The 1153433-nt window shown below is 42.7% G+C and overlaps 1 protein-coding gene across 2 annotated transcripts; it reads left to right on the top strand.

Moving 5' to 3' along the window:
* Positions 1-137516: 137516 nt before the first annotated feature.
* On the top strand, positions 137517-819518 carry EPHA10 (EPH receptor A10). Of its 2 annotated transcripts, XM_044284653.1 has the most exons (16): positions 137517-138135; positions 415241-415396; positions 430804-431139; positions 608673-608797; positions 637757-637922; positions 654603-654711; positions 655375-655430; positions 672859-672984; positions 714673-714858; positions 715246-715307; positions 743442-743660; positions 747057-747206; positions 747397-747566; positions 797189-797212; positions 818898-819062; positions 819404-819518. In XM_044284653.1, the coding sequence occupies exons 1-16, from the start codon at positions 137532-137534 to the stop codon at positions 819516-819518; spliced, it is 2769 nt and encodes a 922-aa protein (XP_044140588.1). In that variant the 5' UTR covers positions 137517-137531. The 2 variants fall into 2 exon arrangements, with proteins under 2 accessions (XP_044140588.1, XP_044140589.1); XM_044284654.1 differs by lacking the exon at positions 797189-797212 and having other exon boundaries at positions 743442-743632; positions 747038-747206; positions 747397-747590.
* Positions 819519-1153433: the final 333915 nt, after the last annotated feature.

The raw sequence follows: 1153433 nt of genomic DNA on the forward strand, positions 1-1153433 counted from the left end.
CCAGCATTATAACAGTAGGGGACAATATAAATACCCGGGGGCACTGTAGGTGCATTATAACGGTAGGGGGCGATATAAATACTGGGGCACTGTAGGGGCATTATAACAGTTGGGAGCAATATAATTACTGGGGCACTTCTGGGTGAGCATTATAACAGTAGGGGGCATTATAAACACAGGGGGCACACGGGGGTAATTTTAAATCCAGATGACATTAGGCGTTCTTATTACTACTGGGGGCTCTATAAGAGGCACTCATAGATCTGCATTATTTCAGGAATATTGCACCCCTCAATCAGTATTTTGTGGAAGCAGGTATATAGAACCCCTTAATCAATATTTGGTGGAAGCAGGTATATAGCACCCATCAATCTGTATTTTGTGGAAGCAGGTATATAGAACCCCTTAATTAATATTTGATGGAAGCAGGTATATCGCACTCATCAATCAGTAGTTTGTGGAAGCAGGTATATTAAACCCCTTAATCAGTATTTTGCGGAAGCAGGCATATCGCAGTACTCAATTAATATTTGGTGGAAGCAAGTATATTGCAACCCTCAATCTGTATTTTGTGGAAGCAGGTATATCAAACTCCTTATTCAGTATTTTGTGGAAGCAGGTATATCAAACCCCTTAATCAGTATTTTGTGGAAGCAGGTATATAGCACCCCTCAATCAGTATTTTGTGAAAGCAAGTATATAGAATCCCTCAATCAATATTTGGTGGAAGCAGGTATATCACACCCCTAAACCAGTATTTTGCGGAAGCAGGTATATCAAACCCTTTAATCAGTATTTTGTGGTAGCAGGTATATTGCACCCCTTAATCAGTTATTTTGGGGATCAACAGATGTATCACACCCGTTGCAAATAGTTGTTCCAATAGCGTTTGTCCCACCTATATACCTGCGGTGTCCCTGGCACACAACTGCTGCACAATACAAATACACTATATACTTTCTATGTTAAAAAGTCCTTAAAAAGACTTTGTGGCCATATTAGCTAGTGTATATTGTAATTAGGTGATCGACAAGATTTACTCACATTAGATGTTGGCTGAACCCACTGGTGGGACTGGGAGTTGTTGACCAACTAAAGGTTCTCTGAACGTTGGCTCCTCTTCTGTAGCTGGTCTCAAGTTGATTAGTAATCTAAAATTACTAATTTAAACATCTGTGGATCTGCTTGACCATATTCTCAGCTCAATCTAAATGATTTCTTTCTTATTTTGTTGTGGTGTAAATTTAAAAAAACATTTTAAACTACTTTTACTCAATGTGAGTAAAAAGAACTTGTTGAGTTTCTTGAAGACTTCCAAATTTCGGTATGTCAGTCTACCATTTAATTTGTTACATAGGTCAGGGAAATGAGTTTAACATTGATAAAGGGTCACTAAGTTTTATAGAGACATATAAAAAGTTTTGATTGTTGGGGGTCTGATTGCTGACACCCACAACAATCGCTAAATTGAAGAGAAAGAACTGTTTGCATATCACGTTCTCTTGTCGTTGCAGAGGCCTGAATTAAGATGAGCCCATAGACTTCAACTGAGCCCATCTACTGCACCGAGGAGAGACATGATATATGAAAGCTTTTCTATCCTCTTTCTAGTGATTGGTGGGGATCTCAGCATTCAGACCCAATCAGTCCAAACTTTTGACATATTTCTATGACATGTGAAAAGTTTTGGGAAAACTTAGTAACCTTTCAAAAAAGTTGTCTGGGATTAGAAAAAACATGGCTGTTTTTTTTCAAAGAACAGTGCCACACATTTCCAAAGGTTATTACAACTTATCCCAATTCACTTCAACAGAGCTGAGCTGCAATTTCTGACACAACCCATGCACAGTGCTGGTACAGTTTTTGGCCATTAGCCAAAGTAGCCATTTTTTTTATTCTGGACCATTCATTAATCATACGTAGACATTTGCCAATAAGTGATTCAAGGAAATTGAATACAAGGCGGTAACTATTAATCAATATCCAAATATACAGTATCTTGGATATATCATGTCTCCAAGACAAAAGATTATTTACCAGTATGAAACATAATCGACATGAAGAGGCCATCGTTATATAAAAGCGAACAAAAGCATTCTAAGCAAATAGACTAATAACCTCCGTTTACTATGTGATTTGTTTTATATGGTGTTAAAATGCGGTTTTATAGATATTCACATTTCACTTACTGTATGCGCTACAATTTACTGCATCTTGGAACAATACAGCAAAGATCATGAAAGAATTTTAGAGATAAATAGGAAACAATCCAGCCCTAGACACCAGCGGGAAAGATCAGACAGTGCATACTAACGTGAGGTAATGGGTGGACCTTGCTGACGGGGTCATACTGTATTTTGATATGTATTTATGGTCTCTGGGACAATACACTGGGGAATTGGCTGGCTTTGTTTGCCTTGAATGTAAATCAAGCCATTACATTCTCTATCTCGCTTTATTTCTTTATAAACTCCGCAGCACATTACATTGTGCTGTCTGTTCTCATCTCCACCATGACAGTCATTGTAAGAGGTTCAGCACATAACTTCAGAGAGAAAAATGAGACACTGGCTATTTACAAACCTCTACAGTAATATTTCACCCAGCTTCTATTTTATTGTAAGATGGAGAGATAAATCGCAGATCTTCTCTTCTACCACATTTACAACCTTAAACTGGCCTGTCTTGTTTAAAGAACTGAAATATGCCTTTAGGTCTTTCTTTATAAAATCAACTAGGAACCAAAAAACAAAGAGGAGATACAGAAGTATATATGCTGCAGATCACCAATAATTGCAAAAAATATACTAAAGGAGTGAGCCAAAATCAATTAGATACATATAAAACGTAACTTTTAATCCCATTACCTTCTAAAATAGATAGCCCTCAAGATAAATCATGATGGTACAAAAAACATACAATAGCAAAAAGCTTCTTGGCAGTAGGAAGATTGGTGTACGGTGGCACACTAAAATAAAAACTGTTTGTCCTACCACTCTGCTGGTGGGTTCTGGAATGCATCAATTGTCCGGGGAAAACAAGATGAGGCTCTCCCTGGCAAAGATGAGGATGCTGAAAATAAGACGGGGAATGGGAATCGGAATCAATGTCCCTAATATTGCCCTACAACAGGGGTGTCAAGCTGGCCCTGATAACCTCACCACAGAGCACCCGCCCTGACTATTTTAGTGTGCCATCATGCACCAATGTTCCTACTGCCAAGAAGCTTTTTGCTACTGTATGTTTTTTGTACCATTATTATTTATCTTGAGGGCTATCTATTTTAGAAAGTAATGAGATTAAAAGTTATGTTTTATATGTATTTAATTGATTTTGGGTCACTCAACTAGGAACCAGTCAAAAGAAAGGCCTTTAAGGAATTACATGATCCAGGATACAAGCGTCTTGATTAATTATTATTATGTGGGAGTTTTTTTTATAGGATGTCTAACGGAAGGTGAAAATAGGGGTAACCGTTGGTAACATTTACGAGGAACATTCAGTGAAACCTCTTTTGTTTTCATTCATCATCTTCTGATCTTCTATAAGCAGCCATCATTGAAAGAGGTGGAAATAAACAAGCTGAAGCCTCTAATGCCATTGGATTTTATTCAGAATAGACAAAGTGTATGTTGAGGATGCAGGAGGTATTGACCTATTCACCCTTGAAGGGGTTGTCTGGGTTCAGAGCTGAACCTGAACATATCCCTATTTTCACCATGCCCCTCATGCCCCTCATGCCACATGAACATTGGAGAATTTCATGCTCCGATGCTCTCCATTTCCAAGGCTTTCTTTGGAGATACAGTAAAATCCCGGGCTCTCTATGGTTAAAGCTAGGTGGAGACTTCCGCCTAGCAGTGAGCCTGGTGACATCACCGGTACTAAAAGGGGGGCTTTAGTGCTCCCCTAACCTGTAAAACGGCTAGGGCAGCGCTAAATCCAACCATCAGTGCCTGTAACGGCACTGGATCCGAAAAAAAGCAATGGAGGCAGCATGTCCGGTAAAAAAACCCTTTAATGGGTACAGCCAAGTGAACTTAACGTGCAAAAAAGTTGTGACGTTTCGGCCGCTTCACAGCCTTTATCAAACACCCTGTGCCATTTAAAAGTACCTGCTTAAATATATTAAAACACACCCACTATCAATGGAGTGGCCAATAACAAAGACAAGAGATACTGTTGTCATACAAAGTGCGCCCACAGGTGCTCTTACAAGGTATCTCAATCATATGTGTTAGGTCCCCTATCCAACATACCTGCAGAGCGCACGTGTATCACGGCGTACCCAGGCTTCTGGCGCGCATGTCGGGAGAGAGGGAATAGCGTCACCGGCCGCCTCCCTCCGAGTCAGCTGAACGCAGGCAGTTCCGCCCCTTCATCGCGCGTCATCAAAAATCTCCCGGCATGCGCGCCGTTGCCAGGGACGCCTAGGAGTCACTTCCTCCCCGTCGCTTACAAGCGATCGCTCCACCACATCGCGTCCACGGCGCCAGCTGCCAAACCCCAGATCCGGTGGCACAAACGAAGTGACTCACCTAACATTTGCGCCCTCTCACGCGAAGGGGGACATCCGCACATGGGCAGGCAGCAACACCACGCCTCCAGCCAAGCACCCGGCCTTGGTGACACCGCGGCTCCGCCCTCCCCATGTCCGTGGGGAGGGCGGAGCCGCGGCGTCACCAAGGCCGGGTGCTTGGCTGGAGGCGTGGTGTTGCTGCCTGCCCATGTGCGGATGTCCCCCTTCGCGTGAGAGGGCGCAAATGTTAGGTGAGTCACTTCGTTTGTGCCACCGGATCTGGGGTTTGGCAGCTGGCGCCGTGGACGCGATGTGGTGGAGCGATCGCTTGTAAGCGACGGGGAGGAAGTGACTCCTAGGCGTCCCTGGCAACGGCGCGCATGCCGGGAGATTTTTGATGACGCGCGATGAAGGGGCGGAACTGCCTGCGTTCAGCTGACTCGGAGGGAGGCGGCCGGTGACGCTATTCCCTCTCTCCCGACATGCGCGCCAGAAGCCTGGGTACGCCGTGATACACGTGCGCTCTGCAGGTATGTTGGATAGGGGACCTAACACATATGATTGAGATACCTTGTAAGAGCACCTGTGGGCGCACTTTGTATGACAACAGTATCTCTTGTCTTTGTTATTGGCCACTCCATTGATAGTGGGTGTGTTTTAATATATTTAAGCAGGTACTTTTAAATGGCACAGGGTGTTTGATAAAGGCTGTGAAGCGGCCGAAACGTCACAACTTTTTTGCACGTTAAGTTCACTTGGCTGTACCCATTAAAGGTTTTTTTTACCGGACATGCTGCCTCCATTGCTTTTTTTCGGATTCACTATGAGGGAGCCCTAAGGAATCTTGGACTCCAGGTGGGCTGTTGCATTTCGGTTGACCGCAAGATCTGGTGAGTGCGATTCCAATACTTTATTTTTTACTACTGTAACGGCACTGGAAACATTGCTAGACAGAAGCCTCTGCCTAGTAGTTTAAAAATATAAGCAAACAGCCCTTGCCTGCGCAATACAGTGCAGGGAAAGGGAGAGCATCAAAGCATTAAATGCTCATATTAGGGGGCTACTTGGGTGAAAATTGGGATGTCTGGGTTCAGCTCTGAAACAAGGCAACCTCTTTAAGCTAACATCAGTAAAAAGGGAGATGCATGTGATGGTGACTGTGCCATGATGTGAGTAGATCAAAGCAGAGCAAAAAAGTACGAAAAGCAGCCCGAAACCTGCCAGAGTATCAATTTCATGTAAGATTCTTGTAAAATTGGTGCAGACATGTTAAAATGTCATATTGGACAATAAGAAAATTACACGCTGCAGTACATGCTAAATATAGTATCACATGGGAAAGTATTTTATTATTCCACTTAGAGATGAGCAAATTTCGCCATTTTTTTTTTAAATTTTTGGTTCGATACGAGTTTATTTGTGGCGAATCGCATTAAAAATTGCTATTTCCTCGCTGCAGAGAGCCTTTATGGTGGTGTAGAACACTGTGTCTTACAGTAACAGACATAGGGAGTCTGCTCTGGAGGTCAAATAATACTGTGAGTCAGTATGACATGCAGATGACAGGCATCGCTCTTAGAATCACTGCACACTTCACTTATTTGGGCAGTCACTTGGCCAAAACTGATCAAACAACTATGATCTCAGCCTTACAGGTCGATGTTAGTGTCAAGAAAAAGCGCACTCCTTTTACACCGTCATCGGCTGATTCCACATAGATGTCTACAGAACCTGTTCTATTAAACGCTTGCCCTTCCTCTGATCTGTCAGAACAATAACCCCAAAAAAACGGATCCTGTCTTTTGAACATTCACCTTTACTTGGTCAGCATTTGGGGTCAGCATTTGGTCAGTAATCCATCAGTATTACAGAGATGACCGAGTCAACTTTTCAAGAATCGATGGGTTGCTAGTCAAGACACGACACGACTCCTGCTGCCATGCCCCCTTACTTTGCTGCTAACTTTGCCTGTGCCAGAAACATTTAGGCCTCTGCCACTCCCCTCTGCAGGGCCTGGCACTTCTCTGTCTGAAATACTGTTAGATCAGATAAATAAATAAAAAGGAAATTAAAACACCCCCAAAAAAGTCTATAATTTTCTCACTACACCACACAACGGCTAATAGGAACTATTTTTTCCACTAATACATGCAAAAAAGGTCTTTAGAACATATAGCTGCACTGCTGAACATCAAATATATTTTTCTTTTGCCACTATTACACAACAAAATTGGCGTTAGAACATATAACTGCACCACTGAACGGCAAATAGGCCCTTAGTGTTTTTTTACACTTGTACACTCCACAAAAGGCTTTAGAACATATAAATGCACCGCTGAACGGCGAATATATATTTATTTTGGCACTAATATATGACAAAAGGGCTTTAGAACATATAACTGCACCGCTGAACGGCAAATATATTTTTCTTTTTCCACTTATACACTGCACAAATGGCTTTAGAACATATAACTTCACTGCTGAACGGTAAATATATTTTTATTTTGCCACTAATACACAATAAAAAAAGGCTTTAGAACATATAACTGCAACTCTGAACGGCAAATACAAATTGGCTGAGGCTATTTATAGGGCTGTGACATCAAAGGGCTGACTGGCTGCTGATTGGCTGGATGCATGGCTATACAGTACAGACCAAAAGTTTGGACACACCTTCTCATTCAAAGAGTTTTCTTTATTTTCATAATTATGAAAATTGTAGATTCACACTGAAGGCATCAAAACTATGAATTAACATATGTGGAATTATATACATAACAAAAAAGTGTGAAACAACTGAAAATATGTCATACTCTAGGTTCTTCAAAGTAGCCACCTTTTGCTTTGATTACTGCTTTGCACACTCTCGGCTTTCTTTTGATGAGCTTCAAGAGGTAGTCACCTGAAATGGTTTTCACTTCACAGGTGTGCCCTGTCAGGTTTAATAAATGAGATTTCTTGCCTTATAAATAGGGTTGGGACCATCAGTTGCGTTGTGGAGAAGCCAGGTGGATACACAGCTGATGGTCCTACTGAATAGACTGTTAGAATTTGTATTATGGCAAGAAAAAAGCAGCTAAGTAAAGAAAAACAAGTGGCCATCATTACTTTAAGAAATGAAGGTCAGTCAGTCCAAAACATTGGGAAAACTTTGAAAGTGTCCCCAAGTGCAGTCACAAAAACCATCAAGCGATACAAAGAAACTGGCTCACATGCGGACTGCCCCAGGAAAGGAAGACCAAGAGTCACCTCTGCTGCGGAGAATAAGTTCATCCGAGTCACCAGCCTCAGAAATCGCAGGTTAACAGCAGCTCAGATTAGAGACCAGGTCAATGCCACACAGAGTTCTAGCAGCAGACACATCTCTAGAATAACTGTTAAGAGGAGACTATGTGAATCAGGCCTTCATGGTAGAATATTTGCTAGGAAACCACTGCTAAGGACAGGCAACAAGCAGAAGAGACTTGTTTGGGCTAAAGAACACAAGGAATGGACATTAGACCAGTGGAAATTTGTGCTTTGGTCTGATGAGTCTAAATTTGAGATCTTTGGTTCCAACTACCGTGTCTTTGTGCGATGCAGAAAACGTGAACGGATGGACTCTACATGCCTGGTTCCCACCGTGAAGAATGGAGGAGGAGGTGTGATGGTATGGGGGTGCTTTGCTGGTGACACTGTTGGGGATTTATTCAAAATTGAAGGCATACTGAACCAGCATGGCTACCATAGCATCTTTCAGCGGTATGCTATTCCATCTGGTTTGCGTTTAGTTGGACCACCATTTATTTTTCAACAGGACAATGACCCTAAACACACCTTTAGGCTGTGTAAGGGCTATTTGACCATGAAGGAGAGTGATGGGGTGCTGCGCCAGATGACCTGGCCTCCACAGTCACCGGACCTGAACAAAATCGACATGGTTTGGGGTGAGCTGGACCGCAGAGTGAAGGCAAAAGGGCCAACAAGTGCTCAGCATCTCTGGGAACTCCTTCAAGACTGTTGGAAAACCATTTCAGGTGACTACCTCTTGAAGCTCATCAAGAGAATGCCAAGAGTGTGCAAAGCAGTAATCAAAGCAAAAGGTGGCTACTTTGAAGAACCTAGAATATGACATATTTTCAGTTGTTTCACACTTTTTTGTTATGTATATAATTCCACATGTGTTAATTCATAGTTTTGATGCCTTCAGTGTGAATCTACAATTTTCATAGTCATGAAAATAATGAAAACTCTTTGAATGAGAAGGTGTGTCCAAACTTTTGGTCTGTACTGTATATATATATATATATATATATATATATATATATATATATATATATATATATTCATGTTTAATTGCTACCAACATAGATTACTCAGCAATTTTAGTTCTACCATCACAAAGTTAATCTGTTTGTTAATTTCTGTATCTATACATCACATTATATTAATATCCTTGTGTGACTCTAGTTTTGAGGGCGTTTGTAATTCTTGAGGAAATGAAGTTGCTATTTGCTGTAGGAAATGCCTCATTCTATTATTTAATGAGTGTACAATCCCAAGCTGGCATGGTATGAAAATAACAATTAGAGCAGGTGGCAGTGCCATCCAGGGGCATGTACTGTGTTCGAGATGCCAATCTGCTCTAACAGAGGCCTGCTCTCAACGTTCCTTGCAACAGGCGATTTTGCCTGAATGCTTGTTGGAATACGTTCATCTTTAGTTAGGGTAGATAGATTCTGCTTTTACTAAAGAATATTCAAGCACAATCTTTCATTTATCATTTTGCTAAAAAGAAAAAAATTAAACATGTTCTATATTTCCTTTGTTTTCCTTATTTAAAAAGAGAATTTCATTTCTTGTGTTGTATGTAGTTTTGCTTGATTTATCTCATTTAGAGCAAATTGAAACCTTTAAAGATCTGGATATACAGTTCACAATAACAATCTGACTAAGCAGAAGACAATACCAATCAAAATACTGGAAGGAAAAAAAAGTCTGAAATGGAAACAACCGCCATTGGTGAAATATCTGTATATTTATGTTCACAGGAATATGAGTTTACAGGAATATTAATATCTGCCACAGCATTCGTTTTCAGTCTTTAGAACAATTCAAACATTTTAGCCGCTTTTCAATAAAAGCACTTATTTTGCAACAATAAACAACTTGTGCAGGAAGTCATATTTTGTTTTACATGAATGAGATGGGAACCCTATTCTGAGCACAATAGAAACATCACAGTGTACTACAAGATATCGATTTTGAACTATAGGTTAAGGCTGGTGTAAGAAACTCTGGTCTTAAAACTTAAAACTTATGCAATTAAAGCTTAAGGCTGGGGTTACATTATGATCTTGGATGTTACACCTGTTGTGTGACAAAAGGTTACTATAAAGCAAAATACTAAAACCCCCACAAAGAGTACTAAACAGATACTTGGTAACAATAACAATATTAATTACTAATTAATTTAACATCTAAATAATAAACATCTAAAATCAATAACAACAACTGCAAGAACATATAGAAAGGGAGGTAGCAATGGTCATGTAGTAACGGATTCTATATATCAAGAGGGCTTTCTAAGTCTTATTAAGGCATTCAGATCTATCATCAAACTGCATAGCTGCGAATAGTTAAATATAAAGTGCTATAGTGCAAACAGAATTTAATACGTGTAAATTACAATAAATAAATAATAGATAATGAAAGCAACAATATATGATAAATCAAAGATAGTGACATGTATTAGAAAGACCAGGCATATCCCTACACGATTGTCAGATACAGACCAGTGTGCCTCCACCCCGACGTACGTTTCACTTTTCAGCTTCCTCAGAGGTTGGTTACTATGTAATAATGTAGTCATTGAACTGGATTGAATGTTACCATGACAGTGAACCAAGAATAAAAAATAAAAAAAATCTAGCAGTGCTTGATTTTTTGCAAAACTGCCTTTTAACCGCTTCAGTATCGGTCACTTTTCGCCTTTATATCCAAGGCCGATTTTTAAAAATCTGACATGTCACTTTATATGGTGATAACTTTGGAACGCTTTTAATTACCCAAGCCATTCTGAGATTGTTTTCTAATGACACATTGTACTTTATGACAGTAGTAAATGTGAGTAGATATATTGAAAAAAAATCTAAAATTTACCAAAAAATTACCAAAAATTCACAATTTTCTAAATTTGAAGGTTCTCTACTTTTAACCCCTTAGTGACCACCCATACCTCTTTTTACGGCGGTCACTAAGGGGCCGTAGGCTGGGCCGCCGCGTTTTCACGGCGGCCCAGTCTAAGCGCTGCACGGCTCCCCCGTGCAGCGGGGAGCGTGGACCCAGCTCTCACATGAGAGCCGGGGCCCTGCTCTAACAGCCTGGACCGGCAGAAGTGCTGATCCGGGCTGTTTAACCCTTTACGCCCGCTGCATGTAAAGTGGTGACAGAGGGAGCGGACTCCTTCTGTATCCCATCAGCACCCCGGAAATGCGATCGCGGGGTTGCTGATCTGTTGGGAAGCTTACCTTGCTTCCGATCAGGGCCCCGAGGCTGTCTGTAGTTATCTCCAGCAGGCTGTGCCTCTCTGGCGCAGCCTGCTGGTCAATGTTTGAATAGCATTGCTATAGAAATATAATGCATTATAGAGATAATGCATTACATTTTAAATGCAATAAAAATACTGTATTTTATAGTCCCCTTGTGGGACTTTTAAGTAGTAAAAATTTAGAAAAAAAATTCTATAAAATAAAAAAATATGCTTTTTTATTGAAAATACGCTTTTCGATAAAAAAATTGCAAAAAGAAAATATCCCCCATATGTTTGGTATTGCCGCGTCCGTAATGACCTGGACTCGATAAATATAACATAAATTATCCCCTATGGTGAACGCCGTAAAAGAAAAAAAAATGACAGAATTTCTAATTTATTCTTAGTTTCCACCTAAAAAAACGTGATAACAAGCGATCAAAAAGCGGCATTTACTCCAAAATGATACCAATGAAAAATACAATTTGTCCCTCAAAAATCTAGCCCTCACACAACTCCATAGAAAAATAAAATAAAACAGTTATGGGTCTTGTGAAGTGGCAATGCCAAATCATTTTTTTGGGTTAATAAAAGGGGTTTTATTGGAAAAAAGTAGTAAAAGTTAATTATAAGTATTTAGTATCACTGTAATTGTACTGACCCAGAGAATAAAGATATTATGTTATTTGTACCAAAAAATTGAACACAGTAAAAGTTATAATGTAAAAACGCAGTGGCAGTATTACTATTTTTCCCCATCTCCTTCCCAGAAAGAGTTAATAAAAGTTAATCAGAAAGTTATGTGTACCCCAAAATGGTGCCATTAAAAACTACAACTTGTCCTGTAAAAAACAAGACTTTATAAAGCTATATAGACGGAAAAAAAAAAAAGTTATAGCTCTTGGAACAAGACCATGAAAAAAGGAAGAAAAACGCTTGGTCATAAAGGCCCAAACAGGCTTGGTCAGGCTTAAGACAGATAGTAATAACTCATAAAATGGTTATCAGTCAACATTCCCCATATGTCTGCTTTATATTGGCATAATTTTGTAAATTACATTTTATTTTTTTAGGACGTTAGAAGGCTTAGAAGTTTAGAAGCTATTTTTAAAATTTTAAACAAAAATTCCCCAATTTTTTTTAAACCCTTTCTATCCCGGGCCAGTTTTCACCTTCCTGCCCAGACCATTTTTTGCTAATCCGACATGTGACACTTTATGTGGTAATAACTTTGGAACACTTTTATTTATCGAGACCATTCTGAAATTGTTTTCTTGTGACATATTGTACTTTATGATAGTCATAAATTTCAGTCAATATATTTCACCTTTATTTATGAAAAAATCCAAAATTTACCCCAAATTTTGAAAAATTCGCAATTTTCTAAATTTCTATTTCTCTGCTTTTAAAACACAAAGTGATACCTCATAAAATATTTATTACTTAACATTCCCCATATATCTACTTTATGTTGGCATCATTTTGTAAATGTAATTTTAATTTTTTAGGACGTTAGAAGGCTTAACATTTTTGAAGCAATTCCTAAAATAAAAAAAATAAAAATAAACCCCTAAAGCTACTCAAAACTGATTTTACAAACTTTGTTAACCCTTGAGGTGTTCCACAAGAATGAAAGAAAAATGGAGGTGAAATTTCAAAATGTCGCTTTTTAAGTAGATATTTTATTATGTTAATCATTTTTTTTCTTGCAACATAGCAAGGTTTAGCAGCAAAATAAACCTCAATATATATTACTCTGATCCTTCAGTTTACAGAAATACCCCATTTGTGGTGGTAAATTGCTCTATGGGCATGTGCAGTGCACCATATGGATTTTGGAGATTTCACTAGAATGGTTTTTAGGCACCATTTTGTATTTGAAGATACCTTAATATACCCCTACAGTGGAAACCCTCAAAAGTGACCCCATTTTGGAAACTACACCCCTTAAAGAATATATTAATGGTAGTACTGAGAACTTTGACCCCCTAAGCGTTTTACGGAATTTGGAAACACTTGGCTGTAAAAACTAAAAGTTTTGTTTCTTCCAATAAAATGTTGCTTTAGCCCCAATTTTTTTCATTTTTACAAGGAGAAAAAGCACTGCGTAATTTGTTAGCCATTTTCTTCTAAATACAACAACACCTCATATATGGTGGTAAAATGCTGTGGGGGCACATGGCAGGACTCAGAACAGAAAGAGCGCCATATGGCTTTTGCAGCACAGATTTTGATGGACAGGTTTATGGGTGCCATTGTTTTTTTTTTTTAAGCGATTGTCTTATGTGGGGGCTCATTTTTTGCAGGATGAGGTGACGATTTGATTGATACAATTTTGGTGTACATAAGTCTTTTTGATCACTTGGTTTTAAACTTTTTTGTGAGGCAAGCTGAAAAAAAATTGCTTTTTTGGCATAGATTTTTTTACCAACTTACCTGTTTGGGCACCAGCACGGCAGTCTGGGGCTCAAGAATGGATGCGCCATCTGAGACATCAGCGACAGCGTACACATACTGGAGGAGATCCTGGGTAATAATTTGTGTTTATTAGAAATAGGTGTGTGTTCTGGATGCAGGCTGAGTGACAGCTCAGCCTGCCTATCTGTAGGATACTGGTGTTCTAGTTCAATGGGTGCCGAGTTCCTGGTACTCTATTTAAATCCACTACTTGCAATGCACCCTTGCTAGTTATAGGATTAGTCCCTTGCTGTGCTCCTGGTTCTGTCTGGGTGTATTGGATTGTTTGTTATCTTGACCACGGCTTAGCTCTGACCTCCCTCTGTCTAGTGATTCTATACTATGTTACCCATCTGGTTCTGACTTTGACTTTGACATGGCTATTTTGACTACCCTCCATCCTCTATTTTGTACCGCATTGTCCTCCCAGTTCTGACCTATTTCTGTACAACCCGTCTGTGTTGTTGAGTCTCTGTGTCTGTCTGTCTAGCACTTAGCAGAACAAGGAACGTCGACCAGTTGCAGTCATGCTGCTTAGAGCTTGCACTGCAAGTTGGCGTGGAAAGCAGGTTGGGTTCAGTTAGGGCTCACTATGTGTGTGTTTCCCAGACTACTGTGCTGACAGGTGCATATGAAGCCTCAAACATATGGTGCATTGTGCTAATCTGCAGCAGTATAGATTTTGTGTTGTTTGTTTATTATGCTCTTAATATGCCTGTTGTTTTTTAACAACTAGGCATTCAATTGGTGAGGAGTCTACAACATAAGAAAAATAATGTAAAGCTGCTAGGGAGGAGTGGAGAATTTCAAAGGGGCTCCAATTAACTTATCTGCTTTGCAAAGTCATCACCTTGACATCCATATAACAGACTGTAATATAATAAACATCTCCATTTGTGACCCTTATTATTATTTATGGAGGACAAGCTATAGAAATGAATGCTAATAATTCTACAATTTCACTAAATAAGTAGGATAAAGAATATTCATGCTTCCATACAACAGTACTGTTTGCAAATACTGGCAGGATTTTTACCAACTCTCTGTAAATTTTATATACAATACATATAATAATTGTTTATTCGGCTTAGGGATATAAACAAAATCTGAATCTACATATTGAAAATGGAAAGTTACAAAAACCTTTATTCTATCAATTGTGTGATGAGACATGATAAAGCAGACAGATATGTCCAGCCTTAGGCAATGTCCAAACTAGTGGTGGAGTGAATTTGGTTCAGAAACCAATTCAACACAATATCTGGATCTGTTAACTAAATCCAGGACAGGCTTCAATACACATCACAAACACTAGATGGTGAGCTCTCTACAATTATCTCTTTCTTTCATAAGTAGCTTCTTATTCCTCCATGCTGCTTTCTCTGCTGTTCAGAGGACAGAGAAGCTGGCCATATATATGAGATATTAAACTTACAGACCAATGGCAGTTTGAGTTACATTTGGTGAGATCTGTTGAGAATCTGATGTGTGTAAGGGTCATACACATACAATTAAAGGAGCACTAAACCTAGAATCCAAACAAATAAAAATAAATAAATGAATAATTATATGAAACCTCAAATCATCTCCTTATTTTATTGATCTTCTTTTTATCACAATTAGAGCATTAAATATAATATTGCTTTTCCAGACTGCTGAATTCCAAATTTGTCTAGTCATGTAGTGATAAATATCCATATAGACAATCTCCTGGTCTGATTTCTCGTGAAGTTTGATGATGACACTGAGGAGCACCAATTGTGACCACAACCTGTCAAAGTTGTTACCCAGTTTTCCTAGACTATGGAATAGGCCCCTGTGAAGCTGCAGTGGATCTTGCTTGAGGTGGCGTGATGACCTAATCTCACGCCGCGCGGGATTTCGACTGAGATCTTCAAGCAAGATGGCAGCAGCCGGCCCGTTGCAAGCGAATGGAGGCAGTAAGTTTGATGTAATTGTTTTTTTTGTTAATTTTACTGCCGCAATCGTGTATAAACGCAGCATCTGAGGGGCACTATGACAGAGGAAGTGCTATTTAATCTCCCTGTTATTGCACCCACTACTTAAAAAAAAAAGCACATTTCCTCGCACTTCGTGGTAAAGAATTGCATGTTTGCTAAATTGGCGGCTACACATATGATGACTGAGGACATAGAGCAAGGAACTTTGGGAAGTCGGGATCACCCAGATTGACATTCCTGCCAATCAGCAGCCAGCCAGCCTTGCAATGTCATAGCCCTATAAATATGTCGGCCATCTTACAGTCAGACATTTTCCAGCATTCAGAGTGCAGGGAAAGACGTGTGAAGGTACTAGGGACAGCTATTGGAAAAACTATTGTGGAAAAAAATACAGAAAAAATGATTTATAGATGCAGGGAAAGGATAGGGAGGAATCATTTCACAGCATCTTAGTGCAGGGAGAGATGCCAGAAGGAGCTAGTGACATTGATAGTGATTTACAAGTGTAGGGAACGATTATTTGGGGATCCAATTACTCATTAGACAGCTCTATCATTCAAGCATTTTGTTATTGGGCTGCAAGTCTTATGTTGAAAAGCCTTTAGAAGCGTATTATATCTTAGTATCTTTAGTATATTATATCAGTACTGCAAGAAAATTATATACACATTTCACTTCTGAAGTTATTTCTGGTGAAAGTGTATTTAAGTAACAAAGAAAAATATATATGCAATGCACTTTTGCAGTTATTTCTGGTGAAAGCGTATAAGGGCTTATTTCAGTAAAAAAAAAAGACAAATATATACGGACTGCACTGTTGCAGTTATTTCTGGTGAAAGCGTATAGGGGCGTATTTCAGTACTACCAGAAAAATACATACGCATTTCACTATTTAATTGTTTTCTGCTTAAAGCGTATAGTGGCCTATTTTATTCCAACAAGAAATGTATATTCTCAGGTCACGTCTGTGGTTATTTATGGTGAAAGCTAATAGGGGCATATTTCATTAAAAAAAGAAAAATATATACGCACTGTACTGTTGCAGTTATTTCTGTTAAAAGCGTATAGGGGAGTATTACAGTAAAAATAGAAAAATATATACACACTGCACTATTTAATTGTTTTCTGATAGAGTTGAGCGAACACCTGGATGTTCGGGTTCGAGAAGTTCGGCCGAACATCCCGGAAATGTTCGGGTTCGGGATCCGAACCCGATCCGAACTTCGTCCCGAACCCGAACCCCATTGAAGTCAATGGGGACCCGAACTTTTCGGCACTAAAACGGCTGTAAAACAGCCCAGGAAAGGGCTAGAGGGCTGCAAAAGGCAGCAACATGTAGGTAAATCCCCTGCAAACAAATGTGGATAGGGAAATTAATTAAAATAAAAATTAAATAAATAAAAATTAACCAAAATCAATTGGAGAGAGGTTCCATAGCAGAGAATCTGGCTTCCCGTCACCCACCACTGGAACAGTCCATTCTCAGATATTTAGGCCCCGGCACCCAGGCAGAGGAGAGAGGTCCCGTAACAGAGAATCTGTCTTCATGTCAGCAGAGAATTAGTCTGCATGTCATAGCAGAGAATGAGGCTTCACGTCAGCCACCACTGCAACAGTCCATTGGCATATATTTAGGCCTAGCACACAGGCAGAGGAGAGAGGTCCCGTAACAGAGAATCTGGCTTCATGTCAGCAGAGAATCAGTCTGCATGTCATAGCAGAGAATGAGGCTTCACGTCAGCCACCACTGCAACAGTCCATTGGCATATATTTAGGCCCAGCACACACACAGGCAGAGGAGAGAGGTCCCGTAACAGAGAATCTGTCTTCATGTCAGCAGAGAATTAGTCTGCATGTCATAGCAGAGAATGAGGCTTCACGTCACCCACCACTGCAACAGTCCATTGGCATATATTTAGGCCTAGCACACAGGCAGAGCAGAGAGGTCCCGTAACAGACAATCTGGCTTCATGACAGCAGAGAATCAGTCTGCATGTCATAGCAGAGAATGAGGCTTCACGTCACCCACCACTGCAACAGTCCATTGGCATATATTTAGGCCTAGCACACAGGCAGAGGAGAGAGGTCCCGTAACAGAGAATCTGTCTTCATGTCAGCAGAGAATCAGTCTGCATGTCATAGCAGAGAATGAGGCTTCACGTCAGCCACCACTGCAACAGTCCATTGGCATATATTTAGGCCCAGCACCCAGGCAGAGGAGGGAGGTCCCGTAACAGAGAATCTGTCTTCATGTCAGCAGAGAATTAGTCTGCATGTCATAGCAGAGAATGAGGCTTCACGTCAGCCACCACTGCAACAGTCCATTGGCATATATTTAGGCCCAGCACACACACAGGCAGAGGAGAGAGGTCCCGTAACAGAGAATCTGGCTTCATGTCAGCAGAGAATCAGTCTGCATGTCATAGCAGAGAATGAGGCTTCACGTCAGCCACCACTGCAACAGTCCATTGGCATATATTTAGGCCCAGCACACACACAGGCAGAGGAGAGAGGTCCCGTAACAGAGAATCTGGCTTCATGTCAGCAGAGAATCAGTCTGCATGTCATAGCAGAGAATGAGGCTTCACGTCAGCCACCACTGCAACAGTCCATTGGCATATATTTAGGCCCAGCACCCAGGCAGAGGAGGGAGGTCCCGTAACAGAGAATCTGTCTTCATGTCAGCAGAGAATTAGTCTGCATGTCATAGCAGAGAATGAGGCTTCACGTCACCCACCACTGCAACAGTCCATTGGCATATATTTAGGCCTAGCACACAGGCAGAGCAGAGAGGTCCCGTAACAGACAATCTGGCTTCATGACAGCAGAGAATCAGTCTGCATGTCATAGCAGAGAATGAGGCTTCACGTCACCCACCACTGCAACAGTCCATTGGCATATATTTAGGCCTAGCACACAGGCAGAGCAGAGAGGTCCCGTAACAGACAATCTGGCTTCATGTCAGCAGAGAATCAGTCTGCATGTCATAGCAGAGAATGAGGCTTCACGTCACCCACCACTGCAACAGTCCATTGGCATATATTTAGGCCTAGCACACAGGCAGAGCAGAGAGGTCCCGTAACAGACAATCTGGCTTCATGACAGCAGAGAATCAGTCTGCATGTCATAGCAGAGAATGAGGCTTCACGTCACCCACCACTGCAACAGTCCATTGGCATATATTTAGGCCTAGCACACAGGCAGAGCAGAGAGGTCCCGTAACAGACAATCTGGCTTCATGTCAGCAGAGAATCAGTCTGCATGTCATAGCAGAGAATGAGGCTTCACGTCACCCACCACTGCAACAGTCCATTGGCATATATTTAGGCCTAGCACACAGGCAGAGCAGAGAGGTCCCGTAACAGACAATCTGGCTTCATGACAGCAGAGAATCAGTCTGCATGTCATAGCAGAGAATGAGGCTTCACGTCACCCACCACTGCAACAGTCCATTGGCATATATTTAGGCCTAGCACACAGGCAGAGCAGAGAGGTCCCGTAACAGACAATCTGGCTTCATGTCAGCAGAGAATCAGTCTGCATGTCATAGCAGAGAATGAGGCTTCACGTCACCCACCACTGCAACAGTCCATTGGCATATATTTAGGCCTAGCACACAGGCAGAGCAGAGAGGTCCCGTAACAGACGATCTGGCTTCATGTCAGCAGAGAATCAGTCTGCATGTCATAGCAGAGAATCAGGCTTCACGTCAGCCACCACTGCAACAGTCCATTGTCATAAATTTAGGCCCAGCACCCAGGCAGAGGAGAGAGGTCCCGTAACAGACAATCTGGCTTCATGTCAGCAGAGAATTAGTCTGCATGTCATAGCAGAGAATCAGGCTTCATGTCAGCCACCACTGCAACAGTCCATTGGCATATATTTAGGCCTAGCACACAGGCAGAGGAGAGGTTCATTCAACTTTGGGTAGCATCGCAATATAATGGTAAAATGAAAATAAAAATAGGATTGAATGAGGAAGTGCCCTGGAGTCCAATAATATATGGTTATGGGGAGGTAGTTAATGTCTAATCTGGACAAGGGACGGACAGGTCCTGTGGGATCCATGCCTGGTTCATTTTTATGAACGTCAGCTTGTCCACATTGGCTGTAGACAGGCGGCTGCGTTTGTCTGTAATGACGCCCCCTGCCGTGCTGAATACACGTTCAGACAAAACGCTGGCTGCCGGGCAGGCCAGCACCTCCAAGGCATAAAAGGCTAGCTCTGGCCACGTGGACAATTTAGAGACCCAGAAGTTGAATGGGGCCGAACCATCAGTCAGTACGTGGAGGGGTGTGCACACGTACTGTTCCACCATGTTAGTGAAATGTTGCCTCCTGCTAACACGTTGCGTATCAGGTGGTGGTGCAGTTAGCTGTGGCGTGTTGACAAAAGTTTTCCACATCTCTGCCATGCTAACCCTGCCCTCAGAGGAGCTGGCCGTGACACAGCTGCCTTGGCGACCTCTTGCTCCTCCTCTGCCTTGGCCTTGGGCTTCCACTTGTTCCCCTGTGACATTTGGGAATGCTCTCAGTAGCGCGTCTACCAACGTGCGCTTGTACTCGCGCATCTTCCTATCACGCTCCAGTGCAGGAAGTAAGGTGGGCACATTGTCTTTGTAGCGTGGATCCAGCAGGGTGGCAACCCAGTAGTCCGCACAGGTTAAAATGTGGGCAACTCTGCTGTCGTTGCGCAGGCACTGCAGCATGTAGTCGCTCATGTGTGCCAGGCTGCCCAGGGGTAAGGACAAGCTGTCCTCTGTGGGAGGCGTATCGTCATCGTCCTGCCTTTCCCCCCAGCCACGCACCAGTGATGGACCCGAGCTGCGTTGGGTGCCACCCCGCTGTGACCATGCTTCATCCTCATCCTCCTCCACCTCCTCCTCATCCTCGTCCTCCTCGTCCTCCAGTAGTGGGCCCTGGCTGGCCACATTTGTACCTGGCCTCTGCTGTTGCAAAAAACCTCCCTCTGAGTCACTTCGAAGAGACTGGCCTGAAAGTGCTAAAAATGACCCCTCTTCCTCATCCTCCTCCTCCTCCTCCTGGGCCACCTCCTGTTCCATCATCGCCCTAAGTGTTTTCTCAAGGAGACATAGAAGTGGTATTGTAACGCTGATAACGGTGTCATCGCCACTGGCCATGTTGGTGGAGTACTCGAAACAGCGCAACAGGGCACACAGGTCTCGCATGGAGGCCCAGTCATTGGTGGTGAAGTGGTGCTGTTCTGTAGTGCGACTGACCCGTGCGTGCTGCAGCTGAAACTCCACTATGGCCTGCTGCTGCTCGCACAGTCTGTCCAGCATGTGCAAGGTGGAGTTCCACCTGGTGGGCACGTCGCATATGAGGCGGTGAGCGGGAAGGCCGAAGTTACGCTGTAGCGCAGACAGGCGAGCAGCGGCAGGATGTGAACGCCGGAAGCGCGAACAGACGGCCCGCACTTTATGCAGCAGCTCTGACATGTCGGGGTAGTTGTGAATGAACTTCTGCACCACCAAATTCAGCACATGCGCCAAGCAAGGGATGTGCGTCAAATTGGCTAGTCCCAGAGCTGCAACGAGATTTCGCCCATTATCACACACCACCAGGCCGGGCTTGAGGCTCACCGGCAGCAACCACTCGTCGGTCTGTTGTTCAATACCCCGCCACAACTCCTGTGCGGTGTGGGGCCTGTCCCCCAAACATATGAGTTTCAGAATGGCCTGCTGACGTTTACCCCGGGCTGTGCTGAAGTTGGTGGTGAAGGTGTGTGGCTGACTGGATGAGCAGGTGGAAGAAGAGGAGGAGGAAGCCGAGAAGGAGGAGGTGGCAACAGGAGGCAAAGAATGTTGCCCTGCGATCCTTGGCGGCGGCAGGACGTGCGCCAAACAGCTCTCCGCCTGGGGCCCAGCTGCCACTACATTTACCCAGTGTGCAGTTAGGGAGATATAGCGTCCCTGGCCGTGCTTACTGGTCCACGTATCTGTGGTTAGGTGGACCTTGCTACAGATGGCGTTGCGCAGTGCACACTTGATTTTATCGGATACTTGGTTGTGCAGGGAAGGCACGGCTCTCTTGGAGAAGTAGTGCCGGCTGGGAACAACATACTGTGGGACAGCAAGCGACATGAGCTGTTTGAAGCTGTCTGTGTCCACCAGCCTAAATGACAGCATTTCATAGGCCAGTAGTTTAGAAATGCTGGCATTCAGGGCCAGGGATCGAGGGTGGCTAGGTGGGAATTTACGCTTTCTATCAAATGTTTGTGAGATGGAGAGCTGAACGCTGGCGTGTGACATGGTTGAGACGCTTGGTGACGGAGGTGGTGGTGGTGGTGTTGGTGGTACATCCCCTGTTTGCTGGGCGGCAGGTGCCAACGTTCCTCCAGAGGCGGAGGAAGAGGCCGAGGCGGCAGCAGCAGAATAGGCCGAGGCGGCAGCAGCAGAAGAGGTAGCAGGGGGAGCCTGAGTGACTTCCTTGGTTTTAAGGTGTTTACTCCACTGCAGTTCATGCTTTGCATGCAGGTGCCTGGTCATGCAGGTTGTGCTCAGGTTCAGAACGTTAATGCCTCGCTTCAGGCTCTGATGGCACAGCGTGCAAACCACTCGGGTCTTGTCGTCAGCACATTGTTTGAAGAAGTGCCATGCCAGGGAACTCCTTGAAGCTGCCTTTGGGGTGCTCGGTCCCAGATGGCGGCGGTCAGTAGCAGGCGGAGTCTCTTGGCGGCGGGTGTTCTGCTTTTGCCCACTGCTCCCTCTTTTGCTACGCTGTTGGCTCGGTCTCACCACTGCCTCTTCCTCCGAACTGTGAAAGTCAGTGGCACGACCTTCATTCCATGTGGGGTCTAGGACCTCATCGTCCCCTGCATCGTCTTCCACCCAGTCTTGATCCCTGACCTCCTGTTCAGTCTGCACACTGCAGAAAGACGCAGCAGTTGGCACCTGTGTTTCGTCATCATCAGAGACATGCTGAGGTGGTATTCCCATGTCCTCATCATCAGGAAACATAAGTGGTTGTGCGTCAGTGCATTCTATGTCTTTCACCGCTGGGGAAGGGCTAGGTGGATGCCCTTGGGAAACCCTGCCAGCGGAGTCTTCAAACAGCATAAGAGACTGCTGCATAACTTGAGGCTGAGACAGTTTCCCTGGTATGCATGGGGGTGATGTGACAGACTGATGGGGTTGGTTTTCAGGCGCCATCTGTGCGCTTTCTGCAGAAGACTGGGTGGGAGATAATGTGAACGTGCTGGATCCACTGTCGGCCACCCAATTGACTAATGCCTGTACCTGCTCAGGCCTTACCATCCTTAGAACGGCATTGGGCCCCACCATATATCGCTGTAAATTCTGGCGGCTACTGGGACCTGAGGTAGTTGGTACACTAGGACGTGTGGATGTGGCAGAACGGCCACGTCCTCTCCCAGCACCAGAGGGTCCACTAACACCACCACGACCATGTCCACGTCCGCGTCCCTTACTAGATGTTTTTCTCATTGTTATGGTTCACCACAACAACAAATATATTATTTGGCCCAATGTATTGTATTCAAATTCAGCGGGATATAAATTTGAGGCCTAGTATTTAGGCGCTGGGTGACCGGTATGGATTTAGTGACAGAATTAGACTTGGAAATGCACAGAAGCGTGTGTGTGAAGTTATTCTGAATGACCCTATGTGCACCTTCAATATTATATACCCTTTTAGGGATAGATTTCAAATAGCTCTGATATAGCAGAAACCACTAAATTATGAAATTGCTAAATTGGGAATTGTACTTCAACCCAGAACAAAAAATGTGCTTTGACGGACACTAAATATCTTGCCCAGCAACAACAGTACAGCGGTGGGTAACGAGAGATTTAGAGGGATTTAAATTTGAGGCCTAGTATTTAGGCGCTGGGTGACAGGTATGGGTTTAGTGACAGAATTAGACTTGGAAATACACAGTAGCGGGTGTGTGTGAAGTTATTCTGAATGACCCAATGTGCACCTTCAATATTATATACCCTTTTTGGGATAGATTTCAAATAGCTCTGATATAGCAGGAACCACTAAATTATGAAATTGCTAAATTGGGAATTGTACTTCAACCCAGAACAAAAAATGTGCTTTGACGGACACTAAATATCTTGCCCAGCAACAACAGTACAGTGGTGGGTAACGAGAGATTTAGAGGGATTTAAATTTGAGGCCTAGTATTTAGGCGCTGGGTCACCGGTATGGATTTAGTGACAGAATTAGACTTGGAAATGCACAGAAGCGTGTGTGTGAAGTTATTCTGAATGACCCTATGTGCACCTTCAATATTATATACCCTTTTAGGGATAGATTTCAAATAGCTCTGATATAGCAGAAACCACTAAATTATGAAATTGCTAAATTGGGAATTGTACTTCAACCCAGAACAAAAAATGTGCTTTGACGGACACTAAATATCTTGCCCAGCAACAACAGTACAGCGGTGGGTAACGAGAGATTTAGAGGGATTTAAATTTGAGGCCTAGTATTTAGGCGCTGGGTCACCGGTATGGATTTAGTGACAGAATTAGACTTGGAAATGCACAAAAGCGTGTGTGTGAAGTTATTCTGAATGACCCTATGTGCACCTTCAATATTATATACCCTTTTAGGGATAGATTTCAAATAGCTCTGATATAGCAGAAACCACTAAATTATGAAATTGCTAAATTGGGAATTGTACTTCAACCCAGAACAAAAAATGTGCTTTGACGGACACTAAATATCTTGCCCAGCAACAACAGTACAGCGGTGGGTAACGAGAGATTTAGAGGGATTTAAATTTGAGGCCTAGTATTTAGGCGCTGGGTGACAGGTATGGGTTTAGTGACAGAATTAGACTTGGAAATACACAGTAGCGGGTGTGTGTGAAGTTATTCTGAATGACCCAATGTGCACCTTCAATATTATATACCCTTTTTGGGATAGATTTCAAATAGCTCTGATATAGCAGGAACCACTAAATTATGAAATTGCTAAATTGGGAATTGTACTTCAACCCAGAACAAAAAATGTGCTTTGACGGACACTAAATATCTTGCCCAGCAACAACAGTACAGCGGTGGGTAACGAGAGATTTAGAGGGATTTAAATTTGAGGCCTAGTATTTAGGCGCTGGGTCACCGGTATGGATTTAGTGACAGAATTAGACTTGGAAATGCACAGAAGCGTGTGTGTGAAGTTATTCTGAATGACCCTATGTGCACCTTCAATATTATATACCCTTTTAGGGATAGATTTCAAATAGCTCTGATATAGCAGAAACCACTAAATTATGAAATTGCTAAATTGGGAATTGTACTTCAACCCAGAACAAAAAATGTGCTTTGACGGACACTAAATATCTTGCCCAGCAACAACAGTACAGCGGTGGGTAACGAGAGATTTAGAGGGATTTAAATTTGAGGCCTAGTATTTAGGCGCTGGGTCACCGGTATGGATTTAGTGACAGAATTAGACTTGGAAATGCACAGAAGCGTGTGTGTGAAGTTATTCTGAATGACCCTATGTGCACCTTCAATATTATATACCCTTTTAGGGATAGATTTCAAATAGCTCTGATATAGCAGAAACCACTAAATTATGAAATTGCTAAATTGGGAATTGTACTTCAACCCAGAACAAAAAATGTGCTTTGACGGACACTAAATATCTTGCCCAGCAACAACAGTACAGTGGTGGGTAACGAGAGATTTAGAGGGATTTAAATTTGAGGCCTAGTATTTAGGCGCTGGGTCACCGGTATGGATTTAGTGACAGAATTAGACTTGGAAATGCACAGAAGCGTGTGTGTGAAGTTATTCTGAATGACCCTATGTGCACCTTCAATATTATATACCCTTTTAGGGATAGATTTCAAATAGCTCTGATATAGCAGAAACCACTAAATTATGAAATTGCTAAATTGGGAATTGTACTTCAACCCAGAACAAAAAATGTGCTTTGACGGACACTAAATATCTTGCCCAGCAACAACAGTACAGCGGTGGGTAACGAGAGATTTAGAGGGATTTAAATTTGAGGCCTAGTATTTAGGCGCTGGGTGACAGGTATGGGTTTAGTGACAGAATTAGACTTGGAAATACACAGTAGCGGGTGTGTGTGAAGTTATTCTGAATGACCCAATGTGCACCTTCAATATTATATACCCTTTTTGGGATAGATTTCAAATAGCTCTGATATAGCAGGAACCACTAAATTATGAAATTGCTAAATTGGGAATTGTATTTCAACCCAGAACAAGAAATGTGCTTGAACGGACACTAAATAACTCGCCCAGCTACAGCACTAGGGACAGATTTAGCTGGATATAAATTTGAGGCCTAGTATTTAGGCGCTGGGTGACCGGTATGGATTTAGTGACAGAATTAGACTGGGATATGGCCAAAAAATGAACAGACTATTGCTGGTTAAATGCACTTGGTGTGACAGCTTCACCCTGATGTAGGCTTTAGCCAAAAAACAACCACACCATTGAGGGTTAAATGCACTTGGTGACAGGCGCAGCTTGCCCCTGATTTTGTATATGGCCAAAAAATGAACAGACTATTGCTGGTTAAATGCACTTGGTGTGACAGCTTCACCCTGATGTAGGCTTTAGCCAAAAAACAACCACACCATTGAGGGTTAAATGCACTTGGTGACAGGCGCAGCTTGCCCCTGATTTTGTATATGGCCAAAAAATGAACAGACTATTGCTGGTTAAATGCACTTGGTGTGACAGCTTCACCCTGATGTAGGCTTTAGCCAAAAAACAACCACACCATTGAGGGTTAAATGCACTTGGTCGCAGCTTGTGCTGGCGCACCACAAGACACAAAATGGCCGCCGATCACCCCAGAAAAATGAGACTGACAAACGGTCTGTGCAGCCTAAAAACAGTGAGCAATTGAGGATCAGCAGCTCAATGATCCACAGCTGCAGATCGATCAGTTAATCAAGTCCTTTGGAGGAGTTAATCTGCCTAATCTCGCCCTACTGTCGCAGCCGCAACCTCTCCCTACGCTAATCAGAGCAGAGTGACGGGCGGCGCTATGTGACTCCAGCTTAAATAGAGGCTGGGTCACATGGTGCTCTGGCCAATCACAGCCATGCCAATAGTAGGCATGGCTGTGATGGCCTCTTGGGGCAAGTAGTATGACGCTTGTTGATTGGCTGCTTTGCAGCCTTTCAAAAAGCGCCAAGAAAGCGTCACAAAAGCGCGAAGAAAGCGACGAACACCGAACCCGAACCCGGACTTTTACGAAAATGTCCGGGTTCGGGTCCGTGTCACGGACACCCCAAAATTCGGTACGAACCCGAACTATACAGTTCGAGTTCGCTCATCCCTATTTTCTGATTAAAGCGTATAGTGGCCTATTTCATTCCAATAAGAAATATATATTCTCAGTCCATTTCTGCAGTTAATTCTGGTGAAAGCATATAGGGTGTATTTCAGTAAAATAAGAAAAATATATACGCACTGCACTGTTGCAGTTATTTCTGGTTAAAAATGAATAGGGGCATATTACAGTAAAAAAATCTAAATATATTCTCACTGCATTTCTGCAGTTAATTCTGGTGAAAGCGTATAGTGGCCGATTTCAGTCCAACAAGAAAAATATATTCTTAGTTCACTTCTGCAGTTATTTCTGTTGAAAGCCTATAGGACGTATTTCAGTAAAATTAGGAACATATATACACACTGCACTGTTGCAGTTATTTCTGGTTAAAATGAATAGGGGCATATTACAGTAAAAAAATCTAAATATATTCTCAGTGCATTTCTGCAGTTAATTGTGGTGAAAGCGTATAGTGGCCTATTTCAGTCCAACAAGAAAAATATATGCTCAGTTCACTTCTGCAGTTATTTCTGTTGAAAGCGTATAGGGGCGTATTACTCTGGTGCAATTATCTGTGGCAAAAGCGTTCAGTGGCCTATTTCAGTACAGAAAAAAATATATATACGCACTTCACTGGTGCATTTATTTCTGTACAAAAATAAAAATATATTCTCAGTTCACTTTGGCGGTTATATGTTTTGAATGCATGTCTACTCTGAGATTCAGCAGGGTGGCAGCAGTTGGAGGTCAGGAGCCAAACGTGCCCGGGGTAGAGCAACTGCTTCGCAGCAGCCTAACTACCCGGGAAGTAGTGGTGCAGGGGTTTACGGAAGTAGCAGCGGTAATCAGTCAGTGTGGCGGTTATATGTGGTAAAATCTTTATTGAAGTATTTTGGTCGAAAAACAAAATGTATTCAGCAGTCAGCTCTGCGGTTATATGCGGTTAAATCTCCATGATTCACCATGATAAATCTGCAGTGTGGGGGCCCCGTGTGGCTTCTACACACTTTCAAAATAATCCTTAAGAGGAGTTAATAGATGCCGGATGACCTGGAAGCTCCATGACCTTTCCAGGCAGCTGCTGTCGGGAGCAGTGGTTCATTTCTGAGACTTCTGTATAGTGCGGGGGGGGGGAATCCGAAGACCCTTTCCATCTCTGTGCTCTGTTATATATGGCAAAATCTTTATTGAAGTATTTTGGTGGAAAAAATTTTTTTATTCAGTGTTCAGCGCTGCGGTTATATGCTGTAAAATCTTTTGTTAATTATTTCGGTGGAAAAACTAATTTCATTCAACGTTCAGCGCTGCAGTTATATGTGGTAAAATCTTTTGTGACATTTCAGTGGAAAAAAAATGTATTCAGCGTTAAGCGCTGCACTTATATGCAGTAAAATCTTTTGTGACGTATTTTGTTGGAAAAAAAATTGTATTCAGCGTTTAGCGCTGCAGTTATATGTGGTAAAATCTTTTGTGAATTATTTTGGGGGAAAAACATATTTCATGCAGCGTTCAGCACTGCAGTTATATGTGGTAAAATCTTTTGTGATTTATTTTGGTGGAAAAAAATATATTTAGCATTAAGTGCTGCACTTATATGCGGTAAAATCTTTTGTGAATTATTTCAGTGTAAAAACAAATTTCCACCTCCTCCATTAACTTCCTCCTCTCTTCATTCTCATCCTTAACACACACACTGACTTGACCCCCCCCAGCTATATATATATATATATATATATATATATATATATATATTTATATATATATATGTGGTGCCAGAACCACCTAGGGGCAAATAAAGGTAAATGACACTGCCACCCTGTTAAAGGGAATTACAGCATGATACCACAATACATTTGAAATGACATTTAGCAACAGTTTGAAGTGCCCACATATAGCACATAGTGAGACACTGCATCAACATGAATCAGGTGTAGATCAGCCAGGATTTCCACACACCAATGCCTGATGCATCAGACTAGATCGTTCATGGTGCCGCACTAACAATTTGACAAAAGAGACCAGTTTCTTCTGGCTACCTGCCTCAGCTACTATTCTGATGCTGTTATGCCACTGATGCCACACATCTGATGCCAAGTGCTCCTTCTTTCACCCACAATCTTCAGCGGGTACTGGTATTGCCACCACGCTCCACAGTATGTCAACTTGCCACTCTGTGGTTTCCTGATGCTGCTGCCACCTCAAGACTCTGTCATTGTGCCGCTCTGTGGTCTCCTCATGCTGCTGCCACCTCTAGACTCTGTCATTGTGCCGCTCTGTGGCCTCTTCCTGATGCTGCTGCCGCCACCTCCAGTCTCTGTCATTGTGCCACTCTGTGGCCTACTCATGCTGCCGTCACCTCTAGACTCTGTCATTGTGCCGTTCTGTGGTCTCTTTATGCTGCTGCCATCTCCACACTATGTCAGCTTGCCACTCTGTGGCCTCCTCATGCTGATGCCATCTCCAGACTATGTCACCTTGCCACTCTGTGGTATCCTGCTGCTGCCATCTCCACATTATGTCACCTTGCCACTCTGTGGTCTCCTCATGCTGCTGCTATATCCACACTATGTCACCTTGCCACTCTGTGGTATCCTGCTGCTGCCATATCCACACTATGTCACCTTGCCACTCTTTGGCCTCCTGATGCTGCCGCCACCCCCAAGCTATGTCACCTTGCACCTCAGTGTTCTCCGGATGCGGCCGCCACCTCCTATGTCACCTTGCCACTCTGTGGTATCCTGCTGCTGCTGCCATATTAACATTATATCACCTTGCCAGTCTATGGTCTCCTCATCCTGCTGCCATATCTACACTATGTCACTTTGCCATTCTGTGGCTTCCTGATGCTGCTGCCACCTCCAAACTATGTCACCTTGCCACTCTGCAGTCTCCTCATGCTGCTGCCATCTCCACACTATGTGACCTTGCCAATCTGTGGTATCCTGATGCTGTCATATCCACACTAGTGATGAGCGGCAGGGGTCATATTCGAATTCGTGATATTTCACAAATATTTTGTAGAATATTAGTCGAATATTCGTTGTATTATACATTCTTTTTTTTACTCGAAAATCGGCAAGGTAATGATTGCATAATATGTGAATATTACGCGATCAATTCAGGCGTGGGTTAAAAACTAAAATATAGCATTATAGAATATAGTGCTATATATTTGTTTTTTAGACTATTTGTCATATTTTTCCATCTGAAGTTATGATTTCTCCCTGCTTAAGTTGCTTGTCAAGCAACTAAAGCAGGGAGGAATCATGACTTCAGATGGAAAAAAATGACGTATATTCTAAAAAACTAATATATAGCACTATATTCACGCGGACACGGATGACATACCAGTTGTGCATCCGTTTTTTGTTTTTTTTCTCGGACCCATTGACTTGAATGGGTCCGTCCTCTGTTTTCCACTGACAAGAATAGGACAGGTTATATTTTTTTGACGGACTGAAATCACGGATCATGGACGCGGAGAAACAATACAGGCCTGGGTCAAAAAGGAATATATAGCACTATAGAAAATATTTGTTTTTTAGAATATTTGTCATGTTTTTCCATTTAAAGTCAGATTCCTCCCTGCTTAAGTTGCTTGTCAATCAACTTAAGCAGGGAGAAATCATGACTTCAGATGGAAAAAAAATGACGAATATTCTAAAAAACTAATATATAGCACTATATTAAATATAGTGCTATATATCAATTTTTTAGAATATTCATAATTTTTTTCCATCTGACGTCATGATTTCTTCCTGCTTAAGTTGCTTGTGGGCCAATGACTCATTGGCCCACAAACAAGAAGCAGGGAGGAATCATGTGTTCAGATGGAAAAAATGACGAATATTCGAAAAAAGAATATATAGCACTATATTCAAAATATTAGCAAATTCTCGAAGTGACAATATTCGCAATTAGAATTCGTAATTCGAATATTCGCACTCAACACTAATGCACACTATGTTACCATGCCGCTCTATGGTCTGCTGATGCAGCCGCCACCTCCAAACTATGTCACCTTGCCACTCGGTGGCCTTATTATACTGCTGCCATCTACAGACTCTGTCATTGTGCCACTCAGGGGCCTTCTCATGATGCTGCTGCTGCATCCACCACCTCCAAACTCTGTCATTGTGCCACTCTTTCAAAGTGTTTTTTTTTTCCGGTAATATTGATTGGTGACTGAAAAACTCCTTTTGCTGTATGGACCAAATGACGCTGTGTAAGGTCGTGTGACATCTGAAAGTGTGAGAAAAATATATATTATGAAACAACAAATATACAAAAAGTACATGAAAACAATGACAACCTACTGATGCTGCCGCCACCTCCAGACTCGGTCATTGTGCCACTTGGTAGCCTCCTCATACTGCTGCCACCTCCAGACTCTGTCATTGTGCCACTCTGTGGCTTTGTCCTGATGCCGCCACCTCCAGACTCTGTCATTGTGCCACTCGGTGGCCTCCTCATACTGCTGCCAACTCCAGACTCTGTCATTGCGCCATAGTATTAAATCCAATTTTTTCCAAAAAAATTGCCGAACCAGCAAATCAAATTTTGGCCAAAAAATTTGCTAATCTCTAGTGATGAAGTAATTCGTCATGAAGCAATTTAAAAAAAATATTTGGCGAAGCAAGTGAATCAAATTTTGAAGAAATTCTTTTCATCTCTAGAAATAATAAGAAAATCACTACTTAGTAGTTTACCAAATATTTCTAATCTAAAGCGGGTTATGTAGAGTGACCAGCTGAAAATAGTGTTAATCAAGTAGCGGCTTCAAATAAATCTACAGAGGCAGATTCTGGTTATAGAAATATGATGAATCCTATACCCCACACTGGGCACTGATCTGAAAATCTTCTTTTACTAATGCACAATATAGTGTACTTTATATTGTTCTCCAAAATGATCTACTTTTCCTTCTTTAGGTGACTTTTACTCACAAAGATCCAATGTATGCATTAAAAAGAAACCCTTGCCACTAGCTCTGGGAAATAAAGTGACCTTAAAATGATTGAACAAAGTACTGGATATTCCCTCAAATATTCCACTGTACTGCAGTCTGAGCAAATACATAAAATTAAATGCTAGTAAAATAAGCTCTGCAGATGGAAGGTGAAAGTGTAAGGTGCATAGTGTAGTATAAAAAACATTACTTTTAGAGATATTACTTATCAGTTACTGTATGTTATGCTTTACAAAAATATAATAAAAAAGTCAAAATGCAAAAAAAAAAATCTAAAAGGTTTACCTTAAAATAAAAATATTTCACAATAAAAACACTGGAATAATGTGGCTTAGTACACCAAAAAATACAGTCTATTCATTTTGCCAAATTTATTGTGTTTTTGAAACTTGTATATATAACAGAAAGGTATCTTAATTAGCGTTGACCGAGCATGCTCGGCAGAACTGCTGTTCGGCTCGAGCATCGCTATGCTCAGCACATCACAGTGCTCAGCCGAATACCGCGTGTGCTCGAGTACAATTTAATACAAAGTCTTGTCTGATAGGACTCTGGCACACATGGCTGACTTTATGTTATGCTGCCCTTCCCGTGACCCTCGCATTATAAGCATTTTGTCCAACACCGATTACTGGTTGTTCCCCCTTCTCGACCCCCGCTACAAACGTCTCATCTGTCATTCCTGTGGTGAAGAGCACTAGCAAAATGGTGCAATACCAGAAGGTCCTTGTGGACAAATTGCTCCACAAATTTCCAGCTGACAATGCTGGCGGCAGAGTACGTAGTTCCTTGGGCAACCAAGGAGGGGGGACGATGGGAACACACAGCAGTTCCAACAGAGGCAGGGCAACACTCTCCAAGGCCTGGGACAGTTTCATGACATCCCACCAGCACCCTAACCCTGATGCGTGGCCTAGTGTCACAAGGAGGAAAAGTTTTGGAAGATGTGAAGGAGTACGTAGCAGACCTTGACAGCGTCCTCAGTGATCCCTCTGTGCCTTACAGCTATTGGGTATCCAAGCTGGACACATGGCACGAACTGGCGCTCTACACCTTGAGATGCTGGCCTGCCCTGCCGCCAGTGTTTTGTCAGAGCGGGTATTTAGTGCTGCTGGGGGCATAATAACTGATAAGCGCATCCACTTTTCAAATGAAAAGACTGACAGGTTGACTCTTTTTAAAATGAACAAGGCCTGGATTGCCCCTGACTTCTCTACTCCACCAGAGGAAAGCTGCTGAACATAAAGACACTATAAATGTGTATTTTATGGTGTACTGAATACACTGTAATCACCATGCACCACTTCCACCACAAAAAAAGGTATATGGTTCAATCTTCCTTTTCTCGTACTCCTCCATCATATCAACATGCTTATTAGGCTGCACTCGCCCATAATGTTTTAGATGGTCAGATCAGCAGCAGGCCCTCAACATAATGTTTTAGATGGTCAGATCAGCAGCAGGAACTCACCACTAATCTTTTAGAGGGTCAGCTCAGCAGCAGACCCGCACCCCTAATATTATAGATGGTCAGATTAGCAGCAGGCCATCGTCCCTAATGTTTTAGAGGGTTAGCTAAACAGCAGACCCTCACCTCTAATGTTTTAGAGGGTTAGCTAAACAGCAGACCCTCACCCCTAATGTTTTAGATGGTCAGATCAGCAGCAGGCCCTCGCCCCTAATGTTTTAGATGGTCAGTAAAAATACCAGTAAAATAATGTTTCCTAACAATTTTTCCTCTAAAATCTATTTTATCTTCGGTTTTGTGCGTATTATTGTCAGTCTGTAAAAGTGTTGTACTATTTGGACAACATCGTTCCCAGCAGCGACCTGGGAGTCCAAGATGCATCCAGACATCCTCCCCATGCTGTTTCTGAACCATTTCATTGGTGTTTCAATCAATCTCTGACCTTTTCCTGTGAACCAGACACCCTCCCCTCTTCAGAGCAGGGGGTGCCTGGTTTAATGTCCCGTTTCTCCCATTGACTTCCATTGTGCTCTGGTGCTCTGTAGAGCACTCGAGCATCCCGAAGTGTTCTACTTGAGCACCCGAAAACCAGAGCACTTTTGTGCTCAATCAACACCAGTGTTGAGTGAAACCGAACTGTAAAGTTCGGGTCCGTACCAAACTTTGCGAGTTCGGTTACCTGAACTCGAACCCGAACTTTTCCAAAAAATTTCGAGTTCGGTTTTCGGGCATTTAATAAAGCTTTTGAAAAGCTGCAGGGAAGCCAATCAACAAGCTTTAAAGGGTTTCTACCACCTCATTTGGACCTAATTAGCTGTCAGACACTAGCGATCTGCTAGTGTCTGCTCTACCTAACCATGCTATTCTAAGACCTTTGTGTGCAGCCGTTACACTAAAAAAACTTTTATTGCTATGCAAATGAGCCTCTAGGTGCTTTGGGGGCGTCTTTTCAGCACCTAGAGGCTCCGTCTACTCGCCCTGTATTCCTCCCCGCTCGTCCGTCAAGCCCGCCCATCTCCTCTAGATTGCCAGCCTCTATCTCATCCATCGGCCGAATTCACAAGCCTGCGCCGTGTGCGTCTGTATTTGACGTGTGCGTCTGTATTTTGTACCCCTGACACAAATTATAATAGTTAATCCGTCTGTTAGTTCGATGGGTGACATATACCCATTTTTGGTGTGAGATACACGTGTATTTTATACGTGACAGGTAAATTAATATAGTTAATCTGACTGTTAGTTTGGCTGGTGACATATACCCATTTTTGGTGTGAGGTACAACTGCACTGCATATGTGAAAGTGAAATTAATATAGTTAATCCATATGTTAGTTCAGCCATAGTGATGAGCGGCATAGGCAATATTTGTTTTCGCGATATTTCACAAATTGACATATACCCGGTGACATATTCCCAATACATATTCCCAGGTACAATTGCACTTTATGAGTGACTGGGAAATTAATATAGTTTATCTGACTGTTAGTTCGATGGGTTACAAATATTTTTAATACCAGTGTACGAATAGTGAGGACTGAAAAGTAGAGGCGATAGTAGATTGGATGTCTGACAGTGCCTCCAGTTCATTCACATTGTCTCCCACCCTAGTGCTGAAACTGCAGAGTTGGCACCTGCATCCAATGGGCAACTGTCTTTCACCTCACCCCCCTTGCAAATCAGGCAAGCGGTCTAAGCCCCATGTCATGCAGCAGTCTCTTATGCTTTTTGATAACTCTGCTGGAGGGGTTTCCGTGGGCCATCCTCCTAGCCCTGCCCCAGTAGTGGAAGAGATTGAGTGCACTGATGCCCAACCACTTATGTTTCAGGATGTGGACATGGGAGGACCACCGCAGCGCATCTCTGATAATGATGAAACACAGGTGCCAACTGCTGCGGCTTTCTGGCGTGTGCAGACCGGCAAGGAGGGAAGGGGTGAAGAATGGGTGAAAGGTGATGATGTGGAGGATGATGAGGTCCTATACCCCACATGGAATCAAGGTCATGTGAGTGATGTGTGCAATTCGGAGGAAGAGGGGGTGGTCATACAGCGCCGGCCACACAGCAAAAAGAGGGAGCAGGGTGCAAAAGCAGAGAGGTCGTCCTCTAGCCAGTATGACTGCTGCTGCCAACTGCACCCAGGGACTGGACACACCAAAGCCAGCTCCAAGGAGTTCCCGGGCGTGGCAGTTCTTACAGACAATGTGCTGATGACAAGATGCGAGTGGTTTGCACGCTGTGCAATCAGAGCCTGCAGCGAGGCATAAATGTTCTAAACCTGAGCACCACCTGCATGACCAGGCATCTAAATGCAAAGCTCAAGCTGCAGTGGAGTACACACCTGAAAAACCACAAAAGATCTCAGGCTCCTCTTGCTCCCTCTTCTGCTGCGGTCTTGACCTCTTCCTCCTCCTCTGGAGTGACAATGGCACCTGCCACCCCGCAAACAGGGGATGTGCCAGCAACACCACCACTTCCACCCAGCATGTCCACACTGTCCCTTGAAAGCGTTCAGCTGTCCATCCCTCAAACACTGGAGAGAAAGAGAAAGTACCCCCTACCCAACCACCCACGATTCCTGGCCCTGAATTCCAGCATTTCAAAATTCCTGGCCTTTGAAATGCTGTCATTCAGTCTGGTGGAGACAGAGACTTTAAAAACCTTATGGCGGTGGCTGTCCCACAGTATGTGGTTCCCAGCTGCTACTACTTTTCAGGCGAGCCATCCCTTCCCCTGCACAACCGAGTGGCAGACAAAATCAGGTGTGCACTGCTCAATGCCATCTATGGCAAGGTCCACATAACTACAGATACGTGGACCAGTAAGCATGGGCAGGGACGTTATATCTCCCTAACTGCGCACTTGATAAATGCAGTGGTGGCTGGGCCTGAGGCGGATAACAGTTTGGCGCATGTCCTAACAGCACCGAGGATTGTAGGACATTTCTTGTTGCCTCCTGTGGCCTCCTCCTCCTACTGCCTCCTCCTCCTACTGCCTCCTCATCCAGTCAGCGTAACACCTTCACCAACAACTTCAGCACAGCCAGGGGGAAACTACAGCAGGCTGTTTTGAAACTCATCTGTTTGGGGGAAAACACCACACCACACAAGAGCTGTGGACGGGCATGGAACAACAGACCAATGAGTGGTTGGTGCCGCTGTGCCTCAGCCCGGCCTGGTGGTGTGCGATAATAGGAAAAATATTGTAGCAGCTCTGGAGCTAGCCGGTTTGACGCACATCTCTTGCCTGGCGCATGTGCTGAATTTGGTGGTGCAGAGGTTCCTAAAAAATTACCCTGATATGTCAGAGCCGCTTCAGAAAGTGCGGGCCGTCTGTGCGTGCTTTCGGCGTTCTCACCCTACCGCTGCTCGCCTGTCTGTGCTGCAGCATAACTTTGGCCTTCCCGCTCACCACCTCATATGCGACGTACCCATAAGGTGGAACTCCACCTTGCACATGCTGGAGAGACTGTGCGAGCAGCAGCAGGCGATAGTGGAGTTTCAGCTGCAGCATGCACGGGTGAGTCGCTCTGCAGAACAGCACCACTTAATCACCAACAAGTGGGCGCCTTTATGCGGGACATGTGTGCTATGTTGCACTGTTTTTAGTACTGCACCAACATGGCCAGTGCCGATGAGGGAGTCCTTTGCGTTACTCTCCCACTTCTTTGTCTCCTTGCAAAAAATACTTCGAACAATGATGAATGAGGATGTGGCACAGGAGGAAGAGGAGGAGGAAGAGGCATAATTTCCATGGTTATCAGACCAGTCATTCACAAGTGGCTCGGAGGATGGGTTCCTGCACCAACAAAGGCCAGGTACACAACTGTCCAGCCAGGGCACAATTCTGCAGGATAAGGAGGATGATAATGAGGAGGAGGAACCGTGTTCACAGCAGGGTGGCACCCAAAGCAGCCTATGGGTATCAATGGAGCGTGGCTGGGGGATACAGAGGGCACAGACGATACACCTTCCACAGAGAACAGCTTGTCGTTGCCTCTGGGCAGCCTGGCACCCAAGACTGACCACATGCTGCAGTGACTTGCAAAACAACCGCCGAGTTGCCCACATTCTAACCATTGCTGATTACTGGGTGGCCACCCTGATGGATCCCCACTACAAGGACAACGTGCTATCCTTAATTCCATCACTGGAACGTGATCGCAAGATGTGCGAGTACAAGCACACGCTGGTAGAAGTGCTGCTGATGGCATTCACACCTGACAGAGGGGGCTTAGTGGAAGCACAAGGCTAAGGCAGAGGAGCAGAGGAGGAGGAGGAAAAAGTCACCAACACAGCTGGGGCACTGCCAGCACCTTAGAAGGGAGGGTTAGCATGGACAAATTGTGGAAAATCTTTGTCAGAATGCCACATCAACCAGCACAACCAGCTGATATGGAACGTCTTAGCAAGAGGCAGCATTTTAGCAACATGGTGGAACAGTACGTGTGCACATGCCGACACATATTGACTGATGGGTCTGCCCCATTCAACTTCTCAGTCTCCAAATTGGGCACATGGCCTGAGCTTACCCTTTACGCCTTGGAGGTGCTGCCCTGCCCTGCAGCCAGTGTATTGTTCAAACGTTTGTTTAGCACGGCAGGGGGGTAATCACAGACAAGCGCAGTTGGCTGTCCACAGCCAACATGGACAAGCTCATGTTCATTAAAATGAACCAGGCATGGATCCCACAGGACTTGTCTGTACCTTGTGTTGAGTAGACAAGTATACCGGCCGCACTTAGTCATTGTTATACTTCCGTGCACTTTGTCTTTGCAGTTCTCTTTTCTATTTGCCAGTTTCATAAAAAAAAAAAAAAAAAAAAAACGGTGTTGTCTACCTCCTCTTCCACAGCCGCTTCCACCTACACCACCACGTCCACCGCCTCCTCAACCTCCTACTCCACTTTGACCTCCGCCTCCTAGTTCAAGATTATTATTTTACATTTTTTTCTATTCTATGTTATTTTAAGTCATTTCCCTATCCACATTTGTTTGCAGGGCAACTGTCCTGCTCTTAGCCCCATTTTGCTTCATTTTGCAGCCCTCTAGCCCTTACTACGACTATTTTATATCCATTTTAGTGCACCTAAAGTTCAGGTCAAGTTCGGGTTCTGAACCCGAACTTTGACCCAAAGTTCGGCAGAACCCGTCAAACCCTAATATCCATGGGTCCGCTCACCCCTGGTTAAGTTGCTTCAGTCTTCCTAGATAAGTATTGCTGTGTCTTGATGGTTTGTGTGTTAGAGTACGGAGTGTAGTGTGACTTGCTTTATAGCATACATACCACTTATTATGAACATGCAATAGTAATGATCAATGGTATAAAACACAACAACCCAGAAATAATAAAAAAAATAAAGAGATCTTTCTGTCTTTGACAACCAATCTGGAGATGAACAACTCTCCATGCAAATGCTGTTCTAGAGTGCCATAAAACCCCTTTAATAACATAAGGAGGTTAATGAAGAATCGCTTGGTCTGACAGTAGACAATCCACTTTACTCTTCTCTGCTGTCAGCATGTGTCAGCTCAGTATTTGGCCAGGTGCCATCTGACAAGCTCTGTCTCAGATCACTCAGTTCCTTTGTAAAAAAGGTAGGGAGCTCTATCAGAACTTATGCTATGCATCTCCCTGTTACCCACATATTAAAGGGGTTTTCCAGAAGGCCAATATTAATGACCTATCTACAGGATGGAATAAAATGTATTTAAGTCAAAACATTGCTTTGTTTGATACCTATGTTTGAATAAACTGCTGTTTGCATTTACTGAATGAGTTCCCCAGTTTTTCTTTATTGGTATTTTTGGGGTTCTGAGACAGGACCTGACACTGCATGCACTTAGCATTCCAATAATGTATATATCCACATTGGTGGACTCGTGCTGCAGATTTTTACGTTTTGCTATCCTCGGAATAGGTAATCAATATATGATCTAAGTGGTCTGACTACCAGCAATCCCAAATTTAGCTGGAATACATTTTAAAGGCAGTGTCCACTATTATACAGCATTTTAGAGTATATATATATATATATATATATATATATATATATATATACACACACACACTGTGGATATAAAAAGTCTACACACCCCTGTTAAAATTTATGTGCTGTTAAAAATGAGAAATTATTTCAGAACTTTTTGCACCTTTTAATATGACCTATAAACTGTCCCACTCAATTGAAAAACAAACAAACAAATATTTTAGGTGGAGGGAAGAAAACAAAAAAACAAAAATAATGTGGTTGCATAAGTGTGCACACCCACTTATAACTGTGGATGTAGCTGTGTTCAGAATTAAGCAATCACATTCAAAATCATGTTAAATAGGAGTCAGCTTACACCTGCCATGATTTAAAGTGCCTCCGATTAACCCCAAAAAAAGTTCAGCTGCTCTAGTCAGTATTTCCTTAAATTTTCTTAGTCGCATCCCACCGCAAAAGCCATGGTCCACAGAGAGCTTCCAAAGCATAAGAGGGATCTCATTGCTAAAAGGTATCAGTCAGGAGAAGGGTAAAAAAGAATTTCCAAGGCATTAGATATACCATGGAACACAGTGAGGACAGTCATCATCAAGTGACATTACCAAGAACTGGACGTCCCTCCAAAATTGATGAAAAGACGAGAAAAAAAATGGTCTGGAAGGCTACCAAGAGGCCTACAGCAACATTAAAGGAGCTGCAGGAATATCTGGCAAGTACTGGTTGTGTGGTACATGTGACAACAATCTCCCATATTCTTCATATGTCTGGGCTATGGGGTAGAGTGGCAAGATGAAAGCCTTTTCTTACAAAGAAAACATCCAAGCCAGGCTATGTACATTTTGCAAAAACACATCTGAAGTCTCCAAAAAGCATGTGGGAAAAGGTGTTATGGTCTGATGAAACCAAGGATGAACTTTTTGGCCATAATGTTTGTCCCAAAAACAACACTGCACATCACCAAAAGAACACCATACCCACAGTGAAGCATGGTGATGGCAGCATCATGTTTTGGGCTGTTTTTCTTCAGCTGGAAAATGGGGCCTTAGTTAAACTAGAGGGAATTATGAACAGTTCCAAATACCAGTCAATATTGACACAAAACCTTCAGGCTTCTGCTAGAAAGCTGAACATGAAGAGGAATTTCATCTTTCAGCATGACAACGACCCAATGCATACATCCAAATCAACAAAGGAATGGCTTCACCAAAAGAAGATGAAAGTTTTGGAATGGCCCAGCCAGAGCCCAGACCTGAATCCGATTGAAAATCTGTGGGGTGGTTACGTTCCCCCACACATAAAACTTGGCTCCACATTGAAAATTCTAATTTTATCTCTTCCACTAGATCCCTCTTACTCTCAGACAAGCCACTTTCTCCTCGTCCCCATATGACCAACCCTTTAATAAGGTCCACTATTAAGGTATGGAAGTGGTTCTCTTCTAACTACGTTGACCAATTACCTTTATCTCCCCTTCTTCAAATTAAGGATATATATTCACTCGCCCCTGGGGAAATAAAATCCTCTATCCCTTCCCAGCTTAGGCTCTCAGCTACTCCCATATCTGAGCTACTGGATGGCGATGGCTGCATTCCCCCTGAATCTACTCTAGCCTCCACATGCGGTGTACTGCCCGCCAATTTTCTGGCCCTTAATTACCTTAAAGGAGAATTACTTAGATACTCCAAATCTGCCCCCTCGAACCATACGTCTGGATGGTTTGAGAAATTGATTTCCTCTACAACTTACCCCCCAAAACTAATTTCCTTGCTTTACAAAAAGCTCATTCAGCCTCGCATGAGAGTTAAGCCCTCATACATAGGGTTATGGGAAAAGGACCTGGGTAAGCAATTTTCAGATATGGAAGTCAATTCCCTGCTGATCGCCCCTCACAGGTCCTCAAGGTGCGTCCGGGTGCAGGAGAATGGCTACAAGATTTTGTCCAGATGGTACAGAACCCCTGACAAAGTGGCTCTCATGTACCCCGACGTACCAGACACGTGCTGGAGATGTGGTTCAGACAAGGGCACTTTCATCCACATTTGGTGGAACTGTCCTCCCTTATTAGGTTGGTGGAACCAGGTATTCCGCATCAGTAACTCTATATGTGGTTCCTCTGCCCCATGCACGCCTGAAATTGCTCTTATATCTTTAGATATACTCATTACTTTTACACCTTTTATCGGCGGCCCGTCTCTTAATTCCCATTAAATGGCGTTCTGACGAGATCCCCTCAATTGAACAATGGACGAACAAGGTCGATCAAATCTATCGCCTTGAGGAGTTGTCTAATTGGGAGCTAGGTACCAGAAAGAAATTCCTCTCAACTTGGTCGGCTTGGAGGAGACACAGAAACTTCTCTTAATATGTCCCTCTCTATAATGACATAGTTCATTTTCTGTTGGTCAAATGGGTCCTACACCAGCTTGACTTCTGTCATTCTGCCGAATTGCAGTTATACTACCATTGTCTCACCCTGATTGTCAGTACACTTTCTTTGTAAAACAATGACACTATTTGTACAAGCATCTTCCCTGCTGCGTCAGGATATGATAATTGCTCCTTGTATTGTGAAGTATTATTTTTCTTCATGTCTCTTTGACTTGATGACAAAAAATCAATAAAAAATGTTAAATATAAAAAAAAGAAAATCTGTGGGGTGATATGAAGAGGGCTGTGCAGAGGAGATGCTCTCGCAATCTGACAGATTTGGAGTGTTTTTGCAAAGAAGAGTGGGCAAATTTTGCCAAGTCAAAATTTGCCATGCTGATAGACTCATTCCCAAACACACTGAGTGCTGTAATAAAATCAAAGGTGCTTCAACAAAGTATTAGTTTAAGGGTGTGCACACTTATGCAACCATATTATTATATTTTAATATTTTTTCTTCCCTCTACCTAAAAGATTTCAGTTTGCTTTTCAATTGAGTTGTACAGTTTATAGGTCTCAATAAAGGTGGAAAAAGTTCTGAAATGATTTATCTTTTTCTAATTTTTTTTACATTACAGACACCTGACATTTAAACAGGGGTGTGTAGACTACAAGTACGGGCTGCTAACCCGTACGCAAATCACGTGTCCACCTGAGGTCAGAATAGAAGATCTGGAAGGAAGGTCTATATCTGGCAACAAGGGAAGCAGAAAGGGAGAATATATAGTAGCTGGGAGTGGCTGACAGAGAACAGCTGAAAGGAAAAGCTAGAGATTCCTAAATGGGACATAAAGGATCACAAACCTAAGCAGGAAAACCTGGACGGGAATCCATTCCCACCATTTGGTCATGGAGCGATCTCTTGAGAAACCGAGCGCATAGCCACCCGTTGCGACCTTCTGAACCCAGGCACAGCAATAGGTTGTGACACCCTCATGACACTATCTATCTATCTATCTATCTATCTAATCTACCTAGATATTTCTGCTATTTTTGGATGATCCACTTGTTGTGGCTCCATCTGCCTTTCATTTACATGATATAAAAATTGAATAAAGTCCATTAAAAAAAGTTTAATCTTTTCTAATTAAAGTGTACTAACAAATTGTTTTAATTTCAGGTAGTGCCAAATTCTTCAAAGAGCTAAACCAAAATGTCCATGGCACCTTAATTATCTGGTAGTGATCATAAGTAGAGATGAGTGAAGTTTTGACAATTTTGATTCAGATTCGGCTGATTCGCCAAAGTTCGCCAAGGAATTTGATTTGTTTCAAATAAATTTGTCAAAAATCACTATGAATCAAGTATACCCAGGCCACTCTGCTTAATCATATTCTTACCACTTGGTGGCCCAATCTCAGTGTGAAGGCTTTAAAGTTAACCCTTTCCAGAACGCCAACAGTAAATTTACATTGGTAGTTGGGCATTTAAAAATTGTGCCCTCGTTGTGGCACGTGCAGCAGGCATCATGGCTGCTGGGTGTCTGCTGTTTTAAAGAGCAGACACCCAGCACTAATGTCCACAACCACTGGTAATGCCGGTTGCGCAATTTTAACCCTTAGGATACCGTGGTCATCCGGGTGTGCTCTGGCTCCCTGTGGTGAGAATCGGGAAGCTGAAGCATTTAGGCAGCAGCCCCTGATCTCCTGTATGATGGTACCAAAGATGATACACAGCATTGAGGTGAGAAAACCTTCCACAAAGCAATAAAATTGATGCTATGTGGATCCATCCATAAGGTCTGGGATCCCTCCCTACTATGAACTGAGTTGAATTTTGCTATTAAAATTATTATTGTTAAGACCAGATGGCCAAATATGGTGGATGGATCAAATATGGCCACTGGATTATTGCAGCAACACTGCCCCTAGTGCATTAGTGCTTGCCACGTCCCTCCCTATGCTTAGCTCGCAAGACAATGGCGGAGACCACTCAGGATAAGAGTTTTATATATGGCTGTGACATCACAGGGGATGGCTACCAGTGGATTGGCTGACTGGCTGAACTATATTATTGGTCATATCGAGTTACCAGGGTTTTTGCTTTCACTTTGTAACATGTGCAGCCACGATTTTAGGAAAAACTGATCCGTTATCACAAAGCAGGAGGAAATTCGGATTCATGTTGAATCAAATATTTACTAACCTTTGCACCAAATTCCGCTCTGAATGCTTCAATTTGTTTAACACTAATCGTAAGTTACAACCTGCATTCACAGCACTGATGGTTTTCATTGAGAACTGTCAGGCTTACCCCTAACAGCTTAGCTCATCTCCGTTAGTGGAAATGTTATTTTTACTTACATCAGATATACAATGTGGTATGTAAAGATGCATACAATTCTCAGTATCCAAATAACCAGGGAAAGCACTGTGTAGATCAGCAAGGAATGCACAAGTCTTTCAGAATTGTGAATACAGCCCTGAACTGTAATAAAGGTGGTAACTTTGGGCACAAAAATCTGAGTAATAAATTGTATAGGTATAACGATTTTATTATGTAACAGGAGATGTTAGATTATAGAAGAGCTCAATGCCATCTAAGATCCATTGTAAGTTACTTGAAGGTATACTTAGGTTTAGTTACTCTGTCTGGTATTAGACTTTGACTTCTAAAGGAAAACTGCTTAATCAGAGAGAGACAGACTAAACACGTTTTTTGACATCCATTGGGTAGCTCAGCACACATTACTGCTCTACATCATCTGCAGTCTGTCTGTAGTCCTTTATAATGCAATTATGGGAAAGGAAGTCTGTTTCTATCTAGAAGTATATCTCCCTTTGCAGACATAACATTGGATGATGTCATCTAAGGTACAAAACTTTAGACACAAACCAGAAAGTCTTCAAAGACTCTAATAACGGGCAGGAGATACTCTAATAACAGACAGGTGATATAATTAGCTAAGCTTCTAAATTTAAAGCATATGCATATACAGTATATTTGATTAGAAAATTTTGCAGCAAGTCAACTTGTATTTATTGTGCTGACAAATTCTGTAGAGCCATACAGAAATTGTCATCACTCATATCAGTTTGCCCCTAATGGAGTTCATAATGCAAAAGTCCCTTTCTCAAAAACATACACTTTTGCCAATTTAATAAAAAGTTATTTATTGAAATTGATCCACTGAAAGTTATTACTTCAATCTCCCTCATACACATGTACGCTTGGCTCAGGTATGTTGTGCTGAACGGGGGAGAAGGGTGCTGAATGCTTATGGCTGCTGGCAGATTTCCTGAGAACAAAAAATGAACATGTTAAAACCCAAAAGCCCCACCCATTTTTCCCCTTGTGACCTGCCATCACATTAAATAGCTGGCTGATATCACGAAGATTAGTAAGCTCAGTCAACATTACTTGAATGTGCATGTCCATCTTTGGACAATGGGAGAAAAGTTTACAAAAACTCGGAGAGAAAATAAAAAAAAGACTGTGTAGATGCTTCTCTAGGTCAACTCAGAGTAATGAGGAATTGAAATACCTACAGCTATGTCAGATTCCTTATAAATAGAGTTGAGCGAACACCGGGATGTTCGGGTTCGAGAAGTTCGGCCGAACATCCCGGAAATGTTCGGGTTCGGGATCCGAACCCGATCCGAACTTCGTCCCGAACCCGAACCCCATTGAAGTCAATGGGGACCCGAACTTTTCGGCACTAAAACGGCTGTAAAACAGCCCAGGAAAGGGCTAGAGGGCTGCAAAAGGCAGCAACATGTAGGTAAATCCCCTGCAAACAAATGTGGATAGGGAAATTAATTAAAATAAAAATTAAATAAATAAAAATTAACCAAAATCAATTGGAGAGAGGTTCCATAGCAGAGAATCTGGCTTCCCGTCACCCACCACTGGAACAGTCCATTCTCAGATATTTAGGCCCCGGCACCCAGGCAGAGGAGAGAGGTCCCGTAACAGAGAATCTGTCTTCATGTCAGCAGAGAATTAGTCTGCATGTCATAGCAGAGAATGAGGCTTCACGTCAGCCACCACTGCAACAGTCCATTGGCATATATTTAGGCCTAGCACACAGGCAGAGGAGAGAGGTCCCGTAACAGAGAATCTGGCTTCATGTCAGCAGAGAATCAGTCTGCATGTCATAGCAGAGAATGAGGCTTCACGTCAGCCACCACTGCAACAGTCCATTGGCATATATTTAGGCCCAGCACACACACAGGCAGAGGAGAGAGGTCCCGTAACAGAGAATCTGTCTTCATGTCAGCAGAGAATTAGTCTGCATGTCATAGCAGAGAATGAGGCTTCACGTCACCCACCACTGCAACAGTCCATTGGCATATATTTAGGCCTAGCACACAGGCAGAGCAGAGAGGTCCCGTAACAGACAATCTGGCTTCATGACAGCAGAGAATCAGTCTGCATGTCATAGCAGAGAATGAGGCTTCACGTCACCCACCACTGCAACAGTCCATTGGCATATATTTAGGCCTAGCACACAGGCAGAGCAGAGAGGTCCCGTAACAGACAATCTGGCTTCATGTCAGCAGAGAATCAGTCTGCATGTCATAGCAGAGAATGAGGCTTCACGTCACCCACCACTGCAACAGTCCATTGGCATATATTTAGGCCTAGCACACAGGCAGAGCAGAGAGGTCCCGTAACAGACAATCTGGCTTCATGACAGCAGAGAATCAGTCTGCATGTCATAGCAGAGAATGAGGCTTCACGTCACCCACCACTGCAACAGTCCATTGCCATATATTTAGGCCTAGCACACAGGCAGAGCAGAGAGGTCCCGTAACAGACAATCTGGCTTCATGTCAGCAGAGAATCAGTCTGCATGTCATAGCAGAGAATGAGGCTTCACGTCACCCACCACTGCAACAGTCCATTGGCATATATTTAGGCCTAGCACACAGGCAGAGCAGAGAGGTCCCGTAACAGACGATCTGGCTTCATGTCAGCAGAGAATCAGTCTGCATGTCATAGCAGAGAATCAGGCTTCACGTCAGCCACCACTGCAACAGTCCATTGTCATAAATTTAGGCCCAGCACCCAGGCAGAGGAGAGAGGTCCCGTAACAGACAATCTGGCTTCATGTCAGCAGAGAATTAGTCTGCATGTCATAGCAGAGAATCAGGCTTCATGTCAGCCACCACTGCAACAGTCCATTGGCATATATTTAGGCCTAGCACACAGGCAGAGGAGAGGTTCATTCAACTTTGGGTAGCATCGCAATATAATGGTAAAATGAAAATAAAAATAGGATTGAATGAGGAAGTGCCCTGGAGTCCAATAATATATGGTTATGGGGAGGTAGTTAATGTCTAATCTGGACAAGGGACGGACAGGTCCTGTGGGATCCATGCCTGGTTCATTTTTATGAACGTCAGCTTGTCCACATTGGCTGTAGACAGGCGGCTGCGTTTGTCTGTAATGACGCCCCCTGCCGTGCTGAATACACGTTCAGACAAAACGCTGGCTGCCGGGCAGGCCAGCACCTCCAAGGCATAAAAGGCTAGCTCTGGCCACGTGGACAATTTAGAGACCCAGAAGTTGAATGGGGCCGAACCATCAGTCAGTACGTGGAGGGGTGTGCACACGTACTGTTCCACCATGTTAGTGAAATGTTGCCTCCTGCTAACACGTTGCGTATCAGGTGGTGGTGCAGTTAGCTGTGGCGTGTTGACAAAAGTTTTCCACATCTCTGCCATGCTAACCCTGCCCTCAGAGGAGCTGGCCGTGACACAGCTGCCTTGGCGACCTCTTGCTCCTCCTCTGCCTTGGCCTTGGGCTTCCACTTGTTCCCCTGTGACATTTGGGAATGCTCTCAGTAGCGCGTCTACCAACGTGCGCTTGTACTCGCGCATCTTCCTATCACGCTCCAGTGCAGGAAGTAAGGTGGGCACATTGTCTTTGTAGCGTGGATCCAGCAGGGTGGCAACCCAGTAGTCCGCACAGGTTAAAATGTGGGCAACTCTGCTGTCGTTGCGCAGGCACTGCAGCATGTAGTCGCTCATGTGTGCCAGGCTGCCCAGGGGTAAGGACAAGCTGTCCTCTGTGGGAGGCGTATCGTCATCGTCCTGCCTTTCCCCCCAGCCACGCACCAGTGATGGACCCGAGCTGCGTTGGGTGCCACCCCGCTGTGACCATGCTTCATCCTCATCCTCCTCCACCTCCTCCTCATCCTCGTCCTCCTCGTCCTCCAGTAGTGGGCCCTGGCTGGCCACATTTGTACCTGGCCTCTGCTGTTGCAAAAAACCTCCCTCTGAGTCACTTCGAAGAGACTGGCCTGAAAGTGCTAAAAATGACCCCTCTTCCTCATCCTCCTCCTCCTCCTCCTGGGCCACCTCCTGTTCCATCATCGCCCTAAGTGTTTTCTCAAGGAGACATAGAAGTGGTATTGTAACGCTGATAACGGTGTCATCGCCACTGGCCATGTTGGTGGAGTACTCGAAACAGCGCAACAGGGCACACAGGTCTCGCATGGAGGCCCAGTCATTGGTGGTGAAGTGGTGCTGTTCTGTAGTGCGACTGACCCGTGCGTGCTGCAGCTGAAACTCCACTATGGCCTGCTGCTGCTCGCACAGTCTGTCCAGCATGTGCAAGGTGGAGTTCCACCTGGTGGGCACGTCGCATATGAGGCGGTGAGCGGGAAGGCCGAAGTTACGCTGTAGCGCAGACAGGCGAGCAGCGGCAGGATGTGAACGCCGGAAGCGCGAACAGACGGCCCGCACTTTATGCAGCAGCTCTGACATGTCGGGGTAGTTGTGAATGAACTTCTGCACCACCAAATTCAGCACATGCGCCAAGCAAGGGATGTGCGTCAAATTGGCTAGTCCCAGAGCTGCAACGAGATTTCGCCCATTATCACACACCACCAGGCCGGGCTTGAGGCTCACCGGCAGCAACCACTCGTCGGTCTGTTGTTCAATACCCCGCCACAACTCCTGTGCGGTGTGGGGCCTGTCCCCCAAACATATGAGTTTCAGAATGGCCTGCTGACGTTTACCCCGGGCTGTGCTGAAGTTGGTGGTGAAGGTGTGTGGCTGACTGGATGAGCAGGTGGAAGAAGAGGAGGAGGAAGCCGAGAAGGAGGAGGTGGCAACAGGAGGCAAAGAATGTTGCCCTGCGATCCTTGGCGGCGGCAGGACGTGCGCCAAACAGCTCTCCGCCTGGGGCCCAGCTGCCACTACATTTACCCAGTGTGCAGTTAGGGAGATATAGCGTCCCTGGCCGTGCTTACTGGTCCACGTATCTGTGGTTAGGTGGACCTTGCTACAGATGGCGTTGCGCAGTGCACACTTGATTTTATCGGATACTTGGTTGTGCAGGGAAGGCACGGCTCTCTTGGAGAAGTAGTGCCGGCTGGGAACAACATACTGTGGGACAGCAAGCGACATGAGCTGTTTGAAGCTGTCTGTGTCCACCAGCCTAAATGACAGCATTTCATAGGCCAGTAGTTTAGAAATGCTGGCATTCAGGGCCAGGGATCGAGGGTGGCTAGGTGGGAATTTACGCTTTCTATCAAATGTTTGTGAGATGGAGAGCTGAACGCTGGCGTGTGACATGGTTGAGACGCTTGGTGACGGAGGTGGTGGTGGTGGTGTTGGTGGTACATCCCCTGTTTGCTGGGCGGCAGGTGCCAACGTTCCTCCAGAGGCGGAGGAAGAGGCCGAGGCGGCAGCAGCAGAATAGGCCGAGGCGGCAGCAGCAGAAGAGGTAGCAGGGGGAGCCTGAGTGACTTCCTTGGTTTTAAGGTGTTTACTCCACTGCAGTTCATGCTTTGCATGCAGGTGCCTGGTCATGCAGGTTGTGCTCAGGTTCAGAACGTTAATGCCTCGCTTCAGGCTCTGATGGCACAGCGTGCAAACCACTCGGGTCTTGTCGTCAGCACATTGTTTGAAGAAGTGCCATGCCAGGGAACTCCTTGAAGCTGCCTTTGGGGTGCTCGGTCCCAGATGGCGGCGGTCAGTAGCAGGCGGAGTCTCTTGGCGGCGGGTGTTCTGCTTTTGCCCACTGCTCCCTCTTTTGCTACGCTGTTGGCTCGGTCTCACCACTGCCTCTTCCTCCGAACTGTGAAAGTCAGTGGCACGACCTTCATTCCATGTGGGGTCTAGGACCTCATCGTCCCCTGCATCGTCTTCCACCCAGTCTTGATCCCTGACCTCCTGTTCAGTCTGCACACTGCAGAAAGACGCAGCAGTTGGCACCTGTGTTTCGTCATCATCAGAGACATGCTGAGGTGGTATTCCCATGTCCTCATCATCAGGAAACATAAGTGGTTGTGCGTCAGTGCATTCTATGTCTTTCACCGCTGGGGAAGGGCTAGGTGGATGCCCTTGGGAAACCCTGCCAGCGGAGTCTTCAAACAGCATAAGAGACTGCTGCATAACTTGAGGCTGAGACAGTTTCCCTGGTATGCATGGGGGTGATGTGACAGACTGATGGGGTTGGTTTTCAGGCGCCATCTGTGCGCTTTCTGCAGAAGACTGGGTGGGAGATAATGTGAACGTGCTGGATCCACTGTCGGCCACCCAATTGACTAATGCCTGTACCTGCTCAGGCCTTACCATCCTTAGAACGGCATTGGGCCCCACCATATATCGCTGTAAATTCTGGCGGCTACTGGGACCTGAGGTAGTTGGTACACTAGGACGTGTGGATGTGGCAGAACGGCCACGTCCTCTCCCAGCACCAGAGGGTCCACTAACACCACCACGACCATGTCCACGTCCGCGTCCCTTACTAGATGTTTTTCTCATTGTTATGGTTCACCACAACAACAAATATATTATTTGGCCCAATGTATTGTATTCAAATTCAGCGGGATATAAATTTGAGGCCTAGTATTTAGGCGCTGGGTGACCGGTATGGATTTAGTGACAGAATTAGACTTGGAAATGCACAGAAGCGTGTGTGTGAAGTTATTCTGAATGACCCAATGTGCACCTTGAATATTATATACCCTTTTTGGGATAGATTTCAAATAGCTCTGATATAGCAGGAACCACTAAATTATGAAATTGCTAAATTGGGAATTGTACTTCAACCCAGAACAAAAAATGTGCTTTGACGGGCACTAAATAACTTTCCCAGCTACAACAGTACAGCGGTAACGAGAGATTTAGAGGGATTTAAATTTGAGGCCTAGTATTTAGGCGCTGGGTGACAGGTATGGGTTTAGTGACAGAATTAGACTTGGAAATACACAGTAGCGGGTGTGTGTGAAGTTATTCTGAATGACCCAATGTGCACCTTCAATATTATATACCCTTTTTGGGATAGATTTCAAATAGCTCTGATATAGCAGGAACCACTAAATTATGAAATTGCTAAATTGGGAATTGTACTTCAACCCAGAACAAAAAATGTGCTTTGACGGACACTAAATATCTTGCCCAGCAACAACAGTACAGCGGTGGGTAACGAGAGATTTAGAGGGATTTAAATTTGAGGCCTAGTATTTAGGCGCTGGGTCACCGGTATGGATTTAGTGACAGAATTAGACTTGGAAATGCACAGAAGCGTGTGTGTGAAGTTATTCTGAATGACCCTATGTGCACCTTCAATATTATATACCCTTTTTGGGATAGATTTCAAATAGCTCTGATATAGCAGGAACCACTAAATTATGAAATTGCTAAATTGGGAATTGTACTTCAACCCAGAACAAAAAATGTGCTTTGACGGACACTAAATATCTTGCCCAGCAACAACAGTACAGCGGTGGGTAACGAGAGATTTAGAGGGATTTAAATTTGAGGCCTAGTATTTAGGCGCTGGGTCACCGGTATGGATTTAGTGACAGAATTAGACTTGGAAATGCACAGAAGCGTGTGTGTGAAGTTATTCTGAATGACCCTATGTGCACCTTCAATATTATATACCCTTTTTGGGATAGATTTCAAATAGCTCTGATATAGCAGGAACCACTAAATTATGAAATTGCTAAATTGGGAATTGTACTTCAACCCAGAACAAAAAATGTGCTTTGACGGACACTAAATATCTTGCCCAGCAACAACAGTACAGCGGTGGGTAACGAGAGATTTAGAGGGATTTAAATTTGAGGCCTAGTATTTAGGCGCTGGGTCACCGGTATGGATTTAGTGACAGAATTAGACTTGGAAATGCACAGAAGCGTGTGTGTGAAGTTATTCTGAATGACCCTATGTGCACCTTCAATATTATATACCCTTTTAGGGATAGATTTCAAATAGCTCTGATATAGCAGAAACCACTAAATTATGAAATTGCTAAATTGGGAATTGTACTTCAACCCAGAACAAAAAATGTGCTTTGACGGACACTAAATATCTTGCCCAGCAACAACAGTACAGCGGTGGGTAACGAGAGATTTAGAGGGATTTAAATTTGAGGCCTAGTATTTAGGCGCTGGGTCACCGGTATGGATTTAGTGACAGAATTAGACTTGGAAATGCACAGAAGCGTGTGTGTGAAGTTATTCTGAATGACCCTATGTGCACCTTCAATATTATATACCCTTTTAGGGATAGATTTCAAATAGCTCTGATATAGCAGAAACCACTAAATTATGAAATTGCTAAATTGGGAATTGTACTTCAACCCAGAACAAAAAATGTGCTTTGACGGACACTAAATATCTTGCCCAGCAACAACAGTACAGTGGTGGGTAACGAGAGATTTAGAGGGATTTAAATTTGAGGCCTAGTATTTAGGCGCTGGGTCACCGGTATGGATTTAGTGACAGAATTAGACTTGGAAATGCACAGAAGCGTGTGTGTGAAGTTATTCTGAATGACCCTATGTGCACCTTCAATATTATATACCCTTTTAGGGATAGATTTCAAATAGCTCTGATATAGCAGAAACCACTAAATTATGAAATTGCTAAATTGGGAATTGTACTTCAACCCAGAACAAAAAATGTGCTTTGACGGACACTAAATATCTTGCCCAGCAACAACAGTACAGCGGTGGGTAACGAGAGATTTAGAGGGATTTAAATTTGAGGCCTAGTATTTAGGCGCTGGGTGACAGGTATGGGTTTAGTGACAGAATTAGACTTGGAAATACACAGTAGCGGGTGTGTGTGAAGTTATTCTGAATGACCCAATGTGCACCTTCAATATTATATACCCTTTTTGGGATAGATTTCAAATAGCTCTGATATAGCAGGAACCACTAAATTATGAAATTGCTAAATTGGGAATTGTATTTCAACCCAGAACAAGAAATGTGCTTGAACGGACACTAAATAACTCGCCCAGCTACAGCACTAGGGACAGATTTAGCTGGATATAAATTTGAGGCCTAGTATTTAGGCGCTGGGTGACCGGTATGGATTTAGTGACAGAATTAGACTGGGATATGGCCAAAAAATGAACAGACTATTGCTGGTTAAATGCACTTGGTGTGACAGCTTCACCCTGATGTAGGCTTTAGCCAAAAAACAACCACACCATTGAGGGTTAAATGCACTTGGTCGCAGCTTGTGCTGGCGCACCACAAGACACAAAATGGCCGCCGATCACCCCAGAAAAATGAGACTGACAAACGGTCTGTGCAGCCTAAAAACAGTGAGCAATTGAGGATCAGCAGCTCAATGATCCACAGCTGCAGATCGATCAGTTAATCAAGTCCTTTGGAGGAGTTAATCTGCCTAATCTCGCCCTACTGTCGCAGCCGCAACCTCTCCCTACGCTAATCAGAGCAGAGTGACGGGCGGCGCTATGTGACTCCAGCTTAAATAGAGGCTGGGTCACATGGTGCTCTGGCCAATCACAGCCATGCCAATAGTAGGCATGGCTGTGATGGCCTCTTGGGGCAAGTAGTATGACGCTTGTTGATTGGCTGCTTTGCAGCCTTTCAAAAAGCGCCAAGAAAGCGTCACAAAAGCGCGAAGAAAGCGACGAACACCGAACCCGAACCCGGACTTTTACGAAAATGTCCGGGTTCGGGTCCGTGTCACGGACACCCCAAAATTCGGTACGAACCCGAACTATACAGTTCGAGTTCGCTCATCCCTACTTATAAAGTATCAATTCTAATAGCTAGTAAATATTAAAGGGGTGGCCTTAGTGATTCAATGTCTTACATGGTTGGCCATTCATTTAAATGGCTGCTTTGTACAATTACTTTTCAAGATTGGTAGACATGGTCATGGTCAGAATACATCACTGTGGACATCACATCATTCTACAATGATGAACCACTGACCATCTGAGAGCACAAGGGTTTAATGAGATTTTAGATCCTGAAAACTATTTTTAAAGGGGTCATGCTACTAAAACAATGTGCTTGCCATGTCTTTTTCTTTTAAATTATCTTTAGATTTTTTTATAAACTATACAGAAAAAGGCACCATGTTCAATCTACAGCTTATTATAATGGTAATAAGGTAACTACAGCGAGGTATAGACATTTATAAATTAAGCATGTCACCTTTAAAACAGATGTGTTCAGTAGGTTGTGGATTATAGAACCTCAAAATTAAAAGGCATTTCCATTCATAGGGAGGTAAGGAGGGGTGTAGGAAAGTAGAAGAGGAGTAGGACTAAAGTGGGTGGAATGGTGGAGAAGGGGAAGGACCAACTTCATAGGTCAGGTTTTTTAGAAGAGACAAATTCCAGGAGATGAGTAGTAAACTATCTAATTAGACCAGAGTTTAAGAAAGTGAGTATGGGAACTAGTTTACCAGGCTGAGAGACATTTCATCTGATGAGTTTTTTTGCAGTTTTATACAGTGAGAGATAATGTGTGACTATCTGTATATTTGAGCCGTACCAGTGAAGTCAGTAGTCATTTCTTGTAGTAGATTGTAAACCTGCAAAAGTAGATGTTTAAGAGAAGATTTGAGAGTTATTAATTTTTTCAAACTGAGTAACAGCCCTGTCCATTTTAGCCACTGATAAATAGGGAGATAAGAGACAGAAGGTGAGCATTTGGTAAAAAATGCAGAAAATGGAGGAAGGGTGTCTCCTGCATTCATCTAATCATAAAGGGAAGGAATTAGTAGAGAATTTAAATGTGAAATTGTAGGACAGATATCAGTATCTTTTGGGAGGTATACAGTAGCTCAGGAATGTCACCAACTGACATCAGGGGCATAGTTACAGGCTAAGTGAATCCTTTATGCCAGTGAAGGCAAACCTTTTAGAGACCAAGTGCCTAAATGGTGACCCAAAACCAACTTACTTATCACAAAGTGCCAACACGGCAATTTACCCTGAATACTACAGTCCAATATAGTATATCTTCCATATAAGTTATCATTTAGCTATAATAGCCTGCCTACATTCAGAGCGTTGCCTGTGCTCTTCATAGCATGCCCTGTGCTGATCAATGGCATATTGATACACCATAGACTTTTTCCAGGATGTACAGTACAGACCAAAAGTTTGGACGCACCTTCTCATTCAAAGAGTTTTCTTTATTTTCATGACTATGAAAATTGTAGATTCACACTGAAGGCATCAAAACTATGAATTAACACATGTGGAATTATATACATAACAAAAAAGTGTGAAACAACTGAAAGTATGTCATATTCTAGGTTCTTCAAAGTAGCCATCTTTTGCTTTGATTACTGCTTTGCACACTCTTGGCATTCTCTTGATGAGCTTTAAGAGGTAGTCACCTGAAATGGTCTTACAACAGTGTGTGGCATTGACCTGGTCTCTAATCTGAGCTGCTGTTAACCTGCGATTTCTGAGGCTGGTGACTCGGATGAACTTATCCTCTGCAGCAGAGGTGACTCTTGGTCTTCCTTTCCTGGGGCGGTCTGCATGTGAGCCAGTTTCTTTGTAGCGCTTGATGGTTTTTGTGACTGCACTTGGGGACACTTTTTTAAAGTTTTCCCAATTTTTCGGACTGACTGACCTTCATTTCTTAAAGTAATGATGGCCACTCGTTTTTCTTTTCTTAGCTGCTTTTTTCTTGCCATAATACAAATTCTAACAGTCTATTCAGTAAGACCATCAGCTGTGTATCCACCTGACTTCTCCACAACACAACTGATGGTCCCAACCCCATTTATAAGGCAAGAAATCCCACTTATTAAACCTGACAGGGCACACCTGTGAAGTGAAAACCATTTCAGGTGACTACCTCTTGAAGCTCATCAAGAGAATGCCAAGAGTGTGCAAAGCAGTAATCAAAGCAAAAGGTGGCTACTTTGAAGAACCTAGAATATGACATATTTTCAGTTGTCTCACACTTTTTTGTTATGTATATAATTCCACATGTGTTAATTCATAGTTTTGATGCCTTCAGTGTGAATCTACAATTTTCATAGTCATGAAAATAAAGAAAACTCTTTGAATGAGAAGGTGTGTCCAAACTTTTGGTCTGTACTGTAGATGCCCTCAGAAAGGGCTCCGAGTGCCGCCTCTGGCAGCCATGGCATAGCTTTGCCACCACTGCTCTACGCGATTCCAAATTTTGAAGGTAGTGTTAGTAAACTAGTTTAGGACACAGAGAGAGAGATTGATGCAGCTTTGCATAATGTTGCTGGTTATGAGTGTTCTTCTAGAGAGATTCAAAGCTTAGTGTTATCTGCTCTAGCTCATTGTATTAGTCTGACTAAATGGACCAAATCATAATATAATTGCCAGTCAGGCAAGGGCATACCACCACTACATTTATGCTGTGTAAGAAGTGCATAGCTAAAGTGAGGGTGTTTATATCGTTCTATAAGTATTTATATATAAGTATCCTAAGTCTTTGGAAATAGGTAGTTGAAATTCAAATAGGAAGGGTTTCAAAAAGGGACAGGATTTTAGGTCTAATGATTGCCTTGATAAGATCCTATCGACCTATCCAGAAATGAATGGGAAGGGACCAAGAATCTTATATAGACTGAATTTATTTTAGAGATGAGAAAAATATAATTCAAGGTGTAAAGATACTTCCAGTAGGAGTTGAGCTTGAGACCTAGATATAAGATGTGTAAGAATGGCCATTGATAAGGGAATTTCAATTGTAGGTGTTTCTGTTCTACATGTGGAAAGTTAATGCCTAAAGCTTTAGATTTGGTGCGGTTAACTTGAGAGTTGGACGAGCCCCATACATTTTAAATAATAATTGCAATTTAGGGAATACTTTTATGGGATTGGTAAGTATAAGTAGTATGTCATCTGCTTATGCTGCTGTGTAATGAGAGGTATTTTGGGCTTCAAAGCAATCAATGTCATGTTCTTGTCTTATAGATTGTAGGAGTGGCTCTAGAGGCAAGCCAAAAAGAACATCTGATAGGGGGCAGCCCAGTCTGGTGTCATTACTTATTATGAAGAGGGCAGATAGGGACTTGTTAATTCTAAGCTTGGCAGTGGGAAGAGAATATATAACAAAAATAGCTTCAATGAAATTAGGAAGGGAGTTGAATTTTTGCAGTACCATCCTCATGAATGTCCAGTCCACTCTGTTGAAGGCCTTTTCGGCATCTGTGCCCAGTAGTACCATTTTTTTATTTAGCATTTTTTGCAATTTAGAGGAGGTGCAGTATACACAATAGTATTGCCCTTTCATTTGTGTACTGCCACAAAACCAAACTGTTCAGGGGATAGCAAAGAAAGTAAATTTCATTTGCTAGGAGGCTCCCACTTTTTTTCATGTAAACATTTTTAGGTCAGTATTAAGTAATCATACTGGTCTGTAGCTTCCGCATCTGTGTGGCCTTTCCTTTCTGTGTTATATACGTTTCTAGACATAGTTTTGGGATAGGTTTGCCCAACAGATATGCATTAAATGTGTTTAGAAGATAGGGTAAGGATGTGAGAAGGCTTTAAAGTACTGTATGATCTAAGGAGACAGTCTGGGCCTGGAGCTTTTCTTTTTGGACACTTCGATAGAGTGCAGCAGACCTCTTCTAGCAAGAATGTATTAGGAAGTGAGACACATGTTAAGGAAGGTAATTTGGGGAGTGTGATGCGAAAAATAAAATTCAGCAAAATAATCTGCGTGACACAGTCCTGCAGGGGTAAACAAAGTTCTAAGTTATGAAGTTGATTGAAGGAGGAATAAAAGTTTTAAAAAGCATGCTCTATAATTTTTTGTGCACATAATTGGGCCATCCATAGTCTGTATTTCAGAGATATATGTGGACAAACACCTTTTCTTAATTAATAAAATCATTTGTTTTGAGGCTTTTTCACCATGTGCGTAAATGAGTGCTGAGTGGACATGTAAGCTTTAGCCAATTTAACATTTAATATGTCATGTAGACTCAGTCGGGCGGTGAGTAGGTATAGTTGTTACTGTGCTAAAGAGCGGTTGTGGACCAGTTCCAGTCTAGCAATTTCAGTTTGAAGGTCACGGATCTGAGACTCCCTAAGCGCTTTTTTTTTTTTTTTTTTAATAAGAGCCTATAGAGGTAAACTCAGCCGTGATTCTGGACTTATGGACTTCCCACACCACAGGCATGGGTATTTCATCAGAAATATTTTGTTTAAAATAAAAGCCCAGGGACATTTGTCTAGAAGGAGGTTGTGAAGAAATAGAAATAGTACGTTTAAGTGGTCAGTAGTCTGAGTGAATACCAGAAGTAATAGAAATTTATTCAAAGAGGGCCTAACAAGGGTTCCATGCTGACAATATAATCGCCTCCAACTATTAGAACACCTTTTCAGGCATTAATTAGAACACCTGTCAGGCATTAATTCTGGCCCATGGAAGTCTACAGATGTATGATATGCCTCAGCATCTATGACAGGTTGATGATACTTTGAAATATTATTTCTTATTTTTCTGTTATGTTTAGCTCAAATTTACATCCCAAACCAATTCTATTTCAAGTTGAGATAATAATGATGATACCAAGATGCTTTCTTATTGTTAACTATTTGCAAACCAAGTTCTATTGAACAAATAAATAGTGAATAAAAACCAGAAAATTTACATTATTATTATTTATTAAAATTATTACCACTATTATAAAAACAATCATTTCAGATATCACTTAAATGCGGCAAAAGAAATGCGCTAGTATTTCCCAGACAAGCATGCTGGAATATTTCTGTGTCCATCTTTTAATATCTGTACCTTCATGTCTGTTTTTTTTCTTTTGCATGCAGCAGATTTCATTTGGTGCAGCAGCACAGATAGAACCTTCTTTATGACATGGTAGATTGATATTGTCATTTAATGTAGCTCTATATTGCTGTGAGCAACTCAGAATCCTTCCCTGGTATCACTGTGTGGTCCTGAACACAGCCTCATCTATTTACATGCTGCTTTCAATAAAGCCTACCAAGTACAATGTGTGCCTGATAAATATCCTCTCTCTGTAGCGGCATGATTCTTTTCCCTTTGTTTCTCTTACCTCATTTATATGTCTATCCTTGCCTATAGCATGACACTTACCTGTTGTTATAGCAAAACAGAACTGGGCGACCCGGGGCTATGAGTCTGGTATCTATTGATATCTATGTTGATTTGAGCATATAAAACATATGAGGATCTGATAAGTATATGACATAGTCTAGCAGCTAAATGGTACATCAGTTTGCAATATAGCATATTAGCATAGTATTTCTAGACATCAGTTGGGTCCAGGTATGCTAAACGGTGCCTGAAAGGGCTGGCTGTCATACCTGTTTCGTAATTGCTTATTGCCAGTAGAAGGGCAGCTCTATTTTTCAGCATAATTTAAACTGACAATTACATAATGTGTAAAAGACTGGGTGTATTTAAATTCACGCCAAGATATGACATTAAATATTTATGTTACACAATATATGCTTTTTATGCCATTATAGATCAATAGAGAAAACAGCCACAGAACAAAGTATCCAGAATATTTAAAAAATACTAAAATGCACTGATAACACAAAATGTCAACCATCATGCCAATGCATGAGACATTTGTTAGTTCAATTGCGTAAGTTAATATTACTACTTAATAGGGGTATATGCAACATAGAACAGAGGGACATACATTTAGCAAGCATTTATTTAGATACTATTGGTTAATTGATGGTAGCGGTTAGTAGACATCATGTTCTGTAAGCCCATTGTGTGCCTTCGTATGGGTCCACTTTTTTACAGATGGTGCTAAAATTGTGCTACGTTCCATGGGGTGCAGTATTAGAGATATTCTATGAAACTGCATTGCTACATTGCATAGTACGGCAGTGCTAATGGTGTGGTAGTACAGAACCGTAGGCACTTCCATCATGGGCAGGGGATTTGTTGAATGTCTGGTGAAAATTTTACAGAAGGAGATGCTATTGGGATTTCATGTAAGATGTGCATCTCTAGGTTTTCCATACTTTTTAGTTTACCAAAATGGGAGGCATTTGACTCTTGACAGTGAAAATCTCAAAAATAAGCCAGGCTTGAGAACAGTTGAAATAAAATAGATAAAACCAGTTAACTAGCCAGCGGGCAGTTTTGTATTGGACTGTTGTCTCAATACATTGACTACAGAGTTCCTGCTCATTCCAGTGCCAGGGAATATGGGACTAAGGATTAGTGGTTAACTGCAGTTTACCTCCATGCCCATTCTCAGAACTTGGAAGTGATGATGGACTTGCAGTTACATGCCACAAAGATTGAATTACAGTTACACTTAGGCAACAATCTAAGCTGGCTGCTTCCTTGGAATTCAATTTGAATTTCCCTGTCTCAGGGGACACAAAAACATCTGCAGCAGGGTCCTTTAAAGGGTTTCTGTCACCCCAAATTTCGCTAATAAACAGGCTGACATTATAGATGTGAAAATGTCACCTGAATTTAACTCTGCATTTCTTTTATTTAAGTATGCCCTCGTTTTTGTGTAACTTTAACTTTTATTATATGCAAGTGAGCCTCTAGGAGCAGGCGAGGGGGCATTGCACCTGCTTCTAGAGGCTCCATTCGCCCACCTCATTTCCACACCCTTCTGTCTTGATTGACAGGGCAAGGCCAGCGTTGGTTCTCCTGCTGGCCTCGTCTGTCTTGTTAATCTCGAGCCTTCGGCGTCCCATTCAGGCGTGAGATTTACACGGCAGACGGGGCCAGCAGAAGAACCAACGCTGGCCTGGCCCTGTCAATCAAGACAGAAGGGCGTAGAAATGAGGTGGGTGAACAGAGCCTCTAGAAGCAGGTGACACCCCCTGCTCCTAGAGGCTCATTTACATATAATAAAAGTTAAAATTACACGAAAACGGGGGCATACTTAAATAAAAGAAATGCAGAGTTAAATTCAGATGACATTTTCACATCTATAATGTCAGCCTGTTTAATAGCGAAAATTGGGGTGACAGAAACCCTTTAAGTTAGGCTCATCTGTGCTGTTTATAATGGCATTTTGGTGGGTCTTTGGCATTTACTAACAAATAAAAGTTTTTCTTAATGGCCATAAAAATTCAAATTATAAACATGCTATAAGCTTCACCTAGTAGTTTATCACTTCTGACTACTGTGCTGTATATAGCTTAAAGAGCTATGTACTATATTACTCAGTAAAGCTATACAAATTTGGAATTCACTTTTACATGAAGCAGCTCTGGTTCCAATTTCCAAATTGAAAAGAAAAATAATTTTGTACTTTCCATTTTCCCTACAAATCTTTAAGGGTCAAGACTGAGTTATTAACCTATATTGTTGAAATATTAAAAACTTTTGTGGATAGTAAATGGCTAGTGTCAAACTGGAAATTGCAAGCAATCTCTCAAAGTTTAATAAACTCAAGAGCAATGACTTTCATGTCATGCAGGACATGTAACCTAGAAATGAGCAAATTCATTCAAAAAGATTCAATTTAGTTCTGTATCATCCAGTAAGAATTGCTTAAAATGGTGTCCACAATTTTACATATGGGAATATAAAGGAGGATCACATGACCCCCATCATGGCAGTCTTTCCCATAATGCCTTGCCGTGAGCTCGGTCAATCATGAAGGACTGTAGCTGTGATGTCAGTGGATATATCATAAGCACTATATAGATCCCAGCCAGCATCTGCATTTCTGGACTGGATTTGTATCATATATTTCAAAGCTGCAACATACATTTTACACAATTAATGCGGTTGCTAATAGTTTTCCACCTGACCTATTGGTGTGTGCCACAGTTACCAACATACCTTTTACACAATTAATGCGGGTGATAATAGTTTACTGCTTGACCTATTGGTGTGTGCCACAGTTACCAACACTATATTTTAGTATACTCTTTCCAACTGACCTTTAAAAAACAAAAACTAAAAACTAAAAGAGTTTGTTAAAAGAAAATCACAGACTAGTGTGCCTGACCTATTGTGGTGTGTCACAGTTACTGACTATACCTATATAATTTTTGGACTATTTGTTAATTTTAAAAAAAAACATGAAAAACTAAGTGCAGTGTGTCATTTTTCCATTGTCGCCTTCTAAGCACTATAACTTTCTATTTTTCCAACTATGTAGCCTTATGGAGTCTTGTTTTTTGCTGGGAAAATTGTAGTTTTAACAGTGCTATTTTAGGGTACACATAACTTACTGATTAACTTTAATTACCTCTTTCTGGGAGATGTGGAAAAAATACTGCCACTGAGTTTTTATGTCATACATTTTGAGATATTAATTTTTCGGCATAAATAACATGATAACTTTATTCTCTTGGTCAGTACATTTACAGCAGTACCAAATATCATATTTTTTGCCCTATAAGACCCACCTGCCCATAAGACGGTCTTAGAGGAGGAAAATAAGAAGAAAAAAAAAGTTTAATATATGTTTATTATACTTCAGATCAGACTCCCAGTCAGACTCCCAATGTTAATTAATCCTCAGATCAGACACCAAATATTACGCAGACCTCAGCTCACACTGGCAATGTTAATTAGACCTCAGCTAAGACCCCAATCTTAGGGTCCATTCACATGTCTGTATGAATAGTCCGGATCTGTACCGCAATTATGCGGAACGGGTGCGAAACCCAAACTTCCCGTCTGCGGCTCCGCAAAAAAAATAGAGCATGTCCTATTCTTGTCCGCAGCTGTGGACAAGAATAGGAATCCTCTATATAGTGCCAGCCATGTGCGGTGTCAGTGTTTTGTGGTCCGCAATTTGCGCACCGCGAAACACAATGGACTTCTGAATGGACCCTTAATCAGACTCCCAAAAAGACCTCAGATCAGACCCTCAATAAGACCTCAGATCAGACCTTTAATGTTAATTAGATCCCCAAACCTTAGATCAGACCCCAATACTGATACCGCATACTAATACCGCATCTCAAACCCCTAGTCAAACCCCCAATGCTGATTAGACTGCAGCTCAGACCACCAATCAGACCCCAGATCAGACAAAAAAAATATCAACTCACCTCCTCTGTTCCAGCCACAGCTCCTGAGATCCAGCACACTTCCTGCTGTGCCATGACCTGACATCTCACAACATGAGGTCACAGAGCACACCTACAACCTCACACTGTACGCAGATCACAGCACAGCGTGTAGAGTTTCCAGAAGAAGGCCATGAAGCAGTGAGTACAGCCAGCTATATTCACCGCTTTCTGGTCCTGCTGTACTAATCAGTGCTTCCATAATGACTCTTTCATACCCAATATGTGGAGATTTTATTTTTGCTATTTTTTTCAATGTAAAAAGCATTTTATATTGGAATTTTATTTATTTTTTAAATCTTTTAAACCATTTAATAGCCCCACAAGGGGACTATAATAAATCTATTCCATTAGTGCAATACATTTTAATATCAGGGCTATACTAACATTGACCAGCAGCCTGCACCAGAGGAGGAAACTCTGGAGACAGCCCTGAGGCCTGCACTAGGTCCTGGCCTGCTTAACAGGCACTGGCATCTGCAATCTCTTTTGCGGGATGCCGATAGGATATCGAAGGAATCCGTTCCCTCTGTAACCACTTACATGCAGCAGGCCCCATTGCCAGTGGCATGTAAGGTGTTACATAAATCCATCAAGTTCAACCAAGGGATAAGTCGGGACATGAATCCCAGGTGTTAAAAAGCCCAGATCATCGATCCTGTTAGAGCAGGAATGTGTCTCCCAGGTGAGAGCTAAACACTCACTCTCCAATGAATGGGAGACCCAAGCAACTCTTAAGCCCAGCCTAAAGCCCTTTTGTGGCGGCCATAAAAAGGTGTATGGGTGGTAACAAAGGGGTTAAACAGGCTGTTTGTTACCACTGGCTACCATCTATTTACCCATAGCCATACATATGTCACTGTCACTTTGACATTACAAATGTTGTCTTTCATTACCTTGAAAGCAGTTGATTACAGTTCTAGGTACCCCAGAATGTCATTAATGACGTTAGGACAATTATAGCACTGATAGCTGAATCAATAGAATCTGAACCAAAATAAATTTCAGGAAATTTGCTCATTTCTAATGTAAACCAACCTCATTTGTTATGATCATCTTTTTTTTATTGAGCAAACCTACTTTCTGTTTAGGAATTTCAGATATGTTATGAGAACAAAATTGCTGGGAAGTCTTTGGTACAGTGCATATATAGCAGATGCTAGCAAATAGCTTGCAATGCCCTTTGCTGTAAGAAAAACATGTGCAACTTCTCCAAACCCAATTATTTTCTATTCTCATGGCTTTTTATCCAGATGGTTCAACCACTATGGCTTGTGTTTATTTTAGCAAACAAAGCAAAAAAAGACACCTTTTAGAAAATCAAACTTTTACCTTAAGTTCTTTTATCTCTTTTGACATCTTATTAGTAAGCATGAACAGAGATCTATTCTTCAACTCTTAAAAAATGTAGAAATGTAATATAACACTTCAGCCAGAACAAGATTGTACAATAAGGATAATTTAACCCTCATTTATTGGAAAAATCCCACTACTGCTTTAGATGCAGTTTTTCATGCTGAAGCAAAAAGTGGATCCAGTAGGAAGGAAAATATAAGTCTTTCCTTTATATTTTCCATCCCAGTAAATCCACTTCTGGTCTTGGTAAAAAAATAAATAAAAATAAAACATAAAAAAAACTTTAATGACCCCTTTTCCCCCAAAAAATTGTATCTGAAAACCCTTAGGGTACTTTCACACTTGCGGCAGAGGATTCCAGGTGGCAGCTCCGTCGCTGGAGCTGCGATCCGGCAATCCGGACACAAACTGATGGCATTTCTCAGACGGATCAGATGACAATCCGTCTTACAAATGCATTGAAATACCAGATCCGTCTCTCTGGTGTCATCCGGAAAAACGGATCCGGTATAATTTTTTTTTTGCATTTTTAAAGGTCTGCGCATGCGCACACCGGAAAGCCGGATCTGTTTTGCCGTAACACTAAATGCCGGATCCGGCACTAATACACTTTAATGTAAATTAATGCCGGATCCGGCATACTGGCAAGTGTTCAGTATTTTTAGCCAGAGAGAAAACGGCAGCATGCTGCGGTATTTTCTCCATCCCAAAAACTTAAGAGGGACTGAACTGATGCCTCCTGAACAGAATGCTCTCCATTCGGAATGCATTAGGATAAAACTGATCTTTTTTTTTTTGTAGGTATTGAGCTCCTGTAACGAAACTCAATACCGGAAAACAAAATGCTTAGTGTGAAAGTACCCTTAGGCCTCATGCACACAACAGTGTTTTTTCACTGTCAGTGATTTGGCTTCAGTGGTCCGTGTCCGATTTTGCTTCAGTTGTGTTTCCTTGTGTCTTCCTTTTTTTTTTTTTTTGTCTAACAGGGGAAAAAAAGGAAGGTTAATGAAAAGTGCGATTTTATTGCACGAAGGTCTTGTAGAAAGAAACGGACACGGACACGGATGACATACCAGTCGTGCATCTGTTTTTTTTTGACGGACCCATTGACTTGAATGGGTCTGACCTCCGTTTTCCACTGACAAGAATAGGACAGGTTATATTTTTTTGACAGACTGGAATCACGGATCATGGACGCGGAGAAACAATACAGGCCTGGGTCAAAAAGGAATATATAGCACTATAGAAAATATTAGTTTTTTAGAATATTCGTCATTTTTTTCCATCTGAAGTCATGATTCCTCCCTGCTTAAGTTGCTTGTCAAGCAATTTCAGCAGGGAGGAATCATGACTTCAGATGGAAAAAAATTACGAATATTCTAAAAACACTAATATACTGTATAGCACTATATTCTATAGACCCATATAGTTTTAGACCCATGCCTGTATTAATCGCGGAATTTTCGCATATTACGCAATCATTACATTGCCGATTTTTGGAGTAAAAAATTATGTAGAATATAACGAATATTCGAATTCGCTAATATTTGCTGAATATTCAACAAAATATTTGCGAAATATCGCGAATTTGAATATGACCCCTGCCGCTCATCACTAGTACCAACATACTTAAAGGGATTGTTTGACAAAGATAACCTCTTTTAATAACAGATCTGGCTCAGTGATCTGCTGATCACAATGAGTATGATCTTGGTAAGTTGCAGCCAGCAATACAAATGTACTATTACATGTAGTGTTGAGCAAATCTCAGGAAAACTTTGATTCACAATTAATATGAATTTCCTCTCGCTTCAGTGTAGCAAATCGATTTTTTACTAATATGGCAGCTACACATGTTACAAAGTGAAAGAAACACTGAGCAAAAATATAAACACAGCACTTTTGGTTTTGCTCCAATTCAGGGTATGCTTATCTTGTTCTTTCACCAAGCCTCATTGTTGTCACATTTGCCTCCATTGTATTATGTTTGGGGCTTTCTTGCCATGAGGCGATTTGGTGTCTTTTTTCAGCTTTTTTTCAGCTTTTTTCAGCTTTTACACTTTTTCCCTGTTTTTTGGTGTGTTGATCTCCCGGCCTCTCGTTGGGTCCTATTCCTTATCTGTGTGTCCCGCCTTCGTGCTGCCTTTTATCATCATGTATGTATGTACTGTATATCACTAATAAAGCTTTTTTGATTTTCATAAATTGTGAAAGTCACGTTCATTTTTTGGCAACATTTTATTTAGATTATTTCTGTCTGGTAAATTATTGGTTAAATGAACTGAACTCAAAGATCTGAAACATTTTCTATATACACAAAAGACCCATTACTCTCAAATATTGTTCACAAATTTGTCTAAATCTGTGTTAGTAAGCACTTCTCCTTTGCCGAGATAATCCATCCCACCTCACAGGTGTGGCATATCAAGGTGCTGATTAGACAGCATGAATATTGCACAGGTGTGCCTTAGACTGCCCACAATAAAAATAAAAAAAAACACTCTGAAATGTGCACAGTTTTGCCTTACTTAGCTGTGCAAAGTTGCAAAATTTGTCAGGAACTGGAACACGCTGTTGTATACGGCGATCCAGAGCATTCAAAACATGCTCAATGGGTGACATGTCCGGTGAGTATGCTGGCAATGCAAGAACTGAGATGTTTTCAGCTTCCAGGAATTGTGTACAGATCCGTGCAATATGGGGGCATGCATTATCATGCTGCAACATGAGGTGATGTTCGTGGATGAATGGCACAACAATGGGCCTCAGGATCTTATCACAGTATCTTTGTGCATTCAAAATGTAAAATGCACCTGTGTTCATTGTCCATAGCATACGCCTGCCCATAATCCCCCCTCACCATGGGCCACTCGATCCACAACGTTGACATCAGCAAACCGCTCAACCACACAACGCCACACACGCTGTCTGCCATCTGCCCTGAACAGTGAAAAACAGGACTCATCCATGAACCAAACTCCTCTCCAACGTGCCAGACACCATCAAATGTGAGCATTTGCCCACTCAAGTTGGTTACGACGATGAACTGCAGTCAGGTCCAGACCCCAATGAGGATGACGATCATGCAGAGGAGCTTCCCTGAGACGGTTTCTGCCAATTTGTGCAGAAATTCTTTGGTTATGAAAACCGATTGTTGCTGTAGCAGTCCGGGTGGCTGGTCTCAGACGATCATGGAGGTGAACATGCTGGATGTGGAGGTCCTGGGCTGGTGTGGTTACACATGGTCTGCGGTTGTGAGGCCGGTTGAGATGGCTTATGGTAGAAAAATTAACATTAATTGCACTGGCAACAGCTCTGGTAGACATTCCTGCAGTCAGCATTCCAATTGTACGCTCCCTCAAACGTTGCAACATCTGTGGTATTGTGCTGTGTGATCAAACTGCACATTTCAGAATGGACCTTTATTGTGGGCAGTCTAAGGCACACCTGTGCAATATTCATGCTGTCTAATCAGCACCTTAATTTGCCAAACTTGTGAGGTTGGATGGATTATCTTGGCAAAGGAGAAGTGCTCACTAACACAGATTTGTGAACACTATTTGAGAGTAATGGGTCTTTTGTATATGTAGAAAATGGTTCAGATCTTTGCGTTCAGCTTATGCAAAATGGGAGCAAAACCAAAAGTGTTGTGTTCATATTTTTGCTCAGTGTAAGAAGCCTGGGAAGGAGATATGACCCATAATTCCATGCAGCCAGCCAATCGTCAGAAAGCCATCCCCTGTGATGTCACAGCCCTAAACTTTTGCTACATTTTCCAAGCTGCTAGAAGTTTCCTGAGACTGGAGAAAATGGTTGTCACGGCAGAACATTAAAAATGGCTTTATGTGCAGATAGAGTGCTCCAATATATTTGTGATTACGCTAATCAGCAATTAATTATGCGCATATTTTGGCGCAATACGTGAAACTTCACATTTTAGCAGGTCTGACAACATATTACTGATTGGTGCACTATGTATTGTTGTGACATCACAGCACTATGTCTGTAACATGTATGTATGGACAGCAGAACCTATCACACTACCTAAGACACTGCACTGCAACAGCTACACTATATCAGGATATAACCTACACTGACTATCTCCCACTAACTATCTGTATTATATATATAAGATATCTAACTATCTATCTAATGTAATGAGTAGAATGCACAGAGCACAGCAATAACACTGCTGTCTCTCTCAGAACTTTAAATAACTGTAGAATATGGCTGCTGGGGAGGTTGTTATACAGTAAGGGGTAGGCAACTTTCCTATTGGTTGCTAGGGATGTTGCTAAGCTCAGACAAAGACATTGCAACCTTCTCATTGGCCCACAAGCAAGAAGCAGGGAGGGCTCATGGGTTCAGATGAAGAAAAATCTAGAATATTCGAAAATACAAATATATCTCACTATATTCTAAATATTCGCAAATTCTCAAAGTGCCGATATTTGTGATAAATATTCGCTATTCGAATATTCACACCCAACACTAGTAATGATCTGACAATAGTGTGTTGCCACACCAGAATATTGATTCCTTACTTCTGCCCATACCCTGCTGTCACTATTCTGATGCTGTCACCTGCCTGATGCCACATGCCTGCTGCCATCTGCCCCTACTGTGTTCTGCCACCATCATGAGCTGTTACTGCCACTGCTGTTGCACCCCCTCCCACTCTGTTTTTGGGCCACTATTAGGACTCTTCATGCTTTTGCCAGCCTGACCACTCTGTGACGAGGTCATTATTGTGACTCTTCATGCAGTTGCCACCCTCACCCTCACTAGTGTCCATGTTTAGCCATGTTGACATCACCGTTTACTTTTCCGTTCTTCTGATCCATCAGAAGAACAGAAAAATAAAAATAAAAACTAAAAAAGGGTTTTGTTGTCCAGAAGGCCTCGATAACACTGTCAATATTTTGCATGCAGGAATTCTTTTCCATCTGAAAAAAGCCAATTTCAGAGAGTTACGGCTAAAACTCGCGCAAATTGAGCACAGTCAGTGTTTTGCATCATAATTTGGAAGTGGGTCCAAAACACAGAAGACATGCAAATATTTGCATCACATGTTATCTCTGGACCCACTCTTGTTTTTGCCTTACCAATACTGATGCAAAAAACTGACCAAATACTGACCATTAGTGTTCAGCGAGCATGCTCGGCCAAACTGCTGTTCGTCTTGAGCATCGCTATGCTCAGCACATTGCAATGCTCGGCCGAATACTGCAGGTGCTCGAATACAATTTAATACAATGAAAGTCAATGGGAGACCCGAGCATCAAACCAGGCACCCCCTGCTCTGAAGAAGTCTGGTTCGCAAAAAAAGTTAGAAATTTATGGAAACAGCATTAAGAGGATGGCTGGATGCATCTTGGACTTCTATTATCTATGACATACAATAGACAACCACACCAAGGCTATATGCCAAAAGCGAAGTATGTGGAAGCCAACAATCTATCCATGAGACAGATAACAGTCAGCATACCTTACAATGGCAGCCTTGTGCACTATGAGACATTCCAAACCAGCTCTCATCTGACTGAGAGCCAGTAAGCCTCAAAGTTGGTTAACATCTGTTGGATGGCTTGGGTGGACTTGCACACCTAGATCAATATCATTAGGGTGACAAAAAGTTTCTTATTGTCCTAACATAATATTTAATAACTTTTCTATACAGTTTTGTCATGTAAAAGCTCATTGAACAGCGCCATCTATTGGTTTCATAGTCTTATGAGAATACTATTAGACTATGAATCTTATGACAAGACTATTAGTCTTGTCATAAGACTATGAAACCAATAGGTGGTGCTGTTCATCTTGTTGGGGCGCTAGTAAGTGGGGCACCCTGCTCAACAAAGTCTACACACCGTGTAGCACTCAGCCTTTTTCATGGAAAATTCTCAACAAAAATCAGCGATTAGAATATTTGCGATCTACACTACTCATGAACAGCGCCATCTATTGGATTCATAGTCTTGTCATAAGACTATGAAACCAATAGATGGCGCTGTTCATGAGTCATTATAAGCAGGGCAATAGTCCTCAGATACACCCTAGCAAGGTTAGTGCAAGAAATTATAGGCTAAGTGCTACACGGTGTGTGGACTCTTTTGAGCAGGGTGCCCCACTTACTAGTGCCCCAACAAGATGAACAGCGTCATCTATTAGTTTCATAGTCTTATGACAAGACTAATAGTCTTGTCATAAGATTCATAGTCTAATAATCTTGTCATAAGACTATGAAACCAATAGATGGCGCTGTTCAATGAGTTTTTACATGACAAAACTGCATAGAAAGGTTTTCAGCTGAAAAACAAGGCAGATTCTGGTCATTTGCATGTCTTTCCCATATGCCCATGTTTATGCAAATTAGTTTTCACATGAGAAAACTGTATAGAAAGGTTATTGAATATTATGTTAGGACAATCAGAAAACTTTTTGTCACCCTAATGATATTGATCTAGGTGCGCAGGTCCACCCAAGACACTAACTTTTATCTGTCTCATGGATAGATTGTTGGCTTCCACATACCTGGCTTTTGGCATATAGCCTTTGTGTGGTTGTCTATTGTATGTCATAGATAATAGGAGTCCAAGATACATCCAGCCATCCTCTTAATGCTGTTTCCAAACCATTTTGATGGGGTTTCCATCATTTTCAAACTTTTTTTTTGTGAACCAGACTACCTCTTCTCTTCCAAGAAGGGGGTGCCTGGGGTTCTCCCATTGACTTCCATTATACTCAGGTGCTTGGTAGAGCACTCAAGCATACCAATGTGTTTGGCCAGAGCACACGAGCACTTTGGTGCTCGATCAACACCACTGACCATGTGATAGTGGACATTAACCCCTTCCCGACCTATGACGTGTATACTCGTCATAAAACACTGCTAGTTAGTGCTCCATGACGAGTATATTCGTCATGGCATTAAACTGTCACCATGTCTGCAGACATGGTGACAGCGCTGAGTGCCGGCTGTTACACACAGCCAGGCACCCAGTGTCAATGCCGAGGGGGGTCCTGTGACCCCCCCCCTATCGGCGATTGCTTCAAACCGCAGGTCAATTCAGACCTGCGGTTTTTAGCGCTCTATGCCGTTTCTGATCCCTGCGGTCCCTGACCGCAGGGATCAGAAACTTTAAAATTACCAAAATCACGTTTTTTTACCCCCCCCTGCACCCCTGAATAGTATTATGTGGGCGGGTGGTGCAGGGGGGCGGTTTGTGGGCGGTGCGGGCTGTGCGGGAGGCGGGCGGTGCGGCAGGCGGGATCGCGATCCCCCGCCCGCCTCCCCTTCAATAATCGTTGGTGTACAGTGGGTATACCAGGGTGCCAGCACATTGCTGGCACCCTGGTATAAACGGCTGACATCGTTGATGCGATGTCAGCCGTTTAACCCTTTCCATACAGCGGTCCGTACGGACCGCTGTATGGAAAAGGTTAACAGTAAGAGAGAGCTCCCTCCCTCTCCGATCGGGGGGCTGCTGTGCCTTTGCAGCCCCCGATGGGAGAGGGAGAGAGCCCCCAGAGAGCCCCCCGCCAGCCCCGTCCTCACCCTTCCCCGTCTGCGCAGTTGTGACAGACGGGGAAGGTTCCCATGGCAACAGGATGCCTTCTCAGGCATCCTGCTGTCCATGGTACTGAACAGATCTATGCTGAAAGCATAGGTCTGTTCAGGCAAACTGTAAGTAAAATACAGTGCAGTACTGTATAGTATATTGTACTGTACTGTATTATACAGACATCAGACCCACTGGATCTTCAAGAACCAAGTGGGTCTGGGTCAAAAAAAATGTTAAAAAAAGTGAAAAAAGTAAAAGATAAAAAAAAACATTTATCACTGAATAAAAATAAAATAAATAAAAAACGCTACACATATTAGGTATCGCCGCGTCCGTAACGACCTGATCTATAAAACAATCATGTTAATTTCCCCGCACGGTGAACGCCATAAAAATAAAAAAATAAAAACTATGAGGAAATAGAAATTTTGCCCACCTTACTTCCCAAAAAAGATAATAAAAGTGATCAAAAAAGTCACATGTACGCCAAAATAGTGCCAATCCAACCGTCACCTCATCCCGCAAAAAATGAGCCCCTACATGAGACAATCGCCTAAAAACTGAAAAAACTATGGCTCTCAGACTATGGAGACACTAAAACATGATTTTTTTTTGTTTCAAAAATGATATTATTGTGTAAAACCTAGATAAATTAAAAAAAGGTAGACATATTAGGTATTGCCACGTCCGTAAGAACCTGCTCTATAAAAATACAACATGACCTAACCCCTCAGGTGAACACTGTAAAAAAAATTAAATAAAAACGGTGTCAAAAAAGCCATTTTTTTGTTACCTTACATCACAAAAAGTGTAATAGCAAGCGATCAAAAAGTCATATGCACCCCAAAATAGTACCAATCTAACCGTCATCTCATCCCGCAAAAATGATACCCAACCTGAGACAATCGACTAAAAACTGAAAAAACTATGGCTCTCAGACTATGGAGACACTAAAACATGATTTTTTTTTGTTTCAAAAATGATATTATTGTGTAAAACCTAGATAAATTAAAAAAAGGTAGACATATTAGGTATTGCCACGTCCGTAAGAACCTGCTCTATAAAAATACCACATGACCTAACCCCTCAGGTGAACACTGTAAAAAAAATTAAATAAAAACTGTGTCAAAAAAGCCATTTTTTTGTTACCTTACATCACAAAAAGTGTAATAGCAAGCGATCAAAAAGTCATATGCACCCCAAAATAGTACCAATCTAACCGTCATCTCATCCCGCAAAAATGATACCCAACCTGAGACAATCGACTAAAAACTGAAAAAACTATGGCTCTCAGACTATAGAGACACTAAAACATGATTTTTTTTGTTTCAAAAATGATTTTATTGTGTAAAACCTAGATAAATTAAAAAAGGTAGACATATTAGGTATTGCCACGTCCGTAGGAACTTGCTCTATAACAATAGCACATAATCGTACCTGTCAGATGAACGTTGCAAATAATAAAAAATAAAAACAGTGCCAAAACACCTATTTTTTGGGAAATTTTCCATTTTAATTTTTTCCCGTAACAAAGCATGGGTTAACAGCCAAATAAAACTCAATATTTATTGGCCTGATTCTGTAGTTTATATAAATGCCCCATATGTGGTCGTAAACTGCTGTATGGCCACACGGCAGGGCACAGAAGGAAAGGAATGCCATATGGTTTTTGGAAGGCAGTTTTTGCTGGACTGGTATTTTTGACACCATGTCCCATTTGAAGCCCCCTGATGCACCCCTAGAGTAGAAACTCCAAAAAGTGACCCCATTTTGGAAACTACACCCCTCAAGATATTCAAAACTGATTTTACAAACTGTGTTAACCCTTTAAGTGTTCCACAAGAGTTAGTGGCAAATGGAGATGAAATTTCAGAATTTCTATTTTTTGATTACTTTGCCTCACAAAAAGTGTAATATAGAGCAACCAAAAATCATATATACCCTAAAATAGTACCAACAAAACTGCCACCTTATCCCATAGTTTCCAAAATGGGGTCACTCTTTTGGAGTTTCTAACCTAGGGGTGCATCAGGGGGGCTTCAAATGGGACATAGTGCCCAAAAAAACTGTCTAGCAAAATCTGCCTTCCAAAAACCATATGGCATCCCTTTCCTTCTGCGCCCTGCCGTGTGCCCATACAGCGGTTTGCGACCACATATGGGGTGTTTCTGTAAACTACAGAATCAGGGCCATAAATAATGAGTTTTGTTTGGCTGTTAAACTTTGCTTTGTAACTGGAAAAAAAAAAGTAAAATGGAAAATTTGCCCAAAAATTGAAATTCTGAAATTTCATCTCTATTTGCCAATAACTCTTGTGGAACACCTAAAGGGTTAACAACGTTTGTAAAATCAGTTTTGAATACCTTGAGGGGTGTAGTTTCTTAGATAGGGTCACTTTTATGTAGTTTCTACTCTAGGGGTGCATCAGGGGGCTTCAAATGGGACATGGTGTCAAAAAAACTGTCCAGCAAAATCTGGCTTCCAAAAACCATACGGCGCACCTTTCACTCTACGCCCCGCTGTGTGGCCGTACAGTAGTTTACGGCCACATATGGGGTGTTTCTGTAAACGGCAGAGTCAGGGCAATAAAGATGCAGTCTTGTTTGGCTGTTAACCCTTGCTTTGTTAGTGGAAAAAATGGATTAAAATGGAAAATTAGGCAAAAAAATGAAATTCTCAAATTTTATCTCTATTTGCCAATAACTCTTGTGCAACACCTAAAGGGTTAACGAAGTTTGTAAAATCAGTTTTGAATACCTTGAGGGGTGTAGTTTCTTAGATGGGGTCACTTTTATAGAGTTTCTACTCTAGGGGTGCATCAGGGGGCTTCAAATGGGACATGGTGTAAAAAAAACTGTCCAGCAAAATCTGGCTTCCAAAAACCATACGGCGCACCTTTCACTCTACGCCCTGCCGTGTGGCCGTACAGTAGTTTACGGCCACATATGGGGTGTTTCTGTAAACGGCAGAGTCAGGGCAATAAAGATGCAGTCTTGTTTGGCTGTTAACCCTTGCTTTGTTAGTGGAAAAAAATGGGTTAAAATGGAAAATTAGGCAAAAAAATGAAATTCTCAAATTTTATCTCTATTTGCCAATAACTCTTGTGCAACACCTAAAGGGTTAACAAAGTTTGTAAAATCAGTTTTGAATACCTTGAGGGGTGTAGTTTCTTAGATGGGGTCACTTTTATAGAGTTTCTACTCTAGGGGTGCATCAGGGGGCTTCAAATGGGACATGGTGTCAAAAAAACTGTCCAGCAAAATCTGGCTTCCAAAAACCATACGGCGCACCTTTCACTCTACGCCCCGCTGTGTGGCCGTACAGTAGTTTACGGCCACATATGGGGTGTTTCTGTAAACGGCAGAGTCAGGGCAATAAAGATACAGTCTTGTTTGGCTGTTAACCCTTGCTTTGTTAGTGGAAAAAATGGGTTAAAATGGAAAATTAGGCAAAAAATGAAATTCTCAAATTTTATCTCTATTTGCCAATAACTCTTGTGCAACACCTAAAGGGTTAACGAAGTTTGTAAAAATCAGTTTTGAATACCTTGAGGGGTGTAGTTTCTTAGATGGGGTCACTTTTATAGAGTTTCTACTCTAGGGGTGCATCAGGGGGCTTCAAATGGGACATGGTGTCAAAAAAACTGTCCAGCAAAATCTGGCTTCCAAAAACCATACGGCGCACCTTTCACTCTACGCCCCGCTGTGTGGCCGTACAGTAGTTTACGGCCACATATGGGGTGTTTCTGTAAACGGCAGAGTCAGGGCAATAAAGATACAGTCTTGTTTGGCTGTTAACCCTTGCTTTGTTAGTAGGAAAAAATGGGTTAAAATGGAAAATTAGGCAAAAAAATGAAATTCTCAAATTTTATCTCTATTTGCCAATAACTCTTGTGCAACACCTAAAGGGTTAACCAAGTTTGTAAAATCAGTTTTGAATACCTTGAGGGGTGTAGTTTATAGAATGGGGTCATTTTTGGGTGGTTTCAATTATGTAAGCCTCACAAAGTGACTTCAGAGCTGTAGTGGTCCCTAAAAATTGGGTTTTGGAAATTTTCCGAAAAATGCTTCTAAACTTCTAAGCCTTGTAACGTCCCCAAAAAATAAAATGTAATTCCCAAAATGATCCAAACATGAAGTAGACATATGGGGAATGTAAAGTCATCACAATTTTTAGGGGTATTACTATGTATTACAGAAGTAGAGAAACTGAAACTTTGAAATTTGCTAATTTTTCCAAATTTTGGGTAAATTTGGTATTTTTTTGTGCAAAAAATAAAAAAAATTTGACTTAATTTTACCAGTGTCATGAAGTACAATATGGGACGAAAAAACAATCTCAGAACGGCCTGGATAAGTAAAAGTGTTTTAAAGTTATTCACACATAAACTGACACTGGTCAGATTTGCAAAAAATAGCCTGGTCCTTAAGGTAAAAAATGGCTTGGTCCTGAAAGGGTTAAAGTCCGGCATGCACATGGTCAGTAATTTGCACCACGATTTTATCATGATTTAGAAGTCAAAAGCAGGAGTAAGTACAAAACACAGAAGATATGCAAATATTCTCATCACATGTCATCTCTGTTTTGAACCCACTCCTGTTTTTGCCTTACCAATACTGATTAAATGGTGAACACACACTGATTGTGTTAGGGTGGATGCTCGAAATACATGATCCGCTTTTTTTTGACTGTTCTTCTGACAGATCAAAAGAATGGAAAAATAAACAGTTATGTGAACACAGCCTTACTACTGACACCCTCCCCACTGTCATGGGACCACTTCTTAAATTTTGGGCCTGGGCCTTAAGTCCACACCAATAAATTAGACTTGTTGCTAACATTGGCCTATAAGTCGGAGTTTATACTTCTTTGGTTTGGTAAGTTATTTCTATCACTTATTGTGAGGCAAATTCAGGAGCCAAGCCTACTCGAATAGATCTGTACCTGCTCTGTGGTTTTGACCTGCTTTGGGCTGACGAATACAGATCAAATAAGTGAAGTGTGAACTAAGCCTAATAGTGACGCACAATCATTCTACATCTAACAGAAGGGATTAAAATGCATGTGTTTGCACTGCCATAACATGGATTTTTTTTCTCCACTGCTTTTTTGGCGCTGCCTCCATGTCCTTATTTTGTTCCACAAAAGAGCCATTGGGACACCTGCAGGGGCGCACAGTGTTTTTTTAATTTTTATTTACTGAAGGATGTTGTATGCTTTTTCTTGGTTAGCTAGGGATTAACTAGGAATATTGGTGGCCTGCACAATGATGTGCACAGCCATATATGTGACCTGCCTGTCATTCAGATGCAAAGTAACAATTTCTCTACCAGAAAGGACTAGCCATGCATGTTGCTGCACTGCACAGTAATGCACACAAAGTTTAACTGCTGGCTGGAATAGCCTGATTTAATGTGCTTTGTGACAAATTAATTCGGATCAAAAGGAATTTTTTGAAAACTTTGCTCATCTCTAATTACATGTTTATGTAATTCATGGACTGGCTATGTCCATCAGAGAGAGACCTACAACTCTGGTGTATAAAGGGAAGTCTCTTCTTCTCTTCTCTCACTCATATAGAGTGGGCCATGAGAGAAACAGAGCACGTGGACACCACACACAAATCCTTTAACACTCGCATTGGTTCTATCTGATAGAAATTGAGGCACCTTTAAAGGTTTGGATTATAATAGCGTTTTATTTAGCTTCATAGATGGCTGATGATTGCAATTATGTTGCAGAACTTAAAGGGTATGTGTTAGCAGATTTTCACCTATAGAAAATTGGCTGACCTGTTACATGTGCGCTTGGCAGCTGGCGTCTGTGTTGGTCCTATGTTCATATGTGCCTGCATTGCTGAGAAAAAAATATGTTTAAATATATTAATTGAGGCTCTAGGAGTAATAGGAACGTTGCTGTTACACCTATAGGCTTTGCTCTTTCTGTGACTGCAGCCAACTCTCCACTTCGATTAACAGGGCAAGGCAGTGAAAATGTCATCACACCTGGCCCTGCCAATCAAAGTGGAGAGAGTGTAGCAGTTGCAGAGAGAGCTGAGCCTCAACGTGTAACGGCAATGCCTCCTCTTTTTTCTAAGAGAATACATGCAGTATAACCAGTCTCTGCATTTTGACTTTAAGATGGCCACATACATTAGGCAAATATTTGCTGAACCTGAGAGGGGGGCCAGCCTACTATCTATTGTATATAAAGGCTCTTGAACTCTGACATTGTTGGAAATAAGGATTGAGTAGTTGTATGTCAATATTCCCTATGTTTTTGTTTTCAGGGGGTTTGCATGTGCTTGGAGGGATCGGGAAAGGGAGCTGTGAGCTGATTAAGCTATATTATGTGTATGGCAAAGCCTTTGGGTAATGGTAAATGCTATAGTACATTTCATTTTTCCCCCCTTATAAAAAGAGAGTAATTTTGACAGTGCAGGTATTTCTTTAAATTCACAGCCTAAAACTTGTGATGAATAATATTTTTGTCACTAACTACCGTATTTTTCACTTTATAAGATGCACTTTCCCCCCCCCCCCCCAAAGTGGGGGGAAAATGGCCGTGCATCTTATAAAGCGAACACTTCGCTGGCCGCTATGCTGTGCAGCGAGGCCAGCGAAGTATCAGTGTGGAGGGAGGAGGCGGGGACACTCATGGCGGGGCCCGGTGCAGTGACTCTTCTCTAATACACCGGGCCCCGCAACTGTTAAATACATTCTATCTGATCTTTATTTAATTGTATATGCTCTGACGGTACTTACTGTAGTACCGTAGGTATAGCATTAAGACGGCGCAGACCGGCATCTCCTTCGGTCATGATCCGCCTGCTGCAGCTCCCTCCTCATGCTTATCTCACTTTATGAATGAACAGGCAGGCGACGCATGAGCATATACAATTAAATAAAGATCAGATTTAATGTATTTAACAGTTGCAGGGCCCGGAGTGTATTAGAGTAGAGTCACTGCACCGGGCCCCGCCCTGAGTGTCCCCGCCTCCTCCCTCCACACTGATGCATCTGATGGGGGATCAGTAGATGACACTTATGGGGATCTGTGGATGACATAAGTGTCACTTACAGATCCCCATCAGTGTCATCCACAGATCCCCCCATAACAGTGCGTCATCCACAGATCCCCATAACAGTGCGCCATCCACAGAACCCCATAACAGTGCGTCATCCACAGACCCCCATAACAGTGCGTCAGCCACAGATTCCCCATAACAGTGTGTCATCCACGGATCCCACATAAGTGTGTCATCCACAGATCCCCATAACAGTGCGTCATCCACAGAACCCCATAACAGTGCATCATCCACAGATCCCCCATAACAGTGCATCATCCACAGATCCCCCATAACAGTGCGTCATCCACAGATCCCCCCATAACAGTGCGTCATCCACAGATCCCCATAACAGTGCATCATCCACAGACCACCATTAGTTCAAAACCTACCAAAAGCACACCTTTTGGTTCAAAATATTTTTTTCTTATTTTCCTCCTCAAAAACCTAGGTGCGTCTTATCATCAGGTGCGTCTTATAAAGCGAAAAATACGGTACATTCTTCCTTAGGCAGAAACTGTATAATTATCAGCATGAAAATCTCTATTGCCTGCTACCAAAATGAAATGAATGAAAGGACATCCATGTTTTAATCAGCAAACTATTGCAGTTTAATTTTTTCCCTAAACTTGCCTTCATTTTCTATATATAGTGCTCCCTAGACACTGAACACATCTCTCTTGTACTTAAATAGCTGCTCTCAAGGCTCAAAACACCTCTACTTTTAATTAATATTTGGCTTCTTGTCATATTTGAAACAGTATTATGCAGAATGTTTGCCAGAGATCAATCTGTGCCTCCTCATGGATGCACATATTAAGCATCAGTGCTAACATTATTGCTACCTATCCTCTGCAGATTATTTTTTCTATTACTTTTTTTCTGTATGCATGCCAATATATAGTATCTGCACCAAAGTCACAAATTCATTCACATTAATGCAAATTTTTTTGTGAATATGGCACATCTAATAACTAAAATGTTTAATGCAAACTAGCATGGAGTCTACAGTGTTTTAGTAGCAGATGCAAAGGTACCTTAAAATTCAACAAATTACTTGTAAAGTAGTTGGTAAATGCAATAAAGAAGATGTTTGAGGTAATGGATAGTACAAGTCAGTAGGTTATTACTTGAATCATTTGAAGATTAATTGCATCATTGGTCAGTTCAGCCTATGAGCCCATCAAATGACCCTTTATTCACAGTCTGTGATCACCACACTTCAGATAAGGCTTTACCCGGTGTGTGTCCGCTCAGTCACTTTGCAGAAGGCAGATTTAAAGCTCGACATCATGAGGAATATTTACAATATACTGCAGTGATTTCTGACTCAACTAATGTCTTTACTGTGCCTTTTATCTATATATGTAGCGTGCTACTAGTGTTATAATAAATAACGGGGGAAAAAAGCATATCTTTCTGGATCACCAAGATCATATTAGGCTTGTGACCAGGGCTACTAATGTGCTGGTTTATAATACCACATGAATTAAGTGTTCATGGGTAACATCTTTCTCTTCTTACAGGAAATCTTTTAAAGTTCAGTAGACAAAATTATTTTATGCACAGAAATCTGAATTTATGAAAATGAAAATATCAAGTTTTCTGGTAATAGGGTATATTCCTATAGTGGAATCCTTCAAAAGAAACCTGAAAACCCACCTCTTCAGACAAGCCTACAACCAGTGACCCTGCTGCCTCTATACCGCCATGACTAACTTCACCCTCACCTACTGTGTCCTTCTCCCATACCATGTAGATTGTAAGCCCTCACGGGCAGAGCCCTCTCTCCTTCTGTACCCGTTTGTAACTCTTTATGATTAGTGCAATTGTTTGTATTATGTATGTATACCTCTTCTCATATTTACAGCACTATGGAATGAATGGCGCTTTAATAATAAATAATAATAATAATTCCTAGGAGAAAGAATAATGACAGTGATTAATGCCAGGTAAGAGCCCTGAGTTGGGCAGTAGTACTAGTGATAAGCAAGCCATTTTTAGAAAATGGATTTGAGGTCTCTAATAGAGTTGAGCGAACACCTGGATGTTCGGGTTCGAGAAGTTCGGCCGAACATCCCGGAAATGTTCGGGTTCGGGATCCGAACCCGATCCGAACTTCGTCCCGAACCCGAACCCCATTGAAGTCAATGGGGACCCGAACTTTTCGGCACTAAAAAGGCTGTAAAACAGCCCAGGAAAGAGCTAGAGGGCTGCAAAAGGCAGCAACATGTAGGTAAATCCCCTGCAAACAAATGTGGATAGGGAAATGAATTAAAATAAAAATTAAATAAATAAAAATTAACCAAAATCAATTGGAGAGAGGTTCCATAGCAGAGAATCTGGCTTCCCGTCACCCACCACTGGAACAGTCCATTCTCAGATATTTAGGCCCCGGCACCCAGGCAGAGGAGAGAGGTCCCGTAACAGAGAATCTGTCTTCATGTCAGCAGAGAATTAGTCTGCATGTCATAGCAGAGAATGAGGCTTCACGTCAGCCACCACTGCAACAGTCCATTGGCATATATTTAGGCCCAGCACCCAGGCAGAGGAGGGAGGTCCCGTAACAGAGAATCTGTCTTCATGTCAGCAGAGAATTAGTCTGCATGTCATAGCAGAGAATGAGGCTTCACGTCAGCCACCACTGCAACAGTCCATTGGCATATATTTAGGCCCAGCACACACACAGGCAGAGGAGAGAGGTCCCGTAACAGACAATCTGGCTTCATGTCAGCAGAGAATTAGTCTGCATGTCATAGCAGAGAATGAGGCTTCACGTCAGCCACCACTGCAACAGTCCATTGGCATATATTTAGGCCCAGCACACACACAGGCAGAGGAGAGAGGTCCCGTAACAGAGAATCTGTCTTCATGTCAGCAGAGAATTAGTCTGCATGTCATAGCAGAGAATGAGGCTTCACGTCAGCCACCACTGCAACAGTCCATTGGCATATATTTAGGCCCAGCACACACACAGGCAGAGGAGAGAGGTCCCGTAACAGACAATCTGGCTTCATGTCAGCAGAGAATTAGTCTGCATGTCATAGCAGAGAATGAGGCTTCACGTCAGCCACCACTGCAACAGTCCATTGGCATATATTTAGGCCCAGCACACACACAGGCAGAGGAGAGAGGTCCCGTAACAGAGAATCTGTCTTCATGTCAGCAGAGAATTAGTCTGCATGTCATAGCAGAGAATCAGGCTTCACGTCACCCACCACTGCAACAGTCCATTGGCATATATTTAGGCCCAGCACCCAGGCAGAGGAGGGAGGTCCCGTAACAGAGAATCTGTCTTCATGTCAGCAGAGAATTAGTCTGCATGTCATAGCAGAGAATGAGGCTTCACGTCACCCACCACTGCAACAGTCCATTGGCATATATTTAGGCCTAGCACACAGGCAGAGGAGAGGTTCATTCAACTTTGGGTAGCCTCGCAATATAATGGTAAAATGAAAATAAAAATAGGATTGAATGAGGAAGTGCCCTGGAGTCCAATAATATATGGTTATGGGGAGGTAGTTAATGTCTAATCTGGACAAGGGACGGACAGGTCCTGTGGGATCCATGCCTGGTTCATTTTTATGAACGTCAGCTTGTCCACATTGGCTGTAGACAGGCGGCTGCGTTTGTCTGTAATGACGCCCCCTGCCGTGCTGAATACACGTTCAGACAAAACGCTGGCTGCCGGGCAGGCCAGCACCTCCAAGGCATAAAAGGCTAGCTCTGGCCACGTGGACAATTTAGAGACCCAGAAGTTGAATGGGGCCGAACCATCAGTCAGTACGTGGAGGGGTGTGCACACGTACTGTTCCACCATGTTAGTGAAATGTTGCCTCCTGCTAACACGTTGCGTATCAGGTGGTGGTGCAGTTAGCTGTGGCGTGTTGACAAAAGTTTTCCACATCTCTGCCATGCTAACCCTGCCCTCAGAGGAGCTGGCCGTGACACAGCTGCCTTGGCGACCTCTTGCTCCTCCTCTGCCTTGGCCTTGGGCTTCCACTTGTTCCCCTGTGACATTTGGGAATGCTCTCAGTAGCGCGTCTACCAACGTGCGCTTGTACTCGCGCATCTTCCTATCACGCTCCAGTGCAGGAAGTAAGGTGGGCACATTGTCTTTGTAGCGTGGATCCAGCAGGGTGGCAACCCAGTAGTCCGCACAGGTTAAAATGTGGGCAACTCTGCTGTCGTTGCGCAGGCACTGCAGCATGTAGTCGCTCATGTGTGCCAGGCTGCCCAGGGGTAAGGACAAGCTGTCCTCTGTGGGAGGCGTATCGTCATCGTCCTGCCTTTCCCCCCAGCCACGCACCAGTGATGGACCCGAGCTGCGTTGGGTGCCACCCCGCTGTGACCATGCTTCATCCTCATCCTCCTCCACCTCCTCCTCATCCTCGTCCTCCTCGTCCTCCAGTAGTGGGCCCTGGCTGGCCACATTTGTACCTGGCCTCTGCTGTTGCCAAAAACCTCCCTCTGAGTCACTTCGAAGAGACTGGCCTGAAAGTGCTAAAAATGACCCCTCTTCCTCCTCCTCCTCCTCCTCCTGGGCCACCTCCTCTTCCATCATCGCCCTAAGTGTTTTCTCAAGGAGACATAGAAGTGGTATTGTAACGCTGATAACGGTGTCATCGCCACTGGCCATGTTGGTGGAGTACTCGAAACAGCGCAACAGGGCACACAGGTCTCGCATGGAGGCCCAGTCATTGGTGGTGAAGTGGTGCTGTTCTGTAGTGCGACTGACCCGTGCGTGCTGCAGCTGAAACTCCACTATGGCCTGCTGCTGCTCGCACAGTCTGTCCAGCATGTGCAAGGTGGAGTTCCACCTGGTGGGCACGTCGCATATGAGGCGGTGAGCGGGAAGGCCGAAGTTACGCTGTAGCGCAGACAGGCGAGCAGCAGCAGGATGTGAACGCCGGAAGCGCGAACAGACGGCCCGCACTTTATGCAGCAGCTCTGACATGTCGGGGTAGTTGTGAATGAACTTCTGCACCACCAAATTCAGCACATGCGCCAAGCAAGGGATGTGCGTCAAATTGGCTAGTCCCAGAGCTGCAACGAGATTTCGCCCATTATCACACACCACCAGGCCGGGCTTGAGGCTCACCGGCAGCAACCACTCGTCGGTCTGTTGTTCTATACCCCGCCACAACTCCTGTGCGGTGTGGGGCCTGTCCCCCAAACATATGAGTTTCAGAATGGCCTGCTGACGTTTACCCCGGGCTGTGCTGAAGTTGGTGGTGAAGGTGTGTGGCTGACTGGATGAGCAGGTGGAAGAAGAGGAGGAGGAAGCCGAGAAGGAGGAGGTGGCAACAGGAGGCAAAGAATGTTGCCCTGCGATCCTTGGCGGCGGAAGGACGTGCGCCAAACAGCTCTCCGCCTGGGGCCCAGCTGCCACTACATTTACCCAGTGTGCAGTTAGGGAGATATAGCGTCCCTGGCCGTGCTTACTGGTCCACGTATCTGTGGTTAGGTGGACCTTGCCACAGATGGCGTTGCGCAGTGCACACTTGATTTTATCGGATACTTGGTTGTGCAGGGAAGGCACGGCTCTCTTGGAGAAGTAGTGCCGGCTGGGAACAACATACTGTGGGACAGCAAGCGACATGAGCTGTTTGAAGCTGTCTGTGTCCACCAGCCTAAATGACAGCATTTCATAGGCCAGTAGTTTAGAAATGCTGGCATTCAGGGCCAGGGATCGAGGGTGGCTAGGTGGGAATTTACGCTTTCTATCAAATGTTTGTGAGATGGAGAGCTGAACGCTGGCGTGTGACATGGTTGAGACGCTTGGTGACGGAGGTGGTGGTGGTGGTGTTGGTGGTACATCCCCTGTTTGCTGGGCGGCAGGTGCCAACGTTCCTCCAGAGGCGGAGGAAGAGGCCGAGGCGGCAGCAGCAGAATAGGCCGAGGCGGCAGCAGCAGAAGAGGTAGCAGGGGGAGCCTGAGTGACTTCCTTGGTTTTAAGGTGTTTACTCCACTGCAGTTCATGCTTTGCATGCAGGTGCCTGGTCATGCAGGTTGTGCTCAGGTTCAGAACGTTAATGCCTCGCTTCAGGCTCTGATGGCACAGCGTGCAAACCACTCGGGTCTTGTCGTCAGCACATTGTTTGAAGAAGTGCCATGCCAGGGAACTCCTTGAAGCTGCCTTTGGGGTGCTCGGTCCCAGATGGCGGCGGTCAGTAGCAGGCGGAGTCTCTTGGCGGCGGGTGTTCTGCTTTTGCCCACTGCTCCCTCTTTTGCTACGCTGTTGGCTCGGTCTCACCACTGCCTCTTCCTCCGAACTGTGAAAGTCAGTGGCACGACCTTCATTCCATGTGGGGTCTAGGACCTCATCGTCCCCTGCATCGTCTTCCACCCAGTCTTGATCCCTGACCTCCTGTTCAGTCTGCACACTGCAGAAAGACGCAGCAGTTGGCACCTGTGTTTCGTCATCATCAGAGACATGCTGAGGTGGTATTCCCATGTCCTCATCATCAGGAAACATAAGTGGTTGTGCGTCAGTGCATTCTATGTCTTTCACCGCTGGGGAAGGGCTAGGTGGATGCCCTTGGGAAACCCTGCCAGCGGAGTCTTCAAACAGCATAAGAGACTGCTGCATAACTTGAGGCTGAGACAGTTTCCCTGGTATGCATGGGGGTGATGTGACAGACTGATGGGGTTGGTTTTCAGGCGCCATCTGTGCGCTTTCTGCAGAAGACTGGGTGGGAGATAATGTGAACGTGCTGGATCCACTGTCGGCCACCCAATTGACTAATGCCTGTACCTGCTCAGGCCTTACCATCCTTAGAACGGCATTGGGCCCCACCATATATCGCTGTAAATTCTGGCGGCTACTGGGACCTGAGGTAGTTGGTACACTAGGACGTGTGGATGTGGCAGAACGGCCACGTCCTCTCCCAGCACCAGAGGGTCCACTAACACCACCACGACCATGTCCACGTCCGCGTCCCTTACTAGATGTTTTTCTCATTGTTATGGTTCACCACAACAACAAATATATTATTTGGCCCAATGTATTGTATTCAAATTCAGCGGGATATAAATTTGAGGCCTAGTATTTAGGCGCTGGGTGACCGGTATGGATTTAGTGACAGAATTAGACTTGGAAATGCACAGAAGCGTGTGTGTGAAGTTATTCTGAATGACCCTATGTGCACCTTCAATATGATCTACCCTTTTAGGGATAGATTTCAAATAGCTCTGATATAGCAGAAACGACTAAATTATGAAATTGCTAAATTGGGAATTGTATTTCAACCCAGAACAAAAAATGTGCTTTGACGGACACTAAATAACTTTCCCAGCCACAACAGGACAGCGGTAACGAGAGATTTAGCGGGATATAAATTTGAGGCCTAGTATTTAGGCGCTGGGTGACAGGTATGGGTTTAGTGACAGAATTAGATTTGGAAATGCACAGTAGCGGGTGTGTGAAGTTATTCTGAATGACCCTATGTGCACCTTGAATATTATATACCCTTTTAGGGATAGATTTCAAATAGCTCTGATATAGCAGAAACCACTAAATTATGAAATTGCTAAATTGGGAATTGTATTTCAACCCAGAACAAGAAATGTGCTTGAACGGACACTAAATAACTCGCCCAGCTACAGCACTAAGGACAGATTTAGCGGGATATAAATTTGAGGCCTAGTATTTAGGCGCTGGGTGACAGGTATGGGTTTAGTGCCAGAATTAGACTTGGAAATACACAGTAGCGGGTGTGTGTGAAGTTATTCTGAATGACCCAATGTGCACCTTGAATATTATATACCCTTTTAGGGATAGATTTCAAATAGCTCTGATATAGCAGAAACCACTAAATTATGAAATTGCTAAATTGGGAATTGTATTTCAACCCAGAACAAGAAATGTGCTTGAACGGACACTAAATAACTCGCCCAGCTACAGCACTAAGGACAGATTTAGCGGGATATAAATTTGAGGCCTAGTATTTAGGCGCTGGGTGACAGGTATGGGTTTAGTGCCAGAATTAGACTTGGAAATACACAGTAGCGGGTGTGTGTGAAGTTATTCTGAATGACCCAATGTGCACCTTGAATATTATATACCCTTTTAGGGATAGATTTCAAATAGCTCTGATATAGCAGAAACCACTAAATTATGAAATTGCTAAATTGGGAATTGTATTTCAACCCAGAACAAGAAATGTGCTTGAACGGACACTAAATAACTCGCCCAGCTACAGCACTAAGGACAGATTTAGCGGGATATAAATTTGAGGCCTAGTATTTAGGCGCTGGGTGACAGGTATGGGTTTAGTGCCAGAATTAGACTTGGAAATACACAGTAGCGGGTGTGTGTGAAGTTATTCTGAATGACCCAATGTGCACCTTGAATATTATATACCCTTTTAGGGATAGATTTCAAATAGCTCTGATATAGCAGAAACCACTAAATTATGAAATTGCTAAATTGGGAATTGTATTTCAACCCAGAACAAGAAATGTGCTTGAACGGACACTAAATAACTCGCCCAGCTACAGCACTAAGGACAGATTTAGCGGGATATAAATTTGAGGCCTAGTATTTAGGCGCTGGGTGACAGGTATGGGTTTAGTGCCAGAATTAGACTTGGAAATACACAGTAGCGGGTGTGTGTGAAGTTATTCTGAATGACCCAATGTGCACCTTGAATATTATATACCCTTTTAGGGATAGATTTCAAATAGCTCTGATATAGCAGAAACCACTAAATTATGAAATTGCTAAATTGGGAATTGTATTTCAACCCAGAACAAGAAATGTGCTTGAACGGACACTAAATAACTCGCCCAGCTACAGCACTAAGGACAGATTTAGCGGGATATAAATTTGAGGCCTAGTATTTAGGCGCTGGGTGACAGGTATGGGTTTAGTGCCAGAATTAGACTTGGAAATACACAGTAGCGGGTGTGTGTGAAGTTATTCTGAATGACCCAATGTGCACCTTGAATATTATATACCCTTTTAGGGATAGATTTCAAATAGCTCTGATATAGCAGAAACCACTAAATTATGAAATTGCTAAATTGGGAATTGTATTTCAACCCAGAACAAGAAATGTGCTTGAACGGACACTAAATAACTCGCCCAGCTACAGCACTAGGGACAGATTTAGCGGGATATAAATTTGAGGCCTAGTATTTAGGCGCTGGGTGACAGGTATGGGTTTAGTGCCAGAATTAGACTTGGAAATACACAGTAGCGGGTGTGTGTGAAGTTATTCTGAATGACCCAATGTGCACCTTGAATATTATATACCCTTTTAGGGATAGATTTCAAATAGCTCTGATATAGCAGAAACCACTAAATTATGAAATTGCTAAATTGGGAATTGTATTTCAACCCAGAACAAGAAATGTGCTTGAACGGACACTAAATAACTCGCCCAGCTACAGCACTAAGGACAGATTTAGCGGGATATAAATTTGAGGCCTAGTATTTAGGCGCTGGGTGACCGGTATGGATTTAGTGACAGAATTAGACTGGGATATGGCCAAAAAATAAACAGACTATTGCTGGTTAAATGCACTTGGTGTGACAGCTTCACCCTGATGTAGGCTTTAGCCAAAAAACAACCACACCATTGAGGGTTAAATGCACTTGGTGACAGGCGCAGCTTGCCCCTGATTTAGTATATGGCCAAAAAATGAACAGACTATTGCTGGTTAAATGCACTTGGTGTGACAGCTTCACCCTGATGTAGGCTTTAGCCAAAAAACAACCACACCATTGAGGGTTAAATGCACTTGGTGACAGGCGCAGCTTGCCCCTGATTTTGTATATGGCCAAAAAATGAACAGACTATTGCTGGTTAAATGCACTTGGTGTGACAGCTTCACCCTGATGTAGGCTTTAGCCAAAAAACAACCACACCATTGAGGGTTAAATGCACTTGGTCGCAGCTTGTGCTGGCGCACCACAAGACACAAAATGGCCGCCGATCACCCCAGAAAAATGTGACTGACAAACGGTCTGGGCAGCCTAAAAACAGTGAGCAATTGAGGATCAGCAGCTCAATGATCCACAGCTGCAGATCGATCAGTTAATCAAGTCCTTTGGAGGAGTTAATCTGCCTAATCTCGCCCTACTGTCGCAGCCGCAACCTCTCCCTACGCTAATCAGAGCAGAGTGACGGGCGGCGCTATGTGACTCCAGCTTAAATAGAGGCTGGGTCACATGGTGCTCTGGCCAATCACAGCCATGCCAATAGTAGGCATGGCTGTGATGGCCTCTTGGGGCAAGTAGTATGACGCTTGTTGATTGGCTGCTTTGCAGCCTTTCAAAAAGCGCCAAGAAAGCGTCACAAAAGCGCGAAGAAAGCGACGAACACCGAACCCGAACCCGGACTTTTACGAAAATGTCCGGGTTCGGGTCCGTGTCACGGACACCCCAAAATTCGGTACGAACCCGAACTATACAGTTCGAGTTCGCTCATCCCTAGTCTCTAATGAATTTTCAGTTTAATGACATGCAGAATTTTAGCAGTAAATAGTAGCAGGGGTAGACCAAGCTTTGTTAGTGCAAATGTTGATTGTTTTGTGGTTTTGGGTGTGCCCACCAACCTTTATCTCTGTACATCAGCAAGATTATCAGCAAGAGCAAGTCATTGGATAGATGATTATTCATTTAATTGTGCAATTTTCCTCATTGAACCCTTATGTTATTCTTTATGCAGGGAACACTGATTGATAATAAAAAACGAATGCAGAACATTGCTTTGCAAGAAACTTTTTTTCCCACTTTGTGTACATCATGTACCATGTAAATAGGGTTAATATGTAGAATACGTGTAAAGAAACATATCTGAAGTTCAGACATGGGCTACAGGGCAACGAAAATGGAACATCATCAGGCTCTACCCTTGCCTTGGTGACTGGACATGGTCATTGTGGTCATCACTAAAACACCAGAACACAGGTGCCTGAGCATCAAAGTCCTTGTGTCCTGCTAAGGTTGCTTATATATCTACTTGTGTCCTTGTGTACCTGACCCATTCTTGTATTTCTGGATTCGGGTACCTGTTTGATCCCTGCCTGCTTGACTTGACTCTCCTGTGTTGCTGTGAGAGCATGCGGTGGCAATGTCTCGGCCTTCTGGGTGATTGCCGTGACATGGTTGCCACGCATGCTATTGCCAGTGGTAATGTGTGGTTTGTTATGCTTGTGTGTGCACTTCCCCTTTAAGTGGCTTCCTTCCTCTGTCTGGTGTTAGAAGGGTTGACTCCCTTCCTAGTCTTTTGTGAACACTGGGTTTATGTGTGTGTTGGTGTGGCTGCTTGGGCTATTTAGCCTCTGCTGGATGCCTGAAGCTCAGTGTTCCTCCAGCCTTGGTGTATGCTGGTGGTTCACTGTTCCTGGCTTTTACCATCTGTCTAGTGAGGGCCACCCTTGTGGTCATTGATGTTATTATGGTGTCTCTTTCCCTTCTTATATTTTGGTTTGCATGGGTTATGTTCAGGGTGTTGTATGTCTTGTGTTGTGTTACCTGGCTGGTGATGTTTGTTGTCCAGCATGTTTGCTAGACATTCCTGTCTCACATTTATTGCAGCTATGGGTATCCTGGGTTCCTGTGTGGTTGTGGTTTGTAGTGATGAGCGGCAGGTGCCATATTCGATTTTGACGAAATTCGCGAATATTCGATAGAATATTCGTTTTATATTCGTCGAAATCGAATATTCGTCATTATTCTAGTTATCGCGATTAATATGCGATTTAAATAATCGCGTATTGCGATTTTAACTTAAGGCTACTCTGCTATTGTAATAGCAATGCGATTAATTCAAGTTATAATAATCGACTTTCGATTTCAACTTAGCACTGCTATATTCCATATTAGTTAATTCCAGCCTAATATGGAATATAGCAGGTCCAAGTTGAAATCGCAATTCGATTATTATAACTTGAATTAATCGAATTGCGATTTCAACTTAGCACTGCTATATTCCATATTAGGCTAGAATTAACGAATATGGAATATAGCATTACTAAGTTGAAATCGCCATGCGATTCCTTTGAGTTATATTAATCGCATGGCGATTTCAACTTGGACCTGGTTTACTATATGGTTGGCCTCAATGGCTTGGTAGAATTAGCGAATATGACGAATATATTCGTTATATTCCACAAAACGAAGATAACGAATGTATTCGTCATATTCCACAAAACGAAGATAACAAAGTATTCTGCATCTTCGTTTTAGCTACCTATTGGTCAACTTTGCTAATTCTAGCAACCATATAGGAAAGTTTACTATAGAGACAGCTAAGTTTAATTCGCTATGCGATTATATGACTGCTTTATTTTTTATAAATAGAATAATTATAATAATTATCAGGTATTATAATTATTCTATTTATTTTTTAAAAAAAAGCAGTCATATAATCGCATAGCGAATTAAACTTAGCTGTCTCTATAGTAAACTTTCCTATATGGTTGCTAGAATTAGCAAAGTTGACCAATAGGTAGCTAAAACGAAGATGCAGAATACTTTGTTATCTTCATTTTGTGGAATATGACGAATACATTCGCCATATTCGTTTTGTGGAATATAACAAATATATTTGTCATATTCGCTAATTCTACCAAGCCAACCATAGTAAACCAGGTCCAAGTTGAAATCGCAATGCGATTAATATAACTCGAAGTAATCGCATAGTGATTTCAACTTTGTAATGCTATATTCCATATTAGGCTAGAATTAACGAATATGGAATATAGCAGTGCTAAGTTGAAATCGCAATTCGATCATTATAACTTGAAATAATCGAATTGCAATTTCAACGTAATTCTCAAATCCGACAGTACATTCTAGTATATGGAGTCGTTCCCATGGTGATGGGGACGCTCCATGAGCATGGAATATAGCATTACTAAGTTGAAATCGCCATGCGATTACTTCGAGTTATATTAATCGCATGGCGATTTCAACTTGGACCTTGTTTACTATATGATTGGCTTCAATGGCTTGGTAGAATTAGCGAATATGACGAATATATTCGTTATATTCCTCAAAACGAAGATAACGAAGTATTCTGCATCTTCGTTTTAGCTACCTATTCGTCAACTTCGCTAATTCTAGCAATGATATAGGAAAGTTGACTATAGAGACAGCTAAGTTTAATTCGCTATGCGATTATATTACTTTGCTTTTTTTTATAAATAGAATAATTATAATAATTATCAGGTATTATAATTATTCTATTTATTTAAAAAAAAAGCAAAGTAATATAATCGCATAGCGAATTAAACTTAGCTGTCTCTATAGTCAACTTTCCTATATCATTGCTAGAATTAGCGAAGTTGATGAATAGGTAGCTAAAACGAAGATGCAGAATACTTCGTTATCTTCGTTTTGTGGAATATGACGAATACATTTGTTATATTCGTTTTGTGGAATGTAACGAATATATTCGTCATATTCGCTAATTCTACCAAGCCATTGAAGCCAACCATATAGTAAACCAGGTCCAAGTTGAAATCGCCATGTGATTAATATAACTCGAAGTAATCGCATGGCGATTTCAACTTAGTAATGCTATATTCCATGCTCATGGAGCGTCCCCATCACCATGGGAACGACTCCATATACTAGAATGTACTGTCGGATTTGAGAATTACGTTGAAATCGCAATTCGATTATTTCAAGTTATAATAATCGAATTGCGATTTCAACTTAGCACTGCTATATTCCATATTAGGATAGAATTAACGAATATGGAATATAGCAGTGTTAAGTTGAAATCGCAATTCGATTATTATAACTTGAAATAATCAAATTGCGATTTCAACGTAATTCTCAAAGTACATTCTAGTACATGGAGACGTTCCCATGGTGATGGGGATGCTCCATGAGCACGGAAGTCGGCAGAAGCGGCAACGGGCACTGACTGGAGCAGCCAGGAAGCCAGGAATCCAAAGGACAGGTAAGAACAACTTTAGGGAAGTGGTAAAGGAAAAAATATAACAATAAAAAAAAAAAAAAAAGAATATTTGAAATATCGAATTTATAGCACTATATTCGAAATATTCTCGAATTAGCGAAGTGCCGATATTCGCTAAAAAAATTCGATATTCGAATATTCGCGCTCAACACTAGTAGTTTGTGCTGTGTCCTTTAATGTTGGTGTGGACAGCAGCACTTGTGCACGGGTTCCAGTCAGTGTGGCTGTGGCAGATAAGTGTGTTATGGGTTTTGCTTACCTGCCAACTCCATATGCTATATGTGTTCCCCTCTCCTTGCAGCCTGGCCTCATGACTGGGATGAACAGGTTGTCTCTTTCTGGCTCCTTGGTGAGGGATTACCAGGGTGACTCAGGGTCTCTAGGAATTCAGAGTATGAGCCGTCCTACCATCGGGGTCCGCTCATACGGTGAGGAGTCAGGGAGAGGATTAGGGACGCTGTAGGAGGTGACCTGCTCCCTTATTACTCCTTTTGGTAAGACCCTTTTACACTTTGACACCACACGGTGGGGGGTTTCCCCCACCGTGACACCCAGATTGCCTGACCTGTACCTATGCCACCTGCCCTGACCTATTGTTTGTTTGACTTCGCCTCTGCCTCATCCTTCAGTCCTACACTGTTGCTCCTGGTTATGACTTGAGCTGCTAACTATGATTGTATCTCTGGTACCTTGCTCAGGTACCTCCTGGTCTGTCTGGCCCAGCTGCCTCATGTGCCAATCCTCCTCAAGAAGTAGCGACTTGATGTTCTCCTAGGGAAAGTCTATCCTGACCTTTTGGGGTACTGTCAAAAATGTGGGGTTCACTTAGCCAATGCCCTTAGATGAGGTAGGACACGGGACACAGTGGGTTCACACCCTTTGGTTCATGACATATATTTTTGTCACATATAAATAGAGATGAGCAAATTGCTAAAAATGTGATTTAATTTGAGTTCAATTCTGTCAGACTGGTTCACAGATAAGATTCTGGTCCAAATCAATTCTAGCTAAATAGAAGGTGCTCTAATTGGCCACAAAAGTTGTGCATGACACTGAACTCCCCAGTGACACTTATTTTTCCTTTTCTCACATAATTTCAACAATTTATTTTTGTTAACTTAATTTGATGATCTTCAAAATTTGCCCAAATGAAATCACCTAAAATTTGTATTCAAATCCACCTTGAATTTGTGCAAAATTCAGGAGAAATTAGATTTGTTTAAAATAATTTTGCTCATCTCTACACATGCAAAAAAATATAGTTCAGGAGTGAACAATTACTCTTACATTTCTAAATGAATCTGCCTGCTGTCTTCGCTATATATAACAAGGTGTACAGTGTTTGGCAGTGGAGTGAGGCTTCCAGAAGTGAAAAATGAACCTACAGCTAGAAACCACAGGAATTCAGACTGAATTATACATATACTGGTATTACTTTTGTCAGATTAGCAATCGATGCATTTTATAGGGATTTAGAGGCACTGTCACTACTGTTCATTATGAATAACCATACAGCTAATAGGCGTAGAAAGAACTGGGAAGCATGCAGAGATTTTCTGCTTCATATCTATCACATGGAGAGCAAACAATCTCTAGGACATAATAGAGTCAGATCAATTATCTCTCTTTCACAGGATGAAATGCTCATATTTGAATTTAAGCATTAAAGAAGGGCATGTTCTGCTGATCAAACATGAACGTTTAAAATTTGATGGTAGTGAGCTGCCCTTTTCCTACTCATGGCATTGGATCATGACTATAAAAGTGATATATAATGTCTCTTACTTCATTGCTTCCTGAATCCACCTTATAGGGTAACTCCCCTGAAGGACAAAGAAATAAAGGTGGCATAGTTGCAGCTGGTAGATTTTTTATGTAAATATATTAGAGATGAGCGAAGTTTTGAAAAATTTGATTTGGCAAGAATATTGACAAAAAATTTGATTTATCGCAAATTACTTTGTCACAAATAGTTTTCCATTGTATGGCGCGGGCGCAATGACGGGGAACGGCTATCACGCTGTCCTCCATCATTTAACCCCTCAGATGCCACGTTCAATGTTAATTGTCCACTCCCATCTTGATTGAAGAAAACCTGCCAAAGGACCTGCGGTGAGAGTGATGTCCCCACATGATCAAGCTGGGAGCGTGCAGTGATGTAATCACTGACGATGACAGCAGGCACCTAACATGATCATGTGGTGACATCATCATGCTCGCCGCAGGTCCTTTGGCGGGTTTTCTTTAGTCAAGATGGGAGCGAACGGCCTCTCCGCGATCAATTTTTTTTTAAACTTTCAGTCATCATTTTAGGAAGAATTTATTTGTTCCAATGAAGTGAGAGGAAATTCGGCTTCGTGGGACATCAATTTTTTCCTGAAATTCAGCAAGAAAGCAAGAAAATACACAAAGCAAGAACAAACTGCAGCACAGTCACTATATGCAAACTACAAGCATGGTGTCCACTAGATAATTAATAAATTAAAAATTTGAAGAACAAGGTAGCACTCCAAGGTCTGGTGAACAGGGTTTAGACCCACTTTAAGCTTGGGGAATAAAGGGGTCCAACTCTCTGTTCACCTGACCTTGGCTTGCTGCCACATTCTTCTAATTTATATATATATATATATATATATATATATATATATGTAGAAAAATTGATGAGCAGCACACATTCAAAAGGTGGTGCAATTCCTTGAGAGGGATCACGGATTTGATCCAACTTGATATATATAAGAATAATCCAAGGCAGCACACAGATATCCATGAAAAAAGGTATTTTATTCACCCATGTATAGACAGCAACGTTTTAGCTCACTCCATGCAGCCTTTGTCAAGCTTGACAAAGGCTCCATGGAGTGAGCTTAAACGTTGCTGTCTACACATGGGTGAATAAAATACCCTTTTTTCACGGATATCTGTGTGCTGCCTTGGATTTTTCATATATATATATATATATATATATATATATATATATATATACGTATATATATATATATATATTACTCTTCATGAACTGAATACGTTTTTCTAAAAGAGAAAAACTTAAAAGAACTGATATGCAATTTGTTCAAACACTTCAGTTTAATGCTCTCTGGAAATCTGTCTCCAGACATCATTAAAATGTATTGCTTCCATGGAGGCAAAATTTGTTTCAACCGAAGTTGCGCAAGATTTCAGTGAATGAATTCAGGATTAATTTCTACATCTTTAAAAACATTTAAGTGATAGTTAATCAGGATAAAAAAAAGGATATAGTTAGCATTCGCTTATCAGATGATACAATTACTGGAAATCAGGAGATAATAAAGAGAGCTTTTGTAGAATATTTCTCGGAAATATATCAAACTAGTGATGATATCCCAGATGAAAAAATCAATGTCTATTTAGGTGCGATTACTTTTCCGGTTTTGACTGATATGCAGAGAGACTTCTTTGAAGCAGATTTTTCATGTCAGGAAAGAGAGGCGGCATTAAAATCATGTTCAGGAACTCTTCCCCTGGACTGGATGGCTTCCCATACGAGATTTACCACAAGTATGGGGGGTATGCTTCCGCAATTGTTGAGGGTGGTTGTTGAGTCTGTGGAAAGTGAAACCCTTCCTGAATCAATGTCAGAAGAACTAATAATATTAATATTGAAAAAGGGGAAAGATTCTTTAGATATGGTGTCATATAGACCAATATCGCTCCTGAACACAGACTTAAAGCTCTTAGCAAAGATGTATGTTACAAGACTCGCTACAGTAATCTCCTCGATTATTCACCCGGATCAGAATGGGTTAATCCCCAATAAAGGTACTTATTATAATCTCCATTGATTATTTATGATTATACAGTCCCCTGGGGGGAGTTCCTGCTCCATCCTGTCCTTGGATGCCTCTAAGGCGTTTGACAGGGTGGAGTGGAAATTCTTTTGAAAGGTATTGGAAAGGATGGATTTTGGTACAAGGCTTATTAGCATGGTGAGACTTTTGCATTTAGGATTAGGGAAGATACAAAGACTGAAGGGTTTGGAGTAATGGTAGTAGATACCAAGAGCTCTTTGTATGCGGATGATGTGTTATTTTTGTTAATCATACCAATGCATCTCTCCCAATAATTTTCTCTGTAGTTAATGCTTTTGTAAAGTCTCTGGCTTAGATATCAACTGGGACTACTCTTATGCCTTTGGCTAATTTTGGGCACCAGTGTGAGGGGTTCCTGATGATGTTAAACATTGTTGACTCATTTGAATATCTGGGCATGATGATTTCCCCTAGGATTGAGGACTGTACTCAGGTCAATCTGATGCCTTTGATAGCCAAAACAAGATAAAAAATGTATATCTGGCTTTGCTTACCTTTATCCAGAGCTGATAGAATATTGTTAGTCAAAATGGTGATCTTACCTTAATTTCTCTACATCTTACAGAATTCTCCAAATTGGATGTGGATAGGTTTTTCAAGCTTATTGAAAGGATGATTATTGATTTACTCTGGGAAGAAAGCGAGTGAGGTTAAAACTGGACTATTTCTACAAGCATTTGTAGAGGGAGGGCTTAACCTTTTCTACTTCAAGGGCTATTTTATTGCTGCACAGTTTGGATATATTGTGACTGGGAGAAAAGTGCCCTTTGTACTCCCAAAAAGTGATTACATTTTGTAAACTACACCTCCAAATTAATTTTTAAGGGGTGTAGCGACAGGCATTTCATAGAATTTTGTAACCCTTGGCTATGAAAATAAAGAAAATACATTTTCTTTTTACAAGAAAATGGTGCTTTAGGCCCAAACTTTCTTTTTCACAAAAAATAACAAGATAGTATACACCTACAATTTGCTACACATTTTCTCCTGAATACAGTAACACTCATATTGGGGATACGCCAGGGCTCAGAAGGGAGGGAGCAGCTTCTGGATTTTCTAACATGGAATTTTCTGTCATGGTTTTTAAAAGCAATAAGTTTAACATTTTTGGTTGACTGAACTGATTGAAGGCTTATTTTTTGCTGGAAAAGCTGTAGTTTTTATTGGCAGAATTTTGGGGTACATTTGGCTTTCTGGTAGCTTTTTATCTCATTGTTTTGGGAGGTGTTTGGTGTCATTTTTCTATATTTTTATTACTGTTCACTTTATAGGGTATATCATGTAATATTTTTGCAGAGCCAGTTGTTACAGATGTTGCAACACCAAATATGTCTATTTTTTTTATTTATTTTTTAACATTTAAAAGCATTTTTAGAAAACAAAATTATGTTTTTGTGTTGCAACTTTCTTAGAGTCATAATTTTTTTATTTTTATGGCTATGGTCTTGTATGGGTGCTAATTTTTTTGCGGAATGAGGTGACGTTTTTATTGCTATCATTTTGGGGTACATACGACTTTTTGATCAATTAATATTATGCTTTTTGGGAGGTCAGGTAAATAAAAAAGCTGTTTTGGCTAATGTTTATTTATTATTTTCTTTACAGTGTTCACCTGATGTGGTAGATCATGTTATATTTTTATAATGTCGGCCGTCACGGAAGCGGCAATACCAAATATGTCTATATTTTTATTTTTGCATTTTTATTTTTGCATTTTTATTTTATGGTTTGTGTCCCCCATAATTTCTCCTGTAACTGGGGCTGACATAGTAGCCCCAGTTGCAGGGAAAATACACATTGTATACACAGTGCTCATTTAGCACTGTGTATACAGCGATCTAGAAGGCAGGGACACTGACAGTGGGCCCCCTACACAGCAGATGCACGATTAGCGTGCAGCTGCGATCTCTGAAAGGACGTTCTAAAACGTCCGATCAGAGATAAACCCGACCGCCCAGGATGTTTATAGTCAATGGGCGGTCAGGAGGTGGTTAAAATAGATTTTCTGGGATTCCCTTCATGGGATCTGATTCCGTTTTTGGTCCTTAACAAAGACTAAAACCTCATGCAAATCTGTCCTTTCGAGATCCATCATTCGGAGCTCAAAGTCTGCTTCTGTATCTCGGGGTGACCTGTTTTATATAGAGACATTTAGGATTTTTTCGTCTTTGATTCATATAAATTTGTAGAATTTTAAAACACTGTAATTTTTAAGGTAAATCCAGAATGAAATAGAGTGCATCTACTAAACAAAGTGGAAATTAAATCCACAACACTTTCAGCTTGATGTATATAACAAACAATTATTGATTTCAAGGGAAACTATTAGTTAAATGTAATATGTATAATGTAAATGTAATTACTGAACATCTGTATATCTATCAAGTTTCTGGCATGTAAACTTTAAATATTCAAGAGATTGATCAGAAGGGTTTGCACAACCTTCTTTCCTGAGATGTTTTCCTTGAGGGTGTCATAAAAAGACATGAAAAACGTCTGACCCCTTAATGACCACCAACACTCTTTTGTGTTTTGGCATTACTGTAAAAACATTTGCACCTGCAATCTAGCAGGAAGAGTTTGGTTCACCAGCTGTTTATAACTACTTCTAACTTTTATTGCAGGCTACATTGTGCTCACTGACTACTCAGTGTGTGGCAATGCTCCTTCCTCTATTGGATCCTGTGATCCAGTGTCAACTCTAGGAACAATATAAAGCAGGGGCACAAAGATCCCACAGTCAAAAATGGGGGGGGGGGGGGGGAATAATAATTTTCACCACTTAATCATACTACTGAAAAAAACAAAATAAGTATATATAAATAAGATTACAAAATACGAGAGTATTGCGGTATGCAGGGATACATTTCAATTAAAAAATTTACTTACTAAAGAAGCTATTAAGTCGTCTGCTGTACCGTCCTCTGCTTGCTTCCGCGGATTCTTTCCCCTCCTTTATGTCTCTCCTCAGTGCACAGTTGCAGTGTTATGGGGGATCTGTGGATGACACAGTCTTATGGGGGATCTGTGGATGACACAGTCTTATGGGGGATCTTTGGATGACACAGTGGTATGGGGGATCTGCGGATGACACTGTTATTATGCCTCTCATTAGCCCCCATTATGCCTCTCATCACCCCCATATCAGCCCCCATGCCTCTCATTAGCCCCCATATCAGTCTTTATGCCTGTTGTTAGCCCCATTATGCCTCTCATTAGCCTCCATTATCAGCCCTTATGCCTCATTAGCTCCCATATGCCTCAATAGCTTCCATATGCCTCATTAGCTCTCATATGCTTTATTAGCCCCATTATGCCTCTCATTAGCCCCCATTATGCCTCTCATTAGCCCCCATATCAGCCCTTATGCCTCATTAACCCCCATTATCAGCCCTTATGCCTCATTAGCCCCCATATGCATCATTGGCTCTCATATGCCTCATTAGCCCCCATTATCCCTCTCATTAGCCCCATATCGCCCTAATGCCTCATTAGCCTGCATAATGCCTCTCATTAGCCCCATATCAGCCCTTATGCCTCATTAGCAACCATATGCCTCATTAGCCTCATATGCCTCATTAGCCCCCATTATGCCTCTCATTAGCCCCCATTTATGCCTCTCATTAGCCCCCATTATGCCTCTCATTGGCCCCCATATGCCTCATTAGCCCCCATTATTCCTATCATTAGCCCCCAGCAGCCTAATTTTTCATAAAATAAAAAAACACTTACCTCTCCTGCTCCTGGACGCCGCTGCTCCTCGCCGCCCGCAATTTTCTTCCTCCTCAGTTGGCTATGCTTTGAACTGGCACACACAGAGTGAGGTCACAGAGCGCCCTTACACTGTGTGCAGCCCTGCACAGCTGACAGCCAAGGACAAGGAAGGGGTAAGTACAGAGCGTTCACCGCTTCCTGGTCATTTGGTACTAATGAGCGCTTCCATAATTGAAACGTTTATTAGTATTCGCCGGCCATTGGGGCTCAAGAGGCAGCGCAATTACCTCCCCTTGCTCCCCCTGTAGCGACGACACTGCTGTTATCATTGAGTATTATTCAGGCACAGAAGAACTGCTGGGTCTTAGTAGACACAGATAAGCATTGGCAGTCAAATTGTCACCCAGGGGCTATCTTCCCCTGTAACAGAGGCTCCTATCTTCCCCAGTTACAGAGGTTAAATTAAGAAAAAAAAAATACATAGTGTAAATGTTCCCCATATTATTTATCAAAAACATAGACAAATACGTATAAATAAAATACAAATAAAGGTAAAAATAATTAAAATGTCCAAACCAACCTAATAAATAATTGTAGTTTGATTTTTTTTTACCTCAAATAAAATATTTCACTACAAAACATATGAATAAATAGCCTTATGTGTAATGTGTTGGAGTCGATAAACTCTCATATGCACTAAATCACAAAAAAAATGGTCTGGTTATTAAGGCCTTTTCAGGAAATTAAGGGGTTAATGGCACTATTGCATATCTAGTCTTTTAAGTATTTATGGATTATAAAGTGGTTGTCTGTGATCATTGAAAAATTAGACAACAGCAGGTATGGAGCTGCTGCAGTGTATACAGTATGTACCTGTCTACTCACTGCTGAAATGGTGTATACTTACCTATAAAAAATACATAAACATACAATGACAAATAATTCCGTTAAAAGTATGGAAAGCAATCAGTTAGATCTACAGTAGATGTTATTTTTCTAATGCTGGGCAAAAACTAAGGTCAGTATCTGATTGATCCCCCTTATGTAACATACTAAAGGATGGTTAATTAGTTAACACTGATTATTAGCCCTCATGCACACGGCTGTTGTGCGGACGTTCCGTTCATTGGGGATAGCAATTTGCGGTCCCCAATGCATGGGCAACATCAGCATGGCGGCCGAGTTGGATCGAGACCCATTCAACTTGAATGGGTCCGTGATCCGTCCACAACACAAAAAAATAGAACAAGTGAATGGGTCCGCATCCGTGATGCGGGGAGCACGCGGCCGGTGCCCGCATATAGCGGAACCGATGTTTGCGTGCCGCAATATGGCTATGGCCGGGTAACAACCATGTGCATGAGGCCTTAAAGAGGTTTTACAGTCTCCTCGTGTTGATGACCTACAGTATTTTGAGGATAGTTCATTATTATTTGATCAGTGAGGCACCCTGCAATGCCACAGATCAGCTGTTCCCTGCAGCCTCTGGGGCTGGATCTAGCACTATGAAGGGAACAGAAAGGACAGCTCCATTCAAAGTCTTGTAGTTGTGCCAGGTTACTGCAGATCAGCAATCACTGAAGTGAATCGGAGCTGAGCTGCGGTAACTCAGCGCGGCCACTGCTCTTTAAATGGAGGAAACAGCTGGTCTCGGGGTGCAGGGTGTTGGCCCCTCACCAGTTGGATATTCATGACTATTCTGAGAATAGGTCATCATTATCAAGAGCCCGGAAAGCCACTTTACCTGGTCCTGCTAGAACTCTTGTATGGGTTACGACTATAATTTTGCAATAGACATAACTTTATATAGCGTATAAACGTCTTCTTATTAGATTGGTAGATTTTGTTCTTCAGCAAGTAAGGAAACTTAAAAATATTCTTCCTATAACTTCATGAAGAGATCAGTACAGCCCTTATGTTATTTATTAGAAGATGCTCTCATTGGAAATAGCTTCAGATTCTGCTGTTTCTGCTTTGTCTTTCCTGTACAGAAGTTTGCAAGTAATTCATCTCCTACGGGAAAGTTGTTAAATAGCTGGTATCAATCATGTTGCATGGGTATAAATCATTTAAAGGCAAGGCAGGGCCAGTGATGCAGAGATAACCTTGTGTAATAGCAGATAGAAAAGCATAATGCAATCTCCAGCTACCATTTCCAGACCAGATGTGTGAGTGTACGAGCAGAGAAACTGCGAGTCGGATGAGAAAGTTTATTATGATATGAGAATTGGCCATGAAACATATTGTGTGTTTTGATTCCAAGCACATTTGAGGCTCAGCTTTCTTCTCCTCAAATAGTGTTCTGGATGATTACAACTTCAATTTACCTTCACTTTCCCTAGTCTCCAGCTAAAACAACTATTAAGCTTATGTAAGACATATGGAGGAGCTGTTGGCTGGTGGTTGTTCATTGCTGGTCTCCTGATTGTAGAAATCCCTTTATTGATCATATAGTGCACTGGCTTGTTGTTGTAATAGCAGCATATGAAATCAGTCTCGGGCTAGAAATACCATTTTACAATTGCCTTGCCAATTAGATGAGCATTAGCATGAGGCAGTATTCACACCTCTATAATATGGTTCTCCTTCGGAATAACATATGCCAAAAATTTAATTGGGTCTTAATTGTGAAAAAGATGGCAACATTTATCTCACCAAAAAAAAAAAAAAAACTTAGAAAATATTTTCCTGCATACCTGATTGGACCTGATCCGGTTTTAACATTGAGCTGAGCAATACCAGAGGTAGCAATGGACAAAAGTGACGTTTTAAATTAGAGGGGCAAAGGTTTAAAAGTAATATCAGGAAGTATTACTTTACTGAGAGAGTAGTGGATGCATGGAATAGCCTTCCTGCAGAAGTGGCAGCTGCAAATACAGTGGAGGAGTTTAAGCATGCATGGGATAGGCATAAGGCCATCCTTCATATAAGATAGGGCCAGGGGCTATCCATAGTATTCAGTATATTGGGCAGACTAGATGGGCCAAATGGTTCTTCTCTGCCGACACATTCTATGTTTCTATGCATCTATAAAAATAATCAGATCTGTTTTTCAAATCTCAGAAATCTCTTCTTAAGCCTAATACATGTTAACTAGTACTCATGAGACCCACTGTAACAAATGGTAGTAGGACTACATTTGTCCATCCCTAATGCCAGGAAAAGGCTTGTTATTGTTAATTACATGAAATGTATTTCATTGTATATCTGTTTGGCAACATTTACAATTTCTTTGTCCTAACACAATTTGTTCCTTTTAGTAGTCATTCAGCAGACTATATATCTTCTTATCTTATTGCATAAAATTATCCCAACCTACACCTCTGGGACCCCCTTGTCAGTGCATTAACCTGGTGTACTAAATAATAATGTTGAATAGTAAGAAAATTAGGAGCTGATTTATTATTCCAATGGGTTTTAGATACAGTGGTTCAGATTTATTAATTATTAAATCTGTAGATAGCGTAACTTTATACAGACTATCTAGACATGCTCGAGATTTAACATAGTGGCTCAGGCAGGTGGTGTAGGGATAGATACTTTTTATACCAACTATTGGTTTACTTTGAGACAGAATTTTACACCAGAGTGGTGCAATTTTGGCACAAAACTGCGCATCCTTAGGCCATGCCCCATTTAATGTGAAGTCCCTATTCCTTTTCAAGCAAGTTTGTCCAGTGTAAGTATATATAAGTTATAATGGTTAGAATTCTAGTAGATTTCTAATTGTCAAAGTGAACTGCTGGCAAAGTTGTGTAGTTGGACTCTTTTCAGATAACAAGCTGCAAACTAGTATACCACAGGTGGGTACTCTACTGTTGCCAATTAGTTAAATGGCTATTTAGGTTTTAGTTAACTAAAGCTTAGTCTTTGTGCAGTGAAACCATACTGGGCACCAGGCTGAGAAATGTAACCACATCGAATCAGAATTTTCTGCTGATATATTTAAATTACAAAGTATTGCCTAGGCTTGACACAGTTATAGCAGACATTCATCCGTGAGAAGTATCAAGATCAGGGTCAGACTGGCCCAGTAGAGTTTCAGAAAACCCTCCTGTGAGAAGAATGCTGTCACACTAAAGGGCCACTTGTACAAGAAGATTCAACAGGAACATCAGACTCCAACTTAAAAAAATATTTTAACCTTTATCTACATAAAATGTAAGTTGATTCCTTTCAGGTTTATGGTATTTTGAGGAAAGCTATGTGTAATATTGGAAAATTCACCTTTAGGGAACCTGTCACCAGTTTTATGGTGTTCTAACAAAGGGCAACATAAATAAGTGACTGATTCTCTTAGCAAAATGCTGGGTCACTTTTTTTAATTGACCTAGTCAATCTGCCAACATCTTGTATTGAAAAGTTCCAGATCATAATGATGACGCCTGAATATTCATGAGCTCCTGACTCTTCCCACCCACCTGCTGCTGATTGACAGTTATTTTCCATATGAATCAGCAGCAGGTGGGCGGGGGAGTGGCTATAGCTCTGATAAAAAAAAAACGCTGGACTCTCTGACATCACACTGGACTCAAATCAGCTCATTAGCATGCTGCATATGGCATCTTTGTGTGTATATTATGAGGTAACCATCTGTCACACCAGTAAGTGAATACATCTAAGGCACTTTTTAGTAGTTAATGAATGCATATAATTAGTTAGATTATAATCAAATATCAACATGACAGGTTCCCTTTAATTCCTTTCATTAAGGGGAACCTGTCAAGAGATTCATTCCACCCGAACCAAGGGCAGCAAGAATTCCTGAAAGGTTCTGGACTCTATGGAGTTTCTGAGAAAATATAATTTAAAATGAGCTGGAAACAATGAGAACAGTCATCTAGGTCGCTCCCTGTCAATGTCTTCCCATCTGACTTGGCTCCCTATACACAAATAGGGATAGACCAGTCATCCTACATATACTTATTGCGAGATTCTACCTCTCTATGGAGATTGCTAGGATTATAGTGAGGACTATGTGAAAACTCTTGTTAAACACTAGTGTTTCCAAATATTTTGAATATAGTGCTATATATTCATAATGACGAATATTTTTTATTTATTTTTTAGCACAGTACACATCAGGTGATCATCCCTCCTTTCTTTTAGCCTGTGGGCCAATGAGAAGGCTTTGTCACAGCTTAGCAACATCCCCAGCAACCAATAGAAACGTTGCCTGCCCCTTACTATACAAGTTGCACGTATTGTGAAAAAATATGTGCATCATTAATTGCCAAAAATTTCCAAGCGCAAATATATTGGAGCACTCTATCTGCATATAAAGCTATTTTAATGTTGTGCCGTGCAAACCATTTCCTCCAGTCTCAGGAAACTTATACCAGCTTGAAAAATGCAGCATAAGTGACCTACGCCGGTATTTTGCGCGCATTACTCGAATAATACATTGGCGATATTCTCAATCAAGAATATAATCTCGAATTCTCAAATTTGCGAATATATGACGAATAGTCTACAAAATAGTTGTGAAATATCGCAAATTCTAATATTGCTACTGCCGCTCTTCAAATAACACTTCCTCATTTCACATCCTGGAAATTTCTTTGAAAATATTCTATAATCTGGATGGGTTATACTTAAAGATGAGCAAAGTTCTTAAAAATTTGATTCTGCTGTTTTGTCAGACTTTTTAGAGCTATCTATGCACTTTTGAATTGGGTTAAATTTATTTGAATCTGCCAACCGATTCGTTAAAATCAGACCCAAAACAAATTTCAAGAAATTCACTTCTCCCTAATTGTTACTAAAATAGAACTACTATACTGGTAGAAGTAATGTCCATCACAACATAGAAGAATATCCAAAGGGGACAAGTCTATGTGCTAGGGTTAAAAATTTAGCAAATTTTAGTTAAAGCACAGGCTGGGGGTTAGCAAAAGACAGCTACATCACAGCCACAAAAAGTGCTGGAAAAAAAAATGTTCAGCAACAAAGAATTTCGCTTTAAACCAGTGTAAATGATTACATGCAGTTGGTATTGACAATTTAATGAAATTCTAAACTGTGTTGTTCTTGTTTGCTTTTAAAGTAGAAAGAATTAAGTGGTAAGAGTGATGATGTTCAGTGCTGGGTGAGTGTGTTTCTTTGTGACTTCCAGCAGTGCCTGGACTCTCAGCAATGAGAGGTGTCATTAGCAGGAGCACTATGGTTATTTAAGCAATATGAAATTCCACTGAGACACATTCTGCAGGGAACATGATTATTGGATTATATACTAGATAGATTGTGAATAGAGATGAACAAATTTCTCAAAAATCTAGGTGACCACAGAGTGGCAAGGTGACATAGTGTGAAGGTGGCAACATCATCAGGAGACCTCAGAGTGGCAAGGTGACATAGTGTGGAGGTGGCAGCAGCATCGGGATACCACAAAGTGACCCAGTAACAGAGTGGGGAGGTGGATGGCAATACCAGTACCAGCTGAAAATAGTGGGTGAAAGAAGGAGCACTTGGCATCAGGAGGGTGGCAGCATCAGAATAGTAGCTGAGGCAGATAGCCAGAAGAAACTGGTCTTTTTTGTCAAAGTGTTGTTGTGACACCATGGATGATCTAGTCTAATGTATCAGGTGGAGAGCCAGAAGTCATCCCTCTGCCGAATGGTGACAATTCAGCTGTCAATACGCAAGGAAGTGAATATGCATCAGGCCATTTGTGCAAGTGACTCAGAGGGAATTTCTGTCTCCATCTCCACTGCATACTGCCATGGTGTGTCTAGGTCCTCTGTCTCGTCTTCCTCATCGCCCTGTAGCTCCTCTGGATGCTCCTCCTCTCCTGTCACCTGTGTAGAAAAACCACCCATTTTGCTACACATTGCTTGTGCTCCAATGTCCTCCTCCTTCTCCTGTCCAGCCCCCGCAGGGATCATGTGGCCATGAGATTTAGGCACCACGTCTTCAGTCCCCTGACCAGCCAGATTTACCAGAGTCTGTTCCAGGACAGGAAGCAGTGGATTGATGTTGTTCATCCTGTAGTCCTGGTGACTGACAAATAACGTGGCCTCTTTAAAGGGCCTGAGCAAACGGCAGGTGTCACGCATGAGCTGCCACTAGCTGACATTGAGGTTACACAGGGGAGTACTCCTGTCCGCTTGGATCATCAAGAAATCACTTATGGCCTTTTTCTATTCGTATAGTCGGTCCAACATATGGAGGGTGGAATGCCAACGGGTGGAAATGTTGTATATCAGCCTATGTTGGGGGATGCCGTTCTATCACTGCAGCTCAAGGAGGGTGTGCTTTGCGGTGTACGAGTGGCTGAAGTGCATGCAAAGTTTCCTGGTCATTTTGAGGATGTCTTGCAGATGAGTGGAAGACTTCGGGAACCGCTTGACAACCAGATTGAACACGTGTACCATGCAGGGTGCATGGCTCATCCCTCCTTGATGCAGCGCCGACACCATGTTCTTCCCGTTGTCGGTCATCATGGTTCAGATTTTCAGTTGTTGAGGAGAAAGCCAGGATTCGATTTCCTGATGAAGGACACGGAGCAGTTCCTCCCCTGTGTGACTTCGTTCGCCCAGGCAAACGAGGTGCAGATCAGCATGACACCGCCATGCCCTGCACATGTAGTATGCTGGAGGGGCACTGTGAATTGTCCCTGCAGGGGAGGCTGAGCACACCATGGAGAATGAGGAGGCAAAGGCGTGAGTACGTGGATGCGGAAGTGGCTTCACCTGGCCAAGTTGCGGGTGTGGCTGTGCAGGAACCACATTCACCCAGTGGGCCATAAAGGCGCTGCTGTGCACTTTGGCAGACACCGACAGACTCAAGGACTAGTACTGCCTTTTTGGCAAAGAAATGACGGCATGGGACTCTCCACCTTGGCTCGGCACAAGTTATCAATTCTCTGAAAGTCCACTACTTGAAAAGGGAGGGACTGCAGCACCAGCAACTTGGCCATGAGCACGTTCAGCTTCTGCACCGTTGGATGAGTGCACACATACTGTTGTCTCTTGGCAATCGCTTCAGTGATCAAATGCTGATGGAATGACTGACGAGGAGTAGGAGGAGGAGCAGGAGCATCAGGAATAGAAGATCATGGGAAGGATAGACAGCTCCCTTCGGCTGAGGTGGTAGAGCCTTGACTGCCTGAAATCAGGTGCGTGCCACTCGTCGATGCTGCGGCAGGATGGGCCACCACATCAGAGACGTTGTTGTCCCAGGCCATTTTATGGTGATGCTGCACCCTGGCCACAGTTCACCTTCTGCCCACAGATACGGGAAATGGCCATGTTCACCTCCTCTGGCGGTTTAACAAAAAACTGCTACACCGCCAAGTAGGTGATTTTACCCCCAACACTAGGCACTGATACACGCCAAAAAGAGCTTTAGAAAATATAACTGCGCTGCTGAACGGCAAATAGACCCTTATTTTGTTCCACTTATACACGCCACAAAAGGCTTTAAAACATATCGCTGCACCGCTAAACGGCATATACATATTTTGTGCCACTAATACACGCCAAAAAGGGCAGTCATTTTCTCACTTTACCACACAATGTCAAATACTTTTTTTTGTGCCACTAATACACGCAAAAAAATTGCTTTAGAACATATAACTGCACCGCTGAAAGGCAAATAGACCTTACTTTTTTCTACTTATACACTTCACAAAAGGCTTTAAAACATATAACTACACCGCTGAACGGCAAATAATATAAATTTTTTGCCACTAATACACGACAAAAAGGGCTTTAGAACATATAACTGCACCGCTGAACACCAAATAGTATATATTTTTAGCCACTAATACACCCCAAAAAGGGCTTTATAGCTGCACCGCTGAATGGCAAATAGACCCTTATTTTTTTCGACTTATATACGCCCAAAAGGCTTTAGAACATATAACTACACCGCTGAAAGGCAAATAATATATATTTTTTGCCACTAATGCACATCAATACACATTTTCCCACTTCCCCACACAACGGTAAATACTTTTTTGTGTGTAACTAATACACTCCACAAAAGGCTTTAGAACATATAACTGCACCACTGAACGCCATTTTTCGCCCCATAAGACACACCCTCCCCCCCAAAAGTGGGGGGAAAATGCCCCTGCGTCTTATGGGACGAATGCTGCCATTTTACATCACAGTCTGTGATGTATCAGCTGGAGGGGGAGGGAGAAGGGGCCGGTGTCATGCAAATGCAGCGGGGCAGGTGTGGTCACTGTACTCCAGGCCCGCCACTCACTCACTTCCTTAATGCCTAAACCTTTTATAATAATAACTTTAATTGAAGTTCCGATCCCCAGCCCCATCTGTACTACTTACTAAATGTCCTGTAGCAGGCATAGCTGGGTGGGCGGCCGGCCGCCCTGCTCTGCCTGATACAGGACATTTAGTAAGTAGTACAGATGGGGCTGGGTATCGGAACTTCAATTAAAGTTATTATAAAAGGTTTAGGCATTAAGGAAGTGAAGTGAGTTGCGGGGCCGAAGTACAGTGACCTCACCGGCCCCATCGCATTTGCATGCCACCGGCCCCTCCTCCCTTCCCCCTCCCACAGGTTTAGCTCCGGCATATTAGGGCATCTGTGGATGCCACTATTATGGGGTGGGGGATATGTGGGTGGCACTGTTATGGGGTGGGGGATCTGTAGGGGACTCATATATAGCAGTGCCATCCACAGATCCACCCTCCATAACAGTGACATCCACAGATCACCCCCCATAACAGTGCCATCCACAGATCCTCCCCATAACAGTGCCACCCAGAGATCCCCCATAACAGTGCCATCCACAGATCCCTCATAGAAGTGTCATGCACAGACCACCATTAGTTCAAAACCCACCGAAAGCACACCTTTTGGTAAAACATTTTTTTCTTATTTTCCTCCTCAAAAACCTAGGTGCGTCTTATGGGGAGGTGCATCTTATAGGGTGAAAAATACAGTAATACATGCCAAAAAGGCCTTTAGAACATATACCTACACCGCTAAAAGGCAAATAATATATATTTTTTGCAACTAATACATGCCAAAAAGGGCTTTAGAACATATAACTGCACAGCTGAACAGAAAATAGACCCTTATCTTTTTCCACTTATACACGCCACAAAAGGCTTTAGAACATATATCTGCACCGCTGAACGGCAAATAATATATATTTGTTGCCACTAATACACGACAACAGAGGCTTTGGAACATATAACTGCACCGCTGAACTGCAAATAATATTTTTTTGCCACTAATACACCCCAAAAAGGGGTTTAGAACATATAACTGCACCGCTGAATGACAAATATATATATATATATATGCAACTAATACACCCCAAAAGGGTTGTCATTTTCTCACTTCACCACACAAAGTCTAATAAGCCCTTTTTTCCCGCTAATACAAGCCAAAACGCTTTAGAACATATAACTGCCCAGCACAAGGGCAAATAAGACATAGAAATATTTCCTTGCAATAAACCCTGTTAATGGCTGTATCAAACAGCACTTGCACCCCAATAACAAGAACAGTTTGCTGGAATTACAGAGCTGTATAATTGCAATTTGGATCCGCAGTCAGTGCAGCAAGGTAAAATCGGATTGTTCCTATTACCCATACTGTAACCTCCCCTACTGAACCCTGTCTCCCTATCCCTATCCTCCCTGAACTTCTAAATAGCAAAATAAAAGTTTCAAAGTCATTTCTACCACTGTCCCTAGCACATGTTGACGTCTCTCCCTGCACTAAGTACACTGGAAAATGGCTGAATCCAAGATGGCTGAGGCTATTTACAGGGCTGTGACATCACAGGGCTGGATGGCTGCTGATTGGCTACATGCATGTCATTGTGGGTGATCCCTTATTCCCAGAGTTGCTTGCTCCATGTCCTAACATGTGCAGCAGCCATTTTGGGAAAAAATTTGATTTGTTACCACGAAGCGTGAAGAAATTCGGATTTGATGCAAATCAAATATTTCCTGAAATTTGGATCAAATTCCACTTTGTCAACTTCGATTACTCAACTGTAACTCAAATGTTACTTTCATTTCTATAGGTCTTTATTAAATGTGCTTCATAACTTAGGCACAGCATCTGGCAGTCCCTGCACTTACACTGGTATAAAAGATAATAAATATGCCAGGGCTGCTGGCACTGCCCACTACTTGCCCTTGCCATGCTACCTTTTTTGGGAAGTGGCAAGACCAGTGGAGAAACGCCACTTGCCCAATACATTTTTGCATATGTGGCATTTAAAAAGTGCAGTTGAAAACATACAGTTTGTGACTTTTTCACACCACAAACGTGACAAATTTAAATGATACATTTAGCCCAAAGCTTTTTTTTTTCATGTATTCTTGAAAAAAAGATAATCCTACCATTGTTTTAGTAGCTTTGTATTTATGGTATTCATTGGACGGTAAAAAGGAACATATTACCTTTATTCTGCAGGTCAGCTAAATGATAACAATGTCAAAATTACATTTTGTTATGGTTTAATGCTTTCAAAAATAAAATATGCATTTTTGACTACTGAGGAATGACTGAGGAATGTAGGAATACATTTTTTGAGGGGTGCTATATAGTTTTAATTGATTACAGAAAGAAAACAGAAAGAAGGAGCGTTCATCAGTAGGACCATAGTACAGGTGGTTAAGCTGCTGGTAGAGGGAGTCACCTGACGGTGTTGCGCTAGAAGCACAACACGCAAAGCAGTGGTGGAGTTAAACTGAAGTAGCTGGTACCAACAGGCTCCCTCTGTCAAGACACGCTGTGCCAGGTCAGAAACTGTTGTGGGGAATATATAGGATCAGCAGCAGCCAGGTAAGTCCAAACTTCGTTAATCAAGTGTAATCCTTATGGGAATAATTTCTTCAATAGGTAATGCGTTTCGATGCTGGACATAGCCCTTCTTCAGACCTGATACTGTTTCTTGGTCTGAGAAAGAGGCAAGTTCATCCCCGACACGTGTTACCTATTGAATAAATTATTTAAATAAAGATCACACTTAACATAGTAACATAGTACATAAGGCTGAAAAAAGACATTTGTCCATCCAGTTCGGCCTGTCATCCTGCAAGTTGATCCAGAGGAAGGCAAAAAAATAAAATAAAAAATGTGAGGTAGAAGCCAATTTTCCCCACTTAAGGGGAAAAATGTTTTATACCGACTCCAATCAGGCAATCAGAATAACTCCCTGGATCAACAACCCCTCTCTAGTAGCTATATCCTGTAATATTATTTACACTCCAGAAATACATCCAGGCCCCTCTTTAACTCTTTAAGTGAACTCACCATCACCACCTCCTCAGGCAGAGAGTTCCATAGTCTCACTGCTCTTACCGTAAAGAATCCTTTTCTATGTCTGTGTGCAAATCTTCTTTCCTCCAGACGCAGAGGATGCCCCCTCGTCACAGTCACAGTCCTAGGAGAAATAGATGATGGGATAGATCTCTGTACTGACCCCTGATATATTTATACATAGTTATTAGATCTCCCCTCAGTTGTCTTTTTTCTAAAGTGAATAATCCTAATGTTGATAATCTTTCAGGGTACTGTAGTTGCCCCATTCCAGTTATTACTTTAGTTGCCCTTCTCTGGACCCTCTCCAGCTCTGCTATGTCTGCCTTATTTACAGGAGCCCAGAACTGTACACAGTACTCCATGTGTGGTCTGACTAGTGATTTGTAAAGTGGTAGGACTATGTTCTCATCACGGGCATTTATGTCCCTTTCGATACAACCCATTATCTTATTGGCCTTGGCAGCAGCTGCCTGACACTGCTTTTTACAGCTTAGTTTGCTGTTCACTAAAATTCCTAGGTCCTTTTCCATGTCAGTGTTACCCCGTGTTTTACCATTTAGTATGTACGGGTGACTTGCATTATTCCTTCCCATGTGCATAACTTTACATTTATCAGTGTTAAACCTCATCTGCCACTTATCTGCCCAAGCCTCCAATCTATCCAGATCCCTCGGTGGTAGTATACTGTTCTCTTCAGTGTAAAATAACTTTACACAGTTTATTGTCATCTGCAAACATTGATATTTTACCTTCTACAAGATCATTAATAAATATATTGAAGAGAATAGGGCAAAATACTGACCCCACTAGTGACAGTGACCCAATCTGAGTGTGTACCGTTAATAACCACCCTCTGTTTTCTATCACTGAGCCAGTTACTTACCCACATACAGACGTTTTCTCCCAGTCTGAGCATTCTCATTTTATATACTAACCTTTTATGTGGTACAGTGTCAAATGCTTTGGAGAAGTCCAGATACACGACATCCATTGATTTGCAGCTGTCAAAGAAACTGATTAAATTTGTTTGGCATGACTGATCCCTCATAAAGCCATGCTGATAAAGCATTATTTGCTTATTTTCATTGAGGTGCTCCAAGATAGCATCTCTTAGAAAACCTTCAAACAGTTTACCCACGACAGATGTTAAACTTAATGGCGTATAGTTTCAAAAATTCCGGGCTGTTTTTGAACCCTTTTTGAATATTGGCACTACATTTGCTATGTGCCAATCCTGTGGAACACTCCCAGTCAGTATAGAGTCCTTTATTATTAGAAATAAGGGTCTGGCTATGACATAACTTAAAGGGTTTGTCCGGGTTCAGAACTAAACCCGGACATACCCTTATTTTTACCCCGGCAGCCCCCCTGATGTTGGCAATGGAGCATCTCATGCTCCGATGTGTAGCCATGCCCTGTGCTAAATCGCGCAGGACACGGGCACTCTTGTTTTAAATAACACATTGCCGGGCGGAAACTTCCGCACGGCACTGTCTTCGGTGACGTCACTGGCTTTGATGGGCGGGTTTTAGCGCTGCCCTAGCCATTTTACTGGCTAGTGCAGCGCTAAAATCCACCAATCAGTGCCGGTGACATCACCAGGGTTCCTGTCAGCCCCATGAAGAGCCCGGTACGTCACCGGATCTCCAAAAAATGCCTTTACTCTGCTCAATTCAGCGCAGGGCAAAGGAGAGCATCGGAGCATGAACTGCTCCAATGCTCATGTCAGGGTGGCTGTGGGGTGAAAATGGAGGTATGTCCGGGTTCAGCTCTGAACCCGGACAACCCCTTTAATTCTCTTAGGATATGGGGGTGTATGACATCTTGTTCTAGAGATTTGTCTATTTTAATCTTTTTAAGACGCCGCTGTACTTCTTCCTAGGTCAGACAGGGCACTTTTAATGGGGAATTAACATTCTGCATTTCATTTAACAGTTTATTTTCTTCAGTGAACACAGTTGAGAAAAAATATTTAATAGCTTTGCTTTTTTCCTTATCGCTCTCTGCAACTCCCCCTTCATTACTCTGTAAAGGGACAACACTTTTTACCTTTTATATAATTGAAAAACATTTTAGGGTTAGTTTTGCTCTCTTTGGCAATTAATCTCTCTGTCTTTTGTTTGGCTGCTTTTATTAGTTTTTTACATATTCTATTTTTTTCTTATAGTTTTTCAGTGCTTCCTCGCTACCCTCCTGTTTTAGTGATTTGAATGCTTTCTTTTTGTCATTTATTGCTTTCTTTACATTTCTTTTTATCCACATTGTCTTTTTCTTGTTCATTAACCTTTTATTCCCATATGGTATGTACCTCTAACAATTAGATTTTAGGATGCTTTCAAAAATATCCCATTTTGTGGATGTATTTTTATTTTTGAGGACTTTGTCCCAGTTAGTTAGGCCTATGGCCTCTCTTAGTTGGCTAAATTTAGCTTTTTTGAAGTTTGGTATTTTTGTTCCTCCCTGAAGAAACACTCTTTTGAATGATAATTGGAAGGTTATTACTTTATGGTCACTATTTCCAAGGTGTCCCCCGATCTGCACATCTCTTGTTCTGTCAGGTCTATTGGTTAATACTAAGTCCAGTGTGGTCGTCCCTCTAGTCAGGTCCTGAACCAGTTGGGAAAGGTAATTGTCTTTGGTTATTGCCAAGAACCTGTTTCCTTTATGAGATATACAAGTTTCAGTTTCCCAGTCTATATCTGGGTAGTTGAAGTCCCCCATAATAAACACCTCATTATGATTTGCCGCCTCATCTATCTAGTTAAGTAGCAGATTTTCTGTGGACTCTGGTATATTAGGTGGTTTATAATAAACTCCTATTAGTAATTTATTATTGTTTTTGCCTCCATGTATTTCTACCCACCGTCAGTGATGGTCAGGTTGCAGTGTTCGCCAGCGAACACATGCGGGCTGCCATCTTTAGTAAGGTAGGATCACCCATCCAGCGATGCACAGGTAAGCCCTTACCTGTGCCGGGAACCGGTCTGAAATCAAATGCAGTCACCTGGAGCAGGCAGTTCCGAGAACCTGTGTATCGCCGGATGGGTGAGTCTACCTTACTAAAGATGAACATCACTGCCCACAGTGACTCCACATGTTCATGTCCCTCACTTATATCTTCTTGGACTGCAGGCTTTAGACAGTACTTTACATAAAGACAGAGCCCTCCCCTCTCCGCTTTCTAAATAGCCTGTAACTCTGTACAATAGCCGCCCAGTCACAGATATAATCCGGCCATGTCTCAGTTATTCCCACTATCTCCTAGTCCTCCTCACATATCACTAATTCCAGTTACCCAGTTTTATTAGTCAGGCTTCTGGCATTAGTATACATGCATTTAAGAGGGTTATGTATATTTTGTACCATACACTTTTTTTTCTGAGCTGTTCTAGTCTCTCCTTCAATTTCTCCCCCAGTCCCATTACCTTGCCCCTGGTCTCTATCTGCACTATCTTCCCATCCTATAACGTAATTACCCTTCCCACAGTCCCTTCTAGCCATCTTCTCGCCCAACACAGATGCCCCTTCCCCATTGAGGTGCAGCCAATCCCTACGATAGAGCCTGTAGCCAACAGAGAAGTCTGTCCAGTTCTCCAGGAATCCAAACCCCCCCCCTTCCTACACCAGTTCTTGAGCCATTTATTAACCTCCCTAATCTCCCACTGCCTTACTTGTGTGGCTCGTGGTACCAGTAGCATTTTGGAAAATACTACCTTTGAGGTCCTTTCCCTAAGCTTTTGACCTAAATCCCTAAAATAATTTTTAAGGATGCTACATCTACCTCTAACTTTGTCATTGTTTCCGATATGGACCATGACTAGTGGATCCTCTCCAGCCCCTCTCAGTAATCTGTCAACCCGATCTGCGATGTGTCAAATTCAAACGCCAGGAAGACAACACACCGTTCAACGATCCCGGTCTTTGCAACAGATTGCCCTATCTGTACGCCTAATAATTGAGTCTCCCACTACCAGCACCTGTCTGGCCTGACCCGCTCTCATGGTACCCTGCTTACTGGAGCTGACATTCCCCTGACTGGCAGAGGAAGTATGCGGCTGCAGTGCTATCCCTGAACTGACATCCCCCTCATCTGCCAACCGTGCAAACTTGTTGGGTTGTGTCAGATCAGGGCTAGCCTCCCTGGCACTCTTCCCTCTACCCCGCTTTCTAACTGTTACCCAGCTAGCTACTTCACTTTCCTGAGCCTCCTCACTACCATCCTTCTCCACATCTACCCAATAGAGTGCTTGCTCAGTGAGCAGCAAACTCTTTTCCAAACATTTTTCAGTGTTGACATTTGCCCATTTAGATACTCGATGTGCAATTCCAAACTGGCAATTTTCTCACATTTTGAACATGCACCCTCAAACGGCTGTTCCGGGACTGCATACATTAGACAAGATGTGCACTGGACTGCGCTGTCAATAATGGAACACATACTAAGTGTGTATTTCAGAAGAAAAGATAAAAAAATATATAGTGCAGTGATAAGAATCTAACATACTGTAGTCCCCTCCAAATGTCCTTGAATCTTAAGTCACGTAATCTAAAGCCACACACTTAATACAAACACACACTTGAACACAAACATCCGAGTGCTCACAAACTTGCGTTATTTGCCTGCTTGTATAAATGCTGCTTTCAAACCAGCCTTCTTTTTTCCTCTGAATTCAAAGGACTGAGCTGCCCTCAAGGTTGGCTATTTAACTTCTCCTAATTAGACAGCATCACCCTAATTACTCACCTGGTCAACACCCTGGAGAAGGAAGAGATTATTTTTTTATTTTATCACAGTATACTCTCAGCTGCTATGCAATAAACCTGGCAGCAAAAGCAAGTCACAGTGTACAATAAAGTGAGGCACAGCCACTCAGCAATGCACACAAATAATTTAGCTCTCACAGATACTCCCTCACGTAATCTAAAGTTACACACTTAATACAAACACACACTTGAACTCAAACACGCAAACGCTCACAAACTTGCATTATTTGCATGCTTGTATAAATGCAGCTCTCAAACCAGCCAGATTTTTTTTCCTCTGGATTCAAAGGACTAACTAAGTTTGGACTTACCTACTTGCACCCTCTTACTTACTTGCCGATCTCGTGTTTTCCCCACAATAGTTTTTATTGATGCTATTTTGGGTTGTGTATGATTTTGTGAATAATTTATATGAAATTTTTGGGAAAGCAAAGGAAACCAAAAATAACAATTCAGCGATTTGGATTGTTGGGTAGTTTTGGTTTACCATTGAAGTCTATGATAAAATTTTTGTTTTCCTATTAAGCCCTGCCACAGGCAAAGGCTTAATGCAAACTTTGATATGGCAAGCCTGAAAGCCTTCAGAGGGCATCTGGCTGCCACTGCAACAAAAATGCTCCCACGATCTCACTGTGGGGACCATTCGGTCATGACTTGAGGCACAGCCTGCTCCCATTAAATGAATCCTCTTATGCCATAATCTAAGTTGACTGGAGCATCTGTAAGGTTTAATGTCAATGATTAGAGTTATCTCCGACCATGGACACTGACAGCAGATGTCTACTTTATAATACAGCAGTCACTGGAGCCCACTTAGCTCCTGAGCAGATGCCATGTTTGAAAAACCTCTGCCATATATGCACTGTGGATTTCACCAAAAGGTTAAGTGCCTCATGGCATCACTGTGACTTTGTCAAGGCCAAGACAGTTGCTTCCTAGTGGAGCAGGGGACCTCCACATTGTATCCATTTCTGCAAACTTTGAGGGCAAATAGTCTGGCCAAAATCTTAATGATTATATACTCCCATCAAATCAACTTTACCTTCTGTTGATTAAATGTCCTGACATCAGTTAACTTGCTAGCCACCCTTTATTCATTTTGTAGCCCTTCCAAGCTAGAGGATAGATTATATTAATCTTCAGATTGAACTGAAAGAAGTAGAATGGGTTCTTCATTAATCTGTCAGTGTTTTTCTGTTACGTTTAATATTTATTATTAATATATTTAACTAGCTCTATTTATGGCCCTGTCTAAGATTTAACACAACATCTTGACAGCAATATCCGTTAGCAGTAACAAATATCCTCAAAACATTAAAAAGAAGAAAAAAAAACTCACCAGGGATTTTTTACATTATTATTTAGAACATCTGTAGTGGAAGTTAGCAGAATTAAGAAAGATTTTGTGTTTTATATGAAAGTTTGTAAATTCTATATATACAGTACAGACCAAAAGCTTGGACACACCTTCTCATTCAAAGAGGTTTCTTTATTTTCATGACTATGAAAATTGTAGATTCACACTGAAGGCATCAAAACTATGAATAAACACATGTGGAATTATATACATAACAAGAAAGTGTGAAACAACTGAAAATATGTCATATTCTAGGTTCTTCAAAGTAGCCACCTTTTGCTTTGATTACTGCTTTGAACACTCTTGGCATTCTCTTGATGAGCTTCAAGAGGTAGTCACCTGAAATGGTCTTCCAACAATCTTGAAGGAGTTCCCAGAGATGCTTAGCACTTGTTGGCCCTTTTGCCTTCACTCTGCAGTCCAGCTCACCCCAAACCATCTCGATTGGGTTCAGGTTCTGTCACTGTGGAGGCCAGGTCATCTGGCGCAGCACCCCATCACTCTCCTTCATGGTCAAATAGCCCTTACACAGCCTGGAGGTGTGTTTGGGGTCATTGTCCTGTTGAAAAATAAATGATGGTCCAACTAAATGCAAACCGGAAGGAATAGCATGCCGCTGCAAGATGCTGCGGTAGCCATGCTGGTTCAGTATGCCTTCAATTTGGAACAAATCCCCAACAGTGTCACCAGCAAAGCACCCCCACACCATCACACCTCCTCCTCCATGCTTCACAGTGGGAACCAGGCATGTAGAGTCTATCCGTTCACCTTTTCTACGTCGCACAAAGACACAGTGGTTGGAACCAAAGATTTCAAATTTGGACTTATCAGACCAAAGCACAGATTTCCACTGGTCTAATGTCCATTCCTTGTGTTATTTAGCCCAAACAAGTCTCTTCTGCTTGTTGCCTGTCCTTAGCAGTGGTTTCCTAGCAAATATTCTACCATGAAGGCCTGATTCACACAGTCTCCTCTTAACAGTTGTTCTAGAGATGTGTCTGCTGCTAGAACTCTGTGTGGCATTGACCTGGTCTCTAATCTGAGCTGCTGTTAACCTGCGATTTCTGAGGCTGGTGACTCAGATGAACTTATCCTCCGCAGCAGAGATGACTCCTGGTCTTCCTTTCCTGGGGCGGTCCGCATGTGAGCCAGTTTTTTTTGTAGCGTTTGATGGTTTTTGTGACTGCACTTGGGGACACTTTCAAAGTTTTCCTAATTTTTCGGACTGACTGACCTTCATTTCTTAAAGTAATGATGGCCACTCGTTTTTATTTACTTAGCTGCTTTTTTCAGTCTATTCAGTAGGACTATCAGCTGTGTATCCACCTGACTTCTCCACAACGCAACTGATGGTCCCAAACCCATTTATAAGGCAAGAAACACCACTTTTTAAACCTGACAGGGCACACCTGTGAAGTGAAAACCATTTCAGGTGACTACCTCTTGAAGCTCATCAAGAGAATGCCAAGAGTGTGCAAAGTAGTAATCAAAGCAAAAGGTGGCTACTTTGAAGAACCTAGAATATGACATATTTTCAGTTGTTTCACACTTTTGTGTTATGTATATAATTCCATATGTGTTAATTCATAGTTTTGATGCCGTCAGTGTGAATCTACAATTTTCATAGTCATGAAAATAAAGAAAACTTTTTGAATGAGAAGGTGTGTCCATACTTTTGGTCTGTACTGTATATATATATATATATATATATATATATATGCAGCAAAGAAAAACAGCAGCACTATGTTGTGAATCCAGGTGCAATTTCCTCAGACCATGGACAAAGCAGTCATCAGTAGTTATAGTTCTCCAAAAAAGAGGCAGAGCTCAAGTATATTGAAGGTGAAAGACCTGCATTATTGTCCCTTTACAATGTTTCAACTGCTCATTGCAGTCTTTATCAAGCTTGATAAAGACTGCAATGAGCAGTTGAAACATTGCAAAGGGACAATAAAGTGGGTCTTTCACCTTCAATATACTGGAGTGTTGCCTCTTTTTTGGAGATCTCTCTCCCTCTCTCTCTCTCTCTCTCTCTCTCTCTCTCTATATATATATATATATATATATATATATATATATATAGAGAGAGAGAGAGAGAGAGAGATTTCATAAGCATTAGCTAATGATTTTATGATTTTGAAGAAAAAAAATCTTTTTTGGTTGTAGGTAGAGATGAGCGAAGTTTGATTCGACTGCTTTCTACAAATTTCACAAAGAAATTTGATTTGTTACAAACTATTATCATCAGGAATCACATACCATTGTATGTAGCGGACACAGTGATGGGGAACGGCGATCACACTGTCCCCCATCATTAAACCCTTCAGATGCCACAGTCAATGATCGCAGCACCTGACAGTCTCATTGATTTTTTTTTTCCCAATCCTGTCTGCACCATTTATTTCAGGATATCTTAAACAAAGAAGAAAAGATTGAAAATAACACAGCTGCATCATATCTAAATAAGTGACATGTGAAATGACCTGCTTTAAAATAAAATATGATTTAATGATACTGTGTTGGGAGGTTTTTATGTAATATGGGGGTCAATTATTAAGACCGTCACTTTAGATGCCGGTCTTCAGAATCCCTATAGCTGGCGGTGGATCCGAAGTGATGAAGAGGTGCTGGGCTCTACATAACTTCATCGCATCCAGCGCCAGTCTAAATGTAAACCAGCTTCCTTGCTGGTTTACGTTTAGACCACTTTCTATACCTACAACAGGCGTAGAAAATGATGAATGAGACAGGCCTGCCAGTCATTCCCCTTCTCCAACCTCACCAAGCCCAAGTTTTAGACTTAGTGTCACCGGGGAAAAGTCGCAGATATAATATAGGTGTATTTCTGGATAGTAAATTACCCCCTATGTGTCTATATTTGACCACTGACTTGTGATGTGTGCCCTTCAAGGGTTCTTCTAGCATGTCACAATAATTATTTGAATTTGTATTGTGGCAAACTGGTGTCCATAATAAAATTGGGCAGTATCTTTTTGGGAGGTGTACTGCTACTTTAATGTTTGCACAGCAACCTAAGCACTATAGAACATACTGTATTTTTTTTTTTTGTTCTATAAGATGCACAGTTTAGCAAGAAAAAAAATCTTGCTAAAAAGTGCCAGCGTCAGTTTGCAATCAGTGCCACACCACCCTGACTGCTTCCTTAATGATCTGGCAGAGCGCTCAAACATTGCTATGTTGGACCAGAGAAAGTGTGATCAGTGTGATCAGAGCAGGCAGGAGAGGAGCGTGAGAGATCATGAAGGACTCCAAGCTGCTGTTAAAGGAGATCAAATCTCTTTACACTAGACACCAAAGTTAGTGACCCTGACCCCTCCACCTTATTAAACCACCAAGGAAGGTTGAATAAATAGAAAATATATTTTTCCATTTTTTGGGGGGGTGTTTAATAGTCTAAAAAATATGGTAATATTTTTCTAATGGAAAATCCCTTTAACCCCTCTTACAGAAGAATATTTTACCTAGCTAGATATTCAGCCCTATGACCACATAAAACATGTCCATAGGCCTTTAGTGATTGCATTCATTATTAGCATTTCAAAGATCCTCAGTACAGGAAGGCCATATTGCAAATGTGGTGGAGAAGTAGATACACAATATTGTCTTGACCAACTGATTTTAAGTTATCTGGATGGTCATGGACGGATCCATTCAGATAATACAACCGTCTTCATCGGTTCAGAAGGTTGTATTATCTTTAACATAGCCAAGATGGATCCGTCTTGAACACCACTGTAAGTCAATGGAGGACGGATCTGTTTTCTATTATGCCAGATTGTGTCACTGATAATGGATCCGTCCCCATTGACTTACATTGTGTGTCAGGACAGATCCGTTCAGATAATACAACCGTCTGCATCCGTTCAGAATGGATCCAGTTGTATTATCTTTAACATAGCCAAGACGCATCCGTCTTGAACACAATTGTAAGTCAATGGAGGACGGATCTGTTTTCTATTGTACCAGATTGTGTCATAGGAAACGGATCCGTCCCCATTGAATTACATTGTGTGTCAGGATGGATCCGTTCAGATAATACAACCGTCTGCATCCGTTCAGAATGGATCCGGTTGTATTATCTTTAACATAGCCAAGACGTTTTGGTGTCCGTCTCCAAAGCAGAATGAAGACGGAACTGATGCAAACTGATGCATTCTGAGCGGATCCTTTTCCATTCAGAATGCATTAGAATACAAAATGATCCGTTTTGAAATCTCTTCTGACAGCCCTGAACAGATCTCATAAACGGAAACCAAAATGCCAGTGTGAAAGTAGCCTAAAAGCTATATTAAATGTATGATTTCTGTGTATGTATATAGATAGCTATGATATCACAATAGACTTCATATATGTACATATATAGATTCTCAATGTGTATGTCAGCCTCTGTAGATTAAGTGCATTAAAAGCTTGGGGCTGTCTACCCAACTTGGGCCCCCTCGCTCCATTTTCCTCTGACATCCTCCCTTCCTTGTGTCACCCAATAGTTATTTATTTTTCTATATGATGAGGACTAGGACCTAGGAGCAGCTCTGTCCTGTCCAAGTGATTGGGACTGAGCTGCAGTATCAAGCACATCTGCTACTAAATGGACAGCACTATGATCAGTATGCTAACGATAGGTCATCAATATGTAAATCCCGGAGAACCCCATTACCTAATGATATCTGTAGTGTTACATAGGACTGCAGGTACCATCTACTACACTTTCTGTACTCAGAAAGCTATCATTGTGTTATATGTGGTGTTACATTGGACTGCAAGTGACATCTACTACATTATTTGAACTCAGAGTCTCTTTGTACAAATAATTTTGCAGATGTCATCTGCAGTCCTATGTAACACCACAGATAACAGTGACAACTCTCTGAGTGGGGGTAATAGATTAGATGTTCCCTGCAGTCCTATGTAACACTTCACATAGCACAGTGATAACTCTCTGAGTACAGATAATGTGAGTAGATGATACCTACAGTCGGCTCTGCTCAAAGCTGGCTCGTCTCTCCTTCTTGTGGCAAGAGGGAAATGTGTTACATAGGACTGCAGAGAGTGGGCCTGCAGAGTGGCCCTGAGCTGGTTACAGAAGATGAGGAATAGAAGCTGTGGAGCTGCACAGCCTAGGGGGATATTAAAGCTCTCAGGCCTGATGAATGTATTCTGTAATGTGGGCATTTGGGTCAGCCCCGATCCTACTCACTCTATTATAATCCACCATTGATACTTAGTAAAAGGATTCATGTTCTGCATTGAGTGTGTTAGAAGTGTACATCCAGTTGGTATATTGTTGGTATCTGGATATATATATATATATATGACGGGAGTTCAGGGCAGCACACCTTGTAGCAAGTAGTGGGTGCCAGCGATGTCGACACTCGACCAAAGTGTCAGATAACTAGAAGAATAAACACACCGCAGCACATCCAATGGTGGACGTTTCGGTCCGCTTGCTGGGACCATTTTCAAAATGGCTGAAAATGGTCCCAGCAAGCGGACCGAAACGTCGCTGCTTGGGTGAATAAAGGATCCCACCAATTTTTCCACCATTGGATGTGCTGCGGTGTGTTTATTCTTATATATATATATATATATATATATATATATATTATTAATAGGTGCACATTACTGGTCACATTTGCTTAATACCCAGGGAGGGCAAGACAATGAGGCAGTCGTGTGTAGTTGTGTCCTCTATGTATTGTTTTGTCACCTCTATGTTTTAAAGGGGTTGGCCACTTTCTGGCTACTTGTGACCAATGTGTATATATGACGACTATATGGCACTTACTAATATAGACTTTGTTGAAATTCTGTCCCATTTTCTATATTTCATAAGACATGCCCCTTTGTTGGCCAATTCTTCTGTGATGTCAACACAGAGTTCCTGTTCATAGAATGGCTGCTGATGGAGGGTCATGCAACCAGGCAGATCACCTCCATGTGATGCCTCCTCCATTCTCACACACTGCACCTGCACTAAACCCCCAACAATGTCAATGCAGATGGCAGGTGCAGTGTATTTGAATGTCACAAGTTAATGTTAGAATATAGTATATCATATGGAAGTTTTGGGATGTTAATAACATTGCTTTCTTTATATATTTTTTCTTTCTACGTCACAGGACGTACTATGTGCTGAACAATTTTGTATGAAACGAAAGCAACCCTTTTCTCTGGATATCTATTTTAAAAAATCAACATTCAGATTTTGAAATTGTGTTTTAAAGTTAAGCTTTGAATGAAAAAAAAAGTATCTGGTGTTAAGAAAGAAAACATGATCTTTTTTAAAATCTCTTAATTTGATGTGTTTCTTACCATCTGCTTTCCAATGACAGTTTCACACCTCAACCTGCATAACAACAGAAAACAGGCTGTATTAAAAACATCAAGTTATTTATAACAGGCAGCGTATGTTGGGGTTGAAAGCATTACAAAAAATATCATTCATTTTTTAATTAGGATACAATTTGTACTTTCTAGAACTCAACTTTTGGAAAGCATTGATCCATCCTATAAACAATAAAGGGACCCCAAAAATAGAGTATTGTTTTCTGAAATGAAAGTACTACTGATGAAGGGAGGTTTGCTTATCTGAAATTGGAGATTTATGTCTAACTCCGTATTTAGTCTGTTCTATTCTATTCCTAGACTGTTGTCTTTGTTTCCTATATAACCCGCTTGTTCCGTGTCCCTCCAGTCCTTCATATACCCCAGGAGTAACATACAACCCTCGCAGATACTTTTATATAATAATAGTTTACTGATAACATAGAGATGACAAAGCAATGGACATTATACATAAAGATACAGACACTACAAATAACATAGAGGACACCGCCACACACAGCTGCCTCCGTTCCTGCCCTCCCTGGATGCTAAGCAAATGTGGCTAATAATGTGTAAGTATATACAGTATATCCAGAGTCCACCAATATACCGTCTACTGGATCTACAATTCTACCCAACTCACATCCAGTACATGTACATCCAGTACATGTACATATAGAGACTCATGCATAAATAGCATATATATAATCTACACGTAATGCAATCGCAGACTACAAATATCTATATGTACACATATAAAGTCTTCTGGGATATTATACTTATAAACATACACACATAAGTAGACATATAACTTAGCTTGCTCCTGAAGTACTGTTGGTCCAAGGGGCTGGCAGAAAGAGAGAGAGCCTCCCAATTTCCACATAGCCTATATGTTCCTGTGTCTCAGCCCCCACCATGGACTCCACCCTGTGACCACCCAAATATCTTCCCAATCTATTGGCCAAGATAATGTCCAACTGCTTTTACAATGTGCTCTTCCTGCCTTTCATATGCTAACAAGGGACACAATGACCAAATGGCTACTGGCCATATTGATATCACTGAATGGGTAAATACCACTGGATATCAATATACACTATATCCAATTATTAGGCATATTTGTGTGGTCATCAGGCTGAGGTTCTGGCTAAGAGCCATATTTTCCTGGAACAACTACTCTAGTCTATGGTCGACATTAGTTAATTCATCTAATCTACATTCAGATAAATGGAGCTGAAATGCCAAGCACTGCCGAAAGACAAGAGTTGCACCATTTCATAAACTCATTTCTTCTTATCTTAGATGCAAGGAGGACATTGGATCAATTGCCCTGTTCCATAAGTAGATCCAGTCTCTTTTTCTTACATAATTAAATCAAAGGAACAAGGTAATTTGGGACAAGATAAAATGTATAGTTTTATTTTTAGTTTTTTCCCACTGGGAATGATTCTCAGTGCATTATCTTATTAGATTGATATGAGTTAATTGGTAAATCTAATATTTCTGTAATGCAGACTGTTCAATGAATAAAACTATTTTTCAACTGTAAACTCATCTGGGAACTATCGCCTTCTCCCCATTTTCTACATAGACGCACAGCTCTTGTTTCATCTTCCATCTCTACCATCTTCTCCTGTAGAACTATAGTACTGAGACATATGTGGAAGATAAGTGCAAGTGAGCCTCACCAACTGTAATTAGTTCTGGGTAATGGAGAATCTTCCGACCCTATCCTATGCTACCAGTCATCAGATATAGATAGAAAAAATGCCACTGAAGTCAAGGTCATGTTCGTGATCAGTCACTGCCTGCCACTGTAGGAAGGATACTTATTCATGTAAATTAGAGGAGTCTTATTCTTGCCTCCCCAGTTATAAACTCCCTACACAGAATGAACAAATTTAATTTTCTAGTTTTTACAGATTAAATTTAAGCATTTCAATTTGAATCCTGAATATTAATGCGGAGGACTGTGAGCAAGTGGTATAAAAGTATGCACAATTACATTTATGGTTTAGTTCTATATATTCATTGAATTCAGAATTTTAGTAGGTGTGTAGAATTTATACGCCTTAATAAGTTAACCTCTTCCCGCTGAATGCTACAATTCATCCTAATAGGATGAAGCAACTGGTAATCTTTCAACACTGCGCTGTGACCAGTCGGATAAGAGAAATAAGATGCTGAAACTGCTCCTGTGTGGCTGCTCTCCATGGTGCTGAACTCTAGTATGGCTTCTCTCTCTGAGTTATCACAGGGACATTACCTTGTGAATAATATTTTATGATCATAACTTCTGAGTCTGAAAATGATGAACCATGGCATGCATAAAATTAATCATTATTCATAAAATGATCTTATGTGATTGTTATACATGTACCTGAGCTGAATTTCTCATTGCAGTCTCTGTAAATATGTTTGTGCATCATGATGCTCTGCTAAGTAAAGGTATTGTCTGGATTTGGAGCTGACAAACCCTAGGGTTCTCCCCTATCCCCCTTAACATTAAAAACCCACCCACCTGCCTGCAGTCCCACCACTGCTCTGTTCTTGGTCTACAGGGCAATTGTACACTTGCTCCATGCTTCCTCCACGGATTACAGATGATGATCCCAACTATAGGACACCCAATGATCAGGTTGACCATAGTAGGAGCCTATTACCAACACTTCCTTGTAAAACTACAGATAACATATATTTTTGTAATGAATTGAGCTGGGATTAATTGACTTCTGCTAAATCATCATTTTGTTTTATCACTTTAGAATTTTTTGATGAAATGAGTGGTGGTGACGCTTTTTATAAAAAATTTTGCCTCTCAGCAAGCTTAGTCTCACCTTTGTTTACTGTTTTTTATTTTCCCATTTGTCAACTTCAGCATTCGTCATAGCGTCTCTGCACTGCAGCCAATGTCTGGCCTCAGTGGTGACATGCGTCCAACCAGCATGTCACTGCTGGGTTACATGCTGCTTGGTTACATGTAGCCATTGGCTGCAGGGGTGCATGTAATTCTGTCAATGTATTGGCTGGGAGCAGGTTGAATATGGATTTTTCCACATGTACAATTGGTTAAAGAGAAAATAATAAAAAAGCTTTAAAGGGGTTGTGTAGTTTTGTAGTTGAAGGTGAAGTTGACAAATGTACTTGCTTCCCTACGCTGGCTGCCGGCTGCTCTCCTTTCTGGCTTTTGCTGCTCCATTATGGTTTGACAACACTGCCACAGCCGTGACCCGTTCTCCTTGCATTGTCTGACAATTTTTCATAACGCAAGTGGAGTAGATCATCACTGCAGCTAGAGATCAAAATGGCCAGAGAGTGCAGGAGCCAGCGTTGAGAAAAAGGTCTGCCCAGGAAGGTTTTGGCAACCCCCTCCAAACGTGCGCAACCACTTGGTTTCATGGGCTATGCAACTTTTTATTGTAATTTTATTATTATTTGCTATGGATGAAGGAACACTTGTTGGTCAAATTAGGTAAAGAAAAAAAAATAAACTTTAAAATTGCGTATTTACGCCACATGTGTTATATAGATAATAGATTCACCGTTTTTTCTGCCAATAAGATGCATTATGTTATTGAATCACCAGGTCTGAGGTTCGCTTATGGAAAAATTATGAGAATAATAGGTGCATTGATTTTCCAATTGAATTCTATGGTCAAGATAGCTTAGCAAAAGGAGCACATCTATGAAAAAGACAAAAAAAGACAACTTGATTTTCCTATATTGATGATTATCAGTTCTTAATTTTTAGCAGTATGGCTCAACACTACTGTATATTGGAAGGTTATACATAAGAATTGTAAATATATATATATAATTACTAATATATATATATATATATATATATATATATATATATAAACTATATATATATATATATATATATACAAACCGGAATCCAAAAAAGTTGGGACACTAAACAAATTGTGAATAAAAACTGAATGCAATGATGTGGAGATGGCAAATGTAAATATTTTATTTGTAATAGAACGTAGATGACAGATCAAACGTTTAATCAGGGTAAATGTATCATTTTAAAGGAAAAATACATTGATTCAAATATTCACGGTGTCAACAAATCCCAAAAAAGTTGGGACAAGTAGCAATAAGAGGCTGGAAAAAGTAAATTTGAGCATAAAGAATAGCTGGAAGACCAATTAACACTAATTAGGTCAATTGGCAACATGATTGGGTATAAAAAGAGCTTCTCAGAGTGGCAGTGTCTCTCAGAAGCCAAGATGAGTAGAGGATCACCAATTCTCACAATGTTGCGCAGAAAGATAGTGAAGCAATATCAGAAAGGTGTTACCCAGCGAAAAATTGCAAAGGCTTTGCATCTATCATCATCAACTGTGCATAACATCATCCGAAGATTCAGAGAATCTGGAACAATCTCTGTGCGTAAGGGTCAAGGCCGTAAAACCATACTGGATGCCTGTGATCTCCGGGCCCTTAAACGACACTGCACCACAAACAGGAATGCTACTGTAAAGGAAATCACAGAATGGGCTCAGGAATACTTTCAGAAACCATTGTCAGTGAACACAATCCACCGTGCCATCCGCTGTTGCCAGCTGAAACTCTACAGTGCAAAGAAGAGGCCATTTCTAAGCAAGATCCACAAGCTCAGGCGTTTTCACTGGGCCAGGGATCATTTAAAATGGAGTGTGGCAAAATGGAAGACTGTTCTGTGGTCAGACGAGTCACGATTCGAGGTTCTTTTTATGAAATCTGGGACGCCATGTCATCCGGACCAAAGAGGACTCGGACAACCCAAGTTGTTATCAACGCTCAGTTCAAAAGCCTGCATCTCTGATGGTATGGGGTTGCATGAGTGCATGTGGCATGGGCAGCTTGCATGTCTGGAAAGGCACCATCAATGCAGAAAAATATATTCAGGTTCTAGAACAACATATGCTCCCACTCTGTAAGTGCTGCGCATGCTCGGTGAGCAGATGTGGACGCGCCGAGAGATGGCGCCCTGCATCATGGAGTTTTCCGCGCCCGAGTATGTGGACCACAGGTGCCTCATATAGGAGGTAATTTCTCCCTACCCACCCACTCCCATTTCAGCTTATATATACCCTGCTTGCACATAATCTAGTACCTCCTGACGAAGCCGTGAGGTGAAACGCGCGTCGAGGTCACGCGCTCAGGGTCCGACAGTCCATCTACCACCATGTCCTCAGGTACGTTCTGGCATTAGCATCGCTTCACACTGCCCATTGGGATTTCCGCTTATATCCATAGTGAGTCCCTTATATATCCGTTGTGCATACTGCTACCATCTTTTTCCTGACTGAGATATTGACTCTTATATTGAGTACCTGTTATCAATACGGTCGGTTTAGACATCTATGCACTGTGTCATGTGTGAGAAAGCTCATGGTTCACCGGTTATGGTCACTTGCACAACCCGTGCATAGTTTTACTGCGGTGACCTTGCTGCTTGGCCATCCTGGTTATCCCTGAGCTTTCATTATTATTATTCTTATGGATTGTACCTTTCTGTGTGTTATACCTCACAGACACATTGGTGTTTTTTGGCGTCAGTGACCCTGTGCTTCTCCGTATCTTTGTATGTCATCCTGTAGTTTCTCCATCCTTTATATTTTATAATAAACTTATATTTTTATACATCATCTCCACTTGTTCGTTTTGGTTTACCTTGGATGTTTTACGAGTGGTAATTGTAGCTGTCTAGTTGACAGGTGGCCTTTTGTAGGTTAATAGTATAACATATGCTCCCATCCAGACGTCATCTCTTTCAGGGAAGACCCTGCATTTTCCAACAAGATAATGCCAGACCACATTCTGCATCAATCACAACATCATGGCTGCGTAGGAGAAGGATCCGGGTACTGAAATGGCCAGTCTGCAGTCCAGATCTTTCACCTATAGAGAATATTTGGCACATCATAAAGAGGAAGGTGCAACAAAGAAGGCCCAAGACGATTGAACAGTTAGAGGCCTTTATTAGACAAGAATGGGAGAGCATTCCTATTTCTAAACTGACGTCTGTTGAGTGTTGTAAGAAGAAGGGGAGATGCCACACAGTGGTGAAAATGGCCTTGTCCCAACTTTTTGGGGATTTGTTGACACGATGAAATTCTTTTTCCCTTAAAATGGTACATTTTCTCAGTTTAAACTTTTGTTCCGTGATTTATGTTCTATTCTGAATAAAATATTAGAAGTTGGCACCTCCACATCATTGCATTCAGTTTTTATTCACGATTTGTATAGTGTCCCAACTTTTTTGGAATCCGGTTTGTATACAATTTTTTTTTTGTCTAGCTATTTCTAGTCAGCATACAAAAAATTGGTATAAAATGTTTAACTTTTGGAGAAATGTTTACCTGTTTGCAGAATCAGATAGGTCCTGGCCTCGACTATTATGGATTTTATGTAATATATTACACTACTTATTAGTCTTTTGCAGCAGACATGGAGCCTATCTTAATAATGGATGAAATTCTGTACCCTTTGAAAGGCTTTTTCTTCTACAGATGCATTGACTGAAACCATCCTGTGCACACAGGGAGCATCCCTCCTGCTTTATTGCTTACTTAGAACTTACATGGTTCTTCTGTCAAGATGAGGCATAGCTAGACAGGAGCTAAGCAAACAATCCATATCTCATTAGTGCAATAAAAGAAGATGTTGTATTTCCTTTTTTTGTGTATAATCTCTGAGATAGAGAGAATATGAATTCAGAACAGTAAAAGAGGTATGCTCGCTGAGGTGTCATTTGCAAGCAGTGAGGTGCAAAATAGCCTGCAATCTTGGAGGCAGTGTTTAGAATATTTTATGGCTAATAATTTCTTTGTTAGATAACACACATTCTATACGGAGCACTGCACTCACGATAATAGAACTTCTACAAGGCATTTTACTTTTAGATTTGAAGGCAGATTTTCATTTTAGCGTCTGTTACAAAAAAGGTATGAGGTCTGATTTCATATTTTATGTAGCAGCAGGTCTAAAGCCATATGTTGTTTACTTGGTCTGCATGTTCATTTTAGAATATTCAAAGTGGAAGTTCACATTACTTAAATCTTAATTCTGTAGGAAACAAGAGAGAAAAAATTGAAACCAAGATGACCTCAGATTGTCTTACACACGTTTTCAGACCAATTGGAGCACTTTCGATTTGGGTACAATCAATTAGGATCCTAATTCGATCCTTTTGAACACAATCAAATTTTGAGTGATTTGCTTATCTCTAACTGTTCCCCTAGGGTCACATCTGTGGTGTGGTTCTTATAAGAGCCTATGGACATGTTTGATTATACTCCCTGGAGCCCATGGCCTTTAGATTCCACATTACTTGTCAGTACTCATTGAATTATTGTTTGCGAACACAGTACTATGTCTTCCTAAGGAGATATAGTACCTCCTGAATCCCGAGCTAGGCCTCTCACCCAGTTAAGCCAGTACACTCTGCCCTGCATTGATGAGGGGCAATCACTCTAAAACAGATGTCTGCAGATGAGATGCTGGCTTATTTATTATCAGAGTCATGTCTCAAGGCCTGTTTAAAAGGGCAAACCTTGATTTATGGGATATCTACCTTATATCTGGTGGCATCAGAGGCAGAACATGTTAATAACACTTGAATGCACTCTTTCTGTGAAGATAGCTTTTCTGAGCACAATTTATAGTAAAAAGAAAACTTGTTGGCCCTTATCTTCACTGCATTGTTGAAACACTTGCACAAAGAGCACATAACAATCTGCTACTTTAGAACTTGTGGTAAAAGAAGTGTTACATAATGTCATATCTTCCTATTTGTTTTATTTCAGTTATTCTGTTGGATTCCAAAGAATCACAGGCCGAACTGGGCTGGACCTCCCACCCATCCAATGGAGTAAGTGTCTATTTAATAATATACAATGCAGATGGATGCTCTATAAAATGCATTAAAGGGGATCTTTCACCTCTCCTGATATGTTTGTTTTACAAAATATGTGTGTTCTCTATAAAACAACATTTTTGTATCATGCTTTGTATAACTTTCTTGTGTTGTTCCTCTGTTGTTATTGCTAGAAATGTATGAATACATTGAGAACTGAGTGTTAGCATTCCCTTTTCAATGAGATTTGTCCATTAACATAGCAATTTTGTTTGAATAATACCACACCCCTAGCTGGTAACACCCAATTCTCAATCTATGTATACATTTTTAAGATTAATAACAGAGGGAATCCAAAATGTTATGAGAAAAGATGATCTACATTGTTATATTATTGGGAATAAAATTAATTACCAAACAGACATGTCAGAAGAGTGGAGAGAAACGGTTTAATAATTATTAATTTCACATGATTTTCACATGATTTTAAGTGTGGGAAATATGTTGAACACTGTTTTTGTGACATGAACTCACAGCATTATAATGATTTATAATGCTGTGTGTTCTTGCCTGACTGTGACTGTACTGAATTGTAATAATATAAACATGTCAGTACAATTCAGTACAGTCAAGATTAGGTAGGAACTAGTGATGAGCGGCGGCAGGGGCTATGTTCAAATTTGCGATATTTCACAAATATTTTGTAGAATATTCATCATATATTAGCGAATTTTGAGAATTCGAGATTAATTAATTTAATGCAAAAAAATCAGCAATGTAAAAATTGCGTAATGCGAATTTGTAACGCGAAATACAGGCATGGGTCATTTTGGCTAAATTTTTCAAGCTGGTATAAGTTTCCTGAGACTGGAGAAAATGGTTGGCATGGCAGAACATAGCATTTATATGCAGATAGATCAAGTGCTCCAATATATTTGCGATTGCGCTAATCGGCAGTGATTAGAATACGTGCAACTACGTGCAATTTCACATTTTAGCAGGTCTGACTACAGATTACTGATTGGTGCACTAAGTATTGTTGTGAACTTGACATTGCTTCCTTCTCATTGGCCCACAAGCAAGAAGCAGGGAGGAATCATGTGTTCAGGTAGAAAAAAATGCTGAATATTCGATATAACGAATACATAGCACTATATTCTAAATATTTGCAAATTCTCAAAGTGGCGATATTTGCAATAAAAAATTGCTATTAGAATATTCGTGCTCAACACTAGTAGGAACACACAACATTATAAATCATTATAATGCTGTGAGTACATGTCACAGGAGCCATGTTCAGTCTAGGAAATAGAGCTGCCACATGGAGTTTATTCCCAACACTGAATGAGTTTGAGTAAAATTGCCCTTAAGTGTACCATCAAAACTAGAGCTGACAGTATACCTTTTCACAAAGATATTAGCGAGGTTTGGTAATTTGGTAAATTAACCATTATTTCACTTAAATGTATTAAGAGGACTATATAAGAGATTTACATTGCCTCTGAAACAGTGCCATCCATGGGATGATTATAGTATTGCAGCTCAGCCCCATTTACTTGGAATGGTACCGTTTCTATCTAGATCTATTTGAAATTTTAGCTTTTTTTCCTGAGAGCTATCATGCCATATCTGTAGTCAGTGTAGTAAAGCTAAAGTCAAAGTAAACCCATGATGCTTGTCTGATTAAAAATTGACTAAGTTATGTGATACGAGTAACAAGACTGGAAAAACATGTAAGATTTCTTATAGAGACTGTGTCACATTTTTCCACGGGACATCTGGTACTTGATACTATTTTTGTGGGCACTAGATCAATAGGTTCTTTTTGGACCATGATTTGCTGGACTAAAGTCATTCCACAGTATTCAGCACTGCGTACAGTTTTTATAACAGATTTATAATTTTATTACATTCTACTTTTATGTTTTTTTCCAGATATTTTGTGTTTAGCTTTATATACAAGGGTATCATGTTTTATAGGATACCTAAATGTAGTGTGTTTAAAGGTGCTAATATCATAAAATGCCCATGTCTATATCAAAATGTGTAGAATTAAATTTTCTGGTTGCACCAAGCTCAAACAAAGCTTGTAGCTCTGCTTGTACATGTCACCATTAACCTGGGTGAACCAGAGCTGCTCTTGAATCTCTTCCTCTCAGGATAAGCTTCTTTTTATAGTCTAAGCAGACAGAAGGTTATGACAAATACTTTGAGATGCCCTCAGGGTATACATAAAGTTCAGTAGAAGACATTCTCTAGAGAGAACATTTTTATAGGAAACTGGATATGGACAAGATCAGTATCAATGAAAGATAGTATTTTATCATGGAAAATATGTTTGCTTATAGTCGTGGCTATTTAGGAATTGTAGGTGTGCGAGCTTTAAATAATATAAGATTTCTACAAAGATTATACAATATTTTTACCAGTCAATAATACCTTAATTTATTGAATAATTGTGTAATGTAGAAGACCACTGCACATATGCCAAATTAGGACCCCTGCTAGGAACTCCATCTATGACACAGGACGGAGAGCAGCCTATACATCTAAATGTCCACCAGGGCCACCTGAGCCCATCTCGATGCCTCTGGCTAGGTACATATTACAGAGGGAACTAAAGGGGTCATTATTAGAGGAGGTCCAGGCATCATGTAAAAGTAGGGATGGCTTGGTGCTGTGGCCCAAATCTCTCCTATTAAGTCCCCAATGTGGCAGTTATTGATGGTCACAACAGAGGGACAAGCTTCTGGGGAGGTATTCTGTGGCATTTAATTCTGTGGGATGGTATTGATGACTCTGACAACTTATATTGCCATCTACTTTTTTTTTTTTTTTTACTTCTGTCAATTTGGACCCACCTAGAACATTAGGACCATTTTAAGTTTTTTACAGGGCCACTTTAAGTACCTGGCCTGCCCCTGATGTCCACCATATATTACTATTATGCTGCTGGGAAAATATCTGGCTCACTGCAGAATTCCTTAGCAAAATATACTGCTAAGGTTATCAGAAGCTTTAATAAACAGCAACCATATAAAAGAGGTTGCATGTCATGAGACAACACCATTAAGGCTAAATTCACCTCATTGTAGTGTACCGATAGCAAGTGTGCTGGGAGAGCAGTGTTGCATTAGCCATATTGGCCAGATGAAGGAAACCTCTCTGGCCGCTGTCTGATCTGTATACCTCAGTATACCACAAAAGATAAGGATGCAATAGTGTAGTAGACCAGGCTATCCTATTCAATGGTATACAGTTAAAATATGGAAAATGTATCTTTTTTTAATTTTTACAATGGGACAAATGGGGGATGGATGCTACTGTATGCCAGCCATCAAAAGCATCTGTTCAGTATAAAAGTCCCATCATTTATACTTAATAGAGATCATAAACGTGACATGGAAAGGGCATTAAGCATGTAATAAATATGAGATTCCTCAGGGGGAATGTTGCAATCTCCCAAGCCAAACAAATGTTTTGCAGCCCAGGGGTCCTCATGGTGGCCACAACCCATAGACAGGGTAGTACTTACCTCCTGTGCAGTCAGTTCAGCTGGGGAAGAGAGAGCCTTATAAGCTGTAGAGCATTAGCAGAAGTGTCCAGATTTTACGTGTCCCTAAGTAGGGCTTAGTTGGCCAGTGGGGGCAGAGCTTAGCAGTGCAACATGGTCAGAGATTTGAGGTTCAACAGGGCAAAACTGCTATGCACCTGAGGTTGAAGATGATAACTTTGCTAGTGGTCCCAGAAATTACAAAGTTGCCCCTGGATAGCTTATGGCTCTCTCTCTAAATTGCAACATACCCTTGGGCAAACATATATTTGCTGTGAATTTGAGAGGGTAGAAAACTGCTGCTAGACTCCTCTGACACGTGGCTTAATTCCACAGAAATAAAAAGATCAGGCATGTTGAAATCCAAAATGGCTCACCTTTTTCTCCCATAGGGAGAGTCTGAGGAGCCTTATGCCCCTATGAATAGTAAAAGGTTGGCTGATACCACCAAAAATCTTTTCAAATTGAAAACTAAAAATGTCTTTATTTTAAAAAGAACTATAGTAATCACAGGGCACATTGATATTTACTATGACAGTTATGGTAAATAGTTTAATACAGAGGAGCAGATCTTCAGACATCAAGAAATCCTGCTTGGTCACTGAACTATTTTATTTATTTTGTGAGTTTGAGTCTTTTCCATTAAACGAGTAAAATGTTAGGGTATTTGTCATGCAATCTTTGCTTTACTGGTGATTTAAGCAGAAATGAAGGCTTGGCCTTACACAGTTCTAAATGAAATGCTAATCCTTGAAACACTAGCTCATAATTTATGCTTCCGATAATGACCTTATGAGTCATACTGTTAACGGATGATGTACTGTAAATGATTTCACTAAGATGTAGTGCAGTTAGATGATAATTCTAACAACACTCAGAATCTATTGTAAACCTATTCTAATGTATCATTTATATAAAAGGTTATTCTGTACAAAAATGGAAATGGATAAAAATGCAATTAACACATTATCTTACTCTATTATTTTTACCCTAGTGGGAAGAAATTAGTGGTGTCGATGAGAATTACAAACCAATTCGTACTTATCAAGTATGTAACGTAATGGAGCCCAGTCAGAACAACTGGCTGCAGACCGGCTGGATCTTAAGACGTAATGGACAAAGGATCTTTATTGAGCTGAAGTTCACTTTGAGGGACTGTAACAGCATCCCTGGAGTAGTGGGGACATGCAAGGAGACATTTAATCTTTACTACATTGAATCTGATTATGATCTGGGCAAAAACATTAAGGAGAGCAAGTACAATAAAATTGATACCATAGCAGCTGATGAGAGCTTCACCCAAGGAGATCTTGGAGAACGCAAAATGAAGTTGAACACAGAAGTCAGAGAGATTGGACATCTTAACAAAAGAGGCTTCCATTTGGGATTTCAGGATGTAGGGGCCTGTGTTGCCCTAGTCTCTGTGCGTGTCTATTATAAAAAGTGCCTGTCCACAGTGCAGAACCTTGCGATCTTTCCGGACACGGTGGCAGAGGCTGCCTTCTCGACTCTAGTGGAAGTTAGGGGGACTTGCGTGAATAACTCTGAAGTAGACTTGGATAACCCACCCAGGATGCATTGCAGTGCAGAGGGGGAATGGCTGGTCCCTATTGGAAAATGTACATGTAGTGCTGGCTTTGAAGAAAAGGAAGGTAGCTGTGCAGGTAAAACTCAGTTTACAGTCTCTATAGATTTGCTTGATTAATACTTAATCGTGTTAAATGTGATTCTATTACAAGAGACAAATTGCAAGTGAATGTTAAACTTCGGTAGTTGATTTATAGTCTATAAAGTTAAATTAGCTTGTAAAACTGATTATTTACTACAGAATACATCTGTACTGAATAGCTAGGGCGATTAATAATCCTTTGTATAATTATATCTACATTAACTTCACTTAGAGGCAGCTATGATATGGCATGCAAACAGGGGCATTTTGTTCTGTAGCATATTCTCGTCTCAATGCACACATGCCAAGATATATCTATTGTGCTTTGTAGCTAAATCTAGTATTACCATAGTAACATTATTACTAATAAACTGACAATGACTGCCTTATTATGTTGGACAATGAAAATGTATTCTGCAAAGCTGGATGGAAAATGTTGTCAGCTATAGCACCCATAGTTACCTACCTCTCCTCTAATTGGTAGCGATGCCTTTCTATTCTACATTATACTGTTGCTTTTCAGTAGTATTGTGTCTTTGTGTAGTGCTATATGCTGTACTCTTGTGTATCGGAGACAAATTAGCGTTAACATGAAGATAGAAAAATGTGCCCTTTCTCTTTCTGTTCAGCCAAGTAGTTATCATGTCAGGTACCGTAGGTGAAGTGCCAGGATTGCCCAGTCGGCAGTAGAATGTTTCTCACTTACTTACTAGCCAATAATACCTCATTTCATACATTTTTGGAATCTGTTAGGATTTAATGTTTAAAGAACTAAAGTTGTGAAGATAATAGAATACCAGGTAGCTAGTAGGTCGTTGTATGATATGCTTAATGTCAGTCTCCATCTCAGAGCCCCTTAGAAAATATTGGGAAATTGCCTAAATAGCAATTCAGTGGCATCATGTTGTAAACAAAGTCACTTTATATGACTGATAATTGCTGGCTAAAATCAGTTAACCCAATGCAGACCTGTCAGCCCCGAGTATATTACCTATAGGGTATGTATATCTGATTGGAGACTTTGTTAAAGTCCTACCTCACAGATTTCATTAAAAAGTAAATATGATGGAAACTTGATGAGCCCCATTGTATTCTTTGGAATCCATCAGGTGCCATTGGTGTCTGTCAAGTGACAGATCCATCACTGCCATCATTTTATTTTACTTATCTTATGATGGAACAGAAAAATGGAAATGTTGATGCAGTAGTGAACAGAAACTTAGTTTTGCTGATTAAGCTGCAGGATAACCATAGGAAATTTTCAGTTCTCCTTGGCCTTTAAAGGGGTTTTCAGGATTTTTTTTTAAAGGGAGTCTGTCACCAGAAGATTCATTGTTAAACCAGGCACAATGTAATGTAGGGCTAGCTCAGCTGAATGCAATTATATGTTTCACTTAGTTAACTGGTGCTCCATTGTGGACATGGCCAAGCGAGATGACTATGCAGTAACCTGGTCCTGGTCAGTCAAGAAGGAAATTGAGGTGTCCGGCAAAGGAATCAAGAATTGCAAGGGTGCACAGAGTTGTTTGGACCATCCTTGTTGCACTTAAAAGGATTACTCCATAACTAATGTAAAAAATTATAATCAAACATCTTATAGTACAGGACTATCTCTTTCTAACAAAGCTAGAACCAGCCCTGTACCTCACATGAATTCAGAGATCTCCCCATTCATTGTTCTGCTAGATTTATATCAAGCTGGCAGTTCAGGAGGCGTGTCTTTTCTACTGGAACTCTCTCCCTATCACAGTTCAGGAGGCGTGTCTTTTTTACTGGAGCTCTCTCCCTATCACAGCTCAGGAGGTGTGTCTTTTCTACTAGAGTGCTCTACCTATCACAGCTCAGGAAGCAGCTGAAGGATGAAACTAAGCATGCGCAGCCTTCTCAGTAAGCCAGACAGAGAAATAGGAAATAAACAAACAGCAGGTGGTGCTATATACCATAGATACATTTTATTGAATAACTTAATTATATGCAATTGCAAAACTATTCAGATCCAGGGGCTGGTTTGAAAACTGTAGAATATTTTTGGGGAGATAAACCCTTTTGCTTTTGTATGTTGATTAAAATTACTATTTCTCCAAAATGAAACAGTGAATCACTAAGTGAAAGGAATAATTGTATTCAGATGATATAGTCCTACAAGGCATTGTGCCTGATCTCATAGTGAATCTCCTTGTGACAGACTCTTTTTAAAAAAAAAAGAGCCAGAAAGGTTAAAAACAATATTCAATTATTACTGACCTCACTGACTTCTGCCAAGGCTATTCTGACACTGCTCTGGTCGCCTCACAAACTGGTCCCAACTCAAAACATAGGAAATGGCTTGGGATGCCTGCTCACAAAAATCACAATTTTAACCCTTTTTGGATGTAATAAACAAAAAATCTCCCCTCTTAACCCCTTTAAAGTGAATGTCCATCTTTTAAGCTATTGGATCTTTAGAAATCTCATTGATAATCCTGGGTGCCTCCAGGCTGATCATCAGTGGGATCTGAGGAGCTTACTGCATGCTTTTATTAGTTCAATGTATAAACAGCCTATACTGAGCTACTCAGCTCCCTCTAGTGGTGACTGAAAACAGTCTCAATTTTAACTTTATGTAGGGAATTGGGAGCTTTGTATCAGAAGAATAAAACTCAACCCACTGGCCCTATTTTATAAAATAAATAGCTCAAGGTCCGAAATGTATTTTTAAAGTTATTACTGGAATGTTCCCCAGGTAACATATTAGATTTGTAATTTAATATCATGTCTTGGCAGATTCCAAATAATTTCTTTATTTGTGATTCCAGTGAAACTATACATGACTATTGATTATGAAAATGCATTTGTTGTTTCAATAATAATGCAATAGTAGCTAGCGAGAGCATAAGTAACTTGACCTTACTATGAGTAGCAATGTACATAGACTTTAGAAATTGGAATGTATATAATGTGATTTTTCTAGTGTTGCATTTAATCCATATAAGCATTATTGATAACATCTAGTAAATTCTTTACATATGTAAGAACTGCTTTCCTGTAGTCTACTGAAAGTCTCATTTCGGTTTATGTTTCTGACCATGGATTAGTACACAGTCCTGTTGTTAATTGACTCTACCTCAGTTGCAATCAGATTTTAAGACAACCTCTGACAGGAATGTTTGTCCAATATTTGTTGACTTGCCTTTGATAACACAAGTAACTCATTCTGTTATGACCCTACCTGGGAACGCTTAAGAGTCTGACCAGGAGACTCAGGGTTATTATGGGCTATTTTGAATCCTCACCTATAAAATGCTCAAAAATGTATTTTATTTTTTTTTAATTCAAAAAAAAATCAAGTGTAGACATTTGCTATGGATTTACACTAAGCCTGTAGCTTTTGGCCCTGATCCTTGGGGTCATGTGGGCAAGAGTGCTATGCTCCCTTTATCTTTTCACTTTTTTTGTGGAGGGGTGGTAACACTGTTTATATATCATTCTGAACAGTAAATTGGTTTTATAACTTGCATTTCCTAGACTGTATAAGATTATATGTTGGTTCTGTAACTGTCAATCTGACTTAACAAGTAGATTAATTTAGAACAGGCATGCTCAACCTGCAGCCCTCCCGTTGTTGTAAAACTACAACTCCCACAATGCCCTGCTGTAGGCTGATAGCTGTAGGCTGTTCGGGCATGCTGGGAGTTGTAGTTTTGCAACAGCTGGAGGGCCGCAAGGTTGAGCATGCCTGCTTTAGAGTAATAATTTTAAAGGCATAATTCTGTGTAATAAACAGTTGTTTTCTCCTTTATCACAGTTGTAGCAGAGCTGACTTTATCAACACAGTGTAGATAAAGCACATGTTATGCTGAATAACAAGCGTGATATTTTAAAGGAGTTGTCTAGAATTACAAAAATGTGCCTTTTTTTTATTTCCGGAAGCAGTGCCATACCTGTCCATGGGTTGTATGTGGTACTGTACAGTAGGTCCGCCACATTAAGGTTAATGGGACTAAGCTACAAAACGAAATAAATAACCCGTGGAGAGGTATGACACTTTTTTTGGAAGAAAAAAAAACCAGCATTTTTTTCTAATCCCGTACAAACCCTTTTAAGTCAAAGCGATAAACTGAGCTCTGCTGCTTCAACAGTATTTACATGGTAGCATCTCAGGGTCAACTTCTTTAGAGACTTCCCAGCTCTGGTCATAACCCTGCATCATAAAACCAGCCGATGTTGCAATTGTTATTTTGCATACACAATAAGTTTTAGCAGAATGGAGAAACATTTTCCTGTAAAATTGTCTTTTTTACATTTGAAAATAAATGGTGTTCTTACATGATGCAAACATAAAGAATAGTCTGTGTCCATTTTATTAATAATTAAATAAAAAAGGCATAAGAAAAATGAGAAGAAACTTTCCTATTTATCTTGGCTTTCCTGACTCAAGAATGCTCATAGGAAAATACAATGCTTCTCTGAACAATACATAGCATTATAGTAAGACAATGCTACTGCAGGGTTCTGTGACCTAAAGGAAAGATCCCTTGGTAGTTGTTTGCTGTGAATATAAACATGGTCTGGGTTCAAGAACTGGAATTGCTATGCAATGATTTGCCATGAAATGTGCCATGAAATGTTTTTTTCGTTATTCTCCTATTTCTTGTGTCAAATCTGAGATAAGAAAAAGCGTGGATTCAATCCTACCAATCTATTCTGAATATTCTCTGTCCTTAGCTGAATAAGGACTTGCTTTGAAGAACTAAAGTTCCGTGCACATCTGCGGCGGAGGTTCACAGATGTTGTCAAACATAAAAGAGCAAAAAACTGCTGCCAGTATTTCATCCGGCAAAATAACAGCAAAATACCAGTACTCACGTCGTAACCTAACAGACTCCATTATAGAGATTGGGATATGGCCAATGCTGGCGGTGTCCGACACATGTCAGTTCCATCAATTCCAGTATTCCGCTCCTGTGCTGGTACAGAATACTGAAATCTAGGAAAAAAGGTGCATCTGCCTAACTAATGTGGTATAGACTAGTTACTTGCAATTGAAAGCCCTGATATGAAGGCTGTAGTATTAAAGAGCATCTGTCAGATTTGTACCTATGAAACTGGCTGATCCATTACATGTGCGCTTGGCAACTGAAAGCATTTGTGTTGGTCCCATATTCATATGTTCCCGCATTGCTGAGAAAAACAAAGTTTTAATAAATGAAAATGAGCCTCTAGGAGCAACTGGAGAATTTTTGTTACTCCTATAGACTCTTCTCCCTGTACAACTGCCCCACCCTCTCCATTTTGGCTGACAGGGCCAGGCAGTGAAAACGTCATCACACCTAGCTCTGTCAATCAGAGTGCAGAGGGAGTGGCAGTTGCAGAGAAAGCAGTGTGCAGGAGTAATAGCAACACGTTGCTCCTAGAGGCTCATTTGCATCTATTAAAACGTAATTTTTATCAGCAATACGGGCACATATGACCATGAGACCAATACAGATGCCTACAGCTGCCAAGTGCACGTGTAATGGATCAGCCAGTGTCATAGGTGCAAATCTGCTGACAGATGCTCTTCAAGGCAATGTATCACTAACGATTAGACAGTCTCAAAGCTGGGTAAGAACTGTGCAGGCAATGAAGAGGGGAAAAAGCAGATTGTCAGTAATAAGATCATGTATCAACTAACTTAGCTTGTATTCGTTTTTGCTGAAATATTTACTCCATATACAATAGTACAAATCACAGACAAAACAAATTCAAACCATTTAAGTGCAAAATTTAGAAGTTACACAACAGCAAAAAAAAATAATTCCAATACAATCAAAATATAATTTCCAATGACATTCTGCATATTGATGTGGGTTAAATTCCAAACATATACCCTTTTCCCCAAAATGTGACCTATTTTGATTCATGACTTACTTCCCTATTGATTTATCAGTTCCATTGAGTAGTTATAGTTGCATTACTATGATATATGTATAGGCAGACTATGATTTATGACTACAGTTTAGCTACAGTACCTATAGGAAGGGTGAAATAGTCTGAGGAACATTTTCCGTCTCATCATTGGTTCAGGCTGCTGCTTTCTTCCTCCTTCCTTCAGCCTCATCAGAATGACTGCTATGTACAAACATGAATACATCAGGACATGTGAGGAGAGCTGCAATAATGTCAGAGTGATAGTAAAAGGCAAACTAGTAAGTCACCAGTGAGAAAAATGATTATCAGCTCCTATGTAAACGGAAACAGGAGTTGTCATTACTTAAACAGGCTGGTTGCCTCCACTTACAAAGCTGCCTAGGGGGTGATGGCGTTGTCTCTCAATAAACCCGTACTTGTCAAAACCGGTTGTGATTTGTGCCTCAAGTCCACCAGCTCGCCAGACCACAAAGGTCGTGACGGGCACTGTCAGTATTTCTAGGGGGTGATGTGGCAGGGCCTCACTACACATTGCACTGCTCTACAATAGATGTTATTGATGTTATCCTGCCTATGATATGCCATCATGGCTTAGCAACCTGAAATGAACGCTTACCCAATGCAATTATACAGAAGTTCCATAGCATAGGGTGTAGTGAGGTCCCCCTCACCCCCACAGGTAGCTCTGAAGTGGAAGACAACCAGTTCTGTTCACATTCTAGGACAGGTTTCTGGCAGCCGTTTCAAATCATTCCTAGAGAACCCCTTTAATGACAAACGATAAAGAGAAGTTGTAAATTGTATACATTCAGATGGATTAAACTTAGCAACGATGTGGCAATTGACTCTGTAGTTTTTCCCCCAAAAATAGGGGCATGATGGTCTCAAGTAGGCTTAGTAGTATCATTCAATGCCAAGTATCGGCAGCAAAACTAAACACAATTTTAGGGGGCATAAAAAGAGAATCAAACTGTATAAATGATAGAGATGGACTGGAAAACATTAAAACAGGATTGTCCACTTTCTCATTGCTATTGACGTATGTATTTTTGTAAGATGACTATATGGCACTTACTAATATACCCTTTTTTTTATTCTGCACCTTTTTGTATATTTTATAACTTATTCCCCATCTTTTGTGCTGTCCACACAGAGGTCCAGTTCATAAAATGGCTGCTGATGCAAACCATTCAGCCTCCCCCATTAAAACACACTGCAACTGCACTAAACCCTAAACAGTGCAAGTGTGGTGTATCTGAATGGAGGAGAGGTCATATGGAGGTATACTGTGGACAGCACAACAGACTTGGCAAACAAAGGGACATAACTTATGAAATATTCAAAAATATACAACATTAAAAAAGTTACCATATTAGTAAGTACCATATAATTATCCTACAAACACATTGGTCAACAGTAACCAGAAGGTGGCCAACTCCTTTAATAATTTTTAAGGGAGGAGAGGTTTCTTATACAAAAAAACATTGAGGAATGACTTATACTTGACAATAAAGGAACCATTTAGTGGAGATCCTGTGACTATCTATCTATAAACATCTAAAGAAGTGACACTAGAACTTTTCAATCCAAGAACAGTACATTCTGTGTGATCGTCTAGCAGAAAACTCATATTCTGCATTTAATGAGTAGAACTCCTATGTGCACACCCAGTGAGTATCATAGTAATATCATGTTTCAGAAGATATATTTAGTACTTATTCCTTCTCCCCTACCTTAGTATAGTCGCTCCTGTTTCCATGACTCTGAAAAATATCAATAAAATATAAATGCAATAGCATTTTTGCTCCATCAAGATATTTTTAATTAAAGGCTTAAAAAAGGTCTTTAAAAGCAGTGATACAATATATGATTTCCACTACATAAGACTTCAATTAGGAACTGACCAGGAAGATATTACTTGAGGAAAATGAGAACCAGAGAAATAGTGTGCCTTTGGTTATAATCCACTTATTTATAATCAACATATTTATAATCTTGACATAAATTGCCTTAATTTTGTATATTAATATTCTTTTGGCGTTAAAGGGGTTTATTGGAGAATTAAGAAAATGAAAATACCTAAATATTACTATTATAAATATATTCCCAAATATCTTTCATTAGTTATAATAGTCTTTTTTGTCTTGGGAGCACTTAGGAGAAAAAAACATGACTGCCGTCCTACTAATACACACAAGACCTATCCTAATCACACAACAGGACAAGTTACTTCAGAACACTGAGCCAAAGAGCTGCCCCAGCCTCTTCTCTGCTCTGCTTGTCAGAGATTATGGCCCTAAATACAGCTGATAAGATCTTCAGCTGAATCTCAATATAAATGGAGTTCATGAGGAGAAATTAAGAGGGGAGGGTGGGGTGGCTGATGAAAAGCAGCACTTGTATGCAGTCTCCATTACCACAGCCCCACATTACCACAGTCTGTCCTGTCCATCCTCTCTGTACTTCATGTCTCCTCATAAATTCCCTTTCCCACAGAGATTCAGCTAAAGTTACCAGCTATATTCAGGATCATAATTCATGACAAGTAGAGTAGAGAGAAGGACGAGGCAGCTTTTTAGCTCAGTGTTGTGAAGTATATTGTCCTCCTGTATGATTAGGACAGGTTTTGTATCTACTAATAGGATGGCGGACATATTATTTTTCCTAATGATTGCCCCCTAGACAAAACAAGTGATTATAACTAATGAAAGCTATTTGAAAATATATTTATAATAAAGTAATATTTAAGTGTTCATTTTCTTAATTCCCGGAGAACCTCTTTAACTGTAACTGTTTGCATTTGTTTTAGTGCTGTGATGGTGGGGTACAGTTTACATTGTGTCAAAAAAGGTAAGCAGTGGTAGTACAAACTGACATTGCATTACCTACTTTATGGCTAATGGGATAAATGGTTTCCCTTAAAAACCAAAATCTATGGTGTTAAGGGCATTGTTCAACAGAGAAGGTGTTAATCGGATGTTCTGAAGTAATGAAATGTAAAACATGCTATTGAAATATTTATATACAGTTTGCATAAGTTAATGTCAGTTTAATTAATGGAGTGTAGACGTATAATTAAAGTTATCAAAGATATTAAATTCTAGTAAGAAGGGATGATTAAAACTGAGACGCTGTATTGATCAGAGATAATTAATATGGATGATTTTTAATTTACATCTCGCTATTCCTGTGTTATTTGTGTTTTGAAGTTGAGATGCTGCATTCTCTTCTCGAAAAAAAGCAAACTTCAAATTAACCATTTACTCACTGTCTGGGACTAGCCTGTATTCCAAATTTTACAAAATGTTTGGTTTAGAAAGTTGAAATATAGTTTAATGTAAAATCATTAAATGTATATAATTATATAACAATGTGATCCTGCCTACGAGAGGCCATTATGTATGAGAATTCATTGGGGACCAAAGAAAAGATGACACAGGGAGAGAGTGGGCACTAAAATAGTCATGAACCTTCGGGGGCAACTTCATACTGATTTAGTTGCAAACTAATAAAAAACAAGTAGGGTGCCATGATACCAGAAACCTCACTCCAAGAATTGATTAATCTATTTCAAGTTATGCATAGAAAAAAAATCATTTACATTTTCAAAATCTGTTTCTTTTTAAAAAGCCGCTCGTCCTTTCTTCTACTAATATGAGCGGACTGAACAAACATTTATTAGTATTAGGCCAGTGGTAAAGGGAATTACTGTATAAGCATGACACTGAGAGAATTTCTGGAGACTGGTTTGTAACCCCCTGACCTTCAACAAGCTTCGTTGTTTCCCTTGACTAGGCAGGGAAATTGTCCCTGAAAATTTTCTGTAAAGCAAGAAAATTGTATTTGCTGAGAAATTCTACAGTATTGATTTTCTAAAATCAATAGTATAAAATGATTTGTATTTCTCTTTGTTCGGTAGTTTGAAGGCTATGTGACAGTACCATGTTCCCACAATAAAAATGCTCAAAACATCAAATATATATCCATATCAAATTATCTATGTAGTAATAGTGAAATGAAAACTAATATAAAACATTATAAAGTAAAAGCATAATTCAGGTCCTGCAAATAAGACACATACCACCAATCTATGATCTAAAAGTGCTCATACTAATTAAGTTTTTTTGGAAATTGACTATTTCGACCATGACAAACATTCATTAAGTGATCATTAGTGTTCAGCGAATCGAAGTTGACAAAGTGGACTTTGATCCGAATTTCAGGTAAATAAAATTTGCCACAAAGCTCAAATTCCTTGTGCTACGTGGTAATTTTCCATAAAATGGCAGTAAAAAAAAAAATCATACTCAACTCATGCATTTGCGCGCGAAGAGTCTGCTGCAGCCATCTTGATTGAAGATCCAGCGCAAAATCTCATGCACAGTGACATGTGACGTCACCAAGCCAGCCAGCACGATGACGTCATCATGCACCGCGCAAGATTTTGCAATGGATCTTGGATCAAGATGACCGCGACAGACATGTCATTTCTGATATTCAGTAAGCAGAAGTGTTACATGACATACATTTGATGGGTCAGCATGCAGGACACATCACATGTGGTGGAATCATGATTTTGTATTGTGGTTACTGAAGTAACTACATGACAGTGTGTATTTATATGGCAACCTGTCTGTAGGTGATTTTATTACTAAGCTGCCTGTCTTTAGAGTATGTTATCATGTTATTAATACAGCTAAGTGTAAAAAAAATACTGAGATCTGCTACTACATAGACACTGACAGGCATGTGATCAGATTTATCATAAAGATATACCTCTTTTGTGGCACATTTGTGACTTTTTCAACAGCACTTGTCCCTAATTTTTTTGGCAGTGACCCATCAACAGTTGTCATCTTCTACACCAGTTTTCTGGCAAAAAATAGAACTGAAATCTATAACACCATAAATCAGATGCAGTATGTGTTAGCATGCATGGTTATTATAGCCCAGTGAATCTGCCCAATGGTGTTGAGGTACTGCTGCAGGCAGTATATGTTCTGCTAATACACTATTATTCACGTTAGATACATGGGCAGTAAACTGAAAGCCAGGTCACATGACACTTGTGAGGGCCACATGACAGCTCTCCTATGGGTGCACTTAACAGGACTAAAATGGGCCGTACCATTTTTTTTTTAAGGATAGGATACAAAATGGATATAATATAAAAAAGCTCTGTATTGCATAATTTTAACTAGATACATATTAGAAGATGCTTCAACATCCCATTCTGTAAATAAATGGAATCACCTCCATGATGGATCCGCCAAAACCGCTAGTGTGAAAGTAGTATAACAAGTTTGAGGTGGTCACACATACTCCAGTTCATCCTTCAACTGTTACCAGCTATATCTACTGTTAAAAGCTATGATAGTTACCAAGAAAGAGCTGCATTAGAGAACATGTCTGCTGAGCTGTGGTAGGAAGAGAGCAGCAACAAAAAATGACCCCTCAGCTCAGGGAGAGAGTTCTAACAGAATGGATATGCCCCTTGATAAGAAAACACCCCTGAGCTACCATTGTGAAATAAATCTAGCAGATACATTAGAGGAATGAATGGGAAGAACTCTAGATATATGATTATAGCTTTGTTTGGAAGTGATTGCCAGCTCAGAAGATGTGTCCTATAACTGTTGCAGTTTCTAGCAGAAGATATTACTAGAAGTAGTTGAAGGATGGAACGGTGTATGTTCATCCACCACAAAGTGGACAGAGAGGTTAAGAAAAGAAACAGTAGGTGGTGCTATACAGAAAGATTTTGTTAAGTGCCTATACTCAATTTTTATATTACAAAAGTATACCAGTTGCCGGTTTTAACTTTATATATATATATATATATATATATATATATATATATATTTATATATATATATATATATATATATTTATATATATATATATATATATATATATATATTGCAAATAATTGCATCAGATATCTGAATTAATCTATAATGTACTCATCTGGATTAATACCATTTAGATTTCTAACAGGTTAATTGCCATAACGATATAGTTTTATAGAGTATTGACTGGCTACATCTTACAGCATAATTCCAGTAAAAAATTGTTTAGCTCTGACACTAGTGTTACTAATGTGATAAAAACTTGCATGCTGTTTAATTGAATATCACATGCCGATCAATAGCTGACACTGCCAGGCATAAGAAATTGTTCCTCAACTTAAATTGCTAGAAGATGGTGCCCTCTGCTACTAAATCAATTATTTTATAGCATGTTTTGCGGGCCAGTTCAATCCTCATCTGATTAGACCTTATTAATGGGTATCTATAGGTCTTATTACCTGTAATTCAATATATATCCAATCCTCAAAAAAAATTATAATAATAATAATAATCACCTGGACACTAAAATGAGTTAGTACATATATGATAATACATTTTTCACGCCTTAGTTACCATTACGGTGACTATTTATTGCCAGTAATAGTAATCCAGTAAATTTGTAATTTTTCTTTTTCTTTGTGTGGTTTGCAGACTGCTCAGCATAGAAAAACTCTCCTGGATTTTTTTTGCTCTTTCTATAAATCTTTTTTATATTGCTTTAGTACATGACCAAAAGTTATATTTGGGATAACAAAAAATGCTGCATACTACCCACAGCCCTAGTCTTAAAACATGAATATACACTACTCACAAAAAGTTAGGGAGATTTGGCTTGTGGATGCAATTTTAGGATGAATCTAAAATGCACTCTGACTTTAAAAGGTGCACTTAATGTGACCTTCTGTGAACTTTTAAATGCACATGTCCAATTGTTCAATGTTTTAGTACTTTTTGCACAACTTTCTCTCTGACAGGGAGCTTAACAGCAAAATTCACAGCCGGTGTTTGATCTATAAATCTCCCAAAACATTTCCTGGTTCAATTAGAAGTGGTATTTAAACAGCCCTCCTCATTATGCTGTTCACATTTTGACATCATGAGACCAAGACGATACCTAATAATTGATAAACAGTACCTCACCATTGCGAGGCTTCAAGCAGGATGCTCTCAGATGGAAAGGGCCACTGAGCTTAGCTTAGAGTGTCACAGAGTGTTATCAGCAGGTTGCAACAGAGATACATAGAGACTGGAAGAGTCACAGAAAGGCATAGAAGGAGAAATCCCTTGGCCACATCCCACTTTATTGTGAACAATGCCCTGCGGAACCGGATGATGAATATCACACAACTCCAGGCACATTTAAGGGAGGTTAGAGGCACCCAAGTGTCACGTCAGACCATTCGATAACATTTACATCAGCACAGTCTGCGTGCTAGACAACCTGACCACACCACCAAGCACAGGTGTCATCGTCTTGCATGGGCCAGGGAGCATCTACGATAGACGAGGGACCAGTGGGCCTCAGTGTTGTTCACTGATAAAAGTTGATTCACGCTGAGCAGAAATGATGGCTGCCAATGATGTTGGAGACGTCAAGGAGATCGCTATACATCAGCCACTGTTGTCACCAGACGTACCTTTGGTGGTCGTGTTACAGTGTGGGCAGGTGTGTCTAGTCAATGCAGAACTCCCCTACACTTTGTACATGGTACACTAACAAGCCCATACTACTTGAATAACACAATAACATAATCCAGCCATGGTGCCTCTGCATGAACAACATAATATTATAATAGTTTAACTCCTATACGTTGCCTGTATTGTTAGCACTGCAGGTCCAAATGTGAAGTTCACAAAAGTCAAACTCACCATGAACAACACAAGCCTAATTTCAACATCACGGACAACAATGTGCCATCAAGGTCGCATCAGTAGGGAATGGTTGCTGGAGACTGGGGTACCTCAAATGGAGTGGTTTGCACTTTCTCCAGACCTGATTCCCATTGAAAACCTATGAGATCAGATAAGTTTCCGTGTAGAGGCTTGTAACTCTATACTCAAGAATCTCATTGACTTGAGGGGCGACCTTCAAGAAGAGTGGGATGCCATGTCTCTGCAGACAATAAGTCAACTTGTGAGCAGCATAAGACGTTGTCAAGCTATAATTGATTCTCAAGGCCTCATGACAAGATATTGAGACATTGTTATTTTTTGTGGTAGTACACCCACCACTGTTGTTGGCTTTTGTTTCAATAAATTGTTTGAGATGAGGAAATCACCATTGCATGCTTTTACTTAAATGTCCTACTTTCATGATATGATATCACTGTAGCGTGAACTTTTTACATTTTCCATAAATTTCACCTGAAAGGGAAATATCCCTAACTTTTTGTGGGTAGTGCAAGTAGTTGGCTGAAGTCATGTCATATGTTGATGTTTTAATAGGCTATCATGTAGGGGTTATCATGTACAGTAGCTGAATTTAAGAATAATCAAAACAATTTACAATTTGATGAAAATGAAAAACCTTAATAAAATTCAACGGCAACTACTAGCCTACTAGTTGAAAGTTTCCGCATACCAACATTGTATAGCGGTTGTGCTTTGTATCTCGCTCAGCCCCATTCACTTCAATAGAGCTGAGCTGTGCTTAGGCCACGTGAGCGATGGTCAAGTAAAAGCTGAGAGAAGGCCGTGGAATTACTGCAAGCATTGCTGACTTCTCGAACAGCTGATTGTCGGGGATCCAGGGTGTTGCACCCCACCAATCAGATACTGATGATCAACCCAGAGGATAGGTCATCAGTTGTAAAGTATTTTTTATACTCTGGATTGACTACAGATCTTACTTCTAAGGGCCCTTTCACATGGATTGAGGACAATGATCAGCGACAAATGTTCGTAACTACTAATTGTGATGCCTATCCTCTGACAATGAAAAAATACTCTTTAGTAAGGTGATTACATCTTTAATATAGCACCAAAATTCATGCTCTGGGAGAAGCATGTAGCCCCATGTGAGCAGGGATGTACTGTACACAGACAATGAATCTGTATGGGGATGAAGTTTTGATTCCTGCATGTAAATACAGTTCTACAGCTCCTCAACGAAAAGGTAATGATTGGGTTTGTCCATTTTTATTTCATTGTGTATTGACCGATGTAAGAGCACTCAAAATCCTAATGATTATTAGTTCTGCCAGCAAAATGGCTTCTTCTCTTCTGTGTAGGTGACAGGACTAGAAATCATACAGTTTAAATGCTCCTACTGACAAACCATCAACTAGTAGTGGGACAATATACATTCTGGTAGTGATCTATTTTGTTTTATGTATTCTGTGCTCCTTAATCTTCGTCATGAAACTCTAGATTGTGATAGCTTTTCTGAAAGGGGTTTTTCAATCTGTAGATATTGATCAGGATAGATAATCAGTATCAGATCATTGGAGTATTGGCACCCCCACCGTTCAGCTATTTTCGGCAGCTGATGGCACCAGACACAACAAATTGGATGGAGCTGGAAGCAGAAAGCTCTGTCCACTGTGTAATGACCGTGGCCACTTACTGAACCTTAGCTCCCATTGACTTGAAGGAGAATGTTGAGCTGCAGTAATATTTATTGTCCAGTCATGAATAGTTAAGTTTCCCAATTTCATGTAAGAGGGGAGCTTTAAATAAAGGGATATATCAGCCAAAAAAGTATTAACTATTCACTGATTATGTAATACATGTTAGGTCAGCAGGAGTCTAAATGCTAGATGACCAACTTTGTAAAACACCTTTTATTGTATTATGTTGTAGGAAATGTCAATTATTAATATTTGGGATTAATATAATTAATATTAATTAATAGGTGTATCCAGCTATTGCTGACTCCTCCTATTTTCTAACTGTGCCTTTCTGTTACTTTACTTTCCTGGAACTGTCTGTGTGTGTACTGAAGTATGGCGGTGACTGAAGCCTCTATATACAGTATTATAACAATAAAACATATCTATTAAAATAAATATTAAGTTTGCAGTCAGTTATTTACTACTATATATATATATATATATATATATATATATATATATATATACAGGTGAAACTCGAAAAATTTGAATATCGTGCAAAAGTCCATTTATTTCAGTAATGCAACTTAAAATGAATTGCATTAATGCAGCTTAAAATTAGAATATTGCAAAAAGGTTCAATATTCTAGGCTCAAAGTGTCACACTCTAGTCAGCTAATTAATCTATACCCCCTGAGCAAAGGGTACCTGAGATTGTGACTTTGTGGTTTTCATAAACTGTAAGCCATAATCATCCAAATTATAACAAATAAAGGCTTGAAATATCTCGCTTTGCATGAAATGAGTCTATCTCATATATTAGTTTCACCTTTTAAGTTGCATTACTGAAATAAATTAACTTTACACGATATTCAAATTTTTTGAGTTTCACCAGTATATATATATATATATATATATATATATCAATGACTGTATAACTATACAGACATATAGACGCACACTACAACACACAATAACAACACTATAATAACCCTAACTACATTACACAAAATACACAATCCCCATAATTATTCCACCCCAAAATATCTATCTAAATATATTCATACACATTATGATAACAACGCCCTCCCACCTAACGCTAAACTGTCCCTAAGGGATTACAAAGAATCAACTTAATGTAAATATGGCAGCGAGACGGTTATAGGTTCCTATTGCAGAGATAGTGGTTGGGAAAAGGGTTACTGGGATATTGCAGGGCTATGACCGGGAGAGTGGCAGGGAAAGAGCTAATACAGCAGTGGGATCAGGGGGAATATGGCAGGGAAAGGGTGGTCTAGGGAATATGGCAGGGCGACTATGATTATGCAATGTAGGGGTACAATGTAGGGTTATCAGGGGGTTCCATGGGTACTTAGCCAGTGAGGTTAATGGTAACTTGCTCGTGGGGCTGCTCAGCTGGTCTTCCATGTGTTAAGTCCCATGAGTGAAGATACTCTCTTTGTCCCTGGCTGGGGCTAACATAAGCCCAAGGGTGCTCCCACCCCCCAATCTAAGGCACAGGGATATGACATCATCTTGTGCGTGTGACAGAATGCATGCACTCAGACTGTAACAGATAACTGCCAATAGACCCCCTAGCTAGCTCAGGATCTGTACAGCCAAAGGTACAAATAATTCCTGTCCAATGTGTAAATGAGAGCATCCCTCCAGGTACACAATGGCACACGTTCTAAGCAGCCCCAATACAAACGTACAGAAGGGGGAGAGCATAACAACTAGGGTGGTATATATATATATATATATATATATATACATACAAAAACCAAAACAAAAATCAGAGCAGAATACCTTGTTTCTCAGTTCAAAAAAGGACTGCCAGAGGTACAAACTTGACTGCAGTGATAAGCATAAAAAAAGAAAAAATGCAGCACATCCAAATGGTGAAAAATGTGTGGTCCTTTATTCAGCCATGCAATGTTTCAGTCCGCTTGCTCTTGCTGGGACCGTTCTGAAGGCTTGAGAATAGTCCCAACAGGCAGACTGAAATGTTGCATAGGTGAATAGGTGAACAGGCAACAGACAATGGCTCCTGTTGTTTGGCAGTTAGATTACTAAGCGTACAAATTTCCACTCTAAACATAGTCTATGACATTCCCCGAGTTACAGGAGGCTGTGTACATTTGATTGTAAATGTGACGGTACAGATTCCTTTAGCGGTCATACATACATACACTCAGCTTTATAAATTAGATAATATATTATTGCCCAATATAGGCACTTCCCTCTACATATTACTCATTTTTTTAAATATATTTCACCAAAAAAAATGCCACCATATTGTGTGATTGAGGCTCAACGAGAATATTTTATACATATTGGGTGCTCACAGTACGGTGCAGTACAGTGATATTAAGATGGAGTGAAGTATCATACTTGGAAACTATCAGTGATTACAAGGTCGCTAACAGTCATAGGCAGAAAAGGGACTTGGCACTTAAAATACATTATATTAGCCAGTTGCCAAATATAGAATGCAATTTGCTAATTATCAGGTGCACTTAAAACATATGTTCTTCAAAGACCATTTGAGCAACTATTCAAATCCATTACTTATACTTATCATCAGGGCCGGTTTTAGACAAAGTGTGGCCCTGGGTAAAATTTCAAGCGGGGGCCCAACATAAATATTGCACAAACTACACATTCACACATAGCCTGCCTGCACCGATTGCAGATTACACATGTTTTTCCATGCAGATTATCGTGCAGACTGCCGTGTAATACAGTACAGTAAGGTGTATAAGATTATCTAGCAGAAATCTTAATGTGGCTGTGAATTGTGATGTAGACTAATGAGGACCAGTACAAGATTATAAAATATACAAACTTATATTTAGGGTACGTTCACAAAACAAATTTTGATAGTCCGCCTCCAAAAATCAGAACAGAATCCTTGTTTATTTAAAAAGCATGTTTTAAAATGCATTTTTTGCGCTTTTATATATTTTTTTGGGGGGTGTATACTTCAGTGCAAATTGCTGCATTTTCTGCTTACAGTTTCTTGTGTGCAAATATGCGAAAAACAATGCCAAAAAAAAAACAACAACTCTTCAATACCACCCAGCCATTAACAATTAAGAGAGACTATAAGGAGCGGTCTTCATTAGTTAAATGGAAGGCAGCTGCGCCTAATTGGCCGCATGGTTCTTGACCGCAGCATGGATGCAAACCGACCGTATTGCGGCTATTCCTTGTGGCCGTACCCTATGGAGATGAGTGATGACTACTGCTATCACTACACCTCGTACAGATTCATTGTTTTGGGCAACAAACCCCTGTTTACATTATGTCCAGAAATAATGACTGAAATGTCCTCATTAAAGATTGTTTCACCCAATGAACAAGAGTTTTGCTCATTCATCAGGTGATCTGTGGCACCTTGACACAGGCAGATTATCTGGAATGATCTGTCATGTGTACGAATGTTCGTTCCTAATAACTTGACAATAAGGCAGTGTAAATCCAGTTTAAATCCAGCTTATTGCTTTTTTGAAGCCATTAATTGTTCCTGCCGTGTTCCCTCATTGAGGTATTCTATTCCCCACATTCAGTTCTTATAGTGAATAAGCCTTTTCACCTCTGGAGACTACACTTTTTCTTCTCCCGACAGAGAAAATGTCACGGATGAAGTTGCAGATAGCTGGAATGTATAAATAAACGACCGACTGGCTTGATCCCAAACTAAGGAGCATATAGGCGAGCCCTTTAAAACCCTAAGAGCTCTCCCTGACTGCTATGCACATGCAAAGGTCTCAATGGTAGTCGATTGCATGCCTACGTACCTAAGGCTGTGTGACACCTGAAAATCCTATAGTAGTGAGGGGACACGACCACCGGCTCCCTGCACTTAATACGGACGGAGTCAGGGTCACCTAGAATCAAGCCAGCAAGGAAACACAATAAAGGAAAAGACTTATCTGAGCAAACAGCAGCAGCAGCCTCCAGCAGTGAACAGTATGGGAGGAAATATAAAGGAAGACGATTAGTCTAAATAAGTGACACCTGGCAGAAGGAAAGGAGATGTCAAAGTGAAACCAAAACAAAGAATGTCATACAAGAGGTAGAGAAGAACGTCTGCCAGACCTTCTCACAGAACTGGCGTTGACAGGAAATTCACCCTTGTTTTTTGAGATTTCACCATATTTCACCAAGTTCCAATCATGTCCCTCTTTATTTAATTATTTCCCTATAACAAAGACCCACCATGACCCTTAACATGTATAGCTTGTATACATAGTTGTTATAGTAGGAGTAGGCATGCTAGGTACTGTGTGTTCTGTAGATTCCAATATGTATCTAAGTTTCTAAGTAGGAAGCTGTTGATATGTACACAGTGTCCTTGAAGATAAACTATAGTACGGTAGTTAATGGCTTACAGTTTAACTTCTACTTGTATTAGTTAAATCTGTATATGTTGTGAGCCACATTGCAAACCACTCTGTGACATGATGAAGGACCACATGGTTTGAGCTGTTATACATGCCACATGGATTAACTGAAGCTTACTGAATAAATCTGTGCATTATGGACTTCTTTATATCTTATGGCCAGTTCATATGACCGATTAAAAAAAAAAAAAATTGTGTGTGTTTCTTTGTGTTTTCTGTAGTGTCTTTTTTAACCAATGGGTGTTCACTTTAATACAAAGCTGAGTTTTCAGCTTGATGTTTTTGAAGCAGATCTGCGGAAAATACACAAAAACGCATGGACTTACATAGAAGAGTTTTTTTTCTGCTTTCTATTCATTTCAACTGAATATTTGGTGCTGATTCTGCCCCTAGATAGGGTATGCTGCCTCTTTTCTCCACTTTTTAATCTTACACATGTAAAAAAAAGCAAGTACTGCCTCCCATTGAAATGAATGGGAGGCAGTTTTGAGGCAGACACACTCCAAAATCAGCGCCAACAATCTTGGCGTGAACTAGCCCTTTTAATACTGCTTAGTTCTACTATGTTTGCCTTAATTTGGGTATCCGCTTGCTGACTTTAATATAGTAAGTGGGGGAGCATGCACAGGATTGTGAGGAGGCATTGACTGCAAAGGTTTTAGTGCATGTTCTGTATCTTCCATATTTAGCTGCACATTTGAAACTAGAATGATTCAACCAAATATTGTATCCTGGAAATGACAAGGGTTGATACAACTAAAACAGTCATATTTTAATTATATCATAGAAATTTTGAGTACAATGACATAGTAATCTTATTTAATGTTACCTTGGTTCCAAAAAAAAAAAAAAAAACTTTTAAATTCTTACGTCCTTATATTCAGTTTCTTGTGTAGTCTCTCTTGTAATCTCAGCCATTTATGATCTAGAATTTTCCTGCTTATACTTTCTGGGACAGAAAGAATCTGCTGACAAAAACTTCCTGTCAGCCATGTTTGTTCTTCCATGACAAATTTCTCAGTTACCCTGTCACCTACAGTCCTAAACCTCCAACCTCCCTCAGGGGCTCTTTGACAATAAGTCCCGTTGCTCTCCTTGTATCCTGAACAGTAAAGGTTCAAATTTCCGAAAATACATTGTTAGGTTCTTCTTATATTTCTATATTAAATATGATAGATAAAGCATGTCTTCAGTGCATGAATAAAATATATTTTGTGTTCCTAGCAGCCGGCTCATACATCTGTAGACAATACCAGTGCACGTCATTAAAACTCCATTACAAGTACATTTCATCTTTTTGTATTTCCTGTTGATACTATGTCGCCCTTTACTGTTTGAAAGCTCTAATGGCCCTTGTGGAATCCTCAATTTTATCTAGCACAGCATCAAGTACTTTCATCAAACTGAAAGGAATTCGGGTGCACTTTAATACTGCTGTCTTTTACGGCATTAACATTTTTCCCTAGGAATCGAGGAAGAAAGGGAGAACTTTGAAAAGCACTCTAACTTCTATTTGTTCTCTTTAAATCACAGAGTAAAGAGACACAGTTAAAATCATATTGCAATCTTGCTATTGTTGCACGCTTCACTACCTCAGTGGCAGCTAGCCATTATCAGCCATCTGCTTGCTGCTGAGCATTTACATACTGAGTCCCTGAAGAGTTTTTCACTAATGTTTTTAGGTTTTCTTTAGGTTGAATGTGAATAATTTATGTTCTCCTAGGACACATAAGGAGAAATTATTAAATGTGTCTATTTAACCCATTCTCTTTTGCAGAGGTGGACTGACATAGTTATTATGTAGGGACAAATTGATATTGTTACTCTCCTTGCATCGCCAATAGCTATTGTCACATATGAATGTGACAAATGGTGGCGTCAATTTAACAGTTAAAATGGAGAGATGCTACGAAGGGTTCCTCAGGTTCCAATGGACACAATACAATAGATTACAGTAATATACTAGGAAAGCTACAATTTCTGGGGAAATTGTGTGAAGTGTTCTTGCCTCCACCAGTAGTCTACAACTGGAGTGGGGGCGGAGTAACTGTTTGGAGTGGCTTGAGTAACTGTTGTGTGGTTGAAGTGGCTGGAGTAACTGTGGAAAGGTTGGACTGGGCAGAGTAACTTTATGGAGTGGGCAGAGTTACTGTGTGGAGTGTTTGGAGTTAGTAAAGATAGTAAACATTACACTAACCAATTGATTGATCAAATGTAAAAAGTGCACATGGCAAGCTTGATAGAGTGAAAAATGCATTTTAACTTTTATTTATTTATATAGCACATTTAATTGCAATGTTGTTGCCCAAAGTGCTTCACAGTTACATTAAAACATACATTTATAAAAACATTAGTGGCCGATTTGTGTAGGTGGGCTGGAAAATGAGGGAGTGGTGGCAGTTTAGAAATCATGTCCTGATTTTTCAGCTCACACTCTAGCTTTTGTCACTCTGCTGGCTGCTCACACATCTGGGTTCTTATAGCAACTCACTCTACAGCAAGGGCAGAGAAGAGCGGTTAAAAACAAACTGCTCCAACTTGCTCACTTCACTAGCGGTAGCCATCTTCAAATGGTTGTAGTTTAAAAATTATAACTCCTACAGTGAAGAGCTTTATATTGTGAGAATCACAAGAACAAGACCGATGTATGTCTATGAAATATTAAATATGAAGGCACAGTCACAGTTTAGAAATTGCCCTTAAAATTTGAGGTGGCTAGAGTGGAGTTTCAATGAATGTCAATGGGCGCCGTGAGTTGCAAACAAATGGTCATATTGTGAAAACTATCAGGACTATGGCTTAGCTTAGACATCTTTAGTGGCAGCAGGGATAGCTGAACGTTTTGATATAAGATTTGTGTAGGTGGGCTTGAAAATGAGGGAGTGGTGTCAGTTTAGAAATCATGTCCTGATTTTTCAGCTCACACTCTAGCTTTTGTCAGCTCCCACTCTAGTTTTGAACATTCCACCATTCATTCTTATGGGACCAATTTCGCCACAAAAACCCTGATATTTCATGAACCATTCGGCGAAATGTTCCACAAAGTAATAGCACAACAATCAACATTATGCACGTTTCGGTATATTATTGTCTATGTAATGTAAAAACTGTGGGAGGAGTCAGGGTGGTAAATTTGGCTATAATAATAAGAATATATATGTGAGATAACAGTAAGTGGTCTTGCCATGAAAGAACACTTAAATAATGGCTACACAGAGCTGACAGAAATACCAGAAACCAATGCACAGAGCTAATTGCCAGGGAAACTTCAATCTATTAAGCAGTTGTCAACATAAGACGCTCTATTTAAGACACAATTATATTTCACAAAACATTTTATAGGACTTTAAATGTTTCACACTTCTATGAACTCAAAGTATGTACACCCAACCGCCAAGGAATATAATCTTTAAAGCATACCTACTGAACAGTGGCGATGTGAGATATAACACTTACTATTAGTTATAACAGTGTCTGTGTGTGACTGTCTCTCTGCTTCTCTCTCACTGTAGCTCACTCCTCCTCTCCCTTCTTCCCTTCATAAACCTCTATGGGAGCTTGTAATCTGACCATTCAGTGAACTGACAGCCTGTCTTGGTCTCACAAGATAGAATTAGGGATCGCTCACACATATTCTAGTCCCTGGCCAATTTCTTTGGCCAAATAGCTGAAAAATAGCCTGACATGATCAGTATTTTTATAGCACTTTGTTAAGGAGTTTATGAGAGGATTCTGCCCATATTGTGTGTTTTTTTACCTTGTGTTTTTAGATAATGTTTTTTTGCATGCCTGCATTTTGTAGAGGAAAATATGTGCCCCTGTAATGTCACCTTCTCTGTGGAGATGTATAGGGGAGGGGGATACCTTGGTAAAAAATGCAGTTAAAATCCCAATATATATTGCACATGTTAATTTTTAAGCAGAAAAATAAATTGCCAGACAATGAGGGAAAAAAAAAGCCAAAATCAGTACATAATGCAATTTGTTAAATACATCACTGACCCCAAAAAATGCACCCCAAGGTCGTAGAAATGCCACTACCCAAAAGGACCGGCTTGCCTTTCATTTAATCATTTAATATTTCTCATAGATCTCCATCTTCACAGATCTGATTGATAGACTATCTGCAAAGCCACAATAAAAGGGAGAACATTACATTACGTTCCTTAAAACCTTCTATAGTGCAATAAAATATTCTCTAGTAAATTAACCAATATTACCCAGAAACCCTAATTTGTACCTACCAAAAGCAGAACTACGACTACAATAAGGGTGATCCTACTGTATTCAAAGCTGAACCTAGAAGACCATATTAGTATGGGGTATTTGGATGCAGAAAGACAAAGAGATAACCCTCTGATGGAAATTAAGGAAGGTGAAGGGATCTGGAATGTATTGCCCTTATTTTCTCCATCCTAAAGCCAAACTTCAGCCATAACAAGGACAATCCCACTATCTTCATATCTATCCCTGTAATCAGCACACCTATGTAAAACATGGAATGTGGGTCCCAAGTGAAATACAGAGAATGAGGCTGGCTTGATATATTCTAAAATCATTATTGAAACACTAGTTCAAAAATGCACCTTTGAGAATAGTTCCTGTAAAACGATTCACCACAAATAGCTCACAATACATAATTCAGGAATAAGGTCAATAAGTTTACCAGACTCGTTCACAATATTAGTCATATGATATACTCCTCCATGTGATAATATTAGAAGATCAGTCATTGAGCATCACCCATCAAATTTCCACCCTAGGTTGCTGCACAATACTAAAAGGGTGAGTCAATCTGGCAGTGTGCCACCATGTCACATAACTGTATAGTCTTCAACAGCACTGTAGAAAAGTAACTGCACCCGCAATGTGTAATGGTCAGCGGGTGCAAACCCACTGTCCCATGTGACCAGTCTCCTCAGAAGGGGATGACTAAGTGTACCCCTCATCTACCACAATACCTCTGATGGTAAGGATAGAATTCCCCCAGGGTACACCAGGCCCTTCCTCTGAGGGAGGGTTGGAACACAAGGAAACGAGGACCTGGGTGTGGACCCACTGGACTGGCCTCCAGATGGCAGGGGACACTAGAGGCTTATCAGACGAAGGCAAGGCAAGATCTGGATACAGAGTCTGAGGTCAGGGCTGGTGTCAATATGGCAAAGTCCATAAACAAGGTCAGGGCAGGCAGCAAGAAGGCAATGGTCGTTAAGCAAGATGCAGGGTCTGCTACACAGAGATGGCAGAAATCACAGAAACACCTTTGCTCGCAGGAACTAGACAAGGCTAGGAACCAAAGTTGCTCAGGCTCCTTCATGTAGAAGGAGGCACCTTTAAATACCTCCTGCAGACCAGCCATAGGCGGGGGAAGATATGAGTCGTGCGCATGCTGCTTCAATTAAGGAGGAGAGACACGCCCGCACACACCCTAAATACACACAAGGGAACTCTAAGGCCCCTTTCACACGGGTGAGTATTTTGCACGGGTGCGATGCGTGAGTTGAACGCATTGCACCTGCACTGAATCCGGACCCATTCATTTCTATGGGGCTGTTCACATGAGCGGTGATTTTCACGCATCACTTTTGCGTTGCGTGAAAATCGCAGCATGTTCTATATTCTGCGTTTTTCACGTAACACAGACCCCATAGAAATTAATGGGGTTGCGTGAAAATCGCAAGCATCCGCAAGCAGGTGCGGATGCAGTGCGATTTTCACGCATGGGTTCTAGGTGACAGTCTATTCACTGTATTATTTTCCCTTATAACATGGTTATAAGGGAAAATAATAGCATTCTGAATACAGAATGCATAGTATAATAGTGCTGGAGGGGGTTAAAAAAAATAAAAAAGTTAACTCACCTTCTCCTCTTGATTGCGTAGTTCCCGGTCTCTTTACTTCTTTAATGATGAGCTGTGGGCTAAAGGACCTGTGGTGACGTCAGATCACATGGTCCATCCATGATGGACCATGTGATTGGAACATGTGATCTGACGTCACCACAGGTCATTTAGCCCACAGCTCATCATTAAAGAAGTAAAGAGACCGGGAACTATGCGATCAAGAGGAGAAGGTGAGTTAACGTTTTATTTTTTTTAACCCCTCTAGCACTATTATATTATGCATTCTGTATTCAGAATGCTATTATTTTCCCTTATAACCATGTCATAAGGGAAAATAATACAATCTTCAGAACATCAATCCCAAGCCCGAACGTCTGTGAAGAAGTTCGAGTTTGGGTACCAAACATGCACGATTTTTCTCACGCAAGTGCAAAACGCATTACAATGTTTTGCACTCGCGCGGAAAAATCGCGCGTGTTCCCGCAACGCACCCGCCTCTTATCCGGGCCAAAAATATGATGCCCGTGTGAAAGAGGCCTAAGTCAGAGTGCAAGATTTACTCAGAGCCAGGAAAAACGATGCGCCTGTCAGCGGGGCGTGCAGCAGCAGGGAGGAGTGAGGAAGCAAGGCGCCTGCACCTGCGTGTGGGAACAGAAACACGGAAGCCGGGCTAATACAATGCATCTCAAATATAACACAGTGTTGTAAAGCAGTGATCTCCTAGGACTCATATTTTTTCTCTCTTTTCTTTCTCAAGGCAATTTTGTTCTCTCTCTCCCCTTTCAAGCTCATTAATGCAGACAATTTTAATAATGTCAAAGTCATAATGACATATATGGAAAAACACATGAATGACCGAGAATTTGTAACAGGTTTTTAGAAAAAAGGACAACCTCTGCGGCCAAAAATATACCCTGCTGGTGATGCAGTAGAATACACTTATTTGTACTTATTAACTGTAAAAAAAATTGGAGACAAACTATGATATGTAAACCATCATTAGCCAGTAGTTTTTTATATTAATTGGGCTGCTAGCTGACTCCTGCACATAAAATGAGAGCACTGCCTCTTTCGAAATTGATGTGCTGTGCATCAGAGTCTGTATGTATGTGAACAGCTCAAACCCTGCAATACAGAGACTAAACTAACTGTCCCTAGTGTTAAAGTCTGTCTTTCTATCAAGTAATCCCATCTACCTAAGTAAATTTATCACCCCATTCCCTAAAACTGCCTTTGTAAGATCCTAAAATGTCTGTCTGTTGTGTCTAATTACCGTATCTGTGACACATCCAATCACATTAGCGGTTTAGCTTGGAATGGCATCTTTGTTTGGGACGTTAAATAGACAACACAGTGTCTAATAGACAGGTCAATATTGCTCCTCCTAATTGTCTGTGATGCTGGCTGCATGGCACTATAGGCAAGCGTACCAGCCAGTGCCCTTCTCAGGTTCATGCGGTCCCTTGCCTCTTTCTTAGCTGCTTTATTCCCTCACTAGTGTATTGTAATTGGTTTGTAGAATTGTATATAAAATGTTTTGGAAAATTTGTAACAAATTCTCTAAGCAGCAATTGTTGTAACAGGTCTATTTTAGTGATGAGCAAACCGGGTTCATCCTTCTTTGACAAATCCATGTACACAACTGATAATGATTCTGATCTCTACCTCCATATATGGCTTAAGAAGTATGGCCTCTGTAGTTTCCCACATGCGTCGTTAATGTAAGTAACAGTGCATGCATTAATGTTTTACATGCCACAAACCCAGGTTCAGATTCGTAATGTCAAATATTAATGCATGTGCCCCTACTTACAGTATCAGGCTACTGTAGTATTGCGTTACCCGCCATCATATTGAAAGAGCTTTTTAAGAGGCCATGTACAGAATTAGAGATCAGCATTGTTATCAGTTATGTATATGAACAAACCTAATTTGCTCATCACTAGTCTATTCCAATGATAGCATTTTCTCAAGTAAAAAAGGTTAGTCCCCATGGCAAACATTTGAATGTGCACCACATTTGTCTTACTGCCATCTAGATACTGGAATTGCTATTGTCCATAACATCTAAGTTGCATGATCAATCAGATGCCTCTAGAGTAGACACACAGGGGGTAATTTATTACTAGATATACGGCAATTTGTGGCACATCACTGTGGCATATTTGGTCGCCAAGGGGTTTTGCGCCTGAATCTGCGACTTTTCTTTGCTTATGGCAGTTCTAAAAAACCGGGCGTGATGTGGGCGGACAAGGGGATGAGCCCACTGGCCCGTATCATTTATCATTTTCTACGCCTGTTTTAGGCATAAAAAAAATCTAAATCTATGCCAGCAAGGGAGCTGACGTAGATTTAGGCTGGTGGTGGATGCGCCTCTACATAACTTAGGCGGATCATGCACCAATGCAGAGGTATTAAGACGGCGTCTAAAATGCTGGTTTAGTAAATAACCCCAGCCACTAAGGCAGCTATGGCGGTAGTTCTGCTACTGTTCTGATAGCAAAATCAGATAATCCTGACAAGCAGACCCTAGAGCCCCACATTTCCAACACAGGGGAACCTTTGGCACAGAGTATCTGAATAAGCCTCTGAGATAAAAATGAGAACCAAGACCCACAGTAAGAGAATATCACTCCCAAAACCCCAAAGAACTCCCAAACATTTTGATCTACATATAGAAACATACTTTTATATATAAAAAAAACATTTCTTGATGAATATATATAGTTGTTTTTTTAAAGGCAAAAAGATATATCTGAATTTAAATGTTGCCATCCACTAACACAAGAAGTCACCTTATGTGTTCTTAGAAATTAATGAGATGCATTCCTCTACCTGGTTTACAAACACATTCTGTGTAATCCACATCACTGTCACTCAAGCAAACCAAACCTTTGCTGCATCTCAAAGTCACATTATCAAACATCAATTACATTTACATTAACTGCCAAGGCAATCAATATCTCATATTTACAACTCCCACTGAAAAGAAGCAGGTTTCATTCATTCGGTTAGCTGTTTACGTCTGGATCTAAGGCGTATTATGTTTGTGTTTTGCAGACGCACGGAACAATAAACCAAAGCAAGCAAAATGGGCTGAGCAACAATAAAACAAAGCAAACTAAAATTAAATTGTGGTGATGCATGGAAGCCATGACAACTTTTTTAGATACACAGACTTCTGTCTTCGAAATCTGAAATATATCTTTGTCTCTCTGCACATTTCTTCCATACAGAAAAGGTCTTGCATTCCACCCCTCCCATTCTTCACTGGAATTAGACAGTATAATGAGTATTATTGCAGTGTCAAGGTCATGTGTGTGAGTTCTCACAGCAAACTGGGGAAGATCATTCAATGTATTCATGCCAGTTTTCTAATAAATACATCCTGAATTTATAAAGTTAAAAATGTTAAATACTAACTAGGTTTGCTTTGGGCTAAACCCTAAGGATGTTATCAGGGGTGCACCCAGCCTTTCTGCTGCCTGAGACAAAAAAAAAAACCTTACGCCTTCCCTCCTAACATTACGTATATCACTACAGAACATACAGGGTAAAGCCTCATGCAGACGTTTGTGGAACACGGTCCGTGAGATACCGGACTGGCATTTCAGGAGCGCACAGCATCATTGGCTGCTATGACGCCGTGTGCTTTGTGCCACCGCTGCAGTACAGTAATACACTCCTATGATCTATACGAGTGTACTTCTGTACAGCAGCAATGGCGCAAAGCGCACGGCGTCATAGCAGCCAATGATGCTGTGCGCTCCTGAAATGCCAGTCCGGTATCTCACGGACCCTGTTCCACAGACGTTTGTATGAGGCTTCATACAGCGCCACTTATCTCTTACATCCAGTGATGTCTCCTTTGATGTAGATGGTGTCTTGCTTCATCTTCTCCTTTCAGACCAGAACACAATTTTTCAGCCATTTCTCATCTCTTCAGTTTGACAAAAAAAAAAAATCTTAGGCTACTTTCACACTAGCGTTCGATCGGATCCGTTCTGAACGGATCCGATCATAATAATGCAGACGGAGGCTCCGTTCAGAACTGCATCAGGGCTGGACGGCTGCGTTCGGGTCCGCTCGTGAGCCCCTTCAAACGGAGCTCACGAGCGGACCGACGAACGCTAGTGTGAAAGTAGCCTTAGTTTACTACTTTTCCATCATCCTCCCACCTTCTGGACAAATAATTCTACCACCCCCAAAACTGTGCTGCTGTGCTCCCCAATATTATACTGCAGAAACAGATAAACCACCTGATAATAGTAGTACCATGCAGATAGTGCCCTTCAATAATCATTTGCACACAGTGTCCTAAAATAACTGCGCCCAGGAAATAGTGCCCTTGACAATAAAAGTGTAAACATAACAGCCCCCAAAAATAAATGTGGTAAGCTGATACTGTGCCGGGGTACCCCCACAGTAATAGTGCTCTCCAAAGTCCCACCAAGAGTAATAATTCTCTGCTAGAGCACACATGGTAGTAATACTGCCCCTACAGTGACCCCAACATGTCCTCACTGTGTCCCATAAGTAATAATGCTCCCATAGTGCCTATACTAGTAATCATGCTCCCTGTGCCCTGCCGCCACCCCCCACTTGTCACCAGGACCGTGCCACCTGAGGCAATTGCCTCACCTCGCCTAATTGGCAGTGCAGCCCTGAACATTATTCCAGAGCTGCACCGGTATTCACCCTTTACGCCCTGTACAGGAATCTGGATTTTGCTGCAATGGAGCAACTATATGGCTACCTTTTGGGTTAGTCCCAGTGTAGATGGCAGCTGACCCACTTTGGTCAGGGACACTGGTGCAAGCACCAGAAGCTCCAGGCACAGAAAATGCACTAAAAGTACAGTCTGAACAGTCACTTATACTGATTAAGGAGGCTTTTGGCAAAACTTGACTGTAGGAACCTTGATTGGCTTGCTGAGATGTAGAGAAGCAGAAGCAATGTGGGCAGTCATTAATACCAGAACTGTAGCTATTTGACAGCACTGAACAAGAGACAGTGGGAGAACCTGTGGGCGTATTAATGGTGCATGCAGGAACAAGGCAGGCAGGCAGGAACCAAAACTGTAGCGCAGACAGGGAGACAGACTAGGAGAACTTAAACATGAACTCGAACTAAAATACAACTATGTAGTCATGAGCACCCAAGCTGGGTGGGTACACAGAATGAACACAGATGGGAACACAGGCTGAATAATGAAGGTAAATCACAAGATGTAGCAGAAGCACTAACTCTTCCAACACCTTTGCTGGTCATAAGGAACCTTTTAGCTCAGGCACCCTCTGACTGGAGAGGGTACCTTAAATACCCAGGGACCTTTTGTTATTGGCTGGGGAAGTTTAGTGATTGTGTGCACTGGCCCTTTAAAAGACCAGAGAGGTGCATGCCAGAGCCTTAAGGGCAAACTAAGCAAAATGATGGAGGCTACAAAATGTAGAGAATACCAATGAGCAGGACGCTGGATGGCATAGTGAGTGGTGCAGTTTCGTGCCTACAAGAGACAGCTCCGGACTAACTATGGACTATAACTGCTTATCTAGAAAAATGCAATTACATTCTGATCCACTTCTCAAAAGTGGCATAAAATAATAAAAAAAATATGCAAAAACAATGCGGGTGCCAAAATTTGAACCTTTTTATGATAGAAGGTGCAACTATAGCCATGAATGTGCACTGAGGAGCTCAATTGCACAGAAATTTCTAAGCTCATTGGCTTCACATAAACTGCTGTGGCATATTTGCAAATTGGGAACATACCCAAAATTAGATTATCCATGGTGCAATGGGCAGGGGGGAGTAATTTACTATAGCTTCACGCTAGTTTTCTGTCATAGAAAAGTCATAAATTTTGTCTACAAGTGCCATTTTCCGACTTGTAGACAAATGTAATATTTGCGCATATTGTGCGCGCAATACAGTCGTGGGTCACTGTTGCTACATTTTTCAAGCTGCTAGAAGTTTCCTGAGACTGAAGAAAATGGTTGGCACGGCAGAACATTACAATAGCTTTATATGCAGATAGAGTGCTTTAATATATTTGCGATTGCGCAAATCGTCAATTAATGATACACATTGTTTTTGCGCAATACGTGCAATTTCCCATTTTAGCAGGTCTGACTACATATTACTATTACTGATTGGTGCACTAAGTATTGTTGTGACATGACAGTACTATGTCTGTAGCATGTATGTATGGACAGCAGAACCTATCACACTACCTAACACCCTGCAGTGGAACCTATCAGCTACACTATAGATCAATCTAAACTACACTGACTATTTCCCACTAACTATCTGTAATATATATATATATATATATATATATATATATATATATATGCTAACTAGCTAATGTAATGACTCAGCAAAGCACAGAGCATAGCAATGACACTTCTGTCTCTATCATAACTGCAATAAACTGTAGAAAATGTCTGCTGGGGAGGTTCTTATATATTAAGGGGTAGGCAGCTTTCCTATTGGTTGCTAGGGATGTTGCTAAGCTCAGACAAAGACATTGCAGCCTTCTCATTGGCCCACAAGCAAGAGCCAGGGAGGGATAGAGGGTTCAGATGAAAAAAAAAATCTAGAATATTTGTGAATATAAATATATAGCACTATATTCTGAATCTGCAAATTCTCGAAGTGGCGATATTTGCAATTAAAATTCGTGATTCGGATATTTCCACCCTAGACTACTCATAACGCATCTGTTCTGCTCTACAAGGAGACTTTAAACAAGAACCAAGGTTAATGTTTTCCGACCTGATTGATCACAAATGAGACGAGATACAATTTTGGAGGTCTGTGTTTTGAAATTACTATGGTCTTCTCTGAATAAAGGAATTATCACTACAGAGCTGTATTATATGTCAGTCATACAAGGTCAGGGTTTCCATCCTTTGAGTTTTGCCAGTATTATCTCCTTTATAGACAGGTTTGCAGACGTTTCATTTGCTGACAAGTTAAAAATATAATGAGATTGTATTATGTGGACTTGATACTGAAATTACACAAAAAAACATCTCTACCATTGAGATAACTGTGTTTAGATTAAGGAATAATCTAACAACTGATGGAAACATAACATGCATTTATAATTGCATTTTTTTTTTAGCAAAACAGCTCTGAATGTATCCATAGTAAAGGCGATAAAGCCAATTATCATTGCCAATTATCAGCATACATTTTCCCTTACATTTCATACATTTTAAAACAGATGCCTTAGATTCCATAGGTGGAAAGATATTGTTACCATAGGAACACAGATTATTACTTATCATCACTAATAAAGGAAGGGTGACAGCACCTCACCCTATAGTAGATTAGTTGGAATGTCCTTTGTATAAGTTCTTGCCTTTGTTACATTATTTGAGTTTTAGTCTAAAATGCTTAAATGGTCACTAACTTTTCACACAACTTTGTATAAAACAATAGTACAAGTGACCACAACAAACTGTGTAATATGTCTTATCAGTGAATAATGTCTAGTTCTCATATTATCAGCTGTTTAGCGCCACCTTTGTCTGAAGTGGATAGGAGCTAGTCTTGCCCATCAGATATGATGGAAATGGAAATTAGACATTCAGCTTGCAGAGGGGAATGTCTTGTTCACACTTCAGTGAATCAAGAATGTGTGCTGTCCATGTTCTCCACGGAACACACACTTAGGGCTTATCCACATGACCATTGCCCCTCTGTTGCCGTATTGTGGCCCGCATACGGCAGGTCCGCATTACACGGGACACCGGCCGTGTGCATTCCCCTGAATGGGTCCTCAAATTCGGAGATGCGGTGCGGAACGGAACGGATCCACAGAAACAGAACCCTATGGAAGCAAGTGCTTTTGTGGGTTCCTTTCCGTGCCTCCGTATCGCAAAAAGATAGTACTTGCACTATCTTTTTGCAGAACGGTGCCTGTGCATTTCGGACCACAATTTGCGGTCCACAGCATGGGCACGGAGAAGCAACTGTTGTGTGAACAAGCCCTTACCCATTGATTTCAATACTGTTTGTCCAGATATCAGGGGAAAAATCACAGGAGCAGGCAGTACTTAAGTCCGTGTTTTCAACAAAGCATATCCATTGAAGTCTATGGGTCCATGAAAAAACAACTGACACAACACAGATAGGATCCATGATCTGCCAGTAGTTTTTTATGGCCCATTGGTAGGAGATGCTCTGGAAATTAATGTTCAAAGGAGCAGTGTCCATGGAATATGGACGACACATAAAGGGAAAAAAATGGACCAAACACAGATTCTTCATGTACGTCTTCATGGACGGATTTACCACTGACATTATTCAGACACAGAAATGTGGACGGTGCCAAAAACGGATAAAAATTGCCAGATACAAGTCATACAATGACCAGCATACAGAATTGTGTACACACACTATATTATTGATAAATGCAAAGTTTGTTGAAAGGTTAGGTACGGTTTAAGAATCATAGATTTGTTTTGTTGCCTGTCAAACTTTGTTGCCAAATATTGGTATCTTAACCCTTTCTACCCTGGGCCAGTTTTCACCTTCCTGCCCCGGCCATTTTTTGCAATTCCGACGTGTCACTTTTATTTATTCAAGCTATTCTGAGAATGTTTTCTCGTGACACATTGTACTTTATAATAGTCATAAATTTGAGTCAATATATTTTGCCTTTATTTATGAAAAAATGAAAAATTTATGAAAAAATTAGCAATTTTCAAAATTTCACTTTCTCTGCCTTTAAAACAGAAAGTGATACCTCATAAAATATTTATTACTTAACATTCCCCATATGTCTACTTTATGTTGGCATCATTTTGTAAATGTCCTTTTATTTTTTTTAGGACGTTAGAAGGCTCAAAATTTTAGAAGCGATTGTTAAATTTTTTAAGAAAATTTCCCAAACCCACTTTTTAAAGACCAGTTCAGATCTCAAATCACTTTGTGGGGCTTACATAGTGGAAACACCCATAAATGACCCCATTGTAGAAACATTCCCCCCCATTAAGCTACTCAAAACTGAAAGTTTACAAACTTTGTTAACCCTTTATAGGTGTTCCACAATAATTAAAGGAAAATGTAGATTACATTTCTAAATTTAAATTTTTTGCCTGATTTTAAATTGTAATCCATTTTTTTCACACATCGAGGGTTAACAGCCAAACAAAACAATATTTATTACCATGATTCTGTGGTTTACAGAAACACCCCACATGTGGTCGTAAACTGATGTAAGGGCAAACGGCAGGGCGCAGAAGGAATGGAACGACATATGGTTTTTGGAAGGCAGATTTTGCTGGACTGGTTTTTAGATGCCATATCCCATTTGCAGCCCCCCTGATGCACCCTTACTGTAGAAATTACAAAATACATTTTGGAAACTAGGGGACAAGTGCCAGTTTTATTGGTACTATCTTGGGGTACATATGATTTTTAATTGCTCTATATTACATTTTTTGTGAAGCTGTTTTGGCACCGTTTTTATTCTTTACAACTTTCCTATAACAGGGTAAATCATGTGCTATTTTTAAAGAGCAGGTTGTTACAGATACAGTGATATCAAATATGGCTACTTTCTTTGTTTGTTTGTTTCAGTTTTACATAATAAAGCATTTTTGAAAAAAAGATAATGTTTTTGTGTCTCCATTTTCTGAACACCTTATTTTTTATTTTTATGCCGATCGTCTTGTCCAGGAGTTCATTTTTTGCATGAAGAGTTGACGTTTTTATTGGTACAATTTTTGGGTACATATGATTGTAATTGGGTACAAATGTGGTAATTTTGGCAAAGTTTTACTTTTCCAGTGTTCACCTTAGGGGTTAGATCATGTGATATTTTTATAGAGCAGATCGTTACAGATGTGGCAATGTCTAATATATGCTTTTTCTTATTTATTTAAGTTTTACACAATAATAGCATTTTTGAAACAAAAAAAAATATGTTTTTGTGTCTCCATAGTCTGAGAGCCATAAATTTTTTATTTTTTTGACCAATTGTCTTAGGCTGCTTTCACACTATTGTTTTTTGCGGATCCGTCATAGATTTGCAAAAACAAATCCGTTACAATAATACAACCGCATGCATCCGTCAAAAACTGATCCGTTTGTGTCTTATATAGCCATGAACTCTATTGAAAGTCAATGGGGGACGGATCCGTTTTCTATTGTGCCAGATTGTCAGAGAAAACGGATCCGTCCCCATTGACTTACATTGTGTGCCAGGACGGATACGTTTGGCTCAGTTTCGTCAGACGGACGCGGAAATAACGAATATTTCTATATTCTTATTATATATATATATATTCTATATATTTCTACTTTTTATTTATTTTACTTTAGCACAATAATAGCAGTTTTGAAGCAAAACAAAATAATTTTTTAGCGTCTCCATTGTCTGAGAATGATAGCTTTTTTATTTTTTGACTGATTGTTTTAGGTAGGGTCTCATTTTTTTGTAGGATTAGGTGATGGTTTGATTGGTTCTATTTTGGGGGCATACACCTTTTTGATCGCTTGTTGTTGCAATTTATGTGATGGTTACAAAAATTGCTTTTTTTATACAGTTTTTATTTTTTACGGTAATCACCTGAGGGGTTAGGTCATGTGATATTTTTGTAGAGCAGGTTTTACGGACGTGGCTATACCTAATATGTATACTTGTTATTTATTTATTTCACTTTAACACAATAATAGCATATTTGAAACAATAAAATTATATTTTAGGGCTCATGCACACAACCATATTCCCTCCGAGACATACGGTCTGTGAGCGGGCGTATAGGTTACTATTATGCTGTGCACATTGGGCCGCCCGCGGGACTATTGTCCTGCACTCATATGATCTTATGAGTGCGGGTCAATAGCCCCGTGGGCGGCTCGATGCGCACAGCATCAAAGTAACCTGTGATTCTGTGCACTCCCGTGCGCACAATGTATGATGCTCTGAGAAATATGGCCTGCTCACAGACCGTATTTCTTGGAGGCCATACGGTCGTGTGCATAAGCCCTTAGTCATGTTCTGAGAGCTATAGTTTATTTTCAGTTGTTTCACACTTGTTTGTTATGTATATAATTCCACATGTGTTAATTCATAGTTTTGATGCCTTCAGTGTGAATCTACAATTTTCATAGTCATGAAAATAAAGAAAACTCTTTGAATGAGAAGGTGTGTCCAAACTTTTGGTCTGTACTGTATATACTGTATGTCATGTCACTGTATATAATGTCACTGTATAATACTGTTGTCCTGACATTAAAATCTTTCAGTCCTCCTCCCGGGTAGCCACGTCTGAGTTCAGGGCGCATTGCAGCTGCTCTTCCTGCTTTCACTATAGCTGCACCCCTGAATCTATCCCTTATTCAAGCAAATGGGGCTGAACCCCAATATCAGACAAAGCCCATGGACAAATATGTAGCTATTTTTCTATCTTGGACAACACATTCTTCAATGTTTCTATAGGAAAATGTCCAACAGACAAGAATCAGTCCTGATTCCCTTATTGACATGCAATGTTTTCAATGCTGAGGAATTTATTTTGTTACAAAATACATCTGGTAAAGCTTGTGGAAAGTCTAAAGGGGTGCTTGTTCTCATTGAAAGTATCTAGGTGGTATATGGAGGTATGTTTACAAGCAATGCTATATGGAGAGTGTTGCCCTGCCTCTGTTGGAACTGCTGTGTGTTACCCTCGTCCCTACTACTTGGTTGGCCAAGGAACTACGTACTCTGCAGCCAGCGTTGCCAACTGGAAATTTCTGGAGCAATTTTTCCACAAGGACCTTCTGGTATTGCACCATTTTGCTCATCCTCTCCACCACAGGAATGAGAGATGAGAAGTTATCTTTGTAGAGGGGGTCGAGAAGGGTGAACAACCAGTAATCAGTGTTGGCTAAAATGCATACAATGCGAGGGTCACGGGAAAGACAGCCTAACATAAATTCAGCCATGTGTGCTATAGTCCCAACAACAAGACTTCACTGTTTTCATCAGGAGGATGACTCTTAATCTCCTCATCCTCTTCCTCCTCTTCAATACATTCACGCTGAACAGATGGAATAAAACATCCATAGGTATTACCATCTGTAGCAGAGGCAACAGTCTCCTGCTCCTCCTCCTCCTCATCATCATCCAATTCGCTCTGAGAAGACGAACTGAGGGTTGTCTGGCTATTACCCTGTGTACTTTCTTCCCCCATTTCCACCTCTTCCATCTGCAAACCGTCTGCCTTCATTGTGAGAAGCGAGCGTTTCAGTAGACACAGAAGTGGGATGGTTACGCTGATAATAGCGTTATCACCGCTCACCATCTGTGTTGATTCCTCAAAGTGGAGTAAAACCTCATAGAGGTCAGACATCCATACCCACTCCTCGCGTGTGAAGAGCGGAAGCTAACTGGAAAGGCGATTACCATGTGACAGCTGGTATTCCACTACTGCCCTCTGCTGCTCACAAAGCCTGCCCAACATGTGCAACATCGAGTTCCAGCGCATGCTCACGTCGCACAACAGTCGGTGAGCTGCAAAATTGCAAGCGCTGCTGCAGCATTGCCAGACTTGTGGGAGCTGTTGATGACTTGCAGAAAAATGGGCACACACATGGCACACCTTCACCAGTAGCTAAGGCAAATTGGGGTAGGTTTTGAGAAACCGCTGAACCACTAGAATGAACACGTGGGCTAGGCATGATATGTGCGTGAGCTTGCCGAGCTCCAAAGCCACCACCAATTTATGGCTGTTATCAGACGTAACCATGTCTGGTTGTAGGTTTAGTGGCGAGAGCCACAGCTCAGTCTGGTCCCTTATCCCCTGCCACATCTCTGCGGCAGTGTGCTGTTTGTCACCTAAGCAGATCAGTCTAAGCGCGGCCTGTTGCCGCTTCCCCACTGAAGTGCTACACTTCTTCCAGCTACTGACTGATGGCTAAGTGGTGCTGCAATATGATAATTCAGAGGTGGAAGTAGAGGAGGAAGCGGATGAGGAGAAGTGGGGGTTGCAGCCACAGTTTCACCGCACCTAGGGCCACGGCCTCTGCAAGCACCATCAACAGTACGGCCACTTCCCCGTCCCTTACTGCTCGCCTTGTGCAATTAATGGTATATATGCTTGCAAGTATGTCACACGTACAGTAGCGTAGGTTTTGTAAGTGTATGCGCAAATATAGTACACAGAATGTCAGATATTTTTAGGATGCGCACAGATTAAACAGGAGGTATAGCGCAAGTAATATCGCTGTCACCACCGCCTAATAAAAAAATTATACTGAATGAATGTCACTTTTATTTAGGATGGGCAAACGTTATACAGGAGATGTAGCACGGGTAATGTTGCTGCCACCAGCAGCAAAATAATTTGACTGAATGTCACTGATATTTAGGATACACAAACGTTATTCAGGAGATTTAGCACAGGTAATGTAACTGTCCGCAGCGGACACTGTCTACAGAAAAAGTACACTGGATATTCAAACACCTTAGAGGGGCACTTAAAACTTGTGGGTATCCAGATTGGGCCTTTGTCAAAACAGAAGGAAGGAGAAGAAATAGCACCAAGACTACCAGTGAGGGCGAGAAGCCTGACAGACACAAGAATATGTTTATCCCGGCTGTAGCTGGGGTGTCTGAGAAACTCAAAAGGATTTTTAATAAACATCACATCCCTGTCTGCCTTAAACCCAGCAACACACTGAGGCAACAACTGGTTCACCCAAAAGACCCAACCCCTAAACACAAGATGGACAACATTGTGTACGCAGTCCAGTGCAATTAGGAATGCTCAGAACTGTATATCGGCGAAACAAAACAACTACATCAGCGTATGGCTCAGCATAGAAGAGCCAAAACCTCTGGTCAAGATACAGCCGTGTACTTACATATAAAAGAAACAGGTCAAGTACGTGTTTTGGATAAGGAGGCCGATTGGTACATACGAGGTGTGAAGGAGGCCATCTACAGAAAAATGGAGAAGCCAAGCTTGAATAGAGGCATCTATTGTCTGCCACATACAATGCTGTCTTGACACCTTTTTCTGGGAGGTCATTATCACCTACTGACTCCAATTAGGATAATGGGATCGACACCTTTGACCCCACGCTGGGTATAATGACCTCTGACCCCATGCTGGGTATAATTACCAGATGTTGATTCAGTTACATATTTGTTCCCAGAGAATTCTTGTACAGTCACTCAGAATTGAGAAAGCTCGTTGGAAGAACGAGTGAAATATTTTCAAGAAATCTACAGTAAGTCCAGTTGCCTTGATTTATTCTTTACAGATATACTCTGGTAGATGCTCCTCTTCAAGTATATAGGAGATGAGCTGCAGTACCTGAAGATGACCACTACATAGTATACAGATCTGTTATGGTCCAGCTCAGCACATGTATAGTTCCTATTAGGGAGGATCAAATCGACTTCGGATTAAAAATCCGAAGTCGATTTCCATAAAGCTCCGTACAGTATTAGAATGTATTGGCTCCGATGAGCTGAAGTTATTACTTCACGAAGTCCAGCCAGAATTCGCTTAACAACTTCAAAACAAATTTCTTATATTAAAAAGCTTTTACCGAACTAGGGTTCGGTTTCAAGGTACCACGTGGAACCGAACCCAAGTTCGGTAAAAGGTTTTTTATAGTAGAAATTAATTCCTATACTGATAGCATTGATGAGGGTGTCACGAAAGGGCTGACATACATACATAAAACAGCTTTTTTATTGGTTTATGAGAGTAGCCAGACAAAGCTGTTGTCACGGTCCTGCCTGTGACAGGGACTAGAAGATCAAGGAGACAGACTGCACGTGATTGACAGCCTATTTGGTTTCACCTTTCTGTGTTGTTGCTGGGGATGACCACACCTCTTGTCTCAGGTGTAGCTTAAGTGGTCATTTCGTCTATTTAGTCCAGCCTCACCCATCATGCTATGCGGTTGATAGGTCCTTGTTTGTAGAAGTCCTGGTGTTGGTTCTCTCTGAGTTCCTGCTCATCCGCATACTTCTGGAAGTTAAGTTTATCTTTTTTGCTGTTTTCCCCGACCTGCTGATATTAGGCCTCAGGGGGTCTTCTATCCCCTTCATCTGGGAAGGAATAGGCCATCCGTGTCCTGACACTATCTGCAGGGCCCTGTTAGGGTTAGAAAGGGCTTAGGTTCCTACGTATGAACATTCCTACCATCAAGGTCTCTTCTACTGATAGCAGTCAGGGCTCGACGTAGGGACTCACTAGGTATGACCATTTCCCTTTCCCTAGGTTCCAGGCCTAATACCTTTTCCCTTCCCTATTGTTTTCAGCATGCAGTGTATTTACCACACTGCACCGTGACAGCTGTGGATCATTAGTACTAAAACTGTAAAAAAAAAAAAAAAGTTCTTCAATGCAATGGTTAGTCATTGGAAGCACCTGAAAGTACCTAATATTGCAATTTTACTGTACTATCATCATAGCCTGCACAAGCAGTCTGTGTAAACATACATACAGACTGGGAACTTACAGTAGCCCTGGAAAAAACTACAAAAGACCCTATATGGTAGGCAAGTTAACAGAAGAAAAGGCTAGTACAAGTAGGTAGGGCCAGCAATATCATATTGAGGAACAAAATGCTGCACCAGCAAAGACAAATACCTCAGTGAAACACAATAACCAGACCCAACAGCATAAAAAGCTAAACTGCAGCACAACATAATCCCCCAGGAGAACAAAATACCTCCTCAGAATCTACCCCTCTGTGGTGGCCATCTCCAGCTGCCACAGTCTATCTTTCCACTTTGATTGCCTCAGTTGAATTCTGGAATCAGGCGGGCACCTGTTGTCGCGGACCAGGTACATGGCCAATCCACCCCTATATATATATAACAGTAAAGTTGCCTGAACCCCCTGATTTCCATGGAACCAGCCAACTCTTTTATGTGTTTGGGGAAATGCAGATATTATTGGGGGTAGACAATTTTCTTCGACAGTCTAATGTGCAAGACGAGCTCCTGACTCTTCCTAGGTGAATGATCTGGCAAACTGAGAGAGGATCTGGCAAACTGAATATTTTCACTGCATCCTTCGGTTTTCCCAGGAGATGAACCACCACCAGAGGTTTCTAACAGCAACATTCTGCTTCTTCCTCATATAATCTACATATATGTTCAGCCTAAATAAACATTTAACATTAAACAAAAGTAAAAATTTGGATAATTTAAACAGGTAACTTTGAGGAGATATTTGGTACAGGATAAATTGTTCAAATTCTGAAAGTGTCAATATTAACTCTCTTTGACTTTATATGGAAGTCTAAAACTTTCATGTTATTCCCTCTATTAATAAGCTTTATTAAACTAAAAAATCCCTCATTAAACTGTTGTATCTATTTCATGCTGTTTCAATAAGGATATGGTCAAACCCAGCAGATTCATTGCAGAAATTTCAGCAGGCGGAAAATCTGTTCCAGGTATGTGTGCACGGTGCACACTATGATATTTGTGTAAATGAATTGCATTCTTGTTCTTAATGGGCATAACAGCAAGTTAGTGGCATCTCTGATAATTGAAATGAATTGTGATAAATGGAAAATTATCCAGCGAACTCAATGAGAAGCATGAATAATTTTATAAAATAAGGAGTCAATGAATCTTGTAGGAGAAGACCTTTGTTTCTCTCTCTCTTTTTTTTTATCTTTCCCTCCCTATTTAATATACGGTAATGTCATTCCATGATATGACACTCAAGGTTAATTGTACGGTACTGATATCAATATATATGCATGTGCTGAATAATTTGATAATGATGGTATATGATTTCACTTTACATTTGGAACAGAATTGAATTATTACAGGAGATCTTTAGAGAATGTAAAAATGTGTGAAATGTCAGGGTCTGAATAAGTTGAATTAGACCTGACATTTAATTTGGTCAGAAATCACATGATCTACTACCATAGCTAATAAGAACAACCATAAACTATTACCTATTCCTATTTTACATATGAAGAAGCAGTAGTTTTAAACCTTGCTCCCCCTCACTCCCCCAAACAACCAATTCTAGAGGTATCTAATGTTAATATCAAGCAAGTCTAGTGCAGGGATTTAAAGGAAGTTTATACACAGACTTTTGAGAAGCTTTGGCTGAGTATTGGACTCTGGTCCTAGAAAATCCTGGCATAATATTTGATGAGATTGTGTTTTACATTAAAAGGAGTTCATATAAATAAAAGCAGAACAGAGGAAACCAAGAGTACAGGGGCGTAGCTATAGGGGAAGCAGGGGAAGCGGCTGCTTTGGGGCCCTGACCTAAAAGGGGCCCATCCAGGAGGAGAAGGACTAAAATATTTTGTCAGGGCCCCCTCAACAGTATTACACAGTGATATGATGTACAGTGACAGTATAGACAGTGTAGGAAGCGGATAGAACAGCTGCCGGGCCTGGTCCATGAGAGCAATCTTTACTAGCCACAGGAATGGGGGCGGCATGAAAGGAAGGGGTTGTGAAAAAATTACTGGGGGAGGGGGGCCCCATTCAAAAATTTGCTGTGGGGCCCAGTCATTTCTAGCTACGCCACTGCAAGAGTATACACACACCTAAAGAATTATTAGGAAACACCATACAAATATGGTGTTGGACCCCTTTTTGCCTTCAGAACTGCCTTAATTCTACGTGGCATTGATTCAACAAGGTGCTGATAGCATTCTTAAGAAATGTTGGCCCATATTGATAGGATAGCATCTTGCAGCTGATGGAGATTTGAGGAATGCACATCCAGGGCACGAAGCTCCCGTTCCACCACATCCCAAATATGCTCTATTGGGTTAAGATCTGGTGACTGTGGGGGCCATTTTAGTACAGTGAACCCATTTTCATGTTCAAGAAACCAATTTGAAATGATTCGAGCTTTGTGACATGGTGCATTGTCCTGCTGGAAGTAGCCATCAGAGGATGGGTACATGGTGGTCATAAAGGGATGGACATGGTCAGAAACAATGCTCAGGTAGCCTGTGGCATTTAAATGATGGCCAATTGGCACTAAGGGGCCTAAAGTGTGCCCAGAAAAGATCCCCCACACCATTACACCACCACCAGCCTGCTGTCATGGCTGAAGATGGGGAAAACCCTCAGCTGTGCGGTATCAGCAGATGGGTGATCAGAGCATGGCCAGGACAGGAATATGGGAGAAGGTCACCTCCTACACATCCCTAATTCTGACCCTGTCTCCTATCCGTATGAGCCAACCCTGAAGGTAGGAGGGCTCATACTCCGGAACCTGATATTCCTGCTCGCCCTCATGGTGGCCCTGGACTAGGAGCAGGGTAGACGACCCGTTCCTCCTAGACACGGAAGAACAGGAGTCTCACTGGCCAAGCTACATAGAAAGGGGAACATAAACAGACATATGGCAATGACAGGTAAGTGAGACTAGTACCACACTTACCTGCCACAGACACACAACCTGGAACCCACGTGCAAGTGCTGCTATCCACAACCAACACAAAGGACACAGCACACAACAGACATCACACGGGAACCCAGTAAACCATATGCTGCAATAACAGATAAACCATAAAGACATAAACTAACACCAGACATAAAGTTTATGACCACCAGGGTGGCCCTCACTGGCAGATGGTAAATAACCAGGAGGATGTCTCCAGCAAGCATGGCTGAAGAACCCCCACTGGCTACTGCTATTCACTGAGGCTTTATAGGGCCAAGTAGCCACACCCACAGTGAGACACCCCCAGTGAACACACACACACTAGGAAGGAAGTTAACCCTTCCAACACCAGGGAAGGGAAGATATCAACTTATAGGGGAAGTGCACACAACACATGAAACACCCCGTGCACACCGATAAAAGGCACACCTATAAAGAGAGGTTGTCAGGTGCAACCGCATGCCTATTGCAGCAAGCTGCCTAGCACGGCTCAGGCTGCTCTGCTGCCACATACACAATGTTGCCAGCGGCAACCACAGGTGGGGCAACATACTATAGCCCTCACCTGTGATTGACAACAACACCAAGACCGCAGCCAACTGCATGCGGTTACAGGAGTCACGACCATGACTAAGGGTCGTGACACCTGCTCAGTGGTAACAAGGCATGAATGATACATGTCCTCTTTCTGTTTACGCCAAATTCGGACTCTACCATTTGAATGTCTCAACAGAAATCGAGACTCATCAGACCAGGCAACATTTTTCCAGTCTTCACCAGTCCAATTTTGGTGAGCTCGTGCAAATTTTAGCCTCTTTTTCCTATTTGTAGTGGAGATGAGTGGTACCCGGTGGGGTCTTCTGCTGTTGTAGCCTATCTGCCTCAAGGTTGTGCGTGTTGTGGCTTCACAAATGCTTTGCTGCATACCTCGGTTGTAATGAGTGGTTATTTCAGTCAACGTTGCTCTTCTATCAGCTTGAATCAGCCCATCGGCCCATTCTCCTCTGACCTCTAGCATCAACAAGGCATTTTTGCCCACAGGACCTGCGCATACTGGATGTTTTTCCCTTTTCACACCATTCTTTGTAAACCCTAGAAATGGTTGTGCGTGAAAATCCCAGTAACTGAGCAGATTGTGAAATACCGTCTGGCACCAACAACCATGCCACGCTGAAAATTGCTTAAATCACCTTTCTTTCCCATTCTGACATTCAGTTTGGAGTTCAGGAGATTGTCTTGACCAGGACCACAACCCTACATGCATTGAAGCAACTGCCGTGTGAATGGTTGACTAGATAATCGCATTAATGAGAAATAGAACAGGTGTTCCTAATAATTCTTTAGGTGAGTATATATATATATATATATATATATATATATATATATATTGTATGTCTAACATTAGGGGAAAAATCTACTATTGTTTTTTTATGATTATTGCCAACATTTACTTGTGATTTGTTTTAGTTTTATGATTCTTTTCATTTTAGAGATAATAAGGAAGCAATAAGATTCACAGGAATAGGTGCATGCAGATTTAAGAACTAGAGATCAAGCTTTGGCTAGATTGCTTATCTAGACAGCTGTGCATAGATTCTGTATCTGCTTGTGACACTTAGCATCAGATACAGATGACAAAAATGGACAAAATGTTTGTCCTGGCTTACTATACTGCAGGATTAGGTTGTCGGATAAATGTACTGATGGAACAAATAAAAGGCTTACTTTATAGGATTAAAAGTGGCCCTGTCACCTCTCCTAATATGTCTGAGTTAGTAGATACTTGCATTCCCCCTGGAAATACAGTTCTAGAGCTCCATTTTATATAACATATAACTATATGTTGTTCCATTCCTCAGTTATTGCTACTAGGAGTGTATTAATGAATCTGTAACTAAGTGTTAGCGGGAAGAGGGTGCTCCTGCCCAGTCTAACACTGGCAACACTGATTGGACAGTATCAGAATGTGCAGGAGTAAGCCAGGAGTGGTGACAGGTTCAATTTAAATAAGCATCTCCAGTTACTAGTGACATTAGGCTACTTTCACACACGCGATTTGTGCGGATCTGTCATGGACAGATCAGTTTAGATAATACAACCGTCTGCATCCATTCCGAACGGATCCGTTTGTATTATCTTTAACATAGCCAAGATGGATCTGTCTTGAACACCATTGAAAGTCAATGGAGGACGGATCAGTTTTCTATTGTGCCAGATTGTCCCCATTGATTTACATTGTGTGCCAGGACAGATCCGTTCATCAGTTTCATCAGACGGACACCAAAACGCTGAAAGCAGAGTTTTGGTGTCCGCCTCCAGAGCGGAATGGAGACTGAACGGAGGTCGAGGCAAACTGATGCATTCTGAGTGAATCCTTTTCCATTCAGAATGCATTAGGGAAAAACTGATCCGTTTTGTACCGCTTGTGAGAGCCCTGAATGGATCTCACAAACGAAAAGCCAAAACACAAGTGTGAAAGTAGACAGATACAGTAACCTACCATAATAGCCTAAGATAACCCATGAGGAGAAAAAATGAATAACGTTTTTGGAAAGGATTTCCTTATCTATAGGGATGGGATCTGATTTCAGCCTTGCTACTATCAATACATGGTGGTGCATGAGCTATAAAGCCCTTACAGCTGTCCATATGGCAAATGTTTTATTCTCATGAGGTATAATGTAGAAATATATTTCATTTACAAAACTTTTTTCAAAATGCACCTTTAGGACATGTTTACGCTCTGACGCAGAATATGGGAAACAGCACTATAGTTCAACCCAAGCACCTGTTATTAGAAAAGGTATCCTTTAGATGAGTTGTCTGGCCAGTATTTATTTATTTATTTTAGAAAAAAAGGCTCAGAATGCTTAAAAGCCCTAAATAATTTTTTTTAAAAGTCATATTAAGCTCACTAATCCTCCACCATTTCTATTCTGATGCAGCTTCGCACTCAACTCGGAAGTGTGACAGTCAATCAGTGATGACTTGCAAGCCAGTGATTGGCTGAATGTAGACATTTCCCTGTCAAGATAAACTGTAGAGGAGCTGAGGAAGCACAAGGATTGGTGCAAAGGGGCATCAGTAAGGTCTTACTTTTTTTTTTTTTCAAAACGTTCAGAGCCTTTTTGTTAGCAACATTTATTGGGGTTATGCTATGACTGATGTAAAAAATTAAAATCAGACATCATAGTACATAGTAGTAAATGACAATCTTTCTGACAAAGCTAGAACCAGTCCTGTACCTCATATGGAACCAGGGATCCCCATTCATTTCTCCAGTTGATCTTCAGCTCAGGGGCATGTTGTTTCTTCTAAAACGTTCTCCCTGTAAATCTTACAGATTCTAACTGTAGGCACTTGGTGGGAGTTGAAAAAAGCAACTAAGGTAGAAATATACTAAACTTGTGTAAATTTTAACCATCTTAGTTGCCCATAACAACCAATCAGATTTTACCTTTCATTTTTCACAGTTCCTTTGGAAAATGAAAGGTAAAATCTGATTAATTGCTATGCGCAACTAAGCTAGTTTGAATTTACACCAGTTTGATCAATCTCCCCCTGAGTGTGTACGACAACCTCAGCATGTGGACGTGCATGTTAATGTACTGATTAAACACTAAGGGGTGCCATTTAAATGAAGTAAAATAAAAATTAAAATTGGAGCATTTTTGTAACAAAAAGAAAAAAAATAACAAAAAGTAGAAAAAAAGCACATTAGACATTCCGACAATTTATAACTTCATGTATAATTTAATGACAGCAGTTCAGTATAAATTCATGGCAGAACATCTATCACAAAAATCTTATGGGCACTGCATCAGCAAATAAGTTTGGGGTTTTGTTATTATTAGTAAATTCCAATAGTGTTTGAATGTTTCTTTAAAGGTGACTAAAAAGAAGTAGATCTCAAATCCTTTGAACATTCGCAACTACATGCTCTGTTTTCCTAAAAACCACATTAGCATGTTTTGATTAAGGGTAATTAGAGGCATATTCTCGATACATTACAGAATTTGTTTTGTAACTCCCAGCAAAGGCATTACATTGAATTTAATTAGTTTACAGTGTGTTATTAATGATTTTAATTGGCTGTTAGATCTCACAGCATAAATTCTCTGATCGTGCTCCCTGACTCCTTCTAATCATCTTCAGAATGGATGGTAGCGTAACTGAAGACGAGAAACAGAGGTTTCTGATAGAAAGTTCTGTATACTGTAAATGCTGAGTTGTACCCGGTTGTTGCCTGGTAAATAGCTTACCCACACTGCACTGCTCTATGTGCCATCTTCAAACTAAAATATAAATGGTTATGTCAGTTTTATATATGTACCCATATGGCTGTAATGGAGAAATTATTATCCTGCAAAGTGGTTTGTGTCTATTGGGGCAGGAATTCTGGATACTTATTTGATACAGATGGAATGCAACAGACCGTGAAAGGTTGGTTGCTCAAAAGCAAAAAACTGATCTCTTACCTGAGGAAATACATTTGAGTATTAATGCACATGCTGGTTTTACATAGACAGATAGATCAAGCATGGTTAGTAGTGCTGATCGAGCACAAAAGTGCTCAGGTGTTCGGGTGCTCAGGTCAAACACCTCAGGATGCTCGGGTGCTCTGAGCACCCGAGCACAATAGAAGTCAATAGGAGAACCCGAGCATTAAACAAGGCACCCCCTGCTCTGAAGAGGGGAGGGTGTCTGGTTCATATTAAAAGGTCAGAAATTGATGGAAACATCACCAAAATGGTTTGGGAAGAGCATGGAGAGGATGTCTGGATGCATATTGGACTCCCAGGTGGGGATGATGTTGTCCGAGTAGTACACCACTTTTACAGACTGACAATAATACGCACAAAACCAAAGATAAAATCGATTTTAGAGGAAAAATTGTTAGGAAACATTATTTCCTATATATTTACTTGTATATAAAGTGCAAGTACTGCCAAAAATTACAAGGAAGAGGCACTCTGATAAAACCTGTATATCACATAATAAACGACCTTATTCACATTGTGGTGCAATTTTTCAGGTAGTGGGACTTCTACACACAAAAAGCCTATGCACTAAGTGAAAAGGCTTCCAAAAATTACAAGGAACCAGCACTCCAAAACACCCTTTATTACACATAAAGGGGGGCATCATACACCCTTGAAAAATTATGATTGCTGGCCCACTGGTGACCCTCAAAAACATTAGGAGCAAAGGCCTGCTGGTGACCCTCTAAAACATTACGGGCAAGGGCCTGCTGCTGAGCTGACCATCTAAAACATTAGGGGCGAGTGCCTGCTGCTGATCTGAGCATCAAAAAAATTATGGGCGAGTGCCTGCTGCTGAGCTGACCATTGAAAAAATTATGGGCAAGGACTGCTGGTGAGCTGATGCTGCAAAACATTATGGTTGAGGGCCTGCTGGTGAGCTGACCCTCAAAAATATTATATGCAAGGCCCTGCAGATGAGCTGACCCTCTAAAAGATTGTAGATGAGGGCCTGCTGGTGAGCTGTCTCTCTAAAACATTATATGTGAGGGCCTGCTGGTGAGCTGACCCTCAAAAACATTAGCTTGGACACCCAGTAGTTGTAAGGCACAGGGGTCATTGAGGACGCTGACACAGTCTGCTACGTACTCCTTCAACATCTTCCAAAAATGTTCCCTCCTTGTGACACTAGGCCGCTCATCTGCGTGAGGGTGCTGGCGGGGTGTGATGAAACTGTCCCAGGCTTTGGAGAGTGTTGCCTTGCTTCCGTTGGAACTGCTGTGTGTTCACCTCGTCTCCCCATCTCGGTTGCCCAAGGAACTACGTACTCTGCCGCCAGCACTGTCAGCTGGAAATTTTTGGAGCAATCTACATTGCACAATTTTGCTCATCCTCTCTACCACAGGAATGAGAGATGAGAAGTTCTCTTTGTAGCAGGGGTTGAGAAGGGTGTACAACCAGCAATCAGTGTTGTCCAAAATGCGTAAAACGCGTGGGTCACGGGAAAGTCAGCCTAACATAAAATTAGCCATGTGTCCAGAGTCCCAACAGGCAAGACTTCGGTGTTGTTAGCAGGAGGACGACTCTCAATCTCCTCATCCTCTTCAGCACATTCACACTGAACAGATGTAATTAAACGTCCATGGGTACTACCCTTTGTAGCGGAGGCAACCGTCTCCTGGTCCTCATCATCATCATCATCCAATTTGCACTGAGAGGATGAATTGAGGGTGGTCTCGCTATCACTCAGTGTAATGTCTTCCCCCATTTCCACCTCTTCCACATGCAAAGCGTCGGCCTTAATTATGAGCAGTGAGCCTTTGAGAAGACACAGAAGTGGGAAGGTTACGCTGACAATAGTGTTATCGCCGGTCACCATCTGTGTTGATTCCTCAAAGCTTAAAATCTCACAGAGGTCAGACATCCTTGCTCTCTTCTCGCTTGTGAAGAGCTGAAGCTAACTGGAAAGGCGACGACCATGTTGCAGCTAGTATTCCACTATTGCCCTCTGCTGCTCACAAAGCCTGGCCAACATGTGGAACATCGAGTTCCAGAGCGTGCTCACTTCGCACAACAGTTGGTAAGCTGGCAATTGTAATCACTGCTGCAGCGTTGACAGACAGGCGTAAGCTGTCAATGACTTGAGGAAATGGGCACACATGTGGAGCACCTTCACCAGTAGCTTAGGCAAATTGGAGTAGGTTTTTAGAAACCAGTGAACCACTTAGTTAAAGATGTGGGCTAGGCATGTTATGTGTCTGATCTTTAAAGCCGCCACCAAGTTACGGCCATTATCACACACAACCATGCCTGGTTCTAGGTTGAGTGGCGAGAACCAGAGCTCAGTCTGGTCTCTTATCCACATCCACAGCTCTGCGGCGGTGTGCTGTTTGTCACCTAAGCAGCTCAACTTAAGCATGGTCTGTTGACGCTTCCCCACTGCAGTACTACACTGCTTCCAGCTATCGACTGATGGCTGACTGGTGCTGCAAAAGAATAATTCTTAGGTGGAAGTGGAGGAGGAGGCAGAGGAGGTGGGGGTTGGAGCCACTTACTTAGATGGTGACGGAAACCCTGATAGAATTAGGGCCAGCAATCATTGGCGTCAGTAGAACCTGTGCCATCCCAGGGTATGACTCGCTCCCATTCTCCACAATGTTCACCCAGTGTGCCATCAGGGAAATGTAGCGTCCCTGGCCGAAAGCACTTGTATATGTGTCAGTGGTTAAGTAGACCTTCCCAGTAACTGTTTTGGTAAGGGCACTGGTGATGTTACGGGACACATGCTGGTATAAGCCTGGGACTGCACACTGTGAAAAATAGTGGTGGCTCGGGACTGCGAAATGAGGGACGGCCACCGACATCAGGCTGCAGAAGTCCTCAGTGTCCACAAACCTAAATGGCAACATTTCCAGGGCCAGTAATTTGTAAAGTTGTGAATTTACTGCTATAGCCTGTGGGTGGGTGGCTAAGTATTTGCGCTTGCATTCAAATAGATGGGGTAAGGACATTTGGATGCTGCGCTGGGACACAGAAGTGGATGTGGTCACTGATGGTGCTTGCGAAGGACCAGGTGTAGGGCGGGAGGCATCCGGGCCTGAGGACTTCGACAGTGGATTGGCTAGCATGTAACACAGGGGGAGAGGAGGCAGTGGTGTGACCTGCTGGACAAAGATTGTTGACCCAGGTGTTCAGCCCTCCTATTACGGTACTTTGATGCCATGTGGCGGATCATGCTGGTGGTAGTGAAGTTTCTAGTATTCACGCCCCTGCTCATTTTTGTATGGCACAGGTTGTAAATTACAATTCTTTGTCGTCCGCACTTTCCTCAAAAAAGCACCAGACTGCGGAATGCCTACCCCTTGGCAAGGGAGATTGCCACAAGGGGGGGGGGGCTCCGGGGAACAGTTGCGGGCCTGTTTTGTGTGGCCACCTTCTCCCTTTTGCGGCCACACTGCCTCTTCCAGCCTGTTGCGGTGCTGAGGATCCCTCCTCCTCTGTACTCGCTCGGCTTGCCACTTTCCCAGGTTGGGTCAGTGACTTTATTGTCCACCACCTCCTCTTCCACTTCCTCACTATGGTCATCCTCCTGACTTGTTGACCTAACAACAACCTCAGTTATTGACAACTGTATCTCATCCTCATCATCAACCTTCTGAGACACTAATTGCCGTTGATTTATTGGCAACTGTGTCTCATCATCATCATCCACCTCGTGAAATACTAATTGCCATTCCCAACCGTCATCTTCTTGTGACTGTGGATGCTCAAGAGTTTGGGATTCAGGGCAAAAGATCTCATGTCTCATGTCCCTCTTTAAGCGGGCTTGTCGAGAGGCCCAAATGAAGGAATGACACTAAAAAGAGCTCCTCGGAATATCTGAGTGTGGGATCACTTGTTTGCCAAGACTCTCCATGGTGGGAGGAAGAGGGATCAGGGTGAGGATTGTGTTGACCAGACTCTTGGCTACTGTGACTGGATTTGTTGGAAGACAGAGTGGTGCTTCACCGACTGGAAGCATTATCTGCTACAATCCAACCGACCACCTGGTCGCACTGGTCTGACTTCAAGACTGGTGTCCTGCGCAGCCCTGCAAACTGGGACATGAAGCTAGGTATCGTGGATGATTTTTTTTCTTGTGCTTTGGCAGAAGGCACATTTTCAATGCGCCCTGGGCCACCACCTCTGCGTGCACCATCAGCATCATGGCCACTTCCCTGTCCCTTACTGCTCACCTTCTTCATATTAAATGTTATATATGCTTGAAAGTATGTCACACATACAGTAGCGTAGGATTTGTAAGTGTATGCGCCAAAAAATGTAAAAAAGGTATTTGGGATGTGGAAACGTCACACATGAGATATACTGCAGATAATGTCGCTGATGTTAGCAGCGGCTAATATAAAATTACAGGGAATGTCACAGGTATTTGGGATGTGGAAGCGTTACACAGGATAAATACCGCAGATAATGTTGCTGATGTCACCAGCGGCTAATAAAAAAATTACAGGAAATGTCATAGGTATTTGGGATGTGGAAACGTTACAAAGAAGATGTGCCCCAGGTAATGTCACTGTCCGCAGCGGACACCATGTACGGTAAAGGTACACTGGATGTCACTGATATTTTTGGGATGTGCACACGTTACACAGGAGATGTAGCACAGATAATGTTACTGTCTGCAGTGGCCTAACTATTGCACGCTATTTAGCGCTAAAAATAGATATTGCTGCTACACACAATAGTCCTTAAAAGGATATTTGGGTCTCTGACAAGTTTTTCTACTGAAAAAATTAAATAAAAATTTCACTCCCTACACTATCTTTCCCTTCTTCGGCACAGCTCTCCCTGACTAACACTGAGCCGAACACGTGTCATCGGGTGCTATATAGCACCCGATGACGCGTCCTGACCAGCCAATCACTGTAATGCCAGTAACCAACATGACTACGGCATTACATTGAAGGTCAGTATCTACCAGCACATTTATTGGCTGCGCAGCAGTGTTTGTCTGAGCATGCTTGATCAACACTAATGGTTATTTACTAAGAGGGGTATTTTGTTTTATTCCTTATGTCATTTATTTATAGAATGAGGAATTATAACATTTCCTAGTATATCTGTATTTAAAATTCTGAGGGTCATTTATGACAGATATACTTCACTTACTTAATCTGAAACTTCTTCCCCGCTCACACCAGGTCTAAAAAAGTGGGTGTGGCATGGACGGGAACGGGGACGTGCTAATAGGCCCGTCTCATTCATAATTTTTTATGCCTGGTTTAGGTAGCAAGGAAGCTGTTTTACATTTAGAATCGGCACTAGATAAGCCAAAGTTATGTAGAGGTAGGTGCCTTCACATAACTTCGGTGGACTGCCGCCAGCTATAGGGCCTATTAAGAATGGCGTTTTGTGCCCCTCTGTGTTTACACCTTTTTCATATAAGTGTAGTAGATCCCTGTCTTTGCACAGTCAAATAACATAGACAAACTACTTAAAACTAACCATGATATCAGTCATGTAATGGTATCGGTCTCTTTCCCACCTCCCTGGTCTGATAGAGAGTGTTAAGAGAGGATCTCTGCCCTTCTAAAAGTCCAGGCAGGAAGGTAATGATTCTGGACAGAAACTAATATACATGGAGTGACATGTATATGTTATATGCATAAAAACCATCCATCAATTTTTTGGGATATACATATATATGTTGTTAATTTTTATTTTTGAAGTAATTTTTTATTGAAGTCTCTCTTTATTTTGAGAAAATATACTTTTAACTTGTTTGTTTTGATACTATGCTGACTAGGTATGTTTGAAGTGAGTTTGCCAAGGTGACCCCATCACTTGACCAGGGACTAGAGATGAGAGAATCAACTCTAAATTAATATAATTATACCCAAATGTTTGGCATCAGAATTTAAATTCTTGCTGATTCAAAAGAGAGAGAAAGAAAGAAATAGAAAGAGGTTTAGTGTGTCATACACAAATTTTCATGCCAATTGGAGCACTTTTTATTCAGGTAGAATTGATTCAGAACCTAATAGAATTGGTCTAACAATTTGGCTGAATCAAACTTGAATAAAATTTTGAAAGGTCCACTTATCTCTACTAGGGACCAGTCCAATGGGAAGTCTCAGTCCAGCAAGTATTTTTCTTTAGAATTTATTGTCTATAGCAAACTTCTTATACTTTGAATGTTTCAAGAAATTCCACATATGACATTTTTTTACACTTGCAATAAGTCTGCGATGGAAGGATTTCACTTCTTGGTCACTATCACAGGCACACAATACCCCAAAGAATCAACATTTACCCTAGGATCAGTCAAACATTTGGCAGCTTTCCGCAACTCATAAATAACCAAATATGATATGTAGATTGATCTATTGTGTGGTAAACAAATACATAATCCTTTGCAAGTAAACAGGATTAGACAGGTCCACAGGCATTGTACTCCTTTGTGTATTTAAGAGGATGTGTGCAGATAACTGCCAATTCTTTGTTCTTAAATAAAATAGATCTGTTCCCATTAATCAAGTTGAAGTTTTCTTTAGTAATAATTCATTCCACAATACAAAGAAAATGTATTAGTTTAAATAGATTATAATAACCAATCTTGTTATTCAGAATATCTTTAGTTATAAAAATGATTTTAAAATAGGTGGATTCTACTCCATGGACTCTGTCCATGATGACATCCATGACAAGACAGCCAGTGGTACATCAGTAAAGATATCTGTGAAGGATCCATGTGTCCATTTTTGCCCTCAGTGTGTCATCCATATTCCATAGACACTACTAGGCTGAAAATTAATTTCCAGAGCATCTTCTACCAATAGTTCATGAAAACCACGGACCAAACACGGATGATATCCATGTTGTGTCTGTGGTTTTCATGGAACATAGGCTACAATGCGCAAATGGGATCTGTAATTAAGGACAGAAATAGGCATACCTCCAAGGTGTCACCACAGACCGATGGTCCATAGAAAGCAACTGATGTGTAAATGCACACATCAAAGTCAATGGGTATATGTACTTTTTGTGGAAACCATGAACAGCACATGTATGTGATTTACTCACGTGTAAAATAGGACTAAGGCTAAAGCTCTGACCAAATAAATCCTTATTTAAATTTTGTTTTATTGCCATACATGCAATCAGATAAAAAAAAAAGAAAGTACTATCCGTGGGATCATTTTGTGTAAGTATTGTGTCAAAACAAGTCATTTTCACATTGAAATAATGACCGATGTACAAGATGGAAGACATGGTAAAGTCCCATTTATTTTCAATCTGTCCTCAAATTTACTATGTACTACTTCATTCCCACTGTGGTTGTGCTGTAGGACATTTGAACACCTAAAGCTCGAGTTCCCTGCCCAGAGTTGGTTGAGACCTTTGCATCCAGAATATACACTCACCTAGAGAATTATTAGGAACACCTCTTCTATTTCTCATTAATGTGATTATCTAGTCAACCAATCACATGTCAGTTGCTTCAATGCATGTAGGGTTGTGGTCCTGGTCAAGACAATCTCCTGAACTCCAAACTGAATGTCAGAATGGGAAAGAAAGGTGATTTAAGCAATTTTGAGCGTGGCATGGTTGTTGGTGCCAGACGGGCCGGTCTGAGTATTTCACAATCTGCTCAGTTACTGGGATTTTCACGCACAACCATTTTTAGGGTTTACAAAGAATGGTGTGAAAAGGGAAAAACATCCAGTATGCGGCAGTCCTGTGGGCGAAAATGCCTTGTTGATGCTAGAGGTCAGAGGAGAATGGGCCGACTGATTCAAGCTGATAGAAGAGCAACGTTGACTGAAATAACCACTCGTTACAACCGAGGTATGCAGCAAAGCATTTGTGAAGCCACAACATGCACAACCTTGAGGAGGATGGGCTACAACAGCAGAAGACCTCACCGGGTACCTCTCATCTCCACTACAAATAGGAAAAAGAGGCTACAATTTGCACGAGCTCACCAAAATTGGACTGTTGAAGACTGGAAAAATGTTGCCTGGTCTGATGAGTCTCGATTTCTGTTGAGACATTCAAATGGTAGAGTCCGAATTCGGCATAAACTGATTGAGAACATGTATCCATCATGCCTTGTTACCACTGTGCAGGCTGGTGGTGGTGGTGTAATGGTGTGGGGGATGTTTTCTGGGCACACTTTAGGCCCCTTAGTGCAAATTAGCCATCGATTAAATGCCACATGCTACCTGAGCATTGTTTCTGACCATGTCCATCCCTTCATGACCACCATGTACCCATCCTCTGATGGCTACTTCCAGCAGGATAATGCACCATGTCACAAAGCTCAAATCATTTCAAATTGGTTTCTAGAACATGACAATGAGTTCACTGTACTAAAATGGGTCCCACAGTCACCAGATCTCAACCCAATAGAGCATATTTGGGATGTGGTGGAACAGGAGCTTCGTGCCCTGGATGTGCATCCCTCAAATCTCCATCAACTGCAAGATTCTAGCCTATCAATATGGGCCAACATTTCTAAAGAATGCTATCAGCGCCTTGTTCAATCAATGCCACGTAGAATTAAGGCAGCTCTGAATGCAAAAGGGGGTCCAACACCGTATTAGTATGGTGTTCCTAATAATTCTTTAGGTGAGTGTATTTCAGATGATGTGATACACCTGTGATGCTAAAGTGTGTTACTGGTATAAAGGTGACCATGCACATTAGATTGAAGCTGGTTGATGGTTGATCAGAAGTTGAACAATCATCTGCTGATTGTTTTGCTGACCTGACCATACACATTTTAGTCCATATTAGTTGTTACAGTTGTTCAAACTGGCCATACACGTATAAAATCTGGAAATGGACAAAATATATTTTTGTTAAGATTCTTTCGAAGAGAGATCTAAAGATCTTTTGTCCGTCTGTAGGACAAAAATATTAAACAGAGTTGACTTCTTTTCAAATGATAATGATCTATTATTGGTCCATTAAACTATTGTTTGTTGTTACATTTCAACTGACAAATGCTTGTTTTGGTTGAAATTGTCTGTTTTCATAAATTTTACACTAATGTGTATGGCCACCGTAAGAGCTTTTTATTAAAGCGCATGCAGATTTTAATATACCAACAGGAGATCCAATTATAGGCCTGTGTTCCTCATCCAACCTGTTCTGTAATTAGGAGATACAACAAAGCATTTACCAACTGTCAATTCTCTGCTAAGAGATATCAACTGATATATTTTTTTACTTCAGTTGTAGGCCTATCCTGTGTTGTAGGAGAAAGCCACCAGAGGACTCCAAGCCGGAGGCAGACATATTTCCTCCTAGGTTGGAAATTCTGAAAGCTGTTCCAACAAATGTAGCAGCCAAGAGAGATGAATAAGAGTTGGTATCACTGACCAAGTAATACGTGCCAACTTTGTAATTTCTCGCCAGTGAACTGTTTATGAGATGTGCAAACAATGACATTATGAAGCTGTTGAGAATTGAGACTCTGGCATCTGCTTACACAAAGGGTGGTCTGAAAGCAGAGAGAGGCCTAACAATCAGACTGCCCATAGCTAGAACTTATTAGAACTCCATTTGCATACATTTGCCTCACTTTCATCAGCTTGGCTTTTCACAGAGAATGCTGGAAACAATTATAAACATATTAGAAAGCCTGAAATATAGCTGTGCTAACTGGGTGTCTAAGTGACTTGTTAGCTGCTAATTGGACTGCTAATTACGCAGTAAACAGTATGGGATGTAGAATAAAATGATGTCCTCTTACCACAGTGCCATGGGAAGGTAAAGCAACATGGCAGGTACTTAGAAGATGAACAAAATCTGGCATTTCTGAATATCATAAAACCAATGACGTATTAGCTTTCTTATATTGCTAGGGAGTCCCCGTCGTCGGTGCTTCATAGGTTTCATTTCAGAACTATTGAAAGCTTTCCTTACTCTGTGGCCCTCTGATATCTCATATAAGACTGGAAATCATAGTGACAAATTTTAACAAAGGTTATTACTCTCTTTTTGCATACTGTATTTATTATTTTCTTTGATAATTCGAGCCTTTCTATGATTCCTTTACATTCTGAGGAAGATAACTTAGATTTGACCATAAAGGTTTTGTCTAAATGTACAGTATGTTATATTACATTTCTAACCATACAGTATCCTATACTATATTAGGCCTCTTTCACACTACCGTTTTTTTTTTTTCTGTATGCATTCCGTTTCTGTGTTTCCGTATCTCCGTTTCGTGCAAAGATAGAACATGTCCTATATTTGGCCTCAAATCACATTCTGTGCCTCCATTAAAGTCAATGGGTCCGCAAAAAAAACGGAATGCATACGGAAATGCATCCGTATGCCTTCCGTATCCATTCCATTTTTTGCGGAACCATCTATTGAAAATGTTATGCCCAGCCCAATTTGTTCTATGTAATTACTGTATACTGTATATGCCATATGGAAAAACACAACGGAAACAAAAAACTGAACAACGGATCCGTGAAAAACGGACCACAAAACACTGAAATAGCCATACGGTAGTGTGAAAGAGGCCTTAATCACAAACATATAGTCCAATATAACGCAGAAATATGAAATAATTAAAGGGGTATTCCGGTTATTATTTCTTTATATAATACAAAATCATATTTTTTTTTTAATATACACACGTATTTAAAATGTTGCATACATATCTTTCCTATATCAGGCAGTCGACCCATAAATGCAGTAGAATAGGATAGCCCATGTATTAGTCTTATGTAATGCATTCATGGCCTAACTGATACATGGCATCAGTAGTGTGAGACGCTTTACACCCTGATATTCAGTAAGCAGCAGTGTTACCTGACATACATGTGCTGGGTCAGCGCACAGGACACATTCATGTGATAAGTAAATAGGACTAGTGGTGGAATCATGAATTTTATTGTGGTTATTGCAGTAAGTACATCTTCATACCTTCAACGGATCCACCGCCAGCTTAGGGCTTTATTATGACTGGTGTGTAAACCGCCGGTCTTAATAAATGTGCCCCATAATATGCATGTTGGAGTGTAAAATGTGCTCAAGTAATTGGAGGTTTAGTTATGTTGTTAAGACACCTTATAGCCCATTACGGTCTGTGACTGTTTAGTGCATAGTCAGAAATATCCATCCTATTCTGAATATGAATTATATTTAATTCACATTGTTTCTTTCTTTGTATTATGTTTATTTGGACTTTGGTGCTTTATCTCATCGCCCTCCTCTCTTCCTTTAAACCCGAGTAACAATCCTTTGCTGCTTGAATTGTTTTTTCTGCACTTGATTAGATAATTTCTTGCCTGCTTTCCATCATGTCCAAGGACAGACTTTCCGAATACTTATTAAAGTCTGTTCATTAAGTATTTTTCTCTCTATCGGTCAGGTGAAGGGAGTTTTTTTTTTTTTTTTCTGAGCCATCATATCTCCCACTAGATAAGAAGTTAACGTCTTATTATTTGATTTAATTGGAAAATTCTTCTTAGGGTCATCCTGCCCTTGTGTTGTACTAGGCCTGCTCACAATTACAAGCCTAATTAAAGTTTTGACTGCATATTTTCAGTCTTGGAAACATGTCTATGTCTATAATGCACATTGTGCTTTATACAAAAGTATACACACATGAAAAGGTAAATAACATTTATCCCCAAATGTAAATTGTATACACATTTTTTTAGTTATTTTGTGCGATGGATTATAAAGTAATATTGGACACAAAAAATATCACTTCAAGTTTACCTATCATTTCTATATATTTTTAATTATTATACAGTAGATTAGTGTAAGGGCAGGGGTGTTTAATATTTTTGTAATATGCTTTATTTGACAAATATGTTTTTTTGTACTAGAAGACAGGATGCAAAGTTTTAGCTGAGCAAAGTTAGCAAAGTTTTAGCTGAGCTTTTCTAAGGAGTGTGTGTCCTCAGCCTGTGTGTAGCATGCAGAGGCTTGCAGCCTGACTTTTGTCACTACCTCAGTCCCTATGTACATATGCTCTATCACTGCCTCTCTCCATGCCTATCTGACTTGTTACACAAAGGTGTCTTCAGCGGTCAGTAGAACTGAAGACCGAAGAAAGACTTGCCTTAGCTCAGTTGGAACTTTAAATGTTTACACCTTGTTTTCTAGCAGAGAAAACACATTTCCCTACTAAAGTACAATAAATTAGAAAAATGCCTAACTTTCCTGCCACTAAACAATAATAAAAATTAACTGAAACATCATTTATACTTTAATAGCATAGATTTAATGGTAACATCATTTGCCTCCCTGATTTCCAGAAGCAGATGTCTTGTATTGGAAATCGTTTTGGGGTCTGTACAGATCACTGTCCTTCATTATCATCACAAACAAGATTACAATGACAGATATCAGCAATATAGAGATAACACCCCATCATTTACTTTAGGTGATATTTCAACTTATCTACTGTACCCCCTCCTGACTGTGACAATGGCAGTTCATGGCCACTGCTGTCCTGTGCACATAGGTGCCAGATTGCTATGTGTTAATTAGGGCTTGTATTCATAGTATCTCTGTTTTCAGCACTGTTAGGGTTCATCTTCTCTTGCTCTGTGAGCTGCTACATGGCTGTGTCCAATTGCTAATTAGCAGCTCATATATATATATATATATATATATATATATATATATATATATATCCAGCAGTTTCCTTCCATCCTTGAAATCGGTCTCTACAGATCTTGCTAGGTGTTTATAGCTGCCTAGAGCCTGGAAAGAGGACACAATTTTCCATGTGTCTGTGTCCTGGCTCCTGACCTGTGTCTGTTCATTGTATCGTGCCTTTGCTACTTGCCCTGACCTTTGGATTGTTTCATGGATTTGCACAAACTCTGCCAGCTCTGACCTCTGCTTGTTTCTTGACTTTGTGTATTGCCTGTTCCCTCAGTGCCATGCCCTGGTGTCTCTGATTTGGTTGCCTGAATGCTCCCGTACCGTGATGTTCAGATTACTGTATGGGAGTACATGGTGAATACCAGGGAACCGCCAGGATCAGTGGTGTGCCTAGGGTGTTTGCAACCCGGGACGGGTCCTTTCTTTGGCACCCCCCAAATACTTTGTACCCCCTCACAGTAGTATTGCCCTAATTGCACAACAAGTAGTTTTCTACAGATGTGTGCCTCCTCACAGTAGTTATGCCCACATTGTGCCCTCCCCTAGTAGTTATGCCCTCTCTGTGCCCCTTTCACAGTTGTAATGCCCTCTTTGTGTTCCCTTCACAGTATAAATCCCCATTGTGACCCCTTCATAGTAATAATCCCCATTGTGTCCCCTTCATAGTAATAATGCCCTTTGTGCCCCTTCACAGTAATAATGCCCATTATGCCCCCTAATAGTAGTAATACCCACTGGGCTAGCAATGCCCTCTGTGCCCCCTCCATGGTATAAATCCCCATTGTGCCCCCTTCACAGTAATAATGCCCACTATGCCCTCTTCACAGTAATAATGCCCTCTGTGCCCCTTCACAATAGTAATGTCCTCTGTTCACCCTCCATAGTAATAAAGTCCTCTGTGCCCCCTCTATAGTAATAAAGTCCTCTATGCCCCCTTCATAGTAATAAAGTCCTTTGTGACCCCTCTGTATTAAAAAAACAAAAACAAAAAAACACCGTAACTACTTACCTTGTCTCGTACCTGAAGCTCACATACCTCTCTTCCCTGTAGGCACAGATTGCTCTGCAACACTGTGTGGGCAGAGCTTATGCAGATTTCCAGGCTGCAGGCTAGGCCCACACATTTCGGCAGCGTGGTCTGTGGCTGCATGCTGAATGGTGGAGCCAGGAGAAGTCTTCCAGCTTCACCATTCTGTGCCCACCGGCCTGAAGGAGGGGAGGAGTGCTCGGAGCTGAGCAGTGAGTGACAGGACTGCAGCTCCCAGCACTCCAGCAATGAGCGTTTCCATCTGTATTGATTGAAGCGCTCATTGCTTCTGGAACCCCCGGGAGCCGGGGACAACAGCCCCCTTCCCATGCACCCCCCTTAGTACGCCACTGGCCAGGATAACTTCCTTTCATCTAGCCCGGTTGGTTGGCACATTGGTTCCACAACTACTGCCCATAACACTGATCTCTGCACAGGTGACAGAGCATGCCTAGAAAAATATTCAAACAGATTAGAAAAAAGGATAGCTAAAATCTAAATAAAGACATAGCTAATAAAACTACATCAAATAATGTTGCTGAAGTTGGGTAGTTGTACTGAACCTATTCTTCTTTAGCCCTGTTCAACTAAATCCATCAGGCACTATGTGCAACAATACATATGTTTCTTATTAGAATGAGTTAGACATTTCAGTTGAAGTAGGTGGTTTAATTGATTTCTCCTTAAACGGTGACTTTGAATTTCCTTGCTCATGGAGTAAAGTTAGATCAATGCTCAGATCACATTGTTAATGGATTACAGCAAATGGTCTTGTCTCTATACACCAACTACAATCAATACATCACACACAGTATGTGCTAGTGATTTCTATGGTAAGCATAGCTCATGCAGTTGACATACATTCACAGATTATCTTTAAATTATTTCTACATTCAGAAAAATATTTTATTATATAAAATTGTGAAATAAAACTTTGTGACAACTTTTGATCTATAAAAATAATATATATATATATATATATATATATATATATATACAGTCAGATCCATAAATATTGGTACATCAACACAATTCTAACATTTTTGGCTCTATACACCACCACAATGGATTTAAAATGAAACAAACAAGATGCGCTTTAACTGCAGACTGACAGCTTTAATTTGAGGGCATTTACATCCAAATCAGGTGAACGGTGTAGGAATTACAACAGTTTGCATATGTGGCTCCCACTTGTTAATAATTTTCCACAGTCCCTTTAGAGATCCTCGGGATATAAATTCAAAATACTTACTTGGTCACTGAGACCAAAAAAATCCCTTTAGGGGTCCCTATTAGCAGTTAAAATATAACTTTTATTGTCAATAGTAAAGACTCACAACATAAATTGAAAAAAGAACAAGGAAATTTAAAACTCTCAGTTGTAAAGAGGTATAAGGTACAGTTGGATAGACCAGGTTGCCTACTTTTTGCAACCTTTTATTACTATGTCTGTTTTATGTAGATAGATAGAATGATGTCTATTTAATCATAGCATAGAGGCTGTTTATATGCAGCAAACAGACCTTGAGATGCACTTGGAGTTTATTTTATCACTTGTGCCGTGGGCTTGATTTTATTTATTGATTTTTTATTTTTCAGATGCCCTGCAGAGAGCCTTTATTTCAGGCCTCCCTGACATAATAGTTGTTGAACTGTAAATGTTCCAGTGTATCCCCTGTTTGCCTAGTCGGTAACAATACTTCTACTGAACGGATAAGCTACAATGTTGCCCCTATTTTTATCATAAGGGTCAATGTAGCCGTATTCCTGCATTCATTCAGTTCTTTGGCGTTCCTCTCCCTGCTATGCAGGATGTCTGCCACTAGAGGTTGTTTATCACACGTATCACTACCTCACTAGACCTCGCTATGTTTCCCTAACATCTCAATATCACTACACTAAATGTCCTCTCAATACAAACTGCCTAAAAACAGGATCGCATTCTCTACACCCCTCCCGACATGTTTCGCCGCTGTTGCGGCTTCGTCAGGGGATGCGGGGTATATGCACGCGCGCGCTCATTATGACCTCCCTTTATACATAGCTTTAATTTGAGGGCATTTACATCCAAATCAGGTGAACGGTGTAGGAATTACAACAGTTTGCATATGTGGCTCCCACTTGTTAAGAAACCAAAAGTAATAGGACATAATAATCATAAATAAAACTTTCACTTTTTAATACTTGGTTGCAAATCCTTTGCAGTCAATTACAGCCTGAAGTCTGGAATGCATAGACAGTTTCAACCCTGGTGATATTCTGCCAGGCCTCTACTGCAACTGTCTTCAGTTCCTGCTTGTTCTTGGGGAATTTTCCCTTCAGTATTGTCTTCAGCAAGTGAAATGCATGCTCAATCGGATTCAGGTCAGGTGATTGACTTGGCCATTGCATTACATTCCACTTCTTTCCCTTAAGAAACTCTTTGGTTGCTTTTGCAGAATGCTTTGGGTCATTGTCCATCTGCACTTTGAAGCGCTGTCCAATGAGTTCTGAAGCATTTGGCTGAATATGGGCAGATAATATTGCCCTAAACACTTCAGAATTCATCCTGCTGCTTTTGTCAGCAGTCACATCATTAATAAATACAAGAGAACCAGTTCCATTGGCAGCCATACATGCCCACTCCATGACACTACCACCACCATGCTTCACTGATGAGGTGGTATGCTTAGGATCATGACTCATGAGCAGTTCCTTTCCTTCTCCATACTCTTCTCTTCCCTTCACTCTGGTACAAGTTGATCTTGGTCTCATCTGTCCATAGGATGTTGTTCCAGAACTGTGAAGGCTTTTCTAGATGTTGTTTGGCAAACTCTAATCTGGCCTTCATGTTTTTGAGACTCACCAAAGGTTTACATCTTGTGGTGAACCCTCTGTATTCACTCTGGTGAAGTCTTCTCTTGATTGTTGACTTTGACACACATATACCTACCTCCTGGAGAGTGTTCTTTATCTGTCCAACAGTTGTGAAGGGTGTTTTCAGTCATCCACCACAGTTGTTTTCCGTGGTCTTCCAGGTCTTTTGGTGTTGCTGGGCTCACCAGTGCTTTCCTTCTTTTTAAGAATGTTTCCGTTGATTTGGCCAGGCCTAATGTTTTTGCTATCTCTCTGATGGGTTTGTTTTGTTTTTTTCAGCCTAATGATGGCTTGCTTCACTGATAGTGACAGCTCTTTGGATCTCATCTTGAGATTGACAGCAACAGATTTCAAATGCAAATAGCACACTCAAAATAAACTCTGGACCTTTTATCTGCTCATTGTAATTGGGATAATGAGGGAATAACACACACCTGGCCATGGAAAAGCTGAGAAGCCAATTTTCCCATTACTTTTGGTTCCTTAACAAGTGGGAGGCACATATGCAAACTGTTGTAATTCCTACACCGTTCACCTGATTTGGATGTAAATGCCCTCAAATTAAAGCTAACAGTCTGCAGTTAAAGCACGTCTTGTTCATTTCATTTCAAATCCATTGTGGTGGTGTATAGAGCCAAAAATGTTACAATTGTGTCGATGTCCCAATATTTGTGGACCTGACTGTATATAAAAAAAATTTGGACCAGATTTAGGTCAGTGTTCAAGCGCAATTATATATGAAATAACTTCTGCATACACATTTGATGTACTATATGTTAACTAAAGTTGCTTGTTTCAGTGGGACAATCCTACCATCTATTGCATATGGGGGCCTTCTGATGCTGTTATATTTAAACATACCTGATACTTTTGTTCTTAGGAGATAACTCACCCCTAGTGTATTTTATCAACAAACTCCACTCTCCTTATTATCAACATAACATGGAACATGGAGGGTCGGTACAGACAGCTATAGAGAAAAAGAGCATTCGGCTCTTTAATGTTTATGGCAATGTAAGGGTCATGGCCCGATTGTAGTTGATTCATGCCAGTTGTTCTATTCCGTATGGGTGTATATGTAATACAGTTAAACTGCAAATGACCATCCTTTGGTAAATGTTCAGGTATCTATGGTATGCTTGACCTGTCACTGTTATATATAGTTCGCCCAGGCTTCAGAGCTATATATCTCATAAAGGTATTATATAATATACTTAAAAACTACCTGTATGTAGATGGGTACTGAAAGCTCTATCACCCATGAGCAGTCTGGAGTAATCACCTCTTGCTACTTGCACAGGCCAAAAAGCATGGTAGACTCCTCAGATCTGAATTTCCACACTGCCACTGATGACATATTGTATAGTAGTGATGACATTGGTAATATCAGATGGCCTCTATCATAGTCATGCAGTGGAGTCAGAACACTTCTGCACCGTTGTTATATTTTCATGGTGTGATGCTGTTCTCAGCTCTGCTCAGTTATCATGTTGCCATTCATGACAGTATTTCTTATGCTGAGTCCCAAAATGTCTCATGACAATGATGCATTATCGTTGCCATAGCCAACTCACCTGTGATCTAGGAGTGTAGGGTCCCCAGAATGGAGCGGTCCTGGTAGATGAAGTGTTGAGGGAGAACAGAGCTCTAAGAGTCTCACCATAGTTAGTGGAAGAAGGTGAAGAAGGTAGGATAACATCAGTGAGCCAAAACTATGACAAATTTATTTGCCAATTGGTTATATATTGGGTTAAAAGAAGTGTGTCTATCAATTTCAGACTGCCATATGTGCAAGCTCTAGTTAATCCAGGGACAAGTGTTAACCTTGAACAATATAACCTTAAAGCATAGATTTTCTTATTATTTATGATGTTGTGTACAATATCAAGAACAAATGAATGTTAAAAGCAATGAACATTTATCAATAAGAGAAATGCATTGTTATTATTCCATTTCATGCCATTTGCAAAGCACATTTTTTCAGCTCTACATAATAGAAAGCCTTTTTTTTTTTTTTTTTTTTTTTAACTTGATGTTGAGTAGTTATTAATTTAGAAATGGTATGCATCTCACATTGAGATAATGATGAAAGGGAGGAAATAACTGATGCTTTGGTTTTTGGAGACTACCGGCTTTTGATGTGGTGCAAGCTGTCAGTGTTTGTCCTGGAGAGACAGTTTGTCACTAGCTGTGATGGCTTCTAACAGACAAACAAATTCGTTTTTCGGCAGTGTAAATTAGATTTTTAAACCTCACAAGTGTCTCCTTCATCTGTAATTGGGATGATACAAAAGCCTGGTTAACACAAGTACATCTATTAAACAAGCCTGGCGTGTCACAGTAAAGTATGATAACTGCTCCTATGATAAAGCTATAGATTTCATAAATCTCAGAGGTCACTTAATGCATTTTGAGACTTTGTGGTTTATTTGATTCTTTTCTCCAAAATCTGATTGAAATTTTATTGATTTGTTGGCGCAAGGCCATGCATATAGCACACCAAGCTCACCATGTCTTTTTAACAGCAAATTAATGTGGCTGGGAATTTAATACCTATATATCAATGAGCCACAATTTAGTTTTAAGTATAGTAATATCAGTGACAATTACAGCCATCACTTCTTGGGATAGAGTTTCATGTAACTTTTAAGTGGAAACGTTTTCACTTTATTTTTTATTTTACAGTTTTAAACTCATCAGATTAATTTCAACCTCAATGACACCAATAGTTTTAATTAGCCAACATTTGTCCAGGGAACTTTTTATACCAGGTTGTGTTTTATGTTACAATATACTTATTTAGTATTTATATATAATAAATAATTAGAAATTGTATGAAACAATGTCATAAAATGTTGATGTCCAACCCTTTCTATGCCTACACAGTCATGGCCCTCAGGACTTTTGATGCCTCTTCTCGTGTATGTGCATATTATTTGTCAATTTTACAGAACTTCTCCCCGACAATGAGATGATCATTGTAATATGGAAGATAGCACTGGTTTATCATCATCATTCAACCCCTTGGACACATTTTCAGCGTCCATTGAACTCAATGTAGCATACAGTCAAGCCAGGTTTTCAACTGAGATGCTTTTTTTCTATTTTATCATCTTGGCAAGACCTCCTGTCACTATGCGTACCAGTTGGCTCTAAGTTGAGAGTCCATACTGGATATTTACACCAAGATGGACACAAAGCTGCAAAAGTACAGCAGCAAAAAGTGTTGTCGGGGGGGGGCAAAGACAGAGGATTTATTTTCACATGTGTCTCCTACAATCATCTGCTGTTAAAGACTTTAGCATTTTTGTCACATTATGAAAGCAAATGTATTCTAATATAAATCTTCTCAGTGTTCTTAAATATTCTCATAGATTTCAGGGTTTATTTTAATTTACAATGGTTATTCTCATCTAAGATAGTGATAGAATATCAATATAACATCTGTAACCCCTGCAATTTTGAGAATGATTTAGCATGCTTGTCCCTTTTGGCCTGCACTTTAGCATACCTGACTACCTACTGTAGCTATGCAGAGAACGGCAGCTGGACCCATTCACTTTAATGGAGCTTTGCTGCAATTACCCTGCACAGTAGATAGTAAGGGCACTCTGTGCAAGGAAAGGATGAATTCTAAGGTTTAGTGAGGGTAGTGCCAGAGGATGGACTCAATCACCGATCATAAAAAGCTGTCATATCCTAGTGATATGCTATTACATTAAGAGGATAAAAAAGGAGGCACAGTCCCCCATGGAGATATAATGGGCAGATACCACACTGGGAAGAGTTTGTGGATGTAAGTCAGTTGCAGCTGACTTTCATTTAATGGTGTATATAGCCACCATGTAGTAAAATACAGTAAATAAAAAAGGAGTTTCACCATCGAACTGGCATCTCCCTCAGATTTGAGGAATACACCAGTTTAGTGTTGAAATAAATACCTTTACCAGAGGAAATGTTTGAACCTTCTACTTGATTGTTCTATATAAGCAGTATTGAATATTTTATTATTATTATTTATTATTAAAGCACAATTTATTCCATAGCGCTGTGCATATAAAAAGGGGTGCACATACATAATACAGACAATTGCACTAAGCATGAACAAGACGAGTTACAAACTGGTACAGAAAGAGATAAGACCCTGCCCATGAGGGGTTACAATCTACATGAATATTTCTCCTTTTCTCTCTACTGGATTCATAACGTTGTTACAAGCAACAAGGATTTCCCTGTTGATTCATCTTCACCTAGTCACTAACTTAGTTTGGCCAGTTGCCATGCATTGCATTGCAATCTAGGTTTGGTTATCACCTTACTCTATTCTAGCTGTCAGATATAGCTTTTGCTTTGTGCATTTCCTTTCAGATATTTTTGTAATTTTCTCAGTATATTGGGATCTGTAGTAACATAGCTGTATCTTGCTTTAGTCTAGTGTTTTTCTCTACATTTTGATTTTTTGATTGTGTACTGTTGTACTGCCCTGGCTATTTGTGGGTTGAACTCAGGTTTACTTTGGTATTGCTCCATTTGTGCTTAATGCCATTCATCTGTCTATCTATAGTGCATACATTTCTATCCACTCCGTTGCTAGGCTCTTATCTCCTCCATCCATGGCCCTCATAACTGTTGATGAGTTTAAGTACCTTGTATTCTTCCAGTGTTGATATGTGCATCATATACTGTATGTTTTTGTGATTATCTATCATGGAGTTTAGCAATACTGTAGGTTGTGTGGGTATCTGAGTACCAAGAGACACTGTTAGTATTTGGGAAAGGAGACTGCTATCGGTGAAGTCCAGTTCTGCGATCTTCTGCACTACCGTGGTCATTATATCTATGCAAGGAAAGACTGTAAATCTTCCAGAGCAGTAAGGGGACACTCCTACCAATTATAAAATGAAAACATATCCTAGCATTATACAATTACGATATAGTAGAGAAAATGTTAACAGATACAAAGTACTCAATACGACAATATCTATTTATCATCTATCTACATGTCCATCTATCTGTCTATCTATCTATCTTATATCTAATAATTATGTAAGTATACATGTATTTGTTTAATTTTAGTTGGATTCTGTCAACCTGAATTTTTGGCAACAGCATATTTCTAAAAGTTTGCAAGGGAATCCAATTTTATGCATGAAGTAGCCCCAATTAACAGTGACCCTTTGTCCAAATGAACTAATACAGTAATACAATCACTAATAAACATAGCTACTATATCTGGAGCAACGTATTGTTGATATAAAAGTACATGTTTAACATTAGAAAAAGAGCTAAATGTGACCATGACCTTACTTTCACCTTCAGTAGTAGACGCTCATTAGCTGCAGAACATCAGCTTGTTTGCTAAAGCTGTGCCGCTCAGTGCATCTCTATATCTGGAAGTCTGAAACCGCAGTTTGCTTATCTTCTGCTATCTGCTAAACGACCCGCATAGCAAAGCGCTCCATGCCCTTTAAAGTTTAATGTTGAATTGCTGTTTACTGATGTTAGTGCTGAAATCACTAAACATTGTCGTGCTTCAATTATTCAGGATTATGTGCACAAAGTTTTTCTTATGCTTTTTATAGATATACATCATTGGAAATCCCTAGCGTTCAAAGTCACATATTTAATCAGATACTAAAGATAACATTGAGATTAAAAACAATCGAGTTGGGAGCGAAACCTATCTATTATTTATTTGTTGCCTAGAATGCCATCAAAGCACCCTGGGATTTAGGAATTCAAACTATTATGCAAGCAGATGAGGAAATAAAATAAATGTCAATAATGACGATGCTGACAATAATTACAACAAAACAATTTCCCATAACATATTGTTATAGATATTCATAAATATATATATATATATATATATATATATATATATATATATATTTATATATATATAATCGCTCTCATGGCAATTCAGAGCTGAGGGAAAAATAAAGGTTTCAAAGAAAGAAATGATGATATCCTTAATAAAATCATATCCTCATCAAAAGCAAAAGGTAATAACAATGCCACATGTTTCAGTCCCCAAAGATATAGTATGATGCTTGGAGATGTTCAAATGAATCTCATTCTCAACCTTCATACATTGTTGAAAGCAAATTTAGGAAATACAAATAATCCTAGCGTTACTTTAGAAAACAAGAATGGAAATTTAAAAATTGTTATTTTAAACCCTGTTTGCATTTAAAGGGGTATTGAGGTTTTAGGAGTTAGATGACATTTTCTGTACTGAAAAATTGTGGTAAACAGATTCAAACTGTAAAAGGCTAGATGTAACGTTTATGTACACATATAAAAGTATATTTGGCTCTTAATAGTCTCTGCAACTCTGCAGTCACTCTGGATTGAGCTGAGAACAACTTTTCCCCAACAAATGGAAGCTGTCACTACTGAGGCTTCATGCAATCTTTGTGCATGAACACTGGTTAAAGATCAACTTAGACTGATCATAGGTGGTGCTCTATGTCATAAAGAAATAATCCACAATTTCAAGACCATTTAAAGATATTGCACTCATTGTACGGTTAAAAGAAAAAATATTTATTGCGCTTACAGGTATATAAGAGGTGTAAATCAAGGCAATGCCTTCTTTGTGTGGTGCTGCACTTCATCCGGCCAGAGACACATACTATAACTGTAATCAGTCTTGTACCTCTTTGTCCATTACACAAGGGCAGGAGTAAACAATACATGTTCTTGAAACCATGAGAAGTTAATACAGAAAGAATATTGAAACATTGTATAATTTTTCATTAAAAATGAATAATATATGATAAAACTGGGAGACTCCTTTTATTTTGAAAGTCCTCGCATGGACAACAATAACTTTTCTATAGCAAAATTACCCACAGAGTGAGACATTTTTGCATAACATCTGTAGGTTTTATCAACTAATCAGTCCAATGAACTAACAAAAATTGCTAATTGGGGAATATTGTACAAAACAGAATATATTTTGCTTATTATGTTGTAATCACAAAATATGCTACTATCTACAAATTTATTATCTCACTAAACTTGTGTCATTCTAGTTTGTGTCAATTATGTTTTACCATTGAAAATTAAACATCTAATTGAGTCAATCTTAGACCAACCAAGTATTAGATTTACTGCATAATCCACCAATTTTGGAGGGACCAGGCAAATATCTAATGTGTATGGGGCCCTCCCAAGTTAAACTGTCCGATGGTTTTGTTCTTAGGGAGATAAGCCTCTGCCAGATATGTCTACTGCATTTGTATATGGGGATAGGAAGAAACAGCTGTTCAGCCAAAAATGACTCTCATGTGTATGGCTGGCCATAGTGTATCCAGTGCAATGAGAAATGTATGGCTCGAATAATCTTTGGTCTATGGTCAATGTAATCTTTGGTTTATGTATGATAGAAACTTTATTCCACTTTTCACTGTGACCACATGTTCACGCCTTATGAGTTGGCCACATAGAGCTGACCTTGAACAACAAAATCAGGATATCTAATTTCTCACATCGATTGGGATTAAATCAAGGATTGGATGTTGGTAGCAGAGAAGGGAGGCATTCTCTGTGGAAGTGTTAGACAATGTACTTTCTCTTCCTTGTGTTGAGAACTAATCTTTATTTTAATAAAAAATAAAAATAAATAATGTAAAAGGGTCCTTGCATAGCTTTTGGTTGGCTTATGGCTATCTCTCCATACTTCCCTATAGTCATGCATACTGTGATGTGCAGTGTCCATATATAATTCTCTAAGAAGCTAACCAGTAACAATGGATGTCTGGCTGCTCCCAAACACATTAGATCATAGATTATAACCAATCCTATATACAAATTAGTATGTGTAGGAAGCGGGACAGCTACCAATCACTACCAGTCAGATTATCAACCACCTGCACTAACAAAATAGCTGAAATCCAAATGGTTTTTAGAGAGATCTCCTCTACTTTTGAATGCACCAGTTTTAATACATGGCTTTTAATATTTTTATATTGTGAGTTGATATCTCTTTGGGGAACTGTTGAATAAAAAGGAGTTAAGGCTTTTGAAACTTTGTGTAGACCACTGAGAAGAGAACAGTATGGATGTTATATTCACTGACGTGGTATTATGTTTTTTAATATAATTTTATTTCTTAAGCAAATTTGTAAGTTTATATGAGCATAGTTCTTAATTAAGCATTAAAGCAACGCTAAATAACTATTAGACATAGAATGGTGATTTAACCTGAAAACAGTTCTAGTCATAGTTTGAATAACTGTTGGAGACATTTCAATTATGACCTTTATTTCTCAACCCATAAAGTCTCGTCACTTGATATATCCTGAAGCAGCATGATGACCCAGATGTCTGCTACACTGTATGAGGGAATTGTAGTAAAAAAAAAAAAAAAAGATATCATTCTTTCTCAGCACGAGATTCCACAAAGGCATTGTTCTATATTCAGATATAGATCTATGTCTCCACAATACATTACTTACTCCCCTGATGGTTCAGAATTTAATAGAGAATTCAGACAGCTATGCACAATTGATACCTCTTTTAAATTAGATTTGACATGTGATTCAAAATATCTTCACAGTCCAGCATCAAGGTGGGCATCTTGTAACTTTGAGTGCAGAGTTGATTGGACTTATGTAGATTTACAAAATTACAATTTTAGATTTATATAGCTACCATATATTTATCTAGTCTTGTCTCATTAAGTTTATGTGTTGTAAATCTAGGTAATTGGAATGTATTCAAATATTTTATTTCAAAACTGGTCATTTGTAATGATGACCATGTTCAAAGTCTTACACTTAGTTTTGGCTATCTATCTATCTATCCGTACTTACAGTTGGAGATAAGTGAATCAATTCTAAAATTTGACCTGCACTGTAAAAAAAAAAAATCTGATTCTAAGAGGCCCAAATTTGGTGTGATTCGATTAGGGAGAATTGAGAGAGAGATTCAGTCATGTGGAAACTACAAAGCTCATTAATCCTAATATGGTATATCTTAATAGCAGAAGGAGACACGTTTAAGTAAAAATTTGATAACTAAATAAACGATAATTGAGAAACATAACTAAAATAACTTTAGTTTGTGACCCAAAAGGAAAATGGCAATCTGTCTACATAGCTGTAGAGGGACTTGCTAGACAAAAAACATTCTGTTCAAAGAATCATCAGGGCTGTTTCAAGCAGGCAGTCTCTCTCTGCTGTCTAAAGAAAAGATTGAGTGGGGGGAGTATAAATGTGAGCAAGCAGGCTTGTAGACATAGTGAGCGTGACCGGGCTGCTACGCCACTGTTTCTGACAATGATAACTACTTCCTGTTAGTGAATTAGGATGGCTGAAGCACAAAAACCATGACATTTAAAAGGCTTAACAAAGATGATGAAGACTTTAGAGCTTTGTAAAGATTTTAATTCTCGCTTGAGATACACTTTTATTAGGATCAGCCCTTTTACATTCGGAAATACGACAGATATAGAAAGGGAAGGAAGGAAAAACTTAGAAGCAATTTAGACTAAGGACCCTTTGACATGGGCTGAGATCAGACAATTATCAGGAAAGAACAGTTGTAGGAATTTCTGCTCATGATCATTACTCACTAATTAGCTACATTTAAATGCCTCAATGTTCATATATGTAAAGGACCAAAAAATTGTTTACATTGATCGTTTATCCCCATACAGTTACCTAAGTTGTTAGCTTGTCTCCCTTCTTATTAATTGAATTTAAAAGGCATTCATCATAGAGGAGATTTCTTTCCTCCATCAGCTTCTAATGCTAACCGTACACTAAGACATTGTAACAGATAGAACTCTGACAATAGTTGAGGCAACAAATGACCATGGTGAGCAGTAATGATAAAGATAACTGACATTGTATCCATCCAACAATTGTGCATAAATCACTATTATTTCCAGGTGCATATAATGTCATACATGTACACACAATGGCACACATACTGTATCTACAAACATGCACAAATTAGAGGTAGTGTTGAGCAAATCAAAGTCCATAAAGTGGAATTTCCTCATGATTTGTGGTAGCGAAATCAATTTCCCCTGAAATAGTGTAAAAAATAAAATAAATCATACTTACCTCATTTATTTGCTTGCAATGGGCCAGCCACCACCATCTTGAATGAAGATCTTGCAAAAAATCCCATACGTCGTGGCGTATGATGTCACCACACCAGCTGGGGGATGACATCATCACAGGCCGTGCCGTAAGATTTTGTGCCACATGTTCAATCAAGATGGCGGCTGGCCCTTAATGAGCAAATGCACGAGGTAAGTATGATAAATTATTTTTAATTTTTTTAATTTTACACCCGATTATTGCTATCAAATGCTGTGATAATGTGTGAACGTGTCATCTGAGGGTTAGAATGATGGGAAGAGGCTCTATCACCGCTCCCTGTCATTAAACCCACTACATGTGCTTTGCATAATTAGTCATGAAGCAAGTGTTTTTTGTAAAATTTGGCAAAGCAGCCAAATCTAATTTATTAATACTTTGCTCTTCTATTATTAGAGACATTTCTTAAGTAACATAACTGACCCACAAGTAAGTTTTTGAAGACAACTTGGAAGTAATTTAAGCTAAACCAATATTCAAAGTGGATATGTTTTCTGACCTGTCCATTTTAGTAAATACTATATAAATAAATAATGTACAATACATTACAATACATTGTCCATAAAGTTACAATTCTAAAGCACTCTTAGCATTCCATGCAAGGCTATTCCTCTGTTTTTACTTTTAGAAACTTATGAATACAAAATTGATAATTTGGACTAGGGGAATGGTACATCCCAATTATCCTTTTATTCATAAATTTCATAAAGGAAGAATAACAGATGTAAGGCACGACAGAGTTTAAGAAAAGAGAATCCTGTTCCTTGAAGTGGAGACAATAAGGGAAGTACCCATAGTGGTTTGGCCAAGAACTATATAGAAAAACCACGCAAGATGTTAAAGGGTATTGCTACAGTTTGCAATGGGGTTTTCAGACATGTAGCTTGTACAAATAAAGAATGTGGTCATTTTGTATGGGTCTCGGCCATGCCACAGAAGCACTACATATGGGCACCTTATGAAAAAAAAATGATATTCTGATATTTCCTTTAAAAGAAAACTTGGAGAGCATCCATTTTTGTACTATAACTATATATATATATTAAAGACATTCCCCAAGAGATCTACTTTAAAACCTCTTAAATTACTTTATTGTGTAAATTGAATTTTCTTACATAGCATCAAGCAATAAGGTCTCTATGCTGTTTAGCGCCTTTATTCACTTGCAGGCTGCATACTGCATATTCATTTCAATAGAGGGCAGAACAGGAGGAAACTTGAATCGCTGCAGCCCATTCAATTTCTCCTTGCTGAGAGATATAGCTGAAATAATTGGAATACTTTATGCAAACAAGGAAGTACAAGCTGCTTGTAAGGGGAATTTGCTACAGCAGCAGCACTGATGCAAGCAGCAGTCTTTCTCTCACTCTCTGCAGTGTACAAGAGATTGGAGGATAAGTGAAAAGTGAGCTGTACACACAGTGACCGTGACTTAACTGCAGCTTCCCTGTATTTGTAATGGATTGTAACATGGTGTTTAAAAAGGAAAGACTTCACATGGTACTGTCCATGATGATCTAAAGCCACTGCAAACTTTTTTATTTAGTTGTGTTCTTCATTTCTTTAGCCCAAAGCTGCAACACATGTTGCGTTGTTAAAGAGGTATTCCCATCTTGGACCTAGTGGTATGCCCCCAATGTCTAACAGGTTAACAGAATAAAACAATTAAACAATTAAAGGGTTATTCCCATCTTGGACATGGGGAGCATATCGCTAAGATAGTTGCAGATCCCACACCTATACTTAGAACGGAGGCCACAAAGTGCTAGAGGACGCACTACTCATGCGCGACCAGCCTCCATTCATTTCTATTGGAGCAAGAAAAGCTGGCTTGGCTATTTCTATAAGACCCATAAAAGTGAATAGAGCGGTGGGCACACTTGCTCAGTGCACTTCCCAATTATTTTAATTGGGCTTTCGAAAGAAGTCGAGCACGCCTCTCGCCTATTTTCAGTACTCCCAAAGAAACTAATGGATGGCGGTCATGCATTTGCGGTGTACCCTCTGGCACATTGCACCTTTCAGACGAAGGCATATCGGAGTGTCCAAGATGGGAATAATCATTCATTTGTTTAATTCATTTGTTTCATCACTTGGTTTAAGTATATCCTGTATGAGGCACTTCATGTTACAATATCCAACCAAACCCATGATGCACTTCTCCATTCTCCGGCACAGCTAAGGCACTGCCCCTAACAGCTAGTTTTTAGGTATCTACATAAATTAATAATGGATGCAAACAAGAAAAACCTTTACGTAAATTCTCTATATAATGTATTGCATACAGTGGTAATTGAAAGTTTGTGAACCATTCAGTATTTTTTATATTTCAGCATACATTTGACCTAAAACTATAGCTACGCTACGCTATGCCATCAATATCCACCAGTTGTAGAGGCAGAAGGAAAATGTCATGTTACATTTTAGAAGGTCACATGGTGAACCCACTATCTCAGTTAGTTGACTATGTAGCAGCTAAAAGAAGCTGAGTGCAGGCACTTTTCTAGCACCTGTGCCACTCCATTCTAACAAATGTGGAATGGCATACCTTGGCAATATGGAATCAATAATTTTTGTGAGACTTCCCATCTAATATAGTTTTTTCTAATCTATATTTAAAAAAAGGTTAATACAATGTAATAATTTAGGCATTTCAGTGAATTAATATAGATTTGTCACAATATACAGTCATGTGAAAAAATTAGGACACCCTTTGAAAGCATGTGGTGTTTTGTAACATTTTTAATAAAAGGTTATTTCATCTCCGTTTCAACAATACAGAGAGATTAAAGTAATCCAACTAAACAAAGAAAACTGAAGAAAAGTCTTTTCAAGATCTTCTGTAAATGTCATTCTACAAAAATGCCTATTCTAACTGAGGAAAAAGATAGGACACCCTCACATGTATTCCCTCTTAAATTGGCTCAGATCTCACACAGGTATATCACACCAGGTGCACATAATTAGTAGATCGTTACTCTGCATGTTGAATGAGGCTTGCCCTATTTAAACCTCAGACATTTAGTTTGGTGTGCTCCTGACTGTTGAAGTGAGAGTGAGCACCATGGTGAGAGCAAAAGAGCTGTCAGAGGACTTCAGAAAAAAGATTGTAGCAGCCTATGAGTCTGGGAAGGGATTTAAAAAGATCTCAAAAGATTTTGAAATCAGCCATTCCACTGTCCGGAAGATAGTCTACAAGTGGAGGGCTTTCAAAACAACTGCCAACATGCCCAGGACTGGTCGCCCCAGCAAGTTCACCCCAAGAGCAGACCGCAAGATGCTAAAAGAGGTCTCCAAAAACCCTAAAGTGTCATCTCGAGAACTACAGCAGGCTCTGGCTACTGTTGATGTAGAAGTACATGCCTCTACAATCAGAAAGAGACTGTACAAGTTTAACTTGCATGGGAGGTGTGCAAGGAGGAAACCTTTGCTTTCCAAGAGAAACATCGAGGCCAGACTGACATTTGCCAGAGATAAAGTTGACAAAGACCAGGACTTCTGGAATAATGTTCTTTGGACAGATGAGTCCAAAATTGAATTATTTGGACACAACAGCAGAGGACATGTTTGGCGTAAACCAAACACAGCATTCCAAGAAAAGAACCTCATACCAACTGTGAAGCATGGAGGTGGAAGTGTCATGGTTTGGGGCTGCTTTGCTGCAGCAGGACCTGGTCAGCTCACCATCATAGAATCCACGATGAATTCTACTGTGTATCAGAAGGTGCTTGAAGAACATGTGAGACCATCAGTTAGAAAATTAAAGCTGAAGCGGAACTGGACCATGCAACATGACAATGACCCAAAACATACTAGTAAATCAACCAAAGATTGGCTGAAAAAGAAGAAATGGAGAGTCCTGGAATGGCCAAGTCAAAGTCCAGATTTGAATCCCATTGAGATGCTGTGGGGTGACTTGAAAAGGGCTGTACGTGCAAGAAACCCCTCAAACATCTCACAGCTGAAAAAGTTCTGCATTGAGGAGTGGGGTAAAATTTCCTCAGACCGATGTCGAAGACTGGTAGATGGCTACAAGAACCGTCTCACTGCAGTTATTTCAGCCAAAGGAGGTAACACTCGCTATTAGGGGCAAGGGTGTCCTATCTTTTTCCTCAGTTAGAATAGGCATTTTTGTAGAATGACATTTACAGAAGATCTTGAAAAGACTTTTCTTCAGTTTTCTTTGTTTAGTCGGATTACTTTAATCTCTCTGTATTGTTGAAACGGAGATGAAATAACCTTTTATTAAAAATGTTACAAAAAACCACATGCTTTCAAAGGGTGTCCTAATTTTTTCACATGACTGTATAGGCCAACTTAACTACTGCATTACCTTTTGAATGCAATACAATAAAATATTTTTGCATAATGTTTAATACAGTTCAGGAAACATAACATAGTTGATTCTGATTTCTACTTTAATTGCTTATGAGATAGCTATAGAAGGGCTTAATTGCGATTTAAGGAACATTGGGATGTATTCACTTCAGCATATCTTGACTATGCTTGATTACTTATAATCCATACGTTATCATGTCATGGGGATTTTTTTCTATTTACTAAGCAATCAACAACTACAGTAAAACAAAATAAAGTATATGCTTGTGTAATATCATTGACTATATTCAGATACCAGAAGCTCATTAGGCAAAACATTATGGAGAATCAATTAAAGACTAGTGTTGGGCAAGCATGCTCGACCAAACACCATTTTCACTCGAGCATCGCGATGCTCGGCACATCGCGGTGTTCGGCCGACCACCGTGTGTGCTCGAGCTCCATACTCGAGACTCCTCCCCACATGGTTGTTGGCTGCTACACAGTCGCTGTAAGGCCAGAGCCATGTTTGTTACAGGCATTATAGTGATTGACAGGAATTCCGGTTACTGGCTTGAATGCGTCATTGGGTGCTATATAGCACCCGATGACGTGTGGTTCGGCTCAGTCTTCATCAGATAGAGCTGCAGCAGAACGGACAGATAGTGTAGGGACAGGATTATTATTATTTTTTTTAGGCAGGGTTTAGTGTTGAAAGGTGTTAGAGACCCAAAACTCCTTTTAAGTACTATTGTTTTATCTGTCAGCAATATATATTATTAGCGCAACCTGAGCTAAATTACGTGCAATTGTTTGGCCGCTGCTGACAGTGACACAACCTCTGCTACATCTGTTGTGTTACATTTGAGCATCCTAAATATCCAGTGCAATTGTTTGGCCGTTGCTAACAGCAACATTACCTGCGCTACATCTCCTCTATAACGTTTGCACATCCTAAATATCTGTGAGATTCAGTGTAATTTTATCTCCGCTGCAAACAGCGACATTACCTGCGCTACATCTCCTGCTTAACGTTTTTGCATCCTAAATATCTGTGACATTCAGTGTAATTTTTTCGTTGCTGGTCACAGCAACAGTACCTGGGCTGCATCTCCTGCATAACGTTTGCGCATCCTAAATATCTGTGACATTCAGTGCAATTTTTTCTTAGCCCCTGTTGACAGCGACAGTACCTCCACTACATCTCCTGTATAATGTTTGCGCATCCTAAATATCTGTGACAATCAGTGAAATTTATTTGCGCATATATTTACAAAACCTGCGCTACTGTACATAAGCCATAGTTGCAAGCATATATACCATTTAATATGCTCAAGGCGAGCAATAAGGGATAGCTAATTTGTTGTGCTGCTGATGGTGCATGCAGAGGCCATGGCCCTGGGTGGGGTTAAACTGTGCCTGCTGCCAGAGCACAAGAAACACACTTATTCATGATACCTAGCTTCATCTCCCAGTTTGCAGAGCAGCGCAGGACACTACTCTCGAAGTCACACCAGTGCTACCAGGTGGTCGGTTGGATTGCAGCAGATAATGCTTGCAGTCGGTTATGCACCACCCTATCTTCCACAAAGTGCAATGTCAATAGCCAAGAGTCAGGTCAACAGAATCCTCACCCTGATTCTCATTCTTCCCACCATGGAGAGTCTTGACAAACAAGTGATCCCACACTTTTCATTGCCACTCCTTGATTTGGGCCTCTCGCCAAGCCCACTTGAAGAGGGACATGAGGCGATCTTGTGCACTGATTCTCAAACTCTTGAGCATCCACTGTCACAAGAAGATAACGGTGGGGAACGGAAATTAGTGTTTCACAAGGTGAATGATGATGAGACACAGTTGCCAATAAGTCAGCGGCAATTAGTGTATTAAGAGGTTGATGATGAGGATGAGACACAGTTGTCAATAAGTGAGGTTCTTGTTAGGTCAACAAGTCAGGAGGATGACTAGAGTGAGGAAGTGGTGGACGATGAAATCACTGACCCAATCTGGGAAGGTGGCCAGCCGAGCAAGGACAGCAGTACAGAGGGAGAGGGATCTGCAGCACCCCAACAGTCTGTAAGAGGCAGTGGGGTGGCAAAAGGGAGAAGGCAGGCCTCACCAAACAGGCCCACAACTGTTCTCCAGAGCACCCCTTTGCGGCAATCTCCCTTGCCAAGGGGTAGGTGTTCTGCAGTCTGGCGCTTTTTTAAGGAAAGTGCCGACGAAAAAGAATCGTCATTTGCAACCTGTGCCGTACCAAAATGAGCAGGTGTGTGAACACTAGAAACCTCTCCACCACCAGCATGATCCACCACATGGCATCAAAGCACCCTAATAGGTGGGCCAAACGCCTGGGCCCACAATCAGTGTCTTATGGTCGCACCACTGCCTTCTCTTCTCCTGTGTTACGTGCTGGCAATCCCCGTCCAAAACGCAGGCCCGGATGCCTCCCGTCCTGCACCTGCACCTTCGAAAACACCATCAGATAGCACATCCACTTTTGTCTCCCAGCACAGCCTACAGATGTTCATACAAATATATTATACAAAAGTGGCCCTCCAGCTGTTGTAAAACTACAACTCCCAGCACACTTAGCCAGACTACAGCTGATAGTGCATACTACTGCATAATACTGCAGACTTACATTACATTTCCTTAAGCAGTTCAGGATCCAGCCATTAAGCTTCTGTCCTGACCAGCCTTTTTTTGGTGATACACAGGGGTTTGTTTTTTTTATGCCTGGGAAAATGTTAATAAAGGAAAGATAATCATTTATTTATTTTTTTTACATCTTTTAATTTCTTCAGTAGCTTCCAATGCAACTTGAAATGCTTTTGTAAATTAAGCCCCTCTTTTAATAACTGTCATTTTAATATATGGAATGTATGGGTTATGGTTACTGGGGAAAGGGCTTATAGTTGCCTTGTAGCATGTGCTGACTTTTTTTTTTCAAATTTTTATTTTGTGCCCCTTATAAGGTCACACGAGACCTTTGGGGGGCATTTCACATGCTAAAACCCAGCAGCTCATGCCGACACCTGGCCCCAACAATCACATGATTATTGAGACCAGACCAAGAAGCAGCTGCATTGTCGCTTCCTGAACTGTATATGCAGGGTTCTTCATGTGCTGCGTATGCAGTGATGGAGATGGCAGGGGCTGTAAAAAAAACAACAACACATCCCTGCCTGCTCTATTTGGAGCCCTGCTGTCCCTGACAGCAGGAGACCCACAGCTGCATGATTAGCATGTAGCTGCCATCACTGCAAGGACCTTCAGGTCTCTTCATAACTTCAGCAGATCCACTGCCCGGTGTAGGACTTATATTAAAATGCTGGTCTTAATAAATCTTAAAGTCTATGGGCAGTCTGGAAGAAGTTACACTTCTATAAGAAACATTTGCTATTATAAAGTTGGCATTTTCTTTTGAACAAGAACCATATAAAATACTTAGAAGAATATTTTACTCAAATTAGAAAGAAAATACTCCTGCTATATACTGGATTGGTAGGAATTAACACTGCTATCATCTAATGAGGCAAGACGTTGTTAAGACATTTGGCGATCTGGGTGGGATTTCAACCTCTGAAATTATACAGTATATTGAAAGTATTTTAGAGTTTTAGCCAGTAAATCCATTTATCAGAGATTATCAGCTATATTTTTGCCTCTAAACTTTTCTTTGATCTACTTTTAAAGCTTGAAGAGTAAATGACCTCTGTGGGCGCAGGATGATGACAGATTTGAGTGTTGTATAAGAGCAGCAATTTGGGGACCAAAGTAGTCTTGGCACTTGAGCAATCCATGGCTGTCAGCTGAAGGATTTGTTTTACAGCAAGCAGCTGGTGAAATAAGTGAGTCTGCAAGAATCTGATGTCTTCCAGCACATGCTGTTTCTACCTTCGCTGCTAGCCTGATTGCAAAAACTGTAATCAATAAGTGGCAGGCTGAGAGAGACTTTGCTCCAACGTCCCCACTGCGAGGACGAGCAGAAAAGCAGTGTACGCTCTGTTATGAGACACTGGACAAGAATCAGCTGCTGAGAATCAATAGTGACTCTGAACATGCATATTGGATGGATTGAGACTCTCAAAGTGTTTACAGATTTCTTGACTCTGCTGGATAAAAATGATGCTGATTCTCAAGAACTTACTTCATTGCTGCGCCTGAAAAATGTACAGTCCAATTCTGTTATCAGAACTTGTTAAACTGTTGCACCTTTAGAGTAAAACTTGGTGGGAGCTGGTTAAACTGAGTATATATACTTTTATTTATTTTTTGCATCTACACACATAGATATTGCAAGAAGGTACCTGGAATCATTGTGGCTGACCTCGGTGAAGTAAGAGCCGGCATTTTATGTGTCAGCAGCAGCTATTGCTAATTGACACCTAAAGATTTAGCATGCCTGTTATAACTGATCCGGGATGGCTCTTACTGGGAGTAGTCAAAGTGCTGGGTGGGTGACTACTCCCCATGTTCCAGGCCGGGTTTTGCCAGGCATAAAAACCAGCCAGCATTGCCAGGTGTGTGGATTTACCTCCCTCTGACAGTGGAGCTCAGGAGTCTGTGTGCTGTGAACTGAGGGCTGTGCTGGGATTTGAGGTTTGAGCCGGGCTGGAGGGCTCAGGCCCCTCTAAAGGCAAACAGGCCGCCTATGTACTTGATGAGGCTGAACGGTAAACAGGGTGTGTTTAACAGCCAGGAGAAAAGGTGACTTTTATTGTTTATGGACTTTCCTTGTGTGTGAACAAACACCAAGCCACCTGCGTTTTGTGATACACCTTATCTGCATTTTGTTATACACCAATGTGTGAATAAACACCGCTGTTTGATTCAAGAACTGTGTACTTTGCCTCTATACTGCATCCGCTAGTCCTAACTACCAGAGAGAATCCCCACTATATACACAGATAAACTATATTTAATTAAAAATGAGGTTGCTATGGGGCCCTTGGAGAGAGGGGGGCAGCCTTAGTTTTTTCCCTTCATCTGTGCAACCTGGGTCTCTTCTCTACAAAAGAGATTGGAGAAGTAAACTCATTGGAAGCAAATGGATGGGAAAGCAAACATGCCCTTTTCTCCTGGGAAGCAAAGCATGGCACTTTGATTGGAAGACTATTTTACCTTTGATATGGGGTCACCTCTGCACTCTGTACTCCAGTAGGCAACTTAAAATTTATATTAGGCTACCACATATACATTAAGGTTCCCCAAAAAATTCTGTTATATGAATTTACTTCTTGCTGACCAGGAGAAAACTATAAATTTTACACAACTTTCCTACAAGCCATAAGTAGATTCAGGCTTACAGAAAGCTGCCTGGCTCAAAAACCACTCAATGTGGCTTCCCGAATTTTTGGAAGCTCCAGAGTAGCTCAATATCACTAATTGTACTTGAGAGTAGCTTGAAACTGAAAAAGAAGTTTGAGACCTCTGTCCTGCACATCTAATATATAAAGCTGAGTATATGTATATGTGTGTGCATATATGTATGTCCTCTAAAAAAATCCAGACCGTCACATTTACAATCACGAAATTTGTCACACAGGTACATCAGGTGTCCGGGAAGGTTTTAGACCACTCAGCTCTCTAGCACTTACAGTTCCTGAGATATTCCTAAAAAATGCATTAGCAAATAGAAGCATGATCACAAGACCCTTATCAGCCAATAGAATCTTGCAGGCCCTTAGTCTCCACATACACATAGTTTTACACCAGGTTTCCATAGCAATCAAGTGATTTTTATTCACTGTTCTAGGTCAGCTTTTAAGAGGCAGGGAGCTGTGCATGACACTGTTAAGGGAACGGAGTGCTCTTCAGGGGCAGGTAGGGTGGCCATTCAGGCCACCCTCAAAAGACAGACTTAAAAACCCCTCCCCATGTCCTGCTAAACTACGGTTAGGCCACGCCCCCTCCCAATCAGCACCTGATGGGGATTGAAAAAATGAAGGTAAAAATCAAATTCTGTCATCAGCTGCAGGAGTGGGAGGGAGGGTGACTGTCTCCCTGCAGCTCACGCTCAGACAGCACAGTGCTGCTATCTGAGAGTGAGCTGTTCAAAAAAACATCCCTGTGTCTGTCCAGGCCCTATGCCGGACGGAGGACAGGGAGTCTGAAAGCCAGACTGTCCGGCCTAAAACTGGACCTCTGGCTACCATAGGGGCAGGCTACTGTGGAGCTCTCAGTTAAGGGGACGGTCCGCTATGGAAGTCAGTGTTAAGGGGCAGATTGCTGTAGAGGCCACTTTTAAGGGAACGGGGTGTTTTGGAAATCACTGTTAAGGAGATGGGGTGCTGTGAAGGTCACTAATAAAGGGGTGGCTGCTTTTGAGGTCATTGTTAAAGGGGCAGACTAATGTGGAGGTCACTGTAAAGGAGGCAGAATGCTGTGGAGGTCCCTGTTAAAGGGACAGGCGCTGTCGGGGTCTCTGTTAAGGGGGCAGGGAATGGTGGAGGTCACTTAAGGAGAAGTTCCGCTATGGAGGTCAGTGTTAAGGGGCAGGGTGCAGTAGAGGTCTCTATTAAGGGGGCAGTGTGTTGTGGAGATCACATTTTAAGGGAATGGAGCTCTGTGGAGGTCACTGTTAAGGGGAGGATTATTGTGGAAATCACTTTTGAGACGGGGTACTGTGGAGGTCACTAATAAAGTGGCGGCTGCTATAAAGGTCACTGTTAAAGGGGAGGGCACTGTGGATGCTACTGTAAAGGGGGCAGGCTACTGTGGAGGTCACTATTAAAGGGGCGGGGTACTGTAGATGTCACTGTTATACACAAACATTAAATTAAATAGATTAAATACACCCGTGCAAAGTAGAGTTTTTCTGCTAGTTATACATAAAGCCCAGTTACAACAGACAAGAGATTTTACAGGACTATAATATTGATTTACTTTTAGGATAAGTCATAAAAATCTGATTGATGTCAGCCAAATGAAGGGGCCACAGTACTAAAGTATTGTGGTTTCTTCTTTGTTTAATGAAGCAAAGCCCCCAGTACACATTAGGCTGTGAATGGGTAAGTACTCATTCATGAGTACTGTGCTTGGGTAAACAAAGAAGGGAAGGGGACATGTCACTTGCTGGTGCATCATGGTCCCTTCATCCAGCTGATTAGCAGTGATGCCAGGAGCTAGACTCCCTCAAATCAGATGTCCTACCTTAAAGTGACTTTTTGGGGGCTTTAACTTAATTCTATGTTTCAGCTATCAGATCCAAGCAACTATCAGAAGTATTTACCATTCATTTGATTCACTAATTTCAATATCTTGGCTGTGAACACTTGACCTCCTGACTGGTTGTTTCTTTCTCTTCAGATGCATAATATGCATGCAGTTAAACAGGAGGAATAAGGAGTACATCTGGACTAAACCTCAGCGAAAAAGCCGGTAGCTACTGGAGCTGTGCAGCCAAGATAGCAGAATCAGTGGAAGCTCTGCTGAAACTCTGTACCTTTAACATATTAGCTGAAAGATAGAATGCTGCTAAAGCTCCAGAGAACCCCTTTAACACCATAGTGACCAGCTTATTTTGAGCCTTAGTGACCAAGCGGTTTTTATTTTATTATTGGCACATTCCAAAAGCTGTAACTCCCCCCCCCCCCCGTTGATATAGCCATATGAGGGCTTGATTAATGGCCCCCTTTTGGGGTACAGATAACTTACTGATTAACTTTTATTAGTTCTTTCTGGGGGGAAGGGAGTTTTTACGTTATCAGACTTTTTCTATTATATGACATTCACAGTAAGCGATAAACTATATGATAGTTTTATATTATAAGTCATTGAGAATATGGTGATATAAAATATGTAGAGGGGAATTTTATTTCAGCAATTCTTTTCATTGCAAAACTTTTTCTTTTCCCAATGGAAAAAGTAGTATTTTTTTTTTTACTTTGATTTCTTTATTTAATAAAGTTTTATAAAAAATATTGCAATATAAGATGCACTTTCCCCCCCCTGAAAATGGGGGGAAAAAGTTGGTGCGTCTTATGGGGCGAATATAGGGGTGAATATAGGGGAAAAAAACATGTCTGGCATTTCAGTAGTGTACCTTCCTTGCTGCTACACTAGGTTGATCAAAGGGCCGGCCGCGCTGCTGGTGTATGGTGATTGCCGAAGGAGCCAGACACACTGCGGGTATTCAGTGGCAGGTACCGGGCGCCGCTGTGATGCAGGGGCTCGACGCCTCTGTAGGCTGTCTGTGGAAGGGACCGGCCGGCCTCAGCAAGTGCTGGGTGGTAAAGACCGGCCGGCCCGAAGAGCTGTTATGCAGAAGGGAGGGGGAGGAAAGTTGAGGAGCGCAGGAGCAATCAGATGAGGGGCGGAGCAGACTTCTCTGTCACACATTCCTGCTCCGCCTATCAGTCGTCGCACTGCCTGCTCCTGACTACGTGCTCCTGGCTAAGTGCAGAGCTGTGCCCTGACAGAATTATTCTCTAAGGTAACCCTAATAACCCCACTGCTAATATAGTGACCCCCCCAATAAAGTGACCCCCCTAATAAAGTCATCCCGCTAATAAAGGTACCCCCACAATAAAGTGACCCCACTAATAAATTCACACCCAATAAAGTAACCCCCACCTAATAAAGTGACCTACTTATTAATATTAAAATATTGTTCAAAATGTTTTTCCCCCCCCTATTTTCATCCTCTAAAACCTAGGTGAATTTTATGGGCAGGTGTGTCTTATAGAGCAAAAAATGTTGTATTTACTTTAATAGGCGATCTTTTGGTGGCTTCTATAATACATTGCAATTTGCTTATGCAATGCAATGTATTATTCTCTATTATTATGCTATACTGAAATCCACCAGCAGGCTTAGCCAGAATGGGGGGCAGGGTTGGGCCTTTATTGAGTTCCAGCCTGCCATGCACAGATATTGGCACCCCAGAAAGAGGAAGCCCTCTGTAACTGGACACTGTTGAGGAGTTACCGCGTGTTGTTTCTCTCTGGAAGGGATGGTAAGGCGTGGTGCACCCCAATGGGAATTAAGTCCAGAGAGTCAGGGTCTGCAGTGTGCTTCTTTACTGGAGGAACTCATGTGCAAAACAATACAGGCAAGGCACTGGGCTGGCTTCTCCAGTCTCCTCCCGGGCAGAAGAAGCTTTTGATGCTAAGAAAAAGCCTGAGCTAGCTATCCCCCTCTCTCAGAAGGCTGGTACCCTGGCCAAAGGCAGGAGAACCACAGTCTGTGACTCAGTAATCGAGCTGGTTACCTGGTCACAGGGCTAGTGACCCATGGTCTGTGGCTCAGCATCCCCATCTCAGCGTCTTCTTCTGGTCACTCAAGCAGTCTCTCATGAGTCTCTTTTTCTTAGCACTGATCCCTAACTGCAGAACACTAGGAGCTCTGTCCTTTCTCCTTATATGTAGTCTCTAACTGAACTAGAACCTTCTAGTGGGAGAGGTGGAGTGGAGAAACATGACCCAAACAAATACAAAGTTACAATTTAGATCTTTCATAGACTTACATTGGAGCTTCAATAATATTTAATGGCAATGACACAGCATATTTTCCAGATAAAAAAAAAAGTTTTCACACATTATGACATAGCTAAACCAGACATCCAAAATGTCAGTCTGTCTGGTTTTGGTGGAAAACAAGTCTGGCTTGTTCCCTCCAAAACATGCTATTCTTCTACTGTGGAAAATTACCAGCTTCTCATTATTAGCTAGAAAGTCCCAAAAGTCTTGCGATATTCAATAACCCTTTCCACAATGCTGTGCAAAAACTATGCAAATGAACAGGGTATATATCACAACATACAAATAAAATGCAGTTCTACAGTATTAAACAATGTAATGCCAATGCAAGTTAACACTTTAAAATGAAATAAGGTAAGGAGGAGTTGATGACTTTACATAATGGAAACAAGCAAATGTCCACAAATGTCCAGACTTCAAAGTACCCCTACTCCAGATGAGATGCAGCTGTCACTATTCACCATGGCATCTAAGGGGTTGAAAACATGCATAAGTACTTCTGCTGATCTAACCATTACAGCAGGACCCTGGCTCTCACGTGACAGCTGGGCCCCCGGTCTCCTCTGCACAGGAGACCCCTGTAACATAACATAACGCTATGAAAAAGGCTTTTTGGTGGTCACTGAGGGTTTAAGGAAAGGCTATCATCATTAGAATCATTTAAAAAAAAACTGTTATTTTATATCGGGAACAAGTAGCATCCTGGTCATTGCTGTAAAATTTCCAACACGGTTGATTGCAACTTTTGTGCATATGCAGTACTCATGTGGTGTCCACAAATTTGTTATGAAACTTTGAATGCGAGTTTATGTTGCTATGTAGCCCTGTTGTGAACAATGATGGCTTGATTTTTTTTTTCTTCATTATCAAAACAGTTCGACGTTTCTTAGTTGAGCAGAAGAAATAATTATTTTTGGCTTGAAAAAAACAATTTAACCTTGCAACATACCCCTTGACCATTTTGACTCGACTCATACTTTAATCAATGTGCTTTGCCAATGTGCAGCCATAGAGGGTTATGTAATATCTGTAATGCAGACATCGATATTAAGACAGATTACAATACAGGTGCTGTATGTCTGCACAGTGGTTTATCTTTGTAATTTGTTATTGACTGATATGGAAGCTGAAATCAATGATAATAGGTATTATCAGACAAATGATGCTTACAAGGCAACTTTTAGCTTCAGTGACAAATGGCCAAGTATACAGAGTATGCTGGTATTGCAAAAGATGCAAACTAGTGCATATCTCCATTTCATGTTTATCAAATATGTTTTTGACAAGCAAATTTGTCTAGCATTACAATTGCTTTAACAGTAGGGGCAGTTTTAGACAAATTTATAGATGAGCAAATCAATTTTAAGATTTGGAAATTGTATCAACATTTTTTAAAAGGTTCTGGTTCTACCAACCGCACATTTTTAATGATTTACTTTGGTAGAATCAAGGACAGGAGAAAGCAAGAGTACTCCAGGTAATCAGCGCACTAAATAAGTTGAACCCGGACATACCGTTATTTTCACCCAGGCAGCCCCCCTGAGGTTTGCATTGGAGCGTCACATGCTCCTATGCGCTCCCTTGCCCTGCGCTAAATCGCGTTGGGCACAGGCTCTTTTGTTTATCATAGCAGTGTGTTTGGTGATGTCACCGGATCTGATGGACGTGGCTTTAACGCTGCCCTAGCCGTTTTACTGGCTAGGGCAGCGCTATATCCTGACCATCAGTGCTGTTGATGTCACCGGGCTTCCTGGCAGCTCCATGGAGAGCCCGGTACGTCACCGGATCTCCAAAAAATGCCTTTGCCCTGCGTGATTTAGTGAGGAGAGCATCGGAGCATAAACTGGTCTGATGCTCAAGTCAGGGGGGACAACCCCTTTTAAAGGCATAATATTCCTTTATTTTTTTTAGGAACTGTATTGGTTGTGGAACCTTTTTGATTCCGCCAATTAGCCACCCTCTTGCCATCTTGTTTTGAAGTCCAGTCCAGAAAAAGCACTGCAGTGTGGGTACAATAGCTCATCTAGTTAGAGTTAAACTCCAAGCTCCTGAAGTATGGCAATAAGATAAAACCGTTGGATCAATTACTGACCTAAACTTTAGGACATTATTTATATTAACAACCCAACCATAGTAGAGACTTCCTTTGTATACTTTTTCATCTGGCATATTTCCACGCAGTTGTATTCTAGTTTGTCAGCTGTATTATTTTTTATTAAACTTAGATAGGAAAATAAATTCTTTATCTTACCTTACTGTACACTCAAAGGGAGAGATTTATCAAGAGAGGAGCTTTCTGCGCCTGTCTTGATATAACCTGTGCTGCCAGAGGATGCACCTAATTTATGACAAAGTGAACGCCTCTTTATAAATTAGGTACATCCTTCAGCAGTCCGTGCGCCTAAACAGAAATCAGCTAAAAGCTGCTGCAGATTTCTGGCTTTATTTGCACCAGAAAACTGGCATAATTGAAGATAGGTTTGTCTGAGCCGCTTGTCCTGCTTTCTTAACGTCCCCTTAAGGGGGCATAATATATATGTTATATCGAACATATACAGGTCCTTCTAAAAAAATTAGCATATTGTGATAAAGTTCATTATTTTCTGTAATGTACTGATAAAAATTAGACTTTCATATATTTTAGATTCATTACACACCAACTGAAGTAGTTCAAGCCTTTTATTGTTTTAATATTGATGATTTTGGCATACAGCTCATGAAAACCCAAAATTCCTATCTAAAAAAATTAGCATATCATGAAAAGGTTCTCTAAACGAGCTATTAACCTAATCATCTGAATCAACTAATTAACTCTAAACACCTGCAAAAGATTCCTGAGACTTTTAAAAACTCCCAGCCTGGTTCATTACTCAAAACCGCAATCATGGGTAAGACTGCCGACCTGACTGCTGTCCAGAAGGCCATCATTGACACCCTCAAGCAAGAGGGTAAGACACAGAAAGAAATTTCTGAACGAATAGGCTGTTCCCAGAGTGCTGTATCAAGGCGCCTCAGTGGGAAGTCTGTGGGAAGGAAAAAGTGTGGCAGAAAACGCTGCACAACGAGAAGAGGTGACCGGACCCTGAGGAAGATTGTGGAGAAGGACCGATTCCAGACCTTTGGGGACCTGCGGAAGCAGTGGACTGAGTCTGGAGTAGAAACATCCAGAGCCACCGTGTACAGGCGTGTGCAGGAAATGGGCTACAGGTGCCGCATTCCCCAGGTCAAGCCAATTTTGAACCAGAAACAGCGGCAGAAGCGCCTGACCTGGGCTACAGAGAAGCAGCACTGGACTGTTGCATGTCATTCGGAAATCAAGGTGCCAGAATCTGGAGGAAGACTGGGGAGAGGGATATGCCAAAATGCCTGAAGTCCAGTGTCAAGTACCCACAGTCAGTGATGGTCTGGGGTGCCATGTCAGCTGCTGGTGTTGGTCCACTGTGTTTTATCAAGGGCAGGGTCAATGCAGCTAGCTATCAGGAGATTTTGGAGCACTTCATGCATCCATCTGCTGAAAAGCTTTATGGAGATGAAGATGTCATTTTTCAGCACGACCTGGCACCTGCTCACAGCGCCAACACCACTGGTAAATGGTTTACTGACCATGGTATTACTGGGCTCAATTGGCCTGCCAACTCTCCTGACCTGAACCCCATAGAGAATCTGTGGGATATTGGGAAGAGAAAGTTGAGAGACGCAAGACCCAACACTCTGGATGAGCTTAAGGCCGCTATCGAAGCATCCTGGACCTCCATAACACCTCAGCAGTGCCACAGGCTGATTGCCTCCATGCCACGCCGCATTGAAGCAGTTATTTCTGCAAAAGGATTCCCGACCAAGTATTGAGTGCATAACTGAACATAATTATTTGAAGGTTGACTTTTTTTGTATTAAAAACACTTTTCTTTTATTGGTCGGATGAAATATGCTAATTTTTTGAGATAGGAAATTTGGGTTTTCATGAGCTGTATGCCAAAATCATCAATATTAAAACAATAAAAGGCTTGAACTACTTCAGTTGTGTGTAATGAATCTAAAATATATGAAAGTCTAATGTTTATCAGTACATTACAGAAAATAATGAACTTTATCACAATATGCTAATTTATTGAGAAGGACCTGTATAACATAAAGGTATGTTTCCTATGTAATGGGAAAATACTAAAAAAATATAGGTGAGCAGCCAGTAGACACAAACAGAAATGTTTGGTACCTGATGGTTTTAAGCCAATGGAGTCGATGACTGCATGTGGCCCCTGGTCCACAGATTTTGCACCACAGCATTAGATGAATGTTGGCCAAACCAGCTGAATGCCTATTCTGCATGGTGCTGTCTTGATTCTCCCTGGGCACCAGATGTCAAGGGAAGGAAGGATCACACATCATTAATTTTATCATGTCAGATTCTTTTATTCCCAATGGTGTCTAATAGCAGCTTACTTTCCTAGAAACATTGGAGTACAAACAACCCAGCTAATAGAAGAATGTCTGCAGGCAGTAACTATATATCATTTTTGGTGGTATCTACATACTATAGCTAATGCAAAGCACTCCTTGCATGTTTGTTCCATTTCTGGCATTCAACGTAACAGGCGGTATTTCTATATGAAAAACACAAAAGGCGCACCATAGGGTAGTACAGTCCAGTTAAGTGAATACACAAAAGATACTCCGAAATGCAGGCTCACCTTTATGTGTTGTGCAATCAATAGGCACAACACTACTGAAGGCTTGAAGGGGATAATAAAATGTCCCCAAGGTAGATGGTCATGCAGCCACGGGTGTACGTACTTCCGCGTAGGGATGCCTGGAATCCCCAAGAAGGCGAATAGATCCAAGTGAAGAAAAGAAGTTCCCACAGCGCAAAAAACAATCTTTGGTGAAATGAAATAAACTTGATTTAATAATTTAGCAGGTGGTACAATGCGTTTCGGGGCTGAAAACACCCTTTCATCAGGTACATACTGCTCATACAGTGAACATGAATACAACGCACACTTAAATACATAAAAAACATAAAAAAATGCCAAATAGCACAGAAGGGGGAGTGGAGGGGGAGGTCCTGACCCCTCCACATGTCGAAATGTTAAATAAACGATCTGGCTTGCAAATTAATCACTAGATGGGTTAGGGCTAATAGGTAAAAGCATACATTGGTGGTCAGTGTGGATTGAATATAATATAAAAAGATAACACTAGTATTATATCCATAGGAGCGGCGTCTGGCTGAGTAAATGAGCCAGAACAAATCTCCATGCTGTGTGCGCTCATGTGACTGCGGCTGCGATCACATGACCGCTCGGTAGCCTAGCAGCCAGACGCTCCCTCTCCTGCCTATTGTAAACTGTAAGGGCGGGCAGGAGGGGGAGCACAGTGGAGCGAGCGGAGGCTGTAGATCGATCCGTTCAAGTTCATGAGGGTGAAGGGATGACGGTGGGAGGGTTAGGGAAATATCCCTGTGGCATTCTGAATGGGGCTGCCAGGACAAGCTATATCAGAGATCCAGCCATACAATAGATGGCAATAGGTGAAAGATTATATACTGTATATATAAATGGACAAATAAGTATGTTAATAAAAGCACAATATAATGAAAAGAAGAAAAGGCTAACGATTGATAGTAATTGGGCAAATAGTCAAAAAGTTACATCAAATGATAAAGAAAATGGAAAATAAAATTAAGGAATGAATGTTGATCGACCTCAATGATTAGAATACAACTGGAGTCAACTGTGTATGAAAATTAATAAATTACCTGGAGTGGCAGCAGAACAAACAGGACTATAAAAACAGCATTCATATAAAATCAATATTAATATTAATGAATTAGTATTAGCTGAAAATACATAATTAATAATAAATAGTCAATAACCTCCAAACTGAGGGTTCAGTTTGCAGAAAGAGATTGTAAAAAGGCAACAAAATGGATCACTCGGATTGCCAGTGTGATAATAATTGGCATTGGCGTCCCTCATTTTGCCATTTCTGTCATAAAAGACTGCTACTACAGTTTCTATTATAAGATCAGTGTTGTCAAGAAACAGTAAGAATATTTACAAAGAAAAATGTGAAATTGTGCTTTAAAAAGTTTACTACCTCACTAATATTCTTTCCTTTACTAAAAGGTGATTTCTCCTTTGCTTGTGTACTTTTCTTGCCCGCAGTACTGAGTAATGGAGAGGCTCAGAGAAGCGACAACTGCTTTAAATACTTCTGCAACTGAGACCATTATTCTACTTTCATTTAGCTGGTGACATACCATAATACGCTTTTGAAGTTAAAGGAGCACAGGTCTCTAGGACTTACCGTTCCTGAGATATTCCCCAAAAATTACCTATATTAGCCAGTATAAGCCTGCAAGTCTTTCTCTTTATATCCCAACTGCCATACACATGGTCACATGTCCCTTATCAGCCAATAGAAGCTTGCAGGTCCATAGTTTCCACATACACACAGTTTTACTCCAGGTTTCCATAACAACTCAGCCATTTTTCTTCACTGCTGTAGGTCAGCTTTAGGCTAGGGCTACACGACATGTGGCACGTGACAATAAGTCGCACAACACATAGGGCACAACTACACTGCTACATGTGTTGTGCAACTTTTTTTATAATGATAGTCTATGGTGTTGCACTGCGACATGTGACATGCCGCGACTGCGACACGGCAGTCGCAGAAAATTCCATCTTGGTCGTGTCACAGTTGCAGCATGTCACATGTCGCAGTGTGACACCATAGCCTATCATTATAAAAATTGTTGAGAAAAAATGTTGTGCGACACATGTCGTCATGTAGCCCTAGAATTAAAGGGACAGGGCGCTGTAGAGGTCACTGTTAAAGGGGTGGGCACTGTGGAGGTCACTGTTAAAGAGGCGTTCACGATGGATGTTACTGTTAAGGGGGCAGGTCACTGTGGAGGTCACTGTTAAAGGGGCAGACACTGTGGATGTCACTGTTAAAGGGGCAGACACTGTGGAAGTCACTGTTAAGGAGGCAGGGTACTGTGGAGCTCACTGTTAAGGGGGCGGGCCCCTGAGGAGGTCACTGTCAAGGGAGTAGGGTGCTGTGAAACTCACTGTTAAATGATGGGCTGCTGTGAAGGTGAACGTTAAGGGGATGAGCTGTTGTAGAGGTCCCATTTTAAAGTGGCGGGGCACTGTGGGTGTCAGTGTTCAGACTACTAAAATGAATCAGATTCCACGTCAGACCACTAAAATTAAAAGACCCCAGATGCACTACAACAATTTTTTCAGACCCTAAACATATGTACACTACAGTTAATTCAGATCCTAGACCACACATAAAACTAAAACTATATATGTACTCCTTCCAGTTCTTTACCACTTCACCCAGTGTCTTGACTAGCATTAAAGCCTTGTGTCCTGGGCCCTGGTGGCACTTCCATTTCTGGTGGCAGACTTGATGTCATATACAGTCCTGATCAAAAGTTTAAGACCACTTGAAAAATGGCAAAAAATCATATTTAAGGCTCCTTTCACACCTGCGTTCAGGTGTCCGCTCGTGAGCTCCGTTTGAAGGGGCTCACAAGCGGCCCTGAACGCAGCCGTCTGGCCCTAATGCATTCTCAGTGGAGGCGGATCCACTGAGAATGCATCCGTCTGCCAGCGCTCAGCCTCCGCTCCGCTCAGTGAGCGGACACCTGAACGCTGCAAGCAGCGGAGGCGAGCGGATCCGTTCCGACTTATAATGGAAGTCAATGGGGACGGATCCACTTGAAGATGACACCATATGGCTCAATCTTCAAGCGGATCCGTCCCCCATTGACTTTCAATGTAAAGTCTGAACGGATCCGCTCAGGCTACTTTCACACTTAGAAATTTTTTCTAAGTTATAATGCAGACGGATCCGTTCTGAACGGAGCCACCGTCTGCATTAATATGAGCGGATCCGTTCAGACAGCCGCTGGCTATTTCCAGATGTTGCAGAGAGCATTCCTCATAACTGAGGGCCCTCGTCTGTGAGGTAACGACTGGGTTTTCCAACAGGACACAATGCCCGCAGGACATGGGACTTCTTCCAGGAGAATAACATCACTCTTCTGGCCCATCCTGTGTGTTCCCCTGATCTAAATCCAATTGAGAACCTTTGGGGATGGATGGCAAGGAAAGTTTACTAAATTGAACAACAGTTCCAGACAGTAGATGGCCTTCGTGCGGCCGTCTTCACCACTTGGAGAAATGTTCCCACTCACCTCATGGAAACATTTGCATCAAGCATTCCAAAACAAATTTTTTAAGTGATAAACAATAACGGTGGAGCTACTTATTACTGAGTTCATGTTTAGAAGTTGGATTTCTGTTTTGGGGGGGTTTATTCTTATTATTTTTTAGGTTTTGAATGCTCAAAAAATGTTTTGTCTCACTCCCATTTCTTCTTGTTGCATGTTGAAGCTCTACTTGGAACCTTGTTAAGATCCAACAAGTCCAGCATTGGAAATTAACCCCTAAAAGTAACAATTTTATTGATATACCTTAAAAGGATCCTACTAGGGTCCACTATACATAACAACAAATATATATATATATATAAAGACTTAGACGCAACTGATACTCACATCCAGTATCTGATAGTGAATAGCCTGGGGTAAGGGAATAATTATCCCTATAGATACCCCTATCCTATAGCCTCAGCCCAGGGAGGACTCTTGATGGGAGAGGCCCCCTGTCCAGACTGCTACCCCTTCCAATTCCCTATAGGGGTACAGAGAGGGGGTGGCACTAGATTACCCCAGGTTAAGGTAAGGATAATTAATACGTCAATGGATCTATAAATCAGCTGGATGGAGTGAGAAAAAGACAATACAAACACAGTACATAAAGTATAGACAGATACTAAACATATATTTGGTCCGGGTTGACTGGATAGTCAAACACCTTGGCTACCAGGTGGTAAGCAACCACCTTAACCACCTCGCTACCTAGTGGTGGACAGCCACTTTGGTTGCCTCACGATCACTTTGGTTACCTCGACGCGTTTCCCCCCTATACCGTGCTAGGGGTTCATCAGGAGGTGTAGTCGATTTATTGGTCTATACAGATGGGATGCAACTAGATGTATACTGACAAGTCAGGTCGCATACGAAAAGTGCTTTAAAGATAGGTGCCGGAATAAAACCAGCTCACATATACGCCTTGAGATAATCACTTTAATTTATAGATTCAGGGGGATGGAGTCAGGTAAAAGGATGTGCTTAATAGCACAAATTTAAGCCATTCATGCACATATTTAGTCACATGTGCCTGTGTTGGGCTTGTTAAGATCCAGACATGCTAAATATGATTTTTTGCCATTTTTCAAGTGTTCTTAAACTTTTGATCAGGACTGTATGTGCTATACGTATAGCGGCAGGTCTGCTGTGTCTGGACAGCTGGTTTCTCTGTTCTGGATCCAGACAGACGTCTGGAAGTTGAGTGTCCTTGCTATAGGTAAAACACATAGACCTGAAGAGATTTTCACTAGGCTTTCAAGTAGACATTTGCAAAGCTAAGGTTTAGGAGGTTTAAACAATACAAGTTGATTGGTGCTTAGATTTACACAGCGTGATGTAAAGGATTTGGCTGAATAACATTTTCATACCCTCTTTTTATTTAGAACATGCCACCAAATGTGAATTTATTTCTACACATGTGAAATAATTACTTTCAGATTAAATCTAAATAATGCTATCTTGTATCACACAAAGTACTTTCCGAAAGTCTGCATTACTAAAGAATAATTAAAGTATTAAAATGATTTTAGTAAAGCACTTGAGGCAGATAAAATATTCCATAATGACTTTGTCTATATGGCTGATTAATGCTTTACCCTAACTACCTTTAGCACCATAGATTATTCTGTAAAGCTTTAATGGATTCAAATGGTCAATGTTCCAGGAAAGTTACTCCCACAAACAAATACAATAAAAAACTTGGTGGTTTTGTCAATTTCTCTTCATAAAACAAAATGTGGTTTAATCAGGGAGACCGTGTTAAACTCCAATTTACAAAGAAAACTTCCATTTGTTTTAATGATTTCAGGCAAGAGCTTTAGCCGTTCATTGTACTTCACTTTTTCAAATGAGTCAGACTTCCAGAAGATAAAAATAGACTTTATGCTGATGGTGATTGTCTGCAACTCTTTATTAATTATGCAAATAAAATATTCTCTAATGTTAGTTTGTTAAGTGATATTATGTCTAATAACAGTAACTCTAAGCACAATGGTGCTCAGATAATAGGATTACAGCCTAAAAGCCTTCAGAACAATTGTGGATGTACATAAAAGAGGACATCTGGACAAGGACATTACATTGGCCTCTTGTTGCCCAACAACTAGTTCTTCAGGCCTTGCAGCATCAGCACGTTTGAAATTCCAGGGTTACACTGCTGTCATATTCCGTTTTTAAACTAACACCCGTTTGGACAAAAAAAGGTTATTTTGCAGCCTTTGCTGCATATGACTTTGTGAGATACAGCCTTTACATAGTGTGGTTCTCTTCAGGTATTTGAAATACCGCCATTTGTTGCACAAATCTTTAATTGAGGCCTGGTGTGGGTCAGGCTGTGTGAGATACACCCTGTTTATACAAGGCCTATATTCTTCTATTAATAAAACACCCTTTTTGGGGAAAAATACACACATTTTCAGGCCTTGCAGCATATTGACATTTGAAATTCTAGGGTTATATACTGCTGTCATATTCAGTTATTAAACTAACACCCATTTGTGCAAAATAAAAAGTGTATTTTGCAGCCTTTGCTGCATATGTCATTGTGAGATACACCCTTTATATATTTAGGTTATATTCAGATATTAGAAAAAACGCAATTTGGAGCACAAATCTTTATATGAGGCCTACTGTGGGTCAGGCTGTGTGAAATACACCCTGTAAATACAGGGCTTATATTCTTCTATTAATAAAACACACTCTTTGGGGCAAAATACACAATTTTTCAGGCCTTGCAGCATCAGGACGTTTGAAATTCCAGGGTTATATACTGCTGTCATATTCAGTTATTAAACTAACACCCGTTTCTGCAAAAAAAAGGTTACTGTGCAGCCTTTGCTGCATATGTCATTGTGAGATACAGCCTATACATAGTGTGGTTCTATTCAGGTATTTGCAATACCGCCATTTGGTGTGCAAATCTTTAATTAAGGCCTAGTGTGGGTCAGGCTGTGTGAGATACACCTTGTATATACAGGACTTATATTCTTCTATTAATAAAACACCCTTTTTGGGGCAAAATACACAAATTTTCAGGCCTTGCAGTATCTTGACGTTTGATATTCCAGGGTTATATACTGCTGTCATATTCAGTTATTAAACTAACACCCTTTTGTGCGAAAAAAAAGTTTACTTTGCAGCCTTTGCTGCATATGTCATTGTGAGATACAGCCTTTACCTAGTGTGGTTCTATTCAGGCATTTGAAATACCGCCATTTGGTGCGCAAATCTTTAATTGAGGCCTAGTCTGGTTTAGGCCGTGTGAGATACACCCTTTAAATACAAGGGTTTGATTCAGGTATTTGAAATACAGCCATTTTGGGCAAACAAATTTAATTAAGGCCTAGTCTGGTTCAGGGCGTGTACACCCTTTACATACTGTCGTTCTATTCTACTTTTAATTAAACACCCATTTAGGGCAAGATCCTAAATTTGAGAAATATGAGGAGAGCGTCAAATAAGGGACGTTGCCCAGGTCGTGGTGCTGCTGGTGGAGCTCCTGTTGCAGGGAGAGGACTCAGGTGCGAGTAGGCAAAAGAACCTGCAATGGTATTTGATCGGGCCTAATGCAGCTCTACGAATGTACAGGCTATAGTAAATTGGGTTGCTAACAGTGGATCCAGTTCCTTCACATCGTCTCCCACCCAGTCTTCTGCTGAAAGACCACAGTTGGCACCTGCAGCCGATGTCCATCAGGCTTTCACCTCACCCCCTTGCAAATCAGCCAAGCAGTCTGAGCCCCAAGTCATGCAGCAGTCTCTTCTGCTTTTTGATGACTCTGTTAGCAGGGTTTCCCATGGCCATCCACCTAGCCCTGCCCCAGAAGTGGAAGAGATTGAGTACACCGATGCTCAACCACTTATGTTTCAAGATGAGAACATGGGAGGACCATCGCAGCATGTCTCGGATGATGACGAAACACAGGTGCCAACTGCTGGGGCTTTTGAAAGTGTGCAGACCGACAAGGAAGGCAAGGGTGAAGACTGGGTGGAAGATGATGTGGAGGCCGATGAGGTCCTCGACCCCACATAGAATCAAGGTCATGCGAGTGACCTATGTAGTTCGGAGGAACAGGTGGTGGTCGCACAGACCCACGAGCACAGCAGAACTGGGAGTAGGATGCAAAAGCAGAGTAGCCGTCCTCTAGACAGTACACCTGCTACTGCCTACCGCAGCAAGGGACTGAGCACACCAAAGCCAGCTCCAAGGAGTTCCCTGGCATGGCAGTTCTTCACACAGTGTGCTGACAACAAGACACGAGTGATTTGCATGCTGTGCAATCAGAACCTGAAGCGAGGCATAAATGTTCTCAACCTTAGCACAACCTGCATGACCAGGCACTAAAGTGCAAAGCACGAGCTGCAGTGAAGTAGACACCTCAAAAACCAAGAAAAGTCTCTGGCTCCTCCTGCTTCCTCTTCTGCTGCAGTCTCGGCCTCTTCATCCACCTCTGGAGTGACAGTGTCACCTGCCACCCCGCAAACAGAGGATCTGCCAGCAACACCAACACCTGGGTCACCAAGCATCTCCACAATTTCCCACGGAAGCGTTTAGCAACAACAACCAGCACCACCAGCTGATATGGAACGTCTTAGCAGGAGGCAGCATTTCACCAACATGGTGGAGCAGTATGTGTGCACACGCCTACACGTACTGAATGATGGGTCTGCCCCCTTCAACTTCTGGGTCTCCAAATTGGGCACATGGCCTGAGATTGCCCTTTACGCCTTGGAGGTGCTGGCCTGCCCTGCAGCCAGTGTATTATCTGAATGTGTGTTTAGCAAGGCAGGGGGCGTCATCACAGACAAGCACAGCCACCTGTCCACAGCCAATGTGGACAAGCTCACGTTCATTAAAATGAACCAGGAATGGATCCCTCAGGACTTGTCCGTACCTTGTGCAGAATAGACATGTATACCGGCACTAACCAGCCATTGTTATACTGCAGCACAATTGCTCATTCTTGTATTTTGGATATTTCACACTCTTTTAGAGTGTACTCTATTTAAAAAATAAATAAAAATTAAAGCCAAAAACCTGTGTTGGCTACCTCACCCTCCTCCACCGCCGCTTCCACCTACACCGCTATGTCCACCGCCTCCTCAAACTCCTACTCCATATGGAACTCCACATCATAAATCAATTTTTCATTTTTTTTTGTACGTATTTTATTTTATGTCATTTCACTACTTTGTCATTTACATTTTAGGGTAAAATTCAGCAATTTAGGGGTGTATAGTACCACTGCTATACCTAGTAGACAGGTTAAAAAAAGAAAAAATGTATTTGTCAGTTACATTTTCTTGTGAAATTCACTGATTTTTGGGTGTGATGTACCACTGCTATACTTAGTAGACAGGTTAAACAAAATAATAATAATTGAAATTTTCGGGTTAAATTCACACTGAACTGTTTGATCCAAAGAACTTGTTGCCTCTATACTACGTCCGCTAATCCTGTCTACCAGAGCGAGTTCCCACAATATGTATTCACCCCCTTTGTTAGAAAGCCCATAAAAAGCTGTGGTGAAACCAATTAGCTTGAGAAGTCACATAATTACTGAAATGATGTCCATCTGTGTGCAATCTAAGTGTCACATGATCTGTCACTACAACACCTTTTTTGAAAGGCCCCAAAGGCTGCAGCACCTAAGCAAAAGGCATCACTAACCAAACACTGCCATGAAGACCAAGATACTCTCCAAACAAGTAAGGGACAATGTTTTTGAGAAGTACAAGTCAGGATTAGGTTATAAAAAAAATTATAATCCAAATCTTTGATGATCCCCAGGAGCACCATTAAATCTATCATAACCAAATGGAAATAACATGGCACAACAGCAAACCTGCCAAGAGACGGCTGCCCACCAAAACTCACGGACCGGGCAAGGAGGGCATTAATCCGAGAGGCAGCACAGAGACCTAAGGTAACCCTGGAGGAGCTGCAGAGTTCCACAGCAGAGACTGGAGTATCTGGACATAGAACAACAATAAGCTGTACGCTCCATAGGGTTGGGTTTTTGTGGCAGAGTGGCCAGAAGAAAGCCATTATTTTCAGCGAAAAACAAAAAGTCACATTGTGAGTTTGCAAAAAAGGCATGTGGGAGACTTCCAAAATGTATGGTGGAAGGTTCTCTGGTCTGATGAGACTAAAATTGAACTTTTTATCCATCAAAGAAAACGCTATGTCTGGCGCAAACCCAACATATCACATCACCCAAAGAACACCATCCCCACAGTAAAACATGGTGGTGGCAGCATCATGCTGTGGGGATGTTTTTCAGCAGCCGGGACTGGGAAACTTGTCAGAGTTGAGGGAAAGATGGATGGTGTTAAATACAGGGAAATTCTTGAGCAAAACCTGTGGCACTCTGTGCATGATTTGAGGCTAGGACGGAGGCTCACCTTCCAGCAGGAAAATGACCCCAAACACACTGCTAAATGTGTTGGAATGGCCTAGTCAAGGACCAGATCTCAATCCAATAGAAAATCTGTGTTCAGACTTAAAGATTGCTGTTCACAAGCACAGACCATCCGACTTGAAGAAGCTGGAGCAGTTTTGCAATGAGGAATGGGCAAAAATCCCAGTGGTAAGATGTGGGAAGTTCATAGAGACTTATCTAAAGTGACTTGGAGCTGTGATTGCCGCAAAAGGTGGCTCTACAAAGTATTGACTTTAGGGGGGTGAATAGTTATGAACATTGACTTTTTCTGTTATTTTGTCCTATTTGTTATTTGCTTTACAATAAAAAAATAAATTTAAAAAACATCTTCAAAGTTGTGGGCATGTTCTGTAAATTAAATGATGCAAATCCTCAAACAATCCATGTTAATTCCAGCTTGTGAGGCACCGAAACACGAAAAAAGTCAAGGGGGTGAATATTTTTGCAAGGCACTGTAGTAACATAAATGAGCATTGCAAACCTGTCTCACTGCCTAAGATTAACACCAGTGTAGCCTTATTTAAGGCAATAATAAGATAAGCTAATGTATTGTTTTATCCTTTTACTACTCATGTGCTTATTAGAGCCAGCGTGCTTGGTACTTCTATTAAAATACATTACTTGTGGAAATGTGAAATCTCCTGGCCCCCTTATATTCAATATATAGCCCTGGTGTAACTGTTATCTCATCAATGCCTATGGCAATACCCCTCAATTAATGTCTAAATACTCTGTATCCTCCTGTTATATTAAATGTATTTGTCAACTGATAATGAAGTCTTGCTCCAAAAAATAAAAATAAAATAAAATAAATAAACAATTTTCACTAAATTACAGTATAGAAGTTAGTTTTCAGAACAGGAATTCCTGATACAACAGAATATATGTATTTTACTACTGTTTCAATTTGCTGAAGTGTTCTTTCTTGTTCTGTAAACCGTTACCTCAAGATAACATGATAGAAAATGAAAGTTTATGACCAACGCTATAAAAGAGATTTTTTTTATAGTTACTGAAAGCACTGCATCAAGTCATTGCTTTTAAAGTTAAAATATGATGCAGTTCTTGTTTATTGATTAATGGCATTAGTGCAAGTAGATGAGAGTTTTACTATTGCTGTAGAATCTCCATCATCCTCAAGGGAGCAGGAAAGATAAGATGCTGTGAAGAGCCATTAATACTGCACACAGTAAGCTAACAGCTATATAACATAATTAGATACTAACGGGACGTCCTTTGTACATACAATTATAAAAATAATCAAATCTTGAATGGTAAGCACCACTTAATCTATTCTTATACTGGTGGGTATTGCTCCATGAGTAGTTATCCTTGACAGTGTAATGCTGTGTATTAAAACATGACTCAACACAAAGTAATTTTCACATAACAGTTATGGTAAAATATGCATTGTTCATTGTAAAAGACAAAAATTCAGGATCAGTGTTTATTGTGGTGATTGAGAAGGCCCCCAGACACATTAAACCCGTCTTCCATAAACATACACATCTAGATCAGTTAAGTATGGGGGCATACTGCATCATATACACATTACTCCCAATTTTGAAGGCAAAGAGAACCAAATTTGTGGCATGCTAGTGTATTGCATTTTTTTTTTTTTTTGTTAAGCCATGCCTCCGAACCAGCCCAACTTCTCTCCATACATGCTCAGTCCTGCTTAGTCTCCTTTGTGCTACATGCACTCAGTATAATATAGCCCCTTTGTTGCCCGCACACTATGACAATGTTCTCTTTGTTTGACTCATTTTAATAGTGTATGCCCACAGTGATTATGCCTCCTTTGTAGGCCTTTAGAGTAATGATCCCCCCTAGCGCCCCTTTATAGTTGTCATGTCGCCTTAGCGTCTCTTCACAGGAAAAATGCCTTCTTGTTGGTCCCTCTACAGTGCAGATCCCCCTTTATGCCTCAACACAGTACTTAGTCCATTCTCCTCCTCCAGTGGCAAAGACACACATGCAGTTAAAATCAAGACATGATAAAACCATCCAAGAACTGTAGCACATCCGCTAAAATCTAGGACTCTCCATCGGAACCAACACTGTTGGTAAGCATGCAGATATGTTCAACCTGTGCAGCACCTGGGACTTAGTGAGTAGGAGAGGCATTGGCAACTAAAAAAGATGTTTAAGATGTGTTAGCTTGGAGGATATTGGGCCCTTATAAAGTTAATGAACAGAGGTCTTTGATTGTCATTCAACATGTGGCTATGTATCAATAGTTAACCACACTGCTTGGCAAATCTAAATTTCCTAAGTAGGTGTATACCAACCATCAAACAGAGAGAAGTATAGTTATCAGGCTGCAGAATTTATATATATATATATATATATATATATATATATATATATATATATACACACACACAGTGGGATGCAAAAGTTTGGGCAACCTTGTTAATAGTCATGATTTTCCTGTATAAATCGTTGGTTGTTATGATAAAAAATGTCAGTTGAATATATCATATAGGAGACACACACAGTGATATTTGAGAAGTAAAAATAAGTTTATTGGATTTACAGAAAGTGTGCTATAATTGTTTAAACAAAATTAGGCAGGTGCTTAAATTTGGGCACCACAAAAATAAATGAAATCAATATTTAGTAGATCCTCCTTTTGCAGAAATTACAGCCTCTAAACGCTTCCTGTAGGTTCCAATGAGAGTCTGGATTCTGGTTGAAGGTATTTTGGACCATTCCTCTTTACAAAACATCTTTACTTCATTCAGGTTTGATGGTTTCCAAGCATGGACAGCATTCTTTAAGTCACACCACTGATTTTCAATTATATTCAGGTCTGGGGACTGAGATGGCCATTCCAGAACATTGTAGTTGTTCCTCTGCATAAATGCCTTAGTGGATTTTGAGCAGTGTTTAGGGTCGTTGTCTTGTTGAAAGATCCAGCCCTGGCGCAGCTTCAGCTTTGTCACTGATTCCTGGACACTGGTCTCCAGAGTCTGCTGATACTAAGTGGAATCCATGCGTTCCTCAACTTTGACACGATTCCCAGTCCCTGCACTGGCCACACAGCCCCACAGCATGATAGAACCACCACCATATTTTACTGTAGGTAGCAGGTGTTTTTCCTTCATGCATAACACCCCTTGTTATGGCCAAATAACTCAATTTTAGTTTCAGCAGTCCACAGCACCTTATTCCAAAATGAAGCTGGCTTGTCCAAATATGCTTTAGCCCACCTCAAGCGGCACTTTTTGTGCTGTGGGCTGAGAAAAGGCTTCCTCGGCATCACTCTCGCATACAGCATCTCATTGGGTAAAGTGTGTCGAATGGTTGAATGATGCACAGTGACTCCATCTGCAGCAAGATGATGTTGTAGGTCTTTGGTGCTGGTCTGTGGGTTGACTCTGACTGTTCTCACCATTCGTCGCTTCTGTCTATCAGAGATTTTTCTTGGTCTGCCACTTCGAGCCTTAACTTGAACTGCGCCTGTGGTCTTCCATTTCCTCAATATGTTCCTAACTGTGGAAACATACAGCTGAAATCTCTGAGACAGCTTTCTGTATCCTTCCCCTAAACCATGATGGTGAACAATCTTTGTCTTCAGGTCATTTGAGAGTTGTTTTGAGACCCCCATGTTGCTACTCTTCAGAGAACATTAAAAGAGGAGGGAAACTTACAATTGACCCCCTTAAATACACTTTCTCATAATTGGATTCACCTGTGTATGTAGGTCAGGGGTCACTGAGCTTACCAAGCCAATTTGAGTTCCAATAATTAGTTCTAAAGGTTTTGGAATCAATAAAATGACAACAGTGCCCAAATTTATGCACCTGCCTAATTTTGTTTAAACAATTATAGCACACTTTCTGTAAATCCAATAAACTTCATTTCACTTCTCAAATATCACTGTGTGTGTCTCCTATATGATATATTTAACTGACATTTTTTATTGTAACAACCAACGATTTATACAGGAAAATCATGACGATTAACAAGGTTGGCCAAACTTTCGCATCCCAGTGTGTATATATGTATATAATATATAATTATTTTATTGTAACCCAGTACCAGGTTGACTTCTTAGACATCTACATAATCAATTTCAATAGCCTTTCTAAACATGCTAGTTTAAAGCCAGAAGATATACCATTGCAACTTAAAGGGACACTGACAGGGCCAATAAGCATATTGAGGTATATATATGGCAGTACAGGTCTTATAATGGGTATTACAATCATCTAAGTATCCCCCCTGTCCATATTATACATACAGTAAACTTAAGTTTTATAACCTGCTCCAACGGTCTTCAATCTGCCCAAGGGGCGGCGTTTCACCTCTCTTGCGCCCAGCCAGCCTCCCCCAACTGCCGCTTTGAAGCGCCGCCCAGCTCATGAATATTCAGTTTGCTGGGCGGCTTCTGCGGTCCCCGCTCTGAAGCGCTGCACTGAACAGTGCCCTGCGCATGCGCCGGATCTTGTGAATTCGGGGACAGTAAGTGCCGCCCAGCGAAGTGAATATTGATGAGCTGGGCAGCGCTTACTGTACCGGACTTCACAAGATCCTGCGCATGCGCAGGGCACTGTTAAGCGCAGCGCTTCAGAGCGGGGACCGCAGAAGCCACCCAGCAAACTGAATATTCATGAGCTGGGCGGCGCTTCAAAGCGGCAGTTGGGGGAGGCTGGCTGGGCGCAAGAGAGGTGAAACGCCACCCCTTGGGCAGATTGAAGACCGTTGGAGCAGGTTATAAAACTTAAGTTTACTGTATGTATAATGTGGACAGGGGGGATACTTAGATGATTGTAATACCCATTATAAGACCTGTAGTGCCATATATATATATATATACCTCAATATGCTTATTGGCCCTGTCAGTGTCCCTTTAAAGATATGAAAATAAAATATGACTATAACACATGGATGTCAATTGATTTGCATAAGTAGCTGTTTGATCATTTTTAAATGTCTTACCAAAATATTTCTACTCAAAAGCACTTATAACTAATATTAAGTCAATTTCAATAGCATAATACAAATTAATTTCAATTCTACTTATCCAACTCTTTGCATAGACACATAGTTGTGGTTCATCTGATTGAATCGCTGTTTTTCTCTTGTTGATAGGAGGTTCTATTCCCAAGTTATGATACTTTTTTAAAAATAATATGCACATTAGGTTTTTGGTGTAATGAGGGCATCGCCATTGCTTTTATTGTACCCAAGCTCCACTCCTTTCTGTCGTCAGCCTCTTCCTGACTGCTTTGATTGACAGGGCCAGGCAGCGGTAAAACATTGAGGGAGGGGCTGACCACAGAAAGCAGAGCCTGTATGCACCAAAAACAATGATGATGCCTTTTTTGCAACAAAGACCTAGTTTTTATATTATTAAAGGTATCATAACTTGAGAATGGAGCCTTAGATCAACAAAAGAAAAGAAGCATTTTAATCAGGTGAACTACAGCCATGTTTATATGTAAATAGTTGGCTAGGGAGGTCACTGGTGACTGTCTTGTCAAATGCTCAAAGTTTGTCTTATTGTGTGCACATATGCATATAGAGCTTGGCTTATTTATATCTAGGGTTTATGTACATTCTCAAAACACACCTTTATACTTTACCATGTAAGAAGGTATCTCATCAAGGACTGTCATAGCATTCAACCACCCCCTTCAGCAAATTGTATCCTTGAATTGTAACTACCAGTGAAGAAACTGGTGACCACTATTACATTATGTTTTGTCAGGTTATGTTATATACACTGTGATATACCATGCTATAAAACATATACAAAGATTATATTTCTTATTACATATTGTCTAAGGTGACAGCAGTAGTCATGCTGTTTGCATGAGGTATTTAACTGCTCTGATTGTATACTATGTGAGTTCAGGTCATAAATGGCTGTGGTGTCTAGTGGTCAGTCAGTCAGTAAGTATATAACAGAATCCAAATAAGCCAATTAACTCCTAACCCACCACCAGTTAGGATCAGTAGTTAGTTGGATTTACAGTAGGTTTGTTGAGAGATGTAGGGATTCTGAGATTTGAGGGGGCAGTTATGGTTGACTGCCTATGCCATTGACCTGCTCTAGACTGATGTCAATGGGCAATGGGAGTGATAATCAAGTTGTTTTGACCTTCTCTGGTCTAAAGATCATAATATAGGCAGGCCTGAACCTGACATCCTGAAGTAAGCAGTGACCAGACACACTTTCTCAGGCACTTTCTCTGTAGGGATCAGACATACTGTCCCAGCGTGTTCGGAAGATTGTAAATTGTTGCTCTGTTATTGTGTTATTGTGTACTGTGAAATGGCCTTGGTAAGGAGAATCCCTTCATAAGTAACAGCCACCTGTTAAGTCTGCTTTGAGTACACTGTGAGTGTGGACAGAATCTATCCTGTTCCAAGGAGCAACTGACTGGTACAAGTGCGCTGTGTGTAGATGATACAGACCATCTAGCTACCAGTGGCCACCACCTGAGGAGTATAGAGATTGTACAATTGCCAGTTCCAACTGACTATGGAGACTGCCCTACCCTTCCTGTGGAGTATAAAGACTGTCCTGTAAAGAGTGGATTCTTCCTGAAAGGTATAAAGATGGCTTTGTTACTGTTGGCAACCTGAGTACTTCTGTGTCTCAATAATTTATGTAACCTTCAAGTTTGTCCCCTCTATGAGACCTTACCCATATGCTTGTTGCCTTAATCTGTATAAACTACTGTTTCGATTTGGCCATTATCTGAGTCTATTTGAGTCGCTGCACCATCCCAGAGTAGAGTACCATGTTTCTCCCCCTCTTACAAGGCATCTCTGTATCAGAAGTTGGTTTCTGTGTTGGATTCTCTGTGAATGTTATGCTCTACCAGCTACTGTATAAAAGTATTGTGATGTCCCCTAAATTTACTGAGGGCTTTAATAAACTCATTTGAGTTAGGGGGTGTTAACAGGTGAGAAGATCAACATTTTTCTCAGGAGGATCATATAGCATCTATGAAAATAGTAGTAAGCACATTTCTTATTACTTCTTTTTGGTTTAGTAGCAGGGAGAAGCAATAAGAACCTTTGTGACACGGGGTAAAAATGTCCTCTGAAGTCTCAACAATACAATAATGGTTATTTCAGCCTGAAGGACTAAATTGATGAAACTTGGTCACGGAGGTAGAAAACCTTCATAGCATCTTACACAAAATAATAAAAACAATAATACTTCTTTAACCTATTCTATTTGCACTGTGCCAGGGAAATACACAGCTCAGCCTAGACATTGCCACTTTCACAAGAAGATTCAGAGAGAATGTGTAATACTTGTTATTAACCCCAAATAATTACTTTTCAGTGTCCTATTCTGGATGATGAAATAATGGAGTTTAAAAAGCTTCTCTGATCAGACAGGTGTATTTTAAAAGGGACATCTTAAAGGTGTATTTTAAAAGGAACGAGCAAACATTACTACACAGCCCCAAAACTTGTGTTCAGGGGTGCTAAAAGCTGCTTTCTCTGTCCAGTTGTTTTAGACTGTGCAGCTAATTCCTCAAAGTTATACAGTTGGTCACATTTAAATACCCAATAATCTCTTGAGAGACTTTGGGACTCATCTAGCAAGTTGAAAATCAATTATTCTGGCAGCTATGAAAAGCTGTAAGAGGAATATAACTCTGGTATATAATTGTGACATGCCTTTTAGAAAGTATATCGTTTTCAACCGGAACTATTCACATTGTACATGTAATCCGATCTGTGGTACATATGATATAAAACAGGAGGAGCGAAGCTGATTTTTGGTTTCTACTGTATGACTAGGAGTCCAGAAGGCAGTTGGAACCCTTGATTGACAGCTGTCATTGTAGGAGCAGTCATATTGCAGAGGTTTTAATATATGCAACTTTGTAATAAGTAGCATAAAGTTAATATCAGTTTGTGACAGTTTAGCACCTCTTACCACTACAATTTCTCCATGTTAACAGGTGAGTCTCCAGCAGTTGTTTTGCACACATGCACTTGTCCTATAAGGACAATGGGTTAAAGAATAAATTGGCTTCTTTGATTTTTCCCATAGAGTCACAGGATTACTGCTGACCTTTAAATGCTTCAATGGTCCTGGGGTGATAGAAACATTTGTAGATAGTAATGGTGATATCTGTATTCAGTATAATTTTCTAGTGGTCACAGATATTCTTGCTTATCAAGATGCGTTTTGAACTTCTCTCAGCTTCTTCCTCAATAGCAAATATGAATTTCAACATGCCAGATCCTTTGTTCTGAAGAGAAGCTGCTGCATGGCACTTCTATTCCATTACACTTCTACACACCTCTTTCCATTTTCTTCTCAACATTGAGATCACGTGCATGTTCACCCGAACTAAGCATGCATGTATTTGGAATTTTCCAAGGTATATAAAAACTTCGGCAACCCCTGTAAATGTCTTAAAATAACAAATCAATGTATCCTCCCCTGTTTTCTTACCTATTTCTTCAAACGCTGTGCTCCGGTCCACCCTCTGTTGATGTCATCTTCTTGGCTGCAGCGGAGATGTTAAGTGCACAGCCAGTCTCTGACCTCAATTGTGCACTGGACATCTCTGCTGAGGACAGTGACTGCAGTGGTGACCTGGTGAGGACAGGAGCATATCCAGGAAGTAGCAGTGGAGAAAATAGGTGACTATACATTCATTTGATGTTTTAGGTATTTTATAAGCAGTGATGAGCAGCAGGCGCAATATTCGAATTTGCGATATTTGAATATTTGGGTGAATATTCATCATATTTTCGAGAATTTGTGATCTCCAGTCATTATTTTCTTGATTGCGAAAATCAACAATCGGAAATTTGAGATCAACACTACTTCTAAAGTCAAAGATATTGCAGCCTTCTCATTGGCCCACAAGCAAGAAGCAGTGAGGGATCATGGATGCTGATGAAAAAAAATCTAGAATATTCGGGATATATATTTTCAAATTTCAAAAATGTTAAATTTGGGATTTTTTTAAAATAAATAAAGGTAAAACATACAGGCAGAGGGGGACTAGTGTTGGGTGCGAATAGCGAATATTAATAGCGAATATTGACACTTTGAGAATTAGCAAATATTTAGAATATAGTGATATATATTCGTAATTTCAAATAATCTGAGATTTTTGTTTTTCAACAGTGATCTCCCTTCTTGCTTGTGGGCCAATGAGAAGGCTGCAATGTCTTTGCATGAGCTTAGCAACATCCCTAGCAACCAATAGGAAAGTTGTCTACCCCTTACTATATAAGAATCTCCCCAGCAGCCCTTGTATGCAGTATTTTGCAGATCTGAGAGAGACAGCAGAGTCATTGCTGTGCTCTGTGCTTTCCTGTGTCATTACATTAGATAGTTAGCTTATATATATACAATACAGACCAAAAGTTTGGACACACCTTCTCATTCAAAGAGTTTTCTTTATTTTCATGACTATGAAAATTGTAGATTCACACTGAAGGCATCAAAACTATAAATTAACACATGTGGAATTATATACATAACAAAAAAGTGTGAAACAACTGAAAATATGTCATATTCTAGGTTCTTCAAAGTAGCCACCTTTTGCTTTGATTACTGCTTTGCACACTCTTGGCATTCTCTTGATGAGCTTCAAGAGGTAGTCATCTGAAATGGTTTTCACTACACAGGTGTGACCTGTCAAATTTAATAAGTGGGATTGCTTGCCTTATAAATGGGGTTGGGACCATCAGTTGCGTTGTGGAGAAGTCAGGTGGATACACAGCTGAAAGTACTGAATAGACTGTTAGAATTTGTATTATGGCAAGAAAAAAGCAGCTAAGTAAAGAAAAATGAGTGGCCATCATTACTTTAAGAAATGAAGGTCTGTCAGTCCGAAAAATTGGGAAAACTTTGAAAGTGTCCCCAAGTGCAGTCACAAAAACCATCAAGTGCTAAAAAGAAACTGGCTCACATGCGGACCGCCCCAGGAAAGGAAGACCAAGAGTCACCTCTGCTGCGGAGGATAAGTTAATCCGAGTCACCAGCCTCAGAAATCGCAGGTTAACAGCAGCTCAGATTAGAGACCAGGTCAATGCCACACAGAGTTCTAGCAGCAGACACATCTCTAGAACAACTGTCAAGAGGAGACTGTGTGAATCAGGCCTTCATGGTAGAATATTTGCTAGGAAACCACTGCTAAGGACAGGCAACAATCAGAAGAGACTTGTTTGGGCTAAAGAACACAAGGAATGGACATTAGACCAGTGGAAATCTGTGCTTTGGTCTGATGAGTCCAAATTTGAGATCTTTGGTTTCAACCACCGTGTTTTTGTGCGACGCAGAAAAGGTGAACGGATGGACTCTACATGCCTGGTTCCCACCGTGAAGCATGGAGGAGGAGGTGTGATGGTGTGGGGGTGTACCACAGCATCTTGCAGCGGCATGCTATTCCATCCGGTTTGCGTTTAGTTGGACCATCATTTATTTTTCAACAGGACAATGACCCCAAACACACCTCCAGGCTGTGTAAGGGCTATTTGACCATGAAGGAGAGTGATGGGGTGCTGCGCCAGATGACCTGGCCTCCACAGTCACCGGACCTGAACCCAATCAAGATGGTTTGGGGTGAGCTGGACCGCAGAGTGAAGGCAAAAGGGCCAACAAGTGCTAAGCATCTCTGGGAACTCCTTCAAGACTGTTGGAAGACCATTTCAGGTGACTACCTCTTGAAGCTCATCAAGAGAATGCCAAGAGTGTGCAAAGCAGTAATCAAAGCAAAAGGTGGCTACTTTGAAGAACCTAGAATATGACATATTTTCAGTTGTTTCACACTTTTTTGTTATGTATATAATTCCACATGTGTTAATTCATAGTTTTGATGCCTTCAGTGTGAATCTACAATTTTCATAGTCATGAAAATAAAGAAAACTCTTTGAATGAGAAGGTGTGTCCAAACTTTTGGTCTGTACTATATGTATATATATATATATATATATATATATATATATATATAGTGTAGCTGATAGGTTCTGCTGTCCATACATACATGCATAGTGCTGTGATGTCACAAGTTCACAACAATACTTAGTGCACCAATCACTAATAAGTAGTCAGACCTGTTAAAATGTAAAGTTGCACGTATTGCGCCAAAATATTTGCATCATTAGTGCCGATTTCGCAATCGCAAATATATTAGAGCACTCTAACTGCATATAAAGCTATTGTAATGTTCTGCTGTGCCAACCATTTTCTTCAGTCTCAGGAAACTTCTAGCAGCTTAAAAAATGTAGCTATAGTGACCTATGCCTGTATTTCATGTGCATTATGCAAATATTACATTGATGATTCTTCGCGATCAAGAAAATAATTTCAAAATCACGAACATATATTGAATATTCTACCAAATATTCTCAAAATATCGCAAATTTTAATATTGCCCCTGCTACTCATCACTAAGGCGGACATGGATTTTCAGCGAATCAGTTATTACCACCTTCAGGATCTTTACTCAGGGTGGTGTCGGCAATGACAGATTTCAGCAGAGACAGCAGTATAAAAAGTCTCAGGTACACAACATAACAAAAGAACAGCATCCACGTTAGCACTTCACTTGGTGGGGTGAAGCTTCAGCACAACATAAACCACAAAATAAACTCCTGCCCATATGGGCATTGCATAGACAGGAAGTCTCTATCTCACCTATATAGTGCAGTACCCACACATGGGCAATCAGGCTACAACAGCTAGTAGCTTCTTTTATTCACCAGCACTTACCCTCAGCAGCCACACCTGGGATCACCTCCAGCTAGAGGAAATAGACATACTGGAATGGTATAGACGGGTAGGTCCCACTACCAAACCTACCCACCAGTCCAAATAAAATCCAGCCCAGAACAGAATCTAAACAAAGCTCTCTCAGCAAACTCCACTTTGCTGAAACCACTGCAACTTTCTGGATTTAATTTATCTCACTCAACTAAGGTTTCTGGGTGAAATATACATGCCTGCACTTTATCGTACACCTTATCACACCACATAAAGTGACACATGTCAGATTATCAAAAACAGACTCTATCAGGAAGGTGAAATACCATTGTATGAGGAAGGGGTTAAGCATAGCTTCGTTTGTAGACTGTTGCATTATCAAAGGAAGAGATGATTTCATATCTGCTACATATGAACATTTATGTGGTCTCCAGTGTAGTGCAAAGTAGGTTGCTGGTTTAATATTGTTGGAGGCAATAGATGATAGGCCTATCCAGAGAAAAGCATTGAGAACACTTCATATGGCAGGAATATAAAGAAGAAGACAAGGTCATCTTGGATTAGGCAGCAAACCCTATCAGCCATTAACTACATACGGTACATTGCTAAGAGAATTTATATGAACTAGAAGCTAAATTGTAAAAGCTTTCCTTTCTTCTACTCTGGAATTTATAGATCACAATGTACAGTACTTTTATTATTTCACGGAACAGTAATAATAACCAATACAAACCGTACCTAACAGAGAGTTCAGAGGCTTTGAGCTGGGAAAGTTATGTACTTTCATGAATCTTATGCTAATGGATTAAAATAGAGCCAGCTAAATTACTGGGTAGAACTCCTACAGGTCAATGTATCCTCTGCAATCCACAAGTCAGCAGGTAGCAGGAGAGAACACCATTTACTGTGCAAAAATTTCTTATTAACTCAAAGTATTTCTTGGTATTACTTTTATTTCACCCACTCTATAGAATAGTCTGTACAAGGTCAGGTATCTAGCTATTACATAGTACTTCTGAGCTGAGAGGTGGTGGGATTTTAATGATGCTTATTATGTGTTTTAACTATGCTGCGATCCTAGGTCAAAGCAGCAGCCTACTATGTAGAGTTAAGGAAGGAATGATGCGTGAAATACAAAGGATCCTAGTATTCTGTCAGCAGCAGATAGTGTTTCTGTATTGTGGGATTGATATTTCCTGATTTTCTGTTAACTCTTGCAAGAGCAAAAAATACATGATGGATATTATGGGGGGATTTATAAAGGCTTTTACGCCACTTTTGTGGAATAAAAGTTAACAATTGCAGGACACACCATATTTGTGACTTTTTGTGCTTTTGAAAAGGCAACGTGAACCTAACTAAAAATCCAGTAATGATATCTCCCCTTTCTTCTTTTTGAAAGCATACTTCTTGGATAAAAAAAAAAACCATGGCTGCTTTCTTCCAAAACAGCATCACCCCTGTCCATGGCTTGTGTCTGGTATTGAAGCTTGACACCATTGCAGTCAATGGAACAGGCATAGCTGCAATACAGTGGACTGGGGAGGTGCTGTTTATAGAAGGAAGAAGCCATCTTTTCTAATACTGGAAAAACCCTTTAATCATCTTTATCTTCTCCTTAGAGGGGTAGTCCGGTGGTATATATTTTTTTCCTTTACAAAAGGCATAGAATGGGTTATTTCTTCACTTACCTTACTTCACTGCCCCTTACCTATGACCTCACCTAGGACTGCTCAGCCGGTCACTTTGAGAATTTCTGTGTGTCAAGAGGGACCAGGAAGAAGAAACCACCAGATGACCCTAGATGATTTGGGGGAGGAGATGTGGTAAAAAAGTAAGTTAAATATGGCTTATTTTATTGTCTTATTTGATTTAACCCATTCTGTGCCTTTTGGAAAAACAAAAATGACCACTGATATGACATTTACATATAATGCTCATGTAGCAGAATGTGTGTTTGTGGTTGGGGGGTGTTTATGTAGATCCAGATGTGATTGCATACTCTGCACCCCTATACTGTAAAGGATAGTCAAGAGCTGAGCCTGAGACTTGAAAGTGGGTAAGCATGAAATAACTTAAAAACTTGAAAAAAAATAATTTAGATTTTAAGTAAAATGACTCTTCATACAATGCTGAATTATATTGCAGCTGAGTGCTAATGTTGTGAAATATTGTAGTCTTTTTGACATCTGTAGACAAAGTAAGGTTTCTACTAATTAAGGAAAGTACAATATTTTAAGCAAAGCTCATATTAATGATAAATGTTCTGTGTTTTCTCCGTAAGTCACAAGTCACAGTGGAAAAGAAATTCAGTCTCTTAGAACTGTATATATTAAAAAGTACTCAATCATACCTGATTAAAACGAGATGCCTCAGCAACCCCACATTACTCTAATAATGATAAATAATGAAAAGTCTGCACGTTTCTTGGTTATACATTTCTGTATCACGGAAGCATAGAAGATTTTTACAGCTGAGCTGCTATGACCTCCAGAGGATTGTTCCTCTGTAAGTCATACAAGCTATTACCTTATAGTACATTTACATGGTTACTGCATACAGAAAACCAGGCCTATCAACACTTGTACACGGAGACTATCCCTCCATGTCATCCTCTGGTCAGTTGCTGTCTCTAAGGTGCAGTACTGAAAAGTAAATCCTGTCAAATTCTGTTTTCTCTTTTATTTAAAGGATGTATCCCATTTACTTTCTGTCTTTGATATCTCTCCTTTGGGTGAGAATATAAAAACTGAAACAGCTTTTATGTTTTAGTCTGATTTTTAATGCTTTATTCTCACTTGGAGCCTGTATTTGTTGCTGTTCATGAAGTCAGAAAATATTTGTGAAAGATTGGTTTTAAAATAGTAGAGGTTTATTTCATCACTCGTACAGTACAGAAAGTCATATGAAGAATGCACTTGTTCATTATATAGCAATAAATTCTGTAGGAATGTGATGAGCCAAAATTCCTTGAATGGAGTAGACTTGTTACTTCACTTATTCCATGGTGACAATGATGCTTGATTCAAAGGGGTTGTCTGAGATAAAAAAAAAAAAAGAAAGCTATTTCTTGAAGTAGTCCTAGCATGGATGGCTGCTAATCCACAGGGGTCAAAGACCCAGAGGAATCAGGCAAAACTTGTAATAGTAACAGGTCAAGGTCAGGGTAGACAGAGTTTGCACAAATCCATGAAACAGTCCAAAGTTATGGCAGGCAAATGCCAAGTACAGTAGCAGCACATCAGGGAATTATAACAGATTTGCAGGATTTAGCAAGCTAGTGAAACATATTGCTCAGGCAAAGGGTGGGACAACCAGCACAATATATCTATCAGAGCTGATTAGCACATTAGTCAAGCAGATGCACACAGAGCAAAAGAGGAATTAATTCTTGCAGTTCTGCAGTGTGAGGTTCAATGAATAGTATCCCTAATGCACACACAAGAAAACCTGCACTCAGGACCGCTACTGGAAAGCTAGAACTGTGACAGACACAGGGTAAGTGGAGTGGTACCTGTGCCCACCCGGAAGCACAGTACAACGGTAGCCATTGTAACGGATGATAAGAACTAAAATAATGTACGTGTACATTATATGCAAATTTAAGGTCCTTAATGAGGTTGAACAGTTTCCTATATTGATGACCTCAGGATAGGTCATCAATATCAGATCAGCGGGGTGTTGAGGTTGTGTGAAGAGTACGCAGTGCTCACATAGACGCTTCCTTCTCTTCACTGTTTACCTGCTCGCCCTAGACATCACAGCGACGAGCAGGTGTAATTGCAGCTCCTAAGTCCACACTCAGTGCAGTGTAACTGCTCCTTCTCACTGAAGTTAAGAGGATGGAGGACATGCAATTACACCTGTTCGCCACTCGTACAGGCGCTGCTTTCTCTTCAAACAGCTGATCGGCAGGGGTGCCAGGAGCTGATCTAAAATTGATTACCTATCCTGAGGAGAAGTCATCAATATAGAAGACTGGCCAAACCCTTTAAATTATCAACATACTTTATAATGTTGGATGTATGGATAAGGGTATGGCCACACATTCAGGTCTCTAGATGCAGCTTTGGAAGCAAAAATCAGGAGTGGAATGGATCATAAAAGTAGAGAATTTTTTTTGTTTTTGTTTAATTGTTTAATTGACTCCTAGTTTTGGCTTCCAAAACTGCATCAAGAAACCTGAACATGTGGCTGTATCCTAAACCATCAACCAAATAAAGTCACTGCTGGTGGAAAGTAACATCCCAAAGAAGACCCAACTATACATCTTACATAGCTAAGAGAAGATCTCTTGTAAAACTGCCTCTATATGATTAGTGTTGAATGCAAATATTCGTAGTGCAAATTTTTATCGCGAATATTGGCACTTCGAGAATTCACGAATATAGAATATAGTGCTATATGTTCATAATTGCAAATATTTAAGATTTTCTTTCATCAGTACCCATGATCCCTCTTGCTTGTGGGCCAATGAGAAGGCTGCAATATCTTTGACTTTAGGAGTAGTGTTGATCGCAAATTTTCGTATCGCAAATTTTCATATCGATATGCAGATTTTTGCAAATCAAGAAAATAATGACTGGAGATCATGAATTATCGAATTCACGAATATTTGACAAATATTAACGCAAATATTCTCCAAATTTCGCAAATTTGAATATTGCTCTTGCCGCTCATCACTGTATATGATCAGTCTAAAGGCCCCAAACACTTAAAAGTCCCCAAACCTGCTGATTTTGGTGTTACCAGAAGACTATCTTATGTGAATGGGTGGATACCTCCTGAAAGAAGAGACAGACATGTTGAATTGCAATGCCTGATCATTTTGTTCTCAAGGTCAATAAGCCTTCATCAGCAGTGTCTGGCAGTGGCTTATTCCCCTCCCCTTTCTGACATCACATACACTCTTTGCCAAACTAAGCATGCATATGTATGGGGGAGATAGGAGAAATAGCAGTTGTCCAAATGAACATTTGCCCAACGACCATTGTAGGCTCATGGCACCTTAAGGCAGAGCAGACTATTACTTTGAACAGATCATATACATAGATATATAGATAGATATATTTTACTTAACTTTATTTATATTTTCTAAATGATATAACTTAAGAAAGGTGTAAAAACATTAAATCATTATTGAAAAACTACAAGCAAGAGTGCCTGAAAAAGTCAGTTCAAATTATATCTATCATCTGGACGAAGCATACTCCTCTAAATGGTGCTCTACGTTCCAGAGGAGAGAAAAAAAAAGAGAACCCAACCACCGTGTGGGCGCCAATCCACAGATTTAAATCGGTGAGCCTTGATTTCAATAAAGAGAATCTTCCAGAAGTACCGTTCGTGGTTGCTGCGGTTATTCCTGTGATTCTACAAGCGACCCTGGCAGGGAAGTTTAGCCTATGGGTGTCTTGAACTTTATCCGATAGACTATCTCCCCTCATGAAGTGAGTTATCCAATGCACATCTTATTTACCTATTTTTATGTTTTTAACCGTCTTTGAGTGTTCAGATATACACTGGTTTGCAGGGTTTCTTCTGTTCATTATACACTGACCCAGCTTCTTATTTATAATTATTTCACACTAAGATCTATTTTACACTTTATATTCTATACTTTAAAATTTTTATACTTTATATTTTACATTTGATATTAGCTATAAGTGTTAAATAATTATTTATTTTTGGGATTTATAGCACTATCTGAACCAATTTTAATCTGTGGATTGGCGCCCAGATGGTGGTTAGGTTCTCTATCTTTTTCTCTCCTCATGACTATATGCCTCTTCCTGATACATATCTAACCACTCGAGGCAGCCTTCCACCATTCTTTTAAAAACTGTCTCTCCCTTTTTCTCCTTCCTTTTCCCCCCTGCCGACACTCAGTAGTTTCTCTCAATAACTCCTTTGGATCATTCCTAGGGGAAGAGTGTGACTAACTCTCTTTTTTTGGAACGTGTGTCTCCCTCTTCTATTTTCCTTGCTATACCTTCCACCAACTTTGGTGAGTTAGAATGACTGTCCATTAAATAAGGTCTTATTAAGACAGACAGATTACATCCATGTTTAAAGGGTTTCTGTTATCATAAATTACATTATGTAGATGACTGACATTAGCGATGGGCTAATATCAGCAGTACATAACAGTGGGCTCTATAAGTCTCTGCCTGCGCCATTTTCTTGAAATAAACTTTAAAAATATGCTAATGAGCCTCCAGGTGCTATGAGGGCGTTGCTCACTCACCCTTTCACACGGCCAGGTCCCTTTGATTGACTTGCGATTTCTCCTCTTCGTTCAGTAAATCCTGTGCCTTTGCCTTACCGTTTACTATTCGGAGCAGGAGCAGTGAGTGAAGGATGCGCTACTGCTGCCGGCCTCCTTCACTCACTGCACAGGCGCCGGTCTGTTTAGGGACCTGGGCATGCCAAAGGGTGAGTGGACCGAGCCTCTAAGTGCTGAAGCAACGCCCTCATAGCACCTAGAGGCTCATTAGCATATTTTAAAAGTGTTTATTTTAAGAAAACAGTGGCAGGCAGGGAGTTATAAAACATACTGTTATGTACTGCTGACATTTAGCACATCGCTAATGTCAGTCAGCTACATAACTTAATTTATGATGACAGAAACCCTTTAACGGGCCAAATTTTGGTGGTAACAACATGATCCCTGAGGATTTAGTGACCTAAACACACAGTAGCATCCATCCATGTAGGGCTGTTAGCAGTTTGTTAGAATCATTAGGGGACCTGACATTACATTCAGAATAGGGACAGAGACCTTAGAGTGACTTTCCTTAGGCTCCTCCATATTAGTCTGCTTGCAAACATAGAGACTTTACAATATATTTACTTCTGTAGGTGCACCCATTTCTATGAGGCCATATGCACAGGACCGTTGTGTGCATCCGTGGCCGTTGTGCCGTTTTCCTTTTTTTTTTGCGGACCCATTGACTTTCAATGGGTCGGTGGAAAAATCGGAAAATGCACCGTTTTGCAGCCGAGGCCGTGATCCGTGTATCCTGTCCGTCAAAAAAATAGGACCTGTCCTATTTTTTTGACGGACAACGGTTCACGGACCCATTCAAGTCAATGGGTCCGTGAAAGAACACGGATGCACACAAGATTGGCATCCGTGTCCGTGATCCGTGGCCGTAGGTTGCTTTCATACAGACGGATCCGAAGATCCGTCTGCATAAAAGCTTTTTCAGATCTAAGTTTTCACTTCGTGAAAACTCATATCCGACAGTATATTCTAACACAGAGGCGTTCCCATGGTGATGGGGACGCTTCTAGTTAGAATAGACTACAAACTGTGTACAAGACTGCCCCCTGCTGCCTGGCAGCACCCGATCTCTTACAGAGGGCCGTGATCAGCACAATTAACCCCTTCAGGTGCGGCACCTGAAGGGGTTAATTGTACTATCATATCCCCTGTAAGAGATCAGGGCTGCCAGGCAGCAGGGGGCAGACCCCCCCCTCCCCAGTTTGAATATCATTGGTGGCCAGTGCGGCACCCCCCTCCCTCCCTCTATTTTAATAATAGCTTGGTGGCCAGTGTGAACCCCCCATCGGGCCCCCCCTTCCTCCCTCTATTGTAATAAATCGTTGGTGGCACAGTGTGCGCCCCCCATCGGGCCCCCCTTCCTCCCTCTATTGTAATAAATCGTCGGTGGCACAGTGTGCGCCCCCCATCGGTCCCCCCCCTCCCTCCCTCTATTGTAATAAATCGTTGGTGGCACAGTGTGCGCCCCCATCGGTCCCCCTTCCCTCTATAGCAGTAACAACATTGGTGGCCAGTGTGCGGCCTCCCATCTCCCCCCCCCCCATCATTGGTGGCAGCGGAGTTCCGATCGGAGTCCCAGTTTAATCGCTGGGGCTCCGATCGGTAACCATGGCAACCAGGACGCTACTGCAGTCCTGGTTGCCATGGTTACTTAGCAATAGTACAATAGTAGAAGATTCATAGTTACCTACTTGCTGCTGCGATGTTCGTGTCCGGCCGGGAGCTCCACCTACTGGTAAGTGATAGGTCTGTGCGGCGCATTGCTAAAGAACTGTCACTTACCAGTAGGAGGAGCTCCCGGCCGGTCACAGACATTGCAGCAGCAAGCAGGTAAGTATGAATCTTCTACTATTGTACTATTGCTAAGTAACCATGGCAACCAGGGCTGCAGTAGCTTCCTGGTTGCCATGGTTACCGATCGGCGCCCCAGCGATTAAACTGGGACTCCGATCGGAACAACGCTGCCACCAATGATCGGGGGGGGGGGGGAGATGGGAGGCCGCACACTAGCCACCAATGTTGTTACTGCTATAGAGGGAGGGGGTCGATGGGGGGCGCACACTGTGCCACCAACGATTTATTACAATAGAGGGAGGGAGGGGGGGCGATGGGGGGCGCACGCTGTGCCACCAACGATTTATTACAATATAGGGAGGGAGGGGGGCGATGGGGGGCGCACACTGTGCCACCAATGATTTATTACAATAGAGGGAGGGAGGGGGGGACCGATGGGGGGCGCACACTGTGCCACCAACGATTTATTACAATAGAGGGAGGAAGGGGGGGCCCGATGGGGGCGCACACTGTGCCACCAACGATTTATTACAATAGAGGGAGGAAGGGGGGGCCCGATGGGGGAGCACACTGGCCACCAAGCTATTATTACAATAGAGGGACGGAGGGGGGTGCCGCACTGGCCACCAATGATATTCAAACTGGGGAGGGGGGGGTCTGCCCCCTGCTGCCTGGCAGCCCTGATCTCTTACAGGGGGATATGATAGTACAATTAACCCCTTCAGGTGCGGCACCTGAGGAGTTAATTGTGCTGATCACGGCCCCCTGTAAGAGATCAGGGCTGCCAGGCAGCAGGGGGCAGTCATGTTCACAGTTTGTAGTATATTCTAACCTGAAGCGTCCCCATCACCATGGGAACGCCTCTGTGTTAGAATATACTGTCGGATCTGAGTTTCACGATGTTGCTCATATCCGACAGTATATTCTAACATAGAGGCGTTCCCATGGTGATGGAGACGCTTCAAGTTAAAATATACCATCGGATTGGAAAAAACTCCAATCCGATGGTATAAAAGAACTCCAGACTTTACATTGAAAGTCAATGGGGACGGATCCGTTTGAAATGGCACCATATTGTGTCAACGTCAAATGGATCCGTCCCCATTGACTTGCATTGTAATTCAGGACGGATCCGTTTGGCTCCGCACGGCCAGGCGGACACCAAAACGACTTTTTTTTCATGTCCGTGGATCCTCCAAAAATCAAGGAAGACCCACGGACGAAAAAACGGTCACGGATCACGGACCTACGGACCCCGTTTTTGCGGACCGTGAAAATAAACTGTCGTGTGCATGAGGCCTTAAAGTGTTATTCAAGCTGAATTACTTTAATTATTGTATTTTCTGTGCATGCCACTATTTCAACAGTTTATGAACAAATGCCAGAATAGTATTATACTCCCTGGGCATTGATCCAATATATTCCGCAAATTAAGCTTTCAGGATTTCTTTTCTCTTACAGAGCTGATGTCACAAGCTATACATATGGTTCAATATATGAATTGAGGCATAAACCTTATGCAATCAATCAGGGGCAGACACTAAGGCCCCTTTCACACGGGCAAGTTTTCCACGCAGGTACATTGTGTGACGTGAACGCATTGCACCCGCACTGAATCCTGACCCATCGCTGACGTCATCGCGCTCACCACATGGTCATGTCAGCGCAGGTCCTGCTGAATGAAGATAGAAGATCCTTGTATCTTCATTAAGCAGGACCTGTGCTGACGTCACCATGCTCGCCATGTGGTAAGCGCAATGATGTCAGCACAGGTCCTTTTGCAGGTCCTGCAAGAAGAAGAAAGAAGACAATAATGGCTGTGCAATCAAGTGGATGAGGTGAGTAATTTTTTATTAGTAATTTTACTTAGCATTTTGTATTAAAGAATGCTTTCATTTTCTATTATAACCATGTTATAATGGAAAATAATAAAATCTACAGAACACCGAACACAAACCCGAACTTTAGTGAAGAAGTGTGGGTTCTGGTCTGGGTACCACATTCAGTTTTTTATCAAGCGCTTGCAAAACGCATTAAAACACTTTGCACTCGCGCTGAAAAAACTGAACAACGCAACGTAATTGCAGACAAAACTGACTGTGCAATGGACCTAAGAGAAAACGAGCATGTGCAAGAATTGTGTGTGAATCACGTTGCACAAAAATACACATTGGGGGTTATTTACAAACAGATATCTGACACTTTTGAGGCACAGATTCGTCCGCATGCTGCATGCCACGGGTGAATAAAGGACCTCATTTTTATTTTCACTACATTGGAAGTGCTGCAGTTTTTCTTTTTTTATTTATTTTGACGATTGGTTGCCTCTTGCTGGCACTCCAGACTTTAAGTACGGTTAGTGCTGCTTTGGATTTTCATATATATATATATATATAAATATATATATATATATATATATATATATATATATATATATGTATATAACTTCTACTGTACTGTACTTCTACTGAGATCTATATAGTAGAAGTCTCATATTTTATTTTATTTTATTTTTTTCATGACCAGCTATATAGTGTAGTGGTTACAGATCTGGGCTATGATGCAGAAGCTATGAGTCACAAGCTTCTTCAGAGGTAGAGGTTAAATTAGATTTATATATTTTATATTTTTTTTTAGTAATTCTAAAAAATGTATGGCACAAAATAAATGTGTATTTCTATTTCTGAAAAAGTTTTGAACTCAAAGCTTCTGCATCATCTCCCAGAACTTTAACCACTACTCTATAAAGCCAGTCACAAAAAAAAAAAAAAATGAGACTTCTACTATATAGGTCTCAGTAGAAGTAAAATATAGTAGACGTGTCATATTTCTTTTTTTTTTGCCATAATATATTTACTCATATTATTATATATTTAGAATATATAATATATTCTAATATATGTAAATATATTATGGCTAAAACATCAGTAGTAGTTTCCCACATATTATGAAAATATAAAATATATAAATCTAATTTAACCTCTATTTCTGAAAAAGTTTGTGATGGGATTTGAACTCATAGCTTCTGTATCAAAGTCCAGAACTTTAACCACTGCACTGACAGTCACTTAAAATATATATATTAATATATATATATATATATATATATATATATATATATATATAGATAGATATATATAAATATATATATATATATATATATTTTTTTTTTGTGGGGATCTGCTCTGATAGGCAGTGGTAGCGAGTGCAGTATAGAGGCAACGCAGACCGGTCTTGGTGTAAAACACGATGCTTTGTTTATTCACACAGTGCATATTTGTGAAAGACGGTGCAGTTCATAGGAAGGGTGGTCACACACAACAGAAAAATAATAGTTCAAACACAGCAAGTCCCTGCTGAAGGTTACTTGAGGCCTGTTTCAGTCACATAAAGCAAAGTCTATTTAAAGCCAGGAGTAATGTCACCTTTTTCTCCTTGGTGAAGTAAGTCCATGGGTCCTGCTTCTAGCCACAGGACACGGATCCCTCCTAGCTTTAGCTGCAGGATCCTGCACAGTCCTTTACAGGCCTCAGCACACAGCCCAGCTCACCTCCACTTCTTACTCTCACAGCCAGAGAACACACACGCTCCACATTGCGCACCACACCCTTGTTGCTGGTCAGGTTTTAACCCTTCCCTGCAAAACCTGGCCTGGACTGTGGGGAGACAGGCACCCGCCCGCATATATGCCTGCTCCCAATAAGAGCCGGCCTGGATACGCTGTGTTAACAGCATAACTGCTGCAAAATGCACTTTTCTGGCTCTTACTCTACCGAGGCCAGGACCCCCGGTGGCACGTACCTCCTGTCTACCACCACCCCAGGTACTCTCCTACAATATATATATGAGACTTCTACTATATAGGTCTCAATACAAGTACAGTACAGTAGAAATCTCATTATATATATTTTTTTTAAGTAATTGGCTATGCATATACTATAGCTGAGTGGTTAAGTGCCTTGCCTCTAATGATGAAGGTTGTGAGTTCAAATTGCAGCAGAAACTTTCCTGAAATACAGGCTAAATTGGATTTTAATACACTGGGGTGTCCCCAAGCACTGACTCAATATATGGAGATAGCTATATATGGAGTCAGAGCAGCGACTCCTAAGCCGTGGACTCACACTGAGGGATTCCCTCACTGTACAGCGATCTTCTGCATAAAAATAGAGGTTAAATTAGATTTAAATACCCTGGCTCGAGCACACGTGGTGTTTGGCCGAACTCCACGATGTGTTGAACATAGCAATGCTTGAGCCGAACCGGTGTTCGGCTGAACATGATCGCTCAACACTATTCTACACGAATCATGTTACTTTCAAATTTACCCAATACTTTAGTGATTCCTTCCTAAAAACTACCACAATATAGCAGCTACCATTTTACAAATAAAATATGGAAGAAGGGATCTGCCTCCAAAAAGGGATCATTTTTGGACAGTTTTTTATTTTTTTATTCAACAGTTCAGTGTGTTTTTACATAGGCTGTTTGTTACCACTGATAAACATGTTCACCCTTAGCCATATACAGATGTAGCCAAGCTAAAAGTGACTCTGATAACACATGGCACATCATCTCTGGTTTTGCAGAGACAGGGGGGAAGACTCCACACTGCTCTGTGTGCTCAGAGGGCAGCCATGACAGATTAGTGGCACAGAGCTGCTGTCCCCTCACACTGCTGGGTCTCCATGTTCTTTTATGTGATGCAGCTTGAGTCTGTCTCCCCGTCATCATGCTCTCCCCTGTCAGCTCTTACACGCAGGAGGCATGAAGATCTATATTAAGCTAAAGTATATCCCACTGAACTAAACTGGAGAGTCAGCACACACAGATAATACAGACAGTGTGAGTCAGAAGGTCTATATAACTGCAGCTAATCACTGAATTCACTCACCTACTATATAGCTACACTCCTGGGGGAGGGAGATTTCTTTGCTGGTTCAGATATCCCTTGCAATGCTGAAGGATGTTGCAGGCCTAGTAATTAGGTGCATTCTCCGGCAGTCTGTGCACATAAACTAAAAGCTCAGAGCTCATGTAGATTGCTTGCCTCATTTGTCCCTGAAAACTGGCGTAAGAAGATACATTTTTCATGGCTGCTGGCAACACCCCATTCCTGCCATTGTCATGCCTTATTTCTAAAAAGTGGTGAGGGCAGAATAAAAACTGCCCTTTATAAGGTCACATATGAAAAGTCAAAAAGACATGTTTTTAACACCATTTTTTCTGGTGCAGGGAGATGATAAGTCTCCCCACTGGTCCTTTAGATAGGAGAGACATTATAACTTCAACAGAATGCAGAGATAAGTGGAGTGTGGGGCCTAAAAGCTGCCAGGAGGTACAGGTATTTCATTCGTGATGAGGTCATCCTATAGTCCACAGGAAGTCAGTCACAGGATACAGACCGACTTCCTGTTTACACTTTAGAGTAAGAAGTTAAACTTTAAATCATATGAGCAGGTTACCATCAGAAAAAAGTTCAAAATATATGACTGCAACTGAGTTAGGGTTAATACTTCAGTCATTTGGTCAGTTAGTTCCATCAGTTACTGTGAGCCAAAATCAGATGTGGGTCAAAAACACATATGTAAATCTTTCCATTATACCTTATCTCCAAGTAGGCCTCACTACCGGTTTTGGCTCACAATAACTGATGGAAATAACTGACCAAATAACTGAAGTTTGAACTTGGCCTTAAACTGCTAGAATACTGGTAATGAGTTAGTAATATATGTAGAATAAGTAAAGAGAGTGCTTTTTTAAGGCGCTTGAAAAGGGCTGGATACAGTCCTAGGAGACTTCTTACCGCAACGCTGTAGTAATTGTAGTCTACTATAACATAAATTGCTATATAACAGTCAAAATCTAATAATTAAATACATGTCCTTGCCGAATACATATTTTGAGCACATCCTAAACTACTAGGTTATTTGATTGATGAGCTTGACATCACTAGCCTAGGAAGAGGCTGCAGCGCTTTATACTGTGTGGTCTTCTCAAACAGCTGACCACTGGGGGCTGAGAGTGGGTGGGAGTTGGACCCCACTGATCACATATTGATGACCTATCCTGAGATCAATGAGTTCAATGGTATAAAATACTCAGGCCAACACTTTAATATTGCAGACAGATGTTCTCCTTTTTCCTTTGCTCATCTAAATTAAGTATTATAAGTGGAACAGCAATTCATAAAACTTAAGTGAAAGCATCCAGTAAAAGATATAAGCATTTATTTGACCACCTGCAGCTATGACAGGCGGTAGCTGGACATATCTTGAGTGGAGTTTTGCATAGTAATTTCATGGAAATGCCTCTCTTCAGAAGCACACAGTTTGGAGCATTCACACAAAGCAGAGTTATGAAGTTGTCAAGTCATGATTTTTTCTTGAGACACAAAAAGGCAGATGCAGAGAAAAACAGTATATACTTGTATATCTCATTATTCTAGAATGTGTCAGACTCAGTACTGTTTTCAAGGCTTCAAATGATATGCATTTGAGCTTCACAAATAAGCTCCATCCAAAATCAATATCATGAGTAGAAATAAGAGGGGGATCTGCAAAAGTTTATTTCAGCAATCCATTGAGAAATAGAAAAATAATACAAAAATTAAAAATGGAGAATGTTAAAAAGTAAAATGGGTGGTCTGACTCTTGGTACCCCTCCCCCCCCCCCCCCCATAAATCAGCTAAATGATAAGCAGCATACAATTTATAGCGGATGTGCCTAGAACGGCAACTATCCGCAGGTCAGCATAATTCAGGTGAACCTCGAAATGTAACGACCTGTGCCTGCACAGTCAGTGGACTGATGGGGGTGCTAGGAGTTGGAGCCTCATCAAACATATATTCATGGCATATCCTAAGTGTCAGTAAATCTTTTTCATCAAACTTTAGCTTTTACTTCTTATCGACCTCAACATTTGGGAAGGCCAAATAGAACATAGACTATGACAGCAAATTATCTCCTGCAAATTGTGTTTTGTTATACTGTTTGAAATGTTGTTTTGGTAAGATCAGTAGATCGTTTAATTTGGAAAAAAGACTACATCTGATATGGCAGTTGAGCTATGTGTTAAGGACCTTTAGACATGCCAATAATGTGCATTCCTGATCACTGCTCTGTTTTAAAGGCCTACTGATCAGGATATAAATCAGCAAATGCTTGTCAGCTGCTCACATCTTTCATGCAAGTCTTAAAAATGATCATTTCATAGCACAGGAACAGTCATAAAAGGTAAACAATCGTTCATCAGCGGGTTGTTTAGCCAATTGTCACTGTGTGTGAAGGTCCTTAGACAAGTGCCAATCTTCATGGCATATCCTCAGTCATTATTGTGTAAAATCTGCAGGGTCCCTGAATAATGTGACAGCATTGCAGATGTTAGTGCATACAATAATAATGCCAGGATTTATGCAACAAGTGTACTTTACTGAGACAGTCCAATAGATTGTCCACACAGGCACTGATCACAGTAAACATAGTCTTTACAGTTAGCATTTGCAACCTTCCAAAGCTGTATATGGGGGGCTAGTCACTTTCTCTTTTTAATTGTCTCTCTATATATATGTCCTTTTAATATGATGAAAAACATGCACCTTATTGCTCCCACCAGTATGCAGATAAGTTTATAGCCACAACATAGGTGTGTTACCTTTCTCTAAAAAACGCACATTAATCCTACTTGTATAGCCGCTGAACCTTTTGGTGCATTCAGTAACTCTTTCCTTCAAGGGCTCACCCATACACTGTAATTTTTTTAGCTTTTGTAATCCACAGGAGAAGGAAGCTGTCCTTTAAAAGTCTGGTCTTTGGTCCACACACATCCACAGCTCACATGACACTGACTTACTTCCTCCTATAAAGGAAGTGGTGATGCCAGCCCTGCCTAGTAACAGTAGCTAGGAACCTACCACTCTCTCCACATGGGACACACAGTGCACAGAATACAGTGACTCAACTGCACATCTATTCAGAGACATATTTCAATCATGAGGTCCATATGTAAACCAGTATTACACAGGATTCTTATGGCAGGTTGAGATTTATAGTATATTCAAATTCTGGCAGCACTCTCCTGAGAGTATGGTGTGGGTGCCAGCATCAATACACTTGATCCTGGGTGCATCAATAAAAGTAGAAATTCCACGGCACTCCTAAACATATGGTGAAAAAAAAACTAAACCTTGCTCAAGCCAAGAGAAAGCTTCCATGAGGGGACAGAAAAGCTGCTGCGACATGTGTGAATAAAGGACATTTTTTTCACCAGATCTTTAGGAGTGCAGTGGATATATACATATATATATATATATATATATATATATATATATATATAAGAATTTGACATTTGTACCCTTCTTAAGCCATGGCGTACCACCAGATTACTGCATGCTTTATTTATGCTATTGCTATACTATGATATTTTTCAACCAAAGCCTTCTTTCATGACCTTAACCACTGACCTCATGAAGAGCAAATTATCCTGAAGGACTCCTGCCTGCTATTAAATAATGTAATAATGGTCTGTTACTTCCCAATCATTTAGACATGGGTCATAAAACCACAACATAGTGCTTATAGAGGTAGGAAGACTATAAGGGATTTAATTATCATTTAACAGAATAGAAGTGAAGAAAAAGTCATTACGGGGGTCAATTAAAGATCATAATGTTTTAATGCTGACCAGAAAGTAGAGGGAATTACCTGAAAGGCAAAGGCACACATAGAATGCAATGTCCCCTCCAGTCCTTTTTGGTGCTACACTTTTATCCATTTGTCTTGCTTGCTTCGTTTCTTCAGCTTGTAGTATTTTTGGTTACCCAATCATGTGTCCAGTTGTCTATGCTAACATCTGGCTACCACTGGCAGCAGACATACTAGACATACCTTTTTCTTTTTCCTGAAGTCCCATTATTCCTGAAGCTGTCTAGTCATGTTTCCTGTTGCTAAAAGCCTTTTGCCATGTTCAACTCACAGACAGATGCAAACATAATTTCTGGTACTGCAACACACAAATTCAAAAACATCCATCCACATGTATTAAAGGACACAGGGTGAGCAAAGTAATCAATTTCCCTCATAATTACTCCACCTACACCACCCTGAACTCTTGAAACATGACTAAATGGGTTCATCAACTTGATATTGCTTGTCCCTACTATCAGCATTGTTCAACAGAAATGTAGATTCATCTGATCAGGAAATATTTTTCCACTGTTCAGTGGTTCCATTTTTGCACTTTTTTTGGCCCTTAAACTATAATGGAATGTAATGGAACTCCATAAATTCTAAGGAATGAGCTTTGTATTCGGACACTTTAGTTGGAGCATCATTATTGTTTTTGTCTACCATTTACTGGATTGTGCACTTCCTATTTGTAAAAATGATCATTTACATCTGGGTTTGATCTTTATACTGATGACTTTCTTACTTCTATCGAATTCCATTTTGACTAGATATTTTTCCCTCAGTAATATCATTACTGGTAGCACATCAGCCTTTCTCCAGTCCTGTAAGGGAATCTAAGAAGATGAGATACAATAGTCTATACATTACTGAGCTTAGTTCCCTCAGTACCTGTGGACATGGTTTGCAACTGTCCAGAAATGTTCTATAAAAAATATTAATGTGTCTGTGATTTAATTGAGGCTGGTAGTACCTGATTGTTTTGGTGGTAATTTACAACTCACAATAAATTCTGGTAATTTGTTCTTATCAGTATATTGAGCTATAGACATGTATTATAATTAGTGTTAAGCAAATAACCTGCAAGCCAGAACAGCAATAATATGCATATTGTCCCCCCACCTAACCAGCCAAACCCCATACCAGCAACAGTCCCTGTTTAACAGTGCTATGCGGCCATTAACAATGAAGGACTATTTTAGTGCACTCTTCATTATTAAATGAAAGGAAGCTGTGGGCTTATTTACCGTGTGATTATTCACGATAGCATGGCCACAACCCGCAGCACTGCCACGCCGTGTGACTGAACCCTAAGGCAGAGTGGCCTGGGTATACCTGATTTATTGTGATTTTTGACATATAAATTTATAACAAAATTAAATTTTTGGGGCGAACTTCGGCAACGTTTTTCAAAACTCTGTTCATCACTAATTATATTCTTTATCACTCATTAAGGTATTCCAATTTGTCCTTAAAAAATGTTGTCTGTCTGTGATTTTGGGATAAATTGTCCAGAAAAAAGAAGAATTCTGCTTGGCAACACTGCCTATGGATGAATGCCATCTGGATCAGGGACTTTATCAATATTTAATTTGCTAAGATGTTGCTGTACTTCTTGTGTTAAGACAAGATATTTGACAGAGAACCTTGTTTACGGCCCCCTAAATGATATCTGGCACTGGCTGATGAACACATGAAAAGTAAGAGTCTAATACCTCTGTTTCCCTTTTGTCCGCTACAATTATTTTCCATTGTTACCTATTAGGGGGCCACTGGTACTACTTTTTTTTTTCAAGTACGAAAAACAGCAACCAGACTAGTCACGCATAATAGCATCACATAGACCCATGCTTCCAAAGTATGGAGTCCAGAGGAAGAAGTAAATCCAATAGTTGCTTTTTTCTTTTAAAGTCTCAAATATGTGTTTCTGCACCACGGGGCACCTTCTTTAAGTAACAAAGACAACATATAAGTATGCACAAAACTTTTATTAAAGTGGTTTTATGCTGTGGACAATCCCTCTCCTGGAGGAGAGAAGAGCATACGGATGGTGTTTTTTTTAAGCCTTTTTTGCTGCATAACTGTCATTGATGTTTGCGCATCTCCATATGTTTGTTCCGTTACTTAAAGAAGGGGCCCCGGAGTCCAGAAACACATTGTATTTGAGACTTTAAAAAAAGTATCTATTGGATTTACTTCCTCCTCTAGACTACATCTTTGGAAGCATGTGCCTATGCAATGCCCTTCTGTACAAATGAATAGCCTGGTTGCTTTTTGTTGCTCCTCAACAAGTCTCCTGCCTTCTCCAGCAAGTAAGATCAGGGAGATTTTTGGCATTTCTATATTTATAAAATTGTGGGGGCTTTATTTTAATGCCATCTGCAATTTGTTTTTCTGAGGCTTATTTAGCCAACTTTATTTCCTTTTTACATTTTCTACTGAGCTCTCTGTAAGCTTACAATACATTTGCTGAACCTTCAACATTCAATATTTTAAATGTTCTTTGTATTTGTCTAATTATGTTCACAACATCCTTTTTTAGCCACATCAGTTTGTTACCCATGGGGATAAGCTTGCTACAGGAGTCTTGTAATAAATATCTATTTGAATGGTCCCCATTTAGCTTCAGTATTCCTAGTTACCAGAACCTGATCCCAGTCTATAAGACTGAGCTCTTCCCTTACTTGACTAGTTAGCTTTTGTAAAGTTTCTGGTTTTTGAAGTTCCCTTTTGTAGGACCTTATTAAATATGATATTAAAACTAACCAAATTATTGCCACTGTGCCCAAGTGCTCCAGTACCTGGGACAAGATACCATGGACAGATTTCTATATATCAGAATGTGCAAAGCCAGTCATAGTGGATTTAGCGAAAAAAGCTAATGAATGGAACTAATCTTTCCCTGCTTTATTGGACTCGGTAAATTCAAGCAGTAAAATGGTTCTCCTTTGTAATCAGCCTTCTAGGCATTCTAAGTAATAGAATCTGTAAGGTGAAGGTCTACTTTATATCTTTGTTTAATTTCCTCAAGGGCATTATGACATTGACCTACAAAAACTACTACGACATACGAATCTGAGTTTGAAAAGATACATTTTATATCATAGACAAAATGCAATGTCACTTTTGATTACATAAGTCAATAAGAGAAGTAACTGACTGCAACTATGGTTGCAAGTCAAAAAAAAAGAATGAGCACCTTCAATTTTACTCCTTACCTCTCCCTTCTGAGTGTCCTGAAGTCTGGCCAAAGAGAAAAGGTCAAACTGTGTGTGAGCAGGGGGAGTAGCTAAGTGAAGCTAAGTAATAAAAGTATTTCTCCCCTGTAAATTCATTAAAATATTACTATACACTGAGGGGAAGATTTATCAAAACTGGTGCAAAGGAAGATTAGTCAGGTCTTTAAAGATGGTGCTTGCTGGAGAGCAGATTGAGCACCATAGCTACCAGGTGCATGCTGTTTCACACAACAGATATCCGGGGCTATTGTCTCCAGTTGGCAGTAATGCTGACCGCGGAGATTTAACCCTTCAGCTGTCATGATTAAATGTGACTAGACAATAACACCTCCCTCTTGGCTGAAATCAGAGAAGGCTTCTATTGTAGTAATAAGCCAATTCAATTCCACCAGAGTTGAATTTTTTTCCAGCTTCCCACTACATAATATGCAATATTAAATAATGCCTTTAGAAAGGTCAACTTCTCCTACAAAAAACATAATGGTTCTGGGAAGGCAGGGAGTAAAAAATGCAAAAATGGAAATTCGCCATGTCAGGAAAGGGTTATACAACTTTACTTGAACTTGAACAAATCTGAAAATCACTTTGATTTAAAAAATGTATTCAACCCTAAAAATTTATATTTGACCACTAGGGTGGTAGCAATTTAACTGTCCACTCACTGTTACTAGGTAAATCCTTTCCTTAGCAGCACAGAGGAACTGGAATCTGTAACTATGATTTATGTACTTACAGAAATATTGGTATTCTGACAAAATGATAACTGACCACCAGTTATATAGTAGAACTGTATGGTTGTGACCAGTAGGCCGCAAGCCAGCCTAGTGCTCTACACATAACTATGCGACTGGCAATTTGTAATAGGCCTATTTGTGTGCAGCCCCACCCCTCCTGAATGGAACACATGTGAGTAGATGTTTAGTATTTTATACTGAACTATTGTTTTAATACTTTATACTAACACCGTGCATTGGAGCAGGTATTGTATCAGTGACTTTGGTCTTTCAGAGATGTAATCATTTTAAACCCACTTCTAGTGTTTGTTTCTAATTTAAACCAATATGGCTGAAGCTTCTGCAAAAATAGGTACCGCAAGAAAACTGTGAATTGGCAATATTTCTGCAAGGGAAAGAAATATAATTATCGACTTTGACAACTACCTCTAAGTGATGAAAGAGAACTTTTCATAGTAGGTTTATACCTTGTGGAATATATAAGCAAATCTCTCATTTAAAAATTCACTAATAAAAATAAGTAATAATAAATATGCTACTAAAAACAAATAATAAATTGTATTAATATGTGCAGAAATTCGAATATGGATTGCTCTTCAGTATTTCAAATGAATGGGTCCAATAATGAACCTGAATTCAAATATACTGCCATTTTATTGTTCAATTTCACATTAACTAAAAAGCAAAAATGATATCTGAAGTTGACATGTTTTTTTTTTCTGATGACATATTTGTGTAGTCCATTCATATGATGGCACACTTAATAGTAAACTTCCATAACACTACAAAGAAACATATAAAAAACAAACAAACAAAAAAACATTATAGCTTATTTCCTGGAGGCTTCCTATTTTATTGTGCCCTGTAAATTAACAGACATGCAAGCATAAACTGGGATATAGCCATTATCTTCTTCCATAAAATGTCTGGCCATCCTTGCTGACTGGTCCCAATCTTTACCAATATATGCTTGGATGAATTTAACAACCTCTTCAATGCACCAGTGACTAACTGATGTTTTCTGGTCATTGTTTATTAGGAGCTGGTTAATAAATGTACATGGGTTTCCTCAAGCATGTCTAGAACAAGGCTAAAAATATTATAACATCTTGTATGCGACCTCAAGTTCAATAACACAAAAATGAAATAAGGAAGAAATAAGTATAGCCAGCATAGGCTATAAGAACATACAACAATATATTCAACCAATGTTAAATTTGCCTTCTGTTTCAGATTTATTGGAGGTCTCATAAAATAGAGGAGATCTCTTGAACTTCTAACAAAGCAGTGCATTTGCTGTGGGCATTCAAAAGGTTAATAAATTCACAGCCTGATGAACGTTAAAAAATGAACAAAACAACTTTTTATTGTAGTCCGTTTAAAAGGGGGCAAAAGACTATATGTCACAACTGTGACCATCAGGCACCAGTTTCACAACGGTACAAAGGACGGTCATAAATAAATCCTCTGTACAGGTGAGAGACTGGGCTAAAACAATACTTGCTAGCTGGTAGTAGCTAATATGCAAGTCCAAATTTGGAGCACGGATTCACTGTAAATGGACGCTAGTGTACTAGTAGTACTAAGAGATGTGTTTAATTACAGGTGCGGTTGCGCCACTTGGGTCAACGGTCGCATACCATTACGCACACTTGATCGCACTGCCTCTACATAGAAGGGTCTCAAGGGACTTGTTCACATTACCATGTAGTGCAGTGATCCGATCAGTTTTTTGTGTGCCGCTGCGGCCAGTATATCCGTTACAACCCTGCACCTGAAGCCAGTGGATCTAGGCTACACACAATCACTCATAGCCAGTATATTTTGGCTCCATTCATGCGTCACATACACACTCTCAGGCTTCAGGATCTATTATTGCATCAGGTGCACCCTGCCTAGAGAGCTGTGCTCCAACAGATAGCAGCAGCTCTACGCGTTTCAACGCGACATGTAACTGTCACGTATCTTCAGGAGCTAGTATGCCTTTATCAGGACGAGATTGCCACACTGTAGCGTGTTATGGCTACGGCGTTGTAATGGCCGCGCGCGGCCAGACACACGCCGACGTCATATGGCCGAAGCCCCGCCTCTCGCGAGGGGTGTGCCGGTTCCTGAACCAATCAGAGCTAAGGGGCGGACTGATTAGTTCCGTCCTCTGACCGGAGGAAGCCGTTCTGATGCTTACCCCTCTCGGCAAGTATAGCGCACTCGCGCAATTTATTGGGGGAAATACAATTGCGGCCCATATATTGTCTGATGATTCAGAGACGTTTCCAGCAATCGAGACCCACAAAACATAGCGGTCTCTGAAGTAGCTGATGCCGATCACCGTCTGAGCTGTAGACCAACTGCGGGGAGGGGCAATACCACACAATACAGGCTATAGCCTTGTTAATAACCTCAGAATCAAAACTAAACAAATCAACCATATCCAAAAGATGTGTGTTATGATATACAAACATGCACATACATAAATGCACTGAAGAATGGAAAAACGGAAAAAGTAATAGATGAATAATGCCATGGAGCAATACAGTAACAGCAAACATGCAACTCAAAAACTGGGATACAGCACATCCTCCCAGATTATAGTGTGGCTGATACATCAAATAAAGCTGGCAAATGATATGGCCTCATTAAGCCCCTGTGGTTGAACCGTCTGCAACTTATAAGTCCACATTGCTTCTTTACGTAGGAGGGGTATATCAATATCACCTCCACGAATAGATGTTTTCACTTGATCAATTCCCTGTATTTTCAACACATCAGGGTTACCGTCATGCATCTCACATACATGACGTGCCACTGATGTGTCGCGCTTGTTCCGGATATCAGACATATGTTCTCCAAATCTGCGTCTCATTTCACGTTTAGTTTTACCAACGTATTGTGACCCACAACGGCAACTGATCAGATACACAATACCTATAGACGTACATCTAATGAATGAGAGTATTTTGTATCTTTTTCCCGTTGTATTGCTGGTAAAAAATCCGCCTTTCAAGATATACTTGCAAAAAATACATGAACCGCAAGGGAAATTACCTTTTAGAGTATTTTTCAACCAGGTCTCAGGCTGCGGTTGTGTATATAGGCTGTGTACCAGGCGGTCACGTAAATTAGAGCTGCGTCTATACGTAATTGAAGGATACTCCGGAACAAGCTCACCAATATCTGGGTCTGATTGCAATATGGACCAATGGTTCTGTAAAATGTCGCGGACGTTTTTATGGGCTTTATCAAAGGTTGCGACAATTCTGGGTGTAGGGTCATCACAATTTCTAGGTTTTGGAACTAAGAGCCGTGTACGATCTGTACTCATAGAGTGATGGAACGCATTCTTTAGAGTATATTGTGGGTACCCCCGATTCATAAATCGGACTCTTAGGTCAGAAGCGACGGCTCTAAAGTCCCCCAGCTCTGAACAGTTCCTCCTGGCCCTCAGGTACTGACCTTTCGGGATACCTCTTTTGAGGGCCAGTGGATGACCACTTTCCCAATGCAGGAGATTATTAGTCGATGTTTTCTTCCTGAATAGGTTCGTAGTGATCTTCCTGTCAGTGCCAATGGTAATCATTAGATCCAAGAATGCAATCTGTTGTTCTTGTACCTCGAACGTGAAAAACAGACCCATCTGGTTCACATTTAGTGTTGCCACAAATGCCATAAAATGCTCTCGTGTCCCTTTCCACAGTATCAGCACATCATCGATGTACCTGATCCACAGTTGCACGTTTGATGTGTATTGCTATATGGCATCACCAAACACAACCTCCTTCTCCCACCAGCCCAGGTACAAGTTAGCAAACGTCGGGGCACAAGGACTGCCCATAGCGACGCCCCTTAGCTGGTGGTAGATGTGTTGGTCAAAAAGAAAGACGTTGCGGGTGAGAACAAATTCCAGCAGTTGTATCAGGAATGCATTGTGTCGGCGACAGTGTTCACCTCTCTGCTGGATGAAGGCCTCGACAGCTCTACACCCAGATTCATGGGGTATAGAGCTGTACAAGGCCTCAACATCCAGACTAGTCAGAAGAACGCCCTCCTCACACTGAATGCCCTCCAAACGTTGTAGTACGTCCATCGTATCACGGGCATAGGACGGCAATGAGGCAACAAAGGGACGCAAGATTCTGTCCACATACGTGCTCACATTAGCAGTGAGACTGCCTATGCCCGAGACGATGGGTCTGCCTTTCAGCACCGGTCCAGTTTTGTGCAATTTGGGCAGACTGTAGAACGTTGCTACAACCGGAGATTTAGGAAGCAGATAATCCAATTCATTTTTGCTAATTAATCTGTCCTCAAGGGCTTGATTCAGTAGGGTCGCAAGCTCCTGCCTAAAAATAGCGGTGGGATTAGTTGAGAGACGTTTATAGGTTTTAGTGTCCTCAAGTAAACGGAGACACATGGAACGATAGTCCACCTGCTCCATCACGACAATATTGCCTCCTTTGTCGGAGGGCTTGATGACAATAGACGTGTCTCTCTCCAGTTCCTCCAAGGACTGTCTCTCACTAGAAGTCAGGTTGTCCTTACCCATGGGTATATCCTCTAATTTTTGGAGGTCCCGTATAACCACATGCAGGAAGGTATCAATAGGGGTGCTATCGCTCACCGGAGGGAAAATTTTAGATGAATTCCTTAGATCCGTAAATGGACCATCACCTATCCTTCTTTCTCCCTCTTCTGATAGACCTACCAAAAGCTGGACATCCTGAAGATCTTCTACCTCAATACCTAACTCCTGACATCTTCTCCTGTCATGAATTTTAAAAAACTTTTTCCATTTAAGTCTCCGTGCAAAAAGCTGCAGGTCTTTAACCCAATTAAATAGGTTGAACTTTTGTAAGGGCACAAAAGAGAGGCCTCTCTTGAGAAGCCCCATTTCAGTGGTGGAAAGTGCACGTTTGGACAAATTAATGACTTGTAATTCATCTACTTGTAATTCATCTACATTCAAAAGGTTCCCACCTAGTGGCAGCTGCCGCTATCCTCAATTTTTATCATTTAAATGTGTATTCCCAATATAATTACCTATCGATAGGATCAGAAATACATGTTTGATCGCTGGTGGCTTCACCGCTGGGACTCCAACCAACTGGAAAAGATACTAGAGCGTTGTACTCGGAAATCTTTTTCAGCGCCATACAGCCTGAATTTTTTAACCTCATACAACCTATTTGCATGGTCTACAGACCACTGAAGAAGAGTAGACTGTCTGGGTGGGTAAAAGAATTGTGCATATTGATTCTTGTAGCAATAGGTTTTGGAAGCTTATTTCTTGAATTTGCATGATAAAGCCCCTGTGCACAAACAGGATCCATAAATAAATGTCTTCAATAACATAGTGTATAGGGTAACTTGCTAAACATGTAAACAGCTATGATTACACCACAATTCTCTTCTTTGAGATGAACTAGGACTTGAATATGCTGTCTCACCTTGTGAAGAGTGGCATATCTGTTGTAGGCAGTGGTATAGGCCTTGCAATGCACCTTGGGAAAAAGAGAAATGCAGATTAGCTCTTTTCCAAAATAATTAGTGTATTGCTGTTGACTATCAGATGTGTATAAGGAGCTCCCAACTCTCCCCAAAGGTGTCAAGAGGGAGAAAGTTTAGACAAACTGAACTGAGCATACATGTGTATGTGGGAGTTGCGAGAAAGCCAACAAATGTTGGAGGTGTATGCCCAAACTTGTAGTTTTATGGATGGTAATCCCCTGATTTGTGTTCCAAAATCCAAAACATTGTATCTTCGAGTAGTATGTCTTAGAGAAGAAGGGACTGAGCAGATTAATATACTGTTTTGATAGATAAGATTCAGTATTTTAGATCCCTGCTTATTGTGGACTTATGAGTCTATCGGGAGTACATACAGAGATAGCTGTGACACTTTGAGTAGGACTAACCTCTATTAGACTCATAAATCCAGAGGAAGTAGACATCTAATACATGTTCTGCTGAACATTTTCCCATAAAACTATATATTAATGTGCTTACATTTTTCTGTTCTATAATATGCTTCCTGGCAGTCCCTCACTGTCACAACAGGAGCTGCGGCAGTGAGAAGACAAGAGAGCCAGCATCTTACCCCGCACCCAGCCTCACCAGCCACCAGCCGCCTGTAGCTGCTAGAATGCCAGTGGAACCAGCCAGCCACCGGACCAGAACAGGAAAGACAGACAGAGCATCAGCAGGTGGTCCAACTAGAACACAGATGTTGATTATGGCCAGGAGGCATTATGGGATGTTGGGGACACTATGATGTTTGCACTTTGTAAGCCATTGTGGGGGCACTAGCTACGCTTTAGGGGGCACTTTGGAACACTATAGCTGCACTTTAGGGGCCAATGTAGGGTGGGGATACTATAGCTACACTTTAAGGGCCACTGTGTGGGCACTATAGCTGTATTTCTGTGGCCACTGTGGAGGCGCTACAGGCTATAGTAGCCCCACAGTTGCCCTTAAAGTGTAGCTACTGTGCCCCTACCCCACAGTGGCCCCAAGAGTACAGTAATAGTGTCCCACAGTGGCCCATAAAGTGAAGCTATAGCCTATAGCTATACTTTAGGGGGCCACTATGGGGGCATTATAGATACACTTTAGGGGCCACTATGGACACACTTTATGGGGATTATGTGGCCCATAAAGTGGCCCATAATGTGCAGCCATAGTCATTACACAATTACCCATAAAGTGCAGCCATAATGTCCGCATACTACCCCAATAATGGCCTATAGAATTGAATTCAGTTATGGTGACTGTAATGTATTATAACTGCATTTTATGACGCTATGACACTATGACTCAAATTGCCCAAAAACTGAAGGTATAGTGCACGCATAATGGTCCATAAAGTGCAGTTATAGTGCCCACAAAATTGCCCTTAAAATAAAGCCATAGTGCCCCCACAATGTCCTATAAAGTGCAGCCATAACGCCCCACAATTACCCAAAAAGTGCAACCGTAGTGCCCCCACAATTACTTATAAAGCGCAGAAATAGTTCCCTCACAATGGCCCATAAAGTACAGCCATAGTGCCTCCATACTACCCCAACAATGGCCCATAAAATGCAGTTATATGCTTAGGTAGTGTATCATAACTGCACTCTATGTGACATTATGGGGGCACAAATTACATATAGTGCACACATAATCGCCTATAAAGTGCGGTTATAGTGCACACATAATGGCCCAAGAATTGCAGAGTAAGTGCCCCATTATGTTCCATGAATTTATGATTTATAATTCATGTGCATTATGGCTGTATTATGGCTGTATTCTAGGAGCAGTATTACTGCGCCTCCTAGGGCTTTACAATGGCATTATTATGATGGTACTTTAAGGGGCATTATGACTGCTCTTTATATGATGTTATTCCCCAAATAAAGAGTGCAGTCTTAATGTAGTTGTGATGTCATCATGATTCCCTATGTGGAGGCACTATGCTCTCTAAATTGCAGTCATAATGCTCAATCAATTGTAGTCACAATGTGTCAAGTGCACTCATTGCTGTCATAATGCTCCAAAAGGCTAGTTAAGTAGTTAGAAAAAGGCACAGGTCTATCAAGTCTAACCTATAACCCTACTGTATTGATCCAGGGGAAGTCCAATAACCCATAATAAGGGGGGGGGGGGAATTACCATCCAGACAAATCTGGCAATCTGAATAAATCCCTGGATCAATGTCTCTTCACTAGAAATTCAATACCCATAATTTGTAATATTACACTTCTCAAGAAAGATGTCCAGGGCCTTCTTGTACTTTACCGTCTATCCACCATCAGATCATCCTATGGTAGAGCGTTCCAGAGTTTCACTACCCTTAACGGAGCCTCTTCTGTGCTGGTGGTGAAATTATTACATGTTTCTACAGAAATATGCTAATAATATACCTCTTTAATGCAATAATACCTGTAATGAAAAAGGTTACTCATCAAGTCCCTTACCAGGCGAGGTCATTAAAGAGTTAAAGGGGTATAACACTGCAGGCTACCTGCCATGTGAAAGATTGAATACTGATTGTATGTATGGGCATTTATGGGCATTTGTCACTTACTTATTTTCTGCTAATGATTGTTTTATCTGTCATGATAAAAAAAATAAAAATAAATCATGTTTTAAACCTGTCTATCCTCAATATAAATAGATCAGGTTATTTGTGTGTTGTGCTCAATTATTATTATTAGTATTATAATTATTATAATTCATAATACTAATACTAATAATAATAATAATTATTATTATTATTATTATTATTATTATTATTATTTTACATAATTATACTTATGGGTAAATTAAAGGGGGTTTCCAGGTAAGTAGGTTTAGGATGGGCCACTACTCATGGGTCAATGCTGTGTGCTTGCCCCCCAGGCTATAGATTGCCAGCCAGCTCCTAGTATTGATAAGTTCTGCACAGCACTAATTCTGTATTTATACTAGGTGTTATCTAGAAATATCTGCTCTTTTTCTGTAAGGATGGACATTACACAGTGCCACTTCTCTTGTCCTATATACTGGGTGTAATTCTCAGTATCTGCTCTTATTCTGTATATATGGACTCTTTTAATTTGAAAAATAAATAAATAACAAAAGGCCATAACAATATCTATACACAGAAACAAAACACATTACTAAACCCACCCCGACCAGTCCACCACCCCACTAGAACCTACAATACTATTCACACTTAAAACACTTTCGTAACCCCATACTATACATATTTACATCTTACACGTATATATAAAATCCATAAAATATATACACAATATACATAAACTATACACAAACTATATACAAATTATATACAACTTATAGAACTAAATCTAACTAACCCACCACCAGTCCACAGCAAATATGCAAACTGATAACCCCTAAAGTTCCAAGGGTATAAACCCATAGCTTTGAGAAGTCCTAGTCTTTCCCCAGTCGGACTGGGGTCAGTCAGTTTGCAACAAACAAAAACACCCTTTATTTTTTATTTTTATAATTTTATATATATATATATATATATATATATATATATTTTATATGTATGTATATAATATATAATAGAAAAGAAAAATATATACACTCCCTCCTCCCTCCCAGCCCCCCTCCCAACCTAACTAAACCCCACTATAAACTTAACAATACTAATATAATACTAATATAATAATATATTATCACAATACTAACATAATACAAAACATACCTATATAATACACTATAAATACACTATAAATACAATATAAATACAATATAGACACTGTAATACTATTACACCTAAACCAGCTATGGTTCTGTACCCGTAAGCCTTTCCATACTTACATTACTACAAAACAAAACAAAAACCTATAAGTGTGCTATATCAGCCCACCACCAGGAAAAGAGTACTACTCAGCTAAGGAACCCCAAAACAGAAGCCCCTCCACAGACGAGAGGCCTTGGGGTCCCCGCACCTTTCGTACTCAAGAGAGCGTACCTTCACCAGGTCACCCATGATGTTCCTATATACCGTCTCCACCGGGAGGATTTTGTGACTCTTCGTTGACACTAGACACCGTGCACACCAGATGTGGTGCCTAACCACTGCACTAACTACGAATAAAGTGCGACGGTCCCTCCCACCAAGGTCTTTGAAAGCCCCATAGGCCCACTCCACATAGGACAGGGTGGCCAGCCTAGGCCAACCGATGGAAGCTCCCACCCTTTTGTATACCTCTATATTAAAGAGACAATGAAGTAAGAAGTGGTCCATGGTTTCCAGCAGGTTACCACACTCCTCCCGGGGACAACCCCTTTCCTCGGAGTTTCTACACTTCACATTGTCCCTTACATATAGCTTACCGTGGAAGCAGCGCCAAGTCACATCCCAAACTTTCTTAGGGATCCTTTCTGAATTCAACAAAGACAGCCCACCCTCCAGATCCTGACTTGGGCAGTCCCTCAAGGCCAGTGGGGCCTGAAAAAGGTAAGATAGAACCTTCCTGTCAAGTGAAAACCTCGACATGGTCTCCACCTCTCCCTTCCCCAGACCCCACCGTCTCAGGATTCTCAGAACCAGGGCAACATAAGCCGGGAGATATCCATGTGACGCACGTAGGTCTTTCACTCGCCCTCCTGTCTCCCATTCCTGGAAGAAAGGCCGAAACCACTCCCTACAGGAAATTACCCACAAAGGAGCCCTCTCTTTCCAGAGGTTTGCAGTATTAATTTTCAAAAAGGTATTTGTTAAGAATACCATCGGGTTGACCATATCCAACCCGCCTAGTCTCCTTGTGCGGTAAGTAACCTCTCTCCTGATTAGGTTCAGCCTGTTTCCCCACAACATCTGGAAAAAGAGGCTGTAGACCGTACCCCAGAGAGACCCTGGCAAAACACAAACACTGCTTAGATACAAAAGCACGGGAATCAGGTAGGCTTTGCACAGGTGAACCCTTTCCCTGAGGGATAAAGACCATCCCTTCCAACGGTCCACCTTTTGGGCGACATCTTTTAGTCTACTCTCCCAATTTTGCTGATGATAATCTCCATCCTGGCCAAAATTGATGCCTAAGATCTTTACTGACTTCTGGGGTTCTGGAAGAGTGCCCTGGAGATCGAAGACAGGATCCCCTTCCCCCAGCCAGAGAGTCTCACATTTGTCTCGGTTGATCTGAGACCCAGAAACCTCTGAATAGCAGTCCACCTCTGACATCACCCAGCTCACCTCCCCTTCCGAAGAGGCACGAATGGAGACATCATCGGCGTATGCCACCACCTTCAGAGATGGCCCCCGCACCGCCAGTTCCATCCCCACCCCCGCCAATGGTCCACGATCTACCCTTCTAATGAAGGGATCAATCGCAAACACATACAGCAAAGGGCTTAAAGGACATCCCTGGCGGACACCAGAAGCCACCTCAAAAGGTCAACCCGACCAACCGTTAATCAAAAGGAAACTCTCCGCCCCTTTGTACAAAGTTTTTAACCAGTCAACAAACCTCCCAGTTAGACCATACCACAAGAGAACGGACCACAGGTACTCATGGTTCACCCGGTCAAAAGCCTTCGCCTGGTCCAAAGATAACAGAAACCCTTTCCAAAGGCCCGCCCTGCCCCGCTCCACGGCTTCTCGGACACCGAGAACGGCGCTAAAAGCGCTCCGACCAGGAACAGAGCAGTGCTGAGCCTCAGAAAGAAGTCTCGGTGCAAACTTCACCAATCTGCAGAAAAGTATTTTTGCCAGAATTTTCCTGTCCACATTGAGAAGCGATATGGGTCTCCAGTTCTCAATGTGGGATGGATCTTTACCCTTTGACAGAATAATCAGGGCTGACTTACCCATTGACTTTGGCAGAGTGCCCGAGGAAAGACACTCGTTAAACACCTCGGTCAAGAGAGGAACTAATTGTTCCTTGAAAGCCTTGTAACACTCGGATGTTAAGCCATCCGGACCTGGCGATTTCTTGGGCCTAAGCCCATCAATGGCCAGTCCCACTTCCTCTTGCCTGATAGGTTCTGCCAAAACATCAAGAGAGGGGTCTATTCCTGCCTTGGGAATAGCTTCAGCCAAGAAAGCTGAAAAACTGTCCCGATTTAGTTCTTTCCTATCCAAGAGGTGAGAGTAGAAAGACCTGACGACCTCCAGGATCCCTGATTTGGACCTATTCAGGGAACCCGTACTGTCGACCAGGCCTACCACAAATTAACTTTTTACTGCCATCTTACAGTTTCCAAAGGGGTCAGGTGAGCGGTACTTCCCGAAATCCCTTTCAGCTACCAAAGAGGCGTATCTATCGTACTGACACCTCTTGAGCAAGGATTTCACACGAGAGATATCCTCACGGCTACCCCCCGTCGAAACCAGTCTTTCAAGTTTCTTCCTCAGTTCCTGGTACAGACAGTATCTGTCCCAGCTCCTGAGGTTAGAAAGCTCACGGAAAAACCTCGCCGTCCTTTTTTTGAATATCTCCCACCACTCCGACTTACTGTTGCAGAGGTCCACCAAGGGTTCCTGGCTCTGAAGGAAATCCTCAAAGGACTGTCTTATTGTCACTTCTTCCAGGAGAGATGAATTTAGCTTCCACATACCTATGCCCATACAGGGAGTCTCTGCAACATTCAAAGAGAAAATAATCAAACAGTGGTCAGAGAATTCCACTTCCACGGCTTCTAAAGCCGAGAAAACAGCCTCCTCCTTTAAATAAAACCTATCTATTCTAGACCTACGATTTCCCTGATGAAAGGTAAAATCCACGTGGTCTGGCTTATGCCGCAAATGGGCGTCCACCAGACGAGTATCCTCAACTATACTAGACAACACAACGCTATCAGCATCCAGCCCACCTTTGGAGCCTCCCCTATCACAGGCCCTTGTCACATTGTTGAAATCCCCTCCAAAGATCACTTGCCGGCTGGTAAAAAGAAAAGGCTTAATCCTCATGAGGAGACACTTGCGGTCCCACTTACTCTGTGGGCCGTAGATGTTTATTAGTCTCAATTCTTGTCTCCCCATGAGGGCATCTAAAATCAGACACCTCCCCATTTCTAACTCGATTATCCTCCTGCATTCCACTCTTTCGGCGGTCTTAAAAAGTACCGCCACCCCGCTACGTGGCTCAGCCGCAAGAGACCAGAAAAACTGACCTAGCCGCCATTCTTGCTTGGCTTTTGCCAGCAGAGTTGTACTTGTTAACCAGGTCTCTTGCAAAAACAAAATATCAGCTTCAATACGGCTGAAAAAATCAAAGGTCAGGAAACGAGCTGCGTCTGACTTAATACTGGCAACGTTAATGCTTGCCAGTGTCAACGGGGTGAGTTCCACCATCATTGATGATCGAGTTAGATAGCCTTCTTTTTCCCCACCCCACCACCATCAGCATTTTCATCTGAACCATCACACTCCTTCTGTCTTTTCAAACATACAGAGACATCCATACCATCCTTTTTTCCCAAGGTTCCAGGCTTGGCCCCCCTCCAGAAGGTAATTTACCCCCCAAAGGACAGGGCCCGGCAGCCTGCGAGGAGGCCCCCACGCCTTCTGGCACCACACCCTCCTCCCCCCCCAGCTGAAGCAGTTGGGTGATCCTCGTCAAGGGCCTGGTACCGATTAGAGACTTCCACCAGAGGGGACCCAGTTGATCCTTCTTTAGGCCTCTGGTCAAGGATGAGTGGGACAGATGGGTCCCACTCCAGAGAGGGCTTACGACCCTCTCCTTTCTTCTTCTTCTTACTCTGCTTGTTCCTCCTACCCTCCAACCACGCTCTGCCACCCTCGTCCAGGGGTTGGCGGATGGGTTAGCCTCCACAGGTTTGGCCTCTGGTTCCCCATCGTCGCTGTACCCCTGGTCACTACAACCGGGATCCTCAGCCAGACCAGCCGAAAGACCAGCTGAAGGGTCAGCTGCCACCTGTTCCCTATCCTTGCGGCGTTGTTCTAGCCGCCTGATCTTGGACGGCCTTTGCTTCTTCGGATCCTGCCTGCTTCTTCCAGCGCTAGTAGTTCCAGCGCTCGTCCTCTCACCAACTGATTCAGTCCCGGCAGCAGGGTCCTCCCCAACCACAGACCCAGCCTCGCGGCTAGTGCCTGCCTGATCTTGAGCCCGGCCCTGAACCCTGTTGGCGAAGGCAAGCGGACAGCGACTAAACGGGTGACCTAGGTCCCCACAGAGGTTGCACCGGATCCGCCTACAAGATGCGGCAAGATGACCAGTGTCCCCACACTTCGCACACATGCGAACATCGCATTGTGCGCTGAAGTGGGTGGGACTGTCGCACTTGTGACAGACCTTTGGCTGGCCCCTATAGAACACCATAATCCTATCCCTTCCTATGAAGGCAGAGGAGGGAATATGAGCAACAGAATTGCCTCGATCAAACAGCTCCACGCTGAAGGTCCAGGCACCTGACCAGATGCCATGCTCATCGAGCACCTTGGCGGGGAACTGCCCCACCCTACCATATGGACTAAGCCAAGTCATGATGTCTACACTAGACAGTGATTCATTACAGGTAGAGTTGAGCGAACACCTGGATGTTCGGGTTCGAGAAGTTCGGCCGAACATCCCGGAAATGTTCGGGTTCGGGATCCGAACCCGATCCGAACTTCGTCCCGAACCCGAACCCCATTGAAGTCAATGGGGACCCGAACTTTTCGGCACTAAAAAGGCTGTAAAACAGCCCAGGAAAGAGCTAGAGGGCTGCAAAAGGCAGCAACATGTAGGTAAATCCCCTGCAAACAAATGTGGATAGGGAAATGAATTAAAATAAAAATTAAATAAATAAAAATTAACCAAAATCAATTGGAGAGAGGTTCCATAGCAGAGAATCTGGCTTCCCGTCACCCACCACTGGAACAGTCCATTCTCAGATATTTAGGCCCCGGCACCCAGGCAGAGGAGAGAGGTCCCGTAACAGAGAATCTGTCTTCATGTCAGCAGAGAATTAGTCTGCATGTCATAGCAGAGAATGAGGCTTCACGTCAGCCACCACTGCAACAGTCCATTGGCATATATTTAGGCCCAGCACCCAGGCAGAGGAGGGAGGTCCCGTAACAGAGAATCTGTCTTCATGTCAGCAGAGAATTAGTCTGCATGTCATAGCAGAGAATGAGGCTTCACGTCAGCCACCACTGCAACAGTCCATTGGCATATATTTAGGCCCAGCACACACACAGGCAGAGGAGAGAGGTCCCGTAACAGAGAATCTGTCTTCATGTCAGCAGAGAATTAGTCTGCATGTCATAGCAGAGAATGAGGCTTCACGTCAGCCACCACTGCAACAGTCCATTGGCATATATTTAGGCCCAGCACACACACAGGCAGAGGAGAGAGGTCCCGTAACAGAGAATCTGGCTTCATGTCAGCAGAGAATCAGTCTGCATGTCATAGCAGAGAATGAGGCTTCACGTCAGCCACCACTGCAACAGTCCATTGGCATATATTTAGGCCCAGCACACACACAGGCAGAGGAGAGAGGTCCCGTAACAGAGGATCTGGCTTCATGTCAGCAGAGAATCAGTCTGCATGTCATAGCAGAGAATCAGGCTTCACGTCAGCCACCACTGCAACAGTCCATTGTCATAAATTTAGGCCCAGCACCCAGGCAGAGGAGAGAGGTCCCGTAACAGACAATCTGGCTTCATGTCAGCAGAGAATTAGTCTGCATGTCATAGCAGAGAATCAGGCTTCACGTCAGCCACCACTGCAACAGTCCATTGGCATATATTTAGGCCTAGCACACAGGCAGAGGAGAGAGGTCCCGTAACAGACAATCTGGCTTCATGTCAGCAGAGAATCAGTCTGCATGTCATAGCAGAGAATGAGGCTTCACGTCACCCACCACTGCAACAGTCCATTGGCATATATTTAGGCCTAGCACACAGGCAGAGCAGAGAGGTCCCGTAACAGACAATCTGGCTTCATGACAGCAGAGAATCAGTCTGCATGTCATAGCAGAGAATGAGGCTTCACGTCACCCACCACTGCAACAGTCCATTGGCATATATTTAGGCCTAGCACACAGGCAGAGCAGAGAGGTCCCGTAACAGACGATCTGGCTTCATGTCAGCAGAGAATCAGTCTGCATGTCATAGCAGAGAATGAGGCTTCACGTCAGCCACCACTGCAACAGTCCATTGGCATATATTTAGGCCCAGCACCCAGGCAGAGGAGGGAGGTCCCGTAACAGAGAATCTGTCTTCATGTCAGCAGAGAATTAGTCTGCATGTCATAGCAGAGAATGAGGCTTCACGTCAGCCACCACTGCAACAGTCCATTGGCATATATTTAGGCCCAGCACACACACAGGCAGAGGAGAGAGGTCCCGTAACAGAGAATCTGTCTTCATGTCAGCAGAGAATTAGTCTGCATGTCATAGCAGAGAATGAGGCTTCACGTCAGCCACCACTGCAACAGTCCATTGGCATATATTTAGGCCCAGCACACACACAGGCAGAGGAGAGAGGTCCCGTAACAGACAATCTGGCTTCATGTCAGCAGAGAATTAGTCTGCATGTCATAGCAGAGAATGAGGCTTCACGTCACCCACCACTGCAACAGTCCATTGGCATATATTTAGGCCCAGCACCCAGGCAGAGGAGGGAGGTCCCGTAACAGAGAATCTGTCTTCATGTCAGCAGAGAATTAGTCTGCATGTCATAGCAGAGAATGAGGCTTCACGTCAGCCACCACTGCAACAGTCCATTGGCATATATTTAGGCCCAGCACCCAGGCAGAGGAGAGAGGTCCCGTAACAGAGGATCTGGCTTCATGTCAGCAGAGAATCAGTCTGCATGTCATAGCAGAGAATCAGGCTTCACGTCAGCCACCACTGCAACAGTCCATTGTCATAAATTTAGGCCCAGCACCCAGGCAGAGGAGAGAGGTCCCGTAACAGAGTATCTGGCTTCATGTCAGCAGAGAATCAGTCTTCATATCATAGCAGAGAATCAGGCTTCACGTCACCCACCACTGTAAGAGTCAATTTTCATAAATTTAGGCCCAGAACCCAGGCAGAGGAGAAAGGTCCCGTAACAGACAATCTGGCTTCATGTCAGCAGAGAATCAGTCTTCATATCATAGCAGAGAATCAGGCTTCACGTCACCCACCACTGCAACAGTCCATTGGCATATATTTAGGCCTAGCACACAGGCAGAGCAGAGAGGTCCCGTAACAGACAATCTGGCTTCATGTCAGCAGAGAATCAGTCTGCATGTCATAGCAGAGAATGAGGCTTCACGTCACCCACCACTGCAACAGTCCATTGGCATATATTTAGGCCCAGAACCCAGGCAGAGGAGAAAGGTCCCGTAACAGACAATCTGGCTTCATGTCAGCAGAGAATCAGTCTTCATATCATAGCAGAGAATCAGGCTTCACGTCACCCACCACTGCAACAGTCCATTGGCATATATTTAGGCCTAGCACACAGGCAGAGCAGAGAGGTCCCGTAACAGACAATCTGGCTTCATGACAGCAGAGAATCAGTCTGCATGTCATAGCAGAGAATCAGGCTTCACGTCAGCCACCACTGCAACAGTCCATTGTCATAAATTTAGGCCCAGCACCCAGGCAGAGGAGAGAGGTCCCGTAACAGACAATCTGGCTTCATGTCAGCAGAGAATTAGTCTGCATGTCATAGCAGAGAATCAGGCTTCATGTCAGCCACCACTGCAACAGTCCATTGGCATATATTTAGGCCTAGCACACAGGCAGAGGAGAGGTTCATTCAACTTTGGGTAGCATCGCAATATAATGGTAAAATGAAAATAAAAATAGGATTGAATGAGGAAGTGCCCTGGAGTCCAATAATATATGGTTATGGGGAGGTAGTTAATGTCTAATCTGGACAAGGGACGGACAGGTCCTGTGGGATCCATGCCTGGTTCATTTTTATGAACGTCAGCTTGTCCACATTGGCTGTAGACAGGCGGCTGCGTTTGTCTGTAATGACGCCCCCTGCCGTGCTGAATACACGTTCAGACAAAACGCTGGCTGCCGGGCAGGCCAGCACCTCCAAGGCATAAAAGGCTAGCTCTGGCCACGTGGACAATTTAGAGACCCAGAAGTTGAATGGGGCCGAACCATCAGTCAGTACGTGGAGGGGTGTGCACACGTACTGTTCCACCATGTTAGTGAAATGTTGCCTCCTGCTAACACGTTGCGTATCAGGTGGTGGTGCAGTTAGCTGTGGCGTGTTGACAAAAGTTTTCCACATCTCTGCCATGCTAACCCTGCCCTCAGAGGAGCTGGCCGTGACACAGCTGCCTTGGCAACCTCTTGCTCCTCCTCTGCCTTGGCCTTGGGCTTCCACTTGTTCCCCTGTGACATTTGGGAATGCTCTCAGTAGCGCGTCTACCAACGTGCGCTTGTACTCGCGCATCTTCCTATCACGCTCCAGTGCAGGAAGTAAGGTGGGCACATTGTCTTTGTAGCGTGGATCCAGCAGGGTGGCAACCCAGTAGTCCGCACAGGTTAAAATGTGGGCAACTCTGCTGTCGTTGCGCAGGCACTGCAGCATGTAGTCGCTCATGTGTGCCAGGCTGCCCAGGGATAAGGACAAGCTGTCCTCTGTGGGAGGCGTATCGTCATCGTCCTGCCTTTCCCCCCAGCCACGCACCAGTGATGGACCCGAGCTGCGTTGGGTGCCACCCCGCTGTGACCATGCTTCATCCTCATCCTCCTCCACCTCCTCCTCATCCTCGTCCTCCTCGTCCTCCAGTAGTGGGCCCTGGCTGGCCACATTTGTACCTGGCCTCTGCTGTTGCCAAAAACCTCCCTCTGAGTCACTTCGAAGAGACTGGCCTGAAAGTGCTAAAAATGACCCCTCTTCCTCCTCCTCCTCCTCCTCCTCCTGGGCCACCTCCTCTTCCATCATCGCCCTAAGTGTTTTCTCAAGGAGACATAGAAGTGGTATTGTAACGCTGATAACGGTGTCATCGCCACTGGCCATGTTGGTGGAGTACTCGAAACAGCGCAACAGGGCACACAGGTCTCGCATGGAGGCCCAGTCATTGGTGGTGAAGTGGTGCTGTTCTGTAGTGCGACTGACCCGTGCGTGCTGCAGCTGAAACTCCACTATGGCCTGCTGCTGCTCGCACAGTCTGTCCAGCATGTGCAAGGTGGAGTTCCACCTGGTGGGCACGTCGCATATGAGGCGGTGAGCGGGAAGGCCGAAGTTACGCTGTAGCGCAGACAGGCGAGCAGCAGCAGGATGTGAACGCCGGAAGCGCGAACAGACGACCCGCACTTTATGCAGCAGCTCTGACATGTCGGGGTAGTTGTGAATGAACTTCTGCACCACCAAATTCAGCACATGCGCCAAGCAAGGGATGTGCGTCAAATTGGCTAGTCCCAGAGCTGCAACGAGATTTCGCCCATTATCACACACCACCAGGCCGGGCTTGAGGCTCACCGGCAGCAACCACTCGTCGGTCTGTTGTTCTATACCCCGCCACAACTCCTGTGCGGTGTGGGGCCTGTCCCCCAAACATATGAGTTTCAGAATGGCCTGCTGACGTTTACCCCGGGCTGTGCTGAAGTTGGTGGTGAAGGTGTGTGGCTGACTGGATGAGCAGGTGGAAGAAGAGGAGGAGGAAGCCGAGAAGGAGGAGGTGGCAACAGGAGGCAAAGAATGTTGCCCTGCGATCCTTGGCGGCGGAAGGACGTGCGCCAAACAGCTCTCCGCCTGGGGCCCAGCTGCCACTACATTTACCCAGTGTGCAGTTAGGGAGATATAGCGTCCCTGGCCGTGCTTACTGGTCCACGTATCTGTGGTTAGGTGGACCTTGCCACAGATGGCGTTGCGCAGTGCACACTTGATTTTATCGGATACTTGGTTGTGCAGGGAAGGCACGGCTCTCTTGGAGAAGTAGTGCCGGCTGGGAACAACATACTGTGGGACAGCAAGCGACATGAGCTGTTTGAAGCTGTCTGTGTCCACCAGCCTAAATGACAGCATTTCATAGGCCAGTAGTTTAGAAATGCTGGCATTCAGGGCCAGGGATCGAGGGTGGCTAGGTGGGAATTTACGCTTTCTATCAAATGTTTGTGAGATGGAGAGCTGAACGCTGGCGTGTGACATGGTTGAGACGCTTGGTGACGGAGGTGGTGGTGGTGGTGTTGGTGGTACATCCCCTGTTTGCTGGGCGGCAGGTGCCAACGTTCCTCCAGAGGCGGAGGAAGAGGCCGAGGCGGCAGCAGCAGAATAGGCCGAGGCGGCAGCAGCAGAAGAGGTAGCAGGGGGAGCCTGAGTGACTTCCTTGGTTTTAAGGTGTTTACTCCACTGCAGTTCATGCTTTGCATGCAGGTGCCTGGTCATGCAGGTTGTGCTCAGGTTCAGAACGTTAATGCCTCGCTTCAGGCTCTGATGGCACAGCGTGCAAACCACTCGGGTCTTGTCGTCAGCACATTGTTTGAAGAAGTGCCATGCCAGGGAACTCCTTGAAGCTGCCTTTGGGGTGCTCGGTCCCAGATGGCGGCGGTCAGTAGCAGGCGGAGTCTCTTGGCGGCGGGTGTTCTGCTTTTGCCCACTGCTCCCTCTTTTGCTACGCTGTTGGCTCGGTCTCACCACTGCCTCTTCCTCCGAACTGTGAAAGTCAGTGGCACGACCTTCATTCCATGTGGGGTCTAGGACCTCATCGTCCCCTGCATCGTCTTCCACCCAGTCTTGATCCCTGACCTCCTGTTCAGTCTGCACACTGCAGAAAGACGCAGCAGTTGGCACCTGTGTTTCGTCATCATCAGAGACATGCTGAGGTGGTATTCCCATGTCCTCATCATCAGGAAACATAAGTGGTTGTGCGTCAGTGCATTCTATGTCTTTCACCGCTGGGGAAGGGCTAGGTGGATGCCCTTGGGAAACCCTGCCAGCGGAGTCTTCAAACAGCATAAGAGACTGCTGCATAACTTGAGGCTGAGACAGTTTCCCTGGTATGCATGGGGGTGATGTGACAGACTGATGGGGTTGGTTTTCAGGCGCCATCTGTGCGCTTTCTGCAGAAGACTGGGTGGGAGATAATGTGAACGTGCTGGATCCACTGTCGGCCACCCAATTGACTAATGCCTGTACCTGCTCAGGCCTTACCATCCTTAGAACGGCATTGGGCCCCACCATATATCGCTGTAAATTCTGGCGGCTACTGGGACCTGAGGTAGTTGGTACACTAGGACGTGTGGATGTGGCAGAACGGCCACGTCCTCTCCCAGCACCAGAGGGTCCACTAACACCACCACGACCATGTCCACGTCCGCGTCCCTTACTAGATGTTTTTCTCATTGTTATGGTTCACCACAACAACAAATATATTATTTGGCCCAATGTATTGTATTCAAATTCAGCGGGATATAAATTTGAGGCCTAGTATTTAGGCGCTGGGTGACCGGTATGGATTTAGTGACAGAATTAGACTTGGAAATGCACAGAAGCGTGTGTGTGAAGTTATTCTGAATGACCCTATGTGCACCTTCAATATGATCTACCCTTTTAGGGATAGATTTCAAATAGCTCTGATATAGCAGAAACGACTAAATTATGAAATTGCTAAATTGGGAATTGTATTTCAACCCAGAACAAAAAATGTGCTTTGACGGACACTAAATAACTTTCCCAGCCACAACAGGACAGCGGTAACGAGAGATTTAGCGGGATATAAATTTGAGGCCTAGTATTTAGGCGCTGGGTGACAGGTATGGGTTTAGTGACAGAATTAGATTTGGAAATGCACAGTAGCGGGTGTGTGAAGTTATTCTGAATGACCCTATGTGCACCTTGAATATTATATACCCTTTTAGGGATAGATTTCAAATAGCTCTGATATAGCAGAAACCACTAAATTATGAAATTGCTAAATTGGGAATTGTATTTCAACCCAGAACAAGAAATGTGCTTGAACGGACACTAAATAACTCGCCCAGCTACAGCACTAGGGACAGATTTAGCGGGATATAAATTTGAGGCCTAGTATTTAGGCGCTGGGTGACAGGTATGGGTTTAGTGACAGAATTAGACTTGGAAATACACAGTAGCGGGTGTGTGTGAAGTTATTCTGAATGACCCAATGTGCACCTTGAATATTATATACCCTTTTAGGGATAGATTTCAAATAGCTCTGATATAGCAGAAACCACTAAATTATGAAATTGCTAAATTGGGAATTGTATTTCAACCCAGAACAAGAAATGTGCTTGAACGGACACTAAATAACTCGCCCAGCTACAGCACTAGGGACAGATTTAGCGGGATATAAATTTGAGGCCTAGTATTTAGGCGCTGGGTGACAGGTATGGGTTTAGTGACAGAATTAGACTTGGAAATACACAGTAGCGGGTGTGTGTGAAGTTATTCTGAATGACCCAATGTGCACCTTGAATATTATATACCCTTTTAGGGATAGATTTCAAATAGCTCTGATATAGCAGAAACCACTAAATTATGAAATTGCTAAATTGGGAATTGTATTTCAACCCAGAACAAGAAATGTGCTTGAACGGACACTAAATAACTCGCCCAGCTACAGCACTAGGGACAGATTTAGCGGGATATAAATTTGAGGCCTAGTATTTAGGCGCTGGGTGACAGGTATGGGTTTAGTGACAGAATTAGACTTGGAAATACACAGTAGCGGGTGTGTGTGAAGTTATTCTGAATGACCCAATGTGCACCTTGAATATTATATACCCTTTTAGGGATAGATTTCAAATAGCTCTGATATAGCAGAAACCACTAAATTATGAAATTGCTAAATTGGGAATTGTATTTCAACCCAGAACAAGAAATGTGCTTGAACGGACACTAAATAACTCGCCCAGCTACAGCACTAGGGACAGATTTAGCGGGATATAAATTTGAGGCCTAGTATTTAGGCGCTGGGTGACAGGTATGGGTTTAGTGACAGAATTAGACTTGGAAATACACAGTAGCGGGTGTGTGTGAAGTTATTCTGAATGACCCAATGTGCACCTTGAATATTATATACCCTTTTAGGGATAGATTTCAAATAGCTCTGATATAGCAGAAACCACTAAATTATGAAATTGCTAAATTGGGAATTGTATTTCAACCCAGAACAAGAAATGTGCTTGAACGGACACTAAATAACTCGCCCAGCTACAGCACTAGGGACAGATTTAGCGGGATATAAATTTGAGGCCTAGTATTTAGGCGCTGGGTGACAGGTATGGGTTTAGTGACAGAATTAGACTTGGAAATACACAGTAGCGGGTGTGTGTGAAGTTATTCTGAATGACCCAATGTGCACCTTGAATATTATATACCCTTTTAGGGATAGATTTCAAATAGCTCTGATATAGCAGAAACCACTAAATTATGAAATTGCTAAATTGGGAATTGTATTTCAACCCAGAACAAGAAATGTGCTTGAACGGACACTAAATAACTCGCCCAGCTACAGCACTAGGGACAGATTTAGCGGGATATAAATTTGAGGCCTAGTATTTAGGCGCTGGGTGACAGGTATGGGTTTAGTGACAGAATTAGACTTGGAAATACACAGTAGCGGGTGTGTGTGAAGTTATTCTGAATGACCCAATGTGCACCTTGAATATTATATACCCTTTTAGGGATAGATTTCAAATAGCTCTGATATAGCAGAAACCACTAAATTATGAAATTGCTAAATTGGGAATTGTATTTCAACCCAGAACAAGAAATGTGCTTGAACGGACACTAAATAACTCGCCCAGCTACAGCACTAAGGACAGATTTAGCGGGATATAAATTTGAGGCCTAGTATTTAGGCGCTGGGTGACAGGTATGGGTTTAGTGCCAGAATTAGACTTGGAAATACACAGTAGCGGGTGTGTGTGAAGTTATTCTGAATGACCCAATGTGCACCTTGAATATTATATACCCTTTTAGGGATAGATTTCAAATAGCTCTGATATAGCAGAAACCACTAAATTATGAAATTGCTAAATTGGGAATTGTATTTCAACCCAGAACAAGAAATGTGCTTGAACGGACACTAAATAACTCGCCCAGCTACAGCACTAAGGACAGATTTAGCGGGATATAAATTTGAGGCCTAGTATTTAGGCGCTGGGTGACAGGTATGGGTTTAGTGCCAGAATTAGACTTGGAAATACACAGTAGCGGGTGTGTGTGAAGTTATTCTGAATGACCCAATGTGCACCTTGAATATTATATACCCTTTTAGGGATAGATTTCAAATAGCTCTGATATAGCAGAAACCACTAAATTATGAAATTGCTAAATTGGGAATTGTATTTCAACCCAGAACAAGAAATGTGCTTGAACGGACACTAAATAACTCGCCCAGCTACAGCACTAAGGACAGATTTAGCGGGATATAAATTTGAGGCCTAGTATTTAGGCGCTGGGTGACAGGTATGGGTTTAGTGCCAGAATTAGACTTGGAAATACACAGTAGCGGGTGTGTGTGAAGTTATTCTGAATGACCCAATGTGCACCTTGAATATTATATACCCTTTTAGGGATAGATTTCAAATAGCTCTGATATAGCAGAAACCACTAAATTATGAAATTGCTAAATTGGGAATTGTATTTCAACCCAGAACAAGAAATGTGCTTGAACGGACACTAAATAACTCGCCCAGCTACAGCACTAAGGACAGATTTAGCGGGATATAAATTTGAGGCCTAGTATTTAGGCGCTGGGTGACAGGTATGGGTTTAGTGCCAGAATTAGACTTGGAAATACACAGTAGCGGGTGTGTGTGAAGTTATTCTGAATGACCCAATGTGCACCTTGAATATTATATACCCTTTTAGGGATAGATTTCAAATAGCTCTGATATAGCAGAAACCACTAAATTATGAAATTGCTAAATTGGGAATTGTATTTCAACCCAGAACAAGAAATGTGCTTGAACGGACACTAAATAACTCGCCCAGCTACAGCACTAAGGACAGATTTAGCGGGATATAAATTTGAGGCCTAGTATTTAGGCGCTGGGTGACAGGTATGGGTTTAGTGACAGAATTAGACTTGGAAATACACAGTAGCGGGTGTGTGTGAAGTTATTCTGAATGACCCAATGTGCACCTTGAATATTATATACCCTTTTAGGGATAGATTTCAAATAGCTCTGATATAGCAGAAACCACTAAATTATGAAATTGCTAAATTGGGAATTGTATTTCAACCCAGAACAAGAAATGTGCTTGAACGGACACTAAATAACTCGCCCAGCTACAGCACTAGGGACAGATTTAGCTGGATATAAATTTGAGGCCTAGTATTTAGGCGCTGGGTGACCGGTATGGATTTAGTGACAGAATTAGAATGGGATATGGCCAAAAAATAAACAGACTATTGCTGGTTAAATGCACTTGGTGTGACAGCTTCACCCTGATGTAGGCTTTAGCCAAAAAACAACCACACCATTGAGGGTTAAATGCACTTGGTGACAGGCGCAGCTTGCCCCTGATTTAGTATATGGCCAAAAAATGAACAGACTATTGCTGGTTAAATGCACTTGGTGTGACAGCTTCACCCTGATGTAGGCTTTAGCCAAAAAACAACCACACCATTGAGGGTTAAATGCACTTGGTGACAGGCGCAGCTTGCCCCTGATTTTGTATATGGCCAAAAAATGAACAGACTATTGCTGGTTAAATGCACTTGGTGTGACAGCTTCACCCTGATGTAGGCTTTAGCCAAAAAACAACCACACCATTGAGGGTTAAATGCACTTGGTCGCAGCTTGTGCTGGCGCACCACAAGACACAAAATGGCCGCCGATCACCCCAGAAAAATGTGACTGACAAACGGTCTGTGCAGCCTAAAAACAGTGAGCAATTGAGGATCAGCAGCTCAATGATCCACAGCTGCAGATCGATCAGTTAATCAAGTCCTTTGGAGGAGTTAATCTGCCTAATCTCGCCCTACTGTCGCAGCCGCAACCTCTCCCTACGCTAATCAGAGCAGAGTGACGGGCGGCGCTATGTGACTCCAGCTTAAATAGAGGCTGGGTCACATGGTGCTCTGGCCAATCACAGCCATGCCAATAGTAGGCATGGCTGTGATGGCCTCTTGGGGCAAGTAGTATGACGCTTGTTGATTGGCTGCTTTGCAGCCTTTCAAAAAGCGCCAAGAAAGCGTCACAAAAGCGCGAAGAAAGCGACGAACACCGAACCCGGACTTTTACGAAAATGTCCGGGTTCGGGTCCGTGTCACGGACACCCCAAAATTCGGTACGAACCCGAACTATACAGTTCGAGTTCGCTCATCCCTAATTACAGGTCAAAACGGTCACTGTCTTCACAGTCGATTGGTGGGTGATGGCCTCGACGGCAAAACCCCGCCACTCCGGGGTGTTCTTCATCAGCTCATATTTAGACCAGAAAAGCTCCAAACCCTCCGGCCTAACAAAGCTGACGTAGAACATAGCGGTGCCGTAGGGATGTATGAGCGCAAAGATGTCATTCGCGACAAACCCCGCCCCCAGAAGAAGTTCCACAACAGTCTTCCTAGAAGGAACTGCTGCTTCCTTACTCCTCCAATAGAGACGGGCCACATTCCTACGGTCCCTCCCCGGTGTGGGTTGAGTCCATACGATCTCACCCCTCCTTTGTTCTCGGAAGGCCCTAAAACCATGCCTTTCTGTCCAAAAAGCTAGGTCAACCGACCCTCCCTCTTCCTGTATGGAAGTCCCCGGTCCTTTTTTTAGGGCCTCCAGGAGGCGCTGTTGCAATTCACCCCCGCCTGAAACCTTGGGTAAAGAGTCACCTGAAACAACACCCGCATACGTCTTTGTTTTTGCCATCCTCTCTCTCACATCCTTCCTCATTGCTTCCTTCCGCATAACTTCCTCCTCTTCATCCACTTCCGTATCTGCATTATACTCCTCAATCAAAGCATCCTCATCCACCATCTCAATTTCTTCCTCATCCACAATCCCATTCACCAGTTCATTTGTATCCTCATTTATAACCTCATTTACGTTATCATTCACCCCCCACAGCCACCTGCACATCATTACCCACAATCCCATTATCAACCATATTTGCATCCATATTTGTTTTTGCATCACCTTTCACTTCCCCTGGACTGGTCGGGTTCCCTAAAGAGACCGGAGAATCACTGGGGGCAGGCCCTGAGGAGCCCCCCTGCAAAACCTGCAGGGGACTCCCCACCTCCCGCACCCCCCACGGCCCGAACAGTCCTGGGATAATCGACCATAGTGTTCTCCACAGGTTCCAAAGTCTTTACACCTTCCATTGATTTTAATGGTCTTTTCACAATATCAACAGTTTTATCAGTTTCTAATGCTTTCTTCTCCTCTTTCTCAGCACCACCACCTTGAACCTTGTCCACAATCATCACATCCTTGTCCGCCACACTGTTTGGGGTTTTACCCCCTGCGCTTCTTGTGACCACCCTACCACTACAGGAAGGGGGGGGCACCACCCGTCACCATCTTAGAATTAATCTCCCACACTGTTTGACTCGATTCCACTATAGGAAACGGGCTGGGCACAGCAGCAGATTCAAAAGGCACAAATCGAGCACTTCTTCCATTATAGTTTTATTTTTCTCCTTTCTGATATTCACCAGCTCATCCTCAGGGACCTCCTCATCCCCAAAATACAGTCTGCTCACCGGGGACTCCAGCTGCCTGACTTCCAGCATTAGCCTTCCCCCAGACCCGCTTTCATCCCCGGAGGCGGCCGCAATCAGGTCTGAGGGGTCCCCCTGGCCACAAGGCAGAGAGTCCGCCTCAGAATCCTGTGTTCCAGGTACCACCTTCCCCTGGCTCCCAGCCTGCTGCCCTGACAGACTGGGGCCAGGCGTACCAGACAGTCCAGACATGCCCTCAAATCTGCAGTCATTCCTGAATTTCTCCAAGAATGGGCCGCTATTTTCCTCAATGGCGGCCCTCTTCTCCTCCAAAACAGCGATTATCTCCTCCAACTTCATCAGTCTGGAGGAGAGGATTGCCTTCTTTGTCTTAGGAGCCATTTTCAGTTGCATTTTTACTCCACATTAAGTCTTTTTAATTCCCTCTTGACCTCCTCATGCATGTTGAGAAAATATGCTACTCGGGAGGAAAAGGTTTTTGAGGACTCCTTAGGGCCCAAAATACCCCAATTATGCAGTCTCTCAGCCGCTGGGCAGGAAGAACCCCCGACAACAGGCTTCTTCACAGGAACTTTTTTGCCGGGCTGAGGCACCGACACAGACACACCACATGCTGAATCACCTACCTCAGCCTCTGGCCTCGTCACCTTCTCCACGGCCTTCTCTGCATCCCGTCCAGCAGCTTGTCCAGCCACTGTATCTTTCATGTTTTCACCCGCTGCTTGTGCAGCAGCGGGCCTTTTCACAGCATCCTGCTTTCTCGGGTGCTGACTCAAATTGTCCAGAGAGGATCCCAAGCTGGCTGCTCTCCTGGGACCCCTCCGGACCCCACCTGGTACTCCGTTGGGCTCACTGCAGGGGTCACAGCCGCTCCTAGCAGCAGGGCACCTCCTGCCCGCGGCACTTGCGGGGCTGCCCTCCATCACCTGCGACCTTGCAGCCGCTTGCTGCGGTGTCTTTATATCCGCATCGTCATCCACCTCCAGTAGCGCCGACGTATCCAAGCCCAGGTCTCCAGTCCTGGAGGCCCTCCTCTCTGCCGCGGCTGCCGACACGTGGTGATGAACGTCGGCAGCCGGAGGCCCGGGGATCCATACCAGGAGAAACCGCCACCCCCTGGGGAAAGGGTAGCAATTCCCCCGGCAAATAAAGCGCTGGTAAGCCTCCCGGACTTCACACACCCACAAACAACAGGAAACAGGAACAGGAAGGAACAGCAGCTCCTCCCACCACTTCTCCTGTCCTGGATACTGGGTGTAATTCTCAGTATCTGCTCTTATTCTGTCTATAGACACTGCACAGTACCAATACTCTTATCCTGTATACTGGGTGTAATTCTCGTTATCTGTTCTTAGTCTGTATATATGAACACTGGGTGTAATTCTCAGTATCTGCTCTTATTCTTGCCCTGTATACTGGGTACAATTCTCAGTATTTTGTCTTATTCAATAGATCTGGACACTTCACAGTACCACGTCTTCTGTCCTGTATACTGGGTGTAATTCTCAGTATCTAATCTTATTCTGTATATTTGGAGACTGCAAAGTACCACTTCTCCTGCCCTGTATACTGATACTGAGTGTAATTCTCAGTATCTGCTCTTATTCTGTCTATAGACACTGCACAGTACCAATACTATTATCCTGTATACTGGGTGTAATTCTCAGTATCTGCTCTTATTCTGTGTATATATGGACACTGCACAGTACCACTTCTCTTGTCCTGTATACTGGGTGTAATTCTCTGTATCTGTTCTTAGTCTGTATATATGGACACTGTGCAGTACCACTTCTCTTGTACTGTATACTGGATATAATTGTCAGTATCTGCTATTATTCTGTATGTAACGACAGCGTACAGTACCACTTCTCTTATCCTGTATGGTAGGTGTAATTCTCAGTATTTGGTCTTATTCCATACTGTAGATATGGACACTGCACAGTACAAGATTTCTTGTCCTATTGCCCTCTATGTGGCACAACATTCCATAGTAAAATATAGGTGTTACAAAGGAGCCTGTTGGGATTCCATGCCGTGTGTGGTTCGGCTGGCATGAAGATCTTGACAGGTTCCGTTTGAATTACTGTGAAGACATCAGAACAAAATAAAAATGCTGGAGTGGGGGGGACGGGAATCTTAAAACTTGTGCTCCAGGACCACCAATGCATTAAAACAGCTCTGAATGTGGTTGCCTCTAATCTCCATGACATGTCCAGGTAACATATTTTACACTATGTGTTTTTTACGTGTTCTTGGTTATTATCATTTTCACTTCATTTGTTTGCTGTCTTACCAAAATATTACAAATTCTGGGTTAAAAGCAAAAGCTAGGAGACAGTTCCATCACTTTAGGAAAGGTGTTTTCTTTGCTTCTGGAGGGATCTTAAAGTACCCTTTAAAGATGGGAATGTGTGTCCTGATGAGAATGATCAATAGATGTCCTTATTATGAGAATTTAAAGCATCCCAAAGCCAATGTACTGTAAAACATTATTTAGATTACAGAGCAGCCACGCTGCATACATCACATATAATCATGTGAGATTTCCAGCAGCAAACTGACATTCGGAATTAGACATGCAGCTACAATTGTCAAATTCATATCTCCCCTGTTGTTTCCTACCTAAGAAAGACCTGGAGCACTTGCACACCTATTTTGTCATCATATATCAAGTAGTGGGGCACAGATCTTTTTTGAAACATGAAGGCAGACTTTTCTACTGAAGTGCAGGAAATTTTAAGCTTCGGATGTCAGCTCTTCCATCATGAGGTAAAACTTGATGGTCCGTGCCCCTAGTCCCAGCAGGCAGAAGTTAATGTGACATGACTGCACGCAGAGATTCCAGATTGGTCTGTATGTACTAAAAGGACAGAAAAATTCATGTCAGTTGGTAGCAAGTCACACATTTACTGTCACATTCTATGATTTCTTACATTTTATCTTACTCCTGCCGGGTTTACTATACCCCTGAGCAAATCCAAATATAAATAAGTATAACTCCTTCTTATGGTGATGGTTTTGAAGTAGCACTTGCCTAGGTGGGTAGGTGGGATATTCTAAGTGTCTCTGGCATTCTGGATACAGTATTTTTTTTCTTAATAAACTTTATTAGATAAGTAAAAGTTAAACATACATCTCTGTACATGTTTCTTTAAGACAATGTTTGGGTAAGTATACATAGTCACAGATGTCTACTCAGCAATCCATGAGACGCATACAATAATTAGCAAAACAATAATTATAAGGAAAAATAATAAGGAAAAACTTAGCCACACCAACACTGCCTTTCTCTAGATCAATGTTATTTCCACCTTTCACTTCCATTGTCTATGCTGCTTCCTATTCACCTCAAGGATGTTTGGCGCAGGGGTCCCAATATACCTTTCAGGTCCTCTGTGTAATAACAGGTAGTGTGTAGAAATGGAGCCATGACTGTGTTTATTTCCTCTGATGTTAGAGCTGAGATAATAAACAGTTTCCAGCGTTTAAAGAATATTTTTGTCAGGGTCTATTTTTTGCCTTCTGGCATATATTGTTTTAGCTGAGCGATAACCTCTATTGTGAAGGGAGCGCTAGGAGAGAGCTATATTAGCGCTCGCTTGGCCGCCATCAACGTTATATGGACCAGTGCTGGGATTTTGGCTCGTTCCCCAGAGGTAGATTCTGTTGGAGTTGAGAAATGTAATAAAATAGGCATCGGGGCAAACTGGAGTGGGCATGGCCAAAGTTTTGAAAGCAATGAAAGTATGTCTTTCCAAAAGGTGTAACTTTGGACATGACCATATGCAATGGTAGACATCTTCCCTGTGTATTTGACATTTTTGGCCGTGGGTCAGTCTGTCTGGCCTTGTATCAGTAGCAGGAACAGTGAATGCATAAATCGCCAAGTGAATAAGTCTAAATTGTGTCCCTCTCCAGGCCTCGCTAATAATATGTTTGTGCACTAGTTGCATCCTTTTCAGTATCCTGCTTGAAGTATCTGGGATCTGCAATGTTTTTTCCCAGCAGGCTAAAGTTAGCGGTTGTGAGATTTTTGTGTCTTTTACCATAAGCAATCTATATAGCCCTGATATGTTATTTTATACCCCCATTCCTCCTATCCACTTGTCAAATTGGTTGTCTATTATTTATTTCGAGTAATCTCTCAACCATTTCTGACAAAAGGCGAACAGTTGTGTGTATTGGAAGTCTTGAGGCCCAGTTAGCACATACTTTTGGCGAATCTCTGCCGTAGTAAGTAGTAAGGTTCTGTGCTATGAAGGATGTCTTTGAGAGTTAGAATTCCCTTTCTCTTCCATTTTTGGAAAAACTTGTTTATACATCACACCGAAAAGTCTACTGATTGCCAAAGGGGTAAGTATTTAGATATTTGGTAAAGATAACCCAAACTCTTTCTCAAGGCTTTCCACGCAGCAATAGTGTCTCTGAGGACAGCAGAGTGTTTCACCTACGGTGGAAGAGAGGAATATTGTGGGTGCAGTATTGCTGCTAAGTTATATGGAGAAGCCAACTCTGATTCTAGCGATGTGTTAGAATAATACCCTGTATTGTGAAGCCAGTCAGCTACATGTCTGTCTGTGCAGACTGAGAAGTTAGATTTGTGGTCTTTTACCCATCCAGATGAATCTCGTAAATGCTGCTGTTAGAATATTCACATCTTGATGTTTGAGGAGCATGGGGATCATCTGAAGGGGGTATTGAAGTTTAGAGAAGCTCATCATTTTGAGTAGGTGTACTCCTCTGCCATTAAGATTAATTGGTAGTGCTTCCCATCTCTTGAGTTCCTCTGTGATTTTTCTAATGAGGGGTGGGTAATTTAAAGAGTAGATAGTCTAGGGACATCTCTATATTTACTCTTAGGTATTTTATGAAGGTATTATATATTGTTAACCCTGTTTCTCCTAAGCAATGCGTTTCCACTGCAGCCAAGGTTGTAATCCTATCAGTTCACAATTTAATATGTTTAGTTTATATTAATTTTTTCTAATACCATTTGTCACTGTGTGTAGCAGAGGAAACGTAGCAAAACCACAAACAAATGCTGCACTACCCAAATGCACTATATAGAAAGTATATTATTGGTATATAACACCCTGATTCTATTAGTTTTTTTTGGGGGGGTGACTGGTATATCACACCAGTTATAATTATTTTTATATGTTAGAAAGTACAAGTGTATTACACCCCTCTGTACTACACACCTATCAAAAGTACACCTATACCAGTCGTTAAAAGGACTTTTGTGCACCTATTAACTAGCGAATTGTATCCCTAACAGTCTGTCGCTGCTCCACACAGCAACCTCCCCCTACACTGACAAAAGACTGAATGTAAAATGGCGGCCAGATGAGGTCTATTTATAAGGTAGGGGGTATGTCCATGTGCTGAAACTTTTCAATTGGCTCTCCTGTACCACCCGATGGATGTGTCATGGGTCTAGGTTCTTCACAATGTAAAAGAATATGGTGGGCGTGACTATCGCCATATGTGCGCATGTTCGGCGAATCGCGAATGAGCAAAGTTCGCCGCAAACCAACCGCCGGGGCGAACTGCAAGGCCATTACTATTAAAAAGTATTCTTGGAAAGAAATTGGGGTAGAAAACCTCTGTAATATAATCTGTTGGAGCATGGCATTTTTTTCTCGATCTGATTCTGCATGAATAAGCTAAAAAAAAAAAACATCATATGCCTCCATAAATAGAAGGTAGACTGGGTACCATAATGTAGAATCAAACAACTAGGAACTTGCTCAATAAGACCGCTATATGTATGAGCCCTGGACAATGTCTTTGGGTCGAGTTATGCTTGTGTAACACTGTATTGAGGACTGATTTCCTGATATTAGTGTTGACATAAATATTTATGAATTTATACTAGATTATTTTAGACAGACTCACAATATGTCATGTCTTATCTCGCCAGTGAAACTCATCAAGGTAACCTATCTTAACAATAGACAAAAAAAAAAAATCAGCTTTCTTAAAGTGCGAACCAACCAATAAAACATATTTTATTGGGGATGATTGGGGCCAGTCAAAGAGAAGAGAAGGTCCTAAAGCAAAAAAAAAAAAAAAAAGTCTTATATGGACCAATTTACTTGTGCAAAGATTCTTGAAAGAACATTTGAATTTTGATTTAATTCCAAATTATAAAAGATCAGCCTACGTTTAGCATCTGCTTCTTAAATTTCCTTCTCAAATGACATAAAATTATCCACAATCTTGAAGAAAAGTCTTAGGTATGATTTCCTCATGATGAAACTACTCTTTTTTTTTATAATTTTTTATAATGAAGCCAACTTAGTGATCAGCTTGTCAATACTGGTGGACCAGTCAGATTAATGGTCAGTTATGTAATAGGTGTATGAGTCAAGTCTGCCAGAGTGAGTGCCACTCCTGCCCAGGCTAATGACTCCCCCCATTAAGACATGTATATACCATTTAAAGCAACTACATCTGTAATAAGTAGAGTCATGTTTTCAAATGATAATCAAATAAACTTGCAAAATATTTGTAGCTTTTGCATCCAATTTTATAAAAGTAAAACAATAATAGCTATAATGTGTTTTGCTGTTGTAATAATAGAAGAGCTAATGACTTCCATACAGATATGCACCATCTCCTAGAGTGTGTTAGCGGAGATAATTAGATCTATACATTTAGTGAAACCAGGGTCATTACCTTCAAATGAGGTACAGTTGCTCATCTGAGTACCTACAATTAGACCTCTGTGATGTCTCCTACTCTATTAGACTACAATTATTCTGTTTGCACTAGATGCTGCAGATAAACCCTCCATTACCAAAATGGAAATGCGGTAAAATGCTTTATATTCTGGCAGTCAGAAAATATTCACTCAGAGACCATTTTTCTTAGGTACAACTATACATATTGTATGTTTGTTCGCACCAAACTTCATATTGAAGGACAAATGTGATCTATGAGCTGTGTTACAATGGTCTTATTAAATTAATAGAAAACATTCACTATGGCTCTCATATTGAATAATAGAGCTTTAGAGACACCGAATGACCTACACCAAGGACTCCTCCATTATCCATATGCAATAAATGAAGTAGAATTATGTAAATGAAAATAAAGGTAATATCACAGAACCATGTTGCACAGATCTGTTATTCAGTGCCTATACTGTAGTTTGCTGTGGGCCCATGCTATAGTCACTAGATGTATCCTAACTGATTGGACAAGAGTAACTTGTCCAGCTAAAGGAGCATCCACTGCTAGACTTGGCACTAGCTACCTAGTTCAAAAGCTGACAAACCTGCCTTGCACCCTTATCACTACAGGACCCTCCCTACAGCAGAGTAGCTGCCTGATAAGAGCAATCCAATTATCAGGAACCTAACTAGATAACCTTAGGTGGTCTCTGTGGGCTGAATGGAATCAATCTTGTATTTACTGGGGTAGCTGCTTGTGGGTGGTACAAACAGGTCAAGTAGTCATACTAGTTGGGGTCATAAACATAGTGGTCAAACATCAAAGCCTAAATAGAATCCAATTGCAATGTCAGAAACAAGCCACTTCAAATTCAAAAGAGATAAAAGCTACATAGATATAAAGGCAGGAGAATGATCACTAAGCAAGCCAAGGTCAAACACTGTAGCAGGTAAGCCAAGGCAAAGGCAAAGAGTGGTCGGGTAAACAAATCAGGTCAAAACCACAAAAATGTTCACTATATGCACAAACACACAGGAACCAGGTGGTGTGTGCAATAATGTAGAAAACAATGAATCCCAGGGCAGGATCTAAATAGAGCACACGTTTCATTGATTGGTTCTCAAGCCAAACCTCCTTCTACTTTTCTGCTCCAGAAAAGGTGAACTCCAGGCTACACCATTTTCTTCCTTTTTGCCTGATGTCTGGAGCAGAGACTGTTACAAACCGGATTCCCAAAAAGTGGGGACACTAAACAAATTGTGAATAAAAACTGAATGCAATGATGTGGAGATGGCAAATGTCAATATTTTATTTGTAATAGAACGTAGATGACAGATCAAATGTTTAATCCGAGTAAATGTATCATTTTAAAGGAAAAATAAGTTTGATTCAAAATTTCACTGTGTCAACAAATCCCAAAAACATTGGAACAAGTAGCAATAAAGGCTGGAAAAAGTAAATTTGAGCATAACGAAGAGCTGGAAGACCAATTAACACTAATTAGGTCAATTGGCAACATGATTGGGTATAAAAAGAGCTTCTCAGAGTGGCAGTGTCTCTCAGAAGCCAAGATGGGTAGAGGATCACCAATTCCCACAATGTTGCGCAGAAAGATAGTGGCGCAATATCAGAAAGGTGTTACCCAGCGAAAAATTGCAAAGACTTTGCATCTATCATCATCAACTGTGCATAACATCATCCGAAGATTCAGAGAATCTGGAACAATCTCTGTGCGTAAGGGTCAAGGCCGTAAAACCATGCTGGATGCCCGTGATCTCCGGGCCCTTAAACGACACTGCACCACAAACAGGAATGCTACTGTAAAGGAAATCACAGAATGGGCTCAGGAATACTTCCAGAAACCATTGTCAGTGAACACAATCCACCGTGCCATCCGCCGTTGCCAGCTGAAACTCTACAGTGCAAAGAAGAAGCCATTTCTAAGCAAGATCCACAAGCTCAGGTGTTTTCTTTGGGCCAGGGATCATTTAAAATAGAGTCTGGCAAAATGGAAGACTGTTCTGTGGTCAGACGAGTCACGATTCGAAGTTCTTTTTGGAAATCTGCGACGCCATGTCATCCGGACCAAAGAGGACAAGGACAACCCAAGTTGTTATCAACGCTCAGTTCAGAAGCCTGCATCTCTGATGGTATGGGGTTGCATGAGTGCGTGCGGCATGGGCAGCTTGCATGTCTGAAAAGGCACCATCAATGCAGAAAAATATATTCAGGTTGTAGAACAACATATGCTCCCATCCAGACGTCATCTCTTTCAGGGAAGACAGTGCATTTTTCAACAAGATAATGCCAGACCACATTCTGCATCAATCACAACATCATGGCTGCGTAGGAGAAGGATCTGGGTACTGAAATAGCCAGTCTGCAGTCCAGATCTTTCACCTATAGAGAACATTTGGCGCATCATAAAGAGGAAGGTGCAACAAAGAAGGCCCAAGACTATTGAACAGTTAGAGGCCTGTATTAGACAAGAATGGGAGAGCATTCCTATTTCTAAACTTGAGAAACTAGTCTCCTCGGTCCCCAGACGTCTGTTGAGTGTTGTAAGAAGAAGGGGAGATGCCACACAGTGGTCAAAATGGCCTTGTCCCAACTTTTGGGGGATTTGTTGACACCATGAAATTCTGATTCAACATATTTTTCCCTTAAAATGGTACATTTTCTCAGTTTAAACTTTTGTTCCGTAATTTATGTTCTATTCTGAATAAAATATTATAAGTTGGCACCTCCACATCATTGCATTCAGTTTTTATTCACGATTTGTATAGTGTCCCAACTTTTTTGGAATCCGGTTTGTACATTACACATGCAGTGTCAGTGAGTCAATGGTACAGACCCATGTAAACTCCATTTGTCATATAACAGGTAGAGATGTCCCGAACTATTCGCCGGCAAATAGTTCCCGGCGAACATAGCTTGTTTGCATTCGACGCTGCGGGCGAACATATGCGATGTTCGGTCCGCCTCCTATACGTCATCATTGAGCAAACTTTGACCTTGTACCTCACAGTCAGCAGACACATTCCAGCCAATCAGCAGACCCTCCCTCCCAGACCATCCCACCGCCTATCAAAAAGCAAGGACAGCATCCATCTTAGATTAATTCTGAAGCTGCAGTGTCACAAAGTTGTAATCGCAATGCGACTAATACAGGTTATATTAATCGCATTGCGATTACAACTTAGAGCTGGGTTCCTAATTGTTATATTGATAGAATATAACGAAGATTGAGTGCTATAATTCATAGTGCTATATGCTATATAAATAACATAGTGCTATATTCGTTGTCAATTCTAGCAATACAACCATTAGGAACTCAGATCTAAATTGTAATCGCAATGCGAATAATGCAGGTTATATTAATCGCATTGTGAGTTCCTAATGGTTGTATTGCTAGAATTGACAAATACAACGAATATGGCACTATATTCTCAATCTTCGTTATATTCTAGCAATACAACCATTAGGAACCCAGCAGCTCTAAGTTGAATTCGCAATGCGATTAATATAACCTGCATTAATCGCATTGCGATTACAACTTTCTCAAATTCGACAGTACATTCTAGCATGGAGCCGTTCCCATGGTGATGGGGACGCTCCATGAGCACGGAAGTCGGCAGAAACTCTAAGTTGAAATCGCAATGCGATTAATTCAAGTTCTATAAATCACATTGCGATTTCAACAGAACTTCTGCTGACTTCCATGCTCATGGAGCGTCCCCATCACCATGGGAACGACTCCATGCTAGAATGTACTGTCAGATTTGAGAAAGTTGAAATCGCAATGCGATTAATTCAAGTTCTATAAATCGCATTGCGATTTCAACTTACCACACTCTGCGTCAACTACGTAATTTTCCATGGGTGTTTTGCCATGGATCCCCCTCCGGCCTGCCACAGTCCAGGTGTTAGTCCCCTTGAAAAAACTTTTCCATCACTATTGTGGCCACAAAGAGTACCTGTGGGTTTTCAAATTCGCCTTCCTATTGATGTCTTTTGCGGTTCGCCCGGTTCGCACGTTCACGAACATTTGTGGAAATTTGCGTTCACCGCTTGCAAACGGAAAATTTTATGTTTGCGACATCACTAATAACAGGGTCCATGCACATAGCTTGGACTATGTATGGCACTCTTGTAAAGAAAGGGTCCTATCATGTAATAGCCATTGGACATGTATATGGAATGTTAGTATGCAAAGTGCCTATTAAAATGTATATAGCATTTATATTTTTATAGCTGTAATAAAATATGGGTGCAATGATAGCTTAGGCCATCATCGCTCAAAGATAAAATCGATGTAACCCTGTGTGACTGTGTCTTATGATATATGCTATTTTAATGAACTTTCAAGGACATTTTTCAGCAGGACTGCTACATCTATATCTTGTGTAGTAGATCACAGGGTTAACCTGAAGTCATCAATTTTCTTTTCACAACACAAAGCAAGGGCAGATTTACTCAATATGAAATGTATAAAGTAATCAATGTCACAGGTTGTGTCACTCCACTCCTAGACATAACTAGATCAAACACTGCATATAGACAAATAACTGGACCTTAATAATTTCTGATTCTTTACAGATGCATTACCATATATTAGCCAATGAGACATGCAATATGGTATACAAGTTGTAAAATAGGATATTATACAGTCACTATGTCCTTGTTTAAAGTTACTGAAAAAAAAGATAGCAGGAAGTACACTGGAAGTCTTATTGTATATAAGGTACTAAGGTTCAAGAGTATTTCTTCCAAAATGTATATGTACACAGGGCATTAGGGCATTAGAAAAGATAAAAAGGACCATATTTTCATTGTGCCTCTATCATATCCTCTCTCTTAACGTTGCTGGTTTGTGTGCGATTGCACACAGTAGGGTATTTGTTTGGCGCACAAAAGGACGACCTCAGACAGTGGACTTTGGTGAAATAGCTGTTTTTATTGTTCAGTCTACTGAACAATAAAAACAGCTATTTCACCAAAGTCCACTGTCTGAGGTCGTCCTTTTGTGCGCCAAACAAATACCCTACTGTGTGCAATCGCACACAAACCAGCAACTTCTTCCTTCACAGTCCCTAGGAGTCCCTGGCAACTCCACCTAAGGGACCGAACGGGTATTGGCAGCACCGACCTTTCCAAAATAACCAACGCCCCCCTATTTCTCCACGTGTACCTACCTTCACGGACGTTGAGCTCCAACCAGCACAACACCAAAAGGTGAGCACACTTCGACCATTACGCAGAACAACACAACCGCTACCCACCACCCTATGAGCGCCTCTCCCCTTTCTTTTCTCTCTTGCCAAACTGCTCTCTCTTAACGTCTGACTGATGTTCATAATATGCTTGCTATTTTATATTAGCCTCTTCTTTAAGCTCCTTCTCCCTCAAAGCAAAGTTACTCCTCATAAATTCTATCCTACTCATTAGGATTCCCCTAATAAAGGCTTTCATAGAGTCCCAGACATAATACATTTTTGTAGAACCATTATTAATATTCCAGACAGCGGAGATCTCTTCCTGAATGGATCGATGTTCTTCAATTAGACTCAACCAATGCGGATTAACCCTCCGACAGATTCCACACCCTCTAGCCCAGCCAAGATCGATCTCCAACAATAAAGGAGAGTGATCAGAGACAGATCTTGACTCATAAGTATAACACATTTTGACCACGCTACTCACATATCCGTGGTTAATTAGCGCCAAGTCAATACGAGACATGGAGCCCCCTGTTCTACCACAGCAGAAGAAGGCCTTGGTACTACCATTCTTATGCCTCCAAACATCAACAAAACCAGTTACTCTGCAAAAATTTCCCAGTGGGGAAGTCTATCTACAAGGAACACTTCCCCCCTGGTACTACTGAACCTGTCAAATTCTATATCCATTACATATAAAATCGCCAATAATGATAGTTGCACAGCCTTCCCTCTGATCCATAAATATTAATAGTTGACCCAGTATATACGGAGAATATGGCGGAGGAATGTATACAAATGCAATAATAATTTTGAACTATTTAATATACCATGGAGGAAAATATATCTCCCTTCTCCATCACTAGACATGGAAATGCACTTAAAGTCAACCTTTCTATGCATCAATACAGAAACCCCCCTAGAATAACTAGTGTAGACTGAGTGACAACAAAAACTCATCCAGTTATTTTTGGTTAAATGAATGGTGTCTTTAGTCAGGTGCATTTAGTAACATAGTAACATAGTACATAAGGCTGAAAAAAGACATTTGTCCACCCAGTTCGGCCTGTCATCCTGCAAGTTGATCCAGAGGAAGGCAAAAAAAAAACTGTGAGGTAGAAGCCAATTTTCCTCACTTTAGGGGAATAAAAAATTCCTTCCCGACTCCAATCAGGCAATCAGAATAACTCCCTGGATCAACGACCCCTCTCTAGAAGCTATAGCCTGTAATATTATTACGCTCCAGAAATACATCCAGGCCCCTCTTGAATTCCTTTATTGTACTCACCATCACCACCTCCTCCGGCAGAGAGTTCCATAGCTGCTTTTACCGTAAAGAATCCTCTTCTATGTTTGTGTACAAACATTTAATTTCCATTAAACGAACTATGCCTGGAAGATGTTTATGAATCAAACTGAAAATGACACCTCTTAACTTTGTCCCCCATATTTTCCATATCTTAACTGATATACTGGCTCAAAAAGAAAAGAAAAAAACACACTCGCTCCACCAGTTCCCCCAACCCCACCCCCCATCCTCACCATCCATCCCGCCACTTGTCCCCCAGCTAATATTAACCTGAGAACTCTATTCCAGAACTACTCCATACCACCCCAACCTCCACCGCACACCATGATAAACAAAGGGGCTGCAACCTTCACAAGTCCATAGGACTATTTAAGTCCCTTTATATCCATCCATTCTGAAGCCCTCAAAGACAACCCACAATCTAGAAGGAAAATTAAGAGAGTACTTAATGTTAGCCTGTGCCAGTCTTTTTTTGACAGCCACAAAACTGCTTCTTTTTTCCTGTGTGTGAATAATTCGGATAGATGGAGATCTTACAACCATTATAACACAAATCCGATTTCTCCCTTGCTCTCTTCAGGATCCTATCCCTGTCTTTGGAGCTTAAGATTTTAGCTAGCATTACGGACGGATAGGACCCATAAGGTTTTTTCCAACTTGCAAACGATGTGCACGTTCCACCCCAAATAAACAAGAAATATAGTCCTTCCCCAAGTTCTCCAGTAGCCATGTTCGCAAAAACACTTCAGTTTCCTTGCCTTTAGCTCCTTCTGGAAGCCCTATTATCCTAATATTTACAAAGTCTTGATCTATCTTCTAGATCTGTAAGTTTTGCTTTTTTTTTTTTTTTAACAAATATCTGTTTATTGGTTTTACAATAATCGAGTAAGTATCAATTGGCAGATTACAGGTATATCAGAAAGCATCCTTAACAATATCTGATGTTACAGAGAAAATATACCTATACATGAACAGGTACAAATACAAGTACAAACCCACAAATTATTTCCATTCGGGGATCATAAAACATAAATACAGGATCATATTACATTCATATGGCCCTATCTTGAGGCATAGCTAAGTTGACTAGGTATACAAAAACTGAGTGTTTACCCCAGGAAGTTCAAGTGGGGATCGTTAATTTACGAACAACATAACTAATGAGCGGAGGTATATAACTTCCTCCTAACTGCACTCAGAACGCAGGGCAGGAATTAGGTCGTTAGTTTCACCTTAGCGGGATCAAAATTGTAGGTATGCAAAAATTAGCTTCCTCTCTAGTTTTAGAAGACTCCATCGCCATGGCAGACCACTTCCGTGGACGTTCCAACTCCAGAAACTCCAATCGTCTGATTCTGACATAATGGTGGTAATCAGCATGTTCCTGATGTTAGTCAGTTTAGTAATAGGAGGTCTTTGACCTAAGTGTGTAATGGTGTGGTATCAGAGTGAGATTGTAATAGTATATACCTGCGTGGGCTCACTAATAAGTATGGAGTAGTATAACCTGGAAACATACGATATTAGTGGTTTCTATAGTTCTTCCAAGGCCTCCATAATTGTAGAAACTTGGAGTGAGATCTATTAGCCCAACTATTAAGTTCTTCCATGAGATAAAGTTGGTCGACCTTAGCCTTCCATTGGGAAATGGAGGGGGGGTCTGTACTGAGCCATCGCAGTGGTATAAGCGATCTTGCTGCTTGGACAAGCCATGTAGGGAGATCAAACGGTTTAGGAGTCCAGCCTTTAGTGGGTAGCCACAGCAGAACGGCGGTTGCTGAGAGCTTAAGGGATGAGCCACATATCAGGTTGATCTCCTTTTCTATTTGAGCCCAGAAATTTATAATTAGCGGGCAAGACCAAAATATATGACCAAGTGTGCCTGTATCCTGAGAACAGCGCCAGCATGCATTCGTGTTTGATAAATTCATTTTGTGAAGTTTGCTAGGGTCGTTATACCATCTGACCATCGTTTTGTATGAATGTTCTTGGATTTTTACACACCTAGAGAAACCATGAGACCGTAGGTGTATGTGGTCAATGTCCGCTTTGCTAAAGGACACTCCCAAATCATTTTCCCACTGTGCAATGTAGGCTGGTCTATCTATTTTCGATGAACCTAGTAGGGTTTTGTAAATAGCAGAAATTGCATGTTTAAGTGATGTACGTCTTACTATCAGTTGTTCAAACCAGGTAGGTTCATTAAAAGTGGCAAATTTATCCTGAAGTTTAGGGCATATATCTTTAAAGACTTTTGTATCCAAGAAGGTAGCATGTTCCAGGTGTCGGGAGAGGAATTCGTCCTGTTCTGGCACTGTTTTCGTGTGGGTGAGTAACTTTTTGATATTCAAGTCCTTAAATTTTTTCCAAAAATCTGAGGGATTGGTGACATTAGGGTATATTAGGAAGGGGCTAAGTGTTGAAGGCATGAGCTCAGAGGGGTTAGAGAGAAGCTGTGAGTGACTAGATAGGGTGTTGAATACTGAGTAGACCCCTTTAGTTAAACCCTCTATGGGGGGTTGAGGTTTACGGATTCCCCATAATCCCGCAAGTTGACAGTTGGTGAGCGTATATAATTCGGTATCTGATCCTAAGATCCTGAAATGAGGGATACATAACTGTAGCCACCTTTTCAGTTGGATCACTTTGTAGTATAGCAGAGCGTTCGGTAGACCCATTCCCCCGTGTGTACGGTTCCTGGTAAGTTTATTGTACGCTATACGGGGTTTCTTACCTTTCCACAAATAAGATGTAAATAAAGACCGAATATAAGCAAAGAAGGAATTAGGCAAGTGAATAGGGACCATTTGAAAGAGGTATAAGAGTTGGGGCATGATATAGGTTTGCAGAAGATTCTTTCTGCCAAGCCAAGAGGCAAATGGGAGAGAAAGAGAATTTAATTGGTCTTTGACTTTTTTCAGCAGGGGGACATAGTTAATAGAATACAGCTTCATTGGTAAGTTTGTGAGATAAATTCCTAGGTATTTTATTTTCTCCTTTTGCCATGTGAAGGGATAGGAAATACGTAGTTTATAAACTTGAGAAATAGGGACGGTGATATTGAGAGCTTCCGATTTAGAGTAATTAATTTTGAAATTTGAGAGTGTTCCAAATTGTTCAAATAGGGTCATTAAAGGGGGGAACGCTTGGACGGGGTTTGTGATCAGGAGCAGAAGGTCATCCGCAAAGGCGGCGCATTTATGTTCAGTTTGGTTAGTTTTCAGTCCCTTTATCAGTGGGTTGTCTCTAATTGCCCGTAACAAAGTCTCCATAGTGATAATGAACAAAGTGGGGGACAACGGACACCCTTGGCGCGTGCCATTGCTTATGTTAAAAGGGGTGGATAAAGTGCCGTTGACCCTCACTCTGGCACTAGGTTGATGGTAGAGAGACATGATCGCAGTGACAAAGGGATGGGGTATACCAAATCTATGTAGGGTCCTTTGCATATATAGCCAATTGACTCGGTCAAATGCCTTCTCGGCATCTGTACTCAGAAGAGTGAAAGGGAGTTTTTTGTCTTTAGCTAGCTCGATCGCATCGAGGATCCTGCACGAGTGGAAATTGCCTTCTCTGCCTGCCACAAAGCCCGCTTGGTCGGGATGAATTATTTTTGGGACTATTTTATTCAATCTATTAGCTAAGACCTTTGCCCATATTTTAACGTCTAAGTTGAGGAGTGAGATTGGTCTATAGCTACCGCATTCCATCTCATTTTTGCCCTCTTTTGCTATCACCGTAATAGTGGCTTCTAGAGTTTGTTTTGGGGGAAGGGTACCCGACATCAATGACTGGCACCATGTTGTGATCTGTGGTAGAAGTACTGGCAGGAATTTTTTATAATAACCAGCGGGAAGCCCATCTGGGCCTGGGGCTTTCCCATTGGGTAGGGTTTTAATTATATCCGAAATTTCATTGCTACAAATAGGGGCTAAAAGACCTGAGCTATCTTCATCGGATAGAGTAGGTAGTTTAAGTTTAGATAGGAACATATCAATTGCGTTCTTGTCTACTACTTTTGACGGATCTGGGGTAATATTATACAATTGACTGTAGAAATGGCTAAATTCAGTTGCTATATCTTTAGTTTCATTGGTTACCGTACCCGAGCAAGTTTTTATGGATTTGATGAATTGAGCGTCTTTCCTTTTCTTAATTAAGTGGGTCGTCAATTTACTACCTCTGTCCCCATGTGCATAATGTTTGAATTGTGCATATTGATATGCCTTGGCGCATCTGATATTGAGATGTTCTTTCAGCTTGTGACGAAGGGTCACCAGGTCCTCCTGCATGACTTTCGCCTTGGATTGTTTTTGGATAGATTCCAAAGCTGCAATTTGTGAAAGCAGGGAATTTAAGGTTTTTTGTCTATCTTTCTTTACCTTGGTACCCAACGCCACAAACTCGCCTCTGATGAAGGCCCTATGCGCCTCGCACACTATGGTCTAGGAGGTGTCCGCTGGACTGTTGTCTTCAAAGTATAAGGCCAATTTTCTCGTAAGATCTGTTAGCGATTGATCAGAGTCTAGCAACGTTTCATTTAGCCTCCAAGTCCATTCCCTCACTGGGAGAAAGGAAAAGCATATCGAAGCCGAAACTGGGGCAAGGTCCGAAACCGTTATAGAGCCTATACTGGCTTTTTTAAGGGCGTCTAAATGGTTGTTAGAAATAAAAATATAGTCAATTCTTTGGAAAGAGTGATGGACTTGCGAAAAATATGAGAAGTCTTTATTTGAGGCATTAAGGGCTCTCCAGGTATCTGTTAATTGATGTCTGAAAAGCAATTGTTGAATATTTCCTAGAGTCTTCTGCGACAGGGCCGAGAGACCTCTAGAGGTATCCAGGACAGGATTAAGGGATATATTCAGATCACCTCCCAATAATTTCAGACCTTCTGCAAAGTCTCTGAACTTATCTAGTGTATGTTTGAGCCACTGATATTGGTTGCTGTTAGGAGCGTAAACGCACGCCAGCGACACAAGGGTGTGACCAATCCTACCTTTCACGAATATGTATCTCCCCTCTTTGTCCGCTAATGTTAGAACAGGTTCAAAGGGTATATGTTTGGCTATAGCTATACTAACTCCTCTAGCCACCTTCTTGTATGTGGAGTGGAACCATTTATTGTAATGGTAGTGTGGTAAATTAGGAATTTTGTCAGTTTTTAGGTTTGTCTCTTGAAGAAAGCAAATATCGGATTTGCTCTTCTTCAAAAGAGAGATTACCTGAGATCTCTTTTGAGGTGAGTTGAAACCTCTGACGTTGAAGGAGGTTGTGGTTATGGCTGCCATGACAATGGATTTTGAGAGGGTGTGAGTCTTTCAGAGTTGAGAATCCTTGGATCAACCTGCGATAAAGTGCGAACAAAAGGAACAACGAAAAAATCAGTAAATTCTGACAAATTAACAAGGGTAGGTCCTATCTTGAATACTTTAGCTACTGTTTGCGACTGGGACCTTTCTTCTCTGTATAGCAGAGGACGACCGTCATGTTGGTCGTTAAGCATCATACAGAGGGGGTGTGCAGGGACAGAGGATCAAATCCAATGCCTGATCTGGCCCCGCTGACCCGTTCTTATGGGAGGAAGACATGTTGAACATATTCCCAACCACGTCTACTCCATAATGAATAAGTTTTGAGTAGCTAGATACAAATAATATCCTAATAGAGGGGAGGGAAAGGGAGGAAGGGGCTCAAGGAGGGGGGAAGGGTGATGAGGAAGGGCAATGGGGGTAAGGGAGAGGAAGGGGGGGGAATGGGGGAGAATAGGTAAACCCGCTGAAAAGTTATGAGAAATCTAGCAGTTGATACAGCTATTATAAACCGTAATTGAGGCAATGTTCAGCAATAAATCACATTAGTATTACAGTATGTTTTGTCATTACATGTCTAAATGTGGATACGTAAAGACACCTGAATAGCTGATTATGGTGACACCTTTGTATGCTACTGATCTTTTACTAGTGCTAGGTGTCACAGTATAACAGTACTGTAAAAGACATCATTCCCTTTTTAAAGAAAAAGGGGGAGGAAAGCTCTTATTAGTAGTATGAGAACCTGAGTTCAAGCACAGAGATGGTGATGAGAAGAGCAAAGGAATGATGAGATGAGGTTGAGGATTAATCAATCAGAGGAGAGAGAGGGACAAGGAGTAAAGTTATGCAAAGATAGAAAGGAGACACAAGAGCATTAGGAATGATAGGAGATCATTCTGGTAACGTGGTCCATGGCTGCACCAATGGAAACAAGAAATAACCTGAGTGTAGAGGTAAGGTTAAGTAGCTTCACATTTTGGCAGTAAGTTGAGGCTCCAGCTTTCATTTGAAACCGGTTAACCCTTCTGGAGCTAAAGCTGAAGTCCAGGCTCATCTTCTGTTTGATTTGGGGTGTTTATTCCGCGCCGGAGTGGACCATGGCTCAAGACGTGGAAGCGGAGGAAGCTGCTTGACCGAACTGTCTATGGGCATCCATGAGTCCATCGGGATGGGGTCCATGTTAAGCAGGTTCCAAGCCTCTGGTAAGTCCGATGGGGCTCTTATGGTGCAGCACCTCCCTTCCTTGCTGAACATGAGGCCAAACGGAAAGAGCCAGCGGTAAAGGATTTCTCTTAAATAATCCGTTAGTGGTTTCATGACTCTTCGTTTATGCAATGTGGACGGGGAAATGTCTTGGTACACAGAAATTTTCGTACCGTCGAATCGTAGCTCCTTTCTTTCTCTAGCCGCCTGCAACAGGGCCGCGGTGCTTCTGAAGCTAAGTAAGCCGCATATAACATCACGTGGCGGCTCGTCTTTTTTCGGAACCGGGCGCAGGGATCTGTGGATTCTTTCTATCGTGACATCTTGGGCTTTTTCTTCGCCAAGTAGGTCTGTAAACAGTTTTTCTGCAGCCGCTTGTAGTTCCAATGCGCCGACTGATTCAGGCAGACCTTTCAGTCTTATATTTTTTTGTCTGCTCCGATTCTTCTGGTCCTCTATTTGCAGTAAGGCATTGTTCAAAGAATTTGCTTGGATTTCCAGGAGATCGGACACCGCAGAGGCCCGGTCTGTTAGCAGGGTCTGGTTGCTTTCCAGGGACTCGACTCTGTGGCCTAGAGCTTTTACATCTCCCCTCATGTCTTTCACCTCCTGTAATAGGGGTGCCATTGCTTGGGCTAGGGAGTCTCTCAGGAAGGATCTTGTGAGAAGAGAGTCATCTACTTCTGTGTGCTGCGAGTTGACCTCATTTCTCCCACCCGCTGCTTCTGTGTAATCCTCCCCGTCTTCTTCTTCCGAGTCTTGTATAGAGGACTGCGTCGCCATTTTGTTCAGGCGCGCCGGTGAGAGCGCCAGCTTCTTTCTAATGAAACGGTCCATTTCTGTTTGTCCCTTCTTATGTTTAGGGGTAGCCTGGTGGTCTCTAGGCTTGTCTCTCCCGATCTTGACCATTTCTGACTGCTTCTTGGTGTCTGTTCAATGAGAAGCACGAGTCTATGCGGCAGGAGCTCTGTCTCAGACCTCCATCTCGCTCAGCGGTCAGGCTCCGCCCCCCTGTAAGTTTTGCTTTTAAAGGACCCCCTTTCCTCCTTTAAAAGCAGATATCATGTTTCGTAATGTTAACCTGAGATCTCACATCTGAAGTAAAAGCATCTAATTCTTGAAGTTAGGATCACACTTTATTTAGATCATGTCTAATAATATAATATATCAGTTTTTACTGACCCCATTTGTGTTGTTAGATTCTCTAAAGCCTCATTGGTTTTCTTGACATGTGAGAGAATTTCACCTAAGATTTGCAAATTAGTAGAGGTAAATGATAATACCCCCAACTGCCCTAATTTCACAGCTTCTCCTTCAACAAAGTAGTCCTGGTTATTTCCTTTAGTGCAATCCCTCTGGATGTTCCTGGAGACAAACCTTGTTTTGGCCACTGGGGATTTTAAATATTTGTCAATCTTGGAGGAACGACACTTTGGGGAGGACAGTTCACCAAATTTTCTACTATTGTTAGGGACCATACTCTGTCAGCCAGCTTATAAATATAGTTTGGAGAAGTTTTTAATATCAACAGCTTTCAGGCTATTAAATTTACAAAACTTCTGCATACACAGCTCTCGAAGTGCAAGACTGCATAAGTCAAAGGCACCTCACCCATATGAAGTTGAGAGCACAGTCCAAATGAGGTAGATTTTAAAAAGGATGGCACAAACCCCCTCTTTGCACCGGGCATTCTGAACCACCAACCACCACCTCCATTTCTAAATTCCTCCTCTCATCCTTTCCTAATATGGTGCTGCCTTCTTCTCTCCCGCACCTCCTCTTACCAGACCAGCTACACAAACAGCACAGATGGGAGCTGCTGGAATCACAGCTGAAGCCAACACAGAAGCTGGACAAAGATGGATAGACCCAGCAAAGGACGAGCAAGCAAAGGATCCTTATTCTTATGGTGCTGAACCATGAATCAGGCCTCAGCTATCCACCTTAGCGTGCCTCCGATCACATCCCATCACATAGCACTACGCTGCTAACCATCAGTGGAAGCCAGGACCAAGGAATGCCACCAGTCATCAGAAGGAGCCAAGAGCATGGAGTGAATGCACCGGCAAGAAGCAAAAGCAGGCCGCAATCCTGGACATTAAACTCAGCGTGCACCGTAGTGGGCGGGTGAAGTGGGCGGGGAGGTGCGGAGCTTGGCACGCACCAGTTACGTCATGCCGCCACATTCAACTCTCTCTGCAGATCTGATATTGATGACCTATCCTGAGGATACGTCATCAGCATAAAAATGCAGACAACCCCTTTAGGGGTTTTGTGAGATTTTTTAACTGATGATCTATCCTCTTCATAGGTCATCAGGATCTGATCTGTAAAAGTCCAACACACGGACACCACAACAATCTGCTGTTTGAGAAATTTCTCTCCGCTCACCAAGCACAGGATCGTACATTGCATAGTAGCTTTACTTGGTAACGCAGCTCAGCCACATTAATTTCAATTGGCCTGAGCTGCGACCTAGGCCATGTGTCCTATAAAAGTTATTTCACATAGCCTAGGGAAAGCTGCAAGAAGGCCACAGCACTACTGCGAGCACAGGTGCCTTTTCAACAGCTGATCGGCGATTGGTAGGGGTCCCAGGTGTCAGACCCCTTAGTTTATATAGGTCATCAGTTAAAAACACCTCGGAAAACCCCTTTAAGTATTTATGATTATGTCACTTTAGGTCCCAATTCTATATTGTGATAAAAAAGCAACATTGTAATTAAGTGTATAAGATTCACGATTACTTATAATGGATAGTACTTATAGCATATACACTCACCTAAAGAATTATTATTAACACCATACTAATACGGTGTTGGACTCCCTTTTGCCTTCAGAACTGCCTTAATTCTACGTGGCATTGATTCAACAAGGTGCTGATAGCATTCTTTAGAAATGTTGGCCCATATTGATAGGATAGCATCTTGCAGTTGATGGAGATTTGAGGGATGCACATCCAGGGCACAAAGCTCCCGTTCCACCACATCCCAAAGATGCTCTATTGGGTTGAGATCTGGTGACTGTGGGGGCCATTTTAGTACAGTGACCTCATTTTCATGTTCAAGAAACCAATTTGAAATGATTTGAGCTTTGTGACATGGTGCATTATCCTGCTGGAAGTAGCCATCAGAGGATGGGTACATACAGGTCCTTCTCAAAAAACTAGCATATTGTGATAAAGTTCATTATTTTCTGTAATGTACTGATAAACATTAGACTTTCATATATTTTAGATTCATTACACACCAACTGAATTAGTTCAAGCCTTTTATTGTTTTAATATTGATGATTTTGGCATACAGCTCATGAAAACCCAAATTTCCTATATAAAAAAAATTAGCATATTTCATCTGACCAATAAAAGAAAAGTGTTTTAATACAAAAAAAGTCAACCTTCAAATAATTATGTTCAGTTATGCACTCAATACTTGGTCGGGAATCCTTTTGCAGAAATGACTGCTTCAATGCGGCGTGGCATGGAGGCAATCAGCCTGTGGCACTGCTGAGGTGTTATGGAGGTCCAGGATGCTTCGATAGCGGCCTTAAGCTCATCCAGAGTTCTCTCCGCTCACCAAGCACAGGATCGTACATTGCATAGTAGCTTTACTTGGTAACGCAGCTCAGCCACATTAATTTCAATTGGCCTGAGCTGCGACCTAGGCCATGTGTCCTATAAAAGTTATTTCACATAGCCTAGGGAAAGCTGCAAGAAGGCCACAGCACTACTGCGAGCACAGGTGCCTTTTCAACAGCTGATCGGCGATTGGTAGGGGTCCCAGGTGTCAGACCCCTTAGTTTATATAGGTCATCAGTTAAAAACACCTCGGAAAACCCCTTTAAGTATTTATGATTATGTCACTTTAGGTCCCAATTCTATATTGTGATAAAAAAGCAACATTGTAATTAAGTGTATAAGATTCACGATTACTTATAATGGATAGTACTTATAGCATATACACTCACCTAAAGAATTATTATTAACACCATACTAATACGGTGTTGGACTCCCTTTTGCCTTCAGAACTGCCTTAATTCTACGTGGCATTGATTCAACAAGGTGCTGATAGCATTCTTTAGAAATGTTGGCCCATATTGATAGGATAGCATCTTGCAGTTGATGGAGATTTGAGGGATGCACATCCAGGGCACAAAGCTCCCGTTCCACCACATCCCAAAGATGCTCTATTGGGTTGAGATCTGGTGACTGTGGGGGCCATTTTAGTACAGTGACCTCATTTTCATGTTCAAGAAACCAATTTGAAATGATTTGAGCTTTGTGACATGGTGCATTATCCTGCTGGAAGTAGCCATCAGAGGATGGGTACATACAGGTCCTTCTCAAAAAACTAGCATATTGTGATAAAGTTCATTATTTTCTGTAATGTACTGATAAACATTAGACTTTCATATATTTTAGATTCATTACACACCAACTGAATTAGTTCAAGCCTTTTATTGTTTTAATATTGATGATTTTGGCATACAGCTCATGAAAACCCAAATTTCCTATATAAAAAAAATTAGCATATTTCATCTGACCAATAAAAGAAAAGTGTTTTAATACAAAAAAAGTCAACCTTCAAATAATTATGTTCAGTTATGCACTCAATACTTGGTCGGGAATCCTTTTGCAGAAATGACTGCTTCAATGCGGCGTGGCATGGAGGCAATCAGCCTGTGGCACTGCTGAGGTGTTATGGAGGTCCAGGATGCTTCGATAGCGGCCTTAAGCTCATCCAGAGTGTTGGGTCTTGCGTCTCTCAACTTTCTCTTCCCAATTTCCCACAGATTCTCTATGGGGTTCAGGTCAGGAGAGTTGGCAGGCCAATTGAGCACAGTAATACCATGGTCAGTAAACCATTTACCAGTGGTTTTGGCACTGTGAGCAGGTGCCAGGTCATGCTGAAAAATGAAATCTTCATCTCCATAAAGCTTTTCAGCAGATGGAAGCATGAAGTGCTCCAAAATCTCCTGATAGCTAGCTGCATTGACCCTGCCCTTGATAAAACACAGTGGATCAACACCAGTAGCTGACATGGCACCCCAGACCATCACTGACTGTGGGTACTTGACACTGGACTTCAGGCATTTTGGCATTTCCCTCTCCCCAGTCTTCCTCCAGACTCTGGCACCTTGATTTTCGAATGACATGCAAAATTTGCTTTCATCCGAAAAAAGTACTTTGGACCACTGAGCAACAGTTCTCTGTAGCCCAGGTCAGGCGCTTCTGCCGCTGTTTCTGGTTCAAAGGTGGCTTGACCTGGGGAATGCGGCACCTGTAGCCCATTTCCTGCACACGCCTGTACACGGTGGCTCTGGATGTTTCTACTCCAGACTCAGTCCACTGCTTCCGCAGGTCCCCCAAGGTCTGGAATCGGTCCTTCTCCACAGTCTTCCTCAGGGTCCGGTCACCTTTTCTCGTTGTGCAGCGCTTTCTGCCACACTTTTTCCTTCCCACAGACTTCCCACTGAGGTGCCTTGATACAGCACTCTGGGAACAGCCTATTCGTTCAGAAATTTCTTTCTGTGTCTTACCCTCTTGCCTGAGTGTGACAATGATGGCCTTCTGGACAGCAGTCAGGTCGGCAGTCTTACCCATGATTGCGGTTTTGAGTAATGAACCAGGCTGGGAGTTTTTAAAAGCCTCAGGAATCTTTTGCAGGTGTTTAGAGTTAATTAGTTGATTCAGATGATTAGGTTAATAGCTCGTTTAGAGAACCTTTTCATGATATGCTAATTTTTTGAGATAGGAATTTGGGGTTTTCATGAGCTGTATGCCAAAATCATCAATATTAAAACAATAAAAGGCTTGAACTACTTCAGTTGGTGTGTAATGAATCTAAAATATATGAAAGTCTAATGTTTATCAGTACATTACAGAAAATAATGAACTTTATCACAATATGCTATTTTTCTTAGAAGGACCTGTAGTGGTCATGAAGGGATGGACATGGTCAGAAACAATGCTCAGGTAGCCCGTGGCATTTAAATGATGGCCAATTGGCACTAAGGGGCCTAAATTGTGCCCAGAAAACATCCCCCACACCATTACACCACCACCACCAGCCTGCACAGTGATAACAAGGCATGATGGATACATGTTCTCATTCTGTTTACGCCAAATTCGGACTATACCATTTGAATGTCAACAGAAATCGAGACTCATCAGACCAGACAACATTTTTCCAGTCTTTAACCATCCAATTTTGGTGAGCTTGTGCAAATTGTAGCCTCTTTTTCCTATTTGTAGTGGAGATGAGTAGTACCCGGTGGCGTCTTCTTCTGTTGTAGCCCATCCGCCTCAAGGTTGTGCGTGTTGTGGCTTCACAAATGCTTTGCTGCATTCCTTGGTTGTAACGAGTGGTTGTTTCAGTCAACGTTGCTCTTCTATCAGCTTGAATCAGTTGGCCCATTCTCCTCTGACCTCTAGCATCAACAAGGCATTTTCGCCCACAGGACTGCCGCATACTGGATGTTTTTCCCTTTTCACACCATTCTTTGTAAACCCTAGAAATGGTTGTGTGTGAAAATCCCAGTAACTGAGCAGATTGTGAAATACTCAGACCGGCCCGTCTGGCACCAACAACCATGCCACGCTCAAAATTGCTTAAATCACCTTTCTTTCCCATTCTGACATTCAGTTTGGAGTTCAGGAGATTGTCTTGACCAGGACCACAACCCTTCATGCATTGAAGCAACTGCCATGTTATTGGTTGACTAGATAATCGCATTAATGAGAAATAGAACATGTGTTCCTAATAATTCTTTAGTTGAGTGTATTTAAAGGGCAATTATCAATGAATCTGACAATAGAAGCCGGGCCCGCCATATGTAATACATACTATAATAATTAGACATTAAGTACACTTACTTACAGTGCTTTTTTTATTTTATTTTAATTTAATTTTTTTGGAGGGGTAGTAAAACAACTCTAGTCTAGGGCAGAAATAGCAAGAATTTTGTGAAGCCAGTAGCTACATAATATCAGTGAAGGAGGCTTTGTTTCCATAAATATTTCCTGTACAGTCCAGTAATTTTTAGACATGTTACATCTGCTTGTGGTATTAAAGGGACTATACGAGTTATCCCCTACTTCATACTGTAGAGAGCATCTTGGTTACTTTTGAAGGACCAGAGTATAAATCCCCTGATTACAATTATGTGTAGTACTAGGAGTGGAATAGTAACAGTCTATAGAAGCTGGTTGGCCTGAACACTATTCTGTGACTATTACAGGTTACTACACTAGAACGCTTCATTCTGCCAGAATAGCTGTGCTGGTTCTTATTAGAAGCAGAGCTTGAACTCAGAAAGATTTCTTTAGCACTTTCTTCGTTGCAGGTCTGACAAGCCAATCAACTGAAAAAAGTACATGTTTTCATTCTTGTCTGATTCTGTTATCTCTGAAAAAAACTCAGCCTCATTCAGAGTTCAACATGCATCAAATAGCAAGAAATCCCTGACAAAAGTAAAGATATGATGGCAGGATCAAGTGTGGTGTCACGACTTAAGCTGCTACTATGGTTGAAATGGTGTTTCCTCTGACCTTGAAATGCACTCTGTAAAGAACTCTGTAAGTATTATAGGCAAGAAAAACAAAAAAGAAAGCAATAGTAAATCACAATATGGTGCAGCTAACGTTCCTGTTCTCTGAGCCGATGCTCACTGCTCATTTAAAGAATTATTAGGATTGTTTGTCTTCCATTCAGTTTGCGTATTGTTGGCAGAATGTTGTAGAATGTTCTGCCGACAGATTATGATTTTTGACATCACATGAAAGATTAAATCAATTTACGAGCATTTGCTCTGGTGATGGGACACACCTTTATGCAGGCCAGTTACAGGGAACAAGTGTTCATAACCAATGTGAGTTATGGAAACAGCTAAGAACACCCAAGTATCTTCTCTCAAGGTTGTGTAGAGTAGGTCTCTGCTATTGTCAGGATAGGTGGAAGTCTCCCATCGGATATGTTGCATGTTGGATATGTTGTAAATCCGTAACAAAAAACATACAGTATATTACATGCATGGATGGCTGTGGACTTCACCCTCTCCATTGCAAATAGTGAAATCTGTGATGGAGATTGGCAGCATAACTTTCAAATCTACAACACAGGTCAATTTACGTTGAGGATTTTTTATATAGCATGGTGATGAAATTTCTTAAAATCTCATCCACATTGCTGGTATTTTACAATGCTGTGGATTTGTCGCAAACCTGTAATGGTACATATACCCTTAGATAAAACTTGGCAGAACCTGGCTGGATAAGCTATCTAATGTTACCTTTTGGCTACTTTTGCATCTCCATTTTTGGATCCGTCATGGATCAGTAAAAACGCTTCCATTAGGATAATACAACCGGCTGCATCCGTTATGAATGGATACGGTTGTATTATCTCTAAAATAACCATGGAGCTTGTAAGTCATTGGGTGCCGGATCCGTTTTCTGAATTGTGTCCAAGAAAATGGATCTGGCACCATTGACTTACATTGTGTTTCCTGCCGGATCCGCTATCTTTCTGCATCTCATGATGCACTCAAAAACGCTGGTATTGAGATCCTATTACGGGGTCTCAATAGCGGAGAGGGAAAGCACAGGTGTGAAAGTAGCCTTGCTTATGTTTTTTTTTTTGTTTGTTTTGTTTTATTTCCTTTGTCTCCAAATTTAAGGTAACTGCACGCATTGCAAATTATGCACATTTTTCTTTGATGATTCACATGCAGAAAAAGCTCAGCATAATACAATACCAGCAAAGCGTATAAGATTTGAAAAATCTCATGTACACTGCTTTTTCGTTCCATGCAGAAATTGACCTGCTGTGGGGATTTTGAAATCTGCAGCATGTCAATTCTTTGTGAGATTCTTTTTTGTGGATTTCATGCTTTTCAATGAAAGGGTGAGATCGACTGCAACTAATCTGCACCAAAAATCGAAAGTAACACATGCGGTTTTTGGTGCAGATTTGATGCAGGAATACACAAAAACCTGATAAAAATATGGAAAGATTTTCGGTTTTCTTAGGGTACTTTTTAACACTAGCATTTTTCTTTTCTGGCATAGAGTTCCGTCACAGGGGCTCTCTACCGGAAAATAACTGATCAGGCATATCCCCATGTATTCTGAATGGAGAGTAATCTGTTCAGGATGCATCAGGATGTCTTCAGTTCAGTTGCTTTGACTGATAAAAAAAAAAGGAAGACTTGCCTGAATGCCAGATCCGGTATTTTCCCCATAGGAATGTATTAGTGCCGGATCTGGCATTCAAAATACCGGAATGTCGGATCCGTCCTTCCAGCCTGCGCATGCGCAGACTGGTAAAAATGTGGGAAAAAAATGAATGACAAGTGGAGAGACGGATCCGTTCTTGCAATGCATTCTGCCCGCCAGATCACACTGCCGCAAGTGTGAAAGTAAACTTACCTGCACCCTTGAGCGGTTGGCCAGATGATAACATTGTGCTGCATATGTGTATGGCAACGAAACTTTTCCTATAACCATGACTATACACAATACAATGCAATGCATCTTGTATCAAATTCATGCACCCTGCATACTGTTAAAATGGTGGTTCATGACTGCTGATATATTGTGCATGCATCCTGTCTGTGAATTAGGGTTTGTATTCATTGTACCTCAGTCCTCAGAAGTGCTATGTTTAATCTTTTCCTGGTTGTATCCAATTCTTATCAGCTATTCCTACATATAACTGGTTGTTTCCTTCAGTGCTGGGCTGAGCAATGATATGCTTGGTCACTATCTAGCTAGCTAGAGTTTGCAAAAGATGTATTGTCCGTTTGCCTGATTCCTGTTTGTTGGTTTCTGATCTGTGCCTGTTCACCGTACTGTTCTTGTGCACCATGTTCTGACCATTGGATTTTTTCACGTATTCATAGGAACTCTGATAGCCTTGACTGCTGCATGTTCCCTAGGTGTATTGTCTGATCCTGGAGTCAGCAGCCAATCACACCAGTCCAGCAGCCAATCACACCAGGACTATTTCAAGAGCCAGCGGTCTGGTAGCTCCTCTGCAGCGACATCCAGATCCTTGTGTAGGTGTTAAAGGCTGAATATAAGGGGACTTCTAGGGTAGTACCCTTAGGTCTAGCACACAGTCAAACTGGGGAATTGGCGCAATGATTTCACAACCACTGCCATAACATATACAGTGAAAGCATCTGCTCTAGTCATGGATCTATAAATATTGCTTCAGCTAAAAAGAAAGAACAAGTAGATATGTGAATCTGTTTCTGCAATAGGCAGGATACGTAAAAGTCCTGTTACATTTAGGAAGCATGTTGGCTAAAATAAAAACTAGGAACCCTTCTCTTTAGCCACTCCTTAGTTATATATCTTTCTGGGAAAGCTGAGTAACAACCAATAGACCTACAATTTCAGTTACCACAGAAGGTGCTACTTAGCTTTCTCAGACTCTTAAAGGGGTTGTCCAATGACAACAACGTAACCCCTATCCATAGGATAGAGGGTACATGTCTGATCTGAACACTGCTGTTTACTAGAGTGGGGGATCATGTTCCCCGTTTGAATTGAGCAGCAAACATGCATGTGTTCTTGCAGCTCCATTCTAGGAGACCGCCAGAGATAGCAGAGCACTTGCACTTGGCTATCTCTGGCTGCCCGATAGACTTGAATTGTGGCTGCAGCTCCATTTAAATGGCAGAACACATTCTAGTGATCAACAGAGGCCCTAGTGGTCGGATTCTCTCTGATCAGACACATAACCTATCCTGTTGTTAGGGGATAAGTTGTCATAGGACAACCCCTTTAACCAAAAGTCTATCTCTTTATATATTGTTGCTTAAAATTGGCAAATATTCTACTTTGGAGCTTAGGAAACTTGGGTGACATCTCTTGTGGGAAAAATAATGGCAGCAAGATTTCTAAAGTTTTAATGTACAATAAGAATTTATTTTGTGTAGATTAAGGGCAGCTGTCAATTAACATTTCTTAGGGTATCAATGGCCATACAGTTTAGATAGATGTCTGCAGAATGCTTGTTCCACTTACCGCTATTTCCCTTACACATGTATGCTCAGTTCAGCCATGCCAAGCAGGCATATGCTCTGGATGGGGAAAGATGCTGCCAGACTCTTCTGTACGTATCTTCCTGAGAACAAAAGTATCTGACATGTTGAAATCCGACAATCCTTCTCTTTCCCAGAAGTTTCCAAGGAGAAGAAAATGAGGCACTCATACAAATGAGATGGTTGGCTGGTCCCAAAAAAAGCATCAGGTTTGGCCAACATTAATGTTTATCGTGAGCTTCAGTGATATGATCCCATCTCTAGACCACAAATAAACCAGCATGCTGCTATATCACTTTCCAAGTATGAAAACTCCACTTGCAGCTCTGACTCGCAGCAGTATATTTGTAATGGAATCCCTTTTATTTCTTTTAACCAAACACATTTGTAAACAGGTGAAGGTCAGTATCGAGCACCTGCCGGCTGTGAGGAATCAATATGTCATTAAACAGTGACAAAAGGGTCTGTCGCACTAATCAGCCCTACTTCATAGCTCAGCAATTCGGATAAAATGATGTTCCTCTCAGCCTTTGGTAGCTGCCAGTGCTAACCACTGAGAAAATGTCTTGCCCGCTGAGATTACAACCCACACTACAAAGTTTGGATGACTTACTAAAAGTAGATGTAGAGGCTTTCATGCTGCCATATGTTAGTTTTTTTTTTTTTTTTTCACTTTGGTTGAATTATATGGAAACTATATCAAAACCAGTTGACCTTCAGTGGGACAGGGGTTAGTTTACTTTCTTATAGCAAGAAAACCAATTATCAGTATTAGTTAACTTTTTTTGGTGTCCAGTGGAATAGCCTGACATGTGGACCAGAATTGAATCCTGCATCTGCATCTAGAGGGACAACTTCTCACTGTTGTGAGGATTCTTGAGGTCATACATGCCTTATAAGTTATAACTGATTACATAAAGAGATTATGGTAACATATGTTACAGATGATTACATAAAGAGAAGAAGAATATTACAGATGATGAAGATTATCTTACAAGTGACAAATTTGTTGTAGAAATTACTGCAGATCTCCCATTTATCTATATGGGGATTGCAGAAATCTTTTCACACGCTGCAGAAAATATCCCATGTACATATATGGAACTGAAATTTACACACATTTCTGGCATATGTGAATATACCCAATATGTGAACGAGAAGAAAAATTATGTTTTAACTTGGTCTAAGGTTAACCGCTCACTCAAAAAAACACCAATTAGAGATGAGCAAAGCTCATAAAATTCATCTACATAATTTGACCATGGGAAACAGTTTTTTTAAAGGGCTTCTGTCACCCCACTAAAGTCATTTTTTTTTTTTGGGGGGGGGGGGGGGGGCTAGTTAAATTCCTTATACTGCGATATATGAAAATATAATGCTCTTACTTACTTTCCTTCAGCAGTTTCTTCTAAAAACGAACTTTTATAATATGTAAATAAGGTCTCTACCAGCAAGTAGGGCGTCTAGTTGCTGGTAGCCGCCGCAAAAAAACGCCCCCAACTCCTGTTGATTGACAGGGCCAGCCGCGATCTCCTCCTCTGGCCGGCTCTGTCAGCATTTCACAAATCACGCGCCTGTGTTCATTCGGCGCAGGCGCTCTGAGATGAGGAGGCTCGTCTTCTCAGAAATCCCTCAGTGCGCCTGCGCCGATGACATCACCGAAAGAGAAGGCGTCATTGACTTTAAAGGGCTGCTATTCCTATCATATACAGTGCAGACCAAAAGTTTGGACACACCTTTTCATTCAAAGAGTTTTCTTTATTTTCATCTCAAAGGAAGCAGCTGTTGCTGGGTGATTCAATCATAAGAAGTGTGGAGCTTAAAGAAAATGGTTTTGTGAGATGTCTCCCTGGGGCTACTGCTAGAAGAGATAGAAGACGTATTATTAATATTGTTAAGCAAGCAAAGCAGGAAGGGGACGTGGATGTTCTTGTCCTTCTAGGGACAAATGACCTGGCTTGCAATGAAGTGTCAGAGGTGAAAAAATCTTTTATCACACTTGGTAATGACGTACAGGATTTTGCATCCACCATTTCATTTTCTGAAGTTCTGCCTGTGCATAATGTTCAGAATGATAGGCAGAGGCGCATAAAGGAGTTCAACATATGGCTTGGTAAATGGTGTCAAGAGCAAGGATTTGGCTTTGTTTCTCATAATAGCTCTACTTGGAATAGAAAGGAACTGTACAAAAAAGATGGTTTGCATCTTTCTCTCAAAGGAACAAATGTACTTAGTGAACAACTCCAAGAATTTGCGAAAGAGTATTTAAACTAGGAAGGGGGGGCAAAAGAGTGAAAATAAAAGAGTCCAATTGCCCCCCGAAACAATGCCAGAACAGGTCAGAAGCACAGAGGTTAAGAAATGATAAGCTCAGAGTCCTGTCTACAAATGCTCGCAGTTTAGGTAAAAAAATCAATGAACTTGGGTCAATAATGGCATCTGAGAATGTAGATTTAGTGGCTGTTACGGAGACATGGTTTAATGAAAGAAATGACTGGGACATAACCATACCAGGGTACTCTTTATACAGAAGAGACAGAGAAGGCAAGAAAGGAGGAGGAGTGGCCCTGTATGTGAAAGATAGCATTAAATCTAACCTAATACAAGTTGGTGAGGCCAACATAGAGTCAGTTTGGGTTACGTTGCAGTTTGCTAATCATGCAGTAACTCATGTAGGTGTGATATATAGACCACCTGGTCAAGTTAAAGAACTAGATGATCTACTAGTTGAAGAAATAGCTAAAATGACAATGAAAGGAGAAGTTATCATCATGGGAGATTTCAATCTTCCAGATATAAACTGGAAAACCAAAATAGCAAGTTCTACCAGGAGTACAGATATTCTAAATTCCCTACTGGGGTTATCCCTACAACAAATGGTTGAGGAGCCAACCCGGAGGGAGGCCATTTTGGATTTGGTATTCACAAATGGGGATTCGGTATATGATGTCATTGTAGGTGAAACCTTGGGATCTAGTGATCACCAGTCAGTGTGGTTTAATATAAGAACTGTGAAAGAGTCCCACCACACAAAAACAAAAGTTTTAGATTTTAGAAAAACAGACTTTTCAAAAATGAAATTAGTCATAAATGAGTCCTTATAAGACTGGAACGGATTACATGGAGTCCAGGAGAAATGGGACTACTTAAAAGGTGCATTATTAAAGGCAACAGAAAATTGCATTAGACTTGTCAATAAAAGCAAAAAAAGGAAGAGACCACTGTGGTACTCAGCAGAAGTGGCCAAAATCATTAAAAATAAAAAGCTAGCATTTTGTAATTATAAAAAAACCCAGAGCAATGAAGATAAGGAAATCTACAAGATTAGGCAGAAAGAGGCCAAGCAAGTTATAAGAACGTCTAAAGCGCAGGCAGAAGAAAAACTAGCTCAGTCTATGAAAAAAGGGGATAAGACATTCTTCAGATATATAAATGAAAAAAGGAAATTAAAACAAGGAATAACTAAATTAAAAACAAAGGACGGAAGGTATGTAGAAGAGAATAAAGGGCTAGCCGACTGCCTTAATGAATACTTCTGTTCAGTTTTTACAAAAGAAAAAGAAGGAGAAGGACCTCTACTAGAAAGGATGACTAATAAATCGTTTGATGCATGTGTCTTTACAGAGGAAGATGTTCTAAGTTTGCTGTCTAAAGTGAAGACAAATAAGTCACAGGGGCCTGATGAGATACACCCAAAATTATTAAAAGAGCTTAGTGGTGAGCTGGCAAAACCGTTAACAGATTTATTTAACCAATCATTAGTAACAGGAGTCGTCCCGGAAGATTGGAAATTGGCAAATGTCGTGCCCATTCACAAGAAAGGTAGTAGGGAAGAATCGAGCAACTATAGACCAGTGAGTCTGACATCAATAGTAGGCAAATTAATGGAAAACCTATTAAAGGATAGGATTGTGGAACATCTAAAATCCCATGGATTGCAAGATGAAAAACAACATGGGTTTACTTCAGGGAGATCATGTCAAACAAATCTTATAGATTTTTTTGACTGGGTGACTAAAATAATGGACAGTGGAGGTGCAGTAGACATCGCATATCTAGATTTTAGTAAGGCTTTTGACACTGTCCCACACAGAAGACTTATCAATAAACTGCAGTCATTGAGCATGGACTCCCATATTGTTGAGTGGATTAGGCAGTGGCTGAGTGACAGACAACAGAGGGTTGTAGTCAAAGGAGAACATTCAAAACAAGGTCATGTTACCAGTGGGGTTCCACAGGGATCTGTACTGGGACCAATTTTGTTTAATATCTTCATAAGTGATATTGCAAAAGGCCTCGATGGTAAGGTTTGTCTTTTTGCTGATGACACAAAGATATGTAACAGGGTTGATGTTCCTGGAGAGAAACGCCAAATGGAAAAGGATTTAGGAAAACTAGAAGAATGGTCAGAACTCTGGCAACTGAAATTTAATGTGGATAAGTGCAAGATAATGCACCTGGGTCGTAAAAACCCAAGGGCAGAATATAGAATATTTGACACAGTCCTGACCTCAGTATCTGAGGAAAGGGATTTAGGAGTAATTATTTCAGAAGACTTAAAGGTGGGAAGACAATGTAATAGAGCAGCACGAAATGCCAGCAGAATGCTTGGATGTATAGGGAGAGGTATAAGCAGTAGAAAGAGTGAAGTGCTTATGCCGCTGTACAGAACACTGGTGAGACCTCACTTGGAGTATTGTGCGCAGTACTGGAGACCATATCTCCAGAAGGATATAGATACTCTAGAGAGAGTTCAGAGAAGAGCTACTAAACTAGTACATGGATTGCAGGATAAAACTTACCAGGAAAGGTTAAAGGACCTTAATATGTATAGCTTGGAAGAAAGAAGAGACAGAGGGGATATGATAGAAACTTTTAAATACATAAAGGGAATCAACTCGGTAAAGGAGGAGAGCATATTTAAAAGAAGAAAAACTACCACAAGAGGACACAGTTTTAAATTAGAGGGGCAAAGGTTTAAAAGTAATACAAGGAAGTATTACTTTACTGAGAGAGTAGTGGATGCATGGAATAGCCTTCCTGCAGAAGTGGTAGCTGCAAATACAGTGAAGGAGTTTAAGCATGCATGGGATAGGCATAAGGCTATCCTTCATATAGGATAGGGCCAGGGACTAATCATAGGATTCAGATATATTGGGCAGACTAGATGGGCCAAATGGTTCTTATCTGCCGACACATTCTATGTTTTTATGTTTCCATGTTTCTATGACTATGAAAATTGTAGATTCACACTGAAGGCATCAAAACTATGAATTAACATATGTGAAATTATATACATAACAAAAAAGTGTGAAACAACTGAAAATATGTCATATTCTAGATTCTTCAAAGTAGCCACCTTTTGCTTTGATCACTGCTTTGCACACTCTTGGCATTCTCTTGATGAGCTTCAAGAGGTAGTCACCTGAAATGGTTTTCACTTCTTAGGTGTGCCCTGTCAGGTTTAATAAGTGGGATTTTTTGCCTTATAAATGGGGTTGGGACCATCAGTTGCATTGTGGAGAAGTCAGGTGGATACACAGCTGATAGTCCTACTGAATAGACTGTTAGAATTTGTATTATGGCAAGAAAAAAGCAGCTAAGTAAAGAAAAATGAGTGGCCATCATTACTTTAAGAAATGAAGGTCAGTCAGTCCGAAAAATTGGGAAAACTTTGAAAGTGTCCCCAAGTGCAGTCACAAAAACCATCAAGCGCTACAAAGAAACTGGCTCACATGCGGACCGCCCCAGGAAAGGAAGACCAAGAGTCACCTCTGCTGCGGAGGATAAGTTCATCTGAGTCACCAGCCTCAGAAATCACAGGTCCCAGGTCAATGCCACACAGAGTTCTAGCAGCAGACACATCTCTAGAACAACTGTTAAGAGGAGACTGTGTGAATCAGGCCTTCATGGTAGAATATCTGCTAGGAAACCACTGCTAAGGACAGGCAATAAGCAGAAGAGACTTGTTTGGGCTAAAGAACACAAGAAATCGACATTAGACCAGTGGAAATCTGTGCTTTGGTCTGATGAGTCCAAATTTGAGATCTTTGGTTCCAACCACCATGTCTTTGTGCAACGCAGAAAAGGTGAACGGATGGACTCTACATGCCTGCTTCCCACCGTGAAGCATGGAGGAGGAGGTGTGATGGTGTGGGGGTGCTTTGCTGGTGACACTGTTGGGGATTTATTCAAAATTGAAGGCATACTGAACCAGCATGGCTACCACAGCATCTTGCAGCGGCATGCTATTCCATCCGGTTTGCGTTTAGTTGGACCATCATTTATTTTTCAACAGGACAATGACCCAAACACACCTCCATGCTGTGTAAGGGCTTTTTGACCATGAAGGAGAGTGATGGGGTGCTGCGCCAGATGACCTGGCCTCCACAGTCAACTGACGCAGCACCCCATCACTCTCCTTCATGGTCAAAAAGCCCTTACACAGCATGGAGGTGTGTTTGGGTCATTGTCCTGTTGAAAAATAAATGATGGTCCAACTAAACGCAAACCGGATGGAATAGCATGCCGCTGCAAGATGCTGTGGTAGCCATGCTGGTTCAGTCCCAATCGAGATTTGGGGTGAGCTGGACCGCAGAGTGAAGGCAAAAGGGCCAACAAGTGCTAAGCATCTCTGGGAACTCCTTCAAGACTGTTGGAAGACCATTTCAGGTGACTACCTCTTGAAGCTCATCAAGAGAATGCCAAGAGTGTGCAGAGCAGTGATCAAAGCAAAAGGTGGCTACTTTGAAGAACCTAGAATATGACATATTTTCAGTTGTTTCACACTTTTTTGTTATGTATATAATTCCACATGTGTTAATTCATAGTTTTGATGCCTTCAGTGTGAATCTACAATTTTCATAGTCATGAAAATAAAGAAAACTCTTTGAATGAGAAGGTGTGTCCAAACTTTTGGTCTGTACTGTTTATCGATTGCATATCCATAGGATATGCTATAAATTTCCAACAGGTGTGGGTTCCACCTTTGGGACTCACGTCTATCTCAAGAAAAAAGGTTTCTCGACCATTATCTAGCTGCTATAAATAAATGAAGAGGCGGCCACGCATGCATGGCTTTCTCTATTCACTTCTATTAAAACGGGTTGTCCGGGTTTCAGAGCTGAACCCAGACATACCTCCATTTTCACCCAGGCAGCCCCCCCTGACATGAGCATCGGAACAGTTCATGCTCCAATGCTCTACTTTGCCCTGCGCTAAATCGCGCAGGGCAAAGGCATTTTTGCAAGTTCGGGTTATGTACTAGGGCTCTCCATGGGGCTGCCAGGAAGCCTGATGACGTCACCAGCAGTGATGGGTGGGCTTTAGCACTGCCCTAGCCAGTAAAATGGCTAGGGCAGCGCTAAAGCCCGCCCATCAGAGCCGGTGACATCACTGAACACACTGCCGGGCGGAAGCTTCCGCCCGGCAGTGTGTTATGATAAACAAAAAGACTGCGCCCTGCATGATGTAGCACAGGGAAAGGGAGAGCATCGGAACATGAGATGCTTCGATGCTAGCCTCAGGGGGGCTGCCTGGGTGAAAATAAGGGTATGTCCGTGTTCAGTTCTTAACCCAGACAACCCCTTTAAAGTTTTGAAATGATAACTTAATGATCTTAATAAATTTACATGTTGGATAATATGCTTTTCAAAAATAATCTTTTACAAATAGCAAGAAGGTTACAGACATAACCTCATATACCAAAATACTTTATGACCTAGGCAGCTCTGGTGATTACATGGTGGCACCCAAGTATGATCTAAAATATTTAATATACTGTATGTATATATACTATATATTAGGCAGAAAATAAATACAAGCAACTTTGCAAATAATTCTTATTAGAAGGTTCCTACCATTTTTTGTCCACTTCTCCTTTACAGACATATTCTTCTATAGTCTACTCCTATAGTAAATGTATGAACAAATGAGTCAGTGTCTACTTTCTGGACCTTGTTCCAAAGCAAGGGATATAAATGGATTTTGGTTCTGAAGCTGAATTGTAAAAGCAGCTTTAGGATAGGGCAAAAAAGCTGTAACTAAGAAAGAATGTAAAATAAGTAAAATAAATAATGTGTACATTTGTTTTTATTAATAATGTGTAAAATGGCATCTGCTGTAACTTTAAAGAGTTTCTGCAGGGGTTTAATAATGGTGACCTATCATTGGGATAAGTCATAAATATCTGATTGGTGGGGGTCTGAGACCCAGAACCCCCGCTGATAAACTATTTCAAGAGGCAGCGCTCCATGCGAGCTCTACTTCCTCTTCATTACATTACATGTCTTCTCCCAAAGTGATGGCATAGTGTATTTACAAGTGAATGGAGTGAGTACTTGTGATTACACTGTACTTCTCAGATGATGGGCAGTGTAATAAATCTATCTGAGTATAGGTGTCAATATAAAACCCCTGCACAACATATTTAAGTTATTTTGCCATTATTGGTGCTTAACCCAAATTTAATGAAATAGATTTATTTATTTAAAAAAATAGATTTTTTTTTGCTTTTCGTTATTTTAGTTCTCAAAAATCTATTCTCCTCAAAGCCATGTCATCACATTAAGGACTCTTGCACACAACCATATTCATTTTGCAGACCACAAAATGTGGATCTGCAAAAACAGATGCGGTCCATGTGCATCCCTTAATCTTCGCAGGACCCCCTGTCAAAAAGCCTATTCTTGTCCGCAAAATCGACAAGACTAGGGTAAGTTGTATAATTTGCGGTCCAGCCACATGGATGCAGACAGCACACGGATGACATCCATGTGCTCTCCATTTTTTTTTGGCAGATGCATAGAAATTAATGGGTCCATGTGAGATCCACAAACTAACTGTTAGTCATAGTTAAGCTTGAGCGAATCAACCTTGGGATCAATAATCCAAAATCAATTTTTTCAAATATTTAGATTTGAATGCTGTTTCTGTACAGTTTCCGTGGAGCCAAACTTCATCCCGCCCGAAGTCTCACAAGTACTTAAAAGTAATTAAAAATAGGAATCTGAAGTGGGCTTTGGTACTGGCTGGTACCTCGGTACCAAAGTCCACTTCAGATTCAAATTTAAAATTGTTTTTAAATATTTAGATATGAATACAGTAGTAATTCACTGAAATCTTGCGCAAAGCACAGAATCAGCATTAGAATCAAAGTATTTGATCGAATCAACCAAAGGTCGTTCATCTAAAGCCTAGTCATAGGGGCTATAAGGAATATGTTATAAAGATATACTGGAGCTATGGGAATATATATGTATGAAAATAGAAGGATGCTGTGGATTATTTATACTTCTTTAGTGGTATCTTTAGTATTTAGTTATCCGACATGCACATTTGCATTATAATGATTCTCAAAGTCTACTCTCTCAGATATGTAACTGAAGCTATATGGCTAATAATAACAGATAGAAATTTCTGTGAGAATATCAGGCAATTCAAGGCCAGGGCTGACTTGATACCCTTGTTATTAAAAACTCTATTTCTGTAGCTGTGGGTACAAGCTTTATCACATAATTTTTCCACGTCAAGCTCACTTGACAAGACATATACAAAATGCATTTCCCTAATGTGATATACGGCAATGTTAGGATAGAAAAGTTAATGTATATTTGACAACTCATATCGTTACATGAAAAATAGGTTTCTTGCCTGCCAACTTTGCAGCAAGATTCCTGTAATAGAAATATCATTAAAAGGTGATGAACTACATGCAGTTTAAGAATGATGCCAACTTACCAAGCTAGCTCAAAAATGACACATATACCAGGGGAAGGAATAACAGCCCATTTAAACCTTCATTAAGCAAGCCTCCACTACTCATATTGTCAAATGGCTTCAAGGTATCTCATCCTTCCTTATATACTCATACAGTATGTGACATTAATTTAAAATGTCACGGGAGAGTTAGAAAGGAGAAAGTTCCACAAGGGTAATGGTGGGAAAATAGGAATTTTTCATGCAATGTGAAGTGTAATTAAAAGTTATGGCTCTTGGAATGTGGGGAGGAAAAAATGAAAAATCAAAAAAGAAAATGGTCTCAGTACTTAAGGGGATAAAACAATCGGTTAACTACAGGGATCTCACTTCAATACACAGTGTCATTTACATAATAACCACTTAATCTTCTGTTGTTCTTCACCTAGATCTAATGTGAAATTCCGTTATTATAGCTATAGGTTAGAACTAGACAATATTATAGCCTTAGTTCATCCAGTCTATTCATGTTATGATTACTTATAGGGATTAGCAGACCCGGGACCCAAACTTGAACCCGAACCCGAACCCCAAGTCAATGGGGACCTGAACGTTGGTGCACTAAAATGGCTGTAAAAAAAGTCATATAAAGGGCTAGGGGGCAGCAAAAGGAAGCAAATATGGGTAAGAGCAGGGCAATTACCCTGCAAAAAAATGTGGATAGGGAAATGACTTAACCCTTTTAACCCCGGGCCAGTTTTCACCTTCCTGCCCAGGCCATTTTTTGCAAATCTGATATATGTTACTTTATGTGTCAATAACTCTAAAAGGCTTTTACTTATACAGGCCATTCTGAGATTTTTTTTTTCTCTCGTCACATATTGTACTTCATGACAGTGGTAAAAAATAGTCCAAAATGTCATTTTTATTTATAAACAAATACCAAATTTACCAAAATTTTTAAAAGATTAGCAAATTTTCTAATTTCTATTTCTCTACTCTTATAATAGATAGTAATACCTCAAAAAATAGTAATTCCTTTACTTTCCCCATATGTCTATTCATGTTTGGATCATTTTGAAAGTGACATTTTATTTTTTTGGGACGTTAGAAGGCTTAGAAGTTTAGAAGCAAATCTTAAAATTTTTAAGAACATTTCCAAAACCCAATTTTTTCAGGACCAGTTCAGTTATGAAGTCACTTTCTGGGGCTTACATATTAGAAACCACACATAATTCACCCCATTTTAGAAACTACAACTCTCAAGCTATTCAAAAGTGATTTTACAAACTCTGTTTACCCTTTCGGTCAGGCATCCTCAAACTGCGGCCCTCCAGCTGTTGTAAAAGCACAAATCCCACAATGCCCTGCGGTTGTCATGGACGGTGTACAGGAAACAAGACAAAGCAACATGCATATATGATTGAGTGGATCCAAAGCTAAGGAACCAAAAGGGAGACCCCTGCACAAGACCTGAGACTTTCCCTGGCTTCTCAGCCTATGCAAAGATCCGAAAGGTGGAAGGTTGCATATCCACGTACCTCGACTATATAACCCCTGAACACCCTACAATAGTGAGGGGACACGACCACCGGCTCCCTACACCAGACACGGAGGGAGTCAGGGTCACCTGGGATCCAGCAAACAGAAAATAACAGATAAATGTTCAGCACTTAACTTTGTAGCAGACTGGAAAACAAGATCAGCATGCCCACACACTCCAGCTCCAGGAAGTAGTATAAGCCGCCCAGTAATGCATTATGGGGCGGAATTTAAAGGGATGCAATCAGTCCAACTCCATGACAGCTGAGAGAGGCTAACGAGATGTGGAACTGAACAGCACAACAAAGAGAACTCAAGGAGGAGTTTCTGAAAGGCCTCTGTCAGAGCTTCTCAGCTGTCTGGTTGTGACAGTACCCCTCCCTCTACGAGTGGACTCCGGACACTCAGAGCCCACCTTCTCAGGATGGGACCTATGGAAAGCCCTGATGAGACGAGAGGCCTTAATGTCCGTCACTGGGACCCACATCCTCTCCTCAGGACCATAACCCTCCAAATGAACAAGGTACTGAAGAGAACCGCGGACAAGACAAGAATCCACAATCCTTGAGACCTGAAATTCAAGATTCCCATCAACCATAATCGGAGGAGGAGGCAAAGACGAGGGTACAATGGGTTGAACATAAGGTTTCAATAAGGACTTATGAAAAACATTATGGATCTTCCAAGTCTGAGGAAGATCAAGACGGTAGGCAACAGGATTGATGACAGACAGGATTTTGTAAGGCCCAATAAACCTAGGACCCAACTTCCAGGAGGGAACCTTCAATTTAATATTCTTGGTAGACAACCACACCAGATCACCAACATTCAGGTCCGGACCAAGCACACGTCTCTTATCTGCCACACACTTATATCTCTCACTCACGCTCTTTAGATTATCCTGAATCTTTTGCCAAATAGATGACAAAGACGAGGAGAATCTGTCCTCATCAGGTAAACCAGAAGACCCCTCTCCCGAGAAAGTCCCAAACTGCGGATGAAACCCATATGCACCAAAAAATGGTGACTTATCAGAGGACTCCTGACAACGGTTATTTAAAGCAAACTCAGCAAGGGACAAAAAAAGAACACCAATCCTCTTGATTCTCCGCCACAAAACAGCGCAGATATGTCTCCAGATTCTGATTGACGCGCTCTGTCTGGCCATTCGACTGCGGGTGGAAAGCAGAAGAGAATGACAACCGAACCCCCAAGCGAGAACAGAAAGCCTTCCAGAATCTGGAAACAAATTGCGTGCCCCTATCAGAGACTATGTCTGAAGGAATACCGTGCAATTTGACAATGTGATCAATAAATGGCTGCGCCAGCGTCTTAGCATTGGTCAAACCAGGAAAAGGGATGAAATGCACCATTTTGCTAAAACGGTCCACCACCACCAGAATCACAGTCTTCCCCGAGGAACGAGGCAGGTCCGTTATAAAGTCCATGGACAGATGTGTCCAAGGACGGGAAGGAATGGGTAAGGGAAGGAGAGGACCTGATGGCCGTGAATGAGGGACTTTGGCACGAGCGCAAGTCTCGCAGGCTGCCACAAAACCCTCAACCGACTTACGAAGCGCAGGCCACCAGAATCTCCGATCAATGAGATCCAGTGTGGCTCTTGCCCCCGGGTGCCCAGCAAGGACCGTATCGTGGTGTTCCTTAAAAATCTTGTGTCTTAAAGCGAGAGGCACAAACAACCTCCCAGGAGGACAAAGATCAGGAGCCTCTGACTGGGATGCCTGCACCTCTGCCTCTAATTCAGAAAAGAGAGCAGAGACCACCACACCTTCAGCCAAAATGGGACCCGGGTCTTCAAAATTCCCGCCTCCCGGAAAACAACGTGACAGGGCATCTGCCTTCACATTCTTAACTCCAGGGCGGAACGTGACCACAAAATTAAACCTAGAAAAGAACAAAGACCATCTGGCCTGTCTCGGGTTCAGACGCTTGGCTGACTCCAAGTAGGCCAGATTTTTATGGTCAGTAAATACGGTAATAGGGTGTCTGGCTCCCTCTAGCCAATGGCGCCATTCCTCAAAAGCCAACTTGATGGCCAACAATTCCCGATCTCCCACATCGTAATTTCTCTCTGCAGAGGAGAGTTTTTTCGAGAAAAAGGCACACGGTCGCCATTTGGCAGGAGAGGACCCCTGAGACAAGACCGCCCCCACACCCACCTCAGAAGCATCAACCTCAACTATGAAGGTTAAAGAAATATCAGGTTGCACCAAGATGGGAGCGGAAGCAAAACTCTCCTTGATATTAGAAAAAGCCTTACGCGCCTCTACTGACCAAGAAGAAAAATCTACCCCCTTTCTGGTCATATCAGTGAGTGGTTTAACAATAGAGGAATAATTCAAAATAAACTTCCTGTAATAATTGGCAAAGCCCAAAAACCGCATCAGCGCCTTCTGATTCTCAGGAAGCTCCCACTCAAGCACAGCGCGGACCTTCTCGGGGTCCATGCGAAAACCAGAAGCGGAGAGAAGGAACCCCAGAAATTGAATTTCTGGAACCGCAAACACACATTTTTCCAGTTTCGCATATCATTTATTCTCCCGCAGGATGAGCAAGACTTGACGTAAATGTTCCTTATGAGTTTGGAAATCAGGAGAAAAAATCAAAATGTCATCCAAATACACTAATACGAATTTTCCCATCAAATGATAAAAAATGCTGTTCACGAAATGCTGAAAAAACGGCTGGGGCATTCATCAAACCAAAAGGCATAACCAAATTCTCAAAATGGCCCTCAGGGGTATTGAAGGCCGTCTTCCATTCGTCTCCTTCTCTGACCCTGACCAGGTTGTATGCCCCTCTTAGATCTAATTTGGAAAAGACTTTAGCCCCAACAACCTGGTTAAACAGGTCCGGGATCAGAGGAAGCGGATAAGGGTCACGAATAGTGATACTGTTCAGCTCCCTGAAATCCAGACAAGGTCTTAAAGAACCATCTTTTTTCTTAACAAAGAAAAAACCAGTGGCAACAGGTGACTTCGAGGGTCGTATGTGTCCTTTTCTCAGACTCTCAGAGATATAAGCACGCATAGCGATCCTCTCAGGTTGGGAAAGATTGTATAAACGAGATTTAGGCAGTTTGGCGCCTGGGATGAGATTAATAGGGCAATCGTACTCCCTGTGCGGGGGCAAATCCTGAACTCCACTCTCAGAGAAGACATCCGAAAATTCTGAGAGAAAAGATGGTACAGTCTTAGTAGCAACCTCAGAAACAGATGTCGTGAGGAAATTCTCTCTGCAAAAGTCACTCCAACCATTTATTTGCCTCGCTTGCCAATCAATGGTGGGGTTATGTTTAGTGAGCCAGGGTAGCCCCAACACTAGAGGAGTAGGCAAACCGCTAAGGACGAAACATGACACATCCTCAACATGAGCATCACTCACAATTAAACGGATATTGTGAACTATGCCCTTTAATGATTTCTGAGAAAGTGGAGCGGAATCAATAGCGAAAACAGGAATATCCTTTCCCAAAGTGTGCACCTGGAAACCATGAGTTATCGCAAATTGATTATCAATGAGATTGACCGCTGCTCCACTATCCACAAAAATCTCACAAAAAATGGCAGGACAAAACGGGAACTACAAGCAAACGGAAAACCTTCAATTTCTGCCTCAAACCTGCCAATAGTAACAGACAGAACATTTTTAAAAGATTTTTTCCTGTTTGTTTCTTTATTACTCACAGAAAACTGCCTGAATCTCCTAGAGGGACAAATATTTGCCAAATGATTTATGCCTCCACAACAAAAACAAACCCTCCCATGCGAGCTGAATCTTCTATTGTCAGAAGCGATCAACCCCAGCTGCATGGGCTCCTGCTCAGAAGGGGCTGACAGCGACTGAGATACCTGCGCACAGAATGGGACCGCTGCACTGTCCTGGGACTGAGTATGACAGGAAGGGGACATCTCTCCTCTCTCTCTCTAAGACGCCTGTCAATACGAACGGCCTGAGACATAGCAGAGTCCAAAGAAATAGGCCTCTCATGAAAGGCAAATGCATCTTTCAATCCCTCTGAAAGACCATGGCAAAATTGACTTCGGAGTGCAGCATCATTCCAACTAGTATCAACTGCCCATCTCCGAAATTCTGAGCAGTATATTTCTGCGGATTGTTTACCCTGGCATAATAGACGTAGTCTAGACTCAGCCAGGGCAATACGATCTGGATCATCATATATCTGACCCAGGGCTAAAAAGAATTCATCCACTGAACGGAGAGGCCGTGCCCCCTCCGGCAGCGAAAAGGCCCAGGACTGAGCGTTACCCCTGAGCAGCGATATAATGATCCCCACCCTCCGTTCCTCATCACCAGAGGAATGGGGAAGAAGGCGAAAATGGAGTTTGCAAGCCTCTCTAAAACGCACAAAATTCTCACTACCCCCGGAGAACGTCTCCGGGAGCGAGATCTTAGGCTCAGAACAAACTCCATGAACGCAAGCTGAACCGGTCACTTGAAGCTGAGAAAAAGTCTTACGGAGATCAGCTACCTCCAATGAAAGACCCTGAAGGCGTTCAGCAAAAAGTGAAACCGGATCCATGCTTGAGACGGTTTTGGCGGCTTATAATGTCATGGACGGTGTACAGGAAACAAGACAAAGCAACATGCATATATGACTGAGTGGATCCAAAGCTAAGGAACCAAAAGGTAGACCCCTGCACAAGACCTGAGACTTTCCCTGGCTGCTCAGCCTATGCAAAGATCCGAAAGGTGGAAGGTTGCATATCCACGTACCTCGACTATATAACCCCTGAACACCCTACAATAGTGAGGGGACATGACCACCGGCTCCCTACACCAGACACGGAGGGAGTCAGGGTCACCTGGGATCCAGCAAACAGAAAATAACAGATAAATGTTCAGCACTTAACTTTATAGCAGACTGGAAAACAAGATCAGCATGCCCACACACTCCAGGAAGTAGTATAAGCCGCCCAGTAATGCATTATGGGGCGTAATTTAAAGGGATGCAATCAGTCCAACTCCATGACAGCTGAGAGGGGCTAACGAGATGAGGAACTGAACAGCACAACAAAGAGAACTCAAGGAGGAGGTTCTGAAAGGCCTCTGTCAGAGCTTCTCAGCTGTCTGGTTATGACAGCGGTAGACTGATACTTGTAGGCTGTTCGGGCATGCTGGTAGTTGTAGTTTTGCAACAGCTGGAGGGCCGCAGTTTGAGGATGCCTGCTTTAGGTGCCCCGTGATAATTAAAGGAAAATGGAAATGAAATTTAAAAATGTCACTTATTTTAGCAGATTTTAAAACACATCAAAGCTTAACAGCCAAACTAAACTCAAAATCTATTACCCTAAATCTGGAGTTTACAGAAACACCCCATGTGTGCTCAAAAACTGATGTATAGGTGTGCAGCATGCTTCAGAGTGGAAGGACCACCATATGGCTTTTAGAGAGCGGATTTAGCTAGAATGGTTATTGGGAGCTATGACGTATATAAAGACACCCTGAGGTGGCCCTACAGCGGAAACCCCCAAAAAGTGACCCTATTTTGGAAACTACATCCCTCAAGGAATATTTCAAGGTGTGTGTGGACCCATCGGCCGTTTCACAGAATTAGGAAATGCTTCGCTATGAAAATTTAAAATTAAAAAAAATTCCAGAAAATGTTGCTTTACATCAACATTTTTCACTTTCACAAGGGATAAGAGGACAAAATGCATCCCACATTTCGTTCCTCATTTCCTCCCGAATACGCCAACACCCCATATGTGCTAACAAAATGATGTATTGGTGCATAACAGGGTTCAAAAGGGAAGTAGCACCATAGGGCTTTTGTAGGACAGATTTTGCAGGATTGGCTTTTGGGAGCTATGTCGCACATGAAGACAACCTGATGTACCCCTAGTGTGGAAACCCCCATAAAGTGACCCCATTCTGGAAACTACACCCCTTAGGGAATATTTCAAGATGTGTAGTGAGAACTTTGTCCTCAAAGGTGATTCATGGAATTGGCTATGAAAAAGAAAAATTACATTTTTTTCCAGAAAAAGTTGCTTAACACCCATATTTTTCACTTTCACGAGGGGTATCAGGACAAAATGCACCCCACATTTTGTTCTCCATTTCCCAATACGCCAACACCCCATATATGCTCAAAAAATGATGTATGGGCGCACGGCAGACTTCAGAGTGGAAGGAGCACAATATGGCGTTAGGAGAGCTGATTTAGCTGGAAGAGGAATTGAGAGCTATGTCGTATGTGAAGACACCCTGAGGTAGCCCTAAAGTGGAAACCCACCAAAAAATGACCCCATTCTGGAAACTATAGCCCTCAAGGAATATTTCAAGGTGTGTAGTGAGCACTTTGACCCATCAGGCATCTCACAGAATTAGGAAATGCTTGGCTATGAAAATTAAAAATTAAATTTTTTTCCAGAAAAAGTTGCTTTACACCCACATTTTTCACTTTCACAAGGGGTAACAAGACAAAATACACCCCACATTTTGTTTCCATTTATCCCCGAATACACCCACAGCCCATATGTGCTCAAAAAAGAACATATGGGCGCATGGCAGGGCTCTAGAGTCAAATAGCTAAATATGGATTTTGCTGACCTAAATTGGCAGACAAGGATTTTAGGTGCCATATCGTATTAAATAAATTCCTGAGATCCCCAGAAATGAAAAACCCCAACAAATGACCCCATTTAGGAAAAATCGACCCCGTATGAACATTTTAAGTGGTAGAGAGGGCAAACAGGTGTCTCGCAGAGCACATAAATACTTGAGAAAGCATTTCAAAGCAAAGATTTTCCCACAAGGGGTTAAAGGAGAAAATGCACCCCAGGTTGTATTCCCCATTTTCTCCCTATTCAGGAAACACCTCATATGTGCTTATAGCCTGCTATATGGGCACACAGCAGGCAAACTGCAAAATATGAATTTTGCTGACAGGCCTAAATTGGCAGACATGGATTGTAGGTGCCCATTTTCTCCCCTTTTTGCAAACACCCCAAATGTGCTTGTAGCCTGCTGTATGGGTGCACACAGGTCTCTAGAGGCAAAGTGCAAAAAACTGTTTTTTGTAGGCCTGAATAAATAGATATGGGTTTTAGCTGCCATGTCGCATTAAATACATTTCCTGAGGTTCCCAGAAATGAAAAACCCCAAGAAGTGACCCTATTTTGGAAAGAGCACCCCGTATGAACATTTGAGAAGTGGAAAGGGCTACTTTTCAGCAAACAGCTGTCTCACAGAAGGCATAAATAGAAGAGAAAGGATTTCAAAGTAGTGTTGATCACTAATATTCGAATTACAAATTTGGTGTGATGTGTGAAATGTGTAAAACTTTATTTAGTGTGAAGTGTGTATGTAGTGTTTTAACAGGTGAATGGGGCTTGTAATTGTAATTTAAATTTAGAAGAAAAGTTAAAAAAAAAAGTCTTCTAAAAAAAAAAGTATTTTCTGCACAAAAAAGTCTTCTGCACTTCTGCACAAAATAAGTATTTTCTGCAACAAAAACAAAACTAGGAGTGAAAACTGTGCAGACGCGATCAGTAACAGACTATTGATCGGTGTTCAGTGCTCTGCAAAATGCACGCACACAAATAGGGCGTTCGTGCAAAAACCTAAACTGCCACTAACTGAAATTTATATATATACATATATATATATATATATATATATATATATATATGTATATATATACATATATATATATATATATATATATATATACACATATATATATACAGTGGATATTCAATCGGGTACAGGTGGTTCTGCCTGGGCCATTCCAAAACTTTAATCTTCTTCTGGTAAAGCCATTAATTTGTTGATTTGGATATATGCTTTGGGTCATTGTCATGCTGAAAGATGAAATTCCTCTTCATGTTCAGCTTTCTAGCAGAAGCCTGAAGGTTTTGTGCCAATATTGACCATTTGGAACTGTTCATAATTCCCTCTAGCTTAACTAAGGCCCCAGTTCCAGCTGAAGTAAAACAGCCCCAAAGCATGAAGTTGCCACCACCATGCTTCACTGTGGGTATGGTGTTCTTTTGGTGATGTGCAGTGTTGTTTTTGCGCCAAACATATCTTTTGGAATTATGGCCACAAAGTTCAACCTTGGTTTCATCAGACCATAACACCTTTTCCACATGCTTTTGGGAGACTTCAGATGTGTTTTTGAAAAATTTAGCCTGACTTTGATGTTTTTCTTTGTAAGAAAAGTTTTCGTCTTGCCCATAGCCCAGACATATAAAGATTACGGGAGATTGTTGTCACATGTACCACACAGCTAGTACTTGCCAGATATTCCTTCAGCTCCTTTAATGTTGCTGTAGGCCTCTTGGTAGCCTCCCAGACCAGTTTTTTCTTCTTCTCTTTTCATCAATTTTGGAGGGATGTCCAGTTCTTTGTAATATCACTGTTGTGCCATATTTTTTTCCACTTGATTATGGCTACTTTCACACTTGCGTTTGGGGTTCCGCTTCTGAGTTCCGTTTGAAGGCTCTCACAAGCGGCCCCCGAACGGATCCGTACATCCCCAATGTATTCTGAGTGGATGCGGATCCGCTCAGAATGCATCAGTATGGCTCCATTCCACCTCCGTTCCGCTCAGGAGGCGGATACCCAAACACTGCTTGCAGCGTTATGGTGTCCGCCTGGCCGTGCGGAGCCAAACGGATCCGTCCAGACTTACAATGTAAGTCAATAGGGACGGATCCTTTTGACTTTGACACAATATGGTGCAATTGCAAACGGATCCGTCCCCCATTGACTTTCAATGTAAAATCTGGACGGATCCGTCTGACTACAAATTGGACTTAGACTTTTTTTTTAAATATAATGCAGACGGATCCGTTCTGAATGGATACCATTGTTTGCATTATAGGTGCGGATCCGTCTGTGCAGATACATCCGCTCCGAACGCAAGTGTGAAAGTAGCCTAAGACTGTCTTCACTGTGTTCCATGGTATATCTAATGCCTTGGAAATTATTTTGTACCCTTCTCCTGTCTGATACCTTTTAACAATGAGATCCCTCTGATGTTTTGCAAGGTCTCTGTGGACCATGGCTTTTGCTGTGGAATGCAACAAAAAAAAAAAAATAATGGGACGGGAAGGGACAGAGACAGGGTCGGAGGGTGGTTTAGGGATCTGTAACAGATGAAAATGAAAAAAGAAATCTGTGCAGCTATTTCAGATGTTCTTCTTTTCTTCTTTCTTCTTCTTTTCAGCAGGAAAAGGGTTAAAATGTTGTGGTGGTGCACCACAAGTCCCAGCAATCCACAAGCAGCACAGAAAGGCACAGAACCTCTCTGCATGCAGTCACCAGCTAGAATGGCTGCATGCAGGGAAGTTCTGCCTCTTCCTGTGCAGCTATAGTGCTGCCATTAGCTGGAGCGTTTTTCCAGCCAAAAGCAGTGCTGGCAGGGCACCCAAAACACTGGTGTCCCCTGCCTGACCTAGGAGGAGACAGGTGCTGACTTGTTCACCTCCAGATGACACCCCCCGCCTCCCCCCCCCCTGCAGCTCTGTATTGCAGCCGGAGCTGCGATGCGCATGCCTGTGGAATCCAGCCAATGTCAGCGATCGGGCCTGCGCGGGGGGGGGGGCAGAAATACCTCCCGCAGCCTTTAGCTGACATGGCTGCCTGCTCATCAAAACAAACACATGTTCAGACAATACATTGGCTGCAGAGCAGGCCATCACCTCCAAGGCATAAAGGATGTGATGGCTTCTAAGTGCCCATAGCTTAAAAGCTTGTTGATTGGCTGCCCTGCAGCCTTTCAAGCTTTATTAAATGCCCGAACACCGAACTCGAACCCAAACTTTTGCTGCAAAGTTTGGGTTCGGGTCCAGGTACCCGAACTCGCAAAGTTTGGTACAGACCCGAACTTTGCAGTTCGGGTTCGCTCAACACTAATCACTTACTGCGCCCTTTACATCCTGACCATGAAACCACTATCATATGTTGATCCTGATCTAGAGCTCTGTCCTCTCACTGTAGGAATTATGCACACTATATGCAATACACATCGACCAAACAGATATAATTACTCTATTCTGTAAGATCCCTTTATAAAGGATGATTATTGGGGTGATTATTGAGAAAGAACATTCGTTCAAACACTCATTCCTGATAATCAGCCCATATAAAGGTGCTAACTTTCACCTGATGGATAATCTAATGTTCGTTCATTGGTTGAACGCATGGTTGATGCTGACACATTGCTTCCGGGCAAACAGATTGTGCTGTGTAAACAGGAATCTGCAGCTAAGAAACCATAATTCTCAAAGGGGACAAGAGATTGCACTAGTCCCAATACAGAGGAGATGATTGCTGCCTGTAAATGCAGCCTTCATCTCCTCTGATAGGCAGGTAATTATCAGGAATGAGCAGTTCATTCCCAATACATGGACTTAGACTCAGTCTACTAGGTCACGAAGGACCTTATGTCCTAAAACTGTCTACTGTATGCTCCAGCACAGAATAATAGTATAAATGGCACTGATATTCTGGCTATATTGGGTCCAAAGGTTAATTAGGTCTTGCCCAGAGATGAGTGAGACTCCAAATAACAGAACTATGTTCTCTTCATATAGAACATTGGAATCCATTCTGCTATATACTGCTCCATCTTAGTAATTGTGCCCATTGGCAAAATGAGGGCAAAACTAATTTTCACCCAATATCTAACCTTGTCGTTTATACAAAAATTAACAACTGTTACGTTTTTGGTGTAAATGATGTGTAAAGCACTACAACAGCGAACGAGTGAAAGCATTATATCTTAGAGTAGCATAAGATATACAGTGCGGGTGGGTTATTCAAACCCTTTGCTCATGTAAAATTTAATATACCATGGATTAATTATTCAGATTTTATGGATTGTTTATGTATCATGTGCTGCCTGCTGGCACATAAAATGAGTTGTCAGGTACTACACAATTAATACACATTTCCAACATCTCATTTCCATACAGTGCTAGCAAAGGTTTACATAGTATCTCTTATAGACCGTATATACATACTGTATATGAGGAATCCAATAAGCTTTCATGCTGATAAATAGAAATTCTTATTCATTGCTTTTATACTGTAGATTGCAAGCTGAAATGTCCATGTTTTACATTGGGTTTATCACTTTCTCTGCATGAACACCAAGAGAGATGCAATAATCGCATAATTGCTTATGCAAATGAATGCTAAGTACCTGAGTACACAACTACTGTAAGTAAATGTATCTTCGGGATCATAACATTATATTGCAAGCAAATATCAACTCATTGAATATTCAGGTGGCTGTTTCTAACCACCAGATAGGCATAATCATTGCTAAATATTTATTGTATATTTAGTGACTTTTATTTTTTAAAAAAAGTTTTGATTCTTAGTTGCACTACTATTGTTTTTGTGGTTGCTTTATTTGCTGGGATGCTAACGCAGAAAAAACTCCATAAAGATCATTATAAGGCACTACATATAACATTTACCTAAATGGGTTCTTTGGCCTGTACCTAAAAAGCCTCTTTCAACTAACCTGAGGAAAGAAGACATTTACTTACGGTACCCTTCTGTTGCTCCATCGATTCTAGGAGCATGCGCCCACCGGATGAGCTGTGGGCTTCTCCTCTGATATTGCGGCTGGATGTGTTCCTCTTTCTTCGTGTTCAACTCTACATTATGCAGAATAACTTCAGGAAAGAGAAGCACATCTGGTCGTGATGTCAGAGGAAGAGCCCATATCCAGATGGGCAGTCACGTGAGCCCAGCTGGGATTGCTGAAGCCACGGAGTCATGGAAGGATAAGTACTGCTTAAAATGTCTTCTCTTTTAATATTCTTGAAAAGTAGTTCTATCCAAAATAATGGTTAAGGTGCAACCACAAATGGCAGGTCCACTGCTGGTTTACAGAACAAAAAATCTGCAATAGATCTTATGTGATAAGAAAATGATAGAATTGGGCTGGGATTTGTTGGAATTACAGTGGTTCTTCAATGTTACCTTTTGCATTGTACTAGAATCCTATGGTTACTAGGAAAATTTTTACTTTAACTTATAGTTACAAGGTCTTAACTAGGGATGAGCGAACCTGTAAAAGTTTGGGTTCACCGGGTTTGGCCGAACTTTAGGTCAAAGTTTGGGTTCGGGACCCAAACTTGACCCCGAATCCTGAATCTGGACCCCATTAAAGTCAATGGGGACCCGAACTTCACTTTATTATTTTACGTTCTAACATGGTTATAACGGAAAGTAATAGCATTCTTAAGACAGAATGATAAATAAAATGGCCATTTAGGGGTTAAAAATTTTAAAAACTCACCTCATCCACTTGATCGCATAGCCGGTATCCTCTTCTTTCTTCAGGACCTGCAAAAGGACCTGCGATGACATCACCGTGCTCACCACGTGGTGAGTGTGGTGACGTCATCACAGGTACTTTTGCAGGTCCTTAAGAAAGAAGAGGATACCGGCTGCGCGACAAGTGGATGAAGTGAGGTTTTTTTTTTTTAACCCCTCAATGGCCATTTTATTTAGTATTCTGTTTTCAGAATGCTATTATTTTTACGTTATAACCATGTTATAATGGAAAATAATAAAATCACCAAACCCGTACTTTAGTAAAAAAAAGTCTGGGTTCGGGTACCTGAACTCGCAAAGTTCGGTACGAACCCGAACTTTGCAGTCCGGGTTCGCTCAACCTTAGTCCTAAGGCTACCTGTGTCGGGGCACAGTCTATTCTCTGGGTCTTTATATACTGTATTTATACCTTTTCATGGTCTTCTATTTTCTAATGGTTTTGTGAAATATTTCTACAGTGAGCTGTCTGCTGCATTGTTAACGGTCCATGACCATGATGTTTCTTGTTGCTGGAAGTATGATGTGAGGGATAAAGAAATAATATGTATTTCCAGGCTCTTTACCCAGTCTCAGCAAGATTCAGTACGAAAGGCTTGAAGGGGAAAATAGCACATCACACTGCCACTGGCAGATATCCTAAGGATAGATTTTGGGACAGATTGTTTATATAGTAGGTGACATCTAAATTTTGTATCTGAGAGGTTTAATCATATTTATTAACATATACTGATAAATTTATTTTAATTACAAACAACAACAGTTATCCTTAGTGTGTGAGCCTAAGATAGGGAAATTAGATTGTGAGTACCATTGGGTACAAGGATGATGCAAGAGATGAGCAAAGGGTACCTGAGATTGTGACTTTGGGGTTTCATAAGCTATAAGCCATAATCAACCAAATTATAACAAATAAAGGCTTGAGATATCTCACTTTGCATGTGATTAGTCTGTCTCATATGTTAGTTTCACCTTTTAAGTTGCATTACTGAAATAAATCAACTTTGCACGATATTCTAATTTTTTAAATGTTACCTGTATATAAAGGACGTATGTATGTATGTATGTTCTGTGATCACTCAAAAACGCAACCATCGATTTCAACAGAACTTGGTATACACACCCCTTGATACCTGGAAAGAAATCTTGTGGGGGTCACAACTCTCTAGGATCTACTGTTCCTAAGATATTCCCCAAAAATTACCTGCATTACCCAATACAAGCCTGCAAGTCTTTCTCTTCATATCCCAACTGCCATACACACGGTCACATGTCCCTTATCAGCCAATAGAAGCTTGCAGGTCCATAGTCTCCACATACACACAGTTTTACTCCAGGTTTCCATAACAACTCAGCCATTTTTCTTCACTACTGTAGGTCAGCTTTAGGCTAGGGCTGCGCGACAATAAGTCGCATGACACATAGGGCACAATTACACTGCTACATGTGTCACGCGACATTGATGTTGCGCCAATGCCACGCAACAATTTTTATAATGATGGTTTATGGTGTTGCACTGCAACATGTGACATACTGCGACAGTGGCAGAAAAATGCATCTTGGATGGATTTTTTGCAACTGTCGCGTCGCAGTCGCAGCATGTCACATGTTGCAGTGCGACACCATAGCCTATCATTATAAAAATTGTTGAGACAAAATGTTGCGCGACACATGTCGTCATGTAGCCCTAGTATTAAAGGGGCAGGGTGCTGTGGAGGTCACTGTTAAAGGGCGGACACTGTGGAGGTCACTGTTAAGGGGGCAGGGGCCACTATTAAAGAGGCAACTGCTGTGGAGGTCACTGTTAAGGCAGCACGGTACTGTGAGGTCACTGTTAAGGCAGCGGGGTAATGTGTAGGTCATTGTTAAGGGGGCGGGCCCCTGAGGAGGTCAGTGTCAAGGGAATGGGTTGCTGTGAAACTCACTGTTAAAGAGGTGGGCTGCTGTGAAGGTCAACATTAAGGGGATGGGATGCATGTGAGGGTCATATTTTAAATGCATGTGAGGGTCACATTGTGGCGGGGCACTGTGGGGGGGGTCAGTGTTAAGAGGTGGGGGACTGTGGAGTTCACTGTTAAAGGGGCAGGGTACTGTAGCTGTCACTGTTACAGTGGATACTGTCGATATCTTTTAATGACACATACAAACATTAAATGAAATAGATGAAATATACTTGTGTGAAGCCGGGACCTTCTGCTAGTATGAAATAAATTATATAAATGTGCACTGTATCCTATTACATACAGATGTGCCCTTCCTTACCCTTTTTTTAGGGCTTGAGATACCCTGAGATGAGGGGTATGATATGACCAGCTTTTAAAATAAAAAAAAAGCTTCTCAAAATATATAAAATGGTTTTCCACAGTTGAAGGACTATTATTATTAAAGCGCCATTCATTCCATAGCGCTGTACATATAAATTCAAAATAATAGTTGTGTAATAGGCCTTATTCACACATCCATGTCCGTTTGAAGGCAGGGGAAAAAAGGCCAGTGTTTCATCCAAGAAAAAGGCCATGGAGGGTTCACTTTTGGTCCGTGTTAGTGATGAACCTACCGGGTTCGTCCTGCTTTGTCTGAACCTTGTTCGTTCATGTACAGTAGTCATATTTGTAATAAACCCCCCTGCTCTGTACTTGCTTATAATTTATTGCCTCCAATGAGGCTGCTTCAAGATGGCGCCGGGTAATGCGGTACATGAACTAACCAAGTGAGGACACCACAGGCCGTAACTGGATTGGTTCATCACAAATCTGTGTTTTAATTTTTTTTCCCTCCGTGTTCCACATGCAATGCTAAACTGAATAGGGATTTCCAGAGCATCTCTACTAATGCCATCTGTGTTCTGTCCGTGTTTTTCGCAAACCTTTAGACTTCAATGAGCATGTCTGGTTAGCAACATGGACCAAAGTAGTGTGTGCTTCCATTCTTTTTCCATAGACACAGTATCAATGGAAAAACAAGGATAAGTGAATTAACATAATAAAATAAATAAAAATACATAAAATGTAATTGATTGCATAGAGTTTGTATGTTCCCCTTGTTTGGGTTTCATCTGAATTTGCTGGTTCTTACACTGCAAAAACACATTGATGGGTAAATTGACTCTATCATGTGTGCCTGAGATACTAAAATGGAGTTCTGAGCCCCCCTATGGGGGACAATGACTGATATGAGTGATAACTATCTCTGAACGTTGTTGTAGAACAGGGATCAGTAACCTTTAGCACTCTAACTGCTGTGAAAATACAACTCCAAGCATGCACACACTTGGCCGCTCATGTAACTTCAATAGAAGTGAAAAAACGATTCTGGGAGTTGTAGTTACAGAACAGTTGGTGTACTTGAGGTTGCTGATCCCTGCTGTAGAGTATGTTGGCGCTATATACTGTAAGCAAACGGAAATAAAGAAGTCTTAAATCGGATATGGGTTGAAGCAGCGAAGGAGAAGTCATATTCCCTGCACCTGGTTTCCCGATACAAGCATCTTTTTTCATAAAAATATAATAAGTATTTGTATTTTTTTATAAATGTGTAAAATGTTTTATGCATTACAACTATGATAAATAACATGGGAAATCATCCTTGTGATAAGCATTTGCTTTGAAAATTTAGATCTCACCAAAATTGGTTTTTGAAAGTGAAAAACAAAGTGTGAACAGGTTGCTATTCTGAAAGTGACATCATGATATCCTTCTTGCTTCTTCCTGAAATTATTTTAATGCACTGATGTCTGCTTTACAAATAATGCATGCCTATAAAAGTCTCAAATCTTAATTGCCATCAGGCCCCACTATCTAGAAAACCCCATTTTGGCCACCTATACCCACAAATTTAGTCATTTTTCCTGCACTGAAAAAGTGCTAAATAAACAGTTTTTCCCTCCTATAGAGCGTATGGTTTTTATGGTGGCTATTTAGAGCCTTGTTTGCAAAACCAATGTATATATGCTATTTTTTGTTCAGATGATTTTTTTTTCCATATGGAGAAGGGGAAGAAAAATGTCTGGAAAAAATGGCAAAAGCTTGAACATGCTACATTTTATAAAAAGAATACAGTAGATAGACCCGAAATGGCACTAATCAGAAAAAAAACACCACAAAGCAAAGAATTATTTGCTGCAATTTTTTGTGCCAGTAGCTAGCATATTTGTTGAACTCTTCTGTACATGCGAGGATGTCAGATCATTTTTAACCCCTTAAAAGAGTTTTCCAGGAATAATGCTTTTTTTTACTGTTTATGACCATGGCACTGCTGAAGCCAATCACTGGGTGACCATGCCCATGATGTGGAGGATGTAAACACATTGCAAGGACCAAAACATTCACGAGGCATAGTGTTGGACCAGAAGTGTGGGGAGCAGGTAAGTATGAATCTATTAAAGGAGGAAGGCTGTCGGCACTTGTAAAATAATATCAGTATTCCCGAAGAACCTCTTTAAGAACCAGGTCTATTTTCATTTTTGCATTTCCGTTTTTAATTCTCCACATTCCAAGAGCCATAACTTTTTCAATTTTCCATTCACATAGCAATATGAGGACTTATTTTTTTGTTTAACAAGTTGTATTTTATAATGGCATTTCATTTTCCAGGTTTTGTATTGAAAAACGGGGGGGGGGGGGGGGGGGGGGGATTATTTGTGGGGTGAAATAAAATAAACCCACAATTCTGCCAAGGTTGTTTGGGTTTTGATATTACAGAGTTCACTGTCCACTTAAAATTACATGACATTCTTATTCTATAAGTCAATACGATTACGGCAATAGCAAATTTGTTTACTTAAAATATAAAAACCTTTGAAAAAGCAATTTTTTGCAATCATCATTTTCTGACAGTCATAAGTTTTTCATATTTCCACCTACAGAGCTGTATGAGGCCTTGTTTTCTGTGGGGCATGCTGTCATTTTTATTGGGGTATTTACAGCTTTTTGATCCCTTTTATATTATATCACATTTTATATCATATTTTTATTTATTTTTTTGTTACAGTGTTCACGGCACGGGAAAAATGTTTTATACGTTAAGCTCCCTCACATGTTATGGAATTTTCCCCAACACAATCCACAGGTGAAGAAGTTTTTTAGTTGCGGATTATGATGCAGATTTTGAAGGGTATTTCTTTGTGAATTATGTTGCAGATTTCTGTGTGGATTATAAAGACATTTAAGCACAGGAAATCCTCAACAAAACATTGTGTTGATAGACTGGAGAATTAATATTCTGCAGGTATTGACACTTTTCATTCCCATAGGCTAACAAAGGGAATATCTTTAGAATTGTGGATTTTGTTATGGAACATTCTTCAACTCAGGTGTGCACCCTAATAGTTCAGGCATTTTTGAATGTGAGATACCATGTTTATTTTTATTTTTTATTTTCATATGTAAAATTAGGAAAAGGGGGTCTTTTTATATATTTAACTTGCTTTTTACCTTCTCCACAGTGACTTCTAACCTCTTAGAGGATTGGAAACTGTGATCTTCTGATTGCTTTTTCCATACACGGCAATAGAATACTATTGTGGTCTATAGGATTCTGACACACAAACGGCTTTACAGGCAGTTAATGTTCTAATAGCCCCAAGCTAACATGGTAACTAATCAGAGCACTTCCATTTCACTGTGGGGGCTTTGATTGGAAGGCAAAGGAAGCCTGCTACTTCTACTGCACCCCATAGATGCTGTGATCGCTACTGACCAAGGCATCTGAGGTGTTAAATGTCCTAGATCGGCCTCATTGCCAATTACGGTCATTGTGGCTGGGTGCCTGGTGTATTTTATAGCAGGCACCTGCTCCTTACATCCTCTTAACCATAAAGATGTACTGATGAAGCAAAGCTAAACTTGACTCTGGTAACACATGGCACAGTGTTATCTTGATTATCTCATGACAAAATCCATTGAAATCCATTGAAAAGTTAGTTATCTTTTTCTTGCCATTCTTTACTTCTTTTTTTTATTTTTTTTATTCTATCATGTTTTATTTATAATGCAAAAATACATATCCGCATAACATTTATAATATTATAAAGTCTAAGATCATCCCCGACCCACCCCACCTACCCCCCCCCCCCCCCCCCAGCCTTGCAGGAAAAAAAAAAAAAAAAAAAGTATATATATATATATATATATATATATATATACACATACACATATATATACACATACACATACATATACATACATACACACACACATAATAAAAAGAAGAATTCCAAATTAATTAAACCATATCCCAGTCTTCCCACAGTTTACCCCATTTTAAATAGGATCCTCTTTGTTTATACAGAATCCTCTCATAGCTTTTCACTTTCTCGACCAAGGCCAGCCAATTACTGCAATCTGGAGCGGAGGAGCTAAACCATAGTCTGGAGACAAGAAGCCTGGCTAAGAACATAACCTTAATCAATAATTGACGTTTTATGGGCTGATAATTAACCTCCGATAAGTCTCCCAAGACCCATATCCTGGGAGACAGAGGAACGACAATGTTAAGTTTACGAGCCAAGGTGGTCTGGACCGATCTCCAGTAGCTACCCACCATTGGGCAGTCCCAAAACAGGTGTAAGTGGTCTGCCTCGGAGTCGCCACAACGTAATCATACTGTACAACAGTATGATTAAAATTATGTGAAACATATTTTAAACTTTCCCCTATGTTCTCCCAATCTGGGGGACCCACCTCTAAAAGTAACGAAGACCAGGACTTCTGTCCTGGTGAAAGAAGACCCAAAAAAAAATGTTTCATTAAGTGTCTATAGCAATGTGATATTTTAATTTTTGTGACAGATTTCTTAATAATTAAATTGTGTAAGAATTCAGGAGTATCTATAAGAAAAAGGTGACTATTCAGAGTGCTAGAAAGTGCAGACCTCAATTGGAAATATGCATACCAGGCCACCTCACCCAAATTTACCCTTTGCCCTAATTCCATCGAAGACAGAATTTGTCCACCACTAACCACCTGATGTAAGTACTCAACATACTTAGTCCTCCAATACTGGCAGCAATTCAAGTCCCTTAAATTTAAAAGCTTTGGATTATGCCACAATGGGGTGCAAATAAGTGATGCCTTAACTCCACACCAGCTCCTAATAACCCGCCAGGTCTTTATAGCCATTCTGCAGAAAAGTGTATACCCGGTCTGTATATTTGATTGGTAGTCGAACTCCAATACAGTAAAGAAATCCGTAAAACCTGAGTCTTTCACCACTTTACTGCAAAAACGGCTATTTTCCCAGTCCTTAAAAAGGCAGAGTTGAGAGGCCATAAAATAACCCCTAAAATAGGGGAGGTTAAGGCCTCCCTGGTTATAAGGCATGGAGAAATAAAGCGCCTTCAATCTAACACGCTTCCTCCCCCATAGTAGGTCGTTAAGCATCCGCTCTATCAGTCTAAAATACTTATCTGCAATCCATACAGGCGAGTTGCGCAGGACATAAAGAACCTGGGGCAGTACTACCATTTTTATCAAAGAAATTCTATCAGCTCTTGTATGCAGAATGGTGTATTTTATAGCAGGCACCTGCTCCTTACATCCTCTTAACCATAAAGATGTACTGATGAAGCAAAGCTAAACTTGACTCTGGTAACACATGGCACAGTGTTATCTTGATTATCTCATGACAAAATCCATTGAAATCCATTGAAAAGTTAGTTATCTTTTTCTTGCCATTCTTTACTTAACATGGGAACGATCAAGTTTAGCTTGGTTGCATCTGATCATGATTATGCATTAAGGGGTTAAAATTTTCAGCTACTTTGTCTTTCATAGATTATAATAAAAATAATATGGAAATCTCTTACAAATACAAATTTCTTTTTAAAGTTTGGATTACTCTACTGAAAATAGTCTTATTACAAAAAGTTTACAAGTGTAGCCTAAATGTTCTTTTATATGGACTGATAATCAGGCCAATTATCAGGGAAAACATTTTATGAAAATGCTCATTCCCGATAATTGGCCTGTGCAAAGGTGCCAGCAATCACCTGATAAATGACCTAATTTATTTTCTAGAAACACTCATCCCATATAATTGCCCTGATAATCGGTTCATGTAAAAGGACCTTTATTCAGTTTTCAGCATATAATTTTCAGTGATACTGCATAGTTTTATATAAGGTTTATTATTTTGGAAATTGGTTCTTCTTATATTTCTTTGGACCTCGAGTAATAAAGAAGTAAAAGCAAGAGAAAAAATAATTTGGATCTTATTCTGACATAAAAAAGTATTCAAAACAACTCACAGGAGGAGCGACGCTGAACAAACAGCAAGAGAAATATTTTCAATCAGCCCCCTACACAGCCAGTTATTATCTTAAGTTTGCACTTTACTGCAGCTGTTGCATCAAATATTCATAGACTCCTTACTTGACTTTAACAAATGCATTTACTAAAATTCCACATTTAGACCTTGCGCTCCAAATAGAGATATGGGGGGGGATAAGCATTAGTATGCCAAACCTTTTTTCACAAGTGTTTAATAATTTAGATTTGCTGTGTTATTAAGAAGTCGCAGGTGGAAAGATGATACTTTGTGAGTGTGGAATGGATGGGTGTGCTGAATTCAATTTTTTTTTTTTTCCTGGTTTGTAATTTATTTTCAACCCTGTAATATTTACACGCTAGTCTGGAGCTGCTTGAGAGCTGCCATATTGAAAAGATAATGAAAGACATCCCTGGAGTGATGCAGGGCAGTCTTGTCAAGGACGGTTATAGTTTCTTGTGAATATGAAGATTTTCGAACTGTTGTGGAATCGTCTGTACATTGGCCATTTTATTTTACAACATATTTAGCTGTGAATCTGTTACATTATTCTTAATGTTAATGCATAAATAAATTAATAAATACATAAAACACAGTTCAGTAACATTGGGAAAGAAGAGTTAGAAAAGTTGGAAACTGGACCTGTCACCTCTCCTGACATGTCTGTTTTAGCGACTACTTACATCCCCCTTGTAATAACTATTCTTATTACTCTACGTTGCGCTATTCCTTTATTATTGCTCTTGAAGTTTTGAATGAATTACTAGCATTGAAGGTCCAGATGGGTGTTATCAGTGTAGTGGGTGTGTCCTGCACAATATGACACTGGCAGAACGGATAGTGTCAGACTGTGTATGGACATTCCCCTAACTGTTAACACGCATTGGTACCTTCATTGGAATGAATTCATACCTTCTAGCAGGAATATTACAGGATTAGCACTTCATAGAGTCATAAGAATAAATGCACTAGAATTGTTTTTACATGGAGAATGCAAGCAATTTCTGAAAGAGAAATGTCAGGAGAAGTGACAGGTCCACTTTAAACTATAGTGTTAGTACTCACGCACACATTGTTTCCAATAATTGCATATATTCCATCTATTAGTGGTGCTTTTATTATTTTATAATATTTTGTATATTCATTTTTTTAGGGAGATTTTGACGTCTTTCCAAAAAGTCTATGGGAAAATCACCCAAAATATCTACTGTATCTGAACTGAAACTCTGAGGCTCTGATTTATCAAGGCCAACATGTTTTACTCCGACCTTGATAGGGCATGCGCTGCAGATGGGGGCACACACATTAATAATCAGGCCTCATTATAATTTACCTGCCTCCTCTGGGTCTCCATGTGCCAGAATTAAAATTACGGCAGCTTGGCTTAAATAATGTCGAATAAGTAGGGCTGATGGCCGCCCTCATAATCCCCTTACCTCACCCCTTTTCGTAGACATGGTGAGGTTGGAGTAAAATGCAGATGCTTACTAGAAGACTCACAAATGCATTGAAAAGTCACAAACCCAGTGTTTGTACTCTGCCCCTTGCCACTTTATAAAAAAGAGGTGCGTTGAGGGCGGTGCCAGTGGGCCTAGCACGTTTATCTTCTTTTACACCATTTTTCTGGCATAAAAGAAGACTGAAATCTACAGCACCTCGGAGCTGTCATAGATTTCAGTGTAGGCATATGGACTGCTGGAGGATGCACCCAATTGCTTCATCATAAATTTGGGCAGCACATGAGATATTCTAGGATATAAATTCCTCCTATACAGTTACAGCTACATATAGTGCTGTCTTTCTATAGCTAATAGTTAATCTCCAATTTAAAAGCTTACTGAGTTCAATGTATAAACGGCATATAATAAGCTCCTAAGCATTCACTGGTGGTAGCTGCAGGCATCCAAAACTGTATCTTTTCATTCTTGGTCTATGCAGTTAATTTGGAATTATGTATGTGGAAAAACTGAGTTTTTATACATTTATGTTAAGAAATTCAGAAACTGAGGTATCTACAAATTTTGATGCTTTATTCCCAATTTTTCAGTTCTTTGAGTCTCTTCATCATGCAGCTGTGAACCAGAAGTCAGTTTCTTTATGCATTCCTGTGAAACTCATATTGAGAGTCTCTTGAATTGCATAGAGATAATGATCTGTCAGTCTACACATAAGAGCCTGTATGACTTGGTGAGTCAGAGGGCAGGTTATGTGGCACAACAGAAGATCCAAACAGAGGCTGAAGATTTGAGAATAAAGTGGTTGGTATTATTTTTTATCAATTCAGCACTACTACTTACAAATATGAATTACAATTGGTAGGGAGAAAAATTCTGGGAGTGATTCATAAACAAATGCCCTTGTGAAGTCCCAAATCTACAATCTACAATCTACAAGACACATGACATGAAGAAAGTAATTCTGTGAAAATTGTATCTCCTCTAGACCTGTGTATATTCCTGACAAAAACTTCAATTACGGCAAATAGATTGCTATGTGTGTGTACTGTTCTTCCACATTCAGTGGATTAATAAATATATTTTATTATATATCTGTCACATTGAATGGTTTCTGGTCTAAACAAAATGTAACAGTAGATAAAAGAAATAAAGTTGTCATTACACATGTTAAAATGTTCTACTCTTTAATTTGAAAGTTATAGAGGACAAAGCATCATTATTTTGATAGAGCGCTCCAAATTGGTTGTATCCACTATACATATAAAACCAGACACTAATAAATATATATTTTTTTTATAATTTATAATATTCTGATTTGTATTTTTTATCTACAAATAAATTGATTCAAAAGATCTAAAGAATAAAGTCTCGAACCACAATCTCATTTGGAGCGCAGATAAAAAATACATAATTTCAAAGAAGAGACCGCACAGCTCCTGGCTAGGAGCTGCGCGGTCTCCTCTATGAAATTATGTATTTTTTATCTATTTACTGTCCACAATTATGGAGGCAACCAACTTAGCTGAGCTCTTTTTCACAGCATTTAGAAATATGTTTTATAGCATGGGCATTATAGACAGTTAATGTTAGCTAGTTACATAGTTAGCTAGTTACATAGTTATTCTGGTTGAAAAAAGACATAAGTCCTTTAAGACATAAGTCCTTTAAGACATAAGTCCTTTAAGTTCAACCAATGGATAGGTGGTGGATATATGAATTTTAGAAAAAGGAAAGCGAGTATCAGATTTCTACAGATTTTCATACGCTTTAGGCCTCTTTCACACTACCGTTTTTTTTTCCCGTTTTGCGGCGCCGTTTTTTGCGGTCCGTATACGGTCCGTATACGGAACCATTCATTTCAATGGTTCCGCAAAAAAACGGAATGTGTTCCGTATGCATTCCGTTTCCGTATTTCCGTTTTTCCGTTCCGTTGAAAAGATAGAACATGTCCTATATTTGGCCGCAAATCACGGTCCGTGGCTCTATTCAAGTCAATGGGTCCGCAAAAAAAACGGAACACATACGGAAATGCATCCGTATGTCTTCCGTATCCGTTCCGTTTTTTGCGGAACCATCAATTGAAAATGTTATGCCCAGCCCAATTTTTTCTATGTAATTAATCCAAAAACACTACATCCACAGCCACTCCTCTGTCTAGGCTTCTACTTACAAACAAATCAGGTTAGTCTGACAACTTGTATCCTTGGTAAACCCATGCTGGTAATCACTTATGATAATTATTGACTTCTATTGGATGGGTTTGCTATGTTACCTGTACTAAGATAATTGTTTAGGGAGAGGGAATATATATGATTTGACCATTCTCTATTGTAAATAATGGGTGCTATATTATCTATACGGAAGTGTTATCTATCATTGTAATCCTGCATGTGATTATAATTAGATAACTACTTAAAATTATCACTACACGGAACAAGAAGTGTAAGCCTGTTAAATTAAAAACACAACAACTAAATATAAAAACAATATACAAAGAAAAACATTTAAGTTGTGCTTACCAGAAAGAGTTTGGGATGTCTCAAGCACTCTGGAAAGAGCATATCGCTAAAATGGAGTGACTGCTGTTCCCAACCAGCAGGAGCCTAAAGAAAGGTGAAGACAGCAAGGGAATGAGGAGGCAGGTAAAGGAGGCTGACCACCTCTGAAACAAGTTGCCCCTTGCTATCTTCACTTGTTTTAATTTATTTTACTTGATTTCAATTTGTTTATTGTATTTTCTTAATAAAACTATTTTTAAGTGGCTAGTATCCCACAAACCAATTTAGTTCCTGGGCTGTCTTAAAATAAAAGATAATGGATAAAACAAGGAGGACACTTAATAAGTGTTCTCCAATGGAAAAAAATATAATAACTATGTTTATCTTAAATTTGAAAAATCACAATGACATTTAGAATATTAAGTGAGAGGTAACATGTAAAATAAGAATATTAAGAATCAATGCTATTTAAACACTAAAACATGGTACTGCTTGTACAATTGTATGACAATACTTTGTTGCCACAGCACATGGACAACCTGTTCTTATAGAAGAAACTATTTTGAACTTAACAGAAAATTCTTAAAGAAAAAAATTTGGTCACCTGTCCGTAAGCTGAAGTATAATTAAGTTACACAGCATGACAGTGGTGCAAAAAAAAACCCACATCAGAATGGCTGTAAAGAAACATAATTAAATCTTTTTGATAGACCTGGTCAAAGTCTGGTATCCAACAGACAACCAATGTACCTGGATTAAAGCAGTTCTGCAGTGGTGTGATAGATAAATATCAAACTTTGTTTCATAGCTGAATGAAGCACAAGTTAAAGGAATTTTCTGAAACTCCTTAGGCTAGTTTCACACTGGCGTTTGGGAGGTTTGGCAGGCTGTTCTGGCAGGGAAATCCCTGTCGGGTATCTCTGGATACGGCATTGCTGGAAACTACATGAATGCCACCCGGCCCCACTACCTATAATGGGGACCTGCAAAGTGGTAGTATTTGTCCAGCTGATTCTTGGCATATTTGCCGGGTTGTGACTGGATCTCTGTCGGTTCCAATTATAGTTAATGGGGCCGGACAGCATTCATGTACATAACTTCTATAAATGCTGGATCCAGCCTGCTGGATCTCCTGAATGCTAGCATGAAACTAGCCTTAAATGGTCACTATATTTTCATCAAACTTTACGGGAATTAATAGTGCAGGTAAATATACAAAACTTTGCAATATATTTTATAGAGGAATAATTCCTCTTTCTCCTCTTATCAGACTCCATTCCCCCTGTCTCCTCCCTCCTAAACTGTTTATTCACTCAGACCTCACTCTTACATCTGTCTTGGTCTCCACTGCTGCACATAGAAGTCTATGGAGAAGGTTGGGGTGATGACATTTCAACATTGTTGCTTTATTCATTTCAACATTGTTCATTAACTCACTATAATGTCCTATATAGAGGTGCTACTCCTGAGTAAGAGTTAGGGAGCATAATCTTCTACTTTTTCCATGGAAGATATTGTCACTGAAGTTCTTGCGACAGGTGGCAGGAGATCGGTGAGACTGGCAACATTTGGTTTGATCTGACAGATTTTCCTTGCAGATCAATAGGGGTCTGTGTTGTTTCTGGTAATGGCCACACCCCTTGCCTCCAGGTATTGCTAATGTGGTCATTTAACCTTATTTATTTATTGTTGCTTCTCCCACCGCTGTGCGGTTTATAGCTTTAGTTTCAATTGTGGAATGCTGGTGTGTGGATCTCGGCAGAAGTTAAGTCTTTCCTTTCCCTTTTGTATTTTGTTTGGGTTCTGTGTGTTGCATTTCCCTATTCTTTGTATTAGGCCTGAAGGAGACTCTTGTTCGTCCTTCCTTTTGGAGGAACAGGTAGTCTTATCCCTGCCATTAGTACCAGGGTAGAGTTGAGCGAACACCTGGATGTTCGGGTTCGAGAAGTTCGGCCGAACATCCCGGAAATGTTCGGGTTCGGGATCCGAACCCGATCCGAACTTCGTCCCGAACCCGAACCCCATTGAAGTCAATGGGGACCCGAACTTTTCGGCACTAAAAAGGCTGTAAAACAGCCCAGGAAAGAGCTAGAGGGCTGCAAAAGGCAGCAACATGTAGGTAAATCCCCTGCAAACAAATGTGGATAGGGAAATGAATTAAAATAAAAATTAAATAAATAAAAATTAACCAAAATCAATTGGAGAGAGGTTCCATAGCAGAGAATCTGGCTTCCCGTCACCCACCACTGGAACAGTCCATTCTCAGATATTTAGGCCCCGGCACCCAGGCAGAGGAGAGAGGTCCCGTAACAGAGAATCTGTCTTCATGTCAGCAGAGAATTAGTCTGCATGTCATAGCAGAGAATGAGGCTTCACGTCAGCCACCACTGTAACAGTCCATTGGCATATATTTAGGCCCAGCACCCAGGCAGAGGAGGGAGGTCCCGTAACAGAGAATCTGTCTTCATGTCAGCAGAGAATTAGTCTGCATGTCATAGCAGAGAATGAGGCTTCACGTCAGCCACCACTGCAACAGTCCATTGGCATATATTTAGGCCCAGCACACACACAGGCAGAGGAGAGAGGTCCCGTAACAGAGAATCTGGCTTCATGTCAGCAGAGAATCAGTCTGCATGTCATAGCAGAGAATGAGGCTTCACGTCAGCCACCACTGCAACAGTCCATTGGCATATATTTAGGCCCAGCACACACACAGGCAGAGGAGAGAGGTCCCGTAACAGAGGATCTGGCTTCATGTCAGCAGAGAATCAGTCTGCATGTCATAGCAGAGAATCAGGCTTCACGTCAGCCACCACTGCAACAGTCCATTGTCATAAATTTAGGCCCAGCACCCAGGCAGAGGAGAGAGGTCCCGTAACAGACAATCTGGCTTCATGTCAGCAGAGAATTAGTCTGCATGTCATAGCAGAGAATGAGGCTTCACGTCAGCCACCACTGCAACAGTCCATTGGCATATATTTAGGCCTAGCACACAGGCAGAGGAGAGAGGTCCCGTAACAGACAATCTGGCTTCATGTCAGCAGAGAATCAGTCTGCATGTCATAGCAGAGAATGAGGCTTCACGTCACCCACCACTGCAACAGTCCATTGGCATATATTTAGGCCTAGCACACAGGCAGAGCAGAGAGGTCCCGTAACAGACAATCTGGCTTCATGACAGCAGAGAATCAGTCTGCATGTCATAGCAGAGAATGAGGCTTCACGTCACCCACCACTGCAACAGTCCATTGGCATATATTTAGGCCTAGCACACAGGCAGAGCAGAGAGGTCCCGTAACAGACGATCTGGCTTCATGTCAGCAGAGAATCAGTCTGCATGTCATAGCAGAGAATGAGGCTTCACGTCAGCCACCACTGCAACAGTCCATTGGCATATATTTAGGCCTAGCACACAGGCAGAGGAGAGAGGTCCCGTAACAGACAATCTGGCTTCATGTCAGCAGAGAATCAGTCTGCATGTCATAGCAGAGAATGAGGCTTCACGTCACCCACCACTGCAACAGTCCATTGGCATATATTTAGGCCCAGCACCCAGGCAGAGGAGGGAGGTCCCGTAACAGAGAATCTGTCTTCATGTCAGCAGAGAATTAGTCTGCATGTCATAGCAGAGAATGAGGCTTCACGTCAGCCACCACTGCAACAGTCCATTGGCATATATTTAGGCCCAGCACCCAGGCAGAGGAGGGAGGTCCCGTAACAGAGAATCTGTCTTCATGTCAGCAGAGAATTAGTCTGCATGTCATAGCAGAGAATGAGGCTTCACGTCAGCCACCACTGCAACAGTCCATTGGCATATATTTAGGCCCAGCACACACACAGGCAGAGGAGAGAGGTCCCGTAACAGAGAATCTGGCTTCATGTCAGCAGAGAATCAGTCTGCATGTCATAGCAGAGAATGAGGCTTCACGTCAGCCACCACTGCAACAGTCCATTGGCATATATTTAGGCCCAGCACACACACAGGCAGAGGAGAGAGGTCCCGTAACAGAGAATCTGGCTTCATGTCAGCAGAGAATCAGTCTGCATGTCATAGCAGAGAATGAGGCTTCACGTCAGCCACCACTGCAACAGTCCATTGGCATATATTTAGGCCCAGCACACACACAGGCAGAGGAGAGAGGTCCCGTAACAGAGGATCTGGCTTCATGTCAGCAGAGAATCAGTCTGCATGTCATAGCAGAGAATCAGGCTTCACGTCAGCTACCACTGCAACAGTCCATTGTCATAAATTTAGGCCCAGCACCCAGGCAGAGGAGAGAGGTCCCGTAACAGACAATCTGGCTTCATGTCAGCAGAGAATTAGTCTGCATGTCATAGCAGAGAATGAGGCTTCACGTCAGCCACCACTGCAACAGTCCATTGGCATATATTTAGGCCTAGCACACAGGTAGAGGAGAGAGGTCCCGTAACAGAGAATCTGGCTTCATGTCAGCAGAGAATCAGTCTGCATGTCATAGCAGAGAATGAGGCTTCACGTCACCCACCACTGCAACAGTCCATTGGCATATATTTAGGCCTAGCACACAGGCAGAGGAGAGGTTCATTCAACTTTGGGTAGCCTCGCAATATAATGGTAAAATGAAAATAAAAATAGGATTGAATGAGGAAGTGCCCTGGAGTCCAATAATATATGGTTATGGGGAGGTAGTTAATGTCTAATCTGGACAAGGGACGGACAGGTCCTGTGGGATCCATGCCTGGTTCATTTTTATGAACGTCAGCTTGTCCACATTGGCTGTAGACAGGCGGCTGCGTTTGTCTGTAATGACGCCCCCTGCCGTGCTGAATACACGTTCAGACAAAACGCTGGCTGCCGGGCAGGCCAGCACCTCCAAGGCATAAAAGGCTAGCTCTGGCCACGTGGACAATTTAGAGACCCAGAAGTTGAATGGGGCCGAACCATCAGTCAGTACGTGGAGGGGTGTGCACACGTACTGTTCCACCATGTTAGTGAAATGTTGCCTCCTGCTAACACGTTGCGTATCAGGTGGTGGTGCAGTTAGCTGTGGCGTGTTGACAAAAGTTTTCCACATCTCTGCCATGCTAACCCTGCCCTCAGAGGAGCTGGCCGTGACACAGCTGCCTTGGCGACCTCTTGCTCCTCCTCTGCCTTGGCCTTGGGCTTCCACTTGTTCCCCTGTGACATTTGGGAATGCTCTCAGTAGCGCGTCTACCAACGTGCGCTTGTACTCGCGCATCTTCCTATCACGCTCCAGTGCAGGAAGTAAGGTGGGCACATTGTCTTTGTAGCGTGGATCCAGCAGGGTGGCAACCCAGTAGTCCGCACAGGTTAAAATGTGGGCAACTCTGCTGTCGTTGCGCAGGCACTGCAGCATGTAGTCGCTCATGTGTGCCAGGCTGCCCAGGGGTAAGGACAAGCTGTCCTCTGTGGGAGGCGTATCATCATCGTCCTGCCTTTCCCCCCAGCCACGCACCAGTGATGGACCCGAGCTGCGTTGGGTGCCACCCCGCTGTGACCATGCTTCATCCTCATCCTCCTCCACCTCCTCCTCATCCTCGTCCTCCTCGTCCTCCAGTAGTGGGCCCTGGCTGGCCACATTTGTACCTGGCCTCTGCTGTTGCCAAAAACCTCCCTCTGAGTCACTTCGAAGAGACTGGCCTGAAAGTGCTAAAAATGACCCCTCTTCCTCCTCCTCCTCCTCCTCCTGGGCCACCTCCTCTTCCATCATCGCCCTAAGTGTTTTCTCAAGGAGACATAGAAGTGGTATTGTAACGCTGATAACGGTGTCATCGCCACTGGCCATGTTGGTGGAGTACTCGAAACAGCGCAACAGGGCACACAGGTCTCGCATGGAGGCCCAGTCATTGGTGGTGAAGTGGTGCTGTTCTGTAGTGCGACTGACCCGTGCGTGCTGCAGCTGAAACTCCACTATGGCCTGCTGCTGCTCGCACAGTCTGTCCAGCATGTGCAAGGTGGAGTTCCACCTGGTGGGCACGTCGCATATGAGGCGGTGAGCGGGAAGGCCGAAGTTACGCTGTAGCGCAGACAGGCGAGCAGCAGCAGGATGTGAACGCCGGAAGCGCGAACAGACGGCCTGCACTTTATGCAGCAGCTCTGACATGTCGGGGTAGTTGTGAATGAACTTCTGCACCACCAAATTCAGCACATGCGCCAAGCAAGGGATGTGCGTCAAATTGGCTAGTCCCAGAGCTGCAACGAGATTTCGCCCATTATCACACACCACCAGGCCGGGCTTGAGGCTCACCGGCAGCAACCACTCGTCGGTCTGTTGTTCAATACCCCGCCACAACTCCTGTGCGGTGTGGGGCCTGTCCCCCAAACATATGAGTTTCAGAATGGCCTGCTGACGTTTACCCCGGGCTGTGCTGAAGTTGGTGGTGAAGGTGTGTGGCTGACTGGATGAGCAGGTGGAAGAAGAGGAGGAGGAAGCCGAGAAGGAGGAGGTGGCAACAGGAGGCAAAGAATGTTGCCCTGCGATCCTTGGCGGCGGAAGGACGTGCGCCAAACAGCTCTCCGCCTGGGGCCCAGCTGCCACTACATTTACCCAGTGTGCAGTTAGGGAGATATAGCGTCCCTGGCCGTGCTTACTGGTCCACGTATCTGTGGTTAGGTGGACCTTGCTACAGATGGCGTTGCGCAGTGCACACTTGATTTTATCGGATACTTGGTTGTGCAGGGAAGGCACGGCTCTCTTGGAGAAGTAGTGCCGGCTGGGAACAACATACTGTGGGACAGCAAGCGACATGAGCTGTTTGAAGCTGTCTGTGTCCACCAGCCTAAATGACAGCATTTCATAGGCCAGTAGTTTAGAAATGCTGGCATTCAGGGCCAGGGATCGAGGGTGGCTAGGTGGGAATTTACGCTTTCTATCAAATGTTTGTGAGATGGAGAGCTGAACGCTGGCGTGTGACATGGTTGAGACGCTTGGTGACGGAGGTGGTGGTGGTGGTGTTGGTGGTACATCCCCTGTTTGCTGGGCGGCAGGTGCCAACGTTCCTCCAGAGGCGGAGGAAGAGGCCGAGGCGGCAGCAGCAGAATAGGCCGAGGCGGCAGCAGCAGAAGAGGTAGCAGGGGGAGCCTGAGTGACTTCCTTGGTTTTAAGGTGTTTACTCCACTGCAGTTCATGCTTTGCATGCAGGTGCCTGGTCATGCAGGTTGTGCTCAGGTTCAGAACGTTAATGCCTCGCTTCAGGCTCTGATGGCACAGCGTGCAAACCACTCGGGTCTTGTCGTCAGCACATTGTTTGAAGAAGTGCCATGCCAGGGAACTCCTTGAAGCTGCCTTTGGGGTGCTCGGTCCCAGATGGCGGCGGTCAGTAGCAGGCGGAGTCTCTTGGCGGCGGGTGTTCTGCTTTTGCCCACTGCTCCCTCTTTTGCTACGCTGTTGGCTCGGTCTCACCACTGCCTCTTCCTCCGAACTGTGAAAGTCAGTGGCACGACCTTCATTCCATGTGGGGTCTAGGACCTCATCGTCCCCTGCATCGTCTTCCACCCAGTCTTGATCCCTGACCTCCTGTTCAGTCTGCACACTGCAGAAAGACGCAGCAGTTGGCACCTGTGTTTCGTCATCATCAGAGACATGCTGAGGTGGTATTCCCATGTCCTCATCATCAGGAAACATAAGTGGTTGTGCGTCAGTGCATTCTATGTCTTTCACCGCTGGGGAAGGGCTAGGTGGATGCCCTTGGGAAACCCTGCCAGCGGAGTCTTCAAACAGCATAAGAGACTGCTGCATAACTTGAGGCTGAGACAGTTTCCCTGGTATGCATGGGGGTGATGTGACAGACTGATGGGGTTGGTTTTCAGGCGCCATCTGTGCGCTTTCTGCAGAAGACTGGGTGGGAGATAATGTGAACGTGCTGGATCCACTGTCGGCCACCCAATTGACTAATGCCTGTACCTGCTCAGGCCTTACCATCCTTAGAACGGCATTGGGCCCCACCATATATCGCTGTAAATTCTGGCTGCTACTGGGACCTGAGGTAGTTGGTACACTAGGACGTGTGGATGTGGCAGAACGGCCACGTCCTCTCCCAGCACCAGAGGGTCCACTAACACCACCACGACCATGTCCACGTCCGCGTCCCTTACTAGATGTTTTTCTCATTGTTATGGTTCACCACAACAACAAATATATTATTTGGCCCAATGTATTGTATTCAAATTCAGCGGGATATAAATTTGAGGCCTAGTATTTAGGCGCTGGGTGACCGGTATGGATTTAGTGACAGAATTAGACTTGGAAATGCACAGAAGCGTGTGTGTGTGAAGTTATTCTGAATGACCCAATGTGCACCTTGAATATTATATACCCTTTTAGGGATAGATTTCAAATAGCTCTGATATAGCAGAAACCACTAAATTATGAAATTGCTAAATTGGGAATTGTATTTCAACCCAGAACAAGAAATGTGCTTGAACGGACACTAAATAACTCGCCCAGCTACAGCACTAACGAGAGATTTAGCAGGATATAAATTTGAGGCCTAGTATTTAGGCGCTGGGTGACAGGTATGGGTTTAGTGACAGAATTAGACTTGGAAATACACAGTAGCGGGTGTGTGTGAAGTTATTCTGAATGACCCAATGTGCACCTTGAATATTATATACCCTTTTAGGGATAGATTTCAAATAGCTCTGATATAGCAGAAACCACTAAATTATGAAATTGCTAAATTGGGAATTGTATTTCAACCCAGAACAAGAAATGTGCTTGAACGGACACTAAATAACTCGCCCAGCTACAGCACTAACGAGAGATTTAGCAGGATATAAATTTGAGGCCTAGTATTTAGGCGCTGGGTGACAGGTATGGGTTTAGTGACAGAATTAGACTTGGAAATACACAGTAGCGGGTGTGTGTGAAGTTATTCTGAATGACCCAATGTGCACCTTGAATATTATATACCCTTTTAGGGATAGATTTCAAATAGCTCTGATATAGCAGAAACCAGTAAATTATGAAATTGCTAAATTGGGAATTGTATTTCAACCCAGAACAAGAAATGTGCTTGAACGGACACTAAATAACTCGCCCAGCTACAGCACTAACGAGAGATTTAGCAGGATATAAATTTGAGGCCTAGTATTTAGGCGCTGGGTGACAGGTATGGGTTTAGTGACAGAATTAGACTTGGAAATACACAGTGGCGGGTGTGTGTGAAGTTATTCTGAATGACCCAATGTGCACCTTGAATATTATATACCCTTTTAGGGATAGATTTCAAATAGCTCTGATATAGCAGAAACCACTAAATTATGAAATTGCTAAATTGGGAATTGTATTTCAACCCAGAACAAGAAATGTGCTTGAACGGACACTAAATAACTCGCCCAGCTACAGCACTAACGAGAGATTTAGCAGGATATAAATTTGAGGCCTAGTATTTAGGCGCTGGGTGACAGGTATGGGTTTAGTGACAGAATTAGACTTGGAAATACACAGTGGCGGGTGTGTGTGAAGTTATTCTGAATGACCCAATGTGCACCTTGAATATTATATACCCTTTTAGGGATAGATTTCAAATAGCTCTGATATAGCAGAAACCACTAAATTATGAAATTGCTAAATTGGGAATTGTATTTCAACCCAGAACAAGAAATGTGCTTGAACGGACACTAAATAACTCGCCCAGCTACAGCACTAACGAGAGATTTAGCAGGATATAAATTTGAGGCCTAGTATTTAGGCGCTGGGTGACAGGTATGGGTTTAGTGACAGAATTAGACTTGGAAATACACAGTAGCGGGTGTGTGTGAAGTTATTCTGAATGACCCAATGTGCACCTTGAATATTATATACCCTTTTAGGGATAGATTTCAAATAGCTCTGATATAGCAGAAACCACTAAATTATGAAATTGCTAAATTGGGAATTGTATTTCAACCCAGAACAAGAAATGTGCTTGAACGGACACTAAATAACTCGCCCAGCTACAGCACTAACGAGAGATTTAGCAGGATATAAATTTGAGGCCTAGTATTTAGGCGCTGGGTGACAGGTATGGGTTTAGTGACAGAATTAGACTTGGAAATACACAGTAGCGGGTGTGTGTGAAGTTATTCTGAATGACCCAATGTGCACCTTGAATATTATATACCCTTTTAGGGATAGATTTCAAATAGCTCTGATATAGCAGAAACCACTAAATTATGAAATTGCTAAATTGGGAATTGTATTTCAACCCAGAACAAGAAATGTGCTTGAACGGACACTAAATAACTCGCCCAGATACAGCACTAACGAGAGATTTAGCAGGATATAAATTTGAGGCCTAGTATTTAGGCGCTGGGTGACAGGTATGGGTTTAGTGACAGAATTAGACTTGGAAATACACAGTGGCGGGTGTGTGTGAAGTTATTCTGAATGACCCAATGTGCACCTTGAATATTATATACCCTTTTAGGGATAGATTTCAAATAGCTCTGATATAGCAGAAACCACTAAATTATGAAATTGCTAAATTGGGAATTGTATTTCAACCCAGAACAAGAAATGTGCTTGAACGGACACTAAATAACTCGCCCAGCTACAGCACTAACGAGAGATTTAGCAGGATATAAATTTGAGGCCTAGTATTTAGGCGCTGGGTGACAGGTATGGGTTTAGTGACAGAATTAGACTTGGAAATACACAGTAGCGGGTGTGTGTGAAGTTATTCTGAATGACCCAATGTGCACCTTGAATATTATATACCCTTTTAGGGATAGATTTCAAATAGCTCTGATATAGCAGAAACCACTAAATTATGAAATTGCTAAATTGGGAATTGTATTTCAACCCAGAACAAGAAATGTGCTTGAACGGACACTAAATAACTCGCCCAGCTACAGCACTAACGAGAGATTTAGCAGGATATAAATTTGAGGCCTAGTATTTAGGCGCTGGGTGACAGGTATGGGTTTAGTGACAGAATTAGACTTGGAAATACACAGTGGCGGGTGTGTGTGAAGTTATTCTGAATGACCCAATGTGCACCTTGAATATTATATACCCTTTTAGGGATAGATTTCAAATAGCTCTGATATAGCAGAAACCACTAAATTATGAAATTGCTAAATTGGGAATTGTATTTCAACCCAGAACAAGAAATGTGCTTGAACGGACACTAAATAACTCGCCCAGCTACAGCACTAACGAGAGATTTAGCAGGATATAAATTTGAGGCCTAGTATTTAGGCGCTGGGTGACAGGTATGGGTTTAGTGACAGAATTAGACTTGGAAATACACAGTAGGCGGGTGTGTGTGAAGTTATTCTGAATGACCCAATGTGCACCTTGAATATTATATACCCTTTTAGGGATAGATTTCAAATAGCTCTGATATAGCAGAAACCACTAAATTATGAAATTGCTAAATTGGGAATTGTATTTCAACCCAGAACAAGAAATGTGCTTGAACGGACACTAAATAACTCGCCCAGCTACAGCACTAACGAGAGATTTAGCAGGATATAAATTTGAGGCCTAGTATTTAGGCGCTGGGTGACAGGTATGGGTTTAGTGACAGAATTAGACTTGGAAATACACAGTAGCGGGTGTGTGTGAAGTTATTCTGAATGACCCAATGTGCACCTTGAATATTATATACCCTTTTAGGGATAGATTTCAAATAGCTCTGATATAGCAGAAACCACTAAATTATGAAATTGCTAAATTGGGAATTGTATTTCAACCCAGAACAAGAAATGTGCTTGAACGGACACTAAATAACTCGCCCAGCTACAGCACTAACGAGAGATTTAGCAGGATATAAATTTGAGGCCTAGTATTTAGGCGCTGGGTGACAGGTATGGGTTTAGTGACAGAATTAGACTTGGAAATACACAGTAGCGGGTGTGTGTGAAGTTATTCTGAATGACCCAATGTGCACCTTGAATATTATATACCCTTTTAGGGATAGATTTCAAATAGCTCTGATATAGCAGAAACCACTAAATTATGAAATTGCTAAATTGGGAATTGTATTTCAACCCAGAACAAGAAATGTGCTTGAACGGACACTAAATAACTCGCCCAGCTACAGCACTAACGAGAGATTTAGCAGGATATAAATTTGAGGCCTAGTATTTAGGCGCTGGGTGACAGGTATGGGTTTAGTGACAGAATTAGACTTGGAAATACACAGTGGCGGGTGTGTGTGAAGTTATTCTGAATGACCCAATGTGCACCTTGAATATTATATACCCTTTTAGGGATAGATTTCAAATAGCTCTGATATAGCAGAAACCACTAAATTATGAAATTGCTAAATTGGGAATTGTATTTCAACCCAGAACAAGAAATGTGCTTGAACGGACACTAAATAACTCGCCCAGCTACAGCACTAACGAGAGATTTAGCAGGATATAAATTTGAGGCCTAGTATTTAGGCGCTGGGTGACAGGTATGGGTTTAGTGACAGAATTAGACTTGGAAATACACAGTAGCGGGTGTGTGTGAAGTTATTCTGAATGACCCAATGTGCACCTTGAATATTATATACCCTTTTAGGGATAGATTTCAAATAGCTCTGATATAGCAGAAACCACTAAATTATGAAATTGCTAAATTGGGAATTGTATTTCAACCCAGAACAAGAAATGTGCTTGAACGGACACTAAATAACTCGCCCAGCTACAGCACTAACGAGAGATTTAGCAGGATATAAATTTGAGGCCTAGTATTTAGGCGCTGGGTGACAGGTATGGGTTTAGTGACAGAATTAGACTTGGAAATACACAGTAGCGGGTGTGTGAAGTTATTCTGAATGACCCTATGTGCACCTTGAATATTATATACCCTTTTAGGGATAGATTTCAAATAGCTCTGATACAGCAGAAACCACTAAATTTTTAAATTGCTAAATTGGGAATTGTATTTCAACCCAGAACAAAAAATGTGCTTTGACGGACACTAAATAACTTTCCCAGCCACAACAGGACAGCGGTAACGAGAGATTTAGCGGGATATAAATTTGAGGCCTAGTATTTAGGCGCTGGGTGACCGGTATGGATTTAGTGACAGAATTAGACTGGGATATGGCCAAAAAATAACCACACTATTGCTGGTTAAATGCACTTGGTGATGGGCGCAGCTTGCCCCTGATGTAGTATATGGCCAAAAAATGAACAGACTATTGCTGGTTAAATGCACTTGGTGTCACAGCTTGACCAACCACACTACTGAGGGTTAAATGCACTTGGTGACGGGCGCAGCTTGCCCCTGATTTAGTATATGGCCAAAAAATGAACAGACTATTGCTGGTTAAATGCACTTGGTGTGATAGCTTGACCAACCACACTACTGAGGGTTAAATGCACTTGGTGTGACAGCTTCACCCTGATGTAGGCTTTAGCCAAAAAACAACCACACCATTGAGGGTTAAATGCACTTGGTCGCAGCTTGTGCTGGCGCACCACAAGACACAAAATGGCCGCCGATCACCCCAGAAAAATGTGACTGACAAACGGTCTGGGCAGCCTAAAAACAGTGAGCAATTGAGGATCAGCAGCTCAATGATCCACAGCTGCAGATCGATCAGTTAATCAAGTCCTTTGGAGGAGTTAATCTGCCTAATCTCGCCCTACTGTCGCAGCCGCAACCTCTCCCTACGCTAATCAGAGCAGAGTGACGGGCGGCGCTATGTGACTCCAGCTTAAATAGAGGCTGGGTCACATGGTGCTCTGGCCAATCACAGCCATGCCAATAGTAGGCATGGCTGTGATGGCCTCTTGGGGCAAGTAGTATGACGCTTGTTGATTGGCTGCTTTGCAGCCTTTCAAAAAGCGCCAAGAAAGCGTCACAAAAGCGCGAAGAAAGCGACGAACACCGAACCCGAACCCGGACTTTTACGAAAATGTCCGGGTTCGGGTCCGTGTCACGGACACCCCAAAATTCGGTACGAACCCGAACTATACAGTTCGAGTTCGCTCATCCCTATACCAGGGTCCTATAGGGCTAGATAGGACTCTAGGCATTCATGCGTATGAACACACCTACCTCTGGGGTCTGTTCATATTGGTAGTCAGTCAGGATTTGGGTTAGGGTTTTACTAGGAGGTGTCCATCTTCCTTCCCTAGTTCTTAGGCTCGATTCCCTGTTTGCCTATTACCTCTTATGCTCGGTGTGGTGTTTCCCTCCCACACCAAAGCGTGACAGATATCATATTAGCTAATCGCTACCACTAGCTCAGGGAAAAATGAGAATTAAAGATGTAACCTGCAGGAAAACCAGTGAAACGTGCAGAAAAAAGTCATATAATGGCCAGCAATAGCACTTCATGAGCGTTTATTTAGAAAAATCACCTAAAAGTGTAGGTAGGCATTAAATAAAATAAACTCTTCCTTAAAGACCTTTTTTCTAAACTAATACATTGTATGTAGTCTACCTCTAGCAGACACCATTGTCTTTTTTTTTTTCAGATAATCCCTTCCATTGCGCCACTATGTGTTGGCGCCAGATATGCTAACTAGTAGTATTGTTACAGGGAGGAGGAGACCTCAGCTCTCCTCAGTGGGCATCTCATTCTCCTTAGCTGTGACACTGTCCAATTGCAGTGGACCGCTTCATAGCCAGGAAGATTAGCTGTTCTCATGAGTTTTGGTAAATCTCATGAGAACATGCTATATAATCGAGTATAGTACTCATTGTACTTCCTTACGTGAAATAAAGTGGCCTAAATGAGAGGAAATGCTCAAAAAACCCAAACACTGTGGGGTGTTTATAACCGGGGGAGCAATTCCTCCGCATGTGATCCGTTGCTAACGGCAATCCCCAGCAAAAATGAATACAATGGAGGATGTCGGCAGCAGACCACATGTACCACAAAAGCAACTTAAACAAGATAGGATAATGTGTGGATGCGAAATTTAAAAATACATAAATCACTACGAAAGGTGCACTGGCTAATCCCTTAAGCTGATGTTAAGAACTGAGACTTTAGCTAATGTATTCTTGTCATGAACACATCGGAGCCCTTTTGCACCACCGTTACGGTGGTGAAAAAGGGCTCCGATGTGTTCCTGACAGGAATACATTGGCTAAAGTCTCAGTTCTTAACATCAGCTAGAGGGATTAGCCAGTGTTGTCAGTTGCATATCATTGTGGTGCACCTTTCACAGTGATTTATGTACTTCCTTACATAGCCTGTTCTCGTGAGATTTAATAAATGAGAACATCTAATTTTGTCCCTGGCTGTGAAGCGATCTGTTGAGATTTGACAGCGTCACAGCCAGGGAGAAGGACTGAGGAATTCTGAAGTCTACTCCTCCTCCCTTTACCGATGCTACTTATTACTATTTTTGGCTCCAGAACACATCGGAGTGGGTACAATCTAAAAATAAAATAACAATGCTGGAGGCGGATTACATACTAAGGCCACATGCCTGGCCATGACCATATTGCAGCCCACATATTCATTTGAATTGGTCTGCAATCTGGGAGATGAAGTGCGGAACAGAAGCACGGATTGGAACCCTACGGAAGCACTACAGAGTGCTTCCATCGTGTTTCTGTCTGTGCCTCCGCACTGCAAAAAAATTTAACATGTTCTATTTTTTTACAGAGCGGACGGATCAAGTAGAATGGGTCTTGATCTGTCCCGGCCAACCGCATGGATCTTGCCTGTGCATTGGGGACCAAATACATGGAACGGCCGCATAACAGCCATGTGCATGAGGCCTAAGGGTGGGTTCACATATGCGTTATGTATTCCGTTATAACAAGTTTATAACGGAATATGATGGAATTTAAAGGCGGAATGCAAAACAGAAGCCTTTAGAGGCATTCCGTTTTGATCCGTCCTATGGGCACAAATAACGGTTCCATCTTGTTTCGTTATGTAAGACGGAAGAAGAAGTCTTGTCGACAATACGTATATCACTGGTCCATTATTCATGTAACCACAGTAAAACAATGAATATATAAAGCACAATCTCACTGTACTCCTATCCGAGTAAACATTTGTACCATAAGTAATTCAATTAAATGCAATGCAACCGATTTTGTGGGCACTGTACTTTGCTTTATATACTCTTTGGTGTACTGTGGTTACATGAACAATAGATGAATAATATTTGAGTTATATTTTTGTGCATTTTTTTTTTCTTTTCGTAGGGGTGGGGGTAACGTTTAATGGCGTATAAAGAAAAGTTGTATTTTAAAATCAATAAGGGCACTTTGTTTCTGTTGTATATAATGCAACTATCTAGAATCTCTATGTTTAGACCAATGGTGGATTAAATGTCATTCCCCAAAATCCCCTTTAAGCTTTAAGTATTACTTTGTCTTCTTTTCTAATGGTATATTTTGTTCAAAAATCATATGTTTTTACTGTCGCAATTATCTAAAGGGGTGAATACTGCTGCATATGGCTGTATTTTACAGTGGTTGAAGCACTACATAGTTATAGCCTTTCATGTTTTGACATTTTGTGTCCATGTTTATCATGTTATTAAATTGCTGCACCTCTATAATTGAAGCATTTTGCATTATTTGGGATGAAGGGAAAAACAGAGATGAGGGTTCCCCAAGGTCAGTTTATCAGCCCCTTGATCTTGAATAGACAGGCATAGGGAACCCCTCTGAGGTCTCTCCATCAATGCGCCAATAATTGTGAGCAATGACATTTATTAGTTAAGTCTCTTTCATTACATATAATCTAATAGAATAGACCGTATAAAGCTGTTACTATGGTATTGCCACACATAACAGATTTTTGATGCACTTTGGTGACAATTTTCTACAGATTTCACCCTATGCATTCCAAAAGGTGAAATCTACTTTGCTTGTACTGTAAACCTGTGTTTATTTGCCACATATAAATCTGCAGTGTATCTGAGATGTGTAAACATACCCTTAAAGATGTTGCCCCGTGTCTGACCATTTTGATAAGAATAGGGTCCCATTCCTTCCTGTTTGAATGCCCTGGCTCGCTGTTGCTCCGTTTAGCTCTATGGAGCCAATGGAGATAGCAGAGAACTCGTACTCGGCTATCTCTAGCAGTCCCCTAAATTTGAATGGAGAGGTGGACATGCATGTGTGTCTGTAGCTCCAGTCATTCGGGGAGCACATGTTCTCATGATCAACAGGGGCTCCAGCGGTCACACCTCCACCACTCAGACACTTATCCCCTATCCTGTGGATAAGGGATAAGTTGCCTTCATGGGAAAACCCTGTCAAGATGATCCTGGCCCTCTTTAGTACCATGATTCATGATATAGGTTGCACATATGGTATATCCATCTTGTATGAATAATATCATAATGACTACCGTTTATTTAGTATTTTATAAACTTTCAGATTTTACAATTTAGCCATTTCTTTGGTAAACTGTTCAATGGCTCCATGCTAATTAGCTATCCGATATCCAAGATAACAGAAAGGCTAAATCCACTAACTGCTGATTTGGCTGACATTCCTAAAACTTGATTAATATAAATGAAGACATTTCCTTGAGATGCTTTATATGATATAAAGTTCATTTAGCAGGCAAATTCAATATATAACAGATGCCTAAGATGAGTTAATATTGGCTGAAAACTCAAATATGTCTGTTAACCCTTCACATAGCTCTCGGATTCCATAGACATTTCCAATGCACTAAAAATCCTGTGTACAATACATATTAATTTTAATAATGAATGGGCCACTAATGGCTGTAGACAAAGTTAAGTGTTTTGTCTTTCACCCTTCTACTGCATTTAATACTTTGGCCTATGAAACTTTAATAGAGCCCTTAAAGAGTTTTATGGCTTAAAAGTTACAATGCTGAATTGATTCAAGACCTTCTTGACAGCGACTCAGCAGAAATATATTCCTACACTAGGGCTCTTGAATAGACAGCATAAGGACTTCCTCGGAATTGTTGCAGTCCAGAAAATCCTTGACAGTCTGCAATGATTGCATTCTTTCTTTTTAAAAAGCAATTGACCTCCTCTTGTGATGTTGTTTTCAACTTCATATATATAGATATCACATGGTCTATGACTACCTTTAAAAACATTTTTGTATCTCATTGTACTTATTTTGGCGGAAAAAAACCATAAAACATTTTCTTAATAGATCTTTTTATTTTTTATTTTTTATGATACTCCGTGCTGAGTGAAATCCATCAAATGAGCCATCTGACATCTCAGTCTCCAGCCCCTCTCTTCTGAATGATCTAAGCTGATTTATGACCAAATCAAAGTTCATAAATTGGCTTAGAAGATCATTTAGGACATATTGCCATATATTTGAAAAAAATCTATTTATTAATAGGGGACTATTGGAAAAATGCTTCAAAATAGGTACAATGCAGTAAAAAATGCGTTCAAAAGCATCTATAGCCAATAATATTAGGGACACTATTTAGAAATCCATACGATTCAATATTTATAAATTCAGTAACCTCTCTTTTATGTTTGTTTAGCATAGTGATAGACTCTCAATTGTCAGCAGATGGGATATTTTATGTCGGCCTAAAATGATCATTGTCGGCAACACATCTTCCTATGGATTTGCTCATGACAACAATGAAATTGTGTGGGACCAAACAATTGTACCCATAAAATTTGCATCCACCTGCGTAAAAGATCTTAGTGCCAATCAACTTGTTATTTAAACGATTTGTCCTCATTCAAGGTAAAACTGGTATTTGTAAAAGGACCCTTACTATCTATAGATGGTCATGTGTTATGGTCTTAGTACATAACTATTTACACTTAAAGTATAGCTAGAGTTCTTTTTTTAATAGTAAAAGTTTTTTATTATCTTTTTTATGCAACAGGGCAAGTTAGAAGCCAAGGAAAAATAGGTACATAAGTATGACCAGTAAATATGCATATTAAAATGAGAATATAAAGATACTCCACTTCTCAACATGAAGAAGACAAAAAGAAGATGTCACGGCTGTTTAAGGGTAACAAGAGCATACACAGTAAAAAGAGCTACTGATCGGACCCAAACTAGGGAAGAGAAAGGGTGACCCCTGTCAGACCCTCAACACTCTCCCTATGCTGCTAAAGCACATGCCCGGATCCATGTGGTGGAACGAGGCATGCCCGCGTGCCTAAGACTGATGAGCCCTGTAACCCCTACAATAGTGGAAGGGGCACGGCCACCGATGCCCTGCTCAGAATATGGAGGGAACCGAGGCCACCTCAGATCCAGTCAGAAAATCACCAGGTACACAACAATGTCTGCACACTTAGCTGATGGAGCTGCAGCCGCAGAGAAGACGGATCCAAGGGCCGCTGGCAATATCCGGAGTGCTTGCAGCAACAGAACACAGGTCCAGAGAATTAATAGCTTAACAAGTGAAGATACTCAAGGCAGAGCTACAACTGAAAAGAGAAATATAATCCACGCCCTGCAATAGGAGGAGGGGTGATTTAAAGGCAGGGAAATCAAACGCAGGAGGAACAGCTGGGAGTAAAGACCTCATCACAGGGGCGGAGAGACAGAACAGTGAGAACACCTCCAAACTCTAAGTGACATCATCACAGGGGTGGAGACACAGAGCTGTGAGAACGTCTCCAAGCTCTGGTAGTGACAGTACCCCCCCCCCCTCTACGGGTGGACTCCGGACACCCAGGACCCACCTTCCCAGGATGAGCCCTATGAAATGCCCTGATAAGGCGAGTGGCTTTAATGTCCGACATCGGAACCCACATCCTCTCCTCAGGACCATAACCCTTCCAATGAACGAGGTACTGAAGAGAACCGCGGACAATGCGAGAGTTCCCAATTCTGGAAACCTCAAACTCCAGATTGCCATCAACCAAAATCGGAGGAGGAGGCAAAGAGGAGGGTACCGTGGGCTGGACATATGGTTTTAAGAGAGATCTGTGAAATACATTATGTATCTTCCAAACCCGTGGAAGATCAAGGCGGAAGGCAACAGGATTGATGACTGACAAAATTTTATAAGGCCCAATAAACTTGGGACCCAATTTCCAGGAGGGAATCTTCAGTTTAATATTTCTTGTAGACAACCACACCAGATCACCCACATTCAGGTCCGGACCAGGCACACATCTCTTATCAGCCACACGCTTATACTTCTCACTCATCTTTCTGAGATTACTCTGAATCTTTTGCCAAATGGTAGACAAAGACAAGGAAAATCTCTCCTCCTCAGGTAAACCCGAAAGAGCCCCTCCCGAGAATGTCCCAAACTGCGGATGGAACCCATATGCACCAAAAAATGGTGACTTATCAGAAGATTCCTGACGACGGTTGTTCAAAGCAAACTCAGCAAGAGGGAGAAATGAACACCAATCCTCCTGGTTCTCTGCCACAAAACAGCGCAAATATGTCTCCAGATTCTGATTGAGGCGCTCAGTCTGACCATTCGACTGCGGGTGAAAAGCAGAAGAGAAGGACAGCCGAACCCCCAGGCGAGAACAGAAAGCCTTCCAGAACCTGGACACAAACTGCGTGCCTCTATCGGAAACAATCTCAGAGGGAATGCCGTGCAATTTAACAATATGATCGACAAAAGCTTGCGCCAACGTTTTAGCATTGGGTAAACCAGGGAAAGGAACGAAATGAGCCATCTTGCTAAAACGGTCCACGACCACCAGGATCACCGACTTCCCCGAGGAACGAGGAAGATCCGTGATAAAGTCCATGGACAGGTGTGTCCAAGGACGGGAAGGTATGGGTAACGGGAGAAGGGAACCTGAAGGTCGTGAACGAGGGACCTTAGCGCGAGCGCACGTCTCACAAGCCGCCACAAAACCCTCCACAGACTTACGAATAGCCGGCCACCAAAATCTCCGAGCAATGAGATCTACCGTGGCTCTACTCCCGGGGTGACCAGCAAGAACCGTATCATGATGTTCCTTAAAGAGTTTGTGACGTAGCTCAGGAGGCACGAACAACTTCCCGGAGGGACAACGGGCAGGTGCCTCAGACTGGGCAGCCTGGACCTCGGCCTCCAAATCGGAATATAGAGCAGAAACAACTACCCCCTCCGCCAAAATGGAACCAGGGTCCTCGGAGTTTCCTCCTCCCGGAAAACAGCGAGAGAGAGCATCAGCCTTCACATTCTTGATCCCAGGGCGGAAAGTAACAACAAAATTGAATCTGGAGAAGAACAGAGACCATCTGGCCTGTCTCGGATTCATACGCCTGGCCGACTCCAAGTACGCCAGATTCTTATGGTCGGTAAAAACGGTGATAGGGTGCCTGGCCCCCTCCAACCAATGGCGCCATTCCTCGAAAGCCAACTTGATGGCCAACAACTCCCTATCTCCCACATCATAGTTTCTCTCTGCCGGGGAGAGTTTTCCAGAGAAAAAGGCACAAGGTCGCCATTTGGCAGGAGAGAGGCCCTGGGACAAAACTGCACCCACACCCACCTCGGAAGCATCCACCTCAACAATAAAAGGTAAGGAAACATCGGGATGCACCAAGATGGGAGCAGACGCAAAACTCTCTTTAATTTTAGAAAAGGCTGCAAGCGCCTCCTCCGACCAAGAGGAAAAATCCGTCCCCTTTTTTGTCATGTCAGTAAGGGGTTTGACAATAGAGGAATAATTCAAAATGAACTTTCTGTAGTAGTTAGCAAAACCCAGAAAGCGCATCAATGCCTTCTGATTTTCAGGAAGCTCCCACTCCAGCACAGCACGGACCTTCTCCGGATCCATGCGAAAACCAGAAGCAGAGAGGAGAAAACCCAGAAATTGAATCTCCGATACCATAAAAAGACATTTCTCCAGCTTGGCATACAGTTTATTTTCCCGCAGTATCTGCAGGACCTGAAAAAGATGATCCTGATGGGTCTGAACATCAGGGGAAAAAATCAAAATATCATCAAGATACATCAATACAAATTTCCCCATTAAATGATAGAAAATACTATTAACAAAATGCTGAAAGACGGCCGGAGCATTCATCAGGCCGAAAGGCATAACGAGATTCTCGAAATGCCCGTTAGGGGTATTAAAGGCGGTTTTCCATTCATCCCCCTCTCTGACCCTGACCAGGTTGTACGCGCCTCTCAGATCCAATTTGGAAAACACCTTGGCCCCAACAATTTGGTTGAAGAGGTCCGGGATCAGAGGAAGGGGATAGGGATCGCGAATTGTGATACGGTTCAGCTCCCTAAAATCTAAGCAAGGTCTCAGAGAGCCATCTTTTTTTTTAACAAAAAAAAAACCCGCGGCAACAGGCGACTTTGAGGGACGAATATGCCCCTTCTTGAGACTCTCGGAGATATAGGTTCGCATTGCGAGTCTTTCCGGTTGTGAGAGATTGCAGAGGCGTGCCTTTGGCAGCTTGGCGCCGGGAATGAGGTTAATGGGACAGTCAAACTCCCGGTGAGGAGGTAGCTCCCGAACACCGCTCTCGGAAAACACATCCGAGAAATCAGAGAGAAATGATGGCACAGTTTTAGTAGACACCTCTGCAAAAGTCGCTGTGAGACAATTCTCTCTACAAAAGTCACTCCACTAATTTTTTTGCCTTCCTTGCCAATCAATAGTGGGGTTATGTCTAGTGAGCCAGGGTAGCCCCAAAACTAGAGGAGAAGGCAATCCGTTAAGGACAAAACAAGATATCTCCTCCACATGAGTGTCACCTACAGCTAGCCGGATATTGTGAACAATGCCTTTCAGAGATCTCTGCGAGAGTGGGGCAGAGTCAATAGCAAAAACAGGTATATCCTTTTCTAATGTACAAACCTGAAAACCATGCAAGGCTACAAATTGAGTGTCAATAAGATTGACGGCCGCTCCACTATCGACAAAAATCTCACAAGGAATGACTTTGCTCTCTAGCGCCACCCTGGCAGACAGGAGAAAACGGGAACTGCAGGTCAGAGGAAAAGCATCAATTCCCACATCAACTTTGCCCAAAGTAGCAGATGAAGCAGAACTTGATGATCCACCTCTTGAGGTTTTTCTCTTATTATCGCTCTTAGTACAGTTCAGGAATCTCCTAGACGGACAAACATTTGCCAAATGACCTATGCCCCCACAACAAAAACACACCATATTCTGAGGACTAAATCCTCTTTTATCAGGGGCAAGTCGGCCTAGCTGCATGGGCTCCTCCTCAGAGGGGAGCGAGACAGGATGAGACCCCTGCATACTGAATGAGTCCGCACCATTGCCCCTAGACTGACAATGGCTGGACGGAGAGGTCTTGTTTCTTTCCCTTAGACGCCTGTCAAGGCGTACCGCTAATGACATGGCAGACTCTAAGGACGTTGGTCTCTCATGGAAAGCAAAGGCATCTTTCAAACCCTCTGAGAGACCATGACAGAACTGACTTCGGAGTGCAGCATCATTCCAGCCTGAATCAGCTGCCCATCTCCGAAATTCAGAACAATAAAGCTCCGCAGACAGTTTGTTCTGGCATAAAACACGTAAGTTCGATTCTGCCAGAGCAACACGATCCGGGTCATCATATATCTGCCCCAGGGCCACAAAAAAATCTTTCCACGGATCGAAGGGAAGGATCCCCTGATGGCAGCGAAAAAGCCCAAGTCTGAGCATTACCCCTGAGCAGGGAGATGACAATCCTCACCCTCTGTTCCTCATTACCAGAGGAGTGGGGACACAAACAAAAATGGAGTTTACATGCCTCTCTGAAGCGAACAAAATTCTCACTGCCCCCGGAGAACGTTTCCGGAAGTGAGACCTTTGGCTCGCAACAGACTCCATGAGCCGGAGCAGAGCCCAATGCTTGTAGCTGAGTCACAGATTGACGGAGATCCGCTACTTCCAAAGAAAGACCCTGCATGCGGTCAACCAGGTCAGAAAGCGGATCCATGTCAACAAGGACGGTTTTGGTGGATTATAATGTCACGGCTGTTTAAGGGTAACAAGAGCATACACAGTAAAAAGAGCTACTGACCGGACCCAAACTAGGGAAGAGAAAGGGTGACCCCTGTCAGACCCTCAACACTCTCCCTATGCTGCTAAAGCACATGCCCGGATCCATGTGGTGGAACGAGGCATGCCCGCGTGCCTAAGACTGATGAGCCCTGTAACCCCTACAATAGTGGAAGGGGCACGGCCACCGATGCCCTGCTCAGAATATGGAGGGAACCGTGGCCACCTCAGATCCAGTCAGAAAATCACCAGGTACACAACAATGTCTGCACACTTAGCTGATGGAGCTGCAGCCGCAGAGAAGACGGATCCAAGGGCCGCTGGCAATATCCGGAGTGCTTGCAGCAACAGAACACAGGTCCAGAGAATTAATAGCTTAACAAGTGAAGATACTCAAGGCAGAGCTACAACTGAAAAGAGAAATATAATCCACGCCCTGCAATAGGAGGAGGGGTGATTTAAAGGCAGGGAAATCAAACGCAGGAGGAACAGCTGGGAGTAAAGACCTCATCACAGGGGCGGAGAGACAGAACAGTGAGAACACCTCCAAACTCTAAGTGACATCATCACAGGGGTGGAGACACAGAGCTGTGAGAACGTCTCCAAGCTCTGGTAGTGACAGAAGAAGACAAAAACAAAACAAATAAAATAAAATTAAGATGGAAGGGTCAGCCATGTCATGGTGGGGAGTGGGAGCAATCTCTAAAGGAGAAATATATGGTAGATCTACCACCATTTGTCATTTCCTCCAGCATATGTTGGATCTTGTAAGATAGAATTTACCGGAAAGGCATAATATGGTCAGAGACAAGAGCTAAACCACACTTCGCCTTAATACCTTGTAATATTTTGGACATTTGAAAGGGAATCAGTCCCCGGTTTTATGGTGCAATATATATATGGACAATATAAGCTAGGTGCAGATCCCCTTAGCAAAATGCTGGTTCACTTTTGTTTAAGTCAACCAATCTTCTTTGTAAAATCTTCAACGCATACTGAACGAGTCTCCATATTCATGAACTCCAGGCTCTTCCCACCCTGCTATTGATTCACTTAAAAAAAAAACTGTCAATCAGATGCAGGTGGGCAGGGAGAGCCGTGAGAACATGAATATGGGGTCTCATTGGCATGTGCTGGGGGGTGTTAGAATAAAGCAGCATAAAACTGGTGACAGATTCCCTTTAAGCCTGTTTTTGTTGATAATTTGCATGTTTCTTTATCGAAGCTCTCGCTCGTAACTGAAAAATGCACTTATCACATGACAAGAACTAATTTTTACCAAGGTTTTAATTGAAAGGCAGCAAGTTGACATCTTGAAAACAGGTAGGAAATGAAACAGAAAGTACATATAATGGGAAAAATATTATGTATTGACAAAAACCAGAATACACCTTCACATTTCCAAAGCGCTTTGAAATTGTAGCCTGGCAAAGTTGTATATACTGCCAATATGGTAACTAGAGAGTAGCTGGGGGAGGCAATAGTTTTTTTGTTTTTATTTTGCATAGCCTGACCAGTTTCAATGCATTCAAAATGGCAGCTCTTATTGAATGTATTCCATGGGTATAGAAGGTGTGTGGATTTTGTATGATGAACACTAGCAATATTTTGGCCTAAGACATTTGAGGCTACTGTAGCACTACTATGTGGGTACTCTGATACCTCTGATAAGCACTATTGTTCATACCTTTAATTATTGTTATATACAACCTTTTGTTTGACAAGCTCTTGCTAATGTTTTAGGCTGAATATAGACCATATTGTCATCAGTGATAAACTGCAATGGTAATATTTCCTGTGGGGTCTGTCAGGTGGATTGTCCCAGTGCTGATATAGCTATCAAAGGCATTATCTATAACCTGGTATGCAAATTCATTGAACCTACCATCTGTACTTGTACTGTAGGGAGTTTAGTGCAGGTGCAGTGTGTCTGAATGGAGGAACCTGAGTGATGTGTCTCCATCAGCAGCCATCTTATGGACAGGACTTATATGAGAAAAGAACAGAAGCTTTGCCCAACAAGGGGACATGACATTAGCTTCATATAGTCATCTTACAAATCCCATACATTCGCCAACAGTAGTCAAAAGTGGTCAACTGCTTTAAGATGAATTTAAAGTATGCTCTGCAGGGAAGCTGGGAAGATTGATATATAGTTTTGTAGGTATAATATTCAATATAACCTGTATATTCATCATTTAACCTTCTACGTATTCTAGGAGGTCTTAATCAGTGATTGACTGTAATATCTACATACACTCATAATGGAAAGGATGTCAATCATTGATAGGACTGCCCACTGGACTCTTAAGCACAGAAAGACCAAGGATTTCAATAAATAACATACACATTAAAGTGAATCTTTAGTCCACCAAACTAAATATCAATGCTCAGCTCCTTCAACTGTACAATCTGCAGACTACAGATTGCACTGCGTTTCTAAAGTGATGGGTTCCCTTTAAGGATATGTTTGCTTTCAAAAACGCATTTTCACGAAAAGAGAAAAAAATTGTCTTCATCTATGATTTGGTCAATAAACAGTTAATGTTTATTATAGGAAGTGTTCAAAATTAGTTTTCCCAAAGTAACACCACCATACGGAGAGAAATGAAAGGTTTGTGTTTTCTTGGTCACATTGCATGTGCTTGGCCACTTCCTGGTGTCTTGTGAAAGCAGCATATGGTGCTCTGTTTATGTGTGAGGAGAATGGGGTCTGTGCTGTTTCTCTAGAAATAACTTGCATATATTATTACTTTAGTCATTCATTTGGCTAAAAACACCAAGGAAATGAGTTAGCCTTGCCATCTCATGCTTCTTTACAACTGTGTAACTGAATGACTCCCAACTGTTCTCTACAGAACATAGTCTGGATGAGAGACGCTGTACAGGAAAATTATCTAGGACTAATTCATTGTACTAATAGAACTACTCCTGTGCTAGTAAATCTATGTGCCAGTATGTACTAAGAAGCAATACATTCTCTCAATTCTTCTCTTTTTTATATTGATAGTCAGCCAATGTCATCATTTTTTTTCGGTTAATTGCTTTTTTTCTGTGATTATGTACAGTACAAAAAATAAACAGTTTAAATTTTAGATACTTGCTTTGATATATGCAATATCGTGTTATACTGGAGTAAACATATCATACATGCACCCAGTGTGGCGGCAGAGGGGGCCATTAGGTAACGGGGCCCAACATCAGCTTTAGGCCTCATGCACACGGCCGTTGTTTTGATCCGCATCCGCAAAACACACAACGGTCGTGTGCACGTAGCCTTAATTTGCTATTTGATTTTATATTATTTAAATGAAAACTGTCATCGGAAACAGGGGTGGATTGGCTATAGACCTAAGAGCGAAATTTCCAGGGGGCCGTCCAAGCCCTTTTCTCTGCCGCTAGCCTGGGAATTAAAGAGCTCTCAGTGGAAATTAATGGTGTTAGAATCACGTACTCATGTACTCGGCCAACGGCCACACATTCACCCCTGAATTCAGCTGCTATGGCTGCATCTCACTTCCTAAACCCCCTGCTCTATATATTAATCAGAAAAAAATGGAGGAGGAGGACATAAAAAAGCATCTATTGATGATCACCAATGGGCCAATATGTTGTGCTGCACTGTGGTATATGGTTCTGCTGGGATATTTTATGCTATGGTATGGCTGACCCCACTTGCATGTGTTGCCATGCCTTCTGGACCCCTCCACAACATTGGGCCACTTTTTTTTACAGGGCCTTTTTAAGCTCCCAGTCCTTCCCTGATTGGAAACAAAATTCAGCAGAATAGGTGATAAGTGTCTGATTGCAGAATTTCTGACTGCTCGGGAACCATGGATCACAGAAACAGAGGTGCTGTGTAGCGTTGAGCGAATCAAGCATTGGATCCTAGATCCAAAGTTTATTCACACAAAACTTTGTTGTAATGCTATATGAAGGCCTGCTCCGTAGAGCAATAAAATGTATGAGCTCCGGCAAGGAGATGTGAGTTATCACTGACTAACTATGGTCACTTATTTTTAAACTTTAAAATCAGCTTAAAACATGGATCCAAAGTCGGCTTCAGTACCGCCTGGTACCTTGGTACCAAAGCCAATGTCAGATCCATGTTTTAAAATGGTTTTAAAGCTGAAAAATTTGGTGATAACTAACTTTGCCTTGCTGGATCTCATACATTTGAATGCTGAACAAATCTCAGCACAGCACTTAAATAACGTTTTCAACTACTCGATTTTGAATCTAGGATCCAAAGCTACTACTGTGTCTCCTGTTTGAATGGGATGACAGTCAAGCAGAGGTGCTGTCCCTTCATAAAAAGTCTAAGGGATTGTCAAAAAGAAGGCTACTCTTGACTAATGAACAAATTTTGTGTAGTGGCAGTGCCCATGGTTTATTCCACTTAATTCAACACAGTGCATGGTACTTCTGCTGTAATGATCAGTGAGAGGTGAGAGTCCTAGGGGTAGGATCTTCAGTAATTATACACTTAACAGCTATCCTGTGGATTACGGCTAGGTTTTGATTCTGCAAAATCTTGTTTAATTGACTTGTTGCAAAATTATATGCTGAACTATATCATATAGGTAATTTTCTCACTGTCTGCTGCATTTTCTAGGGGAAGTCTGATTAATGCAGATTTAGGCTTGGGCTATATTGCATGGGTCTCGTCAGTCACACAAAACTGGAGAACATGGAGCTGTGTGGGCAACAGACAGCCCAGAGAACATATGCTGTGGAGTGTGGGGGACATTTGCTGTCTGCCATTGTATAGATCTCCTGCTGAGGGATGACTTACCAGGTTCTTCGCTGGGCTCTTTTTAATAACGTCACGAAGATCGCCTTGTGGCCATTCTATAGCTACGTTTTGGGGCTCTTTCATATCTGAACTTACCTTGGTTGCACCACTGTTGAATCCCATGCTATTTTATTCCCCATATCCTCAGCCCAGCACCAAGCTGCCTGAAGGGAAAAGCTGGGCAGCACAGGTATCCAGAGTGACACTAAGGCCTCTTTCACACGGGCGTCAGTTTTTGTGCCCGGGTAAGAGCCGGGTGCGTTGCGGGAAAATGCGCGATTTTTTCTGCGCAAGTGCAAAACATTGTCATGCGTTGCACTCGCGTGAGAAAAATCGCGCATGTTTGGTACCCAAACCCGAACTTCTTCATAGAAGTTCGGGCTTGTGATTGATGTTCTGAAGATTGTATTATTTTCCCTTATAACATGGTTATAAGGGAAAATAATAGCATTCTGAATACAGAATGCATATTAAACCAGCGCTAGAGGGGTTAAAAAAAATATAAAAAAATTTAACTCACCTTAGTCCACTTGCTCGCGAAGCTGGCATCTCCTTCTGTCTCCTCTGCGCTGAAGTTGAACAGGACCTGGGGTGAGCTGCTCCATTAAATATCGGTTAAGGACCTTCGATGACGTCACTACGGAGATCATCACATGGTACGTCACATGATCTTTTACCATGGTGATTCACCATGGTAAAAGACCATGTGATGACCGGAGTGACGTCATCGAAGGTCCTTAACCGATATTTAATGGAGCAGCTCACCCCAGGTCCTGTTCAACTTCAGCGCAGAGGATACAGAAGGAGATGCCAGCTTCGCGAGCAAGTGGACTAAGGTGAGTTAAATTATTTTTTATTTTTTTTAACCCCTCTAGCGCTGGTTTACTATGCATTCTGTATTCAGAATGCTATTATTTTCCCTTATAACCATGTTATAAGGGAAAATAATAATGATCGGGTCTCCATCCCGATCGTCTCCTAGCAACCGTGCGTGCAAATCGCACGGCATCCGTACTTGCTTGCGGATGCCATCCGATTTTCACACACCCCATTCACTTCTATGGGGCCTGCGTCACGTCAAAATCGGACAATATAGAGCATGCTGCGATTTCAACTGAACGCACAAGTGATGCGTTAAAAGCAACGCTCATGTGCACAGCCCCATAGAAATGAATGGGTCAGGATTTAGTGCGGGTGCCATACGTTCGCCGCACGAATCGCACCCGCACGGAAAACTCGCCCGTGTGAAAGGGGCCTAAAGGTTTGCAGCTGGTGTTGTGCCCCAGGCACAACTTCCCCAGTTCAGAAGCTGTATCACAAGGGCTTTTTTAGTTAACCCTTTCACCCCAGAGTTTTCTTTTTTTTTTTTTGAGTTTTCAATTTGCTCTCCTTGTCCTCCCAGAGCCATAATTTATTTTTTATTTTTTGGTTCACATAGCCATATGAGGGCTTGTTTTTTGTAGGACAAGTTGTACTTTCCAACGCCACTATTTAGTATTGCATATGATGTAGTGGGAATTAAGAAAAAAAATTCCAAATAGGTGGAAATTGCAAAAATTCCACCACAGTTTTACAGGTTTATTTATTTACGACGTTCGATGTGCAATAAGACTGACCAGTTACTTTTATTCTACAGGTCAGTATGAATCCGGTGATACCTTATATTATATTTTCTTGTGTTTTGATAATGATAAAAAAATTTAAAAGTGGGAAAAAAATCTTTTAGTTTTTTTGTTGCCATATTTTGACCCCTATAACTTTTTTGTAATTATGTGTGCGGAGCTGTATGAGGGCTCATTTTTGGTGGGGCAATCTGAAATTTACATTGATACCATTCTGGGGTGTGTATGACTTTTTGATCACTTTTTATTAAAAAAAACTGTAGAAAATGAAGCGACCAAAAATGGCAAATTGGCCGTTTTGATGCTTTTTTCCGTTTTTCTGTTTGTTGTATGGGGAATATATTTTTATACTATGGGCATTCTCACACATTGCAACATCCATGATGTGTATTTTTTAAATTTTTTAAATTATTTTATTTTTATTTTGGGAAAAGGGTGGTGCTTAGATTTTTTATATATATATATATATATATATATATATATATATTTTATAGTTCCCATTTTATAGTTCCTTCATCTGATTGCTATTATCATAGACTCCAATTCACTTGCACTGGAATCTATGATGATTTTACTACTTTCCTATAGAGTCCTAGCTCCATAGGAAATACTATGCAGCAGCCTCCTGTCATTCACAAACACATGGGCGGCTGCACACAAGCTCCGGATCCTCTGATCGCCAGCAGGAGCACCACCAAAAGTGCACACTTTCGGTTTTCAGGGTGGTCAGATGCCGTGGTCAGGATTAACCACAGCATCTGAGGGGTTAAATGTCCGCGTTCGGCATTACTGCTGGTTTCAGACATGAGCCCCGGGTGTCTTCTATAAAAGGCAGGTAGCCACCCGCGGCTATGGTGCCCACGGCGCTCAGGAGTGGGCACCATCTTTAAAGACCCGGCCAGCGCCGTACTATTACGAGGCTGGTCAGGAAGGGGTTAAAATGGTCCTTCCTATGAAGCGCAGCTCTTCCTCTCTTTTAGCATACAAGAAAGATACACATTTTACACAGGCACAAAAAGACTGAACGGAAATAGTTCTATCGTGCTTCTCTTTAATCTTTTATATGAAGGAGAGATTTTCCAATCCAAGATTTCTGAGGCTGCCATGACAGGTATTGTTGTAGAATTGTCACAATAAGTAGAATACCTTATTCATAGCTGTTGGCTTTATTGTGTGCTACAGAACAATCTTTTCTTCCACGTGACAAGACAAAACATTATGGTACCCTGTCCACAATGCATTTGATTCTTTAAAGGAAAGGGTCAACTGTGTATGAAATTGCTCTTTGAAAGCAAGTAGGCAATGTTTATCTTAGGCTTCTCACATTGAGTCTTCCAAGAGCACTCGTTAAACCACTTTACATTAATGTAAGCGAACAGATCGGTACTAAGTACAAAAGACAGATTTAATTAAATGTCAGATTACATTTCAAAGGTGGTAGAGCTCTGTGAATATCTGTGTTTTTGCATCACAGAATCCATCATCTAAAAAAGCAATTGCAGTAAGGCCTAAGACATAAAGAAACAATTCAGCTCTTTATTATGTTCAACCCAACTATGTTCTTCCCTTTCCCTCACAAGTTGTTGTGTAGGTGCAAAACTTTTATAGACTATAAAACTTTCCACATATGAAGAAAAGAAAGTAGGTGCTTCTCAGTCACTGATAATCAATTATATATACATGTGAAAGCAGCCATGGCATCTATTTTTGCAGTTATCACATATTTTAACCTCCTAATAGTCAAATTAAAAATGGAAAAAACATTCCTGAAAATATCACTTTTTTATTGTTGATTTTTGACACATGGCTGAAAAAAATATTGTTGGTGCACAACTCAGGGGACACAATTTCATTTTTAACTCCTTAGTGATGTAGATAATTTTAACTTTAAGGACCAGTAACAGTTTCCTTCACTTTGTTCCAGCAGTCATAACTTGTATTTTTTTCTTCTTCTGATTTTGTGGGATAAGTTGTAGTTTATTTAGGAACCATTTGGGGTACGTACAGTATACTGCATTTTATTTTAAAATGTTATTTAAAGGGAGAAAGATAAAAACTGAAATGTCAACGTTATTTTGTGGAATTTATTTATGGCTTTTACAGTTTGGTATAATTGACAAGATAACTTCATTCTTTGGGTCAGCACAAATATGATAATGCCAAATTGATATATTTTTTTCTTTCCTTCTGCAGGCTGTCTGTTCCCCAAATGCCCAACCCCTTCCTCCTCAAGACTGAAGGTTGGGCTGCTTTAACCCTCTCATATCTCAGGATTGGTAGCAGCTAGATATATGGTCTTGTTTGTATGGTCTTGTTTGAAAACTGTCATTCCATGCTTTAAAAAAAAAAAACTAGATCAGAAGATACAGCTGTTAGAAATTGGGTTAGCAGTATATGCAGCTGAAAATTAAATTTCTAAAAGATTTCTACCAGTAAAATCTCCTGATGTAGTACAGCTAAGGCTGTGATTCTGGTCTTGCAATGACAGTTTTCAAACCATATCTCTAACTGCTACAAATCCTGAGGTTTGAGCAGGTTAAGTAGCCGCCCCACCCACCACCCACAACTTTGGCTACCCTGCTTGAACAGAATTATTAGGTCCTTTTTCCAGTAGGAGTAGGAGCAGAGCAAAACTAATAAAAGGTAAAAGGGGTTGTCTTTTCACAGACAACCCCTTTAATCTGAAAATTGCTTTGGTTTCCCAGAAGTATGATGTGGTACAATATAGTATTTTATGAAGGTCATGCAGATGAATGACTATCTCTTTAATTCATGGTTGCCCTGAGTCTGCTAGACCTAAAAGTGATGTTTTTTTTTGTGGCTCCTAGAGGCCTATGATTAGAGATGAGCAAAGTTTAGAAAAATTTAATTTAGCAGCTTCGCTGAAGATCATCAAGTAAATTTGATTTATTACAAATTAATTTGACATGAATTGCTATAAATCAGGTATACCCAGGCCAATCTGCCTAAAAGCAGGTTTTTCAAAACATATTTCAGATGGAATTGAAGCAAATGGAATTCAATACAATGACATTTGTCCTCCATTAAAGTGCAGGTTAAATAAAACAGAAACTTTTGTTTTCATTTTAAAGAACAGGCAGGCGGATCTGTCTTACGGAAGGATAAAAACCAGCAAAACACTGGTTTGAACCCACCATAAGGCATATTCTTCCTACTTGGTGGCTGAATCTCAGTTTGAAGGCTTTGAAGTTACAGCTGCATTATGCAGTATTTTTAACAAACTTGGGTGCCCAATCTCAGTGTGCTGGACAATAAAACTCATAAAAAGTAGTATAAAGTAGTGGCCCTGTGACAGAACGGGGATGGTGACAGCAGCGGTGACAGTAACAGTGGAAATAGTGACACCATGACAGAGTGAGGTGGGTGGAAGCAGCAGCAGTGACAGTAAAAGTGACAATAGTGGCCCCATGGCAGAGTGGGGAGGGTGGCGGCAGAAGCAGCAGTGGCAGTAATGACCTGAGCAAACTGAATTTTTATGAGCATTTTGCTCAAGGAGGGCGTGTTCTGCATGGTAAGAGTGGCTAAAGCGCGTGCATAGTTTCCTGGCCATTTTCAAAAACGTCATATAGTTGGGTGGAAGGCACATGGGTTAGCCCTCCCTGATGCAGCACAGACAACATTTTGATCCCAATATCAGTAACCATGGTTCCTATCTCCAGTTCACGAGCAGACAGCCAGTATTCAATTTCATTACTGAGGACGCCGAGCAGTTCCTCCCTGGTCTGGCTCTGTTTGACAAGGCTGACCAGGTGCGGATCCGTGAGACAACACCTAGCTTTGCATAGGAGAGATAATGGAGGACCACTGTAAACTGTGCCTAGAGGGGAGGGTGGGGACAAGATGGAGGATGAGGAGGGAGAGGAGAATATTGGCGCTGAAATCACATGATTACAACACGAAGGTGGCATTGTCATCACCTGGCCAAATTGCTGGTATGCCTGACCCGGAACGACATTTACCCAGTGGGCTATGAATGACATATTGTCCTTAACCATAGTTACAACTCTATATTTCAGTGCTGGCGTGAACTCTACCAAACACCAAGAGGCCCAAGGACTGGCCCACCTTCTGCTCAACTTACGTGTGCAGGACTGGTACATCTTTTTGGGAAAAGTAATGTTGGCTTGTAACTCTCCACTAGGGATGAGCGAACTCGAACTGTATAGTTCGGGTTCGTACCGAATTTTGGGGTGTCCGTGACACGGACCCGAACCCGGACATTTTCGTAAAAGTCCGGGTTCGGGTTCGGTGTTCGTCGCTTTCTTCGCGCTTTTGTGACGCTTTCTTGGCGCTTTTTGAAAGGCTGCAAAGCAGCCAATCAACAAGCGTCATACTACTTGCCCCAAGAGGCCATCACAGCCATGCCTACTATTGGCATGGCTGTGATTGGCCAGAGCACCATGTGACCCAGCCTCTATTTAAGCTGGAGTCACATAGCGCCGCCCGTCACTCTGCTCTGATTAGCGTAGGGAGAGGTTGCGGCTGCGACAGTAGGGCGAGATTAGGCAGATTAACTCCTCCAAAGGACTTGATTAACTGATCGATCTGCAGCTGTGGATCATTGAGCTGCTGATCCTCAATTGCTCACTGTTTTTAGGCTGCACAGACCGTTTGTCAGTCTCATTTTTCTGGGGTGATCGGCGGCCATTTTGTGTCTTGTGGTGCGCCAGCACAAGCTGCGACCAAGTGCATTTAACCCTCAATGGTGTGGTTGTTTTTTGGCTAAAGCCTACATCAGGGTGAAGCTGTGACACCAAGTGCATTTAACCAGCAATAGTCTGTTCATTTTTTGGCCATATACAAAATCAGGGGCAAGCTGCGCCTGTCACCAAGTGCATTTAACCCTCAATGGTGTGGTTGTTTTTTGGCTAAAGCCTACATCAGGGTGAAGCTGTCACACCAAGTGCATTTAACCAGCAATAGTCTGTTCATTTTTTGGCCATATACAAAATCAGGGGCAAGCTGCGCCTGTCACCAAGTGCATTTAACCCTCAATGGTGTGGTTGTTTTTTGGCTAAAGCCTACATCAGGGTGAAGCTGTCACACCAAGTGCATTTAACCAGCAATAGTCTGTTCATTTTTTGGCCATATACAAAATCAGGGGCAAGCTGCGCCTGTCACCAAGTGCATTTAACCCTCAATGGTGTGGTTGTTTTTTGGCTAAAGCCTACATCAGGGTGAAGCTGTCACACCAAGTGCATTTAACCAGCAATAGTCTGTTCATTTTTTGGCCATATCCCAGTCTAATTCTGTCACTAAATCCATACCGGTCACCCAGCGCCTAAATACTAGGCCTCAAATTTATATCCAGCTAAATCTGTCCCTAGTGCTGTAGCTGGGCGAGTTATTTAGTGTCCGTTCAAGCACATTTCTTGTTCTGGGTTGAAATACAATTCCCAATTTAGCAATTTCATAATTTAGTGGTTCCTGCTATATCAGAGCTCTTTGAAATCTATCCCAAAAAGGGTATATAATATTGAAGGTGCACATAGGGTCATTCAGAGTAACTTCACACACACCCGCTACTGTGTATTTCCAAGTCTAATTCTGTCACTAAATCCATACCGGTGACCCAGCGCCTAAATACTAGGCCTCAAATTTAATTCCCTCTAAATCTCTCGTTACCCACCGCTGTACTGTTGTTGCTGGGCAAGATATTTAGTGTCCGTCAAAGCACATTTTTTGTTCTGGGTTGAAGTACAATTCCCAATTTAGCAATTTCATAATTTAGTGGTTTCTGCTATATCAGAGCTATTTGAAATCTATCCCAAAAAGGGTATATAATATTGAAGGTGCACATAGGGTCATTCAGAATAACTTCACACACACCCGCTACTGTGTATTTCCAAGTCTAATTCTGTCACTAAACCCATACCTGTCACCCAGCGCCTAAATACTAGGCCTCAAATTTAAATCCCTCTAAATCTCTCGTTACCGTTGTCCTGTTGTAGCTGGGAAAGTTATTTAGTGCCCGTCAAAGCACATTTTTTGTTCTGGGTTGAAGTACAATTCCCAATTTAGCAATTTCATAATTTAGTGGTTCCTGCTATATCAGAGCTATTTGAAATCTATCCCAAAAAGGGTATATAATATTGAAGGTGCACATAGGGTCATTCAGAATAACTTCACACACACCCGCTACTGTGTATTTCCAAGTCTAATTCTGTCACTAAATCCATACCGGTGACCCAGCGCCTAAATACTAGGCCTCAAATTTAATTCCCTCTAAATCTCTCGTTACCCACCGGTGTACTGTTGTTGCTGGGCAAGATATTTAGTGTCCGTCAAAGCACATTTTTTGTTCTGGGTTGAAGTACAATTCCCAATTTAGCAATTTCATAATTTAGTGGTTTCTGCTATATCAGAGCTATTTGAAATCTATCCCAAAAAGGGTATATAATATTGAAGGTGCACATAGGGTCATTCAGAATAACTTCACACACACCCGCTACTGTGTATTTCCAAGTCTAATTCTGTCACTAAACCCATACCTGTCACCCAGCGCCTAAATACTAGGCCTCAAATTTAAATCCCTCTAAATCTCTCGTTACCGTTGTCCTGTTGTAGCTGGGAAAGTTATTTAGTGCCCGTCAAAGCACATTTTTTGTTCTGGGTTGAAGTACAATTCCCAATTTAGCAATTTCATAATTTAGTGGTTCCTGCTATATCAGAGCTATTTGAAATCTATCCCAAAAAGGGTATATAATATTGAAGGTGCACATAGGGTCATTCAGAATAACTTCACACACACCCGCTACTGTGTATTTCCAAGTCTAATTCTGTCACTAAATCCATACCGGTGACCCAGCGCCTAAATACTAGGCCTCAAATTTAATTCCCTCTAAATCTCTCGTTACCCACCGCTGTACTGTTGTTGCTGGGCAAGATATTTAGTGTCCGTCAAAGCACATTTTTTGTTCTGGGTTGAAGTACAATTCCCAATTTAGCAATTTCATAATTTAGTGGTTTCTGCTATATCAGAGCTATTTGAAATCTATCCCTAAAAGGGTATATAATATTGAAGGTGCACATAGGGTCATTCAGAATAACTTCACACACACCCGCTACTGTGTATTTCCAAGTCTAATTCTGTCACTAAACCCATACCTGTCACCCAGCGCCTAAATACTAGGCCTCAAATTTATATCCAGCTAAATCTGTCCCTAGTGCTGTAGCTGGGCGAGTTATTTAGTGTCCGTTCAAGCACATTTCTTGTTCTGGGTTGAAATACAATTCCCAATTTAGCAATTTCATAATTTAGTGGTTCCTGCTATATCAGAGCTCTTTGAAATCTATCCCAAAAAGGGTATATAATATTGAAGGTGCACATAGGGTCATTCAGAGTAACTTCACACACACCCGCTACTGTGTATTTCCAAGTCTAATTCTGTCACTAAATCCATACCGGTGACCCAGCGCCTAAATACTAGGCCTCAAATTTAATTCCCTCTAAATCTCTCGTTACCCACCGCTGTACTGTTGTTGCTGGGCAAGATATTTAGTGTCCGTCAAAGCACATTTTTTGTTCTGGGTTGAAGTACAATTCCCAATTTAGCAATTTCATAATTTAGTGGTTTCTGCTATATCAGAGCTATTTGAAATCTATCCCAAAAAGGGTATATAATATTGAAGGTGCACATAGGGTCATTCAGAATAACTTCACACACACCCGCTACTGTGTATTTCCAAGTCTAATTCTGTCACTAAACCCATACCTGTCACCCAGCGCCTAAATACTAGGCCTCAAATTTAAATCCCTCTAAATCTCTCGTTACCGTTGTCCTGTTGTAGCTGGGAAAGTTATTTAGTGCCCGTCAAAGCACATTTTTTGTTCTGGGTTGAAGTACAATTCCCAATTTAGCAATTTCATAATTTAGTGGTTCCTGCTATATCAGAGCTATTTGAAATCTATCCCAAAAAGGGTATATAATATTGAAGGTGCACATAGGGTCATTCAGAATAACTTCACACACACCCGCTACTGTGTATTTCCAAGTCTAATTCTGTCACTAAATCCATACCGGTGACCCAGCGCCTAAATACTAGGCCTCAAATTTAATTCCCTCTAAATCTCTCGTTACCCACCGGTGTACTGTTGTTGCTGGGCAAGATATTTAGTGTCCGTCAAAGCACATTTTTTGTTCTGGGTTGAAGTACAATTCCCAATTTAGCAATTTCATAATTTAGTGGTTTCTGCTATATCAGAGCTATTTGAAATCTATCCCTAAAAGGGTATATAATATTCAAGGTGCACATTGGGTCATTCAGAATAACTTCACACACACACGCTTCTGTGCATTTCCAAGTCTAATTCTGTCACTAAATCCATACCGGTCACCCAGCGCCTAAATACTAGGCCTCAAATTTATATCCCGCTGAATTTGAATACAATACATTGGGCCAAATAATATATTTGTTGTTGTGGTGAACCATAACAATGAGAAAAACATCTAGTAAGGGACGCGGACGTGGACATGGTCGTGGTGGTGTTAGTGGACCCTCTGGTGCTGGGAGAGGACGTGGCCGTTCTGCCACATCCACACGTCCTAGTGTACCAACTACTTCAGGTCCCAGTAGCCGCCAGAATTTACAGCGATATATGGTGGGGCCCAATGCCGTTCTAAGGATGGTAAGGCCTGAGCAGGTACAGGCATTAGTCAATTGGGTGGCCGACAGTGGATCCAGCACGTTCACATTATCTCCCACCCAGTCTTCTGCAGAAAGCGCACAGATGGCGCCTGAAAACCAACCCCATCAGTCTGTCACATCACCCCCATGCATACCAGGGAAACTGTCTCAGCCTCAAGTTATGCAGCAGTCTCTTATGCTGTTTGAAGACTCCGCTGGCAGGGTTTCCCAAGGGCATCCACCTAGCCCTTCCCCAGCGGTGAAAGACATAGAATGCACTGACGCACAACCACTTATGTTTCCTGATGATGAGGACATGGGAATACCACCTCAGCATGTCTCTGATGATGACGAAACACAGGTGCCAACTGCTGCGTCTTTCTGCAGTGTGCAGACTGAACAGGAGGTCAGGGATCAAGACTGGGTGGAAGACGATGCAGGGGACGATGAGGTCCTAGACCCCACATGGAATGAAGGTCGTGCCACTGACTTTCACAGTTCGGAGGAAGAGGCAGTGGTGAGACCGAGCCAACAGCGTAGCAAAAGAGGGAGCAGTGGGCAAAAGCAGAACACCCGCCGCCAAGAGACTCCGCCTGCTACTGACCGCCGCCATCTGGGACCGAGCACCCCAAAGGCAGCTTCAAGGAGTTCCCTGGCATGGCACTTCTTCAAACAATGTGCTGACGACAAGACCCGAGTGGTTTGCACGCTGTGCCATCAGAGCCTGAAGCGAGGCATTAACGTTCTGAACCTGAGCACAACCTGCATGACCAGGCACCTGCATGCAAAGCATGAACTGCAGTGGAGTAAACACCTTAAAACCAAGGAAGTCACTCAGGCTCCCCCTGCTACCTCTTCTGCTGCTGCCGCCTCGGCCTATTCTGCTGCTGCCGCCTCGGCCTCTTCCTCCGCCTCTGGAGGAACGTTGGCACCTGCCGCCCAGCAAACAGGGGATGTACCACCAACACCACCACCACCACCTCCGTCACCAAGCGTCTCAACCATGTCACACGCCAGCGTTCAGCTCTCCATCTCACAAACATTTGATAGAAAGCGTAAATTCCCACCTAGCCACCCTCGATCCCTGGCCCTGAATGCCAGCATTTCTAAACTACTGGCCTATGAAATGCTGTCATTTAGGCTGGTGGACACAGACAGCTTCAAACAGCTCATGTCGCTTGCTGTCCCACAGTATGTTGTTCCCAGCCGGCACTACTTCTCCAAGAGAGCCGTGCCTTCCCTGCACAACCAAGTATCCGATAAAATCAAGTGTGCACTGCGCAACGCCATCTGTAGCAAGGTCCACCTAACCACAGATACGTGGACCAGTAAGCACGGCCAGGGACGCTATATCTCCCTAACTGCACACTGGGTAAATGTAGTGGCAGCTGGGCCCCAGGCGGAGAGCTGTTTGGCGCACGTCCTTCCGCCGCCAAGGATCGCAGGGCAACATTCTTTGCCTCCTGTTGCCACCTCCTCCTTCTCGGCTTCCTCCTCCTCTTCTTCCACCTGCTCATCCAGTCAGCCACACACCTTCACCACCAACTTCAGCACAGCCCGGGGTAAACGTCAGCAGGCCATTCTGAAACTCATATGTTTGGGGGACAGGCCCCACACCGCACAGGAGTTGTGGCGGGGTATAGAACAACAGACCGACGAGTGGTTGCTGCCGGTGAGCCTCAAGCCCGGCCTGGTGGTGTGTGATAATGGGCGAAATCTCGTTGCAGCTCTGGGACTAGCCAATTTGACGCACATCCCTTGCTTGGCGCATGTGCTGAATTTGGTGGTGCAGAAGTTCATTCACAACTACCCCGACATGTCAGAGCTGCTGCATAAAGTGCGGGCCGTCTGTTCGCGCTTCCGGCGTTCACATCCTGCTGCTGCTCGCCTGTCTGCGCTACAGCGTAACTTCGGCCTTCCCGCTCACCGCCTCATATGCGACGTGCCCACCAGGTGGAACTCCACCTTGCACATGCTGGACAGACTGTGCGAGCAGCAGCAGGCCATAGTGGAGTTTCAGCTGCAGCACGCACGGGTCAGTCGCACTACAGAACAGCACCACTTCACCACCAATGACTGGGCCTCCATGCGAGACCTGTGTGCCCTGTTGCGCTGTTTCGAGTACTCCACCAACATGGCCAGTGGCGATGACACCGTTATCAGCGTTACAATACCACTTCTATGTCTCCTTGAGAAAACACTTAGGGCGATGATGGAACAGGAGGTGGCCCAGGAGGAGGAGGAGGAGGATGAGGAAGAGGGGTCATTTTTAGCACTTTCAGGCCAGTCTCTTCGAAGTGACTCAGAGGGAGGTTTTTTGCAACAGCAGAGGCCAGGTACAAATGTGGCCAGCCAGGGCCCACTACTGGAGGACGAGGAGGACGAGGATGAGGAGGAGGTGGAGGAGGATGAGGATGAAGCATGGTCACAGCGGGGTGGCACCCAACGCAGCTCGGGTCCATCACTGGTGCGTGGCTGGGGGGAAAGGCAGGACGATGACGATACGCCTCCCACAGAGGACAGCTTGTCCTTACCCCTGGGCAGCCTGGCACACATGAGCGACTACATGCTGCAGTGCCTGCGCAACGACAGCAGAGTTGCCCACATTTTAACCTGTGCGGACTACTGGGTTGCCACCCTGCTGGATCCACGCTACAAAGACAATGTGCCCACCTTACTTCCTGCACTGGAGCGTGATAGGAAGATGCGCGAGTACAAGCGCACGTTGGTAGACGCGCTACTGAGAGCATTCCCAAATGTCACAGGGGAACAAGTGGAAGCCCAAGGCCAAGGCAGAGGAGGAGCAAGAGGTCGCCAAGGCAGCTGTGTCACGGCCAGCTCCTCTGAGGGCAGGGTTAGCATGGCAGAGATGTGGAAAACTTTTGTCAACACGCCACAGCTAACTGCACCACCACCTGATACGCAACGTGTTAGCAGGAGGCAACATTTTACTAACATGGTGGAACAGTACGTGTGCACACCCCTCCACGTACTGACTGATGGTTCGGCCCCATTCAACTTCTGGGTCTCTAAATTGTCCACGTGGCCAGAGCTAGCCTTTTATGCCTTGGAGGTGCTGGCCTGCCCGGCAGCCAGCGTTTTGTCTGAACGTGTATTCAGCACGGCAGGGGGCGTCATTACAGACAAACGCAGCCGCCTGTCTACAGCCAATGTGGACAAGCTGACGTTCATAAAAATGAACCAGGCATGGATCCCACAGGACCTGTCCGTCCCTTGTCCAGATTAGACATTAACTACCTCCCCATAACCATATATTATTGGACTCCAGGGCACTTCCTCATTCAATCCTATTTTTATTTTCATTTTACCATTATATTGCGATGCTACCCAAAGTTGAATGAACCTCTCCTCTGCCTGTGTGCTAGGCCTAAATATATGCCAATGGACTGTTGCAGTGGTGGCTGACATGAAGCCTGATTCTCTGCTATGACATGCAGACTAATTCTCTGCTGACATGAAGCCAGATTGTCTGTTACGGGACCTCTCTCCTCTGCCTGGGTGCTGGGCCTAAATTTATGACAATGGACTGTTGCAGTGGTGGCTGACGTGAAGCCTGATTCTCTGCTATGACATGCAGACTGATTCTCTGCTGTCATGAAGCCAGATTGTCTGTTACGGGACCTTTCTCCTCTACCTGGGTTCTGGGCCTAAATTTATGAAAATTGACTCTTACAGTGGTGGGTGACGTGAAGCCTGATTCTCTGCTATGATATGAAGACTGATTCTCTGCTGACATGAAGCCAGATTGTCTGTTACGGGACCTTTCTCCTCTGCCTGGGTTCTGGGCCTAAATTTATGAAAATTGACTCTTACAGTGGTGGGTGACGTGAAGCCTGATTCTCTGCTATGATATGAAGACTGATTCTCTGCTGACATGAAGCCAGATTGTCTGTTACGGGACCTTTCTCCTCTGCCTGGGTTCTGGGCCTAAATTTATGAAAATTGACTCTTACAGTGGTGGGTGACGTGAAGCCTGATTCTCTGCTATGATATGAAGACTGATTCTCTGCTGACATGAAGCCAGATTGTCTGTTACGGGACCTTTCTCCTCTGCCTGGGTTCTGGGCCTAAATTTATGAAAATTGACTCTTACAGTGGTGGGTGACGTGAAGCCTGATTCTCTGCTATGATATGAAGACTGATTCTCTGCTGACATGAAGCCAGATTGTCTGTTACGGGACCTTTCTCCTCTGCCTGGGTTCTGGGCCTAAATTTATGAAAATTGACTCTTACAGTGGTGGGTGACGTGAAGCCTGATTCTCTGCTATGATATGAAGACTGATTCTCTGCTGACATGAAGCCAGATTGTCTGTTACGGGACCTTTCTCCTCTGCCTGGGTTCTGGGCCTAAATTTATGAAAATTGACTCTTACAGTGGTGGGTGACGTGAAGCCTGATTCTCTGCTATGATATGAAGACTGATTCTCTGCTGACATGAAGCCAGATTGTCTGTTACGGGACCTCTCTCCTCTGCCTGGGTGCTGGGCCTAAATATATGCCAATGGACTGTTGCAGTGGTGGCTGACGTGAAGCCTCATTCTCTGCTATGACATGCAGACTAATTCTCTGCTGACATGAAGACAGATTCTCTGTTACGGGACCTCTCTCCTCTGCCTGGGTGCCGGGGCCTAAATATCTGAGAATGGACTGTTCCAGTGGTGGCTGACGTGAAGCCTCATTCTCTGCTATGACATGCAGACTAATTCTCTGCTGACATGAAGACAGATTCTCTGTTACGGGACCTCCCTCCTCTGCCTGGGTGCTGGGCCTAAATATATGCCAATGGACTGTTGCAGTGGTGGCTGACGTGAAGCCTCATTCTCTGCTATGACATGCAGACTAATTCTCTGCTGACATGAAGACAGATTCTCTGTTACGGGACCTCCCTCCTCTGCCTGGGTGCTGGGCCTAAATATATGCCAATGGACTGTTGCAGTGGTGGCTGACGTGAAGCCTCATTCTCTGCTATGACATGCAGACTGATTCTCTGCTGACATGAAGCCAGATTCTCTGTTACGGGACCTCTCTCCTCTGCCTGTGTGTGTGCTGGGCCTAAATATATGCCAATGGACTGTTGCAGTGGTGGCTGACGTGAAGCCTCATTCTCTGCTATGACATGCAGACTGATTCTCTGCTGACATGAAGCCAGATTCTCTGTTACGGGACCTCTCTCCTCTGCCTGTGTGTGTGCTGGGCCTAAATATATGCCAATGGACTGTTGCAGTGGTGGCTGACGTGAAGCCTCATTCTCTGCTATGACATGCAGACTAATTCTCTGCTGACATGAAGACAGATTCTCTGTTACGGGACCTCCCTCCTCTGCCTGGGTGCTGGGCCTAAATATATGCCAATGGACTGTTGCAGTGGTGGCTGACGTGAAGCCTCATTCTCTGCTATGACATGCAGACTAATTCTCTGCTGACATGAAGACAGATTCTCTGTTACGGGACCTCTCTCCTCTGCCTGGGTGCCGGGGCCTAAATATCTGAGAATGGACTGTTCCAGTGGTGGGTGACGGGAAGCCAGATTCTCTGCTATGGAACCTCTCTCCAATTGATTTTGGTTAATTTTTATTTATTTAATTTTTATTTTAATTCATTTCCCTATCCACATTTGTTTGCAGGGGATTTACCTACATGTTGCTGCCTTTTGCAGCCCTCTAGCTCTTTCCTGGGCTGTTTTACAGCCTTTTTAGTGCCGAAAAGTTCGGGTCCCCATTGACTTCAATGGGGTTCGGGTTCGGGACGAAGTTCGGATCGGGTTCGGATCCCGAACCCGAACATTTCCGGGATGTTCGGCCGAACTTCTCGAACCCGAACATCCAGGTGTTCGCTCAACTCTACTCTCCACCTTGGGTGGGCACAAGCCATCAGTTCTCTGAAATGAGTCAACTATATGGAAAGGGAGACACTGTAGTACCAGCAACTTGACCAGGAGCAAGTTGATCTTCTGTGTCACTGGATGCGGGCACACATACTGTTGTCTTTTTCCAATTGCCTCGGTGATCGATTGCTGTCGAAACAAGTGACAATGAGGTGGAGGACCAAGAGGAGACAATAAAGTTGATGGGAAGAAACAACCGCTTCCTTCTCCTGACTGCTAGGAAGGAGATGCGGGCTGGTGGGAGATAAAGCGGTTGCTGCATCAGGCTGTAACACTAATGAGTGGCAAGGTTTTCTCACACCACTTTAGGGTGACACTCCATGTGCTCACGCAGGGCTGTCATGCCAACATTAGCACCCAGGCCACACCTTAGCTTCTGCTCAGACATCCTGCATAGCGCCATGCTAACGTCTCCCATTGACTGTATGAAATATTTTCACACTGGCGAGTATGGCATTTTCCCTACAACATGGCGTGATGCCTGCTTGCTGCTGCTTTTATGAACCTATGCTCTGCCACTGTGTTCCTCAGCAGTGTACCCCTGCCACATTTGGCTTCAGATCTCCCACTGTTTCCACCATTCTGTTTCACGGGCAGCTGACACCCTCGCCCCCTGATGATGACGATGCACCCTCTTCACCTGGCTACCATGTGCGATTGGCTACACCATCTACATATGTTTGCGATATGTTTGTTCACTTATGTCACCCTCACTTGTCCCTGACCTCTCACAACGTGCTCCCACCCAATTGTTATCATCGGTAGTTGTACGCCTAAAGAAGTTCTCAGCAGACCTCTCCTCCAAATCTGTGCTGGCCTGTAACTGCTGACTGTCCTAACAAGGTCATCTTCAGAGTAAAGCAGAGCAGAGCCAGTGGCTACCATTACTTAGCTGAAGGACGTGGGCACCAAAGGCAGGTTCAGGGTACAGAGGCAGTTCCTGGGCCATGTCAACAAAGTGCAGTGTCACAGAAACCCACCGATTGCTCGTTGTGCATATCTGTTGTAACTTGAGATGATTCTGAAGAGTGAGCCAACCATTGTAGTACAGCTGAATTATTGGTCAAAACACGACAGCTGGTGCAACCACCATACCTTTCTTCTGCTGCTTCTTGTTCAAGCTAAGGCATCATTTTTGCCACTGCCGTTTCCTTTGGAGGGCCCAGGCAAATGTTATGAATCTTTGTGCACTGCACAGTTTTGTATACAGTGATAAAGCAACCTATAACACTTATGCACAGTAATTCTACAGCTAACGGAATGGATTAGCTATCAATATTTAGAATCAAGTTTTCCTAAACGTCGGACAGAATTCCACTTCGGATGCCTCACTTGGCTCAACACTAATTGGCATAGTCTGTGAAGTCCACATTTATTCCTGATCATCCTTGCGATATGATTTAATAGGTAAAATTACACCTAGACTCCAAGGGTATGTGAAGGAGTTCTCTAGCTTTAAAAAGAATCTGTCGCCATAATCTCAGGGTTTTCTGTGCTATAACACATGAGTATTATTGGAGATAAGAAGTCAAGATCACTATTTCCCCCCCCCCTTTTTCCCCTGGTGCCAGCCTTGAGAGCAGACAGTGGGGGAATGGGGGGGGGGGGGGTGTAGGAGAATAAAATAAAGTGATCTTGACTCTTTAGATATATCCTGGTGTCAGATTCCTTTTAAGTTTAAAATAGATTATAGAGGTCAATGTCTGGTAGTTCACTGTTTCTTCTGTAGAGCATAACCATTATTCTTGTTATCCTTGACTAAATGTTTTTATTTTAAGCTTAGAAGGAACACTATTCACACACCATCCTTATTTGAATGTGATAAGAGTTGCGAAGGATTGTCCAGTATAAGAAAATATGACTGTTCTCTTCCAGAAACAGCACCACACATCCTTGGGTTGTGTATGGCATTGCCTCTCAGCCCCAGTCAGTTCATTTGAGCTGACCTCAATGCCAGACACAACCCATGGACAGGTGTGATACTGTTTCTGGTAGAAATGAGCCTTATTTATCTAGTGCTTTTCACATTAGGGTATGGCCCCACCTTCAGATTTTTTGTTACAGTTTTGGAAGCCAAATTCAGTAGTGGATCAGAAAAGCAGAGAAAGTGTAAAGGAAACAAACTATAGCAATATGTAAAATTATCATAGAGCATGTCCTATGTATCAGTACCTGTTTAGCTGAAAATAACCCAAAAATTAAAAAGGAGAAAAAGGCACAATGTGACATTCAATACATTTAGACTGGGGAAAATCTTATACCAAATCTGGAGTCCTGCACTTTATCTTGCACATAACCTAAATAGGCTATGTCCCTAACAATATCTGTAACCAAAGGCTTTCAGTAATTAGCAGATTGTTGAAGAGTGAATAGTTGTTTAATCAGGACCAGAACTTCCCTGTCAATGCCACGCGCCCTTTTTTAGATATGGCGTGAGTGGGGAGACGTCACACATTGCACCACAATCTGCATCAGAAATACGCCTAGTTTAGGCGTATTTCTGTTTAATAAATGACTCCCAAAGTATATGTTACAAAGTTGTATATCTTTGCATTCTACATTGTACATAAAACTATATAAGGGAGAATATAAGTGAACTATTTCTGTGCATAAGCTTGGAATCTGGTACTATACACATATTTATATGTAAGATACAGATTCATTTCTTACAAGAAGCTTCATTGTATTTGTCTGTTTTTCTGTGTCTCAACAGGTTGTCCCCCTGGGTTTTATAAGATGTCTAGCCGCCTCCAGACTTGTGTTCCTTGTCCTGAGCATACCTACACTAATCAAGAGTCATCCACTGTCTGCGTCTGTGAGAAAAACTTCTACCGATCTCCTCTGGATTCCCCTTCTACGGCTTGTACAAGTAAGTATATTGCCCATGTAATGATAATTACTGTGACATTAATTACCAAGGTTCTAAACTAATAATGGCAGCCATTAAAATAAAAATACCCTATTATGTCTATATACCCGCTCTACAATGTTTTTTTTTATGTTTTTTTTTTTTTTTTAAAGCTGCACGTATGGGTATTGTTAAATAGGCCAAAACAGAGTCTACATTAAATATATCAGAAATTAAATGGATGTTGAATCAACATGTGGTTTATGAGTTCACAAGAAACAAAATGATTGTCATCAGAGCCACATTAAAGCAAACCTGACGACATGAAAATGCAATGTAATCTGCAGGCAGCATATTATAGAGCAGGAGGAGCTGAGCAGATTGATATATAGATTTGTGGGAAAAAATTCAGTATAACTTGTAATTTATACATTTGAATCTTTGCTCATTCTGAGTCTTGAAGCCAAGGAAGACTGTCAGTCACTGATATGACCTCCTCCTTGACTTCAAAGCACATAAAGAGCAGGAATTTAAATGCATGAAATGCAAGTTTTACAGAATTTTTACTCATAAAAACTATATATGAATCTGCTCAGCTCCTCCTGCTCTATTATATGCTGCCTGCAGCTCAGATACTATGTTCATCGTGACAGGTTCACTTCAGAAAGGACCTATCAGATGTCTTGATATGTCTGTTTTGGTAGCCACTTACATTCCCCATTCAGGACTCAGGAACATCTATTCTTATGATTTAATATTGTGTCATTACTAGGGATGAGCGAACTCGAACTGTATAGTTCGGGTTCGTACCGAATTTTGGGGTGTCCGTGACACGGACCCGAACCCGGACATTTTCGTAAAAGTCCGGGTTCGGGTTCGGTGTTCGTCGCTTTCTTCGCGCTTTTGTGACGCTTTCTTGGCGCTTTTTGAAAGGCTGCAAAGCAGCCAATCAACAAGCGTCATACTACTTGCCCCAAGAGGCCATCACAGCCATGCCTACTATTGGCATGGCTGTGATTGGCCAGAGCACCATGTGACCCAGCCTCTATTTAAGCTGGAGTCACATAGCGCCGCCCGTCACTCTGCTCTGATTAGCGTAGGGAGAGGTTGCGGCTGCGACAGTAGGGCGAGATTAGGCAGATTAACTCCTCCAAAGGACTTGATTAACTGATCGATCTGCAGCTGTGGATCATTGAGCTGCTGATCCTCAATTGCTCACTGTTTTTAGGCTGCCCAGACCGTTTGTCAGTCACATTTTTCTGGGGTGATCGGCGGCCATTTTGTGTCTTGTGGTGCGCCAGCACAAGCTGCGACCAAGTGCATTTAACCCTCAATGGTGTGGTTGTTTTTTGGCTAAAGCCTACATCAGGGTGAAGCTGTCACACCAAGTGCATTTAACCAGCAATAGTCTGTTTATTTTTTGGCCATATACTACATCAGGGGCAAGCTGCGCCTGTCAACAAGTGCATTTAACCCTCAATGGTGCGTTTGTTTTTTGGCTAAAGCCTACATCAGGGTGAAGCTGTCACACCAAGTGCATTTAACCAGCAATAGTCTGTTTATTTTTTGGCCATATACTACATCAGGGGCAAGCTGCGCCCGTCACCAAGTGCATTTAACCCTCAGTAGTGTGGTTGGTCAAGCTATCACACCAAGTGCATTTAACCAGCAATAGTCTGTTCATTTTTTGGCCATATACTAAATCAGGGGCAAGCTGCGCCCGTCACCAAGTGCATTTAACCAGCAATAGTCTGTTCATTTTTTGGCCATATACTACATCAGGGGCAAGCTGCGCCCGTCACCAAGTGCATTTAACCCTCAGTAGTGTGGTTGGTCAAGCTGAGACACCAAGTGCATTTAACCAGCAATAGTCTGTTCATTTTTTGGCCATATACTACATCAGGGGCAAGCTGCGCCCATCACCAAGTGCATTTAACCAGCAATAGTGTGGTTATTTTTTGGCCATATCCCAGTCTAATTCTGTCACTAAATCCATACCGGTCACCCAGCGCCTAAATACTAGGCCTCAAATTTATATCCCGCTAAATCTCTCGTTACCGCTGTCCTGTTGTGGCTGGGAAAGTTATTTAGTGTCCGTCAAAGCACATTTTTTGTTCTGGGTTGAAATACAATTCCCAATTTAGCAATTTAAAAATTTAGTGGTTTCTGCTGTATCAGAGCTATTTGAAATCTATCCCTAAAAGGGTATATAATATTCAAGGTGCACATAGGGTCATTCAGAATAACTTCACACACCCGCTACTGTGCATTTCCAAGTCTAATTCTGTCACTAAACCCATACCTGTCACCCAGCGCCTAAATACTAGGCCTCAAATTCATATCCAGCTAAATCTGTCGTTAGTGCTGTAGCTGGGCGAGTTATTTAGTGTCCGTTCAAGCACATTTCTTGTTCTGGGTTGAAATACAATTCCCAATTTAGCAATTTCATAATTTAGTGGTTTCTGCTATATCAGAGCTATTTGAAATCTATCCCTAAAAGGGTATATAATATTCAAGGTGCACATTGGGTCATTCAGAATAACTTCACACACACCCGCTACTGTGTATTTCCAAGTCTAATTCTGTCACTAAACCCATACCTGTCACCCAGCGCCTAAATACTAGGCCTCAAATTCATATCCAGCTAAATCTGACGTTAGTGCTGTAGCTGGGCGAGTTATTTAGTGTCCGTTCAAGCACATTTCTTGTTCTGGGTTGAAATACAATTCCCAATTTAGCAATTTCATAATTTAGTGGTTTCTGCTATATCAGAGCTATTTGAAATCTATCCCTAAAAGGGTAGATCATATTGAAGGTGCACATAGGGACATTCAGAATAACTTCACACACCCGCTACTGTGCATTTCCAAGTCTAATTCTGTCACTAAACCCATACCTGTCACCCAGCGCCTAAATACTAGGCCTCAAATTTATATCCAGCTAAATCTGTCCTTAGTGCTGTAGCTGGGCGAGTTATTTAGTGTCCGTTCAAGCACATTTCTTGTTCTGGGTTGAAATACAATTCCCAATTTAGCAATTTCATAATTTAGTGGTTTCTGCTATATCAGAGCTATTTGAAATCTATCCCTAAAAGGGTATATAATATTCAAGGTGCACATTGGGTCATTCAGAATAACTTCACACACACCCGCTACTGTGTATTTCCAAGTCTAATACCTGTCACCCAGCGCCTAAATACTAGGCCTCAAATTTATATCCTGCTAAATCTCTCGTTAACGCTGTCCTGTTGTGGCTGGGAAAGTTATTTAGTGTCCGTCAAAGCACATTTTTTGTTCTGGGTTGAAATACAATTCCCAATTTAGCAATTTCATAATTTAGTGGTTTCTGCTATATCAGAGCTATTTGAAATCTATCCCTAAAAGGGTATATAATATTCAAGGTGCACATTGGGTCATTCAGAATAACTTCACACACACCCGCTACTGTGTATTTCTAAGTCTAATTCTGTCACTAAACCCATACCTGTCACCCAGCGCCTAAATACTAGGCCTCAAATTTATATCCTGCTAAATCTCTCGTTAACGCTGTCCTGTTGTGGCTGGGAAAGTTATTTAGTGTCCGTCAAAGCACATTTTTTGTTCTGGGTTGAAATACAATTCCCAATTTAGCAATTTCATAAGTTAGTGGTTTCTGCTATATCAGAGCTATTTGAAATCTATCCCTAAAAGGGTATATAATATTCAAGGTGCACATTGGGTCATTCAGAATAACTTCACACACACACGCTTCTGTGCATTTCCAAGTCTAATTCTGTCACTAAATCCATACCGGTCACCCAGCGCCTAAATACTAGGCCTCAAATTTATATCCTGCTAAATCTCTCGTTAACGCTGTCCTGTTGTGGCTGGGAAAGTTATTTAGTGTCCGTCAAAGCACATTTTTTGTTCTGGGTTGAAATACAATTCCCAATTTAGCAATTTCATAATTTAGTGGTTTCTGCTATATCAGAGCTATTTGAAATCTATCCCTAAAAGGGTATATAATATTCAAGGTGCACATTGGGTCATTCAGAATAACTTCACACACACACGCTTCTGTGCATTTCCAAGTCTAATTCTGTCACTAAATCCATACCGGTCACCCAGCGCCTAAATACTAGGCCTCAAATTTATATCCCGCTGAATTTGAATACAATACATTGGGCCAAATAATATATTTGTTGTTGTGGTGAACCATAACAATGAGAATAACATCTAGTAAGGGACGCGGACGTGGACATGGTCGTGGTGGTGTTAGTGGACCCTCTGGTGCTGGGAGAGGACGTGGCCGTTCTGCCACATCCACACGTCCTAGTGTACCAACTACCTCAGGTCCCAGTAGCCGCCAGAATTTACAGCGATATATGGTGGGGCCCAATGCCGTTCTAAGGATGGTAAGGCCTGAGCAGGTACAGGCATTAGTCAATTGGGTGGCCGACAGTGGATCCAGCACGTTCACATTATCTCCCACCCAGTCTTCTGCAGAAAGCGCACAGATGGCGCCTGAAAACCAACCCCATCAGTCTGTCACATCACCCCCATGCATACCAGGGAAACTGTCTCAGCCTCAAGTTATGCAGCAGTCTCTTATGCTGTTTGAAGACTCCGCTGGCAGGGTTTCCCAAGGGCATCCACCTAGCCCTTCCCCAGCGGTGAAAGACATAGAATGCACTGACGCACAACCACTTATGTTTCCTGATGATGAGGACATGGGAATACCACCTCAGCATGTCTCTGATGATGACGAAACACAGGTGCCAACTGCTGCGTCTTTCTGCAGTGTGCAGACTGAACAGGAGGTCAGGGATCAAGACTGGGTGGAAGACGATGCAGGGGACGATGAGGTCCTAGACCCCACATGGAATGAAGGTCGTGCCACTGACTTTCACAGTTCGGAGGAAGAGGCAGTGGTGAGACCGAGCCAACAGCGTAGCAAAAGAGGGAGCAGTGGGCAAAAGCAGAACACCCGCCGCCAAGAGACTCCGCCTGCTACTGACCGCCGCCATCTGGGACCGAGCACCCCAAAGGCAGCTTCAAGGAGTTCCCTGGCATGGCACTTCTTCAAACAATGTGCTGACGACAAGACCCGAGTGGTTTGCACGCTGTGCCATCAGAGCCTGAAGCGAGGCATTAACGTTCTGAACCTGAGCACAACCTGCATGACCAGGCACCTGCATGCAAAGCATGAACTGCAGTGGAGTAAACACCTTAAAACCAAGGAAGTCACTCAGGCTCCCCCTGCTACCTCTTCTGCTGCTGCCGCCTCGGCCTATTCTGCTGCTGCCGCCTCGGCCTCTTCCTCCGCCTCTGGAGGAACGTTGGCACCTGCCGCCCAGCAAACAGGGGATGTACCACCAACACCACCACCACCACCTCCGTCACCAAGCGTCTCAACCATGTCACACGCCAGCGTTCAGCTCTCCATCTCACAAACATTTGATAGAAAGCGTAAATTCCCACCTAGCCACCCTCGATCCCTGGCCCTGAATGCCAGCATTTCTAAACTACTGGCCTATGAAATGCTGTCATTTAGGCTGGTGGACACAGACAGCTTCAAACAGCTCATGTCGCTTGCTGTCCCACAGTATGTTGTTCCCAGCCGGCACTACTTCTCCAAGAGAGCCGTGCCTTCCCTGCACAACCAAGTATCCGATAAAATCAAGTGTGCACTGCGCAACGCCATCTGTAGCAAGGTCCACCTAACCACAGATACGTGGACCAGTAAGCATGGCCAGGGACGCTATATCTCCCTAACTGCACACTGGGTAAATGTAGTGGCAGCTGGGCCCCAGGCGGAGAGCTGTTTGGCGCACGTCCTTCCGCCGCCAAGGATCGCAGGGCAACATTCTTTGCCTCCTGTTGCCACCTCCTCCTTCTCGGCTTCCTCCTCCTCTTCTTCCACCTGCTCATCCAGTCAGCCACACACCTTCACCACCAACTTCAGCACAGCCCGGGGTAAACGTCAGCAGGCCATTCTGAAACTCATATGTTTGGGGGACAGGCCCCACACCGCACAGGAGTTGTGGCGGGGTATTGAACAACAGACCGACGAGTGGTTGCTGCCGGTGAGCCTCAAGCCCGGCCTGGTGGTGTGTGATAATGGGCGAAATCTCGTTGCAGCTCTGGGACTAGCCAATTTGACGCACATCCCTTGCTTGGCGCATGTGCTGAATTTGGTGGTGCAGAAGTTCATTCACAACTACCCCGACATGTCAGAGCTGCTGCATAAAGTGCGGGCCGTCTGTTCGCGCTTCCGGCGTTCACATCCTGCTGCTGCTCGCCTGTCTGCGCTACAGCGTAACTTCGGCCTTCCCGCTCACCGCCTCATATGCGACGTGCCACCAGGTGGAACTCCACCTTGCACATGCTGGACAGACTGTGCGAGCAGCAGCAGGCCATAGTGGAGTTTCAGCTGCAGCACGCACGGGTCAGTCGCACTACAGAACAGCACCACTTCACCACCAATGACTGGGCCTCCATGCGAGACCTGTGTGCCCTGTTGCGCTGTTTCGAGTACTCCACCAACATGGCCAGTGGCGATGACACCGTTATCAGCGTTACAATACCACTTCTATGTCTCCTTGAGAAAACACTTAGGGCGATGATGGAAGAGGAGGTGGCCCAGGAGGAGGAGGAGGAGGAGGAGGAGGAAGAGGGGTCATTTTTAGCACTTTCAGGCCAGTCTCTTCGAAGTGACTCAGAGGGAGGTTTTTGGCAACAGCAGAGGCCAGGTACAAATGTGGCCAGCCAGGGCCCACTACTGGAGGACGAGGAGGACGAGGATGAGGAGGAGGTGGAGGAGGATGAGGATGAAGCATGGTCACAGCGGGGTGGCACCCAACGCAGCTCGGGTCCATCACTGGTGCGTGGCTGGGGGGAAAGGCAGGACGATGACGATACGCCTCCCACAGAGGACAGCTTGTCCTTACCCCTGGGCAGCCTGGCACACATGAGCGACTACATGCTGCAGTGCCTGCGCAACGACAGCAGAGTTGCCCACATTTTAACCTGTGCGGACTACTGGGTTGCCACCCTGCTGGATCCACGCTACAAAGACAATGTGCCCACCTTACTTCCTGCACTGGAGCGTGATAGGAAGATGCGCGAGTACAAGCGCACGTTGGTAGACGCGCTACTGAGAGCATTCCCAAATGTCACAGGGGAACAAGTGGAAGCCCAAGGCCAAGGCAGAGGAGGAGCAAGAGGTCGCCAAGGCAGCTGTGTCACGGCCAGCTCCTCTGAGGGCAGGGTTAGGATGGCAGAGATGTGGAAAACTTTTGTCAACACGCCACAGCTAACTGCACCACCACCTGATACGCAACGTGTTAGCAGGAGGCAACATTTCACTAACATGGTGGAACAGTACGTGTGCACACCAATCCACGTACTGACTGATGGTTCGGCCCCATTCAACTTCTGGGTCTCTAAATTGTCCACGTGGCCAGAGCTAGCCTTTTATGCCTTGGAGGTGCTGGCCTGCCCGGCAGCCAGCGTTTTGTCTGAACGTGTATTCAGCACGGCAGGGGGCGTCATTACAGACAAACGCAGCCGCCTGTCTACAGCCAATGTGGACAAGCTGACGTTCATAAAAATGAACCAGGCATGGATCCCACAGGACCTGTCCGTCCCTTGTCCAGATTAGACATTAACTACCTCCCCATAACCATATATTATTGGACTCCAGGGCACTTCCTCATTCAATCCTATTTTTATTTTCATTTTACCATTATATTGCGAGGCTACCCAAAGTTGAATGAACCTCTCCTCTGCCTGTGTGCTAGGCCTAAATATATGCCAATGGACTGTTGCAGTGGTGGCTGACATGAAGCCTGATTCTCTGCTATGACATGCAGACTAATTCTCTGCTGACATGAAGCCAGATTGTCTGTTACGGGACCTCTCTCCTCTGCCTGGGTGCTGGGCCTAAATTTATGACAATGGACTGTTGCAGTGGTGGCTGACGTGAAGCCTGATTCTCTGCTATGACATGCAGACTGATTCTCTGCTGACATGAAGCCAGATTGTCTGTTACGGGACCTCTCTGCTCTGCCTGTGTGCTAGGCCTAAATATATGCCAATGGACTGTTGCAGTGGTGGGTGACGTGAAGCCTCATTCTCTGCTATGACATGCAGACTGATTCTCTGCTGACATGAAGCCAGATCGTCTGTTACGGGACCTCTCTGCTCTGCCTGTGTGCTAGGCCTAAATATATGCCAATGGACTGTTGCAGTGGTGGGTGACGTGAAGCCTCATTCTCTGCTATGACATGCAGACTGATTCTCTGCTGTCATGAAGCCAGATTGTCTGTTACGGGACCTCTCTGCTCTGCCTGTGTGCTAGGCCTAAATATATGCCAATGGACTGTTGCAGTGGTGGGTGACGTGAAGCCTCATTCTCTGCTATGACATGCAGACTGATTCTCTGCTGACATGAAGCCAGATTGTCTGTTACGGGACCTCTCTCCTCTGCCTGTGTGCTAGGCCTAAATATATGCCAATGGACTGTTGCAGTGGTGGCTGACGTGAAGCCTGATTCTCTGCTATGACATGCAGACTAATTCTCTGCTGACATGAAGCCAGATTGTCTGTTACGGGACCTCTCTCCTCTGCCTGGGTGCTGGGCCTAAATTTATGACAATGGACTGTTGCAGTGGTGGCTGACGTGAAGCCTGATTCTCTGCTATGACATGCAGACTGATTCTCTGCTGACATGAAGCCAGATCCTCTGTTACGGGACCTCTCTCCTCTGCCTGTGTGTGTGCTGGGCCTAAATATATGCCAATGGACTGTTGCAGTGGTGGCTGACGTGAAGCCTCATTCTCTGCTATGACATGCAGACTGATTCTCTGCTGACATGAAGCCAGATTCTCTGTTACGGGACCTCTCTCCTCTGCCTGTGTGTGTGCTGGGCCTAAATATATGCCAATGGACTGTTGCAGTGGTGGCTGACGTGAAGCCTCATTCTCTGCTATGACATGCAGACTAATTCTCTGCTGACATGAAGACAGATTCTCTGTTACGGGACCTCCCTCCTCTGCCTGGGTGCTGGGCCTAAATATATGCCAATGGACTGTTGCAGTGGTGGCTGACGTGAAGCCTCATTCTCTGCTATGACATGCAGACTAATTCTCTGCTGACATGAAGACAGATTCTCTGTTACGGGACCTCCCTCCTCTGCCTGGGTGCTGGGCCTAAATATATGCCAATGGACTGTTGCAGTGGTGGCTGACGTGAAGCCTCATTCTCTGCTATGACATGCAGACTGATTCTCTGCTGACATGAAGCCAGATTCTCTGTTACGGGACCTCTCTCCTCTGCCTGTGTGTGTGCTGGGCCTAAATATATGCCAATGGACTGTTGCAGTGGTGGCTGACGTGAAGCCTCATTCTCTGCTATGACATGCAGACTAATTCTCTGCTGACATGAAGACAGATTCTCTGTTACGGGACCTCTCTCCTCTGCCTGTGTGTGTGCTGGGCCTAAATATATGCCAATGGACTGTTGCAGTGGTGGCTGACGTGAAGCCTCATTCTCTGCTATGACATGCAGACTGATTCTCTGCTGACATGAAGCCAGATTCTCTGTTACGGGACCTCTCTCCTCTGCCTGTGTGTGTGCTGGGCCTAAATATATGCCAATGGACTGTTGCAGTGGTGGCTGACGTGAAGCCTCATTCTCTGCTATGACATGCAGACTGATTCTCTGCTGACATGAAGCCAGATTCTCTGTTACGGGACCTCTCTCCTCTGCCTGTGTGTGTGCTGGGCCTAAATATATGCCAATGGACTGTTGCAGTGGTGGCTGACGTGAAGCCTCATTCTCTGCTATGACATGCAGACTAATTCTCTGCTGACATGAAGACAGATTCTCTGTTACGGGACCTCCCTCCTCTGCCTGGGTGCTGGGCCTAAATATATGCCAATGGACTGTTGCAGTGGTGGCTGACGTGAAGCCTCATTCTCTGCTATGACATGCAGACTAATTCTCTGCTGACATGAAGACAGATTCTCTGTTACGGGACCTCTCTCCTCTGCCTGGGTGCCGGGGCCTAAATATCTGAGAATGGACTGTTCCAGTGGTGGGTGACGGGAAGCCAGATTCTCTGCTATGGAACCTCTCTCCAATTGATTTTGGTTAATTTTTATTTATTTAATTTTTATTTTAATTCATTTCCCTATCCACATTTGTTTGCAGGGGATTTACCTACATGTTGCTGCCTTTTGCAGCCCTCTAGCTCTTTCCTGGGCTGTTTTACAGCCTTTTTAGTGCCGAAAAGTTCGGGTCCCCATTGACTTCAATGGGGTTCGGGTTCGGGACGAAGTTCGGATCGGGTTCGGATCCCGAACCCGAACATTTCCGGGATGTTCGGCCGAACTTCTCGAACCCGAACATCCAGGTGTTCGCTCAACTCTAGTCATTACTAGTAATAAGCGACAGGGGCAATATATGAATTTGTGATATTTCACAAATATTTGGGCAAATATTTGGGCAAATATTCGCGAATTTGAGAATTTGTTATCTCAGTCATTATTTTCTTTATTGCATAAATCGGCAATTGAAAAACTTGCAATGATAATTTGCAGTACGAAAATTTGCAATTAACACTACTCCTGAGGTCAAAGATATTGCAGCCTTTTCATTGGCCCACAAGCTAGAAGCAGGGAGGGATCATGCGTACTGTTTAAAGAAAAAATCTTGAATATTTTAAATTACGAATATATATCATTATATTCTAAATATTCACAAATTCTCGAAGTGCCGATATTCATGATAAAAATTTGCAATTTGAATATTTGTGATGAACACTAGTCATTACTTACTATTATTCCTACTAGAAGTTATGAATTAATTACTACCAGTTCTCAGTGAAGGCCCAGTTTGGGGTCACTGACAGCATTAAATAGATAGTGTCAGACTGTGCAGGGACATCCCTCTCCCCAACTGGTAACACTCATCTGGACCTTCACAGCAAACTGCTAGTAAGACATTCATAAATTTTAGCAGGCGCTCCAGAATAGTTATTACATGGGGGATGTAAGTAGCTGCTAAAAGAGACATGTCAGAGGAGGTGATAGGTGCTATTTAATAGTAGGGCAAATGGTACAGATAGAGGGCTAATAATATGTAGATATCCAATACTTTGGGAGCTTCTGAGTCAGTTAATAGGGACAACTAATGCAGGCCACACACCAGGCTTTCATTACATTCATTTAGGCAAGCGGTAAGGAGCTGTGAAAAATAATAATAATAATATATATAAATATATATATATATATATATATATATATATATATACATATGGTACATAAATACATATAAAGAATATATTGTGTGCATTATTTTTTAAGTTAATTTTGCTTTGTATGAGAAAAGTTTTTGGCTGCAGATTAGAAAATGTGATTCTCATCTATATTTACAAATGGAAATACTTTTTTTGTGGGAGGAGTTACATTTTAAGGCAAATTTATCAAGTGGAACATTTTGAAATGTCCCAAGAAAAGTCACAAGTCCACTCCAGCCCCTTGGTGTCTTAGAAAATAATAGCACCATAAAATATAACAGGCAACAATAGAGTTCTAAATTAAGAACAAACATGTGACACTTGTTAAATTTGGCAAACCATTACACCAAACAGCAGGCAAAAATGACTTTAAATATTATCTGCAAAATAATTATCCTCAAAGTACCAGTCATTTGCTACAAGTTTATAAAAATGTGGGACATTGTTGAAAAATTTGTCACATATTTAAATATCTCTAAAGAAGTTTCTTCAATCCTCATGCGACCTACTGGAGGGAGGCAAAAATATGATAAATTCCTGAATGTATCTAAATTCTGGTCAAGCAGCAACCAAGCACAATTTTCACTCCCCTTTTATAAGCTGATGTGCACTGGCTAAATGACTCAAATTTCTGACACAAATGGCAAATAAATGTGTCCCACAACAGATAAGACACAATTTTGGAATGCAATGTGACAAATTTACCGTATTTTTTTGCTTTCTAAGATGCACCTGATCATAAGACCCACCTAGGTTTTTGTGGAGGAAATTAAGAAAATAAAATATTTTGAACCAAATGGTGTGCTTTTGATGGGTTTTGAACTAATGGGAGGTCTGTGGATGGTGCAGTGTTATGGAGGTTCTGTGGATGACACTGTTATAGGAATCTGTGGATGACACTGTTATGGGGATCTGTGGAGGACACTTATAGGGGGATCTGTAGAGGACACTTATAGGGGGATCTATAGAGGACACTTATAGGGGATCTGTAGAAGACACTTATAGGGGGATCTGTGGAGGACACTGTCATGGGGATCTGTGGCGGACAGTGTTATTGGGGATCTGTGGCGGACAGTGTTATTGGGGATCTGTGGAGGACACTTATAGGGGGATCTGTGGAGGACACTGTTATGAGGATCTGTGGAGAATAGTGTTATTGGGGATATGTGGAGGACACCTATAGGGGGGTCTGGGGAGAACACTGTTATTGGGATCTGAGGAGAACAGTGTTATTGGGGATCTGTAGAGGACTCTGTTATGGGGGGATCTGACCCCATTACATTGGGCCCCAGTTATAGCAGCCCAGCCATCACATATCAAGTGTATGCAGCAGCCCCTAGCAGTGATGCTTTGCTAAACTAGCATAATCGCTTATCTGCAGTACTCACTATGCTCACAAGGGGCAGGCCGGCAGCGCACGTCACTCACTCATTTTCCAGCCCAAAGTGGGCTGGGCCAGAGCATGAATGAGTGAGTGACGTGCGCTGCCGGCTTTATATGTGATGGCTGCTCTGACCGGGGTCCGGCTTGATGGAGTTCAGTGACTGCGCCGGGCCCCGCTACTACCCTGATAGCGCCCCTTTTTACATGTCACTGGCACATCGCAGGCCACTATGCCTATGCAGCACAGCACGACCTGCAATGTGCCGGCCATGTAATACTGCTCTATTCACTTTATAAGGAAAAAAAGTGCATCTTACAAAGAGAAAAATATATTCATAATTTAAGTGCATTAATATATGATATTAATATATCAATTAATATATGATTTTACATACCACATTGTAAAACAAATGGATCCATGTTTACTATTGATGCTATCCTAGAGAAAGGATACTGAGACTGAAAATGTCCCAATTTACCAGTTAGTAGTGCTGAGCAAAGTGAAGCATTCAAAATGAAATTCGGTCCGAAGTTTAGGAAAACGTTGATTTGCAACAAATCTTTATTTCCTCATGCTTTGTAGCAAAGAATCAGGTTTTCCTAAAATGTCAGTTACACATGTTACAAAACAAAACTACTGTAAGTGTAGAGGAGACAAGGGAACGTAAAATCACCCATAATGCCGTGCAGCCAGCCAATCAGCAGAGAGCCATCCCCTTTGATGTCCCAGCCCTATACGGTCTCCCCCATTGTCCTGTGAGCTGAGCATAAGGAGAGTCATAGTAATTGCTCATGCGCTAGGGACAGTGTTGCTGAAAACAATTAATAGAAAAATATTGGAGAAGGAGAGAGCAGAGAGAGTGAATTATGCTGTGTCCCTTTTCTTTTTCTTAAATTTACTTCCTACATCTGTCATAAATGTAATTCAATACCAATAAGATGGAAGCATTTATTATTCCCACCTCTTAGGGGGGCCAAGTCTTAATTATGACTATCCTCATCTTGTGCTGGCTTTAATTCTTCCAAATAAGATTTCAAAATCTCCTTGTCCTACAAAAGTCAGCAAGATGCAGAGAGAGGAGCAGGATGTTCCTGATGACATATTCTCATCAATATTAGATTATGTGGAAAAGGAGGAAGGTAAATGGCAGAATAAGCCCTGTAGGGCAGGAGAGTGCTGGGGTTGAAGTGGGTATGCCAACATATTGTGTCCCCAGCTAACCAGCCAAAACCCATATCAGCAAGAGCCCCTGTTTAAAGGAGCATTAAAGCTACTGTGCAGCCAATAACAACATTAGCCGGGGCATACCCGATTTATAGTGATTCATGTCAAATTAATTTGTAACAAATCAAATTTCTTGGGGAACTTCAGTAAATCTGCCAATTCAAATTTTTCAAAACTTCACTCATCTTTACCAGTTAAGTTCTGCTTAATATGACAAAAATAACTAAGTATTGATAAGGTTATAGCCAAATATTTGTTTAAACAAGTCCTTGGAGAAAAACTAATAATGAAACTAAATTGAGGCACAATTCCACTACATGGTACTTGTTCAACCCTACTGTATTCTGCTGAGCTCTACATTGTTTTGGTACACGCTACTTTTATTTTCCACTGTGGATATGGTAACTAGTGATGAGCGGAAGGGGTCATATTCGAATTTGCGATATTTCGCGAATATTTTGTAGAATATTCCCCGAATATTCGTGAATTCGAATATTCGTTATATTCTACGATTTTTTTTACTCGAAAAATCGACAAGGTAATGATTGCGTAAAATGCAAATTTCCATAATGCAAATTTTCGTAATGCTAATTTTTAGTGCAAATTTTCCAATTGCCGAGCAAAAACATGATTCCTCCCTGCTTCTTGCTTGTGGGCCAATGAGTCATGGCACTATATCGAATATATTAGTTTTTTTTCAAATATTAGAAATATTCTAAAACAAGAATATATAGCAATATAGCGAATATTTGAAAAAAACGAATATAGACAAATTTAGCTAATATAGTGCTATAATCTTTTTTTTTCAATAAACTTCAATGAACTTCAGATGAGAAAAAAATTACAACTATTAGACAAAGAAGATCATAGCACTATATTAGCTATATTGCTATATATTCTTGTTTTAGAATTTTACGAATATTCGAAAAAATGAATATATTCAATATTGTGCTATATATTCGTTTTTTAGAATATTCATAATTTTTCCCATTTAAAGTTGATTCTTCCCTGCTTCTTGCTTGAATGACTCATTGGCCCACAAGCAAGAAGCAGGGAGGAATCATGTTTTTACTAGGCAATTGAAAAATTTGAGATAAAAATTCACATTACAAAAATGAAAAATCTCAAATATTCGGAACTACGAATATATATCACTATAATCTAAATATTTGCGAATTTTCAAAGTACCTATATTCACGATAAAAATTTGCAATTCGAATATTCGTGATCAACACTAATGGTAACCCCTCACTGTAGCTGGTAGCAGTGTAGTGATGATTCTCTTGGACCAAAGCAATAGTCAGCACTGGGATCATGTGACCTTCATGGTACCAGTTTGGCCTGCTTCAATCTTCCTTGGATGTGGTACCAAAAAAGTATCAGGTACTATAGGCAACTTCTGGTCTAATAGAAAACAGAGTAGAGTCAAGTACAGTTGAGCCACTTCCCAGTGGAAAAAGGGTATAGATAGATAGATAATTTCACTTATACCTGTATGTTCACTTAGGAACAGAGCTAATTTGCCTATTTCTTCTTCTAGGGCCACCGTCAGCACCAAGGGACCTGATTTATATCATGAAACAAACAACATTAGTTTTAGAATGGAATGCACCGCTGGATACAGGTGGCAGGGGTGATCTTACCTACAATATCTTCTGTGACCGTTGCTCCATCATCTTTCAGCAATGTGAACCTTGTGGGAGCAGCATTGGTTATGTTCCTCAACAGATTGGATTAGTTGATCGGACAGTTACATTGGTCAACCTGTTGCCTCATATGAATTACACCATCCGAGTGGAATCTGTAAATGGAGTTTCGGACTTTAGTATGTATACCAAGCAGTTTGCTGAAATTAACATCTCAACAAATAATGCAGGTACTGTACTAATGACTTCAACTTAAAATTTCTGCTTGTGAATATCTTCATATATTGATTTTGCATCTGTCATTGATTAAACAATTTTAAAATGTTGATAGGTTGTGGTTATATATAACATTATAGAACAATATCCACAGTACAAATTTCAGAATTACAACAACCACTTTGTAAAATGCTAAATGTAGAATTTAACAATGCCTGGTGCTGAAAGAAAAAACAATATTCAGTTAGATTATAACATTTAGTAAATGTAAATATGGAACATACTATGACATAATATACAGTACCATGTATTAGTGGAAACCAGGATACTAAAAAGTGGGTGGCATTCCTATCCTTGGACAGAAGAATAGCAGAAAGATAGCATGACCCCTGAGCTTGGTGAAAAATCATGCTCCCTTTATTCCGTTGATTAACCAATTCTAAGAAAACCAACAAGTCAACAGTAGGGATCGCCAGGAACTATGCCTGCCGGGTGCCTTCCTAGTATTCTACGATAAGTTGTATTTTGTGTATAATTTGTGTAGACATCTGAAATTTTACCTGTTCTAAGGCTAGGGTTACATGGCGTCTAAAGGATATGCAACAAAAGATTGCAATGTTGGGCTACTAAAATTGCAACAAATTAGAAATGTGGATTCATTGAACTCTAGCAGGTTTGGGTTTTTGCCAACCATTGTGTCATGGTAATGATACTTTGGGGTCTCAGTGTAACCACTTTTCCTATATTTAGTTGCATGTAGTCCTAAGTCTTATATAATTTATGGAATACAGTCTTATACATATTGAAACATAATTGCATACTACACGGTACATTATATGTTATAAACATACTATTTTCCATAGTAAGCTTATCCTTATGAGAGCATCAAATTCTTATCATCTTATAGCATATGTGCTGTGAATATCTAGAGAATGTTTGATAACATTGTCCAAGTGTTAGAAATCCCTTTCAAACCGCCCTGTGGTTCAATGCACTTTTTACTTTTTCTTTATTCGATTATGACATGGTAAAATATTGTTGTTTCTGTAATGGAACTACCGTATTACCAGCCCAAACTAAGTGTATACATGGTATATAGTTGCTACAATTCAGTTATTGAACTCATGTCCATGGAATCTAATAGAGCTGACATAGAGGGGAAAAATCTAATTTAGTCCTCCACTGATCTGAACCAGTCTACCTTTGGTCTAAAAGATATGTGCAGAAGAAGCTGATTATATAACCCTACATTTCTCCATCTTAAAAGACAAGTTCAACTAATTCCTCTTTGTGAGCCAATGATGTCAGATGTTAGCAAATGTTGGGTGCTTCTATAATAGTAATGCACAATTATTTAGTTGAGTCCTTTTACTGGAATATGATTTATGGTGCATTAAGTTACATTCATAATCTGTGACAACCATTTCCACTTGGGACTTATCCTATGGATCATGGTTTCCTACATGTATAATTATAATTAGCTGAATTCTCTTTGGAGATAAAGGGGATAATTTATGATGAGGTGTGAGGAATATGGATTCATATTTACTTTCAGCCATGTCCTCACACCCCCATTTGCTGGCAGATAGCAGAGGTAATCAACCAGTTTGGAGGCAAGCTAAATCCTGCAGGAGACCCCCCCAGCAGGAGGTATCAGCACTTGCCAGAATCAAGGATACCTTTCAGACATGTTGGCACCTACATTTCATAAGGAATTATGAATTGCCCGGCCATCGCAGGCGCAAACTGGATACATATTTGTGTTCCGGTGGCCAAGATGTAAGTGCCCATGGGCTTTATTTGATGGGAGCATGCCAGGGAAAGGAGATATCCATATCTCCCCACAGAAACCAAATAACAGTACCATGTTTGGACTCTAGTTGTAGCCGGAACCCAGGCGGATCAATTGGGCCTGGAACCATTTTCCTGCAACATGCTGCTCTGGGGCTATGAGCCCTAAGGGTTTTTATGGGTCATTTGCTCCCAGCACCAGAGAAGGAGGGGTGGACCCTACCCATTGGCGGGGAGGGGAGTGGCCGGCTACAGGTCATAAGCCCATGCAAGCCAGAGGGCGTTGTCTTTTCTGAAGTGCCAATGTGTTTGGAGAGACTAGGAACCAGCTGACCTCACTGCCCCCATGTCACTGCAGCCAAGGGCTATTCCGCCCTTATGACCCAAAGGAACTTTCATCTATCCGGTAACTGACTTTTACTCTGCTTAACCCTGTTGTACCCAAATAATCTGTATCTGTAACATCAGACCAATGTATATATTCTCTGTGTATATTGTGTTAAATCTAGTGTGCCCTTACGGCGATTAAATATATAATTTGTGCTAACTTGTATCTCGATCACGAATACCCACGTCCGTGTTTTGGCCTAGTTATAAGCTACCGCGGGTTGGTTTCTCACCCTATATAATCCCTTTAGTGGACTGGGCTTATATCAAATGAGAAGCTGGTGGCGGATTTTCTGGGCTGAGACAGTGCTGTTTTCACTGCGGCAGTGAAAAGGCTCTTTCAGCTTGTTGCCTCTCTGTGCCCGCGTGGAAAGGAGGTGTCTGTGTAAAATGTACCCAGCTGACCTTACCTGCTCCTCTGGAGGGCGTAACATCACGCTTTGGTAACAAGTGGCCATACTGTGTCTCATGAGCTCGACGTAGGTGACGTCAAGCGGGAATGAGGTGTGGTATTCGTCACATGAGGGATATTGTTGAAGTTAATTTTTTTGTACACGACTCCCAATTGGAGAAGGATTTCGACTTGTAGTTGATAAATCTGGAGGGAAAATAATTAACTTAGCTAACCAGGCTGACTTTTCTACCAACTATTCAAAACTGCTAGTGAGTGGTCTCAATGATAAATCTGGAGTAAAACTCATTAACATAGCTAACCACACCCACTTTTCCAGCCACTTTACAAAACTGGAGTGAGTGACGTAAAAATGCAAAAAAACTTGTACCATTCTTAAACCTAACACTTTTGTCTAGAGAAACTACTCTAGTTTTCCTACTCCACCCTCCTACTGGAGTGAGATTGTGACTTTTTTAAATTTAATAAAAAAGTCTGATAAACCTGGAGTGATGCTCATTAACATTGCTAACCACACCCACATTTCCACCCATATTTCAAAACTTGAGTAATCTTGGTGTAAAACTACACAAAATTTTTGCACAAATGCAAAAAGTCCTAAAAGCTGCTATTTTGCAACTTTTTGATGCCACAACTTGATAAACTCCCCATAAAGTCTAAAATGGTAAAAGTTTGAAAGCTTAATTTTACACATGAAAATTAAGGAACTAATTTAGATACTCAAATCTAATGCAGAGCTCTTGAAAGTTATAAACTTTTGTATTTTTGGCAATATTCTAAAACATTTACAGAATTGCTTTAGCCATCTCATCAAGATGACTTAGAGGAAACAGTAAAAGGATTTTATAGGGATTTAGAAATTCTTTATTATAAGCCTTACAGATATCTATATTATTTGTCAGTTAAAGATATTCAAAAGTTACCAACATGCATCTTCCATGTCAGTTTAGCAAGATCCCTGCAAACAGAGATATAGATCTCAGCTTCTGGAGAACCTGTAATGATTTTCTTGGGTGATTAGTGTAATGTGACATGATTGCTGGTATAGATAGTATAGTGTGAGATGCAAATAAAATAATCTTACAATTATACTGTATTTGTTTATTCCATTAAACATTTTTTTATTTTATAAAATGTGCTTTATCTAGAACCAGCTCCATATCTGTCCATGGCTTGTATCTGGTATTGAAGCTCAACGCACATTAATGAGCACTGTCAAATCATGGCTAGTCTGCAATATTGCTCTACTTTCAAAGCAAATGAGTAAACAGGGGAGGACTTAGAACTTAAAGTGACCCTGGAAACAAATAAAAAAAAAAAAGACTAAAAGTGGCCCCATTTTGTAGGCAGGTTCAAATTAAGGCTACTTTCACACTTGCGTTCAGAGCGGATCCGTCTGAGACGGATCCGCTCATATAATGCAGACGGTGGATCCGTTCAGAATGGATCCTTCTGCATTATATTGTAAAAAAATTCTAAGTGTGAAAGTAGCCTGAACGGATCCGTCCAGACTTTTACATTGAAAGTCAATGGGGGACGGATCCGTTTGAAGATTGAGCCATATTGTGTCATCTTCAAACGGATCCGTCCCCATTGACATACATTGTAAGTCTGGACGGATACGCTTGCCTCCGCACGGCCAGGCGGACACCCGAACGCTACAAGCAGGGTTCAGGTGTCCGCCTGATGAGCGGAGCAGAGGCTGAACGCTGCCAGACTGATGCATTCTGAGCGGATCCGCGTCCACTCAGAATGCATTAGTGCTGGACGGATGCGTTCGGGGCCGCTTGTGAGCCCCTTCAAACGGAGCTCACAAGCGGACACCCGAACGCTAGTGTGAAAGTAGCCTAACAGAAAGCTGGGCAACACAAATAGGTGTGGTCAACAATAACATGGTGCAAAATACCATCCCAGCAGTACCAAATAACACAGTGTAGCACAATATACTGCCCCAAATGCTGGCCCTCTGTGGTGGCCATCAATAACTACCATCTTCTGTCCTCCTCCTCTAGTTGTCTATGGAGCAGGGGGCTTAAGGAGGTAAGGTGCGGGCCATAACAGTTCAATCCAAGGGCATGTGCGGTCGCTAGCTGGGTACATGAGTACCTGATTCTCACAGTGTTAATTACTGTTGAAAGCTCATTATGTACCCGGCCAGTGGCAAAGGGGAGGACTTGAGTAGGCTGCTGGGGTATCGGCCCACTGGGAAATTTCCCTGTAGAGTCTGTGGCCAATCCGCCCCTGAAAGTAGAGAACATGCACACAAGACTGTACTTAAAAGATAAATGACAAATTAGCAGCTTAACTCCATTCGCTTCAAAACCGGCCATAGCCAATGGACAATCTCATCCTTGTTTCTGGAAAAATCTGAATAGTCAGTAATTATAGTGATGCATTATTGACAATATAAAATACATGTATGAAGTTGTACCCCCTAGTCACCTTCAAGCATCTTTTTAAACTGGCATTAATAAATAAGGATTTAATGTCTATTTGTTTTATCATCTTGTCATAATGAAGTATGAGGAGAATGTTTCATCTTTGGAAATACAGTAGAAGAGGGTGCTAAGTGCTCGTCTGAAAAAGAGTTTTGATTGAATGCCTTCTCTTGATTGATTTTGTAATGAATGTTTATAGCCACAATCGGTTTAGATAAGCCCATTAAAAGTAGTAAATTAATGCCTTTTTTATCATCTTGGTCAATAGTCACCATCTGCTTAATCTTTCTTGATTGCTATTATTATTGCCATAACATTTAATGTAATTAAATCCTTGGAATAGCGACCATCAGAGTGACATTCACGTCCCGCTATTGAGCTGCCGCTCTAAGCAGACTCGCTTTGAATTATGCATTGTTTAGGAGCTTTCTAATTGAATGGCTTGTATTATCAACTGGGAGAATTTATGATATACAGTAGAATTATATGCCTTAACCCGGCCATACACATTAGGAAAATGTTGGCCGAACTGGTCAACTTCAGTGAGGCCCCCTGACTCCCACCCTATGGCAGATGTCTGGTAGAGGAAGACTGGGTAGAATTTTAACGTGCAGCCAATTTGTTCTCAAGGAAGATAAGAGGCTGGCAGAGGAGTGTTAAAGTGGTTTATACTACTCTTCCTAATCAGACTTATAATCTTACAGTCCTGCATTTTGTGACCTTAGGATCCCAGTGTGCCTTCAAGGTACTGTATTCTCCCCTAGAAGTTTTGCTAAATGTATTTCTTTAAAATGGCATCTGATGGAATATGTCTTGAATTCTGGATTTATCCATGAGGAAAGCCTTAGTAATGCTGGCACCAAATGGTGATACAGAATGGAGGTGTATTGCAGCCCCCATATAACTTGCAACATCTATGAAGCTATAATGAGGTCATGCATTGTGGATATGTCCCTGTTAAGCCTCCTTAGTTACATATCCACTACATAGTTCTTTATAACTAACATCCATGGTACAGCGTCTTGAGTTGTTGCATTAAGGCTGTGTCTTTACAGCAAAATTATGTGCGCCCACTGTGTTGCATACATATGAATCAAAATTATGTGATATGCACAAGAAAATGCACATATTACATTTCACATACTTCTATGATTTTCTCACCTTTACTTTTATGTGTTATGAATGTTTTAGCATACTTTGTTCGCATAGTAATGCATGTTAATTTCTTGCATGTGTTAAATATAGTCCGGAATGGAAATATGCAAGGTTCATAAACTATGTAAATGAGTACTTCATGAAAAACTTTGTCTGCATGTTGCTTTTTTTTTTTTACTTTTAGAGTAGCTAAACAGTACACATTACACCCACAAACTTAAATGTATTTTTTGGGGATTTTGTGTGATAGAACAACACAAAGTAGCAAGTATGTGTGAAACAAAAACAAAATAATACATGGTTTTCAAAATTTTAAAGAAACAAAAATCTGAAAAGTGTGGCTTTAATTGGTATTCAGCCCTCCCCCACCCAAGTCAATACTTTGTAGGGCCACCTTTCACTGCAATTACAGCTGCAAGTCTTTTGGTGACATGTCTCTAACTGCATTGCACATCAAGAGGCTGACATTTTTGCCCATTCTTCTGTGCAAAATAGCTCAAGCTCAGTCAGATTGGATGGAGAGCATCAGTTAATAGCAATTTTCAATTCCCCCACAGATTCTCAATGGAATTTAGGTCTGGAGTCTGGACTTTGACTGGGCCATTCTACCACATGACTATGCTTTGATATAAACTATTCCATTGTAGCTTTTGCTGTATGTTTCAGGTCAATGTTTTGCAGGAAGGTGAACCTCTGCCCCAGTCAAGTGTTTTGCAACCTGTATCAGGTTTTCCTACAGCAGTGCCCTGTATTTAGCTTCATCCCTCTTCCCATCAACTCTGACCAGTTTTCCTATCCCTGCTGAAGAAAAGTATCCCCACTGCATGATGCTGCCACCACCATGTTTCATGGTGGGGATGGTGTATTCAGGGGGATATGCAGTGTTAGTGTTCCTCCACACATATCATTTTGCATTTAAGCCAAAAGTTCAACTTTGATCTCATTAGACCACAGCATCTTCTTCCACATGTTTGCTGTGTCCCCTACATGGCTTGTGGCAAACTGCAAAAAGGAAGTGTTATGTCTTGCTTTCAGAAATGGCTTTCTTGACACTCTTCCATAAAGGCCATATTTGTGGAGTACACAACTAATAGTTATCCTGTGGACAGATTCTCCCACCTGTGCTGTCAATCTCTGAAGCACCTCCTTAGTGACCACGGGCCTCTTGGCTGCTTTTCTCATTAGTGATCTCCTTGCCTGGGCTGTCAGTTTAGGTAGATGGCCATGTCTTGGTAGGTTAGCAGTTATTTGCATACTCCTTAAAATTTTATATGATGGATTGAGGAGAACTTTGTGAAATGTTCAGAGCTTGGAATATTTTTTTATAACCTAACCTTGCTTTACACTTCTCCACAACTTTATCCCTGACCTGGTCTGTCGAGTTCCTTACTTTTCATGATGCTATTTGATCACTAATGTTCTCTAACAAACCTCTGAGGTCTTCACAGAAAAGCTGTAGCTATACTGAGAGTACATTACACACTGGTGGACTCTATTTACTAATTAATTGAGTTTTGAAGCAATTGGTCACACTGGATTTTATTTAGGGGTATCAAAGTACAGGGGCTGAATACAAATGCACATCAAACCTTTCTGATTTTTATTTATTAGAAGTTTTGAAAACCATGTATATTTTTTTCCCACTTTACACATATTTGCTACTTTGTCTTTGTCTATCACATAAAATCCCAATAAAGTACATTTACGTTTGCGGGTGTATTGTGAAAAAATATGGAAGAGTTCAAGGGGTATGAATATTGTTACAAGGAACTGTATCTGATTGGTGGTGGTGGGGGGAGCAACTCACTGTACCCCTGCTGATCAGCTGTTTGAAGAGGAAGTGGTGCTCATATGAGCACTGTTTGTTCTTCAAGATTACACTGTATGTTATAGAATTGGTGCAGTTATTACAAATGCTCTTTCCAAGCACTTGTAATTACACTTCAAACAGTGGCCGAGTGCCAGGAGTTGAACCCCCACCAATCAGATATTTATGGCCTATCCTAAGGATAGGTCATCAATATGGACTGGATGACCAACCCCTTTAGGCATTGTAAACTTAGACTAGACAGTCTAAAGATGTGCCAGCTTTATCACAGTGGCTGATACTGGATGATATAGTTGGTGCATTCATCAAGACTTGAATTCTCATACGTCAGTCTTGATCCCTGTGCGCCAGAGTGAGATGCACATATTTTATTTAAAGGCAGATTCTTCTTAATAAATTAGTCATGTTTCTGGCAATCTGTGCACCAGAAACTAAAGCCTATGTCAGCTAGGGAATAGCATAGGCTTCAGCCAAAAGTTATGCCAGTTTCTATTTTGAATACAGCAGGCCGCATTAACCCCATCCACTCTCGCAAAGCCCTGACGCTTTGCTCACCACTTTAGAGAAGTGTTGAGAAGCTTAAAAAGTCGAAAATTATGGTGCAACTATGGCGTGCACCATAATTTGAAACTTTTTCATGCCACAATAGTGATGTAAAACGTTTAGTAAATGTTCCCCATTTTGTCTTTTATACCACCTATTAGTTGACTTACTTTGCCGCAGTATTTTGTGCCATACCCCTCTCACATAAAGTCACACCTCTTTGCTACTACCACCCCTACTAAAACACCAAACACATGGTGTAAAGTATGGGTGGCAGTTTTTCTTTGCAAATTAAACTACAAATCTGAAACATTTAGCTTTGGCTATTTTCCCATCTCAATCTGTCCTCTCCAGCATGCTGCTCCAGCATAGAATCTCGGGAATCGGCTGGACCAAAACCATTGTGTGCAGTGTTTTTTGTCTGGCGATTCCCTGCATATATGCCTGGTAGCAGCCGGATTTCTGCCAGACCTCGTTGTAGTCAATAAGATCTGGTGATCAGGCAGCAGTATCCCCAATGCTGGATCTGGTGAACTTTGGTAGGCTGTTATATGCCAGAACAGCCTGCTAGAGAGGACAGATGTGAAACTAACCTTAGTAAATCTGCCCCACTGAGTATTTACACATCTCATACCAAAATCTGTAACAGCTTCACACCTACCATGTGTAATTTACAATACTGGTTTTGTTTTAAGTAACAGAAGAGCCTTTGGGCCACACACAGGCTCCAGGCCACGGTTTTGACTGTTAACATTGCATCTCCTATAGCTACAATCCTGCTCTCACAAGTTTTATTCAAGCATGTTTTAGTAAGAATTATAGACCAGAAAGGCTCTCATGCACATTAGAGAATGGCAGGGTTTATGGGGAGCTTTCAACTCTCCACTGACAAATGATGCTGGAGGAGAAAAGGATGGGGCAAAGTAAATATTTTTGGCTGATCCTTTTGTTCTTCTAACTGCAGTTAGAAGTGTCTAGAAGAAGCCTACTCCTTTGTCCCCTAGAATACACATACGGTGAACTTAAAGTTCAGCCTACAGCTGTTGAATGATATGGCCTGCTTAACCACCTCCGGACTGCCTAACGCAGATTCGTGTTCCAGAGGTGGCAGCGCTGCGCAGAGTCACGCATGTACGCGTCATCTCGCGAGACGTAAGATGACGCGCTTTGCCGGCCCTCGCATGCGCATCGCGGGCCGGCAAAAGTTAGAGGGGGGTCACGTCAGCAACCTGCCAGCCAATGATCGTCGCTGGCAGGTTGCTGATTTTTAAAAAATCCAATGAGAAGCCAGATAACACATCATATTAGTAAATATGATCTGTTATATGGCTGCCCTGCTCCTCTGCTGGTCCTTTTGGTCGGTTGGATCCAGCAGAGGAGCAGGCTTCACAGTGAGTAGCACCAAACACTACACTTAGCCCCAGATCACCCCCTTGCACCCCAATTAACCCCTTGATCACCCCTTCTTGCCCCTGTCAATCACTAGTGAAAGTGAAAAAAGTGATCAGTGCAAACTGTCACTTTTTTTTCCACCTGTATTGACTGTTAGGTTTTAGGGATAGTTTAGGCCCCTTGGTTAGGTAGTTTAAGGATCAGTTAGCGCCCAGCCCACCGCGCCGCAGTCACTTATTCGCTGATTAGCGTATCGCTAATCATCTTTTGTACTTTTATAGTATCTGTAAGTGATCAGAACTGATCACAGTCAGATCTATAATAGTATTAGTGTCATCTTAGCTCACCCTCCACCCAAAACGCAGTGTTTGCCCGATCAGGCCTGATCGGTCGCCCACACGTGCGTTCGCCCACGCCCGCCCCGCCGCAGTGACAACATTTTTTTTTTTGATCACTGCACAATCACTTTACACGCGCTGCGGCGATAAAAAAATCAGTTTTGATATTTTTTATCAACCGCAGCGGCCTCCGGTACTTCGCTAGCCTCCCATTTGTAAGACAGGCTTGCTTTTTTTCTTGGGTAGTCTCAGGGAATACACCTAAATTTAGTTGCCCAAATGTCAAACAGGGGGTATTTTTCTGAAGAGGCCTACAGGCTTCTGACCCAGTCGGATGAGGAATGGGAACCCTCATCTGATGAATCTAGCGGGTCAGAATATGAACCTGTATAAAGCGGTGGCACTCTGACCCAAAGTTCGGACGAGGAGGTTGAGGTCCCTGATAGCACCAGGCGTACCCAGCCCCGTGTCGCTAGACCACAGGTTGTGCAGGATCTGCTTCAAGGGCAGCAGAGTGGGGCTGGCGCTGTTGGATTACGTGGTGAGGCATACACCAGCAGCGCAGCCCTCCCTGGACCTAGTACCAGCACTGCCGTAGAACATGGTGAAGTGGCGAACACCAGAAGGGCAGTTGAAGCTGGTACGGTGGCACGTGCATTAGTTACCCCATCGCAGCCACCGCACAGACGGGCCCGTAGAGCCCCTAGAATCCCAGAGGTGCTGGCAAACCCTGATTGGCAGTCCCCAACTTCAGCCGCACCTGTAGTTCCCCCTTTCACCGCCCAGTCTGGAGTTCGGGTTGAGACAGCTCAGATCGGTTCGGCCCTGGGATTTTTTGAGCTGTTCTTGACTGCGGAGCTCTTGGACATAGTCGTGGCAGAAACAAACCGGTATGCCACTCAATTTATATCCGCCAACCCGGGAAGCTATTATGCCCAGCCTTTCCGGTGGAAACCAGTCCAAGTTTCCAAAATTAAAATTTTTCTGGGCCTTCTCCTCAACATGGGTCTAACCAAAAAGCATGAATTGCGGTCATATTGGTCCACAAACCCAATTCATCACATGCCCATGTTCTCTGCTGCTATGTCCAGGGCACGATTTGAGACCATCCTGCGTTTCCTGCACTTTAGTGACAATAGTACCTCTCGTCCCAGAGGCCACCCAGCTTTTGACCGGCTCCACAAAATTCGGCCCCTCATAGACCACTTCAACCAGAAATTTGTATACCCCTGAGCAAAACATCTGCGTAGACGAGTCCCTTATACATTTTACCGGGCGCCTTGGCTTCAAACAATACATCCCAAGCAAGCGCGCCCGGTATGGGGTCAAATTGTATAAGCTCTGTGAAAGGGCCACAGGCTATACCCACAAATTTCGGATCTATGAGGGAAAAGATCAGACCCTGGAGCCGGTTGGTTGCCCTGACTACCTGGGGAGCAGTGGGAAGACAGTCTGGGACTTGGTGTCACCCTTATTCGGCAAGGGGTACCATCTTTATGTGGACAATTTCTACACAAGTGTGGCCCTCTTCAGGCATTTGTTTCTAGAACAGATTGGCTGCCAACGGCTCGTTACCACCCGTCTTGCAAGGGGGGAGAGGGCTGCATTGTGTAACGAAGAACTGCTCGCAATGAAATGGAGAGACAAGCGTGACGTTTACATGCTCTCCATTCACGCAGACACAATACAAATTGAGCGAGCAACCCGTGTCATTAAAAAGCCCCTCTGTGTCCACGACTATAATGCGCTCATGGGAGGGGTGGACTTCAATGACCAGATGTTGTCTCCGTATTTTATTTCCCGACGCACCAGACGCTGGCATAAGAAGGTGTCTGTATATTTGATTCAATTGGCTCTGTATAATAGTTTTGTTCTCTACAGTAAGGCTGGGAGAACAGGATCCTTCCTCAAATTTCAGGAAGAGATCATCAAGAACCTCCTGTATCCAGGAGGTTCCGTGGCCCCATCCACCAGTGTAGTTAGCCGTCTACACGAGCGACATTTCCCCAATGTCGTTCCTGGTACCTCAACCCAACCGTCACCCCGAAAAAGATGTCGTGTCTGTAGCAGGAGTGGAATAAGGCGTGACACCCGTTATTTCTGTCCTGACTGCCCTGACCTGAAGTACCACACACAGGTACACCTAGCATAGGGATCACATCTCACCAGGACAGGCACACAGGGCTATTAGGGCCCATTCACATACAGCTGCTGCAAACCTCTCCTTTCACCTGGGATAAAGTGCATAATGTACTTCGCCACATCTTTGGGCGATTTGCGCTTTGCACATTGTCCCATGGGGAAGGAGAGGTTTGTCCTATAAAGGTAAAAAAAAAAAAAAAAAAATCACCAGTAAGCAAAAAGGTTAATGTTCAGTTCAAAAAGTTAAAGTTTATATGTTCTGTTCAAACGTTTATAAAATTGTTGCGTTGCGGCCTGTTTTTTTTCATTTTTTTTTTTATCTTTTACCTTCCAGGTGGACCAACCAATCGACTAGTTGCAGCACTGATGTGCATTCTGACAGAAGCATTGCGCTGCTGTCAGATTACACACAAGTCGGTGTATGCGGTGCTGCAAGACGAGATTTCTCCTCTGCAGTAAAAGATACGTTTGCCGAGGCATATGAGCTGAGGAGGTGGCGGTGTTCCTATGCTTTGGCAAACACTTTGTATATAAAAAAATAATAATCCCGGCAATGATTTATTCATCCACATCGATTGATGTGAATGGAGAAATCTGGTTTGCCAGGGCATACGAGCTAAGTGGGTATGGATGTTGGGCGGAGCTCCTATGTCCTGGCAGACGCCTTTCCCCTCCTTTTTTTTTTTGGGCAGAGATTTTTTCATCCACATTGATCGATGCGAATGAAGAAATCTGTGCCGTTCATTTTTTTTCTTTCAGCCCAGAGGCTGAACTGAAAAAAAAATCTCATTACCTGTATGCTCAATATAAGGAGAATAGCAGAAACTCCTAATGCTGGCCATACATGTAATGATTGCGGAGACCCTCAAATGCCAGGGCAGTACAAACACCCCACAAATGACCCCATTTTGGAAAGAAGACACCCCAAGGTTTTCGCTGAGGGGCATATTGAGTCCATGAAAGATTGAAATTTTTGTCCCAAGTTAGCGGAAAGTGAGACTTTGTGAGAAAAAAAAATAAAAAAATCTATTTCCGCTAACTTATGCCCCAAAATTTTTGTTATATGAACTCGCCAGGCCCCTCATTAAATACCTTGGGGTGTCTTCTTTCCAAAGTGGGGTCACATGTGGGGTATTTATACTGCCCTGGCTTTTTAGGGGCCCTAAAGCGTGAGAAGAAGTCTGGGATCCAAATGTCTAAAAATGCCCTCCTAAAAGGAATTTGAGCCGCTTTGCGCATCTAGGCTGCAAAAAAGTATCACACATGTGGTATCGCCGTACTCAGGAGAAGTTGGGGAATATGTTTTGGGGTGTCACACATCTGGTATCGCCGTACTCAGGAGAAGTTGGGGAATGTGTTTTGGGGTGTCATTTTACATATACCCATGCTGGGTGAGATAAATATCTTGGTCAAATGCCAACTTTGTATAAAAAAATGGGAAAAGTTGTCTTTTGCCAAGATATTTCTCTCACCCAGCATGGGTATATGTAAAATGACATGCCAAAACACATTCCCCAACTTCTCCTGAGTACGGCGATACCAGATGTGTGACACTTTTTTGCAGCCTAGGTGGGCAAAGGGGCACACATTCCAAAGTGCACCTTTCGGATTTCACCGGTCATTTTTTACAGATTTTGATTGCAAACTACTTCTCACACATATGGGCCCCTAAAATGCCAGGGCAGTATAACTACGCCACAAGTGACCACATTTTGGAAAGAAGACACCCCAAGGTATTCCGTGGGGGGCATGGCGAGTTCCTAGAATTTTTTTTTTTTGTCGCAAGTTAGTGGAATATGAGACTTTGTAAGGAAAAAAAAACATTAAAAAATCATCATTTTCCGCTAACTTGTGACAAAAAATAAAAACTTCCATGAACTCACTATGCCCATCACAAAATACCTTGGGGTGTCTTCTTTCAAAAATGGGGTCACTTGTGGGGTAGTTATACTGCCCTGGCATTCTAGGGGCCCTAATGTGTGGTAAGTAGTTTGCAATCAAAATGTGTAAAAAATGGCCTGTGAAATCCGAAAGCTGCTCTCTGGAATGTGTGCCCCTTTGCCCACCTTGGCTGCAAAAAAGTGTCACACATCTGGTATCGGGGAATGTGTTTTGGGGTGCCATTTTACATATACCCATGCTGGGTGAGAGAAATATCTTGGCAAAAGACAACTTTTCCCATTTTTTTATACAAAGTTGGCATTTGACCAATATATTTATCTCACCCAGCATGGGTATATGTAAAATGACACCCCAAAACACATTCCAAAACTTCTCCTGAGTACGGCGATACCAGATGTGTGACACTTTTTTGCAGCCTAGGTGGGCAAAGGGGCACACATTCCAAAGTGCACCTTTCGGATTTCACCGGTCATTTTTTACAGATTTTGATTGCAAACTTCTTCTCACACCTCTGTGCCCCTAGAATGCCAGGGCAGTATAACTACCCCACAAGTGACCCCATTTTGGAAAGAAGACACCCCAAGGTATTTTGTGATGGGCATAGTGAGTTAATGAAAGTTTTTATTTTTTGTCACAAGTTAGTGGAATATGAGACTTTGTAAAAAAAAATAAAAGAAAAAAAAATAATCATTTTCCGCTAACTTGTGACAAAAAATAAAAAATTCTAGGAACTCGCCATGCCCCTCACGGAATACCTTGGGGTGTCTTCTTTCCAAAATGGGGTCACTTGTGGCATAGTTATACTGCCCTGGCATTCTAGGGGCCCTAATGTGTGGTAAGTAGTTTGCAATCAAAATGTGTAAAAAATGGCCTGTGAAATCCGAAAGGTGCTCTCTGGAATTTGTGCCCCTTTGCCCACCTTGGCTGCAAGAAAGTGTCACACATCTGGTATCGCCGTACTCAGGAGAAGTTGGGGAATGTGTTTTGGGGTGTCATTTTACATATACCCATGCTGGGTGACAGAAATATCTTGGCAAAAGACAACTTTTCCCATTTTTTTATACAAAGTTGGCATTTGACCAATATATTTATCTCACCCAGCATGGGTATATGTAAAATGACACCCCAAAACACATTCCCCAACTTCTCCTGAGTACAGCAATACCAGATGTGTGACACTTTTTTGCAGCCTAGGTGGGCAAAGGGGCACACATTCCAAAGTGCACCTTTCGGATTTCACCGGTCATTTTTTACAGATTTTGATTGCAAACTTCTTCTCACACATTAGGGCCCCTAGAATGCCAGGGCAGTATAACTACCCCAAAGGTGACCCCATTTTAGAAAGAAGACACCCCAAGGTATTTTGTAATGGGCATAGTGAGTTCATGGAAGTTTTTATTTTTTGTCACACGTTAGTGGAATATGAGACTTTGTAAGAAAAAAAAAAATCATCATTTTCCGCTAACTTGTGACAAAAAATTAAAAGTTCTATGAACTCACTATGCCCATCAGTGAATACCTTAGGGTGTCTACTTTCCGAAATGGGGTGATTTGTGGGGTGTTTGTACTGTCTGGGCATTGTAGAACCTCAGGAAACATGACAGGTGCTCAGAAAGTCAGAGCTGCTTTAAAAAGTGGAAATTCACATTTTTGTACCATAGTTTGTAAATGCTATAACTTTTACCCAAACCATTTTTTTTTTACCCAAACATTTTTTTTAATCAAAGACATGTAGAACAATAAATTTAGCAAAAAATTTATATATGGATGTCGTTTTTTTTGCAAAATTTTACAACTGAAAGTGAAGCCTGCAACACACGGAGAGTATCATGGCGCCTTATATACCCTCACATAACTTCAAAGACTGCAATCCCCTCAATCCCTATCTTTCCTGCTGTGAGTGATGTTTATTGATTGGCTGTCTGATAAACAGTCCAGTCACGCCCCCTCTACTCAGTAATCAACAGTACACTAACATTCCCTTTGTTTCACAAGACATTTCGCTGGAGAATTGATAGCAACACACTGAGCATGCTCGACCTAACAAAGGCTCAGAACTACAGGCCGATGCCATGGTAATTTATGAGGAAACACAGTGTGTGGCAGAGGACAAAAACTACTTTTATAACTACTGAAAAGGTAAATATGTGAAATTTACATTATATTAGGTAATTATTGACGATGATCTAGTCTAAAACATAAGTTATATTTATGGTAACCGGAAAAGGCCTTATACATACATTTATATCCATACTAAAGGTCCATGTTGTATTTATACGCAATATAGCACCAACAAAGTTCTGTAGGCATTTACATGCAGCAATCTCCTTCACAGTATGGGGAGGAGTGATCACTAATGCCCTTGCTCGAATGATTGTTTTCCAGCAGCAGAGTGCTGTTTAGATAGCACAATTTGCTGGCAAATGATTATATTGGCGTCTGCACAAACAAGAGTGTTGCTCATTCATCTGTTAATCAGTGGCACTTTTACACCGGAAGATCATCTCTAGTGAGCCTTCCTACAAACACTTTTTAGTGATGAAGTGTAAAGGGGCCATAAGTGTCATGACTTTTATGAAGCAGCAGATGAATGGACATTCTGCAATATGGTACCTGCCCATGTGCTATATTGTAATACCAAGCTTCAATGAGACCAGCTGATCCAGCTTCACAGTGACTGTTAAGGATCAGTGAATGTTTGGTTTTCGAGTTGCGTTTCTGCTGCTCCCAGATGAAATCTCTACCAGCAGCTAAACTAATTAGTCTTAATCTCTAGGTTTGTTGTAACGGGAAAGCCTAATCAGGAGGCTGAGTAAGCACAGAGGGAATGATAATGTCTTCCCCTGATGCCTTCAATGACTTCTTCAGAATTTCTAACTCTGTTTAATTATGTCTACACATTACACTAAAATGTACAATATACTATACTCTATATAACACAAAATCATCTGGCTATGAAATGTAGTCTACATAGTTTTTTTTAGAGGGCTGTGTAACAGAACAACCCTTTCTTTAATATTAATTTAATTTATAAATCTGGCAAAAAATTTGCCTGACTTGTTAAACCACATATTCCCTTTTTACACTTACTACTAGTGTTCAACTAATCAAAGCCAAACAAATTGATTTAGATCCGAATTTCGGAAACAAATTTGATTTGCCGCAAAGCCAAATTTCCTCATGCTTCGTAGTAACGAATCTATTCTTCCTGCATGTCACCACGCCCAGTTAATGTAATGATGTCATCACATCACCGTGCGAGATTTTGATTGGTGTTTTCAGTCAAGTTGGCCACAATGGATAAGGTATGCATTTTTTCTTTTAACCAGATTAACCCCTTAATTTTAATCTCATATGCCACTATCAATGAAGTACACAGCATCTGAGGGGTTCAATGACGTCATTGTACCTGCTACACACAAAAGAATGTGCTTCGTGACTAAGTAATTTGTCACAAATCAAATTTCTTTGTGAAATTCGGCAAAGCAGCTGAATTAAATTTTTCAGAACTTTGCTCATCTGTAAATACTACAAGTCATGCATGTGAACACATATGGGGAAAAATAGTTGCACTTACCTGTGTCCTGCTTGATGGAGGCATGGACCACAAACACGGATCAGGCAAGATTAAATAAAAAAAAAACATGATAAAAAAAAAAAAAGAAACAAAGATAAGATCGCACATCCACAAGCTTAGCTGTGATCTATAACTGCTTCTCAGCTAAATTTACATTGCTTCTCAGCACAATAATTAGTGTACAGCCCCCTATACTGCATGATATATAAGAGGCATTTGTGTACTTTTTGATCAAAAGGCATAAGCCCACTCACACGCACCAGCAGACGGCGGGATCCAGCCACCAAACAGCACCCCTGCTGCCTGGCGTTGCCCCCCTGGCACTGGGTCCCACCAACCCACCAACACAGCGCCACAGCAGCAGCAGCCGCCACCCAGCACAGCACCGTGTGAACAGTTGTCAAAGCTCACATTGTTACCTGCTCTCAGAAACTCAGACTGAGGGCTGGTAGGTAACTTCACACTTATATTCAGGCTACTGCTATTTAAAAGCACCTGTATCGAATGGGAGGAGTGCCGATCCTGGACAGAATAATCATACATGATTAAAAAAAGGAGGAGAAGCAATAGATCAAAGCTAAGCTTGTGGATGTGCGATCTAATACTCTTTTCTCTTTTTTTTTTATCGTGTATGATTTTTCTGAAGACGGGGGTGTATGCAATCCGGTCCTCGCGATTTGTCTATTAAAATCTTTTTAAGACACCACTGTACTTCTTCCTGGGTCAGACAGGGCACTTTTAATGGAGAATTAACTTTTACATTCTGTATATCATCTGACAGTTTATTTTCCTTAGTGAATTCAGTGGAGAAAAAAAATATTTAATAGCTTTGCTTTCTCCTCATCGCTCTCTGCAACTTCCCCCTCATTACTCTGTAAAGGTCTAACACCTTCAGATTTATACCTTTTTACCATTTATATAAATAAAGAACATTTTAGTGTTAGTTTTTCTCTCTTTGGCAATTAATCTCTCGATCTCTAGTTTGGTTGCTTTTATTAGTTTTTTGCATTTTTATTTTCTTATAGTTTTTTAGTGCTTCCTTGCTACCCTCCTGTTTTAGTGATTTAATTGCTTTATTTTTGTCATTTATTGCTTTCTTTACATTTCTATTTATCCACATAGTTTTTTTCTTGTTTCTTAATCTTTTATTCACATAAGGTATGTACCTTTCCCAATTAGATTTTAGGATGTTTTTAAAAATATTAAATTTTGTGGCTGTATTTTTTTTTTTGGAGGACTTCGTCCCAGGCAGTTAGGCCTATCACCTCTCTTAGTTGGCTAAATGTAGCTTTTTTAAAGTTTGGTATTTTTGTTCCTCCCTGAAGAAACACTCTTTTGAATGACAATTAGAAGGTTATTACTTTATGGTCACTATTTCCCAGATTTCCCCTGACCTGCACATCTGTTGTTCTGTCAGATTATTGGTTAATACTAATTCCAGTATGGTCATCCCTCTAGTCGGGTCCTGAACCAGTTGGGAAAGGTAATTGTCTTTGGTTATTGCCAACAACCTGTTTTCTTTATGAGATGTGCAGGTTTCAGTTTCCCAGTCTATATCTGGGTAGTTGAAGTCCCCTATAATAATGACCTCATTATGATCTGCCACCTCATTTATCTCATTTAGTAGTAGATTTTCTGTGGACTCTGGTATATTAGGTGGTTTATAATAAATTCCTATTAGTATTTTATTATTGTGTTTGCCTTCATGTATTTCTACCCACAGTGACTTCACATGTTCATTTTCCTCACTTATATCTTCTTGAGTGTGGGCTTTAGACAGGACTTTACATAAAGGCAGACCCCTCCCTCTCTCCGCTTTTTGCGATCCTTTCTAAACAGACTGCAACCCTGTATGTTAACTGCCAAGTCATGGCTATCATCCAGTCATGTCTCAGTTATTCCCGCTATGTCATAGTCCTCTTCACACATCACTAATTCCAGTTCCCCAGTTTTATTAGTCAGGCTTTTGGCATTAGTATACATGCAATTAAGAGGTTTATGTATATATTTACCCTACACCTTTCCTTCTGAACTGTTCTAGTCCCCCACTGTTCTAGATCTTCCCACCCTGTAACATAATTACCCTCCCCCAGTCCCTAGTTTAAAAACTCCTCCAGCCTTCTAACCATCTTTTCCCCCAACACAGCTGCCCCTTATCCATTGAGGTGCAGCCTATCGCTACAATAGGGCCTGTAGTCGATAGAAAAGTTGACCCAGTTCTCCAGGAACCCAAACCCCTCCTTCCTATACCAGTTCTTGAGCCACTTAAATTTCCTAATCTCCCACTGGCTTTCTTGTGTGGCTAGTGGTAGAGGTAGTATTTCGTAAATCACTACCTTGCCCTAAGCCTTTCCCTAAGCCTTTGACCAAAATCGATAAAATCATTTTTAAGGATGCTCCACCTACCTCTTACTTTGTCATTGGTTCCAATATGGAACATGACTGTTGGATCTTCTCCAACCCCTCCCAATAATCTGTCAACCCGATCCGCGATGTGTCGTACTCGAGCACCAGGAAGACAACACACTGTTCGACGATCCCGATCTTTGAGACAGATCGTCGAACATATTCAGTGACCTTGAATATTATTGTAAGAGGAAGCTCTGCTTCCACAATCGCTTTCATAATCACCTAACGCATGACACTACCAAAGAGTGAAGCGACCGCCAAACATGTCTGCACATTCACACATAACTCTGCCACCATCCATCAGTACGGCTGAGAGAACAACCTGGTTACAGACACAGAACACTCACAGTATACAACATGCAAACCTTCAGCACACTGGCATTCAATAGTAACAAGGCAAAGTGGTACTTAGAGGGTGTGGGTATGTTTAGAGCAGCCAGGATTAAATTTAAGCTTTAATATACAAAAAGTACAGTGCTAAAATAATACAAAAATATGACAAAAAGGACATACAGATAAGCTAGTACAGAAATAAAATTTATATAAAATAATATATTGCATAACAATTAAATCAGTGAGGGATCCACACTGGGAGAATAGATGAAAGTTGACCAGCCCTGCACAAAGTATATCTCTAGGATCTAACTAGTGATGGACGAACATCTGTGATCAAAAGTTCGTGAACCGCACGTTCGCTGTGGGCCCCATTCACTTTAATGGCAGGCGAACCTGAAAAACCTTCAGGTCATATTTTCCAGCCACCAAATACTTACTAGAAGTGACATACTAGAGGGAGATCAATGACAAAAATTCCCACAAATTTTTTATTTATTTTAAATTGGGGCCATTTTTATGCATCTTAAATGGAAACTCTATAAAATGTGGCCTGCTGGAGCCTAGAAAAAAATTATTTTAGGCCACGGGAGTGGCTGGAGGTATATTAAACGGTTAGTGGATAACAATTTTATTGTAGGACAGTGGAGTACAGGCCCTAAACATTAGGCATTCACCTGACAGAAAAGAACTAGTGATTATTTGGCTGGAGGTATTTTAGACGATAAGTGCATACCAATTTTACTGCAGGCCAGTGGAGTACAGGTCCCAAACATTAGGTATTCACCGGACAGAAAAGAACAAGTGATTATCTGGCTGGAGGTATACTTGACGGTCAGTGGATAACAATTTTACTGTAGGTCAGTAGAGTACAGGCACCAAAAATTCTAAAATGATGCATTCACCTGAAAGAAAAGAACAAGTGATTATGTGACTGGAGGTATATTAGGCGGTCAGTGAATAAGAGGGGCATTGCTAGGGTCTCAAAAGATGAACAACCGCCCCCTCCCCCCCCCTCCCCAAGCAAACACTAGCACTGAAGACATTTTACTGTACTTGCTATACAGCAGCACAAATCTCTCACATCCAGGGCCTCCCAGGTGAAGTCTCCTCTGATGTAGATCTTCTGTCATCATCTTCTCCATTCGGTCCAGACACTTTTCTCAGCCTGTAAAACTGTGGTATAATATATATATTTTTTTGCAATTTCACCCCATTTGGATTTTTTTTCTCTGATTCCCACTACATCATATGCAATATTAAATGGTGGGGTGGGTGGGATGGAAATGTACCATCTGTGGCATGCAATCATACCATTAGCATCTCTAAATTGGCTGGTAAAGAAGCCTGGTTTGGCTTTATGTCTGCAAACAACTTTAATTTTCCCTCCACATCCCGTGTGTAATAATTTCTCATAACAAAATGGTGTAGCTGAAGGTTAGCAGAAGTAGCAATCACACCTGGACCCTGGCGTCATAAATGCCACACAACAGTTTAGGGGTCCTGTTGCAGTTTGTACATTGAAGCCTTGGAGCTTCAACATTCTACAGTTCTAGAAACATTCTTAAGAGGAGTTTCTTAATAAGCTGCAGTCACCACAAAAGCTGCACATATGTACAGAATGTTTGCTAAATTTTTGTATGTATTTATGATGCTTTTCCAAGCTTGTGACTACTAGACAAAAAAATTGTGCAAAACCATTTCCATAGCAATGGTACAGACAAGTGACTTTTCTGCCTGCAAAAAAAAAAGCTAATTTCCTAAAATTCTATTTGGGTTCGATTCAACCATCATATTTTTTTGAGTCCAAATCGACAGTGCTTCGATTGCCTCGAATAGCATCTCAGTCTCACAATTCTCCTGAACTGAATAATTCAAAATTCAGGTTCCTTAGAATTAGAATTTTTAGAAAATTTGGGTCAAATTTTAGAATTTTAGAATCAATTTGCAAAAGGTGATATATAGAAATAGGAACGCTGACTTTGACATTTGGGAAACTCATCATATATGTCAGCCTACTTAAGGATATTACATTTTAGTTTATATATAGTATCAATGCAGCCCACATATCTAAGTGAGATATTTTGGAAATACCTTTTTATTACTTACAGTATCTTGTATTTACCTCAAATTGAAGTTTGTCCCACATTCCTGATCTGCATTACATATTATTAGTAAACCCATAAACACGTTTTTGACACACTCCTCAAAGTTTGATTCCAGTAATGCAATACTCTGTATAGACTGAGATATTTGCAGTGCTTTTAAGCAATGCATCTTAGACATGTATGACATATCAGTAGGATGCTCCATTAATGTCTGACAGATGCAAGTCCCACCCAGTGGTCACATGTGCACAGCTATCTCCATGTACTTCTGTAGGAATTACCAAATCCTCCAACTCCCATAGAAGTGAATGCAGATGCTCGTCCCTCTCTCCATTGACTCTTTGCCTGGATGTAGGGGCTGGTGGCTTCCTCATTAGGTGGTGTGGGAGTGGAGGGATTTTCTACTGACATGTGTGGCATATCTTGTGGAATTTTCCTTGAGCACAGATGCGTAAGAGCACTTGCCACTTTTGTAACACCTGTTCACTTCAATAGAGACTGGTTATATCGCTACATTTTCCTTTCTCCCTGCGATCATAACCAAAATTGTCTTTTTTAAGGGAGATGCTCAAGACCATCAGCAATGAGTCTATGACTTTAATGGGAAACTCATTTTAATGGCAATATTTTTGCCATAGTTTGCAGAAGTTTTCCTTATAGTCACCATATGCAAGCAGAGATGAATCCAAAGATTGTTCTGACATAAAGATGTAGTAGAGTGCTTTATGAGACGTGTTATCTAAACTAAATGTGTTAAGCAAACACCTTAAATTGCTTTCCAATGGCTTTTGTTTCAAGATAATGTGTTGAGTTAAGAAATTTGAGTTAAGAGTTTGTGTGTTAACCCTGCTACATCTGTACACTATTCTGTTATACATCAACTGCACTCAATAAAGACACAATCAAGTGTCACTTGTAACAGATTTGACAAGACGTATGTCAGCTGCTGATGTGAATTCTAGAAGCATTTGCAGAACATTTTTAACTTCCACACTTGCTTTGGAAACAGTGCCTGATAGAGCAAGATTCACAGGAAAGTAATCAGAGACGAGAATGCCTCGTTTGTTCCGTATTTGATCGCAACAGATGGAAGTCACTTGGAAAACAGAATAACATCTGATGATGCAGATGCACTCAATTTTTTTTAAAGCAACATTCTGAAAAGTTCAGACAACTAATGTGAAGAATAGACTGCTTTATTAGAGAAGTCAATGCTTGTACAAGGTCTTCTTTGCAGTTTTTCTCCTGCAAGGCTGCAAATAAAAGCTATTCCATTAGGAACATAAGAAAGACGAAAGTGAAAGAGGCCAACTTATTTACCTAAAGATGTTAATGTAAGCTTTTATACTTTACATACACGTTTACAAGTTTTAATCACAGTTCTTCAATATTTAGGAATTCTTTCAAGGTCATTTGAATACACATAATTCTTACCTTTACTGGCTCCCACTCATATAAATTGATTTATACAGGAGAATTTTTGTAAAGTTGTTCAAAAGGTTGTTCCATCATTTAAAGGCACTTAGTAGCATTTGCAAATGTCAAAGCAAAGTTTTTGCATACTAAACAATAAAAAATAGCTACAAATGGGGACATTTCTAAAAACTTGTCATACATTTTTCCCACTTGATGCCCTCTCCTGTCTTCCTTTTATAACACCAACATTTTCTTGGGGTCAGTGCTTCACAAACTCTTTGACATTCCTTCCTGATGAGGTTCCCCCATTTGCTGGTGAGGCACAGAAGAAAATATAGTTTTATGATCATATGTTGAATTCTCTTGCTATACAGAGAATAGAGAATCATTTTAGATTAAACCTATCCATGTCAGATCATTGGCGGTCCAATCACTGGGACCCACAATGATTCCAAGAATGAGGGGTTCTTGAGCACCCTCTTCTGAAATGTTAGTGCTCATGTCAGTCCACTGCTCCATTTATTTCTATGGGACTGACAGAGTGTTCCATCAGTATAGCAGAATTAAATCATTATGGGCAGGAGAAGGGTAACTGCTGCTTCAGTATTTTTCATAAATCAATAATATAAGTGAAACTAAGGTGCTTTGTAATATATCTTATTACAAAAAATGCCTCTTTCACTACTTATCAGACTCTTTACTTACGTCCCACTCATTTTACTAACTCCCAATTCACTGTTCAAATCTGTCTTCCGTGAAGTTAAAATAGCAGCTCACTTAAAGATCATCTTACATTAACAGGCTATAGATCTTCATGAAGAGAAAAGGGGAGGGGTTAGGAGAAGCTTCTGGACAGAGAAAGAAAGATACACAGAGATCTTGCTGGCTAGTAATTGGATTTGCTATCTCATCCCATTGTTAGATACACTTGTACAGTTCTTAGTTCTGCTATATAATGACATGCAGCTTCTTTCTACCTACAGATAGGGGAGCAGAATACCCTCTTATGTATGTGATGTACATGGTAGATATCATAGCAGCTAGTCTTAGCCCCTCAAGGTCCATTCATGCTGTGCTAAAGAGCATACAGTTATTGGGAAAGAAGTGTTCCTTCCGAACAAAGGCTTGCTTATCAGCGGAGGTCAAGAGCTGCATTTACATGCAGCAATCAACTCCATTGTATGAGGATGAGCGATGGCTACTGCTATTCCTCATGTGTACATGTGATAGCATACTCATCTGAAATGTCATCTGAAATAACAGGTACTCTTTACATTATGTGTTACATTTATATCTTTTCTTAAGGCTTTAAATAGGTCTTAAAATAATATTCCAGAACACCACTTTATAAATTCAGTAATTTATTTTATTTTTTTAAATATAAAGAAAACTACAGGTAATGGAAACTTCATACAGGGGTTGGTGGTCAAATTTAAGTCTAGTTTGACCACTGAGCTATCATACTTCCAAAATAAGTGAAGGTTCCATTGGTTTAATGGTTAAAGTTTTATGCAAAGGTCACTGATTAAATTATTAAAGAAATCTAGACTATAAGGGTATTACCATACTACAGTTTTGAAAACCAAAACCAGGCGTGAATTCCAAAAGGATGAGAGATAGTATCTGGCATTTATAATTTCTCTCCCTTTATGATCTAAACCTGATATTTCTTTCCAAAACTGCATCAGGAAACCTATAGCCAAACCCTTATAGTGGCTCATTGCTCTAAAAGTTACTACTAAGAAGACTTTTTCTATGACATGAAATGAAAGTGATACAGCATAGTTTCATAGATACAGTAATTTTTGCTTCCTACCTTAAATAGTGGGTTTGGTCTGCAGTTTGATGTGTATGGGGAGGAAAGAAAAGAATAGGGGGAACAGAATATTTCCGCCTGATCATTTTGTTCTCCTGGAAGATAAGCCGCCACCAAAAGTCTCTGGCAGTAGCTTTCTCCTCTCCACCCTTAAAGGGAACCTGTCATGTGGATATTTGATTATAATCTAACTAATTATATACAATCATGGGAGGCTTTACCTGGGAGCCCTAATTCTGAGGTCTGCGCTCTCGGGCTTACACTTACGGTTATCATGTCCTCAGGTACGTTCCATGTATAGTGCTATAGCACTACGGTGTATCCATACTTGGTTTCAGTTCACATCCACATTAGGCCCATGATACCATCCGTGGGATATTGTTATTACCTGACATCCAGTGACCGTATTCATCGTATTATACATGCTAGAGTCTTGGAAGTCTATATATGTACACATAACTTCTGTTGATGTGAGGTCCATGAATAATCAGTAATCTAATTGATCCTGTTGTATGGGATATATCCCCTTGGTGGGCCCTATACTTATCCACTTTTTATTTATCTTTTATACAGGATTGATTATTCATGCACCATAATTATTGTTACCTGTAGGCTATCCATGCTTATTTGTGTGGACATACATGGTCCCGCATTGTGTATACTGCCCTACGGCTCTCTGTATACTGTTTTCCATCCTGTCTTTTCCCGTATATATTATATCTGAGAATAAAGTGATATTTTGATATATCTTTCCCACTTGTTTTTTTGCTTATAGATTAGATGATATACAGGTGGTGTGTGTTGCTGTCTAGGTTAGACAGAGAGGTGTTTTGTAGGTTTAAACTTATTTATGTTGCCCTTAGTTAGGACACCATAAAACTGGTGACAGGTTCCCTTTAAGCACACATACACAGTTGGTCAAGCCAAATGTTTATATGTGTGGGAGAGCCAAGAGGGAGTTGGGAGAGATAGCTGATCAACCAACAGCTATTGAATGTATATGGCCACCCTAACACTTTGGTCATGTCTACAAACTCTGCAAAACCCTCTGCCCCAGGTTCTCATTCATAAAGAAAACATTTTTGCACCTGTTTTAGGAGTGATTTTTTTTGTATAGAGTCTGTTGGATCTTATATCAATCCTGCATTTCAGTCTACCTCTCATCTCTCTGCATGTGCTGTCTAAATGACAAACTATTTATTGCCCATAGCAACCAATCACAGCACAGATTTAATTTTTGCCAATAGCTACCAATGATAGCACATCATTCATTTTAATGCAGAGGTTTTTAATCTGTCTGTCCCATCATGTTGTCAAAAAATAAGGTCCTTTGTTATTCAAAGTAGAAATCTCCCTACATGTGCTGACTAAAAGACAAACTGTGTGTTGCCCATAGCAACCAATGTGACTGTAACTGTTGAGGCATTGCTTCCCAATCTGCCTCTCCTCTAGTGTTGAGCGCAAATATTCGAATCACAAGGTTTAATTGCGAATATCGCCATTTTGAGAATTTGTGAATATTTAGAATATAGTGCTATATATTAGTATTCGCAAATAGTGTTGAATATCCTAATCGTGAATTTATCGCAAATATATTACATTGCCGATTTTTCGCAATCAAGTAAACAATAACTGGCGATCACAAATTTTCAAATTTACGACAAATATTCGGCTAAAAATTTGTGAAATATTTTGAATTTGAATATTGCCTATGCTGCTCATCACTACTCTCCTCTCCTCTTCATGTGCTGGCTAAAATAAACTGCTACCCATAGCAAACAATTACAGCACAGCTTTTATTTTATTTATTTATTACAGCGCTTTTTACAATACTGTAGACCTATGTTTACCAACCTGTGGCTCTTCAGCTGCAGCAAAACTACAATTCTCATTATGCCCCAACAGTCTGTTGCCATTAGGACATGATGAGAGTTGCAGTTTTGCAACAACTGAAGAGCAACAGGTTGGGGAGCATATGTTTAAAGTATTGTAAGAAACACTGTGGCAAAATAAAAGCTGTGCTGTGATTGGTTGTTATGGGAAACAAACAGTTTGTCTTTTAGACAGGACATGTAGGGAGATGAGAGGCAGACTGAAATACAGAGATGAGAGACAGTGCGAAGCAATGCCTTCAGCGGTTGCAGTTACATTAATGTATACAAAAACACATTACTTCATTAGAACCATCCAACACTAAAACACCAGGGCCCGGGAGTGTCTGCTATCTCAGCACCCAGGTATCTACAAATCAATTGGACAGTATTAGAGTGTTTTAGAGAGCTGACAGGTCAATGTATAAAGACTGGGGTATTCTGAGTTACACAAGCTTCAAATTTTCATTTGGAAATGTTTTTTTTTTTTTCCTGTTAATAATAATAATAATAATAATAATAATAAAATCATCAAAAAAAAATACTTTTAGCCCAAAAAGACTAGAATGCAATAATAATAATAATAATAATAAAATACTGCCCCTAAAGGTGTCCATAGCTTTTAAAATCTGATTTTATACATCTTTTTTTCCATGGCTTATTATGTCAACAGATTTCACAGTATAAACTTAGAGTCCACTCATCTGCTGCTATTATTTCTAATTTTAGATAAGAATATTTATGTTTCTAATTTTATATGGGATAAATCCAAAATTTCCAATACTATATCAAAAGTAAACATTTGTTTCCATTACCCGTAAGATGTTGCTAGGCTATTTCCCCGGTGTCTAGTAAATCCCTTTAGCTTTATTTCATTAACGTTTACCCTTTTTAATACGCATTTAATCAGAAGTATAAAGAGGATTCAAGTGTATTTATCTTCTGCCAACACAGAGCACAGCAGTCAATACGGTCATTAAATGACATAAAAAGCTGAGTTTAAGCCACCTTGTAGGATTCCTTTAAATATACAGCTAATACTCTTCATGCTGAATGAAGTTCTAGCATGATTGATCTGTGCATGGTTTAGAAAAGAAAAAAAAAAGATAGTTGATGTTGCAGCTACAACACACAATGGATGTGTATTTAGGAAGACAAGAATGATTTTATTTTGCATTATTACACGCTATTTTTTTATTGATGTTTTTGTATTATTTTATGATTTCCTATAAAATCTAACCATGCATTAGCCATGACACTGTATATCTAATTCCTAATTTATTTTGTCAATTGTAAGCTTATTGAAATAAAAAATGAAAACGCTGTGACAGCAAATACATACCAGTTACAGTGACAGAATTATAGTTGCCAATATTTTACAGTATATTTTAGGCTATGATATATTTAACAACACTGGTCAAGAGGACAGCTGGTTTCAAATGGTAGCAAGGCATCAGGATTTAGCATTTATATTATAGCAACAAAAAAAAAAAGGCCCCCAATTATTGAATTATACCAAACATAGATCTCCATAGAACCCTCTGTTGGTCTAGATTTCATTTACCAGGACAAGAGGTCTTATCCTTGCAGCAATACGGCATACAGTATGTTAAAACACAGCTATAGTAACCAGATCTGAACCCTGATTGCATAAAATGGTTTTATGTGATATGACTAAATATGATGAAACTCTAAGGCTGAGTTCACACGGGCGAGATTTCGGCGCGGGTGCAATGCGGGAGGTGAACACATTGCACCCGCACTGAATCCGGAACCATTCATTTCTATGGGGCTGTGCACATGAGCAGTGATTTTCACGCATCACTTGTGCATGGAGACCCGATCATTATTATTTTCCCTTATAACATGGTTATAAGGGAAAATAATAGCATTCTGAATACAGAATGCATAGTACAATAGCGCTGGAGGGGTTAAAAAAAGGAAAAGGACCTGTGGTGACGTCACTCCAGTCATCACATGGTCTATTACATGATATTTTACCATGGTGATGGATCATGTGATGGATCATGCGATGACCGGAGTGTCGTCACCACAGGTCCTTTTCCTGTACACAGCAAAGAAGAAGACAGAAGAGATGCCGGCTGCGCAAGCAAGTGGATTAAGGTGAGTTAAATTATTATTATTTTTTTTAACCCCCTTCAGTGCTTTTGTACTGGTGATCTCACATAACCACATGAACGTGACATCACAAGCAAGATCAAATATGGTGACTATACTGTTTGCTTATATCTACTCTGTATTCTGTGCCACTCAGTTAGTGAAGAATTAGTAAAGTATAGCCTTAAGCTTCTTTTTTGTTATTTTCAGGCATTTGCTGTAAAACCCTTTTCTCTATTGATTTTCCGCAACAGTCAATACTTTCTTTCCACATCCATTGACAGCAAGATTTGAATTAACTATTGAGTCTTTATTATGTCTAATACTGATATACACTATGTTCCACTCTCATTATCCTCTGCCTTCACTGGGGCCCATACATTCATTCCCAGATTACCGTTATAGAATGTTATTTAACATTCATGAATCCAGAAACTGAGGCTCCAGGACTGACCTCAAAAAGAGAAATGTACAGTGAATTCTGACTTGTTGACAGAAAGGAAGAGAAATCCTAAAAATTAGGACAATCAATAGATAGTAGCAAGAGTTATCAACTATTCAAGGCTATTATACAGTTTATACTATACTGAATATCTCTAGAGAATATAGCAATATTCTTTGCTTCAAATATGAAAGAATAGTTGGAAACATGCTATTCTAATAGCAAGGAAATGCATTCTATTGGTCACTTCTTAGATTACTACTGGGAGTTCTTAGAAAATAATGTAATAGCGTTTGTCTTCCATTCTTTATATCTATTATAGATGTAACATAACTATATAGATAATGCTTTGTTATTGGGATAATACTGTGTATTGTATCCAGTACTAGTTTAAATACTCTATAATGGACCTTTTATGTCAGTACAGTTAATCTTATAGACAGTGCAGTTTGTGGGTGTGAATGAACCAGCTATTGGTCTATCGAATGATTGGTTTGGGAATAGCGAGCCATGATTCAGCTTAATAAAGCCAAAAGCCTTTTCTCCTAAATCAATTACTTCATTTCCGTTATTTTTTCTGTTCTACTGTTTAACTATGACGCCACAGTATTATATGACCACATTAAGTTAACAATACAACCTCTATTAAACCTCCTGCTGCTGTAGCAATTTTCACTCTTTTGATGTAAACCAATAAAACATTTAAGAATTCATAATGCACCATACTGATATATTTTCTGAAAATGGACTCCTTACACATTGCAAAAATGCCACAAAGCACTTTACAGAAATGGGTGCCTTCATGCAACTTTGCATCAAAGCATAATGTTGTATAAAAAAAATAATTAAAAAAATGCATAAAGTTAAAAAAAAAGTTTGTGGATAGAGATGAACGAAGTTGTGAAAAATTTGATTAGGCAGCTTTGCTGAAGTTTGCCAAGTAATTTGGCTCTTTATTAACTAATTTGTCATGAATCGCCATAAATCCGTTATACCCAGGCCACTCTGCCACACGGATTGGCCGTGCTGCGGCCAGGTTGCGGCCATGCTGCAATGAAGAACCGAACAGGCAATTAGCTGCCTTTCATTTAATAATGAAGACCGCACTATATAGTCAGTCTTCTGTTAATGGCCATGTGGCACCTTTAAACAGGGGCTGTTGCTGGTATGGGGTTTGGCTTGTTAGGTGGGGGCACGATATGCTGACATACACATTTTGCCATTCCCAGTGCTCTCCTACTCTACAGGTGGGGGCCGTTCTTCTGCCATCTTTTCCTCCTTTTCCACATCATTTAAAATCAATGAGAATATGTAATCAGGACTATCCAGCTCATCTCTCTGCATCTTGCTGACTTTTCTAGGACATGGAGACTTTGAAGGATGATTTAGAAGAAGTAAAGCCTGCAAAAGATGAGGATGGTCATTATTAAGACCTGACCTCCCTAAGAGGTGTAGACTGGATGGTATTGGTTGGCACGCGGACACCGGATTAATAAAGGCTTCCATATTATTGGTGTTGAATTACATTTTTGACTTATGTAGAAATAAGTAAATAAAACTGATGCAAACTAAATCTACTGTACCTGCACTATCCTTTTTATAATTGCCAGAACTGAAGAGATCAAACATCTTTAATTAAGATGCAATAAAAATATGAGTAAATTTATCAAGAACTTGTCAGATTAGTTGCGGTTAGCAGTTAAATGCGTGGCTTCTCACTTCCTTACTCCTCGTGTAGATGACTGTTGTTTTGGTCCGCGTCCGATCCGCACGCAAACCCATTAGATTCTTAATCAGTCCACAAAAATGCCAACATCACATGAATGTCATCCACGTATTATCCACATCCATGCATGGAACATGTCCTATACTTGTCCATTTTGTGAACAAGATTTCTATAGTATGGACAAATGAAACTGTGGGATACATATGGCTGGTATCTGCATTTTTACAGCTCCACAATTTGAAGACCACAACATACCTGCAGTCGTGTAAAAAAAAAAGAAATCCCCCTGAAGTGTGACAATAACAGGGCAAATAGATCACCCACATAAAAAGAGTGAAAAGTTCCCATATTGTCCCCTTTACAGGGCGAGAGATAACAGTGACAGACTGTGATCTTTGTCCCTGGTGTCACTTGTAGCTTCCCACCTCCAATCCCTCCCTTACACACACACAAAACCAGGAAGTAAAATATGTCATCAGGATCTCTAACTTTGAATGAGCACTGTCTCACGGTTATTACACCTAGAACATCTGTTATCATTTGAAAGCTAAAATTCAAAGATCTAAGCTCTAACCCGTTCACACCATTTGCAAAATCATTTAAAGTCATGATCTATATGATATAAATGTAGTAAAAGTGATAACTTGACAAATACACATCATATTTAAAGTGTTATGTGACAAGTTAACACTTGCTACATCTGTATTATATGTTGTATGAGTATCGATTGTGTGCATGGTTCAAGGGTTTAAGCTTAGATCTTGAAATTTTAGCTTTCAAATGATATCAGTTGTTCTAGGTGTCATAATTGGCAGACAGCATTTGAAGTTAGGGATATGGATGAAAATATTTACTTCCTGGTTCTCTGTGTATAAGAAAGGATCGGGAGGTGTCCAGCTACAAATGACAGCAGGGAAAAAGATTGCAGTCTGCCAGCGTTATCTCTTAGGCCAGTGTTCCTCAAATCCAGTCGTGAGCGCCCACCTGCTGGTCCTGTTTTTAGGATTTCCTTAGTATTGAGATGGTGATATCAGACTTACTACTAAGGGTGGGTTCACACTAGCGTTAGGGATTCTGTTATGGCTTTCCGTTATAACATGCCTATAATGGAAAATAGCGGAACTCCCAGACAGAATGCAAAATGGAAGCCTTTTAAAGGCATTCTGTTTGCTTTCGGTCCTAATAGAAGTCTATAAGAAAGCATAACGGATCCCTCTGGGTCCCGTTGCTTTCCGTCCTAATAGAAGTCTATAAGAAAGCATAACGGATCCCTCTGGGTCCCGTTATGCAAGACGGAAAACAAAGTCCTGACGACAGGACTTTGTTTTCCGTCTTGCATAACGGGAACCAGATGGATCCGTTTTGATTCCCATAGACTTCTATTAGGACAGAAAGCAAACGGGATGCCTTTTAAAGGCTTCCATTTTGCATTCCGTCATAATACAAGTCTATGGGCAGAAGAACGGATCCGTCCTTCCGTCTTATGGATTCCATTATTTTCCAATATAACCATGTTATAACGAAAAGCTATAACGGAATCCCCAAAGCTAGTGTGAACCCACTGTTACCTATATATTCTGTTGGATATTCTCAAATCATGACCGGCAGATGCGCCCTGATGACTGGAGTTAAAGAACACTATCTTAGGTCTCTTAGGTGAATCGCAAATATGTCCTCTGCGTGGTCTCCATGGATTGCTCACGTATCCATTGACTTTAATGTGTGCATTTAGACATCAGTGGTTCTCCACAGACTGTAGGTCCCTGGTGACACCATGGAAGCATGGCCTATTTTTATTTGTGATTACAGACATTATAGATTATCAGTCTATCAGTCTATGACACAACATGGATGCTAAAATATTTTTTTAGTGAAAACATTAGTCTTTTACCAAATAAATTAGTCTGCTATATTATAATCCCAGATCCCTATGACAAATTATGTTGAGCAGGTAACAGGCACCTGTTGGCAAAGGATAGACACACTGTAATCTCTTCAGTGCATAGTGTGTGCAGCCCCATATATGTAAGGGCCTCACAGAAGAGATAGTGCTAAGCACCACTTGGCCCTAAAAGGAGTAGGATATGGAATGCCTGGGGTCACATAAATCATTGCATTAGGGTTAAAACCATATGGGCTGAACTTGCTGGGTGGATCAAACTTGGCAGCTGGATTATTACCACATGGGAGGAGTGTCGTTGGTTATCAGAATGAACCACACAAATCACTCCACCCACTCGACCCAAATTCATTGTAGCTAATACATTCTTTTAGCAAAAAAACTCTGTCATGGAGCCAGTACTGCCACTGCTGCTGCTGTCAGTGTCCCCATGGGCCACTACTGTCATTGCTACTGCTGCCACCAACTCCACTATGTTATGGGGCCATTGCTTGAATCTCGGGACATGGCATGGTTAAGTCTATGGCGATAAATTAGACCTGATGCTTTTATTGACCTGTAATACTGATGCACAGTAATTCCACAGCTAACAGAAGGTATTAGCTATGAATCTTGATGCCTTGCACAGTGATGTAGAGCGCCATAAATTACAACTACCTGTAATACTGTCTACACAGTACCTACAGAACAGATTAACTATGAATGTGGGTGCACTAGAATGTAATGTACATGGCGATACACCCTCCCTGACCTCTTCCTGCAGTGTCTCTGGAGTTTAACTTCCAAGCCTTCACACTGAGATTGAGTCACCAAGTGGGATGAATATTATTAGGCAGAGTGGCCTTGGTATACCTAGCATGCTTCAATACAAATTAATTCAGAACAAATCGAGCTCCTTGAAGAACTTCAGCAAATTATCCAAATTGAATTTTCCTAAACTTCACTTATCTCTAGTACATACATATAAATGATTATTTAGGATGTGGATAATGGCATTTGTAGTGATTCAGATTTAAAGAACATCTAGATGATAACAATGAACCAGCCAAAACATAGAAAAAGAAGTGTTGCACAAAACAGCACATAACTTTGCAGTCTTGGTGTTAATTCGCACACAATGGAAAGATCATACAACACCAGTCACCTTGCTGGCAGTTCTGCCTCTAGTAATCCACAGCAAGCTTTAGGAGTCCTGGTACCCCAGGTTGCCAGACACAACCCCTCACTGTGTCACATACCCCCCCTTTATTCAAACCTGAGGGGGTGGACACATGCCAGACAATGCACCCGGGACAGGGCATCCATGTTTTCCTGCAACCGGCCTGCTCTGTGTTCTACCGAGAACCTAAAGTTCTGCAGAGACAAAAACGATCTGGTGACCCGGGCATTCCTGTCTTTGGCCTGGCTGATTCACTTGAGAGGGGAGTCATCAGTCACCAGGCGGAACTTTCTCCCCAACAAATAGTAGTGGAGAGACTCGAGTGCCCACTTGATAGCCAGGCACTCTCTCTCCACTATACTCTACCTGGTTTAGGCTGGGGTGAGCTTCAGGCTTTGGGAGATGCTCCTCCCTGAGACAGTACAGCACCGAGGCCTACTTCAGAGGCATCCGTTTGTACCACAAACTCCCTCTTGAAGTTGGGCATCACCAAAACCGGTGACCAACATAGGGCCAACTTCAAAGCGGCAAAATCCTCTTCCGCCCGATCGTCCCAGTGAACCATCATTGATTTTCGTCCCATCAAGAGCCCTGTCAAGGGCATGGCTAGAGTAGTAAAGTGGGGAACAAACCTCATGTAATAGCCCACCATTCCCAGGGATGACTTTATTTGCCTAGTAGTGACAGGTTGGGGCCAATTCTGTATCGCCTCTATTTTGTTCACTTGGGTTTGATGACTCCGTGCCCAATGAAATACCCCAGGTAGTTAATCTGTTCTATCCCTATTGCTCATTTTTTTGGGTTCGCAGTTAGACCAGCTTTCCGAAGGGAGTCCACTATAACCTGCACTTTGGGTAGGTGACATTCCCAGTTGGTACTGTGGATGACAATATTGTCCAGGTAAGCCAAAGTGTACAGACGATGTGGATAAAGCACAATGTCCATTAGTCGCTCAAAAAGGGCGGGGATGACATACAAACCAAAGGGTAAGACCTCATATTGATATAGCCCCGCAGGCGTGCGTGATGAAGGCAGCTTTCTCTTTGGCAGCTTCCATTAAGGGCACCTTCCAGTACCCTTTCGTGAGGTCCAAAACAGAAAAATATTGGGCTTGTTCTAACCTCTCGATGAGCTCATCCACCCGAGGCATGGGATACTCATCGAATTTGGAAACATCATTACGTTTTTGAAATTCGTTACAAAACCTCAACGTCCCGTCCGGCTTTGGTATCAATACTATAGTACTGGCCCACTCACTTTTTGGCTCCTCAATGATGTCTTGCTACAACATTAGCTGCACCTCCTCCGATATGGCTTTTCGCCGAGCCTCGGGTACCTGGTATGGTTTTAATTGGACTTTTGCCTGAGGCTCATTGACAATGTCATGCTGGATTATGGAAGTCCGTCCAGGGAGGTCTGGGAACACATCTGTGTTCCGACTAATGAACTCTTTGGCCTCTTGAGTCTGTTTAGAGGAGAGGCTGTCATCAATTTTTACTGTGGCAGCCACCTCTCTTGCATCAGACAGAGAGTCCGGTACCCCTTCTCCTAGAAAACCCGGCTTCTGTACAACTTTCCCTATCTTTCTATGGTTTGAGTAAATTCACATGGTAAACCTGCTCTGGCTTTCGCCGTCCTGGCTGGTGTACCTTGTAGTTTAAATCTCCAATTTTCTCGAGTACCTCATAGGACCCCTGCTACCTAGCCAGGAACTTACTGTCTACAGTTGGCACCAGAACCAAAACCCGATCACCCAGGTTAAAGATCCGGACCTGAGCCTGCCAATTATAGACCCAACTCTGGGCTCACTGAGCTGTCTCCATATGATCCCTAAAAAGAGGTAACACTGTCTCTATCCGATCTTGCATCTGGGTAACATACTTAATGACTCTTTTATGTGGAGCGGGTTGTTATCCCCATGCCTCTTTAGCCACGTCCAAGAGTACTGCAAGGATGTCTTCCATATAGCAATTCGAAGGGCAAGAACCCAGTAGAGGCCTGGGGTACCTCTCACACTGCGAACATGATTCCCATGCTTCCCATCTCTAGACACTACCTTTTTCAACATATTTTTTAATGTTTGGTTAAACCGTTCTACCAGATTGTCTGTTTGTGGATGGTAAACCGACATCCGTAGTTCCTTTATGTGTAACAACTTACAGAGCTCCCTCATGACCTTGGACCTAAAAAGGGCCCCTTGGTCGGTCAGAACCTCTTTAGGTAGTCCTACTCTGGAAATAATCTCCATTAACTCATTGTCACAGTGGCACAGCCTCCGGGTACCGAGTGGCGTAGTCTAGAATGACTAAGATGTGTTGATGCCCTCTGGCGGACTTCGGTATTGGGTTGTCATGGAACCATGAACCAGACGTACAACAAGAGATAAGTGGAAAATAAGAAGGTTTATTGAAGAGCAAGCCGTAAGCAAAGTCCGAACGGATGGCTAAACCGAAGCAGGGTCTTGCGGAGACAGAGGTCAGGAACCAGAAGGGTAGTCAGACGAAGCCAGGAACAGGAACCAACGGGGTAGTCAGACGAAGCCAGGAACAGGAACCAACGGGGTAGTCAGACGAAGCCGGAATCAGGAACCAACGGGGTAGTCAGACGAAGCCGGAATCAGGAACCAACGGGGTAGTCAGACGAGGCCAGGATCAGGAACCAGAAGCAGCAGCAGTCTTGGAAGCATGTGAACACAGGAGGACCAAGCAAGGAACTGAAGCCACAGACCTCCTATATATATGAGCTAGGCATCCAGCTCCTCCCAGTGGGAAGGAGGAGCCGCAGGGTGGGAGGCTACAAGAAAACCCAGAAACCAAGATGGCCGCCAGCACATGTCAAACGAAGGGAACAGCCAGGAGGTAAGACCATGACAGTACCTCCCCCTCAAGGGCCCCTCCTCCGCGGAGTAAGGAACGGTTTCTGAGGGAAGCGTGCGTGGAAGGCTCGGAGCAAGACAGGAGCATGGACATCTGCGGAGGGAACCCAGGAACGCTCCTCTGGACCATAACCACGCCAATGGACCAAAAACTGCACCCGGCCGCGGACCAGGCGTGAGTCCAGGATATTGCTCACCTCATACTCCTCACGATTGCCCACTTGGACCGGACGAGGCCGAGGAATCAAGGAAGTGAAACGATTACACACCAGTGGCTTCAACAGGGAGACATGAAACACGTTGGAGATCCGCATGCCAGGAGGAAGCGCAAGGGCATAGGCTACCGGGTTTACCCTGCGAAGCACTCGGAAGGGACCAACAAAGCGAGGCGCCAGCTTGGGAGTGGGCACTCGAAGGTTGAGGTTGCGGGTGGACAACCATACACGGTCTCCGACCTGGTAGGAAGGAGCGGGCGCTCGTCTGCGATCAGCCTGGAGTTTCTGGCGCTGCGCAGAGACCTCAAGGGACCTCTGGATCTGTACCCAAGAAGCACGTAGGACGGAAAGGTGATCCTCCACAGCCGGAATATCCTGGGGAGAGAATACCTCCGGTAACACGGCAGGTTGGAACCCATAATTGGCCATGAAGGGAGACGTCCCAGAGGAAGAGTTCACCGCCGTGTTCCTGGCAAACTCAGCCCAAGGCAGGAGGTCAACCCAATTGTCTTGGTGATCGGAGACATAGCAACGAAGGAATTGCTCCAAGGCCTGATTGGATCGTTCTGCGGCCCCATTGGACTGAGGGTGGTAGGCCGAGGAGAAAGAGAGATGAATCCCCAACTGGGAGCAAAAGGCGCGCCAGAACCTGGACACAAACTGACTCCCCCGATCCGACACAATCTCCTTGGGCAAACCGTGCAACCGGAAGACCTCCCTGGCAAAAATCGAGGCCAACTCTTGTGCAGAGGGTAACTTCTTGAGAGGAACACAGTGGCACATTTTGGAAAACCGATCCACAATCATGAGAATAACCGTATGGCCTCGGGATGCAGGGAGGTCCACAATGAAATCCATCCCCAGGTGTGACCATGGACGCTCCCCGGTGGCTATGGGTTGCAAAAGGCCCAACGGAAGGTGCCGAGGGGACTTACTCTGGGCACAAACGGAGCATGCCGCTACATATGCGGCGATGTCGGAACGTAGAGAAGGCCACCAGAACAGACGTGAAACCGCCCAGGACAGCTGATTCTTTCCAGGGTGCCCCGCGGCCTTGGAGTTATGGTAGGTTCGCAACAACCGAGTGCGCAACTCCTCAGGCACAAAACATCTGCCGTTGGGTCTCCCAGAGGGAGCACCAGATTGAGCCGCCAAAATCTGCTCGCCCAGAGGAGAAGTCAGGCTGGTGCGAATAGCGGCCAGGATCTGATTCGGGGGTATGACCGTAGTCGGAATCGACTCCTCCCCGGACAGCTCGGAGTACTGCCGTGATAAGGCATCCGCTCTGATGTTCTTGGAGCCGGGTAGGTAGTAGACCACGTAATTAAAACGTGACAAGAACAGAGCCCATCTGGCCTGACGTGGTGTCAATCTCTTGGCCTCAGAGAGGTAGGTCAGATTCTTGTGGTCCGTCAGGATGAGAACCGGAACCACCGAGCCCTCGAGCAAGTGCCTCCATTCTTTAAGGGCCTGCACGATGGCCAATAACTCCCTGTCACCAATCTGATAGTTGCACTCCGCGGAAGACAGTTTCCGGGAGTAAAACCCACAAGGAAGCAGAGGACCCTCTGGTGTTCTACGCTGAGACAGGAGGGCACCTACTCCCGTCTCAGACGCGTCCACCTCGAGGACAAAAGGCAACCCAGGGTTGGGATGCGACAGAATCGGAGCCGACACAAAGGCGGACTTTAGAGCCTCAAAAGCTCGGATGGCCTCGAGCGGCCAGACCTGAGGATTACTGCCCTTCCTGGTCAGATCCGTGAGAGGCTTGGCTAGCATGGAAAAGTCCCTGATGAACTTCCGATAATAATTGGCGAAGCCCAAAAAGCGCTGCAGGGCACGAAGCCCACTGGGCTGGGGCCACTGTAAGACAGCCGAAACCTTCTCAGGATCCATGGAGAACCCCTCAGCGGAAATGATGTAACCTAAGAAGGTTACCTGGGATCGGTGAAATTCGCATTTCTCAAGCTTACCGAACAGCTTGTTCTCTCGTAAGCGTTGCAACACTCGTCTGACATCCAGAATGTGGGCCTCCATGGATGCAGAATATACCAAGATGTCATCCAAATAGACCACCACACACTGCTGCAACAGGTCACGGAAAACATCGTTGATGAATTCCTGGAAGACTGCGGGCGCATTGCACAACCCAAAGGGCATAACCAAGGATTCATAATGACCGGTCCTGGTGTTAAACGCGGTCTTCCACTCATCGCCCGCCTTGATCCTTACCAGGTTATATGCCGCCCTCAGGTCGAGTTTGGTAAAGACCGTGGCCCCTTTGAGGCGATCGAACAGCTCGGAAATCAAGGGTATCGGGTAAGCGTTCTTGATCGTGATGCGATTGAGACCCCTGTAATCGATGCAAGGCCTCAACTCGCCGCCCTTCTTTTTCACAAAGAAAAATCCAGCCCCTGCCGGGGACGAGGATTTGCGAATGTGTCCGCGTGAAAGCGCCTCCCTCACGTACTCCTCCATGGCCTCATTCTCCGCTACCGACAGTGGATAGACTTTGCCACGAGGAGGAACGGCACCGGATTGTAACTCTATGGCACAATCGTATGGGCGGTGCGGAGGTAGGGCAACCGCGCGCACCTTATCGAATACATCCCGGTACTCTTCGTATTCAGGAGGCAACAGAGAGTCCGAGGAAGTACACAGCAACTTGACAGGCCCATGGATGCAACTAGCCCCACACTGCGGTGACCACGAGAGGATCTCGACCGATCTCCAATCGAAAGTCGGATTATGCTTCTGGAGCCAGGGGTACCCCAAGACCACCGAGTAGTGTGGAGACGAAATAACCTGGAGACAGACCGACTCTCTGTGAACAGCACCAATGGCTATCCCCACTGGAAGGGTCTCATGAGTCACGTGTGGCGGCAGAAGGGGTCTGCCGTCTATCGCCTCAAGAGCCAGTGGGGAACCTCGAGGCTGCAGAGGAATGGAATTGGCGGCAACGAACACTCTATCAATGAACAAACCACCAGCACCAGAGTCCACCAACGCCTGGGTCGTCACCGAGCCCCCGACCCAGGAGAGGACAACCGTGATCAGTGGTTTGTCAACACGGGAAACCGGGGACGAGGAGACTCCACCCAAGATCTGCCCCCGACAGGATCTCAGGTGCGAGCGTTCTCCCGGACGGTTCGGACATGCCAACCGAAAATGCCCACCGAGACCACAGTACATGCATCGGCCCTCGCGTCTCCGGAGTACCCTCTCCCCCTCAGACAGGCGAGCAAACCCCCGCTGCATGGGTTCACCCCCAGACAAGTCATCCCCAGGAGGCGTGGAAGGAGAGGGAGGCACAGGTGGGACAGCAAACGTAGGCGCCAATCTGTTAGGAGACCTCCGCAGGCTCTCCTTAAAGGAAGGTCTCTCCCTGAGTCTGGTGTCAATCAAAATCAGGAAAGAAATAAGAGACTCGAGCTCCACTGGTAGGTCCTTAGCTGCAACCTCATCCTTCAAGGCATCCGAGAGACCATGAGAGAAAGCAGCGACCAGAGCCTCATTATTCCAGCCCACCTCTGCTGCCAGGGTACGAAACTCAATGGCGTATTCAGCTACGGATCGTGAACCCTGTCTGATGGACATAAGGAGCTTCGCAGCAGAGGCAGCACGAGCCGGCACCTCGAATACCTTCCGAAGAGAAGCAACAAAACCGGAAAACTCGGCAACCACCGGATTGTTGTTCTCCCATAAAGGGCTGGCCCAGGCCAAGGCCTTGTCCGAGAGCAGCGAGATCAAGAAGCCCACCCTTGATCTCTCAGTAGGAAAGGCATGTGGCAGCAACTCGAAGTAAATGCCCACCTGGTTAAGGAAACCTCGGCACTGAGTTGGCTCTCCCCCAAAGCGCTGTGGAAGGGGGGCAGAACCGGTCATACCCTGAAACACCACAGGCGCAGCAACAGGTGTCAGGGTAGACTCTGGCGCAACAACCGGAGCGGCAGTAGGAGCGGGCCCAGGAGCGACAACCGACCCATCGGCAACGGAAGCTAAATGAGCCGTGCGTTCAAGCAGGGTTTGCAACGCCACAGCGAACCGACCCAACAGGTGATCCTGCCGATCAAGTCTGGCAACCAGCGTAGGTAGCGAGGGTGGCCCTGTACCGTCAGAATTCATGGCTTGGTCCTAATGTCATGGAACCATGAACCAGACGTACAACAAGAGATAAGTGGAAAATAAGAAGGTTTATTGAAGAGCAAGCCGTAAGCAAAGTCCGAACGGATGGCTAAACCGAAGCAGGGTCTTGCGGAGACAGAGGTCAGGAACCAGAAGGGTAGTCAGACGAAGCCAGGAACAGGAACCAACGGGGTAGTCAGACGAAGCCAGGAACAGGAACCAACGGGGTAGTCAGACGAAGCCGGAATCAGGAACCAACGGGGTAGTCAGACGAAGCCGGAATCAGGAACCAACGGGGTAGTCAGACGAGGCCAGGATCAGGAACCAGAAGCAGCAGCAGTCTTGGAAGCATGTGAACACAGGAGGACCAAGCAAGGAACTGAAGCCACAGACCTCCTATATATATGAGCTAGGCATCCAGCTCCTCCCAGTGGGAAGGAGGAGCCGCAGGGTGGGAGGCTACAAGAAAACCCAGAAACCAAGATGGCCGCCAGCACATGTCAAACGAAGGGAACAGCCAGGAGGTAAGACCATGACATGGGCCTATGAGGTCCATAGCTATTCAGTCAAATGGTACTTTGATAATCGGGAGAGGTACTAGGGGAATATGGAAAAGAGGCTGGGGGCTAGTTATCTGGCAGGTCGGGCAAGACTTACAAAACTCTTCCATTTCTTTGAATATGCTGGGCCAGTACAACTTCTGTAGAATATGATCCTGGGATTTCTGCAGCCCCAGGTGACCCCCGAGAACGTGTTGGTGGGCTAGATCTATCACAGCTTGCGATAAGCCTTGGGGACCACCAACTGTTCATCAGGCTCACCCAGAAGTTGGTTTAACCAATACAACATATATTGATAAATCTGTGAAGGTTCTCATTTATCCAGGTCATGGTATATCTGTAAAGAATAAATCAAGGCAACTGGACGTACTGTAGATTTCTTGAAAACGTTTCACTTGTTCTTTCAACAAGCTTTCTCAATTCTGAGTGACTGTACAAGAATTCTGGGAATAAATATGTAACTGAATCAACATCTGGTAATTATACACAGCATTGAGAAAGCTCAGAATTGATAAAGCTCGTTGGAAGAATGAGTGAAACGTTTTCAAGAAATCTACAGTACGTCCAGTTGCCTTGATTTACTCTTTACAGATATATCCTGATAAACCGCAAAACGACATACAGCCGTGCCTGAAAAATGCAGAAACCAAAAATGTAGTTCACGCCAGCCTCAATACCCGCATCTTCCACCAATTGTGGGGTTTAGCTCAGGTAAGATAGGGTAAGCGGGCACAGTACATAGGCAAAATATAAGTTATTAACTCAAAACGCCCGTGTTTATTCACACTTGAGGAAATTGCACAAAACAGCATGTAACTTTGCAGTCTTGGTGTTAATTCACACAAAATGGAAAGTTCATATAACACAAGTCACCTTGCTGGCAGTTCTGGCAACCAGTAGTCCACAGCAAGCTTTAGGGGGCCTGTTTACCCCGCATACAGCTCTCAGCCCTCCAGCACGGTACAAAGCCTCAGATCCCAAAAACTGAGACATCTCTGGTGAGCCCAGCTGCCTATTTAAGCACAGCTAGGTGCTGCCAAAAACTGGACCAGCACTTAAACTCCGGTCCAGTATTTGGCCTCACATGGCTGGAAACCAGCCCAGCCACACCTGTTGGGAGGAAAATACCTGCCTTGCCAGACACAACCCCTCACTGTGTCACATCATCAAAATGGTACATAAGTATAAAAGATTTTAAAGCTAATATAAGGTACTAAAAAAAGCAAGCACTTTATTTTAATGTCAGACAGATTCTCTTTCCTGTAATGTGGTTTATTTTCTCAATACCAGATAAGTGGGTTGCAGTTCTTGACGCAGGATAGTTCAGCAAATGAGAAACAAATGCATGAATTTTATACACATATCTTAGGTCTTGTATTATCACATGAAAACGACATAAGTGAGTGGAGTGATAGAAAAACAAATACTACACAGGTAGTTGTAGTATAGACAACATATTTTACCCCTTGGCCCAGCAGTGTCAGTGTAAAGACAGGTTGCACTTAATGAGATTGTACAAAGAAGGCCACAGGGCATTGTACGTACTCATCCATTTGTCACTTTTTACTCATGAGACAACTTGCCATACAATTCCCAGTTGACTAATGACAGGATTACAACCAGTGAAATAGATGGCCTAAGACTGATTCCATTGAGTAACTAATGATTCCTTTTGAAATCCCTGAAAACCTACAAGAGCTTTAGGCTATACAATTTAGTTTGGATACATGGTAACATCTTTGGTTTATTTTATTGTGTCAGTTGTATTCTACAAAGTAAATCCCATATCATGGAAAACTAACATTTTTTGCTCAAGGCCCAGTAAGATTAAGGCATTCTTTTTATAATGGGGGGTTAATCTATAGGTTTCTCCCAGCAGCAATACAATTTGTTATTGTAAAGTTACCAGGACTATCCATAGATACTTTTCTAGGTTATAAAACATTGGAAAATGCATGGATATTACATGCCAGTACTTATGTTTCAGAGGGGAAAAGTATGAATATGAAATTATCTTGCCTATGGAGAGTTGCCTTTCCTTGGAAGAAAGAACTATGGGCATCAAGGTTGTTTTTGCATTATAATGTATGCAAAACTGGCTCATATAAGCTTCATCTAGGGGTCATCTCCAAGACTATGAGCTAACCATTTTACCAGCAAAAAGTAATAATTTAGCTAATTATACATGATATATCCAGAGTTATTTACAATAGCAGCTATGTACATGTATTTATTACACTAATCAGCCATAAGATTAAAATCTGATATAATGTAAATTCCTATCATGGCATCAATCCAACTGTAACTTATCGAGGCCTGGACTTCATAGGACCTCCAAAGATGTCCTGTGATATCTGACACTGCAATGTTTATTTAAGGTCCTATAGGTTGCAAAGTGGGGCCTTCTTGTTTCTCTAGCACATCTAATGACTTCTCAATTGAATTGATATCTGGGAAATTTGAAGATCAAGTCAACCTGAACACTTTGTCATTTTCCTTAAACCATTCTTGGACAATTTTTGAAGTGTAGCAGAGCACATTATCCTGCTGAAAGAGGCAACTGCCCTTAGGGAATACTGTTACCATGAAAGGATGGACGTGACTTGGTTTAGGTGGTACATGTCAGTAACATCCAGAAACTGTAAATGCCAGCAACCAAGGTTTTCCACCAGAACAGTGCCCAGTGCATCACACTGCCTACACCAGCTTGCCTTCTTCCCATAGGGCATCATGATGCCATCTCTACCCTTTGTTCCACACATATATAATTAAATCTTGGGTGTTCATTGTGTGTCCTTCCTTGGACTACTCTTTGTAAGTAGTAAGTAGTTGTCAGATCATTAGGATGCAGCCACACATCACAGTCTTTTCCAGAAAAGGCAAAACACACAGCAGATTTAGATTATCTTAATGTATCTCTATTTTGTAATTAAAGGGGTTGTGTCACTAAAAATATTCTACATTTTTCAAACCAGCACCTGTATCTGAATCCTTTTGTAATTACATGTAATAAAAAATTTAGTATAGTGAGCTATTTAATGACATGAATCTATATAGCGCCACCTGCTGTTTGTTGTTTTGCATATTTCTTGTCCACCACATTGAGCTGGTCGAATGTGCTCAGTTTAAATCTTCAACTGCCACCAGCCATATGTTCTTTTAGAAGCTGTAGCAGTTACAAGGAGAGAGATACCGCAGAAATGACACACTCTGTGAGCTGCCAGGCTGAAGATAATCTAGCAGAACAATTGGAGCAGTGAATTGGTACAGGGCTGGTTCTAGCTTTGTTAGAAAGAGATTATCATGTACTATATGATGTCTGATTTTCATTTTTTACATAAATCATAGCATAACCTTATTAATGTTTTGCTATGTGTTTTCTCTTTGATGGAAGAAAATGTACCATAAATGCATAAACTACATGCTATTTTTGGGGCATTTTTTGCAACACCAAAAATGCAGCACAGCCACGACATGTGGCAACACCCTTACAATTGCCCATTTTTCCTGTTTTCAATTAAGTTTAAAAACTGTCTTTTCACTTGCTGGTTAAGGATTCGTGCACAATATCGTATGTATTTTGGTGTCTGCAAAACAAGGATCCGCAAAAATACGGATGATGTCCGTGTGCATTCTGTATTTTGCGGAACAGCTGGCCCCTAATAGAACAGTACTATCCTTCTCCGTTATCTGGACAATAATAGGACATGTTCTATTTTTTGTGGAATGGACATGCAGACATACGGAAACGGAATGCACACGGAGTAACTTCTATTTTGTTTGAGAACCTATTGAAATGAATGGTTCCACATATTACATATTGTACATTGTTAAGCTACGCATGCATATAAAAGGATATGTTTACATGGTTTAAATGTGAATTTCAGCACAAATTATGTAAAATTCTGCTCCCAAAAGTGCGCATTTGGAATCTATGTTGCTGTTCATATGACCATAGAACAGCAACATATACAGTGGATATAAAAAGTCTACACACCCCTGTTAAAATATCAGGTTTCTGTGATGTAAAAAAAGCGACAAAGATAAATCATTTCAGAACTTTTTCCACCTTTAATTTGACATATAAACTGTACAACTCAATTGAAAAGCAAACTGAAATCTTTTAGGTAGAGGGAAGAAAAATTATAAAAATAAAATAATATGGTTGCATGAGTGTGCTGTCACCGCGGGGAGTAGGGGAAACCCCCACCGTACAATATCAGTCGCTGCTACGTCGGATAGCAGGGAACAGGGAGCAGGTCACCTCCTAACGTGACCCTGAAGATCTCCCTAAACTCCTAATGCATGAGCCGCCTCAGAAGGTAAGGGGGCTCATGCTCACCAACCTAGAACCCAAGGTACCCCTGCTATGCCCAAAATCTGAAGACAGGGCAGAGACCACCCATTCATCCTACACAACAGATGCATGGTGTCTCCAGAAACCCAGCAGCTGTCCACCAACTAGACAGGGTTCACAGCCGAATGACAGGTAAGTAACAAAAGGCAACAGATTACCTAGGTTACCAGAACTTACCTGCCGCCGATGAGATGGACCGGAAATGCACTGTCTAGATGTTTGCTTAAACCCCTCCTTGAAAGCAACCCCCTTTCGGAGGAAACACACCACAACACAATAACCTTGAAACAAGGCCCACACCATAACAACATACACCAGGTGGGAGAGGGAAAACAGAAACACGCCGGAGGGGACACACAGACAGAGCAAGGGAAACAATATAACAAATAAGGGTGGATCACATAGACTAAAACATACAGCCAGGGAGCAGAGCTCCAACACAGACTGACAAGCAAAATCAAACTAACCTCAGGTTCCACCACCCCAACATATAAGGAGGCCTGAGGTCACACCCACCACACCTAGCAAACACACCTTAACCCCGTGCACACCAGCATGGAAAGGGACACACAACTTAAAGGGGAAGTGTCAAAACATGAAAAACAACATGTTGCCACCAGCAACAAGCATGCACAGCAAAAATATCATGGTCCACAATACCAGACCATGACACAGCCGCGACATGTGCACATCCTTAAACTAATACTTTGTTTAAGCACCTTTTGAATTTATTACAGCACTTTTTTTGGATATGTCTATCAGCAAGGCACATTTTGACTTGGCACGATTTGCCCACTATTCTTTGCAAAAACACTCCAAATCTGTCAGATTGCAAGGGCACTTCCTGTGCACAGTCCTCTTCAGATCACCCCACAGATTTTCAATCAAATTCAGGTCTGGGCTCTGGCTGGGCCATTCCAAAACTTTAATCTTCTTCTGGTGAAGTCATTCCTTTGTTGATTTGGATGTATGCTTTGGGTCGTTGTCATGTTGAAAAATTAAGTTCCTCTTCATGTTCAGATTTCTAGCAGAAGCCTGTGTCAATATTGACTGGCATTTGGAACAATTCATAATTCCCTCTAGCTTAACTAAGGCCCCAGTTCCAGCTGAATAAAAACAGCCCCAAAGCATGATGCTGACACCACCATGTTTCACTGTGGGTATGGTGTTCTTTTGGTGATGTGCAGTGTTGTTTTTGCGCCAAACATATCTTTTAAAATTATGGCCAAAAAGTTCAACATTGGTTTCATCAGACCATAACACCTTTTCCCACATGCTTTGGGAGACTTCAGATGTGTTTTTGCAAAATGCAGCCTGGCTTGGCTGTTTTTCTTCGTAAGAAAAGGCTTTCGTCTTGCCACTCTACCCCATAGCCCAGACATATAAAGAATATGGGAGATTGTTTTCACATGTACCACACAGCCAGTACTTGCCAGATATTCCTGCAGCTCCTTTAATGTTGCTATAGGCCTCTTGGTAGCCTCCCAGATCAGTTTTCTTCTCGTCTTTTCATCAATTTTGGAGGGACATCTAGTTCTTGGTAATGTCACTGTTGTGTCATATTTTTTCCACTTGATGATGACTTCACTGTGTTCTATGGTATATCTAATGCCTTGGAAATTATTTTGTACCCATGTCCTCACTGATACCTTTTAACAATGAGATCCCTCTGATGCTTTGGAAGCTCTCTGTGGACCATGACTTTTGCTGTGGGATGCGACTAAGAATATTTTAGGAAAGACCAACTAGAGCAGCTGAACTTTATTTGGGGTTAATCAGAGGCACTTTAAATGATGGCAGGTGTATGCTGACTCTGATTTAACATGATTTTGAATGTGATTGCTTAATTCTGAACACAGCTACATCCCGAGTTATAAGAGGGTTTGCACACTCATGTAACCACATTATTTTAGTTTTTCTTTCTTCCCTCCACCTAAAAATGTTCAGTTTGTTTTTTAATTGAGTGGTACAGTTTATAGGTCACATTAAATGTGGAAAAAAGTTATTTTACAGCACAGCAAAGTTTTTTTACTGCACAGAAACCTGACATTTTAACAGGGGTGTGTTGACTTTTTATATCCACCCAGCGATTTTGCAAGTTCTCCCACTTAGAAATAATGGAGGGGTCTGACATTGTAGGTGCATTCCCACTCTGTGAGACAGAATAAAAAAATAAAAAATCAGGAAATCACATTGTATGATTTTTTTAAGAATGTATTTGTCTTGCACTACTGAACATAAGTATTTGAACCCCTGAGAAAATTAGTGTTAATATTTGGTACAGAAGCATTTGTTTGTAATTACAGAGGTCAAACGTTTCCTGTAGTTCTTGACCAGGTTTGCACACAATGCAACCCCGATTTTGTCCCACTCCTCCACACAGGTCTCCTCTAGATCTGTCAGGTTTCGGGGCTGTCACTGAGCAACACGGAGTTTCAGCTCCCTCCAAAGATGTTCTATTGGATTTAGGTCTGGAGACTGGCTAGGCCACTCCAGAACCTTGATATGCTTCTTAGGGAGCCACTCCTAGGTTATCCTGGGTGTGTGCTTCGGGTCGTTGTCATGTTGGAAAACCCAGCCACGACCCATCTTCAATGCTCTGACTGAGGGAAGGAGGTTGTTGCTCAAAATATCACAATAAATGGCCCTATTCATCCTTTTATTAATGCAGTGCAGTCGTTTTGTCCCCTTCACAGAAAAGCACCCCCAAACCATGATGTTACCACCCCCATGCTTCACAGTAGGGATGGTGTTCTTGGGATGCAACTCATCCTTCTTTTTCCTCCAAACACGACAAGTGAAGTTTAGACCAAAAAGTTCTACTTTGGTCTCATCTGACCACATGACTTTCTCCCATGCCTCCTCTGGATCATCCAGATGGTCATTGGCAAACTTCAGACGGGCCTGGACATGTAATGACTTGAGCAGGGAAACCTTTCGTGCAATGCATGATTTGAAACCATGACGGCGTAGTGTTCTACCGACAGTGACCTTTGAAACTGTGGTCCCAGCCCTCATGTGATTGACCAGCTCCTCCCTTGTAGTTCTGGGCTGATTCCTCACCTTGCTTATGATCAATGATAGCCCACTAGATGAGATCTTGCATGGAGCCCCAGTCCGAGGGAGACTGACAGTCGTCTTTAGCCTCTTCCATTTTCTAACAATTGCTCCAACAGTTGATCTATTTTCAGCAAGCTGATTGGCAATTGCCCCGTAGCCCTTTTCAGCCTTGTGGAGGTCCACAACTTTGTCTCTGGTGTCTTTTGACATCTCTTTGGTCTTGCCCATGGTAGTAGTTGGCGTCTGACTGACTGTGGGGTGGACAGGTGTCTTTAAAGAGCTCAGAAAGGTGCTACTAAGTCAGATTAATGAGAGGAGTAGAGGTGGACTTTTTAAAGGCACAGTAACAGGTCTTTGATAGCCAGAATTATTGCTGTTTCTCAGGTGTTCAAATAATTATGTTCAGCTGTGCAAGACAAATACATTCTTTAAAAAATCATACAATGTGGTTTCCTGATTTATTTATTTTTTATTCTGTCTCTCAGAGTGGGAATGCACATACAATGTAATTTTCAGCCCCTCCATGATTTCTAAGTAGGAGAACTTGCAAAATCGCAGGGTGTTCAAATACTTCTGTTCCTCACTGTATATAATATATTTACCTAAAAATTATTCCTAATCCTTTTCATGGGTCTTATGACAAGAACCCAGCAGAGGTTGTTAGTGCAGTTGGTTACATTGGTTCAGATGAGGCACTGTTTAGAGTATTATGCCAAATACACCTTATACATATCTGTAGACACCTCCAGATATATTCTTGACACATATTTTTTTACAAATTGCAGCATGAAAGGCTGAGTAAATTATTAAAATATAACAGAGGCAATCAGGTCTTATGGGTGTAAAGTGACCCAACAAGATTATAGAGGAAATACAATACACAACAAAGAGTTATTCACCTCTGCTTGTTCTGTAGCTCTGTGATTAGTACTGCAACTCTGCACAACCAATGTATCAAAGCCATTGTTCTTCATGCACTGTAGAAGTGATTACGTGTCTATTGTCTCTCACAAGAAATAAGTTTAATGATTGCTTTACACCTATTTGGACCTTGCATTTCCCTTTAAAAGTCCCCTAGAACGTTTATCACCCAAGATCCTATTTTCCCATTTGACAAGAATCACAAATAGTATCTTCGAGTGGAATAAAAGGACTGTAGACTTTTGCCCTGTCTGGTCTATCAATTTATATTTGGTTTGGGCGATAAAAGCCTTTGTACTTCTTGTATTTTAGCCATGTATTTAGAACAAATTTGGTGAAGTCCCACTCATATTTCAGTCCTGTTACATTTTCCGTTAAGACATCTGTATGGAACTCTTTAAGGATATATCTACACAGGTGCAACAGGACCGGCCTTGAAGGGGTTGTCCCTTGAAAAATATTCTCGTTTTCAAACCAGCACCTATATACTATTATAATTGCATTTAATTAAAGCAAACTGCTTGTTTCTTTTCTAATTTCTTTGTCCTGCTCACTGAAATGGCCGCACATGCTTCGTTTCATTCTTGAGCTGCCTCCTGAGCTGTGATAGGGAGAGCATGGACACGTCTCCTTACCTGCAGCAGAAAAGACACTCCCCTTAGAGCTGCATGAATGGGACGATCTGTGGATCCATGTGAGGTACAGGGTTGGTTCTAGCTTTGTTATAAAGAGATTGTCATGTACTATATGATATCTGATTTTCATTTTTTACATTAGTCAATGGATAACCCCTTTAAGCCGGCCATACACATTCAATTCAGCAAACAGCTCTTTCTTGCCAACTCCCTCTTGTCTTTCTCAAACACTCAGCCAACTGAAATGTCTGTGTATTCAGTGGGGAGAAAGCTATTGTCAGACACTACTGGCGGCCAATTATCTCCTGGACAAACAAAAGGATCAGGGCGAAAATATTCCCTTGTCTGATCCTTCTCTCCCCTGACATAATCTGTCAATGGAGAGTTTGGAACACCTCATGCACATTAGACTACTGACTGAACCCACTATTCTTAACACATTCTGCTGGCAGTATTATAAGGTCTATAGAGGTGTATGACCTGTGCACAGGGCACAAAGCCATACATTTATAAAGATGAGGAAACCACACTGCAGGTGAAAACACTGATTGCTAGGTGAACAAAGCCCTAGCCCTGACACTAGCATTAACAGTGGGCAAGCATCTGCCGTTGATTGTTTGGGTGCAAGTTCAAGCACACACCTTATGCGCAAATGGCAGGAATACAGAATCCTCAACTTCATATCATCCTTTGGCCAGCCCTGAAGCATACAATGAATTACAAAAAATATAAAAATTGTTGTTAGCTTCTCTCCATCATTTGCCTGTTATTAGTACATATGTGAAATTCTGAGCTTAGAGGATTGTCACTGTTGTGTCTTTATACGCGTTCACACAGTGTGCATTCCGTATAAATCATTCCTGTCTTCCAAATAAGAGGACTGTTTTCTAGCTTGTTTATTGGTCAACAGGATTGTGAATTGGTAAAACTACAAAAATATAAATGGCTTGTGTAAGTAAAACATATAGAATAGCATGTGCAGTAATACATTGACGGAGAAAGCAGATGTCCAAAATGGCTGCCTAAACATAGGTTACATGGCTAGCTAGCAGAAACAACTCCCTGAGTGAGACTTATACCTGGCTAAACAGCTCTGCATAACATACTGTCCCTGAAACAAAGGTGGATGCCCCTCACCAGATATACTTGCACAAAGATGGTGGAGTTTAAGAAGGAGAACTGCATGGAACAGCTCTGCTGATGTCCTGTACTCTGTATGTAGACTGAAAACTGGGTTTCTCCTTCCCAGAATGCCTCGCACTACCCATAATGCCTAGCACCTCCCACAAAGCAATAATCTTTATTAAGAAGAAAACAAGGTGTAATACATTTTTACCACCGCTAGATGGTGCTGTTACGTAACTAATAACTACAGGAATACAGAAATTGCATCAGAATGATATAGAAATGAAATAGACATGAACTAAAATGAAATTCCCTCTGCTGGAGGCAGAACACTTACATTTGGTCTACACTTATGGAACAGTATTTCCTATTTTATTATTTATAGCTCAAACAGTCTAATAGCTGTATTACTGGCAGATGAGGCTGGTGATTGTTGGGAGGGAAGCATTCTTTCCCGAAAATTGCCTGCTTGCTAGCAGAGAAGTCTGCTGATATTACATACAGCGATCTCTTCCACAGGGGCAGTAGAGCATGATTAGGTGGCACGATCTGCTGCCGACACATAATTTTTGTGACCGCATAAAAGATGCGATTACCCAATGAGGGAGAGTTAGGTCATTCATTGGGTAATCAGTGGCACTTTTACTTTGGCAGATCATTGCTAACTAGCATCCCTACGAACTGTTCTAAGTGATGATCTGGTTGATGCTCAGCCAGTATAATACAGCCTTAAACTTCTTGCAACATCTACTCCTTTACCTGCCCTACCTATTGGTGTCAATTCATAGGTTACCTCTCTAAAGTTGTAAAATATATCCCCACTCCTCAAGGGACATTTCCATCAAACAGTTTTTAACTCAATTTTCCTAGAAAACTTTTTTTATGCTTGACTCTTTCTTTTTCATTTTGGCAATACTATATTATTAATAAATGAAATGCAAAGTATTGTCCTTCTGTACCTGCAATCACAAAGCATATGACTTTCTATATAGAAGTATAAGTGCTGCTTTATTTAAATAGGTGAGGGGAAGATGTTATCTGAATGGAAATCTTCATGCTAATAGTAGGAGTAGAATAGGGATCTTAGTATTACAGGTATATTATTCTCTTGATATGCTTAGATAAAAGTGCCAGCAGATGTGTAATGTGTATGTTAGTTTAATGTGTAATGGTATAATCAAGTCTCTACAGGAAGAAGGGTGGAATCTTTCTGGTCACAGTGATGGTCTGAGAAAGTTAAGCAAGGCACTTTGTCGTGCTCACAGTCCAAATAAAGAGAACATTTTAGAGCCAGGACAGGAAGCAGAATACATGGACTGACTAAAAAAACTATTTCTTATGGTTGCCTCCCAATAAATTATAACCAGTAATGTCTCTATTTATAAGACCAGTACTAAATAGGTACGACAATATTGTAACCAGTTAGCTAAGTTTGGTTGTCTGCAATCTACATCCTGTTAATCTCTAGGATTTTACCTTATTCAAGGTATGCCCTACCTGGTTGTAGATTTATAGACAGATCAACGTTTGGTCCGTGCCATGGTATCTGCAATAAAAAAAAGCAAGGACACTTTTTAAAAGCTGTGGGTGCTCCTACAGATCCACCCATACTTAGTAGATTTTTTTTTTGACAGATTGGTTCTTCCCTACCTTTCCACTTGTTAATTTTTCAATGCTGAGAATTTCAAGATTGTGCCATAGATGAGTTTGTTATATTTTACTATATACAGTATATTTGCCCAGACATAGTGATGTGAATTAAAGACAGTTGAGGGTTTTTTCTATCATATTGCTATAATATATTAAATGTATATCATGACAATTTGGAGTCTTTAAAATAAATTGTGAAAAGTCAAGTGTGGACATCTGTTGGTCCCACCTTCGGAAGTATCTGTTCTTCTGTTGGTTGTCATTCTATCCTATCATCTCCAATGAACTATGGCTCATGCTTGGTATGGTTCTACATTTCACGTGCAGTATTTCAGCAGTATTTCAATTACAGGGTTTTATGCTATGTCAGTTAGATTGGTCATTAAAGTATAATAGGTTGTAGTGAGACCTCCAGTCCATTATTCCTAGGAGCTGAAATAGACCACCAGTTGATGTAGAGACTCCCATTTAGAAAATGACTTTGATAAAGTTGGCTACTTGATCAATATACGTAAAGAATAAAAGAATTATAGCTTTAAGGACACTGGTATTTTTCATGTATTTATTGAGAGTTTGGCTTGAGTTTAGCTAGCACAGTAAAAAGAAAAGTAGGAATATCCACTAAAGAATTTATTTTGCATCACTCTAGTTTAAAAAAACCATAGACAGAATAATTAGTTATTTCAGCTAAGATAAATGTATTTTTAGGTGGCAGGTTAATTTCTTAAGAACTTGCAATCTCCCCTAGCAGTCAACCTATCTCCAGAGCACCTTGATTCAACAATAAGAAAAGACTATCCCAAATAATGATTGGACTGGTGTTTTAATTAATAAGTGTGTCGTATCTGCTCAAACTAATTGGATTTTGAATAGAAGCTGAAGAAAGATTCTTAAGACTTGCTGATACTTCTTCACACAGCCTCATTACTGAGTTTGAGACCCATGCTTGTGTGTGCCATCTTCATGAATTCTTATCTCTCTCGCTGTACTATTATGTTATTATTCATTTGCATAAAAGTCCATTCAAGTTGTTCAGGTTAATGGAGACAAACGATTTCCATGCACTTCTCAAAGGGAATTCACAAGCAATTTAATTTTGAGAGATTAAACTTTGATCCTGCTCAAAATCATTTTTTAGCTGTTTGATCAAATACTGCAGGTCACTTGGCTTTTTCTTCTGTTATAAAGCAATTAGTAAGAATACGATGCTATCTCCTCAATCTCTTTTCAGTTTCCTTGCTGCAGTGACATTTATCATTGAAGCCCTCCATTACCAAGCACCTAAATGCAATCTTTGAAGAAGATAAATACCCAATAGACACAGAAATGATGTCTTTCTGTAGGCCATTGTGGTATTAGACAGATGTATTAACTCTCTGGGCTGACAACAATTCATGCATTATAGCCCACTGTCATATAATGCAGCTTTCTTGGCAAAAAAAGGTTTAATATAGTAAACGATACTAGCCAGAGAGATGCACTTTTGCAGCTAGTGAAATAACCATTTTCCAGAATACTGCTCACTTTACCACAGGGATCAATGGGGTACCTCAGATAAAGCAGCCAACATTCAACAGTAGTCCAACATTCATGCGCATGTCATTAAGCAATGAAGGATCATGGCATGTATGTCAGTAAAAATCACCAAATCATTCTATGTGATACAGTGCTGCACCAGGACAAAGAAACATATAGCTCAGCATTTTGACTGATCCACTGGAAAACTGCTACCAAAATTTACATGAGTTTTACGAGTATTTCTTCTGGAAAGGTCATCACCATCTGATCGGTGAGTGTCTGACACCCAGGGCCTCCGCTAATCAGCTATTTGAGAAAGCACCAGCCCCCACAGTAGTGCTACAGCCTTCTCACTGCTTTTCTCTAGGTCATGTTTATTGGTCACATGTTCAAGGTGCAGCTCAGCCCCATTCAAATGAATGGGGCTGAGCTGCGATACCAAGCACAACCACAATGCAATGTATAATGCTGTTCTTGGTAAGCGGTGATAATGCCTTGGCACTTACAGGAGCGCCGGTGTCTTCTCATACAACTAATGTGCAGCGGTGCTGAGTGTTGAACCCCCATCGATCAGATACTGATGACCTATCCAGAGAATAGATCATCAGTTAATAAGTCTCGGAAAACCTCTTTATCATAATAAATGTACAGTATTTGCGATCACTTAGTCATGCAACAGCAATCTATCTATCTATCTATCTATCTATCTATCTATCTATCTATCTATCTATCTATCTATCTTATCTATCTTATCTATCATCACCCAGATAATAGATTGTCCAATTTAATGTTCTTAATCTCAATGCAAAAGTGTAGCTGCTATGTTTCTACCACCTATAGCTATGACCCTGCTATTTATCTATATATATATATATATATATATATATATATATATATATATATCTATTAATGATGAGCAAAGTTTTACAAATTTTGAGTTAAGTTAACCAAGACATTCAATGTTACAAATTAATTTGTCAAAAATCTCTATAAATCAGGTATACCCAGGCCACTCTGCCTTGGGGTATGGTCACACAGAGCTGAAGGCAGGTTGCACAGCTTCCATACATTCAATAATGAAGACCATACTGTACCATGCTTCTTCATTTATAATGGCCGTGCAGCACTTTTAATGCACCTTTAAACAGGGGCTGTTGCTTTCATGCAGTTTAGCTGGGGGTATAATATGCAAATTATCGCTGCTCTTGTGTGCAATCTTCTGCAGGTTATTTTACAGTAAACACAGAATATTAATCAGCTCTGGCATACCCACATCTTCAACCCCAGATCTATCCTGCCCTACAGGTGGGAACCCTTCTTCTGCCATCTGCTTTTCCATATCATCTGATATTGATGAGAATATGTCATCGGGAACATCCAGTTCCTCCTCTCTCTGCATCTTGCTGACCTTTTTAGGCGACTTTTCTTTTCCTTCAACATGGAGACGTTGAAGGATGATTTAGAAGAAGTAAAGCCAACAAAAGATGAGAATGGTCATCATTAAGACCTTGCGCCCCTAAGAGGTGCAGACTGAATGATATTGGTTGGCACGCTGATACTAGAATGATAAAGGCTTCCATCTTATTAGTATTAAATTACAATTACAGATGATGTAGGAATAAGTAAATGTAGGAATAAATAAATAAAACTGACACAAAATAAGTCTCCCTGCACTCTACCTTCTCCAATATTCTTATATTATTCATTTTCAGCAACACATGAGTGCTTGCCAAATCTCCCTATGCCCAGCTCACAGGAAAATGGTGGAGACCACGCGGGATGATGGATAACTAAGTCTGTGACATCACAGGAGATCGATATCTGCGGATTAGCTAGCTTGACGGTATTACAGGTGATCTCACATTCATTTGTTACTACAAAGTGTGAGGAAATTTGGTACTATGGTACCCTGGTGGACTAGTTTGATAATGTTTCCCAGGACTGAATTTTATCTCCTTTTAAGTTGATAACTTCCACCTTGGAACCAAGCTCAATATATTTTAAGAAAATAGCAACTTCTTAATTCAGCACTATCAAGGCAAGTCATTGACAAGAAACAGGAAATATCACCACGTAGCCTTGCACATTCTGTGTTTGGACATGAATAATTCTTTTACTCTGACATGGCCCACAGACAAATTGCACAGTAATACTGTACTAAGTCCTAAGAAATGCAAGTCTTTTTCTAATGGAGGTACAAGCATTCTTTTATTGGTTAGACATTAATTTCAATACATGAGAATACAATTTGACCTCTCTTATAATCGGTATATATTTTATTTAGCTTCTATATGATTTTTTTTTTATTCTTCGAAGTTCACAAAATCAAAATTTAGAATACACTAAAATAGCCATGCCTACTTACTCATTCATCTCTACAAAAATTGTCATAATCGTTACGGCTGCGTTTTAATCAACATTATTCATAATCATGTTGTAAGAGAATGTAGAAGTGAAGATGTGCTATTAATCAATCAATGTGGCATCTCAAAGTTCTCAACATATTTATTTCCCAGAAGAAAGAAAATATTTCCTGTTGAATATGACACACAAATGGTTATAATCAATCATAGCTTCCTTTCTTCTGGTTGCTTCTATTGAATCTTGTCTGGGGCAAAATCTTTACAATAGAAAACCACAAGCAGTTAAAACAGTGTTCAACTCTATCCTCGGGAAACCTTAGTCATGATTTAGAAAATCTTTTGTAGATACAACCATGTATGCACATATCGTATTATCATCTCTTACCTTAATTTCAGGTATACAAATTTGCATACTTTTTTTTCATGGAGCAATGCCTGAAAACAGGTTTCCATATGCCTCTGAGTCTTTTCAATGAGAGCCAAACCCTCCTTGAGCAGATTCCCGGTCAAATTTCCAGTTTACAGCTTGTTCCACATAGATACATAGCCTTTAAAACATTAAATGTCTTTATATTCTGCTACAAAAGGTATAAAAGATTCTCATAATCTGGAAAACCTGAATTTCTGATAGCGATCAAACATAGCCCTATGGTTAATTTAACGTACATTTCCTATGTAGGCTGCAATATTTTCATCAAATCAGTGCATTGATAAATTAGTTTAAGCTGATTTGTTGATTTATTAATTTCAGCAGAATGACAATTTATTTGTAATCTACATTAGTGATGAGTGGCATAGGCAATATTTAGCAAATTATTCACATAATATTCACAATAAATTCACAAATTCCAGAATTTGTGATCTCCTCATTATTTTTGCGATTGCGCAAATCGGCACTAATGATGCGTATAATTTTTGTGCAATACATGCAACTTCACATTTTGTCAGGTTTGAGTAGATAGTACTAATTGGTGCACTAAGTATTGTTGTGCCATCACAGCACTATGTCTGTAGTATATATATATATATATGAGCTAACTATCTAATGCAATTGGATTAGGAATAGGATCCAGATAAAAGCACAGAACACAGCAATGTGACTGCTATCTCTCTCAGAACTGAATAAAAAAAATAAAGAAGCAGAAAATGGCTGCTGGGGAGGTTCTTATATAGTAAGGGGTAGGAAAATTTCCTATTGGTTGCTAGGGATGTTGCTAAGGTTTGACAAAGATATTGCAACCTTCTCATTGGCCCACAAACAAGAAGGGAGGTTACTGATTTAAAAAAAATCTAGAATATTCGCGATTACGAATATATAGCACTATATTCCACATCTTTGCGAATGCTCGTAGTGCCGATATTTGAGATAAACATTTGTGATTATAATATTCACGATCAACCCTAGTCTACATTGAGGTAAGGGCTGATGTGGATTAATATAATACCATAGAATCTTTACTTATATACAATTTTTAATACATTTATAGATATATACATTTATAGATAGATTTATAGGTTATACATTTATAAACCTATCTGAATCTCTTGGAAAAATGTCCAAACTGGGCTACTGTGTTTCTAGCAATTTGGCTTATTGCTCTAAGTCTTTGCTTTGTCACCATATAGAGGAGTATGTTGCAATTTTTAGTTTGTATTCTACACCTAAAATCTCTGTAGAAAACACTGACAAATCTGCTTCCCATTTTAATGGGAATTGGTTTTCTGAAGTGGACTCCATGGAAGAGATTTTCAGCAGAAAAATATGCCCAGGACTGTGACAAGGGGACATCCTCTGTGCCTGGAGGAAATTAGGTTTGTACACAAACATAGAAGAGGATTCTTTACGGTAAGAGCAGTGAGACTATGGAACTCTCTCCCTGAGGAGGTGGTGATGGTGAGTACAATAAAGGAATTCAAGAGGGGCCTGGATGTATTTCTGGAGCTTAATAATATTACAGGCTATAGCTACTAGAGAGGGGTCGTTGATCGAGGGAGCTATTCTGATTGCCTGATTGGAGTTAGGAGGGATTTTTTTCCTCTTAAGTGGGGAAAATTGGCTTCTTCCTGACAGTTTTTTTTTTTTTTTGCCTTCTTCTGGATCAACTTTCTGGATAACAGGCCAAACTGGATGGACAAATATATGTTACTATGTTACGAGATCATTGCTAACAGACATTACTATAAACACTCAGAGATAGATAATTAATCTTTGCAATTCTCCACCCATATAAAGGGCCCTTTAATAATTCAAAGGAATCTGTCCTCAGATTTGTACCCCCCCAAACTGTTAACACTACCTTATAGGTGACACAGTAAGCAGATTTAACACACCTATGTTGCAGATCTAAGTGTAATTAAACCTGAGAAAGTGGGGTCTTGATATGTCACACTCTATCCTGGGCACTTGGCTGTAAACCCTTCCTGATCTTTTCCCTTTACTCTCGTATTGGCTTTGGTGGTTGGTCCAGTTTTTTTGTTTGTTTATAGGGCATATATTTTTTAATTATGCTCCTACCATGCATACACTTTAAAACCTTGATTCATACATTGTTGATATTTTCTCCCATTTCCTCCATATTCTTGTAGAAAGTTTGTGACTTCTTCACTCCAATGGTGATGATCAATTTATAGTAATGTTTAATGCATTGCTGTCTACAGATGTTTTGGCTATATAGAGAATGGTTGACGTATGGGAGTCATATCACCACTGCAGCCAACCATTGGTTTCAATGACACACGTGACCCCCATCAAACCGGTGACATGATTGAGGTCTGACAAAAAGGCCTTCCGAAGGTGGGCAATCCCTTTAATGTCAGGATTGATACTGTAAGCACAAAATTCAGTGCTTCTCACACAGTTTGCAGGTTCAATTCTCTTTGCACAGTTTATGCTCACACACAAGCACAAAGCTGGTCTTACTGCTCAGACCAACATCTTACTTTACATCAAAATCTCCGCGTCACACCAGGGAATGGAGTATGAGTGTGACCTTCCCACCCAGGCTCTTCAGTCACGCCTAAGTCCAGGAGTTAAACTTGAGCAAAGAATAAATCGTGAGAAAGCATCACTGGTCTTAAATTCCTATAGAGTGTGCATAATTTTTAATATAATTTGCTTATAGCAAATCTGTGTTAGTGCTAATTATATCCTTACACAGTATATTTCCTCTATTACACATTATCATCTCATACTTAATTTCTAAATACAACCATATGTTCTTTAACCAACAAACAGGTGTTTTTCAGCTTTCAATTTTCTTTGCATTCTGGACCGCTGGGATGAAATGAAAAGGAAGGAATCAGAATGTGCTGTAAATATATTAGGCGATTATCATATTTAATATCTACCTGTTGTCACGCTATTCGCTTCATGCATAAGCCAAGCCATTTGCAGTCTGCAGTTTAATAACAGTGAGTTCAAACCATAATGCACTTGGAGTGAGGCATACTTAATGAACTGTCACTTTCAATTATTTCCTGTGAGTGTAAATTCCTAGGAGCTAACATAGTGCTGTGACCCGGATTAAATGGTGTGCCTATGTCTGTACTAAAGAGCCTAGTGCAATGTAAATTAAATGTCACTGGTGTGAGTGTACAGCGTATGGGTATTTCTTGGTTGTAAAATCTCAACTGCTGGATTCTAGACTTCTCTTGTTCTCAATAATGATCCTTGTGTTTGCCATGCATAGGTGTCAAGGTGAATTTCCTGCCGCTTAATGTGAAAAATTGTGGCCTTTGTTTTACTGCTCTTTATTATGTACTTGTTATGTATGGATCACCATTAACCAATATCATGTTACTATCATTTTAAAATTTAATCAGTGATTTTTTTATTTTTGTATTGCACATTGATAAAGCAAAATGTAATATTCACTGGTAATAAACATTTAGAATATTTCTATGCCTTTACTATGGGGCAGATTATTGGTGCAATTAGGGGCTGCACATGTAGCAGCTATAACCAGGCCCGAGTATCCGAGGGAGGCCAAAAGGTCCATCTGTCACATAAATAGACAACAGTATGGCACATGGTTGATGCCAGCCTTGTTACTTGTTTACCTAAGAGATTTGGCTCCCAAATTTTCACTCATTTTCAGCAACTTTTCTAGTCTACTCTATCTTTATTTCTGCTTGTGTTGAATCTGTCACTCTGCGACCGACCACTATGATTATTAATAAATCCCCCTTTTATGCTTAAGGTAAATAAAAGTCAAATAATATAGAAATGAAAAAATATTCAATAAAAATTGTAATATTATTGCTTCGTATCATCTACCATATTTTTGTAAAAAAATAATAATAAAAATTTGTGACAAAAGGAAAAGCAAAAATGATATGTCCTATATGATGCAAGTTCTAAAAAAATATACAGGTCCTTCTAAAAAAATTAGCATATTGTGATAAAGTTCATTATTTTCTGTAATGTACTGATAAACATTAGACTTTTTATATATTTTAGATTCATTACAGAACAACTGAAGGAGTTCAAGCCTTTTATTGTTTTAATATTGATGATTTTAGCATACAGCTCATGAAAACCCCAAATTCCTATCTAAAAAAATTAGCATATCATGAAAAGGTTCTCTAAACGAGCTATTAACCTAATCATCTGAATCAACTAATTAACTCTAAACACCTGCAAAAGATTCCTGAGGCTTTTAAAAACTCCCAGCCTGGTTCATTTCTCAAAACCGCAATCATGGGTAAGACTGCCGACCTGACTGCTGTCCAGAAGGTCATCATTGACACAGAAAGAAATTTCTGAACTAATAGGCTGTTCCCAGAGTGCTGTATCAAGGCACCTCAGTGGGAAGTCTGTGGGAAGGAAAAAGTGTGGCAGAAAACGCTGCACAAATAGAAGAGGTGACCGGACCCTGAGGAAGATTGTGGAGAAGGACCGATTCCAGACCATGGGGGACCTGCGGAAGCAGTGGAGTAGAAACATCCAGAGCCACCGTGTACAGGCGTGTGCAGGAAATGGGCTACAGGTGCCGTATTCCCCAGGTCAAGCCACTTTTGAACCAGAAACAGCGGCAGAAGCGCCTGACCTGGGCTACAGAGAAGCAGCACTGGACTGTTGCTCAGTGGTCCAAAGTACTTTTTTCGGATGAAAGCTAATTTTGCATGACATTCGGAAATCAAGGTGCCAGAGTCTTGAGGAAGACTGGGGAGAGGGAAATGCCAAAATGCCTGAAGTCCAGTGTCAAGTACCCACAGTCAGTGATGGTCTGGGGTGCCATGTCAGCTGCTGGTGTTGGTCCACTGTGTTTTATCAAGGGCAGGGTCAATGCAGCTAGCTATCATGAGATTTTGGAGCACTTCATGCTTCCATCTGCTGAAAAGCTTTATGGAGATGAAGATTTCATTTTTCAGCATGACCTGGCACCTGCTCACAGTGCCAAAACCACTGGTAAATGGTTTACTGACCATGGTATTACTGTGCTCAATTGGCCTGCCAACTCTCCTGACCTGAACCCCATAAAGAATCTGTGGGATATTGGGAAGAGAAAGTTGAGAGACGCAAGACCCAACACTCTGGATGAGCTTAAGGCCGCTATCGAAGCATCCTGGGCCTCCATAACACCTCAGCAGTGCCACAGGATGATTGCCTCCATGCCATGCCGCATTGAAGCAGTAATTTCTGCAAAAGGATTCCCAACCAAGTATTGAGTGCATAACTGAACATAATTATTTGAAGGTTGACTTTATTTGTATTAAAAACACTTTTATTTTATTGGTTGGATGAAATATGCAAATTTTTTTAGATAGGAAATTTGGGTTTTCATGAGCTGTATGCCAAAATCATCAATATTAAAACAATAAAAGGCTTGAACTACTTCAGTTGGTGTGTAATGAATCTAAAATATATAAAAAGTCTAATTACAGAATCATCAGTACATTACAGAAAATAATGAACTTTATCACAATATGCTAATTTTTTTAGAAGGACCTGTATATGTAAATAGGGACTTTATTTAAATGTACAAAAATATTGTAAAGATCAAAAATTTTGGGCTATCTTTTCAAAACATAAACTTTTCTTATTATATAAGGTTAGGTTAGGAAAATAAATTGTGCAGATAGCTAGATATACTATCAGCTAAGGCTTAATGAATAATATATTTGGCTTTTGATTCAGATGCAGGAATCACTTAGATTCAATTTGATCTTCATTATACCTAACGCATTCCCTACTGAGAATTAACATGCATTCCCATTGGTATTCAGTATCTGTTCCGTGCAGAGACATTATCTTATTATTTTCACTAGAAGTGAGTCTTATGTTACTTTGATTTATTTTAAATCTGAAGCCTATTTAAGAAAATTGCCCAATTATGTAAGCAATACATGGACGTTCTAGATAAATTAAATCTAAATTAGACAAACTGGTTGAGATATACATGTGGATCGAGTTGTTCACAACTTGCTGCCCTTCATATTGTTCAAAGTTACCAGTTTCACAAATTATATTCAAGTATATCAAATCTCAAGTGTATATCATGCTTGTTTGGCTGTTTTCAGAGCTCCCATAGAATTGAGTGGAAAGAGCCATTCATGTGTGGCCACCTTTCTGTTTACAGTGGTCACAAGACAGGTTTTGGGGGGCACACATGACCAGAGATCATTACCAGCCAAACGTGCCCACTAGTGTTGAGAGGAGCGAAGCATTCAAAGTGGAATTCGGTCCGAGCTTCAGGAAAACTTTGATTTGTAGTAAATCTGAATTTCTTATGGCAATAAATCAGTTTTTCCTAAAATGGTGGCTGCACGTGTTACAAAGTGAAAGTAAGAAGCCCAGGAATACAAGATCACCCATAATGCCGTGCAGCCAGCCAATCCTCATCCTGCGTGGTCTCCACCATTGTCCTGTGAGCTGAGCATAGGGAGAGACATGACAAGTGCTTATATGGTAGGGACAGTGTTGCTGAAAACGATTAATAGAACAATATTGTAGAGGGAGAGAGCAGGGAGACTGCAGTTTTAGTTATTCCTACATTTACTTATTCCTACATCAGCCATAAACTAAGATATGCAATTCTATACCAATAAGGCTACTTTCACACTAGCGTTCGGGTTTCCGCTCGTGAGCTCCGTTTGAAGGAGCTCACGAGCGGACCTGAACGCAGCCGTCCAGCCCTGATGCAGTCTGAATGGAGGCGGATCCGCTCAGACTGCATCAGTCTGGCGGCGTTCAGCCTCCGCTCCGCTCGCCTCCGCACGGACAGGCGGACAGCTGAACGCTGCTTGCAGCGTTCGGGTGTCCGCCTGGCCGTGCGGAGGCGTGCGGATCCGTGCGGATCCGTCCAGACTTTCAATGTAAGTCAATGGGGACGGATCCGTTTGAAGATGCCACAATGTGGCTCAATCTTCAAGCGGATCCGTCCCCCATTGACTTTACATTGAAAGTCTGGACGGATCCGTACTAGGCTATTTTCACACTTAGCTGTTCTATGCTAAAAATAATGCAGACGGATCCGTACTGAACGGAGCCTCCGTCTGCATTATTATGAGCGGATCCGTTCAGAACGGATCCGCCCGAACGCTAGTGTGAAAGTAGCCTAAGATAGAAGCCTTTATTATGCCAGCGTGCCAACCAATATCATCCAGTTTGCACTCCTTAGGGGCCAGGTCCTAATGATGACATCCTCATCTTTTGCTAGCTTTACTTCTTCCAAATCATCCTTCAAAGTTTCCATGTTCTAGAAAAGTCAGCAAGATGCAGAGAGATGAGGAGCTGGATGTTACCGATGACATATTCTCATTTATAACACATGACATATTCTCACTTACAGTTGGACTTTTTTGTATTTTGTACAATCTTTAAAAAACTGAGTTTAAAAAATAGAAATTAGTTTAGTTTGGTGTTAACTATGCAGACATTTATTTTAAAGGGGTGTCCTCTATATACATTAGTGCAGTGTTAGCTGACCCCACTGAGAATGGGGGGTTCGACCAACAGCCTAAGGTGTATATGGAACTCCAGACTCTCCCGTGACAGATGACGTTGGGGAGAGAAAGATAGGCAAAGTGAATATTTTTGCTTGATCCTTTTGTTTTTCACAGAGATCTGAAGCTGTCAGAGGTGTATGGCAGCAGCTTTCTCCTCTCTCCCCATGAGGCCCAGACTGGCCCACAAGGGAACAGGTGAGTCCCCCAGTGGGCCCTTAGCACAATATACAGGTATGCAGCATACAGTATCTCAGGCATATGTCACCATATTACAACTGGGTAGATTAAACTTTCTAGTTTAGTCAGATGGCTGACATGACTTGTAGGTACAGAAGCAGGCTAGCCTGGACCTGTGAATGGAGGTAATGTAATATTTGCATGTAGATGTACAGACCCCAAAATGAATTTTACTGGTGTACCCAAAGCGCCCCAGCTTGACACTGTTCCCCAGTCAACACACATACATGTTTGGCCAAACTGAACATGCATGTATATGGGACAGTCAAGAGGGAGTCCGGAGAAATATCTGTCAGCTGATTGATTGTCCAGCCAACAGCTATGAATGTCACATGTCATACATGTCCGTTGCAGCTCCATTTAAAATCTTAATAACCAAAGAACAGAGTCGCTAGTGGCAACTACTATTTTTCAGTGGCAAAATACTAGACTAATGCAGTACTACCTGACATCTGATTTCATCTGCTCCTCATAAAGCCACTTATACATAAAATAATAATGGTTCTTCTGTTATGATTGGTGCAAGCCAATGCTATGTGCAACTTTTCTTCAGTCATTTTTCTATTAGAGGGATTATGTCATGATCGATGTAATAATTATTAGACATTATATAATACATAACACTCTCTTTCTAATAAAGTTAGAACCAGCCCTGTACCTCACATGGAACCAGAGACCTGTCTCTTCTCATACATTGCTCCAATTGTTCAGCTAGATACATTTCAGACTGGAAGCTCAGGTTGTATGTCCTTTCTGGTGCGGCTCAGGGGGGTGCTTCTTTCTCAAGGGGAATGTCTTTTCTGCTGTAGATTTTTCCCTGTAACTGCCACAGCTTCTAACAGAGGATATGGCTGGTGACAGTTGAAGACTTTAATTGAGAGCATGTGACCATCTCAGCGAGGTGGACAGAGAAATAAGGAAAATAACAAACAGTAGGTGGAGCTATACAGCTGCATTTTATTAAATAGCTTAGTGGCTATACTACACTTTTTAATGACATGCCATTAGAAAAGTATTCAGATCCAGGTGCTGGCTAAAAAGATATACAGTTTTTTTTCTAGGGCAATCTCTTTAAGGAATAGTCCAGTCAAAAGTTAAAGGTGGACTCTAGTCTCCTGTATTAGAGTTCTTTGATAGGGAACATAATTCAACATTTTAGAAGTTAAATTTACAGAATTACATAAAAAAAAAATATATATATATATATATATATATATATATATATGATTAGGGTTGATGAGCCAGTGCCTCATAAAGGAAACTGACCACCAATATTATCAGAATAGTCACTGGAGACTATAGCCTTCCTTTATGGTCCATGTCAGAAGCGGTCACAGTGGGGGCGGAGCTAGCGCCTGAACTGAATGAAGCATCCGGTTAGAGCTCCTGCTTTCAACCTGCTGAGGGAACGGCTATCTTCAACACTGAGAGTTCAAGATGGTCAAATATGGTGGCCAGAAGCAGTGTGACCAAGCTGCACAAGCTAAATCTTCGCCAGCGGTCTCAGACATGACGAAATATCTAAAGAAGCAGCCGGCAGCCGGCCCGGCCAAAGAATCCAAGATGGCCGCGGCTCCCGGCGGCACTCCACGAGGCCGCACTACAAGCTTCTCTGAAGGAGAGGAAGACGCGGAGGAAGAGGGTGAGTCCCGCAACCTCCCGGTGTCACGTAGCTTTATTAAGCAGGCTTTAGAGGAGGCAATGCACCCTGTAATCTCGAAACTACAGGAGGTGGCTCAGGACATTCAACAGATAGGCCACAGAGTGGATGCGCTAGAAACTGCGCACGCAGCGACGCTTGAACACAGCGCTGCAGTCACTAAATCGCTATCTGCCTGTCAGTTTCATTTTAACCAGTTATATTCCTCCCTGGAAGACCAGGAGAATAGAGGAAGGCGTAATAACCTCCGGTTTAGAGGGATCCCGGAGACGATCTCCACCACAGACATTCCGAACGCCATTACAAAAATAGTCACTTCCTTGCTGGGAGAATTTGATCCAGCCATGCTGATAATAGAACGGGCACACAGAGCCTTGCGCCCCCGTCCTAAGGACACTGATCCCCCCAGGGACGTGATATGCCGTTTCCTGAACTACCAGGATAAGGAAGCAATATTGAAGGCTGCCAGAATTGCACCATCGATTCTCCTGGAGGAGTCGCAGATACAGATATATCAGGACTTATCACCATCTACCCTGCAAAAAAGGCGATTTTTGAGGCCCCTTACATCATTGCTTAAAGAAAAGAAGATCCTCTACAGATGGTCCTTTCCGTTTGGGCTGTCCTTCCTAGCTGATGGAAAAAGGATCATGATATCATCCTTCTCGGACTTATCGGAAGCTTATATAGCTTTAGACTCTCCTCCTTTGAACATTCCTGACTGGGACAAAGTTCAGGATATTTCAGCTCTACCAGCTTTGCCTGCTCCCCAGCCTTGGGAGACCACTATAACGCCGAAGAAGATGAGGTCCAAGAAGTCCAGAGATGTCTCAACGCCAAAAAAGACCCACTTCTCACAGGATGGCTCCTGAATTCTTGGTGTCATTTGTCTTTGATTTTTCTTCCTCTGTTCTCCTACTGTCCTGTCAGTCCCTCTCTATTTGTGGTCCGCTATACTATTATTTTAACCCAGCTTTAATGTCACCTTTCTTTTATAGATCTGATCTATGCTTTTGTCTCTTATGATTTTATGATTTATATTTTAGGCCGGTTCCCTCCCTGATGCAGGTTACTTGTGAACTTGTTTCACTCTCCCCCTACCCCATTTGATAGTTGCTGTCCATGCGACTTCACATGATGTTGTTGTTCCACTTAGTGTGGTCTCAAGTTTTTGTTTCTATGTTAATATGGTGTAAGTCAGGGTCCATAGATTCTATTTTGCTCATTATGCATCGCTATGCTTCATATGTTATTATGGTCAAGAAATGTCTGAACTAGTAATTGTCTCTTACAATGTGAAAGGGTTAAGGTCCCCCTCTAAACGAAGTCAAATCTTCTCTCTCCTCTGGAAGGAAAAAAGTGCAGTAATTTTCCTACAAGAAACTCATTTTAAGCAGGATAACTTTCCAAATCTGGCATTCACTAAATACCCTACTTGGTATCATTGTGGCGCGGATGGGGCGGCATCTAGAGGGGTCAGCATTGGTTTCAGGCGTAACACCCCATTCACCTATCAGAGTCATGTTCAAGATCCAGAGGGCCGTTACATTATATTAAAAGGAAAAATCGGTCAAACCTTGTACACTTTTGTTAATGCCTACGCCCCTAATGCTGACCAAACTAGATGGATTGCCAGCCTCCTATCTTTAGTTGAGAAACATCGGGAAGGTATACTAATATTAGCAGGAGATTTGAATATGCCTCTTAATCCCCTTTTAGATACGTCTTCAAGAAAATCAGCTCTCCCCTCTAAGGCAATCAAAGCTACTCTGGCTAGAATGTTCAAACTTGGTTTGGTTGATGTGTGGAGATGTCTTAATCCTAATGATATTGATTACTCTTTTTTCTCTGCAGCCAACAACTCATATAGCAGAATTGATTATGTATTAATCTCCAAAGAACACTTGCAACTTTGCTCTTCGGCGAAAATAGGGTCCATGACGCTATCAGATCATTCACCAGTCTTCTGTTCCATCCGCCCTTCACAAGGTATGGGTAAGAAATCTGGTTGGAGGTTCAACGAGTCCATCTTGGAAAATGCCAAACATAAGAATAAAATACTTTCCCTCCTAAAGGAATACTTCCAAATTAATCATACTTCTGATACTTCCCCAAATACCCTATGGGATGCCCATAAAGCCTATATAAGGGGACAATTGATAAGCCTATGCTCCTATTTGAAGAAAGAGGCCGACAAAAAAATAGACTCCCTTCTTACCAGGATTAACAACTTGGAGAAGACTCATAAAATTTCTTTATTGCAACTTCACTTATCTGAACTTATTTTACTCAAAACAGAGCTTAAAAATTTACTAAATGAGCGCTCTGCGAAGTATTTTTTAAGCTCTCAGCAAAAATTCTTCGCTCATGGCGATAAAGCAACAAAGTTTCAGATGCAGCGGATTAAACGTAGAAAACTGAATGGCTTCATACATAAAATTACCTCTCCATCAGGTTCAATGTTGCTCAAAACTGAAGAAATAGCAGAACAGTTTAAGTTGTATTATGAGTCCCTGTATAACCTCCCCCCCCCCCCCCCCGTCTTCCTGATCCTGGACTGGACAAGGAACAAAATATTTCTTCCTTCCTTAGCTCACTTCATCTCCCTGTCCTTACAAATAGCCAGCATGATCAGCTGGCTGCTCCGTTTACGATAGCGGACATTCAAGAAGCACTTAATTCATCCCCGACCGGGAAATGTCCCGGACCGGATGGTTTACCTCTGTCCTATTATAAAGCTTACTCCGAAGTCCTGTTTCCCCACTTACTTCCAATATGCAATAATGCTCTGCTTAACTCCCCTGTGTCGTCCGATATGTCTAGAGCTACGATAACAATTATTCCCAAACCAGGTAAGGATCATTCCATCTGCTCAAATTACCGTCCTATATCCTTGCTTAACACTGATCTTAAACTATTGGCCAAAATGTTGGCTACTAGGCTGCAAAAACTACTCCCCTCCCTGATCCATCCAGACCAGGTCGGATTTGTCAAGGGAAGAGAGGGTAAGGACAATGTTATGAAAGTACTAAATGCATTGTACTTCTCCTCTTTTAAAAAAATACCCATAGTTCTCTTAGGTACCGATGCCGAGAAGGCGTTTGACAGAATAGACTGGCTATATATTAGTCTTACACTGGCCAAATTTAATATCCCTGTTCAATTCTCAAATGCAATCAGGGCTATGTATCACTCCTCCTCGGCATCGGTACTAGTTAATGATACCCTATCTCCCTGCTTCAGTATAAGGAATGGCACAAGACAGGGCTGTCCTCTGTCCCCGCTTATTTTCGTATTGGTTATGGAGACGCTTTTGCAATCCTTGAGACAGCAGACAGAGATTATAGGACTTAAAGTGGGAAGTCAGGAAATCAAATTGGCTGCATTTGCCGATGATCTCTTGATCTGCACAACCAATCCGAAAAAATCTCTTCCTGCTATCTTATCATTGTTGGATTTATTTGGGTCACTTTCTAATTTCAAGGTAAACCCTGCTAAATCTCAACTCATTCATAGTGGGTTCCCTCCCTCAACAATTAGAATTCTTAAGCTCCAGTCTCCCTTTAACTGGTCTACACAAAGGTTGACGTACCTAGGAGTAAACATATCCCCTAATACTAAGGACTTATACAAACTAAACTTTATCCCTCTTTTAAAGTCGGTTATTGACCAGATGGACTCGTTGGACCTCCCTTTTCTGTCTTGGTTTGGCAGAAAAAATATGGTATCGGCATTGATTCTACCCAAATTGACATATGTCATGCAGGTTCTGCCTATCAAGATACCGAAATCCTTCTTTAATAGATTTAACAAGGCAGTGCGTCATTTTATTTGGAAGGGGCGCAGACCGAGAATTGCATTAGACACTCTCACCAAACCAAAGGAGCTAGGTGGGATTAATCTCCCAGATCCTGAAATATATATGAAAGCCATACATCTAGCCAGAGTAGTAGATTGGATTAGGGCTCCCCCCCATAAATTTTGGGTTCAGATGGAAAATTGCTTTCTCCCCTCCACTCCCAGAGCTGTTCTGCTTGCTGGGAAAGCCTTTCCCCCATCTTCTCAAATCCAAAACCCTATGATAAGATGCTCACTGGCAGTTTGGGAATGGTTCTCCTCTAGTGGTAGAATGCTTTCCACTCCTTCCCCGCTTCTGACTTTGGGAGATGTCATTGATTTAGCACCCTTTGATTTGAAAGAGGCTTGTAGCCCTGTGGTTAGGCAGTCTAACTTACCCGTATCAGATATTCTAAAAGAGCACGATACCTTCCCCCCCCTTCCTCTCCTTTTTCCCAACTTGAAAGAATCTATGTCTCTTTCATTTGTACACAAATATATACTAACTGAAATGGCTTCTGCGGAGAGCCTTCCTAAGGTGACACCTTTGTTCCCATGGTTTGAAGGGCTAATTGGATCTAAACAAGCGCCTAATAGATTAATTTCATTCATATACAAAAGGATCAAATCACCGGTGACTGACATTACACCAGCTATAGTGAGAGTTTGGGAAAAAGATCTCAATCGATCCCTAACCCCCATTGAAATCAAGACTATGTTTTCTGTTCCACATAAAATTTCAAGGTGCGTGCGTGTTCAGGAAAATGGGTACAAGATTATGATGAGGTGGTATAAAACTCCAGAGAATATTGCAAAATACTTTTCTGGTGTTTCCGACTCCTGTTGGAGATGCAAAACCTCTAAGGGCACTTTCTATCACATATGGTGGGAATGCCCAATTATTCAATCATGGTGGCATTCCATAATAACTAAGTGTAATAAGATTTGTGGTACCTCTTTGGTGTGTTCTCCTGAACTGACTCTCCTAGGCCTGGGGCTGGAAAAGATACACAAGAGGGTCAGGTCCTTATTGCTTATATTATTAGCTGCATCTAGAATTTTAGTTGCTGCCGCCTGGCTTTCTACAGAGGCCCCAGATGAGGCTAAATGGACACAAAAGGTGGACCAACTGTATAGATTAGAGGAACTTTCTCATTGGGAAACCCGTACTAGAAGCGCCTTCCTAGACATGTGGGTTCCTTGGAAGACGTTTAGGGGCCTTCCTTGACTTTTCCTTAACTTTTACTAGCTTCTTTTTTTTATTTATATTTTTTCCTAGCTTTCTTTTCTCATTATTACCATTTTACCCTTTCTCTACTGTGTAGGGCATATAATTGACCTAGTGCCATACCTTGTTGCTGCACCTAATGAGCTATAGTGTATATTTATGTCTCATCTGATTTATACCATTTGTTTGGTTGATGTTTTCTCCACTTCCCCTTCCCTATTTATGTTAATTTATGGCATTGCTTACTGATTTGCTGTGCTAGGCTGTGCTGGTATGATGTAATACCATATATCTATACTTTTGCACTATTATACTGGCGCTATTTCTCCGCCAATGTCATGTATCTTTTGTTATTATTTGAAAAAAATAAAAATTGTTAATTCAAAAAAAAAAAAAGAAGCGGTCACAGTGTTTTAACTTGTTTTGCCAGTTCCACAGTTTTCATAAGGGAGTGTCACTTTCAGACTTTTTGCAAATTGGCTGTTTCATCAACTTTATTATAGAATAAGTTCGGAAATAAAGTTTATATACATAATGAATAAAACAATCACTGTACATCTGAGTTATGTTTAGCGAGTTTTAATATCCCTATAGGGGAACCCTTTCACCTGTTTATTTCACAAACTCTATATTTTAAACTGTATTTTATTATCAACACCATCTGGCAAAGCCCACCACATTCACAGAGCAGCTGCGCTTCCCTTTCTCTTGGATTTGTCATCACCATTTATACTTTACTTACAAAAGGATGCTATTTATGCCCTGTTGCTTTCAAGTCTTCTAAAAGCAAAGTGAGAATAGTGGATTGCTACAACATAAAAGTGTAGTTCTAGCTTATAGGAATTATTTGTGATTGATGCAAATAATTCCAGTAAGAGGAAATTATGTGACCCATGGACTTCCTTTATTCAATTTATTTATTATTTTAACAAGCTTAAGAATGATAAAACTTAGGATGATGTCATCTCAGAAGTGGAAAAACACACAGAGCCAACTTCTAAACGTATTAGTGTAGCCTATTGGCATTAAGTTCTTAGTATCATACTTAAATGCCGGTAGCAGTAGACATCGTGGAGAACACTTATATTATTTCACTGGTTTTATATACAGCGCCTATGCCATACTTCCAGGGTTGGGCTAGCGCACCAAAGTACCTGAAGATCCTCCAATGGGCTCAAGCTCTGACACAATAAGGGTCCCCATATAGAGCAAAACTCTTAAGGTCTAACAGAACATCATTTGAAGCTCATTTTGGAACCAATAAACGTTAGATATCCTATTAATGGAATTTGTTAGGACTCATATATTGACGACTTACCTTCAAAATAGTTCATTAACATCTGATAAGTGGGGGTCCAACACCTAGCAGCCAAGCGAAGTGCTGCATGCACAGTGGGTGGGCCTTCAGAATAAATTCTTCTGGTGGGCCCAAGAGATTTCATCCGACACTGCATACCACTAGACCTTGGGGAAAAAAGAATGTAGGCTCCTTGCTCTCCATCAGCATATTCGTTAAAAGATAAGTCTTGCACCTACCGTACATCTTCCTTTCAGAGCAGAACTTAGTACATTATGTATTGAAAGGGTGTTTTCCTTAGGATAGAACACCAATTGGTGGAGCTGAGATGCAGAGTATGCATGCTCTGCTGTGTCTGTTCTCATAAAATCTTTGTCCCATGTTTAGCATATGAGCATGGTGGATGTCATACAGTTCCTGTTCCATGGCGGATGTCATACAGTTCCAATGTAAAAACAAACAAAGCAAAAAAAACCACATCCATTTAATATACTTTTTTTATGGAATGCAGGATGGAAACGTGTAGTGTACTTTTGCATCCCTTTTATTTTCCGACATGTGACAAAATGTTATGTGAACTAAGACTTGTGATTAGCATAAGACTTATGATTAGTAGTGTTGATCACGAATATTCGAATTGTGAATTTTTATCGCGAATATAGGTACTTCGAAAATTTGCAAATATTTAGAATATAGTGATATATATTCGTAATTTCGAATATTCAAGATTTTTTTTATTGCAAATTTTCATTATGCAAATTTGTATCGCAAATTTTTGATTGCCGAGTAAAAACATGATTCCTCCCTGCTTTTTGCATGTGGGCCAATGACTCATTGGCCCACAAGCAAGAAGCAGGGAGGAATCATGACTTTAAATGGGATAAATGATGAATATTCTAAAAGACTAATATATAGCACTATATCGAATATATTTATTTATTTTGAATATTCGTAATATTCTAAAACAAGAATATATAGCAATATAGAGAATATTATAAAAAAAACTAATATAGAGCAAAATATCTTACATAATGCTATAATCTTCTTTGTCTAATAGTTTTTCTCATCTGAAGAAAAAAAATATTATAGCACTATATTAGCTAAATTGCTCTATATTTTTATTTTTTAATTTTTTAGCATTTTCACTATATTGCTATATTTTCTTGTTTTAGAATATTATGAATATTTGAAAAAACAAATATATTTGTATTTTGGGAATATTCGTAATATTCTAAAAGAAGAATATATAGCAATATAGCGAATATTCGAAAAAAACTGAAGTAGAGCAATTTAGCTAATATAGTACTATAATCTTTTTTTTCAATAGTTTAATTTTTTTTCCAATCTGAACTTCAGATAAGAAAAAAATTATAACTATTAGACAAACAAGATTATAGCACTATATTAGCTAAATTGCTCTACATTCTTTTTTTTCGAATATTCGCTGTATTGCTATATGTTCCTGTTTTATAATATTACAAATATTATAAAAAACTAATATATTCGATATAGTGCTATGACTCTTTGGCCCACAAGCAAGAAGCAGGGAGGAATTATGTTTTTGCTCGGCAATTGAAAAATTAGCAATAAAAATTTGCATATTAGGCGATTATTACCTTGTCGATTTTTCGAGTAAAAAATCATAGAATATAACGAATATTCGAATTTGCTAATATTCGGCGAATATTCTATTAAATATTTGCAAAATATAGCGAATTCGAATATGAACCCTTCCGCTCATCACTAATGATTAGCAATAATTGGGTTCCATGTAGGAATTCAAACTTATTCTTATCGGAGTATACACATTTTACCAAAATTAAAGGGGTTTCTGCGACTATAATAGTGATGACCTATCCTTAAAAGAGTTGGTGCCTTGGAGCTGACAGCCTATTTGTTTCAGACCTGTGCCCCTGATGCCACTGTATATAAAAAAGGAAGACTCATCTGTCTGCAGTTCTGCTACTCTGCTCCACTCATGACTGATTCTGGTCCCTGCAGAACAACAAACTGCTGTGGCCAATCGCAAACGGTCACAGTTTGAATGGTACATCACTGTTGTAGCGTTCAAGCCACTGTGAATGCTAAGACCTCTGTTTGGCCATGGTGTTCACGGGACTCAGCCACTTCCTGGTCCTGTGGGAACCAGAAGCATTTGGGAATGGACCATCGGCAGGAACGCAGACAAGTGAGTCTGCCTTTTGTTTTTTGTTTTTGTTTTTTTTATGTTCAGTGGCTTCAGGGGCACAGGTTCAGACCAAAGGGGTTGTCAGCTCTAAGACTGAACAACTGTTTTAAGATAGGTCATTAATATCAGATTGGTGAGGTTCTGACATCTAGCAACCCTCCTTCTCCAATCATTTGTTTAAATGGGTTGGAGCAACACACACCGTTCACAGACTAACTAGCATGAATGGTATTGCAGCTCTGCACTTATTGAGGGCTCATGCACATGACCAGTTTTGGTCTGTATCCTATCCGCATTTTTTGCAGATTGGAATCAGACCCATTCATTTCAAAGGTGCCACAAAAGATGCAGACAAGAATAGACAGTGTATGACGTTCCGTTCTGGAAAATGTGAAACTTACATGGCCAGCGGACCATATGATACGGCTACGGATGTATTGTATAAGGCCTTAAGTGCTAAACTGCAGTAGCAGTCTCCTCCCCTACCCAATGTACAGAGCTGTTGCATTCCCATTATTCAAACAGTTGATCATGGGGATGTCAGGTGTTGAACCTTCACTGATCTGATATTGAATGATGACCTATCCTAAGGATCGGTCATCATTATTAGGGTATGGCAATGCTGTCAGGTTTCTGTATGCAGTTTTGGAGGCCAAAACCAGGAGTGAATTAAAGAAAGAGTAGAAGTCATGTCTGTCCTCTATACTTTCTCTTCTTTTATGATGCACTCCTGATTTTGGCTTCCAAAACTGCATGCAAAAACCTGACCATGTGACTGAACCCTTACAGTCCAGAAAACCACTCACTCACCAGTAAAACACAGATTGTATTTTTATATACAGAAGTCGTCCACATAGACATTTTCCTAGTCACTAACAGTGCTGCACAAAAGAAAGAGCTCATTAAAAGTTAATTATAGTTAGTTTTTATTATTAGGGTACTTAGGTTTTGATAACCTGTAAACTGATATAATCTAATACCAATCTAGTCCTGCAGATATATGATTAAGATTTTACTGAATTACATTTGAATACTTTGTTCTAGTGAAATACCTAGAGGAATCATTGGCCTCGGCATCTAGAGTACATGCCAATTTCCGTATACAGACTATAAATAGTCTATCACAAAGCTTTCAGTATCTTAATCTGTGGGTGAATGCCTAGAATAATGCAAACTAAGGAGAATCTAAAGAAGCAAAGATGAGTGATGTTGAAAGTGTCTTATTCTATATCTATCACTATGGAGTCTGGTACAGAATTTAATATGGCGTATTCACACACAACAATAGAAAAATAAATCAATCTCTAAAGCTGGAAGCGATGATAATAGCATTACAAAAACTCAATAATCCTTGAGAAATCAGCACCTGAAAAACATTCAGTGATGTTAGCACAATCAAAGTTTTTCTATTTCCTCCTTATTTTTTTTTTTAGACAGGACATTTAATAAGTTTTTTTCAATGCAGTTCTATGCAGAAAACAACTCAGCAGGTGGTAAAAATTAATTCATGGAGTCACCTTTTCCACTAATCGGTAAGCAGCATGGGGTTAAACAGAAAAACTTGTGTAAGACAGATTGTACCTAGATCTGGTCCAGACAATCGTATTAAAAGAATAATAAGACTATTGTTTGTTCTGTTACGCTGCAGAATTCATTTACTATGTAAAATCAGAACCCAGTTACTTATTTTCTGGCAGATTTATTGCATTTACAGAAGTTTAATCTTCAGTTCCTGGCAGTCTTTAAATGCACATGGCCTGTGATATTTGAGTTCTCATGTCTGCGAAGCTTTACACAGTTCAGTGATGACCTCAGAACATTAACCGTGTTCTCCAAGATGTCAGTGGAGAAGAATTTTATTTTTAAAGAACAAATCACAGTATTTTTTCCTGACAGATTGCTGACATACAAAACTTATTGGGGGAGAGTTCTGAAAACTGGCATAGCAACCAATCAGATTCTTCCTTTCATTTTTCAAAGCTCCTTTGTAAAATGAAAGGTGGAATCTTATTGATTATGGGTAACTAAACCAGTTTTCCTTTACACCAGTATAATAAATTTCCCTCATAGACATTAAATTTAGAGATGAGCAAAGTTTAGAAAAATTTGATTTGGCTGCTTCGCTGAACTTTAACAAGAAATTTGATTTGTTACAAATTACTTTGTCACAAAATGCTTTCCATTGTATAGAGCAGGAGCAATGACGATTGAGCCACCCCCTTTCCCTTCCCCATCATTGAACCCCTTAGATGCTGCACTCATCACTGATCGCGGTGTCTGAGGCTACAATTTTGGCTTTTCAGGGGTAATCACTGTAAAAAAAAAATCACCTTATTCATTTGCTTGTGTAGAGGACATCACGGCCATCTTGATTGAAGGCACCGTGTGAAATCTTGCACCGTGACACAATGACATGATGACTGATGACATCACCGCATCAGGCCAGCGCGCCAGCATGGTGATGTCAGACGTCACCCCATGTATATGTCCCAGACGTCACCTGAACAAATAAATATTTCTAAAAAGACGACATTCGCTATTGTGGTTTTGCGCCAAAAGGTATCACAGTGTGTACAAGCTAGTACACAGCCCTTTTACAGTCACCCCATGTGAGATTTTCTGCGGTCTCTGCAATCAAGATGGTTGCAGTGGCCTCTTTGCGTGCAAATGGATGAAGTGATTATGGTTTTTTCTTTTAACAAATGAAGAAAAAATTTATATATATGGTGAGTGCCACCATAAAGTAATATTTGCAGCTTTATTCTGGTTAAAAAACTGGAAAGTGCACTTGGCGTGTATAAATAGAAAAAATATATATTTGTCATTCAGCAGTTATATGTTTCTAAAGCATTTTGTGGCATGTATTAGTGGCAAACGTAAAATATATTTGCCGTTCAGCTGTGCAGTTATATGTTCTAAAGCCTTTTGTGGCGTGTATTAGTGGCAAACGTAAAATATATTTGCCATTCAGTGCTGCAGTTATATGTTCTATAGCCCTTTTTTGTGTATATTAGTGGGTAAAACAGCTTATTAGCCATTGTGTGGTGAAGTGAGAACATTTTTTGGGGTGTTTTAATTTCCTTTTAATTTATGTATTTGATCTAACAGTATGTCAGACAGAGAGGTGCCAGGCCCTGCACAGGGGAGTGGCAGAGGCCTAAACCATTCTAGTGCAGGCAGATGTTGCAGCAGAGTAAGGGGCCATGGCAGCAGGGGTCAATTCGAGAGGCCTGAGCTCCCAGTGTTGGCTAGCGGTCATGTTTTGACCAGCGGTTCTTGAATGGTTGACTCAATCTTCGACTTCGTCACAAGTGACATCAGACACCTCCAGCCAAGAGTCAGTGGGTTTGTCAGACACAACCCTAAGTTTGTCATGGTCCTGGAGCAGGCCCTGTGCCCTCACCTGTCCTCAACCTGTCCTCTGACCTTTGCTGTTCTTAAAGCCAGAGAAGTAATGTATGCTGTGGGCTCAGATCCACTATACAGTGAGGACGAGCTACTAGAAGACAGTCAGCAGCTACTGGCAAGCCAAGATGTGGAGGAGAAATCTGATGCTTCCTCCACTAGGCGGGCAAGTAGTGATGAGAAGGGTGTATTGGGAGCTGGTGTTGCGAGCAGTTAGGCTCCTGATCCAGAGACGGTTGAGGAGGACATCAGTGATGTGCAGACAGTACTCCATGATGATGATGTAGCTGATGGCACTTAGGAGCTGGGTGACAAGGGCGCTTCATCATCATCGGGAAAAGAGGGTTGCAGCTTGCCAGTGAGGTAGGAGCGGAGCCTGCAAGTCACTAGCATGGCTGGGAGTGAGCAGAATGGCAGCAGTGGGAGGATGGGAGCAAAACGTGCCTGGGTTAGACCACGCACTTCACAGGAGCCTACCTGTCCGGGAAGTAGTGCTGCACAGGTTCACGGAGGAAGCGGCGGTAGCAGTTTTTTGTTAAGCTGCCGGAGGTGAACATGGCCATATGTAGAATCTGTAGGCAAAAGGTAAAGTGTGTCCAGGGTGTCAATGTTGGCACCATGGCCCTGCGTCAACATATGCAGCATAACCATAAAGTGGCCTGGGAGAACCGTGGCTCCGATGTGGCGGTCCAGCCTGCCGCAGCAACCGCTGCATTACCCAGTGGCACACAGCCGATTTCAGGCAGTCAAGGCTCCACCACCTCAGCCAAATGGAGCTGTCTGTCCTTCCCATCATCTGCTGGTCCTGATGCTTCTGCTCCTCGCCCTCCTACTCCTCGTAAGTCATTCCGTCAGCAATCTATCAACAAAGCGATTGCCAAGAGACAACAGTATGCGTGTAATCATCCAACAGCGCAGAAGCTGAATGTGCTCCTGTCCAAGTTGCTGGTGCTGCAGTCCCTCAAGTTCCAAGTGGTAGACTCTGCATCTTTCAGAGAACTGATGGCTTGTGCTAAACCGAGGTGGAGAGTCCCAAGCCATCATTTATTTGCCAAAAAGGCAGTACCAACCCTACACACACATGTAGAATAGAAGGTGGGCCAGTCCTTGAGCCTGTCGGTGTCTGTCAAAGTGCACAGCACTACTGACGTGTGGAGCTATGGTCAGGGACAATACATGTCCTTTATGGCCCACAAGGTGAATGTGGTTCCTGCACAGCCACACCAGCAACTTGGCCAGGTGATGTTGCTTCTGCTACCAAGTTGTCACATCGTTGCTACGCCTCTGCCTCCTCATCCTCCACTGTGTCCTCAGCCTCCACTGCAGGGACAATTCACAGTGCCCCTCCAGCATACCACATGTGCAGGACACGCTGTTCTGCACCTTATTTGCCTGGGCGAACGGAGTCACGCAGGGGAGGAACTGCTCCATGTCCTTTATCAAGAAATTATTTCCTGGCTTTCTCTGTGACAACTGAAAATCAGAACCATAGTGACCGACATTGGGAAGAACATGGTGTTGACGCTGCGTTAAGGCGGGCTGAGCCATGCGCCTTGCATGGCACACATGTTCAATCTGGTTGTACAAACCGGATTCCAAAAAAGTTGGGACACTAAACAAATTGTGAATAAAAACTGAATGCAATGATGTGGAGATGGCAAATGTCAATATTTTATTTGTAATAGAACGTAGATGACAGATCAAACGTTTAATCCGAGTAAATGTATCATTTTAAAGGAAAAATACGTTGATTCAAATTTTCACGGTGTCAACAAATCCCAAAAAAGTTGGGACAAGTAGCAATAAGAGGCTGGAAAAAGTAAATTTGAGCATAACGAAGAGCTGGAAGACCAATTAACACTAATTAGGTCAATTGGCAACATGATTGGGTATAAAAAGAGCTTCTCAGAGTAGCAGTGTCTCTCAGAAGCCAAGATGGGTAGAGGATCACCAATTCCCACAATGTTGCGCAGAAAGATAGTGGAGCAATATCAGAAAGGTGTTACCCAGCGAAAAATTGCAAAGACTTTGCATATATCATCATCAACTGTGCATAACATCATCCGAAGATTCAGAGAATCTGGAACAATCTCTGTGCGTAAGGGTCAAGGCCGTAAAACCATACTGGATGCCCGTGATCTCCGGGCCCTTAAACAACACTGCAGCACAAACAGGAATGCTACTGTAAAGGAAATCGCAGAATGGGCTCAGGAATACTTCCAGAAACCATTGTCAGTGAACACAATCCACCGTGCCATCCACCGTTGTCAGCTGAAACTCTACAGTGCAAAGAAGAAGCCATTTCTTAGCAAGATCCACAAGCTCAGACGTTTTCACTGGGCCAGGGATCATTTAAAATGGAGTGTGGCAAAATGGAAGACTGTTCTGTGGTCAGACGAGTCACGATTCGAAGTTCTTTTTGGAAATCTGGAACGCCATGTCATCCGGACCAAAGAGGACAAGGACAACCCAAGTTGTTATCAACGCTCAGTTCAGAAGCCTGCATCTCTGATGGTATGGGGTTGCATGAGTGCGTGTGGCATGGGCAGCTTGCATGTCTGGAAAGGCACCATCAATGCAGAAAAATATATTCAGGTTCTAGAACAACATCTGCTCCCATCCAGACGTCATCTCTTTCAGGGAAGACCCTGCATTTTTCTACAAGATAATGCCAGACCACATTCTGCATCAATCACAACATCATGGCTGCGTAGGAGAAGGATCCGGGTACTGAAATGGCCAGTCTGCAGTCCAGATCTTTCACCTATAGAGAACATTTGGCGCATCATAAAGAGGAAGGTGCAACAAAGAAGGCCCAAGTTGGCACCTCTACATCATTGCATTCAGCATTTATTCACAATTTGTATAGTGTCCCAACTTTTTTGGAATCCGGTTTGCAATTTTTGAAGTCTTCCACCCATCTGCAAGACATCATAAAAATGGCCAGGAAAATTTTCATACACTTCAGCCACGGGTACACCGCAAAGCACACCCTCTTTGAGCTGCAGCAACAGAACGGCATCCCCCAACGTATGCTGATATGCGACGTTTCCACCCATTGGAATTCCACCCTCCATATGTTGGACCGACTATACGAACAGAGAAAGGCCATAAACAATTTCTTTATGATCCAAGTGGACATGAGTACTCCCCTGTGTAACTTCGATGTTAGCCAGTAGCAGCTCATGCGTGACACCTGCCATTTGCTCAGGCCCTTTGAAGCTGGTAAATCTGGCTAGACAGGGGACTGGAGATGTGGCGCCTAGATCTCACGGCCACATGAGCCCGGTGGGGACTCAACTGGAGGAGGAGGACATTGGCGCACAAGCAATGTGTAACAAAGTGGTTTTTCTACACAGGTGATAGGAGAGGAGGAGCAGGCAAAGAAGCTACAGGGCGATGAAGAAGATGAGGCAGATGACCCAGACACACCGTGGCAGTATGCAGTGGAGATGGAGGCAGGGAGTCCTCCGAGTCATTTGCACAAATGGCCTGATGCATGCTCACTTGCTTGCGAAGTGACAGCCAAATTCTCACCATTCAGCAAAGAGATGATTTCTGACTCACTGGTTCAAAATGGGGCCATTTTTACACCCACTTAGAAGGAGGACAAACTGAACTACTATAGAGACATCCTATGTAGTCAGTTGGCCGCTGTCTATCTGAGCTATCATCCATCCTCTCGCAGGTCTGACCAGGGGTGCCCTCTGCTCTCATGTTCCACTGCCGTGGCTGCTGGGGAGGTGTGGGGTTGCAGGAGCAGTACCAGCTCCGACATCAGCAGCCTGAGTATAGAGTCGCTGATGAGCATCTTTCTTCACCTGCATAGTGAAGAAACTACTCACCAGCAGCTAGACATAGGGCAGAACCTGAACCAGCAGGTAGTGGCATACTTGGAGTGTACCCTGCCAGCCATCATTGAAGATCTGCTGGACTACTGGGCAGCCAAACTGGATTTGTGCCTGTATCTGGCCAAGTTTGCCCTGGAAAAGCTGTCCTGCCCGGCCAGTAGTGTGGCATCAGAGCAGGTGTTTAGTGCAGTGGGGGCCATAGTTACCCAAAAAATAACTCGCCTCTACACCCAAAATGTGGAGAGTATGACCTTTGTGAAGATGAATCAGGCGTGGATCAACCTGGATTTACACATACCAATGCCTGATGCATCAGACTAGATCATCCATGCTGTCACACCAACACTTTGACAAAAGAGACCGGTTTCTTCTGGCTACCTGCCTCAGCTACTATTCTGATGCTGCCACCCGCCTGATGCCACATATCTGATGCTAAGTGTTCATTCTTTCACCTTCCATCTTCAGCTGGTACTGGTATTGCCACACCTCTCCACACTATGTCACCTTGCCACTCTGTGGTCTACTGATGCTGCTGCCAGCTCCACACTATGTCACCTTGCCACTCTGTGGCCACCTGATCCTGCTGCCTCCTCCACACTATGTCACCTTGCAACTCTGTGGCCTCCTGAAGCTGCTGCCTCCTCCACACTATGTCACCTTGCCACTGGTTCTGTAGAAATCTATATGGAATCAGCTTATGAGAGTGTAAAAGGAGTGCGCTTTTTCTTGCGCTAACATTGACCTGTAAGGCTGAGTTCACATGCAACACGCCAGACCTGCAGGGTATAGCGTAGTGAGGTCACGGTTATGGGCAATCGAGGGTTACTCACTGTATTGGAGAACCCTGGGCAGGCGCGTGGCAGTGAAGGAGAGGTAGACACGGTTCCTCTGGGGAACACTCTGTATATAGGGACCAGGCCTGATGGTGGGTGAGGTGCCCTGGATGTTACAGGTGTTTTGAGTGCTTGGGGCAAGGTCCCTGTTGGATTCGTGACGCCAGTGCCTTTGACGGTGGCACACTGGTTGGTAGTTGGAATGATGGAGGTACACAGGTAGAATAGTGAACCAAACGTTACTTTACTGAACAGTCCAACTTTGTACAAGCAGGTGGTAACACAGTCTTTAAATCACAGTTTTACAAGTAGGCTTTCTCCACAAAATGGCAGGTATTGATTATGCAAGATACGCAGAGGGTAAATTCACAATGCACTCAGAAACAGGTTGTACCTTTCCTCAGAAATAGTGTACACTGTTCTTTCTAGAACTCCTGTCTGGCTTTCTATCCCATGGCCCGGATGCCTAAAGGGTGGCTTAAATCCTTGGTAATTATATCTTCCTCTGGTATTAATTAAATCCTTGCGTTACTTTCTATCTGCATCTGCCCATCAGGGTTACTTATCTTTCCCTGGAATTTCTTTACTTGGCTGGTGATTGACTGTGGATTTCTCCCAGGAGGTTCTGTCCTGCAACTGGGGTGTCTTCAGAGCTAACTAAGCCTCTCTTGGCTTCAGGCAGGCTGGATCTTCTCACTAGCCTCCTGGTCATAGCTAGCAGCCAGGGCTATCAAGCTGCATGTCAGGAGCAGGCTTTCTAACCTCAGTCTTCTCAGACTCCTGACTCTGCACTGCACGCTCCCTGTGTGGGCCTGGACATTTATACTAGGAGCTCCCTATCTCTCTCTAGTGTCTGGGATGTCTAACTACACCCAACTAGGCCTGCTATTGCATCATACAGGGGTACATTGCATATAAAAACACATTAGAACATACATTACATGCACAATTAAATATAACATTTCTGTTCCTTGTGAGTAGGAGTAACGCGCACACCAATTGACCCTTGTGTAGTGCCCACCCCTACCTAGTGGGACACTACACACTCTTGAGTTATTTGGTCAGTTTTGGCTCCGTAACTGCCCAAATAACTGGTGTGCAGTGATTCCAAGAGCAACGCCTATCATCTGCATGTCATACTGACTCCCAGTATTGTTTCACTACCACAGCAGACTCCCTGTGTTTGTTACTGCAAGGCACAGTGTTCTACACCACTATAAAGGCTCTCTGCAGCCAGGAAATAGCCATTTTCAAAGTGATTTGCCACAAATAAATTCGGATTGAACCAATTTTTTTATTTTATTCGGTGAACAGGCCAAATCAAATTTTTGAGAAATTCGCTCATTTCTAATAGTGGTCCATATGTCACTATAGGGACATATGTATAATAATGGTGCTCCATATCTTACTATATAGTCATAAATCTAGGTATGATGCTACTTGACTCATTATAAAACTACTGTACAAAAGTAATGACTGGGCTCCACATATCACTTTAGGGCTCTATATAAAATCATGACACCATACTTAACTATAGAGCATTATATGGGAGGAGAGCTGACCTATTGTCTTCAAGTGTTATTTAATTGTATGTTTGTATTGGCTTAATTTACTATTAATTTGGGTATGGCTGCCCCCACAAACTTGTATTGGAATTACCTGTTCATGATTTATACCCCACTATGAAATGAGGCCACTTTTAGATTATTTTTTTTTTTTTCTGAGTTACTTTAAGTTCCTAATTAACCCCTGCTTATCTACACTTACTTCTGTTGTAGAGGGAAAATTGGAAAGCTTTACATATTAGATGTCTGGCTGGGCCTGCAAAATCAGATGATTTACCAAATATAGATCTAGGGGGAGAGTTATCAAACTGATTCAAAGGGAAACTGGCTTAGTTGTCCATAGCAATCAATCAGATTCCAACTTTCATTTTTTGGAGCTCCTTTAGAAAATGAAGGTGGAATCTGATTGGCTGCTATAAGCAACTAAGCCAGTTTTCCTTTACACCAGTTTTTAAAAATCTCCCCCCGATTGTTACTTTTATACTCCACATAATCAACCATATCAATGCCCACACCCTTACTAGTTATGTGTGTGTATGTGAGAATATTAATATAGATGGCTATTGAGATCCATGAAAGTAACTGCTAAGTGAACAAGTAAAAAAAAAAATGCTAAAATAACAAAAGACAACACAATCTAAAAGTATCCTGGTTTAAATATACACAACCACACAGGTTTAGCTCAGAGATATGCTCTGCCTCTGAACCACAGAACCTTCCCTGTTGCTTAGCATCAAGACTACTCCATGCTAGAAGATAACCTTATTAGCCAAATTTATGTAATATCTTTATTTTAGGTTTAGACTTAAAGGTTTAGACTCAAGGAGTCTATTCCAACCATGAAATTAAGTCGATTTCTGGTGTAATTTGTGTCAGTTTTCTGGTTCACATGTTGTTAAATGAGTCTATGGAGACCCTGCCACAGCCCACCTCCTCCCACCCACGCCCCATTTACTTTTTGAAAACAGGCAAGAGATTTAAAAAAAAACTAAAAGACACACATTTTGTCACAAACAGGAACTTGTCCCAAAATCTGTAACTTTTTTTATACCAGAAAACTGGCATAGAAGTTTGACAACTCTCATTGCCTTTCAGTCTTTTTAGCTCCAATAACTCAATGATAACATAGGATTCATATCACATGGATTTAAATAAATGTTTTGCATTTACAGAATTTGACATCTACTAATTATGTATTTTGAGAATACCCAGTATCTCAGTACAATTACATGTCCTTGTCCTACGTGTCTGGTCGAACCAGTAATTACTGCTTGGTTGATGTGGATTACTGCTTATTTCCAGTGTATACTTTCCCTATAATTGTCTTAGGATATTGTATTAATTCTACATACAAATAAGAATTTGTATTTGTAAGAATTTTGCTTTTGTGAACTTTGGATGACTTGCAGTAACCATGTGTACTGGTCTCCAATTTTCACGCCTGCCATCCTCTATTTGTACATGTTGGCTATTAGATATTTAAGCGGAAAAGCGGATTTTCCTATTAAGGAGATAGAAAAGGTTGACATAATAAATAATAATATGATTTTACAAGAGCTTGAATATTAACATATCTGGCCAAATGCCATTGCCTCAAAAGTAGCTCAACTTTTTCATATGCTTTAGAGGTTTCTAAATTTGAGATAAAGTAAAATAAGAGAGAAAAATGAAAAAGGGAGGGGGGGGGGAGGGAACTACAGATAAAAATATAAACCCAAATCGAATAAGTAGACCTATTCTAATTTTGAGCATCTTTCTGACCTCTAGTTTCTTCTTTATAATGCAACTAAAATAAAATACAGAAAATAGTACAACAAATCATACATACTAAATGGTCATTATTATACTGCGGTAGTTGATGTCTAAATGTCTGTCAAATGCACAGTCCTACACAGTTTTCAAATACATTGTCTAGCTATTCCTTATCGCTTTCAAGATTTATACTTGTGTGTATTGAATTGGAATTTTCATTGTTCCCTTCCAGAGGGTGAAGATCGGTTCTTAACATGCTAAGCAGGTGCACAGCCCTTTACCTTAGAGATTTCTGGTACCAGTAAAGGTTAATCTGTCCTTCCCACAATCTGCTTGTGGTAGTAAACAATGAAAGTTTCAACTGAAAGATTGCAAGCCAAGCATAGATCTGTAAAGGTACAGACAGAAGATGTATAGACCACAGGGAAAAAATATTTTCAGAAACTGGAAAACATCTTTAAATGGGTTGTCCTGTGTGACTACATTTTTGGAAAGCATTTAGAGTGAGTAAAAAAAAAAATTTAGGAAAAGATTCATTGCCCATCTCTCCAATTCCCTGCTGCTCTTATTCCACCATTCACTGGATCCTCACTATTTTTCGCGGAAGCGGAAGCACGGATGCGGATGTGCGGATCCGCAAATGCGGATTCGGACAGCACATTCCGGCCCCATTCAAAATGAATGGGTCTGCACCCGTTCTGCAAAATTGTGTAACGGATGTGGACCCATTTTGCGGACGTGTGAATGGGGCCTAAGTCTATATATATTTTTAGGCATTTCCTGAAAGTCAAGACAGGATGTAGACACCAACAGGGACATATTAATAAAATAGATGTGGCAATGTATCAGTAAGGTATTATTATTATTATTATTTTATTTTATTTTTTTAAACAAACTCTTTTAAATTTTGCCCTGTGGAAAAACCACAAACAGACATATTTGCCTTGTCTACAATACTTTAAAGCTAAATGTATACTCTTTTAGTTGATCTATGTACAATCCTTACAGTGTTTATGTTAGTAGCCATAGCTATACTACAAAGGTGTCTGTACAAAGTGGTTTTGTTTCAGCTTAGCAATATGTACACTTAACTCGTCCATATGTGTTCTGAATGGGGAAAGGCAAATAAGTAGCAAAAGTGTTCTGATGCCAGCTTATCTGCCATGAGAACAAAAGGACTGAACATGCTGAAATCCGCACCATGATCCTTATGTTGACTTTTATCCACTATCAGGAGATGTCAGGAGACTCCCATACATACTAGGTGGTTGATCAGTTTCCAGGTTTGGACAATATTCTCCTAATGGCTTCTGTCACTCCACTAAATCGTTTTTTTTTTGTTTACTTATAATCCCTATAGTGCAATTTCTGCATACATAAGCTAAATAATCATTTCTGATCAGTAGAATTTGTTAAAAACGTAATTTTAAAATATGCAAATTACCTTGCTACCAGCAAGTAGGGCAGCTACTTGCTGGTAGCAGCCGCTTCCTCCGATCCTAAAGACGCCCCCTCCACATGTTGAATGACAGGGCCAGGGAATGGGATCGTCCTCTGCTGGCCCTGTCTGCTATCAAGATCTCGCGCCTGCGCCGTACCTGTCTTCAATCGGCGCAGGCGCACTGAGAGGCAGCAGCTCGCTCGGCCGCTCCATCCTCAATGCGCCTACGCTGGGTGTAGATGTGACGTCATCGGCGCAGGCGCATTGAGGATAGAGCGGCCGAGCGAGCAGCCGCCTCTCAGTGCGCCTGTGCCGATTGAAGATAGGTACGGCGCAGGCGCGATATTTTGAATTCAAACAGGGCCAGCAGAGAACGATCCCGTTCCCTGGCCCTGTCAATCAACATGCGGAGGGGGCGGCTGCTACCAGCAAGTAGCCACCCTACTTGCTGGTAGCAAGGTAATTTGCATATTTTAAAATTATGTTTTTAACAAATTCTACTCTCAGTACGCCTGTGCCGATTGAAGATAGGTACGGCGCAGGCGCGATATTTTGAATTCAAACAGGGCCAGCAGAGAACGATCCCGTTCCCTGGCCCTGTCAATCAACATGCGGAGGGGGCGGCTGCTACCAGCAAGTAGCCACCCTACTTGCTGGTAGCAAGGTAATTTGCATATTTTAAAATTATGTTTTTAACAAATTCTACTGAACAGAAATGATTATTTAGCTTATGTATGCAGAAATCGCACTATAGGGATTATAAGTGAACCAAAAAAAACTATTTAGTGGGGTGACAGAAGCCCTTTAAGAAGTTGCCAGACATTATATAGCACATGGCAATCTCTTTCAAACAAAGCTAAAACCAGCCCTGTACATGGATCCAGAGATTTTCTCATTCATTGCTCGAATTACTGTTAGATTTATTTGAAGCTGGAAGTTTGGATGGGAGGGGAGGCATGTCCTTTTATCCTGCAGCTGAGGGTCATGTCTAGAGATGAGCAATGTATTGGAAAATTCAATTCGCTGCTTCGCCAAATTTTACAAACACATTTGCTTTGTGACAAATTACTTCATCACAAAGCACACTTTTTTGTAAGTAGTGGGTGGAATGACAGGGAATTGTACCCCTCATATGCCATGTCGCGGCATCTGACATTAATATTATAGTGTAAAATAAAAAAACTACAATAAAATTATACTTATCTTCATCCGTTTGAGTGTGAAGAGCCAGCCCAAAATCTCGTGCAGCCCGTGATGACATCATCACATCAGCCGGCGTGGTGACATCATATGTCACCGAGCACGGGATTTCACGCGGGATATTCATTCAAGATGGCAGCGGCTGGCTCTTCATGTTCAAACAGATGTTTTTACTGGCATTCAGGGATAATTGATTCACCATGAAGCATGAGGAAATTCACCTTCGCGGCAAATCAAATTTTCCTTGAAATTCGTGGACTTCGATTCACTCAACACTAATTGTGTTCCTTCTGGGGGAGTGTGTCCTTTCTACTGCAGCTCTCTCTGTAACCCTGGGTTCACACCTAGGCGTTTCTCAAACGCGCGTTTTTATGCGCGTTTTTTTTAATAGTGAACGCGCGTTTGACGCGCGTTTGGGTGATTGACAGCAGTGTTGTCCAAAGAGTCTATGGCCCAAACGCGCGTCAAACGTGCCAAAAAAAGCTCCTGTACTTGTTTGAGCGTCGGGCGTTTTACAGCGCGATCGTACGCGCTGTAAAACGCCCAGGTGAGAACCATTCCCATAGGGAATCATTGGTTCTTGCCTGTTGTGCATTTTACAGCGCGTAGGAACGCGCTGTAAAACGCTCAGGTGTGAACCCAGCGTAACTGTCAAAACTTCGAGCAGTAGATATGGCTGTTAGGAGTTGAAGGATGGAACTGAGCAGGTGCATCCACCTCAACAATGTGGATAGAGAAATAAGGAAAGGAACAAACAGCAGGTGGAACTATTCAGATACATCCTATTGAATAACAGTAGATATACAATTTTTTTTATTATTACACACAGTTACAAAATCATTCAGATTTAGATGCTGGCTTGAAAAATATAGAATATTTTTGTGGGACAACCCCTTTAAGTCACACAAGGAAGTTTGTATAGCATTAAAGTCTACCCTCACTACAAAAACATATGTTTATTTATAGAGATGTCCCGAACTATTGGCCGGTAAATAGTTCCCGGCGAACATAGCTTGTTCGCGTTCACCGCTGCGGGCGAACATATGCGATGTTTGGTCCGCCTCCTATACAGGGAGTGCAGAATTATTAGGCAAGTTGTATTTTTGAGGATTCATTTTATTATTGAACAACAACCATGTTCTCAATGAACCCAAAAAACTCATTAATATGAAAGCTGAATATTTTTGGAAGTAGTTTTTAGTTTGTTTTTAGTTTTAGCTATTTTAGGGGGATATCTGTGTGTGCAGGTGACTATTACTGTGCATAATTATTAGGCAACTTAACAAAAAACAAATATATACCCATTTCAGTTATTTATTTTTACCAGTGAAACCAATATAACATCTCAACATTCACAAATATACATTTCTGACATTCAAAAACAAAACAAAAACAAATCAGTGACCAATATAGCCACCTTTCTTTGCAAGGACACTCAAAAGCCTGCCATCCATGGATTCTGTCAGTGTTTTGATCTGTTCACCATCAACATTGCGTGCAGCAGCAACCACAGCCTCCCAGACACTGTTCAGAGAGGTGTACTGTTTTCCCTCCTTGTAAATCTCACATTTGATGATGGACCACAGGTTCTCAATGGGGTTCAGATCAGGTGAACAAGGAGGCCATGTCATTAGATTTTCTTCTTTTATACCCTTTCTTTCCAGCCACGCTGTGGAGTACTTGGACGTGTGTGATGGAGCATTGTCCTGCATGAAAATCATGTTTTTCTTGAAGGATGCAGACTTCTTCCTGTACCACTGCTTGAAGAAGGTGTCTTCCAGAAACTGGCAGTAGGACTGGGAGTTGAGCTTGACTCCATCCTCAACCCAAAAAGGCCCCACAAGCTCATCTTTGATGATACCAGCCCAAACCAGTACTCCACCTCCACCTTGCTGGCGTCTGAGTCGGACTGGAGCTCTCTGCCCTTTACCAATCCAGCCACGGGCCCATCCATCTGGCCCATCAAGACTCACTCTCATTTCATCAGTCCAGAAAACCTTAGAAAAATCAGTCTTGAGATATTTCTTGGCCCAGTCTTGACGTTTCAGCTTCTGTGTCTTGTTCAGTGGTGGTCGTCTTTCAGCCTTTCTTACCTTGGCCATGTCTCTGAGTATTGCACACCTTGTGCTTTTGGGCACTCCAGTGATGTTGCAGCTCTGAAATATGGCCAAACTGGTGGCAAGTGGCATCTTGGCAGCTGCACGCTTGACTTTTCTCAGTTCATGGGCAGTTATTTTGAGCCTTGGTTTTTCCACACACTTCTTGCGACCCTGTTGACTATTTTGAATGAAACTCTTGATTGTTCGATGATCACGCTTCAGAAGCTTTGCAATTTTAAGAGTGCTGCATCCCTCTGCAAGATATCTCACTATTTTTGACTTTTCTGAGCCTGTCAAGTCCTTCTTTTGACCCATTTTGCCAAAGGAAAGGAAGTTGCCTAATAATTATGCACACCTGATATAGGGTGTTGATGTCATTAGACCACACCCCTTCTCATTACAGAGATCCACATCACCTAATATGCTTAATTGGTAGTAGGCTTTCAAGCCTATACAGCATGGAGTAAGACAACATGCATAAAGAGGATGATGTGGTCAAAATACTCATTTGCCTAATAATTCTGCACTCCCTGTACATCATCATTGAACAAACTTTGACCCTGTACCTCACAGTCAGCAGGCACATTCCAGCCAATCAGCAGACCCTCCCTCCCAGACCCTCCCACCCCCTATCAAAAAGCAAGGACAGCATCCATCTTAGATTAATTCTGAAGCTGCAGTGTCACAAAGTTGTAATCGCAATGCGAATAATGCAGGTTATATTAATCGCATTGCGCATTCAAGCTAGCGAATGTAAGCTAAGTTCTTAATGGTTGTATTGCTAGAATTGACGAATATAACGAATATAGCACTATATTCTCAATCTTCGTTATATACTAGCAATACAACCATTAGGAACCCAGCTCCAAGTTGAATTCGCAATGCGATTAATATTAGAGTTGAGCGAACACCTGGATGTTCGGGTTCGAGAAGTTCGGCCGAACATCCCGGAAATGTTCGGGTTCGGGATCCGAACCCGATCCGAACTTCGTCCCGAACCCGAACCCCATTGAAGTCAATGGGGACCCGAACTTTTCGGCACTAAAAAGGCTGTAAAACAGCCCAGGAAAGAGCTAGAGGGCTGCAAAAGGCAGCAACATGTAGGTAAATCCCCTGCAAACAAATGTGGATAGGGAAATGAATTAAAATAAAAATTAAATAAATAAAAATTAACCAAAATCAATTGGAGAGAGGTTCCATAGCAGAGAATCTGGCTTCCCGTCACCCACCACTGGAACAGTCCATTCTCAGATATTTAGGCCCCGGCACCCAGGCAGAGGAGAGAGGTCCCGTAACAGAGAATCTGTCTTCATGTCAGCAGAGAATTAGTCTGCATGTCATAGCAGAGAATGAGGCTTCACGTCAGCCACCACTGCAACAGTCCATTGGCATATATTTAGGCCCAGCACCCAGGCAGAGGAGGGAGGTCCCGTAACAGAGAATCTGTCTTCATGTCAGCAGAGAATTAGTCTGCATGTCATAGCAGAGAATGAGGCTTCACGTCAGCCACCACTGCAACAGTCCATTGGCATATATTTAGGCCCAGCACACACACAGGCAGAGGAGAGAGGTCCCGTAACAGAGAATCTGGCTTCATGTCAGCAGAGAATCAGTCTGCATGTCATAGCAGAGAATGAGGCTTCACGTCAGCCACCACTGCAACAGTCCATTGGCATATATTTAGGCCCAGCACACACACAGGCAGAGGAGAGAGGTCCCGTAACAGAGAATCTGGCTTCATGTCAGCAGAGAATCAGTCTGCATGTCATAGCAGAGAATGAGGCTTCACGTCAGCCACCACTGCAACAGTCCATTGGCATATATTTAGGCCCAGCACCCAGGCAGAGGAGGGAGGTCCCGTAACAGAGAATCTGTCTTCATGTCAGCAGAGAATTAGTCTGCATGTCATAGCAGAGAATGAGGCTTCACGTCAGCCACCACTGCAACAGTCCATTGGCATATATTTAGGCCCAGCACACACACAGGCAGAGGAGAGAGGTCCCGTAACAGAGAATCTGGCTTCATGTCAGCAGAGAATCAGTCTGCATGTCATAGCAGAGAATGAGGCTTCACGTCAGCCACCACTGCAACAGTCCATTGGCATATATTTAGGCCCAGCACACACACAGGCAGAGGAGAGAGGTCCCGTAACAGAGAATCTGGCTTCATGTCAGCAGAGAATCAGTCTGCATGTCATAGCAGAGAATGAGGCTTCACGTCAGCCACCACTGCAACAGTCCATTGGCATATATTTAGGCCCAGCACCCAGGCAGAGGAGGGAGGTCCCGTAACAGAGAATCTGTCTTCATGTCAGCAGAGAATTAGTCTGCATGTCATAGCAGAGAATGAGGCTTCACGTCAGCCACCACTGCAACAGTCCATTGGCATATATTTAGGCCCAGCACACACACAGGCAGAGGAGAGAGGTCCCGTAACAGAGAATCTGGCTTCATGTCAGCAGAGAATCAGTCTGCATGTCATAGCAGAGAATGAGGCTTCACGTCAGCCACCACTGCAACAGTCCATTGGCATATATTTAGGCCCAGCACACACACAGGCAGAGGAGAGAGGTCCCGTAACAGAGAATCTGGCTTCATGTCAGCAGAGAATCAGTCTGCATGTCATAGCAGAGAATGAGGCTTCACGTCAGCCACCACTGCAACAGTCCATTGGCATATATTTAGGCCCAGCACCCAGGCAGAGGAGGGAGGTCCCGTAACAGAGAATCTGTCTTCATGTCAGCAGAGAATTAGTCTGCATGTCATAGCAGAGAATGAGGCTTCACGTCAGCCACCACTGCAACAGTCCATTGGCATATATTTAGGCCCAGCACCCAGGCAGAGGAGGGAGGTCCCGTAACAGAGAATCTGTCTTCATGTCAGCAGAGAATTAGTCTGCATGTCATAGCAGAGAATGAGGCTTCACGTCAGCCACCACTGGAACAGTCCATTCTCAGATATTTAGGCCCCGGCACCCAGGCAGAGGAGAGAGGTCCCGTAACAGAGAATCTGTCTTCATGTCAGCAGAGAATTAGTCTGCATGTCATAGCAGAGAATGAGGCTTCACGTCAGCCACCACTGCAACAGTCCATTGGCATATATTTAGGCCCAGCACCCAGGCAGAGGAGAGAGGTCCCGTAACAGACAATCTGGCTTCATGTCAGCAGAGAATCAGTCTGCATGTCATAGCAGAGAATCAGGCTTCACGTCACCCACCACTGCAACAGTCCATTGTCATAAATTTAGGCCCAGCACTAGTGTTGAGCGGCATGTCCCATATTCGAATTCGCGAAATTTTGTGAATATTCGAAAGAATATTCGTAAAATATTCGCGATTATTCAAATTCGTTATTATTTCGCATATGCGATAATTCGAATTATCGCATAATACATATGCTATGCAAAATTCACATGTGCGCTAATGAAATCGCCTTACGAAGATTCGCAACTCAATTCAATCACTAATGTATGAATGCAATGCCCTTTGCCTCTGTTCTGGGACAAGTGTAGATATTCGCATGTGCGCTAATAAAATCGCCTTACGAAGATTCGCACCTCAATCACTTTCTAGGGAATGTGAGACTTTTGGGAATCAATCGAGATACAGTGGGGGGTGATGACAGTAGTTGACAGAGTACAGATCAATGTAATCTGTAAGGTGGAAAGTAAAATAAAAAATACGAATATTCGTAAATCGAATTTTACGAAGTTCTACGTATTCGCGAATATGGTGCTATACTATATGAATGCACAGGCCTTTGCCTCTCTGTTCTGGGGACAAGTGTAGATATTTGCATTTGCGTTAATAAAATCGCCTTACGAAGATTCGCAGCTCAATTCAATCACTAATGTATGAATGCAAAGCCCTTTGCCTCTGTTCTGGGACAAGTGTAGATATTCGCATGTGCGCTAATAAAATCGCCTTACGAAGATTCGCAACTCAATTCACTAATGTATGAATGCAAAGCCCTTTGCCTCTGTTCTGGGACGTGCCGATATTCGCATGTGCGCTAATAAAATCGCCTTACGAAGATTCGCGCCTCAATCACTTTCTAGGCAATGTGAGTAAGATCTGAGCTGTTGGACCTTTGGGAAACAATCAATTATATGTGTACTGTAATTTTGTGGGGGGGGGGGGGGAAACAAAAAACGAATATTCGTTTTTACGAATATATAGCACTATATTCGAAATATTCGCGAAATCGCGAAGTTGCGATATTCGCGAAAAAAATTTGCTTTTCGAATATTCGCGCTCAACACTACCCAGCACCCAGGCAGAGGAGAGAGGTCCCGTAACAGAGAATCTGGCTTCATGTCAGCAGAGAATCAGTCTTCATATCATAGCAGAGAATCAGGCTTCACGTCACCCACCACTGTAAGAGTCAATTTTCATAAATTTAGGCCCAGAACCCAGGCAGAGGAGAAAGGTCCCGTAACAGACAATCTGGCTTCATGTCAGCAGAGAATCAGTCTTCATATCATAGCAGAGAATCAGGCTTCACGTCACCCACCACTGCAACAGTCAATTGTCATAAATTTAGGCCCAGCACCCAGGCAGAGGAGAGAGCTCCCGTAACAGAGGATCTGGCTTCATGTCAGCAGAGAATCAGTCTGCATGTCATAGCAGAGAATGAGGCTTCACGTCACCCACCACTGCAACAGTCCATTGGCATATATTTAGGCCTAGCACACAGGCAGAGCAGAGAGGTCCCGTAACAGACAATCTGGCTTCATGTCAGCAGAGAATCAGTCTGCATGTCATAGCAGAGAATGAGGCTTCACGTCACCCACCACTGCAACAGTCCATTGGCATATATTTAGGCCTAGCACACAGGCAGAGCAGAGAGGTCCCGTAACAGACAATCTGGCTTCATGTCAGCAGAGAATCAGTCTGCATGTCATAGCAAAGAATGAGGCTTCACGTCACCCACCACTGCAACAGTCCATTGGCATATATTTAGGCCTAGCACACAGGCAGAGCAGAGAGGTCCCGTAACAGACAATCTGGCTTCATGACAGCAGAGAATTAGTCTGCATGTCATAGCAGAGAATGAGGCTTCACGTCAGCCACCACTGCAACAGTCCATTGGCATATATTTAGGCCCAGCACCCAGGCAGAGGAGAGAGGTCCCGTAACAGACAATCTGGCTTCATGTCAGCAGAGAATTAGTCTGCATGTCATAGCAGAGAATCAGGCTTCACGTCAGCCACCACTGCAACAGTCCATTGTCATAAATTTAGGCCCAGCACCCAGGCAGAGGAGAGAGGTCCCGTAACAGACAATCTGGCTTCATGTCAGCAGAGAATTAGTCTGCATGTCATAGCAGAGAATGAGGCTTCACGTCAGCCACCACTGCAACAGTCCATTGGCATATATTTAGGCCTAGCACACAGGCAGAGCAGAGAGGTCCCGTAACAGACAATCTGGCTTCATGACAGCAGAGAATCAGTCTGCATGTCATAGCAGAGAATCAGGCTTCACGTCAGCCACCACTGCAACAGTCCATTGTCATAAATTTAGGCCCAGCACCCAGGCAGAGGAGAGAGGTCCCGTAACAGAGAATCTGGCTTCATGTCAGCAGAGAATCAGTCTTCATATCATAGCAGAGAATCAGGCTTCACGTCACCCACCACTGTAAGAGTCAATTTTCATAAATTTAGGCCCAGAACCCAGGCAGAGGAGAAAGGTCCCGTAACAGACAATCTGGCTTCATGTCAGCAGAGAATCAGTCTTCATATCATAGCAGAGAATCAGGCTTCACGTCACCCACCACTGCAACAGTCAATTTTCATAAATTTAGGCCCAGAACCCAGGCAGAGGAGAAAGGTCCCGTAACAGACAATCTGGCTTCATGTCAGCAGAGAATCAGTCTTCATATCATAGCAGAGAATCAGGCTTCACGTCACCCACCACTGCAACAGTCAATTGTCATAAATTTAGGCCCAGCACCCAGGCAGAGGAGAGAGCTCCCGTAACAGAGGATCTGGCTTCATGTCAGCAGAGAATCAGTCTGCATGTCATAGCAGAGAATGAGGCTTCACGTCACCCACCACTGCAACAGTCCATTGGCATATATTTAGGCCTAGCACACAGGCAGAGGAGAGGTTCATTCAACTTTGGGTAGCCTCGCAATATAATGGTAAAATGAAAATAAAAATAGGATTGAATGAGGAAGTGCCCTGGAGTCCAATAATATATGGTTATGGGGAGGTAGTTAATGTCTAATCTGGACAAGGGACGGACAGGTCCTGTGGGATCCATGCCTGGTTCATTTTTATGAACGTCAGCTTGTCCACATTGGCTGTAGACAGGCGGCTGCGTTTGTCTGTAATGACGCCCCCTGCCGTGCTGAATACACGTTCAGACAAAACGCTGGCTGCCGGGCAGGCCAGCACCTCCAAGGCATAAAAGGCTAGCTCTGGCCACGTGGACAATTTAGAGACCCAGAAGTTGAATGGGGCCGAACCATCAGTCAGTACGTGGAGGGGTGTGCACACGTACTGTTCCACCATGTTAGTGAAATGTTGCCTCCTGCTAACACGTTGCGTATCAGGTGGTGGTGCAGTTAGCTGTGGCGTGTTGACAAAAGTTTTCCACATCTCTGCCATGCTAACCCTGCCCTCAGAGGAGCTGGCCGTGACACAGCTGCCTTGGCGACCTCTTGCTCCTCCTCTGCCTTGGCCTTGGGCTTCCACTTGTTCCCCTGTGACATTTGGGAATGCTCTCAGTAGCGTGTCTACCAACGTGCGCTTGTACTCGCGCATCTTCCTATCACGCTCCAGTGCAGGAAGTAAGGTGGGCACATTGTCTTTGTAGCGTGGATCCAGCAGGGTGGCAACCCAGTAGTCCGCACAGGTTAAAATGTGGGCAACTCTGCTGTCGTTGCGCAGGCACTGCAGCATGTAGTCGCTCATGTGTGCCAGGCTGCCCAGGGATAAGGACAAGCTGTCCTCTGTGGGAGGCGTATCGTCATCGTCCTGCCTTTCCCCCCAGCCACGCACCAGTGATGGACCCGAGCTGCGTTGGGTGCCACCCCGCTGTGACCATGCTTCATCCTCATCCTCCTCCACCTCCTCCTCATCCTCGTCCTCCTCGTCCTCCAGTAGTGGGCCCTGGCTGGCCACATTTGTACCTGGCCTCTGCTGTTGCCAAAAACCTCCCTCTGAGTCACTTCGAAGAGACTGGCCTGAAAGTGCTAAAAATGACCCCTCTTCCTCCTCCTCCTCCTCCTCCTCCTGGGCCACCTCCTCTTCCATCATCGCCCTAAGTGTTTTCTCAAGGAGACATAGAAGTGGTATTGTAACGCTGATAACGGTGTCATCGCCACTGGCCATGTTGGTGGAGTACTCGAAACAGCGCAACAGGGCACACAGGTCTCGCATGGAGGCCCAGTCATTGGTGGTGAAGTGGTGCTGTTCTGTAGTGCGACTGACCCGTGCGTGCTGCAGCTGAAACTCCACTATGGCCTGCTGCTGCTCGCACAGTCTGTCCAGCATGTGCAAGGTGGAGTTCCACCTGGTGGGCACGTCGCATATGAGGCGGTGAGCGGGAAGGCCGAAGTTACGCTGTAGCGCAGACAGGCGAGCAGCAGCAGGATGTGAACGCCGGAAGCGCGAACAGACGGCCCGCACTTTATGCAGCAGCTCTGACATGTCGGGGTAGTTGTGAATGAACTTCTGCACCACCAAATTCAGCACATGCGCCAAGCAAGGGATGTGCGTCAAATTGGCTAGTCCCAGAGCTGCAACGAGATTTCGCCCATTATCACACACCACCAGGCCGGGCTTGAGGCTCACCGGCAGCAACCACTCGTCGGTCTGTTGTTCTATACCCCGCCACAACTCCTGTGCGGTGTGGGGCCTGTCCCCCAAACATATGAGTTTCAGAATGGCCTGCTGACGTTTACCCCGGGCTGTGCTGAAGTTGGTGGTGAAGGTGTGTGGCTGACTGGATGAGCAGGTGGAAGAAGAGGAGGAGGAAGCCGAGAAGGAGGAGGTGGCAACAGGAGGCAAAGAATGTTGCCCTGCGATCCTTGGCGGCGGAAGGACGTGCGCCAAACAGCTCTCCGCCTGGGGCCCAGCTGCCACTACATTTACCCAGTGTGCAGTTAGGGAGATATAGCGTCCCTGGCCGTGCTTACTGGTCCACGTATCTGTGGTTAGGTGGACCTTGCTACAGATGGCGTTGCGCAGTGCACACTTGATTTTATCGGATACTTGGTTGTGCAGGGAAGGCACGGCTCTCTTGGAGAAGTAGTGCCGGCTGGGAACAACATACTGTGGGACAGCAAGCGACATGAGCTGTTTGAAGCTGTCTGTGTCCACCAGCCTAAATGACAGCATTTCATAGGCCAGTAGTTTAGAAATGCTGGCATTCAGGGCCAGGGATCGAGGGTGGCTAGGTGGGAATTTACGCTTTCTATCAAATGTTTGTGAGATGGAGAGCTGAACGCTGGCGTGTGACATGGTTGAGACGCTTGGTGACGGAGGTGGTGGTGGTGGTGTTGGTGGTACATCCCCTGTTTGCTGGGCGGCAGGTGCCAACGTTCCTCCAGAGGCGGAGGAAGAGGCCGAGGCGGCAGCAGCAGAATAGGCCGAGGCGGCAGCAGCAGAAGAGGTAGCAGGGGGAGCCTGAGTGACTTCCTTGGTTTTAAGGTGTTTACTCCACTGCAGTTCATGCTTTGCATGCAGGTGCCTGGTCATGCAGGTTGTGCTCAGGTTCAGAACGTTAATGCCTCGCTTCAGGCTCTGATGGCACAGCGTGCAAACCACTCGGGTCTTGTCGTCAGCACATTGTTTGAAGAAGTGCCATGCCAGGGAACTCCTTGAAGCTGCCTTTGGGGTGCTCGGTCCCAGATGGCGGCGGTCAGTAGCAGGCGGAGTCTCTTGGCGGCGGGTGTTCTGCTTTTGCCCACTGCTCCCTCTTTTGCTACGCTGTTGGCTCGGTCTCACCACTGCCTCTTCCTCCGAACTGTGAAAGTCAGTGGCACGACCTTCATTCCATGTGGGGTCTAGGACCTCATCGTCCCCTGCATCGTCTTCCACCCAGTCTTGATCCCTGACCTCCTGTTCAGTCTGCACACTGCAGAAAGACGCAGCAGTTGGCACCTGTGTTTCGTCATCATCAGAGACATGCTGAGGTGGTATTCCCATGTCCTCATCATCAGGAAACATAAGTGGTTGTGCGTCAGTGCATTCTATGTCTTTCACCGCTGGGGAAGGGCTAGGTGGATGCCCTTGGGAAACCCTGCCAGCGGAGTCTTCAAACAGCATAAGAGACTGCTGCATAACTTGAGGCTGAGACAGTTTCCCTGGTATGCATGGGGGTGATGTGACAGACTGATGGGGTTGGTTTTCAGGCGCCATCTGTGCGCTTTCTGCAGAAGACTGGGTGGGAGATAATGTGAACGTGCTGGATCCACTGTCGGCCACCCAATTGACTAATGCCTGTACCTGCTCAGGCCTTACCATCCTTAGAACGGCATTGGGCCCCACCATATATCGCTGTAAATTCTGGCGGCTACTGGGACCTGAGGTAGTTGGTACACTAGGACGTGTGGATGTGGCAGAACGGCCACGTCCTCTCCCAGCACCAGAGGGTCCACTAACACCACCACGACCATGTCCACGTCCGCGTCCCTTACTAGATGTTTTTCTCATTGTTATGGTTCACCACAACAACAAATATATTATTTGGCCCAATGTATTGTATTCAAATTCAGCGGGATATAAATTTGAGGCCTAGTATTTAGGCGCTGGGTGACCGGTATGGATTTAGTGACAGAATTAGACTTGGAAATGCACAGAAGCGTGTGTGTGTGAAGTTATTCTGAATGACCCTATGTGCACCTTCAATATTATATACCCTTTTAGGGATAGATTTCAAATAGCTCTGATATAGCAGAAACCACTAAATTATGAAATTGCTAAATTGGGAATTGTACTTCAACCCAGAACAAAAAATGTGCTTTGACGGACACTAAATATCTTGCCCAGCAACAACAGTACAGCGGTGGGTAACGAGAGATTTAGAGGGAATTAAATTTGAGGCCTAGTATTTAGGCGCTGGGTCACCGGTATGGATTTAGTGACAGAATTAGACTTGGAAATACACAGTAGCGGGTGTGTGTGAAGTTATTCTGAATGACCCTATGTGCACCTTCAATATTATATACCCTTTTTGGGATAGATTTCAAATAGCTCTGATATAGCAGGAACCACTAAATTATGAAATTGCTAAATTGGGAATTGTACTTCAACCCAGAACAAAAAATGTGCTTTGACGGGCACTAAATAACTTTCCCAGCTACAACAGGACAACGGTAACGAGAGATTTAGAGGGATTTAAATTTGAGGCCTAGTATTTAGGCGCTGGGTGACAGGTATGGGTTTAGTGACAGAATTAGACTTGGAAATACACAGTAGCGGGTGTGTGTGAAGTTATTCTGAATGACCCTATGTGCACCTTCAATATTATATACCCTTTTTGGGATAGATTTCAAATAGCTCTGATATAGCAGAAACCACTAAATTATGAAATTGCTAAATTGGGAATTGTACTTCAACCCAGAACAAAAAATGTGCTTTGACGGACACTAAATATCTTGCCCAGCAACAACAGTACAGCGGTGGGTAACGAGAGATTTAGAGGGAATTAAATTTGAGGCCTAGTATTTAGGCGCTGGGTCACCGGTATGGATTTAGTGACAGAATTAGACTTGGAAATACACAGTAGCGGGTGTGTGTGAAGTTACTCTGAATGACCCTATGTGCACCTTCAATATTATATACCCTTTTTGGGATAGATTTCAAAGAGCTCTGATATAGCAGGAACCACTAAATTATGAAATTGCTAAATTGGGAATTGTATTTCAACCCAGAACAAGAAATGTGCTTGAACGGACACTAAATAACTCGCCCAGCTACAGCACTAGGGACAGATTTAGCTGGATATAAATTTGAGGCCTAGTATTTAGGCGCTGGGTGACAGGTATGGGTTTAGTGACAGAATTAGACTTGGAAATACACAGTAGCGGGTGTGTGTGAAGTTATTCTGAATGACCCTATGTGCACCTTCAATATTATATACCCTTTTAGGGATAGATTTCAAATAGCTCTGATATAGCAGAAACCACTAAATTATGAAATTGCTAAATTGGGAATTGTACTTCAACCCAGAACAAAAAATGTGCTTTTACGGACACTAAATATCTTGCCCAGCAACAACAGTACAGCGGTGGGTAACGAGAGATTTAGAGGGAATTAAATTTGAGGCCTAGTATTTAGGCGCTGGGTCACCGGTATGGATTTAGTGACAGAATTAGACTTGGAAATACACAGTAGCGGGTGTGTGTGAAGTTATTCTGAATGACCCTATGTGCACCTTCAATATTATATACCCTTTTTGGGATAGATTTCAAATAGCTCTGATATAGCAGGAACCACTAAATTATGAAATTGCTAAATTGGGAATTGTACTTCAACCCAGAACAAAAAATGTGCTTTGACGGGCACTAAATAACTTTCCCAGCTACAACAGGACAACGGTAACGAGAGATTTAGAGGGATTTAAATTTGAGGCCTAGTATTTAGGCGCTGGGTGACAGGTATGGGTTTAGTGACAGAATTAGACTTGGAAATACACAGTAGCGGGTGTGTGTGAAGTTATTCTGAATGACCCTATGTGCACCTTCAATATTATATACCCTTTTTGGGATAGATTTCAAATAGCTCTGATATAGCAGAAACCACTAAATTATGAAATTGCTAAATTGGGAATTGTACTTCAACCCAGAACAAAAAATGTGCTTTGACGGACACTAAATATCTTGCCCAGCAACAACAGTACAGCGGTGGGTAACGAGAGATTTAGAGGGAATTAAATTTGAGGCCTAGTATTTAGGCGCTGGGTCACCGGTATGGATTTAGTGACAGAATTAGACTTGGAAATACACAGTAGCGGGTGTGTGTGAAGTTACTCTGAATGACCCTATGTGCACCTTCAATATTATATACCCTTTTTGGGATAGATTTCAAAGAGCTCTGATATAGCAGGAACCACTAAATTATGAAATTGCTAAATTGGGAATTGTATTTCAACCCAGAACAAGAAATGTGCTTGAACGGACACTAAATAACTCGCCCAGCTACAGCACTAGGGACAGATTTAGCTGGATATAAATTTGAGGCCTAGTATTTAGGCGCTGGGTGACCGGTATGGATTTAGTGACAGAATTAGACTGGGATATGGCCAAAAAATGAACAGACTATTGCTGGTTAAATGCACTTGGTGTGACAGCTTCACCCTGATGTAGGCTTTAGCCAAAAAACAACCACACCATTGAGGGTTAAATGCACTTGGTGACAGGCGCAGCTTGCCCCTGATTTTGTATATGGCCAAAAAATGAACAGACTATTGCTGGTTAAATGCACTTGGTGTGACAGCTTCACCCTGATGTAGGCTTTAGCCAAAAAACAACCACACCATTGAGGGTTAAATGCACTTGGTGACAGGCGCAGCTTGCCCCTGATTTTGTATATGGCCAAAAAATGAACAGACTATTGCTGGTTAAATGCACTTGGTGTGACAGCTTCACCCTGATGTAGGCTTTAGCCAAAAAACAACCACACCATTGAGGGTTAAATGCACTTGGTGACAGGCGCAGCTTGCCCCTGATTTTGTATATGGCCAAAAAATGAACAGACTATTGCTGGTTAAATGCACTTGGTGTGACAGCTTCACCCTGATGTAGGCTTTAGCCAAAAAACAACCACACCATTGAGGGTTAAATGCACTTGGTCGCAGCTTGTGCTGGCGCACCACAAGACACAAAATGGCCGCCGATCACCCCAGAAAAATGAGACTGACAAACGGTCTGTGCAGCCTAAAAACAGTGAGCAATTGAGGATCAGCAGCTCAATGATCCACAGCTGCAGATCGATCAGTTAATCAAGTCCTTTGGAGGAGTTAATCTGCCTAATCTCGCCCTACTGTCGCAGCCGCAACCTCTCCCTACGCTAATCAGAGCAGAGTGACGGGCGGCGCTATGTGACTCCAGCTTAAATAGAGGCTGGGTCACATGGTGCTCTGGCCAATCACAGCCATGCCAATAGTAGGCATGGCTGTGATGGCCTCTTGGGGCAAGTAGTATGACGCTTGTTGATTGGCTGCTTTGCAGCCTTTCAAAAAGCGCCAAGAAAGCGTCACAAAAGCGCGAAGAAAGCGACGAACACCGAACCCGAACCCGGACTTTTACGAAAATGTCCGGGTTCGGGTCCGTGTCACGGACACCCCAAAATTCGGTACGAACCCGAACTATACAGTTCGAGTTCGCTCATCCCTAATTAATATAACCTGCATTAATCGCATTGCGATTACAACTTTCTCAAATCCGACAGTACATTCTAGCATGGAGCCGTTCCCATGGTGATGGGGACGCTCCATGAGCACGGAAGTCGGCAGAAGCTCTAAGTTGAAATCGCAATGCGATTAATTCAAGTTCTATAAATCGCATTGCGATTTCAACAGAACTTCTGCTGACTTCCGTGCTCATGGAGCGTCCCCATCACCATGGGAACAACTCCATGCTATAATGTACTGTCGGATTTGAGAAAGTTGAAATCGCAATGCGATTAATTCAAGTTCTATAAATCGCATTGCGATTTCAACAGAACTTCTGCTGACTTCCGTGCTCATGGAGCGTCCCCATCACCATGGGAACAACTCCATGCTATAATGTACTGTCGGATTTGAGAAAGTTGAAATCGCAATGCGATTAATTCAAGTTCTATAAATCGCATTGCGATTTCAACAGAACTTCTGCTGAATTCCGTGCTCATGGAGCATCCCCATCACCATGGGAACGACTTCATGCTAGAATGTACTGTCGGATTTGGGAAAGTTGAAATCGCAATGCGATTAATTCAAGTTCTATAAATCGCATTGCGATTTCAACTTACCACACTCTGCGTCAACTACGTAATTTTCCATGGGAGTTTTGCCATGGATTCCCCTCTGGCATGCCACAGTCCAGGTGTTAGTCCCCTTAAAACAACTTTTCCATCACTATTGTGGCCACAAAGAGTACCTGTGGGTTTTCAAATTCGCCTTCCTATTGATGTCTATTGCGGTTCGCCCGGTTCGCCCGTTCGCGAATATTTGCGGAAATTCGCGTTCGCTGTTCGCGATCGGAAAATTTTATATTCGTGACATCACTATTTATTTACTGACAGTGTTGAGAAAATAGGTGCTGCACATATAAAAAATCTTTGTCGGTAGGTTTCAATATGTATTTAGAGCATGCCAATAAATAAGTAATGAATAAAAGATTTCTATTTATTAAGCACAAAGTGTTGCAGAGTCACTTAGTGCTTTAAGGCAAGAACAGAGGAGCCACAAATAAATAATTGTTTAAATGAATAATTATCATTTTGTAATTACAGTTGCTTTTGCTTTACAATCTGTTCTGTGTGCACAGTTATAAATGCCATTTAAAGCTATAAGCTTGTTACTCTTGTGTATGCCAGCATTATTTTACTTCTAATGACCTCAATTAATTGTCATTTGAAAGATCATAGGGAAGAATGAATAAGCTTTGTGTATTCTCCATTTAAATGTACAGATCAACGCTATGATTTGTTAGTAGACGTGGAGGTCAGATTGCAGCTTATGGTTCTAAAAGTTTAGTCTATTTCATTGCACTTTGTTAAGATAGTATATGTACTGTACAATGTCAAGTACTTGGGCCCTAATACAAAATGTATAACTTTGCTACCCACACTCACAATGTGCTAATAATGATGATGATGATGATGATAATGTCTGCTAATACACTGTAGACTATGTACACTTCTGTGGTTACAGCTGTTTTTTTTTTTTAAATCATCTTAGAGGAATAGCTCTACCAAATTCATTGTTGTTAATACCTACTTAAAAAAAAATACTTAAAAGGGCTTCCCCTTGATTCAGTGTTACATTTCTCTGTTAGTTCAAGCTGAACTTAATTTTCAAAATTAGAATCATTTTAACAAAAATATACTGGTGTGATGACTACCACACCTCACGTCGAGTTCACGAGAAACGGTATAGTATGCCACCAGTTTCTCGTTTCATATAAGCCCGGTCCGCTAACGGGATTATGTAGGGTGAGAAACCAACCCACGATAGCGTATAACTATGCCAGAAGGTCACAGGGAGATGGTTCTGGGACCCACGGGTTTGCCTGGGTTCTGGCTACAGGTCCACACATGGTACCGTTATTAGGTTTCTGTAGGGAGATCTCTGTATCTGCTCTCCCTGGCAACCTACCACCCAACTACGAGCAGGAGTCTGTCTATCTTGGCCACAGGATCGCAAATATATATCTGGTTTATGCCTGTGATTGACGGGTGATGACGGGTTTATGCCTGTGATTTTCCTGTAGGATCCGTGTTGTCTGAATGGAGGTGTGAAATTTAACCAAATGTGGCCGGCTAGGAGTTTTCTGCTATCTGGCTACACTTTGAAGCAGGCATCCCCTGTGGAGTTTGATTTCCTCTGCCACTCCTGGAGCAAATTGCAGGAATGAAATCATACTCCATATTCCTCCCAACTGGTGTCTATTGCTGCTACATATTTGTTGTGATGCCCCATGATATTCTTTTAATTCTCTTTTAAAATATCCACCTGTTGTGTCTACTGCTGGTGGTCACGCATGCTCAGTAACTTGTTCCCATTACCCAAATCAGCATGCATATGGGTGAAAAGAGATTCCTGCATGCCAGCCAATAAGAATTAGTGCACCACAAAAGAATAGTAATATGTAATGATGGGGCACCCTTTTTTATTACTTGCAATTTCAGAGTAGAAAACATGGCGTAGACTTCTTTCAGCAAAACTTTTACCAGGCCTTTTATGAATTGCCGGGGTTGTGATACTATATATATATATATATATATATATATATATATATATATACAGTGGATATAAAAAGTCCACACATCCCTGTTAAAATGTCAGGTTGCTGTGATGTAAAAAAAGAGACAAAGATAAATCATTTCAGAACTTTTTCCACCTTTAATGTGTCCTATAAACTGTACAACTCAATTGAAAAACAAACTGAAATCTTTTAGGTAGAGGGAAGAAAAAAATATAAAAAAACACCCTTAAACCAATACTTTGTAGAAACACCTTTTGATTTTATTACAGCACTCAGTCTTTTTGGGTATGGCACATTTTGACTTGGCAAGATTTGCCGACTCTTCTTTGCAAAAACACCCCACATTTGTCAGATTGCGAGGGCATCTCCTGTGCACAGCCCTCTTCAGATCACCCCACATATTTTCAATCGTATTCAGGTCTGGCCTCTGGCTGGGCCATTCCAAAACTTTCATCTTCTTCTGATGAAGACATTTCTTTGTTGATTTCTATGTATGCTTTGGGTCATTGTCATGCTGAAAGATAAAGTTCTTCATGTTCAAATTTCGAGCAGAAGCCTGAAGGTTTTGTGCAAATACTGACTGATATTTCAAACTGTTCATAATTTCCTCTAGCTTAACTAAGGCCCCAGTTCCAGCCGAAGAAAAACAGCCCCAAAGCATGATGCGTTCACCACTATGCTGCTTCACTGTGGGTATGGTGTTCTTTCGGTAATGTGCAGTGTTGTTTTTGCGCCAAGCATACAGTGTATCTTTTGGCCAAAAAGTTCAACCTTGGTTTCATCAGACCATAACACCTTTCCCCACATGCTTTTGGGAGACTTCAGATGTGTTTTTGCAAAATGTAGCCATGCTTGGATGTTTTTCTTCGTAAGAAAAGGCTTTTGTCTTGCCACTTTACCCCATAGCCCAGACATATAAAGAATATGGGAGATTGTTGTCACATGTACCACACAGCCAGTACTTGCCAGATATTCCTACAGCTCCTTTAATGTTGCTGTAGGCCTCTTGATATCCTCCCAGACCAGTTTTCTTCTTGTCTTTTCATCAATTTTGGAGGGACGTCCTGTTCTTGGTAATGTCACTGTTTTGCCATATTTTCTCCACTTGATGATGACTGTCTTCACTGTGTTCCATGATATATCTATTGCCTTGGAAATTCTTTTGTACCCTTCTCCTGACTGATACCTGATAACAATGAGATCCCTCTGATGCTTTGGAAGCTCTCTGTGGACCATGGCTTTTGCTGTGGGATGCGACTAAGAAAATTCCAGGAAAGATCAACTAGAGCAGCTGAATTTTATTTGGGGTTAATAAGAGGCACTTTAAATGATGGCAGATGTATGCTGCCTCCTATTTAACATGATTTTGAATGTGATTGCTTAATTCTGAACACAGCTACATACCCACACCACATTATTATTTTTGTTTTTGTTTTCTTCCCTCCACCTAAAAGATTTCAGTTTGTTTTTCAATTGAGTGGTACAGTTTATAGGTGACATTAAAGGTGGAAAAAGTTTTTATATCCACTGTATATATATATATATATATATATATATATATAGTGGCGATTTGCTTTGGTAGACAGGTTAGTGGACACAGTATAGAGGCAAGGAACCAGGTTGTAAATCAAACTTCAGTGTTTTATTCACACAGTCCAGGTGCTTGTTCACACACAGCAAAAACAAAACAATGTTCACCTGGAATCCTAGGTGTCGGTTCACACCTGGTTGAATGCTCAGCCACAGAATAGTTCACTGGCAGGCTTTCAGGCGGCCTGCACATCTGTTTGCAATCTTCAGCCTAGAGGACTCCACAGCTTCACTGTCAGATGGAGGAAAATCCACCCACCTGATAGTGCTGACTGCTTCTATAAGCCTGCCAAGACCCAGCCTGGAACGTGGGGAGTAGCCACCCACCCAGAACATTGGCTACTCCCAGTAAGAGCCATCCCGGATCAGCTTTACAGCAATACTAAACAGCTGAAGTGTCAGACTGCAATCTGCAATAATGACACTTCAGGAAAAAAAAACGTCTCTTACCTCACCAAGGCCAGGAACCTCGGTGACACGTACCGACCATCAATGATGACCTCTTGTTCCTTCCTACAATATACATATATATATATATATATATATATATATAGTCCAAGGATCACTCCAGGATAATGTGGAAAATAGTGGTTTATTCATCCATTGGTGACGCAACGTTTCGGCTCCTACATGAAGCCTTTCTCAAGCAATGGGAACAGGACATTCAAAACATTATATAGCCAAAGGAAATGTCATCACAGTGTCATGTGATCACACATCTCAAGGAAAACATTAACCCTTGCTGTGATAAATTGTAGAATCAATATACACAACCATACTAAAATCAGTATAAAGTGTTCAAAATATACATAATTATACGTGAGAACTGTGCAAAGATGCCTATAAAGCGTATGATGACCAACAATGATCATAATAAATATACACAATTGATATATGCATTAATATATAGTGCATGAAATTACTAATGATACAAAGTGCGTGTGTGCAGCTGATGGATGTGATGGATGGAAACACATAGTAGAGGGTGTGGGCACAGACACACTAACCAGCAAAAGAACGATCCCCATCTCATGCTCAATGCCGGACATAGCATACCCTCATCGTAACAGCGCATGCGCCTATTACCGTACATAGTATTGCCATCATATTAAATCGCATCACTGATAAGGAAAATGCAGATTGCCCAGCTCTCCCATGTATTCAGAATTGTAGAAGTGGTAATGCTGACAGCAGCCATAGCGCATGCACCATGACATACCGGTAGCAACCATTCCTCAATGCGGAATACAGCAAACAACATTATCAAGCATGTCAAAACGTTACTTATTGGATCTATGTGCGGTAACAGAGGGCACCATTTAGCACCCACAGTCCAGCCAAACATAGAGAAAACCTGATACGGGAAACCGCGTTAACAGCAACCCTGCCCCAAATTAACCCTACGGATCCTGTAACGTATTAACAAGAGATCTCCTCATCACATACTAAGACACCACATACTCAGGAGACTGGACATAACATAATTGCACATAATTGCACCACGGACCAATACAAATGATGTGTCTATAAAAAAACATTGTTGGGGTAACGTGTATATATATATATATATATATATATATATACATATATACTCACCTAAATAATTATTAGGAACACCTGTTCTATTTTTCATTAATGCGATTATCTAGTCAACCAATCACATGGCAGTTGCTTCAATGCATGTAGGGTTGTGGTCCTGGTCAAGACAATCTCCTGAATTCCAAACTGAATCTCAGAATGGGAAAGAAAGGTGATTTAAGCAATTTTGAGCGTGGCATGGTTGTTGGTGCCAGACGGGCCGGTCTGAATATTTCACAATCTGCTTAGTTACTGGGATTTTCACGCACAACCATTTCTAGGGTTTACAAAGAATGGTGTGAAAAGGGAAAAACATCCAGTATGTGGCAGTCCTGTGGGCTAAAATGCCTTGTTGATGCTAGAGGTCCGAGGAGAATGGGCCGACTGATTCAAGCTGATAGAAGAGCAACGTTGACTGAAATAACCACTCGTTACAAGCAAGGTATGCAGCAAAGCATTTGTGAAGCCACAACACGCACAACCTTGAGGCGGATGGGCTACAACAGCAGAAGACCCCACCGGGTACCACTCATCTCCACTACAAAAAATAAAAAGAGGCTACAATTTGCACAAGCTCACCAAAATTGGACTGTTGAAGACTGGAAAAATGTTGCCTGGTCTGATGAGTCTCGATTTCTGTTGAGACATTCAAATGGTAGAGTCCGAATTTGGCGTAAACAGAATGAGAACATGTATTCATCATGTCTTGTTACCACTGTGAAGGCTAGTAGTGGTGGTGTAATGGTGTGGGGGATGTTTTGTGGGCACACTTTAGGCCCCTTAGTGCCAATTGGCCATCGTTTAAATGCCACGGGCTACCTGAGCATTGTTTCTGATCATGTCCATCCCTTCATTACCTCCATGTACCCATCCTCTGATGGCTACTTCCAGCAGGATAATGCACCATGTCACAAAGCTCGAATCATTTCAAATTGGTTTCTTGAACATGACAATGAGTTCACTGTACTAAAATGGCCCCCACAGTCACCAGATCTCAACCCAATAGAGCATCTTTGGGATGTGGTGGAACGGGAGCTTCGTGCCCTGGATGTGCATCCCTCAAATCTCCATCAACTGCAAGATGTTATCCTATCAATATAGGCTAACATTTCTAAAGAATGCCATCAGCACTTTGTTGAATGCCACGTAGAATTAAGGCAGTTCTGAAGGCAAAAGGGGGTCCAACACCGTATTAGTATGGTGTTCCTAATAATTCTTTAGGTGAGTGTATATATATATATATATATATATACTTCTGCTCTGTACATCTTTGATCCTCTTCCCTCTTTAAAAAGAACATCACATGCTCAATAACATCACCAACCTTGCCTGCCCCCTAGGATCACCACTTACGCTATGCCTATTTATAGACAGGTTGTATGATTAAAGACCAGTACTGCAATCCTATTGAGTAAAGGAAAAGGATATCAGGGCTGAATATGACTATAGCTCTGACATCATACACAAGTGACTACTTTCATATCTGGTGATAGGTTTTATAAAAGAGCCCCCCTTTTTGTTTCCACTCCTCGACCCTCTCAACATATGATAGTGATATGAAAGTTATTAAATGGCCGCCATCAGAGTTTTCTTTACCGCATGGCAGTGAGTGTGGCTGTCAATTGCAGCATCTTCTACAGTGGAAAGGGTTAAATTGTTTAGCGCTCTGGAGTAGCCTTCCATGTTTTCTGACTGTAAAAAACCTCAAACACTTCAGTTAAAGTCTTCAGATTCAAGACTGCATATGGGACCTGTCATATTACTGACCATAGGTGTTTAAGAACTGTCAGCAATAATTGCCTTCTAACAATTAGCTTTATCACATATTGACATATTTACTTACCTTCCCAGAATTTTTCCCAGCAAGGATGAGATTGGTTGACAATGTACATTAGCATCATCCCAGCAATAAGAATGAGGTATTTATTGCTCCAGACAGTCTGTCGGCTCTTCATTCCTATGGCCATTCACTGTAAAATATATCTTTGCATTCAGTATTTACTCAGCTCTATGCAGAATGAATGGGAATGGTTATTTTCTGAACAGCTGCAGAAAACATATTTTCCAATATAAACTGTTGGCAATTGTGATTCTATTGTAAAATTCTATGAATGAGTATGAATATGACCTGACAGGTGCCAGACTATCGGCTATTTTAGACTATTGGACATTCAGGACGGAGAGAATATGAAGATATACAATCCATATATTATTATAACCATAATTGTCTCTCTACATAGTCTCCTATTAGAAACAGTGATGAGCGGCAGGGACAATATTCAAATTTGTAATATTTCGCAAATATTTTGGCGAATATTCAAGTATTTGTTATCTTCAGTCATTATTTTCTTGATTGCGCAGATCGGCAATTGAAAAATTTTAGTTAAAAATTTGCATTACGAAAATTCACAATCAACACTACTCCTAAAGTCAAAGATATTGCAGCCTTCTCGTTGGACCACAAGCTAGAAGCAGGGAGGGATCATGTGTACTGATAAAAAAAAAAATCTTGAATATTCGAAATTACGAATATATATCACTATATTCAAAATATTCGAGAATTTTCGAAGTGCCGATATTTGCGAGAAAAATTTGCAATTCGAATATTCGTGATCAACACTAATTAGAAAATGATTGTATTATCATAAATCAACAATGCTAGAGATTTTTTTCTAAAGTTGCATTGTTTATCAGTTATTCCTCCTGGAAACACTGGCATAAATTAATAACTGTGTGGCACTATTCCTCTTGTCAGTAGGGCTTGAAGGTACACTCATCAACACTGTCCAAATGGAAGACCACCTATTGAAATGGTGTAATGTTTCATTTGTCAATGTACATACATTTCCTAGAAGAATAACAGAGGTAGGGTATAGTATACCATTGGGAAGCCAAACAATTTTCGTACTGACCTATGGAGCTTCTGTGAAGTACTGTACCATGTTCTCCTCTAGAATAATGCTACAGGCCTACCACTGTAATACAGTATGAGATGGAGTGGAGGCACACTAGGGTACATTATGGGTCAATAGTAGTCTATGACAGCCCTGACAGCAGGGCTGCATGGCTGTTGCAACATGCTGTGACTGCAACAGTTACCAAAACCCATCCAAGTTGTAATGTCGCATTGCAACTCCATCGAAATACATTACATGAAATGTTGCAAGACTTTCTTGTCTCTCAACAAATGTAATTGTGTAGCTGTAAAAAATATAATAAAAATTACAAATAATGTAAGTGGAGGATTCAGTGCTGGACCAAAGCTCCAAATCTGATTTGTAGCATCTTGGGAAGCAAAAAGACAACCGCTTAGGAATTAAGATGGGCCTTTTTAAATGGCATCTCTTTAAAACAATGGGAGAGATTTATCAAACTGGTGTAAAACAGAACTGGCTTAGTTGCCATAGCAACTAATCAGATTCCACCTTTCACTTTCCAAAGGAGCTGTTGATAATGAAAGGCAGAATCTGATTGGTTGCTATGAGCAACTAAGCCAGTTCTATTTTACACCAGTTTTCTAAATCTCCCCAAATGCATTTTGAAGTGTAACATTGCTTCTTTGAGTTTTTCAAGGAGGAGCACGCTGTGTACGGTGTGCTGTGCAGAAGGGTGCGAGAATGCTGATGACAATGCCTTGAAAAAGGAGTGTTGCACTCCGAAACAAGTTGTTTTAAAGAGATACCATTACAGAAGGATTTGTCTATCTGCACAAACAGACAAACGGAGTAATACTCTCCCTAGCAAAGGCATAATTATTGCAAATTTTCACCTTATGAGCGCCTTTCTCATGTTGCCTCCATTACCACAGTTGTATGGGTCTTCTTTCTACAGCATTCCCCATAATTGACCTGTTACCTTTATTTTTTTTCAATATAGTTTTGGCAATAATACAAGCATCAACATTGTACGAGGATTGCATTTTGAAAGTAGGGTTGTAGATTTAATCCCCCTTCTTTTATGTCTGAACTTTCCAGGGTGTCATGTATGATGCTCGTGGGTCTCCTAGAACTTTATCCAAACCCGTTCAAGCTCTTTAACACCAAGACAGCATTAGAAATGTCAAAATGATAGCAACATATATGGCTATAGTAGTGGTGTTAACAAATAGCTTGTTTAAAAACACACTGCATTGTTGGTTTTTTTGTGTTTTTTTTAGTGTAAGATGCCTTCTTCTATGCCTTCTAATGTATAAAATGGCTACCATTTAAAGCAATTTGTGTAGGATGAATCACAAAAGATTCTGTTTCAAATCTTTTGGGAAATTTGGAACAAATTTGATTCATGTAAATTTGATTCACTCATCTCTGCTCATAGACCTTCAGGAAGCTGAGATAAGAACGGTTTGGCAGGGTCCTCACACTGGTAGTTTTATGACCCTAAACAAACATACACAGTAGATTACCAGTTATGAAGAATACAATAAATTCAACATGAGGCAAGGTCCATGCTAGGAAATAGTATGTCTTACACCCATCCAGACTGCTTTGTATTCATGTGAATTAGTACCTCACAGTGGCTGAAGCTCCACATTATTTAAATTAACCACCATATGAAAAAGAGAAGAAATGGAATAAAAAACAAGACATAGTAACAACTAAATGTTGCTGCAGGTTTCAAAATTCAATGCAAGAAAATTCCAAGCTTTTAAGCAGTAAAATCAACAACCTAAGTTACAATGTCATACATATTCTGCTCTTGGATACTACCCGTGGCTTTCCCAGCTGCTAAAATGTAGGCCACAGGGATTGTTAGTAAAAGAAAGTAGACATGAATAATTCATGATATTTTATGTTTTTCTTTTTTTTTTTTTCTTTTTCACTTGAGATTAATGAGCAGCGTAATAAACATGGATTTTCACAGACGTTTAAGTTGACTTCCTGGGGACTTGTCGTAACTTTGAAAAGTCGTGTTTTGTGTTTAGAAAGTTGGCATAGTGTATTTGCACAATCCTTGAAGAACTGGGGCACATAAAAAAGAGAAATCTTTGTGTCATGTGACTTTTTTTTAACATCCTATTCTTCTGCAGATATTTTAAATGCTACTGTAGAATATCCAACAGAGTTTTCTAAGCAAAGCAATTGGAAAATATATAAATGTAAGGACTGGAACATTCAACAACACAAAATAAGCATATGGATCAGTAACCAATAATTGATTCAAGCACCATGCACCGTGCAACAGTTCACCAAAACAATCAAGTGCCAATCAAATTATTATTATTATTATTATTATTATCATGTTAATGGGCAACATTGCATTCTCTTGTTTGTCTTATTGAGCTCCTGCACTAGAAATAATACAGATAATTAATTTTACCTGAAGAATTTGAAGCGGCTCTTCAGTTCTACTACTACCTGGGGAAAAACAGAAAACTTAACCATCTTTCCATATTTTTATCTCCCATTCCTCTTCTATGATCCAAGGTGGCCACACTGCTTCTCCAACTACCTGATGCACACTGTGCATTTGACAGTCCAAGAATCTTTCTGTTTCCCTTAAATTAGACAGCATTGCCAATGTGAGCAGTGCTGGCTAAGCCAAGAGCAGGAGTATGCAAGAAGGAAGTGCCTTGGACTGCCAAATGCATAGTGTCCATCAAGTAGTCTGAAAAGTAGTGTGGCCATCTTGGATACAGCCTGGGAATCATCAGATCTGTAGCTGAAAATATGTAAGTGTTCTGTTCTGTTCAGTTCAGTGTATGTGATTTTCCCCCCACTTTGTACCATGAGGATTCTGTTAAGGCTAACATTGCAGTAATACACAATGCATTTGTCTTCTATTACAATGGCCATCCTATAATTAACATATGATGTTAGTCTGCTAGATCAAGCAAAAATAACACATTTTCAATTGTAATCCATTAAAAATGCTCTTGTGTCTAGCTCTTGTTGAAACATACTTGTTACGATGCCCCTGGTGTTCTTTTAATTCCCTCTCAGAGACAAATAGGTTTTTGGTTCAGTGATTCTTGATTCTTCAAAATAACAGTTATGATTCCACTTTTCCTGTAGAGGAAGATCTGTCAGATAGGACTCGGCTACAAAGTCTGTGTGACCACCAGTACTGGACACATTAGGTGGATGTTTTGGGATGGAAACAAAAGGACACCAGAGGGCGCAAAATATAAATAAAAAAAAAACAGGCAAAGAGCAGTATTGCCATACAACAGCACTCTGCAAATAATGGATTTAGGGAAGGTAGTCTCCACATATATAGTGGACCCACTCTGTATGCTACCTCTCCTGGTGCATCAGGTCTCCAATTAATACAAGGAGAGAAAACTTCAGTTTTTTTATACATTAATGTTTTTCTTGAAGCTGACTTTTTGTTTTGTCATTTACTTAATGTGTGAATAAACACTGAACTGTTTAATTCAAAGACTTTGTTGTTGCCTCTATACTGCGTATGCTACCCTGCCTACCAGAACAAATCTCCACAATTGATGGAGGCTGACGTGAAGGCCAATTTGTTTTAGTTTTTCCGGGCACGATTGTATGTCTTACATCAAACCAAGGGAGCCCTCTACTGAAGAAAGCCCGCGGCCAGGCTTTGTAGGAGAAAATGTTCAGGCTCCTCGGTCTGAGCAAGAGAAGCAGTTGCCACAGTAAAAATTGCTGACAGCCTCTCCTCTAAAAAGGTTCAGGAAGCCAGGGAGTTCATTAGTCGGAACACGCATGTGTTCTCGGACCTCCCTGGACGCATTTCCATAATCCAGCATGACAGTGTCACTGAGCCCCAGGCAAAAGTCTGGTTAAAACCATACCGGGTACCCGAGGCTCGGCGACATGCCATCGGGGAGCAAGTGCAGCTAATACTGCAACTAGACGTCATTAAGGAGTCCAAAATGAATGGACCAGTCCGATAGTCTTAATATCCAAGCCGGACGGGATGTTACGGTTCTGTAATGGTTTTCGCAAACTAAACAAAATCTCCAAGTCTGATGCGAATCCCATGCCCCGGGTAGATGAGCTTATCGAGAGGTTAGGACAAGTCCGATATTTTTCTGTCTTAACGAAGGCTGCCAAAGAGAAAACTGCCTTTGTCACCTGTGAGGGGCTGTATCAGTATAAAGTATTACCCTTTGGTCTGCATGGTGCCCCCGCCACGTTTAAACGACTTCGTCCACATCGTTGGTACGCGTCAGCTTACCTGGACGATATCGTCATCCACAGTACCGACTGGGAAAGTCATCTACCTAAAGTGCAGGCTGCAGTAGATTACCTATGGAAGGCTGGATTGACCTCTAACCTAAAGAAATGCGCGATAGGGTTAGAGGAGTTTGTGGTACAGACTGATGACTCTGAAGTAGGCCTCAGAGCTGAACTCTCAGGAAATCGATGGGGTGGAACATCCCATTGTTTTCCTGAGACGCAAACTCACCCCAGCCGAGACTAGGTACAGTATAGGGGAGAGAGAGTGCTTGGCCATCAAATGGGCCCTTGAGTCTCTCCGCTATTATCTGTTGGGGAGAAAGTTCCATCTGGTGACTGACCACTCCCCTCTTTTTTCATTGGCCGAGAAGAAAAATTAAATAAATAAAAAATAAAAATCATCCTCTCTCCATCTCCTCCTCTCCCCAGCCCCAGCCAATACCTCCCCCACTCTCGGGGCCCTATACTTACCATTTCTGCCATATTCCAAAAAATCTAAGTTATTTATTTTTATTTACCAGGTGAGCATCCTCACAAACCAGTGAATTTCAGACCAGATTCTCCCATTCGCCAATTGTGGGTACAGCACTACCCTTCCAGTATCGGCTAATACAACTCCGAGCTTGAAAAAGTAGTTTGGAGGCTATTTCTTGATGTAAAGAGATTTCCATTTTCCCCATCACTCCCAGAATACATATCTCGAATTGGCTAGGGACCTTAATACTATGGTATTGCTCTATTCTATCACTGACTTTTCTCCAAAACTCCTGGATCTTCAGACATGTCCAGAGTATGTGAATATCATTCACCCCTATATCCCCACACTTTAGACATCTAAAGATTTTGGGTTTGTTGCACTTCATTAGGAACTTGGGGGAGTAATAAAGGCGATATAGTATGTTAAATTGGGCAATTCTATGAGAGAAGTTCTTTGAGATCCTATTTTTCCCGTGCATAGCCGACTCCCAAAATTCTTCTCGCTGGGGGTTTATAGCATCTTGCCATTTATACCTTAGGCTGTTTACTGCTAACTTCTTAGTCTTGTTTTAGCAGACCTTGGTATATTTTAGAGACTAATTTCCTCCTTGTTTTTAGACCAGAAATGTCGACTAATGGCTGCGGAAGGATAGATATCAAAATGCCCCGCCCCAGCAGCTTTCTCAATATTTGTTTATTTGTATATAAAAAAAAACAAAGTTCTGCATTACCCAAACCATACTCCTTTTTAAAATCTTCATATAATATTATATCGCCCTGTCTCCATATCTGGCCCAGTTTGTAGACTCCATGCCGCCACCACACCTCTTGTTCTATTTCTTTTAATTCTATTAAGTGGGTATTGTCCCACAGTATGGTATCAGCATGTAGTCCAGCCTGGGTCCAGAAAGCCCTTGCCTCCTTCCAAACCTTTTCCATCAGCTCAAACAGCGGTATCTTTCTACCTCCCTGTTGTGTCAACACTCCTGCTTCTATATGCTGGAATATAGTACAGTTCGCCAACCTTGCATTAATCCCTACTATCATGGACTTATATCTTTGTGTGTTGCTCCATGTTATCATATTTTTTATATGGCCGAAGATAAAATATAACTCCAGATCTGGGACTGATAGTCCCACTGCCTCTCATGAATACACAATATTTGTGCTTTTATCCTTGTTTTTTTCCCTCGCCATATCAAATCGATTAATAGGCTAGCAATTATTTTACATTTTTTTTAGGGATTATTGATTGTGCATTCCACAAAATATAATTCAGGGAGGGCAATAAGCACATTTTCACTAAAGAAATCTGACCTGCCATTGATACATATAGTCTTTTCCATACATCTATTTTCTTTCTAATTTCTTGTATTTTAGGGATCACATTCAGCTGGACATATTCCTTAGAACTTGGGGTAATTTGAATACCCAGATATTTAACGGGTGAATTGCTCTTCTTAATTTCCAATGCTCCTGGTATAAAATTGTTCAAAGGATCAATCGGGACACAAGCCGATTTAGACCAATTTATCTTAAGACCGGCATGTTTACCATACTGATCAAATACCTGAAAAATCTTCATGAGTGATCTATGTGAACCTACAAACAGCATAATATTATCCGCATACACGGCAATTTTTGCCTCATGCGCACCAAACTTGAAACCCGCGATTTCTTCATCTTGCCTAATCATATCCGCCAATGGCTCCAAGGCTATAGCGAAAATCAGGGGGGAAAAGGGACACCCCTCTCTAACTCCCCTCCCAATATCGATATTATCAGAATGCTCCCCATTTAATATAACTTTTGCTGAGATTTCTGTATAAAACAACCTTACCCATGATATAAAGCGATCTCCAAAACCCATTTTCTTCAGTATTATAAATAAAAAGGGCCATTCTACTGTGTCAAATGCCTTTGAGGCATCTATAGTGACGATTAGTCATTTGCCACAATTCGTGGGTTCAAGCTGGGTGTTCACGAAGTAGCGCATAATATTATCAGTTGTAGTCTTACCGGACATGAATCCCGTCTAATCCTCATGGACAAGTCCCGAAACCACACTCCTAAGTCTAGCTGCCAAGATCCTGGCCAAGATTTTATTGTCGGTATTAATTAGTGAGATGGGACGGTATGAGTCCTGAAGGGTTGAGTCCTTCCCCGGTTTTAAAATCAATGTAATTAGGGCTTCTCTCAGTGAGTCTGGCAGCTTCCCTATCTTCCTCGAATCCTCCCACATATCCAGTAATTTGGGGATTAATATTTTTTTATATTGAGCATACACTTCAAACGGGATACCATCTATTCCTGGGGCCTTTTCTTTGGTGATACTAGACAGTACTTATCCACTTCAAGTGCATTTAGGGGGGCCTCCAATTTTTCGCTTTGCTCTTTTGTTAACGTAGAGATAGTAATTCCTTCCAAGAAATATTGTATTTGTATCAAATTCATATTTATCTTGCTACTATACATATCTTGAAAGTATTCCTTTTAGCCGCTTGTTCAGTAGATTTATGACCTAATTTATCTGTTAAGCAGTGATCATTTTTCTAAATATATTTAATTAACAAATTCCCACCCCTTAGAAGAAAATAAACATATACTTACCTGACTGTTGTCTTCCGTCTCCCCTGGTTACGGCCACTGCTCTTCTCAGGAATCGCGGTGGCCGCGCGTGCGCAGACAACTTCTTCTCTTCTCCCGGCCAACCGCGCGCTGTACTGAACGCGCACGCCGAGGCTGCGCATGCGCTGTGGTGATTTCTTCCTGGCCAGTATAGTATACTTGCCAGGAAGAAGCCACCAGAGCGCATGCGCAGCCTCAGCATGCGCATTCAGTACAGCGAGCGGCCCGGCCGGGAGAAGACATCAATCAAGATGGAGCCCACTCCCTGCCGAGTGCCGAAACAGGAAGTGGACAGCGCGCTGGGAGCAGTTAAGTATCAAATAGCGTGTTGATAATCGTTAATTTCTAATGATAATTTGTTTTCCCTTAGTCCTAACAGCAGCACAGATGGGGTTAACTGCCCCTGTGGACTGGTAGGACCGGCGGAATTTTTAATGAGCCCAAGAACCAATAAACGATCTTCAGCTCCCTGAAAGGGAGGAGATCACTCCCCAGCCCACCGTGTTTTTAACAAGCAAAATGTATTTAGGGTGGGATATTTGTGTGCTGCTGTTAGGACTAAGGGAAAACAAATTATCGTTAGAAATTAACGATTCCCTTACGTCCTACCAGCAGCACAGATGGGGAGATAGCAAGAAGAATCCCCTAGGGAGGGTCCTCATGCCTGGCAGAACTAAGAACAGTTTGCCCAAAGGCCGAAAACTCTGCCATCCTAGCATATATCCTATAATGGGAGATGAAGGTTGACTCAGAGCTCCAGGAGGCCGCCTTACAGATCAACTCTAAGGGAAGAAGTCTTCTCTCTGCAACAGAGGTAGAGACAGCCCTAGTAGAATGGGCTCTCACAAACTCCGGAAGATCTAGGGATTGGGAGACGAAAGCCTCCCTAATGGCCTCCTTGATCCAGCGACTAATGGTGGCTTTAGACGCTTTATGGCCTTTAGACTTACCGGCAAACAGGATAAGGAGATTTTCATCTATCCTGAATTCTCTGGATCTATCCACATAGACCTGGAGGCACCTTGAAATATCCAGCGGGTCTCTTGCTGGAGTATCAGAGGAGGAGGCTGAAAACAAAACTGGTAAGGAAATTACCTGGTTGATATTTTGGAAGGTAGGCACCTTAGGCCTGAAGTAGGGTAAGAACTTCAGGAGTACCCTGTCCTGTAGGAAGATAATATAGGGGTGCATCGCAGAGAACGCCTGCAATTCAGAAATTCTTTTGGCTGAAGCTACAGCCAGAAGAAAGACCATCTTTAAAGTTAGAAATCTGAATGCAACCTCCTCCAAAGGCTCGAAGGGGGGAGATGCTAGCCCCCTGAGCACTACAGATCCCACTGGGAAATGGGTTTCAGTATAGTAGGCTTTAGTCTTTCAGCTTGAATGGGTCCCGAGAATGCGGCCTGTTGAGACAGGCCGAGATGGCACAAATCTGTACCTTCAAGGTAGCTGGTTGAAAGACCTTTATCTAATCCATATTGAAGAAATTGTATCGCAGGAAGGGGCGGATCTGCAGACGCCACCTGTTTGGAATCACACCATGACCTGAAGATTCTCATGATCCTGGAGTAGGCCTTCTTCGTAGACTCTGCTCGGGAATGCGACAACGTTCTCAGGACCGACTCGGAAAGCCCTTCTATGTTGGGAAGGGACTGATCAACCTCCAGGCTGTCAGGTTGAACCTGTGCAGATCTGGGCAGAGGTGAGTGTCCCATGACACCAGGGTCTGCTCCGGGGGGAGTCTCCAGTATTGTCCCCGACTCATCTGAATGAGCTGGGTAAACCAGGATCTCCTGGGCCAGAACGGTATGATGGCTATTACCGAGGCCTGATCCTGACGGATTTTCATCAATACCCTCGGTATCATGGAAAACGGAGGGAAGATGTAAGCCAGCCTGAACCTCCATGGTATCGACAGAGCATCCATCGCCAGGGGGTTGTCTTCCCTGTAAAGGGAACAGAACCTCGGCACCTTGGCGTTGAACCTGGTTGCCATGAGATCTACCTCTGGCATACCCCATCTGTGAACTAACTGCCTGAAGATCTCCAGATGCAGAGACCACTCCATGGTCGGTAATCCTCGACTTAAGCGGTCCGCTATCATATTGAGGGAGCCTCGAATATGAATGGCAGATAGATGGGAAAGGTTCGTCTCTGCCCACCGAAGAATTACCCCGATCTCTGACAGAAGGGGCAATGATCTTGTGCCTCCCTGCTTGTTTATATAGAGAACCGCAGTCATATTGTCTGACTGGACTTTCACTGCTTTGCCCCGGATCTGAGGGGCGAAGTGAAGGAGGGCTAGCCGGATAGCTCGCATCTCGCGAAGATTGGAAGAAAGACGCCGCTCCAGAGGGGACCAAGATCCCTGTACTGGGGATCCGTCCAAGTGAGCGCCCCAGCCTACAAGGGACGCGTCTGTAGTCAATATGACCCAAGCTGGTTGGGTCATAGACTTCCCTGCTGGTAGCTGAAACCACCATCTGAGGGAATTCCGGGTTTGACCGGACAGGGAGCACATTCCGATGGGCTCACATTCGACTTCTGCCAGTTGATAATCCAACCCAGGCGGAGGAGAAAGGAGATTGCGATCTGAAGATGGTGGGTGAGAATCGGAACTGAAGAGGCTACGAAAAGCCAATCGTCCAGATAAGGAATAATAGTCAATCCTTGAAGTCTCAAGGCTTCCACCACCGACACCACAACCTTGGTGAAGATAAGGGGGGCGGAAGAGATTCCGAAGGGAAGCGCGGTGAACTGAAAGTGCCTGCGAACCCCTAACATCTGGACCGCGATCCTGAGGAATTTCCGGGAAACGGAATGGATCGGGATGTGAAGATACGCATCCTTGAGGTCCAGAGTAGCCATGACGTCCCCAGGGTTGAGGACATGGCTGACTGACCTTATGGTTTCCATGCGAAACCTGGTTTTCCTTATGAATCGATTGAGGAATCTCAAATCGATGATCATCCGGAGATCTCCCGTCTTCTTGGGAACCAGGAACACTGGAGAATAAATCCCTAGGCCTCTCTCCCCTGCCGGCACCTCCTCTAGGGCTCCCTTGGAGATATAGTCCTGAATATAAGATTCTAGGATCTTTTGTTTGGTAGACCCGAAGTTTCGCGTGGCAATGAATCTTTCTGGGGGGAGGGAGATAAGATCTACCCGGTACCCGGCTGAAACTATGTCCTGAACCCACGGGTCTGTGATCAACTGGGCCCAAGGTTCTTTGAAATGGGAGAGACGGCCCCCCACAGGAATCAGGGGGAGGGGTACGGGAAAGTTTAGAGGAGATACTGCAGGGGCAGCAGGGCTTATCCAAGAGCCTCGAGGAGGCCCATAGTCAGGAGGGTTTTGCCTCCCTGGTGGGTTTGCGGGAGCGTCTCGAACATTTATGAGACGGCCCCCCCCCCAATCTCTGCGCCTAGCCTGCTGCCCTGGACGGCCTCTGCCTTTGTTCTCTTGACTAGGGCGTCCCCCAAAGGGCTGCTGGGGGAGACTCTTCACTTTCTTGTCAGAGAGTCCCTCCATAATCCTGTCTAATTCGGACCCGAACAGCCTATCCGGCTCGAAGAGGAGCCCACAAAGATTAAATTTGGACGCGTTGTCCGCGATCCATGGCTTCAGCCAAAGTGGTCTGCGGGCAGCTGAAACTAGGGCCATAGTTTTGGCGGCCAGCTTCAGCTGCATCTGAGAGGAATCGACCAGGAAGTCCATAGCCAGATTGGCTGATTTGAAGGCTGCCAAGATGTCGTCTCTCGAAACGCTCTGGTCCACGTCCGTCTGGATCTGGTTGAGCTTAGAGCGTAGAAAGGAGGCTACCTCAGTGGCCGCAACTGAAGTTGATGCGGAGGCAGCAGCCGCCGCGTAACCCCTTCTGAGGGTGCACTCTGCCCTCCGGTCTAGAGGGTCCTGCAGACTAGACCCATCGTCTGCAGGGACCAGAGTGCACCTGGACAACTTGGCTATAGCCATGTCCACCTTCGGAACGGAACCCCACGATTCCACCAAGGGTTTAGCCATCGGGTACATGAGCTTAAATTTCCTGGTGAGGACTGGGCCTTTTTCAGGCTTTCTCCACTCTGTACGCATTACAGAGAGGAGGGTCTCATCCGCTCTAAAGACACGCTGTGTCCGTCTGGCGGGATCGGAGGACTCCCCCATGTCAACATCCTGGTTCCCCGACCTGATGGACTTCAGCAACTTCTGCGTTTTCTCTGGAGGAAAAAAGCAAGAAGTTAATTCTTCTTCCTCAGAAGAAGACCCCACGGAACACGGGGTAGGTCTCTCGACCGATGCAACCACATCCATGGGAGTCTGAGAGGAACCTGGTAGTCTCTCATTAAGCAGATGCACCACTCCCTTAATGGAAACATCCACGTAGGTTTTAGTCCACTGGAACATTTCTTGCATCGTGGGTTCCGTGGATGCCGTGCGACAACTCTCACACCTGGAGTAAGGGCAGCTGTCGTCTAGAGGTGTGTTACATTCGTAACAGGCCAAAAGCTTCCTCTTGGCCCCAGACTTCCGCGGATCTGAATCCTTAGGACAGTGGTCAGCAACCTTCGGCACTCCAGCTGTTGTGAAACTACAATTCCCAGCATGCTCTATCCATTTCTGTGGGAGTTCTGAGAAAAGCAGAGCAAGTATGCATGCTGGGAGTTGTAGTTTCACAACAGCTGGAGTGCCGGAGGTTGCCTACCCCTGCCTTAGGGGAAGCCATAATTCTGTAAAGAAAGAATAAACAGGTCATACCACCTATAAACACTAGGAGGAGGTGAAACAAGACCATCTGGGCGCCCACCAGCACTGAAGAAAATGGAGCTGTGGAAGAAAAAGGACAACCCAAGCAATATATCACTAGAATAACACTAGAATATATCAATGCACAGGGAACTCTGGCGCTAGCTTGTGAAGCGATGCAACCAGAGCACTGAATGAGAGGCTCTGGGCGCTTAAAAGGAGGAAGCCCCGCCCCCTGGGCGGGCCCTCGATTGAGACCAGCCCAGAGAGGTAATAGAGCCCATACTGGCTCACTTAACCCTATGTGTCTCCCCCTGCAATCCAGGAAGTCGAGGATGTCCATAAGGAGACAAATAGAATAGAGCGGTGAGGTTTAGAATCTCACTGCCTTGATACGAAAAAAACGGAAGTGACGTAGCGCACCTAGTGCGCGTCACTTCCGGAAGATGGCGGCGCCCACCGGCGCTGCACACATGCGGGAAAAGCTGAGAACGGGACACTGCACCGGCAGCTGGCGAGGGACCTGACAGCAGAGAAGGGCGCGCAGCTGCCGCGCTGGGGGGACGCCGCGGCGCCGCACACATGCGGGGACAACCGGGCGGCCTACAGCGGAAGAAGGGGGGAGGAAAAACACCCCACCCCAACGGTACCCTAGTAGAAAAAAATAGCCGCAATAAGGCCTATAATAAAGGCAATGAGCGCAACAACAAAAAAGGGGCGATCCTGGATTTAAGGAATAAAAGAGCCCCTAAGCACTTTTCAGCTCCCTGAGGGGGCGCGACACACCAGTCCACCTGTCCAGAGGACAGAAAAAAACATGGTGGGCTGGGGGGTGATCTCCTCCCTTTCAGGGAGCTGAAGATCGTTTATTGGTTCTTGGGCTCATTAAAAATTCCGCCGGTCCTACCAGTCCACAGGGGCAGTTAACCCCATCTGTGCTGCTGGTAGGACGTAAGGGAATATCCCTTTAATGTCACTCTCCTAAGAATGATAGAAATGAATAGGACTTATGGTCAACATAAAAACACTTTCTCAAGAGTGGTGTTCCTATACGCTCGTCTTGATGCCCTTACACAGGAGTAAGATGTGCCTAATTTATTAACAGACAGTCTAAATGAGTCTCATCTTTAGAACACTATGCACCAGAAACTGAAGTCTACGCCAAGCAGGTGTAGAACTGAGCCCTAACTTAAGCCATTTAAATGATGCTGATTATTGTAAATCCTACTAAACCCCAACCCTCTTCTCGCCACTTAAAAAAGTGGCAAAAACCTATAAGTCACAGAAAATGGCACAAATATGGTGTGCACCACAACTTGCGACTTTTTAATGCCACTGTTGTGACATACATTTTTTTTTTATAAATATCCCCTTGTAAGTTTGAGTTCAGATTGCATGGTGCAGCAAAGGACCAGAATAGGGTTTATAATGCAGAAATAAAGGCACTTAAAAAAATCTTTAGTAATATATGTATATATAAATATATATATATATATATATATATATATATTATTTATACATTAATAATAATAACCCAGATTATATATTTTATATGGGTCTGCTTCTTTAAGGTAGGCACCTACATTTTTAATGACTGTAAATATGAAGTTTGTAGGTAGAACCCTGCATTCCTCTGTCATTTATCTGCACAATACATGCCTGGGGGTACAGTTTTCACCTGGATACATTTTTGATGTGACATAATTTTGCTTATCTGGTTAAATCCAGTAAATTATGTTCCTGAATAACATTATACAGGCATTGAATAGCTTTGTTATATTTCATGCACAATTTACAAAGTGAATACAGCTATTATAAAGGAAGGTTATGCTGCCTCAAAATGGCTTAATTATGTCTCTCTTTATTGCATATCTCTTAAAAATCTTTGTGCTTTAACAATATATTGTGCTTCATTTTTATCAGTCCATTTTTCAGCTATAAAATCTCTCTTTATCACTATACAATGAAGAGCATTAAAATAATAATTTATCATTCCAGTCAACGGATTAATGATTTTCCGTATCCAGGACTATTTAAACGTGCTAAACTAGTCAATCTGAAAAATACAAAGATGTAGGAAGGGTATAATGAAGGCTTTTTTTTTCAAAACACCCCGAAATGGTATCAAAGTTATGAAATAGATTCTTACAAATAAAAATAAAAAAATGTGTTGCTTGCTACAGTTCACCTTTCGAAAGACTATGATAAAAGAATGCACAACTAATTCAATGTCCCATGTTTTTAATCATTTGAAAGGCTGCGGGAATTCTCAGATTTGCTGTGCTACAGTATCTCTACAGACCGATTAGCATAAATTATTTTCATTTACGGCATATTAAGGTAATCCACTTTTCTTTTTGGGGGGGAAATTGTGGAGAATTTTAAATTCTCACAACTCTACAGGCTATCAGGCCACTCTCTCAGCTATAGAGGTGGCTTCATTCTAAGATTTATTAATTTTTTTGCTTGCTTGTTACATGTATGTTGAAGATTTGAAAATATGCTGCACAGAAATGTGGCTCCATATTCTTTTCTAATTTTTATACTTGTATATACTATAGCCATAGTATAGTTTACAGGCCAGCAAATTCATGAATTCAAAATTTTAAAAAAAATAAAACAGTGTCAAATACCCATTCCAGACTTTACATGTCATTTGTTGTCCTGTATATCTTTCAATATCACATGGCAATTCGGATCAAGACATACGTGATGGAAGTACTGCATAACATTCTGTAAACAATCTGTAAACCATTACTTTTTATCTAAAAAGACAAACAGAACAAATGAGTGCACTAAAAAAGAAGTTGAAAGATCAAGTTCTATGTTCAGGCAGTAATGCATCCCAACATTAAATATCCTTCACAACATTTTGCAATTGGCCACAATGAAGCAAACAGCATAGATACAATCGAGTCGACACACTGGGTGGGCTTGCTCGTTGCATTAAGAAGTTCCACCTCCAATTCTTCAATATCAACAGAAGAAATGCACACATAAACAAGCAGTTTTCTTAGTAAATTGTCTTGTTCAGGATACATTAGTACAAAAAATTGAAATATATGTCAATTTTCCATTTCTTTCATCAACCAGAAACACACAGGAAGCAACAATCATGTGGTCATGCTAATGCTCAACGTTTTAGAGACTGACCTCTTGTTCAAGCATGCGTTGTGTATCCTACCACCAGTACAAACTTGACATGTCCTCAAACAGCAAGTGATTGCTGAGGCCAGTGAATGACTGCAGCAGTGCACATGAGGAAGGGCAGAATGTGACACTGCCAGTCTATAGGAGACTGGAAGCAATGGGGATGGGGTGAGGCTTGGTAGTTGTGAATGGCTTTTTTTCTTTCTTTTTTTTTATGTTTATTATAAGAACATTCCAGTACTTAAATAATTTCAATTTAGGGGGTCAGGCGACCACCTACAGAATTTTTTTTTTTTTTTCCCCCATAATAAATAATTGGAGCACACTGCTAAATACTAAAAAATATTATTTTGAGGATTAAGCATGTTCCAAGTGGTTATCTTTTGGTATGGTAACCTAGGTCAGAAAGACTCTTAGTTATAAAAGAGTTAAAGAGCTAAGGAGGCTACATTTCTGGTAGGAAAGAGCTGCACTTAAGTAGAATTTGGAGAAATATAGCATCCAGTAGTAAAGCACAGCTACAAAATGGTTTCTATAGAATAACTTGCACATTAAATATGTGAGATATGTTGTACAGCACTTTTGTCTGAGAGTGGGCTCACTGGGGGGGGGGGGGGGAACCTGTTTGTGTCGAGCAATACCATGTCTGACAGCAAATAGCTTCATGTCTCCTGCATGTATCTTGATAGATCTGAATGCAGATAAACTATCATTCATGTACCTGTAGAGCTGCCCATACTCATTAAATAGCTGTCACTCCCGTCTCCCTCACGGCTTCCCCATACGTATACACGTTCCGCTTAGCCATGTACGCTATGGAGAAAGGGGGGGAAACCACTGCCAAACACTTCTTTGGGAACAAAAAGATAGGGAAAAATATTAATTTGTTTCCCCTTGTCATCAAACGGAGTACAGAATGTCTTTTGCACTCTTCAAACCTGTAGTCTTAAAAGTTTTTAAGGTAAAGAAATAAACTATAAAGTAGCACAAAAATGATCTTAGAGCATATTAGAGAAAAGAACTGAACGATTAAAACTCCTCTATGGCTTCTCAGACCTTTATGGAGTCAGTGAAAAGATTTAGGATTTGTGAACAATTTACTTAACTTATTTAGTCAGTTTTTCCCTCCCAGAGAGTGTGCAAATCTCTTCTCTACTGCAATGAATGTGACATGCTATTACAGCCGCATGTACATGTTGCCATAATTAATTGCTCTCACATTCTGATATGGAATTTGAACTGCAGGGAGAGTTACAAGATGTACTATATTCCAAATTTCATTGTATCACAATTAATCCTTTAAACCAGCCGTCCTCCCACTCCAGGCAATAAGTGTATTTTTAGCATATTCTGTATTATACATTTTCCTTGAATTTGACATTGGATAGTGTAATTTTAATCACCTATCTTTCCAGGCAAAAAGGTCACAAAAACAAATTAATTCTTAGCATAATAAGCCATCAACTAGGAAATCATCTAACAAACAGAATATTTTTTTATTTTTTTTTTTCATTTTTTCTGTAATCCTTCAGTAGTAATATATTTATTTATCGAGGGAACTGAACTAAATGAAAGTGACAATATGGTTACAATGCATTAATGTAGGGCCTTAACTGAAAAGGGGAGCTGTTGAAGCATGTGACCCTGGTGCTAGATGCCAGTGGAGCGCCTACAAGACTCTCTGATAAGAACAGGGTATTTAGATATTGGACTATGGGGGTAAACTGAGCGCTTTAACCAAAGTGAATGAAAACCTAGCCATAGTTCTATAAAAGAAAGTAATCAAGCAGACATATTTGCCTTCTGATAGATACTTTAGGAGTACATGAGTTCAGCTTTACTCATATTAGGGGGGGTACTAGGTGTCAGGAGGGCACAAAATCGGAAACATGGATGTAGTAAGAGAGACACATTTGGATAGTAGATAGATAATGATAGCTAGAGTTCAAATCTGTACAAAAAAAAGGGAAATTATGAATTCAGCATGTAAGAGTCATCTGAAGTGCACTGTTGTTTTAGGCTACTTTCACACTGGCGTTTTGTTTTCCGTTTGTGAGATCCGTTCAGGGTCACAAGCAGTCCAAAACGGATCAGTTTTGCCCTTAATGCATTCTGAATTGATAAGGATCCGCTCAGAATGCATCAGTTTGGCTCCGTTCCACCTCCATTCGCTTTGGAGGCGGACACCAAAACGCTGCTTGCAGCGTCAATGGGGACGGATACGTTTTCACTGACACAATATAGCATAATAGAAAATGGATCCGTCCCCCGTTGACTTTCAATGGTGTTCAAGATAGATCTGTTTTGGCTATGTTAAAGATAATACAAACGGATCCGTTCTAAATGGATGCATGCGGTTGTATTATCTGGCTGGAGGTATATTAGACCACTGGATAACAATTTTACAATAGGCCAGTACAGGCCCCAAAAATTAGGCATTCACCTGACAGAAAATAACAAGTGATTATGTGGATGGAGATACATTAGGCGGTCACTGAATAACAATTTTACTGTAGGCCAGTGGAGTACAGGCCCCAAAAATTAGGCATTCAACTGACAGAAAAAAACAAGTGATTATGTGGCTGGAGGTATATTAGATGGTCACTGGATAACACTTTTACTGTAGGACAGTACAGGCCCCAAAAATTAGGCATTCATCTGACAGAAAAAAACAAGTGATTACTTGGCTGGAGGTACATAAGGAGGTCACTGAATAACACTTTTACTGTAGGCCACTGGAGTAGAGGCCCCAAAATTTAGGTATTCGCCTAATAGAAAAGGCCTTTTATGACGCTGTATATACATAAGACAAGGACCATTCTTTGTTCTGGGTGTTGACACATATGTGTGGGCTGGCATGAGGAAATTCAATTTTACGAGGTCATCACAGATGTTGAATTCCTCCGAGATCCATGCCTCATTCATTTTTAGAAATGTGAGGTAGTCCACAATGTCGTGAACTAGGCGAATGTGCTTTTCGGTCACGATCCCCCCTGCTGCGCTAACGTCATTTAAGACAGGACACTTGACGAGTACCAAGCCAAGAGTTCTATGGCAAATTGTGCCAGCTCTGGCCACAGGTTAAGCCTGCACACCCAGTAGTCCATGGGTTCCTCGCTTCCCAGAACGTCAACATCGGCCGTTAACTCGATGTAGGCGGATACCTGTCGGTCTAGGCGTTCCCTGAGGCTGGATCCGGAGGGCGGCTGTTGATGGGTTGGTTGTAAGAATAATCTCATATCCAAAGTGACCAACACATCTTCAAACTGCCCTCTTCTTGCAGGCGTGGTAGGATTGGTACCCGCACCTGTTTCGTTGTGGGTGGAAATTCCTTTGCCAGCACCCACAACAGCAGAATGCAGCATCTCTAGCAGCAAGGCCTGGAAAAGCTGCATTCTGACAGACCTCTGTGATGCTGGTAACATGTCCGCCATTTTGTGTTTGTACCGGGGGTCTAAGTATGTTGCAACCCAGTAATGGTCCTTGTCCTTTATGCTTTTCATACGGGGGTCCCTCTTCAAAAACTTAAGTATGAAGACCCACATTTGCACTAAATTGGAATCAGTGGAGGGCCCTTGCTCCTGCCCATCGCCCAGGAGAATGTCGTCCTCTGTCTCCTACCCCCAGCCACGGAAAACAGCAGGGATCCCCAAAAAGTTTCAAGTCCCCCTCAAACCCTGCTCTTCTTGCTCCTCCTCCTCCCTCCAGCCACCATCCTCCTCTGACTCCTCTTCAGACTCCTACTGACTTGTCTCTGATGGAGTAGCCCCCCATGGGAATTCATTCAGAATTGCGACTTCTTCATCTTCCAGCTTCTGCTCCTCGGTGGCTTAATCAATGACACAACACAATGCACGCTCCAAGAAGAAGGTGTAAGGTACAATGTCACTGATGGTGCCCTAGCGGCGACTGACCAGTTTGGTGATCTCATCAAATGGCCGCAGAAGTCTGCATGCATTGCGCATGAGCAGCCACTGGCACAGTGAAAAGAAACCAAGCTCCCCAGAATCTGTCATGCTGCAGAGTTCGTACAGGTAGTCGTTAATGGTACGGTGCTGCTGGAGCATAAATAAAGTGGCGTTCCAGCGCGTCGGGCTGTCGCAAATTAGACGTCTGACAGGCAGGTGGTGTCGCCGCTGAACTTTAGCAAGGTGAGTCATGGCCGTGTAATACCGCAAGACGGCCTGGACCCCAAGGTATTTGACAACAAATCGCTGAACGACTAAGTTCAGGACGTGTGCCATGCACAGCATGTGTGTCATTTTGCCCTGTTTCAGCGCGCTCAGCAGATTGGCACCATTGTCGCACACCACTTTACCAACTGTCAAATTGAGCAGGGTTAGCCACTGATCAGCCTGTGACCGCAGAGCTGAAAGCGCTTGGCTTCCAGGCACAATAGCCACAGCACAGCATGGCAAGGTTTCACCTGGCACATCGAATAGGTTCTGGGGAGCTTGGGGGTTGCAGCGGAAGAGGCGGTAGCAGTAGAAAAGAAGAAGTCTGTCGAGGAGGAGATGGAGGATGCAGTAGGAGGAGCAGAAGAAGAGGTAGGCCTGCATGCAATCTGTGGAGGAAACACCAAATCCACACGGGTGCCACGGGTTACATGCTTGACGGCTGTCAGAAGGTTCATCCAGTGGGTAGTAAAAGTTATGTACCTTCCCTGCCCATGTTTGCTAGACCACGTGTCTGTGGTCAGATGTATCTCGGCACTGACACTGTGTGACAGAGATATATTCACTTGCCGCTGAACAAGGCCATATAGCTCTGGGATGCCCTTTAGTAATGATCGAGCACCAAAGTATTGTTCAGCCCAAACACATTGCTATATTAGTGTGCTCGGCCGAGCACCCGAGTATAATGGAAGTCAATGGGAGAGAACCAGGCACCCCCTGCTCGGAAGAGAAGAGAGTGTCTGGTTCATAAAAAAAAGGTTAGAAATTGATGGAAACCCCATCAAAATGGTTTGGAAACAGCATTAAAAGGATAGATGGATGTGTCTTAGACTCCTATTATGTATGACATACAATAGACAACCAGACAAAGGATATATGCCAAAAGCCAGGTATGTGCAAGCCATCAATCTATCCATGAGACAGATAACAACCAGAATACCTTACAATGGCAGCCTTGCGCACTATGAGATATTCCAAACCAGCTCTCATTGACTGAGAACCAGTAAACCTCAAAGTTATTTTGCATCTGTTGGATGGCTTGGGTGGACCTGCACACCTAGATCAATATCATTAGGGCGACAAAAACTTTTCTGATTGTCCTAACATAATATTCAATACCCTTTCTATACAGTTTTGTCATGTAAAAACTAATTTGCATAAACATGGGCATATGGAATCTGCCTTGTTTTTCAGCTGTCATAAGACTATGAAAGCAAATAGATGGCGCTATTGAGTTATGAACAGCACCATCTATTGGTTTCATAGTCTTATGACAACAGACTAATAGTTTTGTCAGAAGACTAGGAAACTAATAGATGGTGCTGCTCATAACTCCATAGTGCCATCTATTGGTTTCATAGTCTTCTGACAAGAATATTATACTGAGTCTTATGACAAGCTTATTAGTGTAGCCTTTTGCATGGAAAAATTGCGATAAAAATTTGCGATTAGAATATTCGCGATCTGCCCTAGGATGATATCTGACACTATGAAAGCTGGGTAATAACTCAGTGATAAAATCTGACACTGGGAAACATGAGTAATAACTCAGTGATAAAATATGACACTGGGAAAGCTGGGTAATAACTCCATGACCATGGTTCCTATCCTATCTCTAGTGGGTGAGGAGGTAGCCAAGATTTGATTACTTGTTTGATGACGTGGAGCAGTTCCTCCCAGTTGTGACTCAGTTCGCCCAGGCTGACCAGGTGCAGAACCATGTGACAACGCCATGCTTTACATAGATAGCATGCTGGAAGACCAAGCTAAACTGTGCCTACAGTGGAGACTTAGGACAAGGTGGAGGATGAGGAGGCAGAGATAAACACTGACACAGAAATCCCACAATTACAACCCGAGGCACCAGTGCCATCACCTGTCCAAGTTGCTGGCGTGCCTGAGCTGGAACCACGTGTACTCAGTGGGCTGTAAAGGACATGTATTGTCCTTGACCATAGTTACAGCTCCACAAGTCAGCTCTGGCATGAGCTGTACCAGATGTCGACATGCTAAAGGATTGGCTCACCTTCTGCTCAGCATATGTGGGCAGGGCCTTGAGTGGGCACAAGCAGTAAGTTCTTTGAAATGTTTACAATATGAAAAGGGAGGGACTGTAGTACCAGCAACTTGGCCAGGTGCAGGTTTAGCTTCTGCACTATTGGATGAGTACACACATACTGTTATCTCTTTGCAATCACCTTGGTGATCCATTGCTGACAAAACACGTAAACACAATAAGTAGGAGGAGCATCAGAAGCAATAGACAAAGGGAAGGAACGACAGCTTCCTTTTGCTGAGGTTGAGGAGCCCTGACTGCTGGAGAAGGCGTGCAGGAGTCTTGGAGATTCAGCGGTTGCTTCATCAGGCTGTGCCACTACATCATTGCCACGGTTTTCATGCTAGTTGTTTCCTAAGAGGTAGGCTCCTAAATAGCAGACATTCTACCCAGGTCATGTTTGACTCCAGCTCTCCCACTGCTTCCACCCTGCTGGCTCATCGGCACGTTAGCACCCCTCCCGCGTGCAATCAGCTACATCATCTACTACTGTCTGTTTGTCATTTATGTCACGCTCACAAGTCTATTGGCCACGTTCCTAACCGCTCGCAACACATGCTCCAAGCGTGCGCTTGTACTCGCGCATCTTACGATCACGCTCCAGTGACGGAATTAAGGACGGTAAGTTGTTCTTGTAACGGGGATCCAGGATCCAGCAGCGTGGCCACCCAGTAATCAGCACAAGTTAGAATGTGGGCAACTCGGCGGTCGTTGAGGAGACACTGCAGCATGTAATTGCTCATGTGTGCCAGGCTGCCCAGAGCTGTCCTCTGTGGGAGGTGTATCATCTGTGTCCTCTGTATCCCCCCATCCACAAACCAGTGATGGCCATGAGCTGGTCTGGGTGCCACCCTACCGTGAACATGGTTCCTCCTCCTTCATCTCCTCCTCCTCATCCTCCAACTCATCATCCTCCAGAACTGTGCCCTGGCTAAACAATTGTGTACCCTGGGTTTGTGGGTGCAGGAACCCACCCTCGGAGCCACTTGTGAATGACTGTCCGGAAACCCTACAAAATGATCCCTCTTCCTCCTCCTCCTCCTGTGCCACATCCTCTTCCATCATCACCAGGAGCGTTTTTTCAAGGAGGCATAGAACTGGATAGTAACACTGAGAACGGCGTTATCAGCACTGGCCATGTTGGTGGAGTGCTCGAAACAGTGCAACAAGGAACACAGGATCTCATGGAGGCCCAGTCATTGGTGGTAAAGTACTGCTGTTCCAGCATGTGCAAGGTGGGGTTCCACCTTGTGAGGCAGTGAGCGGGAAAGCCGAAGTTACGCTGCAGCACTGACAGGCGAACATCAGCAGGTTGAGAACGCTGAAAGCGCGCACAGATGGCCCGCACTTTAAAATCGCTGCCAACTAAATTTTTTGTGCCCAAACGAGTGTTTGTTTAACAACTGAATTTGACAGCAGTATATAAGTCTGTAATTCCACACGTGCTGATGCTGCACGACCTAAAAATAGTGTTTTTTGTCAAAAAAGTGTGTTTTTCAAACCCCAGAAAATGATGGGTGTATTTCTAGCTTAAATTGCACACTGACTAATCAAGATGTTTGTAGATTGTCAAAAAAGTCTGTTTTTTGGTAACAGAATATGAAAGCTGTATATATTAAACTTGAATTTAACACTTGCAGATCTGGAAAATACAGTTTTTTTTAAAAAAATAGTGTGTTTTTAAAACCCCAGAAAATGATGGGTGAATTTCTACCTTAAATTTCACATTGACTGATCCAGATGTTGTAGTTTGCCCAAAAAAAATGGTGATTTGCAATTTTCCCAAAAGCTCAGATGTAGTGCTGGTGCACCGAGCTCGCATAAAATGGCCGCCGCCACCCACCTAACTAACAGAGTTATAAAAGTTTTTTGTTTTTTTTGTCAATGGCCTCAGGGCAGGGTAAAACGATTGTGCCCTGCACCCACACATCTATTTCTAGGTAGATCGCTGAGTTAGATTCTCTCCTATTCTCTCCCTGAAATCACAAGTCCAGCAGCATCCTCTCCCTACACTTGTAACAACAGAGTGACGTGCAGCGCTACATGACTCAAGCTTATATAGAGCCTGGGTCACATGCTGCTCTGGCCAATCACAGCCATGCCAAGTAAACGGAAAAACATGTAGGGATGCAGGAACTAAGATTTTAGTTCAGGGATATAAGGCAGGGACCCCACAGTGGGTAATTGCATTTAGATAGTGTCAGACAGAGACTCTTGCAGGCTCGGAGACTCGAGGGATGATCCATATTCTTCCCTATGGAGTCCAATGTGAATACACACTATATAACAAATATTAGACAGTTCCCGAACCCTGATCTCTCTCAGGAAATTTAAGTAGTGAGTTCCCAAGTAGTATATGTATTTTTTAAAGAGTGATTAATAAAGATAAACATTTTATGATTACTAGTCAGAGAGGTTGCAAAAGTTACGCTAAGGTCCGAGTGACCATTTAACCCTTCTGTATAATATATATAGCGTCGCAACCTCCTGAGGGATCCTTTTGTTTGTTATTGAAATAGATTCTCTCCTATTCTCTCCCTAAAAACACAAGTCCAGCAGCATCCTCTCCCTACACTTGTAACAGCAGAGTGACGTGCAGCGCTATGTGACTCAAGCTTATATAGAGCCTGAGTCACATGCTGCTCTGGCCAATCACAGCCATGCCATTAGTAGGCATGGCTGTGATGGCCTCTTGGGGCAAGTAGTATGACGCTTGTTGATTGGCAAGCAGCCTTTCAAAAAGCGCCAAGAAAGCGCCGAACACCGAACGGGATTTCTGAAGATGTGCAGATCAGCAATAGCAGATTAGTAGGGTTCTGACTCTTGGTATCCCCACTGATTAATGTTATGCTGGTGGCTCATGTGTGCCGCTGCCTTGCTTCTCCTAGATGACAAGGCCACTGCATCTCTCACCTAGCTTGCCCCTCTGCTTCCTAGTGGTGGCCAGACCAGCTTCTCCTACTCTGGATTTCAGTAGCAAACCTGACCATCAGCGTTCCATGTGATTACCTGCTGTAGGGTGCCGCCTGCGCTTCTCCTCCAGGTCTGTTAGGTCTTTCACTAGGGCATGTGCGGTCCCCAGCTCTTAAAGGCCAGCACAGGAGCATCCTAGTCTTCTCCAGACAATGTCTGGTCATTTATGGGTATTTAAAGGGGGTGCCCCACTTCAGCAAATAGTAGAGAAAGTTAGTACAAGGCATTTACTAATGTATTGTGATTGCTCATATTGCCTCCTTTGTTGGCTTGATTTATTTTCCCATCACACTACACACTATGCGTTTCCAGAGTTTAGGACCACCCTGCAATTTAGCAGCGGTGGCTATGTTTGGAAAAATCGTTGAGCTCTCTGTTGACCAGGACTGTGGGAGTGCACATAGGCTGGAGCTTTTAGTGTGTATGCACAACCCCTGCTACTAGATTGCAGGGTGGTCGTAAACCCGGGAAATTAGCCGAGTATAATGTGATGGAAAAATTTTCTAAGCCGACAAAGTTGGCAATATGGACAATCACAATACATTAGTAAGTGCCTAGTATTAACTTTCTCTACGTGATAAATGCTATTTTCTGAAGTATTTCCTGATCCCTTGGTGCTTTGCACCAATGCCTCTGACACCCATATATCAGCTGCAACCACACCAGGACTATTTAAAGAGATAGTAGCCCGGTGATTCCCCTACAGTAAAGTCCAGATCCCTGTATAGGGGTTAAAGGGTGAACACCAAGGGCCTGCCAATATAATGCCCTTAGGTCTAGCCCAAAGTCAAATTGGTTGGTTGGCACAGTGGTTCCACACCCACTGCCTATGACAACCAACTGTTTGAAAGGGCTGCTAAACAGGCACTGAAACAGCATAGCGCCGCACACTAGGTAGTGATTGTGAAGGGTGAATTTACTTAAATGTGAGCAGCACTGTTCATGCCCACTGCCCACTTACCAGTACACATTTTTGTCCAGTTCTAGTGCCTGTATTGGAGCACAGCAGTTCATTCAAACAACTGATAAATGGGATTGCTTAGAGTCAAAGCCCCACCATTCTGATATTGATGATCTGTCACAGTGCCAGAACACCCCTTTAAGAAGCACTGCGTTCTCTTACATTAAAGGGGTATGTCAGGATTTCAGTGTTGATTACTTTTGTTATAGATCATCAATATTAGATTGGTGGAGGTCCAGTTCTCATCAATCCATTGATCAGCTGATTGCAGGAGCCATGGTGAGCAAAAACTAGCACAGCCCTAAACACTGTGTAGGAGCCAGGACATGTGCTACAAACTCAGTTTCATGCACTTGAATAGGACAGAGCTGGCAGTATATATCCTGATTCCCGACCATTATACAGTGTACAGAACTGTAAGAGCATATAGCAGTGAAAAACTCTCTCAAAGTAGATTGTTGGATGAAAATGAATTTTAATATTACATATATGCTCAAGCTTCTACTTTAATTTATATATTTTTTTTTAATACTATATATGGAAGTAGAAGAATTTATATAGTTATTTGTAGGATTTACACAGAGCAATTATGTAAGGTCATATTAGTACATGTATCCCTCAGGTTGAGTACCGGAGAAATCCTGAAATTAGATACTAATTTGAATTGAGTTAAAAATATATTTGGTGTTTTTGAAGAGTTCAACATGCTATCCATATTTAATAACTAGAGTGAAAACATCAGTATTTCTATACAGATGGAAATGCCTAGAGGCCATAAACCAGCTTTTGGGATTAATAGGAGAAATTAAAAACGATGCTATTTCTAAAGGGGAAATATGTAACTATTTAAACTGAAATTTTCTGTATGCAGTGAAAAAATGAGGTTGTTACCTTTGCAAGTAATTTAACATGCATACTGGATACGACTTTCTAATTTCCTAATGTGCTGTACAAGCTCTCAATCTAGAGCAATTCTAATTAACCTCTTACCTACAATATTAAGTATTTTTAATTAACCTCCTGTCTGCATTGTCTACAATCTTTACAATCAGATTATAGTTTGTGTTAACTACAACTTACAAATGTTAAGACTAGAAAAGCAAAGACTGAATCCCATGTGTCTTGCAAGTTCACTTCATGTGTAATATCTGTTTTGGGATAAGGTAAATATTTTTGTTCACAAAAAGGGGTTGTCCGACATTTTCATCCTCAGGATAGGCCATCAATATCTAATTGCTGGGGGTTGACTCCTGGCACCCTGACTGATAAGCTATTTGAAGAGGCTATAGAGCTCTGGTAAGCGCTGTGGCCTTCTCCTAGGCCTGTGATGTCATGTTCAGCAGTCCCATGGCCTAGACACAGTTCGGTCCCATTTAATTGAAAGGGCCCATCTGCAATATTTCCAAGACTTTATTTCAAATCCATTGGAACAAGATCAACTTAACAGTAACATTATGGGTAAGATCATGGGAAGCATTCAAAATGCTTAAGCATCACTATCCAGTTTCTTCACTGGATTTTAAGAAATGTAAGAGATATCTCCTTTTGCTAAGTTCTGAATCACTTTTGTCTTTTCCATGTTACTGGCACTTGCCCACAAACGGGACAAATAAAACTTTCCTATTGGTAGCGAGCTGTGTTTCTCTTTTATCGATTATTTTCAGTAACCTGGTACAGACTATGTAAAGTTGGCTATGTATAGTAAAATTTTACTTATGGGCAACAAATGGTGAAGAATTGTTTTCTCCCAAAAATGAAAATGAGTTATCAGAATATCCATTTAGTATATAAATATGTAAATGCATTATTAGGACCTTTTTAAGACTATAACAGACCTCCCAGAGTGGCCAATACTTAACTGGTCCCTGCCGCTGAGTTCGGACACTTGGGGAGGTCTGTTATAATCTTGAATAACCCCTTTAAGAACAAGAGATCTACTACTGCAATACTGGTTCTCTGACACCCAGAGAAAGAGTTACACTTTCACTTTAGAAATTATTTTTTTTCAGTAGCAGTGGAATAGAGTTAAGGAACACTGTCGGGGAATTAGCAGCAGCAATAGTGGTTAGTCATCTAGCTGGGTTGAGACACAACACATTAGTAGTGGTCCGATTTACCATTAAATGATAGAGCAAACACAAACCTGAGTCAGATCATAGAAGTACAGAAACCAAAAGCACACTACATGGGAAGATAAACTAAGAGACAAAGTCTATAGAAAATCTAGACATGTTCTTCGTGCTGCTACATTCCATGTGGATATCTAGGCACCAAGCAGCAGACATGATTAGTTAAGCTGCATTAGTGGAAGGGATTTAAATATATAAGAATATATACATAAAATCATTATAATATGACAAAAAACAAAACTGGTGAAATTATTTAAAATCACTTAGTTTCTCTCCAGTTTGGTAAACAAGATGCTTGTTTTGCTGTAATATTGTCGCCGTTTTGTAGTTGTCAGACTTTGATAAATAACAATCCATAATTGGGTTTAAAATATGACAAGATTGCTATTAGCAAATTGCTTCTGACAAATAGCAGCAACATTTTCTGACAGCGGTGCCAAGGTTTAATGCAAGCGTTGCCTTTCCCCATTTTCAAACGACCCGATAAAAGGAGACATAACCTCGATTGAAACTTGGCTCATTTGCTGTCCGTGGTGCTGAAACCAGCAGTGAACTGGTTATAGGCCGCAGCACATCTCCACCTGCTCATACTCCTATAGCGTGTCTGATAATGACCACACATATTGATTTCTGGGTATATGAGAGGTTATGTTTGTTTGCTCTCTGGATTAATCTTGATTATGAATGAGGCTCTGTCTCAGCACAAATGTTTTTCTAGACAAGATGAAATGAAGTCAGCATTGTGCCAATGAGATCAAACACAGAGTTTACAAAGAGCACCAGACATAACCTTTCTGCTAATTGCCTGAACTTGAAGAATAAATTACATCTATTTAGCGAGAGGCTAGAAGGATAGTACAAATATTATAATTTGCTTGTTATTTAGTTTACAGAACACTTCTGGGAATGTGCCTTTACTTTGCCAAGACACTTCTCGTCTGGTTATGGCTGGTTATGTTTGATGCTCAGCCCTTCTCAAAGAACTGAGGTTTCAGAAAATAGTGATAATATAAAAGAGGCTCTCTTTTAATTTATATTTAGCAAATAGTAGATGTGTGTTTTTTTTATCATCTAGTAAATTGAAGATGATGTGTCTTTGATCTTATAGTAAGACATATAGTAGAATATTTGTAGAAAATTTTAAGATCCTTCCACCCTGAAAGATTTTAGTGTAGGGTAAAAACAGTGTCCTATCTGCAAACATAATAACAAATAAGAAATAAATATGTAAAAGGGAAGAAAAAGGCATCATTCACACAACAGTGCTTACTGTATTTTTTTTTCTGTATGTACATCTGACAGTACTCTAACCTTAAGTCAACGGTTCAATAAATACATCAGTTTTTCAGCATAGAAATTTCAGCATGTATTGATTTTGTGCCTTTTCCATCCAGACCGATCTACAAGTGTATGGATGTGGAAAAAAATAAATGCATAGGGAACAATATATATGTAGTCCCCCACACCTGGGGTGCTACTATTGTACTACAATTGGTTTGCAATGTAATGCTTTGCAATATTCACGTTATGCCATCTTTTAGTTCATACACTTTTGTAAAATACACCAGCAGATGGGGTACAGTTATATTTAGCAACAGGAAGGGAACTTACAGTTCCAATTTCTCCCTGTAGTATGAGTGGGCAGGTCGGACTTCCTGCCAAAGTTGAGGCATAGCTAGTTAGAGTCAGTTGAAGTTCAGAAGGTAGAAAGTAAAGAGTGAGGGAGCATGCTCCATCTCCTGCTCATCCAGACCACGTGGACCACAGAGTTGACTCATCTAGGAGGACATCATTGCCGGAGAGAGAATGCAGAGTCCTAGGCCTCAAAAGATTTACAAACTTTGTCACATCTTAGTCCTCAAAATGATCAAACAATGAAGCTTTCAAGACTCCGCTGCAAAGTGGTGGGCAACATATTAAGACACATCACTGCAGTTCAGGGCAGGTATAGTAAAATCCTGCATATTATGGTGGGCACTTACTGCTATAGGTGCCAGAGTAAAGCCATAGGGAAGGGAATCCAGAGAGAGACAGCATCAGGCAGCAACTTTATGAGCATCATCTCCTGCCACATTGCCAACCATCATCCCCCATCATCTGGGAGGAAAGAAATTGCACTTTGTATGAACTACTGCTGGATATGCTGCTATTTCTATGTCTATATTATACAATACAGTCATCAATCACTGTTGGTGGGAGAGAACCCCTCATAAATACAGTTGTATTCTTTCATCGCTCCTGTTAGCCAAATTCTACAATATTTATTTGCGTGAACTTGGCTTATAGTAGAGTGGACCATCCCTGACAACAGGGGGTACAGATTTAATTTAAAGAGCTTTTTTTCCAATGTTCTAGCAAATCGGATAGTTTTCACAATAAAATTGACCCATGGGATATCGTCATCATAGTTTTGATTAGTCTTAAAATGCAAATGCAAAACCAGCAACATCATTTAATGTTCTAATGGACATCTTTTCTACTAAGAAATCTGCATTGACACATTCAGGAAGAATAATCAAATCTAATTAAAGGAATATTGGATCAATAAACAGATTTTATTCCAACTCACCATACGATCCCACTGCGTGGAACAGACCGGACGAGTCCTTGGTGCAAACACAGAAAAGAAGTTCCAGCATCCAGGGTTGTATATGTTGCCATTATCTTTACTTGTCTTCAGTTAAAATACAGCTATACAAACATCAACTCCCTCCACCGCCTGGTTAACATGTTTCAAAGTTAGCAGTTCTTACTCATAACCTGATGTGTTGTCCGGCTACTGGAGTGAAATAGTAACCATCCCCCATTGGGAGGGAAAGGGGAGGGTGGAAAAATTGAAGGGTGGAGACAACACCCCCCAGGCCGGACTGCACACCATAGACCACTTGTCATGTTCAAATTCACCAAGCTTCACCCACATTTAAATGTTGAATACTAAAATACATTTCGCCAAAGCATGCATGCAGCAGAATCTATCAAAATATCACAGAGAGGGGAATATATACCTGCTGACACATAAGGAACAGCTCCTCCCCTGGTCAAGTATACCGGATCCAAAAACCACCTGGTGTGAACAGACACCCTACTCCATTATACAAAAATAGTTAAAAAATCTTAAAATTAATACTAATGAGTTATAGGTTAATGATAGCTAGTTCAAGTGGTCAAAATAGCTTTGCTTTGTGATCCTTCACTTATACATGATGAATATGTGGATAAAAAAAAAGTTAAAAACATTTTTATTAAAATAAAATATATATATTAAGAAAATACTGCACCTGCCTCAACTCATGTCACTATTATTACATATATTGACTTATTGACCTAATGTTCATATAAATACATAAGTTCCATTTTTAGTTTCAGGATCCAATATGCTTCACGTAGGAGGATTTTATGCTTGTAATCACCACCTCTAGGTGGCATGGACACATTTTTAAAAGCATAGGTACGGAAACTATCCGTCCTCCTATTGTGCTTATTAATAATATGATTAGCTGCATTAGAAACACCCGGAGCATGGGGGTTGGTAATATAATTCAAATGCTCACGAAATCTAGCTTTAAATTTCCTTCTCGCACTGCCAACATACATAATATCACAAGTGATGCATTTGATTACATAAACCACCCCCTCCGTATTACAGTTAATATAACTTTTAATAGAAAAACTTTCCGTGTGCATAGCATTATCAAAAACCTTAGTTGATTGAGCAAAGTTACATGTCTTACAAGAATGCGTCTCACATCTGGTGAAACCTTGGTATTTTATCCAGGTATTAGACCTAGGGGTATGGGTGTGGGAAAAAACTGAGGGGGACAACCTATTTCCTAGCATGCTCAGTCTCATAGATACAATCCTGCATCCATTCCTGACTACATCATTTAAAATTACTGTCCTCATATAGAATCAGGAGACATTTACATACCACCCATTCTATTTGGGGGAACTGTCTACTATAAGTAAGTACAAGTGTGGGTTTCTCCATATTCCCTGTTTCTATTGTGACTGGTACTTTCCCTTTCAATTTAAATAGTAAATCCCTTCTTCATGGATAACATCCAATTGGCATAACCCCTATGCTTCAGGCGATCCTATACTATCTGACATTCATTATGGAATGCGTCCACAGTACTGGAATTTCTGCGCGCCCGGATAAACTCACCCACTGGTATGGCTTTTATTGTGTGGATAGAGTGGTGACTGGTTGCTTTCAAAATAGTAATACCAGAGACTTCTTTGTGGCAAGTCTCGGTACACATATCCTGATCTAAAATTCCAGTCAGCCTCAGATTTAGAAAACACACTGTTTTCATATCCATATGGCTGGTGAATTTCAAACCGTATGGATTATTATTGGCGTAGTTCACAAAGTCCAGTATGGCAGATACATCACCGCTCCAAATGAGCAGCAAGTCATCGATATATCTGCCATACCAGACAATATCCCCGAATATTGGATATTCTCGGAGAAGACAAACTGCTCCTCCCAGTATGCCATGGTTAAGTTAGCAAGGGAAGGCAAAAATTTCGCCCCACAGACACGGCTCTAGTTTGCACATAAAACTTAGAGTCAAAGCAAAAATAATTGTGGTTTAGAAGGAATAACATGACCTCAGAGCATCAAGCCACTCCCCCATTCTTTCCAGTAATGACTCAATTCCCGAAACTCATGGTCTAAGTGGGGGTGGGTAGATTATTATATTTTTGTGTGTTTTTGGAAGCGCATGTATGATTGGTGTTATGGGTGCCTCCACAGCCAGGAAATCATGCTTTTCATCACTCAGGAAACTGGTATTTCTGCCTTTGTCAAGAATGACTAGGAATTATCTTTGATAAACATCCAGAGGATTTCTATCCAGCTTCCTGTATGTGGAGGCATCCAACAACAAATCCATCACCTGCTGGAAATAAACCTCTTTGTCCAATACCACTACTGACCCCCCTTTATCGGCCATTTTTATCACTAGATCAGACCGATCTTCCAATTGCTTGAGTGCTCCCCTTTGTAAGATTATAACTATCATTGAATTTACAGTCATATATTGCAGTAAGTTCCCTTTCAAGTACTTCCTGAAAAACATCCATGCTTTATGTATGTGATTTCACAGGATAATATTGTACTTTAGTGGTTTTAAATTCCTGCCCTGAAGATATAGGAAGAAAACAGGCATTTTCTATTTTTAAATCCACCATACTGACTAAAGACATTTGTTCCTGGAAAGACAAGCTACCATATTCATTGATAACAGACTCCCTATTGATCACTTCCATCTGACCACCCAGTAAAGTGGATCAGTTGCCAATCAGATTCCAAGTTTCATTCAGAGGCCTGCAACCTGATTGGCTGCAGTGAGTAGTGGCTCCACTTTGAGTTTACACAAGTTTTTGATAAATCTCTCTAAATATGATTCACTTTGAAATTATCCATTTGATATCCATGTTCCTAAGTCTACTTTCACACTCGTGTTTTGGCTTTCCGTTTGTGAGATCCATTCAGGGCTCTCACAAACGGTCCAAAATGGATTAGTTTGCATTCTAATGCATTCTGAATGGAAAAGGATCTGCTCAGAATGCATCAGTTCAGTCTCCATTCCGCTTTGGAGGCGGACACCAAAAGGCTGCTTGGATAGTTAGTAGTAGCTCTTGTTATTTATTTCTACATTAGAATAGCCAAGGCATATGTCTATTTTGAGTTTTGACAGCAGCTGAAGGATTTCTTCACATCTGCATTGTGGTTTTGATTCATAATGGAAGCTGAATTGAAGTGTGGGATGTGTTGTCTTTCTTGATGCCTCCGAAGTGTGAATAAGGCCTAAAAAATCTGGCTGAGATAGGTAATGAGGAAATTACTGTCAAGCTACTTTTTCTGTTACTGCTGGCTATTTCAAGCTAGTTTGAGTTGAGTTATGTAAAGCTGGTGTTATACTAAAGTTAGCTGCTGGACAAAAGCAATTTTCTTTCAACTCCCCCCTTAATTGTATGTTTAGTTCCATGACAAGAGGAAGACAAGCTTCTGCCAGACAATTATGTTATTTATTTAAATCAATAGTATCCTGGTTTCACTGACATATGACTTTAGGAACGGTCAAGAGCCCCACCAAAACCACCCAGTATGGGATCTGCAAACAGTAATTATATTTACTGGTTAAAGTAAATGAATTGCTATGTATACAATGGCAGTTGTAGGCTGTTATATACAGGTGTCAATCACAGGAGAGCCTAATTGTTCATTTAGACTTATGTCTAAACCTTGCCTAGGAGAATATGGGTCTACAACTTATTATGGGTGACTCCTACTACTCAATCCTCGGTGACTGTCTGAAAACTGGCACTAAGATGAGGGCAGAGAAAGGACAAGGAGGCTTGGCAGCACTCAAACCAGGCTATTTTCAGTCACCTTAATATCATTACCATTTTGTAGAATCATTTTAGAAAGAGAGCAACTTTAAATATTAAGCATTGATGCCAAATCACTATGCAATCTCTTGCATTAATATTTTTGCCATGAAGTTAGCATTTTATGGGCTATTTGATGATCTAATGTAACACACATTTCTTGGGAATTCCAGTCATTTTATGTAGAACGTAGATAGTATCAATAAACTATTGTTCTAGAATTATAAGTCAGCTGTATAATTGGTTTAAGTGCCTAACATGGTTAGCATAACAAAAAGAAATATCATAACAAAGCCGTCTTCTTTTCTGCTTCACTTATCGCTCCCACAAACAGCGCTGAGTGGCATATGATTAAACCATTCCATGTGGCTGCTTCTTTGTTCGGAAGGATGGCTTCAATTTTCATTAACATGACCACTCTGCAATCAGCCATAAACAAGACATAGAGGCCTGCCAAATATTAACATGCCTGTCTGCTAGGATCAGCCAAGGAAGACAATGTCTTCTTACCCTGTGCTGTTCTCTTCAGTTATGTGGAAATTTCATGTTCCAATACATCAGCTGTTTTCATGGCCAGCTATTTGGCTTCTACTGTAATCAAGACTCATGCATCTTTTCATTGTTTTATATGAACTAATATAAAACCAATTGTGATTTCAAGCACTGTGTATTAGGAGGAACAAGAATTCATGAGGCCATCTAAAAGAGGAATGACCTTTCGGTGTTATGCAGAGATGAGCAAATCTTTAAAGTGTAATGGTTATTCAAGTTTATTTTTAATATAGTGTAGGGATAGTGATGTTCTACATTTTTGTAATTTACTTTTTTGGGGAAAGATGTGTTTTTATATTAGAAAACAGGATGCAACGTTTCTTCTCAGCAAAGCTCTAAATGAGTTTTCCTAAGGTGAGTCTGCCTTCAGTCTTCAGTATAACCCTTAATATATGTAACATACAGAGGCTTCCAGATGCCTCTTGTCTCTACCCCAGTCCCTGAATATGCACGTGTCCGAACTATCACTGCCTATCACGTACCTATCTGACTTAGACACAGGTACTCAGTAGAATGTTGAAGACTAAATACAAACTCTCCTTGGCAACGCAGAGCTAGAGGTCTACTAAGAAGACACTTACACCTTATTTTCTAGTACAAAGAAATATCTTTCACAAATAAAGTATTTTACTAAAATGTTTTGTAGTCCCTACTCTAAATTAAAAATATACAGAAATGACAGTTACACTTCAAAGATTCTCCACTGATTCTTAAAAATGTAAATCAATCTGACTTACTGCAAATTTTAAACCTGGCAAGCCAAGCTCTTGTTTTTTTTTTTTTATCACTTCTATGGAAGGGAATGGAGGTGGTAGTGCATGCATGGTATGCTTTCCATTCACTTCTATGGAAGTTCCAGAAATAGCCACGGGCTCTTGCTCTGCTATTTTCAGAACTCCCATAGACGTGAATGAAGAGCATGACGTGCATGCGTAGAGTGCTCTCCTTCGCTTTAGGGTCTCAGTGGTGGGATCTGCATGTATCTATCATTGGTGGCATGTCTTAACGATATGCCACCAATGTTTGAGATGATACAACCTCTATAAAAGTAAAACACTGCCCAAAGCATCAGTCTGACTTTGCTTTCTTGCCTTCTTTTCATAATGCATACTTGTGCTATATTTTCCGCAGCTAAGTGACACACATGCACACAGCCATCCACACAATGTAAATTAAAACATAACTCATCAGACCAAGCCACCCTAATTCAGTGTGCCATGGTCTAGTTCTGCTGTTCACATGCTCATTGTAGGCAACTTCCCAAGTAGACTGAGGTCACATGGGCACTATAACTGGTCTGTGGCTTTGCAGCCCCGTACACAACAAGTATACAAAGCAGGTTGCAATGTAGTCATTTGTAATCATTTGACACCTTTTAATCATGGCTAGCATAGATGTTTTTATCAATTTTGGATTAAAACAGCCCTGCCAAACTTTGGTCCTCAGGAACATCAATAAACTTCGGTTACTGAGGCTCCTTTCACCTGCTTTGTTTCTTTGGATGCCTTTTTAGTAGGTACTAACCGATGCACTAACTAGTAGGTACTAACAAAATTTAGAGGTTTCAGAGAAAGCCCTGACAAATTCTTCTAGCATCTCGATTCAGCTCTTATCGGAATCACTGAGATCTTTAGACTTTCCTATTTTTCCACTTCCAACAAATCAAATTTAAGAACAGAATGTTCAGTTGCTCCATAATATTCACAAGATGATCAATATTATTCACTTCCACTTTACATTTCAAAGTCATATAGACAGATAGAAAAGACACAAAGAGGGAAATAGTTAGATAAATAGATAGATAGATAGATAGTATATAGATAGATATGAGATAGATGGATAGATAGATAGATATGAGATAGATAGCTAGATAGATAGTATATAGATAGATATGAGATAGATAGATAGATAGATAGATAGATAGATAGATAATCTAAAAACAAAAGTTATTAGCAGTATAGCCAATTGTATTGTTGTGTGCAATCCCTCTGGGAGTATAGGTAAAAAGTCCACTAATAGATCCAAAGGCAAATGATGAAGCAGCACTCCAGGTTCAGTGAAAGGGTGTTGGACCCATTTATTTCCCCAGTAGAAATGTTTAAGCCCTCAATGTTTGTCAAAGACCTTATTGTTGAGTTGAAATGTTGCTACTGGGGAAATAAATGGGTCCAAGACTCTTTCAATGAACCTGGAGTGCTGCCTCATCATTTGCAGATAGATAGATAGATAGATAGATAGATAGATAATTGCTAGATATGAAATAAATAGATAGATAGTGTAGGAAGGCACAAGGGTCCATTGTGGATGATAGGTATGTGTCACCAAGGTTCCTGGCCTCGGTGAAGTAAGAGCTGGTATTTTCAGGTGTCAGTGGCAGCTAATGCTGATTGACACTTTGCTATTTTAGTATGGTTGTATAGCTGATCCGGGACGGCTCTTACTGGGAGTAGACAAAGTGATGGGTGGGTGACTACTCCCCACGTTCCAGGCCGGGTTTTGACTGGCCTATAAAAAAACCAGCCAGCAGTGTCAGCTGTGAGTGGATTACTCCTCTCTGACAGTGGAGCTCTGTCAGTCTCTGTGTTGGGACCTGGGAGTTTGGGCCTGGATTAAGGCCTGCTACCTTGTTGGTGTGAAAGCAGGTGGATTCTGCTTTGTCCTAGGACTTCTTTTTTGCCGCATGGTGTGAACGAACACCAGAATCACAAGGTGACTGTTTTCCTTGAAGCAGACTTTTTGTTTTGTCATTTACTTAATGTGTGAATAAACACTGAACTGTTTAATTCAAAGACTTTGTTGTCCCCTCTAAACTGTGTCCACTAATCTGTCTATCAGAGCCAATCCCTACAAGAGATAAAAAGATAGATAGATAGATAATGGAACATCAAATATAATATTTATAATATGATATTTTAATTAATAAATAAATATAAATTAATGTCAAAGTTATAATCACTTACCTTATCACTTTCTATAAAAGATTTAAAAATTATATTTAGTAATTTGTGTTGAGCGAATCGAAATATACAAAGTTGACTATGATCTGAATTTCAGGGAAAATTCAATAGGCCACAAAGCCAAATTTTCGTGGTAATTAATCAATTTTCTCTGAAATGGCATAAAATAAACCCAAAAACATACTCACCTCATCCGTTTGAGCACGAAGAGGCCACAGCAGGATCTTTAATCAAGATGGCCATGGTGGCTTCTTTGCCCTCATTTTTCATCTCAGATGCCACGATCAGCGATGAACGTGGCATCTGAGGGGTTCCATGACAGGGGCAGTGCAATTGCTATTCCCCATCATTGCATACCCACTACTTACAAAGAAATGTGCTTCATGATAAAATAATTTGTCACAAAGCGAATTTCTTTGTGAAATTCAGTGAAGCAGCTGAATCTAAGTTTTCATAACTTCGCTCATCTCTTTTAGTAATAATTACTATTCATTTTGATTAGATTTTTCCTTGACTTCAGTGGTAAAAATAACAAAACTTGTCCTTAGGATTCTGGAAAGTTGGATGACAAATGACAGAAGAGGGCAACTTAAAGATTTTAATTTTCTGGTTAGTTATTTACTTATTTTTGGAATTGCTGTATAAAAATAGTGGTAGAGTATGAAATGTATTCCTAATGTGTATATGCTTCCATTAATGAGTTCTGAACATACAGGTGTTCTTACCTTTGTTCTTGGCTCAACATACCCAAAATTTGTGGCGTAAGATGGCCAACTTATAACAAACATGATTCAATGGTGTTATGAGATGTCTGTGCTGTGTGTATGTATGGCCACCCAGTGTTTGCAATGTGAACTGCAGTTTTTTGCAAAGATAAGAGCAAACATATATTATAGCTAAAAAACGTGGAAGACTCAAATTAAATCCATGCACAAAAATGGAAAGTGCAACTGTAGAAAAACTCTCTGTGACAGAAAACTTTAATTTTAAATTTTATTTGACAATTGCTGAAGCATTTCATGTCTTGATGGCTGTAATGGCTGATTCTCACACAAAGATTTACTATTGAAATGATGCATTTTTTGTTGCATTTTGAACCAAGTAACTGGCATGCATGCTATGGGTCACATTTACCAACTGTTTTAAACACTTTCCAGGCTTTTTACACCTCCTTTACCAAGGGGACATGGCTTCACATGAAAGGGGATTGACTTTTTGGGAAAGGGGTCATGATCTAAATGCACCTCAGTGCACCAAAAAAATGCCCCTGGGGCAAGGAGAGCCATGGCAATTTGGGTTTATATGTAGTAAGCACATAGACCAAAGGTGGGGTAAATAGTTTACACTATTGGGGTCATTTATCAAACTGGTGTAAAGTAGAACTGGCTTAGATGCCCATAGCAATCAGATACCACCTTTCTGAATGGAATTGGTTCCAACTGGGCAACTAAGCCAGCTCTACTTTACACCAGTTTGATAATTGACCACATATGACTTTCAGGGACAGATCCTGGGAGGAGGGAAGAAAAACAGTAGCCCAAGATGCTGGCAATGATACATTTTCTCCTTTAAATATGTAAAGCCAACCATCAACACAAGAAGGAAAAAAAAAGTGGAACTTGAAAAAACCACATGGTCATGTAGAAGCATAGCTTTTTTTGAGGCTACTTTCACACTTGCGTTTTGGGCGGATCCGTCATGGATCTGTAAAAGCGGATCCGTTACAATAAAACAACCGCATGCATGCATCATGAACGGATCCGTTTGTATTATCTGTAACATAGCCAAGACGGTTTCGTCATGAACTCTATTGAAAGTCAATGGGAGACGGATCCGTTTTCTATTATTGCCAGATTGTGTCAGAGAAAACGGATCCGTCCCTATTGACTTAAATTGTGTGTAGGATGGATCCGCTTCGCTCAGTTTCGTCAAGCGGACAGTGGAATGGAGACTGAACGGAGGCAAACTGATGCATTCTGAGCGGATTCTTTTCCATTCAGAATGCATTAGGGCAAAATTGATCCGTTTTGGACCGCTTGTGAGAGCCCATGACGGATCTCAGAAACGGAAAGCCGAAACGCGAGTGTGAAAGTAGCCTTAATCAGGGACAAATGTATGTTACCATTAGTATAGCACCAATATAATCAATATCACCACACAGTGACCATATGGTGGTCAGATACCAGTTCTACACAGACAATCTGCAACATATTATCATGCTGAAAACTACAACGAGTTCTGTCACCAACTGAAATTCATTTTTTTGTTTTTTGTTTCATTTTAGAATATATTAGTTTATTTGTATAATGGTAATATTTGTCTAGTTGCTTACTAAGTGTTGCCTCCTAAACATCCATCTAGAAAATGTAAAGCATTCTCATCTCTGTAATGAAAAAGTACATCCTCCTTCTCTTTCAATTAAGCAGATACGTGGAATCCTGTTAGAAAGATGGGAGGCGAGGTAATAACAATGTGCTGTTGATTAGACAGCAACACATACTCTCTCGGTTCAGACTGTATTTCACCCTTTCGCTACTACCCTTGCATGGAATACTAATTAGACATCCTCCCATGTTTAGTGTGCAGGACACGTCAGTTGTTGAGGAGGACTTGTACTGTCTCTGGAGAGAAATTGATTTATTTGTGTTTCATCTACCTGCTGTCAGTGGCTGAAATTCTTCATTTTCGCTGATTGTTAGCTGGTTGGTGTCAGATAATACAGTTGATATACAAATGTGGTGCAAAATAAAAGACCATTTGAAGAACTATTTGATCATAAATTTCCCCTAATCTTCTGAGAGAAGTTCCTCTGCACACAAAACATTTAGCTTTAGATAATACACTTGATTCACTAACTTTAACATTTAAAGTGAATCTAAATAATTCACATTTTGGAAAATGAATGTATAACAGAATCTCTAAAGGTTTAATCATCTATAATAAAAAAATATTACGTCTGCACATCAATTAACCCGATCATTCCACAGCCCCAAATGGTTTTGTTCAGGAGACTAAAACCAATTCGGGCAGCAAACATTTTTCCACCGGAAAAAAAAACAACTTTTCAATAGTGGGAAATATCTCTTGTGTTTGTTCCTTTCCAGATGATCGTCCAAGTTATAAAACAATTCATAAATATTATTCACGTTATCGTCTAATCTTTAAATCTATATGAAACAAGGAAGGTAAAGCAGCTCTCACCCACCGTCCACCTGCCTGGAGCACGGATGGCGACCTCCGGACTTGATTACTGTTAATCTTTATTGTGCGTTTAAAATCCAATACAAGGCATCACAGGTTACAGTAACGCGTTTCAGATTGCAAGTAAATCATGGTCCTTCATCATGGTAATGCTGAAGGACCTTGATTTACTTGCGGTCTGAAATGCGTTACTGTAACCTGTGATGCCTTGTATTGGATTTTAAACTCACAATAAAGATTCCACCTTTTGCATCTTGGAAGCTGGATTTTTATTGGTCTTGAATCTTTAAATCTATTACCACTTACATCTACTTTGGTCAATTCCTGTTGTTAAAAAGTTCTCTAGAAGATAGGCTGGCTGTAACACCACCACAATAGAAATAGAGCATTAGGGCTGTGTGTCATTAAAAGATCAGACAGATGATTGTCGGGAAGGGAGCGTTCCTGTTCATTAGTGGAGGAGACTGCTGTTATTACATGCAGCAATCTCCTCCACGGTATGGAGCTAATGCCATCACTCGTCGCCATGCTGACTGGTTGTTTGCTGTTAAAAAACCTGGATTACCCAATGAACGAGCGTTTGCTTGTTCATCTCGTAATCAGCAGCAGTATTACCGTGCCAGTTCATAACTAGCAAGCGTTACTACGAACACATGTCAGCGATGATCTAGCTAGCAATCGGCCAATGAAGGACAACAATTGCAGCAATTATCAGGGAGGAACTCTCCTAGAAATGTGCTTTTCCAATAATTGTCATGTGCAAAAGTTCCACCGATCACCCAATGAATGAGCAAATGTTCCTTATTGAGGTGAAAGCATTGTTGATGCGGCATCCAAAATCATTCCTGGACAGCAGATTGTTCTGTGTAAACAGGGATCTGTTGCTCAGAAACAATTCATCTGTATGGGGACAAGTTTTTACAGGAGCAATCACTTACAGGAGGAAGCTTACTGCATGTAAATGCAGCTCTCACATCCACTGAAGATCAGGCAATTATTGGGAACAAACACTTCATTTCAGATAATTGCTTGCTTAGTTGATTCATGTAAAGGGCACTTTAATCAATGGGCTCTTATAATGTATATAGATGCTAGGTTTACTAGAGAGACTGATGCTCCTACTAACTGCTCTACATAATACACTAGAGTTAAGAACTAAGGATCTATTCTTTTATATAAGAATTCTCTAATAGTTTATTTGGCAATGAGTTTTCTAATTCATCAGCCAACCTCTTTATAGTAATGGATCTATGGACAGAATACATTAATTTTCAAATGGCATTCTCACAGCACTTAAATTCTATCTAATATGTTTTTTCTTTATACTAAGCATAATACCCTGCACATTAAAGTGCACATATCATAGGTTAGGTGCAACTTTAACACTATCTGACAGATATTTATCAGGGGTAACACTAAGCATAGCTGTTACAAACTTCTTTGTGCTCGTTTACTGCATTGGTACACTACATATGCAGTATAATGATTTCCCTGACCCTTATGCATTGTTCAGCCAGTTAGCATTACTGGAATACGTATGGATTCCATCGCACTGAAACTTTCAGGCAACCAATTGATCTGGTACCCAAAACAGTGTGCTGTTTCAGAGCTGGGCTATTATGAGGACTCATCTTTCAGATGTCTCTGCTGAAAATGCATCTGCTTCAAGGCGGTACAATTTACACAGACATAAGAACATTTGTTCAACATTTACATATTTATTAAATAGTTGTGATATCATTACTGAACTATTGCAACTGGGCTGTTGCTGTTACACCTAGAGGCTCTGCTCTCTCAGCAACTGTCACATCCTCTGCCCTTTGATTAACAGGACCAGGTGTTATCATGTTTACATATCCCTGCCCTATCAATCAAAGGGCAGTGGGCACTTCAGTCCACTTCACTACCCACGCCATGCACACTTTTGCAGACCTGGCGTGAGCGGGGCGAAGTCAACTGCACCTGAAATATGCATAATTTAGGTGTATTTAAGATTAGTAAATGACCACCATTATTTGTATACCAAAGTATATCATTGTCATGCCACATACATCTAAAATATTTAACAAAGTTGTCCAGCTTATTATTACTTTATATTAATTATCACTATATTCAATCCACAAGGTAACAACACCTTTACCTGACAGGGATACTCGAATATACTACTAAACCAACAACATATGAGTAATACACTGTTCCTTTAAAATGCACATACACTTGTATATTAAACATAATTAGAAAATACGAATTACCATTTCATAATTATAGTAGGGATTCAAACATACAGCACCATAGTACATATTCAATCACAGAACCATAACGACATGATAGTATAAAGGTACCAAAAATCTTTTAATGCCCATATCTATCTCATTAAAGTAAGGTATGGCCAACTACCTCTTTTTAGCTAGTTACTGACAGCAATGATATATGCGGTTGGCGTAATACATCTTATCGCTTTTGAACTATCCCCTAGTTCATTATAAGTCTTTTCTTACTGTGCAATGGATGATAAAGATATAATATCATATGATTAGACTGCAAATGGATCTTACTATAATTTAAATGAAGTCTAAAATGGCGCCTTCTCCTCAAAGCCTGTTTAGCGTTATTGCTTCTTATATTTTTAAACCAGGCTAACCCTAACCCTTCCCTAACAACCTCTTCTGGTCCCCCCATCACTCTCTACTTCCTGGTCCCTCTCAAGAGCAAAGAAGTGACTGCTCAACCAATCACTGTAGTGATGACCATCCTAAGAGAAACTATAGAGAATCGAGCAACTATAGACCAGTGAGTCTGACATCAATAGTAGGCAAATTAATGGAAACCCTATTAAAGGATAGGATTGTGGAACATCTAAAATCCCATGGATTGCAAGATGAAAAACAGCATGGGTTTACTTCAGGGAGATCATGTCAAACAAATCTTATAGATTTTTTTGACTGGGTGACTAAAATAATAGACGGTGGAGGTGCAGTAGACATCGCATATCTAGATTTTAGTAAGGCTTTTGACACTGTCCCACATAGAAGACTTATCAATAAACTGCAGTCATTGAGCATGGACTCCCATATTGTTGAGTGGATTAGGCAGTGGCTGAGTGACAGACAACAGAGGGTTGTAGTCAATGGAGAACATTCAAAACAAGGTCATGTTACCAGTGGGATTCCACAGGGATCTGTACTGGGACCAATTTTGTTTAATATCTTCATAAGTGATATTGCAAAAGGCCTCGATGGTAAGGTTTGTCTTTTTGCTGATGACACAAAGATATGTAACAGGGTTGATGTTCCTGGAGGGAAACGCCAAATGGAAAAGGATTTAGGAAAACTAGAAGAATGGTCAGAACTCTGGCAACTGAAATTTAATGTGGATAAGTGCAAGATAATGCACCTGGGGCGTAAAAACCCAAGGGCAGAATATAGAATATTTGACACAGTCCTGACCTCAGTATCTGAGGAAAGGGATTTAGGAGTAATTATTTCAGAAGACTTAAAGGTGGGAAGACAATGTAATAAAGCAGCACAAAATGCCAGCAGAATGCTTGGATGTATAGGGAGAGGTATAAGCAGTAGAAAGAGTGAAGTGCTTATGCCGCTGTACAGAACACTGGTAAGACCTCACTTGGAGTATTGTGCACAGTACTGGAGGCCATATCTCCAGAAGGATATAGATACTCTAGAGAGAGTTCAGAGAAGAGCTACTAAACTGGTCCATGGATTGCAGGATAAAACTTACCAGGAAAGGTTAAAAGACCTTAATATGTATAGCTTGGAAGAAAGAAGAGACCGAGGGGATATGATAGAAACTTTTAAATACATAAAGGGAATCAACTCGGTAAAGGAGGAGAGCATATTTAAAAGAAGAAAAACTACCACAAGAGGACACAGTTCTAAATTAGAGGGGCAAAGGTTTAAAAGTAATATAAGGAAGTATTACTTTACTGAGAGAGTAGTGGATGCATGGAATAGCCTTCCTGCAGAAGTGGTAGCGGCAAATACAGTGAAGGAGTTTAAGCATGCATGGGATAGGCATAAGGCTATCCTTCATATAAGATAGGGCCAGGGACTATTCATAGGATTCAGATATATTGGGCAGACTAGATGGGCCAAATGGTTCTTATCTGCCGACACATTCTATGTTTCTATGTTTCTAAGTCAGTAAGTGATCATTTCCTGCATACTAAGGGGAAACAGGAAATAGACACTACTATTGGTCCATTAAGGGCAGGAACTTTAAATATAAGATTTGTAAGGGATCGCCCTCTCTCTCTCAGGGTGTTGCAATCACAGACGTCTCTTCTGACAACATGGTTCAAGTCCAAAAGGTGCTTTATTTTGGCACTTTAGCACCATCACATACATAAACATTGAAAATAAACACCTGCCTGTCTAGGCTCTATACACGTGTTGTCTCTACCTCACCTATAGAGCACCGTTCACACACAGGATTAGATCCGGCTTCCTTAGCTATACACGGCCCAGCATCCTCCAGGCTGTGACCACACCAGCACCCTTGGGGGTAGATGGTACAGAAGTCCTCCCGACTCTGACCGTGCGACTTTCTTTCCGTAGGCGTCGCTGGACACCTCAAACATTAGGCTTTACAAAGCCTCGTGGCCCCTCAGCCCTCCTGGCTGAGATCAGATCCTCTCAGGCTCTCCTCTCTCTGGCTTCCACAGCCTTTCTCCCCCCAAGTCACACACAGAGGGTTGTTTTATCCTTCCTTGATTACAGCAGCAGGCCTCACCTACGATCACCTCCAGCAAAATACATGTAGTGGAACGGTGTGGACTGGCAGATCCCACTACCAAACCTATCCTCCAGTCCACATGAAATCCAGCCCAGAACAACATCTGGACAAAACTGTCTCAGCAAACTTCACTTTGCTGAAACCACTGTAGCTTTCTGGATTTCAGTTATCTTATCAGGCTGAAGTATCTGGGTGGGATATGCACGCCTCCCAGCACTTATACTGTACACATCACCACAGATTGTTAAAAAAAATGATTGCCAGTAAAGGATCTATAATAACAGTCAATGCCAGAACTACTACCAGCATTGTAAAAACATTATTTGTACACAGAAGTACATCATTGCAATGTCACATACTTCTATAATAGTTACTAAGGTTGTCCAGCTGATTATTTATTAATTTTTAAACCAGACTCGCCTTACCTATCCCAGCACCCAGCACTTTCCGCTGCAACCTCCCCCCCCCCCCCCCCAGAATTCTCTACTTCCTGGTCCATTTGAACACCATTAATGCTCATCCAATCACTGTCTGCAGTGGTGACCTACCTCATTTAATGATTGGGAACAGGAAAGGCAGGAACTTTCAATCTGTGATTGTAAAAAATAAAATAAAATATTGTCATTTAAGAATCTATTATAATGGTGAATGCCACATATATATTTCACACTCACACATATTTGAATTTGAACTTATGTAGAGAACCACCATCAGGATCTTAACTGTGTGGGAAAGTATTGGATGGAGCAGTGTCAATTTCTGTTCAGTCTTTTCTTGGGATCTCTTTGAAAAATTTAATGAGCCAGACATCCCCTTTAATGTGGCTCAATGCCACCTGTTTCATATAAATGCAGCTATTAAGCTAAAAAGGGCGGCTTAGCTATTGCTATATAGTTTCTTCTTGACCTTCCTGACATTAAATTCACTATGTGTTGATTGTTTTTTAGATGCATTTCTGTCTTCCACTTCTACTAATTAATTCATTCTATACACTGCTCTTTTCATTCATCATAGTGACATCACCCATATTCATTATCAACAGAAAAATCACACTTTCTAATTAGATGATAGACTCTGTGGGTTTGTTGAGTAGTCAAGAGACTCATTATTAAATAGAGCATCTTGTTTTCTGTTTCAGCAGGGACATTAGCAGGATTTTACTGTGTATAAAACAGATAGAAAAGGGAAATGTATGAGAGACAGATAATCATTCTATTTACATGTCTGACTGATTGAAGTGCAGTCTGGAAAAATACTGGTGGTGCTGAATAATATTTATATGTTACAGAAAGTTATAGAGAAAGTCTTAGGCTACATCACAAATACAATTTCAATTAGTAATATGCACAATGTTGCAAATAAGCATTTAGCGAGTGTACTGTATATCTGATTATGTCAAGCATAGGTCTAAAACACAGATACATATTATGGACAAGTTCTTTGGGGTCATAATACAACAATAATAGGACTATATGGGCGAATACTGTACCTTGATATGCCTATAATTTCACATGAAGGCATACAATAAAGAATGTCATATGCCATGTTTTAGTGGGTGAATATCTCCATAATACAATTTTGTACATAGAGACTAGAGATTTTTTTGTGCAGGCTCCAAGCACATACAGTCGTTCTGCCATGCACAAGATGCCTAAGAGCCCATTTACATGGGTCAATAGAGAAGGCAATGATCAAAACAAGCCGAAGCCGTTTGTTCTCACTCATTTAAGCTGCATTTGCATGCAGCAAACATCTCCGTTGCATAGGGATTAATGAACATTACGATGATCCTTTGTCCCCATACAGTATCATTGTTTGTTGACGTGCTTCCAACCATGATTTATGTGCTACATAAACGTTCAAGAGTTCTTCTCATTTGTCGGCTGATCAGCAGAACATTTACATAGGCCAGTTATCAGGAATCAGTGTTCATACGTAAATGGAACATAAGATAGAGCGTAGACCTCAAGTGGAAATTTGTAAGTAGACCTGAAACTATCTGTTAATTCATAATAAAATGGGGGAGAAATTCTACAAGGTCCACATGCAAAGCTTATAGATACCTATTCAGTGCTCTTTAGGTGCCTATAATAATTCATTTGTTGTTGGCCAAACATTCTTCTGGCCAACAGTTATTCCTTTCTGACCTTCCCATATACAGTATATGCTCAGTTGCTCACTCACTTTGGCATGTGTTCTCAATGGGTAGTGAAATAAGCCACTGCGAGACTCCTTTGGTGCTGGTTTGTCATCCAGGAGAACAAAAGGTTTAACATGCTCAGTTGTTTTTTCCCTAATTTTTGCCGAGCAAACATTGTCCAAATATATAATACACATTATATGGTCAGCTGGTTCCACTGAAATTATCGAGTTCAGCCATCTTTAGTCTAATGTGTACTTAGTCTACATGTATTTAATAAGATTTGGGAATCTGTAACTTTAACAGAAATTGTGTTAGTAGTTATAGGTTTTCTGCCCTTTTTCTCCATGTGGCATGCATAATGATGTACTCAGTGACTTTTACAGACTGCCTAAAGTTCATGTGAAAAAACTTTTTACATTTTCTACTTTAAATAAGAGCTTTAGCACATTGAGGTTTGTGAAAGAGAATAATTTACCTGCAGGTAAAGTGTTTTGTTTCTTCTTTTTCCTTTGAAATGTTATATTGTTGTACCTAGACAATGTAATTTACCACTCTTGCTATCTTGCGATAATGTAATAAATCTTTTTGGGGGTGTACAGTATATTATAATTAGACAAAAAAATGACAGAGGGTACAAAAAATGTGTGTGTTGGCGGGGGATAAGATTTAGAATAGCATAAAAAAGATAGCACCAATATTAAAAAAGAATTGTCAAAATGTGAGCCCAGAAACTAAACCTGAAAGTTGACCAGTAAGTTTATTTGTGAGTAAATGTACTAAAGGTTTTCTAAGAGATGCTATCCTGGAGAATGTTAATGAAAATAAATGCATAACTCAATACCAGCATAGGTTTATTGAATTTCTACAAATGGTTAGTGCATAAAATGAGAATGCTCGGACTGGGAGAAAACGTCTGTAAGTGGGTAAGTAACTGGCTCAGTGATCGAAAACAGAGGGTGGTTATTAACGGTACATACTCAGATTGGGTCACTGTCAATAGCGGAGTACCTCAGGGGTCAGTATTGGGTCCTATTCTCTTATATACATATATATACAGTATATATATATTAATGATGTAGTAGATGGATTGCACAGTAGAATATCAATTTTTGCTGGTAATGCTAAACTGTGTAAATTAATTAGCACAAAAGAGCACAGTATACTGCTACAGATTAATCTGGATAGATTGGAGGCTTGGGCAGAGAAGTGGCAGATGAGGTTTAACACTGACAAATGTAAGGTTATGCACAAGGGAAGGAATAATGCAAGTCACCCGTACATACTAAATGGTAAAACACTGAGTAACACTAAAAAGGACTTAAGCATTTTAGCTGACAGTAAACTTAAAGGCTATGTATACCTTTGGGTGCATTTTTTTAATTATTGCATTATACTCATTTTAAACTAAAATATTTATTTTTAATTGGCCTTCATTAAAAAAATGTTTAGCCATTTTCTTTGTACAGCATTGAGATTCTCTAGTAGCAAGCTGTCTATCAGACAGCTCAACTGATGGCCCATTATCTCTGATCTCTGACTTCCTAAGCACTTAATATAGCTCAATTCTTATTTTACTGATAAGAATGTAACTTAAGGCTGTATTAGACTGGCCGGACAGTTAAAGTTAAGGAGAGTTCGCAGGAATGATCTGGCAGTCTAATAATGCCACCATTTCCCCAATGAATGAGGAGATTCTCGTTCTTCGTCAATTGGAATCTTCCTTCGTCAATTGGAATCTTTCAGTTTGCTAAAAAAATCCTTGTTTGCTGGCGGAGGATCGGGCTGTGCAATCATTATCTGCTGTCGGCAAACAACTAGACAGCATTGGGTTGAGCATGGCATAATGATCACTGCTCCCCATTCTGTGGAGGAGATTGCTGCATGTAATAGTCGAGGTCTCCTCCGCTAATGAGCAGGGAAGGAATGCTTCCCTCCTGACAAGGGAACTAGACAGTTAACTGGGTCTAAAAGGCCCCATAAACATTAGTGTAGTAGGTGGGTTCAGCTGGGGGGGAGTTCCTGACTCTCCCCCAACAGATGATATAGAGGGAGAAAAGGATCAGGTGAAATAAGGACTTTTGCCTTTTTCTGGATCAACATTGCAGGATAACAGGCTGAACTGGATGGACATATGTCTTCTTTTCACCCTTACAAATATATATCTATGTTAATTAAGAAATGACTAAAGAATGTCTGCTCTGTCATGGAGAAGAAAAACTAAAAATGTGGACTCAGGTTTTAATGTATTCTACAAGACCATTATCTACAGAATAATACACACTTTATGACTTTACAAATGAGCTGTAATTATAAAAACATATAATACAAGTGACTTCTATGGCTTTAATAGAGTTTTTCAAATCAATGAAATTCATGGAGTCAATAAACACCATTTAGTTTCCGCATGATTAGCTCTGCTGCACCGGTGTAAAGGAAAGAATACAACAGCAGAGAGCTTGCTTTCACAATGCCCCTCTAGCGTCCCCTTTGCTTGTCAAAGTTAATTTATCAGCATTTTAGTTGGCTGGTTTTACATGAGTTTAGTGCAGATGCTGATGTTTCAGGGCAAACACTGGAACTCACATGATTTATTGCTACTTTGTTTGAGAGTTCATAAAGTATGTTATCCTCAATGCACATTTCAATTTCCAAATGCAGTATGAGTGGGCTTTAACATGTACCCGAGGCATTGAAAGATCTAACAAGATTGTTAATATTGAGGGATATTCTTGTGAGGCATTACCTTCACTGCTGAAGTCTGCTACAATTTGCCTTGGTTTTAAAGGGAGACAAAATGGCAGCACTATGAATGCCTGAGCTATGAAATGTCGCATACCCTATTATAATGGGTATATGCTTGTGCCCATGGAAATCAAGCTTTACAATCTATAAGCCAATACACAGCAATTTATAAATCTATCTATATATATATATAAAGAAGGACGTGTATATATATATATATATATATATATATACATATATATATATATACATATATATATATATATATATATATATATATATATATGCGTGTGTGTGTATGTTCCGCGATAACTCAAAAATGCAACCATTGATTTCAACGAAATGTGGTATACACACCCCTTGCTACTTGGAAAGTAAACTTGTGGGGGTCATACGCCCCTACACAGCAGCTGCATGGAGTTTGTATGCTCCAACTGTTTTTGCTGTACACATATTGCTCTGTAACTCAAAAACTCATCAAACAATTTCCACTAAACTTGGTACACATATCACTTACTATCTGGGAAAGAATACTGTGGAGGTAACATGCCGGTACACAATGAGTTTCTGTCTGTCCCAACGTCTGTCTGTCTGTTCTTTATGCGCAACTAAACGACTGGACTGATATTCACCAAATTTGGCACACCGGTACATCAGGTGTCTGGGACGGTATTAGACCGGGTCTCAGCTTTCTAGTTCCTGAGGTATTCCCCCAAAATTACTTGAATTACCCAATACAAGCCTGCAAGTCCTTCTCTTCATATCCCAACTACCATAAACACGGTCACATGTCCCTTATCAGCCAATAGAAGTTCTCAGGCCCTTAGTCTCCACATGCACACACTTTTACTCCATGTTTCCATAACATTGCTTTGGGCTAGGGCTACATGACGACAATAAATCGCACAACACATAGGGCATAACTATACCGCTACATGTGTCGTGCAACATTGATGTCGCACCAATCTCACGTGACAATTTTTATAATGATAGTCTATGATGCTGCACTGCGACATGTGACATGCTGCGACTGCGATGCAACAGTTGCAGAAAAATCCATCTTGGATGGAGTGTCACAGTGCGACACCATAGCCTAACATTATAAAAATTGTTGAGACAAAATGTTGCGCGACACATGTCGTGGTGTAGCTCTAGCATTAAAGGAGCAGGGCGCTGTGGAGGTCACTGTTAAAGAGGCATTCACTGTGGATGTTACTGTTAAGCGGACAGGCTGCTGTGGAGGTCACTGTTAAAGGGGCGGACACTGTGGAGGTAATTGTGAAGGGGCAGGGGCCACTATTAAAGGGGTAACTGCTGTGGAGGTCACTGTTAAGGCAGCATGGTACTGTGCGGTCACTGTTAAGGCAGCGAGGTACTGTTGAGGTCACTGTTAAGGGGGTGGGGTGCTGTGAAACTCACTGTTAAAGGTGCGGGCTGCTGTGAAGGTCAAAGTTAAGGGGATGGGCTGCAAATTACAGATTCACAAAACACGGATACTGGTCATGCGCATTCTGCAGAATGGATTGTCATGCCCATAATAGAACACTCCTATACTTGTCTGTAATGCAAATGTTGTATATATTTTTTGGGCCCCCATGAATCTGACTCACAAAAAATGCAGATCGGATGCGGACCAAGCACACGGTCGTGTGCATGAGCCCTTAGTTACAACCCTGAACTTGCTTGTACCATTGCTGTTTGCATTTAAACTTTTCATAATTCAGCAGCCGTGAAATGCTAATTTCGTCACAAAGCCAAAGCAATGTAGATCCATCACATACAAAATGTATGACATTTCAAATATTTCATGTTTTACGTGTTGACATGTTTGTTTGGCATTATTCAACACCATTCTGTCTATATATATTGCTTGTCATAAAAAGGTGGAAGTAACGGCTTTTTCTCAGTTATCCTATTAGATGGCATGCTGCAAGCACTTACTTAGCAGAGCAATTTACATTTGCACTTATGAAATAGCCAGTTAATTATTTAGCAGACAAAACATTCTGGAGAACGTCTTTAGCACTTGACAATATATTCTCGTATGAACAGAAAATTCATGCCAATGTTTGAGACACGCACTTCCCAATAAAATCACTTGCCAAGAAATGTATTTTAAGGATTACTAAATGTGATACATGTCAGTCAGGATGGGGCTGAACAGTCTTGTGATGTCACAGCAGGGATGCTATAGTAGCTTACTTGAAACTACCCATTTGTAATGTCACAACAGCTTACCTGACAGAAACTGTTCATTTTGGTGATGTCACAACAGCTTAGGCTACTTTCACACTAGCGTTTTAGTTTTCCGGTATTGAGATCCATCATAGCGGCTCAATACCGGAAAAAAATGCCAATGGGGACAAAACTAAACTGAACAGAACGGAATGCTCCAAAATGCATTCTGTTCCATTTAGTTGTGTTTCCATACCGGAGAGCAAACCGCAACATGTTGTAGTTTTCTTTCTGTCATGCGATGCAGAGCAAGATGGATCTGGCATGACCCCCAATGCAAGTCAATGGGGGCGGATCCGTTTACTCAACCACAATAGAAAACGGATCCGTCCGCCATTGACTTTCAATGGAGTTCATGACGGATCCGTCTTGGCAATGTTAAAGATAATACAACCGGATCCGTTCATAACGGTGGTTGTGTTATCTGTAACGGAAGCGTTTTTGCTGAACCCTGCCGGATCCAGTAAAAACACTAGTGTGAAAGTAGTCTTACCTGACAGAAACAGTTCATTTTTGTGATTAGTGATGAGCGGCAGGGGAAATATTTGAATTTGCGATGTTTCACAAATATTTTGTAGAATATTTGTCATATAATCGCAAATTCGAGAATTCACGATTATTTTCTTGATTGCAAAAATCGGCAATGTAATATTCTCGTAATGCACTCACAATACAGGAGTGGGTCACTTTTGCTACATTTTCCAAGCTGGTAGAAGTTTCCTGAGACTGGAGAAAATGGTTAGCACAGCAGAACATTACAATAGCTTTATATGCAGATAGAGTGCTCCATCATATAGAATAATCAAATATATGAATATATATCACTATATTCTAAATATTCACAAATTCTCAAAGTGACGATGTTGGCGATTAATATTCGCACCCAACACTATTGGTGATGTCAAAACAGCTTACCTGACCAAAACAGTTGTGATGTCACAGTAGTTACCAAATGGAAACACAGCTTTGATGTCACAGTAGTTTACCTGATTAAAATCCACCTATGAATTCCCACTAGATTACCTGACTGTAGATGTGAAAGCAGCATAGTGATACATATTTCTGATGTCATGGCATGCTTCCTGTCTGAAATCTACTTGCAATATCACAAAAGTTAACTTCACGTTTCTAGGCAAATAAATTATTTTTAAACTTCTCGAGGAAGAGTTAAAAATAAAAAAGTGATATTCACAACACCGTTCTCCTGCCACTGCTGTTGGATGCTGCTCTGGTCCTGCTATTTACTTTCTTGGTCCTGAACTTGACACACAGGAAATAGCTTGGCTTTCTGGCTAATAAAATCATGATATCTTTGCTGACAAGCCCGGCTCTGTTGCATCAGATTTTTAGATATGCACATACTTTGGACATGTGGCTGTAACAGATAGAAATGCCAGGAAAACATGTAAGGATTTTAAACTAGTTTATGAATTATGGTCAGGATCTTCATAGGCCATCCTGTTTCCATAAATCACTATAGTCAGTGGCATAACTAGAAATGACTGGGCCTTTTTAACAGGCCACCCACCTCCAGAAACTTGGACATCCCCTTCTCCAGTACAATCCCCACTCCTGTGGCTAGTCAAGATCAATCTCTCAGATGAAGCCCAGCAGCCGCTCCGTCAGTTTCCTACCGTCTCAATGTATATAATGTCCTTGTATAATACTGTTGAGAGGGCCCTGACAATAAAATATTTCAGTCTTCCTCCTGGGTGGGGACCTTCTGAGTCTGGACCCCAAAGTAGCCACCTCCCCTGCTTCCCCTATAGCTAGGCCCCTGACTATAGCAAAGAGTCCACACTGCTTTGAAAGAGTGCCTTCTAGCCTGTGAATTATAAAGATGCTTCCACAAAATACAGATTGAAGGGTGCGATATACCTTCTTCCACCATATATTGATTAAGGCCTGCAATACACCGGCTTCCACTAAATACTGATTGAGGGGTGCAATATACCTGCTTCCACCAAATATTGATTCAGGGATTCTATATACCTGCTTCCACAAAATACTAATTGAGTGGTGCGATATACCTGCTGTCACTACCAGAGCTTTGAGACGTTCTCACAGCTCTGTGTCTCCACCCCTGTGATGATGTCACTTAGAGTTTGGAGGTGTTCTCACTGTTCTGTTTCTCCGCCCCTGTGATGAGGTCTTTACTCCCAGCTGTCTCTCCTGCGTTTGATTTCCCTGCCTTTAAATCACCCCTCCTCCTATTGCAGGGCGTGGATTATATTTCTCTTTTCAGTTGTAGCTCTGCCTTGAGTATCTTCACTTCTTAAGCTACTAGTTCTCTGGACCTGTGTTCTGCCTGCTGCAAGCACTCCGGATATTGCCAGCGGCCCTTGGATCCGTCTTCTCTGCGGCTGCAGCTCCATCAGCTAAGTGTGCAGACTTTGTTGTGTACCTGCTGATTTCCTGACTGGATCTGAGGTGGCCACGGTTCCCTCCATATTCTGAGCAGGGCATCGGTGGCCGTGCCCCTTCCACTATTGTAGGGGTTACAGGGCTCATCAGTCTAAGGTACGCGGGCATGCCTCGTTCCACCATTTCGATCCGTGCATGTGCTTTAGCAGCATAGGGAGAGTGTTGAGGGTCTGACAGGGGTCACCCTTTCTCTTCCCTAGTTTGGGTCCGGTCAGTAGCTCTTCTTACTGTGTATGCTCTGGTTACCCTTAAACAGCCGTAACACCTGCTACCACAAAATACTGATTAAGGGGTTTGATATACTTGCTTCCACAAAATATAAATTGAGGGGTACGATATACCTGCGTCCACCAAATATTGATTCAGGTGTTCTATGTACCTGCCTCCAAAAATACTGATTGAGGGGTGCGAAATACTGATTGAGGGGTGTGATATGTACCTGCTACCACAAAATACTGATTGAGGGGTGCAATATACCTGCTTCCACAAAATACTGATTAAGGGGTTTGATATACCTGCTCCGGGAGCAGGTCCCTGTCCCCTTACCTGTTCTAAACCTGCCTCTGTCCTTTGCTGTTCCCTCAGCCACAGAAGTATTGTATGCTGTGGGCTTAGCTCCACTATACAGTGAGCGTCCTACAAGACAGTCAGCAGCTACTGGCAAGCCAAGATATGGATGGGACATCAACCTCTTCTTCAAATGGGTGGGCAAGTAGTGATGAGTAGAGTGGAGTGGGAGCTGGTGTTGCAAGCGGTCAGGCTTCTGACCCAGAGACCGTTGAGGAGAACATCAGTGACATGCAGACAGTACTCAATGATGATGATGTACCTGATCGCACTTGGGAGCCAGGTGACAAAGGGGCTTCATCATCATCATTAGAAGAGGGTGACAGCTTGCCTGTTAGACAGCGGCGGAGCCAGCAAGTCGCTAGTGTGGCTGGGAGTCAGCAGGATGGCAGCAGTGTGAGGTTGGTAGCCAAATGTGCCCGGAAGCAGCAGCAGTAGCAGTCAGTCAGTGCGAACTGTTGGGGGGAAATCACCTACTCGGCGGTGTGGCAGTTTTTTGTTAAGCCACCGGAGGAGGTTAACATGGCCATATGTAGAATATGTGGGCAGAAGGTGAAGTGTGGCCAGGGTGCCAATGTTGGAACTACAGCCCTGCATCAACATAAGCAGCGTTGCCATAAAGTGGCCTGGGAGAATCGTGGCTCTAATGTGGTGGTCCAGCCTGCCGCAGGACTACGGGATGAGCTATGTCATTTCACTGTTTCATGTCCTGAAACAGATGCTGGTAAATCTGGCTGGTCAGGCGACTGGAGACGTAGCGCCTAGATCTCACGGCCACAAGATCCCTGTGGGGGCTGAACTGGAGGAGGAGGACATTGGAGCACAAGCAATGTTTTGCAAAATGGGTGGTTTTTCTACACAGGTGACAGAAGAGGAGGAGCCGGCAGAGGACCCAGACACACCATGACATTATGCAGTTGAGATGGAGGCAGGGAGTCCCTCTGGGTCACTTGTGCAAATGGCCCTATGCATGCTCTCTAGCTTGCGAATTATCACCATTCAGCAGAGGGATGACTTCTGGCTCTCCACCTTGTTGGACCATCGCTACCGGTCCAAAATGGTGGCCTTTTTTACACCCACTGAGAAGGAGGACAAACTGACCTACTATAGAGACATCCTATGTAGTTAGTTGGCCGCTGCCTATGGGCGCCATCGCCCATCCTCACACAGGTCTGACCTAGGGGGCCCTCTGCGCTCATGTTCCACTGCCATGGCTGCTGGAGGGGGGTGGGCGGCAGGAGCAGTACCAGCTCCATAAGCATCAACTTAAGTCTAGAGTCACAGATTTTCTTCACTCGCCTACTAAAGAAACTACTCACCAGCAGCAGCAAGTAGATATAAAGTGGAACCCGAACAAGCAGGTGGTGGCATACTTGGACAGCAGTCAGCCATTCCAAGTTGAAGATCCGCTGGACTACTGGGCAGCAAAACTGGATTTGTGGCTGCAACTGGCAGAGTTGGCCCTAGAACAGCTTTCCTGCCCGGCCAGTAGTTTGGCATCAAAGCAGGTGTTTAGTGCGGCGGGGGCCATAGTTACCCCAAAAACTCGCCTGTCCACCCAAAATGTGGAGAGACTGACCTTTGTCAAGATGAATCACGTATGGAACACCCAGTATTTCCACCCACCAATGTCTGATGCATCAGACTAGATCATCCATGGTGCCACACCAACACTTTGACAAAAGAGACCGGTTTCTTCTGGCTACCTGCCTCAGCGACTATTCTGAAGCTGTCACCCGCCTAATGCCTCACATCTGATGCCAAGTGCTCCTTCTTTTACCCACTATCTTCAGCGGTTACTGGTATTGCCAACCACCTCCACACTATGTCACAATTCAACCCTGTGGCCTCCTGATGCTGCTGCCCCCTCCACACTATGTCACTTTGCCACTCTGTGGTCTCCTGATGCTGCTGCCAACTCCACACTATGTCACCTTGCCACTCTGTGGTCTCTTCATGCTGCTGCCACCTCCACACTATGTCACCTTGCCACTCTGTGGTCTTCTGATGCTGCTGCCACCTCCACACTGTCATTGTGCCACTCTGTGGCCTACTGATGCTGCTGCCACCTCCAGACTTTGTCATTGGGTCACTCTGTGGTCTCCTCATGCTGCTTCAAACTCACCGCTATGTCATAGGGCCACTCTGTGGCCTTCTTATGCTGTTCCCACCCTCCCCACTTCATGACTGGGCCACTATTTTGCCTTTCGGCCTGACTGACATCATCATTTATTTGACCCTTCCTCTGATCTTTGAGAAGGAAGTTAAAATGAGACACACAACGGGTCCTTTCTGTATATCAGCTGTAAGGCCTGTATGGTCCCATCAGAATCAGCTTATGATTTGGTGGCCAAAAGCAGGAGTGGGTACAAAACATAGAAGACATGCAAATATTCCATTCACGTGTCATCTCTGTTTTGAATCCACTTCTGTTTTTTGGGGGCCTTAGCAAAACTGATGGATTACGGACTAAATGCTAACTGAGATAAGGCAGAGGCTCAACAGACAGGATCAGTTTTTTGGGGGGTTATTGTTCTGATGGATCAGAGGAAGGGCAAAATAATCACTGACGAGTTTTGGCCCGTGACTGCCCAAATAAGTGATGTGTGCAGTGATTCTAAGAGTGACGCCTGTCATCTACATGTCATGCTGACTCACAGTATAATTTCACTACCATAGCAGACTCCCTATGCATGTTACTGCAAGGCACAGTGTTCTACACCACTATAAAGGCTCTCTGCAGCCAGGAAATAGCAATTTGTTTTATGTGATTCGCCTTGAATAAATAAGGATTGAACCATTTTTTTTTTTTCTATGTGTCGAACCTGCAGAATTTAATTTAGTAGCAGCACTATTTTTATATCCATTTGAATGGAAGTTTTTTGCTTTCTTCCACGTTCTTTCAGGTTTTGGTTGTGATTTCTAAAGCATTTGCAATCATTTTAGCTGAGCAGCATATCATTTTCTGTACTTTTTAATATGTTTTCCCCTCTCCAATCAACTTTTTAATCAAGGTACACTGTTTTTCTGAACAATGTCTGGAACGACCCATTCTCCTCAGAATTTCTGAGAGAAATGCACTGTAACCAGCATGTACAACATTTGCTGCCTTTCTTCCTTAAATAATTGCCACCTGTTTTGCAAAGAATGAATGACCTCACTCATTGAACTCCGCACTGCTATTATTTTGAACACGCCCCTTTCAATAAGTGATTGAATTACAGAGAATCAGTAGCATGCATGTCATGGCAGTTGAGTTTCTATTACTCTACTACACCTGCTAGTAAATTATTTGCCATGTAGAAATATAATTTCTACCAAAAACAGTGATTGATCAGGTTAGTGATGTCTGACTGCTATTATTTCGAACACAACTGTATAATACAGTCAAGACATTATTATGATCACTTCCTTCTTTTGATGTGGGCTGCATGTAGCTCATTAAGGAAGTCAAAGTGTGTGATAGGCTGTCTGCACACATATCCTTCATTTCTCTCATGGGTAAAAGAGACGATTTATCAGAGTTGCAAAAATAGATGATTATTATCTTTCAGATCAAGAGTGACAGTATCTCTGAAACTACGCAGTTTGTCAACTGTTTGTTTCTGCTTTGGTCAAAGTGTATTGTGAGTGGACAAATTTAACCATTGTGAATAAAAGACTTAAAAAACTTCAGAGCAGCACATGCCATTGATATGAGAGGTGAACGTTGCCTACAAAAGGTACACAACGAAAGACTGACACGCTACAGTGTAGTATCTCACTGCCAAAATGAACCAGGGGCTACCATATGTGTGCCTAAAACAACAGTTTGTGAACCCTACTGCTTATGGGGCTCCAAAGCAGACGGATGGTCATTGCACCTCTGCTAAACAAGTTGCCTTGGCAGAAAAGGCTTCAATTTTCGCTTCAGTATCAGAATTGGATCTTCACTGATTGGCAAAGGGTTGACAATGAGTTACGTTTTATGCTTCATTGAACAAATGGATTTTGACATGCCAGGTAAGAAATATCAAAGAACAAACACCGTTCAACTATTGCTGGAAGAACACAAGCTGGTGGTGGCAGAGTTATGGTTTGAGGAATATTTTGGTGGTATTGTGAGGGCCCACTCATCCATGTGGAAGAAACTCTGGGTATAAATCTATTCTTGCAGATCATGTATACCCATACATGTTGATTGTATTCCATGAGGTGGAATCTTCTAGAAAGACAATGCAAAACGTCAGACGGTTGGAAGAGCATGAACAAGACTTCCAAGTACTACTCTGGCCCCTTAATTCCCCAGACTTGACCTCAACTGAGCATCTGTGGAACCACCTTGATAGACATGTTCGCTCCATGCAACCTCAATCAGCTGTGGAATGCACTGCAGTCAGCATGGCTCCAGATACCTGTGACAACCTACCAGGTCCTTGCTGTCTTTGCTGCAAATGGCAGTTACTCTGGATTTTAGCTGGTGGTCATAATAATGCGGCTCAACTTTGTATATCAAAAGGAAAGCAAAGAGATCTCTTACATGATCTGCTTGCTAGCAGAGGAGACCACTGCTAATGCAGCGATCTCTTCCGAAGCATGGAGAGGAGCGATGGCTATGCCATTGCTCCTCCACATGCTGTATAGTGGTTAGTCAGTGGAAGATTGTGATCTGCCGCCTGCAAACTATTATTTTCTAACATATCCAAAGATTTAGATTGCCCGATGATTGATAATCCATCTGCTGAAAAATCTGGCTTTATAGTAAGAGATTTACTGTGAGAGCAGTGAGAGTATGCTAATTTGCTGGAGGTGGTTGTGATAGTGAACTCCCTAAAAGCGTTCAAGTGGATCCTGGATGCCTTTCTTGAGTATGATAATGGAACGTGCCGGAACACAGGGGTTAGTGAGTGTAGTGTTGGTGAGCCGATGGGTGTAGTAGTTCATTTATTCACAGTTAAGTTGTCCCCTGGGCCAGCGTGCAGTGGATGGGAAGACAGCACCAAATCCTCCGGGGCACTCTCGGTTGCAGGGAACACCAGCCAGATGGAAGTTGAGGTGCCCTTGATGGTGGTGTTTAGGGTGCTTTGGTGGCAGGGCCCCTGTGTTGTAGTTTGTAATGCCAGCACCATAAGGTGCAATTAAGAGAAGGAGCAGAAGAATAAGGAACCATTCAGTAGTTAAACCAAACAGGAACTTTACTTGTCAGATGTAATAAGACATCCAATATCATCACTTTGTCTTGCATATAGATGGCAAAATAAATTATAAAGCTGCAAATTCAAATTAGCAGGCTCCTTGAGGTGAAGTGTATAGGTCCGCTCCAGCTCACTTTAGTATAGGTAATATTCTTACTTGTACTTGGTTCCTGATCTTGCTTTTGATACTCAGCCTTTCAATAGTAGTTTACATCCTCTGTAAGTAAGTATTCTGACAGATGGCCTTTCTGTCCTTGTTTATGGTGGGCAGCTTGTAGCTTAGAAACTCTCCACCTAAGGCCTCATGCACATGACCGTTATGTTCATCCGTGTCCGTTGTTCCGTCTTCCGTGATTTTCTGCGGACCCATTGACTTTCAATAGGTCCGTTGAAAACTCGGAAAATGCACCGTTTGTCATCCGCATCCGTGATCCGTTTTTCCTGTCCATCAAAAAAATAGGACCTGTCCTATTTTTTTGACAGACAACGGTTCGCGGACCCATTCAAGTCAATGGGTCCGTGAAAAAACACAGAGGCACACAAGATTGTCATCCGCATCCGTGATCCGTGTCCGTTTTTATCCTATCATTTTCAAGGCAAACTTGACTTAGATTTTTTTTTCACTTTTCTGGTCTGGTGATCCTCCAAAAATCAAGGAAGACACACGGAAGAAAAAACGGACACGGAACAACGGAACCCCGTTTTGCAAACCGTGAAAAAATACTGTTGTGTGCATGAGGCCTAATGGAAAGGTGACTAAAACCTGATAAACGGCAGTTATCTTCCCTTGCCAATAGTCTATAGTTCAGTAATCCAGCAACACAAGGGCGATCACAGCACGCCAGGCAAACTCTCTGCTTCATTATTTTAAAAGGTTGCTCTCCTCAAAGTGATAATTCACTCTATACCCCGGAAGGGTCAACTACAGTGTAGGATCAGATAGTCCTAATTTTGGACTCAAAGGTTGAGGTAAATTGGTTCCCTGGGCTAGGCCCGTGAGAACAGAGACAAGCCTGTCTCCTCTCCTTCCTCCCACCTCCTAATCTCCCTCTAACTTCCTGTGGTTGCGCTATATAGTGTGATGGTGACCTCTAGTGGTGGAAGTTTGTAATGCATGTTACCAGCCTGTAATATGGATTCAGCAGCATAGACCATACTATATATAACAATTTGGAGCGGACCATACACACACATGTAGGACACTACAATAACATTACAAGTTATAGGTTCTAAAATTCTGGAGATGGTGCCCATGTTTATGAAGGTGAAGGCAACCCAGTGAATAAAATGTCACCTGAACTGTGAAATGTTACATTCTCGCCCTCTGCTTGCTGGGAAAAGATACAGGGACAAAATATGAAGCATCACAGAGGCACTCCAGCTGTAGCAGCGGCCCTCCAGCTGTAGCAAAACTACAACTCCCAGCATGCACTGATAACTGTAGGCTGTCCGGGCATGATGGAAATTGTAGTTTAACTACAGCTGGAGGGCTGCTGGTTGGACATCCCTGACATTTGGGGTGCAGTCAATTGATCTGAAAACAAAGGGCAAAAAAGGAGCTCTTTTTGTGAGCATATATATGTTTATATGAGACATGTTTTCAAAAACATTGATAACCACTTTAATTTAAAACTCATATCAAAATCCTATTTAAAATTAAATTGAATAACATTTACCAGTATTTCTTGCAACACATGGTTTACTTTGTGCTTTTGTCTTTTCAGCTCTGTCTTTGATCACTGACATTCGGGCAGACAAAATAGATCAGAAAAGCATCACGCTATCATGGCAGGAACCGACTTTCCCATTCATCAACAATACAGAGTATGAGATCAAGTACTATGAAAAGGTAATTTGTCACTTGTTCATTTTTAGTTATTAGTAGTAAAATTTGATGTTAACGGCTGAACTGGAAAGAGAACAGAAAAGCAAACCATAGAGAGGGCTATTTTCAGACATTGTCAAGGAGAACCTAAACATTCCTTTCCTATGTGCCAGACCAATTGAAATAGCACATTATATACAGTAGGCATGCAATAATAACACAACCCAACACATATACATAATTACCCAATCATCAAAATGTGGTTGTTGCATATCTGGTGCTGTGAAAAGATTCTTTGTACTGAACTGAAGCCAGGTAATCACTTGGTGAAGAATGTGTATAGGTATAAAATTATGAAAAAAATATATTTATTACAAGGTAATATTTAGAGATGAGCGAATTGAAGCTGACAAAGTGGAATTCGATCCGAATTTCAGGAATTATTTGAATCACACCAAATCTGCATTTCCTCACGCTTCGTGGTAACGAATCACATATTTTCCTAAAATGGCTGCTGCACATGTTAGGACATGGAGCAAATAACTCTGGGAACGAGGGATCACCCACAATGCCATGCATGCAGCCAATCAGCAGCCAGCCAGCCCTGTGATGTCACAGCCCTATAAATAGCCTCAGCCATCTTGGATTCAGCCATTTTCCAGTGTACTTAGTGCAGGCAGAGACATTATCAGGTGCTAGGGACAGTGCTATATTTTGCTCAATAGAAGATCAGGGAAAGAGCATTAGAATTGTAGGGAAAGGATAGGGAGGAATTATTCCACAGTATTCAAGCAGAACACGGTCCAATAGGGGAGTGTACAGCCTGGATAATAGGAACAATCCTATTACACCTTGCTGCACTGACTGGGAATCCAAATTACCATTTTACTGCTGCTTTCAGGTTTGCAATACCTCTGTAATTCCAGCAAACCGTTCTTGTTATTGGGGTCTTATTAGCCCTTGTGCAGTGCAGTTATACATATGTTCTAAAGCCTTTTTTTGTTGTGTATTAGTGGGGGGGGGGGGGAATTATTAGCCGTTGTGTGTTGAAATGAGAAAATTACAGACCTTTTTGGGGTGTATTAGTGGAAAAAAAATATTATTTGCTGTTCACGGCCTCAGTTGTATGTTCTAAAGCCTTTTTTTTGTGTGCATTAGTGGGGAAAAAGGAAAAGGGCTTATTAGCCGTTGTGTGGTGAAGTGAGAAAATGAAAGCCCTTTTGGTGTGTATTAGTGGCAAAAGAAAAATTTTATTTGCCATTCACGGACGCAGTTATATGTTCTAAAACCTTTTTCTGGCGTGTATTAGTAGAAAAAAGAGCTTATTAGTCGTTGTGTGGTGAAGTGAGAAAATTAAAACCCTTTTTGGCGTGTATTAGTGGCAAAAAAAAATTTATTTGCCATTCATGGTCGCAGTTATATGTTCAAAAGTATTTTTTGGGTGTGTATTAGTGGGGAAAAAGAAAAAGGGCTCATTAGCCATTATGTGGTGAAGTTAGAAAATTAAAGCCCTTTTTGGCATGTATTAGTGGCAAAAAAAGTATTATTTGCCGTTTACAGCTGCAGTTACATGTACTAAAGCCTTTTTTCGTTGTGTATTAGTGGGGGAAAAAAGGGGCTTATTAGATGTTGTGTGGTGAAGTAAGAAAATTAAAGCCCCTTTTAGGGTGTATTAGTGGCAAAAAAATATAGTATTTGCCATTCACAACCGCAGTTATATGTTCTAAAGCCTCTTCTTGGCGTGAATTAGTGGGGGAAAAAAGAAAAGGGCTTATTAGCCGTTGTGTGGTAAAGTAAGAAAATGATAGCCCTTTTTGGCTAGTATAAGTGGTAAAAAAAAAAAAAATTTTGCCGTAACTTCAGTTAAGGACAATATATGTCCTATATGGCCCACTGGGTAAATGTGGTTCTTGCCCATCCAAAACAGCAACTTGGCCAGGAGACACCACTTCCGCCTCCACGTTATCACGTCATTGGTCCTATGACAATGTCCACCTCTGACTCCTCATCCTCCACCTTGTCCACAGCCTCCACTGCAGGGACAATTCACAGTGCCCCACCAGCATACCACATGTGCAGGGCAATGCAGATTCATGCTATTCTGCACCTAGTTTGCCTGGGCGAACGGAGAGGGAGGAAATGCTCCACGTCCTTCATCAAAAAATTCAGTCTTTTTTCCGCTACAACTCAAAATCTGAACCATGGTGACCGACAACGTGAAGAATATGTTGTCGGCACTGCATCAAGTGGGCTGAGCCATGCGCCCTCCATGTTGCACGTGTTAAAACTGGTTGTCAAGTGTTTCCTGAATTCTTCCATCCATCTGCAAGACACCCTAAAAATGGCCAGGAAACCTTTTATGCACTTAAGCCACACGTACACCGCCAAGCACAACCTCCTTGAGCTGCAGCGGCAGAACGACATCCCCCAACATAGGCTAAGATGCAACGTTTTCACTCATCGGAATTCCACACTCCACATGTTGGATTGACTGTTCAAACAGAGAAAGGCCATAAACGATTTCTTGATGATACAGTCGGACAGAGGTACTCCCCTGTGTAACTTCGATGTTAGACAGTTGCAGCTCATGCGTGACACCTGCCATTTGCTCGTGCCCTTTGAGGAGGCTACTTTATTTGTCAGTCACCAGAACTATGGGAAGAACAACGTCATTCCACTGATTTACATCCTGGAAAAGGTGCTGGTAAATATGGATAGTAAGGGACTGGAGAAGTGAAGTGGCGCCTATATCTCACAGCCACATGAGCCATGTGGGGACTGAACTGGAGGAGAAGGAGAATGAGAAGGACATTGGAGAACAAGCAATATGTAGTGAAATGGGTGTTTTTTCTACACAGATGACAGGAGAGGAGGAACAAAAGCAGCTGGAGGAGCAAGAGGGAAATGAGGAAGATAAGACAGATGATCCAGACACACCGTGGTAGTATGCAATGGAGATGGATGCAGGGAGTCCCTCCGAGTCACTTGCGCAAATAGCCAGATGCATGCTCACTTGCTTGCTTAGTGACAGACAAATTTTCACCATTCGGCAGAGGGATGACTACTGGCTCTCCACCATGTTAGACCCTCGCTACCAGTCCAAAATTGGGGCCTTTTTTACACCCGCTAAGAGGGAGGACAAACTGAATTACTATAGAGACATACTATGTAGTCAGTTGACCGCTGCCTATATGCACCATCGTCCATCCTCTCATAGGTCTGAACGGGGAAGCCCTTTGCACTCACAGTTCACTGTCATGGCTGATGAGGGGGTTGCAGGAGCAGTACCAGCTCCATCAGCAGCAGCCTGAGTCTAGAGTCACTGATAAGCAGCTTCGTCTACCCACATAGTAAAGAAACTACTCACTAACAGCTAGATGTAGAGCAGAACCTGAACCAGCAGGTGGTGGCATACTTGGAGTGCACCATGCCAGCCATCATTGAAGATCCGCTGGACTAGTGTGCAGCCAAACTGTATTTATGGCCGCAACTGGCCGAGTTAGCCCTGGCAAAGATGTCCTGCTTGGCCAGTAGTGTGGCACCAGAGAGGGTGTTTAGTGCGGGGGAGGCCATAGTTACCCCAAGGAGAACTCGCCTGTCCACCCAAAATGTGGAGAGACTGACCTTTATCAAGATGAATAAGGCATGGATCAGCTAGGTTTTCCAGCCACCAATGCCTGATGCATCAGATTAGATCATCCATGCTGCCTCCCCCAAACCTTGACAAAAGAGACCGGTTTCTTCTGGCTACCTGCCTCAGCTACTAATCTAATGTTGCCAATCGCCTTATGCCACACATCTGATTCCAAGTGCTCCTTCTTACACCCACCATCGTCAGCAGGTACTGTTAGTGCCACCCACCTCTCCACTCTGTCACCGGGTCACTCTGTGGTCTCCCGATGCTGCTGCCATCTCCACACTATGTCACCTTGCCACTCTGTGGTCTCGTTATGCTGTTGTCCCCTTTACACTATGTCACATTGCCACTCTGTGGTCTCTTCATGCTGCTGCTACCTCAACACTATGTCACCTTGCCACTTTGTGGCCTCCTTATGCTGCTGCTGCCACCTCCACACTCTGTCATTGTGCCACTCTGTGGCCTTCTCATGCTGCTGCCGCCACCTCCATACTATGTCACCTTGCCACTCTGTGGACTCCTGTGGCTGCTGTCACCTCCACACTATGTCACCTTGCCACTCTGTGGCCTACTGATGCTGCTGCTACCTCAACTCTATGTCACTTTGCCACTCTGTGGCCTACTGATGCTGCTGCTACCTCAACTCTATGTCACCTTGCCACTCTGTGGCCTCCTCATGCTGCTGCTGCTGCCACCTCCACACTATGTCACCTTGCCACTCTGTGGACTCCTGTGGCTGCTGCCACCTCCACAATATGTCACCTTGCCACTCTGTGGCCTACTGATGCTGCTGCTACCTCAACTCTATGTCACCTTGCCACTCTGTGGCCTCCTCATGCTGCTGCTGCCACCTCCACATTCTGTCATTGTGCCACTCTGTGGCTTCCTCATGCTGCTGCTGCTGCCACCTCCACACTATGTCAACTTGCCATTGTCACCTCCGCACTATGCCATTGGGCCACTCTGTGTACTGCTTATGCTGTCCCCACCCTCCCCACTTCATGACTGGGCCACTATTTTGCCTTTTTGCCTGGTTGACATCATCAATTTTTTTACCCTTCTTCTGATCAGGAAGGAAAAATGAGACGCACAACAGATCCCGTCTATGTATCAGCTGTAAGGCCTGTATGGTCACCTCAGAATTGTCTTATGATTTAGTAGCCAAAAGCAGGAGTGGGTACAAAATACAGAAGACATGCAAATATTCCATTCATGTGTCATCTCTGTTTTGGATCCACTCCTGTTTTTTTGGGCATTAGCAAAACTTACGGATTACTGACCAAATGCTGCCCAAGTGAAGGTGAATGCTCAACAGACAGGATCCGTTTTTTGGGGGGTTATTGTTCTGACAGATCAGAGGAAGGGCAAAATAATCACTGACGTCAACAGAAACTTATTGCTGACACCCTCTCCACTCTGTCAGAGGGGCTCTACTCTTGTATAAGCGTTTAATAGAACAGGTTGTGTAGACATCTATGGAATCAGCTGACGACTGTGTAAAATAAGTGTGCTTTTTCACGCTATAGTAGGATCTTGGGCCTCTGCATGGATCTTTATACCTGTTGCTAACATCGACCTGTAAGGTTGAGCTCACACTTGAGTTATTTGGTTAGTTTTTGCCCTGTAACTGCCCAAGTAAGTGAAGTGTGCAGTGATTCTAAGAGTGACGCCTGTCATCTGCATGTCATACTGACTTACAGTATTGTTTCACTACCACAGCAGACTCACTATGCTTGTTGCTGCAAGGCACAGTTTTCTACACCACTATAAAGCCTTTGCAGCCAGGAAATAGTATTTTTTTTTTATGCAATTCACCACAAATTAATTTGGATCAAATCTTTTCGGAAAATTCAGCAAATCGACCGAATCGAATTTTTGAGAAATTTGCTCATCTCTAGTATTATTAATAGTTCAAGACATGGTGCTCTATAGGATTACAAGTCCTTACATTATGACAGAATGTAGAGGTCCTTGATAGCAAGTCAATAAAAATGACTGACTAAGTCCCAGGCGACAAACACTGTGCGGAATAGACTTGTTTGTATGTTCTTTCTTCATGTTTTGGCAATTCAAATCTTATATATTTTGTATGCCATCACCATCATTCTTTTTAGAATTATTTTGGGAAAAAGTGTTTTTAAGTTTTGTCCTTCTAAAAGTAGACCTATGCAGTAACTTAATGTTTAAAGTAATAGTAATGTTAATATTTTTTCCTATTTTTTCTTATTTTTGTGTGTTTTAAGCAGTCATATTGGTGTGTCACGGCTGAGTGGTTATCTGTCTGAAAGAAACATAGATAGTTAAGGAGATTTTCTGGGAGTACAATATTGATAGCCTATTCTCAGAATATGACATCAGTATCTGATAGGTGGGTGTCTGACTCCCAACACCCCAGACAATCAGCAGTTTAAAGAGGTGTGAGGTGCGTTGGTAAGTGCTGCAGCCTCTACACAGCATAGCAAGCACAACAACACACATTGTACATTGGCTGTGGTTAGTATTGCTTTCCAGTCCCTTTAATTTGAATTGGACTGAGCTGCACATAGCTTATGTGACCAATGAATGTGACCTAGAAAAAGTTAGTAGGGCTCAATAAAGCACTACAGCCTCTTTAAACAGCTGATCATTCGGGTTGCTGGGAATCGGACCCCTACTAATTAGATATTAATCACCCGAGGATAGGTCAATATGTCACTTTTTTTAAGCTGGGCTTTCAGGTCATCAAGTCTTATTCTATAAACGAATACCTCCCTTGAAAATAACTTTTGATTTTTTTCTGTTAGATTATAAAACCATTCATTATATTAATTTGATTATCACTAGTTTTATTTATTTATTAACTATTATTATTATTATATACTAATTATTTTAGGCTAAAATCTTCCTTTTCATTTGTTTATCAAAAATATTCAGCAGTTTTCTTCTGCACCTACAGACTGTTGCTTCACCTTCTACCTGATGGTGTAATAAATAGTCCTTACCTCTAGTGCTCTGAAAGTTGAAAAACATTTAGTTTAAATTAGAGTTTATAGGCAGCTTGAAAACATCCTTCTCTTCTGAAAATGAGTGCTCTAATAGTCATCACGATCCATCTTTTGTGTTCTTGTTATGGTGGTTGCCTTGGTGATATAGCTGCTGCTCTGATAATCTTCCCCTCCGCTTTTGTTGGCCTGTGGCTCAGACCGACTGGCCTCCTTCTTCTTCTAGGCAGACACGGCCTAGAATAGCTTATGTCTCTTCTCACAGCCTGTGACATACCTCCTGTTGCCATTACATCTTGCTGCCCATAGGCCCCGCACTCTCTCTCTAGCTCCTAAAGGGCCAATGCACATGCATCTTGATCTTCAACAGCCAATGGCTGATTACTCAGGGGTACTTATGGAACCTTCCCCTGTTGGAAGGTGTCTAATCAATAGGTTCCAGTACACTAGCTCCTGCAAAGGTTTGCAATTTGTATTTGTTTGCCAATGAACTCTCATGTCTGTTTTCTGGATTTTGACCCTTTGCTACCGGTCCTGACTTTTGCCTGCTCTCAATAATGACCTTAAGCTTTCTGTACTGACCTCAGACTGTCTACTGGATTTAATGTTCTCTGCCTGCCCTGACCTTATCCTGTCCCTATTTATGGTTATACTTGAACCTTTAGTGTTCAGCACCAGTGTCTCTTGACCGCTGTGAGTCAGCAGTTACTTGAACAAACACTACTCGAAAAGATAGCTGTCTGAAAGTTATCCTGCAGTGAATCCAGATGCCTATATATGGGTTAAAGGGTGAATATAAGACCATAAATAACACCTTTGGGAGTAGCCCCAAGCCAAATCTGCTCAAGTGGCTATACATCCACTGCATAACAGTTTTGTTTTACCGAGTATAGGTTACAACTTATTACATTACCAACCTTCTGATTATAGTTATCAAATGTCCATATGATTGTGGTATTGTATGAATCCAATATGCATATGCTTTCATAGTCAACTCCTATACAGTAGATGCAATATCTTTGCTACCTTCTCTGTATTTATAATAACTGGAATAAGAATGCTAGCAACAGTTCTGTTCAGTTGAATATGTAGGCAAAAAATAGGATCCTTTAAGGTATTTGGACATCTTAATAGAAACTCTCTTTTGAAATTGCCTCTAATAGAGTCTAAGGCCTCTACAAATACTCATTTTCCTGCTCCTTCCCTAAGGCTGCATTATTTTGTTGTGTATACCAAATTTCTACTGCAATGTAGGCGGTAAGTAAGGTGGTAAATGTTGTCTCGTGTACCCAGGCAAGGCCAGAAAAAAATATACATGCCTTGAGCAAATGAATATTTGCTGATGAATAAAGTATACTTTAATGGGAAATGCAAGGTATGAATTTTATGGAATTTTGACTTGATATATCATAAAAGTAGTAGGATCCCATGGCTTAGCTAGAAATACAACTAATTGTTTTCCACTAAAAATCAGGCGCCTGGTTTTAAGCTGCTGTCATATGTCCCAATTTAAAGGAAAGCAACTGCATTAACCTTTCCACAAGAAAAGATGACCAAGAATCTCTGTTCCAGGGATTTTGGAAGTTCACTCACTGACAGACTTCCATGTCATATTAAATACATATGCTGCAAATTATGCTGTCCTTAAAGGCCATCTGTCAGCATAAACATTTATGGGCTCATTTATAAAACTGGTGTAAAGTAGAATTGGCTTAGTTTCCTATAGCAACCAATCAAATTCCGCCTTTAATTTTCCAAAGGATCTGTCAAAAATGAAAGGCTGGATCTGATTGGTTGCTATGGGCAACTAAGCCAGTTCTACATTACACCAGTTTGATAAATGACCCCAATAGTCTGCAGTGTATTATAGAGTGCAGAAGGTTGATATATAGGATTGCTCTCAAAAATCATTATAACTTGCCATCTGCTTTTTCTATGCTTAGACATCCAATGGGCTGTCCAGTGAATGACAGCTATATACAGGAAAGGTTCTCAATCACTGATTAGGGCTGATCACTGGAACCCTAAACATATAAGAGCACGTTTGGCAGATTTTTTCCTATTTTCTAACAAAATGATAAATCAATCTGCTCAACTCCTGAAGCTCTATAACATGCTACTTCAGGTTTTATGGCATTTTCAAAGTATTAGGATCACTTTAAAGTTTGTCCTAGTAAAATCAACAAAAAACATGGAAAATAGGGATCAGAGGTATATACTAGCACCAGCTTATATCCTATAAAATTCCTTGGAAGTAGAAAGCCATTTCATAAACATGTCTAATAGTAAAAATTTGGAATCCCATCAACACAACATGATTCCATTAAGGCAGAAACATGGGCCTTTCAAAATGAATAAGTCCTTTAGTTATGCAGAACAATAAACTAATTAGCTGTGACAAGCTGTAGCTAAATCAATACTGAACCTTTTATGTATAATTGTATTTCCAAGGCATAACTGCATATCCAATTTGAGTTGAACAAATCAAATATCGTAACTAAAGGTCTAATCATGGAGGATCATTTAGAAAATGAGATGGTCTTAATTTGAAAAAGAAAATTGCGCTGCCAAACCTTTCAGTAGAATGTGTGTATAGATGACAAATATTGCTAGTGACATTCAGTAAATCGAAGTTATAAGAAACTTAAACTCAAACTCTGATAGGTTATGTACATGAGATGTTGCTCACATATAGATAAGCACTAGGGTTACAGTTTTTATTCTGTATGGAGGCTATCACTTTGCACGGCATGTACTGGCATTACAGTGCAAGTGTTCAGGAGTTTCGATTAGAGATGAGCGAATTACCTAAAATCCCATTAGGGTATGATTCTGCCATATCCCTCCTTCAATCCTTTTCCAAATAAATTCAACCCGAATTGAAACTGCTATGATTGTCTGGAAAAGTTCTCTCAAATCAAATCACACAAATTGAGTACAATAAAACCTTTTTGAAAAATTTCCAAATTATAGAGTTAATTTGCTTATCTCTAGCCCCGATGTTCATAAGTTTCTGTCTGCCTCTACCACCCTGCTTAACTTCCATAATTGTTTGACAGCTGTCATCTTATACTGTGTGTAGGAAGGAAGCTGTTTATCAGTTGGGAGAGGGTTCCTGAGCTTCTGCACTATGCTTTGCAGATTGCAATGCTTGAGTTGATGAATGGATATTCTAAGAAAATGATCTGTTCAATTCAAATAAGTTACCCAGCATTATCTTTAGTGATTTTGTCATCATTCTATGCTGCCCTCTAGATTGGACAGCAATGAACTAGTGACAGATTGCCAGACTGTAGCCTGTTATGCTGCACATTTTGTCACACATTTTAATATTTGCTATGCATAGGGTAAAATCCATGACAAATCCAAATGTAATCCATACAAATTTATCTGTGAATTTCTTGCAGATTTATTCCAGCAGAAATGATTAGAGATAGCCTTGAGGTTCGCCCGGTGGTCGTTTTGCGGCGAACTTTGCTCGTTCTCAGTTCAGCAAACATGTGAGGATGTCCGCCGACGCCATATTCTTTTGCATTGTGCATAACTTTGACCCATGACACATCGATCAGGTGGGACAGGACAGCCAATTGAGATGTTTCAGTACATGGACATACCCCCTACCCTATAAATAAACCTGATCTGGCCACCATTTTACATTCAGTCTTTTGCCAGTGTAGGGAGAGGTTGTTGCTGTGTGGAGCAGGGACCGACTGTTAGGGACACCAAACGCTAGCTGATAGGGCCACAAAAGTCCTTTTAAGGACTGGTATAGGTGTGATATTAATAGGTGTGACATACAGAGGGGTGTGATATACTTATACTAACATAGAACGTATATTATAGTGCATTTGTATTGTGCAGCAGTTGTGTACGGTTCTGCTGCGATACTGCAGCTATACAGAGGGACAAACACTATTGGAATAACTAATTGCAACTGGTGTGATATACCAGTTGTCCCCCCAAAAAAACTTATTGAGGCAGGGGTGTGATATACCTATAATATAATTTCTATATAGTGCATTTGTATTGTACAGAAGTTGTGTGTGGTTCTGTTGAGATACCGCAGTTATAGAGAGGGACAAACGCTATTGGAACAACTAATTGCAACTGGTGTCATATATCAGTTGTCCCAAAAAATAACAATTGAGGCAGGGGTGTGATATACCTATAATATAATTTCTATATAGTGCATTTGTATTGTGCAGCAGTTGTGTGCAGTTCTGCTAAGATACCGCAGACAGACATACAGAGGGACAAATGCTTTTGGAACAACTAACTGCAACTGGTTCGATATACCAGTTGCCCCCCAAAAATACTGATTGAGGCAGGTGTGTGATATACCTATTAGTGTTGAGTGAGCACCAAAGTGCTTGTGTGCTCGTGTATTCTACCGAACATAATGGAAGTCAATGGGAGAACCCCAGGCACCCCCTGCTCAGAAGAAAAGAGGGTGTCTGCTTCATAAAAAAAAGTTGAGAAATTTAGACTCCTATTATGTACAACATACGATAGATAACCACACAAAGGCTATATGTCAAAAGCCAGGTATGTGCAAGCCATCTATGAGACAGATAACAGCCAGCATACCTTACAACGGCAGCCTTGTGCATTATGAGATATTTCAAACCAGGTCTCATCTGACTGAGAACCAGTAAACCTCAAAGTTATATTGCATCTGTTGGATGGCTTTGGTGGACCTGCACACCTAGATCAATATCATTAGGGCGACAAAAAATTTCTGATTGTCCTAATATAATATTTAATAACATTTCTATACAGTTTTGTCATGTAAAAACTAATTTGCATAAACATGGGCAAATGGGAAGACATGCAAATGAGCAGAATCTCATGGTGCTATTGAGTTATGAACAGTGCCATCTATTAGTTTCACAGTCTTATGACAAGAGTAGACTAAATGTTTTTGTCAGAAGACTATGAAACCAATAGATAGCGCTGCTCATAACTCAATACCTCCATCTATTGGTTTCATAGTCTTCTGACAAGAATATTAGACTATGAGTCTTATGACAAGCTTATTAGTCTAGCCTTTTGCATGTAAAATTTGCAATAAAAATTTGCTATTAGAATATTTGCAATCTACACTGAGTTATTACCCAGCTTTCCCTGTGTAAGATATCATCTCTGAGTTATTAACCAGCTTTCCCAGTGTCAGATATCATCGCTAAGTTATTACTCAGCTTTTCCAGTGTCAGATATCTTCACTGAGTTATTATCCAACTTTCCAAGTGTCATATTTTAACACTGAGTTATTGACCAGCTTTCCCAGTGTCAGATTTTATCACTAAGTTATTACCCAGCTTTCCCAGTGTCAGATATCATCCTAGTGTAGATCGCAAATATTCTAATCGCTAATTTTTATAGCAAATTTTCCATGCAAAATGCTACACTTCTACTTCTCATAAGACTCATAGTCTAGTATTCTTGACAGAAGACTTTCATAATCTTCTAAAAAGAATATTAGACTATGAGTCTTATGACAAGCTTATTAGGATAGCCTTTTGCATGGAAAATTTGCAATATAAATTTGTGATTAGAAGAGATGGCGCTATTGAGATATAAACAGCACCATCTATTGGTTTCATAGTCTTCTGACAAAACAATTAGTCTACTCTTGTCATAAGACTGTGAAACCAATAGATGGCGCTGTTCATAACTCAATAGCGCCATCTATTGGTTTTCATAGTCTTATGACAGCTGAAAAACAAGGCAGATTCTGCTCATTTGCATGTCTTTACCATATGCCAATGTTTATGCAAATTCATTTTTACATGATAAAACTGTATAGAAAGGTTATTAGATATTATGTTAGGTCAATCAGAAAACTTTTTGTCGCCCTAATGATATTGATCTAGGTGTGCAGGTCCACCCAAGCCATCCAACTAATGCAAAATAACTGAGGTTTACTGGCTCTCAGTCTGATGAGAACTGGTTTTGAATATCTCATAGTGCATAAGACTGCCATTGTAAGGTATGCTGGCTGTTATCTGTCTCATGGATGGATGGATGGCTTGCACATACCTGGCTTTTGGAATATAGCCTTTGTGTGGTTGTCTATTATGTTGTACATAATAGGAGTCTAAGATGCATCCAACTATCCTGTTAATGCTGTTTCCAAACTATTTTGATGGGGCTTCCATCAATTTCTAACCTTTTTTTATGAACTAAACACTCTCTTCTCTTCTGAGCAGGGGGTGCCTGGGGTACCCCAATTGACTTCCATTGTATTAAATTGTACTTGAGCACCCAAAGTATTCGGCCGAGCATTCGGATGGATCTGCCGAGCACAGCGATGCTCGAGCTGAACACTAATACTTATAAAATAATTTCTATATAGTGCATTTGTATTGTGCAGCAGTTGTGTGCGGTTCTACTGCGATACCGCAGCTATATAGAGGGACAAATGCTATTGGAACAAGTAATTGCAACTGGTGTGATATACCTGTTGCCCCCAAAAAACAGATTAAGGGGTTTGATATACCTGCTTCCAGCAAATAATCATTAAGGGGGTTCAATATACCTGCTTCCACAAATACTGCTCTTCTATAGGGACTTTGCCACAGGGTCATTTCGAAAATGACAGGCAGAGGAAGAGGCAGGCCTTTCCGCAGGGGTGGTAGGGATCGGGTAGGTGCACCAGGCCGGAGCCTAAGTGGGAAGTTGGAGAAGGTGTGATTTTGTCAAAGGTCGCACCAGAATTGGGCTTCCGCTTCTGCACCCTCCTCATCTTTTGTATCAGCAACGTCCTCACTCTCTGCTGTGTGCACCCTCAAAGATACCACAACCACCACCGCACCATAGCCCCTTCCCTCAAGTCAGAGGAATTATTTTTCCATCTATTCCTAGACCTTACCGATGCACAGCCATTCTTGGCATCGGATGAGAAAGAGAAGGTAGCAACGGCCGCCACCCAGAAGTCGAATCACAGTACCCAGTTCAGCCCAAGGAGGGTGGTCCCAGCTGTTGCTGCCTACTCCGAGATATCTAATGTCAGTGGTGGTGAAGGGGACGATAATGAGGTGTCAATGGATGTTACAATAGAGGAAGAGGAGGGGAGTTCAGAGGGAGAGACGGTTCAGCAGATAGGGAGGAGAAGGAGGAGAAGCAGGCAGAATTTGCAGAGGCAAAAAGCAGACTGCAAATGTATCTGGAGCGAGCTAACCACCATGCATGGTCACATCTGGTGCTCCAAGGACGCCGGCACATGGCTCTGCAGTGTGGGCTTTATTTAACGTGTCTGCTACTGACAACAGTGTTGCCATCTGCAGCCTGTGCTGTCAATGCATAAGTCGCGGTAAGCCCAACACTCACAAAGGGACGACCGCCGTAAGAAGGCACCTGGCCTCCCATCACCGAGCCCAGTGGGAGAAAAACCGTCAGAACCCACAAAGCCACACTCCCGACGCACCACGTCCTGCCTCTTCTCCTTCTCTTCTCTCCTCCCATTTGTCCTCCACTCCACCTTCCACCGTGCCGTTGTTGCGCTCATCTGACAAAAGGCAGGCTTCTGTGGCCCAAATGTTCGAACGTAAAAATTTGATGCCTCCGGATAACCCTCTTGCCCAACGGCTATATGGTCATGTTCAGCGGCAAGTGATTGTATCTCTGGCACACAGTGTCGGTGTCAAGATACATCTGACCACAGACACGTGGTCTAGCTAACACGGACAGGGAAAGTACATAACTTTTACTGCTTACTGGGTGAACCTTCTGTAAGCTATCAAGCATGCAACCTGTGGCACCCGTGTGGATTTGGTGTTACCGCCATGGATTGCATGGCCTACCACTTCTTCTCCTCCTCCAACTCCATCCTCTGCCTCCTCCTCGGCTGACTTCTCCTTTTCCACTGCTACCGCCTCTTCCACTGCACCCCCCAGCTCCCCAGAACCTATTCGACGTGCCAGGTGAGATGTTGCCTTGCTGTGCTGCAGCTGTTTTGCCTGGAAGCAAAGAGCCAGACCGGTCCTGCACTCCTTTAAGCATTGCAGTCACAGGCTGATCAGTGGCTAACCCCACTCAATTTGACAATTGGTAAAGTGGTGTGCAACAATGGTGCCAATCTGCTAAGCGCGATAAAACAGGGCAAAATTACACACGGGTCCAGGACGTCTTGCGGCAGGCCAGAAAAATCTCTCGCCATTTTAAAAGATCTTACACGGCCATGGCTCGCCTTGCTGATGTTCAGTGGCGACACCACTTGCCCGTCAGACGTCTGATTTGTGACTGCCCGACACACTGAAACTCTACCTTGTATATGCTTGATAGAAACATTTAGTTAACGACTACTTGTATGAACTCTGCGGCAGGACAGGTACTGGAGAGCTTTTTTTTTTTTTTCACCACGCCAGTGGCTGATCATGCGCGATGAATGCAAACTTCTGCGGCCATTTGATGAGATCACCAAACTGGTAAGTCGTAGCCATGGCACCATCAGGGATATCGTACCTTACGCCTTCTTTCTGGAGCGTGCATTGCGTTGTGTCATTGATCAAGCCGTCAAGGAGCAGGAGCTGAAAGATGAGGAAGTCGCAATACTGACTAAATTCCCATGGGTGGCTACTCCATCTGAGACAAGTCAGCAAGAGTCTGAAGAGGAGTCAGAGGAGGATGGTGGCTGGGGGGAGGAATTTAAGCATTGCAGTCACAGGCCGATCAGGGGCTAACCCCACTAAATTTGACAATTGGTAAAGTGGTGTGCGACAATGGTGCCAATCTGCAGGAGTCTGAAGAGGAGTCAGAGGAGGATGGTGGCTGGGGGGGAGGAGGAGGAGCAAGAAGAGTAGGCTTTGAGGGGGACTTTAAACTTTTCGGAGATCCCTGGTGTTGTCCGTGGCTGGCGGTAGGAGACTGAGGACAACATTCTCCTGGGCTATGAGCAGAAGCCAGGGCGATCCACCGCTTCCAATTTAGTGTAAATCGGGGCCTTCATGCTCTAGTGTTTAAAGAGGGACCCCCGTATAAAAAGCATAAACAGCAAAGACCAGTACTGGGTGGCAATGTACTTAGACCCCCAGTACAAACACAAAATGGCAGACATGTTACCAGCATTACAGAGGGCTGTCAGAATGCAGCATTGTTCTTGCTTCAAAAGATGCTGCATTTTGCTTTTGTGGGCGATGGCAGAGGAATTTCCACCCACAGAGAAACAGTTGCCGGTACCAATCCTACAGCTCATGCAAGAAGAGGGTGGTATGAAGATGTGTTGGTCACTTCTGATATGAGATCATTCTTGAAGCCAACCAATCGACAGCTGCCCTCCGGATCCAGCCTCAGGGAACGCCTAGACCATCAGGTGTCAAACTACATCAGGTAAACAGGCGATGTGGACACTCTGAGAAGCGAGGAACCTCTTGACTACAGGGAGTGCAGGCTTGACCTGTGGCCAAAACTGGCACAATTTGCCATGGAAATCTTGGTTTGCCCCTCGTCGAGTGTCCTTTATGAAAGGACATTCAGCGCAGCAGGGGGGATCGTGACCAATAAGCGCACTCGCATTGCTCGCGACAGATGACGATCACGTGTTATCGAATTTTACCTATTTTCATTTGGGGTTTATTCAAGAGGGGGGATTTGGTAGCCATGTTTTTAATCCAATTTTATATTTTTTGTACTTTTAAACATATGTATTTGACATATATTTGTACTGGCCTGCAGTAAAATTGATATCCAATGACCGTCTAATATACCTTCAGCCACATAATCACTTAATGTTTTCTGTCCGGTGAATGAATAATTTTTGGGACCTGTACTCTAAAATAAAAAATTTCTTGGCTTCAGCAGGGCACATTTTTGAGAGTTTCCCTTTAATATGCATAAAAATGGCCCTTGATTAAATTACATATTTTTTGTGGGAATTTCTGTCATTGATCCCTTTCTGGTATGTCACTGCCCATGTTGTGGTACGATTTGCGCACTTCTAGTAAGTATTTGGTGGCTGAAAATATGACCTAAAGGTTTTTCAGGTTCGCCTGCCATTAAAGTGAATAGGGCCCGCCGCAAACTTATGGTTTGCGAACATTTGATCGCCTTCGAGCGATCGTGTTCACGAATCGTCACAGCCTATGTTCGTCCATCACTAGAAATGATGTCTCATGGCACATATATCAATCTTTTATGTTCTTATGAGTCAAATTCTAATAGTTATTAATTAATTTGATTGATGCCTGTATTACATACATTAGTAAATATGTTTTTTGTTCCCTACAACCTTTATGTTTCTTGGATATAACTTTTGTTTCTAAAATGTTAATGAAAAAAAGAATTGCCTTTAACCTTGATGTGGTACAAGTCTTTTTTTAAGCGATTATATCAAATATTCTTTTTAAACATTCCAAACAAAATGATTCTGGAGAGGTCACTTGCCCCGGGCCAGAAAATATGACTTCTAAATCAATTTCCTGAAACTATTATAATTTTAACATGTGTATAAAAGATAAATGTATCCACTTTTCAAATTGACAGATAGCATTAACTGGGGTTTCCTGGAAAATGAATGACTTTTTGTTGGATGAAAGCCTCTTTGTATATGCATAGTCATATTCCTTGCCCTTTGTCTTACATATTACTTAGGAAATTTTTGACTTCTATATCCACAGTATGTCAATGAGACTTGTGACAAATTGAATTACTGGCAGGTTGGAGCATTGTTTACAGATAAATGTAGTTCTGTACTTTCATTTTTTGACCTTTTGTTTATCAAAATGTCTTTTGCCTTTTAAAGGGTTTCTACCACTTGGATTTGACATAATTAGGTGTCAGACACTAGCGCTCCGCTAGTGTCTGCTCTGCCAATCTATCCTGCTATAATAGCTTTTGTGGCAGCCGTTTACCTAAAAAAATAACTTTTATTAATATGCTAATGACCCTCTAGGTGCTATGGGGCCGTCATTAGCACCTAGAGGATCAGTCTACCTTCTCAAGATGCCGCCGCTCAGCGCCTCCCTCCAGCCCGCCCATCTGCTTCGGAATGCATCAAACGGACGACTTCACGCGCATGCGCCGTGCGCGGCTGTATTCGGCGCATGCGCAGTGAATGTCCGACCGCTTCCCTGCTCAGACATCTCCACTGCGCCTGCGCCGATGACGTAATCGGCGCAGGCGCAGTGGAGATGTCTGAGCAGGGAAGCGGTCGGACATTCACTGCGCATGCGCCGAATACAGCCGCGCACGGCGCATGCGCGTGAAGTCGTCCGTTTGATGCATTCCGAAGCAGATGGGCGGGCTGGAGGGAGGCGCTGAGCGGCGGCATCTTGAGAAGGTAGACCGATCCTCTAGGTGCTAATGACGCCCCCATAGCACCTAGAGGGCCATTAGCATATTAATAAAAGTTCTTTTTTTAGGTAAACGGCTGCCCCAAAAGCTATTATAGCAGGATAGTTTGGCAGAGCAGACACTAGCGGATCGCTAGTGTCTGACACCTAATTATGTGAAATCCAAGTGGTAGAAACCCTTTAAGTCAAAATTAAAGATCTAAAATCATTAATTTTTGTGATTGTAACCAAAGGAGCAGGAATTGGCAAGTATTCTTTACTTCTACAAAACTTATCTTATCTTTAACTGGCTTATCTTTAAATGGGTTGTCCAGCCTTTACTAATTTATGGAGTAGAAACACTGATATTAACAAAACACCAGTAGTTTAACATGTGTGTCAACATACAATAAATCACCAAATACATAAGCACACACATGTATTAAAACTTAAATCTTTATTATTTCAAAAATTACATACATGGCAGTGATTACAGGACAATACTGCGACAAAACAAAACAGGTCACCTCCTTATGTCACTCCTACTGGTGGAAGTGCAATATTTATAAAATCTATGCACAATAGCAATAATATTATTGCACTATTGCACTGCTTCCTCTTAAGGGGCGCCCCCAAGAGGAAGCAGAGGAGAAACGCACGTCTGGGTCGGTCACCTCCCATCACTCAAGGTACACACCATCCTATGTTATGTAAGTGTTACATCTTTGTGTTTAAATCATGGCTCCTGTGTCCCTTGCTGCTTACTAAAGTGTGCGTAGATGATTATATTTTGACTAATGATATTGTAACATCCGTGCCTCTGGTGGAACTTTATATGTAGTTCACTCTTGCAGTAATACATGACAAGAAAGGGCTTTTTTTTATGTTAGATGTTGTGCTCCACAGTTAAGACAGCGTTAGACCCAGGGAACGCAAACCAAGCAAGAGGACAACAGGCAACTATGTTTCCTTTCATAAGCCCCATGGAGGGAGGGTTAAAAGAAAAGGCAATCCTGGAATGCACCATTATTATTTTGTTTGTATTAAATTAAAACTCTTTAAAACAATGCAGTAATAGTCACCTTAGCACCCCCCCCCCCCACCACCCCCAGCCCCACCCCCACCCCGTCAATCCGGTGCCAATGCTTTCCAGGTATTCTGGTGATGTCTGTTGAGACTATAAAGGAGACATGTTGACAATACAGAACGCACCTCTGCCAGTGACTGGGCTGCAGTGGTCAATCTGGATTGGTAAGGTGAGCATTACTCCTTTTGTTATTTTAAGTCACCAACCACTCTTCCTGTATAGTTCCAATATCTTCCATGAAATAAGAGGTGCTGGAGTTTGCTATCCACCTTTGTATAATGTTTATGGAAAAATATAATCAATGAATTCATACCCCATTCATGAGACAAGATGAGTAATTTGGTTCTCAGGCAGCTTTAGCGGCCAACTTTTGGCAGCTATGCATTCTATGTATTTTACAATTCCAATATGAAAAAATAAACCTTAATCAGTAAAAAGAGTAGAAGCACCATTGTCTAAACCAACAGATGCAGTTAAAATAGAATAGTACTGTACAATGACATTACTATGCCCCTTCCTTTGCATTTGTTTCATATATGAGGTGATTAATTTAAAGATTCAGTGGATAATCATGCATATTTTATATTAGTCCCTCAATGACACATTAACATATGCCCGTCTTGTTTGCAAAATGAGACACATTTGCTCCAAATTCAGTTGATAAAATCATATCTGAAATAGACCTGAGAGATTAAGAGAGGATTACGATATCACAATAACCTTATGAGTCTTGGTCTTTGCAGGTGGACAGAGTTCAAGTTGAAAATAGGATTAGATGAAAGCCTTAGTAAAGCTGTTGACAAACCATAAAATACATTTTAAAAAATGCCCTGTAAAACCTGCTTTTACACTTTTCATAGAGAACCTTTTGCACTGTAGATAAAATGTATATACCTTTACATTAAAAGGTGTTGTTGAATTGTATATATAAGTGCAGAAGAAAGAGCTCAGCACCACAGCGTTACTTGTGGTTTCAGCTTCAAACTATTAAAAACAGAATAATCCCAGACTAGCACAGTATGGTATGATGCAGCAAAATGATATACTTGTCAAATTTCAGCTTACATAAAACATGAATTTGAAGCAATTTACATTATGATTATATTTTATTTATAAAGCACTGGCATATATTACTTAGAGCTCCACTTGCTTTTATAGCCCATTCTGCAAATTAGTATTACAAGCTCAATAGTTATCTTTATTCATGTCAAGTGTGATATACAAGATAAATTCCTTCATAATCTATATAAAACAATAATAGCACACCACAGTCTCCCACTGGTATATAGTGACACCGGGTAAATACTGTATTAATTGCTGCATCTGAATTGTCAGATACTCTAGAGAATTTACATACAGAAGTAATTTGGCGCAAACATTTTAATAGTATTTGCCTTGGGGATGTCTAATAATATGTGTCGGTGGCCCAATTCCAACTCACCTTTGCACAAAATCTACTCTTATGCAGCATGATAGGAAAAACCTCTACAGGTTGTAATTCACATGATAGACACATATAGCATAAGCAACTCCTGACAGAGTATCAAAAAATATTTTCTTTTTGTATTTTTTTTAAGCTGGTCATCCTGTGCCACACATCTCAGGATATGTCAACCCAAGAGGAAAAGTAGGAAAGGACAAATCTGTATTGTTCTTTAATATAGAGAAAAAACATGTATATGGCATATGGACTGTAAAGAAGGTGTACAGCTGCAATACTGGGGCTGAACTATAGAACAAGGCACCGGCGCACATATATGTACCACACTGTTAACATGTAAACAACAAAGAGGAAATGTCTACTTCTTTGTGTTGATAGTAGGAACACTGCATGTTGGACTCTCATGATGAAACATTGAAGGCCTATTCAAACTGTTTTCTGTATATATAAATGTATAGTAGTAAGAGTGTCTCTGCTGACCCCTGCAAACTGCTATAAACTCATACAATGGGCATGTCCTCAGCAGAAGGGGACCATGGAACAAAAATGCACAATGTAAATGGCCAGATGCTTGTCTATTACTTACCTGTGAATAAGGAGGTACCAGGATGCACTATGGGGAAAAAAAAACAAAGATGTTGAAGCAATGTGAAACTCTAAGCAATGTTCTGTTTGGATACCTTGTATCCTGGTATTTATATGAACTTGTACCAAGTACAGCTTTTCATGGGAAGATATTCTCTATCTCTAATACCAGTGGTCTCTTTCGGAAGGATTATGCATTTTTCTCTGTGAATACAGAAACTGTTCAAGAATAGTTAAAGGACCATAACAAAGAGTTCCAGTTGTTGACTTGGCCTCAAAGTCTCGAAATCTAAATTGTGCATGTGTGAGATGTACTGGAAAAAGAAAACAAGTCTGATCCATGGAGGCCCATCTCAAAACTTTAAGGAATTAAAGGATATACTGTTATCATTTCCACCTTAATGGGTCAGAGTTGTTAAGGCCACATGAGAAGGTCCTAAAAAAATATTATTTAGTTTTAACATTTCTGCTGATCACTGTATATTCTATGATATACACTACTGTATTTATTAGCAGAGTGACCTTTTAAATGTATTGCAAAAAAACTCAACCCGAAGTGATTATAAAAGAATACCCCTAACATCATAAATAATGGGAATAGGAATTAATGACATGAGACCTATTCCTGTATAAGCTCTTGATTTTCACATCATCACTCTGCTGCTGTGCTGCTTGCCTTGTGTATTACCCACCCCATAACTTGCTGCAGGAAACTGGTAATAAAGCTGTTCCTATCCAGTAACTGTATTCCTCACCAGAGCTCACAGTGTGCATTATTAAGATATATTGTAACCTAGTGGAACGAGGCATTTATTCCTTATACATTTCTCCATTTTTTATAAGATAGATTATTTTTTATCTAAATCTTGTATACAAACGGTTCATGTTCCTTTATTCTTCATATATTCTTGTATTCACTGGAAGTTTCTTTATTACATTAAAATGCAACATACACATTTCCATAATGTTTTACATGATTTCTGAAGATCACTACCATTTATCATACTAATCTCCCACGACCGAGCATTGCCTCATGACTTCTTATTTTTCCCATAATTCCTTCCACACTGTTGTAACTGAGGCAGGCATCTTTTGACAACATCATTTGTAATGCAGGGGGTAGTGTTTTCAGCACTGCTGGAATCTGACACTACATTTGTTCCTAACTTGTATTTTTGGCATAGTGAAATGTCACATACACAAACACCCTGAAACAGAGCTGGGTGCTTCCTGCATTTATTATGACTAGAGATGAGCAATGCATTTCTTTATAGTTTGTTTTCCATCTCAATTTTGTACTTTAGCTTTTTATCCAGCCTTAAAGGTAATAGTTCATAAATGCAAGTTTGGTGGGCATCCAACCAATTGCAACCCGAATGATTCTAAGGTTTAGAGCTCCCCTTCTCAGTGTAGCGGCAGAGCAAATATGGGTCCACTACAAATATGGGTCCACTACTGTATTAACTTCTACAGGGGTGACTGAATGCTGTATACATACATCCTGTAGAAGTTAATTTAGTGATGGGCTGATATAGGTGCTCCATTCAGAAAAAGGACGTGGATCCTCCGCTCTCAGAATTGTTGGGGGTCCCAGTGATCAGACCCACATCTAGCCAACATTTATCACTTATCCTGTGGATAGAGGATGAACAATTTTTGTAGGGCAAACCCCTTTCAAGAGCTTAAGTCTGGCAATCACTCTAAAGTCTTATTCAAATCAGATGATCAATTCTCTCAAATTGGACCCTATTCCATATTTACAGAAATTTGTTCATATCTAGTTGTAGTAAAAGAAAAAAAAAACATTCAAGTGCATCTCCAATAAATATGAAATGTACAGTATGTAGACTACTCTTTTCTTTTTAATTTTAGACTAGAAACTTGAATTTTCACACTGCCATTTGCATCCTTCTAGATTTTTAAGTAGATCACAGAAGGAACAATTTAGTTATCCTGCATAACCAACATGTACAACGTCAACATGTTGAGTCCAAATATAGTTGAATAAAATCTCTGAACAAACTAAAAAAAAGTATAATACAATGGAATCATTCCAGAAAATTCCTTCTTTGAGAAGACCTTTCCTTTATTCAGTCCCCAAGTTTTGAGACCGATTTTTAGTCCCATCATATCCCATGTTCTTGGAGAGGAAAATCCCTCTAAGACAGTAAACCATTTTTCAAAGAGGTTTCACTGTTATAAGCAAAGTTTGCAATAGCTTCTCCCACTCTACCAGAATTGATCAACTGATCAGTTGATCAATAATTCAAAGAATACTTAAATGTGCTATAAAACCTTTAAAAACTGATGGCCTAGCTTTAGGATAGGACATGAATAGTACAATATATTGGTGGGGGTACAGCTACTTAAATGTGCTATAAAACCTTTAATATCAGCTGTTTGAATGGGTTCAGGCAAGTAGGACAAAGCTGCAATGCCCAGCGGCCACTTCAATGTGCTGATTGGAGTTGGACTTCCTACCAACCTAATATGGCTGGCTTATCATCCGAATAGATCCTCAAGAGAAACTGTTCTTTTATTATAGATATATGGTGTTCTGAGTATGAATTCATGTAAGAAACCTGTGTACGAACTGCATCCTCTATGTATGAAGATGGACCTATGCAAACAATAAAGAGATTGCTGCATTAGCACTAGTGCAGTAGCCCTGCTCACCTGCTCATATAATGTTTATTTCATTGTACTTGTGCAATCAGAGGAGGTGATGATGAAACCAATAGCCAATAACACAAACAACATTTGTAATGCATTACTGCATAGTGTGTAAAGTACACAACATCTAGCCAGGATTTTACCTGAACTAAGGGTTCAAACTATAAGTTGCAGCATAGACAGATATGGTGGCTGAAGCAATCAGAGTCATTTGCACAGGTCTGATGCAGGGCAGAAGACAAGAAGTGTGTGGTTGCCGAGATTACAAGCAATCTCATACCTCTTTTGGTTTTATCAGTTCTCACTTGGGAGAGGTCCCATCCTGCCTCTTCCAGGGTCACCAAATAAATTACAATCCAAACAAGAAAGATGTCACATCTTGTTGGCCGTGAGATGCTATTAATTATGGATGCTGCTTTTGAACAGATTACAAATCAGCTCAGATAACCAAAGCAGCTAAAGAAAAATAGGCAACAAAACTATGGATTTCTTCTGCAACTGTACCTTTAGAAGGCTTTTATTTTCCGCTCACTTGCTATGAAGCCCTGGTAGATAATCCAGTGATCCAGCTTCCTGTGCGCTTGCATTATTCAGAATAAATGCTGCTGTCCTTCAGACATTATTGTAACACATTTATTGTCTGCGCAGGCAAGGAAGCATTCAGTATTCATGTGAAAAGCTGACTTTTATATTGTCCTGAGGAATAACTTAATCCTCTCTCAGTTAATCTTGAAAGCTAGAGCTAAAAGTGAATTAAAGCAGCGGTACGCTTACAATTGAAAGACATTTTAAGGGAATATACACAATAACATACACACTCATATTTAATTATGGTCACTGATTTCCTGAGTTAGGTATCCATTGAAATCTTATCCGGGTTCTTCTCATTTGTGACAACACTCTTGCTTTTTTAACCCCTTTACAACTGGCAATACAGGCTATTTTGGTGGTGCTATAAGAATAGTTGCTGCACAAAGAATGGTCCAAGGGCAGATCAGAAGCCTAGACAACCCGGCACCTGGTAGAGAAGCAGTTCTATTTAATAATTTCTTCTCTTTTCATGCCTGTATATACTCAACGAGAGCTGTGTATACATGATAACATTTTTAAAAATAAAACATTTTAATAAAATGTTTAACACAAAAACATGATAAAAACAATAGGTCGTTTTCTGATGACACGTTGCCTTGGGGTCAAAATAGAGGATAAATAGGTTGTGGGGAAAAATAATGTTCCAAAAAGTTTTTTCTATCCATCTAGAACAAACTAAAAATATATATAAATAATAAAATAACAATATAATTAAAATGATGATAAAACAAAACTATAAAAAAACAAAGCCCCAATGAAATTCCATTAGTCAGGCTTTGTTATATAGTATATACGTATTGGACACAAATACAACTTTATTTTAAGGAGTATTAATGTAATTAAAAAAAAAGCTTTATTTTTTAACACTAAAAAGCCCTAAAAATACAATAAAGCAAAACCCTATCTATCACTAAAATATGTAAAAAAAAAAATCAAACAACAGCATAAAAATTGTAAAATAAAGAAAAAGAAAAGAGAAGCTATTATTATTCATTTAACCAGCACTCACATTGTAGACTTAAAGCGTTCCCGATACTACAGTGCCAAAGAATATTCTTGCAACACAAAAATAGTAGAAGGCAAGAAGATGAATACATTCTGTGGTTTTACTCCAGCTAGTAATGAGTAGGACACCCAATTAAACTGTACTTTCCTATGAGGATAGCTGATAAAAATGAATATAAAAAAAATCTTGAAAAATGTTTCCCATCTATCCTAACAGTAGACTCTATGACAAAGAGTAAGTTATTAATTACCTGTTTCTTTTAACTATGTGATAATTTAATTAAAATTATGCATTCCCGGACTTTGGCAGGAGATCAACTAGTAAATGAGAAAGTGAGGGGAGAGTGCTTTACTGCACTGTATTAAATGACTAAATGACTCTCAAGGCTCCATTTCCTATGCTTTACACGCCATGATCTGACACTGCTGAATACCTGGCTGATTATTACTTTGGAGTATTTATCTGTCGTGATCATCTCTGTGTATGATCAAGCATACTAAGTGTAGCAGTACATCCTTAATTATTTGGATGACAATTTGGTCGCCAGCTGGTAGTGCAGAGGGTCATTCGTAAAAGTTGTATTCTTTCAAAATTATGATAAACTAAACAAACTTTATTAACAAACACATAAAATGAAGACACTAAAGCCTCCACAATTTTACTATTACAATTATGTGTGAAGAATTCTACATTATAGGTGGCATACTCATTGACACAATAGTAATGCTTGATTCTGAAGACCTGCCTTGTGTGATCTATGACAGTGCTCCTACATATTTTCTTTGCAAATTAATGATAAAGCAAATGAACTCACCAGTGTAATATCAAGTTCAGATTTTTCATTAGTTTAAGCCAATCTGGTGATCGGTTGCAATTTCAAATAAATGGCTAGACCATTACCTTCAAACAATATGAACTAAAGTACAGGTGCATGCTACCACAGCTGTAATGCAAAAGCAAACATACACTACAGGTCCTTCTAAAAAAATTAGCATATTGTGATGAAGTTCATTATTTTCTGTAATGTACTGATAAACATTAGACTTTCATATATTTTAGATTCATTACACACCAACTGAAGTAGTTCAAGCCTTTTATTGTTTTAATATTGATGATTTGGGCATACAGCTCATGAAAACCCAAAATTCCTATCTCAAAAAATTAGCATATCATGAAAAGGTTCTCTAAACGAGCTATTAACCTAATCATCTGAATCAACTAATTAACTCTAAACACCTGCAAAAGATTCCTGAGGCTTTTAAAAACTCCCAGCCTTGTTCATTACTCAAAACCGCAATCATGGGTAAGACTGCCGACCTGACTGCTGTCCAGAAGGCCATCATTGACACCCTGAAGCAAGAGGGTAAGACACAGAAAGAAATTTCTGAACGAATAGGCTGTTCCCAGAGTGCTGTATCAAGGCACCTCAGTGGGAAGTCTGTGGGAAGGAAAAAGTGTGGCAGAAAACGCTGCACAACGAGAAGAGGTGACCGAACCCTGAGGACGATTGTTGAGAAGGACCAATTCCAGACCTTGGGGGAGCTTCGGAAGCAGTGGACTGAGTCTGGAGTAGAAACATCCAGATCCACAGTGTACAGGTGTGTGCAGGAAATGGGCTACAGGTGCCGTATTCCCCAGGTCAAGCCACTTTTGAACCAGAAACAGCGGCAGAAGCGCCTGACTTGGGCTACAGAGAAGCAGCACTGGATTGTTGCATGTCATTCGGAAATCAAGGTGCCAGAGTCTGGAGGAAGACTGAGGGAAATGCCAAAATGCCTGAAGTCCAGTGTCAAGTACCCACAGTTAGTGATGGTCTGGGGTGCCATGTCAGCTGCTGGTGTTGGTCCACTGTGTTTTATCAAGGGCAGGGTCAATGCAGCTAGCTATCAGGAGATTTTGGAGCACTTCATGCTTCCATCTGCTGAAAAGCTTTATGGAGATGAAGATTTCATTTTTCAGCACGACCTGGCACGTGCTCACAGTGCCAAAACCACTGGTAAATGGTTTACTGACCATGGTATTACTGTGCTCAATTGGCCTGCCAACTCTCCTGACCTGAACCCCATAGAGAATCTGTGGGATATTGGGAAGAGAAAGTTGAGAGACGCAAGACCCAACAATCTGGATGAGCTTAAGGCCGCTATCGAAGCATCCTGGGCCTCCATAACACCTCAGCAGTGCCACAGGCTGATTGCCTCCATGCCACGCCGCATTGAAGCAGTCATTTCTGCAAAAGGATTCCCGACCAAGTATTGAGTGCATAACTGAATATAATTATTTGAAGGTTGACTTTTTTTGTATTAAAAACACTTTTCTTTTATTGGTCGGATTAAATGTGCTAATTTTTTTAGATAGGAAATTTGGGTTTTCATGAGCTGTATGCCAAAATCATCAATATTAAAACAATAAAAGTTTTGAACTACTTCAGTTGGTGTGTAATGAATCTAAAATATATGAAAGTCTAATGTTTATCAGTACATTACAGAAAATAATGAACTTTATCACAATATGCTAATTTTTTTAGAAGGACCTGTATATGCAGCAGTAGACTGCTCCATGCAAACACTGGAAACATGGATAAATCTAAACTATATGAAAAGTAGAGGCTCTTTAGCAAAATTTTTATCACAACTGTTTTGGTCCCATCTACCAGCGACAAGAGCTCATATATTTTTTATTGTAAAGGGGCCCTATGCTGCCTATAGCCCCCCCTTGCTTGGAACCCTACTGAACAAAAACGGGGAAAAAAAAACAGACCACATTGCTCACATTGTACTAATATTGACAGTCTCATACTATTGACACAGTGGCACTCTTGTTCCTGATTTTTAGGTACTGCAGCACAGCATATCCCTATTTACATCAATTTTGGTATCCTATATGCATGCCCTATGGATCAGTGATGGACGCAGGGGTCATATGTCCACTGACCAGGTTATTATTATTATTTTTTTTTAAGAGAGAGGACCATAATAAGCTATCTGACTTTAATAAAAATACACTACAAAAGTAACTGAATATGTCTTTCAAGGTGGGGGTAGGGGTTTGGGGATTTCAGAACAGAACATTAAAAGCCATTTATCTTATCCTCACCGTCTGTACTTGGCATCCTCAGTCACAAATATCTTTAGTATCCATCATACTTATTCATCACACTTCACAAGTCCTCTACAATGGCCACCCCATTTTCTGAGTGAGGAGCAGAACTATCTTAATAGCTATACTCAGATTTGAAAGAACTGATATTCTGCACTGTGCAAGCAGGTTTATCAAGGCTGATCCATGTTAGGCAGATTAATGTACTTCTCTTAAGTCTTCCATGTTTTGGTGCATTTCATTTCATTATAACTGATAAGAGCAATACATAGTCACCTTGCATTTCATTTCTTTCTTAACCGAGGAATATAGATCGTTTCCATCTTGTACTCAAAACACCAAGTATATAACTTGAAAATCATTTGCTTTCAGATAACAGATTTCTTCCATCATGTAATAAAAGGGATTTGTCTATTAAAGAAATGAGTTTGGCCTGCAGCTGTTGAAGAGAGCTTGAGTCTCAGCACTGTGTTATGTGCATCTTGCTCAGTACCTTGTATTACACATGAACATTTAGAGAGTGACCAGGCAGAACTGTAAGAATCATAAGCCCAGAAGCAACTGTAGATCCACCACTTTTTAGGATTTTTTTTACTTAACATACCTTATTTTCTTATAGGACCAAAGAGACCAAAGTTACTCCACACTGAAAACACCCTTGACAGCAGTAACTGTTCATAACCTGAAACCAGGAACTGTCTATGTCTTCCAAATTCGTGCATCATCATCTTCCCAAGATTATGGAAGCTATGGTCCAAGCTTTGAAGTGGAAACACTAGGGGAATGTAAGTAATATATTACAAAGTGCTTCTTCTGTTGCCAAGATAAATAGTATTACATTCCCAGGATATTGATAGTCTAAGGAAGGTTCATAAACATTTGATTGTTGAAGATCCAACTCTTGGCAATTCTGCCGATCAGCAGTTTAAATGTGTAGAGACACTTGTGTGAGTGCAGCTGACTCTTCATTGTTTACCTTGGTATGTTCACTTGCACATTGTTTACTTAGTGATGGCAGTGCATAATATTGCAGCCTCATTCCATTTGCTTGAATAGAATAGTACTGCAATATCCTGCAATGCTGCTACAGAATTGATGACTTGCAGGTAGATGGACCAGAGTAAACAATGAAGATGTCAAAGCACATAAGGCACCTTAAGCAGCTCATCAGTGGGTTGCTAAGAGTTGGATTTCCACCATTCTGAAAATTGATGATCTAACCTGCAGGTTGACCTTCGATATTTTGAAGGTTGACAGGTTGGCTGCAGGTCCCCAAGCTTCAATCATCTCTGTTAGCAATATACAGGGTGGGCCATTTATATGGATACACCTTAATAAAATGGGAATGGTTGGTGATATTAACTTCCTGTTTGTGGAACATTAGTATATGTGAGGGGGGAAACTTTTCAAGATGGGTGGTGACCATAGTGGCCATTTTGAAGTCGGCCATTTTGAATCCAACTTTTGTTTTTTCAATAGGAAGAGGGTCATGTGACACATCAAACTTATTGGGAATTTCACAAGAAAAACAATGGTGTGCTTGGTTTTAACATAACTTTATTCTTTCATGAGTTATTTACAAGTTTCTGACCACTTATAAATTGTGTTCAATGTGCTGCCCATTGTGTTGGATTGTCAATGCAACCCTCTTCTCCCACTCTTCACACACTGATAGCAACACCGCAGGAGAAATGCTAGCACAGGCTTCTAGTATCCATAGTTTCAGGTGCAGCACATCTCGTATCTTCACAGCATACGGGGTTGTGCTGACTGAACCCCCCCATATCAGGAAAACTGTATTTTGCCCAAAAAAGGTGTTTTTTTAAACCCAGAAAATTATTGCAGTATTTCAAGCTTAAATTGCACACTGACAATAAGAGATGCTGCAATTGTCAGTGTGAAATATACACGTTAGATACTGCTATCTTCTGTTTTTTTTTTTTTAAAAACACCCATTTTGGGAAAAATACACAATTTGCAGCCTTTGCTGCATCTGTCAGTGTGAAATACAAGCGTTAGATACTGCTGTTATCTTCTGTTATTAAATAAAACACCCATTTTGGGCCAAATACTAAATTTGCTGCTTTTGCTGCACCTGTCAGTGTGAAATAAACGCGTTAGATACTGCTGTTATCTTCTGTTAATAAAAAAACACCCATTTTGGGCCAAATACAAAATTTGCAGCCTTTGCTGCGTGTGTCAGTGTGAAATACATGCGTTAGATACTTGTTGTTATCTTCTGTTATTTAAAAAAAACACCCATTTTGGGCAAGATCCTAAATTTGAGAAATATGAAGAGAGCATCAAATAAGGGACGTGGCCCCGGTCGTGGTGCTGCTGGTGGAGATCCTGTTGCAGGGAGAATATGTGATCGATCTATGCCAGCTACACGCACAAGTGAAACACCTTCCTCAGGTGCGAGTAGGCAACAGAACCTTAGACATCTATGTCTAATAAGCTGATGACGGTGTAAAATGAGTGCTCTTCTTCTTGGCGCTAACATTGACCTGTAAAGCTGAGTTCATACGGGAGTTATTTGGTCACTTTTGGCCCCGTGACTTCCCAAATAAGTGAAGTGGGCAGTGATTCTAAGTTTGATGCCTGTCATTTGCATGTCATATGGACTCACAGTATTATTTCACTACCAGAGCAGACTCCCTATGCGTTTTAACTGCAAGGCACAGTGTTCTACACCACTATAAAGGCTCTCTGCAGCCAGGAAATAGATGTTTTTGTAACGTAATTTGCCACAAATTTATTCTGATCGAACCAAACAGGCAAAGCGAATTTTTGAAAAATTTGCTAATCTCTAGTCAAGGACAATATATGTAGTCCACAGCCCACTGGGTAAATGTCTTTCTGGGCCATGTACACCAGCAACTCTGCCTCCTCATCCTCCACCTTGTTCACACCCTCCCCTCTAGCCACAGTTCACAGTGGTCCTCCAGCATATCACCTATACAAAGCTAGGCTTTGTCATGCGGTTCTGCACCTGGTCAGCCTTGGTTAATGGAGCCTCACCAGGGAGGAACTGCTCTGCATTATCAATAAAGAAATCAAACACTGGCTGTCTTCATGCCAACTGGAGATAGGAATCATGGTTACTGATAAAATAACATTTTGGCATCAGGGAGAGCTGAACCATGCACTCTGCATGACACATGTCTCTGCAATACCATTGTCAACCAGTTCCTCAAGTTTTCCACAGAACTGCAAGAGCTGTTAAAACAGCCACTCTTACTGTGCAAAACACGCCTTCCTTGAGCTGTAAGGTAAACTTTTCCACCCATTGGAACTCCATGCTCCATATGTTAGATAGTCAGATCTCCTAATGCTGCAGATGGACAGGTCCACTCCCCTGTGTAACTTCCACATTAGCCAGTGGCAGCTCATGTGTGACACCTTTCCTCCTGCCCTTTGAGGGGGGGTAGCTAACAAATCTGATTGGCGAGGGGATAGAAGACACGGTACCTCCATTTCATGTCCACCTGAACCCCGAGGAGGATGAACTGGCAGTGGAGGAGGACATAAATGCCCTAGAATTTTATACGCAACTAGGCGGTTTATCTGTCCAAGTGACAGGAGAGGAGCAGAAGGAGCATGAGAAGATAGAGCCTGACAGTCCAGACCATGGCAGTATCCAGTGGAGATGGAGTCAGGGTCATTGTACCTCTCTGATGCCGCATTCAAACATGATTGCGGCATCTGATAGCAATAATCACTTGTAAAAAAATAATAATTATACTTTACTCATCTATTTACTCACGACGGGCCACGGGCGTCATCTTGATTGAAGATCTAGCACAAAATCTCTTGCAGCCCTTGATGATATCACCAACTGATTTCAGACATAAATGGCCAAAACATATGGATATTAAGCATAAGGTGTCTTTCACACGTCAGTATTTTGCATCAGTATTTGATCAGAATTTGTAAGGCAAAAGCAGGAATGGGTCCAAAACACAGAAAAGATGCAAATATTTCCATAACATTTTATCTATATTTTAGACCCACTCCTGGTTTTGGCTTACAATTACTGATCAAATGCTGACTATCTGAAGCAGGCTTTATGGATGCTCAAAATATAGGCCTTATTTATTAATTTTTTTGTTTTCTGTTCTTCTGATGGCTCAGAAGAACGGAAAAATGAACAGTGATGTAAAAAACAGGCTTATTGTCACTGCTGTTGCCACCCTCGCCACTGTCATGAGGCCACTGTTTTAACTGGTATTGCCACTGCTACCACCCTCCCTATTAATTCATGGGGCATTTACCTAAATCTTGGGGTACTGCACGGTAAATCCCATGGTGATAATTTAGACCTGGCAGTAACAGTGAACTATAATTATTTTTCCCCAGTGCTGTAAGGCACCAGTGCTAACCAATGAGCCACTGTGCTGCTACTGACTCACAATTAATCTACAGCTAACAGAAGCGATTAAAAATAATGTGTTTGGACTGCCACATCATAGATTAAAAGATTAAAAGTAAATTTCTTTATTTTGTTCCACTAAGAAGCCATTGCACTGCAGGGGTGCACACAGTTTTATTTTATATATATATATATATATATATATATATATATATATATTATTATTATTATTATTTTTTTGCTTCACTGAAGGGTGCAGTATGCTTTTCATTTGGTTTAACACAAGGGGTTAGCTATTAATCTTGGTGGAGGTCACTGTTAAGGGGGCGGCCACTGTGGTGGTCACTTAAAGGGGCGGGCACTATGGAGGTCACTGTTAAAGAGGAGGGCACTGTTGAGGTCACTGTTAAAGGGACGGGAATTGTAGAGGTCACAGTTAAAGAGGAGGGCGCTATGGAGCTCACTTAAAGGGGCGGGCACCATAAAGGGGACTTAAAGGGACGGGCACCGTGGTCACTCTTAAAGTGGCGGGCATTGTGGAGGTTACTGTTAAAGGGACAGGCACCGTGAAGCTCACTGTTAAAGGGGCGGCAACTGTGGAGGTAACTGTTAAGGGAGCAGGCACTTTGGAGGTCACTTAAAGGGGCGGGCACTGTGGAGGTCATTTAAAGGGGTGGCCACTGTGGAGGTCACTTAAAAGGGTGGGCACTGTGGAGGTCACTGTAAAAGGGGCAGGCACTGTGGAAGTCACTGTTAAAGGGACATGCACTGTGAAGGTCACTTAAAGGGGCGGGCACTGTGGAGGTCACTGTTAAAGTGTCGGGCACTATGGAGCTCACGTAAAGGGGCGGTCACTGTAGAGGTCACTCAAAGGGGCGGGCACTGTGTAGGTCACTGTTAAAGTTGCGGACACTGTGGAGGTTATTGTTAAAGAGTCAGGCACCATGGAGGTAACTGTTAAAGGTACGGGCACCATGTAGGTCACTGTTAAAGGGGTGGGCAGTGTGGAGGTCACTGTTAAAGGGTGGGCACTGTGTAAGTCACTGTTAAAGGGGCGGGCACTGTGGAGGTTACTGTTAGGGGGCGGGCACTGTTTAGGTCACTGTTTAAGGGGCGGGGTGCTGTAGAGGTCACTTTTATGGGGGATACTGTCGGTATCTTAACGACACACACGAACATTAAATGAAATAGATGAAATATACGCGTGCGAAGCTGGGTCCTTCTGCCAGTGAACTATATTGTAGTATAGTATTGAGTATTGCAGTTCTGCTAAAAAAAAATGTACACTCAATTGCAGTACCAGTCACAGCCTACATAAAGGAAGAGTGCTGTTTCCAGAAAGAACAGCACATTTTATTTGTAAAATCATGCACAAAAACCTTTTGTCACTAATATAGAGATGAATAGTGGGACAGCTGAAAATCTCACCAGTAGAAACCATTACTTCTGCTTGAGTTTAAAGGGTACCTATCATTTTAATTAACATTTGCATGTCATTGTGACATTTTAGAAGTTTTGATCTGTGGGGGTCCAGGTGCTGTGACCCCCACAAATTGCTGAAGTGAGGATCTGATCAGAAATGGAGGGACACAGCACTCAGCTAAGTGTCCCCACTATCAAAATGTTAACCACATAACTACTGACATGTCAAAACTTTTTAATATTGTAGTTACCCTCTAAGACCCACTTGTTGAAGTTACATAATCCGAAACAGACTTCTTTTGTTAAAAGTTTGCAAACAATCGGGAGACACAACTCTGCATCTACAGAATGCAAAGACATGTACATCTTCTGATCGTGCTAACTGAGATCAGCTTCGTTAGCATTCACTGTGAGCGGTTTGACTATAACAGTTTACTGCAAGGATGTTGAACTTATCATAGGATTCTCAAGAATCTTGAACCTGAAAAGTAGGAAGACAAGACATGCAACTGGGAAGAAATGTTGGCCCAAAGAAAGTTATACTGTGATGACCACAGCGACAAAGCCAGAAGTTGATATCTCATCATATATAATAGGATAAAAACACTACATTAATATTGCTTGTAGTATGTGGTGTTCTAAGATGGTTGCTCTGTGACTGCGCAAGTACCAGCACCAAGCTGGGATATTACTGATATTACTGTGTGAATCTGGTGTTCTCTTTCTCTTATGAACATATTGTTAAAGTTGTCACATGGAAAACAATACTTGGTCCCAGTGATCAACCCACGAGGCCATATCTTATTTCTTTTTTTAAATGTTACTTTTTTAAACACAAAATCAATATAAATAGTCAATCTATATATAACTAGTAGATCAATATAACATTGCCTCTAGTCTTTGCAGTCTCAAACCAAGTCAATATTGTAGGTATGGCTGGTGAAAGTCTGGCTATGAATAACACTTTTAAAATACTCAAATAACCTGTGGTTTTCAAAAGGTCCAGGTCATTGCTCGGTATCGGTAACTTTAAATCCACTAAAAATTGTCCCCTCCCAATATTTTTTGTGATTTTTGGAAGCGCCATATCTAATAGATACTGTCCGCTTTCCCATTTAGGGTGGGTTCACATGGAGATTTTTGGAGGAGGTTTTTGTGGCAGATTTTCCTTCCGGTTTTTTAAAGACAGAAGTGGACCCATCATGAAGAAGTATAAGTCCTTTCTTTATATTTCTGTATTCCATTCAAATTCACTTGCTATAGCTTAAAAACCTACAGGAAAATCTGACTCAAAACCTCCTCCAAAAGACACTGCCTGAACCTACCCTTAGGTCATTCATCTGTTTCCCTCTTCCTTATACACCATGGAGGAAAAATATATAACAGATGATTTATCATGTAGCCATAGTTTAATACAAACATCCACATAGGAAGAACATCTTCACACATCCAACAGACAATAAAAACGGAAACAGCTCAACATTCCTTTGAAGAAGGAAAATGAAACAATATTTTAACAAATTGTAATTTTTTGTAAAAATTAGAATTCAGGAAGTATAGTTCATCTGGATTAAACCATTTACAAAGTCAAATAATGTTGAATAAGAATATTAATTACATGAACATGGCGCTGAGAGTATTTAGTATGAAACTGGATATTTTAATATTGAGTTCCCATGACTGCACATCATCAAATCTGTCTACTGAAAAAAATTCATTTTGGGAATAGAGACATGACAATGCATACACTCAGTTCAAAACTAAGATAAATAATTTTACTTACTATGTGTGACCATCTTTGTGATTTAAAAAATTAACTAAATTAAATAAATTAAACAAAACACCTCCCAATTATTATGTTGTCATGGAATATAGTATTCTTGCATTTATGATGCTAAAGATCCATATAGCTTAATCTTTTGCTTCAAAAATAAATTATTTTCTATAAATTCCTCATTAAAAAATTTAAAGTTCTATATTTTAAAGGGGTTGTCTGGCTTTGGAGCAGACAAACCTCTGGGGCCCTCTTCTGAATATAAAAACCCTACTCATCTATCCGCAGTTCTGCTGCTGCAATCCTACAGTCCCAGCAGATTCTGGTCCCTGCAGTTGCAGTTGCAGGACCATGGACATGTGAGTGAGGTTTATTTATGTTCAGGGGCAGGGAAGTGCCCCAGGGGTTGTCAGCAACAATGTCAGGAAATGCCTTTAAAGGACTTGTCCAATTAATCATTTCCGTGTGAAAGTCTGGAAAAATCTGTTGATAACTGTTTAACTCTTTCACCCCCAGAGTTTTTTTTTTTTGCGTTTTCGTTTTGCGCTCCCTGCCTTCCCAGATCCATAACTTTGTTATTTGTCTGTTCACATATTATTATTATTATTATTTATTATTTAAGCGCCATTCATTCCATAGCGCTGTACATATGATAAGGGGTGCACATACATAATACAGACAATTGCACTAATCATAGCCATATAAAGGCTTGATTTCTGCAGGACAAGTTGTACTTTCCAACGCCCCCATTTAATATTGCATATGATGTAGTGGGAAGCAGGAAATTTTTTTTAAATGGGGTGAAATTGCAAAAAAAAGCTATTCCACCACAGTTTTACATTTTTTTTACAGTTTTTTGTATGACGAATCCAACGATACTTTGTATGTATAGTTTTTCTTGCGTTTTGATAGTGATAAAAAAAATTAAAAGTGGGGGAAAAAAATCAGTTTTATTGTTTTGTAGCCATATTTTGACCCCTATAACTTTTTTGTAATTATGTGATCGGAGCTGTATGGGGGCTAATTTTTTGCGAACTTTTCATTGATACCATTCTAGGGTGTGTATGACTTTTTGATCACTTTTTATTTAATTTTTTGTAGAAAATGATGTGTCCAAAAACGGCGAGTCGGCCATTTGGATGCTTTTTTCCCTTTTGCTGTTTGCCGTATGGGGAATATATTTTTATATTTTTATACTAAGGGCGTTTTCGCACATTTTTTTATTTTTTTAGTTCTGATTTGAATTTTTATGTTTTTTTATTTATTTTTGTAAATATTTTTACACTTTTTTATAGTTCCTACAGGGAACTATTAAAATCAATCATCTGATTGCTATTATCATAGACTCCAATGCACTTGCATTTGAATCTATGATGATTTTTGTACTTTCCTGTGGAGTCCTATTACAGGCAAGGGCTCCTCCGATCGCCACACGGGGAGTCTGAGCATAACCGGAAATTGAAAGCTTTCGATTTTCAGCACGCTCAGATGCCATGGTCAGCATTGACCACAGCATCTAAGGGGTTAAATATCCGCGATCGGCATTACTGCCGGTTGCGGACATGAGCCGCAGGTGTCTGCTAAAAGAACAGGCAGCCACCCGCGGCTATAGTGCCCGCATCTTTAAAGTCCCGCATCTATTACGGAGCTGGTAGGGAAGGGATCTTTTCTGGTATAAAATCTTACACTTCTTGCTTCCATGTTTCCCCAATAATATTGCTGCTAATCTGTGCTGCTGGAGGCAGGGTCTGACCAGAATCTGTCTTTTTCTCTTTCTGGCAGACATGGATAATGTTACACTATTTAAACACCGGCTAACGCCATGCAGTTGCTTTTTCTTTAAATAATCATGGTATAAACCTTTCAAAGGTCATTAAAAGCTTACGTTACCACCAAGTGTGATGTCACATATTTCCTTTTTTACATAAAAAATGAGGGAACAAGTTCCTGAGTTAGTGACCATGCACAGGACTCAGTGGGAGTGGTGGCGCATGGAGACTCTATTGTCCTGATTATAGACCTGGTACTATATGATGTATACAGGGAGTGCAGAATTATTAGGCAAGTTGTATTTTTGAGGATTAACTTTATTATTGAACAACAACCATGTTCTCAATGAACCCAAAAAACTCATTAATATGGAAGCTGAAGATTTTTGGAAGTAGTTTTTAGTTTGTTTTTAGTTTCAGCTATTTTAGGGGGATATCTGTGTGTGCAGGTGACTATTACTGTGCATAATTATTAGGCAACTTAACAAAAAACAAATATATACCCATTTCAATTATTTATTTTTACCAGTGAAACCAATATAACATCTCAACATTCACAAATATACATTTCTGACATTCAAAAACAAAACAAAAACAAATCAGTGACCAATATAGCCACCTTTCTTTGCAAGGACACTCAAAAGCCTGCCATCCATGGATTATGTCAGTGTTTTGATCTGTTCACCATCAACATTGCGTGCAGCAGCAACCACAGCCTCCCAGACACTGTTCAGAGAGGTGTACTGTTTTCCCTCCTTGTAAATCTCACATTTGATGATGGACCACAGATTCTCAATGGGGTTCAGATCAGGTGAACAAGGAGGCCATGTCATTAGTTTTTCTTCTTTTATACCCTTTCTTGCCAGCCACGCTGTGGAGTACTTGGACGCGTGTGATGGAGCATTGTCCTGCATGAAAATCATGTTTTTCTTGAAGGATGCAGACTTCTTCCTGTACAAGTGCTTGAAGAAGGTGTCTTCCAGAAACTGGCAGTAGGACTGGGAGTTGAGCTTGACTCCATCCTCAACCCGAAAAGGCCCCACAAGCTCATCTTTGATGATACCAGCCCAAACCAGTACTCCACCTCCACCTTGCTGGCGTCTGAGTCGGACTGGAGCTCTCTGCCCTTTACCAATCCAGCCACGGGCCCATCCATCTGGCCTATCAAGTCTCATTTCATCAGTCCAGAAAACCTTAGAAAAATCAGTCTTGAGATATTTCTTGGCCCAGTCTTGACGTTTCAGCTTGTGTGTCTTGTTCAGTGGTGGTCGTCTTTCAGCCTTTCTTACCTTGGCCATGTCTGAGTATTGCACACCTTGTGCTTTTGGGCACTCCAGTGATGTTGCAGCTCTGAAATCTGGCCAAACTGGTGGCAAGTGGCATCTTGGCAGCTGCACGCTTAACTTTTCTCAGTTCATGGGCAGTTATTTTGCACCTTGGTTTTTCCACACGCTTCTTGCGACCCTGTTGACTATTTTGAATGAAACGCTTGATTGTTCGATGATCATGCTTCAGAAGCTTTGCAATTTTAAGAGTGCTGCATCCCTCTGCAAGATATCTCACTATTTTTGACTTTTCTGAGCCTGTCAAGTCCTTCTTTTGACCCATTTTGCCAAAGGAAAGGAAGTTGCCTAATAATTATGCACACCTGATATAGGGTGTTGATGTCATTAGACCACACCCCTTCTCATTACAGAGATGCACATCACCTAATATGCTTAATTGGTAGTAGGCTTTCAAGCCTATACAGCTTGGAGTAAGACAACATGCATAAAGAGGATGATGTGGTCAAAATACTCATTTGCCTAATAATTCTGCACTCCCTGTACATGAAGCATTGCCTTTTCGTCTAAAAGCAATGCTCCTGATGGAGAATACCCAGCAATACATCATGCTTTGGAACATTTTGTGTAAATGCAAGAGCAAAAAAATGCATATTTTTCTATATTTAATTAAAGCAATGTAATAGTAAAGCATGGGCTGATATCAGTCTTTTGGTGCTATATTAAGAGAAATACAATACAGAGCCATAATATTACCATGTGCTTGAGTCATAAACAGGGGTGGATTTAGAGTGGGCGATCAAGTTCCCAAACCAAACAAGACCACTTTTTAAAATCATTCTTTGTCACATTATGTCTCTGTTGGCCTCCAGTTCAGCTCTAAGTTGCTACAAACTAGATTTGAATCTCTGCATGCACATGTTTTTGTGGTGGCCCTTTAGCGTATTGGAGTATTATCTGGGATTTGAATTTATTTTGGGGTCTGGTAAGGACACTGCATTAATGAAGGAGTATAATCTGGGAGGTAAATTAATTTTCTTATTTGGCCTGGACTCTGGATTACCTTTTGGGTCTGGTCTGAGGTCTGGATAATTTTTAGCCTGAGCACTGAGGTCTATGTAAATTAATTTAGGCTTTAATCTGAGCTCTAAATTTGTTGCCATATAAACTCAGGTGGGCTGTGCAGCAAATTTGGCAGTGGTGAGGAAAGGTTTTCATGATCTCTGAGCTAGATGGAGAACAGAAGGAAAGGGAAAAAATCCAATCAGAGATTACATCACCTGTAAATCCTAGATGCAATTGTTGAGTATACTAAACTCTCTAACGTAGTTTGCAGCATGATAATTAGTGTTGATCCAAAGTTGATCCAACAATGATCCGAAGCTCGCTTCTCTCAACACTAATGATAATATTCTGCAAACCGCCTTATGGCCTTGGTATATGACTATTACATGGGCACTGTATGGCGGTATGATTGATTATATCAGATCATGTATAGCCACAGCTTATACTGTTCCTAAGTGTACACTTGTCCCTGACTTTGTGGATCAAAGTTTCTGCTTTTTATTCTGACCCCGCTAATTAGAATCCTGGATCTGGCCTTTTGGCCTAACACTTTAGGAAGATTTGCCCTCTACTTGGGTCTATACAAACTTTTGAAAAAAAAAAAAAACATAGGTAATAATAGTCCTTAAGTGAACTGAGTCTGGCTTAAGATATTTTATAACATTTCTCTCTTCATGGACAGTGTAATTCATTAATTTTGAAGTCAGCTTTTACATAGAGGGCTGAAAGCATACATTACTTATTATGTTCAATTTCCATCATTTGTTATTATGAAGATTGTTATCACAGTTTTCGCAGTACAGGCACAAAATAGTGTAGAATTATGGGCAATTTTTTTCCGCCCCTGCCTTTTATTGGAATGTCTTTTTGGACAATAAAGAAGTCTGCTTTTCTACATTGGTGAGTGCCAACTATTATATCCTATGCATTTATGGGTAATTTTTTTTTACCCCATGAATATTTCTTGGTTCATTTTAGTCATATTGTAATAAAATTATCCAAATCACACTTAAATGTCATAATTTCTCTTTATGATAGTTAATCTTGGTCATTATCACAGATGATCTCTGATTCCCTGCAGCTCGTCTAGCAGAGTACAAGCATATTATGCTGAGTAAACAGAGACATAAAGTTCATGCCTATTGGACGTAACTGCATGTCGACTTTTTTGCATACATTTTTCTTTTCTTGATTTATACTGTTAGAGCCTGTAGGCAGCCAAAGCCATAAACCATCCATTTTACATAAAACTTTGTGCCTTTTTATCTCTTCTTTCCTCTACCAGTTAAAGCTCTAGCACTTGGTATTTGTTCCATTGTTAAAAAATATATATTTTAATTCACATTTTCTGGAAAGGAATAGGCCAGTTTCAAAAAAAACATTGCTTTTTGGTCATTGTTCCATATGAGGAACATGTAAGTAATTTTTCTAAAGGTGCCCATTCACCTTCAATAGCTGACAGCTATTTTCCTGGGCTGGGCACATCACCGATCTGATATTGATGTCCTATCCTAAGGATGCCATCAATATATTTGCACTTCACGATCCCTTTAATATTCCCAAAACCCCCTTAAAGAAGTTGTTTTCTCAGGATAGCTCATCAATATTAGATCAGAGGGGATACAACTCCCGGCACCCCTGCCGATCAGCTTTTTGAAGAGAAGACAGCGCTCGTACTAGCGCCGCCTTCTCTGCTCTGTGTACCTGCCTGCCGAAGCAATGGGGTGGCTCTGTAGTATTCACAGACCGAGCCGTTCTATAGATGTGAATGGGGACGCTATACTTGTAATTACACCTGCTCACCATGGGAATTGCTTCAGCAAGAAAGTAAACAGAGCAGAGAAGGTAGCACTTCTATGAGCACTGCCTTCTCTTCAAACAGCTGATCGGCAGGGGCCCCTTACAGTCTGATATTGATATTCTCTATATAATGTATCTCAACTTGAATTAGTTAATTTTCCAATTCCTCCTCTCATTTTTGCCTTAAAAAAAAAAAATAAGATTAACATACATGCTGTGCAGGGAAAAGAGAAAACTTTTAACCTATGCTTCTTGGAAGCAAAGGCCTACTGTGCCTGATAATAAATCTGTCCTTTTATAAAAGACGTCTATTTCTATTAATCAATTCAGCGTACACTAATTCATTCAGAAAGAAAGCTAATGTTCACTTCAGAGGCAAATAAGTGCCTCCCAGACAAAAGTGCTCAGGATTCTGTTTCTATGTCACATAATGCTATTGTTCTGTTACCTACCTGTTATACAATTACCACAATTGAAACAATGAGATTGTCACAGATTGTGCATTCCAGAGTTTTAGCACTCTATATGCTGAAGCAAATAAAACCCATTTCAAGTCCTGAAGAACTCCTTTAAGTCATCTCATATAATAGCAAGGATGCAGATTTGGATTTATGTGCTTTCTTATTCTTGGGACATAGAAGTCCTCTTGCTTTATGCAGAGTATAAATCTCTAAAATAATCCATAATTACAATAATCTATAATTATTCTGCTCATACTTTAATTAAGTAGCTTGCATCTCGCTTACTGTGTTGTATTTTTAGCTCCAAAGCAATAACTATTTTCTATAACTTCCTCATAGACTATACATAATTATATCTCATATATTATGGCAATTAACACAAACAAATGTCATGCACCTTTATTCTTGGCTTGTTCTGCAAGCTGAGCACTTTATATCTTCTTAATGCACATGGCAGCAGTAAATGTGCACCTTAATATGAATAATAGCATTTCTGTCTTAAAGGAAAACACTCCCCATATTGTGATTCTTCTTCATGCCCAGTGCAAATTACTATGCATATTTTTGGTAACCGAAAACAACCTCATACTTCAAATTGTCACACACTCGTGGAAACGGCCAATACAACAATAAAGTGCCCTTAGAAATAAATAGCCCATACTGTAACTCCTTGGGCATTTAATATAATATGGAGGCATACATGTGAAACAATTGCTTCATGTTTCATCATATGCACTACTATGGTACTGTTCTCCTGCAGAGAATTATGGCACTTCATGTAGATAGTGTGTCTGTGGTTTCCTTTCTATGGAACCATACTCACTCCAAGGACCACACTGTGCTCTGTACTGCAGGAAGTTCTACATCATCCATCCTACATGGCCTCTTTATACTGCTGTTGACATGGTATCAAGTTATCCCAGAAACCCCTTTAAAGGGGGAAGTGTGCATTGATGGCTTATCTTTATAATAGGTCATCAGTATTTGATTGGTGGAGGTCATTGTCCTAATCTACGAATATCCCAGGGATCTTGCACCCACTAGTAAACTATTGAACTATCCTTAGGATAGGTACTGTGGTGCTTAAAAGTTTGTAAATCCCTCAGAATTATGACCTAAAACTACATTACATATTCTAAAAGTCCTAATCCTAATAGAAGATAATCAAATCAAACAAATGAGTCAAAAATATTAGACTTGGTCATTTATTTATTTAAGAAAATAATCCATTACCACACATTTGTGAGCAGCAAAGGTATGTAAACCTTTCAATCAATTGAATGACAATCAGGTGTGAGTGGATGACCAGTTTCATTCAAAGAACAGGGATCTATCAAAGTCTGATCTTGATGCTTTTAGAAATGTATCACAGCAGGGGAAAAAAAAGATTTCTGAGGACCTCAGAAGGATAGTTGCTCATGTTGAACTCTTTGAATCCAGAGGGAAAACAAACCAGGCTGTTGTAGTGAGCTTCATTTATATTAATATAAGCAGATATATATCGTGAGGGCAAGGTAAGTAATAGTCCACAAGGTCACAGAACCTAGAGTAACCTTTAAGCAACTAAAGGTCTTTCTTACATTAGGTAATGTTAATTTCCATGACTCAGGAGGACAACAAGAGTGTGCATGGTAGGATTGCAAAAATAAAGCAAATGCTTTCCAAAAAGAATACTTCTGCCTGTGTGCAGTTTGTGAAAGATCACCTGGATATGCCATAAAGATATTGGAACAATGTTTGGTGGACAAATTTTAGTACATCTATCCATAAGCTGAAACTCACGAGAACCTGTGTCGTGCAGCAAGACATTGACCCTAAACACACAAGTTGTTCTACCAATAAATGGTTAAAGAATACGGCTAATGTTTTGGAATGGCCAAGTCAAAGTCCTGACCATAATGCAATAGAAATGCTGTGGAAGGCCCTGAAACGAGCATGGGAGGAAAGCCACCAACATAACAGAACTGAAGCTGTTTGTACAGAGGAGTGACTAAAATTCCTCCAAGCTAATGGATAGAACTAATCAAGAATCATCAGCAATGTTTAGCTGCACTTGTTGCTAGGGTTCCACTGCAATTTTATCACAGGTTCAGATGTTGGTGGATCGCAGTGTTATATGCTGTTTGCACAAAATCTGATTTATGACTTTTTCATGACCACAAAATTAGGGGTTCGTGACTTGGCATATGCACAAGTAATTTACCGTAATTCACCCTCCTTTACATATGTTAACATTACCAGCAACCATATAGCACTGCAATCTACCGCTATTGCACAGTGCAATTATTACAGCATGTAACATCACTGTGAAGATCAGACCTTTCAAGAATCACATTAGTCGAAGTGCAAATTTATCTGGATTACGGAAGACTAATCTTTTATTAAAACATGTGACATATTTCATGCTTTATCAAGACATACAAAATTAGATTTTCTTGTGTGAGCAGCAGAAGGCCACAATAATATGGCGTTCTACCAGTTTTATTTGGCAAATAGAAGCCAGTGTTGGCCTTGTAGTCTGATCTAACGCCGCAAGGTAGATTAACTAGGGCAAGGTTTTGATATCAATTTAGAAAAGAGCAGATTAGTTGGGGCAACGGGTTTTTATCTGCTGGGAAATTGTATGTATGTATGAAAACCTCTCATTTTCTTCCATTAAAAGGCTCCAAAGGCACAACAGCAGCAGCTTACACACAGTTTGTTAAAAAGCCATGGCAGTGACACCCATGACAAAAATATTGTTGTCTGAGAAAGGGATGATTTCCATTTAAACAGACAGCACAGTTATAAATGAAAGGTTGGAATGATAGCTTGCTTGGTATGAATTTTACAGATTGTGCTTAACGGGGCCTTAAATTGCATCCGTTTACTGCTCAAGAGACACTTTCAGAATGAATTGAATCCAATAAAAATTTTATGGAAAAAAGTGTAGCTGCCTAGAACCTTCTCATGCAAACATTGGAAGGCAGAAAATTAATGAATAAGAATAAGCATTCAGATGTCAAAATTTTAATATGGCCTTGTGATAAACAGGAATATTTTTCTCATGTCATCTTCTATGAATGTGTGAGTGCTATGGAAGCCAGAAGGATTCATTTTAATATTTTATTAGAGTCATTTTGAAATACAACTTTCATTATAGTGGCCTTGTCAGGAGGGCAGCATATTATGTTTAATTACAATAACATATTGGATCACTGTGACAGTACTTGATTTTTTTATGATCTGGTTATTAGCCTTTATGCTTAGAATACCCCCTGTGTCCAGAATGACCTCCTGATTAACCCCTAACCCCCCCAAACCTGTGAATGGTAACTTCAAGCATGGACAGGGTCACGTGGGCTGCTACAGTCAATGACTGTAGTGATGACATATGCTCCAGGCATCCTAAGGAATACTCCTTGCATATAAATTGCCCAGATTGTTGACCTGTATAAGAGGGCCTTTAATTGTAGTTTTTTATGGTGCTTAATGATTTTTTTTTTTACATGACTAATTGTCTTTTTATTCATATTGCAGTGGCTCTAATATCCAGTGAACAGAATCCACTAATCGTCATAGTCATAGTGTCTGTGGCAGGATTCATTGTGTTACTTTCTATGGTAATAGGACTCATGATATGGAGGAGGTAAGACCTTTTGCTCACAGCCTACAAAATTATGTATTGATTTACACTGGTTTGCACACTACAATTTTATGTAATTTCATTCCAACCCCATAAAAGAGTGAATATGTGTTAAAAACCAAAATCATTCATTTCTCCAGCCTTGATTGTCATTGATTTTTTTATGTATGTTAACGCTGCTTGGCTATCTAAAGAGTAAAGTTGGATTCACACCTCCATAATAAAAATGCCATGAAGATCTAATGTCTGATTGGTAGAAATATTTGTCATATTATGATTGAGGGAAACGTGGCCTAATTCTGGCAATGCTGAAACTGAATGCTCTTAAAAACCTCTACTGGTTATTGATTAGATAGAATGGCACATACTTTATATATATATATATATATATATATATATATATATATATATATATAGTGGAATTACATGCAGATATTACTGGAACATCCCCATACTGTACATATGCAGTAACAATATCTTACAATTCTATCTAAATGTAATTTTAGAGTTATAATACAGGTTTTATTTTATGTCCCATTACTATTTCGCATTCATTCCCTTTTTATTTCATTTGCAAGCCCACAATATAAATCATGTGTCCTATCTCATAATGCTATACATTCATCACATGACATATTAAGCTAATATTTTCCTCCTATTCTACAGGCAGTGTGGCTACAGCAAGGCCAGTCAGGATGGAGATGAAGAGCTCTACTTTCATTGTGAGTAAATTCTGAGCTATTTCATTAAGCCAAATGTCTTGTGATTAGTGGTTATTGAATGAAGACAACAAAAATTAGAACATTGGTCACAATTCTGCCCATTAAGGCATAATTTTTGGATGCTTGGTCCAAACAAGCCATTAATTTTTCCATCAACACTGTGTTTAAACACAACTTTCTAATATGAAAAAGCCTAACACATGCAATTTTACAGTGTGTTTTTAAACACGCTCTTTGTTAAAACTAGTGTTGAGTGAATCTTTGATCCGAATTTCAGGGAAATTTTGATTTTCAGCAAAGCGGTAACAAATCAATTTTCCATGAAATGGCGGTAAAAATAAGAAAAAATCATACTCACCTCATCTATTTGAGCACGAAAAGGCTACCATGGGCATCTTGTTTCAAGATCCTGGGCAAAATCTTGTGAGCGGTGACATATGATGTCACCACACCGGCCAGTATGATGATGTAATCAAGCACTGAGCAAGATTTCATGCTGCATCTTCAAGAAAGATGGCCACGGCAGTCTCTTCTCACTCAACTGGATAAGGCAAGTGCAATTTTTATTTTATTTTTTTATGTTTAACCCCTCAAAGGCATTAATATAAATGTCAGAAGCCACAATCAGAAATTAACACATCTGAGGGATTAAGTGACAGTGATGGCGCAATCACTTTTCCCCATGATTTAACCAGCTATTTGCAAAGAAATGCTCTTCGTGACAAAGTAAATTATCATGAAGCAATTTTTTTTGTAGAATTTGGCAAAGCAGCTGACTCAAATTTGTAAAAACTTCTCAAGTTAACACCATTACTCATACATATTATACATGTCTTTACTCTGACATTATTTACTATTGTTGTCATTGCTTTCAAGAATTAAAGCGTACCTGAGTTTTTCAAAAAAGGTTTGCATAATGGCTGTGCTTCTTTGTACAATCATAACTATGAAAGAGCAGTTATGTTTGGGCTTCTATAATGTTTTTTTGAGCCATATTATTCCCTGTTTTAGCAGCAAAGTTAGATTCATTTCACTCAGAAGCAGTGGGCGTCTCCCTTCTTCCAGCACTGTACCACTGAAAAATCCTTCCTTTTACTTCTCACTATGTTTATTTTCAGCTCAGGAGCTCACAGAACAGATAAGAAGGGATAAATCACACTTACAGAAAGGCAAGAGGTACCTAAGATGTTCAGAAGCAGCATAAAAGCAGTTGATTTATCCGCCTCATGATCTAAGATAGCTCTGACACAACCCCACTTCCTCTTAGCTGTCTTCAGAGTCTCTGTTACCAGGGATGTATCTTCCCTAACATAGGCAGTGGACTGTAACATAGATGGAAGTGAGAACCCAAATTTTTTCTCAGGTGGATGCAGGCATATTTTTACCCCATTTGCCTATTTACAGCAGTCTGCCTTTTCATGGCGGCCCAGTCTAAGCGCTGCACGGGTCCCCCAGCAGAGAGTAACAGGCCAGACCAGCAGGCCCACCACATGAAAGTGGTGACAGAGGGAACAGACACCCTCTGTCTCCCATTGCCACCCTATAAATGCGTTTGCAGGGTGCCAATGTATGCACAAAGCAGGCTGGGACTTGGTGTAGGCCCCAAGCCTGCCTTGACAGTTCTCCAGCAGGCACTACCTCTCTGGCGCAGCCTGCTGGTCAATATCGGTATAGCACTGACATTAAAACTATAGGGATAGTGCATTGTATTTTAGAAGCAATCAAAAGACTGCCTTGTGGGACTATTAAGTGATTAAAAAAAGTAAAAAATAAAATACATTTTTAAAATTTCCAATAAAAACATATACATTTTTCCATTGAAAAAAAAAGTGCTTTTCAATATAAAATAAATAAATAAATCTCCCCCACATATTTGGTATCGCTGCATCTGTAATGATCCACACTACATAAACACCATGTAAATTATCCCCTATGGTGAACATAACAATAAAAACAAAACACCAGAATTGGTCATTTATTCTCAGTTGCCGATTATTTTTTTTTATATCAAGTGATCAACAAGTGTTATTTACCCCAAAATGATAATTAAAACTACATGTCTTCCTGCAAAAATCAACCCCTCACATAACTCCTTTTAAACTTCTTAAAAAAAAGGGGGGTTATTGCATAAAAGTAGTAAAACATAAAAAAATGTTTAGAGAGAAAAATAAAAAAAGTTATAGCTCTTGGAAGGCGATGATGAAAAAATTAAGAAAAACACTTGGTCAGTAAGCCGCAAAACAGGATGATTACTGAGGGGTTCTCTAATTCTTTATTAAATTAAATGAAATTGTGTGAAAGTACAGAGATTCTTTAAAAGCTAGGAAGAGGATACCTCAGAGTGCCATATACCATGGAGCGACTTTGATTTTTGTAGAATCAATTCGAACATGAATCACTTTTTTTTTTAAGTGACAAATTAGACACAAAATGAATTTTAAGTTATCTCATCTCCACTCCACTTAGAACTATTTTATACCTCTTTAACCCCATTAGCTGACCAAACCTATGTCTGGAAAAAAAATATCCCATTTATTATGTTACATTTTGGGAATCTTGTAAACTGGAAAAACATATACTAGTAGCTCAAATCATTGAAAGTTTTTCTATAAATAAGAAATTATCACCGACTACAAAAAATACAAGTTGGTTTTAGTTGAAATAAGACACACTGCTATTTGGAATCTAAATTATTCATGATGTACCATATGCAGCCACTGTTCATGGTTCCTTCCAACTCTGAACTCAGAGTATAGTTTAAGGCACCTTGTTGTTAGAATTCTGTGCACTACTCTCATACTGTCAGCCTTCCTCACTGCTTGGCATGAAGCTTTGTCTTTGTGGGACATCTCTATGTTATCAAGACACTATGATTTCAGACAGGACTTGTCAAAGATAGGCGAGATATGAGAGCGGATAACTTGATTTGATTTTTGGCGTATGTCATGTCAGTTTGCCATCTTCTGCTCCCTGAAGCATTTCACCAGTAGTCCTTGCCTCATTTCATTTCAAGGCGCACTGTCGAGTTGCTTGTGATTCTTGCTTTCATTGCAAGTGATTAAGAACTGTTTTCTTTATCACCAGTAACAGATTAAGGAGATGAGATGATTAAAATTTAAGAACAATTATATTTTTGTGTAATAAAAAACATGGTTTGTTTATATTACTGTATCACAGCAAGACATTGATGATCTATTCCTTAATGATACACAACATGCTAATGGTTGCACAGGCGGGTACAATGGGAGATTTTTCCAGGGGAAAAATTTTCATCTTGCTGTAGGACCACTTTATGGGCCAGTTTCTGGAATTCCTACCAGAAGTGATGCTTTATGGGATCTGGTAATATCTAAGAGTGAAGAGCTTGCTGGAGATGTCACTGCTTGTGAAACACTTGGTAACAGTGACCGACCAAAATATAATTACAATGATATACTGTAAAAAGCAAACTCTGGTTGAGAGGGCAAAGACACGGTTTTAAAAAAGGCTAATTTCCATTGTTTCAAGACAGTAGAGCATAGACTGGGAGCAGCTGTTGTCACACAATAGGGTGCATGACCACAAACCATGGATCCACAAAACATGGACTCTGGCAATAACAATGATGTTAATGGGTCTGCACTTCAATGCGGGTTGCACATGGCCAATGTCTGTGTTGTGTGGATCCATAGTTTGTGGTCAGTGAAATGGACTTGGCCATGTGAATGCACACTAAAACAGATGCTACACACGAGAGCTTTATGACAACCCTTCGGTTCAAGAAACAAATTCACATTAACTGGGGAATAAACAGAACAATTGAAAGGAGGAATCTGTAATCAATAAGCAAATAAGCCAGTTCTACTTTACACCAGTTTGATAAATGACCTCTTGTATTCTGACCTGTGCGCTACAAAACTCCAGCACCACAGAAAATTTGCTTTTCTCACTTCAGCACTGACAACAAATTTTCCTACAGATGGAGCTTCCCCACGATCTCCTCATCAAAGGAGATGGTGTTTTTCATGTCATTAAATTGGTAGAGGATGGGACAACACTTCTCAAACAGTGGCGCATAACTGTGTACCCTGCTCTGTTTAGGAAACTGCCCCCTGCTCGTATGGAACCTAAGTGGCATACCGCCATCTGTTGATATGGGGAACCAGGAAACATATGATCCTTTTTTTGTGCCCTTGTCCTGCCCAGGCGCACATCAGCTGAAGTCAAACTTTTCATAAGATGATTCTACTGTCTCATGACTTATATAATCTTTTTCTTTCAGCTGTTTCAGCATATCAATGGTGGTGGCTGGACATACTGGGAGAATGGCGACAATTCTTCCCATATGATACTAATTAACCATGGGGCTCAAATTAGCTTCCATGAATAGCCCCGGGAAATGAGCATAAATGTGAGCGGAGGTAAAAAAAAAGGTTAAACTGTAATGTGCTCAGGAAACCCCTTTTGTTACTAAAAGATGCGTTCCGCATCAAACATCCCAGCTTTCCCACTATTTTCCAGTCCCATGTCTCCAAGCGTCAAGGGGTTTTGATTGCCATTAGAGATTTGGTTGCTTTTCGTCTGTTGGACAAACTTGTAGATACCCAGTGCAGATATGTTCTTTTAGTATGCTCTATCAATAACGCTATCTATTACTATCCTTTGCCTATATACACCTAACAGAGGTCAATTAAGATTCTGCCATAAATTGTTTCATAAGGTTAAGCAGTGAAAGCTTATTGTCATGGGACATTTATCGCATCTAAGATCCTGGTCTAGACAGCACTGCCCCTTTAAGATATAACCCTTCCCCATCAATAGGAAGATTATTGGTGAATTAAGGTCTTTATGGTGCTTGGTGATCGACAAAATAAGATGAGGTGTGACAACCCTTGTAATAGCATCTGCTTCAAGCTACTATTTTAAATACAAAATGCAATAGCTGAATGGAACAAAATGCATGTAAATGACAATACACATAAAACCTTGCAAAACTTGAGAGAATTAACAATATTTGAAAATAAGCTGTGAGTGGGTGAAAGTAATATCCCTTTCTCTCAGAAGACATACTGTCTGCCAGTCTGTTGAAGGACATTTCATGGAGTACTTAGAAAATGAGAAATTACAGAGTACAGGAGGGAGCTCTTAGTTAAATAACAAGATTATATACCATTTTAAACATCTTAAGTTCTTAAAATTTATTAAAACTTAAACAAATCCTCTTTACTAAAAGTCTAAGGGAAGAGATTTTGTGATACTGCAAGACTAGACGTTGAGAATGCTTGAGAAGGCGAGCACATCTGTATTCAATATTGTAAGTTGGCAATAATTAGAATAGGTCTCCATTGTTTTACAAATGCCATTCAATCACTGTCTTGGGTCATTGATGGGATGATAGAGGACAAAATGTATTTGTCTCTTCCTTTTGCCTATTCATTTATTCCGTATCCCTTATACAAATCATAGCCTTGCACATTGGATTAATTTTCATTGTTTCTTTGGCCCAATTAAAAAATAGCTAAATATCAATAACTTACATGTATAATTTATGCTGTTGTACAGGACTAGTTCTTTAGAAGTTAATTTTATTTTGTTGCTTTAACTTTGCTGACTCTAAACAATTATCTATCTTTCTACTCAGATTATGGCAGAAAAATGTCATAATCTGCATATATAAGGTAATTATTTCTATCATTAGTCAAACATATCCCAAAACAATGTCCTTTCAGCAAACATTCGGACAGTATATACTGGTAGAACTTTCACAGCTACTTTGAATAGTGTTAAGAAATCCTTTCAATAAAACTGTATTTACAAAAAGAAAAATCTAGCAAACACTTTTTTTTTGTTTTACAATTGGTGTATTTGATAAATGTATTCAACTTAAATGGGTTATCCAAGAGTAAGACAGACCTCCCAGAGTGGCCGACACACGGTGGAGATCAAACTTATATGGTCTCCACCAATGGGTTCAGTGTCCTTTGCTCGCAGCCCAGCTCTTCCTCTTCCTGCCTTGCTGAAATCAGCATTTATTGATGGGGAAGGCATATGACCACTGCAACCAAACACAGGCTCGATCGATGACCTGCTACCCTTGCATCATGACAACTGGTCACGTGATGCAAGGGGAGCAGGTCACAGTTCTTGTCTGTGATTGGCTGCAGCAGTCATGCCCCCCCCCTTCCAAATGATCAACACCAAACCCAGTGGCAGGGACCAGGTAAGTATGATCTCCACTCTGGGAGGTTCATATTACTCTTGGATAACCTTTTTAATACACAAGCGATTGCATAGGTAGGGAAACATACATTTGGTGGTATACTTTAACACACTCCCTCCTCATGACATACTATAATTAGTGTTGATCACAAATTTGCAAATATTTAAAATATAGTGATATATATTCGCAATTTTGAATATTTTAGATTTTTGTTTTCCATCTGTAACTTCCCTTCTTGCTTGTGGGCCAATGAGAAGGCTGCAATATCTTTTTCTGAGCTTAGCAACATCCCTAGCAACCAATAGGAAAGTTGCCTACCCCTTAATATATAAGAACCTCCCCAGCAGCCATTTTCTACAGTTTTTTTAAGTTCTGAGAGAGACAGCAGTGTCATTGCTGTGTTCTGTGCTTTACTGTTTAATTACATTAGATAGTTAGCTAGTTAGCTCATATATATATATAATACAGATAGTTAGTGGTAGATAGTCAGTGTAGGTAAGATCCTGATATAGTGTAGAGTGTCTGATATGATGCAGTGCAGTGTGTTAGGTAGTGTGACAGGTTCTGCTGTCCATACATATATGCAGACCTGCTAAAATGTGAAGTTTCACGTATTGCGCCAAAATATTAGCATTGTTAGTGACAATTTGCACAATCGTGAATATATTGTAGCACTCTAACTGCATATAAAGTAATTTTTAATGTTCTGCCGTGCCAACCATTTTCTCCAGTCTCAGGAAACGCCTAGCAGCTTGGAAAATGTAGCAAAAGTGACCCACACATGTATTTCGTGCGCATTACGCGAATATTACATTGACAATTTTTAGCGATCAAGAAAATATTCTCGAATTCGCAAATATATTACAAATATTCTCCCAAATATTTGTGAAATATTGCAAATTTGAATATAGCCCCTGCCGCTCTTCACTAACTATAATATCATGGGAGAGAGCCTGTTAATGAACCCTGCCATAATATGTCATGGTGGTGGTAACAGTATAGGAGCTTTGCCTGCCTTATTACCAATAGATGTTGCTGACAGGCATACACTACAATACAAGTGACTGAAATAACAAGTAAAACAAAGTATAAAACAGTGTTTAAAAGGGTATTCCATCATTTTACTATTGATGGGCTCTCTTTAGGATCAGATTGTGAGGGTCTACTCTCACTGACCAGCTGTAGTACAATAGCTTCTGGGTACAATTACACAGCTCACTGATGTGAATGGGAGTAGTTGCTGCAGTTACCAACTCGATCCATTACATAATGGATGGAGATTTGTAGTTCTGGCACAGGAGCTACAAGAATGTAGGTGATCAGGAAGGGAGGAGGGTACGGTGTATCGGATCCCTACTGGTCAGATATTGATGGCTTATCCTGGGTATAGGCCATCAATAGTAAGATCCTAGAATAACCCTTTAAAGCAGTGTTCTCCAACTCCAGTCCTCAGGGCCCATCTACCGGTCATGATTTGAGAATATCCCACAGAATGAACACCTGTGGTAAGTCCTTATGCACTGACACTAATTATATCACCTGCTGAATAGTAATGAGCAGCAGGGGCTATATTTGAATTCACGATATTTCACAAAAATTTGGCTGAATAATTGTCATATATTCGCAAATTCAGGATTACTTTCTTGATTGCAAAAAATCAGCAATGTAATATTTGTGTAATGCGCGCGAAATACAGGCGTGGGTCACTTTTGCTACATTTTCCAAGCTGCCAGAAGTTTCCTGAGACTGGAGAAAATGGTTGGCAGGACAGAACATTAAAAATTGCTTTATATGCAGATAGAGTGCTCCAAAATATATTCATGATTGAGTTAATCGGCACTAATGATGCGAATATTTTGGCGCAATACTTGAAACATTTTAGCAGGTCTGCATGTATGTATGGACAGCAGAACCTGTCACATTACCTAACACACTGCACTGCAACAGCTACACTATAACAGGATATATCAGGATATATGCAATGTTCTCAACTGGCGCTCCACGACATCAAAATCGCAACAGTGTTCTAGCAGTCCCATATCCTGCTATACTAGAATATGTACAGACAGGCTGTACAAGACACAATTACATATAACACAATGCAACACTGTGCGCTTTAACTGCAAATAGGTAGATAGCCAAACTTATCAAACACCTTCCTCCTTATCACGCAAATACACAAGATCGCTTCAACATATATATATATGTATCTCGGTATATATATGCGGTACTGTGTCATGCGGCGGTCCTCGGTGCAGAACAGGGAGAGCGGATCCAAGGGAGGATGGCTGTAGCATAGGCTGTCTAATGTTATTGAAGTATTGGGAGTTCGCCCCGGCCGGTGGCGGTATGCTCCCGTTACCTTTTACTAACGCTCACGTCTGAGCGGGTGACGTCACCGCAGGTGAGCTACGGATGGCAGTGAGGGTCTAACTTCCTAGTTTGGCTACTGTGAAGAACCTAGAATATGACATATTTTCAGTTGTTTCACACTTTTTTGTTATGTATATAATTCCACATGTGTTAATTCATAGTTTTGATGCCTTCAGTGTGAATCTACAATGTTCATAGTCATGAAAATAAAGAAAACTCTTTGAATGAGAAGGTGTGTCCAAACTTTTGGTCTGTACTGTATATAAGCTATCTAGCTATCTATCTAATATAGTGTGGAAAGTACAAAGCACAGCAATGACACTGCTGTCTCTCTCTGCTGTCTCAGTTTAAAAAACTGTAGAAAATGGCTGCTGGGGAGGTTCTTATATAGTAAAGGGAAGGCAACTTTCTTATTGGTTGCTAGGGATGTTGCTAAGCTCAGACAAAGACATTGCAGCCTTCTCATTGGCCCACAAGCAAGAAGGGAGGTCACTGATGGAAAAAAACTAGAATATTCAATATTACGAATATATATCACAATATTCTAAATATTCGTGAATTCTCGAAGTGTTGATATTCACGATTAATATTCGCGATACAAAAATTCACGCCCAACGCTACTGCTGAATGCTAAGGAAATCCTGAAAACATGACCGTCTTTTGGGCCCTGAGGACTAGAGGTGAGGACCACTGCTTTAAAGTATTACAAATATGTAAAAATAAATCAGAATTTGAAGAGTCATAGCAAAGTGTCTGTCACGACCCTTGGTCATGGTCGTGACTCCTTGGGTGCCGCATGCTGTTGCCCGCGGTTTGGGAGTTCGTCAACCGCAGCTGGGGCACTTAGTTGTTTGCCTCAGGTGCGGTTGCCGCGGACAACAAGTGTGCGTGCGGTTGCCCTTGGCAACGGGTTTTGTGTGAATGCCCGTTTGTGTGTCTGTGTGCACTTTGTGTTGTTTGTGGTGCACGAGGTGATGATTTATGTGCACCTGGACTCCTCCCTTCACCTGCGGTTGTCCGCGGCAACGTCTGGCGATGTTTGCATGCTGTGGAGGTGTCTCGGCCTGTTGGCTGTTTTGGAAGACACGGTTGCCACGCATGCCGTTGCCGTCGGAGACAGGTGAGTGAGGTTGCGTGTTTTCCCCTTTATGTGAGTTTCCCTTCTGTGTTGCTGGAAGGGTTAACTCCCTTCCCAGTGTGTGTGACTTCACTGGGTGTGTGCTGATCGTTGGGTGGGGCCTCTTGGCCTATAAAGCCTCAGTCCCTGGCTGGGCTCAGTAGGTTGCTCTCAGCCATGCTGGCTGGAGCAGCCTCCTGTCTCCTCCATCTGCCTGGTGGGGACCATCCTTCTGGTCATAAACCTCTGTCAGTTTATTCTGTGTTTCATGGTGTTATCTAGGTGTGTGCGGGGTTATCTTGTTAGTGCAGCTTATGGTTTCCTGGTTTCCCTTGTATGTCTGGTGTGTGCTGTGTCCTTTATGTTGCTGTGGACATCAGCACTTGTTCATGGGTTCCAGGTTTGTGTGTCTGTGGCAGGTAAGTGCAGGACTAGTCTCACTTACCTGTCATTTCCATATGTCTGTTGATGTTCCCCCTGTGTTGCTTGGCCGTTGAGACTCCTGCTCCTCCGTGTCTAGGAGGAGCAGGTCGTCTTACTCTGTCCCCTAGTTCAGGGCCGACTTGAGGGCTTGTAGGGACTCTTAGGTTCCGGCGTATGAGCCCTCCTACCACCGAGGTCGGCTCATACAGACAGGAGACAGGGTCAGCGTTAGGGACGCTATAGGAGGTGACCTGCTCCCTAACTCTGTGGTCCCGGCCAAGGGGTAACCCCACCATCTCCTGGCACCGCACGGCTGGGGGTTTCCCCCACCGCCAGCCGTGACAGTATGACCAGAACTGGCACCTCACCTGGTCTTCCTTCGTAAGAGGGTGAAGCATGCATCCATTGACCGTTGGGGTGCATGCGCGTTCTCCGGAGGGAGAGCGTTACGGGGTTCACCGTTAACGGCGCGGTTGGTGGCTTTTCCCCGCCACCTTGCTAACCGTGTCCGTGTTGGTGACCCCTCGTCCCTCTCAGGGTTCCTATCTCTGGTCGTCTGCTGGCAGCATTCCTTCGGTGTTCCGGCAGGTGTGCTGGTTGGGGAGTGTCTGCTGGCAGCGACCTGGAGTAGGAACGTCCTCCTGAGTTGGACGCGGTGTCCTGTTTTCCTCCTCCAGACTGCTTTGTTGGCTGGCGACCTGGGGACTGTTGTGTACGGTCTGGTCTGTTGGCGGCAGTTCTGGGGGGAGATACGGGCATCGGTCTGGTGTCCTGTGTTCCTCCTCCGGACTGCTTTGTTGGCTGGCGACCTGGGGACTGTTGTGTACGGTCCAGGTCTGTTGGCGGCAGTTCCGGGGGGAGATACGGGCATCTATCTGGCAGTGCCTCCAGTGTTCTCTCTTCCAGTCTGCTCTGTTGGCTGGCGACCTGGGACTGTTGTGTACGGTCCAGGTCCGTTGGCGGCAGCTCTGGAGGGAGACACTGGTGGTTATCAGGCATTGCCCCTCCCCCCCCTCCCTGTTGTTTGGTCCCACCAGCTTCCCTTTTCGGTTGGGGGGGGCTTTGAGGGGAGGGAGTGTCACGACCCTTGGTCATGGTCGTGACTCCTTGGGTGCCGCATGCTGTTGCCCGCGGTTTGGGAGTTCGTCAACCGCAGCTGGGGCACTTAGTTGTTTGCCTCAGGTGCGGTTGCCGCGGACAACAAGTGTGCGTGCGGTTGCCCTTGGCAACGGGTTTTGTGTGAATGCCCGTTTGTGTGTCTGTGTGCACTTTGTGTTGTTTGTTGTGCACGAGGTGATGATTTATGTGCACCTGGACTCCTCCCTTCACCTGCGGTTGTCCGCGGCAACGTCTGGCGATGTTTGCATGCTGTGGAGGTGTCTCGGCCTGTTGGCTGTTTTGGAAGACACGGTTGCCACGCATGCCGTTGCCGTCGGAGACAGGTGAGTGAGGTTGCGTGTTTTCCCCTTTATGTGAGTTTCCCTTCTGTGTTGCTGGAAGGGTTAACTCCCTTCCCAGTGTGTGTGACTTCACTGGGTGTGTGCTGATCGTTGGGTGGGGCCTCTTGGCCTATAAAGCCTCAGTCCCTGGCTGGGCTCAGTAGGTTGCTCTCAGCCATGCTGGCTGGAGCAGCCTCCTGTCTCCTCCATCTGCCTGGTGGGGACCATCCTTCTGGTCATAAACCTCTGTCAGTTTATTCTGTGTTTCATGGTGTTATCTAGGTGTGTGCGGGGTTATCTTGTTAGTGCAGCTTATGGTTTCCTGGTTTCCCTTGTATGTCTGGTGTGTGCTGTGTCCTTTATGTTGCTGTGGACATCAGCACTTGTTCATGGGTTCCAGGTTTGTGTGTCTGTGGCAGGTAAGTGCAGGACTAGTCTCACTTACCTGTCATTTCCATATGTCTGTTGATGTTCCCCCTGTGTTGCTTGGCCGTTGAGACTCCTGCTCCTCCGTGTCTAGGAGGAGCAGGTCGTCTTACTCTGTCCCCTAGTTCAGGGCCGACTTGAGGGCTTGTAGGGACTCTTAGGTTCCGGCGTATGAGCCCTCCTACCACCGAGGTCGGCTCATACAGACAGGAGACAGGGTCAGCGTTAGGGACGCTATAGGAGGTGACCTGCTCCCTAACTCTGTGGTCCCGGCCAAGGGGTAACCCCACCATCTCCTGGCACCGCACGGCTGGGGGTTTCCCCCACCGCCAGCCGTGACAGTGTCTAAATACGTTTCAATTCAACATTTTAGTTTTTCTCTTTTTAATAAATTTTCAAAAATTTTAAAAATTCTGTTTTCACTTTCTCATTATGGGGTATTGAGTGCAGATTAATGGGGGAAACAAGAATTTGTCAGATTTTAGCACAAGGCTGCAACATGCCATACCAAATTTTGCAAGTTCTCCCACTTAGAAATCATGCAGGGGTCTGAAATTCACATTGTAGGTGCATTCCCACTCTGAGAGACAGAATAAATAAAAAAAATCAGGAAATCACATTGTATGATTTTTTAAGAATTTATTTGTCTTGCACTGCTGAACATAAGTATTTGAACACCTGAGAAAATCAATGTTAATATTTGGTGCAGAAGCCTTTGTTTGCAATTACCTATGTCAAACATTTCCTGTAGTTATTGACTAGGTTTGCACACACTGTAACTGGGATTTTGTCCCTCTCCTCCACACAGATCTCTTTTAGATCTGTCAGGTTTTGGGGCTGTCGCTGAGCAACACAGAGTTTAAGCTCCCTCCAAAGATGTTCTTTTGGATCTAGGTCTGGAGACTGGCTAGGCCACTCCAGAACCTTGATATCCCTCTTACTGATCCACTCCATGGTTATCCCAATTGTATGCTTCGGGTTGTTGTCATGTTGGAAGACCCAGCCACAACCCATCTTCAATGCTCTAACTGAGGTAAAGAGGTTGCTGCTCAAAATCTCACAATAAATGGCCCCATTCATACTCTCCTTAATGCAACTCATCCTTCTTTTTCCTCTAAACACGACAAGTGAAGTTTAGACCAAAGTGTTCTACTATGGTCTCGTTTGACCACATGACTTTCTCCCATGCCTCCTCTGGATCATGCAGATGGTCATTGGCAAACTTCAGACGGGCCTGGATATGAGATGACTTGAGCAGGAAATCTTCCGTGCAATGCATGATTTGAAACCATGACGGAGTAGTGTTCTATCGACAGTGACCTTTGGAACTGTGGTCCCAGCTCTCTTTATGTCATTGACCAGTTCCTCCCTTGTAGCTCTGGGCTGATTCCTTACCTTTCTTTGACAATTCTCTTTTTATTGAAAAGCATAATAAAAATGCATACCACAATGGTTTACAGTGAGCAGGTAATAGCATACAGCTTTGGCATTACAGGTGTAAATCACAGTCTCCTGACAGTGTAGAGAAAGGCAAGTAAAACATAAATCTAGCGTCCAGTTATTCCTTACCTTTCTTATCATCAGTAATACCCCACGAGGTGAGACCTTGCATGAAACTCCAGTCCGAGGGAGACTGACAGTCGTCTTTAGCCTCTTCCATTTTCTAACAATTGCTCCAACAGTTGATCTATTTTCACCAAGCTGCTTGGCAATTGACCTTTCCAGCCTTGTGGAGGTCCACAATTTTGTCAATTTTGACAGCCCTTTGGTCTTGCCCATGGTAGTAGTTGGCGCCTGACTGACTGAGGGGTAGACAGGTGTCTTTAAAAAGCTCAGACAGGTGCTACTAAGTTAGGTTAATGAGTGGAGTAGAGGTGGGCTTTTTAAAGGCACAGTAACAGGTCTTTGAGGGCCAGAATTCTTGCTGTTTCTCAGGTGTTCAAATACTTATGTTCAGCAGTGCAAGACAAATAAATTCTTTAAAAATCCTACAATGTGATTTCCTAAATACTATTTTTTTTTATTCTGTCTCTTAGAGTGGGAATGCACCTACAATGTGAATTTCAGACCCCTCCATGATTTCTAAGTGGGAGAACTAGCAAAATTGCAGGGTGTTCAAATACTTCTGTTCCTCACTGTATGTATGTCTATCAAGGAGTAACAAAGTTCTTAGAACTGGTCATTCTGTGTATCCATCTGTCATATTACCTGAAGCATAACCATATTTTTTGATGAACGCTTCTTGGAAGCTAAGTTTGTACAGAAGGTACTTTGGGAATTTTGTGAGTGATTGATCAAGAGTAAAATTTGAATAAAAAAAATATGACACATAAAAGATTTTAATTGTGAACCATTCTTCCGGATACAAAATTGTTATTAAGGGAGCTAAATTCTTCCCTGCTTAATAAAAATCTGGATACCTGAATTTTTTCCCCTTTGAGCTTAGATTCACCAACTGATGTAGAAAGCACTGTACACAAAATTAGCATTCACTCCTCGTCATAACTCTGCTAATCATGAGCGGTTAGTGTATGTCTATAGCTGGCTGATGGACAGGGGACATGCATTTGTTTCACTTAATTGTAGGTTTCGGATGGATGAGCTGATCTAAAATGAGTTTCACCTGAATGTTTGGAGCTGGTCATGCAGAGCAAACTATAATCAGGGTGATATTTTTGCTATCACACAGGATAAATTGTGTATGGAAACTAGGCAGCTACTGCTTTAGATTTCATATTACTTTGCTACCATTTTTTACTAGCTGTTTTAGCAGGCTGTGGTTTGCTAGTAGTTAATAATAGCATATGTCTATATTCTCCTACATAATGCAGCAGCATGTAACCTGTTGTATGTAATTGTTACAAGGCTGTATTTACTATTCTGACATGTTAGACGCATGCATTTTCCAGCACTAATTTGCTTATGAATAGAAAACAATTAGCTATATATATTTGTCTATTTTCTCTTTATACTGAATAGTATATTGTGTAATAGAAATTATTATGGAAGTGAACATGCTGGGATTATGGCTTAACGGCTATGCATACGTTTGTATCAATTTTTTATTGCATGTACAGTATAATGTGATAATCATTTTTGTAATTGTATTTTATTTAAAAATAAATCATATCTGCAGATAACATGTATTACAATATTTAGCAAGCTGCTTGCAGTTAATTTTGTCCGATGGGTTATTTAATGGATTTTCTCCATCTCCTCTCTGTTTTGTCTTGAACACATTCCGATCAATCGGTTCAGCTTACATAAGCGTTCAGGAGAGGAGCTGCAGACGAGCCATTCAGAACCCATCTGATAAAATTGATTGTGAATTGCATTGAGCAGCTTGCCATGTATTGTAATAAAAGCAAGCTGCAGAAACAAAACGTGCAAATGTTTAATAAACAGCACTAGAAAAGTGTTGATTATCACATAATAGATGCAATGTAATAAAGAAAATCAATCCACATATGCCCACAGTCTTTAAAGATTTCAGTGACACAGTTCCTAATGTACTAATTTAAAGTATGCAAACACAACCTAAAAATATATACATGTACTTATTGTGTGGTCCATGAGTAGTTAACAATGATATTTGCTCTTGCGTGCTGTTCAAAGTGATTGTCCATGATTAGTGCCATGTAGGCTGTAAAGGGAACCTGTCATGTTGAACATGGTGTCTGAACAGCAGGCAGCATGTTAGAAAGCAGGAGGAGATCAGCAGATTTTGTAGGAAAAGATTAAGTATAACTATTTTATTCATTTAAATTCCTGCTCATTCTGAGTTTTGAAGTCAATGATTGACAGCCTTCCCTCTATGACTGTGTATATACAGGGATAGCTGTCAATCACTGATAGGATATCCTTGAATTCAGAACTCAGAATAAGCAGGAATTTAAATTCATTAAATACAAGCTAGGCTACATGCATAGAAAACGTTGTTTCTGTATCCATTCCGTGTTTTTTTTTTCAGATAGGATGCGGACCCATTCATTTCAATGGGTCCGCAAAAAAAGCAGACAGCACACCATGTGCTGTCCGCATCAGTATGTCCGTTTTGTAGCCCCGCCCAAAAAATTTAACATGTCCTATTCTTGTCCATTTTAGGCGGACCGCAAAACACATATGGTAGTGTGCATGTAGCCTTATAGTGAATATTTTCCTATAAAATGATACAACAATCTGCTTAGCGCCTCCTGCTCTATAATATGCAGCCTGAAGATTACTCTTCATTGTCATAGTGACAGGTTCCCTTTAGGTCCAACATCCTCTGCTAATTCATTTTCATAACATGACACCACTAGGGAGAACTTAGTAGCTTACTGCTTACAGTGTTTGATTATTGAGTTCAGTGTAAAATACTAGCCAATAATCTTCTTAGCTCACCCTGGTAGTGGCTTCATGCTTACCTCATGGTTTATCTAGTTCCAACAGATATAAAGATATACAGATATACCCTTCCTTACCTTTGCTTTTGGCTAAACATCCTGGGATGTGTCATGTGAGATGACCAGTTTTTTTATTCTAAAAGACATGACTTTGCAATACTGTGTCTTCCGATGTCTCTGGAAAGAAAGGGATGGAAATGAGCTCTTAACAAGCTCTGCCTCTTATGCCACCAGACGTAAGGCAGCTATGCTATAAGTCAATGATTGACCCTTTAAATAGGCCTTGAGACATGACTTGGATAATAAATAAGCCATCACTTCATCTGCAGAGAGCTGTTTCAGGGTGATTGCCCCTCATCAGTGCAGAGCAGAGAGTACTGGTTTAACTGGGTGAGAGGCCTAAGTCAGAATTTGGGGGGTACTATCTCCTTGTGGAGAGTGCCTGAATTGGTGTGATCAGGCATATATTCCATGCAGAGCTTACTAAGAGCTAATTTGCATCCCTTTCTTCCCAGCATTCAAGAGGAGCATGTATGGCGTATAAGCCTCCTCAAGGCAATTAAGGCACTCTCCAAGAGAGATAGTACCCCGGATTATAGCTCTGGTATACATACATAGTATAGTGGCAGTGCTTGGTATTGCAGATCAGTCCCATTCACTTCAATGGGCTGATCTGGAACTAGGTCATGTGACCAATGTACAGTGACATCACATGGCCTAGAAGAAGTTGCAGCATTCACAGAGCATGAAGGGTCCCCACCAATCTGATATTGATGACCTACCTGGAGGATATTTAATCAATATTAATTACTGGATAACCCTTTTAACCATATTCAAGAACAGGTAAGCGTGGGCACATCTGTATTAAGAAATTAATCAGCACTGAATTTTGGACCTAATAACACAAAAAATGCAAGTAGCTCTTCTTCTATCTTAATCAATTCTAGGAAATAAAGATGTTAGTTCTTACGGTGATAAGCCTTACAAAGATAATGAAAAATGTTTACATTTTACATTGTAAAAATTCATTTGTGTATCTGACAACATTCCTATATTTTTCTTTCAGTCAAAATCCCTACAAGGAGGACATATATTGATCCAGACACATGTGAAGATCCCATGCAAGCTGTCCATTTGTTTGCAAAAGAATTAGATAATTCCTGCATAAAAATTGAAAGAATACTTGGAACTGGTATGTATAGTGTAAAGCTGTCATGAACATTAATATTTTACCTGACCATGGGCATAACTATGTAGCTGCTATGGGGCCCAATAACTAAGGGGGGCATCTCAACTCAAAAGTGCAGTAGTGGTGATGTGTCCCCATTCGCATGGTTAACCTGTGTGCAGGGTGCCCATTATCCCTGCACTATGACCTTGCTGTGGCATCACCCTGGGCATTTTCCCACTTATTACTTCACTGTATGCATTATCCTATTATAATTACACCTTTTTGTACATTATTCCACTATGATTATATCATTACCCATATACTGTGACATCACTGTGTGCATTAGCCCTGTGCATTTGGGAAACCAATCAAACTTTTCTGAACTCGCTACTGAAAGTTGTTGTGTTGGAGCTGGGCCCCATAGCAAAACATGGTATGGTTATTTGTTACACCCCTGTACCTCACAAATGCTAATTAGCCTAACATGGCACCATTACTTCTATAGATGTCAGAAGGTGTACCCAAAGAGGTGGTAAGCTTTGTACAATCAAATTTTTATAGAAATACGAGCCCCCCCCCCCCCCAAAAAAAAACAAATAAACGAGAAAAAAAAAAGCTGTTTGCATGGTCTAAATGCAAATGTTATGTCCCCTGCAATTCCATAATTAGGAAAATTACATATTATATGGTGTCCACTGAAATCAATGGTATGCCTATTTAATGCATGGAAGTACTGGATCCTCCAGAGGAAGAGAGAAAGCGAGAGAGAAATGAAATGCACTTTGGTGCATTCACATATGTCTGGCAATCCCCCTGGCATTACTTTTTGATTCAGTGTCTTAATAGGTCCAGTCAGTTTCGTACCCCAAATGAGCTTATAATGTGCCAGATAGGTCTGTAATCAATTATGTTCAGCTGAGGCATAAGACAATAGGCAGGACACAATGGATGTATGCGAATAAAGACTCTGCAGTCACTTTGTAGAAACTTTGTTTGTGGCTGATTGATGGTTCCTAGCGTTGAATGTCCTACTAGGCTAAATGAGAATGGGTTTTCTAAACCAGGCAAGCCCTTTAAAGCCTCATTCACACATCAGTGTCTGGTCAGTGATTTCCATCAGTGGTTTTTCAGCCAAAACCTGGTGCGGCTCTAAACACAAAACAGGAGGAGATCTTTCCCTTATATCTTATGTCTGTGGAGGTTCCAATCCTGGTTTTGGCTCACAACCACTGATGGAAATCACTGACCAAAGCACTAATGTGTGAATGAGGCATAAAGGATAACTTTTCCAGATAATTTTTCACAAGCCGTTTTCCTCAGACCACAAGTCCTAACTGCCATATGAAGGAATGACAGTGGGGTAGATAGGACTATTGAAAATCTTTTTTAATGTTTGGTCTTTACCTTTCTGTATATAGGAATTTGTAAAGAACGTGCATTTTTATTGTACATGTTAACATTTTAATAAGAAAATAAAGAGGATTTTTGACTAAATGGATCTTTAGAGGCTTCCTGAATTAGAAACAATTTGTCATGATCCCTTTGAGATCCATTTCCTTCCATATTGCGCAAAAAATGCAAAATGAATATGCCATTTTTTATATTTGCCAGAAAACCTTCAAGCAACGTGCTAGCATTTTAAAGAACAGTAACCAACTCATTTTCCAACATGTTTCTGCCAGCACAATTTTAGTTGAGATGTCTCTCTTATCTGTCACTTCTAAAGCTTTATAACCCCCATTGACCAAAAGGTCTACAGCAAGTGTGTGAAAGAAAGCGAGCCTGAATAAATACCTTTCTTAAATTTGACAGTAAATTCTCTAGGTAGGACCCTCTGGAGCTGAATACATAACTCCTCTCGAAGTGGGTGATTCAGTTCTGAAGATGTCTGATGCTCAGTAGTGTAGAGAATTTGAAGCCTTTTTTCAGTTTATATTCTCATTTACCTGCAGCAAGGATAGCATTAAATGATGCTGCTGATCTCTCTGCAAGGCATCACAAGCTAACATCTGTTCTGAGAGTCTTTGCAGAAAACTGTCTGGAAATATGCTAAGTTACTAAATGATTTATTGATTTTCATCCGCTTTGCCGCTGAAGACTTTAAAGCAAATTAATTCTATTCTTACAACCCTGAAGCTTTAATCACTTGAGCACGCCTAAACTTCTAGCTCAGTTCTTCAGGCTTTTCATTTTTTTTTTAAAGATAAGTTCATCGTAAGGTTATTGTTTTTTTCCCCCCTTAATGACAGGAGAGCGAGATATGAAAATGTTAACTAATTCAAACTTGCAAGACTGAGAAAGAGCAGGAATGTGTCAATTTTATATTTAGGAGAATGTAGAAAGAAATCTGTGAAATCATCTATGAGAATGAGGAATACAGTAAAATGTTATTCCTACAAATCTACGGCACCACTTCAGGAGAAATAAATTCTTTATTCTTGATTATAGGGAGATTCTAGGCAATTAAGACCTCATTCACATTTCCATGTCCGTTTGACGTCTTTGAAGAAATCTGTATGTGTTTGATCAGTGAAGATGTCTACGTTTGGTCTGTGCGTCCTCTTTTTCCCTCTGTGTGGCATCCATATTCCACAGACACTGCTCAGCTGAAAGTTAATTTTTAGAGCATCTTCTATTAGTGGTCAGTGAAAAACTGACGAAACATCAACGCACATGGATGCCATGTTTTTTCAGGGAGCCATTGATTATAATGGTCGTGTTTGGTCAACATTACGGGCCATAGTAGTGCATGTCTCTCAGATTTTTTTTCGCTGAACCATGGTCTGTAAAAAAATATTGATGTGTGCACAGGCACATTAAAATAAATAGCTGCATGTGCTGTCCGCAAACAACACGCCAGTGAAAAACGGAATTGTAAATGACGCCTAACTAGATAGGTAATCTGAAAACGAGTTTTACAAACCCATCAAAGGTATCATTCATACAGGTCAAGTTTTGGTGGCATTTTAGATTGTGCCATGTTATTTTTATGTTGCTTAAAGTTAAAGAGCCCCAATTTTTTATTTTTTTTTGGGTGGGGGGGGGGGGGGTTATCCCCAAATGGCATTTTTTCTATAATGCCAAGCACTCATTAAACCTAAAATGATTAATTATTGCAAAAAACATATTGCACTTCCATATCCATATAGTTTATGAAAGGAGATGCTTTGTATGTTTTTTAAATGTTAGCAAGCTCTTTAGAATTATGTCAATCCACCTAGCACTAAATATTTGCATCATGGAGTCGACAAATAATCTGATCAAGTGCGGATGAGGGATGATAAGATGTGTAACTGTTCATCTTCTCACATTTTTTGTAAAAATGAAAAAAAAAAAACAACACCCCTCTTCCCCTCCAAATGTAACATGGACAGACATTCTCTGTGATTTATAAGGGAGATGGTAACATGAAGAAAAAATTCAGTATTCACACTGGGGTCACTAGAGGCTAATCCGTAGGGAGATATAACAGAGGCATACAAAAAGTCTTGCCAAAGGCCTTATATACATTTATATATTGTCAAATAAACAAACCCATTGTATGTCCACTGGGAACCCCACTGATTACAAGAACAAGAATCCTATATCCCCTGTATGAATGTAGTGTTAGCACTGCCACTTCATTCAGACTCTAAGCATATGTCAAAGAGAGTTGAACATTGTACTCTGCTAGCTTCATAGTTCCATAGACTTTGAATGGAGCAAAGGTGAGCATGCTTGACCACTGCTACATTCAAATTTAGCTCTGGGGCCTCCCATTTCTCTTAATTTTTGAGATGTTTCTACACCTAGATTGGAGTCCACTTGTGGTGAATTCAGTTCATTGGATAGGATTGAGAAAGACACACCCCAGTCTATATAAGGTCTCACAGCTGGCAAAGAATATCAGAGCAAAAAACCCAAGCCATGAGGAGGTAATAACTGCCTGTAGAAATCAGAGACATGATTTTGTTGAGGCACAGAGAATGGTACTAAAGAATTTCTGCTGTACTGAAAGTTTCCAAGAGCACAGTGGCCTCCATATTTCTTAAATGGAAGAAGTTTAGAACAACCAGTTCCTAGAGCTGGACGCCCCATCAAATCGGGGAAAGGGTCCTTAGTAAGAGAGGTAAACAAGAACCAAATGGTCACTCTGGCTGAGATCCAAAGATTTTGTCTACAGATAGAAGAACTTCCAGAAGATCAACCATCACTGAATCACTCCATATGTTTGGCACTATGTATTAAGGGGTTAAAACAAAAGTGGCACCTAAAGACTTGACAGCCCAAAATATACACTCACCTAAAGAATTATTAGGAACATCTGTTCTATTTCTCATTAATGTGATTATCTAGTCAACCAATCACATGGCAGTTGCTTCAATGCATGTAGGGTTGTGGTCCTGGTCAAGACAATCTCCTGAACTCCAACCTGAATTTCAGAATGGGAAAGAAAGGTGATTTAAGCAATTTTGAACGTGGCATGGTTGTTGGTGCCAGACGGGCCAGTCTGAGTATTTCACAATCTGCTCAGTTACTGGGATTTTCACGCAAAACCATTTCTAGGGTTTACAAAGAATGGTGTGAAAAGGGAAAAACATCCAGTATGCGGCAGACCTGTGGGCAAAAATGCCTTGTTGATGCTAGAGGTCAGAGGAGAATGGGCTGACTGATTCAAGCTGATAGAAGAGCAACGTTGACTGAAATAACCACTCGTTACAACCGAGGAATGCAGGAAAGCATTTGTGAAGCCACAACACGCACAACCTTGAGGCGGATGGGCTATAACAGCAGAAGACCCCACCGGGTACCAGTCATCTCCACTACAAATAGTAAAAAGAGGCTACAATTTGCACGAGCTCACCAAAATTGGACTGTTGAAGACTGGAAAAATGTTGCCTGGTCTGATGAGTCTCGATTTCTGTTGAGACATTCAAATGGTAGAGTCCGAGTTTGGCGTAAACAGAATGAGAACATGTATCCATCATGCCTTGTTACCACTTTGCAGGCTGGTGGTGGTGGTGTAATGGTGTGGGGGATGTTTTCTGGGCACACTTTAGGCCCCTTAGTGGGGGGTCCAACACCATATTAGTATGGTGTTCCTAATAATTCTTTAGGTGAGTATAGATTGGTATCCCTACTCCAGCAACCAGACTTAAAATGAATGGGTAAGGTCTCAGAGTAGGATATAAAACGATGCTGACACTCTTCTTCCTGGTCCCATCTCGACACATGGAAAGTACCCAGAGATTCCTTCTTTGTTAATCACTGGCTACAACAGTGACCCGGTGTCTAGGCATTTCTTGCATGTTGAGACAGGACCAGAAATCAGAGATCAGAAAGGACATAATAAACATGAGAGTGACGAGTGACCAGCCTTTCCCAACAACTTTCTATATGCTGTACAACCTCTTTGATAAAATAAATAATAGAAAAACATTTATCTAATAAACAGGCTCCATGGTCGCTTAAAAATGACCTTTTTGTGAAAAAACGTTTTAGTTTTTGTAGCCACCTAGCTACATACTGTTGATAAAAGATGTAATTGAGAAGATTAGTTAGAGCCACTATAAAACCAATGATTCACTGCAAATTTATACTGTTTCTTCCCAACCATTTATGTATGCAAAATATATTAGCTAATTTATTTGAATGTTTTTTTTTTTTACCTGTTTTTTACCTGTTCATTTTTTTTTTTTTTACTGTTACTTCTGATTCTGATTGCTATTATTGTGGTTCAGTCAACTTATCTTAATACAAGGTTATAACCATGCCCCTAAGCATTCAACTAGGTTACCTTTATGAAATCCATTTCTAAGTATCCTTCCAGGCTCCATGCTTTTCAGGCAATATTCTTAATGCATATTCATTAAAATGCATCATTCATATACATAATTTAAACAAGGAAGGACAATTCCATATTCCAAGCGATATAAGAGGGCTTTCACATGCTCTCTGGATATATACTGTAATTATAGAAGGCGTCTTATATTATTTAAAGTCGCCAAGTAATTTAGCAGTTATAGCGTCCTAAAGGCATCAAAGCGAATAAGTGATATTCAGTGTTCTAACACAAACCAGACTAATTCACAGAACATTTGAACTGATAGAAAGAAGAGCAATTCCCACAAAGGGATCCAGCTGAGCTAATTACTTCATTTGGAATAGAAAGGTCTAGGAGACATGTACACTAGTAGTGCTGGGATTTACCCAAGTTCCCACCAAGAAACTCATGGTATTTACACACAAAAGAGGTAAAAATGTTCATTAATAAAAATGACACATCCAATATCTGCTGGGTTATTAAATATTCAACCGTATTATCAGTAGTTAATGTAAAATATTTAAATATAAAGTCAGTTAGTGTGCAGTACAAAAGCATTCAATGTGACCATAAATATAGAATTGTTCTGTTAGTTGCAGCAGCATAACTAGAGTGCTATGGACCCCAGAGCAAATTTTGGACCTGCCCCCCAGTTAAAGTTTCCTAGGTGGTAATAATGCCCCAGAGAGTAAATATTCCTCCCTTTTTTGTCCCACACAATCATAGTTCTTCTAATGCCCCTCTTTGCACCTCCAAAATCTAATAATGCACCCCTATGCACGGCTACAATAAAAATTGTTTTCCCTTTGCACCCCCACAATTTAAAAATGCCCCCATTGTTGTCCCTACATTAGAATAAGGCCCCCTTTGTGCCCTGCAATAGAATAATGACACCATTGGTGCCTGCACAACAGAACAATGTCCTTCTTTGCACCCATACAAAAGAATAATGCCCTTCTTTGTGTCCCCACAATATAATGTTCACTTTTGTGCCCATAATAGAATAATGTACCCAGGCAGACTAGATAGACTAGGTGGTTTCTCTGTTACTATATTGTATCTTTGTGCCTCCACATTGCAATAAGGCCCCTCTTTGTGCCCCACATTGTAATATGATCCCCCTTTGTGAGAATTAAAAAAAAAATAACAGACTTAAATTCACCTCTCTCCTCATTCCCATGACAAACATATAGCTCTCCTTGCCACTTGATGTTCATTTTGCATTGCTGACTTCACTGCATTGTGCCTTCTGCAGCAGGACACTGATGTCTTTAGAGTCCTCTAGTAGGCACAGGCCTGTAGCAGCCTGCGACTTACTAGAGTAAATGATGGGACAGGGATCAAATCGTTTTCTGCTCTGCCATACTTTTCAACTGAATTAAAAAACTTGAGGATGCAGATTAATTTGAGAGCAATGCGAGACACCAGTTGGTACCATTCCCCTCAAGGCCCAGATAAATCTCCTGCTAGTTAGTTAGCTAGTCAGTAGTGTTGATTGAGCACCCAAGTACTTGGGTGCTCGAGTAGAACACTTTAGTATGCTCTGGTGCTCTAAAGAGCACCCAAGCACAATGGAAGTCAATGAGAGAACCCAAGCATTAAACCAGGCACCCCCTGCTCTGAAGAGGGGAGTCTGGTTCACAGGAAAAGGTCAGAAATTGATGGAAACTCCACTGAAATGGGGAGGATGTCTGGATGCATCTTGGACTCCCAGGTCGCTGCTGGGAACGATGTTGTACGAGTAGTACGCCACTTTTACAAACTGACAATAATACGCACAAAACCACAGATGAAATCGATTTTAGAGGAAAAATTGTTAGGAAACATTCTTTCCAATTTATTTAATTGTATATAAAGTGCTGCCAAAAATTACAAGGAAGAGGCACTTTGATACAACCTGTATATCACATAAAGGAGGGCCTCATTCACATTGTGGTATAATTGTTTAGGTAGTGGGACTCCTACACTCATACACTAAGTGAAAGGTCTGCCAAAAATTACAAGGCACTCCAATACACCCTTTATTACACATAAAGGAGAGCATCATACACACCCTTGAAAAATTATGATTGATGGCCAGCTGGTGACCCTCTAAAACATTAGGAGCAAGGGCCTGCTGGTGACCCTCTAAAACATTAGGGGCGAGGGCCTGCTGCTGATCTGACCATCTAAAACATTAGGGGCGAGGGCCTGCTGCTGATCTGACCATCTAAAACATTAGGGGTGAGGGTCTGCTGCTGAGCTAACCCTCTAAAACATTAGGAGCGAGGACCTGCTGCTGATCTGACCCTCTAAAACATTATGGGCGAGGGCCTGCTGGTGACCCTCTAAAACATTAGAGGTGAGGGTCTGCTGCTGAGCTGATGCTCTAAAACATTAGGAGCGAGGGCAGCCTAATAAAGGATGAGAAAAGGAAGATTGAACCATATACCCTTTTTTGTGGTGGAAGGGGTGCATGGGAATACAGTATATTCAATAAACAATAAAAGCCACATTAAAAGTGCCTTTATGTTCAGCCGCTTTCCTCTGGTGGAGAAGAGAAGTCAGGGCAATCCAGGCCTTGTTAATTTTGATAAGAGTCAACCTGTCAGCATTTTCAGTTGACAGGCGGATGCGCTCATCAGTTATTATGCCCCCAGCAGAACTAAATACCCGCTCTGAAAAAACGCTGGTGGTAGGGCAGGCCAGCACCTCCAAGGCATAGAGTGCCAGTTCATGCCACATGTCCAGCTTGGACACCCAATAGTTGTAAGGCACAGAGGGATCACTGAGGACACTGATATGGTCTGCTACATACTCCTTCACCAACTTCCAAAACTTTTCCTTCCTTGTGACACTAGGCCGCGCATCAGGGTTAGGGTGCTGGCGGGGTGTCATTAAACTGTCCCAGGCCTTGGAAAGTGTTGCCCTGCCTCTGTTGGAACTGCTGTGTGTTCACCTTGTGTCCCCTCCTTGGTTGCCCAAGGAACTATGTACTCTGCTGCACTCGTTGTCAGCTGGAAATTTTTGGAACAATTTTTCCACAAGGACCTTCTGGTATTTCACCATTTTGCTAGTCCTCTCCGCCAGAGTAATGAAAGATGAAAAGTTCTCTTTGTAGCAGGGGTCCAGAAGGGTGAACAACCAGTAATTGGTGTTGGCCAAAATGTGTATAACTCGAGGGTCACGGAAAAGGCAGCATAACACAAAGTCACTTATTGGTACCAGAGTCCCAGCAGACACGACTTCTCTGTCCTCATCAGGTGGATGACTCTCAATGTCCTCATTCTCTTCCTCCTCTTCGGCCCATCCACGCTGAAAAGATGGAATAAACCTGCTATGGGTACTACCCTCTGTAGCAGAGACAACCGTCTCCTGCTCCTCCTCCTCCTCCTCATCATCATCCAATTCACGCTGAAAAGACGAACAGAGGGTGGTCTGGCTATCACCTTGTGTACTGTCTTCCCCCATTTACACCTCTTTCACATGCAAAGCGTCCGCCTTTATTGTGAGCAGCAGGCGTTTCAGTAGTCACAGAAGTGGGATGGTTAAGCTGATAATAGCGGCATCATCGCTCACCATCTGTGTTGATTCCTCAAAGTTGCATAAAACCTCACAGAGCTCAGACATCCATGCCAATTCCTCGCTTGTGAATAGCGGAAGCTGACTGGAAAGGTGACAACCATGTTGCAGCTGATATTCCACTACTGCTCTCTGCTGTTTGCAAAGCCTAGCCAACATGTGAAACGTGAAGTTCCAGTGCATGCTCATGTCGCACAACAGTCAGTGAACGGGCAATTGCAAGCGCTGCTGCAGCGTTGCGGGACCGGCCGCAGCTGTAGATGACTTTCTGAAATGAGCACACACGCGGCGCACCTTCACCAGTAGATCAGGCAAATTGGGGTAGGTTTGGAGAAACCGCTGAACCACTAAGTTGAACACGTGGGCTAGGCATGATATGTGTGTGAGTTCCAAAGCCACCACCAAGTTACGGCCATTATTAGACACAACCAAGCCTGATTGTAGGTTTTGTGGCGAGAGCCACAGCTCAGTCTAGTCCCTTATACCCTGTAATAGCTCTGCAGCGGTGTGCTGTTTGTCACCTAAGCAAATTAGCTTCACCACGGTATGTTGCCGCTTCCCCATTGCAGTGCTACACTGCTTCCAGCTACTGGCTGATGGCTGACTGGTGCTGCAAGATGATAATTCAGAGGTGGAAGTGGAGGAGGAGGTGGAGGAGGAGAAGGGAGGGTTGCAGCCAATAATGTAGGTGGTGCCAGAACTCCTGATGGTAGTAGGGCCCGCAATCCTTGGCGTCGGTAGCACCTGGCCTCCACAATGTTTACCCAGTGTGCCGTTAGGGAAATGTAGCATCCCTGGCCAAAAGCACTTGTTCATGTGTCAGTTGTTAAGTGGACTTTCTCAATAACTGCGTTGGTCAGGATACGGGTGATGTTATGGGACACATGCTGGTGTAAGGTGGGGACCGCGAAAAATACTGGCGGGTGGGGACTGAGTAACGAGGGACGGCTGCCGCCATCAGGCTGCAGAAAGCCTCAGTGTCCGCAAGCCTAAATGGCAACATTTCCAGAGCCAGCAATTTGGAAAGTAGCGCATTTAGTGCTATGGCATGTGGGTGGGTGGCTGGCTATTTGTGCTTTTGCTCAAAGGCCTGGGGTATGGACATCTTTATGCTGCACTGGGACACAGAAGTGGATGTGCTAGCTGATGGTGCTTGCAAAGGTCCAGGTGAAGAGCAGGAGGCGTCTTAGACAGGGGATTGGCTAGCATGTAACACAGGGGAAGAGGAGGCAGTGGTCTGACCCACAGACATTGATTGTGGACCCAGGCGTTCGGCCCATCTATTAGGGTGCTTTGATGCCATGTGGTGAATCACACTGGTGGTTGTGAGGTTGCTAGTGTTTACACCCCTGCTCATTTTGGTACAGCACAGGTTGCAAATGCCAATTCTTTTATCATCCACAATTTCCTTAAAGAAGCCCCAGACTGCGGAACACCTACCCCTTGGCAAGGAATAATGCCACAAGGGGGTGCTCCAGGCAACAGTTGCAGGCCAGTTTGGTGTGGTCCGCCTTCTCCCCTTTGCCATCCCAATGCATCTTCCAGCCTGTTGTGGTGCTGTGGATCCCTCCCCCTATACTGCTGTCCTCACTCGGCTTGCCACCTTCCCAGGTTGGGTCAGTAATTTCATCGTCCCCCACCTCCTCTTCCGCTAACAAGACCCTCACTTATTGTCAACTGTGTCTCATCCTCATCATCAACCTATTGAGACACTAATTGCCGTTGACTTATTGGCAACTGTGTTTCCTCATCATCATTCACCTTGTGAAACACTATTTGCCATTCCCTACCGTTATCTTCTTCTGACTGTGGATGCTCAAGAGTTTGGGAATCTGTGCACAAGATCTCCTCATGTCCCTCTTCAAGCAGGCTTGGTGATAGGCCCAAATCAAGGAGTGGTGATGAAAAGAGCTCCTCAGAATATCCAAATGTGGGGTCACTTGTTTACCAAGACTCTCAATGGTGGGAGGAAGGAGGATCAGGGTGAGGCTCACCAATGGAACCATCTGTATTCACTCTGGTGAAGTCTTCTCTTGGCTACTGAGACTGGACTTTGTGGAAGACAGGATGGTGCTTAACCGACTGTAAGCATTATATGCTGCAATCAAACTGACCACCTGGTCGCACTGGTGTTACTTTGAGAGTGATGTCCTGTGCCGCCATGCAAACTGTGACATAAAGCTAGGTATTGTGGATGAGTGTGTTTCTTGTGCTCTGGCAGCAGGCCCAGGGCCACGGCATCTGCATGCACCATCAGCAGCATGGCCACTTCCCCGTCCCTTACTGCTCGCCTTGAGCATATTAAATGGTATATAAAGTCAGGTCCATAAATATTGGGACATAGACACAAGTCTAACATTTTTGGCTCTATACACCACCACAATGGATTTGAAATGAAACAAACAAGATGTGCTTTAACTGCAGGCTGTCAGCTTTATTTTGAGTGTTATGGCATGCAAATCAGGTGAATGATGTAGGAATTACAACAGTTTGCATATGTGCCTCCCACTTGTTAAGGGATCAAAAGTAATGGGACAATTGGCTTCTCAGCTGTTCCATGGCCAGGTGTGTGTTATTCCCTCATTATCCCAATTACAATGAGCAGATAAAAGGTCCAGAGTTCATTTCAAGTGTGCTATTTTCATTTGGAATCTGTTGCTGTCAACTCTCAAGATGAGATCCAAAGAGCTGTCAGTATCAGTGAAGCAAGCCATCATTAGGCTGAAAAACAAAACAAACCCATCAGAGAGATAGCAAAAACATTAGGCATGGCCAAAACAACTGTTTGGAACATTCTTAAAAAGAAGGAATGGACCGGTGAGCTCAGCAACACCAAAAGACCGTGAAGACCACAGAAATGACCACAGGTGGATGACTGAAGACTTCTTTCCCTGGTGAAGAAAACACCCTTCACAACAGTTGGCTAGCTCACGAATACTCTCCAGGAGGTAGGTGTACCGTGTGTTGTCAAAGTCAACAATCAAGAGAAGACTTCACCAGAGTGAATACAGATGGTTCCATTGGTGAGCCTCAAAACCAGGAAGGCCAGATTAGAGTTTGCCAAACAACATCTTAAAAAACCTTTACAATTCTGTAACCACATCCAATGGACGGATGAGACCAAGATCAACTTGTACCAGAGTGATGGGAAGCGAAGAGTATGGCGAAGGAAAGGAACTGCTCATGATCCTAAGCATACCACCTCATCAGTGAAGCATGGTAGTGGTAGTGTCATGGCGTGGGCATGTATGGTTGCCAATGGCACTGGTTCTCTTGTATTTATTGATGATGTGACTGCTAAAAAAAAAACCCAGCAGGATGAATTCTGAAGTGTTTTGGGCAATATTATCTGCTCATATTAAACCAAATGCTTCAAAACTCATTGGACGGCACTTCACAGTGCAGATGGACAATGACACAAAGCATACTGCAAAAGCAACCAAATCATTTTTTTAAGGGAAATAAGTGGAATGTTATGCAATGGCCAAGTCAATCATCTGACCTGAATCCGATTGAGCATGCATTTCACTTGCTGAAGACAAAACTGAAGGGAAAATGCCCCAAGAACAAGCAGGGCCTGAAGACAGTTGCAGTAGAGGCCTGGCAGAGCATAACCAGGGATGAAACCCAGCGTCTGGTGATGTCTATACGTTCCAGACTTCAGGCTGTAATTGACTGCAAAGGATTTGCAACCAAATATTGAAAAGTGAAAGTTTGATTTATGATTATTATTCTGTCCCATTACTTTTGGTCCCTTACCAAGTGGAAGACAAATATGCAAACTGTTGTAATTCCTACACTGTTCACCTTATTTGGATGTAAATACCCTCAAATTAAAGCTGACAGTCTGCAGTTAAAGCACATCTTGTTCGTTTCATTTAAAACCATTGTGGTGGTGTATAGAGCCAAAAATGTTAGAATTGTGTTGATGTCCCAATATTTATGGACCTGACTGTATATGCTTGAAAGTATGTCACGTGTACAGTAGCACAGGTTTTGTAAGTGTATGCACATATAAATTAGACTGAATGTCACAGATATTTTGGATGTGCAAACGTTATACAAGAGATTTAGCGCAGGTAATGTCGCTGTCAACAGCGGCTAAGAAAAAATTACACCGAATGTCACAGATATTTAGGATGCGCAAGCGTTATACAGGAGCTGTAGCGCAGGTAATGTCGCTGTCACCAGCGGCAAAAAAATTTGACTGAATGCAGGAAAAAAAGGGTAATGCAGCAGCACTCTGAAAACACATATAAAGTACAAGAATGTCATAATCATAGAAAACATTCTAGTGCTAATGCTACACTTATTTTGCAATTGAGATGCTTGGCAAATACATTTTGTACAAAATTATTTGGGCCCGTCAGCCACACGTCAAGGGAACCTAACACTAAATTCTACCTGTTATGTGACATGGTGGCCACTATCAAATTCAGGGAGTGTAGGTTATTACCATTTTTGGTGCCATAATGGCCTCCATTAAATCCAGGGATGCAGGTACCAACATGCATGCTGAGCCAACTCCATACCTCTCCTGGTGCCATATTGCTACAAATAGATACAATGAGAGAAGACTACAGCTTTATACTTAATCTAATTAAAATCAGCCTAAAGGGTAGACAGGCTAGTCAGGGGTGCAAGACTGAATGGAGTCAGCCACACCTTCAGTAAAAACTGCAAAGAAAAAGTGGGTCAGCCAGCATACCCGATTCCACAGGTGCACGCTGCCATGGCTAGAAAATGCATGAAAAAAAGGGTAATGCAGCAGCACTGTGAAAACACATATAACGTACAACAATGTCACAATCATAGAAAACCTTGTAGTGCTAATTCTACACTTATTTTGCAAGTGAGATGCTTAGGAAATACATTTCTTTGCTACAAAAATATATATTGCAGCCAGATAAAAGAATAGTCCTTAAAAGGACTTTTGGGTCTCTAACACCTTTCAAGATTAAACAATTCCTGTCCCTTCTGCTGCAGCTCTCCCAGACTAAGTCTGAGCCGAACCACATGTCATTGGATGCTATATAGCACCCAATGACGCGTTTCGGCCAGCCAATCACTGAAATGCCAGTAACCAGCATGTCTACGGAATTACAGTCAGGGCCAGTACTTCCCCACATGTTTATTGGCTGCATAGCAGCCAATAAACATCGCGCTTGAGCACACACTGTGTTCGGCCAAACATCGAGATGTGCCGAACATCACGATGCTAGAGTCAAAATGGTGTTCGACCGAGCATGCTCACCCAACACTACTAGTTTGTTCTTCTTCCTCATGCTTATACACACAGTAGTTGGTTTCAGACAGGTTATTGCATGGAGATGTTAGATGCCATTAGACATGTGACTGACTAACTTTTAAACTACAACTGACAAGTTGCTCTATCACAGATGTACCAAAATATTGGTGCAACAATAATTTAAGACCACCTTTCCAATTCCACCATTAAGTTACACATTCTTCTTAGATCTAAAATCTTGTTGGATCCTTGTTTTTCCCAACAATCTTTCAAGCCTCCATAGAAATGTCTTTAGTGTCAGATCTCATTTCATAACAAGAATGAAAATGTAACCTGCAGGATTGTGAGGAATGTCAAACTCTAGTCCCTATTATTAGAAGAATCAAAGCTGTTATTTATATATTGTCAATATGCTGATGACATATGCTGCTTTAATGTGTCAGTTTGCCAAATTGTAGGACACCATTTTCCTGCTGACAAGTTCTCTTTAAGATAAAAAGCATAGTAACATACAGCTACACTGTAGATAATATACTATCAAGTAACTATCATTAGGTACAAATGTTTTCAACGCTATAATTTCTTCCCGTTGATGGGAGAAAAACCCACATCAAGAGCAAAATCTCATTGGGAAAGCATACAATCTGTGAATAGGACTAAAAGTGGCCATATACCGTACCTCCACTAGCTCTCAGCAAAACAAGTCATGTCTCCATTCTCCACTACATACCCACATGCTTTGTTCAGCCAAGCTTGTGTATGTTTTTATTGGGATTAGATGAAAAGGACACTGCCAGACACCCCTGGGGGCAGCTTATCAAAAAGAAGAACAAAAGGATCCCTCACTGAAATTCGACATGAAGAATTCTTTTTTCTCCAACATCATCTGTCAATGATGTGACAATGGCTTCCCATGCATATCTATTTCTTTTACAAACATTGGCAATACTTTTATATGAAACATATTTGTGCACAGTGCCAAGCATAAACAGGTCCAGCCTGTTTTCTATTTGTTACTGACAATGGTTGTGGAACCACAGTGCCAATTTACCGGTTTGACTTTGGGCTAGTCCTGAGGTTGTTATCCTGGTGGCCCCCTGATTTTCACCCTTTAACCACTAAACAGGTATCTGGCCTATACTGCAGTGGAGCCACCAGGTTGCTTCCTCTTGGAATAGTCGCAGTGTAGTTGGCATCTGACACACATGGTTCAGAAACTCCAGTGCGTAGCACCGGATGCACAGGCAAAACACAGAGACAGAACAAGGTAGAGAACAGGCTTGCAGAGTACATGAATCCAAGGCGAACACACAGACTGAACCAGACAAGGTCAGGCAAACAGAGTACATACTAATTCATGCAATAGACACAGGTAGAGGCAGATGAAAGTAGGTCAGAATTCAGACACAGACAGAACCTGAACAGATCCAAACACAGTCTGGAGAGACCAAGCAGACACTCATAGACAGTGTCATCTTTAATATTGATTGGACCCATGGCAAGAATTTACTTGGGCCCCCTGCATTATGCTTTCCCACACCCTAGCATGCTATCACGTCCTCCACCACAACACACACTAAAAAGAAATCCACGTACCTCGTAGAGTAGTAAACTTTAATAATGATGAGTGGCCACTAGAAGTGTTCCTTGGCAGTAATGTATATATACTTTTTTTCTGAAAAGGCAGTGTTTACTTTTAAAAGCTTGCAGAGACATGCTATAGACACCAGAACTACTACGTTAAGCTGTCCCATAATATAGAGGGGGGAAAAAAGAATCAGCACAAAAGTATCAAATAAAATGGCTGTATCATTGTATCATTATTCTAAAAATTAAAAAAGCACAACTTCTGAAACAAACATATAGTATTTTGCCGATTGCTATATATATATATTTTTTTAGAATGTGCAGATAGTACTGTACTACTAACCCATACATCAACCCCTACATACAGGGTAATACAGCGCCACATGCCTCTTACATCCAGTGATGTCTCTTTGATGTAGATGTTCTCTTTCCTCATCTTCTCCTTTCAGACCAACATTTTTCAGCCATTTCCCGTCTCTGCAGTTTGACAAACAAAATCTTAGTTTACTACTTTTCCATCATCCTCCCATCTTCTGGACAAATCATCCTACCCCCCCCCCCCCCCCCAATATTATACTGCAGAAACAGATAAACCCTCTGATAGTAGTAGCATGCAGATAGTGCCCTAAAATAACTGTGCCAAGCAAATAGTGCCCGACATTAATAGTGTAAACATAACGTCCCCCAAAAATAATTGTGGTTAGCTGATACTGTGCCAAGGTGCCCCCACAGTAATAGTGTTCCCAAAAGTCCCACCAATAGGAATAATTTTCTACTAAAGCACACATGGTAGTAATAGTGCTCCTACAGTGCCCCAAACATGTCCCCACTGTGCCCCAGAAGTAATAATGCTCCTATAGTGCCCATACTAGTAATCATGTTCCCCATAGACCGCAGTAGTAATAAAGCCTATCATAATGCCCCCCAGTAGTAATAATTCTCCTTGTAATGTGCCAGTGCAAAAAAATACCCCCTTTTAATGTCCCGAGTTGAGCTAATGTCCCCATAGTGCCCCCATAATGTGCCAGTATAAAATACTCCTATAGTGCTCCCAGTAAATGCCCTCATACTGATCCTCTCCCCCTTTTTCCTAGTGCCCCCCCTAATATACCAGTATAAAATGTCCCATATATAGTGCTTCAGTAGATACCATCAGTGTGCCCCATAATTTACAAGTATAAAATACCCCTTCTTAGTGCCTCCCATAGATGAGCCCATAGTACACTTCTCTCCCCTTCCCCATAGTACTCAGCATAATGTGCCCCAGTATAAAATGCCCCTATACAGAGCCCCCCATATAAAATACTCCTTCTTTGTGGCCTCAGTAGAGGCCCCCCATAGTGTTCCTCTCCCCCTTCCCCCATATAAAATACCCCTTATTTGTGGCCTCAGCAGATGCCCCCATAGTGCCCCCTATAATGTGCCACTAAGTGCCCCCATAGATGCTCCCAAAGTTCCACCTAATAATGTGCCAGGAAAAAGTGCCACCAATAATGGGCCAGTAAGAAGTGCCACCACCGCACAACAATGATTTTGCTACTGAGAGAAAAACATGTGATTTATACTAAAATGAGCTCACTGATTCCAAATATGAACTCAAAATTTGCCTGTCACGTCTAGATTTTAAGTTATACATGCAAAGCCTATTCAGTTATTAATGCATTATATTGTAAATTTTTCAATGGACATGTCCAGATCTGTTTCGACGCACTCAGGCTGATGTCCGCAGTAAATGTATAAGGCAAGCTGGACAGATTTTGATAAAGTGATCTGTTATAGTGCTATCAGTTTTGAAACTTAAGATGGATAAACGCAAATGTGTTAACGATCCAGACAATTTCGGCTACATATTTGACAAATAAACTACTTATGATCAGCGCAAGAATCTGACAAAGCGAGTGTGTCTTGCTTACCAGTATTACTTTGACTGTAAAATTAGAGATCAAGATAAAAGCTGGGCACCTCATGTTTGTTGGACTGTGTGTTACTCTGGGCTAACGCAGTGGTTGAATGGTAAAAGGAAAGCAATGGCTTTTGCAGTGCCTATGGTTTGGCGTGAGCAGAAAAATCACCATTAAGACTGTCACTTTTGTATGACTAATTGCCGGATATTCAAAGAGAATGAATGGAGGCTATTCATAGTATTTGAAAGCTGTTTTGTTGCACAATGGTAACGAAAAACCATCTGTTCCATTGGCTCATGCTGTTGGAACGAGAGACCCATGCTTCTATGGAGTTAATTTTAAAATTTGATCAAATACTCAGAACATAAATGGAAAATTTGTGCTGACCTGAAAGTGGTAGCACTGCTGCTTGGCCTGCTTGGCCTACAGTTAGGGTACACAAAGCATATGTGTTTCTTGTGCCTATGGATCAGTCGTGATGACAACAATCATTACAAAATGATACAGTGGCCTCTCAGAGCCGAGCACACAGTTGGTCAGTACAATGTACAACACAAACCACTGGTCGATCCACTTCAAGTTTATCATCCACCACTTCACATTAAACTTGGTTTAATGAAAGTGCACTTGATCATGATGGAAATGGTTTCCAGTATTTGAAGGAGAAGTTTAGCACACTGAAAACTGATGCTAAAATAAAGGCCGGAATTTTTATTGTCCCCAAAATCAACAAACTAATGCATTATGACACATTCAGAACAAAACTAAACCCTATGGAACTTGCAGCTTGGGATGCATTTGTGCTGGTAGTGCAGAACGTCATTGGGAACAGACAAGCTGCAAACTATGCTTAAAGGGCTTCTGTCACCCCACTAAAGTGTTTTTTTTTTTGGGCTGGTGAAATTAGTTATATTGCGATATATCACAATATAATTCTGTCACTTACTTTGATCCAGCAGTTTCTTCCAAAAACGAAGTTTTATCATATGTAAATTAGGTCTCTAACAGCAAGTAGGGCGGCTACTTGCTGCTAGCTGCTGCAGAAATCCGCCCCCTCGCCGTGTTGATTGACAGGGCCAGCCGGGATCTCCTCCTCCGGCCAGCCCTGTCGGCATTTCAAAAATCGCGCGCCTCTGTGGGTTCGGCGCAGGCGCTCTGAGATGAGGAGGCTCGTCTCCTCAGCACTCCCTCAGTGCGCCTGCGCCGATGACATCACCGAAATAGAAGACGTCATCGGCGCAGGCGCACTGAGGGAGTGCTGAGGAGACGAGCCTCCTCATCTCAGAGCGCCTGCGCCGAACCCACAGAGGCGCACGATTTTTGAAATGCCGACAGGGCTGGCCGGAGGAGGAGATCCCGGCTGGCCCTGTCAATCAACACGGCGAGGGGGCGGATTTCTGCAGCAGCTAGCAGCAAGTAGCCGCCCTACTTGCTGTTAGAGACCTAATTTAAATATGATAAAACTTCGTTTTTGGAAGAAACTGCTGGATCAAAGTAAGTGACAGAATTATATTGTGATATATCGCAATATAACAAATTTCACCAGCCCAAAAAAAAAAAAAACACTTTAGTGGGGTGACAGAAGCCCTTTAATTAGTAGACAACATGCTTATATCATGTAAACAACTTGGCTGCCGAATGTCATTGAAAGTGCATGTCTTACAAAAAAAAAAAAAAAAAAAAAGGTTATACTTACCTCCATCCACAATGGAAGCGCCCACCTGTGCCCTGCCGCCACCACCCACTTGTCAGTTGTCACCAGGGCCCCGCCACCTGGGGCCATCACTTCACTTTGCCTAATTGGCGGTGCGGCCCTACTAGCGCACTCTTGAATTTTGCGCCCGGGGCAATGGCCCTCCCACACTACGCTACTGGCCAGCGGGGCTCAAGAGGCAGCTGCCTTGGGCCCCCCATGTGATACTGGGCCTGGGCAGCTGCCCCTTTTGCCCTGCGTTAAAGACGGCCTTGCTCATAGACTCAACAAAGAACAAGTGGACAGAATCTGAAAAGGCCCATATAGAAGTTGTTGCTCAACCTGGGGCGTGACACAGAAATAAAAAATTACATAGTAGGGAAAATGAACTCACTAGAAAAACAGGTGCACATACACAAAGCCAGACAAGGTTAACTGTAGCAGTACTAAAAATAGGTGAGATACAAAGCACAATGGACCAAATTCACACTCACAAGAAGCCGAGGCCAGTGGCAACATTAACTGCCATTGAACACAATGGGCCAACTTCAAACCCACAAGAGGCGATGCCTGTGTATACAGAACAATGGCAACAAGTGAACCACCATTGGAACACTATAATTAAGATTATGCCACATCATGTAAATTATCTACTACACAAAGTGTTGCAATTGTCTTGTTATATGACCATATATATTAGTATTATTTTCTTTAGTACACTAATTTGTACAGTTTGTTAGAATTATCATTACTAATTAGTAGCAATCTATACAACATCTTCATGTTAATCATTGCTACTTTCACTTTTCCTTAATCATGGGGCATTAATTAAATTGTTATTACACAAAAGGATATATTTTATGAGTAATAGAGGCCAATTACAGTTCATTTAGGCTCTATGATAGCGTGAGCTTTTGGCGACAATGCAGTTATAAGCAAAGCATTGTTTTATATTGTTTAGAGATGTGGGAATGTGGAATGTGGTAATGTCGCAAAATGTTATTTTTAAAAATTGAATAAGTTGCCCGATTCCATTCTGGCCCAGTCCGATAGTAAGCAAATTGAAAGTGCTCCAGTTGGCCTACAATTGTGTACATGACACCCTTGTGATCCTTGGACTTTTTTTTTCTCTGTCGTTCAGGGGGTGCTAACCTTTTTTGTATGGAGTGCCAATTTAATACAAAAAAATCAAAGCTGAAGCAGTCAATGTGCCGTGCAATAAAAAAAAGTCATATAACACAAGTTGTATGTGACATAAACCAAATAATCAGTTCCATTTGCTATTCAGTGTCACTTGTAGCTTTGTTTGTCTTTGCTGTGGTTCATACAATGTGACTTTGAGCTGGACACAGGCCTCATATGAAAGGCCTTGTGATGGCATTCATATGTAAGAAGATCTGCTTTCACAAATAAGTCAACCCAAAGACTGACAGCACTGCAAATGCAATCTTCTTCAAACAGTCTGATTTCTCTGGAAATTATGTTGAAGACATGAAAAGGGACAGTGCGTTTTCTCTGGATGTTTCAAGTGATTTTCACTGCTACTCTGAATCCCCATAAAGAATCAATTCTTTTTAAATATGCCTCCTATGCCCCGCTGTCCCCCGCCAGATTTCTCCTGCTCAGTATGCTAATACTGAGCATCGGAGCAATGAGGAGCATACTGAGTCATTCTCCGTGGGCATCTCCTTCTCCCTGGCTGTAGCGCTATCCAATCACAGCGCCGAGCGTCACAGCCAGGGAGTTTTTTTTATCCCATTTTCTTATTTATTTAAGTTTTACACAATAATTGCATTTTCGAAACAAAAAAAAAGTTTTATGGTCTCTATAGTCTGATAAGACCAAGATCAACTTGTACCAGAGTGATGGGAAGAGAAGAGTATGGAGAAGGAAAGGAACTGCTCATGATCCTAAGCATACCACCTCATCAGTGAAGCATGGTGGTGGTAGTGTCATGGCGTGGGCATCTATGGCTGCCAATGGAACTGGTTCTCTTGTATTTATTGATGATGTGACTGCTGACAAAAGCAGCAGGATGAATTCTGAAGTTTCGGGCAATATTATCTGCTCATATTCAGCCAAATGCTTCAGAACTCATTGGATGGCGCTTCACAGAGCAGATGGACAATGACCCAAAGCATACTGCAAAAGCAACTAAAGAGTTTTTTAAGGGAAAGAAGTGGCATGTTATGCAATGGCCAAGTCAATCACCGGACCTGAATCCGATTGAGTATGCATTTCACTTGCTTAAGTCAAAACTAAAGGGAAAAGGCCCCAAGAACAAGCAGGAACTGAAGACAGTTGCAGTAGAGGCCTGGCAGAGCATCACCAGGGATGAAACCTAGCGTCTGTTGATGTCTATGCGTTCCAGACTTCAGGCTGTAATTGACTGCAAAGGATTTGCAACCAAATATTAAAAAGTGAAAGTTGGATTTATGAATATTATTATGTCCCATTACTTTTGGTCCCTTAACAAGTGGGAGGCACATATGAAAACTGCTGTAATTCCTACACCGTTCACCTGATTTGGATGTAAATACCCTCAAATGGCCTTTTTGATCACTTGGTGTTGCACTTTTTGTAATGTAAGGTGGCTTTTTTTGACACAGTTTTTTTTTTTGTTTTGTTTATCGGACAGGGTGGATCATGTGATATATTTATAGAGCCGGCCGTTACGGACGCGACAATACTAAATATGTCTATTTTATAAATGTTTTTCTATAAAAATTTTTTATTTTTATTACTTAATTGGGGATTATTATTATTTTAATGTAAAACCTTTTTAGCGCTGATCTGTATACACAGCGCTGATTGATCGCTGTGTGTACAGCGATCTAGAAAGCAGGGACACATGGGAACCTTCCCTGCCTTATCTCTGTGGTGCCCTGCTGTCACTGACAGCGGGCCCCCCGCTCTGCAGCCGCACGATTAGCGTGCTGCTGTCATCTCTGAAAAGACATTCTAGGGCCTCTTTCACACTACTGTATGGCTATTTCAGTATTTTGCGGTCTGTTTTTCACTGATCCGTTGTTGTTTTTTTTCCGCTGTGCTTCCGTTCCGTTTTTCCGTATGGTATATACAGTATACAGTAATTACATTGAACATATTGGGCTGGGCATAACATTTTCAATAGATGGTTCCTCAACAAACGGAACGGATACGGAAGACATACTGATGCATTTCTGTATGCATTCCGTTTTTTGCGGACCCATTGACTTTAATGGAGCCACGGAACGTGATTTGCGACCAAATGTAGGGCATGTTCTATCTTTGCACGGAACAGAAATACGGAAACACGGAAACGAAATGCATACGGAGTACATTCAGTTTTTTTGCGGATCCGTTGAAATTAATGGTTCCATATACGGACCGTATACGGAAAGCAAAAAACGGCCCGCAAAACGAAAAAAAAAAAACGCTAGTGTGAAAGAGGCCTAAAACATCCAATCAGAGATAAACAACCACCCATAGGACGTTTATAGTTTATGAGCGGTCATGAAGTAGTTAATCTAAAGCCAAGAAGCACCAACTAGTTGAATGCATTCCCATAAAAAAATCCTTTAATAATGAATATGCAACAGGCGCCTCCCCCCAGGGCACTCTATATAAACATCAGTGCAAAAATACAGTGCAAATACAGATAGCAGATAATTTTCACATTAGAGTCCGCAAAAAGCTCAGGTATACGTTTGAGTCTATTCCCTGGGTGCTTAATTTGTTAAGTGCACAAAATTGGAACAAATAGTGCAAGAGGCAAGAGTCATTTGTAAACATCATAAGGTATGATATCAAATAGCAACAAATTTAATGAGAACCCTTTTTGCAAAGGGGACTCCCACTTAACCTGAGAAGGGGGGAAAAAGGAATTAGCGCTATTAGGTGCAACTCGGATATAAAGTTGCTGAAGATGGGCGTAGTCCTAACAAAGCATGTCCATCCAGATGAGGGCCAAACAAGGGCAACAAAAACAGAAAATGGGCCAACAAGTCCTCCTCACCCTTTAGGAACAGTTCATGATGTGGCTCCGGTCTCTCCATGATTTTTCTTTCTCTCTACTTTCAGAAGGGAAGCTCCTTAGAGGAGGTAAATGAAATCTTCCTCACTGCTGGAGCTGCTAAATTACATCAGAGGGCGCTCCTGCCTTTTGTAAGCCAGACTTGCTGCAGTGGTGGAGCTCCACTGCCCTTTAGTGGAGGCATCTGATAGTGACCGACTGGTCACACTGGCAATGGCTGCAGCCATTTGTTGCTTCAAAGTGCCAGAACCTCCTGCTGGGGCTGCAGGGCTGTGGCTGCTGGGGCTGCAGGGGCTGTGGCAGTTGGACCTCAGCTGATGCTATAGGAAATTGGGGACCTTTGGCTGCTGCCAACGCCATTTTCCAGGGAAGCTGGTAAATGACCACCGTGGGGTTATATGAGAAGGCTGTTGTGGCCTGGTATCTCATCAGGAAGCTTGGAAGCGGCAGCAGTCCCGGGATCAGTGGCACTGGCTGGGGCTTTTCTTAGAATTGCAGGACTCCCTCCGCGGTCTCCTGGAGGCAGCGCACGTGGCCTGCGGCTGCTGGATCTTCCTGCCAGCACTCGGATGCTGGCATAGGGACCAGAGGTTTGGATAGCACGGTCATCCCAGTGGCAAATGGTCCCTTGGGGGTGTACTCAACATGATCCCCTGCGTACAGACTGTGGCAGGCCTGGGGCAGGTAGGGGTGTTTTACAGACCTGCGACCTACGAACAGCTCCTCGCGGTATTCATCCTTTGCTAGGGAGCCACTTCCGCGCTCGATGGAGAACCATAGGACGGTCCAGCCGGCATCTCTCCAGTTGCGGATCTCCTGGCCGTGTATAGTCCAGAACCTGGATGACCCAATTCTTGATCGGCTTTTTGCAGTCCCACATCGTTTGGGCGTGGGCCGTCACCACCGGTGGTACCATGGGATTCAGCTGGGGAGAAGGACATCTCTTCCTGGGCGTCAGAGTGGACGCACCAGCCGCATCCGCCACACCAGCCGGACACGGCGGACACCGCGGCCTCTTTCTCCGGGTTCCACTGTACTTGTGCGAGTCTCACTTCAGAGGCGACTTGCACTTCAGGGTCATCGCCCCATACCATCTCTCCCCAGTTAGGCCTGAGAGGATGCACCATCTTGTCTTCCTCTTGCTGGCTGGGTGTCATGCCCCACTCTGACCATGTGCGGAGGTCAGCCAGGATAGCAGCACGAGTTTAGTGATTGCTTTGGAGCTGTGCTGGATCCGCCTCTCTCAGGTGCACTGGGTGGGGTCTTTAGGTTAAATAGCACACTGCAAGTGCCCTGAGCGGATTATACTGTTCATTCTGTCTGGGAAGTTTGGAGAGAAGGTTGGCTGTCTGTTCCTGCTCTCAGAGATAAGTGTCATTGCTTGTTCGGTTGTTTGCGTCTTCTTGTCCATCCAGGTTCTGTGCGAGCAGACTGCTCCTATTTCCCCACTTCACCATCTTAGGGAGTTCAGGGTTTTTGTTAGCCCAGGCTGGAGGACACTAGTACAACTACCTTCAAGGTCTACTGTGGGCTGAGCAGTGCAGGGAAAGAGGTCAGGGATAAGCTAGGAGGTGACCCTTCCCCTGTCTCTCGTCCAGAGCCTGGTTGGTGTGTTGTCTTTGATACTGGGTGTACGTCCGCCGTGACATTATAATCCGCCATACTGTGACGGCCATTGCTCAGCGCTTTTGTGATGGCGTCAATTGATGCACTGGTTGACCACATGCAGGGTTTATCCCTAGAGGTTGCGGATCTGCGTAGTTCGGTCACACAGTGTCAGAAGGTGCTGGCAACAGGTACAGGTCAAATTGTTGGGGAGCCTAAAGTCGGTCTTCCTGAGAAATTTGCAGGGGGTACTGATGATTTTTTTCGCTTCAAAGAATCATGTAAGTTGTACTTTAGATTGTGCCCATTTTCTTCAGGTAATGAAGATCAGAGGGTGGGTATCATCATGTCTTTGCTTAAAGGGGACGCGCAATCCTGGGCTTTTTCTCTGCCGCCCGATTCTCCGGCCCTCCGGTCGATGGAGGAATTTTTTAAAGCCCTGGGATTGATTTACGATGACCCAGATCGAGTTTCGATGACAGAATCAAAATTACGTAACTTACTACAGGGTAAACATACTGCTGAGGTTTACTGCACAGAGTTTAGGAGGTGGGCTACTGAGTCAAGGTGGAACGACCACGCGTTACGTAGTCAATTTTGTCAGGGCTTATCTGAAAGGTTGAAAGATGCCCTGGCTTTTCATGAATACCCAGATACTTTGGAGAATGCAATGTCTTTGGCTATACGCTTGGATAGACGTATCAGAGAGTGGTGTAAGGGTCCCTCAGTGCAGGGTGCAGTGTTTCACCAGCTGCCCAGGGTGATATTGCTTGTTACTCTGGGGTAGGGGAGGAACCCATGAGGTTAGGTCAGATTTCTGGCCATTCTGATAGCAGAGACTTTCGAAAAGTGCACAATCTATGTTTCTATTGTGGGAAGAAGGGTCATTTTATTTTTTCTTGTCCTTATGTTAAACCACAGGTAGAAGAGAAAAATAAAAATAAAAAAAACTCCCCTCACACTTGGTTGTATGAATGGTGTGGTGGAGCAGACGAGTATGCAAGCTCCCTGCAGTTCCCGTTTTCTCCTTTCAGCTATGGTGGCGCTAGAGTCTAGAAATGTGTTTGTTGATGTTTTCCTTGATTGTGGTGCTGGGGTGAATTTAATTGACTTTCTTTTTCTTCAGGACCTGGGACTTAGTACTTGCACGTTAGAGAACGAGATTCCTGTTTTTGCAATTGATTCTTCCCCTCTTTCTCAAAGGAGCCTTACTCACATTGTTCATGGTATTCATTTAAGGGTGGGTGATTCACATGTTGAGATTATTTCTTGTTTTGTCATGAAGGATTTGTCAGCGCCAATAGTGTTGGGGTTGCCATGGTTGTCTAGACATAACCCAATTATAGACTGGCAAGCAAGACAAATCATTGGTTGGAGCAAGTTTTGTTCGGATAATTGTCTTGTCACATCTATCGCTGAAGTGTCCATTACGGCCTTGCCTCAGTATCTCTCGGATTTTTCGGATATCTTTTCGGAGGGTGGGGCTCAGGAATTGCCCCCTCATCGAGACTATGATTGTACAGTGAATCTTATTCCGGGGGCTAAGTTGCCTAAGTCTCTCAACCCGAGAGAGAGGCCATGCGAAAGTATGTCGCCGAGAGTTTGGCAAAGGGTCATATCAGACCATCTAAGTCTCCAGTGGCAGTAGGTTTGTTCTTCGTGAAGAAGAAAGATGGATCTCTGAGACCGTGTTTGGACTTCCGGGAGTTGAACCGGGATCCATATCCCCTGCCTTTGATCTCTGATCTTTTTGATCAGATTGTTGGAGCCAAGGTGTTCTCCAAGTTGGATTTGAGGGGAGCATACAATCTGATCAGGATCAAGGAGGGGGATGAGTGGAAGACGGCCTTCAATACGCACGAGGGTCATTTTGAGAACCTGGTAATGCCTTTTGGGTTGACGAATGCGCCAGCGGTATTTCAGCGATTCGTCAATGATATTTTTCATCACTTGGTGGGGAGGTTCGTAGTAGTTTACCTAGATGACATCTTAATTTATTCTCCTGATCTGAAGACCCATCAGGATCATGTGAGACAGGTTTTGAAGATCCTTCGAGAGAATAAGTTATATGCTAAACTAGAGAAATGTTTGTTTGCGGTGCAAGAGCTTCCGTTCTTGGGATACATGCTTTCTGATTCCGGTTTTCGTATGGACCCCGAAAAGGTCCGGGCAGTTCTGGAGTGGGACCGACCGGAGAATCAGAAAGCTTTGATGCGGTTCTTGGGGTTTACGAATTATTATAGAAAATTTACTTCGAATTATTCCACCCTAGTCAAACCCCTTACTGATATGACCAAGAAGGGCGCTGATGTCTCTGTCTGGTCGGATGAGGCATTGCAGGCCTTTTCGGCCATTAAGGAGCATTTTGCGTCTGCTCCCATTCTGGTGCAGCCGGATGTTTCTCAGCCATTCGTGGTGGAGGTTGATGCATCAGAGGTGGGGGTTGGGGCGGTGCTTTCGCAGGGTTCTTCTCCTGGCAAGTGTGCCTTCTTCTCCAGGAAGCTCTCGGTCGCCGAGAGGAATTATGATGTTGGAGATAGGAAATTGTTGGCTATCAAGTTGGCCTTTGAGGAATGGCGTCACTGGTTAGAGGGGGCATCCCACCCCGTTACGGTGTATACAGAGCATAAGAATTTGGCCTACCTGCAATCTGCCAAGCATCTGAACCCTAGACAGGCCAGATGGTCATTGTTTTTTACCAGGTTCAATTTCGTGGTTACCTTTCGCCCAGGGGTCAAGAACATCAAGGCAGATGCCTTGTCTCGCAGCTTCCCTGGGGGAGGTGATTCAGAAGATCCGGCGCCGATTTTGGCAGATGGGGTGGTGGTCTCCGCTCTGTACCCTGAATTGGAGATGGAGGTATTGGGAGCTCAGGAGGGGGTTCCTGGTTCGTGTCCTCCAGGGATGTTGTTTGTTCCTGAGGGCCTACGATACAAGGTGTTCAAGGAACATCGCAATACTGTTCTCGCTGGACATCCTGGTGGTAAGTCCACCTGTGATCTGGTGTCCCGGAGGTTCTGGTGGCCAGGGTTATGTAAGAGTATTGAGAATTACGTGACAGCTTGTGAAACCTGCGCTCGGTCAAAGGTTGCTCATACTCGACCGCCTGGTTCACTTCTTCCATTGTCTATTCCATCTCGTCCTTGGATGCATTTGTCCATGGACTTTATTATGGACCTGCCGAGTTCCTCCGGGAAAACAGTGATTTTGGTGGTAGTCGACCGTTTCAGTAAAATGGCTCACTTTATACCACTAACGGGTCTGCCTAACGCTAAGACTCTTGCGCAGATCTTTGTGGATAATATTGTGAAATTGCACGGTGTTCCTTCAGATGTAGTCTCTGATAGGGGCACGCAGTTTGTCTCCAGGTTTTGGAGGGCGTTCTGCTCTCGGCTTGGCATTCAACTTTCTTTCTCGTCGGCTTTTCATCCACAGTCGAATGGTCAGACGGAGCGTACCAATCAAAACCTGGAGACCTACTTGAGGTGCTTTTTGGCTGAGAATCAGGAGGACTGGTCCTCATTCTTGTCCTTAGCAGAATTTGCATTGAATAACCATAGGCAGGAGTCCACGGGTAAGTCGCCATTTTTTGGCGCATACGGTTTCCATCCTCAGTTTGAAACCTTTTCTGGGACTGGTTCCTCTGGGATGCCAGAGGAGGAGAGATTCTCTTCTGCCTTATTCTCCATCTGGCGGAGGATTCAAGGGAATTTGGAGAAGATGGGTGAGAGGTATAAACGAATGGCTGACAAGAGACGTGTGACTGGTCCGGACCTGTGTGTGGGTGATCTGGTGTGGTTGTCCACTAAGAATATCAAATTGAGAGTGCCATCTTGGAAACTGGGTCCAAGATTTATTTGTCCGTATAAGATTTCTGCGGTGATCAATCTGGTGTCGTTTTGGCTGGATCTTACACAGACTTGGAGGATCCATGATGTCTTCCACAGGTCTTTGCTAAAAAAAAATATGTTAAACCGGTGGTACCATCGCCATTGCCTCCTCCTCCTGTTCTAGTCGAGGGAAACTTGGAGTTCGAGATCTCCAGGATTCTCGACTCGAGAGTTCTTCGGGACTCCCTCCAGTACCTGGTGCACTGGAGGGGATACGGTCCTGAAGAGAGGATGTGGGTTCCGGCGTCTGATGTCAATGCCAGCCGACTGGTGAGGGCCTTTCATAGGTCCCATCCGGATAAGGTTGGTCCGGGGTGTCCGGAGGTCACCCGTAGAAGGGAGGGTACTGTCATACCCACTCTGACCATGTGCAGAGGTCGGCCAGGATAGCAGCACGAGTTTAGCGATTGCTTTGGAGCCGTGCTGGATCCGCCTCTCAGGTGCACTGGGTGGGGTCTTTAGGTTAAATAGCACACTGCCAGTGCCCTGAGCCGATTATACTGTTCATTCTGTCTGGGAAGTTTGGAGAGAAGGTTGGCTGTCTGTTCCTGCTCTCAGAGATAAGTGTCATTGCTTGTTCGGTTGTTTGCGTCTTCTTGTCCATCCAGGTTCTGTGCGAGCAGACTGCTCCTATCTCCCCACTTCACCATCTTAGGGAGTTCAGGGTTATTGTTAGCCCAGGCTGGAGGACACTAGTACACCTACCTTTAAGGTCTACTGTGGGCTGAGCAGTGCAGGGAAAGAGGTCAGGGATAAGCTAGGAGGTGACCCTTCCCCTGTCTCTCGTCCAGAGTCTGGTTGGTGTGTTGTCTTTGATACTGGGTGTACGTCCGCTGTGACACTGGGACAACATTGGTAAGGTGGGCGGATTCTTGAGGGCGGAATCTTCACTCTCTGCACTGAGGCTGGGCAGTTCCCGGTGGGCAGGGCTGTCATTTCCCACTCTTGGGATGGGCGGTTCACTGTTTTCCCGTTCTTGTGATACAAGAAGAACATACGCCATCATTAGCAAAGATGGCAGATTAACCCCTTGGTTGCAAGTGTGCACAATCCGGCACCTGTTAATCCAGGATAAATGTAGCAAAGTCATTTTTCATGGGGTTTTCTATCAAATCTGTAGGCCTGTATCATAAAGGCACAAAATTAAATTCTGTTTGTGATGCCAAAATTGCAAAAGGCGCCTCTCCCCAGGGTCCTCTATAGCGCCTCCCAGGTGTAGGAAATGCTGAGTGGATTGGTGCGGACTATCTGTTTCTTTCTGTGTCACGGTGCTCCTACCTGGATACCGCTGGACCCCAGGCTTTGGATCTGAAGAAATAAATATGGGAAATAATTAAGGGATTGGAAAGAATAACTTGAGTCTTCACCTTGAGATGAAGTTCAATGGCAGCTTTACTTTGAATAAACATTTCTTCCAAACAGTTTACCGGCATTGTCTTGGCTTTAACATTAAACTGGCAGGCAAACTCAACTCTGCTCTATCCTTCTCTCCCTGTACTGACAAGCTTACTTGGTAACGTGGCTTCTTTTTTATGCTGCACTTCTCTCTGTAGTCGGACTTATGTCTCAGCCGAGGATCCTGGCTCCTGCGGCTTCTATGCTTCAGCCTCCCCGGCCAGCAGAGCTTTAGGTGCACTGGCTGGCGTGGGCACATCTAGCAGAGATGTGCCCCTGCACACCCTTCCCCTTGCAGGGGGTAAACTATACCTGGAGCTAACTGGTCCCTACTCTTCCTTCAGGAAGTAGGGCTTGCCAACCTCCATACAGAGTGGGGTTACAATGGAATGTTTGCTGCCATCTGCTGGTGAACCAGGTAAATTGCACATGAACAGTTACATCACATTAATACAAATGCACAGTGTTGAGGGACCTGGAAATAAATATATAGGCAATATACATGATTGCCAATAAAGATAAAAGCAAGGTGCAGAAGTGGTAACACCACTCTGGGGTGTTACAAATATATAAAAAATAAAAATATATGTATTTCCCACAAGATAAGAGCTGAACAGTCCAAAAATCGTGGAGTGCTATTCTACAATTATAATGAACTAAACACCATGTAAGTAAACACCGTCACTTAAAATAAAAGGCTTCAAAAACTGCAATTACATAAACCCTAACACATCATGAAGATCCCGACATAGAAATAATATAATCCTGTAAAAATGAGCCAAATATAGTAAAACAGGTCACTGTCACTATAAATAAAAAGGCTATAGTAACTGCTATGGTAACATTAATAGCAGGAAACATTCCAATAGTGACCACCTATAAAGCCTTTAAAAATAAAGTGATGTATGCCTATATACAGATAAATTAGTAAGGTGCTAGCCTAGAAAATGAACAAAGTCTTACCCCTATAGGACCAGAGCCCAACCTCTACACGTGTATTGCGTGTACTGCTTCATCACAATGCACTCTCCAAGGTTGTTGAAGTTTTAACATCAGCCTGCTTTACCTATGCTTCAGCGGCTACGTGTCCACAACCATCATGTCACTGCTACATGAGGCTGGGACTGAAACTTAAAAATGTAAAAATAAAAAACAGCTGACCATTGGACCATGCATAGAAACAAGTAGCATAGTAACATAGTATATAAGGCCGAAAAAATACATTTGTCCATCCAGTTCAGCCTGTTATTCTGCAAGTTGATCTAGTGGAAGGCAAAAGAAATTCCCCACTTAAGGGTAGAAAAACTTCTTCTTGACTCCAATCAGGCACTCAGACTAACTCCCTGGATTAACAACCCCTCTCTAGTAGCTATAGCCTGTAATATTATTACACTCATCCAAGCCCCTCTTGAATTCTTTTATTGCACTCACCATCACCACCATCTCAGGATGAGAGTTCCATAGTCTCACTGCTCTTACCCTAAAGAATCCTTTTCTATGTTTGTGTACAAACCTTCGTTCCTCCAGACGCAGGGAGTGTCCCTTTGTCACAGTCACAGTCCTGGGGATAAATAGATGATGTGAGAGATCTCTGTACTGACCCCTGATATATTTATACATAGTTATTAGATCTCCCCTCAGTCGTCTTTTTTCCAAAGTGAATGACCCTAATGTTGATAATCTTTCTGGGTACTGTAGTCCCCCCATTCCAGTTATTACTGTAGTTGCCTTCCTCTGAACCCTCTCCAGCTCTGCTATGTCTGCCTTGTTCACAGGAGCCCAGAACTGTACACAGTATTCCATGTGTGGTCTGACTAGTGATTTGTAAAGTGGTAGGACTATGTTCTCATCAAGGGCATCTATGCCCCTTTTGATGCAACTCATTATCTTATTGGCCTTGGCAGCAGCTGCCTGACACTGTTTTTTACTGCTTAATGCACCATTCTTGTCCATATTCCATTCAAGAATCATTAATTTAAGTGAATACGTTTGAGAAACAAAAAAAAGAGATGTGACTGAATGCCATAAGGAGGTCCTCTTATATAAATATAGTCCCAAATACCTTTCATTAGTTATAATTAGGGTTGAGTGAACACCTGGAAGTTCGGGGTCACTGGGTTCAGCCGAACTTTGCCGCAAAGTTCGGTTTAGGGACCCAAACTTGATCCGAAATTGACCCCGAAACCCAATGAAGTCAATGGGGACCCAAACTTTGGGGCACAAAAATGGCTCTAAAAAAGTCATGGAAAGGTCTAGAGGGTTGCAAAATTAAGCAAAAATGGGGTAAGAGCAGGACAATTGCCCTGCAAACAAATGTGGATGGGGAAATGAATTAAAATAGCATAGAATTTTTAAAAAAAGTGAAAAATAATGATCTTGAACTAGGTGGCGGAGGTCATAGTGGAGTAGGAGTTTGAGGAGGCGGTGGACGTGGCCTTGTAGGTGGAAGCTATTTTTGTAGTTTATTTTATTTTCTATTAATTTGGGAAGACCCCAAAACATTGGGAAATATAAAAAAGAAAACAAAGAGGTAGTGCTCTGGAGTATAACAATGGCTGGGTGCGGCCGGTATACTTGTCTATTCTGCACAAGGTACGGAAAAGTCCTGTGGGATCCATGCCTGGTTCATTTTAATGAACATGAGCTTGTCCACATTGGCTGTGGACAGGCGGCTGCGCTTGTCTGTGATTACCCTCCTTGCCGTGCTGAACACACATTCGGAATATACACTGGCCGCAGGGCAGGCCAGCACCTCCAAGGCGTAAAGGGCAAGCTCAGGCCATGTGCCCAATTTGGAGGCCCAGAAGTTGAATGGGGCAGACCTATCAGTCAGCACGTTTAGGCGTGTACACACGTACTGTTCCACCATGTTGCTGAAATGCTGCCTCCTGCTAAGACTTTCCATATCAGCTGGTGGTGCTGGTTGTTGTGGCGTGCTCGCAAAGCTTTTCCACTGCTGCTGCTCGCACAGTCTCTCCAGTATGTGCAAGGGGGAGTTCCACCTTGTGGGCACGTCGCATATGAGGCGGTGAGCAGGAAGGCCGAAGGGCAGGCAGGCGAGCAGCAGCAGTGTGAGAACGCCGAAAGCGTGCACAGACGGACCACACTTTATGCAGCAGCTCTGACATATCGGAGTAATTTTTAAGGAACCTCTGCACAACCAAATTCAGCACATGTGCCAGGCAAGGGATGTTCGTCAAACCGGCTAGGCCCAGAGCTTCTACGAGATTTCACCCATTATCGTACACCACCAGGCCAGGCTTTAGGCTTAGTGGCACCAACCACTCATTGGTCTATTGTTCCATGCCTGTCCACAGCTCCTGCGTGGTGTGGGTTTCAAAACAGCCTGCTCTCGTTTCCCCCTGGCTGTGCTGAAGTTGGTGGTGAAGGTGTTATGCTGACCAGATGAGGTGGCGGTAGAGGAGGAAGTGGCAACAGGAGGCAAAGAGAAACATCCTGCAATCCTCGGTGGCGGAAGGACATGCGCCAAACTGCCAAACTGCCATCCAGCTCAGGCCCAGCTGCCACTGCATTTACCCAGTGTGCAGTTAGGAAGATACAACGTCCCTACCCGTGCTTACTGGTCCACGTATCGGTGGTTATGTGGACCTTGCCAAAGATGGCGTTGCGTAGTGCATACCTAATTATGTCCGCCACTTGGTTGTGCGGGGCGGGGATGGTTCGCCTGAAAAAGTTGTGACGGCTGGGAACCATGTACTGTGGGACAGCCATCGCCATACGTTTTTTAAAAGTCTGTCTCCACCAGACGGAATGACAGCATTTCAAAGGCCAGGAATTTTGAAATGCTGGCATTCAGGGCCAGGGATCGCGGGTGGGTTGGGGGGTACTTTCTCTTTCTGTCCAGTGTTTGGAAGATGGACAACTGAAAGCTTCCATAGGACATTGTGGAGGTGCTTGGTGACGGTGACGAACGTGGTGGAGTTATTGCCACATCCTCTGATTGCGGGGTGGCAGGTGCCACTGTCACTCCAGAGGGGGAGAAAGAGGCTGAGACTGCAGCAGAAGAGGGACCAGGAGGAGCCTGAGATATGTTGTGGTTTTTGAGGTGTTTACTCCACTGCAACTTGTGCTTTGCATTTAGATGCCAGGTCATGCAGGTGGTGCTCAGGTTTAGAACATTTATGCCTCGCTTCAGGCTCTGATTGCACAGTGTGCAAACCACTCGCGTTTTGTCATCAGCACATTGTCTGAAAAACTGCCATGCCAGGGAACTCCTTGGAGCTGGCTTTGGTGTGCTCAGTCCCTGGGTGCGGTGGGCAGTAGCAGACATACTGTCTAGGAGACGACCACTCTGCTTTTGCACCCTGCTCTCTCTTTTGCTGTGAGGCTGGTGCTGTGTGACCACCACCTCTTCCTCCAAACTGCACATGTCACTCACATGACCTTGATTCCATGTGGGGTCTAGGACCTCATCATCCTCCACATCATCTTCCACACAATCTTCACCCCTGCCCTCCTTGCCGGTCTGCACACTGCAGAAAGCCACAGCAGTTGGCACTTGTGTTCATTTGGGCATCTCGCTGGCACAGGTCGACCATGTCCTCTCCCTGTAACAGGAGCTTCACCAACCCCAGCAGCTCCACGACCATGGTCAAGTCCCTCATTTGATGCTCTCCTCATTCTTTGAGGTCACCCACTGAACTAACAGACAGATTAACTATATTATTTTCTCTGTCACGTATGCAGTGCAGGTTTACTTCACGCAATAAATGGGTATATGATGTGCACCTAACTAACAGACGGATTAACTATTATATTTGTGTGTCAGGAATACAAAGTACAATTCAGAAAGAAATATAATAACAGATGTTGCAGATAATGGGCACATAGTGAATTAATTTGAGTATATCAAGAAGAAAAATAATAAACGTGCTTCTAAAATTACCTTTATTTCTATTTTAAGGGTAACAGGGCAACAAACCCTAATAATAACCCAAAAATGTGAACGAAGGGCTCTCGCCTAACAAAACAGATTAGAGACAAATATACTAACAGGGCTAGTACAGGTAGTAATGAGCATATCTGGGGTAACAGGTTGAACCTAAGGGTATAAAAGAATCCTATCCCTGTTCAGCCCTAGGAGTAATATCTGCCCAGGGATGCCCCCTGATGGTGGAGGCACCCTGTCCTCGTGCCTAGAGGCTGAAAAAGCCCTGTTAAAACCCTGCATTAGTGTACATATCCGATGTGTACATACAATTTGGGTAGAAAACCTATAAAAATATATAGATGACACAGAAAATAACAACCCCGATGTGTTTCGTCCTCATCTGGCAGTTCATCGGGGGGTGGTCAATATAAGTATTTGTAGGGATGATACAGTAGATAAAAAATAGAATACTTAGCTCCCTGAAGTCACATGTGGGGTTGAGATATATGGAAGACCATGTCAGCAGATACAGACGCCTGAAAAATTTTGAACAAAATTGTCACTCCAAGCTTATATGGTGTACGTAGGTTGTGAGAAAAAGGCTGCACTTACTGGCATGGAATACCCACAGTGCCTCGCATGCTTATGTTTGGGGAGCTATTGTGGCTAGTGAGAAGACGCCGGCACTCAGAATTTAAGCCCGGCGCCACATGAAACTTCCGGACACCGGAAAAGATACTTCCGGCCAGTGGAGCACATGGATGAGGCGCAAGTATGTGACTTATGGTACTTGGAGCGCATGTGTGGAACTCAAGGCTCCGGATCGGAAGTAAGGAAGGCGTGAGGTCCAATATAGGAAGCGAACAGGTGATTGTACCATAGACGCTACCAGAAAATACTTGTAATAGACCCCTGATTTAAAATCAACATGATAAGTTTATAAACTTAGTGTTACTAGCTACATTTATGTATTGGATGGGGAGAGAAGTGGAAATTGTTAATACAAAGATGAAAAATTAAAGGGACCCCATACGTCACATTTTTGGGTTATTATTAGGGTTTGTTGCCCTGTTACCCTTAAAATAGAAATAAAGGTAATTTTAGAAGCACGTTTATTTTCTTGCATTGCACCCACACACAAAAAATTGCCGTAGGTCACCCACAGAATTAACAGCCAAATTTATGATTAGCTTTCTGTGTCAGGGGTGCAAAGATTGTGTATTGCACCCACTAAAAAATCGCTGTAGGTCACCCACAGAATTAACCATATAATATAAATAACCGCGGCACTCGTATTAATGGATAAGTGATGATTTTTTTATTATCTATCCAGGAAATTATTAAATAAACTCTGGCCAACGTTTCGGTCTTCGAGACAGAAACGTTTTCGGTTTCGAGACGGAAACGTGGCCAGTGTTTATTTATTAATTTCCTGGATAGATAATAAAAAAATCATCACTTATCCATTAATACAAGTGCCGCGGTTATTTATATTATATGATTATCGTAACTACTGCTGAGCACCAGAACAAAAAATAGCAGTGCCGTCCAAACAACTTCATATTGGAACCCACAGAATTAACAGCCAGATTTATTATTAGCTTTCTGTGTCAGGGGTGTTAAGATTGTGTATTGTACCCACAAAAAAAAAAAAAAATATTGCATTAACACTGTCCCTCACTTCAGTTGCCTGCTTTCTGTTCCTTCACTACTGAAAGCTGATGGGCGGTGCTACACGGGATCCAGCTTATATAGAGGCTGGATCACATGATGCACCGGCTAATCACAGCCATGCCATTACTAGGCATGGCTGTGATGGCCTCTAAGGGCACACAGCCTAAAAGCTTGATGATTGGCTGCCCTGCAGCCTTTCAACAAGCTTTATTCAATGCCCGAACACCGAACTCGAACCCAAACTTTTCAGGAAAAGTTCGGGTTCGGGTCCAGGTGCCAAAAAACCTGTCCTAATCACACAGCAAGAACAAGTTACTTCAGAAGATGGAGTTAAAGAGCTGCCTCATCATCCTCTCTGCTTTGCTTGTCAGGGATTATGATCCTGAATAAAATTTATTATGATCTTCAGCTGAATCTATGTAGGAATGGAGTTCATGAGGAGACATGAAGAGGGGAGGTGCATCAGCACTTGTATGCAGTCTCCATAAGGAGCAGCAGCACTTGTAAGCAGTTTCTATTACCACAGTCTGTCCAGTCCGACCTCTCTTTACATGAAGATGAAGATCATAGTCAACTGTATTCAGGATCATAATCCCTGACAAGTAGAGAGGAGGATGAGGCAGCACTTTACCTTACTACTCGGAAATTAACCCATCCTGCTGTGTGATTAGGACAGGTTCTGTGTGCACTAATAGTATGGTGGCCATTTTATTTCTCCTAATCGCTCCCCAGACAAAACAAGCCATTATAACGAATGAAAGGTATTTGGGAATATATTGATAATAAAATATTATTTAAGCATTTTTATTTTCCTAATTCCCAGAGAACCCCTTTAAGATGGTACTTCATTATAGACAAACTATTTTAAAACATTGCTGCAGGGGCAAACAACTAATTGCACCTGTCCCTGGCAGCTGATTTTACTGGGGAAAGCAGCTGTCAGCCAGGCATCACCTCTACATTTTTCCTTCACAAAACTCATTTACAGAGAGTCAAAAGATCCCCTGCACATTTAACATAGAGCGCTGAATATTTTATCCTCAACATTAGTGATGAGCGGCAGGGGCAATATTCGAATTTGTGATATTTCACGAATATTTTCTAGAATATTCGTAATTTATTCACGAATTCGAGATTATATTCTTGATTGCGAAAATCGTCAATGTAATATTCGCGTACTGCATGCAAAATACAGGCGTCACTTATGCTATATTTTTAAAGCTGGTATAAGTTTTCTGAGGCTGGAGAAAATGGTTGGCACGGAAGAACATTACAATAGCTTTATATGCAGATAGTGTGCTTCAATATATTTGCGCTTGCGAATTTTCGGCAATTAATGATGCGCATATTTTTTGCAATACGTGCAACTTCTGACATCACAGCACTATATCTTTAGCATGTATGTATGGACAGCAGAACCTATTACATTGCCTAACACCCTGCACTGAAACCTATAAGATACACTATAGATCAATCTAACCTACACTGACTATCTTCCCCTAACTATCTGAATTATATATATTAGTTAACTGTCTAATGTAATACCACAAAGCACAGAGCACAGCAATGACACTTCTGTCTCTTTCATAACTGCAATAGACTTTAGAAAATGGCTGCTGGGGAGGTTCTTATATACTAGGGGTAGGCAACTTTCCTATTGGTTGCTAGGGATGTTGCTAAGCTGTAGCAAAGCCTTCTCATTGGCCCACAAGCTAGAAGAAGGGAGGGATGATCACCTGATGTGTACTGTGTTAAAAAAAAATACAAAAAATAATAATATTTGTCATTACGTATATATATAGCACTGTATTCTAAATATTCGCAAATTCTTGAAGTGCTGATATTCACGATAGAAATTCATAATACGAATATTCACACTCAACATTACTCAACATACCTAGATAGACAGGTAAAATACAGATATATTGAACCATGGCTGACTGCAAGCATTAGTGTGTGCGGTTTGTTTCATTGAGCAGCAGAGACCATAAAGACATCAGAACAGAAGGTTAAGTAAGTAGGCCTCGCAGTGAGTGAGGAAATCAGATAACTGTGATAGAATGAAAGAAGATGATAGTGACAAGTGTTCAGTGGCAGTGAGGACACTGGAGCTGTCAATAGATTTGTTCAGGTCAGCAAGCATGACTGCATAAATTTTACAGAAAGGGAAGTACTTGAGCAACTGAGCACATCTGATAAATGTTCAGGTCTTTAATTGCCATTACACATTTATGACATATTTATCCTTTTCAGTTGTCAAGATAAAGGTTATTTTTGTGTGCTTGTGCCAAATCCACAACTATAAGCATTAATAAGGAGACGGTCTCATTTTTTTTCTGGGATTAAAGTCTTTTCACCCACAAAACATTAGTGAGATCAAGCACTGAAGCTGGGCAAGTTCATTCTTCAAAGAGAAAACTAACCTCAAATATGTTTTAACATACCACAGAGACATGCCAGCAGATCACATCATGTAGTACGTTAGAGAATTCAAAAACTTCAGAGACCCTAACGCTGGGTTCACACCTGAGCGTTCGCGATGGAGCGCTCTGTATGCGCGATTGTACGGGCGTTTGCAATCGCGCATACAGAGACAAGCGAACGCCCATTGTCGCGCGTTCTCGAAAGTCTATGTACGGGAACGCGCAACAAGACGCCCCAAATAAGCTCATGTACTACTTGGGGCGACGGGTGTTTTACAGCGCGATAGTACGCGCTGAAAAACGCCCAGGTGAGAACCATTCCCATAGGGAAGCATTGGTTTCTCCTTGTTGAGCGTTTTACAGCGCGTAGGAACGTGCTGTAAAACACTCAGATGTTCACACGGGCGTGACGGATTGGCTCCGGATACTTTTAGGGTGCATTCCGGATACTTTTAGGGTGCATTCAGTGAAACTCACACTATTTTGCAAGCAAGTTCAGTCAGTTTTGTCTGCAGTTGCGTTTAGTTGTTTAGTTTTTTCGGCCCGGGTGCAATGCGTTTTGATGCGTTTTTCACGCCCGTGATAAAAAACTGAAGGTTTACAAACAACATCTCTTAGCAACCATCAGTGAAAAACGCATCGCACCTGCACTTCCAGATGCAATGCGTTTTTCACTGAAGCCTCATTCACTTCTATGGAGCCAGGGCTGTGTGAAAAACGCAGACTATAGAACATGCTGCGATTTTCACGCAATGCAGAATTGATGCGTGACAAACAACGCTCATGTACACAGCCCCATTGAAATGAATGGGTCAGAATTCAGTGCGGGTGCAATGCGTTCACGTCACGCATTGCACCCGCGCGGAAATCACGCTCATGTGAACCTTATACCTCCTGTGGCACCACTCAGAGGGTTTTATCAAAGAAAATTTCTGATACAAGACTCTGAACAGACTTTTTTTTAACCAAATGACACTTTTTATGTCATTGACTGACATTTATAGCAGAAGAGCAATTTTGGATGGATTTCCTTAATCTAGTTTCTGCCTTACCCTGGGTTCACACCTGAGCGTTTTACAGCGCGTTCAAACGCGCTGTAAAACGCTTAAGACATGAAAACCAATGCTTCCCTATGGGAAGGGTTCACACCTGGGCGTTTTACAGCGCGTACGAACGCGCTGTAAAACGCCCGACGCTCAAACAAGTACTTGAGCTTCTTTGGGGCGTTTTGACGCGCGTTTGTGGCCATAGGACACTGCAGTCAATGACACAAACGCGCGTCAAAAGCGCGTTTACTATTACAAAAAACGCGCATAAAAACGCGCGACAAAAACGCGCGTAAAACGCGCGTTTGAGGAACGCTCAGGTGTGAACCTAGGGTTAGAGCTTAGAGTTCCGAAGTACAAACTCATCACTACTACTAACATATTGTGTATTTTTCATCAGTAGCTTCTGAAACATAGTTTTTGAGGTGCCAACCACAGGATCCCAGTGGCAAAATATACATTCTTCACCAATTATCCCTCAGGGCTGTCCCCTTTCCTTTGAGGCCACTGCATGTGAGTGGCAAGTCTGCACCTGATAGGGGATAGGGGTGAGTGTCACTGTGATATAGAGCCACTCACCTCTGCAAACTCATCACATGTTGATATCAGAACACAGATTATATACATTATCTATATACACTCAATCGAAAAATGTTACAGGTACCGTATGTACTTTTGCAATAGAAACAACATAAATCATCAACAAATCTATGCTTGGTTATCGTTCGAAGAATATTTGTGCCTTGTGCAGGGATTGGCATAGGTAGAGACATTTTAGTGAACATGAAAAAGACTATTATTATCTAGGAACCAGATTCTGACTGATTGACTAAAACAATGGCTTCATGGCTAATGCTGATACTGCTTGATACCGACTCGAGGGGCCAAGGAAGTATACATATTACTTTTTATAAATGTACATTTTTGTTGCTGGTTTATTTTTTCTAACTAGTCTAATCTAATCCTGATTTTAGGAGAATATGGTGAAATATGTAAGGGTTGTTTGAAACTTCCAAGCAAAAGAGAGCTTCCAGTAGCCATACAGACCCTGAGAGCAGGCTGTTCAGAAAAACAGAAGCGCTCATTTCTGGCAGAGGCGAGCATCATGGGACAATTTGATCACCCAAACATCATACGCCTTGAAGGAGTTATCACTAGAGGTAAGAATGAAATAACGATAGATAGGAGAAATTCTCCTTGATAGTTCACCAAGACAGGTTCCTCTTAAATTGCAAATTTTATTATCTTTTCCATTTCATTTTGCTTTATACTTGTGTTACTCTGTCCAATTGAGAGCTAACATTTGGCATGTTTTCTTGTTTGCAGCTTTATCAACTTTATATATCTCCTCATGAATTTTTTGTATTTCAAATCATTTCCTTTATATACTGCATTTCCACCAAATAGCTCATCCCGAAATCTCTCGAGTCTATCATACTCTAGTTTCATAGTATAACCTTTAACTTTATTAGATCCCACCCTTTTCTATCCCTGTGTTATTATCTGTATATATTTGACATTCATAAAAATGACTTTCGACTTTATAGGTAACACAATGATGACGGTTATGGAATATATGGGCAATGGCGTGCTGGATTCATTTATAAGGGTATGTATGTAGGCAATTTTAAGCTAAAAAGAAAATTAATAAATACAGTATATATTTTATATTGTCCCATTAACAAATATTGTATGTTTTTGTGTGTTTAAGGATCCCATATCTGATTATTCTTTTTGGTAAAATAGATAATTAAATTGTGTGTATATATATATATATATATATATATATATATATATATATATATATATTACGTTCAAACTATTTATCTATAGCATCTACTATGGAGCCTAACAGCTATTTTTGTGATCATTTCATTGTGGCGGAATGAGGGTAAAAAGGAAGAGATAGTGGTAAATTCAATAAAGGTCAAATATTCAGATGCATTTCATGTGCAGTTTTAGGTGGTCCAGATAAACTGGGGCACCATTCCAGCCTTTGCTTTAAGTCCTCATGGTTGCCTGCCTAAGTTTATTTATGTTAAAGGGGTTGTCTCACTTCAGCAAATACGTAGCATTGATCATGTAGAGGAAGTCAATACAAGGCACTTAATAATGTGTTCTTATTACCCATATTGCTCCCTTTGCTGGCTGGATTAATTTTTCCATCACATTATACACTGATAGTTTCCATGGTTACGACCACCTTGCAATTCATCAGTGGTGGTTTTGCTTGCACATTATAGAAAAAAACGCTAGCCTATTTGGTTATTTGGTTGCCAGGATCTTTGGAGTGCGCATAAGGTAGTGCCTTTTCCTATAGTGTACAAGCACGACCACCGCTGACGAAATGCAGGGTGGTCATGACTAGAGATGAGTGAATCAAAGCTGACAAAGTAGAATTCAATCCGAATTTCAGAAAAAAATCGATTTGCACCAAAGCCGAATTTCCTCAAGCTTAGTGGTAACAAATCGTATTTTTTTTTCTAAAGTGGCTGTTGCACGTGTAAGGACATGGAGCAAGGAACTCTGGGATCACCCATAATGCCATGCATGCAGCCAATCAGCAGCTAGCCAGCCCCTGTGATGTCACAACCCTATAAATAGCCTCAGTCATCTTGCGCATTTATGCTGAACAGGGTTCAGTAGGGAAGGTCACAGCCTGGGTAATAGGAACAATCCGATTACACCTTGCTGCACTGACTGGGGACCCAAATTGCCATTATACAGCTCTGACATTCCAGCAAACCGTTCTTGTTATTGGGGTGCAAGTGCTGCTTGATACAGGTATTAACAGGGTTTATTACAAGGAAATATTTCTACATCGTATTTGCCCTTGTGCAGTGCAGTTATATTAGTGGGGAAATAAGGGTTTATTTCAGCCCTTTTTGTTGTGTATTAGTGGCAAAAGAAAACTATATTTGCTGTTCAGCGGTGCAGTTATATGTTCTAAAGCCCTTTTTGTCGTGTATTAGTGGCAAAATGAAAAAATATTTGCCATTCAGTGGTGCAGTTATATGTTCTAAAGCCATTTTTGCCATGTATTAGTGGCAAAAGTAAACTATATTTGCATTCAGCAGTGCAGTTATATGTTCTAAAGCCTGTTTTTGTCATGTATTAGTTGAAAAAAATATATATATTTGCCATTCAGCGGTGCAGTTATCTGTTCTAAAGACTTTTGTGGCGTGTGTTAGTGGAAAAAGAAAATATATATTTGCCATTCAGCGTTTTTTTGGAGGTTATTGTTCTGACAGATCAGAGGAAGGACAAAATAATCAGTGACATCAACACAAACTTACTGCTGACACCCTCTCCACTCTGTCCGGGGTGGGCTCTACTTGTATAAGCGTTTAATAGAACACGTTCTGTAGAAATCTATGTGGAATCAGCTGACAAGTGTGTAAAAGGAGTGTGACGCCTGTCATCTGCATGTCATACGGACTCACAGTATTACTACAAGGCACAGTGTTCTACACCTCTAGGCTCTCTGCAGCCAGGAAATAGCAGTTTTTTTACGTAATTTGCCACAAATTTATTTGGATCGAACCGAATTTTTCCCCCAAAAATTTGGCAAACCGGCGAATCAATTTTTTTTTTTTAACATTTTATCATCTCTAGTCATAACCATGGAAACGAGCAGAGTATAATGTAATGGAAAAATTAATCAAGCAAGCAAATGAAACAATATGGGTAATAACAATACATTAGTCAGTGCCTTGTATTAACTTTCTCTACATGATAAATGCCATTTGCTGAAGTGAGACAACCCCTTTAAGTCAGTGCATACTATCCAGTAGTCCTGACATTAGCGTACAGGGCTAGCAAGTAAGTGTATCATGACCATGCCTATTTTGCTGAGCTTGAGTAGTGAGTAGTTTTATTGGAGGCATGTTCATCTCACCCTAGGCAGCCTAGGGCATAATTTGACATTACCACAACATTGTTGGAGGATAGTTTCATATAGCAGTCTAGAGGAATATGTATTTTGAGTTGAGAGATCCTATACATGATGATGGGGAAAAACTTGGATGCATTTTTTGCTACTATCATGTGGTAGTTACAGCATGTCGCACCACAGACTTTCATTATAAAAATTGTTGCGCGACATTGGAGCGACAAAATCTCGAGTGACACATGTCGTCGTGTAGCCCTAGCCTCAAGGAGAATTGGTATTCGTTTGAGAGGTTCAATAAAGACATTCTAAAAATATTAATTAATTATGTAGCCTGTAACTGCCTGTTTGGTACACCTAAGCAAAATGGTGAAAGGTTAAATGGAAAATGTTGTTCTTTTATCATAAGAAAAAACAAAAGAAAGGACCGTGCTCAAACCAAAGCATAAGATTTAAATATATTCCAGAGAACTCAACAGGTGTGTGAGGATGTCCTGGGTTCTTCAGACATCAACCACTACGCCACATGGGTTAGGGCAGGGATAGGCAAACTGCGGCTCTCCAGCTGTTGTAAAACTGCAAATCCCATCATGCCCTGCTGTAGGCTGATAGCTGTAGGCAGACTGGGCATACTGGGAGTTGTAGTTTTAAAACAGCTGGAGAGCCGCAGTTTGCTCACCCCTGGATTAGGGCATATCTCTGTATATCAAGGGTCAGGATTCCTTGGGAGTAGAACCAGATCCACTAAGTGTCAGTAACATGCAAGCCAAAATAAATCACCTAGGGATTCCAAGGATTAGGGTCAGGTTCAAATCCTTCACTCTTTTCTCAAGCCTTCCATACAATGGGCATTATGTCCATTTGAAAGCTAAGAAAGCTTCCTAGATGTGAATTGCCATTCCCCCAACATGTGGGATTGTGTATGTTCCACTTAGGCCAAATGTTAAAGTCATGCCTTCCCTCTCATGGGTGGAAAAAATTACTTCCAGTACCAGCGTAGGGATGTAGCCACCATTATTTTGACTGGCTTAATGTGTTAACACAAGAAAAACACATTACAGTCATACAATAAATTAAAATGACCATCTTGGATTTAAAATACTGTATTTTTTGCCCTATAAGACGCACCTGCCCACGCGCCTAGGTTTTTGAGGAGGAAAATAAGAAAAAAAAAGTTTTTAACCAAAAGGTGTGCCTTTGGTGGATTTTGAACTAATGGTGGTCTGTGGATAACACTATTATGGGGGTTCTGTTGAGGACACTTATGGGGGATCTGTGGGTGACACTGTTATGGGGGATCTGAGGGTGACACTGTTATGGGGATCTCTGGATGGCTCTTATTGGGGTCTCTGGATGGCACTGTTATGGGGATCTGTGTATGACACTGTTATGGGAGGGATCTGTGAATGACACATATATAGCATCTTATGCTATGTGTCATCCACAGATCCCCTCCATAACAGTGTCCCTGTAGTGTGAATGACCCCCAATACAGGGGGTCTCATCTGGTTTTATAATGACAGCAGGGCCCGTGCAGTGACTGTATTCTACTACATGGGCCCCGCTCACTGTATATAATCTCATCTATAATTGTAGGCATTGTTAATATATAAAAATTTAGGGTAATCAGCGCCTGTATTATTTACAAGCGCTCAGTAGCAGAGAGGAGGGAGGAGGCAAGCCGGGAGTACAGGCGCTGGTAGCGTGAGTCACTACGTCACGCGTCTGCGCCACCCACTTTATGAATGAAGCAGGCGGCGTGGGCGCATGACGTAGTGACTCACGCTGCCAGCGCCCGTCCTCCCAGCTTGCCTCCTCCCTCCTCTCTGCTACTAAGCGCTTGTAACTTAGTAATACAGGCGCTGATTAGCCTGAATTTTTATATATTAACAATGCCTACAATTACAGATACGATTATATACAGTGAGCGGGGCCCGTGTAGTAGAATACAGTCACTGCACGGGCCCCACTGTCATTATAAAACCAGATGCCGGCCCCCAGCCCCTCCTCCCTCTCAGCTGATACACCCGCCGCGCGGCATCGCGGCACGGCGTATCATAGAGAATTCGGCAAAATGCAGCATTCACCCCATAAGACGCACTGCTATAGTGCGTCTTATAGGGCGAAAAATACGGTAACGCTGGCTACATCTGTAGGTGGAATGCATGGACCCAAAACAGTCTGTTGACTTTCGTTGCTGGAAGATGTAAGACACGGACAACCTCATTGGAAACATCTTGCTACTGGCCATCCTGGAAGGTTTATTTATTAGGTCACTAAACTCTCTTGCCACTTGTGATGGATTCAAAAGATTGGCACAACACTGAGTCACATTCTTTTCACTAGATGTGGCAGAATGGACAATCTAGGTTTGAGATACACAGTAAATAAGAAAGAGTAATTCACGATTTACCAATACTATTAAGAATAGATGGTTTGCATATATCTATTATTACCTTTACTGTATTCATTTTAGATGGTTTAAAAAAGAAGACCAAGGGGTAGCTTTATCAAGACTGTAATATCCCATGTGTCGCCAAAGCTGCAATTAATTTATGATGAGGCTTCCACCTCGTCATAAATTAAATGCATTCTCTAGCAGTCCCTGTGCCTGATGACATCTCCACCAGCTTGTAGCTGGAGTGGATTTCAGTCATTATTTACACCAGAAAACCGGCAAAATGATTATAAACGTGCCAGGTGCAAATGGTCCCGCCCATGACACATACTAGCCATGCCCCTTTTTGGAAAGCGGCAAGGTGCAGCGCAAATACCTCAATTGCGAGTAAACAGGGGTTTGCATTTCTTTACACCAGAAGACTGCCATGTGATGTATATAAATCTCCTCCCAAATGTTGTGGAAGGACTATAGTTGATTTCTCTTCCATAGGGGTATGACTATTGTAGGTGGGGTATGTAGGGGTATGTAGGGGTATGTGGCCTGCACCAGCAGGGTGCCCAGAAAAGCAGGCACTATTTAATACAGGTCCTGCCATCCGAACGAGCAGGGGCCCCAGTGGCAAGTATTAACGCCTCTGTCCATCATCGCGCTAGCAAGCAGGCCCGGACTGACAATCTGCCCCAGAGCACGCTGCCTCTGTGGGGGGCTCCACCCTATGCACTGAATCCCCTTCTTCTGTGTCTCATTATAAGACTGTTGGCTCCACCCCCTGCCTCTTCTCCATCTAGCCGCTGCTGCTCCTTCTTGTGGATGATCCAGACCTAAGCAGATTGTACAGCAGACTCCAAGGCAGGGGCGGACACTGGCAGCAGAGGGCCCCTGTGCAAAGAATGTGCATGGGCCCCCCAACCACACATATAGAAATAAATATGTCCCATAGGTAAAGATTAATACAATGAGGTATGGCAGCAGAAGTGACCCCAATTTGTCATCTTCCCCTAAGGGAGAGGAAGGGGTGGTCAGTCGCATCAAAGATAGGGGAAACCCTTCAGATACTGTGGTGCGTAATAATGTCCTCTTAATGCTCATACCTAGAAATTTTTGCCCCTTTGTGCCAGCACACAGTAGTAATATCCACATTGTGCCCCCTCCACAGTAGCTATGAACAGATATGTACCCCCTCGCAGTAGTTATGCCAAATATCTGCCCCCTCACAGTAATTATGCCCAGATATGTGCCCCTCACAGTAGTTATGCCCAGATACGTGCCCACCACAGTAGTTATGCCAGATTATTTGCCCATCACAGTAGTTATGCTAGATTATGTGTCCTTCACAGTAGTTATGCCAGATATGTGCCCCCTCACAGTAGTTATGCCAGATTATGTGCCCCCTCACAGTAATTGTGCCCAGATATGTGCCAACTTCACAGTAGTTATGGCCAGATATGTGCCCCCCTAACAGTAGTTATGGCCAGATATGTGCCCCCCTAACAGTAGTTATGGCCAGATATGTGCCCCTCACAGTAATTATGGCCAGATATATGCCTCCTCACAGTAGTTATGGCCAGATATGTGCCCTCCTCACAGTAGTTATGCCAGATATGTGCCCCCCTCACAGTAGTTATGCCAGATATGTGCTTCCTCACAGTAGTTATGGCAGATCTGGGCAACACTTTTAACTCATTTACACAACACGGACCATATGTATTTTATGATCTGCAAATTACGGGTGACGCCCATGTGCCATCTGCATTTTTTTGCAGACCTATTAACTAGCCTGCATGTTGCGGACCAGTATAGGACATGTTAAATTTTCTATCCTTTGTGGAACAGACATACAGATGCGGAAAGCAAATGACTTCCATGTGCTTTCTGCATCTCTATGTCCGTTCTGCACAAGATGGAAAATGTTACATGTCCTATATTTCTCTACAAAATGCGGACTGCAGACCCATTTAAGTTAATGGGTTTGCAAAAATATACAGATCGCATATGGACGGCATACATATCTTGTAGATCCGCAGACCGCAAAATACATTGTTAATGTAGCCTCACAGTATGTGGGTAAGGGACAGTCACAGGAGGGCCAGAGGGGGACAGGTGGGATGGATGGGGTAAAAAACAGCAACATACAAAGTCAAGTTCAGTGTCTGGCAGAGACAGTGGTCACTGGGGCAGCCTCCGGTCCTCACTTACTTCCTCCTGAGTTGCTGCAGGCCTCACACATTAAGCACCAGAAGAGATAGGAGAGGACCGTGTGTGGGTGGGGCTACCACCAGGGGTGGGGCTACCAGCAGATGGTGGAGCTACTGACATTACCAGATGGGAGGCGGAGCTATGACACAGTGAAGTGGCTCAGCACAGACCTGGCTAATGCTGCCCACCACAAAGCAGGACTGAGCTGTATGGAGGATGGGGGGGCAATCGCAGATGCAGCTCAGGATGTGCTGCCCTGGCCCTGCTCCTCAGAGCTGCAGATGCAGAACACCCTGAGATTGAAGTCAGATAGTAAGGTGAGCCCCTTCTACATGCGGGATGGTGTGATGATGAATGGTGAAGCGTGCGGCTCTCTGCTTCGCCATTACAATCAGCTGTCTGTGCGTCCTGTAGATGCATAGACAGCTTAGTTGGAGGGCCCCCTCCCACGCTGGGCCCCTGTACAGCTGATCCGGCTGCACAGGCGGTATGTCCGCCCCTGCTCCAAGGCACTCTATCAATATCCCTATACCAACACAGCTATGCCCCTATTAATGCCTTATACCAACAAACCAGTACCCCTATTAACCCCCTTACTGCCTTGCACCAACACAGAAATGTGCCTATCAATCTCTTACTGCCCTATACCAACATAGCAATGCCCCTATTAACCCCCTTACTGCCTTATACCAACACAGAAGTGGCTGTGTTTGTTTATTTATTTATTTATTTTATGCACTTATATAGCGCTACTGTATTTTGTAGCTCTTTACAGACACTAGCACCCAACTGTCCCCAATGGGGCTCACAATCTAAGTTCCCTATCAGTATGTTTATGGAGTGTGGGAGGAAATCGGAGTGCCCTGAGGAAAACACGGGGAGAACATACAAACTCCATGCAGATGTTGTCCTTGGTCGGATTCAAACATACAGCAGTGCCCCTATGAACCGCCTTCCTGCTCTATACCAACAGTAATGCCCCTATTAAACCCCTTAACTGCCCTATACCTACAGCAGTTCCCCTATTAATGACCGTACTGCCTTGTACCAACAGCAATTCCCCTATCAACCCCCTTACTGCCCTATACCAACAGACCAATCCCCGTATTATCCCCATACTGCTCTGTACCAACACACCAAAGCCCCATTAACCTCTTACAGCTCTGTACCAACACAGCAATGCCCCTATTAAACTCCTTACTGCCCTATACCAACACCACATTTCCCTTACTAACCCCATTACTGCCCTATACCAACACAGCAGTGCCCCTATTAAGCCCCTTACTGCCTTATACCAAAACAACAATGCCCCTATAAACCTCCTCACTTCTTTATATAAAAAAATCCATATTAACCACCTTATGACCCTATACCAACACAGAAATGCCCCTATTGACCTCTTACTGCTATATACCAACATAGCATTGTCCCTATTAAGCCATTACTACTCTATACCACCACAGCAATGCCCCTATTAACCCCCTTACTGCCCTATTCCAACAGTGATCTTCCTATTGTCCCTTGTACTATTCTAGAAGACCATCCTTTTAGGTTGCCTTTTTCAGGATTTTTTGTAACATTATTTTTATATAGTTGAATATGTGCCTCCTGTAATGCCATTTTCTCTTACTCCACTTTACCAACACAGCAATGCCCCTATCAACCTCATACCACTATTAACCCCCTGCCTGCTCTATACCTGTCATGTTCTCTCCCGTGAAAGGGGTCAGAAGAGCTAAGAGACTGGCTGCACATGATGTGATCTGACAGCCTCTTTGGTTTCACTTGTTTCTGTGTTGTTGCTGGTTATGACCACATCTATTGTCTTAGGTGTAGCTTAAGTGGTCACTCTAACTCCTCTATTTAGTCTGGTCTCACCCATAATGCTATGCGGTTGATAGCTCCTTTCCGGTTGTGGAAGTGCTGGTGTTTGGTTCTACTCTGAGTTCCTGCTCGTCCGCGTAATTCGGAGTTAAGTGTCTTTTTCCTATTCTTAGTTTTTCATATTCCCATATCTTTTGATATTAGGCCTGAGGGAGTCTCCTATTACTTCAGCTGGGAAGGAACAGGTCATCTTTTGTCTCAACACTATTTCCAGGGCCCTTTAGGGTCAGATAGGTTCCTGCATATGAATATTCCTATTATTGAGGTCTGTTCATACTGATAGTAGTCATGGCTTAGGGATTCACTAGGTGGTGACCTTTCCCCTTTCCCTAGTTTCCAGGCCTATTACCTTTTCCCTTCCCTCTTGTAGTCGGTGTGGAGTTTAACACCCACACAGCGCCGTGACAATACCAACAGAAATGCCCCTATTAAACCCCTTACTGCCCTATACCTACAGCAGTGTTCCTATGAACCCCCTTCCTGCTCTATATCAACAGCAATGCCTCTTTTAAACCCCTTACTACCATGTACCTATAGCAGTGCTCAAATGAACCCCCTTTCTGCCTTATACCAACACCAATACCTCTATCAACCCCCTTACTGCACTATACAAACAGACCAATGCCCCTATTAAACCATTACTGCTCAATACCAACACACCAATGCCCCTCTTAACCCCGTATAGCTCTGTACCAACAGCTGAAATTCCTTTATTAACCCCCTTACTGCCCTATACCAACACAACAGTGCCCCTATTAACCTCTTACTGCCTTTTATCAACACAGCAATTCCTATAAGAACCCCCTTACTGCCTTATATCAAAAACAATGCCCCTATTAACTACCTTATGCCCTATACCAACACAGCAAGGCCCCTATTAACCTCTTAATGCTCAATGCAGCAATGCCCCAATTAATCTTCTGTAGAAAAGTATGGGAAAAGTGCAATGCTAAAACACCTTTAGTTCTTTCAGGCAGGGAAAAAAAAATGATGCCTATAAGACAAATGTTGCAATATAACACTGGTATAACGCAACCATTTTCTTTTTTTGGGGGGTGGGGGTGGGGGACAGGTTGACAAAAAACACCAGCTCCAGCAGCACACGTGTTTCTTTTTTAGTACCATTTTTTACCCGTGAGGTGCATTTTTTTTTAGTCAATCGTAGTTTTTTAAATTATTATTATTGCTATTTTCCCATAATTGACTAACTTCATCCTATCAACATCTATTATATTGTTTTTGTTTTCCTTTTTTTTTTTTAAAAGATACACACTTTGCTGGGTTTTTTTTTTTCTTATTATTTTTTTTTTTTGCATGACTGAATGGGTGAGGGGTTTGTATGCCAAGTGGGAGGAAGAGGTTGCAGGGATTTTGCTGGGGGGAAGGGGAAGTGTTCAAAAATTTGCTATGGGGCCCAACCTTTTCTAGTCATGCTTCTTCTCTTCCAATTTCTTCTCTTTTCTAAAAACTGGCTTTTTTTTTTTTAAATCCATGTATAGTCCTTGCAGTAAATGAACACTAACATCTTTTATCAGTTTCTGGCTGTTATCTAAGTAAAATACATCAAGGGCAGTTGTCCACTTGAAATCCTGCAGCTTTTCTGATGGATATTTGTGTGCCACATCAGTTTGGTGCATTATTCCATTTAAAGATAGAAAATTAAAATTCCCTCCCCTTCAGCACTTACACAGAACATGAAAACGATGTTTCACAATAGAATGATTGTGTCCGGGAAAACATAAAAGGTGCAAAGAAAATAGAAGGTTGGAGGTGGGAAAACAAAAGCAAAACATCAGAGAATTTTGTATGAGCTGATTATGACAGAATGCAGGAAGCTTTTACAAGACAACGCAAATTAGCATATAAGCTTCAGGGTGCATGATGGTGCAGACGACACATTTATATCAGTGTGATTCTTTCTCTAAAGTCATGTTTGTTAAGGTTTACAGATATGTTCATCTGACTAGAAATTGACAAGACAAAGAGAATAAATTGTGCACTTTGTCTTTTACGTGAAAGTTGTTAATTTTGTAGTTGTAAGCCGTGTACCGGGGTGGGCTCCCCAGGATACAGCGAAGTCACAGACACAAAGTCCAGCTTTTAGTAACCAATAAAACACTTAAACATTGAAAACCAACATAACAATGAAGGAATACACAAGGTAATATTTTCCCACCCTTGAGTCCCGTCCTAGTCTGGCTAGCCGAAACTAACTCGGTGGTGTGCACAGCAGAGCCTGAAAAAGTCGATACTGTGCCACAGACTAGAACAACCCTGAGCAATCCTGACCTATGGCGCACACAGCAGAGCCTGAAATGTCGATACTGTGCCGCAAACAATCCCGGGCAGCCTGCCGAATACAAGTCCTACCTATCTAACTAATGGCAGGTACAAGCTCAGTATCAGATTTTTCAGGTACCACTAAAATAGTGCGACCACCACAACAAATCCCTCGTTCACTGACCTGATACCATCTGGTAACAGAGGTTGTCTCCCATCAGGATTGTTCCAGGCCTGTAAGCACACCTGAGGCCTTGCTAAGTAGATGCCATTTTCTTTCAAAGCTCCAATCAGCTCTGCTGGAGACAATCCCTTCTCCTGAGGATAGGATCTGGGTGCGGAACGGGTGACAGTCCCTCTTTACTGTCACCCTGATCACTGCAGGACACTCCAACGCCGTGATGAGACCGGCTTGTCTTGCACACACCATCCTCCCAAGATGTCTGACTCTCTCCTTCCTGTTCTTCTCAGAAAATAACCTGCATGAGTAATAAGCATGAGTAATCAGCTCATTTGCATATTCAAATCCAGCAGTCACTTTGTGCAGCTGTGTGGAGAAACAGCAGGCTCTTGTGCCCAAAATGCTAAATGATAGTTCCAATACAATTATGCACAAACAATCTCACATGCCACCCCACTAGAGGTTGTCCTCCTTGGCAACTCTCCCCATACAAACTCATCCTGTGCATACCGCTGAGGAGGTGCACCAGCATTGGGCCTTGCTTACCTTCTCAGATTAAGGGGCTCAGAAATACTGGGGACATCTGGCATATTTGACAAGGGAGGAGCTTTTGACTGCTCAGCATTGCACCTAGGTGGCAAACCTGCTACGGCCAGAACCTCTGTGGACATCTGGGGAAGGACAACTCACCATTCCTCCTTTTCCTCACCTAAGGGGCTTTCCTCCATACTCTGAGTGTGAGGAGGCCCCCCGTCCACGTACACTGGCTCATCAAAATTGCAACGTCTCAACATATTACGGTGCAAGTTTCGTGAGGGTTCCCCTGTCCCTACTGGCTCTACCTCATAAACCAGAATAGTGTGGTCTACCTTTCTTTTCACTGTAAATGGAATCGCCTCCCACCATCCAAGCAACTTCCCAGATGGTTGTTTGGCTTTGACATCACCCGGGCATACCTATCTTTCTGCACTGGTCTTGGGTTAGGGTGTACCACCTGTCCCAGGTGCTTCCCCACAACATTGTAGACCACTCTCAGACAGTGGCGGTGCTCCAGCACCCATGCAGTGGTACTTTTCGGTGGGGGCTCCATCTGGTTGGGCATGTGGAGATCTTCAATCTCCTGTCCGGCTCTTCCAAATATGAGCATATGTGGATAGTATCCGGTGGTACTGTGTACCCTGTTGTTATAGGCCCACATCAATTCGGGTAGGTGCGCGGGCCACTGGGCTTTTTGACTGTCTTTCAGAGTCCGCAGCATCTGAATAAAGGTGCGATTGAAGTGTTCGCACGCCCCGTTTCCTTGTGGGTGATACGGAGTGGTGCGGGAGCATTCAATCCCATAAAGCTGGTACAGTTTGTTAATTAGAGTACCCTGAAAGCATGCTCCCTGGTCAGGATGTATGCTCTGTGGACACCCGAACACCTGTATAAAGTGTTTACAGACATCTTCGGCCGCCGACTCTGCGATCTGGTCTCTGGTGGACACTGCATACTTGGTGAAGTGATCTGTCATGACTAGACAGTACGAGTGTCCCGAGGTAGAGTACCCAATCTGTACATAATCGATCATCAGAAGTAGCTAGGGGTGCTGAGGTGCGGATGGTATGTACAGGAGCCCGCTGTTCAGTACTCTTACTCAGCCCGCAGGATTGACTCTTAAGACATGCCTCGGCCACCATGTCGGCCAGATCTGGACAGTATACCAACCGTTGAAGCCACTTGAACGTTTTGTCGCTCCCGAAATGAGCACCCTTTTCATGACCTTCCCTGGCGGCCTCCGGTCCTAACAACATGGAAATGACAATCTGTTGCCGGTACTGCAGCTCTGACTGTAAGTATATGGTCTGGCACAGGAGGCCCTGGGTAATTGTCAGCTTGTCTCACTGCCTCAACAACTTCTGACCCTCTGGAGTCAGACAGGCTCGTTCTACTGGCCGAGGCCAGATCTTGCTCCAAACCCATTCTTTCACTTTCCACAAATCCTGGCAGCCATTCTGGACTCTCTCCCAATCAATATTTTCCCCAGAACAAGGGTCATTCCAGACGCCACCCCACTTGAATGTGCCATATCCGGGAACAGAGGTAAGCGACTAAGGTCAAGAGTTTCAGTGTCTTCTAACTCCTCATCGGCTCTCTAAGTCGACTGTCCTACTGGAACTCGAGAGAGTGCATTGGTGTTGCCGTTCTCCCTACCGGACCGGAACTTGATGAGGCATTGGTACTTAGAAAGGTGGGCCAACCATCTTTGGTCGAGTGCACCGAGCTTGGCATTCTCCAGGAGTGCCAATGGGTTGTTGTCTGTCATCACGGTCACTTCTGCACCAGTCAGGTATTCCGCAAACCTTTCGGTCATGGCCCACACCAGTGCCAGTAGTTCCAGTTTAATGAAGCTATAGTTATCAGGGTTACGTTCTGACTCTCTTAGGGACCAGCTCCCATAGGCGATGACTTTCTCCCGTCCATCCTGGACTTGGGATAGTATGGCCCCCAGACCATGTAGGCTTCCGTCAGTATACAGCAGGAATGGGGTATCAAACCGCGCATAAGCCAAGATTGCGGCATTGGTCAGTGCATCTTTTACCGCTTCAAAGGCCTCTTGTTGCCGGGGCCCCCAGTTGACGGGATGTTTCTTCGGGCCCCCAGCCATGCCCCTTATCAAAATCCATCTCTCTGTTATTGTTAGCCGTCAGCCTGATGACGCTCCCGTGCCGGAAGTGCCTTTCAAAGAACTCCAGGGGCATAAGGGTGCACTCTGACCCTGTATCAACTAGGCAGCGTAACCTTCTGGCCTTCCAGCTCAGCTTCTATAACGGGGCTGCTGGCATACAGGTCATGTTCCTCATGCATAGGGCCTAGCTTCTGATGTACCTCCACAGTATGCCCAGCTACTGTGGTGGTCGGAAGTTTTAACGTCGGCTCAGACTTCATCTGTTTCGGGCACTCTCTGGCTATATGGCCTTACTGTCAACAAGCCCAACAGAGGGGTTTTCTTTTGACATGCGCCCGCACCTGAGTTATCCTGGGTGGAGTGGTTTGGGGCAATTTCCGGAGACCCTGGCGATCCTGCCCTCATCTGGGACACTTCCAGCCGGAGTTCTTTCAATTCTGTATGCAGGGCTTGGACCATATCCTTTAAAAAATCAGAGTATTCAGATGCGGGGCATCAGTCAGCTACACACTACTCTCGCCGTCACAAGCATGTGCTTTTCCTTTCTCTCCATGGCATCTAGGTAGACGCTGTAGAATGTCATGTCGGCGGCCATCCGGGTCATCTCTTGCAGCTTGTCCTGTCAGAACTTGTTGGCGAGCCCCACTATGAACTGATCTCTTAGTAGCCGGTCCATCTCCCGGAAGGCTCCCATGGTCCCTGGGTCCTTCCGCTGAATTTTATTGAGCGTCTCATGTAGGGCATTGGAGTACTGCATCAGGCAGGGTCTCACCCTCTCGCTGTGGTTGGTTGAAGAAGTTGCTCTGCAGCTGCACTACTTTAGCACCCCCCCCTTCCCCCCCAGTGCTCCCTCCAGAAGGGAGAATATTTTCTCTAGGGTATCCCTCTCGGATTCGGACCATCACTGTCCGTCTAACGTCACCCTCTAGAGCTCACAACGCAACCTCTGCCTGCAGCTCGGGGACCAGGTTACACATTCTAACTGCGCTTCGTACCCTTTCAGTCCAGTCCTGCAACGTCATGTTTTTACCGTCATACTTTGGCAGATGACGCAGAAGCGCCCCTACAGGGATGTATCCTACTGGGACAGGCATGGAGTTGGGGGAGAGCTGGCCTTGCGCAGGTGCACCCTGAGCTGGGTCCTGATCCGATTCCACTGGCACCAGAGGAAGGTCTCCCGCCATGTTCCCGTCCATAATGGTTCCTGTATCCTGCCAACTACGCCAAGTTGTAAGCCGTGTACTGGGGTGGGCTCCTTAGGATACAGCGAAGTCACAGACAAGAAAAGGACACAAACTCCAGCTTTTAGTAAAACTTTACTAAACATTGACAATTAACATAATGATGTAGGAATACACAAGGTAATATTTCCCCACCCTTGAGTCCTGTCCGGACTCGGTGGCGTGCACAGCAGAGCATAAAAAGTTGATATTGTGCCACGGACTAGAACAACCCTGACCGATGGCGCACACAGCAGAGCCTGAAAAGTTGATACTGTGCTGCAAACAATCCCGAGCAGCCTGCCTAATACAGGTTGTACCTATCTAACTAATGGCAGGTACAAGCTCAGTCTCAGATTCTTCAGGTACCACTAAAATAGTGCGATGAACACAACAAAACCCGGGTTCAATGACCTGATACCATCTGGTAACAGAGGATGTCTCCCATCAGGATAGTTCCAGGCCTGTAAGCACACCTGCGGCCTTGCTGAGTAGATGTCTTTTTTTTTTTCCACGCTCCAATCAGCTCTGCTGGAGATACTCTTTATAAACAATATGGAATCCTTTTTTTTGTACAGATCTGACATGCTCTAGTAGCTGCTTGTGGATTTTTTTTGTCATTTCCGTTATCTGAGGAGCAGATAGACAGCTTATCTCTGCTCTCTGACCTTATATACACTCAATATAGCTCATTCCTCTTCTTACTGATAAGACTGTATCTTAAATATGGCCCCTTTCACACAAATGATACGGATTGGCTCTGGATGCGTTTAGGGTACGTTTAGTGAAACTCGCACCATTTTGCAAGCATGTTTAGTCAGTTTTGTCCGCGATTGTGTTCTGTTGTTCAGTTTTTTCCACGCAGGTTCAATGCGTTTTGATGCTTGATAAAAAACTGAAGGTTTGCAAACAATAAGGGCCGCTTCACACGAGCGGATGCTGTGCGTGGCATCCGCTCCGTGAAAGAGTGCCAAGACCCGCTGCAGACTGCAGAGGCACGGAGCGGTAACATGACTGTTAATGCTCCGTGCCTCTCTGTGATCTCTTTACTACGAAATCACAGTTGTCACTGTGATTTCGTAGTAAAGAGATCACAGAGAGGCACAGAGCATTAACAGTCATGTTACCGCTCCGTGCCTCTGCAGTCTGCAGCGGGTCTTGGCACTCTTTCACGGAGCGGATGCCACGCACGGCATCCGCTCGTGTGAAGCGGCCCTAAGGCTGGTTTCACATGAGCGTGACGGATTACGTCCGGATGCGTTCAGGGTGCGTTCAGTGAAACTCGCACTATTTTGCAAGCAAGTTCAGTCAGTTTTGTCTGCGATTGCGTTCAGTTGTTCAGTTTTTCCTGCGCGGGTGCAATGCGTTTTGATGCGTTTTTCATGCGCGTGATAAAAAACTGAAGGTTTACAAACAACATCTCTTAGCAACCATCAGTGAAAAACGCATTGCATCCATACTTGCTTGCGGATGCAATGCATTTTTCACTCAAGCCCCATTCACTTCTATGGGGGCATGGTTGCGTGAAAAACGCAGAATATAGAACATGCTGTGTTTTTCACGCAACGCAGAAATGATGCGTGAAAAAAAATGCTCATGTACACAGACACACTAAAATGAATAGGTCAGGATTCAGTGCGGGTGCTATGCATTCACGTCACGCATTGCACCCGCACGGAAAACTCGCTCGTGTGAAAGGAGCCTAAATGTTTATGACCTCTTACTAGTTTAGAGATGAGGCTTATTAGATGACCGGTACAAAGCGAAAGTACCAGTCACACAGTTAGGGCTCATGCACATGACTGTGTGCTGGCCGGGCCCATGCTGCGGACTGCAAATTGCAGTCCGTAATGCACGGGCACCGACTGTGGCAGCCGCATGCGGATCGCAAACCCATTCACTTGAATGGGGTCCGTGATCCGCATCCGATGGTCCGCATGGCAAACAATTTGTGCATGACCTACTTTTTTGTGGTGCGGAGGCACGGCTAGAAGCACTCCGTAGTGCTTCCGTGGGGTTCCGATCCGTGCTTCCGCACTGCATCTCCGGGTTTGCGGACCCATTTAAGTAAATGGTTCCGCATCTGTGATGCAGGGTGCACACAGACATGTGTATGAGCCCATAGAAAAACAGTTTAGCCTTTGTGACTGAACAGCTCAATATTTTTTTATAAAAATCTATAGGAAATATGATTTTTAGCCAAAAATAAGTTAAATGCAAATATATAAAAAAAATGACTCCAAAGGTGTACATACTGTAGCCTTTAATAGGGATGAGCGAACTCGAACTGTATAGTTCGGGTTCGTACCGAATTTTGGGGTGTCCGTGACACGGACCCGAACCCGGACATTTTCGTAAAAGTTCGGGTTCGGGTTCGGTGTTCGTCGCGCTTTTGTGACGCTTTCTTGGCGCTTTTTGAAAGGCTGCAAAGCAGCCAATCAACAAGCGTCATACTACTTGCCCCAAGAGGCCATCACAGCCATGCCTACTATTGGCATGGCTGTGATTGGCCAGAGCACCATGTGACCCAGCCTCTATTTAAGCTGGAGTCACATAGCGCCGCCCGTCACTCTGCTCTGATTAGCGTAGGGAGAGGTTGCGGCTGCGACAGTAGGGCGAGATTAGGCAGATTAACTCCTCCAAAGGACTTGATTAACTGATCGATCTGCAGCTGTGGATCATTGAGCTGCTGATCCTCAATTGCTCACTGTTTTTAGGCTGCCCAGACCGTTTGTCAGTCACATTTTTCTGGGGTGATCGGCGGCCATTTTGTGTCTTGTGGTGCGCCAGCACAAGCTGCGACCAAGTGCATTTAACCCTCAATGGTGTGGTTGTTTTTTGGCTAAAGCCTACATCAGGGTGAAGCTGTCACACCAAGTGCATTTAACCAGCAATAGTCTGTTTATTTTTTGGCCATATACTACATCAGGGGCAAGCTGCGCCTGTCACCAAGTGCATTTAACCCTCAATGGTGTGTTTGTTTTTTGGCTAAAGCCTTCATCAGGGTGAAGCTGTCACACCAAGTGCATTTAACCAGCAATAGTCTGTTAATTTTTTGGCCATATACTACATCAGGGGCAAGCTGCGCCCGTCACCAAGTGCATTTAACCCTCAGTAGTGTGGTTGGTCAAGCTATCACACCAAGTGCATTTAACCAGCAATAGTCTGTTCATTTTTTGGCCATATACTAAATCAGGGGCAAGCTGCGCCCGTCACCAAGTGCATTTAACCAGCAATAGTCTGTTCATTTTTTGGCCATATACTACATCAGGGGCAAGCTGCGCCCATCACCAAGTGCATTTAACCAGCAATAGTGTGGTTATTTTTTGGCCATATCCCAGTCTAATTCTGTCACTAAATCCATACCGGTCACCCAGCGCCTAAATACTAGGCCTCAAATTTATATCCAGCTAAATCTGTCCTTAGTGCTGTAGCTGGGCGAGTTATTTAGTGTCCGTTCAAGCACATTTCTTGTTCTGGGTTGAAATACAATTCCCAATTTAGCAATTTCATAATTTAGTGGTTTCTGCTATATCAGAGCTATTTGAAATCTATCCCTAAAAGGGTATATAATATTCAAGGTGCACATTGGGTCATTCAGAATAACTTCACACACACCCGCTACTGTGTATTTCCAAGTCTAATTCTGTCACTAAATCCATACCGGTCACCCAGCGCCTAAATACTAGGCCTCAAATTTATATCCTGCTAAATCTCTCGTTACGCTGTCCTGTTGTGGCTGGGAAAGTTATTTAGTGTCCGTTCAAAGCACATTTCTTGTTCTGGGTTGAAATACAATTCCCAATTTAGCAATTTCATAATTTAGTGGTTTCTGCTATATCAGAGCTATTTGAAATCTATCCCTAAAAGGGTAGATCATATTGAAGGTGCACATAGGGACATTCAGAATAACTTCACACACCCGCTACTGTGCATTTCCAAGTCTAATTCTGTCACTAAACCCATACCTGTCACCCAGCGCCTAAATACTAGGCCTCAAATTTATATCCAGCTAAATCTGTCCTTAGTGCTGTAGCTGGGCGAGTTATTTAGTGTCCGTTCAAGCACATTTCTTGTTCTGGGTTGAAATACAATTCCCAATTTAGCAATTTCATAATTTAGTGGTTTCTGCTATATCAGAGCTATTTGAAATCTATCCCTAAAAGGGTAGATCATATTGAAGGTGCACATAGGGACATTCAGAATAACTTCACACACCCGCTACTGTGCATTTCCAAGTCTAATTCTGTCACTAAACCCATACCTGTCACCCAGCGCCTAAATACTAGGCCTCAAATTTATATCCTGCTAAATCTGTCGTTAGTGCTGTAGCTGGGCGAGTTATTTAGTGTCCGTTCAAGCACATTTCTTGTTCTGGGTTGAAATACAATTCCCAATTTAGCAATTTCATAATTTAGTGGTTTCTGCTATATCAGAGCTATTTGAAATCTATCCCTAAAAGGGTAGATCATATTGAAGGTGCACATAGGGACATTCAGAATAACTTCACACACCCGCTACTGTGCATTTCCAAGTCTAATTCTGTCACTAAACCCATACCTGTCACCCAGCGCCTAAATACTAGGCCTCAAATTTATATCCAGCTAAATCTGTCCTTAGTGCTGTAGCTGGGCGAGTTATTTAGTGTCCGTTCAAGCACATTTCTTGTTCTGGGTTGAAATACAATTCCCAATTTAGCAATTTCATAATTTAGTGGTTTCTGCTATATCAGAGCTATTTGAAATCTATCCCTAAAAGGGTAGATCATATTGAAGGTGCACATAGGGACATTCAGAATAACTTCACACACCCGCTACTGTGCATTTCCAAGTCTAATTCTGTCACTAAACCCATACCTGTCACCCAGCGCCTAAATACTAGGCCTCAAATTTATATCCTGCTAAATCTCTCGTTAACGCTGTCCTGTTGTGGCTGGGAAAGTTATTTAGTGTCCGTCAAAGCACATTTTTTGTTCTGGGTTGAAATACAATTCCCAATTTAGCAATTTCATAATTTAGTGGTTTCTGCTATATCAGAGCTATTTGAAATCTATCCCTAAAAGGGTAGATCATATTGAAGGTGCACATAGGGACATTCAGAATAACTTCACACACCCGCTACTGTGCATTTCCAAGTCTAATTCTGTCACTAAACCCATACCTGTCACCCAGCGCCTAAATACTAGGCCTCAAATTTATATCCAGCTAAATCTGTCCTTAGTGCTGTAGCTGGGCGAGTTATTTAGTGTCCGTTCAAGCACATTTCTTGTTCTGGGTTGAAATACAATTCCCAATTTAGCAATTTCATAATTTAGTGGTTTCTGCTATATCAGAGCTATTTGAAATCTATCCCTAAAAGGGTATATAATATTCAAGGTGCACATTGGGTCATTCAGAATAACTTCACACACACACGCTTCTGTGCATTTCCAAGTCTAATTCTGTCACTAAATCCATACCGGTCACCCAGCGCCTAAATACTAGGCCTCAAATTTATATCCCGCTGAATTTGAATACAATACATTGGGCCAAATAATATATTTGTTGTTGTGGTGAACCATAACAATGAGAAAAACATCTAGTAAGGGACGCGGACGTGGACATGGTCGTGGTGGTGTTAGTGGACCCTCTGGTGCTGGGAGAGGACGTGGCCGTTCTGCCACATCCACACGTCCTAGTGTACCAACTACCTCAGGTCCCAGTAGCCGCCAGAATTTACAGCGATATATGGTGGGGCCCAATGCCGTTCTAAGGATGGTAAGGCCTGAGCAGGTACAGGCATTAGTCAATTGGGTGGCCGACAGTGGATCCAGCACGTTCACATTATCTCCCACCCAGTCTTCTGCAGAAAGCGCACAGATGGCGCCTGAAAACCAACCCCATCAGTCTGTCACATCACCCCCATGCATACCAGGGAAACTGTCTCAGCCTCAAGTTATGCAGCAGTCTCTTATGCTGTTTGAAGACTCCGCTGGCAGGGTTTCCCAAGGGCATCCACCTAGCCCTTCCCCAGCGGTGAAAGACATAGAATGCACTGACGCACAACCACTTATGTTTCCTGATGATGAGGACATGGGAATACCACCTCAGCATGTCTCTGATGATGACGAAACACAGGTGCCAACTGCTGCGTCTTTCTGCAGTGTGCAGACTGAACAGGAGGTCAGGGATCAAGACTGGGTGGAAGACGATGCAGGGGACGATGAGGTCCTAGACCCCACATGGAATGAAGGTCGTGCCACTGACTTTCACAGTTCGGAGGAAGAGGCAGTGGTGAGACCGAGCCAACAGCGTAGCAAAAGAGGGAGCAGTGGGCAAAAGCAGAACACCCGCCGCCAAGAGACTCCGCCTGCTACTGACCGCCGCCATCTGGGACCGAGCACCCCAAAGGCAGCTTCAAGGAGTTCCCTGGCATGGCACTTCTTCAAACAATGTGCTGACGACAAGACCCGAGTGGTTTGCACGCTGTGCCATCAGAGCCTGAAGCGAGGCATTAACGTTCTGAACCTGAGCACAACCTGCATGACCAGGCACCTGCATGCAAAGCATGAACTGCAGTGGAGTAAACACCTTAAAACCAAGGAAGTCACTCAGGCTCCCCCTGCTACCTCTTCTGCTGCTGCCGCCTCGGCCTATTCTGCTGCTGCCGCCTCGGCCTCTTCCTCCGCCTCTGGAGGAACGTTGGCACCTGCCGCCCAGCAAACAGGGGATGTACCACCAACACCACCACCACCATCTCCGTCACCAAGCGTCTCAACCATGTCACACGCCAGCGTTCAGCTCTCCATCTCACAAACATTTGATAGAAAGCGTAAATTCCCACCTAGCCACCCTCGATCCCTGGCCCTGAATGCCAGCATTTCTAAACTACTGGCCTATGAAATGCTGTCATTTAGGCTGGTGGACACAGACAGCTTCAAACAGCTCATGTCGCTTGCTGTCCCACAGTATGTTGTTCCCAGCCGGCACTACTTCTCCAAGAGAGCCGTGCCTTCCCTGCACAACCAAGTATCCGATAAAATCAAGTGTGCACTGCGCAACGCCATCTGTGGCAAGGTCCACCTAACCACAGATACGTGGACCAGTAAGCACGGCCAGGGACGCTATATCTCCCTAACTGCACACTGGGTAAATGTAGTGGCAGCTGGGCCCCAGGCGGAGAGCTGTTTGGCGCACGTCCTTCCGCCGCCAAGGATCGCAGGGCAACATTCTTTGCCTCCTGTTGCCACCTCCTCCTTCTCGGCTTCCTCCTACTCTTCTTCCACCTGCTCATCCAGTCAGCCACACACCTTCACCACCAACTTCAGCACAGCCCGGGGTAAACGTCAGCAGGCCATTCTGAAACTCATATGTTTGGGGGACAGGCCCCACACCGCACAGGAGTTGTGGCGGGGTATTGAACAACAGACCGACGAGTGGTTGCTGCCGGTGAGCCTCAAGCCCGGCCTGGTGGTGTGTGATAATGGGCGAAATCTCGTTGCAGCTCTGGGACTAGCCAATTTGACGCACATCCCTTGCTTGGCGCATGTGCTGAATTTGGTGGTGCAGAAGTTCATTCACAACTACCCCGACATGTCAGAGCTGCTGCATAAAGTGCGGGCCGTCTGTTCGCGCTTCCGGCGTTCACATCCTGCTGCTGCTCGCCTGTCTGCGCTACAGCGTAACTTCGGCCTTCCCGCTCACCGCCTCATATGCGACGTGCCCACCAGGTGGAACTCCACCTTGCACATGCTGGACAGACTGTGCGAGCAGCAGCAGGCCATAGTGGAGTTTCAGCTGCAGCACGCACGGGTCAGTCGCACTACAGAACAGCACCACTTCACCACCAATGACTGGGCCTCCATGCGAGACCTGTGTGCCCTGTTGCGCTGTTTCGAGTACTCCACCAACATGGCCAGTGGCGATGACACCGTTATCAGCGTTACAATACCACTTCTATGTCTCCTTGAGAAAACACTTAGGGCGATGATGGAAGAGGAGGTGGCCCAGGAGGAGGAGGAGGAGGAGGAGGAAGAGTGGTCATTTTTAGCACTTTCAGGCCAGTCTCTTCGAAGTGACTCAGAGGGAGGTTTTTGGCAACAGCAGAGGCCAGGTACAAATGTGGCCAGCCAGGGCCCACTACTGGAGGACGAGGAGGACGAGGATGAGGAGGAGGTGGAGGAGGATGAGGATGAAGCATGGTCACAGCGGGGTGGCACCCAACGCAGCTCGGGTCCATCACTGGTGCGTGGCTGGGGGGAAAGGCAGGACGATGACGATACGCCTCCCACAGAGGACAGCTTGTCCTTATCCCTGGGCAGCCTGGCACACATGAGCGACTACATGCTGCAGTGCCTGCGCAACGACAGCAGAGTTGCCCACATTTTAACCTGTGCGGACTACTGGGTTGCCACCCTGCTGGATCCACGCTACAAAGACAATGTGCCCACCTTACTTCCTGCACTGGAGCGTGATAGGAAGATGCGCGAGTACAAGCGCACGTTGGTAGACGCGCTACTGAGAGCATTCCCAAATGTCACAGGGGAACAAGTGGAAGCCCAAGGCCAAGGCAGAGGAGGAGCAAGAGGTCGCCAAGGCAGCTGTGTCACGGCCAGCTCCTCTGAGGGCAGGGTTAGCATGGCAGAGATGTGGAAAACTTTTGTCAACACGCCACAGCTAACTGCACCACCACCTGATACGCAACGTGTTAGCAGGAGGCAACATTTCACTAACATGGTGGAACAGTACGTGTGCACACCCCTCCACGTACTGACTGATGGTTCGGCCCCATTCAACTTCTGGGTCTCTAAATTGTCCACGTGGCCAGAGCTAGCCTTTTATGCCTTGGAGGTGCTGGCCTGCCCGGCAGCCAGCGTTTTGTCTGAACGTGTATTCAGCACGGCAGGGGGCGTCATTACAGACAAACGCAGCCGCCTGTCTACAGCCAATGTGGACAAGCTGACGTTCATAAAAATGAACCAGGCATGGATCCCACAGGGCCTGTCCGTCCCTTGTCCAGATTAGACATTAACTACCTCCCCATAACCATATATTATTGGACTCCAGGGCACTTCCTCATTCAATCCTATTTTTATTTTCATTTTACCATTATATTGCGAGGCTACCCAAAGTTGAATGAACCTCTCCTCTGCCTGTGTGCTAGGCCTAAATATATGCCAATGGACTGTTGCAGTGGTGGCTGACATGAAGCCTGATTCTCTGCTATGACATGCAGACTGATTCTCTGCTGTCATGAAGCCAGATTGTCTGTTACGGGACCTCTCTGCTCTGCCTGTGTGCTAGGCCTAAATATATGCCAATGGACTGTTGCAGTGGTGGGTGACGTGAAGCCTCATTCTCTGCTATGACATGCAGACTGATTCTCTGCTGACATGAAGCCAGATTGTCTGTTACGGGACCTCTCTGCTCTGCCTGTGTGCTAGGCCTAAATATATGCCAATGGACTGTTGCAGTGGTGGGTGACGTGAAGCCTCATTCTCTGCTATGACATGCAGACTGATTCTCTGCTGTCATGAAGCCAGATTGTCTGTTACGGGACCTCTCTGCTCTGCCTGTGTGCTAGGCCTAAATATATGCCAATGGACTGTTGCAGTGGTGGGTGACGTGAAGCCTCATTCTCTGCTATGACATGCAGACTGATTCTCTGCTGACATGAAGCCAGATTGTCTGTTACGGGACCTCTCTCCTCTGCCTGGGTGCTGGGCCTAAATTTAGGACAATGGACTGTTGCAGTGGTGGCTGACGTGAAGCCTCCTTCTCTGCTATGACATGCAGACTGATTCTCTGCTGACATGAAGCCAGATCCTCTTTTACGGGACCTCTCTCCTCTGCCTGGGTGCTGTGCCTAAATTTATGACAATGGACTGTTGCAGTGGTGGCTGACGTGAAGCCTGATTCTCTGCTATGACATGCAGACTGATTCTCTGCTGTCATGAAGCCAGATTGTCTGTTACGGGACCTCTCTGCTCTGCCTGTGTGCTAGGCCTAAATATATGCCAATGGACTGTTGCAGTGGTGGGTGACGTGAAGCCTGATTCTCTGCTATGATATGAAGACTGATTCTCTGCTGACATGAAGCCAGATTGTCTGTTACGGGACCTTTCTCCTCTGCCTGGGTTCTGGGCCTAAATTTATGAAAATTGACTCTTACAGTGGTGGGTGACGTGAAGCCTGATTCTCTGCTATGATATGAAGACTGATTCTCTGCTGACATGAAGCCAGATTCTCTGTTACGGGACCTCTCTCCTCTGCCTGGGTGCTGGGCCTAAATTTATGACAATGGACTGTTGCAGTGGTGGCTGACGTGAAGCCTGATTCTCTGCTATGACATGCAGACTGATTCTCTGCTGACATGAAGCCAGATCCTCTGTTACGGGACCTCTCTCCTCTGCCTGTGTGTGTGCTGGGCCTAAATATATGCCAATGGACTGTTGCAGTGGTGGCTGACGTGAAGCCTCATTCTCTGCTATGACATGCAGACTGATTCTCTGCTGACATGAAGCCAGATTCTCTGTTACGGGACCTCTCTCCTCTGCCTGTGTGTGTGCTGGGCCTAAATATATGCCAATGGACTGTTGCAGTGGTGGCTGACGTGAAGCCTCATTCTCTGCTATGACATGCAGACTAATTCTCTGCTGACATGAAGACAGATTCTCTGTTACGGGACCTCTCTCCTCTGCCTGGGTGCCGGGGCCTAAATATCTGAGAATGGACTGTTCCAGTGGTGGGTGACGGGAAGCCAGATTCTCTGCTATGGAACCTCTCTCCAATTGATTTTGGTTAATTTTTATTTATTTAATTTTTATTTTAATTCATTTCCCTATCCACATTTGTTTGCAGGGGATTTACCTACATGTTGCTGCCTTTTGCAGCCCTCTAGCTCTTTCCTGGGCTGTTTTACAGCCTTTTTAGTGCCGAAAAGTTCGGGTCCCCATTGACTTCAATGGGGTTCGGGTTCGGGACGAAGTTCGGATCGGGTTCGGATCCCGAACCCGAACATTTCCGGGATGTTCGGCCGAACTTCTCGAACCCGAACATCCAGGTGTTCGCTCAACTCTAGCCTTTAACACTTCTGGGTTCATTTATTATTTTAGGGATATTATTTCTCCTTGTGGAAAGCATCTAGTTGGTGTAAGTAGTTGTATAGGTCATGCAATGATCTTCTGAGAAAAATGTATGCAAATTAGCTGTCTTAAAAAAAAAAAAAAACTGTGCCACTATCACCACCTATTTAGTTATTTTTATTTTTTGGGAAAGAGCTAAATTTGCATCTCTTTTTTCCAGAGGAGCACTGCATGGGCTATAAAATGACTTATACCTACTAGGGACTCTACACAATGGGAAGTAGTACCACCCAGATTCCTAACAAAAAGTTTCTCACCAGATTCTCGCTCAGCCAAACAAGTTCTCTGCCCTGTACTGATGAAGAGCAATAACCCAAAACAGATGTCCTTAAGATGAGTGTTTACCATGGCTATAATCCTAAGGGGTGCTCAATAAGGTCAGACATTGAATTGAAGGATAGCTGCCTTCCAACAGGTGGCACTGGAGGCAGTGTTCCTTTTGTTTTGGAAAGAGAGATAATTTAATATTTTAGTATCTGCACTTTTTTTTGGGAAATGTGTAGGATAAAAATTTTAAAGTGAAGATTTTTCCCACAATATAAAGCAAACACAAATTTAGGCATATTGTAGAACAAGTTCCTCCAGTAACTTTGTTAGACATTTCAGGTCTGGTAGATTAAAGGTGGAAGTAAAGATAATCTCAATTGAGATGGAAACTCAAAATCAGCAACATTAATTATTTTTGGGTTGTGCATGTTTGGCAGAAAGCTGAGTGTGTGTTTGCGCCGGTAGCCAATATTGATAATCTAAAACTTTCCAGCTTACTCGTTCTGGCACTAAAAGCAGCAAAGACCTGCTTTCCCCTTCCATGCTTCAGTAGGCCTGGCTGCTGAAGTTGCTCTACCACTCCATGCAGGCTGCGGCCTGCTTCTTGCCAGCAAGGCCTCTTCTTCCCTGTCTTTAGGGCACGGTTGCATGTTCCAACCAGATTTTAAAGGGAAATCATGCATGCACCCTAATCCGCCCCAGACAATGGTTGGCCACTTTGGGATACTTAAGGCACCTACCCCTAAGGGAGGGTACCTGAACAATAGGTTCTAGTCTGCTAGTGTCCTGCTAAGGTATGCTGTTATAATTTTATCTGCCTATCTGCTTATCTGATGTCTGTCTGTTTCCTGGATTTGACCCTTTGCTGCCTAACCTCTATCTGACCTCCATACTGACCTTGAGCTACCTGCCTTAGGGTCCATTCACACGTTCGTAGTGTATTGTGGATCCGCAAATTGAGGATCCGCAATGCACCCGGCCGGCACCCCCATAGAACTGCCTATTCTTGTCCACAATTGCGAACAAGAATAGGGCATGTTCTATTTTTTATTTTTTTGCCACGGACCAGAAGAACGGGGGTGCGCTCCGGAAATGCGGATGCGAACAGCATACTGTGTGCTGTCCGAATCCATCCCTGCACCATAGAAAATGAATGGGTCCTCACCCGTTCTGCAATTTGCGGAGCGGATACGGACTCATTCTGCGGTCGTGTGAATGGACCCCTCTCCTCAGACTGTTTATTAGATTTGCTTTGGGCAACAGAGGCCCTTTCCTGATTCAGCATGATCATACTCACTGGACAAAGCAAGGCTAAAAAAAAATGTTTGGTAAGTTGAGCAAAGAAGAATTTGACTAGCTTACCCAGAGCTCATTTTGTGATTAAATAAATATCGTACATGCTAAGGATCATTATGGGAATAAAGAATTATACTTGGATTTGCTATGAATAGTGTTCTCACATTCAAAAACTGTTAATATGTCATAGTTTGATGAAAAATACTGTATTTAATCATACGGTTTATTTAATGAAAACTAGCATGTTATACCCTTCTTGGGCGACAACTAATAGTATGATGAAATCTAAATACAGTATGTGATTAATTCTGTGTAAAAGTCTTTCTTGTGTTTTTACAGAAAAATGAGGGGAAATTTTCAGTACCTCAACTTGTGGGGATGCTGAGTGGCATAGCCTCAGGAATGAAGTACCTTACAGAGATGAGTTACATCCATAAGTGTCTTGCTGCACATAAAGTCCTCGTCAATTCTAACCTGGTCTGCAAGATATCCGGATTTCGGCAATTTCAAGATGATAAACTTGATACTGTGTATACCACCATTTTACGGAATACAAATGTAAGAGGAACTGAAGTTGTATAATATACTATTTGCTAGTATGACCATTCATTGTTTGAGTCTTGTTAGGCTGGTTTCACACGGGCATTGCGGATTAGGGCCGGATGCGTTCAGAGTGCGTTCAGTGAAACTCGCACTATTTTGCAAGCAAGTTCAGTCAGTTTTGTCTGCGATTGCGTTTAGTTGTTCAGTTTTTTCCGCGCGGGTGCAATGCGTTTTGATGCGTTTTTCACGCGCGTGATAAAAAACTGAATGTTTATAAACAACATCTCTTAGCAACCATCAGTGAAAAACACATCGCACCCACACGTGCTTGCGGATGCAATGCATTTTTCACGCAGCCCCATTCACTTCTATGGGGCCAGGGCTGCGTGAAAAATGCAGAATATAGAACATGCTGCGATTTTCACGCAACTTAGAACTGATGCGTGAAAAACAACGCTCATGTACACAGACCCATTGAAATTAATGTGTCAGGATTCAGTGCGGGTGCTATGCGTTCACGTCATGCATTGCACCCGCGCGGAAAACTCGCTCGTGTGAAAGGGACCTTAATGTGTAACCTTGGTGGCTAATCTAGGATGGGTCTGTGCTCACAGTATGGGTATATTCAAACATGCCTTATTCCATGACTTCCCTATCTGGGGACTTGCATAAATCCACGTACTTGCCGCCATAATAACCACATTCAGATGTATGGAACTGATTTTCAATTCCTGCAAATCTGCCACATGTGAATACCCTAAGGTTGGCAACCTCTTTATGATAATAGCGTGCCAAATGCTACTTACATCTACAAGGAGAACTGGTAGTACATGCACTTTTTGTTAAGGCAAATAATTACTTTATTTAATGTATTTCTGATCTTATTAGTACTCTATGTTGTAATTGTAATCATAGTGCCACCAGAACTACAGCCACCATATATTTTTAATTCCCTAGGTCTATTTCACACGCGTGTGTGAGGTCCTAGATATGCAGTTTGCTCGATGGCTGCAATTTCCTGATCGACTGCGGCTCAGCTACCTGAACTCACCACATCTGTCACGGCTGAGGATGGGGAAAACCCTCAGCCGTGCGATGCCACGTGATGTTAGTCGCGGCTCGGCCAGGACAACAGAATAAGGGAGCAGGTCACCCCCTAACGCATCCCTAATCTGACCCCGACTCCTAGCTGCATGAGCCGACCTTGAAGATAGGAGGGCTCATGCTCAGGAACCTCGGATCCCTACTCACCCTCCGCCGATCCCTGAACTAGGAGCTGAGTAGACCACCTGTTCCTCCTGGATGCAGAGAAACAGGAGTCTAAACTGGCCGAGCTGCAAGGGGATATAAACAGAAACAGACTATGGATATGGCAGGAGAGTGAAAGACTTCCACCCCTACCTGCCACAGACACACTGACTGGATACCTGAGCTCAAGTGCTGGAGTCCACACACAGACATAAAAAGACACAGCACGCATAGACACACAGGAAGCCAGAACCATAGCTGCAATAATACAGACACCACATAAACATAAACTTAACATCACATAACAACATTTTATGACCACAAGGGTGGCCCTCACTGGCAGATGGTATTAGGGACCAGGAGGGTGCCTCCAACTTACTACAAGGCTGGAGTACCCCTCAGACATCAGGTCTCAACTGAGGTTAAATAGCCCATGTAGCCACACCCACACAGACACACCCAGTGCACACACACTAGGAAGGAAGTTAACCCTTCCAACACCAGGGAAGGGAAGAAAGACACTTAAAGGGGACGTGCACCCATAAATAAACCTCGTGCATAGAAACAGAAACAAGGCACACCTAAATAGACAGGTTGCCAGGTGCAACCGCATGCACAACATAGCAAGCGGCCTCGCAACAGCTCAGGCTGCTATGCTGCCACATAAACAATGTTGCCAGCGGCAACCACAGGTGAGGCAACATACTTCAGCCCTCACCTGTGATTGACAACCAGACCTAGACCGCAGGCAACTGCATGCGGTTACAGGAGTCACGACCATGACCATGGTCGTGACAACATCATAGAGATCTATGATACTGTGAGTTCCAGTCTAACCATATGAATGTTTGCTTAGAAGTAGAAAATAGCTGTTATAATATACAGCTATCAAGATAGTTGTGTCTCCTGGCATGTCTAACCTTATAATCTTCGGTTTGGATCTACACTCTTTTAAATGAATATGTCAGGAGAGCTGAAGGGGTTACCCCACAAAACATACTTATCACTTATTCACAGGATAAGTGATGAATATTAGATCATAGGAAATCTGACCACTAGGACTTCCAGTGATACCAAGAATGTAGGGTCCCCAAGCCCCCTCTTTGACTGGAGCAGGACTATGTATATGTGACTAACGTGGACAATTCTCTGTTAGTTCCCTAAAAACAAATAAAGCATTCTGTCAACATGCACACAACAGCTACATTCACAGAGAGGACTTGGGAACAGTCAATTTTTAGGATAAATAGGGATCGTAGTGGTCTGTTTACCCAAGAAAATTGATATTTATCACCTATCCTGTAGATAATTGATATATAGTCTTTTTGAGATAACCCATTATTTAAAATTCACTATTTTAAAATGCAATTTGGCAAATGTAGTCATGTATGTTTTATGGTGAAGTGTACAGTAAAATTCCTGGAAGGGGTGTATATCTCACCTAGGTTCCTAAACTGGGTGATATAAGCAAAATCCTGGGGGGTGGCACTGGCTTCAGCAAACATAGCTGCTGGAGCTATTTGTTTTGTTGGAGTACAAGGGCTGTATTTTATTTGGACTGGGAAGGTAGGTTTAGTAGTGGGATCTTCCCAGACCAACCCCCATTCCCACAGCAGGTTTTCCTCTAGCCTGAGGTCATCGCAGGTGAGGCCTGCTGTAATCAAGGAGGCATAAAACAAGCCCTCTGTGTGTCAGTCTTGGAAGAAAAAACGTGGAAACAGAGGCCTACAGATGCTCTGGGTGGTCTTAACCAGGAGGGCTGAGGGGCCACGAGGCTTTGTAAAGCCTCAAGTTTGTGGGGCCCAGAGGGTTGCATGGTCAGTCGGGAGGACTTCTGGACCATCTTCCCCCAAGGGTGGGGAATATATGGCTGAGGAAGCTGGATCTCTTCCCTGTCTAGACTTGTGTCTGATGAGCAGACCTGCTAAGGCTTGGAGCCTGAGACCCTGTGTACCAGCTGTGCTTAGAGGTGAGTCAGGGAAAACTACTGTGTATTAGGAAGTGCCTAGACGGGCAGGTGTTTATTTGATATTTATGTTTGTGTGGGTGCTGAAGTGCCAAGATAAAGCACCAGGACATTAACTCCTGTTGTTTGCGACGAAGTCTGTAATTGCGACCGCCTGAGCGCGAGCCATCACTTACAGTTTTTATTTTTCATTTCAGGGTGGAAAGAGCACAGTCTTATGGACAGCACCAGAAGCAATTGAGTATCATCGTTACAGCACTGCTAGTGATGTCTGGAGTTTTGGCATAGTCATGTGGGAAGTCATGTCCTATGGTGAAAGACCTTACTGGGATATGTCCAATCAAGATGTGAGTTTGTAAAGATTGTTGACCTCTATTAGGCTTACATTTCAAGCTGAAAAATATGAAAATAAAAATGTAGATGTGGATAATGTTTGGGAAAAAATGGTTCTATAACTTGAAATCTTATAATTTTTAGTTTTTATCTTTCTCATAATATATTGAATTTTGATTTACTTTCTGTGCATGGCAATTCTAGGTAATCAAGGCTATAGAAGATGGATTTAGACTTCCAGCACCAATGAACTGTCCTCCTCCTCTGCACCAGTTGATGTTAGATTGCTGGCAAAAGGACAGGAATGACAGGCCAAAATTTACGCACATTCATAATATACTAAGCAAACATGGCCAAAGCCCGGAAAAAAACAAGTCTGCAACACTGACATCAACGAGGTGAGAATTTACCCATTATGTCCTGGTTTTGAATGGCCTATAAAATAAATAAAGTACAGTTACTGTATGTGGTATGGCAAGAATAGCAAAGCACATATGTGTCTTTGTAAACGTGTTTGTTGTCACACATAGCTGTCACACATTGTCTATTGCCCTATAGCACCAAAGGGATTTTTGATGATTGACTTTTTATTTCATGCCCACCCTGTTGACCTATGAAGGGAAATATACTTGTAGCTACCAGCAGGGTGAGTGGCTATGTTGGTGGCATTAGTACTCACAGTTCACAGTGGCAATCTCCTTCTGGTTTTCCCAGGGGCAGTGCATTGACTGGAGGGTGGACCATTTCTTCCCTCTGGGCACACCCTGGTAGATGGGTGAAAAGCATTCTTACTGAGTTGATGATAGGAGTATAAGTATATATAGCAGCAAAATGCACAGTTCTAAGGTAGTTCACAATGCAGTCCTCTCTCAATAGCAGTGTAGAAGCAGCCATGATGGTAGTTGTAATACTTTCTCTCTCTCTCTCTCTATATATATATATATCTCTATCTGCTCAGCTCTTCCTGCTTTATGCTAACTGCCGCTCAAAAACCATGTTCACTGTGTCTGGTTACCTTTAACTGTTGAGTGACAATTGCAGGCACAAGATTGCAGACAGATGAATTTACTGCTTGGACTACAGCTGTCACTTGATGGCTAAAATCAATCAAAAATGTTACAAAAAGTCTAGGTGTAGCCCCAGGCTCATGGCTTATTGACATGTCAGTGACCCATAGTGTGTGCTATCCATGTTCTCTCTCTCTCTTTTCCTGGAAAAATTCTACCCAAATGAATAAGAAGAAGTTCTTATTCTACTCAATTTGCACATCTGTTTGTTCACATATCTTTGTTTTTACACTGACTGTGAGCACTTGCCTGTTGATCTGTTTGTCCAAGAAAACCACTGGCATAAAATAGACAGCATTCTTGCTCTGTCAGAGGTTTTCATTGACCATTGGTAGGAGATGCTATAGAAATCCTCTTTACAGCCTGGCACTGCATGTGGAAAATGGATGACACATAGAGGGCAAAAATGGACATGGACCCTTCATGAATATTGCCATGGGTTTAGCACTGATCATGTTACCATAGGCATCATTACAGACATGTGAATAAGTCCTAAGTCTGACAGCTCTTAGATCTCATGCACATAGAATAATTATATGTATTGACCCTTTACAGAGCAGACTGATCTTTCTACTTAGAAATGTTCTTTCTTCTTTTTTATTTTATTTGGTGCTTCTCCTAGTTGTAAAGTGGTTTTGAGAGCTTTGGAGCTATATAAATAAAGTATATTGTTTGGCTATCGTCCACTAACTTTGGCTGTTAGTAAAATAAATAAAAAATGACCTTTCTAAGTTAATGCTTTTAGACATGGGCTATTTCTGAAATACTTGATCGGCATTAAGGACATATGCAGGTTTCATATGATTTTCTGACCTGATGGTAGAGTATCATATTCACTTCAGTTTCATCAGTTATGTGTGACACAACCAAACTTATATATATACTGTATTATTCACCCTATAAGACACACCAGCCCAGAAGAAGCACCTAGGTTTTAGAGGGGGACAATAAGAATTTTTTTTTTATTATACCTCAGGTCAGACCACCAATCAGACCCCAATGTAAATCAGACCTCAGCTAACAGTCCCAATAAGATCCCCAATGTTAATAAGACCCCAATAAGACCTAAGCTGAGACCCCAATATGAATGACCCCCAATAAGACCTCAGATAAGAGCCCCATGCCTCTCATCATCCTCCAATAGCCTGATATCAGTCCCCACTAGCCTCATAGCAGCCCCGAGTAGCTTCATAGCAGCCCCTATTAGTCATATAGCAGCCCCTAGTACCCTTATAGCAGCCCCCATTAGCCTCATAGCAGCCCCCAGTAGCCTTATAGCATCCCCCAGTAGCCTCTCATCAGCCCCCAGCAGCCTTTCCATCAGCCCCACTGCCTCTCACCAGCCCCCTGAAGTGTCCATCAGTCTCATAAATATAAAATAAAATAAAAACACTTACCTCTCCTGCTCCTGCTCCTGGAAGACGCCTCTCCTCTCCTCTAGCGCGATCTGCATCCTCCTGCTGTTGGCTGTGCTGTGAAGGCTGCGCACAGCGTGATGTCACAGAGCGCCTCACGCTGTGCTAAGCCCTGCACAGCCAACAGCTGAGGACCAGGAAGTGGTGAGTACAGACTTCACTGCTTCCCGGTCCTCTGGTACTAATGAGCACATCCAAAATGGAAGCAGCTCATCAGTATTCACCCAAAATGCATCTTTGGAGTGAAAAATACAGTATATATATATATGATATATATATATGTTTTAAGGCCTAATATGTTGGCCTGTATTTGTGGGAGGGGTCTATTGCCCTTATAAACCGGCATCTTACCATTGGGGGGCAGCGCTTCATTTCGAGCGTTCGCCTGTTCGTCTGTATTTCCGGTCACGTGCTTGTGAGTAGCGGTGTAATGCGCGTTAGGCGGTGAGCAGCCTTGGAGGTAAGTAGCCGGTGTGTAACATCCCTCGTTCCCCTAGTCCAACCGGCAGTGTCGGCTCCTATGGTAGAGTGGAGCATAACTGCACCGGAGCGGCCGGTCTGAAAGTCTCGTTCGGCTTCCCATGTGACCGGCACGTTAGGGTGCAGGAGTCAGCGAGACTCTGTGTCTAAGTTTAAGAAGAGGTGGGGGGAGGTCAGCTGCAGAGGAATGAAGGTAACTCAGAGTACAGCTTATGAGCCTGGGTCATCTCTGGGGGCCCCAGGCTACGCTGGCTTTGCTGCGGAATTTCAGGTGCACAATTGTTTTAGGCCTATAATGTACCAGAGCCGCATGACTTACTTGTACTGTAGGAGAGAGGTGGGGTGCAAAAAATAAATAAAAAAGGGGGTTTATTTATACATTTTATTCTTCCTTAAAATGTCTGGCATGGGCCGCTCGGCAGCGATCAATGTGCTTTCGATAAATGTATTATGTCATACGTTCATTAGGCTCATGCACAATCTCGTATGTTTCAGTATGTTCCTCATGGTAAGGAAATATATGTTTTAATATGGGCAGGTTTTCTCAGTTGGTCTGTTTTGGATTTCTCAAAGTCTCTTTTCGGACAACATTGGTAAGCCTTCTAGTTATAAACTTTCACTGATCACAGGTCTTTTTTGGAGCTTCTAGATGTCTGGTTCACATTACGTTTCAGTCTGGGTGTGTTTTGTTTGGTCACAGAGGTACAGTGATGGTATCAGTCAGTCACTGTTCCCAGATACCATTTATTTACCATATTATGTCTCACGGGTCTGACATTGTGGATGCTTCTGTGGAAGAAAATGGTTCTAGGATGTCGGAATCTGGCAGCGTTCCTTCACTACGGAACTGGACTATCCCAAGACTCATATCAGAATTAACTAGGAGGGGTATTCCTTTCCCGGCTACTGCACGAAAGGCGGAACTTTATCGTCTTTTAGTGACGGCCCCTGCTCAGTTAAACCAGGAGGAGGTGTCTATGGTCACGATCCAGACTTCGTTATCCCAGAGGCATGCTATCCCAGTTGTACCTGTAGCAAGTACGTTTGGTGGTATTGCTAGTTCACCTAATGTCACTCCGGCACATTTTATACCTCCCAATATCAAGAAAGATATCTTGGAGGGTAGGGTTGTGAATCTGGCGCCTCTGTTAAACGCCACTCGCGATTTGTCTGAGAATAGTTTCATTGCGTGTGGTGATGTGTCTGTTATTCTCAAGAGTCGGGATCATAGATTGAATAAGAAATTAACCATCCCCGAATTTGCATTGGCTTTCAGCCTATTCAGGGATGTTGTGTGCTCTACACGACCTGAGAGAAGAGAGGAATTGGATCTCTATATGCTTACAGTTACCGAATTGGGATGCAGACCACCATTGCTTGTTCTCCGCCAAAGCGGCAGCAGTGCTGAGTCAATTTCAGTTTTCAGTCAATTGGGCAATGTTAGATACCAAATTGTTCTGCAGGCATTTTGCAGGACTTAAAGCTCTTGCCTGCTCGTCATGCTAGTCTATATTCCATTCATGAGAGTGGTGTCACAATGTAGCTACCCGTGCTGCTCTTAGTACAACTTCTCCGTTAGCTGGTCCATCAGACAGCAGTAGAAATGTAATTTCAGTAGACAAGCTTGGTCGTCCAGTCAAGTATCTGGGTAGATCGCAAATTTGCAATAATTACAATTTTGCAAATTGTAATTATGGTCAATGTCGGCTCCTGAATATTTGTCTTAACTGTTTCAGAGCGCATCCCACTTGTACATTAAAGGCAGATAAAAATTACATGAGTGTTATTAATGTGGATTCCTTGCAGTCGCTTTTACTTAAACATCCAGATCTATGTTTTGTTGATTTTCTTGTTTCTGGTCTTAGTTCAGGGTTTCACACTTACTTTTGAGTGTAAAACCGTACAGTCCACGGGTAAAAGTCAGTCTTCAATAGACAGACTTTTACAAATTGAGTTAGACAAAGGCTTCTTTATAGGCCCCTTTTCAGTTTCTCCGTTTGATCGGTGGAGAGTTAGCCCGATAGGGGTGGTAACAGGGAAATTCAGCAAAAAAGAAAGGATGATATATGATTTATCCGCTCCACACGGCTCGCATATCCCTAGCCTCAACTCCCTTATTCCTGCCGAGGAGGAATGGATGAAGTATGCATCCATCGATCAAGCAATCCTAATCATTTTACAGTTAGGTCCAGGTACAGCGGTGTCTAAAGCTGATATTTCGGACGCATTCAAATTACTCCCGATCAAACCCGAACTTTGGCAATGGCATGGGATTAAATTGAGAAATAGCTTTTACTTCGCCACCAAACTCACCTTCGGTTCCCGATGTAGTCCTTGGTTGTTTGATCAACAGGCAAAAGCATTGCATTGGATCTTAGAGCATACATATCTTTGCCAGCATGTCATCCATTATTTGGATGACTTTCTCTTGATCGAACCACCAGGGGGTCACTCAAGTAACTTGCAAAAACGGTTACCTTGCTTTGCTCAGTTGGGTGTTCCAGTAGCCCCAAACAAGATCGAGGGACCATCCTCGGTCCTTAACCTTTTTGGGTATTACGTTAGATACGCAAAGCATGACGGCTAGACTGCCCGAAGAGAAGTTATCTAGGATTAGGGAAGTTATACAAGAATTTACCGTCAGTAAGGTAACTTGTAAGGTTGAGTTACAATCGTTGCTAGGCATGTTGAATTTTGCCATGCGTATAATTCCGCAAGGTAGATCCTTTATTGCACAGTTGTTAGCCCTGTTAGCGACAGCCCCTTGTCAGGACAGTCCGGTCTATTTGGACAGAGAAGATGAGGCGGAACTCGTGATGTGGCAAAAATTTTTGGATCAGTGGAACGGTATCTCCATGTTCATTCCGGTGACTTCAAGGAGTTCATTGGTAGTCTTTGTAGCAGCTACTAGTAATGGTTTTGCAGCTATTTTTGATACGCATTGGTTAGCAGAGACATGGCCAGTTGAAGTAGCAGCATGTACAGGTTTCATTGAGTCCTCGGCCTTTTGTGTCTTATACCCCATAGTGGCTGCAGCATATGTTTGGGGTAGTTCCTGGTCTAACCGGATGGTAATATTCAGTTCCGAAAGTCCGGCCACTGCAGATATTGTTATTAGTGGCAAGTCAAAATCGGCATACGTAATGTCATTGATGCGTCGCCTAGTACGGCTTTCTCTGCAGTTTAATTTCTATTTCAGCTGCTCCTACATATGCGTTACGACTAATACTGCAGCCGACGCCTTGTCCAGGGCTAATTTCTACCTTTTTTCACAGGTCATGACCGAAGCAGATGTTGGGCCAACACCTAGCCCTCCGCATTCGGAATTAACGCTGGTTTGAATTGACACCTGGACACTGCCTGCCAGTTAATAGCTAAGTCCCCTTCACCCAATACCATTAGAGCTTATAACACTGAGTGGCAATTGTTTCTTAAGTTTCAGCATATACATCCCCAGGGCAATATGCGTTTCATTAATCATATTCTTGCGTTCATTGGATATTGTCACACGGAGGTACATCTGAGTCATAGTACAGTCAGATCTTACCTAGTGGGTGTTCAGCATTTTTCTTCTGTCTCGCATCCCGAAAGGGGTTCGTTGTTCTCTGTGCATGTGATTAAAGCCGCTTTACGAGGGTTACAAAATAGCTGTGTTAGTGATAACTGTCGTAGGTTACCTATTTCAGGAGAAGTTTTCAGACAGATGTCTGACTTGCTGGATAAGAACCCCTTTGGAGTACTTCATAGTCTGGTTATTAAAGCGTCCATTTACCTAGCGTTTTATGGTTTCCTTAGACCAGGGGAGTTCACATGCACAACACTCAGCAGTTATTTCCCCACTGTCAAACAGCTAGTTCCTGACTCTGAAGGGTACACTCTGGTTTTACCATAACTTCTCAGGTCGGTCCATCTACGCACGACAGATATTTCCATACGACCCACCGCTGGTGTCCAGTTCAGGTGTTACATCAGTTAACCACTTCTCTGCCAGACCGTAGTCCAGATAGTCCATTGTTACCGTTTCCCTCAGTCTACGTCTCAGTTTGTGACCCATGTGCGTCTATTGGCCACCAGTTAGGTATTGAACCAGCCTCCATATCCGGGCATTCCTTTAGAATAGGCGCAGCTTCGGCGGCTAGCAAAAACAAAGTACCCGCTCACATAATATGTAAATTAGGCCGGTGGCACTCATCTTGTTTTCATAGATATATTCCCAATCCTTTTCAGAATTTGGTTTTGTGATTTGTTAATAAAGTTTTCTGGATATCATGCTGTATCTTTGCCCTTTTTCAGGTATACTCTCGACGAGGCAGTCATGGCACATTTCAGACCGTTTGAGTACTCCAGGGGTTTGCATGTGTCGATAAGTTAACTCGGTGTACCGTGGCCCTGACCACAAATATATATATATATATATATATATATATATATATATATATATATGTTGGTAAGGCTGATTAGTCAGCCTGCATTTGTGGGAGGGGCGGAGGCTCTTCATATACGAGCCACACCCTCACTCAGGTGTGTGTTTTCAGGTGCCATTAGCACACTAGCTTCTCTGGTGGTAGGAGTCTTACTTTGCAGCATGGAGCTTGTTATTTTGCTCTCTGCTACCATAGCATGCACGCGCCATATTACGTAAGTAGGTTGGGCCGGGGCCGTCTCTCCAGGCCGGTCGGATCCGACTTTGCTAGCGAACGGGAGGCTTCACCTCAGAATCTGCTACCTCAGGTTTGCTCGTTTGGGCCTAAATACTTCCATTTGCTTTTCATTTGTTTGTTGGTAAGAAGAGTTGGTTCCTATAAATCTTACAAGTTTCACTTTGCTTCGTTCATCTCGTATGAAAAGTTTCTTTACAGCAATCCGGCTGAAGTAAGAGTTACCCGGGCTGCACCTGACGTCATGTTTGGAGATCGGACACAGCGTTTATTGTTTAGGCCTCTTGCTGTAGCTGTTCCTTGCCATGTGTCTTCCCCCCCCTCCCCCCGCTACCACCATCTTTAAACTTCATGTATTTCACTTTCGTAAGCCGTGTATCGGGGTGGACTCCCCAGGATACAGCAAAGTCACAGACATGGAAGCAACACTGACACCAGCTTTATATGCAAGAATATAAACTTTACTTTGGAAACAGTATTAACCACTTCAACCCCGCTAGCTGAAACCCCCTTCATGACCAGAGCACTTTTTACACTTCGGCACTACACTCCTTTCACCGTTTATCGCTCGGTCATGCAACTTACCACCCAAATGAATTTTACCTCCTTTTCTTCTCACTAATGGAGCTTTCATTTGGTGGTATTTTATTGCTGCTGACATTTTTACTTTTTTTGTTATTAATCAAAATGTAACGATTTTTTTGCCCAAAAAAATGACATTTTTCACTTTCAGCGGTAAAATTTTGCAAAAAAAACTACATCCATATATTAATTTTTCACCAAATTTATTGTTCTACATGTCTTTGATAAAAAAAAATGTTTGGGCGAAAAAAAAATGGTTTGGGTAAAAGTTATAGCATTTACAAACTATGGTACAAAAATGTGAATTTCCGCTTTTTGAAACAGCTCTGACTTTCTGAGCACCTGTCATGATTCCTGAGGTTCTACAATGCCCAGACAGTAGAAAAACCCCACAAATGACCCCATTTCGGAAAGTAGACACCCTAAGGTATTCGCTGATGGGCATAGTGAGTTCATAGAATTTTTTATTTTTTGTCACAAGTTAGCGGAAAATGATGATGATTTTATTTATTTATTTTTTTTCTTACAAAGTCTCATATTCCACTAACTTGCGACAAAAAATAAAAAATTCTAGGAACTCACCATGCCCCTCACAGAATACCTTGGGGTGTTTTCTTTCCAAAATGGGGTCACTTGTGGGGTAGTTATACTGCCCTGGCAATTTAGGGGCCCAAATGTGTGAGAAGAACTTTGCAATCAAAATGTGTAAAAAATGACCGGTGAAATCCGAAAGGTGCACTTTGGAATATGTGCCCCTTTGCCCACCTTGGCAGCAAAAAAGTGTCACACATCTGGTATCGCCGTACTCAGGAGAAGTTGGGAAATGTGTTTTGGGGTGTCATTTTACATATACCCATGCTGGGTGAGAAAAATATCTTGGTCAAATGCCAACTTTGTATAAAAAAAATGGGAAAAGTTGTCTTTTGCCAAGATATTTCTCTCACCCAGCATGGGTATATGTAAAATGACACCCCAAAACACATTCCCCAACTTCTCCTGAGTACGGCGATACCAGATGTGTCACACTTTTTTGCTGCCAAGGTGGGCAAAGGGGCACATATTCCAAAGTGCACCTTTCAGATTTTGCAGGCCATTTTTTACACATTTTGATTGCAAGGTACTTCTCACACATATGGGCCCCTAAATTGCCAGGGCAGTATAACTACGCCACAAGTGACCCCATTTTGGAAAGAAGACACCCCAAGTTATTCCGTGAGGGGCATGGCGAGTTCCTAGAATTTTTTTTTTTTTTGTCGCAAGTTAGTGGAATATGAGACTTTGTAAGGAAAAAAGAGAAAAAAAAAAAATCATCATTTTCCGCTAACTTGTGACAAAAATAAATAAATTCTAGGAACTCGCCATGCCCCTCACGGAATACCTTGGGGTGTCTTCTTTCCAAAATGGGGTCACTTGTGGCGTAGTTATACTGCCCTGGCAATTTAGGGGCCCAAATGTGTGAGAAGTACCTTGCAATCAAAATGTGTAAAAAATGGCCTGCAAAATCTGAAAGGTGCACTTTGGAATATGTGCCCCTTTGCCCACCTTGGCAGCAAAAAAGTGTGACACATCTGGTATCGCCGTACTCAGGAGAAGTTGGGGAATGTGTTTTGGGGTGTCATTTTACATATACCCATGCTGGGTGAGAGAAATATCTTGGCAAAAGACAACTTTTCCCATTTTTTTTATACAAAGTTGGCATTTGACCAAGATATTTTTCTCACCCAGCATGGGTATATGTAAAATGACACCCCAAAACACATTCCCCAACTTCTCCTGAGTACGGCGATACCAGATGTGTCACACTTTTTTGCAGCCTAGATGCGCAAAGGTGCCCAAATTCCTTTTAGGAGGGCATTTTTAGACATTTGGATCCCAGGCTTCTTCTCACGCTTTAGGGCCCCTAAAAAGCCAGGGCAGTATAAATACCCCACATGTGACCCCACTTTGGAAATAAGACACCCCAAGGTATCCAATGAGGGGCCTGGCAAGTTCATCGAATTTTTTTTTTTTCGCATAAGTTAGCGGAAATAGATTTTTTTTTTTTTTTCTCACAAAGTCTCACTTTCCGCTAACTTAGGACAAAAATTTAAATCTTTCATGGACTCAATATGCCCCTCAGCAAATACGTTGGGGTGTCTTCTTTCCAAAATGGGGTCAGTTGTGGGGTGTTTGTACTGCCCTGGCATTTGAGGGTCTCCGCAATCATTACATGTATGGCCAGCATTAGGAGTTTCTGCTATTCTCCTTATATTGAGCATACAGGTAATGAGAATTTTTTTTCCGTTCAGCCTCTGGGCTGAAAAAAAAAAAATGAACGGCACAGATTTCTTCATTCGCATAGATCAATGTGGATGAAAAAATCTCTGGCCAAAAAAAAAAAATGGAGGGGAAAGGCGTCTGCCAGGATATAGGAGCTCCGCCCTACATCCATACCCACTTAGCTCGTATGCCCTGGCAAACCAGATTTCTCCATTCACATCAATCGATGTGGATGAATAAATCATTGCCGGATTTTTTTATTTATTTTTTTATATATATATACAGTATATACAGTGTTTGCCAAAGCATAGGAACGCGGCCTCCTCCTCAGCTCGTATGCCTCGGCAAACATATCTGTTACTGCAGAGGAGAAAATCCCGTCTTGCAGCGCCGCATACACCGACTTGCGTGTAATCTGACAGCAGCGCAATGCTTCTGTCAGAATGCACATCGGTGCTGCAGCTGGTCGAATGGTTGGTCCACCTGGAAGGTAAAAAGACAAAAAAAAAAAAAAAGAAAAAACCAGGCCGCAACGCAATAATTTTATTAACTTTGCAACAGAACATGTAACTTTAACTTTTTAACTGAACATTAACCTTTTTGCTTACTGGTGTTTTTTTTTTTGTTTTTTTTTGTTTTTTTACCTTTATAGAACAAACCTCTCCTTCCCCATGGGTCAATGTGCAAAGCGCAAATCGCCCAAAGATGTGGCGAAGTGCGTTATGCACTTTGTCCCATGTGAAAGGAGACGTTTGCAGCAGCAGTGAGTGAATGGGCCCTAATAGCCCTGTGTGCCTATCCTGGTGAGATGATCCCTATGCTAATAGTGTACCTGTGAGTGGTACTTCCGGAAACACTCTCCAAAGCATAGGGCAGGGTGGTCCGGACAGTCAGGACAGAAATAGCGGGTGTCACGCCTTATTCCACTCCTGCTACAGACACAACATCTTTTTCGGGGTGACGGTTGGGTTGAGGTACCAGGAACGACATTGGGGAAATGTCGCTCGTGTAGACGGCTAACTACACTGGTGGATGGGGCCACGGAACCTCCTGGGTACAGGAGGTTCTCGATGAGCTCTTCCTGAAATTTGAGGAAAGATCTAGTTCTCCCAGCCTTACTGTAGAGAACAAAACTATTGTACAGAGCCAATTGAATTAAATATACAGACACCTTCTTATACCAGCGTCTGGTTCTGCGGGAAACTAAATACGGAGACAACATCTGGTCATTGAAGTCCACCCCTCCCATGTGGAGGTTATAGTCGTGGACTGAGAGGGGCTTTTCAATGACATGGGTTGCTCGCTCAATTTGTATTGTCGTGTCTGCGTGAATGGAGGAGAGCATGTAAACGTCACGCTTGTCTCTCCATTTCACCGCGAGCAGTTCTTCGTTACACAGTGCGGCCCTCTGCCCCCTTGCAAGACGGGTGGTAACGAGCCGTTGGGGGAAGCCCGCGCGACTAGTTCGCGCGGTACCACAGGCGCCGATCCGTTCTAGAAACAAATGCCTAAAGAGGGCCACACTTGTGTAAAAATTGTCCACATAAAGATGGTACCCCTTGCCGAATAAGGGTGACACCAAGTCCCAAACTGTCTTCCCACTGCTCCCCAGGTAGTCAGGGCAACCGACCGGCTCCAGGGTCTGATCTTTTCCCTCATAGATCCGAAATTTGTGGGTATAGCCTGTGGCCCTTTCACAGAGCTTATACAATTTGACCCCATACCGGGCGCGCTTGCTTGGGATGTATTGTTTGAAGCCAAGGCGCCCGGTAAAATGTATCAGGGACTCGTCTACGCAGATGTTTTGCTCTGGGGTATAAATATCTGCAAATTTCTGGTTGAAATGGTCTATGAGGGGCCGAATTTTGTGGAGCCGGTCAAAAGCAGGGTGGCCCCTGGGACGGGAGGCGGTGTTGTCACTAAAGTGCAGGAAACGCAGGATGGCCTCAAAACGTGCCCTGGACATAGCAGCAGAGAACATGGGCATGTGATGAATCGGGTTCGTGGACCAATATGACCGTAATTCATGCTTTTTTGTCAGGCCCATGTTGAGGAGGAGGCCCAGAAAAGTTTTAATTTCGGAAACTTGAACTGGTTTCCACCGGAAAGGCTGGGCATAAAAGCTTCCCGGGTTAGCGGTGATAAATTGTGTGGCATATCTGTTTGTTTCGGCCACAACTATGTCTAAAAGCTCCGCAGTCAAGAACAGCTCAAAAAATCTCAGGGCCGAACTGATCTGAGCTGTCTCAACCCGAACTCCAGACTGGGCAGTGAAAGGGAAAACTACAGGTGCGGCTGAAGTTGGGGACTGCCAATCAGGGTTTGCCAGCACCTCTGGGATTCTAGGGGCTCTACGGGCACGTCTTTGCGGTGGCTGCGACGGGGTCACTACTGCACGTGCCACCGTACCAGCTTCAACTGCCCTTCTGGTGCTCGCTACTTCACCAGGTTGTACGGCAGTGCTGGTACTAGGTCCAGGGAGGGCTGGGCTGCTGGTGTATGCCTCACCACGTAATCCGACAGCACCAGCCCCACTCTGCTGCTCTTGAAGCGGATCCTGCGCAACCTGTGGTCTAGCGACACGGGGCCGGGTACGCCTGGTGGTATCAGGGACCTCAGCCTCCTCGTCCGAACTTTGGGTCAGAGAGCCACTGCTTTCTACAGGTTCGTATTCTGACCCGCTGGATTCATCAGATGAGGGTTCCCACTCCTCATCCGACTGGGTCAGAAGCCTGTAGGCCTCTTCAGAAGAATACCCCCTGTTAGACATGTGGGCAACTAAATTTAGGGGTATTCCCTGAGACTACCCAAGAAAAAAAAAGCAAGCCTGTCTTACAAAGGGGAGGCTAGCGAAGTACCGGAGGCCGCTGCGGTTGATAAAAAATATCAAAACTGATTTTTTTTTATCGCCGCAGTGCGTGTAAAGTGATTGTGCACTTTTTTTTTTTTGTCACTGCGGTGGGGCGGGTGTGGGCGAACGCACGTGTGGGCGACCGATCAGGCCTGATCGGGCAAACACTGCGTTTTGGGTGGAGGGCGAACTAAAGTGACACTAGTACTATTATAGATCTGACCGTGATCAGTTTTGATCACTTCCAGATACTATAAAAGTACAAATGCTGATTAGCGATACGCTAATCAGCGAATAACAGACTGCGGTGCGGTGGGCTGGGCGCTAACTGATCGCTAACTACCTAACCAAGGGGCCTAAACTATACCTAAAACCTAACGGTCAATACCAGTGAAAAAAAAAGTGACAGTTTACACTGATCACTTTTTTCTTTTCACTAGTGATCGACAAAGGGGTGATCAAAGGGTTAATTGGGGTTCAGGGGGGTGATCTGGGGCTAAAGTGTGCTGTTTGGTGTACTCACTGTGAAGCCTGCTCCTCTGCTGGATCCAACCGACGAAAAGAACCAGCAGAGGAGCAGGCAGCCATATAACAGATCATATTTACAAATATGATCTGATATATGGCTCTGTGATTGGCTTTTTTGAAAATCATCAGCTTGCCAGCGATCATTGGCTGATGGACGAAATGGTCCCTGATGAAATGCCGGCGCGAACTGCGCATGCGCGGGCCGCATAGCGTGTCATCTCGCGTCTCGCGAGATGACGCGTATATGCGTCGTTGTGCGCAGCGCTGCCGCCTCCGGACCGCACATCTGCGTTAGGCGGTCCGGAGGCGGTTAATACAAGTACAAACAGTATAAGTAATACCCCAGGCCCACAGTCACCGTCCCTGTCCGAGGGACAGGCCTAGCTTGCTGGCGTACACAGCAGAGCCTACAAGTCGTACTGTGCCGCTATAGAGGACACACCTAACCGGTGGCAGACGCAGCAGAGCCTGCAAGTCAATTACTGCGCTGCAGTCCAGTACAGTAAGGCCTAACAAAGCTATAACCCTATCTAACTAGCGCATACAAGGCCTAGGTTAGTCTCTGTTACTTTAGGCGCCAAACAGTGAAGTACAATTGGTAATCAGGTGTACTGACCTGCGTCCGTTCTGGGCCCTAGGATGCCGCTTACCCGGGATGGCCACCAAGCTCTCAGCAACCGTGCGGCCTTGCTTGATGCTAAGGTTTTCTGTCCATACACTGGAACTGGTCTTCCTGGGACAACCTCTCTTTCAAAGTGCTAGATCCAAACAGGGGACAGCAGATACTCCCCTTCCTTTGAGTATCCATTCACTGACGGACATCTGCAAGCCAGGATGGAGTCGGATTCAGCCCCTCACAGCACAATCCTTCCACCATGTCAGATCAACACTTACTGGTTCACCCAGAAGCATGCTGACTGTGCTGCAAAACAGTGGCCTCTAGTGCCCGGAATGCCAAATGACAGCTCCAGTACAATTTAAACATAAATATACAGGCAGAGCTTATCCACAATCTCACACTTTCACGCTCCGCTGTTATCCTGAGCGGCATTTACACTTTTGGCTTTTATTTAATGTCTTATGCTGCATCCGCACGTCTTCACTGTACTGCACTTTTCTACTCTTGGTTCGTATTCACTCAGATTGGTCTCACATTCAAGCTGCGCTCACCTGTTGGCTGTTACATCTCATTCCGTCCCCAGCCGACAGCCGGATCCGTATTACATGCCTGTTATTACATGTTGTATACTCGGCTTACAGCCATAGCTGCTACTGTTACTCCGTTTTCATGCTCTGGACGCACCACCCTGGTGTTCCCACCTTGCTCCACTCACAACCAGAGCTGCGTTTATACCAATTTTCATGCTCTGCTTATACCCAAAGTTGTGTTCACACTTCTACTGCTACACCAGGTCGCATACCCCACTCACCAAAGCCGCTTTCCATGTCTGCTGTCACATCAAGTTAATATTCCGTTCACATCCAAAGCTGCGTCCGCATGTCTGCTTTTCACATCTTGTCCTATACTCCTTTCACTACTAGAGCTGCGTCCACATGTCTGCTTTTAAATCTTGTCCTTTACTCCTTTCACTACTAGAGCTGCGTCCACATGTCTGCTTTCGCATCACGTCAATACTCTGCTCACTTTCAGGTTGCATTTATACGTCTGCTTTATACCATGCTTTTCATGCGCTACCCATACTCAGAGCTGCGCCTATACCATGTTTTTAGGTACCACTCACATCCAAAGCTGCATTCACCCATTTGTTGTTACATCATGTGTTGTACTCTGCTCCCACTCAAAGCTGCATTCTCCTGTTTATTGATACATCATGGTTTTGCTCAATCTCACCGGGGCAGTCTGCACCCACCGCTCTGGTACCTCTCTCCTGACAAACATAACTGCGTTCTTTTCAGGCTTACGTTCCCTTCCTCGGTGGTCTGTCACATTCCATAGGCCTACTTTCTGTTTAATCCTGGTTCGTATTCACTCAGACTGGTCTCCTGTTACTTCTGGTTCGTATTCACTTAGATTGGTCTCCTGCCCTAGTTCACCAAACAGCTCCTCAGCGGAGGTCAGTGGGCCGATAGGAGTAAGTTTCCTGCTATGTTTTCACAAGCTGTTCATTTGTTTGTCATGATATGAGACTTTTCTTAGCGAACTTGCAATGCCCCAGGCATTTCATGTTTACGTTTATGGTTCGCGGTGGTTAGTGTTTTATGTATGCATGTGCTTCGGATTACTAATGTCTATATTTTTAACGCCTGTTGGCAGTCATGTTCCTTAGGCCACCTTCTAGCCAATCCAATCATTCAAGTCGCTTCATATGCCATCAGGTCCGGCTTACGTTTTAATTACTTATCGTCACCGCAACGTCATCCCTCTGGCTTCGGGGGCCCTATGACTGATCCGGCCTCATGGCTCCGGGGGCCCCTTGACCGCTTTTCATGTTTTGTTTGTTAAAGGGGTTCTGCACTTTCAATTTACTGATGATCTATCCTCTGGATAGATCATCAGCTTCTGATCGGCGGGGGTCCGACACCCGGGACCCCCGCCGATCAGCTGTTTGAGAAGGCAGCGGCGCTCCAGCAGCGCCGCGGTCTTCTCACTGTTTACCGCCGGGCCGCCCGCCCACTGACGTCACGACTTGTATCAACTAAAGTGGGCGCGGCTAAGCTCTGTTCACTTGAATGGAGCTTAGCCGCGCCCACTCTAGTTGATACAAGTCGTGACGTCAGTGGGCGGGCGGCCCGGCGGTAAACAGTGAGAAGGCAGCGGCGCTGCTGGAGCGCCGCTGCCTTCTCAAACAGCTGATCGGCGGGGGTCCCGGGTGTCGGACCCCCGCCGATCAGAAGCTGATGATCTATCCAGAGGATAGATCATCAGTTAATTGAAAGTGCAGAAACCCTTTAAGGGTATGACATGGTTGTAGGCTGGTTAGTGTCCTAGGTTTCTGTTGGAGGTTATGCGAGTCCATGTCTTTGTCTTTCTAGGTTATCGAGTCCCGGTTGCTTACTAAACCTGTTGGGTTAAGGCCCAATCTTTTCCCCAGCCATCCTTAATTCTAAGGTTTGCATCCCGGCGGCTGCCCGGCCCCATGGGCCTCTGGTAGTTGCTTCAGCCCCATGGCTTCAGGGGTCTGACCAATGGTTGTCTGTCCACCTGTGCAGCTATGCTTTTGAATGACTCATATCTTTACCTGCTTGCCAGTTTATGTTATTAATTTTAGTTAATGTCCGTTATTATCTCCATTTTCTGTCACGTTTCCCTTCGTCTTTTCAGGTCATGCAGTTGAACTATTGGGGTCACCTTCCACGTCGGTCAGGGCTCATTCCTAACGATATTTCGCCTTGCATGTTATTCAGGCCACGTAGTTTATCTTGGGTATCGCCTGCCACATCTGTCAGGCTCATGGTTTAATTTCACGTGCACCTTATTCATGTCACTTTTCATAGTTATAATTCTTTAAAAAAAAAAAAACTCGGCCCCATGGCTTCGGGGGCCTGACGACCTGCTTCGGCCCCATGGCTTCGGGGGCCCGACGACCTGCTTCGGCCCCATGGCTTCGGGGGCCCGACGACTGTTTTCAAACCTGCTGGGCTGATTTCCTGGTTGGTTGTCCATCTGTGCATCTAGGCTGATTTGGCCCCGATGACTGCTTCGGCCCTATGGCTTCGGGGGCCCGACGACCTGCTTCGGCCCCATGGCTTCGGGGGCCCGACGACCTGCTTCGGCCCCATGGCTTCGGGGGCCCGACGACTGTTTTCAAACCTGCTGGGCTGATTTCCTGGTTGGTTGTCCATCTGTGCATCTAGGCTGATTTGGCCCCGATGACTGCTTCGGCCCTATGGCTTCGGGGGCCCGACGACCTGCTTCGGCCCCATGGCTTCGGGGGCCCGACGACCTGCTTCGGCCCCATGGCTTCGGGGGCCCGACGACTGTTTTCAAACCTGCTGGGCTGATTTCCTGGTTGGTTGTCCATCTGTGCATCTAGGCTGATTTGGCCCCTATGTATCGCACACATACCTGCTTCCCTAATTTCCTAATAATCCATGTTGATCGCTCCATGTTGATCCATGGCTACGGGGGCCCGACGACTGCTTCGGCCCCATGGCTTCAGGGGCCTGACGACCTTCTTCGGCCCCATGGCTTCGGGGGCCCGACGACTGCTTCGGCCCTATGGCTTCGGGGGCCCGACGACTGCTTCGGCCCTATGGCTTCGGGGGCCCGATGACTGCTTTGGCCCCATGGCTTCGGGGGCCCGACGACCTGCTTTGGCCCCATGGCTTCGGGGGCCCGACGACCTGCTTTGGCCCCATGGCTTCGGGGGCCCGACGACCTGCTTTGGCCCCATGGCTTCGGGGGCCCGACGACCTGCTTTGGCCCCATGGCTTCGGGGGCCCGACGACCTGCTTCGGCCCCATGGCTTCGGGGGCCCGACGACCTGCTTCGGCCCCATGGCTTCGGGGGCCCGACGACCTGCTTCGGCCCCATGGCTTCGGGGGCCCGACGACCTGCTTCGGCCCCATGGCTTCGGGGGCCCGACGACCTGCTTCGGCCCCATGGCTTCGGGGGCCCGACGACCTGCTTCGGCCCCATGGCTTCGGGGGCCCGACGACCTGCTTCGGCCCCATGGCTTCGGGGGCCCGACGACCTGCTTCGGCCCCATGGCTTCGGGGGCCCGACGACCTGCTTCGGCCCCATGGCTTCGGGGGCCCAACGACCTGCTTCGGCCCCATGGCTTCGGGGGCCCGACTACTGTTTTCAGTCCTGCTGGGCTGATTGCCTGGTTGGTTGTCTATCTGTGCATCTAGGCTGGCCCCTATGTATCGCATACATACCTGCTTCCCTAATTTCCTAATAATCCATGTTGATCGCTCCATGTTGATCAATGGCATCGGGGGCCCGACGACTGCTTCGGCCCCATGGCTTTGGGGGCCCGATGACTGCTTCGGCCCCATGGCTTTGGGGGCCCGACGACTGCTTCGGCCCCATGGCTTCGGGTGCCCGACGACTGCTTCGGCCCCATGGCTTTGGGGGCCCGATGACTGCTTCGGCCCCATGGCTTTGGGGGCCCGACGACTGCTTCGGCCCCATGGCTTCGGGGGCCCGACGACTGCTTCGGCCCCATGGCTTCAGGGGCCCGACGACTGTTTTCAAACCTGCTGGGCTGATTGCCTGGTTGGTTGACCATCTGTGCATCTAGGCTGATTTGGCCCCTATGTATCGCATACATACCTGCTTCCCTAATTTCCTAATAATCCATGTTGATCGCTCATTTTATGTTTTGACCGCAAACTGGTCCGGTTCGCCCTACAGCATTATTGTCATGTCTTACGCAGATATTTCGTCTTTCTTTAATTGTTCATGCTTTCGTTCAGGTCCTGCCAGAGGAAGAACAAGTAGGGCAATTCGCTCTAGCATTTCAGTCTCTGATCGTAGTCGATCATATCTTGTCAACCAGGTCCCCGCGCAAAGTCTTTGCCTTTTTACCACGACCAGGAATTCATTTTCGCCAGTAGCTTCATTGCATTGCATTCCCTCACTCATGGGAGGGCATAGACAGAATCTTGTGTATTATGGCTTCATAGCTTCTTGCCGCACTAACCTCAACCACGTTGAATCGGGTTTTGGACAAGGTTCAGCATTTCCTCACGGTAGAAGATTCAGATAGTAGGTCGGTCTTCACGTCTCAAGCGTAAAAACAATTCTCAGGGGCGCACAGTAGAACAAAGCGCGGATAGCTGTTGTCTGGGTAACTATTCAAGGATTCTCTTCCTATCTACCTGTTTCTTTTTGGCCCTCATTCCTGCATAGTCTAGGCAGTTAGGCTTTGGTCCCACGATCTCCTGACCCTAGGGCATTGCCAGTACTTGCACTAGAACCAAACTTTACAAGTTTCAGTTGGTTTATGATCCATTTCACAACGTATTCTCGGTCCTCCATTCCGCTTTGGTGCAGTATCCCCAATATTGAGCATCATGTCTCTGGCCTTGTCATCCACAAGATGGGTTGTAGGTTTCCTACTGGTCTTGCCTCACATACCCCGAATTTTCGCTCTAGATCCCGGATGCCTTGCAGTTGGCTTGGGGATTAGTTTGTACATGCCATTCAAATTCCTTTTCTACCCTACTTGGCTTGGTTTTTGCCCACTTATAGGCCTACCCACGATCATGGCTCAGGGCACACAACAAGCCATTTAGTCAGGTCAGCTAAGACATGCCTAGCTGGGTTAGGTTGTTCCCGTTGTTTTCTCCCTAGGGTTCTTCGGATACCTCTTGGCCGTAGCCATGACCACAAGTTGGTAAGGCTGATTAGTCAGCCTGCATTTGTGGGAGGGGCGGAGGCTCTTCATATACGAGCCACACCCTCACTCTCAGGTGTGTGTTTTCAGGTGCCCCACCCTCCCTCCCTTATCTTCTCATTTCCACAGGGTATGCCCACTTATAGGCCTACCCACGATCATGGCTCAGGGCACACAACAAGCCATTTAGTCAGGTCAGCTAAGACATGCCTAGCTGGGTTAGGTTGTTCCCGTTGTTTTCTCCCTAGGGTTCTTCGGATACCTCTTGGCCATAGCCATGACCACAAATATATATATATTTATATTTATACACATATATTTTTCATTATTGAGTAATAAGATATTAAAGGGGTTTTCCGAGATTTTAATACTGTGTAAAGTCTGTGCATCCCTAAAATATCAGTGACATCCAGTGTACTTTTTCCATAGACAGTGTCCGCTGCGGACAGTTAAATTATCTGTGACACATCTCCTGTGTAAAGTGTGTGCATCCAAAAAATATCTGTGACATCCAGTGTACTTTTTCAATAGACGGTGTCCGCTGTGGACAGTGAGATTAACTGCACCACATCTCCAATGTAAAGTGTTTGCATCCCGAAAATATCTGTGACATTGAGTGTACTTTTTCAATAAATGGTGTCTGCTGCGGACAGTGAGATTAGATGCACCACATCTCCAGTGCAAAAGTGTGCACATCCCCAAAATATCAGTGACATCCAGTGTACTTTTTCAATAGACGGTGTCCTCTGCGGACAGTGAGATTAGCAGCGCCACATCTCCAGTGTAGAGTGTGCGCATCCCAAAAATATCTGTGACATCCATTGTACTTTTTCAATAGACGGTGTCCGCTTCTGACAGTGACATTACCAGGGCCACATCTCCAGTGTAACGTGTGCGCCTAAAATGTTATTCTCGACATACAGTGTACTTTTTACGTAGATGCTTTGGATAGTGACATTACCGGTAGTATCTCTCCTGTATATCGTTTCCTCATCCCAAATACCTGTGACAGCATTGACACTATCTGCGGGATATCTCCTGTGTGAAGTTTCCACATCCCAAAAACCTTTTTTTTTTTGCGCAAACACTTCCAAATCCTACACTACGTTACGTGTGACATACCTTCAAGCATATATCACATTTAAAATGAAGAAGGCGGGCAGTAAGGGATGGGGAAGTGGCCCTGATGCTGATGGAGCACGCAGAGGCCGTGGCCCTGGGCGCATTGAAACTGAGCCTGCTGCCAGAGCACAAGAAAAAAGTCATCCACGAAACCTAGCTTCATGTCCCAGTTTGCAGGGCGGCGGAGGACATCACTCTTGAAGTCAGACCAGTGTGACCAGGTGGTCGGTTGGATTGCAGCAAATAATGCTTCCAGTTGGTTAAGCACCTCCCTGTCTTCCACCAATTGCAGTCTTGATATTTCTTCCTCCCACCATGGAGAGTCTGGCCAAACAAGTGATCTCACACTCGAGTCATAAGAAGGTGATGGTGGGAAATGGCAATTACTGTTTAATGTGGTGGATGATGAGGAGACACAGTTGCCGATAACTCAACAACAATTACTGTCTCAAGAGATTGAGGAAGAGGATGAGACACAGTTGTCAATCACTGAGGTTGTGGTTAGGTCAACAAGTCAGGAGGATGAGCAGAGTGAGGAAGTGGAAGAGGAGATAGTTGACGAAGAAGTCACTGAACTAACCTGGGAAGGTGGAAAGCCGAGCGAGGACAGCAGTACAGAGGGGGAGGGATCTGCAGGCGGGCCACACGAAACAGGCCCGCAACTGTTTCACTAAGCAACCCCTTGCGGAAATCTCCCTTAACAAGGGGTAGATGTTCCGCATTATGGCGCTATTTTGAGGAAAGTGCAGACGACAAAAGAATTGTAATTTGCAACCTGTGCTATACAAAAATGAGCAGGGGTGTGAACACTAGCTACCTCACCACCACCAGCATGATCCCCCCTAAAGCACACTAATAGGTAGGCCGAACGCATGGGTCCACAATCTGTGTCTGTGGTCAAACCACTGCCTCCTCTTCCCCTGTGTTACGTGCTGGCCAATAACCTGTCCAAGACACAGACCCGGAAGGCTCCCGCCCTGCACCTGGACCTTCGCAAGCACCATCAGCATCCACTCCCGTGTCCTAGCACAGCATACAAATGTCCTTACACCAGGCATTTGAACGCAAGCACAAATACCCAGCCACCCACCCACAGGCCATGGCACTAAATGTGCAGATTTCCAAATTACTGGCCCTGGAAATGTTGCCATTTATGCTTGTGGACACTAAGGCTTTCGCAGCTTGATGTCGGCGGCCGTCCCGCTTTACGCAGTCCCCAGCCGCCACTATATTTCAAGGTGTGCCATGCCCGCCTTACACCAAAATTTGTCCTGTAACATCACTCGTGCCCTGACTAACGCAGTTACTGGGAAGGTCCACTTAACCACGAACACATGGACAAGTTAATTCGGCCAGGGACGCTACACTGGGTGACTGTTGTGGAGGCCGGGAGCAACTTGTACCCTGGGATGGCACAGGTGCTACCGGCGCCAAGGATTACAGGCCCCAATTCCATCAGGGTTTCCGCCACCACCTACGTTAGTGGCTACAACACCCACTTCTCCTTCTCCTCCGCCACATCCAATTCCAAATTATCCGCGTGCAGCACCAGTCAGTCATCATGTGTTACTGCAGAGGAGAAAATCCCGTCTTGCAGCGCCGCATACACCGACTTGCGTGTAATCTGACAGCAGCGCAATGCTTCTGTCAGAATGCACATCGGTGCTGCAGCTGGTCGAATGGTTGGTCCACCTGGAAGGTAAAAAGACAAAAAAAAAAAAAAAGAAAAAACCAGGCCGCAACGCAATAATTTTATTAACTTTGCAACAGAACATGTAACTTTAACTTTTTAACTGAACATTAACCTTTTTGCTTACTGGTGTTTTTTTTTTTGTTTTTTTTTGTTTTTTTACCTTTATAGAACAAACCTCTCCTTCCCCATGGGTCAATGTGCAAAGCGCAAATCGCCCAAAGATGTGGCGAAGTGCGTTATGCACTTTGTCCCATGTGAAAGGAGACGTTTGCAGCAGCAGTGAGTGAATGGGCCCTAATAGCCCTGTGTGCCTATCCTGGTGAGATGATCCCTATGCTAATAGTGTACCTGTGAGTGGTACTTCCGGAAACACTCTCCAAAGCATAGGGCAGGGTGGTCCGGACAGTCAGGACAGAAATAGCGGGTGTCACGCCTTATTCCACTCCTGCTACAGACACAACATCTTTTTCGGGGTGACGGTTGGGTTGAGGTACCAGGAACGACATTGGGGAAATGTCGCTCGTGTAGACGGCTAACTACACTGGTGGATGGGGCCACGGAACCTCCTGGGTACAGGAGGTTCTCGATGAGCTCTTCCTGAAATTTGAGGAAAGATCTAGTTCTCCCAGCCTTACTGTAGAGAACAAAACTATTGTACAGAGCCAATTGAATTAAATATACAGACACCTTCTTATACCAGCGTCTGGTTCTGCGGGAAACTAAATACGGAGACAACATCTGGTCATTGAAGTCCACCCCTCCCATGTGGAGGTTATAGTCGTGGACTGAGAGGGGCTTTTCAATGACATGGGTTGCTCGCTCAATTTGTATTGTCGTGTCTGCGTGAATGGAGGAGAGCATGTAAACGTCACGCTTGTCTCTCCATTTCACCGCGAGCAGTTCTTCGTTACACAGTGCGGCCCTCTGCCCCCTTGCAAGACGGGTGGTAACGAGCCGTTGGGGGAAGCCCGCGCGACTAGTTCGCGCGGTACCACAGGCGCCGATCCGTTCTAGAAACAAATGCCTAAAGAGGGCCACACTTGTGTAAAAATTGTCCACATAAAGATGGTACCCCTTGCCGAATAAGGGTGACACCAAGTCCCAAACTGTCTTCCCACTGCTCCCCAGGTAGTCAGGGCAACCGACCGGCTCCAGGGTCTGATCTTTTCCCTCATAGATCCGAAATTTGTGGGTATAGCCTGTGGCCCTTTCACAGAGCTTATACAATTTGACCCCATACCGGGCGCGCTTGCTTGGGATGTATTGTTTGAAGCCAAGGCGCCCGGTAAAATGTATCAGGGACTCGTCTACGCAGATGTTTTGCTCTGGGGTATAAATATCTGCAAATTTCTGGTTGAAATGGTCTATGAGGGGCCGAATTTTGTGGAGCCGGTCAAAAGCAGGGTGGCCCCTGGGACGGGAGGCGGTGTTGTCACTAAAGTGCAGGAAACGCAGGATGGCCTCAAAACGTGCCCTGGACATAGCAGCAGAGAACATGGGCATGTGATGAATCGGGTTCGTGGACCAATATGACCGTAATTCATGCTTTTTTGTCAGGCCCATGTTGAAAAGGAGGCCCAGAAAAGTTTTAATTTCGGAAACTTGAACTGGTTTCCACCGGAAAGGCTGGGCATAAAAGCTTCCCGGGTTAGCGGTGATAAATTGTGTGGCATATCTGTTTGTTTCGGCCACAACTATGTCTAAAAGCTCCGCAGTCAAGAACAGCTCAAAAAATCTCAGGGCCGAACTGATCTGAGCTGTCTCAACCCGAACTCCAGACTGGGCAGTGAAAGGGAAAACTACAGGTGCGGCTGAAGTTGGGGACTGCCAATCAGGGTTTGCCAGCACCTCTGGGATTCTAGGGGCTCTACGGGCACGTCTTTGCGGTGGCTGCGACGGGGTCACTACTGCACGTGCCACCGTACCAGCTTCAACTGCCCTTCTGGTGCTCGCTACTTCACCAGGTTGTACGGCAGTGCTGGTACTAGGTCCAGGGAGGGCTGGGCTGCTGGTGTATGCCTCACCACGTAATCCGACAGCACCAGCCCCACTCTGCTGCTCTTGAAGCGGATCCTGCGCAACCTGTGGTCTAGCGACACGGGGCCGGGTACGCCTGGTGGTATCAGGGACCTCAGCCTCCTCGTCCGAACTTTGGGTCAGAGAGCCACTGCTTTCTACAGGTTCGTATTCTGACCCGCTGGATTCATCAGATGAGGGTTCCCACTCCTCATCCGACTGGGTCAGAAGCCTGTAGGCCTCTTCAGAAGAATACCCCCTGTTAGACATGTGGGCAACTAAATTTAGGGGTATTCCCTGAGACTACCCAAGAAAAAAAAAGCAAGCCTGTCTTACAAAGGGGAGGCTAGCGAAGTACCGGAGGCCGCTGCGGTTGATAAAAAATATCAAAACTGATTTTTTTTTATCGCCGCAGTGCGTGTAAAGTGATTGTGCACTTTTTTTTTTTTGTCACTGCGGTGGGGCGGGTGTGGGCGAACGCACGTGTGGGCGACCGATCAGGCCTGATCGGGCAAACACTGCGTTTTGGGTGGAGGGCGAACTAAAGTGACACTAGTACTATTATAGATCTGACCGTGATCAGTTTTGATCACTTCCAGATACTATAAAAGTACAAATGCTGATTAGCGATACGCTAATCAGCGAATAACAGACTGCGGTGCGGTGGGCTGGGCGCTAACTGATCGCTAACTACCTAACCAAGGGGCCTAAACTATACCTAAAACCTAACGGTCAATACCAGTGAAAAAAAAAGTGACAGTTTACACTGATCACTTTTTTCTTTTCACTAGTGATCGACAAAGGGGTGATCAAAGGGTTAATTGGGGTTCAGGGGGGTGATCTGGGGCTAAAGTGTGCTGTTTGGTGTACTCACTGTGAAGCCTGCTCCTCTGCTGGATCCAACCGACGAAAAGAACCAGCAGAGGAGCAGGCAGCCATATAACAGATCATATTTACAAATATGATCTGATATATGGCTCTGTGATTGGCTTTTTTGAAAATCATCAGCTTGCCAGCGATCATTGGCTGATGGACGAAATGGTCCCTGATGAAATGCCGGCGCGAACTGCGCATGCGCGGGCCGCATAGCGTGTCATCTCGCGTCTCGCGAGATGACGCGTATATGCGTCGTTGTGCGCAGCGCTGCCGCCTCCGGACCGCACATCTGCGTTAGGCGGTCCGGAGGCGGTTAATACAAGTACAAACAGTATAAGTAATACCCCAGGCCCACAGTCACCGTCCCTGTCCGAGGGACAGGCCTAGCTTGCTGGCGTACACAGCAGAGCCTACAAGTCGTACTGTGCCGCTATAGAGGACACACCTAACCGGTGGCAGACGCAGCAGAGCCTGCAAGTCAATTACTGCGCTGCAGTCCAGTACAGTAAGGCCTAACAAAGCTATAACCCTATCTAACTAGCGCATACAAGGCCTAGGTTAGTCTCTGTTACTTTAGGCGCCAAACAGTGAAGTACAATTGGTAATCAGGTGTACTGACCTGCGTCCGTTCTGGGCCCTAGGATGCCGCTTACCCGGGATGGCCACCAAGCTCTCAGCAACCGTGCGGCCTTGCTTGATGCTAAGGTTTTCTGTCCATACACTGGAACTGGTCTTCCTGGGACAACCTCTCTTTCAAAGTGCTAGATCCAAACAGGGGACAGCAGATACTCCCCTTCCTTTGAGTATCCATTCACTGACGGACATCTGCAAGCCAGGATGGAGTCGGATTCAGCCCCTCACAGCACAATCCTTCCACCATGTCAGATCAACACTTACTGGTTCACCCAGAAGCATGCTGACTGTGCTGCAAAACAGTGGCCTCTAGTGCCCGGAATGCCAAATGACAGCTCCAGTACAATTTAAACATAAATATACAGGCAGAGCTTATCCACAATCTCACACTTTCACGCTCCGCTGTTATCCTGAGCGGCATTTACACTTTTGGCTTTTATTTAATGTCTTATGCTGCATCCGCACGTCTTCACTGTACTGCACTTTTCTACTCTTGGTTCGTATTCACTCAGATTGGTCTCACATTCAAGCTGCGCTCACCTGTTGGCTGTTACATCTCATTCCGTCCCCAGCCGACAGCCGGATCCGTATTACATGCCTGTTATTACATGTTGTATACTCGGCTTACAGCCATAGCTGCTACTGTTACTCCGTTTTCATGCTCTGGACGCACCACCCTGGTGTTCCCACCTTGCTCCACTCACAACCAGAGCTGCGTTTATACCAATTTTCATGCTCTGCTTATACCCAAAGTTGTGTTCACACTTCTACTGCTACACCAGGTCGCATACCCCACTCACCAAAGCCGCTTTCCATGTCTGCTGTCACATCAAGTTAATATTCCGTTCACATCCAAAGCTGCGTCCGCATGTCTGCTTTTCACATCTTGTCCTATACTCCTTTCACTACTAGAGCTGCGTCCACATGTCTGCTTTTAAATCTTGTCCTTTACTCCTTTCACTACTAGAGCTGCGTCCACATGTCTGCTTTCGCATCACGTCAATACTCTGCTCACTTTCAGGTTGCATTTATACGTCTGCTTTATACCATGCTTTTCATGCGCTACCCATACTCAGAGCTGCGCCTATACCATGTTTTTAGGTACCACTCACATCCAAAGCTGCATTCACCCATTTGTTGTTACATCATGTGTTGTACTCTGCTCCCACTCAAAGCTGCATTCTCCTGTTTATTGATACATCATGGTTTTGCTCAATCTCACCGGGGCAGTCTGCACCCACCGCTCTGGTACCTCTCTCCTGACAAACATAACTGCGTTCTTTTCAGGCTTACGTTCCCTTCCTCGGTGGTCTGTCACATTCCATAGGCCTACTTTCTGTTTAATCCTGGTTCGTATTCACTCAGACTGGTCTCCTGTTACTTCTGGTTCGTATTCACTTAGATTGGTCTCCTGCCCTAGTTCACCAAACAGCTCCTCAGCGGAGGTCAGTGGGCCGATAGGAGTAAGTTTCCTGCTATGTTTTCACAAGCTGTTCATTTGTTTGTCATGATATGAGACTTTTCTTAGCGAACTTGCAATGCCCCAGGCATTTCATGTTTACGTTTATGGTTCGCGGTGGTTAGTGTTTTATGTATGCATGTGCTTCGGATTACTAATGTCTATATTTTTAACGCCTGTTGGCAGTCATGTTCCTTAGGCCACCTTCTAGCCAATCCAATCATTCAAGTCGCTTCATATGCCATCAGGTCCGGCTTACGTTTTAATTACTTATCGTCACCGCAACGTCATCCCTCTGGCTTCGGGGGCCCTATGACTGATCCGGCCTCATGGCTCCGGGGGCCCCTTGACCGCTTTTCATGTTTTGTTTGTTAAAGGGGTTCTGCACTTTCAATTTACTGATGATCTATCCTCTGGATAGATCATCAGCTTCTGATCGGCGGGGGTCCGACACCCGGGACCCCCGCCGATCAGCTGTTTGAGAAGGCAGCGGCGCTCCAGCAGCGCCGCGGTCTTCTCACTGTTTACCGCCGGGCCGCCCGCCCACTGACGTCACGACTTGTATCAACTAAAGTGGGCGCGGCTAAGCTCTGTTCACTTGAATGGAGCTTAGCCGCGCCCACTCTAGTTGATACAAGTCGTGACGTCAGTGGGCGGGCGGCCCGGCGGTAAACAGTGAGAAGGCAGCGGCGCTGCTGGAGCGCCGCTGCCTTCTCAAACAGCTGATCGGCGGGGGTCCCGGGTGTCGGACCCCCGCCGATCAGAAGCTGATGATCTATCCAGAGGATAGATCATCAGTTAATTGAAAGTGCAGAAACCCTTTAAGGGTATGACATGGTTGTAGGCTGGTTAGTGTCCTAGGTTTCTGTTGGAGGTTATGCGAGTCCATGTCTTTGTCTTTCTAGGTTATCGAGTCCCGGTTGCTTACTAAACCTGTTGGGTTAAGGCCCAATCTTTTCCCCAGCCATCCTTAATTCTAAGGTTTGCATCCCGGCGGCTGCCCGGCCCCATGGGCCTCTGGTAGTTGCTTCAGCCCCATGGCTTCAGGGGTCTGACCAATGGTTGTCTGTCCACCTGTGCAGCTATGCTTTTGAATGACTCATATCTTTACCTGCTTGCCAGTTTATGTTATTAATTTTAGTTAATGTCCGTTATTATCTCCATTTTCTGTCACGTTTCCCTTCGTCTTTTCAGGTCATGCAGTTGAACTATTGGGGTCACCTTCCACGTCGGTCAGGGCTCATTCCTAACGATATTTCGCCTTGCATGTTATTCAGGCCACGTAGTTTATCTTGGGTATCGCCTGCCACATCTGTCAGGCTCATGGTTTAATTTCACGTGCACCTTATTCATGTCACTTTTCATAGTTATAATTCTTTAAAAAAAAAAAACTCGGCCCCATGGCTTCGGGGGCCTGACGACCTGCTTCGGCCCCATGGCTTCGGGGGCCCGACGACCTGCTTCGGCCCCATGGCTTCGGGGGCCCGACGACTGTTTTCAAACCTGCTGGGCTGATTTCCTGGTTGGTTGTCCATCTGTGCATCTAGGCTGATTTGGCCCCGATGACTGCTTCGGCCCTATGGCTTCGGGGGCCCGACGACCTGCTTCGGCCCCATGGCTTCGGGGGCCCGACGACCTGCTTCGGCCCCATGGCTTCGGGGGCCCGACGACTGTTTTCAAACCTGCTGGGCTGATTTCCTGGTTGGTTGTCCATCTGTGCATCTAGGCTGATTTGGCCCCGATGACTGCTTCGGCCCTATGGCTTCGGGGGCCCGACGACCTGCTTCGGCCCCATGGCTTCGGGGGCCCGACGACCTGCTTCGGCCCCATGGCTTCGGGGGCCCGACGACTGTTTTCAAACCTGCTGGGCTGATTTCCTGGTTGGTTGTCCATCTGTGCATCTAGGCTGATTTGGCCCCTATGTATCGCACACATACCTGCTTCCCTAATTTCCTAATAATCCATGTTGATCGCTCCATGTTGATCCATGGCTACGGGGGCCCGACGACTGCTTCGGCCCCATGGCTTCAGGGGCCTGACGACCTTCTTCGGCCCCATGGCTTCGGGGGCCCGACGACTGCTTCGGCCCTATGGCTTCGGGGGCCCGACGACTGCTTCGGCCCTATGGCTTCGGGGGCCCGATGACTGCTTTGGCCCCATGGCTTCGGGGGCCCGACGACCTGCTTTGGCCCCATGGCTTCGGGGGCCCGACGACCTGCTTTGGCCCCATGGCTTCGGGGGCCCGACGACCTGCTTTGGCCCCATGGCTTCGGGGGCCCGACGACCTGCTTCGGCCCCATGGCTTCGGGGGCCCGACGACCTGCTTCGGCCCCATGGCTTCGGGGGCCCGACGACCTGCTTCGGCCCCATGGCTTCGGGGGCCCGACGACCTGCTTCGGCCCCATGGCTTCGGGGGCCCGACGACCTGCTTCGGCCCCATGGCTTCGGGGGCCCGACGACCTGCTTCGGCCCCATGGCTTCGGGGGCCCGACGACCTGCTTCGGCCCCATGGCTTCGGGGGCCCGACGACCTGCTTCGGCCCCATGGCTTCGGGGGCCCAACGACCTGCTTCGGCCCCATGGCTTCGGGGGCCCGACTACTGTTTTCAGTCCTGCTGGGCTGATTGCCTGGTTGGTTGTCTATCTGTGCATCTAGGCTGGCCCCTATGTATCGCATACATACCTGCTTCCCTAATTTCCTAATAATCCATGTTGATCGCTCCATGTTGATCAATGGCATCGGGGGCCCGACGACTGCTTCGGCCCCATGGCTTTGGGGGCCCGATGACTGCTTCGGCCCCATGGCTTTGGGGGCCCGACGACTGCTTCGGCCCCATGGCTTCGGGTGCCCGACGACTGCTTCGGCCCCATGGCTTTGGGGGCCCGATGACTGCTTCGGCCCCATGGCTTTGGGGGCCCGACGACTGCTTCGGCCCCATGGCTTCGGGGGCCCGACGACTGCTTCGGCCCCATGGCTTCAGGGGCCCGACGACTGTTTTCAAACCTGCTGGGCTGATTGCCTGGTTGGTTGACCATCTGTGCATCTAGGCTGATTTGGCCCCTATGTATCGCATACATACCTGCTTCCCTAATTTCCTAATAATCCATGTTGATCGCTCATTTTATGTTTTGACCGCAAACTGGTCCGGTTCGCCCTACAGCATTATTGTCATGTCTTACGCAGATATTTCGTCTTTCTTTAATTGTTCATGCTTTCGTTCAGGTCCTGCCAGAGGAAGAACAAGTAGGGCAATTCGCTCTAGCATTTCAGTCTCTGATCGTAGTCGATCATATCTTGTCAACCAGGTCCCCGCGCAAAGTCTTTGCCTTTTTACCACGACCAGGAATTCATTTTCGCCAGTAGCTTCATTGCATTGCATTCCCTCACTCATGGGAGGGCATAGACAGAATCTTGTGTATTATGGCTTCATAGCTTCTTGCCGCACTAACCTCAACCACGTTGAATCGGGTTTTGGACAAGGTTCAGCATTTCCTCACGGTAGAAGATTCAGATAGTAGGTCGGTCTTCACGTCTCAAGCGTAAAAACAATTCTCAGGGGCGCACAGTAGAACAAAGCGCGGATAGCTGTTGTCTGGGTAACTATTCAAGGATTCTCTTCCTATCTACCTGTTTCTTTTTGGCCCTCATTCCTGCATAGTCTAGGCAGTTAGGCTTTGGTCCCACGATCTCCTGACCCTAGGGCATTGCCAGTACTTGCACTAGAACCAAACTTTACAAGTTTCAGTTGGTTTATGATCCATTTCACAACGTATTCTCGGTCCTCCATTCCGCTTTGGTGCAGTATCCCCAATATTGAGCATCATGTCTCTGGCCTTGTCATCCACAAGATGGGTTGTAGGTTTCCTACTGGTCTTGCCTCACATACCCCGAATTTTCGCTCTAGATCCCGGATGCCTTGCAGTTGGCTTGGGGATTAGTTTGTACATGCCATTCAAATTCCTTTTCTACCCTACTTGGCTTGGTTTTTGCCCACTTATAGGCCTACCCACGATCATGGCTCAGGGCACACAACAAGCCATTTAGTCAGGTCAGCTAAGACATGCCTAGCTGGGTTAGGTTGTTCCCGTTGTTTTCTCCCTAGGGTTCTTCGGATACCTCTTGGCCATAGCCATGACCACAAATATATATATATTTATATTTATACACATATATTTTTCATTATTGAGTAATAAGATATTAAAGGGGTTTTCCGAGATTTTAATACTGTGTAAAGTCTGTGCATCCCTAAAATATCAGTGACATCCAGTGTACTTTTTCCATAGACAGTGTCCGCTGCGGACAGTTAAATTATCTGTGACACATCTCCTGTGTAAAGTGTGTGCATCCAAAAAATATCTGTGACATCCAGTGTACTTTTTCAATAGACGGTGTCCGCTGTGGACAGTGAGATTAACTGCACCACATCTCCAATGTAAAGTGTTTGCATCCCGAAAATATCTGTGACATTGAGTGTACTTTTTCAATAAATGGTGTCTGCTGCGGACAGTGAGATTAGATGCACCACATCTCCAGTGCAAAAGTGTGCACATCCCCAAAATATCAGTGACATCCAGTGTACTTTTTCAATAGACGGTGTCCTCTGCGGACAGTGAGATTAGCAGCGCCACATCTCCAGTGTAGAGTGTGCGCATCCCAAAAATATCTGTGACATCCATTGTACTTTTTCAATAGACGGTGTCCGCTTCTGACAGTGACATTACCAGGGCCACATCTCCAGTGTAACGTGTGCGCCTAAAATGTTATTCTCGACATACAGTGTACTTTTTACGTAGATGCTTTGGATAGTGACATTACCGGTAGTATCTCTCCTGTATATCGTTTCCTCATCCCAAATACCTGTGACAGCATTGACACTATCTGCGGGATATCTCCTGTGTGAAGTTTCCACATCCCAAAAACCTTTTTTTTTTTTGCGCAAACACTTCCAAATCCTACACTACGTTACGTGTGACATACCTTCAAGCATATATCACATTTAAAATGAAGAAGGCGGGCAGTAAGGGATGGGGAAGTGGCCCTGATGCTGATGGAGCACGCAGAGGCCGTGGCCCTGGGCGCATTGAAACTGAGCCTGCTGCCAGAGCACAAGAAAAAAGTCATCCACGAAACCTAGCTTCATGTCCCAGTTTGCAGGGCGGCGGAGGACATCACTCTTGAAGTCAGACCAGTGTGACCAGGTGGTCGGTTGGATTGCAGCAAATAATGCTTCCAGTTGGTTAAGCACCTCCCTGTCTTCCACCAATTGCAGTCTTGATATTTCTTCCTCCCACCATGGAGAGTCTGGCCAAACAAGTGATCTCACACTCGAGTCATAAGAAGGTGATGGTGGGAAATGGCAATTACTGTTTAATGTGGTGGATGATGAGGAGACACAGTTGCCGATAACTCAACAACAATTACTGTCTCAAGAGATTGAGGAAGAGGATGAGACACAGTTGTCAATCACTGAGGTTGTGGTTAGGTCAACAAGTCAGGAGGATGAGCAGAGTGAGGAAGTGGAAGAGGAGATAGTTGACGAAGAAGTCACTGAACTAACCTGGGAAGGTGGAAAGCCGAGCGAGGACAGCAGTACAGAGGGGGAGGGATCTGCAGGCGGGCCACACGAAACAGGCCCGCAACTGTTTCACTAAGCAACCCCTTGCGGAAATCTCCCTTAACAAGGGGTAGATGTTCCGCATTATGGCGCTATTTTGAGGAAAGTGCAGACGACAAAAGAATTGTAATTTGCAACCTGTGCTATACAAAAATGAGCAGGGGTGTGAACACTAGCTACCTCACCACCACCAGCATGATCCCCCCTAAAGCACACTAATAGGTAGGCCGAACGCATGGGTCCACAATCTGTGTCTGTGGTCAAACCACTGCCTCCTCTTCCCCTGTGTTACGTGCTGGCCAATAACCTGTCCAAGACACAGACCCGGAAGGCTCCCGCCCTGCACCTGGACCTTCGCAAGCACCATCAGCATCCACTCCCGTGTCCTAGCACAGCATACAAATGTCCTTACACCAGGCATTTGAACGCAAGCACAAATACCCAGCCACCCACCCACAGGCCATGGCACTAAATGTGCAGATTTCCAAATTACTGGCCCTGGAAATGTTGCCATTTATGCTTGTGGACACTAAGGCTTTCGCAGCTTGATGTCGGCGGCCGTCCCGCTTTACGCAGTCCCCAGCCGCCACTATATTTCAAGGTGTGCCATGCCCGCCTTACACCAAAATTTGTCCTGTAACATCACTCGTGCCCTGACTAACGCAGTTACTGGGAAGGTCCACTTAACCACGAACACATGGACAAGTTAATTCGGCCAGGGACGCTACACTGGGTGACTGTTGTGGAGGCCGGGAGCAACTTGTACCCTGGGATGGCACAGGTGCTACCGGCGCCAAGGATTACAGGCCCCAATTCCATCAGGGTTTCCGCCACCACCTACGTTAGTGGCTACAACACCCACTTCTCCTTCTCCTCCGCCACATCCAATTCCAAATTATCCGCGTGCAGCACCAGTCAGTCATCAGTCCGTAGCTGTAAGCAGTGTAGCACTGCAGTGGGGAAGCGGCAACAGGCTGGGCTGAATCCGATATGCTTAGGGTACAAACAGCACACCGCCTCAGAGCTGTGGCAGAGGATAAAAGACCAGACTGAGCTGTGGCCCTCGTCACCCAACCTAGAACCAGGCATGGTTGTGTGTGATAATGGCCGTAACCTGGTGGCGGCTTTGGAGCTTGGCAAGCTCAGACACATCCCATGCCTAGACTACATCTTAAACTTAGTGGCTCAATAGTTTCTCAAAACTTACCCCAATTTGCCTAGGCTACTGGTGAAGGTGCGCCACGTGTGTGCATATTTCCAAAAGTCATCGACAGCTTCAGCCGGTCTGTTAACGCTGCAGCAGCGCTTGAAATTGGCAGCTCACCGGCTGCTGAGCATGCGCTGGAACTCGATGTTCCACATGTTGGCCAGGCTTTGTGAGCAGCAGAGGGCAGTAGTGAAATACCAGCTGCAACATGGTCGCGTCGCCTTTCCAGTCAGCTTCCGCTCTTCACAAACAAGGAGTGGGTATGGATTATCAGCGTAATCATCCCACTTCTGTGTCTACTCAAATGCTCGCTCACAATTAAGGACAACGCTTTGCATGTGGAAAAGGTGGAAATGGGGACAGATATTACACAGGGTGATAGCCAGACCACCCTTAGTTCGTATTCTCAGAGCAAATTGGACGATGATGAGGAGGAGGAGCAGAAGATGGTGTCCTCCGCTACAGAGGGTAGTACCCATGGAAGTTTAATTCCATCTGTTCAGCGTGGGTGGGCAGTAGAGGAGGAAGAGGATGAGGAGATTGAGAGTCATCCTCCTGATGACGACAGCAAAGTCTTGCCTGTTGGTACTCTGGCACACATGGCTGACTTCATGTTAGGCTGCCTTTCCAGCGACCCGTGCATTATACGCATTTTAGACAACAAGGATTACTGGTTGTTCACCCTTCTCGACCGCCGCTACAAAGAGAACCTCTCATCTCTCATTCCTCTTGTGGAGAAGACAAGCAAAACGTTACAATACCAGAAGATCCTTGTTGAAAAAATGATCCAACAGAGGTAGGGCAACATTCTCCAAAGCATGGAACAATTTCATGACACCACGCCAGCACCCTCACCCTGATGTGCGGCCTAGTGTCACAAGGAGGGAACATTTTTGGAAGATGGTGAAGGAGTACTTAGCAGACCGTCAGTGTCCTCAGTGATCCCTCAGTGCCTTACAACTACTGGATGTCTAAGCTTGACACGTGGAACGAACAGGCGCTCTGCGCCTTGGAGGTGCTGGCCTGCACTGCCTCAAGCATTTTGTCTGAGCGGGTATTTAGTGCTGCTGATGGCATTATAACAGATAAGTGTATCCGCCTGTCAACTGAAAATGCTGACAGGTTGACTCTTATAAAAATGAACAAGGCCTGGATTTACCATGACTTCTCAACTCTACCAGAGGAAAGCTGAAGAACAGTAAGGCACTTTAAATGTGTTGTTTATAATGTACTGAATACACTGCATTCCCATGCACCCCTTCCACCACTAACAAGGGTATATGGTTGAAATTTCCTTTTTTCATCCTTCTTCTCCTCTTCCATCGTATCAACATGCTTATTTGTCGCATATAATGCCCTAACATAGATGCACTTCGCATATAATGTTTTACAGTGTCAGCTCAACTTCAGGCCCTCGTATATAATTTCTTAGAGAGTCAGCTCACCAGCAGGCCCTCTTCTACAATGTTTTACAGGGTCAGCTCACCAGCAGGCCCTCGCATATAATGTTTTACAGGGTCAGATCACCAGCAGGCCCTCACCTACAATGTTTTACAGGGTCAGCTCACCTGCAGGCCCTCACCTAATTATACCTAATAGGTAATTTTTGCGCATGCTGGCTTGCTTGGATGTGGTAGCCGTAGCCGTTTCTCAGGCTCCCTCTTCGGAATCGAACCATGATTCCCCGTTACCCATGGTCACCATGGTTTGCGCTGAAAATAACATTTAAAGTTGATATGGCAGACATCCGAATGGATCGTAGCCATCACAGGGATGTGGGACCGGCCCCTGGTTCTCTTGAGTCACCAAAGCGGCATAATGTTTTAGATGGTCAGATAAGCAGGCCCTTGCTCCAAATGTTTTTGAGTGTCACCAGCGGGCCATCAATCATAATTTTTCAAGGCTGTGCATGATGCCCTTCTTTATGCATAACAAAGGGTATATTGGAGTCCTGGTTTCTTGTAATGTTTGGCAGCCCTTTCACTTAGTGCATAGGTTGTAGGAGTCCCGCTACATGAACAATTGTACCACAATGTGAATGAGGCCCTCCTTTATGTGATATGCAGGTCGTATTGGAGTGCCTCTTCCTTGTAATTATTTTTGGCAAGACTTGCACTTTATATACAAGTAAAAATGCAGGAAATAATGTTTCCTAACAATTTTATCTCCGTCTAAAATCGATTTAATCTTTGGTTTGGTGAGTATTATTGTCAGTCTGTAAAAGTGGCGTACTACTCGGACAACATCGTTCCCAGCAGCAAGCTGGGAGTTCAAGATGCAGCCAGACATCCTCCACATGCTGTTCCCGAACCATTTCGGTGGCGTTTCCAACAATTTCTGACTTTTTCCTATGAACCAGACACCCACCCCTCTTCAGCTGATTGGCAAAGGTGTGGAGTGTTGGACCTCTCAAAATCAGATAGTGATGGCCTCTAAGCTATCACTTAAAAAAGGCCGGATAACCCAGTTTATCATCACTTCCTCTGAACTGTAATAATCTATGACATTACTTTATCTGATCCACATTCATTGCTGCTGCCATAATGCACACCCACCCTACTGCAATGTGTATAAATACAATACAGAAGGAGGTGTGTGCAATATGGCCTCTTCCAGAAAAGTACAGTATTTAAAAATGTAACATATAGATACAGTACATATAAAACAAGGAGTGCATTATTGTCCTTTAATGGACTTACATCTAATGAATGAGAGTAAAACTAAATGCATACGGCAATTCCTTAAGGTCATAATCCCACATTGCATTACTAATCTGCAAATATAGAAGTGGCTGCTCAAATGAAGTTGTATACTCTTACTCACTGAGATGCTAGTTTGGCCATCTATCCTAGAAATAAGCTGTCCCGTAGATTGCCGTGAAGTCACTCATGTGAAACAGACCATGTAGTATAAGGCTGTACAGGATAATTTCTTTTCACATTTCTCTCTCTATAAAATTGAGATTCCTGCTGACTTGTTATGTTGTTGGTATTTCATGAGGCTAGATCTTACCTGTTATGGAAACATTTATAGGCTTAGTTTCTAGGTGGTCTAATATTGACCTGTTGCTTTGTGTGCTTTCTTGCTCTTTCCACTGCTCGATATTTTATTCATCATCAGCCTGCACATCCGCAGTGGCCCAGAGGTCTTGCTGTACACAAATCCTATTCCCAGCTGGAGCATTATCAAGTTAAGTAGAGAATGTAAGATTTCCAGAACAAGCAAAAACTGTGATTATCCCTAACACTTTGCTGATGGTGCATTGATGCAGTGACAGAAACACCTCTCTGTTTCCAAGACCTTTTATTGATCCATCACCCAGAAAAAAGGGAAATGACATAGATCTCTGCTTTCAGAGAAATGTTTATACTGCTAGTATGAGTTACTATGGCCTCCATGCCATTTTAATCCTTCATTTCATTTAAATAAAATGCGTTGTTCAGCTACATTTTTTATGCATCAATACAAACAATCATTGGCATATAGTGATGAACGGCAGGGGCAATATTTGAATTTACGATATTTTGCAAATATTTTGTAGAATATTTGCCATATATTCCCTAATTTGAGATTATATTCTTGATTGCGAAAATCAGCAATGTAATATTCGCATAATGCGCTCAAAATACAAGTGTGGGTCACTTATGCTATATTTTTCAAGCTGGTATAAGTTTCCTGCGCTATATTCTAAATATTTGCGAATTCTCAAAGTGCCGATATTCGCGATTACAATTTGCTATTCGAATATTCGTGCTCAACACTATTGGCGTACCCTGCCGAAAACCATTAGCATAAACCATGCATGCCAAATGATAGTATTTTTATTACTATCTAATGTTCTTTCAATTGCTTGCCCCCATAACAGTATATCACAAGACTACGGAAACATAGTGACCTCTCTGTTTAATATTGTGCCATTCACTGTTTAATCTTGTATCATTCACATATTTTCTATAAAGCTGAGGGAAGCGATTGCAATGTGTTTTCCAAATCAGCTGCAAACTTATACTTGAGTGATTTTCCTACAAAGCTAGTTGACTTCAAAATCAAGTACTAAATTAAATATTGTAATATGTAGTAAGAAGTCTACCGATGAATTGGTGTGTTTAAGAGCAGCAACATATGAAGTTCTTACAAATATACAGGTGAAACTCGAAAAATTTGATTATCGTGCAAAAGTCCATTTATTTCAGTAATGCTAATTAAAATGAATTGCATTATTGCAGCTTAAAATTAGAATTTTGTGAAAAAGTTCAATATTCTAGGCTCAAAGTGTCACACGCCAGTCAACTAATTAATCCATATCCCCTGAGCAAAGGGGACCTGAGATTGTGACTTTGGGGTTCCATAACCTGTAAGCCATAATCATCCAAATTATAACAAATAAAGGTTTGAAATATCTCGCTTTGCATGTAATGAGTCTATCTCATATGTTAGTTTCACCTTTTAAGTTGCATTACAGAAATAAATTCACTTTGCACAATATTCAAATTTTTCGAGTACTGTACTCATTCTACAGACTAGAGAATAGTGTCAGCCAAACAAAGTCTCACCCTCATTAAAGTCAGCAGCTGCAACTTTTTAATCTACCTATTTTCTATATTTTTTTTCTTTTAAGTCACATCCACCCCCTCCCCTTCCCTAACCACATTATTGGAGCCAATTATGTGTTGCTATCTGTGCTTCCCTCCACTTCTCGATACTGTGAACACTGACAGTTATGAGAATACAGCATGGTCTTCTGAGATAAGGTATATTTATTCATGGTGCTCTGGTCACTAGTTACTGATACACTGAATTTCTAGTGTTAGAATATTGAAGAACACTACCCTTGAGCACTGAGTGCCAGGGACCTTCCCCTCGGTTATATATGGTGGTCCCTATGACTACTGTTAAAGACTACTGCCAATTGTAATTTTGAGATTGGCAGTTTGAAATGTTTTATCAAGTGACAGGTAGAATGAACATAAGAATGAATAAAAAAAAAACAGACAAAATTGCCCCTTGGTCAGTCTGCAAAATGGTATGTAAAGAAAACATGTCTATTCTCTATTGGCCTATTTTATCTTTAGTAGATGGCAACAGAATAGGTGATCAATGTATGTACGCTTGGGATCCAGCTGCTGAATGATGAGAATGGGGGTCCCTAAGTCCTATATTTGAATATAGCAATAGTTCAAATATCAGTCCACTGTTCCATACACTTCACTTGTGATGTAGCCATTGCTCATGCAGACTGATCCTGAGCAATCATACATTAATTACCATTCCTGTGGATAGATGATAAATGCTGTTCATGGAACTATTCCATTAAAGGGGATATCACCTTCGAACTATCCCTCTTTGCTGGAAGGATTTTCTGATAACAAGTTGACCAAAGAGTATTTTAGCTCTAGAAGCCTCAGCGATCAGCTATAATCTGTAGGAGGAATTCACCAACAAAGGTTTAAATTCGCAGCAGTTACCACCAAATGGGAAATGAAGTGTTACTCAGTTCTTAATGAGATCAGTAGTTCGGCGACAGCTTTGTGTCCCAACTCCTTCCCGGCTATGGGGAGAGCCTAGAAAGTCTCTACCAGATACTTCTGGCTGCGGCTCCTATCTTCTGGGAGATCTGTCAGCAATTTCAGGCGAAAAATGACTAATGTGTATGGCCAGTTTTAGATCTATCCACAGATGAAGGTTTGATATAATTGTATCCGGTCTAAGCAATCCTCTATGAGCTAAATATATTCAAAGAAAAAGCTAAAATGAATCAGCAAGGACTCTGCTGATATTCTTTCCAAGCCGAGTATTAGGGTGGGTGGTGTGGAGTAGGAAGCCTAACACTAAGAGTTGATTTACATAACCATGCACACATCATTATGTGAGCACAGTTCAATAAACTCATGATTGGATAAGAACTAACTGTATGATAAAACACTATGATGCATTCAAATTGGATCAGGGATGCCATGGTCAGTCCATGATATATGGTGGACACCCAGACTGTGTTTCCCAGATCAAGCACATTCGCATGAATCAGTCATAATCCTTGCTGCATTACCATAAATTGTGCATGTTGTTTGCATAACATTTCTTTGGTTGGTTCTCCTGCAAAAAAAGAAATAAAAAACTTGTATAGCTCAGATATGTTCTAGAAATTAGCAAATTTCTTGACATTCATTTTGATTTATCGAATTTTTTTTTATGTTTTTTTTTTCAAAAAATCAATTTCAATTTGATTCTACCTGAATCAAGAGTGCTAAATTGTCTGATATTGGTATCTACTAGGACACAGACTTTTAGATCTTTAAGGTCTTTAACACAACGACAGCAATTGCAAATAATAGTGACACTGACATATATAGCTATGAGTAAACACATGGTTCACAGTGTTAACAAAGAGCCTGTTTAAACACTCTGCACCATTGCATTTTTTATTCTTTCTCATATTAGAAACCTTACAAAAATGATCCCTTATTCAGGCATATACTGTTTAAACACATGTGTTATTGGAGAAAAAAAGTGGCTTGTTGGACCAAGAATACAAAAATTATGATTTAACAGGAGCAAATACCTGCCTCTGTAAACATACACACACATGTTAAAACCCTTTTAGGACCATAAGATTACCGTCATCAATATAAAAATAATTATATTTTTTTCCCTTTAAGAATGTATTTGAACAATAAATAAAGCTAGATCCAATTGTCGATAAGAACTAATATTTTGACTCAAACAAAAGTATTTTAAGTGCTTAATCAGATGATACAGGCAATTAAAACATGGGACAAATACGTTCCTTGGCCGGTCCTCAAAGGGTTAATGTCATAAGAAGCTGTGGTTTGTTCTGCACAAGCATCCAAAAATGTGTATTAAAGGTGGTAGAATGCATGCCTGTATTTATACACACATAAGTGTTAATTGTCAGAGGAAACAGCGGCTTGTGTCAGCAATAGTAATGCCAGCAGAAGCAGCAAGGAATGGAACAGATAAGGAAACAAATAGAGGTGTGTGCTGTTGAGTTAGGGTAGTAGTTAGTTGTAGTAGTGGTGGCTGTGTAGGGTTAATGGTAGTGGCAGTAGGGGTTATGAAATGGGCAGTAGAGATTAGCAGAGGGGATTAGAAACTGTGGCTGTGGTGGCAGAAGAAGCAGCAGCTATATGATACGGAACACGATGGTAGGAAGGCAGACAGTAACAGTGGCATGATAGGGCTAGTGATCAATATCAGCCATCAGCAATGGAAGATCTATTTATCAACCTCAACATCACTTGTCCAAGCCTTATTCATTTTGACAAAAGTCATATTTTGTACACTGGTGGAGGTAATGTTGTCTGTTTGGATGTGACAATGCCACCTGCCGTGCTGAAAACCCTTTTTGATAAGACAGGAGGCTGGGCAAGGCAGTACAGATAGAAAACTAGGCTAGTTCAGGGGCTGAACCAATCTGCCTCCCCAGAAGTTCATGGGGTCAAGAAACAAGGTATGCACCTAAGAAAAGATAAATTCCAGGTAGCATTGAAGCTGGTTGTTAACACACATAGTGTATCCTGCTAATAAAGCAATTTAGCATTACTTTTGGCAACAGGAACACACTCCACCATTTTGCTTTGATAGCAAGGGGGAAAAACATGGCTAACCAGTAATTATCAGATTGGTTAATGGTAATAATACACATGTAATTAGGTAAACAAGCAATCATACAGCTAGCCATGCTCACCAATGTACCCGAGGACCTAGTTCATTCCAGATCCACCCTCCACTGTAATGATTGGTCATCATGGCCAATGTAGTCATTAGAGATGAGCAGATTTCTCAAAAATTTGATTCGGCCAGTTTGCCAAATTTTTCAAACAAAATTGTTTAGATCCAAATTTATTTGTGCCAAATCGCGTAAGAAAATTGCTATTTCCTAGCTGCAGAGAGCCTTTATAGTGGTGTAGAACACTGCGCCTTGCAGTAGCATGCATAGGGAGTCTGATTTGGTAGTGAAACAATACTGTGAGTCAGTATGACATACAGATGACAGGTGTCGCTCTTAGAATTAATGCACACTTCACGGGGCCAAAACTGACCAAATAACTCAAGTGTGAACTTAGCTTTATAGGTCAATGTTAGCATCAAGAATAAGCTCACTCCTTTTACACTGATTCCACAGCTGATTCCACATAGATGTCTACAGAACCAGTTTTATTAAGCGCTTATACAAGTAGAGCCCCCCAACAGAGTGGAGAGGGTGTCATCAGAAAGTTTATGTTGACGTGACTGATTATTTTGCCCTTCCTCTGATCCGTCGGAACAATAACCCACAGAAAACGGATCCTGTCTGTAGAGCATCTGCCTTCACTCGGTCAGCATTTAGTCAGTAATCGATCACTATTGCTGGATCCAAAACAGAGATGACACGTGAATGGAATATTTGCATGTCTTCTGTGTTTTGTACCCACTCCTGCTTTTGGCTACCAAATCATAAGCCAATTCTGATGCAAAATAGGGACCATGTCATGTAGGCCTTACAGCTGTTACATAGACAGGCTCCGTTGTGCGACTCATTTTTCCTTCTTTCTGACTAGAGATGAGCAAACTTTTCTAAGATTTGATTCACCGGTTTGCTGAATTTTTCTGGAAATATTTGGTTTGATTCGGTATATTAGCGGCGAATTACGTTAAAAAAATGCTATTTCCTGGATGCTAAGAGCCTTTATAGTGGGAAAGAACACTGTGCCTTATAGTAACACACATAGGGAGTCTGCTTTGGTAGTAAAATAATACTGTGAGTCCATATGACATGCAGATGACAGGCATCACACTTAGAATCGCAGCAGCAGCATCAGGATACCACAGAATGGCAAGGTGACATAGTGTGGAGATGGCAGCAGCAGCATTAGAAGACCTCAAAGTGACCCCTTGACAGAGTGCGGCGGTGGGTGGTAATCCCAGTACTCGCTGATAAAGGTGGGTGAAAGGAGGAGCACTTGGCATCAGATGTGTGGCATCAGGCAGGTGGCAGCATCAGAGTAGTAGCTGAGGCAGGTAGCCGGAAGAAACCAGACTTTTTTTTTATCAAAGTGTTGGTGTGGCACCATGGATGATCTAGTCTGATGCATCAGGAATTGGTGGTTGGAAATCCTGGCTGATCCATGCCTGATTCATCTTGACAATGGTCAGTCTCTCCACATTTTGGGTGGACAGGCGAGTTCTCTTTGGGGTAACTATAGCTCCTGCCACACTAAACACCCTCTCTGGGCGGTCAGAACAGCTGCTCATCAGCGACTGTAGACTCGGGCTGCTGCTGATGGAGCTGGTGCTGCTCCTGCCACCCCACCCCTCCCCAGCAGCCATGGCAGTGGAACGTGAGTGCAGATGGCTCCCCAGGTTAGACCTGCGAGAGGATGGATGATGGCACAAATAGTTAGTGGCCAACTGACTACATAGGATGTCTCTGTAGTAGTTCAGTTTGTCCTTCCTCTCAGTGGGTGTAAAAAAAAAAGCCTCCATTCTGGACCGGTAGCTAGGGTCCAACAAGGTGGCGAGCCAAAAGTCATCCCTCTGCCGAATGGTGACAATTCATCTGTCACTTTGCAAGCAAGTGAGCATGCATCGGGCCATTTGTGCAAGTGACTCGGAGGGACTCCCTGCCTCCATCTCCACTGCAAACTGCCACAGTGTGTCTGGGTCATCTGTCTCGTCTTTCTCATCGCCCTGTAGCTCCTCTGGCTGCTTCTCTCCTGTCACCTGAGTAGAAAAACCACCCATTAAGCTACACATTGCCTGTGCTCCAATGTCCTCCTCCCCCTCCACCTCCTCTTCCAGTTCATCCCCCACAGGGCTCATGTGGCCATGAGATCTAGGCGCCATGTCTACAGTCCTCTGACTAGCCATTGTTTCCACCATCTATTCAAGGACATTAAGCAGTGGAATTACATAATTAATCCCGTAGTCCTGGTGACTGACAAATAACATGGCTTCCTCAAAAGGTCGGATCAAATGGCAGCTGTCACGCATGATGTGCCACTGGCTAACATCGAAGTTACACAAGGGAGTACTCCTTTCCGCTTGCATCATCAAGAAATCGTTGATGGCTTTTCTCTGTTCGTATATTGGGTCCAAAATATTGAGTGTGGAATTCCAACGGGTGGATTTGTCGCATATCAGCCTATCTTGGAGATGCTGTTCTGCTGCTTCAGATCAAGGAGGGTGTGCTTTGTGGTGTACAAGTGGGTGAAGTGCATGCAAAGTTTCCTGGCCATTTTTAGGATGTTTTGCAGATGGGTGAAAGACTTCAGGAATGCTTGACAACCAGATTGAACATGTGTGCCATGCAGGGCGCATGGCTCAGCTCTACTTGACGCAGCACTGACACAATGTTCTTCCCATTGTCGGTCACCATGGTTCAGAATTTGAGTTGTCGGGGAGAAAGCCAGGATTAGATTTCTTGACGAAGGACATGGAGCATTTCCTCCCCTGTGTGACTCCGTTCATCCAGGGAAACGAGGTGCAGAACAGTGTGACACCACCGTGCCCTGCACATTTCATATGCTGGAGGGGCATTGTGACTTGTCCCTGCAGTGGAGGCTGAGGACATGGTGGAGCATGGGGAGGCAGAAGCGGACATTTTCGCAGGACCAACGGCGTGACAATGTGGAGGCAGAAGTGGCATGACCTGGCCAAGTTGCTGGTGTGGCTGTGCAGCAACCACATTCACCTAGTGGGCCGTAAAGGACATATACTGTCCCTGACCATAGACAAAGCTCCACACATCAGCGTTGCCATGCACTTTGGCAGACACCGACAGGCTCAAGGACTGGCCCACCTTCTGTTCGACATATTTGTGCTGGGCTGGTATTGCCTTTTTAGCAAAGAAATGACGGCTTAAGACTCTCCACCTCAGCTCGGCACAAACAATCAGTTCTCTGAAAGGTGCAGAGTCCACCACTTGGAAAGGGAGGAAATGTAGCACCAAGTTGGACAGGAGCATGTTCAGCTTCTGCACCATTGGATGCGTGCACTCATACTGCTGTCTCTTGGCAATCGCTTTGATGATCGATTGCTGACTGAATAACTGACGAGGAGTAGGAGGAGGCAGAGCAGGAGCATCTGGACCAGCAAAAGATGGAAATGACAGCTCCCTTCGGCTGGGGTGGTGGAGCCTTGACTGGCTGAAACTGGGTGAATGCCAATGGGTGATGCAGCAGGCTGGACCACATCGGAGCCATGGTTCTCCCAGGCAACACTGCATATGTTGATGCAGGGCCGTAGTGCCAACCTTGGCACCCTATCCACGCTTTACCTTCTGCCCACATATTCTACATATGGCCACGATCACCTCCTCCGGTGGCTTAACAAAAAACTGCCACACCACTGAGTAGGTGATTTCCCCCCCAACAGTCTGCAATGACTGACTGCTACTGCCGCTGGCTCCGTGAAAGCCTGCACCACTACTTCCTGGGCAGGTAGGCTGCTGCGAAGCAGGTGGTATACCCTCGGCACGTTTAGCTAGGACCTCCCAGTGCTACCACCATGCTGACTCCCAGCCATGCTACCACCTTGATGGCTCCGTGCTGGCTCATGGGCAAGCTGCCACACTTTTCTTCTGATGATGATGAAGCCCCTTTGTCACCCGGCTCACAAGTGCAATCAGCTACATCTTTATCATCGAGTACTGTCTGCACAGTGCTGATTTCCTCCTTCCTTAATGGTCTCTGGGTCAGGAGCCTGACCATTGGCAATACCACCACCCATGGCACTCTCCTCATTACTACTTGCCTGCCTAGTGGAGCAAGCGGTGGATGTCTCCTCCAGATCTTGGCTGGCCAGTAGCTGTTGACTGTCCTCTAGTAACTCATCCTCGCTGAAAAGTGGAGCTGAGCCCACAGCTTATAGTAATTCTCTGGGTGAGGGAACAGAAAAGGACAGAGGCAGGTTAAGGGCAGGTGAGGGCACAGGACCTGCTCCCAGGCCATGCAAACTAAGGATTGTGTCTGACAAACCCACCGATTGTTGGCTGGGGGTGTCTGATGTCAAGTGGATGACCGAGTTAACCAATCAAGAACGACCGCTCGATGACACCGTGAGCTCAGTCCTCTCGCTGTGACTCCTGCTGCCACGCCCCCTTATCTGCTGCAATATCTGCCTGCGCCAGAAAAATTTAGGCCTCTGCCACTCCTTTGTGCATGGCCTGGAACTTCTCTGTCTGACATACTTTTGCCTGAACTAAATAAAGTAAAAGCAAATTAAAACACCCCTAACAGCGACAAAAATATTTTTCTTTTTGTATTGAAAATGCTTTTACCACAATCAAATGCACCAGTGAAGTGCGTATATATATATATATATATATATATATATATATATATATTTTTTTTTTTTTTTTTCCGTACTGAAATAGACTACTAAATGCTTTCAACACATATAACTGCAGAAGTGAACTAAGAATATTATCTCCATATTCTGAGAGCCATATTTTTTTCAGTTTTTAGGCGATTATCTTAGGTAGGGTCTCATTTTTTGAGGGAAAATGACGTTTTTGTTTATTTTTACTTGAAACTTTATATTTTGGGGGGGAAACTTTATTTTTTCAACTTTTTTTCACTTAATTTTTTGTCCCACTTTGGGAACTTTTTGGGGTCTAATCCTTTACAATTCATTACAATACTTCTGTATTGGAATGCATTGGCTGTATGAGTAATACTGTGTTGATTACTCATACAGCTTCCGGCCTGTGAGATCCAGGGGGCTGGATCTCACAGGCTCGTCACCGGAAGGCAGCGCAATGCTTTCCTTAGACATCGCGCTGCCTTCCATGCCATCGGGTCCCCCGTAGAGCCGCATGGGGACCCGATGGCACGCCCGATCGCCTCCGCAAACCGCGATCACCGATACATGACCCCCCCCGGCGTTGTGACAGGATGCCCGCTGAATGATTTCAGCGGGCATCCTGTCACTATTAACCCCCACCGCAATCTTTTTTTAAACTTAGGCCAAGCAGGCCTTGTCGATGACTTTGCTTGTTCGCGGTTCGCCGTACGGGCGAACATATGACAATGTCCGCCGGTGCCATATTCTTTTACATTGTGAAGAACTTTGACCCATGACACATCCATTAGGTGGTACAGGACAGCCAATTGAGACGTTTTAGCACATGGACATACCCCCTACCTTATAAATAAACCTGATCTGGCCGCCATTTTACATTGAGTCTTTTGCCAGTGTAGGGAGAGGCTTCTGTGTGGAGCAAGGAAAGACACTAAACGCTAGCTAATAGGGCCACAAAAGTCCTTTTAAGGACTGGTATAGGTGTGCTCTCGATAGGTGTGGCTTACTAAGGGGTTTAATATACTTATAATATACTTTCGAACATAGAAAGTATATTATAGTGCATTTGTATTGTGCAGCAGTTGTGTGCGGTTCTGCTGCGATACTGCAGCTACACAGAGTGCCAAACGCTATTGGAACCAATAATTTCTAGTAGTGTTATATACCAATTGCCTCCACTTCCCCAAAAAAGTGATTGAACTTTCTATATAGTGCATTTAGGTAGTGCAGCTATACCAGTTGACCCCCTAAAAAAGGGATTGAAGCAGGGGTGTTATATACCAATTATATACTTTCTATATAGTGCATTTGGGTAGTGCAGCATTTGTTTGCTGCTTAGCTGCGTTAGCTCAGCTATAGATAGACACAAACAAATAATTTCTACTTGTGTGATATACCAGTTGCCCCCCCAAAAACGTGATTGAAGCAGAGGTGTTATAGACCAATAATATACTTTCTATATAGTGCATTTAGGTAGTGCAGCATTTGTTTGCAGTTTTGCTGCGTTAGCTCAGCTACACAGAGTGACAAACGGTATTGGAACAAATAATTTCTACTGGTGTGAAATACCAGTTGCCACCCAAAAAAACTGATTGAAGATGGGGTGTTATATACAAATAATATACTTTCTATATAGTGTATTTAGGTAGTGCAGCATTTGTTTGCGGTTTAGCTGTGTTACCTCAGCTACAGATAGTGATAAACGCTATTGGAAAAAATAATTTCTACTGGTGGGATATACCAATTGTCACCCAAAAAAACTGATTGAAGCAGGGGTGTTATATACTAATAATATACTTTCTATATAGTGTATTTAGGTAGTGCAGCATTTGTTTGCGGCTTTGCTGCGTTACCACAGATACAGATAGTGAAAAACGCCATTGGAACAAATAATTTCTACTGGTGTGATATACCGTATCAGTTGACCCCCCAAAAAAGGGATTGAAGCAGGGGTGTTATATACCAATTATATACTTTCTATATAGTGCATTTGGGCAGTGCAGCATTTGTTTGCGGTTTAGCTGTGTTACCTCAGCTACAGATAGTGACAAACGAGATTGGAACAAATAATTTCTACTGGTGGGATATACCCATTGCCACCCAAAAAAAACTGATTGAACATGGGGTTTTATATACCAATAATATACTTTCCATATAGTGCATTTAGGTAGTGCAGCATTTGTTTGCAGTTTTGCTGTGTTACCGCAGCAACACAGAGCGACAAATGGTATTGGAACAAATCATTTCTGCTGGCCTGATATACCAGTTGACCCCCCAAAAAAAGAATTGAAGCAGGGGTGTTATATACCAATTATATACTTTCTATATAGTGCAGTTGGATAGTGCAGAATTTGTTTGTGGTTTAGCTGCGTTAGCTCAGCTACAGATAGTGACAAATGACATTGGAACAAATAATTTCTACTGGTGTGATATACCAGTTGACCCTCCAAAAAAGAGATTGAAGCAGGGGTGTTATATACCAATTACATACTTTCTATATAGTGCAGTTGGGTAGTGCAGCATTTGTTTGCGGTTTAGCTCGTTAGCTCAGCTACAGATAGTGACAAACGACATTGGAACGCCTAGATCGACAGGTGTCCGACTACATTGGGTTAATGGCCGATGTGGACGCTCTGAGAAGCGAGGAAACCCTGGACTACTGGGTGTACAGGCTTGACCTGTGGCCAGAGCTGGCACAATTTGCCATGGAACTGTTGGCTTGTCCCTCCTCCAGTGTCCTGTCCGAAAGGACATTCAGCGAAGCAGGGGGATCGTGACCGATAAGCGCACTCGCCTAGCTCACGACATTGTGGACTACCTCACATTTCTAAAAATGAATGAGGCATGGATCTCGGAGGAATTCAACACCTGTGACAACCACGTTTAATTGAATTTCCTCAAGCCAGCCCACAAATTTACGCCCCCACCAAGAACAAATATTGGTCCCTGTCTTAGGTAAATACAGCAGCATAAAAGGCCTTTTCTGTCTGTTGAATTCCTAATGTTTTGGGCCTCAAAGGAATTCAACACCACATGTGTTGACCACGTGTTTCAACTATTATCATTAGTTTTTTTTCAAGAGGGGGGATTTTGTTAGCCATGTTTTTAATCCAATTTTATATTTTTAATTCTTTTAAACATATATATTTGAGCTGTATTTGTACTGGCCTTCCGTAAAATTGATATCCATTGACCATCTAGTAGAACTCTAGCCACATACTTACTTGTTCTTTTATGTAAGCTGAATGCATAATTTTTGGGGCCTGTAGTACACTGGCCTGCTGGAAAATTGATAGCCAATGATCGTGTAATCTACCGCCAGCCACATACTCACTTGTTCTTTTATGTACTCTGAATGCATAATTTTTGGGACCTATAGTACACTGGCCTGCTGGAAAATTGATATTCAATCACCATGTAATCTACCTTCAGCCACCTACTTACTTGTTCTGTCATGTACGCTGAATGGATCATTTTTGGGGCCTTGTCATGGTCTTACCTTCTTGCTGTTCTCCTTCGTTTGACATGTGCTGGCGGCATCTTGGTTTCTGGGTTTCTTGTAGCCTCCCACCCTGTGGCTTCTCCTTCCCACTGGGAGGAGCTGGATGCCTAGCTCATATATATAGGAGGTCTGTGGCTTCAGTTCCTTGCTTGGTCCTCCTGTGTTCACATGCTTCTAAGACTGCTGCTGCTTCTGGTTCCTGATCCTGGCTTCGTCTGACTACCCTGCTGGTTCCTGATCCAGGCTTCGTCTGTCTACCCTGCTGGTTCCTGATCCAGGCTTCGTCTGACTACCCTTCTGGTTCCTGACCTCTGGCTTCGCAAGACCCTGCTTCGGTTTAGCCATCCGTTTGGACTTTTGTCCTTACAGCTTGATTTTCAATAAAGCCTTCTTATTTCCACTTATCTCTTGTTGTACGTCTGGTTCATGGTTCCATGACATTAGGACCAAGCCATGAATTCTGACGGTACAGGGCCATCCTCGCTACCTACGCTGGTTGCCAGACTTGATCAGCAGGATCACCTGTTGGGTCGGTTCGCTGTGGCGTTGCAAACCCTGCTTGAACGCACGGCTCATTTAGCTTCCGTTGCCGATGGGTCGGTTGTCGCTCCTGGGCCCGCTCCTACTGCCGCTCCGGTTGTTGCGCCAGAGTCTACCCCGACACCTGTTGCTGCGCCTGCGGTGTTTCGGGGTATGACCGGTTCTGCCCCCCTTCCACAGCGCTTTGGGGGAGAGCCAACTCAGTGCCGAGGTTTCCTTAACCAGGTGGGCATTTATTTCAAGTTGCTGCCACATGCCTTTCCTACTGAGAGATCAAAGGTGGGCTCTCGGACAAGGCCTTGGCCTGGGCCAGCCCTTTATGGGAGAACAACAATCCGGTGGTTGCCGAGTTTTCCGGTTTTGTTGCTTCTCTTCGGAAGGTATTCGATGTGCCGGCTCGTGCTGCCTCTGCTGCGAAGCTCCTTATGTCCATCAGACAGGGTTCACGATCCGTAGCTGAATACGCCATTGAGTTTCGTACCCTGGCAGCAGAGGTGGGCTGGAATAATGAGGCTCTGGTCGCTGCTTTCTCTCATGGTCTCTCGGATGCCTTGAAGGATGAGGTTGCAGCTAAGGACCTACCAGTGGAGCTTGAGTCTCTTATTTCTTTCCTGATTTTGATTGACACCAGACTCAGGGAGAGACCTTCCTTTAAGGAGAGCCTGCGGAGGCCTTCTAACAGATTGGCGCCTACGTTTGCTGTCCCACCCGTGCCTCCCTCTCCTCCCACGCCTCCTGGGGATGACTTGTCTGGGGGTGAACCCATGCAGCTGGGGTTTGCTCGCCTGTCCGAGGGGGAGAGGGCACTCCGGAGACGCGAGGGCCGATGCATGTACTGTGGTCTCGGTGCGCATTTTCGGTTGGCATGCCCGAACCGTCCGGGAAATGCTCGCACCTGAGATCCTGTCGGGGGCAGATCTTGGGTGGAGTCTCCTCGTCCCTGGTTTCCCGTGTTGACAAACCACTGATTACTGTTGTCCTCTCCTGGGTCGGGGGCTCGGTGACGACCCAGGCGTTGGTGGACTCTGGTGCTGGTGGTTTGTTCATTGATAGTGTGTTCGCTGCCGCCAATTCCATTCCTCTGCAGCCTCGAGGTTCCCCACTGGCTCTTGAGGCGATAGCCGGCAGACCCCTTCTGCCGCCACACGTGACTCATGAGACCCTTCCAGTGGGGATGGCCATTGGTGCCGTTCACAGAGAGTCGGTCTGTCTCCAGGTTATTTCGTCTCCACACTACTCGGTGGTCTTGGGGTACCCCTGGCTCCAGAAGCATAATCCGACTTTCGATTGGAGATCGGCCGAGATCCTCTCGTGGTCACCGCAGTGTGGGGCTAGTTGCATCCATGGGTCTGTCAAGTTGCTGTGTACTTCCTCGGACTCTCTGTTGCCTCCTGAATACGAGGAGTACCGGGATGTATTCGATAAGGTGCGTGTGGTTGCCCTACCTCCGCACCGCCCCCTACGATTGTGCCATAGAGTTACAATCTGGTGCCGTTCCTCCTCGTGGCAAAGTCTATCCACTGTCGGTAGCGGAGAATGAGGCCATGGAGGAGTACGTGAGGGAGGCGCTTTCACGCGGACACATTCGCAAATCCTCGTCCCCGGCAGGGGCTGGATTTTTCTTTGTGAAAAAGAAGGGCGGTGGGTTGAGGCCTTGCATCGATTACAGGGGTCTCAATCGCATCACGATCAAGAACGCTTACCCGATACCCTTGATTTCCGAGCTGTTCGATCGCCTCAAAGGGGCCACGGTCTTTACCAAACTCGACCTGAGGGCGGCATATAACCTGGTAAGGATCAAGGCGGGCGATGAGTGGAAGACCGCGTTTAACACCAGGACCGGTCATTATGAATCCTTGGTTATGCCCTTTGGGTTGTGCAATGCGCCCGCAGTCTTCCAGGAATTCATCAACAATGTTTTCCGTGACCTGTTGCAGCAGTGTGTGGTGGTCTATTTGGATGACATCTTGGTATATTCTGAATCCATGGAGGCCCACATTCTGGATGTCAGACGAGTGTTGCAACGGTTAAGAGAGAACAAGCTGTTCGGTAAGCTTGAGAAATGCGAATTTCACCGATCCCAGGTAACCTTCTTAGGTTACATCATTTCCGCTGAGGGGTTCTCCATGGATCCTGAGAAGGTTTCGGCTGTCTTACAGTGGCCCCAGCCCAGTGGTCTTCGTGCCCTGCAGCGCTTTTTGGGCTTCGCCAATTATTATCGGAAGTTCATCAGGGACTTTTCCATGCTAGCCAAGCCTCTCACGGATCTGACCAGGAAGGGCAGTAATCCCCAGGTCTGGCCGCTCGAGGCCATCCGAGCTTTTGAGGCTCTAAAGTCCGCCTTTGTGTCGGCTCCGATTCTGTCGCATCCCAACCCTGGGTTGCCTTTTGTCCTCGAGGTGGACGCGTCTGAGACGGGAGTAGGCGCCCTTCTGTCTCAGCGTAGAACACCAGAGGGCCCTCTGCTTCCTTGTGGGTTTTACTCCCGGAAACTGTCTTCCGCGGAGTGCAACTATCAGATTGGTGACAGGGAGTTATTGGCCATCGTGCAGGCCCTTAAAGAATGGAGGCACTTGCTCGAGGGCTCGGTGGTTCCGGTTCTCATCCTGACGGACCACAAGAATCTGACCTACCTCTCTGAGGCCAAGAGATTGACACCACGTCAGGCCAGATGGGCTCTGTTCTTGTCACGTTTTAATTACGTGGTCTCCTACCTACCCGGTTCCAAGAACATCAGAGCGGATGCCTTATCAAGGCAGTACTCCGAGCTGTCCGGGGAGGAGTCGATTCCGACTTCGGTCATACCTCCGAATCAGATCCTGGCCGCCATTCGCACCAGCCTGACCTCTCCCCTGGGTGAGCAGATTTTGGCGGCTCAATCTGGTGCTCCCTCTGGGAGACCCAACGGCAGATGTTTTGTGCCTGAGGAGTTGCGCACTCGGTTGTTGCGAACCTACCATAACTCCAAGGCCGCGGGGCATCCTGGAAAGAATCAGCTGTCCTGGGCTGTTTCACGTCTGTTCTGGTGGCCTTCTCTACGTTCCGACATCACCGCATATGTAGCGGCATGCTCCGTTTGTGCCCAGAGTAAGTCCCCTCGGCACCGTCCGTTGGGCCTTTTGCAACCCATAGCCACCGGGGAGCGTCCATGGTCACACCTGGGGATGGATTTCATTGTGGACCTCCCTGCATCTCGAGGCCATACGGTCATTCTCATGATTGTGGATCGGTTTTCCAAAATGTGCCACTGTGTTCCTCTCAAGAAGTTACCCTCTGCACAAGAGTTGGCCACGATTCTTGCCAGGGAGGTCTTCCGGTTGCACGGTTTGCCCAAGGAGATTGTGTCGGATCGGGGGAGTCAGTTTGTGTCCAGGTTCTGGCGCGCCTTTTGCTCCCAGTTGGGGATTCATCTCTCTTTCTCCTCGGCCTACCACCCTCAGTCCAATGGGGCCGCAGAACGATCCAATCAGGCCTTGGAGCAATTCCTTCGTTGCTATGTCTCCAATCACCAAGACAATTGGGTTGACCTCCTCCCTTGGGCTGAGTTTGCCAGGAACACGGCGGTGAACTCTTCCTCTCCCTTCATGGCCAATTATGGTTTCCAACCTGCCGTGTTACCGGAGGTATTCTCTCCCCAGGATATTCCGGCTGTGGAGGATCACCTTTCCGTCCTACGTGCTTCTTGGGTACAGATCCAGAGGTCCCTTGAGGTCTCTGCGCAGCGCCAGAGACTCCAGGCTGATCGCAGACGAGCGCCCGCTCCTTCCTACCAGGTCGGAGACCGCGTATGGTTGTCCACCCGCAACCTCAACCTTCGAGTGCCCACTCCCAAGCTGGCGCCTCGCTTTGTTGGTCCCTTCCGAGTGCTTCGCAGGGTAAACCCGGTAGCCTATGCCCTTGCGCTTCCTCCTGGCATGCGGATCTCCAACGTGTTTCATGTCTCCCTGTTGAAGCCACTAGTGTGTAATCGTTTCACTTTCTCGGTTCCTCGGCCTCGTCCGGTCCAAGTGGGCAATCGTGAGGAGTATGAGGTGAGCAATATCCTGGACTCACGCCTGGTCCGCGGTCGGGTGCAGTTTTTGGTCCATTGGCGTGGTTATGGTCCAGAGGAGCGTTCCTGGGTTCCCTCCGCAGATGTCCATGCTCCTGCCTTGCTCCGAGCCTTCCACGCACGCTTCCCTCAGAAACCGTTCTTTACTCCGCGGAGGAGGGGCCCTTGAGGGGGAGGTACTGTCATGGTCTTACCTTCTTGCTGTTCTCCTTCGTTTGACATGTGCTGGCGGCCATCTTAGTTTCTGGGTTTCTTGTAGGCTCCCACCCTGCGGCTTCTCCTTCCCACTGGGAGGAGCTGGATGCCTAGCTCATATATATAGGAGGTCTGTGGCTTCAGTTCCTTGCTTGGTCCTCCTGTGTTCACATGCTTCTAAGACTGCTGCTGCTTCTGGTTCCTGATCCTGGCTTCGTCTGACTACCCTGCTGGTTCCTGATCCAGGCTTCGTCTGACTACCCTGCTGGTTCCTGATCCAGGCTTCGTCTGACTACCCTTCTGGTTCCTGACCTCTGGCTTCGCAAGACCCTGCTTCGGTTTAGCCATCCATTTGGACTTTTGCCTTACAGCTTGATTTTCAATAAAGCCTTCTTATTTCCACTTATCTCTTGTTGTACGTCTGGTTCATGGTTCCATGACAGGCCTGTAGTACACTGGCATTCTGGAAAATTGATATGCGATGACCCTGTAATTTACCTTCAGCCACTTACTTGTTCTTTTATGTACACTGAATGCATAGTTTCTGGGGCCTGTGGTACGCTGGCCTGCTGGAAAATTGATATCCATTGACCGTGTACTTTACCTCCAGCCACTTACTTACTTGTTCTTTTATGTACTCTGAATGCATAATTTTTGGGGCCTGTAGTACACTGGCCTGCTGGAAAATTGATATACAATGATCGTGTAATCTACTTCCAGCCACATACTTACTTGTTCTTTTATGTACTCTGAAAGCATAATTTTTGGGGCCTGTAGTACACTGGCCTGCTGTAAAATTGATATCCAATTACCGTGTAATCTACCTTCAGCCATATACTTACTTGTTCTTTTATGTACGCTAAATTAATAATTGTTGCGGCCTCGTAGGAATTCAACACCAGTGACGACCACGTGTTATCGAATTTCAACTATTATCATTAGGGTTTTTTTCAAGAGGGGGGATTTTGTTAGCCATGTTTTTAATCCAATTTTATATTTTTAGTTCTTTTAAACATATATATTTGACGTGTATTTGTACTGACCTCCTGTAAAATTGATATCCATTGACCGTGTAATATACTTCTTGCCACATAATCACTTGATCTTTTCTGTCCGATGAATGCCTCATGTTTGGGGCCTGTAATCCAGTTGCCTACAGTAAAAAAAATTATCCATTGACTGCATAATGTACCTCGAGCCACATAATCAGAATTTCTTTTATGTCAGGTGAATGCCTATTTTTTAAGGCCTGTACTCCTGTGTCACAGAAAAAATGCACCACACGGATATGCCACTGACTATACTGGCTAGTCATAAATGCAGATATTAAAAGCTGAGACTTTTGCCAATATATTCCTGTCAGGAAGATATCGGAGCCCCAAGCACCACGTCACGGTTCTCAGCATGGCAAGGGGTCCTACCACTACGCTACCTATGGTGTGAACAAGGTCTGAGGGTGATGTAATCCAGCTCACAGCCAGGCTTCCACACAACCGCCTAGCAGGACAACTAGTGCAATGTGAACAAAGCCAGACTGTAAGCCACACCCATATCAGACTATGTAATGGAGGCTACCAGGTGCAAAGAGTGTTTGAATGCCAGGTGAAGGCACATACACTACATATAAAACAAGACAAAAACACAGAAATATAGTGGCAAATCTGGGGGAGCTGCTCAACCCCTAACACTGTAGCGTGTTTTTCATTGGGGGAGCAGCCCCACCGCATGTGGACCGCAGCAAACGACTATCCCCAGCAAAAAATATTTTGCATACGGTGGAGGATGTCGGCGCGGTCCACATGCACCACAAAGGCATCCTACACAAAACGGAGCATTGTGCGGATGAAAATATAATCATAAATCACAGAAAAAATGCACCACACGGATATGCCACTGACTATACTGGCTAGTCATAAATGCAGATATTAAAAGCTGAGACTTTTGCCAATATATTCCTGTCAGGAAGATATCGGAGCCCCAAGCACCACGTCACGGTTCTCAGCATGGCAAGGGGTCCTACCACTACGCTACCTATGGTGTGAACAAGGTCTGAGGGTGATGTAATCCAGCTCACAGCCAGGCTTCCACACAACCGCCTAGCAGGACAACTAGTGCAATGTGAACAAAGCCAGACTGTAAGCCACACCCATATCAGACTATGTAATGGAGGCTACCAGGTGCAAAGAGTGTTTGAATGCCAGGTGAAGGCACATACACTACATATAAAACAAGACAAAAACACAGAAATATAGTGGCAAATCTGGGGGAGCTGCTCAACCCCTAACACTGTAGCGTGTTTTTCATTGGGGGAGCAGCCCCACCGCATGTGGACCGCAGCAAACGACTATCCCCAGCAAAAAATATTTTGCATACGGTGGAGGATGTCGGCGCGGTCCACATGCACCACAAAGGCATCCTACACAAAACGGAGCATTGTGCGGATGAAAATATAATCATAAATCACAGAAAAAATGCACCACACGGATATGCCACTGACTATACTGGCTAGTCATAAATGCAGATATTAAAAGCTGAGACTTTTGCCAATATATTCCTGTCAGGAAGATATCGGAGCCCCAAGCACCACGTCACGGTTCTCAGCATGGCAAGGGGTCCTACCACTACGCTACCTATGGTGTGAACAAGGTCTGAGGGTGATGTAATCCAGCTCACAGCCAGGCTTCCACACAACCGCCTAGCAGGACAACTAGTGCAATGTGAACAAAGCCAGACTGTAAGCCACACCCATATCAGACTATGTAATGGAGGCTACCAGGTGCAAAGAGTGTTTGAATGCCAGGTGAAGGCACATACACTACATATAAAACAAGACAAAAACACAGAAATATAGTGGCAAATCTGGGGGAGCTGCTCAACCCCTAACACTGTAGCGTGTTTTTCATTGGGGGAGCAGCCCCACCGCATGTGGACCGCAGCAAACGACTATCCCCAGCAAAAAATATTTTGCATACGGTGGAGGATGTCGGCGCGGTCCACATGCACCACAAAGGCATCCTACACAAAACGGAGCATTGTGCGGATGAAAATATAATCATAAATCACAGAAAAAATGCACCACACGGATATGCCACTGACTATACTGGCTAGTCATAAATGCAGATATTAAAAGCTGAGACTTTTGCCAATATATTCCTGTCAGGAAGATATCGGAGCCCCAAGCACCACGTCACGGTTCTCAGCATGGCAAGGGGTCCTACCACTACGCTACCTATGGTGTGAACAAGGTCTGAGGGTGATGTAATCCAGCTCACAGCCAGGCTTCCACACAACCGCCTAGCAGGACAACTAGTGCAATGTGAACAAAGCCAGACTGTAAGCCACACCCATATCAGACTATGTAATGGAGGCTACCAGGTGCAAAGAGTGTTTGAATGCCAGGTGAAGGCACATACACTACATATAAAACAAGACAAAAACACAGAAATATAGTGGCAAATCTGGGGGAGCTGCTCAACCCCTAACACTGTAGCGTGTTTTTCATTGGGGGAGCAGCCCCACCGCATGTGGACCGCAGCAAACGACTATCCCCAGCAAAAAATATTTTGCATACGGTGGAGGATGTCGGCGCGGTCCACATGCACCACAAAGGCATCCTACACAAAACGGAGCATTGTGCGGATGAAAATATAATCATAAATCACAGAAAAAATGCACCACACGGATATGCCACTGACTATACTGGCTAGTCATAAATGCAGATATTAAAAGCTGAGACTTTTGCCAATATATTCCTGTCAGGAAGATATCGGAGCCCCAAGCACCACGTCACGGTTCTCAGCATGGCAAGGGGTCCTACCACTACGCTACCTATGGTGTGAACAAGGTCTGAGGGTGATGTAATCCAGCTCACAGCCAGGCTTCCACACAACCGCCTAGCAGGACAACTAGTGCAATGTGAACAAAGCCAGACTGTAAGCCACACCCATATCAGACTATGTAATGGAGGCTACCAGGTGCAAAGAGTGTTTGAATGCCAGGTGAAGGCACATACACTACATATAAAACAAGACAAAAACACAGAAATATAGTGGCAAATCTGGGGGAGCTGCTCAACCCCTAACACTGTAGCGTGTTTTTCATTGGGGGAGCAGCCCCACCGCATGTGGACCGCAGCAAACGACTATCCCCAGCAAAAAATATTTTGCATACGGTGGAGGATGTCGGCGCGGTCCACATGCACCACAAAGGCATCCTACACAAAACGGAGCATTGTGCGGATGAAAATATAATCATAAATCACAGAAAAAATGCACCACACGGATATGCCACTGACTATACTGGCTAGTCATAAATGCAGATATTAAAAGCTGAGACTTTTGCCAATATATTCCTGTCAGGAAGATATCGGAGCCCCAAGCACCACGTCACGGTTCTCAGCATGGCAAGGGGTCCTACCACTACGCTACCTATGGTGTGAACAAGGTCTGAGGGTGATGTAATCCAGCTCACAGCCAGGCTTCCACACAACCGCCTAGCAGGACAACTAGTGCAATGTGAACAAAGCCAGACTGTAAGCCACACCCATATCAGACTATGTAATGGAGGCTACCAGGTGCAAAGAGTGTTTGAATGCCAGGTGAAGGCACATACACTACATATAAAACAAGACAAAAACACAGAAATATAGTGGCAAATCTGGGGGAGCTGCTCAACCCCTAACACTGTAGCGTGTTTTTCATTGGGGGAGCAGCCCCACCGCATGTGGACCGCAGCAAACGACTATCCCCAGCAAAAAATATTTTGCATACGGTGGAGGATGTCGGCGCGGTCCACATGCACCACAAAGGCATCCTACACAAAACGGAGCATTGTGCGGATGAAAATATAATCATAAATCACAGAAAAAATGCACCACACGGATATGCCACTGACTATACTGGCTAGTCATAAATGCAGATATTAAAAGCTGAGACTTTTGCCAATATATTCCTGTCAGGAAGATATCGGAGCCCCAAGCACCACGTCACGGTTCTCAGCATGGCAAGGGGTCCTACCACTACGCTACCTATGGTGTGAACAAGGTCTGAGGGTGATGTAATCCAGCTCACAGCCAGGCTTCCACACAACCGCCTAGCAGGACAACTAGTGCAATGTGAACAAAGCCAGACTGTAAGCCACACCCATATCAGACTATGTAATGGAGGCTACCAGGTGCAAAGAGTGTTTGAATGCCAGGTGAAGGCACATACACTACATATAAAACAAGACAAAAACACAGAAATATAGTGGCAAATCTGGGGGAGCTGCTCAACCCCTAACACTGTAGCGTGTTTTTCATTGGGGGAGCAGCCCCACCGCATGTGGACCGCAGCAAACGACTATCCCCAGCAAAAAATATTTTGCATACGGTGGAGGATGTCGGCGCGGTCCACATGCACCACAAAGGCATCCTACACAAAACGGAGCATTGTGCGGATGAAAATATAATCATAAATCACAGAAAAAATGCACCACACGGATATGCCACTGACTATACTGGCTAGTCATAAATGCAGATATTAAAAGCTGAGACTTTTGCCAATATATTCCTGTCAGGAAGATATCGGAGCCCCAAGCACCACGTCACGGTTCTCAGCATGGCAAGGGGTCCTACCACTACGCTACCTATGGTGTGAACAAGGTCTGAGGGTGATGTAATCCAGCTCACAGCCAGGCTTCCACACAACCGCCTAGCAGGACAACTAGTGCAATGTGAACAAAGCCAGACTGTAAGCCACACCCATATCAGACTATGTAATGGAGGCTACCAGGTGCAAAGAGTGTTTGAATGCCAGGTGAAGGCACATACACTACATATAAAACAAGACAAAAACACAGAAATATAGTGGCAAATCTGGGGGAGCTGCTCAACCCCTAACACTGTAGCGTGTTTTTCATTGGGGGAGCAGCCCCACCGCATGTGGACCGCAGCAAACGACTATCCCCAGCAAAAAATATTTTGCATACGGTGGAGGATGTCGGCGCGGTCCACATGCACCACAAAGGCATCCTACACAAAACGGAGCATTGTGCGGATGAAAATATAATCATAAATCACAGAAAAAATGCACCACACGGATATGCCACTGACTATACTGGCTAGTCATAAATGCAGATATTAAAAGCTGAGACTTTTGCCAATATATTCCTGTCAGGAAGATATCGGAGCCCCAAGCACCACGTCACGGTTCTCAGCATGGCAAGGGGTCCTACCACTACGCTACCTATGGTGTGAACAAGGTCTGAGGGTGATGTAATCCAGCTCACAGCCAGGCTTCCACACAACCGCCTAGCAGGACAACTAGTGCAATGTGAACAAAGCCAGACTGTAAGCCACACCCATATCAGACTATGTAATGGAGGCTACCAGGTGCAAAGAGTGTTTGAATGCCAGGTGAAGGCACATACACTACATATAAAACAAGACAAAAACACAGAAATATAGTGGCAAATCTGGGGGAGCTGCTCAACCCCTAACACTGTAGCGTGTTTTTCATTGGGGGAGCAGCCCCACCGCATGTGGACCGCAGCAAACGACTATCCCCAGCAAAAAATATTTTGCATACGGTGGAGGATGTCGGCGCGGTCCACATGCACCACAAAGGCATCCTACACAAAACGGAGCATTGTGCGGATGAAAATATAATCATAAATCACAGAAAAAATGCACCACACGGATATGCCACTGACTATACTGGCTAGTCATAAATGCAGATATTAAAAGCTGAGACTTTTGCCAATATATTCCTGTCAGGAAGATATCGGAGCCCCAAGCACCACGTCACGGTTCTCAGCATGGCAAGGGGTCCTACCACTACGCTACCTATGGTGTGAACAAGGTCTGAGGGTGATGTAATCCAGCTCACAGCCAGGCTTCCACACAACCGCCTAGCAGGACAACTAGTGCAATGTGAACAAAGCCAGACTGTAAGCCACACCCATATCAGACTATGTAATGGAGGCTACCAGGTGCAAAGAGTGTTTGAATGCCAGGTGAAGGCACATACACTACATATAAAACAAGACAAAAACACAGAAATATAGTGGCAAATCTGGGGGAGCTGCTCAACCCCTAACACTGTAGCGTGTTTTTCATTGGGGGAGCAGCCCCACCGCATGTGGACCGCAGCAAACGACTATCCCCAGCAAAAAATATTTTGCATACGGTGGAGGATGTCGGCGCGGTCCACATGCACCACAAAGGCATCCTACACAAAACGGAGCATTGTGCGGATGAAAATATAATCATAAATCACAGAAAAAATGCACCACAAACAAAGCCAGACTGTAACAAAGCCAGACTGTAAGCCACACCCATATCAGACTATGTAATGGAGGCTACCAGGTGCAAAGAGTGTTTGAATGCCAGGTGAAGGCACATACACTACATATAAAACAAGACAAAAACACAGAAATATAGTGGCAAATCTGGGGGAGCTGCTCAACCCCTAACACTGTAGCGTGTTTTTCATTGGGGGAGCAGCCCCACCGCATGTGGACCGCAGCAAACGACTATCCCCAGCAAAAAATATTTTGCATACGGTGGAGGATGTCGGCGCGGTCCACATGCACCACAAAGGCATCCTACACAAAACGGAGCATTGTGCGGATGAAAATATAATCATAAATCACAGAAAAAATGCACCACACGGATATGCCACTGACTATACTGGCTAGTCATAAATGCAGATATTAAAAGCTGAGACTTTTGCCAATATATTCCTGTCAGGAAGATATCGGAGCCCCAAGCACCACGTCACGGTTCTCAGCATGGCAAGGGGTCCTACCACTACGCTACCTATGGTGTGAACAAGGTCTGAGGGTGATGTAATCCAGCTCACAGCCAGGCTTCCACACAACCGCCTAGCAGGACAACTAGTGCAATGTGAACAAAGCCAGACTGTAAGCCACACCCATATCAGACTATGTAATGGAGGCTACCAGGTGCAAAGAGTGTTTGAATGCCAGGTGAAGGCACATACACTACATATAAAACAAGACAAAAACACAGAAATATAGTGGCAAATCTGGGGGAGCTGCTCAACCCCTAACACTGTAGCGTGTTTTTCATTGGGGGAGCAGCCCCACCGCATGTGGACCGCAGCAAACGACTATCCCCAGCAAAAAATATTTTGCATACGGTGGAGGATGTCGGCGCGGTCCACATGCACCACAAAGGCATCCTACACAAAACGGAGCATTGTGCGGATGAAAATATAATCATAAATCACAGAAAAAATGCACCACACGGATATGCCACTGACTATACTGGCTAGTCATAAATGCAGATATTAAAAGCTGAGACTTTTGCCAATATATTCCTGTCAGGAAGATATCGGAGCCCCAAGCACCACGTCACGGTTCTCAGCATGGCAAGGGGTCCTACCACTACGCTACCTATGGTGTGAACAAGGTCTGAGGGTGATGTAATCCAGCTCACAGCCAGGCTTCCACACAACCGCCTAGCAGGACAACTAGTGCAATGTGAACAAAGCCAGACTGTAAGCCACACCCATATCAGACTATGTAATGGAGGCTACCAGGTGCAAAGAGTGTTTGAATGCCAGGTGAAGGCACATACACTACATATAAAACAAGACAAAAACACAGAAATATAGTGGCAAATCTGGGGGAGCTGCTCAACCCCTAACACTGTAGCGTGTTTTTCATTGGGGGAGCAGCCCCACCGCATGTGGACCGCAGCAAACGACTATCCCCAGCAAAAAATATTTTGCATACGGTGGAGGATGTCGGCGCGGTCCACATGCACCACAAAGGCATCCTACACAAAACGGAGCATTGTGCGGATGAAAATATAATCATAAATCACAGAAAAAATGCACCACACGGATATGCCACTGACTATACTGGCTAGTCATAAATGCAGATATTAAAAGCTGAGACTTTTGCCAATATATTCCTGTCAGGAAGATATCGGAGCCCCAAGCACCACGTCACGGTTCTCAGCATGGCAAGGGGTCCTACCACTACGCTACCTATGGTGTGAACAAGGTCTGAGGGTGATGTAATCCAGCTCACAGCCAGGCTTCCACACAACCGCCTAGCAGGACAACTAGTGCAATGTGAACAAAGCCAGACTGTAAGCCACACCCATATCAGACTATGTAATGGAGGCTACCAGGTGCAAAGAGTGTTTGAATGCCAGGTGAAGGCACATACACTACATATAAAACAAGACAAAAACACAGAAATATAGTGGCAAATCTGGGGGAGCTGCTCAACCCCTAACACTGTAGCGTGTTTTTCATTGGGGGAGCAGCCCCACCGCATGTGGACCGCAGCAAACGACTATCCCCAGCAAAAAATATATTTTGCATACGGTGGAGGATGTCGGCGCGGTCCACATGCACCACAAAGGCATCCTACACAAAACGGAGCATTGTGCGGATGAAAATATAATCATAAATCACAGAAAAAATGCACCACACGCCATGCTGAGAACCGTGACGTGGTGCTTGGGGCTCCGATATCTTCCTGACAGGAATATATTGGCAAAAGTCTCAGCTTTTAATATCTGCATTTATGACTAGCCAGTATAGTCAGTGGCATATCCGTGTGGTGCATTTTTTCTGTGATTTATGATTATATTTTCATCCGCACAATGCTCCGTTTTGTGTAGGATGCCTTTGTGGTGCATGTGGACCGCGCCGACATCCTCCACCGTATGCAAAATATTTTTTGCTGGGGATAGTCGTTTGCTGCGGTCCACATGCGGTGGGGCTGCTCCCCCAATGAAAAACACGCTACAGTGTTAGGGGTTGAGCAGCTCCCCCAGATTTGCCACTATATTTCTGTGTTTTTGTCCTGTACTCCTGTGGCCTAAAATAACATTTTTATAAGCTCTAATAGGGCACATTTCAGAGAATTTACCTTTTTAAGATGTCCCCTGATTAAGATACATATTATTTGTTGGAATGTTTGTTATTTATCCCCCTCTAGTATGTCACTTTCCATGTTGTGGGACTATTTGTACACTTCTACTAAGTATTTGGTGGCCTAAAATATGACCTGAAGGTTTTTCAGGTACACCTGCCATTAAAGTGAATGGGGCCCGCCGCGAACTTGTGGTTTGCGAACATTTGATCGCGTTTGCGAACCTTCCCGGCCTATGTTCGTCCATCACTACTGAAGAGTATCTTGCAGAAATATAATGCTCTCACTAATGCAGCGTTCAGGTGTCCGCTCACTGAGCGGAGCGGAGGCTGAGCGCTGGCAGACGGATGCATTCTCAGTGGATCCGCCTCCACTGAGAATGCATTAGGGCCAGACGGCTGCGTTCAGGGCCGCTTGTGAGCCCCTTCAAACGGAGCTCACGAGCGGACACCTGAACGCAGGTGTGAAAGTAGCCTAACATGGGTATAAAAATGGCATTACAGGAGTAAAATGTGTTTGCTGTAATTGGCTCCTTTCAGGTGAGCGAGTGTCACGCTGAGGACTCGCAGCGCAGCACCCATCCTGAACTTCCAGCGCTTCCAGGGTCGCATAGCATTATATTGATTTATGACGCTATGTAACCCTTACAGTTCTGGAATGTATTGGATAACAGTGTCAGCATTATGTCAGTGTTATCGAGTACATTACAGACCTCTAAGGGTTACATAGCATCATAAATCAATATAATGCTATGCGATACCGGCAGTTCTAGAAGTTCAGGAGAGTTGCTGTGCTGCAGGTCCACAGCATGACACTTGCTCATCTAAAAGAGGCCATTGAATGGTATCTTGCTGTAATTTAATGCGTTTAATAACACAGGAATATTGGTTAGCTGAAAATGAACAAATACAAATGGTCCAATTGAGGACTTTTAGGTAGAAAAGGGGCTTTTGATTATTGTTTGCAGTAGAACATATGCTATTGGAATGCTGGTAATAAGCCTATGAACTTTACCCCAAATTTTTTTTACTAAAAAACAAACAGCTGTCTGTCATTCTTTCAGGGCACTCCTCCTCCCTGGGTCTGGTGATCCTCCTTCTTCCTTCCAGTCATTTCCTTTCAAAGTAAAATGGTACTGGGTATTGTTTTTGAATGATTTGTCCAAAGTGACTAGTAAAACTTTGAATTTGTTTAGCAGACGATTTTATGTGAAATTTGTAATGCATCTGATTCATTTGGAATTGATTCATACATCTCTAATGTGTTCCTTTGGAAGTCAACAATGGAAAGACAAGACAATGAGAGCTCACAAGCATGTTTGATTTAGACTGAAATTACATTTCGAGGACATGGAGACAGTGTTCTCTGTGTTAAATGTTGTAAGTTATGTTTACTTTTCCAATAAGTTCTCTAATGTCTTTCTGGTACATAGTTGTCCAAAGCCATAATTGTATTTAATGTGTCGTCTAGCCATGTAACAAGTGCACAAATTGCATTTCTATTGAATGCTGCAATTCAACTTGCCTTGCAATATAGCTAAATCAATTTTAGTACTTTATGTGTTCCAGGTAAGTGGTTGGATGGAAACCAGGGCTAGCAAATGCTGGTATCTATGAAAATGTAATACAAAATAAAGGTTAAATACAGGTTGGGTTGGAGTTGGCAATGCCAGCTGTGGCATTATCTACATTTTAACATCTTAAGGGTCTATACACATATGGCATGAGGAAAGCCTCAGCCGGAAATTACATTCAAAGTGGGCTGGCTGTTACAGCAACATCACTGCTGGCATTGCAGCAGGTTCTTTGATACTTTCAACTAGAGATGAGCGAATTTCTTCGAAATTCGATTCAGCTGATTCACCGAATTTATATATTTTTTTACTTTGTCACGAAGTGTATTTTTTTTTGTAAGTAGCGGGTGCAATGACTGGGAGCTGTGATAGTGTTGCCCCCCGTCATTGTACCCCTCATATGCCGTGTTTAGACATGATTGCGGCATCTGAGTGTATTTTCACACTGTTATTAAAAATTGCATCAAACTTAACGCCTAGATTTGCTCGCGACGGGCCAGCCGCCATCTTGCTTGAAGATTTCTGCCGAAATCCTGTGCGGCGCACAATTACGTCATCACGCCGGCCAGCATGATGATGTAATCTCGCACCACACGGGATTTCAGTCAAGATCTTCAAGAAAGATGGAGGCTGGCGGTCCATCGCGAGCAAATGGAGGTGGTAAGTTAGAATTTTTTAGACAATTTTAGGTTAACTCGATTCGCTAACACAAAGCACTAGGAAATTTGGCTTCTAGACGAATCAAATTTATCCTGAAATTCGGATCGATTTCCACTTTGTGGGATTCAATTCACTCATCTCTACTTTCAACCTTTGCATTGCATAGGAAAGACCGGCAGCATAAACTGACATGCTGTGGATAGAAAACCTGCAACTTAAGTTAGTTTACACTGTGGACTTGAAATTTTTAACATTTCATACAGTTTTCTGGTACTATAAAATGCTATGGATTTGCTGCATGCAAATCCACTACATAAAGTGTGCCACATTTACACCACATGTGAATTCATTCTAAAGCTGTTTTCCAGAGCAATAAAAATTGGTGGCAGTGGGCTGACCCTCACTGGTCCCCTCACCACTGCTGCCTTTGCTCCAGTCCTTGCTGCTCTCTAATTCCTGCCTCAATTTCGACAGTGATGGGCTGAGTGGACCTGGCATTCCCAGAGTGTTGAGCCGGGACAAATTAGCACGCATATTGTAAGGATGTTGATTTTAAAAAGTGACCCTTTAACTGAGGTCTAACTATTGTGTAGAGCACTGTTCATTTGGTTCCATTTTTCTTCTTCCAAGGATTATTACAAAGGCTAACACAATAAAGCTTTTGTACTATTTGAACAAGATAGCATCTTTAACTTTAAAACATGTAATTTTTCATCCTATTTTATAGTCATGAAATGCCTCACACTTTGATTACCCCAGGATCTTTACAATACCTGCATTTTCCATCAGTCCTCTCAAATGTTCCCTTTCTTGCTGTGCAATTGGTTTGGTTTGTATAGATTGCAGCACAAAGCTTCTGTGTTCTTTATACTGATGTATAATTATATTTAAATGCTTCCTATATAGAGGAATATAATAGCGATTATTAATATAATTATAGCTTTTTTATTTTCGTAGTGATTGGCTATTGGAGTGTGATTTTTCAACGACTGAGTAAAACAGAGGCTGAAAACCAGATTTTGCTATGTTGCATCACAGTGTGGAAAAAGCTAAATAAGAAATGCATAAGGAAATGTATGACTGCTGTACATGAAAATTAAAATTACTATAATATAAAGAGCAACAATATTTGAAAAGACTTTCCCTTTCATGATTAAGTTCAATAGAAAAAGTGATGATTTCCATTTCAACTTTAGGCTTCTGTCATATAACCATAATAAAACTGCAAGACCTTGAACACAGATGACAATAGAAAATGTAACTGTTATGAAGCCCTTTAAAACCAGATTTGTAAACATACAATATGTAAGATCAGAGCCATAAAATACATGTTACATGTAGGTACTTGAAAGGATGATGAAAATTCATGTATGTACAGGGAAGGAGGGGGCACTTTCATATTAATGCCTACAGACTTATAATGGGGATATTATAAAAGCTCCTGTAAGTGTAATGTATAGGTTTCCCAATACTTGTATCCATATAGTGTATCTTCTTGGCAGTGAATTAGTTAATGCAAAGAAAGGAAATGAAACAAACTTGTACTAGACAGTCATTTTTTTTCTTATTTTTTTTTTTAAATAAGACACTTCTGGTAACATTGTTGGTTTAAAATTCATTCTAACATAAATGCAAGGGGTCTATGTTTAAATGCTCGGATGAATCAGGTGCAAATTGCTATTTTTGTTCTTATATTGAGGTCATTATAGAGGCATTAGGACTGGAATTGCTTGGAAATAGTGATAACTAAAAAGAAAATCAGTCTGTGCACTGAGGTCACCAACATAAAGAATACAACAATGAATAAATGACTCATAACTCATGTATCCTATAATGTTGATTTTGCTTTCATTTTGTGTATATTACTTTTGAGTGAACTGGTAACAGCTTCTCTTCCTTGACTTCATGGACTTTTATGCAATGCCTATATACTGTACATTAAGCTATTGTTTCTTAAAACTTCTCTAAGGGTACTTTCACACTAGGGTTATACCGCTGAAGGTTATGTCGCCTACTCACACCTGAGGAAGGTGTTTCACTTGTGCGTGTAGCTGCCACAGATCGACCACGTCCTTTCTCTGCAACAGGAGCTTCACCAGCAGCACCACGACCGGGGCCACATCCATTATTTGATGTTCTCTTAATAATTCTCATATTTAGGATCTTGCCTTAAATGGGTGTTTTTTTAGAACAGAATAGAACAACAGTATCTAATAATATAATGCGTGTATCTCACAATGACAGATGCAGAAAAGGCAGCAAAATTATGTTTTTTACCCTAAATAGGTGTTTTGTTTTTTTATAGCAGTATAGAACAACACAAAGGGTGTATCTCACAATGACATATGCAGCAAAGGCTGCAAAATATTTTTTTTTTCCCTAAATGGGTGTTTTAATACCAGAATATGGCAGCAGCAGTATATAACGCTTGAATTTCACACTGACAGATGCAGACATGGCCGCAAATTAAGTATTTTGCCCAAAATGTTTTTTTTTTTTTTTTTTTTTATATATACCAGAATATCACAGCAGTATCTAAAGTGTGTATCTCACACTGACAGATGCATACAAGATCGCAAATTAAGTATTTTGCCCTAAATGGGTGTTTAGTAAATCCCAGAAAATTATAGCTGTATTTCCAGCTTAAATTGCACACTGACTAATGCGGCAGAGGTCCCAGATGGAGGGTATTGCCAAAAATTGGTGTTTTTTCAGACAGAAAATTATTGAAGTATTTTAAGCTAGTTTTAACAATCACAGATGTAGCAAAGGCTGCAATATTAAGTATTTTGCCCTAAAAGGGTGTTTTTTTGAATAACAGAATATGACAGCAGTATATAACGCTTGAATTTCACATGTACAGATGCAGCAAGGGCTGTAAAATTGCACACTGACTAATGCGGCAGAGGCCCCAGATGGAGGTTTTTGCCAAAAATTGGTGTTTTTTAAAAGCCATAAAATTATTAAAATATTTTAAGCTTGTTTTTTTAACAATCATAGAGGCAGCAAAGGCTGAAATATTAAGTATTTTGCCCAAAATGGGTGTTTTTTTTTTACTAACAGAATCTGACAGCAGTATATAACGCTTGAATTTCACACGTACAGATGCAGCAAGGGCTGTAAAATCAAGTATTTTGCCCAAAAAGGGTGTTTTGTAAAACCCAGAAAATTATAGCTGTATTTCTAGCTTAAATTGCACACTGACTAATGCTGCAAAGGCACCAAATGTAGGCTATTGTCAAAAATGGGTGTTTTTTTCAAACCCAGATTAGTATTGCAGTATTTCAAGCTTGGATTTCAATGTCACAAAAGCACATATGCAGTGCTGGTGCACTGAGCTTGCATAAAATGGCTGCCGCCTACCTAACAAACAGACGTATTAAAGTTATTTTTCTCTGTCACTGGACCCAGGGCAGGGTAAAAAGATTGTGCACTGCACCCACATAACTAGATCTATGTAGATCGCTGAGTTCAATTGCAGTTCTGATTAAAGTTTCTTTCCTATTCTCCCCCTCACAGCAGCAGCATCCTCCCCCTACACTAGTAACAACAGAGTGACGTACAGCGCTACGTGACTCCAGCTTATATAGAGGATTGGTCACATGCTGCACTGGCCAATCACAGCCATTAGTAGGCATGGCTGTGATGGCTTCTAAGGGCGCAGAGTTAAATGCTTGTTTATTGGCTGCTCTGCAGCCTTTCAAAAAGCGCCAATAAATTGCCGAACACCAAACCCGAACTTTTACTCGTGGGACGTACCTTTTACATTTAAAATATGGACAGTTAAACTATGATACAATATGCCTGCAAAATAAGGCAGTATTATTATGTATCTCTGGCAGTCCATTAGAGAATGAATAGAGTGGTGATGCACATGCTTGACCAATGCTCCATTCATTTGGGGAAATCGGGAACCCTTTTCTCTGAATCTGTGGTGTTTGAACGGATGGGACGCCTACTGATCATATACAGTACTTATAGTCTATTCTATGGATAGGGGATATGTATTGGTCTTATTACAAACTATTTAAGCTTTTTTTTATACTATTTGCAAAAAAAATAGAGACCTTTGTGGTGCCAAGAAAATGAAATATCAGATTAGCGGTTGCTGCTAATACTTAAACATAAAAAAAATAATAATAACTAAAACAAAAGTATAATCTATAAATTTTGCATGCTAGACTTCCTAAAACTAAATGTATGTTTGTGCCTCTTTATTTTGTAGATCACTGAGTACTTCCATTCCATTAATTGAACGGACATTTACATCATTCCCTTCATTTAGTTCCGTGGGAGAATGGCTGGAGGCCATTGAAATGGAGAGATACAAGGATAACTTCACAGCAGCAGGGTATTGCTACCTCGAGTCGGTGGCCAGGATGACAGTTCAGTAAGTTGCACTTTATGATAATATTTGTAATATTTTCCTTTGATACAAGAATCTATTATTTGAATACTAATTCAGAAATGAGTAGACCACCCCAAAAAGGGACTCCTGAAAACATTATCTTGTGCTAACTACTCATTTTCATGGCTATTGCCATATAGCAATGTTACAACTCAGCCCATATACCTTGATGAAATATGCAATCTGATTAAACATCTCACAAAGGGCACAAATAGGGAAATTAGGGGGGGGGGGTGTTTTTGGGAAAACTGGAATGAATAAAGCATATGAATTATATCCTATAATAACCTAGTTTATAATATGACAATCATATATTTTTGCAGGGATGTCATGAGTCTAGGAATTACATCTGTGGAACATCAGAAAACTATCCTCAGTGGCATTCAGACCTTACGAGCTCAAGTTATACAAATGCATGGACGGGGAGTACAGGTGTGACACGCAAGGACACAAGACAAGCTCTGAGACTGAAAAATCCAAAGGGAGAGCTGTACAGCCCCCATATCTGGCCCAGACACATGAGCAGAAAAGGCAACATATAAGAAGGGGAAAATATATCTAGGATTACACTGGAGTCAAATCCTTTCTTAACTCCCAGAACGAAATTGTGAAAATTGTCATGTGGTAATCTCATGGATGAAGATGGCACAGTCCCAAAGAAGATTTTATCTCTTATGCTGAGAAGATATGAAATCTGGCTGTGTATCCGCAATCTAGCCATAGACTGCAAAGTGGGCAGATTTTATCAGCCTTTTAATATGGCCGAGTGTCTGTATGACGCATAGGCATACAGGGTGAGCTGGAAACGCGTGCACTTGTTTTTACATGGGGTACATTGTTGTAATATTGTGGTGCCAACTACTCCATTAACTCGAAGTACTTAAGTATTTTTCTAACAGCAACTGTGTTGTACTGACTCCCATAAATAGCTTTTATTTTTACAGAATGTAAAAGAAAAAAAAAAGACTTTTTTATACCAGATCAAGTGTCCAAGTGATATGTGTTTGGTGCAGAAAGTGCTAGTCTTTTTCTTTTCTCTTCCTTACTAAGCACTTTTTCCTCGGCGGCATTAAATGATGGCATCTTTCTCATGGGGCAAATGCGATGAAGCTGAAGTGGTGCAATTTGTCTTGTAGTTGAAGTTCAATGTGAGCAATCGCTTACTTTGCAAAGGTTTGTCTGACAGTTTCTATCAGCAGGGAGGTGAAACAGAGAATGAGCCGAGCATAACATGAAAAAAGACAATAATATAGTTATGAAGCCTTTTAAGAATACATATGACGGTTGATGTGAAAGAAAAATAATTAAAAAATATGTGTGTCTGACATTTATAGTGTGTGGCATTGTACCGTTAGGAAGATATTGCTGCAGCCAAATGGGTTTTCAGACAGGGTATGCCTGATGACTTCGAAATTCCACTGGATTACATTTTGCATTGCATTTAACTTGCTCCATTTCACCTTTACGAGCAAAAGGCTATAGCTTAAAAAGTTAGTTTGTTAATTCGTCCACTCATTCATTCAGTAAGCGACTGCTGATAAGAAATTTACCTGAAGCTTCTCCATAACAGTTTTTTCTGCACTCGCACATGAATGATAATGGCTGAGTCCTCAAGGGTCAAGGTCTCCTCTCTTCTTTCTGCCAATAACTCAATTTAATTTGGAACGTGTTGTTTTTAACCTATTTTTATGTGCAAGAAAAGTGCCGGTTGACTGGCCACCTCTTCTGACTGCCACCTGTGATTCACGTCCTACAGTATAATTATTAAGTAAGAGTACCTGTTCTTTACGGAGCATAAGGATGATTCATAGCACTTGAAGGAATAGGGAGTGCTCAATGCAATCTATTGTATTAAAAATATATGTGCCACAACATCTCTTTCTGTCCACACAAATATGCTTTGTGTAGTAAAGTAATAACCTTTTTTAAACTGACTTGCAGGCTTATAGAATTTTTTACTTCAATCTCTTTCTGAAAGTGTAGACCAGATTGACAAGTCAAAATCAAGTTTTAATGTTAAACATTTTTAAGAATCTGTTGTGCTTTTTTTCAAGCCACTGTTTATATTTAAAAAAGTCCTAAAACATACTTTTTACACCAGCCACCAAACCTAATAATAGGCTAACACTTCCTGTTCTACAGAGATCACTTTTCATTAATCATTTCATCATGATCACAGGCTGGCTTATATCAAACATCTTCTGTATGCATAGATAACAAAATAGGTGATTGTCATAGCTTATATATTCCCTTCTCTCAGATCATTGAGCATACATAGAAACATCTGCCATATAAGTCAGTGACTGATCTCCAGACTACAAGTTTCTATAGTTCAGGTGACTCCTGTTAAGCATATCTAAATGTTGTTAACAGCAGCTTAGCCAAAATGGATGATCCATAATAAAAAACTGAAAATAAAAGTAAAAATGTACAGAAAACGGATTAGAAAGAAGGTATATGGTATCATTTTCTGGTTTTTCTGGTTTTAATTAGTAACAAATATATAGGTGACACATTCTCTTGAAATCAATGTAAAAAATTCCATACCTGTAGTATTCTGCATTTTAGGAAATATACCCCCCCCCCAAAAAAATAAAAAAAATAAAAAATAAAATATATAATAAAATGTATTTATGTAGAGAACATAACATTATCTTATAGAATACCTTCACAGAGCTGACGGGTGAGTTCTAGCAACCCCCCCAAAAAAAACATATAAAAATATTTAAGGAAGAAACATTCACAAATGTTAAAAAATCTTCTTCCATGTTACCTTGTTACATGATTCATCCTCTAAGCCAGCTGATTCTGTGCTCGTCTTAAAATAAAGTAATAGTTTAGATTAGAATATTGATTGTTCCCACAAAATGACTATTTTTTCTGTGTGCTAGTACAGAGAGGACTGTCATAGGCCATTTATAGACAAGATCTTGCCTGCCAGACTCATTTTTTCTGGCTATGTTAAACTCCCTTTCCAAGAAGTAGGCTTGTAATTGAAGCCTGTCCTTACAACACATTTTATTGAAGCCAAGCTTCTAGCAAGAAAATCTCATTTAGGGTTTAATTATATTTAACAGCACCTTTTATATTGCCAGCAAAAGTCAAATGATAGATTGTTTTGGGTTATTAAATTTAACATTAAAAGTACATTATATTTCTCTTTCTTTTGCTAATGCAATTGTTAAAATCTGAAAATGCAATGGAACTTTTTAAATTAAGTTATTGTTGAAGTCTTATCCTAATGGAGGCCATCATTAAGAAGAATTCATCTTCTTTTACATTGGCGTGAATACAACACTGCTATAAATGTCATGTAACGTTTAACATACATAAAGGAATATTGAAAGTATAGCAGCAGAGTCCCACCTCTTTATATAGGCATGAGCAATTTCATTAACATTGACGAGTAGAAAATAATTCCTTTCTCAATGTGAAATAATTAGGTTGATATATGGATATTTTGATGTATTAAACAGCAAATAGATCTTGTACTAATGTCGTTATTGGTGTTAGAGCTCTGTTTTTCTACTATCGAGTCTAGATAATGCATTTCTAGCTAGTGCATTTAACATATACAATTAATTGAATTTTATTATACTATACAGTTAGATCTTAAGCTCCCTTTAAGATTGGCTGTATGTAAAAATATATTTTTAGAATATGTACTAATATTGGCCTACAAAAGACAGGGAGAATGTATTAACTTTCTACGGCAGTTTTAGGCATACAAAAGTCCAGGGCCGGTGCTACCATAGAGTCAAGGGGGGCAATTGCCCCCGGGCCCCCGACTCCTTAGGGGCCCCCAGCACCGGCCACAACTACTACTATATATATATAATTCTATTGTGTGCCATGTGGGGGGGCCCCTTATTGTTTTCCGCCCTAGGGCCCCATTTCACCTAGAACCAGCCCTGCAAAAGTCACCGTTTTGGGTGTAAATGCCATTTATCCTTTTCTACCTCCCTTTCCACTTTAAAAAAATTGTGACAGGGCATGCATGGGAGGAAGTGGGTCATGGGTGGGACTTCATTTAACAACAAATACACCAGAAAAGTGGCACAGATTAGACCAGACATCTAAGCTAGCTCCATTTCTGGTGTACATTTATTTTTCTGGTTCACCTCTTAAATATGCCACAGAGGTTTTCCATTAACGCTTGAACAAGAAAAACTAGTCCTAATACATTCCCCTCATGGTGTTAAAGTTAAATCTCATATAATTGGAATTATAATAAATAATATTGAGCGAATCAAAGCCAAACAAATTGACTTCAATCAATTTCAAGAAAAATTTGATTTGCCGAAAAGCCAAATTTCCTTGCACTTCATGGTAACAAATCTATTTTTCCAGAAATGCCTTAAGTAAAAAAAAAAAATACTCAACTCATCCATTTGCATGCGGAGAGGCTGTCACAGGCATCTTGATTGCAGAAAATCTTGTGCAGGGGGGTGTATGATGTCACCACACCTGCACACTTTCCAGGCACAGTGACGCCATCAGTGATGATGTCACCAAGCCTGGCCAGTGTGATGACGTAATGACTTGTGCGGTGTCTTTAATCAAGATGGCCGCGATGGTCTCTACGTGAGCAAATGGATTATGTATTTTACCCTGATTAATTCCTGAAAGACCAGAATTGTAGGGTTCAATGATAGGGGGGCAGCGTGATCGCCGTTCCTTCTTATTGAGCCTGCTACATACAAAAGAATGTGCTTCGTGAGGAAGTCATTCGTCACAGATCAAATCAATTTTTTTTTTATTTCTCTAATCTCTAATAATAAAAATAGGTGTCAAGTATTGTACTCACTAGTAAAACAAATATCCTTGATATTTTATTATAGTGAAATTACTTAGCCCAATATCTAGTTTTCCAAGTAAATGACTCTTGCATTTTCTTAAAATCCAAAGTTGCTTTAAAGAATTTGAAATTTGAAAATCCTAGCATAGTGATACTGCTGGTAATCATTTCTGAACAGTGGGATGATATCTGGGATTTTTGGGAAGCCTTTATTCATCTGAAATGTTACCCTTACTGGGCTCCCACGTGAAATTGATACTGGCTTTCTCATGAGAAAGTGTTCCCAAACATAAGAGTAAAGAACCACTAATTTTTGCTTAACTAGTTAACTCTCTTATATTTATGGGGATACACCAACTCTACCCGGCAGAAGATGTTGAAGGAAAAAAGGACTGCATGTTGAATTCAACACCTATCCTTTTAATCTCCAGAGATTTCTTGCACTCCTCCTTAATACCTGCAACATCAATGGGAGTAGGAAATACCAGCTATTGAAGGTGTATAGGTACATTTAGAGAAGTTCTACATTGACCTTTTTTAAGCCTTCAGAAATAAGGGTCCTATGGAAAAGTATCTACAGTAAAGCCTATTTTCTTTAGTTTATGATACTGATAATCAGCTTTTGTAGTTACATACATCTTGGATGAAATACTTTTGTGGTTATTACCCGTGCACTAAATGCTCAGTATAATAGATTTATATCTTTGATTCTGTGAACATACAAGAATGACTTTAAATCTTCAGGCAGCTCAAAATTACTACCACATTTTTGGACTTTTATCTGCTGTAATATATAAGTAGTACTGCAGATAAGGAGTCAAGATAGATATTACTTTACTACCGTCCCACCTTTCCCCACTGTCATCATTTAAAGCTGCACTAAAATGCATGCACACCAGAGTCCTCACAATTATGTTAGCACAGCAGTCCGGACTGCGAGTCTCTGCTCAGTTTTAAGTGCTGACAACATAGGAAATTGTGGCTGATAATAAAAAATGGTGATCTGGACTCCTTATGTGCAGTACTACTCATGTATTACTAAAGATGATAGTCCAGAACCATCGTGCCAATTTTCCTTTAATTTTTCCCCCAAGTCTCATCGTATTTAAATGCTAAATGACCTTCTTATCATATATTCATGTGAAGCATGCAATATATATTCAAGTTATTATTACCTAGGAGCGACACCAAAACTACTTATACATAAAGTATACATACATATTTATTAATATTCCTGCAGATACCCATTATTAAGCTTTCAAAAAGATTACAATAGAAGTGAAGTATTGACATTCATAGCATACATTTTAAACCTGCTTTATATGCATTCAATAGAAGAAATCTGCATTTACCTTAGGGAGAGATGCTAACCTTACAAAAGCATGTTTGCTCAACTGCTTTATTTCCTCCTCAAATTTGCATAGCAAATTAATAAAAAGAACCCTCTTCTCTGGCCTGTTGACATTTAAATTTATTAGTATTGGGAAACACTTAGCATGCATATAATTTTATTCATTTAACACCACCTCGCTTGGTAAGATTTCAAAGGAGTAGGATATCAGTCATAGCTGATGTAAGTCTCATTCCAGGCAGATGTGCTACAAAAATATAAAGAAATAAGCTGCTAGGCTTCGAATTGCATCTGAACATTGCTTAATTATGATGTTGTATTATGTATTCCACTTTATTTTTTTGTTCTAAAACATTTAGCTGTTTAAACCATATTAAGCAGCCCTCATTGAACGCATGTTTCCATGGTGCAAGAACATTTTATGTTTTTGCTTTTTATCTAAAGTCTATTAGATGAAATGTTTTTGTTCCATGCTCAAGTTCAACTATTTATTACAGAAGAATTAGGAAAAATCTAGCACAGTGAAAATTTATGATAATTATAGAACCACTTCAGCAGACGAGACAAGAGAGTACAGTCCATATTTTATTTACTCAATTCAAACCTTTAACTTTGATTTCAATTGTCATTACAAATAATTGCAATACACGTCCAATAATTCCTTGCCCAGACATCACATATGCAATCTGACCAGAATTATTCAATAAAAAATCATTTTTATACATTTAGGTGCAAACCATGAGTAGGTGGTGATGAGTAGCAGATGTGCATCTAAGACAAAGTATGCGGCTCAGGAGAGCCTATAGACCAGGGATGCCCAAGCTTCGGCCCTCCAGCTGTTGTAAAACTCCAACTCCAACCATGTCCTGCTGTAGGATGATAGCAGTAGGCTATCTGGGTATGCTGGGAGTTGTAGTTTTGCAACAGCTGCAGGGCTCCAGTTTTGGAATCCCTGCTATAGACTGTTCCTATTCAGCGGTATTCGTGTTGGGGGCAATGTGAAAACTTCAGGTGAAGAAAAGATTGGTTGGCAATCCATACAGATTTCCTACAGGAAGCAGAGATTCACTGACATCAGCAGAATAAGGCTAAGAAGATTTCCAGCTGTTATGCAACAGTCCAGACATACTGGGGAATACTTACTTAAAGCTTAGACTAGATACTTTAGTCATAACCCCTTCCTGATCTCTGATGTACCTGTATGGGTTTTTGAACATTGCGACCACTCTGGAGCTGAGCGGGCAACATGGCCAACAGGTTTCTGCAGTTTTAAACAGCAGAAACTCAAAGCTAATGTCTGTGATTGGCGATAATGCTGATCACAGACATTTAACCCTTCATGCCGTGGTCAATTGTGACCATACCATCTGAGGCAACTTTCCTCGGGAGAGCTGTGCTGCCGGGACTCAAACTGCTCCCACGCATTGAGCCCTCTGAAGGATCCAAAGGTACATAACAAAATTTCCTTTGGAGCTCTGACAGTTGTAAGGGTCCATAGAAACATAATGAAACTCCCATAGGCTGCAATGGGACAAGTGATCTAATGATCATATCACATCACTTCTAGGGGAACTTAAAATAAGTGAAAATAAGTTTTAAAAAATAAAAATCAAATCACTCCCATTTCCCCATAATAGAAATTAACAATACAAAAATAAAAATAATTTGCAACACTGCTTTAGAAAATGAAGTATAGAGCCGAGGACATGGGTTGCTAGATGGCCGCTAGCACATCCGCAATACCCAGTCCCCATATCTCTCTGTGCTTTTATTGTGTAAAAAATACTATTTGATACATATGCAATTTAACCTGAGATGAGTCCAGCGTGAAGGAGCCCAGCACCACCCCACAGCCTCAGAATCTCCTCCTTGCTCCCCGACGTCAGAAGGCTAGAGTGCCGTAATATCGCGATGCGTGAGCTAGCGCATGCACAGAGTCGTCATGGTGTTCCTTCCCTGTGCTGGCATCAGCCTCAGGGAACGAACTGCATATGCTCTAGCTCGCTCATCGAGAGATTACTGCGCTCTAGCTTTCTGGCGTCGGAGAGCAAGGAGGAGATTCTGAGGATGCGGGGCAGTGTGCTGGGCTCCTTCACGCTGGACTCATCTCAGGGACAGGACTCTTGTCAGGTTAATTTGCATATGTATTAAATCTTTATTTTTATTTTTATACCATGTATGGCTGAAAGATAAAGTTCCTTCCTTTCTACTTCTTAAAAGTGGGGAAAAAACTGCACTGCAACTTTGTCAAGAAATAATTTCTACTTCTATAATTGCTGCTCATAATGCCGCAAACCTTTTACCCGTTCTCTGAGAGTAGAGAAGGGATATAATTATGAGCAAACACTTGGGGAATAGTATATAGATATTAAATAACCAATAAAAGATAGCTCAAAATAGCAACCCTGATGTAAAAAGGGACAGAATAATGTATTTTATAGGCTTTAACTATAATTTTAATGATGATGTTCATTAGTAAAGGGCCCTCAGGGGATGTACTAAAAATACTGCATAATGTGTAGCTCACAGCTATAATTTTTATCTCGCCTATTGACCTATGTAACTCATAGCAGTATTTTTTATATTAAATTTTAAGTCTATTTGTCACTTTAGCACAGTTACTAATTTACTTTCAGTTAGCACCAATACTCAAAGTATGCCCTTTACAACATGATATATAATTGATAATATATATATATATATATATATATACTGTATATATATGTTTAATTTGTAGTTACATTTTGTTTTGTTTTTTCTCTTTTAAACAGTCAATATTTGATACCTATTAAGCTAAACCTGGAACTTTGCATGGGACAAAACCCTTAGTGTGCCGTAAAATGTGGCAAATTATGATTTCTCATTGAAAGTTATGGAGTAATTAGGCTTTATAAAATTCATTGCAGATCTGTTTCAGCAGCAGAACACAGAAACACAGAATTTTTTTAGGGTAAACAAGTTTAAATTTCATAGGAATACATGGGAAATGACATGATTCGGATTTTTTACACTAATGAATTCCGCAATGTGTGCCTTTATTATTTGGACAAAGAAGTTTTCTAAGAATATTAGAATAATCTGAAAAAAGTGTTTCCCATTAATATTGAGATATTACATACAGTAATAACAATAATAATCTTTATTCATATAACTCCACCATATTCTGCAACACTTTACACTTCAGAGGGTTCATGTACAAAACAAAAGACATCACAACATAACTGGGTAATATACAACTGAAACACTAGTACTGAGGGCCCTGCTCGCAAGAGCTTACAATCTATCTGGAAGTGGGGGTGACACAAAAGGTAGCTGATTGTTATATGAAGTAGTCCAGCCATCTTTGTACTGAAAGGAGTGGTGTATGCCGATCTGTGTGTGCTAGTGCTTTGGATATAGGACTGTCAGAAGATAGAGTTCAGGTTTGAAGAGTTGAGGGGATTACTAGGGGAAGTTTTAGTTTAGAAAGCATGATAAGTGCCTGCCTGAAGAAATGTGTTTTTAAGGTACATTTGAAGGTAGGGAAGTTGAGAACCGACCTGATTTTGTGGGGCAGAGCATTCCAGAGAGTAGAAGCAGTTGGAGAAAAGGCTTGAAGATGGGAGTGAGAGGTATGAGTAGAGTGGTAGACAAAAATGAGGGGGTAGATGTATAGAGGTGCAGCACTGTGGAGAGCTTTGTGGGTGAAGGTGGGACGTTTGAGCTCTCTGGTGGATGGGCAATCAGTGAAGTGACTGGCACAGGCTAGTAGCATCAGTATAGCGGGTGGACAGGTAGATGAGCTACAGCATTTAGGACAGACTAAAGGGGAAGACCAATTAGTAATGAATTACAGGAGTCAAGACAATGAATAAAATTAACAAGAGTTTTGTCCATTTCCACCGTAAGGAAAGGGCAGATTTTAGAGATGTTCTTGATGTGCAGACAAAAAGACCATTCAAGTGATTGGATATAGGGAACAAAGGAAAGATCAAAATCAAACATGACACCAAAACAGTTGGCTTGCTGCCCAGGAGTCATGATATTACTGCAGACTGAAATTAAAATATCAAGTTTAGGTGGAGTAGTAGATGGGGGAAGACAAGAAGTTACGTTTTTGAGAAGTTCAGTTTTAGATACATGATATGATGTTAGATTATATGTTCCCTTTGAAGATTTGAATATATTTTAATAATGATCGCATAGTTTGTCTATGTGTCTTCATTTGCATATAGCAGTATGTATAGCATATAGCAAGGGATCAAAGGAGGAGCATATTATTATTTTACTCTTTTAGTTGATATATCCTGAGGGGGAATTATGCTGCAAATTCCTGTCCCCTGATGTACCCCTTAAGTTATGAACCATTTGTAAAAGGGAATGCCCAGAACCAACTATTTTGTTAAAAATTCAGTTCCAATAAAATCAGCAAATAGCATTGCTATATTGGGTATTTATTCCAAACCAAATTGGAAGCCTATATCTCCTAAAAACCTCCAAAATATTAAGCTTAACCATAACTTGATTCACTGCAAAAAATGCACCAAAATGATATGCAACTGACAATACTAGCTAATTCCTCAGGCCTGATGTTACAAGCTGAGAACTTTGCCAATATCTTCCAGTCAGGAACATATCGGAGCCCCTCATGCAGCACGTCACGGTGTCTCAGCACACATGGGGTCCTACCACTCAACTGCCCATGGAGTGTGAACAGGGTCTGAACAGTGCTAGAAACCAACTCACAGCCAGACTTTCACATGCCTCCATAGTGGTATCACCAATGCACTGTGAGGTAGGATAAAGCTGTGAGCCGCACCCACAACCGACCATGTGACACAGAAGCTACCAGGTGCAAAAGAATGTTACCAACAAAATAAAGTGGCACATTCCATAGAAATAAGGACAAAAACTCACTGAAAAAAGTGGCCTAAACAGGTGAAAATGCTCAAAACCAAGACACTGTAGCGTATCTATAACCAGGGGAGCAATTACTCCGCATGCGGTCCGCAGACAACGGCAATCCCCAGCAAAAAATGCGTACAATGGAGGATGCTGGGGCGGACCGCATGCACCACAAGAGCATCTTACACAAAATGATACATTGTGCAGATGCAAAAATATACAAACACAATTCACTGCAAAAAAAGTCAACCATGACTTGACCTCTTCAAGATATTTCTTATAAAGTTTTCTAGCTAGTTCTTAACTACCACTAGCCTTCACATTATTTGTCTTAAAAGTAGTTCAGGTTGCTTTTATACATTGGCAATGGGCATCTGATGTGTCCATGAATGACCTTCTAAAATGTTTCTGCATGAAGTCTCCATTTCAGTTTAGGTGTATTCAACATACAGTAAAGGTATATGTTAACACACGGAGAGTCCACGATTGATTTTCCACTAGTGGAAATACTGCCAGAAATGGCTGTTTTTTGCGGCTGCACCACTTCCAGGATATATTAATTAATTTGATAAATTAACTAGTTAATTAATTATATTAACTAAAAAAATTAGATCCAAAATAAAAATAAATGGTGCAGTAATGATAGCACAGGACATCATGGCTGTTTGCCAGAATTTTGCTTAAACTATTTTAAGCAGTAAATGTTTTTTAATAAAGCCTTTCATAAGGGTTACATAAGTGTGCAGCGCTGACATTTTTTATGATCCAAAATTCAAAAACGGCACCATTTTAATGGATGATAGACTATCGCACATGGAAACATTTAATGGTGGATTCAGTGCAAAGGAATGCAGATATCTTTTATTCCATTGCACCACATATATTTTCATCAGCAATGTGAACAGGTTCATTGGAGGTGGCCAGGTCAACATCAAAGTTCTTCAAAATGAAAATGTACAAACAGAACACCCCTGAAGATTTCTTGTTAGCTTCTCTAAATATTAATTTACATGTAATTTCAAAGTGTTAGCCAGGTAAACTTGTATGGCCTGAATCACACAACAATATTTTGGCCACTATTTTGCATCAGTATTTGTAAGTCAGATCCAGGAACAGATCCAAAATATGGCATAGACACAATTATTTCCAGTATACTTTTTCCATTTAGATTCTATACCTTCATTTGGCTTATAAATATGGATACAAATACTGAGAAATACTGCAATGCAAAGATAGCTTATGTGGCACTTTTTCGAAAACAAATTTACCAGTGGACACCAGATCCCATGAGGATTTTTCATATCTATGGCCACTAAAATTACAAATACAGTGTGGGTCCTTTTACTTGAGCACACAATAATTACAAAATATGCTAGAGCACAATTTTGACACTGGCAAACAATCTTCATTTGCATTAAGTTTTTGGTAACATACGTTAGATTACTAGATTTTGTAAGCATGCAGAGCTGTACTAATACTGTATTTTAATTGGCAGACAAATCATATATGGGTCATGAATGTGGAAAAAGGCATTCAAGCCATGTATAGTATATACAATGATATTGCATAGTATTTGAATAATAATAATAATAATATATATATAAGAAATGAGTCCCTTATACAAATGATTTACAATTTTAAACTACCCACAAGTTAATATTAGACATCAATTAGGTGGTCATATTGTACCTACGTTTTTTTATACAATGCCCAGACCAATTGTGGCTCCACTGAACCAAATTTATACCATGGAGATCTATGGTGCTATATGTTTTGGTCTGTAGAATCACAGCTGGTCCAGTTGTTACTTCTGGAATATAGGGGGAGATTTATCAAGACTGGAGTTCTGATATGCCAGTCTTCATCTCCATGCACTGGAGTAGGATGCAATAATTTGAGGAAGATGCCTCTTAATGAATTAAGTGCATCTCTGGCACTTTGTGGGCCAGAAACTGAAGTCTATACCAGCTAGGAGTTGGTGGACACTTGAGCTATAACTTATGCTAGTTTTTGGTGTAGGTTATTGTAAATCTGGCAGCCTGAGTTACGCCACAGTGCTTATCTTTTCACTTTTGAAAGTTGTCAAAAGCCTCTAAAAGTAATAAATGATAGTGCAGCAAAAGTGTAGTAATCATTATGTTAAATATCCCCCATAGACTCTTAAACACAGGTAAAATTCACTTATCTAAATGAGACCTTACTGTACATAGTCAAAAAATTACTCTTTGGTATTATTAATACTATTTACAGCTTTTCTTTCAATGGACTATGCTCAAGAGATTTGCTCTTCCAAATTGGTTAAATAATGTAGAAGCTGGTTTCACACAGCGTGTACAAATTATGCTGTGTGACTAGCTTAAAATCCATAATAAAATGTATGTGTTATAGTTCATTGTTTTTCAGTGTTGATTCCAGAAATCATCAGGATGCTTACAATTCACACTAAAGTTTTTGCACTGTGACTGACTATGGTTTGTTTAAATGGAATATGTTGTGGAATAATCAGTAAGTTTAGACTAGACCATCTAAAGATGTTCCAAATTTATCATGGTAGCTGATGCCTGATAATACATTTAGTGCATCTAGTTTTCTTAATGATCTAGCTGTCTATTTGGCTTACTTTGCACCAAATTTTCCCATCTTAATCCACATCTCATATTCAGCAAGGTATGCCTCCTTTTCTGCTAGGAGGCATCCCATCGCTGGAGTTGAGAAAAGTGTCCATATAAAGGGGTTATCCCATGACTAATGTAAAAAAATAAAAATCTGACATCATATAGTACATGACAATCTCTTTCTAACAAAGGCCTGTACCTCACAGTGATTCAGAGATCTCCCCATTCATTGCTCTGCTAGATTTATATCAAGCTGGCAGCTTTAGGGGAGTGTCTTCTGCTGCAGCTAAGGGGGTGTGTCTCAGCTCTCCCTATCACAGATCAGGAGGTTATTTAAGGATGAAACTGAGCACTGTGCGGCCATCTCAGTGAGCAGGTCAAAGAAATAAGAAAAAAAAAACAGCAGGTGGCGCTATACAGATACATTTTATTGAATAGCTCAGTGGCTATGTGAAGTTTTTAATTACATGCAATGACAAAAGTATTCAGATCCAGGCACTGGTTTGAAAACTGTAAAATATTTTTATGGGACAACCCCTCTAATACATTTGGTGCAAAGCATATATGGGAGTTTTAGGTCCAAATTGCACAATAATTCTAGTAAAGGTGAATAGCAAATTTCCCCTAAGAACATTACTTAATATGGAACCCATGATCAATCTGTGATATCAAATAAATGCAAGTTGTAAAATACTTTCTTCTAACAGATGATTTCATTCATGCTATGTTTGCTAATTGTGTTCATTTGATGTGCTATCTATGCATATATGCATTAACCTTACCGTTTAAATAATGTAAATATACATTTTAAAGATTGACTATATTTTTCTATGTTTTCCCGGTGAGTGTGGGAGCCTGAATGTGAGGGTGTACAGTACACAAAATTAGCAGAAAATGATTAAACCTCCCTTTTTACATTTGGCAGATTGAAGGCCAATAACAGCATGTTATGCATTTACTCTTAGATCAAAGCTGGTGTCGACTTTAAACATGGTTGCATAATATACTTTTATGTTTTACTCCTAAACCTTGTAATAAGGGTCAGTACACCACCAAAATGAACCACCAAATAATTATACAAGGATACATTTGCCTTGACTGTTAATTCCAAACATGGTTTCTTATTAGAAGAGAAATTACTAAAGAATCATATAAAATAGTGGGCACTGTAAAGAGAAAAAAGTAGTTCCATCTCTGGGGAAGGTAAGTTTCTGGTGCCTTAAAGTTCTTGTCCTCTCTGAAGTCATTATTATTGATGGCGTTCCTCATTCATTTGGCTGCATCGCAGATTTTTGTGGGACCAACCAATGATCTAAAGTGTCCAGATGTAGTGGAAAAAATAGTCAGACATGTTGGATTTCAACATTCACACTCACTTTGTTCTCATGGGAGTTAATCCACCTCCAAAAGTGTCTGGTAGTGGCAGAGCTTCCTTCTCCATATTAAAAGCAATGTGGGATTGGAAAGAAATAGCTGTCAGAAGACCTTTGGCATTTGTGCGGCCCCAAGCAAAGTTTTTTTCTGGGAGCAGCACCACTAATCTCCATTACACCACCAATCTCTGTGCCTATTGGGCCGCTTATCCCCAGTCTTAGTTTAACAGTACAGCCTGGACACTTTTGCTACTGCCCTTTCCCCTGTACAGCTAAACTGGCTACACAGAAGGTAGCACATGGTATCCCAAGGACCAGCAGTGGACAGTTGTAATATGTAAGAGAACTGTGCTACAATGTTTCACTTCTCCTGCAGTGCTAGAGAAGTATAACTGTTTGAGTTACACGGTAACTTTGAGCTCCTGAGACATCCTCTGATATCAAGTTGTTAAAATTTTACTACACCACTTCTTACTTTTACTGTTTCATGTAGGCAACCAATATGGATAACTACTACATCACATTCACTTATACATGACTAGGCAAATCTGCCATTGAGGATTCTGTTAAAGTTGTCACAATGCTTCTGTAACCTATCCTGGCAGTCGTAACTAATAAACAGCTGAACTGAATTGATGAGAAACATGAGAAACACATGTCAGAAAGGTTTCTAGAATTGTTACTATGAAAAACATATGTAGGGTTGTCAATGGCACACATAGAAAAGGCACCATAGTCCCATTGTGTGGCTATTTTTTGCAATCAGTCAAATAAGGAGCTGGTGTTTATTTCTGTTTTCATTATCTTTGGCCAATTATCTACCCCTTGTTTTCTAAAAATGCAGTTCCTCTGAAGAGCATAGTCTAGCACAAGTACTCACTACCCAACAGCAAAATAGAAAGGCTCTCTCTCTCTATGGGGCTTAAATGATCCTCATGGGCTGTCCCATTTATATATAAAACTTCATTTGTTTTGTAGGAAATATACCTTGTTATACTTTCACAGATAAGTCCACAATAATTCAGCTAAATATGTATTTTTAGAGCATGTGCCTATACATAGCAATTTACTTCAATTCTTCCATTGTCAACTAAAGATCAGTAGAGCAATGAAAAGCAAAGTCCCAAGAGCTAGGCGTGCTTGTAGGAATGGCAATCATTTGCATTTAGTAATTATCTTGTTACTGTTCCACTTTCCACTAGAAGTCCCTGGCAGAGATTCCTGGTTTTGACTAAGAGTAAATGCTCCTTTTCAACAAAGGGCTTAAACTTAGAAATGAAACAATGATAAACAAACTAATATCTTTGTTCGCCTTTTGTTAATTTTTTTCTGGCGTATTTTGTATGAATCGACTTGTTTTAAGACTGAAATAACGAAGGGTTATTAAATATATAAACTAAGCCAATTCTGCCTGACATTGTTTGTTTTTTGTGTTATTTTTCTTTTGCCTTTTCTCTGATTTATTTAAAGTGCCCTGAGGAAAGCATTAATTAGCATATTTGGCAATTATGAAGCAATTAGCACTTTATGGTCTGGCAATAAGAAAGCTAATGTGCTAGTGATTTATTAAAACCTATGTAAGCTGCAAGGAAATAGTTGGGCACATTTAAGGAATCAACATTTGAAAGCACCAATTATTACATATGAGCAGAAAACACAATTTCTTTACTTTTACACTCCTGCACAGGATGTAGTATAAAAGCTTTATTTTGTTCAAAGTTTTTCATTACTTTTGCTACAGATTTAGATTCTTACTGTTTCCTGATATCTGCCATACATGTACAGATTACAGACACAGTATGGCAATTTGAGTAGCCGCCAATAATAAACATTTAACTACTCAAATGCGTTGACAGCATCTAAGGGAATCGAATGCAGGCTGCAAGGGAGCCATACAAATACTATGGTAGCCTATAGCCTTGTGAGGACTCCCAAGCCTGCCATAGCAAAGTACCTGCTGAACCCTTCCTCAGGTAGGGCTTAAAGGGGTTATTCAATTTCAAGAACCCCCCCACACATGTGCCGGGCCCCTCACCGGTAATATACCCCGGGAACGGGGTAAGTATATTACCAGTGAGAGGCCCAGCACATGTAGGGGGTTTTCTTGAAATCGGATAACCCCTTTAATATGAACATAGCAATTTTTCTATAGACTGCACCAAGATACATTTAAAAAGAAACAAAAAAGTATCATTGGTATTACTGTTTCCATAAATGCCCAATCTATCAAAATATATACATATGGTGAATGCTGTATTGTGGTTTTTTTTTCCATCTTCGCCCAATTTAGAATCTTTTTCGAGCTTTCTAACACAACACAATGAATATTAAATGGTGTTTTTAGAAACTTGTCCCCCCCCAAAAAAATAAAAAAGCCCTTATAAAGTTATGTGAATGGAAAAATTGTCTACAATGGTAAGGGGTTATACTGAAATATTTAGTGGGATCTTAATATTTAGTGTTCCAAGCACAATGATATTGAGGGATACACTAGGCTTGAGGGGTCCACAGAGATTTTGGTAAATAGTCTCTATATTTTTAATCAGAGGGTGGTAGGCAAAGGGCCCATGATGACTTTGTGACACAAAACCTACACAAACCTGGAACAAGTACCAATTTCACTCAACACTAAGGCCCCTTTCACACGGGCGAGTTTTCCGTGCGGGTGCGATGCGTACGGTGAACGTATTGCACCCGCACTGAATCCTGACCCATTCATTTCTATGGGGCTGTGCACATGAGCGGTGATTTTCACAGCATCACTTGTGCGTTGAGTGAAAATCGCAGCATGCTCTATATTATCCGATTTTCACGCGACGCAGGCGCCATAGAAGTGAATGGGAAGCCTGAAAATCGCATAGCATCCGCAAGCAAGTACGGATGCGGTGCGATTTTCACGCACGGTTGCTAGGAGACGATCGGGATGGAGACCCGATCATTATTATTTTCCCTTATAACATGGTTATAAGGGAAAATAATAGCATTCTGAATACAGAATGCATAGTAAAACAGCGCTAGAGGGGTTAAAAATAAAATAAAAATTTAACTCACCTTAGTCCACTTGATTGCGAAGCCCGGCATCTCCTTGTGTCTCCTCTGCTCTGCTTAACAGGACCTGGGGTGAGCATTAAATAGAGGTTAAGGACCTTTGATGACGTCACTCCGGTCATCACATGGTCTTTTACCATGGTGAATCACCATGGTAAAAGATCATGTGACGTACCATGTGATGACCGGAGTGACGTCATCAAAGGTCCTTAACCTCTATTTAATGCTCACCCCAGGTCCTGTTCAGCAGAGCAGACACAAGGAGATGCCGGGCTTCGCGATCAAGTGGACTAAGGTGAGTTAAATTATTTTTTATTTTATTTTTAACATGTTATAAGGGAAAATAATACAATCTTCAGAACATCAATCCCAAGCCCGAACTTCTGTGAAGAAGTTCGGGTTTGGGTACCAAACATGCGCGATTTTTCTCACGCGAGTGCGACGCATGACAATGTTTTGCACTCCCGCGGAAAAATTGTGCATTTTCCCGCAACGCACCCGCCTCTTATCCGGGCAAACAAAATGACGCCCGTGTGAAAGAGGCCTAAGACTCCTTCCCACAGTGTCTTTTAACATCTTAAACTTGGTATGTACTCTGTGTTAAAAGGTCTCATATGGACTTACAGAATCTGTCTCCCATTATTTTCAGTGGGAGACTGATACTGCTCGTACAGCCACAGTTTAAAGCTGCAACTGTGCCAAAAATGGACATCACCATGGCATTTTCATACAGTATCTTAGCACATACACTTATTTAGATGCATTCTCTATGTCGTTAGCAGTAGATCCTGTAAGTTGCCAAGTAGAGCCTACATGGATCAGAAAGTGGAATTTAGAGGCTAAGTCAACACCTTGAATACTTTTTTGTACCCCAGAAAACATTAATAATTTTTTTGCAGTGTAACAGGGAGCATCATCCTAATGGAGGCCAAAGGTTTTAGGGAATACACTAAGAGATGTACATGGTTTGCACACTGTTAAGGTAGGTGGTACGTGTCAAAACAATATCCACAGAAATGCCAGGACCTAGTGTTTCCAAGCAGATCAATATGTATTGCCTTTGCTGGCTTGCTTTTTTATGCATCTTGATGTCATTTCATCCCAGGCATGCTAGGAGACACACAATCACAACCAATCTACTTTCTTCCATCACTTTATGGTTCTGTATTCATGCTCTATCCATTGTAGGTACTTTCAATAGTGGATTGGAGTCAGCGTAGACACTCAGACCAGCCTGTGGTAACATAGCGCCAGACACCACAAGCCATGTTGTACTATGTGTTCTGACACCTTTCCCTTATAGCCAGCATTTGATATTTTGAATATTCTGAATATTAAGCTTTTTCCCTTATTATGACTAAAGCAGAGGCATAGTTAGGCTTTCCACCACCTGTGGCTAGGATTAAGCAGTTTTTTTTACACTAAGCTACGCCTCTAACTCTGCTTAATGTATAACTATATGCACCCAGTCCCACTCACCTGATAAAATCTATCATAGGTACATGGCGGTACCAATACACTTTGTGAAAAATGAAAGAACCAACCGATCCTCCTGCATCCAGAGTTTTGCTGGCATGTCAGCCTGATGTCTGCTGGATCCGGAACAAGAGTAGTAATGCCCTCTGTGCCCCCTCCATAGTAAAAATGCCCTGTGTGCCACCTCCATAGTAATAAAGCCCTCTGTGCCCTCTATGTATAAAAAACAAAAAACACATTAACTACTCACTTTGTCCCATTCCTGAAGCTCACATGCCTCCTTCCCTGCAGGCACATATCACTCTGCAGCACTGTGTGGGTGAAGCTTATGCAGATTTCCGGTCTGCAGGCTCTGCCCACATAGGCATGCAGCGCGATCTGTGCCTACAGGCTAAATGGAGGGGCAAGGATAATTCTCCCTGCTTCATTATTCAGTGTGCCACCGGCCTGAGGGAGAAGAGGAACGCTGGAAGCTGAGTGACACCTGGTGCTCCAGCAATGAGCGCTTCCATATGTATTGATGGAAGTGCTCATTACTTCTGGCACCGCCCTGAGAGACAGCACCCAGGGCGGACAACCCCCACTTAGCATGCCACTGGACCGAGCCATCCCAATGTATAAAATGGTAATCTAGGACATTTCTTTCCCCTTAGTGTTACCACGCAGTATTAATTCTCACATTATGCCCCCTCGCAGTTTTAATGCTCACATTGGGCCTCCTTCACAGTAGTTATGTCCACATTGTGTCCCTCATGGTAGTTATGCCCACATTGTTCCCCTCACAGTAGTTATGTTCACAGTGCACCCATCACAGTAGTTATGCCCTCCTTGTGCCCCGTCCAATGTAGTTATGTCCTCCTTGTGCCCTTCTCACTGTAGTTATGTCCATCTTGTGGCCCCATCGCATTAGTTATGTCCTCTCTGTGGCAGCTTGCCCACCTTTGTCTCCTAGTACCTCCTCCAGCTTTATAAAAAAAATAAAAATACTCACCTGTTTCCCTGATGATTGGGCACATCCAGCATTCCCAGCCATAGCATCAGCTCAATGCAGTCACACACAGGTCAAGCTGCTGGCTGTGCAGGAGGCCAATTCCCGGACTTTCATTGCTCCTCCCACAAGGCCAGCAGCGTGATGTGCGGCTTGTGGAGGAGTACCGAGATCAGCAGATGGCTCTCTGCTTCATCATGTAAATCATTAAATTGACCGGGTGTGCCCCCAAGCCTCTGCGCCAGGGGACACTTGCCCCTGCCTCCTTGCCACACCCCAGACTGAAGTTTTAAGAATATCTTGTGATTGTTATAACATTGAGAACAATTAAATTTTGGCAGTAACACTTAAATATAGTAGGGTTCAAAAAGTCTAATAACCCAGGAACAACATAAAAGGTAATTTGGAATATCACAAGACAAAAAGAAAGAACTTACTAAGTTGGTTTCATTGGATATTTTTTTAACAGCTTTGGAAACTTAATTAATTTACATTGGATGATGTTCATTATTTTGCTGGAAATATTAGATGACATTGGGGGTCAGTGATGGATTTTTGAATGTAAGAACACTGGCAGGTTCAAAGAGATGTGGAAGAATGAGAATATTTCTTTATAGGAAATCATAGTTCCTCTAATAACTGACAATGGACAGCTGACAAAAGATCATTAATCCATTATGATAAATAATAGCATTACTTTATGGGTCTGTATCCCAGTTTTTATGACCATTCTGCCAACAGAAACAATTGATTTCAATTTTTCTCCATCACAATAACTAATTCACATAAATTAACATAAATAATGCAGGGAAATAAAGACATGTAATTACAAATGAAACACTAATTACATGTCATACCATGGTTCAGTGGCAGTTTATTATACGAATGACTATTTTTAATCCCTTTTTACCGATTTATTTCACTCTTTTCCAGCACTCAATATTCAGTACTCTTATATTTTAAGATAATGAAAGGATAATATTTCAGTAGAAGAACAATTAGACTGTATCTTGGAGAGGGACAATTCCATTAAGAATACTGATCAGTGTTTGAAGAGAAAAAGGGGAATCTGTTCTTTTGAGGTGTATTTAAAGGCAATGTACACCTTTAAGGGCAATTTTTTTTATTATTTCATTGTACTCATTTTGAGTTAAAATACATATTTTTTTAAAATTGGTCTTTATTAAATATATGGTTTCTTTGTTTCTGTAAATAGCTGACACGTTAGTGGCACCTTTTGGATTTTCTGTCTTTTCCGTCAGACGAGGAGCAGATGGACTCCTTATTTCTGCTCTCTTCCCTTATAAACACTTATTATAGCTCAATTCTTATCTTACTGATAATAATATGGCTTAAATAAGTGTTTATGACCTCTCAGTAGTTTATATAAAAGGTTTATTAGATGACCGACACAAAAATGAATGTGAAACTACCAGTTACATAGCTAGAAAAACAGTTAACATTTTGTTACAGAACAGCTCAATATTTTTAATAAAAGCCAATTGAAAAAGTAATTTTACACAAAAATGAGTAGTATGCGATCATAAAAAAAATGCCTCTGAAGGTGTACAATGCCTTTAAGGAGAGTACACATTTACAATTATCATAACAGTGGGAGGAACTGTACCCTACCACAGTGTGACTATGATCACGAGTCTGCACCAACCTGGTTAGCAATCACTGGTATGGCCACCTGTAGCAACTCCAGCACACTCTCTTGCTTTCTCTACAGTTTTCTCTCAGGCTATGAGCTGAGCGCTGTGATTGGCCAGCGCTACAGCCTGGGAGAAGGAGACGCCGGCAGGCTCCTCTCAGTTGAGCCAAAAATCTGAAGATACCGGAGCCTATACTGGGAGAACAGAGCGGCGCCCAGGGATAATTATAAGTGCAGGGAGAACCCTGGGTGCCGCTCTCCATGTCTGTATACTTAGTTTGGAATTTTTATTGTAATGAAAGGTCTTCTTTATGGCTGTGTGATACAGTAGCACATACAGTACAGACCAAAAGTTTGGACACACCTTCTCATTCAAAGAGTTTTCTTTATTTTCATGACAAACAAGTGTGTTTCTGTCACTTTCTGACCTTTTCCAATGGACCAGGCACCCTCCCCTCTTCAGAGCAGGGGTTGCCTGGTTGTCTCTAATTAACTTCCATTATACTCGGGTGCTCCGCCGAGCCCACGAATATAGCAATGTGTTTGGGCCGAACATCCGAATACTTTGGTGCTCAATCATCACTAGTCATAAATTTGTGAAACCACCACCTATCTGACATTCCTGGATGTATCTTATAGAAATATTAAAAATGTCAGTGGTTGGGATGCATTTTAATCATCATATTACATGCTTATAGAGTCACTATGGTTGAAAATGTCACACTGTATGTTCATCAAATTTAACCAAGTGATGTTGTGTTTGTATCTCAAAACATCATTAATTTTCTTATACAGTGCATGGAATTATCAGAAGCATAATCTCCATACCGCCATGGAGGCAGGCAAGGTGAATGCTATGGGTCCTGTGGCAAAAAGGGAGGAGGAGGGATGCACTGAGCTCCTTTTTCTGCTTCCTGATACAACAAAATGATTTCCCTGCAGCTGTCACTAGGTGGAGCTCACCATATAGAGATTTACACAGCTATTGAGTTATATTGTAGCTATTGTATAAATGTATATGTAATTAGCTCCCCCTAGTGGTTCGCTGCATAAATCCAGATTTTATCATTTACAAAGGAAAGGAAAACAGCAAATTGGGTGTATTTATGCTAGTTTCATAAAACATTTCAGATAATATAACATTTGGCCTAAACATCATACTTATTCTGATACAATACAGACCAAAAGTTTGGACACACCTTCTCATTCAAAGAGTTTTCTTTATTTTCATGACTATGAAAATTGTAGATTCACACTGAAGGCATCAAAACTATGAATTAACACATGTGGAATTATATACATAAAAAAAAGTGTGAAACAACTGAAAATATTTCATATTCTAGGTTCTTAAAAGTAGCCACCTTTTGCTTTGATTACTGCTTTGAACACTCTTGGCATTCTCTTGATGAGCTTCAAGAGGTAGTCACCTGAAATGGTTTTCACTTCACAGGTGTGCCCTGTCAGGTTTAATAAGTGGGATTTCTTGCCTTATAAATGGGGTTGGGACCATCAGTTGCGTTGTGGAGAAGTCAGGTGGATACACAGCTGACCCACCAAAATGGATCAGGAAGAGCATGGGGACGATGTCTGGATGCATCTTGGACTCCCAGGTCGCTGCTGGGAACTATGTTGTCTTAGTTTTACACAACTTTTACAGACTGACAAAAATACACACAAAACCCCCTCCAAAAAAAACAACTATTTTACAGGAAAAATTGTTCGGAAACATTCTTTCCTGCATATTCAATTGTATATAAAGTGCAAGTGCTGCAAAAAATTACAAGCAAGAGGCACTCCGAGGCCTGTATATCAAATAAAGGAGGGCCTCATTCACATTGTTGTACAATTGTTCAGGTAGTGGGACTCCTACACTCATAAAGCCTATGCACTAAGTTAAAGGGCTGCCAAAAATTACAAGGAACCGACACTCCAAAACACCCTTTGTTACACATAAAGGAGGGCATCATACACACCCTTGAAATATTATGATTGATGGCCTGCTGGTGACCCTCAAAAACATTTAGAGCAAGGGCCTGCTGCTGATCTGACCATCTAAAAGCTTAGGAGTGAGAGCCTGCTGCCGCATTGGTGACTCTATATAACCTCTGGGCAATTGCACGTCCCCGAGACGGTGACAATCCATTTGGATGTCTGCACTATCAACTTTCGATGTTCTTTTCTGCGCATACCATGGTGATCACAGATAACAGGGAATCAGGGCTCGATGCCAGAGAGGGAGCTTGAGAAAGGGATACCACATACAAGGGACGTCAGTTGCTGAAATTTGATTGGTTGTTGTTTCCTTGACCCTTTTTTTATCCAATTGTGAAGCACCCACAGAGGGTGGGTCAAGTTACTGAAGCAGAAGAATCCAAGGAAGGCAGCAGGCACGCGGCAGTGATGATAAATAACAATACAGGACTCTTAAGATGCCCTGTTATTGGAATTCCCTATCAACTTTCAATGTTCTATTATGCGCCTAACATGGTGACCACCGGTAACGGGGAATCATTGTTTGATTTCGGAGAGGGAGCCTGATAAATGGCTACGGCTACTACTTCAAAGCAAGGCAGCATGAGTTGCAGTCCTGCAGGTGAGCTGACCCAGTAAAAGATTTTCGGTGTGGGCCTGCTGGTGAGCTGACCCTGTAAAACTATTATATGCGAGGGCCTACAGTTGAGCTGGCCCTGTAAAACATTATATTCGAGGGGCTGCAGTTGAGCTGACCCTCTAAAGCATTAGGGGTGAGGGCGTGCTGGTGAGCTGTCGCTCTAAAACATTATATGCGAGGGCCTGCTGCTGAGATGACCCTCTAAAACATTAGGAGCAAGGGCCTGCTGGTGAGCTGATGCTCTGAAACATTATATGCGAGGGCCTGCTGCTGAGCTGACCCTTTAAAACATTATACGCAAGGGCCTGCTGGTGAGCTGATGCTCTAAAACATTATATGCGAGTGCCTGCTTGTGAGCTGTGTGTGTGTGTGTGTGGGGGGGGGGGGTTGCTCTTCTCTGTGGGTCATTCACACAAGTATCTTTGCCAGACACCAAGTTTCAGGTCCAAACATCACTTTATTTGGCACCTTAGCAAAGCAAACATAAATGATACAAAATAAACACCTGCCCGGCTGGGCTCTTGCTAAACATGACATAACCTGACTCACCTAAAGCACCGTTCACACACGGTCATAACATGTGGCTTTCCCAGCCCAATATCCATCAGCCTCCAATGCCTTTATGGGGGAGTGTGGCCCAGTAGTCCTCTTACTCCGGCCTTGTGACAACTTATGCCCAAGCTTCACTCAACAATCCGGATAGCACCTAGCCCCGTGGCACCTCAGCCAGCCCAGCTGAGATCACTCTTCCAGAACCGCCAGCAGGACTGTGTTTCACAAAAACTTTGTCTCCTTCACCAGATTGGGAGCCAAACCCAAGTCCAGCAACAGGATTAAATACCATCCCTGGACATGGGCATATTCCAAAATCCCGGACTGGAGCATGGGGAACAGACACCCACCCAACACATTGCCTGTTTCCAGTAAAAGCCCGCCCAGGTCTAGCTGGAGCCAGCTAAGCTAAGTAGCTTGGTGTCCACCAACTAGCTTAGTGGCCACTTATATCTAGGGCCTTTACTCCACCAATGCCGGGCCCCTTGGTGACATACTCCAGGTGCAAACACCCCTTTTTCATGCTTCCCCGGGACTTTACTGCACCTATCACTATTCCTCCCCCCAGTGTTCAACCGTGTGGGGGTGAACACATGTACCAAATGGTTGCTTGTGATAGGGCATCCGCATTAAGCTGCCATCTTCCAGCTCAACATTCCCCCTGGAAGATGTGGCCAGCATCACAGGCTTCCCTTTATTCTGCCAGACCCAGGACAACAGCGCTTGGTTTGTCACCCTCATGAATTTATTACAGAGCTGACAAGGCCTTTTCTTGCCCATCTCATGAGCAGGTACTCTCTTTTTATATTTCCTGGCTTCTTCACAGGCCCCTCACGTCCTTTCTTGGACTGTGGCAACTTTTGACTGAACTGGTCCTAGTAATGGTCATGTCCCGACCGTTTCTCTTTTGCCTTGCGGGGCTACTTCAGCAGAGCAGGTTTCTTACGACTTGCTCCTTTTCCACGCATCTCAACCACTTTCCCATTATTCTTAGAAGGGGTTTCTTCGGGTTTGGGGTCAGCTTCAGAGTCTTCTGCATCTTCAGTGGCTTTTCCAACTTTGGCAGTCGCTCCTTCCGCCCTAACCTTGGTCTCTGGAACATCCAAGGATTTCTCCCATTTCAAGACGTCGGCCTTAGCTTCTTCGGCCTCTGTTTCTTTGGTGTCTCCATTCACTTTATTAGCCTTTTCATCCTTTGCGGACATGGCATCATATCCTTGCCTTACAACTCCTCCTCCTCTCTCTTTTCAAGGTTGGAGGCACTGGGGATATCAGGATCTTCACCAGTCTCGTCGCCTTCTGGCAATCCCTCCAGAGGTTCACCCAGGATATTGTTCCCAAATCATTTAGGCTCTAGGAGAGCCAACTCACAGTAGTAGACAGGATCCGCATACTGGTCACCTATCTCCTCGTATTCCTTCCCCAGCAGGCTGCTGGCTACTTGGACGGCTTTGCAGGCGGACATTTTTCGGGACCAGGTCCTGGCTACCCCCTGCCATGTGTCTCTTGGCTTCTGCATTCACATCAGCCCCATCAATGGGCTCAGCAGAAAGATCTTCTGTCTTCTCCGCCTTGGTCGGCATCACGGTGCCACCATCTCCAGACCCTTCCTTAACAGGCTCTGGCCTAGACTTCTTCAACTCATAGACGTTCTTCCCGACATAATCTTTTGCGCTCATGAGATCTTCCATCCCTGCTCTGAGTTGCTTGTTCAGCCATTCACATTCATCTTGCTCGTCAAGCGCTTCTTCAAGGAATCGAGCCAAGGAGAGGGCCTCCTGTTCCAGATGCTCTTCACTCTGCTCTGCTGCTGCCGCCGATGTAGGAGTATCACCATTCTCTTTTGGCCACCCTGTGGGGGTTCCATCCAGGGTCCCTTTAAGCACTTTGTTTGTGTCTATTGCAGTCTTCTTCAGTGACTCTGAAGACAGCTAGTCCCTTCTCTATCATATCTAGAAGCCGTGGGGAGAGAGAAAAATCTTCAGGATTGCAGCTGTACTGACGTGTCAGGTCATCTACCCCTGCCTGGGTATTGGTCTCAGACACTAGGCTGCCGTCTCCCCACTCAGCTCTCGTCACGTCAGGTATAACTGTCGTCTGGTCGCTACTAGTGACCGCCTGAATTTTGCAATACCTTGAACTGGTAGCTTCCCTCTCAGAGTTGCTAATAGTCACAGCACATACATCACCTATGTCACTCGTGTCATTATTAACGCTGACCTCTAGGGGTACTGCCGAGTTAATCCCTACATGGGACATTACTTTATTGACCATGAAACACTGTGGAGACTGGATGTCCACGTCTGGTACGTGTGATACACCCTCTAGGACTGCTACCCTTTCTTGCACATCTGCATCCTTCACATGTTTTCCACCCGGGGGCGCTATTCCCCTGACCACCTCCTGCAACGGAAAATGCATGTCATCATCACATATTTCACCTGTCATCACCTTTTCAATATGCCTTTCTGCAAACTTGGCACAATCGCTTTGCACCTTAGGCTCCTTTCACACTTGCGCTCGTCGGTCCGCTCGTGAGCTCCGTTTGAAGGAGCTCACGAGCGGACCCGAACGCCTCCGTCCAGCCCTGATGCAGTCTGAATGGAGCGGATCCCCTCAGACTGCATCAGTCTGGCGGCGTTCAGCCTCCGCTCCGCTCGCCTCCGCACGGCCAGGCGGACAGCTGAACGCTGCTTGCAGCGTTCAGCTGTCCGCCTGGCCGTGCGGAGGCGAGCGGATACGTTCAGACTTACAATGTAAGTCAATGGGAACGGATCCGCTTGAAGATGTCACCATATGGCTAAATCTTCAAGCGGATCCGTCCCCCATTGACTTTACATTGAAAGTCTGAACGGATCCGCCCAGGCTGCTTTCACACTTAGATTTTTTTCTAAGTTATTAATGCAGACGGATCCGTACTGAACGGAGCATCCGTCTGCATTAATATGATCGGATCCTTTCAGAACGGATCCGATCAAACGCTAGTGTGAAAGTAGCCTTATCAGCACCATTGTTTTCAATAGGCAATATTCTTTCCCCATGGCGGTTAATGTGCATCTCCCTTAGACCTTCATTTGAACAGGCAAGTACAGGTTCTTCAGGAGTTTCGTCACTATCTGCAGAAGTGTCTAGCTTACCCCACAACAACGAAACAATATCACATCATATATGAACATATTTGTAACAACAGGTCCACAAGACCCAGTTCTCACTGGAGACTCCCCCTCAGTGAGAACCACCTACACTTGCTCGGGCTTTCCTTCTGGTGCCTGGTTCACATTATAGGTCACACCACTTTTTATCTATCTTGCACCCGAGCTCACTAACCATAGAACCCTGTGGAGAATGCTTATCTGCACTTAGTACATGTGGTACACTTTCTAGCATTGCCTCACTTTCAATCAACATCCCTACCACATATATAATTAAACCATTAGGGGTAGCTTTTTTCCTGATCACAGCCTGCAAAGGAAAAGGTTATCATGATCACTTAATTTACATAACTTCACATTTTCATTAGGCAATGCAGATAACTTGGCAAAATTTCAACACTGGAAAAATGCGTTTCTGGTGGTTGTATAAAGAATTATCTATCACAGAGGTCAACCACCTAAAATATAGCTTTTATTGAGTAATGTTAAAAATTACCATGAATCCCTCACATGGGGACAATAGGACTAGACAGACAAACAAGCACAAGTGGGCTATATTAAGGACAGGGGGAATGGATGGTAAAGTTGGGAAAAGGGCTGGCCAGAGGGGTCCCTAGTATAGTATAGCCCTAGGGTGTCCCCTACTAGTACTCAGCCCAGAGATGCACCCAGATGGTGGGAGCACTCTGTCCCCGTGCCTAACCTATCTGTCCTTAAAACAACCCTACAACACACAATAGACCCTTATGGATGCCCAGGTCATATAATATAGTAAGATATCAATACAAAAATGATTGTCTTAACTTAAAGGTTCTCGTCTCGACGCATTTCTCCTTATAGATTAGGTTCGTCAGGAGACAACTAGAGAAAAACCCAATACAGCGCTTTCACACCGCAGCGTGTATACATTAACAATCCAAAAGAAAACATAAACCAAAATACTGGAGCACCAAAAGGCAATGTCAAACACACAGCCAAATATGCACAGATAATGCAGCCAACAGCGCGATGTAAAAGCAGAGCATGCGGCAAAAGAGTACAAACGTCCAACTAAACAAAGATAAGAGATGCTATACTTATCATTTAAGCAGAGCTTGCGGCGGAAGAGTGCACATATCAACCTCAAAAAAGATAAATCATGCTATACTTATCATATGAAGTGTGTCCGGCAGCTTGAGGTGCTCCAGGGGGCACTGAGATGAGGCTCCCTCTAATTTAGCCCACTTGTGCTTCTTTGTTTGTCTGTCTAGTCCTACTGTCCCCATGTGAGGGATTCATGGTAATTTTTAACATTACTCAATAAAAGCTATATTTTAGGTGGTTGACCTCTGTGATAGCAGATAACTTGGCACCATTGGTTCTAGTTGTCACTTCAGTCCCAGCTGTCACCATAGTCTCAGGTCCGGTGGGAACTATCTGACAGTCCTTTTTAATCGCATGTCTGTCCAACATATTCATTACTATACCAGTCTTAGATTTCAGTATTGTGCTACTCCTTACCCGGGCTAGCATAGGGTCTTTAACTTTCATGACCCCACGCCTAGCCTTGGTCATGGGCATTTTGGGCCGCACAATACCCTTTTCCCCTGCGGATTCCCGCGAGGGAGCAACCGCAACAGCTTACCCGGTTTCCACAGAGACACGTCCCCTTACGACAGTTCCTTGACTCTGGGACTTACCACCTGCTGGCCCAGCAGATAGCAACTGTCGTCGGCATACTGTCCCGGGGTCTGCCAGCCCAATAATTACAGGAACGTTCTTATCGCCTGACGTCGCAGATTCTGCAGTCTTTGGAGATGAAGATATCTCAAGATCATCTCTCCCGAGATCTCCAACCTTCTCTGGGTTCCTGGTACCACGACCACCAGCAGACTCCTTACTGAAATCTTTGCCACCGGAAACCACATGGCCTGGAGTCCAGACCTCTCCCGGACGGTCACTCCAGGCACACCTTTTAGGACCTTGCACACTATCACAGGAAACATAGTCTTCCTGACGGTCGCCCTGGGCAACGGTATAGATCCGCTTTTCCTTGGGAAATCCAGGCACACCAACACATTGGACGTTTACAATGGGTACATACAGCGTTGGAAAATTGGTCTAGCGGGACTGCAATTGAACTCTCAATGCCTCACGCTCTACATCAAAGCACACCATTTCACTGGGGCCCCAACCCAGCTCCTTGGACAGGTTTTCTTGCCATTTGATATGCTGCCACGGTATGGCATATTCCGCCATGAAAGTCACTTTAACAGACTTTAGCCAAAGATCCCCCCCCCCCCCCCAAAAAAAAAATATATATTTTTTTTTTTTCCAGTCAGTCTCTTTCACCAGGCTTCTAGCCCTTTAACACAGTGACTCCTTTGCAACCCAGCAAAAAAAATGTCCAGAACAGCACGAGCAGCACCTGCTCCTTTCAGTGATGACATTGCCCCTAGCAACCACTTTGCTTTCTTTCAGCAGGAATACCTGCCCACATCCAACACCAATTGTGGGTAGTTAGCTCTTCTCCGGGGGTCACACAAGTATCTTCGCCAGACACCAAGTTTCAGGTCCAAACATCGCTTTATTTGGCCCCTCAGCAAAACAAACATAAATTATACAAAATAAACACCTGCCCAGATGTTCTCTAACTAAACATAACATAACCTGACTCACCTAAAGCACCGTTCACACATGGTCATAACATGCGGCTTTCCCAGCCCAATATCCATCAGCCTCCTGGCTGTACAGAGCACTGTTCACACACGGTCTAAAGTCCAGTTCCTTTATGGGGGAGTGTGGCCCAGTAGTCCTCCGGCCTTGTGACAACTTGCGCCCAAGCTTCACGGCGTCCCTCAACAATCCGGCTAGCACCTAGCCCAGTGGCCCCTCAGCAAGCCCAGCTGAGATCACTCTTCCAGAGCCTCCAGCAGGACTGTGTTTCACAAAAACTCTGTCTCCTTCCCCAGCCTGGGAGCCACACCCAAGTCCAACAACAGGATTAAATACCATCCCTGGACATGGGCATATTCCAAAATCCCGGACTGGAGCATGGGGAACAGGCACACACCCAACACATTGCCTGTTCCCAGTAAAAGCCTGCCCTGGACTAGCTGGAGCCAGCTAAGCTAAGTAGCTTAGTGTCCACCAACCCGCTTAGTGGCTACCTATATCTAGGGCCTTTACTCCACCAAGGCCGGGCCCCTTGGTGACACACCTGGTGCAAACACCCCTTTTTCATACTTCCCCAGGGACTTTACTGCACCCATCACTATTCACATTGCCACAGCTGACACTCTAAAACATTATATGCAAGGGCCTGCTGAGCTGACCCTCTAAAACATTAGGGGCGTGGGCCTGCTGGTGAGCAGACGCTCGAAAACATTATATGTGAGTGCATGCTGTTCAGGCGACCCTATAAAAAAATTTAAGTTGAGGGCCTGCAGTTGACCAGACCCTATTTAAAAAATTTGAGTGGAGGGAATATATACAATCTGGATGTGGAGGAGGAGAAAACAAGATTCAAACATTCTCTTTTTTTGTGGTGGTAAAGGTGCATGGGAATACGCTACAGTAGATTGAGTAGATTATAAATGATATATTAAAATTGCCTTTATGTTCATCTTTAGCTTAGCTCTCCTCTGGTGGAGTTGAGAAGTCAGGGGCAATCCAGGCCTTGTTCATTTTTATCTAAGTCAACCTGTCAGCATTGCCAGTGGACAAGCGGATACGCTTATCTGTTATAATGCCACCAGCAGCACTAAATACACGCTCAGTCAATACACTGGCGGTAGAGCAGGCCAGCACCTCCAAAGCGTAGAGCGCAAGTTAGTGCCATGTGTCCAGCTTAGACACCCAGTAGTTGTAAGGCACTGAGGGATCATTTAGGACACTGACACAGTCTGCTATGTATTCCTTCACCATCTTCCAAAACGTTTCCCTCCTTGTACCAGAGGTCGCGCTTCAGGGTGAGGTTGATGGTGGGGTGTCATGAAAGTGTCCCATGTCTTGGAGAGTGTTGCCCTGTCTTTATTGGAACTGCTGTGTGTTCCCTTTGTCTCTCCTACCTTCTGGTATTGCACCGTTTTACTAGTCCTCTCCACCACAGGAATGAGAGCTGAGAAGTTCTCTTTGTAGCGGGGGTCGAGAAGGGTGAACACCCAGTAATCCTTGTTGTCTAACATGAGTATAACAAGAGAGTCGCTGGAAAGGCAGCCTAACATGAAGTCAGCCATGTGTCCCACAGTACCAACAGGCAAGACGTCAATCTCGACATCAGGATGACTCTCCTATCTCCTCATCCTCCTCCTCTTCTGCCCATCCACGCTGAATAGATGGAATTAACCGCCTCCGGACCGCCTAACGCATATACGCGTCATCTCGCGAGAGCCGAGATTTCCTGTGAACGCGCGCACACAGGCGCGCGCGTTCACAGGAACTGAAGGTAAGCGAGTGGATCTCCAGCCTGCCAGCGGCGATCGCTCGCTGGCAGGCTGGAGATGTGATTTTTTTTGACCCCTAACAGGTATATTAGACGCTGTTTTGATAACAGCGTCTAATATACCTGCTACCTGGTCCTCTGGTGGTCCCTTTTGTTTGGATCGACCACCAGAGGACACAGGTAGCTGTGTAAAGTACCACAAAACACTACACTACACTACACTACACTACACCCCCCCTGTCACTTATTAACCCCTTATGAACCCCTGATCACCCATGATCACCCCATATAGACTCCCTGATCACCCCCCTGTCATTGATCACCCCCCTGTCATTGACCACCTCCCTGTCAGGCTCCGTTCAGACGTCCGTATGATTTTTACAGATCCACGGATACATGGATCGGATCCGCCAAACACATACGGACGTCTGAATGGAGCATTACAGGGGGGTGATCAATGACAGGCGGGTGATCACCCATATAGATTCCCTGATCACCCCCTGTCATTGATCACCCCCCTGTCATTGATCACCCCCCTGTAAGGCTCCATTCAGATGTCCGTATGATTTTTACGGATCCACGGATACATGGATCGGATCCGCAAAACGCATACGGACGTCTGAATGCAGCCTTACAGGGGGGTGATCAATGACAGGCGGGTGATCACCCATATAGATTCCCTGATCACCCCCTGTCATTGATCACCCCCCTGTCATTGATCACCCCCCTGTAAGGCTCCCTTCAGATGTCCGTATGATTTTTACAGATCCACGGATACATGGATCGGATCCGCAAAACACATACGGACGTCTGAATGGAGCCTTACAGGGGGGTGATCAATGACAAGGGGGTGATCACGCATATAGATTCCCTGATCACCCCCCTGTCATTGATCACCCCCCTGTAAGGCTCCATTCAGATGTCCGTATGATTTTTACAGATCCACGGATACATGGATCGGATCCGCAAAACACATACGGACGTCTGAATGGAGCCTTACAGGGGGGTGATCAATGACAAGGGGGTGATCACGCATATAGACTTCCTGATCACTTCCCTGTCATTGATCACCCCCCTGTCATTGATCACCCCGCTTTAAGGCTCCATTCAGACGTCCGTATGATTTTTAAGGATCCACGGATACATGGATCGGATCCGCAAAATGCATACGGACGTCTGAATGCAGCCTTACAGGGGGGTGATCAATGACAGGCGGGTGATCACCCATATAGATTCCCTGATCACCCCCTGTCATTGATCACCCCCTGTCATTGATCACCCCCCTGTAAGGCTCCATTCAGATGTCCGTATGATTTTTACGGATCCACGGATCCACGGATACATGGATCGGATCCGCAAAACACATACGGACGTCTGAATGGAGCCTTACAGGGGGGTGATCACCCATATAGATTCCCTGATCACCCCCTGTCATTGATCACCCCCCTGTAAGGCTCCATTCAGACGTCCATATGCGTTTTGCGGATCCGATCCATGTATCCGTGGATCCGTAAAAATCATACAGACGTCTGAATGGAGCCTTACAGGGGGGTGATCAGTGACAGGGGGGTGATCAATGACAGGGTGGTGATCACCCCATATAGACCCCCTGTCATTGATCACCCCCTGTAAGGCTCCATTCAGTTAGCGGATTTTTTTTTTTTTTTTTCTTACTAATTCTCATATTCCACTAACTTGTGTCAAAAAATAAAATCTCTTTTTTAGACATTTATATTCCAGACTTCTCACGCTTTAGGGCCCCTAAAATGCCAGGGTAGTATAAATACCCCACATGTGACCCCATTTCGGAAAGAAGACACCCCAAGGTATTCCGTGAGGGGCATATTGAGTCCATGAAAGATTGAAATTTTTGTCCCAAGTTAGCGGAAAGGGAGACTTTGTGAGAAAATACAAAAAAAAAATCAATTTCCGCTAACTTGTGCCAAAAAAATAAAATTCTATGAACTCGCCATGCCCCTCATTGAATACCTTGGGGTGTCTTCTTTCCAAAATGGGGTCACATGTGGGGTATTTATACTGCCCTGGCTTTTTAGGGATCCAAATGTCTAAAAATGCCCTCCTAAAAGGAATTTGGGCCGCTTTGCGCATCTAGGCTGCAAAAAAGTGTCACACATCTGGTATCGCCGTATTCAGGAGAAGTTTGGGAATGTGTTTTGGGGTGTCATTTTACATATACCCATGCTGGGTGAGAGAAATATCTTGGTCAAATGACAACTTTGTATAAAAAAAATGGGAAAAGTTGTCTTTTGCCAAGATATTTCTCTCACCCAGCATGGGTATATGTAAAATGACACCCCAAAACACATTCCCCAACTTCTCCTGAGTACGGCGATACCAGATGTGTGACACTTTTTTGCCGCCTAGGTGGGCAAAGGGGCACACATTCCAAAGTGCACCTTTCGGATTTCACAGGTCATTTTTTACACATTTTGATTTCAAACTACTTCGCACACATATGGGCCCCTAGAATGCCAGGGCAGTATAGCTACCCGACAAGTGACCACATTTTGGAAAGAAGACACCCCAAGGTATTCCGTGAGGGGCATGGCGAGTTCCTAGAATTTTTTTATTTTTTGTCACAAGTTAGCGGAAAATGATGATTTTTTATTTATTTTTTCTTACAAAGTCTCATATTCCACTAACTTGTGACAAAAAATAAAAAATTCTAGGAACTCCCCATGCCCCTCATGGAATACCTTGGGGTGTCTTCTTTCCAAAATGGGGTCACTTGTGGCGTAGTTATACTGACCTGGCAATTTAGGGGCCCATATGTGTGAGAAGTAGTTTGCAATCAAAATGTGTAAAAAATGGCCTGCGAAATCCGAAAGGTGCACTTTGGAATATGTGCCCCTTTGCCCACCTTGGCTGCAAAAAAGTGTCACGCATGTGGTATCGCCGTACTCAGGAGAAGTTGGGAAATGTGTTTTGGGGTGTAATTTTACATATACCCATGCTGGGTGAGATAAATATCTTGGTCAAATGCCAACTTTGTATAAAAAAAATTGGAAAAGTTGTCTTTTGCCAAGATATTTCTCTCACCCAGCATGGGTATATGTAAAATGACACCCTAAAACACATTCCCCAACTTCTCCGGAGTAGGCGATACCAGATGTGTGACACTTTTTTGCAGCCTAGGTGGGCAAAGGGACCCACATTCCAAAGAGCACCTTTCGGATTTCACCGGTCATTTTTTACAGATTTTGATTGCAAACTACTTCTCACACATATGGGCCCCTAAATTGTCAGGGCAGTATAACTACGCCACAAGTGACCTTATTTTGGAAAGAAGACACCCCAAGGTATTCCGTGGGGGGCATGGCGAGTTCCTAGAATTATTTATTTTTTTGTCGCAAGTTAGTGGAATATGAGACTTTGTAAGAAAAAATAAATAAAAAATCATCATTTTCCGCTAACTTGTGACAAAAAATAAAAAGTTCTATGAACTCACTATGCCCATCAGCGAATACCTTAGGGTGTCTACTTTCCAAAATGGGGTCATTTGTGGGGGTTTTCTACTGTCTGGGCATTGTAGAACCTCAGGAAACATGACAGATGCTCAGAAAGTCAGAGCTGCTTCAAAAAGCGGAAATTCACATTTTTGTACCATAGTTTGTAAAAGCTATAACTTTTATGCAAGCCATTTTTTTTGGGCCCAAACATTTTTTTTTTTATCAAAGACATGTAGAACAATAAATTTAGCGAAAAATTTATATATGGATGTCGTTTTTTTTGCTAAATTTTACAGCTGAAAGTGAAAAATGTCATTTTCTGGCAAAAAAATAATAAAATTTCGATTAATAACAAAAAAAGTAAAAATGTCAGCAGCAATGAAATACTACCAAATGAAAGCTCTATTAGTGAGAAGAAAAGGAGGTAAAATTCATTTGGGTGGTAAGTTGCATGACCGAGCAATAAACGGTGAAAATAGTGTAGTGCAGAAGTGTAAAAAGTGGCTTGGTCATTAAGGGGGTTTCAGCTAGAGGGGTTGAAGTGGTTAAAGTTCCATGGGTACTACCCTCTGTAGCAGAGGCAACTGTCTCCAGCTCCTCATCCTCTTCCTGCTCCTCTTTATGGTCCAATTCGCACTGAGAAGACAAACTGAGGGTGGGCTGGCTATCACTCTGACACACTCATAGTGTCTTCCTTAATTGTGAGCAGCGATCATTTGAGTAGACACAGCAGTGGGATGGTTACGCTGATAATAGCGTTATCGCCACTAACCATCTGTGTGGATTCATCAAAGTTTTTTAAAACCTCACAGAGGTCTGACATCAATGCCCACTCCTCGCTTGTAAATAGTGGCAGGTGACTCGAAAGGTGACGACCATGTTGCAGCTGAAATTCTACAACTGCCCTCTGCTGCTTGCAAAGCCTGGCCAACATGTTGAACGTAGAGTGCTCATGTCGCACAACAGTCAGTAAGCTGGAAGCCGCAAGCGCTGCTGATTTGCAGAAATGGGCACACGCGCGGCGCACCTTCACTAGTAGCTCGGGCAAATTGAGGTAGGTTTTTATAAACTGCTGAACTACTAAGTTTAAGACATGGGCTAGGCATGCAATGTGTGTCAGGTTGCCGTGCTCCAAAGCCACCACCAAGTTACGGCCATTGTCAGACACAACCATGCCTGGTTGTAGGTTGAGTGGTGAGAGCAACAGCTCGGTCTGATCCCTTATACACTGCCACAGCTCTGCGGCGGTGTGCTGTTTGCACCCTCAACTTCAGCAAGGCCTGTTGACGCTTACCCACAGAAGCGCTACACTGCTTCCAGCTAGCGACTGATGGCTGACTGCTGCTGGAGGTGGAAGTGGAGAAGGAGGCGGCGGAGGAGGAGAAGTGGGGGTTGGAGCCAGTAACATAGCTGCTGGCAGAGACCCTGATGGATGTAGGGCCCGCAATCCTAGGAGTGGGTAGCACCTGTGCCATCGCAGGGTACGACTCACTCCCGGCCTCCACAACATTCACCCAATGTGCCGTCAGCGAAATGTAGTGTCCCTGACCACCAGCACTTTTCCATGTGTCCGTGTTTAAGTGGACCTTCCCAGTAACTGCGTTGGTCAGGGCAAGGGTGATGTTACGGGACACATGTTGGTGTAAGGCGGGCACGGCACACCTTGAAAAATAGTGGCAGATAGGTACTGCGTAAAGCGGAACGGCCGCCAACATCAGGCTGCGGAAAGCCTCATTGTCCACAAGCCTAAATGGCAACATGTCCAGGGCCAGTAATTTGGAAAGCTGCACATTTAGTGCTATGGCCTGTGGGTGGGTGGCTGGGTATTTGCGCTTGCGTTCAAATGCCTGGGGTAAGGACATTTGTACGCTGCGCTGGGACACGTAAGTGGATGTGGTCGCTGATGGTTCTTGTGAAGGTCCAGGTCCATGGCAGGAGGCATCCGGGCCTGCGTCTTGTACAGGGGATTGGATCCACAGGATTTACTTTATGCTGTTAAAAACAAAGCAGGGCGCACCATAGGGTAATACCGTTGGTAGACAGATAAAATAAATGGTTCCAGTACAGGGCTCACCTTTTGTGCTTGTGCTATTTGTAGGCACAACTCTAGTAAAAGCTTGTCAATGACTGCGATGGAGTCACGGTTCACTGGTGGATCTGCAGCCGCGGAGGGATGACTTCTTGTCGGAGATCCCTGAAGTCTCCAAGAAGTGGTAGGATACAGATATAAATAGATAAAATATCCCAGGGTGCAAGAATCCAGTCCAGATAGTAATAGTAAATAGACACGTATTTATTGCAGAAGTACAACGCGTTTCGGGGAGTAGTTCCCCTTCATCAGGTACATGCAGTGTTATGTACCTGATGAAGGGGAACTACTCCCCGAAACGCGTTGTACTTCTGCAATAAATACGTGTCTATTTACTATTACTATCTGGACTGGATTCTTGCGCCCTGGGATATTTTATCTATTTATATCTGTATTGTACAGGGGATTGGCCAGCACGTAACACAGGGGAAGAGGAGGCAGTGATGTGACCCGTAGACAAAGATTGTGGACCCAGGCGGTCGGCCTACTTATTAGGGTGCTTGGATGCCATGTGGTGGATCATGCTGGTGGTGGTGAGGTTGCTAGTGTTCACGCCCCTGCTCATTTTGGTATGGCACAGGTTGCAAACTACCACTCTTGTCGTCTGCACTTTCCTCAAACAAGCGCCATACTGCAGAACACCTACCCTTTGGCAAGGTAAATTTACGCATAGGGGTGCTCAGTGTAACGGTTGCCGGCCTGTTTGGTGTGGGCCAACGTCTCACTTTTGCAACCCTACTGCCTCTTCCAGCCTGTTGTGATGCTGAGGATCCCTCCCCCTCTTTACTGCTATCCTCGCTCGGTTTTTCACCTTCCCATGTTGGGTCGGTGACCTCATCGTCAACCACCTCCTCTTCTACTTCCTCACTCTGCTCATCCTCCTGAATTGACCTAACCACAACCTCAGTAACTGTGTCTCATCATCATTCACCTCGTGAACGAACGATTGCCATTCACCACCGTCATATTCTTGAGACTGTGAAGGCTCAAGAGGTTGGGAATCAGGGCACAGTATCTCTGGTCCCTCTTCAAGTGTGCTGGGCGAAGGCCAAATGTAATATTGGCGCTGGAAAGAGCTCCTCAGAATAGCTGAGTGTGGGGTTACTCGTTTGGCAAGCCTCCATGGTGGGAGGAAGGATGATCAGAGAGAGGATTTGGTTGATCAGACTCTTGGCTATAGAGACTGGACTTGGTGGAAGAGAGGGTGGTGCTTAACCGACTGGAAGCATTATCTTCAGCAATCCAACCGACCAACTGTTCGCATTGGTCCAACTTGGACAGTGTTGTCCTGTGCTGCCCAGCTAAGTTGGACATGAAGCTGGGTACGGTGGATGTTTTTTTTTTTCTGGTGCACTGGCAGCAGGCATAGTTTTATTGCACCCAGGGCCACGGCCTCTGCGTGCTCCATCAGCATCACACCCACTTCCCCATCCCTTAGTGCCTGCCTTCTCAGAATTGTTTACAGTCTGCTAAAGACACAGCTTTCGGATGCAGGACAGTATATCTCACAGAAACAAACAGAATATGGACCCTATATTAGGCCCAGATTATTGGAATTTGCCCTAAAGAAACAGTTTTCGGATGCAGGACAGTATATGCCACAGAAACACACAGAATATAGACACTATATTAGTCCCAGATTATTGGAATTTGTCCTAAAGAAACAGTTTTCGGATGCAGGACAGTATATATCACAGAAAGAAACTGAATATGGACACTATATTAGACCCAGGTTAATGGAATTTGCCCTAAAGAAAGAGTTTTCGGATGCAGGACAGTATATATCACAGAAAGCCACAGAATATGGACAGTTTTCGGATGGCGTACTGTATATGTCACAGAACACCACAGATATTAGGCCCAGATTATTGGAATCTGCGGTACAGACACTGTTTTCTGATGTAGCTTATATTTATATTTATATCACTATATCTTGGCCTGACAACCACACTAGGTGTTGAAGCGCAGATCACACAATTCACAGATTACACCATTGACAGCAGTAATGTGGATATATTATGGGAGAAAAATTGTTTTCTGTATTTAAAATGTTTTCCCTATATCTAGGCCTGACAACCACACAAGGTATTGAAGCGCAGCTCACACAATTCACAGATTACACCGTTGACAGCAAAAATGTTAATAGATTATGGGAGAAAAAATGTCTTCTGTATTTTACATTTTTTCCCTATATCTAGACCTGACAACCACACAAAGCATTAAAGTGCAGATCACACAATTCACAGATTACACCGTTGACAGCAAAAATGTGGACAGATGGGGCAACTAGAGTACCCTGAAAGATTATCAAAATTAGGGTTATTCACTTTAGAAAAAAGACGACTGAGGGGAGATCGAATGAATATGCATAAATATAACAGGGGTCAGTACAGAGATCTATCCCATCATCTATTTATCCCCAGGACTGTGACTGTGACGAGGGGACATCCTCTGCATCTGGAGGAAAGAGGTTTGTACACAAACATAGAAAAGGATTCTTTACGGTAAGAGCAGTGAGACTATGGAACTCTCTGCCTGAGGAGGTGGTGATGGTGAGTACAATAAAGGCATTCAAGAGGGGCCTGGATGTATTTCTGGAGCGTAATAATATTACAGGCTATAGCTACTAGAGAGGGGTCGTTTGATCCAGGGCGTTTTTCTGATTGCCTGATTGGAGTTGGGAAGGAATTTTTTATTCCCCTAAAGTGGGGAAAATTGGCTTCTACCTCACAGTTTTTTTTTTTTTTTTGCCTTCCTCTGGATCAACTTGCAGGATGACAGGACGAACTGATGGACAAATGTCTTTTTTCGGCCTGATCTACTATGTTACTATGTAGATTATGGGAGAAAAATTGTTTTCTGTATTTAGATTTTTTCCCTATATCTGGGCCTGCCAACCACACAAGGTATTGAAGCGCAGATCACACAATTCCCAGATTACACCGTTGACAGCAAAAATGTGGATAGATTATGGGGAAAAAAATTGTGTTTTCTGTATTATAATTTTTTCCCCTATATCTGGGTCTGACAACAACACAAGGTTTTGAAGCGCAGATCACACAATTCACGGATTACACCGTTGACAGCATAAATGTGGATTATAGGAAAAAAAATATTGTTTTCACTAATATTCTTCCTAGCTCTGCCCCTGATACACAAAAGGCATTGCTGCACAGATGTCACAAGTCACTGCAGACACCTTCTATATAGCAAAATAATCACTATTTCGCAAAGCATTAAAAAAAAATTTTTAGTACAACTTTGCACAATTAAATTGCTGCCACCACACACAATAATCGCAATGAGCCGAAACCGCGTCATCGGGTACTATATAGCACCAGATGACGAGTTCCGGCCAGCCAATCACTGTAATGCCAGCAGCCAACATGGCTACTGGAATTACATTGATGGCAGTACTTACCTGCACATTTATTGGCTGCTTAGCAACCGCAAAACGTGTGGGGAGGAGACCCGGTGCATGCTGTTCGAGCACATGTGGTACTCGGCCAAGTACCGCCATGTGCCGAGCATAGCGATGCTCGAGCCAAACGTGTATTCGGCCGAGCATGCTCGCTCATCACTATTTATGACTTATCCTACAGATGCCCCATAAATGCCAATAGTCAGTATACATCTTTCAGTTCTGATCCTGTATAAGGTATGGCAAAAGTATAAAAACAATACATCCTAAATATTACTTTAACCCCTTAAGGACTCAGCCCTATTTCACCTTAAGGTCATTTTTTGCAAATCTGACCACTTTAAGTGCCGATAACTTTAAAACGCTTTGACTCATACAGGCCATTCTGAGATTGTTTTTTCGTCACATATGGTACTTCATGACACTGGTAAAATAAAGTAAAAAAAAAATTTTTATTTATAAAAAAATACAAAATTTACCCCCAAAAATAAAATAAATAGAAAATTTCTAAGTTTCAATTTTTCTACTTCTATAATACGAAGTAATACCTCCAAAAATAGTTATTACTTTACATTCCCCCTATGTCTACTTCCTGTTTGGATCGTTTTGGGAATTATATTTTAATTTTGGGGGATGTTACAAGGCTTAGAAGTTTAGAAGCAAATCTTGAAATTTTTCTGAAATTTTCAAAAACCCAATTTTTAGGGACCAGTTCAGGTCTGAAGTCACTTTGCGAGGCTTACATAATAGAAACCACCCAAAAATGACCCCATTCTATAAACTACACCCCTCAAGGTATTCAAAACTGATTTTTCAAACTTTGTTTACCCTTTATGTGTTCTACAAGAATTAATGGAAAATGGAGATACAATTTCAAAATTTCACTTTTTTGGCAGATTTGTGATGTAAGGTGACAAAAAATGGTTTATGTAGCACTGTTTTTATTTTAACATTTTTACGGTGTTCATCTGAGGAGTTAGGTCATGTGACATTTTTATAGAGCCGGTCGATACGGACGCGGCGATTCCTAATATGTATACTTTTTTATTTATGTAAGTTTTACACAATAATATCATTTTTGAAACAACAAAAAAATCATGTTTTAGTGTCTCCATATTCTGAGAGACGTAGTTTTTTTTTAGTTTTTGGGCAATTATCTTAGGTAGGGTCTAATAGGGTGCATATTACTTTTTGATTGTTTGCTATTACATTTTTTGTGATGTAAGGTGACAAAAAATGGTTTATTTAGCACAGTTTTATTTTTTACGGTGTTCATTTGAGGGGTTAGGTCATATAATAGTTTTATAGAGCCGGTCGATACGGACGCGTCGATACCAAATATGTATACTCCCCCCCCTATTTTTTAGCAATTTATTTTTTTAACTTTATTTGGGGAAATCCTGTCACAATTAACCCCCGCCGCGCCGCAATGTAAATTTAAACTTAGGACGTACCGGTACGCCCTGAGTCCTTAAGGACTCTGGAAACAGGGCGTACCGGTACGCCCCTAAGTCCTTAAGGGGTTAAGGTTTGCTGGCAGAGGATCCAAAATATATATTGTGTGTGTGTGTGTGTGTGTGTGTGTGAGTGGAATTTAAAAATGTAAGAATTTAGTATTTTATAAGTATTTGATCTTTCAACTAACATGAGGCAATATGCAAAGGAAACAAAAAAGTGAAAGGAGAAGAAGGAAAAAAACATCTAAGAAACAATACTTATTTACACAATAATGTTTGGCATGTTAGATTTTGAAGTAATTATTTTAAAGAACATTTGTTTGTAGAACTGTGGTAATTGTAAAATACAGTGTTACTGTATGAAAAGGATGCTATTAGCTATTGTGTATATTCAAGGAGAATAATAGAATGGACAAGGTATAGGAACTGTAGACAGGCCACATTAAACACTAGAAAGAACGGAGATAGCTGGGGGAATAATAGACTGGAGGAGAATAAAGAAGAAAATAGAGGTAGAACATTGTCTAAAGTTCAGCTGTGACAGCACTGACCCATAGAGAAGTGATCTAGAGGTAGTACCGGAGGTTCACAGAGAAGCAGTCAAGGGGATAGTCACAAAGCTGAGATTAGAGGAGACATAGATAAAAAACCTCAGGGAAACAGTGAGAACATGGAAGCAAAGGTGGAAAATCAATGAGCATGAATAACAAAGGTTAGACAAAATGAAGTATTTTCTCTGCAATGCATTAGTATAATACAAGAGAGCTTTTAAAATGTCAAGAATATAAAAACTAAGAGGTAGCTTCTGCATGTAGATACTCATCAGTACATTATTCCGAACCTGAACTTTTCAGAAACTCTGCAAAAGGATATCAAGATGCTTATTGCCAGCAAAATCATATTTATTTGCCTTAGATATGCCCTTTAATAATGGAAAGCTTGGACACTTTTTGTGCTCTAGATTCACCTTTCAGACTTTTACTGCTGTAGAACACATATGCAAGGAATTTGAAATTCATAAAGACACCACTTTAGCTTTCTTATTTCATCATTACATATATGCATCATGTACTAACTCTGTAAGAGAGCGCTTGTCTTCTTCATCTCAGTGTTCAGGTGAGTTATGATGTCTTGTCTCTAAGGAAACAAGACCAAATAATCGGATAGGTGTTGTCACTTTGCCTATACTAATCACTTTGAATAAGGTTCTGAAATGTGCAGTGAACTATAAAAATTATGGGGTTCATTTATTAATGACACTAGCCTTAATAACCCTGTTCACTGGCGGGGGATTCAGCAAAGTTATGAATAGTGTTGAGCGGCAGGGGCAATATTCAATTTAGCGATATTTAGCGAATATATGGTGGAATATTCGTCATATATTTGCAAATTCGCTGTCTTTGTACACTAAATGTTGCTTAATGTGCATGCACAAGGGGCATGGCCTAATTCCGAAACTGTTTTCAAGCTACCCAAAGTTTGAGAAGAAAGGAAAAGATGGTTCGAAGCAATTTCCCCAACAGTGAGGAAGAACTAATTTTCACTGTAAGTAATTTGACATTACAGAAGTGTATTTGATTACATTTCACATGCATGTCAAAACAATAGCTTTATATGCAGATAGAGTGTTATAAAATATCCGTGACTGTGAAAATTGCCACTTATGATCTGAATTTATTTCCGCAATACATATAACTTCACTTTTTATCAGGTCTAAGTAGATATTACTGATTGGTGCACTAAGTATTGTTCTGATATCACAGCACTATGCCTGTAGCATGTATGTATGGACAGCAGCAAAATATCTCTCACATGCACATTGCACATCCATGTTCCTGTTGCACACTATATACCCCCCCACACACACACACACACACAAACACACACACAAACACAGTCTATAGATTAGAGTTTGTGTCCTGTTGCTTAGGACTCAGGAGAAGCTTTCTTTGTCTTACCCCCAGTTTTTGCTGGTTCAATTAGAGTTACCCAGGGTGAACCACGGGGAGGCGAACTAGCTTTACACCCCATACCGTACAGTCACTTTACTAGACAGGTACATCTCTGCTTAGCTGGCCAATAGCCAATTGCTCAGACCCCACACAAATACAATCGCAATACAATCCGATCTTATAATGGTAACATCAAATCTAATATTTCCCGTTCCAAGACTTAAATTATTTTTGATGTTTTGTGGAGGACATTATTTTCAATACTTTTATTTTTTTTTAAATTGTGATTATATGCTTGTATCTTTATCCTGCAGCTAATGTTGGATCGGGGCTATGACTGAACCCGGGTCCACGCAGAGAAGCAGGCCATTGTAAGTGAGATCCTGTCTGAGCTGAAAAGAAAATTTAAGGTCAATCACCCTCGGATGGCCCTATTTAAAAAATGGTCCGATTTGAAGCGTCGGAACTTGGATCGAATCAAAGAGATCTGTGACAGAAAATGCTCTGGTACGGGGCGGAGCCTGGACGTTGGTGTGGATGGCTGTGTGAAAGACCTGCTCCTCCTCGTACTAGCATCTACAGCCTTGTAAATAGCGGTGACCAGACCAGAAATGGTCAAATATGGCAGAGATAGGGTACTAGACCCCCCAGATACCCCTCGATCTCATAAAGGCTAGCAAGACATGCAGAAATTCTTGAAAAAGAGAAGCTCGCACTCGCCGGGAGCTGGCACCAAAATGGCGGCGGTGCGCATGAAGGAGACTGAAGCTGAAGACTCAGGGGAAGATAGCGAACATGGCGGTGAGACTGAAGAGCGGGACCCGGCACCCGTGTCTAAATCCTTCCTCACTAAAGTGCTTAGCCAAGCACTAGATAAAGCTCTCAGACCAGTCTTGACTGAGCTAGCGGATATCAAAACCGAGATCTCCCAAGTGGGACACAGGGTGGAGGCCCTGGAGCAAGTGACGCATGACCTGGGATCGCATGCCAACGGGGTGGCTGAGTGTCTTACCGGCCATGCTGAGGAGCTCAATAGAGCCTTTTCGCTGCTGGAAGACCAGGAAAACTGCAGCAGATGGCACAACATACGTATAAAAGGCCTCCCTGAGATCTGGGCAGCTGAATCGCTACATAAAGTAGCTATGGAGATATTCGCAGACATCTTAGAATCTGACTCGGCTGCGTCGATTGTTATCGAGCGCATACATAGAGCGCTAAGACCCCAACCGAAACCGAACGAGAGACCAAGAGATGTGGTCTGCGGCCTACTGTCCTTTGTGGACACAGCACGGATCATGGAGGTGGCTCATGCTAGAAGTTGGATCATGTATGGAGATGCGTAAAATTGCCCTATACCAGGACATTGCTCCATCGACACTAACGAAAAGGCGCATACTGAAGCCCCTGTTGGATTCACTCCGTGGAAAGAAAATCCCTTATACCTGGATGTACCCGTTCGGTCTCTCCATCAACAAGAATGGGAAGCGTATCATCATTCATACACCGGACGACTTGGATAAAGCATGGGAGCACATCGGTATCCAGCCCATCGACATACCCACCTGGCTGCCAGTGAACTATCCGACAAAGCTCCCGAACCTACCTCGCTTAGAGCCCTGGAAAAGAATTAATCGCACCAAGTTCGGGAAATCGCCTAAACATCTGACAGGATCCATGGATCTTCCACCTTGAGACTCACTCGTCAATTCCGGGTCTAGTATCAATGAAACATGGAGGGCGTTAGCAGTAGTCCTACCATGTTATTAATGTTTTACACTTAGTTGTACTCTTTGTTCACTCTGTTATGTTTATTATACAATAAGTGAATATTATGCTCCTTATTCGCATAGGATAAGCTATGCGACTATTATGCGGTCTATCTTTCAAGACCCCAGATAGCTATGGTCTCAGTGGATTGTATTAGATCTTGTTTTTGCTATGGCCTCAGTTACCTAGAGAACGTTATCTTATCTGTTAACATGCGACTACTCACACATGAGGTCAGGAAACAAATATATCCCTGTCATAACTTAACATGTGATTACCATGAGATGGCGATCAGAATATTGCGCAAGATATGTATCTGATTAGAGTCCCTTGCCTCCGACTCACCAAACAAGTCTCGGTTCCTTATTGCACTCAGCTCGCTGATCGCGATGGGTGTTCTAGGTGACACCGACACAGACAGATTGATTATTCGCATGATAGGAGGTTAAACAGGAATGTACTTACTGTTAACACTTCTGTGCTCATCCTGACCAGGAAGTGGAATAGATAGGGACCACTAGCGGTCACCCCCTTTTTTAACACGACTTGAGTATTAGCCTTTAGGAGTCATATGCTGATACTTACCTCTCCTTACCAAGCTTTAGACAAACAGTAAGTTATGCTCGAAATTAGCCAACCCTGGTGTAACAAGCCCAATATACTTATACTCCCATCCTCCTGGCTACTCCAGTGCTGGTCCTTGACCCTCTTGTTCATCTAACTACAAAATACTTTAGGTTTTCCCGAACATTTATACTTCTGACTATAAGATCTAGACGTTAGGTAACAGATTAAGGTCACCAAATATTGTACTATGCTCCATGGCTGTGATGTCTAGGTACGACGTACAGGCTTGATATATACTTGTGTTCTCCCCCCCTGCTATCTACACACATAACTGTCTGCTCCTGTTCTGATAGCACACTCACCGGCCTTAACTCCGGTACCTATTAGAACCAGTGCTTGTTTCTTGTTTCTTCCTTCTTTTGCCTTTTTTTTTCTTCTATCTCTTTTCCTTACTCACCCCCCTCCCCCTTCACACCTCCTCCCTCTCAGTAGATATCTCTCTTAGGCTCACCAAAGACTCATAAGGAGATCTTACAGATTGCAATTCTGCCTCAGCAGCAAACTTCTTGCGTACTAAGATGACTGATATAAAGGTCACGACATTCAATGTCAAAGGTTTAAATTCACCACAGAAACGGGGTCAAGTTATGTTAGCCCTCAGAAAATTAGGTTCACAGATAGTGTTCCTTCAGGAAACTCACCTTCGCCAGAAGAAAATGCCAAAGATGCCTAAGCGTCCGTTTGCTCATTGGTTTCATAGTGTCCAACCAACTTCGGCCTCTAAAGGGGTAGCTATAGCAATCCACCAATCCATCCCGTTCACAGTATTACAGCAACACACAGATGCAGAGGGACGCCTTCTCTTTGTCAAAGGCTTAATAGCAGATCATAAGTTCACTTTAGCAAATCTTTATGTCCCAAATAAGTCTCCTGTACAATGGCTTTTACAAGCCTTAGACACACTTAAACTCTTTGCTGAAGGGCAGACGATTTTAGGAGCGGACTTAAACCTAGTCTTAAATCCAGCCGTTGACTCATCCTCAGCTAAATCCCAGGTGATGCAAAGGCTCCTTAGTAAACTTCATAAGAAACTTCAGGACCTACGTTTGATAGACGTATGGAGAAGCCTTCACCCTACTAGTAAAGACTTCTCCTTTTATTCAATTCCCCATAAGACGTACCAATGTCTAGATCATATCTTAACCTCTGCATCTCTTCTTCCCTTTTTCAGGAAGGCAGACATAGGCAATATCACCTTGTCTGACCATGCTCCATGCTGCGCGACCTTCACCCTCACCTCTCTACCAAAAAGAGACTGGAGCTGGAAGTTGAACGAATCTCTGCTGTATAACCAACTCCACTTGGACCAGGTCAGAACTCAACTTATAGAGTATTTTGCGCTTAACTCCTCCACACACAGCTCACAACCTATTGTATGGGAGGCCCACAAGGCTTTTGTTAGAGGGTGCTTTATTTCTTTAGGCTCTAGAGTAAAAAAGGAACAGCAAAAAGGTGTCGACACACTTTTAGCAGAAATAGCGACAATTGAAAGGAAGCATAAAGCTTCACTGTGCAATGATCACCAAAAAACTCTGACAGACCTCAGGCTTAAATTACGAGACCTTCTTGGTCATAGAGTAGCGAAGCAAATGATCAACTTCCAGCACAAGGTCTACGCTCATGGAGAGAAAGGAGGAAAACTGATGTCATCCTTGCTTAAAAAAGCTAGAAATGTCACCCACATTCACGCAAACAGCCAAATGTTAACTTGACTAATGACAACCCAGAACTAGCTAGTGCCTTTAAAGAGTTTTATTCAAAACTTTACAACCTAAATCAAGCAGGTGCACCAGAAAATGAACTCCAGAGGGAGAAACGCATAAAAACTTTTTTTAGAATCCCTCCACCTCCCGACTATAACACCAGAAGAATCAAGTCACCTAGTTAGACCAATATCAGCTGAAGAAATAAGTAGCACCCTAAATACTTTCCCCCCGGGGAAAAGCCCGGGACCTGATGGCTTACCCCTATTATATTATAAAAAGTTTCAAGACATCCTCATCCCCCAATTCACAGATGTGTGTAACGCGCTCATGCAGGGACATTCCCTACCTAAGCAGACGCTTGAATCTTACGTCACCTTAATACCTAAAGAGGGTAAAGACCCCCTGAATTGCGGCAGCTATCGCCCGATTTCCCTCTTGAACTTAGATTTAAAACTATGGGCCAAGATTTTAGCCTGCAGACTAAGCAAGTTGCTACCTGGCTTGATAGGACAGGAACAGTCTGGTTTTTTTCAGGGCCGGGAGGGAAAATACAACTCCCGCAGGATATTCCACGCTATACACTTGGCACATAAAAATAAGATACCCTTAGCTCTGTTAAGTATTGACTGAAAAAGCGTTTGACAGAGTTAATTGGCTGTACATGAAACAGACGCTAGAACGTTTTGCCTTTCCGGAAGTTTTTATAAGAGCGATATTCACACTATATAAAAACCCATACGCCAGGTTGAAGGTAAACGGCACACTTTCTCCATCCTTTGACATATCTAATGGAACTAGGCAGGGATGTCCCCTGTCCCCCTCACTGTTCATTCTAGTAGCAGAGTCACTCTTACAACTGGTCAGACAATCCCCAGAAATCCAAGGAATTAAATATGGCGAGAGAGAACTAAAATGTACTGCATTTGCAGATGATTTATTGTTTCTGATCAGGGAACCGGAGAAGGGATTAACTCCGCTGATAGGGAAAATAGAGGAATACAGCTCTTTATCAGACTTCAAAGTTAATCACTCTAAATCAGAGATAATGAATGTTTCTCTACCCAATTCCAAAATTGCCCCCTTGAGAGCTCGACTCCCATTTCAATGGACCAAAGGGCCAATTAAATACTTAGGGATCTCAATACCTAGTAGTACCCACGACCTATACCAGCACAACTACATCTCACTTTTGAAGGACATTCAGCACTTGCTACACACCTATAACCTCCCCTATCTCTCTTGGATGGGAAGGAATGTTATGCCGAAAGTCCTATATACCATGCAATTAGTACCGATCTGGCTTCCTAAGTCTTTCCTACAGAGTATAAGGAGTATGTTCTCTAGGTTCTTATGGAATGGTAGAAAGCCTAGGATATCACACGAAATACTAACTAGACATAAAGAGAAAGGAGGACTTGGTCTGCCAGATATATCCAGATACTACAAAGCGATACAGCTCAATAGATGGCTTGAAATGGTTGATCCCAAAAGACAACCAGATGTCCAAGCAATATGTAGCCATAGTGTAGGAAAATGTTTTCAGAAACATTTATGGCTACCAGATAGAAACATACATAATGACAAAACAATAGATCCTTTGATGTATAGCCTCAGTAAGACCTGGAAAGAACTGAAAGAGAAACTGGCCCCTGACCCATCTCCTCTGCTCCCAGTGAGCCTACTACCGGATCTCCTAAATCATGACAACTTAGGAAAACTACAGGTATGGAACTCCCTAACATCGGTCAAATTAGGTGAAATCACCCCAAACATGGAAACTTCCATCTTAGCTGCTCTCCCGCGCTCGACTACTGAATCCCCAGGCTTCTTTCTAGCGAAATCTCATATCAAAGCTGTGTGTGGGGAGTTGACAGCGAAGTACCCTCTCCAGAGGTCCTTAACTGAGTTTGAAAAACTAGTGTTGTCGCCTCTTTCCTCTGCAAAGAAAGTGTCGAAGCTCTACCCGGTGGTTGGAGGTGAGGGTGGACAGTCGAGACCTCAATACATCAAAGATTGGGAAAAGTAGCTGAACAGGGTGTTAACCGACGCAGAGGTAAGGCGAATATTAAGAAGCTCTCATGGCTTCTCCCGTTGCTCCCGATTACAGGAGAACCATTTTAAGCTTCTTTCAAGGTGGTACAAAACACTCGACTTTCTATACAAAAGGGGCCTGGCGCCTACCAGAGAATGCTGGAGATGTGGTGATGGAGTAGGCTCCCTCTCGCACATTTGGTGGAATTGTCAGAAAATCAAGACCTATTGGAGTGAAACAGAATCACTAATTAGGAAGCTTACATCCCCCAGTTTTAATCTCACCTTAGAAATGGTGGCACTTGCACTCCCAACGCCTCAATATTTCCCTTCTAAAAATAATCTGGTCTCACATATTATAGTGGCAGCAAAAGCATTGATCCCCCTACATTGGCTTGATGTCAACCCCCCTTCCACACAAGAAATGATGGCCAAGATGACTCAAATTTGTAGGTTTGAAGAAATGTCCAGCTGGATTGAAAGGACACATGATAAATACGAAAAATTGTGGAGTCCTTGGAGATCTCTGGCGAAGGTGAGCCCTGAGCCTTGACCGACGTTTACTTTCACTCTAGGACCTGAATTGCGATATCCCTAACCCCTCCCCCCCCCCCTCTTCCTCACACTTTTATTCTCAATTCCCCACCTTTATCTTAATCTTTCACTCTTCTTCTCTCTCTCTTTCCTAACTATTTTATCTATTACTTTATTCCTCATACAGAGTCTTAGTAAGAGGCAACCTAGATACTCTGAAGAGAAGAATGTTTGCGCTTTTATTCATGTACCAGAGTGTTGAAGGAGGCCAACTTTTCTTGTTGATAATAAATCAGACTCATGTATGTACATGTACTTGTAATTGAATAACATGTTTTGAATGCCAAGATACGACTATATAATATGTATCATTAATGCATCTTTCTCTTATGTCTTATCAATGCATATATGTTGCTTAACTCTATAAAAATGAAAAATAAAGAATTTATAAAAAAAGAAAATGCTCTGGTACAATGCTTACATTACTTTTGTATCTCTCTCCAACACTCTGTAATGTATATGTATATATATATATATATAGTTCTGAAAATAAGTATTTAATCTCTTTACAAATGATTACTTATTAACTGGTGTGACATGTAGTGTTGAGCATGATTATTCTAAATTCTAAACCTCGAGAATTTGCGAATATTTAGAATATAGTTCTATATATTTGTTATATAGAATATTCGTCATTTTTTTCCATCCGAACACATGATTCCTCCCTGCTTCTTGCTTGTGGGCCAATGAGTCATTGGCCCACAAACAAATTAAGCAGGGAGGAAACATGACTTCAGATGGAAAAAATTACGAATATTCAAAAAAAACTAATAAATAGCACTATATTCATGTCACGTACCGGCAGGACAGGTAGTGGATCCTCTGGACCAGAGAGGCGATGGCGCGGGTTGTACTAAAGGACCGGTTATAAGCAGTCACTGGTCTTCACCAGAGCCCGCCGCAAGGCGGGATGGATTTGCTGCGACGGTAACTACCAGGTCGTGTCCCCTAGTAACAACTCGACCTCTCTGGCAGCTGATAAGGCGTGGTACACAGGGAGAAGGCAAGAGCATAGTCGGATGTAGCAGAGGTCAGGGCAGACGGCAAGGTTCAAAGGCGAGTAGACGGTAGCAACGGGTTCGGCAACAGGCAAGGCAAACTAACACAGTGGAACGCTTTCTCTGAGGCACAAGGCACAAAGATCCGGCAGGAAGCTGTGGGAGGAGAAGGTATAAATGGGCAGTGCACAGGTGCAGCCTAATTAAGTCAGCACTGCCTCTCACAAACCTTAACCCTTAATAACCCCTTTGGACCAGGCACCAATCACTGGTGCACTGGCCCTTTGAATCTAAGAGTCCCGGCGCGCGCGCTCCCTAGAGAGCGAGGACGCACACGCCGAGACACTGGAGTGCTGCCTGGGGGCATACGCTGTGAGCGCTCCAAGGCCAGCAGGGGACCCGGAGCACTCAGCGTAACAGTACCCCCCCTTTGGTCTCCCTCCCTTTTTGGTACCGAAGAACTTACGGATGAGACTGCGGTCCAGGATGTTCTCCTCCGGCTCCCATGACCTCTCCTCAGGACCGCAGCCCTCCCAGTCGACCAAAAAAAATCTTTTCCCCAGGAGATCTTGGTCGCCAAGATCTCCTTGACATAGAATATATCGGATGTACCGGCGACAGGTGTGGGAGAAACAAGCTTGGGAGAAAAACGGTTAAAGACAGCAGGTTTAAGAAGGGAGACATGGAAGGAGTTATGGATTCGGAGGGAGGGAGGAAGATGGAGCTGATAAGAAACTTGATTGATACGACTCTTGATTTTATAGGGTCCCAAGAAACGAGGGCCCAACTTGTAACTTGGGACCCTAAATCGGATGTACCTAGAGGAGAGCCACACCTTGTCACCCGGGCGAAATTCCGGAGGAGATCTGCGTCTCTTGTCAGCTTGAACCTTCATACGGGCGGAAGCCTTGAGGAGAGCAGCGTGGGTTTCTCGCCAGATGGAGGAAAAATCCTGTACAAGACTGTCAACGGCAGGTACAGAAGAAGGAGTGGGAGACTGCGGCAGAGGTGGAAGAGGATGACGGCCAAAAACTACAAAGAAAGGAGACTTGTTAGAGGCAGAGGATTGTTTGTAGTTGTAGGAGAACTCTGCCCAGGGAAGTAGATCAGCCCAGTCGTCATGGCGTGAGGATACAAAGTGACGCAGATAGTCACCCAAAATTTGGTTCACCCATTCTACTTGGCCGACTGAGGATGGTATGAAGAAGAAAAGTCCAATTTGATCCCGAGCTGAGCACATAGAGCCCTCCAGAATTTGGAGACAAATTGTACCCCACGATCCGAGACAATGTTTGGGAAGGCCATGGAGACGGAAGATGTGTTGGAAAAATTGTTTGGCCAACATGGGTGCAGAGGGTAGACCGGGCAGGGGTACAAAGTGAGCCATCTTGGAGAAGCGATCCACCACGACCCAAATAACGGACTTGCCATGGGAGGAGGGAAGATCTGTAATAAAGTCCATGGCGATGTGAGACCAGGGAACTTCAGGAACAGGTAGAGGCAAGAGGAGACCCGCTGGTTTCTGGCAAGGCGATTTATCCCGGGCGCAAATCATACAGGCCTGGACGAAGTCCGAGACATCTTTCTCCAGAGAAGACCACCAGTACCTTTGGGAGATTAGTTGGAGAGACTTTTGCACCCCTGGATGACCGGCAAAAGGGGAGGCGTGGCCCCACTTGAGAATTCGCAGCTGCTGACGTGGAGGTACGTAGGATTTGCCAGGAGGAAGAAGGCGCAGGTCCACGGGAGCGACTGTAATAAGGCGTTCTGGAGGGATAATATATCGAGGTGTTAACTCGTCGCCCACCACATCAGAGGAGCGAGGCAGAGCATCTGCCCTAATGTTCTTACAAGCCGGACGGAAATGGATCTCAAAAATAAAGCGGGCGAAAAACAGAGACCAACGAGCCTGACGGGGATTTAATCTCTGAGCAGACTGGAGATAAGCCAGGTTCTTGTGGTCCGTGAAGATGTACACAGGATGTGTGGCGCCCTCGAGTAAATGTCTCCATTCCTCCAGTGCCAATTTAATAGCCAGCAGTTCCCTGTCCCCAATGGAGTAATTTCTCTCTGCGGAAGAGAATGTTTTTGAAAACAAGCCACAAGTAGAAGTCTTGCCCCGGGAAGACTTCTGGGTGAGGACAGCTCTGGCTCCCACCGAGGAGGCATCCACTTCAAGAGAGAAAGGCTTGGTGGAATCTGGTCTAGAGAGAACGGGTGCAGAGGCAAAGGCGGATTTCAGGGACTGGAAGGCTTCCTCGGCTTGGGAAGGCAAGGATTTGGGGTTAGCTCCTTTTCTTGTGAGGGCCACGATAGGAGCTACCAGAGTGGAATAGTGAGGGATGAATTGCCTGTAGTAATTCGCAAAGCCAAGAAATCTTTGTATGGCTCGGAGACCAGAGGGGCGTGGCCAATCCAGAACCGCCGAGAGCTTGGCTGGGTCCATTTGAAGTCCTTGGGCTGAGATAATGTATCCCAGGAAAGGCAGGGAGGTCCGTTCAAAAAGACATTTTTCAAGTTTAGCGTACAGGCGATTTCTCCTAAGACGAGTAAGAACTTGTTGCACATGGACCCTGTGTTGATCCAAATTGGAGGAAAAGATGAGGATATCATCCAGGTATACGACCACGCAGGTGTAAAGTAAGTCCCTGAAAATATCATTGACGAATTCCTGGAAGACAGTAGGTGCGTTGCAGAGGCCGAAGGGCATCACCAAATACTCAAAATGGCCGTCCCTTGTGTTAAAGGCGGTCTTCCATTCGTCTCCCTCACGGATACGGATCAGATTATAGGCCCCTCGAAGGACCAATTTAGTGAAGATCTTAGCCCCTCGGAGACGATCAAATAGCTCAGAGATTAGAGGCAGAGGGTAACGGTTCTTGATGGTAATTTTATTAAGACCTCTGTAGTCAATGCAGGGGCGGAGGGAGCCGTCTTTTTTTGTCACAAAGAAAAAACCGGCCCCAGCAGGAGAAGAAGATTTTCTTATGAATCCTCTCTGTAGGTTCTCACGTATATAGTCGGACATGGCAAGAGTCTCAGGAGGTGAGAGAGGATAAATTCTGCCCCGAGGTGGAGTAGAACCGGGTATCAGGTCGATCGGGCAATCATAGGAACGGTGAGGAGGAAGGACCTCAGCTTGTTTCTTGCAGAAGACATCCGCGAAGGAATGGTATGGCTTGGGCAGCCCAGAAGGCGGAGAAACTTGCGGGTTCTGTTTGACCAGAGCAGGCTTGAGACAGCGGTCCGAACAGGAGGAACCCCAACGCAGGATCTCACCGGTGGACCAATTCAGGACAGGACTAGGACGTTGAAGCCACGGCAGACCCAGGAGGAGTTCGGAGGAACAGAAGGGAAGGACAAAGAACTCTATAGTCTCGGTATGAAATATTCCGATGTCCATCTGCAGAGGCTGGGTACGGAACTGCACGGTGGCAGAGAGTCTCTCACCGTTAACAGTAGAGATGAAAAACGGCTTGGGTAGACGGATTACTGGAATACGGTACTTGTCAACCAAGGAGGCATGAATGAAGTTGCCAGCTGAACCGGAATCCAAGAAGGCGGCTGCGGAGAAAGAGGATTTGGAAGAGATGATCAACTGCACGGGTATGATAAGACGTGGAGAGGAAGAATCCACACCTAGCAACGCCTCTCCCACGTTTACTAGGTGCGAGCGTTTCCCGAACGCGGTGGACGGAGAGGACAATCTCTAAGGAAGTGCTCGGTACTGGCACAGTACAGACACAGGTTCTCGTTTCTGCAGCGGCTTCGTTCTTGCGGAGTCAGGCGTGACCGATCCACCTGCATGGCTTCCACGGCGGAAAACCCAGTAGTGGGTTGAGGTGGAGGCAGAAAAACGGGAGCCAGATGAGGAAAGCGTCTGGGACGAGCTTTTTCCTTTTCAAGGAGGAGTTCCTCTTGTCTTTCGGCGAAACGTTTGTCTACCCTAGTGGCCAGCAAGATGAGGTCACTAAGAGTGGAAGGAAGCTCACGTGCAGCCAGAACGTCCTTTACTTCACTGTTAAGTCCCTTCCTGAAGGTGGCGCAAAGGGCTTCATTGTTCCAGTTCAGCTCAGAGGCCAGGGTGCGGAACTGAATGGCATAGTCACCCACGGAAGAACCTCCTTGGGTCAAATTTAGTAAGGCAGACTCTGCGGAGGTAACCCGGGCAGGCTCCTCAAAAACATTCCGGAACTCTAGGCAGAAGCTCTGGACAGAAGCGGTGGCAGGATCTGCGCGGTCCCATAGTGGTGTAGCCCAGGCCAGGGCCTTCCCGGACAGTAAACTGAGAATAAAGGCTACCTTGGCTCGCTCAGAAGGAAATTGGTCGGACAGAAGCTCGAGGTGGAGAGAGCACTGCGACAAGAACCCACGGCACTGCTTAGGATCTCCGTCATATTTGTCTGGTAGGGACAAACGGATTCTGGAACCGGTGGCAACTGCAGGCGGAGGTGATGCAGCAGGAGCAGACGGAGGAGCTGGCTGTTGCTGAGAAGGCAGGAGCTGCTGCAACATAGCGGTCAACTGGGCCAGCTGTTGACCCTGCTGGGCCACAATAGTGGTGAGGTCCGCTAGGCTTGGCAGGGGAACATCAGCGGGATCCATGGCCGGATCTTACTGTCACGTACCGGCAGGACAGGCAGTGGATCCTCTGGACCAGAGAGGCGATGGCGCGGGTTGTACTAAAGGACCGGTTATAAGCAGTTACTGGTCTTCACCAGAGCCCGCCGCAAGGCGGGATGGATTTGCTGCGGCGGTAACTACCAGGTAGTGTCCCCTAGTAACAACTCGACCTCTCTGGCAGCTGATAAGGCGTGGTACACAGGGAGAAGGCAAGAGCGTAGTCGGACGTAGCAGAGGTCAGGGCAGACGGCAAGGTTCAAAGGCGAGTAGACGGTAGCAACGGGTTCGGCAACAGGCAAGGCAAACTAACACAGTGGAACGCTTTCTCTGAGGCACAAGGCACAAAGATCTGGCAGGAAGCTGTGGGAGGAGAAGGTATAAATGGGCAGTGCACAGGTGCAGCCTAATTAAGTCAGCACTGCCTCTCACAAACCTTAACCCTTAATAACCCCTTTGGACCAGGCACCAATCACTGGTGCACTGGCCCTTTGAATCTAAGAGTCCCGGTGGGCGCGCGCCCTAGAGAGCGAGGACGCACACGCCGAGACACTGGAGTGCTGCCTGGGGGCATACGCTGTGAGCGCTCTGAGGCCAGCAGGGGACCCGGAGCACTCAGCGTAACAATTCAATATAGTGTTATATATTAGTTTTTTAGAATATTCTTCATTTTTTTCCATCTGAAGTGAACACTTCAGCTCCCCGATTCCGCCTCCATGGGAGGCCCCCGTCCTTCACCTTCTTTAAAGCCTATTCATTTATATAGAAGTATATTCAGTATACATAAGAAAGAAAAATAAGATTGAAAAATGGCAAAAATTTCAGTACATGCATAATACTTGATAAGAGTATTAGATATTCATGGAATAATGTAGATGTCGTTCTAGAAGAGAATACAGTGGAACAATGCATTTTATACAGAAAACTCACTGAAATTGCATTAAAAATGCATATGCGTTTTTCTTGGATTAGATGCATTTTTTGTTTATATGTATATGATTTCAAGTGGGAATCGCCAAATAAGACCATAATAATTGATATGTTAGTGAAACACTGGTTTGACAGAATATAACATATCAAGTGACCAAGGTTGGTTTGCCCACAATGACCGTGATTAGGTAATGTCAAATTCATTTGTATTGTCCTTTTTCTAGGTGTTACATTGTTCCTTTTCCTATGTGTTACACTGTTCACTTCTAATGGAAAAAAAATGACGAATATTCTAAAAAATGAATATATAGCACCTAATGAATAGAGTGCTATATATAAGTTTTTTAGAATATTCGCTATTTTTTTTCCATCCGAAGTCATGATTCATCCCTGCTTAAGTTGCTTGTGGGCCAATGACTTAATTGCCCACAAGCAAGAAGCAGGGAGGAATCATGTGTTCAGATGGAAAAAATGACGAATATTCTAAAAACAAATATATAGCACTATATTCTATAGTGCTATATATTCGTTTTTGACCCACGCCTGTATTGATCGTGTATTATTTGCATATTACGCGATCATTACTTTGCCGATTTTCATGTAAAAATGTAAAGAAAGTAGAATATAACGAATATCTGAATTTGTGAATATATGATGAATATTCTAAAAAATATTTGCAAAATATCACAAATTCGAATATGACCCCTGCCGCTCATCACTAGTGACATGTACCGTAGCAAATCAGCCGGTTACATCATACATACATCTCTACCTAGCCAGGAGTATATATACAGTACAGACTAAAAGTTTGGACACACCTTCTCATTTCGGTGAGCTGGACCGCAGAGTGAAGGCAAAAGGGCCAACAAGTGCTAAGCATCTCTGGGAACTCCTTCAAGACTGTTGGAAGACCATTTCAGGTGACTACCTCTTGAAGCTCATCAGGAGAATGCCAAGAGTGTGCAAAGCAGTAATCAAAGCAAAAGGTGGCTACTTTGAAGAACCTATAATATGACATATTTTCAGTTGTTTCACACTTTTTTGTTATGTATATAATTCCACATGTGTTAATTCATAGTTTTGATGCCTTCAGTGTCAATCTACAATTGTCATAGTCATGAAAATAAAGAAAACTCTTTGAATGAGAAGGTGTGTCCAAACTTTTGGTCTGTACTGTACATGCATTACAGTGATTGGCTGGCCAAAACGTGTCATCAGGTACTATATAGCACCTGATGACGCGGGTGTGGCTCATTGCGAGTCAGGGAGAGCTGTGCTTAGGAGGAGACAGATAGTGTAGGGAGTTTATCGCAATTTATTAAATTTTAAAATGTTTCAAAGACCCAAAAGTCCTTTTAAGGACTATTGGGTGTGGTGGCAGCAATTTAATCTTGCAAAGTAGTCTTAGATTTTTTTTCCTATACTTTGTGATTCTTTTACTATAGAGAGTGTCTGCAGTGACTTGTAACATCTGTTCAGCAATACCTTCTGTGTGTAAGGGGCAGGGATAGGAAGAATATTATTGAAAACAATTATATTTTTTCCATAATTTATCCACATTTTTCCTATAAACAGCCCCTGCAGTGAATTATCACATCTGTGCTGCAATAGTGTGTGTGTGTGTGTCAGGGCCAGATATTGGGAAAAATATTAGTGAAAACAATTATATTTTTTTCATAATGTATCCACATTTTTACTATAAATGGTCCCTGCAGTGAATTGTCACATCTGTGCTGCAATAGCGTGTGTCAGGCCCAGATATTGGGAAATATATAGTCACAACAAATATATTTTTTCCATAATTTATCCACATTTTCCCTAAAGACGGTCCCTGCGGTGAATTGCCACAACTGTGCTGCAATAGCATGTGTGTGTCAGGCCTAGATATTGGGAAAAATATTAGTGACAACAAATATATTTTTTCCATAATTTATCCATAATTTTCCTATAAACGGGGTCTGCAGTGAATTGTCACATCTGCTCTGCAATAGCGTGTGTGTGTCAGGACAAGAGATAGTAAAAATATAAGTGAAATCTATTTTCCTTTTTCCATACTTTTTCCATATACTGTGCTTGTTGTGAACTGTGATATCTGTGCCAGATCTTGTATGTCAAGCGTGCATATAACATTTAATATGAAGAAGGCGAGCAAGGACGAGGAAGTGGCCATGATGCTGATGGTGCACGCAAAGGTCGTGATACTGGGCGTGTTGAAACTGTGCCTGCTGCTAGGGCACACGGAAAACAATCATCCAAGATACCTAGCTTCATGTCCCATTTTGCAGGGCGGCACAGAAGACCACTCTTGAAGTCAGCCCAGTGCGGGCAGGTAGTTGGTTGGATTGCAGCAGATAGTGCTTCCAGTCGGTTAAATACCACCCTGTCTTCCACCAAGTCCAGTCTCAGTAGCCAGGAGTCTGGTCCACACAATCCTCACCCTGATCCTCCTTCCTCCCACTATTTACAGTCTGGCCAAAAAAGTGATCCCACACTCGCATATTCCGAGGAGCTCTTTTCATCGCCATTACTTGATTTGTCCTTCTCGCCAAGCACGCTGGAAGAGGGACCTGAGATCTTGTGCCCCGATTTCCAACCTCTTGAGCATCCAGAGTCACAGGAACATGACACTGGGGAAAGGCAATTAGTGTTTAATGATGTGGATGATGATGAGACACAGTTGCCTATGACTCAACAGCAATTACTGTCTCAAGAGGTTGAGGAAGAGAATGACACACAGTTGTCAATCAAAGAGGTTGTGGTTAGGTCAACAAATCAGGAGGATGATCAGAGTGAGGAAGTGGAAGAGGAGGTGCTGGACGACGAGGTCACTGACCCAACCTGGGAAGGTGGCAACAAGCCTAGCATGGAGAGCAGTACAGAGGGGGAGGGATCTGCAGCACTGCAACAGGCTGGAAGAGGCAGTGGGGTGGCAAAAGGTAGAAAGCTGGCACCACCGAACAGGCCCGCAACTGTTCCACGGAGCATCCCCTTGAGCAAGGGTAGGTGTTCAGCAGTATAGCACTTTTTTGAGGAATGCGTGGATGACAAAAGAATAGTAGTTTGCAACCTGTGCCACACCAAAATGAGCCGGGGCGTGAACACTAGCAACCTTACAACCACCAACATGATCCACCACATGTCATCAAAGCACCTTAATTGGTGGGCCGAACGCCTGGGTTACGTGCTGGCCAATCCCCTGTCCCAGACGCAGGCCAGATGCCTCCCGCCTTGCATCTGGACCTTTGCAAGCACCATTAGCGACCACATCCACTTACGTGTCCCAGCGCAGCATCCAAATGTCATTACCCCAAGCATTTGAATGCAAGTGCAAATACCCAGCCACCCACCCACAGGCCATAGCACTAAATGCACAGCTTTCCAAATTACTGGCCCTGGAAATGTTGCCATTTAGGCTTGTGGACACTGAGGCCTTCCGCAGCCTGATGTCGGCGGCCGTTCCTCATTACGCAGTCCCCAGCCGCCACCATTTTTCAAGGTGTGCCGTGCCAGCCTTACACCAATATGTGTCCCTGACCAACGCAGTTACTGGGAAGGTCAACTTAACCACGGACACATGGACAAGTGCTGGTGGCCAGGGACGCTATATTTCCCTGACGGCACACTGGGTGAATGTTGTGGAGGCCGGGAGCAACTTGTATCCTGGGATGGCACAGGTGCTGCTGACGCCAAGGATTGCGGGCCCCAATTCCATCAGGGTTTCTGCAACCTGCAGTACGCAGCCCTGAAGGGTTTGAGCGATGGGGAGGTCACAGGGGTAGTTACTAACCGAGGGTGTTTTTGGTACTCACAGTTTTTCATATACCCTGGGCAGGTGTACAGCAGTGATGGAGAGGCTGGCACATGGATCCTCTGGGCACTCTCTGTGCATAGGGACCAGGCCGGGTGGTAGGTGAGGTGCCTTGGGTGTTGCAGGTTTTTAATGTGCCGGTAGCAAGATCCCTTTAAGTTTGTGACGCCAGTGCCGGTAACGGTGGCACACCGATTTATTGTAGTAATAATTGGGGAACACAATGTTGTAGTGAGACAGAACTTCTTTTTACTGAAACAGTTCAACTATTTACAGTCTTTGGTCAGTTCCACATGTAAACAGGTTGTAACAGGCAGGCTTTATATAAAAAGGCAGGCAATGTCCTTGCAAGATACTCAGAGGGAATAACACTTACAGATCAGGCTGCACTTTTTCTCAGAATCCTGTCTGTCTTTCTTCAAGGCCCGTATGCCCTATAGCTGGCTTTATCCTTGGGTAGGGAAAACGTTTTCTGTTATATGTCTCCCTTGCTGTGGAATATATCTTTCTGCCCTTAAGCTCTCTGTTTGGCTGGAATAAAACTTGGCTCTGCACTGTGCTTTAATAGGAACTTGGTTTCTCAGGAGGCAAACTCTTCCCCTGGATCACAACTTCTGAGCTTCCTTTGCTCAGGAACCTCAGGCAGGCTAGACTGCACTCACTAGCCTCCTGGCATATACTGCACTGCCTCTTTCCTGTCTGGGCCTAACTATATATACTAGGGGTTCCCTAGCTCCCTCTACTGCCTAGGAGGAGGAACTCCCCCTAACAGGCCTGGTACACAGGAGATAATATGACAACATACATTAAAATGCAATATATAAGTATTATATAAAATACAATGACCATGTTCCACAGGAGGTGGAGAATAACGTGGCCATATTGACCCTTGTGTAGTTCCCACATTTACCTAGTGGGACACTACACACCACCTACGTTAGTGGCTCCAACACCCACTTCTCCTCCTTTACCTCCTCATCCACTTTCACCTCAGAATTATCCTCTTACAGCATCAGTCAGCAATTAGTCGGTAGCTGGATGTAGTGTAGCACTGCAGTGGGGAAGCAGCAACAGGCTGTGCTGAAGCTGATCTGCCTAGGTGACAAAAATCACATGGGATGTGGCATGGGATAAGAGACCAGACTGAGCTGTGGCTCTCGCCACTCAACCTAGAACCAGGCATGGTTGTGTCTGATAATGGCCGTAACTTGGTGGCGGCTTTGGAGCTCAGCTACCTTAGACACATCCCATGCCTTGCCCATGTATTCAACCCTGTGGTTCAGTAGTTTCTAAAAACATACCCCAATTTGCCTGAGCTACTGGTGAAGGTGCGCCGCGTGTGTGCACATTTAGTCACCAACAGCTTTAGCCAGTCTGTCAACGCTGCAGCAGCAATTGAAATTGCCAGATCACCTGCTGTTGTGCGACGTGAGCACTTGCTGAAACTCCATGTTCCACATGTTGGCCAGGCTTTTGGGCAGTAGTGGAATACCAGCTGCAACATGGTTGTCGCTTTTCCAGTCAGCTTCGGCTATTCACAAGCGAGGAGTGGGCATGGATGTCTTACCTTTGTGAGGTTTTTTACGCAACTTTGAGGAATCAACACAGATGGTGAATGGCGATAACGCTATTATCAGAGTCACCATCGCACTTCTGTGTCTTCTCAAATGCTCGCTGCTCACAATTAAGGACGACGCTTTACATGTGGAAGAGGTGGAAATGAGGGAAGACAATACACAGGTTGATAATAGTCAGACCACCCTCAGTTCGTCTTCCTCAGCGCAAATTGGAGGCTGAAGAGGAGGAGAAGGAGACTGTTGCCTCCACTACATAGGGTAGTACCCATGGAATTTTAATTATATCTGTTCAGCGTGGGTGGGCAGAAGAGGAGGAAGAGGATGAGAAGATTGGGAGTGATCTTCCTGATGATGACAGCGAAGTCTCGCCTATTGGTACTCTGGCACACATGGCTAACTTCATGTTAGGCTGCCTTTCCAGCAACCTGTGCATTATACGCATTTTAAACAACGCGGATTACTGGTTGTTCACCCTTCTCGACCCCTGCTACAAAGAGAACTTCTCATCTTTCATTCCTCTGGCGGAGAGGACAAGCAAAATGGTGCAATACCAGAAGAGCCTTGTTGAAAAATTGTTCAAAAAATTTCCTTCTGACAATGCTGGTGGCAAAGTTCGTACTTCCTTGGCGAACTGAGGAGGGGAGACAAGGGAAACACACAGCAGTTCCAACAGAGGCAGGACAACACTCTCCAAAGCCTGGGAGAGTTACATGACACCCCGCCAGCACCCTCACCCTGATGTGCGGCCTACTGCCAGAAGGAGAGAAACATTTTGGAAGATCCCTCAGTGCCTTACAACTACTGGGTGTCCAAGCTGGACACATGGCACAAAATGAAGCTCTATGCTTTGGAGGTGCTGGCCTGCCTGCCGCCAGCGTTTTGTCTGAGCGTGTATTTAGTGCTGCTGGTGGCATTATAATATAACATAAGCTTATAGGCATGTCAACTGAAAATGCTGACAGGTTGACTTCTCGACTCCACCAGAGAAATACTGATGAACATAAAGGCACTTTACATGTGTTGTTTTTAATGTAGTTAATCAACTGTATTCCCATGCACCCCTTCCACCACAAACAAGGGTATATGGTTGAATCTTCCTTTTCTTATCCTCCTCTTCCTCTTCCGTCATATCAACATGCATTGCTTATTCGTCGCATATATGGCCTTCAAATATAATTTTTTAGAGGGTTCACTCACCAGCATGCCCTAACATATAATTTTTTTACAGGGTCCGCTCACCCACAGGCGTTCACATATAATTTTTTACAGGGTGCGCTCACCAACAGACCTTCACATATAATTTTTTACAGGGTCTGCTCACCTGTAGGCCCGCAACTCAAATCTTTTATAGGGTCAGATCCCATGCATGCCCTCACATATAATGTTTTACAGGGTCAGCTCACCAACAGACCCTCAGATATAATTTTTTACAGGGTCCGCTCACCAGCAGGCCCTCACATATGATTTTTTACAGAGTCTGCTCACCTGCAGGCCCGCAACTCAAATATTTTACAGAGTCAGCTCACCTACAGGCCCAAACCTAAAATCTTTTACAGGGTCAGCTCACCTGCAAGCTCGCAATTCAAATCTTTTACAGGGTCAGCTCACCTGCAGGCCAGCAAATCAAATCTTTTACAGGGTCAGCTCACCTACAGGCCTGCAACTCAATGTGAATGAGCCCCTCCTTTTTGTGATATACAGGTTGTATCGGAGTGCCTCTAACTCATAATTTTTGGCAGCACTTGCACTTTATATACAAATAAAAATCCAGAAAATAATATTTTTAATACATTTTTCCTATAAAATCGATTTTTTTACTTTGGTTTTGTGTGTACAACCTTAATTAGATTGTGGGCCTGGTGATCAGTTTAAGGCCTTGTAAGCAGCATCAGCAGCAGCATGGTGATAAAGATGAGTGGCAAGGTGACATACTGTGGAGATGTCAGCATGAGGAGGCCACATAGTGGCACAAAGGCCACAGATTGTTTAGAAAGATGCAGATGGAAAGAAATATGTGGAGCTGTATTACGGTCACCTGAAGATTAATGCAGACCAGGGGCGTAGGTATTGTCACGGACGGTGTACAGGAAGCAAGACAATGCAACATGCATATATGACTCACTGGATCCAAAGCTAAGGAACCAAAAGGGAGACCCCTGCACAAGACCTGGCACTTTCCCTGGCTGCTCAGCCTATGCAAAAATCCCAAAGGTGGATGGTTGCATATCCACATACCTCGACTATATAACACCTGAACACCCTACAATAGTGAGGGGACACGACCACCGGCTCCCTACACCAGACACGGAGGGAGTCAGGGTCACCTGGGATCCAGCAAACAGAAAATAACAGATAAATGTACAGCACTTAACTTAGTAGCAGACTGGGAAATAGGATCAGCATGCACACACACTCCAGGAAGAAGTATAAGCCGCCCAGTAATGCATTATGGGGAGGAATTTAAAGGGAAGCAATCAGTCCAACTACATGACAGCTGAGAGAGGCTAACAAGATGAGGAACTGAACACCACAACAAAGAAAACTCAAGGAGGAGGTTCTGAAAGGCTTCTGTCAGAGCTTCTCAGCTGTCTGGTTGTGACAGGTATAGAGGAAGAAAGGGAAGCTGCAGCTTTGGGGGCCTGACCCAGAAGGGGCTAATCCAGGAGGACTAAATGATTTGGTCAGGGCCCCCTCAACAGTATTACACAATGAAATTATATACAGTGACAGTGTAGACAGTGAATAAAACAGATGGAACAGCTGCCGGCCCTGGTCTGAGGGAGCAATCTTTACTAGCTACAGGAATTGTGGCGGCATGAAAGGAAGGGGTTGCTAATAAATTACTGTGAGATGGCGCCCCATTAACAAATTTGCTGTGGGGCCCAGTCATTTCTATCTACACCACTGATACAGCCCACAAAAGCAAGTTGGGTTTATCGATTCCAAAACCTTGATTAAATTGTGGGCCTGGTGATTAGTTTAAGGCCTTTTAAGCAGCATCAGCAGCAGCACGGTGATAAAAATTAGTGGCAAGGTGACATGGTGTGGAGATGGCAGCATGAGGAGGCCACATACTGGCACAATGACAGAGTCTGGATAAAAGACTGAGGCCACAGATTGTTGAGAAAGATGTAGATTGAAACAAATCTGTAGAGCTGTATGATGGTCACCTGCAGATAAATGCAGCCATCAAAATAAAGTTTATTAGTTATAACCAATAATATTAGTTTATTGGTTATACCTCAGTTCACCAGCGGGCCCAAACCTAAAATCTTTTACTGGGTCAGCTCACCTGCAGGCCTGCAACTCAAATATTTTACAAGGTCAGTTCACCTGCAGGTCCGCAATTCAAATCTTTTACAGGGTCAACTCACATGCAGGCCCGCACCTAAAATCTTTTACTGAGTCAGCTCACCTGCAGGCCCACAACTCAAATCTTTTACAGGGTCAGTTCACATGCAGTCCCGCAACGCAAATCTTTTACAGGGTCAGATCCCATGCATGCGCTCACATATAATGTTTTGCAGGGTCCGCTCACCCGCAGGCACTCACATATAATGTTTTACAGGGTCAGCTCACCACCTGGCCCGCACCTAAAAATTTTTACAGGGTCAGCTCACCTGCAGGCCCGCAACTCAAATCTTTTGCAGGGTCAGCTCACCTGAAGGCCCGCAACTCATGCTGCCTTGCTTTGAAGTAGTAGCCGTAGCCATTTATCAGGCTCCCTCTCCAAAATCGACCAATGATTCTCCGTTACCACTGGTCACCATGTTAGGCACATAAAAGAACATCAAAATTTGATAGGGAAGATATCAAAATGGATTGTGGACATCACGGGGACGTGCAATCAGGCAGCAGTTATCTAGAGTCAATATAGCGGCAGCAGGGCCTCTCCTGTATAACGTTTCCTCATCCAAAATAGCGCAGTGTCATTCCCTGTAATTTTTTATTATGACCGCCAATAATGTTTAGAAAGATGCAGATGGAAAGAAATATGTGGAGCTGTATTACGGTCACCTGAAGATTAATGCAGACCAGGGGCGTAGGTATTGTCACGGACGGTGTACAGGAAGCAAGACAATGCAACATGCATATATGACTCACTGGATCCAAAGCTAAGGAACCAAAAGGGAGACCCCTGCACAAGACCTGGCACTTTCCCTGGCTGCTCAGCCTATGCAAAAATCCCAAAGGTGGATGGTTGCATATCCACATACCTCGACTATATAACACCTGAACACCCTACAATAGTGAGGGGACACGACCACCGGCTCCCTACACCAGACACGGAGGGAGTCAGGGTCACCTGGGATCCAGCAAACAGAAAATAACAGATAAATTTACAGCACTTAACTTAGTAGCAGACTGGGAAATAGGATCAGCATGCACACACACTCCAGGAAGAAGTATAAGCCGCCCAGTAATGCATTATGGGGAGGAATTTAAAGGGAAGCAATCAGTCCAACTACATGACAGCTGAGAGAGGCTAACAAGATGAGGAACTGAACACCACAACAAAGAAAACTCAAGGAGGAGGTTCTGAAAGGCTTCTGTCAGAGCTTCTCAGCTGTCTGGTTGTGATAGGTATAGAGGAAGAAAGGGAAGCTGCAGCTTTGGGGGCCTGACCCAGAAGGGGCTAATCCAGGAGGACTAAATGATTTGGTCAGGGCCCCCTCAACAGTATTACACAATGAAATTATATACAGTGACAGTGTAGACAGTGAATAAAACAGATGGAACAGCTGCCGGCCCTGGTCTGAGGGAGCAATCTTTACTAGCTACAGGAATTGTGGCGGCATGAAAGGAAGGGGTTGCTAATAAATTACTGTGAGATGGCGCCCCATTAACAAATTTGCTGTGGGGCCCAGTCATTTCTATCTACACCACTGATACAGCCCACAAAAGCAAGTTGGGTTTATCGATTCCAAAACCTTGATTAAATTGTGGGCCTGGTGATTAGTTTAAGGCCTTTTAAGCAGCATCAGCAGCAGCACGGTGATAAAAATTAGTGGCAAGGTGACATGGTGTGGAGATGGCAGCATGAGGAGGCCACATACTGGCACAATGACAGAGTCTGGATAAAAGACTGAGGCCACAGATTGTTGAGAAAGATGTAGATTGAAACAAATCTGTAGAGCTGTATGATGGTCACCTGCAGATAAATGCAGCCATCAAAATAAAGTTTATTAGTTATAACCAATAATATTAGTTTATTGGTTATACCTCAGTTCACCAGCGGGCCCAAACCTAAAATCTTTTACTGGGTCAGCTCACCTGCAGGCCTGCAACTCAAATATTTTACAAGGTCAGTTCACCTGCAGGTCCGCAATTCAAATCTTTTACAGGGTCAACTCACATGCAGGCCCGCACCTAAAATCTTTTACTGAGTCAGCTCACCTGCAGGCCCACAACTCAAATCTTTTACAGGGTCAGTTCACATGCAGTCCCGCAACGCAAATCTTTTACAGGGTCAGATCCCATGCATGCGCTCACATATAATGTTTTGCAGGGTCCACTCACCCGCAGGCACTCACATATAATGTTTTACAGGGTCAGCTCACCACCTGGCCCGCACCTAAAAATTTTTACAGGGTCAGCTCACCTGCAGGCCCGCAACTCAAATCTTTTGCAGGGTCAGCTCACCTGAAGGCCCGCAACTCATGCTGCCTTGCTTTGAAGTAGTAGCCGTAGCCATTTATCAGGCTCCCTCTCCAAAATCGACCAATGATTCTCCGTTACCGCTGGTCACCATGTTAGGCACATAAAAGAACATCAAAATTTGATAGGGAAGATATCAAAATGGATTGTGGACATCACGGGGACGTGCAATCAGGCAGCAGTTATCTAGAGTCAATATAGCGGCAGCAGGGCCTCTCCTGTATAACGTTTCCTCATCCAAAATAGCGCAGTGTCATTCCCTGTAATTTTTTATTATGACCGCCAATAATGTTTTAGATGATCAGATCAGCAGGCCCTTGCTCCTAATGTTTTTGAGGGTCACCAGCAGGCTATCAATCATAATTTTTAAAGGGTGTGTATGATGCCCTCTTTAATGTGTAACTAAGGGTGTACGGTGCCTCTTCCTAGTAATTTTTGGCAGCACTTGCACTTTTTATAGAAGTAAATAATCAGGAAAGAATGTTTTCTATAAATTTTTCCTCTAAAATCTATTTTTTCCCTTGGTTTTGTGTGTATTATTGCAATTATGTAAAAGTGGCATACTATTTTGACAACATAGTTCCCAGCAGCGACCAGCGAGTCCTAGATGCATCCATACTTCCTCCCCATGCTGTTACAGAATCATTTTAGTGGTGTTACCAACAATTTCAAAAAAAAATTATGAACCAGGCACCCTCCCCTCTTCAGAGCATGGGGTACCTGGTTTATTGCTCGGGTTCTCCTATTGACTTCCATTATACTCGGCTGCTGGGTCGAGCACCCGAATATCACAATTAGTGTTGATCACGAATATTCGAATTTCGAATTTTTATCGCGAATATAGGTACTTCGAAAATTCGCGAATATTTCGAATATAGTTATATATATATTCGTAATTTCGAATATTCGAATTTTTTCAGAATTTTTTCCGATTTTATTTTTTTTTTTTAAATCAGTACACATGATCCCTTTCTGCTTGTAGCTTGTGGGCCAATAAGAAGGCTGCAATATACTTGACTTTAGGAGTAGTGATGATGAGCGGCAGGGGTCATATTCGAAAATGCGCGATTTTTTTTCTTGAAAAAAATCGGCAAGGTAATGATTGTGTAATATGCGAATTTTCGTAATTCGAATTTTCGGATTCGAATTTTTATTGCGAATTTTTCAACTCGACAAAGAAGATTATAGCACTATATTAGCTAAATTGTTCTATATTCGTTTTTTTCGAATATTCGCTATATTGCTATATATTCTTGTTTTGGAATATTACAAATATTCGAAAAAACGAAGTTATAGCAATATAGTGAGTATTCGAAAAAAAAACGAATATAGAGCAATTCAGCTAATATAGTGCTATAATATAATAATATAGTGCAGAAGATTATAGTGCTATAATCTTCTGTGTCTAATAGTTGTAATTTTTTTCTCATCTGAAGTTCAGATTGGAAAAAAATTACAACTATAAAAAAAAAGATTATAGCACTATATTATCTAAATTGCTCTATATTCGTTTTTTTCGAATATTCGCTATATTGCTATATATTACGAATATTCAAAAAAACTGTTAGCAATATAACGAATATTCGAAAAATCGAATATAGAGCAATTTAGATAATATAGTGCTATAATCTTCTTTGTCTAATAGTTGTAAGTTGAAAAATTCGCAATAAAAATTCGAATTTGAAAATGCGAATTACGAAAATTCGCATATTACTCAATCATTACCTTGCCGATTTTTTTCAATAAAAAAATCGTGAATTTTCGCATTTTCGAATATTCGACGAATATTCTAAAAAATATTCGCGAAATATCGCAAATTCGAATATGACCCCTGCCGCTCATCACTAATCACAATGTGTTCGGCCCGAGCACCCAAGCGCTACGGTGCTCGATCAACACTAATTGTGACTTTGGGTTTTTCACAAGCTGTAAGCCCCAATCATCCAAATTATAACAAATAAACACTTGAAATATCTCGCTTCGCATGTAATGAGTCTATGTCATATATTAGTTTCACCTTTTATGTTGCATTACTGAAATAAATTAACTTTGCACGATATTCAAATTTTTTGAGTTTCAACTGTATATATATATATATATATATATATATATATATATATACACACATTATATGCACAGCGGATATACAAAATCTACACACCCCTGTTAAAATGTCTGGTTTCTGTGCTGTAAAAACATGAGACAAATATAAATAATTTCAGAACTTTTTCCACCTTTAATGTGACCTATAAACTATACCACTCAATTGAAAAACAAACTGAAATCTTTTAGGTGGATGGAAGAAAAAAAAACTAAAAAAAAATAATGTGGTTGCATAAGTGTGCATTATCCTCTTATAACTGGGGATGTGTTCAGAATTAAGCAATCACATTCAGAATCATGTTAAATAGGAGTCAGCATACACCTGCCATCATTTAAAATGCCTCTGATTAACCCCAAATAAAGTTCAGTTGCTCTAGTTGGTCTTTCCTGACATTTTCTTAGTCACATCCCACAGCAAAAGCCATGGTCCACAAAGAGCTTCCAAAGCATCAGAGGGATCCTATTGTTAAAAGGTATCAGCCAGGAGAAGGGTACAAAAGAATTTCCAAGGCATTAGATATACCATGGAACACAGTGAAGACATCATCAAGTGCAGAAAATATGGCACAACAGTGACATTACAAAGAATTGGACGTCCCTCCAAAATTTATGAAAAGACGAGAAGAAAACTGGTCTGGGAGGCTACCAAGAGACCTACAGCAACATTAAAGGAGCTGCAGGAATATCTAACAAGTATTGTCTGTGTGGAACATGTGACAACAATCTCCCGTATTATTCATATGTCTGGGCAATGGGGTAGAGTGGCAAGACGAAAGCCTTTTCTTACGAAGAAAAATATCCAAGCCAGGCTATATTTTGCAAAGACACATCTGAAGCCTCCCAAAAGCATGTGGGAAAAGGTGTTATGGTCTGATGAAACCAAGGTTGAACTTTTTGGCCATAATTCAAAAAGATATGTTTGGCGCAAAAACAACACTGCACATCACCAAAAGAACACCATACACACAGTGAAGCATGGTGGTGGCAACTTCATGCTTTGGGGCTGTTTTTCTTCAGCTGGAACTGGGGCCTTAGTTAAGCTAGAGGGAATTATGAACAGTTCCAAATACCAGTCAATATTGGCACAAAACCTTCAGGCTTCTGCTAGAAAGCTGAACATGAAGAGGAACTTCATCTTTCAGCACGACAACTAACCAAAGCATACATCTAAATCAACAAAGTAATGGCTTCACCAGAAGAAGATTAATGTTTTGGAATGGCCCAGCCAGAGCACAGACCTGAATCCGATAGAAAATCTGTGGGGTGATCTGATAAGGGAGATGCCCTCGCAATCCGACAGATTCAGTGTGTTTTTGCAAAGAGTTGGCAAATCTTGCCAAGAACAAAATGTGCCATGCTGATAGACTCATGCCCAAAAAGACTGAGTGCTGTAATGAAATCAAAAAGTGCTTCTACAAAGTATTAGTTTAAGGGTGTGCACACTATGTAACCATATTATTTTATTTTTTTATATTTCTTCTTCCCTCTACCTAGAAGATTTCAGTTTGTTTTTCAATTTAGTTGTGCAGTTTATAGGTCACATTAAAAGTGGAAAAAGTTCTGAAATGATTTATCTTTGTCTCATTTTTTTACATTACAGAAACCTGACATGTTAACAGGGGTGTGTAGACTTTTTATATCCACAGTATGTATATGTATGCATGTATATATGTATATATACAGTACAGACCAAAAGTTTGGACACACCTTCTCATTTTCTCATTTTCTTTATTTTCATGACTATGAAAATTGTAGATTCACACTAAAGGCATCAACACTATGAATTAACACATGTGGAATTATATACATAACAAAAAAGTGTGAAACAACTAAAAATATGTCATATTCTAGGTTCTTCAAAGTAGCCACCTTTTGCTTTGATTACTGCTTTGCACACTCTTGGCATTCTCTTGATGAGCTTCAAGAGGTAGTCACCTGAAATGGTCTTCCAACAGTCTTGAAGGAGTTCCCAGAGATGCTTAGCACTTGTTGGCATCTTATCTTATCTTATCTCTAACCACAACTAGGGCCGCTCAAAACCCAAGTAAAGCAGAATTATAACATATAAAATAAATTAAAAAAACTTTTTGGGGTGAATGAAGCGTAACACCGCATGAATATATTTTATTCAAACTAATCTTAATATATAAATATATATATATATATATATATATAACCAAGAAACAATACTCTGTCCTCCTTCTCCTTGACCTGTCCTCTGCCTTCGACACTGTTGACCACTTCCTTCTGTTGCAAACTCTCTCATCTCTTGGCATCACTGACCTGGCTCTCTCCTGGATCACATCATACCTCACAGACCGGACGTTTAGTGTCTCCCACTCCCGCACCACCTCCTCGTCTCATGCCCTCTCTGTTGGTGTCCCGCAAGGCTCTGTCCTAGGACCCCTGCTCTTCTCAATCTACACTTTTGGCCTGGGACAGCTCATAGAGTCCCATGGCTTCCAGTATCACTCCTATGCTGATGACACACAAATCTACCTCTCTGGTCCACACATCACTACCTTACTATCAAGAATCCCACAATGTCTATCTTCTATATCATCCTTCTTCGCCTCTCACTTTCTTAAACTTAACATGGAAAAGACAGAATTCATAATTTTTCCCCCATCTTGTTCAACCCCCCCAACAGACCTATCTATCACGATCAATGGCTGCACATTATCCCCAGTCAACAAAGCCCGCTGCCTTGGAGTGACCTTAGATTCTGCCCTTTCCTTCCGACCGCACGTCCAAGCCCTTTCCACCACCTGCCGCCTCCAACTCAAAAACATCTCCCGCATCCGTGCTTTCCTTGACTTTGAATCTACGAAAATGCTCGTACATGCCCTCATTATCTCCCGCCTAGACTATTGCAACATTCTCCTCTGTGGCCTTCCATCTAGCACTCTCGCACCCCTCCAATCTATCCTCAACTCTGCTGCCCGACTAATCCACCTTTCACCTTATTACTCCTCTGCCTCTCCCCTCTGCTAATCCCTTCACTGGCTCCCCATTGCCCAACGAATCCACTTCAAAGTACTAACAAACACATACAAGGCCGTTCATAACCTGTCCCCTCCCTACATCTCTGAGCTACTTTCCCGATACATCCCCACACGCACTCTCCGATCCTCACAAGACCTCCTTCTCTCCTCTCCTCTTATCGCCTCGTCCCACAGTCGACTCCAAGATTTCTTCCGTGCATCCCCCATACTCTGGAACTCGCTACCCCAACATATCAGACTCTCACCTACAGTGGAATCCTTCAAAAGAAACCTGAAAACCCACCTCTTCAGACAAGCCTACAACCAGTGACCCTGCTGCCTCTATACCGCCATGACCAACTTAACCCGCACCTACTCCCATACCATGCACTACTCATAAACCATGTAGATTGTAAGCCCTCACGGGCAGGGCCCTCTCTCCTTCTGTACCAGTTTGTAACTCATCTTGTTTATGAGTAGTGCAATTGTCTGTGTTATGTATGTGCACCGCTTATCATATGTACAGCGCTATGGAATGAATGGCGCTTTAATAATAAATAATAATAATAATATATATATAAAAAAGGAAAAAGGATTGGCAGCACAGTCTTAGATGAAAAATAGGTAAAGGGTGCACCAGCCCAATGTGGATATAAGCTAATCCAGATAAATACAAAAATATGTAAAAACGAGCAGCACTCCAACAGATAAAAAATAGAAAAATACTTTATTTACCCACAAAGGTCATGCAACGTTTCGGCTCTACACAGGAGCCTTCCTTAAGCACTTGCTTGAGGAAGGCTCCTGTGTAGAGCCGAAACGTTGCATGCCCTTTGTGGGCAAATAAAGTATTTTTCTATTTTTTATCTGTTGGAGTGCTGCCCGTTTTTACATATATATATATATATAAGAGGAGCGCACGCTACACCGACTAGCCCATATCCTCACCACGCTGAACAACAGGGTAAGAAATGAGATATACAAATAGAAAATGTGATAGGCTTCCATGAATATACTATAACAGCGAATGACATCATTTAAAATGCCACACCACAATCGTCATTTCTCCCACACTATATTGATTGTGCTGTGATCTGAGAGGACTGCAGATAATCGCCGGAATCAGCTAACTGATATTATATGCTGACCTGAGCATCCTATTGCAGTCGTCCAACAGCACAACCATATATATAATATATTACCAGTAAATACAAGTGATGTTGATATTGACTACAATGTGTAGCACTCTGTATAAATTTCTGCAATTAAATGTTTTATGTATGTATGTTTTTTATGTAATTTAAACAATAATAAAATTCATCCTAAGGGATATTCTTGTACTAATTTCTCCTGAGTTGATATTCATATAGGTGGTACATTCCTATCAAACATAGGCTGTCTTAATCCAGTTGAACTATATATATATATATATATATATTGACAATCTATGATGAACAGAGCACATGCGTTGCACAACAGTTGAGGAGAATTCTAATAATCGATAGTTGATAAAGTCCAAGGGCGAATAAGTTGTCCATGCTGGTAGTCTTCAGCAGGATCAGGACAAACAGCAGCAACAGATAATTGTTAAGGGTATAGTTTAAGGCCTATACCTAGCTAGACCAAACTAAGCAGGAGTAGGTCAGACTACAGCAGGTAAATAGTAACGCTGTAGTGTAAAGGATACACAGAGCTGTGCCTAACTCAGCAGGAACAGAAGAGTAAACTTACCCCACAAAACGAATGCAGCTAAATAATATAAGTATTTCAACAATTAGTTAAATTAATGAATAAATAAATAAGAGGTTTAATAAATGTATGAAAAGAAAGATAAATAAACTGAAAGATTTTAAAATGTAAAAAAAAATTGGTCGCCCAAAAAATATGTAAAGACATTTTACAATAGAGAAATATATAAATTAAGTCAGCAATAAATAATTAATAATAAATAATTAATAATAATAATAATTAATAATAAATAATTAATAATACATTAATAAATTCATCAATACAGAGATATATAAATAAAGTTATCATTGAATAAATAAATATATTAAACATTTCGCCCATAAATAAATAAATAATTAAAATCATCAAGAAATATATACAGAAGTTAAAAAACAACGAGTGTTGGGAAGGAGAGTCAAGGAGAGGGATTGACAAGGGACCCTTCAGCACCAGGAACCGACGGAGGGGGCCAAGAAGTCGCTGCCATTCCAGGACTCGTTCATATTGATAAATGTCAGTCGGGTCCACTTGTCGGTCACCACTCCACCTGCCGCTCTGAATGTCCGCTCAGACAGTATGCTGGAGGGGGGGGGCAAGATAGTACTTCCAGCGAATTTTGAGCGAGCTCACGGCAGGTAGGAAGCACGACATTGAGGCCGACATGCTCCCAGCTGACCATCTTGGTTGCCTGCTCGAATGATGCCAACACATGGCAGACCTGGTGTATCTGCCCCCCCTCTGCATTGGTGATGTAGGGGAGTCTGTGTGATGGCCTGAAAGTGCCTTGGTCCAGCAGGTACTATTTCACCGCCCGTCTCTGCTCCCACAACCTCTCCAGCATGTGGAGGGTGGAGTTCCACCATGTCACGCTGTCCACAATCAACCTGTGAGGTGGCAAACTGCTGTCCTGCTGCAGTTTGGACAGGGATGCTGTGGTGGTTGGGGAGCATCGGAAGTGGCTGGCAATCCTACGTACCCTTGGCATGATGTTGCCTGTTTTTACGACTGCCGCCCTCCCTCCTGCGAGAAAACAGTCGTCGCCTGTCACATGACTGCTCACGTGGTCTGGTTATGTGCGTTTGTGTATGTGTTTAACCCCTTGCCGCTAGGACCTGGGGGACATCTCCCGGCCGACTACCTGACTGGACGGGTTCAGATGGAATGCCTGCTCTAGTAACCCATTCGCTACCATTTTGTTACAGGGGTTTTCCTTTTGTTTTTTGGGCAGGAAACTTTGTCAAAAAACTTTGTCACATAGGTGATAAGCAATCTGAAAACGGAAGTCCGTTTCAGTTCCGGGGTAGAAGACATTTTACTCGTGTTTGCAGCGGTGAGTGCATCGCAGCCCCTGAAGAAGCGAATAGCGAAACCCGGGTCGGGCATTTCTATGTGCAAGTTTGTCATTTAATAATTGTAAGTACAATAAACCGCTTACGTCTTAAGATCCCGAGGGTATTGCACCATTTGTTCTATTCCTTCTTGAAGGTATCCGTGTCCGGGGTTTTGGATTCCATGGTTGGTGAACCTTTATAAGACCTGTGGACCAGCAGGAGGCGGTTTATACATCTGTTCGTACGAACATTATTTTCGCCTCTGCGAGCTGGAGTGGACGTCCGGTCTTTTGTGGTTGCAAGGTTCAAGAACTGACATTAACTGTTTGTTAGAGCGCGGTTCCCGCATTTTCTGTTTATAAATTCGTTCAGGAGATCGAACCTACTCCCTTAAGGGGACCGCTGCTGAGGTTCATTAACTTCACACCAGATAATATTATATAACTCTCTATGATGTTGCTCAACCTTGGTTTTGTGCGTAGGAACTTCTGTACCACAAGGTTGAGGACATGTGCCATGCAGGGCACTTGTGTGAGACTGCCACCATGGAGGGCAGTGAGGGGATTGCTGCAGTTGTCACAGACAACCATACCTGCCTGGAGCCTTTGGGGTGTCAGCCACTAGTGGACGTGAGCCTGTAGGGCGGCCAGAACATCAGGTCCAGTGTGTGTCCATTCCCCTCAGCTCACAAGCTGGAGCATGGCCTTGCAGCAGACGTGTCCCACACTTGCATAGCTATGGGGATGCTTGCTAGGCGGCTCAGCAGTAGTGTTGAGCGCGAATATTCGAAAAGCGATTTTTTTTCGCGAATATCGCAACTTCGCGATTTCGCGAATATTTCGAATATAGTGCTATATATTCGTAAAAACAAATATTCGTTTTTTTTTTGTTTTTTTTTTCCACAAAATTACAGTACACATATAATTGGTTGTTTCCCAAAGGTCCAACAGCTCAGATCTTACTCACTTTGCCTAGAAAGTGATTGAGGCGCGAATCTTCGTAATGCGATTTTATTAGCGCACATGCGAATATCGGCACGTCCCAGAACAGAGGCAAAGGGCTTTGCATTCATACATTAGTGAATTGAGTTGCGAATCTTCGTAAGGCGATTTTATTAGCGCACATGCGAATATCTACACTTGTCCCAGAACAGAGGCAAAGGGCTTTGCATTCTTACATTAGTGATTGAATTGAGCTGCGAATCTTCGTGAGGCGATTTTATTAACGCAAATGCGAATATCTACACTTGTACCCAGAACAGAGAGGCAAAGGCCTGTGCATTCATATAGTATAGCACCATATTCGCGAATACGTAGAACTTCGTGAAATTCGATTTACGAATATTCGTATTTTTTATTTTACTTTCCACCTTACAGATGACATTGATCTGTACTCTGTCAACTACTGTCATCACCCCCCACTGTATCTCGATTGATTCCCAAAAGTCCAAAAGCTCAGATCTTACTCACATTGCCTAGAAAGTGATTGAGGCGCGAATATTCGTAAGGCGATTTTATTAGCGCACATGCGAATATCTACACTTGTCCCAGAACAGAGGCAAAGGGCTTTGCATTCTTACATTAGTGATTGAATTGAGTTGCGAATCTTCGTGAGGCGATTTTATTAACGCACATGCGAATATCTACACTTGTCCCCAGAACACAGAGGCAAAGGCCTGTGCATTCATATAGTATAGCACCATATTCGCGAGTACGTAGAACTTCGTAAAATTCGATTTACGAATATTCGTATTTTTTATTTTACTTTCCACCTTACAGATTACATTGATTTGTACTCTGTCAACTACTGTCATCATCCCCCACTGTATCTCGATTGATTCCCAAAAGTCCAAAAGCTCAGATCTTACTCACATTGCCTAGAAAGTGATTGAGGCGTGAATCTTTGTAAGGCGATTTTATTAGCGCACAGGCGAATATCTACACTTGTCCCCAGAACAGAGAGGCAAAGGCCTGTGCATTCATATAGTATAGCACCATATTCGCGAATACGTAGAACTTCGTAAAATTCGATTTACGAATATTCGTATTTTTTATTTTAGTTTCCACCTTACAGATTACATTGATCTGTACTCTGTCAACTACTGTCATCACCCCCCACTGTATCTCGATTGATTTACAAAAGTCCAAAAGCTCAGATCTTACTCACATTGCCTAGAAAGTGATTGAGGCACGAATCTTTGTAAGGCGATTTTATTAGCGCACAGGCGAATATCGGCACTTGTCCCAGAACAGAGGCAAAGGGCTTTGCATTCTTACATTAGTGATTGAATTGAGTTGCGAATCTTCGTAAGGCGATTTCATTAGCGCACATGCAAATTTTGCATCTCATAATATGTATTATGCGATGCGAAAATTCAAATTATCGCATATGCGAAATAATAACGAATTCGAATATTCGCGAATATTTTACGAATATTCGTGAAATTTCGCGAATTCGAATATGGGACATGCCGCTCAACACTACTCAGCAGTGGTGGAGACAGTGGCTTGAGGGAGAGCAGCAGTTCTTCACTGGACACCCCGGGGCAGCACCACAAACTGAGATGCCGCCACATCTGATGATCCCTCCCCGGTGCTTCGGAGGGACACCCAATCGGCAGTAAACTCATGTATCGTCCCTGCCCATGTCTGCTGGTCCAGGCATCCATTGTCAGATATACCTTGTCGCTGACAGCATGATCGAGTGACAGGGATACATTCTGCACAATGTGCTGGTGTAGGGCAGGGGCACCGGTCCTGGCAAAGAAATGGCAGCTGGGGACATGCCATCTGGGTTGGGCAGGGGCCATCATCTGCCGGAATGGATTGCAGTCCACAATATTGAAGGCTATAATCGTAAATGTAGATGGTAGTCGCCAAACTAATTAATCACTATCACTGAAAACGACTACCTAAAAATTAACTTTTATTAAATTAATCTAAAATACTCCCTACCAAAGGGATACACAGTAGTGCAAAAAACAACACACAAAACCGACTACACAAAACAGAGAAAGTCTGGATCAGACAGAAAGCTAGGCTTGAAGAACACAAGGAGGGAAAGCACCGGGGCAACACGTGCCAAATCAGTGTCTATCCCTGTAATGTCCCTTGTCAAGTCCTCAGCCCGAAGATGTGCCTTGATGGTAGGCACACTCCGTCCACGTGCCTATACTGTCTATCCTTATGATGCCCTTGGTATACTAGCCCATATGGATGTCTGGGTACTAGTATGTATTAGATACTGGTTGTTAAACCACGTGTCCCGACGCGTTTCCCCCCTCCTTCTCATTCAAAAGGGGGTTCATCAGGGGACATATCTGTACATCAGTGTCAGACGGACACAAGAAGTGCTCAACTGGTATCAAAAAAAGATGAATCGAGCATAAATAATGCGTAAATAATAAACTGGAGGCCAAACCAAACCATAAACCACCGGATACAAAAAAGACCACCCAAACGGTCGAGTAAACGATAACACAACCCAGAAGTAGTCAAGAGTATACTTAGCTGATGGTCATGATGAGGGTCAAACTGAGAAGTCCAATGGTGGTGGTCTCAGGAAGGGCCTCCAGGGGGCAAAAAATGATGTGGCTCCAATTTGTTTGAGGTATCCCACCTTATTAAATAGCCAAATGGGGCCGTCCCAGCTAAAATGGGCCAATCAACGGTACTCAGGCATATCATGTGATCACCATGTGCCTGCTTTCTTTTCTTATCCTAATCATAATGTTGATAGGGGGTCATACTTGGATTGTGCAGACATCCTAAATATTCGTTTATTGACGATAATGATGGAAGCGAAAAAACGAAAAAAATTAGCGAATAAAATTAGCGCCTGTATGGCGTGCAACTATATAAACAATACTAAAACCAACATCTGCTCAGTCACCGGGATTAGTTACGGTATTAGAGACTTCTCCAACTGTAGGAGCAAAGGGGTGATTTATTTGGCCCAATGTACCTGTCCGCTTGACTACGTGGGTAAAACCTTTAGGGAATTTCGTAGGCGTATCTTGGAGCACATCAATGATATCAAGAAGCGCAAAGAGACCACAGTAGCAAACCATATTTGGGATTACCATAACGGCGATCCCAAATCACTGAAATTTGCAGCCCTAGAGGTTATTAGACCATCCCCTAGGAAGGGAGACTGGGATCGTAGGATCCTACAGAAGGAAGCTGAATGGATTCATCGTCTACGGTCCCAGTCCCCTAGGGGCCTCAACAAAAAATTTAGGCTCACATGTTTCCTGTAGGTCGCCAAATTTTCTGGGTTTAGGCAGGCAACTTTTGAAACTTTTTGAAAATTCTCAAGTCAGATCCCCTATTTTTGATTGAAGTTAATATCGACACAGAAAGTGTCGGAACCAGTAATTTTAAAGGATGACATTCATTAGGTCACCTCTACTGTATATGATCAAGTATCTATTCTGCACATACAACATGGCATGTATCCGAACAGGTGTATATTTTTCCACCATGAAATATGTCCTGTATATAGAGTTACTTATGAACAGCAGCTTAATTTATGACCAACATCAGTCAACGTTTATTATCTCTTGGGTTACATTAGGAATGCAAACATATACATAATTCCTAGTTTTTTCAATTTTTTAATCCGTCCTATTCTAGGCCAGCCCATTCCCTTATCCTATTGGGTATTGGGCAAGTGGAATCGTTAATTTCTAACGATAATTTGTTTTCCCTTAGTCCTAACAGCAGCACAGATGGGGTTAACTGCCCCCCGTGGACTGGTAGGACCGGCGGAATGTTTAATGAGCCCAAAGAATAAACCAATAAAAGAACTCCAGCTCCCTTAAAGGGAGGGGTTCATCCCCCAGCCCACCGTGTATATCACAAGAAAAAAATGCTTTAGGGCGGGAAATTTGTGTGCTGCTGTTAGGACTAAGGGAAAACAAATTATCGTTAGAAATTAACGATTCCCTTACGTCCTACCAGCAGCACAGATGGGGAGATAGCAAGAAGAATCCCCTAGGGAGGGTCCTCATGCTCGGCAGAAGCAAGAACTGTCTGCCCAAAGGCCGAAAACTCTGATACCCTAGCATCAATCCTATAATGGGAGATGAAGGTTGATTCAGAGCTCCAGGAAGCTGCCTTACAGATCAACTCTAGGGGGAGAAGACTTCTCTCCGCAACAGAGGTAGCTACGGCCCTTGTAGAATGGGCCCTCACAAACTCCGGAGGATCTAAGGATTGAGAGGTGAAAGCTTCCCTGATAGCTTCCTTGACCCAGCGACTAATAGTCGTTTTAGACGCCTTACGGCCTTTAGACTTACCGGCAAACAGGATAAAGAGATTTTCATCCAACCTGAATTCTTTGGATCTATCCACATAGATCTGAAGGCATCTAGATATATCCAGTGGATGTCGCACTGGGACATCAGAGGAGGAGGCAGAGAGTAATACAGGTAGAGAGACTACCTGATTAATATTCTGAAAGGTTGAAACCTTAGGTCTAAAGTAAGGTAGAAATTTTAAAAGGACCCTATCCTGTAGAAACATGGTATATGGGTATAACGCGGAGAAAGCTTGTAGCTCCGAAATTCTTTTGGCCGAAGTTATGGCCAGAAGAAAGACCATCTTAAGTGTTAAAAATGTAAAACTTGCCTCCTCCAAGGGTTCAAAGGGGGGGGATGCTAGCCCCCTGAGAACAACTGACAAATCCCATTGAGGGACGGGTTTCAGTATTGTAGGCTTCAATCTTTCCGCTCCTTTAAGGAAGCGCTTGATGAGAGGGTCCCGAGAATATGGTCTGTTAAGACAGGCCGAGATGGCAAACACTTGGACCTTTAGGGTAGATGGGGCGAGACCTCTGTCCATCCCATCCTGAAGGAACTGTAAGATCGCTGCGAGGGGCGGATCTGCAAACGCCACCTGGTTGGAGCTACACCAAGAGGTGAAGATCCTCATGATCCGGGAGTAGGCCTTTTTAGTAGACTCTGCTCTGGAATGCGATAAAGTTCTCAGGACCGACTCAGAGAGCCCATCCACTCTGGGAAGGGACTGATCAACCTCCAGGCTGTCAGGTTGAGTCTGTGCAGATCTGGGCAGAGATGCGTGTCCCATGACACCAGGGTCTGCTCCGGGGGGAGTCTCCAATATTGTCCCCGACTCATCTGAATGAGCTGGGAAAACCAGGATCTCTTGGGCCAAAATGGTATGATGGCTATTACCGAGGCCTGATCCTGACGGATTTTCATCAATACCCTCGGAATCATGGAAAGGGGAGGGAAGATGTACGCCAGCCTGAACCTCCACGGTGTTGTCAGAGCGCCTATCGCCAGGGGGTTGTCCTCCCTGTCTAGGGAACAAAGCCTCTGTACCTTGGCGTTGAACTCGGTTGCCATGAGATACTCCTATGGCATCCCCCATCTGAGGACTAACTATTTGAAGATCTCCGGATGTAGTGACCATTCCATGGTCGATAGGCCGCAATTTAGGCGGTGCGTGATGACGTTGAAGGAGCCTCAGATGTGAGTGGCGGATAGATGGGATAAGTTCAGCTCTGGCCACCGCAGAATTACCCCGATCACAGACGGAAGGGGTAAGAATCTTGTGCCTCCCTGCTTGTCTATATAAAGCACGACAGTCCTGTTGTCTAACGGGACTTTCACTGCTTTGCCCCGAATCTGAGGGGCGAAGTGAAGGAGGGCTAGCCGGATAGCACACATCTCGTGGAGATTTGAAAAAAGATGCCACTCCTGAGGAGACCAGGATCCCCGAACTGGGGACCCGTCTATATGAGCGTCCCAGCCTACTAGGGACGCGTCCATGGTCAATATGAGCCAAGCTGGTTGGGTCATAGACTTCCCCTGTGGTAGATAAAACCACCCTGTGGGGGAAAGTTGGGACTGGTTGAATAGGGGGCACAGGGAATCTAGCCCCAGGGGGCTGCCGTTCCGTTTGTTTAAGACCTCCGACTAAAGGGGCCGGAGGTGCTATAAAGCTCAAGGGACTGCATCCACAGTCGCTGACACGAGCCCCACCATCTTCATGAGGGTCCATATGGAGACTCGTTGTGGTACATAAGGGACCCTTACTAGGTCCTGTATCCGCATTCTTCTTTCTGGTGTCAACTGGAGGGACATCTCCAGAGAGTCGACTAAGAATCCTAGATGACGGATAGAAGTCGAAGGGCTCACGTTCGACTTCAGCCAGTTGACAATCCAACCTAGGTGGAGCAGAAGAAAAAATGCGACATGAAGAAGATGGGAAAGTAGAGGCCAGATGTCCAAGTAAGGGACAATGGTCAGATCTTGGAGTCTCAATGCTGCCACTACCGATACTATGACCTTGGTGAAGGTCAGGGGGGCAGACGAGATTCCGAAGGGAGGGGCGGCAAACTGGAGATGTCTGCCTACTCCTAGTATCTGGACCGTGATCGTGAAAAATTTCCCAGCCTTGAGGTCCAGAATGGCCATCACCTCCCCAGAGCTGAGGAGGTGGCTGACCGACCTTATAGTTTCCGTGTGGAATCTGGTCCTCCTTAAAAAGGGATTGAGAAGTATTCAATCTATGATCGTCCGAAGATCTCCCGTCTTCTTGGGAACCAGGTATACTGGAGAATAAATCCCTAGACCCTTCTCCCCTGCCGGTACCTCCTCCAGGGTTCCCTTGGAAAGGTAGTCTTGAACATAGACCTCCAAGATTCTTTGTCTGGCCGGCAAAAAACTGCGAGTAGCAATGAGTCTTCCTGGGGGGAGAAAAACAAGGTCTATTAGATTGCCTATGGCAACGATATTTTGGACCCAAGGATGCGGGATTTCTTGGGCCCATAAGAGTCTGGATAAAAGACGCCCCCTTAGAGGGAGGTGGAGAAGGGGTACGGGAAAAACCAGAAGTGTAACGACAGGGATAGCAGGGCTTATCCAAGAGCCTCAGAGAGGCCCATAGTCAGGAGGTTTGTTTTGCCTCCCTGGTGGGTTTACGGGAGCGCCTAGAAAATTTTCTAGGCGGCCCCCCCCAATCTCTGCGTCCAACCTGCTGTCCTGGCCGGCCCCCGCGGGCTTGTCTACCCCTGCCTCGAAAGGATTGTTGGGGGAGACTCTTCCCCTTTTTATCTGAAAGACCCTCCATAATGGTGTCTAATTCAGATCCGAATAGACGGCCAGGTTCAAAGGGGAGCCCACAGAGGTTATACTTGGACGCATTATCTGCGTTCCAAGGTTTCAGCCACAGAGGTCTCCTAGCGGCAGATACTAAAGCCATTGTTTTGGCTGCCAACTTTAACTGAAGTTGGGCTGTGTCACATAGGAAGTCCATGGCCAAATTGACGGACTTGAAGGCAGCGAGGATATCATCGCGAGAGACACTCTGGTCGACATCCGTCTGGATCTGATTCAACCTGGCTCTGAGGAAGGACGAGACCTCTGTGGCAGCAATGGAAGTCGAGGCGGAAGCGGCGGCAGCCGAGTAACCTCGTCTAAGGGTGCACTCTGTCCTTCTATCTAGAGGGTCCTGCAGGCTAGACCCATCGTCTGCAGGAACCAGAGTGCGCCTGGACAACTTGGCAATTGCCATGTCCACCTTAGGAATGGAACCCCACGATTCCACTAAGGGTTTAGCCATTGGGAACATTTGTTTGAATTTCCTGGTAAGGACTGGGCCTTTTTCCGGCTTTTTCCACTCTGTGCGCATCACAGAGAGAAGGGTCTCATCTGCCCTAAAGACCCGCTGGGTCCGGTAGGCGGGATCGGAAGACTCCCCTACGTCAACATCATGGTCCCCCGACCTGATGGACCTCAGAAGCTTCTGAGTCTTTTCCGGTGGAAAAAAGCCAGAAGTCGATTCTTCTTCCTCAGAAGAAGATGACCCCACAGAAAGGGGTAAAGGCCTATCGGGGCCCCCGCTCACCTCCATAGGAGCTTGGGAGGGAACAGGTAGCCTCTCATTAAGGAGACGTACGACCCCTTGAATGGAATCGTCAACATAAGTTTTGGCCCACTGGTACATGTCCTGCATCGAAGGCTCAGTAGCAGTGGTGGAACGACAACTGTCACACCTGGAGAAAGGGCAGCTCTCATCAAGAGGCGTATTGCAGTCATAGCAAGCCAGGTGTTTCCTCTTGGTAGCTGTTTTCCGTAGCTGATTGGGCTCTTGGGGAGAGGCCATAGCTGAAAATAGAAAGGGAAAACAATTAAAAAATCAAAACATCCTAAAAGAAATAAGGGAAAAACCCTCCATGATTTTTAGGAGCACGAACCAGAGGAGTCAGTAATAAGCTCTGAAAGGCAAAAAAAAAAAATCCCATCTGGATAGAGAAATATCACAGAAATGCAGGAGACTCTGGAGCTTGCTTGTAAGAGCAGCGCAGCCAGAGACCGACTGAATGGAAGCAGGGAGCTTAAATAGAGTAGCTCCGCCCAGGGGAGTGGTCTTTGTTAAAATAATCCTCCCCCTAACGATACTGCCATTCATCAGCTGTAGCCTTCCCTAAAAGAGAAGGTTAATGAATAAGTGGTGATCACCACCACACCTCCATCCCCCCTGGAGAAAGAAAAAAACCGGCCGGTACTTTATCCTGAATTTCTGCAGTCAGGACCGAACGGCCGGCCGAGGGACCGGAAGTGACGCCGCGGCTAGGCCCGCGTCACTTCCGGTCATGGCGGCGCCCATACCAGCCATGCAGCGGAGCGCTGCCGACTCACAGGGGGAGACCGAGGCAAGTAGAACTAATCCACTTGCAGAAAATGAGGCGCAAATATAAGCGCACTAACAACTGGAAAAAAAGGGGAACACTCATGGCTCTAAGAGTCAAAAAACGTCCCCAATTCTCAACAAGGAGAGAGTAAAACTCGCCAGTCCACCTGTCCAAAGGACAGAAAAAAACACGGTGGGCTGGGGGATGAACCCCTCCCTTTAAGGGAGCTGGAGTTCTTTTATTGGTTTATTCTTTGGGCTCATTAAACATTCCGCCGGTCCTACCAGTCCACGGGGGGCAGTTAACCCCATCTGTGCTGCTGGTAGGACGTAAGGGAATCCCTCTTTTAATGGCGTTTATGCTTTTCATCAGCCATAACTCCTCCCACCGTCTATATTACGTGGGTTAATATATATATTTTAACAATTATTTGGTGCTACTGTTGTATTGCCTATAATGGTTGCCAGAGCATCAGTACCGACGTAGTTCGAGGTTGGAGCTTCATTCCAGGGTGACATAACGGTACCACTCATTGCCACCTCTCAATGACATATGTGCGCATCCTTATTGGACACTGATGGAGCGCACGGCCATCTTCATGGGCGGCGTGCGTTCCACCGGCGGAGATTCGGCGGCGCACAGCTGATGACGTAATAGGCGCACTGCCATTGGAGGTAGGTGGAACGCACAGCCATTTTAACTATCGGCGTGCGTTCCACTTGCGAATATGTATAAAGGCGCTAATTTTATTCGCAATTTTTTTTCATTTTTTCGCTTCCATCATTGTCCACAATATTGAAGAGCTGCAGATGTTAAGCAATAACCCTTGCCAGGAGCACAGTGAATAAACGCACGCGTCGGTCCCCGGGGGCGTAGGGCGCAGTGCGTTCAAATTCGTCTGCAAGGGTGCAGAGGAGGCAGAGGTTTGGCTGCCGGTACCAGTACCTCGAGGAGAGGGAGTGGGGAAGTGGGAATGCATTGTTGGAAGGGGTTGGGGTAGCTGCCGGACAGTGGCAGGATCTGCTGTTCCCTGTACACTGCTGCTGGAGCTGCTACGACCCCCCTGCATCTGTTTCCACTCTTGCCAATGGTTGACTCTCAGGTGCTAAATAAGGGAAGTAGTACCCAGCCGAGCAACAGACCTCCCTCTCCTCACCCTGGCATGGCATAGCTGACAGATGGCAATTGTCACATTGTCTGCTGCCAGGGTGAAGTATGCCCAAACAGGCGACTTACGCACCGACCTGTCAGATGGGCTGGTGCTGGCTTGTGCCTGTTTGGAATTGGTGTGCACAGGTGGAGCCGGCTCCTGATGCTGCTGCTTCTGCCTCCTTCTGCCATTACCAGTGGAGCCCCTGCCACTGGGCTCCCTGGTGACCTGGCGCACCGTTTGCCTCGGATGTCTAACTTCCTCATCAGTGCTGCTGTCACCTGACAAGGGAGGTGGCACCCATTCAAAATCACCCTCCTCTTCATCTCCTGTAATGTCAGATCCAAGGTCGACCAGTGGTTGACTGAGGGGAACAGCAGAAGTGGAGACCCTGACCTGGCTCCGCTGTCCCCTTGTTGATGCCTGGGTCTGACTAGGTGCGGGGGTTCTGTGGCTGAAACTACCTGCACAAGTTGGAAGGGATGTTACTGGGGTACTGTCAGGTGGTGCCTCCTCCTCCTCCTCCTCCTCCATCCCTTCCAAAAGGTCCTGACCATCCGGACCAAGCTCTAGCTCACTCTCCTACAAGATGTCCCTCTCACTGTCGCTGTCAAACAGCATCAGGGTCGATTCTTGGCGGCTGGTCCTGCACGGGGTGGAGAGTTGCTGCTGCTCAGAGCCGGGGCAGAGGACCCAAAAAATCATGGATCAGGCGGACGCCCCTGCCACCCGCACCTGCCCCTCCATGGGTAGAGGAGCGGCCCCGTGCTGGCAGTGGTCCAGTACTGGAACCAACTCCCCTACCATGACCACGGCTGCCGGCACGACCATGTCCACTCATCATTTCACCAAATTAGTAAATGACCACAATGTTTTTAAACAACAGAAAAAAATATAGAAAGAAAATAATGATGGAGTTTGGGCAAAGTATATTGGGTTGGGGACAATGGGGCAAAAAAGAAAAAAAAATTGACACGAAACCCTAAAACAATAACACTATGACAAAGGCAAAGACTTTTTTTTTTTCACGAACAAAAGACACAGGCAATAATCCCCCCCTAACAAACAAAACCCTAAAACTGTTAAACTAAAACATTGGCAAAGTCTTTTTTTTTATTTCTTTTTTTTCGCAGACAAAAGACGCAGACAATCCTAGTACACAAAAACCTAAAACATAGCAAAATACTTTTTTTTTTTTTTTTGCAGACTAAACAGACAGCAAAAGGCTACACTATACTATATCTCTCTCTAACCTACACTACATCCTGCACTAAACCCTATCAGCTACACTATTCACTCACTAACCTACACTATCTCACACTAACTATATGGATTATATATGTGACTGAGCTACCTAACTAATGTACCTAACACCCTACACTGGAATCTATCAGCTACACTAACTAACCTACACTATCGATCACTAAATATCTGGATTTTATATGAAGTTCCAGAAGTATTATAAAACAGCAATTCAACACAGCACAATTATCACACTCCTCTCTCTCTCTCACAACTGCATAAAACAGCACAAAATGGCTGCTGGAATTTTTCTTATATAGTAAGCGGTAGGCAACTTTCCTATTGGTTGGTACTTAATAGGGATGCTGCTAAGCTTTGACAGATATTGCAGCTTTCTCATTAGCCCTCAAGCTAGCAGCAGGGAGGGATCATGTGTAGAATTGAGCGAACCCGAACTGTAAAGTTCGGGTTCGTACTGAACTTTAGGGTTTTCGGCACCCGGACCCGAACCCGAACATTTATGTAAAAGTTTGGGTTCGGGTTTGGTGTTCGGCGATTTTTATGGCGCTTTTTGAAAGGCTGCAAAGCAGCCAATCAACAAGCGTCATACTACTTGCCCAAAAAGGCCATCACAGCCATGCCTACTATTGGCATGGCTGTGATTGGCCAACTGCAGCATGTGACCCAGCCTCTATTTAAGCTGGAGTCACGTAGCGCCGCCCGACACTCTGCTCAGATTAGTGTAGGGAGAGGCTGCAGTTTCTGTGAGGGAGAGATCAGGGAGAAATATAATCAAGAACTGGTTTATGTACTCAGCGATCTACAGAAAAAGTGTTTTGCGGGTGCAGTACACACATTTTTTAAACCTGCCCTGAGCCAACTACTGCTGAAAACAAACTTTTTTTTCTTCAGTTAGTCAATGACAATACATGATCGGCAGCCATTTTATGCAACGATAGTGCACCAGCATAGGCTATCTGCAAGTCCAGAAATACAGCTTTGGCATACTGGGGTGAAAAAACCCTCTAATATACTGCACATCTGGGATTAGACAAGCATAAGGGACTGTCACATTTCGGACAGAAATATAGCTTTTTGGTTAGGGTGAAAAAACCCTCTAATATACTGCACATCTGGGATTACACATGCATAAGTGACTGTCACATTTAGGCCATAAATACGGCTTTGGCATACTGGGGTGAAAAAAGCCTCTTATATACTGCACATCTGGGATTACACATGTATAAGTGACTGTCACGTTTAGGACAGAAATACAGCTTTTTGGTTAGGGTGAAAAAACCCTCTAATATACTGCACATCTGGGATTACACATGCATAAATCACTGTCACATTTAGGACAGAAATACATCTTTTTGGTTAGGGTGAAAAACCCATCTAATATACTGCATATCTGGGATAACACATGCATAAGTGACTGTCACATTTAGGCCATAAATAAGGCTTTGGAATACTGGGGTAAAAAAAAGCCTCTAATATACTGCACATCTGGGATTACACATGCATAAGTCACTGTCACATTTAGGACAGAAATGCAGCTTTTTGGTTAGGGTGATAAACCCTGTAATATACTGCACATCTGGGATTACGCGTGTATAAGTGACTGTCACATTTAGGCCATAAATACGGCTTTGGCATACTGGGGTAAAAAAAAGCCTCTAATATACTGCACATCTGGGATTACACATGTATAAGTGACTGTCACGTTTAGGACAGAAATACAGCTTTTTTGTTTGGTTGAAAAAACACTCTAATTTGCTGCACATCTGGAATTATACGTGCATGAGTCACGGTCACATTTAGGACAGAAAAACAGCTTTTTGGTTAGGGTGAAAAAACCCTCTAATGTACTGCACATCTGGGATTACACATGCATAAGTGACTGTCACATTTAGGACAGAAATACAGCTTTTTGGTTAGGGTGAAACAACCCTCTAATGTACTGAATATGTGGGATTAGACAAGCATAAGTGACTGTCACATTTAGGACAGAAATACAGCTTTTTGGTTAGGGTGAAAAAACCCTCAAATATACTGCACAAATGGGTCTACACGTGCATAAATCACTGTCACATTTAGGACAGAAATACAGCTTTTTAGTTAGTTTGAAAAAACCCTCTAATATACTGCACATCTGGGTTTACATATGCATAAGTGACAGTCACATTTCGGCCATAAATACAGATTTGGCATACTGGGGTGAAAAAGGCCTCTTATATACTGCACATCTGGGATTACACGTGTATAAGTCACTGTCACATTTAGGACAGAAATACAGCTTTTTGGTTAGGGTGAAAAAACACTCAAATTTACTGCACATCTGGGATTACACATGCATAAGTCACGGTCACATTTAAGACAGAAATACATCTTTTTGGTTAGGGTGAAAAAACCCTCTAATATACTGCACATCTGGGAATACACGTGCATAAGTGACTGTCACTTTTAGGACAGAAATACAGCTTTTTGGTTAGGGTGAAAAAAAAAACTCTAATATACTGCACATCTGGGATTACATGTGCATACGTTACTGTCACATTTAGGACAGAAATACAGCTTTTTTGTTAGGGTGAAAAAACCCTCTATTATACTGCATATCTGGGGTTACAAGTGCATAAGTGACTGTCACATTTAGGACAGAAATACAGCTTTTTTGTTAGGGTGAAAAAACCCTCTAATATAGTGCACATCTGGGATTACATGTGCATACGTTACTGACACATTTAGGACAGAAATACAGCTTTTTTGTTAGGGTGAAAAAACCCTCTATTATACTGCACATCTGGGATTACACATGCATAAATCACTGTCACATTTAGGACAGAAATACAGCTTTTTTGTTAGGGTGAAAAAACCCTCTATTATACTGCACATCTGGGATTACACATGCATAAATCACTGTCACATTTAGGACAGAAATACAGCTTTTTTGTTAGGGTGAAAAAACCCTCTATTATACTGCACATCTGGGATTACACATGCATAAGTCACTGTCACATTTAGGACAGAAATACAGCTTTTTGTTAGGGTGAAAAAACTCTCTATTATACTGCATATCTGGAATTACATGTGCATAAGTCACTGTCACATTTAGGACAGAAATACAGCTTTTTTGTTAGGGTGAAAAAACCCTCTATTATACTGCATATTTGGGATTACACGTGCATAAGTGACTGTCACATTTAGGACAGAAATACAGCTTTTTTGTTAGGGTAAAAAAAAAAAATAATTACTGCACATCTGGGATTACACATGTTTAAGTGACTGTCACGTTTAGGACAGAAATACAGCTTTTTGGTTAGGGTGAAAAAAACCTCTAATATACTGCACATCTGGGATTACACGTGCATAAATCACTGTCACATTTAGGACAGAAATACATCTTTTTGGTTAGGGTGAAAAAACCCTCTAATATACTGCACATCTGGGATAACACATGCATAAGTGACTGTCACATTTAGGCCATAAATACGGCTTTGGAATACTGGGGTAAAAAAAGCCTCTAATATACTGCACATCTGGGATTACACATGCATAAGTCACTGTCACATTTAGGACAGAAATGCAGCTTTTTGGTTAGGGTGAAAAACCCTGTAATATACTGCACATCTGGGATTACGCGTGTATAAGTGACTGTCACATTTAGGCCATAAATACAGCTTTGGCATACTGGGGTAAAAAAAAGCCTCTAATATACTGCACATCTGGGATTACACATGTATAAGTGACTGTCACGTTTAGGACAGAAATACAGCTTTTTTGTTTGGTTGAAAAAACACTCTAATTTGCTGCACATCTGGAATTATACGTGCATGAGTCACGGTCACATTTAGGACAGAAATACAGCTTTTTGGTTAGGGTGAAAAAAACCTCTAATGTTCTGAATATCTGGGATTAGACAAGCATAAGTGACTGTCATATTTAGGACAGAAATACAGCTTTTTGGTTAGGGTGAAAAACCCCTCTAATGTTCTGAATATCTGGGATTAGACAAGCATAAGTGACTGTCACATTTAGGACAGCAATACAGCTTTTTGGTTAGGGTGAAAAAAACCTCTAATATACTGCACAAATGGGATTACACGTGCATAAGTCACAGTCACATTTAGGACAGAAATACAGCTTTTTGGTTAGTTTGACGATGCAGGGGACGATGAGGTCCTAGACCCCACATGGAATGAAGGTCGTGACACTGACTTTCAGAGTTTGGAGGAAGAGGCAGTGGTCAGACGGATCCAAGAGCGTAGCAAAAGCGGGAGCAGGGTGCAAAAGCAGAGCAGCCGTTGCCAAAACAGTTCACCTTCCACTGGCCACCATTATCAGGGACCAAGCACACCAAAGGCAGCTTCCCTGGCATGGCAATTCTTCATACAATGTGCTGACGACAAGACCCGAGTGGTTTGCACGCTGTGCCATCAGAGCCTGAAGCAAGGCATTAACGTTCTGAACCTTAGCACAACCTGCATGACCAGGCATCTACATGTGAGACACGGGCTGCAGTGGAGTAAGCAGCTTCAAAACCAAGAAATGGCTCAGGCCCCTCCTGCTCCCTCTTCTGCTGCTGCCTCGGCCTCTTCCTCCGCCTCTGGAGGAACATTGGCACCTGCCTCCCAGCAAACAGAGGATGTGCCACCAACAACACCACCTCCGTCACCAAGCATCTCCACCATGTCACACGGAAGCGTTCAGCTCTACATCTCACAAACCTTTGAGAAAAAGGGTAAATTACCACCTAGCCAACCCCTGATCCCTGGCCCTGAATGCCAGCATTTCTAAACTGCTGGCCTTTGAAATACTGTCATTCAGGCTGGTGGAGACGGACAGCTTCAAACAGCTCATGTCGCTTGCTGTCCCACAGTACGTCGTTCCCAGCCACCACTACTTCTCCATGAGAGCCGTGCCCTCCCTGCACAACCAAGTGTTGGATAAAATCAAGTGTGCACTGCGCAACGCCATCTGTGGGAAGGACCACTTAACCACAGATACGTGGACCAGTAAGCATGGTCAGGGAAGCTGTATCTCCCTAACTGCACACTGGTTAAATGTATTGGCGGCTGGGCCCCAGGCGGAGAGCTGTTTGGCGCACGTCCTTCCACCACCAAGGATTGCAGGGCATCATTCTTTTCCTCCTGATGCCTCCTCTTCCTTCTCGGCTTCCTCCTCCTCTACTACCACCTCCTCATCCGGTCAGCGACAGACCTTCACCACCAACTTCAGCACAGCCAGGGGTAAACGTTAGCAGGCCATTATGAAACTGATGTGTTTGGGGACAGGCCCCACAACACGCAGGAGTTGTGGTGGGGTATAGAAAAACAGACCGACGAGTGGTTGCTGCCAGTGAGCCTCAAGCCCGGCCTGGTGGTGTGCGATAATGGGCGAAATCTCGTTGCAGCTCTGGGACTAGCCGTTTTGACGCACCTCCCTTGCCTGGTGCATGTGCTGAATTTGGTGGTGCAGAAATTTATTCACAACTACCCCGACATGAGCTTCTGCATAAAGTGTGGGCCATCTGTGCGCGCTTTTGGCGTTCTCACCCTGCTGCTGCTCTCCTGTCAGCGCTGCAGCATAACTTTGGCCTTCCTGCCCACCGCCTCATATGCGACGTGCCCACCAGGTGGAACTCCACCTTGCACATGCTGGAGAGACTGTGCAAGCAGCAGCAGGCCATAGTGGAGTTTCAGCTGCAGCACGCACGGGTGTGTCGCACTGCTGAACAGCACCACTTTACCACCAATGACTGGGCCTCCATGCGAGACCTGTGTGCCCTGTTGCGCTGTTTTGAGTACTCCACCAACATGGCCAGTGGCGATGACACAATTATCAATGTTACAATACCACTTCTTTGTCTCCTTGAGAAAACACTTAGGGCAATGATGGAAGAGGATGTGGCCGAGGACGAGGAGGAGGAAGAGGGGTCATCTCTAACACTTTCAGGCCAGTCTTTTAGAAGTGGCTCAGAAAGAGGATTTTTGAAACAGCAGAGGCCAGGTACAAATTTGGCCATCCAGGGCCCACTACTGGAGGATGAGGAGGATGTAGATGAAGCATGTTCACAGCGGGGTGGCATCCAGCGCAGCTCGGGCCCATCACTGGAGTGTGGCTGGGAAGATACGGAGGACGCAGACAATACGCCTTCCACAGAGGACAGCTTGTCCTTACCTCTGGGCAGCCTGGCACACATGAGCGACTACATGCTGGAGTGCCTGCGCAACGACTGCAGAGTTGCCCACATTTGAACGTGTGCTGACTACTGGGTGGCCACTCTGCTGAATGCCCGTTACAAAGAAAATGTGCCGTCCTTAATTCCCTCACTGGAGTGGGATTGGAAGTTGCGCTCCTGAGAGCATTCCCAACTGACGCCGGGGGACAAATGGAAGCACAAGGCGAAGGCAGGGGAGGAGGAAGAGGTCGCCAACGCAGCAGTGTCAGCGCCAGCACCTCAGAAGGCAGGGTTAGCATGGCCAATATGTGGAAAAGCTTTGTCACCTTGCTGCAACAACCGGCCCCAACTGCTGACATGGAGCTGACAAATCCTCTGTTGTATTGCTGGGTGACATGAACCCCCTTTAGCCATGAATGAACCCCTGCTCTGCATTGCTGAAAGGGAACCAAATTTATTTTTTTACTTTTACAAAGCTAGGGTTAACAGCCAAAGAAAACTCAATATTTATTGCCCAAATTCTGTAGTTTACAGAAACACCTCATATGTGGTCGTAAACTACTGTACGGGCACACGGCAAGGCGCAGAAGAAAAAGGAATGCAATATGGTTTTTGGAAGGCAGATTTTTTTACACCGTGTCCCATTTGAAGCCCCCCTGATGCACCCCTAGAGTAGAAACTCCAAAAAAGTGACCCCATTTTAGAAACTACTGGATAGGGTGGAAGTTTTTTTGGTACTAGTTTAGGGTACATATGATTTTTGATTGCTCTAAATTACACTTTTTGTGAGGCAAAATAACAAGAAATAGCTGTTTTGGCACCGTTTTTATTTTTTGTTATTTACAACATTCATCTGACAGGTTAGATCATGTGGTATTTTTATAGACCAGGTTGTCGCATACCTAATATGCATACTTTTTTTTATTTATTTAAGTTTTACACAATGATTTCATTTTTGAAGCAAAAAAATCATGTTTTAGTGTTTCTATGGTCTGAGAGCCATAATTTTTTTTTCAGTTTTTGGGAAATAACCCTTGGGTAGGGTATAATTTTGCGGGTTAAGATGACGGTTTTATTTGCACTACTTTGGAGTGCGTGTGTCTTTTTGATCGCTTGCTAAAACACTTTTTGTGATGTAAGGTGACAAAAATTGGTTTATTTAGCACAGTTTTTATTTTACATTTTTGACGGTGTTCATCTGAGGGGTTAGGTCATGTGATATTTTTATAGAGACGGTCGATACGGACGCGGTGATACCTAATATGTATACTTTTATTTATGTAAGTTTTACACAATAATATCATTTTTTGAAACAAAAAAAAAATTATGTTTTAGTGTCTCCATAGTCTGAGAGCCATAGTTTTTTTAGTTTTTGGGTGATTATCTTAAGTATAGTGCGTAGGGTTTTTGCGGGATGAGATTCCAGTTTGATTGGCACTATTTTGGGGTGCATATGACTATTTGATCGCTTGCTATTACACTTTTTGTGATATAAGGTGACAAAAAATGGTACATACCTAATATGTATACTTTTTTTTATTTATGTAAGTTTTACACAATAACAGCTTTTTTTAAAACCTAAAAAATGATGTTTTTAGTGTCTCTATATTCTGAGCCATATATTTTTTTTTTTTTGGGCGATTGTCTCAGGTAGGGGCTCATTTTTTGCAGAATGAGGTGACGGTTAGATTGGTACTATTTTGCTGGACAAACGCCTTTTTGATCGCTTGCTGTTGTACTTTTTGTGATGTAAGGCGACAAAAAAATGGTTTATTTAGCACAGTTTTTATTTTACATTTTTTACGGTGTTCATCTGAGGGGTTAGGTCATGTGATATGTTTATAGAGCCGGTCGATACGGACATGGTGATACCTAATGTATAAAAAAAAGTCCCCCTTTTTTATTAATTGTTTTAAACTTTATTTGGGGAAAATGAAGTTTTTGTTTATTTTTACTTGAAACTTTCAATTTTTTGGGGGAAATGTTTTTATTTTTCAACTTTTTTTTCACTTAATTTTTTGTCCCACTTTGGGACTTGAACTTTTGGGGGGTCTAATCCTTTACAATGCATTCCAATACTTCTGTATTGGAATGCATTGGCTGTATGAGTCATACTGTGTGTATTACTCATACAGCTTCCGGGGCCTGTGAGATCCAGGGGGCTGGATCTCACAGGCACGTCACAGGATGGCAGCGCGATGCCTTCCTTAGACATCGCGCTGACTTCCATGCCTTCGGGTCCCGCCTACAGCCGCATGGGCCCGCCGCCGCAATAGGTAAAAAACGCAAACCGCAGGTCTGAATTGACCCGGGACCCCCCCGGGCATTTAGCCGAGGTGCCTGCTCAATGATTTGAGCAGACATCGGCTTCTGATCACCGCCCGCTGTGCGGCGGTCATCAGAAATACACAAGGCATACAGGTACACCCTGTGTCCTTAATTACCAGGACATAAGGGCGTACCTGTACGCCCTGTGTCTTGAAGAGGTTAAGCACATTTTGATGCCTTTTGCAGCCCTCTAGCCCTTTCCAGGACTCTTTTAGAGCCATTTTAGTGCCTAAAAGTTTGGGTCCTCATTGACTTCAATGGGGTTCAGGTTCGGGGTCAAGTTTGGGTCTCGAACCCGAACTTTTTTTTCAACTTTGGCCGAAATTGCCGAACCCAAACATCCAGGTGTCCGCTCAACTCTACACATAAGGCTTATATGCAAGGAAAATTTATCAGCATGGGAACGAGAATTAATAAAACATAGAACAGCCCGCATTGATACTCTACTCACCCAGATCAAAAGACTAGAAACATAAGAGCAACTTACTACTTTACAACCCTTAATGTTATCTTGGTTTGGGAGGAAGAATATCATCACCTCTCTGAATTTACCTAGATTAAAGAGAGCGGCGCCCGGGGATCTCACTGCACTTACTATTATCCCTGGGTGCCACTCCGTTCTCCCGCTATGCCCTCCGGTATCTTCGGTCACAAAGTTATGGTAGGCGGAGTCTGCCCTTGTTCTGCTGTAGCACTGGCCAATCGCAGTGCAGAGCTCACAGCCTGGGAGGTTATTTTCTCCCAGACTGTGAGCTCTGCAATGCGATTGGCCAGCGCTACAGCAGAACAAGGGCAGACTCTGCCTACCATAATTTAGTAACTGAAATCTCTGCCTACTATAACTTAGTGAGCGAAGATGGAGCGGCGCCCAGGCATAATAGTAAGTGCAGTGAGATCCCCTGGCGCCGCTCTCCATGTCTGTATAGTTAGTTCACATTGTCATAATCGGTGAAAGGTCCTCTTTAACATATTTACAGCAGGTCCTGCCCATTCCTGTACCAAAAACATACAACAATACATTAAAACGCCATTTCAAGACTTTCTTATGGGCAGGGAAGAGACAGCGTATGACATCCTCTTCTCTCAATAAACCTAAGTCACAGGGAGGTATTGGCCTCCTAGACCCAGAAATGTATGGTACAGCGGTTTCTTTATCCAGAGTGGTCATTTGGTTCACTGGTCCCTAACATAGAACCTGGGTACACATGGAACAAACTTGTGCTAAACATCCTTTCACCAGCCTACTAGTGGGTGTTGAGGTCTCTCCTCCTAGTGATGGTCCCTCTAACCCATTGATTAGTTCAACACTAGCAACTAGAAAATGGCTTCAGTCTTCACAAAAATGCCATTACTTTACCTTCCCCCCTAATCTGTATAAAAGATATCCTGGTCCATGCACCATAAGCACTTAGAGATAGCTTACCCAAAACTGTGCGCTACTCTACAATCAGTGTCATCTCCCTGTTTGGTGAGGAAGACAAGGTCCTTGACTCAAGAAGCATTCTCGCCCTTTTCCCAGAATTAAAATTCTCCCCTCCTCTAATTTCATTTTTAAGATCTTTCACTACGAAACACATTCCCAAAAGTGCCCTATTATGCCCAATTGCCTGGTTTGAAAGCCTAATTACAAAACAAAAACCACCCCACAAACTTATTTCAAAGATTTACAAATTAATCTGTACCCCAATTCTGATGCCCAAACTCCCCTTCATTGGTCTCTGGGAGAGAGACCTAAAGATCTCATGGTCCCATCCTGAACTTTCTTCACTTTTTATGACACTCCACAGAAATTCCTGATGCGTGCGAACACAGGAGAATGGGTACAAAATCCTAACTAGGTGGTATAAAACCCACGATGTCATGTGTCTTTTCAACCCGTATAGCTCGGATGCATGTTGGAGATGTCTTGAGCATAAAGGCTCCTTTTTCAACATCTGGTGGACATGCCCCCGGATTCAAACTTGGTGGTCTGAGATCTTTGTCAACTGCAACAAAGTGTGCAATACGAATTTCCCCATCTCACCTCAAATTGCATTACTTGGGTTCTCACCCCCCCAACTCTCTTCAGTATCCACCTAAATAATTGAATCCCTCTTATGTGCAGCTCGACTGCTGATCCCAAAATCTTGGCTTAAATCAGACCTGCCCACCCTGTCTCAATGAATAAGGTAGACCAAATCTACAGATTTGAAGAATTAGCAGCATGGGAGAACCACATAATTATCAAACATAAAGAATGTTGGAAACTGTGGAGGTCTTTCAGGAATTTCTGAGATCTATTTATAATTTTTGGGTCTTATCCTCACAACTACACCCATAAGAGAAGAATAGAAAAAGGTAGAGTGTTAGTCGGGATTCAAACAATCCCAAAGAACCAATTTTGCTCAATATGCTGAACAACTTCTATCCTGCTATGACATTACATTGTACCTGGTGATGTTTATTTTTCTTTTCGTGTTTTCACTTTTGTTTTATGATTACCATGATACGTTATTTGTATTCTGATAATTTTCAATAAAGAAAAAAAAAAAAAAAAACACAAAAGATCTGAGGCTCCTCATGCTCCCTCTTATGCCACAGTCTCAGCCTCTTCCTCTCCCTCTCGAGCAACAGGGACACCTGGCTCTCCGCAAAGAGAGGATGTGACAGCACCACCACCAACAGAGTCACCTAGCATCTCTACACTGTCCCATGGAAATGTTCAACTGTCCATCCCCCAAACACTGGAGAGGAAGAGGAAGTACCCCCCTACCCAACCGTGAATGCCAGCATTTCCAAATTCCTGGCTTTGGAAATGCTCCCATTCCATCTGGTGGAGACAGACACTTTTAATAAACCTTATGGCGCTGTCTCTCCCACAGTACATTGTTCCCAGCCACCACTACTTTTCCAGGATGGGGCATCCCTGCCATGTACGAACAAGTGGCAGACAAAATCAGGTGTGCGCTGTGCAACGCCATCAGTGGAAAGGTTCACATAACCACTGATACGAGGACCAATAAGCATGGGCATGGATGTTATATCTCCCTAATGGCCCAATAGATAAATGTAGTGAAGGCTAAGTCTGAGATGGAAAGCATTTTGGTGCATGTTCTACTCCAACCAAGGGTTGCTAGACGTTTCTCGTCGCCTCCTGTTGCCTCCTCCGCTTCCTCCTCTACCGCCTCCTCATCTGGTCAGCGTAACACAAATATATAGAACACCAACTTCAGCACAGCCAGGGGAAAACAAAATCAGGCTGTGCAGGAGCTGTGGACGTGCTTTGAAGAACCGACTGATCAGTCTTTGGTGCTGCTGAGCCTCAAGCCCGGCCTAGTGGTGTGTGACAATGGGTGAAATCTGATAGCAGCTCTGGGCCTACACGGTTTGATGCACACCCCTTGCCTGGCACATGTGCTGAATTTAGTGGTGCAGAGGTTCCTGAAAAACTACCCCAAGATGTCAGAGCTTCTGAAGAAAGTGCAGGCCGTCTGTGTGCGCTTTGTGCTTCAGCGTAAATTCTGCTTTCCCGCTCACCGTCTCATATGCGATGTACCCACAAGGTGGAACTCTACCTTGCACAATGCTGTGAGTTTCAGCTGCAGCACACACGAGTGAGTCGCTCTGCAAAACAGTACCAGTTCAGCACCAACAAGTGGGTCTCCATGTTGGACGTGCGTGCCATGTCTCACTGTTTCGAGTACTTCACCAACATGGCCACCTTGGATGACATCGTCATCAGCGTTACTATCCCACCTTCTTGAAAAAATGCTTCAGGCGATGATGGATGAAGTGCTGGCACAGGAGGAAGAGGAGGAGGAAGAGGGATCATTCACATGGTTTTCAGGCCCATCGTCTCCATGTGGCTCAGAGAGTGGGTTCCTGAACCAATGGTGGCCAGGTACACAACCGTCCTGCCAGGCCAGAGTTTTGAAGGTTGAGGAGAAACCATGTTCAGAGCAGGGTGGCACCCAAAGCAGCACACAGGCATCACAGGAGCATGGCTGTAGGGGATACAGAGGACACAGACAATACACCTTCCACCGAGGACAGCTTGTCACTGCCTCTTGCACACATGAGCGACTACATGCTTCTGTGATGCCAACCACTGAGATGACCTAATTCTTACCAGTGCTGATTACTGGGTGGCCACCTTGCTGGATCCCCTCTTCATTAATTCCTTAACGGAGCGCCAACGAAAGATGCACAAGTACAAACGCACTCTGGTAGAAGCGCTACTGATGACGTTCCAACCTAACAGCGGGGACTCAGTGCAAGCTCGAGGAGGAGGAAGTTGCCAACGCAGCTGGGGCACCGGCACCAGCTCTGAAGGGGGGGTAGCATGGCCAAAATGTGGAAAACATTTGTCAGCATGCCACAACATACAGCACCACCATCTGATACGGACCTTATTAGCAGGAGGCAGCTTTTAAGCAACATGATGGAAGAGTGCATGTGCAAACATCTGCTTGTACTAACTGATGGGTCTGCCCTATTTAACTTCTGGGTCTCCAAATTGGGCACATGGCCTGAGCTTGCCCTTTATGCCTTGGAGGTTCTGTCCTGCCCTGCATGGATGGAGTAGACAAGTATATCGGCCACACCCAGTCATTGTTATACTCCAGCGCAGTTTGTTTGTTTTGTTTGCCATTTCCCAATGTTGTGGGGCTTCCCTTAATAAATACAAATAAAAATAGTTTTCTACCTCCTCCTCCGCCTCTTCCACCTACACCGCTACATACTCTGCCTCCTCAACCTCCTACTCCGCTTTGACCTCAGCTTATTTTTTTTTTCTATTCTATTCATTTTAAGTAATTTCCCTATCCACATTTGTTTGCAGGGCAATTGTCCTGCTCTTAACCTATTTTGCTTCCTTTTGTAGCCCTCTAGCCCTTACAGCACCGAAGTTCTGGTCCAAACCGAACTTTGAGCTAAACTTCGGCCAAACCCATTGAACCTGAACAATCACGGTTTCACTTATTCCTATTTAGCAGCAATTGATAAATATATGACATTCAAATGTGATATCCATTTCTTTTTCTCTACAGTTGTTACATTTTCCGTGAGTATTGGTAAGCCAAAACTAGAGTGGGTCCAAAACACAAAAGAGGAGTACATTTTCCATTATAGTTTTTTCCACTCTGTAGGATACACTCCTGTTTTTGCATGGGAATGCTGTGAAAATGTCTTAACAATTATTGTTGAGCAAATCGAAGCATTCAATGCAGAATTCGATCCGAAGTTTAGTAAAAATTTGATTTGCCGCAAAGCCGAATTTCCTGGTGTTTCGTGGTAAAGAATCAGATTTTTTATAAAGTGGCTACTGCACGTGTCGCAAAGTGAAAAAATCCTGGGAATGCAATATTACCCATAATGCTATGCATCTATCCAATTAGCAGATAGCCATTCCCTATGATGTCACAGCCCTATTAAAAGTCTTATCCTGCATGGTCTCCACCATTTTGTTGCATAAAGCGTTTAATTGTAGAAAGGGACAAGAGTAAAGAGAGTAAAGGGACAAGTGTAAGAACAATGAAGGGAGACTGTAGGGAGAATTTTTAGACGCTGTTTGGAGACCATAGTGAGAATGCAGTACAGGTTGAGTTTAATCACGTGTGCATCTTGTTCTCCTGCTGCCACAATCCCAGTTAATCTTTTAATTTGTACATAGAATCACTGTACCTCAGTATTAAAGTGCGGTGTAATATATCACCATTCCGTATCTTGTTGAACTGCTGACACATTTGCAGTTAATCTCTTATGTTATATATGGAATTACTGTGCCCCAATATTAAAGGGCAGTCTGATATATCGCCGCCTGCATCCCGCTGAACTGCTGACACAATTGCAGTTAATTTCTTATTTTATATATATAGAATTACTGTGCCTCAATATTAAAAAGGGTAGTCTATATATCGATGTCTGCATCTTATTCAATTGCTGAAACAATCCCTGTTGTCTTGTAGTTGATATACAGATGTAGCAGGGTTAGCACTCAAACTCTTAACTCAAATTTCTTAAACCATGTTATCTTGAAACAAAAGTCATTGAAAAGCAATTGAAGGTGTTTGCTTAGTTTAGATAACACATCTCAGAAATCTCAGAAAGCATGAGTGTTAACTTTACTACATCGGTATAGAATTTGTAACAGCGGCTGCTGTGCACCTCAGTTCTGGGCACTGTGTTCAGTGGTGATCTTCTCCCAGTGTTTCCTCTCAGTCCTGGCCACAGCATGCTTGCTGTTTGTTTCCTGCAGCATTATCTTAAGAGCTGACACACGTCACTCCCTGTGGTTTATGGGTTGGATCATGTGACCTCGCTGACCAATACTAGCCCTCCTGCACATATATAAGTGGCTCAGCCCCCTTCCCAGATGCATTAGTGTCAAGGTTCTTGTGTCCTGTTAAGGTTTCTGATATCTGCTTGTGTTCCTGACTCATACTTGTATTCCTGGACTCTGCTACCTGTTTGATCCCTGCCTGCTTGCCTTGACTCTCCTGTTGCCGATCCAGATTACCTTACCTGAACCTTTGCCACCTGCCCTGACCTGTTGCCTGTTTGACTTTGCCTCTGCCTCATCCTTCGCTCCTGCACTGTTGCTCCTGGTTACAACTCAGCCTGCTGACGCCTGTACGCATGGTACTTTGCTCAGGTACCTCCTGATATGGGGTGGACCAGCTGCCTCGTGTGCCAATCCTCCTCAAGAGGTAGGAACCTGGTGTTCCCCTCGGGAAAGTCTATCCCCTCATTAGGAGTACTGTGATCAACGGGTTCACTTAGACAACACCCTTAGAGGAGGTAGGATATGTGGCACAGTATGTCTCAGCATTAAAAAGCAGTCTAATAAATCACGTCTGCATCCTGTGGAACTGCTAACAAATTTGCAGTTAATCTCTTATTATATACATATATATATATACACACACACTCACCTAAATAATTATTAGGAACACCTGTTCTATTTCTCATTAATGCGATTATCTAGTCAACCAATCACATGGCAGTTGCTTCAATGCATTTAGGGTTGTGGTCCTGGTCAAGACAATCCCCTGAACTCCAAACTGAATGTCAGAATGGTAAAGAAAGGTGATTTAAGCAATTTTGAGCGTGGCATGGTTGTTGGTGCCAGACAGCCGGTCTGAGTATTTCACAATCTGCTCAGTTACTGGGATTTTCACGCACAACCATTTCTAGGGTTTACAAAGAATGGTGTGAAAAGGTAAAAACATCCAGTATGCGGCAGTCCTGTGGGCGAAAATGCCTTGTTGATGCTAGAGGTCAGAGGAGAATGGGCCGACTGATTCAAGCTGATAGAAGAGCAACGTTGACTGAAATAACCACTCGTTACAACTGAGGTATGCAGCAAAGCATTTGTGAAGCCACAACACGCACAATCTTGAGGCGGATGGGCTACAACAGCAGAAGACCCCACCGGGTACCACTCATCTCCACTACAAATAGGAAAAAGAGGCTACAATTTGCACGAGCTCACCAAAATTGGACTGTTGAAGACTGGAAAAATGTTGTCTAGTCTGATGAGTCTCGATTTCTGTTGAGACATTCAAATGGTAGAGTCCGAATTTGGCGTAAACAGAATGAGAACATGTATCCATCATGCCTTGTTACCACTGTGCAGGCTGGTGGTGGTGGTGTAATGGTGTGGGGGATGTTTTCTGGGCACACTTTAGGCCCCTTAGTGCCAATTGGCCATTATTTAAATGCCACGGGCTACCTGAGCATTGTTTCTGACCATGTCCATCCCTTCATGACCACCATGTACCCATCCTCTGATGGCTACTTCCAGCAGGATAATGCACCATGTCACAAAGCTTGAATCATTTCAAATTGGTTTCTTGAACATGACAATTAGTTCACTGTACTAAAATGGCCCCCACAGTCACCAGATCTCAACCCAATAGAGCATCTTTGGGATGTGGTGGAATGGGAGCTTCGTGCCCTGGATGTGCATCCCTCAAATCTCCATCAACTGCAAGATGCTATCCTATCAATATGGGCCAACATTTCTAAAGAATGCCATCAGCACCTTGTTGAATCAATGCCACGTAGAATTAAGGCAGTTCTGAAGGCAAAAGGGGGTCCAACACTGTATTAGTATGGTGTTCCTAATAATTCTTTAGGTGAGTTTATATACATATATATATATATATATATATATATATATATACACACATAGTATTTATGTGCCTCAGTATTAAAAGGCAGACTAATATATTGGCGTCTGTATGCTGTTGAATTGCTGACACATTCACTGTTAATCTCTAATTTATATATAGAATTACTGTGCTGCAGTATTAAAGGCCAGTCTAATATATCTAATATATCGCCATGTGCATCTGGTGGCATCACTGCTGACACAATCCCTGTTAATCTTTTAGTAGATAAATATAATTGTGCCTTAGTAGGGTGGTCTAATGTATCCCCATCTGCATCTTGTTGAACTGCAGTCACATTCTCAATAAAGCTCTTATTTTATATACATAATTACTATGCCACAGCATTAAAGGGCAGTCTAATATATTGCCATCTGCATTTTGTTGAACTGTTCACACATTTGTAGTTAATCTGTTACATTATTGATACAGTTACTGTACACTATGGACCAAATGACAGTTACCTGGGCGTTAAAAGAAACAGGCAGTGGCAAAAATCTTATTTTAGCAGGCACAAGTAGCAGCAGCAGAAGAGTTGGTGGTAGCAGCAGCTACAGCAACAGGCCAGAGTTGCAGCTATCATCCACCGGTTGTGTTTTGACCAACAATTCAGCTGTACTGGAATAAATGACTTGCTCTTCAACATCATCTCAGGTGACAACAGACACAGCCAGGAATCAGTGTGTTCCTCTGACACCACGCCTAGTTGGCATGGCCCAGGAACCGCCGTTGTGCCCTCATCTGTCCTGAACCTGGCTCTTGCTTTTTCTGCTCCTTCTGCTAGCCAAGCAATGTATGCAGTCTGCTCTGCTCTTCTTTTCAACAATGATGAGTTTTTTTAGGACAGTTACAGGCCAGCACAGAGGTGGAGGTCTACTGAGGACTCCTCTAGGCGTGCAACTATTGATGATAACAGTCGGGTGGGAGTAAATGTTGTGAGAAATCGGTGACATGCGCGAGAGACAGGTTACGGTGAGATTAGTGAGAAACAAACTGATGTAGATGTAGTCACTCCCACATGGGAGCCAGCTGAGAAGGGGGCATCATCATCATCAGGGGGGGCAAGGGTAGAAGCGTGCAACTCAAAGAACAAGGTGGAAGTGTGCCCATGGGACAGCAGGGTGGAGGCAGTGGGATATCTACAGCCAATTGCAGGAGAGCTACACAATCTGCTACTCAAGAGAGCGGCAGGCATCATGCAGTGGTGGAGGGATATGTAGTGTGGGAATTTGTCGAGTCGCTGGGAGACATTAGCGTGACAGTATGAAGGATATGTTGGCAGAAGATGAGGCTTGGCCAGGGTGCTAATGTTGGCACAATGACCCTGCGTCAACACTAGTGTTAAGCGCATTGAAGCACCTGAAGTCGAATTTGTTTCAAGGTTTAGGAAAAATACAGACGTGGACAAAATTGTTGGTACCCTTTGGTCAATGAAAGAAAAAGTCACAATGGTCACAGAAATAACTTTAATCTGACAAAAGTAATAATAAATTAAAATTCTATAAATGTTAACCAATGAAAGTCAGACATTGTTTTTCAACCATGCTTCAACAGAATTATGTAAAAAAATAAACTCATGAAACAGGCATGGACAAAAATGATGGTACCCCTAGAAAACACAGAACATAATGTGACCAAAGGGACATGTTAATTCAAGGTGTGTCCACTAATTAGCATCACAGGTGTCTACAACCTTGTAATCAGCCATTGGGCCTATATATATGGCTCCAGGTAATCACTGTGTTGTTTGGTGATATGGTGTGTACCACACTCGACATGGACCAGAGGAAGCAAAGGAAAGAGCTGTCTCAAGAGATCAGAAAGAAAATTATAGACAAGCATGTTAAAGGTAAAGGCTATAAGACCATCTCCAAGCAACTAGATGTTCCTGTGAGTACAGTTGCACATATTATTCATAAGTTTAAGATCCATGGGACTGTAGCCAACCTCCCTGGACGTGGCCGCAGGAGGAAAATTGATGACAAATCTAAGAGACGGATAATCCGAATGGTAACAAAAGAGCCTAGAAAGACTTCTAAAGAGATTCAAGGTGAACTTCATGCTCAAGGAACATCAGTGTCAGATCGCACCATCCATCGTTGTTTGAGCCAAAGTGGACTACATGGGAGACGACCAAGGAGGACACCATTGTTGAAAACGAATCATAAAAAAGCAAGACTGGAATATGCCAAACTACATGTTGACAAGCCACAAAGCTTCTGGGAGAATGTCCTGTGGACAGATGAGACAAAAATCGAAGTTTTTGCCAAGGCACATCAGCTGTATGTTCACAGACGAAAAAATGAAGCATATCAAGAAAAGAACACTGTCCCTACTGTGAAACATGGAGGAGGCTCTGTTATGTTCTGGGGCTGCTTTGCTGCGTCTGGCACAGGGTGTCTTGAATCTGTGCAGGGTACAATGAAATCTCAAGACTATCAAGGAATTCTAGAGAGAAATGTACTAGCCAGTGTCAGAAAGCTTGGTCTCAGTCGCAGGTCATGGGTCTTGCAACAGGACAATGACCCAAAACACACCGCTAAAAACACCCAAGAATGGCTAAGAGGAAAAAATTGGACTATTCTAAAGTGGCCTTCTATGAGCCCTGACCTCAATCCTATTGAGCATCTTTGGAAGGAGCTGAAACATGCAGTCTGGAAAAGGCACCCTTCAAACCGGACACAACTGGAGCAGTTTGCTCATGAGGAGTGGGCCAAAATACCTGCTGAGAGGTGCAGATGTCTCATTGACAGTTACAGGAAGCGTTTGATTGCAGTGATTGCCTCAAAAGGTTGCGCAACAAAATATTAAGTTAGGGGTACCATCATTTTTGTCCATGCCTGTTTCATGAGTTTATTTTTTTACATAATTCTGTTGAAGCATGGTTGAAAAACAATGTCTGACTTTCATTGGTTAACATTTATAGAATTTTAATTTATTATTACTTTTGTCAGATTAAAGTTATTTCTGTGACCATTGTGACTTTTTCTTTCATTGACCAAAGGGTACCAACAATTTTGTCCACGTCTGTAAGTAATGTCATATATCTTCTATATAAAAAGAATCTTCATATAAAAGAGAGGATAAAACATTTATATTATCCTTCAGGCGGACATAATCGCCTCTAAGTTCTTTTTATCCAGTATCTTAATTTGATTTGTGCAAGCAGTAAAACAAAGGGACAATTGTATATGCAAAAATATATAATTGTTTATTATAAAAACAAAGAATATAAAATCAATACAATTGGAAAACAAATTATGAAGTTACTAAATAATACCCAAAATGTACCACACGGTGGTGCTAACACACCCCTATCTGATCAGCACAGTGTGACTTAGTGATTTATGACGACAAGTGTCATACTTTTAACAAACAGACTCATATACCAAGAGAAACTTAGGATCTCCTGTTTATCAACCACGCTATAACAATAAAACACGGATTATCCAGGAAAATAACTGTTATCCCTTGACTCTGTTTTTCTATGACCAATCAAAAATATATAATATTAATATGATAAAATTATCAGCTCGGCAATCAGACTATGGAAAATAACTTTCCAAGGGCTTTAGTCCTCTTTTCAAATAATGTCAGATCTTCCATTATCAATATGCATCTTTGCTAAGAGAATAATCAGCATTATGGAGGCACCTAACACTATATATTCCCACAGTATGGGGACTCTTGGCTATATACCGAGAGAAATATCTTATTAATATCACGAGTAGTAAACAAAATATACGTTACCGGGTCAAAGGTAGACAGAGTTCAGATGGGACCAGTTCTCAAGAACTTTCCTAGTAATCCCCAAAAAATAATCCAAGTTTCTTCTGGTAAAGTTTCATTTTTTTTTATTGAATGAATGGATGGCTCAATGGATCTCTGGCTCTCCCCTAATGCTCTGCACACAAGTAATTATTCCCTCCCCTTATCTAAGAATCATCCCCTTTAGATTAGGGATTTCCAATCAGGTAAGGTGGGTGTATTCGCATGCTAATAATACAATAATGTCATATTAACTTCTAATATGGCATAGAAAAAATAATGAAATAATATAATATTGTCCATCTCACTCCAGATGGCACTGTGGTATTGCAGGTGAACATCACAACTTTTAAGCATTAAAACTAAATATCTAATAATATGTTCACATGACCTTCTTGACCTTTTGAATATACATCATTGAGGAAGGTCTTTTCCTGACACTTTTAATTACCTATATCCTGGACTTGTTGGAGTTGGCTGTCTTCTCCTATCTTTTTGAAATATGCGTTAACTTGATAAAAATTTTATATAACGGCTTTGATGCTTGGCATCGGAACTTGTACATTTCACTTATCTACATCCATGAATAACTATTGTTTTCAAATAACATTTACTCTTCTCAGAAATCCAATTAACATAAACTTACTTTAATGTTTCTGTACCTTCTACAATACATTCTAAATGATAAATACATGGTATAACAGATATATAAATCGATACATTGTTACACATAGATAACACATTATATGGATTATTGGTTAAAATATGTTGTAAACTAAATATATCATACAGAGATATATATACTATAATTATGAATATATAAATTGAACCTCATACAGCAGGTGTGCCTCAAGGATATGAATTCTTATCACGTCACAGTGCCCCCAGTATTTATAATGCCCTCTACTGTTATAATGCTCACCCTGAAGTGCCCCAGTATTTATATTGCCCCCTGCAGTGCCCCCTATCCTCCATTTACTGTCCTCAAACATTATAATTCCTCAGCCCCTCCACCATACAGTTCCATGGAAATAACATTATTTCCATTCTCTGCCATAGAGAGCCATGTAAATACCATCACACCATCTCTCCGGCCCCCTCCAATATACAGTCCCATGTAAATAACATCCCTTTCTATCTACAGCCCCCTCTAAAATACAGTCCCATGTAAATAACATCACACCATCTCTCCTGCTCCTCTGAATATACAGTCCCACGTAATTAACATTACCCCCTCCCCAGCCGCCTTCAGCATACAGTCTCATGTAAAGAACATAACCTCCTGCCCAGCCACCTTCAACACACAGTCCCATGTAAATAACTAATCACTTCCTCCTCCAGTCACTATCAACATACAGTCCTATGTACATAAAATCAACATCTTCCCAGCCACCTTTAACATGCAGTCCCATGTAAATTACATTACCCCTTAACATTCAGTCCATCAAAATAATATCACTCCCTGCCCCAGCCACCTCCAACATACATTCCCATGTAAATAACATCACTCCCTCAACTTTCAGTCCCATGACAATAACATCACACCACCCCACTGTCCCATGTAAATAACTTCCCTCCCTTCAGCCCTAACATACAGTCCCAGTTAAATAACTACAACTCCCAAAATTGTTCTGCCTCTCACACTGAGTAATCTACCCCTTCACTTGCCTCTCCTCATGTAGCAGACCTCACCACAGCTTCTTCCCAGGACTTCTCTTCAGTGCTAAGCCATCCTTTCCTGCACTGGTCACATGATGGTGACATCATCGCAGCTCCTTTTCAGCTACTGCATTTAGCACTGATCACATGACCTGTCATCACAGGTCCTTCAGCTCTTGCAGGGCATTAGATGCAATTGTATTGCCGTCCTGAGGATGGCAATACAGTTGTATCTAGCAGGCAGGCAGTACATTTGGGGCCTAAGACAAAACATCAGGGGCCCAGGCCCCGAATATTTTCACCTAACAACGCCCCTGCCTACACCTTTGTAAAGTCTCAAGAAGAAATCAAGCTCCTGTTTATGCAAAATCTAACATCTAACATCACTTGGCTAATCTATATGATCTTTCCTTTTTTCAGCATGTTGTATTCACTTGTACATATAAGAGCTGCATTATCAAACTCTATTCCTTTCCTTCATTGCCTTTATTTGCATTTCTCAGGAATTTAACAAGCATGTTTTATCAGCTATTTATTAACCTATAATTCATATGAATTTTCATTGTAAACTGTGGGTGAGGAGCAAAAAAGACAACAGATCACAAAGCCATGCATTTGTACTCTGGGTGTCACAACAGATTAAATAGCATTGCTCTACAATGTACTATGGTGCTGTTTATATACAAGCATGGTTTCTTCGTTTATGTTTAATTCATTTGCTATCATTTTTATGCTGAATAGTAAAACTACAGTAGATATTGTATCTGATATATGATATGTTGCTAAATATTGTTACAAAAATGTTTCAGCTCAAAGCAAGTGTATAATTTCCCACAATTTCATCTATACAGAATGGGCACATCCATATTTAATATATTGTAAGGGCTCATTCACATGAACTTGTGCTGCCCATTGCCGTATTGAGGACCTCATTTGCAGATCAGCAATACACGGGCACCGTTCCGTGTGCATTCCCCATCAAGGATGGGCCATTCACTTCAATGGGTCCGCAAATCCGGAATGTGGAATAGAAGCACGGAACAGAACACTACTGAAGCACTACAGAGTGCTTTCTGGGGCTCCGTTCCATGTCTCCGCACTGCAAAAAGATAGAACTTGCTCTATCTTTTTGCGGAACAGACCTATTGCAGACTCATTCGAGTGAATAGGTCTGCGATCCCCATGTGGCTGCCCCACGGATGGTGCCCGTGCATTGCGGACCACAATTTGCGGTCCACAGCACGGGCACGGGCTTCACATGGTCGTGTGAACAAGCCCTAAACGTGTTTTTAAGATTACACATGCCAATCAGATACATACAGTATATCAATTACATCCATCACATTATTCATTTAGAGGAAATAACCACAAAGGTCAGCTCCAAATAGGATTGCCAAATCATCACTGTTTATAGGCAATAGCAAGTCAAAACAGCTAGTAATGCTTGTAGCTTTGATTGACATCTAAGCACCATGCCATGATGCATGGCAACTTGCACAACAGGCAATGTTGCTTAGATGTTTAGTAATGTTTAGCGAAGCATTCAAAGTGGAATTTAGTCCGAAGCTTAAGATTGAAGCTTTTATTATTCAGGTGCCAGCGTGCCAACCTATACCATCCAGTCTGCATCTCTTAGTGGGGCCAGGTATTGACCAGTCTAATATTTTGCAGGCTTTTTTTTTATTTTTTTTTTTTTATTATTTTTTATTGAGAAAACTTCAAAACATTTACAGTAAAAAAAGAAAAGTTTTTACAATCTCTCAATTCTTAGTGACCCAACTAATTATATATAAATATGATTATAAATATATTCAGCTAATCTTTTCATAGCGTTTAGAAAACCCTCCCCTCCCTCCCCCCCAATTTGTGGTGCGTCAAAGTAGGACCCCTGTACATAATACAACCTGACCTCAGCTAATCAGTCCTCCAACCACTCCATATCCTACTCCACTGGTATTCAATTTCCCTCCGTCTGTATATTATTTTCTCGTAGTTCTTTACCTTATCAATTAAGTTTGACCATGTATTTATATCTGGAATGGATCGGGCAAACCAGGTCCGACTGATCAGAACTCTAGCCAACATCAGTATTCTACTCAGGAAGATCTTTTGATACTTATGATTTTTTAGTTTGGAAAGATCATTAAGAACAAATACTTGTGGTTCAAAAGGGATTTGAATCTTTAGTTTACACATAATACAATTATTGATACCATTCCAGTAATTTATAAGTTTTGGACAGGTCCATATCATATGGAGAAAGTCCGCTCCTACAGTGTCACATTTGGGACAATTGGACGTAACTCTTAACCCACATTTATTCATCCAAAAGGGAGTGATATATAATCTGTGACAAATATAGAATTGTATTAGAATATGGTTAAAGTTCTGGGACAATAAAGATAAATTCCCAAAAATATTCTCCCACCCTTCTCCCTGTAAATTCGGACAGTCCACCTCCCAAAGTTTTTGTCCTGGTGAATGTATATCACTAAACCGTGCCTTAACTAATAACTTATATATATTTGAAATTTTTATTCTAGAAAGTGTGCCCCCTACCCAATCATTCAGAAAGGATAAATTATCTATATCCAACAGCCGCTTATCATCCAGGCTAGATAGTACAGATCGCAATTGAAAGTACCTAAACCATGAAAGATTTTTTATATTATGTGTCATTTCTATATAAGGTTTAATTTCTCTATTTTTAACTACCTGTGAAATATATAAAATTTTGTTCTTCTGCCAAAATTTGTCGGCTGCAATTTCATCCAGCCTTTGTAAATATAAATTGTGCCAAAGAGGCGTAAATGTGAGTGAACCCTTAACCTTCAACCATGTCCTAATTGTAGCCCACACTCTAAGGAGTAATTTTATAGTCTCTCTATAGCCTTGCTCATAACTCTTCAATAAACCAGATTCCAACAAGGTAAAGATGTTATTGTGAGCATAGCTAGCTACCAACTTCCCCAACAATGCACTGTTCTCTGCTTCATAGCACATCAATAACTGGGCTGCAATAAAATACCCCTTAAAGTAGGGGAGATTTAAACCCCCGCAATCCACTGATTTATACAAATATTCCAACTTAATTCGCACTCGCTTTCTTCCCCATATTAGGTCATTTATTATTCTTTCCATAAGTTTAAAATATTTGTCTTGTATCCAAATAGGTGTATTCCTGAGCACATAAAGAAATTGTGGTAATATCACCATTTTAACCAGTGAAACTCGATCAGCTCTAGATAGGGGAAGTTTCAACCAGATCCCTATTTTAGCTCTAATCTTTACCATGATGGGGATCAAATTAAGTTCTACAAAGTTTTCAACCCTAGATGATATAATCAAACCCAAATACTGAAAAGTATCAACAATATCCAACTGAGTAACAGGAACCTCTTTCTGTGGCAGGGGATCTATTGGGAGCAGACTAGTCTTGGCCCAGTTTATAAGAAGACCAGACACCTCACCAAATACTTTAACCATTTGAATAATCCTAGGGAGAGTAGTTTCCGTATGATCTATAAAAAACAGAACATCATCTGCGTATAATGAGATGCGGTCTTGTGTTCCTAGCGTACCAAATCCTTTGACCTGATCGTCCTGCCTGATGGCCATCGCAAGGGGTTCAATATATATATCGAATAGTAAGGGAGATAATGGGCAACCCTGACGGGTGCCTCTGTTTAACTCGATACTACTACTCAAAATTCCATTAAGACTCAATTTAGCCCTCGGAGATCCATACAATACCCTAAGAGTGCGTATAAACCTTTCTCCAAAGCCCATCCTAGCAAGAACCTTCCAGAGGAAACGCCACTCCACCCTGTCAAAGGCCTTAGAGGCATCCAATGACAGGATGGAGCGGGCGGTCCCCCCAGGGGCCTGGATATTAGAAAAGAGCCGATGTAAATTATGATGTGTGCCCTTATTTTTAATAAAACCGCTCTGATCCGGATGGATTATGGAGGAGACGACCCCAGAAAGCCTTGTAGCAAGGACCCTCGCCAAAAGCTTTACATCTGCATTAAGCAGTGAAATTGGTCTATAGGATTCTAAATCTAGAGGGTCCTTGCCTTTTTTTGGAATTAGTATCACTGTAGCCTCCATCATTGAGTCTGGCAACATCCCATCCTCCATTGATTCGGCAAAAACCTCCAATAATCTAGGAAGAATACAGTCCCCGTATTTACTATAAAATTCATATGGAAGCCCGTCTGAACCAGGAGTAGAATTAGCTGAACATAATTTAATAGCTCCCTCAAGTTCATGAATTGAGATCTCCAGTTCTAATGCTTTCTTTTGCATCTCAGTGATAGTTGGAAAGTTGATCCTATCTAGATAAAAATCTATCTTATCATCTGTAATATTAGAATCAGCCTTGTACAAATCTAGAAAATAATCAACAAAGGCCTTCTCCACCGGACCCTGTCCAGAAACTATCCTACCATCCCTCATTCGAACCTTGTCTAAATGTTTTTTGGGTTGTTGATTGGAGATTACTCTAGAAAGGAGTCTACCGGGTCGCCCAGACTCTGAAAAATATTTTTGCCCTTTAAAAAAGAGATTCTGTTGAGCTTTATCCAGTAGAAAATTAGCATATATTTGTGTGGCTTTTTGCATATTTTCCCTATTATTCTCCGTCTTATTTATATGGAAGGATTCTGTCGCTGACACTACATGTTTTTCTAGATTTTTCTGTTTTTTTCCATATTCCCTTCTAAGATTCGTGATATTACTAACCATCAATCCCCTCATGTACGCCTTAAAGGTATCCCATACCACTTGAATTTTTGCTGAGCCGTAGTTAATATCCCAGAATCGGCCTATATCATTTCGAATTATTTCATGTGTCTTTATAACTGATAGCCAGTAAGGGTTTAGTCTAAAGGGCGGTCTTGGTGTATATCTTTCCGGAGACAAGCATAATTCTAGTACTAACGGGGAATGGTCAGATATTGACCTTGTTTCATATTTCATTCGTTTTATCAATTTCACATATTTACTATTTATCAATACAAGGTCTATTCTGGACAACGATTTACCTGCTTTACTAAAGCATGAAAAAACCCTTTTCCCCTGTCCCAGATATTCCCAAGCGTCCTCAAATCCAGCCTCCAGACAAAACCGTGCGAGGGGAGACCCCTGGACCGGACTGTCACTCTTAGCACTCATAGAGACCCTGTCACGTAGAGGATCGATGACACAGTTAAAATCGCCAATAATCAGTGTTGGACATTCTGGCCATTTATCCATAAATAATAAAAGAGAATTAAGAACCAAAGAGAAAATGGCGGAGGGATATAGACAAAGGCCAAAATACATAACTCTCCCCCTAACCTGCAATATAAAAAAATAAATCTCCCCTGTTGGTCGACAGAGGATGCCTCACAAACGAAGTCAATAAGTCTGTGTATCAACACCGTAACACCTCTCGAGTAGTTGGAGAGGGTAGAATGATACCTATGCACAGCCCATCCCCTGTCGACCATTCTAGTGGTCTCCTCAGTGAGATGGGTCTCTAACAGGCATACTATTGCTGGTAAATGGGCCTGAGTCAGGTCAAAAACCGCTTGTCTCTTACCTCTTTCCCCCAAACCCCGTACATTCCAAGCAAAAATTCTGATCATCGTCATTAACAATGGTTAAATGGGGGATCCGGAGAGAGGGAAAGAGGAAAAAACAAGAAGAAAAAAAATTAGTAAACCAAAAAAAGGGGAACCACATCCACTTTGACGCACCACAACCCAACCCCCCCCCTCACCCCCCTCCCACAAACAATCCACCACATATGGTAGTAGATTTCTTTCCTATGACCAACCCCCGACCCTCCCCCCACTCAGCCACCCCCACACCGCCAATAAGAAGCAAAGAAAACTACATTTAGGGGTATAAGCCCCTTATAATACTAATTATTCCCGCCAGATCATAACCCAATTGTATCATCGATTGTTTCGATCAAGCCAATCCGCGGCTTCTTCTGCGGTGTCAAAAAAAAGGGTTTTATCATTAAAAACAATCCGCAATTTGGCCGGGAATATAAGAGAATATTTAATATCCCTTTCTCTTAGCTTCTTTTTAACAGTCATAAATGTGCGTCTCTCTTCTTGTATTTCTTTCGAAAAATCAGGAAAAAAGGCCAGTCTAATCCCATTGTACACAACCGGTGAGGATTCCCTCGCCCTTCTCAGGAGGACATCTCTGTCCCCTGTAGTCAATATCTTAGCCAGGATTGTCCGAGGTTGTCTCCCTGGAGTTGGTTTTCCTCCTGGGACCCGATGAGCTCTTTCAATCATGAAAAGAGAAGAAAATGACTCTTTACCAAAGTTCTCAAGAATTAATTTCTGTATGAATTGGGTTGGATTTTTCTCTTCCACACCCTCTGGAATCCCTATTATTCTCACGTTGTATCTTCGTGACCTATCCTCCAGGTCCACTACCTTTTTCTTCAGGAGATTATATTCCACTTTAAGTGTAGACAGTTCCGTATTTATTTTTTTGGATTCGTTCTGTATAAGGGTGACGGAATTTTCAAGGGTATTGACTCTGTCTCGCATTTTAGACAAATCATCTTTTATTAATCCCACATCAACTTGAATAAACCCAAGTTGGGTTGTAACCGCCTGTATTAAATCCCCGTTCTGTTTAACCGCTAGGAGTATTTCTTCCAGCGGGGAAGAGTTATCATTAGGGATTGCTTCCCCCATTATGCCGTCTTCCTCTTCATGGTATCTAATGCCTTTTTGTATTTCTGGCTCAGTTACCTCTGGTTCATAATTTATTTTTGCAAAAAATTCCTTTTGTCCGCCCCTCGTATTGACCCTTGGAGACTTCAGAAACTGGTCCAATTTTGTTGGTTCAGCAATTTGGACCCGTGTTTTCTGACTTGATAGATCAGTCGAACGCCTAGGGGCTTTTGGACCCATATCTTATTTCTTTTATTCTTCTTTATTATTATTTTTTTTTTATATATTTATTTGGTTTTTTTTTTTTTTTTTTTTTTTTCCCCTTATTCCGCTTATTCCGCCTCCTTCTCTCCTTTGAGTATATATCTTTTCTTCTTTGCTCTCCTTTCTTTATTTTTTTTTTTCTAATTTTTGTTCCTTTTCTTTTTCTTTTTTTTCTTTTTTTTTTCCTTATCCCCCTTCCCCTTTTTTTTTTTTTATAGTGCCTTCTTCTTAGTTCTGTTTTTTCTTCTCCTTTTTTTTTTTTTTAAATTTTTTTGTCTCCTCCCCCTTTTTTTTTTTTGTGTCCACTCTTCTTTATACTCTTTATCCTCTTTTTTTTTTATTTTTTTTCCCCTTTTTTTTTCTCCACTTTATACTTTAAACTCTATAGTTCACTTTGTTATACTCGTATGCAACTTGGCAATCTCCAGTCAAGATTAGTTGGGATCAGCAGTCATGGAAGGTTAGTCACTATGACATCAAAAAAGGAGACATAACAAATCGGAGAGAGAAGCTTATCGTCTTCTCCAACGAACCATCAGGTATGGGGAACACAGAGGTTACTCACTGACACCAAAGGGGGAGTAGCAGATCGGCAGGAACCGGAGGCACACTCCACGGGGGTAAGGGAAAAGAAACTCCAGAGAGCAGACTGCACACACCGAGACGGAGGGCAAGAAAGGAGGCAGGAGCAGCAGGAGCAGCAAACTCGGGAACGGCAGGATCAACAAAGAGCCGGAGGCAGCCCCCACATCCGAACCCAGCAATCGATAGCAGCAGCGTGAGGGTAACAATACCGGGGGTCAACAGCGCTAATCACACGGTCAGACGGTCACAGAGAGGGTGCAGGGAGGATTCGGCACGAAGACGCCAGCATAGTCAAAGCGGCGAGGTAGCGGCGGGGTAGCTGAGCAGCAGGGAAAGCCGGGAGCGCGACGTCCACTACGTCATCACGTCATCACCCGATCACGGTCAATATTTTTGCAGGCTTTGCTTCTTCCAAATGATCCTTTAAAGTCTCTATGTCCTAGAAAAGTCAGCAAGGTGCAGAGAGAGGAGGAGCTGGATGTTCCTGATGACATATTCTCATCGATATTAGATGATGTGGAAAAGGAGAAAAATCAGATGGCAGAAGAATGGCCCCCACCTGTAGAGTAGGAGAGCGCTGGGGTTGGAGAAGTGGGTATGTCAGAGCTAATAATATTCTGTGTTTTCTGTCAAATAACCTGCAGGGGATTGAGGACAAGAACACCAATAATGTGCATATTGTGTCCCTACCTACCCTGCCAAACCCCATACCAGCAACAGCCCTTGTTTAAAGGTTAGCTAAAGGTGCAGTGCCGCCATTATCAATGAAGAAGGTGCGGTCTTCATTATTAAATGAGAGGAAGCTGCAAACCAATTGACAGCGAGGTTATTCACCACAGCATGGCCGAAGCCCACCTGCAGCACGTCTGCTCCATGTGGCTTCATCCCTAAGACAGAGTGGCCTGGATATACCTGATTTATAGCGATCCATGACAAATTAATTTGACAAAGATGCAGAATCAAATTCTTTAAAACTTTGCTCATCTCTAATGCTTAGATTCTTGAAGTAGCTCAGCTCTTGTTGTCATAATAACAGGTTTTAAGCTCAAGATCAATGTCTTAGTGTTTTCGGACGATGCTATTCACAACTAGAGATGTCCCGATCTATTTGCTGGCGAACAGTTCCCGGCGAACATCGCTTGTTCGCGTTCCTCACGGCGGGCGAACATATGCGATGTTCGGCGCGCCCCCTATACGTTATCATTGGGCAAACTTTGACGCTGTATTTCACAGTCAGCAGACACATTCCAGCCAATCAGCAGCAGACCCTCCCTCCCAGACGCTCCCACCTCCTAGCAAAAAGCAAGGACAGCATCCATTTTAGATTCATTCGGAAGCTGCAGAGTTAGTGAGAGCAGAGACAGTGCAGCTGCTGATGATTTAATAGGGAAATCGATAGCTAGGCTAGTGTATTCAGTGTCCACTCCAGTCCTGAAAGACTCATCTGATCTGCTGTAAGGACAGCGTCCTGACAGCACCCCAAAAAGCCCTTTTTAAGGCTAGTACACCAGTCTGCTTTTTTTTTTTTTTCTCTGTAATCTAATTGCAGTTGCCTGCCAGCATGTGTGTCAGGCCCACAGCGTATACTGTGCCCACTACTGCCAGTGCCCAGTGCCACCACTAATATTTGGTGTCACAGTAGCTTGCATTTAAAAAAAATATATAAAATTTTTTCACTGTAATATAATTGCAGTTGCCTGCAAGCGTGTGTGTCAGACCTACAGCGTGTACTGTGACCACTACTGCCAGTGCCCAGTTGCACCACTCATATCTGGTGTCACAGTAACTTGCACGCATAGTACAATCGGGAAAAAAATGACAGGCAGAGGCAGGCCACCCCGCAGGGGCCATCGTGGTTGTGGTGCTGTGATTTCCTTTGGCCCTAGAATAATGCCCAGTGTTTAGAGGCCACGTACCCTGAATTTGAAAAGTTCTGAGAACATAGTTGACCGGCTAACACAGGACACCCAATCTTCTACAGCTTCCGCTCGGAACCTTGACGCACCATCCTCCTCCAGCCCAGCTTCGGGCACCTCTCAAGTTACCACTCGCCCGCCTGCCGCCACCACCAACACTGAGGATGTAGATAACAGGGATATGTCTCAGTCAGGCAGCATTACACACCTGGACGTACGGTGTGATGATGATGATGTTGTACCTGCTGCTGATTCCTTTGTGAATCGGTTGATGATGACGATGTGTCCGTGGATGTCACGTGGGTGCCCGCTCGCTGACATGCTGTGGCCACAACCAGAATGCCATCATTGCAAAGCTCAGCAGTGTGGCATTTTTTGTGTGTGTCTGCCTCTGATAACAGCGATGCCATTTGCAACCTGTGCCAAAAGAAACTGAGTCGTGGGAAGTCCAACACCCACCTAGGTACAACTGCTTTGCGAAGGCACATGATCTCACATCACAAACGCCTATGTGATCAACACATGATGACGAGTACAAGCAGCACACAAACTCAAAGCCACCATCCTCTTCCTGGTCCAGCATCTTCAGCCACGTCAACCACTGCTGTCCTCCTTGCCCCCTCTCAACCACCCGCCACTCTGCCTCTCACATTGAGCAGTTCCATCTCATCTGCCCACAGTCAGGTGTCTGTAAAGGAAATGTTTGAGCGTAAGTGAGTGTCACAGAGTCGCCCCCTTGCCCGGCGTCTGACAGCTGGCTTGTCGGAACTCTTAGCCCGCCAGCTTTTACCATACAAGCTGGTAGAGTCTGAGGCCTTCAAAAAATTTGTAGCAATTGGGCCACCGCAGTGGAAGGTACCCGGACAATTAATTTTTTTCACAAAAGGCAATCCCTAATCTGTACTCTATTGTGGAAAAGGAAGTCATGGCATGTCTGACACACAGTGTTGGGGCAAGGGTCCATCTGACCACTGATACCTGGTCTGCAAAGCACGGTCAGGGCAGGTATATCACGTACACTGCGCATTGGGTCAACCTGCTGACGGCTGCCAAGCATGGAATGCTTGGCTCTGCAGAGGAGTTGGTGACACCGCCACGACTTGCAGGCAGGCCTGCTGCCACCTACTCTACTCCTCCTACTCCATCCTCTTCGCTGCTGCGTCTTTCTCCACATCAACTGAACCGCCCCAGCTACCAGGGGCTATTCCACATCCCGGATATGACAGTGTCACGCCGTCTTGGGGTTGACTTGCCTGAAAGCAGAGAGTCACACCGGACCAGCACTCCTGTCCGCCCTGAACGCACAGGTGGATCAGTGGCTGACTCCCCAACAACTGGAGATCGGCTAGGTGGTGTGTGACAAGGGAAGCAATTTGTTGGCGGCATTGAATTTGGGCAAGTTGACACATGTGCCGTGCATGGCACATGTGTTGAATCTGATCGCATAACACTTTGTGCATAAGTACCCAGGCTTACAGGACGTCCTCAAGCAGGCCAGGAAGGTATGTGGCCATTTCAGGTGTTCCTACATGGCCATGGCGCACTTTTCAGATATTCAGCGGCAAAACAACATGCCAGTGAGGCACTTGATTTTCGACAGCCTGACACGTGGAATTCAACACTCCTAATGTTCGACCGCCTGCTCCAACAAGAAAAAGCCGTCAACGAGTATTTGTATGACCGGGGTGTTAGAACAGCCTCTGCAGAGCTCGGTATTTTTTTGCCGCGTTACTGGATGCTCATGCGCAATGCCTGTAGGCTCATGCATCCTTTTGAGGAGGTGACAAACCGCGTCAGTCGCACCGAAGGCACCATCAGCGACATCATCCCATTTGTTTTCTTCCTGGAGCGTGCCCTGCGAAGAGTGCTGGATCAGGCCCTAGATGAGCGAAGAGGAAGAGTTGTGGTCACCATCACCACCAGAAACAGCCTTATCATCATCGCTTGCTGGCTGCGGCAACGCTGAGAGAGGAGTCTGAGGAAGAGGAGTCAGAGGAGGAATGTGGCTTTGAGAAGGAGGAAGACCAACCACAGCAGGCATCCCAGGGTGCTTGTTGTCACCTATCTGGTACCCGTGGTGTTGTACGTGGCTGGGGGGAAGAACAGACCTTCAGTGAGATCAGTGAGGACGAGGGACGTGACATGAGTAGCTCGGCATCCAACCTTGTGCAAATGGGGTCTTTCATGCTGTCATGCCTGTTGAGGGACCCTCGCATAAAAAGGCTGAAGGAGAACGACTTGTACTTGGTATCCACGCTACTAGACCTCCGGTATAAGCAGAAAGTGACTGAAATGTTACCGAATTACTGGAAGTCGGAAAGGATGCAGCAGTTCCAAAACAAGTTAAAAAGTATGCTTTACACAGTGTATAAGGGTGATGTCACAGCACAACGGGAATCTAACAAGGAAGGAAGAGGTGAAAGTAATCCACCTTCTCCCACGACCAGGCTGGCAAGGACAGGACGCTTTACAAATAATTTTGCTAAGAAAAAACATTCATTTTCTATGTGATCATCCAAGGTGATCATTAAAGCCTACTAGGCCAACAATGGTCCCACATGGCAGAATCATTGTTTTCTTGGTCACTTAACTGTCACTGAACTACCTCAGCACGACCATAGGCTTTGAAAAACCGCCATCGCCTGCAATCTCCCAAGATTGACGCATAGAGGAATAAAATTTATGTCATGAGTGTGTCAACTATTGACAACTCTTTGCGGTTGTCTAAAATCTATTTGATACACGTCTCCTGATAGGGGACGTAACAGGGATTAAACTGATAAGAATAGTACTACTTAACACACCACTCATATCGGGTAGCACAGTACATTGCAAGGCGCATGCGCAGTACCCCAAATTGGAAGTAAGAGGACCGACCAAGCATCTTTTTCCATCTCCCGTTTCCTAAAATCTATTCCATACAACACACAGGCCCCTGATAGGGAACAAAACAGAGATTAAACTGGTAAGAACAGATTTTTTTAATAAAAAAAAAAAAGAGGACAGCCTCTGCCGAGCTGGGTATTTTTTGGCCGCGTTACTGAACGCTCATGCACAATATCTGTAGGCTCATGCGTCCTTTTGCGGAGGTGACAAACCTGGTCAGTCAAACCCAACCTTGGTATCCAACCTTGTGCAAATGGGGAGTTTGCGGTTGTGCAAATGGACTGTTTGCGGTTGTTTGCGGTTGTTTGCGGTACGTTAAACGGGGAGTTTGGTCTGTCACTGTGAAACGGGCGTAACCCTTACACTACCTGATCGATACAACATCATACCTGATGTTTTGAAGCACATTATTCCAAACAATTTAGGAATGTTAGGTGATTTATGCCCTTTATGGATTAAAACCCGACTCTGCGTCAACTGCGTAATTTTCCATGGGAGTTTTGCCATAAATCCCCCTCCGGCATGCCACAGTCCAGGTGTTAGTCCCCTTGAAACAACTTTTCCATCACTATTGTGGCCAGAAAGAGTCCCTGTGGGTTTTAAAATTCGCCTGCCTATTGAGGTCAATGGCGGTTCGCCTATACTGTCATATATACCCCTAAATATGCTTTTTGGGCCTGTCAGTGTCCCTTTAAGCTGTGATAACATGGTTATCTTCACAAGGCTCCCCTCTTCCACTGTCAGTCTCAGTTGACTTCTCAAGCAACTCTTCTGTGTCAGTTTGCTAGCGTGGTCTTGAATTAGCTTTTCCACATCATCTTCATCAACTTCCAGAGCAACAGACCACAGTAACAGTTTCATATGCACAACAGAGGGCCATAAAGGTCTCTAAGAAGAATTAAGAAAAGTGGAAACAACAATTAGCCTCACAGTCTACCATTGTTTCAAAGTATTTTACAAACACATACAGTATAACAAGAGAAACCCAAATTACATTATATGGATACATTATATTGCAAGCATTCAGTACAGTACATCTCCGTTCCCCGTCCAAACTTACCACTCATCTTTTTTTTTTATTCTAAGCCTTACCTCTAACTCCACCCAATACATGGGTGAATAGGTAAAAATTTAACTTTTAATAATATCCTTACGAAAATAATTTTTGAATAGTTGCAAGCCCCCTTCTTGCAACTACTTATGATTGGCAAGTGCATGACAGGGGTCTGGACCGTGGCCCAGACACATTGACTATCTGTTACATATGTACTCCATTCAGGGGCCCGAGTAAATTTTACTCCAGGCACATGGACTGCCATAGTTGCACCTAATTCCTCAATTAGGCATGTCCTCTGGCAGTGCAGAGGGGGAAAAAGCTGGTCTTTGAAAATAACTGCTATGTTACCTGATAAAATATATCTGTCATGCTCTAGTGTGGGAGTGAAACCCCCACACCGAAAATAGGAGTGATAGGGAAAAGGAGATAAGGCCTGAAAACTAGGGATGGAAGAGGGACATCTAGTGCAAACCCTAATCAAAGCCTTAACTGACTACCAGTATAAACAGACCCCAGAGGTAGCTGAGTTCATACATAGGAATACCTAAAGTCCTATCTTACCCTTACGGACCCTAGTACTAATGACAGCAAGGAGACAACCTGTTCCTCCAAAAGGAAGAATGAACTGCAGTCTCCCTAAGGCCTGACACAAAACAACAAAGAAATGCAACACACAGAAAAGACAAGATACAAAGGGAAAGGTAACACTTAACTTTCAAGAGGCTAAAATCCAAACACTAACTATCCACAGGTCCAAGTGAGGTTGTAAACCGCACAGCATTGTGGGAGAAACAACTATAAATAGGGAAAGTTGAATGACCACAATAGCAACACCTAAAGGTTAAGGGTGTGGCCAGTACCAGAAACAACACAGACACCTATTGATCCATAAGGAAAACATATCAACCACGTGTTGCCAGTCTCAAAGATCTCCTGTCGCAGGGACATCCGTATGTCTCGGTATGTCCGTGACAATATCATGTACACATCAGTACCAATACACCTTATGGCAAATAAAAGAACCAAATAGTCCTACTGCATCCAGGGTTTTGCTAAGGTTTCACTGGCGAGTCGACGTGATGTCCGCAGGAACTGGAAAAACGTCACTGCAGTGATCGAACAAAAAACATATAAATAACCACATAAAGAGGGGATGGTAACTGTCCCTCTTAAATCCCTAACTGTGGGTGCTGTGCTGGCCGTGTAAGACCTAGCCATCCTAATGGTATAAAAAGGTAATCTAGGCTACCACACAGTACTAATGCCCACATTGTGCCCCCTCAAGGTATTAATGTCGACATTGTGCCCCCTCACAGTAGTAATATCTACATTGTGCCCCACAACAAGTTGTGCCAACATTGTACCCTCTCACAGTATTAATATCCACATTGTGCCCCCTTACAATAATAAGCAAGTTTACACAAATTTAGAGGAAGGGTAACTGATCCGTGATATACTAAATGTGCTCCAACCAGCAAACACATAAAAATACAGGCTACTCTCCTCTGATATTTCCTGTCTGACACTTGCTACCCAGGGCACGTTTCTACAATGCTCTGACTAAAGATTCCTGCTCTATGCCCTATGGCAGTTTAGCACTGTTGCACACTCACAGTTATGTAGGTAGCTGGGCAGAGATCAGTCATGTCACATTCTCCCACGAGGTAGCTGCTTGTCTTGGTCTGGTACATGGAGGGCAGGTGTCGTCTGGCTCATGATAAAGCCACTTACTTGCCCCAGCACGTGGTCTTTTCCTCTCTCTCTCAAGATTGCAGGTGCAGGAATCCACATCAGTTCAGCTCTGCCAGGAGTCCCCGTCTTCTGCCACGATCCCGCTAACATATAGCATGTTAGCCAGGCCCCGTGTCCTGTCACAAGTCTCTCAATTGGAAGATATCACTCTTCTCAGAATCACTTTTTAGTCTCTGTGGCTCTGTCCAACTGCCAGGAAACAACACAACAGCCAGCCCGGGAACTTCTCCTACATCCTCTGGGATCAACAACTTCATTTTTTTCTTACTTAAAGACACAGTGGCCTCCTGTGGCTGGAAGAAGGCATAACAGTCTGTGTGAGATATTGCCACTAGAAATGCAACTTGATAATTCTAGGGGCTGACCCTTACAATGTAGTTAGCCCACATGGTGCCCCATCACACTAGTACTGCCTAAATTGTGCCTTCTTCACAGTAGTAATGTCCCCATTGTATCCCCTCAGAGTAGTAATGTGCACAATCCGTCCCCTCACATTAGTAATGCCCAAATTGCGCCCCCTCACAGTAGTTATGCCCACATTCTGTCACCCTCATACTAGACCTGCCCACATTGTGCCCCCTCACAGTAGTTATGCCCACATGCCACTTTCAGTAGTGTCCCCTCCAGCTCCATTAAGTAAAAAAAGCAAAAAACACATACTCACCTGTTTCCCTGATGATATGATCACATCCAACATTCCCAGGTAGCAGCAGCAGATGTAGTCACATGCATCCCACTGCTGAGTTGTGTAGGAGGGAGCTGATTCCCAGATATGCAATGCTTCTCCCACACAGTCCAGCATCGTGATCCTCAGAATACTGTAGGTCATCAATATCAGATTGGTGGGGATCCAACTGTGGGCACTGCTGCCGATCAGCTGTACGGGAGGACGGCACGCGCAGTGCGCAATTGCCGTCTCCCTTCTCTCTTCCTGTCTTCTGCTCTATGTCTATGGGACAGCAGCAGCAGACAAGAAGAGAGAAGGGAGATGGCATATGCACACTGCCTGCACCATCTACCCATACAGCTGATCATAGGGGGTCATCAATATTAAAAAGCCTGGATTTTATTTGCAGCCGTGTGTAGGAAACATAGGATAAACTGGAAGTTCTATGGGTAAACTATAAAATACTTTGCTGGAGATTTAAAGGTTTACAATACTTTACAGTATGCACAGGGGCTCACCGTTTTACTGTAGATTCCCCAGCAAACCATTCAGTCCTAGAGGACACACTGCACTCAGTCAATCAGTGTTCACAGTACTGAATACTGTAAAGCACATTACAAGGACTGATACTGTACTGTTATTAGAACATGCACTGATTGGCTAACTATTAGCCAGATACTCCATATGCTGCCTGGAGGAATTCAATTGGTGGCCTGGAAATCACTTGCCGATTGCCTGTATATTCCAGCCAATCGATGTGTGTGACTGTTCGTCGCTGACTTGTACAGTTGCCAGGAGGGATTCAAGTGGTGCCCTAAGACTCACACACAATTGGCTAAATATTCCAGCCAATTAGGGTGTTCTCTGCTGCTCAGAGGTATCCTACATTGAGCTCGTATTCTATTGCATGTCAGGTACGTGGTAAGTCAAGGAATCACTGTATTGGCATTAAAAAGAGAAGCTGCTACCCTTTGGCCTCATGCACACGACCGTTGTTCTGGTCTGCATCCGAGCTGCAGCTTTTGAAGCTTGGGTGCGGACCCATTCACTTCAGTGGGGCCGCGAAAGATGCGGACAGCACTCTGTGTGCTGTTCGCATCCGTTGCTCCGTTCCGTGGCCCCGCCCAAAAATATATAACATGTCCTATTCTTGTGCATTTTGCAGACAAGAATAGGCATTTCTACAAAGGGCCGCCTGTTCCATAAATTGCGGAAGGCACAAGGGTGGCTTCCGTGTTTTGCGGATACGCAATTTGCGAACCGCAAAAAAACAGAAGTCATGTGCGTGAGGCCTATCTTTAGGTTACTAATGTGGTACAGCCTCTTGTCACTTAGGAGGATAGGGGCTGCCGCATACTGCATCTGGCTCCCCCACGATCTTCGCCGGCATCTGACGTGTTAAAGGTCTGCAATCAGCATTACTGCGGTTCCGGACGTTAGGCTCAGGTGTCTGCTGTTTATCTGAGCAGGCACCTGGCACCTATGGCAACCACCGCACTTGCAGGCAGGCGCCATCTTTAAAGTCCCAGTCAGCACCGATCATGTAGTCAGGAAGGGGTTAAAGCCTATGAAACTGTAACGGACCGTTTCAGCAGACAAGGGGTTAAGATCCGTTTAGGCGATATGCCCCTTTCTGAGAGACAGGCACAGCTACTGCAGAACACCAACCTCCCGAACTGGATACAAAATAGCACTCCAAACTGGAACCTCGCAAATAGCTGCCGGCAGACGAACAGGAAAAGCATACAATCGGCTTACACTCCTGGCAATCAGTCTCCAACAGCATACATGGAATCCCCCCAATAACGAGACAAGGCTCCGTGTTGAGGGTCAAGCAGTGCTCTGACTGTACTTCAAGTACAGCCTCTTTAATTCATAAGAAACATACATAGTACTGCCCACAGGGTTTTGAAATCCAACCAATCAATACCTTACAACACACACAATGCAAGTACAGCAACCAATCGTTTCCACCCCCTAGAGGACCAGAAGGGAGACTGCGACACAGAACAGATACAACACATCCCCACAATGCATCATAGTTTCCTCCTCTCTGTCCCAGAGACAACCAAAGGCAATCCAATTATTTCTCAGGACAAAGGGAGATCACCAATACACACGTGGAGACAACAGGAAAGACATCACCATTTAAACACACAATGGGACAATGGGACAATAGAACCACACCCAGCATATTCCTCCCAAGCTGACAAGTTACAACTTTGTGAGGTTACATTGTCCATACATATAACTTACATCAATTTAAACAGTATAACTTGGGGGACAAACCTATCCAAAATTCACTTGAATAGGTTCAGGGGTTCAAAAGTTAGCATGGGCCATAATCCTGAGGCCTTCAAACAGCCCCCTCCAAAACACCGTGGCGAGGTTGGTTTCGCCACACATCTCCCTCCCCCCCAGGGAAGACTAACCAGATACCTGACCTCACGCCAGTCGGTACCTGAGTTAGTCTGGCAGCCCACCCACAACCAAATACTGGACCTGTTGAATTTAGTAGGCTGTCTCTGTCCAGTGAATCCACCAAGGTTATATTGGTAGCTGGTACTCCCGGTCTCTGAGTTGCTCCCTGGCTTGGAGTGGAGGTTGCTTTGTGGGCAGGGATCAGCGGGACTCTGCCCTGGTGCCAGCACTACCACGGAAGAAGCCTGGTTGGAGTCTGGTTGTTGGAGGGAGAAACCGACTGTCTCCCCTTTGGCTAAACAGCCCTGTTGCTGGGGGGCAGGACCGACTGTCCCTACCCCCTGTGCTGTAAGTGCAGAGACCACGGTCCCACCTGCACTGTTGTGGGGCTTACTGTCTCCCCCTGGTGCGTTAAGCTGCCGCTGGGGAGAGGGGGTAACGAGCTCCTCTCCCATACATACTTCCAGCCGCTGGGGAGGGCGACCGACCGCCTCCGCTCCCAATACAGTGTCCTGCTGCTGGGGAAAGGAGACTGGGCTCTCTTATTCCCTGTAGGACACTCTGCCACTGGGGGACAGGACCGACTGTCTCTGCCCCCTGTAACTCCGCCTGCCGCTGGGGAATGGAGACTAGGCTCCCAATTCCCAAAAAATCATGCTGCTGCTGGGGGGCAGGAACAACTACCTCTGCCCCCTGTAACTCAGCCTGCCGCTGGGGAGGGAGGACGTTGCTCTCCTCTCCCTGCATTTCACACTGCCTTCCCGGCATATCACTCTGCTGCTTGGGGGCAGGAACAACTACCTCTGCCCCCTGTAACTCAGCCTGCCGCTTGGGAGGGAGGCCGCTGCTCTCCCCTCCCTGCACTTCACACTGCCGTTGGGGAATGGAGACTGGGCTCCCTCTGTCCCGCAACTGTAACTTCCAATGGAGGTCCACCCAACATGGCAGCTGACCGTCACCTTCTGCCCGGTATAGTAGGGTCTTGAACACTAGAGTCCTCACGAACTTCACATATTTCTCAGCTCGATTGGGTCCGAAGAAGTTCAGCCGCAACCACATCATACGGTCAAATTCCTCAACAGAGTATCTGTACTCCACTGCTGGTTCCATCCTGGTGCTTTTAGGGTCGCTGTACTCCTGTAGCTGTCCTTCTGGCTGTAGGAACAATCCCACCGCTGCCACCAATGTAACGGATCGTTTCAGCAGACAAGGGGTTAAGATCCGTTTAGGCGATATGCCCCTTTCTGAGAGACAGGCACAGCTACTGCAGAACACCAACCTCCCGAACTGGATACAAAATAGCACTCCAAACTGGAACCTCGCAAATAGCTGCCGGCAGACGAACAGGAAAAGCATACAATCGGCTTACACTCCTGGCAATCAGTCTCCAACAGCATACATGGAATCCCCCCAATAACGAGACAAGGCTCCGTGTTGAGGGTCAAGCAGTGCTCTGACTGTACTTCAAGTACAGCCTCTTTTATTCATAAGAAACATACATAGTACTGCCCACAGGGTTTTGAAACCCAACCAATCAATACCTTACAACACACACAATGCAAGTACAGCAACCAATCGTTCCCGCCCCCTAGAGGACCAGAAGGGAGACTGCGACACAGAACAGATACAACACATCCCCACAATGCATCATGGTTTCCTCCTCTCTGTCCCAGAGACAACCGGAGGCAATCCAATTATCTCTCAGGACAAAGGGAGATCACCAATACACACGTGGAGACAACAGAACAGACATCACCATTTAAACACACAATGGGACAATGGGACAATAGAACCACACCCAGCATCTTCCTCCCAAGCTGACAAGTTACACTTATTATAAATTGTTACAACTTTGTGAGGTTACATTGTCCATACATATAACTTACATCAATTTAAACAGTATAACTTGGGGGACAAACCTATCCAAAATTCACTTGAATAGGTTCAGGGGTTTAAAAGTTAGCATGGGCCATAATCCTGAGGCAAGAGGCCTTCAAACAGCCCCCTCCAAAACACTGTGGCGAGGTTGGTTTCGCCACAGAAACCATTTGACAAATATGCACTGGGAGCTTTCCCAGACCAAACAAACAATGTGACTCAAGCCTAAGCAATTTACTGTGATATCCTATGTAAGCAAATAAACAAGATTGTTGACACATAGAAGTATATAGTCTGTCATCTTGTGATTTAATGCCTCATAAATCTAAAAGGAGCCCACCATGATATTTATAAAAAAATAAAAAAAGATCAAGAAGAAAAAAGTCAGCAGAGTATTTAACTATGTGAAGACTCCAGTAAGACTAAAGTATTGGATGGCACCACCTTCAAGATTATAAATATCACAATCAGTGCAAAAGCCATCTGATGTGCTGTTGCCTTGAGGAATAGAGCACTTTCTTCAGGCAAATAGATGATCAGTCTACAGCAGGGCATTGTGAGAGTAGTAGTTTTACAACAGCTGGAGGGCCGCAGGTTGAGCTTGCCTGCATTACGGCAAAACTGATCCGTTTTGGACCACTTGTGAGATCCCTGAACGTATCTCACAAACGGAAACCAAAACACCAGTTTGAAAGTAGTCTAAGGTGGAAACAAAGTAATATATAGATACAAAGTCAAACCGTATGGCTCACCCTCCCAAAAAAAAATACATGATCCAAACCATATTCAAAATACAAACCCGGCTGATGGCACCTCCAGGAGACCCCCACATGTGTTTTGTGTCAGCTTCCTCAGGGGGAGTGTAAGGTGTCTAGATGCATGTTAATAAGAACATAGGATTGGAAAAGAAGATTAGGGTTGCTGCATGCCACTTAAAGCCATTCCACCTTTAAAATTTCAACCCAGAATTACAGAGTTGTTTTCTAGTAGAGTAACATAGTAACATAGTACATAAGGCCGAAAAAAGACATTTGTCTATCCAGTTCAAAATAACTCCCTGGATCAGCAACCCCTCTCTAGTAGCTATAGCCTGTAATATTATTACGCTCCAGAAATACATCCAGGCCCCTCTTGAATTCCTTTATTGTACTCACCATCATCACCTCCTCAGGCATAGTCTCACTGCTCTTACCGTAAATAATCCTTTTCTATGTTTGTGTACAAACCTTCTTTCCTCCAGACGCAGAGGGTGTCCCCTCATCACAGTCCTGGGGATAAATAGATGATGGGATAGATCTCTGTACTGACCCCTGATATATTTATACATATTAATTAGATCTCCCCTCAGTTGTCTTTTTTCTAAAACCCTAATTTTGATAATCTTTCAGGGTACTGTAGTTGCCCCATTCCAGTTATTACTTTAGTTGCCCTCCTCTGGACCTTCTTCAGCTCTTCTATGTCTGCCTTGTTTACAGGAGCCCAGAACTGCACACAGTACTCCATGTGTGGTTTGACTAGCGATTTGTAAAGTGATAGGACTATGTTCTTATCACGGGCATCTATGCCCATTCTGATGCAACTCATTATCTTATTGGCCTTGGCAGCAGCTGCCTGACACTGATTTTTGCAGCTTAGTTTGCTGTTTATTAAAATTCCTAGATCCTTTTCCATGTCAGTGTTACCGAGTGTTTTACAATTTAGTATGTACGGGTGACTTGCATTATTCCTTCCCATGTGCATAACTTTACATTTGTCAGTGTTAAACCTCATCTGCCACTTATCTGCCCAAGCCTCCAATCTATCCAGATCCCTCTGTAGTAGTATACTGTCCTCTTCAGTGTAAATTACTTTACACAGTTTAGTGTCATCTGCGAAAATTGATACTTCACTATGTAAGCCTTCTACAAGATCATTAATAAATATATTGAAGAGAATAGGGCCCAATACTGACCCCTGAGGTATCCCACTAGTGACAGTGACCCAATCTGAGTGTGTACCACTAATAACCACCCTCTGTTTTCTATCCCTCAACCAGTTACTTACCCACATACAGATGTTTTCTCCCAGTCCGAGTATGCTCATTTTATATACTAACCTTTTATGTGGTACAGTGTCAAATGCTTTGGAGAAGTCCAGATACACGACATCCATTGATTCGCCGCTGTCAAGTTTAAAGCTTACCTCCTCATAGAAACTGATTACATTAGTTTGGCATGACCGATCCCTCACAAAGCCATGTTGATATGGCGTTATTTGCTTATTTCCATTGAGATGCTCTAAGATAGCATCTCTCAGGAAACCTTCAAACAGTTTACCCACAACAGATATTAAACTTACCGGCCTATAGTTTCCAGGCTCTGTTTTTGGACCCTTTTTGAATATTGGCACCACATTTGCCATGCGCCAATCCTGTGGGACATTCCCTGTCAGTATAGAGTCCGCAAATATCAGAAATAAGGGTCTGGCTATGACATTACTTAATTCCCTTAGGATACGGGGGTGTATGCCATCCGGTCCTGGCGATTTGTCTATTTTAATCTTTTTAAGTCGCTGTTGTACTTCTTCCTGGGTCAGACAGGACACTTTTAATGGGGAATTTATTTTTACATTCTGCATGTCATCTGACAGTTTATTTTCCTCAGTGAATACATTAGAGTAAAAAATATTTAACAGCTTTGCTTTCTCCTCGTCGCTCTCTGCGACTCCCCCCTCATTACTCTTTAAAGGGCCGACACCTTCAGATTTATACTTTTTAACATTTATATAATTGAAGAACATTTTAGGGTTAGTTTTAATCTCTTTGGCAATTAATCTCTCGGTCTCTAGTTTGGCCGCTTTTATTTGTTTTTTACATGTTCTATTTTTTTCCTTATAGTTTTTCAGTGCTTCCGTGCTACACTCCTGTTTTAGTGATTTATATGCTTTCTTTTTGTCATTTATTGCTTTCTTTACAGTTCTATTTATCCACATTGGTTTCTTTTTGTTCCTTAACCTTTTATTCCCATACGGTATGTACCTCTCACAATGAGATTTTAGGATATTTTTAAAGATATTGAAAATTTCAGTATGTAATGACTCAGCTACTGCATGGAACAAATAAAAATACTATGAATTATTTGTATAATGCGTCTAATGCCATAAGCTTACTTCATTCTGTGGAACTGAGCACTAAATGATATAACATCCATGAAGCTGTAGACTAGGATTGATTTAAAAGGTAAGGTAAGGGAATTGGTAGATTTAAAGCATCACCATAACTGATTTATTAAAAGCAATCAACATTACAAAGCTCAGTAAAATATACATCTTGACCAAAGTCCCTTGAGGGAACAAGATGTTGATCTCATTCATTAAATCACTATTGTTAATACTTTAAAGTGCAAACTCATTTCATCATCTACTTATAGATATATCTAATTTAAGAGAACTGACATAACTCTATGTAACCAATAAGCAAACACTGGAAATATCAAGAAATTTTATATTAAAGCTGAAATAAACAATTAATCTGATACCAAAAAGAAAGGCACACCGATATGAGGAACAAAATTTGAATAATTAAATAATGCATTATATTTTACATACTGTATTTTCAGACTATGAGGCAAACAATTTACTATAGGGGTTTGGAAAATCCTCCTATTTCCTATATTCCTGATTATAGAATAACTATGTAGCTGTATGATCAGTGCAGGGCCGAAACACAAGCTTAATCAGAGGTGCACTAATGTTGAGCGAGCATGCTCCGCCAAACTGCTGTTTGGCTCGAGCATCTCTATGCTTGGCACATTGCAGTGCTCAGCCAAATACCGCGGGTGCTCAAGTACAATTCAACCTATTGGGGACACATGACGTACCGGTACGCCATGATGCCCTGGTACTTAAGGACACATGACGTACCGGTACGTCATGTGTATTAACGATTAACGCCGCAGGTACCCTGGGACAATGTGGGGGGTTCCTGTGACCCCCCATATCGGCGATCGCAGCAAACCGCAGGTCAATTCAGACCTGCAGTTTGCTGCGTTTATGGGTTATTCGGGTCTCTGGTGATCCGATAACCCGGAACAGGATGGTGATCGGTGGTGTGATAATACACCACCAATCACCATCCTGCGATCCTGAGAGGTTATTGTGGCCTTTTTTGGCCTTTTTTGTGGTTTTCACTTGGCTTTTTTTATTTCGTTTTTTTTTTCTGTTAGCCTTAGGGCAAAGTCTGCGAACACCCGTGCCCCCAAACACACGCACACTAAATAAAGTTTTTCACGCACGCACACACACACTCCCCTATGGCCCGCCGGATGTTGCCTCTGACTCCAAGAGCCCCAGTGAGGACGAGGATGACCCCACTTTCCTCTTGTCTTCCGCGTCCTGCTCATCATCTAGCGATGATGATGAGCCCCCAAGGCGGTGGAGACGCCGCCAGGTGGAGCAAGGGGGCCGCCATGCCAGGGACCCTGTGGCTGACACTAGTACAAGCAGCTCTGGGGCTCGTACTAGTTTTACGGCCAACCAGATAAGTCCACCTGAGCCCCCTACCAGTGAACTTGCATGGTGTACCCCAGAGGATTTTGAGCCTGTGATTCCTGATTTTGTTGGCAAACCAGGAATCGAGATTCCCACAGTGGGCTTCACTGAATATGACTATTTTAGTCTTTTTTTCAGTGACCACTTTGTAAATCTGATGGTGGAGAAACAAACTTGTATGCCCAACAGTTCATTGCTCAACACCCGGGCTCCTATTTGGCAAAGGCTGGTGGCTGGACTGTGGTCAGTGCAGCCGAGATGAGGACATTTTTGGGCCTTCGTGCTGCACATGGGCCTAGTCAAATAAAACAGTGTCAGGCTGTACTGGAGTGGGGACGTCCTCTACCAGACCCCACTTTACAGTACGGCCATGACAGGCTCCCGTTTTGAGGCCATTCGGAAATGCCTGCATTATGCAGATAATGCAGCATGTCCTCTCCAAGGTGATCCTGCTTATGACCGCCTGTACAAAATCAGGCCAGTTATCGATCACTTTGGGGCCAAATTTTTGGAGGCCTATGTACCTGGAAGGGAGGTCGCAGTTGATGAGTCTCTCATTGCTTTCAAGGGGAGACTCATTTTCCGCCAGTATGTTTCCTCTAAGCGGGCGTGGTATGGCGTGAAGCTGTTCAAACTTTGTGACAGTACCTCAGGGCACACTTACAAGTTTCGTGTGTATGAGGGGCGAGATTTCCGTATTCAACCCCCAGAATGTCCCCCAACTCTGGGTGTTAGCTGGAAACTTGTGTGGGACCTTAATCACCCGCTGCTAGATAAGGGTTACCACCTGTACATGGATAACTTTTATACTAGTATCTCCTTGTTCCAGTCCCTCGTCGCCAGATCTATGTCCGCTTGTGGAACCGTGCGGAAAAATCAATGCGGCTTACTAACCCACCCCCTCCAGGTACCTATCCCCAGCAGTGAGACCCGTTCCCTTACCAGTGGAAACCTGTTGCTGGTCAGATAGAAGGACAAGAGGGATATCCTTGTACTGTCCACAATTCACAGTAACGGCATCACCCCTGTCCCTGTGCGAGGTACCTTGGCAACGGTCCTCAAGCCCGATTGTACCGTTGACTAAAATTGGAATATGGGAGTAGTTGATCTCTCTGATCAAGTCCTCCAGCCATATAACACCATGCGCAAAACCCAGGCATGGTACAAAAAAGTTGCGATCTACTTGGTACAGGTTGTAAAATAAAAAAAAATAAAAAAAGTTTACATATTCGGTATTGCCGCATCCTTAAGAATCTACTGTATAAAAATACCCCATGACCTTACCCGTCAGATGAAAACGGTCAAAAAACTAAAATAAAAACGGTGCAAACAATAGGGATTTTTTTGTCACCTTACATCACAAAAAGTGTAATAGCAAGCGATCAAAAAATCATATGCACCCCCCCCCCCCCCGAAATAGTGCCAATAAAGCCGTCCTCTCATCCCGCAAAAAATGAGCCCCTACCTAAGATAATCGGCTAAAAACTATAAAAAACCTGACTCTTACACTATGAGATGCTAGAATTTACACTATGAGATACTAGAATTTTTTTGGTTTAAAAAAGGATAATATAGTGTAAAACCTAAATAAAAAGTAGACATATTAGGTATCGCCGCGTCCGTAAGAATCTGCTCTATAAAAATTTCCCATAAACTAACCCCTCAGATGAACACGGTCAAAAAAATAAAATAAAAACAGTGCCAAAACAGCTATTTGTTGGCAAATTTTCCATTTTTATCCGTCTTATCCAGTGACAAAGCAAAGGGTTAACAGCCAAAGAAAACAAAATATTTATTAGGCCTCATGCACACGACCGTTTTTTTTTAAGGTCCGCAAAATCGGGGTCCGTAGGTCCGTGACGGTTTTTTCGTCCGTGGGTCTTCCTTGTTTTTTGGAGGATCCACGGACATGAAAAATGAAAAAAAAATCTAAGTCAAGTTTGCCATTGAAATGATAGGAAAAAACGGACACGGATCACGGACACGGACGCGGATGACAATCTTGTGTGCATCCGTGATTTTTCACGGACCCATTGACTTGAATGGGTCCGTGAACCGTTGGCCGTGAAAAAAATAGGACAGGTCCTATTTTTTTCACGGCCAGGAAACACGGATCACGGATGCGGCTGCCAAACGGTGCATTTTCCGATTTTTCCACGGACCCATTGAAAGTTAATGGGTCCGCCAAAAAAAAACTGAAAACGGCACAACGGCCACACAACGGTCATGTGCATGAGGCCTTACCCTGATTCTGCAGTTTACAGAAGCACCCCATATGTGGTTGTAAACTGCTGTATGTCCAAACGGCAGGGCGCAGAAGGAAAGAAACATCATATGGTTTCTCGAAGACAGATTTTGATGGCCTTTTTTTGGCACCATGTCCCATTTGAAGAATCCCTGATGCACCCCTAGAGTAGAAACTCCATAAAAGTGACCCCATCTAAGAAACTACACCACTCAAGGTATTCAAAACTGATTTTACAAACTTTATTAACCCTTTTGGTGTTCAACAGTTTATGGCAAATGAAGATGAAATTTCAGAATTTCAATTTTGGCAACCTTGTCTCACAAAAATGTAATATAGAGCAACCAAAAATCATATGTACCCTAAAAATAGTCGCAACAAAACTGCCACCTTATCCTGTAGTTTCCAAAATGGGGTCACTTTTATGGAGTTTCTACTCTAGGGGTGCATCAGGGGGGCTTCAAATGGGACATGGTGTAAATAAACCAGTCCAGCAAAATCTGCCTTCCAAAAACCACACGGCACTCCTTTCCCTCTATGCCCTGCTGTGTGCACGTACAGTAGTTTACAACCACATATGGAATGTATATGCAAACTACAGAATCAGGGCAATAATAATGGAGTTTTGTTTGGCTTTTAACCCTTGATTTGTTACTGGAAAAAATGAATTAAAATGGAAATGTGCCCAAAAATCGAAATTCTGAATTTTTATCTCCATTTGCTATTAACTCTTGTGGAACACCTAAAGGGTTAACAACATTTGCAAAAATCTGTTTTGAATACCTTGAGGGGTGTAGTTTCTAGAATGGGGTCATTTTTGGGTGGTTTCTATTATGTAAGCCTCACAAAGTGACTTCATAACTGAACTGGTCCTTAAAAAGTTGGTTTTTGAACATTTCTGAAAAATTTCAAGATTTGCTTCTAAACTTCTAAGCCTTGCAACATCCCCAAAAAATAAGATGGCATTCTCAAAATGATCCAAACATGAAGTAGACATATGGGGAATGTAAAGTAATAACTATTTTTTGAGGTATTACTATGTATTATAGAAGTAGAGAAATTGAAACTTGGAAATTTGCAAATTTTTCAAAACTTTTGGTAAATTTGGTATTTTTTATAAATAAAAATTATAATTTTTTTACTCCATTTTACCAGTGTCATGAAGTACAATATGTGACGAGAAAAAAAAATCTCAGAATGGCCCGGATAAGTACAAGTGTTTTAAAGTTATTCACACATAAAGTGACACTGGTCAGATTTGCAAAAATGACCTGGTCTTTAAGGTGAAAATGAGCCCGGTCCATAAGGGGTAATACAATGAAAGTCAATGGGAGACCCGAGCATCAAATCCGGCACCCCCTGCTCTGAAGAAGAGAGGGTGTCTGGTTCACAAAAAAGGTTAGAAATTGATAGAAACCCCATCAAAATGGGGCATTAAGAGGATGGCTGGATGCTTCTTGGACTCCTATTATCTTTGGCATACAATAGACAACCACACAAAGGCTATATGCCAAAAGCCAGGTATGTGGAAGCCAACAATCTATCCATGAGATAGATAACAGTCAGCATACCTTAAAATGGCAGCCTTGTACACTATGAGACATTCCAAACCAGCTCTCATCTTACTGAGAGTCAGTAAGCCTCAAAGTTGCTTCACATCTGTTGAATGGCACCGAGATCAATATCATTAGGGTGACAAAAAGTTTTCTGATTGTCCTAACATAATATTCAATAACTTTTCTATACAGTTTTGTAAAAACTATTTTGCATAAACATGGGCATATGGGAAAGACATGCAAATGAGTAGAATTTGACTTGTTTTTCAGATGAAAGACCATTTGCATGGAAAATTTGCAATCTACACTACTCATGAACAGCGCTGTCTATTGGATTCATAGTCTTGTCATAAGACCATGAAACCAATAGATGTCGCTGTTCATGAATCATTACAAGCAGGGCAATAGTCCTCAGATACACCCTAGCAAGCTTATATTACCGCAGACAGAGTGCTAGAAGATGTGTGAATGATAGCAGCAATCCGATATACACCTCAGTATTAACACAGGCTATTATAGGGTGAATGCTACACCATGTGTGGACTCTGTTGAGCAGGGTGCCAACTTACTAGCATCCCAACAAGATGAACAGCGCCATCTGTTGGTTTCATAGTCTTATGACAAGACTAATAATCTTGTGATAAGACTATGAAACCAATAGATGGCGCTGTTCATGACTCATGAACAGCACCATCTATTGGTTACATAGTCTTATCACAAGACTATGAATCCAATAGATGGCGCTGTTCATGAGTTGCGTAGATCACAAATTTTCCACGCAAACCAGTTTAAAGTAGCAAAATCGGTAGATTGAATATGAAGTTGTTCAAGCAGAAGGTCAGGACTGGCATAATTCATGAAATATGATAATCCAAGGAGACTTTCAGGACTGGCAGATTTCTTTCAATTAGTTTTGAGTAAAAAAATAGCAGCTACACATATTACAAAGTGAAAATAAGAAGCCCAGGAATACAGTATGACCCATAATGCCAGACAGCCAACCAATCAGCAGATAGTCATCCCCTGTGATGTCACAGCCCTGTAAAAGCCTCATCCCATGCGGTCGCTGCCATTTTATTGTGAACTGAGCATTGTGGGAGACATGGCAAGCGTTAGGAACTGTGTGTGTTAGAAAGCTTTTACTGTGTATCAGACTCAGTCTCAACGGTCTAATATATAGGCACGTTTATCTAGTTCACATGCTATGCCATTAATACTTAATCTGTTATTAAAAAAAAAATACTTAATCTGTTATTTTATCGATAGAGTCATTGATTAATAGATAAACTATTCTATTAGGCACTGATTTACAAATTGGGGTGATACGCCTGCCTCATTTTGCTGTTTGTGGTGTGTACACATTGAATAATATATAAGCAATTCTATTAGACCCTGATTAAAAATTGGGGTGATACACCTGTCTTATTCTACTGTTTGCGGCGTGTCCACATTCATATTTAATAGCTTCTGTTAGCCAAAAAGTTACTGTGATAAGACAAAGCAGACTTATTTAATACCCTGTGGGCAGTGCATAAATTGATTCATCACACAGCAGAGTTGCCCTAAAGTTGATCATCAATTTTTGTCGAAAAAATGATTTTATCAGAAAAAATATTCTTTTTGCAAAAGCATTAGTCTTGTAGCAATAAAAATTTGCCTTTTAGCAAATAAATTAGTCTTTTACCAAAAAAATTGCCTTTTATCGAATAAATAAGTATGCTCCAGTATTACAATCCCTGATCCCTATTATGAACAACTTTGAACGGGTAACCTTCACCTGTGGACAAAGTGTAGACACACAGCGATCCCTTCAGTGCAGTGCTTGTGCAGCCCCAGACATGTAAGGGCATCACAGAACAGTTAGTGCTAAACACTATTTGAACCTCCAGCAAGTTGGACACGGAACACCTGGGGTGAAATAACTCCTTGTATTAGGGTTAAAACCAGATGGGTCAAACTTGCTGGATGGATCAAACATGGCAGCTGGATTATTGCCATACAGAAGGAGTGTTCTTGGTTATCAGAATAAACCACACAAATGACTCCAACAAGTCAACCCAAATTCAGCATAGCTAATATGTTATTTTAGCCCAAAAAAATGTCTCTGCGTCGTTAATGCAATCATTTGTGGTCAGAACTACGATGGCATTATCAGACAAATTGCTACACCAACTGGACCCAAATTTATCATTCCTAGAATTTATCATTCTGTTATGGAAAATTTTATTCTGTGTCACTCTGACAACCACCACAAATTTCAAACAAATTCTATGTCACTTTGCAGTGCAACAAAATGTGGATCCCTTCATATTATGAACTTAAAGGCTATGTATACCTTTGGGGGGATTTTTATTATTATTGAATTGTACTCATTTTGAGCTAAAAATGTTTTAAATTGGTCTTTATTAAAAATATGGCGTCCTTTTTTCTGTACAGAGCTGACATGTTCTAGTAGCACCCTTTGGATTTTGTCTTTTCTGTCAGACCAGGAGCAGAAGGACTCCTTATCTCTACTATCTTAAATTATAAACACTCATTATAGCTCAGTTCTTATCTTACTGATAACAATATGGCTTAAATAAGTATTTATGACCTCTCAGTAGTTTAGAGATACAGTTTATAAGATGACAACACAAAGTGAAAGTACCAGTCACACAGCTAGAAAAACAGTTAACCCTTTGTGACAGAACAGCTTAATATTTTTAATAAAGGCCAATTGAAAAATTATTTTTAGCCAAAAATTAGCAATATGCAAACATAAAAAATTTAAAGAATTGCCTCTGAAGGTATAAATAGCCTTTAATGCTATTTTGCTTTCAGCATGTATTTGGGTTAAAACCAGATGAGCCGAAGTTGCTGGATGGATCAAACATGGCAGCTGGATTATTGCCATACGGGAGGAGTGTTGTTGGTTATAGGAATGAACCACACAAATCACTCCACCAACTCAACTCAAATTCATTGTAGCTAAAATGTTATTTTAGTCAGTGTTTGGTCAGTGTTTTGTATCAGTATTTGATCAGAACTTGTAAGCCAAATGCACCATGGGTCCACATTAGAGATGAGATGCAAATAATTCCATGACATTTTATCTCTGTTTTGGACCCATTCCTGTTTTGACTATTACTGATCAAATACTGATGCAAAGCATTGACAAAATACTGACCGTCTAAAAGAGGCTTTATGGAAGCTCAAAATACAGGATTTTTTTTTAATTATCTTCTGACGGATCAGAAGAACGGAAACATAAACAGTGATGTTAACACAGTCTTACTGTTACTGTTGTTGCCTCTCCCCCACTCTGTCATACGGCCACTTTTGTCACGGTTGCTGCCACTGATACTTCTGCCGCCGGCGACATCCCCTCTCCTGTGATGGGTCCAATACTTCAATCTTGAGGCACTGCACAGTTAAGTCCATGGCAAAAAATGAGACTTGATGCTTTTATTGACTTGTAATGCTGTCACACAGTAATTCCACAACTAACAGAAGGGATTAACTATGAATCTTGATGTCCTGCACAGTGATGTAGATGTTGATAAATCACAATTGTCTGTAATACTGATAGCACAGTACCTACAAAATGGATAAACTATGAATATGGGTGCACTAGAACATAATGCACATTGTGATACCCTCCACCTGCTCTCTCCCTGTGCTGTCACTGCAGTTTAAGTTCCAAGCCTTCAAGCTGAAAAGGATGAATATGATTTGACAGTGGCCTGGGTATACCAGATTTATTGTGATTCATGACAAATTCATTTGGAATTAATCTAATTTCTTGAAGAACTTCGGCAAATTATCCAAATTAAATTTTTCAAAGCTTTGCTCAACTATTTTTTCAATACAGTAATCTAAGCATACAAGGTTGAAGGCAAGTGGCAATCCAAATAAATGCAAACATTACAAAGACTAACTAACTTGTTTGTTCAGACTAGGAGCAGTGGGACAAAAGTCCGACTTTAAATAGGTATATATTTCAGTACTGAATGAGTTTAGACTCATTTATTTCTGAACTGGGCATGGTAAAGTAACATCAGTCAATGAGCACAGACAGCACTAGTCTTTGGCAATGGACATAACAGAAATAATTACACCCACCAACAAAAAGGTTGTCCACTTCTCCATTAGTTTAGACCACAAGGAAAGCAACTATTAGCCCTTCTACTACCTAAAGGCATAACCTGAAGCTCCAGGGCCCGCAAGGCATAATCTACAATGTGCAATGAGAATCCCTACTTACCAGGTGCCATCAAGCAACCCTATAGTTTTACATCCCTGCCACTACATTAGACATTCAGTGAAGCATTACCGTAATTAAGCACTCCATTACTTTAGTTCTACAGGGAAAAAAGCATGAATCCCTCTACTGTCCTCGAAAACTTAGAATGTTGAAATTTACCAGCACCACTACTGTAGACCAAAAATGGAATTATGAATTAACTCCCCACCAGAGCTGGTAACATTTATCCCTCCACTTGTGAAGTCCACAAGGAAAGTCCAAATTAATCTGAAATCTTTGAATGTATTATTTTCTGTTCTCTTGGGTGCAAAATACAATGCTAAATATTTATTTTTCTTTTGAAAAGAAAATTAGAAGCAAAATGTAGAAAATGTGTGATTTTACAGTCTGAAAAATCATGGAATAAAAAAAAAGGATTTACACTATAGCCCAACTCTTGGAATTCCTAATTGTTTTATGAATTCTTACTTTTCCTATTTATAGTGTAGTGTAGGCAGCAAACAAAGGTAGAAATGGATGAGAAGATTTCTAATTATGCAAATGAAATAAGGAATGTAGAAGCGTATTTACACAACTCTTATTACATGCAGCCACCAAAAAGATTGTCTAATGATTAATGACCTATTTTTCCATGATGCCATAATAATATTCACTGTGATAACCATTAATTATGCAACTCTAAATGTTTGTGTAATCTGATCAATTTAATGAAAACTATAGAGCACCAGACTGCTATAATAAATGTAATGGATTAAGCAAGGAAAACCAAGATAACATTTAATGTTCCTAACCAGCTACCTAGCTAACCAAAACTTCAACCAATGGCCTGAATGACAAGAGTACTTTCAAGCTCTTAAATGCGAAGACAGCATTAGTAATGTTAAAGTGACAGTAACATATATGGCCATAATGGATTTTATGCATATAAACGCTGGGTAACCTGTGATAACAAAAGCTTTGGATTTGCTAAGAAATTTTGTAAATTCTTACTTAATTTGATTAATTTAGAATCGATTTGCTCATCTTCAGTGAAAACCAAGACAGGAAATTTTGAGGACAAAACTTGTTGCCTATAGATGAAAGATGAGTAAGTGTCAGTAATATACAGATACAGGGGCGTAGCTAACAGCTCATGGGCCCTGGTGCAAGAGTTCAGTTTGGGCCCCCCCTACCCTCAATACCGTTTCATAACACCACCAGACCCTGATTTTAATTGCTAATATATTTACAAATTAAATTCAGGGCGAAATTTGATAGATGTGCAGTGAAAAAATTCTTCAGACAGCACATGGTGTGCAATAATGCTGGACTGACCCATCAACCGGCTATATACGGACAGACTGGTAATATCGTATATAGCCGATGTATGGGTCAGTCCAGCATTATTGCACACAAGGCTCACAGTCATTGCCTACCCCAGGGCCAGTGCCTGGCGCAGGCGCACACACTGCCTGCCTGTGGCCTGCCCCCTGGCACAGACACACACACTGTCATTAATTTAAGTGCCCAGCGCCAGTCAGCAACAGACAGTGGGCATCACGCTGGGGGCCTGGGCCGCTGCCTGCAGCCTGCCCCTGGCAGGCTGGCACAGTGGCATGCACCCACACTTGCTTGCAGTGCACTGCTTCTCCTGGCTCACAGTAACAGCAGTCGCCAGTGCCCCTGCCTGGTGCAGGCCCACACACTGCCTGCCTGCCCCTTGGGCCTGGCATACACACACAGTAAGTAGTGTGGCCAGTAACCACTTCAGAGACAGATTCCCACAGAATTCAGAGTGAGAGTCCCAGACTCCCACTGGCCACTCCATGATCCCATTCCCATCCCATCCCATAATGCCGCCCAAATCCCATTCCCATCCCATCATCAAGTGATTCCCATGATCCCATCCCATCATCAAGTGATTCCCATGATCCCATCCCCATCCCATCATCAAAAAGTGATTCCCATGATCCCATCCCATCATCAAAAAGTGATTCCCATGATCCCATCCCCATCCCATCATCAAAAAGTGATTCCCATGAATGATCCGATCCCAACATCAAGCTGATCTGGACTGATCCCTGGGCTGGGCTCTGCACTGCCGCCTGCCACTCAGAGATCCCAGATTCCCAGGCCATCATCAAGCTGGGCTAGCTAGCGCCTCTGCTCACTGCGCTGCCGCCGCCTGTCACTGTGACTAGTTGAGACTCTCAGAGTCAGAGAGAGTAGAGCCGAGCCGAGGCTAGTCAAGAAAACTCACCTCGCGAGTCGCGCCGCACAGTCACTCACTGCCACTGCCGCCTGCTGCTTCTCCTGAAACCTGACAGTATCTGACTGGCAGCCGGAGATGCGCGGAAACCACGCCTCCAGCTCCCAGTCACTCAGACCTCACACTGCTTCCGCGGCCGGCGCCGCCCCCTCTGACTCACGTGGTGAGTCAGAGGGGCCTAGTGCCTGCCTACTAGAGCCTGCGCTGCGCCGTGCGCGCTGCGCCGGGCCCCGGCACTATAACATTTTGAATAGGAGGCGGTGGGGGGGCCGTGGGCCCCCCTGGCTCAGGGGCCCGGTCGCAATTGCGACCGCTGCGACCCCTGTAGCTACGCCAGTGTACAGATAATAACTTTTAGATATTTGTTTCCTGTCTAATTCCTCAAATTGTTCAAGAAATTCAACTAGTGGTTGAATCAATTTATCAAGGATCAAAATTTTAATTGTTATAATAGGGCTCAGTTTTAAAAATATTTTTTTTCATTATCTTTTATTTTTTTATGCTCTTGAACGCAATGACAGCATTAGCAAATAATGTCAAAGTGACACAGATATATATAGCTATGGGTAAACACATGGTTGACAGTGTTAACAAAAAGCAGGTTTAAACACTTTGCCATGATATGTGTTATGTTTTTTTTTTACTTTAACTTCCAAAAATGCATTCTTCTTGTCACACTGAAATCCCTCTCTGAGATTATACTGGGCAAAAAGACTGAACAGACAGAGCATACTGGGACAGTTTGTTGTAATCTGCCTGCCCAGAAGTTCATGGAGTCAGGGAACAGGGTAAGCACCAGAGAAAGATCCATGTAGGACTGAACCTGAGTGTTAATTCAGTACATCTCCAGCCTGGCATTGCACATGAAATGATGATCATCATGATGATGATACCAAATTGATTGCTGCAGCCTCTGCTGCTTGTGGTAGCAGATATGACAGGAGGTTACTAACTTGGAGAAGCGGGCCGATATGGGCCTCAGACACGCAGATTGCAGGTGTGTGACAAGCTGCGTACACAGTGTATCCTGATAATAAAGCAATTTGACCTCCCGTGTGGCAACAGGAAAATGATCCCCCATGTTGTTTTGAAGCTGCCTGTCACATAATCATTCTCCATTTTTATTAATCATACATTGTACAAAAAGTGTTACCCATACACTGCCCATGGCCACTTTCACCTATAGACTAGACATGAGCAAATTACTTAAAGGGGTTGTCCGAGTTCCGAGCTGAACCCGAACATATCCACATTTTCACCCAGGCAGCCCCCCTGACTTGAGCATCGGAGCAGTTCATGCTAAATAGCGCAGGGCAAAGGCATTTTCTGGAGTTCGGGTGACTAACTGGGCTCTCCTTTAGGCTGCCAGGCAGATGCTTCAGCCCAGCAGTGAGACCGGTGATGCAACCGGCACTGATGGGCAGTCTTTAGCACTGCCCAAGTTTGTAAAATAGCTAGGGCAGCACTAAAGCCAGCCCATCAGAGCTGGTGACATCAACGAACACACTGCTGGGTGGAAGCTTTCGCCCGGCATTGTGTTATTGTAAATAAAAGAGCAAGGGAGGGCTTCGGAGCATGAAATGCTCTGATGCTCTTGTCAGGGGGGTTGCCTGGGTGAAATTATGGGTATGTCCGGGTTCAGCTCTTAACCCGGACAACCCCTTTAAAGTAAGATTTCTGAAAAATCTATTTGTGGCAGAATTGATTTCACAAAAATATAAAGTGCTCTAATTGCTCAGACAATTGGTATATGACACTGTTATGGTAGAATTTTTGTATGATACCAAAACAAGGGATATAGCCATGTTTTTTGCAATGCTCAAAATCTTAAAATTTTGTCTAAGGGTAAAAGAATGAGAAGACATGATCCATGGTGGTATTTGATTCTTTATTCACCTCATCCCACTACAAATGGCAGAATAGTATCTCTTTATTAGCCAAACCATGGGTTTTTCAACCTAAACATACAAATAAGCTAATAGGAATGTGACTAGAGTTGAGCGAACACCTGGATGTTCGGGTTCGAGAAGTTCGGCCGAACATCCCGGAAATGTTCGGGTTCGGGATCCGAACCCGATCCGAACTTCGTCCCGAACCCGAACCCCATTGAAGTCAATGGGGACCCGAACTTTTCGGCACTAAAAAGGCTGTAAAACAGCCCAGGAAAGAGCTAGAGGGCTGCAAAAGGCAGCAACATGTAGGTAAATCCCCTGCAAACAAATGTGGATAGGGAAATGAATTAAAATAAAAATTAAATAAATAAAAATTAACCAAAATCAATTGGAGAGAGGTTCCATAGCAGAGAATCTGGCTTCCCGTCACCCACCACTGGAACAGTCCATTCTCAGATATTTAGGCCCCGGCACCCAGGCAGAGGAGAGAGGTCCCGTAACAGAGAATCTGTCTTCATGTCAGCAGAGAATTAGTCTGCATGTCATAGCAGAGAATGAGGCTTCACGTCAGCCACCACTGCAACAGTCCATTGGCATATATTTAGGCCCAGCACCCAGGCAGAGGAGGGAGGTCCCGTAACAGAGAATCTGTCTTCATGTCAGCAGAGAATTAGTCTGCATGTCATAGCAGAGAATGAGGCTTCACGTCAGCCACCACAGAAACAGTCCATTGGCATATATTTAGGCCCAGCACACACACAGGCAGAGGAGAGAGGTCCCGTAACAGACAATCTGGCTTCATGTCAGCAGAGAATTAGTCTGCATGTCATAGCAGAGAATGAGGCTTCACGTCAGCCACCACTGCAACAGTCCATTGGCATATATTTAGGCCCAGCACACACACAGGCAGAGGAGAGAGGTCCCGTAACAGAGAATCTGTCTTCATGTCAGCAGAGAATTAGTCTGCATGTCATAGCAGAGAATGAGGCTTCACGTCAGCCACCACTGCAACAGTCCATTGGCATATATTTAGGCCCAGCACACACACAGGCAGAGGAGAGAGGTCCCGTAACAGAGAATCTGTCTTCATGTCAGCAGAGAATCAGTCTTCATATCATAGCAGAGAATCAGGCTTCACGTCACCCACCACTGTAAGAGTCAATTTTCATAAATTTAGGCCCAGAACCCAGGCAGAGGAGAAAGGTCCCGTAACAGACAATCTGGCTTCATGTCAGCAGAGAATCAGTCTTCATATCATAGCAGAGAATCAGGCTTCACGTCACCCACCACTGTAAGAGTCAATTTTCATAAATTTAGGCCCAGAACCCAGGCAGAGGAGAAAGGTCCCGTAACAGACAATCTGGCTTCATGTCAGCAGAGAATCAGTCTTCATATCATAGCAGAGAATCAGGCTTCACGTCACCCACCACTGTAAGAGTCAATTTTCATAAATTTAGGCCCAGAACCCAGGCAGAGGAGAAAGGTCCCGTAACAGACAATCTGGCTTCATGTCAGCAGAGAATCAGTCTTCATATCATAGCAGAGAATCAGGCTTCACGTCACCCACCACTGTAAGAGTCAATTTTCATAAATTTAGGCCCAGAACCCAGGCAGAGGAGAAAGGTCCCGTAACAGACAATCTGGCTTCATGTCAGCAGAGAATCAGTCTTCATATCATAGCAGAGAATCAGGCTTCACGTCACCCACCACTGTAAGAGTCAATTTTCATAAATTTAGGCCCAGAACCCAGGCAGAGGAGAAAGGTCCCGTAACAGACAATCTGGCTTCATGTCAGCAGAGAATCAGTCTTCATATCATAGCAGAGAATCAGGCTTCACGTCACCCACCACTGTAAGAGTCAATTTTCATAAATTTAGGCCCAGAACCCAGGCAGAGGAGAAAGGTCCCGTAACAGACAATCTGGCTTCATGTCAGCAGAGAATCAGTCTTCATATCATAGCAGAGAATCAGGCTTCACGTCACCCACCACTGTAAGAGTCAATTTTCATAAATTTAGGCCCAGAACCCAGGCAGAGGAGAAAGGTCCCGTAACAGACAATCTGGCTTCATGTCAGCAGAGAATCAGTCTTCATATCATAGCAGAGAATCAGGCTTCACGTCACCCACCACTGTAAGAGTCAATTTTCATAAATTTAGGCCCAGAACCCAGGCAGAGGAGAAAGGTCCCGTAACAGACAATCTGGCTTCATGTCAGCAGAGAATCAGTCTTCATATCATAGCAGAGAATCAGGCTTCACGTCACCCACCACTGTAAGAGTCAATTTTCATAAATTTAGGCCCAGAACCCAGGCAGAGGAGAAAGGTCCCGTAACAGACAATCTGGCTTCATGTCAGCAGAGAATCAGTCTTCATATCATAGCAGAGAATCAGGCTTCACGTCACCCACCACTGTAAGAGTCAATTTTCATAAATTTAGGCCCAGAACCCAGGCAGAGGAGAAAGGTCCCGTAACAGACAATCTGGCTTCATGTCAGCAGAGAATCAGTCTTCATATCATAGCAGAGAATCAGGCTTCACGTCACCCACCACTGTAAGAGTCAATTTTCATAAATTTAGGCCCAGAACCCAGGTAGAGGAGAAAGGTCCCGTAACAGACAATCTGGCTTCATGACAGCAGAGAATCAGTCTGCATGTCATAGCAGAGAATCAGGCTTCACGTCAGCCACCACTGCAACAGTCCATTGTCATAAATTTAGGCCCAGCACCCAGGCAGAGGAGAGAGGTCCCGTAACAGAGGATCTGGCTTCATGTCAGCAGAGAATCAGTCTGCATGTCATAGCAGAGAATGAGGCTTCACGTCAGCCACCACTGCAACAGTCCATTGGCATATATTTAGGCCCAGCACACACACAGGCAGAGGAGAGAGGTCCCGTAACAGACAATCTGGCTTCATGTCAGCAGAGAATTAGTCTGCATGTCATAGCAGAGAATGAGGCTTCACGTCACCCACCACTGCAACAGTCCATTGGCATATATTCAGGCCCAGCACCCAGGCAGAGGAGAGAGGTCCCGTAACAGAGGATCTGGCTTCATGTCAGCAGAGAATCAGTCTGCATGTCATAGCAGAGAATCAGGCTTCACGTCAGCCACCACTGCAACAGTCCATTGTCATAAATTTAGGCCCAGCACCCAGGCAGAGGAGAGAGGTCCCGTAACAGAGAATCTGGCTTCATGTCAGCAGAGAATCAGTCTGCATGTCATAGCAGAGAATCAGGCTTCATGTCAGCCACCACTGCAACAGTCCATTGGCATATATTTAGGCCTAGCACACAGGCAGAGGAGAGGTTCATTCAACTTTGGGTAGCATCGCAATATAATGGTAAAATGAAAATAAAAATAGGATTGAATGAGGAAGTGCCCTGGAGTCCAATAATATATGGTTATGGGGAGGTAGTTAATGTCTAATCTGGACAAGGGACGGACAGGTCCTGTGGGATCCATGCCTGGTTCATTTTTATGAACGTCAGCTTGTCCACATTGGCTGTAGACAGGCGGCTGCGTTTGTCTGTAATGACGCCCCCTGCCGTGCTGAATACACGTTCAGACAAAACGCTGGCTGCCGGGCAGGCCAGCACCTCCAAGGCATAAAAGGCTAGCTCTGGCCACGTGGACAATTTAGAGACCCAGAAGTTGAATGGGGCCGAACCATCAGTCAGTACGTGGAGGGGTGTGCACACGTACTGTTCCACCATGTTAGTGAAATGTTGCCTCCTGCTAACACGTTGCGTATCAGGTGGTGGTGCAGTTAGCTGTGGCGTGTTGACAAAAGTTTTCCACATCTCTGCCATGCTAACCCTGCCCTCAGAGGAGCTGGCCGTGACACAGCTGCCTTGGCGACCTCTTGCTCCTCCTCTGCCTTGGCCTTGGGCTTCCACTTGTTCCCCTGTGACATTTGGGAATGCTCTCAGTAGCGCGTCTACCAACGTGCGCTTGTACTCGCGCATCTTCCTATCACGCTCCAGTGCAGGAAGTAAGGTGGGCACATTGTCTTTGTAGCGTGGATCCAGCAGGGTGGCAACCCAGTAGTCCGCACAGGTTAAAATGTGGGCAACTCTGCTGTCGTTGCGCAGGCACTGCAGCATGTAGTCGCTCATGTGTGCCAGGCTGCCCAGGGGTAAGGACAAGCTGTCCTCTGTGGGAGGCGTATCGTCATCGTCCTGCCTTTCCCCCCAGCCACGCACCAGTGATGGACCCGAGCTGCGTTGGGTGCCACCCCGCTGTGACCATGCTTCATCCTCATCCTCCTCCACCTCCTCCTCATCCTCGTCCTCCTCGTCCTCCAGTAGTGGGCCCTGGCTGGCCACATTTGTACCTGGCCTCTGCTGTTGCAAAAAACCTCCCTCTGAGTCACTTCGAAGAGACTGGCCTGAAAGTGCTAAAAATGACCCCTCTTCCTCATCCTCCTCCTCCTCCTCCTGGGCCACCTCCTGTTCCATCATCGCCCTAAGTGTTTTCTCAAGGAGACATAGAAGTGGTATTGTAACGCTGATAACGGTGTCATCGCCACTGGCCATGTTGGTGGAGTACTCGAAACAGCGCAACAGGGCACACAGGTCTCGCATGGAGGCCCAGTCATTGGTGGTGAAGTGGTGCTGTTCTGTAGTGCGACTGACCCGTGCGTGCTGCAGCTGAAACTCCACTATGGCCTGCTGCTGCTCGCACAGTCTGTCCAGCATGTGCAAGGTGGAGTTCCACCTGGTGGGCACGTCGCATATGAGGCGGTGAGCGGGAAGGCCGAAGTTACGCTGTAGCGCAGACAGGCGAGCAGCGGCAGGATGTGAACGCCGGAAGCGCGAACAGACGGCCCGCACTTTATGCAGCAGCTCTGACATGTCGGGGTAGTTGTGAATGAACTTCTGCACCACCAAATTCAGCACATGCGCCAAGCAAGGGATGTGCGTCAAATTGGCTAGTCCCAGAGCTGCAACGAGATTTCGCCCATTATCACACACCACCAGGCCGGGCTTGAGGCTCACCGGCAGCAACCACTCGTCGGTCTGTTGTTCTATACCCCGCCACAACTCCTGTGCGGTGTGGGGCCTGTCCCCCAAACATATGAGTTTCAGAATGGCCTGCTGACGTTTACCCCGGGCTGTGCTGAAGTTGGTGGTGAAGGTGTGTGGCTGACTGGATGAGCAGGTGGAAGAAGAGGAGGAGGAAGCCGAGAAGGAGGAGGTGGCAACAGGAGGCAAAGAATGTTGCCCTGCGATCCTTGGCGGCGGAAGGACGTGCGCCAAACAGCTCTCCGCCTGGGGCCCAGCTGCCACTACATTTACCCAGTGTGCAGTTAGGGAGATATAGCGTCCCTGGCCGTGCTTACTGGTCCACGTATCTGTGGTTAGGTGGACCTTGCCACAGATGGCGTTGCGCAGTGCACACTTGATTTTATCGGATACTTGGTTGTGCAGGGAAGGCACGGCTCTCTTGGAGAAGTAGTGCCGGCTGGGAACAACATACTGTGGGACAGCAAGCGACATGAGCTGTTTGAAGCTGTCTGTGTCCACCAGCCTAAATGACAGCATTTCATAGGCCAGTAGTTTAGAAATGCTGGCATTCAGGGCCAGGGATCGAGGGTGGCTAGGTGGGAATTTACGCTTTCTATCAAATGTTTGTGAGATGGAGAGCTGAACGCTGGCGTGTGACATGGTTGAGACGCTTGGTGACGGAGGTGGTGGTGGTGGTGTTGGTGGTACATCCCCTGTTTGCTGGGCGGCAGGTGCCAACGTTCCTCCAGAGGCGGAGGAAGAGGCCGAGGCGGCAGCAGCAGAATAGGCCGAGGCGGCAGCAGCAGAAGAGGTAGCAGGGGGAGCCTGAGTGACTTCCTTGGTTTTAAGGTGTTTACTCCACTGCAGTTCATGCTTTGCATGCAGGTGCCTGGTCATGCAGGTTGTGCTCAGGTTCAGAACGTTAATGCCTCGCTTCAGGCTCTGATGGCACAGCGTGCAAACCACTCGGGTCTTGTCGTCAGCACATTGTTTGAAGAAGTGCCATGCCAGGGAACTCCTTGAAGCTGCCTTTGGGGTGCTCGGTCCCAGATGGCGGCGGTCAGTAGCAGGCGGAGTCTCTTGGCGGCGGGTGTTCTGCTTTTGCCCACTGCTCCCTCTTTTGCTACGCTGTTGGCTCGGTCTCACCACTGCCTCTTCCTCCGAACTGTGAAAGTCAGTGGCACGACCTTCATTCCATGTGGGGTCTAGGACCTCATCGTCCCCTGCATCGTCTTCCACCCAGTCTTGATCCCTGACCTCCTGTTCAGTCTGCACACTGCAGAAAGACGCAGCAGTTGGCACCTGTGTTTCGTCATCATCAGAGACATGCTGAGGTGGTATTCCCATGTCCTCATCATCAGGAAACATAAGTGGTTGTGCGTCAGTGCATTCTATGTCTTTCACCGCTGGGGAAGGGCTAGGTGGATGCCCTTGGGAAACCCTGCCAGCGGAGTCTTCAAACAGCATAAGAGACTGCTGCATAACTTGAGGCTGAGACAGTTTCCCTGGTATGCATGGGGGTGATGTGACAGACTGATGGGGTTGGTTTTCAGGCGCCATCTGTGCGCTTTCTGCAGAAGACTGGGTGGGAGATAATGTGAACGTGCTGGATCCACTGTCGGCCACCCAATTGACTAATGCCTGTACCTGCTCAGGCCTTACCATCCTTAGAACGGCATTGGGCCCCACCATATATCGCTGTAAATTCTGGCGGCTACTGGGACCTGAGGTAGTTGGTACACTAGGACGTGTGGATGTGGCAGAACGGCCACGTCCTCTCCCAGCACCAGAGGGTCCACTAACACCACCACGACCATGTCCACGTCCGCGTCCCTTACTAGATGTTTTTCTCATTGTTATGGTTCACCACAACAACAAATATATTATTTGGCCCAATGTATTGTATTCAAATTCAGCGGGATATAAATTTGAGGCCTAGTATTTAGGCGCTGGGTGACCGGTATGGATTTAGTGACAGAATTAGACTTGGAAATGCACAGAAGCGTGTGTGTGAAGTTATTCTGAATGACCCAATGTGCACCTTGAATATTATATACCCTTTTAGGGATAGATTTCAAATAGCTCTGATATAGCAGAACCACTAAATTATGAAATTGCTAAATTGGGAATTGTACTTCAACCCAGAACAAAAAATGTGCTTTGACGGACACTAAATAACTTTCCCAGCTACAACAGGACAGCGGTAACGAGAGATTTAGAGGGATTTAAATTTGAGGCCTAGTATTTAGGCGCTGGGTGACAGGTATGGGTTTAGTGACAGAATTAGACTTGGAAATACACAGTAGCGGGTGTGTGTGAAGTTATTCTGAATGACCCAATGTGCACCTTCAATATTATATACCCTTTTGGGATAGATTTCAAATAGCTCTGATATAGCAGGAACCACTAAATTATGAAATTGCTAAATTGGGAATTGTACTTCAACCCAGAACAAAAAATGTGCTTTGACGGACACTAAATATCTTGCCCAGCAACAACAGTACAGCGGTGGGTAACGAGAGATTTAGAGGGATTTAAATTTGAGGCCTAGTATTTAGGCGCTGGGTGACAGGTATGGGTTTAGTGACAGAATTAGACTTGGAAATACACAGTAGCGGGTGTGTGTGAAGTTATTCTGAATGACCCAATGTGCACCTTCAATATTATATACCCTTTTTGGGATAGATTTCAAATAGCTCTGATATAGCAGGAACCACTAAATTATGAAATTGCTAAATTGGGAATTGTATTTCAACCCAGAACAAGAAATGTGCTTGAACGGACACTAAATAACTCGCCCAGCTACAGCACTAGGGACAGATTTAGCTGGATATAAATTTGAGGCCTAGTATTTAGGCGCTGGGTGACCGGTATGGATTTAGTGACAGAATTAGACTGGGATATGGCCAAAAAATAAACAGACTATTGCTGGTTAAATGCACTTGGTGTGACAGCTTCACCCTGATGTAGGCTTTAGCCAAAAAACAACCACACCATTGAGGGTTAAATGCACTTGGTGACAGGCGCAGCTTGCCCCTGATTTTGTATATGGCCAAAAAATGAACAGACTATTGCTGGTTAAATGCACTTGGTGTGACAGCTTCACCCTGATGTAGGCTTTAGCCAAAAAACAACCACACCATTGAGGGTTAAATGCACTTGGTGACAGGCGCAGCTTGCCCCTGATTTTGTATATGGCCAAAAAATGAACAGACTATTGCTGGTTAAATGCACTTGGTGTCACAGCTTCACCCTGATGTAGGCTTTAGCCAAAAAACAACCACACCATTGAGGGTTAAATGCACTTGGTGACAGGCGCAGCTTGCCCCTGATTTTGTATATGGCCAAAAAATGAACAGACTATTGCTGGATAAATGCACTTGGTGTGACAGCTTCACCCTGATGTAGGCTTTAGCCAAAAAACAACCACACCATTGAGGGTTAAATGCACTTGGTCGCAGCTTGTGCTGGCGCACCACAAGACACAAAATGGCCGCCGATCACCCCAGAAAAATGAGACTGACAAACGGTCTGTGCAGCCTAAAAACAGTGAGCAATTGAGGATCAGCAGCTCAATGATCCACAGCTGCAGATCGATCAGTTAATCAAGTCCTTTGGAGGAGTTAATCTGCCTAATCTCGCCCTACTGTCGCAGCCGCAACCTCTCCCTACGCTAATCAGAGCAGAGTGACGGGCGGCGCTATGTGACTCCAGCTTAAATAGAGGCTGGGTCACATGGTGCTCTGGCCAATCACAGCCATGCCAATAGTAGGCATGGCTGTGATGGCCTCTTGGGGCAAGTAGTATGACGCTTGTTGATTGGCTGCTTTGCAGCCTTTCAAAAAGCGCCAAGAAAGCGTCACAAAAGCGCGAAGAAAGCGACGAACACCGAACCCGAACCCGGACTTTTACGAAAATGTCCGGGTTCGGGTCCGTGTCACGGACACCCCAAAATTCGGTACGAACCCGAACTATACAGTTCGAGTTCGCTCATCCCTAAATGTGACATGTGGTTTATCAAAGAGTGATGTATATATCCTCATCTGGACGCAATTAGGATAATCCAGGTGGGAAAACCAGCAGAGGAATTCCTTGTCTAAATACATGATGTCTCTTCTGTAGCTATATAGCTATTGTACTAAATATTGCACCCTAGGTATATCCAAAATCTAATTATGTTTAAAAATTCTTACTATATTAACAGAGATGAGCGAATTTTTCAAAAAAAATTGGTTCGATCTGAATTTGTTTGCGGTGAATTTCTTTTAAAAAACTGGCTATTTCATGGCTGAAGAGAGCCTTTATAGTGATGTAACACATTGTGCCTTACAGTAACACGCATAGTGAGTCTGCTTTGGTAGTGAAATAATACTGTGAGTCAGTATGACATGCAGATAACAGGCATCGCACTTAGAATCACTGCACACTTCACTTACTTGGGAAGTCACGGGGCCAAAACTGAACAAATAACTCAAGTATGAACTCAGTCTTACAGGTCAATGTTATTGCCAAGAAGAAGCGCACTCCTTTTACATCGTCGTCAGCTGGTTCCACATAGATGTCTACAGAACCATTTTTATTAAACATTTAAACAAGTAGAGCCCCCCGACAGAGTGGAGAGGGTGTCAGCAGTAAGTTTGTGTTGACGTCACTGTTTATTTTGCCCTTCCTCTGATCCTACATAAAAAAAAACAAAACAAAAAAACGGATCCTGTCTGCTGAGCATCCGCCTCAACTCGGTTAGCATTTGGTGAGTGATCCTTCAGTATTGCTAATGCCAAAAAGAACAGGTGTGGATCTAAAACAGAGATTACACGTGAATGGAATATTTCCATGTCTTCTGTGTTTTGAATCCACTCCTGCTTTTGGCTACCAAATCACAAGCCAATTCTAATGGAACCATACAGGCCTTACAACTGCTATAGTCGGCCACTAACCAGTCTACCACTCTGGTAAGCAGGATAGTTCGGCCGTATAATTCCGGGTCTGGCAAAGATATGCCTCCTCTCTCTCTCGGGTAGGACAGCATCTTATATGACAACCTAGCCCTCTTTTTGTTCCATATGAAGGATCTGAACATTGATTTGAGTTTTGAGTAGTAGTTGGAAGGAACGGGGATAGGCAATGTCTGTTGAAGATAGGTGAGTTTAGGGAGAATAAGAGAGAGTAGAATATTTTTCCTCCCGAACCATGAGAGTGCAGGGACATCCAGGGAATTAATATCCTCAGTCAGTTTATTCTGGAGAGGGGTATAGTTTAAGTTAAAAAGATGTTTAGGGTCTGCGCTTATTTTCACCCCTAAATAGGTTAAATAAGGGGAAGACCAATTAAAAGGTGAGCAGGCCTCGAAGGGAGTCTTAACAGAATTTTTAATGCCAGTGGAAATTATCAGTGATTTATTGTGATTGACTTTGAAGTCAGAGAGAGATCCATAAACTTCCAGATGGCCGTATATTTTAGGAAGAGCCGTTTTGGGGTTACCTATTATTAAAAGGATATAATCTGCAAAGGCAGCAACTTTGTGCTGCTGGTCCCCAAGAGCTATTCCCTGGATGTCCCTGTCCATCCGAATGGTCTGAAGAAGAGGTTCAAGGGCAAGGACAAATAATAAGGGGGAGAGTGGACAGCCCTGGCGAGTGCCATTACGTATTATAAAGGGATCTGACAGAGTATCATTAACCCTAACTGAGGCAGAGGGATTTGAGTACATATCTTCGATGGCACTAATGAAGGGGGGGGGGGGTGTTACGAGTGCGCAGTGCTGAGTACATAAAGGACCATTTGACTCTGTCAAATGCCTTTTCCGCATCTGTGCTAAGAAGGACTAGGGGCAGGCCTTTCCTTTTGACATAATGGATAATGTTAAGTATTTGAGATGTATCGTCTTTCCCCTCTCTATGTTTCACGAATCCTACTTGATCTCTATGAATTAGTGAGGGAAGCAATTTTGCCAGTCTGTTTGCCAGCATCTTGGCTAAGATTTTCAAATCTATATTGAGGAGGGATATGGGCCTATAGTTGGGACAGAGGGAATGGTCTTTACCTTCTTTGGGGATTAACGTAATGTGGGCCTTAGTCATGTCAGCAGATAGGGGAACGCCTCTTAAGGAATCGTTGTAGATTGGTAGGAGGTGAGGGATCAATATTTCATGAAAGGATAGATAGTACGGTATCGGGAGCCCATCTGGGCCCGGGCATTTCCCTCTGGGGGAGCTTTTAATTGCGTCTAAGATTTTGTCATAAGAGAAAGGAGAAGCTAGATGGATTCTATCTTGTTCCGTGATCAGGGGGGGTGTCAGGTTCTCTAGATATGAACTAGAGGATGTCGAGAAATCTGTGCCACCCGAAAGAGAGCGCGAGGAATCTAGGTTGTAGAGGGATTGGTAATACTCCCTAAACAATGAAGCGATTTTGTTTGACTCAAAAGTTAGCCCGCCTTCTGGGGTTTTCAGTTTGTGTATATAGTTATTTGATTTCCTACTCTTGAGCCTAGACATCATGCAATGGGAGGCTTTGTTCCCATGAGTAAACATTTTGTATTGGGAGTGTAAAAATAGTTTGGCTGATGCCATATTTAAAAGATTTTGGAGGGAGGCTCTACATATGTCGATAATTCCTGTAAGTGAGCTTCCAGCAGAGATCTTTTGTGAGCACTTTCCAAGGAACTAATTTTGGCATGTACAGAGTCTATTTGCTTTTGCCTATCTCTTTTAAGGTGAGCCCCCAAACTGATACAATGGCCCCTAATAAATGCTTTGTGGGCATCCCAAATAGTCTGTGGGGAAACCTCAGGGGTGCAGTTAATGTCAAAGTATTCTTATAGAAGGTGTTGTAGCTTAGCTCTACTATCCTGCGAACCTATGAGCAGTTCGTTAAACTGCCATTGGCTAGTGGGTTTATGAGTAAGAGGAGGCTTTATGTGGATGTATATGGGGGCATGATCCGAAAGGATAATGGACCCAATATCAGCTTCTGAGCAGAGCTGGAGATGTTCCTTTGAAATAAACAGATAGTCTAGACACTGATATGACTTATGCATTGGTGAGAAAAAGGTATAGTCCCTAGAGTCTGGATGTAAAGTGCGCCATACATCAATTAAGCGATCCTTGGATAGTTCCCGGATAATGGAGCTAATTCCTTTCTGGGATTGAACAGATTTATGGGATGAGGAATCTATAAAGGGGTTGAGGACAAGGTTCAAGCCCCCCCCCCCATCACCGTAACTCTCTCTCTAAAAGATTCCATTTTTGCTAAAAAGGATCTAAGCCAAGGGATCTGTCGGCTATTTTGGGCATATACATTCACAAAAGTATACAGATGTTGGCCTATCTTCCCTTTAACCATTATGAAACGGCCCTCAGGGTCACACAATTGGTCGTCTAGAATAAAGGGTACTTTGCCCTGAAACCCTATGCTTACTCCTTTGGAGTTAGATGTAGGGGAACCGCAGTGATACCAATTCGAGAAATATGAGTAGGATAAATTTGGGAAGTGTTGGGACTTAAAGTGGGTCTCCTGTAGAAATACAATGTTCGCTTTATCTTTCCTCAAAATTCCAAAGATCTGGCTTCGCTTAGAAGGCGAGTTACATCCCTTCACATTATATGAGGCAATTTTAAGAGCCATCATGGAAATATAAAGGAAGGATAAAATGCTGAAGCGTGCGAGCCTTGGGAACAGTTAGGAAAAGAGTTTGAGTAGAACTTTTAGTAATTAGGTGACTTAACAGTAAGGGAGGTTGAAGTTTAGGTGACCTGTCTCGGATGGGTAGTGCTCCACACAGTGAGAGACCTGCGAAAACAGTCAAAAACATGTTAAAAACAAACAAAATGAAAATGAAAATTGCAAATATGTCCTGATGGACTTCCATGGAGGGGGGGAGTGGCATTCGCCAATTTTTGGACCCGGCATTTAAGGATAAGTATCATCAGTCGTTCTAACAATAGGCTGTTTAATAAACATGCTAATAGGGAAGTGGCTGTCTGAATCAGGGCCTTAATGGTCTAAGTGTGTAGTCAGGTCCGACATTCCTGGACATCTACTCGTAAGATAACCCCGAGACTTCAATACCCAATCCTAGTTTCGTAGAGTCGGCTAAATACTAAGCCATGGCCTCTGGAACGAGCACTGGAATAATGTATAGCCAAGTCCACTACCAGGGGTCATTGAAGATATAAAATAGCCCAGAGGCGCTGAATATATTTTACATTTTTCAATAAACGGTTGCGCATTGAATTGTCGCAGCAGGAAAAGAGAGAGAAGCATAGACGCAGTGCGAAGATCCGGACAACCGTGTATATAGAACAGAGCCCATAAGGTAATCAGACATTGCAAGCTCTAATCTTTTAGGTAGCCCATGAGCTATAATAGACTCTTTTACTGAATATCACTAGGATATATCACAAGTATAATCAGCAAACTTCGCAGCCAGAATTGTCCGTTCATACTATGCGTATATAGAAGAGAAAATAATCGGACTATACTAAAGATCGTGGCAATATATAAATCACATCTCCACTAACATGAGACGCCAGATGTTACTGTAACCGCTGAATACAAATTACAGTCTTCTATAGACGGTTGCGCACAAAATCATCGCAACAGAAAAAGAAAGAAGCATAAATTCAGTGTGTATACCAGGGCAACAGTGAATGTAAAATATAACCCCTATGTTACGCAGAAATTGCATACACCAAACTTTTAGGTAGCCCCCGAGCTGAAAAAGAACATCTATATTGAATATCACTAGGTCATATCACAAGCAAAATCGCATGATACACATGTCCCGGTGTTATCAAGCAAACTTTAAAACCAAAACTGGGGGGCGTGGCCGGATGCCGGGAGGAGAGGACGCTTAGAGCTTGAGCTCCGTCCGTGGATCCCCATACAGCGGCCTAAAGCGAAAAAAAAAACAAGCAATTACTTCGACCTACCTGCCTCTGGACGGTCCTTGTCCCCCGCAGCTCCTCTGATGATGACGAGGGGGAAAAAGAAGGGATCGCAGCCACAGAAAATGACCGCGTTTTTTCACCCGGCTCCTGGCTCGACCCAAAATGGCGCCGATTCCCGCCACACGGAGGGAGCGCTCCGTGCATCTCCGGCAGCGACTCCGGACCAGCGCTCTTCAGGGTCTCCTTCCTCAGCAGGCTCCAGCCCTCCAGCTTCACAGGAGCCTAAAAAACAAAAAAGGGTGAGTGAGCAACATACATTTATACCTCCCCTTGATACTTACCCTGCTTCACCAGGCACAGACCCTGGACTCACTGTCAATGCAATGCAGGACATGCTGACAGACTTAAAAAGATCCATTCATGGAGATTTCAAAGAGACAATCTCAGTTATCCATGCTGACATAGTAGCCATAGGAGAGAGAACGGCGCATTTAGAAGAAAAAATGGAGGAATTTGTTACAGCTCACAACTAGGGATGAGCGAACTCGAACTGTATAGTTCGGGTTCGTACCGAATTTTGGGGTGTCCGTGACACGGACCCGAACCCGGACATTTTCGTAAAAGTCCGGGTTCGGGTTCGGTGTTCGTCGCTTTCTTCGCGCTTTTGTGACGCTTTCTTGGCGCTTTTTGAAAGGCTGCAAAGCAGCCAATCAACAAGCGTCATACTACTTGCCCCAAGAGGCCATCACAGCCATGCCTACTATTGGCATGGCTGTGATTGGCCAGAGCACCATGTGACCCAGCCTCTATTTAAGCTGGAGTCACATAGCGCCGCCCGTCACTCTGCTCTGATTAGCGTAGGGAGAGGTTGCGGCTGCGACAGTAGGGCGAGATTAGGCAGATTAACTCCTCCAAAGGACTTGATTAACTGATCGATCTGCAGCTGTGGATCATTGAGCTGCTGATCCTCAATTGCTCACTGTTTTTAGGCTGCACAGACCGTTTGTCAGTCTCATTTTTCTGGGGTGATCGGCGGCCATTTTGTGTCTTGTGGTGCGCCAGCACAAGCTGCGACCAAGTGCATTTAACCCTCAATGGTGTGGTTGTTTTTTGGCTAAAGCCTACATCAGGGTGAAGCTGTCACACCAAGTGCATTTAACCAGCAATAGTCTGTTCATTTTTTGGCCATATACAAAATCAGGGGCAAGCTGCGCCTGTCACCAAGTGCATTTAACCCTCAATGGTGTGGTTGTTTTTTGGCTAAAGCCTACATCAGGGTGAAGCTGTGACACCAAGTGCATTTAACCAGCAATAGTCTGTTCATTTTTTGGCCATATACAAAATCAGGGGCAAGCTGCGCCTGTCACCAAGTGCATTTAACCCTCAATGGTGTGGTTGTTTTTTGGCTAAAGCCTACATCAGGGTGAAGCTGTCACACCAAGTGCATTTAACCAGCAATAGTCTGTTCATTTTTTGGCCATATACAAAATCAGGGGCAAGCTGCGCCTGTCACCAAGTGCATTTAACCCTCAATGGTGTGGTTGTTTTTTGGCTAAAGCCTACATCAGGGTGAAGCTGTCACACCAAGTGCATTTAACCAGCAATAGTCTGTTCATTTTTTGGCCATATACAAAATCAGGGGCAAGCTGCGCCTGTCACCAAGTGCATTTAACCCTCAATGGTGTGGTTGTTTTTTGGCTAAAGCCTACATCAGGGTGAAGCTGTCACACCAAGTGCATTTAACCAGCAATAGTCTGTTTATTTTTTGGCCATATCCCAGTCTAATTCTGTCACTAAATCCATACCGGTCACCCAGCGCCTAAATACTAGGCCTCAAATTTATATCCAGCTAAATCTGTCCCTAGTGCTGTAGCTGGGCGAGTTATTTAGTGTCCGTTCAAGCACATTTCTTGTTCTGGGTTGAAATACAATTCCCAATTTAGCAATTTCATAATTTAGTGGTTCCTGCTATATCAGAGCTATTTGAAATCTATCCCAAAAAGGGTATATAATATTGAAGGTGCACATTGGGTCATTCAGAATAACTTCACACACACCCGCTACTGTGTATTTCCAAGTCTAATTCTGTCACTAAACCCATACCTGTCACCCAGCGCCTAAATACTAGGCCTCAAATTTAAATCCCTCTAAATCTCTCGTTACCCACCGCTGTACTGTTGTTGCTGGGCAAGATATTTAGTGTCCGTCAAAGCACATTTTTTGTTCTGGGTTGAAGTACAATTCCCAATTTAGCAATTTCATAATTTAGTGGTTTCTGCTATATCAGAGCTATTTGAAATCTATCCCTAAAAGGGTATATAATATTGAAGGTGCACATAGGGTCATTCAGAATAACTTCACACACACGCTTCTGTGCATTTCCAAGTCTAATTCTGTCACTAAATCCATACCGGTGACCCAGCGCCTAAATACTAGGCCTCAAATTTAAATCCCTCTAAATCTCTCGTTACCCACCGCTGTACTGTTGTTGCTGGGCAAGATATTTAGTGTCCGTCAAAGCACATTTTTTGTTCTGGGTTGAAGTACAATTCCCAATTTAGCAATTTCATAATTTAGTGGTTTCTGCTATATCAGAGCTATTTGAAATCTATCCCTAAAAGGGTATATAATATTGAAGGTGCACATAGGGTCATTCAGAATAACTTCACACACACGCTTCTGTGCATTTCCAAGTCTAATTCTGTCACTAAATCCATACCGGTGACCCAGCGCCTAAATACTAGGCCTCAAATTTAAATCCCTCTAAATCTCTCGTTACCCACCGCTGTACTGTTGTTGCTGGGCAAGATATTTAGTGTCCGTCAAAGCACATTTTTTGTTCTGGGTTGAAGTACAATTCCCAATTTAGCAATTTCATAATTTAGTGGTTTCTGCTATATCAGAGCTATTTGAAATCTATCCCTAAAAGGGTATATAATATTGAAGGTGCACATAGGGTCATTCAGAATAACTTCACACACACGCTTCTGTGCATTTCCAAGTCTAATTCTGTCACTAAATCCATACCGGTGACCCAGCGCCTAAATACTAGGCCTCAAATTTAAATCCCTCTAAATCTCTCGTTACCCACCGCTGTACTGTTGTTGCTGGGCAAGATATTTAGTGTCCGTCAAAGCACATTTTTTGTTCTGGGTTGAAGTACAATTCCCAATTTAGCAATTTCATAATTTAGTGGTTTCTGCTATATCAGAGCTATTTGAAATCTATCCCTAAAAGGGTATATAATATTGAAGGTGCACATAGGGTCATTCAGAATAACTTCACACACACCGCTTCTGTGCATTTCCAAGTCTAATTCTGTCACTAAATCCATACCGGTGACCCAGCGCCTAAATACTAGGCCTCAAATTTAAATCCCTCTAAATCTCTCGTTACCCACCGCTGTACTGTTGTTGCTGGGCAAGATATTTAGTGTCCGTCAAAGCACATTTTTTGTTCTGGGTTGAAGTACAATTCCCAATTTAGCAATTTCATAATTTAGTGGTTTCTGCTATATCAGAGCTATTTGAAATCTATCCCTAAAAGGGTATATAATATTGAAGGTGCACATAGGGTCATTCAGAATAACTTCACACACACGCTTCTGTGCATTTCCAAGTCTAATTCTGTCACTAAATCCATACCGGTGACCCAGCGCCTAAATACTAGGCCTCAAATTTAAATCCCTCTAAATCTCTCGTTACCCACCGCTGTACTGTTGTTGCTGGGCAAGATATTTAGTGTCCGTCAAAGCACATTTTTTGTTCTGGGTTGAAGTACAATTCCCAATTTAGCAATTTCATAATTTAGTGGTTTCTGCTATATCAGAGCTATTTGAAATCTATCCCTAAAAGGGTATATAATATTGAAGGTGCACATAGGGTCATTCAGAATAACTTCACACACACGCTTCTGTGCATTTCCAAGTCTAATTCTGTCACTAAATCCATACCGGTGACCCAGCGCCTAAATACTAGGCCTCAAATTTAAATCCCTCTAAATCTCTCGTTACCCACCGCTGTACTGTTGTTGCTGGGCAAGATATTTAGTGTCCGTCAAAGCACATTTTTTGTTCTGGGTTGAAGTACAATTCCCAATTTAGCAATTTCATAATTTAGTGGTTTCTGCTATATCAGAGCTATTTGAAATCTATCCCTAAAAGGGTATATAATATTGAAGGTGCACATAGGGTCATTCAGAATAACTTCACACACACGCTTCTGTGCATTTCCAAGTCTAATTCTGTCACTAAATCCATACCGGTGACCCAGCGCCTAAATACTAGGCCTCAAATTTAAATCCCTCTAAATCTCTCGTTACCCACCGCTGTACTGTTGTTGCTGGGCAAGATATTTAGTGTCCGTCAAAGCACATTTTTTGTTCTGGGTTGAAGTACAATTCCCAATTTAGCAATTTCATAATTTAGTGGTTTCTGCTATATCAGAGCTATTTGAAATCTATCCCTAAAAGGGTATATAATATTGAAGGTGCACATAGGGTCATTCAGAATAACTTCACACACACGCTTCTGTGCATTTCCAAGTCTAATTCTGTCACTAAATCCATACCGGTGACCCAGCGCCTAAATACTAGGCCTCAAATTTAAATCCCTCTAAATCTCTCGTTACCCACCGCTGTACTGTTGTTGCTGGGCAAGATATTTAGTGTCCGTCAAAGCACATTTTTTGTTCTGGGTTGAAGTACAATTCCCAATTTAGCAATTTCATAATTTAGTGGTTTCTGCTATATCAGAGCTATTTGAAATCTATCCCTAAAAGGGTATATAATATTGAAGGTGCACATAGGGTCATTCAGAATAACTTCACACACACGCTTCTGTGCATTTCCAAGTCTAATTCTGTCACTAAATCCATACCGGTGACCCAGCGCCTAAATACTAGGCCTCAAATTTAAATCCCTCTAAATCTCTCGTTACCCACCGCTGTACTGTTGTTGCTGGGCAAGATATTTAGTGTCCGTCAAAGCACATTTTTTGTTCTGGGTTGAAGTACAATTCCCAATTTAGCAATTTCATAATTTAGTGGTTTCTGCTATATCAGAGCTATTTGAAATCTATCCCTAAAAGGGTATATAATATTGAAGGTGCACATAGGGTCATTCAGAATAACTTCACACACACCGCTTACTGTGTATTTCCAAGTCTAATTCTGTCACTAAATCCATACCTGTCACCCAGCGCCTAAATACTAGGCCTCAAATTTAAATCCCTCTAAATCTCTCGTTACCCACCGCTGTACTGTTGTTGCTGGGCAAGATATTTAGTGTCCGTCAAAGCACATTTTTTGTTCTGGGTTGAAGTACAATTCCCAATTTAGCAATTTCATAATTTAGTGGTTTCTGCTATATCAGAGCTATTTGAAATCTATCCCTAAAAGGGTATATAATATTGAAGGTGCACATAGGGTCATTCAGAATAACTTCACACACACGCTTCTGTGCATTTCCAAGTCTAATTCTGTCACTAAATCCATACCGGTGACCCAGCGCCTAAATACTAGGCCTCAAATTTAAATCCCTCTAAATCTCTCGTTACCCACCGCTGTACTGTTGTTGCTGGGCAAGATATTTAGTGTCCGTCAAAGCACATTTTTTGTTCTGGGTTGAAGTACAATTCCCAATTTAGCAATTTCATAATTTAGTGGTTTCTGCTATATCAGAGCTATTTGAAATCTATCCCTAAAAGGGTATATAATATTGAAGGTGCACATAGGGTCATTCAGAATAACTTCACACACACCCGCTACTGTGTATTTCCAAGTCTAATTCTGTCACTAAATCCATACCTGTCACCCAGCGCCTAAATACTAGGCCTCAAATTTAAATCCCTCTAAATCTCTCGTTACCCACCGCTGTACTGTTGTTGCTGGGCAAGATATTTAGTGTCCGTCAAAGCACATTTTTTGTTCTGGGTTGAAGTACAATTCCCAATTTAGCAATTTCATAATTTAGTGGTTTCTGCTATATCAGAGCTATTTGAAATCTATCCCTAAAAGGGTATATAATATTGAAGGTGCACATAGGGTCATTCAGAATAACTTCACACACACGCTTCTGTGCATTTCCAAGTCTAATTCTGTCACTAAATCCATACCGGTGACCCAGCGCCTAAATACTAGGCCTCAAATTTAAATCCCTCTAAATCTCTCGTTACCCACCGCTGTACTGTTGTTGCTGGGCAAGATATTTAGTGTCCGTCAAAGCACATTTTTTGTTCTGGGTTGAAGTACAATTCCCAATTTAGCAATTTCATAATTTAGTGGTTTCTGCTATATCAGAGCTATTTGAAATCTATCCCTAAAAGGGTATATAATATTGAAGGTGCACATTGGGTCATTCAGAATAACTTCACACACACCCGCTACTGTGTATTTCCAAGTCTAATTCTGTCACTAAACCCATACCTGTCACCCAGCGCCTAAATACTAGGCCTCAAATTTAAATCCCTCTAAATCTCTCGTTACCACCGCTGTACTGTTGTTGCTGGGCAAGATATTTAGTGTCCGTCAAAGCACATTTTTTGTTCTGGGTTGAAGTACAATTCCCAATTTAGCAATTTCATAATTTAGTGGTTCCTGCTATATCAGAGCTATTTGAAATCTATCCCTAAAAGGGTATATAATATTCAAGGTGCACATAGGGTCATTCAGAATAACTTCACACACACGCTTCTGTGCATTTCCAAGTCTAATTCTGTCACTAAATCCATACCGGTCACCCAGCGCCTAAATACTAGGCCTCAAATTTATATCCCGCTGAATTTGAATACAATACATTGGGCCAAATAATATATTTGTTGTTGTGGTGAACCATAACAATGAGAAAAACATCTAGTAAGGGACGCGGACGTGGACATGGTCGTGGTGGTGTTAGTGGACCCTCTGGTGCTGGGAGAGGACGTGGCCGTTCTGCCACATCCACACGTCCTAGTGTACCAACTACCTCAGGTCCCAGTAGCCGCCAGAATTTACAGCGATATATGGTGGGGCCCAATGCCGTTCTAAGGATGGTAAGGCCTGAGCAGGTACAGGCATTAGTCAATTGGGTGGCCGACAGTGGATCCAGCACGTTCACATTATCTCCCACCCAGTCTTCTGCAGAAAGCGCACAGATGGCGCCTGAAAACCAACCCCATCAGTCTGTCACATCACCCCCATGCATACCAGGGAAACTGTCTCAGCCTCAAGTTATGCAGCAGTCTCTTATGCTGTTTGAAGACTCCGCTGGCAGGGTTTCCCAAGGGCATCCACCTAGCCCTTCCCCAGCGGTGAAAGACATAGAATGCACTGACGCACAACCACTTATGTTTCCTGATGATGAGGACATGGGAATACCACCTCAGCATGTCTCTGATGATGACGAAACACAGGTGCCAACTGCTGCGTCTTTCTGCAGTGTGCAGACTGAACAGGAGGTCAGGGATCAAGACTGGGTGGAAGACGATGCAGGGGACGATGAGGTCCTAGACCCCACATGGAATGAAGGTCGTGCCACTGACTTTCACAGTTCGGAGGAAGAGGCAGTGGTGAGACCGAGCCAACAGCGTAGCAAAAGAGGGAGCAGTGGGCAAAAGCAGAACACCCGCCGCCAAGAGACTCCGCCTGCTACTGACCGCCGCCATCTGGGACCGAGCACCCCAAAGGCAGCTTCAAGGAGTTCCCTGGCATGGCACTTCTTCAAACAATGTGCTGACGACAAGACCCGAGTGGTTTGCACGCTGTGCCATCAGAGCCTGAAGCGAGGCATTAACGTTCTGAACCTGAGCACAACCTGCATGACCAGGCACCTGCATGCAAAGCATGAACTGCAGTGGAGTAAACACCTTAAAACCAAGGAAGTCACTCAGGCTCCCCCTGCTACCTCTTCTGCTGCTGCCGCCTCGGCCTATTCTGCTGCTGCCGCCTCGGCCTCTTCCTCCGCCTCTGGAGGAACGTTGGCACCTGCCGCCCAGCAAACAGGGGATGTACCACCAACACCACCACCACCACCTCCGTCACCAAGCGTCTCAACCATGTCACACGCCAGCGTTCAGCTCTCCATCTCACAAACATTTGATAGAAAGCGTAAATTCCCACCTAGCCACCCTCGATCCCTGGCCCTGAATGCCAGCATTTCTAAACTACTGGCCTATGAAATGCTGTCATTTAGGCTGGTGGACACAGACAGCTTCAAACAGCTCATGTCGCTTGCTGTCCCACAGTATGTTGTTCCCAGCCGGCACTACTTCTCCAAGAGAGCCGTGCCTTCCCTGCACAACCAAGTATCCGATAAAATCAAGTGTGCACTGCGCAACGCCATCTGTAGCAAGGTCCACCTAACCACAGATACGTGGACCAGTAAGCACGGCCAGGGACGCTATATCTCCCTAACTGCACACTGGGTAAATGTAGTGGCAGCTGGGCCCCAGGCGGAGAGCTGTTTGGCGCACGTCCTGCCGCCGCCAAGGATCGCAGGGCAACATTCTTTGCCTCCTGTTGCCACCTCCTCCTTCTCGGCTTCCTCCTCCTCTTCTTCCACCTGCTCATCCAGTCAGCCACACACCTTCACCACCAACTTCAGCACAGCCCGGGGTAAACGTCAGCAGGCCATTCTGAAACTCATATGTTTGGGGGACAGGCCCCACACCGCACAGGAGTTGTGGCGGGGTATTGAACAACAGACCGACGAGTGGTTGCTGCCGGTGAGCCTCAAGCCCGGCCTGGTGGTGTGTGATAATGGGCGAAATCTCGTTGCAGCTCTGGGACTAGCCAATTTGACGCACATCCCTTGCTTGGCGCATGTGCTGAATTTGGTGGTGCAGAAGTTCATTCACAACTACCCCGACATGTCAGAGCTGCTGCATAAAGTGCGGGCCGTCTGTTCGCGCTTCCGGCGTTCACATCCTGCCGCTGCTCGCCTGTCTGCGCTACAGCGTAACTTCGGCCTTCCCGCTCACCGCCTCATATGCGACGTGCCCACCAGGTGGAACTCCACCTTGCACATGCTGGACAGACTGTGCGAGCAGCAGCAGGCCATAGTGGAGTTTCAGCTGCAGCACGCACGGGTCAGTCGCACTACAGAACAGCACCACTTCACCACCAATGACTGGGCCTCCATGCGAGACCTGTGTGCCCTGTTGCGCTGTTTCGAGTACTCCACCAACATGGCCAGTGGCGATGACACCGTTATCAGCGTTACAATACCACTTCTATGTCTCCTTGAGAAAACACTTAGGGCGATGATGGAACAGGAGGTGGCCCAGGAGGAGGAGGAGGAGGATGAGGAAGAGGGGTCATTTTTAGCACTTTCAGGCCAGTCTCTTCGAAGTGACTCAGAGGGAGGTTTTTTGCAACAGCAGAGGCCAGGTACAAATGTGGCCAGCCAGGGCCCACTACTGGAGGACGAGGAGGACGAGGATGAGGAGGAGGTGGAGGAGGATGAGGATGAAGCATGGTCACAGCGGGGTGGCACCCAACGCAGCTCGGGTCCATCACTGGTGCGTGGCTGGGGGGAAAGGCAGGACGATGACGATACGCCTCCCACAGAGGACAGCTTGTCCTTACCCCTGGGCAGCCTGGCACACATGAGCGACTACATGCTGCAGTGCCTGCGCAACGACAGCAGAGTTGCCCACATTTTAACCTGTGCGGACTACTGGGTTGCCACCCTGCTGGATCCACGCTACAAAGACAATGTGCCCACCTTACTTCCTGCACTGGAGCGTGATAGGAAGATGCGCGAGTACAAGCGCACGTTGGTAGACGCGCTACTGAGAGCATTCCCAAATGTCACAGGGGAACAAGTGGAAGCCCAAGGCCAAGGCAGAGGAGGAGCAAGAGGTCGCCAAGGCAGCTGTGTCACGGCCAGCTCCTCTGAGGGCAGGGTTAGCATGGCAGAGATGTGGAAAACTTTTGTCAACACGCCACAGCTAACTGCACCACCACCTGATACGCAACGTGTTAGCAGGAGGCAACATTTCACTAACATGGTGGAACAGTACGTGTGCACACCCCTCCACGTACTGACTGATGGTTCGGCCCCATTCAACTTCTGGGTCTCTAAATTGTCCACGTGGCCAGAGCTAGCCTTTTATGCCTTGGAGGTGCTGGCCTGCCCGGCAGCCAGCGTTTTGTCTGAACGTGTATTCAGCACGGCAGGGGGCGTCATTACAGACAAACGCAGCCGCCTGTCTACAGCCAATGTGGACAAGCTGACGTTCATAAAAATGAACCAGGCATGGATCCCACAGGACCTGTCCGTCCCTTGTCCAGATTAGACATTAACTACCTCCCCATAACCATATATTATTGGACTCCAGGGCACTTCCTCATTCAATCCTATTTTTATTTTCATTTTACCATTATATTGCGATGCTACCCAAAGTTGAATGAACCTCTCCTCTGCCTGTGTGCTAGGCCTAAATATATGCCAATGGACTGTTGCAGTGGTGGCTGACATGAAGCCTGATTCTCTGCTATGACATGCAGACTAATTCTCTGCTGACATGAAGCCAGATTGTCTGTTACGGGACCTCTCTCCTCTGCCTGGGTGCTGGGCCTAAATTTATGACAATGGACTGTTGCAGTGGTGGCTGACGTGAAGCCTGATTCTCTGCTATGACATGCAGACTGATTCTCTGCTGACATGAAGCCAGATCCTCTGTTACGGGACCTCTCTCCTCTGCCTGGGTGCTGGGCCTAAATTTATGACAATGGACTGTTGCAGTGGTGGCTGACGTGAAGCCTGATTCTCTGCTATGACATGCAGACTGATTCTCTGCTGACATGAAGCCAGATCCTCTGTTACGGGACCTCTCTCCTCTGCCTGGGTGCTGGGCCTAAATATATGACAATGGACTGTTGCAGTGGTGGGTGACGTGAAGCCTCATTCTCTGCTATGACATGCAGACTGATTCTCTGCTGACATGAAGCCAGATTGTCTGTTACGGGACCTCTCTCCTCTGCCTGGGTGCTGGGCCTAAATTATGACAATGGACTGTTGCAGTGGTGGCTGACGTGAAGCCTCATTCTCTGCTATGACATGCAGACTGATTCTCTGCTGACATGAAGCCAGATCCTCTGTTACGGGACCTCTCTCCTCTGCCTGGGTGCTGGGCCTAAATATATGCCAATGGACTGTTGCAGTGGTGGGTGACGTGAAGCCTCATTCTCTGCTATGACATGCAGACTGATTCTCTGCTGACATGAAGCCAGATTGTCTGTTACGGGACCTCTCTCCTCTGCCTGTGGTGCTGGGCCTAAATATATGCCAATGGACTGTTGCAGTGGTGGGTGACGTGAAGCCTCATTCTCTGCTATGACATGCAGACTGATTCTCTGCTGACATGAAGCCAGATTGTCTGTTACGGGACCTCTCTCCTCTGCCTGGGTGCTGGGCCTAAATTATGACAATGGACTGTTGCAGTGGTGGGTGACGTGAAGCCTGATTCTCTGCTATGATATGAAGACTGATTCTCTGCTGACATGAAGCCAGATTGTCTGTTACGGGACCTTTCTCCTCTGCCTGGGTTCTGGGCCTAAATTTATGAAAATTGACTCTTACAGTGGTGGGTGACGTGAAGCCTGATTCTCTGCTATGATATGAAGACTGATTCTCTGCTGACATGAAGCCAGATTGTCTGTTACGGGACCTTTCTCCTCTGCCTGGGTTCTGGGCCTAAATTTATGAAAATTGACTCTTACAGTGGTGGGTGACGTGAAGCCTGATTCTCTGCTATGATATGAAGACTGATTCTCTGCTGACATGAAGCCAGATTGTCTGTTACGGGACCTTTCTCCTCTGCCTGGGTTCTGGGCCTAAATTTATGAAAATTGACTCTTACAGTGGTGGGTGACGTGAAGCCTGATTCTCTGCTATGATATGAAGACTGATTCTCTGCTGACATGAAGCCAGATTGTCTGTTACGGGACCTTCTCCTCTGCCTGGGTTCTGGGCCTAAATTTATGAAAATTGACTCTTACAGTGGTGGGTGACGTGAAGCCTGATTCTCTGCTATGATATGAAGACTGATTCTCTGCTGACATGAAGCCAGATTGTCTGTTACGGGACCTTTCTCCTCTGCCTGGGTTCTGGGCCTAAATTTATGAAAATTGACTCTTACAGTGGTGGGTGACGTGAAGCCTGATTCTCTGCTATGATATGAAGACTGATTCTCTGCTGACATGAAGCCAGATTGTCTGTTACGGGACCTTTCTCCTCTGCCTGGGTTCTGGGCCTAAATTTATGAAAATTGACTCTTACAGTGGTGGGTGACGTGAAGCCTGATTCTCTGCTATGATATGAAGACTGATTCTCTGCTGACATGAAGCCAGATTGTCTGTTACGGGACCTTTCTCCTCTGCCTGGGTTCTGGGCCTAAATTTATGAAAATTGACTCTTACAGTGGTGGGTGACGTGAAGCCTGATTCTCTGCTATGATATGAAGACTGATTCTCTGCTGACATGAAGACAGATTCTCTGTTACGGGACCTCTCTCCTCTGCCTGTGTGTGCTGGGCCTAAATATATGCCAATGGACTGTTGCAGTGGTGGCTGACGTGAAGCCTCATTCTCTGCTATGACATGCAGACTGATTCTCTGCTGACATGAAGACAGATTCTCTGTTACGGGACCTCTCTCCTCTGCCTGTGTGTGTGCTGGGCCTAAATATATGCCAATGGACTGTTGCAGTGGTGGCTGACGTGAAGCCTCATTCTCTGCTATGACATGCAGACTAATTCTCTGCTGACATGAAGCCAGATTGTCTGTTACGGGACCTCTCTCCTCTGCCTGTGTGTGTGCTGGGCCTAAATATATGCCAATGGACTGTTGCAGTGGTGGCTGACGTGAAGCCTCATTCTCTGCTATGACATGCAGACTAATTCTCTGCTGACATGAAGACAGATTCTCTGTTACGGGACCTCCCTCCTCTGCCTGGGTGCTGGGCCTAAATATATGCCAATGGACTGTTGCAGTGGTGGCTGACGTGAAGCCTCATTCTCTGCTATGACATGCAGACTAATTCTCTGCTGACATGAAGACAGATTCTCTGTTACGGGACCTCTCTCCTCTGCCTGGGTGCCGGGGCCTAAATATCTGAGAATGGACTGTTCCAGTGGTGGGTGACGGGAAGCCAGATTCTCTGCTATGGAACCTCTCTCCAATTGATTTTGGTTAATTTTTATTTATTTAATTTTTATTTTAATTCATTTCCCTATCCACATTTGTTTGCAGGGGATTTACCTACATGTTGCTGCCTTTTGCAGCCCTCTAGCTCTTTCCTGGGCTGTTTTACAGCCTTTTTAGTGCCGAAAAGTTCGGGTCCCCATTGACTTCAATGGGGTTCGGGTTCGGGACGAAGTTCGGATCGGGTTCGGATCCCGAACCCGAACATTTCCGGGATGTTCGGCCGAACTTCTCGAACCCGAACATCCAGGTGTTCGCTCAACTCTACTCACAACTCATTAGTGGACAACCACAACGTGGTCGAGGATGATATAGCGGCCATTAAGCTTAAAATTGCTGATCTGGAAGACCGCTCCAGAAGAAACAACATCAGATTTAGAAATATCCCTGAAAACGTTTCAGATTCTCAATTGCAAGATTTTATTTCAGATCTTATTATGTCATATCTTCCAGATACCCCAGAGTCAGAGCTAATCATTGACCGGGTACACCGGGTTCCTAAACCCAAAGCTCTCCCTGCCTCTGTTCCTAGAGACGTCCTTGCTAGGATCCACTTTTACCACTTGAAAGATTCCCTGATGAGGGAAGCTCAAAAAAAGAAGAAAGATATTCCTGATAGATTCAGTGATGTCCTCCTTTTCACAGATTTATCCCCAGCGACACTAAGCAGGAGACGGGAGTTTCAAATATATACCAAAGCGTTAAGGGATAACAATATCCCCTACAAGTGGGGCTTTCCTGTCAAACTTATTGTGAGACATCAAAACTCATCACATGTCCTAGCTTCTCCTCAGGAGGCGTCAGAAGCTTTCTCCAAATGGAACATTATTCTACCACAAGAGGGCACCAAAGACAAAGTTAAAGCTACGATTGCTTCCCCTACTAAACCGCCTGCTGATAAGAGTCATCTCAACCTAACTCCAGAATGGACAAGAGTAGGAAGAACCCCACCATGACTTCACTCCGGGACAGTAAATATAGCTACTTTTCCCTTTGTCTAAATTGCTTGTTTTACAAGCCTTGCGGGGATCCACGCCCTGCTACCTTATTTTTTCAGGACACTTTTTCCATTTAGGTGTTCACAATCCCTAATCCATTGTTCACTTTACGCCTCTTACACTAAGTGATAGACATCACTATTTATACGGTCACTGTTAGACCCTTACTATGTTATTGTTATGTATTATCTATGTTATGTTTTACATTTTGATTTATTATTTTTTAAGGTTACACACAGGGGGTTTATTCTCACCTCGTCATGAATATGAAAACAAAGAAATATTTCACGGTCCCCTCAATCATACAATGGTAATATTGGGGTACTCTACTATGCATTACCTGTTCTCTTTTTTCTTCTTCAATTTCCTCAAGATATTGTTTTCAATAGGATTGCTTCATCTGACAACCCAAGATGGCTAATAATGGCATAAAGTTCCTATCGACAAATGTTAAAGGTTTGAACAGCCCCTATAAACGCTCCACATACTGGAATGAAGTGAGAAGACAGAGAGCTGACATTATCTGCATTCAGGAATCTCACCTTAATGAGGAGGATTCCCACAGGTTCTGTCACCCCTCTTTCCCGCACGTATTTATGTCTCCAGCTTCAAAAAAAAAGAGAGGTGTGATTATAGGTTTTAAAAACACTATTGCATTCCAGTGCCACAATATCTTATTAGACAAGGAGGGTAGATACATTATAATCATTTGTGACATAAATAATACCAGATACACGTTAGTAAATATTTATGCTCCCAACTCTGATCAGATAAATTTTATCAAACGCACTATTAGATTGGCTCAAGAATCCAAACAAGGTTCTCTGCTTGTCTGTGGGGACTTTAATATGTGCCCTGACTCTTCAATTGATAGGCTCCCTGTTCATCCTCCCTCCAATAAGTCCTCCCGTCTACAAGATTTTTTTTTTCAAGAAGGTCTACACGATATTTGGAGAGTACACCATGCAAATGAAAAAGACTTTTCGTTTTTTTCACATCCACACAATGCATACTCTAGAATTGATCTGTTTGTCTCAGATAAATGGCTTCTCCAGAAAGTATTGGATGTATCCATATCTAATATAACATGGTCGGATCATGCATTTATAACCCTTATTCTGGACGATGTGTACAACAATAGAGTTTACTCCCCTTGGAGACTTAATAATTCACTACTCCAGAATTCAAGTATCCGTGTGGATGTGGAAAATTCGCTCAAAGAATATTTTAGGACTAATGATAATAACCTGATATCAGATACTACACTCTGGAGTGCACACAAGGCGTTCATAAGAGGGATACTGTTAAAACACGCGGCCATCCAAAAAAGAAATAGAAAGATAACCTTAGATAATCTATTATCTGATATTAAGTCCCTTGAGGATACATTTAAATCCTCTCTTGACCCGAAAATTCTCAGCAAGTTAAAAACGGCTAGACACCACTTATATCTTTACTTGCATGAGAAACATGAAATCCACTTACGGAAAATCAAAGCAGACCATTACTCACAAGGCAACAAAGCTTCAAAAATCCTAGCAAAGAGAATAAAAAAGAGAGAAGTTAGATCTAGAATCCCCTTTTTGTACGACTCCCAAGGCAAAAAACTATTCAACCCTAAACAAATAGCAGATGAATTTGCAAACTATTATGCAAGTTTATACAACTTAGGAAATTCAACGGACGTTCTGCAGCCCACATCTAATTATATTAACGAGTTCCTTGATGGCGTTTCCCTCCCTTCACTATCATCAAGTCAAAAACAAGCTCTAAATGCTGAAATTACGCTTTCAGAAATCTCAGAAGCAATCCATTCCCTCAAAAATAACAAATCCCCTGGTCCAGACGGTCTCACAAATGAGTATTATAAAACTCTTTCACATATTTTAAATCCCTTCCTAAACAGAACCTTTAACTCAATAGCAGCTCAAAAGTCAATCCCAAAAGATATGTTAAGTGCACTGATCATAACTTTGCCAAAGCCTGGTAAACCAGCAGACACTCCAGCTAATTTCAGACCCATTTCACTTTTAAATTCCGATATTAAGATTTTTGCAAAAATACTAGCAAAAAGGTTGTCCAATATCCTACCCACACTAATATCCAATGACCAGATAGGGTTTGTTTCTAATAGACAATCGTCAGATGGTACTAGAAGATTTATAGACTTACTGGATGTGGCACATTATACTCGAACGCCTTCTCTGCTTCTATCCTTGGATGCAGAGAAGGCGTTTGACAGAATACACTGGGACTATATTTCAGCAACACTGAAAAAGTTTGGGTTTGGAGACTTTTACTTATCTGCGGTGATGTCTCTATACTCTAATCCAAGTGCCTCTATATACTCATCTAGCTTTCTTTCCACCCCTTTTAATATCAACAACGGAACTAGACAGGGCTGTCCTATGTCACCCTTGATATTTGCGCTTGCAATGGAACCCTTTGCAGAGCATATTAGATCCTCCTCGCTTATTAAAGGGATAAAAGTAGGAGAAGTAGACCATCGCATAGGTCTTTTTGCGGACGATGTCCTAATTATTACTTCAAACCCAACCATAGCTTTGCCTGCCATTAATGACATCATCTTAAAATTTGGTAAAGCTTCCTTCTATAAAGTAAACGTTAATAAATCTCAAATTCTGGACTTGGGTTTACCCCCTTCTACTAAACGTTTAATTTCCAGATTATATAAATTTCCTTGGGCACATGAGTCCCTGACTTATCTAGGTATTCAGCTTGCCTTTCCAACTAGCAAACTATTTAAGGTCAATTTTTTGCCACTATATGATAAAATTAATAGCTCCTTGAACAGCTTAAAGATGGATTCTATTTCTTGGCTAGGGAGAATAGCCGCTGTGAAAATGGTTATTCTACCCAAAATTATTTACTTGTTTCGCAATATCCCTATTTCTATTCCCTCTGGATACATAATTAAGCTCCAATCACTAATTAATCGCCACATTTGGGGTAAACTAAGACCCAGAGTGAAAACCCTCATACTTAATAAACCACTCAAAACGGGTGGCCTTAATGTACCCTCTGTTAAGCATTATCATGCCTCTTCTATCCTTGACCAACTGAGATATTTGCTCAAAGATGACTCCACAAAAAAATGGGTAGCACTAGAAAAAACTATTTTGGGTCCCTATAATATAGAAATGCGCCTTTCTGCTGTGGCGGCTTTTGGTACTAGACTTAACTCTCCTTTATTAACCTTGACAACAATGCTAAACACTTGGTATTCTGTTGCTAGAGTAGATAAATTAGTTAGTACCTCTATCTTCACATTGCCCCTGAAGGCTTGTGAGCTAGCCATTCCAGACATTAGTCTAGACAATTGGGTGGGGCTGGGCATTACTGAAGTCAAACAACTATGGAGAGATAAGGTGTTTGTAGAATTTGCCCACCTTAATAAAAACTTTAACATTCCCAATACAGATTTCTACAAATATCTAAGGTTAAGACACTTACTGAAATCCCCAAAGTGTTTTTCATACAATACAAACAATCAAGCTTTCTTACAGTGGATACACTTGACCCAAAGGTTGGACAAAGGCATCACTAAAGGGTACACCTTACTGAAAGAGTCATGCGCTAACCCCTTACAGAACACCCTAGACCTATGGAATCACGAATTGGGTTTTTCTCTATCGGAATCAGAGTGGTCAGAAGCCTTTATCTCTGTATCCAAATTGTCTAAATGCTCTGATCATTTGGAAGGGTCGAGAAAAATACTCTATAGATGGTATAGAACGCCTGTGCATCTTAACAAAATTTTTCCCGATTCATCCCCAGAGTGCTGGAGATGCGGCCATAACCCAGGTAGTTTCTTGCATATGTGGTGGGACTGCCCAACTGTTAAAGTCTTATGGACCTCAATTTTTAAATTTATATCGGCATTAGCCTGCTACCCCGTTGAACCTTCATCTAAGATGGCCTTACTGTCTGTGGGGTTGTTAGACCTCCCGTATCACTTTAGATTCGTAGCTGGTCACTTAATTTTTATTACTCGCTTGAAAATAGCTGCTTGTTGGAAATCTGGGAGCCTTCCCAATCTTAGTAGGATTTGCAGATCCTTGGACAATAGCTGCTTATATGAAGGTCTATGGGCATCTTCTAATAATATGAAAACTACATTTCTGAAAAGATGGGAAGTTTGGTTGAACCACAAAAGTTGTAACTTACCTCAAAGTGCCTCCATTAGAATGTAAGGCTCTTGATTTATGACTATTTTGGCTATAGTCTCACCGAGGAAATACTCCTTTTCTGTATCTTCCTCCTGCGCAGCCTTTAATTGTACCCGTACAACCCTCTACCTTTTCCAAGCTTAACATTTGCAACTGTATGCTGTGAAAATTTATGTACCTGTATATTAGCTACATTTATGCCATAATGTTACCTATTACTCGATGCACTTGTAGTGCTTTTCATTTGCTATGTAACCTATTATTTTAAAACATCTTAATAAAAATTATTGTTCATAAAAAAAAAAAAAAAACTGTCCGTTTGTATTATGCACATATACACACTAATCGGCCTACACGAATGAGCGCAGCGGCATATAAATCGCAACTCCTAAAACATGAGATCCAAGTGATCGTAACCGAATCATACTTAATATTTAGCTAAATGCGCCGGTTACAAGGTGGATATGGCCGAACATAAGCCGTACCTCATTCGGTAAGACTTGAGAGAATCGCAATATGTGGCGATGTTAGGGGGCTGAAATATTTGCATCATGCGAAATATGAGTTAAAGTGATCTAGGAGGTCACGATTAAGCGTCTCCGGTGTCAGACTTACTAGTTCAGAGGAAGTGACAGGTAAGCAATACAGTGGGGGGGGGACTAAAGGGTGATTCTTCTTCTTCTCCTTTTGCCTTTGCGCTTTAGGGGTACCCTTAATTTCAAACGGCAATATCTTGGGTAGTTTCGGAAGTGCGGTAATGTCCTGTACAGCGTCCCAGTCCTCGATGTCCAGGGGATTTATATCCAGCAGATCGAATGCAGGGCCTAAGTCCAGATGTGACTTGATGGTTATTCTCCTGCCTTGATACAAAAAGGACAATCCGAATGGGAACTGCCGATAAAGAATCTTGTTGTTTCCGAGCCAATCAGTGAGAGGTTTAAGAGTCCTTTGCTTCTGTAGGGTCACTGGAGCCAGGTCTTGGAAGATATTGATCGGCACCCCCTTATACTAAGCTCCACCAGGTAGACAAGCTTTATTTATTATAGCCTCTTTGTCCTGGAAGTGGAGGAACTGGCAGATTATATCTCTGGGGGGTTCATTGCCTTGCGGTTTTGGGCGCAGTGCCCGATGGGCTCTCTCAATTGTTATGGAAGCAGAGCGTTCCGGGCCCAGCAAATCTTTGCAGATCTCTTTCACTATGGCAGAGGCATCTTGCATGGATTCTGTTTCTGTCACTCCTCGGAATCGGAGATTATTTCTTCTCCCACGATTCTCCTGGTCTTCCAGGGCATTAAACGCCACATTCAGGTTCGCTTGGCATTTTTGAAGGCTGAGGGCTGTTGCCGCTTGGAAATCCAAGATTGCGGCCTGGTTGTTCTCTAGTGCTTCCACTCTGCCGCCTATATGTCTGACATCTTGCCTCATAGAGGAGAGATCGCTAATCAGCGGTTCCATGGCCCTTTGGAGAGCAGAGTCCAGGTATTTTCTGGAGATCGGGAGGTGCTTGCGATGCCTTGAGTCTTCAGCGTCACTACCGTCAGCTTGCATCTCGGCCTCACTTTCTTCTATATCTCTGATTAGCTCCAGCGCCATTTTAGCTTCCCTTGCGGCACATATCGCTGCAGCTTTTTTGATAAACTTATCCATGTTGCCACAGTTCGATGAGTGCTTAGGAGGTAGGGACAAGTCCCCTGTTTTTTGCTGGCCAATCGTGCCCATATTTCAGGTCAAAGATCTGACTTTAGCTGAAGAAAAGCCGGGTCTGAGCAGCAGAGCTCAAGCGCACACGTCCATTCAGGTCTGGCGCTAGCCCCGCCCCCGCTGGGGAGTGTCTTAATTTATATAGGGGCTTGGCAACTTTTCTATTGGTTGCTAGGGATGTCGCTAAGCTGTGGGAAAGCCTTCTCATTGGCCAACAAGCTAGAAGAAGGGAGGGATGATCACCTGAAGTGTACTGTGTTAAAAAAAAAGAAGGATATTCGTCATTATGATATATAGCACTATATTCTAAATATTCACAAATTATCGAAGTGCCGATATTCGTGATGAAAATGTGTATTACGAATATTCACACTCAACACTAGTTTTAATGTCTCCATATTCGGAGAGCCATATTTGTTTTATTTTTTTGGCGATTCTCTTAGGTAGGGGCTGATTTTTTGCAGGATGGGGTGACGGTAAATTGGTAGTATTTTGGGGGTCATACGCCATTTTTGATTGCTTTGTGTTGCACTTTTAATAATGTAATATGACAAAAAAAATATATATTTAGAGCAGTTTTATTTTTTGCTTTTTAACGGTGTACATCTTAGGGGTTAGGTCATGTGATATTTTTATAGAGCCGGTCGATATGGACACAGCGATACAAAATATGTCTACTTTTCATTTTTCAATTTTTTTTACTTTTTTGGGGAAAAAGGACACTTTTTTTTTCTTCTGGAAAATTTACTATTTTTTTCAGTTTCTTTTTTGTCCCCCTCTGGGAATTCAACTTTTGGGGGTCTGATCCCCTTTACAATGCATTACAATACTTCTGTATTGTAATGCATTGGCTGTACGTGTATTACCAGTGTAATACAAGGGGCTGGATCTCACAGGCCCTCGAGGAAGGCAGTCACGATACCTAAGGAACGCATTAGGCTACCTTTCCTGCCATGTGGTCCCTGTCACAGCAGCGCGGGGACCCGATGGACACCACACACATGTCTGAAGCTCACACGAGTTAAGTGGGGGAAGTATCTAATGTAATGATGTACAGGGCCTTTTACTGGAATACAGACTGATGTATGTTAAACGCACAAAATCAGCCAGTTACATCATACATCTGTACCTCGCTGTGTGTATAAATATATATATTTACTCTCATTCCTCTGGTGTAGAGGACGAGCAAAATGGTGCAATACCAGAATCTCCCTGCTGAAAAATTGCTCCAAAAATTCCCAGTTGACAACGCTGGCGGCAGAGTCCGTAGTTCCTTGGGCAACGGAGGAGGGGAGACAAAAGGAACACACAGCAGTTCCAACAGAGGCAAGGCAACACTCTCCAAATCCTGGAACAGTTTCATGACACCCCGTCGGCACCCTCACCCTGATGTGCGGGCTAGTGTCTGTCATGGTCTTACCTTCTCACTGTTCTCCTTCGTTTGACATGTGCTGGCGGCCATCTTGGTTTCTGGGTTTCTTGTAGCCTCCCACCCTGCGGCTCCTCCTTCCCACTGGGAGGAGCTGGATGCCTAGCTCATATATATAGAAGGTCTGTGGCTTCAGTTCCTTGCTTGGTCCTCCTGTGTGCACATGCTTCAAAGACTGCTGCTGCTTCTGGTTCCTGATCCTGGCCTCGTCTGACTACCCCGTTGGTTCCCGATCCTGGCTTCGTCTGACTACCCCGTTGGTTCCTGATCCTGGCTACGTCTGACTACCCTCCTGGTTCCTGACCTCCGTCTACGCAGACCCTGCTTCGGTTTAGCCATCCGTTTGGACTTTAGCTACGGCTTGATTTTCAATAAAGCCTTCTTATTCCACCTATCTCTGTTGTACGTCTGGTTCATGGTTCCATGACATTAGGACCAAGCCATGAATTCTGACGGTACAGGGCCATCCTCGCTACCTACGCTGGTTGCCAGACTTGATCAGCAGGATCACCTGTTGGGTCGGTTCGCTGTGGCGTTACAAACCCTGCTTGAACGCACGGCTCATTTAGCTTCCGTTGCCGATGGGTCGGTTGTCGCTCCTGGGCCCGCTCCTACTGCCGCTCCGGTTGTTGCGCCAGAGTCTACCCCGACACCTGTTGCTGCACCTGCGGTGTTTCGGGGTATGACCGGTTCTGCCCCCCTTCCACAGCGCTTTGGGGGAGAGCCAACTCAGTGCCGAGGTTTCCTTAACCAGGTGGCCATTTATTTCGAGTTGCTGCCACATGCCTTTCCTACTGAGAGATCAAAGGTGGGCTTCTTGATCTCGCTGCTCTCGGACAAGGCCTTGGCCTGGGCCAGCCCTTTATGGGAGAACAACAATCCGGTGGTTGCCGAGTTTTCCGGTTTTGTTGCTTCTCTTCGGAAGGTATTCGATGTGCCGGCTCGTGCTGCCTCTGCTGCGAAGCTCCTTATGTCCATCAGACAGGGTTCACGATCCGTAGCTGAATACGCCATTGAGTTTCGTACCCTGGCAGCAGAGGTGGGCTGGAATAATGAGGCTCTGGTCGCTGCTTTCTCTCATGGTCTCTCGGATGCCTTGAAGGATGAGATTGCAGCCAAGGACCTACCAGTGGAGCTCGAGTCCCTTATTTCTTTCCTGATTTTGATTGACACCAGACTCAGGGAGAGACCTTCCTTTAAGGAGAGCCTGCGGAGGCCTTCTAACAGATTGGCGCCTACGTTTGCTGTCCCACCCGTGCCTCCCTCTCCTCCCACGCCTCCTGGGGATGACTGGTCTGGGGGTCAACCCATGCAGCTGGGGGTTGCTCGCCTGTCCGAGGGGGAGAGGGTACTCCGGAGACGCGAGGGCCGATGCATGTACTGTGGTCTCGGTGGGCATTTTCGGTTGGCATGCCCGAACCGTCCGGGAAACGCTCGCACCTGAGATCCTGTCGGGGGCAGATCTTGGGTGGAGTCTCCTCGTCCCCGGTTTCCCGTGTTGACAAACCACTGATTACTGTTGTCCTCTCCTGGGTCGGGGGTTCGGTGATGACCCAGGCGTTGGTGGACTCTGGTGCTGGTGGCTTGTTCATTGATAGTGTGTTCGCCGCCGCCAATTCCATTCCTCTGCAGCCTCGAGGTTCCCCACTGGCTCTTGAGGCGATAGACGGCAGACCCCTTCTGCCGCCACACGTGACTCAGGAGACCCTTCCAGTGGGGATGGCCATTGGTGCCGTTCACAGAGAGTCGGTCTGTCTCCAGGTTATTTCGTCTCCACACTACTCGGTGGTCCTGGGGTACCCCTGGCTCCAGAAGCATAATCCGACTTTCGATTGGAGATCGGCCGAGATCCTCTCGTGGTCACCGCAGTGTGGGGCTAGTTGCATCCATGGGCCTGTCAAGTTGCTGTGTACTTCCTCGGACTCTCTGTTGCCTCCTGAATACGAGGAGTACCGGGATGTATTCGATAAGGTGCGCGCGGTTGCCCTACCTCCGCACCGCCCATACGATTGTGCCATAGAGTTACAATCTGGTGCCGTTCCTCCTCGTGGCAAAGTCTATCCACTGTCGGTAGCGGAGAATGAGGCCATGGAGGAGTACGTGAGGGAGGCGCTTTCACGCGGACACATTCGCAAATCCTCGTCCCCGGCAGGGGCTGGATTTTTCTTTGTGAAAAAGAAGGGCGGTGAGTTGAGGCCTTGCATCGACTACAGGGGTCTCAATCGCATCACGATCAAGAACGCTTACCCGATACCCTTGATTTCCGAGCTGTTCGATCGCCTCAAAGGGGCCACGGTCTTTACCAAACTCGACCTGAGGGCGGCATATAACCTGGTAAGGATCAAGGCGGGCGATGAGTGGAAGACCGCGTTTAACACCAGGACCGGTCATTATGAATCCTTGGTTATGCCCTTTGGGTTGTGCAATGCGCCCGCAGTCTTCCAGGAATTCATCAACGATGTTTTCCGTGACCTGTTGCAGCAGTGTGTGGTGGTCTATTTGGATGACATCTTGGTATATTCTGCATCCATGGAGGCCCACATTCTGGATGTCAGACGAGTGTTGCAACGCTTACGAGAGAACAAGCTGTTCGGTAAGCTTGAGAAATGCGAATTTCACCGATCCCAGGTAACCTTCTTAGGTTACATCATTTCCGCTGAGGGGTTCTCCATGGATCCTGAGAAGGTTTCGGCTGTCTTACAGTGGCCCCAGCCCAGTGGGCTTCGTGCCCTGCAGCGCTTTTTGGGCTTCGCCAATTATTATCGGAAGTTCATCAGGGACTTTTCCATGCTAGCCAAGCCTCTCACGGATCTGACCAGGAAGGGCAGTAATCCTCAGGTCTGGTCGCTCGAGGCCATCCGAGCTTTTGAGGCTCTAAAGTCCGCCTTTGTGTCGGCTCCGATTCTGTCGCATCCCAACCCTGGGTTGCCTTTTGTCCTCGAGGTGGACGCGTCTGAGACGGGAGTAGGCGCCCTCCTGTCTCAGCGTAGAACACCAGAGGGTCCTCTGCTTCCTTGTGGGTTTTACTCCCGGAAACTGTCTTCCGCGGAGTGCAACTATCAGATTGGTGACAGGGAGTTATTGGCCATCGTGCAGGCCCTTAAAGAATGGAGGCACTTGCTCGAGGGCTCGGTGGTTCCGGTTCTCATCCTGACGGACCACAAGAATCTGACCTACCTCTCTGAGGCCAAGAGATTGACACCACGTCAGGCCAGATGGGCTCTGTTCTTGTCACGTTTTAATTACGTGGTCTCCTACCTACCCGGCTCCAAGAACATCAGAGCGGATGCCTTATCACGGCAGTACTCCGAGCTGTCCGGGGAGGAGTCGATTCCGACTACGGTCATACCCCCGAATCAGATCCTGGCTGCTATTCGCACCAGCCTGACCTCTCCTCTGGGTGAGCAGATTTTGGCGGCTCAATCTGGTGCTCCCTCTGGGAGACCCAACGGCAGATGTTTTGTGCCTGAGGAGTTGCGCACTCGGTTGTTGCGAACCTACCATAACTCCAAGGCCGCGGGGCACCCTGGAAAGAATCAGCTGTCCTGGGCGGTTTCACGTCTGTTCTGGTGGCCTTCTCTACGTTCCGACATCGCCGCATATGTAGCGGCATGCTCCGTTTGTGCCCAGAGTAAGTCCCCTCGGCACCTTCCGTTGGGCCTTTTGCAACCCATAGCCACCGGGGAGCGTCCATGGTCACACCTGGGGATGGATTTCATTGTGGACCTTCCTGCATCCCGAGGCCATACGGTCATTCTCATGATTGTGGATCGGTTTTCCAAAATGTGCCACTGTGTTCCTCTCAAGAAGTTACCCTCTGCACAAGAGTTGGCCTCGATTTTTGCCAGGGAGGTCTTCCGGTTGCACGGTTTGCCCAAGGAGATTGTGTCGGATCGGGGGAGTCAGTTTGTGTCCAGGTTCTGGCGCGCCTTTTGCTCCCAGTTGGGGATTCATCTCTCTTTCTCCTCGGCCTACCACCCTCAGTCCAATGGGGCCGCAGAACGATCCAATCAGGCCTTGGAGCAATTCCTTCGTTGCTATGTCTCCGATCACCAAGACAATTGGGTTGACCTCCTGCCTTGGGCTGAGTTTGCCAGGAACACGGCGGTGAACTCTTCCTCTGGGACGTCTCCCTTCATGGCCAATTATGGGTTCCAACCTGCCGTGTTACCGGAGGTATTCTCTCCCCAGGATACTCCGGCTGTGGAGGATCACCTTTCCGTCCTACGTACTTCTTGGGTACAGATCCAGAGGTCCCTTGAGGTCTCTGCGCAACGCCAGAGACTCCAGGCTAATCGCAGACGAGCGCCCGCTCCTTCCTACCAGGTCGGAGACCGTGTATGGTTGTCCACCCGCAACCTCAACCTTCGAGTGCCCACTCCCAAGCTGGCGCCTCGCTTCGTTGGTCCCTTCCGAGTGCTTCACAGGGTAAACCCGGTAGCCTATGCCCTTGCGCTTCCTCCTGGCATGCGGATCTCCAACGTGTTTCATGTCTCCCTGTTGAAGCCATTGGTGTGTAATCGTTTCACTTCCTCGGTTCCTCGGCCCCGTCCGGTCCAAGTGGGCAATCGTGAGGAATATGAGGTGAGCAATATCCTGGACTCACGCCTGGTCCGCGGTCGGTTGCAGTTTTTGGTCCATTGGCGTGGTTATGGTCCAGAGGAGCGTTCCTGGGTTCCCTCCACAGATGTCCATGCTCCTGCGTTGCTCCGAGCCTTCCACGCACGCTTCCCTCTGAAACCGTTCCTTACTCCGCGGAGGAGGGGCCCTTGAGGGGGAGGTACTGTCATGGTCTTACCTTCTCACTGTTCTCCTTCGTTTGACATGTGCTGGCGGCCATCTTGGTTTCTGGGTTTCTTGTAGCCTCCCACCCTGCGGCTCCTCCTTCCCACTGGGAGGAGCTGGATGCCTAGCTCATATATATAGAAGGTCTGTGGCTTCAGTTCCTTGCTTGGTCCTCCTGTGTGCACATGCTTCAAAGACTGCTGCTGCTTCTGGTTCCTGATCCTGGCCTCGTCTGACTACCCCGTTGGTTCCCGATCCTGGCTTCGTCTGACTACCCCGTTGGTTCCTGATCCTGGCTACGTCTGACTACCCTCCTGGTTCCTGACCTCCGTCTACGCAGACCCTGCTTCGGTTTAGCCATCCGTTTGGACTTTAGCTACGGCTTGATTTTCAATAAAGCCTTCTTATTCCACCTATCTCTGTTGTACGTCTGGTTCATGGTTCCATGACAGTGTCACAAGGAGGGAAAAATTTAGCAAAACGGTGAAGGAGTACATAGCAGACCGTGTCAGCATCCTCAATGATCCCTCAGTGCCTGACAACTACTGGGAGTCCAAGCTGGATACGTGGCATGAACTGGCGCTCTACGCCTTGAAAGTGCTAGCCTGCCCTGCCGCCAGTGTTTTGTCTCAGTGGGTATTTAGTGCTGCTGGTGGCATTATAACAGATAAGCGTATCTGCCTGTCAACTGAAAATGCTGACAGGATGACTCTAAGGCCCCATGCACACGGCCGTGTTTCACAGCCGTGTGCGGGCCGTGGAACCGTGGCCTGGATCCCTCCTGAGAGCAGGAGCGCACGGCGTCACTGGTTGCTATGACGCCGTGCGCTCCCTGCTGCCGCCGCAGCCCTCAGGAGGGATCCAGGCCGCGGTTCCACGGCCCGCACACGGCTGTGAAACACGGCCGTGTGCATGGGGCCTTATAAAAATGAACAAGGCCTTGATTGACCCTGAATTCTCAACTCCACAAGAGGAAAGCTGATGGACATAAAGACACTTTAAATGTGTTGTTTATAATGTACTGAATACACTGTATTCCCATGTACCCCTTCTACCACAACAAAAGGTATATGGTTGAATCTTCCTCTACTCATCCTCCTCCTCTTCCATCATATCAACATGCTTATTTGTCGCATATAATGCCCTCGCTTATAATGTTTTACATTGTCAGCTTACCTGCAGGCCCTCGCATATAATGTTTTACAGGGTCTGATCATCTATAGGCCCTTGCCTACAATCTTTTACAGGGTCAGCTCACCTGCAGGCCCTCACCTACAATCTTTTACAGGGTCAGCTCAGCTGCAGACCCTAGCATATAATGTTTTACAGGGTCAGCTTATCTGCAGGCCCTCACCTACAATCTTTTACAGGGTCAGCTCACCTACAGGCCCTCGCATATAATGTTTTACAGGGTCAGCTCACCTGCAGGCCCCCACCTCTAATCTATTAGAGGGTCAGCTCACCTGCAGGCCTTCGCATATAATGCTTTACAGGGTCAGCTCACCTGAAGGCCCTCACCTACAACCTTTTAGAGGGTCAGCTCACTTGCAGGCCCTCAACCATAATTTTTTCGATGGTCAGCTCAGCAGCAGATCCTCACTCCTCATGTTTTAGAGAGTCAGCTCAGCAGAAGGCCCTCACCCCTAATGTTTTAGATGGTCAGATCAGTAGAACCTTGCTTCAAATGTTTTTGAGGGTCACCAGGAGGCCATCAATCATCATTTTTAAAAGGTGTGTATGATGCCCTACTTTATGTGAAACAAAGGGTGTATTGGAGTGCCGGTTCCTTGTAATTTTTGGCAGCCATTTCACTGAGTGCATAGGCTTTATGAATGTAGGTGTCCCACTACCTAAACTATTGTACCACAATGTGAATGAGGCCCTCCTTTATGTGATATGCAGGTTTTATTGGAGTGCCTCTTGCTTGTATTTTTGGGCAGCACTTGCACTTTATATACAGTGGCTTGCAAAAGTGTTCACCCCTTTGACTTTTTTAGTATTTTGTTATATTACAGTCTTATACAGTCTTAAGTTCAATGTCTTGTTAATCTGAAGTTTAGTTGATGGATCAGAACGCAATAGTCGAAGTTGGTGAAGTGAAATGAAAAAAAATATATAAATAAAACTATTGTTTAGAAATAGAAAACAGAAAACTAGCATGTGCGTATGTATTCACCCCCTTTGTTAGGAAGCCAATAAAAGCTCTGGTGCAACCAATTACCTTCAAAAGTCACATAATTAGTGAAATGATGTCCACCTGTCTGCAATCTAAGTGTCACATGATCTCTCATTACATATACACATCTTTTTTGAAAGGCCCCAAAGGCTGCAACACGTAAGCAAGAGGCATCACTAACCAAACACTGCCATGAAGATCAAGGAACTCTCCAAACAAGTAAGGGACAATGTTGTTGAGAAGTATAAGTCAGGGTTAGGTTATAAAAAAATATCCAAATCTTTGATGATCCCCAGGAGCACCATCAAATCTATAATAATACCAATATCATAATATCATATTATATATCATAACCAAATGGAAAGAACATGGCACAACAGCAATCCTGCCAAGAGACGGGCTACAACCAAAACTCACAGACCGGGCAAGGAGGGCATTAATCAGAGAGGCAGCACAGAGACCTAAGGCAACCCTGGAGGAGCTGCAGAGTTCCACAGCAGAGACTGGAGTATCTGTACATAGGGTGACAATAAGCCATACGCGTCATAGTGTTGGGCTTTATGACCGAGTGGCCAGAAAAAAGCCATTACTTTCAGCTAAAAACAAAAAGACACATTGCAAGTTTGCGAAAATGCATATGGGAGACTCCTAAAATGTATGGAGGAAGGTGCTCTGGTCTGATGAAACTAAAATTGAACTTTTCGGTCAACAAAGAAAACACTATCTCTGGCGCAAACCCAACCCGTCACATCACGCAAAAAAAAAAAACATCCCCACAGTGAAACATGGTGGTAGCAGCATCATGCTGTGGAGTGTTTCTCAGCAGCCAGGACTGGGAAACTGGTCAGAGTTTAGGGAAAGATGGATGGTGCTAAATACAGGCTTATTCTTGAGTAGGGTTGAGCAAACCCGAACTGTAAAATTCGGGTTCGTACCGAACTTTGGGATTTTTGGACCCTGGACCCGAACCCGAACTTTTCAGTAAAAGTTTGGGTTCGAGTTTGGCAAGTTAATGGCGCTTTTTGAAAGGCTGCAAAGCAGCCGATCAACAAGCGTTTAACTTGTGTGCCCTTAGAAGCCATCACAGCCATGCCTACTAATGACATGGCTGTGATTGGCCAGAGCAGCATGTGACCCAGTCTCTATATAAGCTGGAGTCACGTAGTGGTGCACGTCACTCTGCTCTTACTAGTGTATAGCATGCTGCTGCTGTGAGGTAGAGAATCGGAAAGAATCTGTAGTGATTTTGTTTTGTAGGTGCAGTGCAACAGTTTTTTACCCTGCCCTGAGACCAGTGACACAGAAAAATAAAGTTTATCCGTCTATTAGTTATGTGGGCGTCGGTGGCCATTTTATGCAAGTTCAGTGCACCAGCACAGCATATGTGCATTTGTGACAGTCAAATACAAGGTTTAAATGTTGCATTTATATTCAGGGTTTAAAAAAAACACAATTTTTTCGCAAGATAATACTATTTGGGTCCTTTGCTGAATTTGTGACAGTAAAATACAAACTTTAAATACTACAGTTATATTCTGGGTTAAAAAAAACACCCATTTTTCGCAAGACCCTACATCTGGGGCCTTTGCTGCATTTGTCACAGTGAAATACAATCTTTAAATGCTGCAATTATATTCTAGGTTTTAATAAACACCCATTTTTTGTAAGACCCTACATCTGGGGCCTTTGCTGCATTTGTCACAGTGAAATACAAGCTTTAAATACTGCAATTATATACTGGGTTTATTTTTTTTAAAAAACACCCATTTTGGGCAACATAATACATTTGCAGCCTTTGTTTCATTTGTGACAGTGAAATACACGCTTTAAATACTGCAATTATATACTGGGTTTTAAAAAAAAACACACCATTTTTTTTGCAATACCCTACATCTGGTGCCTTTGCTGCATTTGTCACAGTGAAATAAAAGCTTGAAATAATGCAATTATATTCTGGGTTTGCAAAACCCTACATCTATTTGCTGCATTTGTCACAGTGAAATACAGGTGTTAGATAGTGCTGTTATTTTCTGGTATTAAAAACACACCCATTTTGGGCAAGATAAACAATTTGTGGCGTCTTCTGCATTTCTGACAGTCCAATACAAGCATTAGATACTGCTGTTATATTCTGGTATTTAAAAAACACCTATTTTGGGCAAGATAATACATTTGCGGCCTTTGCTGCATTTCTGACAGTAAAATACAAGCGTTATATACCGCTGTTATATACTGGTATTAAAAAAAACACAGATTTTCGGCAAGATAATGCATTTGTGGCCTTTGTTGCATTTGTGACAGCCAAATACAAAGTTTAAATACTGCAGTTATACTCTTGGTTTAAAAAACACCAATTTTTGGCAAGAACCTACATCTGGGGCCTTTGCTGCATTTTTCACAGTCAAATACTAGTGTTACATACTGCTGTTATATTCTGGTTTTTAAAAAACACTAATTTTGGGTAATACCCTACATCTGGGGCCTTTGCTGCATTTGTCACAGTTAAATACAACCAGCCAATACTGCAGTTACATTGTTGGTTGAAAAATTAAATTTTATTTGTCACCGTGAAGTAATTGTATAAAATTCGCCTAGCACACGGTTTTGTAACCTCAAGAAATGTTTCCTCTTTATGACACCGGCACTGCCTTACTGTCAGTGAACTTAATTGTTGACTATTGGTGGTTACATTGTTGCCTGACATAAACCATCTGTTAGTTTGGTGAGTGAACGCAAAGAATGAGGAGAGCGTCAAATAAGGGACATGGCCCCAGTTGTGGTGCTGCTGGTGGAGCTCCTGTTGCAGGAAGATGACGTTGTCGATCTGTGCCAGCTACATGCACAAGTGAAACACCTTCCTCAGGTGCAAGTAGGCAACAGAACCTTCAGCGTTATTTGGTAGGGCCGAATGCGGCTCTACGAATGGTGAGGCCAGAACAAGTACAGGCGATAGTAGATTGGGGGGCTGACAGTGCCTCCAGTTCCTTCACATTGTCTCCCACCCAGTCTCCTGCTGAAAGATCAGAGTTGGCACCTGCAGCCCATGTCCATCAGTCCTTCACCTCACCCCCTTGCAAATCAGCCAAGCAGTCTGAGCCCCAAGTCATGAAGCAGTCTCTTCTGCTTTTTGATGACTCTGCTAGCAGGGTTTCCCAGGGCAATCCACCTAGCCCTGCCCCAGAAGTGGAAGCGATGCCCATCCACTTATGTTTCAGGATAAGTACATGGGAGGAACACCGCAGCACATCTCGGATGATGACGAAACACAGGTGCCAACTGCTGTGGCTTTCTGCAGTGTGCAGACCGTCAAGGAGGGAAGAGGTGAAGACTGGGTGGAAGATGATGTGGAGGACGATGAGGTCCTCGACCCCACATGGAATCAAGGTCATGCAAGTAACCTGTGTAGTTCGGAGGAAGAGGCAGTGGTCGCACAGAACCACCAGCACAGCAGAAGAGGGAGCAAAAGCAGAGTGGCCGTCCTCTAGACAGTTCGCCTGCTACTGCCCACTGCAGCAAGGGACCGAGCAGTTCTTCAGACAATGTGCTGACGACAAGACATGAGTGGTTTGCACGCTGTGAAATCAGAGCCTGAAGCGAGGCATAAACGTTCTCAACCTGAGCGCAACCTGCATAACCAGGCATCTAAGTGCAAAGCACGTGCTGCAGTGGAGTAGACACCTCAAAAACCAAGAAAGGTCTCTGGCTCCTCCTGCTTCCTCTTCTGCTGCAGTCTCGGCCTCTTTATCCACCTTTGGAGTGACAGTGACACCTGCCACCCCGCAAACAGAGTATCTGCTAGCAACACCACCACCTGGGTCACCAAGCATCTCCACAATGTCCCATGGAAGCGTTCAGCTCTCTATCTCCCAAACACTGGAGCGAAAGAGGAAGTATCCCCCTACCAACCCGCAATGCCTGGCCCTAAATGTTAGCATTTCAAAATTAATGGCCTTTGAAATGCTGTAATTTCATCTGGAGGAGACGGAGAGTTTAAAAACCCTTATGGCGGTGGCTGCCCCACAGTACGTCGTGCCCAGACGGCACAACCTTTCCAGACGAGCCATCCCTTCCCTGCACAACCAAGTGGGGGACAAAATCAGGTGTGCACTGCACAACGCCATCTGTGCAAGGTCCACCTAACTACAGATACGTGAACCAGTAAGCACGGTCAGGGACGTTGTATATCTCCCTAACAGCACACTGGGTAAATGCAGTGGCAGCTGAGCCTGAGGCGAATAGCAGTTTGGCGCATGTCCTTCCACCACCGAGGATTGCAGGGCTCTTCTTCTCCTGTTGTGTCCTCCTCCTACTCCGCTTTCGCATCCTCTACAGACTCCTCATCCGGTCAGCATAACACCTTCACCACCAACTTCAGCACAGCCGGGGGTAAACAACAGCAGGCAGTTTTAAAATTTATCTGCTTGGGGACAAACCCCATACTGCGTAGGAGCTGTGGACGGACCTTGAACAACAGACCGATGAGTGGTTGGTGCTAGTGAGTCTGAGTCCCGGCCTGGTGGTGTGCAATAATGGGCGAAATCTCGTAGCAGCTCTGGGACTAGCAGGTTTGACGCATATCCCTTACCTGGCATATGTGCTGAATTTGGTAATGCAGAGGTTCCTTAAAAATTACCCCAATATGTCAGAGCTGCTGCAGAAAGTGCAGGCCTCACCCTGCTGCTGCTCGCCTGTCAGCGCTGCAGCATAACTTTGGCCTTCCCGCTCACCGCCTCATATGCAACGTGCCCACAAGGTGGTACTCCACCTTGCACATGCTGGCCAGACTGTGCGAGCAGCAGCAGGCGATAGTAGAGTTTCAGCTGCAGCACGCATGGGTGAGTCGCTCAGCGGAACAGCACCACTTCACCACCAATGAGTGGGCCTTCATGTGAGACCTGTGTGCCTTGTTGCGCTATTTCGAGTACTCCACCAACATGGACAGTGGCGATAACTCCGTTCTCAGCATTACTATCCCACTTCTTTGCCTCCTCGAAAAAAAACCTTCGGGCGATGATGGAAGAGGATGTGGCACAGGAGGAGGAGGAGGAAGAGGGATCATTTCATAGGGTTTCAGGACAGTCATTCACAAGTGGCTTCGAGGGTGGGTTCCTGCACCCACAAACGCCAGGTACACAATTGTCCAGCCAGGACACAAATCTGGAGGATGATGAGGTGGAGGATGAGGAGATGGAGGAGGAAGAACTGTGTTCACAGCAGGGTGGCACCCAAACCAGCTTACAGCCATCACTGGCGCGTGGCTGGGGGAATACAGAGGACACAGACGATACACCTCCCACAGAGGACAGCTTGTCTTTGCCTCTGGGAAGCCTGGCACACATGAGCAATTACATGCTGCAGTGTCTCTGCAATGACCGCCGAGTTGCTCACATTCTAACTTGTGCTGATTACTGGGTGGCCACACTGCTGGATCCCCGTTACAAGGACAACATACCGTCCTTAATTATGTCACTGGAGCGTGATCTTAAGATGCGCAAGTACAAGAGCACGCTGGTAGACGCGCTGCTGATGGCATTCCCACCTGACAGCTGGGGCACAGTGGAAGCACAAGGCGAAGGCAGAGGAGGAGGAAGAGGTCACCAATGCAGCTGAGGCACCACCAGCACCTCAGAAGGCAGGTTTAGCATGGCCGAAATGTGGAAAAGCTTTGTCAGCATGCCACAACAACCAGCACCACCATCTGATATGGAACGTCTTAGCAGGAGGCAGCATTTCAGCAACATGGTGGAGCAGTATGTGTGCACACACCTACACTTATTGACTGATAGGTCTGCCCCCTTCAATTTCTGGGTCTCCAAATTGGGCACATGGCCTGAGCTTGCCCTTTACGCCTTGGAGGTGCTGGCCTGCCCTGCAGCCAGTGTTTTGTCTAAATGTGTGTTTAGCATGGCAGCAGGCGTTATCACAGACACGCGCAGCCCCCTGTCCACAGCCAATGTGGACAAGCTCACGTTCATTAAAATGAACCAGGCATGGATCCCACAGGACTTGTTCGTACCTCGTGCAGAATAGACTTGTATACTGGCCTTACCCAGCCATTGTTATGCAACAGCACAATTGCTCATTGTTGTATTGTGGATATTTCCCACTCTTTTGGGGTGTACCCTAATTTAAACAAAAATAAAACCAAAAAGCAGTGTTGGCTACCTTGTCCTCCTCCACCGCTACTTCAACCTACACCGCTACGTCCACCACCTCCTCATCCGCTTACTCCATATGGACCTTCACCTCATAGATCAAGATTATTTTTTCAATTTTTACATATTTTATTTTAAGTCCTTTCACTAATTTGTCTGATACAAATCCCAAATTTTGGGGCTGTGATTTACCCCTGCTCTACCTAGTAGACAGGGAAATACACTTAACTAATTTGTCTGTTACATTGTCGGGTGACAAATGCTCATCTTTTGCGCTAGAAAGTACATTTGCGGCCTACACTGCATTTAGGATAGTACGAATCAGGTAAGGCCAGAACAAGTACAGACTATAGTAGATTGTGGGGCTGACAGTGCCTACAGTTCCTTCACATTATCTCCCACCCAGTCTCCTGCTGAAAGATCAGAGTTTGCACCTACAGGCCATGGCCATCTGTCTTTCAACTCACCCCCTTGAAAATCAGGCAAGCAATCTGAGCCCCAGGTTATGCAGCAGTCTGACAGAGGCACCATCCCAGCAAAAGAGGGAGCAGGGTGCAAAAGCATCTGTTACATTCTTGGGTGACATGATCACAGTTTTGCCAGGAATAAACCCCTGCTCTGCATAGGTGACAGGGACATAAATGAAAAAAAATTGGCTGTTACATTGTCAGGTGACATTTTACCAATTTTGCCGTATACAAACCCCTGCTCTGCATATGTGACCGGTACCTATTTTTTGTAAAATCATCTCTTCAATTGGTGGGGGACATGAACACAGTTTTGCCATGAATAAAGCCCTGCTCTGCATAGTTGACAGGGCCCAACATTTTCAAAAACCGTCTGTTCCATTGGTGGGTGACATTAACCCATTTTTGCCGATGAAAAACCCCTGGTCTGCATAGGTGACAGGGACTTAAATTTCTAAAATTCGTCTTTAATTGACTCACGCCCTCTCCTTTCATTCGATCCTTCCGCTTTAATAACTTGTCCCACATTTCAGCTTGATCACATTGCAGCCATTGACCTCCCTTGGATGTGGTATCTCTTTCTCACACTCCCTCTGCGGCGTGGAACCCTGATTCGCCGCTAACCGTGATCAACATGGTAGGCACAGAAAAGAACATTGAAAGTAGATAGATATCTAATTGGATCGTGGACGTCACAGGGACGTGTGATCAGGCAAAAGTCAACAAAGCGGCAGCAGGGCCTCTCCTATCTAACGTTTCCAAATCCAAAATACCCCAGTGACATTCACTTTAATTTTTTATTGATCTTTCAAATAACAGGGCATCTTAAGAGTACTGTATTGTTATTTATTGTCACTCCCTCCTCGAGTAGGGAGTGGGTAATTTCCGCGAGTCCCCTCCTTTACTTGGAAGCTTCTGCTTCAATAATTTGTCCCACAATTCCGCTCAATCACATTTAATTTCATCCATTGACCTCCCTTGGATGTAGTATCCCTCTCTCAGGCTACCTCTCCGGCCTGGAACCCAGATTCCCCGCTACACGTGATCACCATGGTAGGCGCAGAAAAGAACATCGAAAGTTGATAGAGAAGATATCCAATTAGATTGTGGACATCACAGGGATGTGCGACATGGTTGAGCAGTATATGTGCCCACGCCTACACGTAGTGACTGATGGGTCTGCCCCCTTCAACTTCTGGGTCTCCAAATTGGTGACATGGCCTAAGCTTGCCCTTTATGCCTTGGAGGTGCTGGCCTGCCCTGCAGCCAGTGTATTGTATTGTCTGAACGTTTGTTTAGCACGGTTGGAGGGGGTTATCACAGGTTATAATTCCCAATGTTTTGGGGTCTACTCAAAATTAAAAAAAATCAAATAAAATAAAGAACTTAACCATAAAACAGTGTTGGCTACCTCCTCTTCTTCCACCGCCTCTTCCACCTACACCACCAAATCCGCCGCCTCCTCAACCTCCTACTTCATATGGACTTCCTTCTCCTAGATCAAGATTATTATTTTTTATTTTTATGTATTTTATGTTATTTTAAGTCTTTTCCCTACCTCTTTCCATTACTTTTTTGCAGCCATTTTAGTGCTCCAATGTTCGGGTCCCCATTGACTTCAATGGGGTTCGGGTTCGGGGTCAAGTACAGGTCAAGTTTGGGTCCCGAACTAGAACTTTTTTGTGAAGTTCGGCTGAACCCTTCAAATCCGAACATCCAGGTGTCCGCTCAACTCTATTCTTGAGCAAAACATGTACCACTTTGTGCATGATTTAAGGCTAGGACAGAGGTTCACCTTCCAGCAGGACAATGACCTCAAACACACTGCTGAAGCAACACTTGAATGGTTTAAGTGGAAACATGTAACTGTTTTGGAATGGCAAAACCCAGATGTCAATCCAATAGAAAATCTGTGGTCAGACTTAAAGATTGCTGTTCACAAGTACAAACCATCCAACTTGAAGGAGTGGCAAATCCCAGTGGTAAGATGTGGCAAACTCATAGAGACTTATCCAAAGCAACTTGGAGCTGTGATTGCCGCAAAAGGTGCCTCTGCAACGTATTGATTTTAGGGGGTGAATAGTTATGCACATTGACTTTTTCTGTTATTTAGTCTTATTTTTTGTTTGCTTCACAATAAAAAAAAAAAAACACAAACATCTTCAAAGTTCTGGGCATATTCTGTAAATTAAATGATGCAAATCCTCAAACAATCCATGTTAATTCCAGGTTGTGAGGCACCAAAATAAGAAAAAAAAGTCAAGGGGGTTGAATACTTTTGCAAGGCACTGAATAGGAAAGAATGTTTCCTAACACTTTTTTTTGCTAAAATCAATTTTGTCTTCGGTTTTGGGCGTATTATTGTGAGTCTATAAAAGTGGAGGATTACTCGGACAACATTGTTCCCAGCAGCGACTTGGGAGTCCGAGGTGAATCCAGGCATCCTCCCCATGCTTTTCCCGAACCATTTCAGTGGTGTTTCCATCAATTTATGACCTTCAGAGCAAGGGTGCCCGGTTTATTGCTCGGGTTCTCCCATTGACTTCCATTGAAGCATCCCGGGGTGAAATTAATATAGTTAATCTGACTTTTAGTTCGGCCGTTGATATATACCCATTTTTAGTGTGAGGTGCACCTGGATTGCATATGTGAAAGGGAAATTATTCAAGTTAACCCATATGTTGGTTCGGGGTGCACTGCATATGTGACAGGGAAACTAGTAAAGTTAATCTGACTGTTAGTTCGGTGGGAGACGAATACCCATTTTGATGTGAGGTACACGTGCACTGCATACGAGACAGGGAAAATAATTTAGCTAATCCGTCTGTTAGTTTGGTGGGTGATATATACCCATTTTTGGTGTGAGATACAAGTGCACTTTATACATGACAGGAAAACAAATACAGTTAGGGTCCATTCACACGTCCGTATGTGTTTTGCGAATCCGCAAAACACGGACACCAGAAATGTGTGTTCCGCACATCGCCGGCACTCTCATAAAAAATGCCTTTTCTTGTCCGCAAGAATAGGACATGTTTTATTTTTTTTGCAGAACGGAAGTGCGGATACGTAAGTGCGGATCCGCAAATGCTGATGCGGACAGCACATTCCGGCCCCAATGAAAATGAATGGGTCCTCACCTGTTCCGCAAAATTGCGGAACGGATTCAGACCCATTTTGCGGATATGGAAATGGACCATAAATATGACTGTTAGTTCAGCCAGTAACATATACCCATTTTTGGTCTGAAATACACATGCACGGCATATGTGACAAGGAAATTAATATAGTTAATCTGACTGTTAGCTCGGCAAGTGAAATATACTCATTTTTGGTGTGATATACACGTGCACTGCATATGTGACAGGGAAATTATTATAGTTGATCGATCTGTTAGTTCGGTGGGTGACATATTCCAATTTTAGGTTTGAGATAAACAAGCACTGCATATGTAACAGGGAAATTAATATAGTTATTCCGTCTTTTAGTTCGGTGGGTGACATTTACCAATTTTTTGGTGGGAGATACATGTGCACTTTATGTGACAAGGAAATTAATATAGTTAATCTGACTGTTAGTTTGGCCTGTTACATATACCCATTTTTTGTGTGAGATACACGTGCACTACATATGTGACAGGGAATTTAATATAGTTATTCTGTCTGTTAGTTCGGTGGTTGACATATTCCCATTTCTGGTGTGAGGTACTCCTGCACTGAATTTGTGACAGGGAAATTAATATAGTTTAACCCGCATGTTAGTTCAGTTGATGACATATTACCATCTTTGATGTATGCTACACCTGCACTGCATATATGACAAGGAAATGAATAAAGTTACTCTGTCTGTTAATTCTTTGGTTGACATTTACAGATTCTTGGTGTGAGATACATGTCCACTTTATGTGACAAGGAAATTAATATAGTTAATCTGACTGTTAGTTTGGCTGTTGACATATACCCATTTTTGGCATGAGATACACGTACACTGCATATGTGACAGGAAAATAATATAGTTAATCTGACTGTTCGATCGGCCGGTGACATGTACCCATTTTGGAGTGAGATACTCATACTATCACGATCGGCGTGACTATCACATACGTGACACAGAGGGAGGGAAAGAGGAAGGCCCTGCCCAAGTGAGAGGGAAGGTGGTGACCCCTGACTCACCTTGCGGCTGGCACCTGGCTGCCCTGACGTCCCTAGACGGGTTCCTCATCCGTACGCCGATCACGTGCCTAAAACCCTGGCTTTCCCTAAGATGAGCCCTAGATAGTGAACAGGGCGGTGGGAACACTAGTCCGCACCACTAGCTCTAAAGGAAAACACCAAGGGGAGGACAGACAATACAGACTCAACATATAATCCCAGGTGGGCGACAACAGGAGACAACAAAAAGCCCAACAGGGATCCGGAGGGTAGCACTCTGGAACAACAACCAGGATTCACAGCTCCAGTGGGTCAGTATAGAAGTCCAGGCAGGAAGCTCTATAACTGGCAACTAGAGAAGTGTGAGAGGAGAATATAAGGAGGTTGGGAGTGGCAGACAAGAAACAGCTGAGGAGGAGAAGCTACGGATCCCTAAGTGAGACAAAAAGGATTGCAAGGCAAACACAGAAAACAATCACTAAGAAACAACGTGATCTTTAGACATAGAGCGCGCAGCCACCCGCTGCAACTTCCTGACCCCGGGTATAACGGAGTCAGACGTGGCTCTTGACACCCTCGTGACACATACACGGCATATGTGACATGGAAATTAATATAATTAATCCGTTTGTTAGTTTGGTGGGTGACATTTACCCATTTTTTGGTGGGAGATACATGTGCACTTTATGTGACAAGGAAATTAATATAGTTAATCTGACTGTTAGTTCGGCCGGCTACATATACCCATTATACCCATTTTTGGTGTGAGATACACGTGCACTACATATGTGACAGGGAATTTAATATAGTTATTCTGTCTGTTAGTTCAGTGGAAGACATATTCCCTTTTTTGGTGTGAGGTACACCTGCACTGCATATGTGTGACAGCAAAATGAATATAGTTAAATCCTCTGTTAATTCGGTGGTTGACATTTTTCCATTTTTGGTGTGAGATACACATGCACTTTATATGTGACAGTGAAATTAATATGGTTAATCTGACTGTTAGTTTGGCCGTTAACATATTCCCATTTTTGGTGTGAGATACACGTGCACTGCATATGTGACAAACTAATAATATAGTTATTCTGACTGTTAGTTCGGCCGGTGACATATACACATTTTTGGTGTGAGATACATGTGCACTGCATATGTGACAGGTAAATCAATATAGTTAATCTGTCTGTTAGTTTGGTGGGCGACGTATTCTTATTTTTACTGTGAGATAAACGAGCACTGCATATGTGAAATTAGTACAGTAAATCCATCTGTTAGTACGGTGGATGACATTTACCCAATTCTGGTTTGAGATACATGTGCACAGCATATGTGAGAGGGAAATTAATATAGATAATCCGTCTATTAGTTCACTGGGTGACATATTCCCATTTTTGGTGTGAGGTACATCTGCACTGCATAAGTGACAGGGAAATGAAAATAGTTAATCCGTCTGTTAATCCGGTGGATGAAATTTACCCATTTTGGGCGTGAGATACACGTGCACTCCATATGTGATAGGGAAATGAATATAGTTAATCTGTCTGTTAGTTTGCTGGGTGATATATTCCCATTTATAGTGTGAGGTACACCTGCACTGCATAAGTGACAGGGAAATTAATATAGTTAATCTGAATGTTAGTTCGGCTGGTGACATATATCCATATTTGGTGTGAGATACATATGCACGGCATAGATGACAGGGAAATTAATATAGTTAATCTGTCTGTTAGTTCGGTGGGTGACATTTATCAATTTTTGGTGTGAGATACACGTGCACTTTTTACATGACAGGGAAATTAATATAGTTATTCTGACTTTTAGTTCGGCCATTGACATATTCCCATTTTTGGTGTGAGATACACGTGCACTGCATATGTGACAAATTAACTAATATAGTTATTCTGACTTTTAGTTTGGCCGGTGACATATACCCATATTTGGTGTGAGATACATGTGCACGGCATAGATGACAGGGAAATTAATATAGTTAATCTGTCTGTTAGTTCGGTGGGTGACATTTACCCATATTTGGTGTGAGGTAAACTTGCACTGCATTCGTGACAGGGAAATTAATATAGTAAATCCGTCTAATAGTTTGGTGGGTGACATATTCCCATTTTTGATGTGAGATAAACCTGCACTGCATATGTGACAGAGAAATTAATATAGTTAATCCGTCTGCTAGTTAAATAGGTGACATTTACCCATTTTTGGTGTGTGGTACACAAGCACTTTAAATGTGACAGGAAAATTAATATAGTTAATCCGTCTGTTAGTTCGGCCGGTGACATATACCCTTTTTTGGTGTGAGATACTCGTGCACTAGATATTTGACAGGGAAATTAATATAGTTAATCTGTTTTTTTAGTTTGGTGGGTGACATATTCCCATTTTTGGTGTGAGATAAATAAGCACTGCATACGTGACAGGGAAATTAATATAGTAAATATGTCTGTTAGTACGGTGGGCGCCATTTATACAATTTTGGTTTGAGATATACGTGCTCTGCATATGTGAGGGAAAATTAATATAGATAATCCGTCTATTAGTTCACTGGGTGACATATTCCCATTTTTTGTGTGAAGCACACCTGCACTACATACGGGACAGAGAAATTAATATAGTTAATCCGTCTGTTAGTTAGATGGGTGACATTTACCTAATTTTGGTGTGAGATACACGTGCACTGCATATGTGACAGCAAAATTAATATAGCTAATCCATCTTTTAATTCGGTGGGTGACATTTACCCATTTTTGGTGTGAGATTGACGTGCACTCCATATGTGACAGGGAAATTAATATAGTTAATACGTCTGTTAGTTTGGCCGTTGACATATTCCAATTTTTGGTGTAATATACACGTGCACTGCATATGTGACAGGGAAATTAATATAGTTAATCCATCTGTTAGTTCGCTGGGTGACATATTCCCATTTTTTGGTGTGAGGTACACCTGCACTGCATATGGGACAGGAAAATTTATATTGATAATCCGTCTGTTATATCAGTGGGTGACATTTACGAATTTTTGATGTGAGATACACGTGGCCGTTGACATATTCCCATTTTTGGTGTGAGGTAAACTTGCACTGCATTCATGACAGGGAAATTAATATAGAAAATCCGTCTGATAGGTCGGTTAGTGACATATACCCATTAGTCACTACTTTTCCAGACGAGCCATCCTTGCCCTGCACAAACAAGTGGTGAACAAAATCAGGTGTGCACTGTGCAACGCCATTTGTGGCAAGGCCCACATAACTACCGATACGTAGACCAGTAAGCACGAGCAGGGACGTTATATCTCCATAATTGCACACTGGGTAAATGCAGTGGCGGCTGGACCTGAGGCGGATAGCAGTTCGGCACATGTCCTACTACCACCGAGGATTGCAGGACATTTTTCGTTGCCTCCACCTCCGCTTCCTCCTCTTCCACCTCTTCATCTGGTCAGCGTAACGCCTTCACTACCAACTTCAGCACAGCCAAGGGGAAACGACAGCAGGCTGTTTTGAAACTCATCTGTTTGGGGGAAAAAAAAAACACACTGCACAGGAGCTGTGGATGGGCATGGAACAACAGACTGATGAGTGGTTGGTGCCACTACCCCTCAAGCCTGGCCTGGTGGTGTGTGATAACGGGCAAATCTCGTAGCAGCTCTGGAGCTAGCTGGTTGGACGCACATTCCTTGCCTGGCATATGTGCTGAATTTGGTGGTGCAGAGGTTCCTTAAAAATTACCCCGATATGTCAGAGCTGCTGCAAAAAGTGCAAGCCGTCTGTGCATGCTTTCGGTGATCTCACCCTGCAGCTGATCACCTGTCTGCGCAGCAGCGTAACTTCTGCCTTCCCACTCGCCGCCTTATATGCGAAGTGGGATTGGTTCACAAGTGATAGGTCCACCACTGAGGAAGGGGCCACTAAGAGCCCTGAAAAGCGTCTGGTACTGGACCCCCCAATTTGACCTAAGGACCACTAATCCTTGCAGTTCCAATCCTTGCAGTTCCAATCCTTCTTGGAGAAAATACATCGAAGGTCTATCGTGCATCTGCAGAGCTGTGGATTATAAAGAAACTGCTGGCGCCAGTAAGTGAGGGATTTGGATTGTGCATTTAAAAAACCCTCCGAAAAACCTATTGGGGGATATCGTATACCATTTTATGGTGAAGTCGAGGCTCACACGTGCAAGCAGAGATCATATCCTGACCATTACGCGGGACGCCGCGGATTGTTGATCTGAGCCGCCTAAGTACATCTATTATGTGAGTAGACTGAATAGTTATAAATGGAACTATTTTTTACGATGAAAAATATAATCGACAACTAATCCATTTGGAAGTTAACGTTGTTATCTTGAACTGTGTATATAATCGAATCCACGATTACAATTGAACAGGCTACTAGTCTTCGCAATAGAGCCCAGGACATTGGATCGATTATTTCTATTGAATTTTCGAATACCATCAGCTTTTTCTTGCGATATTTGCACATACTTCTAACATTGGACTGAACATTTGGATATTTTCGGATATCTTCCGATTTTTTTGCTGTTTATCGATTATCCTCTATTATATGCAAATTATTATATATATATTAGGTCCTTGATACATTGTGGTGTAGTGATTGTATATTTTAGGTACTTTTATAATTGATGTGTTTGTGTATGTATTTGAATATTTGTTTTTAATAATACTATATATTATCTAATAAAGTACCACAGCTACCAGATATAGTGAGTGCCCAGCCCTTTCTTTTGTATAATTATATGCGAAGTACCCACAAGGTGGAACTCCTTGCACATGCTGGAGAGACTGTGCAAGCAGCTGCAGGTGATAGTGGAGTTTCAGCTGCAGCACGCAGGTGAGTCGCTCTGCAGAACAGCACCACCAACAAGTGGGCCTACGTGTTTCGGGTACTCTACCAACATGGCCAGTGCCAATGACGCAGTCCTCAGCGCTACTAACCTACTTCTATGTCTTCTTGAAAAAACACATCGGGCGATAATGGAAGAGGATGTGGCACAAGAGGAAGAGGGGGTTATTCAGCACATCCCAATGCGCAGGTGCACTCTGCCATGGCCAAAAACAGAAAAAAAGACAATGCAACAGCACCCTGCATACCAGATAAAGCACAATAATGCCATAGTTACAAAAAATATTATAGTGCTAATGCTACGCTTATTTACAAAGTGAGACGCTTGGCAAATGCATTTTGTACAAAACCATCTGAGCCCGTCTGCCGAACGTCAAGGCGATCTCTTTAAGACGGGTCCTAACATACTACCCGTTATGCACCATAATGTTCAGGAAGTGTTGGAACCCTCTTTTATTTGCAGCTGCCTGTCCACATCCAAGATGGACAAGCTCACAGACAAGGAAAGTGACACCAACACCAGCTTTATATGCAACAACAGAAACTTTACTTAAACAATAGTGATAACACAACTATATAAGTATACACAAACTAAGTTATACCCCAGGCCCACAGTCACCGTCCCTGTCCGAGGGACAGGCCTAGCCTGATGGCACACACAGTAGAGCCTGCAAGTCGTGCTGCACCGCTAAAGAGGACACACCTAGCCGGTGGTAGACGCAGCAGAGCCTGCAAGTCAAATACTGCGCCGCAGTTCACTACAGTAAGGCCTAGCAAAACATATAACCCTAACTATCTAGACCGCAGCAGAATCTACTTTCAGGCCTAGGCTAGTCTCTGCTACTTCAGGAACCACACAGTATAAGACAATCAGTAACCAGGTGTACTGACCTGCGTCCGCTCTGGGCCCGAGAATGCCGCTTACCCAGGATGGCCACCAACCTCTCAGCAACCGTGTGGCCTTGCTTTATAATTAGACTTCTGCCCACATTCTGTAAATGGTCTTCCTGGAACAATCTCTCTTTCAAAGAGCCAGAACCAGTAAGGGACAACAGCTAATCTCCTTCCTCTGCATGTCCATTCACTCCCGGACATCCACAAGCCAGGATGGAATCGGATTCAGTGTCTCACAGAACAATCCTTCCACCATCTCAGATCAGCTCACACTTCCTGTTTTTTCTTCAGAATCACACAGCATGAGTCATCATCTGCTTTGCATATTCAAATCCCAGAGTGTGCTGGCTGTAGATGCAAAACAGTGGCCTCTAGTGCCCAAAATGTCGAATGACAGTTACAATACAATTAGGCACAAACATCATACAGGGTGTTCCACAATCACACATGGATCCCACAGGACTTGTCCGTACCTTGTGCTGAGTAGACAAGTATACCTGCTGCAGCCAGCCATTGTTATACTCCAGCATACTTTCTCTTTGAATTCTCTTTTCTATTTCCCAAAGTTTTGGGGTCTTCCCAAATTTATAAAAAATACAATAATATAAAAAACTGTTTTGGCTACCTCCTCCTCCACCACTGCTTTCACCTGCACCGCCACGTCCACCGCCTCCTCAACCTCCTACTCCATTTTGACCTCCGCCTCCTACTTCAAGATTTTTTTTTTCTATTCTAGGTCATTTTAAGTAATTCCCCTATTCACATTTGTTTGCAGGGCAACTGTCCTGATCTTACCCCCATTTTGCTTGCTTTTGCAGCCCTCTAGCCCTTACTACGACTATTTTACAGCCATTTTAGTGCACCAAAGTTCAGGTTCCCATTGACTTCAATGGGGTCCGGGTTCTAGTTGGGGTCAAGTTCGGGTCCTGAACCCGAAGTTCGGCCAAACCCGGCAAACCCGGCAAACCCGAACATCCACGGGTCCGCTCATCCCTAAATGCAATACAATGAATACAACATAGTAAATAAGGAAAAGGGGAAAGGGAAGGAGTAAGAACTCATGTTAGTGTTTTGAGAACACATAGGGGCAGACTTACTAAGCCTGTATATACAGTCAGATTCATAAATATTGAGACATCAACGCAATTCGAACATTTTAGGCTCTATATGCCACCTCAATGGATTTGAAATGAAACGAACAAGATGTGCTTTAACTGCAGACTATCAACTTTAATTTGAGGGTATTTACATCCAAATCAGGTGAACCGTGTAGGAATTACAACAGTTTGCATATGTGCCTCCCACTTGTTAAGGGACCAAAAGTAATGGGACAATTGGCTTCTCAGCTGTACCATGGCCAGGTGTGTCTTATTCCCTCATTATCCCAATTACAATGAGCAGATAAAAGGTCCAGAATTCATTTAAAGTGTGCTATTTGCATTTGGAATCTGTTGCCGTCAACTCTCAAGATAAGATCCAAAGAGCTGTTACTATCAGCGAAGCAAGCCATCATTAGGCTGAAAAAACAAAACAAACCCATCAGAGAGATAGCAAAAACATTAGGCATGGTTTAAAGGAACGCACCGGTGAGCTCAGCAACACCAAAAGACCCTGAAGACCATGGAAAACAACTGTGGTGGATGACTGAATAATTCTTTTTCTGGTGAAGAAAACACCCTTCACAACAAAGAGGTAGGTGTATGTGTGTCAAAGTCAACAATTAAGAGAAGACCTCACCAGAGTGAATACAGAAGGTTCACCACAAGATGTAAACCATTGGTGAGCCTCAAAAACAGGAAGGCCAGATTAGAGTTTGCCAAACGACATCTAAACAAGCCTTCACAGTTTTGAAACAACATCCTATGGACAGGTGAGACCAAGATCAACTTGTACCAGAGTGATGGGAAGAGAAGAGCATGCAGAAGGAAAGGAATTGCTCATTATCCTAATCACACCACCTCATCAGTGAAGCATGGTGGTGGTAGTGTCATGGGGTGGGCATGAATGGCGGCCAATGGAACTGGTTCTCTTGTATTTATTGATGGTGTGACTGCTGACAAAAGCAGCAGGATGAATTTGGGCAATGTGTTCCGGGCAATATTATCTGCTCATATTCAGCCAAATGCTTAAGAACTCATTGGACGGCACTTCACAGTGCCGATGGACAATGACCCAAAGTATACTGCAAAAGCAACCAAAGAGTTTTTTAAGGGAAAGAAGTGGAATGTTATGCAATGGCCAAGTTAATCACCTGACCTAAATCCAATTGAGCATGCATTTCACTTGCTAAAGACAAAACTGAAGGGAAAATTCCCCAAGAACAAGCAAGAACTGAAGACAGTTGCAGTAGAGGCCTGGCAGAGCATCACTAGGGATGAAACCCAGTGTCTGGTGATGTCTATGCGTTCCAGACTTCTGGCTGTAATTGACTGCAAAGGATTTGCAACCAAGTATTAAAAAGTGAAAGTTTGATTTATGATTATTATCATGTCCTATCACTTTTGGTCAAGTGGGAGGCATATATGCAAACTGTTGTAATTCCTACACCGTTCACCTGATTTGGAGGTAAGTACGCTCAAATTAAAGCTGACAGTCTGCAGTTAAGGCACATCTTGTTTGTTTCATTTCAAATCCATTGTGGTGGTGTATAGAGCCAAAAATGTTAGATTTGTGTCAATGTCCCAATATTTATGGACCTGACTGTAGGGTAAATGTCTGCTTTCTAGACATGCACTAGATACTTTTGTCCACCTCTATAACAAATATTAATTGGCTAAGTTTGAGACACGGACTAGAATCAGAAACTGTCTCCAAATCTACATGTACAAAATTGAGCCACTTTAGGTTAAAATCTTGATCATGCACATCAGTAAATGTGCAACATAGTGGTCACTAGAATACTTGAGGACAAGCATATGACGAAGAGTCAAAGGCGTAAATAAAAAAGGCTGGACCCCACAGCAAATTTTTTATGCAACTTCTCCACAGTTCTCCCTGCCGTGGATAGTCACGTCTGCCCACACCATACAACTTGCCACCCACTTAGTCATGTAAGAAGTATGAAAACACTTACTAGCGCTAGGCAGGAGAAGTAGGAAAGAGAAGTATGCCAGCCAGGGCCTCTATGCTCCCTTAGTGCCCAACACAGTAGTTATTCTCTGTTAGTTCCCCCCACACGGTGGGATGCTCCTTTAGTAACCCCTTACAGTGGTTTTGCCCCCTATGTGCCCCTACACAGTAGTCATGCAGCCTTAGTACCCCCATAAGTACAATGCCGCTTAGTGCCCCACACAGATTTTATGCCACCCATATGCTCCCACACAGTAGTGCTGGCCCATTACAGTAGTGAGGCTTTGGTTAATAAATTAAATTATGTTAATAAAGAAAAATAGTAATGATCACCTAGTCTCATTTTGTTCATGAATAGAACACATTAAGCTTTCCCCAGAAGCAGTCCTGAAGCAGTGAAGTCATTGTGTCTGCTTAGCTGAACCTACATTCTAAGGACAGGCTGGGGGATGATTCTCAGCCTCTGCACTCTCCTACTCAGCCCAGCAGGTGCAAAGATGTCACTGCATCTCACCTGCCATAGAGAGCACAGGCCATAATACAGTAGATATGACAGACACAGGCAGTCAGACATGAGCTGTTGTGTCAGTCAGTCATTCATTACAGCCCCAACCTCATCTGCCAATATACACAGTTATCACAGCGGTAGTAGTTCTATCCATATATACATATATATATATATATACAGTGGGATGCAAAAGTTTGGGCAACCTTGTTAATCGTCATGATTTTCCTGTATAAATCATTGGTTGTTACGATAAAAAATGTCAGTTAAATATATCATATAGGAGACACACACAGTGATATTTGAGAAGTGAAAAGAAGTTTATTGGATTTACAGAAAGTGTGCTATAATTGTTTAAACAAAATTAGGCAGGTGCATAAATTTGGGCACCACAAAAGAAATGAAATCAATATTTAGTACATCCTCCTTTTGCAGAAATTACAGCCTCTAAATGCTTCTTGTAGGTTCCAATGAGAGTCTGGATTCTGGTTGAAGGTATTTTGGACCATTCCTCTTTACAAAACATCTTTAGTTCATTCAGGTTTGATGGCTTCCGAGCATGGACAGCTCTCTTTAAGTCACACCACAGATTTTTAATTATATTCAGGTCTGGGGACTGAGATGGCCATTCCAGAACGTTGTACTTGTTCCTCTGCATAAATGCCTTAGTTGATTTTGAGCAGTGTTTAGGGTCGTTGTCTTGTTGAAAGATCCAGCCCCGGCGCAGCTTCAGCTTTGTCACTGCTTCCTGGACATTGGTCTCCAGACTCTGCTGATACTGAGTGGAATCCATGCGTACCTCAACTTTGACAAGATTCCCAGTCCCTGCACTGGCCACACAGCCCCACAGCATGATGGAACCACCACCATATTTTACTGTAGGTAGCAGGTGTTTTTCTTGGAATGCTGTGTTTTTTTTCCTCCATGTATAAGGTCCCTTGTTATGGCCAAATAACTCAATTTTTGTTTCATCAGTCCACCGCACCTTATTCTAAAATGAAGCTGGCTTATCCAAATGTGCTTTAGCCCACCTCAAGCGGCACTTTTTGTGCTGTGGGCTTCCTCTGCATCACTCTCTCATACAGCATCTCCTTGTGTAAAGTGTGCTGAATGGTTGAACGATGCACAGTGACTCCATTTGCAGCAAGATGATGTTGTAGGTCTTTGGTGCTGGTCTGTGGGTTGACTCTGACTGTTCTCACCATTCGTCACTTCTGTCTGTCTATCTGAGATATTTCTTGGTCTGCCACTTCGAGCCTTAACTTGAACTGAGCCTGTGGTCATCCATTTCCTCAATATGTTCCTAACTGTGGAAACAGACAGCTGAAATTTCTGAGACAGCTTTCTGTATCCTTCCCCTAAACCATGATGGTGAACAATCTTTGTCTTCAGGTCATTTGAGAGTTGTTTTGAGACCCCCATGTTGCTACTCTTCAGAGAAAATTAAAAGAGGAGGGAAACTTACAATTGACCGCTTTAAATACTCTTTCTCAAAATTGGATTCACCTGTGTATGTAGGTCAGGGGTCACTGAGCTTACCAAGCCAATTTAAGTTCCAATAATTAGTTCTAAAGGTTTTGGAATCAATAAAATGACAACAGTGCCCAAATTTATGCACCTGCCTAATTTTGTTTAAACAATTATAGCACACTTTCTGTAAATCCAATAAACTTAATTTCACTTCTCAAATATCACTGTGTGTGTCTCCTATATGATATATTTAACTGACATTTTTTATCGTAACAACCAATGATTTATACAGGAAAATCATGACGATTAACAAGGTTGCCCAAACTTTCGCATCCCACTGTATATTGTGGGGGGATAAGCTCGGGATCGCCTTTGCTGGGGTCAAAGGACACTTGTCTGTTTCACACAATTCCAACCAGCCACCAAGGTAGAAGTTTTAAGCTGGCCTGGAGCCAGGTTTATTGAGCAGGTTGCACAAATAAAATAAAACAACAAAAGAAAAGTCTTGCCTGTCCGGCACTTACTATACATTAGAGGTTCCTATCTATCCGCTGGAGGGCTTCTCCCGGCCAGCTCACAAAACAAGGCATCAGCCACCTAGTACTCACGGTTTGCTCACTCACACAGACATGCTTTCTGTGTCCCCAGGGGGAGAGAGACTGACCTCCTGCTCTGTTATATCCCCACCCTCAGTGCTGCTTCATTAATTACCTAACAGGTGAGATTCTTTCACCTGCTACTTACATAGGAAAGGAATCTAGGGGAAATATACCTCCCTTCCACTACCAATCCAGTATTGGTATCACAATATATATATCTTATATATATATATATATATATATATATATATATATATAAAAATGAATTTCTGTCTGTCTGTCTGTTTTTTATGTGCAACCAAACGACTGGACTGATCTTCACCAAATTTGGCTCTCTAGGACGTAACTTTCCTGAGATATTCGGTCTCTAGGACATACTGTTCCTGAGATGTTTCCAAAAAATGGCACACAATTAGCCAAAACAAGCCTGCAAGTCTTTCTCTCCAACTGCCATAAACACAATTTTACTCCAGGTTTCCATAACAACCAAGCCATTTTTCTTTACTGATTAAAGGGGCGGGCACAGTGGAGGTCACTGTTACTAAAGGAGAGGGCACTGTGGAGGTCACTGCTATTAAATTGGCGGGCACTGTGGAGGTCACTGTTATTAAAGGGGTGGGAACTATGAAGGTCACTGTTAAAGGGGCGGGCACTGTGAAAGTTACTGTTAAAGGGGCGGTTACTGTGAAAGTCACTTTTAAAGGGTCGTTCTCTGTGAAATTCACTTTTAAAGGGGAGGTCAGTGTAAAAGTCACTGTTAAAGGGGAGGTTACTGTTAAAGGGGCTGTCACTGTGAAAGTCACTATTAAAGGGGCGGTCATTGTGAAATTCACTGTTAAAGGGGCAGTTACTGTGAAAGTCACTGTTAAAAGGGCGGTCACTGTGAAAGTCACTGTTAAAGGGGAGGTCACTGTTAAAATAACTGTTAAAGGGGTTGTTCTCTGTGAAAGTCACTTTTAAAGGGGTGGTCACTGTGAAAGTTACTGCTAAAGGGGCAGTCACTGTGAAAGTCACTGTTAAAGGAGCAGTCACTGTGAAAGTCATTGTTAAAGGGGCAGCCACTGTGAAAGTCACTGTTAAAGGGGCGGTCACTGTTAAAGTCACTGTTAAAGGGGAGGTCACTGTGAAAGTCACCTTTAAAGGGGCGGTCACTGTGAAAGTCACTATTAAAGGGGTGGTCACTGTTAAAGGGGTGGTCAATGTGAAATTCACTGTTAAAGGGAAAGTCACTGTTAAATCAATTATAGATGAAAAATTGTTAAGAAACATTCTTTCCTGTATATTTACTTGTACAAAAAATGCAAGTGCTGCCAAATATTACAAGGAAGAGGTACTCAGATACAACCTGTATATCACACAATGGAGGTCCTCATTCACATTGTGGTACAATAGTTCAGGTAGTGGGACTCCTACACTCCGAAAAACCCTTTGTTACACATAAAGAAGGGCATCATACACACCCTTGAAAAATTATGATTGATGGCCTGCTGGTGACCCTCAAAAAACATTTGGAGCAAGGGCCTACTAATCTGACAATCTAAAACATTAGGGGTGAGCGCCTGCTGCCGCATTGGTGACTCTGGATAATCTCTGGATGATTGCATGTACCCGTGACGGCGACGATTCATTCGGATGTCTGCCCTATGAACTTTCGATGTTATTTTCTACGCCTACCATGGTGGGTAACGGGGAATCAGTGTTCGATGCCGGAGAGGGAGCCTGAGAAACGGCTACCACATCCAAGAGAGGTCAATGGCTGAAATCAGATTGGCTGTTGTTGCCTTGCCCTTTTTTTTTCCTAATTGTGAACCACCCAGAGAGGGTTGGTCAAGTTATTAAAGCACGAGCGTCCAAGGAAGGCAGCAAGAGCGTGGCAATTACCCACTCCCAACGGGAGGTAGTGACGATAAATAACAAATGGGTCCTGTTAATGGAATGAGTACACTTTTTGTCAATGAGGATCTATTGGAGGGCAAGTCTGGTGCCAGCAGCCGACTTGCTCCGGGCCTCCACAACGCTCACCCAGTGTACCGTCATGGTGAGGATTGTGTTGACCAGACTCTTGGCAACTGAGACTGGACTTGTAGGTGAGGGCCTGCTGCCGCTTTGTTGACTCTAGATAACTTCTAGGCGATCGCATGTCCCCGTTACGGCGATGATCCATTTGGATGTCTGCCTATGAACTTTGGAGCAATTTTTCAACAAGGACCTTCTGGTATAGCACGGTTTTGCTTGTCCTCCCAACCAGAGGAATGAGATGAGATCCCTTGAGAAAGCGACCGCGAAACACGTTTTGGGATCCAGGACTGTCTTGGTCTGTATTTATCTTGACTGCATTTATCTTCCCTATGTCATTTTTGATAAATGAGCTGTGGCACTATGCACTTTATATATATTGACTGTGGGCTGTGACTTATTACCCCCTTTTTTACAGCTTGGGAATTTTTATTGCAAGTTATATGTACTATAATGTGACATACCTGTGGATATCCATCCTGTGTGATTTAATGCTGTTAATGTTATACGGATTTCTATGTTTTATACAAGTGTATGTCCAATAAAATTTTGTGATTCTATATTACATGCTGTTCTGAGTCTAGTTTTGGGTTGTCCTCCCCACCAGAGGAATGAGATATAAGAAGCTTAGACATCCAGTAGTCGTAATGCACTCAGGGATCACTGAGGATGCTGACACGGTCTGCTTCGTACTCCTTCATCATCTTCCAAAACTTTTGCCTCCTTGTGACACTAGGCAGCGCATCAGGGTGAGGGTGCTGGCGGGGTGTCATGAAACTGTCCAAGGCCTTGGAGAGAGCTTCTCTGCCTCTGTTGGAACTGCTGTGTGTTCCTCTTGTCTCCACTCCTTAGTTGGCCATGAAAGTACGGACTCTGCCGCCAGCGTTGTCATATGGAAAATGTTGGAGCAATTTTTCATCAAGGACCTTCTGGTATTGCACCGTTTTGCTTGTCCTCTCCACCTTAGGAATGAGAGATGAAAGTTCTCTTTGTAGCAGGGATTGAGAAGGGTGAACACCCACTAATCCGTGTTGTCTAAGAATGCGTATAAAGTGTGGGTCACAGGAAAGGCAGCATAACATGAAGTCAGCCATGTGTTCCAGAGTACCAACAGGCAAGACTTCACTGTTATAATCAGGAGGATCACTCTCAATCTCCTCATCCTCTTCCTTCTCTTCTGCCCACCCTCACTGAACAGATAGAATTAAAGTTCCATGGGTACTACCCTCTGTAGCGGAGGCAACCGTCTCCTGCTCCTCCTCCTCTACATCGTCCAATTCACGCTGAGAAGGCAAATGGAGGGTGGTCTGGCTATTACCCTGTGCATTGTATTCTTCCCCCATTTCCACCTCTTATACATGAAAAGCGTTGTTCTTAATTGTGAGCAGCGAGTGTTTGAGTAGACACAAAAGTGGGATGGTTACGCTGATAATAGCATTATAACCGCTCACCATCTGTGTTGATTCCTCAAAGTTTCTTAAAACCTCACAGAGGTCAGACATCCATGCCCACTCCTCGCTTCTGATTAGTGGAAGCTGACTGGAAAGGTGAAGACCATGTTGCAGCTGGTAGTACACTACTGCCCTCTGCTGCTCACAAAGCCTGGCCAACATGTGGAACGTTGAATTAAAGCGCGTGCTCACACCGCACAACAGCCAGTGAGCTGGCAAGTTAAAGCGCTCCTGCAGCGTTAACAGACAGGCTGAAGCTGTCGATGACTTGCAGAAATGTGCACACACATGGCGCACCTTCACCAGTAGCTCAGGCAAATTGGGGTAGGTTTTGAGAAACCGCTGAACCACTAAGTTTAAGATGTGGGCTATGCATGAGATGTGTGTGAGCTTGCCAAGCTCCAAAGCTGCCTCCAAGTTACAGCCATTATCACACACAACCATGCCTGGTTGTAGGTTGAGTGGCAAGAGCCACAGCTCAGTTTTGTCTCTTATCCCCTGCAACAGCTCTGCAGTGGTGTGCTGTTTGTCCCCTAAGCATATCAGCTTCAGCACAGCATGTTGATGCTTCCCCACTACAGTGCTACACTGCTCCCAGCTACTGGCTGATTGCTGACTGGTGCTGCACGTGGATAATTCGGAGGTGGAAGTAGAGAAGGAGAAGTGGGGGTTGGAGCCACTAACGTAGGTGCTGGCGAAAACCCTGATGAAATTAGGGCCCACAATCCTTGCCGTCGGTAGCACCTGTGCCATCCGAGGTTACGACTCGCTCCCAGCCTCCACAATGTTCACCCAGTATGCCATCAGGGAAATGTAGCATACCTGGCCAAATGCACTTGTCCATGTGTCCATGGTTAGGGGAATCTTCCCAGTAACTGTGTTGGTCAGGGCATGTGTGAAGTTTCAGAATACATGTTGGTGTAAGGCGGGCACGGCACACCTTGAAAAATAGTGGCGGCTGGGGACAGACTACTGTGGGACGGTCGCTGACATCAGGCTGTGGAAGGCCTCAGTGTCCACAATCCTAAATGGCCACATTTCTAGGGCCAGTAATTTTGAAAGGTGCGCATTTAGTGCTATGCGTTCAAATGCCTGGGGTAATGACATTTGGATGCTGCGCTGGGATAGGGAAGTGGATGTGGTCGCTGATGGAGCTTGTGAAGGTCCAGGTGCAGGGCTGGAGGCATCCTCGACTGCGCCTTCGACAGGCGATTGGCCAGCACATACCATAGGGGAAGAGGAGGCAGTGGTGTGACCCACAGACACAGATTGTGGACCCAGGTGTTCGTCCCACTTATTACGGTGCTTGGATGCCATGTGGCAGATCATGCTGGTGGTGGTGAGGTTGCTAGGTTGCAAACTACTATTCTTTTGTCGTCCGCACTTTCCTAAAAAAAGCGCCGTACTGCGGAAAACCTTACCGTTGACAAGGGAGATTTCCGCAAGGGGGTGGTCCGTGGAACAGTTGCAGGCCTGTGTGGTGGCCTGTCTTATCCCTTTTGCCACTCCACTGCCTCTTCCAGCCTGTTGTGGTGCTGCAGATCCTTCCCTTTCTGTACTGCTGTCCTCATTTGGCGTTCCATATTCCTAGGTTGGGTCAGTGACCTCATCGTCCACCACCTCCTCTTCCACTTTCTCATTCTGATCATCCTCTTGATTTGTTGACCTAACCACAAACTCAGTGATTGACAACTGTGTCTCATCCTCTTTATCAACCTCTTGAGACAACTGTGTCTCATCATCATCCACCTCATTAAACACTAATTGCCGTTCCCCACCACCATGTTCTTGTGACTGTGGATGCTAAAGATGTTGGGAATCATGGCACAAAAGCTCATGTCCCTCTTCAAGAGGGCCAAATCAAGTAATGGCGATGAAAAGAGATCCTCGGAATTTCCGAGTGTGGGATCACTTGTTTGGCCAGACTCTCCATGGTAGGAGGAAGGAGGATCAGGGAGAAGATTCTGTTGACCAGACTATTGGCTACTGAGATTGGACTTGGTGGAAGACAGGATGGTGCTTAACCAACTGGAAGCATTATCTGCTGCAATCCAACCGACCACCTGGTCACACTGGTCTGACTTCAATAGTTTTGTCCTGCAAACTGGGATATGAAGCTAGGTATCGTTGATGATTGTTTTTCTTGTGCTCTGGCAGCAGGCACAGTTTTAACGTGCCCAGGGCCACGGCCTTTGCGTTAACCATCAGCATCACAGCCACTTCCCCGTCCCTTACTGCTCGCCTTGTGCATATTAAATGTTATATCCACGCTTGATACACAAGGTGTGGCACGGATGTCACAGTTAACAGCAAGCACAGTATTTGGAAAAAGAAAAATAGATTTTCCTATCTGTGGCCCTGACACACAGAAGGTATTGCACAGATGTCACAAGTCACTGCAGACACCCTCTATAGATAAAGTATTGAAAATGGTGTAAAAAATATACTAGTTTTCGCTAAGATTTTTCCTATCTCTGGCCATGACACACAAAAGGTATTGCACAGATGTCACAAGTCACTGCAGACACCCTCTATAGAAAAAGTATTGAAAATGATGGGGAAAAATATACTAGTTTTTGTTAAGATTTTTCCTATCTCTGGCCCTGACACACAGAAGGTATCGCACAGATGTCACAAGTCACTGCAGACACCCTCTATAGCTAAAGAGAATGAGAATGATGGAAAAAAAATAATTGATGGATATATTACATTGCTGCCACCACACACAATAGTCCTTAAAAGGACTTTTGGGTCTTTGAAACGTTTTTCAACTAAATAGGTTGCGATCACACTCCCTACACTCCCTGTCCCTTCCTAAGCGCAGCTTTCCATGACTACAAATGAGCCCAACATGCTTATATAGCACCCGATGACACGATCCGGCCAGCTAATCACTGTAATGCCAGTAGCCAACATGGCTACTGGCATTACAGTGAGGGCAGTACTTACCTGCACATTTATTGGCTGTATAGCAGGCGCAAAACGTGCGGGGAGTAGACTCAAGCATGACGCTCGAGCATATGTGGTACTTGGCCAAGTACCGCCATGTGCCGAGCATAGCGATGCTCGAGCCGAACAGCAGTTCGGCCGGGCATGCTCGCTTGACATTAATATGCACCTGTGATTATGTACAGTATAAGAATGTTGTAAAAAATATAACAAATTATATAACAATTTTCAGTCATATTCTTAGTAAAACTGATATAGCTATGATTTATAATGAGTACTTACTATATATATTAAAGGGGTTGTCTGCTTTTTTTTTATATTGATCAGGATAAGACATCAATATCAGATCGGTGGGTGCCTGACTCCCGGCAGCCCCTGCTGATCAGCTGTTTGAAGAGAAACCAGTGCTCGTACGAGTGCTGTGTTGTCTTCTCTGTTTACCTGCTCGACATCATAACTGCAGCGGCAAGTAATGTAATTACAAGTCTGTCATCCAATTAACTTCAATGGGATGGCTGCTAACAGGAAGGAGCCATCCCATTGAAGTGAATCGGATGGCATAGTTGTAATTACACCTTCTCACTGCTGCAGTTGCGACAGCAAACAGGTAAACATTGAAGAGAAGGCAATGCTCGTACGAGAGCTGCATTCTCTTCAAACAGCTGATCTTCAGGGGTACTGGGAGTTGGCCCCTGCAGATCTGATATTGATGACTTATCCTGATCTATATAAAAAAAGCGGACAACCCCTTTAATATGTATAGTAAGTACTCTTAGAAATCCTAGCAATACTCAGTTTTACTAAAAATATGGCTGAAAATTGACAATACAACAACAGGGCAGACAAGGTAAAATGACAGAGTATAATTAGAAACATTATTGTGGTATTAGCTTTCTTTTTTATCCACTTCAGTTTCCTTGGAAACTTCATAAAGACGCGTGCAGCACATTTATCCCGCTGATACATCCTGTTTGATAGGTATGCTGCTCCCTTAGAAGATCCAAGGAGAACATTTTACCTTTCTTCTCCACATTTCAGAGATTAATCACAGATGACAAGTGGGCTTGGACCAGACCTTGTGTCAGTGACTTTGTCCTTTGTTTTCTATTGACTCCCAGGTTTCCTCTGAATAGAACAGAATACCAATATTTTTTTCTCATTTTTTAATAAAACAACTCTGTATTTTTCCAAAATAAAATTGTACAGAGAATGTTTTATCATTATCATAATATATATGAATATATATGAATATTTGGAAATGGTTACATACTTATTGTCAAAAATTCCTAAGGAAATGCATTCACAACTGACATGGGAAGTAAGTGAGATTTCTCTGAAAACCCATGAAAATAATCATGGCATTGCAAGTCATGTTTCATGAATGTGCTTAAATGACTTGTTTCTCCAATCATGTGGTTTTATTGTGGTGATTTTAATATGATAATTTTTCAATATGTGACAATAATGTATTAAATTACACAAAAAACAAGTTTTTATAATGATGGGACTCAAAACCCTATTATATTTTTTCTTCTTGTTTACAATATACTATGACTTCTCATTCTCCATTATAAAGGACTTAAGAAAAGCTAGCAAAAGCCCATAGAGAAGCACTGGGAGATTACAGTAAGATATAAATGAAAATATACTGTATTCTTTGAACTATAATAGCGGCTTCTGTACCGGAATACAGCTGTACTTAAAGGAGTTGTCTCATCATAGACAATGGGGTCATATCGCTAGGTAATCCCCCAATTGTCTTATAGGTGTGGGTCCCACCGCTTTTTTTTGTGTGGATCAAATGTGGACCCATTTATCACAATGGGGCCTCAAAAGATGCAGACAGCACACTCGTGTACTGTCCACATCCGTAAGTCCGTTCCGCAGCCCTGCAATAAAATAGAACATGTCCTATTCTTGTCTGTTTTGCAGACAAGGATAGGATATTTGTGAAGGAGTGAAAGAAAAATTGCTAAAACAATGGCTACGGCCATGTGCATGAGCCCTAATAGTCTGAAAAATACATAGGGTCATATATCAAACTGGTGAAAAGTAGAACTGGCTTAGTTGCCCATAGCAACCAATCAGATGCCTCCTTTTATTTTCGATACGAGCTGTCCAAAATAAAAAGTGGAATCTGCCAGCAGCATGAAAGAACTATTTTCCTCATACTTTATAAAGCTACAATGCCTGTAAACCCTTCTGGATCTGGTGGCAGGACCTGTATTAAATAATCAACAGTCCTTCCTTCTCCTGGCACCAGGAGAGGTATAGAGTGGGCTCAGCATGCATGTTGGTACCTGCATTCCCTAGATTTAATGGAGGCCATTTTGGCACCAAAAATTACACAAATTAAGGTGGGCCCAGCATGCATATGGAACCTATACTCCCTGCATTTTATGGTAGCCATTATGGCACATAACAGGTAGAATTTAGTGTTAGGTTCCCGTCTTACAGAGATCGCCTTGATGTGCTGCAGACAGGCCCAAATAATTTTGTACAAAATGTATTTGCCAAGAATCTTAAATTTACTTAATAAGCATAGCATTAGCATAATTTTTTGTACTTTATTTGGTTTTCAGAGAGCTGTTGCATTGTATATTTTTCTTTGTGTTTTCAGCCATAGCAACGTGCACCTGCGCTTTGGGATGTGCTGACTGACCTCTTTTTTTCTCTGCTTTTCTGGGCCCCTGTTGAGGCTGGCCCCATAGCAGCGGCTATGCATGTTACTCCGACAGTCCTGTCCCTGGTGATAGCCAGGGTCAACATCCAGCAGTAAGCCTCCCAAACTAGTCTGTCGTCCTCCTCATAGATCTGAGCAGGCAGGGCTAAACTTCCGGGTTGCACGTGGGAACTACTAACCGGACCCTCTCACTCGCATTGGCGAAATTCTGGCTCTTCAGTTAGGGCCTCAGAGATAGGCATGCTCAGCGGAGTCAATCGAGTCGCCAAACCCCACGGGACGAGTTGCATGGTTGCGCTGATCTGTATGGGCTGCATCTCTCTTATCAGGCGCGGGCGTATTGTCGGCCGTGGATCTACCAGGTCAAACATGATCTTGTTCCTTTACCCGGACGGCAAGGCCAAAACTCCGGCCGCTTGTACCACGTTATCCATTGTGAGGCTTATTGATATCGCTCCCTCTGGGGCTGGCAGTCCCTCGCCTGATTGGTATGCAGGTGGTGCACCCATCTCGTACTCCGGCTCAGGCTGTGACATAACGGTAAGCCTAGTATCTCTCTGCGTGTCTGTAAGCAGCCACTCATCTAGAAGACTGATCCACTGATCATGCAGGCTCCACCTTATCTCTGGCACGCCCCTAGGTTCTTAGGCACAGGGGAGGCGGCACTCATATTGTTCTCAATGGTAATGAAGTGATGATGGCGCAGTAGAAATTATTTTCTCGCACTTTTCAAGGGGCGGCACTCTACTTTTCCCGCCGAACAGGGCGTTTTGCTGTGATGGCGCCATAAATCAGACAAGATGGCCTCCGGCAGCAATTTAAGGTTCAAGGTCAAAGTTAATTTAGTCACAGCAAGCAGTTTTAGTGACACAAAAATCTGAGCTTTTCTCAGTTTTAACAGTGCAATTTCAAAGTAGATAATTGGCACAGTATATCCAAGCAGTTAAAATTGTTCTTTAGCCCAATAAAAACAGTCAAACAAATGGGGCTCATTCACATAAGGCACAGAGGATATAGATCATGTTCGTGACGCCAATTTATTGCAATGTGCCAGTCCACAGGGGTAGAACACGTGAGGTTCATGGTGGGTCGAAGTGTACAAACAGTTCATCGGTTACTCACGGTTTAGCAGATGCCTCCCTGGGCCGGCAGTGCAGTGAAGGGGAGAACAGCACTGGATTCTCCGGGGCACACTCTATAACAGGGGACACCGGCCAGGTGGTGATTGAGGTGCCCTTGATGGTGCTTGGGTTTCTGAGTGCTTGTGCGGCTGGGCCCCTGACTTAAGTATTGTCGTGACGCCAGCACCTTGGTGGTGCAAAATGTTGAGAGTGGTAGTAGTATGAAGTTAGAAAAACAAGGCAGGTTTAAATCCAACTGGGAACTTTACTATAACCAGGTTCTTGATAACAATTTACATCCAGTAATAAAGCAGTCTCTGATACACATGCAAGTTGGATGTGATGAATCCCAGTAACAGGCTGTGCTGGTGGTAATGTGTCAGGCTAGGGTAGTTAGTTATGTACTCACTGATATTCAGCTCTTTGCCTTCAGTCTCAGTTAATGTAGTTCAAGTCTTAGTCTTCTACACACAAGCGATGCAACAGAAATATTATCTGTCCTTAGAATAACGGTGAGGCTGCCAGAAGCTAATAAGTCCTTCACCTAGATACAAAGGTGCCTAGAGCCTAGAATAATGGCTTTGCCCTTCCTTTGTCTTTATTCAACAATAAACTTGATGAAATTCAATAAACTCATGAAATTCACTTGCTACTCCGGAAGAGTGAATGGTAGAATATAGCCTTCACCTCTGCCTATCTTCCTGGCTTGATATTGTGATACACAATGGCTCCTCTGGGCTGTAGAGCCCAAGAGAGAGCTAAGAGGAGAGGGGAACTCTCCTTCCCCCTAGCTCCTCACTCCATCTCCTTCTTCTTCCACACTCTGAACTCAACTGACTAATTAGGCCTGAACTGAGGTATATATACTGAGGTGCTACCCCCATCTAGTGGTGGAATGTGTGTAGTGCACCTGACAGCCTGGTAAAAAGGATTTCACATAATAATACAATACAGCATGATATTACAGATGACAAAAGCAAACTTTTGCAGTGCCCACGTACACTAGTAGAACGCTGCACAAACGTTATATACAGTATTCCAGCAGAGAACTATTTATATTTGGGACACATTTAACTAGTTTTAGGCACATCTGTGTGTGAGTTTAGGCTGCAACCGTATTTACAGTATTCCAGCAGAGAATTATTTGCATGTGGGACAAATTTTGCTACTTTTGGGCACATCTGTGTGTGCGTTCAATCCACAAATGTTATATACAGTATTCCAGCAGAGAATACATTTTATTTGGGACAAATTTAACTAGTTTTAGGCACATCTGTGTGTGCGTTTCATCTACAAACGTTATATACAGTATTCTAGCAGAGAATTATTTGTATTTGGGACACATTTAGCTACTTTTGGGCACATCTGTGTGTGCGTTCAATCCACAAATGTTATATACAGTATTCCAGCAGAGAATACATTTTATTTGGGACAAATTTAACTAGTTTTAGGCACATCTGTGTGTGAGTTCAATCCACAAATGTTATATTCAGTATTCCAGCAGATAATTATTTGTATTTGGGACAAATGTAACTAGTTTTGGGCACATATGTTTGTGCGTTTAGGCCGCAATCATATATACAGTATTCTAGCAGAGAATTATTTGTATTTGGGACAAATTTGACTAGTTTTGGGCACATCTGTGTTCGTTCAATCCAGAAACGTTGTATACAGTATTCCAGCAGAGAATTATTTTGCTGGGGGCTGTCTGTGAAACTGGAAAAAAAGAAAAAATCCACCATACCCAGTTTTATTTCACAGTTAACTGGGCGTCGCAGGACAACACTGTCCAAGTCGGACTAGTGCGACCGGGTGGTCGGTTGGATGGCAGAAGATAATTCTTCCACCCTCTCTTCCACCAAGACCAGTCTCATTAGCAAAGAGTCTGGTCCACAGAATCCTCACCATAATACTCCTTCCTCCCACCATGTAGAGTCAGTAGTCGGACAAACCGTTGATACCACATTCTGAGGACCTACAAACTGGATTACAAAAAAGTTGGGACACTAAACAAATTGTGAATAAAAACTGAATGCATTGATGTGGAGATGGCAAATGTCAATATTTTATTTGTAATAGAACATAGATGACAGATCAAACGTTTAATCCGAAAAAATGTATAATTTTAAAGGAAAAATACGTTGATTCAAATTTTCACGGTGTCAACAAATCCCCAAAAAGTTGGGACAAGTAGCAATAAGAGGCTGGAAAAAGTAAATTTGAGCATAACGAAGAGCTGGAAGACCAATTAACACTAATTAGGTCAATTGGCAACATGATTGGGTACAAAAAGAGCTTCTCAGAGTGGCAGTGTCTCTCAGAAGCCAAGATGGGTAGATGATCGCCAATTCCCACAATGTTGCGCAGAAAGATAGTGGAGCAATATCAGAAAGGTGTTACCCAGCGAACAATTGCAAAGACTTTGCATCTATCATCATCTATCATCATCAACTGTGCATAACATCATCCGAAGATTCAGAGAATCTGGATAAATCTCTGTGGGTAAGGGTCAAGGCCGTAAAACCATACTGGATGCCCATGATCTCCGGGCTCTTAAACGACACTACACCACAAACAGGAATGCTACTGTAAAGGAAATCACAGAATGGGCTCAGGAATACTTCCAGAAACCATTGTCAGTGAACACAAACCACCGTGCCATCCGCCGTTGCCAGCTGAAACTCTACAGTGCAAAGAAGAAGCCATTTCTAAGCAAGATCCACAAGCTCAGGCGTTTTCACTGGGCCAGGGATCATTTAAAATGGAGTGTGGCAAAATGGAAGACTGTTCTGTGGTCAGACGAGTCACGATTCGAAGTTCTTTTTGGAAATCTGGGACGCCATGTCATCCGGACCAAAGAGGACAAGGACAACCCAAATTGTTATCAACGCTCAGTTCAGAAGCCTGGATCTGTGATGGTATGGGGTTGCATGAGTGCGTGTGGCATGGGCAGCTTGCATGTCTGGAAAGGCACCATCAATGCAGAAAAATATATTCAGGTTCTAGAACAACATCTGCTCCCATCCAGACATCATCTCTTTCAGGGAAGACCCTGCATTTTTCTACAAGATAATGCCAGACCACATTCTGCATCAATCACAACATCATGGCTGCGTAGGAGAAGGATCCGGGTACTGAAATGGCCAGTCTGCAGTCCAGATCTTTCACCTATAGAGAACATTTGGCGCATCATAAAGAGGAAGGTGCAACAAAGAAGGCCCAAGACGATTGAACAGTTAGAGGCCTGTATTAGACAAGAATGGGAGAGCATTCCTATTTCTAAACTTGAGAAACTGGTCTCCTCGGTCCCCAGACGTCTGTTGAGTGTTGTAAGAAGAAGGGGAGATGCCACACAGTGGTGAAAATGGCCTTGTCCCAACTTTTTGGGGATTTGTTGACACCATGAAATTCTGATTCAACATATTTTTCCCTTAAAATGGTACATTTTCTCAGTTTAAACTTTTGTTCCGTGATTTATGTTCTATTCTGAATAAAATATTAGAAGTTGGCACCTCCACATCATTGCATTCAGTTTTTATTCACGATTTGTATAGTGTCCCAACTTTTTGGGAATTTTCATCGCCATCACTAGATTTGGCGCTCTCGCCAAGCACACTTGATGAGGCACAGATCTTGTGCCCTGATTCACAATCTCTTGACCTTTCACAGGGTCAAGAAGATGAGGGTGGTGAACGTTAATTATTTGTTCACGAGGTGGATGAGGATGAGACACAGTTGTCAATCACTGAGGTTGTGGTTAGGTCAAGTCAGGAGGAAGTGGTGGACAATGAGGTCACTGACCCAACTTGGGAAGTTGAAAAGCTGAGCAAGGAAAGCAGTACAGACAAGGAGGGATCTGCAGCACCGCAACAAGCTGTAAGAGGCAGTGGTGTGGCAAAAAGGAGAAGTTGGCCCACACCAAACAGGCCTGCAACTGTTACACGGAGCATCCACATGCGTAAATCTCCGTTGCCAAGGGGTAGGTGTTCTGCAGTATGGTGCTTTTTTGCGGGAATTGCAAACAACAAAAGAGTGGTAGTTTGCAACCTGTGCCGTACTAAAATGAGCCGGGGCGCGAAAACCAGCAACCTCATCACCACCAGCATGATCCGCCACATGGCATCCAAGCACACAAATCAGGGGGCCAAACACCTGCACCATCAGCAACTACATCCACTTCCCTGTCCCAGCGCAGCATCCAATTGTCCTTACCCCAGGCATTTGAATGCAAGCGGAAATACCCAGCCACCCACTAACTGTCCATAGCACTAAATGCACAACTTTCAAAATTACTGGCCCTTGAAATGTTGCCATATAGGCTTGTGGAGACTGAGGCCTTCCGCAGCCTGATGTCGTGGCCGTCCCTCGACATGCTGTCCCCAGCCGCCACTATTTTTCACGGTGTTTCAGCCGCCTTACACCAGCATGTGTCCCAGAACATCACCCATGCCCTGACCAACACAGTTACTGGGAAGGTCCACTTAACCACGGACACATGGACAAGTGCTGGTGGCCAGGGACGCTACATTTCCGTGACCGCACACTAGGTGAATGTTGTGGAGGCCGGGAGTGAGTCTCCGCCAGCAGCTATGTAACTGGCTCCAACCCCCACTTCTTCTCCTCCTCTTCCGCCGCTACCTCTACCAATTCTCTTCTACCTCCAGCAGTCAGCCATCAGTCGGTAGCTGGAAGCAGTGTAGCACTGCTATGGGGAAACATCAGCAGGCCGTGCTGAAGCTGATATGCCTAGGGGACAAACAGCACACCACTGCAGAGCTGTGGCAGGGTATAAGGAACCATACCGAGCTGTTGCTGTCGCCACTCAACCTACAACCAGGCATGGTTGTGTCGGACAATGGCCGTAACTTGGTGGCGACTCTGGAGCTTTGCAACCTGATGCATGTGCCATGCCTAGCGCACGTATTAAACTTAGTGGTTCAGCGGTTTATTAAAACCTACCCCAATTTGCCAGAGCTACTAGTAAAGGTGCGCCGCGTGGGTGCCCATTTCCGCAAGTCGTCCACAGCTTCAGCTGCTCTGTCAACACTGCAGCAGCGCTTGGGGCTTTCAGCTCACTGACTGTTGTGTGACGTGAGCATACTGTGGAACTCTACGTTCTACATATTGTTCAGGCATTGTGAGCAGCAGAGGGAAGTTGTGGAATACCAGCTGCATCATGGTCGTCGCCTTTCAAGGCAATTTCCACTATTCACAAGCGAGGAGTGGGCATTGATGGCAGACCTCTGTGAGGTTTTAAGAAACTTTGATGAATCCCACAGATGGTTAGTGGTGATAATGCTATAATTAGCGTAAGCATCCAACTTCTGTGTCTACTCAAACGATCGCTGATCACAATTAAGGACGACGCTCTGAATGTGGCAGACGTGGAAATGGGGGAGGACTTTAGTGTGGGTGATAGCCAGACCACCCACATTTCGTCTTCTTATCGCAAATTGGACAATGAGGAGGAAGAGCTGGAGACAGTTGCCCCTGCTACAAAGGGTACCACCGACGGAACTTTAATTTCATTGGTTTGACGTGGATGGGCACAAGGGGAGGAGGATGAGGAGATGGAGAGTCATCCTGACGTCGACATAGACATCTTGCCTGTTGGTACTCTGGCACACATGGCTGACTTCATGTTAGGCTGCCTTTCCCTAGACCCTCGCGTTATGCGCATTTTAGATAACACGGATTACTGGGTGTTTACCCTTCTCAACCCCCACTACAAAGAGAACTTCTCATCTCTCATTCCTGTGGTGGAGGGGGCAAGTAAAATGGCGCAATACCAGAAGGTCCTTGTTGTTCCTCCTAATTTGGTCTCCCTGGAGAGAATACAGGAAATTCTCCTAACCCACCCCCCCTACACTGAATATTTATTCCTGCGAGTCAATGTAACGCCGACTGCTTAGTATCTAAATTACACTGATATGTTGGCACAGCCTCATGTCTTATTTCAGTTATTACAGTTATGTTATTAAACATATTTTAGCAGTAACTCATATCCCCATTGTGAGACGGATAGGGGCGTTTCCTCGCCCTGTCCATTCATGTTTGTAACTCATATGTCTGTATTTAATTTGTCTGAGACATGACTTCATTCTTTTGGATATGTGTGATCATTTGATAAAAACAATAAAAATTGTTAATATAAAAAAAAGAAGGTCCTTGTTGAGAAATTGCTCCAAACTTTTCCATTTGACAAAACTGGCGGCAGAGTCCTTACTTCCATAGGCAAACAAGGAAGGCAGACAACGGGAACACACTCCAGTTCCAACAAAGGCATGGCAACACTCTCCAAGGCATGGGACACTTTCATGACACCCCGCCAGCAACCGCACCCTGAATCGCTGCCTACTTTCCCAAGGAGGGTAACGTTTTGGAAGATGGTGAAGGAATACATAGCAGACCATGTTAGCATCCTCAATAATCCCTCAGTGCCTTACAACTACTGGGTGTCCAAGCTGGACACGTGGCACGAACTTGGGCCTTGGAGGTGCTGGCCTGCCTGGCCGCCAGTGTTTTGTCTGAGCCTGTATTTATTGCTGTTGGTGGCATTATAACAGATAAGCTTATCCGCTTTTCTACTGACAATGCTGACAATGCTGATAAAAAAGAACAAGGCCTGGATTGCCCCTGACTTCTCCACTTCACCACAGGAAACTGAGCTAATGAGGAACAAAATGCAATTTAAATGTATGCTTTATAATGTTCTCAATCCACAAGATTCAGATGCACCCTTTTCACCGCAAAAAAAAGGATATATGTTTGAATCTTGTTTTCTCCTCCTCCTCCTCCTTCTCCTCTTCCATACAGTATATATGCCCTCACTACAATGTTTTATAGGGTCCGCTCACTTTCAGGCCCTCACCTCCAATGTTTTATATGATCTGCTCACCTGTAGGCCCTCACCTCTAATGTTTTATACGGTCTGCTCACCTGTAGGCCCTCACTGCAATGTTTTATAGAGTTTGCTCAACTTCAGGCCCTCACCTCCAATTTTTTATACAGTCTGCTCACCTGTAGGCCCTCACCTCTAATGATTTATATGGTCTGCTCACCTGTAGGCCCCCACCTGTAATGTTTTATGCGGTCTGCTCATCTGAAGGCCCTCACATATAATGTTTTAGAGCATCAGCTGAACAGCAGGCCCTCACATATAATGTTTTCGATGGTCAGCTCAGCAGCAGGCACTCATCCCTAATTTTTTGCAGGGTCATCAGCATGCCCTCACTCCGAATGTTTTGGAGGGTCACCAGCAGGCCATCAAGGATAATTTTTCAAGGGTGTGTATGATGCCCTCCTTTATGTGTAAGAAATGGTGTATTGGAGTGCTGGTTCCTTGTAATTTTTGGCAGCCCTTTCACTTAGTGCATAGGCTTTGTGAGTGTAGGAGTCCCACTACCTGACCAATTGTAGCACAATGTGAATGAGGCCCTCCTTTTTGTGACCTACAGGCTGTATCGGAGTGCTTCTTCCTTGTAATTTTTGGCAGCACTTACACTGTATATACAATTGAATATAGAGGAAAGAATGTTTCCTAACAATTTTTCCTCTAAAAAGGTTATTTTTTATTTGGGAGCAGAGTTTGGGGTGTTTTTTTGTTGGTCTGTAAAAGTAGCATACAACATGGTTCCCAGCAGTGACATTAGAGTCCAAGATGCATCCAGACATGGTCCCCCAGCTTTTCCTGATAGATTTCAGAGGTGTTTCCATCACTTTCAGACCTTTTCCTATGAACCAGGCACCCTCCCCTCATCCGAGCAGGGGGTGCCTGATTGTCTCCCATTGACTTCCATTATACTCGGGTGCTCGGCCGAGTGCACAAATATCGCTATGTGTTCGGACCGACTTTGGTGCTCGCTCATCACTAAGTATGTCCTATTATTGTCCGCATAACGGACAAGGATAGTACTGTTTTATCAGGGGTCAGCTGTTACGTTCCGTTTTTTTGAGGACCGCAAAATACTGAAAAAGCCATACCGTCGTGTGCAAGAGACCTAACAGAGCACCCGTCCTGACCTCCTAGCACCGCAGGGTCACATAGCATTAGGCCTCTTGCACACGATTGTAAGGCTTTTTCAGTGTTTTGTGGTCCGTTTTTCACGAATCCGTAGTTCCGTTTTTTGTTTCCGTTGTGTTTCCGTTTCTGTTCAGTTTTTCCGTTCCGTTTTTTCCCTAAGGCATATACAGTATACATTAATTACATAGAAAAAATTAGGCTGGGCATAACATTTTCAATAGATAGTTCCGCAAAAACTGAACGGATACAGAAGACATACAGATGCATTCTGTATGTGTTTCATTTTTTTTTTTGCGGACCCAATGACTTGAATGGAGCCACAGAACGTGATTTGCGGGCAATAATAGGACATGTTCTATTTTTCAATGGAACGGAAAAAAGGAAATACAGAAAAGGAATGCATACGGAGTACATTCAGGTTTTTTTTTGCGGGACCATTGAAATGAATGGTTCCGTATATGGAACGCAAAAAAACAGCCCGTAAACGGGGGGAAAAAAATGGTCGTGTGAAAGAGGCCTTATATTGAATTATGATGCTATGTAACCCTTACAGTTCTGGAATGTATTAGATAACACTGACATAATGCTGCCAGTGTTATCAAATACATTCCAGAACTGTAAGGGTTACATAGCATCATAAGTCAATATAATGCTATGTGACCCTGCAGTGCTAGGAGGTCAGGACGGATGCGCTGTTATAATCACCCTCCGAGTCCGGAGTGTACAACCCGCTCGTATGAAAGCAGCCAAAGGGTTAAGCAAATAGCATGGTCAGAAATAAACAGGGTCAGGAAGCTGTACATTACCTCCAAGATTTTTCTTGTTTTGAAGACATGCTATTTTTCTGTAGCAATATTCAAAAATCAACATTCTTATTCAACCACCAGGAAAGAACTATTTGCAGATCCAAGTATTCTGACGGTAAAATTTGTGTTTTGGTGCATAAAAGAGATTACTGATTTGAGCCTGAGGATTTACTTTCACCATGATGAATACACAGTGCTAACACATGAATTATCAGTGTTTGTCATATAAAAAATCTGTGATGGAAGAAATCTAAGGAAAATGATATATTTTTTTCTGTCTTTGAGGCGGAATGCTCCCAGGGCACACATTGGTGAATATGTGATTAGTGTAGTGATTAATGATGCCGGTGTGAACTACAGTATGTCTTGTCAGATGCATCAGATTAAATTATGGTAAAAATTTGTAAACTTTCATTAAATACAATATTATAAAATGTATATGTACATGATTTTATGTTATGAATAATGTAATTAGAAACCTTTCCAGCTTAAAGAGTAACTAAAGTTTTGTATACATTTTTGTTAACCTGTTCCTAATGCCCTAAAAGTTTTCATAATATACTTTTTGTATTTTTATTACACTTTTTGCTCCCTAAAGCGCACGTTCGCTGTGCGGGTTAAAATCTACTACTCGTTGGTGTACAAAGTTGACATTTTTAATCAATGAGGCCGCAGCACAGTAAACAATATGTGCTCCTGCCCGTGCCCCCGGAGGTTTACAAAATACTGACATAGCACATGGGTACCCTGTAACCATATGGCAGGATTAACTGAGCACAGCAGGCTCCCTGCTTCTGCCTGCTTCGCTAAGGTAAGAGCTGACATGCAGGACTCTTAGCTTAGTGAAGCAGGCAGAAGAAGGAGCCCGCTCCACTCAGCTAATCCGTGCATATGGTTACAGGGTACCCATGTGCTATGCCAGCATTTTGTAAACCTCCGGGGAACACTGGCAGGAGCAGCAATAATATAATATAACATAATATAACAATTGTAAAGTATATTTACTTTTAAAGGGAATCTGTCACCTGCTTTTACCATTTTACTTTATTTTGTTTTGTCCTTTTGATATAAAAGCTCTTTTTATGATATGCTAATGCGGCTCCAAGGTGCCCAGAGGGGCGTTTTTTTCCTTCTCCGGTGCCCAGTGATGCCCCCCTGCAGTGCCCAAGAACGTCTCCTGATCTTCAAATAACCTCCCACAGCCCGGCAAACGGTTCTGCCCCCTCCCCATGTCATAGTCTACCTTCTAGAAATGCCCAGTCCTTCTTCCTGTCGGCGGCCAGAAAACTCACGCAGGAGCAGTACCGCCTGCGGCCTGCGCGATCATCAACCTCCTCAGGGCAACAGCGCTCAGGTCACATCACTGGGCTCAGTGCATGCCCAGTGAGATTTTTGAGGCTGCGCGAGTTTTCTGGCCGCCGACAGGAAGAAGGACGGGGCATTTCTAAAAGGTAGACTATGATGTGGGGAGGGGGCGGAACCGTTTGCCGGGCTGTGGGAGGTTATTTGAAGATCAGGAGACGTTCTTGGGCACTGCAGGGGGGCATCACTGGGCACCGGAGAAGGAAAAAAACGCCCCTCAGGGCACCTTGGAGCCTCATTAGCATATCATAAAAAGAGCTTTTATATCAAAAGGACAAAACAAAATAAAGTAAAATGGTAAAAGCAGGTGACAGATTCCCTTTAAAAGTAAATATACTTTACAATTGTTATATTATGTTATATTATATTATTGCTGCTCCTGCCAGTGTTCCCCGGAGGTTTACGAAATGCTGGCATAGCACATGGGTAAATTTTGTTCTGACTATATCAGACTGAAGGCACACCACTTTGTCCCCGTTATAATTTTATAACCAGAATGGCACAATGTAGAGTTATAAGAAAAGATCATTCAGAATTGTTTCACGGGGAATACAAGTATTTACTTAAACAGATACATTCTGGCTAGTTAAAAGATGGCTCTAGCTCATGATACAGTTCTATTACAAATATAACTATTTATGTAGCAGTGTACTTTTTAATGTTATGTTATCAATAATTATATCTAGCTCTATTTGCTGTCAGGGGCGTACATAGAAATCATCCCCCAATCCCACAGTCCATGGGCACACTATGCTCTATATCAGTATCAACAGCAAGCAGAGTTCATGGGGTGGGGGAAGGCTGGAGCACACTGTCCTCAACCTGATAAGTTGCATACAGAATACAGTGTGCCCTCCTTCCCCCAAGGAACTCTGCTTGCTGCTGCAGCAGGACCTCCTCTTCCCGTCACTAACGATCTTTCCACTATAAACTTTTTTATGCACAGAGACACAGCACAAAACTCACTTTGTGTTGACAGTGACACAGGGGCAGGCAATGCTGGGGGCTGCTAGAGTGTGGTGGCAGCCTGAAGCAGGTAGCGCGTGAGTGAGTCATTGCCAGGTCCCGCCTACTCAGTTCTGTCTGCTGGTGCGAGCGATCCATTAGCCAATGATCTGCAGGAGCTTAACCTGCTAAATGCTGATTAGGACAGTGCAGAACCCAGCAGAACAAATACAATGAGCACTAGTCTGTCTGCAGTGCTGGCAGAGTCAAGGACATACGTGCTGGTATGTGCACACAGTGGGGGAGGGGGCCTAAGAAGAGTGGAAGCAGGGCCCGCCGGAGCGGCATAATACATAAATAACAGCAGACATTATAGGGGGCGGAACTTACATGTACTCCAGGCCTCCCCCTGCCATGGGCCCCATAGCAGTTGCGTGGTCTGCCACTATTGTTTGCTGTATAATGTCTTTTTCAACAGACATAAGAAGAAATGCTTCCAAATACTCGGTACTAAGGACAGGGGTGCACCTAGCCTTTCTGCTGCCTGAGGCGAAAACTGAAACAGTGCCCCCCATGCCAATTTCTTAATGCAACCCCTTCCCTTCAGCCCTCCTGTTAAAGACATACTTGGAAAACATTATAAACAGAGCTACAAAACATACAGGGTAATATAGCGTCACATACCTCTTACATCCAGTGATGTGTCCTCTGATGTAGACATTCTCTTTCCTTACCTTCTCCATTCAGACCAGACCTCCATGATTATTTCTTTCAGCTTTCTCTTGACTCTTGCAGAGTTAGACATCCTCCTCCCCACCTTCTGAACACTTCATCCTGCCACCTCTAATATTGTGACCACTGTACTTTCCAGTACTACAGTATACTGCAGAAACAGATAATCCCCCTGAAAATACTATTACCACACAGATAGTTCTAAAAAAGACTAAAAAATGAATGTGCTCAGCAAATAGTGTCCCTGAAACTTATAGTACTGTAAAAATAGTGTCCTCCAAAAATAATTGTGCAAAGCTGATACTGTACCAGGGTGCTTCCCAATGTACAGTCCTTCCAAAAGTCCCACCAATACTAATAATTATCTGCCAGAGTGGTAACAGTGCACCCAATAGTAATAATGTCCCTCATTTTGCCCCAGAAGTAAAAATGCCCCCATAGTGCCCCCAGTAGTAATAATTCCCCTATAATGTGTGGCTGTACACAAAAATACCCCTTTATAATAAGTTCCAGTACAAAAAATACCCCTTATACTGTTTACCAGGAAAATAATTCCCCTTTTCAATGTGTGCCAGTACAAAAATGCTTCCTTATAATGTGTGGCAGTACTAAAGTACCCTCTTACGTGTGCCAATACAAAAAGTGCTCCCTTATGATGTGTGCCACTACACAAAAAAACTTTTAGTGTCCCATGTAGAAAAAATGTCCCCATAGTGGCCGCTAGAGATAAGCAAATTGAAGACGGAGTGGAATTCGATCCGCAACTAATGCAAATTTCCTTGCGCTTCATGGTACAAATCGCAATTTTCCCTAAATGGCAGCTACACGTGTAAGGACTAAGGACATGGGGCAAGGAACTCTGGGAAGGCGGGATCACCCAGATTGACATGCATGCAGCCAATAAGCAGCCAGCCATCTCTGTGATGTCACAGCCCCATAAATACGGCAGCCATTTTATATTCTGCCATTTTCCAGAGTGCAAGGACAGACCTGTGAAGGCGGTAGGGACAGCTATTGGAAAAATTACAGAAAAAACTATAAGTGCAGGAAAAGGATAGGGAGGAATCATTTCACAGCATCTTAGTGCAGGGAGAGACATCAGAAGGTGCTAGGGACATTGAAAGGATAGCGATTTACAATTGCAGGGAAAGATTATTTGGGGATTCAAATAGCCATTAGACAGCTCTGTCATTCCAGCTATTTGTTATTGGGCTGCAAGTGCTAAGTTGGAAAGCCTTTAGTGGCTTATATCTTAGTATCTTATTCAGTATGACAAGAAAAATATATACGTATTTCACTTCTGCAGTTATTTCTGGTGAAAGCATATAGGGGCGTATAGTATTTCAGTACTACAAGAAAAATATTTAAGCACTTCACTCTTTAAGCTTTTTCTGGTCAAAGCATATAGGGTCTTATTCCAGTTCAAGAAAAATATATTCTCAGTGCATTTCTGCAGTTAATTCTGGTGGAAGCGTATAGTGGCCTATTTCAGTCCAACAAGAAAAATATATTCTCAGTTCACGTCGGCAGATATATGTGCTGAAAGCATGGCTGGGTGGCAGCAGTGGGAGGTGGGGAGCCAAATGTGCCCGGGTCAGAGCACCTGCTTCGCAGCAGCCTATCTACCTGGGAAGTAGTGGTGCAGGGGTTCACGGAAGTAGCGGTGGTAGCAGTCAGTCAGTGCGGCAGTTGTATGTGTTATTTTGTATTTCAGTACAAAAATAAAAATACATTTTCAGTTCACATCGGTGGCGGTTATATGTGTTGAAAGCGTTTAGTGACCTATTTCAGTAAAAACAGAAAAATACTTTCTCAGTTCACGTTGGAGGCGTTTATATGTCTTGAAAGTGTTTAGCTTCCTATTTCAGTACAAACAGAAAAATACATTCTCAGTTCACGTTGGTGGCGGTTATATGTCTTGAAAGTGTTTAGTGCCCTATTGCAGTACAAACAGAAAAATATATTCTCAGTTCGCTTCGGCGGTTATATGTGTTGAAAGCATGGCTGGGAGTCAGAAGAGTGGCAGCAGTGGGAGATCGGGAGCCAAACGTGCACAGGGGTGAGCACCTGATTCACAGCAGCCTACCTACCCGGGAAGTAGTGGTGCAGGGGTTCACGAAAGTAGCGGCAATAGCAGTCAGTCAGTGTGGGGGTTGTATGTGGTAAAATCTTTATTTAATTATTTTGGTTGAAAAACTACATTTAATCAGCGGTCAGCAATGTGGTTATATGCAGTAAAATCTCCATGATGTCTCCATGATAAATCTGCAGCGTGGGGGGCCCTTGTGGCTTATACACACTTTCAAAATCATCCTTTAGCGGAGTGAATAGATGCTGGATGACCGGGACGTGACCCGACCTTCCCAGGAGCTGCTGTTGGGAGCAGCGGTTCTTTTCTGAGACGTCGGTATAGTGAGGGAGAATCCGAACACCCTTTCCATCATCGTACTCCGTTATATGTGGTAAAATCTTTTGTGATGTATTTTGGTGGAAAAACAAATCTTATTCAGTGTTTAGCGCTGTACTTATATGCAGTAAAATCTTTATTAATGTATTTCAGTGGAAAAATAAATTGTATTCAGCATTCAGATCTGCAGTTATATGTGGTAAAATCTTTATTGACGTATTGCGGTCAAAAAACACATTTTATTCAGTGTTCAGCTGCGTAGTTATATGTGGTAAAATCTCCATGATGTCTCCATGATAAATCTGCAGCGTGGGGGCCCCATGTGGCTTCTACACACTTTCAAAATCATCCTTCAGCGGAGCAAGTAGTTTCCGGATGACCGGGACGCTCCCTGACCTTCCCATGAGCTGCTATCGAGAGCAGCGGTTAATTTCTGAGACGTCCATATAATACGAACACCCTCTCGATCTCTATGCGGTAAAATCTTTTGTGACTTATTTCAGTGCGAAAACAAATTTTATTCAGCTTTCAGCACTGCAGTTCTATGCAGTAAAATCTTTAGTGACGTATTTCGGAGAAAAAAATCATTTTAATCAGTGTTCAGGGCAGCAGTTATGTGCGATAAAACCTTTTGTGACGTGACTTATTTCGGTGGAAAAAATAATGTGTTCAGCTCTGTAGTAATATGTGGTAAAATCTTAATTGAAGTATGTTGAAAACGAAATTAATTCAGTGGTTAGCGCTGCGGTTATATGCTGTAAAATCTTTAGTGACGTATCTTGAACTTCGCGACTCTTCCGGGCAAAAAGCTATCTTGACGCTTTGTCTTGTCATTGTCTGTAGCTACTAGAGTTCTGTTCATGCCAGGCAGGTTCTCCCAAAAGTATCTTGGTCGATCGACACTCTGTCATTGTTTCATTCTGTGGCTTCCTCATGCTGCTGCCACTTCCAGACTCTGTCATTGTGCCACTCTATGGCCCACTAATGCTACTGCCACCTTCATACTCGGTCATTGTTCCATTCTGTGGCTTCCTCATGATGCTGCCACCTCCAGACTCTGTTGTTGTGCCACTCTGTGGCCTCCTCATGCTGCTGCCACCTCCAGACACTGTTGTTGTGCCTCTCTGAGGCCTACTCATGCTGCTGCAGCCTCCAGACACGGTCATTGTGCCAATCTGTGGCCTACGCATGCTGCTGCCACCTCCAGACTCGGTCATTGTGCTACTCTGTGGCCTAATCATACTGCTGCCACCTCCAGACTCGGTCATTGTTCTACTCTGTGGCCTCCTCCTGATGTTGCTGTCGTTGGCATCTCCAGACTCGGTCATTGTTACACTCTGTGGCCTACTCATGCTGCTGCCACCTCCAGACTAGGTCATTGTGCCACTCTGTGGCCTACTTATGCTGCTGACACCTCCAAACTCTGTTGTTGTGCCACTTTGTGGCCTACTCATGCTGCTGCCACCTCCAGACTATGTTGTTGTGCCACTCTGTGGCCTCCTCATGCTGCTGCCACCTCCAGACTCTGTTGTTGTGCCACTCTGTGGCTTACTCATGCTGCTGTCACCTCCAGACTCTGTTGTTGTGATTCTCTTTGGCCTACTTATGCTGCTGCCACCTCCAGACTTGGTCATTGTGCCACTCTGTGGCCTCCTCCTGATGCTGCTGTTGCTGCCACCTCCAGACTCGGTCATTGTTCCACTCTGTGGCCTACTGTGGCTGCTGCTACCTCGAGACTAGGTCATTGTGCCACTCTGTGGCCTACTCATGCTGCTGCCACCTCCAGACTCAGTCATTGTGCCACTCTGTGACCTACTTATGCTGCTGACATCTCCAGACTCTGTTGTTGTGCCACTCTGTGGCCAACTCATTCTGCTGCCACCTCCAGACTCTGTTGTTGTACCACTCTGTGGCCTACTCATTCTGCTGCCACTCCAGACTCTGTTGTTGTGCCACTCTGTGGCCTAATGATGCTGCTGCCACCTCCAGACTCGGTCATTGTGCCACTGAGCGGTCTACTCATGCTGCTGCTACCTCTAGACTATGTTGTTGTGCCACTCTGTGGCCTCCTCATGCTGCTGCCACCTCCAGACTCTGATGTTGTGCCACTCTGTGGCTTACTCATGCTGCTGCCACCTCCAGACTCTGTCTTTGTGACAATCTGTGGCCTACTCATGATGCTGCCACCTCCAGACTCGTCATTCTGCCACTCTGTGGCCTCCTCCTAATGCTGCAGTTGCTTCTACCACCTCCAGACTCTGTCATTGTGCCACTCGGTGGCCTCCTCATACTGCTTTCACCTCCAGACCCTGTCATTGGGCTGCTCTGTGGTCTCCTCATGCTGCTTCCACATCACCACTTTGTCATAGGTCCACTTTGTGGACTTCTCGTGCTGTTCCCACCCTTTTCCACTTTGTCACTGGTCCACTATTTTGGCTTTCGGCCTGGCAGACATCATCATTTATTTGACACTTCTTCTGATCTGTCAGAAGGAAGGAAAAATGAGACGCACAACATGTAGCAGCTTTAAGGCGTGTATGATCCCATCAGAAGTGGCTTATGAATTGGTAGCCAAAAGCAGGAGTGGGTAGAAAACAAAGAAGACATGCAAATATTCGGTTCACGTGTGATCTCTGTTTTAGATCCACTCCTGCTTTTTTTGGGCATTAGCAATACTGATGGATTACTGACCTAATGCTGACCGAGTGAAGGCAAATGCTCAGCAGACAGGATCCGTTTTTATTGAGGGGTTATTGTTGTGACGGATCAGAGGAAGGGCAAAATAAACAATCAGTGACATCAACACAAACTTACTGCTGACACCCTCTCCACTCTGTCCGGGGGGGGCTCTACTTTTATAATAAGGCTGAGTTGATACTTCAGTTATTAGGTCAGTTTTGGCCCCGTGACTGCCAAAATAAGTGAAGTATGCAGTGATTCTAAGAGTGACACCTGTCATGTGCTTGTCATACTGACTCTTAGTATTGTTTCACTACCACAGCAGAGTCCCTATGCTTGTTACTGCAAGGCACAGTGTTCTACACCCCTATAAAGGCTCTCTGCAGCCCAGAAATAGAATTTTTTTAATGCGATTTGCCGCAAATAAATTCGAATACAAGCAAATTTTTCCGAAAAATTCGGCATACGTGCTACCTTTTAATGTATGCTAGTACAAAAAATGCCCCTTTATGTGCCAGTACAAAAAATGTTCCCTTATAATGTGTGTCAGTACAAAATAAGTACCCCCTTTTGGTGCCCTCAGTACAACGAATGTTCCCATAGTGGTCCCCTTATAATGCGTGCCAGTACAAAAATGCTCCTTTTTACAGTCGCAATGTCCCCATAGTGATTTCACCTATTACAAAATAATGACCCCCAGCCTATTGTGACTGAACACCATGCTGCCAAATAAAAGCAATAAACTGAAATACTTACCTCTATTCAGGTGTCAGTGATGCGGTGCAAGACACGGCCCTCTTCTAGTCTGTGCCCTGAGCTCTATACAGCCTGGCTCAGGCAAATAAATAATAATAACATCATCCTCTGATAGGCTACAGGAACTAGGACTAAAGCCTATTAGAGGAAATGGTGGGACAGGGAGACATCGCTCCCGTGCCCTGTCGCAGCATTCAACTGTATTGCTGTCCGGAGTACAGCGATGCAGTTGAATATGAAGAGATGACCATTTCCACAATGAAAGCGCTAATTGCCCATGGCCCATCTGCTGCCCGCCCCTTCCTGGTGCTGCCTGAAGTGATTGCCTCACCCCGCCTCATTGGTGGTGCACCCCTGACCTAAAAGTACTCCTCAACTGATTCTTGATAAATTTCAGTGTTGAAATACTTCTTTCAGGTGCCACTTTTGGTGTTGACAGGAATAAGGTTTATTGCAGCTAGCCAGGAACTAGCCAGGAGCAGTAACAGCTTCAGTTGCACTAAGGAAAATGCTCAAAGGGGGAGTGGTCCACACTCATCTTATACATAACAATACATGCATGTCTTATGCTCATTGGATAAGTTAAAATTTCTCTGATACCTCATTGGATATATCCATCTAAGGACAATGCATGCTTGCTTCATGTTCTTCTTAGCTACCCAACATCTGCTATCCATTACCAATACTTTCTTCATACTGTCAAATCTATAGCCCCTAAACCAAGTGAGTGCTACCCCCACCTTTGGAATGTGTACACATAAGATTTGGGAACATAGTGTCTGGAATAATCAGGTGGCATAATACTATATCTTTTTCATTTCCCTGTGTTGTTGGTTTTTCCAACACACATAGATACTAACATTTATACTGCACACAATGTCATTCTCACACTGTAGTTCAGTATACAGTATAAAGTTCTCATTCAGTTACCAAAGTTCCCACTCCTGATCCTTGACTTCTTCGGAAGCAACAGGTGCATATGTGAGCAACAAGGTGGCTTTAAAAAACAGTCTTTTGAAGCATGAAAATAACAGGCCTACAAGACACAAAACAATACTGTAGCCCATGCAAGCACGGCAGTCCTCAGTAATAGCAAGAACCAGGATGGAAGATTCAAAGACCACTCTGAGAACCAGTCACCTGTAACTCCAGCTTCGTCAATCATCTGCTTATTCAGTGAATGGAGGTGGTCAATGACCCTAACAAGAGTCCCATTTTGCTCATCATCATTTACTGGGATAAAGGTAAAAGTTAGAGATGAGCGAATTTATCAAAAAAGTTTGCTGAATTTTACGAAAAGATTTGCTTTGATGCAAATTTATTTGCAGCGAATTGCGTTAAAAAAAGACTATTTCCGGGCTGCAGATAGCCTTTATCTGGGTGTAGAACACTGTGCCTTGCAGTAACACACATAGGGAGTGTGCTGTGGTACTAAAATAATACTGTGAGTCAGTATGACATGCAGATAACAGGCATTGCTCTTAGAATCACTGCACACTTCACTTATTTGGGCAGTCACAGGGCCAAAACCGACAAAATAACTCAAATATGAACTCAGCCTTGCAGGTCGATGTTAGCGTCAAGAAGAAGTGCACTCTTTTTACACTATCGCCAGCTGATTCCACATACAGTAGATGTAAACAGAACATGTTCTGTTGAATGCTTATAAAAGTAGAGCCCCCCCCCCCCTCTGACAGAGTGGAGAGGGTGTCAGCAGTAAGTTTGTGTTGACGTCACTGATTAATTTGCCCTTTCTCTGATTCGTCAGAACAATAACCCACAAAAAAACGGTCCGTCTGTGGAGCATACGCCTTCACTCAGTCAGCATTTACTCAATAATCCATCAGTATTGCTAATGCAAAAAAAAAAAAAAGAACAGTAATGGATCTAAAACAAAGATAACACGTGAATGGAATTTTTGCATGACTTCTGTGTTTTGTACCCACTTCTGCTTTTGGCTACCAAATCATAAGCCAATTCTGATAGGACCATACAGGCCTTACAGCTGCTACACAGACAGGATCCGTTGTGCGTCTCATTTTTCCTTCCTTCTGAGAGATCAGTAGAAGGGCCAAATAAACAATGATGTCAGCCAGGCAGAAAGGCAAAATAGTGGCCCAGTTATGGGGAGGGTGGGAACAGCATGAGGAGACCACAGAGTGGCCCAACAACCGGTTCTGGAGGTTGCGGCAGCATCAGGAGACCACATAGTGGCACAATGACAGTGTGGAGGTGGCGGCAGCATCAGGAGGCCACAGAGTTGCACAATGACAGAGTCTGGAGTTTGCAGCAGTAAGAGGAGGCCACCGAGTGGCACAATAACAGAGTCTGGAGATGGCAGCAGTATGAGGAAGCCATCGAGTGGCACAATGACAGAGCCTGGAGATGGCAGCAGTAGTTGCATCAGCATCAGGAGAAGGCCACCAAGTGGCACAGTCTGGAGTTGGCAGTAGTATAAGGAGGCCACCAGTGGCACACTTACCAAGTGTGGAGGTGGCAGCAGTATGAAGAAGCCACCGAGTGGCACAATAACACAGTCTAGAGGTGGCGGTAGCATGAGGATGCCACTGAGTGGCACAATAACAGAGTCTGGAAGTGGTGAAAGCATTAGGAGGCCACAGAGTGGCACAATGACAAAGTATGGAGGTGGCAGCAGTAGCAGCTTCAGGAGAAGGCCACCGAGTGGCACAATGACAGAGTCTGGAGTTGGCAGCAGTATGAGGAGGCCAACAGTGGCACAATGAGCAAGTGTGGAGGTGGCAGCAGTATGAAGAAGCCACAAGTGTCACAATAACACAGTCTAGAGGTGGCGGAAGCATTAGGAGACCATATAGTGGCACAATGACAGAGCCTGGAGGTGGCGGCAGCATGAGGAGGCCACAGAGTGGCACAATGAAAAAGTATGGAGGTGGCAGCAGTAGCAGCATCAGGAGAAGGCCACTGAGTGGCACAATGACAGAGTCTGGAGGTGGCCGTAGCAGCAGCATCAATAGGAGGCCACAGAGTTGCACAATGACAGAGTGTGGAGGTGGCGGCAGCATCAGGAGACCACAGAGTGGCAAGGTAACAGTGTGGAGGTGGCGGCAGCATCAGGAGGCCACAGAGTGGCAAGGTGTCATAGTGTGGAGGTGGCAGCAGCATGAGTAGGCCACAGCATGAGGAGGCCTCAGAGTGGCACGGCGACGAGAGATTACAGAGATGGCAGCAGCATGAGGGGGCCACAGAGTGGCACGACGACAAGAGATTGTGTAGGTGGCAGCAGAATGAGGAGGCCACAGAGTGGCCACTTTGTCTATTCATTTATAGGGAATATGGGACAGAACAGAAGGTTAAAATTTCTCTGTCTCGTCTTTCTTCCAAGCTATACACGTTAAGGTCCTTTAATCTTTCCTGGTAGGTTTTATCCTGCAATCCATGTACTAGTTTAGTAGCTCTTCTCTGAACTCTTTCCAAAGTATTAATATCCTTCTGGAGATATGGTCTCCACTACTGTGCACAATACTCCAAATCAGGTCTCACTAGTGCTCTGTACGATAATTTTTTTCACATTTTTAAAGGTCTGCGCATGTGCAGATCGGGAAACCGGATCCGGTTTTCTGGAACACTTGGTAGCGGATCTGTCATTAATACATTTCAATGGAAATGAATGCCGGATCTGTCATTCCGGCAAGTGTTCCTGAATTTTGCATGCTACAGTATTTTCTCCTGGCAAATACCGTAAGAGTGACTGAACTGAAGACACCCTGATGCATACTGAACGGAATGCTTTCAATTCAGAATGCATTAGAATAAAACTGAAGCATTTTTTCTCCTGTATTGAGCCCCTGTGACGGAACGCAATACCAGAAAACTTTAACGCAAGTGTGAAACTACCCTAAATCATTTTTTTTTCCCCAATGAGGTTTTTCTAGCACTGTCCCTAGCGACTTCAGACGTCTCTCCCTGCACTAAGTTGCTGTGAAATGATTCCTCCCTATCGTTTCCCTGCAATTTGAATAATGATTCCCTGCACTTGGAAATCGTTTATTTTTTTTTCATATTGAGGTTTTTCTAGTGTTATGGTATAATGGACACTTGCTTGTCACTTACAAAATGGTGTCTGTTCGAGAGACAACCCCAGTATGCATTCTATGATTGAAACTATTTGCAGCAAAAACTTGAAACTGTCAGGAATTTCTACAAGTCTATCATACATATGCCTTAAACTTATTGTTTACATTCCTGCTTGCTAAAAAACCAATCATGTGAGCCCACTCCTCCCAGTAATATGGAGGGTATATAATGTGAAGCCCCCACCTAATAAATTAGAGTTATGCTTTGACCTTATATAGAGAGTCAGTGTTATTTCTCTAGCTGTGCATGCACGTATCTATCTATCTATCTAATTTGGAGCACTGTATTAACCTACCTGACCATTGATCAGAACCAGAACACTAGCACTCTCCCTAGCGACTTCAGATGTCTCTCCCTGCACTAAGATGCTGTGAAATTATTCCACCCTATAGTTTCCCTGCAATTTGAATAATGTTTCCCTGCACTTATAAATCGCATTTTTTCACAATGAGGTTTTCCGTATAACTCTCCCTAGCGCCTACAGCATCTGTCCCTGCACTCAGAACACTGCAAAATGTCTGAATCCAAGATGGCTGTGGGTATTTATAGGGCTGTGACATCACAGGACTGGCTGGCTGCTGATTGGCTGCATGCATGGCATTATGGGTCAGCCCGCCTTTCCAGAGTTTCTGTCCCCATGTCCTCACACGTGTAGCCGACATTTTAGGAAAAATGGCGATTTGTTACCACGAAACTAAGGAAATTTGCATTTGTTGCAAATCAAATTTTTCCTGAAATTTGGATCAAATTCCACTTCATCTGATTCGATTTGCTCATCTCTAGTAAGAGTCAACAAAAAGCAAGAGTTACCAATAACTACCCAAACTCCTCTTTGAGAAGGGAGAATCATATCTACGGTATATCGGTTTTGCATAGCTGTCAGTCTTGAGCTCCTCTTTGATGGCATTCAAGGCCTCATCTGATCTTTATGAATTTTAATAGCTCATAACTGTTCTTCTGTAACCGTTTTGCATTTGCTGCTTCTTGTACTCCAGGAGTCAGGCAACTTGCAAAAAAAAATTCAGCCTTTGAAAATATTTTAAAATAATCTTTAACCTCCTCTGGAACAAGATATGGATTTTTCTTGATTCTCACACGCTCACCTGCAACCTACACATGCTCAGGGATTACCAACAAGGGGTCAATTAATTTAAACATTGAGCACACACCTGACTAGTCTCCAGGGAGTCTGATATACGCCGTACTACCACATTGCCAATATACATCCATCAGTACAGCAGTCCCTTGACTCCAGCATTTCCCACATTTAACCAACTTACGTCAAGTGTTTGTCCTCAACCTTTATTCTTTCCCATCATTACATTTCATCTCTTCCATGACCTTAAGACCTTTCTCTTCTGGATCTTCACTTCAAGTTGATGATGTTACAAAATCTCTCTATACGTTTTACACTGGTCAGTATTGTTTACAAAACTGAAATTGGAAGTGAAGTTCCAAAGAGTCTGGCCTGCACAGCCACAATACGAAACCTACTGATATTCCTAAATCTGTATGCAGCTAAACCTGAAAATACATGTGTTATATACACTATGTGCAGAATTATTAGGCAAATTAGTATTTTGACCACATCATCCTCTTTATGCATGTTGTCTTACTCCAAGCTGTATAGGCTCGAAAGCCTACTACCAATTAAGCATATTAGGTGATGTGCATCTCTGTAATGAGAAGGGGTGTGGTCTAATGACATCAACACCCTATATCAGGTGTGCATAATTATTAAGCAACTTCCTTTCCTTTGGCAAAATGGGTCAAAAGAAGGACTTGACAGGCTCGGAAAAGTCAAAAATAGTGAGATATCTTGCAGAGGGATGCAGCACTCTTAAAATTGCAAAGCTTCTGAAGCGTGATCATCGAACAATCAAGCGTTTCATTCAAAATAGTCAACAGGGTCGCAAGAAGCGTGTGGAAAAACCAAGGTGCAAAATAACTGCCCATGAACTGAGAAAAGTCAAGCGTGCAGCTGCCAAGATGCCACTTGCCACCAGTTTGGCCATATTTCAGAGCTGCAACATCACTGGAGTGCCCAAAAGCACAAGGTGTGCAATACTCAGAGACATGGCCAAGGTAAGAAAGGCTGAAAGACGACCACCACTGAACAAGACACACAAGCTGAAACGTCAAGACTGGGCCAAGAAATATCTCAAGACTGATTTTTCTAAGGTTTTATGGACTGATGAAATGAGAGTGAGTCTTGATGGGCCAGATGGCTGGATTGGTAAAGGGCAGAGAGCTCCAGTCCGACTCAGACGCCAGCAAGGTGGAGGTGGAGTACTAGTTTGGGCTGGTATCATCAAAGATGAGCTTGTGGGGCCTTTTTGGGTTGAGGATGGAGTCAAGCTCAACTCCCAGTCCTACTGCCAGTTTCTGGAAGACACCTTCTTCAAGCAGTGGTACAGGAAGAAGTCTGCAAGGTAAGAAAAACATGATTTTCATGCAGGACAATGCTCCATCACACGCGTCCAAGTACTCCACAACGTGGCTGGCAAGAAAGGGTATAAAAGAAGAAAATCTAATGACATGGCCTCCTTGTTCACCTGATCTGAACCCCATTGAGAACCTGTGGTCCATCATCAAATGTGAGATTTACAAGAAGGGAAAACAGTACACCTCTCTGAACAGTGTCTGGGAGGCTGTGGTTGCTGCTGCACGCAATGTTGATCGTGAACAGATCAAAACACTGACAGAATCCATGGATGGCAGGCTTTTGAGTGTCCTTGCAAAGAAAGGTGGCTATATTGGTCACTGATTTGTTTTTGTTTTGTTTTTGAATGTCAGAAATGTATATTTGTGAATGTTGAGATGTTATATTGGTTTCACTGGTAAAAATAAATAATTGAAATGGGTATATATTTGTTTTTTGTTAAGTTGCCTAATAATTATGTACAGTAATAGTCACCTGCACACACAGATATCCCCCTAAAATAGCTAAAACTAAAAACAAACTAAAAACTACTTCCAAAAATATTCAGCTTTGATATTAATGAGTTTTTTGGGTTCATTGAGAACATGGTTGTTGTTCAATAATAAAATTAATCCTCAAAAATACAACTTTCCTAATAATTCTGCACTCCCCGTATACATCATTATAAATCAGTAGTGATGAGCGGCAGGGGCAATATTCAAATTCATGATATTTCGCAAATATTTTGTAGAATATTTGCCATATATTCGCGAATTCGCGATTTTTTGGGGTTTGCGAAAATCGGCAATGTAATTTTTGAGTAATGCGTGCGCAATACAGGCGTGGGTCACTTTTGCCACATTTTCCAAGCTGCTAGAAGTTTCCTGAGACTGGAGAAAATGGTTGTCACGGCAGAACAATACAAATAGCTTTATATGCAGATAGAGTGCTCCAATATATTTGCGATTGTGCTAATCGGCACTAATGATGCAAATATTTTGGCGCAATACAAGAAACTTCACATTTTTGCAGGTCTGACTACATATTACTGATTGGTGCACTATGTATTGTTGTGACATCTCAGCACTATAGCTGTAGCATGTATGTATGGACAGCAGAACCTATCACACTACCTAACACCCTGCACTGGAACCTATTAGCTGCACTATATCAGGATATCACCTACACTGACTATATCCCACTAACTATCTGTATTATATATATAAGCTATCTAACTATCTATCTAATAAAGTGTGGAAAGTACAGAGCACAGCAATGACACTGCTGTCTCTCTCAGAACTTAAAAAAACTAGTAACTATAGTAAGGGGTAGGCAACTTTTCTGTTGGTTGCTAGGGATGTTGCTGAGCTCAGACAAAGACATTGCAGCCTTCTTATTGGCCCACAAGCAAGAGGGTTCAGATGAAAAAAAATCTAGAATATTCGAAAATACGAATATACCGATGTAGTAGAGTTAATACTGCTTTCTGAGATTTCTAAGATGTGTGATCTAAACTAAGCAAACACCTTTTCAGTTTGCTAATCCTGCTACATCTGTATATCACTATATTCTAAATAATCACGAATTCTCAAAGTGCCGATAATCGCGATTAATAGACACGATTCGAATATTCGCGCCCAACACTATAAATCAGTAACACTAATAACCCTAACACAATTATAAAAGTAAACTAAATTTACAAGTGTGTTTAATGTCCATTATACGATTCACCTCCTTCAGATCCCTGTCACTCACCAGACACGCCTTGACCCACCTACATTTACTATTGGAGCAAAATTGGTATTTACCCACATATTCACATTGTAAAGTATAAAATTCCAGTAATATGGTGTCATCAGCTCCTCCTTAGTAACAGTAATAGAAAATAAAAGATTGGAAACATTTGAACAATTACAAGTACATAGCAAACAAACTCATTATTTTTACAGTCATCATACAATGATTAATAAATGCATTGTCCCAATTGTCCTTTAAAATGTATAAATCCAATAAACAGAACAATTTAGAAACTGAAGACTCTCGTGGTTTTTCCCTTTAGTTACAGATGTATTCGTAATGGTTGGTGTGTCTCCAGGTGGTGTCTCCTTCAAACGCTTCACTAATTTTGGAGTAGTTAGCTGCTCTTGGAAGTCACCATCAAATCTGGGATTCAAACTTTTCTTAACTTAACAAATCCCCAATCATCAATGCTCACAGGGTTTAAGGAAAGTTAAAGCCACTAAATCCAAATCTGGAAGACACTTAGTTATCTACAGCAATTAGTTTGTTTTGTTGGACTCCTATACAGATATTACACTAGCAGATTTTCTCCACTGCTCCTCTCTAAAAGAACTATAACTTCTAGACTGTATTACAGATCTCCACAAACTCTGTCCAAGACCACAGTCTGCCTCCTGACTACAAGTACAGCCTGTATCTTGTTCAAAGTATTGCCTACTTTGGTGTCTATGGTATCTCTGGGTTGTTGAACCCAGGAGCCATCCACCACTGAACCAAATCACTAATTGTCTCTCTTGATTTGCCTATGCTCTAAATCCATCCTCTTTGGGTAGAGTGTCCTATGAAGGCAGAGGTTTTTACCAACTATTCAGAGTACATTATCACTCATTACTTCTACTTTTTCCTTCAATTTTTCCCTTTAGCCTCTGTATTCTGTATCTAAAAAGACTCAAAGTTTGAAGTCTACTGGCCTTAAACCAGCCTGTATCACATAGAGCTCTACTTACAATAGGCTTTAGGTAATAGCTTAGTTTGAGCTTGTACTTTAACCACCTTTACCTTCTAGGGTAGCATCAGGGCATCAAACACCTTTCACACACTCAACATTCATTATTTATGAATTTGCCCATAAATCCAACAAAATCTCTGCTCCCCCAGATTAGAATATGATAATGGGTGATACCAAAGGCATCCCTAGAATCTACATTGATATTAGCAATCTTCCCCTTAGCCATCTTACAAACCTCAGCAAGTGCCTCAAGCTCTGCCTCCTGCACTGCCATTGCTGGACAGAGTGGTTCTGATTTGACAACTAGTGTTGAGCGTGAATTTCGAGATTTCGCGAATATTTAGAATATCGTTCTATATATTCGCGAAATCGAATATTCGGTTTTTTGTCCGTTTTTTTTTCTTTCCCACTTCCCTAAAGTTGTTCTTATCTGTCCTTTGGATTCCTGGCTTCCTGCCTGCTCCAGTCAGTGCCCGTTGCCGCTTCTGCTGACTTCCGTGCTCATGGAGCGTCCCCATCACCATGGGAATGTCTCCATATACTAGAATGCACTGTCGGATTTGAGAATTACGTTGAAATCGCAATTCGATTAATTCAAGTTATAATAATCAAATTGCGATTTCAACTTAACACTGCTATATTCCATATTAGTTAATTCTAGCCTATTAGGCTAGAATTAACCTATATGGAATATAGCATTAAGTTGAAATCGCGATGCGATTAATATAACTCGAAGTAATCGCATGGCGATTTCAACTTAGCACTGCTATATTCCATATTAGCTAAATTATGGGTATTTTACGAAATGTCGTAATATTGCTCTAACTTCGTCTTTTAGAATATTCTTAATATTGCTCTAACTTCGTCTTTTAGAATATTCGTAATATTGCTCTAACTTCGTCTTTTAGAATATTACGAATATTCTAAAAGACGAAGTTAGAGCAATATTAAGAATATACGTAAAAAGTTGAAATCGCGATGCGATTAGTATAACTCGAAATAATCGCATGGCGATTTCAACTTAGCACTGCTATATTCCATATTAGGATAGAATATGGAATATAGCAGTGTCAAGTTGACACTGCTATATTCCATATTCTAGCCTAATATGGAATATAGCAATGCTAAGTTGAAATCGGCATGCGATTATTTAGAGTTATACTAATCGCATTGCGATTTCAATTTTTTACGTATATTCTTAATATTGCTCTAACTTCGTCTTTTAGAATATTCGTACTAATCTAAAAGATGAAGTTAGAGCAATATAACGAATATTCTAAAAGACGAAGTTAGAGCAATATTACGAATATTCTAAAAGACGAAGTTAGAGCAATATTACGAAATTTCGTAAAATACACATAGATTGTATTTTAGCTAATATACTGCTATAGTAATTTTTTTAATAGTGTACATATTTTACAAAACTTAAGTTCAGAAGAGGCAAAAAAAAATGAGAAAAAAAAGGATTATAGCATTATACTAGCTAAATTACAATCTATATGTGTATTTTACGAAATTTCGTAATATTGCTCTAACTTCGTCTTTTAGAATATTCGTAATATTCAAAAAGACGAAGTTAGAGCAATATTACGAAATTTCGTAAAATACACATATTAGCCTAGCAATAGTCAATTAGCATAGGAACTTTGCCTTATACTATCAAAAGAAATAATCGCAATACGTGATTAATTAAATTGCATATTATTCGCGATAATTGGAATAATTACGAATATTTCGACGAATATAACACGAATATTAATTTGAATATTCGCAAAATATCGCAAAATCGAATATGGCACCTCCCGCTCATCACTATTGACAACATCAGTTTGGGTAGAAACAGCATATCCTGTCCAAGATGATCTATCTTTGAAGAAATTGGAACTATCTACAAGAAACTCAAAGTCTGGGTTATTAATTGGAAAGGTTACATTATTCTTATGTTTTGTTGATGCAAATACTCTGGTAACCCATCCTTCTTCCAGATTGTTTTTCCTTCAAAATGCTGCTGAGGAGGGAAGTGTCTTACTTGGAGATAGACTTAAAGTAAACATATGCTTACAGTGAGTTTATTCAAGTGTTTAACTCACTGCATGTTAGTGGTGTAACTACCATAGCGGCAGACCATGCGACTGCTATGGGGCCTAAGGCAAGATGGGGCTCAGTTGGGATCATCTCATCTTCTACTGGGTGTTAAAACTTGGTCAGGACTCTACCCTCTAAAGGAACAACTTTTAGCAAACGAGGCAGTAGAAAAAATGCCCCAAGTGTCATTGAAAGGGGTTTAGGTGGAAACCCTTCTGTCCTGTGTGGGGGGCCTGGTTTGATCCTTGCTATGGTGCCCTTTCTTCTCTATGTATGACACTGCTGCATGTGATATCATCATAACATAAATGTAAAGAAGGACTCATACTATATTGGAGAAATCTCAGTGTTTGAGTTAGATACAACAGATTGTTTGAAGTTGTTTTTCAGTTGTTAATAACAAGGTTCTTACTGCTGTGATAAGGTGGACAGTGCGGAAAGGTGTGTATATCCCATTCAGATACCTCAGCTGGGTGGGATAGCTAAAATCCGAGATTCAATAATCTCAGCAGCATGTAGGTTGCTGAGACAAGGTTGTTTTTGGTATATTCTGGGCTGGATTTTAGTTGGATTGGCAGATATGACTGGAATTGGGATCTGCCAATCCACACCCTTCCAGGATGGGTGTTCCCTTGGTCCAGAGAAGATCACAGGTGAGGTCTGCGATAATCAGACTTGGATAAAGGACCTCACAGGGTGTCAGTTAGGGGAAGAGAGAGTGACTTGGAAGCAGAGACCTGCCGAGGCTCTGTGTGGTCTCAGTCAGGAGGACTGAGGGGCCACAAGGCTATGCAACACCTGATCACTCCCCTGGGTGGACTATTTGGCTGATTAAAGCCGGACCGACTTGCACTTGGGATGTATTTTGTATATGTAGTGCCCAGACTGGCAGGTGTTTATTTTGTTTTGCTGATGCTGAAGTGCCATAATAAATCACAGGATCATATATCAGTAGCGAGAAGGTATTGAAAGTCCAATCATTACAATATCCCACCTTTTCTCCTTCCTTTTTACATCACTTATCAGCACCTCCTAGAGTCTGGCAAAATGTACCATGTTTCCTTAATCAGTCCTGCTACGGTATTTAACAGTGCACTGGTCCTAACCAGATTTTCCAACATATAACATACAATATGCAACACACAATACCATGTAACAGACAAAGGCAAGGGCCCCTTTTGACATGACTAGAGATGAGCAAAATTTTCAAAAGTTTGTTTCGGCTCATTCGCCGAATTTTGCCCAAAAATTTAGCTTAGTGACGAATTAAGTAGTGGGTGAAATGACAGGGAGCTGCGATATCGTTCTCCCCCCCCTTGTCATTGTACAACTCAGATGCCACGTTTATACATGATCATGGCATCTGAGTGTAAACGTAGAAATACAACAACAAAAGAAAGGAGGTTATAAAGACCTTGAAACAAGGAATAACCCACTCGCAAGGCGCCAACGGTGATGGGACTAAAGATGAAATATTATTTCCATGTGAACCAAGAAAAAAAAAATTGTTTTAGTGGTTGAAAAAATGATCTAGTTATATGGACGACAGTAATAGGGGAGGCTGCACGAAAAAATAGTGTTAGCACCAGGCTAAACACTTAAATAGCCAAAGAGGAAAAATATGTGTAGGATTTGGTCTATAGTGTTAATGACCTTAGAAAACTTCTAGATACACATAAACAGCGCCTAATCCCCACGAACATAAAACTAACTAAATATATATACACAATTCGATGTGGCAATATCCCAAAAAGGACGAACAACCGAATAATCAGCAATAGCCGTAAATGGTAACTTACTTCACTGGGGGGCTGTCGAACAGGTATAAATGCACCTGCGACAGTAACCCCCCAACCAAGGCTGCCAAGAAAAGAGCACAAATATAAAAGTCAGTGACTGTAACCTGGAGTGAACAAAACTACTCACTTCACTGGGGGGGCTGTCACACAGGTCAGTGGTCGCAAATACCTAGGACAGTATACCCCCCAGCCAGGGTCGCTGCAATTCATTTGAAGAAAAAGGCAAATCTTGTAAGGCAGTTACTACTCACTTCACTGGGGGGCTGTCAAACAGGTGTAGTTTAAAATACCTGAGACAGTACCCCCCCCCGGCCGAGTCTGCTTGTCGTGGTCTCCAAACTGGAAATCAGCACATCCAGTCCTGAGATTGGTTTCTTCAAATACTATAAACGAAGCTCTACACGTTTCAGGGTTATGCAAAACCCCTTCCTCAGGAGCAAGGTATTCACTAATACATACAAACATAAAAACTCACATATTATATAGGTTCCTCACTCCACCACATCTTGTTCCCACGCTCGGTGATCGCAAGGGGGCGGGAAGTCGCGTCTATTCGCGACTTCCGGTCAGATGGAACGCATCCAAAGGCCAGAAGCCGCGTATTCACCGTGACTTCTGGTTCTGTGGAACGCACGCCGGCTGCACATGGAACGCACGCCGGCACTGGGGAACGTCACTTCCTGCCTGGGTGCGCTCCAGATAGTGGAACGCACCGGCATGGGGAGTGATCGAGGGAGGGGCCTGTCAGTATCGGCATCCCTCACTTTATGCCGGCATCTTGCCACTGTATTCTAAAAAATGGTTGAAAAGGTACAAAATGAACTGAAGGATTTCAAAAATATCTATATATATGTTAAAAATTATTATTATTAAAAATAAATCTATCTATCTATCGGCGGTGTATCAGTGTAAATGGCAAAACATATATCTATCCCCTATAGGGTTATATCTATATACATAATTGTAAGACCGCCTAATATGGATTATTTCATGATTTTGGAAGAAATTAATAACAAAATACATATTCAAAAAAGCAAGGGCAGTGGATGCGTGGGTGTAGAGGAACACAAAATGCATGTATAAAGATCACAAATAATTCATAATAAAAATTTCAAAAAAGCAAGGGTAGTAGATGCGTGGGTGTAGAGGAACAAAAAATGCATGTATAAAAATCACAAGTAATTCATAATAAAAAATTCATAATAAATAATTCATAATAAAATGATATCAATACATTCAAATATGATCTTTTCCGAATGATAGATGGAAGTAAGATATAAAATATGAAGTATAAAAAACACCTGTATTTGAATCTATATATCAGCATCATCTTCAATAGGAATGTATAAAATGCTAATAATGTATAAGTAACCCATAAAATCATGGAATCCCTTTCCCTGGTAAATATTCATTCTCTCTATCCGAAAATTAGTAGTTAGCGTATTCCAAGGCCTCATTGAGACCAAACGGTGTAAGTGTGTTTAATTTGTAGATCCAAAACATCTCCTTTCTTGATAGTGTCTGATATGATTGTGGAACCCATTCCAACGGAGTGACTTTTAAACCCTTTGAGTCCCCCTCGTGGTATAGTTAAAAGTGTTTAGATACACTATGTGTGGTTACCTTCTGTTTTATATTTGAACGATGCTCGTTCATACGCTCCCTCAAAGCCTGTATGGTGCGACCTACATATAGTAGCTTGCAGGGGCATTCTAGTAGGTAAATGACATAGGAGGTGTTACAATTCATTGCGTGTTTTAAGGAAATCGGTTCTCTTGGTGGCGGGAGGATCAATGTTTTTGTACAATGTATCATTTGGCAACATTTACATTTTCTTGAGCCGCATTTGGATGATCCTACTACGCTTGTCGAACCTTTATAATCAGTTTGTATAGTGAAGTAAGTTACCATTTATGGCTATTGCTGATTATTCGGTTGTTCGTCCTTTTTGGGATATTGCCACATCGAATTGTGTATATATATTTAGTTAGTTTTATGTTCGTGGGGATTAGGTGCTGTTTATGTGTATCTAGAAGTTTTCTAAGGTCATTAACACTATAGACCAAATCCTACACATATTTTTCCTCTTTGGCTATTTAAGTGTTTAGCCTGGTGCTAACACTATTTTTTCGTGCAGCCTCCCCTATTACTGTTGTCCATATAACTAGATAATTTTTTCAACCACTAAAACAAATTTATTTTTCTTGATTCACATAGAAATATAATTCCATCTTTAGTCCCATCACCGTTGGCGCCTTGCAAGTGGGATATTCCATGTTTCAAGGTCTTCCTAACCTCCTTTCTTTTGTTGTTTTTTGTATTTCTACATCAATGGATCGGCCAACGGAAACGTTTGAGCCAAAAAACAGAGCTGAGGCTGACTCGGGATGGGCGTATGTAACGATGGATCTGAATCACCTAATCAAACGGGTAAAAGGCGAAATAACGAGGACTATACCTAATGGTACTTGGATGGACACTAAAATGCCTTTAAAAAATGAGGAGTGGACTTTACACAGACACTAAAAAACTTTATTCACAATGAGATAGACAGATATTTTATATCGGTCTATCTGACATTGAACATTATCCCAAGACGTTTAAGACTTTCATTGAAACCAACTTTTTCCGACGATAATATTTTTCGCAAAAAGTTGCTTGAATATAGTGACTATATCACTAAACGAAAATCCATGTGTACTAATCTAGTTAAAACACTTAAAAAGCATCCTTCTTACAAACAGTGTGAGCCACAATCAATTAGGAGTAGAAGAATCAATCTTAGGACTCTAGAATATAATGAGGTGTGCAAAAAATGTGAGAAACTGATGAGGGATATTACAGACTACCAAGCTGGGAAAATAAGGGCGTGGGAACGTAAAAGATCCTACTATTCAAGTAAGGAATGACCCACACACCTAATCAATAGAAAATAACCTCTGTTGGAAGCACACAAACCACAGATCAGGAACCAAGTACAGAAAAATATCACTAGAACCATATATAATAGTAATAATCACACTAAACAAAACATGAACCGTAAGAACTTTGAAACATTTGCAAACAAGAGATGTCAGGAACATATAGGAACAAAGACCAATAATGATAAAGCTCATGTCCATATAGATAAAACCATAACAACTCAAGGCGAACAAATAATAAGAACTGAAACCAAGAGAAGGCACTCCCCTGGAAACCCCCAGATTAACTTGTTAATACCAACCACATCCTTAGTGTCTAACTCAGCCTCTACCTCCTCCGATAAACTGGAGGCACTTCCAATCATTAGTACGACTAATCAAACCCCGGACCCAGGAAATGTCAATAGAAAATCTAGAGCTTCTACGAAAGAAGATATAGAAATAAACCCAAAAAATCATAATGTTTCATCTAGATCACTTGATATTATTAATTTATCAACTTATTCAACATCCCCTCCAAGCCCGGAAAACAAGTTTCTTGCACTTCCAACAAACCTATCAGGGAATTCTTTTTTAGACCAGGTTTTTTTCCACCCCCAACAAGGGCCCGCCAGCACCGCGAGTCAGACAGATACTTACAAGCTTTCTAGCCATAAGCCCAGTTATTCATCCCAACGAGCCCCCCCAACTGAACACCCCAATAGCACCTCGGTCTTTGAAGATAACCCATTTCTACACGCCTGTCTCATCTATGAAAAAGAAAAGATTAAACGAAGATACAGAGGATGTAGAGGTGGGAGAAGTAAGTGTGCCACTAACCCAAAAATTAAAAACAAAACACTAATTGATACAAAGGACCAGGAGAAAAAAATTGGCATTTTTAATTTATCCAATTATATCCTGAAAAGGAATGAAATAGAACTTCTGGCAAAGGGATGATCATTCTGTCGACTAGTCAACCTGACTTATTCAAACTTTTTTTGGACCTAAATCAGTTTATCCGCAAACTAACCCTGCACAGACATTTCACTATAAAGAACTTTTTACAGACAGATACACAATTCAAAGATCATACCCTGGGATCTCAAGAACCAAATTTGGACCAAACATCTACTGCCCCAATCATACCCAATATCAGAATTAAATCAAATTTTTATCCACTGGACAGCAAAGGTCCACATATTGAAACCTTTTACAATTTAGTAATGTCCGATTTCAGAGAAAGTTTCTCCAGAGCCCCGCTAGACATTGGAGGTAAAAATCTAAATGAAAGGGAAACTAGAGCACTTAAAACCCTCACCAACAATAGAGATATCGTGATAAAAAATGCAGACAACGGAGGGGGCATCGTCATTATGAATTCCAGTTACTACGAAGAGGAAGCCCTACGTATCCTCGCGGATAAAGAGTACTATGATACTTTATTACATGACCCCACTCCAGAATATAAAAAGATATTTGGAACATTGATAAATGAGGGTTTCCATGCAGGCATTCTAAATAAGAAAGAAAAAAACTTTTTAAAGATCAACCATCCCTCCACCGCAAGATTCTATTTTTTGCCAAAAATACACAAATCCCTAACAGAAGCTCCAGGAAGGCCCATCATTTCGGGCATAGGATCATTAACCACTAATCTTTCAGAATATGTAGATGGAATCTTGGAAAAATATGTTTTAGATCTACCATCCTATCTACAAGACACCTCACATCTTCTCGCGTTCTTGGAAACTCTGAAATTTGGAAAACCATTTACTGTGGGCCACACTGGACATATGCTCGTTATACAGTAATATTCCACATAACCTAGGGCTTAGAGAAGTAGAAAAAGTTCTTAACTCAGATCCTCTGATGCCAATTACACAAAGATCTTTTATACTAAAATCCAAAGATTTTATCCTTAAACATAATTACTTTTCTTTCCAAAACACAATATGCCAACAGAAAAAATGTACGGCAATGGGGACTAAATTCGCACCAGCTTACGCAAATTTATTCATTGGGGGATTCGAGAGAGATATCGGGCTCTTGACACATCCAAACATTCGGTTTTATAAGCGTTACATCGATGACATCATTATAATTTGGGAAGGGGGAGAAAAGGAATTGATTTCTTATGTAGATACAATAAACATCAACGAGTGGAACCTAAAGTTCACTGTAGACCATCACAACATGGAGGCCATATTTCTAGATTTGCACATAGAAATCATTAATAAGAAAATAACTACAAAAACTCATTTTAAAAAAGTCGACACCAACAGTTATCTTAACTTCAAAAGCTGCCACCACCAGAGATGGAAAACCAATATTCCTTACGGCCAAATGAAAAGGATCCGCAGAAATTGTAGTGACAACGTTACTATGAAAAAACTGTTAGACATCCTGAAAGAAAGATTCAAGGAGAAAGGCTACCCCAACAAACTAATATCAGAATCTAGGATCCTGAAAGAAAGCCAAAAAGAAACTCAACAAAAATTCACCAATGTAAGTCTAACTACTAGTTATAATAACCGCCACGCAGACATTAGGAAAATAATCAATAATCACTGGAAAAACCTGTTGAAGGATCCAATTATGGAAAAAACCATCCCATCAGCCCCTACCCTAACTTTCCGAAGAGCAAAAACGCAAAAAAATATACTAGCACCTTCATGTCCAAAACTCCCCCAGAAAACTATACAAACTGATTATAAAGGTCCGACGAGCGTCGTAGGATCATCCAAATGCGGCTCAAGAAAATGTAAATGTTGCCAAATGATACATTGTGGAAAAGCATTGATCCTCCCGCCACCAAGAGAATCGATTGAATTTTAACACCTCTTATGTCATTTATCGACTAGAATGCCCCTGCAAGCTACTATATGTAGGTCGCACCATACAGGCTTTGAGGGAGCGTATGAACGAGCATCGTTCAAATAAAAATCGGAAGGTAACCACACATAGTCTATCTAAACACTTTTAACTATACCACGAGGGGGACTCAAAGGGTTTAAAAGTCACTCCGTTGGAATGGGTTCCACAATCATATCAGACACTATCAAGAAAGGAGATGTTTTGGATCTACAAATTAAACACACTTACACCGTTTGGTCTCAAAGAGGCCTTGGAATACGCTAACTACTAATTTTCGGATAGAGAGAATGAATATTTACCAGGGAAAGAGATTCCATGATTTTATGGGTTACTTATACATTATTAGCATTTTATACATTCCTATTGAAGATGATGCTGATATAAAGATTCAAATACAGGTGTTTTTTATACTTCATATTTTATATCTTACTTCCATCTATCATTCGGAAAAGATCATATTTGAATGTATTGATATCATTTTATTATCAATTATTTATTATGAATTTTTTATTACGAATTACTTGTGATTTTTATACATGCATTTTTTGTTCCTTTACACCCATGCATCTACTACCCTTGCTTTTTTGAAATTTTTATTATGAATTATTTGTGATCTTTATACATGCATTTTGTGTTCCTCTACACCCACGCATCCACTACCCTTGCTTTTTTGAATATGTATTTTGATATTAATTTCTTCCAAAATCATGAAATAATCCATATTAGGGGGTCTTACAATTATGTATATAGATATAACCCTATAGGGGATAGATATATGTTTTGCCATTTACACTGATACACCGCCAATAGATAGATATATTTTTAATAATATTTTTTTTTACATATATATAGATATTTTTAAAATCCTTCAGTTCATTTTATACCTTTTCAACCATTTTTTTAGATTACAGTGGCAAGATGCCAGCATAAAGTGAGGGATGCTGATACTGACAGGCCCCTCCCTCGATCACTCCCCATGCCGGTGCGTTCCACTATCTGGAGCGCACCTAGGCAGGAAGTGACGTTCCCCAGAGCCGGCGTGCGTTCCATGTGCAGCCGGCGTGCGTTCCACAGAACCAGAAGTCACGGTGAATACGCGGCTTCTGGCCTTTGGATGCGTTCCATCTGACCGGAAGTCGCGAATAGACGCGACTTCCCGCCCCCTTGCGATCCCCGAGCGCGGGAACAAGATGTGGTGGAGTGACGAACCTATATAATATGTGAGTTTTTATGTTTGTATGTATTCACCGCGACTTCCGGCTTTTAGATGCGTTCCATCTGACCGGAGGTCGCGAATAGACGCGACTTCCCGCCCCCTTGCGATCACCGAGCGCGGGAACAAGATGTGGTGGAGTGAGGAACCTATATAATATGTGAGTTTTTATGTTTGTATGTATTAGTGAATACCTTGCTCCTGAGGAAGGGGTTTTGCATAACCCCGAAACGCGTAGAGCTTTGTTTATAGTATTTGAAGAAACCAATCTCAGGACTGGATGTGCTGATTTCCAGTTTGGAGACCACGACAAGCAGACTCGGCCGGGGGGGTACTATCTCAGGTATTTTATACTACACCTGTTTGACAGCCCCCCACTGAAGTGAGTAGTAACTGCCTTACAAGATTTGCCTTTTTCTTCAAGTGAATTCCAGCGACCCTGGCCGGGGGTATACTGTCCTAGGTATTTGCGACCACTGACCTGTGTGACAGCCCCCCCAGTGAAGTGAGTAGTTTTGTTCACTCCAGGTTACAGTCACTGACTTTTATATTTGTGCTCTTTTCTTGGCAGCCTTGGTTGGGGGGGTTACTGTCGCAGGTGCATTTATACCTGTTCGACAGCCCCCCAGTGAAGTAAGTTGCCATTTACGGCTATTGCTGATTATTCGGTTGTTCGTCCATTTTGGGATATTGCCACATTGAATTGTGTATATATATTTAGTTAGTTTTATGTTCGTGGGGATTAGGCGCTGTTTATGTGTATCTAGAAGTTTTCTAAGGTCATTAACACTATAGACCAAATCCTACACATATTTTTCCTCTGATCTGAGTGTAAAAACAGTGTGAAATTATTATTAAAAATAATGTAATCAAACTTACCGAGTCCATTTGCTCAAGAAGGGCCAGCGACCGCAGTCTTCCTTGAAGATCTAGTGAGAAATCTCGCGCGGCGCGAGATTATGTCATCACGCCGACCGACATGGTGACGTCATACGTCACCACGCACAGAATTTCGGCCGAGATCTTCAATCAATATGGCAGTTGGCGGCTCATCACGAGCAAATGGAGGGAGCAAAAATATATATTTTTTGCTTTTTATACTATTTGAGGTTAAATCGATTTGCTTACACGAAGCACAAGTAAGTTCGGCTTCTAGCCGAATCAAATTTATCTTGAAATTCGGACATGACACTTTTCAACATAAAAATATTATTTGGAGCTCCAAACCATTTTTTTTTTTATTCCAGAGTTCTGTCAGGGTCTTCATTATTCCTATAAATAAAACATACATCACCTTCTCAAACATTTGGGCGAAAGTAAAAGTAATTAGCAAGAAGCCTCCAAGCATTCCTGATGTTCATCAGATACAGCTGTTGAGTAAAACCTACAAAACAATTGGTATCAAAATTAAAGAACAATATTCACCCAATATTATATTTAACAATGAGCTAATTTTTTCACCACATGGATTTTCTATTATCCAATTTTTTGGTTATTTATTTATTTTTAGGATATCCTATTAGAATCTATAGTTATTAGACGAGTACTCTTCTCAGTTACACAGAGGTACCACACCATACATTCCAAATTTTCTTAATTCGCAATACACAATAAAGCAATGATAAATCTCACTGCATCTTCCTCTCATGGGAAAGAGAACAATCATCTTAATTAGTATCATTAAATCAAATCCATAAACCTCATATTATACTGAATTAACCCACTCCTTGTTATCACATACCTCAACCCATATCACTTACTTTCATTCATCTAATTTTACCCTGCTAGAGAACAAAGCCCTGAAGATTTGCTCTCTTCCCTCTTTACACTTTTTAATTTCCATCTGTTAACAATTCTACAACCAGGACCACATCTCCATGCCTCAACCCTCATTTGGTATTTTTTGCAATGTCATAATATCAAGATCTTTAGCACTCATTCACCATCTTCCTTCTTTCCTCTGTCTATGCCAGCCGTACCCCACCCTCCAAGGATGGGGGGTGGGTGCATCCCACAGACAGTTTTTGGATCTATGTAAACTATGATCCAAGTAAGAGGTGATTAGTCTCTTACTTATAGTCCCAGACTACACAGAAGCCCCTCTGGCTTCACCTAACTGACTTCATGGACACTCTTTTTTATCCTTTCAAGAGTCTTGTGACATAACATGCAGTTTCTGGATTTAGCTTGTTCTCATGTACATACTGTAGTATTTTCTCCATCCAAAATTCAGGAACACTTGCTGTAATGCCAATTGAAATGCATCAATGTCGGATCTAGCACTAAGTGTTCCGGAAAAACAGATCCGGTTTTTGAGTCTGCGCATGAGCAGATCTTTGAAAGTGTGAAAAAGATAAATACCGGATCTGTTTTTCCGAATGACAACTGGAGAGATGGTTCCGGTATTGCAATACATTTGTGAGACGGATCCGCATCCGGATCCGTCTACAAATGGTATCCGTTTGCATACAGATTGCCGGATCTGGCAGGCAGTTCCGGTGATGGAACTGCCTGCTGGAATCCAGCGACGCTAGTGTGAAAGTACCCTAATTCCTTTTTATTGTCAGGTTATTCTAGACACATGACTGTTAGAGTTGAGCGGACACCTGGATGTTCAGGTTTGATGTGTTCGGCCGAAATTCACAAAAAAGTTCGAGTTCGGGACCCGAACCCATTTGAAGTCAATAGGGACCCAAACTTTTGAGCACTAAAATGGATCTAAAAATGTAATCGAAGGGCTACAGGGCCGCAAATGCCAGCAAAATGTGGTTAAGTGCATGGCAAGTGCTCTGTGAACAAATGTGGATAGGAAAATTACTTCAAATAACATAAAATATGTAAATAAATAAATAAATAATCTTGATGTAGGAGGACAAGGTCCATATGGAGTAGGAGGTTGAGGAGGCAGTGGATCTGGCGATGTAGGTGGAAGCGGCGGTGGAGGAGGAGGTAGCCCACACTGGTTTTTGGTTTAAATATATTTTTTTTTAAATTAGGTTACACCCCAAAGCATTGGGAAATATATTCTGTGATAACCCCCTCCAGCAATGGTAAACAAACGTTCAGACAATACACTGGCTGCAGGGCAGGCCAGCACCTCCAAGGCATAAAGGGCAAGCTCAGGCCATGTGCCCAATTTGGAGACCCAGAAGTTGAAGGGGGAAGACCCATCAGTCAGTACATGTAGGCGTGTGCACACATACTGCCCCACCATGTTGCACGTCCCTGTGATATTCACGATCCAATTAGATATCTTCTCTATCAACTTTCGATGTTCTTTTCTGCGCATACCATGTTGATCGCGGTTAGAGGTGAATCAGGATTCCGCGAGAGGGAGCGTGAGAAAGGGATACCACATCCAAGGGAGGTTAATTGTTTGAAATTAAATGTGATTGAGTGAAAAGTGGGACAAATTGTTGAAGTGCAAATGTGAGACAAGTTGTTAAAGTTTAAGCTTTGAATGAAAGGAGGGGGCGCGCGTCAATTAAAGAAGATTTTTTTATTTATTTAATTCCCTGTCACGTATGAAGAGCAGGGGTTTGTATGGCAAAATTGGTGAAATGTCACCTGACAATGTAACAGGCGATTTTTTTGAAATTTATGTCCCTGTCCCTATGCAGAGCAGCAGTTTAATCACGGCAAAAATGGTCAAATGTCACCCAAGAATGTAACAGACAAATTAGTGAAATGTTTTTACCTGTCTACTAGGTATAGCAGGGGTATATCATAGCCAACAATTTGTGAATTTCACCCGAGAATGTAACAGACAAATTATTGAAATTTGTTTACCTGTCTACTAGGTATAGCAGGGGTATACCACAGCCAAAAATTGGTGAATTTCACCCGAGAATGTAACAGACAAATTATTCAAATTTGTTTACCTGTCTACTAGGTAGAGCAGGGGTATATCACACCCAAAAATTGGTGAATTTCACCCGAATATGTAACAGACAAAATAGTGAATTCTTTTTACCTGTCTACTAGGTAGGGCAGGGGTATATCACACCCAAAAATTGGTTAATTTCACTTGAATATGTAACATACAAATTAATTATTTTTTTTTACCCGTCTACTAGGTATAGCAGTGGTATATCACAGCCAAAAATTGGTGAACTTCACCCGAAAATTTAACAGACAAATTGGTGAAAAAAATAATCTTGATTTATGAGGTAGAGGTCCATATGGAGTAGTAGTTTAAGGAGGTGGTGGACGTAGCAGTATAGGTGGAATCGGCGGTAGAGGAGGACGAGGTAGCCTACACAGTTTTTTTGTTTTAATTTTTAATTTTTTTTATTGGGGTACACTCCAAAAGCAAGAGGATCGGCAGGTAAGTACACAAGACAACACACTTACCTGTCGAAGTCTCCACGACTGGAACCCGTGCAAACGTACAGGAACCCTAACACCACATCGAATGCCATACCAGCAACTCACACAGGTATCCAGCACATCAGACTCCGCCAGGACCCCCATGCCGCAAGGTACATGGCAGCCCCAGGCAGCTCTGCATACAGGCTAGTGGTCCACCCATCCGGGAAACCAACCCCCTTCTGGAGGACACAACACACAGAGAAAACATCTTACATACATGCAGGGACAAACACCAACAACAGCCCAGACATGTAACAACAAAAAAGACATACAACACACCCTGAACATAAACCCACACCAAACATACAACAAGTGAGGTAGGGTATAAGGAGCATACAAAAGGAAGACAATTTATGTCTAACAAGGTGGCTCTCAAGCACTGCTTCAACACCAAAAAAAGGCTGGAGTACCACTGGAGTACCACAAGCTAGTGGCCACACCCAGGACACACCTAAATCCCCACTAGCTAGAGGCTTAACCCCTTGCTCACCAAACAGGAAGGAGACACACCTTAAAGGGAAAATGCACGCGCAAACCGACAACAACACGTTGTCACAGACAACCAGTCTGCACGGCAACCACGTCACGGTCAAACAACAATATGACCGTGACAATCCCACCCGTCAAAGCCCCCCCAACAAAAAAGGGGAAACTAGTGAGGCACAACAAACCACGGGAGGGGGGGAGGGAAGAAAAAAAATGTTGCAGAATCAGTGTCAGTGCAAGTGAGTCTCCCCTGGACTGCTGCCGGCCCCCGGAACCACCAAGAAAACAGGCAGCCAGCCAATGAACAGCCAGGAGAGACCGCACTTATCACTGCGTCCACACTCAGAAATGGCACCCACCAAGTCGCTGCCAGCATGCATCCCCCACCAGCAAACACCAAAGCCAGTTCAACAAGGAATACAGCCAGCCGCCACAACCCAACGACAAAACCCCTGAGACATGGACGAGGGGAGACCCAAACGCAAGTGCCGGTTCACACCAACTCCAACTGTTACAGAGAACAGCACTGTTAACATGATTCCCCTTTCACCCTCCCTCCGGAGGATAAGCATGTACACCAGAAAACGACAAGCGACACATGCTGTGCCCTCTTCCGAAGGCAAAACAGAGATGCCTTTGTTGGACATACTGTCATGGATTAGAGTGGGGGAAACACCCACCATACAATGTAAAAGGATAAAAGATAGCTGCTAGGCCAAGAAGCCAGGAAAAGGGAAGCAGGTCACCTCCTATAGCGTCCCTAATCCTCTCCCTAACTCCTCACCATCTGAGCGGACCCCAATGGTAGGACGGCTCATACCCTGGAAACCTGGGACCCTGAGTCGCCCTGATAATCCTTTAGATAGTAGCAGGGGGGAAACGTCCTATTCATCCCAGACACGGAAGAACAAGAGTCTCCAAATACCTAATAGCAGGGAAAAGTAGAGACCATACATAGCAAGAGGATCGGCAGGTAAGTACACAAGACAACACACTTACCTGTCGAAGTCTCCACGACTGGAATTCGTGCAAATGTACAGGAGCCCTAACACCAAACAGGACACCGTAACAGCAACTCACACAGGTATCCAACACACCAGACTTCGCCATGACCCCCATATCGCAAGGTGCATGGCAGCCCCAGGCAGCGCTGCATACAGGCTAGTGGTTCACTCCTCCGGGAAACCAACCCCCTTCCAGAGGACACAACACACAGGGAAAACGTCTTACATACATGCAGAGACAAACACCAACAACAGCCCAGACATGTAACAACAATAAAGACGTACAACACACCCTGAACATAAACCAACACCAAACATACAACAAGTGGGTTTCTATTCAAATAGAGACCTCCTACAGGAAGAACCGTACCCCCAGATGAAGGTGTTCCACTGAAACGCGCGTCAAGGTGTGCGGTCCTCCTGAGGAGATATCATCTTTATACGGGTATGTCATAACTCTGATACATTGCTTGTTACTTTCTGTTTGTAGGTAAGTTGGGGATACTGCCTCTGATACGAAATAGGGCTTTTTTGCACATTACCAGCATAACACTTGGCACTTTACATGTATAGATGCCCTTTCAGTGGTTACTTTTAGCATTCCCTCCTTTTACTTCCATTTTGGTCATCATTATATATATCTCCCAGTGGTGTACTGCACTCAGTATTTTTACGTCTGTCATCTCTTTATGTATGTTTTTTAATATTTTCTCCAATAAAATTGCCTTATTACTACAGCTGTTTAGCCTCAGTGTTTTATTGTAGATTTTCCATACAACAAGTTAGGTAGGGTACAGGGGCATACAAAAGGAAGACAATTTATGTCCAACAAGGTGGCCCTCAACACTGGGCAGAATCACCCAGGAAAGGAGCAGAGCTCCAACACCAAACAAGGCTGGAGTACCACTGCCCCCAGCCAGGAAGTCACATATAGTCAAGCTAGTGGCCACACCCAGGACACACTTAAATCCCCACTAGCTAGAGGCTTAACCCCTCACTCACCAAACAGCAGGGAGACACACCTTGAATGGGAAATGCAAGTGCAAATTAACAACATGTCTGCACGACAACCGCGTCACGGTCAAACAACAATATGACCGTGACAGTAGCGCATCTAATGTCACTGTCCGCAGCAGACACCGTCTACAAAAAAAAAGTACACTAGATGTCACAGATATTTTGGGGATGCGTACACCTAACACAGGAGATGTAGTGCAGATAATGTTGCTGTCTGCAGCGGCCTAACTATTGCACGCTATTTAGCACAGGATGCGCTAAAAATAGATATAGCTGCAACACACAATAGTCCTTTAAAAGGATTTTGGGTCTGTAAAGTTTTCGCAATTTAGTGCAGGTTGTGCTAAAAATTTATATTGCTGCTGCCACACACAACAATAGTCCTTAAAAGGACTTTTCGTTCTCTGACAAGTTTTTCAACTTAAAAAAATGTACTCCCTACATTATCTTTCCCTTCTTCAGCACAGCTCTCCTTGACTAACATTGAGCCTAACACGTGTTATCGGGTGCTATATAGCACCCGATGACACGTTTGGGTCAGCCAATCACTGTAATGCCAGTAACCAACATGGCTATGGCAATACAGTGAAGGGCAATACTTAACTGAACGTTTAAGAATAAACCCTCACACAGCTTCATCGAGAGACAAATTAAAAAAACGTATGGTTGTACTGGTACCCCAGAGGCTGTTCAAAAGCAATATGGCGCCTCTAAACCAATCCATCAAAATCTGCATATCAAAAGCTAAGAGGTAGTCTATACCTTTTGAACCCTGCAGTGTACCCAAACAGCAATTTATGTCCACATTTATGGCATTTTAATACCCAAGAGTACCCACCTAACAATTACAAGGTTGTGGTGAGAATCTCAGATGGCACAAGTGTCTCTCCAAATGCGACATGGATCCTGAAAAGCATACCGGCTAAATCTGCCCTGCAAAAGCATATGGCACTCCTTCCCTTCAGGATCCTGCAGCGTGCCAATACAGCAGTTCACAACCACATAGATGGTGCTGCAGTATTCAGTAGAAAATTCATAACAACTTTTAGGGTCATTTTTCTCCTGTTACCCCAAAAAAACTTGGGCTGAAGCAACAATTTCATTTTAACAGCGAAGTGTTTGTAAATCCTATAAAACGCCTGTAGGGTCAAAGCACTCACAAGACCCATTAATAAATTCTTTTAATTACGTCACTAGAGGAATTAAAGAGTAATAGACAGTCTGGTTAGACTTAAAAGGTCAGAGATATCAACATTCTTCTAATGCCACAGCGCAAAAGTCACTTCATAGTGCTGCATCTGCAACAGTGGAACTATTACCCTCAGAGGGTGAAGCGATAGCGCTCCTCAACTTGCACAGTAAAGAGCACATTAGAGCAGCAGAGCGCCAGCATATACTGCCGCACAGCAACTGTTCCCTGAGTGAGCAAGCAAAGACACCTCAGCGGTGCTACCATAGAGGCCATACAACGTGTGCATTAGTCAAACTGCAGCCGCAAGGTCTCTTAGACACTGTTGACTGAAAATCATTCCATGAAAATCTGTCCTCCAAAAACCATATGTCACTTCTTCCCTTCTGATCCCTGCCATGTGCTCAAACAGCTATTTACGACCACCAATGAGGTGTTGTGTTCAGAACAAAATTTGTTAACCCTTGTAAAAATGATACTTTTTTTTTGCTTTTCTGTGAAATATTTTAATGGAATAAATGACATTTTCCATTTTCATAGCCAAATATTTCTAAATTTGATGAAACGCTTGTGGGGTCATACAGGTCAGTACACCCTTCAATTAATTCCTTGAAGGGTGCAGGTACAAAAATGGTGTCACTTATAAGGACATTTTTGTAGGGGTGTCCCTTCAAATGTGACATGGCACCCAAAAATCATTCCAGCAAAATCTGCCCTCCAAAAATCATATGACACTACTTGCCTTCTGAACCCTGTAGTGTGCCCATACAGCATTTTACAGCCAGATATGGGGTGTTTCTGTAAGCTGCATATTTTTTTTTATGCTAACCCTCCCTTCTTTACAGGAAAAATTGGATTCAAATCTGCAAAAAAAGTGATATTTTGAAATTTCACTTCCATATTCCTTTAATTCTTTTGAAGCATGTAAAAGGATTAACAAGGTTGGTAAAATCTATTTTGAATAATATTAGGGGTGTAATTTTTAAATTGGGACTTTTTTTATGAATACAGGTAAAACATATCAACTCAAATATACTACTAACATCAAGTACTATGTGTTTCAAGAAAATATTTTTAGAATCACTTTAATAAGTAAAAACTACTGTTGAGCGAATCGAAGTGGACTTCGATCTAAATTTCAGGAAAAAATTGATTTTCTGCAAAGCTGAATTTCCTCGTGCTTCATACTAAGGAATCATTTTTCCCTGAAATGGAGGTTAAAAAAATCAGACCTCATCCATTTGATCGCGAATAGGCCGCCACGGCAAACACTAAAATGCTTTAATATTGATCTCAGATGCTGTGATCAGCAATGAACGTGGCATCTGAGGGGTACAATGATGAGGAGCAGAGCAATCACTGTTCCCTGTCATTGCACCAGCTATTTAGAAAGAAATGTGCTTCATGATGAAGTAATTCGTCATAAAGCTATTTTTTTTTTATATTCAGCAAAGCAGCCAACTTGAGTTTTAGAGAACTTCACTTATCTCTAGTTAAAGCATTTTAAAGTTATCGCATAAATTGACATGTCAGATTTGCAAAATTTGGTCAGTGAATAATGATAATGTCCTGAAGGAGTTAAAGTAATGATGGGCTTTTGTTACTCTAAGTTAAGTAGTTCTTGCCATAATGTTGATTTGAACAATAGTAGAATAGAGCTAAACACTCTAAGTAATAAACAAACAAAAAAAAAAAAGAAAAACAAAATGGAATGGAATAAATTAAATGAAAAGGTGCATCCAAAGAAAAGGAAAAAATGAAAAGGATAGAATAGATGGACCATGTTGTCTTTTCCTGCTAACATTCCTCTATTTTTCTATGTGTACTCCATATTTAATTTAACCATGGACATAAATAGAGTCATCTTACTCATTGTCCTGAATTGTTAGTTCATATTTGAAATTTTCTAGAAATTGACCAAGATGATAAAGCACAGGCTAGGATAACATTTTGTTGCCAGTCACGTGGTATTTTGATGAAACTCTATTTATTCTGCATCAAGTAGCGACTCATTGACTGGCTTTAATTAAGTTTCAAAACACAAGAACCTTAAGCCTTTCAAGTCTATAAACTCTACTCATAGCATACATTATAGATGGAAAATCTCTAAAGAATCAATCAACAACACTGATTGGACAACGGCAAGAACCTTTTATGTGTTTTAAAACCATCATAATTGGTTTCATCTTGACTATTATGCATAGCCTTGATGACCTTTTTGTTCAAAAATGTGGTTTGAACTACTCACTTTATGCAGCTCTTTTAATAACCACTTCAAACTTCTCTTTAACCTAGAATCCATAATACGACTTGTACAGGCTTGGAAGAAGAAGTGTGATATAATTAAGATATTAACTTATGTCCTGAGTAGAGTTGAGCGAACACCTGGATGTTCGGGTTCGAGAAGTTCGGTCGAACATCCCGGAAATGTTCAGGTTCGGGATCCGAACCCGATCCGAACTTCGTCCCGAACCCGAACCCCATTGAAGTCAATGGGGACCCGAACTTTTCGGCACTAAAAAGGCTGTAAAACAGCCCAGGAAAGAGCTAGAGGGCTGCAAAAGGCAGCAACATGTAGGTAAATCCCCTGCAAACAAATGTGGATAGGGAAATGAATTAAAATAAAAATTAAATAAATAAAAATTAACCAAAATCAATTGGAGAGAGGTCCCATAGCAGAGAATCTGGCTTCACGTCAGCCACCACTGCAACAGTCCATTGGCATATATTTAGGCCCAGCACCCAGGCAGAGGAGGGAGGTCCCGTAACAGAGAATCTGGCTTCATGTCAGCAGAGAATCAGTCTGCATGTCATAGCAGAGAATGAGGCTTCACGTCAGCCACCACTGCAACAGTCCATTGGCATATATTTAGGCCCAGCACCCAGGCAGAGGAGGGAGGTCCCGTAACAGAGAATCTGTCTTCATGTCAGCAGAGAATCAGTCTGCATGTCATAGCAGAGAATGAGGCTTCACGTCAGCCACCACTGCAACAGTCCATTGGCATATATTTAGGCCCAGCACACACACAGGCAGAGGAGAGAGGTCCCGTAACAGACAATCTGGCTTCATGTCAGCAGAGAATCAGTCTGCATGTCATAGCAGAGAATGAGGCTTCACGTCAGCCACCACTGCAACAGTCCATTGGCATATATTTAGGCCCAGCACCCAGGCAGAGGAGGGAGGTCCCGTAACAGAGAATCTGTCTTCATGTCAGCAGAGAATCAGTCTGCATGTCATAGCAGAGAATGAGGCTTCACGTCAGCCACCACTGCAACAGTCCATTGGCATATATTTAGGCCCAGCACACACACAGGCAGAGGAGAGAGGTCCCGTAACAGACAATCTGGCTTCATGTCAGCAGAGAATCAGTCTGCATGTCATAGCAGAGAATGAGGCTTCACGTCAGCCACCACTGCAACAGTCCATTGGCATATATTTAGGCCCAGCACCCAGGCAGAGGAGGGAGGTCCCGTAACAGAGAATCTGTCTTCATGTCAGCAGAGAATCAGTCTGCATGTCATAGCAGAGAATGAGGCTTCACGTCAGCCACCACTGCAACAGTCCATTGGCATATATTTAGGCCCAGCACACACACAGGCAGAGGAGAGAGGTCCCGTAACAGAGAATCTGTCTTCATGTCAGCAGAGAATCAGTCTGCATGTCATAGCAGAGAATGAGGCTTCACGTCAGCCACCACTGCAACAGTCCATTGGCATATATTTAGGCCCAGCACACACAGGCAGAGGAGAGAGGTCCCGTAACAGAGAATCTGTCTTCATGTCAGCAGAGAATCAGTCTGCATGTCATAGCAGAGAATGAGGCTTCACGTCAGCCACCACTGCAACAGTCCATTGGCATATATTTAGGCCCAGCACACACACAGGCAGAGGAGAGAGGTCCCGTAACAGAGAATCTGGCTTCATGTCAGCAGAGAATCAGTCTGCATGTCATAGCAGAGAATGAGGCTTCACGTCAGCCACCACTGCAACAGTCCATTGGCATATATTTAGGCCCAGCACACACACAGGCAGAGGAGAGAGGTCCCGTAACAGAGAATCTGGCTTCATGTCAGCAGAGAATCAGTCTGCATGTCATAGCAGAGAATGAGGCTTCACGTCAGCCACCACTGCAACAGTCCATTGGCATATATTTAGGCCCAGCACACACACAGGCAGAGGAGAGAGGTCCCGTAACAGAGAATCTGTCTTCATGTCAGCAGAGAATCAGTCTGCATGTCATAGCAGAGAATGAGGCTTCACGTCAGCCACCACTGCAACAGTCCATTGGCATATATTTAGGCCCAGCACACACACAGGCAGAGGAGAGAGGTCCCGTAACAGACAATCTGGCTTCATGTCAGCAGAGAATCAGTCTGCATGTCATAGCAGAGAATGAGGCTTCACGTCAGCCACCACTGCAACAGTCCATTGGCATATATTTAGGCCCAGCACCCAGGCAGAGGAGGGAGGTCTCGTAACAGAGAATCTGGCTTCATGTCAGCAGAGAATCAGTCTGCATGTCATAGCAGAGAATGAGGCTTCACGTCAGCCACCACTGCAACAGTCCATTGGCATATATTTAGGCCCAGCACACACACAGGCAGAGGAGAGAGGTCCCGTAACAGAGAATCTGTCTTCATGTCAGCAGAGAATTAGTCTGCATGTCATAGCAGAGAATGAGGCTTCACGTCAGCCACCACTGCAACAGTCCATTGGCATATATTTAGGCCCAGCACACAGGCAGAGGAGAGAGGTCCCGTAACAGACAATCTGGCTTCATGTCAGCAGAGAATCATTCTGCATGTCATAGCAGAGAATCAGGCTTCACGTCACCCAACATTGGAACAGTCCATTGGCATATATTTAGGCCCCGGCACCCAGACACAGGAGAGGTTCATTCAACTTTGGGTAGCCTCGCAATATAATGGTAAAATGAAAATACAAATAGGATTGAATGAAGAAGTGCCCTGGAGTCCAATAATATATGGTTAAGGGGAGGTAGTTAATGTCTAATCTGGACAAGGGACGGACAGATCCTGTGGGATCCATGCCTGGTTCATTTTTATGAACGTCAGCTTGTCCACATTGGCTGTAGACAGGCGGCTGCGTTTGTCTGTAATGACGCCCCCTGCCGTGCTGAATACACGTTCAGACAAAACGCTGGCCGCCGGGCAGGCCAGCACCTCCAAGGCATAAAAGGCTAGCTCTGGCCACGTGGACAATTTAGAGACCCAGAAGTTGAATGGGGCCGAACCATCAGTCAGTACGTGGAGGGGTGTGCACACGTACTGTTCCACCATGTTAGTGAAATGTTGCCTCCTGCTAACACGTTGCGTATCAGGTGGTGGTGCAGTTAGCTGTGGCGTGTTGACAAAAGTTTTCCACATCTCTGCCATGCTAACCCTGCCCTCAAAGGAGCTGGCATTGACACAGCTGCCTTGGCGACCTCTTGCTCCTCCTCTGCCTTGGCCTTGGGCTTCCACTTGTTCCCCTGTGACATTTGGGAATGCTCTCAGTAGCGCGTCTACCAACGTGCGCTTGTACTCGCGCATCTTCCTATCACGCTCCAGTGCAGGAAGTAAGGTGGGCACATTGTCTTTGTAGCGTGGATCCAGCAGGGTGGCAACCCAGTAGTCCGCACAGGTTAAAATGTGGGCAACTCTGCTGTCGTTGCGCAGGCACTGCAGCATGTAGTCGCTCATGAGTGCCAGGCTGCCCAGGGGTAAGGACAAGCTGTCCTCTGTGGGAGGCGTATCGCCATCGTCCTGCCTTTCCCCCCAGCCACGCACCAGTGATGGACCCGAGCTGCGTTGGGTGCCACCCCGCTGTGACCATGCTTCATCCTCATCCTCCTCCACCTCCTCCTCATCCTCGTCCTCCTCGTCCTCCAGTAGTGGGCCCTGTCTGGCCACATTTGTACCTGGCCTCTGCTGTTGCCAAAAACCTCCCTCTGAGTCACTTCGAAGAGACTGGCCTGAAAGTGCTAAAAATGACCCCTCTTCCTCCTCCTCCTCCTCCTCCTCCTCCTCCTGGGCCACCTCCTCTTGCATCATTGCCCTAAGTGTTTTCTCAAGGAGACATAGAAGTGGTATTGTAACGCTGATAACGGCGTCATCGCCACTGGCCATGTTGGTGGAGTACTCGAAACAGCGCAACAGGGCACACAGGTCTCGCATGGAGGCCCAGTCATTGGTGGTGAAGTGGTGCTGTTCTGTAGTGCGACTGACCCGTGCGTGCTGCAGCTGAAACTCCACTATGGCCTGCTGCTGCTCGCACAGTCTGTTCAGCATGTGCAAGGTGGAGTTCCACCTGGTGGGCACGTCGCATATGAGGCGGTGAGCGGGAAGGCCGAAGTTACGCTGTAGCGCAGACAGGCGAGCAGCAGCAGGATGTGAACGCCGGAAGCGCGAACAGACGGCCCGCACTTTATGCAGCAGCTCTGACATGTCGGGGTAGTTGTGAATGAACTTCTGCACCACCAAATTCAGCACATGCGCCAAGCAAGGGATGTGCGTCAAATTGGCTAGTCCCAGAGCTGCAACGAGATTTCGCCCATTATCGCACACCACCAGGCCGGGCTTGAGGCTCACCGGCAGCAACCACTCGTCGGTCTGTTGTTCTATACCCCGCCACAACTCCTGTGCGGTGTGGGGCCTGTCCCCCAAACATATGAGTTTCAGAATGGCCTGCTGACGTTTACCCCAGGCTGTGCTGAAGTTGGTGGTGAAGGTGTGTGGCTGACTGGATGAGCAGGTGGAAGAAGAGGAGGAGGAAGCCGAGAAGGAGGAGGTGGCAACAGGAGGCAAAGAATGTTGCCCTGCGATCCTTGGCGGCGGAAGGACTGTGCGCCAAACAGCTCTCCGCCTGGGGCCCAGCTGCCACTACATTTACCCAGTGTGCAGTTAGGGAGATATAGCGTCCCTGGCCGTGCTTACTGGTCCACGTATCTGTGGTTAGGTGGACCTTGCCACAGATGGCGTTGCGCAGTGCACACTTGATTTTATCGGATACTTGGTTGTGCAGGGAAGGCACGGCTCTCTTGGAGAAGTAGTGGCGGCTGGGAACAACATACTGTGGGACAGCAAGCGACATGAGCTGTTTGAAGCTGTCTGTGTCCACCAGCCTAAATGACAGCATTTCATAGGCCAGTAGTTTAGAAATGCTGGCATTCAGGGCCAGGGATCGAGGGTGGCTAGGTGGGAATTTACGTTTTCTCTCAAATGTTTGTGAGATGGAGAGCTGAACGCTGCCGTGTGACATGGTTGAGACGCTTGGTGACGGAGGTGGTGGTGGTGGTGGTACATCCCCTGTTTGCTGGGCGGCAGGTGCCAACGTTCCTCCAGAGGCGGAGGAAGAGGCCGAGGCGGCAGCAGCAGAAGAGGCCGAGGCGGCAGCAGCAGAAGAGGTAGCAGGGGGAGCCTGAGTGACTTCCTTGGTTTTAAGGTGTTTACTCCACTGCAGTTCATGCTTTGCATGCAGGTGCCTGGTCATGCAGGTTGTGCTCAGGTTCAGAACGTTAATGCCTCGCTTAAGGCTCTGATGGCACAGCGTGCAAACCACTCGGGTCTTGTCGTCAGCACATTGTTTGAAGAAGTGCCATGCCAGGGAACTCCTTGAAGCTGCCTTTGGGGTGCTCGGTCCCAGATGGCGGCGGGCAGTAGCAGGCGGAGTCTCTTGGCGGCGGGTGTTCTGCTTTTGCCCACTGCTCCCTCTTTTGCTACGCTGTTGGCTCGGTCTCACCACTGCCTCTTCCTCCGAACTGTGAAAGTCAGTGGCACGACCTTCATTCCATGTGGGGTCTAGGACCTCATCATCCCCTGCATCGTCTTCCACCCAGTCTTGATCCCTGACCTCCTGTTCAGTCTGCACACTGCAGAAAGACGCAGCAGTTGGCACCTGTGTTTCGTCATCATCAGAGACATGCTGAGGTGGTATTCCCATGTCCTCATCATCAGGAAACATAAGTGGTTGTGCGTCAGTGCATTCTATATCTTTCACCGCTGGGGAAGGGCTAGGTGGATGCCCTTGGGAAACCCTGCCAGCGGAGTCTTCAAACAGCATAAGAGACTGCTGCATAACTTGAGGCTGAGACAGTTTCCCTGGTATGCATGGGGGTGATGTGACAGACTGATGGGGTTGGTTTTCAGGCGCCATCTGTGCGCTTTCTGCAGAAGACTGGGTGGGAGATAATGTGAACGTGCTGGATCCACTGTCGGCCACCCAATTGACTAATGCCTGTACCTGCTCAGGCCTTACCATCCTTAGAACGGCATTGGGCCCCAACATATATCGCTGTAAATTCTGGCGGCTACTGGGACCTGAGGTAGTTGGTACACTAGGACGTGTGGATGTGGCAGAACGGCCACGTCCTCTCCCAGCACCAGAGGGTCCACTAACACCACCACGACCATGTCCACGTCCGCGTCCCTTACTAGATGTTTTTCTCATTGTTATGGTTCACCACAACAACAAAAATATTATTTGGCCTAATGTATTGTATTCAAATTCAGCGGGATATAAATTTGAGGCCTAGTATTTAGGCGCTGGGTGACCGGTATGGATTTACTAACAGAATTAGACTTGGAAATGCACAGTAGCGTGTGTGTGAAGTTATTCTGAATGACCCTATGTGCACCTTGAATATTATATACCCTTTTAGGGATAGATTTCAAATAGCTCTGATACAGCAGAAACCACTAAATTATGAAATTGCTAAATTGGGAATTGTATTTCAACCCAGAACAAAAAATGTGCTTTGACGGACACTAAATAACTTTCCCAGCCACAACAGGACAGCGGTAACGAGAGATTTAGCGGGATATAAATTTGAGGCCTAGTATTTAGGCGCTGGGTGACAGGTATGGGTTTAGTGACAGAATTAGACTTGGAAATACACAGTAGCGGGTGTGTGTGAAGTTATTCTGAATGACCCAATGTGCACCTTGAATATTATATACCCTTTTAGGGATAGATTTCAAATAGCTCTGATATAGCAGAAACCACTAAATTATGAAATTGCTAAATTGGGAATTGTATTTCAACCCAGAACAAAAAATGTGCTTTGACGGACACTAAATAACTTTCCCAGCCACAACAGGACAGCGGTAACGAGAGATTTAGCAGGATATAAATTTGAGGCCTAGTATTTAGGCGCTGGGTGACAGGTATGGGTTTAGTGACAGAATTAGACTTGGAAATACACAGTAGCGGGTGTGTGTGAAGTTATTCTGAATGACCCAATGTGCACCTTGAATATTATATACCCTTTTAGGGATAGATTTCAAATAGCTCTGATATAGCAGAAACCACTAAATTATGAAATTGCTAAATTGGGAATTGTATTTCAACCCAGAACAAAAAATGTGCTTTGACGGACACTAAATAACTTTCCCAGCCACAACAGGACAGCGGTAACGAGAGATTTAGCGGGATATAAATTTGAGGCCTAGTATTTAGGCGCTGGGTGACAGGTATGGGTTTAGTGACAGAATTAGACTTGGAAATGCACAGTAGCGGGTGTGTGTGAAGTTATTCTGAATGACCCTATGTGCACCTTGAATATTATATACCCTTTTAGGGATAGATTTCAAATAGCTCTGATATAGCAGGAACCACTAAATTATGAAATTGCTAAATTGGGAATTGTACTTCAACCCAGAACAAAAAATGTGCTTTGACGGACACTAAATAACTTTCCCAGCCACAACAGGACAGCGGTAACGAGAGATTTAGCGGGATATAAATTTGAGGCCTAGTATTTAGGCGCTGGGTGACCGGTATGGATTTAGTGACAGAATTAGACTGGGATATGGCCAAAAAATAACCACACTATTGCTGGTTAAATGCACTTGGTGACGGGCGCAGCTTGCCCCTGATGTAGTATATGGCCAAAAAATGAACAGACTATTGCTGGTTAAATGCACTTGGTGTCACAGCTTGACCAACCACACTACTGAGGGTTAAATGCACTTGGTGACGGGCGCAGCTTGCCCCTGATGTAGTATATGGCCAAAAAATAAACAGACTATTGCTGGTTAAATGCACTTGGTGTGACAGCTTCACCCTGATGTAGGCTTTAGCCAAAAAACAACCACACCATTGAGGGTTAAATGCACTTGGTGACAGGCGCAGCTTGCCCCTGATTTAGTATATGGCCAAAAAATGAACAGACTATTGCTGGTTAAATGCACTTGGTGTGACAGCTTCACCCTGATGTAGGCTTTAGCCAAAAAACAACCACACCATTGAGGGTTAAATGCACTTGGTGACAGGCGCAGCTTGCCCCTGATTTAGTATATGGCCAAAAAATAAACAGACTATTGCTGGTTAAATGCACTTGGTGTGACAGCTTCACCCTGATGTAGGCTTTAGCCAAAAAACAACCACACCATTGAGGGTTAAATGCACTTGGTGACAGGCGCAGCTTGCCCCTGATTTAGTATATGGCCAAAAAATGAACAGACTATTGCTGGTTAAATGCACTTGGTGTGACAGCTTCACCCTGATGTAGGCTTTAGCCAAAAAACAACCACACCATTGAGGGTTAAATGCACTTGGTCGCAGCTTGGATGCACTTGGTAGCAGCACCGCACAAGACACAAAATGGCCGCCGATCACCCCAGAAAAAAGTGACTGACAAACGGTCTGGGCAGCCTAAAAACAGTGAGTGAGCATTTGAATTTCAGCAGCTCAATGATGCACAGCTGCAGATCGATCGATTAATCAAGTGAAGTCCTTTGGAGGAGTTAATCTGCCTAATCTCGCCCTACTGTCGCATCCGCAACCTCTCCCTACGCTAATCAGAGCAGAGTGACGGGCGGCGCTATGTGACTCCAGCTTAAATAGAGGCTGGGTCACATGGTGCTCTGGCCAATCACAGCCATGCCAATAGTAGGCATGGCTGTGACGGCCTCTTGGGGCAAGTAGTATGACGCTTGTTGATTGGCTGCTTTGCAGCCTTTCAAAAAGCGCCAAGAAAGCGTCACAAAAGCGCCAAGAAAGCGACGAACACCGAACCCGAACCCGGACTTTTACGAAAATGTCCGGGTTCGGGTCCGTGTCACGGACACCCCAAAATTCGGTACGAACCCGAACTATACAGTTCGAGTTCGCTCATCCCTAGTCCTGAGCAATTAAATTGAGACCATCAGTTTTGGTAGTTGACAGATTTCATGTGATAGATGGTTTCTTGTGAGTGTGAATTAGTGTCATTGTGCTTTGCATCTTATTTCAGTTTGGCATTGCTAGGGTTAACTTCCCTATCTCTGTCTGGGCACCTGTTGTCTTATTTGTTCATTTGCTCTGCTATACATTCTGAGTTGTGTGTCACCACCCCTGGTTGTGCAACAAGTTCTGTTTGCATCTGTTCAGATTTTATCTGCATGTTCTCTATCTGAATTCCGACCTAAGTTCTGTTTGTCTGTTCAATAGATTTATATGTATTCTGTGGGCCTGACCATGTCTTATTCAGTCTGTGGTTGTTTTGGTCTCACGTCCACTCTGCCAGCCTATTCTAGACCTAGTTCTGTTTGTGTGCTTTTCCTGGGCTTCTGGTGTATTGCACTGGATTCTCTGATCTTTGGGTGTCAGCTGCCATTTGCAATAGGACTATTCCAAGGGGTTGTAGCCTGGTGGCTCCCCTGCAGTGAAGTCTGGATCTCTGCATAAAGGTTAAAAGGTGAAAACCAGGGGACCACCAGGATAATGCTCTCAGGACTAGCCCAAAATCAAACTAGTTAGTCAAGTAGTTGGATACATATCATCCTTGTTATTCAGACCAGATTTCCAATGGCAGATTTTCAACTCCATTACATATTGCACATACTCACCACCTTTTTCAAGAAGACCGACCTCCTTAGAAGACCAATTTTTCAATGCAATTTTGGGTAGTGGTCTCAAAGAGGTTTCACTGTACTTACAGAATAGCTAAATCGCAGTCAATAATAAACAATGTTATGAATCTCTGAGGCCAATCAATTTAATTATATTTTCTTGGATACCTGGGGAACTTCCCCTATTTTAGATATCTAAGGTTGCACACTTTTATAGCAGGAGCATTAAAGAGTCCCTAACATTTAAACAAGCTATGTATTAATCAATAGTACAATGTGTGAACATTGGGGAATAAGACTACTGAGGGCATTAATCAAGCTATTGGTGTTAAAACTTCACAAATTATGGTGTACATCATATATGCACCAAAATGTGTGACTTTATGAGCTTCTTTCCATTTTTCTAAACTAACAACGTGTAACTTGTTGGGAGGGATTAAGCCTACCTGATTAACTAGCTTATATATCTGATGCAGATTTGATTTTATGGTGCAAGCAGTGCCAGAGATGTGTCTAATTTCTTAAAAGGCATCTGCCTCTTTGTAAATTTAGGGCATCTCACTCCAGAGCATAGGACATGAAGCCTGGCATATGAAAACACCAGTCTAGATAAATATCCTCCTATTTTTCTGCCAATTATATCACTTTTATCTTGTATTTTTTACCAGTTTTCCCCTGTGCATGCTGAATCTCTAGTTTGTAGTTCTCACAGATTCTGGTGGTAGAGAGACTAGTTGCCATCATAACTTTATCACACTTACTTAGAATTAACTCCAATGTCATGGAGGACATTACAGAGAAGTATTGGCCTATTCGGGTGTGATTAAAGCATTTGGACCAAAACAGACATTGTCTATTTAGTTGTTTAATCTATCCTGTTTCGTGTGTTTCTAGTGACTTCTTTTGTTCCTACTCACTCCTCCCACTCCGCTCTCCATAGAGAGATGGTGTAATCTTTCCTTCAGTAATCCGAAGCCATCCAAGACAGATTTCTCATGATTTTCAAAGACACAGTCATTTTAGAAAAAGGAGGAGGCAGGGTAAGAAACAGCTGATAGGTCTAGAACAAGGCATTTGTCTCTGATAAGCTATATTAGAAAGTTTCTCATGGTTGCTTGTATTATTGATTTATGCAAGGTTGTGTGAAAAGTTAGTGACCGTTTAAATCCTGTTTTTGGAAAAATTTTATAAAATGGACTTTCCTATAGTAGAGTTTGAATTTGCTGTGGCTGGTCTGGAAAGATGGTCAACTAAAGATTTTGAATTCTTTTATTAATTTTTCATAGTACTTGACCCACCTATTTTAGGTTGAAGTGATTGAAATGATTAGAGTGAAGGCTCCAATTACAATCCCAGTCCCACATGAATACATACCTAGGGTGACATCAGGGCTGTGTTAACCTCCTGCCTGTGCTTCTGCACCAAATAGGCTCTGCTGCTGCTGCTTTCGGAGTAATGATTGTGCATGTGTCCCTCTCTTGGACCTCTTTCTCAGCCACAGAACACAAGGAATACCCCTTTTTTGCCCTAGATCCCAGAGATGTTTGCCATGAACTCATTAACAACTGTATTTATTTGCTACCGTTTTGAATTGTCTGATTTAGAGGGAATGGTGCCCAGATCCATTACTGGCCTGCTCACTAGCTATAAATGCTTTGAGGAAACAGTCATTCTAATGTAGATTGTTACTAAACTGTGTCATGTCTGTGTCTTTTTTACCATGTACTTTGAAAACCTTAGTAAAAACAAAAAAAAATATATATATATATAATTTTAAAATTTTTTAATCATTTTCTAACTAAAGTTGCAAATTGAAGCATTACATCACAGAGAAATAGACCCTGGCTACCTGCTGTTCATGAATCACTGAAAAAAACATTATACATTATGCAAAATAAGTCTGATAAAGATCAGTGATTATGCCATTATCCGCAAAGATGCTGACAACAAAAGCATAAAAATTGTATTGAATTAAAGTGAGATCAATAATGTTTTTTTCAATTTTACATCAGTTTTAATTTGATAAGATAGTGTGCTTAATAAGACTGCAGCAAATGATCAACAATTAGCAATATCCAAGGGGCTTAAAAGAATACTTAAAGGAATTTTTAGCTGTTTGATGAAGGGCACCATAATGAGTAGAGGAAAATGTTTATTCCAATCATAGACTTCTCGTATTCTTTTGCCTTGGGTGAAAGTAGTAGAAATGAAAATCAATGTAGCATAAAAGAACACATCAGCATCATGTTTTCTTGTAATCCTGATGTCTTAGCTACAATACAGCAAATGATGGCACTGGACCAATATAATAAATGTCTGGCTTCTTTCCTGTTTTGTGACTCAGTCTGAAGCTGGAACTCAGTTTATTTATCAAATCTTCCTCCTCAGTGCTCTGTGCTTGTAAGCTCCATTCTTGGAACACCTAGAAACTTGTCATAATTCATGAATACTAATGAGAGGAGGGTGACTGATTTTATTCAAAGAAATAAATCTTATTCAAACTTATCAAGTATTCAGCAGTATTGTAAGAAAAGAATGCTAATATAGATGGAGATAGAAGCATACATTTATGTTTTCTTCTTGCCTGATATTAGACTACAAAAATATGCAAAAGCAGTAGAACAATGAAACAATGGCAGGTCAGTTATCTAGATCCCAAATTCTATTCATCTTGTCTGTAATAGAGAATAGCAAGGGCATATCGAAAATGCTGAATTATGTGTACAACATAATGAAAGAATGTGGTACAAGGAAGAAAATTGGCCCAGGGCACAGTAGCAAATTAAGGAAAACAGGGTCTATGCTATGTTTAAAACAGAGGAGAAATCTACAGCAAATCCACACAAAGAATTTTGACTGCTTTACCCAACTGACATGGCATGGCTCCGTGGACACTGAGAATGCCAAGCAAAGGTATCATGTTTACAATGAATTCAGAAAGTCTTCAAACCCTTTAACTTTTTTTTTTTTTACATTTTGTTAGGTTGTGGCCTTGTGTTAAAACAATATAAAAAGTTTCTGCCTTCAACTAGTACTCAATACCCCATAATGATAAAATGAAAACAGAAATTTGTACAAATTCATTACAAAGCAAAAACTGAAATTTTGCATGGACATAAGTATTCAGACCCTTTGCGATGACATTACAAATTTAGCTCTAGGGGTCTGCCTTTTCTCTTGATCATCTTTGAAGTGTTTCTATACCTTGATTGGAGTCCACCTCTGGTAAATTAGGCTGATGGAAGATGATTTAGACATAGATGCATACCAGAGCAAAAATCAAGCCATGAGGAGTAAATAACTGCTTGAAGAGCTCAGAAACAGGATTGTGGGGAGGCACAGATCTGGAAAAGTATACAAAAATTTATTCTGCACTGATAGAGTCCAAGATCGCAGTGGCTTCCATGATTCTAAATTGAAGAAGTTTGGAACAATCAGGAATTTTCCTAGACTGGCCACCCCACTAAACTAAGAGTTGGTGAACAAGAACACAATGGTCATTCTGGATAAGCTCCAAAGATCCTGTGTGCAGAAGGGTCAACCATCTTGCCCCTCATCAATACAGAGCAGAGAGTACTGGCTTAACTGGGTGAGGAGGCCTATGTCAGGATTTGGAGGATACTTTATGGAGAGTGCATAAATGGCGTGAGGAGTCTTATAGGTCAGACAATGCTCCTGACCAAGGTCTCTCACCCAGTTACAGATGTCTGCAGATAAGGTGCTGGCTTATTAATTATTTAATTAATGCCTTAAGGCCTATGTAAAACATTGAACACTGACTTTTAGGATACCTACCTTACATCTGGTGGCATTAGAGGCAGAGCTTGCTAAGAGGTCATTTGCTTACCCTGTTCCCCGAACTCAAGAGGAGCATTGCCTGGCTTATAAGACTCCTCACATTTTGGCGCTCTGCATAAGAAGATATAGTATCCCCCAAATTCTTGTGAATGAGACAGACAGAGTCGCTTTTGTTCAAGGTTCGAGCACAAACATGTGATAAAATAAATAAAAAAGGTAAACCTGATAATTATGCATGGAGTTTAGCTGGAGAGCAGATTAGTTTTTTGTTCACAACCCCAATAAACTTACAAAACCTAAAATTGGTGTACTTCTGTGTAATTCCTGTGTTGTTTTCATTTGTTTTCTCTTTTATGGGCCAGTATTCCATTTTAATTCCATTTGGGGCCAGCAGTGTATGCCATAGATATCATATTTACTGCAAAGTGTATTTATGAAATGTACTGTCAGGAACTTACTCAACCACATTCCTGTGCACGGTTGTTCCAGGAGGGTTGTCATGTTGACCAGTTAAGCCATGGCTGGTTGACCTGTCAGTGAGCCTGGACGCCAGGCCAATCAGGTCCTTGACTCAAAGTCTCATCCCAGATGTATGCAGGTTATTTAAGTCACTTGTCAGTGCCTATGCTTTTGATTTCCTGACTCCTGATTGTTCTATGTGCTCAGAACAGTGTTGCATTTCTGTTTGACCGTCCTGTGTATTAACCTCGCCTTGTTTCAAGATTTAATCCTAGTCTACTCATTAGGCATCATTCACATGAGCATATTTTCGGTCTGTATCCAAACCATATTTTTTGTGGATAGCTTTAAGTACCATTAATTTCAATAGGGGTGCAAAAATTTTGGATAGCACATGGATATTATTTGTGTGCTGTCCCTATCCATGCAATAGTGCCACACATTATAGAATATGGCCAATTCTTTTGCAGGAAAGAATAGATATTTTGACAATGGATCATGTGGAAAGTGCAGAATATACACGGCCAATATCCATATTTAGCGCATCTGTGGTTTGCAGACCACAAAATGGATACAGCCATGTGAAAATAGCCTTAGGCTTCCATTAATTTTCCAGACTTTGATTTCTCAGCTCATTTCTGGATTAACCCCATGTCTTCTGCTTTGAATTTTACAGACTGTCCTGGCTAAGACTCTGGCTTGTTTTATTCTCCTGCTACTCCTTGCATCTGATAGGTCTGCTAGTTGTGAGTTCACACCTGTTTTCTGGTGCTTAATTTGCAGATGTAACCTAGAACCTATGTTCAAGAGGCCTTGTGGTGGACTTGGTGAACACATAGGGGTAGCCTTAGATCTACTAACCGGAGTGGTAAAGGAAGATAGGTAGTAGATGACAAGTTTACTGGAGTATTCATGAACAGTGACCCTGTATTTGTTGCTCCCCAGTGTATTCTTACATGGATATAACTAGTGTTGAGCAAACAAAAGCATCTGAAGTGGAATTTGATCTGAATACAGAAGATATGCAAGTAGTTCTATTACATTTTTTCTCTATTTTGGACCCACTCCTGGTTTTGGCTTACAATTACTGATCAAATACTGATGTATGAAAGTGGCTTTATGGATGCTCAAAATATAGCCTTCATTTTATTTAGTTTTCTGTTCTTCTGATGGAACAAAAGAATGGAAAAATAAACAGTGATGTGAACACAGCCTTACTGCCACTGCTGCTTTCCCCCCACCCTACTCTGTCATGGGCCACTATTGTCCGTGTTACTGCCACTTCTGCTGCTTCCACCCCCCCTCTTTTTCATGGGGTCACTATTGTCATTGTTACTAGTGATGAGCGGCATAGGTAATATTCAAATATTTCACAAATTTTGGGCTGAATATTTGCAAATTCTAGAATTTGTGATTGTAAAAATCGACAATGTAATATGCGAGTGTTGCGCGCGCAATTTCCTTACCTATAACATATAATACACAATCACACAAAAGCTACAAGCCTATCCATGATACAGGTACAGTCAGAATACCTTACAATGGCAGCCTTTTGCACTATGAGACAACTAGCAATAATCACACCTCGGATAAACCTCATGGACTATCTTATTGCCAAGAACAGCTCTCATCTGACTGAAAGCCAGTAAGCCTCAAAGTTGCTTAATTTGAGTCAGATGGCTTGGGGGACCTGAGAACACCTAGATTATATTAGGGTGACAAAAATTGTAAAAAAATAAATAAAAATTGGGATGCTAGCTAAGGGTACCTTCAAGCTAGCGTAAAAGTTTTCCGGTATTGAGTTCCGTCCTATGGGCTCAATACTGGAAAAAAAAAAATGCATCAGTTTTATCCAAATGCATTCTGAATGGAAAGCAATCCTTTCAGTATGCATCAGGATGTCTTCAGTTCTGTCACTTTTACGGTATTTGGCTGGAGAAGATACCGCAGCATGCTGTAATATTTTCTCTGGCCAAAATACTGCAGCATGCTGCGATATTTTCTCCGGCCAAAATTCCGGAACACTTGCCTGATTGCTGGTTCCGGCATTAATAAATAAATAAAAATCTAGAATATTAGAGAATACGAAAATATAGCACTATATTTTCGAAGTGTCGATATTCGCGATTTGAATATTAGCGCTCAAGACTAATTGTTACTACCACTGCTGCCACCCTCCCCACTCTGTCATGGGACCACACACAGTAAATATACAGCTAAGGCTGAGTTCACATTTCAGGTATTTGGTCAGTTATTTCCATCAGTCATACAGCCGTAGTGCTTTGCAAAACTGCAAAACACAGATACCTGCCATGTGCGTTCCGCAATTGGTAGACCGCACATGGCCACAACTAGAGATGAGCGAATTAAAGGTGACAAAGTGGAATTCGATCCAAATTTTAGGAAAAATTAGATTTGCACCGAATCCAAATTTCCTCACACGCTTCTTAGTAACGAATTGCATTTTTTCCTAATATGGCTGCTGCACGTGTTTGGACATGGAGCAAGGAACTTTGGGAACGAGGGATCACCCATAATGCCATGCATGCAGCCAATCAGCAGCCAGCCAGCCCTGTGTTGTCACAGCCCTATAAATAGCCTCAGCCATTTTCCAGTGTACTTAGTGCAGGGAGAGACAACAGCAGACGCTAGGGACAGTGGTAGAAAATACTTTTGCTGTATAGAAGTTTAGGGAAAGGATAGGGAGGAATTATTCCACAGTATTGAAGCAGAACAGGGTTCAGTAGGGGAGTTTACAGCCTGGGTAATAGGAACAATCCAATTACACCTTGCTGTACTGACTGGGATCCAAATGGCCATTATACAGCTTTGTAATTCCAGCAAACTGCTCTTGTTATTGTGGTGCAAGTGCTGTTTGATACAGCCATTAACAGGAAATATTTATACGTCTTATTTGCCCTTGTGCGGTGCAGTTATATGTTCTAAAGAATTTATGGCTTGTATTAGTGGGAAAAAATGGCTTATTAGCCGTTGTTTGGTGAAGTGAGAAATTTATAGCCCCCTTTCCTGTTCTGTGGTGCAGTTATATGTTCTAAAGCCCTTTTTGGCGTGTATTAGTGGCTAAAAAATATATTATTTGCCTTTCAGAAGTGTAGTTATATATTCTAAATAGTGTTGATCGAGCAACAAAGTGCTCTTGTGTAGCATTTCGCAATGCTCGAGTGTTCTACCTAGCACCCGAGCACAATGGAAGTCAATGGGAGAACCCCAGGCACCCTCCCCTCTGAAGAGGGGAGGGTGTCAGGACTCTGGCTTTTCTGCCTGGATTCAAACTCACAACCTTCTGTATTAGAGGCAAGGCACTTATCCACTCAGCTATAATAGCTGCATAGCCAGTTGCTTTAAAACCCCCAAAAATATAAATAAGATTCTACTGTAGTGTAGTGGTTAAACTAATGGAGTATGATGCAGAAGCTGTGAGTTCAAATCCTGTCACAAACTTTTTAGAGGTTAAATTAGATTTACATATTTTATATTTTTTTAGTAATTGTAAAAAAATTAGTAATTGTAAAAAAATTAGTAATTGTAAAAAAATGTATGGCACAAAATAAATGTGTAATTACTAAAGATATATATATATATATATATATATATAATACTTCTGATATATAGGAATGCATAATATGTGGGAAACTACTTCTGATATTTTAGCCATAATATATTTACATATATTATAATATATTATATATTCTAAAGATTTAATATGTGTAGGGATGAGCGAACCCGAACTGTATAGTTCGGGTTCGTACCGAATTTTGGGGTGTCCGTGACACGGACCCGAACCCGGACATTTTAGTAAAAGTCCGGGTTCGGGTTCGGTGTTCGTCGCTTTCTTCGCGCTTTTGTGACGCTTTCTTGGCGCTTTTTGAAAGGCTGCAAAGCAGCCAATCAACAAGCGTCATACTACTTGCCCCAAGAGGCCATCACAGCCATGCCTACTATTGGCATGGCTGTGATTGGCCAGAGCACCATGTGACCCAGCCTCTATTTAAGCTGGAGTCACATAGCGCCGCCCGTCACTCTGCTCTGATTAGCGTAGGGAGAGGTTGCGGCTGCGACAGTAGGGCGAGATTAGGCAGATTAACTCCTCCAAAGGACTTGATTAACTGATCGATCTGCAGCTGTGGATCATTGAGCTGCTGATCCTCAATTGCTCACTGTTTTTAGGCTGCACAGACCGTTTGTCAGTCTCATTTTTCTGGGGTGATCGGCGGCCATTTTGTGTCTTGTGGTGCGCCAGCACAAGCTGCGACCAAGTGCATTTAACCCTCAATGGTGTGGTTGTTTTTTGGCTAAAGCCTACATCAGGGTGAAGCTGTGACACCAAGTGCATTTAACCAGCAATAGTCTGTTCATTTTTTGGCCATATCCCAGTCTAATTCTGTCACTAAATCCATACCGGTCACCCAGCGCCTAAATACTAGGCCTCAAATTTATATCCAGCTAAATCTGTCCCTAGTGCTGTAGCTGGGCGAGTTATTTAGTGTCCGTTCAAGCACATTTCTTGTTCTGGGTTGAAATACAATTCCCAATTTAGCAATTTCATAATTTAGTGGTTCCTGCTATATCAGAGCTCTTTGAAATCTATCCCAAAAAGGGTATATAATATTGAAGGTGCACATAGGGTCATTCAGAGTAACTTCACACACACCCGCTACTGTGTATTTCCAAGTCTAATTCTGTCACTAAATCCATACCGGTGACCCAGCGCCTAAATACTAGGCCTCAAATTTAATTCCCTCTAAATCTCTCGTTACCCACCGCTGTACTGTTGTTGCTGGGCAAGATATTTAGTGTCCGTCAAAGCACATTTTTTGTTCTGGGTTGAAGTACAATTCCCAATTTAGCAATTTCATAATTTAGTGGTTTCTGCTATATCAGAGCTATTTGAAATCTATCCCAAAAAGGGTATATAATATTGAAGGTGCACATAGGGTCATTCAGAATAACTTCACACACACCCGCTACTGTGTATTTCCAAGTCTAATTCTGTCACTAAACCCATACCTGTCACCCAGCGCCTAAATACTAGGCCTCAAATTTAAATCCCTCTAAATCTCTCGTTACCGTTGTCCTGTTGTAGCTGGGAAAGTTATTTAGTGCCCGTCAAAGCACATTTTTTGTTCTGGGTTGAAGTACAATTCCCAATTTAGCAATTTCATAATTTAGTGGTTCCTGCTATATCAGAGCTATTTGAAATCTATCCCAAAAAGGGTATATAATATTGAAGGTGCACATAGGGTCATTCAGAATAACTTCACACACACCCGCTACTGTGTATTTCCAAGTCTAATTCTGTCACTAAATCCATACCGGTGACCCAGCGCCTAAATACTAGGCCTCAAATTTAATTCCCTCTAAATCTCTCGTTACCCACCGCTGTACTGTTGTTGCTGGGCAAGATATTTAGTGTCCGTCAAAGCACATTTTTTGTTCTGGGTTGAAGTACAATTCCCAATTTAGCAATTTCATAATTTAGTGGTTTCTGCTATATCAGAGCTATTTGAAATCTATCCCTAAAAGGGTATATAATATTGAAGGTGCACATAGGGTCATTCAGAATAACTTCACACACACCCGCTACTGTGTATTTCCAAGTCTAATTCTGTCACTAAACCCATACCTGTCACCCAGCGCCTAAATACTAGGCCTCAAATTTATATCCAGCTAAATCTGTCCCTAGTGCTGTAGCTGGGCGAGTTATTTAGTGTCCGTTCAAGCACATTTCTTGTTCTGGGTTGAAATACAATTCCCAATTTAGCAATTTCATAATTTAGTGGTTCCTGCTATATCAGAGCTCTTTGAAATCTATCCCAAAAAGGGTATATAATATTGAAGGTGCACATAGGGTCATTCAGAGTAACTTCACACACACCCGCTACTGTGTATTTCCAAGTCTAATTCTGTCACTAAATCCATACCGGTGACCCAGCGCCTAAATACTAGGCCTCAAATTTAATTCCCTCTAAATCTCTCGTTACCCACCGCTGTACTGTTGTTGCTGGGCAAGATATTTAGTGTCCGTCAAAGCACATTTTTTGTTCTGGGTTGAAGTACAATTCCCAATTTAGCAATTTCATAATTTAGTGGTTTCTGCTATATCAGAGCTATTTGAAATCTATCCCAAAAGGGTATATAATATTGAAGGTGCACATAGGGTCATTCAGAATAACTTCACACACACCCGCTACTGTGTATTTCCAAGTCTAATTCTGTCACTAAACCCATACCTGTCACCCAGCGCCTAAATACTAGGCCTCAAATTTAAATCCCTCTAAATCTCTCGTTACCGTTGTCCTGTTGTAGCTGGGAAAGTTATTTAGTGCCCGTCAAAGCACATTTTTTGTTCTGGGTTGAAGTACAATTCCCAATTTAGCAATTTCATAATTTAGTGGTTCCTGCTATATCAGAGCTATTTGAAATCTATCCCAAAAAGGGTATATAATATTGAAGGTGCACATAGGGTCATTCAGAATAACTTCACACACACCCGCTACTGTGTATTTCCAAGTCTAATTCTGTCACTAAATCCATACCGGTGACCCAGCGCCTAAATACTAGGCCTCAAATTTAATTCCCTCTAAATCTCTCGTTACCCACCGCTGTACTGTTGTTGCTGGGCAAGATATTTAGTGTCCGTCAAAGCACATTTTTTGTTCTGGGTTGAAGTACAATTCCCAATTTAGCAATTTCATAATTTAGTGGTTTCTGCTATATCAGAGCTATTTGAAATCTATCCCTAAAAGGGTATATAATATTGAAGGTGCACATAGGGTCATTCAGAATAACTTCACACACACCCGCTACTGTGTATTTCCAAGTCTAATTCTGTCACTAAACCCATACCTGTCACCCAGCGCCTAAATACTAGGCCTCAAATTTAAATCCCTCTAAATCTCTCGTTACCGTTGTCCTGTTGTAGCTGGGAAAGTTATTTAGTGCCCGTCAAAGCACATTTTTTGTTCTGGGTTGAAGTACAATTCCCAATTTAGCAATTTCATAATTTAGTGGTTCCTGCTATATCAGAGCTATTTGAAATCTATCCCAAAAAGGGTATATAATATTGAAGGTGCACATAGGGTCATTCAGAATAACTTCACACACACCGCTTCTGTGCATTTCCAAGTCTAATTCTGTCACTAAATCCATACCGGTGACCCAGCGCCTAAATACTAGGCCTCAAATTTAATTCCCTCTAAATCTCTCGTTACCCACCGCTGTACTGTTGTTGCTGGGCAAGATATTTAGTGTCCGTCAAAGCACATTTTTTGTTCTGGGTTGAAGTACAATTCCCAATTTAGCAATTTCATAATTTAGTGGTTTCTGCTATATCAGAGCTATTTGAAATCTATCCCTAAAAGGGTATATAATATTGAAGGTGCACATAGGGTCATTCAGAATAACTTCACACACACCCGCTACTGTGTATTTCCAAGTCTAATTCTGTCACTAAACCCATACCTGTCACCCAGCGCCTAAATACTAGGCCTCAAATTTAAATCCCTCTAAATCTCTCGTTACCGTTGTCCTGTTGTAGCTGGGAAAGTTATTTAGTGCCCGTCAAAGCACATTTTTTGTTCTGGGTTGAAGTACAATTCCCAATTTAGCAATTTCATAATTTAGTGGTTCCTGCTATATCAGAGCTATTTGAAATCTATCCCAAAAAGGGTATATAATATTGAAGGTGCACATTGGGTCATTCAGAATAACTTCACACACACGCTTCTGTGCATTTCCAAGTCTAATTCTGTCACTAAATCCATACCGGTGACCCAGCGCCTAAATACTAGGCCTCAAATTTAATTCCCTCTAAATCTCTCGTTACCCACCGCTGTACTGTTGTTGCTGGGCAAGATATTTAGTGTCCGTCAAAGCACATTTTTTGTTCTGGGTTGAAGTACAATTCCCAATTTAGCAATTTCATAATTTAGTGGTTTCTGCTATATCAGAGCTATTTGAAATCTATCCCTAAAAGGGTATATAATATTGAAGGTGCACATAGGGTCATTCAGAATAACTTCACACACACCCGCTACTGTGTATTTCCAAGTCTAATTCTGTCACTAAATCCATACCGGTGACCCAGCGCCTAAATACTAGGCCTCAAATTTAATTCCCTCTAAATCTCTCGTTACCCACCGTTGTACTGTTGTTGCTGGGCAAGATATTTAGTGTCCGTCAAAGCACATTTTTTGTTCTGGGTTGAAGTACAATTCCCAATTTAGCAATTTCATAATTTAGTGGTTTCTGCTATATCAGAGCTATTTGAAATCTATCCCTAAAAGGGTATATAATATTCAAGGTGCACATTGGGTCATTCAGAATAACTTCACACACACACGCTTCTGTGCATTTCCAAGTCTAATTCTGTCACTAAATCCATACCGGTCACCCAGCGCCTAAATACTAGGCCTCAAATTTATATCCCGCTGAATTTGAATACAATACATTGGGCCAAATAATATATTTGTTGTTGTGGTGAACCATAACAATGAGAAAAACATCTAGTAAGGGACGCGGACGTGGACATGGTCGTGGTGGTGTTAGTGGACCCTCTGGTGCTGGGAGAGGACGTGGCCGTTCTGCCACATCCACACGTCCTAGTGTACCAACTACCTCAGGTCCCAGTAGCCGCCAGAATTTACAGCGATATATGGTGGGGCCCAATGCCGTTCTAAGGATGGTAAGGCCTGAGCAGGTACAGGCATTAGTCAATTGGGTGGCCGACAGTGGATCCAGCACGTTCACATTATCTCCCACCCAGTCTTCTGCAGAAAGCGCACAGATGGCGCCTGAAAACCAACCCCATCAGTCTGTCACATCACCCCCATGCATACCAGGGAAACTGTCTCAGCCTCAAGTTATGCAGCAGTCTCTTATGCTGTTTGAAGACTCCGCTGGCAGGGTTTCCCAAGGGCATCCACCTAGCCCTTCCCCAGCGGTGAAAGACATAGAATGCACTGACGCACAACCACTTATGTTTCCTGATGATGAGGACATGGGAATACCACCTCAGCATGTCTCTGATGATGACGAAACACAGGTGCCAACTGCTGCGTCTTTCTGCAGTGTGCAGACTGAACAGGAGGTCAGGGATCAAGACTGGGTGGAAGACGATGCAGGGGACGATGAGGTCCTAGACCCCACATGGAATGAAGGTCGTGCCACTGACTTTCACAGTTCGGAGGAAGAGGCAGTGGTGAGACCGAGCCAACAGCGTAGCAAAAGAGGGAGCAGTGGGCAAAAGCAGAACACCCGCCGCCAAGAGACTCCGCCTGCTACTGACCGCCGCCATCTGGGACCGAGCACCCCAAAGGCAGCTTCAAGGAGTTCCCTGGCATGGCACTTCTTCAAACAATGTGCTGACGACAAGACCCGAGTGGTTTGCACGCTGTGCCATCAGAGCCTGAAGCGAGGCATTAACGTTCTGAACCTGAGCACAACCTGCATGACCAGGCACCTGCATGCAAAGCATGAACTGCAGTGGAGTAAACACCTTAAAACCAAGGAAGTCACTCAGGCTCCCCCTGCTACCTCTTCTGCTGCTGCCGCCTCGGCCTATTCTGCTGCTGCCGCCTCGGCCTCTTCCTCCGCCTCTGGAGGAACGTTGGCACCTGCCGCCCAGCAAACAGGGGATGTACCACCAACACCACCACCACCACCTCCGTCACCAAGCGTCTCAACCATGTCACACGCCAGCGTTCAGCTCTCCATCTCACAAACATTTGATAGAAAGCGTAAATTCCCACCTAGCCACCCTCGATCCCTGGCCCTGAATGCCAGCATTTCTAAACTACTGGCCTATGAAATGCTGTCATTTAGGCTGGTGGACACAGACAGCTTCAAACAGCTCATGTCGCTTGCTGTCCCACAGTATGTTGTTCCCAGCCGGCACTACTTCTCCAAGAGAGCCGTGCCTTCCCTGCACAACCAAGTATCCGATAAAATCAAGTGTGCACTGCGCAACGCCATCTGTAGCAAGGTCCACCTAACCACAGATACGTGGACCAGTAAGCACGGCCAGGGACGCTATATCTCCCTAACTGCACACTGGGTAAATGTAGTGGCAGCTGGGCCCCAGGCGGAGAGCTGTTTGGCGCACGTCCTTCCGCCGCCAAGGATCGCAGGGCAACATTCTTTGCCTCCTGTTGCCACCTCCTCCTTCTCGGCTTCCTCCTCCTCTTCTTCCACCTGCTCATCCAGTCAGCCACACACCTTCACCACCAACTTCAGCACAGCCCGGGGTAAACGTCAGCAGGCCATTCTGAAACTCATATGTTTGGGGGACAGGCCCCACACCGCACAGGAGTTGTGGCGGGGTATAGAACAACAGACCGACGAGTGGTTGCTGCCGGTGAGCCTCAAGCCCGGCCTGGTGGTGTGTGATAATGGGCGAAATCTCGTTGCAGCTCTGGGACTAGCCAATTTGACGCACATCCCTTGCTTGGCGCATGTGCTGAATTTGGTGGTGCAGAAGTTCATTCACAACTACCCCGACATGTCAGAGCTGCTGCATAAAGTGCGGGCCGTCTGTTCGCGCTTCCGGCGTTCACATCCTGCTGCTGCTCGCCTGTCTGCGCTACAGCGTAACTTCGGCCTTCCCGCTCACCGCCTCATATGCGACGTGCCCACCAGGTGGAACTCCACCTTGCACATGCTGGACAGACTGTGCGAGCAGCAGCAGGCCATAGTGGAGTTTCAGCTGCAGCACGCACGGGTCAGTCGCACTACAGAACAGCACCACTTCACCACCAATGACTGGGCCTCCATGCGAGACCTGTGTGCCCTGTTGCGCTGTTTCGAGTACTCCACCAACATGGCCAGTGGCGATGACACCGTTATCAGCGTTACAATACCACTTCTATGTCTCCTTGAGAAAACACTTAGGGCGATGATGGAAGAGGAGGTGGCCCAGGAGGAGGAGGAGGAGGAGGAGGAAGAGGGGTCATTTTTAGCACTTTCAGGCCAGTCTCTTCGAAGTGACTCAGAGGGAGGTTTTTGGCAACAGCAGAGGCCAGGTACAAATGTGGCCAGCCAGGGCCCACTACTGGAGGACGAGGAGGACGAGGATGAGGAGGAGGTGGAGGAGGATGAGGATGAAGCATGGTCACAGCGGGGTGGCACCCAACGCAGCTCGGGTCCATCACTGGTGCGTGGCTGGGGGGAAAGGCAGGACGATGACGATACGCCTCCCACAGAGGACAGCTTGTCCTTATCCCTGGGCAGCCTGGCACACATGAGCGACTACATGCTGCAGTGCCTGCGCAACGACAGCAGAGTTGCCCACATTTTAACCTGTGCGGACTACTGGGTTGCCACCCTGCTGGATCCACGCTACAAAGACAATGTGCCCACCTTACTTCCTGCACTGGAGCGTGATAGGAAGATGCGCGAGTACAAGCGCACGTTGGTAGACACGCTACTGAGAGCATTCCCAAATGTCACAGGGGAACAAGTGGAAGCCCAAGGCCAAGGCAGAGGAGGAGCAAGAGGTCGCCAAGGCAGCTGTGTCACGGCCAGCTCCTCTGAGGGCAGGGTTAGCATGGCAGAGATGTGGAAAACTTTTGTCAACACGCCACAGCTAACTGCACCACCACCTGATACGCAACGTGTTAGCAGGAGGCAACATTTCACTAACATGGTGGAACAGTACGTGTGCACACCCCTCCACGTACTGACTGATGGTTCGGCCCCATTCAACTTCTGGGTCTCTAAATTGTCCACGTGGCCAGAGCTAGCCTTTTATGCCTTGGAGGTGCTGGCCTGCCCGGCAGCCAGCGTTTTGTCTGAACGTGTATTCAGCACGGCAGGGGGCGTCATTACAGACAAACGCAGCCGCCTGTCTACAGCCAATGTGGACAAGCTGACGTTCATAAAAATGAACCAGGCATGGATCCCACAGGACCTGTCCGTCCCTTGTCCAGATTAGACATTAACTACCTCCCCATAACCATATATTATTGGACTCCAGGGCACTTCCTCATTCAATCCTATTTTTATTTTCATTTTACCATTATATTGCGAGGCTACCCAAAGTTGAATGAACCTCTCCTCTGCCTGTGTGCTAGGCCTAAATATATGCCAATGGACTGTTGCAGTGGTGGGTGACGTGAAGCCTCATTCTCTGCTATGACATGCAGACTGATTCTCTGCTGACATGAAGCCAGATCCTCTGTTACGGGAGCTCTCTCCTCTGCCTGGGTGCTGGGCCTAAATTTATGACAATTGACTGTTGCAGTGGTGGGTGACGTGAAGCCTGATTCTCTGCTATGATATGAAGACTGATTCTCTGCTGACATGAAGCCAGATTGTCTGTTACGGGACCTTTCTCCTCTGCCTGGGTTCTGGGCCTAAATTTATGAAAATTGACTGTTGCAGTGGTGGGTGACGTGAAGCCTGATTCTCTGCTATGATATGAAGACTGATTCTCTGCTGACATGAAGCCAGATTGTCTGTTACGGGACCTTTCTCCTCTGCCTGGGTTCTGGGCCTAAATTTATGAAAATTGACTCTTACAGTGGTGGGTGACGTGAAGCCTGATTCTCTGCTATGATATGAAGACTGATTCTCTGCTGACATGAAGCCAGATTCTCTGTTACGGGACCTCTCTCCTCTGCCTGGGTGCTGGGCCTAAATTTATGACAATGGACTGTTGCAGTGGTGGCTGACGTGAAGCCTGATTCTCTGCTATGACATGCAGACTGATTCTCTGCTGTCATGAAGCCAGATTGTCTGTTACGGGACCTCTCTGCTCTGCCTGTGTGCTAGGCCTAAATATATGCCAATGGACTGTTGCAGTGGTGGCTGACGTGAAGCCTCATTCTCTGCTATGACATGCAGACTGATTCTCTGCTGTCATGAAGCCAGATTGTCTGTTACGGGACCTCTCTGCTCTGCCTGTGTGCTAGGCCTAAATATATGCCAATGGACTGTTGCAGTGGTGGGTGACGTGAAGCCTCATTCTCTGCTATGACATGCAGACTGATTCTCTGCTGACATGAAGCCAGATTGTCTGTTACGGGACCTCTCTGCTCTGCCTGTGTGCTAGGCCTAAATATATGCCAATGGACTGTTGCAGTGGTGGGTGACGTGAAGCCTCATTCTCTGCTATGACATGCAGACTGATTCTCTGCTGACATGAAGCCAGATTGTCTGTTACGGGACCTCTCTGCTCTGCCTGTGTGCTAGGCCTAAATATATGCCAATGGACTGTTGCAGTGGTGGGTGACGTGAAGCCTCATTCTCTGCTATGACATGCAGACTGATTCTCTGCTGACATGAAGCCAGATTGTCTGTTACGGGACCTCTCTGCTCTGCCTGTGTGCTAGGCCTAAATATATGCCAATGGACTGTTGCAGTGGTGGGTGACGTGAAGCCTCATTCTCTGCTATGACATGCAGACTGATTCTCTGCTGACATGAAGCCAGATTGTCTGTTACGGGACCTCTCTGCTCTGCCTGTGTGCTAGGCCTAAATATATGCCAATGGACTGTTGCAGTGGTGGGTGACGTGAAGCCTCATTCTCTGCTATGACATGCAGACTGATTCTCTGCTGACATGAAGCCAGATCCTCTGTTACGGGAGCTCTCTCCTCTGCCTGGGTGCTGGGCCTAAATTTATGACAATTGACTGTTGCAGTGGTGGGTGACGTGAAGCCTGATTCTCTGCTATGATATGAAGACTGATTCTCTGCTGACATGAAGCCAGATTGTCTGTTACGGGACCTTTCTCCTCTGCCTGGGTTCTGGGCCTAAATTTATGAAAATTGACTCTTACAGTGGTGGGTGACGTGAAGCCTGATTCTCTGCTATGATATGAAGACTGATTCTCTGCTGACATGAAGCCAGATTCTCTGTTACGGGACCTCTCTCCTCTGCCTGGGTGCTGGGTAGTGTTGAGCGCGAATATTCGAAAAGCAAATTTTTTTCGCGAATATCGCAACTTCGCGATTTCGCGAATATTTCGAATATAGTGCTATATATTCGTAAAAACGAATATTCGTTTTTTGTTTCCCCCCCCCCCCCACAAAATTACAGTACACATATAATTGATTGTTTCCCAAAGGTCCAACAGCTCAGATCTTACTCACATTGCCTAGAAAGTGATTGAGGCGCGAATCTTCGTAAGGCGATTTTATTAGCGCACATGCGAATATCGGCACGTCCCAGAACAGAGGCAAAGGGCTTTGCATTCATACATTAGTGAATTGAGTTGCGAATCTTCGTAAGGCGATTTTATTAGCGCACATGCGAATATCTACACTTGTCCCAGAACAGAGGCAAAGGGCTTTGCATTCATACATTAGTGATTGAATTGAGCTGCGAATCTTCGTAAGGCGATTTTATTAACGCAAATGCAAATATCTACACTTGTCCCCAGAACAGAGAGGCAAAGGCCTGTGCATTCATATAGTATAGCACCATATTCGCGAATACGTAGAACTTCGTAAAAGTCGATTTACGAATATTCGTATTTTTTATTTTACTTTCCACCTTACAGATTACATTGATCTGTACTCTGTCAACTACTGTCATCACCCCCCACTGTATCTCGATTGATTCCCAAAAGTCTCACATTCCCTAGAAAGTGATTGAGGTGCGAATCTTCGTAAGGCGATTTTATTAGCGCACATGCGAATATCTACACTTGTCCCAGAACAGAGGCAAAGGGCATTGCATTCATACATTAGTGATTGAATTGAGTTGCGAATCTTCGTAAGGCGATTTCATTAGCGCACATGTGAATTTTGCATAGCATATGTATTATGCGATAATTCGAATTATCGCATATGCGAAATAATAACGAATTTGAATAATCGCGAATATTTTACGAATATTCTTTCGAATATTCACAAAATTTCGCGAATTCGAATATGGGACATGCCGCTCAACACTAGTGCTGGGCCTAAATTTATGACAATGGACTGTTGCAGTGGTGGGTGACGTGAAGCCTGATTCTCTGCTATGACATGCAGACTGATTCTCTGCTGACATGAAGCCAGATTGTCTGTTACGGGACCTCTCTCCTCTGCCTGGGTGCTGGGCCTAAATATATGCCAATGGACTGTTGCAGTGGTGGCTGACGTGAAGCCTCATTCTCTGCTATGACATGCAGACTAATTCTCTGCTGACATGAAGACAGATTCTCTGTTACGGGACCTCTCTCCTCTGCCTGGGTGCCGGGGCCTAAATATCTGAGAATGGACTGTTCCAGTGGTGGCTGACGTGAAGCCTCATTCTCTGCTATGACATGCAGACTAATTCTCTGCTGACATGAAGACAGATTCTCTGTTACGGGACCTCCCTCCTCTGCCTGGGTGCTGGGCCTAAATATATGCCAATGGACTGTTGCAGTGGTGGCTGACGTGAAGCCTCATTCTCTGCTATGACATGCAGACTAATTCTCTGCTGACATGAAGACAGATTCTCTGTTACGGGACCTCCCTCCTCTGCCTGGGTGCTGGGCCTAAATATATGCCAATGGACTGTTGCAGTGGTGGCTGACGTGAAGCCTCATTCTCTGCTATGACATGCAGACTGATTCTCTGCTGACATGAAGCCAGATTCTCTGTTACGGGACCTCTCTCCTCTGCCTGTGTGTGTGCTGGGCCTAAATATATGCCAATGGACTGTTGCAGTGGTGGCTGACGTGAAGCCTCATTCTCTGCTATGACATGCAGACTAATTCTCTGCTGACATGAAGACAGATTCTCTGTTACGGGACCTCCCTCCTCTGCCTGGGTGCTGGGCCTAAATATATGCCAATGGACTGTTGCAGTGGTGGCTGACGTGAAGCCTCATTCTCTGCTATGACATGCAGACTAATTCTCTGCTGACATGAAGACAGATTCTCTGTTACGGGACCTCTCTCCTCTGCCTGGGTGCCGGGGCCTAAATATCTGAGAATGGACTGTTCCAGTGGTGGGTGACGGGAAGCCAGATTCTCTGCTATGGAACCTCTCTCCAATTGATTTTGGTTAATTTTTATTTATTTAATTTTTATTTTAATTCATTTCCCTATCCACATTTGTTTGCAGGGGATTTACCTACATGTTGCTGCCTTTTGCAGCCCTCTAGCTCTTTCCTGGGCTGTTTTACAGCCTTTTTAGTGCCGAAAAGTTCGGGTCCCCATTGACTTCAATGGGGTTCGGGTTCGGGACGAAGTTCGGATCGGGTTCGGATCCCGAACCCGAACATTTCCGGGATGTTCGGCCGAACTTCTCGAACCCGAACATCCAGGTGTTCGCTCAACTCTAAATATGTGTAAATATATTATGGCTAAAAACTACATACATATATATATATATATATATATATATATATGTATATATATATACACACATACACTGCCTGTCCAAACAAATGCCACCTGGATTTAACTAAGCAAATAGTTATGAGGCTCCTATTGGATAATTACTGCATGGGTGATTATCTTTCAGCTGGCAACAAGTAATTTAACCCAACTGGTGCAATGATCTCGTGGAATTGGGACTGAACAGCTGTGTAGCTGTAAGAAAACCACTAATCAGTGAGGCTGGGGTTTGTCAGGTCTAGGTTCAGCAACAGTATGTGCTCCAAGAATGAGGTCAGCTGACTACCAGAACATACTGAATGACCAGGTTGTTCCATCAATGGATTTTTTTCTTCCCTGATGGCACGGGCATATTCCAAGATGACAATGCCAGGATTCATCAGGCTCAAATTGTGGACGAGTGGTTCAGGGAGCAGAAGCCATCATTTTCACACATGGATTGGCCACCACAGAGTCCAGACCTTAGCCCCATTGAGAATCTTTGGGATGTGCTGGAGAAGGCTTTGCGCAGCGGTCAGACTCTACCATCATCAATGCAAGATCTTGGTGAAAAACGAATGCAACACTGGATGGAAATAAATCTTGTGTCATTGCAGAAGCTTATCGAAACATTGCCACAGCGAATGCCTGCAGTAATGAAAGCTAAGGCTTTTTTTTTTTGTTTAGACAGGCAGTGTATATATATGTTTAAATTAAGTCCAGCCTCTATTTCTGAAACAGCAGTGCAGTTATATGTACGCCCTAAAGAATTTTTTGGCGTGTATTAGTGGCAAAAAAAATGTATATTATTTGCCGTTCAGCGGTGCAGTTATATGTTCTAAAATACTTTTTGGCGAGTAACATAGTAATGTAACATAGCGTGTAACAATAATATAGTAACAGTATATAAGGCCGAAAAAAGACATTTGTCCATCCAGTTCGGCCTGTCATCCTGCAAGTTGATCCAAAGGAAGGCAAAAAAAAAATTAAATAAACTGTGAGGTACTAGCCAATTTTCCTCACTTAAGGGGAGTAAAATTCCCTTCCGACTCCATTAGGCTACTATCACACTTGTGTTCAGAGCGGATCCGTATGGTGTCTGCACAGACGGATCCGCTCCTATAATGCAGACGATGGGAACCATTCAGAACGGATGTGTCTGCATTATAGTTTAGAAAAAATTCTAAGTGTGAAAGTTGCTCATACGGATCCGTCCAGACTTTACATTGAAGGTCAATGGGGGACGGATCCGTTTGAAAATTGAGCCATATTGTGTCAACTTCAAATGGATCTGTCCCCATTGACTTACATTGTAAGTCTGGACGGATCAGTTTGCCTCTGCACGGCCAGGCGGACACCCGAACGCTGCAAGCAGCGTTCGGGTGTCCGCCTGTGGAGCGGAGGACAGACGGTGCCAGATTGATGCATTCTGAGCGGATCCGCATCCACTCAGAATGCATTAGGGCAGTACGGATGTGTTCGGGGCCACTTGTGAGAGCCTTCAAACGGAACTCACAAGAGGAGCCCCGAACGCTAGTGTCAAAGTAGCCTAAGGCAATCAGAATAACTCCCTGGATCAACGACCCCTCTCTAGTAGCTATAGCCTGTAATATTATTACACTCCAGAAATACATCCAGGCCCCTCTTGAACTCTTTTAGTGAACTCACCATCACCACCTCCTCAGGCAGAGAGTTCCATAGTCTCACTGCTCTTACCGTAAAGAATCCTCTTCTATGTTTGTGTACAAACCTTCTTTCCTCCAGACGCAGAGGATGTCCCCTCATCACAGTCACAGTCCTGGGGATAAATAGATGATGGGAGAGATCTCTGTACTGACCTCTGATATATTTATACATAGTAATTAGATCTCCCCTCAGTCGTCTTTTTTCTAAAGTGAATAATCCTAATGTTGATAATGAGTAATATATACATACCGTTACAACACCAGATTTTGAACGGAAAAGATCTTTCACGATGAAGGTGTGGAATATACCAAATATATCAGTGACTTCCATCTACCTTACCTTTTTGTTATGTGCACCACCACATCGTTCTTGGAGATGGTAAATGCTGATGCGATTGAAAGAGTGGCCGGTAACCGAACAATTTACTCCTATGTTGACTAACATATGACCCTATAACGAGAAGGTCTGAATCCTGAGAGCTGCAGACTGAAACAAACAATGGTGAATCTTTTGGAAGGCCTAGATGAACTCCAACCATCTGCCAAGGGCCCTGATCAGGCACCAACTGTTCCTGGTGGCAAAATACTTACCTCTACTTATTCCCCAAGCCACACTTTCTATTAAGGCCCCAAAAGTTAGAACATGGCGTCTTCCGTCTTACTGTAGTAGTAAATTAAGTGAAATGTGTAAACTCACCAGGCCTGGGGAACCATACACAGGAATACATGGTTATTTCGATTAACAAGCTAATGTTGCCTTTAATAAGGACAGAACGTAGACATAATACCTGCAGTTGTGACAGAAAATAAGCTTAAGGTCGTGATAAACTATGTATGCTGCACCTGTAGTCGTGATAGGACTTGTGTCTGAAGACATGACACACTATCACGATCGGCGTAACTGTCACATACGTGACACGGAGGGAGGAAAAGAGGGAGGCCCTGCCCTAGTGAGAGGGAAGGTGGTGACCCCTGACTCACCTTGCGTCTGGCACCTGGCTGCCCTGTCGTCCCTAGACGGGTTCCTCACCCGTACGCCGATCACGTGCCTAAAACCCTGGCTTTCCCTAGGATGAGCCCTAGATAGTGAACAGGGCGGTGGGAACACTAGTCCGCACCACTAGCTCTAGAGGAAAACACCAAGGGGAGGACAGACAATACAAACTAAACATATAATCCCAGGTGGGCAACAACAGGAGACAACAAAAGCCCAACAGGGATCCGGAGGGTAGCACTCTGGTCATACTGTCACGGCTGGCGGTGGGAGAAACCCCCAGCCGTGCGGTGCCAGGAGATGGTGGGGTTACCCCTTGGCCGGGACCACAGAGTTAGGGAGCAGGTCACCTCCTATAGCGTCCCTAACGCTGACCCTGTCTCCTGTCTGTATGAGCCAACCTCGGTGGTAGGAGGGCTCATACGCCGGAACCTAAGAGTCCCTACAAGCCCTCAAGTCGGCCCTGAACTAGGGGACAGAGTAAGACGACCTGCTCCTCCTAGACACGGAGGAGCAGGAGTCTCAACGGCCAAGCAACACAGGGGGAACATCAACAGACATATGGAAATGACAGGTAAGTGAGACTAGTCCTGCACTTACCTGCCACAGACACACAAACCTGGAACCCATGAACAAGTGCTGATGTCCACAGCAACATAAAGGACACAGCACACACCAGACATACAAGGGAAACCAGGAAACCATAAGCAGCACTAACAAGATAACCCCGCACACACCTAGATAACACCATGAAACACAGAATAAACTGACAGAGGTTTTACTAACAAGGTTTTATGACCAGAAGGTTGGTCCTCACCAGGCAGATGGAGGAAACAGGAGGCTGCTCCAGCCAGCATGGCTGAGAGCAACCTACTGAAGCCTGCAGGAGTCTCAGGCTATATAGGCCGAAAGGCCACACCCACCAGTCAACCACACCCAGTGACAACACACACACTGGGAAGGGAGTTAACCCTTCCTACACCACAGAAGGGAAAACACCAACTTAAAGGGGAATAGCACACACACTCACTCACCTGTCACCGCTGGCAACGGCATGCGTGGCCACCGTGTCCTGCAGAACAACCAGCAGGCAGAGACCCTGCCACCACATGCACAACACCAGACGTTGCCGCGGACAACCGCAGGTGAAGGGAGGTGTCCAAGTGCATACAACCTCGTGCACAACAAACAGACAAGGAAGTGCACACAAACACAGACGAAGGACGTGCACACCAAAACACGATGCCAAGGGCAACCGCACGCATGCCTGTTATTCGCGGCAACCGCACCTGAGGCAAACCACTAAGTGCCCCCAGCTGCGGTTGCGACAACACCAGACCGCGGATAACTGCATGCGGCTCCCAAGGAGTCACGACCATGACCAGGGGTCGTGACACACACTTCGTAAACTGCACCTTATTACTGTACCTCCTACTAGAAGACGGCCTATACCCAGGACTTAGGCCGGACACCAACACCCTCGGCCCAAGTTTGTAGATGAAGTAAGCATGCCTGGGAGAAGATGATGCCCGTAAAGGCAGACTTGGGAGGACTGTTTATAAAGAAAACAATGAAAACCCAACAACCTAGAAAATAAAAGTCAGGGAAAACAATAACGCGAGTGAGACTCTAATGGCACAAGCCATGCGTGCGAGCCACCACAAGTATTGTATTGTGAGCCACAGATGACCGAGCCATGCAAGTGGGTCCGAAGGCAGAAAAAGACATGGAACTTACCTGTTGTGGGACCACACAGCCGGCCTCGAATGGCGGAGTTATGTGTGTAAAATGTAAACGGAGAAGCCATACGCGAGAGACTAATGGCGGAGCCATGCGTGAGAGACTCTAATGGCGGAGACATGTGTAACACTAAAGGGAGAAGCCATGCGTGACAGACTGATGGCGGAGTCATATGTGTAACACTAAAACGGAGAAGCCATGCGCGAGAGAATAATGGCAGATTCATACGTGTAACACTAACAGGGGAGAAGCCGTGTGTCAGAGACTAATGGCGGAGTCATATGTAACACTAATAGGAGAAGCCATGTGTGAGAGACTCTAATGGTGGAGTCATATGTGTAACACTAAAACGGTGAAGCCATGCGTGAGAGACTAATGGTGGAGTCATATGTGTAAAAACTAAAACGGAGAAGCCATGCATGAGAGATTAATGGCGGAGTCATATGTGTAATACTAAAACGGAGAAGCCATTCGTGAGAGACTAATGGCGGAGTCATATGTGTAAGACTAAAACGGAGAAGCCATGCATGAGAGACTAATGGCGGAGTCATTGTGTAAGATTAAAACGGAGAAGCCATACGTGAGAGACTCTAATGGCAAAGCCATGCGTGAGAGACTCTAATGGCGGAGTCATATGTGACACTAAAAGGGAGAAGCCATACGTGAGAGACTCTAATGGCTAAGCCATGCGTAAGGGACTCTAATGGCAGAGTCATATGTAACACTAAAAGGGAGAAGCCATGCGTGCGAAACTAATGGCGGAGCCATGTGTAAAACTAAAAGGGAGAAGCTATGCGTGAGAGACTCTAATGGCGGAGTCATATGTAACACTAAAAGGGGAGAAGCCATGCATGCGAGACTAATGGTGGATTTATATAAATAATAATTTTTTATTTTTATTTTTAAACCACTTATGCAGCACCAGTATGACTTTGGGACTCGCAAAACCATGACCCTCTCCGACAATAAACCTAGGATGCTAACCAGCCTACAACCATATTGTACCCCTAACGAACAACATGAAGAACGGTCATCGGCCCCCGAAGGCATGAGGCCCCCCGAAGCCAAGACATTGATCTGGATGACCTTACAGTGACTATAAGTAATTAAAACGTGAGCCAGACCTAATGGAAAATGCATAGACATTAGAGATCCAAACCACTTGCATGAACGAAACATTAAATCAACCGCGAAATTGAAACAGATGGGAGAACAACAAGAGCCAGAGGCATTGCAGTTCGCTAAGAAAAGACCCTTGTCGTGACAAACTAATGAACAACTGTGAAAACATAGTAGGAACTTACTCCTATTGGCCCACTGACCGCTAGGGAGCTATTTGGTTAACTGAGGCGGGAGATCAATCTGAGTGAATGCGAACCAGAAGTAAAGGAGACCAGTCTGAGTGAATGCAAACCAGGACTAAAGAACACCACCCAAAAATGTTTTTTTTCCCTTCTCCCCCCAAGTAAACAGAAAAAGGTAGTCCTAAGGAATGTAACAAACCACTGGGGAAAGAACCGTAAGCAGCTATGTTTATCGGAAGAGCGGTATGCTGATAGCCCTAGTAAGAATACTGAGTAACCATTATGTAGCAATGAAAAGAAATGCAGCTTTAAGTGGAAGCAGAGTATAACACATGATGTAAGAACAAGTGGGCAAATGCAGCTCTGGATGTGAGTAGTGTCTAAAAACATGGTATGGGCACAGCTCTGAGTATGAGCATAAGGAGCATGGTATAAAGCAGCCGTATGAATGCAATCTGAAAGTGAGCAGAGTATTAATGTAATGTAACAGCGGACGTATGACTGCAGCTCTAGTAGTGAATGGTGTATAGGACAAAATGTGAACGCAGATACACGGACGTAGCTTTGAAGGTAACCAAGTCCGATCCTACCGTGAATGCCAGCACTCGCCTGGCACCTTCTGCCATTGCCCAGGCGCAAACAAACCTCCACATGATGCTGCAGGAGTTTTTTTTTTTTTCTCCCCATTGATCCATGACCCTTCCAAAAACTAAATGAATAAAATAGCATCATTTAAACACAGCGTGCGTGGCTTGGAGACACGCGTCCCGTATGTAACAGGTATCAGAACATGCGACCATACCTATTCTAGGGACATGCTTACACCAATAACCATATGTAATAGCCCCCCACAAGCTGGACAAAATATACTAAGTTTATTTTTTTTTTTAATCGACCATTGATCCACATTTGCCATCACTTAAACCCAGCACGCGTGCTTGAGCCGACTGCAGACACGGGCCCCGCATGTAAACCAGGTATCAGAAAACATACAACCATGCCCACTCTAATGAGTGTATGCAATGGCCCCACCAGGCCTCTGAATAGTCAGACAAACAATACAAACAACCATGGTTCGACCATTAGCGCCCAAACTTGCTTCATCCCAGAGTACTACATGTCACGGACCGCAGCGTGGGTCCCGTGCAAACAACTCCGATCCTACCACGAATACCAGCGCCCTCCTGAGACATTCTGCCATTGCCCAGCCGTAAGGAGCATCCACACCATGCTGTTGTATCCTAGAGCTGACTCACATGTAGTGAAATAAGCTGAATCAGCTTTAGCCTGGGCCCACAGGTGCCTGTAAATAGCCTAGTAATCAGCCAGCCTGGCCCACAGGTGCGTATAATTAGCCTTGTAATCAGCCTCCCTTCCCACAAATGCAGCAATACATTGCTTAATACTTGTCAGTGTTAAACCTCATCTGCCACTTCTCTGCCCAAGCCTCTAATCTAGCCAGATCCTTCTGTAGCTGTATAGTGTCCTCTTTAGTGTTAATTACTTTACACAGTTTAGTGTCATCTGCAAAAATGGATATTTTACTTTAATGTATATTATTTGCCGTTCAGCGGTGCAGTTATATGTTCTAAAGTCCTTTTGGCGTGTATTAGTGAAAAAAAAAATATTATTTGCCGTTCAGCGGTGCAGTTATATGTTCTAAAGCTCTTTTTGGCGTGTATTAGTAGCAAAAAATATATATACATGCCGTTCAGCTGTACATTTATATGTTCTAAAACCCTTTTTTTGCATGTATTAGTGTCAAAAACATATATTTGCTGTTGAATGGTGCAGTTATATGTTCTAAAGCCGTTTTTGTTGTGTATTACTGGCAAAAATATAAATATTTGCCGTTCAGCGGTGCAGTTAGCTGTTGTGTGGTGAAGTGAGAAAATTACAGACTTTTTTGAGGTGTTTTAATTTCCTTTTTTTATTTATTTATTTGATCTAACAGTATGTCAGACAGAGAAGTGCCAGGCCCTGCACAGGAGAGTGAAAGAGGCCTAAATGTTTCTGGCACAGGCACAGGTCGCAGCAGAGAAAGGGGCCATGGCAGCAGGGGTCACTTCAGGAGGCCTAAGCTCCCAGTGTCAGCTAGCAGTCACGTTTTGAACAGCAACCCAGCGATTCTTGAATCGTTGACTCGATCTTCGAATTAGTTGCAAGTGACATCAGACACCCCCAGCCAAGAGTCGGTAGGTTCGTCAGACACAACCATTAGTTGGCATGGCCCAGGAGCAGGTCCTGTGCCCTCATCCTGTCCTTAGCCTGCTTCTGTCATTTTCTGCTCCCTCAGCCAGACAAGTATTGTATGCTGTGGGCTCGGCTGCACTATACAGAGAGGACGAGCTACTAGAAGACAGTCAGCAGTTGCTGGCGAGCTAAGATGTGGAGTAGACATCTGCCGCTTCCTCCACTAGGCGGGCAAGTAGTGATGAGGAGAGTGGCGTGGGATCTGGTGTTGCGAGCCGTCAGGCTCCTGACCCAGAGACAGTTGAGGCAGACATCAGTGACAATGCAGACAGTACTCAATGATGATGATATAGCTGATCGCACTTGGGAGCCGGGTGAATTAGGGTCTTCATCATCATTGGGAGAAGAGGGTGGCAGCTTGCCCGTGAGGCAGCAGTGGAGCCATCAAGTCGTTAGCGTGGCCGGGAGTCAGCAGGGTGGCAGCAGTGGGAGGTAGTGAGCCAAATGTGCCCAGGGTAGACCACCTGCTTCTCAGGAGCCTACCTTCACGGAGAGTAGTAGTGCAGGGGTTCATTGAAGCAGCGGCAGTAGCAGTCAGTCAGTGTGGAGTGTAAAATCAGCTACTCGGCGGTGTGGCCTGTAGAATCTGTTGGCAGAAGGTGAAGCGTGGCCAGGGTGCCAATGTTGGCACCATGGCCCTGCGTCAACATATACAGCATCACCATAAATTGGCCTGAGAGAACCATAGCTCCGATGTTGTGGTCCAGCCCGCAGCAGCAACCACTGCATCACCCAGTGGCACGCAACCGATTTCAAACAGTCAAGGCTCCACCACCTCAGCCTAAGGGAGCTGTCTGTCCTTCCCATCATCTGCTGGTCCTGATGCTCCTGCTCCTCCTCCTACTCCTCCTCAGTCATTCCGTCAGTAATCGATCACCGAAGCGATTGCCAAGAGACAAGAGTATGCGTGCACTCATCCAACGGTGCCGAAGCTGAATGTGCTCCTGGCCAAGCTGCTGGTGCTGCAGTCCCTCCCTTTCCATGTGGTGGACTCTGCACCTTTCCGAAAACTGATGGATTGTGCCAAGCTGAGGTGGAGAGTCCCAAACTTTAATTTTTTTGCCAAAAAGGCAGTACCAGCCCTGCAGACGTATGTAGAACAGAAGGTGGGCCAGTCCTTGAGCCTGTCTGTGTCTGCCAAAGTGCACGGCAGCGCCGACGTGTGGAGCTGTAGCTACGGTCAGGGACAATACATGTCCTTTACAGCCCACTGGGTGTATGTGGCTCCTGCACAGCCATACCAGCAACTTCTGCCTCCATGTTCTGATGCCATTGGTCCTGCGACAATGTCCGCCTCTGCAACCTCATCCTTCGCCATGTCCTCAGGCTCCACTGCAAGAACAATTCACATTGCCCCTCCAGCATACCACATTTGCAGGTCACAGAGGTGTCATGCTGTTCTGCACCTCGTATGCCAGGGTGAACGGAGTCTCACAGGGGAGGAACTGCTCTGTGTCCTGCATCAAGAAATCAAATCCTGACTTTCTCCACAACAACTCAAAATGGTGACCGACAATGGGAAGAACATGGTGTCGGCGCTGCGTCAAGGAGGGCTGAGCCATGCGCCTTGCATGGCACACTTGTTCAACATTGCACACGTGTTCAATCTGGTTATCAAGCGGTTCCTGAAGTCTTCCACCCATCTGCAAGACATCCTAAAAATTGCAAACTTTACATGCACTTCAGCCACTAGTACAACGCAAAGCACACGCTTGTGGCCGCAACTGGCAGATTTTGCCCTGGAAAAGATGTCCTAACAGGCTAGTAGTGGGGCATCAGAGTGAGTGTTTAGTGCGGCAGGGCCATAGTTACCCCAAGAAGAACTCGCTTGTCCACCCAAAATGAGAAGAGACTGACCTTTGTCAAGATGATTCAGGCGTGGATCAGTCAGGATTTCCACCCATCAATGCCTGAAGCATCAGACTAGATCATCCATGGTGTCACACCAACATTTTGACAAAAGAGACCGGTTTCTTCTGGCTTCCTGCCTCAGCTACTATTCTGATGCTGCCACCCGCCTGATGCCACACATCTGATGCCAATTGCTCCTTTTTTCACCCACCATCTACAGCTGGTACTGGTATCGGCACCCACCTCCCTACTCTGTCACTGGGTCACTCTGTGGTATCCTGATGCTGCTGCCACCTCCACACTATGTCACCTTGCCACTCTGAGGTCTCCTGATGCTGCTGCTGCCACCTCCACACTGTGGAGTGTCCCACCCTGTGGCCTCCTCCTGATGCTGCTGCGACCTCCAGACTCTGTCATTGGGCCACTCTGTGGTCTCCTCACGCTGTTTCCAGCTCACCACTATGTCATAGGGCCACTCTGTGGACTTCTCATGCTGTTCCGACCCTCCTCACTTCATGACTGAGCCGCTATTTTGGCTTTCCGCCTGGTTGACATAATCATTTATTTGACCCTTCTTCTGATCTGTCAGAAGGAAGGAAAAATTAGATCGACAACAGATCCAGTCTATGTAATAGCTGTATGGCCTGCATGACATGGTCCCTATTTTGCATTTGCATCAGAATTGGCTTATGGTTATGATAGCTGCTTATGGTAGCCAAAAGCAGCAGTGGGTAGAAAACACAGAAGACATGCAAATTTTCCATTCACGTGTCATCTCTGTTTTGGATCCGTTCCTGTTTTTTTGGCATTAGCAATACTGATGGATTACTGACCAAATTCTGACCGAGTGAAGGTGGATGCTCCACAGACATACGTTTTTTGGAGGTTATTGTTCTGATGGATGAGAGGAATTGCAAATTAATCAGTGACGTCAAATCAAACTTACTGCTCTGACAGGGGGGGCTCTACTTGTAAAAGCAGACATCTATGTGGAATCAGCTGCCGACGGTGTAGGAGGAGTGCGCTTATTCTTGACTCTAACATTGACTTGTAAAGCTGAGTTCAAACTTGAGTTATTTGGTCAGTTTTGGCCCCGTGTCTGCCCAATTAAGTGAAGTGTGCAGTGATTCTAAGAGCGACGCCTGTCATCTGCATGTCATACTAACTCACAACATTATTTCACTACCACAGCAAACTCCCTATGTGTGTTACTGCAAGGCACAGTGTTCTACACCACTATAAAGGCTCTCTGCAGCCAGGAAATAGCAGTTTTTAACGCGATTCGCCACTAACAAATTCAGATCAAACCAAATTTTTTTGAAATTTGCCCATCTCTAGCTGCAACCATAATAGAAAATGCCTATTCTTGTCTGTGATTGCGGACAATAATTGGACATGTTCCATCTTTTCTGTGGAGCCGCAGAACGGAACCACGGATGCAGACAACACACAAAACTGCGGATCGGATGCGGACTCATTCATACGGCCGTAGAGAAGCCCACTAAGAGATGACGTGTACTGATTTGATTAGCATCTATTCGTTTTTTTGACCCACACCTGGTTTTGGCTCACAATAAGGGCTCATGCACACAAACGTATATTCTTTCAGTGTCCGTTCCGTTTTTTTTTTTGCGGACTGTATACGGAAACATTTGTTTCAATGGGTCCACAAAAAACGGAAGTTACGTGTGCATTCTCTTTCGGTATGTCCGTATTTCTGTTACGCAAAAAAATTTAACATTTCCTATTATTGTCCGCATTACGGACAAGGATAGTACTGTTCTATCAGAGCCAGCTTCTACGTTCCCCAAAATACGGAATGCATACGGACGGCATCATTTTTTTGCGGACCGCAAAGTATATACGGTCGTGTGCATGAGGCTTATCTGATCACTATAACTGACCAAATAACGGAAGCCTAACAGAAGAGATCAAAAAGCATGTGCTTAGACTGCCACAACATGCATTAAAAGAACTTTTTTTTCCCCTCCACTACTGTATTGGTGCCGCTGTCATTACTTTATTTCGTTCCACTAAGGAGCCATTTGGAAACAGCTCCTGCAGGGGCGCACACAGATTCTTGACTTAATCTTGGTGCACTGCACAGTCATGTAGATGGCGATAAATTATACCTTTAATACTGACAGCACAGTACCTACGGAACGGATTAAGGCTCCATTCACACATCCGCAATTCCGCTCCGCATTTTGTGGAACGGAATTGCGGACACATTCATTTCTATGGGGCTGCACGATGCGGGTGCGCAATTCCGATCCCGAAAAAAATAGAACATGTCTTATTCTTGTCCGCAATAGCGGAAAAGAATAGGCATACTCTATTAGTGCTGGCAATGTGTGGTCCTCAAAATACGGAACACACATTGCCGCTGTCTGTGTTTTGCGGATCCGCAGATCCACAAAACACACATGGATGTGTGAATGGACCCTAATTATGAATGTGGGTGCACTAGCACATAATGCACATGGCGATACACTCTCCCTGAAATCTCCCTGCAGTTTAAATTCCAAGCCTTCACACTGAGATTGGGCCACCAAGTGGGATGAATATGATTAGGCAGAGTGGCATGATTTATTGCCATTTGTGACAAATTAATTCTTAATGCATCTAATTTCTTGTTGACCTTCGTCAAATCGGCCGAATCAAATTTTTCAAAACTTCACTCATCTCTACATATAACCATCAAAAACAGAAATGGGCATTTCCAGTAATGATAAAAGTTGCACTGAAATTTGATTATTTTTAACACTGTAAACACTGGTTAATTTAGAGTCTATCACACAGTTAAATGAAATGTCCATAGTAAGTCTAATGGGTACAGATAGCAGTGATTCTCCACTGGATCCAAGCTGTAACTGTACATCCTGAAAGAGCATACACAGATGAAAGATTGTTTGAATTAAAACTTCAAATATTCTGGAGTTGTGAATTCATTGCGGCACACCCTGTGAAATAAATCTTGTCTGAAAGTATCCTCAGGTGTGCGATGACACAAAAAATTGATGTGATTTGCAAAACATTTCAGCTGAATGATTGAACACCTGATAGACAAAGTTTTAATAAGTCAGCAGTGACAAAAGAAGAAGTGCGAGAGAAATTCAAGAACACAAGGCAAGTCTGTCTTATGAATTAGGATATATATATTTTTTAAATCTTTTATATTTGCAGTAATAAAATTACCCTAAGTCTCAGGCTTCCTGAACATGACCACTAGCATAAGGCCACAAATTTTGTTTCCAGGGTGTCGTCATTTCTAGGGCTTGTAAAAAATGCAATGAAATTGATGCATTTTAAAATATTTTTGGGGGAGTTGTAGTTCTTTAGTCGCACATTTCTACATGTTTTTGGCAGATATTGTTTCTCCTTATAGGAGTCTATGGGAAACACCTATAAAAAAAAAACTATACCTAGCGCATGGTGTGTTTTGATGAGAAAAAAAAAGTCGTTTGTTGTGTGTTTCACAATTTCCTATTGATTTACAGCAAATATTTGGTGCCAGAGTGGTCCTCATTGTTCCCTGTGTTACCACTCTGATCTTACTGGGCTTTGTTTGGCTGCCGCAATGACATACGTATATACTGTACTCCATGTGAGTGTTGTAGCCAATTAGTTCCTTTAATGATCTTCTGTCGTATATCACTAATGCCAGTGATTGGCTGCACCAGTGTTCTGTGTATACGGCCACGTCATTGCTGAAGCCAAGAAGATGATATCTTGGCTGCAGTGATGGGAGTACTGGAGTGGTGGCAGTGGAGGTAGAGGGGATGACATTGATGAGTATGCATTTTTTTTATGACAATTGCTGGCTTGGGGGTATTTTTTTTTTATAAGCAGGACAATCCTTTTAAGATACAGTAAGCGGACCCAAAAAAGACAGTATGGACGTCTGGAATAATTTATTTTTAGAAAATGTTGCCATACTATAGGCATACAGAATTCCATTAACAGTCTATTACTATGAGTACTGTGGTTTTTAGAGTGGCAACATGGAAATTAACAATATTTTCCTTCATTCAGTTTGACCATTTACTATTATGTTTACACCACAAGGCAAAAATATTCATGGAAATGTCATTGGAGTTACTAGCCAAAATGTCAAAAAGTGAACCAAAAGGGAACTTCCCTTTTGTTTTATGGCACATATGTTTTATGGCATTTTTTTTTTTTATATCAAAGCCACAGTATAGGTGGTAAATAGCAGATGACAGAAGACCCAATTTCTGGAACACCTTATGATCACAAGAATGTATTATAATTACGCCACAATACAAAAAATATTTATGAAAATGTCATAGGTGTAACTACGGTAGCCAAACTGTCAAAAAGTGAACTAAAATGGAACATCCTCTTATTTCTTGACATGCCCTAAGGCTGCAATCATACACATAAGTTTTGTGGCATTTTTTTTTAGCCAAAGCAACAGGATATGTGGTAAATAGTTGATTACAGAGGGCCCAATTGCTGGAACACCTTACAATCCCAAGAGCAAAGGGTCCTTGAGTCCCCTGTCTGAATGTTGGTTTACCACTCTATTCATTTCTATTGGACTGACAAGTGAAGTGAATGGAGCAGTTGCGCACTACTGCTCCATTCAGTGACAGAAGTCATTCAGGGGATCACGGGGGGTCCAACCAATCAGATCCCCGCAATCCACTATTTATCAACTATCCTGTGGATAGGTGATAGTTTTTGTGGGATAAACTCTTTAATGGACCAGTCGAGTTTGGCCTGGCAGTTAATACCTTTTAAATTTTACCTAAGTAGATATATCAGCTGTATATTTATTTCTGTAGAATCCCTATAATGCAGTCAGTTCTAGTTTTAGCCCTGCAGTCAGCTCACAATTTGCAGCTCTTCGAATGGATGCTGAAGTGCGACCTCATTACGGCCAACCAACTAAGGCCTAGTTCATATTAAGTACAGATATATGATAAAATTTATTTATTGTGTGTCTTCATCAGGGACGGATTTTAATTGTAAAAGGCAGTTAGCATGGACCCACTATGCCAACTAATCAGTTGGGCTTTGGGCTAAACCTAAGGGTGTTGTCCTGGTGGTCTCTTGGTATTCATCCTTTAACCTCCTATGAAAGGTATCTGGACTTTGCTGCAGGAAACCAAGCTGGCTGCTACCTCCTGGAATAGTCCCAGTGTAGTTTTCAGCTGACCTATGGGGAAGCAGAGAATACTCAGTCAGGAGAAAGGCCAAGATCAGGACAGGAAGCAGAGGATTAGATTTTGTAAACAGACAGAGTTCATACACAGGTAAACAGAAAAAGCACACCTTCGCTAGGACTAGCAAATGCAAGAATACCTAAAGCTCAGAAAAAGGGGTGGAACTAATGGTTTAGTATAAATAGGAGACCCGATTAGTACCTTAGTCAGAAGCTGGACAGAGAGCAAGAGGAAAGATTAACTATACCAGCACCAGAGAGAAGTTCAGTTAGAACTAGCCCCAATACACACAAGGTGAGTGGAGCTATGCCAATCCCATCCAGGATAATTGAGCAGTGGTAGGCAAGGGCTGCCAGGTTAGCAATAACAAGGGCAATCTGGGCTATTGCCCAAGTCCCAAGGCTATAGGGTGTCTCAGGGTCAGAAAGTAATTCCTCTTGTTATAATCTTCAGGTACCATGCAGTGCTTACAAGAAAGGACATTGGTGGTTTACAGGGAATAGCCATCTGGACTGCACTGCATTTCAAGATCCTGGAACTAGTGATGGGTCTTCTAGCCAGGTCATCTCACTCCACCCTCCTTTTCTCCCTTATCCTAAGAGGAAAGGGCAAAATCCTAAATCATCTTTCAAATACTTAATTGGCTCTCAGATGGAAGCTGGCTCCTGGCTCCTATCATTCACACATAGGAGCCAACTCCTAGAGTCGGCTCATTCGCAACTGGCACATCACTACCCAGCACACTGAACTAGCTACATACAGCAACTGGTGAGTGACCAGACCAAGCACCACTTCTCCACTCCAGCCTTCCACACCTCAGTATACTGCAGCTAAGAGAAGTACTGTGTGCTTTAGTACACAATGACCTATCCAGTTAACCTTCTCTCATCTGCCTTACTCTTCAGAGGAAACTGCTCTTGTACTCTGTATATAACAGGCTGGTCTTCAAAAAGCTGTTGTGTAATTCTTTTTTTATTTTTTTTATTCATAAAAAGTAACGTAACAAGGTACATTTATAGGTATCTCATACGTCAAGCATGACGTAAATTTTGTACATCTAAATACATTCCATAGTGATAGAAAGCAATGTCAAGTAGTGCACAGGTACACAAACAAGTAGACATTAAACCCATATATGATATATCAAATCCAAGGTGAAGGTATGTTTAGCTTTGACAGTCGTATCAGAGTGAACTCTAAATCGATTCTCACAGTAGAGAAGAGGGTTGAGGGTGTCTATATTCAGACCATAACTTCCAATGTTTAGTGAATGTGTTGTGAGTACGTGTTTCCCAGGAAGAGATTTCCTCAAACCTGAACAATTGGTCGACCTTAAGTTTCCATTGTTCTAAAGATGGAATTGAGGTTGATAACCAGAATTTAGGTATTAACAGGCGAGCAGAAATCAGTAACTGTCTGAAGAGAAAGGTGGGGTGGGGAGGTTTTGTTTGGACGTCTATATTGAATAGAGCTAATGAGGGGGACATCTGAATATTCGTATGACAGATCGAGTTGTTTAAGTCAAATATGGTTTTCCACCACCTGTTAATCGAGGGACAAGACCACCATATGTGGAAAAACGACCCTCTGCTCTCAAGGCATCTCCAACATTGGTCAGTCGCTGTGTCCGAATAAAGCGATGTTACGTCCGGTGTTCTGTACCATCTGGTTAAAAGCTTATAACCATTTTCCTGTATGCGCACACAACGAGATGATCTATGCGGGGATATTAAAACCTTTGATAAATTGGGCAATGGGAAGTCAAGACCCAAATCCTTTTCCCAAGTTCTAATAAAGGCTGGTTTGACTAGTGACGGGTGGTTATTAAGATGCTGTTGTGTAATTCTATAACTACATCTCTCTACACTCGGTACAGGGAGGCAGGGGGAAGGGTGTCTGCACTGTAGTGATGGGCTGAAAGCAGGGCAAGTATAGTAGGGTTTCTTGCCTACCATGTGCCCACGTATGTAGCTGTTCTCTTTCCTTCAAAAGGTATGCTCTCCCAACTGCATGATGAGAGCAAGATGTAATGCACAAAGATGTGTGTGTGTGTATATATATATATATATATATACACACACATACACTGAACAAAAATATAAACTCAACACTTTCGGTTTTGCTCCCATTTTTCATGAGCTGAACTCAAAGATCTGAAACATTTTCTATATACACAAAAGACCCATTACTCTCAAATATTGTTCACAAATCTGTATAAATCTGTGTTAGTGAGCACTTCTCCTTTGCTGAGATAACTAATCTCACCCCACAGGTGTGGCATATCAAGGTGCTGATTAGACAGCATTAATATTGCACAGGTGTGCCTTAGACTGCCCACAATAAAATGCCACTCGGAAATGTGCACAGTTTTGCCTTACCAGGGGAGGGGGGGGGGGGTCAGAAAACCAGTCAGTAGCTGGTGTGGCCACCATTTGCCTCACGCAGTGCAACACATCTCCATCGCATAGAGTTGTCTAGGTTTTTGATTGTGACCTGTGGAATGTTGTTCCACTCCTCTTAAATAGCTGTGCGAAGTTGCAGAATATTGGCAGGAACTGGAACAAGCTGTCGTATACGCCGATCCAGAGCATCCCAAACATGCTCAATGGGTGACATGTGCGGTGAGTATGCTGGCCATGCAAGAACTGAAATGTTTTCAGCTTCCAGGAATCGTGTACAGATCCTTGCACTATCATGCTGCAACATGAGGTGATGGACGTGGATGAATGGCACAAAAATGGGCCTCAGGATCTCGTCACGGTATCTCTGTGCATTCAAAATGCCATCAATAAAATGCACTTGTGTTAGTTGTCCATAACATACGCCTGCCCATACCATAACCCCACCGCCACCATGAGCCACTCGATCCACAACTTTGACGTCAGCAAACCGCTCACCCACACGACGCAACACATGCTGTCTGCCATCTGCCCAAAACTGTGAAAACCGTGACTTGTGAACAGAACGCCTCTCCAACTTGCCAGATGAGCATTTGCGAATGTGAGCATTTGCCCACTCAAGCTGGGTACGACGACGAACTGCAGTCAGGTCCAGACCCCGATAGAGGCCGACGAGCATGCAGATGAACTTCCCTGAGATGGTTTCTGACAGTTTGTGCCATAATTCTTTGGTTATGCAAAATGATTGTTGCTGCAGCTGTCCAGATGGCTGGTCTCAGACAATCACGGAGGTGAACATGCTGGATGTGGAGGTCCTGAGCTGGTGTGGTTACGCGTGGTGTGCGGTTGTGAGGCTGGTTGGATGTACTGCCAAATTCTCTGAAACGCATTTGGAAACTGCTTATGGTAGACAAATGAACATTCATTGCATGGTCGAAAGCTCTGGTAGACATTCCTGCAGTTAGCATGCCAATTGCATGCTCCCTCAAACGTTGAGACATCTGTGGCATTGTGCTATGTGATCAAACTGCACATTTAAGAGTAATATTAATGCTGTGTAATAAGCACTTTGATATGCCACACCTGTGAGGTGGGATGGATTGTCTCGGCAAAGGAGAAGTGCTCACTAACACAGATTTAGACAGATTTGTGAACAATTTGTGAGAGTAATGGGTCTTTTGTGTATGTAGAAAATGTTTCAGATCTTTGAGTTCAGCTCATGCAAAATGGAAGAAAAACCGAAAGTGTTGCGTTCACACTGTCGTGAGCTAAGTGAGTGCGCTTATTGGTCTTGATCCCCCCTGCTGTGCTGAACGTTCTTTTAGACAGGACACTCGACGATGGGCAAACCAAGAGTTCTATGACAAATTGTGCCAGCTCTGGCCACAGGTTAAGCCTGCACACCCAGTAGTCAAGGGGTTCCTCGCTTCTCAGAGCGTTCACATCGGCCCTTAACCCGATGTAGTCAGACACCTGTCGGTCTAGGCGTTCCCTGAGGCTATTTCCGTAGGGCGGCTGTCGATTGGTTGGCTGCAAGAATTATCTCATATCCGAAGTGACCAACACATCTTCAAACCGCCCTCTTCTTGCAGGCGCGGTAGGATTAGTACCCGCACCTGTTTCGCTGTGGGTGGAAATTCCTCTTCCAACGCCCGCAACAGCAGAATCCAACATCTCTTGCAGCAAGGCCTGGAAATGCTGCATTTTGTGTTTGTACCGGGGGGCTAAGTATGTTGCCACTAGTGATGAGCGGCAGAGGCAATATTTGAATTCGCAATATTTTCTGAATATTTGGTAGAATATTCGTCATATAGTCGCGAATTCAAGATTATTTTCTTGATCGCAAAAAATCGGCAATGTAATATTTGCGTAATGCGCGCAAAATACAGCCGTGGGTCACTATAGCTACATTTTTCAGGCTGCTAGAAGTTTCCTGAGCCTGGAGAAAATGGTTGGCACGGCAGAACATTACAATAGCTTTATATGCAGATAGAGTGCTCCAAAATTTTCGCGATTGCGAAATCGGCACTAATGATGCAAATATTTTTGGGCAATACGTGCAACTTCACATTTTAACAGGTCTGACTACTTATTAGTGATTTGTGCACTAAGTATTGTTGTGAACTTGTGACTAGATATGGCCTTGCGGTTCGCCCGGCAGTCGCTTCGCACCGAACTTTGCGTGTTCGCGATTCGCCGAACATGTGAACATATGGAGAATTTTGCACCCGCCATATTCTTTTACATTGTGAAGAACTTTGACCCTATGACACATCCATCAGGTAGTACAGGATAGCCAATTGAGACGTTTCAGCACATGGACATACCCCCTACCTTATAAATAAACACGATCTGGCTGCCTTTTTACATTCAGTGTTTTGCCAGTGTAGGAAGAGGTTGCTGTGTGGAGCAGGGACAGGCTGTTAGGGACACCAAACGGTAGCTAATATGGCCACAATAGTCATTTTAAGCACTAGTATAGATGTGCTATTGATATGTGTGACACAGGGGTGCGATATACTTATATACTTTTATAATGAGTCAAAAACACATATATCTATATAGTACTAGTGCTATGTACTATGTTACTATGTTACTATGTTATAGTGATCATCTGGAAGTCAGGGGCCTAGGGGCTAGGGGCTTACTAGGGCCATTTTTATATAGGGTAAGGTTCCGGACGGGGTCGCTCTTATCAGGGTGGGTGGTCTGTGGTTAGGCTATCAGGGTCAGAATAGCACCCTCCTGTAGGGCAATATCAGGGACAGTTCTTTACCCACCCTGTCCTTCAATACCACATCATCATCTATCCCAGGAATGGATGTTTTTTTGCTTTCCCTCCTGGATTCATCGATGTGCACTGGAACCCCCCGGATTGTGGTAGGACATATGGTTTCTGATTTGGTGCCGCCTGGCACTTGTTATTGCCTACCACATCTATGCTTTTTCCTTAACTTCAATAATTTTCTTTTTGAGGGATATCTTTTCCATTCACACATCTGCAAAATGGGTCTGCATCCGTTCCTCAATTTTGGTTCGGAATGTGCTGTCCGCATCCTCATTTGCGGATCCACATCCGCATTTGCGGATCCGCTCTTCTGTGCTTCAGTTTCCTAAAAAAAATAGAACATGTCCTATTCTTGTCCGCAATTGCAGATAAGATTAGGCATTTTCTATAATAGTGCCGGCGATGTGCGGTCCACAAATTGTGGAATGCACATTGCCAGTGCCCGTGTTTTGCGGATCCACAAAACACTCACGGACGTGTGAATGGACCCTCATAGTAAAATTATTAAAGGTTACGTTTTATCTTCATGTATATTCTAATGGATTGCCTTCATTGTACAATTTTATAATATCATTTCTATGTTAGAAAGTATATTATAGAGCATTTGTATTGTGTGGCAGTTGTGTGCGGTTCTGCTGCGATACTGCAGGTATATAGAGGGACAAGCGTTATTGGAACAAATCATTTCTACTGGTGTGATATACCAGTCGCCCCCCCCCCCCCAAAAAAAAAAACTGATTGAAGCGGGGTGTTATATACCAATATACTTTATTTATAGTGCATTTGGGTACTGTATAGTGCATTTGCGCATGTGCGTATACGAAAATTATATTGTCGATATTTTGCATAATAAAAAAAATAATGAATGGAGATTGCAAATTCGAATACTACATCTGGTATGTCACTGTCCATGTTGTGGGACTATTTGTGCACTTCTAGTAATTATTTCTTGGCTGCAAACATGAGCTGAAGGTTTTTCAGGTTCGCCTTCCATTAAAATGAATGGGAATCCGCAAACTTGCTGTTCGCGAACACTACTTGTGACATCACAGCACTAATGTATGCCACATACATACATACTGTGGGGACTCGCTCTGGTAGGCAGGGTAAGCGGACGCAGTACACAGGCAAAAAAAAACTGTTTGTAAGGCAAAACCTCAGTGTTTATACACACATAAGGCCAAAACAAAATAACACTTTTCAGTCTTGGTGTTAGTTTCCACAATGTAAAGTCCTCAGAACAAAAATCACCTTGTTTGCAGTTTTATCTCCAGCGGTCCACAGCAGGCTTTAGGCGGCCTATTTCCCAGAGTGCGGCTCTCAGCCCTCCAGCACGGCACAGTCTTAGATCTCAAACACAGAGACTGACAGAGCTCCACTGTCAGAGAGGAGTAATCCACACCCAGCTGACACTCCTGGCTGGGTTTGATAATGGCCAGTCAAGACCCGGCCTGGAACGTGGAGAGTAGTCACCCACCCAGCACTTTTGACTACTCCCAGTAAGAGCCATCCCGGATCAGCTATACAGCCATACTACAATAGCAAAAGTGTCAATCAGCACTAGCTGCTGTTGACACCTGAAATTACCGACTCTTACTTCACCGAGGCCAGGAACCTCGGTGACACATACCTTCCATCAACAACGGACCCTTGCGCCTTTCTACAATACATACATACATACAGCACTATGTATCATGTATGTATGGACAGCAGAACATCAGCTACACTATATCACTAACCTACACAGACTATCTCCCACTAACTATCTTTATTATATATATATAAATATAATATAAATATATATAAGCTAACTAACTAGCTATCTATTGTAATGACACAGGAAAGCAGAGAGCACGGCAATAACACTGCTGTCTTTCTCAGATCTGTAAAATACTGCATACAAGGGCTGCTGGGGAGGTTCTTATATAGTAAGGGGTAGGCAATAGTGATATGCGGCAGGGGCAATCTTCAAATTCCCAATATTTTATGAACATTTTGTAGAATATTCGTTGATTATTCGCAAATTCAAATATTTGTTATATTCTACATTCTTTTTTTTTACTCGAAAATCAGCAAGGTAATAATTGAGTAATATGCAAAAACTAATATATAACACTATAGAACATAGTGCTATAGCTTTTCTGGGTCACGTAACTGTCATTGAACTACTTCAGCACGACCATAGGCTTTAAAAAACCGCCATTGCCAGCAACTATTGACAACTCGACCCCATTAGCTCCGACCTTTCTACCATCAAACAAGATGTTAAACATATTGGACGGAGGGTAGAAGCTTTGGAAGACTCTCAAGCTGCCATCATAAAGCATCAACAAACGGTCTCTCAACATGTCAACTCTATTCAATCGAACTTAAATGCCCTGTATTGTGCCCTGCAAGATCAAGAAAACCATGGCAGACGAAACAATCTGAGCTTCCGCGGTATACCGGAATCGGTCGCTACGGGTGATATTCCGCACACAATAATACAAATCTGCTTAACCCTCCTGGGGCCTGATTCGGCACATGATGTGATCCTAGAGAGGGCACACAGGGCACTAAGACCTAAACCAGCCACAAATGCCCCGCCGAGGGATATAATATGCAAGTTTCTTGCCTTCCCTGTTAAGGAGGCCATTCTCACTAAAGCGCGACAGTCCAGAGAAATTACCTGGGATGGTTACCCCGTTTATTTCTTCCAGGATCTAGCCCAAACCACTCTCCAAAAAAGGAGGAGAACTCTAAAACCGCTAACTGACTGCCTCAGATTCCACAACGTCCTATACAGATGGACCTTCCCCTTCGGCATATCCTTCTTCTACGAAGGACGCAGGATGGCCGTCTCATCTTTCGCAGATCTGGATCAAGTCTACGACCACCTGAACGTTAACCCGCTAAACATTCAGAACTGGGACGTTGTACAAGATCTTTCTTCCCTCCCGATCCTACCTGCAGTAGACCAATGGGAGAAACAACGCACCCCAAGACTGGGCAAGCAAAGAAGAGATGTCTCCCTTTCTACACAGAGACGCCTACCTATGGGAGATTAAGTATCTGTGGAATATGGATTCATACAAATCTTCTATCCATACTCACTGTCCTCCTCAGCTCCTCCCATCCTTCTTTCCTCTCTCCTCGCTATTCCTCTAACCCTCCTCCGACTAAACTTTCCTATCGCAGTCACTTCTATATACTCCCCCTTCCGATTATTTTTTGATTATTATTCGAAAAATTTTCAGACCGATTATATGTTCGACGATAGTAACACTTCAGGGCGATTTATCCTGAATTCCACTACCCCCATGTCCAATATTGTATTAGTAAGCGCATGCGCACACATGTTAAAGGTTGTCATGTTATTGTGGTATATTGTTAATACCCTATCGGTTACCTTTTATGTTTTGTGGATCTGCCATACTACCATCGGCTTAATTGAATTTCTACAGAGATTACTGACTCGGCCCTATTGGCCGAAGATATCGCTACTTGATCGGGGTCAGATAGATTGGGATCTCTTTTAATCAAAATGGTGACCAATCTGAAAATTGCATCATTCAATGTAAAAGGCTTTAATTCACTTTCCAAAAGATGCTAAATATTATCCTTCATGAAAAAAAAAAAAAACAGACTTCAGTTCTGTTCCTACAAGAAACCCATTTCAAGTTTGATAGATATCCCGATTGCGGTTCTAATTCTTCTGCCTCTAGAGGAACCAGCATCGGTTTTAGTAGAAATGTACCCTTCCAATACTGTACCCACCAACAAGATGTTGATGGTAGATACTTGTTACTCAAGGGTTATATTGATAAATGCATGTACACCTTTGTTAATATATATGCCCCAAATGTCAATCAAGCTGCTTGGCTCAAAGTTCTTATCTCAAAAATATCTCTTTTCCAAGTAGGTATACTGATTTTAGGTGGAGATTTTAATGCCACTTATAAATCTGCTCTTTCCAAAAGGGCACTCCGCACAATTAATGACTCAATAGCAAAATTACAATTGGTCAACATTTGGAGAATATTAAACTCATCAGTGAAGGATTACACCTTCTATTCGAACTTACACGGTTCTTATCAAAGACTGGATTACCTGTTAGTACCTAAGGAATATATCCAATTATGCAAAGACCCATGCATTGATTCTATCCACATGTCCGACCACGCTCCTATATTCATCTCCATTTCCCCTACAATACCCCCTCCCAGAACATTTAAATGGAGACTCAATGAGCAACTCCTTTCCAACCCAAATTATGTCTCCAAACTAAAGAATATCCTAGAAGACTTTTTTACTCTGAATGCCCTCCCAGAAACCTCCACCAACTTGTTATGGGATACCCACAAAGCCTTCATGAGAGGGCAGCTCATCAGTTTAGGCTCCCATGCAAAAAAGTTGAGATCGGCCCAAATAGATACTCCGCTACTACATTTTGAGATCCAACATAAACAAACCCTATCCGACACAAACCTAATCGAACTTACTAGACTTCGTTCTGAATTAAAAAACCTTTTAAATAATGTATCAGCCAAACATTTCCTCAATTCAAGTTGAGATTTATGATGAACAGGATAAAACAAAGGAGATCCCATAATCATATAGGTAAATTGCATACTAAAAAAGGAGACATTGTTACCAAGACAGAAGAAATAGCTTCGCAGTTTCAAAACTTCCACCATTCTTTATATAATATTCCTAATAATACTCCCCATACAGACATACCATCACATTTAGATGCAATCTAAAAATTTCTCCAGTCCTTGTCTCTTCCAAACCTGAACTATTCTCAAAAACTCCCCCTAGAATTCCCCTTTACACTCAAGGAAGTGAAAGAAATCATACAACTCCCCAAAAACAAAGCCCCCGGGCCTGATGGGCTAACGGTAATATATTATCGTACCTTTAAAGAACTTCTAGATCCTCACCTACTCTCACTCTTCAACCAATCCCTGAAGGGAACACCTTTGACCCAGGATATCACGAGAGCACATATTACTATTATTCCCAAAACAGACAAAGACCCCGCTTATTGTGAGAACTATCGCCCCATTTCCCTACTAAACCTGGAACTCAAACTAATGGCAAAAATTCTCGCTAACCGCCTATCCCCGCCTCTACCCTTCCTAGTACATAAAGACCAAACAGGTTTTGTATCCGGCAGGGAAGGTAAAGATAATTCAACAAGAATTATAAATGCCATATTCTACACTAAAAGGAAATCCTGCCCATTAGTCCTTGTCAGCACCGATGCCGAAAAAGCATTTGATAGAGTCAACTGGGACTTTATACGTCTCGTTTTGATGAAATTTGGACTTACAGATCCCTTTATACAAGCGGTCTTTTCAACGAACCTCAATGCCTCGGCATCGGTGCTGGTGAATGACACGTTCTCCCCCCCTTTTCCCATCAAAAACGGCACTTGCCATGGGTGTCCATTATCCCCCTTGATTTTAGCCCTGGTTATGGAACCCCTTTTACAATCCATCCATCCATCAGGACCCCCTGATCAAGGGTGTTGATTTAGGAGGCCACAAACACAAAACCGCTGCTTTTGCAGATGATCTTTTACTCATAACCACCAACCCCTCATTTCCCTACCTCGTATCTATGACCATCTAGAGAAATTTAGCCCCCTGTCTAACTTTAAAATTAATATGAAAAAATCCCATGTCCTAGCTATTGGCTTGCCCCTACACACCAGAAATAAACTCGCCTCCACTTTACCCTTTAATTGGGACTCACCCACCATCACATATCTAGGTATCAAAATTGGACCACACCTCTCCAAATTGTTCAATCTCAATTATACCCCTCTATTACAATCCATGCAATCCCAAATTGATAATCTTTCCTGGTTTGGCCGGAAAAAAACTTTCACCTCTCTGGTCTTGCCAAAACTAAACTACTTACAACAGGTCCTACCCTTTCCTACCCCCAACTCATATTTCCAGTCTATTAATATGAAAGTCAGAGACTTTATCTGGAATAAGAAAAAAGCTTGTATTAGCCTTCACACCCTTCAGAGACCTAAATTCGCAGGCGGTATTAACCTTCCTGACCTAGGGACCTATAATATGGCCACTTTAATGTCTAGGGTAGTAGACTGGTTTAGCGAAACCCCATCCAAATCTTGGGTGGGTATGGAATCCTCTCTATTTCTTTCATCGTTTAGAGTCCTCTTAATTCACCCTAAAATATCCCTCCCAAACTACATTCAACAAAATCTAAATATTAGAGCCACCCTAGATACCTGGGATAAGTTCCAAAAATCAGTTCTAGCAGTTCCTTTACCCTCACCTCTTACCCAGGTAAGAGATCTTCTGTGTCTGGCCCAGCTAGAATTGTCGCAAAGCCTCCCACTCTCGATCAGAAACTCCACCATACCAGTAATTTCCCTTTTCAATGAGGACGGCAAACTGAAAGACTGATATAGTATCCAAAGGCCTTTCCCCCCCCAGCTACTCCTTCCATATTTTTCTTAGTATTCCTTCAATCCTTCATCTCTGAAAATATCCAATACAATGATATGCTTAGGCCTTTAACTTGGTTTGAAAGCCTTATCTGTACAAACCCCCCCCCCCCCACCACCACCGAAAACTTATCTCTCTTATTTACAGGAAACTCACATCTCCTGTTAACATGACTAAACCATCCTTTATTGGCTCTTGAGAGAAGGACCTGGGTACACCATTTACCGTAGAGGATCAACATCGCCTCTTTATTGAACCTCACTCTTCTTCCAGATGCGTCAGAATCCAGAAAAACGGATATAAAATCCTCACTAGGTGGTACAAAACACAGAAATAACTTGTCGTTTTTCATCTTCGGGCTCTGACGTATGCTGGAGATGTGAATCCGGAAAGGGGACGTTTTACCACATTTGGTGGACATGCCCATAATTAGTCCATGGTGGTCCAAAATATTTAATCATTGCAATTCAATTTGTAAAACACCTCTCTCTCCTTGTCCCAAACCTGCTCTCTTGGGATTTCACTCACACCTTTCCTGGTTCCACATCACTTAAATTATTTAAAAAATTACTATCAGCAGCCCGTTTATTGATACCTAGATACTGGCTGACCCATGACCTTCCTCCCATTGAGCACTGGCTTAACAAAATTGATTCCATTTGCAGGTTCGAAGAAATGTATGCATGGGAAAACCATTCATACAGAATCTTCAGCGCCCCTTGGAAACCTTGGCAGGACTTTAAGAATCTTTCTCTGTGAATCTAACCACTTAGGTGCCATAACCCATGTAGTGTAGAATTGCTTCTGTTGTATAGCGCAGGAATCCACATATTTTAGTTTTATTATTATTATTATTATTATTTTTATTCTTTTATTCTCTCTGTCACATTATTGAATGTAAGGTGATACTGTGTGACACACTTACGTGTCCATCGCCATTAGCTTGATTATTCACTACTTTTGTTGTAAAATAAAAACAATAAAAATATTTATAAAAAAAAAAAAAAAAGAATAGTACTACTTAACACACCACTCATATAGGGTGGCACAGTACATTGCACGGCACACGCGCAGTGCCCCAAATTGGAAGTAGGAGGACCAAACAAGCATCTTTTTCCATCTCCCGGTTCCTAAAATCTATTCCATACACCGGTCCCTGATAAGGGACGTAACAGGGAATAAACTGATAGGAATAGTACTACTTAACATAGCACTCATATCTGGTAGCACAGTACATTGCACAGCGCACGCGCAGTGCCCCAAATTGGAAGTAAGAGGACCGACCAAGCATCTTTTTCCATCTCCCGGTTCCTAAAATCTATTCCATACACGTCCCCTGATAGGGGATGTAACGGGGATTAAACTGATAGGAATAGTACTACTTAACATACCACTCATATCGGGTAGCACAGTACATTGCAAGGCGCATGCGCAGTGGCCCAATTGGAAGTAAGAGGACCGACCAAGCATCTTTTTCCATCTTCTAAAATCTATTCCATACACCACACCGGCCCCTGACAGGGGACAAAACAGAGATTAAACTGGTAAGAACAGATTTTTTTGCATCATGCCTTAACAAGGAACTCATTGATTTTAATCCTTATGGCTGTATTGTGGATGAAATGATGGTTTAACAGTGTGTTTTATATTAAATTTAATGTTTTTTATATAAATTTAATACGTATTATGTTTTATGCTATATTTAAGTAGCCATGATGCAAAAAACGCAATTGAACAAAAAAACGCATGGCAAACGCATAGAAACCGCACCATGGAAAATACGGGTTTTAGATATCTCTCTGGGGTAATGTGATTCCACTCCGGACTTTGATACTTACCTGGATCAGGATATAAAAGGAGGAGGGGAAACATTGCAAGGTTACCACTGAGGAAGGGGTAATTTCAATATCCCCAAAACGCGCATGGGTTATACCTTTGTCACGGACGGTGTACAGGAAACAAGACAAAGCAACATGCACATATGACTCACTGGATCTAAAGCTAAGGAACCAAAGGGAGACCCCTGCACAAGACCTAGCACTTTCCCTGGCTGCTCAGCCTATGCAAAAATCCCAAAGGTGGAAGGTTGCATATCCACGTACCTCGACTATATAACCCCTGAACACCCTACAATAGTGAGGGGACACGACCACCGGCTCCCTGCACCAGACACGGAGGGAGCCAGGGTCACCTGGGATCCAGCAAACAGAAAATAACAGATAAATGTACAGCACTTAACTTTGTAGCAGACTGGGAAACAGGATCAGCATGCACACACACTCCAGGAAGAAGTATAAGCCGCCCAGTAATGCATCATGGGGAGGAATTTAAAGGGAAGCAATCAGTCCAACTACATGACAGCTGAGAGAGGCTAACGAGATGAGGAACTGAACAGCACAACAAAGAAAACTCAAGGAGGAGGTTCTGAAAGACTTCTGTCAGAGCTCCTCAGCTGTCTGGTTGTGACAACCTTACACCGGCATGCTGGTTAAAGAAATCCCTCTGGATTTGTAGTAAAGACAGTCACATCGGAGGACCGGCAATCTTTGGAGAAAGCTCTGATGACACGCAACTTCAAAAGCGCAAAGTCAGCCGATGATACGAAATTCCAACTAGCGCGCAGTCAGCTGACATCCGGTTCATTATGAATAACCAAGCCTGCATAAAGAGAGGTGAACATCGATCGGACTAAGGTAATACTGAAACAGTAATAACAAGAGGTGGGACGCCACCACGGCATGTTACCGCACTGTGCTACTTAGTCTTCCCTGTCTTGTTTAAAGGACTTGTGACATTTATCTGTGCGCTTGCTACTGAACATCAGTGTCAACACTATTTGGAACTAGGAAAATTTAACAGCATACTTACCAAAAAGTAACATCCGGATGCATAGGAGGATTAACATTTATAAAGATCTAATATACGGATTGCGGTTGCCCTTAGGTTGGACCATGATAACTTGCTGCTATTAATTGCACTGCTTCACTTTGCTGACTATACGGATTGCGGTTGTCCATAGGTTGGACTTTGATAACTATTGCTGCTACAATTGCACTGTTGCACTTTGCTGAAATACACAGATTGTGGTTGTCCATAAGTTGGACTCTGATAATCGCTGCTGCTACAAATTGCAATATTGCATTCTGCTGAGTACCCATTGCTGCTACTCAGACAATTGTTTTTATGAAAGTTTATGCTGCTATATTTATGAATTATTGCTGCCATTTATGTTGTATATGATTTTTATACTGCTATATTTATGAATTAATGTTATTTCAGGGAGCTTAATTAAATTATTTTCAATTAATCTTCATTTTACATATTTGCGGAAATTCGCGTTCGCCACTGGCGAACGGAAAATTTTATGTTTGCGACATCTCTATTTGTGGAAGCAGGTATATCGCGGGCCTCAATCAGTAATTGGTGAAAGCTGGTATATCAAACCCCTTAGACAGTATTTTGTGTAAGCAGGAGTATCGTAGGCCTAAATTAATATTTAGTGGAAGCAGGTATATCGCACCCCTGAATCAGTATTTTAGTGAAGGAGGTGTATCGCATGCTTCAATCAGTATTTGGTGGAGGCAGGTTTTATCAAACCCCTTAATCAGTATTTTGTGAAAGCAGGTGTATCACAGGCCTCAATCAATATTTGGTGGAAGCAGGTATATCAATCCCCTTAATCAGTATTTGGTGGAAGCAGGTGTATCATAGGCCTCAATCAATATTTGGTGGAAGCAGGTATATCACACCCCTCAATCAGTATTTGGTGGAAGCCGATATTTAAAACCCCTTAAAGGGAACCTGTCACCAGTTTTATGGTGTTCTAACTAAGGGCAACATAAATAAGTGACTGATTCTCTTAGCAAAATGCTGGGTCACTTTCTTTAATTGACCCAGTCGATCTGCCAATATCTTGTATTGAAAAGCTCCAGCTCATAATGATGAGTCCTGAATATTCATTAGCTCCTGACTCTCCCTGTCTACCTGCTGCTGATTGACAGTTATTTTCCATATAAATCAGCAGCAGGTGGGCAGGGGATTGGCTATAGCTCTGAATTAAAAAAACACTAGACTCAATGACATCACGCTGGACTCAAATCAGCTCATTAGCATGCGGCATGTGGCATCTTTGTGTGTATATTATGAGGTAACCATCTGTCACACTAGTAAGTGAATACATCTAAGGTACTTTTTAGTAGTTAATGATTGTATATAATTAGTTAGATTATAATCAAATACCCACATGACAGATTCCCTTTAATTAGGGATGAGCGAACTCGAACTGTATAGTTCGGGTTCGTACCGAATTTTGGGGTGTCCGTGACACGGACCCGAACCCGGACATTTTCGTAAAAGTCCGGGTTCGGGTTCGGTGTTCGTCGCTTTCTTGGCGCTTTTGTGACGCTTTCTTGGCGCTTTTTGAAAGGCTGCAAAGCAGCCAATCAACAAGCGTCATACTACTTGCCCCAAGAGGCCATCACAGCCATGCCTACTATTGGCATGGCTGTGATTGGCCAGAGCACCATGTGACCCAGCCTCTATTTAAGCTGGAGTCACATAGCGCCGCCCGTCACTCTGCTCTGATTAGCGTAGGGAGAGGTTGCGGCTGCGACAGTAGGGCGAGATTAGGCAGATTAACTCCTCCAAAGGACTTGATTAACTGATCGATCTGCAGCTGTGGATCATTGAGCTGCTGATCCTCAATTGCTCACTGTTTTTAGGCTGCACAGACCGTTTGTCAGTCTCATTTTTCTGGGGTGATCGGCGGCCATTTTGTGTCTTGTGGTGCGCCAGCACAAGCTGCGACCAAGTGCATTTAACCCTCAATGGTGTGGTTGTTTTTTGGCTAAAGCCTACATCAGGGTGAAGCTGTGACACCAAGTGCATTTAACCAGCAATAGTCTGTTCATTTTTTGGCCATATACAAAATCAGGGGCAAGCTGCGCCTGTCACCAAGTGCATTTAACCCTCAATGGTGTGGTTGTTTTTTGGCTAAAGCCTACATCAGGGTGAAGCTGTCACACCAAGTGCATTTAACCAGCAATAGTCTGTTCATTTTTTGGCCATATACAAAATCAGGGGCAAGCTGCGCCTGTCACCAAGTGCATTTAACCCTCAATGGTGTGGTTGTTTTTTGGCTAAAGCCTACATCAGGGTGAAGCTGTCACACCAAGTGCATTTAACCAGCAATAGTCTGTTTATTTTTTGGCCATATCCCAGTCTAATTCTGTCACTAAATCCATACCGGTCACCCAGCGCCTAAATACTAGGCCTCAAATTTATATCCAGCTAAATCTGTCCCTAGTGCTGTAGCTGGGCGAGTTATTTAGTGTCCGTTCAAGCACATTTCTTGTTCTGGGTTGAAATACAATTCCCAATTTAGCAATTTCATAATTTAGTGGTTCCTGCTATATCAGAGCTATTTGAAATCTATCCCAAAAAGGGTATATAATATTGAAGGTGCACATTGGGTCATTCAGAATAACTTCACACACACCCGCTACTGTGTATTTCCAAGTCTAATTCTGTCACTAAACCCATACCTGTCACCCAGCGCCTAAATACTAGGCCTCAAATTTAAATCCCTCTAAATCTCTCGTTACCGCTGTACTGTTGTTGCTGGGCAAGATATTTAGTGTCCGTCAAAGCACATTTTTTGTTCTGGGTTGAAGTACAATTCCCAATTTAGCAATTTCATAATTTAGTGGTTCCTGCTATATCAGAGCTATTTGGAATCTATCCCTAAAAGGGTATATAATATTGAAGGTGCACATTGGGTCATTCAGAATAACTTCACACACACCCGCTACTGTGTATTTCCAAGTCTAATTCTGTCACTAAACCCATAC

This window comes from Bufo gargarizans, chromosome 3 (genome assembly GCF_014858855.1).
Source record: "Bufo gargarizans isolate SCDJY-AF-19 chromosome 3, ASM1485885v1, whole genome shotgun sequence".
NCBI classification, from domain to species: Eukaryota; Metazoa; Chordata; class Amphibia; order Anura; family Bufonidae; genus Bufo; species Bufo gargarizans.

Bases quoted from the DNA above. Each gene is read 5' to 3' on its own strand.
- EPHA10 (XM_044284653.1), top strand. From the start codon at position 137,532: ATGGAGCCCAGTCAGAACAACTGGCTGCAGACCGGCTGGATCTTAAGA. The intron at 743,661-747,056 runs GTAAGAGGAACT...TTTTCATTTCAG, and splicing joins CCATTTTACGGAATACAAAT to GGTGGAAAGAGCACAGTCTT. The intron at 797,213-818,897 runs GTAAATACAGCA...TTTATTTTGTAG, and splicing joins AATATTGGTCCCTGTCTTAG to ATCACTGAGTACTTCCATTC.